Source organism: Schistocerca piceifrons, chromosome 1 (assembly GCF_021461385.2).
Source record: "Schistocerca piceifrons isolate TAMUIC-IGC-003096 chromosome 1, iqSchPice1.1, whole genome shotgun sequence".
Classification (NCBI taxonomy): Eukaryota; Metazoa; Arthropoda; class Insecta; order Orthoptera; family Acrididae; genus Schistocerca; species Schistocerca piceifrons.
The window spans coordinates 296909248-298062680 of NC_060138.1; the positions used below are offsets into that span (position 1 = coordinate 296909248).

Consider the following 1153433-nt stretch of genomic DNA (forward strand, 5'->3'; position numbering starts at 1 on the left):
TATTGAATAGGATTGGGGAGAAGAGACGTTTGTGGCACAACTTGACTAGAAGAAGGGATCGGTTAGTAGGACATGTCCTGAGACATCAAGGGATCAATAATTTAGTATTGGAGGGCAGCGTGGAGGGTAAAAATCGTAGAGGGAGACCAAGAGATGAATACACTAAGCAGATTCAGAAGGATGTAGGTTGCAGTAGGTACTGGGAGAAGAAGAAGCTTGCACAGGATAGAGTAGCATGGAGAGCTGCATCAAACCAGTCTCAGGACTGAAGACCACAACAACAACAACAATATGTCTACCAAAACTTGCTACCACAATAACAGGCAACAATGACTGTAAGGCTGCAATAGTAATTTTAAATAGAACTTATAATTAAGGGCACACAGCTATGCAATCAACACTTAGTTACCATAGAGACAACTAATGGGAACGCCATCAAATACAGCAGTACGCAGACTACATCAGAGACGTAGTAATAATGTATGACAGAGCAAAAAATTAATGGTAAGTGCTGACATTAATTCCAGCTAGAACTCAGAGAGAACAGATGACAGAGGACGCATAATCACTGACCTAATACAAGAAACACAATTACATGTAATGAACACGGAAGGCCCTATATCAAAATATGCAGGGTTCGATGGTACGAGCAGTAATACCGACTTTACGCTAGCAAATAATGCAGCAATGGCAGACATAACAAACTGGACTGAACACAACATAACCAGTAGTGATCACAATGTCATAACACACACACTAACTCACACTCAGAACACAACGACCAAATCACACACCAGAGATTTACTGTTGCACAAAGCAAACTGGGACAAATTAACGGAAATTATCCAATAACATGATCCAGGAAACATCAATGGAGGTATCGATTATAGAGCACACAACTTAACACAGATAATACAACATGCACAAAATACATCAATACAACAAATAACACAAAACGCTCACGAGTACCAAGGACCAACGAACTCACGAAACTCAAACAAGATGCCAGACGCAAACGAAATTTATATCAAAGGGCGGTAGCAGATAGGGACAGACGCATAAGACTTGAAGCACATAGGCATGCACAAGACTTATACAGACAGGCAGACTGTACACAACACGCGTAGACAACAATGTGAGCTATTTATAACAATACAAACAGAGCAAAGTATACTGACAGAGAAAATAAAAACCCCACTAGTTCTGGGAACGCTAAGGCAGGATGACGGCACGATGACAAGGTGATGGAGGAATACAGCGAAGTTTCTTCAGCATAAACTGCTCCCTGACGACGTCATGGATACAAACACACAATATCATAGAACACTAAGAGAAAACCTATACATACCATACAATACGGCAACTGTCACCTATCCTTTTGCGCAAGAAGAGGTTGCACTAGCAATCTCAAAGCTCAAAAGCAAGAAAGCACCTGGACCAGATGGTGTTGTTTGTTGTTGTGGTCTTCAGTCCTGAGACTGGTTTGATGCAGCTCTCCGTGCTACTCTATCCTGTGCAAGCTTCTTCATCTCCCAGTACCTACTGCAACCTACATCCTTCTGAATCTGCTTAGTGTATTCATCTCTTGGTCTCCCTCTACGATTTTTACCCTCCACGCTGCCCACCAATGCTAAATTTGTGATCCCTTGATGCCTCAAAACATGTTCTACCAACCGATCCCCTCTTCTAGTCAAGTTGTGCCACAAACTTCTCTTCTCCCCAATCCTATTCAATACCTCCTCATTAGTTACGTGATCTACCCACCTTATCTTCAGCATTCTTCTGTAGCACCACATTTCGAAAGCTTCTATTCTCTTCTTGTCCCAGATGGTACTCACTCGGAAACACTGAAAATACTAGCACCGCAGATCACCCCGTTCCTAACAACGTTACTGAACGATGCCTTACGACTGGGCAGGTTAACTGCAGTATGGTAAACCTCCAAAGCAGTCACTATTAAGAAATCAGCGGACAGGGATCCTTCAGGTCCAAAGACTTACAGGCCAATATGCACAATAAACACCCCAGCAAAGATTCAGGAGAAGCTACTGTCCAAGCGCCTGCAAACACACACAGCTCTCAGGGGTACGAGCCAACACCAATTCGGCTTCAGAACTGGCAGATCAATAGAGGATTCCATCAACCAGGCCCTACACATGGTTAGCACTACAAAACAAATATACGCCATGGCAATAATGACTGACATTGCCGGGGCATTCGAAATCTCTGGTGGCCCGCACTGTTTCAGAGGCTAAGACATCTGGAGGTACCGCAGTCACCGTACAACAGTTTCGTAGACTACTGTAAAGACCGAGTAGTAGAAAGGCAGATGGACAGCGGGAAAGTAATTAAAAGAATTACCTAAGGCTGTCCTCAAGGGTCAATCAGGGGCCCCATCTTCTGGGACATAACAATCGAACCCCTCCTACAACTTCTGGATGGGTATGACAGGTCAGAAAGAATTGTCGCCTACGCAGATGACCTATTAGTTGTAGTCATTGCAAACAACAGAGCCTAGTTAGAAGAGAAAGCCAGTGGAATACTACAAACAATTACACAATGGTGTCACAACAGTAAACTCAGGATAGCCGAAAACAAAACAAGATACACATTACTGAAAGGATCACTTCAAAGGAATCCTTCGGTTAAAATTGGGGACACAAACACCAAACGAGCACACGTTACGCTCTATCTTGGGGTACACATAGATGAAAAATTGAATTTCCACGAGCACATAAGGCTAACAACAGATAAAGCACAAAAAAAACACAAACTGGTGATGCTAAATTCAAAACACTACAGATTACCTCTACCAGTCATACCGACATACTACTGTGCGCTCTTCGAATCAGTACCCAGCTTCGCAGCTAGCACATGGGCACATAGACTGAACGTGGTCACCAACAAAGCATCGGTCAGACGAGGGCAGAGAAGTGCCCTACGTTGGTTATCTGGAGCCTTCGGAACCACCTAATCATATGCACTGTGTGTGGTGCTCGGAACATGCCCCATAGATATCACGATCAAATACAGAGCTGCAAGGTACTGGTTAAAGATGGGGAGACGAGATAAGGTACACTCGATAACTGGTGTGCCAATAGAGACGATACGTCACCTTAAAAGTTGGCGTTTGGATACATGGCAAGGTGTATGGGATGTAAGTGATAAGGGGCTTAGACTGCACGACTCCCTCCCTGACGTAAGGGAGCGGTTGAGAATGAAACATATCGAGCCCAGCCGCGGTATGTTACATTTCTTAACCGGACATAGGCATCCCACGCACTTAAGCCGCGTGAGTCTGAGGCAGACACCTACATGCACATCCGGGGAAGAAGGTTCCCCAGAATACACTGCCTTTTTCTGCGGGCAACACGAGAACAATAGACATACACTACACTTATACTACACAGATACAGCCATAGACATACACAGCAACAAGAGACGACGAACAATGGACACAGTTAAGCGTATTGACAAACAGTGTTTCAAAAACAACGTATGAAGAGTACATGCGGTCACGACATAACAGACGTGTCTATGTGCAACGTAACAACAATCTCGAGGAAGCCGAGATGTGACAGTAAATTAGCATAAGGTGCTGGCGATCTAGCCAAGAAATCACCAAATGGTGTACACGGATAGGTACCTAAAGTTAATACATAGGATTAGTAATAAACAGGATAAACAATACTATTTCTCTACTAACAACCATTTGTGTGTGTGTGTGTGTGTGTGTGTGCGTGTGTTTCTGTGTGTGTGCGACTGGCGGTCAACGGCTCGAAGAGATCATTCGGAGGTATTATTCACCGTCAGTCACATTCGGTGATGGTACTAACAAATCTCTCCTCTAGCCTATCACCTTTTTATATTCTTCCTAAAAACCATAAAATTTTATTTATATTTCAACCTTAAATTATTGTTATTTTGAAAAGAATTATTCTTTGCAAATGTTGTAGATAAAACAAAAGAATGGAAAACCGCAAAGATGAAAAACGAAAATTGTAAGATGTACGACCCGTTTTAAAAAATCTGGTAACAGGTCTATAATTCGGCAATCAATAAATAATACGTCAAGACAACACAGTTTCATGGAATACCTACTCTTTTATGTATTCTAAATGAACAGGAGCTGCTCAAAACGTATCATCTTTCTGCCTTTCATTCAGTGAAGCTGGATACACCTGGGAGCAGGAATTTGGCGCTGCGCCAATGGGACAGGGCGTTTTGCGTCGGCAGGGATGCAAAACTTAAATGCGTTGCGAGTTTATGTTTTCCCAGAAAATGAAATCGCAATCCCCATAACTATTCAGTCCAAACGTGCTGTCTGGGAAGTATATTTTGTGAAAGCAGTTTTCTTACAGTTTTTATTAATAATCTTTTATTATTTGCAAGAAATTCAATGGAAAATTACACTTTTTACAAGTCTGTAACATACAACAAAAACCTCTGCTACATACAACCACAAAACAATTTTCATAGATTCAGTGGTTTTTATATAGCAAATAAAGTAAGGAATATTATACAAAACAGCAAGTAACTTCCCTGAGAGATGTTGTAAGCGTGTGATTGATGGATCTGGGGAATGGTATTGACGTGTAGTGCGAGGGCGAATGACTTTCAAAATATTATCGGTTGGTGAACTAGACTCACTCTGACGCTGTTGGTTGAACACTTCCATCTCTGTGACGATTCGGAAAAATCCAATCTCGGTCTGGATAATGGTATCTGGCTTAAATTCTTTTACGGCCATAGCCTTGGTTTTGATGAACATGTCTATTTCATCCCCTTGTTGTGGTGGTTTCGATAGCTCTTCCAGGCGATTTTTAAAGTGGAGTCTATCTTTTTTCCTTTAATTTCAATATTTGTGAATGTATCACTTTCCTTCTTCTTTTTGGTTAGCCCATGCTGACATGCGGCTAAAAGAGGGGGTTCCGATGTTTGCTAAGATTTGGGGGAAAGTGGTTCACATTCACTTGTTTCTGAACATTGTCAGCGTTGCTACAGAGGTCTTACTGGCTTCAGCCAACACGTTATGGCAATTTTCCATGTTTTCAGTGTGCGGTGTAACATTTGGAAAAGTGTTCCTTCCATATCCCCGGCATTCTTGAAATCTAATCAGTTCCAGTATCTGGCTCTCTTCTTCTTTCCAGCAAACCCTTTGATATCTATTTCTTCTGTTCGCTGTGCTCTTTAGTGATCACGGATACTCTTCCACGTCTCTGGCACTCATTCACTAGAATGCAGCGTACAACGCATTAGATGCGTCCAGAATCAGTCGGCCTGTCACGTCTTGTGTAAGGCGTTGGCGAACTACGCACTGCACTCTGCCAGGAAACACCTTCACTATTTTTTCACTGTCCAGAGGACGATGCATTAAGCATCGCCTGTTAGGTACTACGCTGCGCCGAATTCGTGCTCCTAGAAAAACCAGGCTTAAGTGGAACTGCACGTGCACACAGATACTGGCTGCAAGCACCAGTACATCCATGTGTTTACAATAATTACACTACTGGCCATTAAAATTCCTACACCACGAAGATGACGTGCTACAAGCTTTACAGAGCATTCACACAAGGTTGGCGCCGTGGTGGCACCTACAACGTGCTGACATAAGGAAAGTTTCCAACCGATTTCTCATACATAAACAGCAGTTGACCGGCGTTGCCTGGTGAAACGTTGTTGTGATAGCTCGTGTAAGGAGGAGAAATGCGTACCATCACGTTTCCGACTTTCATAAAGGTCGGATTGCAGCCTATCGCGACTGCGGTTTATCGTATCGCGACATTGCCGCTCGCGTTGGTCGAGATCCAATGACTGTTAGCAGAATATGGAATCGGTGGGTTCAGGAGGGTAATACGTAACGCCGTGCTGGATCCCAACGGCCTCGTATCACTAGCAGTCGAGATGACAGGCATCTTATCCGCATGGCTGTAACGGATCGTGCAGCCACGTCTCGATCCCTGAGTCAACAGATGGGAAAGTTTGCAAGACCACAACCATCTGCACGAACAGTTCGACTATCAACTCGGAGAACATGGTTGCGGTTACCCTTCACGCTGCATCACAGACAGGAGCGCCTGCAATGGTGTACTCAACGACGAACCTGAGTGCATGAATGGCAAAACGTAATTTTTTCAGATGAATCCAAGTTCTGTTTACAGCATCATGATGATCGCATCCGTGTTTGGCAACATCGCGGTGAACGCACATTGGAAGCATGTATTCGTCATCGCCATACTGGCGTGTCACCCGGCGTGATGGTATGGGGTGGCATTGGTTACACGTCTCGGTCACCTCTTGTTCGCATCGACGGCACTTTGAACAGTGGACGTTACATTTCAGATGTGTTACGACCCGTGGCTCTACCCTTCATTCGATCCCTGCGAAACCCCACATTTCAGTAGGATAATGCACGACCGCATGTTGCAGGTCCTGAACGGGACTTTCTGGATACAGAAAATGTTCGACTGCTGGCTGCCCTGGCCAACACATTCTCCAGATCTCTCACCAACTGAAAACGTCTGGTCAATGGTGGCCGAGCAACTGGCTCGTCACAATACGCCAGTCACTACTCTTGATGAACTGTGGTATCGTGTTGAAGCTGCGTGGGCAGCTGTACTTGTACACGCCATTCAAGCTCTGTTTGACTCAATGCCCAGGCGTATCAAGGCCGTTATTACGGCCAGAGGTGGTTGTTCTGGGTACTGATTTCTCAGGATCTATGGACCCAAATTACGAGAAAATGTAATCACATGTCAGTTCCAGTATAATATATTTGTCCAATGAATACCCGTTTATCATCTGCATTTCTTCTTGGTGTAATAATTTTATTGGCCAGTAGTGTACATCACTGAGCGTCTACATGTTCCCAGTGTAACGAGGTGGCCATTTCTGGCTTCAGAGCTGAGTGTGAGATGGGTTTTCCAGTACCACAGTGTGCGTGAAGTTGCACGAGCAATTTGTACACCACTCATTTATTGACTGATGACTCCTACCGTAACAGAGCAGCTGGATCCGTGGTGCACTTGGTGTCCCACAGGCAGTCCGCACTGCGGAATGCTGAAGCAATACAGCGGCAACTGGCGGCGATGGCGTCCTTGCTGAACTGATGGCGTAGGCTGGCTGGCTGGCAGAAAGTGTACAGGCTCTCAGAGTTGAACTCAGGACCCTCAGAAACCAATTGGTGTGTCAGGCAATGATGACTGCTGGATGGCCTCGCCCAACCAGATCCCACTCGCAGCCTGGAACCGTCAGAGCTGGCTGTCGGCATGCAGATCAGCGGCTCTGACTTCATATGCTGCTCCTCGTTGGGATCCAGTGTGGTCTAGCCATACATTCGACCAATGGTTAGCCATGAGACTATTTCAGTTGAATGTAGGATACAGAATAATTTTGCCAACTGAGCGACGACTGTTTATACCCCTTCAGGTGAGTATGTTGTCTCAGAAGGCAGACTTTCATCACATACACGGCTGTGGAAACACCATGCTGTGTCACACCAAGTAGCAGTACGGTACGGCATTCACGGCGAAATGCAGCATTGCTGAGTTTGCTGTGGCCTGACAATAGCTTTCGCAAATACTATTTTAGCGCCAAACTGTACAACTGTGCCTGTGGATGGTGTATAAATTACTCGGCTGTTTGCAAAGGCGTATTTGCAGCTTGATCTGCTACACTCTTTCCCTGTTTGGAGAATTCCAGGTTGCTGCCAGTACCTTCCCCTGGAAGGCAAGTGTTCATCAGAGATAAAGGTATCGCCAGGAGTTCCCAGGGAAAAGTGTTCCGTATAAACAAAATCAACCCGACAGATAGGGTGAGTAACAGCCGGTCATTGTTTACTAATGAAGCTGTAATGTACAAGGAAGTGTTGTCGTTGAGTGACTGGAGGACGAAACAGGATGACTTTGACAGTATTTCTATTTAGACACCATATCCATATAAGTATACAGGGTGGTCCATTGATCGTGACCGAGCCAAATATCTCACGAAATAAGCGTCAAACGAAAAAACTACAAAGAGCGAAACTCGTCTAGCTTGAAGGCGGAAAGCAGATGCCGCTATGGTTGGCCCGCTAGATGGCGCTGCCATAGGTCAAACGGAGATCAACTGCGTTTTTTTAAAATAGGAACCCCCATTTTTATTGCATATTCGTGTGTAGTACGTAAAGAAATATGAATGTTTTAGTTGGACCACTTTTTTCGCTTTGTGATAGATGGCGCTGTAATAGTCACAAACGTATATGTACGTGGTATCGCGTAACATTCCGCCAGTGCGGACGGTATTTGCTTCGTGATACATTACTCGTGTTAAAATGGACCGTTTACCAGTTGCGGAAAAGGTCGATATCGTGTTGATGTATGGCTATTGTGATCAAAATGTCCAACGGGCTTGTGCTATATATGCTGCTCGGTATCCTGGACGACATCATCCAAGTGTCCGGACTGTTCGCCGGGTAGTTACGTTATTTAAGGAAACAGGAAGAGTTCAGTCACATGTGAAACGTCAACCACGACCTGCAACAAATGATGATGCCCAAGTAGGTGTTTTAACTGCTGTCGCGGCTAATCCGCACATCAGTAGCAGACAAACTGCGCGAGAATCGGGAATCTCAAAAACGTCGGTGTTGAGAAGGCAACATCAACATCGATTGCACCCGTACCGTATTTCTATGCACCAGGAATTGCATGGCGACGACTCTGAACGTCTGCCACTGGGCACAAGAGAAATTACGTGACGATGACAGATTTTTTGCACGCGTTCTGCTTAGCGACGAAGCGTCATTCACCAACAGCGGTAACGTAAACCGGCATAATGTGCACTATTGGACAACGGAAAATCCACGATGGCTGCGACAAGTCGGAACATCAGCGACCTTGGCGGGTGAATGTATGGTGCGGCATTATGGGCGGAAGGATAATTGGCCCCCATTTTATCGACGGCAATCTAAATGGTGCAATGTATGCCGATTTCCTACGTAATGTTCTACCGATGTTACTACAAGATGTTTCACTGCATGACAGAATGGCGATGTACTTCCAACATGATGGATGTCCGGCACACAGCTCGCGTGCGGTTGAAGCTCAAATGGTTCAAATGGCTCTCGGCACTATGGGACTTAACATCTGTGGTCATCAATCCCCTAGAACTTAGAACTACTTAAACCTAACTAACCTAAGGACATCACACACATCCATGCCCGAGGCAGGATTCGAACCTGCGACCGTAGCGGTCACGCGGTTCCAGACTGAGGCGCCTAGAACCGCACGGCCACACCGGCCGGCGCGGTTGAAGCGGTATTGAATTGCATATATCATGACAGGTGGATTGGACGTCGAAGCACCATACCACGGCCCGCACGTTCACCGGATCTGACGTCCCCGGATTTCTTTCTGTGGGGAAAGTTGAAGGGTATTTGCTATCGTGATCTACCGACAACGCCTGACAACATGCGTCAGTGCATTGTCAATGCATGTGCGAACATTACGGAAGGCGAACTACTCGCTGTTGAGAGGAATGTCGTTACACGTATTGCCAAATGCACTGAGGTTAACGGACATCATTTTGAGCATTTATTGCATCAATGTGGTATTTACCAGTAATCATGCTATAACAGCATGCGTTCTCAGAAATGATAAGTTCACAAAGATACATGTATCACACTGGAACAACCGAAATAAAATGTTCAAACGTACCTACGTTTTGTATTTTAATTTAAAAACCTACCTGTTGCCAACTGTTCGTCTAAAATTGTTAGCCATATGTTTGTGACTATTGCAGCGCCATCTATCACAAAGCGAAAAAAGTGGTCCAACTAAAACATTCATATTTCTTTACGTACTACACGAATATGTAATAAAAATGGGGCTCCTATTTTTAAAAAACGCAGTAGATATCCGTTTGACCTATGGCAGCGCCATCTAGCGGGCCAACCATAGCGCCATCTGGTTTCCCCCTTCCATCTCGACAAGTTTCGTTCTTTGCAGTTTTTTCGTTTTGGCGCTTATTTCCTGACATATTTGGCCCGGTCACGATCAATGGGCCACCCTGTATAGTTCTGGCAGTACCGGCCATGACCGTCTTCTTCTGTGCGGATGTACACATATTCCCCGAACTCTTACGGGACTTCGTAAGAATGTCTTCCACGAGTAATGAGTGTGTTGGGGTGGGACACTACGAGTGTAGTGTGTGAACATACAATGTGAGAATGTGAGTCTCACGGGAGGCGTGCGCGAGATAGTCCCTGCAGTTGCGTTATCCTCTGTGCCCTCGGTGGCTCAGATGGATGCCGGCACGGTAGCTCACTGAGTTCACCGATCAACGACGAGCTTAAACGGGTATCTTACGACGTCCGTCCCGAGCAGATGCAACGAACGAAAGCGAAGAAAATGAGATTAATAAATAAAAAAAAGATGGATAGAGCGTTTGCAATGCAAGCAGGACATCCCGGGTTCGAGTCCCGGTCGGGGCACACATTTTCACCTGTCCCCGTTGATATGTAACGCCCGTGAGCAGCTGACGGTATTAATATATTTCTAATTTCGTATTTCCATTTGGTGCTATGAATGGCAGCATGCTCTAAATATGGAAAAATTAAAGTTAATGCAGATGAGAAGAAAAAACAATCTTGTGATATTCGAATACAGAAGAGGTAAGGGTGGTATCGTGGGCCTCTGTAGGTAATTTGGGTCCCCTAAATAGCTGATAAACAACACAGCGCATTCTGTTAGTGGATGTACGGGGAACAGATCATACAATCGTCGTATTAATAACCTGAACACGAATTTATATGAAACCCTGCATTTACTAAAAACACTGTACAAAATATACCATCACATGCCAAGAGCCAGAATAAGACTAAAGAACAAACTGCAGTTGCGGAACACATTTCGAAATGTTAAAAGTTTTTATTAGTTCAAAGATAGCACGTTGTGTCGACACTCGATTCTGGTGGTCGATGGCCACCACAGAGACCCCTCCTCCTCTCTAGTGCGTAGCACAGGGAGAGGTGGTTCTGTAGGTTGGCGTAGCGATCGGTTGGTGGTCGTGTGTAAAGATGTCCCTGCGGGGAAAGAGAGCTCGTGGGTGTAGATTCCCTTGATGATGAAGTCGTGTTGCCACGTCTGTGTGTGAAGCGGGCGGCTGAACCGGGAAACCAGTATCGGACGGCCCGGCGACACAGGGGCGTGGCTCGCCTTGAGTGGCACGCGAACAGAGAGGTGGCCGTCGTTATCAGTTGAGACGGCGTCTCCTCTGCACCTGGAGGGGTCGACGAACGAATCGTCCATTGTTTACGGAGGGGCACGCGGGACGAAAAGTGTGCTATCACGTAGCTCCAGAAAAAGGTCCTCGACGGAAAAGGATGACACATCGACGTGGAAGACGGCAATGTTGGTGTCATCGGACAGCATCGAACGCTCAGTGGAATCACTGGGGTGGGGGAAGATGAGGAGAATTTTTCGCATGCAACATCACATGCAACCTCCGAGCTGGGTGGAGGACATGACGCACTAATGTCACTCGGACTATCATATCCGGAAGGAGAACCCGTCTCATTGCGAGCTTTGGGAGTAAATGGTTGCACAGAAGCGTGATTTGGAGTGGGACTCGTCCTCCAGATTAGCATCTTCTTCGAGCGGCCAAGCTGGTTTGAGACGCAAGACGGACACTGTTTCCCTTTTACCGTGGAGCAAAATGTCAAAGGTCTGCAGCGAGCGGTATAGTTGTTTATGTGAGCCTGAGGACGACGGAGAGGCGGGAGGAGAGGGGGGAGGGGGGGGGGGTGCGGATGCAGTGCGTGTCGCACCTTGTCGCCACACAACATAACATAGTCACGAACGAGTAGGTCTTTGTGGACAAAGGGGTGAGGACCCGTGTGTGCCCTTGGCGGCGCGGGAGGCGTACCTATGTGGCGAAGTGTCGGAAGCGTTCTACTAAAGTCAGAAGGTCGGAAGTTCGGACTGCGCGGGAGGGTTGGAGTCCTCGACTAATTGTGTCGGAAGGATGAGAGCTTCCACGTACAAGTCAGCTATGGAGACTTTTAAATCCTCTTTGCAGGCTGTAGGGATGCCAAGTAGGAACCAGGGGAGAGCCTCTGACCAGGACATGTCATGGCACATCACCGCGGCTTTTAAAGTGTGGTGCCAGCGGTCAACCTACCCACTGCGCTGTGGATGGTAGGCTGTTGTAAGTAATTTGCTTGCACCACACAGGTGACACAGGTCGGAGAAAAGAACAACCTCCAATCGTCGTTCTGGTCCATTGTTACCAAAGATTGGCTGCTGAACTGCACGAACCAGGAGGCAATAAAGGCCCATGCGCAGAGTCGACTGTTATACCTGTGATCGCAATGGCCTCAACCCACTGGCTAACGTGGTCAACGATAGATAGGATGTAAAGAAAATCCTCTGAAGGGAGGGAGCAGATCGACCAGGTCGAGATGCACGTGATGGAACCTGCCCTTAGGAATGTTAAACCAGCCCAGTGGTGGGCATGCATGGTGACCAACCTTGGAGCGTTGGCAGGGCACACATGCACAGGCACAGTTTTTGCAGTCCATAGAAAACGCTCCATTATTAGGTGCGTGGTGGCCCAAATACTAGAATATGTGAGGTCATGGATAGCAGCAAATATCTTGCGGTGAAAAACGGCTGGAACTAGTGGCGGGCTGCGCCTACGGAAACGTCGCAGAGGACCAGTAGGGAAGAACCCAGAATTTGGCGAGGCTCTATTGAGAGCAAGGTATACTCTCTCTCTAGTAACTGCTGTATGTCATCATCTGTTTGTTGCTGGGCAGGTAGTTGGTTGAAGTCTCAAGAGAACGACATCGTACCAACTCGTGGCATGTAGTCAGCGACAACGTTGTCAACACCCTTGGTGCAACAGACATCGATGGTGGAAGATCAGCTGTGGGGCTACGCACTGCATCGGCCAGTGGCATGTGGTCCATATATACAGTCACTAATCTACCCTCGATGTCCTTGTGGAAATGTCGAACTGCTTCGTAAATGGCGAAACGTTTTCTGTCGAAAGTGGACCAATTACTCTGGAAGCGGTGACGGCCGGTGGGCTTTAGATTAAGAGGGGTGGCACATCTGGTCAAACAATCGCATTCAACATTTTGTCCCTTCACAACGTTTCTTGAACGGGAAAAATATAGCATTTAGTGTTTTAGCTAGTGACGTGATTTAAACCTACATCTAATACAACTTCTTACTCTGACACCAAAGCCGGCCGTTGTGGCCCAGCGGTTCTAGGCGCTTTAATCCGGAACCACGCTGCTGCTACGGTCGCAGGTTCGAATCCTGCCTCAGAGGTTAAGTACTGTAGTGCTTAGAGCCATTTGAACCATTCTGATACCAAATACAAAAATTTACTCATAAATATGTAGTTTTTTATATTTTCTGCAGCGAAGGCAGTAGTTTGTGGAATAACATCAAAACGGCGTTCTTATCTTCATTAACAGGTTTGTAAACAAAGTCCAGTCTCCTCTCCTTCCTTTCAGCAAAGTGGTGAATTACAATCTCATTAAAATTATGCATATTCAGAAGTGTTTTTTTTCCATTAAGCACATAGCTTTCGCAAGCAGTCTCTCTTCTTTCATTGTATTTTAGTGAAATTGTTTATTCTTTTCAGTACGGAGAAACATCTCTCGCTTTCCGCTGTTGTCATTGGTATTGTATAAATAATTCGTAATCGTTTCACTGGTTTTGGTACGGAAGTGTTAAAGCACCATTTGCAGTTTGGAAATCGTTTCTGCTGTATATGACTGTCAATTCCTGTCGCTGTTCATTTGCGTTCAGGCCAGTTAATTTACCTGCTGCCTAAAATTCTTTGTCAGGGAATAACAGCTCGTGTTTTGGAAACAAATTGGGCTGGACTGCTGCTGACAAGTGATCTCTAAATGTGAAACACTCATCAACGTTAGCCATAACAAGGTCACAGACTTCCTTCGCAACAGTTCTACGTGAGTCTACAAAACGGAAACGTTTTGGGCCGACGATCTCTTCATTTCCATTCCCGTTATCCCATTGATGATCGAGATAAAGAGAATTTCCCGTCAGTTGTATCGACGACATGAAATCAATAACGTTCTTAAGAGTTATTGGTCTCTCGGTATCTCTACTTTGCAGCTGATTAAACAAAACGTTGCAGCAGTGAGGCAGGACCTTATCGAAAAACTCAAGCCAAAAGAGAAGCTCTATGTCATTGCTGAGAAGTTTCCGAAGTCCAGCTGCTTTCCTAGTTGTTGAGTAATCATTGCTATCATTATTCTCAACGACCCGAAGGCACTCAACTGTTTCTTTCTTGTACTTAAGTACGATGTTCACACATCGCGTTGTAAAATTCTATCTTGTGTCAGCATATCTTGGAATATGTTTCTTCACAACATTATCCAGTATAGCAGTTTTTTTGACAGACTTTTAGAGGAAAGTAGACTATAAACTGCTCAAAACATTCAAAGTTCGTTGTTTTGCACACAATGAGGTCGAGCTGGTGGGACTAACAGCGTACAAAGTTCGCTCTTTCATTCACTGCTTTTACTCTTGCCTACACCCCGCTGTACCTACCACTCATAACTGAAGCTCCATCATAGCTCTGAGTTATCAGTTTTCTGGAGAGTCGGCAATCTTTAAAATGTTAAGTTCGTTAAACACTTCACTGCTTATTCCCACAGCTGTATGACCTTTGGGTGTCACGAAATTTATAAATATTTCACGTACTTCTCCTTTTAATTCATATCGAACAATAAATAGAGTTGAGACAAGGTTGCACAATTTGTCGTTTCATCAACTTCAATCGCAACGTAATCCATTTGCGATATTTGTTCACAAATCAACTCATGGCAAACAGCATAAGTAGAGTCCAGCAACTCGTTCTGAATTGTTGTGGAAAGTCCAAAAAAATACATGATTACTGGTTTATTCAATGTATTCCTTCAACGTGGAATCCAGTACTGCCATCAGATTGACCAGACCTCGAAATACACCGGGATTCTCTGAAGTATCCGATTCATCATGTCCCTTGGTGCGAATTCAAACTTACCGCAGAACTTGATACAGTCGATCAACTTGCTAAGGATGTAACAATCCATAGAAACATCTTCATTAAACTTCTTAATCCTCATTCTGTAAGCTGCATCCAACTGACAAATCGACTTTGTGAAGCAGAGCAAACTCGATAATGTTTGTGTGTAGTTAATCAATTTATGATTTTTAACCTTGTCAACTAAGTGTTTAATGTCCATTACCCCATCTGTGGTCCACGCACCTACTGCAACATTCATTACCAGACACGTGTAACAGAAGAAAGCATTTCTTATTTCACATTCACACAGATAGTCTGCATGTTTATATAAAGCAGGAGTAAATGTTCTGGTTAGGCTACTTTTGCATTTGCACATAATTTGAGTCTGTACAAAGTTTAAATCAGGTCTTGGTGGTCCTAGCCTTTCAGTTCCAACTTTCTCTCAAACGTAAGATTTTGACTACCGATAGTTAAAATACTGTTTACGCTATCTACACTATTCATTTTAAACAGGTAACTAGCACACCAGTTAGTCATGTTCACGTAATCTGATTCAGAACGAAATAACACAACTACTATCACAGGCGCGGCACGATCGTTTACCTCGCCCATTTTCCGCGGACGCCGTCCCAAGCAACCCTGCACAACGCACTGCCATAAGCCAACTCCCACGCGCGTCCATTGCCTGCCTTTAAACAGCCGGGACGGTTGGCCGAGAGTCCGACAGCCAGCCCATTCCAAAAACATTGATCATTCGCCTACAGAGGCTGGTAGTCTACCCATTCTAAAACCATTAATCTTTTGCATACACGGGCTGGTGGTATATGGAAATTAAAAACAGTCTATTTTTGATTCAAGATTCATACATACAGAAACCTTTTACATGATAGATATTTTGGGAGGAGTAACCGCCACTGGCTGGGAGGCGGACAATTTTTGAGAGAGGAAACGAAGTGATTGTGCGGAGTCATCCACCTGCTGAATAAGCACGGTACCGATGGCTGTGTCACTCGCATCCACCATGATCGATATCAGGGCTTTGGAGACCATGTGCGCAAGAGTGATAGTATTCGGGAGAGCAGTTTGTAACGTGTCGAATGGCCGTCGCATGTCGTGGCACCACGGAACCTTGCAAAGTCTGGCAGCGTTCTTTCCCATAAGTGCATCAGCCAACAGCGCTTGCAGGGACGCAGTGTGCGGAATGTGTCATCGAAAAAAGTTTATCATGCCTAGGAAATTGGGTAGATCACAATAAGTCTCAGACAGAGAAAGGTCACGGATAAAGGCCACTTGTTCCAACATGGGGAGGATCTCTTCTGCGGAGAAGTACAGCCTACGAATGTAACACTAGCAGCTCACATTTGCGATTTATCGTCACTGATCGCGACTCTATTCTCCGCGAATATATTAAGGACTCTTGACAGAATAGGAATAACGTCAAGATACGCATAACAGTGCGGGAGCAGAATAGTAAGGAATCGATAAAACATTGCCAGGTCTGTGTGGCGTTTTTTTTCCGGACATTGAGTTATTGGTTGTCACCACACAAATGTAGAGAACCATACTTCTTAGGAACTAAGTGGTTCAGTAAAGACCAATTTCTGTTGGACGGGCAGACAATATCGGAGCCTAGCAGTTGTATCACGGTTTTTGTGTGCTGCATTTTCTGGCGTTAAGGCATTGAGCATTGTGGCGTACTGGGGGGCCTTCTGTAGTGTTCAATAGGTGATAAGTACCATTAGTAATCGCAGGCCGCTGTTGCCGAGGGGTTCTAGGCGCTTCAGTCCGGAACCACGCTGCTGCTACAGTAGCAGGTACGAATCCTGCCTCGGGCATGGATGTGTGTGATGTCCTTAGGTTAGTTAGGTTTAAGTAGTTCTAAGTCTAGGGGACAGATGACCTTAGATGTTAAGTCCCATAATGCTTAGAGACATTTGAACCATTAGTAGTCACGCCTGCGGCCAATGGGATTCCCTGAGTAACAACAGTGGGGGCAGATGTAGGAACACTCTCGAGACTATAGGCTGCAAGGTCACTGACCTGTGGGGGTAGGCGTCGCTGCGAGTGTGTCTGTAGCGTCTGTGCTACAGCAGTATTGGAGAGGTTGTGCCCTGCAGTGCATCCTCTGCTGCCTTGATTGCACGTCCCAGGTCAGCTGACGCGGCGGCAATCAGCTGTTGTAGATGCGTGTTCTCAGCGCAAAGGTCAGTTGTCTCAAGAGGCTGAGTTGTTAGGCAGGCCAGGATTGCAGTGAGTTCTCCAGTGAGGCAGGCACATTCGTTTGTAGTAGCAGACAGGGCATCACAGTACGTGGCGGGAGGCAGTGGGATGGTAGCGAAGACCCTAGTATCGGTCACTGGTAGCGTGATGCAGCGGTGCTGTTGCTTCGAGATCTGGTGAGAACCTAAAATTGGGTAAGAAATCCATGCCGATAATGGGGCACCAGCTGCAGCATGAGACGGACGAGAGATCCAGCTGAAGTTCGGCCAAGCCATGAACATGAATTGCAGAGTTGTTGGCTGCCCGGAGTGGTATAGAAGATGGCAAGAGTGCAGATGGAGTGTTCGATTTTGTAATGGCACTGATGTGTCAGCACAGCATGGAATTTAACTTTTACACAATGACACAAACTCAGCACAATAGACACATCAGGCAGTCACCATCGACAGTTGCACTGAACATTTATTTGGCACATTTAAACAAGACAAATAACAAATAAAACCATCAACACATTTTTAAAATTACCATTTAGGTGAGAACAAGTTGCTTTAAAATCTAAACATTCATACACCACTGCACTTACGGCCTATTACACATTTAGTGAAATGAGATAAAAATTATTTACTCTAAAACTATGATCAACCTGAAGAACAAGTTACTAAAATTTAACGAGGAAATATAGTCTTTCGTTACTGCCATGATTGGTATTACCAAGATAATTCAGAGTGCAGGCAACAACAAATCAGATACCATGGCACACAACCACGTTACTTAAATGGCAGCCACCCTACACTGTAGGATATAAAATATAAAATTTCATGTGACCCAGCAAACTCGCGGGATTCAACAAACTACGCCCAGAAGGGACGCCTGCCCACTCAGCTGTTTCCAATACAGGCTCGGCATGGACCCTCAAACGGGAGCAGCAACGGTCACGAATAGGCACGAAAAGTCCCAGAACTAGTGGGTATCTACAAAAGACTGACATCTGCCTTAAGTAACTAGAAACACAATAATTCATTACAGCATTCATTAATAGAATCAGTTTCAAACTATTTAAACACACAATAACAACTGGCCTCTCAGTAACTTGCAAGAATTTATGAAACTACTCATTTAGAATTAGACACGTGTCTCTCAGACGCACTATCACTTCAGATAGAAACGTAACAGTAATGTTATTGCAATTCGCAGCAAAATATATCCAGGGAAAATTTTATCCCTGTATATCTATAGCAATTGGCCATCTTAACTCTGTCGTGTGATATAAATACAGTAATCAGGTGGCACTTAGACAAGGACCAGCCAAACTGTTTTCAATGCCGGTTAACACTGACAGTAGCAATCTACAAACAGAATGTATCAGGCCCTAGTAAATGTTAATCGTCACATCACATATGGCTCTCACTAGAACCCTACGTACTAAGCAAGTTGAAATTAACACATTTGTGGACAGACTCAGTAGGAGTAGCAACGGCCGGCCAAGAAAATGAAGTCAACAGCACTGAACCCAGTAGTCGATTCCGGCCACAATTTACTGCCCAAGCAAGGCCCTTACCCTCTTGCTTGTTCGTTGAAGCCAGCCGCGGCAGATCCCGGTGCCAGGAGACATATAGCAAGCAAAATACACCAACGGCTTCCCAGTAACGTGACTGCTTCCACGCCGGCGACATTTGCTACGGCGCCGTTACTCAGGTAAACAGTCCCTTTTAGATATGGTCTTCCTGCTGCCTCGCACATCGCCAGTACTGTCCGCCAGACTTCCCAAACGACGTTACTGCTAGGCCTCCCAAAGCAAAAATCCCCACTACTTGCTAGAGGCTACCCCTCGCTCCCCGATCGGCCCGGTAGGTGGCGCCACCGCGCGCTCTGCGCACACCTCTGCAAAGATGACCCATACCGGCGGCAGGAATATCGCTGATCAAGCTACACACAGGCGTCTAAAGCTAGCGAAATGAGGGATGCTCAACTACCGGACCTACCGATAGATGGCTCTACCAGCTGATTACTGTCGTCTGTATTGCCCGCCATATTTGAATTTGCCAAGAAGTTTCTCTCGGTCTGTATGGTGTATAAGGAATTAAGGATTATCGAAATGGTGATTTCTTGTTCCGCTTTCAAGTGTACGAAGCGATGGAGTAAGGAAAGTGACTTACCATTTCACAGGTAATAGGACTACCGATACAATAAGACAACAATACAGAATTGGTGCGTTTGCTAATTCGATGTTTTTGAACAGGTTTCCTCTAAAGCACCCAGAGCTGCTAAAGAAGTGGATTACTTCCGTGAAGCGGAAAGATTTTAAACCTACGTCTTGCAGTTTTCTTTGCGGAAACCTTTTCCGGCAAGATGATTACGTAGTGAGCCCTGGAACGTGGAAGAAACGTCTCAGACATGAAGCAGTGCCATCAATTTTTGACTTTCCGACACATTTGATGCCACCAAATAAACAGCCACGACGACATGTTAGGATTTTGAGTGACAACAATGCTTCTCCATTTGAGGTAGCTAATTAATTTCCTTGCTATGTGTGTGGTTTTGGCTTTTGTGAATTTATTTCGTACGGACACAAATGGGCTACATAGGTCTAAGCAATGTTGTAATACAGTTCCATATTTTTGTTTTTAGCGTTCTGTCCTGGAATCCGTGCTTGATTTGCCCTCTGCAGAAGCTACTGATTGCGTGGAGAATGTTGTCAATGAGAATTCTTCCGTGGAAAGCATGTCCCATTTACCCAATGCAGAAGCTGCGAATTGTGTCGAAATCGTTAGTATAAGGATGTTTTCACACCCTCAAAGTTTTCTTATAATATTTTTTCATCAAGCCTTGAGTTATTTCAATCATATATAACGAAATTATTTCTTTATTTCAGAGTGCAGTTGGTTCTCAAGTAATTGATTGTGGTATACAGTCGAAAGTAGAAATGGAAGACAAGGCGACCAAAACTTGCAATTTTTTCTCAGACATTGTGCACGAATTAAAACGTTAACTGAAGTGTGAAGTGTATCTGTGAAAAACTTCAAAGAAGAGAGAAGAAAGTGTTTTCCATGGATGACATCATAAGTTCATTGAAGGAGAAGGGGCATCTTCCTGAGAAGTTACATAACTTATTCAATCATCAGAAAGGAACACAAGAGGCATCTGAGGCTCTGGTTTTCATGCTTGTCTCTATTAAAGGCAAATTTATATGCCCGATTGCATATTTCTTTATCAACGGTGTACAGGCAAATAATCAGGCCACACTGATGAAATCCGCTTTAGAGAGGCTGCATAGTCCTGGCATTAGGGTTTGGTGTGTTACATGTGATGGCTGCAAGGTAAATATAAGCACTTTATGTACACTTGGCTGTACTTTAAATTTTTCCAAGGGTGATTTTAAGAGCTACAATGTTTATTGTATGTTGGACATGTGATATGATGAAGTTTGCCGGAAATGCTCTAGCAGAAGTATCTGCTATTGAGTCTCCAACTGGCATTATTAGATGGCATTTCATTGAGCAATTGAACAAGGTAAAACAAGAAGAAGGTATGACATTTGCCAACAAACTATCAGGACAACATATAAGTTATGTAAATAGAAGAATGAATGTTTCATTAGCTCCACAGACTTTGAGTTCTAGTGTGGCAGATAGTATAGAGTTTTTGAGGAGGGTTGTTGATCCAAATATTAAAGGAAGTGAAGCAACAGTAGAATTTTTGTATAGTATTGATAGGATTTTTGATATTCTGAACTCCAAAAATCCATTAGGTAAAGGGTATAAGAGCCCCCTGAGACTTGACAACAAATCTTATTGGCTTGGTATTTAAAAAAAATTAAATTAAAAAAAATGGTTCAAATGGCTCTGAGCACTATGGAACTTAGCATCTATGATCATCAGTCCCCTAGAACTTAGAACTACTTAAACCTAACTAACCTAAGGACATCACACAACACCCATTCAACACGTTGGTATTTTCAGACACACTGAAAATTATATCAAAAGCTTAAAAATCATTGGTGTTCCATTGCTGCTCCATGCAAGAAATACTTTTGCTTTTGGGATAATTTTCAATATGCAATCAGTAAGGCACATAGCTCTGACAAGTATGCTTCTTGTTGAATCTCCTTTGAAGCATTTGCTAACATATAAATTGTAACAAGACCACATAGAGCTTTTTTTCCCCTGCATTCGGTCCAGATGTGGTTGGAACAACAATCCAAATGCATACCAGTTCAAATGTGCCATGAGAAAGTTGCTCTTGGGTAACAGTGTCACTGCAATGAATGGGAATTGCTCAAATTTTAATGTGTGTTGTTTGCCACCTGTTTATGATTTTCATGCAAGAAAGCATGTAGTAGAAAGTGATGAAAGTGCTGCAGAAAATGAAGTAGAGGAGTGGTGTGCACTTCTTGACGATAAGATTAAGTTCTCATTTCACAAGTAAAACATACTCTATTATATTGCAGGGTGTGTGTCATTTCGCCTTTCAAGGCAGATCACATGCAAAGACTGTCTTCACATACTGGAGCCACCAGTAGTTAAATCTGCATTAGAATGTGATTCTCTCTATGCTTTTCCCAATATGGCCAATAAAAATGCATTTGTAAATTTTGTTAACTGAGGAAAACTGGTTAAAACAAGTGACTGCGTGTACTCTGTTGTAGAATACTCAGAAACTGTTTTAGATGTTTGTGACTGCTGGGGATATGTGACAGAAATATATACAGGCCAAGATTTTGCATTGTGTTAAAAAGAAATTTGTAGATTACCCATTTCCTGCTCTTGGTCATGATTACCGTTATGAAATTAGGATTGAGGACTTACATCAGACTCAACTTGTTTGTAAGATTGCATCCCTATACTCCTGCATACGCTTAAAAACATGTGGAAAAAAAGCCTGCTGAGAAAATTTTAAACAACAAATCAAGTATATGGCAGAAGTTAAATAAACTCATATTGTTTAATCTGTATAGTGCTCAAATTGGAAAAATTATGTAATGGGACATTCCATGCAGATGGGTGTGACATTTTGACAGATTTTTTTAAACTATTTTGTCCATAGATTTGTTGTTGTGTAATGATGAACTTCAAAAGATGAATCACATTGAAGTAAAATTAAGTCTTTACATCCTGTGTAGATATTGTAACAAAATTATAATTGTTTATTATATAAGCTTATTTTAAGATGTTTGGTGTTACAAAATATGCACTTGCATTAAAAACGGGTGATTTGTGTGAAATTAATGGAAAAAAAATGTTCTGAGACTTATTTGACAGATGGCTTTCAGTGTGAGAAAATATGTCCCTCAATAACTATGTTAACTTGAATTTTTCACTTTAAGAAAACAGTTGTTTTAATACTTCCTATAATGAACACAATGTTCCAGTTGATCATAAGCATTCTTATTACTTTATAACCATTCTAGAATAAGGGGACCTGAGTCAGGCAAAACCTAATTTTCTGAATTTTGTCTTTATTTTGCTAGGATGTCTTTCTATTATATTTTCCTGTGTTGAGGGGGGGGGGGGGAGAAGAGAATGCAAATAATCATATAGAATTATCTTTCTAGCACTACAAAGTGCAGAATACAGTGATTACAGGTACACGTGGAAATCTAGGAAATTTCAGTAATGTTACATGCCTAATTTTCATTAACATTTACCTTAATTATACGGTTACACTTTTTGCTGATTTGAACTGTGTACTACATGTTAAAAAGATTTTGTTTGGTCATAGTAATAAAAGCATTTCATTTTGTTAGTTCATATGTCCAATACGGAACTGAAATTATCGAGTTATGATGACAAAGGAAGGAAATAACATTAAGGAATCTTACTTCACAGAAATTATGTAACAATGGTTATACTTTTTGCTCGTTAACTTTAACATAAACCATTTAGTTTTCCATTAAGAGTAAAAGCAGTTGCACAAGTCACATAAAGAACAAAGTTTCCCATAGGAAACTAAAGTATTTTACGTTTGAGTTATTGCAGACCCAAAGTATTGTGATCTTCATATTTCTATTTAAAAAAGTTTGTAACTCAAATTCACAGACATTCTGGAATCTGTACATACATGCGTGTAGCAAGGTACTTTTCATGTGCCATGTGGAACCTTTAATTTTCTGGTTTAAATATAATTTATTTCATGAATTACCTTTAATACCAGCACTGCCTGAATGCATTATTTACCATTTAGAAGAAGAAACATTAGTGTACAGAATAACATACCTCATGAAAAATGCGAGAGATTGTTCTGTACAGAACTTGGAATGGCTCTTTATCAATAGCAGGTAAAAAAGAAGGCTTCTATTAAATTTTCAAAGAAACCAGTCAGTACCTCTTAATTCGCCATAGAGGTGATACAGTAGTAAAACAATTTACTTTTTTCAGAATTTCTGCTAAGTATTAAAAGTGTGAAGACGTATTCAATTAGTATTTGCTTTACCAATAACCTGTAGTACAAGCACACGTATAAGCAGATAATTATGGGAGTCAAGAGTTATGTTAAAATTAAAGATACTGACTGTTGTTACTTGCTCACAAAGCATTGTAGTTGCTGTACAGCTTATGCTGTATGTGGTGTACCCAATGTGATTCCTGGAGGACATAATATTCTGTTATCCCATGGGAGCGCACTGGTACCACACCTATTGAAAGTACGTTTTGTTGTGGAATAGTTGTATCAGATGTCTGTACCAGAAAACAAATCTCCACTGTGACACCCTTATGTTCTTGGTATGCTATTAGCTATTATTACGGGAATACTCTTCACATGGAGGAGGAAGCATAGTGAAATTTTCTTTTTCATCATTTCCAACATTGTACACAACTTTCTTGCACTTTTATGTTATCACATTTTTTCCCTTGATAATTGAAAAGAGAGAGGGGGGGGGGGAATTTAAGCGAGCTTTCATAACTGAGAACTCTACTTGCGTCATTTGTTATTTTCAAAATGTTACTCTCTTTCCAAATACTGTCCTATTTCTTCAAACCAATTTTGAATTTCTCAGGTTATTACATATTATTTACTGTACATTGTCCACCAATACTTCTGTTATTACCAGATAGTTTGTAATGTGGCACTACCTTTGTGCCACTGGTACTGGCTAGTGTACTTTTGCAGATAAGAAAATCGACTGGACTAGATTGTCCTGTCAGTATATGACAAATTCAGACAATATGGAACTTCTTACACTAAATTTGCAATATAATGTCACCCTTGTCTCACACAGATTGTAGCAGCCATTGGGGTGCCTGTCTGGCCAGCTTCTGCAGCTTTCACTTTCAGGTTTGTTTTTTGCTTGGGCCGTATACTGACAACCAGTCATTCCAGTGATTGACACCATGTCAAAGACTGGAACCAAGATTCACAGAAATAGAATTCTATGGTTGTAATTCAAAGTGTAATTAATTTTGCTCACTGACATGTTTTGAATTCAATTTTAAAATTGTTTGGGTGTCAGACTGGAAAATTACAGTTTTAAGACACCCCAACCTTAAAATTAACAGCTGTGATCGAGGTTATTTTCAACAAGTTCCTTCACTTCCTACATCATCACGGATCAGTCCAATATAATATTATTACTAGACTTAACTTCCAAATGGTACAAGTCAAGCATTTAAGAGGAGCCTTAACGTTGGGCTTTGTGTTTATCTCATTTAAATGTATTTCTTGTCTCGTATCAAAGACTGTAGCACTGTTAAAAACTGGTGCTTCTACCATATCACTCAGTTTAAATACACCGTGTCATGTACAGGCGTTAATAAAATCATGGCATTTAAATTACTGATCAAAGAGAGTGCCAAATTCGTAAGTGCATGTTGCAATTACAGTGTCAGCATAATGCAGATCGGTAATGCATCACTTCAGATAAAGAAAAAATAACGATTTTTTCTGTTTATACGTAAGTAATACTTTAATAGTTCAGTTGTAATTTCTGTTGTCAGTAAAGATACCCCTAAGCACACGATGTCAACTTTTTTTCAAGAGATGTCTTCATTGTTGTACACACTTGATTTTCCGAATTATACCAGTAGTTAAAAGCTTCGGCAAGTAAGGTAATTTGTTGACCTCCATTGAATCTTAAATAGTGTTTTAAAACGGGCAAATAAGTAAAGCACTCATAAAATAGTAAACAATTTATAGGTCAGCTTGTCAAACTTTCAAAACACACTCGAATTTAGGAATTTCATAGCAGAACTGTCACTGTTTTTTCTCGCTAGATTAGAAACACTTCATTATGTTGATGTGTAGATATCTAGAACATCCAATATAAAATACTTATGAGGGCGCAGAACGAAAAACATTTTCATCCGTGTTTTGACACTTCGTTTTTTTGCCAAATTCAGATATGGCGGACACTCAATGATATAATCTCTTGGCGGCACGCGCTAGAGCCATCTATCGGTAGGTCCGGTAGTTGAGTATCCCTCATTTCGCTAGCTTTAGACGCCTGTAAGCTACACGGCTCAGGCACTAGCGTCAGTACCTGTATCTAAGAGAAAATAGAGCGCGCTGATTCTGTTGTAGAAGTATAGTCTGCCGACGTGATGGGTGGTGGGTCTAGTAAGGCGAGGACGTGATCGGCAACCTGAAGTGTCGGTGCAAGCAGTGGCATCTACACTCCTGGAAATTGAATTAAGAACACCGTGAATTCATTGTCCCAGGAAGGGGAAACTTTATTGACACATTGCTGGGGTCAGATACATCACATGATCACACTGACAGAACCACAGGCACATAGACACAGGCAACAGAGCATGCACAATGTCGGCACTAGTACAGTGTATATCCACCTTTCGCAGCAATGCAGGCTGCTATTCTCCCATGCAGACGATCGTAGAGATGCTGGATGTAGTCCTGTGGAACGGCTTGCCATGCCATTTCCACCTGGCGCCTCAGTTGGACCAGCGTTCGTGCTGGACGTGCAGACCACGTGAGACGACACTTTATCCAGTCCCAAACATGCTCAATGGGGGACAGATCCGGAGATCTTGCTGGCCAGGGTAGTTGACTTACACCTTCTAGAGCACGTTGGGTGGCACGGGAGACATGCGGACGTGCATTGTCCTGTTGGAACAGCAATTTCCCTTGCCGGTCTAGGAATGGTAGAACAATGGGTTCGATGACGGTTTGGATGTACCGTGCACTATTCAGTGTCCCCTCGACGATCACCAGTGGTGTACGGCCAGTGTAGGAGATCGCTCCCCACACCATGATGCCGAGTGTTGGCCCTGTGTGCCTCGGTCGTATGCAGTCCTGATTGTGGCGCTCACCTGCACGGCGCCAAACACGCATACGACCATCATTGGCACCAAGGCAGAAGCGACTCTCATCGCTGAAGACGACACGTCTCCATTCGTCCCTCCATTCACGCCTGTCGCGACACCACTGGAGGCGGGCTGCACAATGTTGGGGCGTGAGCGGAAGACGGCCTAACGGTGTGCGGGACCGTAGCCCAGCTTCATGGAGACGGTTGCGAATGGTCCTCGCCGATACCCCAGGAGCAACAGTGTCCCTAATTTGCTGGGAAGTGGCGGTGCGGTCCCCTATGGCACTGCGTAGGATCCTACGGTCTTGGCGTGCATCCGTGCGTCGCTGCGGCCCGGTCCCAGGTCGACGGGCACGTGCACCTTCCGCCGACCACTGGCGACAACATCGATGTACTGTGGAGACCTCACGCCCCACGTGTTGAGCAATTCGGCGGTACGTGCACCCGGCCTCCCGCATGCCCACTATACGCCCTCGCTCAAAGTCCGTCAACTGCACATACGGTTCACGTCCACGCTGTCGCGGCATGCTACCAGTGTTAAAGACTGCGATGGAGCTCCGTATGCCACGGCAAACTGGCTGACACTGACGGCGGCGGTGCACAAATGCTGCGCAGCTAGCGCCATTCGACGGCCAACACCGCGGTTCCTGGTGTGTCCGCTGTGCCGTGCGTGTGATCATTGCTTGTACAGCCCTCTCGCAGTGTCAGGAGCAAGTATGGTGGGTCTGACACACCGGTGTCAATGTGTTCTTTTTTCCATTTCCAGGAGTGTATTTAGACTCGCGTTTCGCATTTGGGTAACTGCAAGGTGCGCAACAAGAATGCTTGGCGTCCTCAAACGTACCATGGAGCCTATGTGGTGGGTACGCTGTGTGCGACGCCTGGCCCAGCGAGCCGGTGGCGTGGGGTGGGTGGGAAAGCTGGGCGAGAAGTGGTAGCAGGTACAGTGGACTAGCTGCCAGGTGGCACCGGTGGCTGCTGTTTCATGCTGCGTGCCTAAACTCTGCCGGCTGGCCATTGAATCACAGAAGTTGGGGACGTTGTAGTGCTACTAACTTCTGGCATACGCGAAAAACCAGAGCACGTGGTCTGGCGGTGTTTAATGATGCTGTATCCCTAGACCATCAGGCGTTTTTGTGAGTCAATAGATGTAGCTGAAGATCTGACGGAAATTTCACAAGCCACAACGGTCCTAGCACCTGAGCTCGTAAATGGCGCCATAGTTGAGAAGGTGTACGGTCGGTCCCCTAAGGGCACTTCATGAGTAATAGAGTGGATGGCTTCTGGAGGAGGGTGCATTAAGTGCTTGATGATGTGGACTCTTGCAGTTACATACACTACTGGCCATTAAAATTGCTACACCAAGAAGAAATGCAGATGATAAATGGGTATTCATTGGACAAATATATTATACTAGAACTGACATGTTATTACATTTTCACGCAATTTGGGTGCATAGATCCTGAGAAATCAATACCCGGAACAACCACCTCTGACCGTAATAACAGCCTTGATACGCCTGGGCATTGAGTGAAACAGAGCTTGGATGGCGTGTACAGGTACAGCTGCCTATGCACCTTAAACACGATACCACAGTTCATCAAGAGTAGTGACTGGCGTATTGTGACGAGCTAGTTGCTCGGCCACCATTGACCAGACGTTTTCAATTGGTGAGAGATCTGGAGAATGTGCTGGTCAGGGCAGCAGTCGAACATTTTCTGTACCCAGAAACACCCGTACAGGACCTGCAACATGCGGTCGTGCATTATCCTGCTGAAATGTAGGGTTTCGCAGGGATCGAATGAAGGGTAGGGCCACGGGACGTAACACATCTGAAATGTAACGTCCACTGTTCAAAGTGCCATCAGTGCGAACAAGAGGTGACCGAGACGTGTAACCAATGGCACCCCATACCATCACGCTGGGTGATACGCCAGTATGGCGATGACGAATCCACGCTTCCAATGTGCGTTCACCGTGATGTCTCCAAACACGGATGCGACCATCATGATGCTGTAAACAGAACCTGGAGTCATCCGAAAAAATGACGTTTTGCCATTCGTGCACCCAGGTTCGTCGTCGAGTACACCATCGCAGACGCTCCTGTCTGTGATGCTGCGTCAAGGGTAGCCGCAGCCATGGTCTCCGAGCTGACAGTCCATGCTGCTGCAAACGTCGTCGAACTGTACGTGCAGATGGTTGTTGTCTTGTAAACGTCCCCATCTGTTGACTCAGGGATCGAGACGTGACTGCACGATCCGCTACAGCCATGCAGATAAGATGCCTGTCATCTCGACTGCTAATGATACGAGACCGTTGGGATCCAGCACGGCGTTACGTATTACCCTCCTGAACCCACCGATTCCATATTCTGCTAACAGTCATTGGATCTCGACCAACGCGAGCAGCAATGTCGCGGTACGATAAACCGCAATCGCGACAAGCTACAATCCGACCTTTATCAAAGTCGGAAATGTGATGGTACGCATTTCTCCTCCTTACATGAGGTATCACGACAACGTTTCACCAGGCAACGCCGGTCAACTGCTGTTTGTGTATGAGAAATCGGTTGGAAACTTTCCTCATTGTAGGTGTCGCCAGCGGCGCCAACCTTGTGTGAATGCTCTGAAAAGGTAATCATTTGCATATCACAGCATCTTCTTCCTGTCGGCTACCGACAAGTAGCTGCTGTAGCATCATTGGAAGACAGTCTTGGGGGGATGGTGGGTACCCAGGAACTGGTATACCCTCTGTCTGTAAGGCAGCACAAGTAAGCATCTGTCCACGCGATACACAAGGCGAGGGAGAAGACGCGGTAGGCGCCGGCGTCGCAGCAGCTGTGACGCGGTCGGAAGTTGTCGATGCTGATACGTAATGACATGCGAGTCAGGAAGGAGTACATGCTAGTGGGTTGGGCTGGCAGCAAATGCGTTCCCTTCAAATGTTGTGGGGCACTGCGGCGAAGGTAGTTCTTGTTTCATCTGTGGTACGAAGTCCGGGAACCGCCGCACATGTAGACACAGTGCAGTCTTTGTGCCACGGCTTGTGGACAGTACTGGTTAGGTTATGTAGTGCCGGCATGGGAACACAAGGGCGTGAAAATGCACTCGGAACCGTCGATGTCCGGACCGGCAGCAGCTCATCAGTGTACGAGACTGTAGGCAAACTCATGGCCACTTCCGGATCGCACACCACATGGCTGTTCATTAGTACTTAAACGGTGCACGAATCATGCGAAACGAGTGCAGCGGAAACAGGTGCGTGGTCGTATCGAAGAAGCCTAGAGTTAACCACTATGGGGGACAGGTCATACAATTGCCGTATTAGCAACCTCAACGCTAGTTTATATGAAACTGTATTTATTAAGAACACTGTACACAATACACCATCATATGCCAAGTGCCAGAATAAGACTGAAGAACAAACAGCAATGGCGGCACACGTTTTGAAACGTCAAATATTTTGGGAGTTCAAAGATAGCACGTTGCGTCGACACTAGATTCTGGTGGTCGATGACTGCCGCAGATGCATTAGTTCGTAGTCTCACCTATAAAGCAGTAGCTTGTTTTACCAGAGAACAGTGAGGTGATGTTCTTTCTACCGCCAACAAAGACTTTGTGAGGTAGGCATTTGTAGCAATGGTGCTATAGTTATACACTCCTGGAAATTGAAATAAGAACACCGTGAATTCATTGTCCCAGGAAGGGGAAACTTTATTGACACATTCCTGGGGTCAGATACATCACATGATCACACTGACAGAACCACAGGCACATAGACACAGGCAACAGAGCATGCACAATGTCGGCACTAGTACAGTGTATATCCACCTTTCGCAGCAATGCAGGCTGCTATTCTCCCATGCAGACGATCGTAGAGATGCTGGATGTAGTCCTGTGGAACGGCTTGCCATGCCATTTCCACCTGGCGCCTCAGTTGGACCAGCGTTAGTGCTGGACGTGCAGACCGCGTGAGACGACGCTTCATCCAGTCCCAAACATGCTCAATGGGGGACAGATCCGGAGATCTTGCTGGCCAGGGTAGTTGACTTACACCTTCTAGAGCACGTTGGGTGGCACGGGATACATGCGGACGTGCATTGTCCTGTTGGAACAGCAAGTTCCCTTGCCGGTCTAGGAATGGTAGAACGATGGGTTCGATGACGGTTTGGATGTACCGTGCACTATTCAGTGTCCCCTCGACGATCGCCAGTGGTGTACGGCCAGTGTAGGAGATCGCTCCCCACACCATGATGCCGGGTGTCGGCCCTGTGTGCCTCGGTCGTATGCAGTCCTGATTGTGGCGCTCACCTGCACGGCGCCAAACACGCATACGACCATCATTGGCACCAAGGCAGAAGCGACTCTCATCGCTGAAGACGACACGTCTCCATTCGTCCCTCCATTCACGCCTGTCGCGACACCACTGGAGGCGGGCAGCACAATGTTGGGGCGTGAGCGGAAGACGGCCTAACGGAGTGCGGGACCGTAGCCCAACTTCATGGAGACGGTTGCGAATGGTCCTCGCCGATACCCCAGGAGCAACAGTGTCCCTAATTTGCTGGGAAGTGGCGGTGCGGTCCCCTACGGCACTGCGTAGAATCCTACGGTCTTGGCGTGCATCCGTGCGTCGCTGCGGTCCGGTCCCAGGTCGACGGGCACGTGCACCTTCCGCCGACCACTGGCGACAACATCGATGTACTGTGGAGACCTCACGCCCCACGTATTGAGCAATTCGGCGGTACGTCCACCCGGCCTCCCGCATGCCCACTATACGCCCTCGCTCAAAGTCCGTCAACTGCACATACGGTTCACGTCCACGCTGTCGCGGCATGTTACCAGTGTTAAAGACTGCGATGGAGCTTCGTATGCCACGGCAAACTGGCTAACACTGACGGCAGCGGTGCACAAATGCTGCGCAGCTAGCGCCATTCGACGGCCAACACCGCGGTTCCTGGTGTGTCCGCTGTGCCGTGCGTGTGATCATTGCTTGTACAGCCCTCTCGCAGTGTCCGGAGCAAGTATGGTGGGTCTGACACACCGGTGTCAATGTGTTCTTTTTTCCATTTCCAGGAGTGTATCTATTAAAGAACTCATTTTCAAATTTTCCTCCTATTGCACATGTATCAAAGATTACATTCTAGTACTAATACTTTAATTTAGGCTTCAGGTTAGACGATGATAAGCGGTGGCGACTGGTGCTCATTATCGTTGGTGGGGCCCACAAAAAAGTCGATAAACATTGTAACGGATGGTTCAAATGGACTTAGCTTCTAAGGTCATCAGTCCCCTAGAACTTCGAACAACTTAAACCTAACTAACCTAACGACATCACACACATCCATGCCCGAGGCAGGATTCGAACCTGCGACCGTAGCGGTTGCGCGGTTCCAGACTGTAGCGCCTAGAACCGCTCGGTCACACGGGGGCCGACCATTGTTACGGAATGGCTCCGAATTGTATGTTATACAACCTTCATTTATGTCTTATTGCTTAAATACATTAGAAAAACATCAAACATGGTAAATATACACTTACAAACGGGCCTAATCCAAGAAATACTTTAGCTGATAATAAAGTACAGAGTGCGGCACATAAGACCGACCCATCGTATGCAACGATAATGTCACGGTGCGTGCGCGCGGCGTCAATAATTATGGAAAACGAGAAACGCCGTTCCAACAGTCGCGCACGAACTAACCATTTACTCTATGTACCGACACTGCGTGGAATGTTATTGCTGTGTGAGGTAGCTGCAGTCGCAGTCAGTGAAACTTGTCGAAACCAGGTGAGAAAAAGGCCTCGTTGTGTTAGGCTCGGTTGCCATTGGTGAAGCATTTATTCGCACTGGATCTTTTGTGAAAATAAGGAATTTGTTTCAGGAGAAAATTCCTGGATGTTCTGTACCAGCAAAAAGCACCTCATAGGAATTGATTGAAAAATGGCGGCGTTCAAGATCGGTTCGGAATGCTCCCAGGAACAGACAACCACCTGTCTGCAGACCTGAATTAAAGAGGCAGGTGCAGCAGATGATGACAAGATGTCCTCGTAAGTCAACCAGGAGATTGGGTGTACAGGTTAATGCAAGGGAGTGAAGTCGCAGACGTTTTTTAAGGGGACTGAAGTTAAAGCCATAGCGGATAAGTGTTGTGCAAGAACTGAAGGAGCCTGACTAGCAGAAGAGAGTAGTACATTTCCTTCATGGCTGTTGCGAAATGTTACCAGTGGTGTCTTGGACCCATTAAGGCTTATCATGAGTGACGACACGTCGTTCCACCTGTCTGGCTACATAAATCCCCAAAACAGCCGGTAATGGTTGACAGAAAATTCACACGCGATCCACCAGGTACTCGGACATGACGAGAACATTGGTGTTTGGAGCGCCATTTCCACCACACGCACTATGGGGCCCATATTCTTTAAGACAACAGTGAACAGTGGCGTGTAATTGGGAATCCTGGAGGAGTTTTATTCAAACTTGACAGAAGATGAGCGTCAGTTATATTAATTCATGTGTTGACTTTTGGACTGGTTTTACGTGCCGCAACCTGTATTTACAGAAGTAAACTCAGCTTTCGTTTTCGTTTCTTTGTGTTGTGCGTGCCATATTGTAGTTTACTGGAGTGCAACAAAATACTTGATATATAGCTTCTCTTTCATATTTAGTAAATTAATGGACTTTTTTTGCAAACAATCTACTTTATTCGTTTTAAAAGCACTGTAAGAATACTCGAGTTTCAGCGACACTGCTCGATAATACAGAACACTACTCAGAGATAGGCTCGTTTGCTGTTTGCAACATTTCCCGTTCATGAATGATAGTAGGACTGGGGGAGGGGCTGAAATGTAAGACCGAGCACGTGTCACTTCAGTTACGTGTCGCGCGTAATTTATACAGCTGCTGCCTACACAGCTAGCTCATTTCAGCAGCAGTACTTCGCTTTAGTATTGTAGGATCTCAAATGTTGACTACTGGATGTTAACGGAAGGATTCCTCTTCCGGCCGATTTGAGCCAACTGAGAAATGGAGTGAAACTGTCTAAGCTAGACTGCTTCAAAATATTTGATATAATCAGTGGCGGCTCGTAGGTATACGAGAGGCGGTCGATGATGATGATTGGTTTGTGGGGCGCTCAACTACACAGTCATCAGCGCCTGTACAAAGTCCCAATTTTTACACAGCCCAATTTTTTACGCAGTCCAATATAGCCACTGTCACGAATGATGATGATGAAATGATGAGGACAACACGAACACCCAGTCCCTGGGCAGAGAAAATCCCCAAAACAGCCGGGAATCGAACCAGGGACCCCGTGATCCAAAGACAGCAACGCTAGCCACTAGACCACGAGCTGCGGACGAGGGGCGGTCGAAAAGCTTCTAGCCGGAGATAGTTACCGCAATGTCTCGCACAAACAACAACACTTGCTTTTATGGTGACCCTTTGTGGGCATGCAAGTCAAATTTCACGGCTCCAGCTTCGTTAGTTTTGCCGCTAGTATGCGTTGTATACCGTAGTGTAAGCAAACTGGCGAATATCAAGAGAATCAAGAACCGTGCTGCGATCTTCATTTGAAGGGAATGCCGCCCAAGGAAATTGCGGAGGACATGCGGAATACACTTAAGGACAGTGCTCCGTCTTATGCAACAGTGAAAAACTGGGTGTCCGACTTAATCGTGGAAGAACGAATGTGTAAGATGCGCCAAGGAGCAGAAGGCCTGTCACCATTGCCACTGACGAAACAGTGACTGCAATTCACCATACGATTTTGCAGGATCGTCGAACAACTTTGCAGCACATTGAAACCACGTCTGAAATCTCCCACGGGCGTACTCATGACAGTTGTTGTGGATATTTTGGGAATACGCAAAGTTTCATCTCGGTGGGTCCCAAAAGACTTGAATGCAGATCAGAGACGGGAGTGTGTGCAGAGTTGTAAAAAAATCGTCCGCCAATTTGAAGCGGGTGAAGATGGACTTCTTGCAAGGCGCGTGACAATGGACGAAACGTGGGTTCACCACTTTGATCCTGAGACAAAACAACAGTCACAACAATGGAAACATCCTTCATCCACTACCGCAAAAAATTCCGGATGCAAAAATCAACCGGTAAGGTGATGGCAGCGGTCTTCTGGGATGCAGAATGGGTAATTATGGTGAATTACTTGCAAAAGGACGTAACTATCAATGATTCATACTATTGCAATCTCCTGCGCCGTTTGAGAGAGGAGATAAAGAAATAAAGACACGGAAAATTGACACGCGGAATTCTTTTGCATCAGGACAACGCACCGGCGCACAAAGCCCTCGCAATACTGGAAACTCTGCGTGACTGCGAGACAGAATTGTTATGTCATCCACCATATTCTCTTGATTTGGCTCCATCAGACTTTTTTCTTTCCCCAATCCTAAAAAATGATGTCAAAAGACGACGATTAGAGAATGAAGATGCAGTGATTGATGCTGTGAACGCTTGGTTGGCCTCGAAATCGAAGACCCGTTATTTGAATGGCTTGCAGAAATTATTTAAGTGTGACCGCATGTGTTAGTGTACACGTGTATTATATTGAAAAATAAATTAGTATAATGAAATTTCTGTCATTTTTTATTTGTTAAGCTAGAAACTTTTCGAGCCCCCTCGTACATTCTGGGTATTCACAATTTTTTAGATTCAGATAGATAAGAGAGAGCGAAATAAATATCATCTGCTGTATAGCAGTTACACTTATCAATATATTTATACAACTTCAGCTGCTGTCAATGATAATAATAATATACTCCTGGAAATTGAAATAAGAACACCGTGAATTCATTGTCCCAGGAAGGGGAAACTTTATTGACACATTCCTGGGGTCAGATACATCACATGATCACACTGATAGAACCACAGGCACATAGACACAGGCAACAGAGCATACACAATGTCGGCACTAGTACAGTGTATATCCACCTTTCGCAGCAATGCAGGCTGCTATTCCCCCATGGAGACGATCGTAGAGATGCTGGATGTAGTCCTGTGGAACGGCTTGCCATGCCATTTCCACCTGGCGCCTCAGTTGGACCAGCGTTCGTGCTGGACGTGCAGACCGCGTGAGACGACGCTTCATCCAGTCCCAAACATGCTCAATGGGGGACAGATCCGGAGATCTTGCTGGCCAGGGTAGTTGACTTACACCTTCTAGAGCACGTTGGGTGGCACGGGATACATGCGGACGTGTATTGTCCTGTTGGAACAGCAAGTTCCCTTGCCGGTCTAGGAATGGTAGAACGATGGGTTCGATGACGGTTTGGATATACCGTGCACTATTCAGTGTCCCCTCGACGATCACCAGTGGTGTACGGCCAGTGTAGGAGATCGCTCCCCACACCATGATGCCGGGTGTTGGCCCTGTGTGCCTCGGTCGTATGCAGTCCTGATTGTGGCGCTCACCTGCACGGCGCCAAACACGCATACGACCATCATTGGCACCAAGGCAGAAGCGACTCTCATCGCTGAAGACGACACGTCTCCATTCGTCCCTCCATTCACGCCTGTCGCGACACCACTGGAGGCGGGCTGCACGATGTTGGGGCGTGAGCGGAAGACGGCCTAACGGAGTGCGGGACCGTAGCCCAGCTTCATGGAGACGGTTGCGAATGGTCCTCGCCGATACCCCAGGAGCAACAGTGTCCCTAATTTGCTGGGAAGTGGCGGTGCGGTCCTCTACGGCACTGCGTAGGATCCTACGGTCTTGACGTGCATCCGTGCGTCGCTGCGGTCTGGTCCCAGGTCGACGGGCACGTGCACCTTCCGCCGACCACTGGCGACAACATCGATGTACTGTGGAGACCTCACGCCCCACGTGTTGAGCAATTCGGCGGTACGTCCACCCGGCCTCCCGCATGCCCACTATACGCCCTCGCTCAAAGTCCGTCAAATGCACATACGGTTCACGTCCACGCTGTCGCGGCATGCTACCAGTGTTAAAGACTGCGACGGAGCTCCGTATGCCACGGCAAACTGGCTGACACTGACGGCGGCGGTGCACAAATGCTGCGCAGCTAGCGCCATTCGACGGCCAACACCGCGGTTCCTGGTGTGTCCGCTGTGCCGTGCGTGTGATCATTGCTTGTACAGCCCTCTCGCAGTGTCCGGAGCAAGTATGGTGGGTCTGACACACCGGTGTCAATGTGTTCTTTTTTCCATTTCCAGGAGTGTAATAATATGTATAACTTGTCTGAAAAAAGGGAGAGTTGTTTTTGTGGAATTTTGTTGTTTTGTACGTAATTAAGTACAATTTATGGCAAGAATAAAACAATGTATAAGCTTTCACTACACTCTGTTTCGCATTTTTGTGTAATTGAGAGTTTTCGTGCTTTTTTATTTTTTCAGACGAATCTACAAGATCACTAATTCATGTATTAGTTAGATAATTAACTTCTGGGCTGAAAAATCAGGCATTCTTAAGCTGCACCAACACAAGAACTTACGCTTATTATACACTTGTTTCTTAAATGTTCGCATGTTGTCACGTTTGTCTGATTTCGTCACTCTCTCAGACAACGGATCTCCTCTGTGAAGCCCTACTTACTTTGGGACTAACTTTTCCTGGCAATTTTCTTTTTTGTTAGCACTTAGTACAGGTTCAACAGCGTACATGTTAACACTCCACAGGAAAGCCGATTCGTGCACAGTAGACAACCAACTCTAAACACAAACTGCCGTTTGCGGTAATGATTAAATTCAAGTAGTACTATCTACCAACAAAGTCACTTGAGTAGAACACAAACGAGGCGCCGAGAGCCATAAGGGCCAAAAGGACACCGTCTTCGACCCCCATATTTAAATGAATATCAAAGAAACCTGTGTGACAGCTTTTCGTGAACACTCAAATATACGTACGATGTGGGCCTACAGTGCAGATAAACCTGACACACCATAAGATCAACAAATGTCAGAAGCATGAATAAGCGCCACAGTCTGACAATCGACGGTAATGTGCTTTATGGTTCTCAGCGGCTCAAATTGATTGCGGTGTGATAAAATCCAAAATTTAATATACTGTGTCTCATTCAGAATCCCACAAAACACGTTTCTCTATGAGTATAACTACAACATATACTCACGTCCGATCTAATGGTACTACAGTGAGTGAATTTGATATATGTGGAGTGTTCTACTGCCTAGCGGGATTTATGCCAAACGACCATGGATAAGTCTGCCACAGTGTGCTTCCTCCTGGTGGTAGTTGAGTTGTAAGGGCTAGCAGTGCACGCCCCGTGAACTGTGGACATTGTTTATCAAATCCATACATATTAAGCACATAAGAAAATTACGTTACGCCAGTTGCACATGCGCAGAATCTCCTTAAAACGTGCGCAAGTGAAGGTAGGCTTGCGACCCTGATGCCAAGTTGGTCTTACACAACAGCCGCCAATGGATAGAATAACAAGTGAAATGGGAAATGGATCTGACATATAAAACATCATTTCATCTCACTTTCATTTCTTGCCCGGAAAGCGTTCAATGACAGCTCTGCATCTTATTTTGAGACATATACAGCAGACTTTGCTGCCAAATATAACAGAAGTGTCGATACAGCAGAACTAATACCCGAAATAGCTGCTTTCAAATTCCAGCAGAAAGAGTTGATGAAGAGCACTAACGCAGATTGCTATTTGGATACTTTCAATTTTTTGTTTTCGATGTATGCTGTTGCAAACTCGAATTAAAATTGAGGATATTTATGTCAATTGCAAAGCACTTTCAGCAAGAATGAGATTTTCACTCTGTAGCGGAGAGTGCACTGATACGAAACTTCTTGGCAGATTAAAACTGCAAAGGTCCCGAGTTCGAGTCTCGGTCCGGCATACAGTTTTAATCTGCCAGGAAGTTTCGCACTTTCTGCAAATTGAATATGATAGAAAACTGCTTGTGGTCGGGTGTAGGTGAAGTAGATCGTCAAATTCAGCTATCTTGTCGATGGAATATGACACCGCTGCTGAATTTGATTTCAGTAACATTATCAATCAGTATGCTGCACTCTCTGCAAAAAAAAAAATGGAAAGTAAAATTGTAATAAGAACGAAATTTCTGGAAAATAACGTCTTTTCAAAGATAATTATAGCCCATTTTCCTTTATTTCCTATTAAAAATTCATACACTGCTAATAATAGGAGCAAATAAAATCTTATCTTTTATATATCATAGTAAAATCAATGTCTAGAAGCTGCCACAAACAGTAAGATATAGATTTTGTTTTACTTTCAATTCTTTTAGAAAGTCTGTGCAATTTGTAATGTGTTTACTGTCCTGGTACGGTTAGTTTGTTGGGTGCGATATGTTTCGTCTATATAGCTCATTTAAATAATTGTCTTCAATAACGCTTAATTTTATCAAACCTACTTTACAAATTGCGAAATATCTTACATATGTTTAGAAAATATTGCAGAAAGATAGCTTTTCTGGGAGGGGGTGGGGGACACTGCTTTGGCAGTTCTGCCAGGGGTACAGGATCACCTCTGAATGGCTTCAGCTTCGAGCCCTAGCCACCTTGCCCCAAACATTGTATAGAACAGCAGTTGCTAACCTGGGGGTAATTATCCCCTGAGAAGTGAAACGAAATTTTCTGAGGGGTAAAAACTAAACGATTCCATTATGTTTCGGTCACAAAATTAAATTATTTTCGAAGGATTATATAAATTAGAATAATTACTTTGTCTCAGTTAGTAGCATTAATGCGGTGGAGGCTACATTTTCCTCCCATTGTCCAGCCACTACACACACATGTTGTGCTTTGTCCCGTACATCAATGACGATAAAAGTGAGACATGTAGCTAACAAATGCTAAATATCTCAAAAAATGTCTTCTCCAAGTTGTAGATAGTACCTGCAGTAGTCCATAAATTGCTTCATTACTCTGAAAGGTCTCTGTTGGATTCCTTTCATGTTAATTTCTTAAATCTGTTGTCATTTACGGCATAAATTCCTCTTCTAAGTTTACTGTGGTGTTCCTGACTATCTGGGAGGAGACTGAGAAGTGAAACGTGTTACTTTTACACATAAACAAGAACGATCTGTCACACTACTACACTTTAAAACACAGTTTATATGTAATTCATGTCACACAGTCTCATACGGAACCTACATCCGCTTTCTTTTATATACTGTATATGATAAGATACTGTCATCCCCCTTCCCTTCTGCGTGAGAGGATGAATGAGCAAATGTATTTCTAGTTGCATGCTGGATGGTAGCAGACAAGCCTGTCTGCTAGAGAACAGTAGGACCAACGTCGGAACAGGTAGCTACGCTTTCTAAAAGCAAAGAGGTTTCTATCCTTAGTATGGTCCTGTCCGTCCCTTGTCATGTTGGTATAGGAAGCTGCCTCTCTGGTCACTTCCGTTTTGTATACGGAAGCACCCTTGGTAGGAGCGCAGATCAGTCTGTCCGCGGCGAGCGTCTGAAGTGGTAAGATCTCCGGCTAAGCGTGTCTCTGCTAAGTCCGTAGGACAATGGATTTCTTAAGTTCAGCCTAACTGAAAATTTAATCACCTTTATTTCAGGTTTAGCTCTAAAATATCTAATGTTATCTTAAATTGCAACGCAGTGTATTTCGAGTGTGAAGTTCATAATATCATGCAGTAGTTGCTTTGTCACTACTTTGTGAGTAAAGTGGAACCACGTGTTGATCAGTAACTCTAACTAAGATCATCAATCTTAAATGCGAATGTGCGTGAGATTATAACGTCTCGTCTTGACAATATTTTTCAATATAGCAACTTTTCTTTATGTTCAACCCACGTGGGGTGTACTTTGTGAGGCCAGTACCACGTGCTTATACAATTGTTTGACCCATCAGGTTAATAGTAAGACGATAGTAACCAGTTCGAGGTTTTTCTTTTGTAAATTGCTTTTCGATCTAATTTATTTTAATTATCAAAATTATTGTGGAGTTACACTCTTTGTGTAAACCAAGTTGACCACGTGAAGCATGTGGCGTAATCATCAAAGTAGCCCTCAGCTATTCTTTTCGGGAAGATTTCACAGAGAATTAGTATGAATTTAGTATACCAGTGTGTGGTAATTACATGATGGACAGGATTGCGTTACGAACGTAACTTCTTTGGGTGAAAATTGAATCGGTTGGTTGTGGTTAATTTCCTCTTGCATATGTTTCAACGTTTTTCGTGTGTTATTTTATGAATGCAGTGTTGTATGCAGTCTCCCAATCATGACTCCATATTTAATGTGTTCTGTAACATTACAAACTCACATTTTCACAGTCCTAAATAAGGCACCAGCTTAGTTATGATTCAAGTTTAATATGCTGAAATTTCAATGATAAATGTTAAAATAAATTTCCAAATGTAAACTGATTTATTTCTTTTTATTTAAATTCTCTTTTATATATTTATATATATATATATATATAAATATATATATATATATATATATATATATATATATATATATATATATATAGACTGGATACTTGCTGAAACAGTTGCTCAGTAATGCAAGGTTAACTTCCCCAGGCAGCTTACAGCTTTTAAACCACTTTTATGGTCTTGTCTATCAGTACCGCTTTCAGAAGAAATTAATGCAACAACATTACACATGGCGGCCCTGTTCTGTGATTCCGCTAGACTCTGGAATCTCTGAAACGTTAGATTGCGAGCGTTGTATAATCTTAATTTTTTTTCCCTGCAGCGCTCAAACAACTTCTGTGTTGTTTCTGAGCAGACTTCCAAATGATTCACGGCGTTGTGTTGTTTGTCTTGTTGTTTTGTTTTCTATATTTGTGTGTTTTATATGTGTGGGTGTTATTTTTTCCTCGCTTGTAAATTGCACTGTTTCGATCAAAGATAAAAATTTGTTCTGCGTGTGAAAAAGTTCGTACTAGGTTAGGTACCTTTCGTGTAACTGTCGTAATTTTTGGGGGATACATTTATTGTGATTAGTGTGTTGTGTACCGGGTATAAATTGAATGAATGCAGACACGTAACCAAGCTAAAAGTAGGCGGTCCAACAACTTAAGCAACATGGACCAAGGGGATAATTTGATTTCGAATATTAACGAGTCGGATGTTTCCGAAAATGCAATGGGGAATACTTCAGACGAAATGCAAAACAGGACGAACGGGCTCACAGCAGAGCCAGAAATTAATTTGCCTCCAATTAACCAAATTGATTTGGCAGAACTCATAAAAGCCTTATTGCATCAAAACAAAGAAAACGCAGAGAAATCAGAAAAATCGTTCCGAGAACAAAAAGAATCATCTGAAAAATTGATCTGAGAGCTAGGCGAATAAATGACAGAGAAATCTGAAAAATCGATCCGTGAGCTAGGCGAACAAATGACGCAGAAATCTGAAAAATCGATCCGCGAGCTAGGCGAACAAATAGACGAAAAACTAATCCAGCAGACAAATAAAGTCGACAAGTCGATGCAGAGAGTGTCCGATGATATCTCACAAAGAATAAACAATCTGGCAAGTGAAATAAAAAGCAATATTATGAAAGAATTAGGGCGTACATTTGAACAAATCGATGATCGTCTGCAAGCCTTAGAACAGGGCAAGGGGGGTCGCGATGCGGAATCGAAAGAGAGCGAAGAACAGCTTCTTAGGAATTTCCAAGCGCTGAGAGAAGAATGCCAAAGGAAACACCAGCAGGTACTCTCGAGGGTCCAGGAGGCGGAAACACATTGTCCCGCGTCCGTTAGCAACACAGTAGCGGACAACAGTCAAGCGATTCACGCACTCGAACAGCAAGTAGAACAATTGAAGCAGACTGGGGCGGAGGACAACAGACAAATACATGATAAGATTGCGGCATTAGCGGACATCGTAGGCACGATGAAGGTTACGGAGAGCGATAACAATACTACACCGGTCGCGGTCGTAGAGACCGAAGATGTGCGTTCGCTTCATAGATTTCAGAAGGGACAGTTCGAAGTGAACAGGCGGCACAAAGCTGTAACAGGCGAATTACAAGAACGCGTGGCGCATCTGGAAAGCCGCATGGGGTGTGATTCTGAACTCGCCAATAGCACCAAAAATACCTGTACAAACAGTGCAGAGAGGGACTCCGGCCACGAGGGAGATTTTGACGACAGGGAAGAATGTATTTTGAGGGGCAGACATGAGAAACATAGAAACATTCAAGGGCCTCGCCGAGAGGAAATGCATGGATTTGATTTCAAACATCTCCTTACGGTGAGAAAGTTTCAGATATTTCGAAATTCGCAAAAAGGAATACATCCACGAGCATGGCTCGAGCAATTTGAGTTCTGTCTTCCCCCCGACTGGGCAAGTTCACATAAGATAGAATATATGTGTGGCTATTTGGAAGGCGAACCGGCGATTCGCATGAGGTCGGCAGCGCGTCACTGCAACTCCACTCGGGAGTTTCGACAAGCCTTTCTGTCCGCCTATTGGTCGGAAGCGGCATAAGATAGGGTCAAGCATGGCATAATTATGCTGCCAAATTTGAACCAGTCTGGTTTCGGCAGCCCAGCACGCCTATTCGACCACATGCTGCATGCAAATCAATTTCTATACGACCCATACGGGCCTGCGGAACTAAATAGGATATGCATCACCAAACTGCCGATGCACTTGCGCCACGTCATTCTTGCGGGACGATGCAAAGAGGACGTGGAAACGTTTAAGACACTTCTCCAAGAGTTGGAATATAATACAGCAGAATGCCCGCCTAATCAGGCACAAGGTTATTACGGGGCACAGCAGCGCGATCGCAGTCGTGGCCGTAGTACAAATCAACGGCGTGACTGGTCGTCGCGACGCGAACGGAACAATAATCGGGACCGGCCGTATAGAAACTGGGGTAACAGTCGCGAACACAGGTGGAACAACGGAATTGATCGCGGACGTGGACAAGATCGTGAACGCTACAGGTACGGCAACCAGAATCGATACTACGATGAATACGGTGGAAATAGGACTGTAGGCGGAGCACCTCATGATGAAATTCGGCCGGCTAACCCTAGACATAATCCAGCAAATGGAAATGAACAAAACCGGCAATGACAAACGATCAGCGCAGAAGGCGCCCAATCGGAACAAATGAACGACATGGCAAATGAGTAGAAAGGACAGTCAGAAGTAGAGAGGACGGTGAGGAGAAAGAATTGATTAGTTTACATTTGTGACGTATGCATTTTGAATAATTGTTGGTAAAAATAATGATAAAGATGTTTCTATGTGATTGATTAAAGTGATGTTTTTAGTTGTTTTTTTTTTCTTTCCTTGTGCAATTAGGATTTAGGTTGGTTCAAATGTGAAGATAAAAGGTTTCTTTGTGAACGAGTGAAATGCTGTTTATGGTTTTTTTTTGCGTAAATTGAAAAGAGTCGCTCCTGAGAGAAGCAAGATCTGTGTTGAATTAATGCAAAACTCAGGGGAATATCCGATCTGTGGGTATTGTGGATCTGGCAAACCCAGGTCCCCAGCTGTTAGTAGCCTTGTTTCCGATTTTCTGCTTTCAGTGCTACTATCTATCTATTACTATTCTATATCTGTCAGTATAAATTAGTATCTCTTACTATAGTATGCGAGCTGTATTAACATTTTAAGATATGAGAACTCTGAGAAAGGAATGAGTAATTTTGGAATCTTGAAAACAGGATGCGATAATACGATTGTTTAACCAATGGCTTCCCAATATACGCTAATATGTTAATATTGATGTTATAGGTCTTTTTTGTTCTTTATAGCTGAGTACGTAAAGTGCTGTCTGTGGATTTCGTAAGTAGATTGATTCCCTTCAAGGTGGAAGAAGAATTGTGGTTTGTGTAATTTGCGTGGCCCTGAAATAGTATTATGGCAGTCAAATGACGAGCAGTTTTCCAGCAAATGGAGAATGGAACGGAAATATGGATCCTTTTTGTAGTCTTGACTGATGTTGAGCCAGAGCCTAAAAATTTATTCTGCTTTAATATTTGTCCTAGAAAAGTGACGTTTATGTTTTGCTGATGCTGTGAGCATTACAGCTTACTGTTTTCGCTGGTGCGGGATGCACTGCAGCCCTATATGATTTGTACTGAGGAAATTTCCTTCTTGAAGGTAGAGGACGATTAAATAATTTTGATTATGGGACCGAAGGAAAGCTTGGTTTAATGTAATAAGGATGTAGCAAAACATTTGTCATTTAAACTACAGGAGGATTCGGATCTTTTGAGTCAGTTGTAAGTTCAATAGGATGTTAAGATGAAACTGTTTTACAGAATAGAGGAGACCATAATTTTGCCATTCATGAGAAATGAATCCAGAATAACCACCACAGGCAAGAAATAACTGATTTGGAAGCGAAAGGTAACTTAAAGAAGGAACGAAATGGGCAAGAAAATGTAGTATAAACTGTATAATGAAAATATTTTTACCCTTCTCAGAGTCATCTGTGTGATTAATTCTTGTGATAACGTATTTTTAGATGAAATTTTCTTACTGTTTTATGTGTGAATATATGAGTATGATAAATGTATAATTGCGAGTCTCTTATCAGGTGTGTCAACTGGTATAAATGTTTTGGCGTGCAAATAACCATTGTTCTTTTTACTATCTATGTTTAAGGAAAGTTTCTCCATATTTATCATGTGACAAGACATATGCCGCGAGCGTCAAGAAGAGGACGAATTAGAACAATGTTGTAGTGGTATAAACACTGTGTTGAAGTAGCATTGAAGTAGCTTGTTAGATTAACTAGTAGTGGATTGAAGTAAAATTTTGAGTAATTCATGTTTATGGGTAGTTGGTTTGTAGTATAGACAACAGGTGTGCATGTGTGTGTGTGTAAATAACATGTGAACCCTATGCTGTCCTGACCTATACTTGCACAAGGCATAATCCTATTCATTTTAGTGAATTAATAAGTAGCATTTGATTTATTAAAACGCAAGTGAACCACATTAGTGATGTGGATTTAGGTATTATATTGTCAGTTCATTTAATTTTTATTTTTATACTGTCAAATGGTTCAAATGGCTCTGAGCACTAAGGGACTTAACATCTGTGGTCATCAGTCCCCTAGAACTTAGAACTACTTAATCCTAACTAACCTAAGGACATCACACACATCCATGCCCGAGGCAGGATTCGAACCTGCGACCGGAGCGGTCACGTGATTCCAGACTGAAGCGCCTTTAACCGCACGGCCACACCGGCCGGCTATACTGTCAAGTCATTTCACTTATATTTTTTATATTGTCAAGTCATTTAACTTTTATTTTTATATTGTCGATTCATCTAACTTTTTTTTTTTAATTAAGTCTCACTTTTGTTCTTAAAAATTGTGATAGACAATACTAAGTGGTATTATGTATGAAATTTTGTGATCACATAACTATGATGAACAATTTCTGTGAATGTAGTTGAGAACGTGAAAGCGAACCGGCTAAATTCTTACGAGACAGCGGGAGCAGCGAGGAGGAGGGCTAGTTGTAAACTTTCGGGTTTCCCAGCAAGACACAATGTCAGCCGGGCCACTTCTGCAGCACGCTCGCCAACAAAAGAAGGGGATGGGACAAACACTTTCCCTTGTACCCGGAGCTAATGGCCTGCCGCACCAGTGCGACCCTTCGTGGAGGCGATGACCTGAGATGGCTGAGCGGTCCACCGCGCGGAAATCCAACTGCTGGCAACGCACCACATGCACGCGACCGTGACGAGACGGCCGCGGTGAAACGACAGAAGACAGGGGATAAAGGTGCATGGACCCTTTTGACAGGTACTGTCCAGAGAAAATTGCAGACGTCAACGACGCCTATCGACATTTCCTGATGGATGCCTACTGTCAAGCGACAGTAAATCATGGTTCGATATTCTCTGGCCGCTAAGGGTGGCACAAAGAAGAGCCATTAAGTGTCATCCTTGCCCAGGAATATCAACCTGGCGTGTCAAACGAGGATACCGCACGAATTTGACAACACAAACATGGAACCAAATCGAGATGTACGTGACACGGGCCACCAAGAGAAACTTCATGAGAGGGCAGAGACGGCGGGATTGCACGCAACGGATGGACAAAAAAACCCTACTGACAGCTGCGGCGACGAACCCCCCCCCCCCCCCCCTTCCCTTATATTGTGCCTCGGAACAGTGGAACTACTGAGTGTGTCAGTGAACAGTGATTATACGGTTCTTAGTACAATGCATATACGTGTGTTTCTGTCAGAGAAACTCTGACTCGTGTGTTTTGCAGGAGTTCGATTTATTGGTGTTTATTAGACTGACTCCTGTATTTTGCAGGTGTTCTATTTACTGTTTTTTTTAGACTTTGACTCTTGTATACTGTACTTTCAGAGCTGTTTTATTTATCAACGTTTGTTTTTGTGTGATGTATTAGATTTGTGATAATTTGTTTCGTAAATTCATTGCTGTGGCATTGCTTAGTTTATCAGTCAGATAGCTATTCATTCTCATTGGACTGTGATCGATTAGCCTTTGCATGGGGCATATTTATAGTGAGGAACCCCATAAGGGTAACAATCACATAATTAATTGTAGCTTCAGTATAACGACACAGTGATCATTGTTTGCTAACTAACTGAAATATAGTAGAGTCATTGAATTAGTGCCATAAAGTTATTTTAATTCTACAAATTATTAGTTTTACAAGATATAGAATTTTTTTGCGATAATCACTTTGTAAAACATGTTTTTTTTTTTCTCCTGTCACTTATTTTGCTTTTGCGGATTGTGCATTGTAATGTTCTGCTTTATAATACTAATGTTATTTAAATGCGAATGTGTGTGAGATTATAACGTCTCGTCTTGACAATATTTTTCAATACAGCAACTTTTCTTTATGTTCAACCCACGTGGGGTGTACTTTGTGAGACCAGTACCACATGCTTATACAATTGTTTGACCCATCAGGTTAATAGTAAGACGATAGTACCCAGTTCGAGGTTTTTCTTTTGTAAATTGCTTTTCGATCTAATTTATTTTAATTATCAAAATTATTGTGGAGTTACACTCTTTGTGTAAACCAAGTTGACCACGTGAAGCATGTGGCGTAATCATCAAAGTAGCCTTCAGCTATTCTTTTCGGGAAGATTTCACAGAAAGTTAGTATGAATTTAGTATACCAGTGTGTGGTAATTACATGACGGACAGGATTGCGCTATGAACGTAACTTCTTTGGGTGAAAATTGAATTGGTTGGTTGTGGTTAATATCCTCTTGCGTATGTTTCAACGTTCTTTGTGTGTTATTTTATGAATGCAGTGTTGTATGCAGTCTCCCAATCTTGACTCCATATTTAATGTGTTCCGTAACATTACAAACTCACATTTTCACAGTCCTAAATAAGGTACCAGCTTAGTTATGATTAAAGTTTAATATGCTGAAATTTCAATGATAAATGTTAAAATAAATTTCCAAATGTAAACTGATTTATTTCTTTTTATTTAAATTCTCTTATATATATATATATATATATATATATATATATATATATATATATATATATCCCTCTAGTACACATATGAATTAAATATCATTCATCTTTCATCATTTTCAACATAATAAATGTCTTTAACTCTAGAGTAATGATCTAAGAAAGGTTGCGAACCACTGGTGTAGAAGAACGGACGGGAGGGCAAGGAGGGGAGAGCAGCAGCAAGGTTCCCGAGGGGCGCGGGAAAGTTGGGTATGTGTGAGTTGGTCCGTCCACGGGGCCCGCTCGAGCTGGCCTTATGCTATGCTACGGTTACGGGCGATACCGAGAAAGGGAACCTGCTTGGTCACGTCACTGTGACTGCAGTTTTGAGGCAGTGTGGGCCACCTGGCGCTGGCCCCCAGCGCTGGTCGAATGACCCAGTTACCAGCAACTCAGAGTTAACATCGTATCCCTGCAACGTAGCAATGTTGGGCATGATTACCTCTAGTCTGTGTCACTCGCACCACATCGAAGTCGTGTCATACTCAAACTGTTTGATATAATACCGAAAAAATACGCCAAATAAAATTATCGCAAAATTTCTGGTGGGGCTCGACCACTCTGGACCTTAACCAGAGTCAATGCGCAAGAAAAACTAAAAAGAAAATCTTTGGATAAACAAGACGTGGTAAGAGATTTACAGGCACTATTAGAGAAAAGAAAGGGCTCAAATAAGCAGCAAAGTCGTCCTCTGTGCCTAGAGCAGCACTACGGCAGCATTCGTCTTGACTTGCCTTTCAAAGAAGTGATTAGTCGAAAAATCGGAAGAAAGCCAATTTTGTTTGCTTAGGCCTATATGGAAGACGAACGTGTGAAATATTTAGTTATAAAGGAATCTAAATTTTATGTCCTCGCAATAGATGATGTGCGGCATTCAGGTTTCCATTGATGTGAGGAAAGTAGAATCTGACCGCTATTCAGTGATGAAGTTGCAGGTTCATCCATTTCATGAACTGCCACAAAGCTGTTCGGTCTATCCTAAAACCTTCAGCAACTTCATCTTCACGTGCTAATGGTTACACTAAGGTAGTTGTAAACCAATTTTTTAACATTCTGGACGCTGAACTTGATAAACATATGTAACCACACAGCCGTATTTAGTATGGTTGAAATAGACATATCCATTTTGCAAGGCAAGGTTCCTTGAGTGACAGATCTTAGAGGCAAGCGGCATTTGGTGCTTTAATTGCTGCTGAGAGAGGGAGTCTCGTTACTGTTGTGTTTTGTATAATGACAGACCACTTTGACCATATGATATTTCAGAAATATTTGGCAAGGCTTACCTAGTGCATCAGTGCATCAAACCGGAATAATTGCTGCCCATGGTTTCAGAGCGACAGAAATTTAATCCTGAAACCGACTGGTTTTTGGTGAAGCCGATTTTACTTCCTCTGGGTGCAACATGACGCAGTTAGATCTACAAAGTCTCCAACACAAGAGTGAAATACTTCTTCCATGTGACACAATTGTTACTGATTATTCAAAAGAGGAGAAGTCCATGAATTCTATTGCCAGCATCTCAGATAAGTCCAAACAAACTGTTTTGTTGTGTTCTAGGGATACAGAAGAAGCTCGTCCCTTTGGGGTTTCTACATCAATGATAGCTGAAGTAGCCGTTTCATTAAGAGATATTTTGCCCATTCCAAAGTCCAAACAAGAAATGAGAAACTAAGGCCGTAAGTCTTCAAAAGCTGCCTTAATAATAGCATCTCAATATAAACTGGCGTTAGTTGAAGCAGAACAGAACAGAGTGGAGAAAGAATGAAAGAAGAAATTCAAAGAAGAAAGACAGAAGAGGAAACGATGTGACATGAAAGAATCTAGGAAGGAGTGTGGAAGAGAAGGTTCTTACCCATAACAAGTGCAGGGGAAAAAAAAAGAAACGAGAAGATACCCACGAAGTCCTGCAAGAGAAAATTATATCTGTCCTTCAATGATTCTGGTGATGAGTCATGTCATTCAGACACAGATTTGTGTAAGTCCAATCATGAAGCTACATTTGGTGTTAGCAAGTCTGTCAATGTCGACACTGCTTGCCTCTTTTGTGATGCGTTCTATACAGAGAACCGCAGTAGCGAATTGTAAGTGCAGTGTATGCTCTGCGAAATGCGGATCCACAATGAGTATGCTGGTTGACTGAAGCTATGTGAACCTTGATAAACATGATTTTTTTAAAAATAAATTTAAGAACTGGGACGATCTCCAAGTAGAATCCCGCATTGTACACTGCCATAATTACATCTGATTTAATAAAACTGTCTTCCTAGTAAGTTGTGGTTTAATATTTTGAATTCATCCCATGGGGCTCAAATTATTAGCACAACTATTTTTTTTCGCAGAATGTGCAAAGTTCCATAACACAAATTATATTTTTTGCCCCACGCATCACTCCTGAAAAATTGTGTGATAAATAAGTGCCGGCCGATGTGGCCGAGCGGTTCTGGCCGCTTCAGTCCGGAACCGCGCTGCTGCTACAGTTGCAGGTTCGAATCCTGCGTCGCTCATGGATGTGTGTGATGTCCTTAGGTTAGTTAGGTTTAAGTAGTTCTAACTCTAGAGGACTGATGACCTCAGATGTTCAGTCCCGTAGTGCTCAGAGCCATTTGAACCATTTTTGATAAATAAGTCAAAGGCATGTCACAGTATATGCACAGCAACTCTTAAGTAGATAATAAAGAAATTGTGGCAGTAAGTATGAACAATCAATGTGGGAGTCCATTATACCATCTCTTCCTATTGGTGGTGTGCTGCCTAACCCATTCATGTCAATTAAATACCGAGGTGCATCGTCACAAAGCAACGTGAAATTGTGTGAACATGTAAGGTTGGTTGTAGGGAAGGCGAACGACTTCAGCTTGTTGGCATAATTCTGGGAAAGTGTACCTCATCTATAAAGCGGACGAAGTACAGAACATTGTGTGAGCCATTGTAGAGTACTGCTCGAGTGTTTGGCATTTTCAGCAAGTAGGAATAAAGAAAGACATCGAACCAATTCAGAAAAGTGCTGCTAATTTGTTATTGCTACGTAAAGCAATAGAGTATTCCATTCATTAAGACAACTGTTGACACAATGGGCCAACACCTCTAAGGGAACAGGGTATCCCAGTCATCTGATGGCTCTTGACATAGTGACTCAACATTTTTCGCTATTGCAATATTGCAGTGCCTGTGTTATTACGAATTACGATACAGCTACTACGGCGACTGTAGGTGAGAACTACCATCAGGAGCATAATGGAATGACGACAACGAAAAGCAGTGCTGGACCAGAACTCGAAACCTGATTTCCCGCTTATCACGAGCGGTCGCCTTGTCGTTTGGCTATCACGGTCAGGCTCAAACTTCCACAACGTGTATAAAGTTCCCTCGCCATACGTGGACTTTGCATCGTCACTTGGCACTGCAACATCGTATTAATCCGCCAACACCCGGCAAGCAACTTTCAAGTAAAACGTCTCCCCTTGTATGGAAATATACATAACGTATGTACGAGTACAGGTTATGGACACATGGCTGACGACATATGGAAATTTGAGTTAGGCCATGAGTTGTGCTCGGATAGCTAAATGTAAGGCGACTGCTCGCGACAAGCGGGAAATCCAGGTTCGAGTACCGATCCGCCACAAATTTTCACTGTCGTCATCCTATTATACAGCTTATGGTAGTCCATATTCTCAACTGCGAATTCATTTCATGTCTTTTCCCTGTTGTTCTGTGAACCTGTTGCGTTCTGCTACTTTCTTGTGGGTGTTCAAAGTGGTTCAAATGACTCTAAGCACTATGGGACTTAACATCTGAGGTCATCAGTCCCCTAGACTTAGAACTACTTAAACCTAACTAACCCAATGACTCTAAGCACTATGGGACTTAACATCTGAGGTCATCAGTCCCCTAGACTTAGAACTACTTAAGCCTAACTAACCTAAGGACATCAAACACATCCATGCCCGAGGCAGGATTCGAACCTGTGACCGCAGCAGCAGTGCGGTTCCGGACTGAAGCGCCTAGAACCGCTCGGCCATAGCGGCTGGCTCTTGTGGGTGTAATATTCTTGTCCTTAACTTGCGAATTCGCAACAAATGATGAAGTTGTGTTTTTTAAGTATGATAAAAGGGCACTCCCAACCACGAAAAACGTCCCCATACCATAACACCACATCCCCCGTTTTCACTGTTGCTACTACACGTGATAGCAGGTAATGTCCTCCAGGCATTAGCCAAACGCAAAGCTGTCCGTCGGATTGCCGTGGGGTATACTGGAACTCTCTCGTTTCCAGTCATCCAAATGTTTAAATGACTCTGAGCACTATGGGACTTAACATCTGAGGTCATCAGTCCCCTAGACTTAGAACTACTTAAACCTAACTAACCCAATGAAATCACACACATCTATGCCCGAGGTAAGATTCGAACCTGCGAACATAGCAGCAGCGTGGTTCCGGACTGAAGCGCCTAGAACTGCTCGGCCACAGCGGCCTGCCCAGTGATCCACTGTCCAGTGACACCGCTCTTCACATCACCTCAAGTGCCACTTAGCGTTGACCACAGAAAAGTGTAGCTTCTGAGGAACTAATCGACATTGTACCGCATTTATTAAGCTACAGTTGTTCCTTCATATTTCCATCTCACACAATCACATCACCAACAGTTGACTTGGGCATCTTTAGAAAGGGTGTAATGTCCCTGATGGATTTGTTACTCAGTTGACATCCAGTGACTAATTCACGTTCTAAATCACTGGCCAACCCGTTCTGCTGACAATGTAACACTCCCCACTTCCTTTTACGGTGGCAGGTCTGCCTTTTGTGATGTCTTATGGTCAATTCCGTATCACATAGGAGTGTCAAGATACTTTTGACCAGGTAGCGTATGTTCTGGCTGTGGTTATATACACTGGGAGCACTGTGCAGTGCTCGGGAGGTCGCACTTTCATCCGCCTTTCACGCCCCTTGGTCGACTTCTGTCTGCACTGCCATTCTATATGCCTTGCCTGCCCGCATTTTCTATACTGCATTTCACACCATTCCTGCTGTATGTGGCCCATTCGTCCACATCTGTAACATTTAACTTCCGCAGCGAAAATTTTCTTCCTATCTCTAATTCAAGTCATTATGTCTATCTCCTCTAACGTTTCTGCTAAGTTCACAGAGAACTCTCTCTGTACCTTCTTTGATACAATGGGCAGCAACACCTGCGTAAATGCATCTAATGCCCTCTGTTCTTCTTCTTGCGGGAGAATCATATTGGTGTTATCATTGTACATAAAGTTGTATGTGTTGATGTTCGACCTCCTAATCCTGATAACAATGTTTCCGATAGACATTATATACCTGCTTTCTCTGATACCTAAACATATTTTTTGTTGTATAGCGTTGCATCAAGTCCAACCCCAATATTTTAATTGTCCATCCACATGTGATTTAGCATCTCTGATGTAGCTTGTAGTAAAAGTTGTTTTTCTCACCAATACTCTAGCTTCGCAGCTGTTAGCAGATTGTCTATGAACACCAATATGTTCTCTCCTACCTTACCCAAAACATAAGAGACCGGAATAGCGTTACGATCATTATGGATGGGTACCGACACATTAGATGACGACTGTTCATTCTATCCTCCCTTAATGCGCCTAACGGTTTTTGCATCTCTTTCATTATCCTCTGCAGTGCTAACTATCTCTACCTCCAATTCGTCCAATGAAACGCACTGTTCACACGAAAAAAGAAAATTCAACAAGCAAGGAACCGATTTCCATCACAACAGTCATATTTCCTGCCACTGAACACACCTAAACCCAAGTGTTAACCGTAAGGACTGTCTACAGTTCCTGACGTAATATCCAGACATCCTACACTTGAAACGTATTACAGTGGATGAACTGGCACGAAGAGCACTATGCCCCAAACAGTTGCATGAATACACCCTGTCAGGCATACAAGTCTGTCTGTTTCTTTGTTATGTCCTTTATAGGTACTCAAACGAGTTACTGAAGTCCCTTTTAAAAATGAACTGTCGACATGACCATCCATTCCCGGGGATTGCTGCTGATGCTGCAGACCATTTCTCCCCAATGTCCCATGCAAGTGCAGGCTCATCTAAAGCTAGTGTTGCAGAGTGGCCGCTTCTGACTTTAGTTCTGCATCGGGGATAGATTTCACAGTGCTGCATCAGGTGCAAAGCTAGAAAGTCATGAGCAATATGTGCTTCACTTATTGTATAATGACTGCATACAGTAATATTGCGTATGGTGCTCACTGCTCTGATGCGGCTGATGTCCCACAGGCAGAGTGTGACGTTCATACGACAGAATGTTCAAGCAGCCTAACAGCAGCTAGCAGCGACAGCATCCTTGATGACCTAGAAGTGTGTCAGCTCTGGTGCCACAAGGCCAGAAGACTGGCGGCACGCATTGCCAATACCCGGTGTCGGCTGTCAGAAGAAGCGCAGGCTCTCCAATCTGAACTCAAGACCCTCAGACGCCTGCTGGCGCATCAGCACAGATAATAGTGGCCACACAGCAGCCTCACCCAGGCGATCCTGTTCGAAGACCACTTGCTGTCAGTGTCCGAATCAGCAGCTTCGCCTAGTAGACACTGCTGCTCACTGGTGACCAGGGTAGTCTAACAGTACATGTGACCGATGAATGTTCATGAAACAGTCCCGTTTGGATGTAAGAAGCAGAATAATTTTGCCGCCTGAGCCAGGTTTATTTACACTCCCTCACACAGGGTGTATTGTCGTAGGAGGCAGGCTCCCTACTCGGCTGTGTAAACAATGAGCTGTGCTACACCGTGTAGCAATATGGCACACTGAGAAGCCAGCTGACAGCGTCGCTGATTTTCTGGTGGCGTGATGACTGGCAGTGCCAATGCTATTTCAGTGACCAACTGTAGGATTGCGGCCATGAACGACCTGCACATTTTTCGACTAGTAGCGAAGGCCTATTTGGTGCTTAGATCAGCTTCAGTAGGGATATAGTACTCATATTTTTCAACAATGAAATGTCCGTAAGACTAATCTACCACGTGACACAATGCTGCATTGCAATGTGAAACTACAACATTCAAAACTGATTTGATGCTAGCTTCGATCTTCAAAACAGGAAAAAAAAACTACTTCAACTTTCTGCTCATATGGGAATATCTATAATACAGGTGTGGTAACGTTGGCAGCGTCATAAATGTTTCACTGTGCAAAGCACATCATGACTATCAAACGAGGGGTATTAAGGGGAACGGAAGGAAACGGCGGGAAACGACATGGAAGTGTGTTCCAGTGAAGCAACAAAAAAGTCAGGGGACACATTTTCGGCAACGCAAGTTATTTATTAAGATAGACAAACTACTACATATTACTTAATAAACATAATAAGGCAAATATTTGGTCTGTACACTGTTTAGGTGCGACTTGCGTAGCAAAAGTTCTCAGTTTATCAGGCCCGTTACAGGAACACACACATGTTTAAAGTTAGTAGGCGGGTGCACAAGTTCGAAAGTTCAACGTAAACACTAAAAGCTCGTCCCAATCAGAGGCCGCGGGAAATGATGAATAAAAGTAAAGCGGACACCATTGTTATGCACTGTCGTACACCAAGGAAGATACAAAACTGTATGATAGGTGAATGGGATGGTCCATGTAGGAGTTCGGTTCTGGAACAAAGTAGCACAACGTACATGCGGTTTGCGCGTTTTGCTGCACATGTAATTAACGGCCTTTGGAAATCGGAAGCCGGCTCTCCAGTGACTCAAGGAAACTAAAGGAAAAGGAGCGCGAGCCATAAATCGATGGACTGCGACTGGTTCTGCTCGGAAAGCTGTGGCACTCGCAAGCTGTCTGCCCAAAACAATGCTCAACGCTGACTCATCAGATTTGTCCTCGAACAATCATCATGTAGTTGTCCTCGGGTCCTCGTTGAATGCTATTGTCCAAAACGAAGACCTGGTTCACAAACGGAAGCACTTGTTCAAGACATAGCTCTCGTTCACAAACGAAAGGAGAAGTTTCATGTGGATGCGATATGACCGTTTACTACTAGTGCACGCCAAAGAATGCCTGCCTCGCTTGTGGATGGAAATTCCAGGTGGAAGCACTTTCTAAGTTGACTGCGGTAGTGAGGGGCAAAGACATTCCTGTCAGTAGGTGTCCACTACAGTGTGGGAGCATTGGAGGGTGTTTAGGTGCGACCATGACGAGAGAGTCGTCTGATAGGATAGACTGTGGGACTCGCTAAATTTTAGAAATTAGGGAGGCACCGTGCAGTTGCCACCCCCTGAGCGAGAGGACAACATTGGCAACGAATGCTAGTGTTGATGCCATGACGGTGAGCGTCGACGGTGGCAGTGTTTGAGGTGAGGGACGAGTTCCATGGTACCTGACTGCCACCATGTTGACAGCTGCTATGTTGACAGCAGGGCATGATGGTAAAGCATGCAGTAGGGGAAAACAGCTGGCAGCAGTCAGCAACAAGGGTGGTGCAGCCTGCATGTGTGACACAGCACATACCGGAGTGTACAGACGCTGGCTAGTGCTGCAGCTGCTATTGCTGTCATTTTCCAGTCGCTCTAGTGAGATTCTGGCACAGCAGCAGAGTATGGCATCGACTCTGGTGGGCTGCAGGAGCGTCACCTGCGACTGCATCAGGTGGTGGCAACAAGGCGTTGGGCTCAGGCTCAAGTGCTGCATGCTCGGAGTTGGGCTCCACATGCTGAGAAGTGGGAGAAGGAGGGAAGCGAAAGGGAGGGAGGTGACTGTGTTTGGGTCCCAGGCACCAAGTGATGATTCAGTGGCGCTGGTGGGGGTGGCTTCACGGGTGGCGTCAGTGGCATCGTGGGTGGTGCTGGTGGCAGCATTGGCAGAGGCATCAGCAGCATCAGTGCTGGGCAGGGAGGCCTCACTGTCGTTGGCATGTGAGTGTCATGGAAGGTGATTATGTGAGCTGTCTTTAATCTGTCAATGGACACAACTGGAGGATTGCTGTTGAGATGCATGGTACATGTTTTCTTCTTTCATTGTAAAACAAGGCAAGGACATGAGTATTGTGAGTAGACTGGGGGTTGGCAGGTGTAGATGCATAATATTACTTGCGTGCAAGACGCAAGGTCGCGGTGCATAAAATTTTTGCACTCACCATGACGCCATTAAGGCTTGATCGTCGCCAGACCACACAGTCCTGAAGCTATTGGAAATGCGCTGGAACACAGGTAGTAAAGGGGAGCGACTGCAGCCCAGTAAAGTATTCTGGTAGGACTAGGAGCGGCCCTTAACCAGGTAGCCAGTGAACTCTTCCAAGTCGGCCTCGTGGGCCACCTGAAAACCTAACAGGACCAGTGGCTGGGTTGCAGACTATTTTGTTTCATGGAAGGTAAGGGTGGATTTTAAAGTATGATCGAAATGTTCCACCATGCCACCGGCTGCAGGATGATAGCTGGTGGTAGAATGAATGAAGGTACCACAAGTCTCACATAGGGCTCTGAATAATGAAGTGAATAGGCACCACAGTCCAATGTATGTGCAGGGGTCAACACTAATGCAAAACCCAGGCAATGATAAACGCTGTGGCAACTGGTTTGGCCAAAAGTCTGGGATTCAGGTGGCTTCCAACCAGTATGCAAACTGGTGAGAAAATAGCAGCAGCCATCTGAGGATGACAGGGGGCTGACTATGTTAAAGTGAACATGGCAGAATTGGTGCTGTATAGGGAGAAATGGAGCAATGGCCACATGAAAGTGACGGCCCACTTTAGTATCTTGGCAATGGATGCAGGTGCAGGCCCAAGTGTGAGAGTCCCTTTTGATGCCGGACCAAAAGAAATGTTTCTGGATGAGGGCAATGGATGTATGAACGCCAGGGTGTGTCAGGCCATGCAAACAGTCGAAAGCTGGTTTGTGGTAGACAACGGGCAGGTAGGGGCAGACGTGATCTTTGGAGCAATGGGTGTTCATAGGTTCAGAAATGGTAGTGCAACAAATATGCAGGTCTTTCCAGGGACCTGGTGGAGCTGGAGTATGAGATTGGTATTCGGATTCTGACATAACTGAGCTAGAGTGAGGTCGATAGACTGGACTTCTTCAAGGGCCTCATAATCCAACAGAGGGCTGAGGGCGCAAAAGCGGCTGATGTTATCAATGCCGGCTATGAGAGGGCAAAATTTGGGTGGCATATTTCGGACAAAAACCAGTTATAAGAGGGCAGTGGTCAGTAAAGATAGTGAACGAGCGCCCCTCAACCAAGAGGCAGAAGTACTTCTCTAGTATACAGTGAGCAATTCCCTGCTGACAATTTGCACTGGGGCTCTGATGGATTAACTGAAAAGAAGGACAGTGGCTGCCAAGTGTCCTCAATGCGCTAGTCATTGACTAACTCATGTCAGCAACGATGGCGAAAGGTGGAGGTGTGGGGGTGTGCTATAAGGGCTGCATTGACAATATCACGCTTAGTGCTCTCAAAACTGACCATCATTGGCAGGGTCCATGTTACAGGCTTGTCACTCTTGGTTTGGTAACACCACAAGGCAGTGAGAAGTTCCTGAACAGAGGCCACATTTCAAGAGAATGACAAAAAACATTTGCCACGCCTACAAATCTGTGAAGCTCTTTAGACGAAGACGGATGTGAAAATTCGGGAATAGTGAGCACTTTCTTGGACATGGGTTGTGAACCGTAAGTGGAAATGGTGTTCCCTAAGATTTCAATCCCACCTACCCCAAAAATGCAGTTTTCTAGGTTGAGAATGACCATTGCTCTCTACAGGTGTGCGAAAATCTCTCTCAGGTGCTTGTGGTGTTTGGCCTCACCCAAAGAGTAGATAATAATATAGTCCAGGTACTAAAAACAGCCTGGTACACCACGGAGGACAGTGTCTAAGAAACGGTGTCATTTTTTCTGTGCATCACAGAGGCCAAAGGTCATGAAGGAACTTTCGAAGAAGTTAAAAGATGTAGTGATGGCCATCTTATGAATGTCTTCTAGTGTGACTGGGATGTGTGTGAAAACTTTAGTGCAGTCTATCTTACTAAAGATGGTGGAGTCAGAAATGTCATCACTGTAGCTGCATAAGAGTGACACAGGATAACAGTCAGTAAAGGTTCTCACACTGAGCCTCTAGTAATCATCACAAGGGTGCCAGATCCAGTCTTTCTTAGGAGCTAAATGAAGTGTAGAGGATCGAGGACTTCTGAATAGGCAGAGAATTCTGGTGGCAATGGACATCTCGATGTCTGCCATGCAAATCAGTACTTGTCTCGTGGGAGAGCAAGGGCACAAGAGTGAACTGATGGAGCCAGAGTGGTCATGATATAGTGCACTGTGTCACACTGAACCTCATGGGGAGTGCCAGAGAGGCAGGTGAGAAGTGGGAATTGGGAAAGGAGGCTGGAGAAAGGGCCAGGGTAGGAAGGTTGATTAATGGCAAAATGGTCAGTCCAGCAGGAAGTTCAGGGGGTTCAGTGACCTGACACACCATTGACTAGGCGATGCTACATGAGGCTGGGAAGAACACTGAAATAGAAGATAAAATATGCACCAAGGGCCAGGTCAGTAACGTTGGCCAAAGTGAAGGCCCAAAGAAACCTTCACCGAGGCTGAGATCAGCGCAAGGGATGTGAAGACTGTAGGTAGTAATGATGGAGCCATTTGTGGCATTGAGGAAGAAAAGTGAGGGGTGGCTGGACCATGGCAGGAGTTTGTGTAGGAAGATGGACAGGTCTGAGCTGGTGTCAATGAGGTAGACAATTGGCAATGGGCAATGGTTGCTGGCAGTCAGGCACAAATAGGTGCTAGGAAATTGCTAAGCAATCAGGAGCACCCATTGTCAGTCGTTCACTGTGTTTGGGTTGCCAAGAGGACAGCAACAGCAGTTGGTGACATCACTCACCAAGCACTCACAATACGATGGTCACCAAGAGGAGATAGGTGCAATCATGGGAGCTGTGTGGGTAATTACTTTGTGCCATGTGGGCTGGGGCAGGGTGGGGTTGCAGAACAGTCATGTGCAGACAAGTGATGACAGCAGTTAAGTTTGCCATCTTAGTGCACGATTTGCACTAGATCTTTGAGTCCTGAGGTGCAGGCTGTGAGGGCACTATGGACGTTTGCACTTCAGGGCATCTGGGAGCTTGTTGCTGTGTTGGCAGAAGGGAGGCCAGAGTGGGGAGCAGAGGTGGGGGAGGGTTAAGGGGGCTAAGGTGACCAAGCAGCACCTGCACCTGGCAAGGGGCAAGAGACTTGAGCACCATGTCTGCTGTAATGGTGGTGGTGTCGATATCTGTATGGTACTGTGTGGCGATCACTGTGTGTATCCTGGCAGGCAAAAATTCCAGGAATAAAAGCTTGTCTGGTAAGACACAGGGTTCAGCTAAGGCTTGGAGATATTGCAGATCTTGGTGGCCCTCTTGTCCAGAAGCACTGCATTTCAGACAATGCCAATCACATGATTAGGCATTCTTTTAATTTGCAGCAGCTGTCAGACTGCAGAGGGCTGGCAATGATGTCATGGACTGCTCCTGGGACATCAGGCTCAAGCTCAGTAATGATAAGGGCAAACTTTGTTATGTTGATCATAATTCCGGATCCATCAAAGAACGCCTTGGCAGAGGAAAACCGTAGATGCGAGTCACAGGTATCAAATGTGGGAAGGTTGGCGGAAGTTCTGTTCAGGTGATGGGATGGAGACAGTGCCTGTGCATGAGGAACAACAGCTTTTGTCAGCAGTTCAGATCAGCAAGGTGCAGGGGTGTAGCACCATGGAGGCATACTGAAGGTAGCCTAACAGGGAAGGTGTGTTATGTGGAGCATGCGAGGAAAGGGAGGCAGTAGAAGGGCGGTGCTTGAAGTTCGGTACACCAGTGTGGCAATGCTGGCAGCATCATAATTATTACTCTGTACAATACACATCACTGCTATCAGGCAAGCAAAATTAAGGGGAATAGAAGAAGAAAGCAGAAATGACATGGAATGCATATTCCAGTGAGCAACAAAAAAATGAGGTGACAAATTTTTGGCAACACAAGCTATTTATTAAGACAGACAAACTACTACATACTATTCAACAAAGCTGATAAGGGAAATTTATGATCTGTACACAATTTAGATGTGACCTGCACATTAAAATTTCTTAGTTTATCAGTCCTGGTACAGGAACAAGTGCATGTTTAAAGTTTGTATGTGGGAGCTTTCAATAAGATTTACACAAGTTTGAAGGTTCAGTTCATCTCTAGCAGAGGCTGCAGGTAGCAATGATGAATAAAAGTAAAGAAGACACCATGAAGAGGCATCATCATACATGAAGGAAGATACAAAGCTGTGTGATAGCTGAACAGGTTGGTCCAGATAGGCGCTCGGCTCTGTAACAAAAAAGTATAATGTATAGGGCATTTACATATGTCACTGTGTGTGGAATTAATGGCCTCCAGAAATCAGAAGGTGGCTCTCCACAGTGATTCGGGAAAACTAAAGAGAAAATGGAGTGCAAGACATAAACTGCTGGCTGGTTATGTTACCATGTGAGCAACAACTCAATTTCAGCATATTTCAAACTCTGTTATGTGGAATCCTAGGGTTACATTAAGATCACTTCAGGCCTTTTTATCACAATACAAGAAAGTAACTTTAAAAAACAATAAAAAGTAATGCCTCTTTAATTTTTTTAAAAAAAGGAAAGAAATAAGATAACAATTAACCTTTGCCTCCATTTACTAATTTGGATAAATGGTATGAATATGACACCAACAGTGAATAAGACAGAGACAAGATGATAACCGAGCAGACAGCAAAGTCAACAATGCTGGAAACCGTACCCGATGTGGTTGTAGGAGGCCATTCAAACCATCACCGTCATCCATCTCACAGTGCAATCTCATTCATAGCAGTCTGTATCCTTCTGCCATCTGATATCAGAAAGGTGATCCACATTGTTATCCATGTTTATCTACGTGATTCTTCTAAAAAATCAATTAATTTAACTTTTCAAGGCAATGTATTTACTGTTCTCCAAAAAATTCTTTCTTTCAAGCAAAAGACTGTTTTGGACAGATTGTATGCACTCCAATGAGTGTGATTGCTTCCCACCAATAAAAGTCTTTTTGGATGGGGTTTGAAACAGAAGAGATATTTACTGAACTAGTTACTGAACACATGAAAGGTTTGAATGCAGCTTTTAATCAATATTTCCCAAATGAACAACATATTAAATATCAATATGAATTGTAAATTAAAAACACATTTGTTGTCAATGCACAGACATCTGGTAAGTGATCTAAAGAATGCAAAATTCTTATTTAACTGATATTTGATTATTTATTGGAATAAAAATTTGAATCAATGCCCTTAGTAGAATCTGGAGCATTTTAATCATCACAAAATGACATGTTGATAGTTTTACCATTCGCAAACTACATCTGTTGTCAAAAGGGCTCTCAGCTTATGTCTAGAGCAAAAAATAAATAAATATCACAACAGGCTTGATACTGAATCTATCATGAAAGTTTAACTTTCATCCATTAAACCTAATGTTAAATATATTATGAAAACAAGAACCAGTGTCACTCATCTAATTAAAATTTAAAGATCTTGTTTGACTGTGATATTTTTAATTTTAATTTACCTTAAGACCTGTTTCATTAATTTTGAAACTACATTTGAAATGTAGCAAGCTGAAACTTTTCAAACTGCCTTTATTCTACACCTGTTGACTAATTAACTCTTTTCTCTTTATTTCAACTGTGTCTAACTAAACATAGTGTGTACTTGTCCTCAATACATGTGTTGTTGTTGTGGTCTTCAGTCCTGAGACTGGTTTGATGCAGCTCTCCATGCTACTCTATCCTGTGCAAGCTTCTTCATCTCCCAGTACCTACTGCAACCAACATCCTTCTCAATCTGCTTAGTGTATTCATCTCTTGGTCTCCCCCTACGATTTTTACCCTCCACGCTGCCCTCCAATACTAAATTGGTGATCCCTTGATGCCTCAGAACATGTCCTACCAACCGATCCCTTCTTCTGGTCAAGTTGTGCCACAAACTCCGCTTCTCCCCAATCCTATTCAATACCTCCTCATTAGTTATGTGACCTACCCATCTAATCTTCAGCATGCTTCTGTAGCACCACATTTCGAAAGCTTCTATTCTCTTCTTGTCCAAACTATTTACCGTCCATGTTTCACTTCCATACATGGCTACACTCCATACAAATACTTTCAGAAATGACTTCCTGACACTGAAATCTATACTCGATGTTAACAAATTTCTCTTCTTCAGAAACGCTTTCCTTGGCATTGCCAGTCTACATTTTATATCCTCTCTACTTCGACCATCATCAGTTATTTTGCTCCCCAAATAGCAAAACTCCTTTACTACTTTAAGTGTCTCATTTCCTAATCTAATACCCTCAACATCACCCGACTTAATTCGACTACATTCCATTATCCTCATTTTGCTTTTGTTGATGTTCATCTTATATCCTCCCTTCAAGACACCATCCATTCCGTTCAACTGCTCTTCCAAGTCCTTTGCTGTCTCTGACAGAATTACAATGTCATCGGCGAACCTCAATGTTTTTATTTCTTCTCCATGGATTTTAATACCTACTCCAAATTTTTCTTTTGTTTCCTTTACTGCTTGCTCAATGTACAGATTGAATAACATCAGGGAGAGGCTACAACCCTGTCTTACTCCCTTCCCAACCACTGCTTCCCTTTCATGTCCCTCGACTCTTATAACTGCCATCTGGTTTCTGTACAAATTGTAAATAGCCTTTCGCTCCCTGTATTTTACTCCTGCCACCTTTAGAATTTGAAAGAGAGTATTCCAGTCAACATTGTCAAAAGCTATCTCTAAGTCTACAAATGCTAGAAACGTAGGTTTGCCTTTCCTTAATCTTTCTTCTAAGATAAGTCGTAAGGTCAGTATTGCCTCACGTGTTCCAGCATTTCTACGGAATCCTAACTGATCTTCCCCGAGGTCGGCTTCTACTAGTTTTTCCATTCGTCTGTAAAGAATTCGTGTTAGTATTTTGCAGCTGTGGCTTATTAAACTGATTGTTCGGTAATTCTCACATCTGTCAACACCTGCTTTCTTTGGGATTGGAATTATTGTATTCTTCTTGAAGTCTGAGGGTATTTCGCCTGTTTCATACATCTTGCTCACCAGATGGTAGAGTTTTGTCAGGACTGGCTCTCCCAAGGCCGTCAGTAGTTCCAATGGAATGTTGTCTACTCCGGGGGCCTTGTTTGGACTCAGGTCTTTCAGTGCTCTGTCAAACTCTTCACGCAGTATCGTATCTCCCATTTCATCTTCATCTACATCCTCTTCCATTTCCATAATATTGTCCTCAAGAACATCGCCCTTGTATAGACCCTCTATATACTGCTTCCACCTTTCTGCTTTCCCTTCTTTGCTTAGAACTGGGTTTCCATCTGAGCTCTTGATGTTCATACAAGTGGTTCTCTTATCTCCAAAGGTCTCTTTAATTTTCCTGTAGGCAGTATCTATCTTACCCCTAGTGAGATAAGCCTCTACATCCTTACATTTGTCCTCTAGCCATCCCTGCTTAGCCATTTTGCACTTCCTGTCGATCTCATTTTTGAGACATTTGTATTCCTTTTTGCCTGCTTCATTTACTGCATTTTTATATTTTCTCCTTTCATCAATTAAATTCAATATTTCTTCTGTTACCCAAGGATTTCTACTAGCCCTCGTCTTTTTACCTACTTGATCCTCTGCTGCCTTCACTACTTCTTCCCTCAAAGCTACCCATTCTTCTTCTACTGTATTTCTTTCCCCCATTCCTGTCAATTGTTCCCTTATGCTCTCCCTGAAACTCTGTACAAGCTCTGGTTCTTTCAGTTTATCCAGGTCCCATCTCCTTAAGTTCCCACCTTTTTGCAGTTTCTTCAGTTTTAATCTACAGGTCATAACCAATAGATTGTGGTCAGAGTCCGCATCTGCCACTGGAAATGTCTTACAATTTAAAACCTGGTTCCTAAATCTCTGTCTTACCATTATATAATCTATCTGATACCTTTTAGTATCTCCAGGGTTCTTCCATGTATACGACCTTGTATCGTGATTCTTAAACCAAGTGTTAGCTATGATTAAGTTGTGCTCTGTGCAAAATTCTACCAGGGGGCTTCCTCTTTCATTTCTTAGCCCCAATCCATATTCACCCACTACGTTTCCTTCTCTCCCTTTTCCAACACTCGAATTCCAGTCACCCATGACTATTAAATTTTCGTCTCCCTTCACTATCCGAATAATTCTTTTATTTCATCATACATTTCTTCAATTTCTTCATCATCTGCAGAGCTAGTTGGCATATAAACTTCTACTACAGTAGTAGGTGTAGGCTTCGTATCTATCTTGGCCACAATCATGTGTTCACTAAGCTGTTTGTAGTAGCTTACCTGCGTTCCTATTTTCCTATTCATTATTAAACCTACTCCTGCATTACCCCTATTTGACTTTGTGTTTATAACCCTGTAGTCACCTGACCAGAAGTCTTGTTCCTCCTGCCACCGAACTTCACTAATTCCCACTATATCTAATTTTAACCTATCTATTTCCCTTTTTAAATTTTCTAACCTACCTGCCCTATTAAGGGACCTGACATTCCACGCTCCGATCCGTAGAATGCCAGTTTTCTTTCTCCTGATAATGACATCCTCTTGAGTAGTCCCCGCCCGGAGATCCGAATGGGGGACTATTTTACCTCCGGAATATTTTACCCAAGAGGATGCCATCATCATTTAATCATACAGTAAAGCTGCATGCCCTCGGGATAAATTACGGCTGTAGTTTCCCCTTGCTTTCAGCCGTTCGCAGTACCAGCACAGCAAGGCCGTTTTGGTTATTGTTACAAGGCCAGATCAGTCAATCATCCAGACTGTTGCCCTTGCAACTACTGAAAAGGCTGCTGCCCCTCTTCAGGAACCACACGTTTGTCTGGCCTCTCAACAGATACCCCTCCGTTGTGGTTGTACCTACGGTACGGCTATCTGTATCGCTGAGGCACACAAGCCTCCCCACCAATGGCAAGGTCCATGGTTCATGGGGGGGGGGGGGGAGGGGGGGGGGGGAATACATGAAATTGCCAAAAAATGGTACTTGCAATATTTCTCATTAATTTATTATTCACGGGCTATTCTTCAATTCCTGATTTCAATGCCATAGTTAGTTTGGCTGGAAACCATGTTACCGAAGAGTAACTAATAACTGAAATTATTACTGCAGCATGAAATGGTATTACAAGTGTGATGTAATTAGCAGATTAGAGAACGAACATTGATATCCCTCATTAAATAACCAGCATTTCATTCAATCCAGTAACCTATTTCAGTTTTCCGAAAGTTAATTAACTTAAAAACCAGTAATCTATTTCCGTTTTCCCAAAAACTAAACTGTAATTAAAGCTCGCAACCATACAAAATTAGTTTTGCCATTTTAGACAGTATGCCTGTTAGATTCCACATTTTGACTTTATAATTTTGCTTCCCTAATTTTTATGAACTAGAAACCACTCTTCAGAATTCAGTTAAGCCCTTAATTAAATAACTGAATAAATTAAGATAAATTCAAATATGACAACTCAGTTTTATTCACAAATAGGTAATCCATTGTGAATGCTTACTGTATACCGCCCAAATGTATACTGTGGTGACAAAAGTCATGGGACACCTCCAAATACCATGTCAGGCCCTCTCATCCCAATGTAGTTCAGCAACTCAATTTAGCATGGATACAACAAGTTCTCGAAAGTATCCTGCAAAAATATCAAGCCATGTTGCCTCTATAGCCATCCATAATCGCGAAAGTGTTGCTGGTGCAGGATTTTGTGCATGAACTGACCTCTTAGTTATGTCTCATAAATGTTCAACGGGTTTCATGTCGGGCAATGTGGGTTGCCAAATCATTCACTTGAATTGACCAGAATGTTCTTCAAACCAGTCACATGTAAATGTGCTTGGTATTATGGTGCATTGTCATCCATAAAAATTCCATTATTGCTTTGGAGAATGAAATCCATTAATGGCTGAAAATGATCTCCACATAGCCGAACATAACCATTTCAAGTCAATGATCATTTCAGTTGGACCAGAGGAGCCAGTCCATTCCACATAAATACCACCCACACCATTACGGAGCCAGCACCAGCTTGCACAGTGTGTTCTTGTCAACTCGGGTCCATGGCTTCAGGGGGTCTGCACCATACTCAAACCGTATCATCAGTTTTTACCAACTATAAATTGGGACTTGTCTGACCAGGTCATGATTTTCCAGTGATCTAGGGTCCAACCAATATGGACACAAGCCCAACAGAGGCATTGCAGGTGATGACATGCTGTTAGCAAAAGCACTGGCATCAGTCGTCTGCTGCCATAGAACGTTAACGTGAAATCTTGCCACACTGTCCTAACAGATATGTTTGTCGTACATACAACATTGATTTTTGTGGTTATTTCCAGCAGTGTTGCTTATCTGTTAGCATTGACAACTTATCCAAAAGCTGCTGCTCTCAGTCATTCAGCGAAGGCCAACTGCCACAGCAATGTTTGTGGTGAACGGTAATGCCTGAAATTTTGTATTCTCAGCACACTCTTGAAGTGTCAACAGTGTGCTGAGAATACAAAATTTCAGGCATTACCGCTCACCATACGCATCTCAGGATATTGAATTCCCTAACGATTTCCAAAATGGAATCTCCTATGTGTTTAGCTCCAACTATCATTCCATCTTCAAAGTCTGTTAATTCCTGTCATGTGGCCATAATCACATCAGACACCATTTCACGAGTCACCTGAGTACAGATAACAGCTCTGCCAATGTACGGCACTTTTATACCTTGTGTATGCAATACTACCTTCATTTGTATTTGCGTATACTGCTTTTCCAAAATTTTTGTCACCTCATTGTAACTGAGAACTTTTATAATTTTCTAACTAACTATATTTTAGTTAAGCCAAATCATTACTGGAATGAAGAGGTCATGTAAACTATTGAATTTTCACCCTGCAGTTTTAGAGACTACAACATAATGATCAAGATCTCAAAATACCCCTTTCAACCAAAAAAACTTCAGTCTGTGCTCGGCAATCAAGTAAGTACCACCCATGCATAACGAGTACTCTATGAGCTAGTACATGCTTAATATCTCTGTGCAAAAATCATGTTAATCTCATTGGTAGCAATTTTTCTCTGTTGGATGTAAATTCACTTCACATTTACTGAGAGTTTGCTTACCATTATTATTGATTTACATCTCAGTGAATCATGGTCACAGTATCCGTTTTGTGGTGTCCATAACAATGACAATCAGTGACTAACTTTGTACAGTAATGTTTATTATAGCCCGCATGTGGCTACTGTTTTATTAACTCTTCCGTTGTGAATAACAGGATATGTTTGTACAATGAGTTGTATCGGTTTGATGGTCTGCAACTTGAAAGACAATTAGGCTCACTGTCACTAATTACTGAATATATGTTAGTGGTCTATTATGATTAGTGTGTTGGGAGTAACTTCAATGGATTATTAAGTATTGTTAGGAACAAGGGAACTTTCTAATGGCAGCATGAATGGACTGTGTAACCAAGCTACCACTAAGTACTCATACAATGTAAGCTTTCATGGCTGGTACTGATATCGCTTAAAAGTTACGAGATATTAGGCTGTGGTCAATGTATAAAACTTCCTCCTAAAGATTCCTCTCCAACTGCGGGAGACATCTTCAGAGGTAAATGCCTAACTTCAACCAGAACTCTAGGGAGTGCCAATTATATAGGCAGTGTAGAGGGCTCTGCCATCTATCAAGTGATATCAGATATGAGAATATTACTGGTATTCCCAACATTCTCAACTGAAAGTAATTGATCATCATTCTTACATTGTAATGTTGACATCCAAATTTTGTCTAATATAACACCTTCCTCTTTTCTGTTAAAATTATTATGGTCTTTATAGATCTTAATAGTCTCTTTACACTTACGAGCATGAAAATGTGATGTTTTCAAGATGACACTATCTCAGTGGCTTTTATTTCATGATCAGCTCATAGTAAAGATGTTCCACTATGGCAGATTTATCTGTATGGCCTCGGTGGCAATTCCTCTTGTGTTCAACAAGAGTGTGTTAACACTTCCTTTTGTGGTACCAACATAAACCAGTCCACAATTACAAGGAATTTTATAAACACCCAGTGTAGCCAAAGGATGCTGTATATCTTTTGCCAATCATAAACATTCTCTTATCTTCCTGATAGGTCTGAAGGTAGTTTCCATACTACTTGCTCAACACTTTCCCAATGTGATCTGCGATCATACTAATGAACGGAAGGAAAACTTTCCCTCTGGGCTGCCGCCGTTCCTCATCTGTCCTCATTCTCTCCCTAGGGCAAAGTGCTCCATCATCTCCTAGTTGTCAACCATAGATGTTCAAGCTCATCTTTTAAGTAAGTCAGTTCATAAATTTTGTGTGCCCTATCTACTAACGTTTTAATCACCCTTCTTTTCTGTGTGGGGTGCTGATTAGAATCTTTATGTAGGTAATGGTCAGTATTCATGGTATTTTTCTATACTCTGTGGCCTAATACCCTGTCCCCTCACTTTATAACAGACATATCCAAGAAATTCAGCTGGCCATTTTAAGTGATGTTGGTACCAGCTGTGAAAGCTTACATTGTATGATCAAACACCTCTACAGGGAGGATATGTTAGCATCTGTTCACTGATTTGAGGGAACATGCAAGAGGAAAGCACAACAACTAAGTAAGCTCATCTTCCTAGAGAGGGTTCACCAGATACAGGGACCCTGGAGGAAATTGGCAGTAAGCTTTACAACTCCACATATTTATTAGTAATACTATGTAGTGTTGTGACTGGAATAAAGTTGACAGTCTAACATGCAGGGCTATGGAAATTAGAGCAGAGATATCAGTTAATAGACAGAAGAAGAAGTTCACTAGTCTACAGAAGAACATGCCAGTAGCTTCAGCTGAGGGTGATTCTCAATATGTTATCAACCTGTCTGATAAAGTTTTAACTGAAGTTGAAATTTATGTTCTAGCCAAAGAAGGCAATTTTGCTGTGACACCTTTAAAAGTACCCGCAGAAGACATTATAGCAAATATTGAGTCAGGGATCCATCAGCTTACACAGCATTTGGCTGATATAATTAGGATGGAAACAGCTAGAATTTTACGTAGATGTAACCCACCTAACAGTAATTCGTCGCAGCCACAAAGGAGGGCACTGAGAGGTATCAGTGCAGATAAAAATATCGTTCTTACCACAGACAAGCGTAATGCCATGGCCCTGATGAGGAGTGAGGGCTATCATGAAAAGATCAACAGTATTTTGAATGCCATCAATTATTAAAAAAACTTCAGAATAATCTGGCTACAAAGATTTTAAAAATCACTAATTGACTGGTGAAAGTGTCTTCATTCTTCTCTGATGTTAAGAAGCTACTCTGCAAAATGGAAGTGTATCCACCCAGGCTCTATGGATTACCCAAGGTGTAGAAGCCACACATTCATTTGAGGCCGATTTTGAGTGCTATAGGGTCTCCCACCCATGAATTAACTAGACAACTTGCCTCATTGCTGCAACCTTACATTGGCAGGACTGAAAAAAATTCATATTATTTCATTGACAAATTAAAATAAATGCACGTGGGCCAAGGTTAGTTTTGACATCATGTCACTATTTACCATGATTACAGTGAACAAAGCTATATTTCCAGCAGATATTGTGGAGTTATTCAGACACTGTCTCACCACGACTATCTTCAATACAATAATGATTTTTATGAACAGATTGACAGGGTGGCTATGGGTTGTTCGCTTAGTCCATCTGTTTCCAATTTGTTTTGGGAGAACTTTGAACTACAGGCATTGCACACTGCCAGAAAAAAAAAAAAAACACCCAGGTGGTACCAATATGTCAATGATACTTTCATAGTATGGACACATGGTGCAGAGGAATTGGATGTCTTCCTAGTACATCTCAATAGTATCAATCCGAAAATACAATTTACTGTGGAGATGGAGAATAACGGCCAGCTGAATTTCTTGGATGTGTCTGTTATCAAGCAAGGGGCTGGGACATTGGGCCATAGAGTAGACAGAAAAGCCACACATACTGACCGTTCGCTGCATAAAGATTCTGACCACCACTCCAGTCAGAAAAGAGGGATGATTAAAATGTTGGTAGATAGAGCACACAAAATTTATGAACTCACTTACTTAAAAGATGAGCTTGAACATCTACGGTTGATGTTCACGAAGAATGTTTATTCCAACAAGGGGATAGATACAGCACTTCACCCTGGGGAGAGAATCAGGAGCGATGAAGAACAACGACCACCCAAAGGGAAAGTTTTCCTTCCATTCATTAGAATGATTACAGATCATAATGGGAAGGGGTTGGGCAAGCATGGTGTGGAAACTAGCTTCAGACCCACCAGAAAGATCAAAGAATCAGCAAAATACACATAGCATCCTTTGGCTACACTGGATGTGTATAAAATTCCTTGTAGTTATGGACTGTTTTATGTTGATTCCATAAACAGAAGTGTTAACACCCATCTCATTGAACACAAGAGAAATTGCTGCCTATGACATATGGCTAAATCTTCCATAGCAGAACATCTTTACCAAAAGGGTGATCATGAAACAAAATTCACTGAGATGAGTCTCATGAAAACATTGCATTACCATGCATGTTATGTTTAGACAGGCTATTGAGATCTACAAACACCATAATAATTTTAACAGAAAAGAGGAAGGAGTTAAATTAGACATAATTTGGATGTCAGCATTACAATATAAGAATAATGATCGATTACTTTAGATCGAGAATGTTGGCAATACCAGAGATAATCTCGTAGCCGACATCATGGGACAGACTGTGGCGCCCTCTACACTGCCTATATAATCAGCACTCCCTCAAGTTCTGGTTGCAGTTAGTCATTTACCTTTGAAGATGTCTCCCACAGTTGGAAGGGAAATGTTAGGAGAAAGTTTTATACATCAACCATAGCCTAATACCCTGGAAGTTGTAAGTGATACCAGTAAGCGTCATTGTTGTGTATAACATTGAAAAGTAAGGATGTTTTGCTTGGTTGGTTAGTGATATCATTTTGGATGAAAATTAGAAGGGCTGTTTTTCTTATATTTACCAGTGGAATAGTATATAGACAACTTTCAATTAATAGAGACCAGTCATCACTCAAATAAATAGGTCTAATTTGAACAAATGTGGAATAGTGAAAAATTTAACTCAAATGTGTTGTGTTTGTCATTGAATTGTGTGACAACCTACAAATGTTATTTCAGATGTTGATACTTTAATTCTGCAAACACCACCAAGGACCTTCAACCTGCAACCAAGTAATTAAACATTACACATTCTGAAGTAAAGAAATCTTGTATGAGGTAATTGGTCCTTCCTTTTTTTCTTTTTGTCTTTTTTTGGCAAATAATCGATTTACAGAATATGTTATCAATGGTATTATTTCTCAAATCAAAATTCCCTTTTCTCAACACATACTAATCGTAAAGGGATTAATGAGGTATGGATAGAAAAGTTTTTTTAAATTTATCATTATTCATCTTTATTTGATGTTAACCATTAACATAACAGAACAGACTTTATATCTTATACACAATACTGATATGTTTATTATATACACGATTACAGATGTTAATTGTATTCTTTAAGTTTTAACATATGTTTGGTATATTTTATTACATTCTCAATCACAGATATTTATATTTAATTATATACATGGTTACAAGCATTTATACTGAATTACCTACACAACTACAAATATTTAGCCATATCTTTTAAATTTTAACATAAGTTCACATTTTTTCATCAAAAAATTTCGTTATATTATAAAACAGATTTTCAGCCAGCCACCTGTACAGTTTTCTTTTAAATAATTTAGAAGGCATGAAACAAGCTGAGGGTGTTAGTTTGTAAAAGATTATTAGGGAGCTGACTGTGTTAGTAGACTGTTTTTACTAGTCTCTGTCTCGGAACATCCATTTTAATTTTTCCTCTTGTATGAAATTCTTTGACATTTGCCAATGTATAGTGATGAGATACATTGTATACAGATTTATAATTGTAAGTATATTGAGTTTTCTAAACAGAGATCAACGGCGATCTGTTTTCTTGTATCTTCGATGTGTTGTCTCTATATGTGTAGAGTGGCTCTGTGCTAGCAGTTTGTAAGAAATGGGAGACTGGAGCAGTACAAAATACGTCAATCTTAAATAGTTAGGACTAACTAAATCTCTCTGTGGCCACATCAGGTGTGTTACCTTTCATATTGTTTTGCAAATGTGACTGATGTGTTCTTGCAGAGCAGAATTTGGAGTCAATATGGAATCATAAAAGTTTAACTTTTCTAGTTTCAATAGCATTTGATAGTCCTCACAGAAGATTCTGGGTCTAGTAAGGATTACACAGTAGTTTGTAAGAGGAGAACCATTTTACTGCAGCATTTAGTGTTTCCAGTGACATATGTTGTAATGCAGATGCGTCCTGGTGAGCTGGAATTATCATTGTGTCATCTGTGCAGCAGATAATGGACTGAAGAACATGATATGACAAATCATTGAGGGCAATTATGAAAAAGAATGGTCCAAGTACTGATCCCCGTTGTGTGCCTATCTCTACCATTTTCATTAGATAATATCTGTTTATCACAGAAACAGATTGTTTTCTGCGTCTTAAGTATGATGCAATTATTTTTAAAAGATTATTTTTCTTCAAAATAATTACATTTATTATCATTACAAACAAGTCACAGGGACAAATCCTTCGAAGGACAGGATTGTATTTACCAAATCTTATCTTTACTCACAGACATTTTTGTATCCCTGAAAGAATATGAAAAACAAAAAATACATGAAGATGACATTCTTACCTTGAGGGGGATGTTTGTGTCAGTTACACCAAACAACACTCTCATTTTGCAGTAGTTCATTTATTCACCTAAACACATCAAAGGCTTACAAAGAACTGCTCATGGCGGAAGAGAGCAAAGATAATCTTAGCTTAGCGTCCAAAGACGATAATCGGGGTCTAGAGACAAACGTATATCGATGCTGGTGTCGACATCATCGATGCCACATAGCCCCCCCCCTCGCAGTATAGAGTACTCTGGAGAGGCCGGAGGGGGGGGGGGGGGTGACCAAGACGTCGGCAGGGGTTGTCCGCGGGAGCCGGATGACGGTTAGCTCGACAGAGTCGATGGGGAGCTGTGTGGGTATATGACGTGAAGGAAGGTTCGGCCACCAAACCTGGAAGTCGTTGAAGCGCGCCGGGCGTCGTACTGGGCCTGCTGGTCGTGCGGCGACAGGTGCGCCGTCGGTTTGTGAGTGCAACGGAGCGACAATGATGATGTCTCCGAAGGGCATGGCGAACAGACGAAGCATGTCCAGGTCGACATCAGGCAAGAGGGGAACACATTTCACCAGGTGGCAGGGAATGGCAGAGGTTGTGTCATGAGCACCGGATGAAGGGAAACACATGACGAACAGTGTATCATCGCATAATATTATAGAGATGTTGTGGATAATGTCCAGGGGAACACGCACAAACACCTCGAGCGAGGGCACGTTCAAGACGGGGGGCGTGAGAAACCTCGACAGGGCGAGGCAGGCAACGGGGGAGAGGTCGAAGGGACCAGCGAAGGGCCCAGCGGCGAGGGCATGATAGTAGGTAAGCTCGACGTGGGGAGCATGGGGTCACTCAACGGAGTGCGTGAGACCGGAGTAAGGGGCAAGGTCAGAGGAGAGCTCGACGATTGGAGCTGGAAGTCACTCGATTGAGTGTGTCAGTCCGACCTGGAGGCAGTGGTCGGAGCGTCGTGAGCCACGACAGTGAGTGGCGTGGTCAGGGCCTGAATGGGGGTAGAAGAAGGCTCGACATGAGCAGGCTTAAGTCTGTTGAGAGAGACTGTGACAGCTGAATCTTTCATCTGGATGTCATAGGTGTTGGCCGAGCGCCGGAGAACTCGGTACGGGCCGGTATAAGGAGGATGGAGGGGAGCACGGACAGTGTCATCTCAGAGCATGACATACTCGCAATTGTCCAGAGATTTCAGGACATGAGCCTTAGGGTGGGAATGGCTAGCGGGCAGAGTGATGTGGAGGTTGATCAAGTGGCGTCTGACGCGGTCCATGAATGAAGGTAAGTCAGACTGCGGGAGAGAAGCAGAAGGGCTCACGAGTTCGCCAGGGAGAGCAATGTTCTGGCCGTATACAAACTGGGCTAGTGTGCATTTGAGGTCTTCCTTATAGATTGCACGAATGCCGAGTAGCACAAGGGGAAGGGCCTCCATCCAAAGAGAGTTGTGGCATGGAAGAGCCACCTTGAAAGTGCGGTGCCAGCGTTCAACTAGCCCATTACTTTGCAGGTGATATGCTGTGGTATGGATGCGCCGGATGCCGCAAATGTTACAAATCTCATTGAACAGGGCTGACTCAAATTGTCTGCCCTGGTCAGTCGTGATGATAGCTGGACATCCGAAATGCAATACCCATGACACGATGAAAGCTCAAGCAATAGTTTCTGGCGTAATATTGGGGAAGGGGACAGCCTCAACCCAGCGAGTTGTTCGGTCGATAGACGATAGAACATAACGAGAGCCGTTAGAGGGGGTAGAGGGCCGACAATGACAATATGAATGTTCTGGAAACGCCCAGGAGGGATCGAAAAGGCGCCGTGGGAGAGAGAGGGGGTGAAGTGTGTTTGTGTACTTTGCATCATTGGCACGCGATGCAGGAGCATGCCCATTACTGGCAGTCCTTAGTCCTTGTTGACATTTCTCCACACAAAACGCTCCGGTAAGAGGCGGGCAGATGCACGAACACCAGGGTGGGCTAAATTATGCAGTGCGTTGAAGACAGCTCGACGGAGCATGGTTGTGATGAGGGGGCGTAACGTGCCCGTTCTGTCGTCGCACCAGATCTCACCAGAAATGGCAGGGAACATGGTGCGGATGAAGTGTAGTGAAGAGGTAGAGTCTGAAATCAGGTATTGTGTGTCCTCGTTGGCAGGTTGGAGATTAGGCAGTTCAAAGAGGTCTAACAGCGAATGGACGGCGTCGACTCATGAAAGGAAATCAACAACTATATTGTCAGCACCCTTTACGTATCTGACATCAGTGGTGAACTGAGATATGAAGTCCATGTATCTGAAGTGGCGAGGAGGCGGGTCAGCGGGCGGATTTGTAATGGCCGCAGCCAGGGGTTTGTGGTCTGTTAAAACATAGAAAGGGCATACCTCAACGTCAGTCTTAAAATGCTTGATCGCTTCATAGACCATGAGCAACTACCTGTCAAACGTGGAATATTTCCATTGTGCATTGGTGAGCTTGCGCGAGAAGAACTGCAGAGGCAAACTTTGGCCGTCGACTGTCTGGCTAAGGACAGAGCCGATGGCAGTATCGTTTGTGTCTGTGGTGATGAAAAGCTACACATTGGCATGAGGATGCGCGATGGTGCAGGCCTTGGCAAGAAGATTTTTGAGGGCAGTGAAAGAGGCAGTCATAGCAGGGGTCCATGGAATGGGTCGAGATCCAGAAGTGTTGGTGCCTGCCAAGGCATCCGTCAGTGGAGCCTGAATCTCCACAGCCCAAGGTAGATGTTGGCGATAATAATTAACCGTCCCCAGAAAGTGCCAGAGCTCTTTGAATGAGGAAGGTCTGGGTAGGTTTAGTATTGTTTGTTCTTTCTCAGGGGGCGGTGAAATACCATCGGCAGAGACCCGAAAACCAAGAAAAGTGACAGCGGGTTGATGTAGCTGCAATTTGTCTTGGTTGCTCTTGATGCTCGCTGCTGCAAGAGTGTTCATAACAGTTTGCACATGTCGAATGTTGTCCTCGATGGAGGAGTTGAAAACAAGAAATTTTTTTTTTATTATTTATTTATTTATTGTTCCGTGGGACCAAATTAAGGAGAAGTCTCCATGGTCATGGAACGAGTCAATACATGGAATTACAACACGATAGTAGAAACAGATAAAATGAAATATAAAAAACATATTCAGGCAATAAGTCTTAAGTTTAAATAAAGAAAATCAACAATGTAACACTGGAATTTGCTTAATTTTTTAGTTCTTCCAGGAGCTCCTCGACAGAATAGAAGGAGTGAGCCATGAGGAAACTCTTCAGTTTAGACTTAAAAGAGTTTGGGCTACTGCTAAGATTTTTGAGTTCTTGTGGTAGCTTATTGAAAATGGATGCAGCAGAATACTGCTACAAAATTTCATCAAGATATGCAAAGCAGAATTTTAGTTCAAATAGCACTTCGTTTCGGAAGCATTGCCAGGTCTGGGTTGCGTTTTTCAGACCAAAGGGCACGAATCAAAACTGAAATAACCTGATCGGGGTGGTGATTGCTGTCTTCTTGATGTCTTCAGGTGCCATGGGGATCTGGTGGTAGGTTCGTTTGCAATCAATGACAGAGAACGTGGTCGCACTTGCGAGGGGACTGGTAAAGTCCGCAATGTTGGGTACGGGGTAGGTGTCCATAACTGTTCGTGCGTTTAGTCGATGGTAGTCTCTACACATGCACCACGACCCGTCTTTCTTGGGTGTCATATTTATGGGCGTAGACCAGCTACTATTCAATGACGCTGGAGCCTAGTAGTTCAGAAATCTGTTTTTTAAGGTCGGAGAGGCGCTCGGGACAAAGTCGACGTGGTTTACTGGAGATTGGGGGGCCTGGCATGAGGCGAAGCTTGTGAACCGTGCCGTTGGTGACGACAGAAATGTTGCCGGCGGCACGGGAGGCGGTTTGTTTGCAATGTGTGGTGGGCCACTCGGCAGATCCGATGGGAGCCGAGGCAGCGAAGTGTCCCAGGAGTCAACGTAACAAGATGGCCGCCGGCCCAAAGCAGTGGCACTGCGGTCGGGTGAGCTCGGTAGAGTTCGTGAAGCGTTAGTGAGTCCATGGCAGTCTAGGGTGCGGCCTGTGGCAGCACAGTCGCGGGCAAAACGCTTGGCGTGAGTGCACTGTTCGTGTTGTCAGTGGCGGTCGCACAGCAGCACGCAGGAGCTGAAGTTGCATTGTTTGAGGTGCTGTCCGTGAGGGGAGGGGTAGCAGCTGTCAGTTCAGGAACATGTGACAATCATCGCGCATGCACACTTGTGTCCGGCCAAGTGTCAAATACTGCCGTGTTAGGAGAGTGTGGCCCTGCGGAACTGTCAGTACACGTTATGGCAGTCCAGATAGCACAGTTCAAGGGGTAGTGGGAGGTAAACACACGGAAGCTCGATTGCTGGGATTGTAAGCAGATTCGGTGCACTTACTGACCTTGCTTTGTCCTTGCTGTAGTGTCTGTAATTCTTTTGCTGCATTGGAGAGCTGGAGCTGTGCTTCATGGAGCCGGAGGGAGAGCTCGAAGTTTTCCATGCATAGGCAAGTGACGTGTTCAATCTCGACAAGGGACTTATGCGAAATGAGCCCGGACCGATGAGTCACGAGGGGACGAGGGGAGGGGGGGGGGGGGGGTTGCTTGACAGAGCACAGGGGAAGTGAGTCTTGGATGGATGGTGAAAAACAGAGTTTGGCACTAGGTCTGGTGAAAGTTTGTGGTGTCGCAAGAAGTCAGTGCCTAGTATAGGATCGTCAATTTCGCACACTAAAAAAGTCCACTCGAGTTTGCAGTTTGTGGAGAGTGAGATGATGTGTGAGGTTGAACCTGAGCATTGTAGTTTAGTTGAATTCACGGCTTGCAGTATAGTATGATGAGGGCGGATGTTCTACGACGCTAAGGATGTGGGCAGCAGTGAAACATCGGCACCTGTGTCCACTAGGAAAAGGTATCCCGACGAAATGTCTTTAATGTAAAGTCATCCACAATTATCCGGTCATTCCCGGACAGAATGGAGCATGGGGGTGGGGGGTGCCTGTCATGTTGTTGTGCGCAGGAGGCGGCACCCGAACCTACCTGCGATTGGCGTTTGGGAAGTAGCAGGGTAGCCTGCAGTTCCGTGCCGCCTCACCAAACCGTGTGTGGAAGTAACAGTATGGGCAGTGCAGTTGCATTTCCTGCGGAAAGTTCGTTGCCAGTGGCAGTGGCTGAGGTTTGGTGGCCACAGCTGGTTCGGTTGCAGGAGGGGGCGTGACCGCGGGAAGAGCTGGTCATGTCACAGTTGCTTGTTTACTGCTTCCCGGGTTGAGTGGAACAGTCAGCACAGTACGGACCCGGCCGCGTCTGGCCACAGGGCGATGAGCCTGAACCTGAGACTTGTCAGGTAAGCAGTGGCTGGCAAAATGGAGCAGTGATGCATCGTGTAGCTTGTCAGAAATCGTCATTGTTTGCTTGACAGGTTCAGGAGGCCTTTGAGCCAGAGCAAAGCAGATGTGAGGAGATAGTTTATCTGACCAGATGGCCAGGAGAGCTGTGTCAGAGAATAGATCGGCGCTGACCAGGGCACGTAGCCATCTCCAGAATTGGGAAAGTTTATCGTTGCCTAGTTGCTTGACGTGGAGCCCTTGCCATATTGCTGCCTCAGTTGAGCGTGCAAGCTGACGTAGAACGTCTCTTTGGCTAGAGTGTACCGGGTAGATGACTGCTGGGCATCGACCAGGTCAGCAATCAAGTCCTCCTGGTCGTGCAGGTAGGTGATGAGCCACAGAAACCAGGTTGACTCATCGAGTTTGTAATGGTCGAACACTTCATCCACAATTTTGAACCCAGTTGTTGCTCTGTCAGGATTAAATGGCGGCAGCATCGGTAAGCATTGTAGAATGTTTGGAAGAACAGGTTGAGTTGAGTTCGTCGGGGCACTGCCTGAATCAAGCTGTTGTTGCTGTAGTATTCCAGGAGAGTGTGCCTCCATGGGATTTGGCAAAGACAGCTGTTCAGGTGGCAGTGTGAAGGTGACACGTTGTGGTTGAGTGTGATGTGTCGCGACGCGGAAGGCCAACGCGGGTGAGACACCATAATGTGTCGATTGCAGTTTCGGAACTCAACACGTTGCAGGTATGTCCGGATTGACGCATCGCGGAAGACCAACGCGGATGAGGCACCAAGATGTGCCGAGAATGGTAGCGGAAGTTCGACTGGAGCCAGCGCGGGGGCGACAGGTGAGAAAAAGTTCAAAGTTTGAGAACGCATGTTAGTCTGCAGTAAGCTCAACGTATGACCAGAGCTGGAGCCACCTGTGTTGCAGGGAGGCTGGAAGGTGCGGGCTGTCCGGAAGCATAGTGTGGGAAATGATGTTGAACATGGGATGGAATGTGTGAATGTTCACTGTTCATAGTCACTCCACTCAAAACATTGTGCGGATAAGGTGAATGTTGTGGCACAAAACACTGAGGCATAGCAGTGGGACGGAGGTGGAGGTCAGGCACAGATAACAAGTTATTGTCCCTGTTGCAGGCCGAGGTATCAAAGTAGCAAGGCATGTGCTGATTCTGAACCGAAGCAGGCGCAGTCGTGGTCGGATGCTGAGGAGGTTGGGATGCTGAGGAGGTTGGGATGCTGAGGAGGTTGACCTGTGAACGAAGTAGTTCCGGCCACGTGGCAGGTATCCGCGTGGTACTGCATGGATTGCAGCATGGCAAATCATTGTCCTGGCAGTGGCAGGTTGTCCAACAAAGCATTTGCATAAATCGGCATTGGTCCCGCACTGCACAGAGATCCATAGGAGGTAACTGCACAGTCAATGAGGGAGGGCACATTTGGTGGGAACAAAGGCGTTTGATAGCCAGAGTCATGCACACTCCTAACCTCACTTACTGTTGCAGGCTTGAAAACGTCCGGCAAAATTGGCATAATCATCGAGTGAGAGACATTGTGTTGCAGTCCTGGCAGGTGTACATCGCCCGCAACATGATGCATTTCGATCACAAAATCCGGCATTAGGCACAGGGCCGAAGTCCTTATTCAAATGCAGTGTCGATGTAATACATGCAAAAATAACCAACGCGGAGGTCGCAGACACAGTGAAACGGCAAAAACAAAAGACGTTACAACTCGAGGTCACCATTGAGGAGGATGTTCGGGTTGGTTACACCAAACAACACTCCCATTTTGCAGTAGTTTGTTTATTCACCTAAACACATCAAAGGCTTACAAAGAACTGCTCATGGCGGAAGAGAGCAAAGATAATCTTAGCTTAGCATCCAAAGACGATGCTCGGAGTCTAGAGACAAATGTATATTGATGCTGGTGTCGACCTCATCGGCGCCACAACCTGAAGTATCATTTACATTGAGAAGTGTAATGCTCTGTGAAGAATTTTGTCCAAAGTTACATGAATGGAAATGTGTATACAGGGATATATCATAAATTCATGATTACTGTTTCACGTCATTCAGTTCATTTTTAAAGACTTTTCTCTTCATTCCCATAACTACCCTTATCTCAACAACTACACTTACTCAAAATACTGTCATTATTTAAAACTACATATACAAGGACTGGTTTAAAGCAATGACTCCTATTTTCTTTCTTCTTAAGTTTGTAATGTAATAATCATTAACTTGGCCCATTTTCACAAGCCTTCTACAGCCCAAGCCAGTAACTGTTGTAAATCAACAGAAGAGAGTATTGTGCAAGTTTTTGACACAGTTATAAGACAGTATTCTGCAACTGAATTCCTTACAGTGGAAGTTGAAATGCAAAGTCACATTCCTGAAAGGCTGGAGAAGATGAACAGAGATGCCATGGTGGTCACCAGCACTGTTAGATGACGGGTTCATCTCTGTAGAGAAGCTGATGGGCAAACACAGTTGGCGACTGCAACATGAAACTGCCAGCCAACGACTGCAGTGACTTCACACAACCACCAAACGAATCAACCAAATCCTCCAAGGTGACCCCGGGTATCTGCAGATGAACTGTGTAACCAGTTATCTATTGGTAAAAGCAGTGTGATAGCCCTTATTGAAAAACTGGGCTACTACAAGACTTGTGCATGCTGGTTACCGAAAGTACTGACTGACCAGAATAAAGAAGCAAGGAAAACAGCTGCATTCAAGCTGTAACACTATTAGACTTCCATCTGTTTGGCTCACTCAAAGAAGCTTGGAAATGACATCACTTCCATTATGTGAAGATCTTTGAAAATTTTTGTGTGACATTGGCTGAGGAAGCAAGATTATGATTTTTACTGTACAGGTCTTGTGTCAAGGTGGAAAAAACTGCGGACAAAGATGGTGATTATATTGAAAAGTGAAAAATTAATTATTAATGTTACAGCTGTTATCCTATGAAATGAAATGAAATGAAATAAAATGAAAATAAGAGGCATTACTTTCTGATTAGCACTCATACAGCCACGTATTTACTTATGAACTTCTTCCGCACTACTACAAGTTACAGTTATGACATGCAGTATCTGTGGCAGTTGGTGTGCTACTCTTTGAGATAAAAATGGCACAGGCAGTTAAATTTATGAGTTAATTGTGCTGATTGGAAATGCGAGTACACGAATCATATAAAATTAAAGACTTACTTAAGAGACAGGTGTCATGAATACATTCAAAACTCTGTTCTGACCCAACATGAACTTAATCTTGCCCTATAACATATTCAGTCATTTGTGGCTAATGTGTTCAGATTGTTTACAAGTAACATGAGAAAAAGATGTGCAACTTGTACAAGGAATATAGCAGGACAGAAGTAAAAGAAGTTCAGAAAGCACGTACATTCTACAATGGAGCAGCAACCCAACCATTTTTTTTTTTTACTAACAAAGAACAGGCCCTATTAAATAAAAGGATACAGTGCAATGTATGTCCTCAGCTTGTTCCCAAAGTTAAAAAATTATTAACATAACAGGAGAATATGAATGTTGGATAATCATGACATTCAGATCCTGAATGAATTATTCAAATTATGAAAAATATAAACAGTGAAAGTATACGACAACAACTATTTTGCAGAAATAGAGGCTTTGTCCAGGGCTAATGGCATAATCACGATAAAGAAGGACCCCTCTAAGGCTTTTCATAACGACAGAAAAAGAAAAATGAAAGCACTATGTTCCTATTCTCAGAATCTGACAAAGAGTTAGTTAAAATGCTGAATCCCAGTGGCACACAACTAAGATTCTATTCAAATAATACAGAAAAATTACTATCATGTACAAAAATTCAGCAAAATCATTGAGCTGATTCAGCTGATAGAGCTGATGTCACATAATTCTTTTCCTTTTATCTGAAAAATTTATCAGCAAAAATATGGGAAAGTTTTTCCAGCAGAATAGCTAAGAATTTCATTAACAATGTACAAAACAAGCATTTTCTAAAACAAATACAGTACGCTACAACAAAGTAACTTTACTACAAATGATATGTAATTGATGTCAGAATCCTCTTTGGGGGCAATGAGTCTGACATAAGAGAATTTACAAATGTATTAAGCATTACGCACCACAAAATCAAATATTTTCTTGAGCTTGAGCATAATTGCTCTATCAATAATCTAGACTTCATCAGCACCAGAAAACATGGCTAGCGAACCAACATGTACAGTTCAGACCCAGGCCACTTCCCCCACCACCTCCAGTAGCCGCCACACCGGCCGCACCGAAGACACCAGGAGAGGAATGGTGGAGGGGGTAACGGCTAGTAGGTATAGGGCGCTGAGAGGAACAGCACAGCATTTGTCAGGAACCACCTGAAGATGGCAGCGTGTACGTCTGCCGAAATATTGTGCAGAAATTACGGCGCTACCCAGTCAGATACTCGAAAACTGTTCAGATTGGAAATATGCCGGGAAAACGTCAGATCATACTCATCTTTCTGTCTGTAGCCCCAGCTATCTCCTTTCAATTTACTGGAAGGTGAATGATGATTTATGTGGTAGCAACCACTTTTTTCTTTCTTTGACACACCAATACCCATTAGCATACTCTACATGCTGGAACTTTAAGAATATCAATTGGCATATCTCACCATTTCCTTAAGCCATGAACTCCCTTCCAAGGGAGGAAGCAAAGTAACCATCCAACAAACAATTAGTGTAGTATTTCATGTGGCAGATGCAGCAACCTCCTTCTCATCAGAGGCCTCACTGCTGGAAATCTGTACCAGAATGGAGCCCTGAAATAGCTGTAACCATTAAAAATCACAGAAAGGTACTCCACGTGATGCCAGGAGAACATACATATAAAGGTATGGAAATTTGCAAGTTTTTGAAACCAGTGGCTCCTTTTTCTGGTAGAAGGGTTGAAGGAGAAGGAAGAGGGGCCCCTTCAATCCTTTCGGCAGAAGAAGAAGCCACTGGCTCTGAAAGTTTGCAGATTTCGGTATCTTTATATGTGTGTTTTCCTGCTACTGCTTGGTAAGTAGAACTTCTGTCTATCCAATCACATTATAGAAAGAGATTCCAGAAAAATAAATAACATTCATTAAGGGACATACTTATTGCCTCCAATAGCCCTGAGACCAGGCCTGCTATCTAATTAAAAACACAATATGGAGTGTTGGGAAACATTTATAAATACTATTAGGCCACATACAGTACTTCCTACTAAGTATGCTGCATTTACAGGCACTAGTGATCCTCTGGTATCTGGGCATCAATCAGAATGTTGTCTTTAAATATAATATCACCACCATTGCTGAATAATACCCAAAACTGTACTTGAATGATACACAAACTGGGATTGGTAGCTATCCTAAATACAGAAGATGATCACCCAAAAATAGTGGCTACACAGCAAAAATATGAACACGAGGCAGCAACAAACTGAAAATGAATGGTCAATGGGTAGTACCATATAACAGACTACTTGCCAAAATGTTCCAAGCACACATGAATGTAGAATACCACAATTCAGTGAAATCCATCAAATATGTCTGTAAGTATGTGAACAAAGCCAGTGACATGGCAGTATTTCAAATAGCCAAAAAAAGTGAACAACAAAACAAAAATGACAAGATTCTCATATGCCAAATGGAAAGCTACATCAACAGTAACAAAGCAGCATGGCGGATTTTTTTGTTTTTTTTTTTTCCAATACACGAACACAAACCAACTGTGTAACATCTAGCAGTACATTTGGAGAATGGACAGAGGATGTACTTCAAAAAAAGGAACTGCTAGGAAAACTGCAGGTGTACAATCTCAGAATATAACATTAACAATTTTTAACAACTGCACCAAATGGATCCATTCACAAAAACATTACTATATGTTGACGTCTCTACCTATTATACATAGAACAAAACAAGGAAAAAAACCTTTCAATGATGAAAACAAGGAATTTCAGTACAAGATAATCTAGGAATCAGGAAAACTGGTGCACTAGTCTGAGTATACTCATACATCAAAATAATGCCAAATGTTTCTATTTCCAGATGTTGCTACACAAAATACCAGGGACCAACAAGTCTCACAGATCTCAAGCCTGTAGATGATTACCTATGCCATATGTATAGAGACTACTAGAAAATTACAACTACTGGGAATTAACACTTACAAAAGTCTCACTCACAGGCTCAGCTGAACAAATGAGAGACTTATTCACCAAAACAACTATGGAACTCCATCAAAGGGAGTGTGAGTGACATACTGTTCCAAATCTGACAAGCTCATCCTGAGCTGACCAATGAATTCAACAACAACATCTTGAATGAAACGCTCATTCACCTAGAAGATAAATGTTTAGTAATATACAACAGACTTTAGTAGAGTCTGCATAGAATACCACAGCCAGTAGATGTGGGGAGAGTGGAAGTGGTGGGGTTTATGGGCAGGCCTTGTAGGACAAATGCAGAGTGCTTGAGAGGAAGTGCCATTCTAAACTGAAGTCTACTCTCACATTTTTTGTAACTATCAAGTGGGGCCCCTCCAAGTAAGCACTTACATGGTGAACATTCAAAAATATCCATCACCTCTATTTGGTTAGTACCAAAAAAGAATTCCACCAAAAAGGCAGTGATTTATTTTTGCTGGCAGGTTAACCATTTTTAACTTTCAGAGAACCATCAAGAGTGGTGAATTTTGAGTAAGACTTACACATTTCTCTGATCACCATGTTAAAATTTGCTTGTTTTGCCAAATCAGAGTGGATTTTACAGTCTCAGATCACTAACATTTTGTGCAGACACAACTGCCAGAGAATTTTGAAAGAATGATTTGTTAAGTGAGGAACTGATGAAAAGCCCTGTTGTTCCAAACCCATAGCATTTCTCATTTCATCAGCTATCGATGATCCTTAAAAATTACATTCTTTCATTGAAGAAGTCTGTAGTTAGTGGAATAACATGGCAGATAGTGAAGTTATGCATAATAACCATATGAAAAAATACTCTCCTCTTTGTGTACTATCATTTGCCAAAATCTCATTTTGATATCTCAAACCATTTACAAAATATAATGTTGAGGATATTCCAAGGCTTCAAACACCTGTTGGCCTCCCCTTCCAAACAAACAAATGAACTCACCCGGCACTTTAGACAAAAATTGATCACTGTGCATCGCTGGTGGAGTGCGATTGCAAATGAGTGTGCTGCACCAGATTAGTTTCCTCTAAAGAAAAAGTCAAAATGTTAGTTAAACTACATATGCAGCAACATATTATGTAATATGCACCAAAAGCAATAGCATAGTAACCTCTATTTTTCATTGCAAACTTTTCAGAATTTTACGTAGTGTCTTATTTCCACAAAAATATCACAGTAACTATGACCATTAACGAAATGATGGGCACAGCATCATGATACTGACATATAAAGCTCTAAACAAATCAAAAATGAATTTTTTTTCCATGTAGTTTGAGAAAGATTGCAGGGCATGCACCTCAATTCTGTCACTGCTAATCAGCCAAAAGATGGCAAACACCTGTCAGCCTCCCCTTCCAAACAAACAAATGAACTCACCTTGTGTTTTGGACAAAAACTGATCACTGTGCATTGGCCACAGTATCCTGCACAGAGTCTACAACTTGGTATGCAAGGACTGCAAAAAGATACTATCAGTGTGTTAAACTTTGAAATTACAAAAGAAAAAAGCTGCAATATTCATGAACTATTTCAATACATTGCTCACAATAAACCACTGCTCAATGGCAATCAAAAGGAAATTGACAACATTATCATGGACTGGATCGAAAACAACATTCGTGAAATTATTTCATTGGACACACCAGATGGCATCGGAAAAATGTTCCTAATAAATCTATTGCTGGTGGAAATGCATGCTAAACAACACATCACACTTGCACTGGCATCATTCAGCACTGCAGCCACACATATGGAAGGAGGATGAACCACCCATTCTGTCCTACAACTACCACTGAATATAACCGAAAAACAATTCCCGGTACATAAAATCTCAAGAGCATCTGGACATTGTAAACTTCTAAAGCAAGCTAAAATTATATTCTGGGACAAATGCACAATGGAAAATAAAAAAATCACTCAAAGCCAAGGACAGAACATTACAAGACTTGCGAGGAAACTCTGAAGTGATAGGACGAGCTCTAGTCATACTCTCAGGAGCTTTTCGATGAACACTTCCAGTTATCCCCACATCAACACCAGCACACAAGGTCAAGGCATGCTTAAAAAAAATCGCATCTCTGGTCAGACATATAAATACTGCAATTAACAAAAAATATGAGAGCTGAACTATTGAAAGATGAAACAACAGCACACTTTGCTCAACAACTTTTACAAATAGGCAAAGGCACATATCCTACTGACCAGACAACCGTCCTCATTAAACTCAACAAAGATTTCTGCAAAATAGCCATTGCTGAAAACAAATTCATCAACAAAATTTTTCCAAACATTGTTCAATAGCAATCCAGACTTGCAATTTGAAAGAACAATTTAGGTAACTAAAAATAGCATTGTTGATGATATCAACTTTAACATTTAAAAAAATTCTGGTGAGGAGAGGATATACAAATTGATCTACATGAAGGTAAACATTGAAGGAAGTGTGAACTTCTCTACAGAATTTCTGAACTCTTTGCAAGCACTAGGAACGCCATTACTGCCTTTGACTTAAAATTGGATATCCAATCATACTACTGAGAAATCTCAACTCACCAAAACCAAGTTATGGAACAAGGATGATCATCAAACAGTTATTGAATAACATCATTGAAGCCAAACTTATGACTGGAAAGTACAAAAGACACACACTATTTATACACAGAATACTACTGATCTCTACTAAACAGCCATTCCAATTCAAAAGACTGCAATTTCCAATCAAATTAGCCTACAGTTTTACAACAAACCACACACAAGGACAATCTTTAAAATAAGTTTCCTTTAATTTATGTTTTTTCCCATTTTTGCTGCAGATCTGATGATGGCCATTAAAGACTGAAACCGGTAATCTGTTAACAAAATGTTTGTGACCATAGACGTAAATTAAAGGAGTCTTATTACATATATGGGTCGTTGTTTTCTCGCAACGATGTTGCAGCTTGTGAATCTTTAAAATGTTGCAGCATCAAACAAAGACTCCAGCTTCTCTCATAGTCAACTATATGTAGCTTGTTCTCGAGTAGAAAATTTGAAACATTTGTTGATATATACCGTGAATAAAAAAATGAAAAATTTTGTTTATAAACAGGTATTGTAAATAGTTCAAATATGTTTTCAATAACTTTTTTTACATCTTATACCTTAACAAGTATTGTAAATAGTTAGAATGGTTTCAATACTTTTTAACCTCTTATACTTTAAAATTTATCCTTTTATTCCAACCACCACACAGTGTTATATCAACTCCCTGAATGAAGCCAGGTGCCCCAGCTATTAATGAATAATAAAATTTCAGGTAAACTACTATAAAAGGCTACTGAATGGATTATCATGACCGAGATGGACACAAACCAAGACCCGCAAAGTAGTGCCAGTATATATGCCTCATACAATAAAAATATTGATTAAAAATGGTTAACAAATTATTAAGTTATATCTCTTAAATAAGCTTGTTCTCCTGCACACCAAACTCATAACTGCCAAAAGTCTGGAAAGCAAATCACTATCAATATTGCAAACTCAAATGTCTTGGTACAAGATGGAAGCACACTATGGTCAGCTCTTAGTATAGCTGTGTAAGAATATTTTGTTCATAAAGGACAGAATTATAAGTTCTGTGACTGTCGATGATACAAATAAAACAGTTTCTGCATTGGCCACTTTTTTATTTTGTCACTACATGTTTCAATGGTTCACACCGTTATCTTTAGGTGGAGAATTGTTTATTTACAGGCCTTGTGTTGGTGAAGAGTACAGATGCCTTTTCACAGCAGCAGACTGATGGCAATGTAGGTTATGTTGCATCTCTTGAGGGGTAGTATAGTCGTAAAAAGTCTGCATACAGCTGCCTGTTGTATGTCCTCTGCTCTGTACATTACGTTTACACTATTGCTTCAAAGATGTCATACAATGTCTTTGAAGTGACAGTATAAACATAATATACAGTGGAGACAACATACAACAGGCAGCAGTATGCAGACTTTTTATGAACTCTACTACCCCTCAAAAGATGCAACATAACCTACATTACCCTTCATCTGCTGCTGTACTCTTCACCAACATAAGCTATATAAATAAAATTCTCTGCCTGAAGATGATGATGTGAACCATCCAAACACATAGTGGCAAAATAAATAAGTGACTGACACAGAAAACTGCTTTATTTGTATCGCTATATATGAAATAATAGAACGTACAGTATTATATGTCTTGAGCAGTTGCCCCATTCTGAGTGTAGCTACCACATATCAGGTGTGCGTGAGGATGGTGATCTTTCAAGGAATAGCAAGGGATTTTTGAAGAATGGCAAGGGAAATCCTGGACATATCATAATTACAGAAAATCTTTACTTCAGCATTGGCAGATGCTATCTACTACTGATGCAAAGAGAACTGAAAAACGCAGTTGGGAAATACCTAACAGTCTTTTTAGTCTTACTAACCAATTTTTTCAGTTTTTTTTTTGGCCTCAGTTATAATTGCTTTTTAAAAAGAAGAGCTTATAAATGGCAAAAGAAAGCCAGCAAATATCAACTTGCTGTAACAGTGGTGCTAAAAGTTGAAGTTTCTAAATAAAATGTTTTTACTGGTAAAATTTTTATTCATTTTTAATACTGATTTATTAAAAACGAAGGAAAGCAAGCTCTGTTTGTTTAATAACAATCCCAAGCAACACTCACTAGATGCTAGAACTTGTACAGTGTTATTCAGCCAATAAAGTAGTTTCTGCCATGTGGCATCCATGTACTTAGACCAGCCTACTAGACAGCACTTGGTGCACACATTCTTTTATTCATTCATAGATCAGCCAACGTAAAAGTGAACTGCCATGTGTAACCTTACGTTGGTGGAAGTCTACCTATAATATTGCTGACTTAACAATTATGAACTGATGACTCATGAATGTTGCCCCTCTTTGAATATGATTTAAAACCACCCAATATGATTCAAAATTTATTTTTCAATAGCAGTCCAGTATTTGCCAACTGAGTACCTTGGAGGATACGAAACCTTGGAAAAGCTAGGGCCTCCCATGAGTCTTGGTCCCCAGGATTTCCCCCCAACCTCCCTTGTCAGTTGAACATGATTGTAACTTCTAGAGGTTAGATATATGTTTTGTTAATCATATTCCAGCTTTAGTCATAGCATTTTTATTTTCTAATTGCCATTCAACACGTTTTGGTGCAATAACCTCCATTTCAATGACTGTATAGAGATAACGGGCATTACGTCTGCTTCAGTTTTAAGAGTGCCCATACCTGGGGGCAAGGGGGGATCACAGCCAGCCCACAGCTCTTAGTGAAACAGAAAAAATTTAATGAAGACAGGTGTTTTTCTACCAAGAAAAAGATATAAAAGTTGGTATTATGCAGGTTTTTAACAGGATCGGAACTGAAACTTCCACGCATCTAGTTATAAGTTGTCATTTGTCTTCCAGAATATTAAAAATATTCTGTACCCCAACGTCTATGCTGCCTCCCTACAAACCCTTGGTTTCACCACGTTCATTTTATGCACCAGTGAAAAACTACCACAGCTGTACAAACATTTTGAACAATGTAGTACACAAAATCTGAAGTTGTCAAATGGGGGTGAAAAACTCAAGCAAATGTAATACTCATGATGTTTGCGCAGTCCTTGAAAATGAAGTTTTAGCTCCAAAATATTGTGAGTAAAGATCGAATATTGTTAATCAACTATATCTGTAACCAAGAATCCTTTCACTGATGAATGCCACCATGTGCTGCTAGCCATTTCTCCTTCTTACGTAAGACATGACACAATCTTCTCAGAAACAATAAAAATTCAAATGTATTTTCTGAATAAGAAATCCACAGCATAATTTTTCCTTACATACCAAATGTAGATGGCATTACAGCTATCTGCTTTGTGTGATTACCCTGAAATTGTAATCGTTTGCATATCCAGGCATGTAGTAAATTTAATACCAGTCTGTTGCAGGCCACTTTCATGTTGTTGCAATTTTAATATCTTGCAGTGTACACAAATAAATACTCATGGGTCTGTCATGATAGTAGATCTATGATATACTTCACTGCAGCAAATATGAAACTAACTAAAGTAATGCATGACACAAAGGCATAAAGAGGGTAAGATAGCAACAAAGATAACAAAATCATCAATCCCTTCAGAGTGGTAGATAGTTAAAAAAAAAAAAAGAAACAGCAAAGTTTGTTGTCTATTGGAATTTATGAGTGAATATACTTATCAGTGAAGATGGGACTGTCTAAAGAAAAACATACCTGAAAATGACACTGTAAGTTATGAAATGTAGGATATCAATGGTAACATTGTAATAGTCAAAACTCTATGAAGCAGAAGAAAATAAAGTACTGGAAAAACTACTAGAGAACATAAAGATGCTTATCCATGACAATAAGAAAGCCAAAGAGATGAAAATATAAGTGACAAGAAATATAAAATATTAAAAGACATAGTTGGGATAAATACATTAATGATGTAGAATGAGTGGAATGATTGATGGGTTTGAACAATCAAACTCCTAGATCATCAGTCACTCCATCCTGGCATTGCCGCATCAATAAAATTCTTCTACAAGGAGCCATTAGTATGTTCATCTCAGGTGGGAAACATAAATGAGATGGATGGAACCAGCTACAAAGTAAATGTAAAGTATCATAGTATGCTGATCACAGACAGCTGAAAGGTCCTCTGGACCTTGTGAAGTGGTGGGAGGCACATCTTCTGTGTCTGACTGGCAGATCCCTTATAATTATAAAAGTTTGGTGGGACTGTCAGATCACTGCAACGTTAGGATTAAATGAGGTAATACCCTTAGGTTAGAACAATGAAGAATGTAGAAGGATAAATGAATTAAAAGATAGGGCACGGTCAAACAACAGCCAGGGGCTGTAAACCCCCTGCCCCTTCCCCCACCAGAAAAACAAATATTGTCTGACCTTAAAATAAGATTAAAGCTGCACCATTGGATAATGTGTAAAATTAGGTTTGTACATCATCAGCTAAAGTGGAGGGTAGTGAGTCACTTAGCTTCAGCATTTGCCTTATTATGATAATGTACACTCTATAACTGTTAATAAAAAAATTGTAACAATCATGATAACTTCCGACATATTCACACTGGCCAGGGGAGGGAAGTGGATATGGGAAGGAAGGGTTGGGGGGGGGGGGGAGGGAGGGGTTGCTTCATGAGTCATACCATCACTGCTAATCCTGTGGTGTCAGCACCGATGGAATGATACTACACAGGTGACCAATCAGGTCAATCAAATCATATGAGGCTTACCTATAGCCAACCTGGGAGGCTGCTCACTCTCTCTCTTTCTCTTCCTGGCCCTGGCCCATGTCAGACCAATCCTAAAATCTGACATCAAAGAGATAACATCCATTAGACCTCTTCTTATGTACATACCCCTAAATTCTCATCCTATCCTAGCGCCCACTAGTTTGGCCATTCTGTGATGTGGGGCACTCTTATTAAAATGTGCACTGATAAAGGGGCACCACAAATGCAGTAAGATGGAGTAGCTTGTTTAAGAATGTATTATGGGCTGATCTAGTGTGAGTAACAGAGGACTGACAGAGAATTGGAGATGCTTAATGGGAATTTCTGCATGAAGATATCCATTCGCTTGTAGAATCTTTTATTGTGTATATCCTGCTAGTGGTAGCTACAGAATACCACACCATATTCCATGGTGCTATAAATTATTGGGATAGGGCCCTTTAAAGTCAGGGCCAGTGTCTTTAATTCTAGAACATGCTTTTGGTTGCCTCCTTGGCCAAATGATGTGTGAATTAGCCTTCTGATGTTTTGGAACTGAGAGAGAAGCCTTTGAATGGACAATATCAGTGGGTGTCAAGTGTAGCATGGAGATATGGCTTTATAAGCTTCTTATAGTGTCACTACAAATTAGTAAAGACTCATGTGAACATGCACAGATGTATCTTAAGAGTCTGCATAATGGCTTTTAGTTCTATGGTAATGCCAGTAAATTCCTGTGGGGGGAAATGTTGTTCACTGCCACACATAGGTGTGAAAGCATAACATATTTGGCCATCAGTGCATGATCCACCACTGTAAATGATTTTCTCACATTGGAATTTGTCCAGCATTGAACAAAAATTTGCTGTAGAATAGATAGCTCTGTCATGTTCTTTGGCTTGAAGGATATACCAAGCTGAAATCATGGGCAGGACACCCTCCAAGGGGAGATTCATGAAAATGAATGTGAAAGAGAGTTCAGGAAGCTCATGTGTAATTTGTAGAGGATGGATACGAGATGGATGATATTGATCCATCAGACCAAGGACATTTTAATGGAACTTGTGTCCTTTTATCTGGAAAGGGAATATCATGATTTGGATGGTCTTTGAAGGGTACATGGGCAGCATAGTTTAGTAATATAGTCATTAAATATGTAAGTGGGTATTTCCATGTCTGTCAAGAAACTATATGTTGGACTCATCTGAAAGGCACCATTTGTGAGTCTGATCCCACACTGATGAACTGGATCTAAATGGAGTATCACACATGGAGCTGCCAATCCTTAGGACAAGCTGCCACATGACCTTTACAACTAGTGCTAGGAAGTTTCTACTACCTAAAGTAATTCTTCAGGCGAATTAAGGTCCTTGTGTGGGTGGACAGTTAGGTGATAACAGAATGCATTACACACATTTTGGGACTCATGAAATGGAATCATTTAAGGACCCAAAACTGGATTTTTCCTTACGGTACTTAGCAGTTGGTTTACTGTGATACTTATATTAAAAGAACTGTAATAGATGCAGACGTCATAATCATACAGGAAAGAAGAGACTGTAGGGCCCACGGCCACTATAAGTCTGTTTATTGAAAAATTAGGAAATGGGTTATAGTCAGAATGGAGTATTGTGTGACTTTGTTTTCCTGTGTGAGGAGTACCTACTTGAGCACAGAAGAATCGATGAGTTAAAAAAAAAATTAGATTAAAATTAGGAGGACACATCTAAAGCCTTACCCAGAGTGGTAATAATGTGGTTTTGGGGACTTTCTTTGTACATTTTTCATCATTCATACATGGCAAATTGGGGTTTTTTTGGCCTGCATGGTCCATGAATCATATCTTTTACTAATATGTTCTACAGTTCCCAATCTTCTTGTGGATTGGGAAATTGAGCTGGGATGATTTTGTCGATAGCTGTAGGATGAAATCTGTTATGTAGCCGTATGAGATTGTGCATCATTGATTAATTTCTGTTTCTTCATTTCTGATGAAATATACTTGCAGAAATTTATGGTCTTCATTCAGTAGTGGTAGTAATGAGTCCAGGTTGTGATGTATTTTTCCTTGGATGGAAAAAAATGTAATCAATTTCATCTCTGTTTTTGTTGATCAAAGTGACACTGAAAGAAGCCATTTGGAAGCAGGCGTTGTACCCTTTTATTTTTTTAAGAAAGTGTTTTGACTCTGGATTTCTCCTGGTCATGTGATTTAAATATCCTGCAGAGGTACTTCCAGTGGTAATAATCGAATTTTTCCATTCACACAACAGAATCCTAGTGTTTCCCTACTAATTTTTTTCACTTTGCAAATTGGCAGATGGTATCCATTTTTCTGATTATGATGTGTATTCTTTCATCAGGTCATAGTGGAATACTTCATTTGTTAGGCTGTACTGTTTACTTGTCCTCATCCTAGCTTCTCGTATGGTGATATTTTCATGGCTGACTTGAGTTCACAGTCTTTTAGTATAAGATTGTGTCTCAATTCTTGATTCTTCAGTCCGTTCATTTCATTGTTTGTCAGTTTCTCTGCTTCTCATGGTACTCATTGTCATTCGATGGGAACTTAAATGCACTTTATGCTCTTCATCTGTTTCTTTTTTTCACTGTTCTTTTTGTTTTCACCATTCTGTGAGGTGCATGCCATAGAGACTGGGTTATTCTATTACTTAACCTAATATACAGTGATCAATATACTTGAGGAGAATGTTCAGGTTAGTTACACCAAACAACCCCCATTTAGCAGTAGTTCATTTATTCACCCAAACACAAGCAAGGCACACAAAGAACTAGACATGGCAGAACAGGCCAAAGATAATCTTAGCTTAGTTCAAAGATGGATGCATCAATGATGGTGTCGATTTCATCGGCGCCACATAGCCCCCCACTGCAGTACGGAGTACTCTTGATGATAGGCCGGGGGGGGGGCGGTGACTATGGCGTCAGCAGGAGTGGTCCATGATGGGAGCCAGACCACGGTCAGCTTGACAGCGTCGTCAGGGAGCTGTGTGGGTATATGTCATGAAGGTCGGTTCGGCCACCGAACCTGGAAGTCATTGAAGCGAGCTGTGCGTCATACTGGGTGCGCTGATCATGCGGCAACAGGTAGGCCAGTGGTTTGCGGGTGGAACAGAGCGACGATGACAATGTCTCTGGTGGGCGTGGCGAACACACGAAGCATGTCCATGTCGATGTCGGGCGGGAGGGAAACACATTTCACCAGGTGGCAGGGAATGGCTGAGGTTTTGTCATGAGCACTGGATGAAGAGTAACACATGACGAATAGTGTATAATCGTGCAGTATTATTGAGATGTCATGGATTATGTCCGGGGGGACAGGTACAAACACCTAGAGCAAGGGCACATTCAAGATTGGGGGTGCGTGAGAAACCTCGACAGGGCGAGGCGGCAACGTTAGAGAGGTCGAAGGGACCAGCGAAGGGCTCGGTGGCGAGGGCGTGATCATAGGGAAACTCGACGGGGGGAGCATGTGGTCACTCGACGGAGTGCGTGAGACAGGAGTAGAGGGCGAGGTCGGAGGAGAGCTCGATGATTGGAGCTGTAAGTCACTCGACTGAGTGTGTAAGTCCGACGTGGAGGGAGTGGTCGGAGCGTCATGAGCCACGACAGTGAGTGGCGTGGTCATGGCCTGAAGGTGGGTAGAAGAAGGCTTGACATGAGCAGGCTTAAGTCTGTTGAGAGAGACTGTAACAGCTGAATCTTTCATCTGGATGTCATAGGTGTTGGTTGAGCGCCGGAGAACTCGGTACGGGCCAGTATATGGAGGTTGGAGGGGAGCACGGACAGTGTCATCTCAGAGCATGACGTACTCGCAATTGTCCAGAGATTTCAGGACGTGAACCTTAGGGTGGGAGCGGCTGGCGGGCGGAGGGATATGGAGGTTGATGAAGTGGCGTCTGATGTGGTCCACGAAGGAAGGTAAGTCAGACTGAGGGAGCGAAGGGGAAGGGCTCACAAGTTCGCCAGGGATAACAATGTTCTGGCCATATACGAACTCGGCTATTGTGCCTTTGAAGTCTTCCTTATAGATCGCACGAATGCCGAGTAGCACAAGGGGAAGGGCCTCCATCCATAGAGAGTCGTGGCATCGAAGAGCCGCCTTGAAAGTGCGGTGCCAGCACTCAACTAGCCCGTTACTTTGCGGGTGATATGCTGTGGTATGGATGTGCCGCATGCTGCAAATGTTACTCATTGAACAGGGCCGACTCAAATTGTCTGCCCTGGTCAGTCATGATGATAGCTGGACATCCAAAATGCGATACCCATTACTAAACGAAAGTTCGAGCAACAGTTTCTGCCATAATATTGGGGAGGGGGACAGCCTCAACCCAGCGAATTGATCAGTCAATAGACGAGAGAACATAACGAAAGCCGTGAGAGGGGAGGAGAGGGCCGAAAAAAGCAACATGAATATGCTGGAAACGCCCAGGAGGGATCATAAAGGCGCCGAGGGGGGATGAAGTGTGCTTGTGTACTTTGCAGCATTGGCATGCAACGCAGGAGCGTGCCCATTGCTGGTAGTCCTTGTTGACAGTCCGCTACGAGGCGGGTGGATGCACGAACATCGGGGTAGGCTAAATTATGCAAGGTGTTGAAGACAGCTCAATGGAGCATGGTTGGGATCAGGGGGCGTAATGTGCCCGTACTGTCGTCACACCAGATCTCACCAGAAATGCCAGGGAAGGTGGTGCAGGCAAAGTGTAGTGAAAAAGTAGAGTCTGAAATCAGGTTTTGTGTTTACTTGTCGGCAGGTTGGAGGTTAGGCAGTTCAGAGAGGTTTAACAGTGAATGGACAACGTCGACTCTTGAAAGGAAATCAGCAACCATATTGTCAGCACCCTTTATGTGTCTGACATCAGTGGTGAATTGAGATATGAAGTCCATGTATCTGATGCGGCGAGGAGGCGGGTCAGCTGTCAGGTTTGTAATGGCCGCAGCCAGGGGTTTGTGGTCCATCAAAACATAGAAAGGGCATCCCTCAACATCAGTCTTAAAATGCTTGATCGCGTCATAGACCGCGAGCAACTCCCTGTCAAACGCAGAATATTTCCATTGTGCATTGGTGAGCTTGCGCGAGAAGAACTGCAGAGGCAAACTTTGGCCGTCGATTGTCTGGCTAAGGACAGCGCCGATGGCAGTATTGCTCATGTCTGTGGTGATGAAAAGCTGCGCATTGGGATGAGGATGCGCAATGGTGCAGGTCTTTGCAAGAAGATTTTTTGAGGGCAGTGAAAGAGTTAGTCATAGCAGGGGTCCATGGAATGGGCCGAGATCCAGAAGTGTTGGTGCCTGCCAAGGCATCCATCAGTGGAGCCTGAATCTCCGCAGCCTGAGGTAGATGTCGGCGATAATAATTAACCATCCCCAGAAAGTGCCGGAGCTCTTTGAATGTCGAAGGTCTGGGTAGGTTTAGTATTGTTTGAACTTTCTCAGGGGGCAGTGAAATGCCATCGGCAGAGACCCGAAAACCAAGAAAAGTGACAGCGGGTTGATGTAGCTGCAATTTGTCCTGGTTGGTCTCGATGCCTGCTGCCGCGAGAGTGTTCATAACAGTTTGCACATATTGAATGTTGTCCTCGATGGAGGAGCTGAACACAAGAATGTCATCAAGATATGCAAAGCAGAATTTTAGGTCGAATAGCACTTTGTTGATGAAGCGTTGCCAGGTCCGGGTTGCGTTTTTCAGACCGAAGGGCATGAATCGAAACTGAAATAACCCGATCGGGGTGGTGATTGCTGTGTTCTCAATGTCTTCAGGTGCCATGGGGATCTGGTGGTAGGCCCGTTTGCGATCAATGACAGAGAACGTGGTCGCACCAGCGAGAGAACTGGTAAAGTCGGCAATGTTGGGTATGGGGTAGGTGCCCATAAGTGTTCATGTGTTTAGTCAACGGTAGTCTCTGCACATGCGCCAGGACCCGTCTTTCTTGGGTGTCATATGTATGGGCATAGACCAGCTACTGGCAGAAGGTTCAATGAAGCCAGAGCTTAGTAGTCCAGAAATCTGATTTTTAAGGTCGGAGAGGCACTCGAGACAAAGTCGACGTGGTTTACTGGAGATCGGGGGACCAGGTGTGAGGCGAAGCTTGTTAACCATGCCATTGGTGATGACGGAAATGTAGCCGGCGGCACGCAAGGCAGTTTGTTTACAATGTGTGGGGGGCGTGGCAGGCGAGGCATAGTCGTGGTGTTCAGAGCCACTCGGCGGATCCGACGGGAGCCGAGGCAGCAAAGTGTCCCAGGAGTCAACATGACAAGATGGCCGCCAGCCCAAAGCAGTGGCACTGTGGTCGGGTGAGCTTGGTAGAGCTCGTGAGCCGTTAGTGAGTCCATTGTCCAAGGGCGTGGCTTGTGGCAGCACGGTCGCGGGCGAACGCTTGGTGCGAGTGCACCGTTTGTGTTGTCAGTGGCAGTCAACGGCAGCGCACAGGAGCCAAAGTTTCATAGTTTGAGATGCTGTCTGCGAGGGGCGCGGTAGGAGCTGTCAGTTTGAGAACACATGATGCTCGTCGCGCATGTGCACTTGCGTCCAGCCGAGTGTCAAACACCACCATGATAGGAGGGTGTGGCCCTGCGGAAGGTTAGGAGTCTTGATAGCACAGTTGCGAGGGGTAGCGGGAGGTAAACACCCGGAGGTTCGATTGCTGGGAGTGCAAGCAGATTCGTCGCACTTACTGACCTTGCTTTGTCCTTGCTGTAGTGTCTGTAATTCCTTTGCTGTTTTGGATGTGTCAAAGGGGGGGGGGGGGGCGGGGGGGGTTGCTCGACGGAGCACAGAGGAAGTAAGTCTTGGACTGATGATGAAACACAGTGTTTCACACTAGGTCCAGTGAAAGTTTGTGGTGTCACAAAAAGTCAATTTCACACACTAAAAAAGTCCACTCGAGTTTGCAGTTTGCGGAGAGTGAGACAACGTGGGAAGTTGAACCTGAGCATTGAAGTTGAGATGAATTCACGGCTTGCAGTGAAGTAGGTTGAGGGCGGATGTTCGACGACGCTAAGGACATAGGCAGTAGCGAAACATTGGTGCCTGTGTCCGCTAGGAAAAGGTATCCCGACGAAATGTCTTTAATGTAAAGTCGTCCACAATTATCTGGTCGTTCCCGGACAGAATGTAGCACTGGGGGGTGCCTGTCATGTTGTGCGCAGGAGGCGGCACCCGGACCTACCTGCGATTGGCGTTTGGGAAGTAGCAGGGTGGTCTGCAGTTCCATGCCGCCTCCCCAAACCATGTGTGGAACTAACAGTACAGGTAGTGCGGTTGCATTTTCTGTGGAAAGTTCGTAGCCAGTGGCGGTGGCCGAGGTTCAGAGGCCGCAGCAGGTTCGGTTGCAGGAGGGGGCGTGACCGCAGGAAGAGCCGGTGACTTCCCAGGTGCTTGTTTACTGATTCCCAGAGCGAGCGGAACGGTCGGCACATTACAGCTCCGGCTGCATCCGGTCGTAGGGTGATGAGCCTGAATCTGAGACTTGTCAGGTAGGCAGTGGCTGGCGAAATAGAGCAGAGATGCATAGTGTAGATTGCTAGCAATTGAGATTCTTTGCTCGACAGGTTCAGGAGACCTTTGAGCCAGAGCAAAGCGGATGTGAGGAGATAGTTTATCTGACCAGACGGTGAGTTTGATGTTTTTGTAGTCACTAAATGTGCATTGTCAGTTACCTCAATTATATACATTGCTGGATTTGGATTTCCCCATTGCGGCTCCCCATTCAGATTCAAGTCCAGATTTGATTGCTGGTAAGTGTTTCTCACCCTGATCAAATTGTGGCTGGTTTCCCTAATAGTTTTACTACTGTGGATTCTGAAAATTCCTATTCATACAGTACTGTCAGTGACTATTTGGTGGTGTTCTCCACTGACTTCTACTGTTCTGATCACACCAGTAACCATTACCATGGTTCAAATAACCAGGGTGATAAAACTGTCATTATTCTTATGTCTCCTTTTATGATTTGGAGAACTGCCACTTGCCGGGGCAGGCACTGACATTGGTGCTGCCCACTGTGTGTCAACAAAAGTGGGATGTGCATCAGGTGCTTGCCAGTGATTGTTGCCATTATACTGCAGCTGGGTGGGCATAGCCTATCCTCCACCCCACCATTATGATACCCATTTTGATTATTATTGTTATTACTAGCTTTCATATCTTCATTTATAATGTCAATTGAATTGAGGACCAATAAAAAGTATTCTAGATTAGATTCTGGGACCTGCACCAGCTTTTCTCTGATGTGAAATGGAAGTTTCATTTCAAAATGTGTAGAACATCACTAAGAGCCTTAAGTTCAGCCCAGAAATGAGTCTCATTTATGTACTGTTGAAATATTTTCGTAAAGATCCCTGCCTGATGTCATATGGCTCTGGATTAAATACTTGTTTTCTTTATCTTTCCTGCGCACAGCATGACCAATACTTAACAAGAAATGCATTTTCAAATTGTGCAGATGTGTGACAGCTGTCTGCTGTCTCAGATGTTCAAAGTGCAGCCTCACCTTGTGTAAAACATAATATGTACCAGATCTTTTGTTGTTCAGATCAAGCTGTAGGCCGAATGCTTCTAAAAGCTTTTACTGAAAATAACTAGATGAACATATTTCTTTTCTGGGATAAACACCTGAAATTGTCGAGTTTTATAGGACACTTTTTTCTGTTATAACTGATGAAAGCATGATGTCTGCCACCATACTTTGTGTAACTATATTTATGCTAGCTACTGTTCCTTAGGCACATATATTTGCATGAGAAACAAGACTACGACATTCAACATTACTCTCACCTGTATAGCTACAATAATTCCTTGCTTGCTCCTTAATGTTATCCCATTCTTACAATTTCTCTAATTGCGTTCCAATTTGTGTTTGCACAAGATCCTTCCACTTAGGTAGATCCTGGGTAAGTGTTCTTTGTATATGACCTAACTCACTTTGTATCTTTAATACTGACATATTCTGCTCCGAGTACACATCAGTAATTGTTTGCTCAACAGCCTTCTGTAGCTCTGTTTCTAATCCATAAATTAGAGTCCCTTTCTCACATAAAAAAATCATCAACTTGACTTTCATATTTTGTACCTATGTCATCTACTTGTTTGACTACCTCTTGAACTGAGGTGTTGTCTGTTCTAATTGCATTGTACAAAAATCATTTGTCAGGATTTTAATCTGTTCTGGAATATCTTATATTGTAGTTTTCAGTGTTGAAATGTCATTAGTTATTCCTTCTAAGTTGTCACTTATCACCTCAATGACATGATCCGCAACATCTGTTTTCAAAGCGTTTTGCATCTGAGTAAGTTTACTAACATTGTTAGTCAAAGCCTCTAATCTATAATTATACAAAAGGTTCGGGTGTAGGATTTGCAACTTCAGTACTAGTATTGCTCACTAGCTGCGACACTGAGTCACTTTGGTGGCATGACAACATCGCTGCCGCTACCCTGAACATTTTCAACATTACTCTCAGATATAATGTCTAAAGTGTTCTCTTCCTCTGAACTTTCCATGGTTGTTGTTTGAAACTTATTTTTAACCATAACAACATGTATGAATTTATTAAATCAAATAACCTTCTCTTTCTTATTCATTTTTGTGTGACTTGCATTTACTGATATGGATAGAAAAATTGTTGACTTCTTAGTGAGTAAAATAATTTAATCATTTTGAAGATCAGATATGCCATCAGTTTGAGGGTGATTCTAGATGGAATCGTTAGTTGCAGCACACAAAAGGGATTTACATTAGGGTTATTTCCTGGTGCCATGTTTCATGATTGTGGTTAGCTTTACGATCTAGAAAAAATTATCTGTCTCTCTTTGGATTATTACGCAGGAGGCAGAGGGCTTCTCTGATGAGCTGACCTGGAGAAAACTATTATTCCTTTTATGTTTTAACTGTTGAGATCAGAAAGTTAAAGACTGCAAGCCCTTGAAAAGGGTGAGAATTACTCTGTTAATTTTTATGTATCGCTAATCGGTATTCACATCTCTTGGACTATGAAAACAAACACTACAAACTGACATTTCACATGAGTCACATCCTATGCAAATCTGTAATGCAACCATCTGTGTGGCATGCTTATAATTATGTATTATTTATATTTTAGGACAATTAATCTGTAAAAATACGTACCACATGTAATGAAAGCATGAAAACTGTCTGAAGATGAATCATAATGCTTCAAAACCAGTAATGGTACCTTTTGAATAAAGGAACTGAAAATAGATTTGTGGCTGGTTGCTGTCTCAACACCATCAACATTTATTGTAATGTTTCAAACTACAGAGAGACTGCTGCTGCTCTTCAAGCACCAAATGTTAGTCTGGCCTCTTCATGTCTCAGGTGTGGTTGCACCATCAGTATGGCTATATAGATCTTTGAGAAATACAAACCTTTCCACTACAGCAAGGTCTGTGGTTCATTGGGGGCGAGGTGGTGTCAGTGAAAATACAAAAGTTGAGGTTAATGATATTCCTATTGAATTCAACATAGTTACCACTGGGTTGCATAATATGTCATAAATATATGCTTGCTATTGTGGCTTTCACTTCTCTAGCTATGAGAATGCATTCATTTTTGTCAGCTTTATTAAGAAACTAATGTACTTAATCATAAAAGTTTTGTGTACCCTCCATGAATTCTTCTTCTGAGCAGTACACTCCTAAGATTGTCAGATAATTCCCCTTATACTTTTATTATTAACTTTTCAATCAGATCATTTACCTATTCATACGTAATGATCTGGCCTTTCATTGCTATTTGGTCAGTATAGCTCCACCTGATATCAGACATTGTTCTTACATTACTCTACTATACGTCACATTGATGTAATCTAGTAACGTACAGGGTGATTATAATTAAAGTTAAACTTTCAAATCACTGTAGATATAGCACCACTGGACAGAATGATATCAAATTGCAACAGAATAAATATTGGAGAAGGGGGAAAATGTATGGCAGAAGAAAAATAAATAGTTGCAAAATCTAGCAATAGATGGCACTGTAAGCATCATAATTAATAGTGGAAGACTACAAATGACAAATGAATCATACAACAATGCCTAAAGTGTATGTTTGATGTAAAACAAACTGTACTACTCAGTGTCCATGGGTGTACAGGTGTGATACTGTTAGTTACCTAAGCCCATTCACCACGGCAATGTCATATCACATCGGATGCAAAAAATTGGTTTTTAATTGACCTGAGGCCAAATACCCCATAAAAAGCATCACTCACATCAGTCTTTAATTGTCCTGAGGCCAACAACTGCATAAAAAGCATCAGTCAAAATCAGATTGGATTATTAATTTCCATTTGACTGGCGCAAAATATGTTCAGTATGCTGTCCCCGTTTTCTGTAACAAGTTGAAATTGAGAAACAGCACGTTCCACAACTGATAAAAGTGTTCCAGGGTCACCTTCAGAATGTGTTGCACAGTGAGCCCTTCAATGCAGCTAATTTTGCAGTCGGAACACTGAACACAACATCTTTCAGATACCCCCACAGCCAGAAGTCACACCGATTAAGATCAGGTGATTGGGACGGCCAGGCTGTAGGAAAAAGGAGGTTGATAATTCTAGCATTTCCAAATGGCACTTTATCAGCTGCTTAACTGGATTTGCAATGTGCTGAGGTGCGCCATATTGCATAAAAATGATCCTATCCACACATCCGCGCTGTTGGAGAGCTGGAATGACGTGGTTGCGCAAAAGAATCTCATAGCGCTTATCAGTGACAGTACACGTAACAGGACTGGAAGCACCTGTCTCTTTGAAATAATATGGCCCTATGATAAATGATGCCATAAACCTGCACCACACAGTGACCTTTTCAGGATGAAGTGGTACTGGCTGATTTGCATCTGGATTTTCCATAGCCCATATTCAACAATTCTGTGTATCAAGATATCCTGTCAGCTGGAAGTGGGTTTTGTCTGTCAACAAAATCTTCCATGGCCAATCATTATCCACTTCCATGTGAGCAAGAAATTTTAAAGCAAAGGTCTCTCTTGCTGGCAGGTCAACAGGAAGCAACTCATGCACATGTGTAATTTTGAATGGATAGCAAATAAGGATCTTTCATAGGATTTTATGCACTGTGCTCATGGGTGTGTCCACTGTTTGGGCAATTCTCCATGTACTACACGTTTACACACCACCACTCATCTCCTCCTGGATTGCTGTGGCCACTGCTTCCACTAATGTTGAATCAATTCGTTTCCTCCCTCTAGTAGGTTGCAAACCAAAAGAACATGTTTTTTTGAATCATTTTCTTCACACCCACGGCAGTCATTGGACCAAAATCTTTTTTCAAACTCTTCAGTGTCCGGAACTTCTGCAGAGCAACATGTGCACAGTCATCATTCTTGTAATACAGCTTTACAAGCAGAGCGCGATCCTGCATTGAGATAATCATGGCAAATGTCACAGATGTGAAAGGAGGATAAGTCGTGTACCTGGCATCTTTATACCAACTTCAATGGGTCGTACACATAGCAAGTGTTTTCATTTATGTATTCTGACACATACAGTGCCATCTATTGATCAATTTTCACACTATTTTTCTTCTTCTGCCATACGTTTTCCCCCTTCTCCGATAATATTCCATTGCAACTTGACGTCATTCTGACCAGTGGTGTGATTTCTACAGTGCTTTGAAAGTTTAACTTTAATTATAATCACCCTTTAAATCTAGCGTATGCATGTTGTTTATTTGCTGTGGTCACAGGAAGTTTTTGCTATAAGAGATAAGCAGAGGAACAACCATGGCTTCATATTACTGTCAATCTTATATCACCTCATTTGGTCATGAGAGTAATGGCGTTGGTGACAGTCAAGATAGGCTGGTGGCTGCTGAGCAGCAGCTGTATCATCTGGTGGGCACTCAGTTCCTAAGAGGCATGTGGAACACCCAATATGATGGTGTATATTATTTAGTCCAACACATCTTTTAAACAGATTTAGAAACTTTGTTATCACAAATAATCCTAAACTTGATGTCAACAACCCTAGGTAATCATTATTATTTTACAGCAAATCAGCATTTAAGTACACAAAAAAGAACCAACAGTCAATCTGGTACATTATTACTGATGCCTTCTATAACAGCTTGATATAACTGCAAACATTACACACTGGTTGTCAGTATACTGCCAATAATATTGATTGTGTGTGTTAGGTCCACTAATGTAACAATTAAACACAATGTTCACTAATTGTTCCATCTGAGAGTTAACTGTCATTTTTGTGTAGACACCCACTTCCCTTTTCCTTTTATTAATTCTACAGTGGTTCACTTTTAACTTTATCCCTCTAAGTGTATCTGTTTTATATATGCCAAAATAAATTCTTAACTGTTGTTTAATATACAATGATCAGCCAGAACATTATGACCACCGACCTACTACCAATATAAATCCATCCAGGCAATAGCAGCATCATCTGGAAAGGAATGACTGCTAGTCAGACAAATGCATGTAGTATCAGTGAGCGTGCTGTCCATGTGCACAATGGGGAATCTGAGTTTGACCAAGGCCCGATTGTGACGGCCCAGAGGTTTGCCATGAGCATTTCGGAAACTGTACAACTTGTCGAGTGTTCAAGATGAGCTGTAGTGAGTGTCTTCAAAACGTGGAAAAACCCAGGTGAAACCATGGGATTGGGCAGCCACCCTCATTACATATGTCAGACAACGTAGGCTGGGAAGAATGGTAAAACTAGGACAGGCAGCAAACTGTGGTGGATCTAACATCAGACTTTAATGGTGGGCAAAGTATAAGTGTGTCTCAACTCACAGTGCACCGAACACTCCCAACAATGGGCCTCCGCAGCTGATGACCCATGCATGTGCCAATGTTAACATCACAACATCGCAAATTATACTTAAACGGGCACATGACCATCAGAACTGGGCATTAGCACAGTGACTGAGTATTGCATGGTCTGATGAATCCTGATACTTTCTTCATCATGCCAATGGGAGGGCATGAATCCATCATCTTACAGGGGACCAGCTCCTTGACACCTGTACTGTGGGATGAGGACAAGCTGGTGGCAGCTCCATTATGCTATGGGGAACATTCATGTGGACATCCATGTGTCCAGTGGAGCTGTTGAAAGGCATCATGACAGCCAAGGAATATCGTACACAGGTCGCAGACCATGTACACTCCTGCGTGACGATTGTGTTACCCAATGGCAGAGGCATTTTTCAACAAGATAATGCACCTTGTCACAAGGCCAGGAGTGTGATGGAGTGGTTTGAGGAATACAGTGGCACATTCCAGTTGATGCGCTGGCCCCCCAACTCACCACATCAGAACTTCAAATTTAATTAAATTGATTTGATTAAATGAACCTCACAAGTTCTATGAAAAGTATTAATTAAATACATAATTAAGAGAAAATAATTACAAAATAATTATTTAAAACTATTAATGACAAAAACAAAACAGGCCAAGAATGCATGTAGCGTATAGAACATGTATAGCAGTTAATGAAGAGCTTTTAAATTAAGTATAAAATTTGTCAGAGTTTCTGAGAGATGATGATTGATCAACTGTGAACAGTATTTTGAAATCATGGACTTTACTGAGGAGTACAATGGTTCACAATAATACGTTTTGCTGATAAAAGAAATAATATTAGAGCATTTTTCTTTCAGTGTACATATTTTAATTCTGACATGATTTTCCAAAAGTCAGCTACAGTATTGAGCTGCATTGGAAAAGAGTGATCCTCTTCTATTTCTAACAACTCCAGTGGCACCACAGTGCCAGAGACAACAGTGGTTATGAGTGTGTGGGTTGTACATGTGAGAATGTGTTTGTGTGTGTCTCTCACCTGATGAAAGACTTTTCCAATAGTTTGCTTTTAATTATGCCTGTCAGCCATTCAACATCTCTTCCATGTTTTGAGTAGCAATCCAGCTCATATTCTTATTTGATTCTAAATATTCCATCATTTGAATTCAACAAGTGGAGAAAGTCTTGGGAATTCGTCGAGAGGGGATATGTTACCAATGAGAAAAAGTGACAGTACAGAGCCAGTGTATTCCAATAAACACATAGGATTATTGAAAAGGAAAACTGGTACAAAACACAATAAGGTCAAAAATGGATTAGAAACAGGACTCACTTAAGATAAATACAGGACAAACTTGTGTTGGCAATATGGATAGCAAAATATTATTTCATGCTGGACATGGCATGAGAAACAGTGACCCATGGAGAAGAGATAAGGAGTTTTTATAGTTCTCCGTTTCTGGGAGAAAGGAGGGAGATTCAGTCATATCCATCAGAAACAAGTAGGCACCTTTAGCCACCTGTTTTGGAGCATGGCAGTTAGACTGTGGGTTTTAAACCACACACTGGGGGAGGAACCAGATGGGCATGTAGCAGCAAATGTGTCAGGGAATTTCCAGTTATGTATCAGGGAAATCATTAAAATACTTAAAAATAGCAAGACTGGGAAGGCATGAGAGCCAAATAGTGTGTCTGCTGACCTCAAAAAGGCTGATCCCGCAGTTGTGCCCTATCTGGTGCAATTTCTCAGGTTATGCTACAATAAGAGAAAGAGGACATGCCAGATGACTGGCAAGTTGTCACTGTGAACCCTGTCCACAAAAGAAATGATCCACATGATGCTGGAAAATACAAGCCAGTCTAACACTGCACTTAGAAAAATGATGGAAAGGCATGTAGCTAAGAATACCTATACAATATCCAACACAACAATGTGGCTGAGTACTTTCACCGTGTATTTCTGAAACAAGACTCTAATGAATCACAACCTGTAAGATTACTTTGGATGTAACAGACACATTAGATGGGAGGGGAGAGCAACTAGACTGCATCATTCTAAACCAAGACATTCAGCAGAGTCCATCACAAGTCTTGTTACATAAATTATGAACTCCTAGAGTAGAAGACCCAGTAGTGTCTTGGGTAAAGGTACTTCTTTGGGGGACAACTGAGAGGGTAAATGTACAAGCAAGGTCTCCAATAATGTGGTGGTATTGTTATTGTCAGGGGTGCTGCAAGAAAGTTTTCTGGGGCTCCTGCTGTGTATAATACATATAAATGACACAGATACTTGAATCCAGTGAAATATTAATATGTTTGTAGGTGACTTGAGAGTATACCACAGAATTAGGCAATAGCAGGGCAGTGAAATTCTCCAGGATGACGTTGAAATAAACACAAATGGAATGAGCATCAATGTAAGCAAGAGTCAGAGTGGGGAAAAAAACTGCAATACAACATTTGAGTCTGGGTTGGAAGAGAGATACTTGCCATGGCAGCTAACTTTAAATATCTAGGAGTGACATTTGATAGGAAATAGCATTGGGGTTTTCAAGTGAAGGAGGTTGTTTACAAGACAAAGAGTTCCCCTTCTAGGTGATGAGAATTTTGAAGGGCTGTTCAAAGAAAGTGAAGTAAGAAGCATACTGTTCTTTGCATGGCCTCATCTTAAATATTGCAATTCTGTATGGGACCCATACCAATTGTATCTGATCTCAGATCTGGAATGTGCACAAAGAAGGGCACCACAAATTGTCCATGGGATTTTTGAGCAGTGCAGAAGTGACACAGCCAAGATGCAAGAGCTGAAACTCATTGGCAAGTTGGAGAAAAATCCACAAATAAGGTAACACATACAGGGCTGTTGTGGTTTACAGTGCTTGGGCTTGTATTAAAAATAGGATGAATGTTGAGGAATAGAAGAGAAGTCAGAGGTCATACTAACCCCATAAAATAAAGTCCTACACTTTAACAGAGCAGCGTGCAGAGGGATTAAATGAAATTCAGTGACTGTAAATGAAAGTATAATGTGTATAACTAAAAACATAAATTACCATAGAAGCATGAAAGTTTCATTCCAGTTTAATGTATTAATAGCAATAATAAAAAGTTAATAAACTGACAAAGTGATTGGCATTTGTTCTGATTAAACTCATTTTGGTAAATCTATCTTCTCCATATTTTCATTTTGGAAGTACACTTTACAAATTTCTAGAAGTTAATTTTGTACCAAAAATGTAAGAAATACAGAATTTCAGGATCAGGATGTAAAAGATCAATGAGGTTTTAGTTTTTTCCTGCCATTGCAGGTGCTCTTTCACACACAACACTTCAACGTTTATCATGAGGTAATTCAAACTGGTTCAAGATGCAAAGGAATTAATGCTGTTTAGCTGCTTGTGAATACTAATTTACATCAGTGGGGAAAGTTGAAAATTTGTACCAGGCTGGGATTTGATCATAGCTCTCCTGCTCACATTGCAACTCAACTGCATGGACTACCCTCATGCACTTCCCCCAGACCAAAATTCTGGGAAGAGAGAGAGAGAGAGAGAGAGAGAGAGAGAGAGAGAGTTTGTTTTCAAGTTTCTTTCAATAAATTATGCTTCTTCATAAGGACATTTGGGATGGTAAAAAAACTGTCCTTGTCTGCTTCATTATCTTACTGGCCAACAGACAATACACCTTGTTATTTATGACAGGATTCCAATAATTGAAATTTCTCTATTCAAAATTTTGAAGTCAGTGGATATTACTTAATAATGTTGATGTAAATCTCTTATTTTACCATTTGCAATTGCATCTTGTAAAACACAACTACTTTTCATTATTATGAATACAAGTGATTTTTTTTTATGTGTTCTGCTCAAAAGATTCTATTTTCTTCTCAATATTTTCACGTCTTGGTATCTCCCAACATCACAGTACAGATAAATTTAATACATTACCTGCAATAAAATTGCATAAATACCCTGTGTACAACAGTGTAGTGCTGCACAAGTCTACTAATGGTGGTAGCATAGAAAATGCATACGGATTTACTAATAATAAAAATAAATAAAAATCTCACAATATATCGACATAAAAAGCTAAACAAGGTAGAGGAGACAGCATGCACAGGTGAGGAAAGTACCTGAAGTACCTCTTGTGCCAGTATCACAGGCACATGATCCTCAGAAGCTCTTCCAACACATTGATTTGAAACAGCTGCCAATTGTTTGACAGCAGTCATGGCGATTTCCAGCTGCTTATGAGTGTCAACCAACTTGAGAGCAGCATTCACAGTGGGGCTGCTTGAGCTACTATGATGTATTTCAGCACAGTGAACAAATGACTAAATTAAGCCCATTGATTATCTTTTAATCTGCTGAACTAAAAAAGTTGCTAATTCCCTATAAGAATTGCAAAAATACACAAAATGAGATTTCTATTAAGGCAACAAAAAACCCGTGGTAAAAATTAGTAGTTAATGAGGTTCTAGCTTATAAACACTGTAACATGGACACAATTATAGCTGTGAATAAACATTCATTCAGTAATGCCAACAGAGTCAGATGTAGCTCTCAGGGCTTGTATAGTAATGTACGGATTACAATGGAAATTTGAATAAATTATTTTCTTGATTTTGTAAATCTTTGAATTAAATATTGTTAATTTCACTTAGTAGCTAATATTTTGTCCTACAAACTTACATTTAACATAAATGTAACAATATTATGAGAAGGAAAGTTGCTACTCACCATATAGTGGAGATGCTGAGTCGCAGATAGGCATAACAAAAAGGCTGTCACAAATAAAGCTTTCGGCCAGTAAGGCCTTCATCACTCTCACTCTCTCTCTCTCTCTCTCTCTCTCTCTCTCTCTCTCTCTCTCTCTCTCACACACACACACACACACACACACACACACACACACACACACAAACACACACACACACACACACACACACACAAATGCAACTCATACGCACATGACACAAGTCTCAGACAACTTTGTCACCCCTCCCTTACTATTTCTCCCCCTCCCCACCCCAGCCTCCTCCTTACCCCCACCCTGTCACCACTCCCATCATGCACTGGTGCTGCTGTTTGCAGTGTGGCAACTGAGGCCACACTGCGAGCAGCAAAGCCGGTGCATGATGGGAGTGGTGACTGGGCAGGGGGGGGGGGGTAAGGATGAGGCTGGGGCAGGGAGGGGGAGAGATAGTAGGGGTAGGGGTGACAGATGTTGAAGTGCTGCAAGTTAGATGGAGGACAGGAAAGAGGTGGGGGGAAGGGGGGGGGGGCTGGGGTGTGTGAGGACAATGACTAATGAAGGTTGAGACCATTAGGGTTACAGGAACATAGGAAAGTTCCCACCTGCGTAATTCAGAAAAGCTGGTGGTGGTGCGAAGGATCCATATGGGTGTGTGAGGACAATGACTAATGAAGGTTGAGACCATTAGGGTTATGGGAACATGGGAAAGTTCTCACCTGCGTAATTCAGAAAAGCTGGTGGTGGTGCGAAGGATCCGTATGGCACAGTCTGTGAAGCAATCATTGAAATGAAGGATGTCATGTTTGGCAGCGTACTCAGCAACAGGGTGGTCCACTTGTTTCTTGGCCCCAGTTTGTCAATGGTCATTCATGCGGACAGACAACTTGTTGGTTGTCATGCCCACACACAATGCAGCACAGGGGATGCACCTTAGCTTGTACATCACATGAATGGTTTCACAGATAGCTCTGCCTTTGATGGGATAGGTGATGTTTGTGACTGCACTGTAGTAGGTGGTGATAGAATGATGCATGGGATAGGTCTTGCATCAAGGTCTATTGCAGGGATAGGAGCCATCAGGTAATGGGTTGGAAGCAGGGGTTGTCTAGGGATGGAAGAATATAGTGTGTAGGTTTGGTTGATGGCAGAATAGTGCTGTGAGAGGGGTGGTAAGGATAGTAAGCAGGATAGTTCTCATTTCGGGGCACAATGAGAGGTAGTTGAAACCCTGGCGGAGAATGTAATTCAGTTGCTCCTGGGTGGTACTGAGTTATGAGGGGAATGCTCCTCTGTGGCCGGACAGTGGGACTTTGAGAGGTGGAGCAAGACTGGAAAGATAAGGCATGGGAGATTTGTTTTTGTGTGGTCTGTGAAGACTTGAATGGGACCCTCGGTACATTTTGAGAGGGATTGCTCCTCAGTGCAGATGCAATAGCCGTGGATGGCTAGGCTGTCTGGAAGGGACTTCTTGGTATGGAATGGGTGGAGCTGTCAAACTGAGGTATTGCTGGTGGTCAGTGGCCAAGATGCGGTTGTGACAAAAATGATTACCTAAGTACAAAGGACAATTAAAACAAGCTGATATATATATAAAAATAGAGGGAAACATTCCATGTGGGAAAAATATATCTAAAAACGCAGATGATGTGACTTACCGAACGAAAGTGCTGGCAGGTCGACAGACACACAAACAAACACAAACATACACACAAAATTCAAGCTTTCGCAACAAACTGTTGCCTCATCAGGAAAGAGGGAAGGAGAGGGAAAGACGAAAGGATGTGGGTTTTAAGGGAGAGGGTAAGGAGTCATTCCAATCCCGGGAGCGGAAAGACTTACCTTAGGGGGAAAAAAGGACAGGTATACACTCGCACGCACACACATATCCATCCGCACATACACAGACACAAGCAGACATTTGTAAAGGCAAAGAGTTTGGGCAGAGATGTCAGTCGAGGCGGAAGTACAGAGGCAAAGATGTTGTTGAAAGACAGGTTGAGGTATGAGGTATGAGCAGCGGCAAATTGAAATTAGCAGAGATTGAGGCCTGGCGGATGACGAGAAGAGAGGATGTACTGAAGGGCAAATTCCCATCTCCGAAGTTCTGACAGGTTGGTGTTAATGGGAAGTATCCAGATAACCCGGACGGTGTAACACTGTGCCAAGATGTGCTGGCCGTGCGCCAAGGCATGTTTAGCCACAGGGTGATCCTCATTACCAACAAACACTGTCTGCCTGTGTCCAAGGGAGGATTTCATGAAGAATGGATCTCATTTGTGTGTGTGCGACTTCCCCACTCCACCAAGAGTGTCTTTCCGCTGTCCACCTAACCTTCGTAACCTCTTAGTTCATCCCTATGAAATCCCCAAACCACCTTCCCTACCCTCTGGCTCCTACCCTTGTAACCGCCCCCGGTGTAAAACCTGTCCCATGCACCCTCCCACCACCACCTACTCCAGTCCTGTAACCCGGAAGGTGTACACGATCAAAGGCAGAGCCACGTGTGAAAGCACCCACGTGATTTACCAACTGACCTGCCTACACTGTGAAGCTTTCTACGTGAAAATGACCAACAACAAACTGCTGGCAGGTCGACAGACACACAAACGAACACAAACACACACACACATATATATATATATATATATATATATATATATATATATATATATATATATATATATATATATATATATATATATATAAAAACAAAGATGAGGTGACTTACCGAACAAAAGCGCTGGCAGGTCGATAGACACACAAACAAACACAAACATACACACAAAATTCAAGCTTTCGCAACAAACTGTTGCCTCATCAGGAAAGAGGGAAGGAGAGGGGAAGACGAAAGGAAGTGGGTTTTAAGGGAGAGGGTAAGGAGTCATTCCAATCCCGGGAGCGGAAAGACTTACCTTAGGGGGAAAAAAGGACAGATATATATATATATATATATATATGTTCAGTAAATTAGATAAAAAAGTCAATAGTGTTATACATCAATGAGGAACCTGAAACATTTAGCAAAGGTCAGGAACATATAGAGGAACCCTAGCTCAAGTTTAAAAGAATAGTTGACCATGCACTGGATAAATATGTACCCAGTAGAACAGCTCATGGGAACTACCATGGTATACACTCACTGTAAAGAAACTTCTAAAGAAACAAAGATTACTGCATAAAAGGTGTAAAACAAAGCATAGGGCTATGGATAGAGAGATGTGCTGAATGAAACACATTCGGCCATCAAGAGAGCAATGTGTGATGCCGTCTGTGACTACCATAGCAGAATATTGTCAAATGATCTTTCACAGAACCCAAAGAAATTCTATTTGTATGTAAAGGCTGTTAGTGGCACCAAAGTTAGTGTCCAGGCCCTAGCAAATGATACAGGAAATGAAACTGAGGGTAGCAAAGCAAAAGCTGAAATGCTTAACTAAATTTTCAAATGTTCCCTTACAAAGGAAAACATAGGAGAATTGTCCCAGTGTAATCCACGTATGAACAAAGCTCCAGGGTCCAATGTAATCCCTGTCCAAGCCTTCAGCCCCTGGTTTAATTCAGGTACATTGATGACATATTTTCTGTATGGGCTCATGGTGAGGCTGACCTGTTAAAATTCCTGGAATCTCTAAATACCTTCTCCCAATTAAATTTCACATGGTCCTATTCCGAATCCCATTCCACTTCCCTTGATGTTGATCTTATTCTCACCAAGGGCCAGCTACACACTTCTGTCCACATCAAACATACCAACAAACAACAGTACTTACATTTTGACAGTTGCCATCCTTTCCATGAGAAACATTCCCTCCCATACAGCTTTGGCATTTAAGGCAAATGTATTTGTTCGGATGCAGACTCTTTACAGCAATACACCACCACTCTCACTTCAGCCTTCATTGGACGTAATTATACCAACAGCCTGGTTCAAAAGCAGATTTCCTGGGCCATCACAACCAATCCTGGTACTGCTGAGCTCTTCAAAAAACAACTTCAGAGCACTCCACTTGTCACCCAGTATTACTCTGGTCTTGAATGTATCAATCACCTACTTCGACAAGGCCATGGCTTCCTAAAATCATGTCCTGAAATGAGATCCATTCTGTCTGAGATTTTGCCGACCACACTTAGAATTGCTTTCCATCACCCTCCCAATCTCTGCAATATCCTTGTCAGGCTCTACGCTCCTTCTGCACCCATCTCCCTACCCTATAGCTCTGACCCCTGTGAGTGTCCCCACTGCAAGACTTGCCCTATGCACCCTCCTACCACCACCTATTCCAGCCTTAATATACTTTAATTCCTTCTGTCTTAGCATTTATTCACAGTAACTACTCCTTTCTTCACTCCATTTTAATTTTCGATATCTTTCATTTTCTAACTTGTCTATTTTTGGCCGGCCCCCCTCCCACAGCTGTTACATATAATGCACTTAGCTTTTCACTCTTATTGACACGTGCATGATGTTTTAGTAGTAATCTGTCTTGCATATTACCCTGTTTCCCACCTTTAAGCTCTCAGGTTTTCAAATCTTGTCCGGTGCAGTCTCCAATAGTCAGTCTTTCCTTCTCATTCTGCCCAGTAAGTCTCCCCTGACCCGGGGTTCAGCGTGACTTTTCTGAACTATATCCCTTTCCCTAAACCTCTCCAGTCTTTTCCCTTCACCCCTCTTCCTTCCCTTGCAAAAACAGACATAATGTCTTATGGGATAACAGCAATCAGTGATTTTATAATGTTACTTTAAATCCGTCTTGATTGCAGATTTTTTTTTATTATTCATATGACCGGGCACACGTAGCATGTGAAAGTTGCTGAATTGGACGGGTTACTCCTGTAACTGAAATATCAGATCTGAAGATGGTTCTGAATGAACCGAAACCGGTCATATGAATAATTAAAAAAAATCTGCAATCAAGACGGATTTAAAGTAACATTATAACCTCTTCCTTCCTCTTCAACTCTTCTGCCAAAAGAAGGAGCCACTGGTTCTGAAAGCTTGTAAACGTTAAATCGTTTTATGTGTGTGTTCTCCTGCTACCGCTTGGTTAGTAGATCATTTATCTATCCATTTACATTATTAATAACTGATTATTTTTGTTGGGTAAAGAGTAAGTCAGAGCTTGATAAGATTTGAATGTGATGTGAAGATTGGAAACTTGCACCATGGAACATGCAACGCTGGCTTTTCGGTATCCACATTGTCCCCCACACCCAATAGAACATCAGCAAAAGATGTTCAGTATAGCTTCAAGTGCTATTGGGTCTCTAGATTGAGCAATCCATCCTCCCCCCGGCTTAACCAAACACCTGTAAGTAACAAGAAGTAGTGTTGTAAAAACATACATAAAAAAGAAAATTAGTAAAATTAATGTGCCTGTAAATAAACTCTGAAAGAATGCTAATGTACAGCTCCTGTGTTTGGCAGCAGTAGGTGAGGTTTGGATTTGGTTTTTAAGAAAGCAGCATACCAGAGTTTATTCAGATCTTGCTGATATTCAGCTGTTTGGTAAATTTCCAAGAACATTTTCTCACCAGCCTGTGCAACATTGTCTACTGATGTCAAGGAGCTAGTGAAGATGTCAGATGTTTGTCTTCATATTTCTAGGAAATTTACTGAACAGGTTAACCATTTCTCCTCTGTTTTTGTTGTAAATGGCTGAGGTCATGTCGCACTCATTAAATGCATGGAAGAGGAGGAGGATGGATCCAGCAAAAAGTTATTAGCTTGTTGAAAATAATTTGGATTCAACTTTGCCCCTATCAGGCTTGATGAAGTGTGCCTGGTTGTGAAAAAACACTGAGCAAAACAATCAATTTGCCATCCTCCACCTTATCATGACAGTTGTGTATAGGGCAGCTTTCTGTTATACATACCTCACCATAGTACCATCAGTGTAATTTGTAGTAACTACTATTTGTATTCCCCTTGCTATCATTTTATAACTGAGGAGTTGTACAAGCCTTGTTTTGTTCTATTCATTTGGAAGAAAATGCCCCTGTTGAGCAGTGACAACCTTGCTCTCATTAAAATTGATATCAACTGAAGGTTTTGTATATTGATTGCAAAGTAGGGAAAACTTGGTACCCACATTCCATTTCACAAGGTGATCTACTACACTGGCGCGCATTCTTAGGTCAAGAGTTGCATAACTGTCTTTTGAAAAAGAATTGTGAAGAGAAAATTTCCTTTTCTTATTCCCCCCTCATTAAGAAGAGCCTTCGGGAATGGAGATAATTTGTATTCCATATTGTTCACATCTTCATCATTCTTTTTTTAATGGCAGTTCTTTGGAAAATTGTCGGAGGGTGCACCATTACTGTTTCACTGTGCACTCTTACAACACATATTCTTCTGAGACTGTTTTATGTCACCAAAATTACAACCAATATTACTTTGGATGGTTCTAGTTCCAATTTATAGGGCTTGTTGACTATTTATTCTTGAGTTTCAGAATATTTGTGTTGACAGAGACATAAATGAATTCATTCTCAAAAAGGAGAATGGTCATTGAACCAGTCCTAAATTTTGGCCCAGTCTTGTCCATCACTATTTTGCCCTGATACCTATAGATAAAAATGCTAATCCCCACTTGTAAAGTCAATACAGTGAATTCCTCTAATGATGAGCAGACGACAGTTGCTCTAGGCTATCCTCCAATCACTAGAACAGAATCAGTTATGTCTCTTCCTTACGTGTCAAGCGAACTGAGCTTTTAATGGAGTACATCAGAGTCTGCTCCATGGTCATGTCAGTCTGAATCCCAGCCCAAGGGAATCAGTTCAATATATGGTGAAATAAGCCTTATCTGGAAAATTTTTGAACATGTGTGGGTGGTTAGTTTTTAATGCTATCAAGTGTTGCATGTAAAGACACATTTTTCATACTGAAAATGACCACTTGCATGGAAAAATTGTATCATTTTCTGAAAACAGGCCAAATGGCTATTCCAACCACCATGATGCTCAGAATCTATTAACTTCTTCTTTAAACACTTCTCAGCTATTGTTTATAGAAACATATTTTATACAGATTCACTTAATTACAGCAAATAAGTAAACAAAAAACAGACAGTCACTCCAACATTTAAACATGAGCACAGAGAAGTTACTTTGTCTATTCACGTAAGAAAACTGACTGGAAATGCTGGGGAGGGTATAGTCGATTATTCTGTGTGGAAACTGAAGATGAACAGCTCTGGTGACTGGGGAACTGATTTTCTCAGAAGGAAGCCACAATAATAGTATAGGATGACTAACAATCAATTTCCCTACTAGCAGTGCAAGGCAGTATGCAGAGATTTACATAGATTCTCTTCATATGCGTAGTTTTATAAATAACTAATATCTGTAGTCCATTTAGTCTTTAATGCATCTTTTGGAAAACAAACACTTCTCAGACGGGTCTGCGCATTTTGCACAAAATGAACACTCTCCACATATGTCTGTACACTGTTACCAGTGATTTCCAAGGCACGCTGCAGAATGGTCAGTGTGATTGTGAAACAGCTTATAATTGTTTCCTGCGATGTGGTGTAGAGAGAGTGGGACCTTACTTGCTCTCTCGTTCATTTTGCAGATGTGCAAATGAGGAAAGTAAATGACTCATTCTGGGCAACTGACTTCCCTCACACTTCTACTTTCCATCCCCATTCCCTTCCATTGCCACCAATCACATCCCACAACACAATTTATTCCTCAATAAAGCTCTACTGTATTTTGATACGGTACAGTCATTTAGTATTTGGTCTAAATCTGCTTCATTTAACAATAAAAGTTAATTTTCTACCATTAAAACGCTATTTTTAATAATTTGTGATTCCCCCCCCCCCCCCCCCCCCTGCAACTTGGAAACTACTAGTTCTAGAGAAAAAATGAACAGGACCTCTTTTTGTAGTAAATTTAACGTGGTTTAATTTTTTACTGGGAAACATTTTCAGCAGAAGACGAGTTATTCAAGAAGTAGAGTTGATCAAGAAAAATGTAAAAAGTGACCTTTAAACACCTCCCAAACCCCAACACTCATGACACTCCCCTCTACGACTGCACAAAAATGTGTGGCTACATAAATTTTTTCCCCTAGTCATCCTTTTTTGGCCTTAGTTCACTAGGCTATATCACAGTGGGTTGACAAAGGATCAGTACAACAAAAAAGACAGTCTTGACCTAATGTTAAAGTGACATGGTCAATGGAATGTGCATTTAAAATTTTTACCTAAACGGCTAATAGGCAATCATAAGTGCTACGTAAGCATTTTGAAAAGGTTGTGAAAGAGTATTCGCTGAAAGAGACCACAGTAGCAATAGACTACTACTGGTCCCTTCTCTGTGATAATGCATTTGTCCATTTTTTGTCAGCTTACAAAAGCGAAATGACTGTTCTCCCTCACCATTATGCCTCATTCGATATGACTTTTTTGTTTCCAAACTAAAAGTCATTGTTGAAGTGGTGCCAGTTGATACTACTGATAGTACTATGAAAAATTTGTCAAGGGGAGTCATTTTAAATCAGCTATCCAGGACTGTATGAGGTGGAAACACCACTGGGATGCATGTAACAGCAGAGGAGGGGAATGCTTTGAAAGACACAAGGGTTAACAATTTGTATGTTGTATAAAAATATTATATAAAAAGTTGGGTTGTTTTTTAATACCTTACCTTTCCCATTTAAACAGAGCCAAATGTACATCATTATCTTGTACTGGTAACATCCTTTTGGATTATTATGAACAACAGTTAAAACATTGATGCGATTTGAAGAGGTCTGTGATACTTCCCTGTGCTGAAGCTGTGGGAATGTGAAGTTCTACAGAAACAAGCCACAGTTTTTGTGTAGTGTCATCTCAGCCACAGACAAGCCAGGAATTGAAATCAAAAGCAGCAAAACAAAAGCATAAAAGCTTAACTCTGCTTTCAAATGTTCCTTTACAATGGAAAATCCAGGGGTATTGACTCAATTTAGTTCTCACACCACAGAAAGGTGAGTGAAATAGACATTACTGCCAGTGGCACTGAGAAACAGCTACAATCTTTTAAACTAAAAAAAGCCTCATGGCCCCTATTCAAATTTATACCTACGTGAGTTAGCCCCTCTGTTAATTATGATCTACTGTAGATCCCTTGAACAAAAAACCATGCCCAAATATTGGAAGAAAGCAAAGGTCACATCTGCCAACAAGAAGGGTAGCAAAAAAGATCAACAAAATTACCGTTCAATAGCCTTAACATTCATCTGTTGTAGAATCTTAGGACATGTTCTGAAAGAAGGAAGGAAGGAAGATTAGGGTTTAACATCCGGTCGACAGTGGGGTCATTAGAGACAGAAAATATTCTGAGCTCAAACTCAATCCTCTCCTTAATGCCAAACAGCATGGATTCCAAATGCACTGATCATGCAAAACCCAAATTGCACTTTTCTCATGTGACATACAAAAAGCCATGGATCAATGCAGTCAGGTAGATGCAGTATTTCTAGATTTCTGAAAAGCAATTAACTCACTACTGCACCTACACATGTTATCAGAAGTATGATCATACAAGCTACTAAGCAAAATTTGTGACTGGATTAGGATTTTTTTGGAAGGGAGAAAGCAGCAAGTTTTCTTGGATGGAAAGTCAATGAGAGATGTAGAAGTAACTTCAGATGTACCCCAGGGAAGTATCTTCAGTCCCTTCATCTACATGATTACACTGAAATTCACAATTAAGTGTCTAGCAGAGGGTTCACTGAACTGCCTTCAAGCTATTTCTCTGTCATTCTACTCTTGAACAGAGCACAGAGAAAACAAACATTGAAATCTTTGCATGCAAGGTCTGATTTCTTTTACTTTATTGTGAACATTCCTCCCTATATAGGTGGATGCCAACAAAATATTTTCATACTCTGAGGAGAAAGCTGGAGACAGAAATTTCATAAGAGCCTGCTGCAAGGAAAAACACCTTTGTTTTAATGATAGCCACTCTAATTTACATACCATATCCATGGCACTATCTCCCCTATTTCACTATAATACAAAATGAGCAGCCCTTCTTAATCTTTTGATTTTATTTTGCCATTATTGTACATGTTTTATATTAATAATCTTGCAGATAATATTAATAGTAATTTCAGGCTTGTCACACATGATGTAGTTATCTTTAACGAAGTACAGCCTGAAAGAAGCTGAAAAAATTCAGTCAGGTCATGATAAGATTTAAAAGTGGTGTAAAGACTGGAACTTGCTTTAAATGTTCACTACAACTGTGCATTTCACAAAACAAAACACTGTATCCTGTGGCTGTAATATTAACGAGTCTCAAATGGAGTCGATCAACTTATACAATACCTGTGTGTACCCCTTGTAGGGGCATGTTGCTTACAAATCAGCCACGTGAATCATCCTAGAATATTGCTCATGTACGTGGGGACCATATCAAACAGGACTAATAGGAGATATCACATGTATATGGTGAAGGGCAGCACTAATGGTCACAGGTTTGTTTGAACCACAGGAGAGAGTCACAGAGACGATGAAAGAACTGAAGTGGCAGACTCATGAAGATAAGACGTAAACTATCCTGAGAAAGCCTACTTACAAAGTTTCAAGAATCAGCTATAAAGGACAACTCTAGATATATATTACAAACCCCTGCAAATCACTCCCACAAAGATAGTGAGGACAAGATTGGATTAGTTACAGCACATACAAGAGCATTCAAATAGTCATTCTTCCCACACTCCATATGTGAATGGAATGGGAAAAAGCTCTAATAACTGATACAGTTCAACAATATTATGAAAAGGATAGTTGCTACTCACCATATAGCAGAGATGTTGAGTCGCAGATAGGAACAACAAAAAGACTGTCAGAAAGTGAGCTTTCAGACAGTCACCTTTCTCTGTGTACTGTTCTACAAGTAGGAATGTCAATGCTGTGGCCAAACATTTGGTTTGGTGTTCATCTGTCAGTTGCGTTGACACCCATAGAGCACACACTTTAGGAAAACCAAGCCACTAGGAAACAGTTTCATCCAACACTGAGGGAGACATCTGGAGTAACTGATAAGAGAATTCTGAAATTGTGAAGTGCCAGTTCCGCAGAACTGCTTGCTGCACACTTTCCATCAGATCTGATGACACCATGGATGGTCAGCCACTACTGTCTTCGTTCAGAATCTTGTCTTGTCCTTCGACAAATTTCCTGCACCATAGTTTGACAATACTGTCGCACATAATGTTGTGCCATAAACGTGGCACAACTGGCAATGGATCTCTCCTCGAGATCATTTTTGAGCACTCACAAATCAGTTTACTGCACAAACCTCGCAGCTGGCAGGGAACAATATCATAGCAGCCATTGTATCATAGCACTGTGCGGTAATCAAGATGGTCACAAGACTGGAACTGTACCAAGTTTTTGAAGAAACGTTGTGCCATTCAATTTGTATAGCAATGAATAAGTATCTGCCAAAAGACATGCACGAGGGGAGAGGCAGAAGGGGTTGGCACACCATTCTATTGAGTGGTTATGAGGGATGAAGAGGTCTGCTGCATTTAAAATAAATGTTACTGCCTTATACTTTACTGGTATTCTTTGTACAGGCACTTTTAGTAACATAATGTAAAATAAAGGAAAGGCAACTGGATTATATTGTGTGTCTATGCACTGCATGTCAGTATGTTGTGGATGAATAGCTCCCTTTCTCTTACTTTATGTATTGTTCCAGCCAAGAATTTTAATTATTGTTTTAGTAACATAAGGTCAGCAAGGGTGGAATGATTCTCTCGAATGAGCAATGAAAGTTGTTCGGGATCTTTCGTGACTCTAAAAGTGATACCAAGTGAATGTTAACTGCAACTGTTATTGTTACACCTGGAAATAGCATGCATTGTGATCAAAGGGGAATGTAAGGCATTCCCTCCACATTTCTTGCTTACTTCTCCAAGTGACATTCTCATTAAATACCAATCCTAAAGGACAAGGTGAGCAGGGGTGATGTGCTTCACGAGTATCGATGCATTAAAGGAACACACAGAGATCCTGTTTCCACATTAGAGTTGAAGAAGGTGACTTGGAAGTTTGACTTAATTAGTAATTGAGAATTTCTCCTGGAGAAGACTGGCACTGTTGCACCACAAATTGTTGAATAAGTTATTGTTGCCATGGCTGATGATACCAGATGCAATGTGCAATCTTCAAGCTGTGTGTGAACTGTGTCACGACAGCTGAACATTCCATGGTCCATTCCACCAGAAATGTTTCAGGCAACGGCAAAGCGATCCTTAGTGTGATTCCAGGCTGTCATGCAGATGGTCATCACATTGAATATGAACATGGCATGCACTTAACAAATATTACCCTCTCAAATAGAAACTAAAATGTTTCTTCCAAAGGCTTATACATTATCTCTCTTCCATATGTCCTTACAAATGTGTTTACAATGTTCCATTGTCCTACACTTACTCTTTTCCATGGGAGGCCCTCCCAAATAGGGAAAGTTTAATTTTAACCACACTTTACTTCACAGTGCTTGGCAATGTATAGTGATGCGTTCTTTTAGAAATCTGGGGCAAGATACCTAACTAACCTCCTCACACACAGTATGAGGTGATTTGCAGGTACAGATGTAAGTAACATGTAAGTGCTTAAGCTTCTGAGGTAGGAGTCAGCTGGCATTAAAGTTTTTTTCAGCGTAGATCTGTGTTATTTATAAAACAACTCTCACTCAATGGTCAAAATGTCAGTTTTATCCATTTAGTGAAATTATTTTACAACATGACATTACTCTACATCATGTAACATTTATGTAGATAATTGTTTTATATACTAATTTTAATTATTCTCTGAAGAAATGACTACTGTATGTAGAAAGTAATTATCAGTTTCAAAACAGTTATTTAAACCAATAATGATTCCAGTACTAATCTTTCATTCCACAGCAAAGTGTGCACTATTTTGAAAATTCTAGTGTATTAAAACTGTGCTCCACACCAGGACTCAATCTCAGAAACTTGGTAATCTCACTCAGCTATCCAGGCACAACTCACAGCCTGCTCTTGCAGCTTCACTTCTACCAATAACTCCCTCCTACTATCCAATTACTTAATAAAATATTATTTGTAAATAATAAGTAACATTCTGTAACAAGCAACTAAGTGTAACCAAGTGTTAACAACACTATTTTTATCTTTCCTTAAGCACAGCTACAGGTACTTTAGGTAATAAGTAATGTTTAATAAATATCTTCCCCTTAATTTAAATAGCTCTACACACAATGTGTTTGCACTTGTTAAGACTTAACTATTTTATTCATTCATTTATTTATTTACTTATATGGTTATAATAGAGGGAAACATTCCACGTAGGAAATATATATCTAAAAACAAAGATGATGTGACTTACCAAATGAAAGTGCTAGCAGGTCGACAGACACACAAACAAACACAAACATACACACAAAATTCAAGCTTTCGCAACAAACTGTTGCCTCATCAGGAAAGAGGGAAGGAGAGGGAAAAGACGAAAGGATGTGGGTTTTAAGGGAGAGGGTAAGGAGTCATTCCAATCCCGGGAGCGGAAAGACTTGTGTCTGTATATGTGTGGATGGATATGTGTGTGTGTGCGAGTGTATACCCGTCCTTTTTTCCCCCTAAGGTAAGTCTTTCCGCTCCCGGGATTGGAATGACTCCTTACCCTCTCCCTTAAAACCCACATCCTTTCGTCTTTTCCCTCTTTCCTGATGAGGCAACAGTTTGTTGCGAAAGCTTGAATTTTGTGTGTATGTTTGTGTTTGTTTGTGTGTCTGTCGACCTGCCAGCACTTTCATTTGGTAAGTCACATCATCTTTGTTTTTAGATATACATTTATTTACTTATTTATTTGAAACAGTTTGTTGAGCTTCCCTCTTACTGAAATATTACGCAGTCAACAGACACATAGACCATAAATGTATTTCAGAGTAAAATCTCACATCACAAATTCAGGTTCTTGTCCACCTCTTGGGAGCAGTATTATTATGTATGAGGTGGGCTTTTTTTTAGGCCTATTCCACATCATCCTCTCTTAGCATTAACTATAAGAATGATAAAACAGGATGAAAGCAACACAACATAAAAATTTACAGGGAACTTATTTGCACAATCAGCATTAGTGTTCACATCCTAAACATCTCATCATTTTGCTAGATTTTAAGAAAAAAACTGATCTTACACAGTTCCTTGCACACTATGAGAAAATCCAGAAGGTACAAGTGTAGACACTTCAAAGATGGTTTATTTTTTCGTACAAGTGTAAACACTTCAAAGAAGGTTTATTTTTTCATTCCGTGTAGCACTGTAGATTATTTATTTGCTGATTTTGCTCTCACACAGCTTTTTTTCGTTAATTTACTAGAACTTTGACAGTGTAAATAGATGTACAATTTACCTGTAGAAAAAGTCTAATATAATTCCTGGTGTTAATTGTGATGCATAACCAAATCTGGAGGACAGAGAAAACATATGCATTACTTTAACACAGTGACTACCACAAGCTTAGTGATAGATGTTTCACCACCAGGTTGGGCCACGCACACAGTGTTAGGTGAGAGACTCTGCTGTGGTCGCCAGTGGCCACACTACAGCCATGTTAAAGCAAGATAGCTAGTAAAGGTACTTGAAAATTACGTCAAGTCTCACAAGGTATTTTTGTTCACAACAAAAGCACAGGCGAATACAAAGACTTTTAATGCAGAAGGAAGTCTAAAGCAATTAGCAGTCCTCATCTGGATTCTCTGCTTTCTGACTGCACCCCTTGATGTCCACAATTGGAGATTTGTGGACAACAGCAAAGATCCACTTCCAAGAATTTATTAGCTGACATCCAGAGCAGAAACTGATTCTGAAAATAGTGAAGTAACAACAGACAAAGCAATACCACATCAGGAACGTGGCATAAGTTACACCGGGACTTCCCGCCAACAAAAGAACACTAGTAATTTCAAAGAGGTGAAGCAAGAACATTTCTCTGTTGATTCAGATCTGTCTTATGAATTACATTGATCATGTAGTGAAACTCCTTTACATTACTTCAAAAAATTTTTTGTCTCTCAAGTTATAAAACTTTACTGCTACTCAAACCAACACGGGATACACAAAATAATGTAAACACCTGTACTTCCTTGGGAATGCTTTATTAATAAGGTGTTGGACGCCCATTTGCCCACAATACAGATGCAATTCTTCTTGGAATAATGGCATATAATGATTACACAGGGCTATTACAAATGATTGGAGTGATTTCATAAATTCACTGTAGCTCCATTCATTGACATATGGTCACGACACACTACAGATACGTAGAAAAACTCATAAAGATTTGTTCGGCTGAAGCCGCACTTCAGGTTTCTGCCGCCAGAGCGCTCGAGAGTGCAGTGAGACAAAATGGCGACAGGAGCCGAGAAAGCGTATGTTGTGCTTGAAATGCACTCACATCAGTCAGTCCTAACAGTGCAACGACACTTCAGGACGAAGTTCAACAAAGATCCACCAACTGCTAACTCCATTCGGCGATGGTATGCGCAGTTTAAAGCTTCTGGATGCCTCTGTAAGGGGAAATCAACGGGTGGGCCTGCAGTGAGCGAAGAAACGGTTGAACGCGTGCGGGCTAGTTTCATGCGTAGCCCGCAGAAGTCGACGAATAGAGCAAACAGGGAGCTAAACGTACCACAGCCGACAGTTTGGAAAATTTTACGGAAAAGGCTAAAGCAGAAGCCTTACCGTTTACAATTGCTACAAGCCCTGACACCCGATGACAAAGTCAAACGCTTTGAATTTTCGGCGCGGTTGCAACAGCTCATGGAAGAGGATGCGTTCAGTGCGAAACTTGTTTTCAGTGATGAAGCAACATTTTTTCTTAATGGTGAAGTGAACAGACACAATGTGCGAATCTGGGCGGTAGAGAATCCTCACGCATTCGTGCAGCAAATTCGCAATTCACCAAAACTTAACGTGTTTTGTGCAATCTCACGGTTTAAAGTTTACGGCCCCTTTTTCTTCTGCGAAGAAAACGTTACAGGACACGTGTATCTGGACATGCTGGAAAATTGGCTCATGCCACAACTAGAGACCGACAGCGCCGACTTCATCTTTCAACAGGATGGTGCTCCACCGCACTTCAATCATGATGTTTGGCATTTCTTAAACAGGAGATTGGAAAACCGATGGATCGGTCGTGGTGGAGATCATGATCAGCAATTCATGTCATGGCCTCCACGCTCTCCCGACTTAACCCCATGCGATTTCTTTCTGTGGGGTTATGTGAAACATTCAGTGTTTAAACCTCCTCTACCAAGAAACTTGCCAGAACTGTGAGCTCGCATCAACGATGCTTTCGAACTCAATGATGGGGACATGCTGCGCCGAGTGTGAGAGGAACTTGATTATCGGCTTGATGTATGCCGAATCACTAAAGGGGCACATATCGAACATTTGTGAATGCCTAAAAAAACTTTTTGAGTTTTTGTATGTGTGTGCAAAGCATTGTGAAAATATCTCAAATAATGAAGTTATTGTAGAGCTGTGAAATCGCTTCAATCATTTGTAATAACCCTGTATAGTCTCCAGTGGAATGTTATGCTGCTCTTCGATCAGAACCTCTTCTAAATCCTATAGCGATGAGGGAGGTGGAAATCTGCTCTGGAGTCTGTGCTCCAATACCACCCACTAGAATTCGAAGATGTTCAAGTCTGGGAACTGTGCTGGCCAGGGAAGATGCTGCAGTTCAGTTGCGTTCTTCTCATACTATGAGTGTACTGTCCTGTTGTTGGGGAACATTTGAATCATGCAGTGCACCTAGTCATCTAAACAACCTTGGCTGTAACATGGCCTTTGAGAGTAATGATCGGGCAAGCAGAATACCATAATATGGTTCCCCCCTCACCACCACACTTCCACCTCCATGCTTGACCATTGGAGTCAAGCAATCAGAATAGGATTCTTTTGGCGTTCCCCAGACATAAACCCAACCTGATATTGAAATAACGAAAACAGACTCGTCGGACCACATAACATGTTTCCAATGATCAGTTGACCAAGATTTATGCTCCTGACACCATATTTTACACTTCCTTGTGTCGGTTGTTGTCACTAATGGTTTTGGTATAGCAGCTTGTCCATGAATATGGTGTCTCAAAGATGGCTATTGAGCTCTGCAATCACTTTAGCCGCCATAGTTTTGACACAATTCATATTAGCGTATGACGATCTCTGTTATTTAATTTTGATTAGTGCCACTATTAAATTTACACGATGATGTCTTTCCATGTTTTGTGTAGGCTGTCATGACTGTTGAAACAGTTGCTCTTGAAACATTCAATAAGTTGGCTGTCTTGATTACTGATACACCAGCCCCCACAATTTGCCCTCTTTGGAACTTTGTTAGGTCTTTCATGTCACATCGACCTCAGCCTCTGATTCCTAATACAAAGTGTGCAGTACTCATAAATAATCTGCACTTATGCCTAGTCCGTGCTGAACACTCACAGTCCAGCGCGACATGTGCCTTACCTGAGTTGTTGACCGTCGAACACAACCATCCCATTACTACCGCTTTCACATTATTTTGTGACACTGCCCCTTCACTGAACAAAAATGTAAATGAAATGCGAGCTAATTTAAATGGATTTTTCTTCATTTACTAATTACTGGGCTCAATCCATTAACATTTTTAGATGGAGACACTGCCCATCTTCTTGGTAATATGAATTCCACCAGTTCTAGTGGTGAAAAGCACACGTTCTGAATACTGTATTAGAAATGATCTAATTTTTTCGTTATCATCTCAAAAAAATATGGTTTGTAATTAATTTTTTGTGCATTTGCAGGTATGCGTCTGCAGTCCTAATACACACTGAAATCCCAGTAACATATCACCATCACATGCCACTAGAGGAGCCAAAACAAAATGGTGCAACTCAATGATAAAATGTATTATTTTGCAGTAATTTGTTTTCTACATTTGCAGGGGAACACCAGTGCAATATATGCTAAGTTAGTGGAAGTGCACAGCAACAATGAACCATCATATGAAACTAGTAATGTGACACAGACCTTGTGTGGTCAGACAAGTAAGAATGACAAAGAATGAAGAGGCAGACCATTTCTGTGTTAAGAACAGATAATATCAAGAGACATGGGGCCCCAGTGCTTTAAGATCATCCTATTAAAACTGAGGCAACAGTGTAAAGTGAATAATTAGTTGTGGATCAATTTTTAGGACACTGTATGCCATTTTCAACATGTTAACATAACCAAATTGACACTTTTCTGTTGCCTCAAAGTGTCCTATCAACACATCCTTCCTTTCGCTGAAGTTGTCATAAATTTTTCCCCAGTTTGATTCCGTACCTTTTAATTAGTTAACCAATTTAATGACCTAATATTCACCATTCTCCTGTAGCACTATATTTCAAAAAACCTTCATTTTCTTGTCTAAGCTGTTTATTCCCCTCATTTCACTTCCATACAAGGCTAAATCAGACAATACCTTCATCAAACTCTTTAGCATTTAATGTACACACTCAGGTCCACAAATTTCTCTTCTCCGGAAACATTTTCCTTGCTCACCAGTCTGTTCAATTCAATTCAATTTTTATTATCACATAACATGCCTTATACAATCAAAGATTGTCTCTCTCCTTCAGCAACCAGTTATTTTGCTACCCAAACAAAAACTCATTGCCACTTATAAATTCTGATTTCCAAATGTAATTCCCTCAGCATCAGACTACAAATAGTCAGCAGTTTTCCTTTTGTTCATGTTCATCTTATAACCACCTTTGAAGACACTTTCCTTACAATTTGACTGCTCTTCAAATTTCTTTGACATGTGACAAAATTACCCTGTCACCCGTAAACATCTAAGCTTTTATTTTTTCTCCCTGAACTTTTAATTCCCTTCCCAAATTTCTGTTCCATTTCCTTGACTGCTTTTACAATGCAGAAACATCAGGGACAGATTAAAACCCTGTATCACTCTCTTCTTAGCTACTGCTCTCTTTTTTACTCAAAACTGCTGCAATTCCTGTACCCCAGCTCCTAACCCCTTGCCTCATACCCTCACAATAGACCTAGATGCATGATCTGTTGCATATATCCAGTACCACCTACCTCAGTCCCGTCACAAGCACCACCCACCCCATCAATGAGGAGGCCACCAGTGAAAGCAGCTGTAAGATCTACAAACTAAGCTGCAACCACTGTGTCACTTTCTACATGGGCATGAAAACTGACAAGACTGTCCACAAGAAAATCCACAGCCAAAGGGTCGCTAAGACACAGTTGGACCACCCAGTTGCAGAACATGCTGCCCAGCACTGTGTGTTTCCCTTTAATGACTGCTTCACAGTCCATGTCATCCGCATCCTTCCCAACTTTTCTGAACTGCACAGGTGGGAACTTGCCCTATCACAGTTCCTTTGTTCCCGTCACCTTCTGACGTCAACCACCACTAGCTGCCCTCTCCTGCTCCCACTCCAGTAATACTCACACCTATCCAGCCAGTGCACCAAAATTGTGCTTTTTCCACCTCTCCTTGCCATCGTAGCCTCCTACTGCTGTATCCAGCAGCCCTATTCTGGCCCCACCACATCCCTGCACACCCGCAATGAGAACACTAGCATCTCCCCCCACCCCTCTCCTGCTATCCTTCCCTTTCCCTGCCCTATGTCTTTTCCCTATCCCACTAAGCACACCAACTTGACTGCCGCTCACATCCTACACGAGCCACAACTGGGCCTTGGTACATGGAGCTGACACTGGACACGCGTGTGCAAGCTGTTTTTGTATGAAACTTTTCTACTTCTGAAGGACTTTGCCTAAAGCTGAAATATTTCTAACACTCCTTTTCATTGAGCCTTCCTGCAACTCAGAACCGTCTATGTGGCGCGTAGCAATCAATCCTTCCCATATTACAGTTATTATGCAACTATGACTTATTAGACATTCATTAGTTTTGTACCTATCTTCTTTGGAACTGGAATAATCATGGTCTTCTTGAATGTTTTTTATCTTGCAATTCTGAGGGAATTTTATCAACCCTACTTTTTTAAATTTTTGACAGAAGTGTGCACTAAAAAATAAGTTTACATCACTGATAGCATTTCTCACCTTCTTTCTCCACTGTGACCTGTTGGAAAAGGTATTCATAATGCCACATTTCTCTTGTAAATTTGGGAAAATGCAGCATATAATACAGAAAAATGTTTTATGCATGTCAAAGGAATATCCCACACTTCATTTTTAAGACCAGACCACCATAACAGCACGTATTTCGTACCTCATTTGTATGATATCCTGCTCTACAGTTCTACAAGATGGCAAGGTTAAGTTAGTTGTCGAGGATATTACAGAATTTCATGCTTCGATGCAATGACTGTAAATGCAGCCAAACTGTTTTCCTTTCTTTTATGCCACATTTTCAACTAAAATGTTAGGGAAAATGTTCCTTTTGGTGATTCTTGATTAAGGGGAACAATCAATTACATCAAAACTAAACCTGCCAATACAAAAGTTTAAGCTAAATGCTGAACATAGCTTCTTACAACTTGAATGTCATTTATATCTGCAAATTTAAAATCAATTTTCACAAAAATATACACTAACATACTGCTGCGCAACTGACCAAATTTATTAGTCACACTTGTCCCTACACATAGCAGTTATCTTTGATCACTCCTCAGCAGCCTGGAAACAACACTGTCAAACAACTACTGAAGAAAGGTACTGGCAGCACTCTTCTACTTTTTTCTATTCTTTCCAAACTGAGCAGCTTATGAAAATTAACTACAAACAACACACAATTTAGTATAAGGTTGTTATCAGTGTGAGCTGCCTATTTTATTCATTAAGGTTTAGCTTAATTTCCTGTTTTGTTTAACTACAGGCAGCTTGAAGAGGTTCAGTGAACGAAAACAATCTTAACACAATAAGTGCATAATAATACGTATGAGGTGGTTTTTATTAGTCATTAACATTTTCAGCAGTGGTGCTCAACATGAACATGATCTAAGTTATTCATAACTTACAACAGATGTCTCTGCAATCATCATATCTTTTATACTACAGGAGCACTATACTCTGAGTTAGCCCCTGACACACACAAGTGGACCTTCTTGTATCAGCAGTTCAATAAATACTACTAATTGTCACTTGCTGTGGTATAAATATCGGCAAGATTAATGCAGTTTCAGTTTACGTTGCATCTCACCAATAATACAACGAAGATAATTGCACCAAAAGTGTTGAGTTCAACATTACATCCCATTCTCTTTTCAGTCTATGTTACTAACGCATCAGTTCTATTCTGTTGCAAACACCACTCGTTTGCTGAGGACTAGCTGAGGACTACAGGCTGCACTAAATTCAATTTAACTGAAAATAAGTGGGAATTTCAGTGCTGACCTGTGCGCATTATCACAATGGATTCAGAATACAACTAAAACCACTCAAAAACCTAACTGATCCTTGGTTATACAATCAATACTGTGCAATGTTTTGGGAATCTTTACTACTCAGACCTATACGAAAATCATTTCTTCCTTAGTAAAGCCTCTAATCTGAGATGATGAATGCTACAGCCTGCAAAATGTGACGAAAGCCCCATACGAAAAAAGTAAAAATTGGATTGCCAACTGAAATGCCAAATTCAGTCTATATCACAAAAGCAAGACCAGTGCTGCCAATACCCACACCTGAAAAATTCTCAGCTTTCAGAAGAGTTCCTTCTCAGGAAGAAAACAGGGAAGGTTTGTGAAAGCTCAGAAAGGAGGGTAGGTCACTCGGACTTCTGGGCAGGATTTGTAGACAAGAAGAAACTGTGCCTCAGATATGCCTAACACTCACTCAAATCAGTATTTTTGCTATTATTATTCCCCAATATAGCTAATTAACTGAAAAGTAACAAGAAAGGTTTGGTTCAATTTAGAGAAAAAGGTCAAACATATGGTTACAGAAGGCACACAGAAAAAAAAGTGTCATAATTACTCAACTAATTTGATACTTCTGTTATTATGAACACACAGTTTTAAATACCTTCTAACAAAGGTACATCTTGTATGCGAGTACCACCAGGATACAGGCATGTAATCATAGCCCTGCTCACTACTGTCTATATCTAGGGAAACAATACCAAAGTAACGCAGGCTTTAGGTTTTAATTTGCAGAAATAAATACTTAGTCTTCAAAGAGACCACAATTCTTTAATTACAAAATTACAGTACGTCTTTCACATTTCATTCAATACAAGTGAAGGAAAGGAAAATGGAGGATTTTCTATTTCATATTGTTTTTAGATGAAGGGAAGTGCTAAAAATTCTTTGAACACATTGAACTCCATGCCTATAGGCAAATAGTTACAAAACATTCTTGCAGAATACCAATTTTCATAAATAACAAAATGTAACTTCTTAGTCACTGTTTTGATGCACATTCTGAATTATATACATACTTAATACGGTACCACTGCAGTACAGTATTGCATTAACTACACACACTAGTATCTAAGCTAGGTATGTTTCACACGATACTAATATCACTTAAAAGCTAAAACTTATATCTACTTACAAAAATTGACTATTTTCAATGATATGATTCATCATCATACTTTTATCAAGTCTCTGCTTACAGGATGGTGACTGACAATTGACAAGGGTCTGGACTAACTGTGTTGCAGTGTGAAAAGCATAGCTGCACAGTACATCTCACGACAATTAATACAACTTCACAGAATCCACCTGCTAAACTGACATACCAAAGTCGAATGTCAAGTCTTTCATAAATAAAACTATGAAAATTTTACAAATGGCAATGAAGTTATTGCTCTTGGTGACAAAACGAAAAAAATATTTTCAAGCTACTGGAGTGCTTCAGATCAACTGCATATACTTAAGGCACAGAAGATGACAAATAAATGTACTCTTACTGTCATAACTTACACAAATCCATCCAGCAACTTTCAAATCAGGTCATAAAAATAATGCCTGCATACCAGGATTAAGTACAACTACATTAGCGCCTATCTCTTGAAGTTGAACGAGAACGACGGGGGCTGTCGCTACGAGACCTGGAGCGAGAACGACTGTATGAACGCCTGCGTGGTGTTGGTGAGCGTCGTCCACTGCGCCCCCAACCTCCACGACGACTCCTACCAGTTGACATCTCCACACGAACCCTGGTGCCACACATTCGTGTACCATCTAGAGCTCTTACTGCGTCTTCAGCATCTCTAGGGTCTTGAAATTCAATGAATGCAAACCCTGGAGGATTCCTCGCAACCCAGACATCCCTCAATGGGCCAAACTTGCTGAATGCCGATTCCAACTCATACTTCGAGGTACTGCTGCCTAAATTCCCAACATACACTTTGCAGGAAAGATCCCATTCACGATACCTGGACATCTCTGAGATCTACTGCTGATGCAAAGCAGCAACTGAATTCCTGAAATATCAAACAATTGCTATAAAATCTCTAAAAATTAAGGTGTAAGCACACACACTACATATTCAATACTCGTAAAAACAGAAAAAATGAGCAACACTCAAAAAATGAATTACAACAAGCATAACTCTTCTCCTTAAGTGCATGAGCTTTCAACTTTACATTGCTATTTTAAATAATTTTGGCAAGAAAGACTTTGGATCTTTTGAAAGTATTTAACAAGGGAAACCTGTTTAATAAATTTAACAAATAAAGAGTCCATTACCTCAAATTATTTCACTTTAAAAAAATCTAGCAGTATATTAAATGTTTCTAACTTTCACTTTTTAATTCCATGCAGAAACTCTAGTAAGTAAAATTCCCAAAAACCACACAAAAATATTTTATCCTGAGACACATAATTACATGTACTTACCACTACTATCTATTTAGACAATATAGCTGAAACAGTAAAACTGCAACCAAAAATTTTGACTGCAAATTTGTTCAATGGCAATTCATTGAAGGACACTAATGAGAAGTCACATAAATAAAGTTAAGCTGACAGCAGCTTACAAACAATAGAAGATTCTCAAGAACTCCCTATGAAGAGCCTTTAGGTTAATTTTTCCAAGAGTACAAATTAATTTTCTATGTTAAATAGCAGCATAACTAAGCTCACAGTTATGAACAGTGCTACAGAGTATCTGTTTTCTCAGAAAAAGTCCTCAGACCATTCTCGCACTTCTATTTTCCATCACTAATGAACTGAACTGAAGTGTTCCAACGTAGTCAAGGTAGTATTTAAAACTTTAATCAGGTGACTGTTTCAAATACAGGTCACATTTAACTGAAAGGATACAATACAAAAGATATCCAACTGACAAATATCTGTAAATGTTGAGAACCTCTCAGGTATTTTAAGAAAAAAGCATTTCATTTTCAAAGCATCCTGATTACAGTTAATCAAGAGAGTTCAGTATCTGTCGATAAATATTTGTTGAAAAAATTTGAAAATATAGCTGAAGAGGAAGTTGATACCATCCCAGTTTGTCTGTTTCCAGAAGACTTTGATAAATTAAAAGAAAATACTGATTATGCTGTTCGGAGAGTAAGTGACGTCCCTTTTTTAATGTTATGACATAGTAACAGAAATGCTAATACAAATCACGATGCTGCAATATGAGTGCAATCAACATGAAGATTCCATTGTCACTACACAGTAAAACCAAGCACTTCAACTTTCCTCGAAGAAAAAATTAAATACACATCATACCTAATTAGAAACCTGTTCGTTTGTTCCAGAGAGCTACAGTTGGTCACAAAGAAGCTTCCCAACCCTATTAGTTGCTGATACACATTACTGGTGAATATCTAACACCAAGGTGATGTAAGACCCTACTTACCTCGAAATCAATGACCAAAAGAGCAAGGTAAGTGCAGTCATGAAACAAAGACATGGATGTGGAAGTTTAATTCTTTTCCCAAACTTAATTTTTTGACCATTTGAACTTTTTCCAAACAATTCTACAAATGAGGTACAGTACTAATTATAACATTCTTTATGATGGGTCAATATATTAGACTGCTAAACCATTGACGTTCTCCATTTCTTATGGAGAAGAAATTCCATCACTAAAAGTAATGCCACTGCCACATAAACATAAAAAAAATAAAAAATTCTAAGTGCGTGAATAAAAGAATACAGCCTCTATTAAATATCAAGAAAAATTACTTTAGATATTCCGATCTATATTTAACTTTCTGCCTGAATCCATGGGTAAAGAATGTTGGCTATTAAATTTGCATTTATAAACTGTAACCTTCAGTTTTTCATAAAGTAGGAATAAAGTAGGAATAAATCAGGCATAAATAATCTGATATATTAAAATTAAAAAAAGAGTTTGTTAACACTAAAATTCAGTATTTATATTCAAGCCACAATGTTTCCACTTTACATCTCAGACACAGCAACATTCCTTTATATTGCACATTTATGTTACATGGGTAGCCTCTACAGTACTTAAAACACCAAGTGGATTCTTCTGCAAACTTTTCTCTTTTTATAGGAGGAAAGTAAACTTCCAGACCCCTCCATAAGGCCACAGTGAGCCAAAAAATTATTTCTTAACTATACAGAATTGTACCCTAACCTTCCATCTATCGATGTAGTGGAGACTCAGATAGATAATAAAGATGCGTTGAACTAGGAATGATTTGGAAGCCGAGGCACTACTGCTGGAATTGCAGCTGTCGGTGCCGCAATGAGGTGAGAGTCGGATGAGGTGTCGTCGGGCGGGTGAGAGGCAGAGACGGTGCGGTGTTCCGCAGCAAAGGGCGAGCGAGGCAACTGAGCCATGGCTGCTGCACACGTGCGGCAGCCGATGATTTCTGCAGTGGTTGCTGTATGTTGACCTGCTTGCATATTACTGATGCCCATTGGTCTGTAGCGGTTGATCTGTTACAACCCAGTTCTGTTGAAATATCAAATGAGTTGGGTCTTGTGATGCTATTGTTTTAAATTATATTTAAATAACTGTATATATATGTGTTTTTAATTAATTCTTGGCACCATAAATAAACAATTACATGCCAGGAATTAATTTTGTACCACAACTCGCAACAGGAGTGCGCGCTACTGCAGCTAAGTTATTTAACTAGTACAGGAATAATCAATACACTAAGTCAGTTGCTGAGGTCAACATATATGTGTGAAGCAAAGAATTTCACAACACAGTTAAATTTAGTACCTGTTCACTCAAACAGAAAATACAATTTCTCTCCTTTCAAAAACAAACCCATTAATTTTTATTTATACATTATGCATACCAATCCCAAAACTGTAATACTTGCAGAAATTTTACCTGTTAATAAATATGAAATAACTAGATTTGTAACATTTCACACCTTACACACACACACACACACACACACACACACACACACACACACACACACACACACACTAATTTCACTAATTTAATGAACTGCAGATAGACGATATACTTAGCTTACATGTACTCCTTTGGTCTAAACAAACTGTAACTGAAACAAAATATGGACATGGAAAATAAAACAAAGTGACCCCAGCACACTGACTATTTGACAGTAATGTTAGAAATCTCTACTAAAACTAAAGATAGACAAACTATATTGCACTTACCTGCACAGTTAAGAATTTGTGTGTTAACTATGAATTTCCAAACAGCAACTTTCTGTGCCACTAACACCGTAAAGGAATATTTGCAACAACCTGAAAACATTTGGATGAAATTCGATTTTAGTAGCCGACATTTCAATTACCCAACAAATTTGTTAGGGACAAGACAACAACGTATTTCAAGTAATGCACATTTATTAACTTGGATGGAAGCTTGAATTTGTAGTAGCAGCCACTGATAAAATATCAAAATAGATGGAATCGCTCCCTTCATTTCCTCACAGACACAGAATAAATATCCCTTCCCATATTAATTCATTTCAAATAGTTGCACAATTTTTGCATTAATGGAGCTACAGAATGAATGAATGGATGGAAAAAAATTGCCACAATAGCAACAGTAAAGTCATCAAGCAAATTTATAGTGTTATTGGTCTGCAGCTCATGTTCTAGTGGCTAGCGTTGATGCCTCTGGGCCACAGGGTCCAAGATTCGATTTTCGGCCGGGTTAGGGACTTTCTCTGCCTGGGGACTGGGTGTTTGTGTTGTCCTTATTTCATCAACATCATTTGTGGCAGTGGCTAGAGTGGACTGTGGAAAAAAAAAAGGACTGTGTAATAACAGACTGTATGGGCGCTGATGACTGAGCAGTTGAGTGCCCCACAAACCAATCACCACCACCACCACCACCACCACCACCATAGTGTTATTGTAAAGGGAAATATAATTTAATTGATGACTATTAAATACCATCTGAATCATTCAGAATATGACTGTTATATAATAGCACTGCTTGTCATTCTGTTAAACACTGGATGGCGTCCTATCAAGTCGCACAATAAAGAGTATAGTTATCAGCTTGTGAGATGTTTGGACAGTTTTTTTCATTAGAATACTTCACTTTTAAATGTGTAATATCCAAGTCAAGGCCACTAACAAGGGAAGGCCACAACAATGGGATCACTGATTTATTTCAAACTCTGTACACTTTTCCTAGGATATTTAACAACATAATGGGGCAATTCCAGGAAAATAGCAAGAGTAGTTTTACATGTCTATTACGTAACTGATGTATCTGTGTGAAGGTGCAGGTTGTAAGAGGTCATTGTGGTCAAGTGGTTAGCATTTGGGATTTGCAAAGGAGTTGTGGATGAGGCGGCAGTTCAAATCGTATCAAAACTTATTTTTTAATCTACACTTTTTTACCACTGGTCACATTATTCAATTTGTGTGACATTTGAGAGGTAATATAACAAAAAATCAGATGCATTTTCATGAAGTTGTAGTGAATTTCATATGCTACTTGACAATTTAGTGTTTTTAATTAAATTTCCAAGTACGAGGGGCAGGCTAGGAAAGCCCAAATCAAATCTCTCTGAATAATGCTGCAAATGACATTCAAAATCAGTAATACAGTGAAGATACAATATGCCACACCACACGAGTAATGTACATTTACTAGCTGAATGTGCTCTCGACATCACACGTTGCAGGACGTTATTTGTCATACAGATATGGAAAACATAAATTGAAATGGGATCTGCTATATTGAATGACTGCAGTTTCTCCGCATTTACAGGGAATGTTAAGAGTTTCTAAGGGAAAACACACCTCACTGACATTTTGAAAATTAAATAATATGACCAGTGATGGAAAAAAAAAGATTAATAATTAAGTTTGAGCAAGAGTCGAACAGTCACTACATACACGTTTGTCTTAAGGAGTGCAAACAGTAATCACCTGGCCACCAAGAACTCCAGTAACATCTGGCACTGACACACAGGTACATAAGCTACATAATAGACACGTGAAACTTTCACATTATATTGCTTTAATGGCCTACTAAACATGTACAAAGTTTGAAGTGAATCTCTAATCCCAATACCATGACCTCTCCTTGTAAGTGTTATAGCCTATTTAATTACTATTTATGTTAACTTACATGTACAACCTCTCATTACATCAAATTCAGAAACCTCTGTCCACAATGTGTTATTATAAAGATATCTGTATGTTATTAGAAACAGCATTTCTGTACGGTGAGATGATATTCGTCCAGTGCTAGTAATTACTTTCTTGTAGGTATGTAAATATTGAAATCAGTAACAACTTTAAGAGTCTGTCAACTGCTTGAAAACTATTTCCAAACAGTACAGAGGTTCAATTTTTCAGATGACGTACGCAGTGAAGGCAGCTCAAGTGCAAAGGCTGTGATCATTGAATAGATGACTTAAAATTCAGCCATATACTAGAAATGCATAAAAAATTTCTACATAAATAGCAATTTCGGAACCTGAATGACAAATTTATGGAGAACTTGAGTTATCCAATTACTTACTGTTCCAGCAGGAAGTCACACTATGTAATTTAATTACGTGCTTTGTACTCGTCAAGTGGAGGTAACCATAGTGTTGCTTGGCAAGTAGCCCTATTATTGAACATATTGTTTCAAAATGCTACAAAATGGGGATACATTCCATTAGTAAAAATAATACAACAACCTACATGTTTACTCACAAATGAAGAACATTGCTTAGTAATGTACTGTCACACCAAAGTAGTCTCAAACTACACGGGAAGAATAAGCACAATAACCTAAGCCCAACCATTCAGTTTCCTTCTTGCAAAACAGAATAGTACTCCCCTTCCACCCCCACCCCCCCTCCCCCAACAATAGATTTTAATGATTCCCAATACTATCAATTATATATGTACAAGCTGCAGTGTCAACTATAAAATTTAACGAGATAATTTATGATTACATATTACACCCAGGCTCCTTCCTAATACCTAACAGGAAACAAATCAATTAGAAACTACAGTGCACCCTCAGCAACTTACTGCTCAGTCAAATCAATTAAAAGCTTCATACTATAATCTCCTGCCACCCTGAAAACATCTGCAGCCACATCCCCTTTACTCACAATACCCAAAATAAGGTTTGCTATTTCTACCACCAATCCACATCACCTTCCCCTACTGGATTCCTACATTAATGCCTGCAAAAGGAAAACCAGTAAGTCCATTCACTTATCACTGTACTATGTGAGCCAATACAAGCAAGTTTCAACAAAAAATTAGTCAATGTAGCAGTGACATAAACAAAGCCAAACCAAGTTCCTTGGCAAACGGATTGTCACGAATTATCCCTGTAACATGGCCACATGTACCCATATGATTAACTTTAAGCTGCAAATATAAGTGACATTTCAGCTACAAATGTGGAACAACAATCCCCAAGAACACAAACTGCATGCGAACAGCCAACTATGGAATCATATCAGACATCTGCCACAACATGCAACTAGACTAATATACTTCACAGCAGAGTCCATTCCAAAAAAATAAATTTATCAGACAGTCAACTTATCCTAGTATTACCACGGGAACATAAAAAAGAAAAACATATCTAAACAGAAAAACATATCTAAACAGTGAACTACATGGGACACCAGCAAGTGGTAGTATAAGGTACTTAGTACACTACAAGAAGTGAGAAGTATTTTCTATCCCCATTGTTTATGTTTTTGACCTTTGTTAACGAGAGGATCCATCTTTAGTCAACTCCATTACTGCATCACCCATGTATTCTGACCTTCTGAGATTTTACTTTTCAACAATAGAGCTTTGGCATTTTGAAAATGCTATTCCATGAATGCCATTCTCTCACTGGGAACGAAGTGACACAATAAAACAAATTTTGAAATTTAATCAACAACCATCATGTCACAGCTGGTACTAAGAACAGAAATACAGAGCTACTCTCAATTGGTGAGCAGGGTAAAAGAGTATCTACTGACCAATAAAATGACATTTTTACAACATTTCATGAAAAAGTTTTAAAAAGGTCTTAATTTAGTTCAAGGACACAGCTTAAGAATTTTACTATGCAATCACAGAAACCAATATCATCATATATTGACAACATATCTTTGCTCAGAAATCATGCAAATAGAGAACAGCTTACTTTCACACATAAAACATTTTACAAAAATTATAGTTACGCAGTAAGTTAGAATATGCCCTACCAATTCTTTGTTATGGAGTCACAAAAATGTAGCGTTTTGAACATTTGGAAACAGCTCTGAAAAACTAACCGACAATAACTGAGGAAGATTTGTATTTTCCACAACAGCATTCACCAAAATTTGACATCATGATAAAACTCCACCGATCAAAGTTGCACGCTATGCGTCGACTGACAATCACTAATGGCTCAAACAATAATTTTTGTCAATAAATGAAAAATTTACCTGGAGGCAGTAAGATTCATTTCCATCTCACAGTTTACACACGGAAGTAGAACTATAATTACTGGACAAAGTAGCATGAATCGTTTGACACTAAGTACACAACTGCAAGGTGGCATTAAATTTCACATTTCAAACACAAGGAGCAGGTCATCTAACTATGGAAGAATCAGAAGAGTTGCATCATCATCATCATCATCATCATCATCATCATCATTATTATTATTATTATTATTATTATTATTATTATTATTATTATTATTATTATTATTATTTTGCAACTTCTTTGCAATTTAACAGAATGATGCTAGACTACAAAGTGGTAACTAACTGCTTGAAAAAATGTTATGCCAAATTTTAGCACGTTCTCTGAACATGATCACCAGGATTTTTCGTCTTTGGGCTTTTAAATGGAAAGATTTCTTGAGAGGAAAAACCAGACCTAAGAATGTATGAAAAATTAAATTCATGGTATTCCAACAACACACAACGGCAGGCAATTAGAAATCACGTCAAGAAATTGAACACGTAGAGCTTATCTACAGGGTGGGCAAAATACAGCTGGGCAAGAAAACATTAAGACTGAAGTGGAACAGATTCTTGTGAACAGGAGAATTGTCCATCACAGAAAATCCTGGAAACTGTGATTTCAATGCACCAATCAGTTTTAACACATCTGTGCATGTATCTTCCATGTGCTCTGTTCTGAATACTTGACTGCTTCGCTATGTTCGAGTGAGAGGAGCAGATGTATTTAGCGACCAGCTGAACCTAACACAACACAGTGGTTATGATAAAACAGCACCTTTTTGCTGTTTAATGTTATGTGAAACACACAGTTCATGGTTCTCGCAGGGAACTGTTTACATAAGAGTTTATGACTGGAAGTGTTTTGGCAAAATTTCGAGCAAAGTTTGCAATATAAACTTAACAGTAAAATAGCACGAAACAGGCTCGGTAGCAAATAACACGATTTTCACTAGGAACTGGGTCACTCTCACATCAATCTTGTAAATATTTTAAGGGCAAGTTTCGTTTTGCTCACTCTATATGAGATTTCAAACAATAAACATGGAACACTAGATTACTGAAGCAAGACCTGAACAAAAATGAATTTTTTTTTCACAACTCTACGAACCAGATTAAATAGATGTTGAAAGTTATACTCCATTGCTCTTGGATCAATCTTCCTGCAGAAACAATATTTTAGTATGTTGTTGTTGTGGTCTTCAGTCCTGAGACTGGTTTGATGCAGCTCTCCATGCTACTCTATCCTGTGCAAGTTGCTTCATCTCCCAGTACGTGCTGCAACCTACATCCTTCTGAATCTGCTTAGTGTATACATCCCTTGGTCTCCCTCTACGATTTTTACCCTCCACTCTGCCCTCCAATACTAAATTGGTGATCCCTTGATGCCTCAGAACATGTCCTACCAACCGATCCCTTCTAGTCAAGTTGTGCCACAAACTCCTCCCCAATCCTATTCAGTACCTCCTCATTAGTTATGTGATCTACCCACCTGATCGTCGTCATTCTTCTGTAGCACCACATTTCAAAAGCTTCTATTCTCCTCTTGTCCATACAATTTATCGTCCATGTTTCACTTCCATACATGGCTACCATTTTAGTACAAATTCTTTAAATGTGTAACTATAGAGAGAGAAAAAACCACTGGAATCTTTTGGCTGTTAGGAAATTTACTGACTTGTTTTTAGGAAGAAAAAGATACAACAATAATTAACCTCAATCTCTTGTGCTGTTATTTTGAGCCGCGCTGGATTAGCCGAGCGGTCTCAGGCACTGTAGTCATGGACTGTGTGGCTGGTCCCGGTGGAGGTTCGAGTCCTCCCTTGGGCATGGGTGTTTGTGTTTGTCCTTAGGATAATTTAGGTTACGTAGTGTGTAAGCTTAGGGACTGATGACCTTAGCAGTTAAGTCCCATAAGATTTCATACACATTGTTATTTTGAACATTTTTTTAAATATCTATAAAAACGAGGATCAGAAAGTAACACACAATTTAATTTTTTGTCTCCCCAGGCACTGCACCCAATACAGCTCGAAGTTTGCGCTACAGAGGGTATTTTGTTTTCATGTGCACCTTTAGCAAGAGAATCCTGAACTGCAAAACAATCATGGTGCACATGTTACTGTTGTCAACTTTTGAAGGGCAGCAAAGTGTAGTTTGATATCTGTGGGGCAAAGGGAATTAACCAAGTGAAATTCATGGGACCTTGCATGGCATGTATGGGGACAAGTATAAAGACCGTAGCAACATCTGCATGTTGTATGCATTCTTCCATGAGGTCCATGTGAACCTCAGAATTTCGTCACACTCCTGGCAGCAAGTAACAGCTGCAACCCTGCAGAATGTCGGAGCCACTGAGGCAGCAATCTGAATGGCTGACATGTGGAGCTGTGAACATTATTTCAGCAGTTCAACATTTCCTATAGTGCAGTGTACAGTACTGTTCATGACACACTGAAATTTCATAAGAATAGTGCTTGCTGAGTGCTTAAGAACCTCAGGCAACCACAAGGGACAGTGAATGATGACAAGCTTGCATCACTTAACGTGTTATGCTGCAGAAGGGCATGACTTTCTGAAAGAAGTCTTCACTGGTGATGAGATGAGGGGGTTCAGCTACATGTCTGAAACCAAGCACAGGGTTGCCACGAGTTCCCCCCCACCCCCTCCCCCCACGTGAAATTCCCAGATATTTCCCCAATTTCTAGAAAAGTTTTAGTATTTTTCCTAACAAATTTTGAGGTCTCGAGGTTAAGATGTAAAGTTGGAAAGTTGGCAATCCGTCTTCGCAGCTACGGTACAAGACACAATAGTGCTAACAAGGAAATATCTAAAAAAACTTGCGAGCAGACGGCGTTTTCTAATGTGAGCAAAAATCTTAAGTACTAACATCACCATCTTTTATACTGAACTGTTGTTAGGTGGATGACGCAAACCAATTGGTGTGTGTGTTTCAATAAGACCGCTAATGTTAATTTATTTCAATAAAACTAAACACATTTGGTGACAAAAATACATGTTTCCTTTTGGAGGTGAATGACAGATTTAAAGTACCCTCACTAATTTCAGAAATAACATCAGAAAAAAGTAGGCCTCTTGAAAGAAGTATATAACGCGGGGAAGAATTGTGTAAACCAACACTGCGAGACCGCCAATAAAAGTTTATTTCTACTATTTTTGCTATTGTCTGTTATTACCCACTGTGTTATCCCAATATTTTACAGGTACTGTGTGATGTTTCCTTCAAGAAATGTATGAGTTCACAGCATATAAACTGTCAGCGACTGACAATTTTCTTCTTCTTATCATCATACTTTCTAATACATGAACTAATTTTGAAGTGTCTAAATGTACTAGAACAAATAAAATGTCTATAAAACACCACACTGTACAACGTAGTTGTGGTGAGACAGTCATGATACCTGAAATCCATCGCTCGTGGCCTCTGGACTGCTGAGGAGCACCACAGTCCTGCATCCATGGATAAACCATGAGAATGTGCTGCATTATGCCACACACCAACAGGCCCGGCCATTGGCCGATTAGTGAGACTAGATCCGAAGGGCAAGTTTGAAACCAAAGGGCTTGAGATCAGCAGGCCCGATCCATTAGAGATACCTGCGGAGATGGCCTGGCATTTTGGCCAGTCACAGAAATCTACTATTGTTGCCAGCTATTCACACGTCACTGACAGCATGTTGATCAAATGGGACCACAGTGATCAATCCATGAAACAGATAACTTGTTAGAATACGCTGAGAGTCAATAATAATGATGATAGGTAGAAAGTCACCATAATGGCGATTGCTGAACCCAGACAGGCACATAGGAAAGACAATCTTACATTCACAACTAACTTGTCAGCAACAGCTTTCATCAGAAAACAAGAACACACACATTCGCACAATCACTTTCACACAACTCATGCACACATGGCCGCCATCTCTGGCCACTGTGTCTAAGTCTCTGAAAATCAGACCCAAACAAACCACTCCTCACGCCATCCTGCCTCTAGTTGGCAGTTGCTGGGCTAGTGGCAAGAAATGACAGTCTAAGAGTTTGTATAGTACACATTTTGTAAGTTTTATGTAATTTGACTCACTATGTTTGCCCAAGTGGCACAAAGTTGTCAATAAGAGCGGTTGCGGCAAAATTTCACCCATTTGAGTGAAGCTGCCTAAAAACAAATCTGCTGCCAAAGGAAGTGAACTTTGAACACTTATCACAGAAGGGACACCCATCCATGCTTGTGTTTACTTCCATTTGAGAGAGCATATTTTTTCCCCTAGTAACATCAAATTTCCAGCAATAAAGGACTATGACTAGCATGGAATGTAAGAACACTATTCGCTACAGGACAGAAAACGATACTTGATGAATTAATAGAGTACAAGATGAATATTACAGCCCTGCAGGAAATAAGATGGCCTCGGCAACACACGCACAATGAGAAAAACTATACAACCATATACAGTTGAGACAAACAGTCACCATATATTTGGGGGCGGGATTTGTGGTGTGTGATAAAAAAATGTTCACTATGATGACACTAGAAATTATCAAAACTGATACCACAGCGTATAAAAAAACTTAGCTTATTTTCAACACATCAATATTGTATTCCTCAAGATACCAGAAAAAGGCTGTACCTTTATGGCAAAAAATATTAACAACACTGCTCGACTTCTGGGAATTCAGAAAATCAATTTAAATTGTGATGTCCCAAACAATGATTTCTTACACTTGCAAAATACTTTCATTCAGAGCTGTTATCACACCAACTTTCTGACACTTAAGTATGACATGATTACAAGCAAAAAACACAAGTTCTGACAGACATCAGATTTTTATTTATGTACTGAACTGTATCATATCATTGTACAAAAAGGTAATTTAATACATTACGTAGACTGATAAGCTTTAGCATGTGTCAGATGATGTGTTAAAATAATAAAAGATGGAGCCTAAAGTTATAGTTTTAATTGAAATACTTTTGTTTAGAACTATCAAATGAGCATTTTAACTAATTATTCCAAGTAGACAAATGTTTAAATTTAAAACGTACACATTCAGGAGTGGAACTTCTTGGAGTTCTCTAAGCTTTAATAGCACCTCTGCAGTCAACTGTGAAAAATTAGATTGTGTTAAATTAAAATTGTTTTCATTAAAGTAAAACATTCTTCCCAGTGCGCTCAAATCAGGCACATCAGCAGCATCTAAAATGTTTTCCAGTGGTGAAGCCTTTCCTGCTCTGGGCAAAAGAACGACATTGCTGGTACAGGTGGGTGAAAAACAATTCAGCGTCCTCTTTATTCAGCGTCCTCTTTATCACACACGTTCCTTATGAAGGCAAGTACCTCTCATCAGATACAGCTGCTACAATATAGTTTGGTAGAGGATGGGCCCCTGGATGAGAAAAATCAAGTGAGACTTTTCAGAACATGTTACTCTTCTAATCTCTAATGAGCCACAGGAATGTGGTTTGTAATTGTGATAAGTATCTGGTACCATGTGTTGTGCAGGTTGTAAAATTCATCAAGATGCTTGCATAGAGAAATGAGTGTTGATTTTCTCCAAGTAGGAAAAACCCTTTTGTCACTGTTAGCAGTGCAGAAATTGATATTTTACAGTTCCCCCAATCTATCAAGCACATTTATAGTGGCTAGAAGCAAAAACGAAGCTTTCAGTGCCTATAGAAAAACCATTTTTGTTCACATCAGTTTTTAAAGCTTTTTCTATTTTTATATAGAGCAGTGCACCCATTAGTGAAATGACACAGTTTACTGACTCATGGTAAGTGTTCAGCCAGTGACTTAACCATTTCTTTCTCAGCAGCATTTACAGATGCTACATTGTGCTCTACATTACTTCTACAGCAGTGATTTACTACCAATTTGTTTTCCTCATTTACTGCTTAAATAACTTCAGTGCAACACATTCAATATAATCAAAAAGTCTATGAGGTACCCATTGATAGGAAAAAAAAGAGAATTTTTTATCCTAAAACAAGTAATAACCCGCCTGACATTTTCTAATTTGGAAAAAAATTGCACTTTGCCAACCAAATATCAGAAGTTCCCATTCAGTAGCAAGAACGTAATGTTTTCTTAGCAAAATCTGAGAGTTAACATCCATATCATATTTTTAATATAAGTAATGAAGCACACTTATTCAGCAGATGATGTTTCACTAATCACAAATTAGTTTTTTTTTCAATTTATGTTAAAATGAACAATATTTTAGTAGGCCTACTCAGATTTTTTTCCTTTTCATATATTACATTTACTTCAATTTCTTCATTTGGATCATAAATTTCTTAAACTTTGCTTGTGTCAGTTCTTTTACATCTTCTCTTCTACATCATACCACTTTTTTTTGGGATGCATTCTACTTTCTTGATGTTTTGTTACCCATGCTTCAATTACATAAGCAAAAGTTCGTACTGTGCTTGGTTTAACGTCAGCTGGATTTGTTTCACGGTTTAATGCTGTAAAAAGAAGTTGCAGAATAAAGCCAAGAAAGGACGCAGCTGAAGTTTTATAAAACCATAGCAGTACAATGCTTGCTCACTAGAGTTAAGCATGGGTGACAATAGAACACCAGGAAAGTAGAATGTGGGCTGAGGTTTCGATGAAAGTTACATATTGGACCCTCTTCACATTCCATCCTGGATTTTCCATTGTTTGATTTTTGCCCGATGGCTTTTCTTCGATCCTAACCCAGTGCAGTTTTCCTTTGTTACTATTATACTCAACATCCGTCCCTCTTTCTCATCTTTCCTGTGTTTCTATTGTTGCCTTACAAACTGCACTGCACGCTCTACTTAGGAGCCACACTGTACTACTGCCAGGCACAACAGAGGCTACAAGACCACGCTGATTGTTGGTGCAGCATCTTAAATCCCATTTTACTCCCGCCGATATAATTAATCCTATACTTTCAAACTGATCACTCTCCCTGACTCATTTCCCTTTTTTGCGTGTTAACTCCCACACCTTTCCAGTGCCACACGACATTGTATCTCATCCTACGAACCCCTCCCCACCCCCACACTTCCTCCGTTCTATCCAAGTTCACATCCACTAATTCCACCATCCAGTCGCACCTGCCATCCCCTTCTTCACACTTATCCACCCTCAGACTGGCTAGCCACAGTAATATATATTTTTTATTAGTTTTTCTTCACTTTGATCCTTGTGATTTCTCACCAATATTAGTGAGTTTTCACCTTTCGCTATCGTCGATTCCCTCAGATTTCATCTTGTTTCCACCTTTCCCATCCATTTCATCCTTTTTGAGAATTTTTGCATGTATTTGGCTGTATTTTTGCGAAATTTTTAGGATAATCTTTCACATTTTTCCGCCATCATGGATCCTTGCTCCTTCCATCTGCGTCAAAACGGAAAAGTTTCCTTATCCCTAGCCAGATCCCAGCCCCACTTACTGTTCCCGCATTGTTGCTTGGCGCATGGAATCCTCCCTAATGGCCTCACCATCAAATTACCCATCTCTTGCTGCCACCCCTCCTTCCACAATGACCTCAGATTCCGCCAATCCTTAGCCCTCCTTGCAGTACCTTCTCTCCATCCACAATCTCAAATTCCTGGAACCCATAACACAAATCAAAACTCTTTCTCTGCAGGAACATGAGCAACAGGCACCACCCCACCTCAAAAAGCTCTCCATCCTGCTCACTTCCTACCCCCACCTTGGAGTACCACTGTCCACCGCCTCTACAACAACCTCCAAACCTCCCCCACATCCCCTCATAGCTGAAAAATCGTGTCTCACAGACCTACTACACTTACCCCACCCTCCCAAACTCCCTCCATCCACCACACAGAATCCAGAACCTAAACAGACCCGCAACTCAGTCATGAACCTTTCCGTCCTTTTCAAAGGCCTCACCTTTTGCCCCATTCCCAAATTCAATCATGCAGGCCTTGTTAAAGAACTTCTCTCATTCTCCCAGTCCCTACAGTGGAAACACTTCACCACCAACAACACTACAACCCAGCCTCAACCAAAGACCAATATTGAACCTTGCCTAACGCATTTCACTCCCCCATCCATACCCATTGCCACCAAACCGCCCCGTTAACCTTCCACAATTTATTAAATTCGAACCTTGCCTCAACATCATTCCCCAGATCCCTAAACATGCAAATCAATGTTACATCCGCAGAAAGAACCACAGTCCACCAGCTAAAACCTGAACCCAACCTTATAATCCTACCTGCAGACAAAGGCTCCACCACTGTTGGTTTTAAGCCGCAGGGTTTACCTAGTGGAAGGACTCTGCAAACTATCTGCTACTTCCACCTACAGACCTTGCCACAGTGACTCCATTCCAATAACCCAGCAGTCACTACTCAAATCCTTTGGAAAATCTTAGAACCTCTCCCCAGAGTTCATCTCTCTACTCACTCCTACCTAATACATCCTTCCTAAAGTTCATAAACCTAACTACCCAAGACGCCCCATTGTGGCCAGTTACTTTGCCCCCGCAGAGAGAATATCTGCTCTCATTCACTCTTACTTTCAACCTATGACCTGGAACCTACCCGCCCATAGAAATTACTTCTGAGTTGAAGGCATTACGTACAAACAAATCTGGGTTATGGCTATGGGCACAAACATGGCACCACCCTAAGCCAACGTATTCAAGGGCCATCTAGAGGAATCCTTCCTAAAAACCCAGAATCCTTAACACCTCACCTGGTTCAGATTCAATCTGGATCGAAGGTGAGGACACCATATCCACTTTCCTCCAGAACCTCAACAACTTCTCCCCCATTTGCTTCACCTGACCCTACTCAAGCCAACAAGCAACCTTCCTGGATGTAGACCTCCACCTCAAAGATACTAAACTACATCAGTACCTCTGTCCATATCAAACCTATTAACCACCAGCAATACGCCACTTCGACAGCTGCCACCCATTCCATACTAAGAAGTACCTTCCGTAGAGCCTAGCAATCCGTGGTCGTCAGATCTGCAGTGACAAGCAGTCCCTCTCGAAATATACTGAGGGACTCACTGAAACCTTCACAGACCCTAATTATCCTTCCCACCTTGTACATCTACATCATACTCTACAAGCCACCTACTAGTGTGTGGCAGAGGGTATTTTCAGCAAGACTATCAGATCTCTCCAACCCTGTTCCACTCGCAAATAGTGCGTGGGAAGAATGATTGTTTGTAAGCCTATGTACTGGCTCTAATTTCTCGAATTTTCTCCTCGTGGTCAATATGCGAGATGTATGTGGGGAGGGGGGAGGGCGGAAGTAATATGTTGTCCGACTCCTCCTGAAAAGTGCTGTTCCGAAATTTCGAGAGTAAATCTCTCCATGATACACACTGCCTCTCTTGTAACGTCTGCAAGAGGAGTTTGTTTAGCATCTTCATAAGGTTATCTTGCCAGCTAAATGATCCTATGATGAAACGTGCCGATCTTTATTGGATCTTCTCTATTTCCTCTATCCGTCCTATCTGATAGGGATCGCAGTTAGATGAACAATACTCACAAATTGGGCGAAGAAGCACCTTGAAAGCCACTTCTATCATGGATGAGATTCTTTCAATGAATACGAGTCTGGTGTCTGCTTTTCCCACTGGTCATTTACAAATCTCCCATGCCTTATCTTTCGAATCTCCCACCACCCCCCAAAGTCCCACCGTCCAGCCACAGAGGAGCATTTCAATTCAGTACCACCCAGGACTGGAGCAACTGAATTACATTCTCTGCCAGGGTTTCGATTACTTCTCGTCGAGCCCTGAAATGAGAACTGTCCTGTCCATTATCCTTCCCACACCTCCCACAGTGGTATTCCGGCATCCACCGAACCTACACAATATACTCGTCCATCCCTACACAATCCCTCATGGCTCATACTCCTGTGTGAGACCTAGATGCAGGACCTGCCCCATACATCCTCCCAACACCATCTACTCCAGTCCAGTCACTAACATCACTTATCCCATCAAAGGCAGGGCTACCTGTGAAAACAGTCATGTTATTTACAAGCTAAGCTGCAACCACCGTGCTGCATTCTATGCAGGTATGATAATCAGCAAACAGTCTGTCCACATGAATGGCCACCGACAAACTGGGGCCAAGAAACAAGGAGACCACCCTGTTGCTGAACACACTGACAAACATGACATCCTTCATTTCAAGGACTGCTCCACAGCCTGTGCCATACGGATCCTTCCCAACACCAGTTTTTCTGAATTGCGCAGGTGGGAACTTTCCCTGCAATACATCCTACGTTCCCGTAACACCCTTTGCCTCAACCTTTGTTAGTTCTCACCCATCCAGCCCTTCGTTATTCCCATTCCCACACTACACAGCCATCATTCCACCGTCACAACCAGTTGTTTTATTTCTCTCCTTTTCCACTACTTCCCCCTCCCACCTCTCCCCTGCCCTCCATCTAACCTGCAGTATTTCACTATCCGGCACCCCCACCATACTATCCCTCCCCCTCCTCCCCACCCCGTCACAATCGCCACTCCCATCATGCAATAGTGCTGCTGCTCGCATTGTGGTTTCAGTTGCCTGAGACTGCAGTCGTGTGTGTGTGTGTGTGTGTGTGTGTGTGTGTGTTGCTGACAAAGACCAATGGCCAAAAGATTTAATTGCGCGAGTCTCTTTGTTGTGCCTATATGCAACTTAGCATCTCCACTATATTGTGAGTAGGAACTTTCCTTCTCATAATAATGAGACATTCCTTCCTGGATTTTCCATTGTTGGATGTAAATATTAGGCTTTGCTACCCATCAGTTTGTTACCACAACCAGTTTTGCTGCTTTCTCATTCGCTGGCTTTGCCAACTCACAACCAAATTGTTCCAACATAACCTACATCTGGGGCTGCACAACAGATCAGTCTGCAACCAAGATTTCAAAGTTAAGGGGGTGAGGGTCCAGTATGTAGCTTTAGCCAACATTTCCAACACAAGTGGAAGGATGTATAGGAGATCACACATGAAACGATGTTTAATGAAAATTTTAGTGATGCATTACAACTAGGGCTAAATGAAGAGAAAACATGTTTGGGCTCCCCAAATCGGATTCACTGGTTAGAACAGTTACATAGACATGGACACACTAAACTTATACCTCTGCTATGCGTAAAGGAAAAAATGCAAAACCTGAAGTTATGATTCATACAAATCTTTTACTCCTTCAAATACAGTAACGACATTTTTTTAAATGCGAAATTTTGAGCGTATCTAATCGTTTTGCTTCAGTTTGTTAACATGGGTTACCGCACTCCAATAGGCGAGTGGAACGTTCAGAAAGGTTTTTATACGGAAAAGAAAATCTGTAAAAGCTGCCTACTGGAAGTTCTATTGGAACTCCATTGATATGGCGCCGACATAAATATTATGCTGCACTACTGATTAATTTGTTACCACTACTTTTAATTAGCTTTCAAATTACTGGCTTCACCAACTCTTAACCAAATTCTGAACTTTCAACATTACCCAGTCCTCCGGCTACGCTACAGAATGGTCTGTAACCGCAACGAAGACATAGAAAGGGGGGTGGGGGCATACTACATGCGCAATTCAAAATTGTTCTTAAGTATTTCGCAAAATCCTTCCTAAAAAAAAAACTTTACGCAGGTAGCAACAGAAGGCCCAATAGACTTGACTTTTAATGTGATCTGATTCTTGCACCACTAAGGACTCCCCCCTCAGTCACAATAGTATTTGATATCCATAATGGCTACCGAAATCTACCTAGAATATTTCAACTATTACAGCTTTATTGTTTTACTCAATTCGCGCAGTATATTTGAAGCATATTACTGACATTACATACCTTACACTTAGGACGTCTTTCAATTCGAGGCGTAAATATCCCAGAAATGACACTGTTTCTTTGAGAATATACTTTTCGCTTCACCTTGATCCAAAATGATCGTCAGAGATTCTAACTCAACGCTTCATTTCCTGATGTTTTGTCTATCGATCGTCTGTCAACAGTTGTATGTCCACTAGGATTTCATCAGAAATTTCAATATTATTTCGTTATATTGATTAGCTTTCGCCTATACTTAAAATTTTAATTACCCTTCAGGGTTTATTTCAAGCGTGTGGTAATTTCTCTGTTATTAACTTTTGTTAAAAAATGTATAACATGTCATTTTATGAAAATTTATTTTGATATTCGGTACTAGGGCATATGGAAGCAAGCAATTTCATTTTGAAATAGTTTTGCTCACACCAACTGACTACATAGTTGTGTCCAACGAACATGCTTGTAGTCTTTGTTGACGTACGAAACATGCCGGGAAAAGCCGTACAACAGTAGCAGGATTAACTCTCGAGAACGTAAATTTGTTGTAATTTCTGTGTTCGTGTCCCGTAAGTATAAAAGTTGAGTAGCTGTAAGGGTACCTTTAGTACAAGGATCGTAATATTAACCACCACTTTATTTAGCTAACAATCTGATTTATGAATTACCTGTCTGGATTACGCAACGACTGGAATGGAAGGAAACCCGAATGTATTGGCCTATGTACTTAACCTTTCCCTGTTACCCGTTGCTCGCCACCCCATATATTTTCACCCTTAAGTCTCAGACTGAAAATTCTAGAAATGAATGTAACTGAGGAAAAAGTCTTCGACTTTTATCACTTCGGCCTTCCTTGTTATCGGAAGTTGGTCAGAAACGTGAATTAACTTATACTGATGGTGTGTGAAAATCTTGTGACTTAAAAGTGATGATTTGACGGCTTTTAGTATTTTATCATAAACTCGAATCCATTTTAAGTCCAGTATTTCAGTCTCAGGTGTGTGATTGACATACAGCATTCAACTTATAACGGTAGGCTGTATGATATTGCGGACAAGTAGTGCTTAGTATTTGCGGTCGTTTAGGGAGTCGGAATATAACAATAACTCCCCACAGCCAAGCACTGTTTCGTCTATATAGGGTTTACTAGTTGTTATGGAAAGTTCAAGAACTAGGTTGTATGGTAAAATATTTTTTCGCTACCCTGATGTATAACATATCTCCCACATTCCAGTTAATCACCAACGGTTAATTTCCATATTTACCAACTTTTTCATAATTGTTAAGTTTTGTTGTCACCCAGTCAATGTCAAGTGTTTTATTGTTTCTCCCTGCAGTACAGCATTCTCTGGGCCCCATAGACAGCGTTGCTGCTGTTATTTAATAATTGGTTTTAACATACTATCTTGTAACTTTCCCAGCAACAAAACTGTAGAAGGTCTCTCAGCAAAATGTCAAGACTTTATTTGGAGGATAAAGTGTTAGATGTTTACAAATTGTTGAATTATCAATCTTTACATTCAAAAACAGAAGTATTAATAAATATCAGCAAATTACAGATAAAAGTTTGAGTCAGTTTCAGGTATATGTCAGAGGGTTACTAAGTAAAATAGGCCCTTACATCATAAGTGTTCCTCAAAGTAGAAATAAATGCAAGCTTAATTCTTTGATTGATGGTGTTTAATATTAAATGAAGGTGTCTTCCGTTACAGGCAACCACATACATCATACAAGCACATATCAAAACATAGAGAGGTAGGTGAAATACACAATATATACTGCATTTCTTACCACTTACCCCAGTCACCTTACTATCCCTTCCACTTGTCATGGCCCACCTTAAGTCTGTCTCATACTGAAGCTCTTGAAACTAATTAAAGTGTTATGAAATCACTGTATTTCAGTATTGTTTTACATAAAAAAACAGAATCCTTTCAGCTATTCATTTAGTTAATTTGAGATTAATAAATTTTTCTACTAACTTAAGAAAGATATTTCTGTGATTGTTCCTGTCAGAAAATAGTGTAGTTGCTATATGGTTTCGTATTAATTCACATTGCATCGGTTCTCAGAGACATATGAAATGCTTATTATTATGGTTTTATAATATAATTGTTTATGCATATTTGCTGATTTGGTGCTATATGGACCCGTTCGTTATTTACTGAATGTAAAATTGTGAATGTGCTTTCTATTGATTTTTACCATAGTGCAATTATGGCATTAACATTCTTCCTGCAGCGTAATTCAGGAAAGGCTAAAGTCTAGATCAGGGCCAGCGGCAGTTACAGCATTGTCTACTGCTCATAGGTTAGCAATGCTTCAGTTTCACGTAGCCAGTGGGAAGATTTTGACATAATTGGTGAGAGGCAAGAACAGAGGCAGCGTATTTCTAACACTGGATTGGAAACCATTGCCTTGTTTGCTGTTTTTCGATGCATTAGAGAGTTTTGAGAGAGATATTTTGTGTTCATGACAGCAAGTGCTATTACATGGATTGACTTAAGAGTGATTTAGTTCTGCGCAGTGATGTAGTCCATTGGTTGTCTTGTGAACTAACTGTACACACACAAAAATGTATCAAACATGGTTGTAAAATGATTCTTAAAGAATCGAAGGTTTGTGTGGGTGGAATCATCTGGAAGTGGAGCAAAAGCCGCCACTTTGAGATGTGGATCAATGTTTTTTATTTCAGTCATGGGAGTGGATCAGTGTTTATCAGTAATAAACAGTGAAACACCTCCTGCCCCCCATGATTTTTAATTGCAACACTGATCCACTTATCAGTGTGCTTGTGCAGATCAGTCGCATGGCAATACAGAGCAGAGAAATATTTCAGTGCTTTTTTGAATATATCATAAGTTGTTCCGCTGTCCTTGGTTTGCAGATACTAGCACAGTTTAAATAGCTGCAGCTCAAACAAGGAACAATTAAATTTATAATACTCATTTACAGCAATCTTTCACCCTTTCTTCCAAATGTATTACTTCGAAACACGTCGTCTGCCTGCTGCTCTCTCATTGGCTGTGTCGCACATACAGCTGACACACCTGCTTTTGTTCCCATCATACCTCACGGCAAGTGCTGACAACATTCCTGCACGAAACACGTAAGTATGCCACTGGCCCTATTCTAGACTTTTACCAACAGGAGACGTAGTTTTTGCATTCAGGGAATGTAACTTGATTTTTATGTTTGTGTTGAAAATACTGTTAAAATACCTCACATTTTTTACTTATTTATTTTTTCTTTCCTACATTAGTCTCTCTCTCTGAAAAAAATAATTTGTATTTATATGGCGTTAAAAATTCAATATGGGCAAGTGGGACCACTTTCAGTACTTAAACAATTGTTTCAGGGCTCCCATTTACAACATCTTGCCATCTGCCGGAAAACATGTCTCGATACCGTGAATGGGACCTTTCGTGCAAGGTGTACGTGGGTAACCTGGGGAGCAACACGTCGAAATATGAGTTAGAGACTGCCTTCAGCAAGTTTGGCCCGCTGAAAGATGTTTGGGTAGCAAGGAACCCACCTGGTTTTGCTTTTATTGAGTTTGCAGACCCTAGGGATGCAGAGGATGCAGTGCGAGCTCTGGACGGTACACGTCTGTGTGGCACACGTGTTCGTGTTGAGATGTCAACAGGGAGAAGTCGTGAGGGTGGCAGGAGGTCCTGGCGATCAAGATCTCGCTCTCCCCGTAGGAGGTCATATAGCAGATCGCGTTCTAGAAGCCGCTCTCCCCGTCGGTCTCGTTCACGATCTCTCTCAAGAGATAGGTACTGATATGAACAGATAAAATTACCTGAACTAAGTTTCATATTTTATATAGTAAGAAAAACAATGGTATATTTTATGCAGTTAATACTCTGCACTTTGTTGTCAGTAAGTGTGTAAAACAAAGTCATTTGTAGATTTTACTTTCATTTCTGTTCATTAAATTTTTGAAAAATTGTTGACCAAACATTTTAATAATGTATTGCGATTTTTCCATAATTATTTGATAAATAAACTTTCATATGCACCTACAGAAGTGTTTATTGTAAACCCTTGAAACCTTCGGTTCAGTTTCTCTCAAGTTTTAGTTGCACTTTATCACACTGATATAAATTCATCTTGAACTTGTATATAGTGAAATGGAAGAAAGAAGAAATTATGTGTGTAGCATCTCCTCAGATGTTTATAAATTCTGCTTCTTTCCTGTTTTTTGAAGTTTGCCTCATTTGTATGTATTATACAGATTGGCCTGAATGCTCTAAAGCGACATGAATATTTGTTCAGTGATACTCATATATGACAAGTCGCAATTATAAAATTTGTGTTAACTGACTAGCAATTATCCGGTATAAAGTCTGGCGATGAAAATGATTTCCGTAAACACTGGCTTACAAATAATGGGGATTGGGGGTTTATCATGAATTGCACTAATGTGCATTTAACTCAGAATCTTTACTATTTTCCATGCAAGGAGATGAACTCAGACACTTGAATTTAGTAGATAATTTATCAGCAGTTATCAGAGTTCATCTCATGGCCTCCCTCCAGGTAGTCATTACCTCTTCTCTATACACTTACAAAACTTCACTGACATCTGTCTGCATACTTCATGAAACTAGTGTGTGTGTTGTTATGCACATTTCGGTGGCTCCGTTGGTTAAAGCACTGTCGACAAAAGAAAAATGCCTCGAGTTCTAACTACGGCCCAACACACAATTTCACTCTTGACAGGAGATTTCGTTGAGTATATGTGCACTTTATAGTGTTTGTGTTTGAATAGTAATTCTGTCAGTACAAAGTCCTTCAGGAATGTTTTTGGGCTGTCATAAATTATAACTATAATAAATAGCTTTTGTATAGTACCACAAATTTCATTTGTAATGTGCATCAACTGTCAAATGTATTTAATATTAGTCTTGTTTATCCAGCATCAATAAAAACATCTACTTCCAATTTTTATAAAGTCAGACTGTAAATGAAGATAGCAAATACATGGCAAAACTTTTGCATTCTAAGAGATGCTCAATCCTATTTGCACTTGTGAGCAACTGGTCTTGTCCTGCTAACCAGTATCCAAGTAAGTATATATGTATGGTTATTTGTAGACTCTAAACAACTATAAAGACTCTATTCATTCAATTGTGAGACAAATGGGATGAATAGTCCTTACCTTCAGAAGGTTAAGTCCAATTACAGTGAGTAGAAACACAGATAAATAATTAAATGTGGTAATACATTCATAGCATGGGATCTCACAAGGGGTATTCAGGTGACCATTTTGGAATTTAGTCATATTTGGTAAAGGGATACCTATGTGTCTTCATAGTAAACTGCCAAATAGTGCTGTCCCAACTCTAGCCATTTTCAATAAATTCAGGTTTGAAAACTTGTGTAAGTGTACCTGGTCATTAGTAGGATGCCAATTTCCCTATTTCAGAGACCTACTCAGTAATGAGTTGACTTATAGATCCCAATCTCCCCCCCCCCCCCCCCCCCTCTCTCTCTCTCTCTCTCTCTCTCTCTCTCTCTCTCTCTCTCTCTCTCTCTCTCTCTCTCTCTGTGTGTGTGTGTGTGTGTGTGTGTGTGTGTGTGTGTGTCCGCCACCTACTTTTCTTTTTTTAGACAAAGCTTAATTCTGATAACAGTAGAGACCTCAGTTTGTGCACTGTAACTATTTAGTCTGTATTAAGTATAAATAATAATGAAAAGCATTTGGCAGTGTAATTGAATCACTGATTGGAAAAAGGAAGAAAGTCCGATCACCTCTGTTTAGAGAAAACTAAAAAAACTTGTTAAAACTTACAGTTTTGTTCTTACAGTTTTGTGCTCCATTACAAACTTGTAGAACTAGGTTATCTGTACACAGGGATGAGTTGTTCCAGTGCAGTTGATAAATATTTTTGAAGCTATCCTGTTTGGAAGTTGGTGGACATTCGTCCGTTTTCCAATAAATTATCCTCTCATGGGGAGTTAGTAAAGAATGTAACAGTAATATAGGTTTACTCAGCTATTTATTTTTATTTATGTTCTAACAATTTATTTAGTAAAAATCTTAAGAACAACAATGTACTGTGATAGAATATAAAAAAATTGTAATTAACAATATTCTTTAACACTTTAATCTTCATCAAATGTACTATGTTGTCTCTTTGGAAGTTCTAATCTTCTACATCAGACTGGAAATCATTATTTCCTGTGGGCCACTGAAGAATGTTGTTAAAAATGTCTTGATACTCTAATGGAATGTACTTCATTGTTTTATTAAGCTCTTGCAGCTTCTGCGTATTTATAGGAATCTTACCATTGTATGCCGTAGTTCTGGGATAATCAGGTATTTGTTTTCCTTTAAAAAGCCTATGTGTATTGCAAAGCAGTCCATCTACCCATTCTGAACAAACATTCTCTGGATTCTGATGCTTATAGGTCAAATGCCAAAATTTAGTAAGCGAAAAATCTTTCCTTTGCCTGACAATTTATGGCAATTGAAGATTTTTTAAAGTGGTGTGGCCACCATTTCTTAAAGTCCATAATATCTTTATGTTCAATAATTTTGACTTGAAACGAATTCAATGTTTTTCTTGAATTAACTACCATTTCAACGCACTGTTTGACAGAGGAGATTCTGTCTTGTTGTCATATGACTCTCTTTATTATGGCAAAATCCCTATCACATGGGAGGAAGGAGTGACCTCGAACAGGAAAATAATGCTGAATTATTTGAAATTTTCCTGTCATTGGAAAATACATCAGGTACCACACAACAGTATTGTTTTTGTTTTGCCCGCCACAAGAATCACTCAACACATGTAGTTCTTTCAGTGAGTCAGGTAGTCCACTTACACAGTCACTGAGAAATAGACATCGATTGCCTTATCCTTCATGGTAGCAATAAAACTGTGCTCTATTGTCTTTCAGGTTATGGATTCCAAATACAAAAAGCCACGGTTTTCTTAAGTTGAGCATTTCCTGTACAGGAAGACAAGGAAGGGGAACATTTTGCATATAATCAGAACACCAAATCCTAGTGATCTAGCTCTCTTGCATCTTTCTTTGACATAGTCTTCTATATTTCTTACAGTGCCAGGCCAGATCCTCTATCATTCCTTCTAGCGCACAGTTTTATCATCTCTTGTCGGTTTTTATAAAACTTGGATGCTCATCGCTTGTAACCCATCAGATCTGTGTCAGCCACTCATTTTGCAGCTCCGTTCAAGAATGGAGATTTAATTTTGGCTAGAAGCTCCTCACACGCAGAATGTACATCTACTTGTGGACGACCGAATCTATAATGAAAATTTTCATTGAAGTTTTTGAGATAATATTCAAACTTCACAGTCAATTCTGGATTTTTGTCACAATACAAGTCGTGCAGCTTTCTCATATTTATGTTGGAATCCAAATATACAATACTTTTGCCACTGTAGTGTGACTGGTGGGTTGGGGAAGATCAAATATGAGCATCAATCTTAGCAATGACATCAGCTCCAGCTATATTTCCCCTGTTAACATTCTTTCCTCTATGTTCATCGGGGTAACTGTCCATTAACAAGGATGATGTTAAGTGTACAACAGCCTTATCACTCACAGCATGCAAACTGCAAAATGCTTTGCGACATACCTGTATCCTTTCGGTCTGTTTCATATCAAAGAATCTGTATGTACCTTTCTTCACAAATGTCGGATTTTCTTTTCTGCTCCTTCTCCTTGGTACAGGTGAATCCTCTATCAGTCCCATTAAATACAAATCTTTCCCCCTCTTAGTTTTACCATCATTAAATCTCCTAATTATTTCCATTTGATCCTCATCTTTGAAATGTTCAAAACAGACTTTGGAACAACTGCAACAAAACAAAATGTTTGAGCAAGCTACAATATACTTCACTTAGATATTTAGCAGTAAAATGAAGAGAAACATCACAGGATAATTTTAGATATTTAGCAGTAAAATGAAGAGAAACATCACAGGAAAACATTTATATAAAACTTACTTGCATGGTGGACCAGACCGTTTTGCGGGCACAAGTAATCCATTAGAGGTTATGTATTCCTGACCTAGTGATCTAGCTCTCTTGCATCTTTCTTTGACATAGTCTTCTATATTTCTTACATCTTTTCTTCTCCTGTGTACTTTTTCAATTTCAGAGTCACTTTAACTCATCATGCTACAGGTCTACAAATAGCAACTTACATAAACACACTGACAATAATATGGGACAGTAAAACTGAAACAATGTGTTTAAATGCCACTTTGTAGCATTGTTGTAACATTCTTTGCCTGATATCTGGTGATGCTGCTTACACTGGTGAGTGGAAAGCAGAAGAATGTCTGGACATTCTTCACTATTCCACTAACTGCAAACTTTAAAATGCTGTACTTTTTGTATTAGTACTGATTTTTTCTTCCCATTTCCACTCATCGATGAGTAGACAGCTCAAAAATTAAATGTAAACACATCAAAAAAAGTTTTCAATCACCTTGGTTCCGAGAGTTCCGGAACCTGTACAGAAAATTGGAGTAGAGATCAACATAAACATCATTTCCACCCTTTTTATTGCTCCTGAAAACCACACATTGCATGCTGTACCACCATACAGCGAGACCTTCAGAGATGGTGGTCCAGATTGCTGTACACACTGGTACCTCCAATACCCAGTAGCATGTCCTCTTGCACTGATGCATGCCTGTATTTGTTGTGGCATACTATCCACAAGTTCATCAAGGCACTGTTGGTCCAGATTGTCCCACTCCTCAACGAAGATTCTGTGTAGATCAATCAGAATGGTTAGTGGGTCACGTCGCACATAAACAACCCTTTTCAATCTATCCCAGGCGTGTTCGATAGGGTTCATGTCTGGAGAACATGCTGGCCACTCTAGTTCTGCACTGTCGTTATCCTGTAGGAAGTCATTCACAAGATGTGCACGATGGGGGAACGAATTTTCGTCCACGGAGACGAATGCCTCGCCGATATGCAGCCAGTATGGTTGCCCTATCAGTCGGAGGATGGCTTTCACATATTGTACAGCCATTACTGCACCTTCCATCATCACAAGCGGCATATGTCGACCTCACATAATGCCACCCCAAAATAGCAGGGAACCTCCACCTTGCTGCACTCACTGAACAGTGTGTCTAAGGCGTTCAGCCTGACCAGATTGCCTCCAAAAACGTATCCGACGATTGTCTGGTTGAAGGCATGTGCGACACTCATTGGTGAAGAGAACGTGATACCAATCTTGAGCGGTCCATTCGGCATGTTGTTGGGCCCATCTGTATCGCACTGCATGGTGTCGTGGTTGCAAAGATGTACATCGCCATGGACGTCGGGAGTGAAGTTGTGCATCATGCGGCCTATTAGGCACAGTTTGAGTCGTAACACGACATCCTGTGGCTGCACAAAAAGCATTATTCAACATGGTGGCGTTGCTGTCAGGGTTTCTCCGAGACATAATCCGCAGGCAGTAGTAGCTCTTCGGTGGCCTGAGCGAGGCGTGTCATCGACAGTTCCTGTCTCTCTCTATCTTCTCCACATCCGAACATCATCACTTTGGTTCACTCTGAGATGCCTGGACACTTCCCTTGTTAACAGCCCTTCCTGGCACAGAGTAACAATGCGGACACTATCGAACCGTGGTGTTGACCGTCTAGGCATGATTGAACTACAGACAACACGAGCCGTGTTCCTCCTTTCTGGTAGAATGAGTGGAACTGATCGGCTGTCATACCCTCTCCATCTAATAGGTGCTGCACATACATGGTTGTTTACATCTTTGGGTGGGTTTAGTGACATCTTTGAACAAAGTGACTGTGTCTGTAATACAGTATCCACAGTCAACGTCTGTCTGGGAACCAGGGTGATGCAAAACTCATTTTGATTTGTGTATATCTCAGATTATTTTCGAAAGGAAAAAAAAAAAGACTTGCTTCCTTTTTCCAGTCAGTGATTAAATTATTAGTTCTTGCCTTCAGTTAAAGACAACTCCATCCAAAAAAATGTCAAATTTGACAAACTTCAAAGTCTTGGGTGGCTACATAGACAGTTGAATTTCAACTTGACTTTTTGCTGAAGTGTGTACGTCAGTGGTATTACTCTTAGGTGCAAAGAAGAATATCCTAACTAAATTTATTCAGTGGCAAAGAACAAACTGAAAACATCACTTACACATTCCATTCACATTCAACACTACAGGTAACTAAAATCTGTGTGTCTTGCATGAAAAATTGTTGCTAAAATATTTTTGTTTGACATGTAGATCAGAATGATACAGGCAAGACCTTGACACAGTTATCATTTGTTTCAGCTTGGGTGCACAAATAAGGTGATATATCCTTATTCTGTTACTGTAAATTTGAAAGATAACTTCTGTGAAACAAAAGAAAAGGTGCAAGCAATACGAGAAATCAATAACATTTTTTAAAATGTACATTGGTATATACTGCTTGATTTATGAAAGAAGAGGTTCCGGTAGTGTGACAATCGGGGGGTTGTAATTTAGACTTCTTAAATTACTATTTTAATGCTTTCCTGCACATTTTAACAGTAAAAATACAAAATTTGTTTTGGTAAATAGTTCTGTTATACGACATCTCATAATTTGCAGGTCTTTTTTTTTTTCCCAGACACTGATCTTCCGTAAAGGTCAGTGTCATAAACAAATTCAGTTGTAAAGTAAACAATTGTATTTTTAAAACTCTTCAACCTTGCACATAACTTTGTTTTCCATTACATTTTGATCCAAAAACGAAATGAGTTCATGTAAAGGTGAGAGAGAAAAATTTTTCACAGCACCTTCTGTCAAATGGTTCCTAAATCTCTCTTACCATTATATAATCTATCTGATACCTTCTAGTATCTCCAGGATTCTTCCATGTATACAGCCTTCTTTTATGATTCTTGAACCAAGTGTTAGCTATGATTAAGTTATGCTCTGTGCAAAATTCTACCAGACGGTTTCCTCTTTCATTTCTCTCCCCCAATCCATATTCACCCACTATGTTTCCTTCTCTCCCTTTTCCTACTCTCGAATTCCAGCCACGCATGACATTGTAAGACATTTCCAGGGGCAGATGTGGACTCTGACCACAATCTATTGGTTATGAACTGTAGATTAAAAATGAAGAAACTGCAAAAAGGTGGGAATTTAAGGAGATGGGACCTGGATAAACTGAAAGAACCAGAGGTTGTACAGAGTTGCAGGGAGAGCATAAGGGAACAATTGACAGGAATAGGGGAAAGAAATACAGTAGAAGAAGAATGGGTAGCTTTGAGAGATGAAGTAGTGAAGGCAGTAGAGGATCAAGTAGGTAAAAAGACAAGGGCTAGTAGAAATCCTTGGGTAACAGAAAAAACATTGAATTTAATTGATTAAAGGAGAAAATATAAAAATGCAGTAAATGAAGCAGGCGAAAAGGAATACAAACGTCTCAAAAATGAGATCGATAGGAAGTGCGAAATGGCTAAGCAGGGATGGATAAAGGACAAATGTAAAGATGTAGAGGCTTATCTCACTAGGGGTAGGATAAATACTGCCTACAGGAAAATTAAAGAGACCTTTGGAGAAAAGAGAACCACTTGTATGAATATCAAGAGCTCAGATGGAAACCCAGTTCTAAGCAAAGAAGGAAAAGCAGAAAGGTGGAAGGAGTATATAGAGGGTCTATACAAGGGCGATGTACTTGAGGACAATATTATGGAAATGGAAGAGGATGTAGATGAAGATGAAATGGGAGATCCGATACTGCATGAAGAGTTTGAAAGAGCACTGAAAGACCTGAGTCGAAACAAGGCCCCAGGAGTAGACAACATTCCATTAGAACTACTGACAGCCTTGGGAGAGCCAGTCCTGACAAAACTCTACCATCTGGTGAGCAAGATGTATGAGACAAGCGAAATTCCCTCAGACTTCAAGAAGAATATAATTATTCCAATCCCAAATAAAGCAGGTGCTGACAGATGTGAAAATTATGAAACTATCAGTTTAATAAGTCACAGCTGCAAAATACTATTGCGAATTCTTTAGACGAATGGAAAAACGTAGAAGCTGACCTCGTGGAAGATCAGTTTGGATTCCTCAGAAATGTTGGAACACGTGAGGCAATACTGACCCTACGACTTATCTTAGAAAATAGATTAAGGAAAGGCAAACCTACGTTTCTAGCATTTGTAGACTTACAGAAAGCTTTTGACAATGTTGACTGGAATACTCTCTTTCAAATTTTGAAGGTGGCAGGGGTAAAATACAGGGAGCGAAAGGCTATTTACAATTTGTACAGAAACCAGATGGCAGTTATAAGAGTCAAGGGGCATGAAAGGGAAGCAGTGGTTGGGAAGGGAGTGAGACAGGACTGGGAAGAGCAGTTGAACGGAATGGACAGTGTCTTGAAAGGAGGGTACAAGATGAACATCAACAAAAACAAAACAAGGATAATGGAATGTAGTCGAATGAAGTCGGGTGATGTTGAGGGAATTAGATTAGGAAATGAGACACTTAAAGTAGTAAAGGAGTTTTGCTATTTGGGGAGCAAAATAATTGTTGATGGTCGAAGTAGAGAGGATATAAAATGTAGACTGGCAATGGCAAGGAAAGCGTTTCTGAAGAAGAGAAATTTGTTAACATCGAGTATAGATTTAAGTGTCAGGAAGTCGTTTCTGAAAGTATTTGTATGGAGTGTAGCCATGTATGGAAGTGAAACATGGACGATAAATAGTTTGGACAAGAAGAGATTAGAAGCTTTCGAAATGTGGTGCTACAGAAGAATGCTGAAGATTAGATGGGTAGATCACATAACTAACGATGAGGTATTGAACAGAATAGGGGAGAAGAGGAGTTTGTGGCACAACTTGACAAGAAGAAGGGACCGGTTGGTAGGACATGTTCTGAGGCATCAAGGGATCACAAATTTAGCATTGGAGGGCAGCGTGGAGGGTAAAAATCGTAGAGGGAGACCAAGAGATGAATACACTAAGCAGATTGAAAAGGATGTAGGTTGCAGTAAGTACTGAGAGATGAAGAAGCTTGCACAGGATAGAGTAGCATGGAGAGCTGCATCAAACCAGTCTCAGGACTGAAGACAACAACAACAACAACAGTCAAATGTGCTTTGTAACAATGGGACATCCACCTTGGAGAAGAGTACCTAAACATCATCATTCCTACTGGGACATGAAAGGAATTGTGATTTAGCAGTAGCTTGCAGTTAATCTCAACGTCTTTAAATTAACGTTAATTGTGGGAAATGTGCCCTATGTACCAGTTTTCATAGTATTTGAAAGTGACATACTGCCCGATATGCAGCGGTTCCTACAAGGCATTTTCATGAGTTCCCATAGCAAGAATGCTCCCATCTGCATCTGTTGAATATCTCTTCACTAGAAATGCATTATGTGATTGTGTTCTTGGAAGTATTCGTACTGTACTCTTCCTGTGTTCTAAGAAACCTACAAACTATTTGATCTGCAAAAAAACAAAGAATGGATTGACACCCTGTATTGTGTGGAGTGTCAATGTGAAAGGTGCATCCATTTTTCTGATGTAATGGAGTTCCTCAGTCAGAAATGTGACATTCAATTCACAGTCAACAGATTCAAGTTTTATCATACTTGCTTCATCTTCATGAAGTATTTTCAGAGTAGTATCTGTTGTTAGTGTTACAGAGCACGTGGTGTATGTATCAAGAAAAGTTAACAGGAGTAGTCGTGTAATTTCTGCTCAGAACACAGGAGTGGTCAAAAGATGTTACCTAAAATTTTGAAACAAAATGTATTGATACTTTACAGCAACAATATTTTTTCAAGACTTCATACAGGAAAGGAAAGATTGTTTCCGTCTTGGTAAATAACAAGGTTCACATGCAAAACAAGATTTATTTTAGTTAATCTGAAATAGTTGTGCACAGAGTACTCAGTGAAATATAAAGCATTAATATGTTCTTTGTTTCTTCATAGGAGATCAAATTTACGATGGTTTCGTGGAACACAGGTACAGCATTATATACAGACAGTTCCAGGGACATGATAGTACCATTCATTCCTATTCACTACTGGAACATCTTTCTAATGAAGAGACTTCCAGCAGATGCAGATGGGAGCAATCTTGCTGTCGAAGTTCTTCAAAATGCTTTGTGGGAGCAGCTGGAAGTCGGGCAGTATGTGGCTTTCAAATATGATGAAAACTGGTACATAGGACACATTTCCGAGGCATCACATGAATTTAAAGATGTTAAGATTAACTACGTGTTTGGGTCCCCTTCTCAGGTGTTATATGTGAGGTGGATGGTCCCATCATTACAGAGTCACATTGCAACATTGTATAAACTTGAGCATAAGTGCTGTAAAAAAATCGTATTGCTCACCATTATGTGAAATCATTTGTTTTTGGATCAAGATGTCCTGGAAAACAGTTAAATGCAATATGGAAGAGTTATTAAAAACAATTATAATTATACAACCATCTATGTAAATATAAAAATTCTACAAAGAAGAGTTTGTGAAACTGTTCTTTGCGGAATTTTTATATTTGTATATACTGTTGTAAATTTAAAAAGTTATTAACGACTCTCATTATTGCTTGCACCATTTCTTTGGTTTAACTGAAATTATCTTTCTAATTTACAGTAACAGAACAAGGATATATTACCTCATTTGTGCACCTAATCTGCCTCTTATAATTCTTTAGACTGAAAAGACATTTAACACTGAAATGCAACAACTACCCCAAGATAAATGATTGATTACTGTTGTCAGGCCTTGCCTGTCTACAGTTCTGACCTACATGTCAACCACAAACATTTTAGCAACAGTTTTTCAAGGAATACATGGTTTTTATTTAGCAATTCTCAGTAGCAGTGAATGTGGATGGCAGGTGTAAGTGGCATTTTCCTTCTGTTCTTTGTTAGTAAATAAAGTTAATTAGTATATTATTCTTTGCGCTTAAGGTTGTTACCAGATGTGTAAATATTGCAACAAAAAGTCAAGTGAGATTCAGTTGTCTGCGTACACTCCCAGGACTTTGAGGTTAATAAAATTGTGATGGAGTTGTCTTTGAAGTGAAGGTAAGAACTATTAATTGCAGTGCCAAATGCTTTTCATTATTACACAAAATAAAATTTACTGCTTCCTTGTGCAAATCTACAATTCTTAAAAAAAGTAAATAAATAAATAAATCACACATTTAAAGCACAACATGGAAAACATGTTTCTCAACATTTTTTGTACAAAATCTAAATGATGTATCTTACTTTTTATACATTAGATCATCTTAGTGGCCTACATACTAGGTGCATACAAAATTGGGGTCTGTAGGTTAACGCATTACGGAGTGGTAAGTAGGTGCCTGAATAGGGAAATTGATGCCTGACAAATTACCAGTTACACACCCTTGATTTTTCAAACCTGAATTTATCAAAAATGGTTGGAATTAGCCAGTGTAATTAGGCAGTTTTTCTTTGATATTAAAACATGCAGGTAACCGTGTACCAATTATGACTAAATTCCGAAGTGGTCAGTATAGGATTCTCAAAAATATCTGTGACTTTACACAGAGTGATCCAATGGAACATTTTGGCAGAATGTAAGTAATTTAAGAACAACTCACTCAATTATTGAGTTTTCAATAAACAAAGTTTCTCTCTCTCTTTCTCTCTCTCTGTGCGTGTGCATGTGTGAGTGCGCTCAGGGTTGTGCGCGTGCATGCAGCTCCCCGTAAATTATATACGTAATTCATTATTAAAAGCATATAATTGGATAATATGTCAGAATATTACAGAACTACTTTATTTTATTCATTTATGTATTTTTATTGGCTGTGCAGGAAGTTGCACCTCATAAAAGTATGTAGGCAGCCCCATCTTTGTTTGTAAATTTTACATATTTTATTAGCAATTCATTATTGTAATTACAGATATCTAACATCCTACTTCTGACAGCACTGGCATCAGTACTGATACTAGAGCTGTAGAATCACATTATAAAGACAAATCTTGTGCTTACAGAACCGGTTTAGGCAAAAATAAATAAAATTTGACAAATGGTAACTTCCAGAACAGGGTGTTCCTTTGCTCAACAAAAGGGTAGAGAGAGTTGGAGAAAATAAGGGTGTGCAAAACTAAAATAGAAAACTACCAAGGATCGAAGGTCAAAAAGAGGGATAAGAGGATGGGTTAAGAGATAGGAACAGTGAAAAGCCAGTGTCGTAGGAAATTTGAGACCTGGATAAGTTAGAATTGGCACAAAAGGTGCCAGATGCATCTAATTCAGGAAAGTTCAGAATTAAAAGGGAACATAAGGAAAAGTGGACAGCAATGGAGCAAAGACAGTCAGAATAAACAAGAAAAGAGAGACCTCATTAGAATTCAAGTAATTGGTAGATATCTAGGACAGGTGGGTCAGTCATTAGACAGCTAAGTATTTGCTTAAAAGGGAAGGGCAGAGTTTAACAGTGCATAGAGGTAATTAGACAGACATTTAGAGTTGAATGGGAAAAAAGTCTGTGCTATTTTACAAGAAATTATCTCATTGTTCCCTCGCTCACAAATTGAGTGCTGGAAGGAAAAATTCAAATTTCTTCTTTCATGAAAGCAGACGCTAAGGCCGTGACTGTTGCAGAACAAGCTCTGTTGTGGTACCATAGACACTTGGTGTATTCATCATCGCTGCTAATTTAGTGGCTGCCACGAGAAGATAAAATGCTACTCAGAGTTTCTGAGACTTTGAATATACTAACTAAGCAATTACATTAGTAAGTTTTAAATGCTTTTCCAAAGGGAACTAAGCATTAGTGTGAAATGCTTTCATGCTCTAAAGAAAGTAACTTTAAACCATCAATTTCATGAGAAGATTTTTGCGAATAATTTTAAACTAGGCATGAACCTTAGTGAAACATGATGGACATACAATTTTAACATCACGTAAAATTTCTAAAATTATGGGTAAACTGTGAGAATTGATCTATGAGGATGGCAGACAGGCATTTATTGATGTCTGTAATGTATGGGACACACTAACACAAACTAAATGATTATGGATATGATGTAAAATCTAACAAAGTTCATTTCTTATTGTTTGAGATTCTATTTACAAGACTATTTACTTCATGTGCAGTTTCAGTTTCTGTTCATGTGTATCATTATGATCTGGAAGTAAAACAGCAATGTTCATAATGGAATATATTTTGAGTGGGGTGGTGTAATAATTAGCTCATGACTTTTGTTCAGGGGTATCAGATTCCAAATCAGTCATGTAGGTTTTCTATGATATCCCTAAATTGCTTAAAAGACAAAAGTAAGGGTGGTTCCTTGATAGATAATACACCCAATTTCCTTCTCTTGTTCGATCTGTAATAAGACTATTGTGTAGAGAATGTGAAGTTTCAGTGTTTCTTCCTTCACATACATATTGAGGGTATTGGGGGTAAATGTGCAAACTGCTTTGAGGGGTCATAAATGAAGACCCTGCATCCGGCTGAAATACCCATGCATGCCCAACTCAGTAGGAACTTTTGTGTTAAAAACAAAAGATGACCTGGACTGCTTCCCCACCTGCAAAGTGCTTAATGTATTATCGCTGAAACACAAGATCAGCATTGCAGCTCAGCTACTGAAATATTTTTAGTGAGGTTGCAACTCCCTACATGGAATGGAACACACACTGTATAACACAAGGTATCTGCCCCATGAACCATGAACATTGATGTCGGTGGGGTGGCTTGCATGTCTCAGTGATACAAATAGCCACATTGTAGGTCCCGTAGCGGATGGGTATCTGTTGACAGGCCGGACAGACATGTGGTTTCCAAAGAGAGACAGCAGCCTTTACAGTAGTTTCACGAGCAACACTCTCAATGATTGATCTGGCCCTGAACATCAACCAATATGGCCGTGCTGTGCTCTCACAGTGAATGGCTGAAAGCCTCCACCGCATGGTTAAATGATGATGGCATCATTTTAGGTAAAGTATTCTGGAGGTAAAATAGTCCCCCTTTGGATCTCCGGGTGGGGATTATTTAGATGGATGTTGTCATCAGGAGGATCCTATGGATCATAGCATGGAATGTTAGATCCCTTAATCGCACAGGTAGGTTAGAAGATTTAGGGTGAAGTTAAATATAGAGGGAATCAGTGAAGTTCGGTGGCAGGAGGAACAGGGCTTCTAGACAGGTGAATATGCGGTTATAAGTATAAAATCAAATGGGGGTAATGCAGTAGCAGGCTTAATAATGAATAAGAAAATAGGAATATGGGTAAACTACTATGAACATCATAGTAAACGCATTATTGTAGCCAAGATAGACGCAAAGCCAACACCCACAACAGTAGTACAAGATTATATGCCAACTAGCTCTGCAGGTGATGAAGAGATTGAAGTAATGTATAAGGGGATAAAATAAATTATTGAGATACTTAAAGGAGGTGAAAATTTAATTGTGATGGGGAGCACAAATTAGAGAGTAGAAAAAGGAAAAGAAGGAAAAGTAGTAGGTGAACATCGACTGTGGGAAAGGAATGAAAGAGGAAGGTACCTGGCAGAATTTTGTGCGGTGCACAATTTAATCGTCGCTAAAACATGGTTTAAGAATCATGAAACAGGATTTTGTACATGAAAGAGACCTGGTGACACTGGAAGGCTTCAGATTGATTATATAATGGTAACACAGAGATTTTAAATTGTAGGACATTTCCAGGGACAGATGTGGACTCTGACCACAATGTATTGGCTATGATCTGTAGATTAAAGCTGAAGAAATTAATGAAAAAAGGTAGGAAACTGAGGAAATGGGATCTGGTAAGTTGAAAGAACCAGAGACAGTTGAAAGTTCCAGAGGGAACACTATTCAGCACATGACTAGAACGAGAATGAACATAGTAGGAGACAAACGGGTAGCCTTAAGAGATGAAATAGTGAAGGCAGCAGAGGATTAAATAGGCAAAAAGACCGGACCTAGTAGAAATCATCCTATAACAGAGGAGATTTTGAATTTAACAGATGAAAGGAGAAAAGTTAAAAATGTAGCAGGTGAAAGGGAATACAAACATCTAAAAAATGAGGTTGACCGGAAGTGCAAAATTAATAAGCAGGAATGGTTAGAGCATAAATATAAGGATTTAGAACAATATTTCACTAGGGAAAAGATAGATACCATCTACTAGAAAATTAAAGTCTTTGGAGAAAAGAGAAGCAGCTACATGAATATGAAGGGATCAGATGGAAAACCAGTCTTAACCAAAGAAGGTAAAGGTGAAAGGAATTTATAGAGGGTCTATACTAGGGAGATGAACTTGAAAGCAATATTATAGAAAGGGAAAATGACATAGATAAGGATGAGATAGGAAATACGAAGAATTTGACTGTGTGTTGAAAGACCTAAGCCTAAACAAGGCCCTGGGAGTAGACTATGTTACAACCATACCATTAATAGCCTTGGTAGAGCCAACCATTACAAAATTAGTCCATCTGGTGTGCAAGATGCGAGAGACAGCCGAAACACACTCAGACTTCAAGAAGAATGTAATAATTCCAATTCCAAAGAAAGCAGGCACTGACACGTGTGAAAATTACCAAAATGTCAGTTTAATAAGTCATGGTTGCAAAATAACAACTTGGATTCTTTACAGAAGAATGGAAAAATGTAGAAGCTGACCTCAGGGAAGATCAGTTTTGATTTTGGAGAAATGCATGAACACCCGACGAAGCATTACTGACCCTATGACTTACCTAAGAGGATAGGTTAAGGAAAGACAAACCTACATTTGTAAACTTCGAGAAAGTTTTGACTGGAACATTCTCGTTCAAATTGTGAAGGGGACGGGTAAAATACAGGGATCAAAAGGCTATTTACAATTTGTACTGAAACCAGGTGATGGTTATAAGAGATGGGGGGCATGAAAGGGAAGCAGTGGTTGAGAAGGGAGTGAGGCAGTTCTATAGCCTATCTCCTATGTTGTTCAATCTGTACACTGAGCAAGCAGCAAAGGAAACCAAACAAAAATTTGGAGTAGGAACTGAGATTCAGGGAGAAGAAATAATGTTTGCCGGTGACGTTATAATTTTGTCAGAGAAGAGCAGTTGAACGGAATGGACAGTGTCTTAAAATGAGGATATAAGATGAATGTCAGCAAAGTCAAAACAAGGATAATGGAATGTAGTCACATTAAATCAGAAGATTCTGAAGGAAATAAGATTAGGAAATGAGACTTAAAGTGGTAGATGAGTTTTGCTATTTGGGTAGCAAAATAACTGATGATGGCTAAAGTAGAGAGGATGTAAGATGTAGATTGGAAATAACAAGAAAAGCGTTTATGAAGAAGAGAAATTGGTTAATATCAAAAATAAATTGTGTTAGGAAGTCTTCTCAAATGCATTTTGCCTGGTGTGTAGCCAAGTATCGAAGATAAATGTGGTGGACGATAACCAGTTTAGCTTAGAGAATACAAGCTTTTGGAAAGTGATGCTACAGACAAATGTTTAAGATTAGATAGGCAGTTCATGCAACTAATGTGGAATAGAGTTAATGAGAAAAGAAAAAAATAAATTTGTGACACAACCTTACTAGAAGAAGGGATCATCGATAGGACACATTCTGAGACATCAAGGGATCACGAATTTTTTTTGCTTCAAACCACTCTTTGGAATGAAGACCACAACAATAGCATCTTCTAGAAAGTGCTTCAATTACAATAACAGCTATCAAGTCATTCGTGGAAGCTGTGTATGCAATAATAAATCTTAGTTCTCCCCTCATTTTTTACTCTTGAGTCTGCATTCACCATTAGATTAGAAACAGATCAGGAAGGTGCAAGTCGTGTCAGCAAAATTCATTTAATAGCTCACTCTAAAGTGGATTCTTGTAAACATAAAAGTTGAATTAATATTCCTTGATAGAAAAGAATCTACTCACCATGCAGCAGTAAACACCAACATTATAGGAAAAATTATTTAGAATGTTTGAAGTGCTGCAGCTACTCAACAGTATTTAGAATTTGAAAAATTTTCTAAGTCTCCATGCACACACATGACACTTATTTTCCAAGGTCAGAATAACACAGTGATTGTGTCATTCCGTCATAACACACCTGTGGTTGGTGCGGACAGTGGATGAGACTTTCGCCCTCAACTTTCTAGTGGCTTCTTTCACCCAGAGATCTCCATCTGGAAACCAAATGACTCGTAGCACTCCCATTTGGGTCACTGCTGTGACTTGATAATTTTTTTACATTTAAGTATCTTTTTCTGACGAAAACCCAGTAAAAAGTATCATCTTCGATGAAAAGTATCATCCTAGCCTGTGAAACAAAACCACAGGAATTTTTTAAAGATTGGACGTGGTCAAATGCAGGTGCTGAAAGATCTTACAAAACGTACATTCTGGCTGGAGGAACAACTTTACTCTGCTCCAAAATCGTACGGATTTGTGAGTTTCTGTATTGTATAATGTATTTTAAAAATCTACGCTGAGGCCATAAAATGGAGGATAGTTGTTCTGAACATGTTTTTACAAAATTTAATGAAAAGTAATTAATTTCATGACAATTTCCTCATATCGAAAGATATTTGTAAATGTGAATGGCGAATGCTTGCTGTATATGAAGTACACATTACTGTTGAACTGCAGCTCTCTAACGGCATTACATTTTGTCCATAAGCACATCGAGAAAACACCAGTATCTCCAAAAGTATATGTAACTTCCAGGATGTTTTGCATAATGTGCTTTCTGAGTATGCTCTATGCATTGATAATGTTACATTTTCAACACAAGTTTTCTCTAAAACGATTTCAAAACATGCTGTGACATCACCATTAAGCTCTTGGCATTGAAAATGTATGGTGCAGTTGACTGTGTGTCTGAATACTGGTGGCAGCTGGGAGAAAGCCTTGCTTTCTTTCCTGCCTCCAACTTTAACCATTCACTGGCTGAAGGTGCAAGTACCACACATCAAATTCAAAGCACTGGGGTTCAATCTGCAGTTGGGCCAAGGATGTTTTCCTCTGTCACGTAAAACTTCTTTCACTTCTGAAAAAAAAAAAAAAAAAAAAATTATTAATTTGACAAATGCGAAGCTGCACTATTTTTTCATATTAACCTGTAGGTCCCTCTGTAACTGATCATATGAGGTGTGCTCAAAAAGTAATGTGACTATATATTTTTATGGAAAAATATTTAGCTCTTCATCAATATTCATGTTGTCCCCTTCAAAGTAATCCCCCTCAGATACAATACACTTGTGCCAATGATTCTTTCAAGAAGCACTTCTCATAATCACTTTTTGGTTCAGCCTTGAGTACTTCCAGCGATGCAGTTTTTATTTCCTCAATCGTTGAAAATCTTCATCCTTTCATAGGTTTCTTCAGTTTTGGGAACAGGAAAAAGTCGCAGTGGGCCAAATCCGGTGAATACGGTGACTGAGGCATGATTGTCGTGTTGTTTTTGGCCAAAAAATCTCTCCCAAGCAACGATGAATGATCAGGTGCATTGTGGTGGTGCAAAAGCCATGAATTGTTTTCCACAATTCCAGACTTTTTTGCGTATTGCTTCTTGAAAACAGTGCATAATGTCAAGTTAATACTTCTCCTTAACTGTACAACATTGAGCAAAAATACATGGTGCACTATGTCACAGTAATTGAAAAAAACAGTGAGCAAAACTTTGACATTTGATTGAACTTGGTGTGCTTTTTTCGGTCTTGGGTCTCTGGGATGCTTCCATTGGGACGAGTGGGCTTTGGTTTCAATGTCATAACCATAAACACGTTTCATCACCAGTTATGACCCTTTTGAGCGAATCAGGATCGTCATTGATGTCAATTAAGAGCTCATGAGCGATGCTCACGCAACGGTTCTTCTGATCAAAATTGAGGAGTTTTGGAACAAACTTTGCTGACAAGCATTTCGTGCTCAGAACATCCCAAAATATTGCATTATATTAGCCAACCGATATGCCATCATCCTCAGCAACCTCTTTTACAGTAATTCGATGATTTTTCAAAACAATTTTCTTCACAACTTCGACATTATCATCTTTTTATGATGATCTGGGGCGCCCAGAGCGAGGTTCATCATTGGCATCTTCTCAGCCATCTTGAAAGAGCTTGTACCACTTGTAAACTTTTTTTTTTTACTTACAGCTGAGTCACCATATGCCACTGTCAACATTTCAAGTGTTTTAGAGAACTTGATTCCATTTTTCACACAAACTTTGATGCAAATTCTTTGCTCCATTTTTTATAGTAATCGAAAATTGCCAAGCACACTAATACACCTCTAACTTTTCTACCTGTCAAAAACAAACTAAGTATGCTGTACTTTTGAAACTGTGAACATATGTTTAGGACATGTGTACCAACATAACAGAAAAAAAGATCAATAATCGAATGTACGTTGCCCACGGAATTTGAAAAGTCACCTTACTTTTTGAACAGCCCTCTTGTACATCAACTGAAGGTCAGAGGAGGGCAAGGGAAACCATCTTCAATAGGACCATGCCTAATAAAGTACTGTGGTGAACAACCTACCCTACCTATTTATTTCTAGAATGCATGTTTCACTCTGCAGTGGAGTGTGTGCTTTTTGGAAATTCCTGAGGGATTAAAACCGTATTTTTGACCACAGCTCAAACCTGTAATCTTTATATTTGTGTGCAATTGTCGTACCAACTGAGCCATCCCAGTACAATCCATGACCTAAATCTGCTAGTACTTCTCTCCTTCTCAGTTCCCACCAAAGGAAAGGTTGAAGTCCTAACCTGCACACAGTTTTAAGCTGCCAGGATCTTTCAAAATTTTGTTATTATTTGTTTTCTTCTGAAAGACTATTTTAAAGGCAACCGTGTTGTTCCCCTCTACAAATTCTAATAATGGATGGCGTCTGTCATTTTTAGTAGTGTATCATTCTTTAGTGTTTGTCTTACTGATTCTTCAGCATCTCCCATTATCATTTTGGCGAGGGGCCGAGGGGGGGGGGGGGTTCTTACAGTTATGAGATGTGATCACTTTGATGCATCGGTTTGTATTACTTCAGTGGAAAGTGGAATATCTCTCATTTATCTTTAAAAGAAGTTGTATTATTCTGTTAGATTTCTTCAATAATGTTTACTCCTGAGTTCCTCCCTCCCTCCACCTGCTTTGTTCCTCTGTGTAGAAACATGACGTTATTTTAATATTATTTAGTAACCCCCTCATCACTCCCCCCCCCCCCCCCCCCTCCTCACAAAAAAATCTCTCTTTTTTCCCACACTTACAATAACCTTAGTGAATTTCAATAAAAATGTGTTGAACTCATCTTCCAATTATATTTTATTCTTGGATCCTACATTTCAGCAGTTGATCATCTCAGAATAAAAATTATTTGATAAGAGAGATGGTAATGGAGAGGCACTGTTAGATTATAAATAATGGAAGTAGTAAAGGCAACAATTCAGCATGTCACCATCTACATTTATACTCTGTGAACCACTGTGAAGTGCATGGCAGAGGATATGTCCCACTGTACCATTTATTAGGGCTTTCTCCTGTTCTATTCATGTATGAAGCGGGGGAAAAATGATTGTTTTAATGCTTCTGCAAGTTTTGTAATAATCTAATCTTATTCTCACGATCCCTATGGCAGTGCTATGTAGAGGGTTATGGCATATTCCTGGAGTCATCATTTAAAGCCAGTTTTTGAATCTTTGTCAGTAGACTTTTCTAGGGATAATTCTTTTAACATGTCGGTGACACTCTCCCATGGGTCAGACAAACCTGTGACTATTTGTGCTGCCCTTCTTGGTACATGTTCAATATCCTGTGCTAGTCATATTTGATATGGGTCCCTCCACAGACTTGAGCAGTATTATAGGATGGGTCGCACGAGTGATTTGTAAGGAATCTCCTTTGTAGACTGATTGCATTTCCCTAATATTCTACCAATAAATCAATGTCTGCTGCCTTCATTGCCTGTGATTGAGTCTATGTGATCGTGCCACTTTGTGTAACTGTCAAGTTTTACGGCAAATATTTCTGAGTTGATTAATATTACATTCATAGGATACCATTTTTTTGTGAAGTGCACAGCTATACATTTTTGAACACTTAAATCAAACTGCCAATCACTGCACCACTTTGAAATCTTACTGACGTATGATTCAATATTTGTGTAGTTTCTTGCAGACTGTAATTGTTCTAGATAACTGCTTCGTTCTAGATAACTGAATCACTGCAAAAAGTCTGAGGTTACTAATAATACTGACCGCAAGGTCATTGACATACAACGTGAACTGCAAGGGATCCGACACACATCCAAAGTTATTCCTATATCTGTCAACTTTCCATTCAAGATAACATTCTGTGTTCTCCCTACCATGAAATCCTCAATCCAGTCACACATTGTGCCTGGTACCCCATATGATCTTGCTGTTGATAATAAGTGTAGGTGCACTACTGAGTCAAATGCTCACCCATAGCTTTCAGAATGTTGTGCGAGAAAAGTGCGAGTGTTTTCAAAATCCGTGCTGGTTGACATGGAGAAGGTCACTCTGTTTCAGATGGCTCACTATGTTTGAGCTCAGAATATGTTCTAGGATTCAACAACAAATAGATATCAAGGATATTGGATGGTAGCTTTTTGGATCACTTCTACTACCCTTATTGTATACAGGTGTAACCTTTGCTTTCTTCCAACTACTGGGTCCAGTTTTTTGTTGAAGGTATCTATGTCAGATTATTATAGTTAACAGAGAGACTAACCTAACCGAGAATTGGGTATGGAATCTAATTCAGATTTTGTCAAGTCCTGGGGCTTAGTTCAATTTTAACAATTTCAACTGTTTCTCAATGTGACTGACACTTGTATCTGATTCACTCGTATTTTCACTGGTATGAGAGTTAAGTTGGGGCACTACTCCTGGGTTTTCCTTTGTAAAGGAGAATTTGAAAATAGTGTTAAGCATTTCTGCTTTTGCTTTGCTGTTCTAACTTTCAGTTCCAGTCTTGTCCCTGAATGATTGGACACCAACTTTTGTGTCACTAACAGCCTTTACATGTGATCAGAAATTCTTTGGGTTTTGTGAAAGATTATTTGACAGTATTCTGCTTTTGTAATAACTGAAGGCTTCGCGCATTGCTCTCTTGACTGCCAAACATATTTCGTTCAGCATATCTCTATCTACAGTCCTGTGCTTTGTTTTACCTATTATGCAGTAGTCTTCGTTTCTTTAGAAGTTCCTTTACAGTGACTGTATACCATGGAGGTTCCCTCCCATTATGAATTGTTCTGCTCGGTACATATCTGTCCAGTTCATGGTCAATTGTTCTTTTAAACTATGAGCCATAGTTGTTCGTAGTATATAGTTAAGATATTGATTGGCTTGTTACTTGGGGGGGGGGGGGGGGCAGAGAGCGAGAGAGAGAAAGAGTAGTACTTTGTTATTTTTGAAGAACATGCCCAAAAGTTTGGCAACATTTTCTGTTGTATTTACATGGCTATTGGTTACTCAATGCCACATTTACTTCTAAAAATTAGTTGATGCAGCTGAGTTTTAAGGTCCATTCTGTGATCTGTATAACTGGACTGGCCATGCCCAATAGCCTGAAGCCATTTCCTGACTGTTGTCATTTGACCACACCCAATATTCTTTCATCTGAGATGCAATAGCCATGCCCTAAGAAGTATGTGTCAATAGTGCCTCTCGCAACTCTGTCCATGGTACGCAAACCTACCAGGACCTAAGAGTTTGAGAAGGCATGTGTGAGCAGTGCTAAACCTTGACAAGGATTTTGATTACAGTACAGCAGTTTTAACCTAGACCTAAGGGCAACCACATGCGAGAGCACAGGATCAACATGACCAGTTTAGGTGCCAACCACATACCAGCAGAGTACTCATCTCCAGTCTGCATTCCACTTTGGCAGACATAGTCATTGTGTGGTGTGTAATTTATATAGTCTAGTCACTAGAGGACAGCAGACAGGCCAGCCACATTGTCTGTGGTGCAGGTTTGTGTACAGCCTATTACATACAACTTCTTGTATGTCAGTATTGCACATTAGACAAAAGAATATTGTGAGTCATGGTTTTAGGAAACAGGAAATTGCCTCAGGCTACAGGGCATGCCCAGTTACTACTGAACTGATAGCTTGCTACATCTTGGAAACCCAGTTGCTTCTGTTCCCTATAAAGTGATCCATCAAGCTTGTTACCTTATCCCTTTCCACCATGAGGAAATTTTTTAAAACCTTTATCTGAAATATGTCAATTCTTGTGCATTATGATGTATGGAATCAGGTAAAACTACTGAAAAAATTCTCAGGGTGATTTTTTTTCCCCCCCAAAACATCACTAGCACGATCAAGCTAGTTAGGTTTTATCTCAGTCCGAATAATATTAGTTTGAAGTCATCTACTGCTCTCTGGTGGTCGCATTATGAAATGAAACAGCTACCAAACACGAGCTGGAAGCCCTCACAGTTGTTGCTGTCTGGAGTGATGCAGAAAAGTTATGTATGTGAGGTGGGGCAAATTTAAAATCGAACTTGCAAGATCATGCGGGCCAGGGTTAAGGGTATACACCATGTTATACCGACCTGTTCACAGGCAACCTAGAGGAACTTTTACAACACTTTCAACTCCTGGAACCCTTTTCTTCTTCAGATTCATTAAAAAAATCGAATTCTGGCAAGGATACCAACAGTTCTTTCCTCCACAACATCGTGTACGTACAGATCTGCTTCACTGGTTTTGCTCGACAACCTACTTTCCTAGACATTGTTCTCCGCCTTACTGGTTGCTCTACGTGAAATACTATCTGTAAGGTGTGCAAAATAAAACTGTGGAGAAAATATTTTATGCACATTAAGATAGGCAATACAACTTACATTATCTGCTCCAAGTGTGGATGATGTAAGTTGGATTGCCTATCTTAACCCATTAGTACTTTTTTATAAGTGCGAATTTCTTTAAACATTTTAAGGCAGTGTTTAGGAGGTCTAAAACAACATATAGCTGAAGTTCAAATTGATTCCCTCTGACAGAAATAAAAATTATCACTGTCCTGTAAATACGATGCCAGGCACCTGTGGTGTCCTATAAAGAAAACTATCTTTCTTCAGCTTTCTTTCTTCCTTTACAATTTGTGTTCTACTTTATTTTTAAGGAGATAAATTAGAAACAAAATGATAAATTTCAAAGAAAGAAAGCTTTGTTTAAATGTTCAAATTACAAAATAAATTAAGCACTCTTTAAAGATTATGAGAATTAATTTATGGAAGTCTGTAATTAGCCTCTAAATGGAGTCATAACAGCCATACACTTGGTAACAGGGTTAACTGTGATTATCTATGGAAGTTAGTGATTAGAAACTACAGGTTCATTTAGTTACACTTACTAAGAATGTAGAATCTAATTATTAGTGACCTGAATGTTGGAAAACAATTATTCATAGGAATTAGTAGCTAGTTAGATGGTACAGTTACAATCAAACACTTTGTTGGGGAGTTTGGTTAGTTATGGAAGTTTGAAAAATAAGGAGTACTTCACATTTAGTGCAAAATTTTTGAAGCTTCCCCGAACAGTTTTGGAATTGGTATCTTCTCTGATTTTCTATTTTTCCAATAATGTGACCTCTTCCATACCGACAGACAGTATCCAAAACTTCTGCAATGATTTTGGTCTGCCAAATGCTGCTACTTGCATTCTGTCTGATTTTCAGATATGACGTGGCAGTTATCTTTGAATTCCTGAGATATATTGTTGTAGAGTATGTGTGTATTACCACAGCCATGTCTACAGCTCTAATGAAAATTGGTCAGTACGATTTTTTCCCACGTACTGCGATCATATGTTTCTCAAGAAGCCACTCGTAGTGGTCTACGCCACCCATATATTTGTTGTACTGACACACAATTTGCTGTCTGAAACCAAAACCAGGGGCTCAATTAGATCAAAATTTGTTGCCAATGAAAAGGTATTGTCATTCCACTTTATCATGGTGATTTGGTTGGTAAAGTCAAAATAGGAATCACAACTTTCTCAGTCTTTTTTTGCAAAGATTTTATCTGCTTCTAAAGGACAATGAGCAGTCCTGTTTTGTCTTATTGTAACTGTGGCAGGGAACTCCATCTGTTTTAGTTCTACAAAGGAGGTAATATGAATAAAAAATTCATCAAATTATTCGATATGGCTGTTCAGGTCAGCGGTACACACTAGTATTTTTTTCGTGACTTGATTGTCCAAAGATTTAGTATCTTCAGAGACATCTTACCCATAGTAGAGGTCAAAATTATAACAATAGCCACCACTTCTACATGAAGCTCAAAATTTGTATCCAGACCTAATGGATTTCTCTTTCAGAAATTGCTGACCATAATTTCTTTGATCAGGAGATTTTCATAAATTCCCCACTTCTTGAAATTTTTATTCATAGTGACAGTCAAATTTCTCACTTATGTTAGCATTCACTTCAGTATTATGTACAAAGTGAGGTATTGCTTTAGGTTCAATGTATTTATTACAAGATATGGCACATTTTATGAGGGGCACCATCAAATAATCATCTTCAGACCAATAACCTCTCTAGTTGGGCAATGTGTGGTATCCAGATAAAATTTAGAAACCAATAAAAACTTCCAGTTCATCTACTGTGCTAGAATATTATGACTTGTTTTTCCATTATTTTGCGTACTTTTCAGTTTCTTCCATAATGCTGTTCAGCAACTCAGAAGTAAGCAACTCCTCAAAAATGTCCAGTGGCGTATAGCCCTGAAGAGTATTCACAATATTTTCATGATTAGCTTGTGCCAGATTACCTACATTGCTGAAACTGTAGTTAGGATTTGTCTTGGACCAAATTGCCACTGCTTCTCTCTTTTTCTTTTTAGAACAAAGATTCAGCTATTGTGACTGAACTTCAGTTTCCTTGGCACTAGATGAAGATGTTGTTGAGTAGCTTGGAATGTCGTCATCCTCCAGCATGTTGATTTCTACTGTTTCTAGAATATCCTGCACCATAGCACGCACTGTTTCATCTTCGAAACTCTCCTCATCTGTCGGTTCATAGATATTAGGTGGTAATGCAAATATATCTGCCTTTGCCCCCTCAGAATGCAAATATTGTACATCCTCCTAGGCCAATTTGAATGTTTTCTGCCTATACATATTAGAATACCTGAAAGAAAAGTAAATTGAGTATGGGTATTATTACAGTCTAGCATCCTATGTATAGCACACCATTTTCAGCTCAAATTTTTTAGTGAGAGATTATTAATTTTCATTGGGTATTTTATACAACTGGCGTAAATAGACTTTCAACATTCAAATACTAAGTGGTCTAATATCCTTACTCTTCTCATAAGTCTCCTAGCAAAACTGAAAGCAAAAAAACTCACTAATGTTGACATAAAGACAGACTAAGAAACTTGGCCTCCAAATGGACTGTAGTTGTAGCTGAAAGTATGCAGGCAACAATGAATGCTGACAGAAATTATGTGGCATCCATTGTTGCATGATTCAGTAATGGGAAGGAACTGTCCTATAACTAGGATGCTGGGCACTAATGGATTAAGGTGCATGATGTATTTTGCAGATTACTTTTATTTTGCCCACACTGCATATTAAGTTCATCAACTATCAACACAACCTCAATTTTGAGGATAGCACCCCCACTCCCCCATTCCCCTTTACAGCCTTGGAACCCATGGTGTCACACCTGCAGTGGGAAGCAATGGGACAGTATCTTACCCACCTAATCTGGGAAGACATTTGCCATGCAGTTTCTTCCTGTAACACCAACAAACAAGTCACCACTGTGAACCAGTACTCCTATTACCACCCAGGCCATCAGAAACCAAGACCTGTCCTTAGACAGGTCTCCTGCCCTGAAATAAGAGCCAATAATGTGACTGTTTAAATTGGTTATTGAATTTAGGAGATTATAGTTATGGCCTGTTGTGTGGAAAATCCTGACATTTATATGAAATGGCGTGCCACAGCTTTGCAGGATGAATTCTGGGTTTTTTATCTAGTAACCATTTTCAGTCCTTATTGCAATAATAATATTTCTTAAATTTAAATCATTTTTGTAGCTTTCAATAAAAACATTTCAGTATGTGTAAAGTACATACTTTTGTAGGAAGTAGGATGTCAAGAGAAAAGATTTAATGAATATGTTGTGACAGATGAGAATTTGTGCCAGACTGGCCCTGCTTTTTTAAAAGTAGTCACCTTAACCATCAGGATATCAGACCACAAAAGCTTTCATCTTGAACTTGAACATATGTTTTTGCTTATCGCACCAGCATGTTGAGAATGCGTGCGTCTGAGCACTGCTCGATTTTATAAGTAATTGAGGACAACTTTTTGTCAATCATTCAGATCATTTCTATGTCTTTTATTCACTAGAAGGGCACAGCTCTTTCTTTTTAATCAATGCGTTTTGTCATCATCAAATCAAATTAGAGAGTAGCTCTAGTATCTTGTCAGTGTAAGTATCTCCAGCTTATTAAATAGTGTCCTCTGTGAGATATGTAAATTAATATTATATATGACGTGCTTTTGGACTAAAAATATTCTTTGTTCCTATATTGAATTGTCCCAAAATACTATGCGTATCATAGCAAGGGATAACAGTGTATAGTTAAAGTGTGTCATAAATGCATGGGTAATGTGTTGATTGTTCACGTAACCATGTTCACTTTCTTCAGCAGCTGATGAATATGTGCTTTGTATTAGAGTTTCCTGTCTAGTCTCAATCCAATGCCGTAGTTCCCTTGTGGCTAACTTTTCCTGCTAATTTAATTTTCTGTTCCCAGAATGAGATATGCACTCTGTGGCAGAGTGTGCACTGGTATGAAACTTCCTGTAAGTAGTATATTCCCCATATAAGAATTTTGTATGAGGAATTGAATATGTATAGTTTTTGTAATCGAGGCTCACCCTGTTGGTGTTGAATCGGGAACTGATTATCTCCTACAGATTATTTGCTGTATTATTCAGTTACCAAGTCTGTAGCATTTTTTCTTGTTTCATTTCTAAATTCATCATATTGTGTAATACCAACATGAAGGAGATGCTTCAGCAATGTCAGATGAGTCAAGATATGTATTAACAAAAGAAGCTATGGTTCGGAACTAAATTTGTCCACTATCACTGACACTAAAATCTTTTGTACTTCTTGTGCTAAAACACACTAAATTTACAATAGCAACATTAACAGGAAAATTGCAACAATTTTATTGAATAGCTGCTGTTTTTGTTTATATGATCACCTCAGTGTTCATTGGAGAATCAAGTACATACATGCTATTGCAATAGAGACCTGGTTACTGTCGACAGTCACACTTGATACTTTTCTGACGGGATGACATTGCTTTGGAGCTACATAGTAGACTCAGTGGCAGTGGTGGCTCAAGGGTATACATTCTGGGTGTTCACAAATTTTTGGTTTCATATGAATCTGAGAATGTGAAATTAATAGCATCTGCTGTACAACAGTCATGCTTCATATGAATCAGAGAATGTGAAATTAATAGCATCTGCTGTACAACAGTTATGCTTCATATGAATCTGAGAATGTGAAATTAATAGCATCTGCTGTACAACAATTATGCTTATCAATAATACAACTACAGCCACTGCCAATAATAGCAGGAGTAATTGTAATAATAGTAATAACAACAATAAAAAGATGCATAACTTACCTAATGAAAGAATTGTTTTTATTTAATTTTGTTGTTTTGTACATAATAAAGTATAGTTTAGGGCAATAGCAAAATTATGTGTAAGCTTTCGCAACTCTCCATTTTGCATTTTTGTGTAAGTGGGAGTTTGCATGCTTTTCCATTTTTTCAAACAAATGTACAAGATCCCTAACAGATGTATTAGTTCATGAATTTACTTCAGTTCTGAAAATCAGATATTCTTACACTGCACCCACACAACAACTTGTGCTAACTGTACACTTCTTTGTCAAATGTTTGCTTGTAGTCAGGCTTACTTGATTTCGTCTTGTTCTCAACCAAAGGATCTGTCCTTGGAGGCCATAGTTCCTTTGCGACCAACTTTTCCTGCTAATTTACTTTTCTGTTCCCAGAATGAGATTTGCACTCTGCAGCAGAGTGTGCGCTGGTGTGAAACTTAACTGTCAGATTAAAGGTGTGTGCCCGACCGAGAATCAAACTTGGGACCGTTGCCTTTTGCAGGCAAGTGCTCTGCTGACAGAGCTACCCAAGTACAACTCATGATCTGTCCTCACAGCTTTATTTTTCTGTTAGCATTTGCAATAGATTCAACGTGGTTCATGTTTACACTGCACACAAAAGTCAATCCTCGCATAGTAAACAACCGACTCCAAACACAAAGTGGAATTTGTAGAAATGATTAAACTCAAGTAGTAATGTCAGCCAACATGTTCACTTGGTGAGAATACAAATGAGGCACTGACATCCAAAGGGCCTAAAGCACACCATTGTTGATCCCACATTTAAGTGAATATCAGAGGAACCAGTCATACAGTTTTTCATGAATTTTAATTTTCACATATACAATGTGAGCCTACAGTGCAGATAAACCTGGCTCACCATAAGATCATCAGATTTCAGAAGCATAAATAAATGCTAAAATCTCACAATCAACGGTGATGTGGTTTACGCCCTAATGATTCTCAGTGCCTCAAATGGATTACTGTATTATAAAATTCATAACTTGATATACTATAACTCATTCAGAAACCCACAAAATAGGTTTACTGTCAGTACAACTTTAACATATACTGAAGCCCAGTGTAATTTTACGACAGTATATAGTGAGTGAATCAGCATATCTGAGGATTGTGCTATCATGTAGGAGTATAGTTCTTTTTTTTCCAAAACAATATGGCCAAATTTGATCTTGCCCATTACTAATGATCGGTTCCAGCAGTTTTCCCTGCTTGAGTAGTGTTGTAACTAATTTAAATGCATACCACAGTCTATACCAGTGCCATTCAATGAAGCTCATTGCAAATGCATAGTTGACCAAGACAAATAGCATGGCAAGGGAAGTAAAAGGCAACTTCACCTGCTAGTCTCACTCGCCAGTTCAGTAGTTTATGAAAATCATCACATTAAGTAATTGCAGTTCTTGCAGATATTGGAGAATCTCGTATAGACATGATAAGGAAGTTAAATATGGAATTTGAGGAATTTTGTGCATCACCATACACTGTGAATATCTGTTCTGTAAATTACACACTATAGATGGAAATAATAGAACTACAGTATGAAGTTGAAAGCTGAATCACACCAGAAAGACTCAAGTGACTGCTACAAATATAGTGGAACATACAAGGTGGAATACAAATAATGGAAGTAGTAAAGGAAACAACTCATCACATATCTGAGGCATTGAGCAATGCAAATGGAATGGAAATGAAGTCCCATGCTTCTTTTACAGAGCGTAGGGGAACGAAGCGGGAGACCCGCACCGCCTTACTAGGCAAGGTCCTAATGGAGGTGGTTTGCCGTTGCCTTCCTCCGACCGTAATGGGGATGAATGATGATGATGAAGACGGCACCACAACACCCAGTCATCTCGAGGCAGGAAAAATCCCTGACCCCGCCGGGAATCGAACCCGGGACCCCGTGCTCGGGAAGCGAGAACGCTACCGCGAGACCACATATCTGAGGCATTGAGCAATGCAAATACAAGACTGAAAATGTTACGAAGCTTCTGGAGAATATCCTTCTTCAGAGCTAACTAGTAGTCCAACCCCCCCCCCCCCCCCCACACACACACACACACACACACACGCGTGCCCACACACACACACACACACACACACACACACACGACTATCTTGTGTGTGTGTGTGTGTGTGTGTGTGTGTGTGTGTGTGTGTGTGTGTGTGTGTAGATTCTTCTAAAAACTGGAAGCCGTGAACCATATAGAAACTGAGATAGGATGTATAAAGTGGTGGATAACCTATGGGACATTTTTCTCTACATAGTTATCCTCCTGTTTGTAACTTAGAAGTAAACAATATTTATAGCAAAACTGAAATATTTGTAACATCAAACAATGTCATTGCAGTAAAAATAAAGAAAACAATACAGATTTATCATACAGTGCAAAAAAAATGCAATTTCTTCAACAAAAAGGTAAAATACAAAAATGGAAGCAACACAAAAATATTTTTAGGTTTGTGCATGTAAACTGTATGTGCATCAAAAGTAATTTCCGTGGTAAATGTGAAGAAGTTATATGATCAACTGAGTTTTATTACCTGTAGAAAGCAATCTGTATTCTGTCAGGACATAAAATACACAATGGACTAATACTTTATGATGTGCAGTTGTAATTATATGCAAAACCAACTACCCAACAAACAAAAAGACAAAGAAAAGTCATGAGCCCCCATTTTCTCTCTCACATATTTGTTTATGACGTGGAATCCAAAATTTTCGGGACTGGAGCTGCCATCTGGAAAGTAGGAGTGTACATCTTTGCACTGGTAGGTGGCGAGTGCTGCATATCTGATGAGTCATTGTGCAGAGTGGCATTCAGCTGGGACGACGTGCTGCATTTCCACAGTGATTTCCGTAATACTCTGTGTTTGGTGGGTGGCGATTTTATGGTGGATCCGCAAACAGAACTTTGCCTGTGTATCAAATTCTGTGCAAATCTCAGGAAAAGTGCTACGGAGACCCTTACAATGATTCAACAAGTGTTTGGGGGGCAGAGCATGAGCTGTACGTGTGTGTGGGAGTGGCACGCTCAGTTCAGGGCCGGCCCTACAGATGTCGAAGATGATGCTCACGCTGGAAGGTCCATTAGCCGCTCAACGTCAGACATTGTTGCCGAACTTCAACAATTGGTTTGTGGGGATTGTCGTCGAACCATTCAAGACCTTGCAGAGAGGGGGGGGGCGATTGGTTATGGGACATGTCAATGAATGTTGACGGATGAATTTGGCATGCATCATGTCGCCGCAAGATTTGTGCCAAGGATCTGGACTGCCAATCAGAAGGCACAGTGTGTTGAAGTGTGCACGGACCTTCATCAGACCGATCTTGATGATCCAACCTTCTTGGCACGGGTTATCATCAGTGACGAGAGCTGGATTGGTGGTTGTGACCCAGAGACAAAGCAACAGTTGTCCCAGTGGAAGATCCTGGGCTCTCCAAGACCCAAAAAAGCAAGACAGGTGAAGGGCAAACTGAAGAGCATGATCATCGTTTTCTTTGATACCAAGAGAATTGTGCACAAAGAATTCGTCGCACCCAACCAAACATTGAATTCCTCGTACTACTGTGATGTTTTGCAATGACTCCATGAAAACGTTCAGCTTTGATGGCGCAAAATTTGGCGTCCGGTGAACTGGCTGCTGCATCATGACGACACGCTCTGTCACACGTCCTTGCTCACCAGGACCTTTTTGGCAAAAAACAACATGGTGGTTGTATCCCACCCACCATACTTGCCAGATTTGGCGCCTCACGACTTCGCACTATTCCCAAAACTGAAACTCAAGTTGAAAGGCCGTTGGTTCGACACACTAGAGAGGATTCAACAAGCATCGCTGGCAGTGATAAACACCCTCAAAGAACAGGGCTTCCAGAAAATGTTTGACCAGTGGCAGAAGTGCTGGGACCGGTGCGTACGTGCAGATGGGAACTACTTCGAGGGTGATGGTGACCATTAGCCCGAAGGTAAGATTTTCAAAAGATGGCAGCACCAGTCCTGAAAATTTTTGATAGCACCTCATATGTTTCTTTCCTATAATTCACTATGTGATTTATGTAGTGTATGAAAACTACCAAACTGTAGTTTTGTTACAGCACAACTCTGGCTCAAACACATCCATACTGTACAGCCACGAGAACAATGGAATAGGCTTACAGACTAGTTCACAGCAAACAGATTAACCCCTACTCCAATGACCTTTTATACAACTCCACACAAATAAGAATGACGTAAATGTACCAGAAGTAGAGACCAACAGGCACATACAATGAAACACTGATGCAATGTACCTTGGCATCAAAATGCATAATAAACTGAGGTGGCATCAGTACATGTGTAAATTAACCAAAAGCCACAGTTCTGCTTTCTTTGCCCTTCTAAATCTCTTTCATTGTGTTGACGTGCAGACAGGATAGCTAGCATTATTTACATACTTTTCCTTGGTGCTATCTTATGGCATAATCTTCCAGGGCAATGGAGGTAATGTCAAGAAAGCATTTGTTCTACAGATGCTTGCAGTCAGTGGCGGCTGCTGCGTAAGTGCGCAAGAGCATGTGAATGCCCTAACTTTCAACACCTTGAGGATTTATTGCTTATTTTTCTTTGAATGCTGTTCAAACACAACATAGATGCTGCAGTCAAAATACATATGGATTCGATAAACAACGTGCGTGGGTCACGATGTGCACAGATAGCCGTTGCCATTCGACTAGGAGTTTATGTCAGTGCCAGCAGATGGCAGCACACTGTAGCAGACTTCTATCCCCTTCACTCAACATAAATACTGCTACATAACAGCACACTCTTCAGATGTGCTAATTCACTTGCCATGTACTGCCGTAAAATTAGATTGGACTTCAGTATATGTTTATGTTGTACTGACAGTAAACCTATTTTGTGCATTTCTGAATGAGTTATAGTATGCAATAATATTATGAAAAGGAAAGTTGCTATTTACTATATACCAAAGATCCTGAGTTGCAGATAGGCACTACAAAAAGACCCACAATTACAGCTTTTGGCCATTAAGCCCTTCATCAACAATAGACAACACACATACACAAATAAATGCATCTCGCACACACTACTGCAGTCTCAGACAACTGAAACCACGCTGCGAGCAGCAGCACAGGTGTACAATGGGAGTGGTGACTGGTTGGGGGTAAGGAGGAGGCTGGGATGGGGAGGGGGAGGGATGGTATGGTGGGGGTGGTGGACAGTGAAGTGCTGCAAGTTAGATGGAGGACAGTGGGAAGACTTGGTGTGATGGTGGAATGACGGCTTTGTAGTGCTGTAATGGGAACAGGGAAGGATGCTAGCTTGGTGAGGACAGTAACTAACGAAGTCTGAGCACAGGAGGGTTACGGGAATGTAGGATGTATTGCAGGGAAAGTTCCCATCTGCGCAATTCAGAAAAGCTGGTGTTGATGGGAAGGATCCATGTGGCACAGACTACAAAGCAGGCATTGAAATTAAGGATATCATGTTTGGTAGCGTGTTCAGCAACAGGGTGGTCCACTTGTTTTTGGGCCACAGTTTGTTGGTGGCCATTCATGCAGACAGACAGCTTGTTGGTTCTCATTCCTGCACAGAATGCAGCACAGTGGTTGGAGCTTAGCCTGTAGATCACATGATATATGGGACACGTCTTGCATCTAGGTCTATTACAGGGATATGAGCCGTGAGATAAGGGATTGGGAGCAGGTGTTGTGTAAGGATGGACGAGTATTCTGTGTAGGTTTGATGGATGATGGAATACCACTGTGGGAGGGATGGCAAGGATAGTGGAAAGGTCATTTCTCTTTTCAGGGCATGGCGAGGTAATCAAAACCTTGGCAGAGAATGTAATACAGGTGCTCCAGCCCTGGGTGGTACTGAGTTACGAGATGAATGTCCTTCTGTGGCTGAGTGGTGGGACTTTGGGAGGTGGTGGGAGACTGGACAGATAAAGCACAGGAGATTTGTGTTTGTACAAGGTTGGGAGGATAATTATGGTCAGTGAAGACTTCAGTGAGACGCTCAGTATATTTCGAGAGGGACTGCTTGTCACTGCAGATGCGACGACCACGGACTGCTAGGCTGTATGGAAGGGACTCCTTAGTATGGAACGGGTGGCAGCTGTCGAAGTGGCGTATTGCTGGTGGTTAATAGGTTTGATATGGACAGAGGTAGTAATCTTTGAGGTGGAGGTCAACATGAAGGAAGGTGGCTTGTTGGGTTGGTAGTACCAGGTGAAGCAAATGGGAGAGAAGTTGTTCAGGTTCTGGAGGAATGTGGATACGGTGTCTTCACCTTCAATGTAGATAGCAAAGATGTCATCAATGAATCTGAATCAGCTGAGGGGTTTAGAATTCTGTGTTTTTAGGAAGGATTCCTCTAGATGGCCCACGAATAGGTTGGCTTAGGATAGTGCCATACAGGTGCCCATTGTCGTATCTTAGATTTGTTTGTTGGTAATGCCTTCAAAGAAGAAGTAAATGTGAGTGAGAATATAATTAGTCATGGCGACTAGGAAGGATGTTGTTCGTTTGGAATACGTTGTGTTTAGGGAAAGGTAGTGTTCAAAAGTGGCAAAGCCATGGACATTAGGGATGTTAGTGTACAGGGAGGTGGCATCAATAGTGACCAGCAGGGCACCGTGTGGTAAGGGGACAGGAACTGTGAAGAGTTGGTGGTGGAAGTGGTTGGTATCTTTTATATAGGATGGTAGGTTCTGGGTAATAGGTTGAAGGAGTTGGTCTACAAGAAAAGTTAACGGGGTGATTTGGGGGCAGAGGGGGTGGATTACAGTTAGATGGAGGAGTGAACTGAGTTAGGAAAGATTCAATATTGGATCCGTGCCTTATCTTTCCAGTCTCCCACCACCTCCCAAAGTCCCACTGGCCGGCCACAGATGAGCATTCCCCCTCATAACACAGTACCACCCAGGACTCGAGCAACTGAATTACATTCTCTGCCAGGGTTTTGATTACCTCTCACCGTGCCCTGAAATGAGAAATGTCCTGCCCACTATCCTTCCCACCCCTCCCACAGTGGTATTCTGCCCTCCACTGAACCTATACAATATACTCGTCCGTCCTTACACAACCCCTGCTCCCAATCCCTTACCTCATGGATCATACCCCTGTAATAGACCTAGATGCATCTACAACTACATGGATACTCTGCAAATCACATTTAAGTGCCTGACAGAGGGTTCATCGAACCACCTTCACAATTCTCTATTATTCCAATCTCATATGGTGTACGGAAAGAACGAACACCTATATCTTTCCATACGAGGTCTTAATTCAGTTATTCATGGTGATCGTTTCTCCCTATGTAGCTCGGCGTCAACAAAATATTTTCGCAATTGGAGGAGAAAGTTGGTGATTGGAATTTCGCGAGAAGATTCCATCGCAGTGAAAATCGCCTTTGTTTTAATGATGTCCAGCCCAAATCCTGTATCATTTCAGTGACACTCTCTCCCATATTTCACAATAATACAAAACATGCTGCCCTTCTTTGAACTTTTTCGATGTACTCCATCAATCCTATCTGGTAAAGATCCCACACCGCACAGCAATAATCTATAACAGGATGGACAAGCGTAGTGTAGGCAGTCTCCTTAATAGATCTGTTACATTTTTTAAGTGTCCAATAAAACACAGTCTTTGGTTAGCCTTCCCCACAACATTTTCTATGTGTTCTTTCCATTTTAAGTTGTTCGTAATTGTGGTTCCTAGGTATTTAGATGAATTTACGGCCATTAGATTCGACTGATTCCTTTTAGCACTCGTGGATAAACTCATGCTTTTTGTTGTTCAGGGTCAACTGCCAATTTTCGCACCATTCAGATTTCTTTTCTAAATCGTTTTGCAATTTGTTTTCGATCTTCTCATGACTTTATTAGTCGATAAACGACAGCGTCATCTGCAGGCAACATAAGATGGCTGCTCAGATTGTCTCCCAAAACGTTTGTATAGGTAAGAAATAACAAAGGGCCAATAACACTACCTTGGGGTACGCCAGAAATCACTTATGAATTACTCAATGACTTTCCATCGGTTACTATGAACTGTGACCTCTCCGACAGGAAATCACAAATCCAGTCACATAACTGAGATGATATTCCATAAGCACGCAATTTTACTACAGGCCACTTGTGTGGTACCGGTGCAGTGTCAAAAGCCTTCCGGAAATCCAGAAATATGGAATCGATCTGAAATCCCTTGTCAATAGCACTCAAAACTTCATGCGAATAAAGAGCTAGTCGTGTTTCACAAGAACAATGTTTTCTAAATCCATGTTGACTTTGTGTCAATAGACTGTTTTCTTCGAGGTAATTCATAACGTTCTAACTCAGTATGTGTCCCAAAATCCTGCTGCATATCGATGTTAATGATGTGGGCCTGTAATTTAGTTGATTACTCCTACTATCTTTCTTTAGTATTGGTAGTAGGAGGACAAGGCGATCGTCGCCCCACATTCCATTGTTGCCACATGTACCCAAGAAGGCGGCGATGACTTCATCCAATATGGCGTCGTGTAGACCAGGCAACAACTCATGACATCATTCAAGATAGCGGGAAGTTGAATTTTGGTGGGAAGGTGCCATGGCCCTCCGCCCCCCAAAAAATGGCGTGAAGTTCAAATTCCAACAGGATAATGCATCACACCCCAGTTATCTCCACTAAGCAAAGAAAATGGCGGGAAGATATCTCAACTGGGCTACCTCTACTAACCTCAATCGCCAGACCGCTACCACCTTCTAAGAATTCGTGGGAAAAGGACTTGGACATAAGACTTTATTTAAACAATTCCATGAAGGTGTGTTCACCACAAGGTCACGACTCCAACTGATTTAGTACACATCGCCAACACTAGAGGGCGCTCTCATCTGTGACATAATCCAAGATGGCGACACCCAGTGTATTTACCAAGAGCTCCAGACTCCTACTGACTTAGTACACATCGCCACTGCCAGAGGGCACTGTCATGACATCAGGTGATGATGCAAGTACCATTATTCAAGGTGGCAGCATATAGTGTGTTTACCACGAAGCGTAGTACATATTCTCACCACCATAGTGCGCTACTGTGGACTTGGAATGAATTTTGTCGAATACCATGCCCACCTGGACTTGGAAGGAAATAGTTAAAGTCTACACCACGATCCTCACCCGACCGCCGTGTCCCCTTACCGACCCATGTTGGTGGGCTAACGTGTGAGAGAGAAAAATTACGAAACACTACTGTGCTGCGATCCAGCGCAGATCTTCCGGTTCGCGCTGAACAATTTGTACATGGGAGCAAGTATGCGGCAACAGGAGGAATCCGGGAAAACGTCAACACTGAAACGAATGGAACGAGGGAGGTAGTCAATTTTTTTTCCATCGAGGCGGTATTATACTGTATGCCTATTGAGGTACGAGTGATAAACGCGAGTTGACTACTGTATTTGATGCTTTTCAGGAGGACAGAGAACTATTGGCACCTAAAATTACTTGCATCTGCGTTAAAGGGTAACTGAGAGTGGATGGGGTGATCGACTGAGATAGAGCTGTAACAAGGTACGATTTAATGGTTGACTGATTCTGTCTGGATGCATCAGTCGTGTTACATAACCTCCGTGCTACTCATATACAGCCACGTGTTCTGTATGTGGTTTAAAGCAATCTCTACTTGCGACCGTTAATGGTAAACCTGTCTGTCATCAGAGGACTTCCATCTCATGTGTGATTAAACTTGACACATTCCTCTAAACGAACTTTGATTTATGCGATCCTCCCTGTCGCCTCCTGGGTGTAAAATTGAGACTTCAGCGTCATAACTAAGTTAGCGATATGAGCTTTTGAGGCGCTGCAATTCCCGTGTACTCAACTGTCCGACACATGTGCGGTTTACATAGTCAGTGACGGAATGACTTGTAATTTTCACATGTCGGACACTGCTGCTATGCGTTTATCTGTTTCCTTGTAGGATGTATACCCCAGTACTAAGGATAATTTTATATAGGCCTGATGCAGGCATAGTATAATTTCTGAACCATTATCAGATGTGAGCAGTGGACACTATACATATCACGGAAGCTATATTGTGCTCGTATCATGCAGAGCAAGTGTTTTATGGAAGTAGTTTGTTTTTCGTTTTACAGTTCGATAAGATAATTTATGGTATAGAAATCGGGAAGAGGACATATGTAATGTGCTTGAAATATATTTCTTACATTGGAATATTAACAACGCTACAATTCCATACATCTGATAGGTCGCACACACATGCAATCTAACATTATAGGCCCGTTTTAAGTGCAGAACGTTGTATCCTTAGGAGTGCATGTGTTCATGTTCTCTCTCTTACGAATACCTTCCAGTTGCCGATCCTAGACTTTAGAACAATGCTTTAGAGTTGATAGCTAGGTTGAGTTATGTAAAAATGCGTCGAACACCATCCATCTGGGGGTCCATCACATATAAAAATAAATCGTTTGTTGTTCTTCTTAACTGTCTGCTATTATATGACGGCACTTTGAAATCTGTTACTATACATCGATAAGGAGTGATAAGCTCCTTGACGTGGATGCGTCTCAAGAAATCTCGTGCACTTGGATGGGTTAGGACTGGGAAAGTTCAATTCATTCACGAGACGTGGAGTGCAGCGGTCTTTTCAGTGGATATATCGCTGAACGTCTGATATGGTCGCGAGGCAGAGTGCACTAGAAATACTATAAAATTATTTAGCTTGGGCTGTGTGAGGGAGTCGCAAACACCGCTTACATACCACGTTCCTTAGCCGATTGACTTTCAAATGCGGTAATTTTATCACTACGTTGCGTCGTGGGCTTACACATTCCTACGATCACCGTCACGGTATTTAACCGGAGAAAAGAAAACTACCTAATTCAGAGGTAATGTCGTACCACAATTTGTAAAGCGGGTATAGCTTTTAACATGGATACTTGTGTGCACGTGTAGAACCAGCAGTGCTTGTGGGAGTAACATGCAGTAGTTGTTGGGATTGGGTTTTTTCTTTAACATCTGGTCGATTACATTTCTCTTTCTGTGACATGGTGGTAGGACTAGCAAGAACAACATAAGGGACATGCACACGCATCGTTGATTTTCGGTCAGTATTATTTCATATTGTAGGCAATGATTTATTGACAAAATAATATAATTAGTAGTAGAGGTGGGTGCATGATATGTACATATTTGAGCATCAGGTTTATAAAGTTCGTGTTTGTGGATAGGAGATGACTATGCCCTGTTGTAGGGAAGGTATGGATTTGACTTGGAGTACTGTGATAGCAAAGGGAAGAGTATGTTTAGTCGTAAGGCAGGTACACATTTCCATTTCCAGAGCCACCGCCTTCGGTAGGGTGTATTTTCGATACGTAGCTCATTGTCGAATGACGTTCAAGTGAGATCGTGATCGTAAGATGGGCAGCTTTTGTGATCAAGTGGAAATTTGAGAAGTTTGTGTATGGAGGTGCGTTTGCACTTATTCCCTCCCATGTAAATTGTTCGGTTGACTGCTTCTTCACATTTGGCATCTTTATTTAGTTGAGAGAAGCTCGATTGTGGTGTGTGCATCTGGCATGTGGAAGACATGTTTGCCTGTTCTCTAGACATGGGTAAGACCTTAGTTGGCTTGTAAATTATATGGATGATTTGGAATTTGTTAGATCAGCGAGATCGGTATTCGCAGGTGGAAATATCTTTTTTCATGTGTTTCTTTGTAGTTAGTCAGTGGTCTAGAGCATGCGCGACCTAGCTAAAGTTTTGGGTTTGTAGAGAAATAATTTCTAGTCTATATGTCGGGAATTATGTTGCATTAGCGATCGGCAGGACGCCGCCTATTGCTTGATATGGAGAAGTATGGTATAACATTATGGCAGAAATAGGTGTGTTCTTGTAATCCCAGAGTCTGGAGATGTGCATAGCAAAGCGAGCAGGGAAGGAAGCAAAGATAGTAACGCGTTTGTGTCGAGGGGAAACGATCGCGAATTTTTAGAACAGTTCTGAGAGCGACTTCGGCCCGCTGATGTAAAAGAAGTGACTTTGTATGGCGTAGGATAGGAATTGTATGTTTACTAGATCGACATGGTACTCGGTGACATATTGCTGGGATGGTGATCAGTTTAACGCTCCAATATTCTTGCGAGTCTCGTATGTATTTGATGATCTGTAGACAATTTTGCGATGTTTAGTTGTCAATGCGAAATGGTGATCAGTGTAAAGTAGTTTATTACCACTGAATATCACGTCTGTAGAAGTAAAGAAAAGGCTGACAGTGCTTCCCTAGGACTGGGGAGCATCGCAACATATAGCCGGTGTGAGTGTAGGTATACGATAATTTTTTCGGGTGCTGTACAGATATAAAAGATAACTGCACTGTTTCTGTAAAATGTTATATATTGTATTGTAAAGTTAGTGTGAATTACATTGTTTAAAATGTGTATATATTGCATTGTAAAGTTTCTATGGTTTATGTTATGGTATGACTAGAGAGGATGACTGTGTGTCCTGTCGTGAGGGATGTATAGATTCGCCACATCGATAACGACTAGGATATGAGAGAGAGTTTTAACATGGAAAATTATATGCGCTATAGATACTGAAGCACAGTCGTCAAGAGGAGACATTACGTGTACAATGATTGGTGTCAGACTGTAGCAGCAATGGTAATATTTAATTGTTACATTGGTAAATACGTATATTCTGGGCTTCGAATATTCTTGCGAGTCTGGTATGTATTTGTTAATGTGGAGACAATTTTGCGGGTTTAACTGTCAATGCAATTTAGCGATCTGTGTAAAATAACCTCTGGAAGTCCGAGAAAGAATAGGTGGATGGTGCTTCGATACCGGCGACATACGTAATTTGGCGTGTAAATTCGGTAAGAGCCAATCAGAATGCTCGATTCATTGACATCGTTTGTGCTGCGATATAGGAGTCTCTACATAGCGGACGGAACATCTGCGTATGTTGAAATCTGGAAGGGTAAGACGTTAGGAGCGCTGGGAAGACTGCATTCGCCGTTATTTTCGTAAACAGGTTCTGTTAGTGTAAGAATTTCCGTGGATACAAGCTGAGGCATCAAGAAAGAGAGCGTTAACTATTTCTGGGACAGTATACAATTTCCAAGAGGTCAACTTGGCTCTTACTATTTTACAAAGCAACGTGGCGTAAGAATAAGATTAGTAATGTTGTTAGATGAGTTTGTAATTATGCGCGTGCACTTAGCGGTGTTGCGTCAGTCATGCAAGTTAGTTAAGTATGGTTAAACGCCTGGGTCATGTTGTGCTAGGAGCAATGAGCCCTGTGCTATTCTGTCATCCGCGGAAAAGACAAGTCTTGCATGGAGATGTCTCGCATATGAGGCTGGCGTGAGCGCACCTTGGACTTCTATGACGTCGGTATAACGGAGACCGTATAATCAACTTTCATATGCATTCGGCGGCGGCGGCTGGCGGGTGCGACGGAGTGCGCATCCCTGGCTGGTTGCGCCAGGAGCTGTGTCTAAGTGAACACGTATTTGGATAGGAATTTCTCGGAAATGAAGTATGAAAGGGACGTGGTAGCATCATAGTTGCGGGACCCGAGCGGGGGCCTGTGCGTGGTTTGACATCTGATGGCCGCGTCACTTCGCGGTCCTTTGGACAGGGTATGGTGGAGGGTGCTTGCGCGTGTTGATTGCATTATTTTGCGAGCAGGTCTGTAGGCTGTGATATGCGCTATTTGGACAGTTTACAAATACTTAGTGTGTCTACAAATCACTGTGCTGTATTATTTAGGAGCAGTCTGCAGGTCTGTACTGAAATTATTTCAGAAAATTAGGAGTTCTTTGCATGTCTGCAGACTGTGTATTGTGACGCCAAGCACATTAGGGCGAGTCCATTGCGTGTGTGTGATAAATATACTCAATGGCTAAATAAAATGTTCCAAAATAAATAGAGTGCACTCCCTCCTTACTCTGTCCAGCAATCCCAGCCCAGCCTGAGTCGTTTTCACGCCGTTTTCCCGTCCAGACCACGGTCTTGGATTACGTCACATGAGGGATGACAGCACCATCTGGTGGCAGTAATGTGTACTAGGTCAGTTGGAGTCTAGATCTCGTGTTGGAGACACTGGCTGCAAAATAAAGACTTGTATTCAGATCTTTTTTCGTGCCATTTCGCCCCACCATCTTGGATGACCTCGTGCTGTGCACGTTAAAACACGTTAGTACACGGTAGCCTGCCAACATGAGTCGGTAAAGGGACGTGGCGGTCGGTTGAGGATCGTGATGTAGACTTTAACTATTTCCTTCCAAGTCCAGGTAGGCGTGGTGTTCGCGAAAATTCATTCTAAGTCCACAGTAACGTACTATGGTGGTGTGAATATGTACTAGGACTCGTAGTGAACACATTGTATGCTGTCATCTTGAATAACGCTACATGCGTCATGACCTGACGTCACGACAGCGCCCTCTGGCGGTGGCGAAGTGTACTAAGTCAGTTGGAGTCTAGAGCTCTTGGTGAATACACTGGGTGTCGCCATCTTGGATTATGTCACAGATGAGAGCGCCCTCTGGTGTTGGCGATGTCTACCAAGTCAGTTGGAGTCGTGACCTTGTGGTGAACACACCTTCATGGAATTGTTTAGCTAAAGTCTTATGTCCAAGTCCTTTTCCCACAAATCCTTAGGAGCTGGTGGCGGTCTGGCGACTGAGGTTAGTACAAGTGTCTTTTCTTTCACGCCATTTTCTAAGCTTAGTATTTATATGGGAATTGAATTTTGTTTACCGCCAAAATTAAAAGTTGGTGCCAGTGCGTAGGAAGAGGTGGCAGTCGGGTGACTTAGGTTAGTGGAGGTAGGCCAAGTGAGCTATTTCCCCGTGATTTTCTTTGCTTAGTAGAGATAACAGTGGTGAGCTGCATTATCCTGTTGGAATTTGAACTTCACATCAATTTTTTGGGGGAGGTGGCCATGGCACTTTGGTGGCAAAATTCAAACTTCTCGCTATCTTGAATGACGTCATGGCCGCCCTCTTGGATGACGTCATGCGCGGTTGCCTAGTATACATGACGTCATCTTGGGTGACATAACCGCCGCCATATTGGATACATCTGGCAACAACGGAATAAGGGGTGATGCCTGTATTGTCCCACTACTATTGGTGTACCCTGTTCAACTTTCCAGTCTTTGGGTATGGCTCTTTCATGCTGTTCTTGATTCGAATTCTGGAATATTTACTTTGTCTTATTTTGTGACGGCTTTTTGGAAGGCCGTGTTTAGTAACTCTGCTTTGGCAGCACTGTCTTCGATAATATCTCCATTGCTATCGCACAGAGAAGGCATTGATTGTTTCTTGCCACTAACATACTTCACATACGACCAGAATCTCTTTGGATCTTCTGCCAGGTTTCGAGACAAGGTTTCGTTGTGGAAACTGTTATAAACCTCACGCATTGAAGTCCACGCTAAATTTCGAGCTTCTGTAAAAGATCACCAATCTTGGGGAATTTGTGTCTGTTTAAACTTGGCTTGTTTGTTTTGTTGTTTTTGCAACAGTGTTCTGACCCGATTTGTATACCAAGGAGGATCAGCTCCGTCGTTTGTTAATTTATTTGGTACAAAACTCTCAATTGCTCCAGATACTATTTCTTTGAATTCAAGCTACATCTGGTCTACACTTACATTATTGATTTGGAAAGAGTGGAGATTGTCTCTCAGGAAGGCGTCAAGTGAATTTTATCTGCTTTTTTCAATAGGTATATTTTTCGTTTATTTTTGTAGGATTTTGGGGTTACAATTTTTAATCTCTCTACGACAACCCTGTGTTCACTAATCCCTGTGTCCGTTTTGATGCTCGTTATTATCTCAGGATTATTTGTTGCTAAGGCGTCGTGTTTTCACTACCGTTTAGTGCTTGTGTGGGCTCATGAACTAACTGCTCAAAATAATTTTCAGAGAATGAGTTTAGCGCAATTTCGGATGATGTTTTATGCGTACCTCCAGAATTAAACATGTATTTTCGCCACCATATGGAGGGTAAATTAAAGTCATCACCAACTATAATCGGATGAGTCAGGTATGTGTTTGAAGTCAAATTCAAGTTTTCTTTGAACCTTTCAGCAACTGTATCATCTGAATTGGAGGTCAGTAAAAGGATCCAATTATTATTTTATTCCGGTTGCCAACAATGACCTCAGCCCATACTAAATGACAGGAACTATCTACGTCAATTTCGCGACAGGATAAACTACTTCTAACAGCAACAAACACGCCACCGCCAACCGCGTTTAGCCTATCCTTTCGGAACACCGGTAGGTTCTTCGCAAAAAATTCGGCTGAGCTTATCTCCGGCTTTAGCCAGCTTTCAGTGTCTGTAACGATTTGAGCATCAGTTCTTTCTATTAGCGCTTGGAGCTCTGTTATTTTCCCAACACAGCTACGACAGTTTACAACTGCTATACCGTTTATTCCTGTATCTACGTTCTTCCTGTGTTTGGCCTGCACCCTTTGTGACTGAAGCCCATTTTGTGTTTTCCCGAGACCCTCTAACCTGAAAAACCGCCCAGTCCACGCCGCACGGCCCCTGCTACCCGTGTAGCCGCCTCCTGCGTATAGTGGACTCCGGACCTATCAGCGGAACCCGAAACCCAACCACCCTTTGGCGCTAGTCAAGGAATCTGCAACATACGAGGTCGCAGAACCGTCTGAGCCTCTGATTCAGACCCTCCACTCGATTCTGTACCAGAGGTCCGCAATTGGTCCTGTCGACCATGCTGCAAATGGTCAGCTCTGCTTTCATCTCCAAAGCAAGACAGCCTTTACCAGTTCTGTTAGCCCCTCAAAACCAGAGAGAATCTCTTCTGATCCAAAGTGACACATATCATTGGTACTGACATGAGCCACCACCTACAGTTGGCTGCACCCTGTGCTCTACATGGCATTCTGGATGACCTGTTCCACGTCTGGAATGACTCCACCCGGTATGCACACAGAGTCCACATTAGTTTTCTTTCCCTTCTTGGCAGCCATGTCCCTAAGGGGCCCCATAACGCGCCTAACGTTGGAGCTCTCAGCTATCAATAATCCCACCCTCTGTGATTGTCCGGATCTTGCAGGCCGAGAGGTTTCCTCTGAAACAGGACAGGCGACAGCATCTGGCTCAGCGACAGTGTTAGCCACAGACAGCACCTGGAACCTGTTTATTAGACAAACTGGAGCGGCCTTATGTGCAGCAGCCTGGAAAGTCTTTCGCCACCTGCTACGCCCCAATGCGACATCCCACTCGACCACAGGTGAGGGGTCAACCTCAGTGCGAGCAGTGTTTAATAAATTAGATTAATACACAGAGATTCAAAAACCAAACTACCGAAGCACTCAGGTGAAACTAAATAATTTGCTCCTGATTAGAAACTTGTAATATGTCACATAATCGGTTTGCTTTCTGATGCAAACGAAAACACGAGAAACTGAAGAAACTAAACTTTCAAATCACACAGATGATGATATAAAACCAGCCCCTGTTTAGGAACGTGTAAAAGTCACAAAATAGGTTACTTCCCTGTTGCTGCATGTGTCTTGACCGGCTGCTGCTGCCAGCAAGGCCTGTTCCTTACATCTCCCCTTTACCACCTACTCCAGTCCGTTCACTAACAGCACCTATCCCATCAAAGGCAGGGCTAACTGTGAAACCAGACATGTGATATACAAGATAAGCTTCAACCACTGTGCTGCAATCTTTGCAGGCATGACAACCAACAAACTGTCTGTTCACACGAATGGCCACCAACAAACTGTGACCAAAAAACAAGTGAACTGCCCTGTTGCTGAACATGTTGCCAATCATGATATCCGTCATTTCAGTGACTGCTTCATAGCCTATGCCATTTGGATCCTTCTCACCAACACCAGATTTTGTGAACTGTGCAGGTGGGAACTTCCCCTGCAATACAGCCTACATTCCCATAACCCTCCTGTCCTCAACCTTCATTAGTCACTGTTCTCACCCATCCAGCCCCTTCCCTGTTCCCATTCCATCACTACACAGTCGTCATTATCCACTACTGCCGCCCCCCCCCCCCCCCTCCTCACATCTCCCTTGTCCTCCATCTAACCTGCAGCAATTCACTGTCCGCCACCCCCACCACACTATCCCTCCCCCTCCCTATCCCAGCTTCCTCCTTACTCCCACCCAGTCGCCACTCCCACCATATACTGGCGCTGCTGCTTGCAGTGTGGTTTCAATTGCCTGAGACTGCAGTCGTGCGTGCGTGTGTGTGTGTGTGTGTGTGTGTGTGTGTGTGTGTGTGTGTCTATTGTTGATGAAGGCCTTAATGGCCAAAAGATTTATTTGTGAGAGTCTTTTTTGTGCCTGTCTACGACTTAGCATCTCACTAAATGGTGAGTAGCAACTTTCCTTTTCATAATATTGTTACATTTCATCCTGGATTTTCCATTGTTTGAGTTATGGTATGAATTTTATCGTACAGTAATCCATTTGAGGCACTGAGAATCACCGTCGATTGTGACAGTAAACCTGTTTTGTGGGTTTCTGACTGAGTTATAGTATATTAAGTTATGAATTTTAGCATACAATAATCCATTTGAGACACTGAGAACCAAAAGGCTCAAACCACATCACCATTGATTGGGAGACTGTAGCATTTATTTATGCTTCTGAAATCTATAGATCTTATGATGAGCCAGGTTTATCTGCGTTGTAGGTCCACATTGTATATATGAAAATTCACAAAAAGCTGTATAACTGGTTCCTCTGATATTTACTTAAATGTGGGATCGATGGCAGTGTGCATTAGGCCCTTATGGATCTCAGTGCCTCATTTGTATTCTTGTCAAGTGACCATGTTAGTAGATATTATTACTTGAGTTTAATCATTTCCACAAACGCCTTTCCTGCACCCGGGTTCCCGGGTTCGATTCCCGGCGGGGTTAGGGATTTTCTCTGCCTCGTGATGACTGGGTGTTGTGTGATGTCCTTAGGTTATTTAGGTTTAAGTAGTTCTAAGTTTAGGGGACTGATGACCATAGATGTTAAGTCCCATAGTGCTCAGACCCATTTGAACCACAAACACCACTTTGTGTTTGGAGTCGGTTGTTTACTATGCGTGAATCGGCGTTTGTGTACAGTGTAAACATGACATATGTTGAATCTGTTTTAAATGCTATCAGAAAAAGAAATCTGTGAGGACGCGTCGTGAGTCCTACTTGGGTAGCTCAGTTGGTAGAGCACTTTCTTGCAAAAGGCAAAGGTCCCGAGTTAGAGTCTGGTCGGGCACAAAGCTTTAATCTGACAGGAAGTTTCATACCAGCGCACACTCTGCTGCAGAAGCTTATACATTACTTCGCTATTGCCCTAAACTGTAATCAGTTATATACAAAATAACAAAATTTCACAAAAAGAATTATTTTGTTAGATAAGTTAGGCTTATGCATATTATTATTATTATTATTATTATTATTATTATTACTGTTATTATTTTTGGCTGTAGCTGTAGTTATATTGTTGATAAGCGTGACTGTTGTACAGCAGATGCTATTAATGTCACACCCTCAAATTTATCTGAATCTAAAAATTTGTGAACAGCTTGAATATTACATGAGATTGATAAGTGAACGTCTTGCAGAAGCCTCTTTAATGGCGTAGAGATCCTTACATTCAGCATGCCAATACATTTACTCCTTAATGGTACTCTTGTTTAACAATAAGAATGGACTTAAGATGAACAGTGAAAACTGCAAGCAAAATACTAGAAATAAAAGTAATTCCATTTAGACCAGACATCCCTATCTATGGATCAGAATGGAGTTTTATATTCTGATGCAAAAACCTGTAACCATATGATGTAGGTATCAGGCGCAGTCCCCAGATGTTCAGAACCAAAGTATGAGCACCTTGTTAGTGACTCCTTTCATAATTTTCCAGATTCAGTTACATAAATTACGCGTAACACAGATGATCATATGAAACAGGTTTTCGGCTTTTCCAGTATATAAGGCAGTTCATAAATGAAGGAAAATATTTTATGCGTTGAACTGCAAACAATACACCTCTCTCTCTCTCTCTCTCTCTCTCTCTCTCTCTCTCGTCCCCCCTCCCCCTTCCTTCCCTCCCCAAATAGCTCTATGCATCAAAGTTAGGGGGAGAAGGAATTGAAAAGGAACTGTATTGATGTGAATGCATTTTTTTATTTTGTTGTTTTGGAGAAAAGGCAGTGACTGCCTCTTTATCTTTTTTTTTCTTCAACTGGTTCTTTGCATCACAGAAAAGAAATTGAAAAGTATCTGTATTAATACGAATGCAGTTTTTTTATTTCATTGTTTTCACTTAGTTTTAAAGAACATGTAAAAAAAGGAACAATACAAATCATAGTTATCAAGTTACGCCTCTGACACGCGATCTTAAGCTGCATTGGTGTGTCACAAGTACTGTTGGACATGATTTGACATGGTTAGTACGGCAGCTTCAAATCTTCACAGAAAGGATTACTGAACATGATCTATTATGTCTGTGTCCCTTCACATGGTGCCACATGCATGATATATTTTTCATAGGTTAATGACAAGATATCTGCTTTGTAAATTGTGGATTCTGGATGGCTCCATGAAAACAGATCAATTAGATTAAAGTGTAGCATAATAAAGGGCCTCGATGACCAATCTGTTTTGAAGGAAAGGAATTGTTTACGTGGTTTCATTCTATGCACAGAAGTGAAGTTCTATCATGCTTAAACCACATTTTCGTGTGATTAGTGAGACAAACTTCTCCCAACAATTCAGAAAAGAAGCATTCAGAAAATGGTGGTGGTAGCACATGTGACGCTATGAGATGATCATCAATAATGCCACACAAATTCTGCCCACTTTGCATACCATAAGAATTGACTATATCCTCACCTATGAAATAGGCTGCATCAATGAAATGGGTTGTTTAAATTCTGGTCTCGCAGTAATTCTTAATAATGAAGTGGCAAAAGTCCAGCCTATGCTGGTAGTCTCCCAACAAGAATGCTTGCACCTTCTGCATTTGAAACAGATGAAAATGGTATTTGTGCCGTACTTGCACAATGGATATTCTGAGTACTGAGAGCCCAGGTGCCATCAGTTTGCAGCAAATTCTCATCATCCGTCACAGGTATTCTCTGAATAAAAAGGTTTTGCTGAAGAGAGGACCTACTTTCTTGATACTGTGGTCTTGTAACTTCCGCTTTTCCATTAGCAAGCCCTTGAATGATGTGCATGTCAGTCTCTTCCGTATTTGGGAAAGCTTTCTTCGAACTACTACCTATAATTGTGAAGCATCCTTTAGAAACATTTTGGCCTGCCACGTAACAGCTAGAGCATACAACACGGCTCTTGTGTTCAATCCATGCACGCTACATTCTGGCTGGAGCCATTGGCAACTTTTCTATTTATGGTTTAAACTTCACTTGACAGGAGCGTATACACACTGTCTCTGTCACTGACTGCAATGTGTAGTTTCCCAAGTTACAGCATTGTACACATGCTCATATTATGTGATGAAATGAATTTTCCCTGTTTTTCCAGTACTGTCTGACATACTCATAAATCAGTACTTTGGTGTGTAATATGAAGCATCTGTAAGAAAGTAACATGCACAAATTTTGAGTGCCTCCAGTGTTTTGATAGATAGTTACTTTTTTGTTTGTTTTGTAAGCAATAAACTCAGGATGAACGATTCTTCACTTGTGTATAGGAGCATGCTTTCCTTGGGGTATTTTTTCTCGTAAAAATGTTACTGGTTGCTTCTGCCAATTAATGTATAACTTGACTCAAGCCTAATAGTGTTCCTCCATTATGGGATTGAAGGGTCATGATATATGAATGAGTGAATTGAAAAAAGTCCATTTGAGAAAATCCATCTCAAATTAGCAGCTGAAATTTGCTTTGCCACTAAATTATGATCAATCAAGTTTTTTCAAAAAAATGAGTCTTCTGAAAGAAAAAGCAAAAAACAACAGAAAATTGCATTTCATTTTTTATACACTCACTCGTTTAATTTATAACTGTCATGGTGTCATCATCATCATTTTTTTAACTCGGAGTTGTCTCTAGTATGCCGTAATCCATTTTAAGTGAGTTTCATTCTGTTCACCGTTTTCATTAAATATTGAGCATGTTTGCAGAGCTTTCTTAACATTTGCCTTTATTGGTCACTACAATGTTTAATTGTTTATTACAAAATAAAGTGTATGTAATAAGCAACTGCTATATACTACACTGTGTGAACAATCAAGTATTAACAAAATTTGCCTATTGTTAAATGGTTCTGCCTCCTCTTTCATATGTAGAGACTTACCACTGAGGATTGTCATTAGTATCCATAATGTTTTTTTCCAGGGATCATTTTCATAATTTCTTTAACCAAGGATCATTTTACAATGATACAGAATCTGCCAGTGTAAAACAAGGAAAACGTAAGTCAAATTAGTACACACATATGTTTAATGAGAAGAGGACCGGTCAGGTGCTGGCCATGGCCTTCTTGAGGGAATCACCCCGGCACTTGCCTCAAGTGAATTAAGAAAAGGACAAGAAACATAAATCACGATGGCTGAACAGAAGATGTGTGTTATATCTAGTATACAGTCTCTCATGTTTGTATATTATTCTAAAAAATTAGTTTAATAATATAAACATAATTTGGCACTGTTCCTTCAGCCTCCTCACGGCAGACAACTTAGGACCAGTCTGCCATGTAGTAGTGTTTTACTTGGTTGAATGTTGTACTTTATAAGGCTGCGTCATCTGTTACCTTTTTATATTGTTAAACTGTGGCCTCTTGAAAGGCTATGGCACACTTCTTCACTGAATGCAAGATAATTTCTTTAAGGATTTCAGTATTACCACTTAACTGTTCTTGGATAATGTACAAAGACCAGTCATTGTTATAACTTGTTTATTGTTCATAGACATATACATCATTGGATACACCAAACTACTGTAAAATCATGGATCTCATCTGAAACATCCACATAGAACAAATAAAATTTCATTTGCCTGCATCACTATCATAATTATTGTCAAAATTGTATGTTGTTCTACTGAAAATGTCAGATTTACGCCAAGCTTAGCCACCGAAGAGTTCTCAAATGAAGAAACGTGATAGTACCGTCGACATCATAAGCTGCAATATTAGTATGTGAGACAGTCAAACTAGGAAGAATGATCAATCTCTGAGATGTTGGTTTGACGTATCTAGATATTTCCAAAACACTACAATTGTTGTCATGATAGTGATTTACACTGAAGCATCAAAGAAACTGGTATAGGCATGCATATTCAAATACAGAGATATGTAAACAGGCAGAATACAGCGCTACTGTCAGCAGTGCCTACATAAGACAACAAGTGTCTGATGCAGTTGTTAGATGGGTTACTGCTCCTACAATGGCAGGTTTATCAACATTTAAGTGAGTTTCAACGTGGTGCTATAGTCGATGCACGAGTGTTTGGGTCACATCTCTGAGGTAGCGATGAAGTGGGGATTTTCCTGTATGACTGTTTCTTGAGTGTATCGTGATCAGGAATCCCGTAAAACATCGAAATCTCTGACATCGCAGTGGCCGGAAGAAGATTCTGCAGGAATGGGACCAGTGACGACTGAAGAGAATTGTTCAACGTCACAGAAGTGCAATCCTTCCGCATACTGCTGCAGACTTCAATGCTGGGCCATCAAAAAGTGTTATCGTGCAACCCATTCAATGAAGCCTCGTCAATATGGGCTTTTGGAGCCGAAGGCCCACTCATGTATCCTTGATGACTGCATGACATAAAGCTTTACACCTTGCCTGGGTCCATCAACACCAACATTGGACTGTTGATGACTGGAAACATGTTGCCCGGTCAGGCGAGTTTCATTTCAAATTATATTGAGCAGATGGATGTGTAAGGATATGGAGAGAACCTCATGAATCCATGGACCCTGCATGTTAATAGGGGAATCTTCAAGTTGGTGGAGGTGTGTGCAGTTGGAGTGATAACGGAATCCTCTTGACAGGTGACACGTATGTAAGCATTTTGTCAGATCACCTGCATGCATTCACATCCATTGTGGATTACAATGACTTGGGCAATTCCAGCAGGACAATGCGACACCTCACACATCCTGAGTTGCTACACAGTGGCTCCAGGACCACTTCTGGGTTTAAAGACTTCTGTTCGCCACCAAACTCCCTGACATGAACATTACTGAGCATATCTCTGACGCCTTGCAACATGCTCTTCGTATGCCCTCGTACTCCTACGGATTAATGGAAAGCCCTGCAGGATTCATGATGTCAGTTCCCTCCAGCACTACTTCAGACATTAGTCGAGTCCATGGGATGTCGTGTTGTGACACTTGTGCGTGCTCATGGGGACCCTACACGATATTAGGCAGATTTTCCAGTTACTTTGGCTCTTCAGTGTGTGTGTGTGTGAAACTAATGAGGAGAAAAGGATCGTATGTAGCTACAGACGAATTCTGGTCCAGAGGTAAACTAGTGGCAGGCATACTTTTGTCTCAGATTCCTTTGTCCAGGAACAGTAAATCCCGCAAAATGCAATGGACATGCGAAGACTGTCGCTAGCTAATGAATGGCTAAATTCAGTGCTTTCGGGCGAGTTCCGTTTCAGTCTGTTCTACAGCGACCACTGCATACATGTTCGATGTTACCCCTGGCCTCTTATTGTTCAACAATGGCCATTGCGACCCTTATGTACTGGGGTCAGTTAAACACCGTGGAGAGCTTGGAACACGATGTATTGCAGCCTCTGTCAAGCATGTACAAAGGGCATATCTCAGCGCGATAATTCCTAGTCACATATCTTGAGGAATTTAGTCCTTTGAAGAACAGCAGATGCGACTGCTCCATTGGCCTGTATGTTCCCCCCTCACCCCCTTCACCCCGTTCGAGGGGGAGGACATGTTGCGGGTGGACCCTGTGTTGCTGGTTGCTGTTCTTTGGGTGCGCTACGCTTGCCGTAGCGAAGCAAAAGTTTTCGTGTGTGTTGTGAGTACGCAAAGCAGCAGAATTGTCATGTGCGAAAGTGCATGCTTTGCGTGTGCGCGGCAAATTTGTTGTGGTAAGACCTATGCTTGGTCCCTTTGTGATGCAGCTGCTGCCGGTCTATTGGCAGCACGGTGGCTGAGGGGGTTGGGCTGTTTTCGTTTTGAGCCGTCTGATCTGCCACCAATGTGTCGCAGTCAGAAACTGCTGCTGGGCATCCTCCCTGCTCCTCTAAAAGTAGGGAAATTACTATGCCAGAGCCCCTGGTACTACTGGGACACCCACGCATAGTGTATACTAGAGCTGGTGCTGTTCAGGGAAACCTAACAATGCCAACGAATGAACAACCAGCGCACCTTGGCAGTTTCAATCTGATTTCGGAAACCACTTCGGCAAACACATTGGGTAAGCCCAAAGCCCCAGTCCGTTGCGGCGAGCTGTCTCTGGGCTCCTACAGCCATCCCTCCACAAACATCACCAAAACTAAAACACGCAAACGTGGAACTGGGTGAGAAGGCTGTAGTCGCCAACATCCCCAACTCCAAAAGGTTTGCCCTGATTTCATCCCCAAACATCCCCTTCCCCCCAATCACTGCCACAATCCAACATGGCAACATGAAAATTATCAAAGAAACTGCGCCGGTGTTAAAAGGTGGCCTCAACACCTCATGTAGGGGCACATCGGCAAAATTTCAGGCCTCCACACGTCCCGATTATAGGACGATAAAAGAATACTTTCAGAGGAACAACATGCTCCATCACACCTGTCCAACAACAGAACGTGACTCATTCAAGAGGGTGATTACAGGGCTCCCCCACGACACCGACACAACAGAATTATAGCGGACCTTACCTTCCGCAAGTTTAAAGTCATACAGTTCAAGCAAGAAACAGACTCTTCTGACCCGTCAAAACCAGGTGAAGGTCGCAAAAAGCGCGCGTCCTTCAAACTCATACTACGCCGTGACCAGAAGAACCGCGAACTATACACGATCAAACACATTTTGCATTGGACATAACCATTGAAAATTATCGGCAGCCTGAAGACTCTGTACAGTGCCAGCAGCTCTTTCATAGTGCCGAGAACTGCAATCACCTTCCGAAGTGCGTCAAATGCGCCGGCCCCCACCTCCCTAACACGTGTACCAAGAAACGGGACACGTTGGCAAAATGCGCTCTCTGCGGCAACAGCCATCAGGCTAACTTTACAGCCGCGTGCTCTCCTCCAACGGCCACAGGTTCCAGCTCTGCCGCTGTCAAAAGCCGCCCCACCACCTCTGCCATGCAACCCCAGGGCGCGGAGGCTGCTGCTACACAGCTGCAGTCTTCCTCCCCAGCGCTCAAACGGCGATGTTTCTCGACGGTCTGAGAGAGTGCAGCAACTGTTTTCAGGATTCAGTCTTATTATCCTGTTTAACACATGTAAGGACATCTTGCCAAAACGCCGAGCTGCCGAAGGAGCAATGACATTGATGACGTGCCTTGACGGATCGCCCTAGATCCAGAAGAATAAAAATACCAACATGGAACGCCAATGGCGTTAAAACTAGAAAAACCGTTTTGGAAGACTATCTAGACCGGCATGCCATCGATATTATGTGTCTGACGTAAACACACCTGAAGCCCGACGACGGACTTTCAGTCGGAATTTACGTCATCCACCGGTACGACCTTGTGGATCCCAAGCGACGGGACAGCGGTATTGATTACGGGCAGAAGGTGCTTCCGCTCCTTGGGACTCAAACTATCGAGGCTGCCGATGTAGAAATCAAAATTGGCCAAAATCGTTGGCAAATTATTTCGGCCTACCGCCCCCTCACCCTCCCCCTCTCGATTCACGGATTTCCATGCAAGACCTTCAGGCTCTGCTTAGTGCTGGCAACCATGTAATGGTGAGAGGGGACCTAAATTCGAAATATGGAGCCTGGGGCTGTTGTTCCGAGAACGCAAATGGCAGGACTTTACGGGGGTTTGTCAAGGGGCGCGCCACCCTTAGTGTCATCGCCCCAGACGAGCCCCTGCGGACAGGAATTCTGATATCCTAGATATTTTTGTCACGAAAAACTTGGATCTCGTTGCGGCGGCCACAGTGCACTACGAGCTGGACTCCGACCACAGACCTGTCATGCTGTATCTCGCCAGTGTCGAAGATGATGCCGGGAGGATAGCAGACACACATCTGATCACAAACTGGGACAGGTATACCTACCTGATGGGAGAGCACATGGAGGAAATTCCCTCACTTCAGGCGGAAGGAGACATGGACGTCCTCTGCGCCTGTGCTCGTTCAACTAGCGTCAGGATAACTACTGATCCTGACCGCAGGGTCTGCCCCCAGACATCTGGGACCTCATAGTCTTCAAACGCAGGGGGCGTAGGCTGTGGAAACGCTACCGCGACCCAGCCGCCTGTTGCGGTGTCTAGAGACCAGGTGAGACAAAATTACAAGAGCACGGGAGTCGCTGCTGGGTGAAGAAACTAAGCAGACATATCCAGACGCAAAATCTGGAAAATAACCCGGCAGCGGAAAGCTCCCACCAGAGAAAACAAGCCACTCCACGGCGAGAACTGTCTTGCATGCGGCGAACAAGAAGAGGCGGAATTAACGTCAAAAGCATTGGAGTCACAGTTCCTAACTCACGTCATCCACGATGACGAGAGTTATAGGCAGGAGAGAATAGTTATTGGACGAGTGAGTCGGATAAGAAATGCGCGCCCAGTGACGGAATTCGTGCCCGTTAACGAACCGACAATATGTGCACTCATCAAGCGGCAGCGACCGCGTCCGAACTCCTCTCCTAAAACACATCCCCCTCCCGCCCTAAGCTACCTAGCAGGCGTTCATAATGCCTGCTTGAAACTCATGTACTTCCCTCAGCGTGGAACACTACAAAGGGCATCACTCTACCCAAACCCAATAAAAACCTGATCCTTCCCCTAAAGCTACAGGCCCATTCGTCTCCGAACTGGCCTGAGTAAAACCCTAGAATTAATAATCCTTTCACCCCTCCGTCAGTTCCTGACTGAAAACAATATCCTTATGCCTGCACAGTTTGAATTTCGTGCTGAGCATTCCACTATCCAGCAATCTCTTCGCCTGGTAGAACACATTTGTCTGACCAGAGTAAGGATAGAAGCAGCAGGAGCAGGGTTCCTGGACACGGAAAAAGCATTCATCCGTAAAATCAAGCTACTTGATCGTCAACTCACCGTTGACGCCAGAGAGTTAACTAGGAGAAATTCAGTTATTTACCTGGGCCTTGAAATAGATTGAGGAACATGTAACAGGCACATCACCACCGCAGCAAACAGTCTTTTCGGACTTAAGTGATTCCTTGTTCGCCAAGTCCTAATGGCAAATACACTACTGGCCATTAAAATTGCTACACCACGATGATGACGTGCTACAGACGCGAAATTTAATCGACAGGAAGAAGATGCCGTGATATGCAAATGATTAGCTTTTCAGAGCATTCACAAAAGGTTGGCGCTGGTGGCGACACCTACAACGTGCTGACATGAGGAATGTTTGCAACCGATTTCTCATACACAAACAGCAGTTGACCGGCGTTGCCTGGTGAAACGTTGTTGTGATGTCTCGTGTAAGGAGGAGAAATGCGTAACATCACGCTTCCGACTTTGATAAAGGTCGGATTGTAACCTACCGCAATTGCGGTTTATCGTATCGCGACATTGCTGCTCGCGTTGGTCGAGATCCAATGACTTAGCAGAATATGGAATCGGTGGGTTCAGGAGGGTAATACGGAACGCCGTGCTGGAGCCCAACGGCCTCGTATCACTAGCAGTCGAGATGACAGACATCTTATCCGCATGGCTGTAACGGATCGTTCAGCCACGTCTCGATCCCTGACTCAACAGATGGGGACGTTTGCAAGACAACAACCATCTGCACGAACAGTACGGACGACGTTTGCAGCACCAAGGACTATCAGCTCGGAGACCACGGCTGCGGTTATCCTTGACGCTGCATCACACAAAGAAGCGCCTGCGATGGTGTACTCAACGACGAACCTGGGTGCACGAATAGCAAAACGTCATTTTTTCGGATGAATCCGGGTTCTGTTTACAGCATCATGATGGTCGCATCCGTGTTTGGCGATATCGCTGTGAACGCACATTGGAAGCGTGTATTCGTCATCGCCACACTGATACACCCGCCATGATGGTATGGGGTGCCATTGGTTACACGTCTCGGTCACCTCTTGTTCGCATTGACGGCACATTGAACAGTGGACGTTACATTTAAGATGTGTTACGACCCGTGGCTCTACCCTTCATTCAATCCCTGCGAAACCCTACTTTTCATCAGGATAATACACGACCGCATGTTGCAGGTCCTGTATGGGCATACAGAAAATGTTCGACTGCTGTCCTGGCCAGCACATTCTCCAGATCTCTCACCAACTGAAAATGTCTGGTCAATGGTGGCCGAGCAACTGGCTCGTCACAATACGCTAGTCACTACTCTTGATGAACAGTGGTATCGTGTTGAAGCTGCATGGGCAGCTGTACCTGTACACGCCATCCAAGCTCTGTTTGACTCAATTCCCAGGCGTATCAAGGCCGTTATTACGGCCAGAGGTGGTTGTTCTGGGTACAGATTTCTCAGGATCTATGCACCCAAATTGCGTGAAAATGTAATCACATGTCAGTTCTAGTATAATATCTTTGTCCTATGAACACCCGTTTATCATCTGCATTTCTTCTTGGTGTAGCAATTTTAATGGGCAGTAGTGTATGTGGCAGTGTAAGTTGCGAGCGTCATACAGCCAGTTTTCACAGTCAGGTATTTTCAGAACTATCGCAACGGTACAGTATGACAAGCGCAAAAAATTTTGGCCCCCAAGTCATCACTTGAATCTTGGCCTTCGAATAAGTAGAACGCAGACACTCACCACCGGCGTAAAACATAAATACAGTTAAGAGTGTTCAAATGGCTCTGAGCACTATGGGACTTAACAGCTATGGTCATCAGTCCCCTAGAACTTAGAACTACTTAAACCTAACTAACCTAAGGACATCACACAACACCCAGTCATCACGAGGCAGAGAAAATCCCTGAGCCGGCCGGGAATCGGACCCGGGCGCGGGAAGCGAGAACGCTACCGCACAACCACGAGCTGCGGTCGTTAAGACTGTGGATCATTGCCTATTTGTATGAAAAGAAGCAGAATGGGCTCTCGTTCAACTCCCTTAGGATGAGATGTGCGATTAGGAAACAGCCATGTTAATACTTTTTTCATTAGACACGTTCCGCTTGGTTGTTGCTACAGAAATCTCCTGCCACGTCAGGTAAAGACCCTGTAAGCAAGAGGAAGAAGTAATGTGTTTGCTACACCGCACGTTATAAGTAAAATTAGTGACAGGTATTTATAGTTTCGCTGTAGGGCTGAGTCAGAAACTCATTACCAGACTACTACGTTTCTGCCTTAATTAAGGAACTTCGTCGTTTCTTTTTAAGAGACAGGCACCTGTGGAGACAAAACGGTTCCTCTTTCAAAGACACAGGAAATTTTTTGTGCTGAAATGCATAGTTGTAACTTCTTTAAAGAGGCAGTCGACTTCGTTATATGTTCATTCAGTACCAAGATAAATGTTTAATTATTTGTTGTTTATCGGCAGTAGGACGCGAAAAACTCCATTTGACCGAGTGCGTGTAGCACGTTTTGTATGCAACTACGAATACAATGGTCAACAACATTTTTCTTACAAAGAATGTGAATTGTGTTCTTTTCTAAGTCGTGGATGTTGAATTCGTAAATGAAATAGACTGTGGCTTAACTACATATTCTGCAAATGTAATTGTTGAAAACTAATCGAAATATCTTTAGGACATTACCACACTCAAGTGCAGAAATGACATTGCCGATAAGTTATGCCCGAACACGTAGAATCACGTTCGTGTTTGTCGCCACTTGCATTTCAGCTTTGACGGTTTTGACAATGGTTAGACCTGACTATTGTTGTTTTTAAGTACGGGCTGACCTATGGTTTATGTTAATTCAGAAGAAGAAATGCCTATTACTTTAAATAGCACAAATTATTTTTGTTATATCTGTGGAGTGTTAATTCTGAAAACGGAAACTTGAAGGAACTGCTACGGACTTTATTTCTTGTGTAAGGTTTGCGACCAGGGCAAGAATTGCCACGCCCCACTCGTATATCCTGATATTCCTCACAGTCTGGTTATGAAGATCACGTCAGACGTCCTTTGATGTTCCCATTATTTGGAGTAAACCACGGATCGTTATTTTTGTCCGACAAAAAGGAGGGAATCGCTTGAAAACAAGGAAAACTGTGCAATACACTAATTTACCGTCTGCTATAAGGCCTGTAGGTCAAAGGGAAGAAATGCCGATATCAGCGCCACCTGAGAATGTGATAGTGAGTAGAGAAAATACAATCGATCGGGGTAACTTCGTACCACTATTTACCATTTTTTGAAAATACTGGACACAAAATAAATTACACATCGCAACAGATATTGCAACATTTTACTTCTATAGGTATTGAGTGCTTGGAAAACTAAAAATTTGTTCTAACTATGCTCTTTTAGAATAAAATTTCAATAATGATACAAAGTACACTGTCATTCACGATAACTTAAGATTAGTCTTAAAAAATTCCTATATGTAATACTCTGGGTAAACTTAGATCGTGCCAGAAGGAAATCAGGTGTTAGTAAGAAGTAAAAACAAACAGTGTTAATTCAGTACTACAGCTTAGTTTTAAGTATCAGTATCTTTGGATAGATGTGGCATTGTTCAAATTAAATCACTGTCTTCAGAAGCTCTCTTTACAGCAACTCAAAGGATAATCACAAGCCTGAGAGCTTGTGCGAAGTTGGAAAGACAACTGAAATACTAACTAGAAATTACAAACGTAATAAAACTGCTACTTTTAGTACAAAATAATGCAAATAGGCGAGAGCAGCAGCCATTTGAAACAAAAGTGGCAAGTGGTATAAAGATGCCATGATTGGTAATAAGTTACCCTGACTGACTGAACAACCACGAACATGAAGAAGACAGCAAAGGAGACTGGCATAACGACCTCACATTTCTAAGCCAATGTGAACCAAACGAACCATACTTTTTCTCGGAAGGGGATCTCTGCTTCGCAATTAAAAAAACGGACCCATGTACTTAGCGGTACGAAAGTGAAAGTTTATCGTGACCGCAACGTTTTTTCTGAACATTTCTCCAGGGAAGCTGACACTGTTTTTTGTAATTATATAGAGTTCGTTATGCAGGGTCTTGGTTATGATTTCAAGATAAATGAGTGACTGTTGTTCATAGGTTCCAGCGAAGTTAATTGGAAAGCAGTACTTCTTCATAATAAGAACAAATTTTCTTCTGCGCCGAGTGATCATGGAGTTAATCTGAACAAGACGCATGAGAATTTAAAACTGATACACATATAGAGTATGAACAGCACAAACTGCATGTATGTGGAGAACACACGGCACACGAGAATCCTAAACTGCTACTCACACTTATTTAGTATGGACAATACAAATTGTGTGTATGTGGATATCTCAAGGTAACTGCAATTCTTCTCGGCATGCAGCTCAGATGCGCAAAGTACTGCTGCTTTCTCTGTGAGTGGGAAAGCAGAGACAGCAAAAACACTATCATGGGAAAAGTGGCCTGCTGAGATTGAGCTGCTGCTTGAACAGAAGAACATGGGGAACACTTCGAGGCCCCATATTCAAGTGCCTTCCTCCGTTGCATGTTTGTGAAATCCATGGACAAAACGTTTTGTATATGGGGCTTCCGGCCGACGGTTTATAAGCTTGTTGCCATACTGTCTTCACAAGGGAAAGATCCAGATCTGACATGTCGAAATGTGCCACGAAACTTTTTATATAGGAAGAATACATCGAAAGAAACACAATGCTGAAAGTTTTGCTGCTAAGGCTCACTGCAAGTATTATAAAAAATTCAAAATTGCCAAATTCGTAGCTCACCAGGCGGCTGGTGACATTTCATAAATAGTGCTCAAGTTGGTATTACTGTGGAGTGGTACAATAACAATGAAAATTACGTCAGATGTAGTTGGGAGCTTGAGAAAGAAGCAGGTGTTTTTGTTTTTTCGCTGTGTACTCTAACATAAAATTGGTAAGGGGTATATGTAAGTGGGTCTTGCAGATGTCTCGGGTATGTTACTTCACGCCGGCAAAAAAAACCGACAGAAATCCACAGTGCGTTAAGTGAAGTTTATGGTGAGTTTAAAGTGTGCCATACGATCATTTCATTTTATTCAGTGGGCCGTAACAGTGTTTCACGTTGGGTTAATCATTTTCATGGTGGGTGTATGAACATAGACGATAATCCAAGACCCGAAAGGCCAGAAACGTCAACAGATGAACGAAGTGTAAAACTAGTGGCAAGTGCTCTTGAAAAAGATCGCAGTGCTACTTGGGAGGAAGTGAAGCCACGGGAACTCACCCAACATCAGTATTTCGTATTTTGAAAAATGATTTGAAGAAGAGAAAATTTTCTGCCCGATAGGTTCCACGGGGTTTGACTGCTGAAGAGAAGCAGAAACGCCTGGACAATTCAACCTTGACCAAGCAACAATTCGACCTCGAAAATCAAGAATTCTTGTGTCCAATTGTCGGTACTGATGACACGATGATAAGACATTATGAACAGTAGTTGAAATCACAGTACAATGAGTGAAGAGCTTCAGATCATCCACGTTCAAAAAAATTTGACGCACTCAATCAAGGCCCAAGTAAATGATGATTTTTTGCTTATGATCACGATGGAACATAGAGTCCATTGTGGAACAATTGTTGCAACTGTGTATTATCGTAACTTCATGCAAAACGTGCTCAGAAAAATGCACAAAACCCAACCTCACTTGCTCAACGTTGGGCCACTCATTCACCACGACAATGTTCGCCCTCATATCAGCAATACTGTAGTCCAAAAACTGCGCAAATACGGATGGGAAGTGTTGCCATATGCTCCGTCCAGCCCGGACATGAGTCCATCAGACTTTAATTTGTTCCCTAAGTTGAAAAAACTCTTCCTCTGGAAGAGCTTTCTACCACCGTTACCCGAGCCGTTCGACAGATGAACGGAAGTGGTGTCCTGTATGGAATAATAGTGCTTCCGAGACGTAGGAATTCAGTCGTAGAAAATCAGGGAGAATATATTGAAGGACTGTAAAGAAACACAACATGTAAGTAAAAAAAAATAGTCTACATGATTTATGAAATGTCACTCGTATGTACACCCCTATCCTAGCTGTAACAGATAGCGCATTTACAATATAGAAGGCACATATCCTTGGCCGACGGCACCTAAGTGAAGTAAAAGCACGGCACCCAACGGGGCGCAGTAAACGCTGCGCAGAAGCAAACGCGTTTATGCCAATGTGCGCTTGACGTCAGAGTGGAACATCTGCGCCCATATTTGTATGTTGGGCTCTGCGGTTTCGTGAATGTTACTGTTTTCGCCTAGTTGCTTTTGTGCAGTGGACTATATGCAAGTGAAATTGTGTTGAGTGTGTGCAAGCAATGCCAGGTTGTGCTGTTGTTGGCTGTAGTTCTGACAATCGCAACATTAAAGGACGGAAGTAGTGCTTCCGGCTTTCCTTCGCGACTCATGTCTGTAAAGGATTTAACTGTCGAAATGCTGTGAAACGGACAATGTGGATGTTGTGAATGCTAGAATATGCCCTCATTATTTCAGAGAAACAGGTTCTGTCAGAGACTTGTGTTCGTAACTTCTAAATTTACCGCGGAAACGGGTGCTAAAGGGCGATGCATTTCCGTCGTGTAATTTGCCTTGTAATATTAGCGCCAGTGCTAACACACCACGTGAAACAGAAGAAGGGAAAGAATCTTTCAACAAATGTTAGATCCACAGGGCGGCCGGGGTGGCCGAGCGGTTCTAGGCGCTACAGTCTGGAACCGCGCGACCGCTACGGTCGCATGTTCGAATCCTACCTCGGGCATGGATGTGTGTGATGTCCTTAGGTTAGTTAGGTTTAAGTAGCTATAATTTCTAGGGGACTGATGACCTCAGAAGTTAAGTCCCATAGTGCTCAGAGCCATTTGATTTTTGTTAGATCCACAGAAGAACAATAGGGACTTAGCAAAAGCTTTCACCATGGAAAAATAACACAGAGGACATTGTTCTAATGATTCAGATAAAGCCAGCTCAAAACTTATGTAGCTGCATTACAGAGGAGAAATGCCCGTATGAAAAACATGTGCATGAAACTGCAAGCACATATTAAAGGTCTTCGAAGTCAGTTGTCATCAACGAAACGACGTCTTCACAATGAAGAAAGTAATAAATTCACTTGAGTCTCGTGAAATTAATCGAATATTGCCCAAAATAATTTCTCTCAATCAGAAAAGAAGTTTGTTACATGCGTCGAAATGGGGTCTACGGGTCAAAGAGAACAGTATTTTGCATGTCGATTTCTTTGCACACTGTAGCGCAGAAAAGTTAGAATTTATACAGGAAAAAACTGGGATATCGTGTACCTGCAGTGTCAACCTTACGTTCTTGGACAAACCGCAGTTTCACTTGCCATCACTTTGAAGGATGTTCTAGTTTGATCACCTAATTCAAATGTTTTCTACAAATAAGACATTCTTATAATTTCTTGAGTGGAAACAAGTGTTCATCTGTTAGTTGAATTTCCTAAACTTGTGGTAAATACAAAATGAATTTTATGTACGTCTTGTTAACTCATACAACGCAATAGTAATTTGTAAAGCGAATTTTAGTTTCTGTTAATAGTTTGATAGAATTGTTCACATTTACTACTCACACGAATTTGCAACTCATTTAATATCCAGAATAATTTGCAGTTTTTTGTGGTGTGACTAAGTGTTAACAATGTAGATAAAGCTAATTTTTTGTTTATTTGCTTGCTAATAGCGTCTGTCTTGATGCAGAGTTTCGCAGTAACGTGGAATCCAATTAATGTTGCCAATCAGTGGCGGCTGCTGTGTAAGAGCACATGAACACGCTAACTTTCGACACCTTGCGTATTTATTGGTTATTTATCTTTGAATGTTGTTAAAACGTAACAAAGATGCTGCAATCTGAAAGGTACGTCGCTTAAATCTGCCGCGCTCAGTTCCGAGCACGCATTCAGTTGCGCACATTTTAAGAACTTTTGCGGATGCGCTATTTCCCTTACATAGAGCTCCTACATAACAGGCTGAATCATCCGTCGTGTTTTCCCCACGTCTGAAGATTCATCAGTGTTTACATTGTGTGTGGTTAGCCTGTTCTTGCAACTTCTTATAGTATTTCTTAAAAAATATTTGATAGTGCATGTATGAAGTGAAACAAACAGTGATTAATGTTTATAGAGATGTTTAGATTGCCCTTTTCATAGAACAGAAAATTGCAGTGTAATATTCCACGCCTATAGAAACGTTGGCTCGAATCTTGCATGATAGTTTGTAAATATTAAATGTAATGAATTAAGAATTTTTAAATTCAAAACGAGGTACATAAAGAAATGCCACATTTTTGTTGTAAAGAGGTGGCGGAAAATATAGTTTCATCTTACACTGAAACGAATTTTTATTAATAGTTCCGTCTATAATTTAACCATTATTCATTTTATGTCCTACGTGATAGGTTTGTTGCGTTGTGGTAAAACCTTTATCCTCTGAAAGTTATGTTACCTATGAAGGTTCCCTCACTATGACCAATCCGCTATAAAAATATCTGAACTATCAAAAGTTCTGCCGTGTCTATATAAGAAATAGGGTTAAATATTATTAAGGTTGTGTATGTATGTTTATGATAAGACATATAAATACGTCATAAATATTCCTCTCCACTTGTCCGATTGCAAAAAATCTCAGGAATCGAAAAATTTTGAGACGAACTGCTTCACTATAGTTTTCGACTGGGAAGAAGCGCAATTTCACACAACTGGTTTGATGCTTACAACTACTTTTATTGCCGTATATTTACAATATACAGCTGAGCTCCTGGAGATTCCCAATTGTCTCTCTGGTAGTCTATGGTCCATATTTTTCTTCATTCAGGGTCACTAGGAAATATAAACATGCGAAAACCATTTCTCCTATAGTCACTGCACTTCACAGCTGAGCAGCCACCCATATTTACGACAAATTCTTCAATACATTTATTTAGACATCCCCACTCGCATCGTGACTAGTATGAATATCTTATACTTTGGGGAAATATGGCGGACAGTTCAGCTCAGGTTAACTAGAAGTTTACGTTAGTGCCACCAGATGGTTGCACACTGCGGCAGACTTTTTTGTCCCCTTCGCTCGGCATAAATCCTGCTAGATGATAGCATGCTCCTCAGATATGCCAATTCATTCACTGTATACTGTCATAAAATTAGATCGGACGTCAGTATATGTTAAAGATGTACTGATAGTATACTTATTTTGTGAGTCTCTGAATGAGTTATAGTATATTAAGATACGAATTTTATCATACAGTAATCCGTTTTAGGCACTGAGAATCATAAGGCCTAAACCACATCACCGTCGATTGTGAGAGTGTATCAGTCATTTGAGCTTCTGAAATCTGTTTGTATTATGGTGAGTCACGTGTATCTGCACTGTAGGCCTAAATTGTATATATGAAAATTCACGAAAAGCTGTACGACTGGTTCCTCTGATATTCACTTAAATGTGGGATCGACAGCGATGTGCTTTATGCCCTTATGGTTTTCAGCGCCTCATTTGTATTCACGTCAAGTGACCATGTTGGTGGATTTCACTACCTGAGTTTAATTATTTCCACAAACGCCACTTTAAGTTTGGAGTTGGCTGCTTACTATGCTGGAATCGGCTTTAGTGTGCAGTGAAAACATGAACTATGAGGACTGGTCGTGAGTCGTGCTTGGGTCGTGAGTCATGCTTGGGTAGCTCAGGCGCCCCGCAAAAGGCAAAGGTCCCGAATTCGAGTCTCTGTGTGGCACACAGCTTTACTCTGACAGGAAGTTTCATACTGCGCACACTCCGCTCCAGAGTGCAAATCCCATTCTGGGAACAGAAAGGTAAATTAGCAGAAAAGTGAGCGGCAAAGGAACTAGGGCCTCCGAGAACAGATCCTTTGGTTGAGATAGCGACGAAATCAAATAAGTGTGACTACAAGCAAACATTTAACAAGGAAGTGTACAGTTAGCACAAACTGTTGTGTGGGTGCAGCGTAAGAATATCTGATTTTCAGCACTGAAGTAAATTCATGAACTAATACGTCTGTTACGGATCTTGTACGTTTGTTCTAATAAAATGGAAAAGCACGAGAACTCCCACTTATAAAAAAATGCGAAATGGAGAGTTACGAAGGCTTACAAATTATTTCGCTATTGTCTTAAACTGTACTTAATTATGCACAAAACAACAAAATTCCACCAAAACAATTCTTTCGTTATATAAGTTATGCATCTTACTATTGTTATTATTACTGTTATTATTGGCAGTGGCTGTAGTTGCATTGATGATAAGGATAACTGTTATACAGCAGATGCTATTAATTTCACACTCTCAAATTCATCGGAATCTAAAAATTTGTGAACACCTCGAATGTATAGTCACGAACCGCCACTGCTGCCAACTATGCAGAAATGATATTTGAAGAACGTTGCAGGCATACCTAAATATGCGTTATTCATTAGTTAATTTCTTTCCCACTTATACAAAAATGCGAAATATAGTGTTACGAAAACTTACAAATTATTTCGCTGTTGCCTTAAACTGTACTTAATTATCTACAAAACAACAAAATTCCACCAAAACAATTCCCGCGTTAAATAAGGTACGCATCTTATTATTGTTATTATTATTACTGTCAGTGGCTGTAGCTGTATTGTTGATAAGCATAACTGTTGTACAGCGGATGCTATTAATTCCACACTCTAAAATTCATCGGAATCTAAAAACTTGTTAACACCTAGAATGTATATTCACGAACCGCCACTGCTGCCGATTATGCAAAAATGATATTTGAAGAACGTTGCAGGCATACCTGCATGTGCGTTATTCATTAGTTAATTTCTTCAACGTTCGCCAAAATGTTGTCGACATTTTTTTGAAATTGTGGAATCATTATAAGAAACGGGAAATGAACTCTGACGATGTTGTGAATTTCGGTTCGATGGATGATTGTTGCGCTAGTAAAAGTCCAAAACACAACGCAGTACCTTCATAATCCAAAAGTAATATGTTCAGTAATAGCTTTCAGTGACAAAAAAGGTTATAAATCATTTGGTTAAACGAAGGAGGGACAAAATGCTTCAGGTTAAGCAGCTTGCAAAGCCAGTTTAGTTTCGTAAAATTTGATCTTGTTGTAAATCTTTCTTCCCTTTATATAATACAAGTTTGAAATATGCACCAAAATGAAACTCGCAAAAGTGTGAAAGAAAAACTATTTGAAAGACTTACAACAGCTTAAGAGAGCCAGTGCACCGTTACCGAGGGAGACCTTCGAGGTTGAATTCTCTGAATTGCAAGTGAGTTGAATTTTATAGAGTTCCAGGCTTCTTCGACCCTGTTAAACGAATTCAGGAAATTACGCGGAAAAGGAAGTAGAGTAATTACGAAGTTTATCGAGTAAACATGTAGAAGAGGTTTGATTAATAGGTAATGCTATAGGGGTTGCTGACGTGAAGACGAAGCTTCTTGGTGTGTATAAATCGTAATTTGCCTTGAGGTTCCTAAAGAGAGATAAAAGCTGCGAAATCAGTAATTCGCTGATGTTTAACACTGGCGCTGGCCGATTTGTGCAAAAATCTTGTATTTGACGCAGTAAAATCTGGAAAAATAGGAAAGAATAATTGTCAGTATTACATCCGAAACGTCTTCTTAACAGCTGCAAAGAATAATTCGTTGTTTTTTTTTTTTTTTTTTTTTTTTTTTTGGATTCGTCCACAGTTTTACGAATTTGATGCGGTATGCCTGTTTACAGTACAACATGCAGAACAAGGCCACGACCATTTCTTACTCCATCCCACTTCTCTGTAAATAAAACTAGTATATACTGTGAAGTGCCAGAATGCATTAATTTTCTTTTGCCAGGTGTGTCTGGTGTAACCAAATTGATGATTTTCGTCGTCCAGTAGACAGTTCCCATTTTTGTGACGACTACAGGGAACAAATAAGGAACTGTTTCATTGTTATTAAAATATTCATTGTTCTAAAATTATCATAAGAACTGTGCTATAGGTAGTATTATAAAATATTTAAAGTCAACAAGTTAATGTCCCTATTGATGGAAGCCGCCTGCGTTTATCGCCATACACTACCTCGATTTTCTTTCATCTGCCAGTAACTTGGGTAGCAATTATTCAAAAAATAAATGATTTGAGACATTTTTAACATACTTTTAAATACTTGCAGTGCTGCGCCTTGGCAACTATAATTTTGACATTGCTCTTTTTTCCTCTCTCTTTTATGTTCTTCCTGCTGAAAATTTTCAGGGTAGGATTCGACCTGCCGCATTGGTCCATTCCCACGCGACTACCGTCCTCATGAAGTTATAACCCGTGTTGGCTACAAGTGGTGGCGAGACATGGGGTTTGGGCACTCTCTCTCTCTCTCTCTCTCAACACGCACACACACACACACACACACACACACACACACACACACACACACACACAGCCTTGATGAGAGAGGGGGAGGGCGAATGAAATGACAGGAGTCCAGGTGTGAAGGGGGGGGCAGTCTCTCAAACGTTTGGATCCCCCAGGGTCCTCTGTTGGCAAGCATCAGGCTGGTATTGTAAAGCAAATTTGCTATCAATTGCGTTTTTTAGAACATAACCAAAGAAGACAATATTTATCAATCATCGGTTCATAATACATTTCAGTGTCGCTGAGTCAGCAATATTATAGTAACAAATCCTCCAGCGAAAGTTGCACACGGCAGAAAACTTTTACGTTGGCTGCTCTATGAACGAATGAGGGAATGCATGAATCGAGCACGCTGTTTCAGGGATCTCGTAAATGATTAAACTTCTTTTCTGAATTCGCTCTTATCTGGCCAGGGATTTATCAAAAAGCCCATACAAGCACCAACAAAGTATGTCAGTTTAACCTGATTTTTGAAGCAGATGCTGTTCCTTTAGGCTGTAGCTACACACAAGTGGAGATGGCTACAAATGCAGATAAAGCATTTCCAACATTGACTTTGGCTCTGAGTTTAAAAAAGAAGAAGAAAACAAGACGCTGGACCACAGAATGAAAACATTCTGTGAGAGAGATAGATTCACATGAAAACCCGTAGATTAAATCAGCTTTCTCCGAACTGACAGTAAAACTTTTACCAACTTATTGAGTTATTTCGCCCTCACACCGAAAATAAGAAACAAGTATGCGAAAATTTATTGTCTTCTGCTTGGTCCTCTAATGACAGTTCATGAAAATATCGCAGCGTGCGAACATATAGTCTATATAATGGGAAAAACTATAGGCGAACTTGAAGCAGAAGTGAGAGTCTAGAACTGCAGTGAGACCACATACTGGAATCAGCTAGGCGCCGTTCGAAGACTATCGAATTGAGTGGACGTCTACAACTTCCATGTTCCTGGTGTCCGTGTGACGAAATGAGACCGGTAATGGAAATCAGAGTTTGGCGTCATTGGCCGAAAGCCCCTTGCGGGGAGGGATCGTTAGCGCCAGGATTTCACCCGGAACAAGTCCCGCCCACTCACCCCCGGTTTGCCCGGTCTTTGTTCGGCGCCTGGGCATCGTTTCAGTTGACCCACGTGGCTTAATGCGTTCGGCTGCACTTGGAGTGAATGTTAAATTAATATCTTGCTAGGTCTTAAATTTTGCCAGATAGTTAAAAGACACGTTACAAAAAACGTGTGCCGGCCGCGGTGGTCTAGCGGTTCTAGGCGCTCAGTCCGGAGCCGCGCGACTGCTACGGTCGCAGGTTCGAATCCTGCTTCGGGCATGGATGTGTGTGATGTCCTTAGGTTAGTTAGGTTTAAGTAGTTCTAAGTTCTAGGGGACTGATGACCACAGATGTTGCCCATAGTGCTCAGAGCCATTTGAACCATTTGAAAAAAACGTGCACAATTGGCGTCAGCTGTGCCAGGTACTTCCACAGCAAACATAAGAGAAAACAATTTAGCATTGAATTCTTTAAATACGAGAACTCAGTATTCAGATGAATAGCCTATGAAGAAACATACTTCTATGTGAGAAAAAGCTACAACAGGAAAAACCTACCCTCAAAGCTCGCCGAAGTGGCCGAGCGGTTCTAGGCGCTTCAGTCTGGAACCGCGCGACCGCTACGCTCGCAGGTTCGAATCCTGCCTCGGGCATGGATGTTTGTGATGTCCCTAGGTTAGTTAGGTTTGCGTAGTTCTAAGTTATAGGGGACTGATGACCTCAGAAGTTAAGTCCCATAATGCTCAGAACCATTTGAACCATTTTTTGTGTGGGCACGCCAGAGAACAAGCGGGGGCAGAACACTCTGTATCACTGTGTTATTGATACCAGACGTTTGTCGTACCTAGCATTTCGTTTTAAAGTGAGCTGAAAGTAAATTGAACCAATTAAAAAAATAAAATTAAATGTGAAGTGCGTACATTCTCCACTAATTCATTATTTAGTAGCATCTAAAGTCGAACATGTAAAATCATCTATAGTATCAGTTCTATCTCTTGCCATGCATATCTCCGTTGAGTTATCATACAGTTCCCTGGCTGTGCTGGTCTTGGGTACCTGATAACTGTCATCATCGCTACTTTCCAAAGCAATATCTATTATTATTTTTTCAGTCTTCTCTTTATTGAAAGTGTTATGGCAGTGGTATTCTTTCTCGGTGCATTTAACTATTCCTACTTTTCTGATAAAACAGAGGGCACGAAACTAAACAGTTTTATTAATAAAATAATGTCCATAATTGCGTAGTTTTGAACTTAAACCGTGATGAAAGAAACTGTAGTCCTATATTGTAATAATAATGCTGGAAGGACTTCATTGCAAAATGAGCGTGAAGTACAGAGCACTATCATAGTAACTGCATATCATGCAAGATATGTTTTCTTTCTACGAAACTGTTGTAATTAAATATAATGAAAATTACAATTATATTTATAAATGTTATGAAATTTGTAGCTGCCGCAACTTATTCTAATTCTGAGTGAAAATATGTGTGGAAATTAGAATGCAGAAAATGTACTCGGAAAAAATTACATACTGGACGCAGGACATTTAACTTTTAGCGTCAGTTCTGTAAATAAGAAGCCTATCTTTCCACACTTTCATGGAGAAACAGTGTTATGCATTTTAATTCTCGAAACAAATTATACAAACTATCTTCAGCAGTTCATTGTTTCTATGGTAAGAATACCAGCTGAAACAAAGGCGTCTAAAATCTGAGTGACGAGCGCTGGCTTTAACGTTCCATTTGCAGACACTGTGTTATTGATAAATATTGACATTAGAAAACTAGGAACAGTCATTCTGACATATCTTTATACGCAGTAAACTTTCTGCTCTGCGTCAGTTCACTGCGTGCGATTTCTTTAGGGATGTCTGAGTAATATCCTCGAATATTTACATGCTCTGTAATACGGAATAACATTGCATCCAACATGCAGCTGAAGGTAGTGTTGTTCATAGTGGCTTGACAATATACGTGTGTATACTACCGCGTACGCTGATGCAACCTGCTGCGCCATAAACAATTGTTAATTCGTTCAGATTCCGTCAGCGGTATCTCCTGCAACGTCCATTATTATTATATAAATTGCATTTGTGAACATACGCTTACTGTGTAACAAAAAATTATATTTATTCTTTTTTTTGGGTGTTTCCAATATTCCCCGAATTATGCTATGTTTAAATCATTTCAGACCCTCTTTAAAATAACAGTGAAATAGGACTGCTATATTTGGAGATTGGGCCCAAGAACACATCTTGTTCCGGACCCAGTGCTGGCTCGCAGTGGTCCTGTACACACACACACACACACACACACACACATTTTGCTGTTCCAGTTACATTCCAGTATTTTACCACCATAAAAAACGTATCCCAGAGTCAACCTACTTGTTCTCTATACCCCTCGGCGCTAGAACCCGACTCTGGTTCGATCTTTGCCCCCACTTGTTGCAAGGCACAGTAGAGCCTCAAATTAAATGCCCCATTCTCATTTCTATGTCTACATTTTCTCTTCTATTTACCAAAATAAGTGAAGATTTGTTGTATAGCGGTATGAAACCCATGTGGCTCACAACTAATAACTCACAGGTTAGGTACAACAGGCATCTAAAACCCGACTGTGGTTTGATCTTTGTACTGTCTTGATGCAGGACACAATGGACTCTCAAATTAAATGTCCCAAGTCTAAATTGTATGTATTATTGTTGTATAACAGAACAACACACATGTGCCTTGCTTAACAGTACTGGTGTAACTTACAGGTTAAGGTACACTTTGCACCTACAGCCAACTGTGGTTCAGTCTTTGTACCCACTTGATGCAAGGCGCAATGATACTCAAATTAAATGCACAATGTTATTTCCATGTCACACACACAGACACTCACACACACACACACACACACACACACACACACACACACACACACACACTCCGTCACTTATAACTCCAAGACAATGGGAGAGAACTGCCATCAGCACGTGAAAGCCTGCTGTACTACTATGAGTTTCATTATAAAAAAAAAAGACAAGATTCCACACAGGGGACGTTCGATCTCTGACAACGTGACCAGGGATGAAAATTCAATCTTTGCACTGAAAGTAAAATAGCACTGCAAAGAACTCAAAAATTATCTGTATTTTTTGTCAAAATACGTAAATATTTGTTCTATAACAGTACAAAACACAGAAGGCTCACTTCATTGACGCTACTGATGTAACTGACAGGTTAAGGTACATTTGGCACCCAAAACCTGACTGAGGTTCGATCTGGATACCCACTTGGTGCAAGGCACAGTGGATTCCCAAATTAAGTGCATCACACACAAACTTACACTCATAATTTTGGAGACTGGAGAAATCTTTAATGTGGTATGTCACTTAAAACTGCATGCTCTCGTAATACCCCATGTAACGATGAAAATAATAGTGCTTCACCTCGCCAAGCACAATTTTAGCGGGGAAAAAGATAGTTCGTCTTATTCCACACTATAAAAATGTCACTGGTGTTATTGAATGGCTAATATAGATTGTTATTACTTTCGATCTTTGGACTACTTGAAGTTACCTCGTATATTACTTACTGATGGTACAGAAGTGAAACTTCCGTCACCTAACGTTATTAGGAGTTTTTTAGTAATGCTTCACCTCACCAAGTCGCATTTAAGGGGAAAGAAGATTTGCGTCCTGTTCTACACTAGAAAAATGTAATTTTTGACTGCCTTTATATTTGCTGTACTTTTGTGAAAGTTCTGCCGTAGCTTTACTTTTGGACATGCTCTGTTCTTGATTGCCATACAGAAGAAGGTTGCGACATTTAATGATCTGGTTTAGGGCTCTCTAAAACGTTTCCAGGCTGTATCTCCTTTTCTTATCATAATCAGCTACTAAATAGTACCAAGAGTTAACTTCTGTGTAAGGACTATGATATGTTTTTCTGCCAGTGTCACATTTCCCGACACTTAAACACAACAAAGCATGCTAAAAGTGCTGCATTTTGGAGAGACCTATATTTTCGTAAAAAACAAGTGTAACTATGAAAACCACCTATACGACATGTTGGCTTCATAAGCACTTACATTAACATGGCGGCTGCTTTGTTTGCTTCTGTCAACCAGTGACATCACAAAAACATCATAGTTCGGTCACACAATCTCATAAACCATGTAGATTTTTCCGCATATTCTAGTGGAATTTACATATAGATCTTTAAGTTTACCGTTTTAGCAAGCAAATGGTAAATAAATGTAATTATTCCATCACTCTGAAACTCAGTAAATGGCTTTGTTGTTTAGATAACCTCGTTTACATTCAACATAGCGATGCTTTTTAAGCAGATTCAAACCGCAACGAAGGTTTATAAACAGATTGTAAGAATATCCTATAATGTGATAAATGTTCTTGATCCAACATCTGCTGCGAGTACTGCAGCATATTTTCAGCTACCATGGTATTTACAGTAAATAGTGCTGCTTTTGTTCCCGAATCGCACTCTGATTTTGTGTTATGCTGTGTTTAATGTATTTTTCAAACCTCTCTTGCACGTCTGCAATGGCTTGTCCTTTTTCCAATTCTATTTAGCAGATTATATTCTTAATTCATGGCACACGTTTTCCCCGAATACTTCAGTTTGTATTTCTTAACTTTGACCTGTTCCATTTCCAGTTTTCTTTTATGTGCACATAATATGTTAACTGAACTTAAATCAGTCATTTTTAAAATAGAGAATGGTTTATGTCTGTTCAACACACCGCTCCTTTTATCTTAACAGCTGCGAAATAACATTATTCGTGGGAATCACTTCTTATTCGACAATATGTCATGACGTCACTTCTGGTTATCCTCCTAAATTTATAAGGTTCTTGGGTGCTGCCTCTCGATTGCCCACCAAACACTAGTGTGCATACAGGATAGCTCGATGCAGTATCTGGATTATGAGCACACTGCATCTCGGATTATGAGATGCTGAAGCAAGGGCCGTATTCGAGAGGCAGGTAACTTGTTAATTAGACCCAGGCATAGCAATAGAGAGAATTCAGATGTTGTTGTTGTGGTCTTCAGTCCTGAGACCGGTTTGATGCAGCTCTCCATGCTACTCTATCCTGTGCAAGCTTCTTCATCTCCCAGTACCTACTGCAGCCTACATCCTTCTGAATCTGCTTAGTGTATTCATCTCTTGGTTTTCCTCTACGATTTTTACCCTCCACGCTGCCCTCCAATACTAAATTGGTGATCCCTCGATGTCTCAGAACATGTTCTACCAAACGATCCCTTCTTCTAGTCAAATTGTGCCACAAACTTCTCTTCTCCCCAATTCTACTCAATACCTCCTCATTAGTTATGTGATCTACCCATCTAATCTTCAGCATTCTTCTGTAGCACCACATTTCGAAAGCTTCTATTCTCTTCTTGTCTAAATTATTTATCGTCCACGTTTCACTTCCATACATCGCTACACTCCATACAAATACTTTCAGAAATGACTTCCTGACACTTAAATCTATACTCGATGTTAACAAATTTTTCTTCTTCAGAAACGCTTTCATTGCCATTGCCAGTCTACATTTTATATCCTCTCTACTCCGACCATCATCAGTTATTTTGCTCCCCAAATAGCAAAACTCCTTTACTACTTTAAGTGTCTCATTTCCTAATCTAATTCCCTCAGCATCACCCGACTTAATTCGATTACATTCCATTATCCTCGTTTTGCTTTTGTTGATGTTCATCTTATACCCTCCTTTCAAGACACTGTCCATTCCGTTCAACTGCTCTTCCAAGTCCTTTGCTGTCTCTGACAGAATTACAATGTCATCGGCGAACCTCAAAGTTTTTATTTCTTCTTCATGGACTTTAATACCTACTCCAAACTTTTCTTTTGTTTCCTTTATTGCTTGCTCAATATACAGATTGAATAACATCGGGGATAGGCTACAACCCTGTCTCACTCCCTTCCCAACCACTGCTTCCCTTTCATACCCCTCGACTCTTGTAACTGCCATCTGCTTTCTGTACAAATTGTAAATAGCCTTTCGCTCCCTGTATTTTACCCCTGCCACCTTCAGAATTTGAAAGAGAGTATTCCAGTCCACATTGTCAAAAGCTTTCTCTCAGTCTACAAATGCTAGAAACGTAGGTTTGCCTTTCCTTAATCTTTCTTCTAAGATAAGTCGTAGGGTCAGTATTGCCTCATGTGTTCCAACATTTCTACGGAATCCAAACTGATCTTCCCCGAGGTCGGCTTCTATCAGTTTTTTCATTCGTCTGTAAAGAATTCGCGTTAGTATTTTGCAGCTGTGACTTATTAAACTGATAGTTCGGTAATTTTCACATCTGTCAACACCTGCTTTCTTTGGGATTGGAATTATTATATTCTTCTTGAAGTCTGAGGGTATTTCGCCTGTCTCATACATCTTGCTCATCAGATGGTAGAGTTTTGTCAGGACTGGCTCTCCCAAGGATGTCAGTGGTTCTAATGGAATGTTGTCTAATCCCGGGGCTTTGTTTCCACTTAGGTCTTTCAGTGCTCTGTCAAACTCTTCACGCAGTATCATATCTCCCATTTCATCTTCATCTACATCCTCTTCCATTTCCATAATATTGTCCTCAAGTACATCGCCCTTGTATAGACCCTCTATATACTCCTTCCACCTTTCTGCTTTCCCTTCTTTGCTTAGAACTGGGTTTCCATCAAAGCTCTTGATATTCATACAAGTGGTTCTCCTTTCTCCAAAGGTCTCTTTAATTTTCCTGTACGCAGTATCTATCTTACCCCTAGTGAGATAAGCCTCTACATCCTTACATTTGTCCTCTAGCCATCTCTGCTTAGCCATTTTTCACTTCCTGTCGATATCATTTTTGAGACGTTTGTATTCCTTTTTGCCTGCTTCATTTACTGCAGTTTTATATTTTCTCCTTTCATCAATTAAATTCAATATTTCATCTGTTACCCAAGGGTTTCTACTAGCCCTCGTCTTTTTACCTATTTGATCCTCTGCTGCCTTCACTATTTCATCCCTCAAAGTTACCCATTCTTATTCTACTGTATTTCTTTCCCCCATTCTTCTTCTACTGTATTTCTTTCCCCCATTCCTGTCAATTGTTCCCTTATGCTCTCCGTGAAACTCTGTACAACCTCTGGTTCTTTCAGTTTATCCAGGTCCCATCTCCTTAAATTCCCACCTTTTTGCAGTTTCTTCAGTTTTAATCTACAGTTCATAACCAATAGATTGTGGTCAGAGTCCACATCTACCCCAGGAAATATCTTACAATTTAAAACCTGGTTCCTAAATCTCTGTCTTACCATTATATAATCTATCTGATACCTTTTAGTATCTCCAGGGTTCTTCCATGTATACAACCTTCTTTCATGATTCTTAAACCAAGTGTTAGCTATGATTAAGTTATGCTCTGTGCTAAATTCTACCAGACGGCTTCCTCTTTCATTTCTTACCCCCAATCCATATTCACCTACTATGTTTCCTTCTCTCCCTTTTCCTACGCTTGAATTCCACTCACCCATGACTACTAAATTTTCGTCTCCCTTCACTACCTGAATAATTTCTTTTATCTCATCATACATTTCATCAATTTCTTCGTCATCTGCAGACCTAGTTGGCATATAAACTTGTACTACTGTAGTAGGCGTGGGCTTCGTGTCTATCTTGGCCACAATAATGCGTTCACTATGCTGGTTGTAGCAGCTTACCCGTACTCCTATTTTTTTATTCATTATCAAACCTACTCCTGCATTACCCCTATTTGATTTTGTATTTATAACCCTGTATTCACCTGACCAAAAGTCTTGTTCCTCCTGCCACCGAACCTCACTAATTCCCACTATATCTAACTTTAAACTATCCATTTCCCTTTTTAAATTTTCTAACCTACCTGCTCGATTAAGGGATCTGACATTCCACGCTCCGATCCGTAGAACGCGTTGTCTGTCTCCTGATAACGACGTCCTCCTGAGTAGTCCCCACCCGGAGATCCGAATGGGGGACTATTTTACCTCCGGAATATTTTACCCAAGAGGACGCCGTCATCATTTAACCACACAGTAAAGCTGCATGCTCTCGGGAAAAATTACGGCTGTAGTTTCCCCTTGCTTTCAGCCGTTCGCAGTACCAGAACAGCAAGGCTATTTTATTTAGTGTTACAAGGCAAGATCAGTCAATCATCTAGACTGTTGCCCCTGCAACTACTGAAAAGGCTGCTGCCCCTCTTCAGGAACCACACGTTTGTCTGGCCTCTCAACAGATACCCCTCCGTTGTGGTTGCACCTACGGTACGGCTATCTGTATCGTTGAGGCACGCAAGCCTCCCCACCAACGCCAAGGTCCGTGGTTCATGGGGGGAGGAGAATTCAGATGAGCAAATTATTCTAAGAGGGAAGAGTGTAACATCACGAGTCCTAAGACAAGAAGGCTCGTTGCCATAAGAATTCTACATGTAGTACCCTGGTACAGTATTCCGCCATGGCACCCACCTAGGCACCTCTGCCCATCAGTGGCCTACATGATAAAGAAACCAGGGCCACTTTGTCATGCAGCATACGTGACGTTTTTGGCAGCCACACCACATCAGACCAATATGGCCCGTATAAATACTGGCTGTCTGGCCAGTGTAGTCATCAGGTTGAGTCAGAGAGTCATCAAGTTTGAGTCCTTCACAGTGTCAGCTTCTGTCAGGAGGTTGCTACCACTCCACCGTCATCCACCCACAGCATTGATGCGCCAAGGGTCGAATTGAGGCCCTCCTAGCTACCGAACCACTGAGCATCTCCCAGCCAGACTCTGGATCAGGATTTGCTCCCCGGATTTCCCTGCTCCCAGCACCCGCCACAGATGGGGACAGGCTGCCAGCCCATCCCGCACTCAGCCGGTCTGCCGTACCGGCTTCTGTCGTAGCTCGGTCGCTGGCCAGGATTATTTACCACGCAAGCTTGTGCATCTCCTAGGCTGCACTGGAAGTAGGAGTAGCAGGTATTTTCGCAGGAACACTTTGTTGCCGAACTTGGTCGATGCCCATCGCAACAGGTGTGAGTCTTCTGTTATGGAGTATGGTGAGTCGAGGTGAGTCAAAAGCTGCTCGATGACAGTAGAAGCCCTTTATTACTATCCAAAAGTTTGTGAAGATAGCATAAGTCCTCGTCTGGGGGCGCTGGAAGATAAGCATCGGTGCCTGGTCCTTGACAGCAAAGCGTTGTCGTGAAGACGCCTGCAGCAACTACATCCATGCGTGGTAAACAGCATTCAGCGACTATTGCGCAGAAGTGTGCGTGAGAGAATTGCTGGGTTGACATTTGTCTGGGAGGTTGTACGCGCATGGTAGTAGGCAACACTGGTCTGTCGCTTTTATGACCTTGCGTGGTTTTTATTACTTGTAGAGCTGCCATTATGTTAGTATGTTAGTAATGCCTTTAAAGAAATTAATAAATGCTACAATGGATGTTTCGTGGAAATGAGGTGGATCTGATAAAATAAACGTAGTGTTTTTTTCGTATTTGGTGGCTTTGCATTAATGTGCGACCTACATCTACATCATACTTCCCAAGCCACCTAATGGTGTGCGGCGGAGGGTGCTTTCGGTACCACTATCGATGCCTCCAACCCTGTTCCACTCGCGAATAGTGCATGGGAAGAATGATCGTCGGTAAGCCTCTGTATTTGTTCTAATTTCTCGAATTTTCTCCTCGTGGTCAGTAATATGTTCACCGACTCCTCCTGAAAGGTGCTGTCCCGAAATTACAATAGCAGATCTCTCCGTGACGCACAACGCCTCTCTTGTAACGTCTGCCAGTGGAGTTTGTTTAGCATCTGCGTAACGCTCTCTCGCCAGCTATCCCGTGACGAAAAGCGCCGCTCTTCGTTGGGTCTTCTCTATCTCCTCCATCAGTCCTACGTGATAGGGATCCCAGATACATGAACAGTACTCAACAATCGGGCGAACAAGTGCCTTATATGCCACTTCTTTCGTGGATGAGTTACATTTCCTTAAGATTCTTCCGATAAATCTGAGTCTGGTGTCTGCTTTTCCCACTATCTGTTTTATATGGTCATTCCACTTAAGGTCGCTCTGGATATTTACACCTAGATATTTTACGGCAGACGCTGTCTCCAGCTCTCTGTCGTCAACAATGTAGCTGTACAGTAGTGAATTTCTTTTCCTGTGTATGCGCAATATGTTACACTTATTTACGTGCAGGATCAACTGCCAGAGTCTCCACCATTTATCCTGCAGGTCGTTCTGCAAATTCTTACCATCTTCTTGCGTTGCTACTTTGGTATAGACAACTGCATCATCTGCGAATAGCCTTAAAGAGCATCCGACGCTTTCCACTAGATCAGTTATATATATGGTAAACAGCAACGGTCCTCTCACACTTCCCTGTGGTACTCCGGATACTATCTTTACATTGTCGATTTAGTTCCATTAAGAGCGACGTGTTGAGTTCTGTCTGCCAGAAAGTCTTGAATCCTATTGCAGGTCTGCTCCGATACTGCGGCGTAAGGTCGTTTTTTTTTTTCATTAAACGGCAGTGCGGAACGGTGTCAAATGCCTTACTGAACTCAAGGAACACGGCATCAACCTGAACGCCGTTGTCCACTATGCTGTGGATCTCATGGAGGAACACAGCGAGCTGAGTTTCGCAGGATCTCTGTTTATGGAATCCATGTTGATTGTTATAGAGGAGATGTTCATTTTCCAAAAACGTCACAAGTCTTGAGCATAAAACATGTTCCATAATTCTACAACAGATTGACGTCATCGATATAGGTCTATAATTGTGTGGATCTGTATTACGACCTTTCTTAAAAACGGGAATGACCTGCCCTTTTTTTCCTTTCTTTCGTTACTCAAGTGATCTGCTATAAATTGCTGCTAGAAGGGGAGCAAGTTCTTTCGCATAATCTTTATAGAATCTTAAAGGTATCTCATCTGGTCCTGAAGTCTTTCCACTACTAAGCGATTGTAGCTGCTTTTCAGTTCCGCGGTCGGTTATCTCAATATCTGCCATTTCGATGTTCGTACGTCGATTGGAAGGAGGAACAGTGTTACGATCTTCCGCGGTGAAACAACTTCGGAAGACCGAATTCAGTATTTCGGCCTTCTTCCTGTTATCTTCCGTTACGGTGACGGTGTGGTCGCTGAGAGAATGAATAGATGATTTTGGCCCACTTACTGATTTTAGAAACGACCAAAATCTCTTAGGGTTTTTACTCAGGTCGGCTGACAACGTCTTACTTTCGAAATCATTGAGAGCTTCTCTCATTGCTTTCCTTACGCTCATTTTCGCTTCGTTCAGCTTTTGTTTGTCAGCTAGGTTTTTACTTCTATTGAATCTGAGATGAAGTGCTCTTTGTTTACGTAGCGCTTTGTAACACGGCTATTAAACTAGGGTGGATCTTTCCCATCCCTTAAAACCTTGCTCGGAACATACTTGTCTAGGTCATATTGAACGATGCTTTTGAATCGTTTCCATTTGTTCTCCACATCTCCGTCCTCATCACCGAATATTTGACGCTGACTGCTGAGATATTCTGAAATTTGTATCCTGCCACCCTTGCTGAGAAAATATATCTTCCTACCTTTCTTAACATTCCTTGTAGTACCCGTCGTCATAGATGCTGTCACAGCCTTATGATCACTGATACCTTCCTCTACGTTAACTCATTCGATAAGTTCAGGTCTGTTTGTTGCCAGGAGATCTAAGACGTTACCCTCTCGAGTTGGTTCTCCAACTATCTGCTCAATGAATTTTCGGACAAGACATCCGGAAAAATGCCACACGATTGTCTGTCTATGGCGCCAGGTTTGATGCCATAACACTCCCAACACGCCTGGAAAGTTGAAGTCACCAACGGCATCATCAGAAAAATTACTACTGATATTCTGCAAGTTCTGTCTGAAGCGCTCTGCAACTACAGATCCTGACCCAGGTGGTCTACAAAAGCATCCGATCACCATTTTTGACCGTTCTTTGATACTCAGTTACACTCAGATTAATTCACGTTCGGAATCCGTGACAATCTCGCTATATTTTATCGATTTTTTTACTGCAATAAACACACCGCCACCGCTGAGGACTAACCTAGTCTTACGATAAACATTACAATCTGAACTTACGATTTCGTTGTCATTGACGCCTGGTTTCAACCAGCTTTCTGTTCCCAATACTATATGTGCATTATAACGTTCAGTAAGCGATACTAATTCTGGGACCTTCCCCTTGGATACTCATGCAGTTTATTAAAGTCATATTAATCTTTTTTACTTCTGATCTGCGAGGACAAAGATTCTCTAAGGTCGCTGTAGCTGATTTAACAGGTAAATCGTCTTTGTTTCCAAGGGAGGAGTTCTCTAACTTAAAAAAGCCCCATGTGCACACCACACGTACCCCGCTACCCCAGTAGCCGCTTCCTGCGTGTAGTGCACGCCTGACCTATTAAGGGGAACCCTACAATTCTGCACCCGATAGAACGAGAAATTGGCATCCGATACCGTCGCAGAGCCGTCCGAGCCTCTGGATTAGACCTCCCACTCTGTTCCAAACCAGAGGATCGCGATCAACCCTGGGTACGATGCTACAAATAGACAGCTTAGCCTGCACCCCACGTGCGTTGCTAGTTGCCTTCACCAAATCAGCCAGCCGCCAAAAGGAGCCGAGGGTGGCCTCAGAACCCAAGCGGCAGGCGTCACTCGTGCCGACATGTGTCACTGCGTGCAGCCGGTTGCACCCAGTGCGCTCGATAGCCGCAGGCAGGGCGTCCTCCACATTACGAGTGAGACCTCCCAGCAAACATACCGAATGCACACTGGAATTCTTTCCTGCCTTGCTTGCTATCTCCCTGAGGGGTTCCATCACCCGCCTATCATTGGAGCTCCCAATGACTAGCATACCCACCCTCTGTACTGGTCCGGACTGGGCACGAAAATCGACCGCTGGCCTAATAGGAGAGGCATCCCGTGCTGGCTCAGAGTTATCTTCAACACTGGGCAGCACCTGGTACCTGTTGCTAAGACGCAGGGAGCCAGCCGCACGGCCTGCTCCCTCTTTTGCCTTCCGCCCAGTGACACGCGAACCCACCACTGTCTGCCACCACCATGGAGTGAGGACGAACCGGTCAGATGTTGCGTAACAGAAGCCGCAGCGACATCCGGGTCACCAGGGGATTCCAGTGTCACCAAAGGTGTTGCAGGTCTCGTTACTGGCGCCCCGACGTCACCGCAACTTTGAGCATTAGCTAGAAGCTTGTCGACGGTAACCAACGCAGCTTCCAGCTGATTACGGACAGCAGCCAACTCTCCTTGTATCAGCTCACAAAAAGTACAGTCCTTAGCCATATCGTATTGTGTATAGAATAGATATAAGGTCTCAAATGGCGCTACTGAGTTTGAAAATATACCAAAGGAGAATAAAGTAACACTAAAAGTTGCTGTGCAGATTTCTCACTGTACTCTGAAACCGCGAGCTATTAAACAGAAATAAATTTCTCTACTGAAGTTGATGTATTTACAGATACCTGTTATTAGAAATCCTGTTTGCCGAAAAGCTGCTCCACGAGATAAGTATTCAAACTAGAATGCACTGATCTAAAGTCTGTGCTGCCTACTAGCACAAAATTAAAACTTAGTGGCGTGACGGAGTTTCTAGCGACGGGAAAATTAACACTAGGAAGCCGCCCAACTCAAGGATATTCACAAGACTTATGCAACAACAAAAACTACGATTAATTTTCTAGCCACTAGTCTACACAGTAAAATACAGACGTACAGTTCACTTCTTTGAAAAAGCGCGTGAACGAAAAACAATGACTAAATTAATTTACAGTTTATCGGACAAGTGCTGTTGCTGCTGCTGCTCATCACAAACCCTTCCTGAACCAGGCAGTAAACGATCGAGCCATCGTTTGTGATGTCGCTCACTATGAACCCGCAGCTTAGGAGGAGGATCAGAATTTTTTGCAGCGAGTGGTTGATAGGGGAGGAACTTACACAACCATTAGTTATCTAATTATCTCAAAATAGCCAGTTTAGACTCGTCTACCGTTCATACAGTTTCGACTGTTTATGTCTGGAGCGCAGTGTATGCAAAGATTTTACCTGCTGAGAACTGTGGTATTGTAAATACTAAGAAATATCGTTTTATGCGTGGATTGTATGAATATATTACTTTCTCCGTCAGAGCTACAATAAATAATACTGATGATACTGAATAAGGTGGCGCAGTGACTAAGACACTGGTCACGCATGCGAAGGAAGTGGAGCTCTGAGTGTCGTTTGGTCACCCAAAATCACTGATTGTGAAAGGTAGGTATGTTCTCTTGGAGATAATACGGATGATTGCCTTCCATATCCAAGTCCAGTCTGTGCTCTCTTGTGAAGTCGTCGTCATAGGGACTTGAGCGCCTTCTTTCTTTCCAGTAAACACTGCCATGCTTTGTAAACTTGCATACAAACCTTTTTAAAATAAAATGTGGTATTGATTCAAGAAATTGCGTCTTTCAGCATGTTATAACAATTCTACCTGTGAGACGCTCTTGGTGCTCTGGATAACAGTGGTGTTCAGTTTGTTGTGTGTGTTCGACCTGGACCAGATGCAAGAGATACATGAATGTTGGACAACGATGGGCTATACATTTTACGAGCAACCGGATATAATTTGTGTACTGTCGTGTTGATAACAATGTTCAGAGGGCTCTATAGCTGTATCTGAGAACTTTACTAGACCACCAACAGTCGATTCATCAAACATTCAGTGCTATTTACAGATGATGACTTGCTGGTACAGGACTCTTAACACCGCGAACCGTGGACATAGTCATGTGACCCGAGGGAGTGTATTCAGCAGGTAGTTGCCGATGTAGCAGTGCAACACAACCATCTGCAGAATTATTTTACGAACGGACTTCAAAAGTGAGTTACTCATTATTACGGGAGGCCAAGTAACTATTATTGAATGCTGCACTGCACTTCAAAGTGGCGCAGATAGATGACAATATTTTTCAACATAGGCACCAAGTCTCTGCAAACAACGGTCGGAACGTTCTACCAATCGTTCAGTTCCTCATCGACAGAAGTCTGCTCCTTGGTCACGGAGCCATTCGAGGATCTCAGTGTAAACGTCCTCTGAAAAGCCTGTTTCCTTCAGAAGTTGTTCCTGCTTGCCGAAAAGATGGATATTACATGGTGCTATATCTGGACTTTTCGATCAGCATCACCTACATCTATGCGACCTTGGTCAACTAGTTTGCAGCAATTTGCTAAAGATGCGTTTACTTAGCCCATAAAAATCGCATATTACTGACAACATATCACGACAAAATTGTCCAGTCACTAACTGCAGCAACGTTTACTAAAACATTACCAGCAACTGTTGCACATCTATGTTTGCGGCAATACTTTCCTGGCGCAGAAGTGATTGCAAGTAGTCGCACTGTTGACACAGAATGGACGTGCGCGAGTCAATGGGCGTTTCAGATGGACCAGAGGATCCAATCCATTCCATGTAAACACAGCCCACACCATTATGGAGCCGCCACCAGCTTGCACAGTGCCATATTGACAAACTCTACCATCATCTCTTACCAATTGCAGTCTGGACTCACCTGGCCAGACCCGGTTTCCCAGCCGTGTAGGGTCCGATGAATATGGTCATGAGCCCAGGAGAGGTGCTGCAGGCGAAGTCGTGGTCTTAGCAAAGGCACTCGCGTCGGGTTGTCTGTTGCCACAGCCCATCAACGCCAAATTTTGCGGCACTGTTCTAAAAGATACGTTCGTCGTAAGTCTCTCATTGATTTCTGCGGTTATTTTACGAATTGTTACTTTTCTGTTAGGAATGGCAACACTATGCAAACGGCACTGCTATCGATCGTTAAGAGAAGGCTGTTGGCCACTGCAATGTCCATTGTGAGAGGTAATTCCTGAAATTATGTATTCTTGGCATACTCGTGACACTTTCGTTCTCAGAATATGGAATTCCTGTCTTGCGGTCATAATCACGTCGTAAACTATTTCACGTGTATCATCGGTGTACAAATGATACGCCTTCTAGTGTACTGCCTTTTTATAAAATAAAATGGCTGTGAGCGCTATGGGACTTAACATCTGAGGTCATCAGTCCCCTAGAACTTAGAACTACTTAAACCTAGCTAACCTAAGGACATCACACACATCCATGCCCAAGGCAGGATTCGAACCTGCGATCGTAGCGGTCGCGCGGTTCCAGACTGAAGCGCGTAGAACCGCTCGGCCACAACGGCCGGCTGCCTTTTTATTCCTTGTGTATGCAATACTACCGCCATGTGTGTATGTGCAGATCACTGTCCCATGACTTTTGCCATCTCAATGTAGATCCCATACAGCTGCCAAATTGCAGAGATGTTGAAGTTCAAATTAGCCCTTGGCATATTCTGTGGAACTAATCTTCGGTGATGTAGCAGGCCCGTCGACGTGTGATGGCGTGCCGGAGTGTTCGTCACACCAGGAATGTAAGCGTGTAGTCCCACGAACATGGCTGTTGTCATCTAGAAGACGGTAATGTCCACAGCGTCATGAAGATGTAGCAGTGATGGCAACAGTTTGTTAACAAGAGTGCTCAAATAAACATTCTGGTTCATGTTCAGGATAACTAAATGAATGTGCCCAAGTCATGGTACGAAAACGACCTCTAAAGGATCTCAGAACCACCTCCGGCCTGACCTACACCCTCCAAGGCTATCACTTAGCTTTGGGTGTACTCAACGCTTTGTATCACGTGAAACGAGGCAATATCGGCACTCATCGGACCACCGTGCTAAACGTGCACAGTCAGTTACTGTCCAGTTTTTTTGGCCCATTAAAACATGCATCTTTGTGTGTAGCTGTGAGCAATCGCCATTTGCGAGGTACCAAACTCCATGTATCCATGGCACGCAGCACGCAGTCCCCTTCACAATCTTCGCTGGGACTGATTGAGATGGATCTACATTCACTGACAACAGCAAAGAGAAAAAAAAAAGGCTCTAAGCACTATGGGACTTAACATCTGAAGTCATTAGTCCCCTAAACTTGGAACTATTTAAATCTAACTAACCTATGGACATCACAGACATCCATGCCCGAGGCAGGATTCGAACCTGCGACCGTAGCAGCAGCGTGGTCCCGGACTGAAGCGCGTAGAACCGCTCAGCCACAGCGGCCGGCTGACAATAGCAATTCCTATCGGGTTTGAATTAGACTTCACTGACAAGGTGTATATTCGCCTCCGGTCCCTGCCGAGTTGGATCTTTTTCGAAGCACTGATCTTTCCCCGAGTTACAACGTAGCTAATGGTACACTGTTCCTTGTTGACAGGTTGGACAACGCGCGTTGATACGCTGACACATTGTGCGACTAGGGCTTTGGACGTAGCAATGTCCAAGCACGATACTTCCTATCTGCCACTTTGTCACCTTTTCACGTCGACCCATCTTACTGTATTGATTCCTTACAACTGACTGGCACATAAGACACGCTTCGATGCCACGACTTTCATCAGAGCTGGTGGATCACATGACCTCCTGGTGCCAGTTCTACACCATTTACGGAGGCCCGATCGACCAATTACAGTGGCCCGAAGCGATAGTATGCTCCTTTAAGGGTGAGGGCTTACGTTAATGTACACTACTGGCCATTAAAATTGCTACATTACGAAGATGACGTGCTACAGACGCGAAATTTAACCGACAGGAAGAAGATGCTGTGATATGCCAAATGATTAGCTTTACAGAGCGTTCACCCAAGGTTAGCGCCGGTGGCGATGCCTACAACGTGGTGACATAAGGAAAGTTTCAAACCGATTTCTCAAACACAAACAGCAGTCGACCGGCGTTGCCTGGTGAAACGTTGTTGTGAAGCCTCGTGTAAGGAGGAGAAATGCGTACCATCACGTTTCCGACTTTGATAAAGGTCTGGTTGTAGCCTATCGCGATTGCGGTTTATCGTATTGTGACATTGCTTCTTGCGTTGGTCGAGATCCAATGACTGTTAGCAGAATATGGAATCGGTGGGTTCAGGAGGGTAATACGGAATGCCGTGCTGGATCCTAACGGCCTCGAATCACTAGCAGTCGAGATGACAGGCATCTTATCCGCATGGCTGTAACTGATCGTGCAGCCACGTCTCGATCCCTGAGTCAACAGATGGGGACGTTTCCAAGACAACAACGATCTCCACGAACCGTTCGACGACGTTTGCTGCAGCATGGACTATCAGCTTGGAGACCACGGCTGCGGTTACCCTTGACGCTGCATCACAGACAGGAGCGCCTGCGATGGTGTACTCAACGACGAACGTGGGTGCACGAATGGCAAAACGTCATTTCTTCGGATGAATCCAGGTTCTGTTTACAGCATCATGATGGTCGCATCCGTGTTTGGCGACATCGCGGTGAACGCACATTGCAAGCGTGTATTCGTCATCGCCATACTGGAGTATCACCCGGTGTGGTGGTATGGGGTCCTATTGGTTACACGTCTCCGTCACCTCTTGTTCGCATTGACGGCACTTTGGACGTTACATTTCAGATGTGTTACGACTCGTGGCTCTACCCTTCTTTCAGATCCCTGCGAAACCTACATTTCATCAGGATAATGCACGACCGCATGTTGCAGGTCCTGTACGGGCCTTTCTGGATACAGAAAATGTTCGATTGCTGCCCTGGCCAGCACATTCTCCAGATCTCTCACCAATTGAAAACGTCTGGTCAATGGTAGCCGAGCAACTGGCTCGTCACAATACGCCAGTCACTACTCTTCATGAACTGTGGCATCGTGTTGAAGCTGCATGGGCAGCTGTACCTGTACATGCCATCCGAGCTCTGTTTGACTCAATGCCCAGTCGTATCAAGGCCGTTATTACGGCCAGAGGTGGTTGTTCTGGGTACTGATTTTTCAGGATCTATGCACCCAAATTGCGTGAAAATGTAATCACATGTCAGTGATGTATTTGTCCAATGAATACCCGTTTATCATCTGCATTTCTTCTTGGTGTATCAATTTTAATGGCCAGTAGTGTAGCTTTCGTATCGACGTGAGGAACTGTTCTCAAAGTGTGTACATGATAAACAGCTCTGCCGCCGTGTATATCGCCAAGGACGCGCCGCTTTTGTTCCTCGCCACACAAAATGTCCTGAAAGATCAGCTTATCCTTCCTGTATTAGAAGCGCCGTTGGATCTGATTGCAACAATTGGCGCTTACCAACTGCTCCCCTGGGAAATACCGTCGCGAACTGCCACTACGGATGGAGCACGTGCGGACCGCAGGTGAGAGGCGGCGCGCAGTGGCGATTTTCCACGCCGTCAGCTCCCGCGGCGGCCACCTGCGGCCTGCGTCGCCGCTGCAGCCGTGCGGCGCACTCTGGCCTGACCGCCGCACACCGCCAATATCGATGGCCGCACCGTCCCGTGTCCTACCGCTTGTGCGAGGGCACCGGTGTGTCAGGTAGACTGCTGTAGAAAGCATCGCTCCTGCGAAACGCAACTCGCCCTTTTTTCACATGATATCTTGCGAACCATGGATGAAGGGTATCAGACGGATGCCATATTCCTTGACTTCCGGAAAGCGTTTGACTCGGTGCCCCACTGCAGACTCCTAACTAAGGTACTAGCATATGGGATTGGTTCCCAAGTATGTGAGTGGCTCAAAGACTTCTTAAGTAATAGAACCCAGTACGTTGTCCTCGATGGTGAGGGTTCATCGGGGGTGAGGGTATCATCTGGAGTGCTCCAGGAAAGTGTGGTAGGTCCGCTGTTGTTTTCTATCTACATAAATAGTCTTTTGGATAGGGTGGATAGCAATGTGCGGCTGTTTGCTGATGATGCTGTGGTGTACGGGAAGGTGTCGTCGTTGAGTGACTGTAGGAGGATACAGGATGACTTGGACAGGATTTGTGATTGGTGTAAAGAATGGCAGCTAACTCTAAATATAGATAAATGTAAATTAATGCAGATGAATAGGAAAAAGAATCCTGAAATGTTTGAATATTCCATTAGTAGTGTAGCGCTTGACACAGTCACGTCGATTAAATATTTGGGCGTAACATTGCAGACCGATATGAGGTGGGACAAGCATGTAATGGCAGTTGTGGGGAAGGCGGACAGTCGTCTTCAGTTCATTGGTAGAATTCTGGGAAGATCTGGTTCATCTGTAAAGGAGACCGCTTATAGAACGCTAATACGACCTATTCTTGAGTACTGCTCGAGCGTTTGTGATCCCTATCAGGTCGGATTGAGGGAGGACATAGAAGCAATTCAGAGGCCGGCTGCTAGATTTGTTACTGGTAGGTTTGATCATCACGCGAGTGTTACGGAAATGCTTCAAGAACTCGGGTGGGAGTCGCTAGAAGAAAGGAGGCATTCTTTTCGTGAATCGCTACTGAGGAAATTTAGAGAACCAGCATTTGAGGCTGACTGCAGTACAATTTTACTGCCGCCAACTTAACATTTCGCGGAAAGACCACAAAAATAAGATAAGAGAGATTAGGGGTCGTACAGAGGCATATAGGCAGTCATTTTTCCCTCGTTCTGTTTGGGAGTGGAACAGGGAGAGAAGATGCTAGTTGTGGTACGAGGTACCCTCCGCCACGCACCGTATGGTGGATAGCGGAGTATGTATGTAGATGTTGGTGTAGATGTAGATGTAGCTGGCACGGCAGGAGGCAATAACTAAAATATACCTGGGGTACTAGATGAAAACACTGTACCGGTTCCTCATCTTTCGATTTCCGTCATTTACACATGTGACAGAATGACAGGAAGATCGTACATACGAGGGTCGACTGAAAAGTAATGCCTCCACCTTCGTAACTCTTTAACAGTTGGCAGCATTGGTATGCGGCAGGTACTGGCTTGTTCCGTAGCCTCTTCTGTGTAGCGCCAGTTGGCGAGAAGCCTTAGCACTGAACGGTTTTGTTGTTACAGTGTTAAGTATGGAACCCTGCGCAGGCGGTCGGTCAATGAGATTTAAGCAACGTGCAGTCATTGGATTCTTGACAGCAGAACGTGTCACCCAAAAGGAGATTCATCAGAGAATGAAAGCAGTTTATGGTGATTGTGTTGATGTGAGTACTGTACGTCTTCATTCTCGTAATGCGAGAGGAGTTCGTGGCAAATTTCAATCCTGTGCGCTTTCATTTCAGGAGTCAGCATCCGGGGTACCCATCGTGCACAGATCTTCCGATAGCCAAGCGAAGCAATAATGTGATTCATACGTTCTTGTGAAATGCCGGTTATGCTTCCAGTTTCCATCTGAGTGATACGTCGATCGTCCTGAGTCAATCTGTCAACATTCTGCATGTGAAAGTCAGTGGTTGCTGTCACAGGGCGTCCAACTCTTTGTTTGTCACGCAGGTCAGATGTTCCCGCCTCAACATCTTTAAACTTACTCGCCCAACAACTCACAGTACTCACATCAACACAATCACCATAAACTCCTTTCATTCTCTGATGAATCTCCTGTGGCGTGACACTTTCTGCAGTCAAGAATTCAATGACTGCACGTTGCTTACATCTCATTGACCGACCGTCTGCGCAGGGTTCCATACTTTACATTGTAACAACACAACCGTTCAATGGTAAGCTGTAGAGAAGAGGCTACGGAACAAGCCAGTACCTGTCGCATGCCAATGCTGTCAACTGTTGAAAAGTTACGAAGGTGGAGGCATTACTTTTCAGTCAATCCCCGTATCATCCGGTTATAGCAGTTGGGCAGCTATTTCTTTCACCTTCTAATATTAGCATTCGGGAGAACGACGGTTCAATCCCGCGTCCGGCCATCCTGATTTAGGTTTTCCGTGATTTCCCTAAATCTCTCCAGGCAAATGCCGGGATGGTTCCTTTCAAAGGGCACGGCCGACTTCCTTCCCCGTCCTTCCCTAATCCGTTGAGACCGATGACCTCGCTGTCTGGTCTCCTTCCCAAAAACAACCCAACGTCTTATCTAATATTACCGACTCAAGGGAATGTTTGGAATGTAGTTGTCTGTTGGAAAGAGTGATACTTCTGTGGAGAGAGGAAAGAGTTACTCGACACTATCAGATAGGATGCACAGTGTTGTGTGTCTGGGAGACAGGGTGGTGCATGTACTGGATGAGCGGCGAGTTGGTGAAACCTTTTACGTGATTCAGCGTTAGAGAAAGGTGTTGCTTAAACTGTTAGTCAGATGTCGATATTTGTTATTGCACAATGGCTTCGTGAGTCCGAGCGCTTTGTACATCTGCATCGTAGTCCGCAAGTCACTGAAGGTACTGTGTGTATCACTGTTCCCTCCTTTCTCTGTTCCAGCAGCGAGTGGTTGGGTGAACGATTGTTGCGAACCCTTCATGTGAGATCGAATCTCTGTACTGTTACACCGGCCGGGTTGGCCGAGCGGTTCTAGGCGCTTCAGTCTGGAACCGAGCCACCGCTACGGTCGCATTTTCGAATCCTGCCACGGGCATGGATGTGTGTGATGTCCTTAGGTTAGTTAGGTTTAAGTAGTTCTAAGTTCTAGGGGACTGATGACCTCAGAAGTTAAGTTCCAAAGTGCTCAGAGCCATTTGAAACATTTTTTCTAATGTTACATTTATGGTCTTTCCTTGAGGTAAATGTAGGAAGCAACAATACATACAGGATGAATCCGTGACGATGTTACAAACTTTCTAAGATGATGGAGAAGGGTAAATATGTCAATTTTTAGGGAAGGCCCCTTATCCGGAAAGGACCCAGTCGAAAGTTATAAGCAAATGACGTTCTATCCTTCTAGCAGTGGAATACATGTACTGGTACTGTTATTGCGACGAGAGTAGGTTCCTGGAAGATACCCCACTTGTTATTCATCAACCGATGTGGTTCCAACATGGTGGAGCCCAACCTCACTTTGGACTGGGTTCCATAATCCCGTGGGTCAGACTTTCCCTGAAAACTGGATAGGCATGGAAGTTCCTGTTTCGTGACCAGCGTGTTCACCTGATCTCACCCCACTTCATCTCTTCTTGTGGGGCCATATGAAAAGTCTCGCGTACGAGATGCCTGTCGAAACACAAGAGAATATCCTGGTAAGAATTCCCTCCTCTTGCGACACTATTAAAAACGGCAAGGGTGCGGGAGAACTTTGTGCGACGTTGCCATGCCTCACTGACTCTGGGGAACGGCATTTTCAACAGCTGTTGTAAATTGAGCAGCTTGTGAAACTTGTGCTGGTAAATGGGATCCATTATTACTGTACCATATATTAAGGATTTTCGGCCTCTCTGACATGAAGTTACGTGCGCCGTTGCAAGTCCATCAACAGGGGGAATTATCTAAGGTTATTGGTGAGTATTCAGCTGGAATTCTGTTCGAGACGAACACGGTCGAAAGTTGCGGCCTTTAGTTTGAGCGCTACGCTAGAATAAGACAGGACTTGAGGAGATTTTCGCTTACGCCTCTCGATTCGGTCGTATTCGAACCAGTGTCCGTTACCTCAAATGGATACATTTATCCTTCTTTAACATCCCTGAAAGTTTGTAACAACATCCTGTTGGTTGACTTTTCTACGAACGTACGGACTGGTAATTTAAATAGTAAACCAAACTGTTATGCACAAAGGCACTCTTGCAACGTCCGCCATTGAACGAGACGCTTTCGCGCTTGCTAAATGAACCTGTAACGAAACGCGCTGCTCTTCCATGGATCTTCTGTATTACATCTATCAATCCCATCTGGTACGGGTTTCAGACTGAGAAGCAGTATCGCTCGAACGAGAGTTCTGGAAGCTTCCTCCTTCGTGCTTGGACTAAGCTTCCTGAGGACTTTTGCAATGAATTTCATTGTGGTGAAAGGGTATAGTACCGCCCGACATTGAAAATAGGTACAACATACTTCATTATTTTTGTCAGAACAACATATTTTTTCTAATAATAACTCAATTTCAATTAATACAGCGAAGCCGGATACCAGTGTGGGAAAGAATGGCAATTTATTTATTTAATTGATCATATGTGCACTCCCACAAAATAAATCCCTACATCCAGTTTGGTGAGACCTGTGAAATGAATGAATGTATGGTCGTCTGCTAACTGCAGATAGTGAATGTGAATATATGATCATCTTTGAGACGATCCTTTGGCCACCTTTGGTGGAACCAAAGAGATGAAACTTACCGGAGCTTTGAGCGCCTGAAATGTGGCTGACCAATACGGTAGCATGGTCTTCCCCCACCTTGACAGAGGTGCGAGATGACCTGAAGAACGGCCATGTTTCAGCACTCTGCCGCTCGATCTTGTGCTGTTAAGACCTGTCTTAGTTGTGCTCCGTAAAGACAAAAGAGTGGAGACATGGTATGCATGTGGAATATTTAAGAGTAGTTTGAAATAATAATTTCTCTATTTCACGAACTTTTGTGGGGAGAATTAAATGTCAGGCAGGTAATATTAATGGGATTGTAGTAATCTTCGGAAGTGACCAACGGTCACAATGAAAACACGTGTAGCAATAAGTTGAAATACTTCCGTGTGCTTAAGTTAAGCTGAATTACTAGCGTGTGTACAATAAGTTGAAATATTTAAGAAATAGCGTGTGTACCATAAGTTGAAATATTTAAGAAATGGCGTGTGCAGGACTTGATATTAGAGGCGAGTACTTCCACGTGGTGAGTACTGTGTGAGTCTCAAACTGTGTATGAGACAAAAGATAAAGAGAAGTACTCGTCCATGGTACCAGTTGAGGACTCGCGTGTGTGATGAATACGTTCTTAATATTACTTTGCGTGATATGATTCCGTGTGACGCTAGATTCAAACTCTGAGAGAGAAGCAAGGTGAGTCGGCCGTCTTTCCAGCAACGCCACTTGGCTTGCATTGCACAGGAAGACGTGCATATATCTCCAGAGTTCATAGTAGGAAAGTAGAATTACGAAGTGGGGCAGTGTCGTGTGAAACTGGGATAAATATTAATTGAAGTGGGAAAGCTGAAAGTGATAATGTTGTGACTATTCCCTGTGTAGTATTTCATATTGTAGTGTGGTGTATGTCATGTAATTTGGGTATGTGTGGTTTGCATGGGAGATTAGCGAGATAGTTTCAAAAGATTAGTGGGTTATGCGTGTTCCTTTTGTACTGCTCGGTCTGGAGGAAAGTTTCGTGATGATGATTGTGAGAGTCGAAGTGTGAGAAATAATAAAAGATCCACCATCCTATCCAGGAAGTGCACTGTAGCGGTAAATAATTACGAGACCATAAGGTAGAGAATCACCAATGTTAAGCCATGCCCACTGGGCGGAATTTCTCATGTGTTATTGTTGTAGGTTATAGAATTTGTGTGTTTAGGTTATAGAATTTATCGGAATAAATAAGATAGTGAAAAGAAAAAGATTGGTGGCCTTTTCCTTCGAATTGTATGTTGTCATGATATCCAGAATTTATAATGTGTGCGCCACTCATATTCAGTGCGATGGCCACGTGTTGATAAAAGCCGTTAAATAAAAGACAAAAAGAAAATGTGGTATTGCCAGTGCGTAGTGAACAGTCGGAGTTCTGTAAATCACTGATAGTCAGATGTGCGTTTCCGTTGCGTATTATTCATACAGGAGGATAATTTATAACTTAATTGTGAGTACGAGAGTTCATGTTACTCGATAAATAAGAATGAATCCACTCGCTTGGCAGACCACTCATCTTGCAGGCCTGACTGCTTGATGCCATAGTATGAGCATGGCATGTGGGTGCCTCTCAGTGGCATCTGCCTTTTCTGAGATTAGTTCTGTGTAGTTATGGTCGATCCACCATAAATTGCTGCGTACGCATACTCCCAGATATTTAATCGAGGCAGCTGCCTCTAGTGATTGTTCGGCGTTTGTGTAATAATACAATAATGGGCATTTATATCTATTGACGCACAGTGCGTTTCATTCGTTTATGTTGAGGGTCAACTGCCAATACCTGCAGCAGAATTCGTTCCTCTGCAGGTTTTTCTGTACTTCGCTACAATTATATAGCATTGTGAAGTCTCTGTAAGCAATAGCATCATCTGCGAGTAGACGCATGGAGCTTTCGTCGTTATTCGTAGGTGATTTACACTGATCAGCCAAAACATTATCACCGCCGACCTACTATCGATATAGACCCGTCCAGCGTCAGCTGGCGAGAAATGACTGCTAATCAGACACCCGCATGGTGCGTGAAGTATCAGTGAGCGTGCTGTCCGAGTGTAGAATGGGGAAGGCGCGCTATCTATCTGAGTTAGACCGAGGAGTGCTGTGGTGAGTGCCCTGAACACGTAGCGAAACCAACATGAAACCACATCCAGAAGTCGAGTTGAGCGGCCACCCTCATTACAAATGTGGGACGTCGTAGGCTGGGCAGACGGGTGAAACAGGACAGGCGGCAAACTGTTGCGGAACTAACATCAGACTTTAATGCTGCGCAAAGTATAACTGTGTCTGAGCACACAGTGCACCGAAAACTGCTAACAATGGGCCTCTGCAGCCGACGACCCACCCATGTGCCAATGCTAGCACCACGACATCGGCAACTACGACTGAAATAGGCACGTGATTATTGACACTGGACGTTGGCGCAGTGGCCGAGTGTTGCATAGTGTGATGAATCCCGATACCTTCTTCATCGTGCCGATGGGAGGGCGCGAATCTGCCATCTTCCAGGGGAATGATCCTTGACATCCATACTGCGGGACGGAGACAAGTTGGTAGCTGCTCGATTATGCTCTGGGGAACATTCGCTTGAGCATCCGTGATCGAGCGGAGCTCGTTCAAGGCACCATGACGGCTGAGGAGTATCGTACACTAGTTGCATACCACTCCTTCATGAGGATAATGTTTCCTGAGGGCAGGGGCATTTTTCAGCAAGACAGTAGCGCCATGTATCAAGCCCAGGAGTGTGATGGAGTGGTTCTAGGAACACTATGGTGAGTTCCAGTTGATGTCCTGGCCCATCAACTCGCCAGAAGTGAACCTGATCGAACAAAAAAAAAAAAAAAAAAAAAAATGGTTCAAATGGCTCTAAGCACAATGGGACTTAAAATCTGAGGTCATCAGTCCCCAAGAACTTAGAACTCCTTAAACCTAACTAACCTAAGGACATCACACACATCCATGCCCGAGGCAGGATTCGAACCTGCGACAGTAGCAGCCGCGTGTTTCCGGAATGAAGCGCCTAGAACCACTCGGCCACCGCGGCCGGCCTGGTAGAACACATATGGGGTGTGAATGAACGTGGTATCAGGGCTCATCGGTTCCCTTACCAGAAGTTACGGGAATTAGGTGACTTCTGCATGCAGAAGTGGTGCTATCTACGTCCAGCGACCTACCAAGGCCTCGTTGCCTCCAGTGCCACGATACACTCATATTTTATTAATTAACCGAAAATGCGGAACTATATTGAACGTCTTCCGGGAGTCAAGGCAAACAGCGGCAACCTCGACGCCAGTATATATTGCCCTCTTGGCACCGTGGACGAACAGAGTGAGTTGCGTTCCACACGACTGTTGCTTGCGTGAGAGATACGGTCTTCAGAAGGGTCATAATAAGAGAACATAAAAAGTGTTCTAAAAGTCTGTAACAGAATGACGTCAGCGATATGAGCGTCTACAAGTTCATTCGCACAGTCTGTGTAGAATTGTATCGGTATCACTTGAAATTCAGTCGCCTTTCCTCTGCTGACTGATTTTAGTTGATTTTCTACCTCGCAGTAACTTATTTCGATGTCTACCATTTTGAATTCGTGCGATGATTTGAAGGAAACACCACAGTACGTTCTTCCTCGGTAAAACACTTTTGGAGAAAGAAATTTGGCATTTCGGCCATCTCTCTGTCATCCACCATTTCGATGTAATTATGATCATAGAGTGACTCAAGAGACGGATTTGACCTGTTTACCGATTTAACGTAAGGCCAAGACTGCTTAGGGAATTGGGAGGTAGACATGTGCATTCGAATTCTTTGAACTTTTCAGGATAATCGAATTTTCAACAGTTTACAGTAGATAATAGTGTGAAATAAACGGTTGTTTTAATCTAGAGACACGTACTCGTTAGTGTCATTTGGTAGGCTGATACGCATGTAATTTTTTCACCTATCTTGTATTACAGACTGTGGTAGGTAGTCGATGAGGCGGGATTCTCGCAGTCTGTCGATCCTGCCGATTTCTACCATTGTGTCTTTTGAGACTTCACGGGAGATGTGGCATGTAGAACAAGCCAGAAGTAAAAATAAACTGACTGCTGATAACTGGCATTTAGCAGCCTCCAGCATCACAAACATTAATTTTGTTGGTGCTCAGTTTCTCAATGATTTTTCCGTTTGACGTGAACCATTTGCTTTAAGCTCTACAGAGGAAACGGAAGCAGCCACAACAGTGATGTTATAATAAACAAACACCATCTGAATCACTTCCATTACTATCCACCATCGGTTTCTGCGCTGCAGATCATCTTCGGATCTAGCTGGAACGGAGAAAAGAGGCTACAACTACAGAAATTACAGAAGTACGGCATTACTAACACTAGCATCCGATGTTGCACAACGAAAAATAAAATATTATGAGAACCCACACATTCCTTGCGCCACACTGTGCAGTTTGTCTACTAACGTAAAATACAAATGTTGCGGGTGGGATAAAAATTTTTTATAGTGCGCAGATGTCATGGACTAGTACATTAAAAAGCGTCAAAGAGATTCATCCATCATAAAATAAAATAAGTAATGAAATCAAGAATTAAAAAAACATGATTATGTAATATAGTTCAGCATACACGCGTTATACAATAAAATATAAAATCATATTCTAAAGAACAACCTCACAATATAGTGTGCATCATACATTTTCCTTCTTGTTTGTATATTTTAAAACACAGTGCAAAATTGACGAACATATCCAATTAGCATAGTTTGAGTCTTTCATTTGTTAAAATGCAACTTCATGAAATTATCTTCTTTTTAATGAAGAAGAATAAAGTTGTACTTAGGACCCTTACTGCGACATGCCGTCAGTTATGAACTGTGATGTTGTCGGGCAACGACCTGTTTTGGTCATAGATCGTCTTGTGTAATCGTGTATCGAGGCAATTTTCTGGTATTTTTGATGTTATATAATTTATGGAAAGACTTATGACCGTTAAGAGCAACAAATGCCAAGAACTGAAATTCTGCAATGATAATGCTCGATCCAAATGCATTAAATGAGTCGAAGTACGAGTATCAAAGGAAGAAAGACCTTAAGCAAATACAGATATCTGAAGTGAAGTTCGTCAGATCGAGAAAAGTTTACAACGTAGAAGATAAAATAAAAAAGTAACAGGACAGACCAAAACTAAATGGAAAGAACATGAATATGCAAGAAACAATAGATTGGGATAACGAGAATGAATGACCCAACGTAAACTTCTGAAATCAAATGAAGTAGAAGTAGAATAAGAAGAAGACCTTAACACTATTTGTTTACTCACCAAGACGGCTAAATTTGTCTTTCCAAAATTCAGTGATTTCCATAAATATGGCAAACGTAACAAAATCACCAATACCAGCCACTGCTGACGACTGTAGGAGTTGCTTAGCTGGCTTGGCTTCCTCCTATCTCTGAACTGACCTTCCCAGACACTAACAGGAGGACTTACAGTTTAACGTGGACTCAGTGCCACGATGAAGCCTGTTTTCCGTCAACAAACTGTTGTCAGACTTGAAATAAGCGATAATTGACAGATAAAAGTCCTCGGACCGATGGGAGATGGAATCTTGGAATTTGTAGTATGCCATTTACCCACTTACCCACTGAGCCACACTGACGCCACTCAGGACGTTCACACATTATCACTTTACAACAGGAAGTTTTGTGATCATGGGAAGTTGCCCACCTTATTGTCGTATACCACAGCTACGTCATTTGTCCACTCGGCCGCTGGTTGTCAGACAGAGAACATTAAAGATCTGTTCATATTTACCATGTTTTTGGCCGAGGACATCAGTAATCAGGTTAGTGTAAACTGTAAAGTTTGTCTGAGTGAGTTGCTTAGTGGCAGTAAGATAGAGAGGTAAAGTTCCGCGTTCTGGTTGTAGTCGGGTCCGAACGACCACCTAGTGATACTGAGCCAGTGGCGTCATCGAACGCATTATGGATAGGTGGAGAGGAATGTGGTCAGTACACAGCGCTCCCGGTTGCTGTCGGAAAACGCTGTTATTCGGTAGAACAGCTCATCACTTGGCGGCAAGAGGCCGTGTGCACCCCGTACCAGTCCTCCCCCTCCTCCCCATCCCCAAGGAAAAAGCCCTGGCAGTACTGGGAATCGAACCCAAGCCTTCTGCATAGCAGTTAGCCGCGCTGACCGCTCAGCTGTGGAAGCTGACATTATCAGTAACGTATAACATTACCTGGCCGACGGCTGCGTCAGAATATGCTGGGAGTCAACATTTTGTGCGTAAGTTGCAGTAAGTTTTCGCAGGAATTCTCCTCGCAAGCCAGGTAACCTCAGGAAAGCTGCTGTCAAGAGGGACCGGTTTAAGCAGTCACGTTCGACCACCTTGCTGACAGCATGCCAAGGGAATTTAATAACGCTACAATGTACAGGGCGGGGAAGCGCGCTGTTGGTGGTTATCCAGTAGTACATTTTGACTTTGCAAGTGTACAAAGATGTACACTTTCGAACAGATTCCTGTTACTTGGTTGTTGTTTTGCTTTAATTTCACAGTAAAGCTTTTTCTTCATAAATCTTCTTCTTACATTCTCTGCTCTCCTTGAGTCTAAGTCCACATGCATTCACAGACGTGAAGGTGGCACAAACCCTTCCGCTGCCGGTTCATGCCGACACCGATTGTCCACAATAAATAAAGGCAGCGCCGGCCGGTGTGGCCGTGCGGTTCTAGGCGCTTCAGTCTGGAACCGCGTGACCGCGACGGTCGCAGGTTCGAATCCTGCCTCGGGCATGGATGTGTGTGATGTCCTTAGGCTAGTTACGTTTAATTAGTTCTAAGTTCTAGGGGACTGATGACCGCAGAATTTAAGTTCCATAGTGCTCAGAGTCAGTTTTTTGAATAAAGGCAGCTTCCCTCCTGCAAAACCAGTCTTGCCCTGATGAAGACGGTTGTAATCGGGGAAACGTCGGTGTTGTAATTTACGTATTTTAGACATTGACGCTGTACAACACCCAGAAGACTTTCATGGGTAATTTATGTTCCAATTGTGTACGACGGCAAATTGTTGCATTCTGACTGTATGGTTAAGGAAATTTTATTTTATTTAATTCTGATGAAGAAAATCGCCGTTATGCGTATTACAAATGAATTCTTTTCAAGGCAGTGTTCATATTCTAATGATACGGGAGCGTCATCGGGGAGAAGTGAGGTACCGCTATAAAATAAAATTCTAACTTTTTTGTGTTTATCCGACGTAAGGTGTAAATGCTATTATTGACTGGGATGATGATCAAATCTAACTGAGACAAGAAGTACTGAGAGAGCTGCTAGATTACTTCATGGCACCAAAAAATACTGATATGATGGCGCCGATACCAGCAACAAAATCGGAAGTTAATAAAAATGGCTGCGGCCTCTTATGTAGATAACGTGATTTAATGAAATTTTTCGCAAAGTAATGTTCAAAATGCGTGGTTATTTAGAGAGGCTCGCATCAACACTGTGATAATGTTACTGACTTTCACGGATGATTGAGAAGGGTAAATATGTCAACTTGACGTTAGGGCACCCGTCCGGAAACGAGCGAATCGAAATTTATCAGCAAAAATCGTTCCTCTATTCCTGATAGTGGAATACGTGTACCGATGCTGTTGTTGCTAATATTGTAACGTATGTAGCTTTCAGAGGTGGTTGTATGGACCAAAACAAATAAAAATATCCAGTAAACACGGACTCTAAAATGCACACCTCAAGAGCTTTGACAATTCTTCACCTTGAGTACTCATCTACTGCAAGCTCTTTGGTTTCTACATTTTTGGAGGAGGCAGTATGGACCAAAACAAGAAAGAAATATCCATTAATTATGGGATCTAAAATGCATACCTTAAGAACTATGGGCACTTCTTCAGTAGAAGATATGTGTTTCACACTATCGAAGATGTGCTCTTAAGGCATGCAATTTAGTGTCCTTGTCTAGTAGGCTCTTTTTTTGGTTTGCAACAACAGCTCTGGTACAAGTATTTCACTATCAGAGATACCAGAACGGCTTTCATTAATAACTTTCGACTCACTCGGTTCCTTACCAGGGTCCCTTGCCTGAAACTGTTACATTTCCCCTTCTCCATTACCTCTGAAAGTTCGTAACATCATAACGGAATCCCCTTGTACTTGAATGATGTTCATTGCGTTTGTGGATTCAAGTCCAAAGAAGTAGTTCCTGCTACGATTCGCGTTTTTCTCTTTAATTGATTTAAACTTGTTCTGAAACTGCAGGAGAGGCTACATTTACGTTGTTTAAAATAAAGAAGACGATTATAGCCATTAACACCCGTTAAAGAAGGTTTACATCATTCACTAACGCGTTATTTTTTAGCACAAAATGGTTCAAATGGCTCTGAACACTATGGGACTTAACTTCTGAGGTGATGACATAAAATTTTTACCAAAATTAACTTTACAAATAATTACACCGCACTCATTAGTGAATCTCACTCGCGGATTCATCTTTCGCTGAGTCACCCCTAACCAAAAATTGACCACTTCCAATCGCTAAGGGCGCAACAACACATTGTTTATTGTTTACCTCACTATGACCACCCTAAATTTCGGGTGACTAGAGCACATTCCAGCCCAGTCCCTGGTCCCGCAAAGCGTGTCCAGAAAAGTCAGCGTTTCAGTATCAATGATCATGGCAGGTAAATTAGATATTGTTGGCAAGAAAGACGTAAAACCATATAAAATGTGGAATAAATGTAAAAGATCTATATCAAAGAGTAGGTTCAGTTTGTGTTAACGGAATACAGCGTGACACAAAAGTCAGTTAACATTTGAAAATGCGCTAATTCACCGAGTAATGTAGGTAGAGTGGTAAAACTTGACACACGTGCCTGAAATGACATGGGGTTCTATTGAAACCAAAAACGAGTGCAAAAACCAGCCAGCAGATGGCACTGGGCAGCAACACGACAGTGGCACCGTATGAGGGCGCGAGGTACGCCGATATGTTACAGAACCGCCTCAACCCTGGCCTGGCTGATAAACATCTGCCGGATGGTGCGACTTTTATGCAGGGTGGTGGCGCTCCGTCCAATCTTACTACACGTGTGAAAGATCTCTTGCCAACATCGTTTAGTGAGGATCCCGTGCTGCTACCTCCGCCATGCTTGGCCTCCTAGGTCCCCAGACTTAAGTCCGGGTGATCATTGGTTTTGGGGTACCCGAAGTAGCAAGTCTGCCGTGATCATGCGGCCTCATTAGGGATGCCAAAAGACAGCACTGGACTGTAATTTCTCACCACACCTACCTGTTCACAGCATTGTCTCTGGACTAGGTATTACTGATGAATGACAGCCGACGTGCTTAGCATTTATTATGAAGAACATCGTCTTTGCTAAAATTGGTTTTTATGCTAATTGTTGCATTTGTGTCATGTAAAACGCCATCTGTTGTTAATTTTGTGCATTTTTTTGGTTTCGATAAAACCCCATGTCATTTCAAGCGTGTGTGTCAATTTTTACCTCTCTACGTACATTACTCCGTGAAGTGTTGAATTTCCAATTGCTGACGAACTTTAGGGTCATTCTGTGTGTAGATACAGAAAACGATTCTCCTACTTGAAATTTATCATCGTACGAACAGAAATGTAGATCTGGAGAAGCGCTGTTGTATGTAGTTCACTATTCAAGACATACAGTAATATTACGGTGGAAGCAATCAGCAGTTTGTAATACGCTTGACAGCACAAGGCTGAAAGTTGTAAAAACGTAATTCCTGAACTGTTCATTGAAAATACAGTGCGACTAATTCCTCCCTGCCCCTTTTTATGACTCAGGGTGTTGAAGCTTCAGTTGGTGCAAGGAAAGTCTCCGGCTAAAAATCGCACGATACTTGTCCTTGATCTCGACTTCACTAAGTGGCATCGCTTGTATTAAAGAAATTTATTCCTGAATAGCATATCCTAGACTTAACTGCAACTCTTGTTTATATGCAGACGGAGAAGTTACTTCATCATCGCCATCATCATCATCACCATCATCATCATTACCATCATACTTGCATATTCCTCTTTTAGTAGAATTCGGTTCATCGTATGTTAAAACATCACTTTTTATGGTTCCTTAAATCTTCTATGTAGAGACTAATGATCTAGGTGTTCTTCTTAACGTATCCTTTATTGAAGTCATCCACGTGGTCACCTGCCGTTCGTTTGCGGGTTGTTCTAAGTTGGAATCACAGTAGAAACCGATACTCTGGCGATTTTTCCGTATTAGAGAAAATTATTTATTACAAAGAGAAATCATCGAAATCTTTGATCCTTCCTATTGTTGGTAACATGATAAAAAAACAGAATCCTGTTATCAACGGAACGTATGCTTTTTCACACGTTGGACAAATCTCTTAATTCGCTTTGTTATCGTCCGGCCCTCAATGTCATACATCGCTACGGCTGCTTCGGTATATCTTCGTCTTAAGGGAGCTTATCATTTTTTGTCACACAACATGCCGTTGCCCAGACTGATTTTATCGTACCTCATTAAGCGCTGCTGCTGTTTCTATTGTTGTAAAGGTGGTACCGTGGATACCAGATCATGCGCAACAGAAGTAAATTTAGTTCTTGATTTCTGAGAATTCCAGACATTAAAAAATTTCCAATCATTTATTTTCTCTTATGCTCATTTAGAGCCAAAACATACAGTGGTGGGCGTACTGTATCTGGACTAGTGACTGCAGTTAGCCTACAACGGAAAAATGAATCATAACGTAATCAGTATAGAGTCTGATCTTGTGTTACAATATCTACGAGATGGTATCGTAAAGTTCTCATTGTCAACTGGAAATTATTATGTTGTTGTTGTTGTTGTTGTGGTCTTCAGTCCAGAGACGGGTTTGATGCAGCTCTCCATGCTACTCTATCCTGTGCAAGGTTCTTCATCTCCCAGTACCTACTGCAACACACATCCCTCTGAATCTGCTTTGTGTATTCATCTCTTGGTCTCCCTCAACGATTTTTACCCTCCACGGTGCCCTCCAGTGCTAAATTGGTGATCGCTTGATGCCTCAGAATATGCCCTACCAACCGATCTCTTCTTCTAGTCAAGATGTGTCACAAATTTCTCTTCTTTCCAATTCTGTTCAATACCTCATCATTAGTTGTGTGATCTACCCATCTAATCTTCAGTATTCTTCTGTAGCATCACATTTCGAAAGCTTCTATTCTCTTCTTGTTAGCTGTTTATCGTCCACCTTTCACTTTCATACATGGCTACACTCCATTTTAATACTTTCAGAAACTACTTCCTGATGCTTAAATATATACTCGATGTTAACAAATATTTCTTCTTCAGAAACGCTTTCCTTGCCATTGCCAGTCAACATTTTATATCCTCTCTACTTCGACCATCATCAGTTATTTTGCTCCCCAAATAGCAAAAGTCTTCTACTATTTTCAGTGTCTCATTTCCTGATCTAATTCCCTCAGCAACACCAGAATTAATTCGGCTATATTCCATTATCCTCGTTTTGCTTTTGTTGATGATCATCTTATATGCTTCTTTCAAGACACTGTCCATTCCGTTCAACTACCCTTCCTGGTCCTTTGCTGTCTCTGACAGAATTACAATGTCATCGGCGAACCTCAAAGTTTTTATTTCTTCTCCATGGATTTTAATTCCTACTCCCAATTTTTCTTTTGTTTCCTTTACTGCTTGCTCAATATACAGATTGAATAACATCGGGGATAGGCTACAACCCTGTCTCACTCCCTTCCCAACCACTGCTTCCCTTTCATGTCCCTCAACTCTTATAACTGCCATCTACTTTCTGTACAAATTGTAAATAGCCTTTCGCACCCTGTATTTCACCCCAGCCACCTTCTTAATTTGAAAGAGAGTATTCCAGTCAACATTGTCAAAAGCTTTCTCTAAGTCTACAAATGCTAGAAACGTAGGTTTGCCTTTCCTAAATCTATCTTCTAAGATAAGTCGTAGGGTCAGTATTGCCTCACGTCTTCCAACATTTCTACAGAATCCAAACTGATCTTCCCCGAGGTCGACTTCTACCAGTTTTTCCATTTGTCTGTAGAGAATTCGCGTAAGTATTTTGCAGCTGTGACTTATTAAACTGATAGTTCGGTAATTTTCACATCTGTCAACACCTGCTTTCTTTCGGATTGGATTTATTATATCCATCTTGAAGTCTGAGGGCATTTCGCCTGTCTCATACATCTTACTCACCAGATGGTAGATTTTTGTCAGGGCTGGCTCTTCCTAGGCTGTCAGTAGCTCGAATGGAATGTTCCCGGGGCCTTGTTTCGACTTAGGTCTTTCAGTTCTCTGTCAAACTCTTCACGTAGTGTCATATCTCCCATTTCATCTTTATCTACATCCTCTTCCATTTCCATAATATTGTCCTCAAGTACATTGCCCTTGTGTAAACCCTCTATATACTCCTTCCACCTTTCTGCTTTCTATTCTTTGCTCAGAACTGGGTTTCCACCGGAGCTCTTGATATTCATACAAGTGGTTCTCTTTTCTCCAAAGGTCTCTTTAATTTTCCTGTAGGCAGTATGTATCTTACCCCTAGTGATATACGTCTCTACATCCTTACTTTTGTCCTCTAGCCATCCCTGCTTAGCCATTTTGCACTTCCTGTCGATCTCATTCTTGAGACGTTTGTATTCCTTTTTGCCTGCTTCATTTACTGCAGTTTTATATTTTCTCCTTCCATCAATTAAATTCAGTATATCTTCTGTTACCCAAGGATTTCTAATAGCCCTCGTCTTTTTACCTACTTGATCCTCTGCTGCCGTCACTATTTCATTCCTCAAAGCTACCCATTCTTCTTCTATTGTATTTCTTTCCCCCATTCCTGTCAATTGTTCCCTTATGCTCTTCCTGAAACTCTGTACAACCTCTGGTTCTTTCAATTTATCCAGGTCCCGTCTGCTTAAGTTCCCACCTTTTTGCAGTTTCTTTAGTTTTAATCTACAGTTCATAACCAATAGATTGTGGTCAAAGTCCACATCTGCCCCTGGAAATGTCTTACAATTTAAAACCTGGTTCCTAAATCTCTGTCTTACCATTATGTAATCCATCTGAAACCTTCCAGAATCTCCAGGCCTCTTCCATGTGTACAACTTTCTTTCATGATTCTTGAACCAAGTGTTAGCTATGATTAAGTTATGCTCTGTGCAAAATTATACTAGACGGCTTCCTCTTTTTTACCCCCAATCCATATTCACCTACTACGTTTCCTTCTCTTCCTTTTCTTACTGTTGAATTCCAGTCACCCATGACTATTAAATTTTCATCTTTATTCACTACCTGAATAATTTCTTTTATCTCATCATACATTCATCAATCTCTTCGTCACCTGCGGAGCTAGTTGGCATATAAACTTGTACTACTGTGGTAGGCGTGGGCTCCGTGTCTATCTTGGCCACAATAATGCGTTCACTATGCTGTTTGTAGTAGCTTACCCGCATTCCTATTTTCCTATTCATTATTAATCGTACTCATACATTACCCCTATTTGATTTTGTATTTATAACCCTGTATTCACCTGACCAAAAGTCTTGTTCCTCCTGCCACCGAACTTCACTAATTTCCACTATATCTAACTTTAACCTATCCATTTCCCTTTTTCCATTTTTTCCCTGCTCGATTAAGGGATCTGACACTCCACGCTCCGATCCGTAGAACGCCAGTTTTCTTTCTCCTGATAACGACTCCCACCTAAGTAGTCCCCGCCCGCAGATCCTAATGGGGGACTATTTTACCTCTGGAATATTTTACCCAAGAGGACGCCATCATCATTTAACCACACAGTAAAGCTGCATGCTCTCGGGAAAAATTACGGCTGTAGTTTCCCCTTGCTTTCAGCCGTTCGCAGTACCAGCACAGCAAGGCCGTTTTGGTCTGTGTTACAATGCCAGATCAGTCAATCATCGAAACTGTTGCCCTGCAACTACTGAAAAGGCTGCTGCCCCTCTTCAGGAACCACTCGTTTGTCTGGCCTCTCAGCAGATACCCCTGCACTGTGGTTGCACCTAGGGTACGGCTATGTGTATCGCTGAGGCACTCATGTCTCCCCACCAGCGGCAAGGTCCATGGTTCATGGGGGGAGTTATGTTATATACATGAAATTTTATCAGTGTTGACTAGTATAAAAGCGGTCTGGGAATCCATGATGAGATGTCGGTTGTTTATTGAAATGGTTGCCCATCTTATGACACTATTTTGAGGTGCAACAGGGATGTCCCTTACAGGTGAGCCAAGTGCAAAAGCCAGCTGGGATGTACGTGCTTTCAGTTTTTTGGGGCAGTTGTGGAGGCATCCTCACAGACTACTTTACTAAGGGTCAAATCATTATTGGCATATGCTATAGCAATCTTATAGACAAGTTACGTGAAGCTGTAATTAAGAAACGTCACGGTATGCTCTCCAGAAGCGTTCGTCTTCAGGCTGACACTTCACAGACTCAGTCATCTCAAGTGGTAGTTGACAAAAGGAGGGCACGTGACTTTAAGATCCTGCAGCATCCACTTTAATCTCCCGACCTCGCATCAAGTGACTTTTCTTGTTTCCAAGAATGAAGAATCCGTTGCGTGGTCGCGGATTGGACAACACAGATACATCATTAATGAACTGTAATAGTGGTTTAAGGGAAAATCTGCGGACTTCTGCAATCAAGTCATCGGGAACGTGAAGAAACGGTGAGAAAAATGTATAAATCTGGATGGTGGCTCTATAGAGAAGAGTTAACAACAAATCAACCCCAGTATCTATGACGTTTTTAAGGGTTATAATTAGAACTTTACTATACACTGATCATCCAAAATATAATGACCACCTAGTAAATAGTCGGCATGTCCATCTCTGGCACGGATAACAGCGGCGACACGTCGTGGCATGGAAGCAATGAGCCTTGGTAGCTCGCTGGAGGTAACTGGCACCACTTCTACATGCAAAAGTCACCTAATTCCCATAAATTCCGGGAAGGGGGCCGGTGAGCCCTGACGCCACGTTCAATCACATCCCAGATGTATTCGATCAGGTTCAAATCTGGAAAGTAGGGTGGCCAGCACACCAATTGGAACTCGCCAGTGTGTTCGTCGAACCACTCCACCACACTCCTGGCCTTTTGACATGGCGCATTATCTTTTTGAAACATGCCGCCGCCGTCGGGGATCATGATCGTCATGAAGGGGTGCACGTGGTCTGCAACCAGTGTACGATACTCCTTGGCGGTCATGGTGGCTTGCACGTGTTCCGCTGGACCTATGGTTGCCCATGTGAATGTTCCCCAGAGCATAATGGAGCCACCGCCAGCTTGTCTCAGTCCCACAGTACAGGTATCAAGGAGCTGTTCCACCGTAGGACGACGGATTCGTGCCCTCCCATCGGCATGATGAAGAAGGTGTCGGTATTCGTCAGACCATGAAACGCTCTTCCACTACGCCAACGTTCAGTGCTGATAGTCACGTGCGCATTTCAGTTGTAGTTGCCGATGTCGTGGCGTTAGCATTGGCACATGTATGGGCTGTCGGCAGCAGATGCTCATCGTTAGGAGTGTTCGGAGCAATGTGTTTTCGGGCACAGTTGTACTCTGCCCAGCATTAAAGTCTGATGTTAGTTCCGTCACAGTTCGCCCCCGTCCAGTTTCACCAGCCTGCCGAGTCTACGACGTCCGAGATTTGTAATGAGGTGTGGCCGCCCAACCGCACGATGTCTGGTCGTCGTTTTACCTTGGTTTCGCCTCGTGTTGAAGGCATTCACTACAGTACTCCTCGAACAACCGACAAGTGCAGTTTCCCAAATGCTTGTGCCGAGCCTCCGGACCATCACAATCTGCGCTCGGTCAGACTCAGATCACGCGCTTTCCCCATTCTACATACGGACAGTACGCTCACTGATACTACATGCACCGTGCGTGTGTCTTACTAGCAGTCATTCGTTGCCAGGTGACGATACTATCGCCTATACGGGTTTATATCGATAGTAGGTCGGTGGTCATAATGTTCTAGCTACTCAGTGTGTATACACTCGTATACCAAGACGAATAACAATCGTGACACTATCGGCCCTCGATACAGTGCATCTGATACTGGAAAGTTGTTAGATAGAATGGCTGGGCAACGTACATAGCTGGTATTCCTGTCCAGCATTCAACAACCATGGCACACTGCGGTCACGGGGAATGTTCCAAAGTAGTTAATGTAGGCCACACATCAATGGTAGCACTAAATCAAGGGAAGCGATGGGCAATGTTGTAGCTTGATCAGTTCCAGTCATTCCACCAGGAAGAAGGTACACGGCTCGTGTTGTCTGTAGTTCAACCATGCCTAGACGAGCAATACCGCGGTTCGATCGCGTCCGCATTGTTACTTAGTGGCAGGAAGACCTCTCAACAAGGGAAGTGTCCAGGCGTCTCGGAGTGAGCCAAAGCGATGTTGTTCGGACATGGAGGAGATACAAAGAGACAGGAACTGTCGATGACATCCCTCGCTCACGCTGCCCAAGGGCGGATGCAGTGGATGACCGCTACCTACAGGTTATGGCTTGGAGGAACCTTATAGCAACACCACCATGTTGAATAATGCTTTTCGTGCAGCCACAGGACGTCGTGTTACGACTCAAACTGTGCGCTATAGGCTGCAAGATGCGCAACTTCAATCCCGACGTCCTTGGCGAGGTCCAACTTTGCAACCGCGACACCATGCAGCACGGTACAGATGGGCCCAACAACTTGCCGAATGGACCGCTCAGGATTGGCATCACGTTCTCTTCTCCGATGAGTGTCGCATATGCCTTTAACCAAACAATCTCGGAGACGTGTTTGGAGGCAACCCGGTCAGGCTGAACGCCTTAGACACACTGTCCAGCGAGTGCAGCAAGGTGGCGGTTCCCTGCTATATTAGGGTGGCATTATGTGGGGCCGACGTACGCCGCTGGTGGTCATGGAAGGCGCCGTAACGGCTGTACTACACATGAATGCCATCATCCGACCGATAGAGCAACCAAATAGGCAGCATATTAGCGAGGCATTCGTCTTCATGGACTACAGTTCGCGCTCCCATCGTGCACATCTTGTGAATTACTTCCTCCAGGATAATGACATCGCTCGACTAGATTGGCCAGCATGTTCTCCAGACATGAACCCTATCGAACGTGCCTAGGATAGACTGACAAGGGCTGTTCATGGACGACGTCACTCACCAAGCACTCTGAGGGATCTAAGCCGATCGCCTTTGAGGAGTGGGACAATGTGTACCAACAGTGCCTGGATGAACATGTGGATGGTATGCCATGACGAATACAGGCATGCATCAATACAAGAGGACGTGCTACTGGGTATTAGAGGTACCGGTGTGTACATCAATCTGGATCACCACCTCTGAAGGTCTCGCCGTGTGGTGATTCAACATGCAATGTGTGGTTTTCATGAGCAATAAAAAGGACGGATATGATGTTTGTGTTGATCTCTGTTCCAATTTTCTGTACAGGTTCCTGAACTCTCGGAACCGAGGAGACGCAAAACTTTTTTTTGATGTGTATAATAATAATAACTCATTAGGTTTTTCGATGACTGGAGATTAACTGGTGAAATGACACCGCTACCAGAAGAATATGCCTCTTTAGTTTATTATGCAACGAACGCCGCAAAAGTGCTTAAGAAAGTTAGCACTGAAGTAGCTTTTATAATCGTGTCACTGAGCGGACCACGTCATAACTGATCGATGATTTTAACTGTAAACGATTAATTGTTAACTGAGTGATTGCTTTGGGACTATAAACTCCTGTTTCTAATGGTTGTTTTGAAAATTATTTTGTGTCTGAAAAACAGATGTAATCTCTGGTAGTTAAGATTCGTGTCTGATGACCTCCCAGTGATGGCTCTTCGCGCCACACGAAATTGCTTCGGACTGACCACCACTGATCTAGACCATTCCTCCATGATCTAAACTAAAACTTTACATGTTCTATGCGCGTTTGCAGGCATTCATGGCCATTTACATTGAAGGTACAATCTACTGGATGATTAGGACACATCACGTTCCGCTTTTAACTTCTTCAGTACTAGACGTTTTGACCCCTCTGCTGGGATCTTCTTCAGGATTCCTCCGCTGTTCACAGTTGATTGAACACTGTCGAAAACCAGTGTATGTTCTCTTACAAAAGAATGTCGTCTCGCGATTGGTACGAGGAAGCTTAATTATTGTGGTGTTTGGCTTCCCGTTCCTATATAGTTGTGTGGCTCTATAGAAGAAATAATATGTATTTAATCCCCAGGCGTGGATGTATTTGATCCTTTGACTAATGTGCCTTCCAGATCTCGCCATACATTTTAAAGTAAATATTGACAGGATACCTTCTTTTGGTAACTATCAGACTTGTAGGTAAGGGGTATATTATAGCGGAATAATCACATTCATAGTGAGCCGTGGTAAAAATTGCTGTTTTGAAGAACGCGCCGCAGCGCGTAGTGTGAAACAGTCGCCCTCCGTTTCTAGCGGTGGCGCCGCTGTGGCAGTCGCAGATTTGGTGTCTCCCTCTGGTGGGAAAGGAGAAAAGTTGTCTGTTCACGTGCATTTAAGGGGCGCTATGAGCTCGCCAGTAGGTCAGTTGGGAGTCGGTGCAGTGTGTCGACAGAGTCTGTCGGAAGGCAGACACTCGCATGTTAGTCAGTCGGCTCTAAGTCTCAGTCGCTGTTGGGTTGTGGACTGAGTCGGGTTCGTCGTTACTCCGCTGTTGGACGAGTTGTCAGTCAGCAGCAGGCAGGTCCGCACGGTGCAAGTACGCGCCGGGAGCGTGGTCGACGCAGACGGGAGGCCTTTGGTCGATCGGTCGGCTGATCGTCGGATGGCGACATGTGGTCTGCTGAGGACTGACACGAGTATCAGTCGGGAAGAGGTGGCAGCCAGCAACAGTCGGGTCCGAATGGTGTTAGTATTCGCCGGGACCGCTGTCGGCGAAAGCGGGCTGCCGTTGGTCGTTTGCTCGGCCGGTCGTCTTAGTCGACGACGTCTTGGATCCTCAGGATGAACACCATTTTCAGAGTCGGGATGTGGTTGGACCTTGTTGGTTCGCTGCAACTGAGCAGCGACGTAGTCTCCACAGCGCGAAGCCAGGCCGGGGCTTTTGGCGGCGGACACGCGCTGTTGCATTTGGAGGCGTTAGCTGCGAGAGCGACTTTTCGCTGTTCTCTGAAGCAGGATCCTCAAGTTGAGTAATTAGTGACTTCTTTTAAATCTCGACTGTTACAATTTGTTCGTTATTTGTGGATTGTTGTTTCCTCAGCCGTTCGCGCGTGTGATAACAAGTGGTGTGTGTTGTTGTCTAGAACCCGCAGCCTTCTTCCGTAGTGATTTGACGGTTCTGACTTGTGTTTTCTGTATCATTTTAAACTTGTCTTGAGTGGTATTTGATGCTTGATCTTGGTGTACTGTAGAGCATGTTAACTCGTTTGGTCAACCTTGTATAATTTTATATAAGATTGCATTTCATGGCCTTTCATTTAAATGGTCATTTTAGTATATAAAGTTGCCATCCTTCCATCGTAAGACTTTTCTTAGAAGTTAAAATCATGTTGCACCTTCGGCGGTAAGTTAATCTTTTAATTTTAGTGTTTTGCACCATTTCCATCCCTCTTACGGGGTGCATAGTTTGTGTGCTTGTGTGAATTGTTAAAACTTTTACTTTAAGGTAATCTGGTGTGTTGCAGATTTGCACCAGTGTAGTCTTTCTTAGGTTGTTGTGAGCCGTCTTGACTACGGCCGTGTCAAAAGGGAGCGGCAAGGTTCTCAGCCATAAAGCTCATACACTCAAAAATTTGTTTCTTTTTGCCTCTGAATAAATTGTAACCTGATATTTAGAGGGTGCTTTCTGCTTATAATTTTAAATCTGTTTCTTTAAAAAAAGGCTTTTAGGAATAAAATTCCCATTTGTTAAAAGCAATTTGTTTTTGATTTCATCAGCTATTCCCTGGCAACTACTTCCATGCTCACATAGTGTGATTAAATGTGTTAATGTTCTTGATGAATCGCTAGTAAATAGAATAAATTCTTGAGAATATTCTTTGAAAATAAATCCACGGTTCATATAGAATAAGGGCTTCTTCGTGAGAATAATTTCAATTTTTAAGTAATTATGTAACTTGTGAGTATGGTATAAGAGTGTAGTGATTGTTCTTCTACGGCTATATTTGACCACAATAGAGAATTAGCCTATGCTTGTGATTACTGAATACTCTTCAGTCGACAATTTGTTTAATGACTTTTTAGTTCATAAGTAAAAAAAGTAAAAGTTTTTTAATTATTATTGTCGGTGTAGAACGGTTGTGTTATTCCAAAGAGTAGGAATATCTATGGAGTGAGCCACGAGTGAACATAGTGTACTGCACATGACGTCAACGCGAACTGGTATTGTTACGTGGCTTTCGTGTTTTGTGCTGACACTATTATAACGATGTTTGTTTTCAACTTGCGGAGAGGTTTTAACTTAAATATTACGCAGTTTGAGTTGTTGCTACTCTTTTATTTATTAGAAACAACAATGGTGAATCAATAATTGTTGTTTCACGGATGCAGATCGAAATACGCAGTAGAGAAAAAGTTACTTTTCGTATGTGAGTGCCGCAAAGGTGCACTTAACTCAATCATAATAGTAAGACGTTATGTACTTGTTGAAGATAATCGGTAGCGTGATAAAGAGTAAGTACACTAGAACAAATTCATGTGGCTGTATGGCCATATATTTACGAGAAAAATGCTAGATAATTTCGGTTATGTGGGAATGTGCTGCTAACCAGTCCGTTGAATGTATGAATTTGGAGGAATCTGTAGCGGCACAGAAAATGACAGTTCGGGTCATTTCCTCATTGTACAGATTACCAGCAGTTATGCTTATTTTAAAGTAGTCACAATAGTAAATTGTAGTTCTTGTTCCTTTAACGTGGAGAATGATTATGTGCATTTAATATTTTAGTTGTTACATGAAGAATTGTCTGCGTGTTATAGCCCCCAATTGAAGTTTTCGGAGCACTTTCCCAGTGGTTCGCTAGAGAAACTTTGTGCAATGACACGACGGCATAATTTATTAAAACAAAGACTCGGAAATGCAGTACAAAACCTAAAAAAATGACGGCAGCTATTCGCGCTTATTCTACAGAAAAAATAGAGCATTCTTGTTAAAAACATGATAAATGCCCCACCATTTGGAAAATCCGCGACATTTTTGTTCAGCATTTGTTTATACTAGCGATGTAATGAAATCCAAAACCTGCAGGGCGGTTACAGATAGACCGTAATTACGTACCGCAGTCATGTGACTGGAGGAAATAAACGTTCGCTATAACAATTCTGTTCTGCACACCTGAATGCCCCGGCACAGATATTCCCACTTTATTATTGATACATATTTGAAGTTTTTGATATCGTTGGAGATTAGCAAACTTCAGACCCAGACAGATACCCGTTTGTTCAGTATTAGTCCGAAGAGAAAGAAAAAAAAACTGAAAAAAGACCAGTCAAATATTTTGTGAAATGATTTGTCTAAAAAGTAGAAATAAAACAGATTAGAGAAACATTTGATGCGCCTTTGACTGATGCTTGAAGTCATTTACAGCAAAAGAAGCACAAAAATGTATTTATGTTATTTCTTAATTTCAGACAAATTATTTGACAAAAAATGGTTCAAATGGCTCTGAGCGCTATAGGACTTAACATATGTGGTCATCAGTCCCCTAGAACTTAGAACCACTTAAACCTAACTAACCTAAGAACATCACACACATACACGAAATCTAATATTTTAACGTATCAGTCGGTATCCTTATATTATGAAGAGTCTATAGCTCAAGAGAAGTCGGAAAAGATTCAGTAATAGCAGTCATTTGATGTTTATTATATTTTTTCAACATGAAAGAAAGAATTCAACAATTTCTGCACCAGTGTAGCTTTTTATGCACAAAATAGCTAGACCTTGAAGAGATGCCCTTTATGATACTTCAGTAGCTAATTAAGTTTTTCTTAATTACCGTCATTACTTCAAACAATTAAATCTTTTTTTTTTTTTTTTCAAAATTGGATCACACGCTGTCCAGTTTGATACTACATTTGTCCATTTTGACTCTTCGTTTGACTATGAACAATCGGATAAAAACCCTCAAATTACTAGTTAAGTTTTTCTTAATCATCCTGATTACTTTCAAGCAGTTACATCTGTCTCTGCAAAACTAGATCCCACGATTATCACTTTGGTATCCCATTTGTCCATTTCCCATTCTTCATTTGGCTGTGAAAATTCGGACAAAGGCCCATTGTGCAATTTTTAGAGCGTCATTCATCAAAAATTGGCAAAGACAGACCCTCACTGGAAAAGCAAAGGCCGTTGTAGCATCTCTAACTGCTTCTACAGTTATCATCAATTTTAAATGTGGCTTACGCAGCACTGTTGTTTTTTGGAGAGCCATTTTACTATATAAACGGGATCTACAACAGCGTCCATGAATGGTTGGTGGAAATATTGGATGAGGTGAGGAGTAACAAATGACGTACATTACGCGTTCTTATAGCATGACATGCCCCTACCACTGATCTTAAATAAACATGTTCGCATCAAGTAAAGATACCACAACGAAGCGGAACGATAGAAATTCTCACTATCACATGCCACCAAACACCAGTTTTGAGTGTAAGGGCTGTTCGCGTTTATCAGGGAAGTTTAGCTTCGTAACGCGTTTCACTTATAGCAACAGGCCTATATTTTTAAAAAAAAGAAAAAAAGTGTCTAGTGGTGGTGAAATGTACTTCAGTAAAACAAACTTCTAATGAAGACAATCTGAGTCTCTCAAAAATTTGTTGTGGAACATTTTTTTTAAACAAGAAAGGAAAAAGAAAACATGTTCAACTTTGGCCTTCGCCTGCAGTACACAGCCGCACGTCGCTGTGCTGTGCTGTTTTCCCCGTCTTTCTCGTTTCGGGTCACATTTTACTTATACTTTTCTGTTAAGTGAACTGGCTTTTTCTCTGGAGAGAGAGTGTTACTTCATCTTTCCTTGCGTTCGAAATATGACCTGGTTGCTTATAACGTGATGTGTCGGTACTGAACTCGAATTTTGCTTACAACAAACGTTTTTCTGTTCAGCTGTTTTTGACAACCACTTTATGTATTGGTATATTCTTTCGCGGTATTGTTCAGAGCTAGAAAAGTGCGTGAGGAGGTGGACTAGAAAAACAGGATGAAGACCGGCGCCTGGTAAGTGCTTTTTAGTTGTATTTCGGCACTCTCCAAAAGTAGAATGGACTTTGTCGTAAAACTCTTTCGTGTTATGGATGAACTGTGTTACATCATGACACTTTCCAAATGCGATGGCACAGAGTGCGCTATTGGCACACGGCAGTTACACATCCATTAATGCAGAAACAACATTGTCATCGCGTAATACGTCCGAATCACTAACGTTTGCTCTTGGCGAGTGTTGTTGCATATGCACTGTCATAAACAGTATGTGACGAGTGATAGCCGAAACTGACGCGTTCAGCGACTGCGTTATGCGACAGTAACGATTCAGACCAACGAGTAGACAGTACACGCTTTTCCGCCGTATTTTACACCCGTCTTTGCTATCTTCTATCGCGTGTAATATGTAATGCATAAACGGTTAACAAGGCGGCGATACTTCCGGAAAACCTGAAATTTTCAAGAATTATATTTTACCTGGAAAAATCAGGGAAATCTCAGGGAATTTCATAAACTCTCAGGAAATTCTATGTTTGTAACCCATCACTGAAATTTAATGTTATTGATTACTATAAATCACGAATTTTAAAATACTTAATATTTGAAAGTATGTTAATCATGTGAATATTATTCCACATAAATTATCTATGTTTAAAAATTGTGGTTAAACTCGTTTATGGCTAGTATATCTCAGCTGAGAAGAAAGAAAGAAAGAAAGGTCATTATTGTAGTATACCCCCCTCCCCACCTTTCACTCACCATTAATTTACGAGGAGCTTCTTGGCACCATCTTCCTCCTCACTTCTGGAATTCTCGGGGAACTTTTTTTCAAGTTTGAGTTGTCACCCTGCGTTAAGTAGGTGTTGAAGCTAAGTTCTGCGTCTTTTCTCTCAGCTAGAAATAAGTCTCATTTTCTGTCTTCGAAGAAAAAGTAATCCTTATTGCTGCTTTATTTCTTGCTGTTTGTAGGGGAGCTTACAAAAATTTCAAAAAAAAATGTTTAGGGTATTTGAAACATTATAATTTAAAATGAAACGACCAACGTTTTGACTATTGTGAGAGATAGTTTTATTTTATATTTTCATGCGGTCCGAAAGACACAAGAATTTTATATAAGCAGGCTACGGTCACGAAACCTTATAGTCATGCATAGTTACTCTGAATCCATTGATGTATGCAATTTCGTGCCTAAGAAAATGATTGTGGCTGTGTAAACAAATATATGCTGAAATAATGTTTTCGCATGTGTTACCGTCTTATAACAATAATTCATAGAGAGAATTTCAGGAGCCAAATTTTTTTTATGTATGACGTTAGATACTACATCAGACATCACAATATACACTGTCCGTGTATTATGCAGACTGAAGCCTAGTAATACTTTGTGGTGCGGAGCATAAGAAAAATTTCTCTTATCAGAGTTTTAAGATTATAGGAACCTAGAATACCATTATGGGTGCAAGGTACAAAACACTGAATTTGAGCATAATTCAGAAATGACGAAACAGCGCAGATACTGCAGAAGAGCAACTGGATACAACTTTTAGCGAGAATAATAATTTCTTCTCCGAGAAATTGAGGTATCAGTGGTTCGAATTCCGATGAGGAATCATCCGATAAATCTACGCTGCTCGTTGCATTATAATGAATTCTGTAGAAGGGCGTGACGTTTGTTGTGATGCAAGTTCATCAACTGTTATCGCTTGAAGCTTAGCGTCACAAATTTAATTTAATTTTAATTAGATTTTCATAAGATTTTGTTTACATTTCAGTTTCGACGTGTTCGCGTTTAATATATAATTTATAGTACAAAGTGACTTCAGTTTGCAAGTCAACATTTATGTGTACTGTGTATCTAGTTAATTTTCAATAAGAATATTGCGTACAGTGGCTCGTGAATCATAGCTGATACCTGACACGTGAAGAAACTGGCATAGATAGTGTAACCATGCTGTATTTTTTCTGTAAACTGTAGAGTATTAACCATTATTGGTGGTAAAGCCAATAAATTCAAATAATTGGAGAAAGGGAATTGTGTCTTTTACAAGGAATTCAGTTTGGAAACTGCATGCTGTATATTCCAACGACACAAAATGTTGACTGTTTAGGTCAGTGGTAGGAAGAATGCAATGAACGGAAAGGATGACATTTTACGTCTTTATTGGCTGATTTTTTTCACATATTACTACATTACTGCAATGTATTACATGCAAATATTACTACATTTCTCCGACGGCCACAAACAATGGGATATCGGTTTTCTGTTCCACACAAGGGTACAAAGCAATCGGTACGCTACACATTCCGTGTGCGTTATGGAAACGAAAAGCAGAGGGGGGTGCAGAAGAAGCGTCCGGGCGGAACGCGATTAGCCACCCCAGGGAAAGAAGGGCGGGCCGTTGCCGTTCCGGAGCTGCACGGGCCTGTAGTTGTAGAGGTCGAGGCGGCGGTTGGCCAGCGACTCCCCCCAGGTGGAGAAGGCGCGCTTCTCCGCGGCCGGCGCTCCGTCGCCGAATCTCTTCCCTCCCCAGCTGGAGAAAGCTCTCTTGCTATCGGCGAGGTTCTCCACGCCACCGTCGTCGTCTTGGAAATGGTCCCTCTTGCCACCCCAGCTGGAGAACCTGACCCCTCCCCTCTTCTTTTCGACCGCGTCTTCTGGAGCTTGGCCGTCGGCTTCTGCCTCCCCGTCGAGGCCGCGCTTGCCGCCCCAGCTGTAGAAGGACTGCTTGGAGCGCTTGTCCTCCTCCAGCGGGCTGCCCGGCGCCGCCTGCCAGCCGGGGACCGCCCTCTTGCCGCCCCAGCTGGAGAAGGCCCTCTTCTGGTCGTCGCCGTCGCCGTAGCCGTCGTCGACGTCAGCGCCGGCGACGCCGTCGGGCCCGGCGCGCTTGCCGCCCCAGGCGCTGAAGCTACGCTTGGCGCGCGCCTGCCCCTGCCACGGCTCGGCATCGCCACAGCAACGCTCCGCGGCCCACGCGAGGCCCGTCGTAGCGGCCGCCAGCGCCACCGCGAGCACCATCAATGCTCGCATCCTCGGTCGATGCACGACTTCGCCCCTGCAACGACGACGTAGTGCCGTTAGTGGAGACACGGGTTTCTTTTTATAAACATGCAACAAATCAAAATGATCGTGGGTAGCCACTTGGGTACAATGGTTCGAAAAAATAACAAATGCACGTCTGAACGTAAATGCGGATGCTAGCCAAGCCTACATGTTGTGCTCTTCTATCTGACCACAAGTAGTATCTCTATAATGTCCTCAATATGTTTCAAGACTCAGTCACGGATAAAACAGTATTCTGTGTACACTACTGGCCATTAAAATTGCTACACCACGACGATGACTTGCTACAGACGCGACATTTAACCGACAGGAAGAAGATGCTGTGATATGCAAATTATTAGATTTTCAGAGCATTCACACAAGGTTAGCGCCGGTGGAGACACCTGCAATGAGCTGACATGAGGAAAGTTTCCAACCGATTTCTCATACACAGTGCCTAGTGAAACGTTGTTGTGATGCCAAGTGTAAGGAGGATAAATGCGTACCATCACGTTTCCGACTTTGATAAAGGTCGGATTGTAGCCTATCGCGATTGCGGTTTATCGTATCGCGACATTACTGCTCGCGTTGGTCGAGATCCAATGACCGTTACCAGAATATGGAATCGGTGGGTTCAGGAGGGTAATACGGAACGCCGTGCTGGATCCCAACGGCCTGGTATCACTAGCAGTCGACATGACAGGCATCTTATGGCATGGCTGTAATGGATCGTGCATCCACGTCTCGATCCCTGAGTCAACAGATGGGGACGTCTGCAAGACAACAACCATCTGCACGAACAGTTCGACGACGTTTGCAGCAGCGTGGACTATCAGTTCGGAGACCATGGCTGCGTTTACCCTTAACGCTGCATCACAGACAGGAGCGCCGGAGATGGTGTACTCAACGACGAACCTGGGTGCACGGATGGCAAAACGTCATTTTTTCGGATGAATCCCGGTTATGTTTACAGCATCATGATGGTCGCATCCGTGTTTGGCGACATCGCGGTGAACGCACATTGGAAGTGTGTATTCGTCATTGCCATACTGATGTATCATCCGGCGTGATGGTATGGGCTGCTAGTGGATACACGTCTCGGTCACCTCTTGTTCGCATTGACGACACTTTGAACAGTGGACGTTACATATCAGATGTGTTACGACCCGTGGCTCTACCCTTCATTCGATCCCTGCGAAATCCTACATTTCAACAGCATAATGCACGACCTCATGTTGCAGGTCCTGTACGGGCCTCTCTGGATACAGAAAATGTTCGGCTGCTGCCCTGGCCAGCACATTCTCCAGATCTCTCTCCAATTGGAAACGTCTGGTCAATGGTAGCCGAGCAACTGGCTCGTCACAATACGCCAGTCGCTACTCTTGATGAACTGTGGTATCGTGTTGAAGCTGCATGGGCAGCTGTACTTGTACACGCCATCCAAGCTCTGTTTGACTCAATGTCCGGGCATATCAAGGCCGTTATTACGGCCAGAGATGGTTGTTCTGGGTACTGATTTCTCAGGATCTATACACGCAAATTGCGTGAAAATGTAATCACATGTCAGTTCTTGTATAATATATTTGTCCAATGAATATCCGTTTATCATCTGCATTTCTTCTTGGTGTAGCAATTTTAATGGCCAGTAGTGTAGTTGTGAATGCATTATGTCGGAGATAACTGAATTTGAACATAGACAAATGGTTGGTGCCCGTATGTTGGGTGCTTCTGTAACCGAGCTAGCTGCATTGTTTGCGGTTTTATGAGGCACCGTATCGAAGATTTATGCCCCACACGAGGACAGCAAGAAACATCATTCGCTAAGTCACAATGCAGACGAAAGTGTGTGTTGACTGATCGTAACAGACGGTTGTTGGAGAGGATAGTGGCGATAAGTATGGGGAAGGCAGCTCCAAAAGTCACTGCAGAACAGAATGTCGCACTCGCGACCCCTGCCAGCACCAAAACAACAAGAAGAGAATCATAAGCAAGGAACTGCAAGGCGAGCTGGAATCTAGAAACTGGTATTAGTAATGCAAATGCCTGTAACAATGCGGGCCGAAGCCATATAACCTAGATTAAGGAGCAGTGGAAGGAAGCCACTTGGTCATATGAGTCTTCTTTCACACCGTTTCCAAGCCGCGCGGAGTGGCCGCGCGGTTAGAGGCGCCACATCACTGACAGCGCGGCCCCTCCCGTTCGAGTTTCGAGTGCTCTCTCGGGTATGGGTGTGCGTGTTGTTCTTGGAATAAGTTAGTGTAAGTAGTGTGTAAGTCTAAGGACTGATGACCTAAGCAGTTTGGTTCCTTAGAAATTCACACACATTTGAAAGCTCACACTGTTTCCAGTTTTTGGCTGAATTTATGTCTCAAGAGTGAAACATGTTGTGGTATTCCGTAGCCCTGTGCTTCCTCTGCAATATCGCATTAGTGCCAAGCATTATGTGGCTAATTTGGCTTATCAGGTCCATCGATGAACGTTTACTCCCCAATTCTAATGCTTTGTTCCAAGTCGATGGGGTCCCTGTTCACACAGTTGACACGGTATTCTCCGCCTCGATATGTTGCCCTTCATGCAAAGCCATTCTGGGAATACATTTCAGCAAGATAACACCCGTCCTTTCACGGCGAGAGTTTTTACTGCTTGTCTTCATGCTTGCCAAATCCTACTTTGGCCAGCAAGGTCGCCGGATCTCTCCCCATGTGATAACGTTTGGAGCATTATGGCCAGGGAACTCCAACAGCTTCGCGATTTTGACGATCTAATGCGTCGCCTCGACAGAATTTCGCACGATATCCCTCAGGAGGACATCGAACAACTCTATCAATGTCAGTCCCAATAACTGCTTGCATAAGGATCAATGGTGGACCAACGCATGACGCTCTTTCTCTTGAATAAGTGATACAATTTTTCTGAACTTGCAATCATTTATTTCTCTGTACATGTACATCACATCTACCGATTTACGTCCCATTCGGGTAATCCCTTCGTGGTGCGCCGGTTTATTTATTTATTTTTGTGTACTCATCTTTGATATCAATCAACCGCTTCAGCTGTACTTAGTCCTTTATTTTTAGGTCGCTACCTGTTTCATATCACTAGGGACCACATCATCATATGAACATCTGCACAACAATAAATCCGGAAGGAATAATAAGCCTAAGACATCCTTTGATACGATAATTTTACAAAAAAAAATTAAGATTTTAAGAAATTTTTGTAAAAAATCTTTTAAGTGCTTTTACGTAAGAATACTAAAAATTTTTGTACTTACGTAACTAAAAATTAGAGCTCAAAAGCTCGGAATTTGGTAGCTAACACTCGTTGTACGTCAAAATAAAACACCACTAAAAGGTGATACGTCATTCTATAAAAAAAATCCAATACAATAAACTAAAAGAACTAAACTCCTCCCACACAGGCCATCAAAGCCCAACGGTACTGACCGGCCGCCGTATCATCCTCAGCCCACAGGCGTCACTGGATGCGGATATGGAGGGGCATGTGGTCAGCACACCGTTCTCCCGGCCGTATGTCAGTTTCCGAGACCGGAGCCGATACTACTCAATCAAGTAGCTCCTTAGTTTGTCTCACAAGGGCTGAGTGCACCCCGCTTGCCAACAGCACCCGGCAGACCGGATGGTCACCCATCCAAGTACAAGCCCAGCCTGACAGTGCTTAACTGCAGTGATCTGACGGGAACCGGTGTTACCACTGCGGCAACGCCGTTGGCAATTCAATACAATAGATGGGATTTAAACGGTTTACATGCAGCTGTTGAGCAGCTGATCGTCCCCACGAACCAAGAGGCTACCAACAGTATCTCCTCAACGACCGTTCAACGAACGTTGCTGCGTATGGACTTCTGCAACAGGTGCTTGATTTATGCGCCCATACTGACTGCTGTTCAGCGGCGACGAAGGCTCGAACTGCCGCGCAAGTACCGCATCTGGACATCCACTGAGAGGTGACAGGTGATCTTTTCAGATGGATCACGTTTTATGCTCCGTCGGACAGAAAGTAAACACCCTGCAACAATTGTCAGAAGGGTTTGAGCCGGAGGGGCGTTATGGTCCAGGGAATGTTTTCGCGGAATTCTCTGGATGATGATGTCAATCTGTAATGCACATTGGATCACCACAAGTATGCTATCCTTGGGGAGTAAGTCCACAACTTCATTCAGTTAGTGTTTCTTCGGCACAACAGCATCCACCAGGAGGATAATGCAACGTGCCACACAGCTCACAGTCTCGCAGTGTGCGTGCTTGGTTCGAAGAGCATCAGGATTAGTCTACTGCACTCCCCTGGCCACCAAACACCGCGCAGATTTCAACCCAGTCTAGATCTGCGGAACCACCTCGATCAGCCTCTTCGGACCATCGACCCTAAACCGAGAAACCTAGCGCAGTTGTCCATCGCATTGGAGGCGGCGTGACTGCAAATCCCTGTCAGTACCTTCCAGTACCTCAATGACCCTCTTCCTGAGCGTCTCGAAGAGGTCCGCTCTGCAAAAGGAAGTTATTCAGGCTTTTTACAGGTGGTCAGACTAATGTGACTGGACAGTGTAGTACTTTCCGGTTACATCTCGTGCTTGTTTTTCCGACGTTGTTGTACGTAAACAGAGATACACAGCAGTGGGGCTCAGAGCTACCAATGCAGAACTGTACCTCGTGTATGGCTTCACTGAGTGCAATGGTAGGGTGGCACAACAATGCGAAGTTGAGCTATTTCCTCAGTGCCGGCAACCAATTAATGTACGTCTGCAGTTTCAATTTTTATAACTCTTCATCAGTAAATCTGTCCATACTGCTGCGTATACCTGTTAACGTACAACTAACACTGCCGGGGAAACAAACCAGGGACAGACCTGAGCAGTACTGGACGCAGGCTTGAGTCCTAAGTGTAGAGTGGGCCTTTGTCAAGGACCCATCTCGGAATTTGCCTGAGTAAATTTAAGGAAATCTAAATCTGAACGGCCGGGTGAGAATATGGACGCCTTCCTCTCGTGTGCGAAACCGTTGGTTTACCACAGCGCCACTTCGCTAGGTTTTTTGGGTTGTGGAAGTAGACACATGTCTCAGCCATAAAAAAAGGAAAGTCGCCGTACAAAAGAGTAGGAATTCTTCATAAATGGTTTTATTTATTTTATTTCTTTATTTGCACGTCAAGTTTCGTAGGACCAAATTGAGGAGCAAATCTCCAAGGCCATGGAACGTGTCAGTACATGAAATAACAAACTAAAAGTAATAACAGATAAAAATAAAATGTTTATGAACCCGAAAAAAGCCAAGCAATAAGTTTAAGTAAACGCAATCAACAACACAACAAGCATCAGTTTAATTTTTCAAGGAACTCCTCGACAGAGTAGGAGGAGTGACCCATGAGGAAACTCTTCAGTTTCGATTTGAAAGCGCGTGGATTACTGCGAAGATTTTTGAATCCTTGTGGTAGCTTTTTGAAAAAGTATGCAGCAGTATACTGCACACCTTTCTACACAAGAGTTAAGGAAGACTGATCCAAATACAGGTTTGATTTCTGCCGAGTATTAACTGAGTGGAAGCTGCTTATTCTTGGGAATAAGCTAATATTGTTAACAAGAAATGACAATAAGGAATATAAGTATTGAAAAGCCAATGTCAAAATACCCAGACTCTTGAACAGAGGTCGACAAGAGTTTCGTGAACTTAAACCACTTATTGTCGGAACCGTCAGTTTCTGAGACAAAAATATCCTTTTAGAATGGGAAGAGTTACCCCAAAATATAATACCATACGATATAAGAGAATGAAAATAAGCAAAGTAGACTAATTTTCGTGCCGAACGATCACTCACTTCAGATAATGCTCGAATAGTAAAAATGGCAGCATTAAATCTTTGAACAAGATCCTGAACGTGGGCTTTCCACGACAGTTTACTAACTATTTGATCACCTAGAAATTTGAACTGTTCAGTTTCAGTAATCATATGCCCATTCTGTGTTATTAAAACGTCAGGTTTAGTTAAATTGTGTATTAGAAACTGTAAAAACTGAGTCTTACTGTGATTTAATGTTAGTGTATTTTCTACAAGCCATGAACTTATGTTATGAACTGCACTGTTTGAAACCGAGCCAGTGTTGAAGACAACATCCTTTACTACTAAGATAGTGTCATCAGCAACTGAAATATTTTAGAGTTACCTATAATACTAGAAGGCATATCATTTATATAAATAACGAACAGGAGTGGCCCCAACACTGATCCCTGGGGTACGCCTCATTTGACCTTACTCCACTCAGACCTCACATCACAGCCATTCTCAACACTGTGAATTTTGACCTTTTTCTGTCTGTTGCTAAAGTAAGATGTGAAACAATTGTGAGATACTCCCCCAACTTCTGGAGCAATATTTTGTGATCAACACAATCAAACGCCTTAGTTAAATGGAAAAATATGCCTAGCGTTCGAAACCTTTTGTTTAACCCATCCGGTACTTCACAGAGAAAAGATAATATAGCATTTCCAGTTGTTAAACGACTTCTAAAGCCATACTGTACATTTGATAGCAAATCGTGTGGTATAAAATGGTCAACTATCCTTACATACATAGCCTTTTCAATAACTTTAGCAAACACTGCTAGCATTGAAATATGTCTCAAATTGTCTACATTATCTCTTTCTCCCTTTTTATAAAGCGCCTTTACTGCTGAGCACTGTAATCATTCAGGAAAGTGACAATTCCGAAAGGAAAAATTACAGGGCTAACAAGTGCGGCACAGTACGTTAATATTCTGCTAGGCACCCCATCATATCCATGAGAGTCCTTAGTCTTCAGTGACTCAATCTCCCCCTTGTCTGTATCAGAGGAGTATTTCAGACATCAATCTCGGAAAGGCATTTCCCAAGACAGTTATATGATTCCCTGTAGAAACTAAATTTTTACGTAAGTCAACAGCAATGCTCAGAAAAATAATTGTTAAAAACTGTACTTATATCTGATTTATCAGTAACAAAAGTATGTTTAGTACGGACTGACTTTATATCGTTGACCTTGTGTTGCTGGCCAGACACTTCCTTCACAACTGACCATATAGTTTTAATTTTATTCTGCGAATCAGCCATTCTATTTGCGCATCACATACTATTTACCTTTCTAATAACATTTTTAAGCACCATACAGTACTGTCTGTAATGGGCTACTGTATCAAAATGTTAGACGCAGTCACAATTCCCGCTTTGTTCAACATGATTTCCTTATCCCACCAGTCAACCACTCAGGCTGCTTTTTACTGCTGGTACCCGTTTAGAACGTTCTAATGGAAAACAACTCTCCAAGAGCATGAGAATGTGTTAAGGAAAGCTCTATATTTGCCATCTATGTTATCGGCGCTATAAACATCCTGCCACTCTTGTTCCTTCACGAGGTTTAAAAAAATCTCTATTGCCGTTGGATTAACTTTCCTACATAGTTTGTAATTATATGTGACACTTGTTTGAATACAAAAGTCTTTTAGTGTTAAAATTTGTGCATCATGGTCTGAAAGGCCATTCACCCTTTTATTGACAGAATGCCCATCTAGTAATGAAGAATGAATAAAAATATTGTCTATGGTTGTGCTGCTGTTCCCCTGCACTCTAGATGGAGAAAGAGCAGTCTGCCTAAGATCATATCAATTTAAGACATCTACCAACATTCTTTTTCTTGCACCATCACATACAAAATCAATATTGAAGCCACCACGTACTACTAATTTCTGGTGCTTATGTAAAGTCAATCAAGAACCCTCTCTAGCTTGAGCAGAAATGCTCTGAAGTCAGAGTCAGGGGATCTATAAACAACAAACGTTAGAAATTTTGTTTCACTTTATTCAACTGTCCCTGCACAACATTCAAATATCTGTTCAGTGCACTGGTGTGTTACGTCTATGGACTCAAATGGAATACTGTTATTTACATAGATGGCCACTCCCCCACCCCGCATCTGGCTTTAGTAAACATACAATAAATGCCACACATAATTTGCACAAGTTTTTCGTAGTTAACTTTTATGTAAAATTTAGTGTAACTCTGCAGTAGTCTATTTCATAAATGTTAAGCGCCGATCGTTCATAATTTTGTGATTTTTTTTCGGTTTCTTCATGTTGATTGCATCTTTGAGACGTCCATTACGCGTATCGTCTTCAGGACAAATGCAGTCATTTTCTAATTCGGCACCACATTTCTTAACTTTGTATGTACATTTCATAGATGATTGCGGGAGTCACCTGTTCAGTATATAATTGGTTCAAATGGCTCTGAGCACTATGGGACTTAACATCTGAGGTCATCAGTCCCTTAGAACGTAGAACTACTTAAACCTAACTAACCTAAGGACATCACACACATCCATGCCCGAGGCAGGATTCGAACCTGCGACCGTAGTGGTCGCGCGGTTTCAGACTGAAGCGCCTAGAACTGCTCGGCCTTAGCGGCCGGCTGTTCAGTATAGAAAACACCTTTCAGACGTCTAATTTCCAAAGTGTCATTGTATCGGGCTATCAGTTTCGGTGATTTATTACGCAGAAATCAAAAGAATATCGTTGACGTTCACACTTTTTGGCAGATATTTTTTGTGCAGTACAGATATAAAGGTAAATGGAGGTAAGAAGTCAATCGAAATGCATCGACATTGCAACTAAACTTCGAAGTCCATGGGTCCCTAATACTAGAGTACACAGAAAATATCACCGAACAATCTCTGAATTTTTCTCGTTGTACTTCAGGTTCACAGTATGTATCGAGTCTCGAACGCTACGTGCCAATAGATTCAATCTTCACGCGTCGTGTCCTATGGATGGGTAATTACTCAAGTATTGTAATTGCAGTTGTTCTAGACGCTTATAATTTGGTATTGCTGTTGTCACAATCTAATCAAAACGCTAATTCGTAGCAAAATGGGAGCGATGGGACACGCCTGTCAGTTTTTTAGCGCTGGCGTGAATTCGGATTTTGCTGGTTTTCTCTCGGTTGTATTAATTTAATGGTAAACTGTGCGTTAAATGGTGCGGTTAGACTAAATATATTTTTCATCTCTCAGCACGTCGTAAATCCTACTTCGGCTGACGTACTGTACGTACGAACATAACAGACACCATTAAACATATGCACCCGCTTAAACTGTGAATGAAGATAAATGTCTGTGCAGTGTTTGTGTTCAGTGTAGTGCTGTTTTTACAGTATCACTCCGTTCCCTTACCCTAGAGCTGGACAAGCTCGTGCAGTTTTCAGGTAGCGGTAGGTACTTGGTCTCGGCTTAGGAAGAGACATTTTGTCCTATACCTAATATGAAGTAAGGCGTGGCACAGAATTGACATTGAATTTTATCTTGGCATAATTTTGTTTACGCCGGGTTTTAAACTCTGTGTGTTTCATTCAAGTGGAGGAACTGGAATACCGTGTAGTCATAACATTCTTTGCCATGGAGTGTTAATCACTAACGAGATTCGTCCATAGTTGAAAGTTCATAACGAGTCTGTTTCTTGAGCTGCAGCAGTTAAGATATGTGGTGCCGAATAAAAAAAATGACTGAATTTCTCTTGAAAATGGTACACCTGATGGACGTCCCAAAGATGGAACCAATATGAAGAAACCGAAAAAAAATCGACAAAATGATGAACGGTGGGCGATTAACAGTTGTAAAATAGACTACTGCAGGGATACGTTACATTTCACATGGAAAGTTAACTATGAAAAAGCTTGCGCAAATTAGGTGCTGCATTTACTGTATGTTTACCAAAGCCAGATGCGAGATCAAAATTCTCTACAGTATATTCATCAATTAAAAAAAAATCGAACTGATTTTGTACGATGACTTTTCTTTTTTGTGACTGAGATGTCTGTCGACTTCTACACTCCATAAAACTTGGTGAGGTGGCGCGCTATGGTAAGTCACCAGATTCGCACATGAGAGAAAGGCGTCAAAATTCTCATCCGGCCGTTCAGATTTAGGCTTCAGTAAATTCATTCAGGCAGATGCCGAGACGGTTCCTCGGAAAAAGAGTCAGCGGATTTTCACCCCCATCCATCTTAATTCGTTGATGGGGGCGATAAATCCCAATCATCCTTATTCCTTCTTGCGACAAGAATGGAAGCAGTGGACAACAATGGGTGGAATTCCGTGACCTTGCGCCAGTAAAGGCGGAGTCGATTTCATCTGCAAGAGTCCTATTTTTTTGTCAATTTTTCTTTCTACGATGCAAAAGGGATTCCTCTTATGGACTACTTTACAAAAGGCAAAACTAACGGGTTATACTACGGAACTCTTCTTGATGATTGGAACTGATAATACTCGAGAAGATTTCTGGAAAAGTGAAAGAAATTCTTTTGACGAGGCGATGATTTGCATTTTTTAGAAAGTGTTGAAAACTCGTGGTTGAACTCAGCTGTATGACTCTAAAATATGTTCTCCTTATTCACTAAAATTCGCACATTCTTCAGTTTTAGGTATTGAAACTTCGAAAGAACGTTATGAGTCCAATGATGAGGTCAGCCGTAGCTGAGAATTCTAACTACCATACGAAATGCAGTTGACGAATGGAATCCGTTCGGGGTAAATACGCTGAGTTAATGAAAACGACGTCGGAATATAAGTTTATTTTTGACTTTAAAATATTGCCGTTCCAAGAAAGTGTTTGGTCGACTCGGCCACACAGAAGATGGTCTTTGAGATGATACAGCGGGGCGTTGGGTACTGGTAGGGTGAACGCTAGAACGGAATCGTAACTTGGTTCTCTCGTTCAACCTCAAGTCCAACTGAACCCGTGCGCTCGACGCCATACAAAGCGCACGCAGAGCGGGTTGCAAACTGCCGTGCAAGGGGAAACTGCTGACGTCGGGACAATGGAGCCAGACGCGGTGACCCGCCGTGACCGGTGTTTGTGTTCGGTCCCTCGAGAACTGCTTCCCTCTGACCTAATGGGCTAACTACACTGAGGTGACAGCAGTGACGTCATACCTTCTAACATCGTGTCAGACCACCTCTTGCCCGGCGAAATGCAGCCAGTCGAGGCCCTGGTGGAGTGCATCAGCTGCAAGTGCCATCGACTCAACAAGTCGTTAGAATTCCCCTGCAGAAATATTGAGCCATGGCTCTGAGCACTGTGGGACTTAACATCTGAGGTCATCAGTCCCCTAGAACGTAGAACTACTTAAACCTAACTAACCTAAGGACATCACACACATCCATGCCCGAGGCAGGATTCGAACCTGCGACAGTAGCGGTCACGCGGTTCCAGACTAAAGCGTCTAGATCCGCTCGGCCACAACGGCCGGCTCGTAAATGCTCGAAGGGATTCATGTCGTGCTATCTTGGGTGGCCAAATCATTCGCTCGAACAATCCGGAAAGTTCTTCAAATCAATTGCTAACAATTGTGGCCCGGTTACATGTCGCTTGTCATCCATAAAATTTCCATAGTTTTTTGGGATATGAAGCCCATGAATGGCTGCAAATGGTCCCCAAATAGCTGAACATAATCATTTACAGTCAACGATCGGTTCAGTTGGACTCACACCATTATGGAGCCAGCAGCAGCTTCCACAGTGCCTTGTTGATAACTGGGGTCCATGGCTTGGTGGGGTCTGTGCCACTCTCGAAACCTAACGTCACCTCTTACCAACTGAAATCAGGATTCATGTGACCAGGCCATGGTTTTCTAGTCGTCTAGCGTCCAACCGTTATGGCCGTGAGCCCGGGAGAGGTGCTGCAGGCGATGTTTTGTTAGCAAAGGCACACGTGTCGGTCGTCTGCTGCCAAGTGCCATTAACGCCAAATATCGCCGCACTGTACTTACGGATACATTCGACGTACATCCCACACTGGTTTCTGCTATTATTTCACTCAGTGTTGCTTGTCCGTTAGCACTGAGAATTCTGCGTAAATGCCGCTGCCGTTGGTCGTTAAGTGAAGGCCGTTGGCCACTGCGTTGCGTGGTGGGAGGTAACGCCTGAAATGTGGTATTCTCGCGCACACTGTTGACACTGTGGATCTCGGAATATTGATTTCCTTAACGATTTACGTAGTGGAATGTCCCATGCATTTATCTCCAACCATCATTCCGCGTTAAATGTCTGTTAATTCCCGTCGTGCGGCCATAATTACGCCGTAAACTTTTTCACAGGAATCACCTGAGTACAAATGACAGCTCCGCCAATGCACTGTTGTTTTGTACCTTGTGTACGCTATTCTACCGCCATCTGTATATGCACATATCGCCATCCTATCATTTCTGTCACCTCCGTGTATACATCTGAAAGTCTGCTAAACAGCAGGATAGTAGCTACGTGAATACAAAAAACTGTCCTTCGATGGCCCTTACAATTAGGGCAGCAGGTAGAATAGCAAATAACAGAATTTCACTTATTGTGCGTCTATACATTTAGTAGGAAGAATAGATGATTAAGTTTTTAGGTAGTTTGGGGATATTTTCAGGGTGCGAAATTTAATACACAGAGCTGACATGTTTGCGAGTAACAGTGGCTCTACCCTGGCTGGATATCGATCGAACTGAGGTAGAATGATAGGTACGACCGGCCGATGTGTCCGAGCGGTTCTAGGCGCTTCAGTCTGGAACCGCGCGACTGCTACAGTCGCAGGTTCGAATCCTACCTCGGGCATGGATGTGTGTGATGTCCTTAGGTTAGTTAGGTTTAAGTGGTTCTAAGTTCTAGGGGACTGATGACCTCAGATGTTAAGTCCCAGATCAGAGCCATTTGAACCATTTTTTGATAGGTACGGCTACGTCATTCCGTGTTGCTTCAGCTCTGTTCAAGACTTCATCAGCTACAGTAACTGGCGAGTGGTGGTTCGCCAGTCTCTCGACAACTCATCACCAAATGTTTTCATTGTGTGAGAGATCTGTTGAGGGCGACAGTCGGACACACTCTGTATCGAGGTGTGTCGGAACCACAAGGGGAACACGCGATCTTGCGTTATTCTGTTGAGCTCTAACGCACGGAAACCTTGAAGATATGGCACAGCCATCGATCCTAACACGTTATAAACGTAATGGCTGCTGTTCAAACAACTGGCTTTGGGTACCCAATGGCACCGCATATCATCTCGCCAGGTGCTACCCCCCCCCCCCCCCCCCTTCCCGCCCTTATGAAAATGACGGAAGTAATCTGCCAACTTTCACTGTTATCGAAGCGTCGAGACATGATGCTGTCTGGAGAACTGGAACTGCTCTGAAAGGACGGCGTAGGCTGTATGGCCATTGGTGTGTCGGTGCTGTCGCTGGATGCACCTATGCCGCGCGCCTCTGCTGCGGCTCCCGTGTAGATACTCGGTTTGTTGCAAACAACCCATTTCCTGACTTAAAGTACGTGACGTGGCTGCACGATGCTGCGCCACTGGAAGAAAATACAGCAGTGGAAGTCAGTGTAAAGACGAGGTTCCTACGAAAGTAATAGTGCAATTTCTGAAACACATGTGTATCGAATTTATTATGTAAGTAGTAGATAAGTGTGGATTCCGGGGAAATGGCGGAACAAACGAGGCAATACTGACTCTTCAACTTATCTTCGAGTATGGGTTAAGGAAAGGCAAACCTACGTCTATAGCATTTTTAAGCTTGGAGAAAGCTTTTGACAATGTTGACTGGAATACTCTCTTTGAAATTCCGAAGGTAGCAGGGGTAAAATAAAGGGAGCGAAAGCCCATTTACAACTTTTACAGAAACCAGACGGCAGTTGTAAGAGTCGAAGGGCATGAAAGGGACGCAGTGGTTGGGAAGGGAGTGAGACAGGGTTGTAGCCTGTCTCCGATGCTATTCAATGTGTACATTGAAGAACCAGTAAAGGAAACCAAAGAAAGATTTTTAGTAGGAATTAAAGTTCAGGGGATAGAAATAAAAACTTTGAGGTCTGCCGATGACATTGTAATTCTGTCAGAGACAGCAAAGGACTTGGAGGAGCAATTGAACGAAATAGACCTTGTCTTGAAAGGAGGATATAGGATGAACATCAACAAAATCAAAACAAGGGTACAGGACTGAACACCAAATTATACTGTCAAAAAATATAGAAGAACAAGTGGCAGAATTATGCAGTCATGACAGGACGGCTATTATGGTGTTAGTGAAGAGGCACGGCGGTATGAAAGTTAATGAACCGGTCACCGCTCTTGAAGAGAGCGGTTCGCAAGGGAACAAAGGAATATAATTAGATTCAGATGGATGCGTCTGAAAATTAGAGCGAAATAAATCAAGTCGCATCTTTTGTAACAACATGAGAAACTATGTTCTCTGGAAATATTGCCGAACGTAGGTTGACGACATGTGAGTGCATGAGACTTCCAGTAATTATAATAAGGCGCTGTAGGCAATGGGATTCAAGGCGGTTTCTTACAATTACACTGGCAACTATGATTTATAGTGTGACACAGAAACCGCGAATTTTAATGAACTATTATGAGAAGATACGAATCATATATGCCTAAGAGATGATCATACCAAGGGCAGAAGGCTAGACTTAACATTCCCTCGACTTCGAAGTAATTCGGGATGCTGCTCGAAGTGAGCAAAGTTTGGAAAAGGAATCAACCGTAGCGTTGCTTAGGAAACCAGCCTGGTAGCTGCCTTGGGAAAACACAGAATACCTAAATCAAGAATACCTTATTGCAGTTCCTGTGTTTTTACGATGTACTTTGCAGTGTCCTTTAGGCATGCGTGCATGTCTGAAGGAACAGGCACTGCTGCGATCGACAGCTGTAATCGTAGAAACTAAGGCAGTGGGACGTAGTATTTCATGACAAGACAAGGTCCAGCTGGAATCTGATTGTATTCGCAATTGCGAATACATTTCTTCTATTGTCTAAATCAGGAAGGCCAGGGGGAGATTTCGGTCCCCACTCTCGCTAATATGAACGCTAATGCGAATCCAGATGTTTGGTCGAATTAAATCAGGCAATGCTAAGACAAGTGGGTTAGGAAACGAGACACTTAAGGCGGTAGATGAGATTTGCTATTTGGGCAGCGAAATAACTGATGATGGCCGAAGTTAAGAGGATATAAAATGTAGACTGGCAACGGCAAGAAAAAGATTTTTGAAAAAGAGAAATGTGTTAACATCGAATATAGATTTAAGTTTCTTATCTGAGGGTAGCCATGTATGGAACTGAAACGTGAACGATAAATAGTTTAGACAAACGATAATAGAAAGTTTCGAAGTTTAGTACTACAGAAGAATGTTGGAGATTTGGTGGGTAGATCAATTAACTAATGAGAAGTTACTGAACAGAATTGTGAAACAAGAAATCTGTGGCACAAATTGACCAAAAGAAGGGATCGGTTGATAGGACACATTCAGAGACATCAAGGGCTCACCAATTTAGTAATGGAGGGAAGCGTGAGGGGCGCTAGGGGGGGGGGGGGGGGGGGCTAAAAATCGTACAGGGAGACAAAGAGATGAATACAGTAAGCAGATTCAGAAGGATGTAGGTTACAGTAGTTATTCGGAGATGAAAAGGCACAGTATAGAGAGCTACATAATACATATAAGGTGTAAACAATCATGACGGAATTACAAAACGAGCAATAAAATAAGGCGTTTGCATTTCCTGTATGGAGATTGGTATGAAGGCACTCACTGTCCTGTTGTGTTATTGCATTGTTAGCACTTTGTCCAGCCTCCTTTTTTCCTAATAATCTCAAAAATTCTCTTTGGCGTTGTTTTGTTAGGGCCTGTAGTTTTTGCAGTGAAATTGTCACCCACTTTTTCCAGTATCCCTTTTTTCAGCTCACTTTACAGCCTCAAAGTGCCTTCCATTGCTATAGAAACTCGTTGCAAATATTTCCCAAAAGTTTTCCACGGGGTTCAGATCTGGTCTAAATGCAGGCCAGTGCAAGATATCGATATCTTTATCTTGAAACCAGTTTTTAGTTGCAGGAGAAACATGCATATATGCATTATCTCGTTGAAACTTAGACTTTCGGCCCATAGGTCCTCATTTATTCCAATCAGTCCTGTTTCTAGCATCTCAGTATAATTTGAGAGGATTATGGTTGTGCCCTCATTTATGTTGCCAGCGTAATTAAGTAGTTCTTCGTGTTGTATTCTGAAAACTGTCTTTTTTTATTATTTTATATAAAAACAGAAAGCGATAGGTATGAAGCAAAAAGTCGAAACTGCCCTTTCAGCAAATTTCTTTGGGTGAAGCATTAAAACACTCGACGCTTCAGTGTCTGAACAAGTGACTGACGAATAAGCTGTGAAATACGTGAGGAAGTTCATAAAGTAGTTTGCTAACCGGGCAGGCGGATTGCAAAACAAATTTTGGCTCCCATTCTTTATAACTTCGCTCGCTGAGCGCATAGAAAACCTACTAGCTCTGTGAAATGTCACAAACAGTTTATTTTTTCTGTATGGGTGTTTAGTTGGACCTGCGAACTATACGTCTAGCAAGCGGGCACCACAATCTGGTGCTTTCCGCCGTCAACCCCATCAACTACTTTAGCCGACCTAGCGCGTAATCAGTTTTTCCAGGTACAAAATGTCCAAATGTGTGTGAAATCTTATGGGACTTAACTGCTAAGGTCATCAGTCCCTAAGCTTACACACAACTTAACCTAAATTATCCTAAGGACAAACACACATACCCATGCCCGAGGGAGGACTCGAACCTCCGCCGGGACGAGCCGCACAGTCCATGACTGCAGCGCCCAAGACCGCTCGGCTAATCCCGCGCGGCTTTCCAGGTACAGATAAATTTCAACCCTTTATATTGAAGATTAGGATATAGCACTTTGTATTATTATTGTCTCTCTTGCTGGCTGTAGTGAGGTAATAAACTTATGCAATCTGTTGCGCTACATAACCAAAAACAAACTACATTGACGTTTTTTAACACTTACTATAGCTCCGCAATACAAATAACACTTTTCTAGTGAACACGAAGAGACGCTTTACTATTAAGAGATGTGTGATAGACGAGGAGCCACGGAGCATTGTTGGGCAGCATATTTTGGTTTTCTTTCTCCGTGTAAAATGGCCCCTCTCGCGCGGTGTTTGAGAGTCGCGGCTTAAGAATAGCTAACTGTAATGCGTGTGTGTACAGTGTTCCGTCGTGTTTGTGTTGTACGTTGATGAGGGAAGAGAGAAGATGAATTCCGGTGCCGACCCTTAGCCTATTCTTGTCGAATAGCACCAAGGATTACGATTCACATTTTCATAGGTTGGTGGTTATGCGCTCTAAAATCAATATCATCGTCCCATCTGTACCATGGTGCGACTCTGGAGTGTATCACGGGAACTTACTCCTGATAATATGTCACTTCCCTTTTAATCATGAAAAGAGCTTTCATTGATTGCAAGGTTTGGACTCACCTCTGCGGGCATGCGTCCCAGAGAATTCACAGCATAACATCTTCAGTCGCCCTCTGCGATCCGAAGTAATAAATAGCTTACTACAGTTTTAGTGAAGTTACCTACTAGCGTGAAGACTTCAACAACAAAGGATGTAGAAACACTTTGTTAATTTTCAACCGTTGGCAGATGGTAATGGTACTCTTTGCAGTAACTATTATAAAATTATTATTTTCTTTGAGGAAGGAAAAAGCAACCAACCACACTATTTTTTAACGATAATTTATTTTGCCATAACTAGTTTTGGCCTTAGCTCTATTACCAGGCAGTGCTGAGGATTTCTTTTACGCATTTGTACATTTTCATCCTTCAACAGGGCTGTAAATTACAGGAAAACAGGCAGAAATCGCCACACGAAATCCTCGCTGCAGTCTGATGATGGGCCTTGGCCCGAAACTAGTAACGGAAAATAAATTCTTGTTCCAAAACCTATGTTGCTGATATAGTTTTGTTCCTCGCGGATATTTAAAAAATCAGCTGCAGCATTCTCAAGCAGTCATGGATAAAATTAATAATATTTTGGATGTTTCGTATGAGACCTACTGCAAAATAAAATTTTCGTAATTTCAGTTACGCCTAGGGCCTAAGGAGCAAAATAATACTTCTAATAATGGAAAGTTTTGAAATGGAATGGTTAAAGAGTAGAAATTTTTGAAGTGTTTGTGGTGGTGGTGGTGTGCAGCCGAGAGTACATCTGGCACTGCTATCAGTATGGCACTGCTATCAGCCGCTTGCTTCCCCCACTCACCATTTACCTTTTTTGCTTTTGCGAGTAGCGCATGGGAAGAGTGATTGTCGGTTAACCTCCTTATGAGTACGTTGTGGCTATTTCGCGAGAGGTATGTGAGAGGGACGGCCGGAGTGGCCGCGCGGTTCTAGGCGCTACAGTCTGGAGCCGAGCGACCGCTGCGGTCGCAGGTTCGAATCCTGCCTCGGGCATGGATGTGTCTGATGTCCTTAGGTTAGTTAGGTTTAATTAGTTCTAAGTTCTAGGCGATTCTAAGTTCTAGGCGACTGATGATCTCAGAAGTTAAGTCGCATAGTGCTCAGAGCCGTTATGTGAGAGGAAGTAGGTCTAATATATTACCCGACTATGTCCAGAATGTGCTGTGTCGGTATTTCAATTACAGGAAACCCGATCGTGGTGCACAACGCCTCTCTTGTAGCGTCTGCCACTGGTGTTTGTTGAACATCTTCACCTCGCTCTCGCACCGGCTAAACGATCCCGTGACGAAACACTCCGCTCATTGTTGAATCTCTTCTATTAATCCACTTAGTAATGGTCCCCGAATGACGAGCAATACTCAAGGATCAGTTTAAAGTGTTTCGTAAGCTACTACGTCTTCCGTGGATGAATTACATTTTCATAAGTTACTTAAAATGCATTAATCCTAACATCAGCTTTCCCTACAATTTCAACTAAATACTCGGAGGTACCTTATTGATTTGTCGCCGGTAATGTATCAAACAATGGTGCATCCTCTCGCCTATTTTTTCGAAATACTTTTCATTTTTTTATGCTCAGGGTCAACAACGAGTTCTTGCATCAGTCGTGGAACCTCTCCAGGCCTTCCTGCATTTCGCTAGTGTCTTTTGGCATTGCATCCTTCGTACAGATAACAACATCGTTCGTAAACGCCATGATGGAACATTGATCTGGACTGTAAGCAGTTACGATCCTGTAACACTACCCAGGGGTGCTCCCGAAATATGATTTTGTTCCGTTATGAGCGACGTATTGGGTTCTATCTACAAGGAAGTCCTGAAGATAATTACAAATCTCATATTTGGTTCACGAAACAACAATGCGGAACTGTATCAAATGACTTCTTGACGTCAAAGAACATAACATCAACCTCAGTGTTGATAATGTTTGCTGGCATGTGTGAGTAAAGTAAATGTATGGCACCACAATCTGATTTGTACCATTCGATGTTTTAGAACTTCATGCAGTAGTGTTTCGCTGTGTAGGTAACGTTTGAGGGATAACACAAGAATGAAAATAAATAATAAGACGTCATCAGTAAATGAGCAACAAGACCATGAATAGTATTTGATATCAGTATCAACCTGGTATCGTAGGTGAGACTCGTGAACGCCAGTTCGCTACCTTTAAAAGTAGAGGTGAAGAATGTTTTCTGTTCTTATGCTTCTGTTTTGGTTTCAGGTCATTCTGCTGCTGGCACCAGTACCAGGGTGGATGCATCGTGGAAGCAGACATATGCCTGGTATTTGGTAAGTAGAGGAAGAGGCTACGTATACAGTATGTGTTCTCAGTCAGTGAGCGAGAGAAATATTACGCCACTTCCTTGCCCTGTGTCAGAAACTGTAATCGGTACAATCCTGGCTAGAATCTGAATACAGTAGGCCAATGAATCAAGCGTAGCCGTAGCGACAAGGGTTTGACATAGCAGTGGTGTTTTGCGCTGCTCGATGTTAGCCCGATGATAAATGGCGGTGTACTGTTTATAATCAAAACAGATGCCTCTCGGAAGGCAAACTGCCTGCTGCGAGAGCTGTCATATCTGCTTATTCGGTTTCAACGTAAGTGATCTTCACTCTGGAAAACGTGATCTAGTGTAGTCCGTCATACAATGCAGAAACTTAATTTAGTATCATACGTCACGAAAAGCCAGGTAAGAAGCGTAATTAGAAGATGACTCTGAACGTGATTGTGTACTGTAATAATCTTCCCTTTTGCAAATTGCAAGAGTGCTAGGTGGAATGTTCTTGGCCTAATAGTGAAAGACAGTTTTGTAGGTAGAAAAGCACTTCTTTTTCAATTTTGAACCCTGCAGCTGAACCTTTTTTTCCAATAAATGGGTTACATTCCTGATGAATGATTCTCAGCGTGCAAAATACTTATCAACTCCCATAATCTCGTGACTCAAAAAGTTTACCAACCACTACTTTCCTTACACGTGTTAGTAGATGATAAGCAGAGAGATGTTTGAGAAATTCGGAATTCTGATCCTAAGAGTCTCCATTCTAAAAGCTCTTTTGTGTGTATGTGCTTTGTCGTGATTGAAGATCATTTGCTCCAGAAGATTTTCCTAATACTCACTAGTTATCTTTTTAACCTTTTTCTAGGAATCAATAAGATGAATATCTTTTGCATTTTAGAATACAGTTACCACAACCATCCCAGCAGATCAATCCGACTTCGCCTTCTTTAATGCAGATCGCTGGCATCCACCCACTTCCTTGACTGGTTATTAATTTCTGGAGGAGGAGGAGGTTAGTGTTTAACGTCCCGTCGACAACGTGGTCATTAGAGACGGAGCGCAAGCTCGGGTTAGGGAAGGATGGGGAAGGAAATAGGCCGTGCCCTTTCAAAGGAACCATCCCGGCATTTGCCTGAAGCGATTTAGGTAAATCACGGAAAACCTAAATCAGGATGGCTGGAGACAGGATTGAACCGTCGTCCTCCCGAATGCGAGTCCAGTGTGCTAACCACTGCGCCACCTCGCTCGGTACTATTAATTTCTGGTATAAGCTGGTGGACACTTGTTTCCTGCACGGTAACAGCACAAACTTAGTTGGATTCATTTTAAAACAGTTAAAACATTGTCAAGAAACTTGTTTCTGCGTTTGCCTGTAGTAACCATTCAAGAAACTCTGCGCCCAATATGCGCAAGACGTGTTAACTCTTCATGTGCAGGATTAATCCCAACTGCACCGATAAAATTGCGGAGGTTGTTCAGTCATACTTTCTGAGTTCTTTGATACAAACGATCCGTGGTCTACAGCGGCTCCTTACAGAGTAATAATGTAATTCCGATTAATTCGGTTCGTTACTCCAGGTATCTTCTGTGGAAACGCCTTCTCAACAGTGAAAAAGCCTTTAATACGCAATCACCAAAATGTGCAACACACGAACAAAGAGTAATGCAACAGCCCTCAGATACAAAAGTAGTGTGACGTGGTTTTCGGTGTAGCGGGAACTGCTCAACGCGGCGTCGACGTACCAGTCTTCCACCATATTCTTTGAACTTATACCAGAGGTGCATATCTGCGAGCCCTTCAACAGTAAACCTATGCCGTACTGCTGTGTATTACTGTTAACGTGCAACTAACAACTGCCGGGAAAACAATCGCGACACACAACCGAGAAAAACTGAATACAAGATCCAGGGTGAAGAGTAAAGTGAGCATTGCTGTTGTCAGCAGCAAGGACCGTGAAAGAATGGAACGAGATTCAGACCGAAGAGGAAATACAGCGCATACTGTCGACGTCTGCACTGTTTTGTCGAGCCGGCCGGAGCGGCCGAGCGGTTCTAGGCGCTACAGTCTGGAACCGCGCGACCGCTACTGTCGCAGGTTCGAATCCTGCCTCGGGCAGGGATGCGTGTGATGTTCTTAGGTTAGTTAGGTTTAAGTAGTTCTAAGTTCTAGGGGACTGATGACCTCAGAAGTTAAGTCCCATAGTGCTCAGAGCCATTTGAACCATTGTTGTGTAGGTATTTCCAGTGCATTATAGATAAGAGATAAATGAGATTAAGAAATCAAACGAACTGCAATTACTCTCTAATGAATCACCAGAGCCTACTGGTCTCTTACATCATTAACACTCAGAAAATATCCCTGTACAGCCTTTGAAATGTAGTCAATCGAGTTCAGATTCACCGTTGATAATGTATCACGATTTTTCTTGTGATATACCTTTTCGTATGCCTTTAATCGCCGGTGATCTAACCCTGTACTGTGTATTCTTAATATTTTCTTCTAAAAAATGGTTCAAATGGCTCTGAGCACTATGGCACTCAACATCTGAGGTCATCAGTCCCCTAGAACTTACAATTACTTAAACCTAACTAACCTAAGGACATCACACACCTTCATGCACGAGGCAGGATTCGAACCTGCGACCGTAGCGGTCGCGCGGTTCCAGACTGGAGCGCCTAGAACCGCTCGGCCACCACGGCCGGTGATATTTTCTTCTGTGATGCTGTTTTCACCTGGATCCTCTTCCAAAGTATGGGTACATTTGAATTCATTCGCCCATACCTTATCCGTTGAAAATGGTTGCAGCAGACTTCATACAAACTTCCATCAGTTTTAAATGAGCCTACGTCGGCGATAAACAGCCAGAAAACAGACAACTTTTTGACGATATAGAATTTCAGCTTACAGTTTTGGACAACGTCTAACAGCTTAACAACGATGTCATTGTTAGCGCTGCCGAAAACAAAATTTTTCCCTTTCTCCCTTTTCTATTTTCCGCTTTTTTTTCAATTTTTACAAATGTTGTATCTACAGTTCAGATTCAACGCACGGAGAATTGGTGTAGAACATGGCTTAAATGGCAAAAACGATGATATTCCATTTTTTCCATATCAACGTGAAATTACTTGTAAATTGACGAGCAAGATGGAAGATGTCATTAAATTAAAAGTGATAATGAGAGAAATTCTAAAGAGCGTCAGACTGTCACAGTTTTTCGCCGTTGGGAACCACGAAGAGGCCACGAAAAAACATCTGGTATAAGGTGTAATAATTAAGATTCTGTATTTTATTCGCAGGTGTCAATTTTACTATCGCACGTTGAGCTGTTTGATTCAGTTAAATTGATTTTCCACTGGGGTCCAAAATTAAAGCAACAAACGGAAATTTTGCAAGGTTGTGCCACAAAATACTGTAAACAGGTCATAGCAAAGTAGAAACAATGTAAAGAATACAGAATGTAAACAACTGCAACGTGCGTAACAATAGACGGAAACGTTCTTCGTTTTTCCAACATAACAGATTGCGACAACTGGTTTATATGCTCACTATGGTGTTTGACCACTTCTGGTAGCAATATTGGCCTGACAACGACGGAGCATGCTAGAAATAACGTCATCAATGTCATGCTGAGGCAATAACGCCCATTCTTCCTGCGGAGCTGCTCGTAAGTCTTGGAGAGCGGTTGGTGGATGCTGACGTGATGCGACCCTTTTCCCTAGTGAATCCCAGACACGCTCTATGGGATTCAAATCGAGAGAGCGAGCAGGTCACGCCATGCGTGCAGTATCTTCCGTCTCCAAGAAAACATCAATTACTCGTGCTCTATGACGTCGAGCATTATCTTCCACCAGTACAAAGTCTGGGCGCACAGCACCTCGCGACATCTCGTAACGATACCTAACAGCAGTTAAGTCTTGCCGATTCACCCGTACAATTTCATGAAAAGGTGGTAGTGTGGTTAAGATGTTCCCTGCCCACATCATTAGGGATCCTCCTCGATATCGGCTCTTTCCACAGTGTTTGGTTCCCGAAATCGTGGTCCACTTGTTCTCCACATGCAAATCCGTCGAGAATCACTCTCCATATCAAATCGGGACTCATCTGTGAAAGAAAATTGGCCCACTGTTCTACCGTCCAGTGGCATGTTGACGGTTCCACTCTAGACGTTCCCTTCTATGAAGACACGTCAGAGGTTAATATACAGCAGGTCTTCAACGTAAAAGACCACACTGTTGAAGCTTTCAGTACTCCGTTTGCCTCAATACAACACGTCCAAGGGATGCTGCGAGGTCAGATGCCGGTTTCCGTGTGCCACTAAGGCGGTACCGTTGTGCTGTTACAGCCAAATAACGGTCCTCGCTTTCTGAAGTCACACGTGGTGCGCTCCGGTCTTCGTGACACAGTTTCGGTCTCTATAAACTGTCGCCACATGCGAGAAACAATAGGACGATTCACGTTAAGCCTTCGGGCCACATGTATTTGCGACTATCCTGCTTCCATTCTTCCTATGGCCCTCCACCGCAGAGAATCTGATAGGCGTCTTCTGTCTGCCATATTGCACTGTCTGCTACTGCGTACATAACAGTTGTGGATTAGGGGCTGCCCGGCAAACACTACTCCCTTTGATAGGTGCCCTCACGTCATCGTTGACGTGATTTTCCGTTGACCATGTGCCATCTTCCGTTCAGAACACGATCGTACGGACATCCCTTGACAGTTTGTATGATTATATCGTTAATTAGGCACATGACTGAGGAACAGCGGTTTGTTGCTTTAATTTTGGACGCCAGTGTATATGTGTATTTATTATAAATAAAAATTTCATGCTGTGGTGACATACAAAATATCAGCTTCGACAAAAAGCGATCGTATGTCGGTTATACACTCTTATGAGCAGAACCATGGCGATCCATTCTCTGGCCTTCCGTCTTCGAGCAGCATGATAGTTGATTCTCGGAAGCAGTTTCGTAAATTCACACTGCCACCGTGGAGAACGCTATATAGCGTACAGCTTCTGTTGAATAGCTTCAAGAACAGCTGATCATCAACTGACTTCAGGTTTGCGAGTGCCACATGAAATTATATTAAAAAGTAATGAACTCGTTAAACTAAAGATTTTTTCCAGCACAGGGCTTTCCTAACTTGCTTTCCACGACGGGAAATTCGACTAGTCCTTTGTTCAGTATGAAATACCAACCACGGAAAAACTTGGCGTTGTTCCTGCAGTGATACAAGAGATTATAGACCAATTAAGCTCAGAGGCAATCTTAGGGCCAACCGGAGAACGGAACCATATACAAAAGCTTAATTGAAAATTCCATGTAAAAAAAGAGCAAACATTTGCAGAAAATGGTGTATATATGTATGTGTGTATGTATAAATGTATGTAGTGCCGCTAAATAGGTAGACAATGTGATTTGCTGGTGATGTGTTGCTCTCCCTCCCCCCTCCCCCCACTGTTCCATTTTAACTGCCCTAACACACGGCGTGCGCGGCATTGCTGCCGACAGGTGCGTGCAGAGGGGTGTAGGCAGGAGCACGCATCAATTAATTGTGTTATTAAAGTGGCTATACATTATACAATGTGTACACTACTCAGCAAATTTAATGATTTTTAACATGGTTTATGTTCACTGATGTAAAATAGAAACACCCTTCTTCGCCATCTTAAAGGTCGCTATTTTTAACTTTTTTCAGTACATACCAACAATCTACAAAGTATTTATAAACGACCCATTGTAAAACATTAAAGACTTGAGGTGTAATTATTCACAAAACAATGTATAGTAGCATAGAACGAATATACTCTATAGCGACCCTGCTGAATTTCTCTTTTAAGTTTCAAAAAATGGTTCAAATGGCTCTGAGCACTATGCGACTTAACTTCTGAGGTCATCAGTCGCCTAGAACTCAGAACTAATTAAACCTAACTAACCTAAGGACATCACACACATCAATGCCCGAGGCAGGATTCGAACCTGCGACCGTAGCGGTCGCTCGGTTCCAGACTGTAGCGCCTAGAACCGCACGGCCACTCCGGTCGGCCTTTAAGTTTCACCAGGGTCACTAAATAACATATTCTTTCTATGCTATTATACATTGCTTTGTGGGTAATTATACCTCAAGGCTTTAATACTCTATAATGGTTGGTTTATACATACTTTTTAATTTTATTTCACTTTTCTCCTTTCTAAAGTAGCCTATATTCTTCCTCAACGTTCAAGCTATCTCCATACCAAATTTCATCAAAATCGGTTCAGTGGTTTAGTCGTGAAAACGTAAGAGACAGCTACTTCCACGTGTCTACTATCGACTACCCTTACTTATTTCGACTTGTTTTACCGTACGAGTGTAGAATTTGTACTTCTTATTTTCCACTCGAAACTGTTTTAGGGGTATTCTCATAGCATTCAAACGCCTGAATGATAAAGGGGTCAGTCATAAATTTATCTCTAATGTTAGTACAGATGAAGTTCTTTTTCTGTAGCTTCTCATATTCCTGTGTAAACTTACGTTTGATAAATTATTCGCTAGTTTAAAGAGAAATACGACAGGTTGTATTATGACACTATGAGTGCTAGACCGTTAGTGAGTACATTTGTGATGCTCTGTACGGGCGGGATTCACGAAATGTTTACCGTACCGGAGGCTGAAAGCTTTGTCATTACGTCGCTCATCCAGGAATTACAATTCCTAATGAGGAAGATAATTACCAACCCGTTTACTCGACGTGTGTTATGTGATTGGTGTTTATTTGTATCAGTAATTTTGTTGCGTAAGCAGGTGCGTCAGTCTGCCTGTAACCGATTTGCCACCTCTGTGAGTCACTATGCTTGTTCAGGTTACGAGTCTGTTGAGGGGAGAGCGCTGTGCAAGCTGATGAGACCTATGAAGGATCTTTTAAAGCGTTTAGTTTTATTTCCATGGATGACTCGACTCTGCAGTTGGATACCGTGCTTGATCCTTCCTATAAAACTTAACGTAAGTGATGACTTGAAGAACCGGCTACACAGAAACTTGACTGTTTGATAAGAAGAAACTATATTGGCCATAGAATCTAAAATAAATCATTCTGAATAATAACATGAAATCTCGTCTGTGTGAACTGTGTTGTAATAGCCTCACTGGTAGTAAATAATCTCTCAGAATTTCTAAGAAATCAAAATGTCACGTTGTTCCATCGGATAAACGTAATAGTGCGAATGAAAAATTTTAGCCAAAACAAGACTGAACCTTTTATGATAACTTTATTTAGCAACTTTGTGTGGCTGCATCATGAAACTTTTTTTCACCTTCACCTTTATTTAAAAAATTACTTGATTGTACGAAAGCATATTGATGCGGCGATTCGAGTGATACACGTATACAGAAGGGAGTGGCTACTAACCTCATGACACTAAACCACATCACAGTGACATAAAGGAAATGTATTTGACATTATTTGGCCCTGCTGTAAGTACGAGAAAATATTAGTGATTTAATTTCACGTTTTCGAATAAATTAATGGAGCATACTACTTCAGACCTGCTTTAAACAAAGCATCGAGGACGTGTTTCTGTCACCTGCAGTTGTCTCTAAGAGTTACGATACGAACCTATATACCACAGTCAGTGCCTCTCCGAAACGTGTGATTTTGGCTTTAGCATGGAAATCACTTATCAGCAAACTAATATAGAAGCAAACTAAAACTGACCACATTTTCCTTAATTGTCACTGAACCATTGTGTTGTAAGTTTCGTATATATCAATCACCACGTTATGTTCAGCGTTCCTGCCAAGTGAGGTGGCTCAAAAACACAGGATTTGTAATCGAGACAAGTGATTTAAAATCCCTGAACGACTATTCTTATGTGATTTTTTCGATATTTCCCTGTATATCCTGATGGAATGTTAGGGTGACCCCTGAAACAACTGTACAGTCTATTTTCTTCCAAGATTTTGTTCCATCCGACCTGGAGCTCCGTCTGTTATGACATTGATGCTGAAATTCAACACCAGTCTTTTTCACGTTGCGTATACTGCGCCAGTAAACAGGAACACGTGTAGATCATCTGCAGGGCAATTGGCGTGGTACAGGTGCTAGGAATACGGGAAATTCTTTCGGTCGATTACGTGCGCAGAAATATGGAAAACTGGTAATGAATTAGTATCACGTAAAGTGCGAGTCTCGCTGGATATTCACAAACTCCTGACGTTAGAATCTGTTGAGAGTAGCAGTGTTGCCCGCTGTTTAAGTCAGAATAGAGCAGCCGAATAATGACTCGGGGCACGGATGTGTTCAGTATTGGGAAAGGCACAAGTTTTTGAAAGCACCCTGATCATCCTCCATAGAAGACGATGCGCGCGTGTCCATTAGTTTAACCAACGACCTCGTCAGTTATTATTACAGCTGATACGGGAACTTCGTGATAAGGCCGCGGAAGAATGGAAACTAGTTGATTGGACAGACGAATCAAGTTTTCTGTTGCACTAAATCATGAGCGGGTCAGGATGACCGTTTTCTGCGACAATGCTGGCTCCACAGAGACCGCGCAGGGGCCGCGCGGGATTAGCCGAGCGGTTTTAGGCGCTGCAGTCATGGGCTGTGCGGCTGGTCCCGGCGGAGGTTCGAGTCCTGCCTCGGGCATGGGTCTGTGTGTTTGTCCTTAGGATAATTTAAGTTAAGTAGTGTGTAAGCTTAGGGGCTGATGACCTTAGCAGTTAAGTCCCATAAGATTTCACACACATTTTTTTTTACATGGAATATTATAACAAAATAACTGTCTACCTGATCGCACCCCAAAGAAGACACGTATCATGTGATCTGTTCACCAATTCAGTGCTGCAAATCACCATACTTTGCAACTTGTGTGGACAAGCTAAGGATTGTTGGAACCCATGCCACCTCGAATAAAAAATATCGTGGCTACAACATATGTAGCTACATGAATACGGTGAATTATGCAGTAGTATGGTGAACCTAAGGACAATAGCTTTAGTTGATCTGTGCAGAAAATGAATGTCGGCTGTGAAACGTCCTTGCGAACTCTCATTTAAACATGCTACATGTCCTTTGTACGTAGACATATCATTCATAATTATGGCTTCACCTTAAATATCTAACGCCGTTCTTATACGGAAGGATTTCTTATTTCGCTACAAAGTCGCGACTTTTTCTAACGAAGAATGACGCATAGCCTTAGACGGCGTACCCGCGGTGTGTCCAGAAACGGCGATAACTTACCACAGTCGGCGACAAAATTCACCAGTACGAGTATGTAGCGTCATTAGGTATGGCCCTTCAGTCGTCAAAGACAGCACAGCGCCAGAAATGCCACTGTGCCTCCAGAAGGCGTTTAGTCCTTGTGTGGAGGGCTGAGAGGCAATCTTGTTGTGGTTTGCCCTTTGAGTTTTTTACCGTTTGCCACGGATGTATGTGGTGTTTACTTTTCCCTTTATGATGTATTCGGTTGCTAATGATGCTATATTATTTTTGCGCTGTCGGCTTTGCTAGGCTATCTTAGCAAAACCATGACATTATTTCTTTTTTAAGTTGTGACCTGTAATGGTAATGGTACTCACATACAGGGTGTTACAAAAAGGTACGGCCAAACTTTGAGGAAACATTCCTCACACACAAATAAAGAAAATATGTTATGTGGACATGTGTCCGGAAACGCTTAATTTCCATGTTAGAGCTCATTTTAGTTTCGTCCACCTACGCTCAATGGAGCACGTTATCATGATTTCATACGGCATACTCTACCTGTGCTGCTAGAACATGTGCCTTTACAAGTACGACACAACATGTGGTTCATGCACGATGGGGCTCCTGCACATTTCAGTCGAAGTGTTCGTACGCTTCTTAACAACAGATTCGGTGACCGATGGATTGGTAGAGGCGGACCAATTCCATGGCCTCCACGCTCTCCTGACCTCAACCCTCTTGACTTTCATTTATGGGGGCATTTGAAAGCTCTTGTCTACGCAATCCCGGTACCAAATGTAGAGACTCTTCGTGCTCGTATTGTGGACGGCTGTGATACAATACGCCATTCTCCAGGGCTACATCAGCGCATCAGGGATTCCATGCGACGGAGGGTGGATGCTAACGGAGGACATTTTGAACATTTCCTGTAACAAAGTGTTTGAAGTCACGCTGGTACGTTCTGTTGCTGTGTGTTTCCATTCCATGATCAATGTGATTTGAAGAGAAGTAATAAAATGAGCTCTAACATGGAAAGTAAGCGTTTCCGGACACGTGTCCACATAACATATTTTCTTTCTTTGTGTGCGAGGAATGTTTCCTGAAAGTTTGGTCGTACCTTTTTGTAACACCCTGTGTACTTGCAGTCTTAAACTTACATCCGTTATGCATTCCGTATGAAACTGAAAGCTTTGTTTCCTGATACTTTACGATCTTTAGTGTTGTCTGCTACTTTATTTCAGTCAATTCACGATGAGCAGCTTCGTTTAAAATTCTGTTTGCGTGACAAATCTCACTAGATATATAGACAAGCACGTTTTGCGTTACTGATTTCACACCGTGCAGAGAGGTCGCAAACCACCTGTTATTCCATTTAAATTATGTAAAAATTTTCTGAAAAGAAACTGTAATCTTTATTTGATTACGCTTTCAGCAGCTTCTGTGAAGTAAAATATGAACATACAATTGTTTGGCATGGCTTGCTCCGGGAAGAGTCCATAATAATAGGTGAAATAAAAGAGGGAATGAAACTGAGGCCTGCGGTAGTAAAATTCAGTATTATTCAACTTTAATAACCACACAGTACAAAAAATTAATCACTATCGTGAGACATGATGTTAGTACCGCGTAACAACGCCTCTGGCCTTGATAATGGCCTCAACTGGGCAAGGGAGAGAGTCCACAAGTTTCTTCAGATTTGCCACATCTGACAAAAGCGACCCATCGACGACTGGATCCGTAAATGTATCAAATTAGGGGCATGTTGATTACTATGTTTCATCTACAGTTCGTAATAGTCCCAGACATTTTCTGTGGGATTGAGACCGGGCGAATGCGAGTGCGATAGGGTGCCTACGTGTTCGTCAAATCAGAAACATATGCGTGCTACCATATATATTCAGCTGTTGTCATCTTGGAAGATGGAAATAGCCAAAAAATTATAATCACCGTGAAGGTACAGAAGAAAGAGCAGCACTTAGACGCCAAGAATGTTGAAATAAATATCCTGATTCATGTTCACGTTAACCTGAATAGTCCGCCCAACTCATGGTACGAAAAACACCACCAAACATCATGGAACCACATCCGACCTGAATTATACGCGTAACGCGCATCGGGCTGTACGCATCATTGCGCTGTCAGTGCACTCGACGCCTTTCATCGTTTCAGAAGAGACAAAATATACAGTTACATCTACTTCCGTACTCTGCAAGCCATAGTGATGTACATAAAAATTAGTACTTTCTATTGGACCAGCTATTAGGCCTTCTTTCCTTATCATTCACATATGGAGCGCGGGAAGAATGATTGATTAAATGCGTTTGTGCGCACAAATAAGTTGTCTAATCTAGTCCTCGCGATGAATATGGAAGCGACACGTAATGGATTGTAGTATATTCCTATATTCATCACTTAAAGCTGGGTCCTGGAATGGTGTAAGCATAGCTTTTCGGAATAGTCTGCGTAAGTGTCTAAGCATCTGCCGGTTCAGTTCTTGCAGTATCTCCGTGACACTTCCCCATACGTCAGACAAACCTGACCATTCGTGCTGTCCTTCTTTGTATACGTTCAGTATCCCAGGTTCACACGATACGATGCACATAATTGATTTAAATGTTTCTGTACACTCGATAACCAACACAACAGCCACGCCGTCACCTCAACAATACGTCTACTTCGACACTGCCATATCACTCGATTCTTCACTTTCATAGTCGACAACAGGTTCTCTCACAGCAGATACAAGGGGCGATCAAAAATTTCCGTTTGAAGGCGTTGCTGCGGCGTAGTATACATCCATATCAGAATGTATATGGGGCAGCATGTCTGTCAAAAAGTACCGTTGTGAAATGGTACGCGATGTTCCGTGCTGCTTCATGATAACGCACGTCCCCATATTGTACATGTCATAACAGAAGTTACGCCAACTCAAATGGGAGACACTCGAGCACCCACCCTATAGGCCTGATATGTACCCATACGACTATCACGCCTTCGGTCCCCTAAAAAAGGTCTTGAAGGGTTGACAGTTCCTGTCGCACGAGCATGTGCAACCGTCAGTTACGGACTTGTGCAGCATCGTGTTACCAATCGAGTATTTCAGCGTGGTGCGTTGGTGGGATGATGGGCTCAATGTTCACGGCGATATTGGCTTTCCGATTCTGGACTGTACTTCAATCGAAGGAAACTTTTTGATCACCTTTTTCCTCCATTTCCAGTTTGTCGGTTCTATTAATGTTCATTCGGTGTATATACCGTGAAACATTTCTGTTCATACAGATATATTATTTAAGTCCATTGAAATGTAGTGCTAAATACGACGAATAAAACAAAATAATAAAAGAAAAAATATTTGTATAGACTCCCTACAGCCATACATTTACATTCTGAAGAACGTTCATCGTCGACGATTACTTACCGGATTATAGGCTAAAGTGAGATATTTTAGTGGCATAATTATAATTTTTTGCTTGCAAGGAGAAGGTTGGCCCGTGTTGTGGTAGTCCTGTGCTTCCCGCCAGATGGCACCAAATGCCTGTTTCTGTTCCACCACGCTTAAAGTCAACAATACAAAACTTTTTCTCATTCTTCGTGCCGTTTCGTGAAATACTTCGGTGGTTATTGCATTGTCTGCGTATTTTTGACACTGCGTGGAAACTATTGAAGGTACGCTATTTATTTTGCGATATGTTATAGTCAGTGGTAAAGTGAACGTATTTACGTATTTTCACCTGCATGACCGCTTGTATTGTTAGTTTCTAAAAAAAAAAAAAAAAAAAAGTAATCCAATAAATTTGTTGTGAAATTACCGTAATTACGATTTATCACAAAATTAGACTAGTATTATCACAAAATTACCTGCCTATGTTACAAAATTACATACTTTTTATTGTTTGCAAGATGCCGCCATATTTATTCAGTAACACTCTTTATTTATTTATTTATGCATTTATTTTACCTGGCAAGATTAGGGCCTTCAGGCCCTCTCTTACACCTAACCAGGCATACTCAGATTCAACAAATTTCAGTGTCTACAGAAAATTAGGACATATAACATGTTATACAGTATTAATGTTAAAGAAAAAAAATAGAGATTATAAAAGTAGTACAATGATAACTATAACAATCAAAAAATAATTATAACAATCAAGAATAATAATAATAATAATAATGATAATAATAATAATAATAATGATAATAATAATAATAATAATAATAATAATGACTATGTATATGAAAGTAAACATATTTTTCTTTTATGAGTGTTAGTCCTATTGCTAGTTGGGAATTTTCTCGTTATATTCTTGCAGCTTGTGAGTTATTCTCATCAAGCAGAGACATAAGACGATGGAATGGGGTGAAAGAGATATAGAAGAGGTAGATAGGTTAGAGGAAGAGAAATAGAATGGTAAAATTCGAAGCTATGATGGAGAGGAGAAAGAAAAATATGAGGGGGGGCACAACAATGGTGGCTATACCGTCCCTAATATGTTAGTCTTAAGTTCCCTCTTGAATGTTGAGTGGTTTTGGATAAGACGCAGATCACAGGGGAGCGCGTTCCATAGTCGTATGGCTGAGATGGAGAATGACACGGAGAAAGATTTTGTGTTATGTAAAGGTACAGCCAAGATGCTAGACGTATCCGATCTGGTATTGCGGTTGTGGAATGATGATAGGTGTTTAATGTGAGAAGATAAGTATTGGGGGCACCAGTGGCTAAGAAATCGATGAAGTAAGCACATCGTGTGGAGATCGCGTGCCTTATGTGGGCGTATCCAACCTAGCTGGGAGTATGAAGGACTGATATGATCATACAACCGTATGCTGCATACGTATCTAACACAAGCATTCATCACTAGCTCGAGGCATCTCGAATTTTCATTATTTGTGCCATGTTGAACTACATCACAGTAGTAAAGATTAGGCAAGACTAGTGTTTGGACTAATTTTTGTTTAACATGGGTTGGAAATATTTTTCTAAATTTTTGAATTGCATGTAGGGAGGAGAGCGATTTCCGGCAAGCTGTGACTGTTTGTTCTTCCCAGTTTAGGTGTTCATCCAAGATTATTCCAAGGTCTTTTACTGTTTTTTGGTATGGTAGTTGGGTACCATTGAGGAGTATTTGAGGGACTGTTTCGCGAAAGTACCGACTGATTAACTTTGGATGATATATAAGTATGAGCTGGGATTTCTTGGGGTTTAGTTTCAGACCTAGGTTCTGTGCCCATCGAGAAACAGAGCAAAGATCTGCGTTCATACTCGCTACTGCGTCAGCAATGTTCTTGGGGCTTGCACTTATGTACAGTTGGATGTCGTCGGCATATAGATGGTAGTTGCAGGAGTGAATCGCTGAAGAAATATCATTAATGTACAGTGTGAAGAGTAATGGACCAAGGACGGAGCCTTGGGGAACTCCAGAGCGCACGTTTTTCCATGATGACTTTTCCGACCCACAAATGACTTGTTGACTTCTGTTTTTGAGGTAGCTGTCGAACCAGTGTATTGCGCTGTTTGAGAAAAATAAGAAATACAGTCTAAAACCGTTGTATTACGTCCGATCCCTAACAGGAAAGTATTCATACAAGATTAATATCATAAACATGAGAAGTAGTTTAGCAAAATAACAAATTTATCACGAATATACCTCCCTTTACCCTACTAGTTAATTATTCTTAAAATCAATCGCGTACTTGGTAGATAACGAAATGCATTCCGAAAATATGGGACAAAGGCATCTACCTATTAAATCTCTTTCACTGTTTGCAAAATATCGAGCCGCGGCCTTTGTTTCTGCTGACTGGTGTATGCTACATCAGTGCTTGGTTTAGGAGAGATGTGTTGTTCTCCAGAAGAAGTGATTATTCTCGGGGTCAGAGAACACTATAGGATCTGAAACTTCCTGGCAGATTAAAACTCTGTGCCGGACCGAGACTCGAACTCGGGGTCTTTGCCTTTGCGGGAAAGTGCTCTACCAACTGAGCTACCCAAGCACGACTCACGCTCCGTCCTCGCAGCCTTAATTCCGGCAGTACCTCGTCTCCTTCTGATTTTAGGCTCTCTTTACGGCACGCGCTATGGATACTGATTTGTGCACAGTACTATAAGAATTTAAAATACTGTTACCTTCTCGTGTCTGTAATTAGACGGTTGGTAATAGCTGCAACAAATTTTCTTATGGGCAAGGAAGCTGACGAGCTTCAGAGGCTGAAACCACCCACGGGAAGTGACGTGACTGTGGGTCACGCACATGTCGCCGTAACGTCCACGGAGCGAGTGATCGAACATGCTGAACTGCTAACGAGACCGTTATCGTTATACTAAAACTGCTTCCCTCCGCAATAAAACTGAATTTCATCCGGGGGTGTGAGTAAACAGCGAGCAAGCGGTGCGACAATAATTACCAGCAGATACGAAACAAATTCCACCAGTCAGCCATCCGATTGGTATTGCCTATCGACCGACTGCCGAACCGATCTTGTCATTGCCACCTGGGAAACAAATGGGCGAGTGCGCAGTAGTGTAAACTCTCATTACAGAATGGTCCGTGCACCTGATGAGCGGAGGCGCTGATCGCGTGACGTCACTCGCCTCCGTGGGTGGCGCGGGATTCTGTTGCTGACACATCCTGGCACCGATACCAATGGGTTAATGAGTACTTACTGCAACAAGTGTTTCCATCGGCTGCTGGCTGTAGCTACAGTGCTAGTCAAAGGGAGATGGGCACGTTGCCAGTCGTAACAAAGACAAAAACAAAGTTGCAGAATCGGATAAATTAACAAAAGAAAAGATCTGTCTTATATGTGCAAAAATTGGACCTATATGAAGTTCACGTAAAGTTGATAAAATGTTGCACTGATTTCATTTGATTTAATCTTTTTGACGTTATGGAATGGTTCAAATGGCTCTGAGCACTATGTGACTTAACTTCTGAGGTCATCAGTCGCCTAGAACTTAGAACTAATTAAACCTAACTAACCTAAGGACATCACACACATCCATGCCCGAGGCAGGATTCGAACCTGCGACCGTAGCGGTCACTCGGTTCGAGACTGAAGCGCCTAGAACCGCACTGCCACTCTGGCCGGCTGACGTTATGGAATCTTATGCTCTAATGTTCCCCTGATGACGGCAGTACTGAGAGAAAATAAACTGTCAACATCATACCTTTCACGTGAAAATCAAAGTTCGCGTGCAAGAAAAATGGGTGTTCCTGTGATACGCCAGTAAGGATTACATTCTCAGAGTGAGTCTTGTTGGTGTGTGAATACGAACTATGGAGCTTGAAAATAACGGGACTGATGTTGTCACAGAGTAAGCACACATTCGCCAAAGGTGTCGAATACGGCATTCTGGTGTCTGTAGACAAATCATTGTGGCCGTGGTCTTCGTTTGTGTAAGAGCTGTTTTTTTGTTTTGCCGGAGAAATGTTAAGTGTAATAATGGAGCAACGAGCTGTCTTGTTGTTTCACGTGAAACCTTGCAAAAACTGCGACTGAAACATATACTTTACTAAAAAAAAGTGTATGGCGAAGACTGTTTACCATGTACACGAGTTTTTGAGAGGTTGAAGTGTTCCCAAGATGGCCAAGAAGACGTTGAAGGTGATTCACGGCCGGGGCGCCGTCCAACGTCTAAAACGAATGAAAATATCGGGAAAGTAGATAAACTGATTGGATCTGATCACTAACCAGTTTAGCATGAAACTGGTGCCGAAAATCCTCGCGATCGAACAAAAAGGTCATAACACTGAAAATGATCCTAATTTCTGAAAATATTGTAACGTATGTCGAATCTTGGATTTTCACTTATGATCCAGAAACTCAGCCCCAGTCCGTGCACTGGAAAGGCCCATCTTCACCGACAGCAAGAAAATCTCGAACGAGCAAATCAAGATTCAAAGAGATGTTCATGGAATTGCATAAGTTAGGTTCCTGAAGGTCAAAGTATTAATCAACATTAATACCTCGAAATTCTTGCTCAACTCTGTGAGCAAATAAGAACAAAACGACCCGGCTTGTGGAAGAACAAGTCATGGAGACAACGCACCGACTCATACCGCATTGTCTCTTGAGAGTTTTCTAACGAGGTACAGCATGCCAGCTTTAGACAACCCACCTTACTCGCCTGACCTAGCACCATATGACTTTTGTTTATTCCCAACGTCAAATCTGCATTAAAAGAAACAAGATTTCAGTTCTTTGAAGCAGTGAAAGAAAAAGCGGCACGTCTCATCAAGGAGTTCACACAGGAATATCTGCTGCACTGTTTCTATCAGTGAAAATTCCCGTGGAGCGTTGTAGGGATAGAGGAGGAGGGTGTATTTAGGGTTACAGTAACTACATATGTATGTTTTTGAAATAAAATGTTTTTTAGCAGTAGTCCTGTTATTTTATAGCCCAACCTCATAATATCTTCCAGACGTCTGAATCGTTGAATACGCCGCGGAGGAGGTGCAATTAACACTCGATATGTGAGCTTTGTGACGTCGGAAATTGCCTCGCTGGGACATTCGACTGATGAGTGAAGCCAAAACAGCAGGTCAACTGGCTGCTTTATCGCCTAGAAATACCGTCGTGTTATTAGGGTGCTTGGAATTAATACATCGGCATTGAAGGCAGTCTCTTCGCAGTACATTTCGGTAATAAACGGAATGTCTTGGTGTTCAGCGGCACACTCGTATGTGCTGTGCACAGTTGCCTAGAAACAAATAGCGGTTGGATTCATCACTAAAAATGATACGCTCTTAATAGTGTACCCACTACTCAGTGGTATTTAATAGTGAACCCACTACTCAGTGATATGACAATTTTTGCTGGTGTTGTTGAGCTGTTAAAGCAGTCTGCCGTAAATGACGTCATAGTAGTAATCCTTCGGCCTGGAGACACCTGGCAATGCCCGCCTGGACACAAGACTTTCATTGCGTGACCCACTGGTCACAGAGTGTCTGAAAGCGAAGACGATGGCGTCTTCGTGGCCTGTTAGAATATGCCAAACTCCAGCATGGTCCTCTAGGCTCTTTCCGTTCACTTCGACCAGTTGCGATGTCTACGTGATTCATGTGTTGCGTAGTGGATTAAAATAACTTACAAGCTGGGCGCATTGTGTACCTTCTTTCCGCCATGTGCAGCGCTTCGCATTGAACAATATCTGACTCCTTGCTGGACACGTGGGCTACAGATCTGGACACAGAACGGTATTGTGTTCCAATTCAACGTGGACTAGAGTGCATCCTGTACTGGCTTGAGCTGGCCGCTGTGGCCGAGCGGTTCTAGGCGCTTCACTCCGGAACCGCGCTGCTGCTACGGTCGCAGGTTCGAATCCTATCCCGCGCATGGATGTGTGTGATGTCCTTATGTTAGGTTTAAGTAGTTCTAAGTCTAGGGGACTGATGACGTCAGATGTTAAGTCCCATAGTGCACAGAGCCATTTGAACCATTTCTGTGCTGGCATGCATTATGCCGTAAGTCACTGTGCAGGAAGTCGTTGAAATTCTTTCTGATGTGGGACACAGCTGCCAGCATGGAAAATATTTCTTCGATCATTCGAGTGAAACGATTTCTTATCGCAACACAGTATTAGTTCTTCGTTCCTTATACTAATTAATATTGTACACAGTGTGGAAGCTATGCAGCTAAAGAAGGTCGTAAGAGACGAACATGTGGTGATCATTTAATTACAATCAGTACTTTTAGATAAGACAGTAACAGGTACTGTTTTTTTGTCTTTCATCCACAAGACCTTGTGGCAGTCTTTAAACCATATCTAAGGTTTCGGTTGGAGTGAGAAATTTTTTCCACGTACATTAAAGAGAACTGAAGAAAAAAAATAGTAAAAATTGGAAAAATATATTGAAAGGTCTCACATGTAGAGGGGGAGTGGCCGGATGGAAATTGAAACAGGCAAGCGGTCCTAGGCGCTTCAGTTCGGAACCGCGCGACTGCTACGGTCGCAGGTTCGAATCCTGCCTCGGGCATGGATGTGTGTGATGTCCTTAGGTTAGTCAGGTTTAAGTAGTTCTAAGTTCTAGGGGACTGATGACCTCCGATGTTAAGTCCCATAGTGCTCAGAGCCATTTGAACCATTTTTTGACATTGAAACAAGTTGGAGCCTGACGCCACTACTTTTAGCCACTGAGGTATGTTAGTGGTTTAGATTTTTGAACGTTGTACGTTATCTGTAACTATGAAACTGGGTATAAAGGTCACGCTTCATTATAATTTAAAAAAACCATTTGATTAAAAAAATAGTACTCCTCTTTGTCGCATGCAATTCTAGCAGACGGCACACAGTTGAGTCGACTGTGAAAGAATACTGTAGTTTCTAGGTATCGACGAAGTCCAGAGCCTGTGATGAATGGCGTAGTTATTGATCATTGTCTTCAAGAGGCTAGAACGGAAAATATGGGAAACACTACTCTAATTACTTTTTCTAATTTTTTCTCCTTTGTTATAGGACGTACATGTAGACCCTATTTAAAATCTCTGTGTCCACTTTGCCGACGACAGATTTTTCATCACACGACCATGTGTCTGAATCGGCTGAGAACCTGTATAGCATTAAAAGATCAGTGCCTTGTGTGAAACCTCAGTCTCAGCAAAAGACACGCGAGAAAAGAAGAAGCGTAGAAAAACTAAATAGGGCGTTATCTAGTTCACTCATTATGATGCGGTTATCAGTTCCAATTAATCTACGCCGTAGGGCTTCTTGCGTCTAATTTCAGGTGCAAAAATATAGAGAACTAGATAAAGCATCGAGGAACTAACCAAAACTTTGGTGATATTTAGTTTTCTCTGGCGAAGAGTTCGCTGACCATTTGCAACAGCCTTTGAGAAAATGGATCTCCATTGGTCACAGTTTGAGCCATTATGTCCGCCGTATTTGATTGAAAGATATAGGCACCGAATCGGTTCGTGAGGCTTACGGGCGTGAGTCAGTTGGAAAGAACATTATTCACGAATCCCAGGTATTTTCGTTCCTAGCCCAGACATAGAGGGTTAAAAAGAGGCCTTCACTAAGTGTTTTAAGGTTAGTACCCACTGGCCTAAATTAATATTGTAGCCTGTAGTAACTCTTGTCTGTCAAAAACGTCCTTGCAAGTTGCTTATGTTTCGTAACAACTGCTTCCTCCCGCAACTACGAGGGTCAATCGGAAAATAAAGAACGTTTTATCTACATAAATTTTCATTTGGTATAATTGAACGAAACCGTATTTTACATACAATTTGATACCCAATCTAGTTTTCTGCGAAGTCACTGTTCAAATATAGGCTATTGTCGTATCACTTTACCAGCTTTTCTATGCCGTATACACACTCAGTTGCCACCAAGTTGTTGAACCACTGATTAACGGCTTCTTTAAGTTCTTCGTCACTTCGGTAGCGTTTTCCACTCAACGTATCTTTCAGTTTGGGGAATAATAATAATCACTTGGGGCTAAGTCCGGATGTATGGCGGATGACCACTGAAGCAAGTCCTGTGTCACTCCCGCTGCATGCAGAAGTGCAGTACCGTGACTACACTGGTTAGCATTCCGAGCCGCCTGGTTTTAATGGCGCGGCGAAGTCGTTGAAGCGCCTGACAATACGCCACTGCATTTATCGTCTCACCTCTAGGCATTTAGTAGATGAGCAGGACACACTTACGATCCTAAAACACAGTAGCCATGATCTTCCTGGTACTCAAAATTTGTTTTGATTTTTTTCGGTTTCGTTGGGGATTGCGAATGATGCCATTCCATTGACTGGCGCTTTCTTCTGGTTTCTGGTGTGAAGTGTGATATCCAAGTCTCATCATCAGTGACAATGCGATTCAAAAATTCTTCACCATCCATTTCATAGCGATTGAGAAATCTTAATGCAGCTGCCATTCGTATGGTTTTGTGCTCTTCTGACAGAATTCGAGGAACCCGTGTGGTACAAACTTCTTTATAGCCCTGATGTGCACCAACAGCCCCGTACAACATAGTTCTTAAAATGTCTGGAAAGGCTGAGTGCAGTCTATTGATTGTAAAACACCAGTGTTCTTGGATTTTTGTTTCAGGCCTTGCTTTGAGTCCGTCAATCACTACTTAGAGTCGGTCCGCGAAATCTTTGTCGTGAACGTTTTTCCGTCCGTCATTAAACATGATACACCACTTACGAACTGACGCTTCGTTCATGACGTTACCTTAAGCCACAGTTATCTGTTAATTTTGATGGTTCGGACTTTTTCCGCTTTTAAAAAGGGGATAACGCTGCGCATCTCACACTTGGCGAGATCCTCAATGTTGTCACACGTTTTAAAGTCGCACGGCTAAGCAGTAAACAATCGTAATGGGTCGCAGCTGCCACCAAACTGAAGCCGGTAAGTACCAAGGTCAGTGATCGCTCGGCGGTGGCGGTGTAGTGGCGCGGTCAAGTATGATGCTCGTATGTTGGCGGCACTACTGTGGAGAAACAATAGCCAATCGCCTGTGATCTCTCCATGGCGGAATTCACCACCCTTTACCGTTCGTCCAAGAAGCAGTAATACTCTTTGCGGTAACTTGAAGACCTACATATAATTTATCAGCAAACGAGTCAGCAGGATGTAGCACTCGTAAACCTGAATGAATTTACAAAGAAACATTTTGCAACAGGCGTCAACTTAATTGCAGCTTCAAAGCCTGAGAGAGCTGACCATGATTATCGTCAAAGACTTGTTCGCACATTTCAGTTTGAAGAGCTGGTGTTGGACGGTATGAGAAAAATTCATCGGTAAATGCCCATCGATTAGACTGTGAAATTCACACTTCGAAAAATACGGTGTGGAATGTACAGGTTACACCACTAGCATAAGCGACGTGTGTAAGCAATGGAGACAAATGAGTTTGAACCTAGTGCTCAACTGTGTCAATATAATTTGCTGTAAAGCATGCTTAATGATTGCCGCTTGTCACACTTAGCGACTGCAAATGGCGTCAGTTGTTTCTGTTAAGTATAAATTGCTGCTTCACTAATACACAAAATAGTCGTTTCCTGCTATTAGTTCCGTATCTCAGTGCACTCGCTTTAAGATCCTTTACCATTTGCATAATTTTATTCTGAAAGTTTTGGAACATCGAGAATGCTTACGATCCCGTCAAACTATGTCGAAGTACACTGGACGTTGTCTTCTCCCCATTTAGAACAACCTAATGAGCTCTGAAGAACTCTTCACTCTAATCATAAACGTGTGTCGGAAAGGCAAAATATTATTTACGCCCTTGAAACATCACAGTGATCGCTTTGGAATACTGTAGATGGTGCAGAAGTAGTACCACACTCTGCCGGTGAAGCGTCGTAGCAGTGAAGTGATGTGTATGTACTAGTCAGCTGTATCGAATCAGAGCAGTATAATCTGTCGCTGTTAAGATGTGACAGCTATCCTATTTGGACGTTCTGATGACCAAGCCAATAAGTATCTGCGCGGGCTGTCCAACACGTCTGCAAGGAATTGCGCATCACTTGCCGACATGTAACGTGGCGTGAGAACAGCGCTTTAGTCAACAGGAACCGGAGACGAGTGCCACACCTTGATGATTACTGTCGGTTGAAAATCCAGCAGGAACAGCAGCACATAAATCTACGTGGATTCAATGAGCCAAACAACGCTGTAACTGGTTTAGCTGACTGGAGACGTGCGGTTCGACGTGTCACGATTTTGCGTCTCTCTACATCATGTAATTCGTCAAGTGCATTGACAGCAGGTGAGGCGCTTAACTCTCAGTGTGGAAAAAAAGCGCAGGTGAAGCCTGTATCTAAGAAGGGTAGAAGGACGGATCCTCAAAATTACAGACCAATATCCTTAACATCGGTTTGCTGCAGGATTCTCGAACATATTCTCAGTTAGAATATAATGAATTTCCTTGAGACAGAGAAGTTGCTGTCCATGCATCAGCACGGCTTTAGAAAGAATCGCTCCTGCGAAACGCAACTCGCCCTTTTTTCACATATCTTGCGAACCATTGATGAAGGGTATCAGACGGATGCCGTATTCCTTGACTTCCGGAAAGCGTTTGACTCAGTGCCCCACTGCTGACCCCTAACTAAGGTACGAGCGTATGGCAATGGTTCCCAAGTATGTGAGTGGCTCGAAGACTTCTTAGGTAATAGAACCCCGTACGTTGTCCTCGATGGTGAGTGTTCATCTGAGGTGAGGGTATCATCTGGAGCCGGCCGGTGTGGCCGAGTGGTTCTAGGCGCTTCAGTCTGGAACCGCGCGATCGCTACGGTCGCGGGTTCTAATCCTGCCTCGGGCATGGATGTGTGTGATGTCCTTAGGTTAGTTAGGTTTAAGTAGTTCTAAATTCTAGGGGACTGATGACCTCAGATGTTAATTCCCATAGTGCTCAGAGCCATTTGAACCATTTTTATTATTATCTAGAGTGCCCCAGGGAAGTGTGGTAGGTCCGCTGTTGTTTTCTATCTTTTGGATAGGGTGGATAGCAATGTGCGGCTGTTTGCTGATGATGCTGTGGTGTACGGAAAGGTATCGTCGTTGAGTGACTGTAGGATGATACAAGATGACTTGGACAGGATTTGTGATTGGTGTAAAGAATGGCAGCTAACTCTAATTATAGATAAATGTAAATTAATGCAGATGAATAGGAATAAGAATCTTTTAATGTTTGAATACTCCATTAGTAGTGTAGCGCTTGACACAGCCACGTCGGTTAAATATTTGGGCGTAACATTACAGAGCGATATGAAGTGGGACAAGCATGTAATGGCAGTTGTGGGGAAGGCGGATAGTTGTCTTCGGTTCGTTGGTAGAATTTTGGGAAGATGTGGTTCATCTGTGAAGGAGACCGCTTATAAAACACTAATACGACCTATTCTTGAGTACTGCTCGAGCGTTTGGGATCCCTAACAGGTCTGATTGAGGGAAGACATAGAAGCAATTCAGAGGCGGGCTGCTAGATTGTTATTGGTAGGTTTGATCATCACGCGAGTGTTACGGAAATGCTTCAGGAACTCGGGTGGGAGTGTCTAGAGGAAAGGAGGCGTTCTAAAATGGTTCAAATGGCTCTGAGCACTATGCGACTCGACTGCTGAGGTCATCAGTCGCCTAGAACTTAGAACTAATTATCCTAACTAACCTAAGGACATCATACACATCCATGCCCGAGGCAGGATTCGAACCTGCGACCATAGCGGTCGCCCGGTTACAGACTGTAGCGTCTAGAACCGCACAGCCACTTCGGCCGGCAGGAGGCGTTCTTTTCGTGAATCGCTACTGAGGAAATTGAGAGAACCAGCATTTGAGGCTGACTGCAGTACAATTTTACTGCCGCCAACTTACATTTCGCGAAAAGACCACAAAGATGAGATAAGGGAGATTAGGGCTCGTACAGAGGCATATAGGCAGTCATTTTTCCCTCGTTCTGTTTGGGAGTGGAACAGGGAGAGAAGATGCTAGTTGTGGTACGAGGTATCCTCCGCCACGCAACGTATGGTGGATTGCGAAGTATGTATGTTGATGTAGATGTAGATGTAGATGTAGAAATTGTAGTTCAGACCGGAGGTGGTTCTGTGACGTTTTGGGAGTGTTTTTCGTACCATGACTGGAGTCCACTGATCCAGGTCACGCATTATTTTAACATTCTAGATGACCAACTGTTGCCCTTTCGTGCATATCTTTATGAATAGTATGCTGTGGGTACTCCCGTCTTTCAAGATAACAATAGCGATGTTCACAGAGCTGCACGCTATATTCTGAGTGTGTCGAACATAGACTGTCTAGCTAAATCACTATATCTTAAGCCAATAGAACTTGCGTGCAACTATTTGGAACAGCACGTGATACCTAGCAATCAACTCCCGCATAATTTGGTAGCTCTACGGGATCAAGTACCATTGGGTGTCGTCAGCTACATATGGTATATCTAAAGCAAATCGCGGAGTCTTTTCCTCAAAACTGAGGCCATCATCAAGGGCAGAGGCGGTGTTTCACGGTATTAACGTGTACGAGGATGGTTTGATGAGCCTGGTAAATTTCCATGAAAGAATGGAACATTCTTGTCGGGCCTTCTTGGTTGGTAAGCTTAATTATTCCAAGGATCGTATAAAGAATGTCAAGTTTACGGCATAAGTTCATTGTTGACAGCCGTCTGAATTGGTCAGTGTGTTTACTGCGACTGAAAATGGAGAAAAACAGAGTTTCGCTGTTATTAAACGTTTTCATTTTAAAGATTGAACTGCCGCACAAATCAAAACAGAATTGAATGATGTTCACAGGGACTCCGCACCGTCATTGAAGACAATTTACTTTTAGATTAATGAATTTAAATGTAGCCGGACAAGCACTGAAGACGAAGCAGCTCACCACAAAGGAAACCATTGATAAAATCCATGATATGGTAATACAATACCGCCGATTGAAAATTTATGAGATTTCTGAGAGTGCAGGGATTATCACCTGAGCGAGTGCATAATATCCTGCACGGAGGATTGGCTATGAAGAAACTGTGTGCGAGGTGGATCCTGCGGTTGCTAACAGTCAAGCAAAAGCGCATTTTGCACAACTTTTCAACACAATGTCTGGCGATGTGCAATCGCAATCCTTGAGACTTTTTGTGCCGATTTATGACTGTAGATGAAATCTCGATCCATCCTTACACACCAGAGTCAAAACGGCAGTCAAAACAATCGTCAAATGCTGGTGAATGTGCGCTGAGCAAGACCATTTCTGTCACCTGGTAAGGTGACGGCCACTGTTCTTTGGGATTCCCAAAGAATAATCCTCATAGATTACATAGAACCATAATTGGCACCTATTATGCTTCATTGTCGAATTATTTGAAAATTACATTGGCTGGAGAAAGACCAAGACTGCCAAGCAAAAAAGTGCTCTTTCACCAGTGTAGTGCATCGCCCCACACATCAGCGACAACAGTGTCGAAAATACTTGAAGTGGTCTTTGAATTGGTTCCTCATCCACCCTGCTCAGCAGACTTAGCACAAAGTGACTACAAGTAGGATGAGTTGCTTACGAAACAAATATTTTTTTTGCTTTTTTGCCAGACTTATCAAACCACTCACCTATTTATTTATTGGACATGAGCATGGAATTAGATATCACGTTATATTTTATTGTATTTAAGAGAAAAAATCGGTTAATAATAGTTTCGCCACTTAGTATACTCAAGTAAGTAACATGCAGCATCTCCATCAGATATTCCGATGACGTCCGAACAATTGCAGTCGGTAGAGTCAGGGTGTTCGCCGTCTGGCGCTCCACGGACGCCGCGGCAAACTTGCCTGATGAGACGGTAGCGGCTTAGATTGCCGGAACGCATTTGCCGATGCGGCCTAGCCTGCTGGCAGTTGGTTAATATTCAGCAGCGGCGGCGGCGGCGGCGGTCGAAAGTGGCAAGTCGCGGACCGAACGGAGCTAGCGACGCGGCAAATGCTGCCTGTCGCCGCGACGGTAACTGCTGGGGTAACCGAACTCATCGCAATCCATGGACCTCGGTCGCTGCTGCACGCGTAGAGAGCTCAAGAGAGCAGTCTCCGTTCCGATCCTGACCTTCCAGGACATTTCAAAGCCATAAGTTGGCCGGCGATGCGAAGGTAAACTGTGGAAGGGAGGACATACGTTGTTTTTAAATGTGGTCTGCTTTCACCAAGGTATTAACTACATCGCAATAGCTGGTGAAGTTCCAGTGGAAAGATACTGGATCCGTTTTTCGCAACGAACTTAATTTGAACGTCGTTTTCGCCTGATCCAAATGTCCGGTTGTTTTTTTAAGTTAGTTGTGTCAGGCTTATTTCTGAGCTGCCAGTGTCGATCCGATCGCCATTCTGATCCAAATGACCTATTGCTCCATCTTGTAACGTTTATAATTTCGACAGATGGCATCGTTGCACAACAGACACAGCACGTCCAACTATGTGGGAATTCTCCGAAAGGACCATCCCGCCACACGGTAGGTCAGAATTTGACCCCTTTCAAACTCACTCATTTGGCTGTACGAAACAGGAGTGCGTCTCCGTGTTTTGGTTGCCTGCTTGCTTTACACGTTTGCACCACAGTGAGCCTTCTGGCAGTGAGCATTCCGTATTAAAAGGTAGACACAGATGGCGCTCTGGTAACTGTACCACTACGCTGTCTGTTGGCGGACGACGTTGAAACTATTATCATTACGTGTGCTATCCCCCACGTGGCATATGTCGTCATCGGATCAAAATCGGCGCCGTCTTTCCGGGTGTACTATTTTTTTTCGACAGTACTGCGTGACATGAAATGTTTCAAACCAAATTTACAGCAGTCGGTACGCGTCTTCTACTTTTGTTGCAGTTGGTGTACCACGGCTGAAATAGCTTCATGAATGACGTTTCAGCGACTGGAGAGGTAGGGTCAGCAGCCAGCCCATCACCGTTGTTTCTGGAGCCCAGGCGTGTGATTTGTTGCTTGTTTCGTAGATATGTGCGACACCTTGTCAGACGTAACTGGCAGCACTTTGGCAACACGACATTTTATTTTACTCGAACTGTAATGAAACAAAAACCTTTCAAGAATAATATAGAACCGCCGGAGGAGCTCCAATATGAGTTTATTCTTTCAAGGACTACTTTCAATACTATTATCTTCTTGTGATCTACGTAATGAAATCATAATACTTTTCTAGGTCGAGTCATTGCCAGCAAATACCATGAGATATTAAGACTTGTGCAATGCTTTTGTATCGTAGTCAGGCCTTGGTGACGTCGATCAGAGGATAATACACTACTGGCCATTAAAATTGCTACGCCACGAAGATGGCGTGCTACAGACGCGAAATTTAACCGACAGGAAGAAGATGCTGTGATATGCAACTGATTAGCTTTTCAGAGCATTCAAACAAGGTTGGCGCCGGTGGCGACACCTACAACGTGCTGACATGAGGAAAGTCTCCAACCGATTTCTCATACACAAACAGCAGTAGACCAGCGTTGCCTGGTGAAACGTTTTTGTGATGCCTCGTATAAGGAGGAGAAATGCGTACCATCACGTTTCCGACTATGATAAAGGTCGGATTGTAGCCTATCGCGATTGCGGTTTATCGTATCGCGACATTGCTGCTCGCGTTGGTCGAGATCTAATGACTGTTAGCAGAATATGGAACCTGTGGGTTCAGGAGGGTAATACGGAACGCCGTGCTGGATCCCAACGGCCTCGTATCACTAACAGTCGAGATGATAGGCGTCTTATCCGCATGGCTGTAACGTATCGTGCAGCCACGTCTCGATCCCTGAGTCAACAGATGGGGACGTTTGCAAGACTACAATCATCTGCACCAACAGCTCGATGACGTTTGCAGCAGCATGGACTATCAGCTCGGAGAGCATGGCTGCGGTTACCCTTGACGCTGAATCACAGACAGGAGCGCCTGCGATGGTGTACTCAACGACGAACGTGGGTGCACGAATGCCAAAACGTCATTTTTTCGGATGAATCCAGGTTCTGTTTACAGTATCACGTCGGTCGCATCCGTGTTTGGTTACGTCGCGGTGAACGCACATTGGAAGCGTGTATTCGTCATCGCCATACTGGTGTATCACCCGGCGTGATGTTATGGCTTGTCATTGACGGCACTTTGAACAGTGGACGTTACAATTCAGATGTGTTACGACCCGTGGCTCTACCCTTCATTCGATCCCTGCGAAACCGTATATTTCAGCAGGATAATGCACGGCCGCCTGTTGCAGGTCCTGTACGGGCCTTTCTGGATACAGAAAATGTTCGACTGCTGCCCTGGCCAGCACATTCTCCAGATCTCTCACCAATTGAAAACTTCTGGTCAATGGTGGCCGAGCAACTGGCTCGTCACAATACGCCAGTCGCTACTCTTGATGAGCTGTGATATCGTGTTGAAGCTGCATGGGCAGCTGTACCTGTACACGCCATCCAAGCTCTGTTAGACTCAATGCCCAGGTGTATCAAGGCCGTTATTACGGCCAGAGGTGGTTGTTCTGGGTAGTGATTTCTCAGGATCTATGCACGCAAATTGCGTGAAAATGTAATCACATGCCAATTCTAGTATAATATATTTGTGCAATGAATACCCGTTTATCATTTGCATTTCTTCTTGGTGTAGCTATTTTAATGTCCAGTAGTGTACCAATATCGAAACTAGACGTTGAACAATGTGATAATGCAGGTGATCGACAAAAATTATTTATTATTTTTTTTAGTACTTCGAAGCACGAAGTATATCAGGCCATAATGTTTTGTGATTGTTATGTTGCATAACCATTATCATTACTTCAGAATCCTTACTGTATTTGCTGGCGGGAGCTCCCTTACGGAAGCGAGCATATATGTACGTAAATGGTCGTTGTAAATCGTGCATATATATTTCGTTGTGATGCAATCGTTCCATTAAGTGAAGAAATTCAGCTAAAACTTACGAGACTGAGTTCCCCTTTTCGTAACAAGTGGTTCTTAAGACTTTTTGTTCCAGATGGTCACACCATATATCGTTGCCGAAACAATCTACTCTCTTCCGTATGATTTGAGACTTGCTCATACAAGAAGCAGCAGGGGAAGTTTCGCGGAACACTAGTAGGGACAGCCACGAGGGGAGACGTGGCTTGCTTGCCACGACCGTATATTCACGCGGCGGCAGCGACTCTTCGCTGGAGCGCAACGAACAGCTGACACTTGGGATGGCGGCGAACGTCCATCATGATCGCTCTTCACAGAGAAGGACGGCGGGGCTGCCGGCGAGGCGCTGCACTTGCCATATGAACAATTTTTCACGAGTAACGAACGACCCAGTGGAGCATAACAGATGCAAGTAATGTATATTACATACCATCTTTTGCGACTGTAATAAAAGTCGTACTTAGACCATAAGCGTTTCGCTGTATTCCTTGAGCATCTTCAGTGATCAAATTTTTTGGTTTCATACTTCATTCTAATGAAGTATTGGTTAAAAACAGTCTCGGTTGCAATTTTAGTTTTTTATTTTTCAACGACGCGTTTCGCCTTATTTAGGCATGTTCAGGTCATCTTTTCTAGATGGAGGCGAGAGGCACCAAAATCTGCATAACGGTACCTCTCGCGTCCATCTAGAAAAGATAACCTGAAGATGCCTAAATAAGGCGAAACGCGTCGTTGATAAATAAAAAACTAAAATTGCAACCAAGACTGTTTTTAACCAATACTGTTAAGCACTGGTTTGCTGTATGCCACATATGGACTGGAAGAATTTCTAATGAACACACACACACACACACACACACACACACACACACACACACACAAAAGCAGTCGAAAAATATAAAAACACTCAGAGGAGATAGCAGACACCTTCACAATCGCAAAAAGACAAAAAGAACATGATCGTAGCGCACAATATTAAAACAAGCTACACGGGGTTGAAGGGGATCCACCGGACATGACAACGAAAACACATTGAGTGTTCCTGTACTAAAATCGAACATCTCTGTGTAGAAGAACATTATGAATGAAGTAGGAAACAACAAATCGTGAGTAGTAACTGTAACTTGAGACAGCAAATAGCACCAGTTTAAAACATAAGAAGTGTTTACGGTCTTAGCAAACAGATTTTGTAAGAAAAACTACACTATTACGGTATACACTGAATATACCCAAAAAATAAAGCGAAACGCATATGGTCGAAATAATGCTTTTATTGCAGTCGCAAGAGACGACGTTTGGCCTATATTACAATTGCAATTCTGGAAATGAGGCCTAACAACACAAAGAGCGACATGCATAATAAATACGTTTCTGTGATTCAGAACTATCAATGGCGTAGAGTGCTTATTCAAATACAAGTCTGCACAAAACATATTAACAAATGTGCAGCATACATGTGTCCTACACATCATATCTTTCCTAATATATGACCACTGGTTCGAAGTATAAGGCGCTTTCAAAAAGTTTATGTTCGAAGATCACCCTAAACTCTTATCTACACACACTGGACTCGCATTCGGGAGGACGACGGTTCAATCCCGCGTCCGGGCATCCTGATTTAGGTTTTCCGTGATTTCCCTAAATCGCTCCAGGCAAATGCCGGGATGGTTCCTTTGAAAGGGCACGGACGACTTCCTTTCCCTTCCTTGCCTAATCCGATGAGACCGATGACCTCGCTGTTTGGTCTCTTCCCCCCAAACAACCAAAAAAACTTTGCCTACATGTCGGTGCTTATACACCTGCGCCGGGGTCGCTCTGGGTTTCATATACGATGCAGCAATGCCCTTAAACGGAAACCTTTTGTTCGCGCTTTATAGATGTGCGACTTAGTGCCTTTTAATTCCAATGAATCGTGTGCTGTAAGGAATCATACAGTAGTTGCAACACGTCTAGTTGTTATCTTTTAAGAACGGGTTAAAATTTTGATTTTAGAAATTTATAAAATAACATTTTTGCGGCTTCAGTGACGTTTACGCCGGCCGGGGTGGCCGAGCGGTTCTAGGCGCTACAGTCTGGAACCGCGCGACCGCTACGGTCGCAGGTTCGAATCCTGCCTCGGGCATGGATATGTGTGATGTTCTTAGGTTAGTTAGGTTTAAGTAGTTCTAAGTTCTAGGGGACTGACGACCTCAGAAGTTAAGCCCCATGGTGCTCAGAGCCATTTGAACCATTTTTGACGTTTATCTTCCAGCAGTTATTGGCGCTATGAGTTTTGCCAGCATGCTGTCATCATCGAGTACCTGACTATTACTTGTACATCAACTAATAATCATATTCCTGTAGAGTGCGAAGAGGTTTTCTCTTTGGCTGTATCAGCGAGGTTATGTTTCGAATTATTGTACGAGAAAGTGCTGTGTCTGTTCTTGTGCTCCGTTACCAGATAAGGATACCAGAGCAACAATATCTCGGAACAGTATTTCGCTGGCGCACTCAGCAGATATACTCACTGGTGTCCAAAATTAAAGCAACAAACCGAAATTTTGCAATGTTGCGTTTATTTTGCCACAAAACAGTATAAACAGGTGATAGTAAAGTAGAAACAATATAAATAATACAGAACGTAAGTAACTTTAACGTGCATAACGGTAGACAAAAATGGTCTTCGTTTTTCTCGACTTAACCGGATTTACACACGCATTCCGACAACTGGTTAATGCGCTCAGCCGCGCGGAGTGGCCGCGGGGTAGAGGCGCCACGTCACTAATCGTGCGGCCCCTCCCGCCGGAGGTTCGAGTCCTCCCTCGGGCGTGGGTGTGAGTGTTGTCCTTAGCGTTAAGTTAGTTTAAGTAGTGTGTAAGTCTAGGGACCGATGACCTCAGTAGTTTGGTCCCTTAGGAACTCACACACTTTTTTTTTTTTTTTAATGCGCTCAGTATGGGGTGTCACCAACTCTGGCAGCAATACAGGCCTAATAAAAGACGTGGCTTGCTGTGAATGATGTCATCAATCTCATGTTAAGGCAATACCGCCCATTCGTCCTGCAACGCTTCTGGTAAGTTTTGGAGAGTGGTTGACGTGAAGCAACCCATGTCCCGAGTGCATCCAAGAGGTGTTCTATGGAATTCAAATCGAGGGAGCGAGCAGGTCACGTTATGCGTGCAGTATATTCCGTTTCCAGGAAAACACCAACCACCCCTGCTCTATGAGGTCGAGCATCATCGTGCATCAGTACGAAGTCTGAGTCCACAGCACCTCGCAGCAACCGCACATGAGGTTCCAATATGTCGTCACAATACCTGGCATTAGTTAAACCTTGCTAATTTAACCATACAATTTCATGAAGAGGTGTTCGAGTGGTCAACACATCCTTGGCCACACCGTTAGGAATCCTCCTCGATATCAGTCTCTTTCCACAATGTTTGGGTCCCGAAATCGTGTTTTATTTTCCCTCCAGATGCGAATCCGTCGAAAATCACTGTCCAGACCAAATCGGGACTGATCTATGAAAAGAACATTGGCCCTCTGTTCGACGGTCCAGTTGGCATGTTGACGGCTCCACTCTAGACGTTCCCTTCTATGAAGGTGCGTCGTAGGTACATATGCAGCAGGTCTCTGGCAATAAAGGCCACTCTGCCGAAGCCTTCTGTACACCGTCTGCCACTATACAACACGTCCAGTGGATCCTGCGAGGCCGGATGCCAGTTGCCGTGCAGTACTAAGGCGGTACCGTTGTGTTCTTACAGCCAAATAACGGTCCTCTCTTTCAGACGTTACACGCGGTTGGCCCCGGCCTGGTCTTCGGAATACAGTTTCGATCTCTACACACTGTCGCCACATCCGAAAAACAACAGAACGATTCACATTAAGGCATCGGGTACACATCAGTTTGCGACTGCCCTGCTTCCATTCTTCCCATGGCCCTCCACCGCAGAGAGCCTGGTAAGCGTCTTCTCTGTGACATACTGCACCGTCTGTGACTGTGTACAAAGCGACTGGGGATGTGGGCCTACCCGACAAACACTATTCCCATCGATAGGTGCCCTGACGTCATCGTCGGCGAGGTTGTCCGTTGACCGGAATGCCATCTTCCGTGCAGGACACAATCGTACGGACATCTGTTGACAGTTTGTATCGTGAATTAGGCACAGGACGGTGAAATGGCAGGTTGTAGCTTTAATTTTGACACCAGTGTATTTCAGGATCTTATAATTAAGTGTTGATGTATAAGTAATGGCTAGGCACCTCATGAGGATGATGCAAAGTAAGATGCCACTTGCCATGCAGTACTAAGGCGGTAGCGTCGTGCCCTTACAGCTAAATAACGCACGCTGCCAATAAATGGAAAATAAACGTGACGTAAACTGAGAAAGTGTTATTTTATTAACTTCGTAGAGCAGTCGCAGATTTCTCAGATTGCAAGCAACAGGACACATTTATGGCTACGAAGTCTTTCGCGACGTATTTCGTGAGTAAAAATTTCTCGGTGTACATGCCGCGTCAAATCAGGATAAATCTCCAAGCTTTCGACCACTACCTCCATGGTCGTCGTCAGGGCTAAAACTGACTGTCGTGAACTAGCGAGGTTCCCACTTTTATATGCAAAGGACGGCTTCTTATTGGCTGGAATACGTCAGCGATATGGCGCGTAGCGAAGTGGTGCCCTCTACTTCCATAGATGTAGTTGCTATCCCGCGTTGCTTGCAGCGCCATCCCTTAAATCAGGAGTTAAGTGCGAGAAGTTTTTCTCTGCGATTTTTCTTTATCCAGTGCACTCTTCCAAGTGTTGCTAAGTGCATAGCCGTTGTCTCTATTAAAGTTATTATCGCTAAGTCTAATTTCGACTGCTTCCGTCCTTTGCATATAAAAGTGGGAACCTCGCTAGTTCACGACAGTCAGTTTTAGCCCTGACGACGACCATGGAGGTAGTGGTCGAAAGCTTGGAGATTTATCCTGATTTGACGCGGCATGTACACCGAGAAATTTTTACTCAACAGGACACATTTAAATTAATTTTACAGATGGTTCCATTCATAGCTTGTGTGGCGTGTCAGTCATACGGTGAACCTATTTTGTTAATAGATGAGTTTTGGGGTACCATCGTTCTATGGTAAGATATGTTTTATAATGTTTGTACATATCCAACGGTACTAAAACACAATATCAAACAAAAAAGGGACCAAAATTTCGAGAACATATCCTCATTATTCAGTGCTGCAACCGAGCGAGGTGGCGCAGTGGTTAGACACTGGACTCGCATTCGGGAGGACGACGGTTCAATCCCGCGTCCGGCCATCCTGATTTAGGTTTTCCGTGATTTCCCTAAATCGCTCCAGGCAAATGTCGGGATGGTTCCTTTGAAAGGGCACGGCCTACTTCCTTCCCCGTCCTTTCCTAAACCGATGAGACCGATGACCTCGCTGTCTGGTCTCCTTCCCCAAAAACAACCCAACAACCCCACTGCTGCATGTAAGTATATACCTCATGGTCATTTTGATTCTCTTGGGCTGTTGAATATATCGTGCCTCCAACACGCTGTACGTAATGCTGCAGAGACGCTACACTTGAAGGGCCATCAAAGTAATGTCTGTACACACAGCTTACACCAACAGGTTTCGTTCTAACGCTACATTATTCGTGGAAATAATTGTAAATTGTATTAGACATGATTGCCTGCTACAGCCTTCGGTACTGTGTAGCAAAAAGAAACACTAAAATGAATATAACATCACACGAACAGGTTTAACAAACAAGTATCCATATATCAGAAAGCCTGAGTTGAGTTGTACAGCGCATTAACACTCCAAGTTTGCCTTTTGGCTAGTACATCCTAGTACCGCAGAAAGTATAACATGCCCTTATCTGAACAAAAGCAATCCGTCTTCAGGCCACAAGTGGCCCATCGGGACCATCCGACCGCCGTGTCATCCTCAGTGAGGATGCGGATAGGAGGGGCGTGTGGCCAGCACATCGCTCTCTCGGTTGTTATGACGGTTTTCTTTGACCGGAGCCGCTACTATTCGGTCGATTAGCTCCTCAATTGGCATCACGAGGCTGAGTGCACCCCGAAAAATGGCAAGAGCGCATGGTGGTTGGATGGTCCCCATCCAAGTGCCGGCCACGCCCGACAGCGCTTAACTTCGGTGATCTCACGGGAACCGGTGTTTCCACTTCGGCAAGGCCGTTGCCTTATCCGAACAAGTTACCACTTAAAATTTGTTAACTGCTTTTTTCCCCTTCAGTAGCGCGTTGTTGTCACCGGGACCTTCTGTAACGAGTAAACACGACCACGAAAGAGATTGATTCCTCCTATACGAGAGTTCAAATAACTTCCTCTTCGTTGGTATTGCTCATGGTTTCTGCATGGAGTACTTCATTACCGAAACCCAGGAGTTGGAGAGGGCGTCTATAGACTTTTTGTGACCTACCACCAGGGCATCTGCAGTCGTATCGGTTTCATTCTGAATGCCACAAACAGAAGCGAATCTCATCTCTGAACACCACGGAATGTCATTCTACGTCCCGGCTGTTGATTGGGTGGTTGATTTGGGGGTGGGGACCAAACGGCGAGGTCATCAGTCCCATCGGATCAGGGAGGGATGGGGAAGGAAGTCAGCCGTGCCCTTTCAAAGGCACCATCCCAGCATTTGCCTGAAGCAATTTAGAGAAATCACGGAAAACCTGAATGAGGATGGCCGGATGCGGGTTTGAACAGTAGTCCTCCCGAATGTGAGTCCAGTGTACTAACCATGCGCCACCTCGCTCCTCATCAACCCTACATCCCGGATCTCGCACCTTAAGACTTCCATCTGTTTGGCCCAATGTAAGATGCATTCCGGCTAAACAGTAAGTGAGCTCCTTTTGGGTGCACAGACTTGTGTGAGGCATTGCTTTGCCACAGAGAAGGAGAACTTCATTTGCATTTTTGTGGCGACGAAAATGCTGAAGCCCAAAACTTCAAGAGACACAGCTCTGTGCGTCCGGCTCTCAGGCGGGAGATCGGACAGATTTGTGCGACCTTTTTGTGATGATGAGAGACTCTTCGCCCAACGACTCACAGTGCTTTTGTTCACTGCCAGGTCTCAGTAGACATTCTGCAAGCGCCTAAGAATGCCCGTGATGCTCTGGTTTTCTGCCAAAAGAAACTCAATGACAGCTCTCTGTCTGGAATGTATCTCTGTTATAGACCAATTATCCAAAAACAGCCTTAATCGCATTTTTTATTATTATTATACCGGGTATAGTTTCTTGCCGTTATGTAGACAGGAGTGACACCATCAGCAGTCGACCAATGGTGTAACCGCCCAGATGACCCCTACATCGGGTTGAAACCGGTTGGCGGTATAATAATAATAAATGCGATTAAGACTATTTTTGAATAATTGATTAATCATGATAATCGCTGCTTCATCTTCACAACCATGTTGTCCAAAAATCCGTTACAGACGCCATTTTGAAGGCTACGCATAGCGCCGCCACGTATCGAAACTTCACGAAAGGGGCTGAAGCAGAATATTGCAATATATTTCGCAACAAATTCCGCATTTTTTTCAACGGAAACTAGTCGAGAAAAAAAAGAACGTGTTGCGTTACTTATTGAACGCCCCTCGTAGACCACATCTTGATTTAGATACAAAATGTTCGCTGATGTTTCCCCTCCGACGCCAGACGTCCTTTAGTATTCGCCGCCCCTGCGCCGAAGAGATTTCACTAAACTATCAGCGTCTACTAACCAGGTGTGCTGCATACTACCTACCGCAGCAATTTAATGAGTGATTTTCAACACGAACACCTTAAGAATCAGTGCCTCTAAGCTGAGAATGATATTTTAGACGCAAATAAGTAACCATAGCAGTTGCTGCAAAGAGGAAACTAGGCGGCCAGTTTCTGTGACTAAGAAACGTTGACAGCCAAAGTCAGTACTTAGTTAAATATGAAGATCGATGTACGTATCAGCACATAACGGAATGTTTGAGCGAATGGTCCTCTAAACCCTCTTCGCCGCTGCGGCCGTTAACGAAGTTTTCCAGGTGTGCAAGGCAAGGTGCGGTAGCCCACACAAAGCCGGGCTTTGGCCGTGGGGGCCGCAGAGCACCTCGGATTCTCGCCACGTAGCAGCTTCACAAGCCGCAGGCATAAAGGAATATCTAATCGCCGTCAGCCGCAACGTTTACATGCTGCTGCTAAGGCGCACGGCCGGCAACCTACTACCCATACCCGCTGTACGGGTGGACCGTGCAGAGAAACCCATTATCATTTCTTAGTGTCTGAAGAGATCAGTAACTTTATAGTCCTATGAATCAGTTCGTTTGTGTCGATGTTGACTATGAACGAATATCTGTGGCTTTAACCAATGCTGTGGTCAACAGCTGAGGCTTCCATAATACTGACCATTCTAGCCATGTGAGAGCTTATGTGAACTCGATTTCTCTAAAATATTAATCACATGTTGTAGGTACCCTATTCTACATATCGTCTGAGTTTTGTTCCATACTAGCAGTTATTCCTGTCTTAACTTTCAGAAACGTTCGTGCATGTTTCTGACTTATCTTTGAAAGTACACTCTCAGAATTTTAAGAGTGATCATATCCGTGATGCACAACGTATTTTCTATAGCATCTCGTACTGGAATTTATCAATTCTGCGACGCTCTCCCTGTGCCTGAATTAACCCCTGAATCATACAGCTCTTGTCTATTTCTTTGAATCCCAGTTAACATATGCCTTCCTCACAGCTCTCTATGTGCCGCAAAGCTGTGGATGGCTGTCCATATTTATTTGATGCTTACGGATGACCCCAGTGATTCAGAAAACGGTTCAAATGGCTCTGAGTACTATGGGACTTAACTTCTGAGGTCATCAGTCCCCTAGAACTTAGAACTACTTAAACCTAACTAACCTAAGGACATCACACACATCCATGCCCGAGGCAGGATTCGAACCTGCGACCGTAGCGGTCGCACGGTTCCAGACTGTAGCGTCTAGAACCGCTCGGCCACTCCGGCCGGCCCCAGTGATTCACCAGCGACTTCTTAGCTAATAAACACAGTGTATTTCTGTATATTCAGAATTTCCCAATGTAACTGGTGGGACGTCGAGGTTGTGAAACATTAGTAAAATATTAAAATTTCTCTCAGACACAAATAATTGGTGCTAAAATCGCAAGTCTCAGTATATTTTTCGAGAATAGGCTCTTATCCCCAGATAAAATGTACAAGACGCTTTTAAAATAGTTAGTTCTTTAACAACATAAAAAGGTAGGGAGTCTCCAGCATTTCTCAATCAGTCCTCTTCACATTTAGTTCGCATCGTTGAACCCTCACACTTGTTTCCTTCCTCACGCTGTCTTCTTCAATCGGCTGGTACAACCACCTCATATCATATGTTCTACTGTGTCTTAACAGGGAGACGTCGATCGCCGTCCTGATGTGAGTCAACACTACACTGGGCTGTTTCCTGTATCGTGGCACTGATGCGAAAAATATCGATTCTGTCTACAGGTGGCGACTGAACTACCAGTTTCAATAAGTTTATGTTTTCTTTGAGCGCGCTTATGCTTATTATATAGTTCAAAAGCGTGGGGGAGTTTGAGACATGGCAGCGATAGGTACACTCTCTATCCTCACTCAGTGCTGATGTATGTGGTTCTGGAATCATGAGAATTCAGTACAGGAGAAAGAGGTTGGAACGGAAGGAGTACGGGTCCAGCTGTTTATTTAACAGAGTTTGGTGAAAACCGCAAAGTGATCAGAGTTATGAAGATATTTCAATTTTAATTACGTTCTGAAATTAGAATTTGTGGCAGTGTGCGGAGGCCGGAGGCAGCCTTTGTCACGAGGTGGGGCGACAGAGTGCCCAAGGACGCCAAGACATCATGGCAGGGTTTACAGAGCAGCGTCGCAAAGTTTTCAGGAAGCCAGTGCAAGAACACAAAGCGCAGGAACCAAAAGTTAGACCCAATTTGCAGGAGCAGACATCCCTCAGCAACAAGCGGATGAACGAGTCCGAGGCATGAACGACCGGGAAAAGAAAAATAGTCCACCTGAAGAGCACATTTTGTGAGTGTAAGGATGAAGACTGATTTATTTCACGTAGTGTTCCAGAAGAGTTTCCAATTTTCAGGAGCAGACATCCCTCAGCAACAAGCGGATGGACGAGTCCGAGGCATAAATGACCGGGAAAAGAAAAATAGTCCACCTGAAGAGCACATTTTATGAGTTTAAGGATGAAGACTGAATTATTTCACATAGTGTTCCAAAAGAGAGAATTATTTCACATAGTGTTCCAAAAGAGATTCCACCGGAGGAACCAACGCAGAACACTAAAATTTTGAGAGGAAAATTATTAGTAAACTAGCTTGTCTTACATCGCAGAAGTCAAAAACTTTTATGTAGGGGTGTACACCGTCGAGTAGAAGAGAGCATGTCGGGGCTTGACTGAGACGGAACGTGTGTCAGCTAGCAATCCACCTTAATTACATCATAAGCTGTATATTTGTTTATTTGATGTTGACTAAGTCTAAACATGTACTGTTGTGTAGGCAGTGCTTGTAATTGGTGCTTGAGAGTATATCTTGAGGGTCAAAATGTCTACAGATTTAGACAGATATACGTTAGCTGAAGAAAGCTTACGGCGTGTCTTTCGTTATCATAGAACCAAATGTCGGTAAGTTGGACAATGCTGAAAGTCTAGTTGTGTACTGACCGAGTTTTGCTGTGGATTGTCGCTGATGATAATCTGGTCACAACTGTGTATCTTGCGCCTTGGAGAAACCGTGTGACTTATTGTCGGCAGATCCAGAACTATTCTGGCGGGTTCTGTTGGCTTGTCAGTATTAATTAGTTTTGGTCGTTTAAGCTCCTTTGATTCTGATGTGTGCTACTGCCAGCTTTGCATAAAGGAGGTAACATGCGTGCCCTAGTCTAATTGTAGGACAATGGGCCTCAATAATATAATTGATTTTACCATGTTCGTTCGTCCTTTCTTTAATGATGTACCGACCACTTCCGGAGTGTTGTTGTTCTCAGGCGAAGTCCAATCAGATTTCGTGTATGGCAGCGCAATGTAAGAAACGACGGTATCATACGCAAGGCCAGGTACAGGAGGTCAGTGGTAGAGTATGTGTGGCTGGACTCAAGTATGCACCATCAGAAAGTAGCTCTGTTGCTGTAACTGAGTCACGCACCCCTGTTAGCTCTCAGCTTACAGTGCCAGGCGGGTTGTTCTGTATTACGTTGCAGAAGTGGGTTTTCTGCGGTCGCTTTCTCTTGGTGCAAACTGATGTACATACAATGTTGGAATAATTTATCTATGAAGTTTTGCATGTGGTGGGTTCTATTCTGGATGGCATAAAATTGCCAAACCATATCAAATTCGTAATCAAGGGGAGTCCGCAGCTCGTGGTCTCGCGGTTGCGTTCTCGCTCCCCGAGCACGGGGTCCCGGGTTCGATTCCCGGCGGGGTCAGGGATTTCTCCTGCCTCGAGATGACTGGGCGTTGTGTCGTCTTCATCATCATCATCATTCATCATCATTACGGTCGGAGGAAGGCAATGGCAAACCACCTCCACTTGGACCTTGCCTAGTACGGCGGTGGGGGTCTTCCGTATCGCTCCCCTACGCTCTGTCCAAGAGTATGGAACTTCATCATCAAGCAAGGGGAGGTAAGTCATGTTCCAAGTTTATTGTACTATTAGCGCATTTAACTAATACAAGCATCGCACTACCACTCTTCATGATACTCTTGAAATAAAACACTGGCATTACTTACTCATTGTTGGTAAGGCGTGTCCTATAACATTCATGTGGCGTCATTTCGCTACCAACAAGCTCTTGAAGAACACATGTGTATAATATTTGTAATTTTCTTCGAAATGTTTGGTAACCTTGTAGTACTGTGCGTTATTGGTTGCAGTTCATTGCCGATGCGTGTTAGTCGTATTCCGTATCAATGTTTTCAACAGACACGAAGGAGAAATGTATGATGTCACTGCTCCTGTTCAGACTCTATCTCCTGCGAAGAATCTAAAGACAGAATGAAAGAAATAAATGGTCAAAAAGTCGGTAATAAGTATGGGTTGCACAAATGAACCGCCAGCGAGTGGTAGGTAGTGTGGGAAACAGCAAATGCGGGAAAAAAGGCTCATCTACTTCCATCAGACGTCGTGGACCTACGCAGAATGAAACAATGCAGCCATCTAGTAATGTAGCCATTGTCACACCGAGCGAAGATGTGTAAAATGAACTGGTTTTCTACGATAAGTGTTGAAACGGTGGTGTTGGAACTTCAGAAGACATGATGTTATCGTTCAGCGATCATATTTGAAGAGCTGATACGAATAAGATCACAGGAACAACAACTTATATAAACTGAACAGTAAATCGAGCTATGTGAAGAACTGAGTTCCTTGCAAAGTAGATATTCAGCCGACGAGTTTCAACTAGACATGCACAGTGGTCTACGTAGAGGTGGTAATGAACGGCTACCGCAGCTGCCAGGGTCGGTCATCACTTCAGAACCGATAGATAGAATCACGTTTCGTCCAAAATTGCGCAAGTAGACGCTAACGGGTCTGAAGAACGACCTCTTACATCAAGTGGAGGCCCAGAATCACCATAAGACAATATCTAGCATGTTGCTTTAAATTAACACGTAATGTGATCTAAAGATATAATTTTGATAGTTTTTATCTCGGCAAGAGCTTGAAAGTGAACAGCAGAAAAATTGTATCCTACACACTCACGTGAATGAATGAGGTGTAACCCCTGTAGTTTTAAATCTTGAAAGCAATGCGTAGTTTAGTCTTAGTTGTGAGGTGTCAATTAGACAAATATCAGTGTTGTCGGAATATTAGAACTTAACAGGCCGCCGACAACGTGATCGCCACAAACGGGGCAATAGCTCATGTTTTGTAGAATAAAGGAGCCATTTTGTAGAAACCATCCTGTGTCCGCTTGAAGAGGTGAGAATGCTGGGAAATTGAATCCGTAATTGTACGTGCTTTGCAGCTGTTTCACTCTAATCGCCATGAGTCTACACTGACCTTTTAATTACGACAACAGTCATGTTTCGATAAGTAATACTGACCTCCTAAAATCTTCATTAATCAAAAAATTAAAGCAGTCTGTTCATTAATGGCTCAAAAATGGTTCAAATGGCTCTGAGCACAATGGGAATTAACATCTGTGGTCATCAGTCTCCTAGAACTTAGAACTACTTAAACCTAACTAACCTAAGGACAGCACACACATCCATGCCCGAGGCAGGATTCGAACCTGCGACCGTAGCGGCCACACCGGCCGGCTAATGGCAACACAACAAATCGGACCACCAGACTGACGTACATATCTGCAGTCAGGGTGCATGAGATAACCACGAGAATGTTGTAACTCCAGGTGTAGGTCCAGTGTGTCTAACACGCAGACAGGTTGGTTGCAGGCCCTCAGCTGTCTACTAACCAACACACGTGCGTTACTGCCAAAGTGGCAGAACCAGCTATCATCGAAAAACGCAACGCACCTCCACCGAGCCCTCCAGTAAGCTTGCGCTTGACACCACGGAAGTCGACAATGGCAGTGGTTTGGAGTCAGTGGAATGCACGCTACAGGGCTTCTGGCTCGGAGTTGTCCTTGAGGTACCCGGTCTTTAACAATTCGTTGTGTCACTGTGGCGCCAACTGCCGCTCGTTTGCTGCTGAAGATGCAGTACGATGCTCTAGAGCCATGCATTGAACACTATGATCATCCCTCACGATAGCGTCACGTGTCCGTTCTGATCCCGGTCTTCTTGCGACCGTACGTTCTCGTGTCGACCGCTGCCAACTATCATTTACAGTAGCTATATTCTTGGCAAGTCTTTCTGCTATATCGCAGAAGAAATATCCAGCTTCTCGTAGCCCTATTACATGGCCTCGTTCAAACTCAGTGAGATTCTTGACTAACGTCAACTCGCCACTTCCCATCTCAAAGGAAACTGATGCTCACGACCGCTACAGCGTGTATTTAAATCAAATCTGATTTGGACCCTCATAGTGACACTATTATTTAACTGGTGCGAAATTTGAATAAACATCATGTTTCAGATGTGGAAACACACCTCAGAAATTTCGTTTATGATGTACAACTCCTTCTTGTTGATACGATTTCTTTCTTTTTTTCTTTTTTCTTTCTTTTTTTTTTTTTTTTTTTTTGTTTTGCGGTCAGTGTATTTCAATCGCAGTATTAAACGTCAACTTGATACGTGATACTTAGAGTAAGCTATCATAATCACTGTAAACTGTAAATTTAATGAAAAAAGGGACATTCAGTACAAATTCATGCCATTAGCTTCTGTGATTGGTCTAAAGGACATAATCTGAACACCGAGTTATTTGCAAAACTGTCATCAGAAGCTAATGAGTTTACATTTCAAGTGCATATCGGTTTACAGTACTGCTCATGTTAAAACACGACTCTTCCTCCATTAAGGGCTGTTTTTCTACGAAGATGAATTGTGACTCTCTAAGGAAGCCTTTGCCTCTTCGAAGAAGAAACCTCAGAGCTTCGGGGAGTTTTTCGATTTTATAGTTCGCCACTAAATAATTAACTTCTTCTCTTGAGTTTCGACAGCATCCATTAAAGTGTGAGGCAGTATTCACCTATTATCGCTGGAAGAAAAAGTTCTTCTACCCGTATACTGAACTTGTACGTAGAGTAGCTAGTTTATAATACTTACGGACACCATCAAAATTTTACATTGAAATTACATTAAAGAAAGCATTTAAAGAAAAACACATCATAATGTCTCAAATTATACAATTGCAAGTCGGTGATCGAATCGTGCACATTGATTTTCTTTTGAGTTTTCCTTCGAAGATGTTCTTTTTGAAGTCCTTATCTCAACAAAAAAAAAAATCTTTAGTCAGTGTAGTTTTTCTATTTTCTGTGTCGTGTTATTCAATGCACTGTTTACATTCGTTTCTATTAGAACTTGTTCGTAGGCTTATATTTCGTCGAGGATATTTTGATGACTCACCTCCATATCCACATTTCTGTTGGCTCTAATTCATGCCCCTACTATTTCCTCACGGATAACCCTTCACAACAATGTATTAAAAAGCCACTTTTTCGTATCTTCCTTATTCATAAATTAATTTGTTTGGTAAAAAATTCCTGAACGTTTGTTCAAATTCCTCATTCGTCGGAGTGCTGTTATCAACAGTTAATGTTCTGCCCAAATGGGAGAGTTCATTGATTTGATTCAGAGTAGTATTTCCTATATTAATATTGGATCTTATGTGATATTCAGCTTTCCCAGCGAAACGTTTGTTCTTATTTGCCTGTCCACATCAGGCAACGATAAAGCTTTTGTTTGTTTTTATCCTGAGCTTTTGACCGAAGGCCCAGTGAAATTTCCACATAAAAAATCTCATGCTCTTAACTGAATATGCGAAAACTAAAATTCAGTGCACTGTATTTCTTTAATTAATAGCCCATAATTTTTATTACAGATGTGAGGAACTGCACTTGGGAATAACAAAAATTTGACACTTAACATAATCCCAAATTTCATCCATAGGAACACTGTCAACTTCGGCATGTGTGCGGCGTTGAACTTGTAGGGAAAGTAAATACGGTATAGAGAGTGGGGAAACTAGTTTCTGAATGTCACCTATTGGTATGCAGATGATGAAGAAATTGATGAAATGTATGATGAGATAAAAGAAATTATTCAGGTAGTGAAGGGAGACGAAAATTTAATAGTCATGGGTGACTGGAATTCGAGAGTAGGAAAAGGGAGAGAAGGAAACATAGTGGGTGAATATGGATTGGGGGAGAGAAATGAAAGAGGAAGCCGTCTGGTAGAATTTTGCACAGAGCATAACTTAATCATAGCTAACACTTGGTTCAAGAATCATAAAAGAAGGTTGTATACATGGAAGAATCCTGGAGATACTAGAAGGTATCAGATAGATTATATAATGGTAAGACAGAGATTCAGGAACCAGGTTTTAAATTGTTAGACATTTCCAGGGGCAGATGTGGACTCTGACCACAATCTACTGATTATGAACTGTAGATTAAAACTGAAGAAACTGCAAAAAGGTGGGAATTTAAGGAGATGGGACCTGGATAAACTGACTAAACCAGAGGTTGTACAGAGTTTCAGGGAGAGCATAAGGGAACAATTGGCAGGAATGGGGGAAAGAAATACAGTAGAAGAAGAATGGGTAGCTCTGACGGATGGAGTAGTGAAGGCAGCAGAGGATCAAGTAGGTAAAAAGACGAGGGCTAGTAGAAATCCTTGGGTAACAGAAGAAATATTGAATTTAATTGATGAAAAGAGAAAATATAAAAACGCAGTAACTGAAGCAGGCAAAAGGGAATGCAAACGTCTCAAAAATGAGATCCACAGGAAGTGCAAAATGGCTAAGCAGGAATGGCTAGAGGACAAATGTAAGGATGTAGAGGCTTATCTAACTAGGGGTAAGATAGATACTGCGTACAGGAAAATTAAAGAGACCTTTGGAGAAAAGAGATCCACTTGTATGAATATCAAGAGCTCAGATGGAAACTCAGTTCTAAGCAAAGAAGGTGGACGGAGTATATAGAGGGTCTATACAAGGGCGATGTACTTGAGGACAACGGAAGAGGATGTAGATGAAGATGAAATGGCAGATACGATACTGCGTGAAGAGTTTGACAGAGCACTGAAAGACCTGAGTCGAAACAAGGCCCCGGGAGTAGACAACATTCCATTAGAACTACTGACAGCCTTGGGAGAGCCAGTCCTGACAAAATTCTACCATCTGGTGAGCAAGATGTATGAGACAGGCAAAATACCCTCAGACTTCAAGAAGAATATAATAATTCCAATCCCAAAGAAAGCAGGTGTTGACAGATGTGAAAATTACCGAACTATCAGTTTAATGAGTCACAGCTGCAAAATACTAACGCGAATTCTTTACAGACGAATGGAAAAACTGATAGAAGCCGACCTCGGCGAAGATCAGTTTGGATTCCGCAGAAATGTTGGAACACGTGAGGCAATACTGACCCTACAACTTATCTTAGAAGCTAGATTAAGGAAAAGCAAACGTACGTTTCTAGCATTTGTAGACTTAGAGAAAGCTTTTGACAATGTGGACTGGAATACCCTCTTTCAAATTCTGAAGGTGGCAGGGGTAAAATACAGGGAGCGAAAGGCTATTTACAATTTGCGCAGAAACCAGATGGCAGTTGTAAGAGTCGAGGGGCATCAAAGGGAAGCAGCGGTTGGGGAGGGAGTGCGACAGTGTTGTAGCCTCTCCCCGATGTTATTCAATCTGTATATTGAGCAAGCAGTAAAGGAAAAAAGGAAAAATTCGGAGTAGGTATTAAATATCATGGAGAAGAAATAAAAACGTTGAGGTTCGCCGATGACATTGTAATTCTGTCAGAGACAGCAAACGACTTGGAAGAGCAGTTGAACGGAATGGACAGTGTCTTGAAAGGAGGATATAAGATGAACATCAACAAAAGCAAAACGAGGATAATGGAATGTAGTCGAATTAAGTCGGGTGATGGTGAGGGAATTAGATTAGGAAATGAGACACTTAAAGTAGTAAAGGAGTTTTGCTATTTGGGGAGCAAAATAACTAATGATGGTCGAAGTAGAGAGGATATAAAATGTAGACTGTCAATGGCAAGGTAAACGTTTCTGAAGGAGAGAAATTTGTTAACATCGAGTATAGATTTAAGTGTCAGGAAGTCGTTTCTGAAAGTATTTGTATGGAGTGTAGCCATGTATGGAAGTGAAACATGGACGATAAATAGTTAGGACAAGAAGAGAATAGAAGCTTTCGAAATGTGGTGCTACAGAAGAATGCTGAAGATTAGATGGGTAGATCACATAACTAATGAGGAGGTATTGAATAGAATTATGGAGAAGAGGAGTTTGTGGCACAACTTGACAAGAAGAAGGGACAGGTTGGTAGGACATGTTTTGAGGCATCAAGGGATCTCAAATTTAGCATTGGAGGGCAGCGTGGAGGGTAAAAATCGTAGAGGGAGACCGAGAGATGAATACACTAAGCAGATTCAGATGGATGTAGGTTGCAGTAAGTACTGGGAGATGAAGAAGCTTGCACAGGACAGAGTAGCATGGAGAGCTGCATCAAACCAGTCTCAGGACTGAAGACAACAACAACAACAACAACAACAACATGGAGTGAACCAAAGTTTCGGAGGTGGTAGCACGGACCAAAACAACCAAAAAGTCCGGAAAACGTAGGCTGTAGAATGCATTCCTTAAGAGCTACACTATGTGATCAATAGTATCCGGAAACCTGGCTGAAAATGACTTACAAGTTCGTGGCGCCAATCATCAGTAATGCTAGGATTCAGTATGGTGTTGGCCCACCCTTAGTCTTGATGACAGCTTCCACTCTTGCAGGTATACGTTCAATCAGGTGCTGGAAGATTTCTTGGGGAATGGCAGTCAGTTCTTCGTGGAGTGCTGCACTGAGGAGAGGTATCGATGTTGGCCGGTGAGGTCTGGCACGAATTCGGCGTTCCAAAACATCCCAAAGATGCTCTGTAGGATTCAGGTCAGGACTGTGTGGAGGCCAGTCCATTACGGGTATATTAATGTCATGTAACCAGTCCGCCACAGGCCGTGCGTTATGAACAGGTGATTGTTAGTGTTGAAAGATTCAATCGCCATCCCCAATTGCTCTTCAACAGTGCGAAACAAGAAGGTGCTTAAAACATCAATGTAGGCCTACGCTGTAATAGTGCCACGCGAAACAGCAAGAGGTGCAAGCTCCCTCCATCAAAAACACGACCACACCATAACACCACCGCCTCCGAATTTTACTGTTGGTGCTACACACGCTGGCAGATGACATTCACCGGACATTCGGAATGCCATCGGATCGCCACATTGTGTACCATGGTTCGTTACTCCTCACAACGTTTTTCCAGTGTTCAACAGTTCAATGTTTGCTCTCCTAACACCAAGCGAGGCGTCGATTGGCATTTACCGGCGTGATGTGTGGCTTATAAGCAGCAGGTCAACCATGAAATCCAAGTTTTCCCACCTCCCGCCTAACTGTCATAGTACTTGTAGTGGACCCTGACGCAGTTTGGAATTCCTGTGTGATGGTCTGTATAGATGTATGCCTATTACACATTACTGCCCTCTTCGACTGTCGGGGGTCTCTGTCAGTCAACAGACGAGGTCGGCCTTTACGCTTTTGTGCTGTACGTATTCCTTCACATTTCCACTTCACTATCACATCGGAAACAGTGGTCCTCGGGATGTTTGGGAGCGCGGAAACCTCGCGTACGGACGTATGACACAAGTGACACCCAATCGCCTGACCACTTTCGAAGTCCGTGACTTCCGCGGAGCACCCTAATTCTGCTCTCTCACAATATCTAATGACAACTGAGATCGCTGATACGGAGTACCTGGCAGTAGGCGGCAGCACAGTGTATCAAATATGAAAAACATTTGTTTTTGGGGTGTCCGGATGCTTTTGATCACATAGTGTATGAGCACATGTTCATGTTTGCTACGGTGAGACAGTGCGGGTAGAAGCAATTTTTAAATAACCAGATGTCTGTCTGTCTATGCTCTGCTACACCATTTGCTATTGTTGACTCGCGTTGCTATTCTTTCAGTGTTCAACAGTCTTTCTTGTGATAGCAATTGTTTATTTTGGTGCATTATTTCATAACGATTGTCTGTTCTACAAACTGAAAATGTTACGGAGAAGAGGACTACAGGTTCAGAAGATAAGGGAATTGTTGGAGCAGTCCTCTGATCCTGAAAATCTACAATATCAGTTTGAATTTTCCAATGATGATGATGAGATAGACATCGCTGAAAACTCAGAACAACACGAAGATGATGATAATTATTGAAGAATTCCTTTACTAAGAAAAAGAAGAAAATTTAGGGCATATTCCATTGAGTGTGATTTTTTGTTTTCTCGTAATGGTAATGAAAGATGGGCTACAGATCCTCAGGCTGGAACTTCTGTTAGGCGGAGCAAAAAGGATGTGCTGAAAGAAGACCAGAGACCTACTACATATTCGATTATGAACTGTGATTATGAAGACTCTTGTTTTATGTTGTTCTTTCGTGTACACTTCACTGAGAAAGCGTGTATATGGACCGACAAGGAAGGTAGAATTGTTTACAAGGACTGGGTGGATATAGATTTGCATAAATGAAGAAGTTTCTTGATGTTCTGATACTGGTTGATGTTGTTGTTGTTGTGGTCTTCAGTCCTGAGACTGGTTTGATGCAGCTCTCCATGCTACTCTATCCTGTGCAAGCTTCTTCATCTCCCAGTACTTACTGCAGCCTACATCCTTCTGAATCTGCTTAGTGTATTCATCTCTTGGTCTCCCTCTACGATTTTTACCCTCCACGCTGCCCTCCAGTACCAAATTGGTGATCCCTTGATGCCTCAGAATATGTCCTACCAACCGATCCCTTCTTCTAGTCAAGTTGTGCCACAAACTCCTCTTCTCCCGAATTCTATTCAATACCTCTTCATAAGTTATGTGATCTACCCATCTACTCTTCAGCATTCTTCTGTAGCACCACATTTCGAAAGCTTCTAGTCTCTTCTTGTCTGAACTATTTATCGTCCATGTTTCACTCCCATACATGGCTACACTCCATACAAATACTTTCAGAAACGACTACCTGACAATTAAATCTATACTCGATGTTAACAAATTTCTCTTCTTCAGAAACGTTTTCCTTGCCATTGACAGTCTGCATTTTATATCCTCTCTACTTCGACCATCATCAGTTATTTTGCTCCCCAAATAGCAAAACTCCTTTACTACTTTAAGCGTCTCATTTCCTAATTTAATTCCCTCAGCATCACCCGACTTAAATCGACTACATTCCATTATCCTCGTTTTGCTTTTGTTGATGTTCATCTTATGCCCTCCTTTCAAGACACTGTCCGTTCCGTTCAACTGCTCTTCCAAGTCCTTTGCTGTCTCTGACAGAATTACAATGTCATCGGCGAACCTCAAAGTTTTTATTTCTTCTCCATGGATTTTAATATTTGCTCCGAACTTTTCTTTCGTTTCCTTTACTGCTTGCTCAATATACAGATTGAATAACATCGGGGAAATGCTACAACCCTGTCTCCTTGCCTTCCCAACCACTGCTTCCCTTTCATGTCCCTCGACTGGTTAATGTACACAAGTCAAAAAATGAAGATATCTTTGAGTTTAGGAATGTTGAGAATGGCTATCCACTCTTCAGGAAGTTATGTTTCGCAACCGCTTCCATCCTATTCTGAGGGCGTTGCGCTCTGAAAACACAGCAGCCCGGTACTAACATAGGTCAAGAGACAAACTGGGACCAACCAGAGAAGTTTTTGAGATATGGGATGCCTACATTCCAGGATGGTACATGAACGTGGGTGAACAGTTCGTTACATTTGAAAGTCGCTGTTCATTTATACAAAACATCCTATACTACCTGGTAGATTCGGAATAAAGTTCACGGCAATTTGTAACAGTGCAAGAAGCTACTGCTGGAAGATGAAAGTGTATTTGGAGAAGGATGAAGCAATCAGAGCCTTGCGACTAGGAGAGACCGTTTGCAGATTGAACTTGCAAAGTATGGACGTAATGTCACCTGTGTTAATTCTTTTGCATCTCGCAATTTAGCTCGTTATTTGTTGTCAAAAGATCTGACACCAATCGATAGTATCCGTAAAAATAGAAGTGAACTGCCTGACGATTTTATTACTCTTAAAGGACATGAAATACACCCTACATTATTTGGTTTTCAACCCTTTATCTTCCGAAAAAGAACAAAGTTGTTACCGTCCTTAGCTCTCTTCATGACCAACCAACGGTATCACCATCAGAAGTAAAGAAGAATGACTTTATTATGACGTAATGTGCCACAAATGGTGGCGTTGACACCATGGACCAGAAGACGCGATGCAACAGTGCGAAGAGAAAAACAAGACGCTGCCCATTGGTGGTTTTCTTCAACGTGATCAATCTAAGCGCAATGAATGCCTACAATAAAAATGAGATGTCGAACTTTCATCGTCAACTTGGAAAAAGGGTAAAGAAGTCAATGAATTCATTAGTAGCACCGGATCCAGGAAGGACAGCGAAGCCACCAGCTAAATAAAGGAGAAGACGTGCATATTGTGTAGAGAAGAAAGAAAAAGTCGAGTTACATGTTATAAGTGCACCAAACCAGTACACTCGGAACAGTCTGCTATTTTGCGTGTACCCTGCACAAATGTGTAATAAGATTTATTAAAACACTTGGTGAAGAATGAGGATAACTATGTATCCTTAAAAAAATATCAACAAATGTATAAAAAGTGCGTCTTTTAAAATGTAAACTTTAAACAAGTATAATTATTTTAAAATTATTTGTACCTCAAAGGTGGACGTCATAAGCAGAAAATTTACGTAACTTTGGACAATACGGTCCTGAGAGGCCGCTACAGGTAGGTAACATGATGCAGATTTTTTGGTAATCAGAGGTTTAAGAGCTATGAATCTGGTTCATCTTTGCTACTGTGAAACACATCTCTTCTACAGAACAAGTGCTTATAAGCCTTGAGGCATGCATTTTGGAACCAACGGGTGTGGACATTTCTGTTTTGTTTTGGCCCATACTACCTCCTACCAAAACTTGGAAAGCAAGGAGCTTGGAGTCGAAGAGATGTGTTTCATAGTATAAAAGATGAACAAGTGCTCATAGCGGTAAGGTATACACTTTAGAGTCCATGCATACTGAACTTTCTTCCTTGGTTTGATCCATACTGAATGTTTGTCGGTGGAGTTCTGGTTCACCCTGTAAACTGAATGGTGTCCTATAGGTAAGAAAGACGCATCGTCTCACGTGGTTTTCGACGTACTCGCACCTTGTCATCTGTGTGTACCAGCGAGTGCTGCGACTCATCAGTGAAGGCAACCTCTTCGAGCATCCAGTCACTGTGTTCTTCATCTATGCTAAGCCGTATCCTCTGCGACGCGGGGTAAGAGACGTTCACCCGTGGAAATAATTAGTGTTAAGTTCTTATGGGACTAAACTGCTGAGGTCATCGGTCCCAGGCTTAGACACTACTTGAACTAACTTACGCTAAGGACAACACACACACCCATGCGCAAGAGAGAACTCGAACCTCCGACGGGGGAACCGTGCGAACCGTGGCAAGGCGCCGTAGACCGCGCGGCTATCTCGCGCGGCTGACACGTGGGGAACATGCTCTGAACTGTATGGTTGTTCACATGTTGTTGCTTCCGATACTGGACTGCGGGTCATTTTTTGCACTTGTCGTCCTGCTCACTGTTAAAATCTATGATAGCTGCCACTGACGTCAGTCAACAGCCCAATGTTCCCCAGATTAGCTGACTCTTGTGGCATCGGTTTTAGACGAGTAGAGGTATTCCGGCCCATCCATGGCACGGTGGCATCTGAAAATCCCAGCGTCTGTGCGACCTTGTAGGTGGAGTATCCCAGGTATTTGGGCATCCATCGTCTATTTGCGCTGTTATCGTGCATTTCTCCTGTCCTACGTTCAACTGTCTACAGTCGCGACTCTTTCTCTGTCGCACTACCAGCTCGCTTGGTATTTGGCTGGAAAGCCTATGATGCTACAGTGGGCCACTATCCAACAGCCCGTTCTGCCTAGAGAATGGAAAGAATACAAAAATAACGTATGTGGCGCAAGGTAGAGGGAGAGCAAGAGAGACAGAGAGAGAGAGAGAGAGAAGGAGAGAAAGAGCGCGCGCGTGCGAGAGAGAGAGAGAGAGAGAGAGAGAATTAGGACAATATTTGTATTTCATTTTAAGAAAATTCTATGTGTTCTGTAGCTATGTAATATGTCTGCACACAGGGTTCATCAGTTTTCGTAACTAGGTGAGCTATAATAGGCAGTAAACCATTACAACATCTAAGATAATTGCGTAATCTCCACCGGTTATCCCAGAAAACATTATATAATGTATCTTACATCTGCATGATAAATGTCATGAACACCTGGAAAAATGGTGCAGTTGTTGCAGACTATGGAAAACTAATGTGTCGGACCTTCAGGAATAATTTACTACTGCCCACACCAAACACTTTGTGTATAAAGCGGATATCCTACGAACACCGGTATATAGTTGGTTAGGTTCAGTCCTCGGTAGCTGAGATTGAAAAAATATTGAACGCTTCCACCTGCAAAACACATTATGAAAGTCAAATGATAGGACTTGTCACAAACATCCAATGTCCAGTGTAAAAGCAAGTGTTGTTGTACATCAGCTGAAATGATTGCGTCATGTTCGCCACATGAGCGATTCCTCTCTCCCTCGGCTGCTGCTTCACCGTGTATGAACTCGGGTTCATAACCCCGTGTAGTCCCCATGAGACACCAAAAGAATCAGCTTAAACATAAAATGAAATTTCCTAAGATCATACCCGATACCTGGCAGGAACTTGCAAAATTTCGTCAATGCTCGAACTGTATTCACTGATTTCCATAAGTCACTTGCAGCGAATTCGCGGATTAATCTGCAATAAAGATCACATCCATTTCCTTCCCATGGTCTGACGTCTCGAGTGACTTCGATGCCAAAGGACGTTAAAACCCAGACTAACTTCGTTTATTTCTAACAAAACTTGTTCAATAAACTGACAAACGGCACAAACCTTTCATGTTCGAGGATTTTTTTGTGTATCACGTCTTTTTCAAAAACTCTATATTTGCATGCTTTTATTCAGCCCCTGTTTCAGAAGAACGTTGTGAAGGAATTAAACCCGTATTGGGTTTAGTTCGCCTACTACGACTGTAATTTCTTTGGCGTTTTCTAAAAAATACATCGTCATTGTCCCCCGTCTTTGCACTTGCTGATAATTACCTGCTTAACTCATCCGCAGTTAACATAGTTGTTGCGAAGTGAACAATTCATTCACGAACCAAAAGGCTTGAACTGAGCGTTTCACCTTATTTATAATGACGATGTACATGTAACGCGCGCACTGTATTATGCAAATAGTAGCAATCGCCATATGTTGTTGGTGTCGTGGTCTTCAGCCCAAAGGCTATTTATATGCAGCTAGTCTACACTGTGCTAGTCTATCCTTTGCTAGCATCGTCATATCTGCACAACTATCGCAGTCTGCATCCATTTGAACCTGCTTCCAGTATTCAAACTTTAGCATTCTTCTGCAATTGTTACCCCCTGCCCCCCCCCCCCCCCCCCCACCCCTCCACCCACGCTCACCCATAATTTCTTCCATTCCTTGATCCTTCCGAATATGTCCAGTAGTCCGATCCCCACTTGTAATCAAATTGTGCCACAAATTTCTTTTTTCGCCAATTTTATTCAGTACATCCTCATTTCTTACTCGATCGGCCAATCTCTAATCCTCAGCATTTTTCTGTGACACCATATTTCAAAAGCTTCTAGCCTCTTCTTGTCTGAATAGCCTACCGTCCACGTTTCATTTCCGTGAAACGCTACAGTGAAGAGAAATATCTTCAGAAAAGACTTCATAACGCTTAAATTTGTGTTCGGTGTTAGCAAATTACTCATTTTCAGAAATAATTTACTTACTATTGTCAATCAGCATTTAATACGAGGTTTGGAACTTTAATAGTGACAACTATTTATTTACAGCTCGTACAAAATAGATAAGTGTTGCAGAGTTTTACTGACCTTCAAAGTAGTCACCAGCATTATGTATAACCCGTTGCCAGCGACGTGGAAGTCGTAGGATACTCTTAGCAGTGCCAGTTGTGTTGACAGTTCGAGAGGGGGGGGGGGGGGGGTCTATTGCCCGACGAATTTGTAGCAGTTCTGAAGCGAATGCCGTGAAGTGTTCCCTTCAGTTTAGAAATCGAGTTGAACTCACGAGGGCTTAAGTCAGGGGAGTGCAGTAGGTGGTATAGCCACTTAGCAGCCCCCTCAGTCAAACAAATCAGTAACAGCTTGCACTGTACGTGCTTGAGCATTGTCCTGTAAAATGATTGTCAGGTTCTGCAGAAATTGTCATCACTTCTGTCTCTATGCTGTTCATTTTTGGAACACAAGCTACGACTAGCTTAGAGACAGAAGTGTTATGTGTAATTCCCTTGATGCAGATTCTCTTTCTGTGACTTTGGGAGTAGCTGATTATAATGTTCGAATGTATTGTTCCTCTTCCAACAATCGTATACATCTCATGGCAAAGTACTTGTATTATAAATTTGAAGTGGGAAGCGCACGCCACTGATGGTGATATGCGCTCAGCTAAAACCCTACTATAGGATCTCGTATCTCGTTAAATATTAGCTATATGCTTTAATAAATGTACATTATATTAGAGTTAATGTCCCTTTGATGTTATTATTATGACCGTGACTGATGTAATTTGCTTTCTCCAAAATCTCGTCACTGGCCGGCGGCTTACTGTCCCTACGTGGAAAGCTGACGGGATTAGTAAAGACTGAAAATAATAAAGAGGAAGCTTTTCATTCTTCTTTAGAGCACTGTAAGTTGTCGATTGCCAACATGCACTCATATACGCTACTTTTATGTACTGAATACGTTAGAAGCCGCAGTAATAATTAATCATATTATGCTTCCATAAAACAACAACATAACTCATTACAAGAACCGTTAATTTGCTACAAATAATTATCCAGAACTAATCTCTGATAGTGTCTACGCCTTAGGGGAGAGGAAGACAATTGCGGGATCAAAGAGTAAAAAACATGTACATCGCGGCCTTGCTAAGAATTACAGAGGACAGCGCATTAAAATATATGGCAGTAAAATAACTTTTCCTGCGTTATAGTCCTTAAAATAAAGATGAGATGTTATAAGGAGTAGTTGAGTGGTACCTAGTAATGTACATTCTGCATGGGACATAATTTAACACAGCAGAACAGCTAACGGCGCGCAGCACGTGGCACCATGAATTCATAAAATCTCATTTGCTTGTAAATTGAAGTAAGTGTAAGCATAATTCTCAAATTAAAAATAATTTCATACTATTGGGGACATTTCATATGCAGTTGTTTAGCAATTAATCTGTGCCAAAAGCACATGCCAAATTATCTTTGGAAGATCGTTACGCCGGCCGGAGTGGCCGTGCGGTTCTAGGCGCTACAGTCTGGAGCCGAGCGACCGCTACGGTCGCAGGTTCGAATCCTGCCTCGGGCATGGATGTGTGTGATGTCCTTAGGTTAGTTAGGTTTAATTAGTTCTAAGTTCTAGGCGACTGATGACCTCAGAAGTTAAGTCGCATTGTGCTCAGAGCCATTTTGAAGATCGTTACAGTCTACAACGCGGTAAAGCATCGAAAATAAAAGCGTTTTCCAAGAAAGAGATTATTACCGGATATACAATGAGTATAATCATCATACCCCAGTTTTAGGTACAATTGTCTGAAATTAATCGCGATAGAAAGTAAGACACGTGAAATCAAAAAGTTGTAATTTTTTGAGAGAAAATATTAATCATTGGTTACAGAAAACGCCGCTAGAAACAACTATAAATTAAAGAGAGCAAAGAAAAAAATTTTGGAAGTAAAGATCGTTTTGTTTCAAGCAAAAGATAATCTTCTTTTCGGAGTAGTCCCGTTTTATATCAATGTACTTGGTCAAATATTTTTTGCTGTGAATACATAGCGGAATTGAGATTCTGGATCTGTAAGATACCCATATATAGTTGTCCTAATCACTTCATTGGCATCAAAACGATCTCCAACCACCAATTTCTTTCAGAAAAGAGATTAAGAAAAGTTAGTGATTGCCAAATCTGGTGAATGAAGTGATTCTTCCAATAATTAATAAAACAAATCTTTCAGATTTTTCGTTATTAAAATACTCTTCCGATGAAAGTTTTTTGTTTTGGTATTAAACCCTCTTACACGCATTTTTTCTTCTGGGTGTTCGAGAAGACTTGTGAACTGTCTGGCAGTTAGTATTTTACAAAACATTTGCCGTCTCTGACAGAATTACAGTGTCATCGGCAAAACGATATGTTTTAATTTCTTCTTCCTAAACTTTAATGACCATTATATATATGAGAGATTTATTATTGCGTCGTCATGGTCATGATCTATCAACCAATCTTGAATATTTATAGATGTGTCAGTGAAACCATTTCCATCTTGGAGGACGTAACTCCCAACTGAAAAAACTGTTCCTCTTGTTGAATGAACAGGCTTACTGAAAATATTTCGCGGGCATTATAACTCAGTTTTCCTACTGCCGAAAACACAGGACCACAGAAAGCAACGACATGACCCCCAATATCATTATGCAAACTCGATTATACTTCACAGTCTGGATTGTATACTCCTTACTGTTCTCCACACTTAAATTTGCCTTGTTGCACGGAACAGTAGAAATACACACTGCGGCTTCCATTACGTGTTTCCCTTAATCCAGATTTGTGCTGCTCGCACCAGCAGACCTGTCCTTATATATCGCGTTTACTTTACGTTTGGCAATAGCAATGTTGCCGTGCAGAGCCGTATCGTGTTCTGTTTAAGTAATTTCACATTAATTGAAACCGCCTACTGCAAACGCATATTGAGCCTAGCAGTGTGTCACGAATGGTCTTCTTATTACAATCCCCTGTGAGTTACTTTGTGTTGTACTCCACATTTATACACTGAAGAGCCAAAGAACACCTGCCTAATATCGTGTAGGGCCCCCGTGATCACGCAGAAGTGCCGCAACACGACGTGGCATGGACTCCAATAATGTGTGAAGTAGTGCTGCCTGGCACTGACACACTGAATCCTGCTGGGCTGTCCGTAAATCAGTAAGAGTACGAGGGCGTGGAAATCTCTCCTGAACAGCACTTTGCAAGGCATCCCAGATATGCTCAATAATGTTCATGTCTGGGGAGTTCGGTGCGCAGCGGAAGTGTTTAATCTCAGAAGAGTGTTCCTGAAGCCACTCTGCAGCAATTCTGGACGTATGGGGTGTCGAACTGTCCTGCTGGAATTGCCCACGTCCGTCGGAATGCACAATGGGCATGAATGGATACAGGTGATCTGACCGGATGCTTACGTGCGTGTCACCTGTCAGAGTCGTATCTAGACGTATCAGGAGTCCCATATTACTAGAACTACACATGTCCCATACCATTGTAGAGCCTCCACCAGCTTGAACAGTCACCTGCTGACATGCAGGGTCCATGGATTCATGAGATTGTCTCCTGACCTGTGCACATCCATCCGCACGGCACAATTTGAAACGAGGCTCGTCCGACCGGAGAACATGTTTGCAGTCATCAGCAGTCCAATGTCGGTGTTGACGGGCCCAGGCGAGGCCCAAAGCTTTGTGTCGTGCAGTCATCAAGGGTACACGAGTGGACCTTCGGCTCCGAAAGCCCATATCAAAAATGGCTCTGAGCACTATGGGACTTAACATCTGTGGTCATCAGTGCCCTAGAACTTAGAACTAATTAAACCTAACTAACCTAAAGACATCACACACATCCATGCCCAAGGCAGGATTCGAACCTGCGACCGTAGCAGTCGCGCGGTTCCGGACTGAGCGCCTAGAACCGCTAGACCACCGCTGCCGGCGAAAGCCCATATCGATGATGTTTCGTTGAATGGTTCCCACGCTGACCTTGTTGATGGCCCAGCATTGAAATCTGCAGCAAAAATGCGGAAGGTTGCACTTCTGTCATGTTGAACGATTCTCTTCAATCGTCGTTGGTCCCGTTCTTGCAAGATCTTTTTCCGACGGCAGCGATGTCGGAAATTTGATGTTTTATCAGATTCTTGATATTCACGATACACTCGTGAAATGGTCGTGCGGGAAAATCCCCACTCCATCGCTACCTCGAATAGTGCTACACTGAACAGTGTCCCATTGCTCGTGCGCGTACTATAACACCACGTTCAAACTCACTTAAATCTTGATAATCTGCCATTTTAGCAACAGTAACCGACCTAAGCAGCAGTAACCGACCTAACAACTGCACCAGACACTTGTTGCCTTATGTACGCATTGCCGACCGCAGCGTTGTATTCTGCCTGTTTACATATCACTATACTTGAATATATTTAAAAATGTGTGTGAAATCTTATGGGACTTAACTGCTAAGGTCATCAGTCCCTAAGCTTACACACTACTTAACTTAAATTATCCTAAGGACAAACACACACATCCATGCCCGAGGGAGGACTCGAACCTTCGCCGGGACCAGCCGCACAGTCCATGACTGCAGCGCCTAAGACCGCACGGCTAATCCCGCGCGGCACTTGAATATGCGTGCCTATACAAATTCTCGCCCAAAAAGTTAATCCATGAACTTTATATGACATCATAGCACTGTGTATAATAGTTCGAGGTAACAGTTGTAGATTTTGTCTTTTCTCACGGGCGTTTCACCAGAACAGGCACCTGTTCAAAATGGTTCAAATGGCTCTGAGCACTATGGGACTTAACTTCTGAGGTCATCAGTCCCCTAGAACTTAGAACTACTTAAACCTAACTAACCTAAGGACATCACACACACCCATGCCCGAGGCAGGATTCGAACCTGCGACCGTAGCGGTTGTGCGGTTCCAGACTGTAGCGCCTAGAACCGCTCGGCCAACCTGGCCGGCCAGGCACCTGTTATTTGCCTTCATTTGACGTCTGTTAGATACAACATGAAGTTAACACAGTAGCATAACGGTCACATACATGTTGTATATTTCTAGACATTTTGCAATAGGATGAGGAAAGACAACACCAAGCCAGTGTGCAACACATTAATCAGTAAAAAGGGCTGTACACTAGGTGTTTCAGCCAAGGTGCTTTCATTATTTTGCGCAGGTCTTGTTACAGGTGGAGGTAGAGCAGTTTTCTGAGGACATTGGGCTCTAAATGTAACAGGTACGCAAACATGACGAGATTAATACAGGACGTATGATAGAATGAACTGGTATGGAGCCTCAAAGTAATCGAAATGGAGATGACTGTAAAGAAAAGAAAATTGTCTCTGAATAATTTATGTGTAAGCTCTTAAAGCCTATTAAATAAAACAAACGTTATTAGCGTTCTACATCTTTATTCTTCATGTCTACGTACTGGCATCCCTCTGCCGCTACAGGGTCCGAATTGTAGGGTCTAACGAGGCGGTGTGCACTGTACATGGAGCTCCCTTTCCTTCAGCATGGCAATGCGAGATAACACAAGAGCGTTTTGACATTTGCAACAATCCGACGACTTGGGTTTACTTTCAACGATCATCCTCCATAGAGTCCCAACTTGACCCCATCCGATTTTCATCTGTTTCCAAAACTTTGATAGTGATGAAGCGTTGCAGCGGAGGTAAGGTTTTTGTTTCGTCAACAAAGTCAAACATTCTACAGCGACAGTATCAACAAACTGGCCTTCCGTTAGGAGAAATGTGTTCGTCACGAAGGTGACTATGTTGAGAAATAAATATGTAGTCACGAGGAATATAGGTGTAGAATATTAATAACGTTTGCTTTATTTAAAATGCTGTAAGGGTTTTCACGTAAGAAATTCGGAGGCCTTATTTTTACGCACGTCCTCTTACAAATAATTCGTGACGTGTACTGAATTTAGTTTTTCCTGTATAACGAAATACGAAAATAGGGGTATTGGTGGCATTGTAATTTTCTAAGTTATTACAGAACTCTATGGTCTCACCTTCCCCTTGACATACAATGAGCATTCTACTGTCACTGACTCATCGAAATGAGGCAGTGTACTACCCTATGAGGCTAATCAAGGAAGCTATTTTGCAAATTCATAGGTTTTCACTGTATTACCTTCATCTGAGAGCCACATCATGATCGGAAGAAATTTAATTATAGGCTGCCCTCCTGTTGCAACGCGTGAAAAAAAGTAGTGCTGACATTATTAACAAAAAAATGGTCTACAGTAATTCAAACACCGGATTGGCACCCTTTGGTATAAGCAACAGCTATTTGCTACGAGATAGCCAAACGTGCCTGAGAGGAACAAACATTGCTCGTTTCTCGCCCGCATCACTGTTACAAAATAGGCATCCGATTAATGTCCTCAAACCGCCCCGATGATTGTCAGGAATAGCCTGTGTGTGACAGTCGCTAGTTCCTGTTCAAATAACTGACGTCTCCCTATTGGCATTGACGCTTGGGACAAGCCGCAAAGCTATCAGTGTATGTGCAGCATGTGATCTGAAGCGAAGTCGCATTGTATTGCGCATTCGTTCACTGCTATATCGTCCGATGGAGCTTGCCACTTATTAAGTAATTTTCTTATGTGAACATTAGTGAATCACATGAATTTTATCTCGATACTGTATACGAGTAGTGTAAGAGCTTTAGGGAATATTTCAAATGTTTTATCTGTCCTTGTTAGCTAGTTGTGTGCGAAAGTACTTGCTTTAGCAGTTCCGATCTTTTAGGGAGTTACTGATCAAACCTCGATCTCTAGTCTTTGTAATGTCAATTAATCTATCAATTAAAATTCAAGGAAATTAAAATAATTTTAAATTTTAGTTTATTTTAAACTGAATCAATAACATTCTATTGTGGCATTATTTTCCATATAGGTGTTGGTTAAATTTAATTAAACATGTTGTTAACGTTTTGTAGGAAATGGAGTTCTGAGCGATAGCTTTCCTGTCTCGAAACTGAGCGTGACTACGCTTGAAATGGAGATTTTTCATCGCGAATTTGAGTATAAAGCCCAAGTGAAAGATGTATTTGTTCTTCAAGTAAATGAGCGACACGTTCTCGCTCCGTTCAGCTTATAAATAATGTAACAGCTTTTATCTAATTAACGTGTAACTAATTAATAGCAGAGTGTTAAGTACTACCGAAAGAAATAAAAACTGAAAGTTTTAAATTGTTCCCTTTTAATTTGATAAGGACTGCTCAAGCGCGTGTAGAACAAATGGGTATCAAAATTATTGCTGAAGTCTTGATACAGACCTGCGACGTAACGTGGTATGGAATGGAAATTTATTTTCGTAGTTTACACGTCAGGTATACAACTTTCTGTCGTATGTGTCTTTTCCCCCTGCATTTCTCTTTTTACTACCTTCGTGTCTTTCCTTAATTCGTCCTCACCAGTTTCGCTGGAGGCAGCGAATCGTAGGCGCGCTACCATTTGGATTACGACCCTGGTGTCGTAAACCGCGTGAGGGCTTATTGAGGAATCCACAGATACGGTAGGAGGTTCCTTCTTGTCAGAATTTCTCTCGAGATATTAACATTTTCCCCAACTGTCGTTTGCGGATGTCGCCTGCTGCCTACCTCCTTGCAACGTGGTCCCAAGAACCATCTTGTCTCATTTCATCAACCTCCATTAAATTTGTCTAGCTGCCGCAAATATGAAATACCGTCTCAGCTTAACCCCAGTTCAGATTTGCTTCCAATCAGTATTTACTGCCATTGTCTACATCAATAATTTGTACAAGGACAGACTGTGGCTTCATCTTTAAAATGCTTAATAGCTTAAACAGTAGCAACGAGATATGATTGTTTTTAGCGCTCTCGAATACTGTTTTAGTTGGTAGCAGAAAACTATACATCGTATTAATATAAATTCCGCTACTGTTGAGTATTTCAATATTGTACAAACGTAAAAGGAAACGTCATGCGTCGGTTATAAGTGCGACGTAAAAATGGTTGAAAGCTCTGCGGGGATTACTACTGAGCATTTCCACATCACTATCTCATCGCCAACACTCGACATGGATAGCGGTAGAAGGGTTAGAATGTCACTGATTGATTTGTTACTCAGGTGGCATTACATGACTAGTACACGTTCGAAGTCGCTGAGCTTTTTGGGGTGACCTGGTCTGCTGTTACTGCTTCTATAATGACAACACAGTACGCCCCTCTTCCTTTTACACCGTCTGGTACGCGTCTCGTGAAATATACTGGTCAATTCCGCATTACACAGGGTTGTCTGAATATATGTACCACCGGGGAAAACTGTATCAGAAGCATACTGTATTCCATAATAGAAAGTTCCAAAACAGCACACACATCACTGAAGATTGATAAATTACTCTGGAAATAATCCCTACGCTGTGACTACGCCAATTTTCCGCAAAATTATTTGTCCCAGAAGTGCTAGTTCAGCAACGTACGAGTGTTGGAACTTAGATAGTGGCAACTATTTATTCACAACCGATACAAAAGATTTACATGTTTGCACCTGTTACTGTCCTTCAAAGTAGTCACCAGCGTAGTGTAGAACCCGTTGCCAGCAGAATATGGAATCGGTGGGTTTAGGAGGGTAATACGAAACGCCGTGGTGGATCCCAACGGCCTCGTATCACTAGCAGTCGAGATGACAGGCATCTTATCCGCATGGCTGTAACGGATCGTGCAGCCACGTCCCGATCCCTGAGTCAACAGATGGGGGCGTTTGCAAGACAACAACCATCTGCACGAACAGTTCGACGACGTTTGCAGCAGCATGGACTATCAGCTCGGAGACCATGGCTGCGGTTACCCTTGACGCTGCAACACAGACAGGAGCGCCTGCGATGGTGTACTCAACGACGAACCTGGGTGCACGATGGCAAAACGTCATTTTTTCGGATGAATCCAGGTTCTGTTTGCAGTATCATGAAGGTCGCATCCCTGTTTGGCGACATCACGGTGAACGCACATTGGAAGCGTGTATTCGTCATCGCCATACTGGTGTATCACCCGGCGTGATGGTTTGCGGTGCCAGTGGTTACACGTCTCGGTCACCTCTTGTTCGCATTGACGGCACTGTGAACAGTGGACGTTACATTTCAGATGTGTTACGACCCGTGGCTCTACCCTTCATTCGATCCCTGCGAGACCGTACATTTCAGCAGGATAATGCACGACCGCATGTTGCAGGTCCTGTACGGGCCTTTCTGGATACAGAAAATGTTCGACTGTTGCACTGGCCAGCACAGTCTCCAGATCCCTGACCAACTGAGAACGTCTGGTCAATGGTGGCCGAGCAACTGGCTCGTCACAATACGTCAGTCACTACTCTTGATGAACTGTGGTATCGTGTTGAAGCTGCGTGGGCAGCTGTACCTGTACACGTCATCCAAGCTCTGTTTGGCTCAATGCCCAGGCGTATCAGGGCCGTTATTACGGCCAGAGGTGGGTGTTCTGGGTACTGATTCATAAGTATCTATGCACCCAAATTGCGTGAAAGTGTAATCACATGTCAGTTCTAGTATAATATATTTATCCAATGAATACCCCTTTATCATCTGAATTTCTTCGTGGTGTAGCAATTTTAATGGCCAATAGTGTATTAAAAATGAAACTCCTCCAGCTGCACTTGAGATTTTATATTTATTTGGCTACTAGTTTCGACGTTGCATCAACGCCATCTTTAGGCCCGTACACTTTGATGAAATCAGTTGTGTTATTCACTGCCCGCCATCCATGTGGAGCACGTGTTCGTCTCACCGCGTACTTCTATTACTGAGCCACACACACAATCGATTTCATCAAAGTGTACGGGCCCGAAGATGGCGTTGACACAGCGTCGAAACTAGTAGCCGAATAAATATGAAATCTCAAGTACAGCTAGAGGAGTTTCATTTAAAAAAAAAAAAATAAAGGCAAAAGGTGTCCACATCCCATATTAATATCAACTAATAGCTGTCAAGATAATTTGACCAGATAGTGTAAAATGTCTCAGTCTGTTAAACATCACATAGGATTTTATATGGCTAGTGCAAGTCCATTTTTTTTCCTACGTTGAATCGTTTCTCCAGAGAAAATGGTTTATCCATGTTCCCTCGATAAACTTAAGAAAATCAGTCTTAAGATTCTAATGTTCTGTCGACAACGAGGTCTTAAGTGATGAAGCACAAGCTCGGATAGGCACAGAAGTCGGCAGTGTCCTTTGCAAGAGAACCATCGCGGTATTCGCCGTAGCGTAATCATAGAGAACATAATGTAGGAAAGAAGTTTAATTCACGGGTGTACGACCGGATCTCAGAATATAGTTGGGACCGTAATCCGGCCGTACACCCGCGAATTAATTTTCCATCTACTTCGGGAAAAACTGAAGTCTCTCAAAATCATGATATCCAGGCGGGAATTTGAACTTTACTCCTCCGAAGTCTTATTCCATGCGCCACATCAAGATCTGCTTCAATTAATGATTGAAGAGCAGAAAAAATATCGTCACCGGAGCATCGGTATGATAGTGACTTGGAAACTTCCACATACGAACGACTGATACCAGCGTTTGATAAATTTCCAATCGACGGAACTCGTAACACAAAATTTTATGTGATTGTTTCTTTAACATTTTTGGAGTGTTTAAATTTTAAGTCTCGTTGGCACTTACCTTACACGTAACTAAAATTTTAAAGCTTTGTAATGTTCTTTGGCGTAAATTTTGTTACTTCGTTAATCGATTTCGATCCTGTAATATGGTGACTTCGCGCACGAATGAACGAACTGGACTCTGAAGTCGGAACTCAGTTGTGCCATTAGTTTGTTTTTCATTAGACTGCAGGGCCATACAGCTGGAGTATAAAGGTTCAAATCTTACCCATTTTTGTATATACATGTTAAAAATTGTATTTACTTATTGTCAGTGATTTCCTTATTTGCCAGTGGCATTGTATGCCCGAGACAGGAGTCAGACCACTACCTCTACATTATGGGGCTGCAACGATAGCTCGCAACTACGCGGACTGCCTGATTGTCGTTTCCCTAGTTTCTCTAACAAAAGTCACATTAAGCGACTGCCAGACCAGATCCAGCAGAAAGTCATGAACAGAGCAGTTTCCGTGTTTGTGCTCAACTGAGATACGGGAGGAGGCACTCAACATACTGCCGACTCTGTACTATCTAGAATGCCTCCTCTGGTAACGTTGTAAGCTGACTTGAAATAACGTAATGTGTAACGTCAGTATGTCAGTTCTTGAGAAACAGCGTGCTGTAATTGAGTTTCAAATTCGAAGAGTTCGTCTACATATGGAACAACCTCTCCTTCGGCAGGGCAGTGCAGGACCAGAGATGAGATGTGCGATATCTGCAGCAATCAGACGCCTTGGGTTCACTCTCGACTATGATACTCCATACAGTCCCGACATGGCACTGTGCGATTCTCATCTGTTTCCAGAACTTAAGGAACACGTACTAGGTCTTCACTTTGGTAGCGATAAAACGGTGCAAGCAGAGGTGAGGTAGTGGCTCCGTCAACACAGTCAAACATTCTAGAATGACTGTATCAACAAACTGGTCTCTTGTGGGAGAAAAGTGTTTGTCACCAGGGTACTATGTCAAGAAATAAATATGTAAACATGGAGAATAAGATGTACAATGTTGCAGCGTTTGCTTTACTTAAAATGCTTTAAGTGTTTTCCATTACTTCTCAGCATGCCCAGGAACATTTTTAATACTGATGATCTATTTCATATTACTGTTTTACAAAAGCTACGAATAAAGGATTTTATATCATTTCACGTCATTGATTTTATATCGTCATGTACAGTGTTGTAAATATTTTGTGCTACCTGATGTTGGCATATGGATCGCAACTGACTTATAATAAAGAAACTTTTACCAGCAACTCTTGATCGTGAATCATGACTTTTTCAAACAGCTGTCGATGTTTACGCTGGCGACTAACATTCATCATTATTTTGAGTATATTATAAAAAAGCTTCAATCTCCAAAAAATTATTTATTCTTTGTAACTACAATTTAGACAGTATCGTAGCAGAAACGGCGAGTGTATGGAGTCTCCGCGATGAGGTCCGTAATTGCAGGAAATAACGCTTCACGTGGTCTTTTGAGGCATCTCGGACTGTGCTCTACTCCTTGAGCCAAATCAGGCACTTAACTCGATTGATAACATAGGATTGCAATCAACGCAGCGCGGAAGGGGATTGCTCTGTCAGCAATCAAACGCAAGGCAGCTAATTTGCTTATTGGGAAATTGCAGTCCGTCTCCCGCTCACGGTAGTCACGTATGTTAAACGCGGTGAGTAATTAACCACCCTCTCTATCTTTTATTCCACTTTTCCTTACGTCTGGTGCAGTACTTGAAGGTTTCACTTGGTGCTATAGTACATATGGGGAGAACACACGCGGTCTGTTAACACCTGTGCCGGGAACGCCCACGCGCTTTCAGGGGGTTAGCCCAGTCTGTGTTAAAACAGTAACTGACTTTTGTATTGGGCCTATTCGGCACTGATTGTGAAGGGAGCTACAGTTATGTGACGTGTTCCTGATCCGAATTTAGACGTACGTAAATATGAATATTAGACACCTGAAAATCAGTTGCAAACAGTATTCTAATATTTATCGAGGATTACGACGGGTAATGAATAAACGTCGCCTGTGATACGGGGAAAATGCTTCCAGAATTTGAGCCCCAGACAATTACTGAACAAGTCTTTTCTTCTATAATTTTCAACCCAAGAGGGTCTGCAGCTGCAATAATTTTTTTGAATGATTTCGTGATGCCTTCAGCTGCCATTCTCTTAATTTCAAAAACGATTGTACAATAGCGGCCGTAAGCCATTTTCTGGTATTTTATGGATGATTTTTTGCAACAACTGCTCGACTGTAGCGTGCTTCCTAAAATAGCAGAAAACCTCTCTAATTTATTTTGTGAGCATAACATAAAGTCATAGAAGCAAGGACGTATATGCCATAATTTGCTACTGAAAAATAATCCCTAAAATACTTGATAATGGGCTAAGGCCGAAATTGTACAATCGTACACGAAATAAAGAGAATGGCAGCTAAAGGCATCACAAAATATTTAAAAAAAAGTCTTACATTGTTTATTCGGCTTTTGCAAATGTGTGATTGAGCACAGTATACAGGATTTATCACAATTAATAGCAGAAAATGACACGGGTAAAGGTAACGAGAATAGAAATAGATAATTTCCGCAAACATAGATCCGAAAATGAGCCATTTGCGAGACAACTGTGAATGCTTGTTTGCAAACCAACGGTGACTTTAGTACGAAATACTGTCCTCGTTAATAGAAGTGTATTCGCAGTGAAAACTTTTCGATTAATTCCCCTTCTAATTGGACTGACATTTCACTCACGACCTAAATTCACAAGAAATTCGACACTACGGGAGTGCTGTACACTTTACTTTTGACGTGACCCCAGACAGAAAATCCAGAGGATTGGGGTCACATAATCTGCGAGGCCAATGTGCAGGTCCTGCTCGACCTATCCATCTTCGACGTAGCGGCACGTTATGTCTTACATCCCCAGTAAAATGTGATGCGTGTACTACAGTCCCCAACCGCGGGTCGTGCGTGTAATTTGAGAAGTCTTTAGTGGGCACTGAATCGAATTGTTTACATTTAAAATACATTTGTACAAACTGAGACAACATTTCATATTAGGGTATGTTGGGGCTTGTAACCACACTTCTTCTACCATGTCGTAAATGGTTCGTTTCCGAATCAATATTTACAGGCACTTTTTTTGCTTTTATCGTTTATGCTTTCACCCGCGTCAATTTTTGCTACTAATTATGATATGTCTTGTACAGATCGACTTCTTATGAAGTAGTTTCAAATTCTAGCGTAGGCAAATTTTAAAGTTTCACTCGGTTTTCATATTGCACCAAGCGAGGTGACGCTGTGATTAGTACACTGGACTCCCATTCGGGAGGAGGAGGCGACGATTCAAACTCGCGTCCGGCCGCCCTGCTTTAGATTTTCCGTCATTTTCCTAAATCGCTTGAGGAAAATGCCGTGATGGTTCCTTTTAAAGGGCACGACCGATTTCCTTACCCATCCTCTCCTAATCTGAGCTTTTGCTCCGTCTCTAATGATCTCTTTGTCGATGGCACGTTGAACACTAATCCCCTCTTCCTCCGTTTTCATACGTAACTCAGTAGGTGTTTCTCCTCAGCTTATTATCAACACTGAGTTACTAAACTGTCTGTAATGGTACCAGTTACCATGGAACTTGAAATGATAACTAAAATTAACTTTACTTTTGAAATGTGACAGTGTAGTATTTGCCATTGCATCTAACAAACTGGAGAGATACATTATTTGACTCGCTTTCGGGAGGAGAGGGAATCATAAATGTGTCCGTCCACCCGGATCAAGCTTTTCCGAAAACTACTTGAGGTGATGCTTCCGTACCGTCGCCTTTATTTGGACCTTGTATCCGACTCCAAAGCCGGACTCAACAGCGGTACATCAGTATGCATTTTTCTTTGTTGCGGGGAGTTGTCTGATCAAGGTACTCTCGTACAAAGCCGCCTTCCGAGTTGTTTTAGGAATAACTTTTTTTGCTACTTCTTTCAGTTTACGTTTAGTGACACAATTCTGCGCCTTCAAACATGCGCAACATGATAGAAATGCGCCACCTGCGTCGCTTCTTAGTCGTAAGAAACAAACACACAATGCTCCGCGTCGAAGTGGTAGTATGCTCGTAGCTGAGTAATGACCTTGCCCTTACAGCAAGTGTACTTCCAAGTAGCTGATGGTGCCCAGCCCAACGCAAGTGGAACAGTGAACTCGACGCACCGGCTGATGGTGGCATTTGAACAGGAATATTTCTCATTTACCTCCCGAAACTTTCACGCCAGGGACAAGAAACATTGGACTTTTCTGTATGCAAACATCATTGAACATGAGACCACTGAAGAAGTGAACTATTTTTCTGTCGGATCACATGGGAGTTGCAAATACACAGGAACACAGCGCTCAAGGTTGGCGATATAAGATGATCCAGTTGTTTGAAGTCGTACATGTTCCTGTATAGAGCCCAACAATGTTACACGCAAGTGAGTCTACGAATGAATTCAGTGGCATATCAGAGAGAGGAAATCGTAAAGTTCCTCTGATACGCGCCTCAGTGAAGACCTCATATTGACGGTATTTAAAGGCACCAAGAGATTCAGTCTTTGTCGGAGCATGTTAGAAATTCCGATTGATGTGATGTCGAGTAAAGAGTGGTCGGCAGAGCGCCATTCTTTACGCTGAATCTGATAACAAAAGTAATCATAATAATTATTAAGATTCCTTATATTATATATTGAAATAAAGAAAGGAGGGGGGAACAAGGTCGGACGGAGATGGATGACGAACGAAATTGGTAGTGTCCTTTACAAATGAACGATCAATCCATTTGTCTTATGTGTCTTTGGGTAACCATAGCAAACCAAAAACTGGATGGGAGCACGGGGATTTTCCTTGTGTGAAATGAAATGTCTCAAACAATTTTCGTTTTTCTGTATGCAGTAGATTCATTGCAGGTATCATCTTTATTGTTACTCCATCTGCAAAGAACAATTGTTGCTAACTGACAAGTTAGTTAAACGGTAAATCACCGTACTTACCCTACGAGACTTTCTTCTAATTTAATAATAAAGGCCACAAACAAAAGCTGTTGCATGAGGGAGTAAGGAGACGCTGCGTTCCTATTCAAATGTGTATTAATATCTAATGGACCAAACTGCTGAGGTCCTCGGTATCTAGACTTACACACTACTTAAACTAACTTATACTAGAACAACTCACGCCCATGCCCGAAGGACGACTCGAACCTCCGGCGGGAGGGGCCGCACAATCCGCGACATGGCGCCGTAGACCGCGCGGCCATTCCGCGCGGTGTGCTGTTTTCCTATCGTAAGCCGTTAGAGACGGAGCACTGGGTCAAAATGTTCAACATTTAGGGATGAAATAGCCCATACTCTATTCTAATAAACCGTACTGGTATTCTCCTTTGGAGAAAACCACAGACAACCAAAAAGTAGATTACTAGACGGGGATCTCAATTTTGTCGCTCCCACTTGGCAGACCGATAAGACACCTAGTTGCTGTTGCGAAGACTTGGCGGTAGGTGCTCACCAAGTATGCAAAGGTCTTTTCCTGTAAACAGAAACTGTTGGCAGGCGCTCAGAGTTTCTCGACTACTTTCACAATTTCGTTTGCCTTCTTGTATTTCACCGAGCGAGGTGGCGCGATGGTTAACACGCTCGACCCGCGTTCAGGAGGACGACGGTTCAAATCACCGTCTGGCCATCTAGTTTTTAGTCTTTCGTGATTTCCCTAAACCGCTCCAGGCAACGGTCGAGAATGTTCTTTTGAAAAGGGCGCGGCGGATTTTCTTCCCCATCATTTTGTAATTCGAGCTTGTGCTCCGACTCTAATGACCTCGTTGTCGCCAGGACGTTCAACTCTCCTATTTCCTTCCTCTCCTTTCATTGTATTTCGGTGGTACGGAATAAACAAATTATGTTTGATAGTGTAATTTTACCAGCCTCTGTCGACGATATGATGTTACCAAACTATTGTAACCTATGTTACAAATCGATTACTTTCACTTCTTTCATAAATATTGATGTAAACGACGGTAACGAAACAAGAGAAATAATCACGACGTCAACATTTATTTAAGAATAAATTCCGCGAGTTTCGGATTCTCTTGATGTTTCATTTCATGATTTATTTTTAATAGGCTGGGCGGATTTATGTGAAGGTAATAGAGATTTGGTTTAAACATAATATTCTATTTTGCTCTTTTTCCTTATGTTTATCATGTATAGTACGGATTTCGGTTTATCGGGATTTGGCAAATTTTATGTACTATTTAACTTTTTGGCCGGATGCCCTACTTGATGCCACAGTCCTCAAGGTAACCTAAGGGAAGAAAGAAGCGTCCGCCAGCTGAATCATGTGAACTTTGTTCTGTGTATGGTGGAATTTCTCTAAGGCGCAATATGGGGAACCGCCCAGCATTTGCGTAACTCAATGTGGGAAACTTTCTAAAAATGGCAGTCAGGCTCGCCGGTGTACCAACCCACGGACGTTAATCCGCCGCACGAATTCTGTCTGGGTCTGTCTTACCTCCCAGACTCACACGTTAGCGTACTACGCGACACGGACAGGCTTTATTTGAGCGTACTGTGACATTCGCATCAACACGAGTCAGTGCAGTTTGTAGAACCGTACATCTTTGAGTGTATAGACCTGTAGGTGGCTATGTTTTTCGTTACATAGACGTGTTACTAAATAGTGTAATGCGTAAACAGATCACTATCTAAACCGAAACTGGAAATTAAAATTTGTGGAGACCATGTCGAAATACTTGTGCTTACTATTTCGGGAGAACTTGCCGCTAGAACATTCTTTTACAGCCTGCGTATTGCTGCAGCAGACGTCAGGCACAAAATGACGACGCTGTAACATCGGTAGAAATAAAAATACGAAGTGGAGGATGGCAACTACAACAAATACAAACGGAAAAATTTCTGTTTTATTTATCAGTTCCCGGCCGGGGTGGCCGAGCGGTTCTAGGCGCTACAGTCTGGAACCGCGCTACCGCTACGGTCGCAGGTTCGAGTCCTGCCTCGGACATAGACGTGTGTGATGTCCTTAGGTTAGTTAGGTTTAAGTAGTTCTAAGTTCTAGGGGACTGATGGCCTTAGAAGTTAAGTCCCATAGTGCTCAGAGCCATTTGAACCATTTTGTTAGTTGTTGGCCTATACTTTAAAATTTTCTAAGATATAGTGCTGTCTTTCTGTCAGTTTCGTTCTTAGCATCCGATGCCGCCATCTGCCTGCTCACATGGAAATAGTGTATACTCATTTCTCCCAGTCTGTCTTGCCCTTCCGTACCAACTTCTTTATTCTCGGTCTCATTGTAAATGAAAATGTAAGGATTGCGGAGCACTGATCAACATGACCGGTTTGTATGCTACTGGCGTAGGATTAGACTACTGTAAACGTATAGAAAAACAAGCGTTAGGAAAGAGTGAGCGAGCAGACTCATAGTGTGACGCTTTACCAAGTGTACGGCGTCTGCGTGCCCCCGCGCGGTAGGCGGACCCGCAGTGCGCTCGTCCAGTCAGTAAGACGAGCCCGAGGCGGGGGAGAAGTCGCTTCACAGGTATGGCACCATTCATCGCTTTGCGCATTGCTGTACTCTCTACGCGTAGAGATTCAGAAACTTAGAACAGAGGATTGTGCTAACGAGCAATTTGAGCATTGGGATGCAAACTAGATGTGAAAGATCACGTTCTTTTTTTTGAAAGAAGGAAAATAGTATCAGAAGTTGTCGCACCACGATGGTACTGTCATAAAATATTTAATATCGTGTGTCTCTCAGCGTACATACCGGTAAACATCAGGCGGGTAATCGAAAAATCCCCAGATATTCAAAAACAAAGCAAAAGAATACTTCTATTGGTTCAAATGGTTCAAATGGCTCTGAGCACTATGGGACTTAACATCTGAGGTCATCTGTCCCCTAGAATTTAAAACTACTTAAACCTAACCAACGTAAACACATCACACACATGAATGCCCGAGGCAGGATTCGAACCTGCGACTGTAGCGGTTCCAGACTGAAGCGCCTAGAACCGCTCGGCCACTGCGACCGTCAGAATATTTCTATTAACGAATGTAAATTTCGCTTAACTCTGAAGTTCTTATTAAAAAGATCTTGAGCGTGCCACTACGTGAACAGTTGGCAGTGTTCTGCAAAGTTAAATGAATACTTAGTTTAAAGAATGAGATAAAGACACCAGCTGAATGTTCTTAGAGAAGGAGCAGTGACCATTTCTTTCATAATAGTTGTTACTCCCCTAATATCCATATACACGTACCAGTGATCTAGAAGTAATTCTCGCAATTATCAGTGTGAGTAAATTACCAGTACTCATAATTTTTTGTTATTGTACTTTACAGAAGTAGCCTACAGTAGCTTTTCCTGTCTGTTATTGTATAACTTGACTTGTTTCTCATCACTAATAGCTCTCCTTCATAATGAGATTTACGGAACGCAATGTGTGAATGAATGAGTTCTGCAAATCATTATGGTATGACGTCAATTCACACCTGTTACTTTTTTCATGTAACCTCGTAATGCTGAGCGGACCTCACTGATCGGAAATGGTCACCACTAATCGAACCCGCGGCTTCCACGATGTGATCAGAGATACTAACCACTAGGCCGCAGAGGCAGTCTTTAAGTTAGCTTGTAAATCTAGTAATGAAGTATTTGGCAAATATGAAAGGTGGTGTAGCATAGTTTGCTTCGTTTAAGACTTAATCGTACCTGCCTCCGTGTTCTTGATTAACGTTCTTTACAGTGGAGATCGTGGTTTTTAATTTCGCCTCGACCGTTAGTCTGCGTTTTAAATATGCCATTATTTTATGTAACATTCATAGATACAGAGTGTAATATAAAAGATAAGGAAGCAATTACTAAGTGCGTGACTAATGTTGCGAACGATGATGAGAGCGTATCAGTGATGTTGTGACTGTAGAGAATTAAGGATCTTTCAAATAATGTAACCGCAGATGAGATCGTTAATATCTTCTTTCGCATAGTGGAACGTGCCTTTAGTAGGGATGAAAGGTACCAGACGTAATTAAGACTATTCTGACAAAAAATTTAATTAGTTTTCTACATAGCAAAGAAAGTAAAAATTATTGTTTTGCGCAAGCAGCTGCATTACTTTTGGCATAAAAGAGTTACATAATAGCACAAAGACTGTATGTTACTAAAAGTGTCCACACCAGCTTGTAACAGATAAAAATTAAGGAACTAATATTTACTGAAGTACATTTCCATCGGATTTTCACAGTGGTTTTGCAGTTCTGCTTAAAGGGAATCAGTAAATCAAATATAAAAGGTGTCAAGGATTAGGGCGCTCTGTCTGCTATATGAGATACACTCTCATTCGATAAAAAAAATAAATATTTCGTGCTTTCCCCATAAAAGCTAATGAAGTACTTCTGTTGATTCATATTTGTTTGGACTTATGGTTGCTCGTAGTAGAAAAAAATTATTTCGGATAATATGAACACCTTTTCGGTACATATGGTAAAATACAAGGGACAAATCTATAATGATTGTATATAAGTATTATATACGTCTTCTATTACTGTAATAAGACTGTCTATAAGGGTGACATAGGGTGACATATTTCTTCGATTAGAGTAATAAGACTTTATTTCGAAAGAACAAGTTAGGCTGATATTTCGAAAGGCGAAGTTAGGCTGAAAAAGCGGTAACAAAATAATTAGTGAAGGGTTTAACGACTTTTCTCTTCTGTACAGCCCTGTATATTGCCTATGAATACAAAAAAAATTTTGTAGTTAGATCTTTTTAAAAGCTGGAAGTTCAAAACTATAGTATAGAATAAAAGAAGTACACTTCTCAGCATCTGTTTAACGTACCTTCACTACTGGATATTAGCTTTAACAGATCTCTTTATATATTATTGACATTTGGCTAGTAGGCCGTATAGCCAGCACATCTGTAGTGAATGCTCTGCCATCATTAAGATACAATCGTCACACATAGGATATTTTTTATCACAAGCGAGTCCTTTACTTTCTATTTGTATTCTATATCTAACTTGAAACTTATACAATGCAGATCATGAATTATATTCTAATCGTATACACAGAGGATGAACAGGACACAATCGATAGCATATAAACTGACCGGTGGAAGATGTGTAGGAAGTACACATATAGCATATAAACAGGCACATAAAAGAGGTGTAGGAAGCGTAAGGGAGATTGGCGTGAGATTTTCTGAAATAAGCGACAGAAATAAACGAGAGATAAGTTCCAAAAATTAGAAACAAGTTATAAAATTTGGAAAATGACAAATTGTGCTTGGAGAGTAAACGATTGATTGTTTACGTTCTTTTATTTTTATATGTACTTTTTACTACACAGGTACGTGAGCGAGCGTTCCACAATGCCCTAACCAATTTCGACCAGCCAGTGGTCATCTTCATACCGTGAACACACGGAAGAGAGTGTTTTACACCGCTTGCAAAACCTCGACGTTTAACTACTGTTGCTTTTAGTATCGTTGACAACTGAAGGGAAACAGTTTGCAACATGTGTCTTTAGGTATAATTTAATACCTTTTTATCATTACATAGTTATACAGCAGATTTTTTTGAGTTTGTAATGTTTCTTCGTCTCCTCTTTTTATTTGTTGAGAGACTGAAAATGACGTCTGGCTGGAAAAAACTGGTTACGTCATTGTGATATACTCATGTGGTCGCGTCGCGAAAATATTATAAAAAGCAGAAGAAATTAATTTGTAATGTGGCTTGTAGAACAGGTGTAGGAAGACCAGACAGGTAGACAACTTCTGAAGAACGCAGCCTGTTTTAAGTATAATCCATGAAGTACAGAGGAACACAGTTTGGAGAGGATACACACAGTAATGAGACGTTTGGTAGCTACACCTATGTACGAGTCCAATCGAGATAGCAACGCTACCCGCGGAGCAAAGCGGTAGGTTGCCTTTTGTACCCCTGGCGGTATCTTTGCCATCCGGACAGCCTGCAGCGGACCAGGGGACTACTACTGTAGCTAGCGGCTACCGGCTGCAGTTGCCGTACCTGTTGGAGTGTCAGTCGCAGTGGCAGCCGCCGTGTGCTGAGCCGTACCGCGCTGCGCCCGCCTGCTGCCGCCGCCGACTGTGGTGGCCGCCGCGGCGCGCCCCGCGCTGTTATAACACGCGTGCCGACTCCTACGTCCCGCGTTCCTATTGGCTGAGATCCCGTCCTGCCGGAGGGGGCGGGGCCGCAGCCGCCCCCGCCACTCACGACGTGCATCAACGCCGCCGTTGGTAATTTTTGCACTTGCTTCACAATTTCTCTCCACCCACCACCCACGTCAACGCTTACGGATCGCGCTATCCTCCGACTACAGACATCGACGTCAGCATACTAAACAACTTATTGCTAAACTTTTCGTGTTCTTTGTCCCCTTAATTGTAACGACATTCCAGGCGATAAAACACTGACAAAAAATCACATCAAAAAATTATTGATTGGCGACTCCATGGAGTGTTCTGTGCACCACGACCAGATAATGGATATAATTGGAAGAAGAAACAGCATTGGTCGTATTTTTTTGTTTTATTATCCGCAAAATCGATTTTCGGTCACTTAGTGACCATACTCAGTGCTGTAATATACAATTAAAATTGGTAGGCACTGGTATTAACAAGCTTAGAGCGAACACATGTGATCGCTGTAAGCTTGTTAATACCAGTGCCTACCAATTTAAATTGTATATTACAGCACTGAGGATGGTCACTAAGTGACCGAAAATCGATTTTGCGGATAATAAAACAAAAAAATACGACCAATGCTGTTTCTTCTTCCAATTATATCAAAAAATAAGTACTGTAAAGTAAGAAATTTTGGGAATACGTTTATCGAGATAAGATATTTAAGTGATTAACATTGAAAAATCACAGGTTAATGTAAGCGCGAGATAAGCCATTGCAAATGTAAAATTCTGTTGCATTAATAATCGGAGTACCCGCCAGATTGTCGAATCCAAACGTGCATGCATTGTGTTGTACAGGTGGCGCATGGCAGTTAATGTGATAGAGTTCTATGCCTGTTGCACTTGGTCAGTCGATACAGGGACGATTAATGCTGTTTGTGGATGACGCTGAAGTTGTCGTCCGATGATGTTTCATGTATGCTCGATTTGAGAGAGGTCTGGTGATGGAGCAGGTCAATGCAACATGTCGACACTGTGCAGAGCATACTGGGTCGCAACAGCGGTACATGGGCATGCAGTTCATTAATGGTAGCACGATCAGCCGAATCACCAACTGATGTACAATTCTGCAGTTAGGGTGCGTGGGATAATCACGAGAGTATTCATGCTATCATACGAAGTCGCACCTCAGACCATAATTCCAGGTGTAGGTCCAGTGTTTCTGTCGCGCAGACAGGTTGGGTGCAAGTTCTTAACTGACCTCCTTCTGATTAACACGCGGCCAACGAGGTGGAACCAACTTTCATCGCCGCGCGGGATTAGCCGAGCGGTCTGGGGCGCTGCAGTCATGGACTGTGCGGCTGGTCCCGGCGGAGGTTCGAGTCCTCCCTCGGGCACGGGTGTGTATGTTGTCCTTAGGGTAATTTAATGTGCAAGCTTAGGGACTGATGACCTTAGCAGTTAAGTCTCATAAGATTTCACACATATTTGAACATTTTTTTTCAACCAACTTTCATCAGGAAACAGAACAGACGTCCACCCTGCCCTCAATGAGCTCTCGCTTGACACCAGTGAAGTTGCACGCGGTGGTGGTTTGGAGTCAGTGGAATGCAGGCTATAGGGCGTCTGTCTCGGAACTAACCAAGTTGTGACAGTTCGTTGCGTCACTGTGTTGTCAACAACTGCCCAAACTGCTGCTGCGGATGCGCTAGACCAATACGCCGAACACGATGGTCTTCCCTCTCGGTAGTGCCTCGTGGCTTCTGCAGCCCGGTCTTCTTGAGTCCGTGCATTCTCGTGTCTACTGCTGATAGGAGTCACATACAGTGGCTATATTCCTACCAAGTCTTTCTGCAGTACCGGAGAAGGAACACACAGCTTCTCGTAGCCCTATTATACGACCTCGCCCAAACTCAGTGAGATGTTGATAAAGGCGTCTTTGTCGCCTTAAAGACGTTCTTGACTAACATCTGCTCACCAAGTCCAGTCTCAAAGGTAACTAGCACTCACGACCGTTACAGGGTGTAGTTAAAACGAACCTGATTTGCATACTCAGAGTGGCGCTACGAGTGCCACTCTTATGTGACTGGCAACAAATTTAAAAAGACATCATCTTTCAGATGTAGGATTTCGCCTGCCAACTTTAATTTACGTCACACAACTCATTCTTGATTATGCAGTTGTTTTCGTTGGTGTAGTATACTTCTGCAAATATGGGGATGAGGGAAAGAAAAACCTTTTATAATTGTGTAAAAGCAGGTTAGGCGTGTACAACAGTACAAAAGACGGTGGCATATTTATTACTCACGAGTTACAACGTGTACTTTATTGTTCACAGAGCGGACATGTTTTCAAGCGTTTCCAGTATTGACAGTATCGTGGCCAAAACAAAAATACAAGTGAATAGTTTACAGATAGACTCGATTTACGAATAGAAACTGTCGAAAAAATGAGGAAGCGAAGAAAAAGGGAACGAGGGAGAGAGAGCAAACGGGGGAAAGAAATACGAGAGACGTTCAATAAGTAATGCAACAAATTTTTTTCTCGGTCAGTTTCGGTTGGAAAAATGAGAAATTTGTCGTGGGACATCTTAGAATACTCCTGTTTCAGGCCCTGTAGTTCCATGAAGTTCCGATGGGTGGCGACACTATACGTAGCCTTCAAAATTGCGTCTCTAATGGAATTGCGTCCCAAGCTGAGGCCTGTCAGTTTCTTGTGCAGAAAACCGGACCATCTCTGAAATTCATAGGCGCTTGCAGAATATCTACGGAGACCTGACAGAGAACAAAAGCACGGTGAATCATTGGGCGAGACGTCTGTCATCATCGCAACAAGGTCGCGCAAACCTGTTCGATCTTCCGCGTACCGGCTGGCAACACGCAAATGTGACTGCTGCAATGCTGGGACACGCGGACAATCCCATTCGAGGTGAATGACGGACCACAAATACCTCGCTGCTCAACTGGACATCTCTGCTGGTAGCACTGACACTCTCGTCCACCAGGTAGAGTACTAACAGGTGTGCACCCGCTAGGTCGCTCGCCGCCTAACAGAAGACCATAAAGAGCAACGAAGGACCCATCTCTGCATGGTTGCTTTCGCGTTACAAGGCTGATCGTGCCGGGTTTTTGCCGAACATCGTCACAGACGATGAAACTAGGGTTCATCAGCTCAAACCGGAAAGAAATGGCAATCCACGAAGTGGTGCCACACCACCTCTCGCCCAAAGAAGTAAACTCATGCTCCTAAATTAAGGATAATTGCGGAATGTGGTGCCACACAACGTGGTACTACATAAAACTGGCGCTAATTGCATAGGCACATAGGGAACACACACGACACAGATCTATAAGTCCATGGTATTGGTGATAAGTTGAGAAAACCGTCCCGAAACACATGTTCTACAGAACGTCAGTTTCCTGCGCATGTACCCCAACATCAATATGGGATATTATCATCATGCACACGTAAACAGGCCGCACAACGGGTTGGCATACTCTGGATCAAGTGGTCGAGCAGCTACTGGGGTATAGCCCCCCATTCTTGCACCAGTGCCTGTCGGAGCTCCTGAAGTGTCTTAGAGGTTTGAAGACGTGCAGCGATACGTCGACCGAGAGTATTCCAGACGTGCTCGATGGGGTTTAGGTCTGAAGAACAGGCAGGCCACTCCATTCGCCTGATTCCTTCTGTTTCAAGGTACTCCTCCACGATGGCAGCTAGATGGGGCCGTTCGTTATCATCCATCAGGAGGAAGGTGGGACCCACTGCACCCCTGAAAAGGCGGACTGGTGCAAATTGACGTCCCGATACATCTGACCTGTTACAGTTCCTATGTCAAAGACATGCAGGGGTGTACGTGTACCAATCATAATCCCACCCCACACTATCAAACCATGACGTCCATAAAGGTCCATTTCAAGGACATTAAGGGGTTGGTATCTGGTTCCTGGTTCACGCCAAATGAAAACCCGGCGAGAATCACTGTTCAGACTGTACCTGGACTCGTCCGTGAACGTAACCTGGGACCACTGTTCCAATGACCATGTACTGTGTTCGTGACACCGGATTTTACGGGCTCTCCTGTGACCAAGGGTCAGTGGAATGCACCTTGCAGGTCTCCTGGCGAATAAACCATGTCTGTTCATTTCTCTGTAGGCTGTGTGTCTGGAGACAACTGTTCCAGTGGCTGCAGTAAGGTCCCGAGCAAGGCTGCCAGCATTACTCCGTGGCCGTCTGCGGGCAGTGATGGTGAGATATCGGTCTTCTTGTGGTATTGTATACTGTGGACGTCCCGTACTGTAGCGCCTGGACACGTTTCCTGTCTGCAGGAAACCTTGCCATAATCCTGAGACCACACTTTGTGGCACACGAAGGGCCCGTGCTACGACATGCTGTGTTTGACCAGCCTACAGTCGCCCTAGTATTCTATCCCTCATAACGTCATCAATATGTGTTCTTTGAGCCATTTTCAACACACTATCGCCATTAGCAAGTCTGAAAACGTCTGAACACTTACTCGCTGCGCCATACTCTGACACGCACCAAGACACCTCTGCGTATGTGGATTACTGGCAGCGCCACCGTGCGACGACCGCAGGTCAAATGCACCGCATGGTCATACTCCGATGTGATTATACAAGCAAACCGCCCACCAGAGCGTTGTTTCACCATGTATCAGCATTATCCTTAATTTATGAGCATGAGTGTAGTGTAGTTCAAAGCCACACCTTCAGGCGGTAAAGTCATGGCGACTGTCTCCTGGGGCTCTAAAGCGTTATTCTGTTTGCTGTCTTCTCTCATGGTGCAGCCATCGACTGAAGTATATTGTGCTACCCTCAGGAAATTGAAGAAATGGCTTCAGCTTGCTCGTCGCCACAAAAATATAAACGAACTTCTCCTTCTCCACAACGACTCAAGGCCTCATACAAGTCTGCGGAGCCGAGAGGAGCTCACAAAACTTCATTGCACTGTTCTTCCTCATCCACACTATAGCCCGGATGTCGCACCTTCCGACTTCCATCTGTTTGGAAGGATGCACTCCGCGCAAAGCTTTATGTGAATCATGGGACGGTTATTGGTGCAGCAAGACGTTGGCTCCGACGTCGACCATTGGAGTGGTGTCATATGGGCATACAGGTCCTCCTAACAAAGTTATGGAAGTTTCAAAACAAGAGCAAACGTATGTAGTGCGTTTCCTGAGAGTGGAAGGAGTGCGAGAAATGGAAATTCGTCGTAGGATGGCACAAGACGTAACACAAGCCATTCAAAGAAGGACGGATGTCATTGGCCGATGACGCACGATCTGAAATGCCACACCACATAACCAATACCATTGTCCAGCGGATGGATGCCCTCGCTATTGAAACCCGGCGAGCTATGGAGGCAACTATTGCCCCAGGGGTCCGATTAAGCGTCGGAATCGCAACGGACATTCAGTGCTCTGCGTACACTTGCGCATTCTTCGATGAATTTCCGTTCCCCGCACTCCTTTCGCTGTCAGAAAACGCTCTGCGTTCCTTTGCTCTTCTTTTGAGGCTTCCATTTCCGGGTTTTCATCACAAGTGATTGGGGTGTTGGGTCGGCGTGTCTCGAGCTCGCTCTGTCGTTTCTTGGGTCAGTTTTAATTTTAAAGCCACTGGCTCATCTCTTTTCATGAGCCTAATGGATAGACATCTGGATTGAATCGTTAACAGAAAAAATTGTTAGATGGCTATGTTGTCTGTAATTCTTGTCTGCTAATGTACTGTCGTTGAAAGGTGGTGCTCGGAGAATAAGAAAGTTTCTTTGGCTTATCATACTCATCTGATCATCACTGATAACTTTTGCAGCCGGCCGCATGTGGCTGAGCGGTTCTAGGCGCTTCAGTCCGGAACCGCGCTGCTGCTACGATCGCAGGATCGCAGGTACGAATCCTGCCTCGGGCATGAATGTGTGTGATGTCCTTAGGTTAGTTAGGTTTAAGTAGTTCTAAGTCTAGGGGACTGATGACCTCTGACGTTAAGTCCCATAGTGCTTAGAACCATCTGAACCATTTTTTAACTTTTGCAGGGACCTCTCGGACCTATTCGGTGCAAAGATCATCTTTTTCAGTTTGTGCCTCATGACACTAACTCTGCTGCTCTAATCGCTCTGCACGCATGCGCGTTGCGGTAGTGCAGGCATCCGAGGAAAATCTTACTAACGTTGTTGGATGAAATTAAACTCAACATGTGGCTGCATTTTATTCGGAAGTCTGGTTCATCGTACTGAATGGAGGCTGGAACTTCCCTCCTCCTTCTCTCACTAACTGTTCATGTTGTACAATATTAGTTAACTAGCAATGACTCTTAGCGTCATTAAAAGAACAGTCGCACTTATTAGCCATAGCAGCAATTACACTCTAAGACAAAAGAATGACGCCTTACGAAGGAATTATCCGAATGGGATGGAAATCGGTAGATGTACATGCACAGACAAACAAATGATCACAATTTCAGAAAAATAGACGATTTATTCAAGATAAAGAGCTTCACAGAATGGGCACGTCATTAACGCGCTGATCGATCTCTGGCCCTTATGCAAGCAGTTATTCGGCTTGGCATTGATTGGTCGAACTGTTGGATGTCATCCTACGGGATATTGTGCCAAATTCTGCCCAACTGGCTCATTAGATAGTCAAAAGTCCGAGCTGGTTGGAGGGCCCTGCCCGCAAAGCCCCAATCGTTCTCAATTGGGGGAGAGATGGGGCGATCTTGCTAGCCAAGGTAGGGTTTGGCAAGCGCGGAGACAAGCAGTAGATTCTCTCGCCGTGTGCGGGCGGGCTGAAATGTAATGCCAGGATGGACTGCCATGAAGGACTACAAAACGGGGAGTAGAATGTCGTCGACGTACCGAAGTAGTGTAAGGATCGCAGGTGACATCTAAGCAAGGCCTGCTATGAAAAGAAATGACACCCGCAGACCATCACTCCAATTGGTCGCGCTGTGGGGCGGGCGACTGTCGGGTTGGTATCTCACCGCTGTCCAGGGTGTTCCCAGAGCTTCGCTTATATCAAAGCGGGACTTATGAATGAAGGCAGTTCTGCTCCATTCAATGATATTCCACGTCTAATATGTGTCTGGAAACGTCCCGGCCTGCAGTGGGATACCAATCCGACTGTCGCCCACCACTGTTGTTAAGTGGCTGCTCATTAATTGATACAGCTATCTCGTATCACTTCTTTCCTCTCTAGCAATTATTTTTTAATGTGAAAATGTCGAGTTTTTCCGTGGTTTGGAATATACCTCTATAATTGGCTACGTAAGACAGTTCAAAGAACGGAGGGAGACAGGACACACCATTTCAAATAGGAGACAGCAAACCGGTAGGGTGTTCAAACTGACCTCCGGGTGGACGATAGCTTTATCGTTTACTGGTGTTCAACACGTTCAAATGTGTGAATTCCTAAGAAACCAAACTGGTGACGTCTTCGGTGCCTAGACTTACACACTACTTAAACTAAATTATGCTAAGAGCAACACACACACCCATGCCCGAGGGAGGACTCGAACCTCCAGTAGGAGGAGCCGCGCACTCCGTGACATGACGCCTCCAACCGCACGGCCACACCGCGCGGCTGGTGTATAACCAAGAATGAATGGATATACTAGAGCAAGGAGAAAAGTTCTCGGATTCGCTACCTTACAAATTAGCCCTGTTTCACCTCCACAAACTTTCTCCGACGTTTCGGTTGTAAGCAGATTCGATCCCTGAAGTGCAATTCTGCAAGGCCAACGATACACAAATCTACAGCTGCTAAAACCTGTTCGTGTAGTGTCTAAGAAGAAGGTATGGTCTAACTTTCAGGAAGCATTGCTGACACGTAGAGGAAAAAAATATGTTGTATGGACATGGGTCCGGAAACGCTTATATTCCTTTCAGAGATTATTTTCTACTTCTCTTCATTAATCACATTAATCGTGGGAAACACACAGAAACAGGACGTACCAGCATTACGTAAAATATTTTTAAACATGAAATTTTCAACATACCTTCTTGTTTATAGAATGAAACACAGTCCTAAATGAAACGTTCAAACTTCCCTCCGTTGGCATGGATACATGCATCACCCCGCCGTTGCACTGAATCCTTGATGCCGTGGTGTATCTCTGCAGAGTTGCGTATTGTTTCACAGCTTTCTACAATACGGGCACGAAGAATGTACATCCTGTTCCGGAGTTTCGTACACAGGAGCTTTCAAATGCTCCCACAAATAATAGTCTAGTGGGTTTAGGTCGAAGAGCATGGAGACTAAGGAACTGGTTCACCTCTATCTATCCATCCCTCACGAAATCTGTTGTGCAGGCCCGGATCTCGGGAGTGGTTGGGGAAGGGAACAAATCAGGGTATCTGCTCCGGGTGGCAATTTCACAGGGCGCCAAATACATTTCCTTGAAGAAAAGAACTTTGTTTCATAAAGCGCCTAGTATCCAGCGCACGTTGGTCTACCGATTATTCATATGATTTTGAAACGCATCCAAGTTGGTTTTTGAACATTTTTGAACGCATTCTAAGATGATTTCTGTACGAATAATGAGTTGATTTTTGAATGCGTATACAGTGTCCGTGATATCTCTGCCGGGGGAATCCCCGCTGCATCTAGAGATAAAAAGCTTTCCCGCTGACAAAAGGGGACAGGTCTATGCAATCTGAGCTCAATAAACCCGAACGGGCGAATGTCAATCGCTGTTTAAAATACGACTGACTGGGTGTGCGAATGATCAGCGCTGTTATAATTATTCGCGAAATCCATAGATTCAAGCTACCAGAGTGGAAACAAACAACTAACAGTAATAATAGGTAAGAAAGATAACAGATAATCTCCTCGGTGCATCCAAGGAAATGAAATTTTGACAGAAAGTTTTTGCCAGGACGCTACTCCACTAAGGGCCAGTTGTACAGTCCCCGGTTAGAAACCGCTTAAGTTCTGTTCTCGGAATAGCGCGGAAAACGCATTGTACGAAGATGTAATAACGCCTAACCCGAGAGTAAACAGGGGATAACTGAACCAGTCATTCTAGCAGAGTTAGTGAAGTTAACCGGAGAATAAGTCTCGACAATGGAAGGAATAGCTACAGAATTGTTGACAAGATTGCTTGTTAGAACGAGGAAGGTGTAGAAACGGCACATTACAAAAATTATATGGAAGAACATGACGATTTCAAATCCATATAAGAATTTCGTACTACTATTCTATCTCTTGCTTGAGAAACTGGAGCGTATGAATGAAATGTGAAATTATTTCCTAACGTAAACCTTTCTGCTTATTGTAGCCCTAACAGGCGTTTAATAATGTTACTTCGTGTATTATATTCTGTCGTGTTATTTATGTAGATAAGGTACATAAAAGTGACCATTTGTGCCAAAACAGTCTCGCTTATTTGGCGTGTGTTGCAATTGCTGCAATACTACAAAGACCTATTTCGTTATTTAGCAGACATTGACAAAACAGACGTAATCAAATTGAGAAACCACGCCAGTCTTGGGTACAATTCGTATTAACAGCTTTTTTGGTTTTAGACAACGAAATTTTGATTTTTCATGTAGCAAAACTTTTAACAGAGCACTAATGTCCCGACTTCACGCAGGCACATTACGTCAACTGTAAAAAAATATTGTTCCACGCTATCTTCCATTGGGAATGATCCATTTGTAAACATTACAGCAGTGCCAGAACAACTTACTGTCTTTTAGTGAAAATATTAGAGCCACAGTCGTTGACTTAGTAAGCTATTTTGTCTTTTATGTGTCAGAAAATGCCCCTTCTACTCCCCAACTTAATTTTCCCAAAGGACGATTAATGCTTCAGAACATCAGAATCATCTCCCATTAACCATTGTTCCCATAAACATGTAAAGTATTTGTATTTCCTTAAGCTAAGTTTCTCTTTCCTTTTATTCGAAAAAAAGAAAAAAAATATGGAAGGTGAGAGTTCTTCAGAAATGGAATACAGATGTGTTTCTTAATTATTAGTACTATCCAAATAAGAACATCCGCATATATCATAAAATAAAAGTTTTTTTGCTATAAGAGCATTGATACTTGGCATTGAGCTAACAGGAATCTTTAGTTATTGAATACACATAATCGTAACATGTAGAGGGAGTGACTGGCAACAAGTGTTTTTAAATTTCTTTTGAACTATCACCCAAATTCTGAACGTCAGAACTAAACTAATGACGTTTTGAGGTTTTTATCGTGTGTGGCTTGTTCAAGTTGTACCTTGTTAGTCGTAAACTATCGTCTGTATATATTCAGCAACATGATTGTATCGTTGTGCAAGCAGAACCCAGCAGTAATCAATGGCAAGTGGTTATAATAAAGACAAAGTGTACATAGAGACTAGTGGGAAAGGATATAAAAGACACGGCTGTTAATAATTGTGTATTAGACCTACTTTTCAGCTAGCAGAGTCCGAGCCGCAGCAGCTTCTTTGGCTCTCCTGTAAAATTAGTGAAATGTCACTTAACGATAGTTTACATCTAATGCCCAGAATCGTCACGTGTAATTCTTTCCTTTCTGTCAGAAGTAACAATTAATCAGCTGTTTTTGACGCTAAAATACTTTGCCTCTGGTGATTTCTTTCTTTCCATTGGAGACTTCACTGATAGTGATAACTAGACAGCCAGCGGGATTAGTAAAAGGATATGTGTGACAATGTACAAATGCACAAGATACAGTCTTTTATAAATCCTATGAACACAATGCCATTTTTAACTGATACAGTTCTTCCTCCATTCTCTGGTTCTCATCGTTATTTTTGAATCAGCTCCATCTGCAGTTGTACTAGTTCTTTCACATCTGAGAATAGGTATTTTTACTCTGAAAATAAAAATAAAATTGATTGTTTTAAGGAGAGGATTGTTCAAAAAAAAAAAAACACAGTGAAAGTGTTATGTCTCCTGTTACTTTCCCTTCCCTCCCACAGTACATAGAGCAACTCGAGATGATTGCACAAACCAAGATTATGTATGTAATTGTTACTGTTCTTCAAACTGTAACGATAGCATCAAGTTTGGATATGTGCGTATGTGCACTTCTACCTCAGCAACATAAAAAGAATTATGATTGTTCACTGAAGCTGTTGGTAATCTTTGAGCCGTGTTGGCTCGTTCTATGTTCTTACATCTTTGCCTGCTGGCGCGATCCGTCTCTGTCTAGTCGCTGGATGGCGCTTCGGTCGCCTTTTAGAGGACTCTTTGGTTGTAGTTTTTTGGATCGGGTTGTTGACCACATGGGAGAAGAGACAAGAGGCACACGTGACGTACGGTGGGCTGTTCGCGGAGCTTACGGACGCTCGATTGTCTAAGAGGTCGGTGGGGCGGCAGAGTTGTGCTGGTCGACAGTATTTTTGCCAAATGTCTACGCGGCCGGTTTTCCCCTTATTAAGGAGGCATAGTAGCTGATGTGTGTGTTGGAGTGCTGTTCATTTTCGGGTGCCGTCTGTTGTGCCCTTTGGGGACAAGGTACTCGTTGCTTGATTGATATATGTGCTCCCCTGACCCCGCTCTCCTGGATTGCCTCTAGTTCTCCGTCACTCTGACTCAAGTACTTCTTGTGGCTTTATTTGAAATTATCTGAATGCAATATTTGATGTGTTACAACTTATTCAGTGTGTGCTTATCTTGTCATTCGGGCCTGAATTTGTGTCATGTGTTCGAGGCCGCCATGTGTATTAGTGACTACTGAGGTCGAAATTGAGTCTTATTTGTGTTGGAAGTCGTTGCTTCCCTGGTTGACGTAACGGCTATAAAATTACCTAAGGCCGTGGTAAGCAAACGCTGGCGGCCCAGTGAATCTTGGCTCATTTGGGTAATTAAATTCTCTAACTCCGTTAAGATTTTGCCCCTTTCAAAAAAATTTTATTTACTGTTGTAGTTGTTTGAGTGTTAGCTCTCAAGATTTGCCTGTTACCGTTTAAGTCACTTAAGTTAGTGTGTTTGTGTAGTCCTGTGATTTCTTAGTTATTACGTTAACTCGTTGTTACTTTTTATTCTAAGATTAACCGGTTAATCCACTAGCAATTCTTATTTTAATATTCTCGTTGTAATACGTAAGGCTTGCTTGGGGCGTGGGTTCACGCTCACATTGGGTTTCTTGTCTTAGTCTGAGCATTTTCATATGTTCTATGATTATTATGCGTGAACCGTTCGTTTGTTTGTTTGCTCCCGGCTTTCTGAGCTGTGCGTAGCATTTGGAGGCGCTGCCCTGGGTGTTATTTGTCACCCACCGTTTCATGGGGCGTAGCCTGTACGCGTCGGTTTTGTATAGGCACGCGGGCGGAGCGCCGCTTCCCGTCTCGCCGTAGCCTCTGAGACGTCACAGCCTCCTGCATTGCTACGACATCTCTCAGAAGTTGAGTTCCTACCTCGTAGCAATCGGGCGTTAATTTTACCTGTAGCTCCCTTTATTCTAAATCATCTAACTCAGACATGGCCGGCCGTACCTGCCCCTTCCATTTTTTCCCTGGTTGAAGTTTGGTTTTAACGTAATAGTTTTAATATTGGTGTAATGCCCTATTTTATAAACGGTATTTTATTATTTTTCCACGTCAGTATCTGGATTATGCCCATGGGGCTTCCCTGATTGATCAGATATTGGATATTTGCGTTGAGAATTGTTCCTGTGCTCGTTGCATAAAATATTAGTACTTAACGGGCCTCAGCCCGTCAGATACCAGACATGTGAAATTTCATGTTAGTACATGTCTTGTAATTTATATTCATTAATGTCAAGCACCCCCTTTGACGAGCCAATTGTTGGAAATCTAATCTTTAGCTTCATTGCTGTCATTGTTTGTCCATTGCTAAGTGCACGTTTGAGTTATTTTTGATTTTACTACTTGCTTGTTAGTCCTTCCTAAATTGTTACATTTTATTGGTTTAAACTAAATAATTTGTCATTAGTTGGTGTAACTGGAGAAATTTTGGAGTAACTGCCTGAATGCCTTTCCTTAACTATTTTATCTAACTTTCTGCTGGAATTTGAGCTGCTGTTGACATTTTGAATCAGTTGCTGACGCAAAACATTGTCACAGATTAGTTGCCCCTTCTTAATTACGTTCATTGCAAGCAGCTATTATCGTTTGTATTTTGTTGTTTTTTTTGTATCTGTGCAATGAAAGATTGTGGGACTCTTGTGAAGTAACAAATGACTCGTGATAAGTGGCCTGCATCCTTCCCTTGCCCATTTAGTTGTTTCTTTATGCTGGGACATTCATTGACATTTCAAACTTATTCTCTATATAAGTCACAAATATAATAGTTAATAACCATCACATGATAGAAATTGGTTTTGTATATGCTCAGGAAATGTAAAAGTAGATGCACAAATAGTAATCAATAATTCAGCAAATATACTTTCTGTGGGTCACCAATTGCTGTTGCAATGAGTTACGAATGACATACTCGAAACTACGGAGCGTGCGCTACTGTTGTAGTCAATATAATTTGATGGATATGCTATTCCAGGGATAATTAACTGGAGAATAAAATGACGTCGTGCAATGCGCGCCCCAAGTCATACCGTGGTTAGCCTATTCCACCGATTGCTACCCCTGAATTTATCACAAGATTGTGCAACTGGCCCTAAATAGTCTAAAACAAAAAGCGCCTGTTCATATCAATATAAAAGACATATATACACAAACTCACAAATATAATAATGATTTTGTATGTAAGAACGATACGTCAATGTTAAAATACACTTATTTCTATTTTTAGGCAGTAAAGAGCAAATGATGAGCGTACCATGAAAGAAGTTTTCTGGGGCTCAGAACAGAAAGAGAACTAAAGATAAAGCTGAAGAAATAAATAAATCGGCTACTAAGATGACGAGATGGCTTCACGAAGCAAGCGCATTATTAAGCTCCAATGATAATTCTGATACTATGTTTTCAAGTATTTTGAACAATTCTTCTAATTTGGACATTAAAGATAATTCGACCGAACAGGCGAAGGTTCAAGTCTCTGAAGAAGGTAAACAATCTTCATCGTTGGTATTATCTTAGCAGGAATATGACATTGAGCTAGCATCTGCTGCCTTGTTGCAGACGGGTAGCATAGACGAAGTTATAGGTCCGATGGACGCATGGCCGGACCACGAAACAATTACAGATCAACGAAGGTCATTGCTCAGCAAACAAGCTGTATTACTAGAAGATAAACATCTAGATAACATAGGGTTCAGGTCCACTGAATGCAACGGTAGGCATTTGACATATCATATGTGGTTCGAAATAATGGCAAATCAGGAAAATATTAAAAGATCTTGGCTTGTTTATTCGAAAGCAAAAAAGGCAATTTACTATACAGCCTGCATGATATACGGCAGCTCTTCTACATCAGCCTTGTGTTGGTAGGCCTCATTAACCGCAAAAAAGCTTCAGAAAGATTATCTGAGCATGAAACATCGCAAACACGTAAAGAATGTTTTATAAAATGGAAAATCCGTCTGTAGCAAATAAAATCGTGTCAGGGCATCGATCGCGAGATTGAGAGATTAATTCACTCTGAGAAAGAAAAGGGTGCCATATTTTGCTATCATGTATCGTCCCACAAATTGTCTTGCTTTTAGAGGTTCTAAAGAAACACCGAGTGATCTCACTGAAAGTTATCCGCAACCTAGTCAACGAAATTTTCTTAATTTGATATTTCTGCTCACCAAATATAATCCTACTCTCAAGTATCACGTAGATCACGTAAAAAAAAGGACAGGAATCCTATTTATCGAAGACAATGCAAAATGAAATCATCGATATAATGGCAAGCAAACTTGGAAATACTGTTATCAGTTATATCAAGGAGACCGTCGTGTTTGACTGCGCTCCAGATGTATCTCACACAGAACAAATGAGTCAAACGACTCGCTGTATAAAAATAACAGAAACTGGATGTGAAATAAAGGAAAGCTTTAGTGGTTTTATAGACGTAGACGGAAAGACTGGATAATATATCTCACTGAAAATACTAGAAAAACTAGAAGCTCATGGTCTGGATGTGCAAAAATGTCATACTCAATCTTACGATGATGGATCTAACATGGCCGGCATACGTAAGAGTCCAGTCCATAATTATGGAAATGAATGAGTTCGCAGAGTTTATACCACGTCTAGCACACTCTTTATTCTTGTGGGCGTGCATTCTGCGTCATCATGTCCGGAAGCAGTTAGTTTATTTGGGGTTGTAGAGAAACTTTATTGCTTTTACGTTGGATCCACCTCGCGGTGGAAAATAATGCAGAGGTGTACAAAAAACCAGCTTAAAAGGAAGTAACCAAAGAAGGTGGTCGGCTAAATACCTAGCTGTTACAGCTCTACGAAATAATTAACCGAACTTGTCAAAGCTCTGGAAGAAATTAAAGAATCCTCTCTTGGCGCAGAATCTAAGTATTGATCACCTACTACATGCAGTGATGGATTTTAAATTTATCCTGAATTTAAAATTTGGGCTGGTATCTTTCGAGAGATTGATAGAGTGAACGTCGAAATACAGAAAGAGGACATTATCATTTCGCGCTCTGTGGTGCTAATACAAGGCCTTGTTAAGACCGTGCAAGGGGCGAGAGAGGAACCAATAGAGCAGTGGATCGAAAAAGCTACACCTGTTTCAGAAAATTTTGAAATCGAGCCTGCCCTCAAAAGCAAACGAACTTCCAGAAAGACAAGGCAACATGGCGAAATCTGCGAGGTCGAATCAAGAACACTAGACCTGACTAAGATGTTTTTCAAATGTATTAAAGTAGTATTTGACAAAATTTTAACACAAATTGAAAAAAGGGTAGAGAATGCAGATAGTCCACATAAAATTTCGCCTTCCTCAGCGGCCCGTATTTTTAAGTATGTCGACTGAGGATCTGCAGAAAAATGGAGCCGATCTAGCACGAAAATATTCGAAATACTTGGCTGCAGTTGATTTTTGCCTGGCACTCGCCATATTCAAAAAGTTTGTGATCGAAATTAATGAAAAATCAACTGCTTTTGACCTGTTACAAAATCTGTGCAAGCATGACTTGCAAGGGCCTTTTCCTGATATTAGTACAGCTTTAAGGATATACTGCACATTACCGACGACAGCTGCAAGCTGTGAGCGAAGCTTCAGCAAAATACAAATAATTAAAAGCTATCTGCGTTCAATCATGAGTCAGGAACGCCTATCTGGCCTCGCAGTCCTAGCTATTGAGACCAACTTTGATGAGGTAATAGGTTCTTTCACAGAAAGGAAAGCACGCTGTGTAAAGCTGGAACAATATAAGAGAGGAAGAGATGCTGCGAGCTAAGGATTGAAGAAATGTGTACTGTCTTGCTTGTCTCTTGTCTTTACTTGTTTTATGTTTCCTATATTTAATTTTATGTAAAAGAGAAATTTATTAGCTAATAGGCAATAAAGAATCAAATTTTCTGAAGCGTTCTTATTCTCCCTGTCCCCCCTTCTAACGGCCGTGTACCGCAAGTCTCTAGAGGAACGGAAGGTTCCAAATGATTGGAAAAGAGCACAGGTAGTCCCAGTCTTCAAGAAGGGTCGTCGAGCAGATGCGCAAAACTATAGACCTATATCTCTGACGTCGATCTGTTGTAGAATTTTAGAACATGTTTTTTGCTCGAGCATCATGTCGTTTTTGGAAACCCAGAATCTACTCTGTAGGAATCAACATGGATTCCGGAAACAGCGATCGTGTGAGACCTAACTCGCTTTATTTGTTCATGAGACTCATAAAATATTAGATACAGGCTCCCAGGTAGATTCTATTTTCCTTGACTTCCGGAAGGCGTTCGATACAGTTTCGCACTGTCGCCTGATACACAAAGTAAGAGCCAACGGAATATCAGACCAGCTGTGTGGCGGGATTGAAGAGTTTTTAGCAAACAGAACACAGCATGTTGTTATCAATGGAGAGACGTCTACAGACGTTAAAGTAACCTCTGGCGTGACACAGGGGAGTGTTATGGCACCATTGCTTTTCACAATATATGTACAGGTTGTTTCAAAAATGACCGGTATATTTGAAACGGCAATAAAAACTAAACGAGCAGCGATAGAAATACACCGTTTGTTGCAATATGCTTGGGACAACAGTACATTTTCAGGCGGACAAACTTTCGAAATTACAGTAGTTACAATTTTCAACAACAGATGGCGCTGCAAGTGATGTGAAAGATGTAGAAGACAACGCAGTCTGTGGGTGCGCCATTCTGTACGTCGTCTTTCTGCTGTAAGCGTGTGCTGTTCACAACGTGCAAGTGTGCTGTAGACAACATGGTTTATTCCTTAGAACAGAGGATTTTTCTGGTGTTGGAATTCCACCGCCTAGAACACAGTGTTGTTGCAACAAGACGAAGTTTTCAACGGAGGTTTAATGTAACCAAAGGACCGAAAAGCGATACAATAAAGGATCTGTTTGAAAAATTTCAACGGACTGGGAACGTGACGGATGAACGTGCTGGAAAGGTAGGACGACCACATACGGCAACCACAGAGGGCAACGTGCAGCTAGTGCAGCAGGTGATCCAACAGCGGCCTCGGGTTTCCGTTCGCCGTGTTGCAGCTGCGGTCCAAATGACGCCAACGTCCACGTATCGTCTCATGCGCCAGAGTTCACACCTCTATCCATACAAAATTCAAACGCGGCAACCCCTCAGCGCCGCTACCATTGCTGCACGAGAGACATTCGCTAACGATATAGTGCACAGGATTGATGACGGCGATATGCATGTGGGCAGCATTTGGTTTACTGACGAAGCTTATTTTTACCTGGACGGCTTCGTCAATAAACAGAACTGGCGCATATGGGGAACCGAAAAGCCCCATGTTGCAGTCCCATCGTCCCTGCATCCTCAAAAAGTACTGGTCAGGGCCGCCATTTCTTCCAAAGGAATCATTGGCCCATTTTTCAGATCTGAAACGATTATTGCATCACGCTATCTGGACATTCTTCGTGAATTTGTGGCGGTACAAACTGCCTTAGACGACACTGCGAACACCTCGTGGTTTATGCAAGATGGTGCCCGGCCACATCGCACGGCCAACGTCTTTAATTTCCTGAATGAATATTTCGATGATCGTGTGATTGCTTTGGGCTATCCGAAACATATAGGAGGCGGCGTGGATTGGCCTCCCTATTCGCCAGACATGAACCCCTGTGACTTCTTTCTGTGGGGACACTTGAAAGACCAGGTGTACCGCCAGAATCCAGAAACAATTGAACAGCTGAAGCAGTACATCTCATCTGCATGTGAAGCCATTCCGCCAGACACGTTGTCAAAAGTTTCGGGTAATTTCATTCAGAGACTACGCCATATTATTGCTACGCATTGTGGATATGTGGAAAATATCGTACTATAGAGTTTCCCAGACCGCAGCGCCATCTGTTGTTGAAAATTGTAACTACTGTAATTTCGAAAGTTTGTCTGCCTGAAAATGTACTGTTGTCCCAAGCATATTGCAACAAACGGTGTATTTCTATCGCTGCTCGTTTAGTTTTTATTGCCGTTTCAAATATACCGGTCATTTTTGAAACACCCTGTAAATGACCTAGTAGATAGTGTCGGAAGTTCCATGCGGCTTTTCGCGGATGATGCTGCAGTATACAGAGAAGTTGCATCATTAGAAAACTGTAGCGAAATGCAGGAAGATCTGCAGCGGATAGGCACTTGGTGCAGGAAGTGGCAACTGACCCTTAACATAGACAAATGTAATGTATTGCGAATACATAGAAAGAAGGATCCTTTATTGTATGATTATATGATAGCGGAACAAACACTGGTAGCAGTTACTTCTGTAAAATATCTGGGAGTATGCGTGCGGAACGATTTGAAGTGGAATGATCATATAAAATTAATTGTTGGTAAGGCGGGTACCAGGTTGAGATTCATGGGAGAGTCCTTAGAAAATGTAGTCCATCAGCAAAAGAGGTGGCTTACAAAACACTCGTTCGACCTATACTTGAGTATTGCTCATCAGTGTGGGATCCGTACCAGGTCGGGTTGACGGAGGAGGTAGAGAAGATCCAAAGAAGAGCGGCGCGTTTCGTCACAGGGTTATTTGGTAACCTTGATAGCGTTACGGAGATGTTTAGCAAATTCAAGTGGCAGACTCTTGCAAGAGAGGCGCTGTGCATCGCGGTGTAGCTTGCTCGCCAGGTTTCGAGAGGGTGCGCTTCTGGATGAGGTATCGAATATATTGCTTCCCCCTACTTATACCTCCCGAGGAGATCACGAATGTAAAATTAGAGAGATTCGAGCGCGCACGGAGGCTTTCAGACAGTCGTTCTTCCTGCGAACCATACGCGACTGGAACAGAAAAGGCAGGTAATGACAGTGGTACGTAAAGTGCCCTCCGCCACACACCTCTGGGTGGCTTGCGGAGTATAAATGTAGATGTAGATGTAGAATCCCAGCCAGTATTAATTGTATTTTTTAACGGGGGTAGGAAGTCAAACCGGCCGAGTGGAAGCAGGAGAGGCACCACATGACATTTTAATTTCCACGTATCTGAATATAGGCTTGATGGCTTCCATTACAAAATTTACACGTTTGAATTCCACAGAACGAAATACAGCGACGTGCAATGGAGGAATGCTGTGTGAAGGGGCGTGGCACTGCGTTTTGGCACGCTTAAGACCAAATAACATGTCTTACATTTCCTCGAACATGTACGTTTTATGTATCAAACTCTTCAGAAAAATGTGCGCTACAAAATGATAGTTTTTTTGAAAAATCTATTTTTTTAAATTTTTGACGTCCTAGTTAAAACTCACGAGGGGGGAGTTTTTGCTCAGATTTGGAGGTATCGTAGATCCGGTGCTGCAGCGCTGTGTAGAACCCTACGAACGTTAACACTGAAATGAAGAGGCCCTCCATCGTGCACGAAGTAAATATTTTGTAGCACTCGTAAAGGCACATGTTCTAGCAGGACAAGTTGAGTGTTATCTAGAAAGTATTGTACGTTTCTCCGTTGAGCCTGGGTAGCAGAACATGAGGTCCTAACAAACAGTAAACAATATTGCCTGCCCCAACATTGACAAAAAATCTTTGTTGGTGACTTGAATCTCCAGGGAGATATCAGGGTTTCAATGCGACGGCGAGTTAATGCATGTATGCATGTGTTCTTGCTAACGGAGGGAATTTTGAACATTTCATTTAGAAAAGAGTTCATATACACTCCTGGAAATGGAAAAAAGAACACATTGACACCGGTGTGTCAGACCCACCATACTTGCTCCGGACACTGCGAGAGGGCTGTACAAGCAATGATCACACGCACGGCACAGCGGACACACCAGGAACCGCGGTGTTGGCCGTCGAACGGCGCTAGCTGCGCAGCATTTGTGCACCGCCGCCGTCAGTGTCAGCCAGTTTGCCGTGGCATACGGAGCTCCATCGCAGTCTTTAACACTGGTAGCATTCCGCGACAGCGTGGACGTGAACCGTATGTGCAGTTGACGGACTTTGAGCGAGGGCGTATAGTGGGCAGGCGGGAGGCCGGGTGGACGTACCGCCGAATTGCTCAACACGTGGGGCGTGAGGTCTCCACAGTACATCGATGTTGTCGCCAGTGGTCGGCGGAAGGTGCACGTGCCCGTCGACCTGGGACCGGACCGCAGCGACGCACGGATGCACGCCAAGACCGTAGGATCCTACGCAGTGCCGTAGGGGACCGCACCGCCACTTCCCAGCAAATTAGGGACACTGTTGCTCCTGGGGTATCGGCGAGGACCATTCGCAACCGTCTCCATGAAGCTGGGCTACGGTCCCACACACCGTTAGGCCGTCTTCCGCTCACGCCCCAACATCGTGCAGCCCGCCTCCAGTGGTGTCGCGACAGGCGTGAATGGAGGGACGAATGGAGACGTGTCGTCTTCAGCGATGAGAGTCGCTTCTGCCTTGGTGCCAATGATGGTCGTATGCGTGTTTGGCGCCGTGCAGGCGAGCGCCACAATCAGGACTGCATACGACCGAGGCACACAGGGCCAACAACCGGCATCATGGTGTGGGGAGCGATCTCCTACACTGGCCGTACACCACTGGTGATCGTCGAGGGGACACTGAATAGTGCACGGTACATCCAAACCGTCATCGTACCCATCGTTCTACCATTCCTAGACCGGCAAGGGAACTTGCTGTTCCAACAGGACAATGCACGTCCGCATGTATCCCGTGCCACCCAACGTGCTCTAGAAGGTGTAAGTCAACTACCCTGGCCAGCAAGATCTCCGGATCTGTCCCCCATTGAGCATGTTTGGGACTGGATGAAGCGTCGTCTCACGCGGTCTGCACGTCCAGCACGAACGCTGGTCCAACTGAGGCGCCAGGTGGAAATGGCATGGCAAGCCGTTCCACAGGACTACATCCAGCATCTCTACGATCGTCTCCATGGGAGAATAGCAGCCTGCATTGCTGCGAAAGGTGGATATACACTGTACTAGTGCCGACATTGTGCATGCTCTGTTGCCTGTGTCTATGTGCCTGTGGTTCTGTCAGTGTGATCATGTGATGTATCTGACCCCAGGAATGTGTCAATAAAGTTTCCCCTTCCTGGGACAATGAATTCACGGTGTTCTTATTTCAATTTCCAGGAGTGTAGTAACAAAGAAGGTATGTCTAACACTTCTTGTAAGAAAACGTTTCATGTAACGTTGGTACGTTCATGTTTCTCATGATCAATGTGATTAAAAGTAGAAAATGAACTCTTAACATGGAAATAAAGCGTTTCTGGATCAATGTCCACATAATACATTTTCTTCCTCTGCGTGCGAGGAATTTTTCCCGGAATTTCTTTTTAAAAAAAAAAATCCTGTACCTGCAAATAAGCGACAGATGATACAAAATGTGGACCATAGAGCGAATGTTCCAACAAATATAACTTCATACACCTCAGTTTTGCTAAAGCCAAAGCGCTTTTGTATGCTGATGCACTGTCATGAACAGTGATGACCTCTTCTCTTTTGCATTTAGGTTTTTTATCTCATCTTTTCTTTGCATCCTTGCAGACTACTTCTTCTGTCACGGATTAGGCCTTACCCGGCCTGTTGCAGCCACATTTGGTCCTCCCCTCTTGTTGTTGGGCTTCCATTGCATTTTTTAGCTTACGCAACATATTGACCAAAATGTAGTGGCAGGTTGACTTCTCCATTCGCAACAGACGGAATAGGCATATCCTTTTTTGCTTACTTTCATTAATATCAAATATGTTAATTTCCTTCCTAATATTTATGAAACAGTCCATCGGTTCTTGGAGCAACATATTAAAAACTTGACTTCACTGTATTAATGTACCAAAATAACATTTATTTAATAGTTTTATATGAACCGGCTCTCGGCTTCTTATGCTATCGTCATATAATTAAACAGTTATTCCACACAACTTCACCGAGAGTTCGTTGCTGTACAAAGATTTTTGTACAAAGATGCGTGAGATTTTATGATTATATCGATACAAAGCGCGAGCATAAAGAAATATCCAAAGAAACTCTGAAAAAATAAATCTTATATTAGAGTATATTAAAATATTAAAACTATATGAAAGTATAAACCAAAGTGAGGAATGGCACAGGTTACCATGCTATTTGGATAAACTGTTGAATGTGCTGAACAGGCCGGAAAAAAGGAGGGGATGGGGAGAAAGATGTTTTACTTCACAGGTTATTGTCAGAAAACCAAAATCCAGGAAATATACTCCAGTTTTTTTCACCTTGAATGCTATCATCCTCCTTTTATTCAACGGTAAAGATAAGATTTCACTTTTACCAAAGTGGTGGAAATTATAGGATTACCTGCAATCTTTGTGGCAAATTATATGTACCTCAGTCAGGTGAACTATAACAACCAGGCAGACTGAGCGTGAAAGAAAGATTCTGAAAAACGAAGATTCCACCTTTGCTGAACATGTACAGAGTGACCGTCATTCATAAGATATAAAATGTGATGTTCTCCATACAGGAACTAAAGGCAGAAAAATAACACTACACGAAATTCTGGTCATTAGTAAACACCAATAAAATAATGTTGACTTGTTCCTTAATCACCAAAAACAGTTGCAGTACTCCCCCTTACTAAAGTAGCAGCAGCCAGTTACTATTCCTCTCACCATTTGATAATAAGCTTGTTATAACCGTTCAAATGGCTCTGAGCACTATGGGACTTAACTTCTGAGGTCATCAGTCCCCTAGAACTTAGAACTACTTAAACCTAAATAAGCTAAGGACATCACACACATCCGTGCCCGAGGCAGGATTCGAACCTGCGACCTTCGCGTTCACGCAGTTCCCGACTGTAGCGCCTAGAACCGCTCGACCACATCGGCCGGCTTGTTATAACTGTTCCACGCCCACATTCCTTAGACTCCTTTCTCGCCCCGCCCCCCTCTTTTTTTCGGCATGTTCATCACATTCACCAGTTTGTCCAAATACATTTCACTGAACATGCAATTTTATTTTGTCTTATCTTTTTTTCAGTACCAAAGATTCACTCTTATACAGCGAATATTCATTCCTATCAAGCAATGTTGGTGGCGATATAACTTCATGTAATATTGAAGACAAGCTTCTGTTCTTACTTTACTTGCGGACGATACTGTCGACAGCGGATTTTTTTCTGCGGGATCATCGGATTCCTTCCATTGCGTAGATTCCTGTTTCGTTTCTGGCGTAACGCGGTGCACCCAAGTGTCCTTCAAAAAAAAGTCTGCAGAAAAATCAGTCCGATTCTTTAAAATCTGTCCAAAAATTCCTGATAAATTACTTTTCACCTTTGCTTTTAGACAGAATTTAACCAATAGAGCAGTATCTTGTAGACAGCTGTCACACAATTAATTCTTCATGGAAAACGTATTTAATTTTTTATTCTTATGTATATATATGGTTTCAGCTATTTCCGATGTCTATAACATAATATTGTGCACCTTTTAGACGTTCTCGTCTGTCGTTGCCCTTAAATGCTGACATTGGAAGGGCAGACTGCTTATAAAACTTTAACTACTTTGATCGAAGTGGCTTGGTGGTAAAACAAACAAAATAAAAGGATTTTATTACGTGACGGTATTCCAGTTTAACCATTAGAACGAAACACAAATTGCATAGATGCTTTAAAAATCCTTTGTGGTAAAGCTAGCTCACTTATTAAGCTCATTTAGTCTATCCATGGAAATGTGATTCTGTTGTTGAGCGGAGGCTACGTCGCATTTGAAAATTTCTTACTTGCTCTTACCCTGTCTTATTCTGTGTTATATTCTGTAATTTAGTTTCTGCGGCCTTTAACGAAATATTGTTTTAGTAATTTAAATAGTTAACTGACGTTCCCTCTTCTCACATCGCGCTGACTGACATTAAGAATGTGTCGTATCATCTAAAGGACTACAATAGTCTTGCGTTGGAAGTGTCAGATCTCGTAGTGAAACACAAAACAATGCTTATTACTTTGTGAGCAGACTCTTTAACAACCAGAATAGACACTTTTCTAGAAGCACGACGCTGTAAGTGAAGGAAACCGATTTTTAACAGCTGCTTCAATAGTGACACTTTCCTCACTAAATGATCCATGAGCGGGGAAGCTGGTCATCGTTCTCGGGAGATCTTCCGCATACGATTAATGTCGAACAATTTCATAGAAGTTTATTCGGCATTCTTCAGAGACAAGAAAACTTTCGATGAGACACAAAACTTATATTCTGTTCGTTTATCTAAACTCCTGAACTTACATTTTTTATGCAGTTCATCTACGAGTATTAGCAGTGTGCAGTACTTTGCATAACTGATCATTGTGTTTATAATTTTGTCTGAAAACAAATGGAATACTTGAATGACTTAAGATAAACCGTTATTTCTGTATCTATGCATTTTGCAATGTCGTCAACTGTTATATAAGTTATTGAATAGAAGTTGCAGCTTCACCACGAGTTATTTCGTGCAGAAACGGAATTGTCTTGTTCTGGAAATTAGACACAAACTCACTTCCAGTCAAGGCGTCATATGCTCTTCAGTGAGTCTGTCGGAAGTGGTAGCCAGCTTGGAAACTACAGCTTAATTTGACTGAGGTTAGGCGATGATCTAACTTCGTCTTTGTCGATCGCCGGTTTGGCAGACCCAAATGATCGTCTGACTTTTTGTACAATATTTACATCGGGTTGTTGCGTAATACAGTGACAGCAAATCATTCGGGAACTCATTCACTTACTATTCTTCTGGTACTTATGTCTCTCACTAGCGATGGAACGTCGTGAAGATAAACACAACTAGCAAAATACCATGGTACTTTTGGTACAGCAGATGTGTCGATTGTATTCAGCTTACAACAAAAGTAATTAATCATCCGAAAAATATAAATACTTTCTTTTCCTTTGTTTGTTGGAGTATCACTAAAGTGGAGTCTATATAAAATCAGTAAAGACAAAATAATTGTTTTTATCGTGCAAGAACGAGAAGATAATCGATATTGGCCTCTCGTGGCTAGAACATTTAATCATGGAAGTATGACGAACACGAGCTAGAATATTTAATCATAAGTATGACGAATACTTATGATAACCAGACTGGAGTTGAAACTGTTGCACTTTAGAGTTCGAGAAAAGAACGTTTTGCCCATTCCAAGCCACCTTGCTGCCTTCCCTCAAAGTAGATTTGTCACACTGTCCAGTGTCCAGGCTGAAAACGAGTTGCTCTTTGTTTTGTTCCCTTCTTCTTTTTCTGTTGTCCCACTGATTGCGACGAGATAAGTTACGTGACTACAATACGCTATGTCCGTTTCGTCGGCTACTCAATGTATCAGCACCGCAGTATCTCTCATAACTCAAGTTCCTACTTGCACAGTATCCCAACCGTGCCTACACGTAAAACAAAAACATTAACCAGCTCCTGTCTTCCTGCCTTTCGCCTTTAGTACAAGCTGCCCAGCATCCTGCATACAGTTCCAATCTCTGCTGTCTTTAAAAAGAAGATGAAGCACTTTCTTCCGTCTGCCTGATAACGTTTCCCAAAAAATAATATATATGGGCAATGTTCCCTCTGCCATATAGTGAAGCCAGTGCTCTCATCTGATTCCAGTTAGGCTTGGTTCCAGTTAGGCTTCTTTTTCTTTCCCTTTCTCTATGAGTTACTCCACTTTCTTTTCCTGTATTCTCATTAACTGTATGTTATACGTTCCTCTTTCACTTTCGCCCCTTTTTCTCATGGCCATTTCATTAGCGCTCATAGGTAAAACCTGCCTTCCCATAATTTGTGTTTATTATTGCACTAATTGTAGAAGAATTAAACTGTATGTTTTAACCAACATTATTGTAATTTCTAAATGCAGTTTTCTGTATTAAATGTAACTTAGAACATGTTTATCGTAATATATGCAATGTTGAATATGTAGAATTTCCGATAAGATGTAAGAAAATTGACAGTGCATGTATTCACATCGAATACTGCACAATTTTTGTGGTACACGGTTATATGCCAAAGCGCTGTCACTCTGTCCTATGTGTATTCTCTATGGAATGCGATCCATCAACTGCCACAGAGACTTGTCTTGATATTATCTTTCATCTTTCCAGTTAACTATTGCGTACCTTTAGTCCGAATTTATCTAGGTCTTTAGTGTTCCTCGATATCATATTTTAATTAATAACCCAGCTAAAACTTATTTTAATCGATTATTCTGATGTATTGTCTTCATTCAAATTCTATTCGCTAATACCCTTGGTTGTTTGGAATTTATATAATTTGTACAAGAAGCTCTTATCGATTACAATTCTGTGTCTCTAGTTTTGTGAGCTTATAACAGATTCTCAACTACCCGCGGCGTAACGAAACAAATTAATCTAACGTTTAATCCAGTGGGACGCTAAACCCAAATTTTACATCAGTTGTTGTGCTGTCAACATATTGAAATGGTTGTTGTTAGGAGATCTTCCCTTACCGATCGACTTTAGTCTGGCCTTATCTGTGTGTTTATAAGGAAATTAGGCTGGGCGAATTGTAGGAAGTTCAAAAATTTCTCGTGACTAATAACGGGCTGAGAGTCATGCGCGCCGTGAGCTATCCCATACGCGCACCGCGCGCAGTTGTCCTCACGCATTTTCAGTACGCCTGTAACACTGCAAAGGAAACTACGCACTTGTGCTTCAATAAATTTTATTGCCATGATTCTCCTATAGTTAGTGTAGCAGCGAGGATAGCCATTAGAAAGCAACTCTTCGAATGGTAACCATGAAATAATAATTTGTATTCTTTTGGGACCGTTGAGTAGAGTATGTCTCTAAAGTACACTGTATCATTATAATTCAATTTACAATGCTAAGTTTGATTGTTTTTATTTCACAATAACTTGCTTCGCTGAACTTTCAGCATCAGGTTATCTGTAAGTAAATGGTGTATAATTATGGTAATTATTTCTAATTGTGTAGATTAATATTAAATGGATTTCATTATTATAAATTTTTAACATACGTCTGATGATATTGACATCTACCCAATATCAGTCGTTCTGTCACTGTCTGTTTGCTTATTAGTTATGTTAGGTAGGCTTTTATGTAGCAATAATAATTGGTTATCACCTTATTTGACATTCTTATTATATGTAGTTGTCAGATTACATTCTATATATCAGTATTTTCGTGAACCTGTTTTCTGATGTTTGGCTTTCTTTTCGTAAGTGTCGACCCCTTGTGTTTGAAGCGTTTTCGAGCTCTGGATTTCGGAAAAGTGATTCTTTAATTGTGTTGCACAGCGTATTTAAGGTTGGTTGCATTTGAGTCACACAAATCAGCGCGTACACACGAAACTTTTAAAACCTTCCCTTATTATAATAGTTTACAGGAAGATATTTATTGCTATAATAGATTACAGGAAGATATTTACAATCATTACTTTTAATAATTTCCACAATGAAATTCTGTCTCGAACTCTGGCAGAAAACGGAAAGATATTCTGTTCATACATAAAGGACACAAGTGGCAAGGCGTAATCAATACCTTCACTCCGCGATAACAACAGCGAAGTCACTGATGACAGTGCCACTAAAGCAGAGTTATTAAACACGGTTTTCAGAAACTGCTTCACCAAAGAAGAGGAAGTAAATATTCCTGAATTCTAATCAAGAACAACTCCCATGATGAGAAACATAGAAATAGATATCCTCGGCGTAACAAAACAGCTTAAGGGGGGTAGGACGTCAAACGGGCCGTCTTGGAGCAGAAGAGACACCACATGACATTTTAATGTCCACTGTCTATAGTTTTACGAATAAATTCATAAAACTTTGTCAGCATGACCAGGAAGGATTCAGGATTCACAATCATAGCACTGGAAGTTCAAAAAAATAACAAAATAACTTTTTTTACATGTGAAAGTTCATCATTATTTCACTTCTATTGGCTGCGTTTATTGCTATAGGTACACATTTCTTCATAAGTAAGAGAGTTTCTTCGATGAATTTTGCACAGCATACAAACCATACTTACAGGTGTATGAAACTCTAGAAATTATTTAATTTATGAAAAAATGAATGTGCTGTTACATTTTAAATTTCATGTTTAGAAAAAACTCAAATTGTATAGTTAATTATCTCAATTTTTACCACAGTTTTTAATAGATTTCGAAAATTCTAGAGTTTCATACACCTGTAAGTATGGTATGTATGCTGTGCAAAATTCATTGAAGAATTCCCTTACTTATGAAGAAAAGTGTACCTATAGCAACAAATGCAGCTAATGGTAAGTGAAAAAAAGGTGAAATTCAAATGTAAAAAAATAAATTATTTTCTTATAGTTTTGAACTTCCACCACGATAAGTGTAAATCTTGAATCCTTTCTGGTCATTCTGACAAAGTTTTATGAATTTATTTTTAAAAGTATAAACAGTGGAAATTAAAAATTCCTGTGGTGTCTCTCCTGCTCCAAGTCGTCCCGTTTGGCGTCCTACCCCCTTAAATCAGTTAATAAAGCCAAGGCCTCCGGTCCAGATTGTATACCAGTCTGGCTCCTCTCAGAGAATACTGATACAATAGCTCCATATTTAGCAATTATACACAATCCCTCGCTCACAGAAAGATCCGTACCTAAAGACTGGAAAATTGCTCAAGTCACACCAATACCCAAATAGGGAAATACGAGTAATCCGCTGAATTACAGGCCCATATCACTAACGTCGGTTTGCAGTAGGGTTTTGGAACATATACTGTATTCGAACATTATGAAGTACTTCGAAGAAAACGATTTATTGGCAGATAGTCAGCACGGATTCAGAAAATATCGTTCTTGTGAAACACAACTAGCTTTTTATACTCACGAAGTAATGAGTGTTATCGACAGGGAATGTCAAATTGACTCCATATTTTTAGATTTCCAGAAGGCTTTCGACACCGTTCCTTACAAGTATCTTCTAAACAAACTGCGTGCCTGTGGAATATCGCCTTAGTTGTGCGACTGGATTCGTGATTTCCTGTCAGAAATCTCACAGTTCGTAGTAATAGACGGAAAGTCACCGAGTAAAACAGAAGTAATATCCGCCGTTCCCCAAGGAAGTGTTACAGGCCCTCTGTTATACCTCATCAATATTAACGACATAGGAGACAATTTGAGCAGCCGTCTCAGATTAATTGCAGATGATGCTGTCATCTACCGTCTTGTAAAGTCATCAGATGGCCGAAATGAATTTCAAAATGATTTAGGTAAGATATCTGTATGGTGCTAAAAGTGGCAGTTGACCCTGAATGAAGAAAAGTATGAAGTTATTCACATGAGCACTAAAAGAAATCCGTTAAATTTCAGTTACGCGATAAGTCACACAAATCTGAAGGCTGTAAATTGAGCTAAATACTTAGGGATTACAATTACAAAGAACCTAAATTGGAACGATCACATAGATAATGTTGTGGATAGAGCAAACCATTGGCAGAGCACTTAGAAGGTGCAACAGGTCTACTAAACCGACTGCTTACACGTTTGTCCGCCCTATTCTGGAATATTGCTGTGCGGTGTGTGATCCGAATCAAGTGGGACTGCCGGATAACATCGAAAAAGTACGAAGATGGACAGCTCGTTTTGTATTAGCGTGAAATATAGGAGATAGTGCCACAGCCATGATACGTGAACTGGAGTGGCAATCATTAAAACAAAGGCGTTTTTCTTTGCGACAGGATCTTCTCATGAAATTTCAATTACCAGTTTTCTCCTCTGATTCCGCAAAATTCTGTTGGCACCGACCTACATAGGGAGAAATGATCATCATGATAAAATAAGAGAAATCAGGGCTGGCACGGAAAAAGAAGTGCGGGAGAGACAGCTTGAAGGTGATTCATTGAACCCTCTGCCAGGCACTTTATTGTGAGTAATCACGTACATTTAGATAGATGTAGAAAGGAACTGTTATTTTTTCAAGACCCATAGGGCAAACGAAAGTATTCGACCCAAGCTTTCTAAGGCATTTTTGTTTTAGCTGCAGCATTTTTTTCTGTCCCCTCATGAACGTATCATTATATTCAGACAATATTGTGGGATAACGAATGCAGAGGTAACAATTATACGTTTTCAAGTTATAAGATGACTGTGATGTATGGAAAAGAAAGTTAGCTTGCGCTTTTTGGCAGACGAGCGAAAATGTTTCATTACAAATTTCACTAGCAGCACAGTGGACCGAGAGCAATCCAGAGATAGATGAAGGTAATGAGCACTATTGTAAATGAGATGGGCGAAATATTTGACATCAAAATTAGGGAATAGGTAGTAGACGAAGGAATTCAGCAATCTTGGAAGCAAAATAACACACGACGAACGAAGCATAGATATTAGAAGTAGACTAACATCAGCAAAGAGGGCGTTCCTCGTTTACAGATGTCTACTAGCATCAAACATAGTCATTAATATGAGTACGAAATCCAACGATACAGATAAGTGTGTGTGTGTGTGTGTGTGTGTGTGTGTGTGTGTGTTCCACGTATCCTCCTGAACCACTGGACGGATTTCAACCAAACTTGGTACACATATCCCTTCCTGTCAGGCAACAATCACTTCGGGAGTAAGAACCACATGCCCATCACAGTTCAGGAGACATGAGGTCATAAACAACGAGATGCGTGAAAAACTGCCGCATCATGCATGACTTCTAAATTTATTACTTCTGTGGCACTAACTCTATTGGCAATAAATTTTCGCGATAGTATCCGCATATGCCGCTAATTGCACTTACAAAAATGGCTCTGTGCACTATGGGAGTTAACATCTGAGGTCTTCAGTGCCCTAGAACTTAGAACTACTTAAACCTAACTTACCTAAGGACATCACACACATTCATGCCCGAGGCAGGATTCGAACCTGCGACCGTAGCGGTGGCGCAGTTCCAGACTGATGCGCCTAGAACCGCTCGGCCACACCGGCCAGTAAATGCACTTACAAAATTATATCATGGTACTACACATGCTTCAGAAGATATCACATCATAGACACTGAGATGCGTCAAAAATTTCCGCATTTTCATGACGATTAAATTTGTTACTTCTTTGCTACTAAGTCTGATCGCAACATGTTCGCAGACAGTATCGATATATACCGCTGAATGTATCTACGTGTTTTCACAAATACATGGAAACGAATATTTTCGATATTACAGGACCAACACAGTTCATTTTTTGGTTTCGTTTCTAATAGAAAATTAGAAAAATGAATACCTGGGCAGGGCCAGGTTTGCCAACTAGTATTAATAATTTACATGTGGATCACAGAATTTTATGGAAATGAATCGTGGACTGTGCTCAGAGTGTGAGAATCGAAACGCTTAACATGTGGTGTTACAGATGGATGCTGAAAATCATGTGAACAATATAAGAAATGAGGTGCTCTGCAGAGGCCATGAATAAAATGTGAGGAAAACATTGTGTAAAACAAAGGACAGGATGATGGGACATGTGTTAGGACATCAGGGAATAATTTTCACGGTACTAGAGGGACCCAAAGATGGCAGAATCTATAGGGGAAGAGAGAGATTAGAATATGTCCTTCAAATAAGTAAGTGCTGCTCTGAGAGAAAATAGTTGGCACACGATGAGAAGTCGTTGGTGGACTGCTTCAAACCAGTCAGAAGACTGATGAGCCAAAAATAGCTTCTTTTCTTCGGAGACCTTATTCTACTATGCCTCCCGTTACAGTCAGTAGCAAACGACCTAGCAGAAACTGAGATTGTGGCATCATATTTCGTGTAAGATGGTTGAATAACTAGACAATATAAGCTCTTAGAAGCAAGTACTATGCGAACCTTTCCTGCAGTGGACGTGTATACACATCCTGCTCCACCGTTCTCCAGGTACTGTGGGCGCTTATACGTGCATCGCTTGAATTTTCCTACACTGCTATTGACGTCTGTATACGTCCTGAGCCGCCGATTGGTTGTTTGGGGAAGGAGACCAGACAGCGTGGTCATCGGTCTCATCGGATTAGGGAAGGATGTCGGCCGTGCCCTTTCAGAGGAACCATCCCGGCATTTGCCTGGAGTGATTTAGGGAAATCACGGAAAACCTAAATCAGGATGGCCGGACGCGGGATTGAACCGTCGTCCTCCCGAATGCGAGTCCAGTGTCTAACCACTGCGCCACCTCGCTCGGCGAGCCGCCGACCTCTCACTACTGCGGACGAGCTACTTTCATTTCTCGGTAACAAAAAAATTTCAAGCACTCTTTGCTTGTTATCATTTGCATAAAACCTGGCTACGATATCTCTACCCGTTTATAAATTACGAGGATTGTTACGACCACATAATTTCCGATGTACAGGGACGCAAAAGTGCTTGTCGTGCGCGACCGTCCGTCAGATGTAAAAACCAATAACTCGAAAACGAATTGAGATTTCGTTCTGCTCTCGGTTTGAAATAATATTTCGATCTCACATATATTTCGTATATTGCAATGTACTAGCTAAAATCAACCATAGGCGAAGTTTATACATTGCGTTCTTACTGTGTAAACTCCTTAATATTTCGGGCAGTGTTTTACTTAATTTGATGCAGCGCACTGACGATGACGAATAACGAAAAAAATTCAATCCTTTATCGAGAAAATCTAGGAGACTGTAAAATGTGCAAAAAATCAATTATTTTCAGATAGTAGTTTTCTTAAAATCGGATAACAGGTACTTCATAGCGGCCAGAACGCCATCTCTCTGCACAGGCAAAGCAGTACAGCCCCAACAAAGCTGTACTCAGCTCGGTTTCCTGAATGCACGTCTGTAGCAGCGAGAGGGTTAAAACTGTGAGCTGGACCGGAAGTCTAACTGGCACCTTTGCCTTTCGCCCGCAAATCTGTTATTTCGTCATTTTTCGATAGCAGTTCTGTGCAGATTACGCGTGACATCTCTTTTATTCTATCGATGAAAACTTCTTCCTTTTTTTTATCACATGGAATGACCAGTACCTTCGAAACGTCCCAGAACTTCACTTGCTCACCTTGTGGGACTAGCACTCCGGGAAGAAAGGAGGCAGTGACTAAGCCATACCTCCGTAATGTCCTTTCTTCTAGGGAAGCTAATGCCACAAGTTATGCAGAGAACGAACTTCTGTGAAGTTTGGAAGGTAGGATGTGAAGTACTGGCGGAAGTAAGGCTGTGAGGGCTGGTCGAGAGTCGTGCATGGATAGCTCAGTTGGTAGAGTACATGCCCACGAAAGGCAAAGATATCAGATTCGAGACCCAGTCCAGTACACCGAGTTTTAATCTTCCAGGAAGTTTCAAATTACCACACATTCCGATGCAGAGCGGAAATTCGTTCTGGAAAATACTATGCGGCTGCACTGTTTTGGACATAAAATAAAGGGAGTTTAGTTCGGAGTTGAACGCCCTGTTGATATCGATTGAATCAGCTACGAAGAATTTGTTCAATTTACGTGTACCTCGCAGCGTATGGGACAGCGGACTAGCTTGAGGAATCATATCGACATCCGCCTCAAGTAATTGCCGAGAAGTACAAAAACGCGAAGGCCACTGGCCGGACAGGAATCCGAGCCACCGTTCCCGCGGAACACTGAACTCATAATAGGTGCAATTTCTCTCCCTTTGCTATTCGCAAACTCCCTCGCCTAACATCCTGCATCGCTTTTCTTCCATTTTTGAACGAAGCGTGCAGCTATTACACGGTCATATCCAAGCGAGTGCATTTTTGAAACAGCTGTTATTACAGTCTATTTCGTATGTTTTACAGTTACTCGGTCGAGCGCATGCAGTTTTCTTTCTAGTGACGAGTAGTGCACAGGAGACATTCAGTTTCGAAAAGCGACTTAATATAGCATGTCAACGCAGAGAAAGTTTGGGGCTGCTTAGGGATCTGTAGAGATCCTCTGCAATTCCGTTATGAAGACGCTTTCAGTAGCGAGGTGGCAATACACTCTGGTTTTTTACCGGAAGGTAAAAGACCTTTATCTCTTACACTTACTGAGATCACAAGAAAATGCACCACAGATAACTATAACAAAGCCACATTGTCATTTATATTCTGAGGTTTGAAGTCATTATGAAGGCGCATCAATTCTGTCGCCCCAGAGGTATTCTGAGGCGTCGGCAGAGAGGTATTCTTGGGAGGTCTAAAAGGGACTTTCAGAACCAGATGAGCCTTTTGTAATCATTTTCGTAAACACTCCAGCGGCAATTGTCGTTGGTTACCGGGCTACGTTGTTCTCTGTAACGTGTAGCTGGCGGGAATCAACACTACTCAGCCAAAATATCGTCTCTTAGATGTGTACTAGAAGGTTTAGGATTACAGTGGCGCCAGCTGCAGGGAACATACTGCTGTCTTTAGTACGGTAAAGAGACTTTCTTTACGTACTACACGAATATGTAATAAAAATGGGGGGTTCCTATTTTAAAAAACGCAGTTGATTTCCTTTTTACCTATGTCAGCGCCATCTACATCTACATCTACATACATACTCCGCAAGCCACCTGACGGTGTGTGGCGGAGGGTACCTTGAGTACCTCTATCGGTTCTCCTTTCTATTCCAGTCTCGTATTGTTCGTGGAAAGAAGGATTGTCGGTATGCCTCTGTGTGGGCTCTAATCTCTCTGATTTTATCCTCATGGTCTTTTCGCGAGATATACGTAGGAGGGAGCAATATACTGCTTGACTCCTCGGTGAAGGTATGTTCTCGAAACTTTAACAAAAGCCCGTACCGAGCTACTGAGCGTCTCTCCTGCAGAGTCTTCCACTGGAGTTTATCTATCATCTCTGTAACGCTTTCGCGATTATTAAATGATCCTGTAACGAAGCGTGCTGCTCTCCGTTGGATCTTCTCTCTCTCTCTTCTATCAACCCTATCTGGTACGGATCCCACACTGCTGAGCAGTATTCAAACAGTGGGCGAACAAGTGTACTGTAACCTACTTCCTTTGTTTTCGGATTGCATTTCCGTAGAATTCTTCCAATGAATCTCAGTCTGGCGTCTGCTTTACCGACATTCAACTTTATATGATCATTCCATTTTAAATCACTCCTAATGCGTACTCCCAGATAATTTATGGAATTAACTGCTTCCAGTCGCTGACCTGTTATATTGTAGCTAAATGATAAGGGATCTCTCTTTCTACGTATTCGCAGCACATTGCACTTGTCTACATTGAGATTCAGTTGCCATTCCCTGCACCATGCGTCAATTCGCTGCAGATCCTCCTGCATTTCAGTACAATTTTCAATTGTTACAACCTCTCGATATACCACAGCATCATCCGCAAAGAGCCTCAGTGAACTTCCGATGTTATCCACTAGGTCATTTATGTATATTGTGAATAGCAACGGTCCTACGACACTCCCCTGCGGCACACCTGAAATCACTCTTACTTCGGAAGGCTTCTCTCCATTGAGAATGACATGCTGCGTTCTGTTATCTAGGAACTCTTCGATCCAATCACACAATTGGTCTGATAGTCCATATGCTCTTACTTTGTTCATTATACGACTATGGGGAACTGTATCGAACGCCTTGCGGAAGTCAAGAAACACGGAATCTACCTGGGAACCCGTGTCTATGGCCCTCTGAGTCTCGTGGACGAATAGCACGAGCTGGGTTTCACACGATCGTCTTTTTCGAAACCCATGCTTTTTGTTCAAGTGAAGTATTACACTGCAATGACCCACGAGAGTTCGAGACTTATTGAATTGCACGCATGAGACAATATGTTAGGATTCACGAGAAGTGTGACGGTAGCCCAAAATGTGGGAGCTGATGATGTAGCGGAGGAAACCGAAGAAACTGCCATTGGCTATGAAATTGGAAGTTACAGTGCTAACATATAATGCAGCGTTTGCGATACCGTCGACAAAGTCCTTCGGAGCACCACGAGAGCATCCCTACGACCAGGGTAACACACCTTGTCGGGTCGACTTCATATATAACAAACGACAGACAAAGAGATCATTGTTGTCTTACCACGTCAGACACGGGAGTAGGACCGTCAGAATAAAAGCGTCTGATACGCAGCAGACATGGAGTGTGATGAAAATTTCAATCTTTACGGCTAGAGCTCTGTCACAATTAGCACATAATGCGGAAACAAAGCTAGTGGAGTGTACAGGGAATTCAGAGCGTTTGAACGAATCTGAAAAATGAACATTTGTAGCAGTTTCAGATTTTGTGGTCGAACCCAGTTTCCTACCTTGCGCTGGCAGTGCACGTCTCAGGCTCCTACTCAAATTTTTCAACTTTACATTTATTTCTTGTGTACTTCACAAACTCAAGCAGTTGGTAGGACACTGCATGCTCATAGCAGGATTCCTTATTTGAATCACGGTCATGCTCACGATTTTAACATTTCTCAAATTTTCACCGCAGATAAGCTCCGTTAAAGAGTAGCGAAACGTGCTCTCTATCTCAAGATGAACTGCAGGAAGACAGGTAAAAAAGTAAACTCTTGTAGCCTGATACACATCAACTTTTATGTCCTCTGGTTGTGATGCGTTTGTTTTAAATAATTAGCAGTAAGGCGCCATTATGATGTCAGTAAAAAAATGGTCTTGTTTATAATTTTATGAGCAAAGTGCAGTCTAGATCAGATCTAAAATACGGAGAAGAAAATAGCTGCTACCGGCATCAGCTGATGCGCGTCGCGAGAACTAGATGGCTTGATTTAGACATAACTAGGCATTACAGGGTGATTCAAAAAGAAAGATTAGATCCCAGTTTTTTATTACAGACAAACTATGAAAGATAGAAAGACATTGTGCATGTCACTGCACAGAGGGAGGTTCGAGAAACATCAAAACGGCAGTCCATTCATTCGAGACGAGGCGGAATTAAAGCTGTGAGGAAAGTCGTTAGTAATAATTGGGTAGTTCTGTCGGTAGAGCACTAGGCCGCGTAAAGGCAAAGGTCCCGAATTCGTGTCTCCGTCCGGCACACAGTTTCAATCTGCCAGAAAGTTTCATATCAGCGCACACTCCGCTGCAGAGTGAATATTTCATTCCACTTTTTTTTAATCTCCATGTACAATGAAAAAATATGTATTTAGACTTTGGTGCGCTCTTAAGTAGAATCAGGCTGAAATTACGTATAACAGATAGTAGTGGATCATGTTACCCTCTTTAGGACCATGAAGAATCACATTATCAGAACTTTGGAGGTAGTTGTGTGTTAGCTTTGCCGGCCGGAGTGGTCGAGCCGTTCTAGGCGCTACAGTCTGGAACCGTGCGTCCGCTGCGGTCGCAGGTTCGAATCCTGCCTCGGGCATGGATATGTGTGATGTCCTTAGGTTAGTTAGGTTTAAGTAGTTCTAAGTTCTAGGGGACTGATGAGCTCAGAAGTTAAGTCGCTTAGTGCTCAGAGCCATTTGAACCATTTTTTGTGTTACCTTTTCAACTTTATCCTATTTTTTTTATCTCCTCTTTCTTCGTCTAAGTATCTATTTATCTATCTGTTAACCCTTTCTGTATATATGTTTTTTTCTGTTGTGAAATTGTTTTACTGTATGAATAAAATTAAATTTAAAAATAAAATGAATTAAGAACTTTTATGGTGGATGCATTAAATACTTGTGACCCTCCATAGTTTGCTAGATAGCAAATCTAATATCAGCGAAAAAGATAACTACCTTAGAGTAACGCTGCGGTAATAGAGAACTCTCATCAAAATGTTAGAGGAATCGGTTTGCACGAGAGTTTTCCTTGGCGAGCACTGCAGCTCTTTAGGTTGCGCCACGATTGCGACCCCGCCTGGGGGAGACGCTGCTTGTCAGCATTGCGAGTCGCGGCGCTGACGCGCGGACGGCTGAGCCGCGCCGGCCAGTTGGCGCGTCATCTCTGCCCGCGACGCCACGCGTCCTCCTTGTTCTCCATTACAGTAATGGGAACTGCCGGCAGCGTGGGCGGACTCCCGCTACTTCCAGAAGGAACCCCGCTTCCCCGCCTGCCCCCGACCTTTGATGTTCTTGCCTTCCCGAACAAAGATTTGCCCGCGTTGTTTACACTAATGGTCGTTCCGGAGTTCAACTCCCTCATCCGGCTGCTCTTAAGCACGGGTGTCTCGGGGTGGCCTCTTCTGGCCACCCGAGGTCAGCCTATCGTGCTGCACCGGACAGCTAACACAGTGGAACCGTGCCATTAGCTAGGTACCATAAGAAGAAACGATGGTGATTGAGGGTCGGTTTATCTGGACCCCATGTCACGTCGAACATACCATAATGTATTTAACATTATGGTGTTCACACCAATCGTTGACAGAAGGGTCCGCCGCGAAATGTCAACGTTATGTGACGCCAAGGATTCTGTACAGTAATCTTTTCATGCGATGCTGGCGTTATATGAGCCTCTAAATCAAATTAATTTTTATATTGGTGTATTTTGTGCTCTTGTAGCTCGCTTTTCTCGCGAAAGGTTCTGATGGTTACATAAGCTGTTCATATTCTTTTTTGGAGAGGTATTCAGTATCGTGAACCAACTTCCATTAGAGGGTACGTTGCCATTCCATGACTTGACATGGCGTAACGTGATGCTCGGTTAGCATCTAGATGCAAATCGACCTTATGTTTGAGCATATCGTGATCGTGTGACTAAAAATGGTTCAAATGGCTCTGAGCACTATGGGACTTAACAGCTGAGGTCATCAGTCCCCTAGAACTAAGAACTACTTAAACCTAACTGACCTAAGGACATCACACACATCCATGGCTCTGAGCACTATGGGACTTAACTTCTAAGGTCATCAGTCCCCTAGAACTTAGAACTACTTAAACCTAACTAACCTGGCAGATTTTAACAAATAGTGTGTTTTAATAGATGAACGTCTGTATATTCTTGTGTAGATTCTGTTAGCAAAACGCTTCTTTTCAACTACGCACAAGCATAAACGCGAACATTTTAGGTTAGGCTTTACCGTGACTGTTAATGATATCCAGTGAACAACAAGTTTACCCTAACCCGTCACTGTCTATTTATATCCACAACACGCTTCGAAGGTTTAAATCTCCTCCATTTGATGGATTTACATGTGCTAGTACTACATGTGTGTGTTGTGTTAGGACTTTTTGGGGTAGCCTGTTTCACTGCTACATGCAATAGTGGTCAAAGGCTCCATTCCCTGTCGAAATACATCACATGTAAACTATTATTCGTTGTAAACAAAGGACCATCTTTGTTTACAAAGTATAACATGTTTTTCCTTACAAAGTATGGCAGTTTACATGTGATGTATTACGACAGAGAAAGGAGCTTCTGACTACTGGAATCATTGCAACAAGTTACCCCAAAAAGTCGTAATGCAGCAAACGCAATAGTACTAACCCACGTAAATCCACCAGATGAAGGAGGTTTAAATCTTCGAAACTCGTTGCGTATATATATAAACAATGACTGGTAACGGTAAACTTGTTGTTTCATTCGATATTCACAGTATTTTGTAGTAGAATGAATTATTTCTAGGATTTTTTAAAGACCTCATCATCTTGCTCTAAAACAAACACCACGCAGCGCTAGCATCTGCATATCAGGCATCAAAATATTATTTCCATTTTCTATTCGTTTATTAATATTGCTACAGCGTTTGCGTTATTGTGACGTCATCGTAGACAGTGTTCAAAACAGTAACATTCCTTCATGTGTAAGCCTATACTCACTGTAGGCCAGAAATGCAAAATTTTTACGGTTTATTTCGCAGCACCGGCCACACTGAGACCCATAATGAGGCCTCTTTCACAATTCATCTACTTCTGGTAACGTTGTCACACACGAACGGATGGATCTTCACAGTGTTCACTAAACGTTTAATTTTATTTTTTTTATAGTTCCCTTTTATCCTCCCAAAAGCTGCTAGCTGACAACATGCTGCACCCATTCAGATTTTTATTATGCAAGATGATGAAAAACAAATTTTACAAGATCAAAATCATGCATGCGATATTATTAAAACAGAGAATGTGATTAATCCCAAAGTGAAGATTGTGGCGTGTTTGATATGCTGGGTAATTCGTTTGGCAACTCTGTAGGTCGTATGGACGACGACATTTGCAGACGTGGGATCCAGCTCAGGGTAACCATATGGATGAAATAGGATTATAACATAATTAGGAGTAGATTGAAAGTGACTGGGGAGCCCAAATCAACCCATCAACCTATAGCTGAGCAGCTCATGCTGAACGGTGTAGGTCTAGGAGAAGGGAATTTGTGAGGTGAGCATTTCGAGGATTGTTATAATACATGATATCAGTGTGGTTCTGGAAGTTATTGGATGCAGTGGGATTTGACATGCTGCACGTAGCTGGATGGATGTGGAGTTAAATTAGGATATACAACCGAATAAAAGTGTAAAGGGAGTGATACTGTGTGTATACGAGAGTGGTATTCATCGGAGATATGGAATGAACAGCATATTTGATACATTGAAGGATGGAGCATTGCTCAAAGGGAAGGATATTTGGGGTACAGTCATAAAAAAAGGAAAACAGATAACAACTTTAGTGTTAGAGATGGGATGTGGATAGTTATTTGCATAGAGTGGTATATCGCTGGTGTCGATGAGAAAAGTCCATACAAGTGTTGTTGGGGTGGTCTTACTTAACACTTGGAGGAGAGCGTCAAGGGGGAAAGATTGCAAGTATTACTTTGGAGTTGCACTTTGAGAAATTGATACATGTGATGTTTAGATTTTAAGTGGGGGCATGCGAATCGTCCTTTGGTTAGGCGGTCCTTTTGTATAAGACACTTTTGGCAATGGTATACTTGGACTTTGGAATGGGTGAGTTCTTTGTGATGAATAAGGGGTACATAAAGGCCCCATTTTTTGTGGAATTTCAGTATTTCACGGGTATTCTGAAAATACACAAATAAAGAAATGTGGGATCAGCGGATGTAGAGCACTTTTAAGATCTAGAATTAAGAATTATAGTTGAATAGCCGCTCAACTTCCTGAATTGTGATCGAAGAGTCTATTCTCTCCACCACATCATTTAAGTGTGGCGGTGAGTTTAAAGGCTGGAGTTGTTTGGAACGTGGTGGATCACGGGTGATCAAGACTGATGGATGTAAAGGGCTATATAGAGAAGTTTGGGTAGTGGAATGGGATAGAAGTCAAGAACTGAAGAATTTATGGTTACAGTAACAGTTTATGGTTTGAGTGTGGTCATGCTGAGGTAAGAGAGACGCTTTTTTATTTTTGACGCTAAGTTTTTATAGTGAAGAGATACTGCGTCAAGAATCGATTGTGTAGAAGTTTGGGGAGGGGAAGGAGGGAGGGAGGGTTGTGGAGTTGTTTCCAGGCTAATGCAAAATATTTTTGAATTTTGGGAATGATGTGGTGTCGGCTCGGCACTATGTCTCTCGGGGGAATTTTTTCAGATTTTCGAATGGGGTGATTGGTCTGTAGATTGCAAGGTGTCTTACATCTTACCCAGTTTGTGGCCTAGTTGTTGAGATAAAGTGTCTGCTGTTGGCGTAACTGCAGAGGAACATACTGACTATGTCAGGTACAGACGACTGTAACTTTTTGCTGGTTGATGAAGTTGTGTATAGCATGCTAGTATAAGAGACAGGTAAAGTAGATGGGATAAGGTACTGGGGGAAGGGGAAGAGGGGGCTAGAGGCAAATGTGGTGTCAGGAGTAAAACTGAGGAGGGCATAAATGCCTGTGGACGTTGTGCTGGTGGGACGATCCATGATTGATTATCTCTGTCACTGGTGATGATTCTTAGATGGTACTTAGATAGCAGAGGGTGACACAAAAGGAAGTCTTGATGGTAGGTATGACAAACAGCGATAGAGTAGAAGGCTCAGATGATGGCGGTAACCGGAAGTCCGTTCCAGAAATGGCAGGCGGCGAGGCGAAGGACGATCCAGGCAGTAACGACGGACCGGCGTTTGACGAAGGCAATGACGAGGACAAATGGTTCAAATGGCTCTGAGCACTATGGGACTTAACATCTGAGGTCATCAGTACCCTAGAACTTAGAACTACTTGAACCTAACTAACCTAAGGACATCACACACATCCATGCCCGAGGCAGGATTCAAACTTGCGACCGTAGCGGTCGCGCTGTTCCAGACTGAAGCGCCTAGAACCGCTGGACCACACCGGCCGGCAACGAGGACAGATGGGGAGACAGAGGATACGTGGATCTTACGAGAACGAGAATACTTCATCTCACCGTGTACACTAAACCAGAGGGGTGCCCTGGTGAGTTACTATATGAGTGGATGGTGAGGGCTTTAACACACGGATGCCATCTCACGTTATTTTTACGTTGGAACATTACTTCCTTGTGCTTCACATTTTTTGTTAATCAGTGTGTATTGTACTTGAAATCGTACCAAAATACACCATTCAGCTTCCTGGTACATATTTCACTGCGTGTATCTATATACGTACGTCAACAGCCATACATAAAGAAGTGTGCGTTGGTTGACTGTAACTGTACTGCCCTTCTTTCATCCACAAATATACATCAATATTTAACACCCGTTCTACCGGGGCTCACCAATTCTGTTTGTAATTACTTATTGCGTTTGCCTTCCACTAATATGAAAATAACGGGTGGGGGCGGAGGCTCAAATGGCTCTGAGCACTATGCGACTTAACTTCTGAGGTCATCAGTCGTCTAGAACTTAGAACTAATTAAACCTAACTAACCTAAGGACATCACACACATCCATGCCCGAGGCAGGATTCGAACCCGCGACCGTAGCGGTCTCTCGGTTGCAGACTGTAGCGCCTAGAACCGCACGGCCACTGCGGCCGGCGGGAGCGGAGGGAGGCTTTCTCTTTGAATCAGTTACAATTATTTCCAGTTATGTCACATCGTCTCAAATACAGTTACGTCACATTGTTATTGTTTTAAACACTTAGGAACAATTCCGTTCCACCTCCGTCCTGAATATGGAGAGGAAGAAAGTGTACTAGTCCGAGCATATAATGTTTGACATTTGAGTAATGTGGGAAAATTATGAAACTCTGGGATTAAAAATGAATATGATGAAATGAGCTGCAGAAGATATCAAGGAATTCCACTGGAGAGAGGAAATAGAGTTTTAGTTGCACGGCTATAAGGTGATACTGCGCTATATGATACCAAACCGTGTTTAACAAGTGAACAGCAAAATATCTCTCATTGCTTTGTAATTGCAATCTAACGTGAAAAAGTAACAGCGGAATATTATGAGATTTGGTGAAAACTGTATTTAATGATGCATAAGATAGAATACAATAAGGGAGCACTAATTTCAGCATATCCCATATCGTTAATAGTATTACAATCTTACAGGACCTTAGGCAGACTTACAGAAAATGGCACATAGGTGGCAAAAAAATCTGTGTGACGAAGAAAAAATCGTTTAAGTTTTGCTGAAGGCTGTGCTACAAAAGATATATACTTCTAAAAAACGGGTATGGGTGACAACAAGAGCTCCAAAAACCAGCAATATGATTAGTATTAATCGTGTTGTTTTGGACTGACATGCAGAAAGATTACAAGTCATCACAGAATTATTAAGTGAGAAAGTAATGCTGAGATTATTAGACGAAATAACTACATTCGAGATAGTTGAGTAGAAGGAAGTGGTGAACAGCATAAAGAAGGAACGAAATTAGCCTGAGGACCCACTATGCGTGTATAAAAGACTAATGTAAATCTAAAAAACAATAGAAATATTCGTAAGAAAACTATCGCTACAGAAACGTTAGAACTAAGACCACAGACCGTTAGAGAGAAAATCTGTATGGCTGAAATTGTAAAACAGATTACTTTAGGAAGATAAAAAAAAATGGTTTAAATGGCTCTGAGCACTATGGGAGTTAACTGCTGAGGTTATCAATCCCCTAGAACTTACAACTACTTAAACCTAACTAACCTAAGCACATCACACACATCCATGCCCGAGGCAGGATTCGAACCTGCGACCGTAGCGGTCGCGCTGTTTCAGACTGTAGCGCCTAGAACCGCTTGGCCACCCCGGCCGGCGATATGTGGTAGTCTACGTGCCGTTTACAGGAAAGAACGACTGGACAAAAGAGAAATCTCTTGCAGTTACATTTAGACTAATCATGCTTCTATAACATTGAATATTCAAAATACAGGGGAGAAAAACGGAAAAATTGAAGATGTACTGTATGATGATCAGTTCAGTCTTGTCCTAGAAAAGAGAAGGTATTCGAGTTGAACTTGTTCAAAAAAAATGTGTGTGAAATCTTATGGGACTTAACTGCTAAGGTCATTAGTCCCTAAGCTTACACACTACTTAACCTAAATTATCCTAAGGACAAACACACACACCCATGCCCTAGGGAGGACTCGAACCTCCGCCGGGACCAGCCGCACAGTCCATGACTGCAGCGCCTAAGACCGCTAGGCAGTTGACCTGGTTCCTTCACATTTATTAATAGAAGGAAGAAACGTGAAATGCTTCGCAACATTTTTGAATGTACACATAGTCTCTGACAGTGAAATCGGAAGATGATGTTCAAAGCGATATTTTCAATATTGGTGTGTCTGTCTACGTGAGTAGTGTGAATATCCTCCAGAAATGGATAACACTGTTATCTCCCTACGAAGGTAATTGACTAAATTGCCTTTTGTGTACAATTCGTGGCTCTGTCGATATCATCTAATTATATCCATCTTCTGCTCAGCTTGTTAGGGTACAAGGGAATTCTGTTGTGTTTGACGGTCCCGTATGAGCCGACTGGTTCGCAGTGGGAGGCCGGTATTGAATTGTCTCGGACTTTGTGCTAACGGGAGGTCTGCCCTTCTCCGCCTCGTCCATTGCGTTATTTCTCCGCGCAGTCCGCAGCCCCCTTCAGCGCTCTCCGTGGCTTCGGCACACACCGCAAAGTAAATAGAAGACAGCGTCACATGAAGTAATAAACCGCATTGATCGCTTAAGCAGCGTATCTCACGAGCCAGTAGAAGTCAGAGACGGAATCCAGCTGCTCCTGACTTTTTAAGTTTGTGTGTTTGCTGCGGAAGATAGAGCTAATAATTTGAGCGACCACTGTCACTTATATTTTATTAATTCTGGTACTGTCTGTGCGACAACTAAAATACTTTATTTTGTTATGTAGGTGTCTCGTTTTACTCGGTCGGAACATCATCAGTGGTCTAAAATCTACATATATTTAACAATTTTCTTTTGTTGACGATTCAAAGTCACTTCGTTTATAGAACTTAAACGAAAGATAGAAGTAAAATACCTGTGAGTTTCAGATTACTGCCGGAGTTTCGCTGAATGAAACTCAACTATCGTAATGTCGAAACATTTTATTAATTACATTAGCTTAATCGGAATTTATAAATTATTAATACAGCACCTATAGATACCGCAATCGTTAAAAAGAATGAACTAATTTATTAGTAACTTATGAGTCCGAAAGTCATGGCGACCCATTTGCGCTCAAAGCTTGTTAAGCAGAAATTTGTTTCATTCTGACAGTAGCATACGGATTCGGATCAATACGTTCATTCCCAATTAAAACGGTAATAGTCGATCGTGATATAATAATCAACCATTAATCACCAGAATCCGAAAAGCTCCACGTCATCAAATTCAAATATTTAGGTAAGACTATTGAACAGGAATGACTGAACCGCCGCGCTAACAGAGAAATAATTACAGAAGTACATGGAGCGAACAACTACCTACGAACAGGTATAATAAAATGTTAATAAGAAATACAATTGTACGATATTATATTACAATAATTTAAAAAGATGGTGCTTTACGAACGACATGTGAATCTATAATAATTATCAGCAGAACTCTAATAAAATAACATCCAAAAACAAAAAAGGAAAAATTATGAGGAAAATCCTGCTAGCAAGATATGAAAACGAAATGAGGATAAAGATAAAAGGAAATGCATATAATACAAAAAAATTCACGTATTCTGTTACGAAACAGCGATTACAATTTTATGGCCACTAGTGTAGAATGAATCACAAGTATACAAAGAACATTTTGAACTTCGTTTCATCTATGAAGAACCTAAACAGTTGGCTAACAGAGATGCATAAAGACGTACAGGAAATTATCACCCATCAAGAAATGTTTAAGGAAAGAACAAAATTTTCAGTCGTGATTCAAAAGCACAAATTTTCCTGGAAGCCTTTTCGAACAAGCAACATGACAGACAGAAGAATAAAAAAAAACGCAGCCAAGGTTGAAGATACTAGTAATAGGGACAAAAAAGGAAAGAAATGCTACATTAGTCCACATGCAATCCTTACTTGGACATAACCAATAAAAAAAATGAAACAGGAGCTGTTGCAAAAGTCGGGCAAAATAACACTTTGGTGTAAGCATTTCTTTATTCTTCGTCACGTACCTGTAACGCACCGACAAAGTCTTTTGTCGCAAAGTGTTGTGTACCGCCAGCACGTCTGTATTATGTTAATCTACGGTCACGTCGCACCTGACAGACAACCAACGAGGGCTAATCGTCGGTTTCTATTTAGGTGGTGCATCCATGGCAGCTGTCCCAAATGCAGTACGACTATGTAGAACAATTAATCTAGTGCTGTACAGAGCAGTGGGTAATATACAATAAACTCGCGCATTGGAAAGAAGCGAAGTTTAAACCCTCGTCCGCCGGCCAAGGTGGCCGAGCGGTTCTAGGCACTTCAGTCCGGAACTGCGCGACTGCTACGGTCGCAGGTTCGAATCCTGCCTCGGGCATGGATGTGTGTGATGTCCTTAGGTTAATTAGGTTTAAGTAGTTCTAAGTTCTAGGGGACTGATGACCTCAGATGTTAAGTCCCATAGTGCTCAGAGCCATTTTCAGACCCTCGTCCTCCCATTAATATTTTGGTTTCCTGTAGTTTCCCTAAACCATCCAGGGTGATTCCTGGGATGACTCCTTCGACAACACCACGACCAATATTCCTTTACCTGTGTTTATCCAGTCACGGATGCAAAATACTAACGCGAATTCTTTACAGACGAATGGAAAAACTGGTAGAAGCCGACCTCGTGAAAGATCAGTTTGGATTCCACAGAAATGTTGGAACACGTGAGGCAATACTGACCCTACGACTTATCTTAGAAGCTAGATTAAGGAAAAGCAAACCTACGTTTCTAGCATTTGTAGACTTAGAGAAAGCTTTTGACAATGTTGACTGGAATACTCTCTTTCAAATTCTGAAGGTGGCACTGGTAAAATATAGGGAGCGAACGGCTATTTACAATTTGTACAAAAACCAGATGGCAGTTATAAGAGTCGAGGGACATGAAAGGGATGCAGTGGTTGGGAAGGGAGCGAGACACGGTTGTAGCCTCTCCCCGATGTTATTCAATCTGTATACTGAGCAAGCAGTGAAGGAACAAAAGAAAAATTCGGAGTAGGTATTAAAATCCATGGAGAAGAAATAAAAACTTTGAGGTTTGCCAATGACATTGTAATTCTGTCAGAGACAGCAAAGGAATTGGAAGAGCAGCTGAACGGAATGTACAGTGTCTTGAAGGAGGGTATAAGATGAACATCAACAAAAGCAAAACGAGGATAATGGAATGTAGTCGAATTAAGTCGGGTGATGCTGAGGGAATTAGATTAGGAAATGAGACACTTAAAGTAGTAAAGGAGTTTTGCTATTTGGGTCGAAGTAGAGAGGATATAAAATGTAGACTGGCAATGGGAAGGAAAGCGTTTCTGAAGAAGAAAAATTTGTTAACATCGAGTATAGATTTAGGTGTCAGGAAGTCGTTTCTGAAAGTATTTGTATGGAGTGTAGCCATGTATGGAAGTGAAACATGGACGATAACTAGTTTGGGCAAGAAGAGAATAGAAGCTTTCGAAATGTGGTGCTACAGAAGAATGCTGAAGATTAGATGGGTAGATCACATAACTAATGAGGAGGTACTGAATAGAATTGGGGAGGAGTTTGTGGCACAACTTGACTAGAGGAAGGGATCGGTTGGTAGGACATGTTCTGGGGCATTAAGGGATCACCAATTTAGTATTGGAGGGCAGAGTGGAGGGTAAAAATCGTAGAGGGAGACCAAGAGATGAATACACTAAGCAGATACAGGAGGATGTAGGTTGCAGTAGGTACTGGGAGATGAAGAAGCTTGCACAGGACAGAGTAGCATGGAGAGCTGCATCAAACCAGTCTCAGGACTGAAGACCACAACAACAACATCCATTCAGAGCTAATTACTTAGTTGTCGGTGGAAGAGTTAATTGTAATGTTTCTTCCATATGTGTCATGGTACCATGGAGAGTTCTCGGGAAAACTGAAACTGGATATGCTAAATTCAGTATTAGAAGCTTCCAGAATGAATTTTCATTCTGCAGCGGACTGTTCGCTGGTTTGAAATTTCCTGGAAGATTAAAACAGTGTATCGGACCCCGAAGCTTTGGCTTTCGCGGGCAAGTAGTGTACCGGCGGGCAAGTAGTGTACCGACTTTTGCGATCCAAGCACGACGCACGCTCACAATTACACTTCCGCATGTACCTCTCGCCTGCATTACAAACTCCACCGGAATTCTCGTGCATAACTTGCGGGACGGGGATTCTGATCGATGTAAGGCTCTAAGGAGTTCCAGAGATTCGGGGTTCGAGAGCCGGTCCGGCACACTGTTTCGGTCTCGCAGTAAATTTCAGATATTGGGGACATCTATGTCAGTACAATCGAATCGATGTTTAGGCGTGCTGTTTTAAGATTCGCGTAATCATTTCCAGTCAGTCTTAATATTTAGCTGCGTTGACTTACCCGCGTCGACTTTACAAATGCTAAACTCAGAGATACCATTTGCCGACCACAGTCTTTGGCGAATGCCGGGTGTTGTAAATTCAGAAACCCGTGTTTACAGGGTCACCACTGCCCTGGGTTAAGTCGCATTGATATTTTCATGTAGCACTTTTTTTTTTTTTTTTTCGAAGTGGAGGCCACGGGCGTGTGAACTAAAAGGCGTAACTAATTTAGAACGTGCGTTCTGCGGGCGGAAGGTATACACGCCGCTATCGATTGCCGGTGATGGAATTCCGACTGCGGCCGGGCGTGAGAGTCCCGCAATCTGTCTGTGGTGACAGTCGGCGCAGTCACAGCCTGAAATAACAGGCAGCCGGTGCGAAGACGCGTCGCTGCGCCTGGCAAACGCCGCCCACGTGGCGCAGTTTCACATAGTTCCTGTTTGTAGCGGGGTTATAGTCTTTTCTCATTGCTGTCCTCTTTCTGGAGGAAACAGGGCACTGCCTAAGAGGCTAGACGCGTATTTGGGCGGGGAGGAGATGTTAAATTCCCATCCACCATTCTGATTTATTTGTCCTCTGATTTCCCTCAAACCTTAGCAGTCCTGTACCCAGGATGTTACTCATCCTTGTCCAACTAAGTGTATTCTTTTTAGTGATCTCGATGTCACAAGGACTGTAACCTAACTATATTCAGAGGTTTCAGTGATTTTTAGTGAGAACGAAAAGATACAAAATAAGGGATTTTCCCAATCTCTGGTTTTTGTTCAAATGGTTCAAATGGCTCTGAGCACTATGGGACTTAACATCTGAGGTCATCAGTCCCCTAGAACTTAGAACTACTTAAACATAACTAACCTAAGGACATCACACACATCCACGCCCGAGGCAGGATTCGAACCTGCGACCGTAGCGGTCGCGCGGTTCCAAACTGAAGCGCCTAGAACCGCTCGGCCACTCCGGCCGGCCTCTCTGGTTTTTGTGAAAGGTTCTCAGCGGATAAACAAATGTTGTTATCCGTCTCTTGAAATACTGGAGAAGACATGGTCGAAGGACGAAAAATTATTTAGTATTCCCTTCACTGGCAGCTCTTCACAAACCGAGCGCCATCTCAGCTACGGGAGAAAAATGAAGAAATTGACTGGGGTCATATTTAAGGAAACATCGTCTCGTTTGCCCCTCGAAACAAAAGGAAATCTAATTGGGATGCAGAAGGAAGGATTTGTTAAGCCAGCTTCTCTTCAACACGAGTCAATTAAATCACTACATTCTATTGTTTCTGGAAATGCATATCGGAAGTTCAGAAAGGCTATCTCTTCGCAATATTCAGAAATGTTGCCGTATGCGGTAAGAATAGCCTGACTGAATGCAAACTCAGTGGATATGTGGCACAGTGTACCAGAAGTCGGTTGCGGAAAGATGGCTTCGACAGGCTGGTGTGGCCAAAATCGTTAATGTTAGCCAAGCTGCGTCAGTAAAGAGCCGAAGAAGTGGAGACGTAGTAATAGCTACCATTGCGCCTTCTTCGGCGGCAAATGGCGCATTTTCATTACGTGAATGGTTCGACTGGGACAGATTATTTGTTTTCTGAGGCATTTATTTGGTACATTTTGACATTAGATGCCGTACGGAGAATAGCGTTACAAAAGCACTGCATATATGGAACCAATGGATGGAAGCGAGTTCGTCCGCAGCGAAGTGTGTTATGCTGAACAACACAGTGGGAGCACAGTGTTCGATGGTGCCTACCCTGCCCTTAAAGGAGCGCTGAAGAAGGCGTGGATCTGCCGGCGTCGACGGTACGGCTCTGTTTACTGCTGGTAGATTTTTGGTAGGTATTCCATTCTGTCGGCTTCCAAAGTGTAGAACCTACATACGTCTAAGACTTCCATGGGCACACGAACACGCTGACTGGCAAAATATTATGAGACGAGTTCCAGTTCAACCATTTCTACAGCGTTGAACGTATGCGGCTTTTGCACGATAATCTGACGACAGCAGTCCAGCGGTGTGTGGCGTTTTTTGGTGGTATCCGCTACAGTATGCATTTAAATACTGGGAACAAGCTGGACACGTCGGCTGCTTTAAGGAAGTCTCAACCTCCGCGACACTGCCCGTCCTTCATAATCTCCGCACACTACATTTCAGCAGGACAATGGCCAGCTCCATTTGACGAAGATCCTGCAAGCTAACTTCAGTCACATGAACCCTTCTTTGAATTGCAAATTTCACAGAAGTTGGTGAAATTTTTTTCGGGAAATCTACATATACACCTACATCATACTCCGCAAGCCACCTAATGGTGTGTGACGGAGGGTACTTTCGGTACCGCTATCTGATCCCTCCAGCCCTGTTCCATTCGCGACTAGTGCGTGGGAAGAATGATTGTCGGTAAGCCTCTGTATTGGCTCTAGTTTCTCGAATTTTCTCCTAGTGGTCAATACGCGAGATGTATGTGGGGGGAAGTAATATGCTGTCCGACTCCTCCTGAAAAGTGCTGTCCCGAAATTTCAATAGTAACTCTCTCTGTGATGCATAACGTCTCTCTTGTAACGTCTGCCAGTGGAGTTTGTTTAGCATCTCCGTAACACTCTTTCGCCAGCTAAACGATCCCGTGACGAAACGCGCCGCTCTTCGCTCGACCTTCTCTATCTCCTCTATCAGTCCTAACTGATAGGGATCGAAGATAGATGAACAGTACTCAAGAATCGGGCAAACAAGCGTCTTATAAGCCACTTCATTCGTGGATGAGTTACATTTCCTTAAAATCTTTCCGTTGAATCTGAGTCTGGTGTCTGCTTTTCCCACTATCTGTGCAAGCAGGCTGTTAAGGTTTTTATGTTGGATTTCCTTAAAATCTTTCCGTTGAATCTGAGTCTGGTGTCTGCTTTTCCCACTATCTGTGTAAGTAGGCTGTTAAGGTTTTTATGTTGGTAACGCCACGTAGCGCTCTGTATGAAAATCACTGTGCTGTGTGCAGTCTGTGGCTGGTTGGCATTGTTGCAATATTCGCTATTGTAGTGTTGGGCAGTTGGATGTGAACAGCGCGTAGCGTTGCACAGTTGGAGGTGAGCCGCCAACAATGGTAGATGTGGGAAGAGAGATGGCAGAGTTTTGAGAGCAGACGATCTGGACGTGCGTCCGTCAGAAAAACGAAATTTGTAAGACTGGATGTCAGGAACTGACATATATGGCTTTTGAACACTATTAAGGTAAATACATTGTTTGTTCTCTATCAAAATCTTTCATTTGCTAAGTTTGTCTATCAGTAGTTAGTGACTTCAGTAGTTAGAATCATTTATTTAGCTGGCAGCATTGGCGCTCGCTGTATTGTAGTAGTTTGAGTAACGAAGATTTTTGTGAGGTAAGTGTTTCATGAAAGGTATAGGTTATTGTTAGTCAGTGCTATTCTTTTGTGGGGATTGTTGAAAGTCAGATTGCGTTGCGCTACAAAAAAATATTGTGTGTCAGTTTAGTGATGATCAGAATAAGTAAAGAGAGAAAGGTCTGAATACGTTCAGTTTTGCTCACCTGTTTGAAAATCAAATAACGTAGAGGTTTACCAGCACAGTAATACATAATTTTCTAAGGGGAAATTTCATCTGTTCTGTATGGTCATTCCACTTAACGTCGCTCTGGATAGTTACGCCTAGATATTTTACGGCAGACGCTGTGTCCAGCTGTTTGTCAACAATAGTGTAGCTGTACAGCAGTGGATTTCTTTTCCTATGTGCAGTTATCTGATTACACTATACTACCACATCTGTATCCATGATTGAAACAGATCATTTAGACGTGTTTTTGGAAGCTATGCATGAAATATATTAACTTTTTTGAGAATGATCCATTTAATTTAACCACTGTCTTCTTCATCCTACAGTGATGTGCCAAAACATTATGGAGACCTGTGTAATTGCGTGTTGGTGTCTCTTTGGAACATGGAGCAGTAGCGATTCTGCATGGCACTTATTCGACAAGTATCTGGCACCTGCTGCCTAATCACAGATCATGCTATTTCCGGAAATTACTGGCTGGTGATTTGTGGACGCGGACATGGCGCCCAATTTTGTTTCTATGTGTTTCGTCGGTTTGGTGACGCAGACATCAACGTGAATTCACTATCATGACTCTCAAACCACAGTAGCCCGATTCTGATCTTGTGACACGCACAGTTATCCTGCTGGAAGATGTAATCTTCGCCGGGGAAGACATCACGAGTGAAGGGACGCAGGTGATCCGCAATAATGTTCACCTAGTCCTTAGATTACGACCATAGGTTCCATAGAAATGCAAGTGAATGCCATAGCATAATACTGGCCCCAAAATCCTGCGTCCGTGTCACAATATATGTTTCGAATAGCTTCTACCCTGAAGTCGCCACATGCCGACACGACCACCGACCTGCCGTGACAAGAAATCTCATTCGTCCGGCCAGACGATACATTTCCATTGATCCGCGGTCCAACCTCCATGATCCCCTGCCCACTACAACCGTAACTGACAATGTCGTTGAGAAAAGAAAGAAGGAAGATTACATTAATGCTCCGTCGCAACTCGATCTTTATTGACGAAGCACAAGTTCGGATTACGAAACGGTGGTGAAGGTAATCACCTTCACAGCGATTTAGGGAATCACAAAAAACCTAAATCTGGATAGCCGGTTGGGGCTTTGAACTGTCGTCCTCCGGAACGCGAGTTCAGCTCGCTCGGTGATGTTAGTGAAGCAGTATGGGAACACACAGGGGTCTCTGTTGCGGAGTCCCATATTCAACAAAGTGCGCTCGGTGGTGTTCTCCTAAACTTTTCTCTCTCCGAGAGCATTGTACTCTGTATTCACATTTGCCTATTATTCTACAAAGCAGGCGAATCTCCGACCTCGACCTTTTGCGGCTTCGTTGTCTACTCGTGGTCTCTGTGTCCTTCAATTACTGTCCATGTATTCTTAACGAGAGCAGCATCACAAAGCGAAAAAAGTGGTCCAACTAAAACATTCATATTTCTTCACGTACTACACGAAGATGTAATATAAAATGAGGGTTCCTATTTAAGAAAAAAACGCAGTTGATATCCGTTTGACCTATGGCAGGGCCATCTAGTGGGCCAACCATAGCGCCATCTGGTTTCCCCCTTCACGCTAGACGAGTTTCGTTCTTTGTAGTTTTTTTGTTTTGTGCTTATTTCGTGAGATATTTGGCCCTGTCACTATCAATGGTCCACCCTGTGTACACTTGTCAGGATATTGTTAGTTGACATGTTAGTGTAGAGAATTCGTGCCAGAAATACGCGCGGACAGCACTTTGACAGTCCACTAACTGACTGCATTAGATTTTTCATTAAGCCCTTCCGTTGTACAGCGCAAGAGTGACGTGATCCTGGACGAGGAGCACAGAACACGCGATGTGCTATTCCGAGGGCAAAGGCTAAAACGTCACCTTTCTCTGCTGTCAAATTTTTGAGTCGGCTAAAGGGAAGTCCTCGAACACGGGCAAAGCATGTCCTCGCCTACAAGTCACAGTTTGAAACACGCAGCGGAAGGGGGCTAGAACAGAAACTCCCCATCCCACAGCACTAATTTCATGGTATTAATCCAAGCAGCCTTACTTCTAGCTAGAATATACTGTCTCATTTATTTTTAGGTTTCCGTACCTCAATTAGTAAAAACGGAACCCTTATAAGAGGGACCCCTATAGGATCCAGACTGTATACCAGTCAGGTTCCTCTCAGAGTATGCTGATAAAAAGCTCCATATTTAGCAGTTATATACAACCACTCGCTCATAGAAAGATCCGTACCTGAAGACTGGAAAATTGCTCAAGTCACACCAATACCCAAAAAGGGAAGTAGGAGTAATCCGCTGAATTACAGGTCTATATCATTAACGTCGATTTGCAGTAGGGTTTTGGAACATATACTGTATTCTAACATTATGAAGTACCTCGAAGAAAACTATTTATTGACACATAGTCAGCAGGGTTTCAGAAATTATCGTTCTTGTGAAACACAACCAGCTCTTATACTATGAAGTAAAAAGTGCTATCGACAGGGCATGTCAAATTGATTTCATATTTTTAGATTTTCAGAAGGCTTTTGACACCGTTCCTCAAAAGCGTCTTCTAACCAAACTTCGTGCCTACGGAGTATCGCCTCAGCTGTGCTACTGGATTCGTGATTTCCTGTCAGAAAGGTCACATTTCGTAGTAATAGACGTAAAGTCATCGAGTAAAACAGAAGTAATATCCGGCGTTCCTCAAGGAAGTGTTATAGGCCCTCTATTGTTCCTGATCTATATTAACGACATAGGAGACAATCTGAGTAGCCGTCTTAAATTGTTTGCAGATGATGCTGTCATTTACTACCTTGTAAAGTCATTACATGATCAAAACGACTTGCAAAATGATTGAGATAAGATATCTGTATGGTGCGAAAAGTGGCAGTTGACCCTGAATAAGGAAAAGTGTGAAGTTATTCACATGAGTTCTAAAAGAAATCCTACGGTCGCAGGTTCGAATCCTGCCTCGGGAATGGATGTGTGTAATGTGCTTAGGTTAATTAGGTTTAAGTAGTTCTAAGTTCTAGGGGTCTGATGGCCTCAGCTGTTAAGCCCCATAGTGCTCAGAGCCATTTGAACCATTTGAACTAAAAGAAATCAGCTAAATTTCGATTACGCGATAAGTCACACAAATCTGAAGGCTGTAACTAAATACTCAGGGATTACAATTACAAATAACCTAAATTGGAACGACCACATAGATAATATTGTGCGTAGAGCAAACAAAAGACTGCGATTCATTAGCAGAACACTTAGAAGGTGCAACAGGTCTACTAAAGAGACTGCTTACACCACGCTTGTCCGCCCTGTTCTGGAGTACTGATGTGCGGTGTGGAATCTGCATCAGGTGGGACTCACGGATGACATCGAAAAAGTACAAAGAAGGGCAGCTCGTTTTGTATTATCGCGAAATAGGGGAGATAGTGTCACAGACATGATACATGAATTGGAGTGGCAATCATTAAAACAAAGGCGTTTTTTGTTGCGACGGGATCTTCTCATGAAATCTCAATCACCAGTTTTCTCCTCCGATTGCTAAAACATTCTGTTAGCACCCACCTACATAGGGAGAAACGATCATGACGATAAAATAAGAGAAATCGCACCGAAAAATTTAAGTGCTCGTTTTTCCTGCGTGCCGTTCGAGAGTGGAACGGTAGAGAGACAGCTTGAAAGTAGTTCATTGAACCCTCTGCCAGGCACTTTATTGTGAATAGCAGAGTAATCACGTAGATGTAGCTGTAGGATCACTTTGTTGTCCGTCTGTCTGTCTCTCTGTCTTTCTGTCTGTCTGGCTGTTCAAAACCCTTTTTCTCAGGAACTGATAGGCAAATCAATTTCAAATCCGTATTACATATTAAGGTCTACGGTCCCTTGGTGATGTAAAAAGAAAATGAAGCTTTCAAGTCAGTGTAGTCAAAAGATACGGGCATTTATGTCATATTTTGATATTCGCTAACTTGTTCATCAAAATCTACAGGGTGCTTCCCGTTTAGAAAGAAGCATGAAGTTTTGCAAGAAGAAAGGTTTGACTGTATAAGTAAAGGGAAAAAAATCCGAAAATCGTTAACTGGTAGTCATATCACACGAAAAAAATTTTGCCGTTTGTTATCAGACTACCCGCCTGAGCGTCTGTCTGTTAAGAAACCTTCTTATAACGAACTGGTAGACGTATCAAGTTCAAATTTAGGTCACATATTAAGGTCTATGGACCACTGGCGATGTAAAAGTGTGAAGCTTGTAATTCAGTGCATTTACTTAATTATGTGTTGACACTCAAGTGGTTCAAATGGCTCTGAGCACAATGAGACTTAACATCTGAGGTCATCAGTCCCCTAGAACTCAGAACTACATAAACCTAACTAACCTAACGACATCACACACATCCGAACCTGCGACCGTAGCGGTCGCGCGGTTCCAGACTGAAGCGCCTAGAACCGCTCGGCCACACCGGCTGGCTGTTTTGATACTCATAAACTCCCTCATTAAAACCTGTAGGGTACTTCCTGTTGACCAAGAAGCATGAAATTTGGCAAGAAGAAGGGGAAAAAATCCGAAAGTCGTTAATTTGTAATTATAACATACGGAAAATATTCTTTTGTCATTTGATATTCGTCTTCAAACTGTAAATTAAAACATTCTTCAAAGTCTCAAATCCCAGGGACCGATATCTTGCCAGTATCAGTGCCGATAACAGGCAAAATCGTCGAGATCCTCGATTCCCAGGGTGGATGAACTGTCCATACAAATGATTTAAGTTTGTACGGAATTCTCAGTGTGAGAGTCCTACCCCAGCGTGGCCAGTTTTTCCCTGTCTTTCTATGTAAATCATTTCTTTCCGTGCACTATATGCAGTGCTAAATTTCCAGATACAAGATTTTATTTCCTTCTGCGAAAACTAGTTTGGTGTGCACATTAGACTGATTTGTGATGCCTTAAGAACTAGACCGTTGTCTGCCACAAGAGCTTCCGCCATATGCACACAGTGCCGGTGGACTCTCTCCTGTTGGGGCGTTCCGTAATTAGAAGGCAGATATTCAGTGGCAGAAATTATCAGCTGTGTTAGAAGCGTCCTAAATAAGACCACGGAGTAAGGCAAAGACGAAAATATACGCGAGATTATAGGGCAAAAGATCTCAAAAGAGAAGGATGAGGGCTTGCAGCTAGGGAATGCGGTCTCAGCATTTTTGAGTTGCAACTCTAGTTGAACGTTGACCCTGAATGTGGTACAGGGTGTTTGCATTTTTATTATCTTACAGAAAGTAAAGTGTAGAGGTTACTTCGCTGGATTGTTTACGAGATGTACTAATTGTGGAAAATATTGTGTTTCTAAGGCTAAAGTTTGGTGATCACTGCGTTACTATTACTGTATGGAGTCAGGCGGTAGATATTAGCAATAGAGGAGGAACATATTGCCCCTGAGTTACTCTGACGACAAGGCGTGATAAGGAAGTCGAATCAAGATGACATACGTATTATCTTTCTGGTTATATACGTCCAGTCTTGTGTTATTGTTTTTCGGTAGTAAAAGATTTCAAAACACATTTAATTTGCGTTCATGGCCGCGGTTTTAACGCTTGTGGACTAACCACCTGGCTATTAGGCCTTGCCAGCAACGAAAAGTTATAGACAAATTATCAGTTTCCTGATGATTAACGTTCTATTCGATGTGACATGCCGGCCGTGGTGGCCGAGCAGCTCTAGGCGCTTTAGTCTGGAGCCGTGTGACCGCTACGGTCGCAGGTTCGAATCCTGCCTCGGCCATGGATGTGTGTGATGTCCTTAGCTTAGTTAGGTTTACGTAGTTCTAAGTTCTAGGGGACTGATGACCACAACTGTTAAGTCCCATTGTGCTCAGAGCCATTTGATTTGAGTCGATGTGACATACTGTTTTTAAAAAAGAGAAATAGATCTAACGGTGGCGAGAGACCGGCGAAGGATAAACTTTATTTTCATTTTGTAATGGAGATCATTAGATTTCAGCACGGTGTCTGCAGTGATGACAGCTGTGGTGGCACTAACTGAACCAAGTGACGCGATAGCTAAAACACTAGTCTCGTATTCTTCATGGCACCCTGATGATCTCTGCAACGACTGTAAGTGAACCCGTGGATGGTTTAAACTGACCACGGTGCTTCCTTTCACCACTGTCCTACGTGTTGATAAAGCGTGAAATCTAACTTTTTTCCTTCAAACGAGCATCTTTAAGAAAAACAATGTATTTGTTCCTGAGCGCTCCTAAATGCGATATCACTACAGATTGTGTTTAAACTCGTATAAGCCGCCAAGTTCATTAGATATGGATCACTGTCGTCGTGACACACAGAAAGTTAAAGCTGTCGTAGGGCAAAGATAAAAAGCCCGACATGAAGAAAAGCATGATACGTAGCAACTTGTAAATAGCGGGGTAACATGTAGCAAAGGCAAAAGATTTTTTCAGTTCTCAAATTAATTCCATTCTGATTTCCAAAAGCGTGTGGTTTTTCCTGCTTGTGAGATATTGTCCTAAACCCCTTCTCTCCTACGATGGCACAAACATTTTATTTTTTTTTTGTGCTCGTGCGTATGTGCACACATGTGCGACACGTTGAAACTGTTGTGCCGGATCCTCGTCTTTTCCGGTCAGAGTTTTTCGAGTGGAGCATCCTCTCACACCTTGCAGACTTACTCACCGCTTCCCTCTGCCACCACCTCTATCTATCTTTTCCGCTCTTTCACGGCGACTCAATCACGATACGGCGTGACCAGCACTCCTGAGAGGAAGCTGGCGACGAAGATAATGGTCTGACCTCAGCCACAGCGATGTTGTAAGACTGAATTTTCTGTTGCTCTAGCGTTCTACTTAGATTTCCTAGGGGGATTGAGGCTTTGAGTTGGAGTCAGTATTCTGTCACTTGGATCATGTGAAAAATGCGGTCTGAGAAATGTGGGCGTCGGTGTTGTAGTGCCTGTCCGGCACGGACTAACAGTTGAATCAGAATTGAGTCATTTATGGTTGGTGAAATGAGCGCGAGCTAAACGCGTTCACACAGCCGATTTCTGAATACCGGCATTTAAATTTTTACCAAAAAAAGTTGAAAGACAAACACTTTTAATCTATTCATTTTTTGGTTTCTCAAAATATTCTTCTCTAAAACTTATATGTTATTGCTTGGAATTAAGGAAATTTTTGCTTGCAATTCTGAAAACATTTTTTTCGACTCTAATGTTGGTACCTCAAAAACTCAAAAGCTGACAAAAATATTTTTCCACCTATTTTTTGTTTGAATGAGGAAACAAAAAGAAATCATTTGGGATATGGCAGGTAAAAACGAGGAATGACACATTAATTCGGCGTTTTTGTGAGTCAAATAGTCAATTGTTTGACTGCTACGTGACTGGTGCCATTGTCATGATGAAGAATAGTGACATGTACTCGGCTATTTTTCCTGATTTTATCGATGCATTATGGCAAGTTTACAGTTGTGATGTTGTATATGAATTTTTCATTTCGTTGGTCGAATGTTCTGAGGATTTCCTTGTAACAATTTACACAAGGCTTCTTTTTGCGCTGCTGTCAAACTGTACGGATTACATCGAGAACAGATAAATGTTGATGCAAAATCAAATGTATTGCAGTTTTCAGCATACGTAGGGATACTTCAGTTTCACGCCAAGTCGCCTACTGACCCTCTTCAATCATGTTGCCCCCAGCATCGCTGTGTTTTGTTCGACCTTCACGAAATTCATCGTATATGGAAACATGACCACAACAAAATTTTGCAGATCAATGGTCAACAGTCTTCTCTCATGGTGATTGCTCACCAACAGTTGAACGAAGCTACCCATGCATCATTCTTTATTTAGGCCTTTAGGAAAATCGCAAAAAGTTATCAAATGAAAACACTCACGTAAAATTTTAATTATTTGTGTGTTCTATGTAAACAAACTACTTTGACAGTTCCATTGTCTTGACATTAACTAGTGGCTAATTGTAAAACAATACTATTGTCAGTAGCAACATCTAGTGTTTGCTTGTATAACGATGGTTAAACGGTATTGGCGTAACATTTACTGATCCGTGTGAGATATCTCAGACGCTGAGCAAGACGTGTTTCAGAATTATTATGGTGTAGGGTCTACAGCCATGCAATTGAAGATATTCATGTTTTGTACGAATCGCTAATGTGAGGCCAGTAAACATCTGCTATTACTCTAATCCCTTTAGACTGACGCACTGCATGACTTATCCTGTTAGGCCAAAGACTGGTCGTACAGACTACTGTGTGTAAACAATTTCCTTCTCAAATTATTGTCATTGTACCTTGCTTATATTTCTTTCCCAGTTCTGATCAATGCTTGCATTCAAGGATGTGCTTTCTACAATAGGCGCATAACTAGCAAATATTTTGTTAGCGTCAAAATGGAGATCTCTTACTTTTTAAGAGGTCGGCAAAGTGCTTGTCGTGGGCAAATTGCCTGGTAAACTTTCAGATAAGGCGCTTAATGTGGTTTCGCAAGAAAATGTATTCTTGCTACCCCGGGCATCTTAAAAGTACTTGGTGCTTTTACCAGCAATTTCCTTATTGTCGTATTTATTGCCCTACGCTATCTTCTGCCTGTAGATTAAATTTAAGGAAAAGGTAACTAACAGACAGCGCTGAAAAACATCAAGTCGACCCGGAGTTAGAGCTGACGGTATTAATAGAGAATAGGCTATTTTTCGTCCATGTCCTGTCTACGTTATAACTTAATTCCCATCACTGTTAGAGGTGAAAATTACTGTGCCGGTCTCGAATGATATTAATTGTTGGTTGACATAGCGCATTGTTGTTCTGCAAATGTAGTTTATGGTAGGGTACCTAAAGTTCATGTTGAGGTACGTATAGTCATATAGCGGCAAATACAACTGGACGTAAACGAATTTTGGGTCAGTTTCACCGAAGAACCGTCTCATCACGCCGTACAAGTGGGAGTTTATAGACTGTTTTGGTGACAGGAGTGGTCCATATTTTCATAGTATCGACACGGCCTCTGCCAGAAGCCAGGTCATGGTTGAGTCATGATCCAGTTAATGCGTGGCTGTTCACATAAGTTACTTTTTTCCAGTGACATGCTATTATGAAAAACATATTCGGTACCCCAAGTGTTTCTACATTGATTTCACGAACACATTCACTGTGAGGCTCTCATTTAATTAGGATGTAATGCGTATTTCCTTCAACACGTTTGTTGGTAAGTATCATCACTAAATTAACATCACTTGCAACAGTATGCCTACAAAGAGATACTCTTCGGTATAAATTTGAGACTGTGAAGTCACAAAAGGAGAAATAACGAATTTTTTATGACGATATAAGTTCCATGCTGCTTTGACGGTGTAACACGTACTAAATGCATAGAATCTAAAGGCTTCTACATATTTTTACTGGAGCGCAGAACTTGTCCGACTGAATCCGTCTACACATTGCAAAAAAGAAATTTCACCTGCTGAAACACCAAAGAAAATGGGTGTGACGGCTCTTAGGAGAGAGAACTGATGTACTTTCCATGCAATGCTAGCTTCACTTGCGTCGTAAATGAAAGGACTTTAAGTTAAGCGGAGTCCTACCATGACTCCTCGTCAATGAGAGAATGCATCTGAAGGCAAGCCACCTAGATAACGATCGGACGCTAAAGTACCTGGCGTCGATCAATGGGTGGCCAGGTCAGAGTTTCAGTTCTTTTACTAAATTCTCAGAAAAGTTCATCCTCGAGGCCGAGCATTTGTGGCATTTATAAGGGACTGTCTGAAGCCAGCAAGTGAGTGCATTCAATCCTGTTGAGATGTATTTCAGTTTTAGAAATGTATTGGCTTTTACGAACTTGGGTATTAGAATAAAAATGTGCACCGCACATGAATTCGAACTCTGAATGTCTACTTTGGCGAACAAAAACCTAGTACGTGGTTTCCTCGCTCTCGCATTCCAACCTGACTCAAAATTTTAAAATTATACCAGTACAGTTTCATACTATTCTGTACATATACTTTTCTGAATATTATACAAGCTATACAGAAAAGACTCGGGCAAACTGTGAAGCTGGGCTCTCACCAAAACATGTTTAAAAAATGGTTCAAATGGCTCTCAGCACTATGGGACTTAACATCTGAGGTCATCAGTCCCCTAGAACTTAGAACTACGTAAAACTGACTAACCGATGGACATCACACACATCCATGCCTGAGGCAGGATTCGAACCTGCGACCGTAGCGATCTCGCGGGTGCAGACTGAAGCGCCTAGAACCGCTCGGCCACAATGACTGGCAAAACATGTTAAAATCGTCCATGTAATCCAATGATATGTTTGGGAATGCTTCGTTTTCAAGTTATTGCAGAAAGAACATTTTCTTTGGCGTTGTCTCAACAATCGTTCCGAGTCGGATACACCGGTTCCCATCAGTTCACTGAAGTGAAGCACCGTCGAGCGTGGCCAGTACTTGGATGTGTGATCGGTCAAGTACGCCGCGTGCGTCGGCCGCGGTGGCCGTGCTGTTCTAGGCGCTCCAGTCCGGAGCCGCGCTGCTGCTACGGTCGCAGGTTCGAATCCTGCCTCTGGCATGGGTGTGTTTGATGTCCTTAGGTTAGTTAGGTTTAAGTAGTTCTAAGTTCTAGGGGACTGATGACCACAGCAGTTGAGTCCCATAGTGCTCAGAGCCATTTGAACCAGCCAACGCCGCGTGCTGTTGACGCTTTCTCCTTTGCCTTTACGGAAGAGGGCACATAAGGGGTGCTGGCGTGGAGTCCCTGATCTCTAGTCTTTGCGCAACATGTGCTGGCACCAGGTTTGACCCCCTCCTTTCTTTCATCATCTCCAATACGAACGTGGCACTACACACACACACACACACACACACACACACACACACACACTAAAGGAATCTACATTTAACAAATACACCTATGCACACAGCCCTCATACTTCGCGAAGGAAAGGTGCCTGCGGGCGATTAGCATAGGCAAAACCTTTCCAAATTTGGCGGCTGAACCTGCCTTTCGTGCTCTCCCAGCTATTCGCACCATACAACTTTACTTTTATGTGATGTTGTCCGTTCATGTAAACATACTATTGAACACTATGAATGGTAGATGGGGATGTGTTGTCGTGATGGAACAAATAACATTCTTATAGAAAAAATGAGTTTTTTATATGATAATTAAAGCTGCGGAAGTGTAAATGTCTCTTCTGGGATGTAGAACGTCAAAAAAGGATTGAAAGTTGGTGCTATATTTTTTGGAACCATCTTTGCCTTAACATATCTTTGAAACTAAGTTATTATAATGCCTTGGACATAGTGACTTTGGTAATTATACTTTACGTTCTTACAAATGGAGGCCTTCCTAAAGTCTGGTTCAGGAAAAATGAATAGCCAAACTTTTGAAAATATTTGACCTGACGACTTTTTTTCTTACCTTTAGACTGGGCGTGGTAAACATATTACTCACCTGGCAACCAGCAAATTTTAAATTGCTTACTACACTTACCAGTACGTTGATCCAGCAAGTGTTACACTGAGACCACAAGTAACTACTATGTAATCTTTTGTCAAAAAGTACAAAAAAATTGTAATGTTGCGCACGGCGTTTGTACCACGCTCAATTGAATAAGTGCGACAGCTCAAGTAATGAATATCAGGTGCTAATACTTTGTAGAATTACATTTTGAATTGCTGGAATCTGTATACTAGATTTCAACATATTTTGAGGTGTGCATGTGGAAGGCTAGACCAGCTGGCACGGAATGACCATACAGATACGTTTGAATCCTTCCCCTGTTTAATAGTGATTGGGATAACTGAACAACATCGTGTAATCAGTTGATGAGTAAATGTATTTCTAGACATGTTCTCTCTCTCTCTCTCTCTCTGTGTGTGTGTGTGTGTGTGTGTGTGTGTGTGTGTGTGTGTGTGTCAGAGCAATCGGCTCCCAAAGTTGTTCCAAATAACTTTGATACACGCCTTATTCGTTTGTGGTTCTACACGACGAAAAGCTACACACTATTTGTTCGCGGTATACCTAGAAGGTTCGTCGACAAGGGCAGGGACGCAAACTGCCCTTTTGAGGGATCATGCATCCTGATGAACAAGTGACAGTATTCCATTAAAACAAAGTTCGACACGTGTGGACAGCGAAGAGCAGCGCGCTATTAACAGCCAAGCACCCTGTTAGACCAGTGGCTCAGAAAAGCATTACATTTTGTAATGGGCGCCGTCGACTCTTCTGCAAACGAACGGCTCAGGAACACTGAACGACGAATTACCGTCCGTTAAAAATATCACCCGTTGCTTTACACGCAGACTTTTAATGTGAGCACGGGTCATATGTGAGAATGCAAATCGTGTGACGAGCGCATTTGCAAGTGTTATTCCGGACGAATAGCTGTGGGCCCTTTTTCCCCGGCTGCTCCAACGACCTGCCCCGGTGGTCGATGTACCGTACATGGGACAATGCGTATTTTTACGGCCTACAACCACTTATAAATAATTTATGGCTTGATTTTTGTAGACCTCCCAACTGTCGCGTCATGCGCTCTTCAGGCGTGTACGAATTACGTTATTGTGTCACAGTGTTGAAAGTGACGTCGCAGAATTTACTTTGCGGCACGGAACAGTTTTTGATATTAAAACATAGTATAAAAGATCACAGTGTAACTGGTGCCTCTGACGTATGATGCTGCTGTTTCCAACCACATTATAATTTATTACCTTCGGAACACCGATTCCAGAACACAGGTAAGATACGTGCAATGAGTTCCTTCTTATTAATTTTGTAAATAGACATGAAGGAATTACAAACATTGGCTGCGAGTGGGCATTGATTTAAATCAACGGGGAAAGTTGAAAATTTGTGCCGGACCGTCTCCTGCTTACTAAGCAGATGCTCTGACCACTATGCTATCCAGACACAGTGGTCGTCGCAGTTGTATGCACTGTCCTAGTACGCCTCCCATCGGACCCAAATTCTCTTCTTATTCGCACACTACTAACGTAATGTGCCTTGCCCATTATCCACATTACTCGCTCGCGGCATTTCGCCGATTTCCCTAAGAGTTCGAGCCTGGTTTGCATCCGCACTGAAGAGGTCGCTGGCCGTCCACGCCATATATACAGGGTGGTCCATTGATCGTGGCCGGGCCAAATATCTCAGGAAGTAAGCGTCAAACGAAAAAACTACAAAGAACGAAACTTGTCTAACTTGAAGGGGGACACTAGATGGCGCTATGGTTGGCCCGCTAGATGACGCTGCCATAGGTCAAACGGTATTCATCTGCGTTTTTTAAATAGGAATCCCCATTTTTTAATTACATATTCATATAGTACGTAAAGAAATATGAATGTTTTAGTTGGACCACTTTTTTCGCTTTGTGACAGATGGCGCTGTAATAGTCACAAACATATGGCTCACAATTTTAGACGAACAGTTGGTAACAGGTAGGTTTTTTAAATTAAAGTACAGAACGTAGGTACGTTTGAACATTTTATTTCGGTTGTTCCAATGTGATACATGTACCTTTGTGATCTTATCATTTCTGAGAAGGCATGCTGATACGGCGTGATTACCTGTAAATACCACATTAATGCAATAAATGCTCAAAATGATGTCCGTCAACCTCAATGCATTTGACAATACGTGTAACGACATTCCTCTCAACAGCGAGTAGTTCGCCTTCCGTAATGTTCGCACATGCATTGACGAAGCGCCGACGCATGTTGTCAGGCGTTGTCGGTGGATCACGATAGCAAATATCCTTCAACTTTCCCCACAGAAATAAATACGGGGACGTCAGATCCGGTGAACGTGCGGGCCATGGTATGGTGCTTCGACGACCAATCCATCTCTCATGAAATATGCTATTCAATACCGCTTCAACCGCACGCGAGCTATGTGCCGGACATCCATCATGTTGGAAGTACATCGCCATTCTGTCATGCAGTGAAATATCTTGTAGTAACATCGGTAGAACATTACGTAGGAAATCAGCATACACTGCACCATTTGGATTGCCATTGATAAATTGGGGACAAATTATCCTTCCTCCCATAATGCCGCACCATACATTAACCCGCCAAGGTCGCCGATGTTCCACTTGTCCCAGCCATCGCGGATTTTCCGTTGCCCAATAGTGCATATTATGCCGGTTTATGTTACCGCTGTTGGTGAATGACGCTTCGTCGGTAAATAGAATGTGTGCAAAAAATGGTTCAAATGGCTCTGAGCACTATGGGACTCAACTGCTGAGGTCATTAGTCCCCTAGAACTTAGAACTAGTTAAACCTAACTAACCTAAGGACATCACACACATCCATGCCCGAGGCAGGATTCGAACCTGCGACCGTAGCGGTCTCGCGCTTCCAGACGGCAGCGCCAGAACCGCGCGGCCACTTCGGCCGGCAACGTGTGCAAAAAATCTGTCATCGTCTCGTAATTTCTCTTGTGCCCAGTGGCAGAACTGTACACGACGTTCAGAGTCGTCGCCATGCAATTCCTGGTGCATAGAAATATGGTACGGGTGCAGTCGATGTTGAAGTAGCATTCTCAACACCGACGTTTTAGAGATTCCCGATTCTCGCGCAGTTTTTCTGCTACTGATGTGCGGATTAGCCGCGACAGCAGCTAAAGCACCTACTTGGGAACCATTATTTGTTGCAGGTCGTGGTTGACGTTTCTCGTGTGGCTGGGCACTTCCTGTTTCCTTGAATAACGTAATTATCCGGCGAACGGTCCGGACACTTGGATGATGCCGTCCAGGATACCAAGCAGCATACATAGCACACACCCGTTGGGCATTTTGATCACAATAGCAATACATCAACATGATATCGACCTTTTCCGCAATTGGTAAACGGTCCACTTTAACACGGGTAATGTATCATGAAGCACTGGCGGAATGTTCCGTGATACCACGTACTTATACGTTTGTGACTATTACAGCGCCATCTGTCACTAAGCGAAAAAAGTGGTCCAACTAAAACATTCATATTTCTTTACATACTACACGAATATGTAATAAAAATGGGGGTTCCTATTTTTAAAAAAAGACGCAGTTAATATCCGTTTGACCAATGGCAGCGCTATGTAGCGAGCCAACCATAGCGCCATCTGGTTTCCCCCTTCAAGCTAGACAAGTTTCGTTCTTTGTAGTTTTTTCGTTTGTTGCTTATTTCGTGAGATATTTGGCCCAGTCACTATGAATGGACCATCCCGTATATATATGCTGGGTGGAGAAAAATTGTGTCGCGAAATTTTTCCCTAGGTATCTGATGCCAATAGGAACCAAAATTACTAATGTTGTGTAGGTCGACAACGCACCATTTTTAAACTACGGAAACTTGTAGCCATGCGCTGCGATTGGCCGTGGGATTGCCCTGTTTCCGTTCGTCGGTTGACCGGCAGCGCTATGGTTGCCGGTCCACACATGCAAACTACCCTCGCCCCGTCACTGCCACAATGTGATACGCCTATTCGCTCACGTGTCGATGGGCAAAGGGCATTACAGTAGTAGCGTGTGGATAAGCTGATAATTCGAGTCTGACGGGAGGCGCGCTAGGGTAGTCCGTGCTGTTGCGGCGACCACTGTGGCTGGATGGCTTAGTGGTCAGAGCGTCTGCCTAGTAAGCAGGAGACCCGAGTTCGCATCCCGGTCCGACACAAATTCACAACTTCCTCCCTTGATTTAAATCAATGCCCACTCGCAGTCAATGCCTATAATTCGTTTGTGCCTTAATTCGTAGTGGCTGCTGGATCAAAATGGTGTTTGTTCTTTCGGCAATGTGCAGACACCACACACAATATATATATATATATATATATATATATATATATATATATATATATATATATATATATATATAGAGAGAGAGAGAGAGAGAGAGAGAGAGAGAGAGAGAGAGAGAGAGAGTGTTTACACCAATAAAATAACATCGTCTTATGAGTGAGGCATTTGTCATTCGTGTATTCTGTATTGAAACTAAACTACTACATAGTCTGTCCTAGATTTTTTTTTTTTTTGGCATCACTAGATTCCCAACTCACCCCCAATGTTGTGGTTGCTAAAGACACTACTCAACTCCTGGTGATGAAAGAGATTTTATGATAAATAGATAAACTGATTTAAAAGTAAAGCCTTCAGAAGGGGTGGAGGAAACTAAATGAAATTTCACGGACTGAGAGGATATGTGATGTTATTTCAGTGAGTTCAAAATCGCGCCAAACTTACAAAGAACTTTGCAGTAGAGCCATATTTCATTATGACGTTTCACCCCCCACTGACCTGGACGCACGCACTGATTCGGCTGGGAAGGGTGTCATAAGGCCGTTGTATCCTCCTCTGAAGCAAGCTGGCTCATAACTACTGTAGCTGGTCCTCGATATGCTACAGTTGACATTTGCGCTGGCCCCACACATGTTCTATCGGAGACAGATCTTGCAGGTCACAGGACTTCTCAGCATCACAGAGACAGTCGTAGACACGGCTGCCATGTGAAGACGAATGTTGTCGTGTTGAAAGGTAGCAATTGAGATGTAGCAATTGATGATGCATGATGTCCATGACATACCGTTATGGCGTCAGAGTGCCCCAATCACTGCGAGCCGTCACCTCAAGACATGCTCAATGACTCCACAATCATGACGTCAGGACTAACATCGCTGTGCTTCGGAAGAACGTGATCTCTTCCTTGGTCGCCACCTTAATGTGAAGCCATTCATCTCCACTCCATACTTAACCGCCACGACTGCACTCCAAATATCGTATCCGACCGTACCAAGCTGTCAATAGTGCGAGTTCCAACGTCCGAAGCGCTTAACAATTGAAGCCGAACACAAAGCAGAACGTCAACAGTACACATAAGAGGGCAAACTGAGAAAGAGAATACCCCTAAACGTCTAAGTATGGCAGAATATCCGCAGGTCAAGCTTCTAGGCTAGCAAAAACACAACTGACACGTGTCGGCAGCGGTCTTAACCCCTCGCCTCGGAAACCGGAGGCACTCTCCAGTAGACTATAGAGAGCCTGTATAGGGAGAGAGTGGCCAACCGGACGATACGGCGGCAATTTTCCTGCCAAACTGCGGGCGGGACTTTTGAATGGCCAGTAGTGGAGTACACACTCACCGAATCAAAAGCACAAGACAATATGGCGAAATCATTCGTTAAATGCCTTTCTTTACAGGTATAATATACTCATAGTAGTCTACTACCTACAGCACAGGAAAATTTGATACAGTGGCTGTAAAAATTATTCGTTACTTGCATTTATCTCCTTTAAAGTTCGTTTACTAGATGTATTGCAATGAAAGTAACGTAGATAAAAAAATATATAGTGTATAGCATCTGTTTTGTATCGGAAATGCATGACGCTAAAGATTTAACGTACCTATATTACGTCAGATGAATGAAAGTCGTAAGCAGTTGTTTACTTGTGACACGCAAAAAGTGAATACCTCTCGTAGATAACAAACGAAAAAAATTACAAAAATCAGGTAATGTTTAATGTAGGCTACTGTAATAACTTCGCATAGATAAGAGTACTTGGTTTCCACAAGGCTCCTGTTTGGTTTATGTCAGCCCTGTTGACTGCGACTGCCCACTGCTTTCGTCTTTCTTCATTGCGTGGAAACGCTAACATGCGAAATCCACCTTCGCCTCTATTGGAACAACCAAATGCAGCACAACCTGACATCGTTTACGAACGTCTGCAGAACGAATTACAGATGTCAAAAGCAATACTGTACAATTACTAACGTGTTTACTTCAAACATGTAGGCCTACCGACTTCATCACAAAACTCTTCATTATTTCAACTCGTATTTGAGATTGCAAACGCTAATTACGTACTAGAAACGATATACAACTAAATCGAACATGCATTCACAACGTATAACAAGTCTCTCAATAATTCAAATACCTTTTAATCGTTTCCAAAAGTCCTCTGAACTTCAATTCAACCAGCACGCGAACATAGAAAGCGCGAGAGACGTTTGGCAGAAAAATGGCGCCAAAGCTAATCAACCAATCACGGGCAACTTCACCTATGGCCACTCTCTCTGTATACAGGCTCTCTACAGTAGACATGGTGCAGGCGCGCCCTTTCGGCGGCTGCCGTAACCAATTCACTGTCTGCCAGCACGTTTGATTCCGCGTTACGGTGTCATGGCATTGTCGGCAGGCGCGGACGCCGCCAAACCAGTTAGTGTTACAGTGTTAACGGCAGCTTACGCATGGGTCAGTAATTCTCTAGTCCGGCAGCTGCTACTCTCCATCCATCGGTGCAGGATGCTACAAGACATTGCAGCGTGTCGGTTACTTGTTGTGGGATGGCAGGCGCACATGCGAAGAGGTTACGATGTGTTCGGTGCAGCGTACGGCGATCCCCATTTGTGACTGTGAGATGTGATCGACTGGAACCTTCACTACGAGTATGCACGTTGTCACGTTCCTATGTAGTCCAATATCGGGCCACTGTCACGTCCGAATGCCCCACGATTGAACCAGTCGGCCAAATGGAGACTCACAATGATAAAAAAAGCAAAGCTCCGCGTTCTGGCCGTGTCTGGCCAATCGGGACCGACCGACCGCCCTGTCATCCTCTGTCATCGCCGGAAAATCTACGATTGCTACGAATCGGTTCCTCGATTGCGTGTACATTGTCGTCTGTGGTCGATCTCGATGTTCTTCTTTTCTGATCAGCATCACCCACGCTTGTGCGGCTAGGCGAAATTGTTGGCACCATTTCACTAAGGCTGGACTCGACACTGAATTTTATTCTTATACCGCTATAATTTCACCATCAGTCTGCGTTCCATCTAGACCAGTTCCCACAAGAATCGTACTATCGTGATACTTCAGCTTTGGAGTACGTTTTCAGTTCCCGGGCTATTTCACATCCACACCGTGATACACACATCATCCATACCGCAGCAGAACTCTGCCCGCAGAAAATCCGGGACATGTTCTCTCTTCTAAGAATGCATCCACTGTTGTTACACAATGGTCTTAGCGTGGGACAAGTGCGTCTTACTTTTTGTATTCCCCTCCTAGTAAATGCGTTATATGATGTTTCCGCATATGTGACTATATTACAGTGTTTTAGTTAGTATCTTATTGTTGAGTAAGAAATAACTTTTTGGAGTGCAAGTGAGGTTAAATTATACGGGAAATCGAGAAAATTGTCTGATATTGAACAAAGTCAACAATCGGATCAAAGGTATCTGCAGAATCGTTTGGTGATCATACTGGCACCAAGACTGATACAAAGACGAAAATACTGAACTTTGTCATCTGAGGTTCTTTCATTGCGGATGACTATAGTACTGTTTCTCCTTTCAATAGTCGAACGAATGCCGAGCTAATGAGAGAAGTGGCAGCGGAATATAAAATCAACTAAAATCGCCCAACCCAGGAAATGCAACAAAACGTACTCGGATAACCACACGATTTTGTGCAGATTACGCGAGAGAATTTGTTGTCCTTCAAGCAGCAGTTCATTGTAGGTGGCTGGAGCAACTCGGCGATTGGAAAAAAATGGAAGCTATTTTTATTCGAAAGAAGGACATTGACTGATGCGCTTAACGCTAGGCCTCTATCGCTGAGGTTCATCTGCTAAAGACCCATAGAACGCGTTTTATCATCGCGTTTTATGAGCATTTTGGAGACCGAATGTCTACTTCGGAAGAATCAACATGGATTCCACATACAGTAATGTTTTAAAACTTAGCTCGTTCGGTCTGTTCATGAGATACTTTTAGCAAAACATAACGACGCGCAGGTAGGTGTCCTATTTCTTGATTTACGGTTGGTATGCGATACGGTTCCCTGCAGCCTAGTGAACGTATACGAACGTACGGAATCTGAGACCAACTTCGTGTCGGCCTGAGGAATTCATAGCAGATAAAACTCCGCACACAACCGGCTTAAATGGGGAGAAATCGTTACATGGCGACGTAACTTCGTGCGCACCCGAAGGGAGTAATACAAGACAGTTACTTTTCTCGATTTACAGTGTGTAACAACAATATACCGACAAACTTCGAGGTGTTTGGGAGGATGTCTCGAGAGACAAATGCAGGGTAGGAACCCGTGGTCAGAAAGGTCAAAAATGGTTCAAATGGCTCTGAGCACTGTGGGACTTAACATCTGTGGTCATCAGTCCCCTAGAGCTTAGAACTACTTAAACCTAACTAACCTAAGGACATCACACACATCCATGCCCGATGCAGGATTCGAACCTGCGACCGTAGCAGTCGCGCGGCTCCGGACTGAGCGCCTAGAACCTCAGAAAGTTCATCCAACGGCGCTAAATAGAGACGAAGTTAACAGCGAACAACGCCTGCCTCTAGGTACCCCTTCCTGCAGCAACCGTGAGCCTACACGGCGAAGGCCCACAAGCTGACCGCCGAACAATGGACAGTCAGCAATCAGGACGTTAAATGGGAACGAACGCCTCCGCACCTGTCACCACCGTGCACACGTTACGCACATTAGCGTCGGAGGTGTCAGCGTACGTGTTCACGTTTGCTGTCGAAGGGGTGATATAGCATAACGCGTTGGCCTCCATAACTTCAACGCTCAGTAGCGTCGCTGGATGAAGTTTTGAGACATGAATTCCTTGCCTCCACTTGCTCCTCAACACACATTTGTGTCTGCCATCATAGTTCTGTTGTAGCCTTTCCTGTAATGATTTGCTGGATAATTCTGGAAACTAGAGATATACTTCTTCTCCAAAACGATTCTCGCGCCGCCCATGCGGCATTGATATAGCCCCCATACATCTTCATGCGCTTTGGCCGCAACTAACTGTTTTATAGCTGAACGACAACCAATTGTCATCACTGGGTCAACTGAACCATTCATTTTTTTAAAAGCATTTTTAAAAAATAAGGTTTGTAATTCCTCTCACTCATGCTTCCTCGTCACTTCTGAATTGTGGTCTCGGGTTTATGGTACGTAGGCCTATAGCGGAGTTGATGTTTAATAAATTCGTAAATGTTAGCTTGAGCATGATTTCTTGTTTTATTGTTACTTGCTAGTCGGACTGTTTCATTTTAAAGATAAATCAATATATTACACAGAAAACATTGCTTCGATTATTCTTCAAAAATTTTTGTCGGACAAGGGCTTTAAAACCAGACCACTGCATTTCATTAACAGTGCACTTATCAATGCCTACAGGAAAGTTAAACATACCTTTCGAGAAAAGATAACCACTTGTATGAATATCAAGAGCTCAGATGGAAACCCAGTTCTAAGCAAAGAAGGGAAAGCAGAAAGGTGGAAGGAGTATATAGAGGGTCTATACAAGGGCGATGTACTTGAGGACAATATTATGGAAATGGAAGAGGATGTAGATGAAGATGAAATGGGAGATACGATACTGCAAAATGTTCAAATGTGTGTGAAATCTTATGGGACTTAACTGCTATGGTCATCAGTCCCTAAGCTTACACACTACTTAACCTAAATTATCCTAAGGACAAACACGCACACCCATGCCCGAGGGAGGACTCGAACCTCCGCCAGGACCAGCCGCACAGTCCATGACTGCAGCGCCTTAGACCGCTCGGCTAATCCTGCGCGGCTACGATACTGCGTGACGAGTTTGACAGAGCACTGAAAGACCCCGGCAGTAGACAACATTCCATTAGAACTACTGACGGCCTTGGGAGAGCCAGTCCTGACGAAATTCCACCATCTGGTGAGCAAGATGTATGAGACAGGCGAAATACCCTCAGATTTCAAGAAGAGTATAATAATTCCAATCCCGAAGAAAACAGGTGTTGACAGATGTGAAAATTACCGAACTATCAGTGTAGTAAGTCACAGCTGCAAAGTACTAACATCGAATTCTTTACAGACGAATGGAAAAACTAGTAGAAGCCGACCTCGGGGAAGATCAGTTTGGATTCCGTAGAAATATTGGAACACGTGAGGCAATACTGACCCTACGACTTATCTTAGAAGAAAGATTAAGGAAAGGCAAACCTACGTTTCTAGCATTTGTAGACTTAGAGAAAGCTTTTGACAATGTTGATTGGAATACTCTCTTTCAAATTCTGAAGGTGGTAGGGGTATAATACAGAGAGCGAAAGGCTATTTACAATTTGTACAGAAACCAGATGGCAATTATAAGAATCGAGGGACATGGAGGCAGTGGTTGGGAAGGGAGTGAGACAGGGTTGTAGCCTCTCCCCGATGTTATTAAGTCTGTATATTGAGCAAACAGTAAAGGAAAAAGTTCGGAGTAGGTATTAAAATCCACGGAGAAGAAGTAAAAACTATGAGGTTCGCCGATGACATTTTAATTCTATCAGAGACAGCAAAGGACTTGGAAGAGCAGTTGAACGGAATGGACAGTGTCTTGAAAGGAGGATATAAGATGAACATCAACAAAAGCAAAACGAGGATAGTGGAATGTAGTCGAATTAAGTCGGGCGATGCTGAGGGAATTAGATTAGGAAATGAGACACTTAAAGTAGTAAAGGAGTTTTGCTATTTGGGGAGCAAAATAACTGATGATGGTCGAAGTAGAGAGGATATAAAATGTAGACTGGCAATGGCAAGGAAATCGTTTCTGAAGAAGAAGAATTTGTTAACATCAAGTATTGATTTAAGTGTCAGGAAGTCGTTTCTGAAAGTATTTGTATGGTGTGTAGCCATGTATGGAAGTGAAACATGGACAATAAATAGTTTGGACAAGAAGAGAATAGAAGCTTTCGAAATGTGGTGCTACAGAAGAATGCTGAAGGTTAGATGGGCAGATCACATAACTAATGATGAAGTGTTGAATAGAATTGGGGAGAAGAGGACTAGAAGAAGGGACTGGTTAGTAGGACATGTTCTGAGGCATCAAGCGATCACAAATTAAGCATTGCAGGGCCGCGTGGAGGGTAAAAATCGTAGAGGAAGACCAAGAGGTGAGCAAGATTTTTTCTTTGGTCCCTTTCTTTGAGAAGCTGTCCTGTGTTTTCGTAATTGTTAAAAAAAAATCCAGCAAATAACAGATCGTTTGAGGAGATTGGTCTGGAAACGGTTGACATCAGATTCGACACTTTTCAGAAAAGAAGGCAATATGAGACACGTGTCATGCATTAATCTGACGAGAAATAGTTTTGTGATTCCAATTTTTAATTATTTTGACGGATAATAACTGTAGCAACCTCCAGTCGCCGTTTGCTGTTTTAACTAGGTGTTAATTAGCAAACATCCGTCGATGCAGAAAAAAGCGTAAACAAAAGAGAACGAATTACGCCGGTATCTGTCATCCTTCCATTCTCATTGTATTCCCAATTGACTATTCTCAGTTGACCGGATCTGTTGTACTGATGCGTAGCCCACCTCCTTTTTTATAAACAAAATGTCGTACGAAAATAATCTCATGCCACTGAAATGACCTAATGGCAACAGTTTGCCGGCCGGGTTGGCCGAGCGGTTCTAGGCACTACAGTCTGGAACCGCGCGACCACTACGGTCGCAGGTTCGAATCCTGCCTCGGGCATGAATGTGTGTGATGTCCTTAGGTTAGTTAGGTTTAAGTAGTTCTAAGTTCTAGGGGACATCACCCGTGCCCGAGGCAGGATTCGAACCTGCGACCGCAGGGTCGTACGGTTCCAGACTGTAGCGCCTAGAACCGCTCGGCCACTCCGGCCGGCTCAGCGGTTTCATTGCATGCTTCTGCGTTACCTCTTCTGTTATGACACTGGCTTTTTCAACCAGGGCGACTTATTTAAAACCCGCGGTAAAAATGCTCTATCTTATCATAAATATCCGGACAGCCTTTGTAATGCGGAACTGACCGCAAGATGTCTCGAGAGGCGAAACCGCCCGTATAAAAGAAGGTGGGGAATAGTGTGTTGTCAGCAAAGAAGCAGTGCCAGCAGGATGGGCCAGTCAGAACAGCTCAGGGAATTCGAACGTGGACTGGTCATTGGACGTGACCTGAGTAAAAATCCATCAGGGACATTTCAGCCCTTCTAAAGCTGTTCGTCGGCAGTTGGTGATGTGATTGTGAAGTGGAAACACTAAGGAACAACCACAGCTAAACCGAGACCTGGCAGACCTCACGTACTGATGGACGTGGATCATCGAGCATTGGGGAGGGTAGTTATAAAAAATGGCATGAAATCAGCAGAAGGGTCTACTCGTAGGCTCAACTGTGCTACCAGCAGTCCAGCTAATGACTGTGCGTAGGGAGTTCACTCCAGACCCCAGCATCCAACGTCTCCTGAAGTTTCCTTTAATTTACGTCTCTGGCACAATCTTTTTGTTAACAGATTACCTGTTTCGGTCTATAATGATCATCATCAGATCTGCAGCAAAAAAATGGGAAAAAAGCATAAATACACTCGAAAATTGGTTCAAATGGCTCTGAACACTATGGGACTTAACTGCTGAGGTCATCAGTCCCCTAGAACTTAGAACTACTTAAACCTAACTAACCTAAGGACATCACACACATCCATGCCGGAGGCAGGATTCGAACCTGCGACCGTAGCGGTCGCGCGGTTCCAGACTGTAGCGCCTAGAACCCTCGGCCACCCCGGCCGGCTACTCGAAGATTCTCTACAGCTTAAAAACAATTAATAGACCGTAATGAAAAGTTCCACTGACGTATTGTTTATAAGCTGTAGCCAGTCTGTGAGTGTATTTATGATTTTTTCCCATTTTTTGCTGCAGGTCTGATGATGTCCATTATAGACCGAAATCGGTAATCTGTTAACAAAACGATTGTTGGGGGTTGTTTGGGGGAAGAGACCAAACAGCGAGGTCATCAGTCTCATCGGATTAGGGAAGGATGGGGAAGGAAATCGGCGTTGCCCTTTCAAAGGAACCATCCAGGATTTTGCGTGGAGCGATTTAGGGAAATCATGGAAACCATAAATCAGGATGGCCGGACGCGGACAAAACGATTGTGGCCATAGACGTAAATTAAAGGAAACTTATTGTACATACAGGTCACTGTTTAATTCGCGACAATGTCGCAGCTTGTGCAACGTCTCCTTTTCTGATTTCGGCTGTTGGGGGAGAATGGGGTTCCATTCCTCCAGACATTCAGACGCCTTATTGAAAGTGTCCCCAGAAGAGTAAAAGCCGCATAAAAGCAAAGGGTGGACGCACTAGTAAGTGTCTGGATACTTTTGATCACGAATGCTTTCCATGACGGATGATTTTGATCTGATGGTGTAAGCTGATATAAATGAAATTGCACGTGTCTGTCGATCCGGCATTTTAATAATTATACTTGTGCACCAAATATGATGGCTATTCGGAAAGTAAAAAAAATGGTTCAAATGGCTCTGAGCACTATGGGACTTAACAGCTGTGGTCACCAGTCCCCTAGAACTTAGAACTACTTAAACCTAACTAACCTAAGGACATCACACACATCCATGCCTGAGGCAGGATTCGAACCTGCGACCGTAGCAGCCGCGCGGTTCCGGACTGCGCGCCTAGAACCGCGAGACCACTGCGGCCGGCTATTCGGAAAGTAAGTCCCAATCGGTCACGAAATGGAAGTCACTGTGAAAATACGATGAAGCTTTGCACAGATGTGTAAGGTAGTGTCGCTAGTATGCCCGTCGATCGCGACACGTCGCAGTTTACAACTCTGAGCGCACAGTGATGTCTAGAAGATAGTGTCTCCTGTCAAGTATGAGGGCCTGGTTAGAGATTCGCCTGATGTTATGCAGCCCACATTACATAACTGTCATGCGTTTTGTTCTTCACTACAATCGTCGCCAGCACTCTGCAGACGCAACGAAGATGCTTCTGCAGCGTTTTTGGTGGGAAGTGTTTGATGACCCACAACACAGTCTTAATTGATTCGCCTCGAGTTTCATCTTTGCCCACATGAACCGCTGGCTATAAAGACAGCATTTTGGCTCAGACAACGAGCTGTAGACGAGCGTAGAGAATTGGCAGAAAGCACAGGCAGCTGTCTTTTATGACAAGGGTATTGGAGATTTATTACAACGCTATGACAAACGCTTAAGTCGAAGCGGCGACTATGTAGAGGAGTAGCTGTAAGGTGTAGCTAACTACTACAAATAAAATATTTTTGATTTTCATAGTGGTTTCCATTTCGTTACCGATCGAAAGTTACTTTACAAATTGCCCGTGTATTTGGCAATTTTAATGTATGAATAAGCAACCGGAGTGGACAGCAAAACTGACTCATTGTATCTGACTAAGTATCCACGTGGAAGATATCCAGTGGACATCATTTTACAAGACTAATGTTTAATGAAAACAGTGTAAGTAATACCAGAGTGTAATGACTGTGTTGGAGGAGAAACTGTACGGATACTCTACTTGGAAGAAGTAGTACTTTTCTCGCTTGGATGAGGAGCCTTCAGTCAGCACTCGACCGGTTGTACGCAAAGTGGGTGTCGCGCATTGTGCTGTGGTTAACATGGCAACTGCAGTTTCACCCCTAACGTTCGAAGGAAGTGCAAGCCTTAAATTCTTCGGACTTGTTCTGACGTCGAACCTTTCGTCAAGAGGCAGTGGATGTTGTAACGCTGTATATTCGACCCACACTTTCCTCCATATCAAGACTGTTATTGGTGAACCCTTTTTCACCAGAGACGCAATGCTCAGCAGTTGCAGTAATCAATGGACCTGCCGTTAGAATTCCCATGTTACAGTTCTGAAAAACGCTGAACGCAAATTTGCAGTGATTGTAAGGGATGGAATTGGTTACTAGACCGCATTCCTTTTCTGTCTACTTAATTGCACAAGTGTAAACCTTGTTTTTGAGACATGTAATTCGCTTCTCTTGGAAGATACTCCAACTTGATCTTCGTGCATCTTGATGAACACTTTGCACAAGTGGCTTGTGTACACCTACATCAGAGGTTTACTGAAAGGTCTCTAAGAAGGAGACGTCCAGATTGGTGACCGTCTCGTTCAACTAATGTGACAATCAGGCTGAAGATGATATCCTAGAAAGAATTAGCGTTGCGTTGTTCTCAGATCTTCGTGGCGTCTCAAATTAGAACTGACGATTGTTGTTTCCATTATCTTCGTGACGTGATTGTTGCTATAGTGACCATTTATAAGCAACAAGTGGCCAGTGGTTGGTCATCATAAGTCACCATGACACTACCTGCCAAAAATCGTGTCAATGTATGCTATACAAACTGTAGGCGTTGGTTGGTGTGTGAGCAATATTATACTCTCAGGAAGAGAGTTGTGTGCCAACCACTTCAACGTATATTTCACAGAGAATTTTGTAAATAATATCGTTTGAATCATCTCATATAATTACCTATGGAGTAACCGAGGAAAATGTCGTGGGTTCTACATTACCTCCAACAGTGGCAAAGTTATTTAAGGAGCATTTGCTGAGGAACTAGCCCTAAATTTGATTCTGCCGTTTTACCGATAGCTCGTTAATGACATAGCCTCAGGACTTCGAAGTTCTTCAGCAGCCTCTCCACCATATGAATAGTATGAACACAAACTTCCAGTTCGCTGTCGAGATAGAGAGATATTTAAATTGAACGTAGATTAGATGGATTTCCCGGCCACTCAGTACACTGAAAGCTAACACACAATGACAATATCGGTGCGTAGACGTTTCATCACCAAACACAGAAGAAGGCGGTTTTAGAATCATTAATACACGGTGCTACAACAGTTTCTTGAATTTCGAAACGAAACATCTGTACCATGTGTTCTGAAGAAACGGCTGCAGGGATTGAGACACCAGCTTTCTGCTTTCCAAGAAAAAGTAACGCTAAATCGACTGAAATAATCAGGATGATAAGCTGACAAGGCATAAAACCCATTTTCTTATCACTCAAGAAGTTAGGTGCCACGCCTGCGTAAGGACAGTCTTAGAGCTCCTAACATTCGTAACTGAGTGTGGAAGCAAGTATATTAGTATCTCAATCTGTGCCATTTCCGAACATCAACGCCAAATTAAAAATCAATAAGTGCATAAGTGAATGGTGTCAAAGAATGTCTCACTAATAAACATAAAATTATGTTTTATGAAACAAAAATCTTGACCCATACATCTAACTACTGTCCTTAGACATCAGAATATGCAATAATAGCTTTAACTGAGACAGTGGCCATGTTATTAGCGATGGATGGAAATGAGCTCATAACATCAAGAGGCTATATGGAAATTCGATTGTTTACATTTCAATACGGTCAATGGCATTGCAAGCATTCTTCAACACAATCTTTGGGAGAGTGATGTCATGATAACATAGGACGACCAGTCACTTGCCATTTATTGATTGTAATAGGTCACCACAGCAACTGTCACAGCAGTCAGTTCCTCATGACAAATACCATATCAAAAGTTTGAAATTTAACCAATATTTGACATGGCAAGGAAACTCATAAAGTTTGTACAAGGACGTCATCAAGGAAATCTTCATCCCCATAACTCTAAAGTTTTTTGAATGTGTGCAGTAGAAATTTATGGGACATTTTAATTCAGGTCACTATATCTGCTGTTTTATCTGATTTGGTACTATTTTGAAAGAAAACTGAGAGAGAAATAATAAGTTTATTTCATGCCCTTCAGAGTTTTACCTCCTGTAATAATTAAAAATATTACAACAAAATCCTAAATATTTTTATCAAGTCGGAAAATTTTGAAAGAAAGACTGATCTTCTTATGTTTCCATATTTTAACAAAATACAGTAACAAAATTGTAAAATAATTGTAATTAATTTAAGCATCTACAGTTGTTATTTGACATCAGTATGACAATATATGTGCCTAGCAAAGAAAAAATAATCAATATTATGATTTATAAATCAAATCTGCCCTGTTTCACTCAAAGTGAGTCAGTTTCTTTTCTTGGTGTGTATGTGTCCTGCTTTTGAAAAGGTATGCTCACAGGACATTTACATAACTGAGGTGCATAATATTTTCAGGGCGAAATATAGCGTTGGGTATAGCAATTTTCTGGTTTCCCACCAACTTAGTGGATCACTATTTCTAAACAAATATGCTTCAGATAAAAATTTGTCCAGTTCAGCAGTCACCGCACATCCCAGGTTGTGAGTTCCTTGGAGCTGACAACACACTCCAAACAGCTGTTCATATTTTTTCCACAAAAGCTAAGATATATAATATGTTTGTGTCTTAAAAAAACAGATTATCAGAGGCCAGGGGCCAAATCCCAGAAAAAAATAGGACATGATCAGAAATGGGAATGTAAAAGAAAGAAAGATAATTATATAGACAGAACAAACTATAGAGCCCGCAGAATTAAAGAAAAAAAGTAAGCCCTACCTAAGTTCTCGAAAATGATATAATACCAGCTTTGACGTCTAGAACTGGGTCATGGATGTTAACAAAAAGAAGTGAACAAAGATTACAAGCACTGGAGATGGGATTCCTAAGAAGAGTAGGTGGATCCAACAGGAAGATGCATACTGATATCAGAGAAGAACTGGGAGTGAAATATTTAAATGGGCAGTTAAGGAATACAGGAACAACTGAAAGGACTCTACCACAAGAATGAAAGACAACAGGATACCATAATTAATGATGAATTATTACTCAGTGTGCAGAATATCTGTAGGAAGACCGATGAAGATGTGGAAAGATCAATAATTTCAAATGAGAGGGCATAACAGGCAAGTGCCTAATACTGGCAGTAAGAAGATGAATACATCTCATATTAAAAATATTATAATTTTGAAGTAACTGTGATGTAATTAAATAACTGTGATGTATTAAGTTCTGAAATTACTATTACATATAAAACACTGGCTCAATGTAAGAGAAATCCTGACAACATTAATCTGATCACGTAAAGTAAATAAATAATTATATGCTCCATCATACATACAAAAGTAAGTATGTAAATATGTAGTATTATTATTATAGGGAACAGAATCCAGTGTAGCCAGGCTCAGATGGAGTGATGCTGAGCCAAGAAAGTGAGCTGTGAGCTGAGTCAGTAAGTGAGCCAAGAGCAGACACCTGAGTCACTTCATGATCTGCTCTGTTTGAGCCAGTGAGCTGTTGGGTACGGAGTAATCCTGACTCACTTCGTGATCCACACCATGCGAGCGGTGGAAGAAGACTGCTGCTCATGCGATTCACTTGATGACCGACAACATATCCCAATTTCAACACTGTGTGAAAAGATAAGGAATAACACTCACTTAAAAGGCATTAAACATTTATTGGTATTCTGAAATTTGAGACTTTCTTTTCAAATAAAAAGTAGTGCAGAGGAAGTTGAGACAAACAATTTAATGGCTCGAATGGCTCTGAGCACTATGGGACTTCACATCTGAGGTCATCAGTCCCCTAGAACTTAGAACTACTTAAACCTAACTAACCTAAGGACATCACACACATCCATGCCCGAGGCATGATTCGAACCTTCGACCGTAGCGGTCGTGCGGTTCCTGGCCACAGCGACCGGCAAACAATTTAATATAGGCCACTTGTGGTCTATCACATTGGGGAAACTACCTCAAACTGGCCTACAAAAATTAATTAAGCTACAGCACTTGTGTGTCGCGTGAGGTCTACAGTGTTCCCTCTCTCACTTTGTGCAAAGTATTAGTTCTGGAGAACAAAAGAATAGAACCTTTTTTGTAGTGTATTTAATGTAGTTTAATTTCGCACTGGGATAAGCTTTCGTTAGAGGCCGCATTTTTCGATTTATTAAAGAAAAACATAAAAAATTGATACTCAAATCACCGACACCTCCACACTTATCCCCAATCAGTCACGAATTCTAATATGTTGTTCATGGCACTCCCTCCTCTCACCAAACACTCCCTACTCCGTATTCAACGTTTTTTTGTCTTCATTGACCGGCCTAAAACGCAATGGGCTTAGTCGACTGTTCTGTTAACATTATTAATTTAAATTTTCCTGTGAGGGTAATGAAAGAAAACATGCCTGTTAACATTATGCATAAACTAAGAAAGTTTACAGTTCAATCTGAACTTAAGTTTCAGAAGCGCAGTAGTTTTGTAGTAAGGGGCTAGACGAACAAAGCGATTTAAATGTTAGTTTCATGTTGTTAAAATTCACGAAACTGTGAGGTAAAATTTACACAAACGTCAATTTTACAATCTGAAAGCGCACGACTAACCAGTGGCGTAATAGTCCAGTCAATAAATTCTGAAAATGGTCGAATATGGGAAATAATTCGTATAAGCGCATATTTTTGTACAGTGGTTGGAGAAGGTGCCGTGAACTTTCTCCTCCGAATGCGAAAATATTTTGTTGACGTCGACCTACGTAGGGAGAAAGGATCACCAAGAAAAAATACGGGAAATCAGAGCCCGTAGGGAAAGATATATGTGTTCGTTCTTTCCGCGCACTATACGAGACTGGAATAATAGAGGATTGTTAAGGTGGTTCGATGAACCCTCTGCCAGGCACTTAAATGTGGTTTTCAGAGTATCCATGTAGATGTAAATGCAGAACAACGTAACAGATATCTCACTGGTGAGGAATGAGTGTGGGCGCGAGGGTGCATTTGAAGGTCGCTTTTGTACGTATTTCTTGAATAACCTGAAAATGCGACCTCTAGCAAAAACGTAGCCTAGAACAGAACTAAACTACAATAAATTTCCTACAAAAAAGGTCTATTCATTGCTCTACGTTAACAGTTCCTGCGAGGAGACTGGGAGAATACCGAAAATCTGGCGCGACGCGCATGCGCTGTACTTTTTGTGGGCTAATTTGAGATACACTCCTGGAAATTGAAATAAGAACACCGTGAATTCATTGTCCCAGGAAGGGGAAACTTTATTGACACATTCCTGCGGTCAGATACATCACATGATCACACTGACAGAACCACAGGCACATAGACACAGGCAACAGAGCATGCACAATGTCGGCACTAGTACAGTGTATATCCACCTTTCGCAGCAATGCAGGCTGCTATTCTCCCATGGAGACGATCGTAGAGATGCTGGATGTAGTCCTGTGGAACAGCTTGCCATGCCATTTCCACCTGGCGCCTCAGTTGGACCAGCGTTCGTGCTGGACGTGCAGACCGCGTGAGACGACGCTTCATCCAGTCCCAAACATGCTCAATGGGGGACAGATCCGGAGATCTTGCTGGCCAGGGTAGTTGACTTATACCTTCTAGAGCACGTTGGGTGGCACGGGATACATGCGGACGTGCATAGTCCTGTTGGAACAGCAAGTTCCCTTGCCAGTCTAGGAATGGTAGAACGATGGGTTCGATGACGGTTTGGATGTACCGTGCACTATTCAGTGTCCCCTCGACGATCACCAGTGGTGTACGGCCAGTGTAGGAGATCGCTCCCCACACCATGATGCCGGGTGTTGGCCCTGTGTGCCTCGGTCGTATGCAGTCCTGATTGTGGCGCTCACCTGCACGGCGCCAAACACGCATACGACCATCATTGGCACCAAGGCAAAAGCGACTCTCATCGCTGAAGACGACACGTCTCCATTCGTCCCTCCATTCACGCCTGTCGCGACACCACTGGAGGCGGGCTGCACGATGTTGGGGCGTGAGCGGAAGACGGCCTAACGGTGTGCGGGACCGTAGCCCAGCTTCATGGAGACGGTTGCGAATGGTCCTCGCCGATACCCCAGGAGCAACAGTGTCCCAAATTTGCTGGGAAGTGGCGGTGCGGTCCCCTACGGCACTGCGTAGGATCCTACGGTCTTGGCGTGCATCCGTGCGTCGCTGCGGTCCGGTCCCAGGTCGACGGGCACGTGCACCTTCCGCCGACCACTGGCGACAACATCGATGTACTGTGGAGACCTCACGCCCCACGTGTTGAGCAATTCGGCGGCACGTCCACCCGGCCTCCCGCATGCCCACTATACGCCCTCGCTCAAAGTCCGTCAACTGCACATACGGTTCACGTCCACGCTGTCGCGGCATGCTACCAGTGTTAAAGACTGCGATGGAGCTCCGTATGCCACGGCAAACTGGCTGACACTGACGGCGGCGGTGCACAAATGGTGCGCAGCTAGCGCCATTCGACGGCCAACACCGCGGTTCCTGGTGTGTCCGCTGTGCCGTGCGTGTGATCATTGCTTGTACAGCCCTCTCGCAGTGTCCGGAGCAAGTATGGTGGGTCTGACACACCGGTGTCAATGTGTTCTTTTTTCTATTTCCAGGAGTGTAGTTTCCCGTCTTGATAGACCATAAATGTCTTACGGCAAGTTGTTCGACTCGACTTCTTCTACATCACTGTGGCACGTTGTGAAGAGTTATCGTTTACATCATGTACAAGGCGGCGAAGTGTTTTCTGCGTTAATGCAGTGTTCTGAGGAACTGTTCTCTCTTCATTTTGTATTCTTTTCATGGGCGAGAAAAGCTGCAGACATCTATACACATCTACACATCTTTACACGCCCATAATCTGTATCACATTTTTTTAGAGCTTAGGAAAAGTTTCCTTTGGCAAGAGACATGGGGCGCAGTTGCGGTTGCGTGCCGCAGAATCTTCGTGCCACTCACGAATGTCACCAGAGAGACTGCCCACACTTAATCAACAGAGAACCGAAATGACAGCCATACCAAATTGTCCCAAGAAACCAAGCCGAAGACTGCAGGAACAATCAGACAGTATAGCCTCTGCCGAAACTCCGGGCAAATGAATCCGTGCACGATCTCTCAACAGCAGCCGCGCATCCTCAGTCGCAGCTGGTAGTGGCAACGCTTTCGCAGTAGAATCGATGGGTTTGTGTTCCGCTGTAGGCAGCGCCTGAGATACATTCTGAGCGGTGTGTCTGCCACGCTAAATATGAAGACTTTTAAATTATTCCCGATTTATGGAACTCTGTTTCATTTCGTCATTCACAGGCGATAGCCGTTCGCAGACCGCGAGAACTTTCGATGGACGTAGATTCTGAAGCTAGCTGAAATGTTACTATTTCAGAGTGCCACGTGGAGCAGCAGTGAATTAAATACTGTTTAAGTTATTTCCTTACAATCTCTTGGCGGTACTGAGAAACAAAGTGTATGTTATCAAACAGTTTTATTGGTGTTTTCAGGGCTTTAATATCATATAAAGAACTTTAATTTTCAATTTTCTTGAAGTTAAGGAACGTGCCCACATGGTGATGTGAATTTGGTATGGGAGTTCAACGTGGTCAGAGCTAATATACTGTTAGCTTTACTGGAGGCATTTATGACGTTTGCTTCCGAGTTGTTGATGTCAAAAACGCTTTTATTTTATTTTTCTGTTGAAAGATCGTCATTCGCAAGTGGTTTTAATTTTATTTTATCAAATTAAATTTGTTATTAAGTCTACAACCTCGCTTCCGCCGATTTTTTCGACGTTCGAGACTTTATTGCGAAAAAAATTAACAAAACGTTTTTGATTCAGTGTGTTGGTCATCGCTGGCCACTATTTTCTTCCATCTTTGGGACAGCATACGAATCCCGCGGCGGAAGAACTAGGCGCCTGTTGAGGAGATCCATGAATCGATCCTATCGTTCATATGTCAGGAAGTGGTTATTAGCCAATCCCCGTACCACTGATAGAAGAACGTGGTAGTCAGCGGGAACAATGTTGGAGAATACGGGGTGTGGGGTGGGATGTTCCATTTCAACGTTTCTAACTATGTTTTGACGGGTTTTGCGACATGAGGTCGAGCACTGTCATGCAAAATCACCTGTTCGCATCCACCGCTGTATTGTGGTCGTTTGTTTCCATTGCCCGGCACGAACACATCAGTTGCTTACGATACGATCTCCCGTGATTGTTTCCGTTGGTTTCAGTAGCTTCGAAAACTTCTCTTCCACCACCGTGCTGGTCTTCGACGTCAAAAATACCATTCTTGAATTGTTGAAATGATTCTCTGTGCTTTCTTTCACTAATAGGTACCTCACCATAGGTCTTACTCTGCATTTTATGACCCTGAGTCGCATATTTCTTCATGTTACAGCAAATGACGAGTACTGGACTCATAAGTTGACACATCCAATCCAGTATAACTTTATGATGCTATCACAAATCGACTTGTATTTTAATAGCATTTAGTTTTCAAATGCCTAAACTTATTGTATACTATGACACCACCAATTGCCGCTCCTGCCATCTGTTGCAAAACGGCGACAGCCAATTTGTGTATCTAAAAAATTTTCGATCATAAATAGTCGTTTCCGTCATTTTTTGAGTTAACCACTCTATTTTTTAATTTATTTAGAAAACTAGGTCACGCTCTTTGGGTTTACTATCGGTGCAGTCTACCATATCTAACACCAATAGATAGGAGCGTAAGTGGATAAGAAACATTCCGTAGGAGTAATAATCTGCGTCAGAGGAATTACGTGTACATTATCTGTACGAATAAGGAGAAAGCTAAAGGTCAGGAAATAAAATAATTAATACACAGATAACAGCATCTTTTTCATGCTTACAGTTTTGACACACTGTACTAACACCAGTGCCCATACCTTCTACAATCACAACAATATATCTAAGTACGTGGTCTAGGGGTAGCGTCTTTGATTCATAATCAAAACGTCTTCGGTCCCGGGTTCGATCCCCGCAACTGCCTAAATTTTGATAAATAATCAGACTTCCGGCATAAGAAGTCAGCCTCATTCTGCCAACGGCCTTGTCAAAGAGGGCGGAGGAGCGGATAGAGGTTCAGGGCACTCTCTTGTCCTAGGGGTTGGAAATTGCCCCTAAAGGCGGAAGAATCAGCAATGATCATCCTGCAGAAGGCAATGGAAACCACTGCATTAAAGACACGTAACGTGTATCCACAGGACATGCGGCCTGTAATTGAAGAAGTGTCATGATGATCTCTCCATTGGCAAAATATTCCGGAATAGTCCACCATTCGGATCTCCGGGAGGGGACTGCCAAGGGGGAGGTTACCATGAGAAAAAGATTGAATAATCAACGAAAGGATAACGCTCTACGAGTCGGGGCGTGGAATGTCAGAAGCTTGAACGTGGTAGGGAAACTAGAAAATCTGAAAAGGGAAATGCAAAGGCTCAATCTAGATATAGTAGGGGTCAGTGAAGTGAAGTGGAAGGAAGACAAGGATTTCTGGTCAGATGAGTATCGGGTAATATCAACGGCAGTAGAAAATGGTATAACAGGTGGCGGATTCGTTATGAGTAGGAAGGTAGGGCAGAGGGTGTGTTACTGTGAACAGTTCAGTGACCGGGTTGTTCTAATCAGAATCGACAGCAGACCAACACCGACAACGATAGTTCAGATATACATGCCGACGTCGCAAGCTGAAGATGAACAGATAGAGAAAGTGTATGAGGATATTGAAAGGGTAATGCAGTATGTAAAGGGGGACGAAAATCTAATAGTCATGGGCGACTGGAATGCAGTTGTAGGGGAAGGAGTAGAAGAAAAGGTTACAGGAGAATATGGGCTTGGGACAAGGAATGAAAGAGGACAAAGACTAATTGAGTTCTGTAACAAGTTTCAGCTGGTAATAACGAATACCCTGTTCAAGAATCACAAGAGGAGGAGGTATACGTGGAAAAGGCCGGGAGATACGGGAAGATTTCAAATAGATTACATCATGGTCAGACATAGATTCCGAAATCAGATACTGGATTGTAAGGCATACCCAGGAGCTGATATAGACTCAGATCACAATATAGTAGTGATGAAGAGTAGGCTGAAGTTCAAGACATTAGTCAGGAAGAATCAATACGCAAAGAAGTGGGACACGGAAGAACTAAGTAATGACGAGATACGTTTGAAGTTCTCTAACGCTATAGATACAGCAATAAGGAATAGCGCAGTAGGCAGTACAGTTGAAGAGGAATGGACATCTCTAAAAAGGGCCATCACAGAAATTGGGAAGGAAAACATAGGTACAAAGAAAGTAGCTGCGAAGAAACCATGGGTAACAGAAGAAATACTTCAGTTGATTAATGAAAGGAGGAAGTACAAACACGTTCCGGGAAAGTCAGGAATACAGAAATACAAGTCGCTGAGGAATGAAATAAATAGGAAGTGCAGGGAAGCTAAGACGAAATGGCTGCAGGAAAAATATGAAGACATCGAAAAAGATATGATTGTCGGAAGGACAGACTCAGCATGCAGGAAAGTCAAAACAACCTTTGGTGACATTAAGAGTGCAACGGGAATTCCATTGTTAAATGCAGAGGAGAAAGCAGATAGGTGGAAAGAATACATTGAAAGCCTCTATGAGGGTGAAGATTTGTCTGATGTGATGGAAGAAGAAACAGGAGTCGATTTAGAAGAGATAGGGGATCCAGTATTAGAATCGGAATTTAAAAGAGCTTTGGAGGACTTACGGTCAAATAAGGCAGAAGGGATAGATAATATTCCATCAGAATTTCTAAAATCATTGGGGGAAGTGGCCACAAAGCGACTATTCACGTTGGTGTGTAGATTATATGAGTCTGGCGACATACCATCTGACTTTCGGAAAAGCGTCATCCACACAATACCGAAGACGGCAAGAGCTGACAAGTGCGAGAATTATCGCACAATCAGCTTAACAGCTTATGCATCGAAGCTGCTTACAAGAATAATATACAGAAGAATGGAAAAGAAAATTGAGAACGCGCTAGGTGACGATCAGTTTGGCCTTAGGGAAAATAAAGGGACGAGAGAGGCAATTCTGACGTTACGGCTAGTAATGGAAGCAAGGCTGAAGAAGGATTTGTCGACCTGGAAAAAGCGTTCGACAATATAAAATGGTGCAAGCTGTTCGAGATTCTGAAAAAAGTAGGGGTAAGCTATAGGGAGAGACGGGTCATATACAATATGTACAACAACCAAGAGGGAATAATAAGAGTGGACGATCAAGAACGAAGTGCTCGTATTAAGAAGGGTGTAAGACAAGGCTGTAGCCTTTCGCCCCTACTCTTCAATCTGTACATCGAGGAAGTAATGATGGAAATAAAAGAAAGGTTCAGGAGTGGAATTAAAATACAAGGTGAAAGGATATCAATGATACGATTCGCTGATGACATTGCTATCCTGAGTGAAAGTGAAGAAGAATTAAATGATCTGCTGAACGGAATGAACAGTCTAATGAGTACACAGTATGGTTTGAGAGTAAATCGGAGAAAGACGAAGGTAATGAGAAGTAGTAGAAATGGGAACAGCGAGAAACTTAACATCAGGATTGATGGTCACGAAGTCAGTGAAGTTAAGGAATTCTGCTACCTAGGCAGTAAAATAACCAATTACGGACGGAGCAAGGAGGACATCAAAAGCAGACTCGCTATGGCAAAAAAGGCATTTCTGGCCAAGAGAAGTCTACTAATATCAAATACCGGCCTTAATTTGAGGAAGAAATTTCTGAGGATTTACGTCTGGAGTACAGCATTATATGGTAGTGAAACATGGACTGTGGGAAAACCGGAACAGAAGAGAATCGAAGCATTTGAGATGTGGTGCTATAGACGAATGTTGAAAATTAGGTGGACTGATAAGGTAAGGAATGAGGAGGTTCAACGCAGAATCGGAGAGGAAAGGAATATGTGGAAAACACTGATAAGGAGAAGGGACAGGATGATAGGACATCTGCTAAGACATGAGGGAATGACTTCCATGGTACTAGAGGGAGCTGTAGAGGGCAAAAACTGTAGAGGAAGACAGAGACTGGAATACGTCAACCAAATAATTGAGAACGTAGGTTGCAAGTGCTACTCTGAGATGAAGAGGTTAGCACAGGAAAGGAATTCGTGGCGGGCCGCATCAAACCAGTAGTAGACTGATGAAAAAAAAAAAAAAAAGAAAGTAGACTGACTTGCAACGTAGCTGTACCGTTCACAACCGATATATCTGTGACAGGAGTCATCCACAATCCGGAAATTTTCTGAAATTTCGTTGATGCCCCGGTTCGGGTGGAGAAAGAATTTAACTATGTACAACTAATGCTTTTCGCTTTTCAGCTAGTCTATAAAAAGAAAGCTATTAGAGAACTGTAACATGATCGGGAAGTATTCGGTCATTCTGCAAAAGGACTTCTAATGTAGTTCTCATGCTCTGGACAAAAAGATCATCTATGGAAATTTGATAGTCGTTGACGAGAGGACTAGCCATGTGATGAATGAATTCTAAAAATAGATGAACAGACAGGGTTAGGACCGCTCTCCTTGTGAGTGATAGTGAAGTGTCAGAGGATGATATGGGATTGAATATTTACGAAAGTCGCGACTCATTCTTCAATTTGGAATAACAGTTTCTGCACTAGAGAGTAAGCGCCATACCTGAATCTCCTCGCATTTTACGTCTTTAACTACTAGTGTTTTAAACTTTCCTGTAATTTCCTGACACGTAGGTTAACTGTGTCTTTGTTTCGTAAAAAAGGAATCTCTACACACGACTGCTATTTCGGGTGACACTAAACTCAAGCACTACGTGAAGACTGACGTGTTGATCAGACGATATATCAAGTTGCAAACGAAATAAAACGAGGACCGAGGGTGCTGAAACATTCATCACTTTGATCGATATGTTACCGGCGTGCCGACGTGTAATTGCTCTGGAGAATATATGAGTGACAGCTGTCTTTATGTAGAAGTGATAAAATTGGTGCAGGAACATGAATGGTAATAGAACAGATGTCGTGCGGCAGCCGGTAGAGAGAATCTGTTTGACTTCATAAACCGAGGGACAAACATAAAAGAAGATAACACTGATACCCAATTTGTTTGAGACATTTAGCGTTCTCCTCTGATCTGACGAAATACTAGAACTTTTCCGTCGCCCTGTCCAAACTACGTATATACCACTGAACATATGTTTGTTTAGCGCGAAGTAAATTGCTTGACATACAAATTACTGCCTCGTGAACAATAATAGTGGCGTTTGTACCATGCGTGGCTAATAGAGTGATACTACTAAACGATTTATAATTCATACCAATATGATCAAAACACAACTGCAGAATGAATATTTTTTAAAGTTAACGTGTGCCGAATCTCGAGCTTAATTGCGACACTGAGGAACTAACATTTTCGATTCTTGTGGCATATAGATTACTTTACGACACGATATTACCAAATATACTTTCAATCTTCACAATGGAATGTTGTTGTTGTTGTGGTCTTCAGTCCTGAGACTGGTTTGATGCAGCTCTCCATGCTACCCTATCCTGTGCAAGCTTCTTCATCTCCCAGTACGTACTGCAACCCACATCCTTCTGAATCTGCTTAGTGTATTCATCTATTGGTCTCCCTCTACGATTTTTACCCTCCACTCTGCCCTCCAATGCTAAATTTGTGATCCCTTGATGCCTCAGGACATGTCCTACTAACCGGTCCCTTCTATGTGTCAAGTTGTGCCACCTACTACTCTTCTCCCCAATTCTATTCAATACTTCATCATTAGTTATGTGATCTACCCATCTAATCTTCAGCATTCTTCTGTAGCACCACATTTCGAAAGCTTCTATTCTCTTCTTGTCCAAACTATTTATCGTCCATGTTTCACTTCCATACATGGCTACACACCATACAAATACTTTCAGAAACGACTTCCTGACGCTTAAATGTTAACAAATTTCTCTTCTTCAGAAACGCTTTCCTTACCATTGCCAGTCTACATTTTATATCCTCTCTACTTCGACCATCATCAGTTATTTTGCCCCCCCAAATAGCAAAACTCCTTTACTACTGTAAGTGCCTCATTTCCTAATCTAATTCCCTCAGCATCACCCGACTTAATCCTCGTTTTGCTTTCGTTGATGTTCATTTTATATCCTCCTTTCAAGACACTGTCCATTCCGTTCAACTGCTCTTCCAAGTCCTTTGCTGTCTCTGATAGAATTACAATGTCATCGGCGAACCTCAAAGTTTTTATTTCTTCTCCATGGATTTTAATACCTACTCCGAATTTTTCTTTTGTTTCCTTTACTGCTTGCTCAATATGCAGATTGAATAACATCGGGGAGAGGCTGCAACCCTGTCTCACTCCCTTCCCAACCACTGCTTCCCTTTCATGCCCCTCGACTCTTATAACTGCCATCTGCTATCTGTACAAATTGTAAATAGCCTTTCGCTCCCTGTATTTTACCCCTGCCACCTTCAGAATTTGAAAGAGAGTATTCCTGTCAACATTGTCAAAAGCTTTCTCTAAGTCTACAAATGCTAGAAACGTAGGTTTGCCTTTCCTTAATCTTTCTTCTAAGATAAGTCGTAACGTCAGTATTGCTCAAGTGTTCCAATATTTCTACGGAATCCAAACTGATCTTCCCCCAGGTCGGCTTCTACTAGTTTTTCCATTCGTCTGTAAAGAATTCGCGTTAATATTTTGCAGCTGTGACTTATTAAACTGATAGTTCGGTAATTTTCACATCTGTCAACACCTGCTTTCTTTGGGATTGGAATTATTATATTCTTCTTGAAGTCTGAGGGTATTTCGCCTGTCTCATGCATCTTGCTCACCAGATGGTAGAGTTTTGTCAGGACTGGCTCTCCCAAGGCCGTCAGTAGTTCTAATGGAATGTTGTCTACTCCCGGGGCCTTGTTTCGACTGAGGTCTTTCAGTGCTCTGTCAAACTCTTCACACAGTATCGTATCTCCCATTTCATCTTCATCTACATCCTCTTCCATTTCCATAACATTGTCCTCAAGTACATCGCCCTTGTATAGACCCTCTATATACTCCTTCCACCTTTCTGCTTTCCCTTCTTTGCTTAGAACTGGGTTCCCATCTGAGCTCTTGATATTCATACAAGTGGCTCTCTTTTCTCCAAAGGTCTCTTTAATTTTCCTGTAGGCAGTATCCGTCTTACCCCTAGTGAGATAAGCCTCTACATCCTTACATTTGTCCTCTAGCCATCCCTGCTTAGCCATTTTGCATTTCCTGTCGATCTCATTTTTGAGACGTCTTTATTCCTTTTTGCCTGCTTCATTTACTGCATTTTTATATTTTCTCCTTTCGCCAATGGAATAGCAACCGGGTTACTGACTGATCTGTCTTCAACTGTAGAAGTTTCCATTTTTAGCTGGATGTGACGCGTATGCGAATGTGGGATGTGCTTTAAGAATCTGTGTCAGTCTGACATAGATCAAAAGTAGTTGGGTACGACATTTTCATTTTTCCACATAGCTGGCTGCTGCTTGTAATCAGGTCTCATCAGTTTTTTTTTTTTTTTTTTTTTTTTAGAAAAGGGGAGTCAACGGAAGATTCAGTACACGAAAGAATAACGGTAACAAGAAACGCTCCATACAAATACGTGGCGGCCATGACGACAGACAGTACTGTGGCGTTTGACGACCACTGGTGGACAGTGGATTGCCGTCAAACACTATACAACTGCTGGAAAGCTATTATCAGAAGAGAGAACGAGGAGTCGCATGTACTGCACAACACTTTACCAGAGCCTGCTTCAAAGGCGGTTCACAAGAAACTATCAGTGATCATGGAATTTTATATTGTCTATCCTAGGAAATTTGCGAGACACTCTATCTATCACAAGCCTGTGACGCACGATGTGTGTTCAAAAAATAATGGGAATTTTGTATTTTCCAAAGAATTTTATTTCTTCCTCTTATGTCAATGTTACCCCTTTCAAAATTAGATATTAATCACTTACGCCAGCCCTTAATCCAATTCCCGCTATACTTCTGAAGCTGACTTTGGGATTTTCAGCTCCATTAGTGACGCGTTTTTAATCTCGTGTATTCTTGTAAAATGACGATCTGTTAAGATTTTCTTTGTTTTCGGAAACAGAAAAATCACATGGGACCATGTCTGGCGAATATGCAGCTTGGACACAAATTCACAAACAGGCAAGGAAGTGTAAGCACGTGTGTCATCGTGGTGCAGAAGCCATCAATTGTTTTGCTACAAAATATGGCCATTTTTTAGATTGCTCAACTGAAACGGCGTTGTATGTGTAAGTAACACTTAATTTTATTGGATGTAAGATCCACCTTTTATCCAAAACAATGTTTCTTCGTGTAATCCAGACATGTTTTAACACCACTGTGCCACCATCTGTTGGTTTATTGCACGTTACTCGTTTGACCTTCTGGCAAATTCTCATGGTGCACTATGCCATTAAAATTGAACACAGTGAGCATTTGACCGCACCCGTCGAAATTTTTCGGTGTTGTCGATTCAGAATGCTTCCGCTGGTACGTCTAAACCTTAGTTTCGACAAGTTCCTGCGTACTCAAGGCCCAACATTCCAACAAAACATCACGTTGTCACAGGGCGGCTGAAATGTCGACGCTTCTTTGTTCCTGAATGTTTGCATGACCTACATCCAACATCAAATGTTCGGTGTAACCGGTTGCAGCACGTGGGCCGTCAGTAGGCAGCCAAAATCTGTTAAGTGCAAATTTGAGTAGAAACAGCATAGAAGCCGAAATTGTCACAAATGAGTTAAAAAGCTCTCTGGTTTGACTGCAAAGTGTAAAGAGTTATCTATTGCGACTCACGATGATATAATGCTATATATTTATTGGTGCTGTGGGATTAGTTTACATTTTTGTTAATTTTTTGTATCGCTGTTATTATATAGGCAACGGCCTTGCCGCAGTGGATACACCGGTTCCCGTGAGATCACCGAAGTTAATCACTGTCGGGCGTGGCCGGCGATTGGATGGGTGACCATCCAGCCGCCATGCGCTGTTGCCATTTTTCGGGGTGCACTCAGCCTCGTGATGCCAATTGAGGAGCTATTCGACCGAATAGTAGCGTCTCCGGTCACAGAAAACCATCATAACGACCGGGAGAGCGGTGTGCTGACCACACGCCCCTCCTATCCGCATCCTCACCTGAGGATGACACGGCGGTCGGATGGTCCCGATGGGCCACTTGTGGCCTGAAGAGGGAGTGCTGTTATTATATATGTTACATATTTATTTTTATTTTTAATGCTTTTACAGTTGTGTTGTATACTTTGACATTTCCTATCAACAAGCATTTCGCCTGGAAAATCTTCGTTATTGAGTCTCAATCATTGAAGATGTTGTCATTAGAGAGAAACACTTTTTCCTCGCGGGATTTTATTATTTTCTATTTGTAATCGACTATTCCAATTCTGGTTCTCGAAGACCGTACTGGTACCAACTAGTTAAAATATCAGAAATGGGAAACAACTTATTGAAAAGGATACTACTCAGAGAATATGAAACAAAGCGATACTGTTCGCCGGCCATGGTGGCCGAGCGGTTATAGGCGCTACAGTCTGGAATCGCGCGACTGCTACAGTCGCAGGTTCGAATCCTGCCTAAGGCATGGGTGTGTGTGATGTCCTTAGGTTTAAGTAAGTTCTAAGTTCTAGGGGACTGATGACCTCAGAAGTTAAGTCCCATAGTGCTCAGAGCCATTTGAACCATTTGAAATCGATACTGTTCAGAAATTATGGAACTAGGTATCCTCCAGGACTGTTTTGGGGAGGAAAGCTACATCAAAGACCAATATTTTAATCAGCATACACAATACATCGCAGCGGGCTATTGCGCGTGTCGATGGCCGATTTTTGCTGTTGTACCCTGATACACCCATTAAAGAACATGATATGGGATGTTGATGTGTCCCTAATAATAGATGGCAATGAAGACAATCAGAGATCTACAAAATGATAATACATTAACAAGTTGATTTATATTACGTATACTTAATAACAGAGATAGACATAACTTCGAAGTGTTGTAGATTCTTCTGAGCCGCAGAGTGATATACAATGAGAGTAAAGTTATTGATTACAACAAATGGTCTTGAATGCTAATACACTTATATAGTCGCTAAATATTAGTAATTTTATAATAAATGAAAAGCACCAGTTTGCTTTTGTTCTACAATATTACTTTTATTGTTAACCGGTTTTCATCTTACTAGGCCATCTTCAGATATTTACTATTATCACCAAAGAAGTTAAAATATTTGCAAACTACATTGGTAGAGAAGTAACACGTCTAGACTGAAGTAGAAACATACCGTAAGTAACATCTTTGACAGTGTGGTGGTAATGCAATGAAAAAGTAAAAATTGATCAGTACGTAAATAACAATGGAGTACACAGGAAAACCTTTAACACAAAATAGGAATAGCATGCCTACATAACAGTTTCTATTAATAAACAAAACAGAAAAAATAAAATAAAATTAGTATTAGACAAGGCTACATCAGGAGGTATGAAACATGGAGAGTGATACACAAACCAATTAAAAGAACAGACAATTATCAACGTAACTACAGAATACATAAGGAACGTAAGCAATATCTCAAAGATTGCATTTACTGTAGGTTCCCTCAAACGCCTCAATTTTTCTGCATTTATTTATTTCTGTTTATGTTATTGATATTGCTTAAGCTCCTTATGTATTCTGTAGTTACATTGATAATTGTCTCTTCTTTTAATTGGTTTGTGTATCACTCTCCATGTTTCATGCCTCCTGATGTAGCCTTGTCTATTTCTAATTTTATTTTATTTTATTAGTTTTGTTTATTAATAGAAACTGTTATGTAGGCATGCTATTCCTATTTTGTGTTAAAGGTTTTCCTGTCTACTCCATTGTTATTTATGTACTGTTTAGTTTTTTTTTTCATTGCATTACCATCACACTGTCAAAGATGTTACTTACTGTATGTTTCTACTTTAGTCTAGACGTGTTACTTCTCTTCCAATGTTGTTTCCAAACATTGTAACTTCTTTGGTGATAATACTCAGTAAATGTCTGAAGAAGGCCTTGTAAGCCGAAAACCGGTTAACAATAAAAGTAATATTGTAGAACAAAAGGAAACTGGTGCTTTTCATTTATTATAATGTTTACCAAGAACGGACGGAAGATTATGTTAACATTAGTAATTTTCAGTAGCATCGTGCTGCGTTGATGTAATGTCCTCAAACAGTCTTCAGTACTGTGTTAAGTCTATAAAGCACTGAACCTGGGCGCGAAGCTCGGAGTATGGCTGCTTAAAAAGGCTCGCCAACCAATCAGATTCGCGCACTGTGTGGCCATGTCCTCTGGTGGCGACCTCGATTGGAGACTGCGAGCGATGGAGGAACGAGATCGCCCAGTGACACGCTGGTGGCAGTTTAACAGTGCCGTCTCTCGCATAGCTGTGAATGGCGCCCCGTGTGCGGTCGGCAACGATGCCGTCGGTACCACAGGCCCACCAATCGACTTTATGACTGCTTGAACTCTACTGATGTGCTGAATGTCTGTGAAGGAATGGCAGCATGTTCTTCCTAAGAGCCGAAAACGAAATCGGAGAAGGTCGTGAACTTGGACGCTGGGGTCTGGAATGAAGCTGGCGATGTAGCTCATGTCAAACGTGTTCCACTGGGTTTAGGTCGGGGCTCTGAGCGGATCAGTCCATTTCAGGAATGCTATTGTCCACAGACCATTGCCTCACGGACGCTGCTTCATGGCGGGATTCATTGTTATACTGATACAAACAATTAGCATCTCCGAACTGTTTCTCTGTTGTATCCAGTGCACAATGCTGTAAAACGTGTTCATATCCTTCCGCATTTAGCATATTCTTAACCGTAACTGGGGGACCACAGCTTAACTAGCACCGCGGAGTGGCCGCGCGGTTAGAAGCGTCATGTCACGGACTGCGCAGTCCCTCCCGCCGGGGAGGGAGTCCTCCTTCGGGCATGGGTGTGTGTGTTGTTCTTATCATAAGTTGGTTTAAGTAGTGTGTAAGTGTAGGAACCAATGACCTGAGCAGTTTGGTCCCATAGGAATTCACACATATTTGAAAGCTCACACTGTTTCCAATTTTTGGCTGAATTTATGTCCCAAGAGTGAAACATGTTGTGGTATTCCTTGGCCCCGTGCTTCCTCTCCAATATCGCATTAGTGCCAAGCATTAAGTGGCCTATTTGGCTGATCAGGTCCATCCCATGAACATTTGTTCCCCAATTCTGATGCTTTGTTCCAAGGCGACTAAGGTCCCTGTTCACACAGTTGACACAATATTCTACGCCTCGATATGTTGCCCCTCATGGAAAGCCATTCTGGACGTACATTTAAGCAAGATAACACCCGTTCTCACACGGCGAGAGTTTCTACTGTTTGTCTTCATGCTTGCCAGCAAGGTCGCCAGATCTCTCCCCAGATGATAACGTTTGGAGCATTATGGCCAGGGAACTCCAACATTTAGACACCTTAACCACGAAAAAAAAAACCTATACCGTAACAATACCTTTCCTGTGTTTCACTAGCCGGCCGGAGTGGCCGTGCGGTTCTAGGCGCTACAGTCTGGAACCGAGCGACCGCTACGGTCGCAGGTTCGAATCCTGCCTCGGGCATGGATGTGTGTGATGTCCTTAGGTTAGTTAGGTTTAATTAGTTCTTAGTTCTAGGCGACTGATAACCTGAGACGTTAAGTCGCATAGTGCTCAGAGCTATTTTTTTGTGTTTCACTTTTGGCACCACACATAATGGCAGGTAACATATGCCAGGCGTTTGCCAAACCGAAACCTTTCCAACGGATTGTCACAGGTTACTCATCACTCCAAATCACTCGTTACCAATCAGCCGCTGTACACTCTACTCCAAGGATCGCTTAGCATGAACAATATGTCGCTTATGAGGAGTTGGTTGACCATTGTTTTTTAACTCTCTATGCACAATCATTGAAATAGATGGACCCCTATTAACACTTTGGAGCTCATGAGTGATTCCTTCCGGCAATGCCACGCGTTTTTTTTTAACCGTTACACTCCGCAACACTCGGCAGTTCCTGTCCACCAGTACTTGAGGTCTGCCTGGTCTTCGTTTAGCTGTGGCTGTTCCTTTGCATTTCCACTTCACAATCACATCACCATCGATCGACTTGGACGGATTTAGAAAGGTTGAAATGTTCCTGATGGGTTTGTTACTCTCGATGGTATCCAAAGACTAGTCCACATTCGAAGTCACTGAGCTGCCCTGACTGACCAGTTCTGCTGTTACTGCTTCCCTACTGAGAACACAGTGTAGCTCGCCTCGTTTTGTATTGTCGGGTCCGCCTCGCGTGACGTGTAGTGGTCGACTTCGCATTATATAGGACTATCCGGATACCTTAGATCAGATAGTGTACACTTTAGGGATTAGTATCGTGACCCTGCCCTACTTACAGCGTGCCATAACTGTTTCTGTTGAACGTATGAATTTACTGAACTCTATGCGAAAATGCTTTAGTGAAGGTGGTAACTATGTGTACCTGCCAGCCACATCGGTACCCCTCCCGTTAAAGGAGGAAGAGTTTGCGTCAGAAGCATCAACTTGTACGGTGCATAACGAGTCGGTGCAAGTGACAACAGACACATTTTGACAAGGACAGAGGTCATGACCGTTGTTGATAAAGTTGTTATGGTCTTCAGTCAGAAGACAGCTTTGTGTGATAAAGCAAGCTGGGATATTTTTACTTCCCCTCTTGTTTTGCCATCTGCCTCCTTAAATTCGTTTTTTTCACTTTTAACAAATTACCGTTAACAGACGTGAATATAATTTGCGTTTTCATAAAAGAGAAAAGTTGACCCTCAGTTTTAAAGAATATAGCACCAGATCTAATTTTGTGCTTAGTTTTATGTGTGTAATTGATTTTCTAATTTATTTTGACTATTCCTAGTTAGTATCTTTTGTTATAAGGTGAAATCAGTAATTGTTTCGTAACTTAAATTCTGTTGTTCACGTATAAACAAATATAAATTCTGTACTCATTTTAAACATTAGGGGAACAACTAATAGTAATCTTTAAGTATTTGTTTAGCTCTATTCGAAAACATGTTAGCAAATCCAGCTCCTAATTAATTCCAAAGTAATTAACAGTTTTGTCAAAAGTATTGTTTGCGTAATTATATATGTTAATTTCATGATTTAAACAAATAGCTCGGCTTAACCTAGTAGTAGAGGGAACTGTTAAAAAGAACCAATTTTTCGATGTATTCAGTTAATTTAATGAGTTAAATTTTAATTGTAATTTCTGTAAATTTAACTTCGAACAATGTGTAGTTTCAGTACCTATTATTGTGAGAATATATAAGGGCCCGATTTTTGGTCCCGAGACAGTCAGTCCACAGCCGAGTTTCAGACGAGAAACCTGTGTTGGTTAGAACAACAACAATGCTTCACCTTAACTGTGGAATAAGTGCTACACAATTAGACCGTATTCCAGGCGGGGTCAGGGATTTTCTCTGCCTCGTGATGGCTGGGTGTTGTGTGATGTCCTTAGGTTAGTTAGGTTTAAGTAGTTCTAAGTTCTAGGGGACTGATGACCATAGATGTTAAGTCCCATAGTGCTCAGAGGCATTTGAACCAATTAGACCGTATGTTAAAACAATGACAGTGTCTGCTCCATACGTACCTTTCTATCCATTAAGAATTGTGAACTTTGTGGTTAGGTTTTCACTGCTCGTAGATGTTCAATAGTAAACTATTGCAGCAGTATGTGGATGTTTACCTGCAACCTATTAATGAGGCTTATCAGAAGGTAAACAATAGTGCACTGGCCATGTAACTGTGTATTATTCAGGGGTTGTGAACAGTGAAAGTAAAGTACTGTGAAACACAAATGTGCACCTGCCGGCTACATCATTTAAACTAGTCAGTGTTGTATTTACACACCCCATTTTTCAGCCAGTGTAGCAACGCCGTACGTGGACACTAAGGACAATCAACGAAGAAATAATGTATGCGAACTGCCACACACGCTAATTTGTTTTTTATAAGCCTCCTCATTTCTGCTTAACTATTGCAACCGTCTTCTGTTTGAAACTGATTATAAGTTATGATCTCCCTTTAAAATTTTATCCCCCACATTTCTTTCCATTGTCAAATTAACTATCCCTTAAAGTCTCGGGATGTGTCCTATCAATCTGCCAAGTTGTGCTATAAATTTATTTTCCCCAAATCGATTCAGTACCTCCTCACTGTTATTCTGTTTACCCATCTAATCCTCAGCGTTATTGGGTAGCACTACAATTCAAAAGTATCTATTATCTTTTTTTTTCTGAGCTGTTTCTCGTTTACGTTCCACTTATACACAAGGCCACAGTTCGGAGAAATGCCTTAACAGACGACTTACTACAACTTAAATTTCCATCCAGTGTTAAAAGTGTTCTTTTCTTCAGAAATGCTATATAGCAGAAAGCAGTGCGTCATTTCTCTGACGTTTTCTAGGCCAGAGACGTTTAAAAGGAGGTAACGTTCTCTATCTACATCCACACTCCGCAAGCCATCTTACGGTGTGTCGCGGAGGGTACTGTGTGTACCACTGTCTGTTCCCCTTTTCCTGATCCAGTAGCGGATGGTCCACGGGAGATACGATTTTTAGTAGCAAGCCTCTATGTGTACTCGAATCTCTCTAATTTTATCTTTTGGTCTTTCCGCGAGATATACTTAGAAGAGAGCATTAAATTTGTTGACTATTGCAAGAACGTACGCTCTCGGAACTTCAATAGTAAACCGCACCCTGATGCAGAACACATCTCTTGCAGCGTCTGCCACTGGAGTTGGCTGAGCATTTCCGTGGCGCGTTCGTGATTACTAAACGAAACGTGCTGCTATTCTTTGTATCTCATTTATTTCCTCTATCAATCTGCCAACGCATGCAGCCAAGTCAAACGGGAGTTTTTCCGTAACTAAATTACGGAATTTTTTTTCTCAGCAGTTCTACGGGCTTTTTTTAGGTTGCTTATTCAGAATTTAATGTTTGCTGCGTTGTAGAAGGTCAACTTCACAACGAAAAACGCAAAAAACTCAAAATTTTCACATTTTTTCAACATGTAACACGTCAGCCTCAGTTGCAAATAGAAACAAATCTTTACCCAGGTTTCAGCCAAAATAATTTGGCCTTCTTCAGAAGCCAGTGGCACTAAACTATTGCATGCCAAAGTTTGGCCATGTCAAGTATAAAACTGTAGCACCGTGGTAACCAGTCATGAATCTACGTTACTTGGGCTGGAGAGAAACAACAGGCCCCACTGCGGGGCCCCACTCGTCCGCCAAATTATGTTGGCTGAATCCTGGGTAAAGATTGGTTTCTATTTGCAACTGAGGCTGGCCTGTTAAATGTTCAGTTATCACAGTTGCTGACAGGGCTGCACAATGTTAAAAATTCTTACACTTCTTTTTAGTTTTGTCGCGTATGTGGCCAACATATGCATTTTGCGAAAACACCCATTTAATACAAAATTAAGGTAGACCAAAGTTCGTACAAAATTCACAAGTCGCGTTAGATTTTCTGAAGAGCGGCATTTGCGCTAGAGCGCGTTGAAGAGCAGCGATTTTGTACATGTATCAATAAAAAACCCCACAACGCGTAAAATTGCATTAATTTTCTTACGAGAGACACCTGTAGCATTCGGTTTTCTCCTGAGAGAGGAGGAAGAAAACTGAAAATTACGAAAAGTAGCGTCTGCCACCTATCGTTTGCTAAATATCAACGTAGCCTGCACCTGCCATCCGATGTGACAATCGGTCCCTTAACTGCTACCTCCCAGCCAAATTTACGGTAATGCCACAAATTCAAGCCTATACTTATTCGTCGTGTAGCATACCTACTGTACTCTCTTCCGTAAAGATTCCTCCCGAATCTTTAACATAGTGCTCCCACTCTACTACCTTAACTTTAATAATTTACATATCGAGGGAAATATCCGAGTTCACCATACAGAACTTCTTCTCACACTTCACTACTACCTTGTATCTCTTATTGTACCCCTATACACTAACTGAGACCTTAAAACTAATTGCTTCCTTGGACAATGCTGGCCAATCATTCAGTTGGTAAGTGGTGTGTTTGTACGTCCACAGCCTGTGCCCTTTTGCGTCTTACCAAGAAATACAGTACGCAAAAGCCTGCTAGAAACGCGCCACAACTGGTGGCTGATCCGCTCACCACCAGTACTTCGTGCTCCTGTTCTTCCCGGAAATGGTGTACCTGATGCCACATTTCTTCCATCGAAATTCCCCTTGCTGCAACTCTATTGATCACTCCAAGGACTCCAAAATCTCTGGATTGAATTTTTCATTTAAATACGTTAAATTTTGGACGGGCAATACCATCAGAGATCCTTCTGGCCAATACAACGTATTCTACGACAACGTCGTAACAGTTGAGCCTGCAAGCGTAGCCTGAAGATGAAACTCTGTCCCGTCTACCTCACAAGTCGTGCCATTAACGATGACTCTGCTTTCCTTAAGCTCACGCTCTTTCAGCCCTAACGCTCTGTCTCCTTCGTAGCAGTTCAGGCATACAGTTTCCGGCGTGAATACGGAATATGTGCACACATCCTCTGGAAGTACGTTCAGGCTGGCAGAAGATCCTTGCCACAACTCGTCCCATTTATTTCCCCCAGAAACAAATTCGCTTCACATGTCCGCATATCAGTCCGTGCTTGGCCACACAGACGGATCACAACCTTCCCTTGTACGCACCTTTCCATGTTTACCTGTGACATTACCAAGTGAGCCTGCCTGCCTGTCCTTTGAGACTAGCAATACTTCCCGTATTCTCACCTGCCCCCACTTCCCCAATATCCCCCGTTTCACTGAATACGGGTGAATACTGTAGCAGCGAAACTCAAAAGTTTGTCCCCACAACAGGTACATGGATCGCTATATTCACTCTGGGTCAATCTGTTTCCACCTCCGCTCTAGCGATATGGAAGAACAGTGCCAGATTCTCCTGTGACACTTTGGCTGTGTGTTGTAACTCCAAGGGAAACTGCCTTTCTGTCGGCCATAATCCCATCATGAATTATCTCATTACCACTAATGCGGGACGAAGTTGCCCATTCACCGCATGAAACATCGCCTCCTGTAATATCACCACTTCACTCGTAGAATCCTCTAGTTGATCCACTTGTCCACGTTGCAGCCTCACTACATTCAATTCGTTGTCCAATGCACTCGGTTTCTACCGTATTTTCTCCAAATCTGTGTTCAGCACCTCCCTTATTTTACAGCACACCTGGTTAGCTCTGCTGCTAATTCCCGTACTAGTCTTGTGTTATTCAACACCCCTTGTTCTAGGTTCGTTAACTGCGCTGTGTGCCGCTCCAGGGCACCCTTCATAGAACTTAGCATCTGCTGAACCTGAACAACTGCCCTTCCTCTTCGTCTACTGTTCCCAATATTGTCTTTAACAATTTTCCTAGAGCATCTACCCAGCTGCTCTTCCACTAACTCCTAGCTTGAGGAACCACATCCACCAACTGTGACAACTGTGCCCTTAATTTATGTAAGTGAACTGCAAGTCCTGGTACTCTCCCTTTATCTCCCTAAATAAATTATTTCCCTATGCCTCCTTGTATACAGTAACTCTGAAAAGTCATCCTCCAACCCGTAAACCTCATTCCATTTCTTCCAGATCTCCACTGTTGTTTTAGAGTCTATTTATAAGTAGTAAGCCATACATCTGGTTGTGTCGAGAACATCACACCTGATTCTAGAGGCTGAATAACCGTTACCTGCCCTGCCTCGCCCTTGCAGACGCACAGCAACGGCAGGATCATCTTTGTTCCCAAGTATGTCCTTACGTATTCGCCACCTGTAGAATAAAATTACTCTGTCATCCTCTCCCTCCTTCCGAAAATGTACAATTCACAAAAAATATCACTAATAACGATATGAAAAACTAACAACTCCGAAAAAAGACAGCAAATATCCCTATGTCAATAAAAGTACATACTCCCTGATATACTAAACAAAAAAACAACAAATTGCAAGTGTCCCACTTACTTACGTGCCCTTAATTGATACTGCACATCATGCGCCTTACATTGCTCACCAATTTCAGGTTCCTTCTTTCTACGGCTTGTAACTTTCACCTCCTGGTTGGTTGCACATAACTGTGATATCCCCTCTACCATTCCTTTGAACGGTTTTATGCGACTGACGTGTATAACAGACGTTTTTGTGGGAAACTGTATCTTAACGTGCTAAAAATTTCTTTATTTTCTCCTTTGATGTATGGGGACTACTAACCATTACCCATTGCCCGCGCGGTGTTGCGGCAATTTGCACATGCATTTATTCAGTTATTCCTGACGTTCCAGCGCCTTCATGTTTGCCTTTTGTGCCTGCCTCCAACTTCCCTAATTCTTCTGGCAGCTTTCCTCACTGATTCACAATCCGGTTCTAGTTTGATAATCAAAACGTTAAAGGGAGATGGCATTTTCCTGCTGTACATCACCTCAAATGGCGACAAGTCCGTTGCAGTATGAACCTTAGAATTATAGGCACACTGTACGTAAAATAAATAGGCGTCTCAGTCGTTGTGCCTGGAACCAATCTGATAGCTCAGTATCTTTGCAATTGTCTTGTGAATGTTTTCGGTTCTCTCATTGGTCTGCAAATGAACTGGACTAGTTAGTAACTTCTGCATACACAACACATGGCTTAGTTGTTTCATCACATCCGAGACAAAATTCGTACCCTGATCCGTAATTTGATGCCAGGCACCCCAGACTTTAATATTCAGTTGTTTACTAATGCCTGTGCTACAGTACTAGCCCACTGATCTGGCATCGGTACCATTGCCAGAAATCGAGAAAAATTATCGATGATCGTGAGAACGTACCTATTTCCTGTTGGTGTTTTATTAAATGGCCTAAGAACATCTAACTTTAACATATAAAATGGACTGGACGTCTCTGGTATCCTTCTCAACGGCATTCTTTGATGCGAAATTTCGACCCTCTGTGCACATGGCATACAGTCCTTAACATACTGCTGCATGTCACACTTCCTGTTCCTCCACCAAAATTTCTCTGCTACACTATGTCCATCGCACGTCGCCCACCGTGACATGACAGCATCTGTATTTTTGTCAAACGGAAAATTAGTAATTATTTCTTACCGTTTACAAAAAATGGTTCAAATGGCTCTAGGCACTAAGGGACTTAACATCAGAGGTCATCAGTCCCCTAGACTTAGAACTACTTAAACCTAACTAATCTAAGGACATCACACACATCCATGCCCGAAGCAGGATTCGAACCTGCGACCATAGGAGCAGCGCGGTTCCGGACTGAAGCGCCTAGAACCGCACGAGCACTACGGCCGGCTTGCCGTTTACAAACCCCGTCAAGAGAATCAGAAGGTTTTTCATTTTATTTATGTGTGCAATTATTTTACATAGAAGTTCAGACGTCCTCCTATATCTAACCAAACGCGCTGAGAAATTCTATTTATAGTTAACATTACGATGTGCAATGCTTCATTTTCAAAAGTAAACTTTTGGAATTAACGGTATCAAATACCTTGTTCAGATCAAGCATCCCTAAAATGGTCACTCTGAGTCTGCCCGTTGTTTCTCTGAGATTTTTAATCAGTTTAGTTTATGCTGTTACCATGACTCTCATTTGTATTTGTTGCATTGTTAAAAGTGATACGATAAGCCTTCTGCTGTTCATAGACAACGTAGTCCGAGACCCATACTGCTTTGTTTAATACGCTGAAGGACAGGTAATATTGTGGTTTTGGATCATCTTTATGGTCGAATGCTTAATACTTTGTTTTCTCTCAGTACGGTATGTGACGCTAATGAGAGAGAACTCAAGGGCGTTTTTAAAGACCGGAGCAACACTTTCTACGAAAAAAAACAATATCCGAATGCCACGGAAATCGGTAGATTTGATGCACACGTACGGACAAACAAATAATTACGAATTCAGAAAAAAATTTGATGATTTATTCAAGAGAAAGAGCTTCACCAACGGAGCAAGTCAATGACTCGTTGGTCCACCTCTAGCCCTTATGCAAGCAGTTTTTCGGCTTGGCAGTGATCGACTGAGTTGCTGGATGTGCTCATAAAGGATATCGTGCCAAATTCTGTCCCACTGGCACGTTATTTCGTCAAAATCCCGTGCTGATTGGAGGACCTGCCCAAATGGCTCTGAGCTGAAAGAACTAATGGATCTGTAGTGTTATGTGTCTTCTGCGTTACCTCAGTCTTCGTTTAGATGTCTTCCTCTTTTAGCAGATCGTCACCTTTAATAGTCCAAATCCCTTCACGAGTCCACCTACATTCTGGTTGACGTCTCTCTCTCTCACTCTCTCTCTCTCTCTCTCTCTCTCTCTCTCTCTCTTTCTATGTTTGTGCCGTCAATGGGATGAGCCGTTTTTCACGATTTAGAAAATTTATTTTGTTTTATCTTCGTGACCGGGTGCCTTTCTTGTCGCCACAGCCATCAGGGAGCGAATGCGTCATCTGTATGTCAATAGTGTGAACGTTGTTCGGTGACTTGTAATTTTTTGACTGCCTGTGTATCATATTTTCTGAAGTGGAGATTGATGACCGACTCACTATTTGCCGAAAGTAGCGTCGAAAACCACCTAAAAATCACATTCGCAGTTGAACCAGACCAGTGGTCGGTAATCCGTCGCACGAATTCGCCGCGAGTCCGGTTCATTTCCTCGTCTGGCAGGCTAGCGCGCTGAACATTAAACTATATGTTTTTATTATTATCAAAGATCCTACCCCTAGGCCATTTTTTCATTTTTCTAGAATCCAAATGAACTGGAGTGTCCAGGTCATCTTACTGACAAGTAAATAAGGAAGATGCCACGCAGAGATGTTTTCATTAATGAATAAACGAATGCAGTCGAGCGTTGACGCAAATAGGTCGTAGTTTGAAGGCGATTACAACTAACTCACCACATTTATGTACAGTTTTCCTCAATGTTTACAACTTAAGAATAGTTCATTTCATAACTGGAAAGTAGAAAGTAAAAGCATGGTTCAGATGGCTCTGAGCACTATGGGACTCAACATCTGAGGTCATCAGTCCCCTAGAACTTAAAACTATTTGAACCTAACTGACCTAAGGACATCACACACATCCATGCCAGAGGCAGGATTCGAACCTGCGACCGTAGCGGTCGCGTGGCTCCAGACTGAACCGCTCGGCCACTACGGCCGGCTAAGTAAAAGCTTGTCCTCGCTCCTCTGTCAACGAACAAGGAAGAAACATGAGAGTAACCGGGATAATGTAAAGTGGAGGGGGCGATGGGAGGTGCAACAAGTATCTGTTTTCGGTCCGTCACTTTTCTTTATGTATGTCAATGATCTTCCACCAGCCGGCCGCTGTGGGCGAGCGGTTCTAGGCGCTTCAGTCCGGAACCGCGCTGCTGCTACGATCGCAGGTTCGAATCCTGCCTCGAGCATGGCTGTGTGTGATGTCCTTAGGTTAGTTAGGCTTAAGTAGTTCTAAGTCTAGGGGACTGATGACATCAGATGTTAAGTCCCATAGTGCGTAGAGCCATTTGAACCATTTTTGATCTTCCACGAAAAACAACAGACGACTCAAGAAGTTCCTCTTTGCAGATTACACAGCTGTAATTATGAGTAACTTGAAATGTAACGTAAATGATGTAGTTTACAAAATAGTCGATAACATCACTAACATAGAACAGATTAACGCTTTGACTGAAAAAAAGAACGCAATACATACAATTTTTGACATTGAACTCTTGTAAAAGCAAAACGTTACTGGGCCATCTTGTGGAGAAACTGAATACTGCTATCTTCAGTATGAGAATATTCTCCATTATTTCTTACTGTGAAAAACGGAGGCTTATTTACTTTGCTTACTTTCACTCTTTTATTTCGAATGGTGTTCTTTATTGCGATAATCGGACTTCTAACGGTGTCATTCTTGTACATCGTGGAATTTGTTGTTGGAAATATTGTTTGATTTGGAAGGAAATTCAACATTTATTCAGTGAACACTAGACTTAAAAGCGATATGTCCTTGGATAACACTTCCTTAAGCGTTTAAAGAAAGTTGTGCACTATTCAGCATGTTTCATGTCCGGTAGGACACAGCTGAATAAAATATATGGTAAACTCGAAGTATTCAATTCCAAACTGAAAGATCTCATTAAGGCACATTCCTATTTTATACAGGATTTCCTCGCAGCAATTCAGAACTTTTCTTTGTAATATGTTATTTATTCGTACACTCTCTCACAATCTTTCCGTGTTTTGTTAGTTATTCAATTCTTTTGTTTACAAGTTTATAAACTTTCTAATCGATATTTTTGTACACTATGTACTGACTAGTTCTGTGACAAGGATGCTTTGGCTGACATAGTCTCACAGATTGTGATAAATAAATTAGAATGGTAGACACTGTTATTGCATATAGATTTTCGCCTATCAGTTTGACGATCGTGATAATGTAGCGTGTTAGTTCCAGGTAGATGGGGCAGTTTACCGCAAATTCAAAATGTTCCAATGCGTGTGAATTCGTAAGGGACCAAACTGCTGAGGTCATCGGTCCCTAGACTTACACACTACTTAAACTAACTTATGTTAAGAATAACACACACACGCTCATGCCTGATGGAGGACTCGAACCTCCGGCAGGAGGAGCTGTGCAATCCGCGACATGGCGCCTCAAACCACGCGGTCACTCCAAGTCAGCCTGTCGCAATGCAAGGTGGGGCGGGCGGCGTTTTTTTAATCCTTTTTTTCCCTTGCAACAACACGGCATAATATCCGTGAAACTATGACCACCTCGCTCCAGCTCCTTCCCTTACAGAAGTTTACTATGAGATGTGTCCGAGAAAATTGTCCCTCGAAGCAGCTATCACTTTGGAACGCCCCGTCGCACTGTCTCTTGCAGAAGTAGGACCTGCCTTGATTAGTCAGCTACGTCCTAATACTTAGTGGAAAAAAGGGTTGCCCTCGAATGGCAGGTTACTGGGGTCAAGTCCACAGTTTTAATCTGCCCAGAAATTTGAAACAAGCTCACATTCCACTGCAGGCTTAAAGATTCATTCTGAAACTAAACTAAGCTGTCACTAGGGCTCCTCTCAGATTGGTGATCAATGCTCACTCCGATATTAGTGAAAATCCAGCATCCATGACCACAGTCTGGGCTACGTGCTTTGGAAAAAATTTCACTTTCCTGCTCTTGAATGCCTGCTTACCTGCAGAAGAAGAGAAAAGACATGATTCCGCGCAGTCTGGTGAAACCAAATTGCTCAAATCCTGTGGTGATGGTCGTAACCACGGCTCTCCTCAAGGGTAACACAACATTTAATGGGGAAGGCTTGGTCATCCTTTCCTTTGAACTGATAATAAATTACTTTTTCGCAATTATCTCTGCGGTGGCAGTGGTGACGGCCCCGCGAAAGTAGGTAACGTCTGCGTCCATCGTTGAACAAGGCAGTGGTTTCTCAAAGAAAAGGGTCAGTCATGCTTCGCTCGAGGTAATAGCTGGAGTTTGTGTACTGGACAGTATCATGATATTAACTTAGCCCTGGAAAATGTTAACGCAACAATCCTCTGTTGATAAATTTTAGTAGAAAGAAGAAGTGTTTTTGGCGACAGTGATATATAGGGCGAATTTCCATGTGTATGAATCCTTCTTTAGGAGTCTGTAGGTGTGGTGAGTTACACTTTTAGGCAAAGAACTAATAGAGAGAGAACACACCGTGGGGAGCAGAGAAACCCTCAAGCAGATCAGGCGCCATGCCCCAGAAGTACTGCAGGTCGACCTCCAAAATCGAGAAGCAATTGACCTTCTGAGATTTTCAGTTGCGCAGTTTAGTTCTGTCAACCCAATTATATGCGCCCGTACTTATTGGAAGGACTTCTTAATCTACTATTGATTTTATAAAGTATCTAGTATTATAATCTTCCAGTGGCTGCCAACAACTACTTCGGTTTAGATGTTTCTCCAGTGATACTCTTGCCTATGTCGTATACTTCTGTTTGAACTTCTCCATCACTTCTGCAGATACACTGCCTGAAGATAAAGTGAAGCACCCAGAGGGGGAGGAGGAAACGAAATGAGAATTAACGGTTTGAGAGGGTGTGTGATGTTCTTCCTGTGATTACAAAATAGAGTCAACTTTAGAAAGGACTTGGCGCTATGAGCCCCTACATCAATATGATTGGCCGAGCGGTTCTAGGCACTGCAGTCTGGAACCGCGCTGCTGCTACGGTCGCAGGTTCGAATCTTGCCTCGGGCATGGATGTGTGTGATGTCCTTAGGTTAGTTAGGTTTAAGTAGTTCTAAGATCTAGGGGACTGATGACCGGATATGTTAAGTCCCATAGTGCTCAGAGCCATTTGAACCATCAATGTGACGTTGCATCTCCTCTGGCCAGAGTGAATGCGTTGATTGGGATGGGCGTCAGAAGACTATTTGGACACAACTATTGTTACTGGTCCTCAGCATACTGAATTCTGGACCTGAGACGGAGTTGACGTCCAAGATGGTCCCACACATATTCTATCGGAGAGAGATCTGTGTATGTCGCTGGCCACGAGAGCGCCCGAACATCACGCAGAGATTTCATAGAGAGACGTGTCGTATGAGGACAAACACTGTCCTCTTGGAAAACGGCACCACAATACGACCGCGTAGCAAGTAACACATGAGAGCGCAGGGTGTCCGCGATGTAACGGTGTGTGTCGTTGGAGTTCCCTTCATCACTACCAGGGGCGACTTGTTGTCTTACCTGGTAGGTTTCCATACCATGACCTCAGAAGTAACACCGCTGTGCTTCAACAGAACATTGGAAGAATGGGACTGCTCCCCAGGTGGCCGCCACGCACGCCGCCGATTGTCATTCGGGGAAGTGCAGAACCGCATTTCATCGCTAAACACCATGTGACTCCATTTAATGTTGATCTGTGTGAAATCTTATGGGACTTACCTGCTAAGGTCATCAGTCCCTAAGCTTACACACTACTTAACCTAAATTATCCTAAGGACAAACACACACATCCATGCCCGAGGGAGGACTCGAACCTCCGCCGGGACCAGCCGCACCGTCCACGACTGTAGCGCCTTAGGTCGCTCGGTGTGACGCCATTCACCAGCAGTCCATGCGTTCTGGTGACGGCACTACTCAACATGCAGCCGTTTATGTAGTGGTGTTAACAGCAGCCTATGCATTGGACGGTAACTGCCTGGTTCAGCTGTTGCTAAGATGACATAGGATGTAGCAGAGTGTCTGTTACTTGTTCCCGGATGGCAGCGCAGATGTAAAGAGATTACAGTATAGTGGATGCATAATACGCGCTTTTGATTCAGTTCAGTCCAACATTGGGTCACTGTCACACCCGAACTCCAAACATATGCGGATATTGCACGATTCGACCAGCCTGCCAAATAAGAGAGCCACAATGAGGCCTCTCTCAAGTCCTGTGAGGTGCTGGTAATGGATTACGGGGCATCTCTTTGTCCTTCAAAGGATTACTGAACGCCTGACGCTGATTCGCTCCTCATATACTCTACCAAGCATGGTAACAACACTGATGCACTCTTTTGGCCGTCCTTCCTGTCACAGAGGATTGCAACTGTAATCTTTCACGTTTCCACAGAGGGTGTGTACGTCTACGAACTTACACTGACACCCGACCCTGTCTTCTGGGTGCTTCACTTTTTTTTGTCAGTCAGTGTATTTTTTGGATCGTCGAGAAAACATCCTGAATGTGAATGTCGTGGAATGAGGCAGCAGAGTGTTACCGATGAACATTTCATTTTGTTCTACATATGGCGAATACGGAAGCTTCTACGTTGACGTAACAGCTTACTATAGAAGATAAACAGCTATATGAAGTGTATCTGGAAAACTGGTTTAATTTTAGCAACAAAGATCTGCTGTCTCCAGAATTTCTCTCTTTCCTAACGTTTGTCCTGTCGTACACGGTATACTGTTTTCATAATTTGGCAAATCTGTTTATTTGAAATTGGGGCAGGATGCCCTTCCAGTCACTATAGTCGTCCTGCCATCACGGGGGGGGGGGGGAGGGGGGTTGTGTTCATCATCGGTCGTGAGTCGTCTAAACTTTGTTCTGTTTCTATACAGTATTTTCTGAGGTGGAGGTACGGGGTCAGCCCACTGTTATGTCTAAGCGAGGATCTGAAACCGCGTAAAAACCACGCTCATACTTTCTAGTGAACCAGAGCAAAGCTCGTTAATCCAACGCTCGGATTCTATCCGGGTTTGGCTCACCTCCCTATCCCGTAAGCTTATTCGCTGCACATTAAGTTGTGCAGCAACTCTTGCTGCCTGCGGAATAACATAATAATTTACTACCACGCTGCAGCATAATATTCTAGTGGCTTAAGACATATTAGAAATATTAATAAGTTTTTGTTAGTGCGACCGGTGCAGTGTTGCACACAGATAGTAAAAGCTTTCGTGCACATGTACATTGTGTTCGTTGTGTCCACTTACAAATCCCTAGTCTTACAACATTTCGTTAAACCCTAATTGAGATAAAATGCGATACATATAACTGATACATCTGAAGTATTCAGCACATGAGGACGAAAAGGTTTCTCTTTCAAAAATGTTCAAATGAGTGTGAAATCTTATGGGACTTAACTGCTAAGGTCACCAGTCCCTAAGCGTACACACTACTTAACCTAAATTATCCTAAGGACAAACACACACACACCCATGCCCGAGGGAGGACTCGAACCTCCGCCGGGACCAGCCGCACAGTCCATGACTGCAGCGCCTTAGACCTTCGGCTAATCCCACCCGGCGTATTTCTTTCCACTAAGAAACTGATGCATAAGGATGCTGGTGGAAAGAGAATAATAAATTAACATTTCAATTATTGTGTTTTGTTATGAAGCGGCGTAAAGGTGAAAAATGATGTACAAAGAAAGCATCGTTGTTTGCATGATTATGCTTGTAGATTAATATTTGAATGCATGTAATGATTAATACTTAGAGTTACGTAGGTGTTATAAATTCTCTATATTTCATGTGAGTGACTTAATGCTTTTTGTCGTTGTACAAAGTACGTATCAAATAGTGCTTGTGTTGTGAGGATGGTAGCATAATTTCTTCAGAAAAATAATCAGAAAATTTTTATTAAAACTCTGTGTCATGCTGCAGATTTAATTCTTTATTTGTCCATAAAACGCCTAAGGCCTTTGCTGATAATGATATGGGTTGTTCCTGCCGACGACTGCCTATTGGTGGGTTCTCGCCTGGTCCTTCTCGTGCAGCTTCTCCCAGAAGCTCCTGTCTTCCGCGTTGTCTGAGTCTTCTCCTTCTGCCTCCGTATCTCCACGATCCTGTTAGAAAATAGAGAACAATGATCGTCATGTGGAACTTCGCATCTCTGGCAGCATATTAGTATACACAAAACTCATACTAGACAGTAAATGCTTATAATCGGGGTAGTGTACTCTTATTTGTCTCCCATCCTTCTTATAATCCTATCTAGATGCGTCACTGCCGGCATAGCCTGCTCCGATCTAGCGCATTATTTTTGCTTAGGTGGCGGGACAAGACTCTGGCAATTTCTGTTTCCACTCTTTGTCTTTATTGAAATGAACATCTAATTTTTATTGCGTTATAATATCAGCATGAAAGCAGGATTTTCCTTTTCTTTATTTCCGTATTTTTGTTTTCTGCCAGACTGTATGGAATTGTTACTGGTTAATTATATCACAGAGAATAAAAGTACGGTACTTGCATTATCACTGAGGAAAACCTATCGTTAAGGGGATCTAAAATCGTGTTAATTACTGCGAAAGGTTGCCTTGGAAAGAGGCTGTAAGAACATTCTATGTGTATGTGTTCATTAATATGAAACAGAGCGTGATATACTGGCTTCGGCGACGTGTTTTATTATGTGCGTACTGGTTCTGTGTCGAACGACTTGCTGGTGTTTATCGACTCTTAAGACGAGGTGTGAGTATTCGATTGGTGAGGTGCAATGGTCGTGGCGTTTAGTAGGTTAAACGCGATTCTGGCATGATGTCTTGTTGTTACTGGAACGATTATTACAGGTAAACAGTGCCGTCTCATCGCTCACCATTAGCTGTAACTGTCACAGGTAAATATTGTGAGTTGGCGAAGCTAACGATTTCCTCACAAAAGAAAGCTATTTTTGGAAGTGAAGATAGACCATATGACTCGATAATCGCCTTACAGACTGATAATTTCACTGATCAAAGCTGACGTACTGCAAGTATGCTTCACTACTTCCTGTTACTGATATCAGCTTTAGTCATCCTCAGAAGCTATGTCTTCTTTTTAAAACAAGTCACTCTTTCTTCTTTGTGTTAATTTACATAATTTTTCACTGGTAAATGTATGGTGTATCTAAGACGACAACGTGGCATTTACTCAAAAATTATCATGAATGTATTTTAAACTTAACACTTCGTTTTATGTATGTGTCTAACGTGGACATTTAAAATATCCTGCTTAGCCCGAATTCGCGCTGTTGTATTATTCTGCTCATTTACATGTAGTACCCTAATTCAAATGAGGATTTTTTTCAAACTGCTTTCGTCATGTTGCATTTTTTACAAATAGTTATGTAAATTGTAGTATCTGTAGGTCGTCGGGGTATATATAATGCTTTTATTTCACTTGGGTTCCACGGGATGTTAGCTGAATGACGTCAGTTAAATTATATAAAATCTCTTCCCGCGCACTAAAATGCGCCCTGTTATTCATACTGAGAGGCCTTTTGCGGCTCTGTTTTCTAACACTTAATATTCATTTGTGACGCTTGCTTGTAACATCTGCTGGAAAGTAAAATATCGCATCTGCCTTCATTTGTATTCCAAACATTGAAAGTTTCTGTTGGGTAAACTTTGAGTAAAAAGGACGCTCGCATTTGAGAACAAACAGAGGAGGCAAACCGCGCAATGAAATTCATCGATCGCGTGAAACATTTCCACCTTAAAACTAGAAATTCCATTTTGCTCGTTAGCTCAGCAGGCTGCAGCTGTTCGATCCTGCAACTTCTGTCGGTGCCGGATTATTCAGACTGTTGCCTTCGGGTTCGCAACTACCGCCAAGTTCGACGTAAGTGCTCTCATTCATCGCCATATCTGATGTGTGAGGATGGCTCGCCGTGTCCACAAGAAGCAGCAGTTAATACTAGCCGTGGAACTGCGGTGGTCCTCTGAGCAAATGCAGCTGTTATAGTGGCTAGGAAATCAGACACAGTTCTGTCGTTTTCCAGGCTGCATAGTGAAATGTGCTTAGGAGAGGACAAAATTTGTTCCTCCACTACGCGAGAAAAAGCTGCTTTAGTCGTACCAGATGGCGCGTGTTGCCCGTGACTAAAGGGTCGCTGTTTCGAACACCTCCGTCAGCATAGGTGTGGCTTCTAATATGTACGTCCTTCGTCCGTGTGATGTTCAGCGTTGTCTCCTGGCAGTAGCTCTGTAATCATACGAGGGCAAGATTAAATTTTCTGGGATACGGCGTTAATATCCCCGAAATTTCACTTTTATTATATCTGCACACGTTGCGCAATAGCACAAGTGAATCTGCGGAATGGTTTTATTTATAAGACTTTTCAGAGTACAGCAAGCTTCCGATTTCAAAGTTAATGCGGACGTTCGATTCCACCAGTATCCGAAAAACACGGATAATCTATACAAATAAAAACGTAAATTTTCGTTTGTTCAGAATCACTGATTGCTTCGAATATCAGCTTGCTACTATTTTTTAAATATAAATAATAAATATGTAAAGCATAAAGGGCAAACATTATTACTAAAAATTTCAAAAAGTTCTTGACCGATTTACTTTAAACTTTTAGACACACCTGTAATGATATGCATCCTATCTTGTCCGAGTAAGTCCTGACTGACTCGTCGATGCCGAGCCCAAAGCACTAAGGATAGAAACTTTAAATTTGGAGAGGCTGTTGATCTTGTACTGTAGGTATTGTCTAAGAAGGGGTTTTCGGAAATTCCAATCCGAAGAGAGCGAAATAGGGGATGAAAGGTTTTTTGAAAATGTCTCCGTTAAGGCAGTTTTTGAAGTTACAAGTACGAATATTGGTATTTGGTTTACACTGTTGGCACCGTTTGTTGATTTGCCCAGAGTACGGGCTGTAAAAATATAAAAATTCGATTAAATGAAAACAGAAAAATTGCGCTGACCATACGGTCCCCAAGTGTGTGTGTGTGTGTGTGTGTGTGTGTGTGTGTGTGTGTGTGTGTGTGTGTGCGTGTGCGTTTGCGTGTATGTGTGTGTTAAACTGCACGTGTGGAATTACATGTTGTCATAAAGTTCTCGGTTCCGGAAAGTTTATAAACAGCAGAACACATCCAACATTGATGAAACTTTCAAGGAGTCTACTCTTTTTCCAAAGTCGGTTACAGGAGAAACTGCGTAAAAATGAACAATGGCATTTAACGATTGGTGATTAAATGTGAATGAAATATCCGACGCCGTTGTCGTATAAGAAGAAATATTGCGATACATTCTGCGTGGGGTATTAACGACGAAAACGATTCCTAGCAAGAGGATTGCCGCCTTTTTTTAAATGTTGACCAAAGTCAGTGGTGCAGGCGAAATTCTCAGCAACATCTGTACAGTTTCAGGCAGAACACATCGGATTTCGTTCGCCGATTTGTTAATGTGGATGAGATGTATGTCTAGCACTTTACACCAGAATCGAAGCAGGTACCGAAATGGATGTGTGTGATGTCCTTAGGTTAGGTAGGTTTAAGTAGCTCTAAGTCTAGGGGACTGATGACGTCAGATGTTAAGTCACATAGTGGTTAGAGCCATTTGAACAATTTGATATGAGCCTTTAATTATGTGCAGCTGTTAGACATTCTTCTTGAAAACCGGAAAGAGCACTTTTTTTTCAATCGCTTGGTATCCTTCTGTGCTTTGGCGACGTTTGATAAACTGCTGCTGGAAGAGGAGCAAATTCTCTGGCATAATCTTTGTAGAATCTCACAGGAATCTAATCCGGTCCACATACCTTTCCACTGTTCAGCGACTGTAGCAGATTTTCTTTTCTTTGGTCTCTTATCTCAGGAATGCCATTTCGGCCTTCTTCCGATGACTGAAAGGATGATTTGTATCACGGTATTGTGCAATAAAATGATTTCGGAAGATCGAATTAAGTATTTCGGTCTTCTCTCTGTCATCTCCCGTTTACTGCCAGTATGGTCTCTGAGCGACTGAGCAACTGATTTAGCTTCGTTTACGGACTTCACGAAAGACCATAACTCCTTAGGATATTTGGTCAGGTCGATTGACAAAATCATTCGAATATTGAAGATTCTAGCACTACTCCTCTTACGGCCATTTTAGCTTCTGGCTGTCACAAGGCTTCGACTGCGCTTAAACCTATGAAGCAGCTCTCTTTGCTTCCGTGGAGACTTTCTACATGGTTTTTTAACCATGGTGGATGAGTATGAGAACTTTCCAATTTCTTATTTGTGTCTAATGGAACGAATTTGATGCTTTGCAACTCATTATTGTTAATCACGAATTTAATCGTTTTATTTGACAGTGTACATTTTAACTCACTAGCAACGTACAGAATCTGAAATTACCACTTTTATCTGCAGTTGTTTACTAGTTCTATTAATCGCTGCCATATTACCTTATAAATACACACATCAAAAAAAGTTTTGCATCACCTCGGTTCCGAGAGTTCCTGAACCTGCAGAGAAAATTGGAATAGAGATCAACATGACATCATTTCCGCCCTTTTTATTGCTCATGAAAATCACACATTGCATGTTGCACCACCATACAGCGAGACTTCAGAGGTGGTGGCCCAGATTGTTGTACACGCCGGTAGCTCTAATATCCAGCATGCCTGTATTCATCGTGGCATACTATCCACAAGTTTATCAAGGCACTGTTGGTCCCCTCAACGGCGATTCGGATACATAATGCCACCCGAAACCATCTGGGAACCTCCACCATGCTGCACTTCCTGGACAGTGTGTCTAAGGCGTTCAGCCTGACCGGGTTGCCTCCAAGCACGTCTCCGACGATTGTATGGTTGAAGGCATATGCGACACTCATCGATGAAGAGAACATGACAGTCCTGAGCGGTCCATCTGTACCGCACTGCATGGTGTTGTGGTTGTAAAGATGATCGTCGGGAGTGAAGTTGCGCATCATGGCGCCTATTGCGCACAGTTTAAGTCGTAACACGATGTCCTGTGGTTACGCGAACAGCATTATTCAACATGGTGGCGTTGCTGTCAGGGTTCCTCCGCGCCATAATGCTTAGGTAGCGGTCATCCACTGCAGTAGCAGCCCTTGGGCTGTCTGAGCGAGGCACGTCATCGACAGTTCCTGTCTCTCTGTATCTCCTCCACGTCCGAACAGCATCGCTTTGATTCTCTTAGAGATGCCTGAACACTTCCCACAAAGTAACCATGCGGACGCGATCGAACCGCGATATTGACCTTCTAGGCATGGTTGTACTACAGACAACACGGGCAGTGTACCTCCTTCCTGGTGGAATCACTATAACTGATCGGCTGTCTGACCCCTTCCGTCTAATTTGTAGGCGCTGCTCATGCATGGTTGTTTACATCTTTGGGCGGGGTTTGTGACATCTCTGAACTGTCACAGGACCGTGTTTGTGACACAATATCCACAGTCAACGTCTGTCTTCAGAAGTTCTGGGAACCGGGGTGATGCAAAACATTTTTTGTTGTGTGTATGTGGATATATTTTTGTTCATGTTGATTCCCAAGGCACTTCAAATAGCCAAAATGAATAAACAAATGACACCCACGTCCGAAATTGTTTCTCTGTCTTAATACATTTCGAAAACTGTAAGAGTGTTGTTAAAATTTTGTCTCCTATTACGCACTGTAGGTTGTGTGTCTCTCATAGAGACCGCGAAGACAAGTTTAGAATAATTACAGCGCAAACATAGGCGTTTAAGCAGTTACTTTTCTCGCACTCCGTACGTGACTGGAACTCGTGAACATGTGATACGACGCTAAGTGTCCTCCGATTTATGATTCACAGTGGTCTGCAGTGTTTGTAGGTGTAGAGAGGTGCTTCGTACTTCTCATATGGAGGAAAAATTGCATTGCTTACAGTCATAAATTTGTTGCGCACAGTATAAAGATTTCTGTGGATAAGTCACCGAGGTATAATACCGGAACTGTCTATATTTTATATACATCTTCTTTCAGTTTCTTCTCAAGTTTCTATTTGTCATATCTATGTTGCATTGGTTGCCGCTTGTCTCTGAATGTGTGATGTGCTAGTCTTCTGTACGTAGATGGCGAAAAGACGCAGGTGAACTATAAGCCATTTGTTCTGTATCCTTGCTTTCCACGTTATGAGTTTAGCACAGCACTGTGTAATCGTTACATGTCGAAACAATCTTTCTGAAGTCTAGTTCTGTTTATCGGAATCAGTTTTCTGCGTTATATTCTTCTATTGTGGCTTCCCTGAATCACCACATATGGTGATTATTTTAGTAAGGTGCTGGTTTTCTTCTTGCTAGTTCTCCATGCCTAATAGGCTACCACTGACCAGAGATTCATTTTAACGGCAAACAAACTGATTCACATTTTTAATCAAACTGCGATGTCAGCGTAAATTCAATAAAAGTTTTATTTGTATTAGCATCCGGTGACAAGTAAAGAAGTGCACTACAGAATCTGATACCGTTGCTGTTTCCATAGCAGCAGCCGCTTCTATCATAGCGCGAAAGAAGTCTGAAGTGGCTCTGAGCACCATGGGACTTAACATCTGAGGTCATCAGTCCCCTAGAACTTAGAACTACTTAAACCTAACTAACCTAAGGACAACACACACATCGATGCCCGAGGCAGGATTCGAACCTGCGACCGTAGCGGTCGCACGGTTCCAGTCTGAAGCGCCTAGAACCACTTGGCCACAACGGAAGTCTGAAGTGCTCAGGATTTGTTTTATCGAAGTGCCCTATTGTAAAGTATCAGTTCGAGCTTGTGATTCCATCTTGACCTCGCTGTCTACGGGGCATTAAATCCTAATCTTCCTTCCTTCCTCAACCTCTTCATTTGCCTCAATAATTTGTCCACGTGTTCCTCGGTCTGCTAGGTTATTTGTCCAGAATGTAGCACATATAAATTGGCAAAGAAAAAAAAGGGAAGATTATAGTTTCCCATCGACATCGAGAAATTGAGCACAAACTCAGATTTGGGAAGGAAATCGGTCGTATCCTTTTCAGAGGACCCATCTCGACATTATCCATAGGCGATTTAGAGAAACCACGGGAAACCTGAATCGGAACGGTCTAACGACGATTTGAACCTCTGTCCTCCCGAAGTATGGTAGAACTAATCCTAAGCACTATTCCAGCAAGACAAGGACTGGTGTCCGATTCGAGGCAGTGTCACGGTTCGTTTGTGTGAGAGAACCGAACTGGATGGAAGCGTTTTGAGGACAGCTGAGGAGCTCAGTTCCAAAAATTTTACATTAGCGGTCAACGATTGTTAGAGGTGTATGTTAACCATATGGCCTTCCGTACTGACTTTCAGCGTCGCCACAGAAAAGTTCGACACGGTGGTTGGTCGGCAGTGTTTGATCCCCCTGACCTGTTCGTTGATTTATTATTATTCGTGCAGTGGTAAGATGATTAATTATGGGTGTTACTGATTTCTATACATAAATTCGCTCGTGCGGCCCCTTCTGCCGGAGGTTCGAGTTCTCCCTCTGGCATGGGTGTGAGTGTTTCCTTAGCGTTAAGTTAGTTTAAGTAGTGTGTAAGTCTAGGGACGGATGACCTCAGCAGTTTGGTCCCTTAGGAATTCACACAACCCCATTACTTCGCTGAACATTATTGTCGTTTGTTTCTGTCCAGGTTACCTTAAACGAAATACTGTGGTCATAATACTGTAAGGCACAGGTCAATTAGCATTCTTTGGTTGCGGAATAGCGATCAGAACCCACGGTCATAATTATTTTGTCTTATATGTTAGATTCAGGGAAACAGATAATAGCATTTTTTTCAGCTTCTACAGTATTATTCCGTTAACTAGAGTGACAACACTATCCATTCTGATAATCCTATTTGTGTTACAGGATACAGTAAACCACTGGCCTTCGTCTTCGCGGAAGGAATCCTGGTATCCAGATATTAGAAGAGCGAGCGCCTCTTTCTTCCAAACGTAACACGTCAAATACAGGTAGGTTTCTTGGTGTTCGTAAGGATATGCACCTGTTGGCATACATAGAGAATGTGCTCTCTTCACCCTCATGTTACCTAACTTGTCACGCTTTACATCGCCATTTGTGACGGTATTAGACTTTTGACTTGGCGGCTCATTAAAGAAGCCTTCGTAAAATAACAGGGACCCTATTTGGTCATTAAACAAACATATGTTAGTAAGCAGAACGAATGCTTCACACTATTTCAATATTTTTCACACTATTTCAATATTTGATGTATAGTGTATAGCTAAAAATAATCCAGTTACGATTTGAATTACTAAACACAGCCTGCAACTGAGTTTGTGCTCTTCAGAACTATCGTGACAGGTGAAATCAGCGTGCTGGACGGGAAGTCGAACCCACAACCTTTTCTGTCCAGGTGAGTGGTCCTACCAACTGAGTATACAGGCACCACTGACGACCCATCCTCGCAGCTTTACTGCGCGATTCATTACACCAACGCGCGACTGCTTGTCGGTCTCCCGTTTTCACGAACATAGATTCCGCCACATTCATATAGAAGTTCGTAAATGACTGTTGAGGAAAGTTTCTGGAGATGCTGTCCACAGTACAGTCATTTGCGAATTTCCGTGTGAATATGTCAACATCCTTGTCGCCGAAATTACGAAACGGATTAGTATTACGTTTTGTGCGACTTGGGTTACACATCCCATCTGCAGTTGCCAAGAACCACGAAAGCCGTGGCAGATATTCCAGTTGTCAAGAAACTCAGAAGCGGCAGGTAAAAGCTGCCCTAGATACAAGCTAGACGTCAGAGCACTGCGTCCGCGTAGCGAAACCGAGTGAGCGTCGGTTGTTCGCCGAGTATCGAGCACGCGCACGCTGCAACTTCGAGGTCTATACGCATCTGCGTGATTTCCGTATTGCTATTCAAGACGCGCTAGCGGCTTTATCTTCGGGATGGCGGTTATCGCTGATACAGCTGGTTTTCGGTTACATCGGTTTTCAATGCAAGTTTAAGCTGACTGTGAAAACCTCTCAAAATAACCGATGTCTGAAATAACCGATTTTCGGATTTTTATTCCTTTTATTTCCTGCAATAAACGTAGAAACCGACCAAAGATTGAAAAATTATAACTCTCTCAGTTTCAAGATACGTAGAATCAAAATATTAAACTATAAAGACAAATAAAAGAAAAGTTAGTCCGTACCACCATTCGCAACTTTTCTTGTAAACTGACACGTGGTTGAATACTACAAAAAAATCAGCAGTATTTTCCTATTGGTGCTAATTTTTTGATTCTCTACTCAAAAATATTGTTGTAAACGGGGATCATGCCATTATATGGGCATTATGTAATAGTAAATCTAAAAAGTGTTAATCTGTCCGTTTGCAAGGGCTACTAGCAGATAAAGGCATATTATGTAGACACAGGCAACAGATCAGGTGCTCCGTATTTTTAGTGTAAACTTTGAATGAATTGTTATGTTTTCTCCTTATATGATGTAAGTTTGTTGTGGTTTCTTCCGTTCTTATTCTTATAAAGCAAATGGAGGGTTATAATTCAATGATGCGGCACTTCGTAAAATACTTACAGACTAGGGATGGTGGAATTCTGTGACACAACTTATGTTCAGCGACAACAGTGGGAAATTAACATGTAGACCAGATAGGGTAAGTCTCCCACTCCGCCGGCCGAAGTGGCCGTGCGGTTCTAGGCGCTGCAGTCTGGAACCGCGAGACCGCTACGGTCGCAGGTTCGAATCCTGCCTCGGGCATGGATGTCTAAGTTTTAGGGGACTAATGACCTCAGAAGTTGAGTCCCATAGTGCTCAGAGCCATTTGAACCATCTCCCACTCCGCATATATGTGCGTACCATCCAGAAGATCACGCCACTTGGTAACAAGTATATTAACGTCTGAGAAATGCTATACCAATTCTTATTTCGTGTGTTTATTGCTTGTTTAAGTCAAGATTGATATTAAAATAGCACTGATAGCTTTTCCCATTTCATGTAATAAAGCCATAATTCAAGTCAAAGGAAATTTTACGAATAAAATTACTCGTTTTTAAAAAAGATTTATTTAAAAACCAAAACTTGTTGCTCAAATTACCCGCCATTACGAATGTGGACGCACTCAACGACTGTGATATGACTTTCAAAGTGATGGAGCACAGCAATCAGTCGTCCTTTTCTTTAAGGTGCTCCGGAAAGGCTCAAAATCATGAAAAGTTCAATTTTTACTTTTTTGCGTCTTCTGAATCTGCAGACTATTACCTTTTAATAGATATATAATTTATTCAATTCCGAAGACTACAACTATTTTTAAATTTTTTTTTAAATGTGTTCTACATGGGCGTGACCCACTGTGGCGCTGTTAAACTGCTGTCAAATGGTGTTATTATTAACGACCGTGTTCATCAGGTACATTTTAGTGATGTGAGATAAAGTATGTGTTGTGGCTAACCTGTGATGGTTCAATATATATCGCTGGTGTGATTGTCGATTGTTTCATGTTTATTTACTCTGTCGTTATGTCGAAAATATTCGTAATTAATTCTGTTTCTTGAGTCTCTGTTTTGTTGAAGTATAATAATGAGTAAAAGTAAAGTTATTAGAAATCCTCTGAAGGCTTTTAAGTAAAGGAGAAATGTTGGAAAGCCAAAGGTATGTGTTATTACTGTAAACAATAAAGACGATAACCAAGTGAGTGAACCTAACCTCTCAAGTACACCTGCCCATAGCTGTCAAAGTGGGAAAGAAAATACTTCACAGAAGAAGCTTGGTTCAATGAGTGAAAACTATGAATGTTTTATGGGCGAATCGGATGTGAATGAAATATTTGATATGTCGGTTCTCAAAGGAATTTTTTCAAACTGGGTAAGATGTATTCATTGTAGTGAAGTTGGTCTGGAACTCTCCATAATAAAGCACGTAGGACTTGCTAGTGAAATACAACTGAAATTTGATAAGTGTTCATACATGACCACCTTTTGGAACAGTGTTGCAGTAACTGCAACTGAAGAAAATGGTAGCAAAATCTACGAACACAACAACGAGCGATGCTTGCTTTAGACAAGGAACGCCTTCGGGCTGCAGACAGGGCTGTAAAGAGTCTAGAAATACAAGCAAGAGTAAACAGGAGGAGGAACAAGAGGAAGCTGGAGGAGGAGTTTGCAGAGGATGAAGATAATCCATCCTATGGACCTGGAATGCACTATAAAGTTAATCCAATCTTTGTCGCTCGATTCCCAAAACTTTTATTTTCTCATACTAATTATATGTTTTCTAAGGATCTTCCAAACATATGTTTCAAACTTTCAGTAAATGTTACACAGTACCTTCTGCATAATTTAACACAGCCTTTTTCCAAAAAACTGTATATTTTTGAATATATAAATAAAAAATTGCAAAAAATGTTGTGAATTTTCATTACAATTGAAAAAAAAATCATCTTTAATAACTGAACTAAAATTTTGTAAAATCCCTGTGTTAAGTTGTACCCCATATTCCAATAAATAATCTGTAAAAAGTTCAACTTCCTACCTCAAATACTTTGTGAGGAAAGATGTAATTTATAAGCGTTGTTTTAACATTGCAAGTATAGGGCGTTCCGGAGCCCCTTAAGGTTTTGTTAAGCAAATCTAGATTTCGACTAGCGCCTAGCCATTATCAGTGCACTATATCATAGTGTCAATACGTGTCCTAATACGTCAGTCCCCTGTTTGAAGCCTTGAACGAACTGGGACAGAAGCCCGAACAATAGGGGACTGACGTACTAGGACATACAGTGATACTATGAAACGGTGCATTGATGATGGCTAGGCACTAGCCGAAATCTAGATTTGCTTAATAAAACCTGAAAGAAAAGGACGACTGATTGTTGTGCTCTATCATTTTGAAAAATTGTTGCACTACTGCTATGGCTAATTGAAATGCCAGCTTTAACCCGGTTATTAGTAAAAACACCAATTATAACAGTGATCAAACAAATAACGAAAAATACCGATTATTCAGAACTAAAATACAGGTATCAATTTTAACCGGTCTGTTTTTCCCATCGCTATTTTGTCATTAGGCGTGGTAGCGTCGATCATCTTCAGCAACTTCCGCCAAGCTGTGCGAGGTTTATTCATCCTCTCTGTCGCACACCACCGCAGCCGAGAGAAGACCACGCGTATTAGTCACGCGCTATCAGTGCTCTAGTACAGCGCTCCATAATCTATGTTCCACGGAAGAACGATGTGCCGTGGAGATCACTCATGGGTTCCACGAAACTTACGTGCCATTCTTCATAACACTCAACAAAGCATCGTAAAATTAACGCCTCGAAGAAAAATTTAAAAAGTTTTAATGACTCTTTTAAGCTGTATTTCCCCAACTGAACAGGAATTTAAATGTCAGAATGAATTCTGGATTCGAAGCACATTTATTGTCACTTGTCACTGCACGACTTCGACTTTCTAATGAGAAGAAACTTTTATCGAACCGAGGCCTCATTCACCATTGTAAGAAAAATTTATATTAGTAGTATTACTGGGTTTCTGATGCAGTTGAAAATATGAATATGCGCAGTTGTTGCTTCGTTGGTACTTTTATCATTTGCATTTACATACATGTGTGAAAGAAGTTCTCAGATTAGCCTACGTGTTAATAAAAAGTAAAAAGAAAAAGGAAAGAAAACAGTATCAGACTTGATGCTGAACCTGTCATGAGAATTCAGCTTCATCCATAAAAACGAATACTAGGAATATCTATGAAAGTAAAGTCCGGCACAACTCCCATCATTAAAATTTCGTTATTTAAGTTACTTTAATAACTTTTGGGTTCATTTTGAAATTACTTTTTCAAACAAATAAGTCAGATTACCTCCCATTAGGAAAGTGGGTGCACTCAGCGACTGTTATGTAATTTATAAATGATAGAGCGCAGCAATCAGTGGTCCTTATTTTTGCAGGTTTTATTATGCAAATCCAGATTTCGGCTAGTGCCTAGCCATTATCAATGCACTATTTTTTAATCTCGATGCATATTAGTTCCCTGTTGTTCGGGCGTCAGTCACAGTTCTTTGAATACTAACATGCATCGAGATTAAAAAATAGTGCACTGATAATGGCTTGGCACTTGCCGAAATCTGGATTTACGTAATAAAACCTGCAAAAATAAGGACGACTAATTGCTGTGCTCTATCATTTATAAATAAATACATATTATTAGAAATAATTTTCATTTTTCTTGCAAATAATCTAATTACAGAAAGTCACATTAAGAACATATTGTAGAAACAAACCAGGGGTTCATGATAAAAGTGGACTTCTCTAAAAGTTAATTACAGTTACTACTAATAATCCCTTCAAGCCCGTTTTGTATGGTACCCCTCCCACTCCCGTGTCCCAGTTTTTTCTTTATTTCAGTTACTGTAGTTGAAATTTTACTTTGTATCATTACAGGTGTTTCATTTACCTGTTTAGTCACACTTGTTACGTAGTGCCTGTTTCTATTATTGGACCTTTTGAGGACGAGATTGTTACTCGGCCACCCCCTTGCAACATAACACCAAATTTTACTATAAGTATTACAGTAATTTGTGATGTAGTTAATTATTTAATGTGCCACATCGCGTTTTAGGAGTTTCGGTCCTAAATCAAACATTAACAATTTTCGCCTTTGGAAACAAATTGAGATACTCTATATTATTTTAAAATCTTTCATCCCACAAAAATTTCACAGCCGCACATTTTTATCTTTGTACCTGACGATGACGTAACAAATAAAAACCGGTTTGTAAAGTAATGAATGTTGTGGAATATTACACCAGTGTCAGATTAGAAAACGCTACTCTGTTAGGAGCTGCTGATTCGCTGTTGCCTGCGAGTCACCTGCTAAAATGGCTCAGACAATAGTCTACTATGCAGCCACTCTACCATAGGCACTTTGGCTTCAAACTATTCAATGAAGTATCAGAATGTGACCTCGATTGTCACCTGACGACCGAAATAAGAAGGTGTATGTAGAGAAGACCATGTCTATAAACCAGGAGTTTAGTCAACTGTGCCGGCCAGAGTGGCCGAGCGGTTCTAGGCGCTACAGTCTGGAACCGCGCGGCCGCTACGGTCGCAGGTTTGAATCCTGCCTCGGGCATGGATGTGTGTGATGTCCTTAGGTTAGTTAGGTTTAAGTAGTTCTAAGTTCTAGGGGACTAATGACCACAGCAGTTAAGTCCCATAGTGCTCTGAGCCACCATTTAGTCACCTGTAAGACGACAACTGCGAAGACTGTCGAAACGTCGGTTGATTTAGAACTTCATAATATCGCGGTCTTTAGGTGACAGAAGCCATGGGATAACGATATGCGCATATACAGATGGCAGAAGTATCGCGTACACGATGTAAAAGGGCAGTGCAATGGCGGAGATGTCATTTGTACTTAGGTCATTCACGTGAAAAAGTTTTCGTAATGATTCTCGCTGTACGACGTGAATTAAGACAACGACCGCGTAATGTAGACACATGAAACATTCCATTTCTAAACTAGGCAGTTGTTAGGGAAATCAATATTCCGAGATCCACAGTGTCAAGAGCGCCTTTGCTGACAGCATGAAAACGCCTGCAGCGCCTCTCCTGGGCTCGTGACAATGTTGTCTTATCCTAGACGACTGGAAAACCTGGCCTGGTCAGATGAGTCCCGATTTCAGTTGGTAAGATTTGAGGGTATGATTAGAGTGCGGTACAGATACCACGAAGCCATGAACCGAAGTTGTCAACAAGGCACTGTGCAAGATGGTGGTGGTTCCATAAAGAGTGTGGGCTGCGTTTACAGGGAAGGCACTGGATCCTCTGGTTCAACTGAACCGATCATTGACCGGAAATGGTTATGTTCGGCTACTTGGAGACCATTTGCAGCCATTCATGGACTTCGTGCTCCCAAACAACGAGGCGCCATGTCACCGAGCCACAGTTGTTTACGATTGGTTTGAAGAACATTCTGGACAATTCTAGCGAATGGTGTGGCCACCCAGTTCGGCCGACATCAATCCCGTCGAACGTTTGTGGGACATAATCGAGAGGTCACTTGGTGCACGGTGTCGTGGGGTTTCCTACCATGTGGTTTCCTACGAGCAGTGGCACACTAATCCTGTCAGAGGCCTGGGCCGGCAAAACAAATCGAGGCTTCCCTTGCTGCCCCCTCCCACCCTCCTCACCACACAGGATTTCTCCGAGAGTTTCAAACGCAAACGGAAGGAAGTCCCACATTGCTTATCATCTTCATTTTGTGTCGTGATAATTTACAAGGTATAACGTTATTTTACGTAACACTGAAAGTGACTGCTCTCGTAATCTCGTTACTATTATTCAATAGCTATGTTGCCTCTTATACGAAAGAAATCATTACATGATTTCTGTTGTTCGAATCTATTATTTATGTTTCACAACTAAGTCGGCATAGAGCGAGCGGGGTGTATAAAAATGAATTCCTATTTCCCCAGCCAAGAGGAAGGTCACTGTCTACATAAAACTTCGTTCATTGCATGGTGGAGGGTACTTTACTTACGGATTTCAACAAAAGCCACAGTGTCGCTCCGATCTTGATGAAATTTCGTACATTTGATCTTCAAAACAAGGGGAACCCCGCCGTCTACGTGAAATTTCATACGGTGTATGGCGGAGGGTGCCTTACAACAGAATTACACACCATTTAACTGATCAGCTTGGGAGTTGGCTCATGTACGTATGTTTTCGTGGTGAAGGCGTTTACACAAGCCAACGTATGCTGGATGGCAGATGGTTGGCCTACCTTTAAATAAATTCAACATCGTCTCGTCAATCAGCATCGAAGTTGGCAGATATACGTATTTTTTCATATACGGGGAAAGATGCGATGGCATGACGGAGGCGGAGGAGGAGATATACGGAGAGAGGAGAAAGTGATGGGGGCGGGGAGGGGGGAGGAGGTGCATCCAGAGATGTGAAAGAAGCAGATTAAAAGCGAGAGGGAGCAGCAGGTAAACAGAGAAAGGGGGAACACTGTAATAAATACATAAATTAGGGGTGTTATTGTGAATTTGATGTACTATTAGAAAAAGCGGAGGAGGAGGTGGACAGAGACGGGAAGATTGATGGAGAAGGAGAGGAGAATGGAGAGGAGGAGGAAGTGTTGTGAGAGAGGGGGGGCAGATGGAGGAGATGGAAAGAGAGGCGGATGCGCGGAAGGAGGAGGTGGATAGAGAGACGAGATAGGACTAAATGGACAAGAGAGATGAGGGAAGAAGGGATGAACTGACATAAAACTGGGATGAATAAATATCCGGGCAACGCTGGGTTTACAGTTAGTAATTAGATAAAGATTTACGCGACAACGGGTGTGTTCATTTGTAAGAAATTAGAGAATATTTCCCTATGGTTAGATGCGGTGTATAAAAGTTCGATAACTAGAGTGTTGTTCTTGATGTCTACAGATTATAAAATTCGTTGCTTAATATAGATGACTCCACCAAATTTCATCTAGTTGGAATTTCATCTTTCTAAAATGAACTACATAATAATCAGCTGAAAAATGCTCCTGTTGGAGCACAATAAAGGCAAATATGATCGTGTTTAAAAGTCTCTGACAGAAAAGTGGGCAACCAGCTGTCTGAGTCCTCATTCCGCCTTCCTCACATAAATTCTGGAAGCTTCACAGGACGAGTGAAGATGTTATGTAAGAAATTTACCAAGTAAAATTTCAGTTTTGTTGAGATAAAAATTTAATAAATAGCAGATTGTGTGTTAGAACTTTAGAAATACCGTTAATAGCGTACTTTAGTGAATGAGATCCGCCAAATACAAATAATTAGTTTTGTATGACATATATGACGAAACTCCCAAATCGGCAAGTTAACTGTGCGAAATTATTGATGCTGATCGACGTCGACACTCTCAGAAACGGTGACAACATCTGCACTGAGGAGAGCAACTGGGGTAGGCAAGCAGTGGGGGAGGCTCAGTTCGCAAAAACCCCGTTAGGGAACCGGTTGCTCTGGACAGCTTCGCTACCTGCTGCACCCTTGTAGGAAACCGCACGATAGGAAACCCCACGTAGCCTGGTGCACAAAATCCTGCTCTGGTAACTCTTTCGCAATTATGGAAGGCTACGGAGGCAGGGTGGCTCAGTATTTCTGGAGGGGACTTCCAGCGACTTGTCGAGTCTAATACTACGTCGAGTTACTGCACTGCGCCAAGCGACACGATATTGGGAAGTATCACATGACTTGTCATTGCCACCTGTTTGTTATTGGATGAGTCTTGATTGGAACTCACGTTTGTGGGGTCGCCCCTGCGGCCCCTGGCGGGCCAGAAGGAGTGCTGCGCAGCGAGGCTGCGGCCGCGCGTCGCCCAGAAGGGCCCCTCTGCGGAGGCGGAGGCGGAGGAGGGTCCGGCGCGCCGCCCCCGGGCCGGCCAGAAGGCCGAGCCGGCGGCCGTAGAGGCCAGCCGCAGCCGCAGCAGCCGCGCCGCCTGCCCGCGCCGGCCCCTCGGCGCCCAGAATGGCCCCTCCACAGACTCGGAGCCCAGCAACGCTCCGCGGCTCACGAGCTCCAGCTCACCAGGTTCACGCTTAATCACTCCTGCAACTAAGTCCACCATTGTGAAACTCTCACCGTAACGTAAACCAATACAGTAACAACGATAGTCATAAACTTTTAACTGTAACCGTGTGGCGTTAATGCCACTTCACTACCCATGTTTATTACACTTTTGTTTCCTAATTTTACAGTACAGGAAGATTTTGTTACGGGAGGCTAGCGAGTAGGTAAGATCGCAAGGCAGACTCATTGAACGGTACACCAGATGGTCACATGGCGTGAGAACGGCCTGGGGAGCGAGAAGTCTGACGCTCGAGTTTTCTGTTTGTTACTGTGCATGCACTGCACGTACACAAATGTACACTACTGGCCATTAAAATTGCTACACCAAGAAGAGACGCAGATGATAAACGGGTATTGAATGGACAAATATATTATACTAGAACTGATATGTGATTACATTTTCACGCAATTTGGGTGCATAGATCCTGAGAAATCAGTACCCAGAACAACCACCTCTGGCCGTAATAACGGCCTTGATACGCCTGGGCATTGAGCCAAATAGAGCTTGGATAGCGTGTACAGGTACAGCTGCCCATGCAGCTTCAAGTCGATCAAGAGTAGTGACTGGGGTATTGTGACGAGCCAGTTGCTCGGCCACCATTGACCAGATGTTTTCAATTGGTGAGAGATCTGGTGAATGTGGTATCCAGGGCAGTAGTCGAACATTTTCTGCATCCAGAAAGGCCCGTACAGGACCTGCAACATGCGGTCGTGCATTATCCTGCTGAAATGTAGACTTCCGCACGGATCGAATGAAGGGTAGAGCCACGGGTCGTAACACGTCTGAAATGCAACGTCCACTGTTCAAAGTGCCGTCAATGAGAACAAGAGGTGACCGTGACGTGTAACCAATGGGACCCCATACCATCACGTCGGGTGATACGCCATTATGGCGATGACGAATACACGCTTCCAATGTGCGTTCACTGCCATGAGGCCAAACACGGATGCGACCATCATGATGCTGAAACAGAACGTGGATTCATCCGAAAAAATGTTTTGCCATTCGTGCACCCAGGTTCGTCGTTGAGTACACCATCGCAGGCACTCCTGTCTGTGATGCAGCGTCAAGGGTAACTTCAGCCATGGTTTCCGAGCTGATAGTCCATGCTGCTGCAAACGTCAAAAATGGTTCAAATGCCTCTCAGCACTATGGGACTTAACTGCTGTGGTCATTAGTCCCCTAGAACTTAGAACTACGTAAACCTAACTAACCTAAGGACATCACACACATCCATGCCCGAGGCAGGATTCGAACCTGCGACGGTAGCGGTCGCGCTGTTCCAGACCGTAGCGCCTAGAACCGCTCGGCCCCTCTGTCCGGCTGCTGCAAACGTCGTCGAACTGTTCGTGCAGATGGTTGTTGTCTTGCAAACGTCCCCATCTGTTGACTCAGGGATCGAGACGTGGCTGCACGATCTGTTACAGCCATGCGGATAAGATGCCTGTCATCTCGACTGCTAGTGATACGAAGCCGTTGGGATCCAGCACGGCGTTCCGTATTACCCTCGTGAATCCACCGATTCCATATTCTGTTAACAGTCATTGGATCTCGACCAACGCGAGCAGCAATGTCGCGATACGATAAACCGCAATCGCGATAGGTTACAATCCGATCTTTATCAAAGTCGGAAACGTGATGGTACGCATTTCTCCTCCTTATACGAGGCATCACAACAACGTTTCACCAGGCAATGCCGGTCAACTGCTGTGTATGAGAAATGGGTTGAAAACTTCCCTCATGTCAGCACGTTGTAGGTGCCGCCACCGACGCCAACCTTGTGTGAATGCTCTGAAAAGCTAATCATTTGCATATCACAGCATCTTCCTCCTGTCGGTTAAATTTCGCATCTGTAGCACGTCATCTTCGTGGTGTAGCAATTTTAATGGCCAGTAGTGTAAGATCAACATTGAGTGAGATCCAATACGGAACGGACGCTCGAAATTGTGAGGCACTGTTGTGTAATTAATTTGACAGAGATATTTTTTGAAGGGTCACTGTTACCCCGAAGTACATATCGTGTAACTGTTTTGTCGTTGAGTGTCAAGTTCATTTATGTGAAAATGGCACGTAAGAATGACATTTTACTATCTGAGGGTGCTATACGGAGACACTGTTGGAACAACTCGACTGTGAATATGACGTAAATGATTTTCTTGATGAAACTGATCAGTCTACCATATCTTCAGACAGCAATGAAGAAAATACAGTTGTTCATGGCAAGAATGCTCACTGTTGGAGCACAGCTGTCCCTAAAAGTTCAGTTCTGTCAAATGCCGATTACTCGTAGTCCACGTTCCAAGAATGTGGAAATAATGAAAGAACAGATTTGTGAATAATGAAGAACAACTCAAAATATTCGTGTAATATGTGCATTTCATTAAATGAATAGCATCTTCATCTAATCGAACTGCAAATAGTCTTTTAGAGCCGGATCACTTTCAGATTTGTTCACTGAAAAATTTCCATGAAAATTTTTACTTAGTCTCGAATTTTGGATGTATTAATTCTAGTGTTGATTGAAAAAGTACGAGAGAGGTGAAATAAAATGAGTCTGCTACACGAGAGTCCAATTGCATTACGATATATTCTATTTTCAGTCAATATGTCTAGCAAATAATTGAGTCACTGTGACCTTTGTGTACACTTTGCGTGAAAATTTCCGAGGGATGTGGTACTATATTTAATAGCACTGAATTCTTTCCCCTGTGCCACTTCGTTACACACTGTTTATTGCATGGTCGTCAGAGCCTGCGGCCTGCAGAGAAGAAACGAATTGGGACGACAGCTACATCTTTACAAGACGGGAGGAAAGCAAGTTACCTCTAGTGATTCTAGGGATAGTGAGCGCCGACGTTACTTACTGAAATCCACCATGTTTGTTAATCCGAAAAAGTTTTTTTTGTGGGAAGTGTTACCTTCAGGTACACACTGTGTAGTATTTGAGCGTAACAATTTGTATCTTTTGGGACTTACAATTCACGTACCCTAATGCATACTTTGCTGCGTCCAAAAACATAAAGTTACATACTTACTTTTTATTCGTTAGTAGGTACATGTCTGCAAACCCTGTACACACTGAAATTCACATGCCACGGTACCGTAGCAGGCCGACAGAGAAGCCAAAGCACAACCCATTCACAAAGCCGACTGTCGTGCAGTGATTGGTTGTCAACAGCAGCAGAAATGCTGTAGCTGTGTCAAGACAATGTAGTTGCAGGCCCGGATCTAGGGGAGGGGGGAGGGGCAAACCGGGGTTCTTGCTCCAATAACGGTGAGCTACGCTACCGTGGCATGGGGACTGCAATGTGTACCAGCACGGCAGACAACATAGAACTCCAGTCTCGCCACAATCTATACATCATTGCCGTCACAAACACACTCGTTTAGTGCTTGGTTGCTGATTTACGTGCAGGCACAAAAGGTGCATGCACATTGAGTAGTAGATTTTGACCAGATCGCTCGTGTAAAACGGACTTAGTCTTCTTAACCCAAGTGCGTTTCTCTCTCATTTGAAGTGCGTCTTCCATGGATGTGCTGCATTTTATAGCATTTTTAAAATATAGCGTACCATCATCCCCAAAATTTTTACTTTCTCCACTACCCGTTTTGATGGTTAAACCATTATCGTAGGATGGTAAGCATCTTTTAAATAGGTATTGCAAACATCGGCGATTTCTTGCTGCTGCGCTTGATGGGGCCATGAAGGTAGATTGGGTCTTGCAAGTGCAAGACGAGCAGTTACTTCTCATTGTACGTCAGCGACACAATGTTGCCTTTGTTTTGCGAATAAGTTTTTTGATTAAAATTTTTCACTACTGTCCCTCCTTCTGAGAGAGTACGTGACCGTGAAATCGTGCTAGTGTAATGTGATCGTCCTTAGTAAATGTAACTCAGGAAGCTCTTCTTCTGTCCCCTTGTTTTGCGTTTTGACACTAAATTGACCAGCGAGTGGTTAGATAGCTGCTTGCGACCCGTTTATTGAAATTATGCACGATCAAAGTTTTTTTGCGTTTTATGAAAAACCTTTCCTTAAGAAATTAGCCTGAAAGTTGCAGGAGTCAAGCAAAGCCACTTTTGTTGCTCTTTTTTAGTAACCGTATCGAAATTTGGTCTAGATAAAAATTCTACCACTCTTACTCAGCAAGCAGTAAAAAAAGGATAAGTTTGGAAAAAGAAATAAAAATTCAAGAAAAACACACAAAAACAGATTTTTAGAATGGCATTGTAATTCTGTTAGCACGCAAAAGGCTTGGAAGGTCATAGTAGCGTAATATGTCTACGAAACAGGACAGTAAAATTAAGCGAAAATAATAATTCGAAATTAGCGGTATTTAGCGGGACAACACGAAATCGGTGATTTTTAGAGATATAATGGAATTTTTAAATGTGAGAACAGCAGTTTACTAATATCCGTAATTGATATTTATTAACTGTTAAAACTGCATTTTGACTTCTAATCTCTCGTTTGTAATCATAAACTAACAGTTATTTTCTCACGTAACGAGCTTAGATGTGTCGAAGAAAATAGCACCGAACTTAACACATAAACCACGGAATTTGGCAAAAAAACAATACCAAATTTGTCAAAAAGCACCAAATTTATCAAAATAAACAGCACCGAATTTGGCAAAAAAAATAACATGGAAATCGGAAAACCTAGTAACATTGAATTTGCAAAGTAGTAGAGCAAAATAGTACCGAATTTGGTAAAAAAAGGAAAAAAATAACTCCGAATTCGGCAGGAAGTAAGGGCAAATTTGGCAAAAATACACCGAATTTGGCAAATAAATAACGAATTTTGCAGAAGTATTAATTAATCTGAAAAAATAGCAATGAAGCCAACAAAAAGTGACTCCAGTTTTGGACGAAATTACACCAAATGTGACACAAAATAACACTTAATGTGGCCGTAAAATAAAACGATTTTTTGCTGTGTTTGGTTGTAAGAAGATGATGAGGGAACGGTAAAGATGTTGTGTAGGTCAGCTTTCGTATTGTTGTGCAATAGAAGAATGTTGAAAATTGCGTGGGTAAGGAGACTAACCAATAAAGACATAGTGAACCGAACTCGGAAGAAATGAGATTCGTGGCACAACCTGGCGAGGGACAGGTTGATCGTTCTCACCCTGAAGCTTCAAAGAATAGTTAATTTAGTGATGGAGGGAAGCGTGTGGTGTAAACATTTTAGAGGGTGACAAAGGCTTGACTACAGTAAGCGGGTACAAGTGATAATGGGTGCACTTATTGTAGACAATTGCACAGAACAGCAGCAGCAAGACGAGCAGGACTCACCGGCGTGCGGGCTGCCGCGCTTGCCCCTGGCGGGCACGAAGGACTGCCCGCCGGACATCGAGGCCAGGTAGCTGCGCAGACCCGCGCGCCGATCGCGACTCGCCGCCCACTCGCCCGCCAGGCCGGCGTCCTCCTCCTCGCCCGACCCTCCAACCATTACCTCTGTGGGCACAAGTGTGGCGACTTCAGAGGAAGCCACTATTCGTACTTCCGGTAACTGCACTATCTGATCATCTGTTAGTGGATGTTAATATGGGGATTGTCCACCCTTCGCCCTTATGACGGCTCGAATTGTGCTGGCGTCTGTTTCAATAAGATTTCTGAGTGTCTGTGGAGGAATAGTAGCCCGTTCGTCCTCAAGAGCTGAAACCAGAGGTGTTCATTGGTTTCGAGTGCTAATAACGCCGACGTTGAGCGGCTATAAGCTCCATTAGGTTAGAGTCGAACTGTGGGCTGGCTACTTGCTATCAGAAATGTTATTGTCCACAAACCATTGCTTCACAGATGACAGAATGCATTATCATGTTAATAGAATCAATTAGCGTCTCCAAAATGTTCCTCTACTGTACACAGTAGATAATGCTGTAAATTGGGTTCATATCCATCTCCCCCCATGAAAAACTGCCCGTACCAAACAACCAACAAAATCTCCACACTTCACTGTTGACGCTACACCTGATAGCAGGTAACGTCTTCTAGGCATTCGCCAACCCCCAGACCCTTCCACTGGGTTGTCAGATTGTGTTTTACTGGCAAGATGCGAATACTTGCTACATGCAGTTAAGTCGCCATATTGTGTGCAGAGCCCAAGACCAAATAGTTTTGTAATCTGGTGATCTTCAAAAAAAGTACTGACGTTGTGCTTTACGTTGCTACTAATATACTGTATATTCATGTTGCAATATAGTATCTTTTGGTTGGGTTCAGTGAAGACACAGAGCAAATACACAAAGAAAGAATCTCATACTAATTTGCTATTTCTTTCTAAAAATGGTAATAATTACTAACAGACTTTATATCTTTATGTGTTAGTTTTATTTTCCTTTTTATTTTGTCAAAGATAAAATCTAGAAATTACAGTTCACTATGTATTCAGGCAACAGTAATATTAGGAACTACATTGCGCAAAACTTTCTCATAATTAATTTTTGTATATTAGACCATTCTCCCTAATATGCTAATAACGTAAACCGCTTCATTCGCATTTAATCGCGATTTGTTCAACAGCACACTGGAAACTATTACTTCGATTTCACCTTGGGGCACAGTTTTTGTCGCCCTTCAGTGGATCATCTTTAAGAGGAGCACGGTAACGTTTCAGTTTAGCCATTATTTCTTAACTGCGGAATATGAAGGAGCTGAATCTATTTATACAGTCACCATCTTCGTAGGAATTTTTGTTAAGCGTGAACCGTCCTGAACTGGGAATCTTATGGCAGTATGGTACAGACGAGAAGAGAATAGAAGCTCTTGAAATGTGATGTTGCAGAAGAATGCTCAATATTAGATGAGTAGATTAGATAACCACGAGGAAGTGTGGAATCAAGAAGGCAAGAAAAAAGCTTTAGGGTACATCTTGACTAGAGGAATAGAAAGGTAAAACTCATGTTGCGGCACCAAAGAATGGACAGTATGGGTTTAGGTCACAGTAATTACGCAGAGATGTAAACACTTGCACAGTATACAATAGGGTGGAGAGATCCGTCAAACCAAACTTCGGACTGATGACAACGGCAATCACGGTGTCCCAGCGTATCCATTTGAACGTCACACATACTTCATAGAAATCATGGTCACCTGTGTGCTAGGTCAACAGTTTCCCAACGTTCTCTCATATATTGTGGAGCTGAATTTAGTTCAGCTGACAATTTCAACATAGGGTGTTTCACAATAGCGATTAAAGAAAGAAACTTGTATCTCAGGTAAGAGAAGTGTGTTCTTGGCAATGAACGCATATGCTTGTTGTGTTCTACTTAGAGAGAGATCGCTGTTCGGATAATCAATGCAAATTCGGCAGTACAAAATAGTCATTCATAGTTGATATTATTAGAGTTCAGTGGTTTCCAACTAGGGGGTTATTACCCCCATAAACTAAACAGTTTTTGAAAAGTCGTTACTATTAATATTTTGTAATTATCAATATTTTGTAATTCCATACGTTACCAAAAATTATTTTCTTCCATACACCACTACTAACGTGTGACACAATGTGGTGATAGTTACAGTTTGTGAAACGGATGTATGAACATCTTCCTCACATAGTCCACCCCAAACACACAAACTTTGTACTTTGTAGCAAGCATCAATGAAAATAAAATTGAGCTACATATATCACATATTCTTAAATATCTCATGGAAACTACATTCGCCAAGTTGTAGGTAGTTCCCTCAATAGATGAGAATTGCTTCATTATTAATTTCGCAACAATAAACGAACAGACTGACAGCACAACACAACAGTAACTATGTAATGACTGCTACACTGCTGTATGGCCCACACATTATTGTTATAGAACAGAAATAAATAATAGAACACAGTATGTTGCCCTCGACGGCGAGTGCGCCCTAAAACAAAACACACGGCGAGTGTTCATCAGAGACAAGGATAACGTCAGGCGTGCTCCAGGGAAGCATGATAGGACCACTGTTGTTCTCTATACACACAAATGATTTGGCGGACAAGGTGGGCAGCAATCTGCGGTTGTCTGCTGATGAGGCCGTGGTTTATGGTAACTTGTCGAGGTTGAGTGACTGTAGGAAGATACGAAATGACATAGACAAAATTTCCAGTTGCTGTGGTGGATGACAGCTAGCCCTAAATGTAGAAAACTGTAAGTTAATGTGGATGATTAGGAAGATCATACCTGTAATGTTCGGATACAGTATTACTAGTGACCTGCTTTTCACATCACGTCGTTTAAGTGTCTGGGCGCAAGGTTGCAAAGCGATATTAGATGGAACGAGCATGTGAGAACTGTGGTAGGGAAGGCAAATGGTCGACTTCGGTTTATTGCGAGAATTTTAGAAGGGTGGTTCACCTTTAAAGGATACCGCATGTAGGACGCTGGTGCGACCTGTTCTTGAGTACTGCTTGATTGTTTGGGATCCGTACCAGGTGGATTGAAGGAAGAGATCGAAGCATTCAGAGGCGGGCTTCTAAATTTGTTACCGGTAGATTCCAACAACACGTAAGTGTTACGAAGATGCTTCGGGAACTCAAATGGGAATCCCTGGAGGGAAGGCGACGTTCTTTTCGAGAAATGCTATTGAGAAAATTTAGGGAACCGGCATTTGAAGCTGACTGCCGAACGATTCTACTGCCTCCAACACACAATGCGCGTAAGGACCACGAAGATAATATACGAGAAATTAGGGGTCATACGGAGTCTTACAGACAGTAGTGTTTCCCTCGCTCTGTTTGCGAATGGAACAAGAAAGAAAATGACTAGAAGTAGTACAGGGTACCCTCCACCACGCACCGTACGGTGACTTGCGGAGTATCGATGTAGATGTAGATTACCATTGTTATTATTACTATTAGTGGTAGTCTTATGACGCAAAGCATTATAAGCATTAAGTCTTCCAATTTATGGCGTTGCAGAAGTAAGGATTCCAACAATCAAGTGATTTACAAACAGTAAGCGCACACACTTTAGCTAGGTTGACTGGTGAAACAAGTGTCGCTAGGGAGAGGACTGGTGCAGAGGAAGCATGATTTGTAACAAGTGTTTCATTTCTTTTCTGAGGAGGAGTTTTAAGTAGCACTCGCGATGCACTGAGAATTCCTTAATCATCCCAAAAAATAAATGTTTTTATAAATAGGCAGCACCAATGGCCTCATTAGTTCGCCGTTCAATAAAACATCTACACGAATTAAATATCACCATAGGTACTAATGTTGCTGTTGGTAATGGTGGGCACTATCTAACATCTGACTGCACGCAGGGGTAATGGTCTCGGAAAGATTGAGGACGATTGTTTTAGTTCGTAGATAAATAAATGATGTGTGTAAAGATTAAGTATACCATGACTGTTGAAGATGAAATTATTAGTTTTCATTAATCTCAAAATATAAAACGTAGTACTAAAAATGCTGTCACATCGATCATGAAATTCGCCAGATGTTTCAGTAAAATTAGCCATCTCTCTCAACTTCAGAGACGGAAATCATTCCTGCGGTAGGCAATTGACTTGCAATATCATCGGAGCTTCCTACATTAGATTTATACACCATCCTTGTAACTAACTATCTTTTACGATTAACAGTGCAATTGTTCATGTAATATGGCTAGTTTAACTTCAGTTTGCCATCTTTTTCGTCGCAAACCAATTTGCTTTTCGTTCACTGTTTATCCCGTGGCGTCTGGAAGTCATCTCCTAACTCGCGTGCAGACATCATTTGTAATTGTTCTTCACAACTATAACTTGCCGCGCGCCTCATTGTTATGGCAGGTAGATCGAAAAATCATTCGTTTCGCATAAGCCACACACCTCGCTTGGTCGATCTGTTGAATGTACCCGATGTCTTACATAGTACACAGTCTCACTTGGAAAGTAAAATGTGAGACCGCCATTACGTTTCCCACGTCAGCTGTTGTTTCGAGGCACCAACTGTTTCACATACTAAATATTTTACTTCTAACGAGCTCCACAGCCACCACAAATCGTCTGAATGATAATATTCTGCCAAACTGGCTACCATTCGACGGCTTAAAACCTCTTTTTATTTTGTTTTCATTGCTTTGAAGTCATTTTCAAGTGGTCGCTGTAGTCTAACCCATCAAAATGGACATATTTGAGTTAGCGTCCAAATGCTCATCGAATGACGCAATGAGAAAATCTTAGGAAGCTGGCTGGGGTTCACACTAAAATTACTACGTGGCGCTAAGTGAAACTAACATACCACTCAGAAAGCGGAAGAACGTATTCAAACAAAGCCTCACATACAAGGTGATGGAGTTAAGCGTAGTCGTTTAGCTCGGAAATTTCCAGAATCGTTAAAGATATCGTAATTCTGTTTTCACCCAGATAAATTGTGTGAAAATCTTTAATAAATGACATATATAGGTTCTCTTTATAGCCATATCAGTTATATAGATGTAGTTATGAGCTTCACCTATTCAAATATAACTATAGTAATTTCTGCTTCTATTTTCCTAATTCTAGGGGTAGAGCATCCCAAAATCATGACTCCTGATCGTTCAGGTTGGAGGCTGTGCAGAGGGCCACCACCTACTCAAGTAAATGCTGACAGGTCAGGGTACCCCCCCTGCGGGTCCGGGGTTTAGAATGAGCCCGAGGTCTTCCTGCCTATCGTAAGAGGCGACTAAAAGGAGTCCATCCCCCCTCAAGGGGGTAGTTAGCGCCTGCGTCCGGAGACGGACGGTCCCACGACCTATATTTGTGGTCTTTTTGGTTTTTCACTTCTCGTTTCTTCCTTCTTTGGTTGGTTCCTTTCTTTGTTCTTCTCCATCTCACTGTCTTCCTTACTCTTTCCCTTGCCTTCTTCTCCTTGCCTTCTTCTCCTTGCCTTCTCTGGTCTCCGCCTCGGTGTTTCAGAGTCTGTCCTCTCTCTCCCTTCTTTTTCTTCTTCTTCCTTCCTCCCTGTGCGCGCCTGAAGGCCGGCCCACGCGTTCGCACGCGTAGCCGGTGACGGGGTAACGCGTAATTCCCCGCCCTGGGTAGACAAGTAAGGCACGCACGTACCCCCTGGTAAAGGCCAGGCCCAGGAAGGGGTGATTGCCTGAGCTGATACCTTCTGACCATGCCGATTGGTCCCTCCGTCTGTTTCTCGGGAGGTGTGACCTGAGGTGTAAACATTCACCTAAGGCGGGAGTGCTCTCTGAGAGGGTCCCCATAAGGAAGGAGCGCGCCATCGGAGACGCTGGCAATCATGGGGGATTCCTCCGCAATGGATTTCTCTTCTTCTCTCTCGACTTCTGCCCACAAACGGAAACATGACCAGCCCCCAATGACAAAAGTACTACCGCCTACCCCACAGTTCCTCGTCATTTCTCGATCTGAGGACGGAAAGGATTTCTCCTCTGTCAACCCTTTCGTTATCCAGAAGGGCGTAGATGCCATAGCCGGTACTGTTAAGTCTTGTACGAGGTTGCGTAATGGTACCTTGTCACTAGAAACTGAGAGCGCCTTTCAGGCACAGAAACTGCTTCGAGCCACACTCCTGTACCGTTCCCTGTCCAGGTGGAGGCTCACCGAACTTTGAATTCGTCTCGTGGTGTGGTCTATACTAGATCCCTCGACGGATTGACTGACGAGGAGATTCAATCTTTCCTCGCTGAGCAGGGCGTGTCGGCTGTCCATAGGGTCATGAAAAAGGTCAACAATGACCTTGTACCGACCCGGACACTTTTCTTGACCTTTGATAGTGTTAAGCTGCCATCGCGCATCAAGGCGGGCTACGAGGTTATTTCTGTTCGCCCCTATGTCCCGACACCTACGCGCTGCTACCAGTGTCAGCGTTTCAATCACACTCGACAGTCTTGTTCCAATGCGGCTAAATGTGTCACTTGTGGCAGGGATGCCCATGAGGGTGACTGTCCACCTCCGTCTCCTCGTTGTGTGAACTGTCAGGGTGACCATGCAGCATCCTCCCGCGACTGTCCCGTCTATAAGGAAGAACGCTGTATCCAAGAAATTCGGGTCAAAGAGAAAGTGTCCACCTCGGCTGCTCGCAAGCTATTGGCTAGTAGGAAGCCCACGCTGCTCCCAGCGGGGAAATACGGTACTGTGTTCGCCTCTCCTCGGACTACCAGGGAGGTGACAACCCAGACATGCGATCTGACCTCCAGCACCACGGTCGTCCGTTCGGCCAGTGCTAAGATCGCGCGGTCGACGCCTCCTCTTCCTCCCATCGCCCCACAGACACCAGCCCTTTCATCAGCTTCTGCTAAGACGAAGACCCAGAAGTCAGATGCACGGGCCTTCAAGAAGGAACCGTCCCGTGCAGACTTCCTACGTACCTCGACCTCCCAGCCATCGACCGGTACTTCCACCAAACGACCTTCCAAGAAGGCTCATAGGAAGCACAGTTCTCCTTCTCCGCCACGGCGCATTTCTTCTCCTGCGCCACCCAGCGGTTGCCGCCCCAGGCCGTCATCCGTTTCGCCTGGCCGCACCGCTGGTAGCCGAACATCTGGCCGTTCACCGGCGGAGGAAGCTCCCCCTCCCGGCCATCTTACCAAGATGGCCGATGAACCTATAGAACCAATGGACGATGACTGTCCGCCTACTGATAGCGGCGGCAGTGCTCGCTCGAAGCCAGGCCCTCAGCGGCCTTCGAGGTGACCCCTTCTTTCATCTTCCTTTTCTTCTTACGATGGCACTTATTCACTGGAATATTCGCAGCATTCGCTCCAACCGAGAGGACTTGAAGTTGCTGCTCCGCTTGCACCGTCCGCTCGTCGTAGCCCTCCAGGAAACGAAGCTACGCCCATGCGATCAAATTGCCTTGGCACACTACACCTCTGTGCGTTTTGACCTACCCCCTGTGGTAGGTATCCCAGCTCATGGAGGTGTTATGTTGCTGGTCCAGGATGATATTTACTACGATCCCATCACGTTGCACACCGGCCTGCAGGCAGTTGCCATCCGAATTACTCTCCCCACTTTTACATTTTCCATTTGTACCGTTTACACTCCATCGTCGTCTGCCGTTACCAGGGCAGACATGATGCAACTTATTGCTCAGCTACCTGCACCATTTTTGTTAACTGGAGACTTCAATGCCCACCATCCCCTTTGGGGCTCTCCAGCATCCTGCCCGAGGGGCTCCCTGTTAGCAGACCTTTTCAACCAGCTCAATCTTGTCTGCCTCAATACTGGCGACGCTACTTTTCTTTCGGACACATCTCACACCTATTCCCATTTAGACCTCTCTATATGTACTCCCCAACTTGCACGCCGGTTTGAGTGGTATGCGCTTTCTGATACATATTCGAGCGACCACTTCCCGTGTGTTATCCATCTCATGCAGCATACCCCCTCTCCATGCTCATCTAGTTGGACCATCTCCAAAGCAGACTGGGGGCTCTTCTCTTCCAGGGCGACCTTTCAGGATCAAACCTTCACAAGCTGCGATCGTCAGGTCGCACACCTCACGGAAGTCATTCTCACTGCTGCTGAATATTCCATCCCTCACCCTACTTCTTCTCCACGTCGCGTACCGGTCCCCTGGTGGACCGCAGCATGTAGAGACGCTTTACGTGCTCGTCGACGTGCTTTACGCACCTTTAAACGCCACCCTACAGTGGCGAATTGTATCAAATTATAAACGATTACGTGCACAGTGTCGTCGTATTATTAAAGAAAGCAAGAAAGCCAGCTGGGCTGCTTTCACAAGCACCTTCAACAGTTTTACTCCTTCTTCTGTTGTCTGGGGTAGCCTGCGCCGGCTATCTGGCACTAAGGTCCACTCACCAGTTTCTGGCTTGACGGTCGCGAATGACGTCCTTGTGGCCCCTGAGGCTGTCTCCAATGCCTTCGGCCGCTTTTTCGCAGAGGTTTCGAGCTCCGCTCATTACCACCCTGCCTTCCTCCCCCGCAAACAGGCAGAGGAGGCTAGGCCACCTAACTTCCGCTCCTCGAATCGTGAAAGTTATAATGCCCCATTCACCATGAGGGAACTCGAAAACGCACTTGGCCGATCACGGTCCTCCGCTCCAGGGCCTGATTCTATTCATATTCAGATGCTGAAGAACCTTTCTCCTGCGGGTAAAGGTTTTCTTCTTCGTACTTACAATCGCATCTGGATTGAGGGACATGTTCCCGCATGCTGGCGCGAGTCTATTGTTGTCCCGATCCCTAAGCCGGGGAAGGACAAGCACTTGCCTTCCAGTTATCGACCCATCTCGCTTACCAGCTGTGTCTGTAAAGTGATGGAGCGAATGGTTAACTCCCGTTTGGTTTGGCTGCTCGAGTCTCGACGCCTACTTACCAATGTACAATGTGGATTTCGTAGGCGCCGCTCTGCTGTTGACCATCTGGTTACTTTGTCGACCTTCATTATGAATAACTTCTTGCGGAAGCGCCCGACCGCGGCTGTGTTCTTTGATTTGGAGAAGGCTTACGACACCTGTTGGAGGGCGGGCATTCTCCGCACCATGCATACATGGGGCCTTCGCGGTCGCCTCCCTCTTTTCATTCGTTCCTTTTTAATGGATCGACAGTTCAGGGTACGTGTGGGTTCTGTCCTGTCAGACACCTTTCGCCAGGAGAATGGGGTGCCACAGGGCTCAGTTTTGAGCGTCGCTCTCTTCGCCATAGCGATCAATCCAATAATGGATTGCATCCCAGCTGATGTATCAGGCTCCCTTTTCCTGGACGATTTTACCATCTATTGCAGCGCGCAGCGTACGTGTTTCCTGGAGCGCTGTTTTCAGCGTTCTCTTGACTGTCTTTACTCCTGGAGTGTCGCCAATGGCTTCCGTTTTTCTGCCGAGAAGACGGTCTGTATTAACTTCTGGCGCTACAAAGAGTTTCTCCCACCGTCCTTACGACTCGGTCCCGTTGCTCTCCCATCCGTGGAGACAACAAAATTTTTAGATCTTACATTTGACAGGAAACTTAGCTGGTCTCCACCTGTGTCATATTTAGCTGCCCGTTGTACCCGTTCTCTAAATGTCCTCCGTGTTCTCAGTGGTATGTCGTGGGGAGCGGATCGAACCGTCCTGCTTCGCCTGTATCGGTCGATCGTCCGCTCCAAGCTGGATTATGGGAGCTTCGTAAACTCCTCTGCACGGCCATCCATCTTACGCCGCCTCAACTCCATACAACATCGGGGTTTACGACTTGCGATCGGAGCGTTTTATACTAGTCCCGTCGAGAGTCTTCATGCTGACGCTGGGGAATTGCCACTCGCCTACCGGCGCGATATACTGCTTTGTCGGTATGCCTGTCGGCTACTGTCAATTCCCGACCACCCGTCTTATCGTTCCTTTTTTGACGACGGGTTGTATGTCTCTGCCCTGCTACCCCCTGGAGTTCGCTTTCGTCGCCTCCTTCAATTTTTCACTCCCTGCAACCTTTCGAGTGGGCGAGAGCCACACGCCACCTTGGCTCCAGGCTCAGGTTCGCGTTCACCTTGACCTCAGCTCGCTCCCAAAGGAGGTTACCCCCGGTTCAGTCTACCACTCCCGTTTTGTCGAACTTCGTTCGAAGTTAATTAATATGACCTTCATTTATACAGATGGCTCTAAGACCAATGACGGGGTCGGGTGTTCTTTTATTGTCGGGGCACAAAGTTTCAAATACCGGCTCCGTGGCCATTGTTCGGTCTTCACAGCTGAGCTCTTTGTCCTCTACCAGGCTGTTCTTTACATCTGCCGCCACCGACATTCTGCATATGTCATCTGCTCCGATTCCCTGAGCGCCATCCAGAGCCTCAGTGATCCGTACCCGGTTCACCCTTTCGTGCACCGGATCCAACGCTCTCTTCAGCAGCTGGTGGACGTCGGTTCTCCGGTTAGCTTTATGTGGGTTCCTGGCCATGTCAGTATCCCTGGGAACGAAGCTGGAGATGCCGCGGCCAAGGCTGTGGTCCTCCAGCCTCGGACAGCTTCTTGTTGTGTCCCTTCGTCAGATTGTACCAGGGTCATTTGTCGGCGCATTTTATCGCTGTGGCATGCCGATTGGGCTGCACTTACAGACAACAAGCTTCGGGCCTTGAAACCTCTTCCCGCGGTTTGGACGTCCTCCTCACGCCATTCTCGGCGGGAGGAGGTAGTTTTGGCCCGGTTACGAATTGGACACTGCCGGTTCAGCCATCGCCATCTGCTGACGGCTGCGCCGGCGCCGTTCTGCCCATGTGGGCAATTGCTGACGGTCCGCCACATTTTAACGTCCTGTCCGGATTTTAACATACTGCGTCTTGATCTTGGCCTGCCATGTACTCTAGATGCCATTTTAGCGGATGACCCAACTGCTCGCGTTCTTCATTTTATCAACTTGACAACCCTCTCTAAGGACATTTGATTATGCTGTATTTTTTTTAATCCTATGCCTGTCAGTCTGTCTTTTATCGTGTTTTCCGTTTCGTTGCTGTTTTAAACTTATGACTCGCGGTGCATTCCTAACGTAGTCTGGGCGCTAATGACCGTTGAAGTTGTGCCCCCTAAAACCACAAAAAAAAAAGGTCAGGGTACTCAAAGCATGACTCGGAAACAGGAAAGAACTTACTGGAAACAAAGCTGGCAAAAGTGTAGGGATAATTTTTTGTTTCTTCGAATATCAGAAACATATACTGCCCTGGAAATACCCATACACTAGTAAACGAATTAGACAAATACAGGGTACAGCTGGTAGCTCTCATGGAGTAAGATGGCAAGGAAGGGTCACTGAAAATAGGAGACAGGAGAATAATTTACGGAGACTGCGGCTTACACTATGAATTTGGAACCGGATTCTAGGTTCACGAATCATTAATCTCTAAATGCACATACACCCAAGAATTCAACAATCACCTGGAAAACATGTACGACTCAATAAGTAAGCATAATGCAAAAGTAGTCTAAGGATAGTTTTAATGCCAAAATAGGGAAGGAAAAAGTTTGCAAACCAATCATGACTATTTCAGCTTACACGATGAAATCTCAGATAATGGGGTTCAGGTTCTTAAAATTTACAGTGACTAATGATATCGGGCTCAACAGCACAAAATTTCAATACAGGTGCATTAATTTAGTCATGGATATCACCAGATGGAAAGGTAGTGAATAGAGTTGACATGCAGCTATCGAAAAATGATTCCAAAACAGTATTAAAGATGTTAGAACCTTTAAGGCTGCATATGGTAACAGAGCCCATTTCTCAATCATCAAGTTACCTTCCATTCGGAACGCGGTTGCACTCAGTGACTGTTATATTGACTGGTAAATTATAGATTCCAGCAGTCAGTCGTCCTTTATAAATTTTATTATGCAGATCCAGATTTCAGTTAGAAGCTAGCCATTCTCAATGAACTGTGGGTGAAGCCCGATCAACAGGGACTTACATGCATTGAGTGAAAATAATAGTGCATTGAGATCTGGATCTTGTTCAAATGGCTCTGAGCACTATGGGACTTAACATCTGAGGTCGTCAGTCCCCTATAACTTAGAACTACTTAAACCTATCTAACCTAAGGACATCGCACACATCCATGCCCGAGGGAGGATTAGAACCTGCGACCGCAGCAGACGCGCGGCTCCGGACTGAAGCGCCTAGAACCGCTAGGCCACCGCGGCCGGCGAAATCTGGATCTGCATAATAAAATTTAAAAAGGACGACTGATTGCTGCAATCTATAATTTACGTTTCTGAATCATATCAGAAATGAAAATAAAAGTGAAAAGGAAACTAAATAGAGTTTTAGTGGAAATTACAAGATGCAACATAAGAAATCTGGTGAAAGAAGATATAAAAGAAAACTTATAAAAGAAATGGAAAGTAACCTAACAAAAACTAGACTGGCCAAGAGGGAATACCAAAATGTCGAAAGCAGATAGAACCGCTTAGGACTATTCAAAAAGTAAGTTCCAAATTTATAGGCAAAAGAAAACGACGTAGCAAAATTTTGTTTAATGTAAATTTTGTTTAATGTAAAATACCAAGAAAGCGCTGGAGAGAAAAAATGGGAGGAAAGCGTGGATTCAAGAAAGAAACAATGACACTCAAGGAAATATGCTATAATATAGGACAGGAAACACAAAGAACTGTAAAACAAGAGAAAAGGGAATATTACAGAATATGGTAAGAGAAACGGAGGATGGTTTCAGGCATAACAGGGCAAGGTAAATAGAGAAATATTTTCCTAAATTAACTAGAAGTGAACAGTTTATAAAGGATCAGCATGGGAAAATACTGACCAACAAAAGTGACAAACAAAAGAGATGGAAAGACGTACTTCTCACAGCTGCTCAAGTAGAATCTGATGCAGTTCCTGTTAGTCATCGCCCCACCAGTAAACATAATGCAGCAAACAATAAAGAAATTAAAGAATAACAGTGCTTGTGATGAAGGCTAGAACCGGCCGTTGTGGCCGAGCGGTTCTAGGCGCTTCAGTGCGGAACCGCGCTGCTGCTACGGTCGCAGGTTCGAATCCCGCCTCGGGCATGGATGTGTGTGATGTCATTAGGTTAGTTAGGTTTAAGTAGTTCTAAGTCTATGGGACTGATGACCTCAGATGTTAAGTCTCATAGTGCTGAGAGCCATTTGAACCATTTGATGAATGCGAGATATACGCTAAGTTATCAAAGAATGGAGGACGACAACTAAAATTAGAGCTACAGTCTTCAAGAGAAACAACTTGGAAGAGAGAAATTATACCTTCAGACTGAAAAACCGCAATTATGTGCCCTATATTTAAGAAGAATGATCTCCTTTTGTGCAATAACCACAGAGGAACTGGTTGCTAGGTGCCAGTTATAAAATCATATCGATTTACTTATTAAATCATATCGATTTACTTATTAAATAGGCAGGTCCCAATAACGGAAGAATTAGTTGAAGACTATTAATACGTTTTCCTCAGAAATGGATTCAAATTATACCATTTATTCACTCTAAGACAGGTAACTGGGAAGGCGTGTGAATTCATTGTAGATGTCCATGTATTATTTCTAGATTTCAGAAAGGCCTGTGATAGCGTACACCGACAGACACTCCTAAATATGACGGAATTTAAAATACTTTCGGAGTTAATCAGATAAGTTAAAATGTATATAGATGAAACTTTGTCGTATAAAGACGAGGTAGGGGAAACGGAAAATTTTAAGGTGTACAATGGCCTGAGACACGGTGACGCCATTTCACCTATTTTATTTAACCTAGTCTTAGAGAAGATTGATGGATAATTTACTAAAACTAATCCACAGGGAATACAGATGCGGGAGGTGAACATTACTAGACTTGCCTACGCCGATTAGGTAGCATTAAGTATTTCCGAAACAGAACTGGTTAGAAAGACGCAAAAATATTACAAAATCACTGCATTTCCTATACGCCCCTTTTATATCGGCTTCGCAGCGGTAAGTCACTCTGTTTCTACCATATCCGACGAGAAGTATTTCTTTGTTTGTGAACGAAATCACAAACTTCCACAGAAGACAGCAATCGGTTTCGCATTCAAAACAAACTAACCCTGAGATAAATATTGTAATTACTCTGAAACCAGTAATCTGATTTCGAAGAAAGAAACAAAGTTAAATTCGTCTCTTTAAAAACCACGATACTTGTAGTAGAAATTCGTATAGATCGATTTCAAAAAGCGAAGTTGACATCGATACCTGTGTAATTAATACAGCCATGAAAAGAGACTATACGTCTTTTAGTGAAGACTTTCTTACAATTCATCTATGTGAAAACAAAAAAAATGGTTCAAATGGCTCTGAGCACTATGGGACTTAACTTCTGAGGTCATCAGTCCCCTAGAACTTAGAACTACTTAAACCTAACTAACCTAAGGGCATCAACTCATCCATGCCCGAGGCAGGATTCGAACCTGCGACCGTAGCGGTCGCGCAGTTCCAGACTGTAGCGCCTAGAACCGCTCGGCCACCCTGGCCGGCTCTGTGAAAACAGAATTACGATATTTTATACGGTTCCGAAAATATTTGTGGTGAACAAATTGCCGAGCGGTCTAAGGCGCTGCAGTCATGGACTGTGCGACTAGTCCCGGCGGAAGTTCGAGTCCTCCCTCGGGCATGGGTGTGTGTGTTTGTCGTTAGGATAATTTAGGTTAAGTGGTGTGTAAGCTTAGGGATTGATGACCTTAGCAGTTAAGTCCGATAAGATTTCACACACATTTGAACATTTGGATTTGTGAACAGACTATCTGAATCTCCACAGTGTCACCCGTTGTAGCATTACAGGAAAGGTGATTTGTGACTAGCGTGACTACATGGAGACCGCTAAAGAAATAGCACATCGTAAGTATAGTGCTGCGGACACAGCTGTACCCAGATGCAAATAAATTAGCAGTGCGCAATGTTAGAAGGTAGTGCAGAGTAAGGTGTACCTTCCTGGTCGCGCTTTCCCCTGGTGGGCCAGAAGAACTCCATCTCGCGGCGGCCCCTCGCCGCCCAGAAGGGCCCCTCGGCGGAGGCGGAGGAGGCGGACATCTCCCGGCGGCGGCCGCGCGCCACCCAGAAGGCGTCGCCCACACCCGCGGGCACGGCCTGCCGCGCCGGCCCCAGCGTCTCGCGCCGGTCCAGCAGCACCTGCAACCGCCACTGCCATCATACTGCACGTAACGCGAGGCCAACAACAAAGTATGCACGAAGGGGAATCTCCTTGGCACATTAAAAATGTGTGCCGGACCGCAACTCCAACGCGGAGCTATGCCCTTCGCTGGCAGTGATATCCAGGCACGGCACATGACCCGTCCTTACAGCCAGTGACTAATGGCGACCTCATTCCTCTGCGATATACAGGGTATTCGGAAATTCCCGTCACAGTCTTCTAAGATTTGTAGAGGGGATTCAGTACATAATATATTGAGTAGGAACCCATGTCCGGAAACGCGTAGTATCCGTTCTACCACGGTTTCGATTCAGATGTGTAACGCGTCCACGTCTGCTGAGGGAAAGAGAAGACTACCAGAATTGTTTGTCCTGGTATGCAACGGGGTAGACAGGATGTGTACTACGTCAGACTGTCACCTTATGTGACTTAATGTCTGCTATGCTGCGAGACCTATTCAAGGCCCGTGCGCCTCCGTTACAGTAAACGTGGGTCGGTACACGTTTACGGAATACACAGCTGTGCTCCTTGTGTTTGGCGACGCTCGACGTGACGGAAGAGCTCCTAGTCGACTGTATCACGTACGTAGCACGCCATCGCACAAACTTTTTGCCCAATTTACGCAGCGTCGTAGGTACCTTCACCGTGAGGAGACAGGACTGTGGTGCTCCACGGAAACGCCGCACGCCCGAATTTCAAGATGATGTATTGCATCGCGTTGAAGAGAGTTCATCAACAAATACTAGAACAGTTGCGGGTGCAACGGGTATTAGTTCTGCGTGAACAACGATTATATCCGTACCAAAAGGATGAATACTTGTGTGCAGTCGGTTCTCCATAACGCGTTGGTTCCTGCATCGTTGCACCCCTGTTTTTACGTCGAATTCTGTGCACAGATGAATGTAAGTTTATTAAGGACCGTATTCTGAATTCGCGAAACAGCCTAAAACGCTCTTGCCACGCATGATGAGGAATTTTAGAACCGATTTGTTACTAATGTTTGGGCAGACATGCTATACGGTAATGTGATTGGGCCATTCCTCGTTCCACTGAAGCTACCTGGTCCTGCACACGCGATCTTCCTACAAAACCTTTTGGGCCCGTTCTTGAAAGCTGTGCCACCTAAAGTGCACGTCATTTATGTCTGCGGCCGAGTTTAGGTTCGTTCTGCGCATCTGACGTCACAAAACAGTCAGCCAATGAACAGAGAACGACGTTGCCACATCTCGACTGCAGTGCAGAGCATAGACGAGTGTCTTCAGTTTTAGAAACGTTCAGTCATAAATAAAGTAATAGAACAAAAGCAATGTCTTGATAGCAGACATTCTTTTGTAGAAAGTTTGGAAAAAGCATTCTTTATACCAATTGCTTCATATTATATTAATTAATTAAACCAAACAAGCAATAAGACTCCTAATTCAGGCGATAGCAAGGAAAGGTGTTTGTATCACTCTCACGAACCGCTTTTTCGCAATAAAGAACAGCGGTAATTGTTTATTTCCTATTGTACTTCGACGAAGCGTGAGTATCTCTTCATTAACCCTTTCGCTGCTGCAGACACGTGCTCCCCGCATTCCACGCTGTGCGCGATTTTGTCATCACTGCACTGCTCGCCTGTGCAGACACATGGTGTTCCCACTGCTTTGACACACTTATCATTCGATTTCACAAAAACTATTTGGCCAAAAAATTGGATTTTTACATGTCTTCTTGACTGATACCTTCCCCCCATAAATGACTTAATTTTGTGTCGATGTTCGACGCAGTTATTATGCAGCATTAAATGTAGTAAACCATTGCACGAAATTTTGAAGAGTTTGCAGAGGTAGAAGTCCATAGCGTATACTTTCCGTATGGTCGATTTTAGTTGCCACAATGTTGAGAATGAAATGTGGACAAATACCTAAATTTCATATAAAATTTGCTGTGTGACAATATCTCATTTAAGTACGACATAGGTGTCGTATGTAATATTGAGAAATATTCCGTCTTTCGCGACTGTAATAAAAGTATTATTTACACCGGACGCGTTTGGCTTTATTTTAAAGCACTTCAATCAAGGAAAGGTATGGCACATACACAATGGTACTCATGTTCTCTTTCTCATTTTTGTTCCACAGTCGCTGTTTTACCAATGGTACTGAAATATATTCCTCTTCTGCAACTGTAATAAGGGACTTATTTAGACCAGACGCGTTTCTCTCTTTTGAAGCATCTTCAGTGGACAGTATTTTGTCTCCTCCATTGCCAAGTCACCTTTCGTAGTTTTGTGCTGCGGTAACACAATATTCAACGTCTGTGTTGGCAGATCAGTGTTTTAGCAAATAAATGATGTTTGTGTGTGCCACACACAAAAATTATATTTGACATAGCTCAGAGCACTTCACTGATAGACGGTATATTTAAGTCCTAATGTTTTTGTAAGTCCACAGTTTTGTTTAATGTATTTTGTCTACTTCCTTTTGATTGATTGAACTGCTTTAAAATAAAGCCAAACGTGCTCAGTGTAAATAAAACTTTTGTTACAGTCGCGAAAGACGGAATATTTCTTAATATTACATACGACACCTATGTGGTACTTAAATGAGCTATTGTTATACAGTAAATTTTATATGAAATTTAGGTATCTTGTCCACATTTCATTCTCAACATTGTGGCAACTAAAATCGACCATGCGGAAAGTATACTCTATGGACTTTTACCTCTGCAAACTCTTCAAAATTTCGTGCAATGGTTTACAATATTTAATGCTGCATAATAACTGCGTTGAACATCGAAACAAAATTCTTTTATTGGGGGAAGGTATCAGTCAAGAAGATGTGTAAAAATCTAATTTTTTGGCCAAATAGTTTTTGTGGACTCGATTGATAAGTGTCAAAGCAGTCAGAACACGATGTGTCTGCACAGGCGAGCAGTGCAGTGACAAAATCGCGCACAGCGCGGAATGCAGGGAGCACGTCTTTCTAGCAGCGAAAGGATTAATGCGCTCGTGGTGGCTTTACTTTATGAACTGCGCGCTCCCCCTTACATGTAAGCTTGCGAACTATGCTATAGTATGGCGCTGCTTCTATTGGCGCGTGCGTCGTGTGCAACTGGCAACGCAGCAATCTCCCGCGTCTGGGCGGGCATGCGCGAGCCGCCAAGATAAAAGAATTGAACTATAGTGTTTGTCACGAAATGTGGTTTCAGCATGATGGTGCACCACCTCACTTCTCACTTTCGATGCCGAGACATCTCAACAGACAATGTGGTAAAAGATGGATAGGCCTAGGTGTTCAACCGCGTTGCCCTCGCGGTCGCCACATTTAACTCCTGCGGAGTACTACTTGTGTGGCCGTATGCAAAATATAATCTACGACAGAGGAAGACCTAATGGCACGAGTACTGCCCGCTGCATTCGAAATTGAAGGGAGACTAGATCGGATGGAGAGTGTGTATCAGAACATGCTTCGTAGGCACAATGTCTGTAACGAAGTTGGTGGTCGCCACGTCGAGCTGCTGTTGTAAAGCATCAGTACTGTTCTGTACGTATGATATGCTGGGTTATTTTTTGTTATGGAATAATGTGAACACGTAATGTTAAAGTGTTAATACTAATAAATGTGCTTCAATGATAATGGATGTTCTCGAATTGTTGCCGAACTATTGTACTGCATCAAGCCTAACTCAGTTCCTCAAGCAGAAGTGGATGACTTAAACATCTGAACTGAAACCGCCGCAGAGCGGAAATGGCAAGTTTCCGGACATGGGTCCTTATCCAGGATACTATGTACTCACTCCCTCCTACAAGTCATAGAAGTTTGTAACGGCAATTTTCGAAGACCTTGTTTATTGTTCTAGGAATGCTAATTTCGCAAGTTATGAAGGAGAGCTTCTGTGTCGTAGAAGAGCGGTGTCGTAGAAGAGAGGTGCCGGCAAAATTGCAGCTGTAAGGACAGCTCTTGAGTCGTGCCGCGACACGTCAGTCGGTAAGAGCACTGCGTCCAGCGCAGAGTTTTAATCCCCTATGAATTTTTCAAACAGCACCAATTCCACTGCAGAGTGAAAGATACATTCTGGAAAATATCTGATATTTGCATAAGGCACTTCGTAGTGCCAAGCGTTATTGATGTGCACGGTGCCTCGTATCTCATTACGGAGCGAGGTGCTGCAGTGCTAAGAAGTCAGATCAGATTCGAGAGAACGACGGGTCAATCCCTGTCGAGCGATCCAGACATACATTGCAAAAAAATTAATAAACTTGAAAAGACTACGTCGATTTGGTTTCAACTTCGTCCGCCAACAGATAGCGTTGTGGAATAGCTACCAGAGCGTCATCTGTGTGTACCCTTTAATAGAGAATGCTTACAGCCAGAAGGCTCGGTGTGGTGCAAATGTTGAAGCAAGCAGGCAACCAAGCCGTGGGGACGCACTCGTGCTTCCTACAGCCAATTAAGCTAAGTTGAAAGGGGCCTTCCGAGTGGTGGGATGGTCCTTTCGGTCAATAGCCACACAAGATGGACGTGCTACGTCAATTGCGCAACGATGCGGTTTCAGTGACCACGCGAAAATTCTCACACCCATAGATGTGGTTCTTGACGTCCACGTAGCGCAAACTCTCGCCAGGATCGTCGTACTGTAAGGGAAAGAGTGGTAGATCGTACTGCTATGACAGCACGGGTAAGACGTATCAACACGAACTGTTGCGAACCAGTTATTAGCAGTGGGACTTCTGGGGCGCGCACCTCTAGCCGCTCTTCCACTCACGCCACAGCATGGATGTGCAAGGCTTGACGAGTATTGTCAGAGTATCACTTGGAAGATGGGATGGCGCGCCGTGGTCTTCAGCGATGAAAGCAGATTCTGCCTGCACGCAAGTGATGGTCGTTTGGGATTACGACGTAGACCTGGTGAGCACTGTCTCGTCGGGTCGTCCACGACGAACTGTCCCCTACCCCCATCCCTATGTCTTATAGTCTGGTGTGCGATAAGCTACAACTCTTGTTAACCTTTTGCGTTTCTGGAGGGGACACTAACCAGAGCTCCGTATGTGCAGAATGCTGTAAGACCCATTCTTTTGCCGTTCTTAGAACAGGATAATCCACGGTCACTCACTAACAGTGAAACTCAGCGTGTTCTGCAAGACGTGCAGCAACTTTCCCGGCCATCACAATCTCCAGACTTGTCTCCGATCGAGGAACGAGAAGTGCCCCGTGTGACTCGTCAGCCATCAACTCTTACAGAACTACGTGAACATGTTGGTCATTTTTGGCATAACGTTTCCCAGGACAGTATTCGCCATCTGTACCATCGACTTGATTCCAGAGTTAGCGCCTGCATTGCCGCCTATATAGGCTACGCCACGTACTAATATGGGTATTTCAGCATGTGTCGACACCTGATACGTCAGAAGCGCTTGTGCTAGTGATTTATAAATGTAACCATTTCATGTACTCCATGTGCACTGCTGCAACAATTAATCATCAGTTAACTGGAAATCTCTAAAAGGCAGTACTAATTTTTTCCGGCAGTGTACATTCCACATGATTTTCCTAAATCGCTTTTAAGGCAAATGCCGAGGTGGTTGTTTTTGAAAAGGACACGCCCAATTGCCTTCCCTCACCCTTCCCAATCCAACAAAACAACTTGCAAAATGATTTAGATAAGATATCTGTATGGTGCGAAAAGTGGCAATTGACCTTGAATAAAGAAAAGTGTGAAGTTAATCACAAGAGTACTAAAAAAAAATCAGCTAAATTTCGATTACGCGGTAAGTCGCACAAATCGGAAGGCTGTAAATTCAGATAAATACTTAGGGATTAGAATTACAAATAACATATATTGTAACGATCACACAGATCATATTGTGGGTAGAGCAAACCAAAGACTGCGATTCATTGGCAGAAGACTTAGAAGGTGCAACAGGTCTACTAAAGAGACTGCTTACATTTTTGTCCGCGTTTTTCTGGAGTATTGCTGTGCGGTGTGGGATCCGCATCAGGTGGGACTGACGGATGACATCGAAAAAGTACAAAGAAGGGCAGCTCGTTTTGTATTATCGCGAAATAGGGGAGATAGTGTCACAGAAATGATACGTGAATTGGAGTGGCAATCATTAAAACAAAGGCGTTTTCCGTTGCGACGGGATCTTCTCATGAAATTTCAATCACCAATTTTCTGCTCCGATTGCGAAAACATTCTGTTGGCACCCACCTACATAGGGAGAAATGATCATCACGATAAAATAAGAGAAATCAAGGCTCGCACAGAAAAATTTAAGTGCTCGTTTTTCCCGCGTACCTTTCGAGAGTGGAACGGTAGAGAGACTGCCTGAGGGTGGTTCATTGAACCCTCTGACAAGCTCTTTATTGTGAACAGCAGAGTAATCACTTAGATGTAGATGAGATTCGGTTTACTGATTGACTCGTCTAGGAACGTGCTACCTTGGAATGTTAAGAGGAAAGCAGAGTGAGTACCAGATGACGTGGTGAGTGCAGTTGGGCGCGGACAGGGGTGCGGTGGCAGGTGGGGCAGAGCTGCGGCTCACCCAGGCGGGCTCCTCCACGTAGAGCGGCTCCTCGCGCCGGCTGTGGCCGTCGTCTGCTAGCCCCGCCTCGGGCACCCCCGCCCGCTTCACCCGCCCGCGGGCGCTGTCCTCGGCCAGCGTCGCGTTCTCGCTGTCCGGTCCCTGCGCAGGACACGCCGCCCGTCACCTGCGTCTTCCGTCCATCACTTATGTCAAACGAGACAGTTTTACAATGTTACAACAGGTTCGCTCAGCGAAAAATACGCCCACGTGTAGACAGATTCACATTTTTATCTTAAGCTCTGCTATTTCTTTCGCACTTACAGTGAATTCAGGTGTTCAAACAGAAGGGCGTTGTCGATCATATAGACTTCAGTTTATGTTTGAATTTATTTGTACATTAAATTAAATCATTTACATCAATGTACCAATGATTAAAAGATTTGTTATGGATGAATACCTCCCTCCTTTCGTGCGACACTAAGGCCAAGTGATGGAGAGTGTAAATATTTCTCCTTATGGTATTATGTTTGCGAATCTTACTGTTGTTGTCAGACTATATCATTATTGTCTACAAACTTAATAAGGGAATGACTTAATTTCTCAAAAACGTGGATTTTTGTTGTGCCATCAGAAAGAGGGATGCAAATTATAATTTGTGGATATTTCAATGTAGTTTTACTGATAGTCTTGAGAGTAAGAATGGCCTTGAATTATTACTCCAGTAATACACATAACCAGGACACTTCTAGATAATATTTTCATAGGCCAAGATACATTTCGTAAAATAAACAATTACCCTGTTAAGAATGGTCTTCTTGGTCATGATGCACAGCTACTTACAGTATATAAAATAGCTCCATGGAGTAACCCCAAACAGTCCTCCGGAATGATGTGTTCATTTAACAATTTAGCAACTGCAAATTTTAGGGAAAACTGGCAGAAATTAGATTAGAATAAGGTGTACTGGGAAGCTGATGTTAATTTAAAATATAATTTATTTCATGATACATAATTGAAAACATTTCCCTAATAAAACATTCAGCTATAGTTGTAAGGAACCGTGTAAGGAATCATGCTTTACTAAAGGGATAAAATATCTTGTAAACCGAAAAGGGAAATGCAACTAAGAAAGAATAATGACCCAGAAAGAGTCAAATATTATGTAAACTACTGTGCCATAGTAAGAAAAGTTGTTAAAAAGTTAGGAAATGCGTTTATTATGTCTGAAATTAGCACCTCTGATAATAAAATTAAAATAATACGGAATACTGGTTTAAGGGAAACAAGGAACAGAAAGACTGTACTGCAGTCAATGTGACTAAATAGTTTATTTTTTATAAAAAAAGGCAGAAGTTGAAAAAATTTCTAATAATCATCTTTAAAAGTTGTGGAGAAAATAGGACCCAAATATTCACTAGAAAAGGCAAGTATATATATATATATAATCATCAGCCAATTCAATCATTAGATGATGTGGCCTCTTCAAGTCGTGGATTCAGGTAGGCTTTCAGAAGTCTTCTCCAAGTGGGACGGTCTTGGGCAGTTCTCTACCAGGTGTTACCAGCGATCTTCTTGATGTCTTTGGCCCATCTGTCTGGTGGTCTTCCTCTAGGCCTCCGGTGCTTCTAGCGGTTCTAGGCGCGCAGTCCGGAACCGCGCGACTGCTACGGTCGCAGGTTCGAATCCTGCCTCGGGCATGGATGTGTGTGATGTCCATAGATTAGTTAGGTTAAAGTAGTTCTAAGTTCTAGGGGACTGATGACCACAGATGTTAAGTCTCATAGTGCTCAGAGCCATTAGCCATTTTTCTAACCTCCAGTGCTCTCTCGGACTCCACTCCAGTACTAGCTTCGTCCATCTGTTGTCTTTTCTTCTCGCGACGTGGCCAGCCCACTGCCATTTCAAGGAACCTACTCTCTCTAAGATGTCATTAACCTTCGTCACAGACCCGATGTCATCTGCCCTTTTCCTGTCCTTTCTTGTATGGCCCAGCATTGATCTCTCCATGGCTGTCTGTGCTGTCCTAAGTTTCCCTTTTGTAAATGAGTTCAGTGTCCATGTCTCGCCACCATATGTCATCACAGGAAGAATGCATTGATCAAATACTGCTTTCTTCAGATTGACTGGCATTTTTGATCTGAATATTTTTGAATTCTTCCCAAATGCTTGCCAGCCAAGCTTGATGCGTCGATAGATTTCTGGCCTTATGTCTCCCTTCATATTTATAATTTGGCCAAGGTAGACACATTCACTGACCTCTTGTAGTAGACTGTCCTTGACTTTCACATCTCCAGCTGGGACCCATTTGTTGGATATTACTTTTGTTTTGGAAAGGTTCACGTTCAAGGCAACCAGCTGACATTCCGATGCAAGATCTGTGACTAAATTTTGGAGCTCTGCGAAGTCTTTGGCCAGTAAGGCAATATCATCAGCAAATCTCAAGTTGGTAAGCCTTCTTCCATTAATTCTAATTCCCTTACCTTCCCAGCTCAGCTTTGACATAGCCATTTCCAATACAGCCGAGAACAGTTTTGGGGAGATGGGATCGCCTTGCTTGACACCCCTCATGATGCGGAATTCTTGAGTTGATTCGCCGATGTTAACATAAGCTGAAGAATTCTCGTAGATTTTCCTGAGCACTTCAATGTATGCTGCTCCCACTCCTTGCTCACTCAAAGCTTGGAGGACAGCTACATGGCTAACGGAGTCAAATGCCTTTTCAGAGTCAACAAAGGCAGTGCAGAGAGGCAGTTGGTATTCATTCGCTCTGCTTGTTCTATAGGTTGGGCTGAGTCCAGAATGGAACTAATTCGGTTTAACAAGATATTTGTGAAAATTCTGTACAAAATTGAGAGCAAGCTGATAGGACGGTAGGTTTTAATATTGTGAATACTTCCTTTCTTGTGTATCAAAATAATCTTAGCCTTGTTCCACGATAATGGGATTGAAGCATAGTGCAGGCAGGAAGTAAATATTTTTGCCAAGTGCTTTACTGTTACCTCTCCTGCCAGTTTGAGGATGTCAACGCTGAGCTCATCACCACCCGGCACTGTTCCCTTCTTCGTGCTATCTAGAGCACACTTGACTTCCGATGGGAGTATATCTGGAGCACTAGGTACATCATTTAATTTAGGTACACTCAAATTTTCCCCTGGATTGCTATACAAATTGCTATAAAAGTCTCTGATGAACTTCAAAACCGCCTCCTTTTCAGTGATTCGACTGTCATTTCCATCGAGTGCGATAATCTGCTTTTTACCGAGTGTGAGTTTGCGTTTGGCTGACTTTAAACTTGTCTTGTTCTCCAAGCTTGCTCGTAAGATGTCTTCAGTGAATTTATATATATATATATATATATATATATATAACAAACAATACCTATGCAGTTTAATAAAATTAAAACTCTACCCACCTCTGCTTCTGAAATTAGGAAAATATGATTGTGTAAAAATAGGATAACTCTGTTGCCAACGACTATCGCCCTGTCTCACTTCTGCCAGATTTATCCTAAATTCTTCAAAAACTAATGCATTCAAGAGCAGTTTCACGTGTTTTTAAACATTAAAGTACTAACCAAATGTAATTTTGGCTTTCACAAAGGTTTTTTAATAAAAAAAAGCTGTATATGCTTTCACTTGTCAAAATTAAATGCTCTAATAACCGGACATCACCCAGTGGATTTTTTGTGTTCTCCCAACGGCTTTTGACTGTGTAAATTCTCCTATATAAGCTTAAGTATTAGTCATCTACTGAAACGTTTTTCAGCTTCTTACACTATTAGAGTTACTGTAAATTTGGTCGATAAAAGTATACATTAATTAGCTTTCTGACGCCACAATACATTACTGAATAATATGACAAGCTAATTTTTTGGACATCGTCATTCCTAGAATTTGTTGTTATTCGTGACGCCACAGTTTTAGCGCGTAGACGTGTAAGATGATATGCAACACGTGACTCCCAGTTAAAGTTCACATAAATATAAACACCTAAGAATTTAGAATATTCTGTTTCATATATTGGTTTTCCTAATCCCTTACTTCTAACGGTGTGGTAAGACATTGTGCAATGCTGAATTGCGCGCAGTGTGTTTAATCTAATTTCAGTGATAGGCCATTTACAGAGAACCCATAATTAATTTTCAAGAAAGTATTGTTTACATTGTCAAGTGTTCAGCGTTCCCCTTTAGGCTTGATCTTAATACTTGCATCGAATGCAGAAAGAACTAATATTGGTTCTTGTATATGTGATAGCAAATAACAAAAACAAGAGCGCACCCAACGGAACAAATGGTTCAAATGGCTCTGAGCACTATAGGACTTAACATCTCAGGTCATCAGTCCCCTAAAACGTAGAACTACTTAAACCTAACCAACCTAAGGACATCACACACAACCATGCCCGAGGCGGGATTCGAACCTGCGACCGTAGCGGTCGCGCAGTTCCAGACTGAAGCGCCTAGAACCGCTCGGCCACCAGCCGCCGGCATCCAACGAAACAGACCCTCAGTCTGTAGACACTGTTTCGTTATATACATTCGCTCTGTTTCTGAATCAGACGCTCTGCACGCAACAGAGTATGGAATGAGCAATTTCTGAGTGTCACAACACACACAACCACATGACTGCAAATGACGCACGTTCTGCTCCCTTCTAAACTCTATATCTACGGCGCTGGAAGCGTCTAACAAACCTAAAGACGCTGAAACTTTCTAACTGATTTATCCTGTGTATCGGACTGGAGCTCGAACCCGAAACCTACATACTCGTGGGCACTGTTATTACCTGCTAAGCTATCCAGGTCCAAAACACGAGTTGCTAGGGCTCCTGGGGAACGGGAGTGCGTAATACTTTTGTCGGGGGAGTCTGCAGTTGCAAGTATCCATAATAATACGAGGACTATTCGGAAAATATCCTCTGTTTCGCTGTATTTAAATACTGCAATGGCTACAGCAAGTTCTTCAGAAAAATCTTAAAACTACCTTTTCATTACTTCTCTATGAAATTAATTTTCAGGTTTAAGCATTTATAAAACCTCTTCACTAGTGCAGAATACCCTCTCGTAAAATGCTGTCGTCTAGAACCCAACGAGTGTATAGCTTTTGGTACATTAATTTCTTGGTTCTGATCTCATGAAAAATGCTCCAAAGTCTGCGGAAAGGAGTTCTGCGGTATAGATATACTGAATGCCGATTATCACAATTTTTTCAATGTTATGTAGCGATTCATTGCTGACTACGAACAAACGATTACTTTTGTTACCATCGTGAAATTTCATCCTTCGCGTATTTCATATTTGGCGGAACAAGGGAACCAGCCCGGTATTCACCCAGTGTGATGCGGGAACCCACCTAGAAACCAAATCAGGCTGTCTGATCTACCGACCTCTCGCTGTTAATAGACCAGGCGGATTTAATCCGGTGCCGGAATACATCCCCCTTCCGGAAGTGGTCGCGTTAACGGAATTATGTTCCGGATAGCCGTCGTATATCGCTCTTAAACTGGGTTTAAACTCAAAAGCTTGCGTGAATGTATTCAAATATTAGATTCCTGGTCACGCCGGATAAAATATGTATAACTGGTAATAACTGATGGAGGAAACGCTTCTCGAATGCCTTTGTAATTCATACAAATGATTTGTTTGTATCGCCAGATCTGTTAACAGGGCTCACGAAGTAAAGGTCGTGATGTGAAACGGTTGGCGTGTCGAGGGCGAAGAGCGGCGGTTTAATAAGTACCTGTAGCTAGGTTGGAGCTTGGAACAGTAAATTACAATATTTGTAGTGCAAGACGAAACTGATGACAGGTGATAGGTTTAAAGCTATGGGAACCTTCACAATCGGCAACTCTTACTCATCTTCCAGTCTCTGGTAACGGTTCCATCTTAACGGTATTTGCACGATTGACAACGTTTCCGTCAATTCTTTCCAGCCCTGACTCATATAAGATTTATTTGAGCACCTTTTTTTGTCGGCGTGAGTGAAGTGTGAGAGTCGACTTTTTGATAGTTAGTTACAGACGAAGCTGTAAAATAAATCACAGGTTACAAAACAGTAACAATCTTTATGATTCTTTACTTTATCATTATCGTACATGAGGTGAGGGAGCGTTAAAAATTGTGATACCACTTGTCGCTTCCTACTTATACGAAAAACTGTGTACTAACCACAACTGCGCAAAAACTAAATACAGGAATAGACTCGAATAATAATGAGCAACACCGCGTTGGACGAGTTGAAGAAACCAAATAATTCTCTTAGAAAGTGTGTCGAAGTTATGTTCTTAAAGCTGTAGCTCTGTTCTTTATGTAATACTGTTTATAAAATATCATTTACTGAGTCCTCATTTTTTATTTTTTCTTAAAATCCAGACTAGTCTGAAGATGGCCTTTTGTCCCGTCTCATCCTCACGTACAAAAAAATGGTTCAAATGGCTCTGAGCACTATGGGACTTAACTACTGAGGTCATCAGTCCCCTAGAACTTAGAACTACTTAAACCTAAGTAACCTAAGGACATCACACACATCCATGCCCGAGGCAGGATTCGAACCTGCGACCGTAGCGGTCACGCGGTTCCAAACTGACGCGCTTAAAACCGCACGGCCACACCGGCCGGCATCCTCACGTACACCTGCCTATCTGAAATACATGAAAATATCATGAAAAATTTGCTGTTGTATTTGAACTTAGATGAGGTACTTAACAGTTTTAAAAGGTGTACTTTTAGGGTGTCAACGACTGCAAAATTTTGTTATTAGGTCCGCCATTAAAAGAAAAAAAAACGATAAACAGCGCTCGTGCAGTGCACTCTAAAATTCAAGCTGTTTCACGACAATCAGAGAAGAATTAATTTATGGAACATGTCTGGAAACGGCGGAAGAGTACTGAAGAATTAGAGGCACAATGTGAGAAGAAAATGTAGTCTCGCATAAGGAGAACGTTCGACACTGTAGACTGATTTAAATTCGTTGGCAACGATAGCGAGCGGGCTGGTTTTCCGAAGCTTACATATAGCAAACAAATTGTAATGTGAAACTTGGGAAGGGTCCGTTACCGAGCGAGTTATTTGATAATAAACGAAAAATGTCGGATTTCAGTGAGTTGAATTGTTTTTGTGATATGTGTCCAAGCCTGAAAAATTACAGCCATAAAAAAAAATTGCAACTTTTACATCCGACCCCGATTCAAATTAGGGCTTTTGACTTGCTTCGAGGTACTACAGAGATTTAAGCCGCATGTGAATTTCAGAGCTTTTGAGCGTTGTTTTTAGAAGATACTTTAAAGCGGCCGTGGAGAATGGAGCGCCGTGGCGGCTTTCGTGTCGCGATAACGCTGCAAGTTAGGACCTTAGGCTCGACGCACACGAGCGATTTATTATCGCGAGCTCGCTGCGTCATTTCGTCGCGCGTTTTAGCAGTACGCGTTGAACAATGGAGCCGCCCACACTACGGCGGTGAAGCTGCGAACTCGCAGCGAGAGAATTGCGCTCGCCAACCACTGCTGCTTCGCAGAGATCTCGCAGTGTTCGCTGCCCCAGCAGCAGTTGTCGTCAGACTGCCGTTAATGAAGCCGTATCGGATGTTGAACTGTTCACTGATGAGGTGAAGAAATATCCTGAAATAGGGTACGTCTTGCAAGGAGCACCATGGTCATATTAAGAAGAACCGCATGGTTTCAAGTATTGATAAGTTTTGTCTCGGTTTTATCGTGAAATCAGATCAGGAGAGAGACGATGCAAGGAAGAGTCATTGTCAAGCTAGTTCGTGTTTATGACCTAGTGGTGTTTTTGCATGAATGTGACCATTCAAAACTTGACATGGAGTATAGCAGAGACGACAGGACTTTTGGCTAAGCAGCCTTATGGTACAGTTGATCCTAGTATGCCATTTACTTTGAGTAGCCGAAGGAAGAAGAAATTGAATGCCGATGAATATATTTTTCTATGGTGCAAGATTGGTAATGGAAATTGTAAAATAAAGATCAATGGTGATTGTATGTTGTATTACAGACAATAAAGAATGCCCTACCTGAGAACCATCCTTATCTCTGGAGTTTCTTTATTTCGGGAGTTAATTGATCAAGAACATCTCAAGATTTTTGGTGACAATGTTTCTCTTTTATACATTACATTTGCTCCCTGTGGACGGGCCTTTCATCTGAACGTATAAATCTTGTGTCCGTAATAAAAGATTAAAATCTGTTAGTACTAGCGAACCGGACAATGCTTCGCAATTGTTAAATATGTGTGCTAATTGAATATACATCCTAATCTCCTTCTCGATCCTCTTTCTGCCCATCACCTCCTCCATCCCCCTTTTCTGTCCGTTTCCTCCCTCCCTCTCTGTCCATCCTCCCTATCTTTCTCTATGATCTTGAATCTTGTTTAATGCTACTGCCAATTCACATTCCATAGCAGTATAAGCTGATGACCCATAATCAGAGATATCCTATTAGCTGTGTAAGCGGACTGCGAGGAAGAAAAGAAAAACAAGATATTGTTGTGTATAGATTTTTATTTAAAAGTACGTGTAATGAGAGGGAACATATACGGGAGAACACAATTTGATTAATGGTTTGAATGTCATGCTATCGTAGTTAAAAGTGACCGCGAGAAAGATCAAACCGCACATTTTAACAGCAGAGCACAGAACAGTATTTTCTTTCTCTCAGTCGGCTTTAACAGAAAATGCGTACACTCTTGTTTGAAAAAATATATAGCCTATGTCCGTCCGAATATTGATTAAAGTGTCACATAAAATTTGAAGTAAATCAGTCAAGAATTGTATGAGATTTTACCCATTATAGCATTATACATGTGCGCCAGGCGGTTCATTAGAGACTATCGTGTGAAAATCTGGAGTTAATTGATCAAGAACATCTCAAGATTTTTGGTGACAATGTTTCTCTTTTATACATTACATACATGTTTATATATTACACTAGCTTAGCGCCCACTGTTTCGCTCGCGTTGACTGTATGATCCGCACAGAATTTTTTTGTTCTCCTTTAATCCAGTTTTTATGTTGTTTTTGCAAACTACATTTTCTAAACTTTGCACGCTAATTGAGGATGTAGAAGCATGATCTTTCCGTAATTATTTCTGTCCAGAAAGAGTTTTGGCAGCTAGAGTCGGAGGTCGTTGTTAATCGTGCCTTTTGAATACTTGTGGTGCTATTTCCATAGAAAACTTCGTCCTCTAACACATATTTATTTAGAAGACAAATACCAATTTTCGTAGATGTAGCTTAAAAAATGCTTTAGTAGTTCTTTAATAATGTTTTTTTTTCAACAAAAATGTCACCAATTGGTTCACCCGCATATGCGTTAAATTTCCAATAATCCTGAACCATGTGTTTCTTTATTTCTGACCGAGAAACGAGAAACAAAATACCGACATCCGAAACTCTAGCTTCAGAATTGCATTAATAGCGATATATTTTCAAAAAGCCTTTCAGTCCCTATTTCACCCTGTCAAGGAAGAAATATCGAAAAATACCTTCTTAAACGACGCCTATGGTATAAGATCAAGACCCTCTGCAAATTTAAAGTTTCTGCCCTTAGCGGTTTGAGCTGGCCGACGAGGAGTCAGTGAGCAGTCAGTCAGTCGGACATTGCCTCTTATACAGGGTGGACCGTTGATTGTGATCTGGCCAAATATCTCACGAAATAATCGTCAAACGAAAAAACTACAAATAGCAAAACTCGTCTAGCTTGAAGGGGGAAACAAGATGGCGCTATGGTTGGCCCGCTAGATGGCGCTGTCACAGGTCAAATGGATATCAAGTACGTTTTTTTAAATAGGAACCACCATTTTTATTACATATTCGTGTAGTACGTAAAGATATACGAATGTTTTAGTTGGACCACTCTTTTCGCTTTGTGATGGATGGCGCTGTAATAGTCACAAACGTATAAGTACGTGGTATCACGTAACATTCCGCCAGTGCGGACGGCATTTGCTTCGTGATACATTACCCGTGTTAAAATGCATCGTTTACCAATTGCGGAAAAGGTCGATATAGTGTTGTGTATGGCTATTGTGATCAAAATCCCCAACGGCCGTGTGCTATATATGCTGCTCGGTATCCTGAACGACATCATCCAAGTGTCCGGACCGTTTCCGGATAGTTACGTTATTTAACGAAACAAGAAGTGTTTAGTCACATGTGAAACGTCAACCACGACCTGCAACAAACGATGATGCCCAAGTAGGTGTTTTAGCCCCTGTCGAGGCTAATCCGTACATCATTAGCAGACAAATTGTGCGAGGATCGGGAATCTCAAAAACGTCGGTGTTGAGAATGCTACATCAACATCGATTGCACCCATACCATATTTCTATACACCAGGAATTGTATGGCGACGACTTTGAACATCGTGTACAGTTCTGCCACAGGGCACAAGAGAAATTACGAGATGTTGACAGATTTTTTTTTGCACGCGTTCTACACTCCTGGAAATTGAAATAAGAACACCGTGAATTCATTGTCCCAGGAAGGGGAAACTTTATTGACACATTCCTGGGGTCAGATACATCACATGATCACACTGACAGAACCACAGGCACATAGACACAGGCAACAGAGCATGCACAATGTCGGCACTAGTACAGTGTATATCCACCTTTCGCAGCAATGCAGGCTGCTATTCTCCCATGGAGACGATCGTAGAGATGCTGGATGTAGTCCTGTGGAACGGCTTGCCATGCCATTTCCACCTGGCGCCTCAGTTGGACCAGCGTTCGTGCTGGACGTGCAGACCGCGTGAGACGACGCTTCATCCAGTCCCAAACATGCTCAATGGGGGACAGATCCGGAGATCTTGCTGGCCAGGGTAGTTGACTTATACCTTCTAGAGCACGTTGGGTGGCACGGGATACATGCGGACGTGCATTGTCCTGTTGGAACAGCAAGTTCCCTTGCCAGTCTAGGAATGGTAGAACGATGGGTTCGATGACGGTTTGGATGTACCGTGCACTATGCAGTGTCCCCTCGACGATCACCAGTGGTGTACGGCCAGTGTAGGAGATCGCTCCCCACACCATGATGCCGGGTGTTGGCCCTGTGTGCCTCGGTCGTATGCAGTCCTGATTGTGGCGCTCACCTGCACGGCGCCAAACACGCATACGACCATCATTGGCACCAAGGCAGAAGCGACTCTCATCGCTGAAGACGACACGTCTCCATTCGTCCCTCCATTCACGCCTGTCGCGACACCACTGGAGGCGGGCTGCACGATGTTGGGGCGTGAGCGGAAGACGGCCTAACGGTGTGCGGGACCGTAGCCCAGCTTCATGGAGACGGTTGCGAATGGTCCTCGCCGATACCCCAGGAGCAACAGTGTCCCTAATTTGCTGGGAAGTGGCGGTGCGGTCCCCTACGGCACTGCGTAGGATCCTACGGTCTTGGCGTGCATCCGCGCGTCGCTGCGGTCCGGTCCCAGGTCGACGGGCACGTGCACCTTCCGCCGACCACTGGCGACAACATCGATGTACTGTGGAGACCTCACGCCCCACGTGTTGAGCAATTCGGCGGTACGTCCACCCGGCCTCCCGCATGCCCACTATACGCCCTCGCTCAAAGTCCGTCAACTGCACATACGGTTCACGTCCACGCTGTCGCGGCATGCTACCAGTGTTAAAGACTGCGATGGAGCTCCGTATGCCACGGCAAACTGGCTGACACTGACGGCGGCGGTGCACAAATGCTGCGCAGCTAGCGCCATTCGACGGCCAACACCGCGGTTCCTGGTGTGTCCGCTGTGCCGTGCGTGTGATCATTGCTTGTACAGCCCTCTCGCAGTGTCCGGAGCAAGTATGGTGGGTCTGACACACCGGTGTCAATGTGTTCTTTTTTCCATTTCCAGGAGTGTATTTAGCGACGAAGCGTCATTCACCAACAGCGGTAACGTAAACCGGTATAATATGCACTATTGGGCAACGGAAAATCCACGATGGCTGCGACAAGTGGAACATCAGTGACCTTGGTGGGTTAATGTATGGTGCGGCATTATGGGAGGAAGGATAATTGGCCCCCATTTTATCAATGGCACTCTAAATGGTGCAACGTATGCTGATTTCCTACGTAATGTTCTACCGATGTTACTACAAGATGTTTCATTGCATGGCAGAATGGAGATGTACTTCCAACATGATGTGCGGCACATAGCTCGCGTGCGGTTGAAGCGGTATTGCATAGCATATTTCATGACAGGTGGACTGGTCGTCGAAGCACCATACCATGACCCGCACGTTCACCGGTACTGACGTCACCGGATTCCTTTCTGTGGGGAAAGTTGAAGGATATTTGCTATCGTGATCCACCGACAACGCCTGACAACATGCGTCGGCGCTTCGTCAATGCATGTGCGAACATTACGGAAGGCGAACTACTCGCTGTTGAGAGGAATGTCGTTAGACGTATTGTCAAATGCATTGAGGTTGACGGATATCATTTTGAGCATTTATTGCATTAATGTAATCACGCTGTAACAGCATGCGTTCTCAGAAATGATAAGTTCACAAAGGTACGTGTATTACATTGGAACAACCGAAATGAAATGTTCAAACGTACCTACGTTCTGTATTTTCATTTAAGAAACCTACCTGTTACCAGCTGTTCGTCTAAAATTGTGAGCCATATGTTTGTGACTATTACAGCGCCATCTATCACAAAGCGAAAAAAGTGGTCCAACTAAAACATTCATATTTCTTTACGTACTATATGAATATGTAATTAAAAAATGGGGATTCCTATTTAAAAAAAAAAACGCAGTTGATATCCGTTTGACCTATGGCAGCGCCATCTACCGGGCTAACCATAGCGCAGTCTGGTTTCCCCCTTCAAACTAGACAAATTTCGTTCTTTGTAGTTTTTTCGTTTGACTTTTATTTCGTGAGATATTTGGCCCGGTCACGATCAACGGACTACCCTGTAAATATAGATATATTAAAAATATATAGCCTGTGTCAGTCCAAACGTTAAAGTGTCGTGTAAAAAGTTGAAGTAAAATGGTAAAGTACTGTTCAGGATTCTGGGTAAAGACGTTAAACGACTACATACCTTCATATAGTAGTACAGGCGTGAACGATTTAGCGTAATCACAGCTTCCTTCCGCTTACGTCCAGACTTTGTCTTCCGACTCATCACTAACGCGCGCTTATCGCCGGCATGTCGCCGTGCGTGTATTGAAAAGATCTCTGCGAACACCCGTGGCTGATACTAGTTCGTGTACGCCGAGCGTTGAACGTCAGTCCGGCGGCGATCGCACTCGCAGAGGAGAGACAGCTGCTGTTGCTTACCTGTCGTGCCAGGGCGAGCGTAGCGGCGGCTGCCATCCAGGCCCAGGCGACGGCGCGCGGCATCTGCAACACGGAGACAGAGGGCTCAGGCGCCTGCCTGGTGTCGCGGCGAGTTGCAGCGCGGGGTTACATAACTAGCAGGCGTTTGCTCAAGTACATCACCAACCAGCGCTCTTTTACCATATTACAGCAGTAGTATTCTGGACTACCACTATCCGTTTTCCTGTTGTCTCATTTGAATTCAGTAGCGTTAAGAATGTCGTCTTAAAACTTTGTTTCGTCATATTTTATTTCTTCTTGTATGATACTGTACGCTTTCCCATATCGAGAGAAGAAAGCAAATACAAAGCGCTTAGGGTGCAAGGTAATATAAACAACATTAGGAAGTACAGTCATGTCCATCAACTGAGCCTCTTCTTGATTGCGAAATACTATACGACACTGCGCCAAGGAGAAGCTAGTTTCCTTCACATGTAAACACGTGCAATCCGTAAAAAGCTGCACAGCGAGAATCCTTATTGGTGAGAGGTGCCCGTTCTTCTAGCGCTACAGCCTTGTCAACGCGCGAGCGGTCGTAGGCGCTTCAGTCTGGAACCGCGCGACCGCTACGGTCGCAGGTTCGAAACCTGCTTCGGGCATGGATGTGTGTGCTGTCCTTTGGTTAGGTTTAAGTAGTTCTAAGTTCTAGGGGACTGATGACCTCAGATGTTAAGTCCCATAGTGCTCAGAGCCATTTGTCAACGCGGTAACTTGAACAGACAATAAGTGTGATACAGGAAATTCCGCTTGGCACTATTTATTTAGATACAATTTTAATTAATAGCATATAAATCACAAAACTCAAGTGCACATGCAAATTTTACCTCTTTTTGGTCAATGTGAAAAATTTCTGCCTTGTTGTTTCTTGTTTCAAATTTCTAATATTTTACGGCAAAATATGCGGTAAACAGTTTCGTTAAACGAAATGTAATATATACCCGCAGATGAACAGATTGTGTTGCTGTGTGATAAAAAAGAGGTAGGGGAGAGACTGAGACTGGGAGGTTACATCAAGCCATGTCAGTGTGACATACTATGAAATTCTCAACATAACTTATAACTTTTTTGTGCTTTACATACTTGTGTTTACACAGGAAGTCGTTTGCACAAGCACACAACTGCTTTCAGTAGTTCGATAGCCGACTATCCATAAGTTCAAATGGTTCAAATGGCTCTGAGCACTATGGGACTTAACATCTGAGGTCATCAGTCCCCCAGAAATTAGAACTACTTAAACCTAACTAACCTAAGGACATCACACACATCCACGCCCGAGGCAGGCTTCGAACCTGCGACCGTAGCGGTCGCGTGGTTTCAGACTGAAGCACCTAGAACCGCTCGGCCACTGAGGTTTGGAGTTTGTAATATCTCTTTATATTCGATGAATTATTCAGATACAATTATACCCTTGAATGACGTTTACTAATTTTCTATCTTCATACTCGCAGAATCCATGCGAAAAGTAGTTCATACAATAGCTATGCCATGAGTGCATAAGTATTCTTTGTAGTACTCTCTCTGATGGTTGTTAGGAAAAAAAAAAGAAGAAAAAAGCTTCCGAGATTGTCTTCGTGCCGATTAGCCTGAGCTTGGTTTGTAAGAACTGTAATCTGATTATTGAGATTTATCACAGAAGATAACTGATACGAACTGTACGATTAAAAGGAAATATATGTAGATTGCGCCTTCAAATAAAAGGTGTGTATTTTAAATTTGAGAATTAATGATATTTATCGATATATTGCGTAGTTGTTAATCAGAAGGGAACTTCCGAAAGACTGGATACGAACCTGCATTTAATAATCCAAGAGCTCCATTACTTCTTCGGAAGGTTAAACTTCATCAAAGCCAAATATCCACTTGATATGAGGTTTCCCGACTGATTATACAACGCTCCCAAAATTACGAGGCATTTTATTTGTACAGATTAGCAGACTGCCGCAAAGCACGAGCCTGCAGAGAAGAAGAATCATCGCCTGATTTCATTCTAACAAGTAAAATTTCAGAATCATTTTGGGTGACTGAGCTATGACTGTGTTTCCTATCATGAATGATTGATTGCTCGAACGAATTGAGAGCTACAGAATTACGTAGATAGGAGAAAAAATTACATGTTCTACGGCTGATTTAAGCTAGATATTTTTTAGCGAGCTGGACGTAGGTGCTGTTGGATGCTGCGCTGATCGTATTCTCGATCTAAGCAAAGAAAGAGTTCATTTCGTTCATACCTCCAACCACCGTATTCTTACCCTTTGTAACGGTTTGGTAAAAAGATAAATTTCATGACGAGAAGCAGTCTTTCACCTCTTCTGATCGTACTGTTAGTTTAATCAGCTTATATCATATGGAAGAAGTGATGAAGTAGATCAGTACGTACGTTTCTTCATCTGCCTTATCGTGTGACATTTTTGGCGTATCCGTTATTCGAAAACTGTGCTTAGGAAATTTATCATTTAATATGTCTATTTAACTTTACATATTGTCGACGTTCCTTGCGGGTACCTAGGCGTAGTTCTTCCTGTGACCAGTAAAAATATACATGTGTTGTACGCAGAACTGTAATTGACATTTTTAGTTTCGGAAAAGATATTCCTTTAAATGACAGCATACACAATACAGTCGCCAACCGCTCGTATTTACTGTGATGCACTTACTAACAGTTGGTATATTTTACATGCTGTTTATTAAATATAAGCTCTTTGCTATAAAATCACCATTCCTTTTCAGATGGTCACAACTATTTCATGTCATGTGACAGGACTCGATCGGCATTCAGAAGAACCTATCCGTCCTGATTAGATTTACATAAGTGAACTCTGGTGAATATATGCAAGACCGTATAATTAACACCGCGACTGATTTGTTAGAGTTGACTTTCTTTCATCTCTCTGTATGGCCTGTTTACAATTACGATGATATTGGAGAGGTATAAAACATTCACATGAGACTGTTTCTGGCTCCTTATTGCGCGCTTGGCAGGAACTGTGTGTTACACCGGGAAGTACGTGACATTTTATTTATGGGTCCATTACTGCAACCTAGAATATTGCTCAAGTAGGGGACCTACAAAATATGACTAACGGTGCATATTGAACGTGTACAAAAACAGGGCAGCACGAATGATCGCAGGTGTTTGTTTGATTCTTGAGAGCGGCAAGGAAACGCTGACAAATCTGAACTGGTGGACGTCTGAAGAAAATACACCCGTTATCCCACGGAAGTGTACTCACGAAGATCAGTAAACAGAATTAAGTAAAGAATTTAGGAATACTCTGCAGCCCCATAAAATTCACATACGGCCCACTGAGACAAGATTAGACTACACACAATCCGCACAAAGGCATTTTAGCATTTTTCCCGCGCTTCATACGCGGATGGAATGTGAAGAAACCCTAAGGTGTGGTACACTAGGAAGCAATCTCTGCGTGCGTTTCAGTTGCTTGTAGCGTGCGAATTTAAATGTAGACTGTAGTAACGCAAGAAGGGGAACCAATATGTCGTAAGTTTGTCTGCTCGTCGCCGTACGCAATCAGTATTTAGGCTGTAACTTGTCATTTTAATTCTTTCGTTATTCGTACGGGAATGTATTGTGCTTTCCGCGGATTAACTACAGAGCGAAATTTTGTGTGTTTGTGGGCCTCATTCTTTGCCCTTTCCTGTCCAAAAAAAGCGCCTAAGTTTGTAATACTCAAAGAATTTGAGCAACTTGATCTATTACTTTAACAACTCCATGTAATTCGTGGACATGTTTTCGAATACTTCAGACCATTCTCTAACTATCGCAAAACATTGCAGACTTACTAAATTTTGGGTTCGACAACATTGTCCTAATGACCGCTCCCGAATGCGTTTCCTGTGATCAAGGCGAACGAGGGAACTGGAGAACGAGACAGACGTAGTGAAGTGATTAAGAGAATGGACCCGCATTGGAGAAGCGGGGAATTAAACTGCCTTCCGGAAGGACTTGGACTTAGATTTTCCGCCGTCATCGATTCGATCAAAGCTAGATATGGGATGATTCCTTTGAAAAGGATATGGTCGAATTCCAACCCCATCTTTATACATTACAGGCTAAATAAGGTTTAAACAGGAAGTATGCCCGAGCCTTCCAGAACATATGGGACTCACTGACCTGCTCCTCTTTACTGTGAACACGTGTGTTACGTAATTTTGTAGGAAATTTTAGTACCGTAGGATACTTTGACCTTCCTTTTCTTGTCCCACGACTTGCTGCAATAAGGGAATTGTCCTTTTGTTTCTAAAAGAAAAGATACTTGTTTCCTGTCAGTCAGCCAAATACTTATGACAGAAGTAGTCATGAGTGGGAGATCGCAAGCATTCATAGAACAGCGATGTTTGCTTGAAATAATCGTTTGCTAGTAATATACGAAAAATTACTTGTAGTGCAATTGATAGTTTAAAAAAAAAACGTATACAATGAATATATAAAATGGAAACTACAATATTTTTCTTTCTCTATTTCTAAGTGACGTTAAACTCTTTCTTCCTTTGTTCCGTGCACGTTTTCACCGTCGTCGGCGAGGGCGAATGCTCTGCGATTGTCCCTCATTTGACACCAGCTACCTCCTGCTAAAGCTTTGTCAATTGTGCACATTTTCATAGCCCGTCCAGCACCTCATTTTACTAATTACACAACTGTTGGTGAAGCGTCAGTTCACTTGTAAACCGGACCCGCATCGCTTTTATTTGTTAAGCGCGCCGCGAAAATGCTTTGCAAGTGTTTAAAACAGAGAGAGCAACAAGAAACGTGACTTTTAGCGGAAATTATGTAGAGGCCCAGTTGTCGTCCGTCTCCAGCCCACTTTGAGGGTTCCGTTGTGCTGTTTTACGGCCCGGATGACAGTCACAGAGCGTCCAGGGTGCATCCTGTTGTTAAAATTTTCGCTGGCGTCTGCGCTGTGAGGCAAGACGCGTCTTTGGCTGCTGTTGCTCACCCCTGTACGGCCTTGCTACTGAAAACCGGAGAATTTAAAGTCTCGACACTGTCTAGTGCTGAACTGTACACTCTCCATACTTTGCAGCTTTATTAATATTAGATACTGAAGTATTTTCTTAAGATAAGAATCTTTGCAGTTGGTTTTGGCGGAGCTTCTCACGACGCACCCGTGCCAGCGAAGGGTTTCAGAAGCTATATTCAGGGTAAGGCTTTGGTGCGGCAGACTAAAAATAATTGTTTAATTAATGCGTGGTGCCTTCGAATGTGATGGTGAAATCTTTTGCAGTAATTGAAACTGTATAATCATGTATGTTTTCAATTATATTTGGATCAATATTCGGTTATTGAGAATCACATACTACCACCCTCTCCTACTAAAATCGTTATTATTACTGCAACTTAAGATTGTCCCAAATCTGCGTCAATTACAGTATCTCTGTTAATATATACATTCCCATTCTACATAACGCAAAGGCAGAGCGTCAGAACCTGATGCACAAGGCTCCTGAACAGTTCAAAAAATTATATACTTTCTACTTTTCTGTCTCAGTTGCACACTTTTTTTCAATCTGAGTTATAAAATAAACAATATATACCTTTTTTAAATAGGAATAAGATTGCTGAATTCCCTCGCGACTAATGTGTTGGTTCTAGTTGGTGAACAATGTTTAAGGTTTATGTATCCGTCTGAAATTCATTATATGTAGACACAACCGACATTTACTAGGTGAATTGCTTTTATTTTATAATAAATTTCGATCTTTTACAGCATGTGCAGGAGTCTGAAAGTTAACACGTGGGAATCGAACTTAAACCTGTTTCGTGTGGGTTCAGGTATCTGAAGATGATCTGTAAGACTGATATTGGTTGTAAACTGCAGTTCACCTAGCAGCTCTCGCTGTTTCTGTCATACATTACGTATCACTGTGGAGCACAAGCTAGCAAAATATTTTATACATCGGTATCTGGTCCTGATGTTCAGTATGCATTTTGACGTGTGCAGAGCGGGACTAATGGCCATACGTTTATTCAGATCTGTGATTGAAAGATTTCCTGTTTCTGATGATGATTAGATACAGTGAAAACTAGTATCAATAATAAAGGTACCGACAGCAACTTGTAGTAGTAAAGTAGGGATTTTTCCATTAGGTTTCTACAAGTTGTGAACCGCACCCTACTGAAAATATAAATATTTATGCTTGCTAAGATGCCGGCGGAGGTCACGTAGGTTTTTACACGGTGCTACTCTGTCAAAAATCTTGACCGGGCCTACGAAAAAATGGATAAAGTGGCTGCTTGGGCGAAGTATGGAGTGTGAGTTAGATAGCATCAGTGCTATATACATATGTGAATCCAATTGCTTCCAACTGCTTCCAATAAATTGTGTTGGACTTGTCACATACGTTTCATGTGGTAGACTGGTCTGAACCCGTTATAACGTCAGAAAATATTCTCTAATCATTAACAGGAAATATAGCTAAGGTTTTCGATAGTTCCAGTGGCCACATTACCAATGTGGGACGGCAGACTGGTGGGATGGGGGTTTAAACATCTTAGTGGAGACCATCACTCCGTTAAAGTAAATCACTAAATGCAGTAGTTACACCACACCAAAAGCGGTGCAGAGGTAGCATTCGAGCGCTCCCGGCTTATTTCTCAAACTCAAAGATAACGCATTCGATAATTGCATTTCTTATGCGACCGTCATTCGCACTGCTCTTTGCTGATGAGTTATGTTCATCTTATTAATTCAGACGGACCTAAAGATGATCAGCTTTGATCGAAATGTTAACAGATTAAAGAATTCTTGCAGTAACAGACTGATAAAACTTTGCTGATTCATGTGGTTTTGTTTCATTGTTTCGGTGGAGGAATCGGCAGTTAAAAACGAACATTTATGTTTGATTGTACTATGGTACTGCTATGCCAAGGCTCGTTTTCGGAAAGTATCGTATCCGTTTTAATCTATTTTAACATTAGCTCGTTATTTCGGATGTAGCATCAACCTTTTTAAGCAAGAGGACTGAAGCACACGAAGTCCTATTCAAGTACTAGACTACATACACAAAATAATTTATAATTGTGTCCTGATCCATCACACGATGAAACTTGGCTTGCTTTCCCATTCATGAATACAGAAATGGGCGTTTGTGGGTGCCTATATCGACGGTACCTCTGTAGCAATCCCTGAATATTTAATATGCTTCGAATTAGATACTGGGGTGTTATACGGGCGTCGTGACGAAGCTGTGCTGCGGAGAAAGAGGCGCAGTGCTGCTTTACCTTGGGCTTCGAGGGCGGCGTCCGGCGGACTTGTGGGACGGCGGCGGGCCTGGTGCCGTTTAAATACTGGCCCACCAGGCCGGGGCAGGGCGGAGTCACCTCCGATCTGTCAGTGGGCAGTCACCTCCCCCTCCCCCTTACCCGCCCCGCCCTCACACAAACACAGCGAGACACTCCCGCGGTGGCGGCAGCGGGCCGGCACAGATTAAAGTGGGGACTTGGGGGCGGCACAGATTGCCGCGCCACGACCCACGCCTCAGGCGTCTTGAGACGCCGCCCTGGTAGCCACCAGCTCTGCACCTGGTAAGTTAACATGTACACTTGTGTAGCACCGTCGTTTAACACCCCACTGACAGCACAAAGTAGATGAAACGCTTCCAAACATAATTTACATAGAATGAACTATGTGGAAATTAACACACAAGAAAGTGAACTTTGATATCTGTACAGATGATATACAGCCCTGCTAGTGCTGGTTTTGAGACTCAGGTGGCAGCACGTGTCAAACCTTAGCAGAGATTACTGAGTTAGTGTGGAGATGAGGCAGTAAGTGAGTAGTGTGAGGATTCCAATGTTGTAGGTTGTATAGTGCAGGATCACAGGAGATTATTAGATGGAGAAGCCGCTTCAGGAATAAGAGAACGCCTCTGATACTACAACATGCAGTTGCTGACATTGTAGAGTTCGCTGGCTCAGTATGAAATGGACACTGCCACAAAAGGATTTCTGGAAACGGATTGCCTAAAGAGATCTGCTGGGTAGGTGGTTGCTGGAGAGGACTGTTGTCGAGAAGTCCTTCCTTGCTGCATATGGTTGGGTGTTTGCCAGTAGGATAGGGTTGGGGGTTTTCCAGTAGTGTTTGGTTGGGGGTTTACCGGGTAGGGTCAGGTGTTTGCCAGGTAGGGTAAGAGGTTTTCCAGATAGGGCACAGAGATGTGTATGCCTATGTTGGTCGCAAGAGAGCGGGGAAACACACCTGTGTGGGTCAGTGGTGTGTGCACTGGGCTGTGTTGGTGGGAGGTAAGTGAGCCTCTTTGGGTCAGTGGTTGTAACTGTGACAGGTTGGGTTGGGTTGCTGTGAGTTGGTGGGTTGGGTGTGCCAGCAGTCATTGGCAGGAAGGGACAGTGTGCAGCAGGATTGGGTTAGTGGGTGGGAGGGTGGCAGGGTGGTTCAGCAAATGATGTGTCTGTGCCATGGTGAATAGGCAGTGGAGAGAAGGAGAAGGAGAGGGAGATGGGGGAAGGGATATTAGTGTTTAGGGGGGGGGGGGCAAGCGTTTGCTTGGGGTGGGATTGACAGGGTAGGTCAGATGCCTTGTTTTGTAATGGAGGATTTTTGGGTAGAGGGTTGCTGTGTTGAATAGGTAAGATGCAAGGTAGGGGGCGGTACCCATATGTGGGTTATGGTATTGTTTGAGGAGGCTGTGGTGGAGAAGGCTTCCTGAATGGACCAGTGGAAAAGTAGATTTATGTTTGTTCCAGACTAGTGGGAAAGTGGCTACATAGTCAAGACGCATTATAGGGCAGGAGGTACGCAAGCATTACTCAAGATGGCTGTATGGCTTCTCTTATAGTGGAGGCTAGTACTTTATATATACTGTGCTTTTTTCTGGTCTTGGGTCAGTGGTTTGTTGTATTTGGAAAATAAATGAGAGGAGATCAGTCGGTTCTTAACTAGAATGTAGAAGAATCCATTGTTAGAGACAAGGTTGTAACCGAGTTTTACAGGATGCACTGCTGGGATTAGTGAATTCTTGAGATTGCATGTCGGTAGTATGGAGACACAAACAATCTTATACACGATACATAGTGAACAACATGTATGCAGAACGAAAACAAACTATTGGCAAACACGTTGCGGTCTATATGGTTTTGTGATAAATGGAAAAGCATTTGATTCAACTCTTTTTTTGCATGAGATGTGAAAGACTGAAATGGTGTGCAAAATTTTTATTAACGTGTGTTGATTAGGAAACATATTTTATGGACAGGCATGCTCAGTCTTTGGAACATGAGATAATTGTGCTGTGCTTTATTGTGATGAATTTTGGAGAGTGAATACCTGCTTAACGCTATCGAAGATAATAATTGATTAGTGTTTGATTTTCTGTGTATATCTACTTGTGAAAGGATGAAATCCACAGAAGACAAAACTCATCGATGTTATCATAACATATTCCACGAAATAATGTAACTAGAATAATTAAATTTATTGTACATGTTATTAGTTTTACAAAGTTGCCGGCAGTATTGCAAAACAGCATTTTCTTGGGTAAATTAATAGTGGTAAAATAAAGTTTCCACCTGTCGTGACACGTTAGAAAAAAACCCAATTCTCTCCTGATGTGTTGTAAACATTCCAGCACAAATTCACAGGTAAATTTCCTATAGTAGCTGATGTACCAGACATTGGCCTATAATATTTCATACATATTTTGCCTTGATGGGGCATGAGACGAATGTGGAGATAAGAAAGCAGCCAAATGGGCCGTTCTATTTGTATCATATGTATTGTGGAGCTTGTCTTAAAGAATGACAATATAACATCCTGTGTCGTAGTGCTGGGGGCGATCATAGCATACTTGTCAGAGAAGGCCATCTTGGTTATGTGAACTGAATCACTATCTAGAAATCAATTTATCAAAGCTTTAAACTTTAACCTCGACCCTTTTTATGGAGATTCAGTGTTCGACACGTAGCTGCGTTTAATTGCAGCGCTATTGCAGCGAATGGCGCATGTATACGAGACAGTACAGACCACCACGGGTCTCGGCTCCCTTTTTGGCCTGTTGGTGCTTGGCTGCCACAGGGCCCCAGTCGTCGCAACACCTATTCCCTTCCATGCTGCATGTCTATCCTCTTGCTATTCTTTCTCCCCTCCCTTGGGGAACATGTCTCTCCACTGTTTTCCGTTCCTTTTTTCTTTCTTCGTTCCCTTTCTCCTAACCTTCCTCCACTTCGGCGTTTGAGGCTCCTCTTTTTCTTCTTTCTCCCCGTGCGCTCGTATACGTGACTGGGTAACACGTAATTCCCAGCCCTGGGGTGACAGGAAGGCTTGGCTCTGAGCACTATGGGACTTAACATCTGTGGTCATCAGTCCCCCAGAACTTAGCACTACTTAAACCTAGCTAACCTAAGGACATCACACACATCCATGCCCGAGGCCGGATTCGAACCTGCGACCGTAGCAGTCGCGCGCTTCCTGACTGAGCGCTTAGAACCGCTAGACCACCGCGGCCGGCTGACAGGAAGGGTTCACACGGGCCCCCAGTACAGGCCAGGCCCAGGGAGGGGTGATTGCCTGAGCTATTACTTTCACAAATTGCCAATTGATCCCTCTGTCAGGTGTTGGGCAGGTGTGACCTGAGGCGTGAATAATCACCTGCTGTGCGTATGCCTCCTTTCGAAGGGGTCCCCAGTTGGTAGGGGCTTGCCATCAGACGGTTGCAGTCATGGGAGATTTTCTCGCAATGAGCCAATCATTTAGTTCATAGTCAATGTCTACAAACGTAAACGGAATGAGGCTAACGATTCAAAGACCCTCCCATCTGCACCACAGTTCCTCATAGTTTCGCATACGGAAGACAGTCAGTCCTTTGCTGCAGTAAATCCGTTTGTTATTCAGAAAGGTGTTGACGCAGTTGTTGACCCTGTCAAATCTTGCTCTCGTTTATACAACGGCTCTTTGCTTTTGGAGACTACTTTTGATTCTCAAGCACAAAAACTGCTTGCAGCTTCGCTCCTCCAGAGCTATCCTGTTTGGCCTATCGAAAGCTGAATTCTTCCTGTGGTGTTATTTACACTAGGCTGCTCGATGGTCTGACTGCGGCAAAAATTGAAAAGTACCTCACTGATCAGAGCGTCGTTGCAGTTCTTCGGGTGATGAAAAAGATAAATGCATCGTCAGTGCCTACATGCACTCTGTTTCTCTGTTTTGACAGAGTGGTGCTTCCATCACAGATCAAAGCGGGCTATGAAGTTATCACAGTCCAACCATACATTCCAAACCCAAGGCGCTGCTACCAGTGTCAACGTTAAAACCACATAGCAGAGTCCTGTAGACACCCGGCCAAATGTGTAACCTGTGGTAGGGATGCTCACGAGCGCGAGTGTCTGCCTCCTCCTCCTCCTCCTCCTCCTCATCATCACAGTATCAACTGCATTGGCGACCATACCGCTTCCTCCCGAGATCGTCCCATCTATCTCGATGAGCGGGCTGTCGAGGAAATCCGGGTGAAGGAAAAAGTGCCTTACGTGGTCGCTTGGGTGTTGATTGTTGGCTACTCCGAAACCCTGATTTCCAAAATGCGGCATTTACAGTACTATTCTTGCTACATCTCGCTCCACGAAGGACGTGGCCACCCAAACGTGCTACCTCAAATTCAGCGCTGCAGTTGTGAAATCGCCCAGTGTCATGCTAGCATCCCCATCTCCTCCTCTAGGTGTGCAACAAGCCTCTGTACTTTCGCCTCTCGAGGCGAAATCACTTGCTACACAACCGGTGGGCCAGAAAGGACGAAGGAATACTCCCACGAAGAGTATGGCCCTCCAGCCAAGAAATATGAGTCTTCCTGTGCAGCCAGAAAGGCTCCAAGAAATCAAAGAAAGACAAACGGCCTTCTCCTTCGGCAATGTCGCCACGTGATACCCTCGTACGACCGACCTCCATGTCGTCGGTGCGAACCACCAACCGTTTTTCTGCTCTGGACTCCACAGACCAACATGAAACAAAATTGCGTCCTCTTGACCACTTGGGAGCATTCGCAGTTTTTTCCAGTTCGCATTGATCTTCCTCCCAAGGACGGCATTCCATCTCATCCAGGATGATGTTCATAGTCAACCTATCTCCCTGACTACCCGGTTTCAAGCTGTTGCAGTTCACATTTTCCTCCCTCACTTCATACCCTTTACATCCCTCTGTCATTCGCTGTCACCAGGGCAAACTTCCTTCAGCTTATTGGGCAACTCTCTCCCTTTGGGACTTGCCCGGAACCTGCCAGAGAGATGCCCTCTTGGCTGACTTGCTCAATCACTTTCTCATCTGCCTTAACACAGGAGCACCCAGGTTCCTTTCAGACTCCACTCACACCTATTCCCATTTGGACTGCTCCTTCTCCACTCCCCAGACTGTCTCACTATCTCGAGTTGTCTGTCATCTCTCCTTTTACCCCACCTATGTGCACACCCAAATTGCAGCTTTCTAAGGCCGACTGGGGGCTTTGCTTCTCCCGTGCAATCTTCGATGAACAACATTTTCCCGGTTGCGATGACCAGGTAGAATTTCTTACAAACGCTATCCTTACCGCCAAAGAATGTTCCATTCCTCACACCTCCTCTTTGTCGTGCGGTGTCCCAGTCCCTTGGTGACAGGCATGCCGCAACTCAATTCGCGCGCAGAGACGTGTTCTCTGTGTTCTTAACTGTCATCCTAAGAATGCAAACTTCATTCGTTTAAAACCGTTGCGTGCACAGTATACCAAATAATATGCAAAATTATATGTAGGAAAAAATATCTTACTTCATTTGGCCTACACAATTGGATTAATACGACAGCTACTTGGCAAATATAGCATGAAATTAGCTTCAATAACATTTTCATTTTGTTGTTTATTGTAAGCGTGAGTCAGATGAGTGGGATCATATCAGGTGAAAAAAAAATTAGCCACGGTTCTGTAACTACTCTACTAATAAGCCTTCAGTATGCCGAGCAGCCCTTATAAGCAGGTACCATTTTCCACCGACATTTACATGACAACACCAGGGGAAAATGCATGCAGTACTCTACTCCAGATTCGAGGGTATTGTTAACAGCAATATAAAAACTCCTCCCGCACAGGCCATGAAGGCCCAAAGGTACAGACTGGCCGCCGTGTCATCCTCAGACCACAGGCGTCACTGGATGCGGATATGGAGGTGCATGTGGTCAGCACACCGCTCCCCTCCCCCCCTCCCAATTTCAGTTTCCGAGATCGGAGCCACTACTTCTCAATCAAGTAGCTCCTCAGTTTACCTCATAACAGCGCTCGGCAGACCGGATGGTCACCCACCCAAGTTCTAGCCCAGCCCGACAGCGCTTAACTTCGGTGACCTGACGGGAACCGGTGTTACCACTGCGGCAAGGCCGTTGGCTAACAGCAATATGGATCTACTTTATATTATATAGTTAGTTATATATGCGAATAATTATTTTTTTTGGAACAACTGAAATGAATTAATTATTCACATACCTTACTGCATAAAACAAATACGAAATAAATAATTAATAAATGAATGCATATTATTATTATTTATCTGTGGTCACCATTTTGTAATGTGAAAAAAAATCGCAGCGAGGACTCGAACACTGAATGTCCGTCGTTGTTTGTTTATACACGGTTTTGCCTGTATGGTAGGCCATGCTATTAACAAGCGTCCACTTCGTGACGAGCTTGTAGCAGGAAGTCCCCAAAATCTGAGACGTTCATATTACATTGTTTTAAGCAGTCCAAAAGTCTACGAACATTTTGCAACAATGTAAATCGTTTTAAATCACGTCCTTCTGAATTTATATCGACACACACTAGTATTTTCCTATTGTGATATCTAATGTAAACTCCATAACTGAATATGTTTTAGTACATTGTTTTCCTATTCTTTTCATTTTTCCATATGCACTCATAACCTCTTTTTTTGTTCTCACGATCCCATATGTCCCCTTACTTACTAGTAGGATACTGGGGGCTCCACCACAATTTTGATATCAAATGATTTCAAATTGATACGCAAATTAATTAAATTGATCAATTAATTACCCCAGCCACGCCCACACCCACCCCGAAATGACAATAAGTGTTTTTCTCAACCTGAATGTGGCTCCAGTCCCCTCTCCGTCCCTTTCCCTCCCCCACCTACCCTCCTGTTGGTGACTCTTTCGAATTTTGGCGGGAATTTCGAATTTTGGTGATAATTTCTTTATCTCAGGACTTTTCCGAGGTGAACGGAAATGTATCAGTATGTGATCGGAAATCTTTGTACTATAGACACGGACTGAAAGGCTACTTTGAGATGTTGCATTCAAGCTGCTATAATTCTTCGTAGTTATTACATTCAAGGCTTTCCAACGAGTTGTTTTATAATTTGTAACAATTATCAAAGATATAAGAAGTATTATGTTTACTACATGTATTAGCATTCTTACAAACAGTGAGTTAACTGCAAGTTGGTCAATCAGTTCCCTAGTGATGGAATTGTAAAAGTCAGAAGGTTTCCAACGGTAGTCATTTGTTTCTAGCTGCAGCCACGTTACCTTGCTGGCGGTACTAGTCCTTGTTGTCCGCTGTGTTACTCTGTTGTACTGCACTCTGTTTCGTACTAATTTCTATTTTTGTGATAAGTGTACGCATTTAACAGTCGAATCAGTGATGTTTTTGCACAATATGTTGTTCTATATATGACAATCGCCATTAAACATCTCAATATTTAAGACGAATTTAGTTTATATTACGAAGCCATTTTGCTACCGGTTTCGCGGAAGGAAGAAATGCCAGATTAAGGTGTCTGTACTGCAGCAGGAAGGCGTGGCCTGTTGAGTCCGCCCGTCCCACCCTCCACCCCCCGCCCCCTCCCCGGTTCCACTTCCTGTGGCTGTCTGTGTGGCGCCCACAACTCCCTCTGACAATCACCCAATATACAGTTAACACAATGACTCCATCTCATAGCATTTGACTTAAAAGGCACTTTCCAGCTGTATCGCGTTTAAGGACCGTTTGTGTTATCTGTTTCATCTCCTTCAGAAATTCTATCGAATAATACATCCCTTTACTGAATACTGTGAGTCCCGGAATGTTCACTAGATATAAAATTGTCAGATCTCTGTAGCTAACATCGAAAAAGAGACAATATTTGACGCACGCAAATACACATTCATAAAGTTTAAGCATATGTAATTTCATTTAACTTAGTGTGAGCCACGATGGTGGTACAAAATACTCAAACGCTACTCTGTCTCACGCCGCACATTTCGTGGCGTTTTGGGGATAACACTTTTAACACCTTCAATGATGCATTCACACAGGGTGCACATATCCTGCACAGCTTTGGCGTACACCTTGGGATTAACATATCTTCAAAGGGAAAAACTCTGTCTAGCGATCTTGGTAGCTATCGGACTGAGCGATCCATTCGAATCCACCGATATATTAATTCTTCGTGTAAATGCTCGAGACACTTGCTGCCTAATGAGGTGACACTCCATCTAGTTGAAACGCTATATCGGGCTGAATCCCTTGGAGTTGGGTCATAGCATAATTCTAAAAATGGTTCAGATGGCTCTGAGCACTATGCGACTTAACTTCTGAGGTCATCAGTCGCCTAGAATTTAAAACTAATTAAACCTAACTAACCTAAGGACATCACACCCATCCATGCCCGAGGCAAGATTCGAACCTGCGACCGTAGCGGTCGCTCGGTTCCAGACTGTTGCGCCTAAAACCGCACGGCCACTCCGGCCGGCAGCATAATTCTACAGAATATCGAAGTAGACCAGACCGTTGATAGAAATATACTCCCTTACAAACGCTGGCGTTTCATTACCCGAAATACGCACGTTGTATCTGTTTACATCACCTCTTGATGAACCGTGAGGAATATGTTACTGGCGAATCCGCGTTGTGCATGATCATGTTGTTTCAGATCTTGCAAAATCAGCATTTTCTTTCAATGAATGAAAATTAAACTAAACGCAGAGTTAATACAGCGAAAAATATAATATTCTGTGTATTGCATACCTCTTGAGTTCTGACAGTGAAAGTGGCGGGATGGTAGATGTATGCCTCCTGCGAGTGGACATTGACAGCATCGCGATGACAGCACGCTGAAGTGGCATCGCAGAAAAACCAGGTCTCGTAATAACAGTCCACATCTCCACATAAGCTGCCCACTTTCCTATTGTCTTGTGAATGTTGTACCGAACTGCTGTTTACCTGGTTGTTGAAGGGGTGCTGTTTCGGAAGAATGACTTATTTGGGTTTCCTCTAATGCAATCTATGGACCAGCTTACGACAACTAGGCGCGAGTTAGACATTGTGTGAAATTCGACATTTGTACTTACATGCGAAAAGCTGTTGGGCACTGGAAGCAAGGGAAAAGAACTGAAAATGATGACGAAACGCTACAGTGTGGAGCCAATAGAGCAGCTAGTGAGGATTCAAAGAAGATCGGCGTGTTTCGTTACGCGTTAGTTTAATGAGCTCCAGAGTGTGGTGGGGGTGCACATCAAGCTCCAGTGGATGACGCTGCAACGGATGTTTTGTACATCACAGAGAAGTTTGCTATTAAAAACAGAGAGTGAACGTTTCAAGAATAGCAAAGCAACGTATTACAGTCTCCCACATACGTGTCGCACAACGAGTATCATCGGTAAATTAGAAACATTCGACCTGATAAGGAAGCTTATCGACAGTCGTTGTTCTCGCACGCTGTTCGCGAATGGAAGCGGAAAGATTACAAATGATGGTGGTCCCCGGAATACCTTGCACCACGAAACCGTATGGTGGCCTGCGATCTATAAGTTAGATGTGAATGTTGTCTTTTTATTAAAAGTTTTACAGAAAAAAGGAAAACACTGTAATTTTAACACTTAGACGGGACGCAGTCGCCGCGGTTGGAGCAGTTTTTAACACATTACCGACGATCACAGCATTGTAACGAAAAGTGCAATAAATTCGTATGATGCGCCACTTGAAATGATTAAATCTGCTTTAAGTATACGTAGAAGGTGATTATGAGATAATAAAATTAGCAGACATACAAACAGTTTTACTAAATCATGTTTTTATTGCGAGAAAAATATCTTATACATATTTGGTCTGAGTGAGTGTGGTATATTTTGGAACACTCAAGCCTACAGAGACCTACATTACAGTTTGGACACCACCAGGACTTTTCTTTCCAGCGAGTTTTCCGCTTCTGGCTCTCATTGATAGACGAAAGTAGTCTGGACGCAACACAGAGCAACGTCATACCAGGCCTTGTATTCAAACACAGATAGGTCAGGATTCGAACTCTACGTGGAAGGACAATGCAGAGACCTTGTGCTGTCTACCAGGCTACCATTAGAGGGAAGGAAGCTCCATGGCAGCTACAAAGTTTTAAGCAGTGAACGGGTAACACTCGGGCGACATACGCCTGACTAACAACTGTTGCATGAATACTAACTGTGTTCCTTTTGAAAATAATACGCAGGAGGTGCTAGTACTTTCAGTACTAAATCAAATCCACTCAGAAATGAGGGCTACGAGAATTTGTAATAGCTTCACTTTCTACAACTTTTTACGACAATGTGTTCAGAACGTTTCCAACATTACCACTCCATTACAGGGAATATTCTCATGGTATTCTCACGTTCACGCTGCTGGTTCAAATGGCTCTGAGCACTGTGGGACTTAACATCTGAGGTCACCAGTCCCCTAGAACTAATCTAAGGACATCACCCACATCCACGCCCGAGACAGGATTCGAACCAGCGACCGAAGCGGTCGCGTGGTTCCAGACTGAAGCGCCTAGAACCGCTCGGTCACAAAGGAAGGCTCACGCTGCTGAATGACGTTTTTGCAACTGTGGTAAATTTCGATCATCAAATATGTCTCTTGCTGCATTTTCCCCATCAATTAATGTCCCTTAACATCTAGATCATAGGCGTTCACAGAAACTTATTCGAGGGCGGGGGAGGGGGGGGGGGGCAAGTCTCTAAAAACACCGTTTTTTTATAAGCATGGGGAACCAGAACTCCACTGTCAAATTTTCTGAGGTTGTAGTAAGCAGCAAAACAAGAAAAATCTGTAGTAAACATCGGCTCTAAAATTCTTCAGTAGAAGAGATGTGTTTCGCATTAACGGAAATGGAAAAAAGTGCTCGTGGCTGTTAAGGAATGCGTTTTAGATCCCATGTTTACTAGAGAGTTTTTTTTGTTTTGCTCAATACTAGAACGTCTCAAAGTTTATCGGTGGTGTTTTGGTGCAGTCGGTATTTGAACTGATCAGTTGAGTCTTACTGCGATCGTTTACGTAATGCTACAATTAGCTAAACGAGAGATTTAGCGGATCCAGGGGAAATCACTTCTAAAAGTGTCTGAGGATTTTGTAGTGCATAAAATCTGTCTACTACACATGCTGGGGGGGGGGGGGGGGGGAGGGGGGCGGCGACAAGCGGCCCCTCTTACGGACGGACGGCCGCGTTGGCCGAGAGGTTCTAGGCGCTACAGTCTGGAACCGCGCGACCGCTACGGTCGTAGAGGTTCGAATCCGGCCTCGGGCATGGATGTGTGTGATGTCCTTAGGTTAGTTAGGTTTAAGTAGTTCTAAGTTCTAGGGGACTCATGACCTCAGCAGTTAAGTCCCATAGTGCTCAGAGCCAACCATTCCTACGGACGCTTATAATCTAGATGTGTACATAACAAGCCACAATACAGTGTACATCTCCTGCATCTTGATCAATTAACGTCTCTCTTTTGAGACATTAACTTTATTCATTGTACCTCATTTTTTACAAATTACACAGGACAACGATAGAAAATCTTTTTTACGGCTTGTTCTGACAGTTTTCAGTGCGCAGAATGTGAGTATAACAAAAAGGCCACTCGTTTTTAACAACTAACACGGAGTATTTAAAAAATATATTTTACCGATTTTAATGGTATCTATTACATATACTCCTTCAATTTTTCACTCTTTTGTAAAGTAGGTACTAGGTCCAAGAATCATTCTTGGAGAGAACAACATATTGTGCAGAAACATCACTGATTCGAAAAACATTCTATTTACCATGTCTGCACATTAAGTTGGTTCTGAAATAACAGTTTGTGATAGCCTCAGCAAAAAATGAAGTATGTTCCAAATAGTTCTGCAAGAATTGTCCTTATCTGCCACTAGGGAAACTGAAAGAAACCGTATTTGCTAAACCTGACCTTTGAGAAATGATATTCGATTCAAACTTAGAATAAAAAATGACTATGAAGGGGAAGCTAGGTTACCGTTCAAGTAGATTGTTACAAAGTTCTTAGTCAACAGAAAGAGCTTGTATTATATTTATATTGTGGGCAACAGTTGGAATGGTTCAGAAAAATCAAACTGTTAGATAGGTCTCAAGACTTCCTTTTCTAAGCAATCACCACGAATTCATCTGAAAATTACGGTGATTTCAGTGTGGAAAAAGATGAAGACTTTCATCAACAAGGCATCGAAGTCATACGAAGACTATATCAGGGCCGCTGGAACATTAGTGTAACGGGAGACTACTGTTGGTCACTGCACCGAGATGTACAGCAGGTAATTTACACAGAGAAAACCTGTATGAAATGCCACAACAAGAAGAGAGGAATGTAATTTAAGCCAATAGATTCATAATTCATGCATAATTCAAATACGGCAGAGAAATGGTTTTACGTTTATACTTCGATAAAGTCTTCTTTTTATACTGAAAAATTAATTTTCATCAGAAGGGTTTTCCTAACTTCCTAGTTTATAGCTAGGTACGGTTGTGACAAATCCTACTTGACAGAAAAAAGGGAGATCACTTATGGATTCAGTGTAAAAAAGACGATGTGTCTAAAAACGATGTGATTAAACATCACCTAACAAAAAACAATAAAAAATATATTGGTCTGTGTTATTGAACGTCTAGGGTCAATAGCGTCAAATTACTTTATTACGGACAAAATGTTCGCTTGGGTTTAGCATTCCGTATTGTGTGAGTGCAAGAAAGAAAGGAGGAAAGCATGGAGACTAGGACTCTGATAAGACAGGGAGTGGCTGCAGGCTAAAGCAATCGCGCGAATTACGGCCGGCCTGCGTGGACTAGGGTGGCCGGTCCAACTAGCAGCTCTGGGCCACAACGCCGCGAGACAGCGTCGCGCCCACGTGCCGCCTTCCAGGGCCGCCAACTGTCTCCTCACTGCTTCTTTGTTCTGTGTCTCAAGTCAACATAACTTATTCTCACAGCGGTGTTACGTTGTCATTCAGATCACTTCAGGGAAGCACGGCATATTGTCTGTTTTTCTGCTATTTAATGTCACTCAAAGGATTCTTAGATTTTGAGAAAGTTTTTGGCCTACTTTCAATAAAATCTGTACTATCAGCTCTTTAATAACAAGAGTTTGATAGAACTTACGTCAGTCTATTGAAGCATGTAAGGTTGTTTGAGTGTCCTATATGCTTGCAGGAGATGGTGGAAGACAAAAGTGCTTACAAGTCGTATAAACGTATGCGTGGAAACAAAAACTTGTCGAGATGTAAGAGATTCTGTCCTGTGACAGCCATCTGTGTGTTGACATTACAGAGTGGTTATCGTTCGTTCTCACCCATCCTTTTCCCCCCTCTGAAAAAGAAAGTCGAACTCAAACTACTCCGATGCGCCAAAGAAACTGCTACAGGCAAAATGCGGCGATGCGGTTGACAACGCCTATATAAGACAACAAACGTCTGGCGCAGTTGTTCGATTGGTTACTGCTACTAATATGGCAGGTTATCAAGATTTAAGTGAGTTTGAACGTGATGTTATAGTAGGTGCACGAGCTTTGGGACATAGCATCTCCGAGGTAGCGATGAAGTGGGGATTTTTCTGTACGACCACTTCACGAGTGTACCGTGAATATCAGGAATCCGGTAAAACATCAAATCTCCTACATTGCTGCGGCCGGAAACGCAAGAACGGGACAAACGACGAATGATGAGAATAGTTTAACGTAACAGAAGTGCAATCATATAATTGCGTAGGCTTCCACGGCCAGAGTCAGTCGACATAAAAGTTTTCTGGGTATGGTTTTTTTTTGTCATCAGTCTACTGACTGGTTTGATGCGTCCCGCCACGAATTCCTTTCCTGTGCTAACCTCTTCATCTCGGAGTAGCACTTGCAACCTACGTCCTCAATTATTTGCTTGACGTATTCCAATCTCTGTGTTCCTCTACAGTTTTTGCCCTCTACAGCTCCCTCTAGTACCATGGAAGTCATTCCCTCATGTCTTAGCAGATGTCCTATCATCCTGTCCCTTCTCCTTATCAGTGTTTTCCACATATTCCTTTCCTGTCCGATTCTGCGTAGAACCTCCTCATTCCTTACCTTATCAGTCCACCTAATTTTCAACATTCGTCTATAGCACCACATCTCAAATACTTCGATTCTCCTCTGTTCCGGTTTTCCCACAGTCCATGTTTCACTACCATACAATGCTGTACTCCAGACGTACATCCTCAGAAATTTCTTCCTCAAATTAAGGCCGGTATTTGATATTAGTAGACTTCTCTTGGCCAGAAATGCCTTTTTTGCCATAGCGAGTCTGCTTTTGATGTCCTCCTTGCTCGGTCCGTAATTGGTTATTTTACTGCCTAGGTAGCAGAATTCCTTAACTTCACTGACTTCGTGACCATCAATCCTGATGTTCAAAACGGTTCAAATGGCTCTGAGCACTATGGGACTTAAATGCTGTGGTCATCAGTCCCCTAGAACTTAGAACTACTTAAACCTAACTAACCTAAGGACATCACACACATCCATGCCCGAGGCAGGATTCGAACCTGTGACCGTAGCGGTCGTGCGGTTCCAGGCAGTAGCGCCTTTAACCGCTGATGTTAAGTTTCTCGCTGTTCTCATATCTACTACTTCTCATTACCTTCGTCTTTCTCCGATTTACTCTCAAACCATACTGTGTACTCATTAGACTGTTCATTCCGTTCAGCAGATCATTTAACTCTTCTTCACTTTCACTCAGGATAGCAATGTCATCAGCGAATCGTATCATTGATATCCTTTCACCTTGTATTTTAATTCCACTCCTGAACCTTTCTTTTATTTCCATCATTGCTTCCTCGATGTGCAGATTGAAGAGTAGGGGCGAAAGGCTACAGCCTTGTCTTACACCCTTCTTAATACGAGCACTTCGTTCTTGATCGTCCACTCTTATTATTCCCTGTTGGTTGTTGTACATATTGTATATGACCCGTCTCTCCCTATAGCTTACCCCTACTTTTTTCAGAATCTCGAACAGCTTGCACCATTTTATATTGTCGAACGCTTTTTCCAGGTCGACAAATCCTATGAAAGTGTCTTGATTTTTCTTCAGCATTGCTTCCATTATTAGCCGTAACGTCAGAATTGCCTCTCTCGTCCCTTTACTTTTCCTAAAGCCAAACTGATCGTCACCTAGCGCATTCTCAATTTTCTTTTCCATTCTTCTGTATATTATTCTTGTCAGCAGCTTCGATGCATGAGCTGTTAAGCTGATTGTGCGATAATTCTCGCACTTGTCAGCTCTTGCCGTCTTCGGAATTGTGTGGATGATGCTTTTCCGAAAGTCAGATGGTATATCGCCAACCTCATATATTCTACACACCAACGTGAATAGTCGTTTTGTTGCCACTTCCCCCAATGATTTTAGAAATTCTGATGGAATGTTATCTATCCCTTCTGCCTTATTTGACCGTAAGTCCTCCAAAGCTCTTTTAAATTCCGATTCTAATACGGGATCCCCTATCTCTTCTAAATCGACTCCTGTTTCTTCTTCTATCACATCAGACAAATCTTCACCATCATAGAGACTTTCAATGTATTCTTTTCACCTGTCTGCTCTCTCCTCTGCATTTAACAGTGGAATTCCCGTTGCACTCTTAATGTTACCACCGTTGCTTTTAATGTCACCAAAGGTTTTTTTGACTTTCCTGTATGCTGAGTCTGTCCTTCCGACAATCATATCTTTTTCGATGTCTTCACATTTTTCCTGCAGCCATTTCGTCTTAGCTTCCCTGCACTTCCTATTTATTTCATTCCTCAGCGACTTGTGTTTCTGTATTCATGATTTTCCCGGAACATGTTTGTACTTCCTCCTTTCATCGGTCAACTGAAGTATTTCTTCTGTTACCCACGGTTTCTTCGCAGCTACCTTCTTTGTACCAATGTTTTCCTTCCCAACTTCTGTGATGGCCCTTTTTAGAGATGTCCATTCCTCTTCAACTGTACTGCCTACTGCGCTATTCCTTATTGCTGTATCTATAGCGTTAGAGAACTTCAAACGTATCTCGTCATTTCTTAGTACTTCCGTATCCCATTTCTTTGCGTATTGATTCTTCCTGACTAATGTCTTGAACTTCAGCCTACTCTTCATGACTACTATATTGTGATCTGAGTCTATATCAGCTCCTGGGTATGCCTTACAATCCAGTATCTGATTTCGGAATCTTTGTCTGACCATGATGTAATCTATTTGAAATCTTCCCGTATCTCCCGGCCTTTTCCACGTATACCTCCTCCTCTTGTGATTCTTGAACAGGGTATTCGTTATTACCAGCTGAAACTTGTTACAGAACTCAATTAGTCTTTGTCCTCTTTCATTCCTTGTCCCAAGCCCATATTCTCCTGTAACCTTTTCTTCTACTCCTTCCCCTACAACTGCATTCCAGTCGCCCATGACTATTAGATTTTCGTCCACCTTTACATACTGCATTACCCTTTCAATATCCTCATACACTTTCTCTATCTGTTCATCTTCAGCTTGCGACGTCGGCATGTATACCTGAACTATCGTTGTCGGTGTTGGTCTGCTGTCGATTCTGCTTAGAACAACCCGGTCACTGAACTGTTCACAGTAACACACCCTCTGCCCTACCTTCCTATTCATAACAAATCCTACACCTGTTATACCATTTTCTGCTGCTGTTGATATTACCCGATACTCATCTGACCAGAAATCCTTGTCTTCCTTCCACTTCACTTCACTGACCCCTACTATATCTAGATTGCATTTCCCTTTTCAGATTTTCTAGTTTCCCTACCTTCTGACATTCCACGCCCCGACTCGTAGAACGTTATCCTTTCGTTGATTATTCAATCTTTTTCTCATGGTAACCTCCCCCTTGGCAGTCCCCTTCCGGACATCCGAATGGGGGACTATTCCGGAATCTTTTGCCAATGAAGAGATCATCATGACACTTCTTCAAATACAGGCCACATGTCCTGTGGATACACGTTACGTGTCTTTAATGCAGTGGTTTCCATTGCCATCTGCATCCTCATGTCGTTGATCATTGCTGATTTTTCCGCCTTTAGGGGCAATTTCCCACCCCTAGGACAAGAGAGTGCCCTGAACCTCTATCCGCTCCTCCGCCCCCTTTGACAAGGCCGTTGGCAGAATGAGGCTGACTTCTTATGCCGGAAGTCTTCGGCCGCCAATGCTGATTATTTATCAAAATTTAGGCAGTGGCGGGGATCGAACCCGGGACCGAAGACGTTTTGATTACGAATCAAAGACGCTACCCCTAGACCACGGGCCCAGAAGAAGGCCGCTGCAATCGTGGCCGATACGTTAGTTTTTCTCCAGCAGCAGTAGTCTTTTACATTATGACGCGTTACCATACCCAGAAGTGCAATCCTTCAGCAAATCGCTACAGACTTCAGTTCTGAGCCATCAAAAAGTGTCAGCGTGCACGCCATTCAATGGAACTTCTTCGAAATGGGCTTTCGGAGCCCAAGGCCCACTCGTGTACCCTTGATGACTGCACGACATTGGACTGTTGATGACAGGCAGTATGTTGCCTGATCGGACGAGTCTCGTTTCAAATTGTATCGAGCGGGTGGACGCGTACGGGTATGGAGACAATCTCATGAATCCATGGACCCTGCATGGCAGCAGGGGACTGTTCTAGCTGGCGGAGGCTCTGTAATAGTGTGTGGCGTGTGCAGTTAGAGTGATATGAGACGCCTGATACGTCTGGATACGACTGTGACAGGTGACACGTACATACGCATCCTGTCTGATCACCTACATCCATTCATGTCCATTGTGCATTCCGACGCACTTGGGCAGTTCCAGCAGGACAAAGCGACACCCCAAACGTCCAGAATTGCAACAGAGTGACTCCAGGAACACCCTTCTGAGTTTAAACAGTTCCGTTGTTCTCCAGACCGTGCAGACATGAACTTTATTGAGCATATCTGGGATGCCTTGCAACGTGCTGTTAAGAAAAGATCTCCACACCCCTCGTAATCTTACGGATTTATTGGTAGCTCTGCAGCATTAACGGTGTTAATTCCCTCCAGCACTAGTTCAGACATTAGTCGACTCCATGCCATACGATGTCATGTTGCGGCAGTTCTGCGTGCTCGCCGGGGCACTACACGATATTAGGCAAGTGTACCAGTTTCCTTGGTTCTTCAGTGTAACACATTTCGTTGTCCTCATATTTGGTCACATACATGAGACACGCGCTCTCGTAACTTGAGCGTGATGTCGAAGGGTGTGAAATCCACCAACGCCTTTAAGTGTCCCCATAGCCATAAATCTAAGGAACTAAGGTAAGTGAACGGTAGGCATTGATAATCTCTTAGTGAGTGTGGTGACATAAATTTTTCTAGATACAGATTTTTCTATGAAAACTTCAGATGACAGATGAGAGTAAAATGGAGAAAGTGGGAAAAGAGGTGTGCATAATTATAGCCCACAAAACGAGCCAACGGAGGGAGCGGGAGGGACAATGCACAATACGACGAAAACAGGAAGTACGTTCATGCCAAACACAGCAAAAAGTCTACAGAGACTTAGTTTTTGAGCAAAGAAACATTTTTCCGATTACTTTACTGATGCCATGCTGTCGTGTCATAAAACTTGTAAAAGTGTTTGCAATTAATGCAGTTTCAGATGAGCAATAACAGAAAAGTGCGCTTTATAGTTTTTAAGCTAAAAATAGCGAAAGTACCAAAACTTGGTATTCTGTTTTACAGAAATAAAACGAGACCGAGTTAAGATAACACACAGATGTCAAAACGTGCTTGAGTAAACAGAAATGAAAAGAAAAATAGCTTTATCGATGCGAATAGTCATTTTTGTCGTATGGTGTAGTAACTATACACATTGTCATTATCTCAAACTGTCGTGGATTATTTATGAAGAGCTACAGAGCGAGTATATCACGAGAAGTGGTGATGAGAATGCCACTCCCTGAAAAGCAGCCTACCAGATACCAGTAACAACACATGTGGTTCCCACAGTTTACGTCTGTGCTATCAATATTTTCTTCCTAAGTGATCAGTTGCTCCAAAAACTTAAAGCATGAGACACTAGTAAGTGAATACAAGCAAAAGTGTTGATTTGTCTGTTTATTAAACCAGCAGTCATGTGAAGAACGGAAGTTACGTAATTAGTCTCTTACAGAGCCTCAGTAACACTCTTTCACGTTAAATTTTCGTCAATGAATACACTCAAACGTTTGGGCATTCCACCCTAATCACTAATGTTTTTCTCCAGATACGTTAACTCTTGAGATTATTCTAGCTGTTGGACAGAACTGAATGCTTTGTAGTGTTAGTTTTGTTTTTCGACGTAAAATACGAGCCTATTTCCAGAGCCCTCAGGGGACCACGACTTTTTTGTGAGTACGTGCATGCTGAGCAATGAGCCCCAAGCTATTGCAACATCCACTTCCTTTCTCGTGCAGCAATCTCCCACCTCCGACTATTCTTACTTCTCTTTCTTTCTCAAATTGGCAGCCTTTGATGTTGACCTCGCTATTTCCCTAGGTTCTGCTTTCTATCGTCGACATCTTCACTCATTTCCCTCACATTACCTTTCGACTGAGGTAATTTAATCTCCTTCTTATTTGACCTCCATTTTCAAAACTTTTCTGTAATGTGGACCGACTGGGGAAGAACGCCTTAAACAGTGCCTACTGCCTAATGTTTTGACCACTGTTTGTGCACAATTACGGCGTATGCTCATATATGTTCTTAAGAGCCAAGGTAATAACCAATCCGACAGGGTGGGGTCATTATGCATGCTGTCTGTAGAGCACCCTGACAACAAATGGATCACAATTGTGGTGGCTGAATTGCTAGCTCCCCACATATGCCAAGACCTCGAGCCAAATAATCTTTGCTGTGGATGGACGGCGCCCGTGGGGAGAAAACTAGATCAGAATACGAGGCGTCAGGGCGGAAGTTCCATATATGAAACGTATCAAACCGAACCAGCGCAATGGCGGTTCTGATTCGGCCTTCTCAACAGACAGATATAGATATTTCAACGCACATAGTTACAATTCTACAGCTTAGTCTGACTAACCCATGGGAAGACGGACAAGGCAGACTACTGCGGGTGAAACAATTCACTCAGTACCTGGTGTTTACTTTTAGGGCAACAAAACCATAATTTTTTGTGGACCATGCAAATGACAAATTTGGAAAATTTGACTCGTTGTTAAGGCCTCCTGTACAGCACAATCTCAAACTCTTCTGGCATGTGAACGACTGGGTGACATATCAGTGACTACTATGCCGCATGAAACTCTGAACAGGTGTGAGGAATTAAGTTTTACAGAGGCCTTACACGCCAGACAGATGACGAGCTCCGAGCTGGTATGAAATGGCGAGATGTTGGGAAACGGCAGCTAACACGGGCATCTAAAGCCAAAATTGGTAAAAACATTTGTTGCTGTTTTGAAATGAGGTATAACTGCATAAAACTTTTATTCAAACATTTTTTGGTACAGATGGTAAAAAAATTCTATGAAAAACGATCACAGCAAGAAAAGATTTTCTAAGGCTTCAAATTCCAGATTGTGAGGGAAATGTCGAGTAGAATGGCCATACAAAAAAAAATACGTTCCTTTTTAAAAAATGTTTCGTGGTTCACAAACAAATATAATCAGTTTATATATCAAACGCACAAAATTATAAAAAATTAAAGTAAAAACTTGCAACAGAAACATAAGTCTTACTATGGAAATTATTTTGGTTTTTCACATGATCCAAATTAACTGAACTATATTTCTCTAATGTTCAAAGTTGAAAGTAAAAAAACTTTTAATTGTTAATCTGCTTCATTATATTCTCATTTTACAGTAGTTACAATAGTAATTCGATGAATTCCCAGGTCTGCACAGAGTTCATGTTCCCAGCCATCACACCGTTCACAATGGATCTATTTTCCTTCAAAAAATTCCTCACAAACAATATTGGCTTAAAAAAGCCCTGTCTCAGATATTATATAGATTTCGCTGATTCCCTACAACTGATTTCAGTCTTCTTTGTAGTATACTTCTAGGGACATTAAAATTATTGGTAGCAGACCATTCCGTCATTCCGCCTTCCAAAACGCTTGAAACCGCATCTCTCGTCCCTCACTGGTGGAATGCTACTGACACTGCACATTAAAATATGGCGGAAACAGAAACTCGCTTGAGTGAGTAGTATTAGGTTAGAAGAATAAGATAATATGATATTGGTAATATTACTTCTTGCCTGTAAAAGCACTAACCAGTATTGAAAATTCACTGGCGTCGACACTCAGAAACAAATAAAATTTACGTGTGACACAGATACAACAGCCACATCGCTCGCGTTGTGGCAAATGGCGGAGTGATGTCTGCGATTTGTTTCAAGCACTCCATGCGTCCGCTGTCTTGCAGTAGATCCGAGAAACATCAAGTGGTCCGCACCGCCGTACTCCTACTTTCGTCCGACACGTACAAAGGTTCCAAGATTAACTGAACACATACAAGAGTTTTCATGTTTGCCTTTAAAGGACGAATCCTCGCAGAAGAAGTTAGCCATGGTGTAAAAGTATAACGTGCAACCTTATGTCCCAGTGCCTCTTAAGTGTTCCCAATGTTTATGCTTTTGTCGTTTATCTCTCTGCACGGCACACCCAAAAAGCGTAAATTGTGGACGATTACTCCACGAAGGTCATCCTTGCAAACAAGTTTTGGATGTCAGTTGTATTGAAAACCATCCTTCACATTCACTCGTTTGCCCATTATTTAAAAAAGAAAGTAAAATACCAAACAAACAAAAATTCGATAATCTGTCATATAATGAATGAAGAATGAAGAAGAGGCCTGACACCAGTCAGTAGCCGAAGGAGTTGAACCCTGTATGTCGCCATGCCTAGTATGGATAAACAAGAAAATCGGTCACCAATATTTGCGAAAGAGGAAGAAGAGGAGGAGGGTACTTCTGTGACCCTGGAGGCACCAGATTCCTCGACCTCCCCTCCGGCACCGCTTTCACATCTCCCACGGGTCAGAAACAATATTCGTTGCCGGGAACATGACTCAATGAACCGTTTTCAGGCCATTGACCACCGTTTCTCATGTCACTCTGTGATATCTGCTGTTGATGACCCCTCTGAATCTTATTCTTACTGCCTGCTCAGTTGTCTTTTCTGTATCCTAGGTCATGTGGGCGTCATAGGGAATGAATTGGCCGATTATTTGGACAGAGAAACATTTACTGACCCAACATTCATTTCAGCGATCCCAGGTGCGGATTTCCTATTTCAAATAGGGCCTCTATTCACTCAGAGATGGAAAAACGTATGGTGGGCTGCTGCCCCCGCCAACAAACTCCACACTGTCGGGGAAACCACTGCTATATGGTTCTTCTCCTTTCCTTCCTCCTGGAAGGAATCCGTTGTCTTATGTCTCTTCTACATTGGTCATACCATACTAACCCATAGTTTTATATAACAAGCCACCCCCAGATTGTGGTTGCAGAGCCTTGCCGACAGTAGCTCGTATCCTGGTGGGATGCTCCCTCCTTCTGACCCTCTATACCAAGCATAACTCTCCGATTTCTTTGCCTCTAATAATGGCAGACAATTCACGGACAGTTGAACTGGTTCTCTGTTTTTCCCATGACAGTGGTTTTTATTCTCAGGTCTTAAACTACCTCCGGCGAGGTCGGGGGTGGTTGGGATTGGAACGTCTCCCATTGTCTGCTGGGTCTGGCTCTGGGAGACTCTCGACCACACCTCCTTTGCGTCTTTCGTCCTTCTTTGTTTTAATTGCTTTTAGATGTAATTTTCCTCCTTTCCTGCCGAACTCTATTTTCAATTTTAGGTGTTAGCACTATGTCAAGTAGTGGGTGCTCCATACATCTTGACTATAATGGGTGAGGAGAGGGATCGCTGTGAGTGGGACAGAGTTGAAGAGGCAACCACCTGGTGCCTTAAGTGCCTCTCTTTCTTGTTTCAATTATTGATGGTCCAGTTGATGTCCATTCCGTTTTTAGCCTTCTCACTTATACAATGCTGAATCACACACCTAGAAGACATTCTTCGCTCTTAATGGATTTGGTGGGAATCAGATGCAGCTGGGGTTTTTTCTCGCCATGGATGAGGCCTGAGCGTCCCCTCATCTGCTCTGACCTCCACACTGACCTAATCTGTATATGTCTCTCCAAATTCTTCCTCAGCTTTGTCATCAGCATTTCCTTCAATGTTCAGTTTTACCACTCCTTCGTTCTTTTATCGTCAGAACTCGTTCCTGGCAGTCGTCACCAACTCCATATGAACTATCCGTGAATCAAGGACAAATAACCTCTGTTTAGTCTTTTAGTCCCTACCCAACCATATCCAGACAAGCATAATTATTTCTTAGTTAGTTACGTGTTCCATTGATCAATAGCATGGAAAACCGTTATGATGTGGTACGTGACAAATGCACAAGAAATTTGCACAGGAAACAAGTTATGTTTATTTTTTTTTTGTTTACACTATAGTGTAAACACAGTAAATGAAGCAGGCAAAAAGGAATACAAACGTCTCAAAAATGAGATCGACAGGAAGTGCAAAACATCTAAGCAGGGATGGCTAGAGGACAAATGTAAGGATGTAGAGGCTTATCTCACGAGGGGTAAGATAGATACTGCCTACAGAAAAATTAAAGAGACCTTTGGAGATAAGAGAACCACTTGTATGAACATCAAGAGCTCAGATGGAAACCCAGTTCTAAGCAAAGAAGGGAAAGCAGAAAGGTAGGAGTATATAGAGGGTCTATACAAGGGCGATGTACTCGAGGACAATATTATGGAAATGGAAGAATATGTAGATGAAGATGAAATGGGAGATATGATGCTGCGTGAAGAGTTTGATAGAGCATTGAAAGACCTGAGTCGAAACAAGGCCCCAGGAGTAGACAACATTCCATTATAACTACTGACGGCCTTGGGAGAGCCAGTCCTGACAAAACTTTACCATCTGGTGAGCAAGATGTATGAGACAGGCGAAATACCCTCAGACGTCAAGAAGAATATAATAATTCCATTCCCAAAGAAAGCAGGTGTTGACAGATGTAAAAATTACCGAACTATTAGTTTAATAAGTCACAGCTGCAAAATACTAACGCGAATTCTTTACAGACGAACGGAAAAGCAGGTAGAAGCCGACCTCGGGGAAGATCAGTTTGGATTCCGTAGAAATGTTGGAACATGTGAGGCAATACTGACCCTACGACTTATCTTAGAAGAAAGATTAAGGAAAGGCAAACCTACGTTTCTAGCATTTGTAGACTTAGAGAAACCTTTTGACAATGTTGACTGGAATACTCTCTTTCAAATTCTGAAGGTGGCAGGGGTAAAATACAGGGAGCGAAAGGCTATTTACAATTTGTACGGAAAGCAAATGGCAGCTATGAGTCGATGGGCATGAAAGGGAAGCAGTGGTTGGGAAGGGAGTGAGACAGGTTTGTAGCCTCTCCCCGATGTTATTCAATCTGTATATTGACCAAACAGTAAAGGAAACGAGAGAAAAATTCGGAGTAGATATTAAAATCCGTGGAGAAGAAATAAAACCTTTGAGGTTCGCCGATGACATTGTAATTCTGTCAGAGACAGCAAAGGACTTGGAAGAGCAGTTGAACGGAATGGACAGTGTCTTGAAAGGAGGATATAAGATGAACATCAACAAAAGCAAAACGAGGATCATGGAATGTAGTCGAATTAAGTTGGGTGATGCTGAGGGAATTAGATTAGGAAGTGAGACACTTAAAGTAGTAATGGAGTTTTGCTATTTGGGGAGCAAAATAACTGATGATGGTCGAAGTAGAGAGGATATAAAATGTAGACTGGCAATGGCAAGGAAAGCGTTTCTGAAGAAGAGACATTTGTTAACATCGAGTATAGATTTAAGTGTCGGTAAGTCGTTTCTGAAAGTATTTGTATGGAGTGTAGCCATGTATGGAAGTGAAACATGGACGATAAATAGTTTGGACAAGAAGAGAATAGAAGCTTTCGAAATGTGGTGCTACAGAAGAATGCTCAAGATTAGATGAGTGGATCACGTAACTAATGAGGAGGTATTGAATAGAATAGGGGAGAAGAGGAATTTGTGGCACAACTTGACAAGAAGAAGGGACCGGTTGGTAGGGCATGTTCTGAGGCATCAAAGGATCACTAATTTAGCGTTGGAGGGCAGCGTGGAGGGTAAAAATCGTAGAGGGAGACCAAGAGATGAATACACTAAGCAGATTCAGAATGATGTAGGATGGAGTAAGTATTGGGAAATGAAGAAGCTCGCACAGCATAGAGTAGCATGGAGAGCTGCATCAAACCAGTCTCAGGACTGAAGACCACAACAACAACATAGTGTTATACCTAAATATTTTTATTATCTATCCCATTCCCTTAAATGGCACCAAATGCCTATAATATATGCAGATTTATTTACTCATATTCAAGAATTCATCTATTGTGTAGAAGGAGTTGTCATGGAGGTATGATTTCAATTTTTTTGTGAAACTTATACTGCTGTCTGTCAGACATTTTATTTCATGTGGTAATTTATCAAAAAGTTTCATAGCAGCATATTTTACCCCTTTCTGTGCCAAAGATAGGTTAAGTAAAGAATAGTGTAGGTCTTTCTTTTTACTGGTATTGTAATCATGAATGTCGCTGTTGATTTTAAACTGGTCCATGTTGTTGAGAAAAATTTCATTGCTGAGTAAATGTACTGTGAAGCAGTTGTAGGTATTCCTAACCTTTTAAACAGATGAGTATAAGATGTGCGACTATGAACCCCACACATTATTCTACTTTCTTTTGAGCAGTGAATACCTTTTGCCTAAGTGTTGAGTTACCCCAGAATATTATTCCATATGACATCAGATAGTGGAAGTAAGCAAGTATGTTACCTTACTAATTTCTACATCCTCAGAATTGGCAATTATTCTGATTGCAAAAGTTGCTGAACCTAGACGCTTTAGGAGATTCAAAATATGACTTTTCCAGTTAAGATTCTCATCTATATGTACACCCAAAAACTTAGTATGCTCTACCCTGGCTACTGACACATTTTGATGTGTTATGTTTATTGAAGGGATTATACTTTTTGCAGCAGAAAGTTGTATGTACTGTGTTTCTTCGAAGTTCAGAGCAAGCCCATTCGCAGAAAACCAATTAATAACTTTTCCAAAGACCTTATTTGTATCATTTTCTATCGGAGTTTCTTTTACTGGATTAATAATTACGCTTGTATCATCAGCAAACAGTGTCAGTTCAGCATCTTGCTTCACATAAGAAGGGAGATCATTCACATATATCAAGAACAGGAGGGGACCTATGATCGAACTTTCACTCCAGTTAGATGAAGTGGCAAACTCATTTGATTCACATGAAGCATATAAAGAGACTTTTTGCTTCCTGTTCTGTAGATATGACTTAAACCACTCATATGCTGTTCCATTTATACCATAGAATTGTAACTTCTCTAACATAATGTCATGGTTCACACAATCAAATGCTTTGGATAAGTCATAGAATATTCCTACTTGTCACATTTTACTATTTAAAGACTCTATTATGTCGACACTGAAATTGTATATTGCTGTCTCAGTGGAAAAGCATTTCTGAAATCGGAACTGTGATTTACTAAGTATCCCAATACTGTTGCGATGACTAAGTACTCGTGAGTGCATTACTTTCTCAAAGATTTTTGAAAATGCTGTAAACTAGGATACTGACTGGTAATTATTCACATATGTGGTTTCCCCCTTTACGTAGAGAGGCCTGTCAATGGCATATCTTAACCTGTCTCGAAAAATATCCTGAGTCAGTGAAGCATTACATATATGTGACTCAAAACATCAGCTGTAATTGCTCCACATTGTTTTAATAACCTGTTAGAGTTGTCATCTACTCCAACAGAACATTTATTTTTCAAAGACTAAATAACTTTCCTTATTTCACGAGAGGTTGTTAGATGAAATTTAATCTGACTAAAATTTTTCAAAACTCACTCTTCCATGTACTGCCTGGCTTTTTCTTTTGAACTATTCTCACCAATTTTTTCTCCTACACTTAAGAAGTGATTGTTAAATACATTGGCTACCTGTGTACTGTTGGTTAATATGGTCTCATTCTCTTTAACGGTAATGCTACCTACCCCAGTGGTTACTTTTCCTGTCTTCCTTCTAACAACATTCCGTATTGATATGATTTTATTGCTGGAGTTGTTAATTTCTTCGCTACACACATATTTTTTGATTTCCTTTCAACTTTTCTCAGTTGTTGTTGTTGTGGTCTTCAGTCCTGAGACTGGTTTGATGCAGCTCTCCATGTTATTCTATCCTGTGCAAGCTTCTTCATCTCCCAGTACCTACTGCAGTCTACATCCTTCTGAATCTGCTTAGTGTATTCATCTCTTGGTCTCCCTCTACGATTTTTACCCTCCACGCTGCCCTACAGTACTAAATTGGTGGTCCCTTAATGCCTCAGAACATGTCCTACAAACTGGTCCCTTCTTCTGGTCAAATTGTGCCACAAACTCCTCTTCTCCCCAATTCTATTCAATACCTCTTCATAGTTCTGTGATCTACCCGCCTAATCTTCAGCATTCTTCTGTAGCACTACATCTCGAAAGCTTCTATTCTCTTCTTGTCTAAACTAGTTATCGTCCATGTTTCACTTCCATACATGGCTACACTCCATACAAATACTTTCAGAAACAACTTCCCGACATTTAAATCTATACTCGATGTCAACAAATGTCTCTTCTTCAGAAACGCTTCCCTTGCCACTGCCAGTCTACATTTTATATCCTCTCTACTTCGACCATCATCAGTTATTTTGCTCCCCAAATAGCAAAACTCCTTTACTACTTTAAGTGTCTCATTTCCTAGTCTAAATCCCTCAGCATCGCCCGACTTAATTCGACTACATTCCACTATCCTCGTTTTGCTTTTGTTGATGTTCATCTTATATCCTCCTTTCAAGACACTGTCCATTCCGTTCAACTGCTCTTCCAAGTCCTTTGCTGTCTCTGACAGAATTACAATGTCATCGGCGAACCTCAAAGGTTTTATTTTTTCTCCATGGATTTTAATACCTACTCCGAAGTTTGCTTTTGTTTCCTTTACTGCTTGCTCAATATACAAATTGAATAGCATCAGGGAGAGGCTACAACCCTGTCTCACTCCTTTCCCAACCACTGCTTCCCTTTCATGCCCCTCGACTCTTATAACTGCCATCTGCTTTCCGTACAAATTGTAAATAGCCTTTTGCTCCCTGTATTTTACTCCTGCCACCTTCTGAATTTGAAAGAGAGTATTCCAGTCAACATTGTCAAAAGCCTTCTCTAAGTCTACAAATGCTAGAAACGTAGGTTTGCCTTTCCTTAATCTCTCCTCTAAGATAATTCGTAACGTCAGTATTGCCTCACGTGTTCGAATATTTCTACGGAATCCAAACTGATCTTCCCCGAGGTCGGCTTCTACCAGTTTTTCCATTCGTCTGTAAAGAATTGGCGTTAGTATTTTGCAGCCGTGACTTATTAAACTGATAGGTCGGTAATTTTTACACCTGCTTTCTTTGGGATTGAAATTATTATATTCTTATTGAAGTCTGAGGGAATTTCGCCTGTCTCATACATCTTGCTCAACAGATGGTAGAGTTTTTTTAGGCCTGGCTCTCCCAAGGCTGTCAGTAGTTATAATGGAATGTTGTCTACTCCTGGGGCCTTGTTTCGACTTAGGTCTTTCAGTGCTCTGTCAAACTCTTCACGCAGTATCATATCTCCCATTTCATCTTCATCTACGTCCTCTTCCATTTCCATAATATTATCTTCAAGAACATCACCCCTGTATAGACCTTCTATATACTCCTTCCACCTTTCTGCTTTCCTTTCTTTGCTTAGAACTGGGTATCCATCTGAGCTCTTGATATTCATACAAGTGGTTCTCTTTTCTCCAAAGGTTTCTTTAATTTTCCTGTAGGCAGTATCTATCTTACCCCTCGTGAGATAAGCCTCTACATCCTTACATTTGTCCTCTAGCCATCCCTGCTTAGCCATTTTGCACTTCCTGTCGATCTCATTTTTGAGACGTTTGTATTCCTTTTTGACTGCATCACTTACTGCATTTTTGTATTTTCTCCTTTCATCAATTAAATTCAGTATCTCTTCTGTTACCCAAGGATTTCTTCTAGCCCTCGTCTTTTTACCTACTTGATCCTCTCCCTCCTTCACTATTTCATTCCTCAAAGCTACCCATTCTTATTCTACTGTATTTCTTTCCCCCATTCCTGTCAATTGTTCCCTTATGCTCTCCCTGAAACTCTGTACAACCTCTGGTTCTTTCAGTTTATCCAGGTCCCATCTCCTTAAATTCCCACCTTTTTGCAGTTTCTTCAGTTTTAATCTAGAGTTCACACCAATAGATTGTGGTCAGAATCCACATCTGCCCCTGGAAATGTCTTACAATTTAAAACCTTGTTCCTAAATCTCTGTCTTACCATTATATAATCTATCAGATATCTTCTAGTATCTCCAGGGTTCTTCCATGTATACAACCTTCTTTTATGATTCTTGAACCAAGTGTTAGCTAAGATTAAGTTGTGCTCTGCGCTAAATTCTTCCAGGCGGCTTCCTCTTTCATTTCTTAGCCCCAATCCATATTCACCTACTACGTGTCCTTCTCTTCCTTTTCCTACTGTCGAATTCCAGTCACCCATGACTATTAAATTTTCATCTCCCTTCACTACCTGAATAATTTCTTTTGTCTCATCATACATTTCATCAATTTCTTCATCATCTGCAGAGCTAGTTGGCATATAAACTTGTACTACTGTGGTAGGCGTGGGCTACGTGTCTATCTTGGCCACAATAATGCGTTCACTATGCTGTTTGTAGTAGCTTACCCGCACTCCTATTTTTTTTATTCATTATTAAACCTACTCCTGCATTACCCCTATTTGATTTTGTGTTGATAACCCTGTATTCACCTGACCAAAAGTCTTGTTCCTCCCGCCACCGAACTTAATTAATTCCCACCATATCTAACTTTAACCTATCCATTTCCCTTTTTAAATTTTCTAACCTACTTGCCCGATTAAGGGATCTGACATTCCACGCTCTGATCCGTAGAACGCCAGTTTCTTCTTCCTGATAACAATGTCCTCTTGAGTAGTTCCCACCCAGAGATCCGAATGGGGGACTATTTTACCTCCGTAATATTTTACCCAAGAGGATACCATCATCAATTTCTCAGTATGTTACAATAATTTTTATAGTGTAAAACTACTTCTGGATATTTACTAGTTCTTGCTGTCTCATATAGTTTTCTTCTTCTTTCTGAAGACACTTTAATACCCTTTAGTAATCCAAGGTCTCTTTGAAAAATTTGTAGTGTTACGTTTAGTAATTTTCTTTGAAAACAGTGTTCAAAAAAGGGTATGAATTTATCAAGAAATATGTTGCATTCATCATTAGCATTTGGCTCATTATATACATCTTCCCAGTTTACACTTCCTAAATTTTCTCTGAAGTGATCTATAGATACCGGGTTGAGCACCCTCACACTTTTACTTAGGCCTAATGGTTTCTGAAGTGTACATCCTGTTAGGTTTTGTAAGTTAATCAGTTGTGCATCATGGTCAGATAATTCATTTACCACAGGGAAGGCATGTGTTTGTTCTACATCCTCTTGCTGTTCAAATACATTATCTATTAGAGTACTACTGCCGTGAGCTATACGTATAGGGAAATTGATCACTGATTCTAAGTTATATGTTGTTAACAACACTTCTAGTTCACTTTTCCTATCAGAATTGCTTAGAAAGTTAACACTGAAATCACCACAGATTAATAACTGCTTCTTTTTGTCAGACAGACAGCATAATAGTGAGTCAAACTTTTTTGTGAATAGCTCCCAATCTCCTAGTGGAGACTTGTACACTGTTGCTAATATCAACACAACATTATCTACCTGAAGTTCAGATGCACAAACCTCAAAGTGCTAATCAACACAAAATTTGCTTATTTCAACAGTTCTGTTTTATACCCTTGTTTTATGAAAATGGCAACTCCTCCTTCATCCATACTTCATCTACAAGTGTAAGATGTTAAGTTACACCCATTTATACTGACATTTTCCATCCCCACAGTTACATGGTGCTCAGACAGACAAAGTATATCAGTCCCATTCTTATTTTTGAGATCATCTAAACATATTATCAACTAATCTACTTTATTTTTTATTCCCCTGATATTTTGGTGAAGTAAGTTGATACCACCCTTAGCTTTATCCCTATTTTCTGTGCATGAAGTTTATTTTCTTCTATTTTACTTGGTTGTTGTATGTCTGGAATTTGGCTTTAACCTAAAAAACCTATCTGCCTGGTCCCAATAACCACAGGGATCACCCCTTGTGTGACTGTGCCCCCCCCCCCCTGTACAGTATCTTGTATTAGAGAAGCTAACTTACCTTTCCCCTTCCTATTAAGGTGCAGGCCATGTGTAGTGTAACCCCACCTACCAGTAGCATCAACTGGAACAACACTCACGTGAGACTTTGCCAGTGTCTGGAGCATCCCATTCAGCTCAGTGTTAACATGCCTTACAGCAGTGCTTACCCATAGCTGATCATGGCGCTGGAAGACCGCCACAATCCCCACATTTGTGTGCCTAGTTTCTGCTCCTATTTTATCCAGGTCACTCCTAATACTATATCTAGGATTCATAGCCAAGCTGTTTCCTGCTCCCCCGACCTGTCTTTTTTCTTTAAGCTAGTATTCTGCTTCAACCTACGTTCAAGTACATCTGAATGAAACCATTAACAATCTCTCTATTACTATCTTTGACAGAACTACTTATAATACTTCTCATCTGCTGAAAGGATGAAGTTTGTTATAGATAATTCACTTTGATTTGTTATCAGTTTTTGTCTTGCTTGATGTGGCCTGTCACAACTTCAACCTCTTCATTTCAGAGTACTGCTTACATCCAACACTATACATTATTTGTTGAGTATGTTCCAGTCTATGTCTTCCCTTAGAGTTTTTATGCTGTGCAGCTCTGTCTATCGCCATGTACGTTGTTCTCCGATGTCTTAAAACAAGTCCTACCATCCTGTCCCTTCCCTTATTCTGTTTGCCGTATTCATTTCCTCACTTCATATACAAAGAATGAGTAGATCCAAAATTGAACCCTTCATTCATTATTTCTCTTCAGGTAATGAAACTTACTAAATTTTCAGGATTCTTTGCAATATTCATTGCCATTTTTTTATTTTGTTGACTATATCCCAAATAAACTGTTATTATACATTTTCCCATAAAATTTAGAATATCCTGAAAAGTACAATGTTCATATGGTTCAGCCTCTCGACATGCTCATTTTTTAAAGCTTGTATTATCTGATGAGTAACTGTATGAATAGCATTCTCATTTCAGCAAATCTTCTGGTATTCTGCAGTCTAGTAGGGAAATTATTTCTACTTCAATCTTACAGAACTCTTTTTAGAAAAAATATAATAGTTATTTAGGTTTGCCTATCATCTTTCTTACAAGGATGCTCTGCAATGGTACATTGTAATTAGACTTGAAAATTTCCCTGTGCTACCAAGGAATTTCATACATCACTAATGATTTCTTAAGTCATAACGTCTCAAGATAATTCTGCTGGAAAATCCATGACTATAATATGAACTTGTAGCTTCGAAAATGCTTGTAATTCTATTAACTTCATTAAAGATTGCTTGCTAAATGTTTATGAACTGCTACTTTCAGTATATTCCTTGCTGTTTCATCTGATCTAGTTTCTTCTGCTGACTTTGGTATGTAATCAACAAAGTCCAAGTATTCTTAATAATCACATTATATTCACACAGTGGTACTAATTAGTGCACTGTCTAGTTGGCCTGTATCTTTTTTCACGATGCAATATATAATTTTATGATCGGTATCATTAACTCTTCTTATTATGTGCGTATTTCTGGATCTTTTAAGAACTTTCCCTAATGTACTGCAGTAACTTTTCTAGAATGCAATTCCTACAGGAACTTTACTTGTTCTTGCATGTATATAAATGTCATTTTTGTGTTACAGAATATTTTAAACTCTTTAGTTATTCATGCTTTTTACTTGTTTCGGTGGAATTTCGGAGCAATTTGTAGAGAAGTTACTTTATTGGCACAATTTAACTACGATCGCTATCCTTACATAGTTCATCTGTCACATCTTATTCTCAAAAAATTGTACCCTTGTGTCATTAATAAATCTCATCATTCTGCGTAAATGTCTCAGAGGTATATGGCGCTAATTGCGCAACTTGGTCACAATATGCATTGATCACGTGTAAATAATGAATTGTTCGGCTTGCAATCTGTCTATAAAATATTATTAAGAAGAATTCTATTATTTTGATGTACTCCATGTGGAAAATTTAATATGTAATCTGATTGTAACAGGTGAATAATATTTTCAGCTCATTTTTCTCTGTTAGAATATCTTAAGAAATTCACATTCTCATTTTCACAAACTTTTAACCATTTCTCCTGGTCTGACAGGTAACCCAACAGTAACTCTCATAAATATCACGAAGTTTTCCAACGATGAACAGTGCACCATTGCCACAAAAAGATATGCATTCTTCAATAACAAGCGTATAGAGTTAGGTTAAGATCTATGAAAACTGCGTATTTCAGTGTTTTTTGCTTTGATGCAAGCTACAGTGTAACTCCATCTTTCTTCAGTATTGTCTGTGTTACTTCCGATAAGATAAGAATGATGATGATTGTCAGTTTCATTTGAGGACCTAAAATAAAGGTATGAGAAACTCACAAGAAAGGAAGGATATGTTTGAGTAAATTCATAGGATAATGATTGAGATAATACGATTGTGTTTGCATGTAAGTGTAGATGTTGTGAAGGATCTGGTGAATAAGGACAGGCTTATGATTCCTTAAGTACAGACACTTAGGCTAGTTCCTGGAATGAGAAGGGAGCCTTGATATTGAGAAGAGAAGGAAGAGTTCGTTGTATTTTATAGGAAGAGTGTATTGAAGATGAATTTTCTGGTCCGGTTCTATCCTAATTTAGACAGTTTGGCTTTATTTTAACGTGGAATAGTATTTTTTATACTTGACAAGGGTAAAACAAGATTGTGAGTTGTTCATCCTGTTTTATTATATATAATCATTGTAGATATAGTCTGAGGTAGAGAGTCTGTGTGCAAAGTACTAAGTTTACCTAGGATTTTAGAATTATTGGCTCTAAAACGACGAAAAAGGTTATCAGTTCTCAAATGCCATTGTAGGAAATGCAGTGGTTAGGTTTAGTGCATGTTTGTCGCTATTCTCAGTGCTTCCTTTTTGCATCGTGTAATTTTCTAATCAAGTATGTAATTGTATTTGACAGTGCTGCGTGAAGTTCTAGTCTGATGTCTGCTAGGAGTTACATAATACTCGTAGTTAGTCTCATGTAGGAGGAGAAGAGGAGGAGTAAGTAGAAGATTCTAGATTGAATAGGATACATAGGCCGAGTTGGGATACAAATTTATATGGCACCTAACTCTGTTGAAACTAGTGGTATGAAGAACGCATCTGGCGTATGGCAAAAAAGTGAGTGGATTCTGATTTGGGTCTAAGAGAAATTCCAGTTGGCATGCATTTAATACTTTGTGTGGTTGTGGATTCAAGTGTAATCAACAGTAAGAAAGACATGTATATGGTGGTGGTCACTTCGAACTGTTAAAGATTTTCACATAGATGTACACTAATAGTTTAGGGAAAGTAAGAGTTAGTATCACACCTGAAAATACTTTCTGGATAGTTATTCGCTACGTCATCAACCAGAGAGTTCATAAATGGTCACCAATGCTGGAGTCTGTTGTGGAAGGAGCTGTAGATGTCAATATTGGAATGACATATCACAGTTGATGTTTAGGGAGGGGATTTTTGAGTTGAAAGTGAAAAGTTGACTGCGCATGTTGAAATAACTTGAAGGAAAGATGACCAGGTGGAGTGAGCAGGTAGTTTGAACTTACGTGAGATACTGAATAGTTTCTGAGGAACACTTCTTGAAGGTAGTAGGTTGTTGGAATTGATTATTTTGTTTTTGCAAGGTGGAACTTAAGAATCTTAAGGTATCTTGGGTACCAAGATCCATTGGATCGAAGGGTGGTACTAGTAGACTGGAGAGCAACACTTAATTCACATTCAATGGGTTGTGTTTTACCTTGTAAATAGATCAATAGGTGGAGTGAACTGACAAGCGTTTCATGTCGTTGGAGACAGTTGATAGTGGCACTGTAGAAGTAACAGCTTAACAATAGGGACATACCGGAAGGTTTTTACACTATGAAAATAACCATAATTTAAATACCTTTGGCATTGTTAGGTCTGTAGGTGGGATGTGAGAAGCTGTCCTTTGTCTTTGGTTGTGGGCTGGGGAAATCTGTATGTTGTTGGGGTTTGCGAATGTGAGTACTAGTGTAAAGACTCTGTTGACGACACGGATGAAGTTAAGAGAAGGCGAAGGGGTTGTTCAAAATGGTTCAAATGGCTCTGAGCACTATGGGACTTAACAGCCGTGGTCATCAATCCCCTAGAACTTAGAACTACTTAAACCTAACTAACGTAAGGACATCACACGCATCCATGCCCAAGGCAGGATTCGAACCTGCGACCGTAGCAGTCGCGCGGTTCCGGACTGCGCGCCTAGAACCGCGAGACCACCGCGGCCGGCTGAAGGGGTTGTGGTCGGCTGCTTGTGAAGCGGTGTGGAAGAAGCCGAGTGTCATGTTTGGGTTAAATATGACACAGTGGGTCTTTTTCAAAATAACGGTAAGTGCAATTTGGCGGGGACAGAGTCTTTTCATGATCTCTAGTGGCTGATTGGAAGGGTAGTGAAAAGCTGTACTTAAATTACAGAGTCTGGTTTCTGAAGTGAGATTCTTGGGATCTGAAGAGGACAGGATGAAGGTAGATATGTTGCCTGAGCGTAATATCGTGCAATAATTCAGGGGCGGTAGTCGGCAATGCAACTGGAATTTCCGTCGGAATATATGCCATACGAAATTAGTCAAAGTTTTATCGGCTCTAAAAATAAACTTAAGTAATTAATATATAAAACAATTGTAATCCCTGTGCCACGATGGCGTACCATGCCGCTAGAGGAACCGAAACAAAATGGGGCAACCCATCCCCAATTTATCAGTGGGTTGCGCTGTTTGGGCACATACCTGTACCTGTAAATAAACTGAAAATTAAGCATGTAACTTTATTTTCGGGGTCATAATAAAAACTTTGACTGCCCCTCTGGGGTATCGATGATGAAAGGACAGTTGCACTGTGATGTATGAGTGAGGAACATAAGGCAAGTAGGATAGACTGTCAGTAAGAAGGTTCAGGTGGAAACAGCGTGAGCAGTCGATGGATATGGATGAGTTGCAAAAACGGAGTTCGGGGAGGGGGGGGGAGGAGGAATGAAGAGTGGAAATGGAAAACTTTCTAAGTGCCATATATTCACAAGACGCTTTTTCAGTACTATTGTGTTCTCGGTACTTTGTTGTATGACTCTGGAAGGTCATCCAAAAATGGTTTAGAAGGTGGCGCACGGTGTTTGTGCCAAGCTGTTGCCCTTTGAAGTTCCAAAATTTGAAAGGTATATAAAAGTTGTTTTTGTTGACTGCAGTTCTACTACCGGTAGTTATGTCGTATTTCTGTGCTTGTTTCATCACAAATACAGCGTTGTGGCTGGCTCTGAGCACTATGGGACTTAAACATCTGAGGTCATCAGCCCCCTAGAACTTAGAACTACTTAAACCTAACTAACCTAAGGACATCACACACATCCATGCCCGAGGCAGGATTCGAACCTGAGACTGTAGCGGTCGTGCGGTTCCAGACTGAAGCGCATAGAACCGCTTGGCCACAAGGTAGTGTACCAGTATTAATGTCACATGGAACAAAGACTTTCTTCCTACTATTCTAACGAAAACTGTCCTTCTTGAAACTGTGGCTGTGTATGAAATACAAGTTGATTCTTGCAGACAAGAAAACAGCAACCAGTGAGCGCTAATAAGGCTGCTTATTTACGTTGGTTGTCGGAAAAGAAAGATGTCGGAAAAGAAACACCTAACAACTAACGTAAACAGCAAATATAACATAAACATGAATAACCGTCTGAAGAACAACCTGTTGATTCGAAACCGTTAACGGCGCTGTTTGCGTAAAAAAAATAGCTTCATTAGCCGTGGCTAATTGCTGTTTTCTTCTTTACAGGAATCAGCTTGTAAAAACATTTTTATTGGCACTTATAACCAGTCAGTTTCCTGATGTGGCACTTACAATGTTCTTATTTCTCATTAATTTTTTTGCACTGCTGCGGTGGGAAGCATAATTATGTGGTATCAGAATACTTTCTCAAGTTTTTTGATACAAATCAGATATGTAAAATTATTTTTGGTAGTGACGACTCTTACATCAAAATGAGGACGGCGATGAGAAGAGACGTCGATGATTAATGTTGACGCGAGGACAGTTGTGACTGCGACTTCGTCCGATGTCGAACACCGACGAAATCTAATATATTTGAGGATAGTGACAGCAGTCACTGACACGCTGGATGAACGGGAGCGTTCCGCTAATATTTCGAATACTTTGTAAGATTTCAATTAATACTGATATTTACAAATATGTATAATTTGTGTGTGTGTGTGTGTGGGGGGGGGGGGGGGGGGGGGGGGGGGGTTCACGTTGAATTCCTTACAGGATTTAATACAGCTAGGTATCCGTAAGTTAATTTTAGCGCCAAATGGTACCAAGGTTTATAGCAAACAATTTTCGAGATTCTTGACGTTTGTACGTCTTAAGCACGTTTTGTATGTTTTTTTCCACACTAAGTGTTACAACTACGCCATCGAAGAAATGTCATAATAATGTTCAGAGATGTGCTTTCTTTTTATTAAATTTCAGTTTGCTCCCAGTCTCTGAAAATCGTGACCTCATTACCAAATTGTAGCGCTAATGAACTGCTGCACTCTGCGGTGACGCCCTGTGCCTCGTTTGCGGCCTACTAGGCAGGACAGGGCAGGCCGTGGGCGCGCCCATTGCGCTCGCCTTTAAGTCACATTTCATTTCACGGCTGCGAGTTTTACCGTGTAGACACATCGCAGCGCGGCCCGTTGTCAGTCATTCAGACCGAAGAAATTACCCTCTTCTCTTTGGGGAAATACAGCCGCGCGGAGAGAACATTATTGCGGGGTATTGTGTGCTCTCTAGAAAGCAATCTCTCGTTGAACCATTAATTGCATTTCTGTTGGCGACCGGTTTCTGGCGAAACTTGGAGTTTCCGGAAGGCCATTTTATCTGGCCAAGGGCCTTCTCTCTCTATATTACCACGATTACAGTTTCTCGTGTAATGATTGATGTTTGGCACTGAGATTTTGGCCTGTTTTTGCGTTAGACGAGCATATTATTTACGCCTGCTACATTCGTACAACCGGATTGATTTTGAGTACATTCGACGTTAATATCACATCTCGTACGAGGCATCCTCTTCACGAAATAAGTTCTGTACGCTAGAACTTTTGTTTGTAAAAATTTATGACAGTGTAAAATAGCTTGCATCTCACCTTCATTAGCCAAAAAATTCACCGTGGAATATTGTTTTAATGTATGGTTTTCGACCCGTACTTCGGTGTTAGTTCAACTAAAAATGTTCTCTGCAGGTATGCCATCTTCCTTAAATGTAGGAGTTAATTTTTGCAATGCAACACCACTGTCGTATTTATGTTTTTTTCAAAATTATCTCCTACGCACATTACTTGTATTCAGACTTCAAAACCATACAGCATACGTCTCGTTAGTCCAAGAATCTTAGAGCTGCGGAACATACCTATGACTGCATACTCTCACAAGCTCTTCAACCAACCATAAAAACCACCCTTTTCCCGAGCATCATTTGCGAGAACTAGTCAGTCAAATGGGGCAATTTCAGAAGTGTGAAGCGTACTGGAGCTAAATGTGCACTATACATTATTAACTGGTCAACTGGGTCAGTGTCATGATGAAAGGATCACATGCAAGATATCTATCTCGGCCGGAGTGTCTGTACACACCCGTGCGACTATACATTTCATGATTACTCCAGAATTTAAGCTCTTACTGTGGATACACCGCAAGAATGGTGGAAGTGTCTACTTTTATTTTGTGTGTGAATAATTCATTTTAGTTGAAAAGGTGGCGACATACGCGGTAATGTTTAAGAGGAAGCGTGCTTTTTTGAGAAATTTTTGGCCAGTTGCTATCGGAGGGGTCATAGAAGACAGACGGTAATTCGGAGAAAAATTTCCTTTTCACAGGTGAGGGATAAAAACATTTTTCTATTTGCAGGCGTATTTCGTTTTTTCTGATTTCATCGCAATAAAGTCAAACGCAGTACGTTGCGACTGAGCTTCCAGTATACTCCATAAGCACCTATTCACGCCGGCCGAGGTGGCCGAGCGGTTCTAGGCGCTACAGTCTGGAACCGCGCGACCGCTATGGTCGCAGGTTCGAATCCTGCCTCGGGCATGGATGTGTGTGATGTCCTTAGGTTAGTTAAGTAGTTCTAAGTTCTAGGGGACTGATGACCTCAGAAGTTAAGTCCCATAGTGCTCAGAGCCACCTATTCACCAGCCAAGAATGGCAACTTCCTATTCGCATTCCCTTAAAGAATTGCCTCGTTTAGTTGTTGCTGCAAGTACAGGGCAATAGAATGGGAAATTGCAAGTGAACTCTTGGCATACAAGCAGCTCTCAGTCGATGACAAATGAAATGTATTATACAGATTAAAAGTAAAAATAAATTTTATAGAAATAATAGTGAATGAAGTGCAACCAACTTTCGCTTTCGCTGCAAGCTGAGATTTCGTTGCTGCTGTTGAGGTCGTCTGCTTGGACTAACCACGATCGTATTTCTGTGTCAGGCCTGGTTTATTTAGGTATATCTGTTTTCAACTTTATGCACATGACTGAAAGCCTCCACTTTCCAGTGTGAAGCAACGCAACTATAAAGTATCATTTATCTTTAAAAAGAAATCTTGTTCTCCTCTGCTACCTTGTTCTTGACAAAGGATCGTATAAGTTCAGTGGCTCTGAATTTGCAGTGCGCCACAGGCAACCGCAGAAGTTGAACTTCTTTGTCCATTGAGTGCACTAAGTTTTCCAAAAGGTATCATTGAGACCCGAAATGCGGTCGCACGTTTTCCAATAGTCCTGCTTTAGTAAATTCCTCGTACGACGTGGCATTAAATAGCTCTAATTTACTGCTTTACATCCATGCAATGATAGAATGTTTCATCCATTTCGTAGATGGATCTCGTGATAATGGATTGATCATTGTGTTTTGTAGAGCCTGATCTATGCCAATGAAAGATCTGTTCGGTAATTTTTCGAGAACGCTCCTAAACTACACTTCGTGGTGTCTGGCCTTTATCTCATAATAACTGCACCTCCACTTTGCCTGAACCCATCTCCGTTCCAAAGTGGCATATTATAATACTTTCTCCAGACCCGTACGGTATTTGAATTCCTCCTTTCCAGCCATTCCATTCTTGGACACTACTTCTGTGAGATTTGTATACATTTTCTGATGCATAAGGCATTTTTTGTTCCTGCCATCCAAACTTTCTGGAAGATTTGCACCACACCAACTCTCACCAGTGTAATAAATAGTCCGTCCTGGCACTTTATTATTTTCCATCTGCAGCCGAATTTCTGAACGGTGCACCAAAGGGCTGTCTCACTCATATCAGGAAAGTCTTCCACTGGAGTCTTCAAATTTTCCATTAGGACTGCTGCTGTTAATAAACTGATTTCCCACGCAGAAATTGTGAAGTTCATGGTGTAAACTTGTCCAATGCAACGTTCTGCCGCCTGCCAGAACTCGTTTTTGGCGATATAAAACTTGAATTTTCTCTAGGCCATATCAAAATTCGCTTCACTGTATCGTCACTAACATCGAGACATTCAAAGGCAACAACAGAGTTTGCATTTTCACTTACCGTCTAAGTGTAACCATTAGGCGAATTGCGGCAGTAGAAATCGTTCAAATGGCTCTGGGCACTATGGGGCTTAACATCTGAGGTCATCAGTCCCCTATAACTTAGAACTACTAAAACCTAACTAACCTAAGAACATTACACACATCCATGCCCGAGGTAGGATTCGAACCTGCGAGTAGCAGTCACGCGGTTCCGGACTGTAGCGCCTAGAACAGCTCGTCCACCGCGGCCGGCTGCGGCAATAGACGTCCGCCATTATTACGACAAAAAGATTAATCGGAAAGCAACAAAAATCCGACAGTAAGTAGAGGATGGTTGTATCTTTAAACTGTGCAAAGGAAATTGTTAAATTAATTACGGTCTTGCTTCAGTGACTCGAAGAAGTTGACACTAGCAAAAGAGGCTTGAAAAAGCACTCTTTGTATACAATATTGCCACGTATTTCGCCATATTTCAACTAAAATCAAATATTCATACGTCAAATAAAAGTAAACTTTTCCATAGTTCCAACAAGGTACAACACATCAGCCTTCTTCATGTGATGTAGCCAGGTCAGAAGCTCGAAATGAAGGTGTCGGTCATAATGAAATGGCTTGTATAGACAGGCACCATTACACACAAAGCTTCCCAGCATATACGTTTTGAGAGGCGACTACCACGTTTTCCAAGAGCCCTTCTACGAATAAGAGTTTAGGCACATTCTGTCCTTAATAGGCCCGGATTTTCAGACTGGAGCCAGGTGCACGTTTCCCCCAACCATGATTTAAATCATGTGATTTAGGTGAAACTATACAAACACAAAGAAACTAAAAAAGAAACGATGATCATAGATTGGTCTAAACGTACAGCTAAAAACCAAAGAAATGATAAAAATTATAGCACAGGTGAAACGTAATCCTATTAACAGAGATAATGCAGACTCAACAGCACTAAAAAGAACTCAAGGAAAAAATGACTGATAAAAGCTTCATTACAAAAGCAGATAAAGGTACCACTGTAATACTCTTATTCTTTCCAAAGAATAAAGTGCATTAAAAAATCAACCGCAGAAACAAAGGAATGCACAACACAAAATTGAGTGACTGACAGAAAATTCTTAAGTTATGAGTAATATCAAGTTTTCACATAAAGCAATGGGTGCAACCAAGCCACAAGCAATTGACTGCAAAATGAGATGCTTACGGTGCTGGGGACTGAACCAAGGAGGGCATGCTGTGAAAGTTAAACTGCACCCTCTGCTAACGGCGACAGAAAAAGCAGTTGAGTACCACAACATGTAAAAAACGACGAAACAACACTGTAAGTAACTTGTAAAAATTGCGCCGTCCAAAACGAATTTGCACAGAAAACGGTTAAAATGTGTAAGATATATTCTTAAGATCGTGGGCTCGAATAGCCTTGAAAATGTTCTTGATATCTTTATCCGTTTCAGAGATGCAGAGGTTCAACCTACCTTACATGTACACATATAATGGGCACGTAAAATCCGCTGTCAACCGAAATTTAAATAAAAAATAACAGCATAAAAATTTTAACGGTATATTCTGTAGGCATTTATCTAGAAATACTATCTTCCCGTTCTCAAAAATCTTTATCGATATTCAGAAACGTCCCAGTAACACGGTGTCTGGTTACCAAAACCGAGCCGTAGGTTTCAAGACGGCTATGCATAGCAAATAGGTGTAATTTTTATGCTGTGTACCTAAGATCCCGATCTCGAACAACCTTGGAAATGTTGCTGTTATTTTCATCCGTTTCCGAGATACAGAGTTTCAAATGTACCATACTTACAGATGTGAAATACGCACGTAAAATCCGGTGAGAGGCGAAAACGTACTTTCCAAAGTGACCTAACACGGAGAAAAATGCTGGAAAGTGTCTCCGTTATCATCAGAAAGGTTCTGGGAATCCTGTTTTATAGTACTGAAGCACAAGCAAAACTTTTTATGCATGTTAAATATCCGGTCTGAAGTGTAAAATTAGTTTAGAGTTATTTAAATTTCACATAAACTATCAAAAATTTACTGACCCATATAGTTCTTTTCATATGACTGACATTCCCCGCTGTTGCAGGGAAAAGAAGGAAAGCAGCGGAAAAAATGTCCCTTTTGGAGCACAAAAAAGACAAATACTTCCCTATATACGAAGCTCTGACTGAGAAGTTGGGTTGGGTTGTTTCTGGGAAGAGACCAAACAGCAAGGTCATCAGTCTCATCGGATTAAGTAAGGGCGGGAAAGGAAATCGGTCGTGCCCTTTCAGAGGAACCATCCCGGCATTTGCCTGTAACGATTTAAGGAAATCGCGGAAAACCTAAATCAGGACGGCCGGACGCGGGATTGGACCATCGTCGTCCCGAATGCGAGTCCAGTGTGCTAACCACTGCGCCACCTCGTTCGGTTGGCTGAGAAGTGGGATACCAGTTGCCTCATTCTACCTTCCTTAGCACATTTAAAAAAAAAATTCCCACAAATTTTGGGGTGCGAACATATTTGCACTTTTAATTCTGAGAGAGAAGGAGATAGTGGCTAAGGGAAAGAAACTGAAAAAGTATTTGATACCGGAAAACATAGACAGTGGTTGTTCTATAGAAAGAGCGACGGAGATAATGGCAGTGTAAGAAAAAGAGTGGCAATGGAAAATTGTTGACGGTGACAAATAGTCCTAGGAAAAGAATAAAGGAGACAATGTCAGTGGGAGATGAATAAGGATAATGGGAAAGTAGAAATGGATGAGAGTCGGTGATAATGATACAACCTGGGCAATAACAACGAGGAAGAGGGAAGTACTGACAGTGTAAAAAGACAGAATGAGATAGTAGAAGTAAGAGAGAGCAGTGACAGTGAGAGAAGATTGTTGTAATAGGACAGAACGAAAGAGATTGTGGCTGTGAAACAGGTGACAGTGACAGAGAAAGAGAGATAAAGAGATAATGACAATGAGTTGGACCGAATGAATGAGTCAGAATGAGTAAGTGGGAGTGGATGGGCAAACATTATTTTCGACTTTTTTGTGCTCAGATAGGAGCGTTTTATCGCTGTTTGTTTACAGAATAAACATTGGCAATCACTTGACACACCGCTCCCATTTAACTCATCTGTGATGCGATTGTCGGTCACATTGTCGTAACGATCTTCCAAAAATCACTCTTAATGCTTTGCGGATTCTCATAAAAACCCGCATAGAAAATTTCTCCAGAAACACGTCCGGGACGTGGCAAAGCATTTAGAAACATTGATTGTAGCATGTAGGGACTTAATACCATATTCTGTTCTTCGAGTCCGAGACCGTGTCCAGTTTTGTATTATTAACCTTTCGTGTATCGTCATGACTTAAGCTGTGATAGAAATATCAGAAGGGAAAGATAATAATCTTTTCGAAATTTCCAGAAGCAAGCAAAAATTACTATAGTTAGTGCGTAGGTCTATGGAAATGGAGATATATCAGACTTTCGGAGGATTTGTATATGCAGAGAGAAGCGACGAATGAAAATTTGAACCAAGGCTGGGATTCCAACCCAGTACACATTTTCATTCGTGGTTTGTCTGCATATGTGTCAGTTAGTTGGTGAATGACGCAACCAGCCATAATTGTTTTGTAAATCTTTTGTTTTAGTGCCAAAACCGATTTCGAACTACCATGTTTAAACCCAAAACATGTCGTCTGTTCCCACTCTGTAAAAAAATATTTGAGTATTTAATTCCACTTTAACGTTGTTTATTTACAGATAATGCAAAATAGTTGTGTTCAGTTACGGAAGTTATAGTATATGACGATATGTTTTGCTGTGGTCCACATGGTTTTCCAGGTCGATGTATATGTTGCTGACTTCCACATAACACACACACATTGTAAATAAATTACTGTGGCACACTCCATAATATTATTAATATTAGTGTTCAGCATCACATATGTGCTATACACGTAATGTTTTTGTTTACAATGCAAAGATTATCATTAATTTCATCAAATACTGAGTAAGGGTGTAAACAGAGCAAAGATGATCCGTGGGATGTGCAAAACGTAATATTTTAATAGCAGAAAAATGTTAGCACTCTAAGAGTATTGTTGAAAAACTCTAGGACAAATTGTTTTTAGTAGTTCTTTTACTGTCAGTTGAAATTACTAAATACTTGGAGCCAACTGATTGCATATAATAAAGCACACATATATGTACACACCCTCGAATCAGGAAACACACAATTAAGTAGTTGGGTGGTGCGATAAGAGCAGCACGTTATGATGGAATAAGAGCAGCACATTTGTTCAAAATGGTTCAAATGGCTCTGAGCACTATGCGACTTAACTTCTGAGGCCATCAGTCGCCTAGAACTTAGAACTACTTAAACCTAACTAACCTAAGGACATCACACACATCCATGCCCGAGGCAGGATTCGAACCTGCGACCGTAACGGTCCATCGGTTCCAGACTGTAGCGCCTAGAACCGCACGGCCACTCCGGCCGGCCAGCACATTCGTTCATCATGGTAGTTTATACATACAAAACTACGTACTGGTCGAATTGACTGTTAGTGGTGCAGTTGATGTTTCATTTCTGTAAACAAACCAAGGAAATTATTTAGAAAATTCTTATTCTCTAGCTCATTTAAAATGTGTTTGGGTGGTGTGAGGGTGTGAATATATACACTCCTGGAAATGGAAAAAAGAACACATTGACACCGGTGTGTCAGACCCACCATACTTGCTCCGGACACTGCGAGAGGGCTGTACAAGCAATGATCACACGCACGGCACAGCGGACACACCAGGAACCGCGGTGTTGGCCGTCGAATGGCGCTAGCTGCGCAGCATTTGTGCACCGCCGCCGTCAGTGTCAGCCAGTTTGCCGTCGCATACGGAGCTCCATCGCAGTCTTTAACACTGGTAGCATGCCGCGACAGCGTGGACGTGAACCGTATGTGCAGTTGACGGACTTTGAGCGAGGGCGTATAGTGGGCATGCGGGAGGCTGGGTGGACGTACCGCCGAATTGCTCAACACGTGGGGCGTGAGGTCTCCACAGTACATCGATGTTGTCGCCAGTGGTCGGCGGAAGGTGCACGTGCCCGTCGACCTGGGACCGGACCGCAGCGACGCACGGATGCACGCCAAGACCGTAGGATCCTACGCAGTGCCGTAGGGGACCGCACCGCCACTTCCCAGCAAATTAGGGACACTGTTGCTCCTGGGGTGTCGGCGAGGACCATTCGCAACCGTCTCCATGAAGCTGGGCTACGGTCCCGCACACCGTTAGGCCGTCTTCCGCTCACGCCCCAACATCGTGCAGCCCGCCTCCAGTGGTGTCGCGACAGGCGTGAATGGAGGGACGAATGGAGACGTGTCGTCTTCAGCGATGAGAGTCGCTTCTGCCTTGGTGCCAATGATGGTCGTATGCGTGTTTGGCGCCGTGCAGGTGAGCGCCACAATCAGGACTGCATACGACCGAGGCACACAGGGCCTACACCCGGCATCATGGTGTGGGGAGCGATCTCCTACACTGGCCGTACACCACTGGTGATCGTCGAGGGGACACTGAATAGTGCACGGTACATCCAAACCGTCATCGAACCCATCGTTCTACCATTCCTAGACCGGCAAGGGAACTTGCTGTTCCAACAGGACAATGCACGTCCGCATGTATCCCGTGCCATCCAACGTGCTCTAGAAGGTGTAAGTCAACTACCCTGGCCAGCAAGATCTCCGGATCTGTGCCCCATTGAGCATGTTTGGGACTGGATGAAGCGTCGTCTCACGCGGTCTGCACGTCCAGCACGAACGCTGGTCCAACTGAGGCGCCAGGTGGAAATGGCATGGCAAGCCGTTCCACAGGACTACATCCAGCATCTCTACGATCGTCTCCATGGGAGAATAGCAGCCTGCATTGCTGCGAAAGGTGGATATACACTGTACTAGTGCCGACATTGTGCACGCTCTGTTGCCTGTGTCTATGTGCCTGTGGTTCTGTCAGTGTGATCATGTGATGTATCTGACCCCAGGAATGTGTCAATAAAGTTTCCCCTTCCTGGGACAATGAATTCACGGTGTTCTTGTTTCAATTTCCAGGAGTGTATTTCTAGTTCCTCTGAAAGGTCTATTTTCTTGCCTTTGTGAGTGGTATTTAATATGTGTTAGAAACAGTGTGTCCATACTGATTCATGTGAGTAGCTACTACAAATTTATTTGAATTTTTTAGTTCAAAGTCATCCTTGTGTTCTCGATATTTTATATTGAAGCTTTTACTGGTCTGTCTAAGATAAAATCTGGGGTAGTTTTCACAAGTAATCTTATACATTCCTGATTTGTCTAGGCCTATGCTGATGGTTTTGGTGCTGTGGATAAGGTTATGTTGCATAAATGTAAATGTCGTGCGACTAGGGCCTCCCGTCGGGTAGACCGTTCGCCGGGTGTAAGTCTTTCGATTTGGCGCCATTTCGGCGACCTGCGCGTCGATGGGGATGAAATGATGATGATGATGATGATGATGATCAGGACAACAGAATACCCAGTCCCTGAGCGGAGAAAATCTCCGACCCAGCCGGGAATCGAACCCGGGTCCTTTTTCTTATTGTTACGTATATAGACTTTTATTTACAGGTTTTAACAATTACAGATTTTCACATGAAATTGATCTACTATACTATTAAGCGTTCATGGACATTTTCTCGTTTCTCTTTTGTTAGTGTTCTTGAACTGTCTTTTGGTAAGGAATAACCCTTATATTTGTGAATTTCCTTCAGTTAATTTTTTGCATATTGTGTTCACGCTGCTGTGGCCAACATACCTTACTTCGGTTTGTTGTATTTTGAGTTTAAATATTTTTTTAATTTTAGATTTATGCTGTATGGCAATAGAAATTGAGCATATGGTATCATGTTCGCGATATTTATGACAAAGGGGAAACAAACAGAAACAAAACAAACAAACAAATATATGAATAAATAAATGAAGGATCGTAATGTGCTGCATTTAGGTGGACACTACACTTTGCATATGTATTATGAGGCAAAGGATATATAAGGTAAAAATTATAATAAATCACAAGGAAACATGCTACATTTAGGCACATGGTGAGCAGAAGTTTGTATATATATGCCATAGGAACAAAAAACAACGTAACTTGAGTAGAGAGAGAGAGAGAGAGAGAGAGCACACTATACCTTGATTCACTTGTTTGGTATCCTTTGCACTTGATTTCTGGCTGATCATTTTCTGTTTGCCTGCTCTGTTTTCCTATGAGGAAAGGACACTGTATCGATAGAATTTGTACACGGGACACACACACACACACACACACACACACACACACACACACACACACACACACACTCTTACGCACTTTCACCTTGTACTTTGCATACCCATTTTAACACACGCTTTTCTCACTACACCGCTCGTGATGTTGGGGTTTTGGTGGGATGGGTGCGCGGCATCCTCAGCTACTGTGGTGTGGGTGTTGTGGGAGGTCGTCGTTCACGGCGTGTCGAAGGCGTCTCGGAAGGCGGCGTCCAGCGGGACCTGCAGGAAGTTCTGGAAGGTCTCGCGGTACTTCTTGCGTTGTTTGGCCCTCTTGTGTTCCTCCCAAAGGTCCGTGAGGACCTGCGCCTTGTCGGTCTGGGTTTGCTGACGATGGCGTGTGTTGTTGTGGCGAGAATCCACATCGTGGCCAGGCGTTTTGGGTTGGGGAAAGGCTTCGCTTCCGGGACAGTGACAGCTGTGACGTCTATCGCCCTTTCGTCAGTTATGTTGAAGTGGGCGATCATTCTTCTCACTGTCGCCCATATTTCCTTGCTCTCTCTGCAACTAAAGCGATGCTCGATGGTGTCGGTATGGTTGCAGAGATCGCAGTTTGGCGATTCGCGCACGTTAATGCGCGCCAGTTTTTCGTTCGTTGGCACTGTCCGGTGAACGATTTTGTACAAAGTGTCCCTGGCGTGCTCGGGCAGTGTCCCTTCAGATATGTTCTTCCAGACCTGTGGCCAGTTGTGGTCTGGAAGTCTCATCTATATTTTCGTTTTGCTTTCCGTCGCCCTCAGAGCACCGTAGATCTTCCTCGCTGTTCTTTGTTGTGGGTTAGCAACGATCGCGGTGATATAGCTCTTGTCAACCGTCATCTGTTTAATGTGCCGCAACTTGAACGGGATGCGGGCGGTGACTACCGGTGCCTCCTCAGATCGCGGTCTATAGGCCTTGAGCAGGTTGGACGTAATGCTGTTACTGTTCTGGTTCTCGACTTTCAGGGCTTTGCAGGAGTAGCGCCGCGCATTTCGTTTTGACGTCTGTCAGACCGAGTCCCCCTTCTTCCCTCGTCAGGAAACACGTCTCCTGGGAGACTTTGAAGATTTCCCGCCTCCACAACACGTAATACGCCGCACCTGCTATTGCTCGCGCTATTTTTGACGGTGCACATGGTATTTGGGCCATGTACCACGCTTTCGGCAGGATCGTTTAATTTATCAACTGCACTCTTTGGCTCAGCGTCAGATTTTTGTTCGCGTGTGTCCTCGCGAGCTCTCTTGTTGTGTTCAAGATGCTGCGCCAATTTTGTGCTGCTATTTTCAGTGGGCACTGTTGTAGCTCTACTCCGACTGTCCTATGGTTGTCTGTCGCTCGGTACCACTGTCTCGCTGTTAGCAATCTGCCGTTGCCTATCGGCAGTAGCGCTGTTTTCCTCGGATTCATTTTGGCACCTGAAGCTCTTTCGAAGGATTCCATGACAGGATGAATTTTTTCTAATTCTTCTTCGTTTTGTATGAAAATGCCCATGTCATCGGCATAAGCCATACATGCGATGTTTGTTATACCTAATGTGTAACCTCTGATGTCGGCTGTTAGGTTACGTAAAAGAGGATCCAGGGTAATTGTGAATAGTGCCATTGATAAAGGGCACCCTTGCCTGACGGATCTTCCTAGTCGTATAGACTTGAAAATCCATCCGTTTACTGTTATTTTAGAGGTGGTATTTGTGATGACGTTCTTGATGGGTCTTGTGAATTTTGGTCCGAATCCGAGGCGTGCGATAGTTTTCAGTAAGTGCCGGTGACTGATCCTGTCGAAAGCCTTGTGGAAATCGACAGAGATTACTGCTGCGCGTCTCCTAGTTGATGCAGCGTGGGCTATAGTGTCCCCATATGTGCGGACGGCGTCGAATATGTTTCTGCCAAGCACTGCACAGGTCTGCCATGGGCTAATGGCTTTCTTGAGTGCGACTTTGATGTTCACAGCCAGGCACTTTGCTACTATTTTGTAGTCAGAATTTAGTAACGTTATGGGCCGAAAGTCTTCGATTATGTTGGCTGCCTGCTTTTTGGGGAGCAGAATCACCTTCCCTTGCAGAAATTTTGATGGCAATTCTGCCGCGTTTAAGACTTCATTTACTATTTCAGTAAGAATACCGCCGACTGCCCCAGAGAGCAGTGTAGAATTCCGTTGGGAAACCGTCAGCGCCTGGTGCTCTTCCGGGTCTGGTGTCTTTAATGGTGGCTCTCACGTCGTCATCTGTCGCATTTTCATTTAATAGTGCCCGGTCTGCGTTGGTAAGGATCCGGTGGGTTTCTTGCAGGATCCTCGCCATTTCTGCGTCGTCGTTGTCTTCTCCTCGGAACAAGTTGTTGAAATGGTCTTCGACGTGGCTCATGATTGCTTTCTTCGTCTATAGTTTGTTACCGTCCTATTCAACGAGTTCCCTTATTTGTTTAGTGTTAGCACTCTGTCTCTCCCTGTGCAGGTGGTGCAGCGTGGCAGGTTCATCTTCGATTTCGCCGTTTGTCTGGTTGCGGGCGATGACATCTCTCATTTTGTCCCTTTTCATGCTCAGTATACGTGGTCTTCTGATCCGCTGCAGAAACAATTCGTCGTCCGCAGGGGCGTCTATCGCGTCTCGTAGGCATCTTGTGAAGAAGTCAGCCGTGTTTCGTTTCCAGAAAGTCTTCTCAGCGCTGTATCTTATCAGTTCCCTTCTTATTTGCGGTTTGGCGTGTTCTACCCACCACTCAGTAGTAGAACTTTACTCGCCTCGCCTCTGTCTGCATGCATGAATCGTGTTAGCAATTCCTACCTTAACTTTTCGTCCGTGAGGTGGCTTGTAATCAGCTTCCACGTCCCTCTTCCTGCTGGCAGCTTTCTTCTTAGTAGACGGAGTTTGCACTGATAGGCACAGTGGTCTGAGAAGATCACAGGGCCGACTTCTACTTGTGTAACAGAGGCGGCCATCTCTCTTTTTATATATACTCTATCGATTCTGCTTCTGCCGCGGTTATACAGGTACGTGAACTCGGTGTGGTCTTGGTGTAGTAGACGCCAGGTGTCTGCTAATTTTAGACGCCTAACTAATTCGATTGACATTCTGTCACGCTGACCACTCAGCTACCGGGGGCGGACTACGTTGCATAGTGTCGCTGGTATGGAAACTTATTTGAACTATTACCCTGTGGTAAATATTGCCAATTTGGTATGAGATTGGGTCTAGGAAGGGAATATGTGCAAATAGTTCCTTTTCTGTTGCTGATTGTGAATTTACTGCAAGTGATTTACTATCTTTATTGTACAAGAGGTCAATTATTTGTGCCTTACAGCCATTATTTTCAGCTCAAACTTTGATAATATTAATTTCTTTCTTCTTGGCAAATCATCTGAGCGGAATTTTATGCATACAGTGTAACATGTATTAGAGATAAGCCATTTGGTGCTGTGTAGGGTGGCATGAAGAATTATTTATAATTACTTCTGTGCTGGTTGATTCTATATTAATTTCAAAAGCATGTTTTTGATTGAACTGATACTCTCTCTTTTCTGATGCTCAAGAGTGAATTAGATATTTGGGGTGCACGTTACTCATGGCATTTGTAAATGTTTCTATTTCATCTACTGTACCACTGAACAAGATGACCATGTCATCAACATACCTTTTGTGATAAAGCAGTTTGTGTTTTAAATGAGTATTGACCCTGAAAAATTTATTTTCCAAACGATTAATGTAAATATCGGATAAAAGCCCGGCAAGACTGCTTTCCATTGCTAGGTCATCTGTCTGCATATAGATTTTCTTGTTGAATCGGAAGTACTTATGTGCTAGAATTAACTCTAACATCTCTGTGTTCGTATATATCAGCGTTGCAAAGCTATTTCTTAAAAAAATTGCATTATTTCAATAGTTCACAGGACAGTATTATTTGTGGACAGCTTTCCAAATCCAGGAAAGCAAATCTGCCATTTATTGGTATGTACACATCGCTTGCATCATTAATAAATCTTTGGGGATTTCTGACAGAAGTTGTCTTCAAATGTGTAAAAACTGATAAGGAAATCTTTAAGCTCCTTAAAGATGTAGTATTCAAGACTGTTCCTTGAGTTAACAACCGGACATATTGGGCACTGAGGTTTATGAATCTTTGGCCAAAATCTTAGTTTATGAGGTACGGAATTCTTGACTGGGCTATGTTGAACATGAGCATCTGATAGAGGGTAGTTGGAATATTTAATTAATTTCCTGAGCTAAATTTGATATTTAGGTGTGGGGTCAGCCTTCAGAAAGAATTGTAAGGTTTTGTTGATTTAATCTTCTTCATACATAACAACTGCAGTGTTTCTAGAATGAAATTTTCGCTGTACAGCGGAATGAACGCTGATATGAAACCTCCTGGCAGATTCAAACTGTGTGCCGGACCGAGACTCGAACCCGGGACCCTTGCCGTTCGCGGGCAAGTGCTCTACCAACTGAGCTACCCAAGCACGACTCTCGCCCCGTCCTCACAGCCTTAATTCCGCTGGTATCTCGTCTCCTACCTTCCAAACTTCACAGAAGCTCCTGCGAATCTTGCAGAACTAGCACTCCTGGAAGAAAGGATATGGCGGAGACATGGCTTAGCCACAGCCTGGGGGATGTTTCTAGAATGAAATTTTCACTCTACAGCGGAATGTGCGCTCATATGAAACTTCCTGGCAGATTAAAACTGGCAGGCTGTGGCTAAGCCATGTTTCCGCAATATCCTTTCTTCCAGGGGTGCTAGTTCTGCAAGGTTCGCAGGAGAGCTTCTGTGAAGTTTTGAAGGTAGGAGGCGAGGTACTGGCAGAAGTAAAACTGTGAGGACGGGGCATGAGTCGTGCTTGGGTAGTTCAGTTGGTAGAGCACTTGCCCGCGAAAGGCAAAGTTCCCGAGTTCGGGCCTCGGTCCGGCACACAGTTTTAATCTTCCAGGAAGTTTCATATCAGCGCACACTCCGCTCCAGAGTGAAAATCTCATTCTGAAAATATCCGAACTTTGTCAGACTGTTTTCAATTATGTGCAAGACTACATTAATGCTGATTAGTGTGTTAAACACAACACGTAAATATAAGATATAAATGAAAGAAGAAACCCTAATTACTATGAACTGTACTAATAAAAATGAATTTCAGCTTATGGAGATAACACAGCAGTTCTAGTAAGACAAAGTACCCCAGATCGTTACGAATTAGCGAAATATGCGCATTCGGCCGCGAAACGGTTTGTGTCAACTTTCAGACCAGTCATAGTGCTGACCTACCAAGAAAGTGTGCAAATTTAGCAATGCATGAAAATTCATAAGGAAATTCAGTTAAAAATCATTCAGTGCCACACGTAAGTCAATTCAATTATTGACAGAATCGGAAAAAGGAAGGCAGTAACAAGTATGATATTCTACAAGTGTTTCATATTAACATCCACAGGACGCCAGTCAGAACAAATGTAGCAATAAAACGTATTGGGGGCGCGAGAATTTCTTAAAACTGCTTTACTGATAGTCTATTTGCCTCCATCGAGATTAGAGCCGAAAAAAAACAACTTCCCTTGCAGTAGCAAACACCTTTCACTACGCTAGTAGACAACCCAGGCCAACAACCCTCTATTATTACCCCAGACATGAATAAGCCGCCAATTTCGCAATTAAAATGGCAAAATGATCTTCAGTTCTGTTGCCTAGAGCTTTCTGGACTCTAAAACATGAATTTTCTACCTTTATGTCACCGCTTATGTGACAATCATTCGGAATGTTTATCGAAATAACAAAACACTGTTACTAGCGAGTAACGGCAACAAGTTCTACACAACGCTGGTGATTACTTTGAATGACAGTAATAGGTGCAAATATGTAACTCTTTTGTAACGGTTGTGAATAAATAGTTGCCACTATCTAAGTTTCAACCCTCTTATAGTCTTACAAATTATTGAAAACAGTCTGAAAAAGATTGGATAGTTCGCCAATTTCACGCCTGTACATAGTATGTTGGTAGCACTTCGTCCCCTTGCCTGTTATACTGTGTAGCAGACTTCAAAGCTGTGCGGATCAGCATAACGAAAAGGCAAGGGGTCTCGCTCGTTTTGTCCACGACTGTACATGCAATTTTGGTGCTGACTACTAATTCTTTGATGTTTTTGTCATAACGTTTTGGTATGATGTTATGTCTGAGACCTTTATTTAGTAAACCATTTTTAGCTTCACCAAGTCATAGATGTTTTAGGCTTGGAAAGATCTCCGGAACCATATAGCGTCTTTCGGAAGATTATCATACACACTCGCCCAAAGATGGCAAGAACATATAAATACGAGAAATATTGTAAAGACACGTGTACTAGTTGCTAACCAAAATAACATACAGAACATTGAGAAAGAGGATCTGTTACATGGCAGTCAGTTAAGCTTTAGGAAAGACAAAGGCACCAGGGCGGCATTCTAACCTTAAAAGTTGATTTTTTATTTATTTATTTATTTATTTATTGTTCCGTGGGACCAAATTAAGGAGAAGTCTCCATGGTCATGGAACGAGTCAATACATGACATTATAACACGATATTAGAAACAGATAAAATGAAATATAAAAAAACATATTCAGGTGACAAGTCGTAAGTTTAAATGAAGAAAATCGACAATGTAACACTGGAATTTGCTTAATTTTTTAGCTCTTCCAGGAGCTCCTCGACAGAATAGAAGGAGTGAGCCATGAGGAAACTCTTCAGTTTAGACTTAAAAGTGTTTGGGCTACTGCTAAGATTTTTGAGTTCTTCTGGTAGCTTATTGAAAATGGATGCAGCAGAATACTGCACTCCTTTCTGCACAAGAGTCAAGGAAGTGCATTCTACATGCAGATTTGATTTCTGCCTAGTATTAACTGAGTGAAAGCTGCTAACTCATGGGAGTAAACTAATATTGCTAATAACAAACGACATTAAAGAAAATATATACTGTGAGGGCAGTGTCAGAATTCCCAGATTTTTGAATAGGGGTCGACAAGAGGTTCTCGAACTTACACCACATATAGCTCGAACAGCCCGTTTTTGAGCCAAAAATACCCTTTTTGAATCAGAAGAATTATCCCAAAAAATAATACCATACGACATAAGCGTATGAAAATATGCGAAGTAGACTACTTTTCGTGTTGAAGTGTCACTTATTTCAGATACTGTTCTAATGGTAAATAAAGCAGCGTTTAGCTTCTGAACAAGATCCTGGACATGGGCTTTCCACAACAGCTTACTATCTATCCAAACGCCTAGGAACTTGAACTGTTCCGTCTCGCTTATAATATGCCTATTCTGTCTGATCAAAATATCGGTTCTTGTTGAATTGTGAGTTAGAAACTGTAAAAACTGAGTCTTACTGTGGTTTAGCATCAAATTATTTCCCACAAGCCACGAACTTATTTCATGAACTACATAATTTGTTACTGTTTCAGTATTACACACAAGATCCTTCACTATCAAGCTGGTGTCATCAGCAAACAGAAATATTTTTGAATCACCTGTAATACTAGAAGGCATATCATTTATATAAGTAAGAAACAGCAGTGGCCCCAGCACCGACCCTTGGGGAACGCCCCACTTAACAGTGCCCCATTGGGACTGAACATCACTACCACTCTCAATATTGCGGAGAATTACCCTCTGCTTTCTGTTCTTAAAGTAAGAGGCGAACCAATTGTAAGCTACTCCCCTTACTCCATAGTGGTCCAACTTCTGCAGTAATATTTTGTGGTCAACACAGTCAAAAGCCTTCGTTAAATCAAAGAAAACACCTAGCGTTCGCAACCTTTTATTTAATCCGTCCAAAACCTCACAGAGAAAAGAGAATATAGCATTTTCAGTTTTTAAACCATTTCTAAAACGAAACTGAACATTTGACAGCAAATTATGTGAATTTAAATGCTCCAGTAACCTTGTATGTACAATCTTCTCGATAACTTTAGCAAACACCGATGGCATAGAAATAGGTCTAAAATGTTCAACATTATCAATGTCTCCCTTTTTATAAAGTGGCTTCACTACCGAGTACTTTAATCGGTCAGGAAACCGACCACTCCTAAAGGAAAAGTTACAGATATGGATGAGAACTGGGCTAACATACATAGAACAATACTTCAGTATTCTGCTAGATACCCCGTCATATCCATGAGAGTTCTTGGTCTTTAGTGATTTAATTATTAACTCAATCTCCCTCTTGTCACTATCATGGAGGAGCATTTCAGGTAATAGTCGTGGAACACTTTTTTCTAAGAGCGCTATATGATTCCCTGTTGGGACTAGGTTTCTATTTAGTTCACCTGCTATTCAGAAAGTGATTATTAAATACTGTACATATATGCGACTTATCAGTAACACGGACATTCCCACTACGCACTGATTCTATATCCTCGACCTGTCTCTGTAGACCAGCAACTTCCTTTGCGACTGACCATATGGTTTTAATTTTATCCTGAGACTTTGCTATTCTATCTTCATACCACATACTTTTTGCCTTCCTAATAACATTTTTAAGCACTTTACAATACTGTTTGTAATGGGCTGATGCATTTAGATTTTGACTGTTTCTAACGTTTTGATATAATTGCCACTTTGTTCTACAAGATATTCTTATCCCTCTAGTCAGCCACCCAGGCCGCCTGTTTGTGCTAGTACCCTGTTTTAAACGTTCTAACGGAAAGTAACTTTCAAAGAGCATGAGAAAAGTCTTGAGAAAAGCATTATATTTATCGTCTACTGTATCAGCGCTGTAAACATCTTGCCACTCTTGTTCCTTTATAAGGTTTACAAAGGTCTCTACAGCAACTGGATCAGCTTTCCTGAAGAGCTGATGACTATATTTAACACGTGTTGCAGCACAAAAATCTTTTAAAGTTAAAATTTGTGCATCATGATCTGAAAGGCCATTCACCTTTTTGCTAACAGAATGCCCTTCTAGTAATGAGGAATGAACAAAAATGTCGTCTATGGTTGTTCTACTGTTCCCTTGCACTCTCCTTGGAAAGAACACGGTTTGCATAAGATTATATGAATTAAAGAGGTCTACCAGCATCCTCTTCCTTGCACAGTCACTTATACAATTAATATTGAAGTCACCACATATAACTAACTTTTTGTATTTCCTATAAAGTGAACCAAGAACCTTCTCTAGCTTTAGAAAAAATGTTGTGAAATCGGAGTCTGGGGATCTATAAACAACAACAGTTAGAAGTTTAGCTCCGTTAAATTTAACCACACCTGCACAACATTCAAACACCTTTTCAGTGCAGTACTTCGAAACATCAATGGACTCAAATGGGATACCGTTTTTCACATACGTGGCTACTCCCCCACACCGCAAAGAGCTCCTAGAAAAGCTGCCAGCCAACCTGTATCCTGGTAAAGGAAGCCTCTGAATTATCTCCTTATTTAAGAAGTGTTCAGGTATACCAATAATTTCAGAGTCAACATCTATAAGCAGTTCACTATCTTTATCTCTAATACCTTGTATATTTTGATGAAATATACTAATTCCCTCATTACTCAGATACCTAAGCTTTGTCAAAAGTGATTCCCTTGTTAGAGAGACTTCCCTTAAGCAGGAATACCTATCAGCTGACTTCAATCTAAAAAAGGTGCAGCTCTAACACCCACTACTGCAGGAATTTTCCCATGAGTGATCCCACTAACCCCACCTATGCTGTCACCTATAAGCTTTGCCAACCTCCCCTTCCCATACCTGTTGAGGTGCAGGCCATGTCTAGTGAAACTCGTCCTGCTGATAGACTCCACCGACACCACTGAAATGTGACCCATGCTTTCTGTCATCAGCGCACCCCAAAGTCTCATGTTATTACGCCTGACAGCTGTATTAAGATGAGGCCGATCGTGACGCTGAAACAGTTCCACGAAATGCACATTCGTGTTGCCAGTCTGAGTGGCTATCTTTTCCAGGTCACCATCTATATCATACTCCCCATCCCTATCAATACTATTACCAGCCCCACCCACAATCACTACCTGATCCTCTTTTGTAAAATCCCTGCATAACCACCCCCCTATGTTAACAGTCACCTGAGCCAACCGTGCATTAGGCTTCACAATGCTGGTGACCTGGTACTCACTCCCCAGCACTTCCTGCAACTGCTGGCCTACACCTCTGCCATGAGAACTACCTGACAGCAGAACCCTCTTCTTCCTCTTCGATTTTGCAACTGTTCTAGGCACAGTAACTACTGAGGTCTGCTGCATACTTCCTACATCTACAGCTACTAGAGATTCCTCTCCACTAGACTCTGACAGTTGGTCATATCTATTGTAAACACCAATAGTAAAACTATCCGAAAATCTTCTTCTCCTAGCAGATCTCTTGCCAACAGCCAGCTCCCATTCCCCAACCCCCTTCTCCCTCCTCATCCTATCTAGCTCCTCCTGTGGGTTTTTCAACTGCACCTGAAGGGCACAGATCTTACGCTCCTGCTCCTCTATCAACTTACTCTTGCTATATAACCTGCAGTTCCAGGAGAGGATCTCACCAGAATGCCCACTGGCTTCCCCACTGCATTCCCCCCCAGTGAAAATACTTCAATCAAGTCTCATACCGCAATCCACTACTCACGATCCTACGGCAAAGCCCACACTTCTCACTCATGGTAAAATTTTACTCTTTCTAAGTTCCGCTACTACAGTAAGAAGATGTTAAAAACCTGACTACAATAATCACAAACTTACTCTAGAAGGGAAGTAACTACTATTATTAACAGTATTAATAAACAACAAATGTGAATATAACAAAAGACTAATACAAAAAGAGAATCAAACGTCTAATGACACAGTAACGAAGCTGAAAACAGTTCCCAAAAGGTTCTTCTGAAACTATTTCACCAGAAAACACCAAGAACACCGGTTGAAGACTACTAAAGTTCCTAAATAAACCACTGTACACAAACAATTAATTAGTACTTAGCTTTCGATGCGCCGCTACAGCTGCAACCGGTCAGCGCGGAATGTAAACACAGGCAAGAGGTTAAGTTGCTCGATACGAAACACTCACAAATATCAGGTCACTACACAAGAAAGGCAGAGGTGAAAGAAGAAACCACTAATACGTCACTTATATAGTAAATATTATCACAAAAACCGTTAAAATATGTATCTGAAACCTAAAAATATATGAAAACTTAGAGAGCGATCTCACACGCAGTCACTCACTTAGGACGTCACACCAAAATAATGAACAAAAGCTAGAAGAAAAATCAAGACATTTTCATAGAAGATCTGGACCTAGTAAAAGCGTTTGGCAATCTAAAGTGGTGCAAGATGTTTGAATTTATTATAAAAATAAGTAGCATATACTCAATAGATACAGACGGGTGATACACTATATGTACAAGAACCAAGAAGGAACAGTAATAATTGGAGACCAAGGAATATGTGTACAGAGTAAAAAGCGTGTGAGGCAAGGTTGCAGTCTTCAATCTGTACATCGAAGATGCAATGTAAGAAAGAAAAGGAATCGTCAGAAAAGAGAAAAAAATCAGGCTGAAGGTATATCAATGATAATGTTTGCTGATGACCTTACAAGTGAAGAAGAATTAGAGGACCTGTTCAGTGTTTGCTGAGCAAAGGGCACGAATACTAAGTGAAAAACTGAAGTGGAGGAGAAGATTAGCGTTTAATATGTCGACAACGATGTCATTAGAGACAGAGCGCTAGCTAGGATGGAGAAGAAAATTGACCGTGCCCTTTCAAAGGAACCATCCCAACCAGGACCAGGTGAAGTGGGATTAGTGACAAACTTAGCATTGAAAAGAAGACCACGTATAGATGAAATAAGCGATTGTTGCTACCTTGGAAGTAAAATATCACAAGCTACTGATGTAGTGGCCCAGCTCATTAGTCTCATTACTCACAGAATGTCACCGATTCGCGAAAGAGTTCAAGCTTCGTGTGCATCTGTACTGGAGAGGTTATTGGCCGTCATCGCCTTAATCATATATGTGGTGTTTGTTCTTTTGTACTGGTACAGACAAAGCATTTATCGCTAAAAGATCAACAGGATCAGATATATGCCTTAGAGAGTATTTTTGAGTAACTGTCTTCTTCATATATCTTTTGAGAATGAACAGCATTATGTGGAAGTGAAACGTGAACAGCGGAAAATCAGGCAAGAGGAGAAACGAAGCGTTTGAAATGGTGTCAGAGAGGAATGCTGAAAACGAATTGAAGAGGGTCACCGCAGAATCGGCAAAGAAAGGAATATATGGAATTCTCTTAGTAAAAGAATGGACGGGGTCATAGGACGAACGTTCAATCATTGGGGAGTAACTTCTGCAGTAGCCTCCTAAAGGGAGTTGCACAGGATGGTGGTGGTGGTGGTGGTGGTGGTGGTGGTGGTGGTGGTGGTGGTGTTTGGTTTGTATGTTGCTCATCTGCGCGTTTATCAGTGCCCGTACAAAGGCTTAGTTTTTCACAGTCCATTTTTTTTTACACAGTCCAATCTATCCACTGTCACAAAGAATGAGGATGATGAGGACAACACAAACACCCAGTCCCCGGGCAGAGAAAATCCCCAACCCGGCCAGGGATCGAACCCGGGACCCCGTGATCCAAAGGCAGCAGCGCTAGCCACTAGAACACGAGTTGCGGTCGAGTTGAAGAGAACAAAAATTTTTGGGGAAGGCAGAAACACAACTTCGGACTTCAGCAGGATAGAACATCATGGATGGTCACATCAAATTAGTGAAAAACAATAAAATCATATCACTTACTTGTATTCTTACTAGTGTTACGAATTTATCATTTTTTCATGTATGTATTTAAAATGAACGGAATCCTGGATGGCGCCAGGCAGGAAGGAACCGTTAGATACAAATAGCATATATGTGGCGTCTGTTCTTTCGAAATGTCCGAAAGAACAGACAGTTTGATCCTGCAGCTATTATGAATCAAGACACAAAGAAATTAATGACACTAACTGCTAGTGGACACTGATTTAAATCAACGGTGAAAGTTGAAGCTTTATGCCGGACCAGGATTCGAACCGATGTCTCCTGCTTGCTAGGCAGATGCACTGGTCACTGCGCCACCTGGACACAGTGGTCATCGCAACTGCACGGACTACCCTACCACGTATGCCATGAGACCTAAATTCTCAGCTTATCTACACGCTACTGATGTAGTGCCCCTAGCCCGTTATTCTCATTAGTCACGCCATTTCGCCGGTACCTGCAAGATTTCGAGCTTGGTGTGCATCTGCACTGCACTAAAGTTATCAATTGGTGGTCCTCAATTATATATGAGTGGTGTCTGTTCTTTCGGACATTTTCATTGGTGAGTTTCGAAACGTGTTGTGCCACAGAAACTAAATTTTATGGGTGACGCAAAAGATTTACTGTATTTGTTCGTGGTGAATGAGCATCCTGTAATGAACAAAAATTCTGTACTCCATAATCCAGGGGGGGATGGGGTGGGGCGTCTCATGGCGAGCATCTGTGGCTCTGTATGTAACCAACTCCACTGAAAAACAATTTAAAAAATACTTTTTTTTAAATGTACTTTCCAACAATATACACGGTGTCCCAAAAAGAATGACCCAATTTTAACTTGTAATAATATTGAGACAAATGTCAGTAGGTAACTGAAATAGCGCTAGATGTAATCGGCACGGTCTAAAGTTTCAGAAAAAAATTCGCTAGATATCGCTACGAGCGCTGACCTGGAGCGTGCAGCCAGACTCGCGCAATATGGCGTCCACGCAGCAGAAGGCGTATTGTGTTATTGAATTTAGTGGTACTCAATCAGTGATCGCAGTTCAGCAGGCGTTCCATATTCGATTTCGTACTAAGCGCTCCTCCCTTACCTCGTGACACTGATGAACTAAAAACTAGAATATCGGCTGCTGTAGCTTCAGTGACAGAAGACACCTTACGCTCAGTTCGGTATGAATTCGGCTATCGGCTAGATGTCGTCCGTGCAGCCAATGGAGGACATATTTAACATTTATGTTGGATTTTTATAAACTTTTGTCTGTTCTGAGTAATTTAGTATGCAATTTGTTGGTGTTACGACCTTCTTCCTAATAAATAATTCTATTTAAAACCGGGTCATTCTTTTTGGGTCACCCTGTATTTCTACACTGCTGAGACAGAATATTGTGATCGTCTGTGCTCCATCTATGAAAGAACAAAAGCAATGATTCTGCGTGGCATGGATTCAACATATCCTTGGTAGTCGTCGGGTTCAGAGTACTATTATAGCTCCATTTTGGCTTCGTTCTGTGGCCAATTATCCTACTGGAAGATGCTGTTGGTTTCGGGCAACACATCAAGCATGAAGGGTGGAGGTATTCACGTAGCCCACAGCTACCATTGTAGCATAGATTATGGCGACAGGTCCCATGGAAGTACAAATAAATGCTCCCCGTAGCATAATACTGTTCCCACCGGCCTGTGTCGGTGGCACGTTTCATGTTTCGAGCAGCCGATCATCTGAATGACTACATAGCTGGTGCAAGAAGAAACGCGATTCATCCGACCAGGCGACATGTTTGTATTTGATCCACAGTGCAGTGCCAATGACCCAGTGCCCACTGAAATCACAACTGATAATTTCTTTGGATCATCATAATAACTCGAAGGGCTCGTGTGCTGCAGAACCTCGTGTTTAACAATGTTCGCTGAACTGCGCGTTCCGAAGCACTAGTGCTTGTACCATCACAGTACTCTGTCGTCATATTTGCCACCGTTAGTCGTCTGTCTTGCTTTAGAGAGTATGGAAGCCTCCAACGTCTCGTTCTGTGGTAAGGCTTGGAAGCCCAACACATTGTTCACTACACGTCGTTTCGCTGACCTTCAACCGCTTTCCATAGATGCTCATGACAGCAGCGCCAGGACAGAAAAGCAGCTTCGCAGTTTCTGAGATGCTCGTTCACAGGCACCGGTCTACAACATTATCCCCTTCTTCAGTGTCACTTATGTCAGTGGATTTTCTCATTTGCACCCTGTATCGTCCCTAGAATGATTCGACGACGTTCGTCCCTGTTCCGTTTGTATACTTATCGTGGCGCAAACCCGCAACCCCACCAGGCGGCATTTAGTATCGTTTTGGTTCATTAGTATATGTCCGCCGGCCGCGGTGGTCTCGCGGTTCTAGGCGCGCAGTCCGGAACCGCGCGACTGCTACGGTCGCAGGTTCGAATCCTGCCTCGGGCATGGATGTGTGTGATGTCCTTAGGTTAGTTAGGTTTAAGTAGTTCTAAGTTCTAGGGGACTGATGACCACAGCTGTTAAGTCCCATAGTGCTCAGAGCCATTTGAACCATCCACCACGAATGCTGAGAATAATTTTAGTGATATGGATCTCCTTTTCTGACACTTCATAAGATTCTGACTGTCCTTCATTGACAGTTACGAAGTAGAAAAAGTTTTAAAGTGAGCGAAGCAACCCTTGGGTAAAAATCACATACACACGACACAATCGCAATGAAGATATCGTCAGTTTCATTAACGTCTCTTTGTACTTTATTTCCTTCGTAATTGTTCGCTGCTACGCCAAGCTATCTAAATTAAGAGAAAGTTATGCTCAATCATAAATGAACATAGACTAAATCACTGAGGTGCACACAGAATCAGCCTACTTTTTCAGGTTACTTGCGTTCATACAAAATAAGCAACCTTCAAATATTTTCAGTAGTAACACCTCGGTTTCGCATGCATGGCACTATCTCTACCACCTATCATCATATCACGTTACAGTTGAGTAACGTCGGTTAGATGTGTCTACCATTTTCTGTTCTGAGAACGATAATTGTAACTTTGCCATTGTTATGTTTCCCATTCTTTTTTACATTTCATGCGTCTTTTCTCTTTTCCAGATTCATCCCAGCCTGAGAATACTTGATTCGTCTGCTTCATTATGGTGAGTGTACTTTGTTACTATTGTTTTTAAATCCAAAACATGTACTTGACAACAGTAACACTGTTTTCAATCTTATTAAAAATACTACATTATTATAGGCTAATAATTTACAGGTACTATCAAAGAGGAAAACTACGATTAGAATGTAACGTTCAGTCGAAGACGGGGCATTGAAGGTGAAGCACAAGCTCGTATTATAGGAGAACGCGAAAGTAAAGCAGTGGTATTCTTTTCAGCGAAACATATCGTTTGCCTTATTCAGCTAACGGAAACCAAGGAAAACACAAATCTGGATGTCACACGGGTGTCAGAAGTCCGTTCCAGTCAGTCGCTAGTCCAGTTCCTTGTGAGCTGCTCCTCCTCACTCAGCTAGTGCTGTCGTATGCTGAACGTTATTTTTTTTACAAAATACTACGGTAGGAGATAAAAAAGTCAAGATTATCTTATATGAATGGCCGATTGCAACAAATCGGTTGAGATACATACACGAATAGGTTGAGTGAAAGAGCAACAAGAGATTGAATACTAAAAGAAGCAGGACACATGATTTAATTGGCGATTTCTCGAAGAAAAAAAGTCTAAAAATGTCACGACGGAATCCTACGAAAGCGAATGGGAGACAGTTTCCCACAGTCACTAAATTAACATCGATTAAAAAACGACGCCACTACGCCGATGATTTGCCTGGGTAGGCAGAAGGTGGGATTACAGAAGGATAGGAAAGTAAACCGGAGGCGTTTGTGATGCACCGTGGCCGTGCCCTGTCGTTACTAATTTATGTCTTGTGAAGAGCACACACTATCAGTGATAGCGAAAGCAGACGATACTAGAGATAATATAGTATGTACCTTCTACCTCACAACGAATTTCACATATACCCATCTTTCGTGAAAGCAGATCTGAGATCTGTGGAGGATATGACAAACAATACGCACTGTGTAACAACGCTGCATTGAACACTAACGTTACACTCGGCTTCTACAGCCCAAAAAATCGGCATTAGCTGAACATTATAGTTCCAATGGCCATTCCATGGACAGGAAAGTCAAGATACTGGCCACAGCCTTACCTTTCTGGGATTCAGTGGTCAAGCAAATTATGTAAACATCATTAGCAGACAACCTGCTCAGTCGGTACGAGGGTTCCAGTTTGACAAATCAAGGAAAACCTTCCGTGGATAGAAAAGTCAAGGTACTGGCCATAGTTTTATCCTACCGGGATTCAGTGGTCAAGCAAGCTGTGTAAATAACATTAGCAGACAACTTGCTCAATCAGTATGAGGGTTTCCAGCCTGATAAATCAAGGAAACCCCCATTCCATGTCCGCGCTCTCAAAGGAAATATTAGTCTAAGTATTCGCTGCCTAGCATTCCAAACATATGTCATCCATAATAATAATAATAATAAACACACACTTCGTAAGCACTGTGGACTGCCTGACTCTGCGCTTGCTTTGAGTGACGGTCTTTCTTGTTACCGACAGTACTACCTCTGACGCCTGCACATTTACTCCACAATATTGTGAAAGTGATACAAAAATCCTGCAGAGCGACTCACCTTGCGAATGGCCGAAAGACTGTCAGCCAAAATATCGAAACAAAAATTAATAATATTCCGAAAAAAATTATTGAATACTCGAGTCGCCAGGGAAACTTCAAGAAACAAATATCGGTCCTTCCAGACAATTAATAAATTCAAAAATGGCCCAATCCTATGGTTTTATCGATCGGAAGTTGCCGTATGTATGTAATTATATCTTTCATACGTTTCATGGAACCAAAAAAAATTTTTTTTACTCCACTCGCCATCAACAGACATCCTCTGATTAGTATTGTCAAATTAATTGATATTTCGTTCGTCATAAGTTACAGAGAAAGTTCCTTTTCTACGTGTTATCCTTCTTCTGTCGGCCATAATGAAGAAACAAACAAGCCACTTTATTTCATTGAGAGATATCTCGCATTGCATCAGGTGTCTGATCGATAATGTTCGTTACTAATATGTAAGGTAATTTCTTTCTCTTACAAAAAAATATTTTCTTTTACATAATGATTTACAACATGCTTTCTATTGCGCAATTACTTTTACCGTCTTACCAGAATTCAGTTATTTCTGATATAAGTATCGAATTACTTTATCCAATATATATTCTTCACTCTGCTAAATAAATATTGTGGTGGGTTATTGGCTTTAAAGAATAACGCAGAATATAATTTCAGTTTATTTCTTTTGGAAATCGAATTGGAAATCTACTTTGGGCTAAACAGAGGAATAATGTGTTATGCTGGAACGTAATATTCCGTTTATTTTTTTCCCTTTGTATACACTCGCTTGTTAGCTTGTCACATATTTCTCTGGATTGAACTATTCTTGGTTTTTCAGAAAAACAAACCTGACTGGTTGCCACCGTCGCTCTTTTTCTATTTCTTAAACATTGAACTAATAATTACCCGCTTCAGGTGTCGGCGTCTCACTACTCTTAGTTAACCCCGGTAAACTTGTTACAAAAAAGAGGTAGATACTCGAAGTAGCCTGTTGTTTAAGCAGTAAATAAAACTGTTCCTTGCTTCCTATAATTCCATAACCTCGACTCGCAAATCGATCAACAAAAAGGTTTTTTTGTGTGTTTGAGTAATGTAAAACATTAACAGTAGCATCTATTTTACCACCAAAATACCCTAGTACTCCAATAAGCTGTCACCGTTCTCACCAATAACGATCGATACAATTGCCGATCTAATAACTTTCCCTGAAATATGTCTCCAAGGCTTTTCGAGACGTAGTTTACTTAGTAATCCCGGACAGAGCATTCCATCACTGTACTGTGAAAGTAAAGGTTCCACCTTTTGTATCGAAATACTGATAAAAGAAAAACACCGAAGGCAACAGTAAATGGAATTCAACCACTGCTTATAGCAAAATGTACCCAATGTATCGCAATGAAAATGTTTTCCTGTTAACAGTGAAGTGAACATACTTCACCGACCAACTAACCCAATTGATTGGAAACCAAAAACTCAAGTCCTTAAAAAAAATTGTGATCCTAAATACAAATTGTAAAAAAAAACAAAGGAACGGTATTAATTTTCACTTTTTAACATGTACTAATAGCATGTAATGGCTGTCAGTTGTCTTTCCATCTGCCAGCATTGGTGCTGTGAGCGTTCATTGCCATCGCTGTATAGCGTCTTATGCATTAAACGAGTAAAAAGTATATAGTAGTAAACAATATTCATCCTATCTGGTGTAATAATTCTTTAATTACGTTAACGTTAATCTATGAATCGGCCTCGTTACAGAAGTGCAGGTTCTAATGTCGGTAAATGAAATAATAGCCTAATTATTAATCAATGAATCCTATCTACCACCAGATATGATACCAATGCTTGACACACTATAAACCCCAAATAGTGAGTGCTCAGTATCTGATCTTGCAGAAAACTGGTTATAGTTCATAAATCGGAATTGAGGTAATAGTCAAGATAACACACAGATACTTCTTTCAACATTTTATTTAACATAGAATATTATGCAGTCATACCTTCTTGTCAGATGTGATCGCAAAAGAGATCAACCAGAAATGCGCGACCTGGAGTGTACTCCAACAATATTCACCCTTTTCAGTTCAGATAAGCTGAGAGTTTCTGCTTTCTTCATAAAGGTCAACATCATAAAAAAAATTTGAATATTAAAAAAAATGGTTCAAATGGCTCTGAGCACTATGGGACTCAACTGCTGTGGTCATAAGTCCCCTAGAACTTAGAACTACTTAAACCTAACTAACCTAAGGACATCACACACATCCATGCCCGAGGCAGGATTCGAACCTGCGACCGTAGCGGTCGTGCGGTTCCAGACTGTAGCGCCTTTAACCGCTCGGCCTCTCCGGCCGGCATTTGAATATTAATCTACAGTTTATTCAACAAATCACAATTCACATAAATTAAACAACGTTATCATTAGTGTTCAGTCTAACATTTATCTGTACGTAAGGTTGCGAGCCAGCTTGCTTACGTGACGAATTATTCATATTTTGGCCCGTCTCACGCTCTTTTTAACAAAGCCGCTGCACCTCGTGTAGTGAGATAATAGCATACCCGTGAATGCTAGAAGTACTACAGCACGTGGCGCCCGTGAACGTACACGGAGTACAGTCCAACCGGCTAGCTTGGTGTCCACAAGCATGGCCAGGAACAAACACGGAACTAACGGGATGTGACAGCGTGAATAATTTAACAACAAAAAAATACAAAGGAGCATAGGCCCAGCAAAAAAGAATTCGGCTAGTACTAGCATGTGACAGACAGTGGAGTATGCACGGCCGGAAGAGGAAAGTTAACGACTTCTGAGACGCTATCCAACGTCTGCAACACTCGCGACACTTAAGATAGATTCGCGCATCACTCCGACTCTCAAACGCGAACACCTCGTCCGATATGCTTGAATCTGGCAAAGATACCAAATCCTTCCCCCCTCCCTTTAACCCTCTGAATCCGAATAACATTTAAAAAAGAACTAATTTTAAAATTTTTCATAAAATTGACCTTTATCATATAAGCAACGAATTCGAGAAGAAACAGGCAAAAAGTAAGCAGAAGCTATTTTCATTTCGGAATATAATTTGTCACAAAATTACACTCCGTCATAATAAACAACAAATACAAGAATAATTTGGCAAAAGTAAACAATCAATATCTTTAAGGAGGTATTTCACTTTTGAACCACTGGAACATACAGCTTTCAACCACCCATCATTTCATTAGGTACATCCAAAAGCAGTTTCCACAAGCACCTGGTCTTATGGCTCCTCTGGTAGGGACCATAGAGAGAATTTTTGGGACAGGACTGCCTGGTTGTGAGCACATGCTGAAGACGCAGTCACCGCGTGCTCGATGGCGGAATAAACCACTGGCCAATACATGTGTCGCTGGGTCAGTGCTTTCATTCCCGACATTCTCCAGTGTGCTGCATGTAACATAGGCCTCTGCCGAAGGCATTGTCACTACGATGGTGGCGTAACAGTGCGGCAATTCTGAACTTCCTTAGTTGGCTGTAGGCTACTGTTGCCAACTTGAGCCTATCGTGAAGGTCGAAGTACACGGAGTGCTGAGTGTGACCCCATGGGAAGAACGTTCGGCCATCCCCGCTGCGCCGCTTAATTATTTTGCGCAGAAGTGGATCCTCACTTGTAGCTGCCGCAGTTTCCCACTGTCAACGGAAATTCGTTTAGAGTATCCTGAAGGTGCTTGTGTTAAGCCGGCCGGAGTGGCCGAGCGGTTCTAGGGGCTTCAGTCTGGAACCGCGCGACCGCTATGGTCGCAGGTTCGAATCCTGCCTCGGGCATGGATGTGTGTGATGTCCTTAGGTTAGTTAGGTTTAAGTTGTTCTAAGTTCTAGGGGACTGATGACCTCAGATGTTAAGTCCCATAGTGCTCAGAGCCATTTGAAGGTGCTTGTCCACTGCAGAACAGGTTACCTTCTGCTTGTGGGAGGTGATAGTGGGACCCACTAGTAACCACGTTTCGCGTCCGTTTTACTTTTCGTAAAAACTCTTTTTCTCTGTTATTTGCTTTATTATTGCTCGCGTAATAACGCATATACGAAAAGGGCCGCGAAATACCTTTTAGTAATGCTGTGCCATGAATTTCTTTATAATCATTAATTTTCAACAAAACAGAATATATTGGATTCTTATTGTTCTGTATCTGGCTTTCTATTAAAGGAACATTTTCCGTTACTGTAACTCACTATAAAAGTCAACGTATCTTCCCTACTTTATAGTTATTGAAAATGGAAATTACTTTGTTATGAATACTGATGTTACAGTTCGCAAAGATTGTTCAACATCAAAATTTTGCAGTGGATTTTTGTCAAGAGTAAAACACCAATAACTACCACGACTAGCACAAGAACATGAGACTATTGTCGGAGAAAAATACGTTTTTACTATAAGGTTTGCCAGACAAGAACTAAGCACAGCAAAATTCCTATTATGTTACGAAGGTAAATTATTCTTTTTGTACTGTTAGCAATATATTATCAGCAGCCCGCGTCAACCTGCAAAACACATCACAAAATCTGCTGCACTGCTCTGCAAGTCCGGAAGCTGAAATAGATTATTTTATTTCACTATTACCTTCCCGCTTCTTTGCGGTATGATAGATTTCTTTTAATGCAGTTTGAATGCGCCGCGGCAGCGGCTCGTTCGTTCGTAGCGCAGCTCTGCACCACGGATAATATTTAAATAACTGAAAATGTCTTAAAAGGATGGGATAATATTCCAAGCAAGCTACTACAAATAATAATGCAAGGTTTCATTAAATAACTCCATTCAAAACATTCAAATATGTTAACTAATACACACCTTTTACAATGAGTACGTAATGGCGTACATCTATCGACTATGACAAAAGAAGACTACGTTAGCATTTACTGCAACGTCACAGGCTATCTTACTCGTACAACTCCAAGAAGAAGACAGAGAAATTAATGTTCGTTCTGTATTATTTATACTAGTGGTACATTCTTATCTTTGTATGATATTTATCGTCTGTGCGGTTTCAGTACTCGCCGACACAGATATTATCTAAAATAAATAATAATAAAAAAATACATAATTCCATACAATAACAGAATATGATGCACAATGTTCTCTCTTTACTACAAAATATGTCTTTTGCTAAGGGACGTTACAATGCCCCCTGGCAGCAATTGACTAACGTTCAGAATGTTCGGCAATATGCTGCCACTAACGTCCGTTTTGTCATTGTCTATCACCTTGTTTGGAATATTCACTGTTCACTTCTTTGCTCTTTTACATTATAATTTTAATTACACTCTTTATAGTTTTTTCACACTTTCCGAGGTGACCGTAAACCTAGTCCCAGGGTCATTACAGTTTTCCGGCTCCCCCATTTGGGCTACGTGCGGTCAGAAAACCTGGGAAAACTGCGCCGGAGCCATGGTCATCTCGCATGGTTTGTCTTAAAACACAGCTTGATTGTTCATCAAAAAAGGTTGGACTTTATCCAATGTTCACAGATAACGAAGGTTATTTATGACAAAATGTTAAACTTTTAGTCTCCTTATTAAAAATGTACCTTCTACACTCTTTCACATTTGTGTTCTGTGTCACAATGAAAGTCAATCATTCAACAGTTTTACAGTAATGTAATGAATTGTCTCTACACTTACTCACGGCAAATATTCCGCCATGGTATGGCATTTGTGTCAGTTTGCTTCACTAATATGACGAACACATATCACATATATCATTGAACAAGTGAATGTTTTGAGTTTATACACAGTAAACTAAAGAAGAGAAAAAAATGTTTGTCACGTAATTTCGTGTCCAATAAATCATTTTCATATTAGTACATTAACAACGTAGTTGGTAATGTTCGGTTGAACGTCAACAATGTCGTACGGAGCGGGCGGCGCGAAACAATTGTTGCGTAGCGTCGTCTGGAACGCGGCGTGCCAAAGTCCGCTGAGGTCGACAACCTGCTCGCAGTAACAGCGACGGCGTGCTGAGGTGGCACCCGAGCAGTCGCGAACCGCGCCGAATCATTCCCCAATGTCGGCGTGTTGCAGTGGTTTCCGCGACAGGCTGGCTGGCGGCACGGCACCCGTCTCTGCTTCTTCGCATGGCTCCCCGTCGTAACGCATGAAACAAATATTCCACAACGGTGTACTGTCTTTAAGGATACAAATTATTAGCTGTGGAAGAAAATGCACTTTGGTTAAAAGCGTTTATTGTTCATTACGCCGTCGCTTCGCTGGTATGCACAGGCTGTTTTGGCGTGATAACGTGTTTCTTGTGACACTGGTATTTAGGGTTCGTCACACACATATTGTACTACACACCTCCATTTGTTCTCACGGTCGATTCGCTGCCAGAGCGTCTCTCAACACGGGAAAATGTTTCGGTTCACACACACACTAAATGTTTCCGTCGAGCGATGTTTGTTTGTATCGACTCCGAACGGATCACTAATTACCGTTTTTTACTCACAGTGTCTTGTTCGTTGAGCACTGCATTATGACAGTTAGTCACTCAACACTTAACTTATACCGACGTATATATTGGTGCAGATACAACAGTCATTTTCTGTCCCTACTACAAGACAATATTCCGTCCTTTTCTAGATTGTTTATGCACACAGTTTATTTTTAATGCATAACAACTGTTCTTAGCATAATCACTCTCATTTACATTGAGTTCATTGTGTTACCCTGTCATTACACACTTTTAATACTATTACTAGACATATATGGCTTTTTTGTAATTATTTAAAGGTGTGTGATTTTTGGTACATAGCTTTCTTTTCCTTTTTTAGTGTAGCTTGCCAGGTTATCACCCATCTAGCAAACAGATTTTACCATGTGCATGACAGCTTGACTTGGGCATATTGCTCAATAAATACTTCATTGAGTACTACAATTATTTTTAACGGTCTGTCCTACAGGACTACAGTGTAGTTTCCGCGTAACTTGATTCGCGTACCGCGTAATTAATATTCAAGGACGTGTACCAAGTACACAGGCTTCAATTGAAGCATCGATACATACAAAGCGTAGGTTACACGGAACGAGTTTGTTTTTGATTGGATTCTGCTCCAGTGTCGTTCTCAGATCACTATTGGCAGTAAACATTACATCACATAATTATTTCGTACAACAAAGTCAATTTTTGGCTAGTAGGGACTCTCTCTCAGGGTTCCTTAATTCTAACACAATTATATCTGTTACATAATTCTATGAGATTTCATCATTAATTGTACTTACTTACTACAAAATGATTCAAGAAATTAATCATTATTTTATCAACAAAAAGATTATTCATTGCTTGAAGAGCATATAGTATTTTAGTGACACTAACTGTTTGTAAACAAAGTCTTCCATTTGCATGCTATTGCTCAGGCTACTGATTCTACTTCCTCAAAATTTTAACTATAAACAAATTCTTTCTTAAAACTAACATTCTTATACTCTAAAACACAATTGAAATCTCATAACTACTACTATTTACATCAGACATGCCATTGAATAAATAATTTTACTATCCCACTCTAACATATTTCAAATCTCTTTAGCCACTACTTCCCTCCTCGACCAAGGGATGGAGTAAGATGCGCGACAGTATGTTTTGTGGGGCATCACCTCTATGTGATAGTGGTACCCTTTGATTATTCCTGGTCGGTCGGTAAATACCATGTTATATTCTGATAACAGCTGCGTCAACTGTTGCTTTTGTATGTTGCTTAAACTTTCAGATTCCTGTACTTTGGTTTGAAATTAATCAACATTTGGTTCAAAATTTCTATCTTCTATATTCGGATAATAGAGATCCGTCACAGGTGAATAATCATTAAAGTGTAGTACCCAAGGGTTCCTACATTTGATGTTAATTCGATTACAACATGGCACAAGTACCTCCTTCGATTTCATCATAGACAACTCAATCCTTCTACCTTTATTAACTATGCTTAGTTTTCCCGAGGAGAGGTCGATCACTGCCTCCCTCTCACGGAGAAAATCTACTCCCAGAATGCAGGCCACCTTTAACCCTTTAACAATGAGGAACGAGCTCACTATGGCTTCGCCCTCCTTACAAATTTCCACCTGCACCTGGTACTTAACTAATTGGCTCTGTGCACTTATAGCTCCAGACACCTTGCAATTATTAACCGGGAAAGTCGGTATGCTACGTCCCTTCCCTAGCGCTTTAAACAACTCTGTACTCATTACACTCACTGAGGCACCTGTGTCAATGATTATATTCACTGCAACATCATTGATTTTCGCTTCTATTATGGCTTGCACATTTTCGTTGCTATCTTTCGTACATTCATGCGGTTCGGTCAGTAGATCTTTATCCATACCGATACCGTCGTTGTATCGCAGCATATGTACTCCAGGGATATTATTGTCATTCGTGTTGCTCTCACTCCACCCCTCGGCCAGCGATGAAGAGCATATCGAGGCCGATTCTAGTTTGTTGGATGGCTTGCTTGCGAGGTACTTGGACGGTTATTGTCCGCGACCTCTACTATGTTTACGTTTTGGTTTGTGGGCCGCCACGACTGCGCAATAGGCGCGTTTTGCAGTGGTGGTCTGTTGTTATCGTACCGGTCATTACCCTGCCGTTCTGAGCTTGGTCGCTGATTCTGATTCCAATTACGATTACCGTCGTTGTAATTGCTATGCCACTGACCTCGCGCATTTTTCCAGCGGTTGGTCCCTGGCAGTCCGGAATCGTACCGGTCGTCAAATCGACGCTTTTTATTATGGGACGGCTGCCCATACCCGTTCTGACTCCTACCATTATTACCATTTTGCGAATGCTCTTGCCGCTTGTTACCACCCCTACCATTTCCCTGGTTGTGGTTTTGTGCACTATTATTTCTGTCATGTTTACACCCTGATCCATTATTCCGCGAGTGATCACACGCTGCTTTTGCGTCTTCCTGGATTAAGTCTATTGAATCTAGAACAGACAGGAAATGTTCCATGTCGCTTTCTGGTACGTGTATTAATTTCTCTTTGATATGAAGGGGTAAATGTGATTTTAGGAGTCCTATTATGTCTCTTTGAGATAGGCTCGTCCCAGTAACGCGGTTTGTTTATGTACTTCTCGAAATACCGTCTCAGATTCCCAAGACGGGGTGAGTACGGTTCGGGATTGTATACTTCTTTTCTTAGCCGCTCTTGTATACAAGGCGACCAGTATTTCGACAAAAACGCCCTCTCGAATTGTTCGTACGTCATGCAGCTGTCTGCTACTTCCGTAGCCCACAATGCTGCATCACCCTGAGTGTATGACATCACGTATTGAATTTTCTGTGCTTCGTTGCACACACTAGGCAAGATATTTTTGAAGCTTTTTATGAATACTACTGGGTGTACTGACTTCCGTTCAGTAGTAAACGTTTGAAACTGCCTATTTTTTATTAAACTTTCTTCAACTAATATTTTTGGACTATACTGGTTTGTTCCTGGGACATAGGCTGTGTGCTCCGAACCGAAGCTACAACTCTTCGCATTATCGCCTAAAGATTCACCATTGTTGCGTCGCGTATAAGTTTGTGCGTTGCCAAAAACATTGGCTGTTGGCGACATAGTTTCATGTTCAAGATGTTTGCTGCTTTGTGCTAAACCCTTTTCCAAGTCGGATATCCGTTTGTTAATATTCACTTGCCACTGCGGAATATCCTCACTGAGTATTTGTTTGATGGTTTGCACGTCGTTCTGTATCTGACTATTTATTGCGGTACTGAACGGTTCGGAATCTCTATCTGCTATGGCTGCTTGTACCTTATAATTAATATTTTTGTCGATCTCACTCTCCTTCACTTCTAGCCATGAGTTGAATTCGGTTTCAATTTTAGTTGCTTGTTCGTTCCACTTCTGCTCTACAAGCTGTGTGGAATCTATTTCTAACTTTTCTAATCGGTTGGCTGAGACACCTATTTCGTCTAACCTGTTAGTGTTTGCTACTTGCAGGTTGCTGACCTGTACAGTCAACTCCTGCACGGCCTTAGGTATGGACTCATAATTCTGTTTCACACAGGCAATCTCTTTTTTCATATTTTCTAACGATTGCACAAGTTGCTGGCGATCCCGTTCAGCTTGCTGGCGATCCCTCTCAGCCTGCTGGGCAAGTAAATTTTCTGTTAACTGGCGATCTCGCTCAGCTTGCTGGCGATCTCGCTCAGCTTGCTGGGCAAGTAAATTTTCTGTTAACTGACGATCTCGCTCAGCTTGCTGGCGATCCCGTTCAGCTTGCTGTTGCGCAAATTTTGCCTGGTAATCCAGCACGCGCTCTAATATCGCCTGAAGTGAATATCGAACAGGCAGATTACCACTCTCTGGTTCCTGCTTTTCTGGAGGTGGTGCAATTTCTTTATCTACCTCTCCTTGAGCACTGGTGGGCGGTGGCATCACTTCCTGTGCCCCTGCCCCCACATTTTCGCATGGTATATCCTCAAAGAGAGTACTTATACTGCTTAATGCACCCGTTTCTACATTTCCTGCACTAACTAATGGCTGTTCCTCAGTATCCATATTGCTCGGACGTTGACTACGCAATTTAACCATATTCATAAATTACCTACTCGAACAAAAGATCTGACAGTTTTTTCACTTGCACACAAAATATGTTAATTTATCTACAATACACTGCACACTAAAAATTACTATCTACAATCAACTTTGTCCTGTCATAAACACTAACATCAAACTACACACCACTAGCGATATGAGATCACTTCACTGGAGTTAAGCTTCTACAAACAGGACAACTACACTGTAGTCTTACCTTTAGTTCATCTGATCTCGGCGTTGGGCTGCCCCCGGATTATGTAGTCGTTACAGTTTCTCAGTACTATCAGGATCGTTTCCTCTGACTCACTTGCAGTGATGCGGTTTTTCATGAAAGAATTTTTGTACATTCATTAATACATGGCATTAATCATGATACACATACATACATTTATCACTAAATACATACATATATATATAACAATAGACACTGAAAGAAATTACATAAACATTTATTTTCGTGGCCACTGCAAATTCGGGCCCCGCGTTTTTGGGCGACAGTTTTGCGTCCGTTTCACTTTTCGTAAAAACTCTTTTCTCTGTTATTTGCTTTATTATTGCTCGCGTAATAACGCATATACGAAAAGGGCCGCGAAATACCTTTTAGTAATGCTGTGCCATGAATTTCTTTATAATCATTAATTTTCAACAAAACAGAATATATTGGATTCTTATTGTTCTGTATCTGGCTTTCTATTAAAGGAACATTTTCCGTTACTGTAACTCACTATAAAAGTCAACGTATCTTCCCTACTTTATAGTTATTGAAAATGGAAATTACTTTGTTATGAATACTGATGTTACAGTTCGCAAAGATTGTTAAACATCAAAATTTTGCAGTGGATTTTTGTCAAGAGTAAAACACCAATAACTACCACGACTAGCACAAGAACATGAGACTATTGTCGGAGAAAAATACGTTTTTACTATAAGGTTTGCCAGACAAGAACTAAGCACAGCAAAATTCCTATTATGTTACGAAGGTAAATTATTCTTTTTGTACTGTTAGCAATATATTATCAGCAGCCCGCGTCAACCTGCAAAACACATCACAAAATCTGCTGCACTGCTCTGCAAGTCCGGAAGCTGAAATAGATTATTTTATTTCACTATTACCTTCCCGCTTCTTTGCGGTATGATAGATTTCTTTTAATGCAGTTTGAATGCGCCGCGGCAGCGGCTCGTTCGTTCGTAGCGCAGCTCTGCACCACGGATAATATTTAAATAATTGAAAATGTCTTAAAAGGATGGGATAATATTCCAAGCAAGCTACTACAAATAATAATGCAAGGTTTCATTAAATAACTCCATTCAAAACATTCAAATATGTTAACTAATACACACCTTTTACAATGAGTACGTAATGGCGTACATCTATCGACTATGACAAAAGAAGACTACGTTAGCATTTACTGCAACGTCACAGGCTATCTTACTCGTACAACTCCAAGAAGAAGACAGAGAAATTAATGTTCGTTCTGTATTATTCAACGAGTTAAAATTTCATAGAGTGGCTATAGGTCCGCCATGTTTGAAGCAAATTGAAGTTCTGGCCGCCATGTTTTCTTTAGTCAAGGCATTCGTCTGCTGTGTCCCGCCCCCTTGTAACTGCGTTTGACTTACTTGAAATAGCCCATACTAGCTTTATTTTTTCTAAAACAAGCAATAGACAGCAGTGATTTCAGTGTACACTGACAGCAAAAAGGGATGTTTTTGTCGAAATATGCCTAAACTTTTCGATGTAGATAACACTACAAGACAACTCAAATAAGTCCGTCCAACGTTACTTGTTGCCCATAAATTAATGCAATTAGAGCAGGTACCACCAGAATATTACGGTGAAACTCCTAAACACGCTGTGGTTAACTATTAGAAACAGTAACGGGCGCAGAAATGCGATATTTTTGTCTCTATTTCAAAGTAAACAGTCAAAGCCTCAAAAACCAGTACACTGTGAACGAGAATATTGTTTGAAATATGTGTTACAAGTAGTTAACACAAGCATAGTAATTCAATAATAATAATATACAAGAAAAGTAAAATAATTTATTTACATTTAATTTTTACAATGTTTTAACTGACATTCGTATTTTTTCGGTCTTTTCACTGACCTTTAAATAAAATAAGCTTCGTGTATAGTTGTCTCACAACTTTACCTCTCTGCTCAGATGATTTTGATTTGCATAAGTGATTTATTCGACATACAAAAAAATGTTTGAGCAGCAGTTTTATCAGTTTAACATAATGGGTTTCTTCACCAAATTCAGTTTCTGTAAAAAGATGTTCATTGTTTATAAATAAGGAGCCTCTCACCAATTGCAACACTTCTGTCTGGAACCTCAACAAAACGTTTTTCTGACATTTCAGGATTATGTCATTATTTCTGAAAACCTTCTCAGCAACATTACAAAGTTTAACAACATCATTAGCTGGATTGATTAAACTGATTTTCACATCTTTCACTGCAATCAATCCAGTTCTTTTACCCTCAATACAAGCAAAAATACCTTCTAAGCAGTCAGTACAGTTAATTTTGTTTGTCACCTGTCTCACTATAAACAGCCTCTTATTTTTTCCCCATCCCAAACAAGGTCCTTCTTAATAGCCATCTCATCAAACATCAATGTTGCAAAAATTTGGGTTGTGCTATTCTCAACTTCAGAGGCAATTTTAGTGAAACCCTCCTCAGTAAAACCTGGATGGCCACCCACAGACATTGCCCAACGGCGAAGCGTTCTTGGGTGGGGTAATTTCACGAATTTTCGTAAGTAGCTGTATGCCTTGGCAGAATAAATGTGTAGGGTCAGGGCAAATTTCCTTATTTGCTGAGAATAATGGCATACTTTAGCAATGCACTGAAGTTCCAATAGCTCCTTCAACAAACCAACTACATGTTCACTGTTTAACATATCAGAAACTGAACTACATAGCCTTCTTCTCAAACCAGCAACTAAAGTCTGTAACTGCACTATTCTTCTTTTGTGTCGTTCACTGAGTTGCTTCATTTGCTTTATCCGCTTCTTTAGTCACACATTCTCTACTTGTACTCTGTTATATTGTGTTTTCAACTTCTTAGGGCTTGGTAGACAGTAATTGTGGTCAGCAGAAACAGATGTGGGTCCGACAGGCACTGAAAGAATGCAGTTACATCATAAGTTTAAAATAGAGTTACACCATAAGATTATAATAGAAAGAATGTAATTCAAAGTAATAAGAACACCGAGTAAAACTAAATTATTGACTTACTTTGTGCTAATGATGTCACTGTAACAGCACTATCTTGCAAACTGTCGAAAGATCGCTTTCTGGATTGTGGTCGTAATACTTTATCTTGCTTTTGTAAATGTGATGGAAAGTTAAAGATAGTAGGTACTGCTTTTGACAAAAGGCGCCTCTGGACATTTGTGTGGTACATATATTTCTCTTCAAAATGAGCTGAACAGAGGTAACTGGCTGTAGTAGGAAACCAGTTTTCTCGCTTCATATTTATAACCCATCTTTTTGTAATTTCCTTATCTTTTAAAGGAAATCTGTAATCAACGATAAATAAATTACTTTCCTGCATTTGTCTTAAGCATAATTACAGTTCCAATGCAAATGACTCTTTAATAAACATTAAAAAACGTGTGTCGTATTTCGGTACTAATATACTTACTTATAATATGAAATATTTGTTGTTTTATCGCTGCGATTTGTGCAGTTGAACGCTGAACACACTGCAAGCATGTTGACTTTATATTTTGTAACAAAAAAGTCAACTAGAAAAGTTAAATATTGCGGTAATATCACAACAGCTGACACACTTCCAACACAAACAACAGTAACGCTTTCCTAATGTTTTGACTAAGGAGAACATGGCGGCCGAGTTAGTGTTGGTTGCCGCTAGGAGCGCTGTAACTAGTATCTCAGCCACTCTATGAAATTTTAACTCGTTGGTATTATTTATACTAGTGGTATATTCTTATCTTTGTATGATATTTACCGTCTGTGCGGTTTCAGTACTCGCCGACACAGATATTATCTAAAATAAATAATAATAAAAAAATACATAATTCCATACAATAACAGAATATGATGCATAATGTTCTCTCTTTACTACAAAATATGTCTTTTGCTAAGGGACGTTTCAGACGACAATGTTTCTGCATTTGCGTGCTGTGAGGTGGGCCGGTAGTGAATGTCAAGAATAAATACTCACAAGGAACCCGTTCAGTGCGAAGTTGCGAAAGGCTAATGACGCTCCACATATTGTCTATTATGCACTCACAATATTGGCTGCTAATTGAAATAGGGGGGCGGGAATGGAGGTATCCAGTGGTGAGCACAGCATGAGGCTACGGGAGCGTAGCTGGACTGCTTAGTCGACGAGTAACTTAAAACTGTACTACAGTGCTAGTGGTGTTGATTCAAAGCAGAACAATGGCAACGATAAACAAAGCAAACATTGCACTATATCTACAACAATAGTAGCCGAAATTGACATTTCGTCAGAGAGGAATTCAAGAAATTTTGCAGAATGAGGAAGTGCCAGATGAAATATTAGCGTTTCTGCAAGATGAGTCAGTGGAATGCGTAGTGTCGTATACGCTCGACTGTGCCGGCAATTTACATGAGGAGCACAATGACGACGATACGTGATTGGCAAGTGAAAGTGATATTGAAACAGGTGTCGAACCATGTAGTTTATCATTCTTGTCGGACAGGATGCCACAAATCCCGTCCCTAGTGACACGTACTAAAGAACAATCGTTCCCAAGGAGCGGGCTCTAAACATAATTACGCACGTGGAAGATTATCTGTAGCATAGTAAAAAAAAAAAAAACAATTATGAACAGGTTTCGAATAATTCCGCAGCAATATGAGCGTGTAGTGCATAAGAGAAGTTACGGATATTCAAGGGAGGACAAGGTGCTCTTGTTACAAAAACTGGTCATTGCGCTTTTCAAGGATGCTCATAAAGTTTACAGGACGTGCGTGATAATAGTGACCTCAAATTCCGGGAGGCGTAGATTTCAAGGGAAGCAGTTTATTGCTGCATAACTTCAAACAGTGTTCCATATAGAGTATTTGACTGAGTTCTGGACATTGTCTTAAATGATTAATTATGTCATTTTATGCTCTTGACATGCCTTTTTCCTCTTGAATTTCAGTATTCTTTTATAAAAACGGAAATGAAATTCAAATTATTTGAAAGCCCCTAAAACTCTCCATTCGAGTACAGTGATGCCTGTGACGTCACAGGCTAGCTCGCTGCCCCTACTGTCATAATACTAAAAAAATAATTCACAGTGATGTCTTGATTTGGAATTTAATTTTCAGCAAATGGATTACAAATGGTGTGTAGTGCCATACTGTACTAATACACCTATAAAAACTCCTGAAAGGTTTTTTTTGGGTGTTCCATATAATCAGAAGGTGAGCAAAATGTGGTTACGGTGTACCGGCAAATTGCCACCACGTGGATGCAGAGGTTCACTAACTCAATTAAAAATGTGTTGCCCATTAAGTTACCTCCGAGATATGCTCTCTCACCATCATAACGAGGGGCAGTATCACTCAGCGAAATTAAACTCCTAGTCAGAGGAGGAGGAGGAGGAGGAAATGGCTCAAATGGCTCTGAGCACTATGGGACTTAACATCTGTGGTCATCATCCCCTAGAACTTAGAACTACTTAAACCTAACTAACCTAAGGACATCACACACATCCATGCCCAAGGCAGGATTCGAACCTGCGACCGGAGCGGTCACGCGGTTCCAGACTGAAGCGCCTAGACCGCACGGCCACACCGGCCGGCGAGGAGGAGTACATGAACATTAGTTTTTAACGTCCTGTCGACAATGAGGTCATTAGAGACGGAGCAGAAACTTGTATTAGGGAAGGATGGGGAAGGAAATCGACCATGCCCTTTCATAGGAACCATCCTAAAGCGATGTAGGGAAATCACGGAAAACTTAGATCAGGATGGCCAGACGCGAGTTTGAACCCTAGTCCTCCCGAAAGCGAGTCCAGTGTGCTAACCACTGCGCCACCTCGCTCGGTTTTCTAGTGGGCGTGATCTTGCAAAAGTGGTAGGGAATATTTACGTCACAGCAAGTACGAGTGGAAAAATGGGCGTAGGAGAACTAAAACTGTGGTTTGGCTATTAGCTGATCTTAATAACTTGCTTTTGCTTGATTCCTGGTTTGTGTATAAAAATAATACTCCTTTAGAGCAAAATATCACTCCTGATAAGTGTGTGACATTGCAATTCATACCGCCTGGAACCACTAGACAAATTCAGCCTCTGGATGTCTTTTTTTTTCCGTGTCTATAAAACATTATCTGACCACCTACTTAATAGCCGGTTCGATAGAGCTCAGGTCTGGAGCGTGTTGGGAGGCCATGACATCAACTGGAACTTGCCACTGTATTCCTCGAACCATTCCATCACACTCCTAGCCTTGACATAGCGCATTACCTTCTTGAAAAATGCCACTGCCGTCGTAAAACATGATCATCATGAAGGGATGTGCGTCGTCTGCAATCAATGTACGATACTCCTTGGCCGTCATGGTGCCTTGCACGAGCTCTACTGGACGCATGGATGCCCACATGAACGTTGCTCAGAACATAATGGAGCTGAACTCGCGCGCTCCCATCAGTATGCTGTGTTCAGGGTGTCAGCCAGTCAAGGAATATTTTAGGGAATTGGTTTTAAAAAAATTATTTCAACGGCCCCAGTCAGATCTTTACAAGTTTTCTCTCAGATAAACTTCAGCTGTGCCTACGGGACATAGGGTGCCTGCTTTTCAGAACCGAGGCAGTTCTGCCCAGTTTAAGCTGGTGATAAGAGACGCCTTGAAGCCTCTGCTGAAACTGCTATAGAATTCACACCTTTGGCTCTACTCAATAGCGAGCGTGGGATGCAGGTCACGTGTGTGGACTCTGGAGGATTATGCTGTGCAGAACACAGTTGCTTCGCTCTCTTGTGACCCAGACCTCGAGCAGAACAGGCGTCTTTCTTGGGAGGCAGAGCCTCTGCGTTCCATGACTGGGCACTGACATAAGTTAACATGAGCCGCCTCCCCATCCGTTGCCCACATATTGAGTTGTTCGTCCTCCTTGACTGGCCTACACCTGGTAACTTCCGACCCTAGGCACGCCCCTTGTATACCGTACATTGAAATATATTCTCTTCATTTTATCTAATTTCCTTTTCTGTTATTTAACCGCAGCCCTAGATGCCCAATTAAAAGTCCTAACCGCCCAACCTCCTGTGCGTTGTCGTAGTAAGCAGAATCCAACAACCTTCTTCCCCCTCTTCCTGCCCACGTACAGCTGAAGAAGGTATCGGGATTCATCAGACTATGCAACACTCTGCCATTGCGCCAATGTCAGTGGACACGTGCCCATTTCAGCCATAGTTGCCCTTGACGTGGAGTTAACATTGGCACGTGCATGGGTCGTCGGCTGCGGTGGCCTATTTTTAGGAGTGTTAGGTGCACTGTGCATTCAGACACATCTGTACTCTGCCCAGCATGTTAGTTCCGCCACAGTTCGCCACCTGTCCTGCTTTACCAACCTGCCTAGCCTACGACGTCCGACAGTTGTAATGAGGGGTAGCCACCAAAACGCAAGACGTCTGGAAGTAGTTTCATCCTGGTTTCGCCACGTGTTGAAGGCTCTCGCCGCAGCACTCCTCGAACACCCGACGAGTCGTGCAGTTCCCGAATCGCTCGTGCCGAGTCTCCGGGTCATCACAACCTGCCCTCAGTCAAACTCAGATAGATCGCTTGCCTTCCCGTTTCTACACATAGACAGCGTGCTCACCGATGCGACTTGAAAAGTTCGTGTATCTGAATAGCGATCACTCAAAGCCAGGTGATGCTGCTTTCGCCTGGACGGATTTATATCGATAGTAGATCGGTGGTCATGATGTTCTGGCTAATCGGTCTATTATCGAACTGTCTGTAGCTATGCGTTAAAGGATAGCGAGGTTCACGATAAGCTCCCCGACAGACTGTTCCATATTCTTTTGCATGCCATCACATTCCATCAGTCCTCGTCACCCCGTTACACCAGTATGCTTCTATATGCATTCTTTGAGAGTGGATATCTAGCTGAACGTCCTGCACGGTTCGTAACTCCCAAGAAGTTAGTCACCGATCTTTATGCGAACCTTAGTGATCACTGTGGCGCAATTTTTCATTCGGTGTTCATGGTTCAACTTAACGGCTTGCTTTGAAAATTTCTTGAATGTCGACAATGTCCATTTTATGAAGTGTTCAAGAATGTTCAAATGTGTGTGAATTCTTATGGGACCAAACTGCCGAGGTCATCGGCCCCTAGACTTACACACTACTTAAACTAACTTATGCTATGAACAACACACACACCCATGCCCGAGGGAGGACTCGAACCTCCGGCGGCACGGAACGCACAATCCGTGACATAGCGCCTCTAACTGCGCGGCCACTCCGCGCTGTTTGTGAAGTGTAGCACATACAACCCATAGAAGGTTAATTTCTGCACTCCTGGATACTCACTTTCTATCTACCTTCTGTTGCACATGGTGAGTTATTAGCAGCTAATATTTTTCTTGTCATAATTTTTCATCAACACTTTCAAACGAGCCTTAGCAACGATTGAAATTGCGATATCCCTTTCAAGGGGTTCTTTGCCAGAAACATGACCAAATGCCGTAAACACTGTGTCATTCTATACAGAGGCTTCCACTGGGCAGAAAACAGGGAGTTGAGCGGCTTATGGTCTGTAATGAGATGGAAAGTAGTGCCTCATATGACTGTGAGTTCGCAGCTCGTGGTCTTGCGGTAGCGTTCTCGTTTCCCGCGCAGGGGGTTCCGGGTTCGATTCCCGGCGGGATCAGGCATTTTCCGTGCCTCGAGCTGATTGGGTGTTGTTGTGTTGTCTTCAACATTATCATTCATCCCCATTACGGTCGGAGGAAGGCAATGGGAAACCGCCTGCGCTAGGACCTTGCCTAATCGGCGGTGCACGTGTCCCGCATCGTCTCCTAAGCTCCACGGAGTATGGGACCTCATCATCATATGATTGTGAGTGTCTCCTTTTCAATCTGTGAATAATTTATTTGTCCTTCCGACAGCGTATTTGAGGCGGACGCAGTGGCCTGCTCCGACCTGCACTCCCGTGAGTGAGAACGCACCGATGCTGTATTGGCATGAATCTGTGGCCAGAATTACGGGCTTACTGGGGCTGAACGTGGTCAAACACGGAATGGAGTGTAGGCGTTGCTTCAATTTCTGGAATACGTGTTGACTCAAACTTCGCTTCTTTCTTATGAAACTGATTTAACAGGCGACCAAAGTGGGCAGCCTGTCGCATGAATTTCATGTAGTAATTTATCTTCCTTAAATACTATAGTGGAGTCGCAGATGGGTCCGATTCTTGACTGTGAACAACTTCTCGTCTGATGTTGCGGTATAACCATCTCCTGGTCATAATTATTGTCTAAAAAATCAAATAAATCAAGCTAAAACTCATTACGTATATTAATCTTGAAGATCGTAGCTAAAATAAAAGTTCTTGAAGTCTGATGGGTGTAATTCAGATAGTTATATAAATAAATAAATGTTGATGTGAGCTTACTTATTTTCGATGCTCTGCTGCAGTTGATTCTTCCCGTAAGTTTCTTAAGTAATGATGGGCATGAAAACACCATTATTCTCTAATAATGTGAAATGTCCAAAAGTGTACGCAGATACAGAACTCTGAATGTTATTTATTTCTTGGCTCGATGTTACTTCACACAGTGCAGCTCAAAATGTCACATTGTACGGGACTACTCCTCGCGATTTCTTGAGGACTTGCGTACATTCGCTGACATTGTTAATATATAGTAGTATCGTTCATTACGATCAGAGAAATTGTTCAAAAATACAGAAACTGGAATCATTCGGTGGTTACAATTAAAATACATATGTCGTTTCCATGTAAAAATAAGTGAAATGATTGAAATAAACAACGGTGATTACATTTCTGTTAACTGCACTGAAACTACATTATCCCAAATAATCCTACCTTGTTTCCTGCTTCAAATATGACATTTTGTTAGTGTAGACGGAATTGCAATATACGATCCAGTAGCCTAAATAAACACTTCGTTTACATTCGGAATTTAGTTTCGTATTGTGAATTTCAGTAATCACGAAGTAATTAGATGTTTTTATATTAAACAATAGTGTAAAAATTGCAAGCGCCCCTACAAATGAGTGTAAATACTTTTAGATACTACTTTGACATGAAGGTGTTGAAAATCACACTTATATAATATATGGGTCGTACCTAAGGACACAACTGTTAATCAGGCGATCCAAATTAGCTTCGAAATCATATGAAAAATGGGCTGTTGAGTTTCAACGTGTATGATATCAGAGAAACCGTCTAGGTGTTTGCCTCATTCAACCAGAAGAGAAGGCAAACCATAAATCTGGGTGTCCACTTGGGGATTTGAAAACTGTTTCACCCATGTGCCTTACGAACTGTTCCACCTCACTCGGCTAGCACTATCATGTTTTGAGCGTTATTTCTGACAAAAGGGTACGGTGGGAAATGAAAGAGTGAAGATTTCTGTGTATTAAAGACCATTTGATACAAATTGGTTGTGGTTCACACAAGGATAGGTGGAGTAAAAGAGCACCAATGATGGCATACTAAAAAAAAAAACTATAATACGTAATTTAGCTAGCAATTCTCCTCGAAGGATGTCTTAAAGCGCCATGAGGAATCCGACAAAAGCAAACTGCAGACTGTTTACCGCAGAACTGATAACACCAATTGAGAAATGACGCCCCAGTGCCGATGATGCATCTGGATAAGTGAGCGCTTTGCCGCCGATTGAGGATGAATATCAAGCGCCCAGAAATAAAATCATGAACAATATAGATAAAAGAAATTAAGCTGATTAAATCAAAATAATTATTCACAATACGAGAGGTAATTATAAAGTTCTAATTATCACTTCAAAAAAATAGTTAAGTGATTAATTTTTTGTTATCGGGTTCATGCCTACAGCCATGGTACACACTGAAATACTCGCGCCACAGTATCGTAACACAACATTGTAGAAACGAAGCAAAGTGGTTCAGGCCATTGACAGAGCGAAGTTTCGTGCGGTAATTCGTTTTCTGCATGCAAAGAGGAACTACCCAGGCTGAGTTGGCGGAAGTGTACGGCCTAATGCATAAAAATAAAAAGGGTGGTTACGTGGAACAGGCGTTTCTAGTAGAGTCAAAAGAGTCTGAATGACGAAGAATCGAAGTGTCGGGGCATCTCTCTCTGAAGGACTGGGAATCGCAAGAGAAGTGGAGGCATTGGAACTTGAAGAGGCGATAGTGGGAAAAGTAGAAAATCAGTCACGAATCGCAATTCAGCATCTCGCATTACATTTTGTACATGTAAATATGCCTTCTGGATTCCGCAACTACTCACACGCATGCAAACAGCCCGCCGAATGACAGCAGAGTCAGTGGCTTGGAGTGTAACGCTTCATAACACTCGCATTGATCGCGTTACCGCCGTGAGAGCGGACCCAGAAAGCGCAGATCTATGAGCCTGAGCAATCATGTGCGTCTGCGTTATCCAGTCAATGAACGTATGTACTCGCTAAGATCTATATCATGAACTACACTGAGCGGAAAAAGTCATGGGACACTTCCTGGCCGGCCGCTGTGGCCGAGCGGTTCTAGGCTCTTCAGTCCGAAACCGCGCTGCTGCTGCGGTCGCAGGTTCGAATCCTGCCTCGAGCATGGATGTCTGTAGTGTCCTTAGGTTGGTTAGGTTTAAGTAGCTCTAAGTCTAGGGGACTGATGACCTCAGATGTTAAGTCCCATAGTGCTTAGAGCCATTTGAACCATTTGCACTTACTGAGAGCATTCCGGGCCTCCTTTTGCTTGCCGTCGTGTAGCAACTCGACGTAGCATGGTCTCAAGAAGTCGTAAGTTCCCTGTAGGAAATATTCAGCCATGCTGCCTCTATAGCCGTCCATAATTGGGAAAGTGTTGACAGTGCAGGATCTTGTGCACGAACTGGATTGCGTCCCAGAAATGTTCGGTGGGATTCATGTCGGGCAGTCTGGTCAGCCGTATCATTCGCTGGAATTGTCGAGAATGTTTAATACAGTTGTGAACAATTGTGGCCCAGTGACATGGCGCATTGTTGTCCGTAACAGTTCCATCGTTGTTGGAACATGAAGTTCATGAATGGCTGCAAATGGTCTTCAAGTAGCTGAAAATAACCATTTCCAGTAAATGGTGAGTTCAGTTCGACCAGAGGACTCAGTCCATTCGATCTAAACACAGCCCGCACCATTATGGAGCAACCACCGGGTTGCACACTGCCTTGTTCACAACTTGGATCCATAACTTCATGGGGGTCTGCGCCACTCTCGAACCCTACCATCAGCTCTTACCAGCCGAAGTCGGGACTTATCTAACCGGCCACAATTTTCCAGTCGTCTAAGGCCCAACCGATATGGTCACGAGCCCAGGAGCAAAAGCAATCGCGTCGGTCGTCTCCTGCCATGGCTCATTAAAGCCAGATTTCGCTGCACGTCTTAACGGACATGGTCGTCGTACGTCCAACATTGATTTCTGGGTTATTTCACACAGCGTTGTTTGTTGTTGGCACTAACTATTCTACTCAAACGCCACTGCTCTCGTTAAGTGGAGGCCATCGGCCACTGTGTTGTGTGTGGTGAAAGATAGTGCCTGTATCTCGAATTCTCGGCAAGCTCTTGACACTATGGATCTCGGACTATTGAATTGTCTAGCGGTTTCCAAAGTGGAACATCCCATGCGTCAAGCTGCAACTGTCATTCCGTGTTGAGAATCTGTTAATTCTTGTGGTGCGGCCGTAATCACGTCGAAAACTTTTTCGCGTGAATCACCTGAATACAAAAGACAGCTCCGTTAATGCACTGCCCTTCTATACATTGTGTACGCTATTACTGTCATCTTTATATGTGGATATCGCTATCTCATGACTTTCGGCGCTTCGCGTGTACTCCTCATGCCACCTTACGATGTGTGACGGAGGGTATCTATGACAACGTAACCCGGGCGGCGAAGCTACGTTGCATCGCGCTTGGCATGTACGCTCTAGGCAGGAAACTTTCACATGATGCACGTTGCCTATATTGAAGCGTCTGCTGTTCTTCTTTAATCCTAACTGTTAACTGACCTATACTAAGGAGAATTGGTCAAGAACCTAAATGAGTCCTTTGGAATGCACTTCTTTTGTGGATGAATTAATTTCCTTAGAATTCATCTGATAAATCTGAGCCTGGCATCGGCTTTTCTATAACTATTTTTATGCAGTCATTCCGCTTAAGGTACTTTCACTGAGGTTTTTTAGTTATATTACCTCTCGAAATGATATAAATTAAATAACAAGACCAGTGATGAAAAAATATAGATTATATTGTGTTGGCAGAAGAGCCAACACCATGTTACCTGAGGAGGCCGAAATGCACGCGTTTTAGCTCACGCAGGCTGGCGTGAGGAGGGAACAACTATACTGACGTGAGGTCTGAAACATGACAAGGAATTAGAATTCAGAAAGCGGACGTAATTAGTTTGATACTTAACTTTAATCCATTAATGATGAACGTCGCTCTCGACGGTACATGAGTCACAATATTATCTGTTCAGAAGACATAGTAACTGAATATGGCGCCTTGCTAGGTCGTAGCAAATGACGTAGCTGAAGGCTATGCTAAACTGTCGTCTCTGCAAATGAGAGCGTATGTAGACAGTGAACCATCGCTAGCAAAGTCGGCTGTACAACTGGGGCGAGTGCTTGAGAATCTCTCTAGACTAGACGTGCCGTGTGGCGGCGCTCGGTCTGCAATCACTGATAGTGGCGATAGCGGGTCCGACGTATACTAACGGACCGCGACCGATTTAAAGGCTACCACGTAGCAAGTGTGGTGTCTGGCGGTGACTCCACAGATAAAAAATTAATTGTGAGCGGGAGTCAAACCGTCGCCTCATGCGCATGTGTTTCAAAGCTCGAACACTATCACTTGACCACCATGCACTCTTACGCACAGGTACATCAGTTACGTAATAGACGCGTAAAACTTCTCTTGCAATTTTCTTAATATTACAAGTGTGGTGCACCTTACTACTTACACATGATGTTGTTTTAATGGCCTGCTAAAGATGTACAAAGTTTGAAGTAAATTTGTGATCCCAGCGTCGTAGCCTCCCCTTTTCAGTTATCCGCGAATAAAGCAGAGTGCACAATTCACAGTTTACTCAGTATTAATCACGGTCTTTCTCCAGTTCACACGATAAGGTATACATATTAATTAGATGTTTTAATGGTGTCTTTACACACAAAAACCAAAACAACAGCCACATCAAATGTCAGCAATCAGCTCCTCCTCGTCATACTTTACCACTCGCTTATTGATGGTCGAAAACAGGCTCTTATGCCAAAGATACAAACAGTCTCATAGAAACTTTCCGACAGAGGTATTATTTGAATGTATTAACATTTATTGCTAAACATAATGAATAAAACAAAAACCATCAGGAAAACATTATACTAAATGAAAAGCTTTAGTTTGCTTTTGTTCTACAGAACCAAGAGCCGACGGAAGATTCAGTCAACATGAAAACATTATTTATGAAGACTCCTCAGATCTACTATTACAATCTGCAGGTCTTCCTGAATTTCGCTACAACACATTGGTGTAAGCCTTCCTACGCTTTATTCTTTGCCATCTTACATAATAATTTTCTGTTCTCCATAATATCTGTAGTTACGTTGTTTCGAAAACCATTGTGACCTGATTGCACTTCACTTTATCCAACACTTTAACAAAATACATCATCAAACATTAACCAAGTTACAGATATTGTCATAATTGGGAAAAGTCTTCTTTCGAGGCAGCCTATGGGTAGTCGCGATCCAAAAAAAAACAAAGGCATTGATTAATTGTCTACTGACAATATTCTGAGATGGTACATCAACCGCATTCTGAGCCATTCGATATTTAGCATTGTAGGAGTGCTCCTTCCGTTTCGCTATGCAGGGTGATTCACGAAGTTATGCAAATATTTTAATATGTTATTCTATAAGTAAAACTAAAGAAAAAAGTTCATATAAATATAGGTCCGCAAATGTTCAGTTACGGAGTTATGGCTAATAAAAGATTTTGCCTGAAATTTAGCAATTTTGCTAGTATGAAGCGATCGCAAAACTGTACGAGGTTAAAGTAAAGCACGGTTTCCATTTATTTTGTTGTTATTGATCTGGTGAATCTAACTAAACATGTTTCAGACGTGTATCTGCAGTAGTTTTCCAGAACATCCAGAGAAGCAAAGATTATTATACAAGTAAATTTATTTATTTTCCATTAAAAATGTAGAAACGTTTGTCATTGTTTGCAACCTTGACTGAGATATTTCAGTCGTTTGCTAACCTTGAAACGCGTTATGTTTCTGTATTTTTCAGTGAAAGAACATAATAACAACAATGTATTTAAGTGAAACCACATAGTAACTGTTGTAGTTTGTAGATTATTTATGAAATAGGGATATCTTTCAAATTTACGTCAGAAGAAGACGCCGATATGGTGTTTGTTTATGGCACATGTGATGGTAATTCTGCGGCTGCAGTTAACGAATATCGCATACGTTATCCAACTCGGAGGATTCCGAACGCACGAACCGTTACCGGAGTATTGCGAATGTTCCGGGAGACTTCTGCAGATACACGTCTTTTATTAGCCGTAACTCCGTAACTAAACATTTGCGGAGCTATGTTTATATGAACTTTTTTCTTTAGTTTTACTTGTAGAATCATATAAATATATTTCCATATCTTCGTGAATCACGCTGTATGTCATCCATATTTGTCCTACGTGCACACCTTGTAGTTAGCTAAAATATTCTAGTCAACGCTCGTAGATTCATATACGTTCTACCACTACAATCTTACTTTATAAGACGCGAGCCTTGTTACTGTTTTCCATTTCTGAGTGACGGCTAATCATCTTTTAGTCTGGTGATCAGCTAGTCTCTGTCTTGTATCTGCTAAAGTGTTTTAGTTGCCTTTCTTTACCTTTTGGTTATAAATTTTTGGTTCACAATAATTTAACGTTACGCATTGTCCGCACACGTGTGTGTGTGTGTGTGTGTGTGTGTGTGTGTGTGTGTGTGTGTGTGTAAGTAAGTAAGTAAGTAAGTAAGTAAGTAAGTAATGCACCCACGAACATTGTCGAACATGAACGTTTTGGTGGTCCTGGTGTTATGGTGTGGGGAAGCATAATGTTGCACGGGCGTACTGAGCTCCAAATCTTTTAATACGCTATAGTCACCGATCAACGTTATCGTGACGCGGTGCATTCGGCCCTGACTTCATTTTTATGAATAACAATGCGCAATCGCAGCGAACAGAGGAGGTGGAAAGAGAGGATATTCGGCGGATGGACTCGCCCGCTCGTTCGTCAGACATAAAATCCCATCAAGCATGTGTGGGAAGCGGTTGCGAGACGTATCATCCAGCAGTTTTCAACAGCGCTGACTAAAGGATAGAGCGCCCTACCACAAGAACTTCACTCTGTTAAGAACCATCTCCCCCCATTTGTTATACCCAGGACACCAACATAAATCATGAAACTTCAGTGTAATTATTGTTTTTGAATAAAAGTGTCATTTCTGTTCGTCTTACTGCGCTTTTCTTTCAGTTACCTTCTGTACTATACTGCAGCAGTTCCTGTTATGTGTGGACGAAGTTTCATCCAGCTATAGTACTTGACAGCGACATCACGCGACTGTTAAACATAAAAAAATGTACATTAATAATGAATAATTTAGCTGAGACGTCATTTTTTTGCTTTTTTCATCCAGAGGCGAATTCGAACCGGGGGAAGGGGGAGCGTTCTATGGGGCTTCAACCTGTTATTCCGTAATCTCAAAAGAAAAAATCATTTGCAACATAGCTGTCAGATTTAATAATCTCAAAAATTTTCCCTCCATTGTAGATGGTATTATAATGCATGAAGAAAACACCTTCGTTTACTTTAGAGACGGCACGGTGATAAAAAAAATTATCCATTTCATTATATAAATACGTGCATAATTTGCGTGTTAAAATTATATAAAAATTCTGGCTCTAGTCATTAGCCAACACCCAGAGAAACCCCACGTAGTTCCCTGCGCTGACGATTCTTACCTTTCCTTTTGAAACGCAATGAGCACCAGATACGTCTCCCCATTCTCTGCTGTCGTAGAATGTCGACGGTCAGAATGTTTCTGTAGGAAGACAGTTACTTCTCAACCTCATAGGACGTTGACGGTACAAATTTTAGGAGGTGAATAATTCTGGAGAGATGTCCACTGGAGGGTCTTCTCCCCACTGAGGATATCGCAGATGTATCAGAAGTCGAATAACAAAGATTTCTTTCCAAAGCAGCCTCATATATATTCACTACCCACTGCCCAATATCACTTCTAATCTGTCAGCTTGTACTTGATATGGTTCAAATGGCTCTGAAGCACTATGGGACTTAACTTCTGAGGTCATCAGTCCCCTAGAACTTAGAACTACTTAAACCTAACTAACCTAAGGACATCACACACATCCATGCCCGAGGCAGGATTCGAACCTGATTGTAGCGCCTAGAACCGCTCGGCCACTCCGGCCGGCCCGTACTTGATATACTTGACGATTTCTGCTGAATTTTATGTAGCATGAAGTTGAAATACCTCTAAATACGTAATGTACTGAAATATGTTAAAATACCTAACAATAAAATGAAGTATCTCAGCGCTGACAATCCGTGAACATAGACGCTACCCACGTGCGTGGAAGCGGATGTAATTCCACAAAAATCCTTGCTCTACTAATGGCAGACATTAATAATGGAAAGCACGTGGAATTACTGTAACATTTGACAATCCAACTCAACAAATTTGAACTGTTATTCTTTTTTTTCTTGCTCATGTCACTCATGCTGATATGCAAATGCAGTAGCCACGTGTTTATTCGTAACTACAGCTGCCTTAATATCATTGTTGTATTTGTTGAAGAAAGTAAAGAGGCACCTCTTTTTTCAGAGGTTCCGGTTCTGCGGAGATCTGGACTGCCCAGATTGGATTCTTGCAGAAATAAATATTTTGGCGCGTATGGTACGTATACTGTAGTTCACAAGTCATTTATGTGCAATTGCACTTGACACGTATCATTTTAGAACGTTCTTAGCTGATCACGTTGTGTGGTCCTCGTCAATTGATAGTCTCTTACATTGACTGGAAATATTTTAAAAAATGGTATCCATTCGAAATATAACCTACGCAGTTCTGCGCCACAGGCACGTTAGTTATTGTGCATTTTCCTTGTTCCAGACGTCAATTAAAATGAAGCTGCTTTGCCAGCAGGTAGCGCGGTCGCTTATAGGAGAGGACATCGACGTAAGTATCTCCTAGTCTGGATTTTACTTTTTCCCTCTAACCGCTCGTTTTTACACTTTTCATGTAGTAGAAACTGTAGAAAATAACGCTACAGGTAGCTTATATTAATGTTTGTATTGTAAAAACAGTCAGTGGATGATTCCTCCGTTGTGCAATTGAAAATGAAGTATTAAAATGAAAATAAAACCGGTAAATTTTACTAATTTTTTGTAGATGAACTTGAATATGAACAAAATACAGCCAGCGTTTCATGAAGCAAACTGTGTTCATTTGCCGCTAAAACTTAAAATGGTGTTGTTACAGACATAACTCAGCAAATTGAAGTTGATGCACATGTATTTGAAATTCTCGTAATATCTAAGAGATTCGTCAGTACAGAGAGAACCTTGTAGTATTTATATAAAGCACAAGAACAGTATTCATGAAATTATATCGGACATTAAATAAATTTAGTGAAACTAATAAAATATAAGACAAGTAAATGTTACGGATGTAACGTTTTGCTGTTACAGGTGTAACACATTCATTTAACTTATAATGACGGACTGAAATTATATATGAAGGACTGAAATTATGTCTGTGACAGTTGTGTAAACTAAAGTTGAAGGGGGGCGGGGGCGGAGAAAGGAAAGGGGAGAAGCTAATTATATCAGCTGCATCAGAACTTTTTGCGAAATCAGCGGTGATGAGTGAAAATGTGTGCTTGACTAGTAGTCGAACCCAGGATCTCCTGCTCACTAGGCATTTGCGTTAACCACTGTGGCACCTGGACACGGTGTTTATCGCAATTGCGTGACTATCTCGGCATGCTCCCTTGCTGACCCACACTCTCACCTGGCGTTGCCTATCCATAGTCCCTCATCCATGTCCTTCATGCTCATTAATCCTATATTCCCGCTGCATCTGCACTGAAGTTCGTAGATTCACGGCCCACCAAGGCAAACCTGTTACATGAATGTGTGGTGTCTGTTCTTTCGGACATGACTGAAAGAACACTCGTTCATATAATATCTAACAGTGTTGAACTCGTTGTGTAATGGTATATTTATGAATACGGAAGAGTATTCAGATAACAAAGAACAAATTTAGTTAAAAATTTTAATTTCATTTTAGCGGAAGTTAATCTTTCCCGTGAATCTGTGATCGGCTTTTTATTGGGAAATGTCAGCTTCACTAAGATCATCCTTTTCTGGCCATGCAAATTTATTCTGTGCTCTTTTAAGGAATTTAACAAAAATTTTTTCACACTCTTCGCTGCCAGCTTGTCCAATAAATTAATGGAGATGTCCTTATTCAGTTTTTAACGATAACCTACTGACCAAAAGACAGTGGAAAGTTACCATTCAACTACTTATGAAAGAAGTAATGAGGTTATCTTCTCGAACATTCTGTTTTTCGATGGGTCTGAAATGGAAGTGTGTACCATTTTCCTCAGATAACAAACCTATTTTAACTGTGTTATTTCCCAATGGTCTGGACACTGCGGATTTAAAGAGTGTTAGGAAGAGATCTGATAGCGCTCCAATGCTGTTGTAACTAATCAGCATGCTTTATAGCTTCTTTGCTGGAACTTCTAATTATTAATTTTATCAGTTATGTATTTCGCGCATCGTACATAAGATGTGCCATCAGTAATGAGAGCTTTTCTATCTTTCACACACTGCCGCAGATGTTGCTTCAGCATTCCATTAACATCATCACGAGATCCTTTACATTGGATGTACAAAAGAAAAGCCAGTTAAAGGCAATACCACAATATTCTTTGTTGTAAGTCATATTAACTGACGTGTTGATCACCTCCATGAGAAAATAATTCCTTCACTTTAAGATTAGGAAATTTATTTTTTATGTTCGGAAGTATTTTCTGATTGCAAATATGAACAACTAGCATATGCTGCAGATAATCAGGTACAATAGCATATGAAACTGGACTGGTAACTGTGTAAGCTGATCCAGTGCAATTAGTGATTTGTTAATTACTGCAGCGTGCGCTCTGCACCCCATCCTGATAATCGATAGCGAACTTTCCTCTGGAATAAATCTAGAGAACACAGATACTACAAGAAACATTTTGAACTTTTGTCTCTTCAAAAAAGGATTGCTGGTTAACATTGATAAAACAGTCGAGAAGAAACTTTGGTAATTTGTTCTCTAAAATTGTAATATCATCTATAGAACCTTCCTGCACACTTTCTCTTCTCATTGTTCCACTGACACCTGTTGATGTTGTAACCTCCCCACAAAAATTTGAAAGAAAGAAACATGACAATATTTAATTATGAATGCTAATGGACATTGCTCTAAGCGTAATCTGCCCACAATGAAATGTACTGACAATGGCAACAAAAATGTGAAATTCGCAATCTGACTCAAATATAAATTCTTCACAAAAAATTAAGGTCAATTCAGTGATAAGAAAATTCAATTAAACCGAAATATCGGTCTTTGGCCCTGTGTAAAACAATCAGAATTAAAGTCTTACCTCAGAATAACTGGATGTCAAATTTCTGCTCTTTTTCGTGCGCACGGCTTGGAGGAACTGCATTGCAAATAATAATATTCCCTTTTTTTTGTGATTTTACTGAAATTTTTCTTTAAAAAGAGTGGAGTGAAATGGGAAGTGCAACGAAACCTTTAGTTCAATAAAAAATAAAATTTTTGAAAAATGCTTTTGAAATAAAAATTATTATTGGGGCATTTGTTGGAAATTAATTACAATAAATAAATTTTTACATTATCTAATGATTATATTAATTAACAGTATACCTCATTCAGCATCTTGACCAGTGTTGCCGACCGCCTACATCACACAACCGCACTGGGCTGCTACTACTGACCGACCGCTCTGCATGACGACTATTAGCGTACTGCACTACATGACGACTAGTAGCAAACTGCACTGCACGACTACTACTGACCGACTGCTCGTAACTAAATCGAGCTACAGACTGCCACGACTACAGACAGAGTACTGCTCTGCATAGCGACAACTAGCGAACAGCTCGCAACACTCGCGCGGTCAAGCGCAGGCTCTCTGGTCAGAGATGCTGCAATGCCTCGCCATCGCTGCTGCGTTACATACGTGTTTCATAACCCTCCACTGGGGGGGCAAAAATTTGGCAGCGATGGTGAGTCATTTGGACTTGCCAATCGCGGCAAAATTTTTAATTAACTAATAAACTTCTACAATTTACAGAATAATTAGATGTAGTACATAAAGTAAATGTTGTGCACACGCACTAAGTACAAAATATATCAGACAAAGACAAAATGTGAGTACAAAACATAGTAACAAATCAGAAAAATGTATATACAAATTATTTGATAGATAACAAAGTGCACAGGCACTGAAAAAATTCTTTAGCATATTCAGAACAAATAAACAGACTGGCAAAATATTATGTTGACAAGTGACATGAGTGCACTCGCACTGGAGTTGAGAACATATCAGTAAATGATGAAATGTATATACAATTAGTAACAAATGATATAAGTGCATACGCATTGAAGTATTGAATATACAGTATAGTACAAATCATATTGAAAAATGAGAAAAGTGCACAGGCACTGAAGTTCAATAGAAAACATATTAACACCTAACATAAGTGCACATGTACTGTAGTTCAGAACATATCATAAAAATAAAAATGTATATACAATATAAAAGACAAGAGTGTACATATACTGTACTTCAGAACAAATCAAAAAAATGTCTTTAGTATTTTCGCAATAAATAAACATAATGGCAAAAAAAATCATGTCCAAAGTGCACACGCACTGAAGAAATGTCTTTAGCATTTTCACAACAAATAAACATAATAGCAAAAAAAAAAAATCATGTCCAAAGTGCACACGCACTGAAGAAATGTCTTTAGCATTTTCACAACAAATAAACATAATGGCAAACATCATGTCGACCAGTGACATAAGTGTACTCGCACTGGAGTTCAGCGAATCGAAAAATGTATAACCTATGAACATAAATGATGTTACCAAAAAAATTTTTTCTTTATGTGACAAGAATCAGGATAGGAAAGGGAAGGATTGCATCATGGTTGTAGCACTTTAGATTGCACACAGCTGTTCTGAAAGTCCATATCTTTCCACAGAAGTACAACACCAAGTGACACAACTTGAAGTTCTTTTCCCATCAGAATTTATCAGCGTACCCAAGACACTGAATTGTCGTAGTAATATTCCATGTTTTCATTTTGGCAGTACATTAGGTACACCAAACGGTGGGACCATAATAACGTCTTCATCGCTCACGGTGGTGGACAGCATGTCGTGTCAACACCACGCTCTTGCAAGGCACACCAACGTAGAATTAGTGCAAAACCAAAGATAGTGCTCCATGATCACTGGGATAAACAGGACAAAATGGACATTGCAGTAATTCAGGGTAGTTAGCTCATGAGGTGAAGGACATTAAGTCACATAATATTGACAATTACAGTTTTCATTAGTAGTTTGTGGCATTCATAGCCCAGTTATTGAACATTTCTGTACCAAGTATGTAGTATTACAGAAAAATGTTCATTAATTGTTTTACATAGAATCAGTAACCTTCTTTTCCTAGCTACAAAGCATTATGAAATAATCGCATTCTTTTCCAGTTACAAAATATAGCATAATTAATTAATCATTTGTCTTCCAATAGTAATAATCGTTAGCTTTTTCCTAACCACAAAGCATTATGAAACAATAGCATAGTTAATTAATTATGTGTCATTCCAATCTAGTAAGAATCATTAGCCTTCTTCTAATTACAAAGCATTATTAAACAGTCACATTCATTTCCAATAACAAAGTATGGAATCGTTAATTAATCATTTGTCATTTCAATAGTAATAATCATTAGCTTTTTCCTAATTACAAAGCATTATTAAACAGTAACATTCCTTTCCAGTTACAAAGTATAATTAAGAATCATTAACCTTCTCCTAATTACAGTTAATTAATCATCTGTCATTCCAATATAGTAAGAATCATTAGCCTTCTCCTAATTACAGTTAATTAATCATTTGTCATTCCTATATAGTAAGAATCATTAGCTGGCATCATGGGTAATCGTATTACAATAAACAGTGGCAGTCCTTGGCCAGTTACAAAGTATATTTAGTATGACAGAATAATGTTCATCAGAAGCCTTAATTGAAAAGGAGAGTCAATTATTGGCCTAGCATTAACATAATACATTGAGTGATACAAATTATTGGCACTCATTGGCCATTAACCAAAACATGAAAACTCAACATGGAAAACAAGAGCTAATTAATGGCATAATTAATAACAATTCTTCAAGTGACATTAATTATTGGCACTCAGTGGCCAGCAAGTATTGAATAGAATAAAACATAGTTCATCATTCAGTATTATTCAGATCATTACGAAGTCATTATTAAAAATCAGTTAATTACAGTCATAACATTAATAATCATGGGCATTATAAGTAGTCTCATTACAATAAACAGTGTTCCTCATTCAGTAGTATTCAGATCATTACAAAGTCATTATTAAAATCAGTTAATTACAGTCATAGCATTAAGAATCATGGTCATTATAAGTAGTCTCATTACAATAAACAATGGCAGTTATTAGCTAGTGACAAAGCATTATTTTATATATATATATATATATATATATATATATATATATATATACCTCCTTTTTTTTTGGTCTCATTAAGAAGTCATTACTGAAGTGACATACTATTCAGAGCTAATCAGTATTATTCAGAATTTTCTCAAACTGGTATCACTACTTGGGACTGGTAATACATTTTTTTTTGTTGTTGTTAGCAATGCATTGCGTTGGGGTCGATAATTAATTGCTGAGGCATAACACTATTTGCTTTTGACCTATTGCTGCAAATGAGGATAGGTAACGTCATTCGTCATGAGTCAGCTGTAGCAAGGTTATGTAACAAGGCAGTATATGTGATCACATTTATAAATGATAGACACAAATGGGTAAAAAATAAAAATGCAAGTACTAGAACAGGTATAATAAGTAACAGGTTTAGTAAGTATCATGAAAAGCTTCTCCTGGAAAAAATACAAAATGGATTATTGACCTGAAAGAAGAAACGCACACTATGCTGAAAAGTAGTGAACTTCGAATTAACAGGCAGTGAAGTGTGTATAAAAATGTGTTCCATAGCTGTCTTTTCCAAAACTTTCTGTCATCCTACTATGCAATGTAACATCTGCTGTCAAAGCAAACTGCAACAAATACTTAAATAACTACGTAGCATAAATACATAACTTCAACATTATCCTCATCTGTAAAGAAAAAAAAACTTCATTATCCATCACTTCATTATCCACATTACCATAACTTCACTATTATCATCACCTGTAAAGAAAAGCTTCATTATTCATAATACCATTTCCCTCATCATTATTCATCAGTATTCATTATCATCTGCAAAAAATCACTTCATTACTCATATATAACTATTCCTTATCACTAGCATATTTCATCACTAAAACTAAGATGTGTAGTTCTGTCTGACAGCCTGCATCAATCACCTTGTATTCTGAAAGAAAAAATTAGTTAAGACTGCTATTCTATGATGAGTATAGTATATTCTTGTTAATGCTTGTTAATCCTGATCCATTTACTCTTCCTCATAAAGTTATTGCATCTCCTTTCGTTTATTCCGTAGGTGAAATTCCCGTTTCTGTTGAATTTATTTCTTACACGCGTCATTTCTTTCTGAAATTAATGAACAAAGATTAGTGTCCTGCATTTAAATCATACACCCACTAAATAGTGACTGGTTTATGGTGACATAATTAACCATACAGCATAACATGACAGGAAACGTAATATGTCAAAGACATTGACAGTGTTCAAAGCCAAAATGTACAGAGAATATCACAATGCAGCAGCAAAAAATGTAAAACAGTCACGATGTTGAGATGTCATAAGGCAAAAAAAATGTCAAAGTCGACTGGTGTGTGTTATATCTTAACTATTTCACAGTGCATATAAACAAAACTGGAATACAATCGTACATAAAAAAACAAAATGTGACGTTCGTTGTGTTCAACTTGTATGTAGTGTAGTTAATCGAGGCGAGACTTAAAGACTTTAATGAAAAAAATGTAATGAAATTAACATGTCATTAGCTAACATTGCATAATTAGTCATAAAATACGTAAGTTCGTCTGGAAAAGTATGCACGGTCTGATGTGTAACGACAAGAAAAGCGACCTGCTAACCTTACCTTGTCGGGCACTTGCCAAGAAAAAATACGATAATCATCAGTAATTAGTCAGGTGAAACAATTGCATTAGTAAATGGCATCATAGTATGTTGAATCATACAGTGGTTTCACTCAATAAACGGTTTAATGTTTGAGATATGGTGATTGCCTTTCGATTTTCTGGTTCTCAAAGTTTCGACGTGTACAACATTGGGGTGAGGAATGCTGCGAATCCGATATGGACCTGCATATAGAAGTTCAAATTTACTGCCCTTACCTTTTAATTTGCTGGATAAATAGTGTGTACGTATTAATATCTTCTGTCCAACGTGAAAGTCGCGGCGTGTACAAACCTGTTTTTGCTGTCTTCTCCGGCGCTCTGCGGCACGTTTGATGTTCTTCAGCGCAATGTTAATTATTTCGTGGTGTCGTAGGCGACGACTTTTGGGGAATTCTATTAATTCTTTAATTTTGTTTGGCGGTTCAACGTTTTTCAGTATAACAAACGGAGATAGCATAGTGGATTCATTTGGTATGGAATTAATTACATCTTGGAATGAGAGTATGTATGTATCCCAATCAATATGTCTTTTGTGGCAGTATATTCGGCACAGCTTACCAATTTCTTTCATTAATCTTTCACAGGGGTTCGAAGAAGCGTGGTACTTGGATATATAGATCGGAGAAATGTTTCTGGCTCGTAACATGCGTGTCCATACGGTACTACGAAATTGAGATCCATTGTCAGAAATTACTCTCATCACATGCCCTACATGAAATAGAAAATGTTTTACAAATGCTTTCGAAACAGTTTTAGCAGTAGCTTTGCGTAATGGAGTGAAAGTAACAAATTTTGAAGTGAGCTCAACAGCGACAAAAATGTAGCAAAAACCTCTGTTAGTTCTGGGAATCGGACCAAAAATATCTACTGCGGCCATATGTCTTAATTTAACAGGTATAATTGGATATAATGGAGGAATATGTGAAGTGGTGTCTGATTTAGCTTTCTGGCAAATTTTACAAGACGCTAAAACTCGTCGTATACGTTTCTCCATGTTGGCAAAATAACAGTTCTGTCTCAGTATAAGAAAACATTTTCGTGCTCCGTAATGTGCGTAGCTTAAATGAGTGTACCAAATTAATTTGTTAACCATTTCGTCAGGTACGCATAATAACCAATTGTTGCTGTCAGGATGAGAGCGGCGAAACAGAATGTCATTGCGTACAGTGTAGTGGTTCCTAATCGTAACATTATTCTTATCTTGCCAAAGGTGTTTAATTTCTTTCCACACGTTGTCTTTATTTTGTTCTTGTGCTATGTCCTGTAATGACGATGAAATAAAGTTTTCAAATGCAACTTGCTGAATGTACATGACACTGAAATTTGTTTTGCAGAAGTTGGTTGCTACGTCTTGCTGATTGTTGCTGAGAGAACGCGATAGTGTGTCTGCTATAACATTTTGTGTGCCGGGAATGTGGACTATTGTAAAATTAAATTCTTGTAAATAAAGTTTCCATCTGCTTAATCTGTCGTGAGTGAATTTAGCCGAAAGTAAAAATTGTATTGCTCTGTGGTCTGTGTAAACGGTGGTATGTCTGCCATAAAGAAAATTCCTAAATCTCGTAAAAGCCCATACAACACATAATGTTTCAAGTTCTGTAACGGAATAATTTCGCTCAGCAGGTGACAAAATGCGGCTTGCAAATGCGATGTTTTTAATTACTATTGAACCATCTTCTTCTATTTCCTGGAAAATGTGTACGCCTAAAGCGGGGTTAGAACCGTCGGTGGCAATGGAAAAATTTCTAGTAAGATCTGGGTGCGATAACAGTGGAGCATTCAACAAAGCATGTTTCAGGTTCACAAATTCAGAATGTGCTTGCTTATCCCAAGACCAAATAGTATTTTTACCTGTTAATTTGCATAATCTGGGTGTATCTAAAGCAGAGTGATGAATAAATTTGCGAAAAAAGTTAATTAAGCCCAAAAAACTGCGTAATTGCTTCTTCGTCGTAGGAACGGTAATGTCACGTAGAGCTTGAAGTTTTTCCGGATCAGGTGCAATGCCTTCTGCTGAAATTACGTGTCCAAGAAATTTTATGGAAGTTTTGCCAAAGTGCGATTTACTAAGATTAACTGTAAGTCCTTGTGCATGAAAAGTTTGCAACAGTTGTTCAAGAATCATATTGTGTTCGGACCAGTTAGCTTCTGCGATAAGAATGTCGTCTACATACGTCGTAATTCTGTCTTTAAGTTCTGTCGGAAGGCGTCAAAATTAATAACATTTTCGTGAAGAAGATTCTGCGTGTCAAAATTATTGCTTACGTTACTGGAATATGAAACCTGTACTGTATATGGTCAAATTCTATCGTACGTGCTGTTATTTACGGGAGAGTATTGTGGCATATCCACTATATGAACTGTTCTGTTATTTCTTACTGACGTGTTACGCTATGGATGACACCTATTGTCTGTTTCATTCATCATAATATGTTGTTGCTGCTCATAAGATCGACTGTTATTAAATGTACGCTGAAAATTGTGCTCGTTATTTTTTTTACGTCTGTCATGATAGTAATTTCTATACGGCGCATTGCGATACGAGTTGGAATAGTGTGTTATCTGTACGTAGTTATTTCTTTGCTGCCATGCGTTACTATTTGTTGGAGCTGGGACTATACGTGCACGCGGCGAAACATTAAAGTTTGGTTGACCTTGTAGACTGCATTGTTGGTTAGGTATGCTAAGCGGCTGACTTTCATGCTATTGTAGTGAAAAACATCTATTATTACAAAACTGTGGTTGCGACTGCCGAAAATTTTGTACATACTGATGATTACGATTTTATCTGTTATTAAATTTACGGCGGTAGTTGTCATTACGGGAGTGCCTACTGAAAATTGTCACATTCGGTAAAATATTTGTCATATCCGGTTTTCATTACATGTTTCTTAATACTAGGTAGAGCAATAGTTAAAGAGCAGTTTTGATAGATATAAAGGATAGTAGAAGAGAAGGCAGCAGTGCAGAAAACTAAAGATGAAACAGCACTACTACAGCTCGGGGCCCTATGCTCGCTACGGCACATATTCATTAAAGCGTAATGAATCCCCTGAGGTCGATTACGCACTGCAACTAAATTTTAGCTTTTGCGTTGCACGCAATTGCGGTATAAATTCAAAAGCAAATAGTTGTATCCATGTTAATTCTAGTTTCTTCATTATAGGCAATGCTGTTGTAAATACAAAAATAAATTGTCGCATCTTGTTCAAAGCTAGTTTCTGCATTACAGGTAGTAGCGGTGAATGTACAAAAATAAATTGTCGTATACAGTGCAAATCGTGTATCTGTGCTCTGTCATTATTAAATTCTTTACATTTTCTTACAAATGCAAACTGCTTATTATCAACGTTCTCGTCACTGAATTTGAGAACACGTTCGGGTTTGTGTGTGAATCTGTTTGTCTGTGTCATTTCGTACTTCAAGTTGCGTAGCTTTTCAGATTTTAAGTCGCGTAGCTTTTCGGATTTTAAGTCGCGTAGTTGCTGTAAATTGCTCACATTATACACGCTGTGTGACTCTGACAAATGCTCGCAACGTGGCGGATTCTGTGACGTATTGGTGACTGAAATAGTTTTCAACTCTGTTACTGTAACACTTTCGTCAATTTGGTTGATCTGTCGTGCAAATTTCTCGTCAGCTTCCGTATTCGGAGTGTGTGAAACTTCCAATGACTTCAAATTAAACTCGTCGCGAATCTGTACTGCGTTTTTAAGGCATTGTTCAGTGACTGCATTAATTTCGTGTATCTGTGTTTCGTTTGCTGAACATTGTTCGGTGACTGCAATAATCCCGTCTTTATGTGATTCTGTTGTGTCTACACGTGTGCTACTTAATTCTTGTGCAACAGTGCCAACTTCTTTATTACTGTTTTTAGCACAAGCCTCAGTATCCTCACGTAAATGTACTTTATTGTCCCGACATTGCACGATAATAGCTGTATTCTGTTCACTAACTTGTCTGCTCCGTTCGTTAAGGTTGTCTTGTTTTTCGTTCGTCAGTTTGAAACTTTCATTAATTGTTTCGCTAAGTTGTTTGTAATGGTTGTCAAAACTTTCATTAAGTTGTTCGAAATAATTATTCATCATTTCTTTCCGCTGTTTGTACTGTTCACTAAGTTGTTTGAGATCTTCGGCATAATAGTCAAGTTTTTCGTTCTGTTGTTTGACCTATTCACTGAGTTGTCTAAAATTTTCGTTCTGTTCACTAAATTGTTGTTGTAGCAATCTTGCCATAATTTGTTCAAAGCCAAAGTTAGCGTTTATACTCTCTGTGCTGTTTAGTGGTGGATCTGGAACTCTCTCGCTTACTGTAACCATTTGGTTATCCTGAGATTTACAAAAAGGTTTGTCAGTCGGATGTACACTGTCAGACATTATTTCGGAATTAAATAAATCTGTCCTACTTTCAGTACACTGTTCATTTTCACTAGTCAAATTTGTCTGTACGTTACTTGAATTTTCCAAATCGGGTGTGTTAAGCTCGGCAGCGCTCATTACAATAGAGCGTCCCGCGTCATCAATTGTCGTCAAATTAACAGACGAGACAATTGAGTTCGTTTGTTCATCATTAATATAAAAGTCATCACTAGTGGTTGTAATGCACTGATTGTTAGTGAACACAGGATTGTCATCACTACACTGCGTGTCACAATTACTATCGGTCACGCTGTTTAAGTCGGTAATTTCATTCAAAATACCTCGCGATACACTATTCACAGTCTTTCGCGGCATTTTTACAATAGTCACAATTTTTCACAAAATAAATAAGCACAATGCAAAAGCAACACATAAATACAACAGAGCAACGAATTGCCGTTGACCTGTAGAAAGAAAGTCACAAGTTAATAAAAGCGTTGCGCCAAATCCTAATTATATCTAAACAAATAAGAGCAGATATCTGACTGTTGTTCAAAAGACTCTCAACGAAATACGATCCTGGACTGGGTGTCGCCAAGTGTAACCTCCCCACCGTAATTTATAAGGAAAAAATAAAATGACAATACTTAATAGAAATGGGAGCCGAGTGTAACCTCCCCACAAAAATTTGAAAGAAAGAAACATGACAATATTTAATTATGAATGCTAATGGACATTGCTCTAAGCGTAATCTGCCCACAATGAAATGTACTGACAATGGCAACAAAAATGTGAAATTCGCAATCTGACTCAAATATAAATTCTTCACAAAAAATTAAGGTCAATTCAGTGATAAGAAAATTCAATTAAACCGAAATATCGGTCTTTGGCCCTGTGTAAAACAATCAGAATTAAAGTCTTACCTCAGAATAACTGGATGTCAAATTTCTGCTCTTTTTCGTGCGCACGGCTTGGAGGAACTGCATTGCAAATAATAATATTCCCTTTTTTTTGTGATTTTACTGAAATTTTTCTTTAAAAAGAGTGGAGTGAAATGGGAAGTGCAACGAAACCTTTAGTTCACTAAAAAATTAAATTTTTGAAAAATGCTTTTTGAAATAAAAATTATTATTGGGGCATTTGTTGGAAATTAATTACAATAAATAAATTTTTACATTATCTAATGATTATATTAATTAACAGTATACCTCATTCAGCATCTTGACCAGTGTTGCCGACCGCCTACATCACACAACCGCACTGGGCTGCTACTACTGACCGACCGCTCTGCATGACGACTATTAGCGTACTGCACTACATGACGACTAGTAGCGAACTGCACTGCACGACTACTACTGACCGACTGCTCGTAACTAAATCGAGCTACAGACTGCCACGACTACAGACAGAGTACTGCTCTGCATAGCGACAACTAGCGAACAGCTCGCAACACTCGCGCGGTCAAGCGCAGGCTCTCTGGTCAGAGATGCTGCAATGCCTCGCCATCGCTGCTGCGTTACATACGTGTTTCAATGTTTATCTGAGCAAGGAGGCAATGAGTTAGGAATTTCTTCGTGCTCCTTCAAATTTCCACAGTTCAGAAGTATGCCAAAACATCCTTTTGAATCATGTTTTAGAACGCATTAGAAAGTAATGTCTATAACAGCACTTCAGACAATACATAATGCTGAAAAGTAATTTTTTCCACCAGAAATTGGTCTGTTGTTGCTAATTAGAATAGCATAATATCTTTTTGAGTTCAATGTAGAAACAGCCAACGTTGCAAGAGTCACTTTTTATTTAACTGATTACTAGTTTTGGGTTATCAGAACCAGTTTTCAAATAATCTTGTGAGACGGAAAGTTAAAATTACAGTTTATCCCAACTGTCACAAAAATTATTGAGTGCTTATAACAAGATACCCCCCTCCCCCCACATGAAACATGGACCTTGCCGTTGGTGTGGAGGCTTGCGTGCCTCAACGATACAGATAGCCGTACTGTAGGTTCAACGACAACGGAGGGGTATCTGTTAAGAGGCCAGACAAACGTGTGGGTCCTGAAGAGGGGCAGCAGCCTTTTCAGTAGTTGCAGGGGCAACAGTCTGGATGATTCACTGATCTGCCCCTGTAACACTAACTAAAACGACCTTGCTGTTTTGGTACTGCGAACGGCTGAAAGCAAGGGGAAACTACAGCCGTAATTTTTCCCGAGAGCTTTACTGTATGATTAAATGATGATGTCATCCTCTTGGGTAAAATATTCCGGAGGTAAAATAGTGCCCCATTAGGATCTCCGGGCGGGGACTACTCAAGAGGACATCGTTATCAGGAGAAAGAAAACTGGCGTTCTACGGACCGGAGCGTGGAATGTTAGATCCCTTAATCGGGCAGGCAGATTAGAAAATTTAAAAAGGGAAATGGATAGGCTAAAGTTAGATATAGTGGGAATTAGTGAAGTTCGGTGGCAGGAGGAACAAGACTTCTGGTCAGGTGAATACAGGGTTATAAATACAAAATCAAATAGGGGTAATGCAGGAGTAGGTTTAATAATGAATAAAAAAGATAGGAGTGCGGGTAAGCTACTACAAACAGTATAGTGAACGCATTATTGTGGACAAGATAGACACGAAGCCCACGCCTACTACAGTAGTACAAGTTTATATGCCAACTAGCTCTGCAAACGATGAAGAAATTGAAGAAATGTATGATGAGATAAAACAAATTATTCAGGTAGTGAAGGGAGATGAAAATTTAATAGTCATGGGTGACTGGAATTCGACAGTAGGAAAAGGAAGAGAAAGAAACGTAGTAGGTGAATATGCATTGGGGCTAAGAAATGAAACAGGAAGCCGCCTGGTAGAATTTTGCACAGAGCACAACTTAATCATAGCTAACACTTGGTTCAAGAATCATAAAAGTAGGTTGTATACATGGAAGAAGCCTGGAGATACGGACAGGTTTCAGATAGACTATATAATGGTAAGACAGAGATTTAGGAACCAGATTTTAAATTGTAAGACATTTCCAGGGGCAGATGTGGACTCTGACCACAATCTATTGGTTATGAACTGTAGATTAAAACTGAAGAAACTGCAAAAAGGTGGGAACTTAAGGAGATGGGACCTGGATAAACTGAAAGAACCAGAGGTTGTACAGAGTTTCAGGGAGAGCATAAGGGAACAATTGACAGGAATGGCGGAAAGAAATACAATAGAAGAAGAATGGGTAGCTTTGAGGGATGAAGTAGTGAAGGCAGCAGAGGATCAAGTAGGTAAAAAGAAGAGGGCTATTAGAAATCCTTGGGTAACAGAAGAGATACTGAATTTAATTGATAAAAGGAGAAAATACAAAAATGCAGCAAGTGAAGCAGGCAAAAAGGAATACAAACGTCTCAAAAATGAGCTCGACAGGAAGTACAAAATGGCTAAGCAGGGATGGCTAGAGGACAAATGTAAATGTAGAGGCTTATCTAATGAGGGGTAAGATAGATACTGCCTACAGGAAAATTAAAGAGACATTTGGAGAAAAGAAAACCACTTGTATGAATATCAAGAGCTCAGATGGAAACCCAGTTCTAAGCAAAGAAGCAAAAGCAGAAAGGTGGAAGGAGTATATAGAGGGTCTATATAGGGGCGATGTTCTTGAGGACAATATTATGGAAATGGGAGGAAGATGAAGATGAAATGGAGATATGATACTGCGTGAAGAGTTTGACAGAGCACTGAAAGACCTGAGACGAACAAGAACTACTGACAGCCTTGGGAGAGCCAGTCCTGACAGAACTCTACCATCTGGTGAGCAAGATGTATGAGACAGGCAAAATACCCTCAGACTTCAAGAAGAATATAATAATTCCAATCCCAAAGAAAGCAGGTGTTGACAGATGCGAAAATTACCGAACTATCAGTTTAATAAGTCACAGCTGCAAAATACTAACGCGAATTCTTTACAGACGAATGGAAAAACTTGTAGAAGTCGACCTCGGGGAAGATCAGTTTGAATTTCGTAGAAATGTTGGAACACGTGAGGCAATACTGACCCTACGACTTATCTTAGAAGAAAGCTTAAGGAAAGACAAACCTACATTTCTAGCATTTGTAGACTTAGACAAAGCTTTTGGCAATGTTGACTGGAATACTCTCTTTCAAATTCTGAAGGTGGCAGGGGTAAAATACAGGGAGAGAGAGGCTATTTACAATTTGTACAGAAACCAGATGGCAGTTATAAGAGTCGAGGGGTATGAAAGGGAAGCAGTGGTTGGGAAGGGAGTGAGACAGCGTTGTAGCCTCTCCCCGATGCTATTCAGTCTGTATATTGAGCAAGCAGTAAAGGAAACGAGAGAAAAATTCGGAGTAGATATTAAAATCCGTGGAGAAGAAATAAAACCTTTGAGGTTCGCCGATGACATCGTAATTCTGTCAGAGACAGCAAAGGACTTGGAAGAGCAGTTGAACGGAATGGACAGTGTCTTGAAAGGAGGATATAAGATGAACATCAACAAAAGCAAAACGAGGATAATGGAATGTAGTCGAATTAAGTCGGGTGATGCTGAGGGAATTAGATTAGGAAATGAGGCACTTAAAGTACAGGGCTATTACAAATGATTGAAGCGATTTCATAAATTCACTGTAGCTCCATTCATTGACATATGGTCACGACACACAACAGATACGTAGAAAAACTCATAAAGTTTTGTTTGGCTGAAGCCGCACTTCAGGTTTCTGCCGCCAGAGCGCTCGAGAGGGCAGTGAGACAAAATGGCGACAGGAGCCGAGAAAGCGTATGTCGTGCTTGAGATGCACTCACATCAGTCACTCATAACAGTGCAACGACACTTCAGGACGAAGTTCAACACAGATCCACCAACTGCTAACTCCATTCGGCGATGGTATGCGCAGTTTAAAGCTTCTGGATGCCTCTGTAAAGGGAAATCAACGGGTCGGCCTGCAGTGAGCGAAGAAACGGTTGAACGCGTGCGGGCAAGTTTCACGCGTAGCCCGCGGAAGTCGACGAATAAAGCAAGCAGGGAACTAAACGTACCACAGGATGGTGCTCCACCGCACTTCCATCATGATGTTCGGCATTTCTTAAACAGGAGATTGGAAAACCGATGGATCGGTCGTGGAGGAGATCATGATCAGCAATTCATGTCATGGCCTCCACGCTCTCCCAACTTAACCCCATGCAATTTCTTTCTGTGGGGTTATGTGAAAGATTCACTGTTTAAACCTCCTCTACCAAGAAACGTGCCAGAACTGCGAGCTCACATCAACGATGCTTTCGAACTCATTGATGGGGACATGCTGCGCCGAGTGTGGGAGGAACTTGATTATCGGCTTGATGTATGCCGAATCACTAAAGGGGCACATATCGAACATTTGTGATTGCCTAAATAAACTTTTTGAGTTTTTGTATGTGTGTGCAAAGCATTGTGAAAATATCTCAAATAATAAAGTTATTGTAGAGCTGTGAAATGGCTTCAATCATTTGTAATAACCCTGTAGTAAAGGAGTTTTGTTATCTGGGGAGCAAAATAACTGATGATGGTCGAAGTAGAGAGGATATAAAAAAATGTAGTCTGGCAATGACAAGGAAAGCGTTTCTGAAGAAGAGACATTTGTTAACATCGAGTATTGATTTAAGTGTCAGGAAGTCGTTTCTGAAAGTATTTGTATGGAGTGTAGCCATGTATGGAAGTGAAACATGGACGATAAATAGTTAGGACAAGAAGAGAATAGAAGCTTTCGAAATGTGGTGCTACAGAAGAATTCTGAAGATTAGATAGGTAGATCACATAACTAATGAGGAGGTATTGAATAGAATTGGGGAGAAGCTGAGTTTGTGGCACAATTTGACTAGAAAAAGGGATCGGTTGGTAGGACATGTTCTGAGGCATCAAGGGATCACCAATTTAGTACTGGAGGGCAGCATGGAGGGTAAAAATCGTAGAGGGAGACCAAGAGATGAATACACTAAGCAGATTCAGAAGGATGTAGGCTGCAGCAAGTACTGGGCGATGAAGAGGCTTGCACAGGATAGAGTAGCATGGAGAGCTGCATCAAACCAGTCTCAGGACTGAAGACCGCAACAACAACATAACAAGATACAGAGCATATCGTACCAGGATATGTGTACCAGACAGACAAACCAGTATTTTCCAAAATAGCGTATAAATCATGTAAAGATGATACATGTATGTATAACAAAATCACGTTTACCAATGAACAGTGACAGAACATACAGAAAATGATAGTCTACTTTCGTGACTCCCCCAAGGAAACCTCATGTAGGGCGTGCCATATCAGAATATATGCAACGTCTTTATTAAAACTTCCAATCATCGAGGATAAAACAGTTAATACAATAAAGGTACAAGTAAACTACCACAGTTAAACTATTTAAATTTTTTCCAAAAACAGAAGGGTTTAAAACCAGTGAGCAGTAAACAGCAGCAGCGCCACATCCAGCATATACAGACGAATGTCGTATGCTGTAGCAACATGTAACTTCACCCATTTTGGTCCATATAATAGTGTACAAAGAAATCAAAACAGCTAAACCAGAACTTACTGTCCTAAACAGTCCCATTGATACCCTCATCTATCCCAACAATTCCCCCTGCCAAGACCCCACTGCTGAAGACAAAATCTAATTCATGACAGTCATCCTCCAAAATATTCATCCATGCCAAATCCACACATCCTTCAACAGATTTTGCTCGCTGCCAGCTCCATCTTCCATCCCAACACCTAAGACACCTACTCTCACAGCCAGGTTCACTTCCTCTTTACCTGCTTCGACACCCTAGTCTAAGCTCCATCTAGTCCTCACCAACACACACCTCTGCAAAATACTGTAGGAGAACATCTGCTCCCTACCCTCCAATAAACGTCTTTTGATGCATACTCTGTCCCAACATAACATCCTTAGTTTTATTCTTAATTAAATCTTCTAGCAAACCTTTCATACTATCTGAACCTCATCCTGTATCTTCCATCACACAGATAGCACCCTTCCCCTGGACAGTGATGGAGTTGCGATTGGCCACCACAAGAACACCCTTGTTTAGCCACAATCCTTATACAATACTCCCACCAAACACCTTATTCTTACCCTCTTTTTCCAAACCGTAACCATTACCTGTGCAACCATCTACATTTGACGCCATTACCATATCCCATACGACTTTCTCACGGGCACGAACCATACCTTTTCAATCTATATTATTGCCACTGATCTCAGCTTCCACAGTAGGTCCCCCACAGAACTCCAGTGGTGGCGTCAGTTTACCGACTCCCTGCAAGGTGACATATTTCCCATCCCACACCACACCCATCTTGAAAGTAACACCACACATGATTTTGTCCAAGCATTTCGCAATCTCCTTGGACGCCTTATTGCAGTATTCCTTGATCCAACTGAAAGTGACCACCTACTTACACTCTTCGCCATCTCCTAGACACGTCATCCCCATTCAGTCCAGTCCCTTCCAATCTCCATCCAAGATTACTCATGCGCCAACTGGAATGCCTGCTGGGAATCCATAGAAACCCAGATTGGAAGCTGCCTCCTGGCCTTCCAATAATCAGACGGTATCCCTCTTACTGCATCCTTCCTGCAGCAGACCTTGTCAGGCGCTATATCCAACCACATTCCTACCAAGACCTTATATTCTCACTGTGACACCCTCCCTGCACAAGACTCACTCCTCCTTCCAGAATCCCATCTCATATGTTGCACCTTCCTGCGACTTCATGAGCAGGATAACTCACATTCCACTGGCAAAAATAGAGACACGTCAGGAATGTATTAAATACAAAAAAGGCCGGACTGGCGCCAGATGTGCACCAGACACGGGTCTACACTCCCCATAAACTTTTTAAAGTGCTGGAAAGCATTCCATGGACTCACTAACCTCACTACCTGTTCCTGACGACTCTCATTTTGATTACTCTCTGTTCACTACCACCCACAAACATACTGTCTCACCCCTGGCTCCCAGCTTCAACTACTTGCTCAACATACCACAAACAGAATTGAGTACTTGATTATTCGAGATATGCTGTCACGGGATAGTAGGTCCGCAACTATATAGCACTGAGGAAATCAGATAGTTTATTTTATCCGTCTCAGTTGCAAATTCAGCTGTAGTGGTTACCGGTTTCAGGCTGCCACGCCCCTTCGCAAACCACACACCTAAAAATTACACAGTGCATGTATTGCAATAATGTGTACAAATAGGATGTATGTCCATATTACAGGTACTCATATGCTTACTGACATACCTTGCAGTAAACAGTATTTCATACAGTATGGTGCCAAAAGGCATGAGCAGTTTGTGTACAGCAATGTACACAGTGAGCGACAAGCACCCTCAAACTGTAAACAATAAAAAAGGAGGCTTTTTATATCACGCAACTACTTAATTTAGCATACAAACAGTTGTCACCGAAGCGAAATATGGATTGAAGATCCAATTTCAGAGGTGAGGTTTCTTGCTGCAAATACACTCCTGGAAATGGAAAAAAGAACACATTGACACCGGTGTGTCAGACCCACCATACTTGCTCCGGACACTGCGAGAGGGCTGTACAAGCAATGATCACACGCACGGCACAGCGGACACACCAGGAACCGCGGTGTTGGCCGTCGAATGGCGCTAGCTGCGCAGCATTTGTGCACCGCCGCCGTCAGTGTCAGCCAGTTTGCCGTGGCATACGGAGCTCCATCGCAGTCTTTAACACTGGTAGCATGCCGCGACAGCGTGGACGTGAACCGTATGTGCAGTTGACGGACTTTGAGCGAGGGCGTATAGTGGGCATGCGGGAGGCCGGGTGGACGTACCGCCGAATTGCTCAACACGTGGGGCGTGAGGTCTCCACAGTACATCGATGTTGTCGCCAGTGGTCGGCGGAAGGTGCACGTGCCCGTCGACCTGGGACCGGACCGCAGCGACGCACGGATGCACGCCAAGACCGTAGGATCCTACGCAGTGCCGTAGGGGACCGCACCGCCACTTCCCAGCAAATTAGGGACACTGTTGCTCCTGGGGTATCGGCGAGGACCATTCGCAACCGTCTCCATGAAGCTGGGCTATGGTCCCGCACACCGTTAGGCCGTCTTCCGCTCACGCCCCAACATCGTGCAGCCCGCCTCCAGTGGTGTCGCGACAGGCGTGAATGGAGGGACGAATGGAGACGTGTCGTCTTCAGCGATGAGAGTCGCTTCTGCCTTGGTGCCAATGATGGTCGTATGCGTGTTTGGCGCCGTGCAGGTGAGCGCCACAATCAGGACTGCATACGACCGAGGCACACAGGGCCAACACCCGGCATCATGGTGTGGGGAGCGATCTCCTACACTGGCCGTACACCACTAGTGATCGTCGAGGGCACACTGAATAGTGCACGGTACATCCAAACCGTCATCGAACCCATCGTTCTACCATTCCTAGACCGGCAAGGGAACTTGCTGTTCCAACAGGACAATGCACGTCCGCATGTATCCCGTGCCACCCAACGTGCTCTAGAAGGTGTAAGTCAACTACCCTGGCCAGCAAGATCTCCGGATCTGTCCCCCATTGAGCATGTTTGGGACTGGATGAAGTGTCGTCTCACGCGGTCTGCACGTCCAGCACGAACGCTGGTCCAACTGAGGCGCCAGGTGGAAATGGCATGGCAAGCCGTTCCACAGGACTACATCCAGCATCTCTACGATCATCTCCATGGGAGAATAGCAGCCTGCATTGCTGCGAAAGGTGGATATACACTGTACTAGTGCCGACATTGTGCATGCTCTGTTGCCTGTGTCTATGTGCCTGTGGTTCTGTCAGTGTGATCATGTGATGTATCTGACCCCAGGAATGTGTCAATAAAGTTTCCCCTTCCTGGGACAATGAATTCACGGTGTTCTTATTTCAATTTCCAGGAGTGTAGATGTTTCTGTCAGCATACTCTATCTCTCCAAGAGGAAACGATTATCCATTAAATCTGTTGCATTTCAATAGCTTTGGTCAACTATTGCACTCGTGTACAGACTAAAATCTCTAACCTCTCGTTTTCTTATTGCGCATTTATACATGTGAGCATGTGATGGAGAGAGCACTTATCGGCGCGACGAATGGAATACTTTGGAGATCTCCATCTTGGGGCATACAGAGACCCATAATTATTTTCCGTTGACTAATTTCGCCCAGAAAATAATCCCGTATGATATTATGGAATGAAATTAAGTATAGGATGTTATCTTTTTTTTATTTTTATACCATCTATGCGTGACATCATTCACATAGCAAATAGAGATTTGTTTAGACGATTCAGCAGTTTTGTGGTACACTCCTCGAAGTTAAATTTATTATCAAGCTGTAACCCCAATAACTTAACACGGTCAACGTCTTCTCTCTGTTTGTCGTCATATTTTAGGCATATACTCCCAGGAAACCTTTTACAAGTGCTGAACTACATATAGTATGTTTTTTCAAAGTTTAATGGCAGAATTAACTGAGAACCATTTTTTGATGCCGATGAAAATTTCATTAGTCGACCGTTCTAAGGCTATACTTGATTTACTATTTATTGCAATGTTTGTATCATCTGAAAAAAAAACATACTAGGAATCTGGTAATGTTATCGATGAAACGTCATTGATATATGCAAGAAAAAGTAAGGGCCTTAAGATGGAATCTTGGGGGCACCACATGTCATTGGTTCCCAATCGGATGATGCCTGATTGCTTAATACGTGTCTCTTTACTATTGACACATTCCTGTTACACCGTAATTTACTTAAAGGGAAATTGTGATTTACGCAACCAAATGTTGCTTTGGTAGTCTCCTTGATGACACTGTCGATAACTCCGTCCACTGGCCGACCTCCGTGTCATCCTCCGCCAGCTGCGTCACTGGATGCGATATGGAGGGGTGTCGAGTCAGCATGCTCTCCCGACGTTGTCACTTTTCGTAACCTGGAGCGGCTATTACTCGGCTCCTCAGGTGGTATCACGAGGCTGAGTGCACACTGCTCCAGTCTTCCCACCAAGGAAAACTACCTGGCAGTACCGGCATCGAACCCACGTCCTCCACATGGAAGTCTGTCGCGCTGATCGCTCAGCTACAGAGGCGGACACACTGCCGTAAGAACAGAGCTTCATGTAACCATGACGTTTACTTTTCTCTCGAGTGTCGTCAGTATTACTACTTGTTAGGGTCAGTTAACAATTAACCTTAGGTTGTTTGCAGATGACGCTGTCGTTTATCGACTAGTAAAGTCATCAGAAGATCAAAACAAATTGCAAAACGATTTAGAAAAAAATATCTGAATGGTGCGAAAATTGGCAGTTGACCCTAAAAAACGAAAAGTGTGAGGTCATCCACACGAGTGCTAAAAGTTATCCGTTAAACTTCGGTTACCTTATAAATGAATCGAATCTAAAGGACGTAAATTCAACTAAATACCTAGAAATTACAATTACGAATAACCTAAATTCGAAGGAACACACAGAAAATGTTATGGGGAAGGCTAACCAAAGACTGCGTTTTATTGGCAGGACACTTAGAAAATGTAACAGAGCTACTAAGGAGACTGCTACCCTATGGTTGTCCGTCCTCTTTTAGAATATTGGTGCGCGGTGTGGGATCCTTACCAGATAGAACTGACTGAGTTGGCTCTGAGCACTATGGGACTTAACATTTGAGGTCATCAATCCCCTAGAACTTAGAACTACTTAAATCTAACTAACCTAAGGACATCACACACATCCATGCCCGAAGTAGGATTCGAACCTGCGTCCGTAGCAGTCGCGCGGTTCCGGACTGAAGCGCCTAGAACCGCTCGACCACCACGGCCGACACTGACAGAGTACATCGAAAAAGTTCAAAGAAGGGCTACACGTTTTGTATTATCGCGAAATATTGAAGAGAGTGTCACTGAAATGATACAGGATTTGGGCTGGACATCATTAAAACAAAGGCGGTTTTCGTTGCGACGGAATCTTCTGACGGAATTCCAATCACCAACTTTCTCCTCTGAATGCGAAAATATTTTGTTGATACAGGGAGAAACGATCACCACGATAAAATATGGGAAATCAGAGCTCGTACGAAAAGCTATAGGCTTTCGTTCTTTCCGCGCGCTATAAATTGTAAAGGTGGTTCGATGAACCCCCTGCCAAGCACTTAAATGTAATTTGCAGAGTATCAATGTAGATGTAGTAGAACGCGTTCGGCATTGCTACAAAAGACTTTCTTTTACGTCGTTAATGTATCCTAATTCCTCATTTGATAGTACACAGTTTTGTCGCCCCCTATTATTCCAGTATGCTACGTGTACGAGGGGTGATCGGAAAATTTCCAGCCCGACATATTACCGTAATGTCTCGGACAAACACCACCTTTTATGGTGACCCTTCGTGGGTATGCAAGTCAAATTTCGCGGCCCAAGCTTAGTTTTGCCCTTGGATGCATTGGATATCGTAGCGTAAGCAAAATTACGAATATCGAGAAAATTAAGAACTGTGATGTGATTGAATATCTTCATTTGAAGGGAATGATGTCCAAGGAAATAGTGGAGGACATGCGGAATACACTTAAGGACTGTGCTCCTTCTTATGCAACAGTGAAAAATTGGGTGTCCGGCTTCAAACGTGGAAGAAACTGCAGTTCACGATACGATTTTGCAGGATCGTCGAACAAAGTTGCAGCACATTGAAACCACGTTTGGAATCTCCCATGGGCGTGCTCATGACATTGTTGTGGATGTTTTGGGAATTGGAAAGTTTCATCTCGGTGGGTCCCGAAAGACTTGAAGGCAACTCAGAGACGGGAGCGTGTGCAGTGCTGTGAGGAAATCGTCCGCCAATTTGAAGCGGACGAAGTAGGCTTTCTTGCAAGGTATGTGACAATGGACGAAACGTGGGTTCACCACTTTGATCCTGAGACAAAACAACAATCTCAGCAATGGAAACATCCTTCATCCCCTATCCCCAAAAAAAAAAAAAATCCCAGGTGCAAAAATCAGCCGGAAAGGTGATGGTATCGGTCTTCCGTGATGCGGAAGGACAATAATGATGGATTACATGCAAAAGGGCATAACTATCAATGTTTCATACTATTGCACCCTCCTGCGCCGTTTGAGAGAAGAGAGAAAGAAAGAAAGAAAGGCCCAGATATGCAGTCAATGGAACTATAGCTGTGACTGTGACGCACATTGTGGTAGACAAATGCTCCTTCTGCCGCAGCCAATTTTAATTCTTCGTTATTTGAGACAGAAGAAATTTGTAAAAGTTGTTAACAAAATAAAAAATTGCAGTAGTTAATAACAAAAGCATAAGATTTCAATATCACAATTTTCTGTTTGCACACCTAATGTTGTACTGAGAAAAGACGGAACAAAGGAATTTTTTCATGAGCGGCGACTCTCCGTGAAACCCGGTACAGATGCCAATGCTTCTCGGGAGAGATGCCGCAGCAAAATAATTAATAAAAAAAATGAAGTTTAAGCCGATTTCTTCAACATTTATAAAACTGAGCGTTGTAACATACAACAAGGAAATTATGTGCATACAACAGAGTAGTAACACGAATTGAATCATAATTTACAATATTAATTTACGTAATATTTTAATTTCCTCTTACAGCGTACAAGGTATTAATTTACATAGATTGTTTTTTGAGGCTTTGTTCTCTAGCATGTTTTGTGAAGCCACTGGTTGCAATTTACAGACTGGATCCAGTCATCTTTTTATGTGGTTAGGAAATAATTTTCCCAACATTCACAGCAGCGGTTGGTTTCTGAATTTATTGTATACTTTCCAGTTCCTGCGATAGTTCTCTTACCTGGTCGTGTCCTGCCTCGTGCAGTGACGGATGATACTGTTTTCACCTTTTCCTTTTGTTTTCTTTCCTTAATTTCGTTTTGCCTTTGTTTTTCACGCTTCTCTGCTTGTAGGATCCGTCAGAAAGTGGTTCGGATTGAGCTTTCGTCTTACGTTCATTTGGGCAGTTTTGGTATCGGGTATATTTTCCGGAGAAGTTTCGTTGATGTCATTTTATCAGGTGACGTACTAGAAGTGGAAGGTTGTGAAGAGTTCTGGGAAGAACCAGCAGGAAAGTGAGGGATCCATAGAACTGGAAGTTGTTGTATTGACGCTGATGGTGGTGATTCATTTGTGTGTGACATTGAGAAGTGTTCAGGTACTCGGTTTGGGTTACAGAGATAAATGTCCATGGCTTCAAAGACACTAAGCGCTGTTCCTACAGACGCGGCTTTACTCCAAGCTGCACCAACTAGTCGACCCATTTAAAACTGAGTGATTTTCCTTTGTTTTGTGCAACCCATGCTGAAGCTTCTTTCAGAAATATGCTTTTAGGGGCCCGAAAAATGACGCGTCCAGAGGCAGCAAGGGATGAGTGCAGTGGTTAAGTAGGCAGATCATTACCACACCGTTGCCAACAGCTGTCTGAAGCAACTACGTTAAGAATTGCTGTGAAAGGCGTGTCCCGATGGCTTGTGTTTCAGGAAATGATCAGTGAACCACATGTAAAACAAGTCTGTACTAATGTACGATGACTTTCGGTTCATGTAAACGTCGGAACTTGGAGGCAAGCCATTAGCATACTTCGCTTTCTTATTTACCCCCTTAAATATCAGACAGGAGGCATAAACTGGCCTGCAGCATTACAACCCAGAACAGTCACATTTTCGCATTTCTCTTCTGATGTTAGTACAGGAACAGATTTGGTACCTTTCTCCATTATCACAGAATCAAGTTGGTTGTTTGCCGACATTCCGGAGTCATCCATGTTAAAAATAAATCACTTTCCTTTCGTACTTCTGCCAATACTTCAAAATAATTAGCAACAATTTCCTTACTTATTCCCGCCGGTCTTTCTAGGAAAGACCCTCAGACTTGCGTATACTCAGCTCTGGATTTTTACGTGGGAAAGAATTTAACCAGTCATAACCCGCAGTTTTAGATTCGTTGATGAATTTGTTTGGTAGTCTCATTTTCTTTGCCATTCTGTATGCAACCCGTCTTGCCGTCAACCTGTGAGTCGCAAACCCAGCTGCTGCAACAGCCTTAATATGGCCAGCCAATTTCTTCTCATTTCATGGTCCAAATGAACCTAAGTTTGTGAAAGGAAATGGAAATAAATTGGTCATAGCAGATAATATTTTTTAAAAATATTATTAATATTTATTTTGATTAAATTTAATTTAAAAGTATTACGGTTATTAATTAGACTTAGGTAATTATTGAAATAGTTGTAGCTGTTGGACCCAGTGCGCCGTTTTCCAAATTGCCGGACTCCATTCCTCGTTTTAAGGTTCGTGCCGGAATACTATAATGCCTTTCTGCTTCCCCGAATAGTATTTTCTTTGCTTTCAACCTTCCTAAAGCTTCTCTTGAATTTTCCTCTGTCCTCTGACCTCTCTTGGCAGTGCACTTCCATTTGTATTGAGTAGGCATGTCATAAATATTTGTACATTTCTGTAAATAATAGAATGGTATACTGCCACAATGACGTAAATGTAAGAAATAAAATAACTAGTGTATTTATAAAATCATGAGATGACAGCGGTTTCTTTTGAATAGCATGGAATGTTTTCAGATCACTTGTAAAATCTGATGGCAATAAGGCATCTCCACCGGATTGCTGGGCTGCAGCTCCCCCAAGCGTCAGACACGCGATACCTACCGCAAGGCTACTACGGCCGAAAGAAAGTCTTACTCTCTGCTACAGTAACGCTTATAACTTTTTTGTACAAAGAATGGCTGATTTAAGCATTTGAAATCAATTTAATATACGATACATGAACACAAGGAAATACTGTGGCAGAAGGAAACCTGCACTCACGTCGACTACAATTTGCGTAATATCCGACCAACTTGCACCAGACCCGCACGCAGCTGTGATTATAAAGAAACTAATACAACATGCACACTGCCTTTAGTGGTTTGTACCGGATTTACCCCACCTTAAAAAGGACGGAAGTACGCACCTTAAACTTGTCATTGGTGGTACTATTAACTGAGAGAAATAATACGATAAGAAACGCAGTCCCTCCTCGAGTACGACTTATAGCAGTAATAAGGTTCGTATCTATGAGGAAGAGATTTGGATAACATGAAGTTTAACACTATTGTATTACCTCAGGCCCTTGGGAAAATTATACCTGAAACATGTGAAGCCATTTACAAGGTTCTATATGGGGATGAAAAATGTGCATTTAATCACATAGCATTATTTTTTATTTTAACACAATTACAAAAATGCAAATTACGAAAAATCTTCATATGCAGACATAAAAGTGACCGGTGAATTGCTGTTTCTTTGCTGTTGTTCGTTATGACAGTAGCCTTGGTTTATATATAGTGAGTTGTGGTGGTGTGGTTTCTGTGGGGTGAATCCTCAACTCGGAAAGCATAATATTTCTTGCTGGAAAATTGAGGGAAACTGAGAAATTTGCGATAATGAGTGATAGCGAGAAGGTAATTGGGCGAACAAGTGCATAACTTCCACCTAAACTTCCATCTTCAGCTTCAAGCAACACAAAAGTAAGAATTTCTCCGTAAACAGCCGTTGGTTACCATCTAAATCGCGGAGTTTCAGACCGCAGAAGGTCGCCTCACCTCACACGCTCAACCGCATCTGCGCGCTCCCCAGTTCGACCACTTGAACAAACGAGCTTTAGTTCGTTCTCCGACCGTCGAACTATACAGGCCAGCTGGATCCCGCCGATGTTGTGGCGGATTATTCACGACTAACAGTTTTGCCGGAGTCTTTAGGAATGCCCGCGTCACTGTTTGCACTGTGTTCACAAGAAATCTTATGTTTGTAAAGGCTTCTGAGTAGCTGGATACTTTCTGTGAAGCCCTTAACCACGTATCTGGTGCAAGAGAAGAAGCAATAGCCGAGAGAAGGAACAAGTACAGAGGATGGTTTATCCAATGATGAGATTCCCTTTTCATATCGTATGTCGAAGACATTTATCCTAATGAAACAGATTCCATGTGACGACCACGGCGTGAGCGTGGCGTCCACGTCCACGTCTGGTGTGAAACATCTTACAAGAAACGAGAGTTAACTCATGAAAGTTGTAGAAGAAGCAAAATTCGCCAGCCAGTGATTTCCTAACGCGTGAACTACTTCAGAAGCTTGCAATGACAGATTTTAAGTATGCAGATGATGGTCAAGCTAGCCATGAGTTAAACTCCGAAACTCGCCACGGAACTCGTATAAGAGGCTATCAGGACAGGTTTTAAGCAAACTTGATCCTCTTCACATTCCATGGAGAAATTTTTCTTTTATTTCTCGCGCAGCGTTGCCATAAATTAGATAAAACTAAGTTGTCGTTTAGTAAAGCATTATGACAACTGTACACTTTCGTGTTCGTATTAGAGTATACCAAAATGATAATTTATATCGTTGTCTGATTTACGGCGATTGGTCAGTGTTTTGATCACAATAATGACCCGATTTTAGGCCTGTGAATTTCTTTATGTGTTTGGATATGAATGCAGAAGAGCTGGTTGCTTGCTTTTTGAAATTGTAGAAATTTCTCGCAAAACGCCAAGCCATTTTGAGAGCGTTAGGGAGTCATTAAAAGTTAGCTGCCAGTGGTGCGCTCGTGTGCGTGGAGGCAGTTTAAACATAAAACGGTGTGCAGTAGACCACATGCATTTACCTCAGCACATCATTTACAAGTCCGTATGTCTGCAATTGCGTATCTACGAGACTTTCGTCTCATAAAAAGTTTCTTTTTTTTCCTTCTCAACCAACCCAGAAATATAGTAAGTGATAATTTGACACCTAGAGAAAAATTAAATTGCTTGTAGACATATGCAGCCACCTCTTATGAATCTTCCGCGACAAATGTCTGGAGGTGTGACTGCCACTAGCGACATTGCAGCGAGACATTTCGTATCCATTGCGAGGTGTGTCAACCGCTGTCTAAAGAAGGGGGAATAAAAACGGGGAATGAAATCTCTCCGGGCCGTGTATTATATTCGTGAGACAACTGGTAGCAGCATTGTCTGTATACAGGATGTTTGGAAATTTCATTTGTAGACTCCTAGACTTGCAGAGGGAGGTGAAAACATAATATTTTGAATAGAAACCCATGTCATGTTCTAAGACTGTTCCAGTGCAGATGTTGAACTCATCCACTGCTACTTGAGGAATTGAACTAGGCATGACGCAGCTCAGTTATCAGGTAACAATTCGAAAAGAAACGTAACGACATCTATTTATCACTTAATCATATTTATTTTTATTAACACTGGAACATTGCGTGTTTACGTTATTCCAGAGAAGAAAACCGACATACTGTACATTCAGAACAGTACTGATGCATTACATCGGTTCGCAGTGGCGACCACCAATGTTGTTACAACATCGTACCTACGAAGCATGTTCTGCTACACACCCTCCATCTCACCTTGTGTTTTTTCAGTTTATAGTGCAGCGGCCACAATTCCTGCCAGCAGATCTTCCTCTGTCTCTACACGAGCCTCGTAAATTACACTTTCCATACGACCCCACAAGAAGCAGTACACGTCGTCCTGTCTACCCTGTTGCATACCAGGACAGGCATTCTTAGACTTTTCTCTTTCCCTCAGCAGACGTGGAGACGTTGCACATTTGAATTAAAATCGACGTAGAAAGGAAATTGTTTGTTTCCGGACCTGGGTTACTATTCAAAATATTATGTACGCACTCTCCTCTACAAATCCTAGCAGTTTGTAACGGGAATTTCCGAATACCCTGTGTATGTGATCGTGGCCACCAGACTGCTCATATGGCAGAAGCAACGGGCTCTGAGAAACTGTGGGTAGTCGCATATCAAAAGAAAGGCGAAGGAGGTCTTCGTACTCGCCAAAATGATGGAAGACTTAAAGCAATTATTACCGGCAAAATTCAAACAATTTTAAATGTCAGTATCGATAATCCAATCATGTCAGCTACAAAAGCTGTACGAACCCTCAATTTGTGCGCATACTCTCCGCCGACGTCTTCATTCTGCTGGCTTCCATCACTGCAAAATTGCAAGAGTAACATGAAAGAAAACGGACCAGTACACCGCACTCTATTCCCAGTACCCCTCAACTGCCAAAAAACGCCAAGGACTGTTATGGTCCAGAAGGATTTATGTTCGGATGTGAATGGTAGACTGTCTTGGAAACCCAATAGACACTCTCTTCTGTTCAAGTCTGATTGTTGCCTTAACACCGAGTGAAAGGATAAGCTTATGACTGGAGTTTGACTGCAGCCGCAGTAACAGAATTGACTGGGGTTTCACCCAGGATGCACACGGAAGAACGCACTGTCGTTTGAGAATAATGTCCGCTGTCAACTGTTCGATTCCTTTATCTAGCCGAAGAGATGCGTATCATCTATTTCGTGTTCTATAACAGCAGCGAGCACACTTCGAAAATAGCCAAGAATTGGCCGGACAGTGACACCCAGAAGTATCGACATTGGAAAATTCCGAAAAATTCTCAAATTTATATCCTACCGAACATGTTTGCACATTAACGATTCGAGAGCAGCAACCACTTCAGGAAAATACGCGAGAAGTTCTTTAGAATTAAGTTTCTTTAATGTGGCAGAGCACGAAATAACGAAATGTTGGACAGTTGCGGATAGTTCATATCAAATTAAAAAGAAAATGAGCACTTTTTAATAGTTCGTAGATTTTGTTATATTTTGTGTACAAAATAATGCAGTAATACTCGTATCCTTCGACCCGTAAGAATTTGGCCCTGTGAGGATAAGTGGTGTTCATATAAATAGAAATACGATGTTATCTATTTTCAGTCCCTCATTTTTTAAAATTATTTTGTTATTGCTCCACAATGACGAGCCATTAAACCCCATCGAAAAAGGTTTTCTCCCTTCCGTTGTGCACGTTTTACCATATATCTTTCAATAAGAAAGAAAACATTGCTTATTTTTAATTTATTATCACGTATTTCATCTTGATACAGCCAACATAACCACTGGGACGTATTCTGATCAGGCACACCTTGGGCATGTAAAACATGTAATATAGGTGAAAGAAACCACCAACTCATCTCTTTTAAAAATTATATATTGTAAATTCAGTGATCAGGTTTGGAATCTCATAATCATAAATAAATTCAATTGGCATTAAAAATTTAAGAAACCATTCTCATATTACAAATAAGAGTTTTCATCTATAAACACGTTATTATGACATATTTTGCGATAAAAATCAACGAATGTAAAAAGAAAAATTGTCTCTTAAACGCTATGCGTGTTGTTACTTACATTTTATGTGAGGGGACAGTTTTCAAAATAATGAAGTCTTATTTTTAAACTACTGCTTTGCTTCTCCCAGCTCAGCGCAGCTCAGTGTAGGCTCTGACAAAAGCTTAGCGCCCGTTGCTTCACTCGCGTAGACTGTATGGCGTGCAGCGATTCTTTTTATGTTGTCCACAAATAGCAACACCTTCCAAATTTTTTACGCTAATTAATGCCGTAGAAGTGTGGTTTTTCCGAGTGTAGTTCTGACCAGTAAGCGATTCTAGTAGCTAGAGTCTTAAGGTTTTTGTTAATCATCCCTTTTGCGTTCTTGTTGTGATATTTCCAGAGAAACTTTCATCCTCCAACTGAAATACCAGTTTTATAGATTTAGCTTTAAATTTTTTAATGTAATGAAGTACTTTCTTTAAAAATTTCGTCCAATGTATCACCCCCTTGAGGATTAAATTTCAATTCGTACTTTTTTTTTAATTTCTAATTGATAATTCAGATACCAGTTTTCATAGATGCAGCGTTAAAAATGGTTTAGTAATTCTTCAATAATGATTAATTTCTTTCAAAAAAATTTTCACCCGCTATTTTACCCATTAGTGGTTGAATTTCTTTATTTCTGAGCAACCAAAATCGGTTTTCGTAGTTCTAGCTTCAAAACTGTCTTAATAGAGACATACTTTCAAAACGCCTTTCATCTCCTATTTCACCCCCCATAGGAGTGGAATTTCGAGCAATTCCTTCGTAAACGATGCCTACAATATACGATCCACACCCTCTCCAAGTTTAAAGTCTCTGTCTTTACCGGTTTGGGTTGGGCGATGATGAATGAATGAATGAGTGAGTCAGTCAGTCAGGACGTTGCCATTTATACACACATCAAAAAAAGTTTTGCATCACCCGGGTTCCCAGAACTCCTGAAGATAGACGTTGACTGTGGGTATTGTATCACAGACACAGTCCCTTTGACTGTTCAGATGTCACTAAACCCGCCCACAGATGTAAACAACCATTCATGAGCAGCGCCTGTTAGACGGAGGGGGTCCGACAGCCGATCAGTTTCAGTCATTCCACCAGGAAGGAGGTACACAGCTCTTGTTGTCTGTAGTTCAACCATGCCTAGACGGTCAATACCTCGGTTCGATCGCGTCCGCATTGTTACGTTGTGCCAGGAAGGGCTCTCAACAAGGGAAGGGTCCAGGCGTCTCGGAGTGAACGAAAGCGATGTTGTTCGGACATGGAGGAGATACAGAGAGATAGGAACTGTCAATGACATGCCTTGCTCAGGTCGCCCAAGTGCTACTACTGCAGTGGATGACCGCCACCTACGGATTATGGCTCGGAGAAATCCTGACAGCAACGCCACCATGTTGAATAATGCTTTTCGTGCAGCCGCAGGACGTCGTGTTAAGACTCAAAGAAGTCATGGTGCGTAACTTCACTCCCGAAGTCTATGACGAGGTCCATCTTTGCAACCACGACACCGTACAGCGAGGTACAGATGGGCCCAACAACATGCCGAATGGACCGCTCCGGAATGGCATCACCTTCTGTTCTCCGATGAGTATTGCAAATGCCTTCAACCAGACAATCGTCAGAGACGTGTTTGGAGGCAACCCGGTCAGGCTGAACGCTTTAGACACACTGTCCAGCGAGTGCAGTTTTGCATCACCCGGGTTCCCAGAACTCCTGAAGATAGACGTTGACTGTGGGTATTGTACCAGAGACACAGTCCCTTCGACTGTTCACAGACGTCACTAAACCCGCCCAAAGATGATATTTTGGGGTGGCATTATGTGGGGCCGACGTACGCCGCTGGTGGTCATAAAAGGCACTGTAACGGCTGTACGATACGTGAATGCCATCCTCCGATCGGTAGTGCAACCATATCGGCAGCATATTGGCGAGGCATTCGTCTTCATGGACGACAATTCGCGCCCCCATCGTGCACATCTTGTGAATGACTTCCATCAGGAGAACGACATCACTCTACTAGAGTGGCCAGCATGTTCTCCAGACGTGAACCCTATCGGACATGCCTAGGTTAGATTGAATAGGGCTGTTTATGGACGACGTGACCCACCAACCACTCTGAGGGATCTACGCCGAATCGCCGTTGAGAAGTGGGACAATCTGGACCAACAGTGCCTTGATGAACCTGTGGATAGTATGCCACAACGAATACAAGCACGCATCAGTGCAAGAGGACGTGCTACTGGGTATTAGAGGTACCGGTGTGCACAGAAATCTCGACCACCACCTCTGAAGGTCTCGCTGTATAGTGGTACAACGCGCAACGTGTGGTTTTCATGAGCATTAAAAAGGGCGGAAGTGATGTTTATGTTGATCTCTGTTCCAATTGTCTGTACAGGTCCCGGAACTCTCGGAACCGAGGTGATGCAAAACGTTTTTTGATGTGTGTATATAGAGATTAATTGTGGGGCTTTTGTTAACGAACTACTCTTCGGTCCTTGCGGTAGATGCACTTTGAAATTCGTCACCGGACATACAAAATCACTAAAGCAATAAAATATTACGAGGCGCTTGTTTCTTTCCCCTTTCGAAATTGCCGTTCATTAAATTCTGTTGTCGGTAGATATGTTTTTAGATGGCAGAGGACCATGAAAACGACAAAGGTTAGATCGTAGGCATCTAAAATCTTTCAGAAGATTCGCCAGATTATTTAGGAAAGTCGGCTCTCTCATACATTGTATACAAAGAAGTCCCAGAAAAAATGTTTACTTTGAATTTTGTCAAATAAAAATGTCATTTCTTACCGACAGACAGTAAAGCTTCGCCGCATGTGATGAGACATCCATGCACAGGAAAACTCGATAAGTGCAAGGTCGCGTCTGCCACTGAATGGCTGTCTCCTCCCGGCGTAACACTCTCCTCCCGGGCGCAGCCTTTGGCGACGCGGGTTTACCGACTGTGATACAGTAAGCCAATAGATTAACCGTAATCAAATCGGGTGCCGTAAGAGGTGTTGAAAGGATAGTCGTAATGCAATAACGCGCCATTTCTATAACGGCGCCGGCACCGGCAAAATAAGTCTGCCCCGCGAAAAGGGAGCCATTAGCCGGCCAGCACCTCAAAGCGGCGCGGTGCTCCCAGCGGCTACGGCATTGCCCTCTGACGCACTGCGCGAGAACCACCGCGGGAAAAAGGCCGCCTCACTACGTACTCAGGGACACGACTGCAAACTTTACTTCTACAAAAATAGCTATAGCCATTTCCGCATCTAAATCATTGCTGGCAGCAAATTATTTAACTGACCTGAACGTGAGCTCCTATCAATATTACATAGCTTGATTGAAAACAGCACCGGCATTCAGGAAAGACAGATCAAGCGCAACATATCTCGCCCTCGTTGTATCTTGGTCCCTCATAAGTACATCTGACAAAAAATTAATCACCCCCAGGAAACAACCTGTTACCATGAACAGTGTCTCTAACCTTGACAATAGTCTCAATTCGGCAAGGAAGATAGTCCGCAAGTTCCTTCAAGAGTGCCATATCCAGCCGAAGCCATCCATTGACAATTAGATGTCGTAAAGCTACTAAATTGCTATGAAGTTGCTTGTTTCGTTTCAGCTGCTGTTTCAGAAAGTCCCAGATATTTTCTGTGTGATTGAATTGGGATGATTCGACCGTCCAGTGGAAGTGTCTGAATGTTCGTCGGACTAGGAATCTACAAAATGCTCATTATGAAGCTATAAGAAAAAGGTAACACTTGATTACCTCGAACGTAGAACTAAACAACTTAGTTTATGCTGACGGTAAACTGAATGAATGAGCTCAAGTTGTGGTACGAAAAACACCCCCAAAACTTTACAAAACCATCTCCGATTTGAACTACACACCCTGCGGGTTAAATGTCTCATTGGGCCGTCGATGCGCTCGTGCCTTTTATTACTTGAAAAGGCGAAAAATCGCGATCGTCGGACCACACTACACACCTCCAGTCAGCTGCTGTACAGTTTGTGTTGTTTATCCCACTGAAGGCGTGTAGTTTCGTAAGCGAATGCAAGCAGTAGCCTTTTGCGGGATAGCGGAAATGCCCATTGCATGCAGAGCCCTTCGCGACGTCTGTCGGAAATTTTTTTATAGTGAACATTAGTTGGGACTATATACATATGCACCCACTTTATTTACTGCTATATTGGGCGGAAATTTTACTCGGCAAACATTGGTTGCTTTGAAAATGGGCATAGCCCGAAACCAGTCACCGACTAAATAAACATCCATTTTAGTTGCCACTCTGACTGTCTCCTTTCGCATAACACATTTTTTTTACGGTGCTGTATAGTAGGTACGCAGAGATGTAAAGATTATAGAACACACAGGAAGAGATGCGTGACGGTATCAAATCAGTTCTAGATTGATTAAGTGTATATAATGCTTAACTCTAGCCTCCCTCATAGCCACTGACCGTTGTTCAGTCTTCGTTGGTTGTTTGTTTGGGTGAGTTGGGGAAGGGGGCCAAACAGCGAGGTCATCAGTCCCATCGGATGGGGGAAGGACGGGAAAGGAAGTTGGCCGTGCCCTTTCAAAAGAACCTTCCCGGTATTTGCCTGAAGCGATTTAGGGAAATCAGGGAAAACTTAAACTACGATGGCCGGACGCGATTTGAACCGTCGTCCTCCCGAATGCGAGTCCATTGTGCTAACCACAGCACGACCTCGCTAGGTCTTCCTTGCTTACTAGCAATGTATTCCAGGCAGTGTCTTATAAGCCGCTGTCAGTTGTCTTATACGGGAGAACCATTATGGCGTCAGTTGCAGGAAACGATGCGTTCATTTTGTAACTCCCTTCTTATTTGCTCAGTCCCTCTAGAAAAATGAAGAAAAGGCGGACGGTAAAATAAAGATAAAGAATTTCGGTAATGATTTTAAAGGGGTAAACAAGACTAAGTTTTTTGCGTGGTACATCTCGTGTTACTATCGTAATTAATAATTAAATTTTCTTGTTGTCCATTAACTCTTCTGCGAAAATGACGTACAGGTTGGAGGTAACTGGGGATGAAACTCACAATGTTTCATATTTATGGTCACCAGTCTTTAACCTGGCATCGGACACTATCTGGGTATTTTAAGTTTCCCAGGCTTGTCCATACTTCCGCACCCCATCATGTACATTCTCCCAATCTCCCAGGCAAGCACACATCCAGTTAACTCATGGCTACATATAATAAGCGAGAAAAATGATATAAACCGGATTTATTTTTCCGAGCTGGAAGGCAATGTGCAGCTGATGGCTAGGTGCTACGTCTTATCTAATTTGCTGAAATTATTTGTGTATGTAGTGCACTTTCCTTCCTTAATGTTGAACACACGAGCCGCTTCTGAAAACAACTAAACATTGTCGAAGGAATTCACAATTTTGGCACTGATTACAGTATTTGATTTACTGAATTAAAGTCACACAGTGCAGAGAGATCCATCACAGACAAAATAACAATGGAAATGTCACAATTTTTTGTGCTGCCGTAATTTCGGTATCCAAGAGATGGTATCAATACTGCAATACTAAAACCATTTCGTTTCTACTTGTGTTTCAGTACGACAAAGTTAAGAAGCTTACGGCGGATGCAAAATATGGTAAGTCGTCAGACAATTCCACGCATCGCTTGCAATGCGGGGGCGTGTGGCACACGCGGCGACGCAGAGGAAATGAGCAGAGCAGCGTCTGTCAAAGCCAGCCGGACGCCACACCCTGCTCGCCACCGCTCCAGCAGCCGTGCTCTTCATTCCGGGAATTCACTTTCTCCTCGTATAAGATAACAACTAGCACGTCCCGTTGTTAAACGCTCGAAGACGGAGTCAACTCTACAGATATTTTAAAACCTAGTTTTCAGTTATGAGTTACAGAATTAAAATTATGGGGAAGCCTTTCGAATATTTCCTATACCCATTGAAATATTGAATGTCTGCGTTTTTTAGAACTGCTAACTTAGTGATTTTTTCTCTCTTAAAACAGTAACTAGTCGTAAGGCTACGCTTTGAAATGTCGGTTAGCTCCATGTAGCAGGGGTTTGGGGCATGACTTCTACGGAGCTCGCATGTGCTTTCAGAAGGCTCAATGAGATGAGCCAAAGGGTGTCGTTCCAAGATTATCGTGATTTTAACTCTCCGATGCTTACAATTAACGGAAAGCAACAAAGTGACTGAGTCTTCACTGTCAAATCGCTGTTTCTGCATTTTTGTATTATGCTTTAATACGTCAACAACCGAGTCTACATTTAATACCGTTATTTTCACAGGTGTAAAGACACTTTTTTGTTTTTGGCATTAGCAGGTTAACTTCGTAAATGTTTCGGCAGAGTGCACAAGACTATGGTAACGTGTCACCATCTAATGGTAGTTTTCACGAACGATTAGGATGAAATAAGGTCTTGAAACATGGGGTGACTTTCAGTTGCTAAAAAGCGCTTACTTCCTAACGGCGTTTGCTTGACAAAGTCTGTTATTTGCACATTTCTTGCTGTTCCTTTGGTGCATTTTGGCTGCTTTCGCAACGTGCGCATTAGACAAAATTGGCAAGAACAAGTATTTTTAGGGCATAATTACAGGGGGAAAAATCTGTAGCACTCTCAGGCATTCGACAATTTGGCCACATTGGTAACAAGTTTTCGGCATTACCTACCACTGAAACCACAAATTTCCTCTGAAAACGACTAAATGTTCTTGAAAGGATTCTCAGTTTTCTCATTGATTTTAATTGTTAACTGAATAAAAGTCACGCAGTCCAAAGAGATCTATCGTGGAACAAATATCTAGGGGAATAAAACTATTTCAGGAGAAAAGTTCACTGCAACCAGTACACACAGGTCGTAGAAGATGATGAATAGAATTTATCGTCCCATCAGCATCACGTTCACTAAACGAAGTACTAGCTCTCTTGACTCAAGATGCGTCAGGAAATCGGCTTTGATCTTATGGAAAGAAGCATCGCAAATTCTCTCAACAAGTGTTATTCATACCAAAGAAATCCTGTAGCACAGTCGGAATTCAAAACACGCGCTTCTGGAATACTGAGTCCCGGAGAATCGTGCAGACATACCGTCGTGTGACCATCGCACAGAGTTCCGTATGGACGATGTAGTAATAAATATTCCTTGCCGTCGAGAAGCAATTGAAAGAGTTGACAAATAAGTCGCCAAGTCCGGATGGAATCCCGATTAGGTTTTACAAAGAGTATTCTATGGCACTGGCACGCCACGGCACTTATTTAGGTTGAATTTATCTGAAATCTTTCGCCCAACACAAAGGCCCAAGCAAATTGGAAAAAATCGCAGGTAACTACTGTATATAAGATCGGACCCTTAAAATTACAGACCGCTATCCTTAACATCAGTTTGCTGCAGAATTCTAGAACATATTCCAAGTTCCAATATAATATATTTCCTAGACACCGAAACGCTTATTTCCGAGAATCAGCACTGTTTTAGAAAGCATCGCTTATGCGAAACTCAGCTTGCCCTTTTCTCACATGATATACTGCGATCTATGGATGAAGGGTAACAGGCAGATTTCATATTTCTAGATTTGCGATAAGCTTTGATATTGCGCCTCCCTGCAGGCTGTTAACGAAGGTACAAGCATACTGAGTACACTCCCAGATACGCAAATAGCTTGAGGACTTCAGAACACTACTGGCCATTAAAATTGCTACACCACGAAGATGACGTGCTGCAGGCGCGAAATTTAACCGACAGGAAGAAGACGCTGTAATATGCAAATGATTAGCTTTTCAGAGCATTCACACAAGTTGGCACCGGTAGCAACACCTACAACGTGCTGACATGAGGAACGTTTCCAACCGATTTCGCGTACACAAATAGCAGTTGACCGGCGTTGCCTGGTGAAACGTTGTTGTGATGCCTCGTGTAAGGACGAGAAATGCGTACCAACACGTTTTCGACTTTGATAGAGGTCGGATTGTAGCCTATCGCGATTGCGGTTTATCGCATCGCGACATTGCTGCTCGCGTTGGTCGAGATCCAATGACTGTTAGCAGAATGTGGAATCGGTGGGTTCAGGAGGGTAATACGGAACGACGTGCTGGATCCCAACGGCCTCGTATCACTAGCAGTCGAGATGACAGGCATCTTATCCGCATGACTGTAACGGATCGTACAGCCACGTCTCAATCCCTGAGTCAACAGACGGGGACGTTTGCAAGACAACAACCATCTGCACGAACAGTTCGACGACATTTGCAGCAGCATGGACTATCAGCTCGGAGACCATGGCTGCGGTTACCCTTGACGCTGCATCACAGACAGGAGCGCCTGCGATGGTGTACTCAACGACGAACCTGGGTACACGAATTGCAAAACGTCATGTTTTCGGATGAATCCAGGTTCTGTTTACAGCATCATGATGGTCGCATCCGTGTTTGGTGACATCGCGGTGAATGCACGTTGGAAGCGTGTATTCGTCATCGACATACTGGCGTGATGGTATTGCCATTGGTTATACGTCTCGGACACCTCGTGGTCGCATTGACGGCACTCTGAACAATGGACGTTACATTTCAGATGTGTTACGACCCGTGGCTCTACCCTTCATTCGGTCCTTGCGAAACCCTACATTTCAGCAGGATTATGCATGACCGCATGTTGCAGGTCCTGTACGGGCCTTTCTGGATACAGAAAATGTTCGACTGTTGCCCTGGTGAGCACATTCTCCAGATCTCTCACCAATCGCAAACGTCTGGTCAATGGTGGCCGAGCAACTGGCTCGTCACAATACACCTGTCACTACTCTTGATGAACTGTGGTATCGTGTTGAAGCTGCATGGGCAGCTGTACCTGTACACGCCATCCAAGCTCTGTTTGACTGAATGCCCAGGCGTATCAAGGCCGTTATTACGGCCAGAGGTGGTTGTTCTGGGCACTGATTTCTCAGGATCTATACACCCAAAATGAGTGAAAATGTAATCACATGTCAGTCCTAGTATAATATATTTGTCCAATGAATACCCGTTTATCATCTGCATTTCTTCTTGGTGTAGCAATTTTAATGGCCAGTTGTGTAATGCCGGCCAGAGTGGCCGAGCGGTTCTAGGCGCTACAGTCTGGAACCGCGAGACCGCTACGGTCGCAGGTTCGGATCCTACCTCGAGCATGGATGTGTTTGATGTCCTTAGGTTAGTTAGGTTAAAGTAGTTCTAGTTATGGGGGACTGATGACCTCAGAAGTTAAGTCCCATAGTGCTCAGAGCCATTTGAACCATTTTGAGTAGTGTAATAGGAACCAATATGTTGTTCTCGATGACGAGTGTTCATCAGAGACAAGTGTACCGTCGGAAATGCCCCAGGGAAGTGTGATAGCACCGCTATCATTTTCTATATGCATAAACGATCCGGCAGGCAGGGTGTTTGCTTATCATGCTATGGTGTACGGGAAGGTGTCTAAGTTGAGTGACTATAGGAAGATGCAAGATGACTTATTTGGTGTGATGAATGGCAGCTGACTCTAAATGTAGAAAATCATAAGTTAATGGTAGTGTCCTGCTTGACACAGTCACGTCGTTCAAATGTCTAGCGTAACGTTACAAAGTAATATGAAATGGAATTAGCACGTAAGGACTGTGGTGGGGAAGGCAAATGGTTGACTGCGGCATATTGGGAGAATTTTAGGGAAGTGTGGTTCCTCTGTAAAGGAGGCCGCAAATAGGACGCTAATGCGAGCCATTCTTGAGTAGTGCTCGAATGTTCGGGATCTGCTCCAGGTCGAATTAAAGGACGAAATAGAAGCAATTCAGAGGCGGGCTGCTATATTTGTTGCAGGTAGGTTCGAACAACACGCAAATAGTACGGAAATGCTTCGGGAACTCAAATGGGAACCCATGGAGGGAAGGCGACGTTCATTTCGAGAAACACTTCTGAGACAATTTAGAGCGCTAGCATTTGAAGATGAGTGCAGAACGATTCTACTGCCGCCAACTTACATTTTGCAGAACGACCGTGAAGATAAGATACGAGAAATTAGGACTCATACAGAGGTATGATTTAGAAAAGGTAGGGGATGCAGTATCAGAATCAGAATTTAAGAGAGCTTTGGAGGACTTAAGATCGAATAAGGCAGAAGGGATAGATAGCATTCCATCAGAATTTCTAAAACCGTTGGAGGAAGTTGTAACAAAACGACTATTCACGTTGACATGTAGAATGTATGAGTCTGAGGACATACCATCTGACTTTCGTAAAAATATCATCCACATAATTCGGAAGACTGCAAGAGCTCACAAGTGCAAGAATTATCGCACAATCAGCTTAACAGCTCATGAATCCAAGTTGCTTACAAGAATAATATACAGAAGAATGGAAAAGAAAATTGAGGACGTGTTAGGTGATTATTAGTTTGGCCTTAGGAGAGCTGAGGGCACCCGAGAGACAGTTCTGACGTTGCCGTTGATAATGGAAGCAAGACTAAAGGAAAATCAAAACATTTTGACTGGGTTTGTAGACGTTGAAAAAGCGTTAGACAGTGTAATATGATGTAAGATGTTCGAAATTCTGGCAAAAAATAGGGGTAAGTTATATGGAGAGACGCGTAACGTACAATATGTACAAGAGCCAAGAAGGAATAATAAGAGTGGACGACCAAGAACGAAGTGCTCGGATCAAAAAGGGTGTAAGACAGGGATGTATTCTTTCGCCCCTACTGTTCAATCTGTACATCGAAGAAGCAATGATGGAAATAAGTAATAAGGTTCAGGTCCGCAGCTCGTGGTCGTGCGGTCGTGCGGTAGCGTTCTCGCTTCCCGTGCCGGGTTCCCGGGTTCGATTCCCGGCGGGGTCAGGGATTTTCTCTGCCTCGTGATGACTGGGTGTTGTGTGATGTCCTTAGGTTAGTTAGGTTTAAGTAGTTCTAAGTTCTAGGAGACTGATGACCATAGCTGTTAAGTCCCATAGTGCTCAGAGCCAATAAGGTTCAGGAGAGCAATTAAATTCAAGTTGAAAATATATCAATGATACGATTCTCTGATGACATTGCTATCCTGACTGAACGTGAAGAAGAATTACATGATCTGCTGGATGGGATGAACAATCTAATGAGTACAGAATATGGATTGAGAGTAAATCGAGGAAAGACGAAAGTAAAGAGAAGTAGCAGAAATGAGAGCAGCGAGAAACTTAACATCGGGATTGGTGGTCACGAAGTCGATGAAGTTAAGGAATTCTGCTACCTAGATAACAAAATAACCAAAGACGGAGAGAAGAATGAGGACATCAAAAGGAGACTAGCACTGGCAAGAAGGGCATTCCTCGCCAGGAGAAGTCTACTCATATGAAACATAGGTCTTAATTTGAGGAATAAATTTCTGAGAATGTACGTTTAGAGTACAGCATTGTATAGTAGTGAAACATGGACTGTGGGGAACAGAACAGACTCGAAGCGTTTGAGATGTGGTGCTACAGACGAATGTTGAAAATTAGGTGGACTGATTAGCTAAGGAATGAGAAATTTCTGCACAGAATCAGAGAGGAGAGTAATATATGAAAAACACTGACAAGGAGAAGGGACAGGATGATTGGACATCTGGTAAGACATTAAGGAATGATTTCCATGGTACTAGAGAAAGCTAGAGAGGGCAAAAACTGTAGAGGAAGGCAAAGATTAAAATGCATCCAGAAAATAATTTAGGACTGAGGTTGCAAGTGCTACTCTTGAGATGGAGAGGTTGGCACAGGAGAGGAATTCGGAGAGGGCCGCATCACACCAGTCGGAAGACTGATGACTCAAAAAGATGTATGTAGGTAGTGGTTTTATCCTCGTTCTATTTGCGAGTGGAACAGAAAAGGAAATGACCAATAGTACAGGGTAGCTTCCGCCGCGCACCGTATGGTGGCTTCTGGAGTATGCATGTAGATATAAATGTAAATACGTAGTACTGGCTTGCATCACGCCATGGTCTTGGTAACACACACAAAAATATTACCTGTATTCGCAATGTTTCAACGCGCTGGCACTTAACGCAAATGAATTAGATCAAATCTGCTTAAAGTACAAAGTGCAAGAGGCTAAGTCAATGACTTAATTGATAATGGAAGATAGATAGTCGTTACCGTGGTCGGCGACCATGATGAATAACTTATACATCACTATAAATGTGTGGATCGTTCTACATTTATCGACATAGGTTAGGTATTTCGGCACAATCGGATCAAAGCACAAAGGAAACATCGGTATTGTGTATTACGTCAAATAGTACTTAAACATAAGATCTGTAAGTGCATACTTAGTTAATTGTGTTTGATCGCTGTATGAGAGGCTGCTAAAGGTATCATTGAAGATAGAATTTCGTTTCTGTTCCGAAATATTTGTTGCCATTGGCAGATATCAGCAGTATGACATACAGATATAACAGCACCTGACGGAAGTGCAGCGAACGTGAGGTGCATGACTAAAAAGAAGTTGTTAGTTAGCGAGTTGTTTACAGTACTTGTATGTTCTATAAATCACTTTGATAACATATTGTGACAATGTAGAACGAGTTACTCCTTACTAATTTCGACCCAGTAAGCATCAGTTACTGCAACAGTTTCCTTGAAATCGAGCTTTATCGTAGCGTCCCTGTATTTTTCTTCGATCACCATCATTGAAGGGACCATGTTACAAGTTACCGTGAAAGACCCCGACCTCTTACACGTTCTTTTCCACCTACAAGGAGATCTGATCATTTTAGTTTCTTATTCGAAACGTAGATTAAGACCGTGTTGGATGACTCTAGAAATAAATCTTCGTTTTCCGAACATAGTTTGTTGTTTCCTTCACATATGAATATAGCCTATGGTTGTGTGTTCCTGTGTACTTGCACTTTTCGCCGAACGATCCAAGGTCTTTCTTACAGTGTTCCTGACGTTCGTTTTTATCTTTCGTCAGAAACCGTTAATTTTTGACTCACAGTCTCTCTTAGAGACGTTGGGCTCTATCGTTTCGCCTTGGTATTCAAATTTCTTTTACTATTTTATTTTCCTCTCATTTGCCTAAAGCTTTCTGAACGCTAATTCGAGGCGTTATGAGCTGCTCTGTATCAAATGCAAAGCGAAATAAGCCCTTGTTGCTTCTATCTGAAGTAATTAGATCTCTTTAGCGGCTACAGAAAGACAGTCCAAGAAAATCACACAGTCATCCGCCAAAAGCTAATCAGTTATTACTTTGAAAGTGTTGTGTGTTAATTATATGAGCCCCACATACCAAATATAATTTTTAAGTTTTTTAAGCTTTTGTCGACAGTTTCAGCGGTTTCTGGAGGATCGACAATAGGTTCCACATGAAAATATGAAGGTTACAATGTGACACCTCTTCATTACATGGCCGGCCGCGGTGGTCTCGCGGCTCTAGGCGCGCAGTCCGGAACCGCGCGACTGCTACGGTCGCAGGTTCGAATCCTGCCTCGGGCATGGATGTGTGTGATGTCCTTAGGTTAGTAAGGTTTAAGTAGTTCTAAGTTCTAGGGGACTGATGACCACAGCTGTTAAGTCCCATAGTGCTCAGAGCCATTTGAACCTTCATTACATGTCTACTGTACAGCGCTTTTTCTGGCGTATCTCTTAACAAATTTCAGCCGCTTTTTTATTAATACACTATCTGATCAAAAGTATCCAGATACTTGATAGTGTCCACTCGTTATGACATATTTATTCTGCTGGGGTGTCCGAATGTCTGTGGAAGAATGGCAACCCAGTTTTCTGCAGGAGCCAAAGCCAGAGAAGGTAGTGATGTTGGATGCTGGGGTCTGGGGCAAAGTCGACGTTCTAACACGTCCACTGCGTACAGGTCAGTACTCTGGGCTGGTCAGTCTAGCTGAAACCACTTACAACTTCGTGGCGACTTCCATCGGTAATGGTGGAATTCAATGTGGTGTTGGCCTACCCTTAGCCTTCATTACAGCTTCCACTCTCGCAGGCTTATGTTCAGTCAGGTGCTGGAAGGTTTCTTGGGGAATGGCAGCCCATTCTTCACGGAATGCTGCACTGAGGAGAGGGATCGATGTCGGTCGGTGAGGCCTGGCACGAAGTCGGCGTTCGAAAACATCCCAAAGGTTTTCTATAGGATTCAGGTCAGGACTCTGTGCAGGCCAGTCCAATACAGGGATGTTATTGTCGTCTAACCACTGTGCCACAGGCCGTGTATTATGAACAGGTGCTCGATCGTGTTGAAAGATGCAGTCGCCATCCCGTAATTGCTCTTCAACAGTGGGAAGCAAGAAGGTGCTTAAAACATCAGTGTAGGCCTGTGCTGTGATAGTGCCACGTAAATCAACAAGGGGTGCAAGCCCCCCCCCCCCCCCCCATGAAAAATACGGCCACACAATAACACCACCGGCCCGAATTTAACTGTTGGCACTACACACGATGGCAGATAACGTAGACCGGGCTTTCGCCGTACCCACACCCTACCATCGAGTCGCCACATTGTGTGCTGTGATACGTCACTCCTCACATCGTTTTTCCACTGTTCAATCGTCCAATGTTTACGCTTCTTACACCAAGCAAGGCATCATTCGGCATTTACCTTCGTGATGTGTGGCTTATGAGCAGCAGCTCGACCATGAAATCCAAGTTTTCTCACCTGCCACCTAACTGTCAAAGTACTTGCCGTGGATCCTGATTTATTTTGGAATTCCTGTGTGATGGTGTGGATAGATATCCGCCTATTACACATTATGATCCTCTTCAACTGTCGGCAGTCTGTCAATCCACAGACAAGATCGGCCTGTACGCGTTTGTGCTGTACATGTCCCTTCACGTTTCCACTTCACTATCACATGAGAAACAGTGGACCTAGGGATGTTTAGGAGTATGGAAATCTCTCGTACAGACATGTGACATCCAATCACCTGACCACGTTCGAAGTCCGTCACTTCCACGGAGCATCTCATTTTGCTCTCTCACTATGTCTAATGACTACTGATGTCGCTGATATGGAGTACCTGGCAGCAGTTTGCAGCAGAATGCACCTAATATGAAAAACGTGTTTTTGGGCGTGTGTGTACGTCCACAAAACATTGCCTCCAGATGCTGCTTTATGACAGGGTCCTCCGTCATGCTTGTACTACGAATAATTGTCTCCTGACTGTTCCTCTGCTGTACACAGTACGCAATGCCGTAAAATATGTTTATATCCTACCACATCTGGCGTTTTCTGAAGTTCAGTAAGGGAGGCAAATCCTTACCACGAAAAACACTCTATACTGTAAAACTACTTCCTCTGTACTTCGCTGTTGGCACTACACATAATGGCAGGTAATATTTTCCAGGCATTCACCAGACTAAAAACCTTCCATCAGATTGCTGTAAGGCCTAACGTGATTCATCACTACAACTCGTTTCAAGTTATCCACTGCCCAGTGCTGTTGCTCTTTACACCAACTACAACTTCGCTTAGCATTAACTGCAGAAATGTGTGGCTTACGAGGAGTTGCTCGACCATTATACCCCATTCTTTTGAACTCCCTATGCATAGTCATTTTGTTACTGGACTGCTAGTAGGACTTTTGAACTTGTGAGTAAATTCCTTCCACTCATTTCATGTAATTTTTTTTATAACCACTCTCCACAATGCTGAACGGTACCTCTCTGTCAGTGCATGAGGTTTACCTGGTTTTGGTTTAGCTGTGGTTATTCCTTTGCATTTTCATTTCAATCACATTGCTGTTATTCAATTTGGACACCTTTAGAAGAGTTGAAATGCATCTGATGGATTTGCTACTCAGGCAATGTCCAATTATTGGTACATGTGAAGTTACTGAGCTCTGATGACATATTCTGCTGTTAACGCTTCTCTGCTAATAGCTCAACAGTTCTCACCTCTTTTTATACTGCCACATCTGCCTCTGCCACATATGTCTGGTGTTTGGTCAAACCTAATTAAAATAAACACAGCTGATTTATTTAAAATGTGGCTGATATCTTTCTCACATCTTGTCAATACCATGTTCATTAGTGGAAGCACTGAATTAGTGTGTCTGATAATAGAAGGCAGTAATGAGTTCAACCTCAAGTATCATGCTTGGAATAGAGTAAGAATCATGCTTTGAATATGAAAATAATGAGACCTTAACAACTGTATTTACTTGGGAAAGAATGACTTATCTTTCCAGACTTCACACTGGCTTAGTAAACATTGTGACTGGCCAGGATCATGTCAACAAACAATGCAAATTGCCCTTCCAAAGAATTTCCCAGTCTGCTGGACATGAGGTGTCATTTGTGTATCACTGATCCAAGGAAGGTGTCTGGTTTTTTGGTAGGAGTGGGGTAGGGGTTCAAGTCAGAACAGTCGCATACTGAGCAAGGTGGCACAGTGGTTAACACACTGGACTCACACTTGGGAGGACGATGTTAAAATATGTGTCTGGCCATCCTGATTTAGGTTTTCCATGATTTCCCTAAATTGCTTCAGTGCTAGAATGGTTCCTTTGAAAGGGCAAGGCCGACTTCCTTCCCCATTCTTCTCTAATCTGATGGGAACGATGACCTCACTGTTTGGTCCCCTCCCCTGAATCAAACAACCAACAGTTGCATCAGATAAGCAGCGATCAATGATTGCTAGATGAGTGCAACACAAATTAAGACAACCCTTGTACTTAGAATTACCTAAGACTATGAGTAATTGTATGATGAGCTACAAGTAAGGGTAGCACTCACCAGGCTACCTGTCACATCTTATCATCAAGCAGTTTGCCTGGAAATTGCAGAGAAAGACACAGCTGGATGATGAACAGCACAAAAATGTGTGTAGTTATGAGAGCAGATTCTGCATTAATAATAGTGTTGACTAGGATTGACTTCTAATATTGACATAAATAATCCACCCTGAGCCTTGTGCTGTTGGGATCCAGAGTGTAAAATGATCATACACTGCTAACAGTTATTGAAGGGACAATGAATACTGCATTATACATGAAAAAACAGCATAAAATCCACTCTGTGTGGCACCAATTGTGACCTCTTTTGTCCAAATCTTTACTGGTTGACTACTGTGGAATAAGTAGCATATGATGTCATGAATGACAACATTGTTTGTTTTAATTTTTAAGCACCCATTCAAAGCAAGAAATATTAGCTAACCAATATCTGAAGGTGGTCCCTTGGGTGGTGTAGGATTTTAATTTTTATTCTTAAAATGATTTTTTCTGTGTTCTTTGGCATGCCATCTGTGAGCAGATATGAGTAGTTCAAAAAAGATATAGGTGAATGGTTTTATAATTAGTTTTTCAAGATGTTTGTATCCTCAGTGGAACATTTTGATTTTACTCATTATTCTGCTTGTTAACATCACCTACTATAAATTCACTTCTATGTTCCATGAAGCTTGCTTTGTCTCTAAATGAATTTGTGACTACTGTATCTAATTCTAATGGCCAGCAGAAACTTTCTTTAAACTGAACAACAGTTACATCTTCCTCTTGACTACCCCCTCCCCTCCCCCCCCCCCCCCCCCAAAAAAAAAATCCCTAAAGAAATTGATTTATTTTTGGCTTGCAAGATGCAAAATTTTTGTTACAATATCACACTACCAGGTCCTGGATTATCTAAGCTATATTTTATGAAAGATAATTTCACTAATTATTTGATTTGTTATGTTTCTATGCACAGTTTTATGTCCATAAAAGCAGTGAATTGTGGGGCTCTATTACAAACACTTCTGCATTTATTTCCAGTGACATTACATTCTATTTCACTATATTCACTCTTTAGGTCAGTATTATAATTTGCTTATTGTTAGTGAGTAGTCATCTTGTAACATAAGAAGTTTGGTTCTAAGTGCCAGCTTGTAGCCATATCTGCTCTCGTTACTCAGCTAGCCACTAAAACTTTCTAATGAGTAACTTATGTATCCAGGACAACCCTAACTGTAGGAACTATGTGGAGGGCTGTGCAGTGAAGAACATTACAGACCTGGAAGAGCTACCATTCACTGAACTCAGCATCAAAAACACAATTCTGTGCTGCAAATTATGTCACCAGTATAAAAAAATGGGTCACCATTCTTCACTGCTTCTGCCAGTTCCCTAAAGTAATGATTAGGTGACAAATGACAAACTTTATTGACACTGAAGTGAACAGTTATCCACAGCTGCTTGTGTCCTGCATTCTTAAATGTTCACAGAACAGCTCATGATAATCTGATGAACAGAACTGTCAGATGTGCTACAGCTAACTATATTGTCACAAGACATTAAATAAAGGGAGTAAAGTAGTCTGTTAGAGGAATATATTTGTACTCTTTACTATGCATGGAAATAAAAATGTTTCACTTCAGTGAGGGGCAGCACTAAAATGACTGAGTGGGATGACATAGAAGACAATGGAGTTATGTACCTGGAAAGACAGGGCTTGAGATTTCCATTAACAAATCCTGACTTAAATTTTCCACCTTTATAACACATATGATAGTTCCTACAATGAATGTACATGGAATTTCCTGTAGTAACCTCAAAAGTCACTCTAATCTATAACACTAATAAACTTGAATATCATTTGTATACTTCCTGGTTGAATAGCAAAAGAGGGACATGCATTTTATTTACTACTACTGATACTGTTGTATTAGAGGACACCTCTTGCGTCATTAGGACAAAGCACAGTGAAAAATGTTGTATATGTTCATAGTCACATCAATAATTGTGGTAAGGACATGATGTGTATTAGTAAGAAATAGGATTCATACATCAGTTCATGTGGTGTTGCCAGTTCTTGCAGTTAAGTTTGTCAGTCGGTAATGATCCTCTTTATAGAGACTATTTCTCTTCTTTATGATAAATGTTATGTTTTTATGAAGCATTTTTATACGAAACTTCCTAGCAGATTAAAAATGCATTCTAGACCAGGGCTGTAACTCAAAACATTTGCCTTTTGTGGGCAATTGCTCTACTGACTGAGCAAAACTCAGTAAGCCTCATGACCTGTCCTCAGAGATTTACTTCCACCAGTACCTCTGTCCTGTCTTCCAAGTAAATCTGTAAGGCAGGTTGTGAATTATGCCTGGATATCTCATTGAGTAGAGCAACTTCCCATGAAAGCCAAAGGTTTTTGGTTCAGTTCCTGACCTGGTAAGCATCTTTAATCTGCTAGGAAGTTTCATATGTTCTTGGAATACAAGGGTCCCAGGTTTGAGTCCTTGTCTAGCACACAATTCTAATCTGCCAGGAAGTTTAATATCAGTGCAATTTCTACTGCAGGGTAAAAATTATATCATTTTTGTATGATTGTGCACCCTTTGAGTTGTAAACTCTATCTCTCTTCTTTGATCAAGAATCTTGTGACATTTTTAATAGAATTCTTTGTTGTGTACAGATTTCCTCAGCTTTACACACCAACTACATCCACAGTCCTCAATAATCTGTACTATGTATTTCATTTTTGTCTCTTGTGTGAATTGTATGCCTCCAAATGTAATAGACTTTCCACTTTATTTAAGATTTGAATTTGTTCAAATATTTGCATTTTTCTCCTCTCTTACATCTGTACAGTGTATTGTTCCAGGTAGGGATTTCTTTCTTGATCTTACAGCAGTGTTTTTAAGGACATACTGTCTAGTGTAATTTTGTCTCCAAGGTAGTAGTATTACATCTTCTCCCACTTATCATTATACTTGCTCCTTCCACATATTCTTTAAATGAATATGGAGTGAATTAAAATATCCATTCCAGACATAGCTTTCATATATCCTCTACTCTCATACAGGGGCATTCTATCCTTGTATTCCCCTACGTATTAAAGTAGTGACACAGGCAGTATTAGATACACACTTGTATGTGCATCCTGCATGTAATGTATATACTGGTTGCAGACACTGGTGATGTGAAGGGATGCGTGGCAGCAGTGTCTTTCGTGCTAACATCAGGTGCACGCCATGGGGTGACAGAGGAAGCACTCTCTAGCGAACTGCAGCAGTTGGGGCTGCCACGTGAGCTGAGTGCTGCACTCTGTCGTGTCTACAGTGACAACCTACCTGCTATTACTGCTGCTCTGCATGACAACTCACTCCGCTGTAAGTCATTTTTCATGTATTTTTCAGGCAACATCTTGATCTGGTAAATATGTGTTGAAATGTTCTTACAGCATTCAAAATAGCTGCAGTTGTTGTTCGGTTTTCATTGTGTGTGTGTGTGTGTGTGTGTGTGTGTGTGTGTGTGTGTGTGTGTGTGTGTGTGTGTGTGTGTTTTATTTCTTCAGAATTGCCACATAATCATTATAACAATTCTTTTAATGCTGTTCTCTTATAAATATACTCTCTTACCACAATTTCTTCTGGTGATGGCAGTGTTTGAGATTATGATTCCAATGGTGCTTCCTCTTGCACATCCTTCCTAGAATAAAATCATGATTATGTTGCCTGCATTTTGTGGCAAACTTAAGCATTCAACCACAGCAGGGGAAGAGCAGATTGCTTCACACTGTCACCACAGAAGTTTACATTGAACCCGATGGTTTTCAGCCAGTTCGTGAAATTCCAGCTGGATACAGGCACTGAAGTGTTGTTAATCAATAAGTATTTGTATCGGCAGCTTGGCTCTCCTTTGCTGTGAAGGGCCCAGTACCGAGTCACGTCTTACTGCTGTATGGCCATTCATCTTCTCAGTGAACTGCCATGGTAGCCAACTAGAAAAACATCATACATGTACTACGTCTATTTTATGTACAAAACAGAGCCTTTTCCTGACCTTGACACATTGTGCAATTTGTACAATGAATTTTTCAACCAATAATGGACTGTGTGTTTAATTTTACTACTCACATCTCTTCAAAGCATTCAGTGGTGCCAAAATTTTGTAGTGCTCCTTATGCAAATGTGGGTACATTTAAAATGTCACTATAAATGCCCAGTCTAACTTGGATCTCCATCAAATGGCTCAGCCAAAAGTTTCATTAACTAAACTGGCTGGAGGGCCAATGTTTTTCAAAGATAGATCTACACATGTTGCTTGATGAAGCATTGAGGCAGCTCCTAACCTTAAATACACCATTCATTTTATACAAATGCAACTGCTGACTGTTAGAAGTTGCTAGTGCACTCACCATTTACCAAAACTATTTAGAATAATTGATTAAATGTATTCTGCAATGTGTTAATTATTTGGATGATATCATTATTACGGTGTTGGCACAAGTGAAACTCTACGGAAACCTCAAATCCCTTTTCAAACAGCTCCAGTTGGAAAAGAGCAGTTTCTTCACCCGCAATATCAAATACTTGAGTGACAAAGATATCACACCCACACAAGGCTAATTCAGTTTCATCAGTGGTACACAAGCTCCTACTGCCCTTAAACAGTTATAGTCACTCGTGGGTAAAATGATGTACAATGCCAACTTTATTCTCCAAATGGTGCAATCATGCACTCCTTGTATCAGTTGTGCAAGAAGAGCATCAAATATGTGGTTGGCCATCTGTTAACAGGATTTTTACCATGTTAAGGGTAGTCTCAAGGTGATACCATGTCTGATGCCATGTACATAAAGCCTTTCATTGACAGTCAAAATGTATGCATTCCAGTACAGAGTTGCGGCAGCTTTGACCCAAAAGTTGTTGGATGGTTCTGACAGCCAATCGCTTTCACCTCAAAAATATTGACTCCTGTGCAGCTTATCTACTCACAGATCAAGAAGGGGCCTTTAGCAATCATTTACGGGGTCAATACATTTCATTTGTACTTGTATGGTGGCAAATTCCACATGCAGACTGACCACAAACCCTAAATTTCATTGTTTGGGAATCATTCTAAGCTCTCAGAGAAAACATCACAGCACTGTGCATGGTTTTCAAACACACCAATACAGAGGATCTATCGTATCTCCCTCTTGGCCCTGATGCAGATTTCAATCACCAGGAAACATATTTTTTGCCCTGGAACATCATTTACAACAAACTGTGGATGAATTCTCATTGACCATGTGTGAGGCAACCATGGCGTTGTCCTGTGACCCAGTCCTAAGAAAAGTTTATTCTGCAGTACAGAAGGGGTGGCCAGAGTATGTTTCCAGCCTGGCCTAACATGTCTTTCACAGTTATTTGCACTGCACTATAGGCTCAATGCTACGTATGGCATCTTAACACTGCCCATGGAGAACTCTGAACACTGGGTCATCATTCCACACTTGCTTCATGCCCTCATCTTCCATCTTCTTCATGTTTTGCATTGGGGATGACATACATGAAGGCACTGGCCCAGTGCCACAGCTACTGGCCCAGCATCTGTGCTGATGTAGAAGACATTTCATTTCTGTCATGCCTACACCCTCAATCAGGCAGTCCCTGTGCAACATTTCACTTCATGGTCCTGTACTGACCACCCATGGGAAAAGGCCCACATTGATTTTGCTGGAGCTATATGGCTGTTGGTGGTGGACCCCCTCTTGAACTTCTCTTATGTGCCATGGACTCTGCCCACCATCACCCCTATTACCATTTGTGCCCTGTTCGAATTCATGAAGCATGCTCAGCTAGCATACAGGCCTACCTATGCCTGTGGTGCCTAGGTATGGCAGGCACATTTGGTTGGCTTCCAGGGTGGTTCCAACATTTTGTCGGCAGCCATGGACACTTCAGACATTTGATGTTGCATCCGGGTGCATCCGTCTGACCCACCACAACAACCAGCTCCAATTGTGACTGCAGTCACAGTTGGCACTCCTGGCTCCACTGCTGCCTCCAACCCTTTGGCTGGACACCGGAGTTGCCACTATATGTGTTCTCTCACCCTTGACATACACCCTGGTACATGCTCCACCCCCTCCTCTGATGCCACTGCTCACCAGAGGGTTGGTCATGGATTATGGTGTAGGAGCATATGGAGGTGGAACCACTGCCTCCATACAGACCTTCCCTCACTCTTGTTCCCTTGCTGTCCTGTCACAGCCAGCTTCCCCTGGCACACTGATCTCCCTCCCACAGTGCTCGGCCAGGCCATCAGGGTTGGCTGGCCCCAATTCCATGGTTCTGTATCTGTTGGTGGGGTGTTCAACTGCTCCACCCCTCGCCTTTGCCATTGCCCCAGTCCTCTGCCCCATTGGCACTGGTATATGCTGGGACATTTACGATGGCCGTATGTGCTGATTCAGGGGGCAAGGGGGGGGGGGGTCATTTAATGTACCCACAATGGCAAGTATCAATTGTGGCTCAGAGGCGTTACAGCTTGCGGTTGATTACAGCCACCAGTTGAGAGCATGGTATGCCACATGGGTTGTGCCACTCGCAGCAATGGGTCCCGGCAGGCAACAATGATTCACTCAAGTACAGCTGCTAGAGCTACTATCAGTCATGCCATTCTGCTTATTGGTTTCTGATGCTGCACTGCCCAGACTTTTTTTGTTCTTGTTAATGGCTTTAATTCAGTGTTTTGCCTTCAACCAACTTGGCTTTGTTTATGGACTATGCATTCATATTGGTGGACAGAAAATTAATGATTAAAGTGACAAAATTTGCATTTGCTGTCTTAATTGATGTGCTCTTTGTTAAACGAGTACTACTTACAACATACACATAATTGTGTATTACTTCCATTTGTAATATTTAATATGTCACAGTAACATTTCAAGTTTCAACTCATTGCTAAGCAATAATATTGACATGGGGCTATATTGTTCTTATCTAAGTTCTGAGAAAGTCAGTGACATGATACATTCTCTAACCTGCTGTTAGGAGTGTTTTCCTTATACAAGTGAAAAATTTGTTTCGTGATGCTTGAAGCTCAAACTATTGCTGGCATGCTGTGCAATTCACTTAGATGTATTTATGAACATGTTACTTTTCTGTTCTGATGTATGTTTCATCTCACTTGACCATTGTTATTGTTGCATAGTGATGTGTAGAATCTTCAATTTGTTTGTGACTTCACTTTCAAAAAGCTTTTGATTCTGTACCACACTGACATGTGAAACTTAAATTATGTCCACACTGGCATGGTTAGGCAGGTTTGTGGCTGAATTAATAACTTTTTAGTAGGTAGCAGACAGCATATTGTCATAGAGTAAGAAAGAAATAATTTTGGTTGAACCACAAGATAGTTTCAGGGCCATTATATTATAATGCTGACATTGATGTGATTATCTATGGTGAACTATTATCCAATAAGATTTCAGTAATAGCCTGTAAATCTTGACAAAACATTAATTAAATATCAAGCTGTCAACTAGCTGTTAATGTAGAGAATGTAAAGTTGTACATTTCACCAGAAAAAAGATAAAAACGAGATAAGTAACAGCTGACAAAAGGATTTATATACAATCATTTATTCAGAAATGGAATTAAAGTAACATTAATATCAGATTTAATTAGTAGGCCTTTAGTGAAACATATTTTAAAATAATTCTATGGATCTATATGTAGATATGGTCATATATTTATGCATTCTGAGCAACTGTTAGTATCTGAGACAAAATTTCAATGATTCTGAATGCTGTTATAAGTATACAATGCATACAGTTATGAACATATCATCACTGCTACAAACATAATGCAAAAATTTAGTTACATATGACTGATACAGTGTCACCTAAACTGGCAATAGATTTTTATTTCATGTGTTATGAGTATCCCTGCTGGTTTAGATATAACAGTAAATGATGCATAATTTGTTGGCTGTATGGAATACTGTTTGTTTTCAACCTACGAGCTGTTGTATAATACAGAAGCCACATCTCTTGATATCCTCATGTACACTTTTTTTTAAATTTCAGTGATGCATGTAATTCTGTCCTGTCCTGTCCTTTCTCTCTCTCTGACAAATGTATGTCCTTTTGATATGTATTTACAGCTAGTCAATCTGCCTTTCTGTGCTTGGCATCTAACATCCCTAGATGCCAGATGCTCATGATTCTACAGAGGGTGTGTTTCCAGTATACTGCGTAGGAAAATGTTAAATTTGAAACATGTTTTCTTCTCGATGTAGGTGTTCATCAGCCAAGTAAATATTACTTAACCTGTTTATTACTGATAGTCCATGCTTTGAAAATGACTGCTACACTACCTTAATTAAGAAATTACTATAATAGCCTGTAATGTCCGTACAGTCAAATAAACTTAAGTAGTATCCACTTATGAGGCAATAGCAGTCTGGAGCAGTGGATACTAGGCATCGAACTCGGAGACAAGTTGACGAACAAGTTCATCTGAGGAAAAACATAGGTAACAGACATCTTCAAAAGTGTTACCAGACTGAAATGGCAATGGGCTGAGCAAATTGTGAGACAGATGGAGCAGTAATATGATTTCTCTGGGACATGAAAGCAGCACTGTCAGACCCAGTAGAGAAAGTTTGAATACATCTAGATGAATGTTGGAACACAGTAGTACCTGGTTCCACTAAATTGACTGACTTGGAAAACATGAAAGACTTCCATTCGGATGTGGGTGGATAATGGCAAAAGCAGGTGACAAGCATACCAAAGCTAGCAAATTCACTTGCTTTTTGGAAGTCTTATAAAAGAGGGAAAAGGGTGTGAGAAAATTTGACTACATAATAAATAAGAAGAATACCTTACATGACTTTGTCTCAATGGGCACTCAATACAATAAAAGAAGAATATGAGATACTGAAAAGTTTTAAGTGGTCATGGAGCCAGTCAAAAATCCAGGCATAGTGGAAGAGCAAATGTGAAGATAAATCTTAGAGAAGGCAAAGCTAGATGCAGTTAGTAAGATGAATGTAGTAAAATAGAAGCAGCCAGCAGTAATAAAGGTTAGTGTAAGTTGAGGTTAAATGAGCCATAACAGAATACATATGAATTAAATTTTCACTCTAATGCTCAAGAACTGGTACTGGGAAGAATGGGCAAAAATGTGAGCAGTCTCTCTGGTCCTTGACACTGTGAGACTGGGTGCCTCTTGCAGTAGGACTTGGTGTAACACTTCAGCAGACTCTCCATCAGTATCCGTTCATCATAGCCACACAGAAATCTGCACAGTGATTGCTAGTAACTTGAAGAACAATCTTCCTTTAATGTTGTAGTCTTTTTAGTGATTGGCCCACAGTAAAAGGGATTAGATGGAGCATAAAATAAGCTTTACATTTTAAAGTATCTCAGATATGTAATCAAACAAGCTGGCACAGTTTGTAAGCCACTGAACTTGTACTGAATTGAATTGATATTAAATATGACAATGCCAGACTTAAAGTTATATGGTTTTAAGTGAACTGCTGACTTAGTCATCTCATTAGAGTCAATATGCAATAGCTCACTTGAATGAAATATTACATGCATAAAATTTTTCTATTAGAGCCTGCAAGACTTGACTTTTTAACATTGTAACATCATTGTAGGTATTTCATGGTCCAGAGTATTTTTAATATTAATTCATACACATAGAGCAACATACAGTATGTAAAAAAAGTACAGTGAGAAAAACTTAGCTTTGTATCTTATTGAGATTCTGAATATAGTTTTTGGGGCTGATAAAGAAATAATTTTATCAAATAAAAGTTCAAACAATAACAGGTGGTTACTAAGCAGCCTCCTTGGTAATTGAAATGAAATGCTATTGCTGAAATTATTGCAAAATAGGGTGACCTATCACCACCAACACCACCACCAACTCCACCACCAACTCCACCACCAATACCACCACCAATAACAACAACAACAACAACAACAACAACAACAGCAATTCCAGTCACTTTGAGGCTGCATGAACTAAAACTAATTACAATGTTGGTGCTCCCATTCTCCTTATTAAGATCCTCCAGCTTGTTTCTGTTCATGTCTCTCAAGATCCAATCTCAAAAGCTTGAGGACATTATTGCAGTTGTTAGTAACTTTATATTATGCAGTGATTCCTTATCAAGAGAGCACTGAAATGAATGTGTGGTGCTAAAGAGGGAACATATGAAAAATTTCTTTGTTTGTATCATACTTACTGCACAATGTTTTTATAATCAGGCTAGCATTAAAGGCAGTATAGTTGCTAAGCTATTGTTAGTTTTCAGGTTGCACTAAATCAGCTTTTTTCTGTTCTTTTGATAGTGAGCCATCTGAAAGATGTAAGCTGGCGTGTTGACTTGGTTGGTGGGTCAAATGTTTTGTCTGTTGATGGTGAAATCAGACCAGAAGTGTGCTTGAAACTTCAGGTGCTTGATTGTCTAACAGGAGAAGAAAAATATCACCAGTTTAATGTGACAGAGGATCATTTAAACATAATGATTGATGGTAAGCTGTTTGTTTATTGCTGTAATCAATTTCATGTTGGACTCTAAACAGTAATAAATTATAGTGTGTTTTGTGCTGTAAATACTTCAATATTTACATGTTTCAGATATGAAAAAGGTGACAGGCATTATTGATGGCCTGTAGAACTTCCAGCTGTGAAATACATCAATATAAAACAGTGAAAATCAAAATTGCTTTGTTATGATGGAATTCCATTAAATTGTTTTCTTTCCAGTAATAAATGAGAAATGTATTACTTGATGAAATGTTAAGAAATTTGCAACTTCATATAAGTTACACCATGCATTTCTTATGAGCAACTGTATCAATGGTAATAAACACTTTTTTATATCAGAATGTTATGTACATTCTATTTAATCAACCTATATTTACCTACTATATAGTTTTCATATATATGCTAATATAAAAGTGCAATCATATTGGATAGCAAATTTGCAGCTGGAATGAGGCTTTCTCAGTAGACAGGCTGTAGCATATTATCTTCGGTGGAGTATTTGGACCTTGCTGTTCATGCTATGTATTAATGATCCATCACAGTATTAAAAGTAACCCCAGACTTTTGCAGTTATCTATGACAAAGTACTGCCTCACAATGGTTGTAGTAATATTCAATCAGATATTCTTAACCCTTTCAGCTCCACTGTTAGAATACATCTGACATAATGATTTTTCACTATGGTTCCAATGTTGAACAATGTCCAACATGTTTCCATTGCTGTTCTATAAATAAGAGTTGGGAAGAATGCAGCTAGTAGAAAAATTGGATTGGAAAGGGTTAAGATTTGAAAGTGATGAAAATACTGGAAATTTGCTTCAAATGTCCAGAAATGCAAAACTGTGCAGTTCACAAAATGGAAAAAAAGTAGTATCCTATGAATACAATATCAATGAGTCACAATCTGAATCATTCAACTTATACCTGAGTTAACCAACTGTAGAAATATTAAATAGGATGCTCTCACAGACTCATTCATGGGTGAAGTAGGTAGCACACTTTGATTCACTAGTAGGATATTGGGGAAATGGACTTAGTCTACAAAAGAGATTTCTTACAGAATGCTTGTGCAATATTTCTTAGAATATTGCTTGTTGTACACTGAAGCACCAAAAAAACTGGTATAAGCAAGCGTATTCAAATACTGAGATACGTAAACAGGCAGAATAAGGCACTGCGGTCAGCATTGCCTAAATAAGACAATAAGTGTCCGGCACAGTTGCTAGATCATTTACAGCTGCTAAATGGCAAGACTTAAGTGAGTTTAAACATGGTGTTATTGTCGGTGCATGAGCAATGGGACACAGCATCTCAAGGGAGTGATGAATGAGGATTTTCCCATACAACCATTTCATGAATGTACAGTGAATATCAGGAATCTGGTAAAACATCAAATCTCCAACTTTGCTGCAGTCAGGAAAAGTGCAACCCTTCTGCAAATTGCTGCAGATTTCAATACTGAGCCATCAACAAATGTCAGTGTGCGAACCATTCAATGAAACGTCATTGATTTGAACTTTCAGAGCCGATGGCCCACTCTTGTACCCTTGATGACTGCATGACTCAAAGCTTTACACATTGCCTCAACCAATCCACACCGATATTGGAATGTTGATGACTGGAAACATGTTGCATGGTCGGACAAGTCTCGTTTCAAATTGTATAGAGTGGATGGAGACAACCTCATGAATCGATGGACCCTGAATGTCGGCAATGGACTGCTCAAGCTGATGGAGACTCTGTAATGGTGTGTGGTGTGTGCAGTTGGAGTTGTATGGGACCCCTGATATGTCCAGGTATGACTGTGACAGGTGACATGTACATAAGCATCCTGTCTGATCACCTGTATCCATTCATGTCCATTGTGCATTCTGATGGACTTGGGCGATTGCAGCAGGACAATGCAACACCCCACATGTTCAGAATTGCTACAGAGATTTTCCAAGAACACTCTTCTGAGTTTAAACACTTCTGCTGGCCACCAAATTCCCCAGACATTAACGTTATAGAGCATATCTGGGATGCCTTGCAACATGCTGTTCAGGAGAGATCTCCACCCCTCATACTCTTATGGATTTATGGACAGCCCTACATGATTCATGGTGTCAGTTCCCTCCAGCACTACTTCAGACATCACTCGAGTCCATGCCATGTCGTGTTGTGGCACTCCTGTGTGCTCGTGGGGCCCTACGTGATGATAGGCAGGTGTACCAGTTTCTTTGGCTCTTCAGTGTATTTGGGACCTATTCCAAACAGGTCTAGCAGGTTATTGAACATATACAAAGAAGGGCACATGTTTGTTTGACCCATCCAAGAGTGTCTTGGAGAGGCAGAAAAACCTGAATTGGCAGACCATGAAGAGAGACACCAACTATCCACCGAAAACCAACTTTCAGAGTTTCAATAACCAACTGTAAGTGCAGAATCTAAGGGTACATTAAAACTTCCTATGTATTGCACTTACAATGGCTATGAAGACCAGAGTAGACTTATTACAGCATGCAAGAAATTTTAAGCAGTCATTCTAGACACATTCTGAGCAAGAATGGAATGGGAAGAATCTCTGATACGTAGTACAGTGGGCGATAATATCTGGCGTGCTTTTCACTGTGGGTTTCAGAGTATAGATTCAGATTTACCGTACATATGTACATTTTCTGATTTCAGTAACTTATGGATTGTGGGAAAAATGATAGTTTAAATTCCTCTGTCTGTGTGCTGCAATTAATCTAATCTTGTCCTCATGGTTTTTGTGGGAGTGATATGTAAGGGATTGTAGTATATTCCTAGAGTCATCATTTAAAGCCGGTTCGTGAAATTTCTTCCTAGCCTTTTTTTTGGGATGGATTCCATCTATCTTCAAGATCCTGCCACTTCAGTTCCATCAACATCGCAGTGATATTCTCCCATGGGTTAAACAAGCCTGTGACCATTCATGTGCCCTTTTCTGTATATGTTCAATATCACCTAGTAGTTCTACATACATGCTGGATAGGAATGAAATGTAAAAGAATGTGAGAGTTTTAAAAATGTGTGTAGTATGTAAAGAAGACAGTCAGACTAACTTTTAAGACTGTCCAAAATAGAAATCCACTGTACCAACTATATCACTGAACAATAATAATGCTGAATTTGGCAATGAAACTGAATTTTTGGGGATTCCATAAGTGACACCCTTATTTGTAAAAAGCGCATTGATTTAACTATGACAAAGCTCAGTAAAGCATGTTTTATGATCAGATCAATAAGGAATGTTATAAACACAAGTACACTGATAACATTAGGTTGGTGCTCAAGTTCATAGTGTTTTTGTCTTGCATGATGTTGTTATGGTTGTATGGGTTTATTTATCAACTGTCATTTTTTTATTATTACTTGTAGTTCACTGTTGCTATTTGAGTGTATATATTTTCATTTTTTCATCCGGAGATAGTGAGTGGAGCTGCGGACACTAGAAAATGGAGTACCAAGTGGAGAAATTGGAATATTTTTGACATATTCTTATGCTTGAGTTCAAAAGAGGGGTGACAGCAGCAGAGGCAGCCAGAAACATTTGCACTGTGTATGGGGATAATGCCATTTGACAGAATGGTAAGAAAGGGGTTTTCTCATTTTAAGGAGGTTTGTTTTGACATTAGTGACTCTCCATATTTAGGAAGACCTTTAGTGTTTGATGAAGATCGTTTAAATGCATTAATCCGTAATGACCTACATCACTATACTCAAGAACTGGCAGATGTGATGAACTGTGATCATTCCATCATTGTACAACATTTGCATGCAATGGGGAAGTTTCAAAAATTGGATGTATGGTTACTGCATGCTCTAAGCCAAAATCGCAAAAATCAGCTGGTGACTGTATGTGCATCTCAGCTTGCTTGTCGTCAGTTGGCAAACGAACAGCACCAACTATTACTATCCAGTATCATTACTGGTGATGATAAATGGTGTACTTATGCCAACAAAAGGAAAAGAAATGAATTGTTGAGCCCAAACAAAGCAACAATTCCCCATAGTAAGACCTGCATGCATCCACAAAAGATAATGTTATGCATCTAGTGGCACAGTGATGGTATGGTGTACTAGAAATTACTTTCCTAAGTTGTAACCATCATTGTTGACATTTATTTTCAACAACTGAGATGTCTTGCAGACGCAATCCAAGGACGCCGAACAGGAAGACTGTGTGAAGTGATGCTACTCCATGATAATGCCTACCACATTCTGATAGACTGACAAGAAATGCTGTACAGAAGTTGGGTTGGGAAGTCATTCTGCACCCACCTTATACACCTTAGCTTGCACCTTTACAGTTTCACCTTTCCCACTCTCTATCAAACAACCCTCAAGGAACTCCATTTCTTGATGAAAATACACTCAGAATATGGCTCAATGAGTTTTTCAGCTCAACACCACATGATTTTACAGTCATGGCATTAACAGTTGCATTGGCACACTATTGTAAACAGTGAAGGAAAAAATATTATTAATGACTAAAGACTTTGTTATTTGTATCTGTTGCATTTATTAAACTTGTGGAAAAAGGCTACAAACTTTGCATCAAACTACAAGGTGTACAATTTTGCTTCTGCCGTTTGCTGATAGGTGGCGACAACGGTAAGTAGCAATCGAAAGAAACAGATCACAGATGTCGGGCAGTTAGCTTGGACCTTGGTCAACATAACCTCATTCAAACATTAGTCGATTTCTGTCTGCATCATAAAGTTGTTCTTGATTGAAAATGTCAGTTTACGAGCCTAATTCTCATCATTTGCGGGAGGTGTTACTGTCTTGCTTCAATATGAAGAAAACAGCGGCTGAGTCTCATTGAATGCTCTCTGGTACATATGGTAAGGATGCTATTAGTGAAAGCACATGTTGTGATTGGTTTCAACGCTTCAGGAACAGTGATTTTAACATCATAGCATGGTGGTGGAAGAGAGAATGTTTTTGAAGATGCATAATTCAAGAAATTACTGAGTGAAGACACACATTAAACTCAAGAGGAATTGGCACGATTAGTGAGAATGACACAGCAAGCCATTTCAAAATGTCTTAAGGCTATGGGCCTGATTCAGAAAGAAGGAACTTGGGTCTCGTGTGAGCTGAAACCAAGAGACACTGAACTGCGTTTGTGTGTTTGTGAACAGTTGCTTCAGAGGCAAAAACGGAAGGGATTTCTGCATTGCATTGTGACTGGGGATGAAACATGGGTTCATTATGATAACCTCAAATGCAAAAAATCATGGGGCCACACTTCCATGTCTACAGCCAAACCAAATATTCACTGTTCCAAGATCATGCTCTGCATTTGGTGTGACCAGCTCAGCGTCATGTACTATGAGGTGTTAAAAACCAAGTGAAACAGTCACAGGTGCTCATTATTGAACACAATTCATGCGTTTGAGCAGAGCATCAAAAGACAAACAGCTGCAATACAGCAAGGGACATGATAAAGTGATTTTGCAGATTGACAACACTCGACCCTACGTTGCAAAAGAGGTCAAAACGTACTTGGAAACATTATAACGGGAAGTCCTATCCCACTCACCGTATTCTCCAGCCATTGCTCCCCCTGAGTATCACCTGTTTAGATCAATGGCGCATGGACTGGCTGACCAACACTTCTGACCTCGCGAAGAAATCATGAACTGCATCGATTCATGGATCGCTTCAAAAGATGAACAATTTTTTTTGATGCGGGATTCATACACTGCCCAAAAGATGGGAGAAAGTAGTGGCCAGCGATGGAAAATACTTTGAATGATACATGTGTAACAAATTTGTTTCAGCAAAGCCTCAAATGTTGGGGAGAAAACAGTGGAAGTAAATTTTTACATCTTGTAATATTATGCTCTTTTCCACTCGATATTTATTTATTGGCTTATTTTTTTGGGGGGCGGGAAGGTGGGTCAAAGTTCTGAGTCAGTTAAGTTATTTAAACTTCAAAAGAAAGTAGTCAGAACAATTTTACTCAAACAGTAGATGGAAACATGTAAAACATTATTTAAGAAGCAGAATATATTGCCCCTTCCTTGCCAATGCACACTAGAAATATTACATTTCACTAAGAAAAGCATTAACAAACTTGACAGAAATATGGATTGCCATCATCTTGACCCAAGATAAAAATCCTCTGTAAGACTAAATCGCCGCTCAACAAACTTGCACAGTTATTGTGTTAAATGAATGTGAATAAAATTACGAGGGCAGTTCAATAAGTAATGCAACACATTTTTTTTTCTGAAACAGGGGTTGTTTTATTCAGCATTGAAATACACCAGGTTATTCTCCAATCTTTTAGCTACACAACACTATTTTTCAACGTAATCTCCATTCAATGCTACGGCCTTACGCCACCTTGAAATGAGGGCCTGTATGCCTGCACGGTACCATTCCACTGGTCAATGTCGGAGCCAACGTCGTACTGCATCAATAACTTCTTCATCATCCGCGTAGTGCCTCCCACGGATTGCGTCCTTCATTGGGCCAAACATATGGAAATCCGACGGTGCGAGATTGGGGCTGTAGGGTGCATGAGGAAGAACAGTCCACTGAAGTTTTGTGAGCTCCTCTCGGGTGCGAAGACTTGTGTGAGGTCTTGCGTTGTCATGAAGAAGGAGAAGTTCGTTCAGATTTTTGTGCCTACGAACACGCTGAAGTCGTTTCTTCAATTTCTGAAGAGTAGCACAATACACTTCAGAGTTGATCGTTTGACCATGGGGAAGGACATCAAACAGAAAACCCCTTCAGCGTCCCAGGAGACTGTAACCATCACTTTACCGGCTGAGGGTATGGCTTTAAACTTTTTCTTGGTATGGGAGTGGGTGTGGCGCCACTTCATTGATTGCCATTTTGTTTCAGGTTCGAAGTGATGAACCCATGTTTCATCGCCTGTAACAATCTTTGACAAGAAATTGTCACCCTCAGCCACATGACGAGCAAGCAATTCCACACAGATGGTTCTCCTTTGCTCTTTATGGTGTTCGGTTAGACAATGAGGGACCCAGCGGGAAGAAACCTTTGAATATCCCAACTGGTGAACACTTGTGACAGCACTACCAACAGAGATGTCAAGTTGAGCACTGAGTTGTTTGATGGTGATCCGTCGATCATCTCCAACCAGTGTGTTTGCACGCTCCGCCATTGCAGGAGTCACAGCTGTGCGCGGCCGGCCCACACGCGGGAGATCAGTCAGTCTTGCTTGACCTTGCGGCGATGATGACACACGCTTTGCCCAACGACTCACCGTGCTTTTGTCCACTGCCAGATCACTGTAGACATTCTGCAAGCGCCTATGAATATCTGAGATGCCCTGGTTTTCCGCCAAAAGAAACTCGATCACTGCCCGTTGTTTGCAACGCACATCCGTTACAGACGCCATTTTAACAGCTTCGTACAGCGGTGCCACCTGTCGGAAGTCAATGAAACTATACGAGACGAAGCGGGAATGTTTGAAAATATTCCACAAGAAATTTCCGGTTTTTCAACCAAAATTGGCCGAGAAAAAAAATGTGTTGCATTACTTATTGAACTGCCCTCGTATATAACCACCTTCCTGTACAAACAAAAGAAATTCAGGAAGTAAATACACTAAGATGATAAGTCATGGGATACCATGTCAGACCTCCTTTTGCCCAACATAGTGCAGCAACTTGATGTGGCCTGGACACAAGAAGTCATTGGAAGTCCCCTGCAAAACTTTTAAGCCCTATTGCCTCCATAGCTGTCTACAGCTGTGAAAGTGTTGCTAGTGCAGGATTTTGCATACAGAATGACTTCTCAGTTATGTCTCATAAATGTTCTCTGGGTGGCTAAATCATTTGCTTGAATTGTCCAGAAGGTTCTTCAGACCAGTCATGAACAACTGTGACCTGGTGATGTGGTGCATTGTCATCCATAAAAATTCCATCATTCTTTGGGAACTTGAAGTCCATGAATGGTTGCAAATTATCTCCAAGTAGCTGAACATAACCATTTCCAGTCAATGAGCAATACACTTGGACCAGAGGATGCAGTCCATTCCATGTAAACACAACTCTACACCATTTTGGAGCCACCACCAGGTTGCACAGTGCCCTTTTGACAACTTGGGTCCATGGTTTTGTGGGGTCTGTGACACACTTGAACCCTACCATCAGCTCTTACCAACTGACTTGAGGACTCATATGAACAGACCTTGGTTTTCCTGTCTAGGGTCCAACCAATATGGTCATGAGCCCAGGAGAGGCAGTGAAGGTAAAGTTGTGGTGTTAGCAAAAGCACTCGCATTGGTCAGCTGCTGCCACAGCACATTGATGCCAAAGTTTGCCACACTGTCCTAATGGATACGTTAGTCGCACTTCCCACATTGATTTCCATGGTTATTTCATGCATTGCTGCTTGTCTGTTAGCGATGACAACTCAACACAAATGCCACTGCTCTCATTAAGTGAAGGCCGTTGGCCACTGTGTTGTCCATAGTGAGAGGTAATGTCTTAAATTTTGGTATTCTTGGCACGCTCTTGACTTTGTGAATTACAGAATATTGAATTCCGTAATGATTTTCAAAATGGAATGTCTGGTGCCTCTAGCTCCAACTACCATTTCCTGTTCAAAATCTGTTAATTCCCATCACGTGACCAAAATCACATCACAAACTGTCCCACATGAATCACTTGAATACAAATAATAACTCCGCCATGCATTGCCCTATTATACCTGGTGTACATGATGCTGCAACCATCCGTACATGTGCATATTGCTATCCCATGACTTGTCAACTCAGTGGAAATTTAAAATGAATGTAAAATCTCTCATAATAAGTCACTGTTTTTACACCATGCAGGAATTTTTGGAAGTCTGACCTTTCCACATAAAGAAAGTATATCAAAACAGTAGTCACTTAATTCATTTTCATGCACACCTTATGCTGCCTGTAGGAATTAAAGGAAATAAAAAAAAAATGTTACTGTTTGAGCATAGATGTCATCTTTCCCACTCATGCAGCTCATAAGAACATAAGATAATTAAACTGTATGAAATTTTAGGTATTAAAACCTGTGCTATATAGGTAAAAATAAGGCTATCAGTATTATAATGTTGCTGCCTGCTGTTTTTAAAAAGCTTTTAGTAAAATTTTGTGGAAATGCTGTATGACATTCATGTTGTATATGTTGTAATATGTATTTTTGTATTTACTTATCCCGTATCAACCGTACAAGCTTCTGTACTGATTTGATCCATGGTACAAACAATAATAAATAAATAAATAATCAGCTGAGGTGGAAAATCAGTAGTAAGCAAAGAAGGGAAAGCTGACAGGTGGAAGGAATATACAGATGTCTGTCAAAGGCAAATGAACTTGAAGGCTATAGGGCTCTACTATAGAAGGGGAAGAAGAAGTGTATGAAGATGAGATAGGAGATATGAAACAGTGAGAATAATTTGGCAGAGCACTGAAAGACCTAAGTTGAAAAAAGGCCCTGGAGTAGACAACATTCCATCAGACTTATTGAGATCTCTGGGAGAGCCAACCATGACAAAACTGTTTAACTTGGTGTGTAAGATATAAGAGACAGGGAAAATATCCTAGAATTCAAGAATAATGCAAGAATTCTAATTCCAAAGAAAGAAATTGCTGACAAGTCTGAATATTACCAAACTATCAGTGTAATAAGTCATGGTTGCAGAACACTGACTCAAATTATCTTACAGAAGAATAGTAAGTGTAGTAGAAGCTGATATCGGGGAAGAGCAGTTTGGGTTCTGGAGAAATGTTGGAACATACAAGGCGATACTGACCCCGTAACTTATCTTAGAAGGTAAGTTAAAGAAAGGAAAACCTACAGTTACAGCTTTTGTAGAATTAGAGAAAGCTTTCAACAGTGTTGGCTGGAATACACTCTCTGAAATTTGGAAGATAGCAGGGGTAAAATACAGGATGTGAATCATTATAAACAACTGCAGTTATAAGACTCAAAAGGCATGAAATGGAAGCAATGGTTTAGAAGGGAGTGAGACAGAGTTGTACCCTATTTCAAGTATTATTCAATCTCTCTCTACATTGATCAAGCAGTAAAAGTAGGCAAAGAAAAATTTGGACAAGGAATTAAAATACAGGGAGATGAAATAATAGCTTTGAGATTTTCTGATGACATTGTAATTCTGTAAGAGAGAGAAACTAATTTTGAAATGCAGTTGAACAGAATGAACAGTGCCTTGAAATGAGGTTAAAAGATGAACATTAACAAAAGTAAAACAAGGTGAATAAAATGTAGTCATATTACATCAAGAGAGGCTGAGGGACTTAGATTAGGAAATGAGACGCAGAGTAGTTGAGGAGTTTTGTTATTTGGGCAGTGAAATGACTGATGATGGACAAAACAGATGGGCTATAGAATGTAGACAAACAGTGGCAAGAAAAATGTGTCTTAAGAAGGGAAATTTGTTATCAAATATAAATTTATAAGAATTTCTGAGGCTTTTTAATGGCACTTGTCTGGAGTGTAGCCTTATACAGAAGTGAAATGTGGATGATAAGCATTTCAGATAGGAAGAGCTGCTTTTGAAATTTAGTGCTACAGAGGAATACTGAAGATTAGATGGTTATATCATATAAGTAATGAAGAGGTACTGGTAATGAATAGAATTTGAGTGAAAAGAAATTAGTGGCATAATTTAACTAAAAGAAAGGATAGGTTGATAGAACACATTCCCAGACATCTAGCAATCATCATTTTATTACTAGAGGGAAATGTGGGCATAAAAGTTGCAGAGGGAGACAAAGAGACAAGTATAGTAATTAGATTCAAATGAATGTGAGGTGCAATAATTATTCAGAGATGAAGAAGCTAGTACAGGACAGAGTAGCTTGGAGAGCTGTATTGAACCACCCTTCTGACAGAGGACCAGAACAGGATCAGAGCTCCTTCCTAAAGTGTTATGAAGGGCTTTATTCTGAAGGTTGGTTAACAAAGTAATGATTTTTTTTAAAATTAGTATTTTTTGTTAGGAGTTTCATGATACTTTGAATTTAGTTTAGCTTTCCCCACAACAACTGAGTGCTGCACTTTCTCCATTTATTATTTGCCTGACAAACACTACTGATCTGACAAATTACTGTCTTCAACCCCCACAAACGAACCAACCAACAAATCACTGTTTTTATAAACATGATGCTCAAGATGCTGGTATGGAGGTTTCTGTTTGCACATCTTATTTCTGCTGGCAGCTATTAAGAGGAGTCCTGGCAGGAGATGGAAACTGCTCAATAAAAAGTTCTTAAATTAGGCATCATATTTTCGTGTGCCATAGTTCAACCAGAATTGCTGTTTACTGTTAGGCACAAAAATCAATAAAGGGTAAATATTCAGAACTCAAAACATAAAAAATTAAAATACTTGAAGATGTTTTCGTCTAATAATATCCTTGTTTTTAAGTTAAGATTTTTTGAATGAGAAATTTTTTTTACTCAAATATAAAAGTAGCTCAGAAATATTAACACATTATTACACAAGTATTCAACATTTACCCTTCAAGATGTTTGGTCATGTGTTTTGACCTTTTTCTTTGCTAGATTTTCTCATTATCAACTGTACATTTTGGTAGCTATGGGTCATCAGCTTCTTCTGCCTTCTGTTTCTCATCCTAGTATAAGTTTTTGTATTCTGGTTTACTCCCCTCTGATTAAATACCCACATATTCCATTTTTTAGTTCAGTTATCCTTAACATTTATTTGTTTTCCTATTCTTGAAATTTTTGCGGATCTTGTCCAGAAATCCCTCCCTAACACATCCTGCTTATTAAAATGTTTCTGATTAGTTGTCCAAGTCACAGCTCAAAATAAGACTATACTCTCTACTACTTACCTTTAGTTTGTTCATAACATTCTTTCTCCATAAGAGTGAGTTGAGAATCTAGTGACCATCCAGCCTCTACTCATTCTTTTATTAATTTCAACATCTGAAATTTCCCTACATCCCTAAAACAGATTCCATGCAGCAAACATTATTTATCTTTTTCATTTAGTTTCCATCTATGTACAGTTCATTCAGAACATTGGTAAGATATTCTGTTTCTTGATGATTAATCTTCAGACTGCAGTTTCTGTATTCTAATGCTAACTGATTACGTACATAATTGGCATTCTCATGCTATGTCGACTCAGTCATTGTCAAATAATAACTTAAGTAGATGTGTGATTTCTAGTCCCACTCTCTTACGTTTGTGAGACCATGTCCTAAGACTAATATCTATATAAATTTGTCAACCCCAATAGCTGAACAGTCAGCACGCTGGAATGCCACGCACAGGTTTGATTCCTGGCTGGGGTGGGAGATTTTCTCCCCTCAGGGACTGGGTGTTGTGCTGTCCTCATCATTATTTCATCCCCATTGTCGACACACAAGTCACCCAATTTGGCGTCACACTCAATGAGACTTGCACTTGGTGGCCGAACTTCCCACCTGGGAACTCCTGGTCTCTGACCCCATACGATCATTTTCCATTTATATAAATTTTAAATAGTGTTGGTGACAAGGGTCAGCCTTGTAACAGGACCTTGCTTGCAAATTTTTGTGAAAGTGTGTTACTGATTTTAACATGTCATGTGTTATCTTTATATATTTTTTGTAATATATTAAATTATTTATTTAATCATGTGGCTAGGGCACCCCATCGAGCAGACCGTTGGCCAGGTGCCGGTCTTTCAATTTGACGCCACTTTGGTGACCTGCAGTCGATGAGGATGAAGGATGATGATGAGGATAGCACAACACCCAGTCCCTATGGAGAAAATTCCGTGACCCAGCCAGGAATCAAACCCTGGCCCAGACAATTGACAATCCGTCACATTGACTATTCAGCTACCGGTGGCAGACATATATTAACTAAGGAGTCCTCTATATTTGCCAAGTATAATGCTTTGAAAGTAGATTCCTTGGAATTTTTCTAAATCAATGAAAACTAATCAATATATTTTTTTAAATTTTTCCTTCTATTTTTCCAAAATTTGTCATAGTGTATAAATGTGATCTATATGCAATCTTCTGACTATGAAATCACAATACTCTTCCTGGGTTTTAAAATTATTCCTGTGTACTTAAATATTATGTTCATGACATGAGATCTTTTTTAAAGAAGACAAGAAAAAAAACTCATATGACAGTTAGAATCAGAACAGTGGATAAATAAAATGTTTTGTAAATTCAAACTAACTTAATTACATGAAGTCATTCCAAAGTTTCAACTCTTTTTTTCCCTATTAAAATATATAGTCTTAGATGTTTGTTAGTGGTGTTGTAAAAACTGAATCTTTCCTGTAACATGATGTTAAAGTGTGTTGCAACAGATGCAACTGCAGCAAGGCAGTCAACCAAAGCAACTTCTGTTACAGTGACAAATATGTATATTATTGAATTTTTCTCTTTAGAATAATTTATCTTATTTGCATCCATCCGCTCTTGTTGGAGGTGTGAAGACATGGTGCAGTGGGTGTGAGCATCACGGAGTTGTGCATTTTGCATTTAAGTAATTGAGAAATTAATTTGATAGTCAAATTTCTGTACAAGTACACTTCCTCAGTGATAATGAACAATACCACTATGAGATTGTTTGTATTAATTTCTGAGACAGTACCAGCAGCATGTCTAAAGAGGCTTAACACCTATAATATATTAGAAAAATGGTGGTGACACTGGATCATTGCCAAGTTTGACCAGGTTGGTCCCACATTTTCTTACACAATTACTCAAGCAGAAGTGACCAGTAGGTTGAATTTCCATGGCACCATTGTCACTAAGAATAAGAAATTTTACTATGAAGCTTTCAGACTGTTAACTTGACTTATTCATGATAGCTATCTACACTGTTATAAAGAAGACAATCTACTCTGTAGGAATCAGCATGGGTTTCGAAAAAGACAATTGTGTGAAACGCAGCTCGCGCTGTTTGTCCACGAGACTCAGAGGGCCATAGACACGGGTTCCCAGGTAGATGCCGTGTTTCTTGACTCCCGCAAGGTGTTTGATACAGTTCCCCACAGTCGTTTAGTAAACAAAGTAAGAGCATGGACTACCAGACCAATTGTGTGATTGGATTGAAGGGTTCCGAGATAACAGAACACAGCATGTCATTCTCAATGGAGAGAAGTCTTCCGAAGTAAGAGTGATTTCAGGTGTGCCACAGGGGAGTGTCATAGGACCGTTGCTATTCACAATATATAAAAATGACCTTGTGGATAACATCGGAAGTTCGCTGCGGCTTTTTGCTGATGATGCTGTAGTGTATCAAGAGGTTGTAACAATGGAAAATTGTACTGAAATGCAGGGGGATCTGCAATGAATTGATGCATGGTGCAGGGAATGGAAATTGAATCTCAATGTAGACAAGTGTAATGTGCTGCGAATACACAGAAAGAAAGATTCTTTATCATTTAGCTGCAATATAGCACGTCAGCAACTGGAAGGTCAGCAACTGGAAGCAGTTAATTCCACAAATTATACGAGAGTAGGCATTAGGAGTGATTTAAAATGGAATGACCATGTAAAATTAATTGTTGGTAAAGCAGACGCCAGACTGAGATTCATTGGAAGAATCCTAAGGAAAAGCAGTCCAAAAATAATGGAAGTGGGTTATAGTACACTTGTTTGCCCACTGCTTGAATACTGCTCACCAGTGTGGGATCCATACCAGATAGGGTTGAAAGAAGAGATAGAGAAGATCCAACAGAGAGCAGCGCACTTCGTTACAGGAAGGGCTTCAGTTCAATACCAATTAATAAGTTGCAACAGAGTGACCACGCCCTAGCAGCAGGGTGGTGTTATGTGTTCTGTTCCTTGTTTGTATGCAAAACATCCAGGGCAATTTGGTTTAATTTGATTCCTTTGTACTTATAAATCTTCCCAGTCATTTCCCATGCACATAATAGATGCAACTATAATACAAAGAACAACAATAATTTAGACTATTGAGTCATGCAGTCTGAAATGTATTGCCATTCCAGGACACAGCCTTTTTTTCGTGAAAAAGATCTGTAACCTTTTGCTTTGTTTACAAAACACTGTTCAGATGAAAAGTGAGAGTATATAGACTTCCTGGAATTTCAGTAACAACAGCTACTGAAGCCTGTCACACCCAAATTCACAGTGCAGGAAGTAAACTATGATGTTTGGACTTCATGGAACAACTATTACGGTACGACAGTTGTTGGAGTGGCAACATATGACTTACCATTACCAGATAGTTCAGGGTGCATCCACCTGTGGGGAAAGTGAATACTAACTTTATACATCTTGTAATTTATGAAAACTCTTAATCCTGAATGTTAAAATAGATTATGACTAAGCTGAAGGCCCATGTTACAGAGCCAAGCTAGAGATTCTATAGCTGAAACATAATGTCAGATTTTTTTTGCAGAATGTTCCCCTACATTTACAGGCATTAGACTGGAGCAATAATATGAATATTACAATAGATTTCCAACTCAACACATAAGAGGCATTCAACAGCAGACAGGTATATTTAATAGTAGACAGTTTGACTTTCAGCTATCAGATAAAATCTAAGAATATGCTATTAAATGCAAGTGTCTGCTGTTCAATGTCTCCTTGCTTCGGTGCGTAACAATCCATCCAAATATTCATATTGTTATTCCAGCCCACATTTTCCATTGTTTGTTATATGATTCAATAAACACATATGTCTGCAATGAGCATAAAATAGTTAACTTCAACTACTTAATACAGTCTCCAAAAAATAACTAAAGACATTGCACTACTGATTACGTTGGGAACGATGCCTTAGCATGTTGGCTGCATAGCAGGCATGGCATTTTTTCTGATGGCCTAAGATTAATAGCTTCGAGTTTTGCATTTGGTGGGTACCGTGTCATTTATACCAAGTTGCTCTTCCTTAGAAAGCGAAGGCAACTTCATGCAGGTTTTGCGTTACTTGTCTCCACTCCTGATTCGGCTTTCTTATCTCTGTTCCATAGTGCCTGTTCTCGTAGCTCTGCATAGAGTTTCTTAGTCGTCCCTGTGCAAATGTCGTCAACTGTGTCCAGGACGCACCCTCTCTGTATGAAATATTCCCTTACATATTTTGGCTTATAAGGATATTTACTATATTGATAGGAGGTTTTTGGAACTATACAAAGTTAAACAGGGAACTGCCATATTGTTGGGAATTTTTTTCCGCCGTGACACTCAGTCGGTGGGTCTGCAGGTCGATCAAGTGCACTCCTCCTTCGTGTACGCTGCACCCTGAAAACTTCGCAACGCCAGAAAAGGTAGCGAACCGCCCCATCTACGGCTCTCGCTGTCTCTTTCGCGGGCTGTGACCCGCACAAGGAACTACACTTTCGGGAAGAGCTGCTCGTTAATGAGCCTCGGCTTTTGGAAGAAGTGCAGCTCTGTTGGCGTTTAAACTTGCGACTCCTTTTACTGTGTACAACAGCGCCGGTATCCAGTTTTACAGCCGCCATTTTCAGAACACACGCATACAACTGCAGCCCTAAGCATTTCTGCGCCTCTGTTACTTTGTACCACGTGCTATCGTCGTCTAATATTTTGTTGCCAATCGGTAGTAATACTGTCTTTTGTGAATTAATTATTTCTTCCTGTTGGAAAGTTTGTATTGCATCATGTATCCTCTTGTCTACCTTGTTGCTTACGAAGAACCCAACGTCATCTGAATACGCTTTGCACTTTATAGCTGTTCCATTCCGCGTGATTCCGTTGACAGTGTTATGACTTTGTCGCAGCACCGGATCGAGCGTCACTGATAAAGAGAGCCTCTGCGTTTGTATCAACTTCGTGTTGCGACCGTTTGTAGACGCCACGGACGTAACACGGGTCAGGGTGTTCTTTATTGTTCGCAGGAACGATTCTCCAAGGCAGTATTTCTCTAGAGATTTGTTCAAGAAGTTGTGTCCCACGCGGTTGAAGGCCTTGTGGAAGTCTATCAACACGATCGCAGCTTCGGTTTTGTTTAGTGTCGTGAGGCTAAGGCTTACCTGTAGTCGACTATAGCTTCGAACGTTTCTCCTGAGTATCGCGCACGTCCGGTGAGAGCTTCACGATACTATTTTGCAGTCTGCCTTTAGCAGCGTGGTTGGTCGGAAATCTTCCGCGTTGCGCGGCGCGCCTTTCTTATGAATCAGCATCACTTGCTCTAAATGTATAAAAATGTAGGATAACGCAGATGAGTAGGAAAAACAATCCCGTTATGTTCTAATGCAGCATTACTAGTGTATTGCTTGACACAGTCACGTCGATTAAATATTTAAGTGTAAAGTTACAAACGGACATGAAATTGAACGAGCTGTTAAGGACGGTAGCAGAGAAGGCGAATGGTCGACCTCGGTTTATTGAGAGAATTTCAGCGAAGTGTGATTCATGTTTAAAGGAGACCGCGTATAGAACACAGTACGGTACATTATTGAGAACTACTCGAGTGTTTGGAATCCGTGCCAGGTCTGATTGAAGGAAGACATCGAAGCAATTCACGGGCAGGCTGCTAGATTTCTTGCTGCCGAGCTCGGTCAGCACGCGAGTATTACGGGGATGATTCGTGAATTCAAGTAGGAATCGCTGCAGGTAAGACGACGTTGTTTTCGAGGATCTTCCATGTTTAAATGTGCCTATCACCAAGCAATGAATTAAATTCTATTATTTGTTGGTATATCAATGCGGACTGTCCACCATTTGTATAAGGAATAATGTACTAGTTGCAGTCATGTAACGCAACGTAAGAGAAGTGATCATAAAAAGATCCTAACCTACATGGATAAGAGACGTGTTGCTCTAAAATCAGGTACGAAATGCTGCTGTCAGTGAATACAGGGACAATCTCAATCTCTTTTCCAGCGAAAATTGCGTAGGGAACTGCATAGGTGCCTTGCAAAAGGCCATTGCTGACTGTGGCACAAAAAGCTTTTCGTGTTCACTGGACCAAACAATATTATATACAACTGCTGATTGGGAGCGTATAGTACGGTCTGACGAGTAGCGATATTTCGTCTTTTCATACGTTACGAGGCGAGTGCAGTGTGTGGGGATGGTTCTGTGGTATTTAAGGGGAGTTTTTCGTACCACGGCTTGGGACATTCAATCAGATATCGCGAAAGTGAACCAGAATGCTTATGTGAACATTCTCAGTGCCCTTGCTTTACATCTTCATCATGAGTCTTCACAGATTATGGCAGCCGTGTCAACAAGGCTTCACGCATACGTTCACGGTTTGATGAACGGTGAGGTACGCTATCGCACATCGAGTGGCGCGAAAAACCACCCGATTTTCACACGAAATGTCTGGTTCCGTTTAAGATAGTGAATGCAGTGTATAAGTGAACATTCCAACAATTTGTTAGCTTTGTAGGTTCTACTCGTAAACGAATGATTTCCGTGGATATTGTATACCTGTAGAAACTTAAGAACTCGAACTGAGACCGTTTTTAGTAAGGTAGAGACCGTATTATATAGCATTAAAGCGAACTGTCCGTGAATGATTTTTTTGTTCTGTTTCCTTATATAAACTACAAACCCCTGTAAAGTGCATGGTCGATGGTACGTCGTACCAGTGTTATCGATATTCCGTCCAGTTCCTTTCACGTGATGATCAAGGAAGAAACGACAGTCTCTGTGCCTCTGTATGATGCCTAATCTCTCTTATCTTACTCTCACCACTCCTACACAAGATATACGGTGCTGATAGTATTACGAATACAGATTCTCTTTTCAACAACGATTCCCACTCAAGTCCCCCCCCCCCCCCCCCCCCCCGCCACAACCTCCTCCCCCCACCCCCGAGCGTTCTTCTTACGCTTTGGTGTGGCCTGTACAGACCCGCTACGATTCTGTCCGAACGTGTCTGTTCGTTCGATGGATGTCACGTCATGCCTGCCTGATATGGACATCAAATAATGGGACAGTTATCTGAATTGGTCACAAGAGCGACTTACGTGTTTTCCTTGCACTGCACTTTCTCAGAACCCTTCCAACATATCCGAGTCTTCCACTCGCATTTCTCAAATATCGATTTTACTTGACTTTCCCATTTCATATCGCTTCTTGCTATCACTCCGATGTAAGTACTTACCTGACGTGAAGTGCTCAAGATGTCCACTACTAATCTTGTAATCAGATACAGTCGAATTCTTTCTCTATGTTACAGACACTGTTTTACTTTTATCCACGTTTAAAGGCAGCAGCAATTGATTACACCAATTCGAAATATTGTCCTAGTCTTTCCGTACTTTCTTACGATCGTCAGCATTGTCAGCGAACAGTAGTATAGTGCTGCTCATCCTATCTTATAAATCGATTTTATATATTGAGAATATTCGAGATCTTATAACGCTTCCTTGGGGCACACCCGATGTTACGTTTTTGTGGAACATTTTGTGTGCAATACGACTTAATGTATTCAATTACCGAAATATTCACCAAACCAGTCACATATAGGCCCACGCGGAGGTATCTTGGTTAACTGTCGATGATGTGGTGAAGCGTCAAGTTTCTCTCTGGAAACTAGTTGTCATCTACTGGTTCACCAACTTGTAAATATTACTTACAACGTATCGTCTATGAATAAAGAAAACTGTTTCCCACACAAGGACTTTTTCTGAATCCGCTCTGTATCTCCGAGAGAAGTTTGATTTCCTTCGGGAAGCTCGTTGTGTCTGTGCTTAGAATATGTTCTAGAGTCCGACAGCAGACGGACTGCAGGGATATTGGCCTGTAATTCTGTGCTTCCGACCCTTTACCTTTTTTGTAAACAGGGAAAAAATAAAGAAGCAACAAACATGGATTGTGAAACTTATAAGACTCTCCATTACAGTTACATATCACGGTATAACATTCTTAGTGACTTGCGGTCCCTAACAGTCTCACAGAGCTCTGTTTTCTGACAGCCAGTAATATACAAACGTAATAAAAGTCAGGGGACAGCAATATGCACATATACATATGGTGGTAATATCGCGTAGACAAGGCAAAAAAGGGCGGGGCATTGGCGGAGCTGTTACTTGTACTCGCATGATGCATGTTTCCGACGTGATTATGGCCGCACCACCGGAATTAGACTTTGAAGGCGAAATGGTAATTGGAGATAGACACATGGGACATTCCATTTCGGAAATCGTTAGGGAATTCAATATGCTGAGATCCACAGTGTCAAGAGAGTTCCGAGAAAACCAAATTTCAGGCATTACCTCCCAGCACGGACAGATCAATGGCCGACGGTCTACACATAACGATCGAGAGTAGCGGCGTTTGCTTAGAGTTGTCAGCGCCAACATGCAAGCAACACTGCGTGAAATAACCGCAGAAATCAATGTGGGTCGTACGACGAACGTATCCGTTTAGACAGTGCGGCGAATCTGACGTTAATGGGCTATGGCGGCAGATGACCGACGAGAGTGCCTTTGCTAACAGCACCACATCGCCTGCAGTGCTCCTCCTTGGTTGGTGGCCGTATCGATTGGTCGCTAGACGACAGGAAAACCGTGACCTGGTCAGGTGAGTCCCGATCTGAGTTGGTAAGGTTTGAGGGTATGCTTCGAGTGCGGCGCAGACGCCACAAAGCCATGGACCTAGATTGTCAAATGGTTTTTATAGCTCTAAGCACTATGGGACTTAACATCTGAGGTCATCAGTCCCCTAGACTTAGAACTACTTAAACCTGACTAACCTAAGGACATCACACGTATCCATGCCCGAAGCAGGATTCGAACCTTCGACCGTAACAGCAGCGCGGTTCCGGACTGAAGCGCCTAGAACCGCTCGGTCACAGCGGCCGGTGCCTAGGTTGTCAACATGGCACTGTGCAAACTGATAGTGACTCCATAATGGCGCGGGCTGTGTTTACATGGAATGGACTGGGTCCTGAGGTCCGGCTAAACCGATCATTGGTTGGAATTGATTACGTTCGGCTACTTAGAATTTTTGTGAATGACAACACGTCACCGGGTCGTAATTGTTTGCGATTGGTTTGAAGAACACTCTGGACAATTCGAGTGAAAGATTTGGCCACCCATCGAACAATTATGGGACATTATCGAGAGGTCAGTTCGTACACAAAATCCTGCACCGGCAACACTTTTGCAATTATGGACGACTATAGAGGTAGCATGGCTCAATATTTCTGTAGGGGACTTGCAACGACTTGAGTCGATGCCCAGTCGGGTATCTGGACTACGCTTGACAAAAGGAGATCCGACACGATATTAGGAGGTACTGCATGACTTGTCGCCTCAGTGTATTGGATCAAATGGCTCTGAGCACTATGGGACCGCAGCAGTTGCGCGGTTCCGGACTGAAGCGCCTGGAACCGCTCGGCCACCGCGGCCGGCTTTCGGCGTATTACACCGTGACATGTATAATGTAGAGTCTAGCATGTTTTACAATGCATGGTGCCGGCCGCGGTGGTCTAGCGGTTCTGGCGCTGCAGTCCGGAACCGCGGGACTGCTACGGTCGCAGGTTCGAATCCTGCCTCGGGCATGGGTGTGTGTGGTGTCCTTAGGTTCGTTAGGTTTAAGTAGTTCTAAGTTCTAGGGGACTTATGACCTAAGATGTTGAGTCCCATAGTGCTCAGAGCCATTTGAACCATTTTTGAACAATGCATGGTAGCTGCTTGTTTATTTTTCATTGTATCTAAGAGCATAATAGTTTTAAGAACTTGATAAAGATATCATGTCTTCCAGAAATAAGTTGTGTTCTTCATTTAATCACATCTGTATAACTCGTTTGTCATAATCTACATACTGATGAATGGTTAATTCTGAATGGTACACAGCAACTCAGTTACCACAAGTCATCGATGAAATCGGATGAAACAAGCGAAACCGCTGCACTGTTCATGACAATAGTAAATGTCATACAGCACGCAAAAAATTAACTGTGCGGCGGGAAAAATGTCGACTCAATTCCACACTGGCTGTTTTCGCTATATTTATCGCCTAATGATTTCTTTGTGTTGCCTTATGTCAAACAAGAGACGCATGGACAACGACTTTATCAGCTCAGGAAGCTGTTTAACCGTCCCAAAATCATTTTTCAAGGTACCAACATCAGAGTGGAAAAATATACTTCCAGAATTGTTTCTAACGCTTGCAGGAGAGTACATATTGTAAGGGCGTATACACTCCTGGAAATGGAAAAAGAACACATTGACACCGGTGTGTCAGACCCACCATACTTGCTCCGGACACTGCGAGAGGGCTGTACAAGCAATGATCACACGCACGGCACAGCGGACACACCAGGAACCGCGGTGTTGGCCGTCGAATGGCGCTAGCTGCGCAGCATTTGTGCACCGCCGCCGTCAGTGTCAGCCAGTTTGCCGTGGCATACGGAGCTCCATCGCAGTCTTTAACACTGGTAGCATGCCGCGACAGCGTGGACGTGAACCGTATGTGCAGTTGACGGACTTTGAGCGAGGGCGTATAGTGGGCATGCGGGAGGCTGGGTGGACGTACCGCCGAATTGCTCAACACGTGGGGCGTGAGGTCTCCACAGTACATCGATGTTGTCGCCAGTGGTCGGCGGAAGGTGCACGTGCCCGTCGACCTGGGACCGGACCGCAGCGACGCACGGATGCACGCCAAGACCGTAGGATCCTACGCAGTGCCGTAGGGGACCGCACCGCCACTTCCCAGCAAATTAGGGACACTGTTGCTCCTGGGGTATCGGCGAGGACCATTCGCAACCGTCTCCATGAAGCTGGCCTACGGTCCCGCACACCGTTAGGCCGTCTTCCGCTCACGCCCCAACATCGTGCAGCCCGCCTCCAGTGGTGTCGCGACAGGCGTGAATGGAGGGACGAATGGAGACGTGTCGTCTTCAGCGATGAGAGTCGCTTCTGCCTTGGTGCCAATGATGGTCGTATGCGTGTTTGGCGCCGTGCAGGTGAGCGCCACACTCAGGACTGCATACGACCGAGGCACACAGGGCCAACACCCGGCATCATGGTGTGGGAGCGATCTCCTACACTGGCCGTACGCCACTGGTGATCGTCGAGGGGACACTGAATAGTGCACGGTACATCCAAACCGTCATCGAACCCATCGTTCTACCATTCCTAGACCGGCAAGGGAACTTGCTGTTCCAACAGGACAATGCACGTCCGCATGTATCCCGTGCCACCCAACGTGCTCTAGAAGGTGTAAGTCAACTATCCTGGCCAGCAAGATCTCCGGATCTGTCCCCCATTGAGCATGTTTGGGACTGGATGAAGTGTCGTCTCACGCGGTCTGCACGTCCAGCACGAACGCTGGTCCAACTGAGGCGCCAGGTGGAAATGGCATGGCAAGCCGTTCCACAGGACTACATCCAGCATATCTACGATCGTCTCCATGGGAGAATAGCAGCCTGCATTGCTGCGAAAGGTGGATATACACTGTACTAGTGCCGACATTGTGCATGCTCTGTTGCCTGTGTCTATGTGCCTGTGGTTCTGTCAGTGTAATCATGTGATGTATCTGACCCCAGGAATGTGTCAATAAAGTTTCCCCTTCCTGGGACAATGAATTCACGGTGTTCTTATTTCAATTTCCAGAAGTGTATTTAGAGAAACAATAAACCCATTTGTATAAAAAAAATAGTTTTTATTATTTCAGAAATCCCCCCCCCCCCCAAAAAAAACCATGGACCTTGTCGTTGGTGGGGAGGCTTGCGTGCCTCAGCGATACAGATAGCCGTACCGTAGTAGGTGCAACCACAACGGTGGGATATCTGTTGAGAGGCCAGACAAACGTGTGGTTCCTGAAGAGGGGCAGCAGCCTTTTCAGTAGTTGCAGGGGCAACAGTCTGGATGAGTGACTGATCTGGCCTTGTAACACTAACCAAAACGGCCTTGCTGTGCTGTTACTGCGAACAGCTGAAAGCAAAGGGAAACTACAGCCGTAATTTTCCCCGAGGTCATACAGCTTTACTGTATGGTTAAATGATGATGGCGTCCTCTTGGGTAAAATATTCCGGAGGTAAAATAGTCCCCCATTCGGATCTCCGAGCGGGGACTACTCAAGAGGACGTCATTATCAGGAGAAAGAAAACTGGTGTTCTATGGATCGGAGCGTGGAATGTCAGAGCCCTTAACCCTTTCGCGGTTGATGGGTCATATATGTCCCACTAACTTTGAGCACAAATTAGAGTGTCGCGATATATATTATCCTACTCTCCAAGTTACTGCCATCTAGGGAGGACTGTAATGAACCTAAGAAAAAATCTGGACTGCACTGCACAGGCACCAAAGGAGGCTATGACTACTTTCGTTGATTGGCGCATGCATATGGCCACTGCAACTTCACTGATTTGTGTCATACCACAGTTTTCATCATTTCTCCCTTTAGAGAGATGTCTGAAGTAAGTAATTCGTCTTACTGCTAACGTAATATTCATTTTCAGTACAAATACACTGTCGAATGTACTTATCAGCGACTGTATTATTTTACATTCGAAATAAAATTAGTGGGACACATGTGTCCCAGCAGACCTTATTTGTAAGATTATTTATCTGTTTGAAATGTAACGTGACGCTGTTTAATTCCTTTTCATTAATGTGCACTGAAAATAATACAGTTACAGCTTGCTATTAATGAATTATCATTCCCATTTCGCAGATACAACGGCAGGTGATAGTTCAGACGTCTCACAAATAGCAAATAACAGTAACAGTAGAATTGCGAATGTCTTTCTTGATATTTTCGCTGCTCAGGACTCTGATGAAAAGGCTGAACATAATGCATCTGTTATAAACATTGAAGAGGTAGGAGATCAATACGGAAGTGATTCTGACAGTGACCCCAGTCACTATGTAAGTGATCTCCTGCCTCTGATTGCATGCGTGTATAATTTGCAGTTATTTTATTCCCTGCAAAATCCTGTTTATGCCTAAAGAAGAAAATTACAAAATCACTCAGTCATCAGATAAGGTATCTCGTATTGGTTCGTGGGACATACTTGCCCCACTCTGTATTGTGAAGAAAATCGAGAACTAAAAAATATTTTGGTGGTGAAAGTGTAATAATGAAATTGAAAAGAAACCATTGCCACCTTAATATATTAAAACACTGTAAGAAATGAATTTTATACTTGAAGGGTTAATGGAGCAGGTAGGTTAGAAAATTTAAAAAGGGAAATGGATAGGTTAAAGTTAGATATAGCAGGAATTAGTGAAGTTCGGTGGCGGGAGGAACAAGACTTTTGGTCAGGCGAATACAGGGTTATAAATACGAAATCAAGTAGGGGTAATGCAGGAGTCTTTTTAATAATGAATAAAAAAATAGGAGTGCGGATAAGCTACTGTAACAACATAGTGAACGCCTTATTGTGGCCAAGATAGACATGAAGCCCACAAGTAGTTTATATGCCAACTAGCTCTGCAGATGACGATGAAATTGAAGAAATGCATGATGAAATAAAAGAAATTATTCAAATAGTGAAGGGAGACGAAAATTTAATAGTCATGGGTGACTGGAATTCGGTAGTAGGAAAAGGAAGAGAAGGAAACGTAGTAGGTGAATATGGATTGGGGCTAAAAAATGAAAGAGGAAGCCGTCTGGTAGAATTCTGCACAGAGCACAACTTAATCATAGCTAACACTTGGTTCAAGAATCATAAAAGAAGGTTGTATACATGGAAGAAGCCTGGAGATACTAAAAATGGTTCAAATGGCTCTGAGCACTATGGGACTTAACATCTGTGGTCATCAGTCCCCTAGAACTTAGAACTACTTAAACCTAACTAACCTAAGGACATCACACACATCCATGCCCGAGGCAGGATTCGAACCTGCGACCGTAGCAGTCGCGCGGTTCCGGACTGAGCGCCTAGAACCGCTAGACCACCGCGGCCGGCTGGAGATACTGACAGGTTTCAGATAGATTATATAATGGTAAGACAGAAATTTAGGAACCAGGTTTTAAATTGTAAGACATTTCCAAGGGCAGATGTGGACTCTGACCACAATCTATTGGTTATGAACTGTGCATTAAAACTGAAGAAACTGCAAAAAGGTGGGAATTTAAGGAGATGGGACCTGGATAAACTGACTAAACCAGAGGTTGTACAGAGTTTCAGGGAGAGCATAAGGGTACAACTGACAGGAATGGGGGAAAGAAATACAGTAGAATAAGGATGGGTAGCTTTGAGAGATGAAGTAGTGAAGGCAGCAGACGATCAAGTAGGTAAAAAGACGAGGGCTAGTAGAAATCCTTGGGTAACAGAAGAAATATTGAATTTAACTGATGAAAGGAGAAAATATATAAATGCAGTAAATGAAGCAGGAAAAAAGGAATACAAACGTCTCAAAAATGAGATCGACAGGAAGTGCAAAATGGCTAAGCAGGGATGGCTAGATGACAAATGTAAGGATGTAGAGGCTTATCTCCTTAGGGGTAAGATAGATACTGCCTACAGAAAAATTAAAGAGACCTTTGGAGAAAAGAGAACCACTTGTATGAATATCAAGAGCTCAGATGGAAACCCAGCTCTATGCAAAGAAGGGAAAGCAGAAAGATGGAAAGAGTATATAGAGGATTGTGGAGAAGAGAAGTTTGTGGCACAACTTGACTAGAAGAAGGGATCGGTTGGTAGGACATGTTCTGAGGCATCAAGGGATCACCAATTTAGTATTGGAAGGCAGCGTGGAAGGTAAAAATCGTAGAGGGAGACCAGGAGATGAATACACTAAACAGATACAGAAGGATGTAGGTTGCAGTAGGTACTGGGAGATGAAGAAGCTTGTACAGGATAGGACAGCATGGAGAGCTGCATCAAACCAGTCTCAGGACTGAAGACCACAACAACAACAACATTTCAGAAATAACTTGAAAAGGCAACCCTCGTAAAATGCTGTTAGAAACACCCGCATTCGTTTTACCATCGGCTAAAATTAGTGGTCCGAGCGCAAACTACAATAACAACCCATGATCATCACACAATATCCAGCGTGTTTCACTGCCACAGAAGACATTCAGGCATATACCATTAGCTAGGTACCCAGGAAGACCGCAACATCATCTGCCGTGACTCATCGCGCCATACAGCTCACTTCCTCTGTTCCACACGTCATAACGGCACTGTATGCGCAACTCTAAAAGCGACGTCACGGATTCCCTCTTGGTAATCAGTGGGTGCTGGGCAGCATGAGACCACGAAAATGGAGTGTGTCGCCGCTCGACGAATTACCTGCCAGTGCTCTCCTTACATAAGTGGCAACTAGAGTCCTATTCAATATTTCACACATACGTCCTGTGACTGTTTTTTTACAAAAGGAGGGAAGATGAGAAGCCGAGCAGTTCTAGGCGCTTCAGTCTGGAACCGCGCGACCGCTACGTTCGCAGGTTCGAATCCTGCCTCGGGCATGGATATGTGTGATTTCCTTAGGTTAGTTATGTTTAAGTAGTTCTAAGTTCTATGGGACTGATGACCTCAGGTGTTAAGTCCCATAGTGCTCTGAGCCATTTGAACCATTTGAAGATGAGGATTTAATGGCCCGTCGTAAGACACAGAGCCCCGGCGAAGATAAGAATGCTGAAGGAAATCGATCGCGTCCCATTCAAAGGAGCCATTCCAGCATTTTCCTTACGTTATTCAGGGAAACACAGAAAATCTAAACACGAATGGAAGTTTCAATGCTGCTAGACCAGAGCGCGACTCCTGTCTATTAACGACCGTACGGCCTCCAATAATAATTATTTCGCAGCGCACGCTTTAGAGTTGGGTGGTCTGGCTTAATTACATAGGCCTATGTGAGGGGCAACAGTGTTTAATGTTTCTCTGAAGGTTGCACTTCGGACTAACATCACTTACAGTAGATTGCAGCACATTTAGCCCCTAAAAAATTCTTTACGCTTCGTCCAAAACTGTTGGTTTTTACGAACACAACTCGTTCGAAGCCACTCAGTTGTCTCTATCGACTTCTTGTACTTAAAATCATATCTTTTTTAATTGCATCTTTCATTCTCTATCTATGAGGATTGGACAGACCGTTGTTGAACTCATTATTATTCAGACAAGTCCAGGATGGCGAAAAGTGGGCCAAAAAGGTCTCTATTGAGAATAAGAAAACGAAACAAAAAATTAGGTACCCCGAGGATAAATGGCTCAATCCTTCATAATGGTGCCAAACCGGCGAGGAACATAGTACATACGTTTCTTCAGACACACCATATGCAACTGGAAGCGGTCATTGATTATTAGATCGCGTGCGACTACCAGACTGCGGGGGTCTTGACTGCTAAATTCACCCGCTGTTCCAAATCGTCCCAGACAATTTTCTGTGGGGTTGAGATCGAGTGTTTTTACGGGCCAGTTGTGAGTCGAGAAACGACAGAGTCCTAAAGTGTCCGTCAACTGCGAATGTAGCTGTGCTGCCGTGTTATCAGTTTGGGAGTCAGGAGTATCTACAGATCTACTACATCTACATCTGCACGCCGCAAACTACGGTATCGTACGGTGTGTGGTGGAGGATACGTCTAGTACCCACTATGTTTCCCGCCCTTTCCATTTCTATTCACGAACGGCGTGTGTGAAGAACGGTTGTCGCCGGCCGGAGTGGCCGAGCGGTTCTAGGCGCTACAGTCTGGAACCGCGCGACCGCTACGGACGCAGGTTCGAATCCTGCCTCGGACATGGATGTGTATGATGTCCTTAGGTTAGTTAGGTTTAAGTAGTTCTAAGTTCTAGGGGACTGATGACATCAGAAGTCAAGAAATGGTTCAAATGGCTCTGAGCGCTATGGGACTTAACATCTATGGTCATCAGTCCCCTAGAACTTAGAACTACTTAAACCTAACTAACCTAAGGACATCACACACATCCATGCCCGAGGCAGGATTCGAACCTGCGACCGTAGCAGTCGCACGGCTCCGGACTGAGCGCCTAGAACCGCTAGACCACCGCGGCCGGCGCAGAAGTTAAGTCCCATAGTGCTCAGAGTCATTTGAACCATTTGAAGAACGGTTGTCGCCGAAGCTCCGCGATTTCTCTGATTTTCTCGTTGTGACCATGTAGCGAGACTTTTATGGGAGTTGTAGGAGAATGAGTAAAGCTTGGTCACGAGATTACTGAAGTAAACAGCATTGTTGATGTTGATGGTAATCTGAGTAAGTAGTCCAAAAGCATAATAAGGAAAACACCCCCAAATAATCACAGAACCACCTCCGGCCTGAATTACATCCTCAATACATTGCGGTTAAAGGTCCCACTGAAACGGCGGTGCTATCGACGCCTTGCATCGCTTTAACACACTCAAAATCAGGACTCATCACACTACTGTACATGCCTCTAGTCAGCTATTGTACAATTTCTGATTTGTTTGGCCCACTGATGATGTGCACTTTTATGTGCCGTTTGGAGCAATGGCATGTTGCGAAGTGCCTGATTCCAAATGTCCATTGCTTCCAGTTTCCTTCGCAGTGTTAGCCTGGTAACTGCTTGATATCCACTTCCATTCGCTGACACCGGCCGTTCCTGTCTGACTGACATTGACAAGCAGTTAGCATCGTTGCCCCGTGCTACACGAATGCGATTGTTAACACCATTCCTTATAGACATTTTAGACAGCCTGCATTGATACTCCAACTAATGGGGCAACTCTATTCATCGCGTTTCCTGTTCATCTGTCGCGTCTGTAAGTCGACTTATATTACAGCGCTGATTCCATACAACGCACTAGCACATACACACCATTTAGCTGCCATGTCTTACGTCAGCGGCAGAGGGTCAGAAGACTGCATGGTACCAGTTCTGTACCAGCAACAGCGCTCCAAAGCTATTCGTGTGCTCTTTTAATTGGATAATTAATACGTTGTCCGGTGAGATTATTTGCGGGGTCATTACTACTTCCATCATTTGACTGATAGCCAAGGTAGCCCCTAAAACCCTACTTAGTGTCGGGGGGGGGGGGGGGGGGGATTAGAGTAATCGCGCATTACAAAATAACATTGTATTCTTCCGGCAGGACACCGACGGAAAACCGTGGTGTAGACGAAAAGCCAGAGTCTCAAATTTTGGTGCCCTTTTCTGTTTTACACACAGTCACGGCAGATACACTGCAGCAAGCGCAGATAGACGAGGGAGCGGCACCTACCAAGTGATATTTAGAACATGCTGTCTGAATATCTTTGAGAAAATCGGATAAAGAGGAACAGAGTCTACCCTCCTGCTGCCTTTCTCGCCACGCGAGGCCCACATGTCACACACACGTACTAGTATCATCGGCTACAAGGACTCCTCTATTCACACATCTGCGTCAAAGGACTGATAAATGGTGGAGGCCGAGTGTTGTTATTTTGCAGCATTACTGATATATTTCCTTTGCTTGCTCCTCTTCTTCAAATACCTGTCGGCGAGACGCTGCTTCCACTATCAAATGAAATATCAAAACATTCCGAAAACTAAGCTGATCGTCACCTAATAGATCCTCAATTCTATTTTCTATTCTTCTATATAATATTCTGCTTAGGTACATGGATGCAAGAGCTGTCGTGCGGGTTGTGTGGTATTTCTTGCTTTTATCTGAGAAAGCTATCTTTCGGATTGAATAGATAAGCTACATGGATGCATGAGCTATCAAGCTGATTGTGCATTAGTTCTCACATTTATCTGTGCAAGATACTCGTACTTTGGGACTGAGTGGATTATACCCGATCGCATGTCTCCTTTCTATTACTGTAGTTTCTGCGCACTAATTTAAATAATTGCACCCTCTCCCCCCCCCCCTCTCCTTCCCAATGATTTTCCAGATTCCGCTGGTAAATTATCTATCACTTCTGCTTTGTTTAATTTCAGCCCTTCCAGCCCTCTGTTCAACTGTGGATCTACGAATGGTTCCCTACTTACCCCAAATTGACACTCATTTCATCTTCTACGTCAACGCGCAGTTCCTCCTCTCTGTAGAAATCTTCAGTATACTCTTCATTCCGATCTGTGTCACCTCTGCATTTAGCAGTGAAATTCCGGTTGCACTCTTAATGTTGAAACTTTTGCTTTTAAATTCTCCGAGAATTGTATTGACTTTTCTGTATCTGTCCTTCAGACAACCATTTTCTTTTCGATTTATTCGTATTTTTCCGACAGATATTTAGGCTAAGCTTTTTTTCGTAGTTCCATTAATTTCAGTTCCAAATGGAGTACTTTACCGTATTATTTTCTATTCCAGCCCTTTTTTTTTTAGACTTCCTGTTTTAATCGATGAGTTGGCGTATTTATTCTGTTGCCCTCAATTTCTTCGCAGCTACGTTTCTGATATGTCACTAGTACAGCAAGTAGGTTAAAATGGACGTAGGATGCAGTAGTTATGCAAGTATGAGGAGACTACACTCAGCTGGCGGCTACACGGGTAGCGGAGGCTGTGTGGCGTGGACTGGGCGGTTTTTTAGGTTAGAAGGCCTCGGGAAAGTACGGGGTGGGCTGCAATCTCAAAGGGTGCATGGCAAATACAGGACGTGCTTGGATCAAGGAGCAGTCGGAATTGTAGTTGTAAATTGTTGTAGTTGTGCTGGGAAAGTCCCTGAGCTTCAAGCGCTAATAGAAAGCACAGAAGCTGAAATCGTTATAGGTACAGAAAGCTGGCTAAAGCCTGAAATAAGTTCTGCAGAAATTTTTACGAAGTCTCAGACGGTGTTCAGGAAAGATAGATTAGGCAGAATTGGTGGTGGAATGTTTGTGTCTGTCAGTAGTGGTTTATCTTGTAGTGAAGTCGAAGTAGATACTCCCTGCGAATTGGTATGGGTGGAGGTTATACTTAACAGCCGAACTAAGTTAATAATTGGCTCCTTCTACCGACACCCAGACTCCGATGATATAGTTGCTGAACAGTTCAGAGAAAATTTGAGTCTCTTAACAAATAAATACCCCACTCATACGGTTGTAGTTGCTGGGGACTTCAACCTTCCCTCGATATGTTGGCAAAAATACTTGTTCAAAACCGGTGGTAGGCAGAAAACATCTTCCGAGATTGTCCTAAATGCTTTCTCCGAAAATTATTTCGAGCAGTTAGTCCACGAACCCATGCGAATTGTAAATGGTTGCGAAAACACACTTGACCTCTTAGCCACAAACAATCCAGAGCTAATAGAGAGCATCATGACTGATACAGGGATTAGTGATCACAAGGTCGTTGTAGCTAGGCTCAATGCCGTTTGTTCCAAATCCACCAGAAACAAATGCAAAATAATTTTATTTAAAAAAGCGGATAAAGTGTCACTAGAAGCCTTCCTAAGAGACAATCTCCATCCCTTCCGAACTGACTATGCAAATGTAGACGAGATGTGGCTCGAATTCAAAGATGTAGTAGCAACAGCAATTGAGAGATTCATACCTCATAAATTGGTAAGAGATGGAACTGATCCCCTATGGTACACAAAACAGGTCCGAACGCTGTTGCAGAGGCAACGGAAAAAGCATGCGAAGTTCAGAAGAACGCGAAATCCCGAAGATTGGCTAAAATTTATAGACGCGCGAAATTTGGCACAGACTTCAATGTGAGACGCCTTTAATAGGTTCCACAACGAAACATTGCCTCGAAATTTGGTAGAAAATCCGTCAATACCTTCGCTGCGCAGTGCCGATGGTACTGTTACCGACGTCTGTGCCGCTAAAGCGGAGTTATTGAACGCAGTTTTCCGAAATTCCTTCACCAGGGAAGACGAATGGAATATTCCAGAATTTGAAACACGAACAGCTGCTAGCATGAGTTTCTTAGAAGTAGATACCTTAGGGGTTGCGAAGCAACTCAAATCGCTTGATACGGGCAAGTCTTCTGGTCCAGATTGTATACCGATTAGGTTCCTTTCAGATTACGCTGATACAATAGCTCCCTACTTAGCAATCATATACAACCGCTCGCTCACCGATAGATGTGTACCTACAGATTGGAAAATTGCGCAGGTCGCACCAGTGTTTAAGAAGGGTAGTAGGAGTAATCCATCGAACTACACACCTATATCATTGATGTCGGTTTGCAGTAGGGTTTTGGAGCATATACTGTATTCAAACATTATGAATCACCTCGAAGGGAACGATCTATTGATACGTAATCAGCATGGTTGCAGAAAACATCGTTCTTGTGCAACGCAGGTAGCTCTTTATTCGCACGAAGTAATGGCCGCTATCGACAGGGGATCTCAGGTTGATTCTGTATTTCTGGATTTCCGGAAAGCTTTTGACACCGTTCCTCACAAGCGACTTCTAATCAAGCTGCGGGCCTATGGGGTATCGTCTTAGTTGTGCGACTGGATTCGTGATTTCCTGTCAGGAAGGTCGCAGTTCGTAGTAATAGACGGCAAATCATCGAGTAAAACTGAAGTGACATCAGGTGTTCCCCAGGGAAGTGTCCTGGGACCTCTGCTGTTCCTGATCTATATAAATGACCTGGGTGACAATCTGAGCAGTTCTCTTAGGTAGTTCGCAGATGATGCTGTAATTTACCGTCTAGTAAGGTCATCCGAAGACCAGTATCAGTTGCAAAGCGATTTAGAAAAGATTGCTGTATGGTGTGGCAGGGCCGGCCGTTGTGGCCGTGCGGTTCTAGGCGCTTCAGTCTGGAACCGCGTGACCGCTACGGTCGCAGGTTCGAATATTGCCTCAGGCATGGATGTGTGTGATGTCCTTAGGTTAGTTAGATTTAAGTAGTTCTGGGTTCTAGGGGACTGATGACCACAGCAGTTAAGTCCCATAGTGCTCAGAGCCATTTGAACCATTTTTTTTTTTTTTTTTTTTTTTTTTTTTGGTGTGGCAGGTGGCAGTTGACGCTAAATAACGAAAAGTGTGAGATGATCCACATGAGTTTCAAAAGAAATCCGTTGGAATTCGATTACTCGATAAATAGTACAATTCGACTAAGTACCTGGGTGTTAAAATTACGAAAAAACTTCAGTTGGAAAGACCACATAGATGATATTGTGGGGAAGGCGAGCCAAAGGTTGCGTTTCATTGGTAGGACACTTAGAAGATGCAACAAGTCCACTAAAGAGACAGCTTACACCACACTCGTTCGTCCTCTGTTAGAATATTGCTGCGCGGTGTGGGATCCTTACCAGGTGGGATTGACGGAGGACATCGAAAGGGTGCAAAAAAGGGCAGCTCGTTTTGTATTATGACGTAATAGGGGAGAGATTGTGGCAGATATGATACGCGAGTTGGGATGGAAGTCATTAAAGCAAAGACGTTTTTCGTCGCGGCGAGATCTATTTACGAAATTTCAGTCACCAACTTTCTCTTCCGAATGCGAAAATATTTTGTTGAGCCCACCCTACATAGGTAGGAATGATCATCAAAATAAAATAAGAGAAATCAGAGCTTGAACAGAAAGGTTTAGGTGTTCGTTTTTCACGCGCGCTGTTCGGGAGTGGAATGGTAGAGAGATAGTATGATTGTGGTTCGATGAACCCTCTGCCAAGCACTTAAATGTGAATTGCAGAGTAGTCATGTAGATGTAGATGTAGATGCACAGGTTAGGCTGACGTGGAGCGCTGCATTGCATCAAGCCATTATTTCGGACTATAGAGACGACGACGACGACGACGACGACAACTGCTGCTACTACTGCTACAACTATTACTACTACCAACAGCGCCACCATCATCACCTTGGAGAGGATTTTCATCAATAATAAAGGGAACATGTGGTCTTGAAGCGGCCTCATGCACTAATTTACGCCTTTTACCTTCTTTTGCTCATAAATGTCCAGCAGCGATTTAGTATAGCTGAGAAAGCAGCGACCCTCTCGTGTTTTTGCAAAGAATCAGTTTCCCCTATCGATTTTGTGTTTATTAACAGCCAGTGAAAAGGGAAGAAGAGTATAGTAGTTTGATGGCAGTTATTTGTTAATGCAGCGTACAGAACAATTTTTTGGCTTGTACTGCTGTCTGTAAAACACACCTTGGCACGTTCTGCATCCAAGAAGGTTCTTCCTGTAGACCACAAAGTATGAACCAACTGAGGCACTGAGGACCGTAAGGGCCCAAAGCATGGAAACTAAGTTTTCACAGAAATACATGCTTGTGAAAACCAAATTTATAGACAGACTACCGGTCTCATAACTTTGAATTGTTTTTTAACCAAGTCTCAGCCTCCTAAACTTCCGATGAGAAAAGTATGAACCCACGTTATGTTATGAAATATTAATATTCAAATTTATGTTCATTATTAATGTTAATTCATAAAATTTTCATACATAGGTAAGTTACAATACCGTCTTTTGGCAGTTGTTAAATGTATAATTAATGTGAAACTAGAATCATAACATAAAGAATAGTTACTAAATGAAGACACACACAATTTTGACCTAAGGCAACGTTTTGTAATCCCCGCTAATCGTCATTCTCATGAAGTCTATTCTGTGAGTTGGGGTTCAGATAAAACTGCCCATAAAGACTTAACTCCGTCCGAACAGGCCTTGGAAGGCCCCAAAGGTACCGACCGGCAGCCGTGTCATCCTCAGCCCACAGGCGTCACTGGATGCGGATATGGAGGGGAATGGGGTCAGCACACCGCTCTCCCGTCCGTATGTCAGTTTACGAGACCGGAACCGCTGCTTCTCAATCAAGTAGCTCCTCAGTTTTCCTCACAACGGTTGAGTGCACCCCGCTTGATAACAGCGCTCGGCAGACAGGATGGTCACCCATCCAAGTGCTATCCCAGCCCGATAGCTCTTATCTTCGGTGATCTGACGGGAACCGGTGTAAAACTGCAAATAGACCTCCGAATATGAAGTATTAGCACTGTGTAATGATATGACACTAAATTAGATAGATAACAATTGAGCGACGCAGGACAACAAAATTGTGCTTTGTGCTTTGGGCCCATATGGAAATGAATATCTGAGAAATCGGTGAGACAACTTTTCATGAATGTTCATACATACAGTATGGGCCTACAGATATAAACTGACGTAAAAAATCGGAACACCAAGAAGGAGTTGTGCGACATAGGCGAAAGTTGATAGGCGTGTTTCTGCACTTGAAAGATCATGTCTATCCAGTAGCTAAGACTAGAGCTAGTAGCGTCACTATGAGGGAGCCAACAAGATTTGCTTTAAGTACACGCAGTAACGATCGTGAGCGTTAGCTGCCTTTGAGGCTAGACGTGGTGAGTTGAGTTTAGCCAAGAATGCCTTTAAGGCGACAAAGACACCATTATCAATAGCTCATTGAGTTTGAACGAGATCGTTTAATGGGACTATGAGAAGGTGCATGTTCTTTCCGCTGGCAGCGGTGGTCACGAGAATGTAGTTACAAGAAGATCGGGCTCCAGAGGCCATGTGGCACTACCGAGATGGAAGACCATCGTGTTCGGCGTATGGCTCTAGTGCATCGTACTGCATCTGCAGCAGCAATCTCAGCAGCAGCTGGCACCATAGTGACACAACGAACTGAAGCCAACCGGCTACTTCATGGACGGCTCCGAATCAGACGCCCTCTATCTTGCGTTCCACAGGCCCCAAATCACCGTCGTATGCGACTTCAATGGTGTCAAGCGATAGCTCATTGGGATGCAGGGTGGGGGTCTGTTGTTTTTTCTGACATCTGGTTCTGCCTTATTGCTACTGATGACCGTGGTTGGTGTCTGCATTATAGACACACTGGACCTACACCTGGATTTATGGTCTGGGGTGCGATTTCGAATGACAGCAGTAGCACTCTAGTTGTTACCCCACGCACCCTGACTGCAAATTTGTACATCAGACTGGTGATACGAAATGTTGTGCTGCCAGTCATGTACAACATTCCAGGGGGTGTTATCCAACAGGATAACACTGCCCACATACCGCTGTTGTAACGAGCACCAGACGTGTCTCCAGTCGAGCACATTCTGGACGTCATCGGACAACAACCCCAGTGATATCCAAAAACAGCATAAACCGTCCCCATATTATCCAACCAAGTGCAACAGGCATGGAAATCTATCCCATGAACTGTCATCCGGCATACGTATAATACAATAGATGCCCATTTGCGTGCCTGCGTTCAACATTCTGGCGGTTACACCGGTTATTAATGCACCAGCATTTCACATTTGTAGTGGTCTATCTCACGCTTACCTGTGATCTTGCTATATTAATCACTTACGTATGTTACCTGGACAAATGTATTTCCGAAATGCCATTACTCTACATTAATCACTTTGTGGTGTTGCGATTTCTTTTCCGTCGGAGTATATAAAGCTGGATCACTATAAGATCAAAGAGTGTCACGAGCATGCTACTTGCTGCAACCTAAAAATCGATGACGATTTTTTTTTTTTTTTTTTTTGGCTTCTCGGCGCCGTAACTCAATTCTAGGACTGTTGCTCTACCGAACTTTATCTACAAATGTTTACAAAATCTGCAAAAACCGTAAACCGTTCCAATAACTTGCCGTTCGACTTATCATAGCTCTTGATATTCTGATGTTTTTCATTGGGATTTAGGGGGCAGAACAGATGAGGTCATAAGGCGCAAATAGTGGCTTAAAACGGGGCGTTTACTAGGCAGAGCATTCTCTGGTTCAAATGAGTGGACACATAGAGTCTAAATGGCATTAGTAGGTGGGTAAAAACACAATGAAAAGTCATGGTGAGCCTGTGACGCTAGTTAGGAGGCATACAAACACAGTAGAAAGGTAAAGTGAGAAATCACAACTCTGTTCGGTAAGTTTCTAGAACAGCTGATGTCCATGGCCAAAATTTAAATCTTTTTCGGCATGTCCCTACGGGAGAACGCACATAATTCAGCATTTATAAGGACAGTCCTGTGTTCACATTTGCATTGTTCAAGCCGAGGAAGTTCGCTTTAAACAAAGTGTTTTTGTCCATCACACTAGTTTTACTCGTAATAATGTGTTTCTGTTACTGGTGTGGGTAAAAACCGGATATAATATACACTACTGGCCATTAAAATTGCTACACCACGAAGATGACGTGCTATAGACGCGAAATTTAACCGACAGGAAGAAGATGCTGTGATATGCAAATGTTTAGCTTTTCAGAGCATTCGCACAAGGCTGGCGCCGGTGGCGACACCTGCAACGTGCTGACATAAGTTTCCAACCGATTTCTCATACACAAACAGCAGTTGACCGACGATGCCTAGTAAACGTTGTTGTGATGCCTCGTGTAAGGAGGAGAAATGCGTACCATCACGTTTCCGACTTTGATAAAGGTCGGATTGTAGCCTATGGCGATTGCGGTTTATGGTATCGCGACATTGCTGCTCGCTTTGGTCGAGATCCAATGACTGTTAGCAGAATATGGAATCGGTGGGTTCAGGAGGGTAATACGGAACGCCGTGCTGGATCCCAACGGCCTCGTATCACTAGCAGTCGAGATGACACGCATCTCATCCGCATGGCTGTAGCGGATCGTGCAACCACGTCTCGATCCCTGAGTCAACAGATGGGCACGTTTGCAAAACAACAACCATCTGCACGAACAGTTCGACGACATTTGCAGCAGCATGGACTATCAGCTCGGAGACCATGGCTACGGTTACCCTTGACGCTGCATCACAGACAGGAGCGCCTGCGATGGTGTACTCAACGACGAACCTGGGTGCACGAATGGCAAAACGTCATTTTTTCGCATGAATCCAGGTTCTGTTTACAGCATCATTCTGGTCGCATCCGTGTTTGGCGACATCGCTGTGAACGGACATTGGAAGCGTGTATTCGTCATCGCCGTACTGGCGTATCACCCGGCGTGATGGTATGGGGTGCCATTGGTTACATGTCTCGGTCACCTCTTGTTCGCATTGACGGCACTTTGAACAGTGGACGCTACATTTCAGGTGTATTACGACACGTGGCTGTACCCTTCATTCGATCCCTGAAAAACCCTACATTTCAGCAGGATAATGCACGACCGCATGTTGCAGGTCCTGTACGGGCCTTTCTGGATACAGAAAATGTTCGACTGCTGCCCTGGCCAGCACATTCTCCAGATCTCTCACCAATTGAAAACGTCTGGTCAATGGTGGCCGAGCAACTGGCTCGTCACAATACGCCAGTCACTACTTTTGATGAGCTGTGGTATCGTGTTGAAGCTGCATGGGCAGCTATACCTGTACACGCCATCCAAGCTCTGTTTGACTCAATGTCCAGGCGTATCAAGGCCGTTATTACGGCCAGAGGTGGTTGTTCTGGATACTGATTTCTCAGGATCTATGCACCCAAATTGCGTGAAAATGTAATCACATGTCAGTTCTAGTACAATATATTTGTCCAATAAATACCCGTTTATCATCTGCATTTTTCCTTGGTGTAGCAATTTTAATGGCCAGTAGTATAGAAGGAAAAATGAGTCTGAAAAAATTTTATCTGATGTCAGGTGAATCGGGGAATACAGTCCATTAATTTTTGGCTGAAATTTCTCGGTTCCTCTCAAGAATCGACGTATCTCCTGAAGCTTCGAATAGTTGATGTTACATACATGTATTGAAGAGTATAGAGTCAGAAAAATGATACTGGTTTAGAAAGTGACGCATCGTCAGTGGTTTGTTGCGGTGCGAGAAAATTGGTGTCGAATCGCCTCTTAACAGATGGCGATGGGTGAAAAGACAGTGTCTTGTACCTAGTCTACCAAAAATTAACCGCTCGCCACGAGATGGACGAGAAGACGTCTCCCAAGCCGTGAGACAGGAGGGTAAGATTAATAAGCTGCGACATTGTCGCGAATAAATATAATATTTTAATATTATCCTGTGCACTATCACAGGTGTTTATTACTTATGTCATTATCTAGAATGGTGGCACTAGAGCATATGTCAACTACTGTCTCTTAACTCTTCCTCTTTTTAACAATCTTACTTTTGTCGTGTTCTATTTCATTGCTTTCTACTACTGTAGTGCCTTTTTTATACGTTATAAGCTCATTACAAACTTCAACTATTGTAACCCCCTTGATTTTCGCTGTTCAATTAATTATTGAAAACCAGTGTATGCCGAAATTAGCGATATCTGGTGAGCTTACAACACAAACATCTTGTGGCTACTGTACGGCAGCTTGTTTTGAACAGTAGTGCTACTGACAACATGACTCGTGCGTATGATGTTATTTATATATACTTGACGATGCTGGTGCTGATGCTGCATTTAACATTTGACGATGCCACTATGGCTGCTGTATATTAGGACTTTGTTTTTATAAAACAGGTATATACTTTAAAACCGGTATATACTTTTTAAGTGCGCAAATGCATGTATGTCAGCAGTACTTTTCATTATGGTCTATTTTTTGTTTTTAAGCTGTAGACAATCTGCGAGTGTATTTATGTTTTTCCCATTTTTTGCTGCAGATCTGATGATGGGCATTACAGACGGAAACCGGTAATCTGTTAACAAAAAAATTTGTAACCATAGACGTAAATTAAAGGAAACTTAGGGTAAGATTAAGCTCCCTGAGCTTGTTCCCATGGTGAGATGATTAGTGTTCTTGCCAGTGTGGTATGGATAGCAACGCCGAAATCGTGTAAGGAGATAGAGGTGCTAAACGGCCTGAATAGTAGAATTGCTACGGATTGTCTATACCTGAGAAGGGGAGGCCGCCAATTGTGAAATTCAGATTCGATTAGTACTGCGCATGATAAAAGCTCATGGCCAGAGGTGTAATGTGGCAAAGCACCAAGATGCACTTCTCAGCCGTTGTCGAGTAAATCGACAGTTAAAAGAAACCGTTGCCGTGAAATACTCTCTACGATTAATCATTTTCTACAGCATCGTGGCGCAGCGGTAAGCGCTCGGGTTCGTAATCCGAAGGTCGCCGGATCGAATCTCGCGCGATGCAACCCTCTTTTTTTTTTAGTATTTGTTTTTTGTAATTCAAATGTGTGTGTGTATACACACACACACACACACACACACACACATATATATATATATATATATATATATATATATATATATATATATATATATATATATATATATATATATATATATATATATATTCCCGGCAATCAGTTGCAACAATTATGCATATAATAAGTTGTTGAAAGTCGTTAGTCGTGGAAAAACTGGCGACTTAGAACATCATTATGTTTTCCGCAAACAAAGTTGTATTTCACAAATGTTATTAATTGTCTTCATAATGTTAACCACGTATAGTTAACGGAAGACGTGGAAACGATATTCCAAAACGAATACGTATAGCGTAAGTCAAACGTTTTAATTAGAATAGAAATCCCACGAACACAAATTTGCTGTGGCAGGCATGAAATATTAACTCCGATACTCGCTCGTTACACTTGAAGGACAGATGTTGAATGGGCCGAAACGAGCCGCCGCATAACAGCGTAGTTGCCTGCTAACTTCGAAAGAAGGTAGATGCGGTCCCTAGCGCAACTTATAACATCGTCGAAAACCAGTGCGGACGTGAGAGCTTTGGTACACCCTGTTAAACAAACGGAAAAATGGAGGCGGTACAATTGGAGAGCGATCCGCCTTCACCAACATGCATAAGCAATTCATTAATATATATATATATATATATATATATATATATATATATATATATATATATGTTTGAATTACAAAAAACTAATAATAAAAAAAGTGGCATGGCGCGAGATTCGATCCGGCGACCTTCGGATTACGAACTCGGGCGCTTACCGCTGCGCCACGACGCTGTAGAACATGGTTATTCGTAGAGAGTATTTCACCGCAACGGTTTCTTTTAACTGTCGATTTTCTCGACAACGACTGACAAGTGCATCTTGGTGCTTTGCCACATTACACCTGTGGCCATGAGCTTTTATCATGCGCAGTATGATTCGAATCTGAATTTCACAATTGGCGGCCTCCCCTTGTGAGTATTCGCTGCCACAACCGTGCACGAATCTAATTTCCCCGGTCGCAACTGACGCTGTTGAAAGGAACTTTCGCTCTACATCTAGTAAATCACTCTTTGCTGATAGGCCAACACTAGGAAACGTCTTCGCAAAAAATGTCCCGTTACTACTATACTTCATTCAAGAGAACATATCTCGCGACGCAGTTAATGAAGTCTTTATTATAGAAAAATAATAAGCGATAATGGGAAGGTTTACACTGTCACAGAATGATGTCCTATTTTGCATCATTGGCTCGTGAAATGTCGTGAGAAACAAATAAAGCATGTATTTCCGCAGTTCGAGCAAAAGTGGCGGTTCACGATGCACGTATGACGTTCACATTCTTCAAGTACCTACATTCTGTGACGAATCACAGAACCTTGTAGCTGGGGACAGGAGGGCTCGTAAGCAACTCCGTAATGAGTTGCGAGCGTATCAGCTAACTGTACTCATGTTTACACCCGTATGTCCGAACCGTTAGACGCGAGAGTAACCTTGGCACAGATGTTACATGTCGGACATGGAAAATCACGACTTGCGAAACGTCTTACACGCCACGTAAAGGTCGGGAAAGCGCACATCGTTCAGTATTTATGACGACAGTCTTATGTTCGCATTTGCACTTGCGCAACCCAAGGAAGTTCGCTCGTTGTAATGTGTTTCTGTTATTTCTCTGAGGTAGACCTGACTTAATCTGGAAGAAAAAATGACTCTGATAAACTTTTATCTCTTGCCAGGCGAATTGGGGAAAAAGTCCATTAATTTTTGGCTGATACTTCTAGGTAGCTCTCAAGAATCGGCGTATCAACGTGCAAGATGATCACTGCTGACTAACAGAGCAATAAGATAGTGTTGCAACCATTGTGTCTCGATGAAGGATAAGATAAGTCTGCACGGCGCTTCAAATCCCCGTTCGACCAGCGAGATTGACGTTTTCCCCGTTTTCTCTAACTCGCTTGAAGTGAAGCGTGGTTCGTTCGAATGGGCGCAGCCAATTTCCTTCCCCATCCATCGTCAATCCGACTTCGTGTTCCGTCCGCCGTGACCTCTTCATCGATTGAACATTAAACCCTATTTTCTTCTTTTTTTTTCCATTGTGAATTTGATTACTCACAAGGCATCTCATGACTAGCATACGATTCAGAATTCCCGATGTATACCAGGAAACGAGCTAATGGGGACGTTATTACATGGAGCGGAGTATGCACTTTACAGAATTATGCCGGAAGGAACATGCAAGGAGATAGTGTAGTAACTATCCTGATGAGTCGGTGGTGGCAGTCCTCAGAGAGCGCCCTAGAAATTATGCTTGAAGACGGCTCTGTCGGCACGAGGAAAACTACATCTGAGACAGAGATATAAAAATCAAACCAATACCATAGTAATCAATAAGCGCTGCTCGTCAATTTCTCTAATTCTCGTTGGATGGCACCGTTTGTCCCTATTGCTTCCTGCCCGATGATATACAAAGTAAAACTATTGTGTAAAATGAGCAATATATATATATATATATATATATATATATATATATATATATATATATATATATGAAGCGGGAAACTACAGACTGATAACAATATCTGTATATTACAGACAGCCTTAAAACATCTAATAACAAATTACCTTCAAAAATTCTCTCTCTTCTCTGTAAATCAACACGGGTTTCGCGGAGGTATGAGTAGAGAAACAGCTACTACTCAATTCATTGAAAATATTGTAATGGGACCATACAACTATACGATACAATACAGCAATACAATAGTCTTATCCATAGCATTCCTTCCTATCCAACATGATATGTTGCTAGCTAAATTAGAACATTCAAAACCATAATATTGTTTCAGACTGTACCTACAGGGGCACCATAGAACAGTGTCCAAGGACTCTGTCATTTCTTTTTTATGTAAAAGACATCAACTAAATGTAGCCATTACAGGAAAGCGAAGTCACATCACGGCCTGCACCTCAGTATTTAAAATAAACAGACTAAGAGGGAAGCTACAACCAAATGCACATAGGTGTGCATGTTGACGAAAATTTAGACTGGAAAGCTCACATCCGCTAGCTCACTAATAACCTGAGCTCTGCTCCTTTTGTGTTATGTATAATTCGTGTCGTGTGGGTAGTAGACAGTGTAGCAGAACTTTCTACTTCGACCTTCTGTTGTCATAATAAGACAAACTTGAAAACCATCTTCACTATACAAAAAAAATGAGGTGTCAAACTAATTACCAACAGTTCAAGACTAACATTCACAACAAGAGCCAAATATTCTACCCTTGCCACGCCTCTACAGCGTGTTCGGAAATTCCCGTTACAAACTTCTAGGACTTGTAGAGAGGAATGAGTACATAACATTTAGAATAGAAATCCATGCCCGGAAATGTTTAAATCATCCACTTCCGCTCGAAGAATTGAATTAGGCGCAAGGCAGAACAATTATCAGGTAACAATTAGAAAGGAAGCATAACGAAACATCCATTTATCACTTAAGCACATTTATTTGTATTCACACTTGAACATTGGGTGTTAACATTATTCCAAAACAAAAAAAGAACCCAACATACTGCAAATACAGAATAGTATTGATGCATTACAACAGCGGCTCTATGTGGCGACCCACCAACGTTGTTACACACATTGTACCTGCGAAGCATGTTCTGGTACACACCCTCCATCTCACCTTGTGTCTCATCAGTTTATAGTGCAGCGGCCACAATTCGTGCCAGCAGATCTTCCTCTGTCTCTACACGAGCCTCGTAAATTAAACGTTGCATATGGCCCCACAAGAAGCAGTACACGTCGTCCTGTCTACCCTATTACATACCAGTACAGTTAACTCTGACGCGTTACACGCCTGAATTGAAACCATCGGAGAACGGGAACGGTACGTTTGCGGACATGGTTTCCTATTCGAAATATTACACATGGTCTAGAAGTGTGTTACCTGATTTCCGAGCACCCTGTATATACAAACGAGAGTAATTAATATAAAAAGGTACATTTACAGTATCAAAACTCATTCAGATCTTCATTATTACATTACAAGAAAGTGCAATGACATCGGCATAAAAAGAATAAATAAAGCTTTAGCACAAATACAAACAAACATTCAGAGAACAGGATTGTACAACAAATTTCGGGAGCAGAATAAAAGAAATTTTGAAAAAAATCTTCATTTAAGAAAGTAATATTAAAACGTTTGATAAGCGGCAGCTGTCATAGCGTAAATGAATACCTGAAATAAATTCATTGTAAAATAACCATATTCATTTACTATATATCAGTAGTGTCTTTAATAAAGTGCTTACCTTAAAGTAAATGATTATTTTGAACAAATATGTTAGAATTCAGAGTTTATTTGTGCTTAAATACCAAATGCATTCATTCCATGTAAAATACCCTGCTCATACATTTTTGTAAATCATGGTCATATAGCCTACGCAGTCTTGATAGCCGTATTGCGCACTGTAATGTGTAGCGTGCTATACATCCTTGTATTTTCTGTGCTATGTATTTTCTGACGAAATCCGCTGCCATTACTACTACTAGTAATAATCTGCTGTTTTGTCCTGCGTAAAAAGATGGTAAATGGCGTACATATCTACTGTAGAACTGTCCGAATTCATGGACATATTTTTATGAAACTAGCATTTCCATTTCTACGAAACTAAATGTCACAAACAAAAGGACAAGTGGAAATCGAAAAGTATTTTCATTATCCGTTCTCGAGACATTTCGTGGCAGCCATGTGGTAATTAGGCGGGAAACGAAATACGAGCATCTGCGGGTGACACGTTCAGACAGTATACAGATCTCTGCATCTTTACCATCACCTAACCACGCTATAAATCGTACATTGCTCGATTAAGAGAAATGCTGTGAGATGGTTTGTGCCACACTACTTACTGGCTACCACATTTTAAGTAGCTCTATCTTATATCTGACAGTAGAGCATCTGTCAGATTTCTATTTGATCTACCTTCTGTTTTATCTGATAATGTCATGAATGTGATAAGAATTCTAGCGTCTAAATGATCAGTGAGAAGGTTCTAGTACATACTCAGTGACGCTGGCTTCTACAGATTTTTTAAAATAATCTCCCAGATATACTGTTCTGATTTTTTTAATTTCTGTGCTAATCAGTTAATTTTATTCAAATTTTGTGAAGTTCCAATACAGAAAGGTTTCAATTTTGGGTGGTGGAATGTGATTGATCAGGGCATGTGGGGTTTGTCAACGGAGGTGATGTGTTCTGACCGTACAGTTTTAAACGTCCTAAGCGACATTAAGTTCATATTATTGTTTTACTACTAGCAGTGTCAAATTTATGCCTATAATATAGATGACAATATCTAGCCCGAATCAGCTCCCCTCACTATATCTCATCTCCATTCACTGAGGATCGTCACCTGCGATCAAACTCGAACCTCTCGCCGTCACATATTTGCTCTGGTGATTCGTGTGTCTCTGTTTTGTTACTTAAAAACGGCTGCTATCAACAATGAACTTCACGGAATGAGATGATGTTCATTCACTCAAACCAAAACATGGTTATGACAATCTGTAGAGATATGAAATGAAATGATCACATAAGACCAGTCCTAGCTAAAGCAAGTGGCAGATTTTGGTTCGTTAAAAGGGCACTGAGAAAATACAGTAATTCTATGAAGAAGATTGCCTAAAAGATACTACTGTGATCCATTTCATAAAGTTGCTCAAGTGTGCGGGATCCATATCAGATAGGATATTGAAGGTAAGCATACCAAGTTTCAAGAACCAGTGGTACCTGAGGGATCTAGGAATATACTACAATCCCCTGCGTTTCGCTCCCGTAGGCCCCGCGAAAACAAAATTAGACTAATTACAACATGTACAGGGGCGTTCAAGCAGTCATTCTTCCCACGCTCCACGCGTGAATAGAAAGGGGAGTATACTCCAACAAGCACCTCACAAAAGTTTTCATAATACACATGTAGACGTAAAGAAGCTGCTGACATAACATGCAACTTGCGTTGGAAATGCGATTTAAACGAAACGACGTGAGAGTGAAAACAATGTCTGAATTGGCAGTTGTGTTGCTGTAGAATGGGGTACTCACCTACCGTTACAATTTGTCGTTAAGTTCAGTTTTTTTGTCCTTTAAATATAATTGCATATCTCGACTGCCTGGCAATCTTACTGCGTTCCATGTCGATGAAATGCCGCCGTCGTTACATTCAGGTTAAGCATATCCCGAAGATGAGGACGGTACGACTACATGTACGTCAACAATAATTTATTTGAAAAGGCCACATTCTTTATTCCAAGACAGTGCAAAATTTATTACAATGTTAAATCATTATTTTACTTATTTTACCACCCAAAATGAAACATGAGGCTATATCTATAAATACCTACCATACGCAAATTGTTAATAGTCAAATATCACGCATCCTCTCTGATCTACGTTTATCATACAGATGGTTCAGTTTAAATGAAATTCTGTGCCACGTAAAATATACTTATGGCAAAAAGTACACCTGACGGCATTCCCATTTACATTTAAAGCGTTCTTTTTGTATATTAATCATATTTGCATCTGTCTGAAGCTAATGTTATTTTCCACGGAGGTAAAAAAAAAGAATGGATGTAGTGGCTCTATAAGCTTACGCTGCACGTTGTTTAGAAGCCAGAGTGGGTGGGACCCGCTGCCATCTTGCGTAGCCCAGAACATCAGCAGACAACTGTTTACGACTGTTTCTTGTTCATTATTTCTTTCGTGTGCATGCAACACCTATTTTAAATACTAATAATTACAGTGCTCACATGAATAACATAGTGTAAGGAAGGCAATTTCGAACGTTTCTGTCCTTAAATGCGTGTTTGCTCAAGTAATACATTTGGCCTCGTTAATGTAACTTGTTTATGTTGATGTATTTCGAATAACCAAGAAGAGAAGGATGTGGTGTGAAAAGCATGCTTTTGTAATTCATTTAATTCCACTTTTACTGTATTTGCATTTATAGCAAATGAAGCTAAACTGTAAAACCAATGCTTGTTTGCTTACTGGTACTGCTTCTTGTTCGTTACATTTTTTGCTTTCAACTCGAATGTAAAACATTTTTAATGTTCACGTTTGCAAAAAAAAACTTACCTATGTGTTCTTTGCTAGCCCGTAAACGTGTGCAATGAGGAAAGAAGCAAGGCAAGCTATCGTATCTTGTGCATGTCAACAAGAGTGAACGATTATTGAAATGTCATAGAGCTACGTAGAGTTAGACCTCCATGCAGGATAGAGTTCTTGCGGATTGTCAGTGCATTAGTTTCATTGTAGTTTAAACTTTGAAATCTAACCTATGATGCGTCAATAATGTCTGGCCAATAATAGCAATTTACGAGGTAAAAAAATGTAACAAAATATTTAAACACCTTCCAGCATTGTGATTAAGCGAATGCTTCTCAAGCTCAAGACATCGCAAAATGGATATTTAGCTTTAATATGTACGTAAGTAATCTTTTTTGTAATGAGAGCATAACCAATATAAGATGTAGGCGTACTCTTCCTACAGTAGCCTATTTGCTTCTTTTCCTGGAATGTTTCTCGCTGGTAACTATGTCAGTTTTCCAGTAATAATCAAACATAGCGCAAATGGAATGTACGTCTACGTTGAGCATCTGCTCGATTTTACTTTTGAATTTCATTTTGAAGTTTTCAAATATATAAGCCTTACACCATACTTTGTGATATACCAGTAGTTAGTTACTGAGTTAGTTAGTTTCATGTTACTTGTATTATTTGCACGATAGATCGTAGCGATGTGAAACGAGTCATTATATATTGACATCAATTTTTTTTGTTGTTGTAAAAATGCCTCCATGCTGAGCATTTATTAGCTTTTTTTCGTTTTTTTTAAATTGAAGGCAGACATGTTAGTTAGTAACTTCTACACATCAGTAATAGATAATCTTCTGCGGAACAGGAGGAGTTGTCAAAGAGAACCGTTTTCAGTTACAGATTTTACTTTGCTGTCTGTCTGGCATTTTATATCAATGGGTACGTGAGCGATACTGTTGGTTACAGCGTTGTGAACCCCTGTTTGTGCTACAGACAATCTTAATGTAGCGTAATGAATGTCATTTTTTCCTTGTGGTATTCTTATTATGTACACCGTTGTTTTTGTTGAAGTGCAGTGGATTATTTACAACAAACTTCGTGAGAGAATAACTATACTGTGAAACGGATAGACTGCTACTCACACAATCGAGCAGCGGGCGGGCACGACGAAAAGAGTTTTCATGTAAGTTTTTAGCCAAAGCCATCTTCAGAAAGGAAGAAAAGCACACACACACACACACACACACACACACACACACACACACAGTCGTGTTTTGAGTGGGGACGAGACCGTTAATAGTGGCTCGGATGTCGGAGCGTTTGTAATTTGGAAGGCAATAAAAAACACAGGAAAGTAGAGAAAAACGGACACTGGGTAACGTAAGGAAAATCTAAAGTCGAATGACAGAAATAAGACCAATACAATAAAAATAAACAGTGAAATCATAATTCATGTGTACAAAAGAAAATATTGCTTGAACAGCTCCACTTACGAACGAAATGTGATTCCTTTAAACCTTAGATTACGATCGGATCGATTAGTACACCCGAAAATAACGCAAGCTGGCATTTCTGATGAAACAACTGTGTCTCCACACAATCGAAGCATCCAACACGGGTCAAAACTGGGCAGGGGCACGTCAGAATGACATCACGGAGAAGTATCACCGCAGTAAACTATGTAAATATGAATGCAGTGAATCTAATGTTTTGGGCTTTTTAAGATGACGGACGTCTGTTTCAAGTTTGTGACGTAATGACAAGTCCCTTATTTTTTTTCACCTCCATGGTATTTTCAGACCACAGGGTTTGCCTACTCTCCCCAGAGTGTACATAGTATGTTGAGCGTTGCAATTTCGTGACCATAGTTCACACATCCCCTTTTTTTATTAATTTGTTGTTATTGGCTTTTAGCTTGGTTGCTTTTCAGTCATCAGAAATTAAAGGGATTGACAAATGATAGCAAGATAACATTTGACCTTCTTGATATACATATATATGTCAAAGCATAAGTGTATCTTCAGACAGAAAATGTTTATACACTCCTGGAAATGGAAAAAAGAACACATTGACACCGGTGTGTCAGACCCACCATACTTGCTCCGGACACTGCGAGAGGGCTGTACTAGCAATGATCACACGCACGGCACAGCGGACACACCAGGAACCGCGGTGTTGGCCGTCGAATGGCGCTAGCTGCGCAGCATTTGTGCACCGCCGCCGTCAGTGTCAGCCAGTTTGCCGTGGCATACGGAGCTCCATCGCATTCTTTAACACTGGTAGCATGCCGCGACAGCGTGGACGTGAACCGTATGTGCAGTTGACGGACTTCGAGCGAGGGCGTATAGTGGGCATGCGGGAGGCCGGGTGGACGTACCGCCGAATTGCTCAACACGTGGGGCGTGAGGTCTCCACAGTACATCGATGTTGTCGCCAGTGGTCGGCGGAAGGTGCACGTGCCCGTCGACCTGGGACCGAACCGCAGCGACGCACGGATGCACGCCAAGACCGTAGGATCCTACGCAGTGCCGTAGGAGACCGCACCGCCACTTCCCACCAAATTAGGGACACTGTTGCTCCTGGGGTATCGGCGAGGACCATTCGCAACCGTCTCCATGAAGCTGGGCTACGGTCCCGCACACCGTTAGGCCGTCTTCCGCTCACGCCCCAACATCGTGCAGCCCGCCTCCAGTGGTGTCGCGACAGGCGTGAATGGAGGGACGAATGGAGACGTGTCGTCTTCACCGATGAGAGTCGCTTCTGCCTTGGTGCCAATGATGGTCGTATGCGTGTTTGGCGCCGTGCAGGTGAGCGCCACAATCAGGACTGCATAGGACCGAGGCACACAGGGCCAACACCCGGCATCATGGTGTGGGGAGCGATCTCCTACACTGGCCGTACACCACTGGTGAGCGTCGAAGGGACACTGAATAGTGCACGGTACATCCAAACCGTCATCGAACCCATCGTTCTACCATTCCTAGACCGGCAAGGGAACTTGCTGTTCCAACAGGACAATGCACATCCGCATGTATCCCGTGCCACCCAACGTGCTCTAGAAGGTGTAAGTCAACTACCCTGGCCAGCAAGATCTCCGGATCTGTCCCCCATTGAGCATGTTTGGGACTGGATGAAGCGTCGTCTCACGCGGTCTGCACGTCCAGCACGAACGCTGGTCCAACTGAGGCGCCAGGTGGAAATGGCATGGCAAGCCGTTCCACAGGACTACATCCAGCATCTCTACGATCGTCTCCATGGGAGAATAGCAGCCTGCATTGCTGCGAAAGGTGGATATACACTGTACTAGTGCCGACATTGTGCGTGCTCTGTTGCCTGTGTCTATGTGCCTGTACTTCTGTCAGTGTGATCATGTGATGTATCTGACCACAGGAATGTGTCAATAAAGTTTCCCCTTCCTGGGACAATGAATTCACGGTGTTCTTATTTCAATTTCCAGGAGTGTATATTCACTTGAGCTACTACATACTGTTGACAACCAACCATTCATCTGTATAAAAGCAGTTAATTCACCTTGTGAATCAAGTTCATGGCCACCATTCCTTTTAGATGATGCTTTCTTGTGCTATCAACGTTTGTATATGGCATCATACGCACTCCTGGTTTTAGGTAAGGTGAACAAATCATTTTCGTAAAGTACCGGGACACAACCAGCTGGGTTCCAATGGTCTCTTTCTCTCCTGCCACCCAAAAAATTGCACCCAGATTTTTAAATTTTTAATATTAATGTTTTGTTAATACATGTTTCATATCAGCGCACACTCCGCTGCAGAGTGAAAATCTCATTCTGGAAACATCCCCCAGGCTGTGACTAAGCCATGTCTCCGCAATATCCTTTCTTTCAGGAGTGCTAGTTCTGCAAGGTTCGCAGGAGAGCTCCTGTAAAGTTTGGAAGGTAGGAGACGAGGTACTGGCAGAAGTGAAGCTGTGAGTACCGGACGTGAGTCGTGCTTCGGTAGCTCAGTTGGTAGAGCACTTGCCCGCGACAGGCAAAGGTCCCGAGTTCGAGTCTCGGTCGGGCACACAGTTTTAATCTGCCAGGAAGTTTCATATCAGCGCACACTCCGCTGCAGAGTGAAAATCTCATTCTGAAAATCAACTTGTTTCTCATGACACTGCAATGGAGCTTCGTTTTCGTCATTCCACTTGTGAAGATATACTTTCGGCGAAATTTGTCAATATCCTGAGCTGATCAAAGTGAATGGACTCATCGATTTCAAATCTTTTTCTCCTTCAACTAAGAAACTGTCTATTCAACACATCTCCATTTTGACATTCTCTTCAATAACAGCCCAAGAAACACCGACAATAGTGGTGAATATGAGGTGTTCCAGATAATCTGTGCAAGTGTCATAAAATTTTTCAACTTCCTGTTTAAGGTCCCTTTCTGGTGATTGTGTTATTTCTGCTCTTTTAAGAATAGATTTAACATTAAAAGAAATGAACTGCTGATCTTTTCTCTTAGTAGAAGTTTCAACAGATTTTTTGAGGACATCCTTTTCCTCTATTGCACTTTTCGTGCTCCGTTCAGTTTCCTTTATTCCATACTGACAAGTGCTAAGCTGTCTGTGAATGAACCATATGCAAGATCCACTTTTTGCTGAAAAATTTAACAAGTATTTCGGGGGCTTTGTCGTCATTCAAGGAAAAAATCTTTGAAGAACGCAATGTTGTCTTCACTTTTGTAAATACATTACATTTTCCTTGCTGACGTCGTATTATCTCTAAAAAATGCCAAACATTTATTTCTTTCGAGATCAAACATTTCAATAGTATTCATACAAAACATTGAAATTTCGTCGGGCGTTCCATTAACCAGTGCACTCGCCTGCAATAGGTTGGACTTAATTTTTCCATTAATATCGAAGAAATGAACAACAAACGCAAATATTTTAACAGCTTTATGACTGATGGCATCAGTGGATACTTCATAGAAAGAACACGTTTTGATGTTCTCAGGGCTTTCCCTTAAAATCTTGGGAGCAGTAACTGCTGTTACAAAGACTGATATTTTAGTTCTTGCCGAACTACACTTTTTTACAATAGAAGAATCATCACCTTATTAGTACAATCACTAGACCTAAAGGTCTGATGATGTTTCATCGTGTGGTAGGCTAGAGTAAGTTCGGCTGCTCGAACGTCTTTGTCTTCAGTTGACTGAGATTTTACCAAATAATATTGCAGAGCTTGTAAGTAGGCTGTTTAGGTTTTTTTATTGGTAACGCCACCTCTGTATGAAAATCACTGGCTGTGCTGTGTGCAGTCTGTGGCTAGTTTGCATTGTTGTCTGCCATTGTAGTGTTGGGCAGCGGCAGCTGGATGTGAACAGCGCGTAGCGTTGCGCAGTTGGAGGTGAGCCGCCAGCAGTGGTGGATGTGGGGAGAGAGATGGCGGAGTTTTGAAATTTGTCATGAACTGCTATATTTATATATGATGATATCAAGGTAAATACATTGTTTGTTCTCTATTAATATCTTTCATTTGCTAACTATCCCTATCAGTAGTTAGTGCCTTCCATAGTTTGAATCTTTTATTTAGCTGGCAGTAGTGGCGCTCACTGTATTGCAGTAGCTTGAGCAGAGAAGATTTTTGTGAGGTAAGTGATTTGTGAAAGGTATAGTTTAATGTTAGTCAGGGCCATTCTTTTGTAGGGAATTTTGAAAGTCAGATTGCGTTGCGCTAACAAAATATTGTGCGTCAGTTTAAGCACAGTCTTGTATAATTGTTAAAAAGGGGACGTTTCATATGTCGACCCTTAGCCTAGGATACCTCACTGGAATCTTCTGATTTTTTTCTTGTAGTTTGTGTAATTGGTGTAGCTATTGTTTATTGATAGCGCGTAATGATAGAGAGAATTTCCTTTGTAGTTGTAGTTTTTCATTGTTGTACAGTAAAACAGTTGTGGCATGCATGTAGATTTGCACCAAGTATTTCGCAGCTGCGCTGGCAATTAAGTAGACATTATTTCCATTGCTATGTTATTTTATTTTGCTCTTCAAATTGTGCTTTTCTGTGTTATCGTGTGAAATATTGTGACAATTATGCTCCAAAGTAAACTGAGAAATGACAGTGAAGACGAAGGCAGTGTGTTAGCGCCGCAGAGTAATGAATTAACTAATGTTCAAAGTAGTAATTTGGTAATTGCGCATAGGGAAATGGAGCGGGCGGCAAACAATGGTGTAGACAGTGAAACAGGTAGTGAACAGGGAAACGTTATCGATCGATTGGTCGGCAACAGCTCGCCTCAGGAATCGGGAATGACAGAACACAATATTGCAAATACTGCAGACTCAGGTTTTGGGTTCTCACCGTTTTCTCAAATGAGTCAAGACACATTTTCCGCTTGTCAAAATGTGAATGTTGCCGGTGCAACTTCACTGCCGAAAAGCACTGAGGAACATGTTTCAGACACCAGTGCGTTGTTATTACAATTAATGCAACAAATGGGACAAAAGCTTGAAAAGTTAGACGCAATGGAACAACACCAGAGACAAACACAGCAACAGTTAGACACAGTGGAACAAAATCTCAAAAAGTTAGACACAATGGAACAACACCAGAGACAAACACAGCAACAGTTAGACACAGTGGAACAAAATCTCAAAAAGTTAGACACAATGGAACAAAATCAGAGACAAACACAGCAACAGCTTCAAAAGTTAGACTCATTGGAACAAACTCTTGAACAAACGTGTGAAGATTTAACTACTGAGTTACATCACATTGAATCGAAATGTCAAAAGGTCTGTAATGACGTAAAAACTCAAATTTGTGAGCATTTTCAACCTATTTTTTCGCGGCATGAAAATGCATTACAGAATCACGAAGCAGCCATAAAAGAACTGCAAATTATTGTTCATGAAAATCATGAGACCTTGCAAGCTACATTTGACTCAGTTGCATCTACCGATTCGGTTACGCAACTTGCAAAAACTCAGGAAAACTTTAAGGACACAGTAGATACTCTGAAACTTGGTTCAGAAAAACACACTGAGGAAATAAGTACACTATCGAAGAAAGTAGCCGAACTTTTGGATCAGTTCACTAATTTATCTACGAAGGTAGATGATAATCTGATTGACGCAAGACCGGTAGTCTTTAATGACACAGAAGAGTACGAACAAATTAGGAAATTCAAACAAAATCAGAATCAAATTAATACACAACACCAAAGAGAAATCCGGGAAGTACAAGATCAGCTGACACAGGTAATACAAGAATTATGTATTTCAGAGGATACTCACGCTCCAACATGGGAAGAGGGACTTAGAAATACGGAAAAGCCGCAAAATAATAACACAGGGCATTTCGGAAGTTATGAAAGAAATTGGCAATGTGCACCGAATTTTGAGATGGAACGGCCGACACGACCTAACAATGACCGATATGCGACTCGACGACATGATGATTTTGACTATAAGCTGTTCATTACTACACGTAAATTCAAAACATTTAAGAATTCTGGCAACGACATTCATCCACAAGCATGGCTCCATCAATTCTCTCATTGTTTTCCTCCCAACTGGTCATTGGAGCACAGATTAGAATTTATGTGTGGCTACTTAGAGAATGAACCAGCTGTAAGAATGCGATCGGTCATTCACAATTGCCACAGTGAAGGAGAATTTTACCATGCCTTCCTCTCAGCATATTGGTCTCAAGCCACACAAGACCGAGTAAAACATGGTATCATAATGATGAAACATTTCGAACAATCTGAATTCTCCAGTCTTGTGAAATATTTTGAAGACATGTTGCACAAGAATCAGTACCTGTCAAACCCATACAGCCCCTCAGAACTCATCCGCATTTGCTTAATCAAATTACCTGAATATTTACGACATATTATTTTGGCAGGACGTTGCAAAGACGACATTGAAGCTTTTCAGGGACTGTTACAAGAACTGGAAAGTGACACTGACAGTCGCAGAACGCAGGAGCACAACAATTACAGGTCACATCAGTCGCAATTCCGCGATGAAAGAAATAATAACTGGACACGACAAGGCTATTCTCACAACACAAATCGTGACCGAAACAGACACCACCCGTATTACAACCGTTGGCAGAGTAGTAATAATTACAGGGAAAGATCACCTCTCCGCGGTAGTGACTATCACAGAGACAATCAGAGAAACAGACAATTTGGGAACCAAAATAATTATTATCAAGGGAGACAGAATAACTTCAGACGCAACAGTTCAGCGCGCAGTTACGATTCAGGGAGAAATTCTCCACCACATGACCGACAAGAAAGAAACTGTGTAAACTACCGACATAACGACAGACCTGAATTTTATCAGAACTGGTGGGATTCAAACAGAGCAGGGCACTTTCGACAAGGTGAATTTGTAGAAGCTAGGTCTCCTAATTCCAATAACGACGCGCGCCAACAAAGGAACAGACAATGACTCGCACCGCAGGCAGCCACCTGCGCCGGCTGGCTCAGAGAAAAATAACACAGACGCTAACCTTGAGAAAAGATTTAGTATTCCTTACCGACGTAAAAAAACATGACAATTGCTTTTCAGTTGAAACTCTGTGCACTAGGAAGAGTAAAGGTTTACACCCCATTTCACATGTAAAACCGTTTATTGAAAGATAATCTGCTTTTTAACTTAGTCTTTGTCATAAAATTTTTCGCTTCACATTACTAATATGCTTTGTCAGACTTAGAATCTGTTAACATACAACAATGTTTGAAGTTAAATATCCAATCAAGAACCAAGAGAACTTATTTAAACAGAAATGACGAATGCATTGTTATAGTGAACAGACGTCACAGTGTTATTGTGTGTGTACATTCTTGCTTGTTTGTTGCACGATTACGTAACGACTATAAGGCTCACATACTTAGAACATTTACCAGTACTGCTAATGAGATTTTGATGCAACATTTTGGTTTACTTGAAAATACATTCTGGGTTTAAAGTACTTTCTGTGAGATACCAAAGGACACAGTGGTTAGTTTATGTGACAGCTACACGATGTTATCACGACGCTACTAATGAGTGACAATTTACAATGTTGCTTTTGCAGTGTATCTGTTTTATATCTGCACAGTTTTCTAAATTCTTCTAGGAAGAAAAACATGTTTTAGTAGTAACTTATGTGGTACAGCAACAATGAGACAGCCTTTTTCGTGGCATAACAATACGTTACTGTACAGTACTTTCTTCATCACGCCAATAAGCATAATAACTACGATATCTATACGCAAAGCATTTCACTTTTGTTTGTCATGAGGTAAGTACATTGACTTCTGCAGAACTTAGCTTTCGGAGGACGATAACTACGACACTTCCACAGAGATTATGTTACAAGACGCACAGTTTAGCGCTACAGTACACGTATTTGAGTGATCAATTTTATACTTAAAACATTTATTTTTAAAGATTTTTGAATTACAAAGAAAGTTTTCCGTGATATATTTCATTCCATTGGTGTAATCTGTAACACCTGAGGGTATAATTACATTAATCCTCAGGGGGGTATACGCCTACTTTGTGTACCATGTGTTTGGCAAGCACAAGGAACCCTAGCTAATATGGTATTTGCTTATACAACTTTACACATCGGTACCATATTTCTCTAAAACATAGATTACACAGCGATCTGATCATTTAACTGAGAGATAAACATGTTTTTTACTACGTCAGTGACACATGTTTACGTAATTACACCGTTGGATAACTTCACACTTACGAAATTGTATTTTGTCTGTACTGTGTGAACTCTTCATATTTTTTTCGGAATCATTGTGATACTATGAGAGCTTTGAATGATGTATTTTGTATGGATTCATGATTTTTAAAGTAAGTTTGTGGCAGATGACACCTTTGACATGAGCAGAGAATTTTTTTTAATTATTGGAGGAAGCTACGACGATTTTGAGATTTGACTGAGGTGTTATGATGTTATTTTTACGACGACGATGTGTATTATGCTGCTGAGGTATGTTTATGATTAATAGGCTGATGCTATATGAGTTATTTGATTATGATACTTATCTGTTATGATGCAATATTGAAGAAGTGTCGACGAATAAGGTAAGGAGTAATGAATAGTGGTTAGGGACGCTGACTTGTGAAAAAGGATGTTGGAAACCGAGAATCGTACTTTAAGAGTTATGAAATGTGTGTGTAAATGCGTGACTGTATCACAATGCCGGCGAAAATTTTTTTGGACACTTATATTTATAGGATTTTCTTTCTACAGATTTGCAACGCTAATTCTTGACCTGTGAAATATTTTTATGTGAGACTGTCACTGTAGCGGAAACTGCTGTCGTAAATATTTCCATAAGAAAGTTAAGTGACCACCTGCACGTAATGCGTCGCGGGCACCCACTTGGGCGACAGCCGCCCGAAAAAAAAAAAAAAAAAAAAAAAAAAAAAAAAAAAAAAAAAAAAAAAAAAAAGCCATTAGCCTTTCAGCGGCACAGGTACAAAAAAAAAAGGGGGACGCCATTAACCTCGCTTCTGACATTCCTTTGTAGAAAGCATCGCAAAAACGACACGGTCGAACTTGAAAACATATGATTACACTAGCTCTTAATTTACGATATTTACTGAAATGCCTAATGAAATGACGAGAAATATTTTTACATCTGCACACCTGATTATGACAAGCATCTTTCTACGAGAGTTGAGAGAGTTTCTACTAACTTATGAAATGTCACATGACTATTGAATGATATTTTTATGTTTTGGTTTGCATAATTGCTTATTTCATTTAATATCTGGTTTCCAGCTGTGTTGCAGCATTGGTTTTATAAAATAAACTTAAATGCATCTGCTAATGTGAACACTTTCTGTCACCAGATCTATTAAATAATAATTTTGTGATCCACATTCTTCAAAAAAGGAGCACTTGGAAAGGAAAGAACAATAAGAAGGAACTAGTAACAGTAACACGTAATTTTCTTTTCAAGTACATGGTAATATTTCTTTTTACAATCAGTTGTTGTGGTGCACCACTTTAATTACTTAGACATTAAGATGTGATTATACATTTCCCTTATCTGCATTGTTATCTTTAGTGTACTATTTTTTCTGCTTGAGCTATGTCATGTTTAGATATAAGCTGCTGTTTGCCAGGCATAGTGCTACTGAACTTTAATTTGTGTTACTCTGCTAAGCCAGATTTATTTTTTTGTTGCTGCACATTGGCTCATATTAGTTGTAATGTTGCATTGCTTGGTAATTTAGATTTACTGTAGCTTGCTTTGCAATTTTCCAATTTTTTGGTCATTGCTGTTTGTGTTACTTATTTTGTGCTGCTGCATTGCCTCGTCCCTTAGTTTAGCATCTGAGCTCAGTAGATTTAAGTTAGCTTAAGAGGGGGTAGCCTCTAAGAGAATGAGTTGCGATGAATTGGAAGAAATGCATTGAGAAAACAGGTTTAGGTAGGATTTTCTTGGAAATAAATGTTGAGGTAAGAAATGTGTGAACATATAAATACAGAAAGCATGCTTAGATAGAATTTTTTTTGGTGGAAACAAAGGATGAAATAAGAGGAAAGATATATGAAGTTTTGGGTTGGACTGCAGTACCACATGTTACACTGAAAACGAACCCTGTCCTTTCCTATTGGTGTTATCCCACTATGTGTTTGTGTACCCTTGTGTACTTGTTTTCTTCCTGTCTCTGTGTAATTTCATAGAATTTTTTTCTTCTTTTAATATTAAGCTACATTCACTATGATGAGGAATACTGTTATCCTCGAATATAATTGGCATTAATAATATGTTATTTACTTTGTAAAGATGTTAGATATTATTAATTCTGTTCTGTTTAATGCTCATGTGTGAAGTTGATGTTTCGAAAGTTACTCTGATCTTTTATGTATGTACTTATCTCATAATTCCTGTAACATTGATGTATATGTTAGTTCGATTCTTTTGTAAAGCCTGTACTTCAAATGTTATCTGTATTGTTATGTTCTTTAATGATGTATTCTGTACCTTTGTTATTGTATTCTCATGTTATAAAATTGTAATTGACATCAGTTCATCAAATTAAGTAACTTGTAAGCATTCATTTCACTGCACACATTTCTGTTGGTCATAGTAATGCTCAATATGTAAGAAGTTGGGATTGATAGTGTTTGCACGTGTGTTAATAATTCAGCAAGGGACTGGATAACAGCATTGCTGGTTCTAAGGACAATTCCAAACACTTTGTGAGTGCACAAGTGGTGGTTTATGGACTTGCTATATTCTCTGCAAGACTCTTCGATGGTGATTGTGCACCTGCACAGTCGCAACAGATGGCTGCTGGCCATTTCTACAAGGACTACAGTGGGTCTACACCTTTGCTGACTCACCAGTACCATTATTTCTACAAGGCCTGCAGTGGGTCTGCACCTCTGGTGGCCCACCAATACCCTAATCTCTACCAGGACTACAGTGGGTCTGTTCTGTGATGACCTACCTACCAATATTCTTCAAAACGTCGAATGACTCTGCTGTGGGTTTGCTATGTTGTGGCCCATTACCTGTCTGCATGTCAAGAGTCAGCACTGTCTTTCCGTTGGAAGGACAACACTACTTCTTCAAGACTGCATGGAAATCCACTACTTCTATGTGCATTTTCTTTTACTGCTCAGACTTTGAGAAAAACTCTGCATTTTTACTGTGATGAACAATGTGGACTGTCTTTATGGACTGTGAGAAATTTTTAGCTTTTGACCAACATTGTATCAATAAGTTTGTGCATTTGATTTCTTTGTTATTGTAATTATGAAAATTTTTTTTCAAATCTGTATTGGCCACTGCCCAATCCAATTTGTAAAAATTTTTGTGGGGAGCATGGGGGCTATGTAAGTAGGCTGTTTAGGTTTTTTTATTGGTAACGCCACCTCTGTATGAAAATCACTGGCTGTGCTGTGTGCAGTCTGTGGCTAGTTTGCATTGTTGTCTGCCATTGTAGTGTTGGGCAGCGGCAGCTGGATGTGAACAGCGCATAGCGTTGCGCAGTTGGAGGTGAGCCGCCAGCAGTGGTGGATGTGGGGAGAGAGATGGCGGAGTTTTGAAATTTGTCATGAACTGCTATATTTATATATGATGATATCAAGGTAAATACATTGTTTGTTCTCTATTAATATCTTTCATTTGCTAACTATCCCTATCAGTAGTTAGTGCCTTCCATAGTTTGAATCTTTTATTTAGCTGGCAGTAGTGGCGCTCACTGTATTGCAGTAGCTTGAGCAGAGAAGATTTTTGTGAGGTAAGTGATTTGTGAAAGGTATAGTTTAATGTTAGTCAGGGCCATTCTTTTGTAGGGAATTTTGAAAGTCAGATTGCGTTGCGCTAACAAAATATTGTGTGTCAGTTTAAGCACAGTCTTGTATAATTGTTAAAAAGGGGACGTTTCAAGCTTTACTACAAGTCAGTGCAATAAATGTATTAATGTGTTTCTTTGATTTTATGTCATCCACTTCGCTAGAACGCCCTCCATGACTGATACTAATAAAATACTCTGACAGGGACTTTCTCTGCCTCGTGATGACTGGGTGTTGTGTGCTGTCCTTAGGTTAGTTAGGTTTAAGTAGTTCTAAGTTCTAGGGGACTGATGACCATAGATGTTAAGTCACATAGAGCCAAAATACACTGACAGAAAAAAACCGCAAGACCAAGGAGTTGTGCGACATAAATAAAATTGGTAGCCATGTTTCTACATCTGAAGGATGATGTATATTCAGATTTCGCGACAGTCGCATAAGGTTTGCTTTAAATAGGCGCTGTAATGGGTTTCGAGCGTTAGTTACCTTTGATAGTGGACGTGGTGAGTTGATGTTAGTCAAGAGTGCCTTTAAGGCAACAAAGACGCCATTATTAACACCTCTCTGTGTTTGAACGAGGTCGTGTAGTAGATCCTGAACGTTCCTTCCGCGATGTTAAGAAAGACTTGGTAGGAATGTAGCCACTGTACATGACTGCTGGCAGCAGAGATCATGAAAATGTATTCAAGGACAGCTCCGAGCCAGACGTCATGTATCTTGTATTTCAGTGACTCCACATTACCGCCATTTTCGACTTCAGTTGTGTCAAGAGAGAGCTCATTGGAGGGATGGAAGCTGGTTCTGCCTCAATGCCAGTGGTGGTTGTGTGTTGCTTAGAAACAGGTCAGTTGAGGGCCTGCAGCCAACCTGTCTGCGTGCTAGTCCGGGGTTCGATTTCGTATGGCATCGGAGCATTCTCGGGATTGTCCCACGCATCCCGACTGCAAATTTGTATGTCAGTCTGGTGATGCGACCTTTTGTGGTGCCATTTATGAACAGCTTTCCGGGGGATGTTTTCCAACACAATAACATCCGCGCACATACCGCTGTTATAACTCAACATGCTCTACAGAGTGTTGACATGTTGCCTTGACCTGCTCGATTATCAGTTATGTCTTCAGTCGAGCACGTATGGGACATCATCGAACAATAACTCCAGCGTCATCCACAAACTCCATTTACCGACCCTGTATTGACCGACCGAGTGCAACGGGCATAGAACTCCATCTCACAAGCTGACATCCGGCACTTGTACAACACAACGCATGCCCGTTTGCATGCTTGCATTCAACATTCTGGCGGGTACACCAGTTATTAATGTACCAGCATTTCACATTCGCAATGGCTTAACTCGCGCTGGTCTGTGATCTTACATTGTTAATTTCTTACATATGTTACCTAGACAAATGTATTCGAAAATTTCATTACTCTGCGTTAATTAGTTTTTGGTGTTGCGATTTTTTCTCCGTTAGTTACTTACTGAACACACTTTTTCGTAATCAAATCGACTTTTCTTGATAAAATTCCACTCCTTACAGTAATTGTCACCGAATTTTCAGACACTTTTCGGCACTGCGTATTATAGCCAAATGGCTACAATACGACTAATGCGAGAAGCCATTTGGTACAGCTTGTCTGACATAACTATTCTGTCAATGACGGCGGTAAGTGGTGCGGCAATCGGAACAGTTTTCATTGCTCTGTGCAAGTTGCAACGCCTGGAACTGTTACGACGATACAGTTCCTCTCTAGCCACAGAACCACTAAAAACAAATTACGAGTATTGTCTTAATGTATCAATATTGATACTGTCATTAATGTGGGACTATGGTGGTTAGATAAATAAGCTAAAATTTATTCTTCCTTAACTCAAGAGGTAACTGTTCTGTAACGTATACTATGAGGTGGGATCTCTGAAGCCCCAACGTTGAAACCGAAATTTTAGGTGCAAATCATTTGAACTGTATAATTTAAGTTGTATAACATTTATTTTTACGGTTATTTAAGTGTTGTTTAAATTTTCCTTGTTTATTTTATTGCACTAAATAAAGCCTGCAGTATTTTACTTTTTATTACAGAAAACCACACACTTTTCTGCAGTTTTTTAAATATTAAGTGCGAACGAGCTGTTAGAGAACTGTATTTTACGTTCTGAAATCATTATAGTATCTCTGCAGCAAGTAAATTGTCACATAAAAATAAAATCCAGGATTTAAATTTGCACATAAAAATTGCACTCGATTGGTACTTAATGAAAGTCTGCAAAAGTGACATACAGTGGTGGGATCTACATTTTTCTTTATCACCAGTGATATGAAATCTGATTTGAACTTGTTTTATTTGACAAACGGAAAGGTCCTCATCACGGAGGCCTAGAACTTCTCCTGAATGATCCTCTTGTTCGTTAGCAGAACTGTGATCACTGCCATTATAGAATCTCCACCTGTTTCCTCTATTTCTTCATTATATCACTAACCTAGCAATATCATCAAACTTAGGATCGTTAATTTATCGTTTCGTATTCCGCTTAATTGAGCAAAATCTCTAAAACTAATAGAAGTTCATGAAGTGTATCTAAAAACTGAATTCCGTGACTTTTGAAGGTCCTGAAACCAGTCTTCGGGCACCGAATGTTATGATGAAAAACTGGACAATTCCAGTTTTCTGAGTCGTTTCGTCACCCTGTTGTAGGCTGTCTCCAAGAACTGGGACAGTGTCAAGTAGTTGACAGTGACCAAGTCTCGAGAGCTGCTGTAAAAATTTTAATCTGCAGTTCTAATAGCGCTTACATTGAAATAGGATGTGATTTCAATCAGCAGTTGTTGCTTCATCACATTGACATAGGCTGTCTCCGATATACCGACTCTGGGAAGATCCATGACTGAGACGCATTCTCAATGGACGTTATTATTTTCCTTGCATATATGGAATTTATAAACCATGGGTCTCTTGGTATGAATGGCTGTATACCTGCATGTGTTTTGAATTCCTTTCTATTCTTCCTGCAAAGAAAGAATCGCGATTCAAAGAGTGCGGTAACCCACAAGAAGTCGTAATCAGAAACACAGTGTATTGACAGTTGCAGAGATGCAACTGTTTACTAATAAACAAAAATAAATATGGAAGACTTTAAACGACCCAATAAAAAAACAAGATGATTAAGGACTGCGCTCCAAGTGACCTGGCACCGAACCAAAGGCGTGTTACCGGAAGTCCCCCTATATGCACTGTCCAGCCACATAGAAGAGCTGCCTGCAGAGAGTCGGTAGGTTGTGGAAGGTGCCGTCAGGGACGTGGAGCCATCCCGGCTACAGTTCCGTGACTAGTCGCGCTGGGTTTCTCGGTTGAGGGTACACGGCACAAACAGCTCGATTGAAGTGGTCCCACAGATTCTCGATTGGGCTTAAATCCGGGGAGTTTGCTGACCAGGGAGTACAGAAAACGCATCCTCGTGCTCTTCGAACCACGCACGTACACTGCGAGCTTTGTTACACGTCGCATTGCCGTGCTGGAAGATGGCATCCTGGCGAGGAAAGACAAACTGCATGTAGAGGTGGACATGGTCTACAAGGATAAATGCATACTTCTGTCGATCCAATGTAGCTTCTAGAATGACGAGATCGCCCAGAGAATGATACGAACACATTCCCTATACCATAACGCTTCCTCCTAGTTTTTTTTCCAGACGTTTTACGCCATACACTCCTACAGCCATCTGCCCGGTGGAGCATAAATCGTGATTCACCTGAAAAGGCTAACTGCCCCCACTCAGTGGACGTGCTGGCGTGCAAATTATAGCCTTTGTCGCCGATGAACAGTAGTCAGCATGGGTTCATGAACTAGACTCTGTTCATAGTCCCTTGATTTATTTCGGCGGTCACTTGCTCAGTAGTTGCACGTCTATTCGCTTGTACACGTATCTGCAACTGTCGTTTACCGCTGTCATCTATAGGCGGCTGTGCACAGAGGTGGCCTCGACGCCGGGTTTGGATAGCGCCATTTTCCATCCACAGTATGCTTCAACCACTGCGGCACACGAACAGTTTAAAAACTTAGCTGTTTCGGGAAAGCTTTCACACTTGGTCCGAAAGCCAATTATCATGCTGTTCTGGACGACTGGTAAATCGCTCTGTTTCCGCATTACGACGACTGCACTGTTTTCTGCACACGTCTAGTGCTGCCACCTGATGCCTGTGACTGATTACTGCACGTTGACATCGAACAAGGGCGTTGGTCACATTAACTTGTCTGAACTGTGTATAACGCTAAGCATAGCAATTCTATAACCACAGTTAAAACACTCCTAGAAACACTAATAATAGCAGCAGAGTTTCTCGTTAGTAACAAATAATAGGAGGAGAGTTGCAAGTCAGAAATAAACTTTTGCGTCAAATTTGCATTAATCAACAAAAATATTAGCTTTAGACAATAACGTAGGTCTACCGATGCCTTTACACGTTGCCATGCCTTGTGCCATGTACGAGGTACGTTTCAAAACTTTGTGCAAAGTCCGAGAGATGGCACCACTGGCGTGTATCGATGTCATGTTTAGTTAGTAGCATCTTTGGAAAGAACACACACCAAGTTTCAGCCATATTGGTCTATTTCTTTGTGTTTGGCATTTGTGTGAATCACGAAAGTCCAGTGATAATGAAAAAATGGACGAAAAAAAATTTCGTGTAGTGATTAAACATTACTTTATGAAAGGCAAAATGCCTCAGAAGACTAAAGACAATCTTGATAAACATTATGGTGACTCTTCACCTTCGGTTAGAACCAACGAGTTAAAATTTCATAGAGTGGCTGAGGTACTAGTTACAGCGCTCCTTGCGGCAACCAACGCTAACTCGGCCGCCATGTTCTCCTTAGTCAAAACATTAGGAAAGCGTTACTGTTGTTTGTGTTGGAAGTGTGTCAGCTGTTGTGATATTACTGCAATATTTAACTTTTCTAGTTGACACTTTTGTTACAAAATATAAAGTCAACATGCCTGCAGTTGTTCAGCGTTCAACTGCACAAATCGCAGCGATAAAACAACAAATATTTCATATTATAAGTAAGTATGTTAGTACCGAAATACGACACACGTTTTTTAATGTTTATTAAAGAGTCATTTGCATTGGAACTGTAATTATGCTTAAAACAAATGCAGGAAGTAATTTATTTATCGTTGATTACAGATTTCCTTTAAAAGATAAGGAAATTACAAAAAGATGGGTTATAAATATGAAGCGAGAAAACTGGTTTCCTACTACAGCCAGTTACCTCTGTTCAGCTCATTTTGAAGAGAAATATATGTACCACACAAATGTCCAGAGGCGCCTTTTGTCAAAACCAGTACCTACTATCTTTAACTTTCCACCACATTTACAAAAGCAAGATAAAGTATTACGACCACAACCCAGAAAGCGATCTTTCGACAATTTGCAAGATAGTGCTATTACAGTGACATCATTAGCACAAAGTAAGTCAATAATTTAATTTTACTCCGTGTTCTTATTACTTTGAATTACATACTTTCTATTATAATCTTATGCTATAACTCTGTTATAAACTTATGATGTAACTACATTCTTTCAGTGCCTGTCGGACCCACATCTGTTTCTGCTGACCACAATTACTGTCTACCAAGCCCTAAGAAGTTGAAAACACAATATAACAGAGTACAAGCAGAGAATGCGCGACTAAAGAAGCGGATAAAGCAAATGAAGCAACTTAGTGTACGGCACAAAAGAAGAATAGTGCAGTTACAGACTTTAGTTGCTGGTTTGAGAAGAAGGCTATGTAGTTCAGTTTCTGATATGTTAAACAGTGAACATGTAGTTGGTTTGTTGAAGGAGCTATTGGAACTTCAGTGCAGTGCTAAAAGTATGCCATTATTCTCAGCAAATAAGGAAATTTCCCCTGACCCTACAGTTTTATTCTGCCAAGGCATACAGCTACTTACGAAAATTTGTGAAATTACCCCACCCAAGAACGCTTCGACTTTGTTATTGAATTACTATGCTTGTGTTAACTACTTGTAACACATATTTCAAATAAATTCTCGTTCACAGTGTACTGGTTTTTGAGGCTTTGTTTACTTTGAAATAGCGACAAAAATATCGCATTTCTGCGCCCGTTACTGTTTCTAATAGTTAACCACAGCATGTTTAGAAGTTTCACCGTAATATTCTGGTGGTACCTGCTCTAATTGCATTAATTTATGGGCAACAAGTAACGTTATAGTGGATGGACAGAATTATTTGAGTTGTCTTGTAGTGTTATCTACATCGAAAAGTTTAGCCATATTTCGACAAAAACATCCCTTTTTGCTGTCAGTGTACACTGAAATCACTGCTGTCTATTGCTTGTTTTAGAAAAAATAAAGCTAGTATGGGCTATTTCAAGTAAGTCAAACGCAGTTACAAGGGGGCGGGACACAGCAGACGAATGCCTTGACTAAAGAAAACATGGCGGCCAGAACTTCAATTTGCTTCAAACATGGCGGACCTATAGCCACTCTATGAAATTTTAACTCGTTGGTTAGAACAGCTTATAAGTGGTTTCAAAATTTTCAGAGTGGCCATATGCGCACAAGTGATGCTGAACGTTCTGGACGCCCTGTGGATGTTACGACTCCAGGAACCATTGATAAAATCCATCATATGGTAATGGATGACAGAAGAGTTAAGGTGTGTGAGATTGATAGTCCTGTGGGCATCTCGAATGAATGGGTACATAATATTTTGCATAAACATTTGGACATGAGAAAGCTGTCCACAAGATGGGTTCCGCGATTGCTCACGCTTGACCAAAAACGGAATCGTGTGAAGTGTTGCAATGATAGTTTGCAGCTGTTCAGGAAGAATCTGTAGGACGTTAAGCGTTGTTTCGTCACTGTGGATGAAACATGGACACATTACTATACTTCTGAGACCAAACAACAATCAAAACAATGGGCTACCAAGGGAGAATCTGCACCAAAAAAGGCGAAGACCATACCTTCGGCCAGAAAGGTTATGGCGACTGTCTTTTGGGATTCGCAAGGGATAATCTTCATCGACTACCTGGAAATGAGCAAAACTATTACAGGTGCATATTATTCATCGCTATTGGACCGTCTGAAAACCGAGCTGCACCAGCACACACCTCAGCAGATGTGGTCGCAAAATTATTGGAAGTAGGATTCCATCTCGTTTCACGTCCCCCCTGAGACTTGGCTCCCTCGGACTACTATTTAATCCCCAATTTGAAGAAATGGCTGGTGGGACAAAGATTTTATTCAGACAAGGAGGTGATTGCAGCAACTAATAGTTGTTTTGCAGACTTGGACAATTCCTATTATTCGGAAGGGATCACCAAATTACAGCAGCGCTGGAAAAAATGTATGTCTAAAAGGAGACCAATCGTATTTTAATGTTTTGCGTTGTTATGACTGAAAGGTCAATGGTAGTTTACTTCCCTCAAAATGCTCCAAGTGTAGTGTGCCAGTCTGGCAGACGAAGCACAATGCACTTCACGAGTGGTGCAGGGAGAGTTCTGAACTGTACCCTAACATTACACGCTGTTCATGGTAAGTTTAACACGGAAGTAAACATTGCTTTATGTATTCCTATGCGTTTCTTATTACCTCATTGGCGTCTCCTTCCCTCAGAACAAGTCCCGCTCTGTCGAGTAGAAACGCTTTCCTTGCCATTGCCAGTCTACATTTTATATCCTCTCTACTTCGACCATCATCAGTTATTTTGCTCCCCAAATAGCAAAACTCCTTTACTATTTTAAGTGTCTCATTTCCTAATCTAATTCCCTCAGCATCACCCGACTTAATTCGACAACATTCCATTATCCTCCTTTTGCTTTTGTTGATGTTCATCGTATATCCTCCTCTCAAGACACTGTCCATTCCGTTCAACTGCTCTTCCAAGTCCTTTGCTGTCTCTGACAGAATTACAATGTCATCGGCGAACCTCAAAGTTTTTATTTCTTCTCCACGGGTTTTAATACCGACTCCAAATTTTTCTTTTGTTTCCTTTACTGCTTGCTCAATATACAGATTGAATAACATTGGGGAGAGGCTACAACCCTGTCGCACTCCCTTCCCAACCGCTGCTTCCCTTTCATACCCCTCGACTCTTATAACTGCCATCTGGTTTCTGTACAAATTTTAAATAGCCTTTCACTCCTTGTATTTTACTCCTGCCACCTTCAGAATTTGAAAGAGAGTATTCCAGTCAACATTGCAAAAGCTTTCTCTAAGTCTACAAATGATAGAAATGTAGGTTTGCTTTATGAATGCAAAAAATGGCCGAACCTTGCAGAGGATTAGCGCCTCTCAGTCTGGCATTAAGGTCAATACTACATTGCGATCCAACCACTAATTAGAAGCACCCCTTGGTTTCGAAAATTTCATGGTAACTACGTTGGTACCAGTGCGTACCAACCATGGTTCAGCTCAATGCCGCCCATACGAGTGTACTGGAGGGGGAGGGGAAGACCTAGGGTTATGGGGTATTTCTGATATTTTGGAAGACGAATGGAGACTTTGAAGTAGTCATAAAAATACGTACATGTACGAGGCATCTTTTTTAAGGAAGGTCCGTTTCGTTGTAGACACTAGTAGTTCGCGCGCATACCACAACGAGCGCTTGCGTCGTGTACAGGCATGCCTCGGGAACAACTGTGGTCAGTTTCAGCTCTGTAGCTAACCTGTACAGTTCTGTTCGGTGCTTTCAAAATGTTTAAGACTATCAACTCGCCCGCCGCGTGTGAGGTTCGCTCAGTGATACGGTTTTTGTCAGCAAGGAACCTATCGGCTGCAGAAATTCATCCACAGATTTGCGAAGTGTACAGTGATAAGGAGGGCATAAGGGAACAATTGATAAGAATGGGGCAAAGAAATACAGTAGAAGAAGAATGGGTAGCTTTGAGGGATGAAGTAGTGAAGGCAGCAGAGGATCATGTGAGTATAGACACGAGGGCTAGTAGAAATCCTTGGGTAACAGAAGAAATATTGAATCTAATTGATGAAAGGAGAAAATATAAAAATGCAGTGAATGAAGCAGGCAAAAAGGAATACAAACGTCTCAAAAATGATATCGACAGGAAGTGCAAAATGGCTAAGCAGGGATGGCTAGAGGACAAATGTGTGGATATAGAGGCTTATCTCACTAGGGGAAAGATACATACTGCCTACAGGAAAATTAAAGAAACCTTTGGAGAAAAGAGAGCCACTTGTGTGAATATCAAGAGCTCAGATGGAAACCCAGTTCTAAGCAAAGAAGGGAAAACAAAAAGGTGGAAGGAGTATATAGAGGGTCTATACAAGGACGATGTACTTGAGGACAATATTATGGAAATGGAAGAGGATGTAGATGAAGATGAAATGGGAGATCCGATACTGCGTGAAGAGTTTTACAGAGCACTGAAAGACCTGAGTCGAAACAGGGCCCCGGGAGTAGACAACATTCCATTAGAACTACTGGCAGCCTTGGGAGAGCCAGTCCTGACAAAACTCTACCATCTGGTGAGCAAGATGTATGAGACAAGCGAAATTCCCTCAGACTTCAAGAAGAATATAATAATTCCAATCCCAAAGAAATCAGGTGTTGACAGATGTGAAAATTACCGAACTATCAGTTTAATAAGTCACGGCTGCAAAATACTAACGCGAGTTCTTTACAGACGAATGGAAAAACTAGTAGAAGCCAACCTCAGGAAAGATCTTTTTGGATTCCGTAGAAATATCAGAACACGTGAGGCAATACTGACCCTACGACTTATCTTAGAAGCTAGATTAAGGAAAGGCAAACCTACGTTTCTAGCATTTGTAGACTTAGAGAAGGCTTTTGACAATGTTGACTCGAATACTCTCTTTCAAATTCAGAAGGTGGCAGGAGTAAAATACAGGGAGCGAAAAGCTATTTACAATTTGTACACAATCCCCAATGTTATTCAATCTCTATATTGAGCAAGCAGTGAAGGAAACAAAAGAAACATTCGGAGTAGGTATTAAATTCCATGGAGAAGAATTAAAAACTTGGAGGTTCGCCGATGACATTGTAATTCTGTCAGAGACAGCAAAGGACTTGGAAGAGCAGTTGAACGGAATGGATAGTGTCTTGAAAGGAGGATATAAGATGAGCATCAACAAAAGCAAAACGAGGATAATGGAATGTAATCGAATTAAACCAGGTGATGCTGAGGGAATTAGATTAGGAAATGAGACACTTAAAGTAGTAAAGGAGTTTTGTTATTCGGGGGGCAAAATAACAGATGATGGTCAAAGTAGAGAGGGTATAAAATGTAGACTGGCAATGGGAAGGAAAGCGTTTCTGAAGAAGAGAAATTTGTTAACATCGAGTTTAGATTTAAGTGTCAGGAAGTCGTTTCTGAAAGTTTTGTATGGAGTGTAGCCATGTATGGAAGTGAAACATGGACGATAAATAGTTTGGACAAAAAGAGAATAGAAGCTTTCGAAATGTGTTGCTACAGAAGAATGCTCAAGATTAGCTGGGTAGATCACATAACTAATGAGGAAGTATTGAATAGGATTGGGGAGAAGAGAAGTTTGTGGCACAACTTGACTATAAGAAGGGCTCGGTTGGTAGGACATGTTCTGAGGCATCAAGGGATCACCAATTTAGTACTGGAGGGCAGCGTGGAGGGTAAAAATCGTAGAGGGAGACCAAGAGATGAATACACCAAGCAGATTCAGAAGGATGTAGGTTGCAGTAGGTACTGGGAAATGAAGAAGCTTGCACAGGATTGAGTAGCATGGAGAGCTGCATCAAACCAGTCTCAGGACTGAAGACCACAACAACAACAACAGTGATACTATTATGAGTGAAAGCAAAGTGCGTAAGTGGGTACGAGAACTCAAAGATGGCCATGACAACGTCCATGATGAGGACCGCTCCGGTCGCCCTTCTGTGATTACAGACGATTTAGTGGCTTCAGCTGAAGCGAGGATTCGTGAGAACAGGCGCTTAACAATAACAGGTCTCTCAAACGAATTCCTGACATGTCGAGATCAGTGCTTGACAAAATTTTTGTTTCTGAGCACCTAAAGTTTAGCAAATTGAGCTCCCATTGGCTCCCGAAACTCCTAACATAGGACCACAAAAACCAAAGATTTGAGTGTGCAATGAAGTTCTTGACTCGTTATCACGAAGGAGGTGACGGCTTCTTGAGTTAGATCGTAACTGGAGATGAAACATAGGTTTCACATATCACGCCCGAATCGAAGCAACAGAGCAAGGAATGGAGACACACACACTCGCCTGTAAAGGTCAAGGCCAAACAGACTGTCCCAGCGCAAAATCATGGTGTCAGTGTTTTGGGATAGGCATGGTGTTTTGTTGGTCGACTTCATGCAACAAGGAACCATTATCAATGCAGAAGCATACTGCCAAACCCTGAGAAAGCTACGCAGAGCGATTCAAAATAAAAGATGTGGCATGCTGACAAAGCGAATTGTCCTTTCCATGACAATGCAAGACCTCACACAGCGGGTCAGCCCCGCAATTTATTGGACAATTTTGGCTGGGAAGTTTTAGAACACCCACCTTACAGTCCTGATCTCGCGCCGAACGATTACCATCTGTTCCTTCACCTCAAACAAGACCTCAGTGGCAACCATCAGAATGATGACGACGACGTGAAAACGGCAGTGAACTCTTAGTTATCGGAGCAGGCGGCAAGTTTTTATGAAGATGGTATTTTAAAATTGGTTGAGAGTTGTAATACGTGTTTCAACAAACTTGGCAACTGTGTCGAAAAATAGAGTGAAGTACGTATTTTCTGAAAATAAATTTACTTTTTTAAAATAACCTTTCGTTGTGTACTTATGTTCAAACGGACCTTACTTAAACAATACACATCATACATAATACTCTCCAATCCATCGTATGGCCCGTGACAGGGGATACCCCGTATCACTAATAGTCTTTTCCTTACCTGTTGCACTAGCAAATATAGCGAGGCGAAAAAGTCTATCTATATGTCTCTGTGTGAGCCCTAATTTCACACATCTTTGTGGCCGTTGCGCACAGTGTATGTTGGAAGCAGTAAGATCGTTCTGCAGCCATCTTCAAATGCCATTTCTCTAAATTTTCTCAGTAGCGTTCTTCGAAATGAATGCTTTCTTTCCTCCAGCGATTCACACTTGAGTTCCTGAAGCATATCCATAACATTTGAATGCTGATGGAACCTACCAGTAACAAATCTAGCAGCCCGCCTCTGAATTGCTTGGATGTTTTCCTTTAATCCGACCTGATACAGATCCCAAACACTTGAATGGTACTCAAGAATAAGTCGTACTAGCATTCTTTATGAGGTCTCCTTTACAGATGAACCACACTTAACCTAAAATACTCCCAATATATCGAGGTCGACCGTTCGTCTTCCCTACCACAGTCGCCACATTCACATTCCATCTCATATCGTTTTCCAGTGTTACACCCACATATTTAAACGACGTGACTGTGTCAAGCAGAACACTACTAATGCTGTATCTGAACATTACGGGTTTGTTTTTCCTATTTTTCCGCATTAACTTACATTTTTCTACATTTAGAAATAGTTGCCATCCATCACACCAACTAGAAATATGGTGTAAGTCATCTTGTATCCTCCTGCAGCCACTCAACTTTGACACCTTACCGTACACCACAATATTATCAGCAAACAGCTGCAAATATCTGTTCAACCTGTCCGCCAACTCATTTATGTATACAGAGAATAATACCGGTCCTATCACACTTCCCTGGGGCACTTGTGACGGTACCTTCTATACACGCCATCTAGAACGACATACTGGTCCTACTACTTAAGAAGTCTCAGTTCCTACCTTGCTAAAAACCTATGTTATTCCGACTTTCAAATTATTTTGTTGAAGAAATACACCTGATCTTACTACATTTCTTTTTCGTTTTCCTGAGAGCTAGGGGGGGGGGGGGGGGGGAGGCACGGCGCCTTCCTTTTGAGCTGCAGTAATGGAAATATCTTGTTCGACATTCTATGTATCAAGGAGAAGAATTTGTAGGAATCCATGAAATTCACTCAGATATCCTGATAAGTGGCCAAGGGTATAAAGTGAGAAATATTTAACATTTTGAGGCCAGGGCAACAAATCGTAAAACAGGATTTAAAGATGAAATCACCACAGAATTTCCTTCAGTGAAGAAAGATGTCGAAGTGAACATGAAGCAGACTGTAAACTCTGCAAGCAAGTTCCTTTGTACTTTTTTAAAAAAATAACGAATACAACAAATGATTGATGAAATAACAAGTAGGATTTCCTTTCGCGAAGTCACAGTTTCTTAGTAATTTGAAAAGTACTTTTCGTTACAGTCGGTATTTTTCTGCTGCACATGGGAGAGGGAGTAACATCAAACATCATGTCGGTACAGTGAAGCACAATTAAGCATCCTCCTCCAGTAAGCAACTGACAAATAATTCAGAAGAAAGGAAAGTGGCTGCCGCAGAGGCAACGTTCAGTAAGGCATAATCACTCTTAGAACTCACGGGGTCCCAGGTTCGGTTCCTGGTGGGGTTGGGGATTTCCTATGCCTGGGGACTGGGTGTGTTTTCCGCAGCATTTCATCATCATCATCTTCATCATCACCATCATCATTCAGTGGCGAGATTGGACTGTGCGAAAATTGGGACCTTGTATGGACGTTGATGACTGCGCCCCACAAACCAAACATCATCATCATCAACTCTTACAACTCTACCATGTTTACAAATAAATTATTCACAACAATGTTCAGTCATTCGAGAATTGCAAAAAATTGGTACTGTTTGTTAAAAGCTGTATCCTGTAACAGCATTGTTCCAAACAGCTGTAAATCATTGGGTTTTACTTCTCTCTTCATGGTCACATTATTAATCTACAGTGAGAGTTTTCACTAATGTATGCCCACTGGACTAAAGACTGATATACCAGGTGATCAAAACGTCAGTATAAATTTGAAAACTGAATAAATCACGGAATAATGTAGATAGAGAGGTACAAATTGACACACATGCTTGGAATGGCTTGGGGTTTTATTAGAACCAAAAATATACAAAAGTTCAAAAAATGTCCGCCAGATGGTGCTTCATTTGATCAGAATAGCAATAATTAGCATAACAAAATAAGACAAAGCAAAGATGATGTTCTTTACAGGAAATGCTCAATATGTCCACCATCGTTCCTCAACAATAGCTGTAGTCGAGGAATAATGTTGTGAACAGCACTGTAAAGCATGTCCGGAATTATGGTGAGGCACTGGCGTCGGATGTTGTCTTTCAGCATCCCTAGAGATGTTGGTCGATCACGATACACTTGCGACTTCAAGTAACCCCAGAGCCAATAATCGCACGGACCGAGGTCTGGGGACCTGGGAGGCCAAGCATGACGAAAGTGGCGGCTGAGCACACGATCATCACCAAACGACGCGCGCAAGAGATCTTTCACGCGTCTAGCAATATGGGGTGGAGCGCCTGGTTCTAATAAAACCCCATGTCATTCCAAGCATGTTGTAATGTTGATGCATTAAGTTGTTCTGAAAGCAATGCTGATATTCAAGACAATAAAAGCGGGTTAAAAGCTGCGAGCTATCTGGGGAAGTTAACCTTGCATTGCTGAGCAACTGTTTCACCAGGTATCCAGACTAACATTAATTATAATCTTTTAATAGTCATCTTACGACAACCAGTGATATATGTATAAAAAAAGAAATTAAATAAAAAGAAATAAATCAGTTTATATTTGGACATTTATTTTAACATTGATCATTGTTCCGTTAAACTTTCGGCATATTAAACTTGATTCATAACTAAACTGGTGCCTTATTTAGGATTGTGAAAATGTGAGTTTGTAATCTTATGGAACACATCAAATATGGAGCCAAGATTGGGAGACTGCATACAACATTGCAGTCATAAAATAACACATGAAGAACGTTGAAACATATGCAAGAGGAAATTAACCGCAATCAAACCGATTCAATTTTCACCCAAAGAAGTTACGTTCTTAGCACAACCCAGTCCGTCATGAAATTACCACACACTCATATACTAAATTCATACTAACTCTCTGTGAAATCTTCCCGAAAAGAATAGCTGAGGGCTACTTTGATGATTACACCACATGCTTCACGTGGTCAACTCGGTTTACACAAAGAGTGTAACTCCACAATAATTTTGATAATTAAAATAAATTACATCGAAACGCAATTTACAAAAGAAATACCTCGAACTGGTTACTATCGTCTTACTATTGACCTGATGGGTCAAACAATTGTATAAGCACGTGGTACTTGTCTCACAAAGTACACCCCACGTGGGTTGAATATAAAGAAAAGTTGCTATATTGAAAAATATTGTCAAGACGAGACGTTATAATCTCATGCACATCCGTATTTAAGATTGATGATCTTAGTTAGAGTTACAGATCCTCAACATGTGGTTCCACTTTACTCACAAAGTAGTGACAAAGCAACTACTGGAAGATATTCTGAACTTCGCACTCGAATTATACTGCGTTGCAATTTAAGATAACATTAGATATTTTAGATCTACACCCGAAATAAAGGTGATCAAATATTCAGTTAGGCTGAACTTACGAAATCCGTTGTCTTACAGACTTAGCAGAGACACGCTTAGCCAAAGATCTTACCACTTCAGATGCTCGCCGCGGGCAGACTGCCCTGGGCCCCTACTTAGGGTGTTTCACAGATACAAACGGAAGTGACCAGAGAGTCAGCTTCCTATACCAACATGACAAGGGACAGACAAGACCATACCAAGAATAAAAACCTCTTTGCTTTTAGAAAGCGTAGCTACCTGTTCCGACGTCGGTCCTACAGTTCTCTAGCAGACAGGCTTGTCAGCTACCATGCAACTAGAAATACATTGCTCATTCATCCTTTCACACAGAAGGGAAGGGGGATGACGGTATCTTATCATATACAGTATATAAAAGAAAGCGGATGTAGGTTCTGTATGAGACTGTGTGACATGAATTACATATAAACTGTGTTTTAAAGTGTAGCAGTGTGACAGATCGTTCTTGTTTATGTGTAAAAGTAACACATTCCACTGCTCAGTCTCCTCCCAGATAGAGTCAGAAACACCACAGTAAATTTAGAAGAGGAATTTATGCCGTAAATGACAACAGATTTAAGAAATTAACATGAAAGGAATCCAACAGAGACCTTTCAATGTGTGTCAATTTTTAGCTTTTGTAGAAGTTTCGAGAACATACCTTCACCGAAGAGTCAAGCAGTATATTGCTCCCTCCTACGTATATCTCACGAAGAGACCATGAGGATAAAATCAGAGAGATTAGAGCCCACACAGAGGCATACCGACAATCCTTCTTTCCGCGAACAATATGAGACTGGAATAGAAGGGAGAACCGATAGAGGTACTCAAGGTACCCTCCGCCACACACCGTCAGGTGGCTTGCGAAGTATGGATGTAGATGTAGATCTACATTATTCCTTGGTTTATTAAGTTATCAAATTTATACTGATTTTTTGATCTCTCGGTATGTTAAATTTGGCATCAGTTAGGGCTATTCTTGACATCCGTTATACACTCCTGGAAATGGAAAAAAGAACACATTGACACCGGTGTGTCAGACCCACCATACTTGCTCCGGACACTGCGAGAGGGCTGTACAAGCAATGATCACACGAACGGCACAGCGGACACACCAGGAACCGCGGTGTTGGCCGTCGAATGGCGCTAGCTGCGCAGCATTTGTGCACCGCCGCCGTCAGTGTCAGCCAGTTTGCCGTGGCATACGGAGCTCCATCGCAGTCTTTAACACTGGTAGCATGCCGCGACAGCGTGGACGTGAACCGTATGTGCAGTTGAAGGACTTTGAGCGAGGGCGTATAGTGGGCATGCGGGAGGCCGGGTGGACGTACCGCCGAATTGCTCAACACGTGGGGCGTGAGGTCTCCACAGTACATCGATGTTGTCGCCAGTGGTCGGCGGAAGGTGCATGTGCCCGTCGACCTGGGACCGGACCGCAGCGACGCATGGATGCACGCCAAGACCGTAGGATCCTACGCAGTACCGTAGGGGACCGCACCGCCACTTTCCAGCAAATTAGGGACACTGTTGCTCCTGGGGTATCGGCGAGGACCATTCGCAACCGTCTCCATGAAGCTGGGCTACGGTCCCGCACACCGTTAGGCCGTCTTCCGCTCACGCCCCAACATCGTGCAGCCCGCCTCCAGTGGTGTCGCGACAGGCGTGAATGGAGGGACGAATGGAGACGTGTCGTCTTCACCGATGAGAGTCGCTTCTGCCTTGGTGCCAATGATGGTCGTATGCGTGTTTGGCGCCGTGCAGGTGAGCGCCACAATCAGGACTGCATACGACCGAGGCACACGGGGCCAACACCCGGCATCATGGTGTGGGGAGCGATCTCCTACACTGGCCGTACACCACTGGTGATCGTCGAGGGGACACTGAATAGTGCACGGTACATCCAAACCGTCATCGAACCCATCGTTCTACCATTCCTAGACCGGCAAGGGAACTTGCTGTTCCAACAGGACAATGCACGTCCGCATGTATCCCGTGCCACCCAACGTGCTCTAGAAGGTGTAAGTCAACTACCCCGGCCAGCAAGATCTCCGGATCTGTCCCCCATTGAGCATGTTTGGAACTGGATGAAGCGTCGTCTCACGCGGTCTGCACGTCCAGCACGAACGCTGGTCCAACTGAGGCGCCAGGTGGAAATGGCATGGCAAGCCGTTCCACAGGACTACATCCAGCATCTCTATGATCGTCTCCATGGGAGAATAGCAGCCTGCATTGCTGCGAAAGGTGGATATACACTGTACTAGTGCCGACATTGTGCATGCTCTGTTGCCTGTGTCTATGTGCCTGTGGTTCTGTCAGTGTGATCATGTGATGTATCTGACCCCAGGAATGTGTCAATAAAGTTTCCCCTTCCTGGGACAATGAATTCACGGTGTTCTTATTTCAATTTCCAGGAGTGTAATATGGTAAATATCATTTGTTCTGAATTCTAGATCAAAACAAAATGCCCAGACACTCTGTGACCAAAATGGTACTGAAACAGAGGAACAGACTAAAGGCCGAAATACTAAATCTCTTTTTCCAAAGCTGTTTCACAGAGGAAGACTGCATTGTAGTTCCTTCTCTAGATTGTCGCACAGATGACAAAATGGTAGATATCGAAATAGACGACAGACGGATAGAGAAACAATTAAAAGCGCTCAAAAAAGGAAAGGCCGTTGGACCTGATGGGATACCAGTTCGATTTTACACAGAGTACGCGAAGGAACTTGCCCCCCTTTTTGCAGCGGTGTACCATAGGTCTCTAGAAGAGCGTAGCGTTCCAAAGGATTGGAAAAGGGTACAGGTCATCCCAGTTTTCAAGAAGGGACGTCGAACAGATGTGCAGAAGAATAGACCTATATCTCTAACGTCGATCAGTTGTAGAATTTTGGAACAAGTATTATGTTCGAGTATAATGACTTTTCTGGAGACTAGAAATCTACTCTGTAGGAATCAGCATGGGTTTCGAAAAAGACGGTCGTGTGTAACCCAGCTCGCGCTATTCGTCCACGAGACTCAGAGGGCCATAGACACGGATTCACAGGTAGATGCCGTGTTTCTTGACTTCTGCAGGGCGTTCGATACAGTTCCCCACAGTCGTTTAATGAACAAAGTAAGAGCATATGGACTATCAGACCAATTGTGTGATTGGATTGAAGAGTTACTAGATAACAGAACGCAGCATGTTATTCTCAATGGAGAGAAGTCTTCCGAAGTAAGAGTGATTTCAGGTGTGCCGCAGGGGAGTGTCGTAGGACCGTTGCTATTCACAATGTACATAAATGACCTTGTGGATGACATCGGAAGTTCACTGAGGCTCCTTGTGGATGATGCTGTGGTATATTGAGAGGTTGTAACAATGGAAAATTGTACTGAAATGCAGGAGGATCTGCAGCGAATTGACGCATGGTGCAGGGAATGGCAATTGAATCTCAATGTAGACAAGTGTAATGTGCTGCGAATACATAGAAAGAAAGATCCCTTATCATTTAGCTGCAATATAGCAGGTCAGCAACTGGAAGCAGTTAATGCCATAAATTATCTGGGAGTACGCATTAGGAGTGATTTAAAATAGAATGATCATATAAAGTTGATCGTCGGTAAAGCAGATGCCAGACTGAGATTCATTGGAAGAATCCTAAGGAAATGCAATCCGAAAACAAAGGAAGTAGGTTACAGTATGCTTGTTCGCCCGCTGCTTGAATACTGCTCAGCAGTGTGGGATCCGTACCATATAGGGTTGATAGAAGAGATAGAGAAGATCCAACGGAGAGCAGCGCGCTTCGTTACAGGATCATTTAGTAATCGCGAAAGCGTGACGGAGTTGATAGATAAACTCCAGTGGAAGACTCTGCAGGAGAGACGCTCAGTAGCTCGGTGCGGGCTTTTGTTGAAGTTTCGAGAACATACCTTCACTGAAGAGTCATGCAGTATATTGCTCCCTCCTACGTATATCTCGCGAAGAGACCATGAGGATAAAACCAGAGAGATTAGAGCCCACACAGAGGCATACCGACAATCCTTCTTTCCACGAACAATACGAGACTGGAATAGAAGGGAGAACCGATAGAGGTACTCGAGGTACCCTCCGCCACACACCGTCAGGTGGCTTGCGGAGTATGGATGTAGATGTAGACTAATCTCCAGTGACAAAATATTGAAATACCTTGACTCTGTACAGTCATCACAGAAGTACAGTAGCCACAATAAACCTAAATTGTAATGTACTGCAAAAATTTTACATTAAAACTATGCCAAATATATCTGTATTACTTACATCATCGGCAGTGCACTATATTTCATTCCTAATGTGCATCTGTCACGTATTTAGGGAAGAGAATTACGGCAGCCCTACATTAGGCAATAACTTCAAATTTCGTATAATACAATTTGTAAGGACAGAGAAATAATGTACGGTAGACCTCCGTAATACGGTACACAAGAGATAGAGCGGAAGCCATAGAAACGAGAGAGAAGGAGCAACATAAACGTGGCGCAAACATAGTATATTCGTCTGTGTGAAGTATGTATAATGTAAAAGCGTGCTGTCAACCGTTCAAGACTGGATAGTTTACCTGTATTCTAATACACTCAATGCAGATGTTCCATAAATTCAGATGTTATTGCTGAATCTGCTGTATCGGTAGTGAGCAGGAAAAGATCGTGTTTGACAGTGTTGGACGTAGCCTCGTGTGTCTACAACTGGAAACACATAACGCACCCAGGAACATCGTTCAACATGTTGCATGGGTGTACTGACCTCCAGATCCTTTAATATGGTACACTCACCGGTCAACGTAATTGTGACACCGTACTCCTTCATGTGCGTCATTCCAGGACTGCCATCCATTTTTATGGATGACAATCCGCTACTGCATCGAGCTCTGCAGGTGGAGAGGCTCTTGGAACTAAAGGATATTGGGCGAATGGACTCGCCTGTCCGATGGCTTTTTAGTCCATATGGGTCCCGGAGACTCCAGAAAAGTCACCTCGCGCATTAAGGGATATTCTTTGTTTTCAAATGGTGTATTGAAATGTCCACTGAAACTAAACTCGCCTTATGTGGGTTTTGTCGTTTGTTAACACGTTGGTAAAGAGCTAGGCAGATTTCTTGTCGTGTTCTCTTGAGTCTGTTGAAAGTCGCCGTGTTTATTTGCAGAATCGTTCATCAATCACCCCAGTGTCTCTCCAATTCCACGTAAACGTAGTGTAGCCGAAACTTCACTAACAGCTTGCACTGTACGTGCTTGAGCATTGTCCAGCAAAATGATGGTCAGGTCCTGCAGAAATTGTCATCACTTCTGTCTCTAAGCTGGTCGTAGGGTGTGTTTCAAAAATGAACAGCATGCAGAAAGAAGTGGTGACACTTTCTGCAGGAACCGACCACCATTTTGCAGGACAAGCATTTACAGTGCAAGCTGTTACTGAATTGTTTGACTGATGGGGCTGCTAAGTGCTACACCACCTACTGCACTCACCTGGCTTAAGCCCTCATGAGTTCAACTCGATTTCTAAACTGAAGGAAACACTTCACGGCATTCGCTTCAGAACTGCTACAAATTCGTCGGGCAATAGACTGCACCGCTCGAACTGTCAACACAACTGGCACTACTAAGAGTATGCTACGACTCCCACGTCGCTGTTAAGGAGTTATAGACAATGCTGGTGACTAGTTTGAAGATTAAAACTTTGAAACACGTATCTGTTTTGCACGAACTGTAAATAAATAGTTGCCACCTATAAAGTTCCAACCCTCGTATATGACTCCGACTTGTTGGAGTACCTCGTCATTACCGGTTGAGTCTGGTAATGGGAAAAGAAATCTACAGTGGCTTTTGCTTCTTCGTCTATGTGAAAACAGAACGCTTTTTCGAACTGTGGATCGGGTCCCCATGGAAGGCGGGAGAGGACAACAGCTTCTGCATACCCAGTCGTGTTGCGGAAGTGAATCTCATACTGGTAGCACGCCAAAAATAAAGCCCAGCGCTGGAGGCAGTGAGCAGTCCTGTCTGGAATCTTTGCTGCTGGACTGAATAAGGAGATCAGCGGTTTATGGTCTGTGATGAGGTGAAACTTCGTCCCATAAACAAAAACATGGAATTTCTTTAATGTCAAGATGATCAGCGCTTCTTTTTCTATTTGGGAGTACCTGCGTTGGCTGTTACTCAATTGTTTTCGATGCATAGGCCACAGGGTGCTCAGAACCATCCCCCTTCCTGTGTGCTAGGGCCACTCCGACGCCTGTGTCGGATGCATCTGTTGGAATAACTATCGGCTTTGTAGGATCAAAATATGCGAGGCACGTGGCCGTCAACAACTGGGATTTCAGCCTGTGGAAGATGCGCACGCAAGATGGTGTCCACTAGAAAGGCACCCCTTTTTTGCATAATTGGGGCAAGGTGGCGATTTCTGTTGCTGCTGGCAGTAAGAACTTTTGATAATACGATATCTTCCCCAGAAAGTAACGAAGTTCCTTAAGCATTGTTGGTCTTGGAAGTATGATTATGGCTTTGCCATGTTTGTCCAGAGCATGAATGCCTCAGCTGGAAATGATGTGGCCGAGGTACTCAGTCGCCGGCTGGAAAAAACATTTTTCTTTTCTGCATTTTAGGCCAGACACCCTTAAGACGTTGAATGAAGATTTCAGACTGCGAAGGTTATCCTCCGTGGCTCTCTCTGTTACAATTATGTCGTCTGTTACAATTATGTCGTGTAAATAGTTAACGCATCCATCCACTTTGAACGTTAATTGTTCGAGAAACCGTTGAAAAATGGCGGAGGCACTTGCTATACCAATCATTAGGCGTTTCAAACGATAAAGTCCGTGCGGCGTGATAAGTGTAAGAAACTATTGAGATTCTGCATCAAGTGGAAGTTGGAGGTATGCATATGCTAGATCTGTTTTAGAGAAGAAATTTCCACCTTTTAATTTTGTCAGTAATTCTCTGGTTTTGGTATAGGATATGTCCCAGTCTCTGTTTGGACGTCGATGGTTACTTTAAAATCGACGCACAGGCGGATCTTCCCCCATGGCTTTCACACTGTGACTAATGGGATAGCCCATTGACTAGAAGAAATAGATTCTAGAACTTTAATTGCAGTTTTGCTTTTCAATTCTTCCTTTACGTGGCCTCTGAGAGCTAACGGAACAGCGCAGGCTTAAAAGTACTGAGCCATGCATTATGTTTCAGTACGGTGTGCGCCTCAAAATCCTTTGTGGTGCCGAGTTCTGGGATGAACAGGTCCTTATAATCCTGGCAAAATGTCTCTAGGTCCGACTGTGGAACATCTTCGTGTACCAAATTCGCAGAATCGTCTATGAAAATCCAATTTTCTGAGAAGAGTCAAGTCTAAACAAGTTCTCAGCAGAATCACTGTTAACAACTAGTGGCGGGTGACATTATAATATGTCGTTGGCAGTTTGACTTGTCCTAGTACTGGGATAGTATGTTTACTATACGCCATTAGATGCCTGTTAGTTTCTTGCAAGGGAGTAACTCCAAGTTTCAAATAGGTACCGTATCGCAGAATGCCGAAGGTAGCGCTGGTGAATATTTGTAGTTGAACTGGTTTGTCTACAATCTGCACTTCTACGAAAACTTATTGGAGGTCTCTTGATGCTCTATAGCAACTACCAGATGAACATTCATCTGTGGGGCAGGAGGATGTTTTGCCTGACAGGACTTACAATATACAGAAGCTAAATCGCAACTGGCAGAACAGTTTTGACAATAGGCCCATCTGTCAGGACAGTCTTCACGTTGATGTTTTTTAAAACAATCCGGACATGATGGCAATTGTTTCGATTTGATGCACTCGAGTAGGTTTGATCGGCTTGAGTAGGAGGGAGGACGTTGCTGGTTAATGGTATGTTGCTTTGTCCAAATACGCATTAGTGTGGCCATTGGCCGCTGGCTCAGATGTGTTTGCATTAACGACTGCTATGTCGATCCATGACTCCTGTTTCCCTGTCTGGAGTACCCCAGATGATGATGTCCTCATCATTTCATCTGCATATAACTCCTTACTTCTGGGATAACAAAATAATATTTTCACCCTAAACCTTGCAACTCTGCGGCCTATCCTCTATTAGTCTGGTTTTCTGTTTCTTACTTTGGTAAAATGCTACCCAGGAGAAAATGACATGGATATCCCACTGTTAATATTCAGTCAGCAATGAACGAATATTTGAAAAGATGAGCTCTGAAGGGCTAGATTAGGGAACCAGTATGCACAGTAGCCAGTGAATCTCAGGTTTTCACCAAAACAAAAACAAAGATTTCTCAAGGATGGCGTCAGCTGCTTGAATACATTGAAATGCTCCAGTAATCTTGATTTGTAGGCTTTCCAATCCTCTAAAGCCTCATCAAAGGAAGGAAAAGCCAGCACTTGCTTTGTTGCTTGTGTCTGCAGCAAGATTTGACGAAGCGGTTGGAGGGTCTTCATTAGCATCTTTTGGTTCTCGTCCTGCTGAAGAATAAGTTGCATGAGTAGAGTTTGCAATGTAGATGGTTGCTGGCTCATCGCCATTTTATTGTGTTATAACCAGGAATAAAACAGCAAATATATCACCATTCTATTGTTTATTGACACACTGATACAAATAATTCTGTTACCAAGCGCTAAGTTGCTGATGAACATTTTATGGAAATTATATAAATTGATGGTCATTATACAAGTGTCCAGGAAGTACAGGTGAAATGCAGAATTCTGGCAGAATCATAAGTCCATTGACAGACAAAGCCTACTGAATGTTAAAGATTGCAGTTCCAGTCTCAAATTCAAATTCTAAGTCCAGAGTGCTGCCAAATCAACGTCGAACAGCAGGTCCACCACAGTGTAGCACACCTGAGTTGTGGAGTAGGTTTATTTTACTTATTTATTTCATTAACAGCACAGAGTAAACCGCTGCCTTGAAATGTAAGGTGGGTCAGATGCTTTTAAATCTAACAGCAAAAGCTACTTATTATTACAATCTTACTGGGATACAGTTGTTAATGATTTTCTTACATAATACAAAGAACATAATAATAACAATTTATCTAAGGTTACAGAGAAGTGAATGCTTAACTATTGTTAAAGTGATTCTATGTAATTTGTTTCTACCTAGTCAATGAGAATATAATTTATATAATACAAATATCAGAGAAAAAGGTAATACATTAAGTGTGGTGAAAATAAGTTGCAATATGTAGAGGGAAGTGATGTACTGTATTTAGATGTGTAATATAGTCTAAGCAACTTGTTGGTTGATAATAGCCTATTTCCTCCTATTTCAGGTGAGAATGTCTCAGTAGAACCTCGAACTATTCTCATCTGAAATAATTTGTGTTTATGTATGTTTATTTTGTTTCTGTGTAATGATATATTACTTGCAGTGTTGCATTTCAGGACACTACATGATATTCACTAGTTGTTTGTTTGTTTTATTGTTGGTAGTTGTCATGTCTATATGATACATTAGATACATATTATTTTATATGATATGTTAGATACAGACACCTGGTATTATAGAGATTAAATACTGATTGCACATTTGATAGGTGGAATACATGACTTTTAGCTTTACGTGAGGAATACACTTACGGCTGTTAATCTGTTAGTAGAAATAGAATGATGTTTATTGCTACTTGAATTTGGTATTCCTTAAATAACTTAATACATTACCTTTTTAGTTTTATACAAACTTCATACAAAAAATACGTTAGATATGTAAAATTAATTGATTGTACCTTTACATAAAATAGAGAATATACTTTGTCTGTTCATAATAACACAAATAATACATTGCTGTTTGGTGTGCAGTATACTTTGAGCAATATGAAATATATCATCAGGAAAGAGGAGCCTCAGAAGTAAAGTTCTTCAAGCCTTCTCCTCCCAATCGACGGTACCTTATTACTAGAGTCTTAATATGTGGTGTCAGTATTTGTTTGTTTGTTTGTTTCGTGATTGTTACTGCTTGTTGTGTTGTATGTGACTGTGTTATGGAACGCAGTGTCATGTATTGTTGGTTTGGGTCCCTTTTGTGATTATCTCTTCTGAGGCATTTGCACTTAGTGTGTTGGTTCCTTATTTCGTTTCGGAATCTGTGGTCTTGCTTGTCCTGCCATGTGGTTTGTTGTGTTGTTTGTGCTTGTCTATGCCTCCTTCCATATGGCGTTCGGCTCTTGATTTCTTCATGCAATGTGTTCAGTACAATATCGGCTATACTATTTATTGTGTTCCAATCACTGGAAGTACATATTATTCTGGTGATTTCGCTGTCATTCTGTATAGGTCTTGCATGTGCTACCGTGTTGCATAGCAGTGTGTTTCTCTGCAAATGCAAATTTCATTGTTAGTTAGGCCCATGTGGTTTAAGTGTACTGTGTACGGCATATGGCCTGTCAAGAAATGGCCCATCCCCCAGTTTGGGTCAACATGTGGCGAAGAGTTCTCGGGCTTGCAGCCGGGTGGCGGTGTCTTCAAACTGCGACGTTTCGACGAGTGACATACTCATCATCTTCTGGCGAAGTGCCGAGATTTTGCGAATGCCGGTCCCTTTATACCTGCGGTGTGCCCCCCCCCCCCCCCCCCACCACCTGGCCACGGGAGGCTGGGTCCAGCGGAGCCGGCGGGCGGGGTGGAGGGGGAAGCGGGTGCGCCGTTCGTGTCTCCGTCAGAGCATTCTGATCGCGTCTCATGGGCTGGACGGTTCTTGTTGCGTTCCTGGCGTATTGCGGCTAATGCTGGATTCCAGGCCACGCTCAGTTGATAGCCTTCGTCCCTGTTCACAAGATTCTCGTGGACCCGTATTTCTATTGATTCTGTAATGACGCTATCCCAATAGCTCCCGGCTCGGCACAGCACCCTGGTGTTTTCGAAATCAAAGGTGTGGTTTTCTTTGATGCTATGTTCAGCTATAGCAGATTTCTCTATCTGTCCAAGTCAAACATGCCTGACGTGTTCCTCGCACCTTTTAGAGATGCAGCGCTGCGTTTGACCAATGTACTGCACACCACATTCGCAGGCAATGTTGTATATACCAGGTGTGTTTAGTTTGAGTGGGTCTTTAGCTGAGCCTAGCAGCTCTTTCGTCTTCGGCGGTGGTCGGAAGACGGTATTTATGTTTGATTTTCTTAATAGTCTCCCGATTTTGGCTGATGTGGGCCCCAAATATGGAAGAAAGGCGAGTCTCTTGTTAACTTCCTCTTCCTCTTCCTGAAATTTGTCAGCCTGTCTCTTCTTGAAGGCCCTGCCAATCTGTGTTTCACTGTACCCGTTTTTCTGAAATACCTCTCTTAGGTGGTGTAATTCATCTGAGAGGCTTTCTTTGTCACAAATGACGTGCGCCCTATGTACCAAGGTGGTCAGTACTGACTGGCGTTGCGCCGGATGGTGGCAGCTGGTTGCATGGAGGTACAGGTCTGTGTGCGTCTTTTTTCTATATACTGAATGGCCCAGCGTGCCATCCGCTTTCTTCCTGATCAGTATGTCCAGGAATGGAATACAGCCATTCTCTTCTACTTGCATCATGAAGATGATATTCTCATGTATGCCGTTTAGGTGGTCCATAAACTCCTCCAGTGCCTTCCTGCCATGCTGCCAAATCACGAAAGTGTCGTCCACATAGCGGAAGAAGTGCCTGGGTTTACGGTGAGCAGTTTGTAGTGCCACCTCCTCAAAGTGTTCCATATAAAGATTCACAATCCCCGGAGCAAGGGGAGATCCCATGGCCACTCCATCCACTTGTTCATAATGCTCTCCATTGCACTTGAAGTAGGTGGTCGTAAGTGCATATTCAAAGAGCTTCACTGTTTCAGGCTCGAAGTGCTGATTAAGGAGCACCAAGGCGTCTTGTAGCGGTACTTTCGTGAACAAGGAGGTGACGTCGAAGCTCACGAGTAGGTCATCACTCTGCATTCGGATGTCCTTCAGTATTCTAACGAAATCCGCGGAGTTTTTCACGTGATGACTGCAGTGGCCCACCAGTGGTTTCAATAGTGTCGCCAGGTATTTGGCCAGTCCATAACTGTGCGAGTTGATAGCGTCCAGAATCAGCCGTAGAGGTACCCCATCTTTGTGAATCTTGGGCAATCCATACCGGCATCCGCAAAGTCTCGGCACTTCGCCAGAAGATGATTAATATGTCACTCGTCGAAACGTCGCAGTTTGAAGACACCGCCACCCGGCTGGAAGCCCGAGAACTCTTCGCCAGCTGTATACGCCGGGAAAGCATACATTCACATTTTGGGTCAACATGTTTCAGTTGTAACCTTTCATGTATGTTAGAAAAGAGAGAGTGCACTCGGTGACTCTTGTCAGATGCATCCCACTCTCTTTGCCAGGTTTGAATCGGCCAGTGTTTTATTTTTGTTCTGGTTCCTGTAATTTTGATGACCTTGTCGAGCCTGTCCCTCCTAAACCAGTAAAATGCAGATCTATAACGTATAGTTATGTCTATAGTGCAGGTCCACATCACAACACAAAGTGCCCTTAGTGATGTGGTGTTGAAGGATCTGCTCATTCTCAGGAGTAATCTATGTTGGCTTCGTCTTGCAATTGTCTTGTTAGTCTATATGTTCAATCTGTGAGCCCAAGCACTTAAGGTAAAGCATACGATGGATTCAAATATCACGATGTGGCAGGCCCTTTCGTCTTAATAGGTAATTTGTACTGAGTTGTGGTGAGCTTTGCTAGTTTGTGCATAATTTTGGAGGTTTTGTCAGTTGTCAGTTTGATGCAACAGTTGAAAGTCTGTTTTTCGCCAAGATGCAGTCCTAGATAATGTGTGGCTTGCTTCCTCTGTAGGCTAGTATTGAATAATTTTAGAACTGGCTTCCTCTGTAATGTTCCCGTGAGCAGTAAATATACACTTTTGTTGGGTGCTATTTTTAGTTTATTTTCTTTGCACCAACCGTTGAGTTTTCTGAAGCAGCTGCATGCCTTTTGTCTCTGGTGCTGCTCTCGAGTTGGGTGACACCACTGTGAGCAGGTCATATGTGTATGCCACTACACCTCTTACTCTGTTGACACTGTCTAGGGTGTTCATCAAGGGCTCAGTTGCAATATCCCAAAATATTGGTTCACAGATAGAGCCCTGTGGACATTCCTTTGTTATTCTCTTGGCAGCCTTGTGTGTACTAGCCCTCCACTCCATCTCTGCGATAGTCGAGGAGGCGGTTGTTGAGGGTAGCTGATAGCATCATTTCCCTTAACCTGGTGAAGTGGGACGGCCACCACAGACCAGAGTAGAACATAGCATAGTGAGAATTGTCTTGCAGGCATCAGTAGGGGACTTAAATAAGGCTCCATAGTTAATGGAGAATTACAAGATATGTTCTACTTTTGTAGCAAATTCGGGAAGTAATACTTTCATCAGTGGTAACTCACCAGGGATCGGACTGCAACATTCCAGTCTTGTGTTACTCATCACTAGCAGTCTTGACAATGCTTTGTAATTGTAAATAAGTATGGGAATTGGATGTAGTCTTAATTTTCTTCTTCCTTCTTTCTCTTTCCACCTCCTCCTCCTCTTCCCTCCCTCTGTCCCCTCTATCTCTACCCACCCCTTCCTTCCCCCTGTCTCTGTTCATCTCTCTTTCACCCTATCTATGTTCATTTCCTTCTCCTCTGTGCTATCGATCTCCTCTTCCCCCTCCCTCCGACCTTGTTAATTATTATCGCAGACGCAATCTTGATTCAGAACTGCAGTTGCTCAAAATGAATGAGTAAATCGGTTGGGATCAGTGATATACAGGGTATGACAGACTTCTCCTGCTGCTGGACCTTTAGAATAGCAGCTTCCATCATAGTATTTTACATAGCTTGTGATCTGAAAATCAGTAGGATTACGAAGTTTCAGATGATTCAGTTTCCTTTGTAGTATTCTAATAATAAGTTGATAGGTCATAAATACAACTTTCCTTTTTTCTGTTAAAGCTGACTGCAAAGAAGAAAACAAAACAACATATAGCTGTGTAAACAATTTTTGTTTAAAATTGTATATAAGAAGAAAGCATATATATGCTCTTCTATTGTAGTTAAAATTGACTGCAAGAAATAAAACGAAACTGCATGTTTTCACAGCACAGCATTTTCCATCTCACAGTCGGTTTTAACAGAAAACCTGCATATTGTTTGAAAAAAAAAAAAAAAAAAATATTTAGCCTATGTCTATCTGAACATTTGTTAGACTATCGTGTAACATTTGAAGTAATGGTGTAGGGCTCTTACTATCTAAAAGCAGCAAGAAGAGCTTACTGGAATGGAAACCAGTCTCAGAACGGATAATAACTGCATGGTTTAAAACAAATGTGCGATATATCACTGTAATTCAATGCTATGCACCTACTGAAATAGCTAAAGGAGAATTAAAAGATGCATTTTATACAGAGCTTAACGGAGTCCTTAGACAAACAAATTCTAGGGACATAAAAATTTTAATGGGTGACTTGAACGCAAAAGTTTGTTCTGAAAATGAAGGGCTTGAGCATATGGGCATGCATGGAATGGGGATCAGGAATGTAAATGGTGAAAGATACATGCGCTGAACATGACCTAGTCATTGGAGGCACATTGTTTCCACATCATAACTGCCATAAGATAACGTGGGTTTCTCCAGACCACGTTACCGAAAATCAAATATACCACATAGTCGTAAGCTGCAAGTCTCTTTGTTAGATGTCAGAAATAGAAGAGGGGCAGACGTTGGAAGTGACCACCACCTAGTTTTGGCAGAATTCAGACTGAAGATAGTGCCAAATAGAACCAAGCTCAATCACAAGTGGAAGGAAATAGATGTGGCAAGATTAAAAGACCAACAGATCAAAGAAACATTTGCCCTTGAACTACAAATCAGATTCCAGGTCCTCTCTAAAGAAAACTTTATGGAAGGGGGAATTGAAACATGCTGGCAAAAAATTAAAGACAGTTATTTAGATGTGGGAGAAAAAAATCTTAGGATTTAAGGCACATCAAAGGAAGGAATGAATCTCCGATGCTACGTGGAATGAAATCAGCCACAGGAAAGAACTAAAACTTAAGTTAAATTTTTGTAAGACAAGAGCGCAGAAGAGCGAAGCGCATAAGGAATACATACATGGAGGCGAACAAAAAAGTGAAAACATTGCAACGTCGAGATAAAAGGAAATGGATAGATGAGCAAGCAAAATTAGCAGAAGAGGCAGCAAGACAAGGAAATATGAAAGAGCTCTACAATATTAGCAAACGGTTGTCAATGAAGAACTACAGACATGAAGGACCAGTTAAGAACAAGGATAGGGTGATGCTTACAACTCAACAGGCACAGCTACAGAGATGGGAGGAACACTTTAAGGAACTGTTAAATTGTGAAGACAACCAAGAGGAACAAGTAAGAGATGTTTCACAGGAAGTAGAAGAAGATCAAGATATAAATTTGCAGTGCCCCACAATGGACGAAATTAGGATTGCCTTGAAAACACTAAAAAATACAAAGACTCCAGGCCTAGACAACATAGCACCGGAGCTCTTAAAAGCTGATATTGAAGATACTGTTAAAATGCTCCATCCTTTGCTGAAGCATATTTGGCTTGAAGAGAAATCTCCAAATGAGTGGAAAAATGGTTTGGTGGCAAAGCTCCCAAAAAAGGGAAATTTGTCAGACTGTAACAACTGGCGTGGTATTACATTGTTGTCAGTGCCCAGTAAGGTCCTCACCAGAATTATTTTAAACAGAATTAAAGAATCCCTTGAAAAGCGACTGCGTAAAGAACAGGTCGGTTTTAGGGCACAACGCAGTTGTGTTGATCTTATTAACACTCTTAGGATCATTTTAGAGCAAAGCAAAGAATTCCAAGCAACCATGTACCTGGCATTCATTGATTTTCAAAAGGCCTTCGATTCTGTGAAACATAAAGTGCTCTGACAGGTGTTGCGGAAGTATGGCATACCACAGAAGATCTTAAACATCATAAAAGATCTATATGATGGCTATAAATGCTGCGTACTCCACAAGGGAAATATGACAGAGGCCATAAAAGTAACAACTGGAGTCTGTCAGGGTTGCATTTTGTCACCAACACTTTTTCTACTCGTTCTAGACTCTGTTATGAGAAGAGTCACAGCAGGCAGGAGACGAGGAATCCAGTGGGGGATCCATGAACGTCTGGAGGATTTGGATTTTGCAGACGACATAGTTTTATTAGCTCCAAGGCTGATTGATATGCAAGCTAAATTAAACTTGCTGAAAGAAGAAGCAGAGACTGCTGGCCTCAAGATAAATATAGGCAAAACAAAGGAAATGAGAGTAAATTCAGGGAACATGGAGGTGCCATTGTTAATAGGTGAGCAGTGGGTGGAGACTGTCAACTCATTCCTGTATCTGGGTAGTATAGTGGCGGAAGATGGTGGAGCTGGAGATGACGTGAAAAACCGCATTAAAAGGCAAATGCTGCCTTCATACAATTGTATCCAATATGGAAAAATAGAAATATCACGTACAAAACAAAAATCCGTATTTTTAATACTAATGACAAGGCTGTCCTTCTGTACGCCAGTGAAAGCAGGAAAATGGATAAAAAGATAACATCCCAGTTACAAAGCTTCACAAATAGATGTCTTCGCATCATGAATATCTGGTGGCCAGAAAAAATATGTAATGAGGAGCTCTGGCGAATAACAAACCAGATACCTATAGAAGACCAGATACGAGAGAGAAAGTGGGGCTGGTTGGGGCACACCTTGAGAAAACCAGATGGAGCCATCGAGAAAAAAGCATTGGAATGGAATCCCCAGGGAACAAGGAAGAGAGGAAGACCAAGGGGCACATGGACAGTGGAAGGGGAAGCAAAAAGAGCTGGCAAGACCTGGGCAGAATTGAGGCAAATGGCCAAAGACAGAGACAGATAGCGAGTTCTCCTGGATACCCTATGCCCCCATAGGGGCCAAGGGAATTAAGTAAGTAAGTAAATCACCCAAGAACTTTCTGAGATTTTTGTTAACAACGTTATTTCTTTATATATACATTTATATACCATACACAGGGTGCAATGGGTATAAGTGGACTATGTCTATCATTGTAGACTATACTGTGCTCACAATCCACACTTCAACACCTTATCTGCTAACCAGGAGACAAATCAACATTAATGGCTTACTCTTATCATGTGTACAACCTGAAAACATACAATTTGTAATACCCATAATTATTAGTATACAAATTATGTAACTACTGATGCAATGTTGTTCAGTACACCAACAGATATTTCTCCACTTATATCCAATAAACTCTGTATGTTAAAAATATGTAGCTCATGTATGTCCAGTTGTCTATTAGAGTATCATGTAAAAATCTGAGGTAAATCAGTCAAGAATATATATATATATATATATATATGGAAATTGAAATAAGAACACCGTGAATTCATTGTCCCAGGAAGGGGAAACTTTATTGACACATTCCTGGGGTCAGATACATCACATGATCACACTGACAGAACCACAGGCACATAGACACAGGCAACAGAGCATGCACAATGTCGGCACTAGTACAGTGTATATCCACCTTTCGCAGCAATGCAGGCTGCTATTCTCCCATGGAGACGATCGTAGAGATGCTGGATGTAGTCCTGTGGAACGGCTTGCCATGCCATTTCCACCTGGCGCCTCAGTTGGACCAGCGTTCGTGCTGGATGTGCAGACCGCGTGTGACGACGCTTCATCCAGTGCCAAACATGCTCAATGGGGGACAGATCCGGAGATCTTGCTGGCCAGGGTAGTTGACTTACACCTTCTAGAGCACGTTGGGTGGCACGGGATACATGCGGACGTGCATTGTCCTCTTGGAACAGCAAGTTCCCTTGCCGGTCTAGGAATGGTAGAACGATGGGTTCGATGACGGTTTGGATGTACCGTGCACTATTCAGTGTCCCCTTGACGATCACCAGTGGTGTACGGCCAGTGTAGGAGATCGCTCCCCACACCATGATGCCGGGTGTTGGCCCTGTGTGCCTCGGTCGTATGCAGTCCTGATTGTGGCGCTCACCTGCATGGCGCCAAACACGCATACGACCATCATTGGCACCAAGGCACAAGCGACTCTCATCACTGAAGACGACACGTCTCCATTCGTCCCTCCATTCACGCCTGTCGCGACACCACTGGAGGCGGGCTGCACGATGTTGGGGCGTGAGCGGAAGACGCCCTAACGGTGTGCGGGACCGTAGCCCAGCTTCATGGAGACGGTTGCGAATGGTCCTCGCCGATACCCCAGGAGCAACAGTGTCCCTAATTTACTGGGAAGTGGCGGTGCAGTCCCCTACGGCACTGCGTAGGATCCTACGGTCTTGGCGTGCATCCGTGCGGTCCGGTCCCAGGTCGACGGGCACGTGCACCTTCCGCCGACCACTGGCGACAACATCGATGTACTGTGGAGACCTCACGCCCCACGTGTTGAGCAATTCGGCGGTACGTCCACCCGGCCTCCCGCATGCCCACTATACGCCCTCGCTCGAAGTCCGTCAACTGCACATACGGTTCACGTCCACACTGTCGCGGCATGCTACCAGTGTTAAAGACTGCGATGGAGCTCCGTATGCCACGGCAAAGTGGCTGACACTGACGGCGGCGGTGCACAAATGCTGCGCAGCTAGCGCCATTCGACGGCCAACACCGCGGTTCCTGGTGTGTCTGCTGTGCCGTGCGTGTGATCATTGCTTGTACAGCCCTCTCGCAGTGTCCGGAGCAAGTATGGTGGGTCTGACACACCGGTGTCAATGTGTTCTTTTTTCCATTTCCAGGAGTATATATATATATATATATATATATATATATATATATATATATATATATATATATACCAATATTGGCACTTGTATCCCTAACACCCTATATATATATATGCAGAGAAAACACAACTAACATACAGACTTGCATACATATTAAGGTACCAATATTGGCACTTGTATCCCTAACACCCTATATATATATATATATATATATATATATATATATATATATATATATATATATATATATATATATATATATATATATATATGCAAGTCTGTATGTTAGTTGTGTTTTCTCTGCATCTTAGTCTTCCATGGAAACATGTAATATCATTTACTACCTGATGTTTTCTGCATGGTCGTAACTGCACCATTAAGTGGACTACACCTGTCAGTGTAGACTAACCGTTTCGTGTCCACACCTCAAGACCTGACAGGCAACCCAGGGAAAATAAGCATTAATGGCTGCTCTTGACATATGTAATTGGAAGTACTAACAAACCTAAAAACATACTGCTTCTAACAGCTATAATTATTAGTCTCAAACTGAAGCAAATATTAATGTAATGTTGTTCAGTATACTGTCCTTAGCCGCTAATAAAAATATCTGCACTTATACACCCAACACCGTGTATTAGAATATCGTGTAAATATCTGGAGTAAATTGGTCCAGAACTTTTAGAAATTTTTGCTAACGCCATTATTTCTTTATATGTTATGCTTACACATACATTGGTGAAGTTTTGCTGTATCCGCATATTTAATGGGCTGAAATTGTTCAGCAGAACATACAATTTGTTCATAAATACAGATAAAGTTCCACTTAATAAATATCTGTCTGTGTTTGTATGTGTGTGTGTTTGAGTAATATTACAAAATTAAGTTCTGGCAGACTGTTTGCAGATATGTCAAAATCCTTTTATATTGCGATGATTTAACTTCAATGAAATTCATTTGTTTTTTCGCAAAAAAACTATTTCTGTCATGTATGGAGGATTCCTTAATAAGATAGCTTTTTAGTGTAATTCCTGATATTTTGTTTAATTTTATCTCGTCTTTCAACTATTGTTCAATAATACAGACTACATCAATATCTGGTTTAGTAATATAGCACAGAACATAATATTTGACGTCTTCTGAAGACATTTCCAATAAAGCACTTACCCTAAAAATGTCTTGTGTTGTTTCAACTTACAAAGGCCAATCAGTGCTGTGTTTAGTTGCACTTCATCTCTATTAATATCATGCAAAATCCGTTTTTAATTTGCGATTACCTGAAATATACATTCATATTTGTAGGTTTTAATTGCTCTCATCCTTTCGTCTCAATTCTCTTCGTTTTAACCAGTTCGTAATTTACTTTTATCTTATTGATAAGATACGTTTTGAAGGTTTCACCTGCTCTGCTTCCATTGACGTTATTGTTTTTGTCTTAAATAACTTAGTAATCTCAGCTAGCCTGGCTACTTTATTGTTTGCAACTCATTTTCTCGCAACAAATACAAACATTTTTCAGTCAAGAGCTCCTTTGCAGTGCAGTGAATATCTGAATGTTTGTTCATCAGAAGTCTCCTAGACCCTGTAGACAGGAATGAATTGTCATTTACTAACCAATTCGTTGAATATAATTTATTGTTTTGTCGAGAAACAAAGAAGAAACTAAATCAATTCGCATGCAGTAAAGCATACAATACACATTGAATTTATTTTGTTTAGAAAATAAGACACTTAAGCTCCTCACTTCTCTTTGTATTGAACAAAGAGGGACTTTGATGCTGGGAACAGGAATTGATTCCATTGTGAAACAATCTGTGGAGAGCAAACTTTTTATGTTTACGAACATTCACTAGTACTTATTCATTGACAACAAAAAACACAATAAAGATCGATTATTTTGTATAGGCGTATTATTAATGGTAAATATAGTGATACAATTAAAAACTTGCAAATAGTACTCTTTTTTGTGTACATATTGAGAGACAGTAGTCATTCCACAGGCAGATGAATTACCAATCATTTTTAAGTGATATCATATTTTCATTATTGCAGCGATAGTCACAAAAATTGTACACGGCGCAATGATAACAAGGTTTCGTCTAGTTCTCGAGCGGCAATTCGAACCGCTGTTAACAAGGAAGCCACAGAACACCAATATAGTAGAAGTGCGAAGACCACATTATTACACGGAAACACAGAACGACACCAGCGCTACTTGTGGCCTGGCTGTGAACTTCAATACAGGGGTGGTGAAACTCATACAGGATTTCCGGTAACACGATGTTGGTTTGGTCCCAGGCCACTTGGAGCGCTGCAAGTTTAGCAATTTATAGCCTCGTGTTCCTATTGGATGACGTAGTCTTCCATAATTGTTTTGGTATCGCAGCAATGTGATGGTCATTTTTCGTTTAAATTGCAGTGTAAGTATGTTGCTATTATTCTGCTTAATTTTTGGATGCATTCGTAATATTTGATGGTGTGATGATTCAGTATTTACTTTTTTACTTTTGTTTCATATAGAACACGAGGTTGTATCATCACATTACGTTCTGTGGACTCTTGTATATTTGTTCCTGCAAAGAAATACAATTTCTGTTGCTCAGTTTACTTAAAGGGTAAGTATATTTCTTATTTCTGTTCATATTTCCTTGTATTTCATAGAGAATCCCATGCTAGCAGCTTTTGACATAGTTGGTATTCAACTTTCCGAATCCTGTAATGGAATATAATTCTGGCTTTGATTCATCTTCCTTTTTGCCACGAAGTACTCTTAGTGACATAATAAGTACCATTAATTGTGCCGTTTACTACATACCAAATATTGGACGTGTTACAATTGATTCGTAATGCCTCGTGTGTGTTCTATTTCCCGTTTTCGACAGTAAATATTCTGTACAGTACATAACACTCTATCCAGGTAAAAAGTGTTTGTTGCTGTTGTATCGACAAAGATTGTGTTCTCACACAATAAGACATTTGTTTCGAAGTCACACAAAGGAGGTCCTTCAAGCAGTTGGACATTTACACGTGTTATTGTGGCAATATCCAATGCAGTAGAAATCTTCTCACACTTTAATGCTCAACACAATGTAATACAGAATTACAGCTGTAACTGTTACTGATAATGTACAGTTGAATTTGGTATCTAGATGCTGAAATGGTACAATAAGCAGTGTTTCTACTGCATGATAGCACTGTTTAACGAAGTAGTGTTGAATATAGAATATAGTGCAACTACGCTCACGCAGTTATATATAGAGTGATGTGCATATCCGTAGTAGAAATGAGAATTTGTTTTGTTTTTTCACTATTTTGTAGCAATACCACATCAGATTACAGGCCATGATAACAGTTATCAATACTTCAGTACAGGATAGCTGCATTTAGACATAAGCTAATATGATTTTTGATAGTGAAATTAATTTCACATTGAGTTTTCTTTAACATTAATCAATGTAAACCATACCTGATCTTTTTTCTCGTTCCTAATTTTTGGTTTGAATAACATTTCAGACACATGAGGATAGATCATACAGGAAGAGAAGAATCCAGTTTGAGATTGAAATTGAAATACTCGTGCAAGTTTCCCAGATGCAGGAGTAGTTATTACGTAAAAACAAATTCCAAACACAAGAATAAACATTTCTATAAATTTCCAGCTGCATCAAAAAGTGAGACTGTAAAGAAGTGGAAATTTATCTGTAATATAGATGAAGGTGTCAACTGTAGTTATTATTGTGTGTGTGAGGATCATTTTTATGAAGCAGATTTTGTGAACTTTACTAGATACAGGCTCAATCCTGGTGTTATACCAAAGCACATGGAATTGGTGTTGTATCACCCTCCCCCCACCCATCTGTGTTACACTGGTGGTGGTGGCGGTTTCACAACATCGGGTGCAAATATAAGTGTGCAAGAGACAGGTCACAATGCAAAATCTACAGTAATACAACGAAGCAGTCCCCCTTTACAGAGCACAGATGATGGTGAGTACAGCTTTTTATCCTCACCTGTTTATGATGTTGAAAGTAGTCCAGGTGTAATGGGATCTGGCGTTTCTAAACGTGATTTAACTCCAAGAAAACACAAAATGTATAAACTGCATAGAATTACAGTTTCCAGAGTGTGTAAATTTAAAAAACAGCTACAGAATGAGAGGAATAAATTGAAAATTCTAAAAGAGTTGTATGATGACAGGAAATTTCAGTTAATTGAAGAAGAGTTGAATGATGTGACTAAAACTTTTATTAATAGTCAGTTACGAAATGCCAATATGCAGCCCACAGCAGTACGGTGGTCTATACAAGATAAGGCATTTGCTTTATCTATTTATAAGTGTAGTCCCCGGTTGTACAGATATTTGGCCACATACTTCTCCCTTCCATCTGTCAGGCTGCTCAAGGGAGTGCTTTCCCACATACCATTTGATACAGGACTTAATCCAGCTTTATTAAACTTTTTAGCAAGGGAAGTAAGTAATATGCACGAAAATGACAAGTATTGTGCTCTACTTTTTGATGAAATTTCTCTGGATGATGGTATGTACTATGATCTACATCTACATCTACATTTATACTCCGCAAGCCACCCAACGGTGTGTGGCGGAGCGCACTTTACATGCCACTGTCATTACCTCCCTTTCCTGTTCCAGTCGCGTATGCTTCGCGGGAAGAACGACTGTCTGAAAGCCTCCGTGCGCGCTCTAATCTCTCTAATTTTACATTCGTGATCTCCTCGGGAGGTATAAGTAGGGGGAAGCAATATATTCGATACCTCATCCAGAAACGCACCCTCTCGAAACCTGGCGAGCAAGCTACACCGCGATGCAGAGCGCCTCTCTTGCAGAGTCTGCCACTTGAGTTCGTTAAACATCTCCGTAACGCTATCACGGTTACCAAATAACCCTGTGACGAAACGCGCCGCTCTTCTTTGGATCTTCTCTATCGCCTCCATCAACCCGATCTGGTACGGATCCCACACTGATGAGCAATACTCAAGTATAGGTCGAACGAGTGTTTTGTAAGCCACCTCCTTTGTTGATGGACTACATTTTCTAAGGACTCTCCCAATGAATCTCAACCTGGTACCCGCCTTACCAACAATTAATTTTATGTGATCATTCCACTTCAAATCGTTCCGCACGCATACTCTCCCAGATATATTACAGAAGTAACTGCTGCCAGTGTTTGTTCCGCTATCATATAATCATACAATAAAGGATCCTTCTTTCTATGTATTCGCAATACATTACATTTGTCTATGTTAAGGGTCAGTTGCCACTCCCTGCACCAAGTGCCTATCCGCTGCAGATCTTCCTGCATTTCGCTACAATTTTCTAATGCTGCAACTTCTCTGTATACTACAGCATCATCCGCGAAAAGCCGCATGGGACTTCCGACACTATCTACTAGGTCATTTATATATATTGTGAAAAGCAATGGTCCCATAACACTCCCCTTTGGCACGCCAGAGGTTACTTTAACGTCTGTAGATGTCTCTCCATTGATAACAACACGCTGTGTTCTGTTTGCTAAAAACTCTTCAATCCAGCCACACAGCTGGTCTGATATTCCGTAGGCTCTTACTTTGTTTATCAGGCAACAGTGCGGAACTGTATCGAACGCCTTCCGGAAGTCAAGGAAAATAGCATCTACCTGGGAGCCTGTATCTAATATTTTCTGGGTCTCATGAACAAATAAAGCGAGTTGGGTCTCACACGATCGCTGTTTCCGGAATCCATGTTGATTCCTACATAGTAGATTCTGGGTTTCCAAAAATGACATGATACTCGAGCAAAAAACATGTTCTAAAATTCTACAACAGATCGACGTCAGAGATATAGGTCTGTAGTTTTGCGCATCTGCTAGACGACCCTTCTTGAAGACTGGGACTACCTGTGCTCTTTTCCAATCATTTGGAACCTTCCGTTCCTCTAGAGACTTGCGGTACACGGCTGTTAGAAGGGGGGCAAGTTCTTTCGCGTACTCTGTGTAGAATCGAATTGGTATCCCGTCAGGTCCAGTGGGCTTTCCTCTATTGAGTGATTCCAGTTGCTTTTCTATTCCTTGGACACTTATTTCGATGTCAGCCATTTTTTAGTTTGTGCGAGGATTTAGAGAAGGAACTGCAGTGCGGTCTTCCTCTGTGAAACAGCTTTGGAAAAAGGTGTTTAGTATTTCAGCTTTACGCGTGTCATCCTCTGTTTCAATGCCAGCATCATCCCGGAGTGTCTGGATATGCTGTTTCAAGCCACTTACTGATTTAACGTAAGACCAGAACTTCCTAGGATTTTCTGTCAAGTCGGTACATAGGATTTTACTTTCGAATTCACTGAACACTTCACGCATAGCCCTCCTTACGCTAACTTTGACATCGTTTAGCTTCTGTTTGTCTGAGAGGTTTTGGCTGCGTTTAAAGCTTCCTCCCTTTTTTTATATTCCTACTAACTTCCATATTCAGGGATGCTGCAACGGCCTTATGATCACAGATTCCCTGTTCTGTACATACAGAGTCGAAAAGTTCGGGTCTGTTTGCTATCAGTAGGTCCAAGATGTTATCTCCACGAGTCGGTTCTCTGTTTAATTGCTCGAGGTAATTTTCGGATAGTGCACTCAGTATAATGTCACACGATGCTCTGTCCCTACCACCAGTCGTAAACATCTGAGTGTCCCAGTCTATATCTGGTAAATTGAAATCTCTGCCTAAGATTATAACATGCTGAGAAAATTTATGTGAAATGTATTCCAAATTTTCTCTCAGTTGTTCTGCCACTAATGCTGCTGAGTCGGGAGGTCAGTAAAAGGAGCCAATTATTAACCTAGCTCGGTTGTTGAGTGTAACCTCCACCCATAATAATTCACAGGAACTATCCACTTCTATTTCACTACAGAATAAACTACTGCTAACAGCGACGAACACTCCACCACCGGTTGCATGGCTATCCTTTCTAACCACCATCTGTACCTTTGTAAAAATTTCGGCAGAATTTATCTCTGGCTTCAACCAGCTTTCTGTACCTATAACGATTCCGGCTTCGGTGCTTTCTATCAACGCTTGAAGTTCCGGTACTTAACGCAGCTTGGACAGTTTACAATTACAATACCGATTGCTGCTTGGTCCCCGCATGTCCTGACTTTGCCCTGCACCCGTTGAGGCTGTTGCCCTTTCTGTACTTGCCCAAGGCCATCTAACCTAAAAAACCGTCCAGCCCACGCCACACAACCCCTGCTACCTGTGTAGCCGCTTATTGCGTGTAGTGGACTCCTGACCTATCCAGCGGAACCCGAAAACCAAACCACCCTATGGCGCAAGTCGAGGAATCTGCAGCCCACATGGTCGCAGAACTGTCTCAGCCTCTGATTCAGACCCTCCACTCGGCTCTGTACCAAAGGTCCGCAGTCAGTCCTGTCGACGATGCTGCAGATGGTGAGCTCTGCTTTCATCCCGCTAGTGAGACTGGCAGTCTTCACCAAATCAGATAGCCGCCGGAAGCCAGAGAGGATTTCCTCGGATCCATAGCGACACACATCATTGGTGCCAACATGTGCGACCACCTGCAGATGGGTGCACCCTGTACCCTTCATGGCATCCGGAAGGACCCTTTCCACATCTGGAATGACACCCCCTGGTATGCACACGGAGTGCACATTGGTTTTCTTCCCCTCTCTTGCTGCCATATCCCTAAGGGGCCCCATTACACGCCTGACGTTGGAGCTCCCAACTACCAGTAAGCCCACCCTCTGTGACCGCCCGGATCTTGCAGACTGAGGGGCAACCTCTGGAACAGGACAAGCAGCCATGTCAGGCCGAAGATCAGTATCAGCCTGAGACAGAGCCTGAAACAGGTTCGTCAGACAAACTGGAGAGGCCTTCCGTTCAGCCCTCCGGAGTGTCTTTCGCCCCTTGCCACACCTTGAGACGACCTCCCACTCTACCACAGGTGAGGGATCAGCCTCAATGCGGGCAGTATCCCGGGCAACCACAGTCGTAGTCCGATCGGCGGATGCATGGGAAGAGCTGGCCGTCCCCGACAAACCCCCATCCGGAACCCCACAGTGGTGCCCATTGGCAACAGCCTCAAGCTGTAAGACCGAAGCCAACACTGCCTGAAGCTGGGAGCGAAGGGATGCCAACTCAGCCTGCATCCGAACACAGCAGTTGCAGTCCCTATCCATGCTAAAAACTGTTGTGCAAAGAACGTCTGAACTAATCTACAGAGAGCGCAAACAAATCGACACAAAATTTAAACGGTTATTAAAATACAAGATAGCCTAGTAAATGCAGTAATGCTGCTACTTGCGCACTGCTCACACACTGCTCGGCGGCGGAAGGAGACTACGCGATTTTACACTATTCAGGTACTAAAACGCGATGCTACAACTCTCAAATACTATAATACGCCCGCAATTTATGAATTAGACAATGCAAGTACCAAAAACACGCAAAGAAATTAAGAATTAAACTATGTAGCAAATGAGTGAGCTAGGAGTATACGACTTGCTGCTGCAGCTGCTTATCCAACGACGGCAGGGAGCACACGAACAGCTAATCTATGGGTATCAGGACTTGGGTCATTTAGGACGTTCACCTGTAGATGCTAGTCAAGCATTGATTTTTATGCTGAAAGGCATTCACAGAACTTGGAAACAAGTTCTAGCATATTACTTTACCGCAACCACTTTCCACTACACGCATTTGAAATCACACATTGTTCACATCATAAGTGAACTACAGAATATTGGGTTCAAAGTGGTTTGTACTGTATGTGACCAGAATGCAACAAACCAAAAGGCCCTTCTGCAACTGTGTGAAGCAAATTTGTTGAAGCCCAGTATATTTCATTTTGTCGTCAATAATCAACCAATTGTTACCATTTATGATGTACCACATCTGCACAAAAACACTTGAAATGCTTTGATAGATAATAAAATTCAATTTGAACCTCACAAAGCAGCAAAGTTTGAGTACATCAGTACAGTGTCCTTTTGGATAAAAAAAACAGTTCAAAACTCTATCCAAATTAAAAGCACAACACTTTAACTTTTCTGATTCCCATGTCAAAATGAAAGTAAAAGTTGCTGCTGCACAAATGAGCCATACTGTTGCAGCTGCAATTGAAACATATGTTTCTACTCACACATTACCATCTGAAGCTATACACACAGCTGAGTTTGTGGAAAAGGTAGATAATCTCTTTGATTCACTCAACAGTAATGAGCAATATCTCAGAGATGGGAAACAATTTAGGTGTGCTTTATCAGAAAATTCGCCACATTGAGAAATGTGGTATAGCATGTTGAGGGAAATAAGCAGCTGGCAAATAATAGATTTAAAAATGGGAAGAAACAAGACTAATATGTTTAGCTTCATAAAAGGTTGGCACATTACATTACAGTCTATTATTTTCTTGTGGAAGACCTTGAAAGTGGTTGGCTTTAAGTACTTAAAATTAATGGTGTTCAATCAAGATGCTTTAGAAAATTTCTTTTGTTGTATAAGACAACATGGTATTGCTAATACAAACCCAACTTGTTTTCAGTTTGTACAAGCTCTGAAGACTTGTGTTGTCAATCATATGACTTTGCCTTTCAAAGCCATGAGTGTAAGTAACTGTGAAAATGATGATTACACTCACTTGAGCAGTTTGTGTCACTTTTTGGCAGCTAGTGGTAGGAGTGAACATTTAAGTGAATGTGAGATAAAAGACACTGATACACCTGAGCAAATTTATTCTTACTCAGATGGTATCATCGAGTCTGTAGAAGATCAACAATCCTTAGCCTATGTAGCACGCTATGTACTAAAAGCCGTAGATGTACCAGATGATTGTGAAACATGTAATACCAGTCTCTACTCCTCTGTTGTGACTGAAAATCATTTGTTTACCTCATTTAAAGAGAATAGTGAGGAGCATTCTCATTTGAAATGTGCAAGTGAAAGAGTCATGATTTTCCTAAGGGCACTACATGATCAGCTATATGAGTATCTAAATAGTCATGGTCACACAACAAAACTACATGATAATTAAAAAAAAAACATTTGTTCTGTCTCATACAACAATTTGTAATAAACATGAGATTGAAGAGAGACTTCTGAAGACAAGTATTCAATTTATAATATACAAGTATGTGAAAGAAAAGAAATTTACAAACAAGAGGAAATTGTGTACGCAACAACTTAAAAAGAAGTTCAAATCATGTTAAAAGACTTTGTATTTTGTTTATTATGTGTACAATGAGGGTAAGCTCCCTATACATACACAAATGTTCTTGTATCAAAAGCATGCCTTTGACTTGTTATGACAAAATCTGGTAATTCAGCAGGCACATAACTTAACACTTTCTAGATGTGATGATTGGATTCTAAAAGTATAATGAATAAAGTTCTGTCAAGGGGAATTTGTGTTAATTTTCAGTAGTGTACCAAACAAAGTTGTCAAAGAGGAAGTAAATAAATAAAAATGTTAAAAATAAATGTTGTATCAGCGTCTTCTTTCATTATTTAAACATGATGGGTGTTGCCAAAATAACAGCCAAGTTGGGGAAAAAAGAAAAAAAAAATGTTGTGTTGCAGTTCATTTTCTTTGTATGTTTCATTGGCAAAAACATTTTGGCTACATTCATGGAGTGTCTACCTGCTCTGCTCCCAATTTGTTTTTCAGTTGATGTAAAGTAGTATTTTGTGTGTTTCATAAATTTATTTGAACTGTGCAGAAGTTCAATTTCAGATGAGTGAATATCCATAAATAACAATCAACAGAAAAAATAATAAATCGGATTTTGTAGACTTTACAGTACATCCTTGGTTTGTAGCACAGATTTTTTTTGTAAATGACCTCTTGGTTATCCATTAGCTTTGTAGTTATTTATTTGTGTAACCTACTATTCCACTTTCGATCATGCGAGTGGACATAATGTGCTTTAGGATTTGTGGAAACGTAAAAATCATTTATATATGCATGCAATGTCATATGATTTTTTAGTCTGACATGTGCTAAAGCTCGTTTATTTCCACATGATAATGGCCACACGGCCAAAATCGCAATATTGAGTTTTACAAAAAAAATTCACAGTCAAAAGGTGACGTCGTAATTTACGAAAATTTTCACAATGTAAACTGCAGCTACAAGTAGTTAATGTTTGTTTTTGATTGAGATTTCTTTTATATATTACTTTGCAAGATCTCAAAAACCTTTATTACTGCACTATGCGGCCCACATTCAAAGATTAAATGAAAAATATTGTCATCTAATTCGCGTATTTAGAAATAAACATAAGAGATTTTCGCGCCATATTTTTTCGTATTGAAGTTCACAGCCAGGCCACAAGTAGCGCTGGTGTCGTTCTGTGTTTCCATGGAGGTAAGAATAGAGGGAGACGCCGTGACGTCACAGCTGCGAAGCTATGTGAAGCCGAGGGTAGCCATCTCAGTCCGACCAAAACATTGCTGCTGTAAGCTTGTGTGCATAGGCTTGTCACTCGCTTTTGGAAGTATTTTGCGCTATTATGGTGACTTGTGTGGTGTTCGGATGTACGAATCGTTCTGATTGTGATACGAAATCGAAGGGAATAACATTTCATGTGTAAGTTGTCCGGTTAAGTGTGATTTTACAACTTCATTGTGAATGAACGTGTGCTACATCGGTACTTGTACTATAGCGTGTTTTTCTCCTGTATGATTTTAGATTTCCTAAAAATGAAAGTCGGAAAGCTCTATGGGAGAATGCCGTGAGGAGGAAGAATTGGCGTGCGTCTAAATGGAGCACTATATGTTCTCAGCATTTCCGAGAAGAGGACATAGACCGAACTTCCCTTTCAACAATAAGGCTCCGAGAAAATGCTGTACCATCAGTTTTCCCTACGCACCCAAAACATTTGCAAAAGGTATGTTATCTCAAAGAATTAAATTCTTAGTTTTCAGGTTCACGTTTCTGTATAATACGTACGTATCGTCGGTAATCGAAGTGTTGAGTAACTCACTTTGTCTTCATCATGTACCAAATTAAAAGCTAACACTACATTAACAGGCGTAAAGTATAGGCCTAAACAGGACACTGTGTAGATTTGCCATTCTATGTACCGTATTTCAGTAAATATTGGTGGTGATGAACAGTGTTTCCCAGTAGTGTAACTTAACTGAAATGTCCCAGTACGTATTACAAACAAGATGTATTTATGGGGCTTTGGAGGGAGGGTATAGCTAACTTAGTTTTCAGTTTCTATTATTTAGCTCTAACTCCGAAAGTAATGGAATACACGTGTGAAGTAAATTATATCAGTTATGTGAATATTTAAGGCAGTAGTTTGTGAACATCTCACTTTGTCTGGTCTACTGTGTTGTACAACATTTTTATTGCACTGTCTTTGCTAGTTAATGGCAGTTATGTTTTAGGAGTAATTGATACAGCTCTAGTTTTACTTATATATGTTGATTTTGGGAGGATTCCTTCAGGTCATTTGAATACATTAATTTCACTTTCCACCTGATTAGGTCCTTACACATAGCTTTTGCCTAGGAATAATTCCATGCTGTATATAGAATTTAAGAGGGGAGGTGCTGGAACACTCAAGTGTTTCTGCAGCTACACAGTATGTTATAAAGAGATAATCTGGTTCTCCACATTGTCATGTAGAAACAAATTTATGAAACTCCTTTTTGATGAGCATCAGCCTCTGCACACAAGAGAATATTTGAGAAGAAAATTCAGGTTCGCTGTTTAGATTATGAGACTACTGAAGCTAGCAAGTTTGTCTGGTATAATTATTTAGTGAAGTCACAGAAATTAACACTTGGGCTGTGTTAAATATAACTCTGTATTTGGGTTAAGCACAGCAAGTGAACATTTCTTTTGTTTGATGCACTATTCATTGACATTCTCCATTGAAAGATATCATTGATTAAAAAGCTTTGGCAGTATCTTCTTGTTAACATTATCCACTACTGTGGAACATTGAATATGCACCAACCACTAATGCAAAATTAGATATAACACACAATTTTATATCATTAACTGTTGGACCAGTTGTATTGAGAACTTGTTAACTAACAGCACCCATAGCGATACAGTGTGATAGTTAAACAAGACACCCCAGCAGAAATATTTTACATGTTCAAAGTTTATATTTTTAGTTGTCTGCTGAACACAACAACGGTTTTTGTTAGAGTAATGAGTATTTTATGAACAAGATAAATAGTTGCTGGAAAAATAGAATTTATATTTCTGGAAAGGACTGAGAATAGGAGCAATTAGTGGGCTGTAACATGCTGTTCATGATAAAGACTAACACCTTCAACCATGTGTTAAAAACAGTTCTTAATGTTTTCCATCCGTTTATTTCATTTAGGGAGACAAGAAGAGAGAGCCACCATTGCGGAAGGAGAGCTCTTCCTTTCCATCTTCAGTTTTGGCTGCCGTCAGCAGAGTGCAGGATGAAGAAGTTCCTGCTCTTGCTCCTGAGTACACTGCAGGACCACCAGAACGTAGTCAGACATCCTCTGAAAGTGAAGAACTGAAGACGAAGTGTGAGCACCTCGTAAGAAAAACTGATCAGTACAAAAAACAAATTAAAACTCTTCAGCAGTCTAAGCGACGACTTAAGAAGGAAGTGGCTTCTTTGAGTGCTATCATCTTGTGGATGAAAGTTCAATAAATATACTAGAAAGCATACCTGGAATGCAGAGATGCTTGCTGCAGCGGAAGGACAAGCATCTTGTGGATGAAAGTTCAATAAATATACTAGAAAGCATACCTGGAATGCAGAGAGGCTTGCTGCAGTGACAAACTGCGAAAGCTGGGGCACAGGCTGTACCTAGGTCATACAGCCCAGAACTGCGCTCCTTTGCCTTAACACTGCATTTTTATTCCCACAGGGCGTATAATTATGTTAGGCGCTGTTTTAATACATGTTTGCCACACCCCAGAACATTAACAAAGTGGTACCAGTGTGTGGGTGGAGCACCTCGCTTCACATCCGAGGCGTTTAAGGTAATTACGGCAGAAGCTTGTCACCGTGAAACAAAGTTTCCAACTATATGTAGCTTGGTAGTTGATGAAATTGCCATCAGGCAACATGTAGAATTTGATGGTACATGCTATTACGGTTATGTTGACATGGGGGTCATCTGTAGACACAGATAATTTGCCCATTGCCAAAGAAGCATTTGTGCTCATGCTTGTGGCTATTAATGCTTCTTGGAAGCTCCCAGTTGGGTATTTCCTGACTGCTGGTATAACTGGTGAGCAAAAAGCAGAGATAGTGAAACAGTGCATTGATCTTGCCAATTCAAGTGGTGTGAAAGTTGTTTCGCTCACATGTGATGGTTCAGCTAGCAATTTGTCAATGGCTAGATGTTTAGGCTGCAATCTCAATTGTGAAACTTTGAAAAGTACTTTTTCAGTTGAAGGGAATGATCATGAAATGTCATTTTTTCTAGACCCTCCACATATGTTGAAACTTGTGCACAACACTTTAGGAGATAAAAAATTTCTTTGGGATGAGCAAAGTGGTGTCATTTCTTGGCACTTTTTGGAACGGTTACATGAATTACAGGTCAAGGAAGGGCTCCACACAGGCAACAAGATCATTGCCAGTCGCCTAAATTTTTTTAAAAACTTAAATGAAGGTGAAACTGGCTACTCAGCTGCTTAGCAATTCTGTGGCAGATGCCATACAGTACTGTTGTGATATGAAACTCCCAGGTTTTGAACAGGCATCTGCAACAGTAAAGTTTATACACATTTTCAACTGTCTCTTTGATGTCTGCAATTCCAGAACACTTTTACAAAGTGGTTTCAAGCAGGCATTAAATACAGCAAATTTTAGTGCTGTAGAGGGATTTCTTTTAAAGGCACAGAGGTACATCAAGGAACTCACTGTTGGTTCAAATCCTCAAGCAATGAGAGTTGGTGACTCAAATAGAAACACAGGGTTTCTTGAATTCCTGGTGTGTATATCCAGTGTTTTACACATGTATAGCAAAGTAGTGGGGACACAAACTCATGCTCCTCTATTGAAGTTTCTGCCTCTTTACAAATGTTCTCACAAGGGAACCTCCCCATCGCACCCCCCTCAGATTTAGTTATAAGTTGGCACAGTGGATAGGCCTTGAAAAACTGAACACACATCAATCGAGAAAACAGGAAGAAGTTGTATGGAACTATGAAAAAATAAACAAAATATACAAACTGAGTAGTCCATGTGCAAGATAGGCAACATTAAGGGAGTTGAGGGGTCAGGAGCACCTTGGCCCGGTGGTTAGCACGAGAAACTACGGAATGAGAGGTCCTTGGTTCGAGACTTGTGAAAACTGTAATTTTTTATTTTCAGTCTGTGACAAACTCTTACGTTTTCATCGCTTTTTGGGAGTGATTACCACATCCACAAGAAAACCTAAATCGGGCAAGGTAGAAGAATCTTTTTACCCATTGGCTAAGTGTACAAGTTAGATGGGTCGACAACATATTCCTGTCATGTGACGCACATGCTGTCACCAGTGTCGTATAGAATATATCAGACGTGTTTTCCTGTGGAGGAATCGGTTGACTTATGACCTAGCGATCAAATGTTTCCGGTTCCCATTGGAGAGGCACGTCCTTTCGTCTACTAATCACACGGTTTTGCGGTGCGGTCGCAAAACACAGACACTAACCTTATTGCAATGAACAGAGACGTCAATCAAAGAACGGGCAGATCATAACTTTGCGAAAATAAAGAAATTAAAATTTTCACACCAGGGAGGACTTGAACCAAAGACCTCTTGTTTCACAGCTGCTCACGCTAACCACGGGACCACCGCGCTGCCGATCTTACACTATCCTTGGTATGTTCCACATGGACTACTCAGTGTGTATATTTTGCTTATTTTTTCATACTTCCACAAAACTTCTTCCTGTTTTCTCGACTGATCTGTGTTCAGTTTTTCAAGGCCTATCCACTGTGCCAACTTATAACTAAGTCTGAGGGGGGTGCGATGGGGAGGTTCCCTTGTCAGGACCACTTGGAAATGTTTTTTAGTGCCATCCGAAGTCGTGGTGGTTGGAATAACAACCCCACTGCTCGCCAGTTTGTTGCAGCATACAAGAGGCTACTAATTCATAGTGAGATCCGTTGGATCAGAAAGAGGGAATTGTATAACTTTGGAAGATATTCCCATTCTTACTTTCAGCAGTTCCAATGTTGAAGATCACATAAATAACACTTCGGAACGGTGGCAGTTACTAAGCACGGAAAATAGTGCAGCGACAACTGACAACGACCTCGATTACTTTGCTACTGGAATTTATCTCTCTGAAGTGGCAGTCCATATCGTAGTATATATAGCTGGATTTGTGGCGCGTCACTTAGAGAAAACCTTAAAATGTGAACCATGTTTATCCGTGTTGAGAGGGGATGGTAGCCATGTTGCTTATTCTCTCATTCATAGAAAGAGTAGGGGATGGTTGGTTTTACCATCGAATGGTGTGTGTGTGTGTGTGTGTGTGTGTGTGTGTGTGTGTGTGTGTGTGTGTGTGTGTGTGTGTGTGTGTGTGTGTGTGTATGTGTGTGTGTGTGCGCGCGCGCGCGCGCAGAAAAAGTGTTCAGGTGCTATACTACAGGTAATTCTAAAGTTCCTTTGAAAAATCAGCTTTCCAAATGTGTGTCTTAGGTTCTTAGTGAATTCATATTCAAGCCAGTGTTTAAGGAGTTAGCAGACCACATGAAAAATCAGCATACCTTGGACAATCATATGATACTGCTGATTAAAGCAATTGCCACACGATACCTCCTGACACGGCAAAAACATGCAGCCAAGAGAATAAGTGATGCATTGCATGAAAATAAAATCAGGACAACCTATACAAAACTGGTACTCTTTAAAGGTCAGTAACTGATATTTGTACAGAGAGGTCTAGTGTGTGAGGCATCTTGTATAAAACACTCATATTGAGGCCAACTGGGAATGTAACCTTATTGTAATTAATAAATGATGAACATTCTTCCTTTTCCGTTATGTCTATGTTGTTATAACCAGCTACAAAATGTTTGTGATATCTGTATCTTAAAACTATTAGTACTAGCATATTCACTGTATCTATGAAAATTTGTTCCTGATGTGTGATGGAGTCAGACAATTATAATTTTATGCGTGTGTGTAATACCTTTGAAATATATCTTCCTCAAACCAACATTTGGAACTACATTACATGCAGAGTGTTTCCAAGTGATTGATACTCCACCATACCAGTATGCAGTACTGGTTCTGCAATAGCTTGTGATCTGTGTGCTTCCAAATGGGACATACATTTCTTTTTGAAATATTTAGCCATTGTTTGGCAGAGTATGCTGTAGTATGTTCAAGCCAGTGTTGTTAATTAAGTTTCCACAAGTGACAACATATTAATAAGAAATAGAATTGCCTCATTTTTAGCACATTGAAATACATTCCCATCACTGTGTGGTATGTTCTGGGTTTTGCTTATGTGTCATTACAAATTATATTTTTTTGTGATCTAGTCCAACAGTGATTTACTCTCAAAAAATGAGAGATAGTAGTGTTCGCAGGTGGGTGTCATTGGTTTTTCACTACTTCATTGGGCACTAAATTTTCTAGCAGTCTCTCCCCTAATCCATTGAAATGTAACCCATGTGTTTTACAGAAACTACAGCCCCCAACGTTTATATCTGTAGTAAGACATATTTTATAAATGATTGCATATTTTCTTATGTTTGTTTGCTTGACTACTTTCCTGGTTTATGCAAGACCACTGCGATAAATCATATGTATGTGGAATGGTAAATAGTATTACATTTGTATCAGTCAGGAGACTGAGACATTTCTTTCATTCTCAACAAGCAATGATGTGGACTTTGTTACAATTTCATATAATTTTATTTTTTTTACATAGAACTGTGTTATTTTTAAATTCCACAATCTTGTGAAAAAGGCAGTTAACTGAAGAGTCACATTGTAATAATTTTTCTGTATACCTGTAACAAGCAGATCAACAAAGTGGATAACAACAGATCAAGAAAAGCTTTTTTGCTGGAATAAAATTCTGAATATAGTACCTAATATTTATGCTTTATTTCATTCCCAGTTCCCACACTTTTTATGAATGAATAAGGAATATATAGCCTATATTTTTATTAGAACAATGATTTCAGAAGCAAATCCTAGTTTCAATGTTAGTAAAACTTTCTCATTGGCAAGCAATGAAGCTTCTGCTTATTGATTGAGACATTCCACACTTCTCAAACTATGATGTAAAGTTTTGCTCCATGATCTGCCTCAATCCCTTCATCATTTCATTTTGTACCACAAAATACCTGTCATCTTGACAAGAAAGGCTTGCATTTAAAAGAATGAAAGTTATAAAATGGGGAATGACATAAACAAAGCTCAATGAAGAATGGTTTATGCCTAAGCTACCTAAAAACACCGGGACATTGTTGCCCTGTTAATAAATCTCTTCCATACCAAAATAAGAAATTGGAACCTAAGGTAAGTAAGCAATAAGTAGAACTCCTTACTAATATTAAAATGAGTCCCATAGCAGATGAAAATTGGAACACTGTTATACTGCCTTGGCTAACAGACATGTCATTTAAGTGCTGCTGCTGCATTTGATTTATTAGTTACTAAAAAAAAGTGCCCTAGTCTCATATTAGAGCTGCTGCATATCACTTAAGAGAAGAAATGTGGGTATGTATTGAAATGTGTATGAACTGTATGGCAAAGAGTTTTGTTTTCTTCCTCAGGGTCAATGTTATGCAAACTGAAAGTACCTGTTTTGTGTATAACAAACACCTAATTTATATTTCTTGGGATTTTCTGCAGTTATATTTCACTTGACAACAGAATGAAGTTGTGCACAATGTGACAGGTTGTTGGCTAAACATTAACTCACATTGAGTTATTTTATCAGACTTATTTATCTGCTGCTTCATTGTTTAAATAATTAACAACAAAGACAGATCATTTTGTTACCTCTTCAGATATAGGTGGTGGTCAGAACCTAAGTCAGTCTGTTACACATAAGTAAATAGCTGCTCAATACATCATTCTCAACTCAAACAACTGAAAAGTTTTGGTTTGTATGTCACGAAAATCGTAAAAGACGTCACTTTTCGTAAATCTGGCATTGCTTCGTCCAATCAGATGATCGTAAGAATAAGTAAGGAAAGAACCCTAGTTTGCGATACACATTGATTACTGAATTAACAAAATTATATCCTTTACATTGAAGACTAGCTATTCGTAATATTACATTACAAACTATTTTTAATCAGAAGAAACCCGGAATTTCGACTTTACGAGATTTTATTTTAAACAAAAACTTTGAAACAACCAATCTGATGACGTTACATGCGTATATGGTGCAATTAGCGACTTTAATACACGCAGCGCTATAGCACACTGGCAATGTTTTGGTCAGAGTGTCATGGCAGCGAGCCACGCCCCCATGGCTTCAAAACGTAGCGCCATCTCCCCTTATTCTTACCTCCATGTGTGTTTCCGTATAATAACGTGGTCTTTGCACTTCTACTATATTGGTGTTCTGTGCTTCAATACGAAAAAATATGGCGCGAAAATCTCTTGTGTTTATTTTTATATACGCGAATCTTTGAATGTGGGCCGCATAGTGCAATAAAAAAGGTTTTTGAGATCTTGCAGAGTAATATATAAAAGAAATCTCAATCAAAAACAAACATTAACTACTCGTAGCTGCAGTTTACATTGTGAAAATTTTCGTAAATTACGACGTCAACATCTGACATTGCATGCATATATAATTGATTTTTACGTTTCCACATATCCTAAAGCACATTATGTCCACTCGCATGATCGAAAGTGGAATAGTAGGTTACACAAATAAATAACTACACAGCTAATGGATAACCAAGAGGTCATTTACAAAAAAAAATCTGTGCTACAAACCAAGGATGTACTGTAAAGTCTACAAAATCCGATTTATTTTTTTTCTGTTTATTGTTATTTATGGATATTCAGTCATCTGAAATTGAACTTCTGCACAGTTCAAATAAATTTATGAAACACACAAAATACTACTTTACATCAACTGAAAAACAAATTGGGAGCAGAGCAGGTAGACACTCCATGAATGTAGCCAAAATGTTTTTGCCAATGAGACATACAAAGAAAATGAACTGCAACACATTTTTTTTTCTTTTTTCCCCAACTTGGCTGTTATTTTGGCAACACCCATCATGTTTAAATAATGAAAGAAGACGCTGGTACAACATTTATTTTTAACATTTTTATTTATTTACTTCCTCTTTGAAAACTTTGTTTGGTACACTACTGAAAATTAACACAAATTCCCCTTGACAGCACTTTATTCATTATACTTTTAGAATCCAATCATCACATCTAGAAAGTGTTAAGTTATGTGCCTGCTGAATTACCAGATTTTGTCATAAGTCAAAGGCATGCTTTTGATACAAGAACATTTGTTTATGTATAGGGAGCTTACCCTCATTGTACACATAATAAACAAAATACAAAGTCTTTTAACATGATTTGAACTTCTTTTTAAGTTGTTGCGTACACAATTTCCTCTTGTTTGTAAATTTCTTTTCTTTCACATACTTGTATATTATAAATTGAATACTTGTCTTCAGAAGTCTCTCTTCAATGACATGTTTATTACAAATTGTTGTATGAGATAGAACAAATGTTTTTTTTTTTAATTATCATGTAGTTTTGTTGTGTGACCATGACTATTTAGATACTCATACAGCTGATCATGGAGTGCCCTTAGGAAAATCATGACTCTTTCACTTGCACATTTCAAATGAGAATGCTCCTCACTATTCTCTTTAAATGAGGTAAACAAATGATTTTCAGTCACAACAGAGGAGTAGAGACTGGTATTACATGTTTCACAATCATCTGGTACATCTATGGCTTTTAGTACATAGCGTGCTACATAGGCTAAGGATTGTTGATCTTCTACAGACTCGATGATACCATCTGAGTAAGAATAAATTTGCTCAGGTGTATCAGTGTCTTTTATCTCACATTCACTTAAATGTTCACTCCTACCACTAGCTGCCAAAAAGTGACACAAACTGCTCAAGTGAGTGTAATCATCATTTTCACAGTTACTTACACTCATGGCTTTGAAAGGCAAAGTCATATGATTGACAACACAAGTCTTCAGAGCTTGTACAAACTGAAAACAAGTTGGGTTTGTATTAGCAATACCATGTTGTCTTATACAACAAAAGAAATTTTCTAAAGCATCTTGATTGAACACCATTAATTTTAAGTACTTAAAGCCAACCACTTTCAAGGTCTTCCACAAGAAAATAATAGACTGTAATGTAATCTGCCAACCTTTTATGAAGCTAAACATATTAGTCTTGTTTCTTCCCGTTTTTAAATCTATTATTTGCCAGCTGCCTATTTCCCTCAACATGCTATACCACATTTCTCAATGCGGCGAATTTTCTGATAAAGCACACCTACATTGTTTCCCATCTCTGAGATATTGCTCATTACTGTTGAGTGAATCAAAGAGATTATCTACCTTTTCCACAAACTCAGCTGTGTGTATAGCTTCAGATGGTAATGTGTGAGTAGAAACATATGTTTCAATTGCAGCTGCAACAGTATGGCTCATTTGTGCAGCAGCAACTTTTACTTTCATTTTGACATGGGAATCAGAAAAGTTAAAGTGTTGTGCTTTTAATTTGGATAGAGTTTTGAACTGTTTTTTTTATCCAAAAGGACACTGTACTGATGTACTCAAACTTTGCTGCTTTGTGAGGTTCAAATTGAATTTTATTATCTATCAAAGCATTTCAAGTGTTTTTGTGCAGATGTGGTACATCATAAATGGTAACAATTGGTTGATTATTGACGACAAAATGAAATATACTGGGCTTCAACAAATTTGCTTCACACAGTTGCTGAAGGGCCTTTTGGTTTGTTGCATTCTGGTCACATACAGTACAAACCACTTTGAACCCAATATTCTGTAGTTCACTTATGATGTGAACAATGTGTGATTTCAAATGCGTGTAGTGGAAAGTGGTTGCGGTAAAGTAATATGCTAGAACTTGTTTCCAAGTTCTGTGAATGCCTTTCAGCATAAAAATCAATGCTTGACTAGCATCTACAGGTGAACGTCCTAAATGACCCAAGTCCTGATACCCATAGATTAGCTGTTTGTGTGCATCATAGTACATACCATCATCCAGAGAAATTTCATCAAAAAGTAGAGCACAATACTTGTCATTTTCGTGCATATTACTTACTTCCCTTGCTAAAAAGTTTAATAAAGCTGGGTTAAGTCCTGTATCAAATGGTAAGTGGGAAAGCACTCCCTTGAGCAGCCTGACAGATGGAAGGGAGAAGTATGTGGCCAAATATCTGTACAACCGGGGACTACACTTATAAATAGATAAAGCAAATGCCTTATCTTGTATAGACCACCGTACTGCTGTGGGCTGCATATTGGCATTTCGTAACTGACTATTAATAAAAGTTTTAGTCACATCATTCAACTCTTCTTCAATTAACTGAAATTTCCTGTCATCATACAACTCTTTTAGAATTTTCAATTTATTCCTCTCATTCTGTAGCTGTTTTTTAAATTTACACACTCTGGAAACTGTAATGCTATGCAGTTTATACATTTTGTGTTTTCTTGGAGTTAAATCACGTTTAGAAACGCCAGATCCCATTACACCTGGACTACTTGCAACATCGTAAACAGGTGAGGATAAAAAGCTGTACTCACCATCATCTGTGCTCTGTAAAGGGGGACTGCTTCGTTGTATTACTATAGATTTTGCATTGTGACCTGTCTCTTGCACACTTATATTTGCACCCGATGTGGTGAAACCGCCGCCAGCACCACCACCACCACCACCACCACCACCACCACCACCACCACCAGTGTAACACAGATGGGTGGGGGGAGGATGATACAACACCAATTCCATGTGCTTTGGTATAACACCAGGATTTAGCCTGTGTCTGGTAAAGTTCACAAAATCTGCTTCATAAAAATGATCCTCACACACAAAATAATAACTACAGTTGACACCTTCATCTATATTACAGATCAATTTCCACTTCTTTACAGTCTCACGTTTTGATGCAGCTGGAAATTTATAGAAATGTTTATTCTTGTGTTTGGAATTTGTTTTTACGTAATAACTACTCCTGCATCTGGGAAACTTGCACGAGTATTTCAATTTCAATCTCAAACTGGATTCTTCTCTTCCTGTATGATCTATCCTCATGTGTCTGAAATGTTATTCAAACCAAAAATTTGGAACGAGAAAAAAAGATCAGGTATGGTTTACGTCGATTAATGTTAAAGAAAACTCAATGTGAAATTAATTTCACTATCAAAAATCATATCAGCTTATGTCTAAATGGAGCTAACTGAAGTATTGACAACTGCTATCATGGCTTGCAATCTGATGTGTTATTACCACAAAATAGCGAAAAAACGAAACAGATCCTCATTTCTACTTCGGATATGCACATCACTCTATATATAACTGCGTGAGCGTAGTTGCACTAAATTCTATATTCAACACTACTTCGTTAAACAGTGCTATCATGCAGTAGAAACACTGCTTATTGGGGACTAGTGCAGCAGGGGATACAACCCGTCGGCTTTGGACATTGACGTCACAAGTCGCCAATCGCGAAGCGATTCTTCTTAGTGTTGTAGCTCCCTTCAGTGGCTGATAAGTGTTTTTTGGCTTTTTAAAAAAAAAAATCTCACGAGATAGAATAAACAGATCCACTTTATTAAGCAATCAGTAAAAAAAAACGAAACTCAAACATAACAGCAAAAGCGAAAATGGTAAACTGCTATCTGGCGACTTGTGACGTCATTGTCCAAAGCCGACGGGTTGTATCCCCTGCTGCACTAGACCCGCTTATTGTACCATTTCAGCATCTAGATACCAAATTCAACTGTACATTATCAGTAACAGTTACAGCTGTAATTCTGTATCACATTGTGTTGAGCATTAAAGTGTGAGAAGATTTCTACTGCATTGGATATTGCCACAATAATACGTGTAAATGTCCAACTGCTTGAAGGACCTCCTTTGTGTGACTTCGAAACAAGTGTCTTACTGTGTGAGAACACAATCTTTGTCGATACAACAGCAACAAACACTTTTTACCTGGATAGAGTGTTATGTACTGTACAGAATATTTACTGTCGAAAACGGGAAATAGAACACACTCAAGGCATTACGAATCAGTTGTAACATGTCCAATATTTGGTATGTAGTAAACGGCACAATAAATAATACTTATTATGTCACTAAGAGTACTTCGTGGCAAAAAGGAAGATGAATCAAAGCCAGAATTATATTCCATTACAGCATTCGGAAAGTTGAATACAAACTATGTCAAAAGCTGCTAGCATGGGATTCTCTATGAAATAAAAGGAAATATTAACAGAAATAAGAAATATACTTACCCTTTAAGTAAACTGAGCAACGGAAATTGTATTTCTTTGCAGGAACAATTATACAAGAGCCAAAGAACGTAATGTGATGATACAACCTCGTGTTTTATATGAAACAAAAGTAAAAACTGAATCATCACACCATCAAATATTACGAATGCATTCGAAAATTAAGCAGAATAATAGCAACATACTTACACTGCAATTTAAACGAAAAATCACGATCAAGTTGCTACGATACCAAAACAATTATGGAAGACTACGTCATCCAATAGGAACACAAGAGTATATAAATTGCTAAACTTGCAGCGCTCCAAGTGGCATGGGACCAAACCAACGGCGTGTTACCGGAAATCCCTATATGAGTTTCACCCCCCTGAAGGAAGCACTCTGATGTTATAGAGACTGGTAAATGGCATGGGAGCTGCACCACCATAAACATTAAAACTGATACCAACTTTTATAGGTATATCTATTCAAATTGTGTATTAATTTATGTGATTCTGAATGCAAAGTTGATTGGCGCCGTTAAGTAGCACCATTAATCAATGCATATTATATAAAATTTAGGGTGTTTACACTCCGCAGTTGGCAGCGCTTGTTGTCCAGTGGAAAGGGTAAAAGCAACGTGAGGGATTGGAGTGTTTGTGGGAGGTGGACGGAAGTGTTGTTACTTACGTCAATGGTAAATAATGCTTAAGGTGTTGTGAAGTGTTGCGTTTTGTCAGTGTTTTTGTTCCGAAAAATGAGATCAAACTACGGGTGTGGCGCACCAAAGTTGAAACGTGTCGTATGTACCTTACGTTCCGATTGTGCATGCCATCATATGACACTTTCATGGCTTGTTTTGGGAGCTTTCTCTTTCACTTGAGACTCTTCCATGGAACTATGCTTGATCAAGGCGATATCATAGCTTTTGCTACATCTATATGACCATAATTTTTAGAATAAGCTGTTAATTTATGTATTTTCTTAAATTATTTCTAATATTTAGCTTTATGCTTGTGATTTATTGACATTAAACATTAGATAGTAGGCCTATCAAGATCACAGGTTTGTTCGTAAGGACGGAAACACTTTTAGTGAAGTTTCTTTGATATTGAATTACGAAGAAGAAAGCACTGTACACAAAATATTGTTTGGTGTAATCCCCTTAGTTCAGCACTCTTGAACGTACATAAATTGAACGAAGTAGTTCAGAATTCATAAAAAAATGGAAACTAAATTAATTCAAAAGCAAACGCTAGTCACTTTGTTAAAATTTACCCTGACCAGACGATCTTGAGTGGTATTTTGAAGCAGTTCGATGAATCGTGTACGATGCGTATTATCTACTTTTAACAGTGAGAATTGGTTTTTCATGCAAATTCTCGAAGTAAAGCAGAGCATTACAGCGTAACGCGTATGTCATAAAAATACGTGCATTCGTTTGTGTGTGGTGAGTCTTTATAACCACAATAAAGGATGTACGAACATCGTATGTAATCATAAGATCCACAGATTAGACGTGGAAAAAACTGATGCAAGAAATTTTTTGATCGCTTAGTTTGTTCGTTTTTTTACGACGTTTTTAAAGTTAAAAAGAAGCTGAACAACATTACGTTATCACCCGATGTTTGTTTTCTGTATACTAAACTTTCCGTTAAGTCATTGGTTTATCCTCTGCTGTTTCATGGGTAGGAGAATCTGTCGTCAGTAAATATTTTAGATACGGTACTGTACGTACAGTATGATTTGGCACACTTGTATAGATGGGCTATAAACATATAATGTTTAGAAGTACTTTGACATGTTTAGAGCAATATTTAGAACTGTTTTTAACCTTTGCAGTAATGATTACTTAACTAGCATGCTATGAGATTTCAGTAATACCTTTACTGTAGTATGTGTTGCTTTCAGTTGACATGCACATTGTCATAGATCATAAACCTTTCAACAGTTATTCGTACACTTGATTGGTAGTTATGTAGATCCCTTTTGTGTAAAAGTTTCCCTTGTTTGTTTTTAGTATTCATTGTAGATGGGTGGTGACTTGGGCAAGGAAAATATTAATTTTATGTACAGGTAATCAATTGGTGATTCTGCACTATCAGACTTCTATTTAACCTTGACTTGCTTATTATAAAAGAATATGAAATTAGAAAATGATGTGGAAACTCAGAGAAAACATTTAATATAACAAGACAAGGAAAGAAAACACCACTAAGAAGTTTCTCACTTCTGACTAAGAAAGGCTCTCTTTATTTTTTCTAAATTCAGAATGCTTCAAATATTTTGGAGTCGCCAAGTGGTATATTCCCATGAGCATCCCTTATCAGTGTGATTAATCTCCATGTATAAACTTAATTTTTAGCACTTGAGTGAGCTCCACTAAAAATTTCTGGCAAGTAGTTACGTTTTTCTAGATTTGCTCTTAAATATAAAAAAAATAATGTTGCAGGCGGAGAAGCGGGCGCACCACAATGCACTTGAGAGGAAACGCCGTGATCACATAAAAGACAGTTTTACAAGCCTGCGTGAGTCAGTTCCCGCATTGCAAGGAGAGAAAGTGGTCAGTGTTTTGTGATTTTTCTCTATTATATATGCCTTTGCTACTAATCAGTGAGCAGCTTGCATTCTAATACTGTAGCTAATTTATGTCAAAAATCTGTTACAAAACAGTCTGTCAGATTTAATTACCCAAGGCCAATATAGAAAGACTAGTTAAGTGCGCAATTGAATTCGATGGTTGTGGAAATTTGGTGAAAATTTCACTATATTGACTGTAGAAAATTGACTAAGTAGTAGATTTCTCAGTTGAATTTGATAGGTGTTGTGCATCTATAAAAGTAAATCAGATGTCTGTCTGTAATTTTCATGTCTAGGTGCCATAGATTTTCGTGTAATGAGGTGGAAAAAATGTCTTCCAGAAACCATGTTTATTTGTCTGAGTGATGTTTTTTGTGCGTTGTCTGTTTCATTAATTTTTCTAAGAAGCATTAAATGTTAAAAATAATCTTTCTTGGTATAAGCATGTCAGTTTTATGATACGCTGTTGGATTGAGGCCGAACGTATGGTTCAAGATGGACTACATGTTTAGTATAGGATAAAAGTTTACAAATTACTTCAAAACCTCATCCATTGTTTCAAGAATGTACATTACAACTATGTAGGAACAAATGGTCTAGCTTTTAGAGCAAAAGCAAAAAAAATATTGAACACGAAATGGTGTACTTCTCCAGTTTTTCTTTCCCCCACATTGACTGTTGCTATGGCCAGTGATTACACTGTTTTTGGTCACTGCATACTGTAGTGAAACTGGGGCTTTAACACTAGATTAGTCATCTTAGATCTATCCTCTAGAATGCCCAATGGAAGTCAACTGACTGCTAAGTTTTCCTCACTTTATTTTAGAAAATATGATTATATTTTGTATTTCTTGCCATTAATAATTATTTTACTATTTTTTTGGTATATAAAATAGTGTGGGCACATTCTTATTTGCACCTGATAAATTTTATTTCTATGTAATGCTGTACAAAAATAAGTGACACCATATTACAGGTACATAAAATTGCTTGCATTTTCAACATTTGTGTTTCACATGATATAATAATACATGACAAATGTCGTTGTCATAGGATTGCTGGATATTTACTAATTATACTTTTATCCTGTAACAAGTAAGTACTGTTTTACTAGACTACTGAAGTGCACTTTTTGCATATCTGCTTACTTAGTCACGACTTGTGCACAATTTTTTTTATGTATAAAACAACTGTCTTTAGTCTTGTTTTTGTTGCATGACCCAACTTGACAAGTTTTCCGTTTAGTTTGGTTAGATGTTTTTTTCTTCTGTCAGCAGTCAAAATAGGTGGAGTCTGGAATTGTTGAGGGCAAGAATTTGTTACTGCTACTGCTAATTCTACAATTTTCATTGCAAACGGCTGTAGAGAGGTGATAGAACCACTTATCAGCTCGTATAGGGTGTGAGCATGGGGTGTATGTTTCCTTCTTTTCGTGCTGTTGTTTATTTTGTAAGATTTATGGTGGATCTTATATCAGCACTACCGAGAAGTTGCATCCCTGGGCGATATAACAGGGCAATATTTTGCCAACCCCAATGCACCGCCAGATGAAAATAGAATTACCTTTATCCTCCTGGTGGTCCGGATGCTTTTGTGCCACCTCCCTGTCGATTCAACTGCGGTGAAGGTCCTTGGAATGCTTCCGCAAGTTCTCTCTATTGCGCTACTAAATAAATAGCCACACTTCTCACAAACAGGGGTATACTTTGTCCAACATTTTCATTGTTACTTTTCACAACACAACCACCAATTGCTATGGTAATACCACTAACTAGGGTACATTCAAATGTCTGTACATGCCTACTGTAAGACCTGAGAGAGAAACCAGAAAATCAACTACCACTCTTTCAGTGTCATTACGCCCTCATTGGTGTGTCATTTACTGCATAGCTCTTGGATTCAGGCACTTGTTGCACCATGGCACAAATTACTCCCGGATGACCAGTCGTTGTAATACCATTTTTACTGGTCCCTTCTCGCTGGCTCCACCACAGCTCCACATTCGCTGCATACAAGAAAAGAAAACACGCAGTTTCCCTTTCCCACTACATTTATCCTTATTCAATTCACTCACAAGCATCTCTTGTCGAATGCTTTCCAATGGTGTTTTGGGATGTTTACATATATCCCGAAAGACTACATATCCCTCCACTCAGACAAGAGATCTTGTATTCAAGTCTCTAGTTTTATTAACAATTCTATTATTATCCTACTCTTGCACCCTTAAGCTGCCCTTTACATAATCTCACAAACATTTTCACTCTGCAGCGGAGTGTGCGCTGATATGAAACTTCCTGGCAGGTTAAAACTGTGTGCCCGACAGAGACTCGAACTCGGTAGAGCACTTGCCCGCAAAAGGCAAAGGTCCCGAGTTCAAGACTCGGTCGGGCACACAGTTTTAATCTGCTAGGAAGTTCCATAACTTTTTATAGTTGTTAATGATCAGTCCTGACTACGTTCACTTAATTACTTCACTACTTTGATCCTGTTTGGCAGGATAAATTCATTTTCTTCATGCTTGTAATATTATTTCTCATATCTTGTTACTTTCTTTAACAGTATGGCTATCTTTTCTAGATCAGCCAAAGTATCTGAAGAACGTGCATAGTAATACAAACATATTGTCATTAATGTCATTCTTAAGTTCCTTTTATTTGTGATCCTCTTGATCTCATTACCAATTTTACTATCTGTATACTTGAGACATTTATTCTGATGTCCTTAGCCATCACAATATTATTCCTCTTTAAATAGGTAACACAATATTGACCTTCATTACATAGGTAGCTCATCTTTCGTTATTATACTGATTATAAACGTTCTGAATTTCCATGGTATTGACATCTTGTTCTTCGCTTTTTAGAGAACTTAACATCCTTACTATCCCACCTTCCAAGGGTACAGACTTGTATTCAATAGCCTTTGCGCGCAACTATGTTGAGGTGTAAATTGTCTCCACCACTGCACTCAGATCCTTTCACCTCTTTACTATAAACCATTGGGTAAAACCTCTTGTTATAAGTAACCAATTTTAAGAATCCATGGATTATCAGTTTAACAAAACTTATCCTCACTTCCACCAGGGACCACTTCTGTGCCTCAGTGCTGTAAAATATTTCTATTGCATTCAGTGTGGTAGTGCCCCATATTAATTCCTACTCTACTATGGTACAGGTCAATCCCTTTCTTTGTGCCCCTGCCTGCACAGTATAGGTCAGCCTTTCTTAGGTCTGCCTATCTGCCTTTTATTTATCATTCCTAATTAGAGAGTACATTCCACATTTCAGATATATTTATATCTTCCATCACTTTTCCTTCTACTTTCCGATTCTCCAATATTACTTTGAGGTTCCCTTTTGACTTCCATGTCTGTACTCTATTTCTGCTTACTACCTTCTTCATATTTCAACTCGTCTATTGACAGCACTACGTGTCTAAGCATTCTGAATTGCACTCTATTCTTTCTTTTGTTCTCTCTTTTCTTAAAACCCAAGCTCCAGCGAGGTTACCAGTTCAAAACATTACAGTTTCTGCTGCGTTCTTCTATTAATCCATTTACTGTACCTGTACCCTACATTTGTATTTGTCATCCTATTATTATAGTTATGTCAAATACTGTTTAGTACTTGGTTGCTTGCCCTCTCTCCCCTCCTAATTTATGGTGTGACTATGTACATAGTTTTTAAGTTTATTTATTGCACAGTTTGATTATATTTCTTTAGTTTGTCGGTATTATAGAAATCTTTCTCGTGACCAGTATGTGGGTCAGTTAAATAGTATGCCTTAGTGTGGACAATCCATGATCATGAAATGGTCATCCACATTTCAGGAAGAATTCTGTTCCTTTTTAAGATTAGAACTATGATGTACTTCTTTTACCAACACAAGATCGTTTATTTCAAATGTTGGGTTTATTGATGCTGTATTATAATTTCGTAGTCTTTCATCTGCTGATATATGCAATTGATTTTCTACTATTTTGTCTAAGTTAGCACTTTCTTCCTGCTATACCTGTAGTAATTTGAAGAATTTTAATAGTGGTTCCCCTATAAATTTTCTCCGTGATATTTCTATGGGAGACAATCCCATAGACAAATGGGGTAGTTCATTCAAAACCATTTTAAATTCTGTCACTAATTTTGCCCAAGTTGTATGTCTTGGTGAACAGTAAGTTGTGCATAAACATCCTATCTCCTTCATAACCCTTTCACACGGATTCAATTTTGGTTTATATTTTGATATCGTGACATGCCTTACATTCTCCCAAGCTGGAAACTCTTTAAACGATTGACTCACAAACTGTGAACCATTATCCATTAATAATCTCTTAGGTTTTCCTACTTCTAAAAAATATTTCTGCATACAGTTTATAACTGTCTCTCTGCGTTAGCTTGTTTAATTGGATATAATGTAACATATTTAGACCAACACTGTAATAGCATGTAAATATATCTGGCGCCTCCTTGACGTATTGGTAATGGTCCATATAATCCAAAGCTATTAAACCATGTAAAGCTCTAGGTATTATAGGATACATTGTGCAGTGTGTTCCTTTATAATGTTCCTTCACCTTTTGACAGACTTGACAGGTTCATAATAATCTTACAACTTTCTTACTTAGATGTTTAAAATGGTAAAACTTCATCATATGTTTTATACACTTCCTTACTCCAAAATGCCCATAACCTTTATGTATAAACCAAATAAAATCATTTTGTGCACAATCAGGAACACACAATTTACAATATGATGTATTTGTATTCTCTCTCCAAAACAATACTTGGTTGATCACTGTCCAAAATTTGTCTTCTGTAGGTGGTAACTCACTTTTCTAGTACTTTAACATTTTAGGATTTAACTCTTCTTCATCTTTCATTCCTTGCCTGATTTTATTAGCTAATACACGTACTTCGTCTTTCGTATAGCCCACCTCATGAGCCTCCAATGGAATAAATGGCTTTCCGTTAAGAATATCAATGCTTGGTGATTTGTATAAATAACAATTTCTGATCCCCAAATCAGTGTTTCAAATTTCTTTAAGCTCCATACTGCAGCAGGTAATTCTTTCTCCATTGCTGTACAATTCAGTTCATGTTTGTCTAGGCTGCGACTAGTGAAAACAGTGATTTTATGTTCTCCCTCTTCTGAGTCCCATTTCCCTTGAAATACTTCTGCTGCTATGCATAACTCTGATGCATCTGTTGTGATGCCAAATGGTTCATGAAGACTCGGATGGTTTAAAATAGGGACCTTGACTAGGGTATCCTTTACTGCTTGGAATGCATTTTCTGCATTTTCATCGCATACCCAATTCGCCTTTTCCTGTAATAGCAATAGTAGATGTGCTTTATTCATGACTTGTCCTTTTATATACCATCTATTAAATCCCAGGCCGGCTGCGGTGGTCTAGCGGTTCAGGCGCTCAGTCTGGAACCGCGGGACTGCTACGGTCGCAGGTTCGAATCCTGCCTCGGGCATGGATGTGTGTGATGTCCTTAGGTTAGTTAGGTTTAAGTAGTTCTAAGTTCTAGGGGACTGACGACCACAGATGTTAAGTCCCATAGTGCTCAGAGCCATTTTATTAAATCCCACTAATCCTAAAAATGAATGTAACTGTTTCACATTCTGTGGATGTGGACAGTCTTTAATCACCCTACTGTATTCTGGATCTGGTTGAATTCATCTTATTCCTAAGAGATGTCTCAAGAATTTTAGTTCCTCTCGCCCAAAATATGGTTTAACGAGCTTAATACTTATTCCCTTGGTGGTATAAAATTTCTTTTTGTGTTCTTTGGAAGTAAATCACAATGTTTGACCCAGGTTTCTGAACCAGTAAGTACATCATCTACATAAATCAATAGCTCTTGTAACAACTTTCTCCCTAATGCTTAATCTAATGCTCTTACAAACACTGATAATGATATGTTTAAACCAAATGGCTTTAAACTGGTATGACTTTGTCATGTAGAAATCCGGTATAAGATCCAGATTCTTTAGCTAATTTTACCTGCCAGTGCCCAACTGTAGGATCCATGGAACTAACATAATTTGCTTTTGCTAAATGAGCAAGTAGTTCATCTGTGCATATGAGACGTTCTCTCTCTGGTTCAATGTGACGATTCAAGGTTCTTGCGTCTAGTACATTCTTTGATTATACCTTCTAGTATTGATCTTAACCCCTCGTTTTGAATTGCTATCTTTCTTGTGATCGGCATGCACTATTTATTACCAATTGACAATATTAACATTAAATCCTATACTCAAAGAACTGTTCCTAATTTTTAAATGCTCATGGCTCACCCTCCTGTGGAACTGTGAACTATGTGCTGGTTGTAGAACAGCCTAAGCTGGTGCCGAAGCTCAAGCCTACATCTGCTCTCGTGCTGTGTGCTATCGCTGGCTGGACAATGCAGCACCCTGTACTCACATAACTGCTTGCTGCTCTGCGTTGGTACCTCTCGCCGGATCGACGTCTCAGTATGCGTTATCAAGTCGAAACAGTTTTGTTAAGTTTTGAACTAATTCTGTGCGCTCTTTGCTTGTAATATGGGTGCACTTTCTGCTGCCACTGTCTTATTTCTTTCTGTTTCAGATTTGTGACAGTAAATTATATTTTCCATTCATTATGTGTTTACTGTTCTTTCTTAGACAATTCATTCAAAAGAAGCTCTTAATGAATTTTGATTTCCTGTTACATGTTTTATAAGGCACTGTTTTTGATTGCTAGTTGCCAGGGGCTACTCCTCTGTGTTGTGTTCTTTGGAGTCTTAATTCTGACTCAAATCAATTTTCTGCACTTACTTGCTGTTGCATTCTCCATTCGTGTTTACTGGGGTCGCCACATGTGGTGTACTTTTCCTTTTATTTTGTAAGATTTGTGGTGAGTCGTATACCAGCACTTGTGAGAAGTGGCGTCCCTGGTGGATATAACAGGGCAATATTTCGCTGATCCCAATACACCCCCAGATGAAAGTAGTATTATCTGGATCCTTCTGCGCCACCTCCCTGTCGGTTCAACTGCGATGAAGATCCCTGGAATGCTTCTGCAAGTTCTCTCTTTTGCACTACTAAATAAAAGGCCACACTTCTCACGAACAAGGGTATCTTTTGATTATTATTTTTCACAACACAACCACCAATTGCTACGGTAATGCCACTCTCTTGAGTACATTCAAATGTCTGTACTGTAGGATCTGAGAGAAAACCAGAAAAATAACTACCACTCTTGAGTTATTCACTACACTGTTGGTGCGTCATTTACTCCATGGCTCTCGGATTCAGGCACTTGTTGCACCATGGTACAATTGACTACCGGATGACCAGTGGTTGTAATACCATTTTTACTCCTCCCCTTCTCGCCAGCTCCACCACTGCTCCACATTTACTGCATACAAGAAAGGAAAACATACAGTTTCCCTTTCCCACTACATTTATCCTTATTCAATTTAGTCCCGAGCATCCCTTGTCGAATACTTTCCAATGGTGTATTGGGATGTTTACAAATATCCCGAAACACTGGTGATCAAAATCGGATCCAAAATGTTATAGAAGACATGTACTGGCCAGCAGCTCATCATGGCCCTTATGATATTTGCAGGACATTTCATCTTTCACATCTATGCCAAATTTGAAGTTACTGTAAAAAGCAACTGTTTCTAGAGTGTTCGTTGATGCAACCTCATTGATTGTTATGCCAGAGTGTATAAACTAAGAATAAGCTTATTTTTCTTACTCTTTCCTTTGTAAGACATTAGAGTGATGTCATCAGCTTTATAAACAACGCTTGAATGAAGTACGTCTTGGCCTTCCCTCACAGATGGTGGCATTTCCCTTCTACTCCTGTTCAAAGTGGCAACAATGCTTGTCACTCTTTTTCGACACTTTTGCCAGCTAGAGTGAAGTGAAGAAGCTGTTCATTGTAACATATCTCCCCTTTTGTAAGTAAGATTCATTGAGACATAGCATTATTTTCCCAGGCTATAATGGGCAGATCTCTTTTGGTCTTTGCCCAAGTAAGGAAAACGATTTAGAACATATCTAACTTTAGCATCTGTGAGCAACCAATACTTTATGCTGTACTTATCAGGTTTGCAGTCATGTATTGAATGAATGGGCATCAGCATTTCATCAAATACAACTGCTCATACACAGTTCAGAATTTAATTGGTTTCACGGTTAGGAATTTAATTGGTTTGTAACATACAGTACAGTTGTCTATAAACATGTACCAGATTTCAGATGCCAAGTCTGCTTCTTTACAGTGTTGATGCGTAGCTTTGATATCAAAATGAATAAATCACATGATTGCTAAAAGTCTTTTTCTTTCCATTCTTTAAGTAAAAAATGCAGGACCCCACTCAAGACTCCACAAATTTCTCCTACAAAGACTGCAAGTGCCAAATGCCCCTCGAGCATACAGTATGGCTATAAATGCTTCCAGCTCTTCCAAATTCAAGTTCCACAAATTATCATGGAGTACAATGTGTGTTCCTGTTTCAGTGCGCTTTTTTACCAGGCACAACATATTTTATCTAATGAGTGGACAGAGTGCACTATTTTGGGATACTTCCCTAACAGTGCACTCTGCATACGCTTTAGGTACAGCTGTCTCTTGAATCACATTTTGCTGACTCTTTCTTCCTGTAGAGTTTGTAGGAGAAATGTCTGTTCCATTAGAACTCGGCTCTCATTCCTATATTTTATTTTTTATTATTTATTTATTTATTTATTTTGTGACATCTGCAAAAAATTTGGAAGTCATGATGTAAAATCAATGTAAATATTATAAAAATAAATTGTATATATTTAGGTAAGACAAAAAAATAAACAAATAATATTTTACTAACTTCTTTTCTCCATCTGCGACAGTTCTCAATACTTGCATTTCACAAAGCAGTGCCAGACATATTTACACAAGTTAAAGCAGCATCATCATTGGATGAAACTCTTGGTTAGTTATCATCATTGTTAATTTCTGATGAATCGCTAGTTGAATGCACAGGTGGTGTTCATTGTGTAGTGCTCCACTTTCATTGTACTCACTCTCAGCCTCATCTGCTTCAGACTGAGGTGGAGGTGTTTGAAGAGCTTCTATAATTTCAACTTCAGAAAGGCCACAACCGTGATAGCAGTCCAGTACAGCTGCCAGTCGAACTGCTACTGACATAAACAGATATGTCCACAGCTCGTGGTATAGTGGCTAGCGTGGCTACCTCTTGATCACGGGGTCCTGGGTTCAATTCCCAGCCAGGTTGGGGATTTTCTCCGCCCAGGCCCTGGGTGTGTGTTTTGTCCTCGTCACTTCATCATCGTTTGGGAAAACGGCGAGACTGGACGGTGAAAAGATTGGGAATTTGTATGGGCTCTGGTAACCATGTAGTCGAGTGCCCCACAAACAAGATATCATCATCAAAAAAATGTATATAACTCATTATTTGCAACAATGTATGAAACTGATCATTGTTTGCTAACAAAAGCATTAATTAAACCAGGTAAACTTTACAGCTGTGAGAAGCGGTCAGTTGAGCGCCCTTGGGAACCAGCGGTAGGTATGTAATTATCCAAAAAGTTTGTAGTTACAGAGCAAAACTATTAAGGAAACTTAAAACATAGTCTAAAACTATGAAGTCAGAAAAATCACAGGAACAAAGTATTTTAAACACTAAAGACATTCGTATTTTAAAATAAAATAAAAAGTCAATTGACCCCTGCCGGGTGTTCTAGTGTTAAATCACTGTAGAATCCATTTGCTAGAAACTACCGTATGTACTCGAATCTAAGCCGCACCTGAAATTTGAGACTCGAAAATTCAAGGGGAGAAAAAAGTTTTAGGCCGCACCTCCAAATCGAAACAAAGTTGGTCCGTTGTAATATGAGACACAATTTAGTTCGAGTGAATGACGATACCACTACAGTAGTTTGGTTTGAGTCATAAGCTTAGCAGTTAAGCTTTACCAGGTACCCATTGCTATAAGTCAGGCGCTCCGTCTGTATTTATATAGATACCCTTCCTTTTTCACGTGCTTCGTCTGGTTTGAATCGATTGCTTATTGTTCTTTGATCTGATAAGTGCCGTTTTCTTTGTTAAAGGTGTTTACATCACTTTAAGCTGAAAATGCATTACTGTACTGTGTCATGCATTGTTTGACGCATTCTGATAGTGCGTGTTTACGGCCTGTCACCGCTCGCGGCATGGCTTGCTTTTGTCCACGCTACCGCCACTTACAATTAAAAGGAAAAAAATAGAGAGAAGAATCGTCTTATTAGCGAAACAATGGCAAGAGACTGCTATTTGTTGTTAGTTACACTGCTGCTTTCTTTGATATTGATCAGCAAGAACCAAATAATAGACTGCGTACGATAGAACATGTTCTGAACGAGAGTTAGGCGAAAATTTTTCTCCGTTTGAAAATCTTTGGACGCCTCTTTAGTACATTACATTCTGCACAGAAATTAGTCATCTTAGATTTAAAAATCTAGTCAATTGGCGTGCTTCATTTCTGACTGTATCACTATTAGGCATAAGAATAATACGAATATAAACATGACATGATATGTACATTCTTCCGCGTTTGCTGTTGTCTCACTCTAGTTTCGTACTTTATTAGGCAGACAGGATTTAAATGAGATAGCAGCAAACACGAAAGTATACGTGGCAAAATGTTTATATTTGTATTATTCTTATGGTGAAGAGAATACTAAATGTGATTCACAATTCATAAAAGTTCCTATTAGCAACAATCTCGTCTCATAGGTAGGAAAAAAATTCAGAACGTAGAGTTGGCCATATTGACAAACATCCCAAACAGTCTTGCCAGTTGGATTTTCGTAGTACATTGAAGTGCTGCTACGTTCGAAGATGAACAATACGGAATTTGTATTTACTTCGTTGGATAATGTATAAAAATGCTGTGGTCGAAACTCGGGGCAGAGAAAAAAAGCTCGTCTTCCACCTTTTCTTAAATTTATTTACTGACTCAGAGGTTTTGGCGCCACTATTTATCTGTGTGCCTGCAAAGAATGCCAGTGTAGCGCTACATATATTCGACGGCAGAAGTTAGTTGTGGCAGCACCTACCGACATTTTTCAGAACTTCCGCTTACTTTGCACTCGATTCTAAGCCGCAGGCGGTTTTTTTGGATTACAAAAAGCGGAAAAAAAGTGCGGCTTAGATTCGAGTAAATACGGTATGTAATTACACTTGGTTTACCATATGATTTTTGTTGATATTCTGGAGAGAATAAAAAATTCTAGAGGCCTGCTAAATGTACAGTATGAAATATGACAAATACTTGTCTGACTAATGAGCTAAAAGCTCTTTCCTTATTACGTAAACTACTAATTTTGGATAAGAAGTATAGTGCCATAATTAACTGTACGCCAACATAGCAGTAAATCCAGTACGGCCAGTGGAGTCAATGCAGAGCTTTCACAAGCTGTCAATTCATTACTCAGCTTGGATGTATCACCTAACAGTAAAATTATACTATTATATTTCATACTAGCAGAGCAGTATTGTTGCTTACTTTTTTTTTTTGGCAAGGTATACTTTGTCCTTTTTGTCTTCTTATTGAAAAGCATTTGTTTAGAGACAAAGTTTACAGTTAAATATGCTCTGAAGCATTACCAGACATCTTTACTTAGAAATGTGTTGGCGCTCTAAAACTGGTACTGGGACTCAAATCTTGGACAAGTGTTCCACAGACTTAGCTAGCCAATCTGTTAGAGTAATTGCTAGCAAGTATCTGTTTGGAATGATAAGATTTATGATACACACATTACCAAGTTAAAAACTGTTACACAAAATCTTGTACAATCCAGTACATGGAATAAAGACATTGTGTGTCCATAGCAACACAAACAATATTTACACTAATAGAATCTAATTTCTCACACTCCCACCAGACTTATGTCTGCAAAGAGTTAAAACATACAAAAAACTAAATTTTAAGCTGGAGATGATGGCAAGGCTTTCCCAGATGTCTACCAGCATTTTGTCTGAAAGTGTGTGCTCCAAAGTTACTTGGAATGACACTATTTTTTTTTCTCTCTCTCTCTTATAAAGCGGTGTCTGGGGCCTTTATGTAGCCACTAATCTTAGACAAGTCAGTTGCTGCGTTGTTGTCCCACAATAGTTTGACAGGATTTTTCTTGGAATTTGGAGATATCTCGCCGCCTAAACGTTGAAGCCATAGAGTAGAGCCTCATGTCATGCTGAGTTCAGGGATATACATTCTGCCACAGTTGTGGATTAGGGTACTGTTAGCTGTTTCTTATTCTGTCAGGATATCATTTCTCCTTGTAATATAAACAGATGTCCAGTTGTTGACTACCTGTCTTCAGAATCTCCGTTCCTGTCTGCATCGCACTAACCTACCATATGGCAGTCGTCTGCTTTAGAAAACAATAGCTTCAGATGCTTGGTGTCTTTGAGGTATCTCAAAATACTTTCGACAGCTTGCCAGTGTGGTATGCCCAGTTCTTTAGAAAGCAGTGGGATATTGCCACGTGGTGTAGATATCTGTTAACACCCTTTCGTATTAAACGTGTTGAGAAATTTGCTCCACATAGTGTGCCTGGAGTAATATTTTGGCACTATCTGATTAGAATGATAAGATTTATTATGCACACATTAATAGTTGAAAACCTGTTACATGAAATCTTATACAGCTTAGTACACAGAATAAAGACATTGTGCATCCATAGCAACGTGGAAGGTATATACCCAAGTGAGGCATAAGATTCAAAATTCTCACACGAACACAACTCGTGACCCACGTCACTGCTTTGTTTTGGCAGTAGCTCATCTCCAAACTTCACTGAACTTCTGTGAAGTTTCAAAGGTGGAGATAAAGCAGTGAGGCAGATCGCGAATTGTGCTTGGCTGGCTCTGTTGCTAGCGTCCTGGTCCAGCATACAGTTTTAATCTTCCAGCCTGTTTCAAATTGGTACACTTTCCGCAGTTGAGTGAAAATTTATTCTGAGTCATAACTCTCATTTTGAAGCTATTTTAATCACAGTGCTAAGAATATCTGTCCTGATACATTGTCCCCACTATTCATTCTGCATATTTCCACCCAAAAAAAAAGTTAATTTGTTTCGCTGGTGGTTTTCTGAATACTACTTTGTTTATGCGCCGTAAAGATGATCTGTTGCGTTGGAGACAGCTGCAACGAATGGACTGTTACATATTATAGCCTTCTTCAGCAAAGAAAACACATTCACACAAGCACACTCACCTCGTGCACATGTGATGACCACCACCAGCAACTCCGATTGGAATACGACTGTCACATGAATAGCAGTCTGGAGTGAGGTGAGGAAGGGGGGTGGGGGGAGGGATAGCATGGTAGCTGCCAGTGCTCACCCCTCACTCCCACTTTGCATGGGTGTGTGTGGAGTAGCTATCTGTACTTTTCCTAATGTTGTTGATATTATAATCTGGAGTTTCCATGTTTGTTTTTGCTTGAACTTTCTTTTGACAAATATCAAGTGATATATGAATGTTGAACAATGTTTTCCATTTAATTTATTTTTTTCAGTTGCATCCATAAATGTGTTTATCTATACTCCTGATGATGTAACTTGGTTCAGTTAGGCACTGAAACAATGTACTCTCTTCCTTATTTACAAATTGTACTTTCCAAACAGGCTCTTGCTTTCATAAATTGCTTCATAGTCTTTTCTGCTGTTGGCTTTTACCATATCCGCACTGGAAGAGAATTTTCCAAAACGAAAAGACTCTTTTGCCTTCCTCTCAGCTAATTGATTATTTTGTCTGTCAGCTATATCTACATCTATACTCTGCAAACCACCTCAAGTTGCGTGGCAGAGAATTCATCCCAATGTACCAGTTGCTAGGGTTTCTTCCCGTTTCATTCACTTATGGAATGTGGGTAAGAATGATTGTTTCAATGCCTTTGTGTATGCAGTGATTAGAATAATCATATTCTGCCAGGAATTTGTATGAGCCAGCTGATTCCAACAGTATTATAGTCATAGGACACTACAATTTCTCATTTTGTGAAGTGAAAAATTTTACATTTCTGGACATTTAAAGCACGTTGCCAATCTTTGCACCACTTTGAAATCTTGTCAAGAGCTGATTGAATATTTATGCAGCTTCTTTCAGGCAGTACTTCATTGCAGATAAGTGCATCATCTGCAAAAAGTCTAAGGTTACTAATAACATTGTCTGTTAGGTCGTAAATATATAACATGAACAATAAGGACCCAACACACTTCCCTGGGGCACACCTGAAGTTATTTCTACATCTGACAAGGATTGTCCATCCAGATAACATAGTGCATCCTCCCTACCAAAAAGTCCTCATTCCAGTCACAAATTTCACTTTATAAGTCATATGACTGTACTTCTTACAATAAGTGTAGGTGTGGTACTGACGGGAGACCTTCCGGCCTCAGAAAGTCATTTTGGGATGAGACTTCCCAGATTAGTAGTATATGTCAAGGGTGTCGACTCGTAGATCTCTTAAAGGACACTATCCAGAAAAGGGCTCTTTAGATTTAGACGTAACTCATTCAGTAGTGTGTTCTATGCCATGTGGCCAACCTGGTTTCAGTCCTACCTACCTGTTGGTACTGTTTCACAATGTTTTTTAATCATTTTAAAAATTATAACAACTGTTAGTTAATGGACTGAAGTATATCAATTAAATCACAAATAATATTATGTGTTTATGAAATGGTTGTCACAGCTACTTAAAATGTGAGTTACACTCATCAGTATTTTCTTTTTAAAAAGTTGAATAATTTTTAATGGAGGTAAATTAATTACCACTTTTAAAAAGAACGTATTGATGAGTGTAATTCACATTTTAAGTAGCCTGTGACAGCCATTTCACAAAGAAACTAAATTATTTGTGATTGAATTGATAATACTACAGGTCATTAACTGTATTTAAAAGTTGTTACAATTTTTAAAACAATTAAAAAAAACAAAAATTGAGCCTGCAAGTAGGATCAAATCCAGATCAGCCATATGATTACTCTGTTTGAGACTCCTCATTATGTTTGAGCTCAAAATATGTTCTGAGATTCTAAAACAAATTAATGTCAAGGATATTGAATGGTAGTTTTGTGGATCACTTCTACCACTCTTCTTGAAGACGTGTGTGACCTGTGTCTTTTTCCAAGAACTGCGCAACTTTTTGTTGGAGGGATCTACAATAGATTACAATTTGGGGGGCTAATTAAGCCACAAATTCAGGATAGAATCTGACAGGTATTCCATCGGGCCCTGGAACTTCGTTCAATTTTAATGATTTCAGCTGTTTCTCAACACCACTGATTGTAATACATATTTGATTCATCTTTTCATCGGTATGAGGATTAAACTGGGACAATTCTCCTGGGTTTTCCTTTGTAAAGGAACATTTGAAAATGGAGGTAAGTATTACAGCATTTTCTTTGTTACCCTCAATTTCTGTTCCTGTCTCATTTGCTAGGGACTGGACACTAACTTTGTTGGTAGTAAAAGCCTTTACATATGACCAGAATTTCCTTGGGTTCTGTGAAAGATCACTGGACAGTATTCTGCTACGGTAGTCATTGAAGGCATCGCGCATTGCTCTCTTGACAGCCAAACACATTTCATTCAGCATCTCTCTATCTATAGTCCTGCATTTTGGTTTACACCTATTGTGCAATAATCTGTTTCTTTAGAAGTTTCTTTAGAGTGACTATATACCATGGAGGTTCCCTCCAATTGTGAACTGTTCTACAGGGTACATATCTATCCAGTGCATGGTGAACTATTCTTTTAAACTAGAGGCAGAGTTACTCTATGTGCTCCTGCCCTGAGCCAAAAGTTTCAAGCCCCTTGCTAGGATATGACACTATTGATGTTCTATCTAGCTTACTGAACATATATATTTTTCTGCTTGATTTAGTTGTCCTTTGTACTTTTACAATCGTGTCATGGTCACTGATACCAGTTTTGATTTGGACATCCTCAAAGAGGTCAGGTTTATTTGTTACAATTAGATCCAGTATATTTCCTTCATGTGTGGGGTTCCTAACTATCTGTTCTAGATGGTTTTCAGAGAAGGCATTTACTAATGTTTCACAGGATGTCTTCTCACCAACCACTAACAAAACTGTAATTTTCCCAATTAAGTGTTGGATGATTAAAGTCTCCACCGAAGATTACAGTATGATAGGGGAAATCATGTACAAGTGAACTGAGGTTTTCTCTAAAGTTTTCGGTTACACCAGGAGATGAGTCTGGATGGCTATAGAAGTATCCAATAATCATTTTTTTATTTTTTTATTTATTTATTTGTTTTTTAAATTTTTTTTCTATTCCCAACCCTGAAACTGAGTCTTGCCCAAACAATCTCACATGCATCTTCAGTTTATACCACAGTGGATTTGAGTTTCTTGTCTACTGTGACAAATACACCATCTCCATTTCCCATATGCCTGTCCATTTGATATACACTTAAATTTTCCCCAAAAGTGTCGCTGCTATCAATTTCGGGTTTCAACCAGCTTTCTGTACCTAGTATTACGTGAGCTTCACCGCTTTTCATGAGCTCTTCAAGCTCTGGCACTCTAGTTCAGTTTACTGTTAGGATTTTAATACTTTCACCTGTGGGAGACATTTCTTACTATCTTACACTGGTACTTCAGGGTTTCCTACAGCTATTGTTATCTGGATTGGGTGGCAAGTCACCTAATCTGAAAAACCCTTGTGTGCGCCCGACGCAGTCAGCTACCTGAGAAGCAGCCTCTCTTTAGTGCACACCTGACCCATTTAGGGGCACTCCACTGTTTTCAACCCTATGGCACAAGTCCAGGAAGTCTTAGCCTAGCTTGTCACAGAACGTTTTGAAGTCTCTAGTTCAGTTCTTCCACTGTACTAAAAACCAAAGGTCCACCATCTGTTCTGGCAACAATGCTGCAAATCGTGAGTTTCGTTGAAACTCCATGCACAAGGCTGGTCTTCTCAAATTTCTCTGCCAGTTACCAGAATGACCCAAGAATAACATCAGAGCTCAGACAACAGGCATCATTTGTTCCAACCTGTGCCACAATTGGCAGTTGGTTGCACCCTGTTCCCTCAGTGGCTGCTGGAACAGCCTCTGCAGCATGTTGAATGAGGCCTCCAGGAATACATACGGAGTTCACATGGTGTCCTTTTCTGTCCCTTGCTGCATATCCCTAGAGGGCTAGAGGATACAATTGTTCGCTCTACATTTGAACTGCTAACGATTAATAGACTCCTTCCCTTTTGCATTTGCCATTTCCTGACAATGTACAAAGTTTCCCCAAAACAGGTGAAATGAGTCCCACTGGCTCAGTTTGAGTGAAAGACAGCACCTCAGACTTGTTGATTTGGGGGATCATTACAGCTCCAGAGTCCTCCCTGGTCCCTGTCCCCCCTGTACAGAATGCCTTGGTCTACCATTGACATGTCAGTCACAGTCAAGTGGACAAGTAATGGCAGATTTGTACTTTCTGCAGAGAAGACAAGATCCATGGGGGAGAATAATACTTGAGTTGCCACTGGTACAGGTAGCACAGGTACACACAGCTCTCTGGAGTTCTTCCAACACTTGTGATTTTCAGCAGCTGCCAATCATTTGACAGTAGTCAGGATGATTTCCAGGTACTTACGAATATTAGCCAACTCATTGCATGCTCGAGAACAGCATACACAGTGGTGCTACGTTTTGACTGGTGCAATATATTGCAAGACAATGAACAAATAACTTTAAGCTCACTGGTTATCTTGTAATTTGTTAAGCTAAGAAGTTGCTAATTCCCTGTACAAGAATTGAAGCAAATACACAAAATGAGATTTCTATTAAGGCAACACGAAGACATGTGGTAAAAACTATTACTTTCCTAAAATGATTTGATGTTAATTATAATTATTAGGAAACTGGAAAACAGAGTTAATTTATGATAAATGCTTGTAATATATAGGGCTACTCCTCTGCAAAGGAAAACTAGATGTAACATACAATGTTAGTCAAAAATCTGCTACATTAACTAAATCACAAACACCTGTTGGCTAGAAATTGCTCATATATTATAGATTATATTCTCAAAAGTACATGTTTATTTGCATTAATGTACACTGAAGCAGGGGTGATCTATTTTTTGGCGAAACTGTGAGCCACAAATGCTGATTTGCTACAAAATAAATTATGTACCGGTAACTTACGAAAGTTTAGCCTTTGCAGCATATGAAAATTTTCAAGATAACCTATTTCTCACATAATTGTAAAATTAAATTAGAGAAAGGTTGTTTAGGGAGGATGCGCCTACTGTTCTCAAAATTTTAAAAAGAGCGCTATTGAGTTTATGCCTACAATTAACGATAACAGTACAGCTTTATCATGGCACTCACAAATATTCAAAATTTCACGATGTGTGACAGAACAAAAGGGAATTGATACAATCAGTGAAAGATTACGCAGAAACGACGCATTGTGCGAATCTAGAACTTTACATTGGCGCACAATCTTGTACATGTGGTCTCACAGTGGGAAATTTCTAAATAGGCTTTTATATATAAATAAATGTGCATATTGCTTGGAACTTTCACTTAGTTGATTGTGTGCACACTTCTACACTGGTGTGCGGAAGAACAATACTGCAGTGTGAGTTTATCTCGATCAAAATCGCTGAAATGTTCCGCTTTCAGCTACGCAGTCATATGGGGAGTTGTGGGTCAGGAAGTGTGTCACACAAATTAATCTATAAATTTCACTCTCACTTTTTTGTACTTTTTTTCCACTTGCTTTTGGTAGCAGTGGGAGATGTTTTTGGTTTTGACGTAAGTTTCTCATAGAAATTTATAATCCTGTAATGCATTATTTTTGTTTGAAGGAAACCAAAATAACATGGAATATGTATTTTGCTTCCCAGGCAAGTCGTGCGCTTATCTTAAAGAAAGCTGCAGACTATATTCAGTTCATGAGAAGAAAAAATTCCGCCCATCAACAAGATATTGATGATCTGAAGAGACAGAATACACTCTTGGAGTCTCAGAGTAAGTTGTACACTGTGGTCTGTTACCTTTTGCGCATTTTTGTTGTTAGACTATTTATGGGCAAGTGAACAAATTGTTTGTTGTTAGAAGGTAGATTGCATTAATTTTTATTTTTGTTTATTTGTGAGACTATATTGGAGCAGAAGCAGGTGAGTCTATCTCAACATACCATCTTGGCTGATCTGATCCCTTCCTCAATTAATCCCTCTAGATTGCAAAGTCATTGTCTTGATCACATGCTACTTCATTGAAATTGATTACTGCTTTGAGCTTTGCAACCTTCAGATGACAGTGCAAAGCTGAAACCAATAATCAATATTAATAAAACAGCATGTGACCAAAACACTGTTCCTATAATCTATTACATAGGTCACAGATCTCCTCCACAAGTCCAAATGTCCTCATTTTGTGGATCCTCTTTTCTTTCCCAAGGAAGTAAAATGAAAGTTCAGAAAGTTATCATTATTGTCTTTTACTTGTAACTGTTCCTATTGAGAACAAGAGGTATTTCATCTCCTAGTGCCAAGTACATCTCTCCTTGTTTTTTGTTGTTATTTATAGTTATCAGATTACTGCATCCACTTACATTTTCTGCGTCCAGACTGGAGTTTTCATTTAGAACTATTTAAACGGGAAATTTTTGTCCTGTTGAAAGGCTTATCGTTGATTACCTCTTAGTAGCAAAAGTTTCATTCTGTTGTTACTCCATTAGAGAGTAATTTTAATGACTTGTAATTAGCAAATAAAATTAGATTGTTAATCCCTTTTCCCCTGGGTTACACAAATGTTCAAAATGCCTTTACTGCAAAAGACACCTAATTCTATATCAGCAAGCCACCTTATAGTATGTGGATAACATATTGAGTTCCATCTCCTAGGATGTCCTGAATCCAGCCATAAATTTGGTCCACCACAGGTAAGCTTGCACTTTGTTCACTGTATGGTATTCCTGAACGGTATCAAATGCCTTCCAAAAGGAACACAGCATCAGCCTGTGCACTAGCCTACAGCATTTTAGATGTCGTAGACGAAGAGAGCGAGCTGAGTTTTAAAAGAGCTCTGCTTTGTGAAATACATGTCTGTTTACGTATGAAAGCTATTCAAAAATCAGCCTCTGATTGGCTCTTAAAAAAATACAATTTTTTATTTACAATATGTACCTGCATATTGACATTACTGCTCCATATAGTCACTACCGAAGTTCAAACATTTGTCGTACGTTGACACCAGCTTCTTTATCACTTCATCAAAGAATGGTGGTGCTTCAGACAATAGTTGATGGCAACCTTCAGCTTGTTGTTGGTTGTGAAGTACTGAGTACCCAGCCAGCCCTACATGTTGAGGAAGAGTTGAAAGTCACTTGCTGCCATTTTAGGTTTATGATGGCATTGGAAAAATCTCCCAGACAGAAAGTCTTGAAGTTTTTTTTTTTTTCTTCCTTTGTTTCAGTCACAATATGTGGTTGTGCTGCTTTGTGAAGAAGAATGATCCCTTCAGTAATCAACCTGTGCTGATTGTTTTGAATTGACTTTCTATTACTTGTTGTCCTAAGTGACTAATATTTCATCATCTTGAACATATTTACATTGTGTGATGACTGTTTGTCACATCTTCACTGCAGCTTCTTTTAATATTTGGTACTCTTCTGATTGCATATCATTAATTCTGTAACGGTTTCTTGGTTCACCTCATTTGATGTAGAATACGGTGAGAAATACTTTTTGTTATGTTATTTAAAAGAAGCCTTCGTAATGCAGTTGTTGATTTTTGTTCATGGATCAGCCAGCCAATGAAAATATTTAATAGAGCACTCGACTATAGTTTGTGTATTGCCAGTGTTGTGCTATCGGTCAAATTAAAATTAAATGATTTCAGCATTAATACGCTTTGTTTACTTTCAACTAGTAAAACATCTGTCATCTTCATTTCATTAATAGCTCACTATTTCCTTAGCTGCTCTAGTTACTTTTTTGGGACTATATCTTGGTGAACTGTTTCAGAACTAGAGATACCCCTGCTCACAAGTTAGATCCTTATTCCATTATAAAAGATGCTATTATTTTGATGAAAGGCATGAAGTTAATCATATGACTTACCATGTAGGCGATGAAGTTCTTGGTGATACTGCACAAATTATATATCACTACGCTTCGGAGATTTATAAGACTCCCACGTAAAATGTCATGTCAGAGTATTCTCATGCATTATTTTCATGAAACCTGTTATCAGTTTCAGTAGCCACATCTACCACTTTCATCAACCACATGTGTGTGACCAGCCTAGAATTTTCTGCACCACTCTCTTGCATTATCATCACTTGTAACCCAATACCCATACACAGGCCACAGGCCGTGATGAACCTTGGTAGAATTGGCTTATTGCGCATGCTGGAAGTGAATGACAGAATGCACTTTGCGCAATGTGACCTTCAAAGTCTCTCTTTCCAACTACACAAATGTCATGAAGCTGTAATCATTTGCTTATTTTTAATACCCATTGGAAGCATTTTTATGATTCAACCTTGTAGAAGAGTTGTCATTCCACAAGAAGTCATATTTAAGCAGAATTCATTCTCCATATTTCTCCAAGAGATTTATTCCATAAGTATAAAAGATAAATTTTTGCAAATTTCTTGCTCCATATTGTACTGAATGTCATCAGTGTAAAGTGTGAAATGTATCTGTAAAAGACAAATGCATATTCAGATTTATCCAGAATAATCATGCCTATCATATAATGAGTCTACAATTTGTGAATGACTACATTCTCTTCAAATGTTTGATTAAATAGCCTACAACATACATTGTGTGCAAAAATATGTTGATTAGAGACTTACTAAATGACAGATTGATTTTGGAAGGACATATTGCTGCTAATTGTTGATTCTTTCATAAGTGCCAAAGTCTTTTTTTAACAGCAAGGGATTCCAGGCAAGCTTGCTTGCAAACAACTAGTCAGTGGTGGTTACTACCATTTAGGGAACATGTCATTTATCATGAAAGAGAAAACTTTTCTATGCATTAGTCTCTCCTTGTGATACAAATGCATATATTATTGCAAAACACCTGAAAAGTGTGCAGTGATTGAGAAATAAAGTGATTATGACTTGAAAGTTGGGTGAAGTGTTTCGCCACATGAGGGGATGATCATAAAGTTTCTGTCATTACATACAAAAACAGAGATGCAACCATGAAACTCAGTGATGTTTATTCTTCTGTGCATATTCATTCTGCACTGCGATATGTTTTTCTCACTGATGGATACCTTGGTTGTAGTAATCTACATTTTGGTTGTTTAGGAAACATTAGACCTTGAAAACCATTTGTCACTCTGGAAATGTCTCCCACACAATGCATGATGGTTTGCCTTTTATGAGCATAATCTAGTAGCATCGTACCATGACAGTCTGGAAAAACAATCAGCATCCCCTTGCCCTAAAGTAGTTGAGTGTCTTCTTCAGTGGGGATGTTTCCATGTTTCTACTGCTCATTTATCTCAGTGTCATAGTGATACAGCCAGCACTTCTCCGTGGTGATGAGGTGCTGAAGGAAATCGTCTGGTTTGGCTTGACACTGCTGCAACAGTTCTTATGTTGCCTCATTTCTGCAAACTTTTTCAATAATGTCAGCAGTTATGGAACCCATGGGATGGAAATTCAGTGAAACCTCTATATAACGTTTTTCAAGGGACTACAAACTCTGAACGCTGTATAGAGGAAAACACTATAAAGAGGAAGGCTTCCAAATAATAATTATAGGGCATTACTGAAGATTGGGATACCACTAATCAGCTTTGACAAATGGTGCCATAGGTGACATTTTAAATTTTCACAACACTGTAATATGATATTCATTGCAAATGATCTATGTATCAAATGATTAGCTTTTGTAATTAAAACATGGGGCCCGGTAGGTGGATGGGTGAAAGTAAATGCCGCCAAAAAGATCGCAAGCAGAATGTGCGTCACATGTCACGTGACCAGGTTCTGCCACCGACATATGAAATATGCTGAGCGTGCGCTTTCCGAGCCGGTGCAAACTGTGAATCCACAGAATGGAAAATGATGCGTCTACATCCAGTCATTTAAACGTTATAAAGATGTAAATAATTGACCAGGGTTCCAAAAATATGAGTGTTACATAGAGGAAATTGTAATGTAGAGGAAACGCAGTAAAGAGGAAAATTTAACATTGTTTATATTGGCTTTTAGTCGGGACCGAAAGAAACAGATGTAACAAAGAGGAAAACATTATATGGAGGAATGTTATAAAGAGGTTTCACTGTATTTGTCACATTCCAAATTGTCGTGCAGCATTTTGAGAACTGATCCATGATTGATTTTCAACTTTTTCCGCTGTCACCTAGATTGTAATGAGCTGATCTTGAAGCACTATGGTCTCCACTTCTCTTGAGATTCCAGTTTCTCCACAGGTGCTCTGTCACATTGTTCTGTTTCATTTCAGAAAATTTAACTATACTAGAATATTTCCTGCCACCTAACCATTGTATCATGTCTACCACATAATGGTGTATGGCTGCTTTTTACTTCCGCCAGCTTCGCATGGATCATTGCAGCACTGTTCCCCTCCAAATGCAGAAACTGATTATTGCACAATACTCCATGTTGTCAATGGTCTTTGCCGTTATGTTTAGGCTTCTCTAGTTTTATACTGTATGTGTAATGACACTGGATGGCAGACATGTAACTGCAAGTACAATGTTACATAATTAACACATTTGATGTGGTAGTTAATACTTTGATTACCCTTCATACAAGCTGCCTATTCTTGAAGATTTTCAAGCATGTCCTTCTTTCTTCTGGGTGGGCACTTCTAAACTTCATTCCTTTTGTGTATATCTTTCTTTCACTGTTTTGTGTCCATTTCACTCATAAAATCTTTATCGGGCAATTCCAATATCTTGGTGTTGACTTTTCTTGGATTCCATTTTTTTTTTTTTTTATTGTCGTGCTCCAGGTGAACAGTTTTTAAAAAAAATGCCTTAAATCACTTGAGTTTTGATACTAATAAATTCTGTTGTTGAAAAATGCACTGTCTGTGTGCACCATCTTTCATCTGATGGTGTATTTGCTTGAGCCATCTTGTGTAATTTTACTTCTTAAATAGCTGAAGTCTGCACCACCACCAAACAGTTTTTTGAAGTTAACAAAAATGTCAAATTTGGAGAAGGTAGTTTGAGAATTGTTTTGTTGTACATTTTTTCACTGCAGTATTCAGTCTTTGTGTACATGCGTACTATCCTGAGGCAACATTATCTTCATCATATCTACTTCACTCACCGGTAAAACCAGGAAAAACACGGGAAATTTTTCATCTGGGAAAAACCCAAGAATTTTTCATGTTTTGGTTTCCATTTAAATTTTTGTAATCAATTGGTAAGAACTGATACTCTTAACAAAAAATTTTACCTTGGCCCACTACTGCAGAATAATACTGCTTCAAGAAAATGTAAACAGGAGAATAACACAAAAAAATTTTATTGCAAAAAAAAAATGTGCTATTTGCAACAAAACATTATCCGCACACAAGCCTCTGCCAACAGCAACATGTGTCAAGGGCGGTAGGACAAAGACTGTGCAATACTTAGTAACAACAAACTGTTTTCGATGAGTGTGATGTTACAACTGTTTACATTTCTAGCAGGTCGTCTGAAAATATTGCGATTGATGGTTTGAGAAGTGTTACTTTCAAAATAAGTTTTCTTTTACGCAAGATGGAATTACATTGCATGTGAGAATGGGTGATTTATTTCGTAAATCACACATCATTTGGTTCTTATTCCAAACATTTTAAGGACCAGCTGCTTGGAAAAATGACTCTGAAGACCAGCCATTTGTGCCATTTCTTAAAACTCTTTGCCATGTTTGTGTTTGATAAAAAAGATCAAGCTTCAAGGTTTGTTTTTCGTATTCATTGTAATTCTTTCATAGATTACAAATTCTGCAATAATGATCGCAAAAAGTATAATTATGCTTCAAAATAAAGTGTCAGGTGAATTCTTGAGCAATTTCACATATATTTGACTTAAGTGCTCATCGGAACATTTATTCAGCCAAGGACCACACAAAATGTTCAGTGCCCAGCAGTGAAACTTACAATTGTTATTGTCCAAAATATTCACCTGCTGCAATTGAAACTATGCTCTGGGTCCTGCCTAAGCACAAATGTGGAATAATATATATATTTTTATGACTAATATTATAGGTGAAAGCTAGCTTTTTGTGTAGCTGTACTGGATGTGTACTAATTTAAACAATTAACTTTCCTATCTGTGTGTAAGTGCTAATTAGCAGCGATCTTGCTATTGGCATAAATCCTATGCTCTGAATATCTGTTGTCATTGGCTTCTTGCGAGTCACGTAAAATGAGCTATGATTGGCCGACAAAAGCAGATCACGATCTCAATTTCAGGGCGTCAAAAGCTACTGTGCTGTACTTGCAGAATTCACATTTGTACTTTCATAATATAAATATGTATTTTATCAATATTCTGTTGTATGTATTTTTATCTGTATGTTGTAAATGATTGTATTTATGAAAATTTAATGTTGCAGTTCGAACATTGGAGAAAGCCAAAGCAACTGGTAACTTTGCTGCAGAAACAAGTGAAGTTTCACTTGTTGGCAAACCAGATGCCATAGCAAACTTCCAGCAGGAGTCTGAGTCTGACACCTCTGATTCTGAGACATCCCACACAACACGTCGTCCTAAAAAACTCAAGGTTACTGGTTTGTAAAGGGTCTTACGAGATACCAACATGAAGCATTTACTGATGCTCCAATTTGACATGTATAAGCAGACCGTCAGTTAGCTGGCTTCTGTTTCTTCAGGGTAGAGATTTTATTACAGGTGAAACTCTGACTGGTACAGAATACATGTGCAAGAACTGTGAGGTTGCTTACTGTGTTATGCAAATGAAATTGTGGAATGTAAAAGCTGAAACATTTCCTGTCTCTGTACCTGAAACTTGTGCTTAGTTATGTAAGATATATCCTATGAAATGAATCTGAATACTGTAAAAGTGTAATCACTTGAAACCAATGATAAACTGCCTTTGTCCATCCAGTTCCTTCCTTCATTATGTTGTGACTTAATGTCATCAGAATATATTTAAATATTTTAGTATTTAATATAGTTTCTACTGTTGAATCATGGTGAGATGATTGAACCACAATTACTAGACATGGATTGATATTCCTGTCACATAGGAACAGTGCAGCTAAAATGTTAAATTTTTGGGAATACATAGTTAAAATTGGTGCTTAGCAGTAATATTATGGAATGCATTTGGGAGTTTTAACGGCATATTTTCTGCATTTTCAGTTTGTAGTAGATTTTAGTGTTTTCATGAAACACCACCCATGTTTTCTTACAAATTTTCTCTTCAGAGGTTTTCTGTTAATAACACAAATAAAGTATTATGAAAGTCTAGGGGTGTGTTAAACAGATACATTTCACTTTCATGATAAGTTTACTTTAAAAATAATTAAAATTATCAAGGTCAGTAATTTGCTGCAATTTTCTTTACAGGTTAATGTTGACATCCAAAATCATTCATGTCTTTCGCATTTTAAATAAGTTTGCATCGAAGTTCATTGATATTGAAATGGTGCTTATGGAGTTGGCGTAAATTTGTTTACCTGAAATGTCACAGTGTTGTATGAACTAAACACTGCAGTAATTTTGCAGGTAGCATGTGGTTATTTACTTTGTTCAGTAATTGTTATTTAATGAGCTATAATAATTTCCTCCTCATTTGCATGATGAATACCTTATTTGTGGTATGTGATTGTTTTTTAAAATCTGATTTGTGGTGCAACAATTTCAGTTGACCAGTTCCTCCCTTTTCCTGGAAAGTAGTGTGTGGTTATCCAATTGGAAAAGTGGACTATAACACCAAACATTAAGGACAGATGTTAGACTCATTTATTACTCATTCAAGCCACTTCCCCAGAACCGATGAACGATTTGGAAATATTTCCATAATAGTTCGTGCCCATTTCGCTTTCTATATGCCATAAGCATTATTTAACTATGTGTTCACTGGATAATATATCAGGAAAATGAAAGAATTTTTTGAGGAGTGAAATCTTTGGTAAAGGTTTCACATTTAGCTTCTGAATAAACCACCAATTTGCACCTTTGTAACTAAACATGTGCATCTACACTTTCTTGCCATATATGGTTTAAAGCAGTAGGCACTGGTACTGCATTGAGAGACAGGGCAGCATGAGAAGTGGTTTGTTTGGATGTGTTTCTCAGAGCTTGTTGACGCAACGGCCGGAGACAGTTGTGATTGAGTGATTGTGTGAATGTGTGTGCGCTCTCTTTTTCCGACAAAGGCTATGGCCAAAAATTTAGTTGTGGGAGTGTGATTGTCTTTCCTACGTCGTCCTCTGTGGCTCAGTGATCATCTTTACTGTGAGTTGCTACCAATCCTCACCAGTATTGATTCTCAGAGTATTTGCACAAGTTAGTGTGGGTGATCACGACGGTCTCATTTCATCAACATGGTGTCTGTGACACGTGAATAGCTGGCCACACGAGTGGACTTCCATGTTGGGCAAAAACCGCAGGCCATTTCTGTGGATTTCTTTAATGGATCGGGCCTGCTGATCTGAAGCCCATAGTTTCCCACTAATGTGCAGGCCCTTCCTGTTGGATCTAGTATCACTGGTCTGCCTGCAGGCTGGGTCTGCCTGTGTGTGGTGTAATGCGGCAGATTTTCATGGTTTATCCATGGAGCGAGGACTGTGGTGCTCCTCAGCAGGCCAGAGGCCACAGGCGATGGATTTCAGGAATTGCAACTGTGTCACATTTTGAGGACATTTTGTTTATTGTAATACATTTTGGAATTCCAAAATTAGGTTATATATTAGAAAGTATGGCCGATAAGAAGAAGAAAATTGTGGCAGTTGCTGGAAGTTTGTACACTGTGTACTTTTGTACTTCTTGAAAGAAAAATCGCACAATACCTTTAGAATAATAGATGTAACACAATGTGTAATAACTGACAATAACGATCATAGTAGAACCAACATTTTATTTGTGGTCACCTACAGTGTGGGTTTACACAATTCTTCCCCACCTTATACAGTTCTTTCAAGAAGCCTGCTTTTTTTCTGATGTTATTTCTGAAAGCAGTGAAGGTATTTTAAATCTGTCTTGCAACTCCAACAAAATGTGTATTTTTGTCACCAATTGTTTCGCTTTATTGAAATAAAATAACAGCAGTGGTCTTAATGAAACAAACATACCTTTTGGCTTGCTTTCTCCATCTAAAAGCAGTTCATTACACAAAATGTTGATGGTAGTACTTATATGTTTGCTCACACGTTTAGAAATACAGAAGTCCTTAATATTTTTTGTTAACTTATGTTTTAACTTGCCCTTTAAACCTCAGAATTTGTCAGGGAAAGATGCTAAAACTTACCTGGAAATTAGGGAAATATTAAGGAATTTCACTTGGGGAATCTTGTGGGAACCCTGGAATGGTAATTCTCTCATTTACAACTGTTTTTAGTTTTATTTCACTTTCTGTTGGATTGAGTCTGTCATTTTTATTTCCCTTTTTCTGTTATTTTGTTGCTAATGGATGTTTTACGAGGGGTGTTCGAAAAGTCCATGCAGAGTCCGAGAGGTGGCACCACAGGCGTGTATTGAGATCATGTTTAGTTAGTAGCATCTTTGGAAAGAACGCACACCAAGTTTCGGCCATATTGGTCTATTTCTTTGTGTTTGGCATTCCTGTGAATCAAGGAAGTTGAGTGATTGTCAAAAAGTGGACGAAAAAGAATTCCGTGTGGTGATTAAACATTACTTTATGAAAGACAAAACACCTCAGGAGACTAAAGAGAAGCTTGATAAACATTACAGTGACTCTGCACCTTCGATTAGAACAATTTATAAGTGGTTTCAAAATTTTCGGAGTGGCCATATGAGCACAAGTGATGCTGAACGTTCTGGATGCCCTGTGGCGGTTAAGACTCCAGAAATCATTGATAAAAGCCATGATATGATGATGGTTGACAGAAAGGTTAAGGTGTGTGGTATTGCTAGTGCTGTTGGCATCTCAAATGAATGGGTACACAATATTTTGCACAAACATTTGGACATGAGAAAGCTATCCACAAGATGGGTTCTGCAATTGCTCACACTTGACCAAAAACAGAATCGTGTGAAGTGTTGCAGGGATGGTTTGCACCTGTTCAGGAAGAATCCACAGGACTTTAAGTGTTGTTTCGTCACTGTGGATAAAACATGGATACATTACTATACTCCTGAGACCAGAGAACAATCTAAACAATGGGTTAACAAGGGAGAATCTGCACCAAAAAAAAGGCGAAGACCATTCCTTTGGCCGGAAAGGTTATGGCAACTGTTTTTTGAGATGCGCAAGGGATAATCCTCATAGACTATCAGGAAAAGGGTAAAACTGGTGCATATTATTCATCGTTATTGGACAGTTTGAAAACAGAGCTGCAAGAAATATGCTGGCAATTTGACTGTAAAAAAGTCCTTTCCCATCACGACAATGCACCAGCACACACCTCAGCAGTTGTGCTTGCAAAATTAATGGAAATAGGATTCCAACTTGTTTCGCATCCTCCCCTTCTGTTCTCCAGACTTGGCTCCCTCGGACTACTATTTGTTCCCCAATTTGAAGAAATGGCTGGTGGGACAAAGATATTCAAACGAGGAGATGATTGCAGCAAGTAATAGCTGTTTTGCAGACTTTGACAATTCCTATTATTCGCAAGGGATCAACAAATTAGAACTGTGTTGGACGAAGTATATAAGTCTAAAAGGAGACTGTCGAAAAATAAAAAATGTTTACCCCAAACACGTAAGTAGTTTTTATTTTTGCATGGAGTTTACAAACGCCACTCGTATTATTTTGATGTTATTCAATCTTGTATTGAAGGGAATTCTGCCCACTAATCCACTAGGCATAATGGATACTCCTTTCTCAGTTGAATGATAACATATTTCATCTCAGTCAGTCTACCTTCCATAATTTACAGTGTTAGTTGGTTCCTCCCTCCCCTTCATCGTTACGACAGAACTAATTTCATTGTAATTTCTGTCTTAAGTGAAAGCTGTTGCTGTGTAATTTATTAGTGTTAGTTATTGAAAGTGATCAGCTTCAGTCTTAAGAGTAAGAGGACAAATCATGGTTTATTGTTCAGCAGAAACTAATATGCTAGATGCGATTTCTGTTCTGAGAGGGAGAGCAAGCAAGTGCTGTTCTGCTCTGTAATTGTTAACATTTGAAGTCCTGTTTTCTTACACTTAAACTTCGTGAAAATTTGAAATGCTCTGAACTGTGAAGCTGCTGCTCCTTTTCCTGCTTTATGAAATGTTTCTTGTAATATGCGTGGCCTTGTCGAGTTTGTCATTTCCTTATTTCTTGGCACCCTACATATTTACTGCAGTTAAAAGTTTCCAGTTCACATTTTATCTGTAGCATGGTTTTGCACATTTCAGTTGTTACTTTAGGATTTTCCAATCACCAGTGCACTTTGTGTGCCAACTTTTTTTCCTCTTGCTGTTATTGACTAACCTCTTAACAATTCAGTATGTATTGCTGATGAATTCTCAATATACTTACATTTTTATTTGTGAGAACTGAAGTGCCTTAAATACCCTTACTTACTTCTGTGGTTGTTTATTTTCCCTCTGCATCCTTATTCACTTATTCAAATTGAATTTCACTAATTTACAACCTCTTAAAATAATGCCTTTCCACGCAAATGTGGTATTGTTGTCTTAAAACAGGACTTCCAAAAAGAGACTTTCATACATCATATCCAGTATGAAACTTGTCCTTGTTTCACTATAACTGGTTAGTGTAATAAATACTGCAGTATCATGTTTTCTTCCATGTCTAGTTCTGAAGAATTTTTGATGGCATTGGATTCGTTATTATGAAGACAAAATGTTTAGTTCCCAGAAGCAACTAGTTGGTGGATTGGATTTAGGCACATTTAAATGATGACCCATTTCTCTCCCTGAAATGTATAGTGGGAAAATATAGCAGCATTTCATTTTGCTGAGTGTAAGACATATTCATTTGTAACATCCCACCTACTTTTATATCGAGTGAAACTTTGTGGTATGACTTTGTTGCAATCTGGTAACATTTATTGTTGCCTGGAATATATGAGGGTTGGAACTTTAATAGTGGCAACTATTTGTTTACAGCTCGTACAAAATAGATACATATTTCAAAGTTTTACCGACCTTCAAAGTAGTCACCAGCATTGTGTATAACCCGTTGCCAACGATGTGGAATTTGTAGGATACTCTTAGCAGTGCTAGTTGTGTTGGCAGTTTGAGTGGGGCAGTCTATTGCCCGACGAATTTGTAGCAGTACTGAAGTGAATGTTGTGAAGTGTTTCCTTCAGTTTAGAAATAGTTTAACTTAAGAGGGCTTAAGTCTGGTGTGTGCAGTAGGTTGTATAGCACTTAGCAGCCCCATCAGTCAAACAAATCGGTAACAGCTTGCACTGTATGTGCTTGAGCATTGTCCTGCAAAATGATTGTGAGGTCATGCGAAAATGTCATCACTTCTGTCTCTAAGCTGGTCGTAGGTTGTGTTCCAAAAATGAACAGCATAAAGACAGAAGTGATGACCCTTTTTGCAGGACCTGACCATCATTTTGCATGACAATGCTCAAGCACGTACAATGCGAGCTATTACTGATTTGTTTGACTGACGGGGCTGCTAAGTGCTACACCACCTACTGCACTCCCATGACTTAAGCCCTCATGAGTTCAACTAAATTTCTAAACTAAAGGAAACACTTCATGACATTCTCTTCAGAAATGCTACAAATTCGTGAGGCAGTAGACCGTACCGCTCGAACTGTCAGCAGAACTGGCACTGCTAAGAGTATCCTACGACTTCCACATCACTGGCAATGGGTCATACACAATGCTGGTGACTACTTTGAAGGTCAGTAAAACTTTGAAACATGTATCTATTTTGTACAAGCTGTAAATAAATAGTTGCCACTATTAAATTTCTAGCCCTCGTACATTATGTCTTACTGTTCTTGGGTAATGGTCATTCAAATTTGACATATAACTGTTGAGTTATTTAGTCACAGAAAACACGTTGAGAATGTTCCACACGCCTCTGTATGTGCTGTCTGGCTAATGTGAATGGTCCAGTTCCAACACTCCAAACACTGTAAAACAGTTCAGTGTTGATTGGGTTAATCACAGGAGAGAGAAGAAAAAATCTGTATGTATTGGAAAACTATGTTAAACAATGGTTTCTGGCAAGACCAAATGATCTTCATGACCATGTAAACATTGTTTTAAGGTTGGATGTGGACAAACCAATCGTGTACATGTGCTGTGCAAATAATTGTTGAAAACTAAATGGTATGTGGCATTGCAAAGTGAGGGTATATCAGTATTCACTATATGGAGATGATCTTTAATAAGTGTTTAATCTCATTTTTTTCTATTTTTAATTTTTTTGTGAGCTTTTTGTGCGCCTTTAATAGCTCATTGTGTACTCAGTGTGTACCATTTGAAGCAATGACCAACACATTGTTGAGCTTGAATGTGGTAATGATAAATACCTTGCAGATATGTAGTTACAGGTTGGTTTCTGAGGAGTTTGGAAAGCAGGAGAATGTTAGTGCCAAATGGAATCTTCTGAGCAGGTCATGAGCTGTGCCCAATTAAAAACTGCTTCTGCTGGGAATTGTAAGGGTCAGTGTTCTAGTTCCATCCCAGCAAAAGGGGTCTAATCTTTTGACAGGTTCTGTGGTTTAGAACACCTAAAAATCTTGTATACACATGAATAATCCATGCACTCTTAGTGTTTTATTTACAATAAATAATACAACATAATGATTCTATTCATCATCACTTTCATCACTAGCGGAAGAATCGTTGTTGTCATTATCATCTTTCCATAGAGTGCCGTTCTCGGTTTTGTCCAATGAACTTGCGATACCACATACATTGAAAAATGTTTCCACCAGTGTAGCAAAGTGGAGTCCTATGCTCATTTCACCTACTCTCAAATAGGATAAAGCTGGCTGCTTGATTTTGCACTTGTTGTGGATTTCATTGGCCATTCGTTGCATTAGCGCCATTTAAGTGGAGCTTTGAATGGCTTATTTACACACACAGCTAGCGGTTGGAGCACAGATGTTAGGCCCTCAGGGATAATAAGTAAGTCAATTTTGCCTTTTTGTAACCTGTGTGGCACTTCCTCAGTTGCATGTTTGCAAAGCTGTTGAGCATCAACATGTTATGTAAGTTAAGCAACGCACAAGGGTGATATTGCCAAACATGCATCACCAATATTCCTGTCACTCATATTTTTGGAATTAGTTTTCCTCTTAAATATCACATAAGGTCCATTTTCCATTGCCAGTTACACACACAACTTCTATAAATAATTTGTACCATTGTTTTACAACAATTGTGTATCAAACTGATGGGTCAGTAGTATTCACACCTGTCTGCATCTGCCATCTTTAGAACTGGAATGGTTACATCCTTTTTGAAGTCTAAGGATATTTCGCCTGTCTCACATTTCTTGCACACCAGGAGGAATAATTTTGTCATGCCTGACTCTCCCAAGATCATTAGTTCTGAGGGTATGTAGTCTGCTCCAGGGGCCTTGTTTCACACTGGGTCATATAGTGCTCTTTCAAATTCTTCTCACAGCATCATCTCTCTCTTTCATCATAATATACTTCCTCATCCCTTTCTGTAATATTGCCTTAAGTTTGTTCCCTTGTATACTCTTTCTCTATATTTCTTCCACCTTTCAGTTTTCACTTCTTTGTTTACATGAACTCTTGATTGTCATAAAGCTACTTCTGTTTTCTTCAAAGGTCTCTGTAATTTTCCTGTGTTGCGTCTATCTTTCCAATAGTCAAGCATATTGTAATCCTTGCATTTCTTGTGTAGCCATTCCTGCTTCAGAACTTGTTCTTCATGTCGATCTCATTTTTTAGAGGGCTGTATTCCATTTCGCCTGTTTCATTCACTGCATTCTCATATTTTCTCCTTTCGGCAATTAGATTCAGTATCTCGTGTTAGCCAAGGATTTTCTCCGGAGCTTCATCTTTTGCCTATTTGATCATCTGCTGCATTCAGTATTTCATCTTCCAAGGCTACCCATTTGTTGTCTCCTGTATTCCTTCTCCTGTTTCAGTAAATCCTTTGCTCCATTTGAAACTGTCTTCAATCTCCTCTTCTTTCAGCTTACTCAGTTCCTGTTAACTCCTTAATTTTGTACTTTATTTTCCCACTCCAGTTTTAATCTGCAGTTCATAACCAATAAGCTATGCTCTGGAAATGTTTCTCTGTTCAAAACCTGATTTCAAAGTCTCTTACCATTGTGTAATGTGTTTGAAAAATTCTTGTCGCCCATATCTCTTCCAAATAAATAGTGTTCTTTCTTGATTTTTGAACTAAGTAATAAATAGTGCAATCTGCAAAATTCTATCAAGTTCCTCCCCTTTTGTTCTTTCTCCTAGTCCAGCTTCTCTTACTAGTTTTCCTTCTCGCCCTTTTCATGCCATCAAATTCCATTCCCCCATCACAATTAAATTTTTGTGTCCCTTAATTATGTGAATAATCTCCTTTTATCTCTTGAAATTTTATTTCTGTCTCTTCATTTGTTTAGCATATAAACTTGTACCACAGTGTTGGATGCAGACTTAATGTGTATGCTGTTAAAAGTAGCTTACCTGCACTCCTGTTGTATTATTCATTATTAGATGCATTCCATCAGTACCCTTACTTGATTTCGTGTTGTTGAACATGTACTTACCTATCCAAAAGTCCTGTTCTTTATGCCATTATACTTCACTACTCTCACTGTAACTTCAATCTATACATTACCATTTTAAATTTTGTACCCTACCTGATAGTATGCTTCGTAAACAGTAAATTTGGGAGTCGGAGTCAACATCATAGTGGCTCAGTCAGTTAAATGCAGTTATGTGGTGACAGTGATCCCATGTGCAAAACCTCTGAGAGACAAAATTAAAAAAAAAAATTTTTTTTTATGCGCAAAAATTGCCGCCATGTAGCAGCGTGGTATGGAGTCCACGTTAAACTCATCACAAATAGGGAATTACCTTTGGAAATGATTCAATTGTTAAAGTTAAAGACTGAAATGACTAATGCCCAAGCATATCCTCCATATTGTCAACAAATTACAAATATGATTGAAGAACTGCATCACTGTGTCTAAAGTTGTTCCAGTACCATTAGTTTATTAGTAAGGATTATTGAATCTGACCTCCAAGCACACTTCTGAGATTTTTAATCTTACCAGGGAGAAAAACTGGTACTAGTCTGACTTATTTGCTGTGAGACATCAGTGAAGTCATTAGTCACATCTGATGCTAAATTTATCTTCCTATCTTGTTTCTGTGTACATGATAGGTATATTATGATAGTACAGCATTTTTACTGAAAATGGCTGACCAAAGAACTTTTGTTAAATACCAGTTTCAAGTGGCTATAGGGAACTGACAAAAAATGCAAAGTTAATATCACTCATTTGTCTCTTACTTTCAACACATTTTAAAATTTCCAGCAGTGCTTTCATTGCAGTTTCCAAATAATGATGATGAATACTGGATTGGACAATCATATTTTCAAATAAAATAGGATGAAGATACTAAACTACCTGGAAAAAGAATCTGAGATGTTATGCTCTTCTACATCTATATTTTGTGTCGGAGCACTACAGTACTTTTCTTACATTGTCATTACTCATGCCTTAAACTTGTAGGAAGGCAATCGTGCTGACTGATGCCTCCCTGACGGCTAAAGAACATTTACTTGTAACATTTTGTAATTTGCATCTGGACAGTTATTTAGGGTGGTAAAGATAAATGGGACACCCTGTGTGTGTGTGTGTGTGTGTGTGTGTGTGTGTGTGTGTGTCATCCTAAACATCCTAAATTATTTACTCACTTACTGAGACAGGATTCACATTATTATTGATCAGGAAACACATTACTCAATAATTCAATGCAGTTCAGTCAGTAAGCTGCACCGTGTTAATATTTTCTTGTAAGGCATGGAATATGTTGAACAGTGTCAAATAGTATACGCTAGGATCCTTCATTGTCTTTGTAGTCAGTGACTGGTTAAATGCCAAGAGGTAGTATTCGAGGATGGGAAGAAATCCAATGTGTAGTGGGATAATGCATACAAACCACTTGCGACTAAATGGCAAGCACACGTTTGTGAAATACACTCAGGTCCACAGTTTCTTCTTTGTTGCCAACAACATGCATCAAAAGTATTTAGAACAGCCCTCTTAGACTTACACCAAAAAATGATACAGCTCAGGTTAAATGATTGAATTTTATTCGCTGTGAAAAGGCCACATGTTTGATTATGACAGGGCATATTGGATCACTGCCCAAGAGTCTGGGCGTGTTGTTGGAAGCATGTTTTACAATAGCCAAAAGTCTTATGGAGAAAAATTTGTCGAATGTATCAAGAAGTTCCATATTTTTAGTGGAGAGAGTGCCCACGGGAGGGGGGTTATTGCTGTTCTTTGCAAAGTTCGTGCTTGGCTACCACAGGACCCATTCCATGCTGCATGTCTATCCTCTTGCTATTCTTTTTCTCCTACCTTAGAGCATGTGTGGAATGTTTTTGGAAATGTGTCCTGCAGTTTCATTACCCGATACCAGAACAGTCTCTCCATTGTTTTTCTTTCCTTTTTTCTTTCTCCATTCCCTTCTCCTTTCCTTCCTCTGCTTTGATGTTGTGAGGTTTCTCTTCTTCCTCCCTTTGTGCTCCTGAAGGCCGGCCCATACATCTGGCACTTAACAGGTAACTGGGTAACACACAATTCCCAGCCCCAGTTCAACAGGTAGGGTTCATACGTACCCCTTGGTACAGGCTAGGCCCAAGGAGGGGTGACAGCCTGAGCTCCTACATTCCCAAATTGCTGATTGGTCCCTCTGTCAGGTATTCGGGAGGTGTAACATGAGGTGTGAACAATCATGTAAGGAGGGTGCACCCCCATGTTGGCCCCCATGTTGGAAGGAGCGCACCATTGGAGACACTGGCAATCACGGAGGATTTTCTTGCAATGAGCCAGTCACCATCTTCACAGTCAATGTCTACCGTATGTAAATGGAATGAGGCTAATGATTCATAGACCCTCCCAGTTGCACCATGGTTCCTTGTGATTTCACACACTGAAGGTGGTCAGTCCTTTGCTTCGGTAAATCTGTTTATTATTTGGAAAGGTGTTGATGCAGTTGCTGGCCCTATGAAGTCCTGCTCTCATTTACGCAATGGCACTTTACTTTTGGAGACTACTACTGATTCTCAAGTAGAACAACTGCTTGCAGCTTCACTCCTCCACAGCTATCCTGTTTGTGCCAAGGCCCATCAAATTCTGAGTTCTTCCACTGCACCGTGTGGATTTAGAGCGTGTCTTTCTGCAGTAGACCATCTTTTCACTTTGTCAAGCCATGTCATGAATGGCTTTCTGTGTGGAAATATGAGACTGTGGCTGTGTTTTTCAATTTGGAGAAAGCCTATGACACCTACTGGATAACTGATATCCTCATACACTCTACACGTGAGACTTCAATGGCCGCATGCCCTGTTCCCTTCAGAAATTTTTAAAAGACTGAGTTTTTAAGGAACATGTGGGTTCTGCCTTGTTGGAGAGCTTTATCCAGGAAAACGGTATGCCCCAGGGTTCTGTTCTGAGGATCATCCTTTTTGCTGTTGCCATGAACCCTATAATGGCCTTTATCTTGCCGGGCATCTCTGGTTCCCTTTTCTTTGATAATTTTGTGTTATATTGCAGTTCTCCAAGGACTTGTCTGTCTGATTGGTGTCTTAAGCAGTGTCTTGACCGTCTTTACTCCTGGAGCATCGACTATGGCTTTCATTTTTTCACTGACAAAACCATTGTATGAATTTCTGGCAGCGCAGTTGGTTTCTTCCACTGTCTTTACATCTTGGGCCTGTTGTTCTTCCATTCATTGAAACTACAAAATTCCTGGGGCTCATCCTTGATAGGAAACTTTCTTGGTCCTCCCATATATCTTACCTGGCTGTCCTCTGTACACGGTCCTTCAATGTCTTGTGTGTCCGTAGCGGTACTTCCTGGGGAGCAAATCGGACCATCTTCCTCCATTTGTACCGGGTGTTTCGTTTATCCAGCTGCGTATCCATCCCTCTTACACCCTTTCAATTCTATCCACAATTCTGGCATCCGTTTGGCCACTGGCGCCTTTTACCCTAGGCCAGTTGAGAGTCTGTAAGCAAAAGCTGCCAAACTACCTCTGTCATACCACTGTGACTTTCTCCCCAGCAGATATGCATGGTGTTTGTCTGCCGTGCATGACCACCCATCCTGCGCTGCCTCCTTCGATGACTTCTTTGATCTCCAATATGAGGCACGTCCCTCTTCTGTTACCTCCTGGAGTTCACCATCGGCTCTTGCGCGGACAGCTTAACTTCGCACTACTCGTCACTTTCCTGATGGGTGTGGACTTAGGACTTCATTTGCTTCTTAAGGACACTATTCTAGCCTTGATCTATTGCCATAAGTTTCCCAACCTTCACACGGATTTTTTTTGATAGTAGCTTTGTGTTCACTGATGCCTCTCTGACTGACCGTGGTGTCAGGCGTGCCTTCGTGATTGGCATGGACGTTTTTCAGTGTCAGCTTCCGGAACACTGCTCAGTATTTAAAGCAGAACTCTCTGCTCTGTATCAGGCCATGCTGTACATCTGGCGACACGGGCTTTTCAATTGTCATCTGCTCTGTCTCTTTCAGTACCGTTCAGGGCCTTTGTGTGCTGTACACTGTCCATCCCTTAGTGCAATGGCTCCAGGACAGTTGTCACTTGTTCAGTCTTGATGAAGCCACTGTCTTGATGTGTGGATTCCTGGTCACATCAGTCTTACGGGAAACAAGGCTGCTGATGCTGCTGCTAAGGCCGCAGTCCTCATACCTCGGCCAGCTAGTTCTTCCGTTTCCTCCAATGATCTTTGTGTTGCCATCTGTCACTTTGGTATCACCACCGGTCCTCCATTCAAGGGAACAAGCTCCAGGGAATTAAACCTCTCAGTCCTCTCATCACAAAATCATTTTAGCTAGGTTATGTATTGTGCATTGTATTTCTAGCCATTACCATTTATTAAGTAATGATCCCCCACCACTTTGTGCTCATTGTCAGCAACCTTTGACAGTTTGTCATTTCCTGTCAGACTGCAATTTTTTTAACCATTTACATTCTCATTTATGTTTGCCATCTGAGTTAACGGCTTTTTTAGCGAACGGTGCATGGGCTGTTGTCCACATGTTACTTTTAATCCGAAATAGCAATGTGGCAAAGGACGTTTTATCCTTAGTTCAGGACCTCGGCTTCTCTATGGCATATTTTGTTGACCTTTAACTCATTTTTCATCCTAGTGTTATACAGTTCAAACATGGATACCTGTGACACTAGTTGTTTTTGCACCCTACAACAAATTGAAGAAGGAAAAGCCTCGTATCGACTTACATCCAGAAAAAAAAAAAAAATACATTTTGAGGTAGGAGAGATTTTAATTGTGTTATAAATGGTCACTAGCAAGTGGTGTAGGCTGTCTTCATTTTGATAAGCTTAATTATTTCATATTGGTGATGTGTGTTCCTATGTTTTGACTGTGATGTTGCACACAGTACTCACATGTCCCCTTCATCGGCCATTCTATGCATGTGTTTTGTGAGTGTGCTGGCATCAGAACAAGATTAGTAATTCCATCAAATGAGAACCACGGAGAGAGTGAAATTGTATCCTTTTATTCAATGAAAGATGGCAGACACACTATTCTGCTGTGATTTAGCCAATAGTATTAATATGCTGGCTCATGCCATGAACTCCAAATGATATACTTAACACTGCAGCCCAGCTGAAAAATGGCCAGCAGGTGGTTCCAGCAACTTGTAAATACAATATCATTGACAACAAAGAAAAGTGATCACAGTAGACAGCACAGTATGCTCACTTGATGGATAGGAAATGTTTCAGCGAGATGATTTGATGATTCTGCAACAAGTATAGGAAGAAGTGGAACTGCTGAAGGCATAAACTTTGCTCTTTTGTGGTTAATTCTGCCTCAGCTGTTCCTCTGTCCTTGTACACTATTAATGCATGGAAACTATCAGATCATAAGACAACATGTCAGATTATAGCTCTGCAAATGGACCATAAAATGGAGTGCTGAAGATCCACAGTTAACAACCTCTATTTTCTTTATAGATGATGTGGGATTCACCTAGTGAGACAGTAAATTACCACAACCACTTTGTGGGGACAGATGCAAATCAAATGGTCATGGAAGCAATGCATAAGGTTCATTGTATCAATTGTTGTGTGTGCAGGAATTGAGGATGGCACTCACATGCTTGTACTGTTTTAAATATTATTGCATTTTCCAGAAAACAATACTTCTTACAGTGGTAGGGCAAAAAACAGGAACACTGGTGTTAACACAGCTTCAAAGGAGTTTTTCTCAGATATCAGTAACACACTGATGTTTCTGACAAGCCAGTTAGGGGTATCTAGAGGTGCTACATCTTGTTTCGTAACAGCATGCAGACTTACTATGAAAATCGCATCAAATCTCTTACACGTGTGTGCAAAAAATATAGAATACAAATCACTATGGCCCTGAGCACTATGGGACTCAACTGCTGAGGTCATTAGTCCCCTAGAACTTAGAACTAGTTAAACCTAACTAACCTAAGGACATCACAAACATCCATGCCCAAGGCAGGATTCGAACCTGCGGCCGTAGTGGTCTTGCGGTTCCAGACTGCAGCGCCTTTAACCACACGGCCACTTCGGCCGGCTACAAATCACTATGTTTGCAAAAAATATGGAATACAAATCACTGACCAACGAAAATAAGAACAGTTTCAGGGAGGCTATATATGGGTTGTCTCAGTGGGTTCTGCAGTCATTTTAGAAGGAAATACACTGCTGGCCATTTAAATTGCAACACCAGGAAGAGTAGCAAATCATGAAATTTTGCATATAATCAGTATGGTAGGAAGTAAGAATAATACATGATTAAATATTTAAGTAATTTGAGATTGCACAGAACTGACACTTCTGGCAGGAATGACAGCTCTAATCGGGCTGGGCATTGAGCTTAACTGAGCATAATGAAAGACATGGGTATGCCATCCCATGCTACTTCAGCTCTGTGCCACAGTTCAGAATTCCTAATGGCTTGTGAATGCAGGCATGCCATTCTCTCCGCAACGTATGACCTCATGATTACACTGTTTTGGAGATCTGTAGAATGTGCTGGGCCTATGCCAACCATTAATGACAGAGCAGTGATCATTGAAATATCTATTGTGTATGACAGTGAGGGGGTCAACAAGAGTTAGATAAGAGCCCTTGTCTCAGTTACAGCTATCCATTGAGAAGAGAGGCTATGGGAGTCCACCCTTGCCACACCTAGCCATCTTCGATCGTCTATAGAAACCATATGTCCCACTGGAAGTACTCGATCACTGCCAGGTGCAGTGGCAAATTCTGAGACAATGCTGATGGGTTGTGGAGGACACCATCATGCTGCAGGGTCTTTATATCTTGGAGTTGTTACTCTTCCATTCATTAAAACTACGCTATGCTTGGGGCTCATGTTCTAAAGGGAACTTTCTTGTTCCTCCATCTGCCTTAGAGAGGGAGGGCCACTTGCTGCTGCTCGTCGCAGTTTCTGTGGCAGACATTGATGCTGCTGGCTCCTGTCTCCTAAACATGGGTTGAGGGCTGACCCCTGCTTGAAAATAAGTGCTCCAGGTGCACCTGAATGCAGACATGTCTGCCGAGTACATCTTCACCATCGACGAGAGCACTTTGGAGATCGAAACATGGAGCTGGAGGCCACTAGTGACCACATTGACATAATAGCTGCCACTTGACACTTCACTGTACTGGCAGAATTGCAAGTTGAGTGCATACCAGCCTCCCCCTGCTGACGAGGCTACCGCTCAACAGGCCTGATGGTGGTGTGGTGTCTTGGGAGACAATCCTGTATTATTGTACATCCTGCCTGGCTCTCTCCTGATGAGTGTAGGGGTCTGGGGCCAGATCTAACCATGAGAGAGTGCTGTGTTGGTAATGTAATGGTGCAGAATGAAATTCTGTTCAATACTTTTCGTAGGGAATGCTGGATACTGTCCTTAAAACTCTATCAATGTTTGCAGAATAGCTTGTTAAAAAATGCTGTCTTCACAGATTGAGAGATGTGGTGTCTTCCGAAGAAGGAGGTCATGTGGCAGAGTTGGTACCTAGCAATGAAACCACAAGTAAGAATAACCGCTGGCAGATGCTGCAATGAATGAGCGAATCTGGTGTAGACACGCCCTTAAAAATTCCATACATTACCACTGCAGTGTGTCTGCTTATGTCAGAGTGGAGTGACTCTCAGTCCACTCTGCAATCATTGCCGAAGATTGCAACATCATCTCACTACAGAGCCAGCATTGCAGGAGTTGTGTAGGACAGAACTATGCATTAGAGTTTATATTCAGTCATGCTTTGAGAGAACAGACAATCCTGTACTGTATTGGGTGATAAGATGGTGTTCATTGATAGTCACAAATGCACGATGTTCTTGTGGCCATGGATTATTACAATGTTAAGTATTGTGTCTCACCTTTTCAAGTTATAATGAAGTGATCTAATATTTTATGTTGTTTGTAGTGTCAACTCAGCTTCCCCCAGAAGTAAATCTAAGAGCCCACGACTGTGCCGACTGTTAGTTCGTCTGGCGCATTACCAGAATGCAAATAAAATTCCTGTCCTGCTGTGGTGTGTCGTCTTGTGACCAAAAAGACACTGAAATTTCTAGACCATTTTGGAGTAGGATGTAGAAGTCGATTATGTCGATTTGGTAAGCATAGATATGGTTTTAAGTTTAAAGTGGACAACTGTCTACCTATGTGTTTTGTGTGACAGGTTGTCTGTTTATAAATTTTCTCTCTAAGTAATGTAATCATTGGCCCTTACACTTATCAAACTAACCTTTGAAATAGTTCTCATTTTGACACACGAGACAATAGATGTCAGTTTCCAGTCGTAACACCGTACATAGAAACAGCATATTTCACTGTCTCTGTTCTGCGCTAAATAACATGGAAAATAGATCAGTATAGTGCCAGACGAAATCTCAGTGCATGTGTGTTCTCTTCATGCGATTGCTTCTTGTTCAAGGCAGCTTGGTGTAATACTAGCTTCTGACTTCCAATTTCTTCAGTGATAAACCTTTTTAAAAAAATCATCCATCTTGTAATTCTTGTCTCTTGTTTTTTTTCTTCTTCTTTCCTTCAAAATTCTTCAACACTTGCAAAATCATCTTCTGTGTCAAATTTTGGAATTAGTCCTCTTTTCAAAATCTCAATCAGTTATTTCAGCAATAATGAAGGAGTTATGTTCTAGAAAGTTCTGAGTTGTACTCATCTCTTTATGTAATTACTGTGTTCCCCATCTCCATGCGCTGTCTCCATGATGATCTTAAACTCCTCCACTTCATCACACTACTAAAACTGTTTTGCTGTCCTTAAAATAATCAGTTTACTGTTAACTCTGTACTCATGTCCGTCCACTCACGCGTATCCGAATCCCAACCAAGACTGAATGAACATCAACACTTTGAATACTGTCTTCCTGATTTTTGCCTTTCACTCATTATTACAGAGAGAACAACTTATTCATACAAAATGTAACTGATTCTCTGTCAATAATCACACATGCTTAATCAGTGTGTTATTAACACTTCACAGTCCCACATTAGGCTCACTCTACTTCATTTGTTCCCGCCGTGCTGACAAATTTTTACATAGATAAAAAATTCTGGGCTATACCAAAGCTTCAGAATATACAGAGGTTTAACATAATATAACAGCATCAACAAATGAATATTACATACTCATACAATATTCTTATTTACATTCACATAAAGACTTGGTAAAAAGACTAAATAGACACAATTTTATAATGCATTCTTTCTAGACATTAAACTGGTAAGAGGCTTTGTATAGTGTTAAAAGGGGCTGAAAATATGCCCATTACATATGCCCCCCAATTTAAGAATAATTTATTATTATTACAGTTGCCCATCGTTACATGGATACATACATAGTGTAATTACAGAGAGGAATTGAATCTCTCATACCTGCATACTCATTTGTTCATTCACTCCTATCATAATGGAAGCTGTTGTGCCATGCCCATCACTTCTTAGCAGTCAGCTATTTTGTGTATAAACATTGTGTGCTGAAACTACTTTCAGTTGTTCCTACTTCCCACATCAACAAGTGCCTTACAGGCCACATCCCCTCCTTTCTCAAAATTTTCCCCATTGCATATTCTGGTGGTTCAAATGGCTCTGAGCACTATGGGACTTAACATCTTAGGTCATCAGTCCCCTAGAACTTAGAACTACTTAAACCTAACTAACCTAAGGACATCACACACAGCCATGCCCGAGGCAGCATTTGAACCTGCAACCGTAGCAGTCCCGCAGTTCCGGACTGCAGTGCCTAGAACCGCACGGCTACCGCGGCCAGCATATTCTGGTGCTTCAGTGCACCTGTAAACCAGCCTCTCCTCTTCAACAATCAAGTCTGGTGCTTCTAAAAAATAACAAGTATTCGTTGTTGGGCCAACTGTTTGAACTGCAGTGGTGGCTCCAATCTCGCAGGGCTTCACTCATTATCTTGCATAAATGTTACAGCACTGATTCCCTGCAGCACACGTGGAACAAACTAACGAAACGAACTGGTGAAGTAGCATTGTAAAACTCTTCTTTGCTAACAAATTCTCCTGATACATTGTCTGCATCATTAATGGGCGGCCCTCGTGGTAGGTTGTTAATGGTTGGGTTAGATAAGTCCACAGGTTCCTTATCTAATAAGGACCAACTCCGTAATCCACTCTTCCTTCTTCTTCATTCATCCTTTCTGTCAGGTCTGATCCAGTTACGAGTAACATCAAATTTTCATCTTCTTTTGGCTCAGTCTGTGGTATGTTGAAAGGTTCTTCCTTCTCCCAGCTGGACCAATTGTCAAATTCTTCTTGCTCTGTATCTTCTAAACTGTTGTGCCTCCCTTGTCCCCCCCCCCCCCCTCCTCCTCCTCCTCGTCTGAAATTTCCATCTTTTGACTTTTTTCGTATTCCTTCTCACAATTATCTCTTCTGCCCCTTCTTCTGTTCCTCTTCTCTTCCCTCTTCGACTATTTCCTCTTCTCCCTCTTCATCTAACTTTTCTTTTTCATTTTTGGGACTGCTTCTCTTCACCACCATTCATCCTCTTGTTAGCACCCACAAGGGCTGCTTCTCTTCACCACCATTCATCCTCTTGTTAGCACCCAGAAGGGCTGCTTCTGTATTTGCCCTTGCCTTTGCCTTTTCCTCGTCTTCCTCTTTGTGAAACTCATTGTCTTCATCCCCTGGTTCGTCAACTTCATTCCTTTTGGTGGTGTGATATGTTGCACGTTTGTGTAATTATTATGTAACAGTGATAGCTGGCTAGGTAACTATATGTTTGATAGTGTGATGTTGTATGTGATCCCATAATTGTTTGGACCAGTGTAACAATAGATAGTTATAAGTTTGGTGGTGTTTCAGAATTGTACAGGTGCAACAAGTATTATATGAACAAGAGTAGTAGTGAAACAACTGTGTTAGTACCAATTTGAAACCCTAGTAGTTGTCATTATGCTAGCTCAATTTTCATTTCATAGCAGACAGATGGAATGGAAATATTGGTTAGTGGAAAATTATCCTTGGCAAGTTAATTTCCAAAGTTTGATTTTTCTCTTAGCTTGTTTGAGAAACTTAATCAAATTGCCAGCAAGAAGGCATTGAGAGCGCTTTGAGAGAATAAAGTTTCTATTATAAGAGAGAAATGTTGTTGAGGGGAAATTGTCTTTAGTCTGCAAAGAATATTGGAATCGCTGGAAAACTTCAGTGGCTAGTATCCAACTAGCTGAACAGTGATCCCTCAGTCTTTCTTTGTAGCGGTGATACAGGTCCCCAAGATCAGAAAAAAATAAAGAATTGTATGGCCTGGCTCTTTGTTGAGATAATACTGTTAGAAAATATGGATAGGAAACTGAAACAAACTGAAGAATATGAAGAATCATAATAACGTTCTGATTGTGAGTATGGTGTCATTAGCACTAAAGTAACGTAGCAAAGAAGAGCCAAGTATAATGTAGTTGTGAGACTTTTTTTTCTTCTAGCAACTAAAAAATAATGGGGTAAAATTAAAGATGAAGAGGAAATCGGTACAAATAATTAATTGGAGTAGCTGTCTCGTAGACCAAGGTTTCAGTTTGTTTCGTTCATGCTGAAATTCATTCCTGTCTTTCAGCCAGAGAATAAAATATTTGTAGGGCATCAGATATCAATACTATATGACCAAATTGGACGAAAGTATGTGCAAGAGAATGGAAGTGATCAGATTTTTCTGGGTTTCATTTAAAATGGTTTTTAGTCATCTTTATTTGTGGGGGAAGATACCAAGTATTTGATACTATATGTAACTCAACTGTTGTAGATTTATTCTGTTCCAGGTTTATTATACTTTTCCAGAAGCGGGAAACCAATTATATGGCACTGTAAAAATGTTTCATAATTGTTAAGATGTAAATCTAATAAAGCATGTCTTATTTATATTTTTATGCATTTATTTCAACTAACAAGACTGGGACCTTGGGGCCGCCTCTTACATTTAACCAGACATCTCGAGTGAGTTAACATTACAAAATGCATATAATAGGAGCAGTAGATGATGATTCATGATGATGATGATGATGATGATGATGCTCATGATGCTCATGATGCTCATAAGAATGAATATACCGAATTTCAGAAATATCCATCGTACAACATTGTGTTAAGCAAATTTCTCATTATGAATTTGTTGAATGCAATGCCATCCAACAGAAATGAAATGTCAGTCATCTTAACATTCTGTTAAGCAAATTTCTCATTGTTTTACTGTCAAATGTGAGTAACAGCATCAACTGAGTTGTATGGTAGCAGTAAGGATGGAATGAAATGTCGCGAGGAAGTTGACTTGTTGGAGAAGAGCAAGAAATAATAGGGGAAAGATACAAATTTTAAAAAAATCTGACTACGCCACAGTTTTCATGCCATCTAGGGTCCAAACAATATGGTCATGAACCCATGAGAGGCTGTGCAGGCGATGCCATGCTGTTGGCAAAGGCTCTTGCACTGGTCGTCTGCTGCCATAACCCGTTGATGCCAAGTATCACTGCAATGTCCTAACAGATACATTTGTCGTACGTCCCACATTGATTTCTGCAGTTATTTCACTTAGTGTTGCTTGTCTGTTAGCACTGACAACTCTATGCAAACACTGCTGCTCATGGTCGTTAAGTGAATACCGTTGGCCACTGCATTGCCTGTGGTAAGAGGTATATTCAAGATAGTATGGAAATTTTCCACACTGCAAATAAAGGGCCTGTGATAAGTGTTTTGGAAGAACTGGAAATTTTCGTAGGTAGAAAAGAAGAAAAACTTGCAAAATGTATTAAATGAGCAAAACTAATTCAATTTATGTGGGTTCTTCTAGCTTTTTGATGAAGTGCTGTAGGTAAGCACCTGAAATATAACATCTGCCATATTATCCCAACAGAAATGTTTTTAAGAAACAGTAATTTTGAATGCATTTTGGTAACGGAATTTTAATTTGTACAGATGCACTCGTAATTTTTTTTTTTATCTACATCTACATCTACATGACTACTCTGCAATTCACATTTAAGTGCTTGGCAGAGGGTTCATCGAACCACAATCATACTATCTCTGTACCATTCCACTCCCGAACTGCGCGTGGGAAAAACGAACACCTAAACCTTTCTGTTCGAGCTCTGATTTCTCTTATTTTATTTTGATGAACATTCCTACCTATGTAGGTTGGGCTCAACAAAATATTTTCGCATTCAGAAGAGAAAGTTGGTGACTAAAATTTCGTAAATAGATCTCGCCGCAACGAAAAACGTCTTTGCTTTAATGACTTCCATCCCAACTCGCGTATCATTTCTGCCACTGTGTCTCCCCTATTGCGTGATAATACAAAACGAGCTGCCGTTTTTTGCCCCCTTTCGATGTCCTCCGTCAATCCCACCTGGTAAGGATCCCACACCGCGCAGCAATATTCTAACAGAGGACGAACGAGTGTAGTGTAAGCTGTTTCTTTAGTGGACTTGTTGCATCTTCTAAGTGTCCTGCCAATGAAACGCAACCTTTAAGAGATGAGGAGTCAGCAGATATCTAAAGATGTGAGATGTCAACACACGCCCATAAAAGAGCCAACAAGGTTGCAGTCATAGTGGCTCCAATATCGGTGTATTCCGCCCACGATCGACATTGGCTGGAGACACCCAACCTACAGACTTCGGACATCAACCGGTAAAATTCATATCGGTTTGTTTTCTTCAGTCAAATCACGCGACGTTCTCCTGCATCAAATATCGAGCATGAGAATCTGAGAAGTTTAGTTCAAGAAAGAATGCGTTGGTGTCATCCTGAGGATGAAAATATAATTGGGATGTAGTTCGGAATCTATGGGCTGACATTGCAGTTTTATTCGAAACCTCAAATAGGCAAAATCTTTATTGGAAATTTTAGGATTACAACCTCAGAAAATAATTTGTTCAAGTGAAAAGGATGGCATTTCATTACCCCTATTCAGCACAGAAGCGTCGCGTCATTCACTCCACTCTACAAAGTTAAAATCTAACTTAGTTCGTACTTAGAACACTATTCTAACCTAACCTTGACACTGCCAAAACCTGATGAAGGAGATGGGCCACGCTATGCCCACGCTGTCGACCGATGTTACTGGGCTACCTTTGGCAACGGTGTCTAATGACGGTTGTCGGTGCCGCTTTGAATGCAGCCTAAAATGTAAATTTCGTTTTCTGTAGTTGTAAATTATCTTTAGATACAATATGTCATGGGTGTCACAAGGACTGTTGTACAGCCAATTTAATCTTTGGCAATGTCAACGTCATCATTTATGACTGCACTTTAAACGGAACTTAAAGTGCAATAGTACAGTCAGATTAATCTATAGGTCTGTCAACCGAGTTTAAACGTAGATCACCAAATTGAAAATAGAATATTACTTTACGTAACGTCAGTGTAAGTTTTCAGTATTATCTCAATTTATAAAATAGAAAGAGTGGCTTGTGGCTGTTTTCAAAAACTTAGTAGGAGCAATGCCTGAAAATTGGTATTCTCAGCACACTGCTGATAGTGTGGATCTCGGGATACTGAATCGTCTAACGATTTGCGAAATGGAATGTCCCATGTGTGTAGCCCCAAATATCATTCCACGTTCACAGTCTGTTAATTCCCATCGTGCAGCAGTAATTACGTCGGAAACCTTTTCATATGAGTCACCTGAGTACGAATCACAGCTCCACCACTGCCCTGGGCTTATATACTTTGTGTATGTGATACTTCCGCCATCTGTATAAGTGCCTATCGCATGACCGTCACCTCAGCGTATAATATCACTTAGTTTCATAACCTTTGTGTTAGATACTAGTTAATGTTGGTATTAGTATAATACATGTTGTCATTTCTGTACTGAAATTCTCAGTGATGCCATTGACATCTATTTCATTTGAACCTTTCCTTCAGTTGATAAAATGAAGAAGCTACTCATTCTTGATTCATCATACAGTGGAGGTAATACTTTATTAGTTTGTTTAGAGAAACTTCTCTTGCATGGTGCGACTGAGGCACAAATGTTCAACAAGAATTGGATTTATAAATGATGTTCAGCATAATGATTGATTGAAGTCCCATTTAATTATAAACTGAAGGATTTCTTGGGCTGCCCACCCAACAGCATCGTTCATATGTCGATTGCATGTAGATGCCTATGACACCTACTTGTTTCTTGCAGCACCTGCTCCTTTTCAAACTTACCGCAAATTTCTACCAGAATCTCCAGTGCAACAGCCAAAGCCTTAATGGAAATTTCAAGCATAAATTTTCTGTCAGTAATTTGAAAAATTTTGGCAATGCTGTTACGGTGTGAAGTCGGCACCGGCACGCCAGTCAGGAACGACGAGGCCATCCAATCGCTCGCTGACAGACCTCCCTCCAGAACAACAAAGCGACAGCAGTGGCCTCTTAAGTGAAGACGACATAAGCGCTGCGTCCGACTGGTGGTAGCCCACTTCGATAGCAGCTTCAACGTTTGCCACTTTGTTAGTCGACACATCGTAGCCTCTTCATTAGCAAGCTCTACGTAGCACAGAGATCAGCTGTCACTGCAGTTCATTTGACAGACTTCTGTTAGCAGCAGTTGCTAGGACCAGAAGTGTTACTTGTGTTTGTCTGTTCTGAAGAAGACGATAATTTTGTATGTAGCCCATTGCTTGCGACACATCCATGTGATTGCACTTGTGGCTGTTCATGTATAAAGGACTACAAGAGTTCTCAAATCAAAGGTAAGTATTTGTACTTGTCTTGTTGTAATAAAACTCATTAATACGAGTTCCTTGATTGATTATCTATACCCTCTTCCTCCTTGTCAGCCAATTTATTTTCCATACCATTGCATTTTTAGTGCCTAAAGCAACAGCATAGTCTATAGTCGTAGTGTGTTCCGTCCCTAAAAACTCATTTTGACGACTCCTTAATCTAGTCATTTTTGGAAACTGTAGATAATTGTTGGACTAAATTTGCTTCCAGTATCGTGTGCCAAAAGTTGGTGAAGGTTTGAAAGATAAGGCTTAGCTGGAGTGCTGCAAGAAGCAAGCTTGCAGCAGATTTAGTGTAAAGGTTTATCGTAGATATTGTTGCGTACCTTCCTAATGCTTGCAATTTATTACCACGCTTCCTTTTATGACTAACTGAATTGTGATGTGCACTCCAGCGAGTGTCAAACAATCATTTCAAACTTTTCCTGTTTTTTCTACAAGTAATTTCCATCTAAAGGGTGTTTCACAATTCATGTTACCCACTTCTAGAGGTTGTAGAGGGGACGTAGTAGATAAAGTTTTACATAGTAACCCATTTCCGGAAACATCAGAACATCAGTCATGGGTGCCAGCCACCCGTAAATGTATGCATGTACAGGACGGTGTTACATACTTTTAAAGTTGATGGAGAGGAATAAACGTATCAATTTGAAATAAGGGTCCCTGTACTGGTAACGAAAGAGTCGAAAGTAAAAAAGCGAAAATCACTCTGATACCTCTGACAGTGGAGTATGCATCAGAGGTGGTTGTATGGACCAAGACAAGAAAAAGTATCGAGTAAACATAGGCTCTAAAATGCATACCAGAGAAGCTATGAGCACTTGTTCATCTTCGCTAGTGTGAAACGCATCTCCTCTAGTGAACAAGTGCTCATAGCTCTTAAGGTACGCATTTTAGAGCCCATGTTTTGTGGACATTTTTTTCTTTTTATGGCCCATACTGCCACCTCTGAAAGTTGCCTACCCTACAATTTTAGCAACAACAGTACAGCTAAGTGTATTCCTTCGCCAGAGGTATCAGAACAGTATTCGCTTATAACTTTCGACTCGTTCGTTCCCGGTACAGGGACCCTTACCACGAATCGAAAAATTTATCCTTCTCCATCATCCCTGAAAGTTTGTAAGATCACGGAATCAACCTGTATACACATACATTTACAGGCGCTGGCGCCTATAACTTCGACGGTCTGTAGCGTCGCAGGATGATGTTTCCACGCATGAGTTTCTATGTTACACTTAATCTTCTAAGTCCCCTCTACAACCTCCTGAAATGTGTAACATGAGTTGTGGAATAGCCTGTGTATGTAGAAGACGAGAAGAATGAATACAACTTCTCTACAGTTCCAAAACAGGTGACGTCGTAGGAAACACATGAGCATGTATGAACAATGCAAAGATATGAGGAAGAATTGGCTCAGGGATTATACAGAGGTTTTGGATTGATTTTTCGTTGTAGTCCCCAATGTACAACCGACACTGATGCGGCATTGTCACAACATCGAGCCCTACACCTCCGCCATATCCTTTCTTCCAGGAATGCTATTTCTGCAAGGTATGCGGGAGAGCTGCGAAGTTTGGAAGGTAGGAGACGAGGTACTGGCAGAACTAAAGCTATGAGGAAGGGGCGTGAGTCGTGCTTGGGTAGCTCAGTTGGTAGAGCACTTACCTGCGAAAGGCAGAGGTTTGAGTCTCGGCCCGGCACACAGTTTTAATCTATCAGGAAGTTTCATATTAGCGCACACTCCGCTGCAGAGTGAAAATTTCATTCTGGCAAATGGTTATTTACAGGTACTTACATACTTCGCAAACCACTGTATGGTGCAAGGCGGAGGGTATCTTTTATCACTACGAGCTATTTCACTGCGTGTTCCACTCGTAAATAGAGAGCGGAAAACGAATGTGTATACGGCTCCATTCGACCCCTAATTTCTCTTACCTTATATTCTTGATTCTTACGCGAAATATACGTTGGCGGCAGTAGAATCGGTCTGCTGCCAGCTTCAAACGCTTATAATTCTACAGTTTTTAAATGAAATGTTGTGTGGCTAGACTTTTTGGGTAGACCAGTCTCCTGGTGCAAATCTTTTTAGCTGACGCCACTTCGGCGACTTGCGTGTCGATGCGGATGAAGTGATGATATATGAAGACAATGCGACACCCAGTTCCTGAGCCGAGAAAATCTCCGACCCAGCCGGGAATCGAACCCAGGCCCCTTTGCATGGCATTCCGTCAGGCTGACCTCTCAGCTCTCGAGGCGGATTACAGAATTTAAGTTGTGCAGTTTGTAAGTTTCATGGAACGTTTTGCAATAATTAAAAAAAATTCTGTTCACACACATTGACAATTGCCGTCACCAGATAATGTGGCCTCTTAACTTGAAACTGACTCGTATTTACTAAACATATTTTGGCCTTGTTTGGGATTTGATTAAAAATGGTCTTATCCTGGGTGGACCAGATGTCTGGAACAGGTCACCTCCTTCACCTCCTCCATCCCCTTACAATTAGTCCGTCACTGGTCTGTACATGCGTTACCCTGACAATTGGAGGGTCCGACAGAGAAACCGCGGTGTAATAAGGGAATGAGAAAGATAGTATTGGTGCCACGTGTGAGAATGTTAGAGATAAAATTTTAGTTTCACATCGAAGCGGTCAAATTTTTGAAGCAACATTGAGCTGAAATAAGATATGTACGCTGTGGACTTGCTGCTGCGGAACAACGTGTAAGCGTGTTTCAGAGCCCACAGTTCGTCGATATTAATTGCTTGGAGATGTCAGTGGGTAAGTTGTCGAGTAACCATATTCCAAAGATTTTACTATTATCCGTAGACCACATCCTTCAGTACTACTCGATCTTAAAATACAGGAGCATTATACAGGGTGAGTCACTAAGTATTGCCACGAAGAATAACTTCGAAAGTATGGTAGAAGCTGAAAAGTTTGTGGGGCAAAAGTTGCGTGGGCCATGATATGACGTTTTTTGTTGCTAGGTGGGGACACTTCAGAGATATGAAGGTCAACTTTTTTTTTTAATGGAATGCTATAGTTTGGTGCGGCTATCGAGACAAATCCAATGATGTGGAACACTAAGGTCTTTGAAGGTCAAAAAGGTGGCATGAACGTCCATTTACAGAAGGTGTTCGAAGTGATGACCATTGGTATCAATGCAGTGCTGCAATCTTCTTATCATGGATTGAGTGGTATTCCATATCACATGGAGACTTATCGAAGCACATGCGCCGGCCGGGGTGGCCGAGCCATTCTAGGCGCTACAGTCTGGAACCGCGCGACCGCTACGGTTGCAGGTTCGAATCCTGGCTCGGGCATGGATGTGTGTGATGTCCTTAGGTTTCAGTAGTTCTAAGTTCTAGGGGACTGATGACCTCAGATGTTAAGTCCCACAGTGCTCAGAGCCATTTGAACCATTTTTGAAGCACATGCTCTGACAATTCTCTCTCGTATGTCTTGCAAATAGTAAATATTCGCCGAATATGTGCCATTGACATGTAAACACCATTCAACGGTTTTGCAATACAACACTAATAGGAACTATAAGATTAGTATCGTCGAATCAAGCGAATGGGAATGATGTATTCCTTCGGAGAACAACTCCATACGCTTCTCATATACGGAGGATGCCAACGAAATTCAGTGAGAGCTAGAGACTTACACGCTGAAAGATATCCTCAACGAAGTCTCCCTAGACGTCGTATATTTAAATATGCGTATGATAAATTGAGAACAACTGGATCTTTAACGCATCGGAAACATGTCCAACAAAGGAAAATTACTTACGAGGAAACGGAAATTGGTACTCTTGCCACTGTGGTTCGAGATCCTTGTGTTAGTTCGCGTCAAATCGCCAGGGAATCTGGCATGAGCCAGAGTATTGTTGTTCGTGTTCTGCATCGCCATAAATATCATCCTTACCGTATCAGTCTCCACCAAGAATTAACTGGTACGGATTGTATGCGTTGCGTTGAATTCTGCCAATGGGCTCAACTTCAGATTCAGAGGGGTGACACATTTATTAATTTGATTTTATTTACTGATGAGACTACATTCACGAACAATGTAATGTTACTTTGCATGACATGCATTATTAGCCAACTGAAAATCCATGTTGGCTGCGGGCAAGTTGCACACCAAAAACCATGGTCGGTGAATGCATGGTGTGGGATTCTGGAGGACAGAATTGTATAACCCTGTTTCACCGAAGGAAATTTTACTGGTAGGAAGTACACCACATTTACCAAGCGAAGTGGCGCAGTGGCTAGCACACTGGACTTGCATTGGGGAGGACGAGGATTCAATCCTGCGTCCGGCTATCCCGGTTTAAGTTTTCCGTGATTTCCCTAAATCGCTCCAAGCAAATGCTGGGATGGTCCCTTTGAAAGGGCACGACCGACTTCCTTCCCCGTCCTTCCCTAACCTGATGAGACCGATAACCTCGCTGTCTGGTCTCCTTCCCTAAACAACCCAACCCAACACCACATTCCTGCAAGAAACATTACGTCTGTTCCTAAATGTACACTCCTGGAAATGGAAAAAAGAACACATTGACACCGGTGCGTCAGACCCACCATACTTTCTCCGGACACTGCGAGAGGGCTGTACAAACAATGATCACACGCACGGCACAGCGGACACACCAGGAACCGCGGTGTTGGCCGTCGAATGGCGCTAGCTGCGCAGCATTTGTGCACCGCCGCCGTCAGTGTCAGCCAGTTTGCCGTGGCATACGGAGCTCCATCGCAGTCCTTAACACTGGTAGCAAGCCGCGACAGCGTGGACGTGAACCGTATGTGCAGTTGACGGACTTTGAGCGAGGGCATATAGTGGGCATGCGGGAGGCCGGGTGGACGTACCGCCGAATTGCTCAACACGTGGGGCGTGAGGTCTCCACAGTACATCGATGTTGTCGCCAGTGGTCGGTGGAAGGTGCACGTGCCCGTCGACCTGGGACCGGACCGCAGCGACGCACGGATGCACACCAAGACCGTAGGATCCTACGCAGTGCCGTAGGGGACCGCACCGCCACTTCCCAGCAAATTAGGGACACTGTTGCTCCTGGGGTATCGGCGAGGACCATTCGCAACCGTCTCCATGAAGCTGGGCTACGGTCCCGCACACCGTTAGGCCGTCTTCCGCTCACGCCCCAACATCGTGCAGCCCGCCTCCAGTGGTGTCGCGACAGGCGTGAATGGAGGGACGAATGGAGACGTGTCGTCTTCAGCGATGAGAGTCGCTTCTACCTTGGTGCCAATGATGGTCGTATGCGTGTTTGGCGCCGTGCAGGTGAGCGCCACAATCAGGACTGCATACGACTGAGGCACACAGGGCCAACACCCGGCATCATGGTGTGGGGAGCGATCTCCTACACTGGCCGTACACCACTGGTGATCGTCGAGGGGACACTGAATAGTGCACGGTACATCCAAAGCGTCATCGAACCCATCGTTCTACCATTCCTAGACCGGCAAGGGAACTTGCTGTTCCAACAGGACAATGCACGTCCGCATGTATCCCGTGCCACCCAATGTGCTCTAGAAGGTGTAAGTCAACTACCCTGGCCAGCAAGATCTCCGGATCTGTCCCCCATTGAGCATGTTTGGGACTGGATGAAGCGTCGTCTCACGCGGTCTGCACGTCCAGCACGAACGCTGGTCCAACTGAGGCGCCAGGTGGAAATGGCATGGCAAGCCGTTCCACAGGAATACATCCAGCATCTCTACGATCGTCTCCATGGGAGAATAGCAGCCTGCATTGCTGCGAAAGGTGGATATACACTGTACTAGTGCCGACATTGTGCATGCTCTGTTGCCTGTGTCTATGTGCCTGTGGTTCTGTCAATGTGATCATGTGATGTATCTGACCCCAGGAATGTGTCAATAAAGTTTCCCCTTCCTGGGACAATGAATTCACGGTGTTCTTATTTCAATTTCCAGGAGTGTATTTCTTCCAACAACAAGGAACAGAATGTGGTATCAACACGATGGGTGCCCAGCACATTTTTCGCTGATGGCTAGAAATGAGTTGCAGAGACAATCCCCAAATTGTTGGATTGGGCGTGGAGGAGATGTGTCGTGGCCGGCTCGTTCGCCAGACTTGACGCCTCTGGATTTTTTCTTGTGGGGCTCGTAGAAGACATTGTTTATAAAGACGTTCCAACTACACCTGAAGATATGGAGAGACAATTGTCAGAGAATGCGCTTCGATAAGTGCCGATGTGATAAGGAATACCACTCAATCCATAATAAAAAGATTATAGCACTGCATTGATACCAATGGTCATCACTTAGAATTCCTCCTGTAAATGGACGTTCATGCCACCTTTGTGACCTTCGTTGACCTTCAAAGACCTTACTGTTACACATCATTGGATTCGTCTCGATAGCCGTTACCAGAAAATAAGTACCAAACTATAGCATCCCATTAAAAAAAAATGTTTACCTTCATATTTCTGAAGCGATCCCACCTAGAAACAAAAAAAACGTCATATCATGGCCCCTGTTGTTCCATGTAAGTTTTGCCCCACAAAGTTTTCAGCTCCTATCATACTTTCGGAGTTATTATTGGTCGCAATAGTTAGTGACTCACCCTGCATATTACCTGAGAATATTGAGCGAATACTAAAATATATGTACAGTTCATAACCGTTCAAACGATTCTGTTCAAGGGAGCGTGTCAGGAGGATGTCTATAGTTTCATCCTGATAATCATCGGATGGAACACACCTTTCCGTAACTGAAAGCTATTGAATTTATACAAAACATAACGGTACTACTATTTTAGGACGCGGTAGAAAAGATATTGATGACAGATATGTACCTACCACGTAAAAATGATGGAGTCGCACTTCAGGCGCATTCTCGCTATTTAATACGATGTTAATGATATGAAAACAAAGTTTTTGTCTAGTGATAGTATAAAAAAGAGCAATTGAGTATATTTTTGTGCATGGATGATAATTTTAATTTTTTTGTCTACTGAAACAGTGAAAAATGATCGATTTTTAAATGGAATTGTTTATTTACTTATAGTTTCACTGTCGCTTTCGAAATTTCATCACAGAATGCAATGGCGCAGAGATTAAAATATTCGCTACTTCTCCCGATATTAGCCGATCAAGGAACTTAAAGTAATGCCGAAAATTACTGGCCAAGCGAAGTTCCAGTTCCTTTAAGTTTATGTGACGATAGAAATGAAATATTGGTACTCACGACATTATGAGAGTTTCTCAGCTTCGTTTGCGAGTAAGCAAATGGTTTTGTTGTTACGCTAGACGTGTTCAATTTTGCTAGTCAGAGGTGTTTGCAGTGTGTAGATGTGCGTGCGTTCGTCCACTTGGTCCAGTTGTTACAGCATATCGGGGCTTTGGTGGCAGCCTCTTAGCTTACAGGCACTCTAGCCAGCTCGGAACCGATAATGCCTTGGAGAAAGGCACTTAATACCACAAGACGGAAAATTGTAACTGAAGTATCATCTTAGGAAACTGTGCGTTTCTGTTTATATTATTTCATGTTGTGTAAATATTGAAATTTCATATTCGTTATCAATGTATTCGTTGGACTGAGCGTTTGCTTAAAAACTCCGTGTCGAAACAACTTTCGAACACACAACACAGCTTTCTTCAGATAGTCCTGCCATTGTTATTGCCTCCGCAGATTATTCATATCAAAGAGCACGTCCTATCAAAGGCGGAATTTCTGCTTAATCTCTCACGAAGCTTATTTCAATGGACTATCCTCTCTCTCTCTCTCTCTCTCTCTCTCTCTCTCTCTCTCTCTCTAGAAATACCTGACCGTGACGCATAAATACGAATTTTTCATCACTATTTTAGAATGTCAGGGCGAACTGTAGTTAGTCGTATGAGGCCAGATTCCAGGGAATGACACTAAACTATCGAAACTTTAATCTAGAATACCGCGGTAAAACAGCGAATGCTATGTGATTTGCACGGAGTTATGAAAGTTAGGTGGTCAGTGCATTTGTGGTTGAGCATGGCATCTCATCAGTAACATACAGGGCGATCAGATAAGCCACCTTACTCTCGCAGTGATGCGATTAATATAAAATTCAGTCAGCGTACGACCGGAGAACTGGTCGAAAAGTTGACCCAGTTTATTCCTTAGCCATGACTGGTTGATCTACCGTGTAACATGTGCAAGGTTGTCCACAGGCAGTGTTTTATGAAACTGTGAAGTCATGAATCTAGTTTTATATTTTTTAGGGGTAATAAATCGAACCTACTTGTATTCCTTTTTACACGCCTAAATCGAAGTAGCAAAAAATGCTTGTGAAATATCCTGCTTCTTCATTGTGGAACAAGTCGAGCCATTGTGAGATTAATTCTAGCATCCTTGTCTGGCTGAGTTAGGAGCTCGTCTCCGATGATCTAAATTTATACGGAATCTTAGACTACAACTTTTCTATCTTTTTGTTATGTGATCCGCTCAGTGAGTTGTTATAAAGCATAAAATTTCTCAACAACGAAGAAATGAAAACACGTGTTTGAGGTTGCGACAAACTGAAAGCCAAGATTTTTTTCTGCCCCGTTGAGGGGCAGAGAGATACGAAAAATTTTTAACGGCATGGACGATAGATAAATTGAATGCCTGTATTTATGATGTGCTTTAAAAATGAAAAAAATATATTTGGCTCATCATTTACTGAATAGCAACCGCAATAACGATTCATTATTCCTGTCATAGCTTCCCTCTGCATTCCAGTGTAACTGCTGTCTCACAGGCTACTGACGACCTCCCTTCTCTGTAAGTATGCATATGATCAAATAGTTACTGCATTTCCAATATTTCCATTTTTAGGAATTAATGTTGCTCAGCGGGTGAAATATGTTGTTTTTGTTAGGTAGGTATTTGGGCTGCTGTGGACCATCCTTTCCGTTGTCAAGTGTTTCCTTAAGTTAGGAACTAATAGGAAACCAGTCAGGTGTGAATCTGATAAGTGAGAAAGAACAACCAGTAACGAAGTATATTTTTAATGAACGGAAGTGTAAAGCTATTTACTAAGTTTTCCATGCGATGTGGAAGCAAGTCAAGGTATCGAAACAAGGTTTTCGGAAAAAATATCCTATTTTGCTGTAGGTCTTACACTCTAATCTTTTTATCTGATATCGTATAGAAACATCCGTGGCTTTCAATTTTTGAAAGCATTTTATACATTGTTTAAAACGTACAGTGAAATAACATATTTCAGTGTTAGTAGGGAAAGTTTTCGCAAATATAGCCTAGAAACGTGCTAAATGCGATGCTGTAATGTATCGGCAAACAACAGTTACAGGCTATGTTTATAACGGAATTGAGCCGTAACTGCTCCTTGCCGAGAGATTTGCGGAAAGTTTAACGGCAAATATTGGCACGTCACTTCTCTGTTCATAAATTGTCGGGTGTTTCCGTACCTCTTCACATAAAAAGTTTTGTGTCCTACCATTACAGTTGAAAAACTCACCCTTTGCGTTCAAACGCCACAGACATTATTTCAGTATCTCGAGCCGTTTATGGAATAATCGGGATGTGCAAATTAGGTGGGATGTGTTTCCCGAAGGCGACAACGATGACGACAACGATGACGACAACGATGACGACAAAGTGGCGTGCAGTTGGCAGGAGATTTATTACAACGGTTTCTTTTGTGAAAGAAAGACAGATTTTGTGGTGTCTCTTGGACTCTGGGATTAGTCTTCATCCGCCGCTCATGCGAAAATGAGAGACACCTCCGGAGAAAAAGAGAAGGATCTGTGTAAATATTAACAACCCATAAGACAATTCAGTGCTGAAATAAGAAGGGAAGGCTGAAAGGCAGAAGAAATATATGTAAGCGCTATACGCAGGAAACGGTCTTAAAGACAGTATCATTGCAAGAAAAAAATGGTTCAAATGGCTCTGAGCACTATGGGACTTAACATCTGAGGTCATCAGTCCCCTAGAACTTAGAACTACTTAAACCTAATCACACACATCCACGCCCGAGGCAGGATTCGAACCTGCAACCGTAGCTGTCCCGTGGTTCTAAACTGAAGCGCCTAGAACCGCTCGGCCACCTCGGCCAGCTGCAAGAAAAAAGAAGTGAATGTACACTATGTGGTCAAAAGTATCCGGACAACTGGCTCAAAATGACTTACAAGTTGGTGGCGCCTTCCATCGGTAATGCTGGAATTCAGTATGGTGATGGCCCACCCCTAGCCTTTATGACAGCTTCCACTCTCGCAGGCATACGTTCAATCACGTGCTAGAAGTTTTCTTGGGAAATGGCAGCCCATTCTTCACGGAGTGCTGCACTGAGGATAGGTATCGATGTCGGTCTGTGAGGCCTGGCACGAAGTCGGCGTTCCCAGACATCCCAAAGGAGTTCTATAGCATTCAGGTCAGGACTCACTGCAGGCCAGTCCATTACAGGGATGTTATTGTCGTGTAACCACTCCGCCACAGGCCGTTCTTTATGAACAGGTGCTCGATTGTGTTGAAAGATGCAGTCGCCATCGCCGAATTGCTCTTCAACAGTGGGAAGCAAGGAGGCGCTTAAAACATCAATGTAGGCCTGTGTTGTGATAGTGCCACGCAAAATAACTAGGCGTGCAAGCCCCCTCCACGAAAAACACTACCACGCCATAACACCACCGTCTTCAAATTTTACTGTTTGCACTACACACGCTGGCAGATGACGTTCACCGGGCATTCGCCATACCCACACACTGCCATCAGATCGGCACAGTGTGTACCGTGATTCGTCACTCCACACGACGTTTTTCCATTGTTCAATAGTCGAATGTTTACGCTCCTTACACCAAGCGAGGCGTCGTTTGTCATTAACCGGCGTTGATGTGTGGCTTATGAGCAGCTGCTCGACCATGAAATCCAAGTTTTCTCACCTCCTTACTAACTGTCATAGCACTTGCAGTGGATCCTGATGCTGAGACCGAGCGGTTCTAGGCGCTACAGTCTGGAACCGCGCGACCGCTACGGTCGCAGGTTCGATTCGGCCTCGGGCATGGATGTGTGTGATGTCCTTAGGTTAGTTAGGTTTAAGTAGTTCTAAGTTCTAGGGGACTGATGACCTCAGACGTTAAGCCCCATAGTGCTCAGAGCCATTTGACCCATTTTGGATCCTGATGCAGTTTGGAATTCCTGTGTGACGGTCTGGCTAGTTGTCTGCCTATTACCCATTACAACCCTCTTCAACTGTCGGCGGTCTCTATCAGGCAGCAGACAAGGTCGGCCTGTACACGTTTGTGCTGTACGTGTCCCTTCACGTTTCCACTTCACCGTCACATCGGAAGCAGTGGACCTAGGTATGTTTAAGGAGTATGGAAATCTCACGTACCGACATATGACACAGTCAGAGCACTGAAAGATGTAAGTGGAAACAAGGCGCCAGGAGTAGATAATTTTCCCTCAGAATTATTGAAATCGCGAGAACACAACCTGACAAAACTGTTCCGCCGTGTATGCAACATGAGAGTGCAAAATACCGTCAGACATTCAAGAAGAATGTAATAATTCCAATAACAAACTAGATAGTGGTTGACAGTTATGAATATTATCGAAAAGAGAGTTTAATAAGTCATGGCTGCAAAACACTATCACAAATTTGGAGAAGAATACAAGAACTGTGAGAGGGGGGGGGGGGGGGGGGGGGCGCAGCCGCCTTTGGGAAGATCATGTTGGGCCCCACAGAAATGTAGGGGCACGCGAGACAATACTGATCCTACAACTTCTTAGTATATAGACAGAAGAAAGGCAAACCTACGTTTACAGTGCTTGTTGATTTAGAGCACTCTTTTGCCAATGGTTAACGGACTATTCCGATGACTTGTAATGCTCACGAAGTCTACGTGCTGCTCCCTAAACCGAATTTCGTAAACCAATTTCCCAACTCCTCTTCTGGTTGGTCTTGTAAACGCTCCAAATTGATTCCGGTCACTACGTTAACATGCGGCACATCTTCCGGAAGACGAAAACGCATTTCGGAAACCGCCGTGTTTACATGTCAAGTCCTGAAGCGCATTTGATAGCCCAGTTAAATATGGCTTCTGGAAAATAGGTGTTCTGATTTAGCCAACACAATCGCTATTTCTCTTCAAGTTCTTTTTTTCAAAAACGGTTGTGCGTTTACATGGGAACGAAAATCAGTTGTGGAAGTGGAAATCTGGCTGGTAGAACCGGATTTCCAGAATCGATTTTGAGGTGTCCACGTAAGCAACGAGAAGCATTATTGGGAAATCGGTTTACGAAATGCTGTTTTGGGAGCTCCATGTAAATGTAGTGGGTTTTCCACATCCACAGTCGATTTCCGCTCCTATTTAAACGCACAATCGCTTTTGAAACGTGCTTGGATTGTCAGGTTACATCTTGTTTCTAAAATTTTTCGGCGGATATGAACGGATTCACGTTCTGTACAATGAAGGAGAAAGAGAACCATTAGGGCGAGCATGAAGCTAACTACCTGTAATATTTAACTAGTGAGAAATAGCGATTGTGCTGACAAAGTGGAAAACTGAAACAGCTGTTTTCCAAACGCCATATTTGACTGACCTAGCAAATCTGCCTCAGACCTAAACAAGTAAACACGATAGCGAAAAACGGCTTACGAAACTCGGTTTTCGTGTTTCAGAACTTCTTTCGCGTGTAAACGCAGTGACTGTCAGAAATCGCAAAGGACCTGGAACATCAATTGAAGGGAATGGTTAGTGAATTCAAAAGAGTACCATTATGGAACAATAGTCAAATCAGATAATAATGAGGTACTAGACTGGGAAATGAGACACTACAAGTTTTCCTGTTTGAGCAATTCTACGCTATATCTGAGGAACATTTCCCTTCAAATACTGACATATCTCATTCGACTATAGACTTTAAATAAGGTAGACAATTCTGTCGAAAATTCAAAGTCACGGGTGCTTCTATATGGTATCAGATAACAAGATTCATGAGTGTAAGAAATACAGTAAAATACACACATAAAAAAAAGTTTTACATTACCCCGGTTCCCAGAACTCCTGAAGATTGACTGTGGATATTGTATCACAGACACAGTCCCTTTGACTGTTCAAAGAAGTCACTAAATCCGCACAAAGATGTAAAGAACCATGCATGAACAGCACCTGTTAGACGGTGGGGGTTCGACAGCCGATCAGTTCCAGTCATTTCACCAGGTAGGAGGCACAAGGCTCTTGTTGTCTGTGGTTCAACCATACCTAGACGGTCAATACCGCGGTTCGATCGCGTCCGCATTGTTACGTTGTACCAGGAAGGGCTCTTAACAAGGGAAGTGTCCGGGCGTTTCGGAGTGAACCAAAGCGATGTTGTTCGGACATGGAGGAGATACAGAGAGATAGGAACTGTCGATGACATGCCTCGCGCAGGCCGCCCAAGAGCTACTACTACAGTGCATGACCGCTACCTACGGATTATGGCTCGGAGGAATCCTGGCAGCAATGCCACCATCGCTCGACTAGTGGCCAGCACGTTCTCCGGACATGAACCCTATCGAACACGCCTGGGATTGACTGAAAAGGGCTGTTTCTGGACGACGTGACCCACCAACCACTGAGGGATTTCTCCCGAATCGCCTTTGAGGAGTGGGACAATCTGTACCAACAATGCCTTGATGAACTTGTGGATGGTATGCCAAGACGAATACAGGCATGCATCAATGCAAGAGGACGTGCTACTGGCTATTAGAGGTATTGGTGTGTACAGCAGTCTGGACCATCACCTCTAAGGTCTCGCTGTATGGTGGTACGAAATGCAATGTGTGGTTTACATGAGCAATAAACAGGATGGAAATGATGTTTATGTTGATCTGTATTCCAATTTGTTGTACAGGTTCCGGAACTCTCGGAACCGAGGTGATGTAGAACTTCTTTTGAAGTGTGTAGTATCATTTTATTCGGAACCCTTTATTCGATACCTCGAACTGTTTGTCAAATATTGAGAACTCTACATCATGTGAGACAATAAATAGTTGTATGTACATCCATATATACATTTCGCTGATGATCCTTGCTTTATGTATTATCGAATTCACAGCGAACTGTTCCCCTGTGAATTTCTAATTTCAGCAAATGTAGCCAGGCAAAAGGAATAACAACTTCTAAGATAGGGAAATTTGCTAACATCAAAGATAAAGTTAAGTATTAGGGAATATTTTCTGAAGGTATATGCCTGGCTTTTAGCCTTGTGCGGAAGTGAGACGTGGACGATAAAAATTCAGACAAGAAGAGTGAAAAAGCTTTTGAAATGTAATGTTACAAAAGAATGCTGAGGATTAGGATAGAAATTTACAGAACCCAAAAACTAAACGAAGGGACCGGTTTATAGGACACTTTCCGAGGCATCAGTGGATCGTATATGTGGAAGTGAAAGGAATGCCTGACTACCGTAAGCAAGTTCAAGTGGGTGCAGGTTGCAGTAGTTACGCAGATATGAAGAGATTTGCGCAAGATGAGTTAGTGAGGAGAGCTGCACGAAGCGAGTCTTGCAGACTGAAGACGGCAGCAGTAGCAGCAACAAAAGCAAGAGGAAACAACAGCGCTGCACGCTTTGCCGTTAAGACACAGATGGCCGTGAGGCGGCTGCACGCTCGCCGAGCAGCTGGCAGGCGCGACTGCGGCTGCGGCCGTAATCGCATTCGACTGCCGGCTCCACGTAACCGCAAATAGCCGCTATCGACCAATCCTGCTAACACCTATCGGGGCAACTCGACGCGGTGTAGCGTGGCGTGGCCCAGCGTAGTTTGTAAACAGCATGCGCACGCAAAACGCGCGTGCGGTGCCAGCAAAACGCACTGCCTGCACGCTCTCTGTATCACAGAAATAATTCGCCATTATCGTCACGCGACACCTCACCAGCACTCGCTTTACACTAGTAATGAAGCCTACTGCCACTTCTATGTAATTACTTATCTGAACTTTCACACACACGTTGCTCTAGTATCGAACTATTCATAACAGGACGTTTTTTTTCATACATTCCACCAACACCAAGTTAAGGTAAAGGGGTGATTGAATGTAGTAAAGTTGCATCAGATACTGCTGAGGGAATTAGATTCGTAAATGAAATATTAAAAATAGTAGATGCGTTTTGATATTTGTTCAGCAAAATACTACGAACTTCCAGCATGCTGAAGTAATTTCAGGGCAACAACGGAAAAAACAGCCAAAGTTGCAAATTTCACTATTATTTACTCAATGACTGGTTTCGGGTCGGGACGCATTTTCAAAAATCTTCAAATGTGTGTGAAATCTTATGGGACTTAACTACTAAGGTCATCGGTCTCCAAGCTTACACACTACTTAACCTAAAGACAAACACACACAACCATGCCCGAGGGAGGACTCGAACCTCCGCTGGGACCAGCCGCACAGTCCATGACTGCAGCGCCCTAGACCGCTCGGCTAATCGAGCGCGGCACGCATTTTCAAATCAACCAGAAGTCAAAATAGTGTTTCCCAAACGTAAGAACCGCGTCAAGATAACAGACATATATGTATGTGCACTTTGTTATAGGTTTACGTATACGTTTGTTATCTTGACATTTTTCCTATATTTTGGGAAGTACCATTCTGATTATTTAAATGATTTGAAAATGTGTTCCGATCCGAAACCAGTCATCGAGTAAATAAAAGTTATATTAGCAACTTCGGCTGTTTTTCCGTTGTACCGAGCAACATAGCTGACTATAGCCGAAGTGAGAGGTTACAAAATGTAGACTGGCAACACAAAGAAAAGAGTTCCTAAAAAAGTGACATTTTGTTAACATTGAATATAAATTTAAGTGTTAGGAGGTCCTTTCTGAAGGTATCTGTATGGAGTATAGCCTTGTATGCAAGTGAAGGGTGGACGATCAACAGTTCAGGTAAGAAACGCGGTGTTACAGAAGACTGCTCATGGTTAGAGCAGTAAATCGGGTAATTATCGAAGAGGCACTGAATCATATTTCGGAGAAAATATATTGGTGCCACAACGTGACTAAAAGAAGGAACCAGTTGATTATACACATCCTGAGGCATCGAGGAACCGGCTATATGGTAGGGGAGGGAAGTGGTGGGGGTAAGAATTGCTGTGGCATGACTACAATAAGCAGGTGCAAGTCGATGTAAGCTACAATAGCAAGGCTGAGGTGAAGAGAGGAGCGTGGGGAGCTGCATCAAACAGTTATTCGAAATGGAGACCGTAAAAACAAAAACCATCAAAAGACGCTATAAAACTATTTTTTTTCCAACTAGGTCCGCCTTCTCGTCAACATCTGGCGGAAGTGTCTATGATTCCATGTACGTTAAACATATAGTCAAATCTGTGGAAGCAAGCTGGTCTTTGCATTGATTCCAGCAAAATACTTTTATTACTTTCTGTTCAAAATGGTTCAAATGGCTCTGAGCACTATGGGACTTAACATCTATGGTCATCAGTCCCCTAGAACTTAGAACTACTTAAACCTAACTAACCTAAGGACAACATACAACACCCAGTCATCACGAGGCAGAGAAAATCCCTGACCCCGCCGAGAATCGAACCCGGGAACCCGGGCGTGGGAAGCGAGAACGCTACCGCACGACCACGAGCTGCGGACTTACTTTCTGTTCCAGGCATTTCTTGTTCGAGTGTATTGCCGAAAGCACACCATTAATCAGTCACGCTGAGAAAACCTGAGGATCAATAAGGTTGCTCTCTCTCCGCATTTTCGTATCTTCGCTATTCGATAAGCAGTCGCATGTTTGTTACTTTTGTCTAATAGTCGTATTAATTTATGAGAAAAAAATATATGTTAGTTGTGTGAAAGTAGCCGTACACACTTCTGTGAGGTAATATTGGCACCAAGACGAGATGAACCATCCGAACTCATAAATAGGCCAAGTACTTCCTGTGGTAAGGATCTGACAAATAAGCATTAAGTTTTTCAATACAACACTAGAACTCATTTGGGCCATTCTCTGTGAGTATCGCCGATCTACAGGAAGGATTGGTGCATGATGCAGGTAGTATCTTAGCCGTACTGCAGTGGTAATAGTTACCGGGATACTACACGAATAACAACTCTGTTTGTACCATGAGTGCAGGACCTTGCGCCGAAAGATTATCCTGGACGTGTTGAAATCTGTGGTTGGCTTCATACGCATTCCATACCCATAACGGTTTTATGGAGGCTACAGATGTGACTGGCTACAGCGATGAGTGCATAACTAACGTCTAAAAATAACCATGTGTGTTTGCATGAAAACTCTTATAGTTCCTTTAACGCAGTTCTTCAGCATCCGATTCCCGTCAAGTTGTGGACAGGGTGTCACACAGAAGGGCCATACGGAGAGAACACCATTTCGCATATTACACACCTTTAAGCTGTCAAGGACTGCGTAATTCCTGTGGTTGAAGCAATTTCATATGACACGTTAGAAATCACTTTGCAAAATGAAATAAAAGTCATCACATTTATAATATCTGTAATTCGTCCCACTTAATCAGAACTCGAACATTGCAGTTGTTGAGTGTTACGAGGGAGCTGAATTTTTTTCTCATTAGTTGAGGTGTCACACATAGAAATAACTACTATGGTAAGTTTATTTACCGTTAAAGTATTCAGCTCAACTTCGTTAACGGAAATCGTTCTTTGTTAGCTGTTCAGAACAGCATCTGGGAGACGAAAAGCGGTAAAATTATCACACTGTATCTTCCATGAAAGAACAAAAGTATGTGAAGCAACATCTTGGAGTTTTACTGGTACTGAAATGCATCTTACGTCAACTTATGAAGTTGTGTCTTATTTATTCCCGATATTGGAAGCTCAAAGAACGTTTCATTCGCACATTAGTTCCAGGAATTTACATTCTGCACGGAATGGCTTGTAGAGACTTGAAACATTTAAAGTTCTACGTTCTGTGTTGCGAACTTCATGTCGTACACAAACGTTAAGCTTCATTGATGTCTCGTATTCAGTTGAATTTTCCCTAGCAATTCGTAAACGTCGTAACTCATTGCAGTGTGAAACAGCGAGTGTAGTTTTTGTCGTACATTCCTCAAAGCCAGTTGTCAGATAAGCAGTTTTTTGGCATTCCAAAACCGTAGCTTCTTTCCTAATATCATCAGGGTAACTATCCTTCGCCTGAGTTCGCCAGAGTGTCAAGATAATTATGCTGTCGTGTTTTGGCTTTGGAAAAAATGTCTCCAAGAAATGTTCATTTAATATGAAAGTGATAGATCGATAAAACATTTATCACTTCATTCTGTCAGAAGTGAAAGACATAGGTCTTTCCATGTGAGACACTCTTCTGTAATATAGTAGTTAAGCTTTTCCGCTCGGTAAGCCTTACCTGTTACGTCGAACGCCACCGTCTGTGAGGCTCTTTGAACGCTTTCTTTTGTCATGTGTGGATATGGAATTCAAATTCTAATAGTTGTTACAAATGACATGTTACGAATATATATCATTTAAACCTCTGTAATACTACTGTATAACGTGAAGTTTCGTCACAATAATTAATTTGTATTTTGTCGGAAGAAATATACCACTAAGTTATAATGTATAAAATCTGATTAATATTTTATCTCACGAGTCTAATTGTCCAATATGGTGCAGAAATCAACTGCGTTGAAGTATTCTGGCTGTTAAATCAAACTCAGATGTGACACATCCAAAGACGATGCAGAACTGCATCAACTAAGACAACATCAGAATTAACTTGCAAAGAAAGCGAGCAATAGACTTCCACTCGCAAGGGCAATACCCTAGCTCGAGCGGCCAAAACCTAAATAAAAATGATTTTAAAATGCGGAGATGTGTTGGCTGCACCAGGTGAGGGATATCCATAAAGTTTTAGTTATCACCTCGAAAAAAAGTTAAGTTGATAACTCTGTCTGTAGATTCATGTCAACACTCCTGGTAGACTGTAAGGGAAAAAAAAGAAAGGAAAACGACGCATCACTAAGGTATTATCCGGCTGTGCCCTCTTACGCACGACTTTCCGGAGTGGGACGGAGCGCCTGGTCCCCTGCACGACTTGTGTCGAGGTCCGGTGAGCCGACCAGTCTGTGGGCGGTTTTTAGGCGGTTTTCCATCTGCCTCGGCGAATGCGGGCTCGTTCCCATTATTCCGTCTCAGCTAAACCATGTCGGCGATTGCTGCGCAAACAAATTCTCCACATTCTCGTATGCCACCATTACCCTACCACGCAAACATAGAGGTCACACTCGTCTGGTGTGAGACGTTCCCTGGGGAGGTCCACCGGGGGCCGAGCCGCACAATAACCCTGAAAGAGTGGTTCGGTGTGGGATGGCGGAGGGGTGAAGTGGACTGCGGTAGTCGTCGTGGGGTTGTGGACCACTGCAGCTGCGGCGGGGACGGAGCCTCTCTGTCGTTTCTAGGCCTCCGGTTAACATACAATACAATAGAATACAAGGTATTATCCGAATGAGATGGAAATAGGTAGGTGTGATGTACATATACATACAAACAAATGAGTACAGTTTCTGAAAAATTTGATAGTTCATTCAACAGAAAGAGCTTCACAAACTGAGCAAGTCAATAACTCATTGGTACGCCTCTGGCCCTTATGAAAGCAGTTATTCAACTTGGCGTTAATTGATGCAGTTGTTGGATGTCCTCCCGAGGGATATCGCGTCAATTTTGTCCAACTGGCGCGTCAGATCGTCAAAATTCCGAGATGGTTAGAGGGCCCTGTCCATAATGCTCCAAATGTTCTCAATTGAGGAGACATCTGGCGACCTTGCTGGTAAACATAAGGTTTGGCAAGCACAAAGATAGGCAGTAGAAACCCTTACCATGTGCGTGCGGGCATTATATTGCTAGAATGGCTTGCCATGAAGGGCAACAAAACGGAGCGTACAATGTAGTCGACCTAACGCTGTGCTGTAAGAGTGACGCGGATGACAACCATAGGGGTCCTGTTATGAAAAGAAATGGTACCCCAGACCATCACTCCCGGCTGTCGGGCCACATGGCTGGCGACAGATTGGCATCACACCGGTGTCTGGGACGTGTCCAGAATCGTCTTTGCAGGTCATCGGGGCACAATTCGAAGCAGGACTCATCACTGGAGACAATTCTACTCCAGCTCCAGATATGGAGATTCCAGGTCGAAGACGTGAGTGGAGAGGCGAACCTGACTGTCACCCACCATACTGCCCAACAAGAAAGAGTAATGGACTGGGCTGCAATTTCTTTTCATAGCATTGCTATCATTAATAGCACACTTATAGCACAGCGATACGTCGACAATATTCTGTGCCGTTTTCTTGCCCGTCATGGAAGCCATCCTGGACTTACATTTCGTCAAGATAATGCCCACCCGCATACGGCGACAGTTTCTACTGCGTGCCTTCGTACTTGCCAAACCATAGCACGGCCAGCAACGCTCCCGATCTCTCCACAACGGAGAACGTTTGGAGTATTATGCGCTGGGCCCTCCAACCACCTCGCAATTTTGACGATCTGACGTGCCAGTTGGACAAAATTTGGCACGACATCCCTCAGGAGGACATCAAACAACTCTTTCAAGCAGTGCCAAACCGAATAACTGCCTGCATAGGGACCAGTGGTTGACCAATGCGCTATTAACTTGCTCGGTTTGTGAAGATCTTCCTCCAGAATAAATCATCCAACTTTTCTGATGTAGTAATCATTTGTTTTTCTGTAGTTATACATCACATCTACAGGTTTTCGTCTCATACAGATAGTTCCTCAGTGGTGCGTTGTTTCTTTTATTTTTGTCTTAGAGTGTACAGATTGAAATCCACAAGTCACAGTACATTAGTACGCCGCTAGAGGAGCCAAAACAAAATGGCGCAGCCCACTGATAAAATGTAGTATCGTGTGGTAACTCATTTTCTGAATTTGAAGGGGAACATTGCTCAACAGTCCGTGCTGAGCTCGTGGAAGTCGGGAAGAGTACGCCGTCATATGAAACAGTGGTTAGGTGGTGCAAGCGCTTGCAGCGTACGATGAAAAAACAGCTACAAACAAATTTAAAGACTACACATTTTATTGATCCATCCGTTGACGAGTTCGAACATTTGTTCAACATCAGAGAGCTGCATTACAGGATTAACTGCTAATCAAACGTTGGTAGTTTTGTTTGCCATGACGTCAGTGAAAGTGTCTTTAATAGCTTTAAAACCACATTTCCTGGCACCGTGGCAAGCAAAACAACCAAAGCCTCATTAACGATTCAGTCTGTAATGCAGCCATCTAATGAGAAACAAAAGTTCGAGGGCAGTAATGGCATGGATCAATAAAATGTATTAAATAAAAACACCTCTAGATTAGTGGTTGGTTGCCGTTTTTATACCATATCTTTTAATACAACCGCGGAGCCTTCACAATGTCAACTACTGACAAAATACACTGAGGTGACAGAAGTCACAGGATGCTTCCTGATATCTTGTCGAACCTCCTTTGCCGGCCGTTGTGGCTGAGCGGTTCTAGGCGCTTCAGTCCGGAACCGCGCTGCTGCTGCGGTTGCAGGTTGCAGGTTCGAATCCCGCCTCGGGCATGGATGTGTGTGATGTCCTTAGGTTAGTTAGGTTTAAGTAGTTCTAAGTCGAAGAGACTGGTGACCTCAGAGACGTGCGGGATTAGCCGAGCGATCTAAGGCGTGGCAATCATGGACTGTGCGGCTGGTCCCGGCGGAGGTTCGAATCCTCCCTCGGGCATGGGTGTGGATAATTTAGGTTAAGTAGTGTGTAACCTTAGGGACTGATGACCTTAGCAGTTAAGTCCCATAAGATTTCACACACATCTGTGACCTCAGATGTTAAGTCCCATAGTGCTCAGAGCCATTTGAACCATTTTGGACCTCCTTTTTCCCGGTATATTGCAGCAAATCGATGTGGCATTGACTCGATAAGTTGCTGGAAGTCCACTGCAGAAATATTGAGTCATTCTGGTTGGTTGGTAGATTCGGGGAAGGGGATCTGACAGCGAGGTCATCGATCCCATCGCCGGCCGGTGTGGCCGTGCGGTTAAAGGCGCTTCAGTCTGGAACCGCGTGACCGCTGCGGTCGCAGGTTCGAATCCTGCCTCAGGCATGGATGTGTGTGATGTCCTTAGGTTAGTTAGGTTTACTTAGTTCTAAGTTCTAGGCGACTGATGACCTCAGAAGTTAAGTCGCATAGTGCTCAGAACCGTCATCGATCCCGTCGGATAAGGGAAGAATGGGGAAGGAAGTCGGACGCGCCCTTTCAAAGGAACCATCCCAGCATTTGCCTGAAGCGATTTAGGGAAATCATGGAAAACCTAAATTAGGATGGCCTGACGCGGGTTTGAACCGTCGTGCTCCCGAATGCAAGTCCTGTGTGCTAACCACTGCGCCACCTCGCTCGGTGAGACATTCTGCCTCTACAGCCAACCATAATTGCGAAAGTGTTGGCGGTACAGCATTTTGTGCAGGAATTGACCTCTCGATTAAGTCCCATAAACGTTCGACTGGATTCATGTCGGACGTTCTAATCACTTGATCGAATTGTCCAGTATGTTCCTCAAACCAGTCTTGAATAATTGCGCCATGGTGACATAGAGCACTGTCATTCATGAAAATTTCGTCGTTGTTTGGGAATCTTAAGTCCATGATGGGCTGCATATGGTCTTCAGTTAGCGGAACGTAACCATTTCCAGGCATCATCGGTTCAGTTGGACCAGAGGACCCTGCTCATTCACTGTAAACATAGCTTGCATTAATACGGAGTCACCACCAGGTTGCACTGTGCCTGTTGACAACTTGGATCCGTGGCTTCGACGGGTCTGCGCCACACTCGGGCTCTGCCATCAGTGCTTACCAAATGAAATCGGAACTCATCTGACCAGGCCAATCGATACGGTCACGAGCGCAGGAGAGGCGCTGCAGGCGATGTGCTGTTAGCCATGGCATTCGCGTCGCCCTCTGCTGCCACAGCCCGTTAGCAAATTTCGACGCACTGTCCTAACAGATACGTTCGTCGTACGTCCCACATTGATTTCTGCGGTTATTTCACGCAGTGTTGCTTGCATGTTGGCGCTGACAACTCTACCCAAACGCCGCTGCTCTCGGTCGTTATGTAAAAGTTGTCGGCCACTGCGATGTCCATGCTGAGAGGTAATGCCTGAAATCTGGTATTCTTGGCGCTCTCTTGACACTGTAGATCTCAGAATATTGAATTCGTTAACGATTCCCGAAATGAAATGTCCCATGCGTGTAGGTCCAACTACCATTCCGCGTTCAAAATTTTAATTCCCGTTGTGAGCCCATAATCATGTCGGAAACCTTTTCACGTGAATCGCCTAAGTACAAATGACAGGTCCACCAATGTACCGCCCTTTTAAGCCTTGTCTACGCGATACTACATACATACTGTATGTGTGACTATCGCTATCCCATCACTTTTGCCACTTTAGTATAGCTTCCAGTGTTGTCAAACTAGTCTGAATTATGAAAGAAGAATTGTCAGACCCATGCGAGGAACCTGGAATCGCAACAGAAGTGGAATTACTGGTGCTCGAAGACTGGCACGTCACAATCGAGGTAATAATGGAAAATATACAAATCAGTCGTGAATCAGTTTTCAGTATACCGCACGACACTTTGTGCGTTACGTAGATGGCCTGTCATTGTATTCCGCGATTGACAACACCGACTATAAAATCCCGCCGAATCGGGGCAGCAGCGGAAATGTTGCAGCTGTGCCAGGCAAATCCAGATGACTGCATTGGCCGCCTGATCACCATGGACGAGTACTGCGTAGCGTCATAACTTCCTTGAACGTTGTGTGGTTCTTTAGTGCATGCAGGAATGAGCATGCTGTTAATGAATAGAGGACTGAGATATTAATTTATTCTAGACCTACACTACTGGCCATTAAAAATTGCTACACCATGAAGAAATGCAGATGATGAACGGGTATTCATTGGACAAATATATTATACTAAAACTGACATGTGATTACATTTTCACGCAATTTGGGTGCATAGATTCTGAGAAATCAGTACCTAGAACAACCACCTCTGGCCGTAATAACGGCCTTGATACGCCTAGGCATTGAGTCAAACAGAGCTTGGATGGCGTGTACAGGCACAGCTGCCCATGCAGCTTCAACACGACACCACAGTTCATCAAGAGTAGTGACTGGCGTATTGTGACGAACCAGTTGCTCGGCCACCATTGACCAGACGTTTTCAATTGGTGAGAGATCTGGAGAATGTGCTGGCCAGGGCAGCAGTCGAACATTTTCTGTATCCAGAAAGGCCCGTCCAGGACCTGCAACATGAGGTCGTGCATTATCCTGCTGAAATGTGGGGTTTCGCAGTGATCGAATGAAGGGTAGAGCCACGGGTCGTAACACGTCTGAAATGTAACGTCCACTGTTCAAAGTGCCATCAATGCGAACAAGAGGTAACCAAGACATGTAACCAATGGCACCCCATACCATCACGCCGGGTGATACGCCAGTATGGCGATGACGAATACACGCTTCCAATGTGCGTTCACCGAGATGTCGCCAAACACGGATGCGACCATCATGATGCTGTAAACAGAACCTGGATTCTTCCGAAAAAATGACGTTTTGCCATTCGTGCACACAGGTTCGTCGTTGAGTACGCCATCAAAGGTGCTCCTGTCTGTGATGCAGCGTCAAGGGTAACTGCAGCCATGGTCTCCGAGCTGATAGTCCATGCTGCTGCAAACGTCGTCTAACTGTTCGTGCAGATGGTTGTCGTCTTGCAAACGTCCCCATCTGTTGACTCAGGGATCGAGACGTGACTGCACGATGCGTTACAGCCATGCGGATAAGATGCCTGTCATCTCGATTGCTAGTGATACGAGGCCGTTGGGATCTAGCACGGCGTTCTGTATTACCCTCCTGAACCCACCATTCCGTATTCTGCTAACAGTCATTGGAGCTCGACCAACGCGAGCCGCAATGTTGCGATACGATAAACCGCAATCGCGATAGGCTACAATCCGACCTTTATCAAAGTCGGAAACGTGATGGTACGCATTTCTCCTCCTTACACGAGGCATCACAACAACGTTTCACCAGACAACGCCGGTCAACTGCTGTTTGTGTATGAGAAATCGGTTGGAAACTTTCCTCATGTCAGCACGTAGTAGGTGTCGCCACCGGCGCCAACCTTGTGTGAATGCTCTGAAAAGCTAATCATTTGTATATCACAGCATCTTCTTCCTGTCGGTTAAATTTCTCGTCTGTAGCACGTCATCTTCGTGGTGTAGCAATTTTAATGGCCAGTAGTGTAGTAACAAAGAGTAAAAGTAATATATAACTTTATTGCTGTAGTTGCAGCACCAATTGCTAACAGTAGATCTGAACGTATAAACGTATACATATACAAAGGATTTATAAATCTGTTACTTTTCAATATAATGTTTCTTCAGAAGTTGTTGAGCCCTGGCCACTATGAAAGTCTGTAAATGTTATTCAACTGGCAAACACACAGAGTGGGGTCAGTGCATGAATATTCGAACTTGAGTGCACCTGCCGCAAGAGCTCCGAGGACGCGGTGCTTGCATCTTACTGGCATCGGCGTACTCGTTCGTGGCAGCGCCCTTCTGCCGCGGTGGCGGCTGTAGAAAACGCGCCGGCGTAACTGGCGGCGCGCATATTTGTAAGTGCGACTGACCGGATAGCGGCCGATGCCACATGTGGATCACTATGATCCCGACGCAAAGGAGAAAACGGAGCACTGGAAACAAGCGGATTCATCTCCGCCAATAAAGGCGAAGACCCAACCTCTATCGGGCAAGATGATGCTGAGTGTCGTTTGGGACTGATGTGGCATGGTACCAGCAGGTTATGCTCGTAAGGAGCAAACATCCATAGAACCGTACTAGCGAATTCTGTAAAGGTTACGAGACGCTGTGATGACGAAGCATCCCGGGAAGCTGTTGGAGGGGTCTCTGTGCTCCACGAGAACGCACCGCTCATTCTGCGCAGCTTTGGACTATCAAACTTCCCCCTTCACCTCCACCTCCCCGCCTTCCTCTCCTCTCCTCTTGATATGGCACACCATGATTTCCTCGAGTGCAGATGTCATTACATGGCAGGCCTTTACAGAAAGACAATGGCAAGATTTTCGAGATGGAACGTTTACTGAACGGTTAAATTGTGATATCTAAAACCAAGATGTCGGCCAAGTCATCCACCGTTGAGAAAAATGTGTCATATTGAAGGGTAAACGTGCAGAGCAGGGCTAACACCAAGTCTCCTCGCACAGATTGATTTTTTTATTTTTTTTATTTTGTCCAAATTTATTTTTACTAGAAGCGTTAACCTGCCACTTCGTGGGACTGCAGAGGGTTAGATAAGAGAATAAGAATATATTTTGTTCGTGTCCTTTTTACAAGCGCCGGAAAACTATTTTTTCGGTCAGTCAGAAAGCGGTGGAGAGCATACTAACCATAATTTCCAGTCTGAATGTTCACATTCTTCTTGTACTGTAAGGTATGTTTCTACTCTATTTACGCAACAGACTACGTCTCGTTAAGGTGATTTATCTGAAAGACTCGGCATTTGTTTAAATTCGTTTTCTGAATCTAAATAGGAGACATGCGCAAGTGATTGAAGAAACAATAGCGTGTGAAGAATAATTACGACTAGTGGATTCGCAAGAGACAAATGTGTTATTTGCAAGAATGATAAGCATCTGCTTGAATTAATACACACATTCCATTCACATTAATGTGATCTCCCTCTACGTTCGACGTCAACATGTAATGAACGGCTGCATATGGCAGGCGGCAGTACTTAGCAATAGAGGTTACATACACTGGTGTGACAAAAGCCATGGGATAGCGATGTGGAAATATACAGGTGATGATTGTATCACGTACACAAGGCATAAAATGGCAGCGCATTGGCGAAGCCCTCATTTGTATCCAGGTGATTCACGTGACAATATTTCCGACGTGATTATGACCTCACGACGGGAATTAGCAGAGTTTGAACGCGGTACAGTAGTTGGAGCTGGACGCATGGGACATTCCATTCCGGAAATCGTTACGGAATTCAATATGCTAAGATCCACAGAGTCAAGAGTGTGCAGAGAAAACCAAATTTCAGACATTACTTCTCGGCACGGACAACGCAGTAGCTGACGGAATTCACTTAACGACGGAGAGCAGTGGGGTTTGCGTAGAGGTGTCAGTGCTGACAGACAAGCAACACTGAGTGAAATAACAGAAAAAATCAATGTGGGAAGTACGACTAACATATAAGTTACGACAGTGCGGCGAAAGTTGGCGTTAAACGGCTACGTCAGCAGACGACCTATGCGATAGCGTTTTGCTAACAACACAACATCGCCTGCGGCGCCTCTCCTGGAGTTGTGACCATATCGGTTGGAGACTAGACGACTCGAATAGCGTTGCTTGGTCAATTGAGTCCTGATTTCAGTTGCTAAGAGCTGACGGTATGGTTCGAGTGTGGCGCATACTCAACGAAGCCACGGACCCAAGTTATCAACAAGGCACTGTGCAAGCTGGTGGTAGGTCCATAGTGGTATGGGGTGTGTTTGCATGGCATGGACTGGGTCCTATGGGCTAACTGAAATACTTGGGAGGCCATTTTCAGCCATTTATGGACTTCAAGTTCCCAAACAACGATAGAATTTTTATGGATGACGATTCGCCATGTCACTGGGCCACAATTATTAGCTCTTGGTTTGAAGAACATTCTGGACAATTCGAGTGAATGTTTTGGCCACGCCGGCTGCTGTGGAGCTTCAGTCTGGAACCGCGCGACCGCTACGGTCGCAGGTTCGAATCCTGCTTCGGGCATGGATGTGCGTGATATCCTTACGTTAGTTAAGTTTAAGTAGTTCTAAGTTCTAGGCGACTGATGACCTCAGATGTTAAGTCCCATAGTGCTCAGGGCCATTTGAACCATTTTTTATTTGGCCACCAGATCACCCGATTGAATCATATCGAACAGTTATGTGACATAATGGAGAGGTCAGCTAGTCCACAAACTCCTGCACCGGCAATTGTAGACGGCTATAGAGGCATAGAGGCAGAATGGGTAATTAGTTTTGCAGGGGACTTGGAATGACTTGTGAATCCATGCTACCTCCAGTTGCTGCACTACGCAGGACAGAAGGAGGTTCAACACGGTATTAGGAGCTATCCGATGACATTTGTCACACCAGTGTAAACCATCTCTGGGGGGGGGGGGGGGGGATGCGGAAAAAAGAGCAGTCGTCGACGCAATCTTGAAACAGATTGATTTATCTGTCGTCCATAAGACAATGATCATTGGCTTCCTGGCCAAGAATGGAAGCATTTCCGAAACATCCAAGTCTGGAGACAGTTCGTGTGCAGCCATGGCTAAAGTATGTTTTGCAATTGGCGCTGTCCGTAATCGGCGCCGAGACAACTACGTTGCAGCATGGGCCATAGAGGACGTATGCAAGCGACGCTTGCGGAGATGTGTACCACCGAATAGACGTGCAACTACTGAGCCACTGACTGGCCAGATGGACCAAGGGGCTGCCAACTGTGTCTCCTCAACGACCGTACAGTCCATGTTGCTGTGTTTGGGCCTCCACAGCGTGTGGCTGGTTCATGTACCCATGGTGACTGCTGTTCATCGGCGACGAATGCTCGAATTAGCACGCCAGTAACGCAACTGGACGTCTGTTGAATGGCTTTTTCAGATGAATCACGTTTTTTGCTTCATCTGACAGATGACCGATGGTTTGTGTGGCTTGAAACACTTGAAAGCAAACACGCTACAACAATCATCGAAGGGTCTAGACTAGAGGGCATTTCTTAGGTGATCTCGTCGTTCTGGAATGCACACTGGATCAACACAAGTATGCATCTATCGTTGAGGACCGTTTCCACCCCAGTAACTGTTTTCGTTTTTCCTCGGCACGATGGCATCTACCAGCAGGACAGTGCAACGTGTCACATATCTCGCAGTGTACTTCCGTAGTTATAACAGCACCAGAATGAGTTTCCCAAGCTCTCCTGGCAATCAAACTCCCCAGATCTAAACTCAGTCGATAATCTGTGGGACCACCTGTATCGGGCTGTCCGCGCCTTGGATCCTCAACCAGAATCCTAGCGCAGCTGACCACGACACTGGAGTCGACATGGCTCCACATCTCTGTCAGTGCCTTCCAGAACCTTGTTGACTCTTCCTGGACGCCTCGCAGCTGTCTGCGCAGCGAAAGGTGGTTATTCAGGCTTCTGACAGGTGGCCACATTAATGTGAGTGGTCAGTGTATGATAAAATGTGCAGTTCTTGCAGAGTAATATTTCCCAGAATAGAGGTTGCTGTATTGTTGTGAGTTCTTCCCTTATTCGCCAACGAAGGGCAAATGTGACATTTCAGTGACATGTTATCCTTGTTCCATTCAGCTGTGTTTTAATCACTTTATTTACACTTCTGAGCCACCTATTACTGCGAAATACTGCCCGTCACCAGGGCGAGGATTTACAGATCGTCCTGGCGGCAAGTTGCTCTTTGCAGTAACAGTGCACTGAAGGTGACCTGTGGTATAGATCGAAACAAGTAATCCAATAAAACGTTGCAAATGACCAAATGGTGTGTTTCTCATTGTGCTTGTGTCTCAGAATTTTGGTATTATTTTAGTTAAAATAGACTATAGAAGATAAGTATATTACTGACCTACAAAAGCTTATCATTAGCGCATGATAACGTCAGTATCTACATGTACATCATACACCGCAAGCCGCCTAACGGTGTGTGACAGAGGGTACTTCTGTTACCACGGACTGATGCTCCCCTCCCTGATCCACTAGGAATGGCACATTGGGAAGAGTGGTCATAGGTAAGTCTCTACATCAGATCTAATTTTTCGAATTTTCTGATTGTGGTCATTTATCGAGATATATGTAGGAGGCAATAATATGTTGTCCGTTTCTTCCTGGAAAGCGCATTCTCTAAATTTAAATAGTATACCTCTCCGTGGTACACAACGCCTCTCTTATAAACATCCGCTACTGCAGACTGCTGAGTCTCTGTAACGGTGTTGCGCCGGCTAAACGATCCCGCGACGAAACGCGCCGTTCTTCGTTGTATCTCCTTTATCTCTTCTGTCAGTCCAACCTGATAAGGATTCCAGATTAATGAACAATACTCACGAACAAGCGCCTTGTAAACCATTTTCTTTGTGTACGAGTTACTTTTCCTTTAGAATCTTCCTATGAATCTCAGTCTGACATCTGCTTTTCCTACTATTTGTTTTATGTGCTCATTGGAAGGTCTGGGTGGATAGTTTCTCCTGGATATTTTACGGTAAATGCTGTTTCCAGCAATTTTTCATCAATAGTGTAGTTACACAGTAATGGATTTCTTTTCCTATCTGTGCGCAATATATTATATTTATTTACGTTCAGGATCAACTGCCAGAGCCTGCAATATTCATCAGTCCTCTAAAGATTATTCTGCAAATCGATACTGTCTTCTGACGTTGCTGCTTTCTTACAGACAGCCACATCATCACATCATCTACGAACACTCTTACAGTGCTTCCGATACTATTTGCCAAATCATTTTCCCGTAGATTTTAGAAAGTAATCACGTACGTTGTGAAATTTATATAATACGCTATTATGGGGGGCAGTAGTTTAACTTTCTTCTGTTTTATTACTCATAATATTCTTAACAATATATGTGACAGCTCCGTGGTAAGCTATCTAGCTCAAAAAATTAAGGTATTTGTTCGATGTAACTGACACGGATGTAGAAACTTCGGATGTACCGTGCCGCGAATAAAATGCATAACTGAGCACACAAGTGGATTTTTTTTTCACAGGTTACCTCGCATTATCTAAGGTGACCGTCTCTAAACTGTTGGCCTCATGCCAGCGCTAGTGTTCCGTGACGATCAGGACAGAGAATGCACGTGAGAGATGGAGGGTCTGTTAAAGTTCTCCCCTGAACCGTGTGTGGTGCTGACCTAGCGCAGAGGATCGATCTACATGCAGCTAATCTGGCAAGCCATTCGGCAAATTACTGCCAAAGGAAATCGAGACACGCATGCCTCTGGCAGAAGTTTATCGCCGCGTCGCCGCTGATTTGTCACGCAATATTCAAGTTCGCGGGTTCGCTGACTGAAAGACCACAGGAATACTCTAGACGGACCACTTACGAGCAATTGTGCAACTGATAGCTCTCACAGCGTATTGCAAGTAAAATTTAATAAGGCCTGAGGATAATTTAACACCTATTTTGACAATATACGTTTTTAGACATTCTATCGTACGGGAAATGATTCAGTTTGTAGCTGCACAAGCAAATAGAAGTAGGACAACGAAGTCTACGTCCGAAATGACGAAACTATTTCAGGGAATTCAATAATATTTCTACAAAAAAAAAAAAAAAAACACACACAGAAAATTCACATGTTCTGTATTACCTCTGACAGAAACACATATTTCGAGAGTATGAATGTTTAGTTAGCAGTTCTAGGTCAGTGATTTCTTCGCGCAGTTGCAATTGCTTTAGCTTGCGTGCTCCAGCATATAATCTCGATAATGTGCACGTATCACGGGTTATCTGCACAACAGTGGAAGTTGGTAGGAAAGCGAAAGTAAAAATCGAAGCTGTAAACCGTCATATTTCAAGAATCGAGCTAACTTATTGAACGGAGCCATTCCTTGGACAGAGAACCCTAATGAAAGATGGACTAAAACATTCTAACATTTCGAATGTTGAATCAAGACAAGCGATTTGTTGAACAGTTCAGCAGTTTCTCTAGAACGATTTATTCTGATGTCAGCAAAAAGCATTTGAGAGAAAGGTCGTTGGAGCATGTCCTTTGTAAGAGCTTGCTTTCCGATGTACATCCGTGTAAGTCCGTGGACCATATATGGGAAGATTACAGGGAAAAAATATTAGAGTTTAATGTCCCATTGAAGGAGGCATCATCAAAACCGAACACAAGTTTCTATAGGGCAAAGATGGCGAAGGACGTCGACCATGTTCTTTTGAAGTGAAGCATCTAGGCATTTGTTTTAATCTAATTGGGGACACCATGGAAGAAGAGGGAAAGGGATATGAATGTTAAATGCATGAGAACAAATGGTTAGAATACTAAAAAATATTAAGGAGAAGTCCGACAGTGGTGAACCCGGCGACAATAGGCTCTAATACTTATTGTTAGAGCCGCTGATGCCACTAGAACTAGTGTCTAGGAAAATTAAGAAATCATCTGGTTGCATTAATTTTAACATAGGGCTCATTAAACATGCCACATATTTTTCAACTGTATCTACGGGATTACACTGCATTTCACACTTAAGTGCCTGGCAAAGGATTCGTCGAGTCCGCCATCAGACTCTTTCCCTACCGTTCCATTATCGAACAGCGCGCGGGCGAAACGAACACTTAATTCTTTCCGTGTGATCTTTGATTTCTCTTATTTTATTACGATGATCAATTCTCCCATTGTAGGTGGGCTTCAATGAAACATTTCGCATTCGGAGAGGGTTGGTGACTGAAATTTCATGAAAAGATCTCGGGACACCAAAAAAAAAGTCTGTTTTAATGATTGCCAAGCCAACTCCCGTATATTATCCACGACTCTGTCTCTCCTATTTGGGGATAATGCAAAACGAGCTGGTGTTCTTTCAACTTTTTCCACCTCCTCCGTGTATCATATCTGATAAAGATTCCCTACTGCGCAGCAATACTGTAGCAGGGGACGGACACGCGTAATGTAAGCAGTCTCCTTAGTAGATTTGCTGCGCCTTCAAGTGTGTTGCTAATAAATCAGTCTTTGGTTTGCTTTCCCCACAACATTATCTGTGTGATCGTTCCAATTTAAGTTATTCGTAACTGTAACCTCTAAGCATTCAGTTGAATTTACAGTCTTTAGATTTGTGTTATTTATCGTGAAACAAAAAGTTAGCGGATTCCTTTTAGTTCTCATGTGGATGACTTTACACTTTTCAATGTTTGAAGTCAACTGACACTTTTTGTATCATACAGATACGTATTTTGTCTAAATAATTTTTCCAAATGGTTTTAATCATCTGATGACTTTCTAAGATGATAAATGACAGCATGATCTGTAAACATCTAAGAAGGCTGCTCAAATTGTCTCCTAAATAGTTTATATAGATTCGTAACATGAGCTTATTACACTTTCTCAGGAAACGGTAAGATATCACTTCAGTTTTATTCGACGACTTTCTGTCAGTTACTACGAACTGTGACCCTTCTGACAGTAAATAACGAATCCACTTGCACAACTGAGACGATACTCCATAAGCAAGAAATTTGATTCAAAGTTGCTTGTTAGGAACGGGTATCAAAAGCCTTTTGAGAACGTAAAAATATGCAATCAATTTGAGCCCCCCCTGTCGATAACGCTCATTACTCCGCGAGAACAGTTGCTTGTGTTTCACAAGAACGATATTTTGTGAACCGGTGCTGACTATGTGTCGAAAGATCGCTTTCTTCGAGGTACTTCATTATGTTTTAATACACTATCTGTTCCAAATTTCTACTGCAAAGCGGTCAGTGGTGTGGATTTGCAATTTGGCAGATTCCTCCTATTTCCGTGAATATCCTTAATACAATATTATTAAAAAAAGGACATATTTAAATTTTTTCATAAATCGCAAAGTGCAGAAGTATAATCCAACGTTCGTAGACAGTGAAAGGTTCAGATTTGATGGTTCAAACAGCTACGCACTCAGTGCGAGCGCCTTGTGAGACGACAAACATCTAAAAGGTAGTTCATTTTTTGTTATCAGCTGTTATCTAGGTGCCGAATCCAATGTCTGAAATCCCGAAGGGCAGCAGACATAGGTGGGACAAAAACTCCGTCTTTTATGTACCCCCACAAAAAATAATAAATTATTGATGGTGAAACTGACCTTCTGCCCGTCCTTCAATTCCGACGTCCTGGAAAGGTGTTAGTCACATAAACGTCCAACGTGACTGGAGAAGTGAGACGCGGGCCATCTCGCACGATGAGGTTGCGTGTGTCACTTTGAAGTTCTGTAAACAGTCAGTTTTTTTATCGCGTCTAGATTCCCGTGAGAAGTGTCTCAATAAAAAACTCTGATCTATAAACTTCATTTACAGAAATGGCACAGACTGCATCTCTTTCGTGCTGTATAGCTACAGTAGGATTTTTCACTCTGCCAACATCATGTTGTTTAATTGTACCAGAAGGAAGACAACAGCATTCATCCGATTACATTAATTGTTCATAAGAATATAATGGAAAAGAAAATTTAGGATCTGTTAGATGACGACCAGTTTGGCTTTAGGAAAAGTAAAGACACCAGAGAGGCAATTCTGACGTTGCGGTTAATAATAGAAGCAAGACTAAAGAAAAATCAAGACACGTTCATAGGATTTACCGACCTGTAAAAAGGGTTTGACAATGTAAAATGGTGCACGATGTTCGAAATTCTGAGAAAATAGGGGTAAGCTGTAGGGAAAGATGTACAAGAACCAAGAGGAAACAATAAGAGTGGAAGACCAAGAAAGAATTGTTCGGATTAAATAGGCTGTAAGACGGAGATGTAGTATTTCGCCCTGACTGTTCAGTCATACATCAAAAAAGCAATGACGAAAATAAAAGGAAGGTTACAGAACGGGATAAAAATTCAAGGTGAAAGGATATCAAGGATAAGGTTCGTTGATGATATTGCTATCCTCAGTGAAAGTGAAGAAGTATTACAGCATCTGCTGAATTGAATAAATAGTTGATGGCTACAGAATATTGATTGAGAGTTAATCGAAGAAAGACGAAAGTCATTAGAAGTAGAACAGTCCGAAACTTCTTAAGATCAGGACAGGTGATCACGAAATAGATGAAGTTAATGCATTCTTGTACCTAGGCAGCAAAATAACCCTAGGCGGACGGAACAAGGAGCACATCAAAAGCAGACTAGCACTAACAAATAGAGCGTTCTGTTCAAGAGAAGTCTACTAGTATCAAAAACACAGGCTTTAATTTGCGGGGGAAATTTCTGAGAATCTACGTTTGGAACACAGCGTTGTATGACAGTGAAATATGGATTGTGGGATAACCGGAGCAGGAGAGAATCGTAGCATTTGAGATGTGTTGCAACAGAACAATGTTCAGACTTAGGTGGACAGATAAGGTAAGAAATGAGGAGGTTCCCCGCAAAATCGGGGAGGAAAGGAACATCTGGAAAGCACTGACAAAAAGAAGGGACAGGTTGATAGGACACGTGTTAAAGAGACATCAGGAAATAACTTCTATGGTACTAGAGGGAGCTATACAGGGTACAAACTGTAGAGGAAGACAGAGATTGGAATACATCCAGGAAATAATTGAGAAGATAGGTTGCAAATAATGAAAACATTGGCACAGGAGAGGAATTCGTGGTGGGCCGCATCAAACCAGTCAGAAAAAATGATGACTTATGTCGTCTACAAATGGGTTGCAAAATTCGCACCGATGGAGCCGGGAGTCGTATTCAACAGTTATGGAGGAAACGGCAGTAAGCATCCACAGCTTCTTTCGCCTGAACTTGGGTTGAGAGAGAGATGGTGCTGAGTTGAGTCGAGCGTTGGTACGACATCCCTGAATGAATCAAACTTTTTTTCATGTTAGCTGCAGCGATGTGTTCGCCACCAGAGTGGAGGCCGTTGGCCCCGGGATGGAGTAGCGAGCCGCAGGATGTCTGCAAACTGCCGTCACCAGGAGCGCTTAGGCAGCGGCGTACACCGCCAGCGTCATGTCAGTAGGACAGCAGTAGCTGGCAGGGACCGAAAGCCACGGCCGGTGGAAGGCAGCCACGTCCGGGCTGCTTGCCCGCCCCGGGCCGCCGAATACAGCACGGCGAAGGTCGGTACTCAACCTGTAGGTGCAGCATGATGAACGTCGAAGGCGTGCGCCCGCCCTGGACGGTGGCAGCCTAAACGTCGTCCACAAGCGACCGGAGTGCAGCGACAGGATAGCCAGGCAGCCACACGTGTGGACTCGGATACAAATTCACCCAGGATTTCTATTCGCCGGCGACGAGGAGACTGCGCTTTCTTCCGTCAGCTCAACCACAGGAAAAAAAGAAAGTCATGCACAGAAGCCACGACATATTCGCCATCGACACTGCACTCTAATATGATATCGATTATCAATTTTCTATTTTTAATTAAGGGTCACTAATGTATTAATAGTGTTATGATTTCGTTCAGTGGTAACTGATCTTAGGATGGAACATTTTGTGATTTTTTTACTTTGTTTTATTTTTTATTTTATACTTTTTTACTGGCATTCATAAAAGTTGTATGTTACCTAACCAGGCTAAGGGCTGCATTGTATATTATTTGTACTTTTTAAGGATTCTCCGGCCGCTGTGACCGAGCGGTTCTAGGCGCTTCAGTCCACAACCGCACTGCTGCTACGGTCGCAGGTTCGGATCCTGCCTCGGGTATGGGTGTATGTGTTGTCCTCAGGTTAGTTAGGTTTAAGTAGTTCTAAGTTCTAGGGGACTGATGACCTTAGAAGTTAAGTCCCATAGTGCTCAGAGCCATTTGAACCATTTGAACTAAAGTGCCCTCTGCTGGTATTAGGTTTTTGTATAAATACTGACGCAATCTGAGTATTAGCACTCACATGTTTAACTTAACTGCCATACATGGCTGTAAATATTTTATATTTTATATTTCATGCATCACTAAGACTTGTATAGATTTAAGCTTAATTAATTGAACCTGGTGGCTTAAACAATATTGTATTTATAACAGATATGAAGATGGCGATAAGCCAAAACCGGTCATAAAGTGTAAAGAAATCTATGTGATAAAGACGGACTTGTGAAAATAAAAGTGCTAAAAATAAAATGATCACGGACTCATATACAGACTTTATGTCTTCAATTGATATTTATTTGTGTTTATATTCATTGACTATTACTTATTCTGGATTAATATTTTTTAAAGAACTTCTTGACGGAAAAATTGAACGGCACACAACTAGACCTCTGTAGTATCAGACGACCCGCTAAATTTGTTAAGTGGTTGTGTGTTTGGCCACCAGTTGTTAGGAAGCTCAGCAAATTGATTCATCATTTCACTTCATTTTTTATTGCTATAAACCAGCTGGTGTGTTGTGATTGGTTAGCTTTTGTCGGAAAATAAAGCACCAATAGCACACATGAACCTGCAAGTAAACAGCAGTATGGTCTCTTGTGTTATCCTGTTGGAATACTCCATATGCTATCCTGGTCAGGGAAGCTATGACAACAGCGTTTACCATTCTTGCCACGTTCAGTAAGCTGGGTGCACATGAGAAGGGGGCAGCGCTATGAGTTCTGCGCAGAAAGAGAAAACCTTGTGGCGTTGCCAGTGTGCTCCTTGTCTGTCTCCTACTTCACACTCCAGCCGTCTTCTGGCTGGTAACTGGGGCAAGAAAACTATAGCTGTCGCTTCTAAACATAATACGTGTCATCTTTGCTTTATGTTGCTCATAATGAACGCTGTAGTTACCAAGTAAAGTCGCCTTACCTGAACTAGTATGAACGTCAACGCTAAATGTTCTGCATGCACCCCGATGCGCGTGCCACGGACAGATGGGGCAGAATGACTGTATTGGCTGGAGCGTCACGAGGTACGCTGCTCCTTACGACTGCTCATCGCCCCACCAACCGTCTTCTTACGTGCACACCACTATAATGAACATTCCGGCCTTCTCAACAATTACCGTAACAATCCTGTAATCCCCAATAGCTCCTCACACCATAAGTCTAGGAACTACAGAAGTTTTGCTCTCGAGAATAGCGTGCGTCTTGAGAATCACACAAGGTCCTCTATGGAAACTTTGGATTCGATTTCACCGCCACAAACGGAAGCGGGACTCATCGCTGAACACCGCAGAATGTTACTCAATGTCCCAGTTGACTGACTCCACGGTATGCATGGCTGTATTCCCTGTGGGTTTCGGCGGTAAACGACGCGTGGTAACTCGAGATCTCAAACCAGCTTCCAGTCCCCGACGGTTCTTGGTGACTCTGCTAAATTTCATTCATCTATAGCCCAGAAGCAGTAGAGCAGTCCTTGACATTTTCGTGGTGCAGTTCTTGTGGAAGGACCTGTGCCTACTGTTCCAATCAGACCGTTGTCCTGAGCCAGTCTCGTTCTGAATTCAATGCACTGCAACGAACTGCCAGTGAAAGCTGTCCATATGGTGCCTCATGTCCCTCGTGGCAACGATTCGACCTCTCTAAAAGTACTGAAGAAGGTGTTAAGCTGCACGCACAAATCCTCTGGGCCTGCTTGTTGCAATCCTACCTGAAAAGATCAAGTGACGTTCGGCACATCCAGTAGCCAAAACCTATTCACACCATTCTTAGTCTGTACGAACGGTTTTTTTTAAAGCGAAAATGAGCTCTAATATGGATGAAATTTTAATCAACATACCCCAAGGCTTGGAAATATTGGAATATTAGTTTTGTAGCGTTCTGCCGATGTGTTAATGATTTAACATTTTCTACTTTCGGCAGTCTATATTAACCGCAGTGGTCACTTTAAAAAAATGGAGTTTACTGCAACCAGAAGTACCACGAAGCGGTGGTGATAGTTTTAATGTAGTAACTACAGCAGTCGAAGGTGATCAGTATTGCTCACTCAACCTGTCGTTTACCTCTTGCAGCCTACAACGACAGTTACTGCCTCTCTCACCAACTGTTCCCTCCCTTGCAGTGGGTCTCCTGTTCCATCTCCCGTACCATTCTTGGCCGTCCACGTCTTTCTTGCATTCTGGCCTTATAAGCTTCATTAACCATTTTTGCAAGCAACGTTTCGACTTTTGTTGTACAGTCCAAACCACTTTACGTATTGCTCTTGGATAATCTTCTTGGGAAGGTTCTAATCAGTTTGCGTGTCAATGTACTGTCGTCTCAGCTAGATTCGTGATTTATTGTTGGGAACGTCACAGTTCGTAGTAACTGACGGCAAGTCTTCCAATGAAGTCACGAATGAGGATGACCAAGGAAACGAAGTAGGCCTTCTGCTGTTGTTAATCTACATAAATGGTTTAGAAGACGATCTGTGCAGCCCTCGGGTTATCTGCCATTGTTTACCATCTAGAAAAGCAGCCATAAGATCGAAAGCAATTATGAAATGTTTTACGGGTAGATATTTGCATGGTGAGTCAGGTGATCCTGAAAGGATACAGAAGGAAACATAAGATAGTTTACTAATTGTAAAAGGGGAGGAATCTGTACGAAAGGCTAGAGTGCTAGCTTTTGTACTGGGTCCGCCTGCAGATCTGGTAAGCTGCTTAAAGCGTTATTTAGAGTACGTTCTGGTTTCACCCGATTGGTATCATGACCTAGGATACTTGCACCTTCATGGCGATGAACTATTGCCGAGCAAACTCATCGATTCAATATACAGGATGGTCCATTGATCGTGACGGGGCCAAATATCTCACGAAATAAGCTTCAAACGAAAAACCTACAAAGAACGAAACTTGTCTAGCTTGAAGGGGGAAACCAGATGGCGCTATGGTTGGCACGCTAGATGGTGTTATACCTGACAATCGGACTAAACTATTAATTGGATCGTTTTACCGACCCCCGACTCAGAAGATATAGTTGCTGAACAGTTCAAAGAAAACTTGAGTCTCATTTCAAATAAGTACCCCGCTCATACAATTATAGTCGGTGGTGACCTCAATCTACCCTCGATATACTGGAAAAATTATACGCTTAAAGCCGGCGGCAGGCATAAAACGTCATCCGAAATTGTACTGAAAGCTTTCTCAGAAAATTATTTTGAACAATTAGTTCATGAGCCCACTCGAAGCATAAATGGTTGCGAAAACATACTTGACCTTTTAGCAACTAATATCCTGGACAGATAGTGAGTATTGTGACGAATACAGGGGTTAGCGACTACAAGGCAGTTGCTGCTAGGCTGAATACCGTAACACCTACAACTATCAAAAAGAAACGCAAAGTATATCTATTTAAGAAAGCTAATAAAAATGCTCTTAACGCCTTTTTAAGAGACAGTCTTCACTCCATCCGATCTGATCATGTAAGTGTAGAAAAGCTGTGGAATGTTTTCAAAGAGATAGTATCGACAGCAATTGAGAGATATATATACCACATAAATTAATAAGTGATGGTACTGAGCCCCCAATGGTACACAAAACGGATCAGATCGTCGTTGCAGAAGCAACGAAAAAAGAATGCCAAATTTAAAAGAACGCAAAATCCCCAATATTGACAAAGTTTCACCGAAGTTCGAAATGTGGCGCGTACTTCAATGCGAGATGCTTTTAATAATTTCCACACCGAAATTCTGTCTCGAAATCTGACAGAAAACCCAAAGAGATTCTGGTCATACATAAACCACACCAGTGGCAAGACGCAATCAATACCTTCACTGCGTGATAACAGCGGTGAAGTCACTGATGTGCTCCCTGCCGCCGTTGGATAAGCAGCTGCCAGCAGAAAGTCGTATACTCCTAGCTCACCCATTTGTTACATAGTTTAATTCTTAATTTCTTTGCGTGTTTTTGGTACTTGCATTGTTTAAATTCATAAATTTCGGGCGTATTATAGTATTTGAGAGTTGTAGCATCGCGTTTTAGTACCTGAATAGTGTAAATTCGCATAGTCGTCTGTCTTCTGTTTTTGTTTTGAACGGCCAGTGTCGGTTGGTCACAGCCAGTGTGCTCCCTGCCGCCGTTGGATAAGCAGCTGCCAGCAGGAAGTCGTATAATCCTAGCTCACTCATTTGTTACATAGTTTAATTCTTAATTTCTTTGCGTGTTTTTGGTACTTGCATTGTTTAAATTCATAAATTTCGGGCGTATTATAGTATTTGAGAGTTGTAGCATCGCGTTTTAGTACCTGAATAGTGTAAAATCGCGTAGTCTCCTTCCGCCGCCAAGCAGTGTGTCAGCAGTGCGCAAGTAGCAGCATTACTGCATTTACTAGGCAATCTTGTATTTTAATAACCGTTTGAATTTTGTGTTGATTTGTTTGTACTCTCTGTAGATTAGTTCAGACGTTCTTTGCACAACAGTTTTTAGCATGGATAGGGACTGCAGCTGCTGAGTTCGGATGCAGGCTGAGTTGGCATCCCTTCGCTCCCAGCTTCAGGCAGTGTTGGCTTCGGTCACACAGCTTGAGGCTGTTGTCAGTGGGGGTCCGGATGGGGGCCAGCTCGTCCCACGCATCCCCCGATCGGACTACGACTGTGGCTGCCCGGGATACTGCCCACATTGAGGCTGATCCCTCACCTGTGGTAGAGTGGGAGGTCATCTCGAGGTGTGGCAGGGGGCGAAAGACATTCCGGAGGGCTGAACGGAAGGCCTCTCCAGTTTGTCTGACGAACCGGTTTCAGGCTCTGTCTCCGGCTGGAGATGGCTGCTTGTCCTGTTCCAGAGGTTGCCCCTCAGTCTGCAAGATCCGGGCAGTCGCAGAGAATGGGCTTACTGGTAGTTGGGAGCTCCAACGTCAGGCGCGTAATGGGGCCCCTTAGGGATATGGCAGCAGAAGAGGGGAAGAAAACCAATGTGCACTCCGTGTGCATACAGGGGGGAGTCATTCCAGATGTGGAAAGTGTTATATCCTAGCCAGTAATGCCACCCGAGCCCGCTGCCAAAAGGTTGGCAGCATCAAAGTCCGGACGCCGTCCGCATAAGCAGCGCCAGCGAGACAGGAAATCGCCGCTAGTCTGCGCGCGCCACCGCTGGCTTCTGGTTTCTTAAGCGCTGGAGTCGCGAGCGCTAGGACAGTTCTGTATTCGCCGCTCAGTTGTATACTCGCCACCGAATTGTGTACTTGCTAGTCAGTTGTGTGTTCATCGCAGCAGAGTTGTTGTTTGTCGTCAGCCGACGTTGACCTAGCCGCTCCGACTCGAACTAGACTTCACTACTGTGTTTCTGTATCTTCGTTAATAAAGATAAGTACCGACTTTTATTTAATCAGAGTGTTTGGGTTTTCATCTTTCTGTTCACTGTTCCAGCGGACCGGTCGGCCCGCTATTAAAAGTGTGGCGGTGACTTCGTAAGCCGTTTCTACAGCGAATTGCTTGTCGCTACGAACACCGCCACAAAAGAAAGGGTCCTTCCGGATGCCATGAAGGGTACAGGGTGCACCCATCTGCAGGTGGTCGCTCATGTCGGCACCAATGATGTGTGTCGCTATGGATCGGAGGAAATCCTCTCTGGCTTCCGGCGGATATCTGATTTGGTGAAGACTGCCAGTCTCGCTAGCGGGATGAAAGCAGAGCTCACCATCTGCAGCATCGTCGACAGGACTGACTGCGGACCTTTGGTACAGAGCCGAGTGGAGGGTCTGAATCAGAGGCCGAGACGGTTCTGCGACCGTGTGGGCTGCAGATTCCTCGACTTGCGCCATAGGGTGGTCGGGTTTCGGGTTCCGCTGGATAGGTCAGGAGACCACTACACGCAGCAAGCGGCTACACGGGTAGCAAGGGTTGTGTGGCGTGGACTGGGCGGTTTTTTAGGTTAGATGGCCTCGGGCAAGTACAGAAAGGGCAACAGCCTCAAAGGGTGCGGGGCAAAGTCAGGACATGCGGGGACCAAGCAGCAATCGGTATTGTAATTGTAAACTGTCGATGCTGCATTGGTAAAGTACCGGAACTTCAAGCGCTGATAGAAAGCACCGAAGCTGAAATCGTTATAGGTACAGAAAGCTGGCTGAAGCCAGAGATAAATTCAGCCGAAATATTTACAAAGGCACAGACGGTGTTTAGAAAGGATAGATTGCATGCATCCGGTGGTGGCGTGTTTGTCGTTGTTAGTAGTAGTTTATCCTGCAGTATAGTAGAAGTGGATAGTTCCTGTGAAATATTATGGGTGGAGGTTACACTCAACAACCGAGCTAGGTTAATAATTGGCTCCTTTTACCGACCTCCCGACTCCGCAGCATTAGTTGCAGAACAACTGAGAGAAAATTTGGAATACATTGCACATAAGTTTTCTCAGCATATTATAGTCTTAGGTGGAGATTTCAATTTACCAGATATAGACTGGGCCACTCAGTTGTTTACGACGGGTGGTAGGGACAGAGCATCGAGTGACATTATACTGAGTGCACTATCCGAAAATTACCTCGAGCAATTAAACAGAGAGCCGACTCGTGGAGATAACATCTTGGACCTGCTGATAACAAACAGACCCGAACTTTTCGACTCTGTAAGTGCAGAACAGGGAATCAGTGATCATAAGGCCGTTGCAGCATCCCTGAATGTGGAAGTTAATAGGAATATAAAAAAGGGAGGAAGGTTTATCTGTTTAGCAAGAGTAATAGAAGGCAGATTTCAGACTACCTAACAGATCAAAATGAAAATTTCTGTTCCGACACTGACAATGTTGAGTGTTTATGGAAAAAGTTTAAGGCAATTGTAAAATGCGTTTTAGACAGGTACGTGCCGAGTAAAACTGTGAGGGACGGGAAAAACCCACCGTGGTACAACAGCAAAGTTGGGAAGCTACTGCGAAAGCAAAGAGAGCTTCACTCCAAGTTTAAACGCAGCCAAAACCTCTCAGACAAACAGAAGCTAAACGATGTCAAAGTTAGCGTAAGGAGGGCTATGCGTGAAGCGTTCAGTGAATTCGAAAGTAAAATTCTATGTACCGACTTAACAGAAAATCCTTGGAAGTTCTGGTCTTGCGTTAAATCAGTAAGTGGCTCGAAACAGCATATCCAGACACTCCGGGATGATGATGGCATTGAAACAGAGGATGACACGCGTAAAGCTGAAATACTAAACACCTTTTTCCAAAGCTGTTTCACAGAGGAAGACCGCACTGCAGTTCCTTCTCTAAATCCTCGGACAAAAGAAAAAATGGCTGACATCGAAATAAGTGTCCAAGGAATAGAAAAGCAACTGGAGTCACTCAACAGAGGAAAGTCCACTGGACCTGACGGGATACCAATTCGTTTCTACACAGAGTACGCGAAAGAACTTGCCCTCCTTCTGACAGCCGTGTACCGCAAGTCTCTGGAGGAACGGAAGGTTCCAAATGATTGGAAAAGAGCACAGGTAGTCCCAGTCTTCAAGAAGGGTCGTCGAGCAGATGCGCAAAACTATAGACCTATATCTCTGACGTCGATCTGTTGTAGAATTTTAGAACATGTTTTTTGCTCGAGTATCATGTCGTTTTTGGAAATCCAGAATCTACTCTGTAGGAATCAACATGAATTCCGGAAACAACGATCGTGTGAGACCCAACTCGCTTTATTTGTTCATGATACCCGGAAAATATTAGATACAGGCTCCCAGGTAGATGCTATTTTCCTTGACTTCCGGAAGGCGTTCGATACAGTTCCGCACTGTCGCCTGATAAACAAAGTAAGAGCCTACGGAATATCAGACCAGCTGTGTGGCTGGATTGAAGAGTTTTTAGCAAACAGGACACAGCATGTTGTTATCAATGGAGAGACGTCTACAGACGTTAAAGTAACCTCTGGCGTGACACAGGGGAGTGTTATGGGACCACTGCTTTTCACAATGTATATAAATGACCTAGTAGATAGTGTCGGAAGTTCCATGCGGCTTTTCGCGGATGATGCTGTAGTATACAGAGAAGTTGCAGCATTAGAAAATTGTAGCGAAATGCAGGAAGATCTGCAGCGGATAGGCACTTGGTGCAGGGAGTGGCAACTGACCCTTAACATAGACAAATGTAATGTATTGCGAATACATAGAAAGAAGGATCCTTTATTGTATGATTATATGATAGCGGAACAAACACTGGTAGCAGTTACTTCTGTAAAATACCTGGGAGTATGCGTGCGGAACGATTCGAAGTGGAATGATCATATAAAATTAATTGTTGGTAAGGCGGGTACCAGGTTGAGATTCATTGGGAGAGTCCTTAGAAAATGTAGTCCATCAACAAAGGAGGTGGCTTACAAAACACTCGTTCGACCTATACTTGAGTATTGCTCAACAGTGTGGGATCCGTACCAGATCGGGTTGACGGAGGAGATAGAGAAGACCCAAAGAAGAGCGGCGCGTTTCGTCACAGGGTTATTTGGTAAGCGTGATAGCGTTACGGAGATGTTTAGCAAACTCAAGTGGCAGACTCTGCAAGAGAGGCGCTCTGCATCGCGGTGTAGCTTGCTGTCCAGGTTTCGAGAGGGTGCGTTTCTGGATGAGGTATCGAATATATTGCTTCCCCCTACTTATACCTCCCGAGGAGATCACGAATGTAAAATTAGAGAGATTCGAGCGCGCACGGAGGCTTTCAGACAGTCGTTCTTCCCGCGAACCATACGCGACTGGAACAGAAAAGGGAGGTAATGACAGTGGCACTAAAGTCCCCTCCGCCACACACCGTTGGGTGGCTTGCGGAGTATAAATGTAGATGTAGATGTAGATGACAGTGCCACTAAAGCAGAGTTATTAAACACGCTTTCCCGAAACTCCTTCACCAAAGAAGACAAAGTAAATATTCCTGAATTCCAATCAAGAACAACTGCCAAGATGAGAAACATAGAAGTAGATATCCTCGTTGTAACGAAGCGGCTTAAATCACTTAATAAAGTCAAGGTCTCCGGTCCATATTGTATACCAGTCAGGTTCCTCTCAGAGTATGCTGATAAAATAGCTCCATACTTAGCAATTATATACAACCACTCGATCACAGAAGGATCCGTATCTAAAGACTGGAAAATTGCTCAAGTCACACCAATACCCAAAAAGGAAAGTAGGAGTAATCCGCTGAATTACAGGTCCATATCACTAACGTCGATTTGCAGTAGGGTTTTGGAACATATAGTGTATTCGAACATTATGAAGTACCTCGAAGAAAACGAATTATTGACACATAGTCAACACGGTTTCAGAAAATATCGTCCTTGTGAAACACAACTAGCTCTTTATACTCATGAAGTAATAAGTATTATCGACAGGGGATGTAAAATTGATTCCATATTTTCAGATTTCCAGAAGGCTTTCGACACCGTTCCTCACAAGTGTCTTCTAACCAAACTGCGTACCTACGGAGTATCGCCTCAGTTGTGCGACTGGATTCGTGATTTCCTGTCAGAAAGGTCACAGTTCGTAGTAATAGACGGAAAGTCATCGAGTAAAACAGAACTAACATCCGGCGCTCCCCAAGGAAGTGTTATAGACCCTCTATTGTTCCTGATCTATATTAACGACATAGGAGACAAACTGAGTAGCCGTCTTAAATTGTTTGCAGATGATGCTGTCATTTACCGTCTTGTAGTCATCAGATGAGCAAAACGACTTGCAAAATGATTTAGGTAAGATATCTGTATGGTGCGAAAAGTGGCAATTGACTCTGAATAAGGAAAAGTGTGAAATTATTCACATGAATGCTAAAAGAAATCCGCTGAATTTCGATTACGCGATAAGTCACACAAATCTGAAGGCTGTAAATTCAACTAAATGCTTAGGGATTAGAATCACAAATAACCTAAATTGGAAAAATCACATAGATAATATTGTGAGTAGAGCAAACTAAAGACTGAGATTCATTGGTAGAACACTTAGAAGGTTCAAATGGTTCAAATGGCTCTGAGCACTATGGGACTCAACTGCTGAGGTCATTAGTCCCCTAGAACTTAGAACTAGTTAAACCTAACTAACCTAAGGACATCACAAACATCCATGCCCGAGGCAGGATTCGAACCTGCGACCGTAGTGGTCTTGCGGTTCCAGACTGCAGCGCCTTTAACCGCACGGCCACTTCGGCCGGCACTTAGAAGGTGCAACAGGTCTACTAAAGAGACTGCTTCACCACGCTTTTCCGCCCTATTCTGGAGTATTGCTGTGCGGTGTGGGATCCACGTCAGGTGGGACTGACGGATGACATCGAAAAAGTACAAAGAAGGGCAGCTCGTTTTGTATTATCGCTAAATATGGGAGATAGTGTCACAGATATGATACGTGAATTGGAGTGGTAATCATTAAATCAAAGGCGTTCTTCGTTGCGACGGGATCTTCTCATGAAATTTCAATCACCAGTTTTCCCCTCCGATTGCGAAAACATTCTGTTGGCACCCACCTACATAGGGAGAAATTATCATCACGATAAAATAAGAGAAATCAGGGCTCGCACAGAAAAATATAAGTGCTCGTTTTTCCCGCGTGCCGTTCGAGAGTGGAACGGTAGAGAGACAGCTTGAAGGTGGTTCATTGAACCCCTCTGCCAGGCACTTTATTATGAATAGCAGAGTAATCACGTAGATGTAGATGTAGAAGCAGTAGCAAGTTCGGGTAAATACGGTGGAGGTGGATAGCGATGCCGCACCCTTCTCTCCAACGTAGACCACAGAGGCTCAGTAATATTGAGATCTGGTGCTGCAGTGGCCAGGGGAGATGCGACAGTTCATCTATGTGCTCACAAAATCAGCTCTGGACAATGCCAGATGTGTGGTCAGGTACCCTGTCGTCTTGGAACACAGCATCACCGTTTCGGAGTAAAAAATGTACCGTGGGATGGTCTTTATTACCTAAAATTGTCACACAAGCTTTGGCAGTAATGCGATCTTGCACAGTAGCCATGAGAGCATGAAATACCATGATATTACTGCACCATCACGAAACCCCGGCCATAACATACTCTTCGGAAGTAAACTCGGGCAGAAGTTGGGAACAATGTGAAACAACACTCAAGTGCTGATCCGACCAAATGACTTTCATCCATTACTTCATAGTGCAGGTTTTATGATTACGGCATCAGTGATGAGTGGTTTGGAATACCAACTCGCTACGCAGTAACCTGCTAATGGGAACCCGTATTATTCTGGTGCTCACAGGTTTCCCGAGTGCGACATTCAATTCTTCAGTAAGTTTTGCAGGTGTCGTCCTCTTATTTCTCCTCACAATGTTTCTTCAATGACCGCCCGTCATGATCAATCATCTCATTTTCATCCCCGTTATGACTTAGCGGATGATGTTTTCCCGCTTTTCCTGTATTCGGTGTAAATCTTCGATAAATTGCCTCTTGAATCACCAAACCCTTTGGCTCCATTGGTTACAGAAGCCCTCGCCGTTAGACCACCAACAATTTGCCCACGTTCGGATTCACATAGCTCCGACACGACGCATACACAACCACGCAGAACACAGCTCTGACCACGACTGACACTTGCAATGTACTGAGGGCACTGCGCAGGTGCAGTTCGTGGTCAAATATAACAGCGCAACCTGCAGACTTGTCTAGCATCTGCATTTTTGTTCAAACGTGCATACGGTGATTCCGTATTTTTGTCCACCTCCTGTACATACTGGTAGATAGAACAAGTGCTCTACCAAGCAAAATATTGTGAAGCAATGTCAGCGGACAAAGAGAAAATTTACGTCAAACACGCATGAATAGTTGTGAGAACTGATCAGTCCCAATGAAATAATACCGCTTACAATTAAATTAAGACATGCGAGCACTTAACACCTCAAAGCAGGCATGATAGCTTTTTACTTGTAGTGTTTTAGTAAATATCTTGAATAGTGTGTGATTTAATAAAGTTTGGCAGCAGCATGTAATTCGTCATGGAGAAGAGGTCGGAATTAATTCATACATTGTATTAGAAAATATTGATTCTGGAAGAAAGCAACCTGCGAAAACTTCAAACTTTGAACTCAAATTTATGTGAATGAGGACTTACATTTTATGATAAAGTTAGATCGGTAATAAACGTTTAGAAGCGTTTATCTCGGTAACCACACTGAATAGAGAAAATTTCTAAATGAACGTTTCTGTCACCCCCTTCTTCCTCCCTCCCCTCCCCCCTTCCCTGGAATAATTGGCCTTCCGTTTTGGGATAATTTGTGTACAAACAAAATGACATAAAAATTCAAAAATTTTTCTTCTGCTAATGAGTGCCAGTTTCAGAAGTCAGTATCACATCAAGACTGAAATATAATAATGATAATGTCTCAAATTCTTACCTTATACTGAAAACTTTATATGTTGGTAAATAAAATAACAATCCAAGACACACTAATTAATGTGACATTAACAGAATATTTCCATAAACGTTGAACATGCTTTTATAACTTGTTGGTTTTCGATATTCAGTTTTACTGGATCATCCTAATGGATAAGGCAGCCCAATGTGAAATATCTCACAGTTTCAATTTCAGTGGCGTCTCACATCGATTGGTTTTGTTCCAGCTTCAAATTTAATTTACCTTAAGAAACCTATTTTCGTTCAGTAAACACCATGACTGGAATTCACTTTGTCGTGCTTACTTGCAAGTCCTAATAATTGCAGTTTAAATGTCTGTTGCTCCCGATAGATAAAAGAGTGTTACGCGTTCGATCGTTCGCATACGAGCTCTGCATTACATTTGTCTCAAAGGTTAAGCTCAGCCCCATATTACAGTTTAGATTCAAATGCATTTTGCGATAGTTCGCGTTACATAATATCTTGTTAGCACTGTATTTGGTCCGTGGTTTATCGATCCGTTCCTTACTGTGACTGTGTAGCGCAGGACTAAACACGTTTTGGGTGTTACGTCATCAAGGCAGAGCACACATTTCTGTTTCCTGCTCGCCTCAAAACACACTGCAGGGAAGCACTTCTACCAGAGTAATCGTATAGAATTAGTCAAGGCTAAGACAAAAAAATCAACTTCTTCATTTATTTCAGTTGCGTTTTACTTAGTCTGACTGCTATTTCGCTTTGCAAACAAAACCTGTACGACTGCTTTACACGAACACTAGCTTTTCCCTTTCTCATAAATCTATGGAGAACGAGGCTGCTCAGAACACTTTTAGTAGACCTGTTTCTTACCTTAGGAAGGAGGTTTTCGAAATAATTCGCTCTAATGTTGTCATAACACACACATCAAAAAAAGTTTTGCATCACCCTGGTCCCCAGAACTCCTGAAGATAGACGTTGACTGTCGATATTGTATTACAAACTGTTCAGAGAAGTCACTAAACTCGCCCAAAGATGTAAACAACCATGCATGAGCAACGCCTATTAGACGAAGAGAGTCCGATCAGTTCTAGTCATTCCACCAGGAAGGAGGTACACGGCTCGTGTTGTCTGTAGTTCAGCCATGCCTAGATGGTCAATACCGCGTCCGCATTGTTACTTTATGCCAGGAACGGCTCTCAACAAGGGAAGTGTCCAGGCGTCTCGGAGTGAACCAAAGCCATGTTGTTCGGACATGGAGGAGATACAGAGAGACAGGAACTGTCGATGACATGTCTCGCTCAGGCCGCCCAAGGGCTAATACAGCGGTGGATGACCGCTACCTAAGGATTATGGCTCGGAGAAAGCCTGACAGCGACGGCACCATGTTTAATACTTTTCGTGCAGCCACAGGACGTCGTGTTACAACTCAAACTGTGGGCAATAGGCTGCATGATGCGCAACTTCACTCCTGACGTCCATGGCATGGTCCATCTTTGCAACCACGAGACCATGCAGCGCGGTACACATGGGCCCAACAACATGCCGGATGGACCGCTCAGGGTTCGCATCTTCACTGATGTGTGTGACATGTGCCTTCAACCAGACAATAGTGGGAGACGTGTTTGGAGGCAACCCAGTCAGACTGAACGCCTTAGACACAGTGCTCAGCGAAAGCAGCAAGTTGGAGGTTCCCTGCTGTTTTGATGTCGCATTATGTGGGGCCGACGTACGCCGCTGGTGGTCATGGAAGGCGTGGTAACGGCTGTACGATACGTGAATGCCATCTTCCTACCGATAGAGCAACCATGTCGGCAGCGTATTGGCGAGGCATTCGTCTTCATGGACGACAATGCGCGCCCACATCTTGCACGGCTTGTGAATGACTTCCTTCAGGATAACATCGTTCGACTAGAGTGGCCGGCATGTTCTCCAGACATGAACCGTATCGAACATGACTGGGACAGATTAGAAAGGTCTGTTTATGGACGACGTGACCCACCAACCACTTTGAGGGATCTACGCCGAATCGCCGTTGAGGAGTGGGACAATCTGGACCAACAGTGTCTTAATGGACTTTTGGATAGTATGCCACGACGAATATAGGCATGCATCAATGCAAGAGGACGTGCTACTGGGTATTAGAGGTACCGGTGTGTACAGCAATTTGGATCAGCACCTCTGAGGGTCTCGCTGTATATTGGTACAACATACAATGTATGGTTTTCATGCGCAATAAAAAGGGCGGAAATGATGTATATGTTGATCTCTATTCCCATATTCTGTACAGGTTCCGGAACTCTCGGAACCGAGGTGATGCAAAACTTTTTTTGATGTGTGTATGAATAAATGTTGTGTCTGACATATTACGCCTAATTTATTCTTCAGCTGATCCGTAACTTGTTCAACAATCGTTTCGAACCACAGGGCTTTTAATTTTCGTCCTGTGTTGAATCTAATTTTTTTTGTAAAGTGTTTCCGTTACACGTGGCACACTACAATGGGGAGCAAGAAAATTTGTATGATGAGAGATCAAAGTGATTTCAGATTTATGGATGAAACGCTACAAAGCGAAAGAGGATAAGTATGTGTGTATTTTTTAAACTCTTTTTCGTAGTCGATCTTGCCAACCTCCCTGTCATTCGTATCTCAAGACTGGGTTAAGGCGGAGCTGGCAGCCATCCCTTTCCCTTGCATCACGTGCGTAAAGTGTCTCCTCAGAAATTTTAAAGTGCTACATACGCTATGAGGCAAATAAAGCGTGACACTGGAAACATAAATTCCATCTGATCGTCTTTTCTTTGAGAAATTATGTAAGTACAGTATATTTGCTTATGATATTCTCTCCCTATCGTTGAGGTAAATAGGAAATAATATTTATTTATTGAACCTGATAAGATTGCGACTTTCAGATCCTCTCTTAAATCCAACCAGGACTGTGGATGTAAATAGAATGCTGGAATATCGTCTGGCTTCATAAAGTATTTGGGTAGAATCGTATTTGGGAGAGAATAAAGAACTCTCTCTCGAATTAGTGTGTTAGTTGTTCGTTTTCAATTTCTCGTGGCGTAATGAATAGTCCATTAAATTTCGGACATGCAGCAGCGAAAAAAAACTTTCTTCAATGATATTTCGGCCGCGTATCGTCCGGCCATCCTCACAGTGAATCACAAAACTGACGACAAGATGCCAAGCGCGGCCTTATATGCTCCACCGCGGCGGTACTACGAATGCGGGTCACAGACGCTGGTCAGCAACAAAGATCGGCGGCGGTGACAACACGACGACTTCTTTGCAGTTTAATTACCCCAAGAGCCGGATTCCATGCTTTGTCCTAATTAAATTATTAGCTAATCTCATCTCTATAGCTTCCTTGTAGACAGAATCCCAAAAGGAAGAGGTGGATGTTAAAATCTTTTACATCACTGTAATTCATGGAATGCCCTGTATCAATACAACGTTCGGCCACTTCGACGTTCCACACATCCCTCTTGAACGGTGCGTGTTATTTGACCTTTGTATGACTTCTCACAATTTCTGCAAGGAATCTGATACACTGTAAGGTGTCAGTCAAATCCAACACCTTCCATGAAAACCCTGACATGATAAGCAAATCCAGTAGTATGTCACATAGCTCCGTATAATTGTGACATTAAATTAACCAAAGTAATACGAGTAATGAGTGAGCAAATGGAATACCACAGACTAACACAAGAATGCCTAAATGCATGTCATACCTTCCCACCGTGACACAGACGCAGTTCCGAGGGGAGAAACGAGAGTAGAAGCCGAGAGCAGAACCGTGTTAAGCGAGAAGGCCCTACGATAAGGGACGGACACCCATGTCGCCAGCTAACCGCTAGGGCCACACCACCCACAAGTTTTTAGCGTGAGACTTTTTCGCGTCTCTGTTACGTTAGGACTACCCCCCAGCCCATGTTAAAAGATAGAGCCCTCCAGAAGAACAGTATAGATCTTACGATAACGCTAAAAGGATCACACCAGCTGCAAGTTTTAGCGTGAGACTTTTTCACGTCTCTGTTACATTGCAAACTTTAAAAACATTGCCGCACCATGAAAAGTATAACGTTTCTCATTGGATAGACAGAATTTTTGTAGGCGGAGCTTCAGGTTAACATTGAGATCCTGATTGGTCAGATGAAAACACAGCCAGATAGTTTTTTTAAACCAACTTTGGTAAATTGTAGTAAGGAGAAGTTAGGACGAGAGTTGCTTCCGAGAGGGCGAGCTGGACGGAGCTCCGCCGGCCACCGCCCCCTGACGAACACCGACAAGGTAATGAACGCACGCGATGCCGCATTTTTGAGCGCATAAGGCTTCACTCAGAACTGCAGAAGTCTCATCTGTTACACCCCCTTTACGTAATACTAGTGTCGATCGTCAATTAAAGCTCACAGTGTTCACATTTGCCACTTGAAGCAAAAATCTGAAACTCGATGATTTTTCTGTTATATAGTTATTGAGAAGCCACATCAGCCACTGTAATTTACGACAAGTTAGATAAGTAATTAAAGATAATTGAGGGTCACTATAGACCATTTTGATAGTTTTCTCTTTTGTGAAACTTAATTTAAACCTAGATTATATATGTGATATGGCATAGGTCATCCTTCGATCCATTGTAGAACTTGGAAACCCATTCAGGGAATATTCGTTCATATTTTTGTTGAACGCAGTTAGTTTTTACCATCCTGTATTAAAACATTTCCTTTTTTCAATAGTGCAATTTATAAACAATGTTTTGTGAGTAGAATAAAATTTCCAATGGTAAACTTAACAGCTTTTTCGACGTTATTTTACCAGCTAACTAAAAATAGGAAAGCCTTGACCCCTTCCACTAAATTTAGTTAGTATTAAGATTCTTTTACAGGGAGTGCAGTGGAGTTGACGCTGAAATCATTAAGTATTTGGTTATATCATCGCTAGTCTCACTGAACTCTTCTGAATTCTACATGTCATGTGTGGTCTGACGTCTCCTTACCAGCAACAGGTCCCAGGTTCAAACTAGTCAATTCCCTAAAAAACACGACACGCTCAGAGCGTCGTTGCACAAAAGTGGTAGGGAGACACGATATAGAACAAACAGACACCACGCAGAATGTTTAGAACACACCCACTTTTCGAAGCAGTAAATCGTTCTTTACAGGGCCGGAAGATCACCTTAACACAATGTTTCTCAAGAATACGGCCTATTTTCGAGGAAAGAGCTCCCACGTAGGGCAAAAACGCACTTGATCTGAAGGAATTACTGTCTTCTTCTCCACCATATGTCAGAATTATAGGTTTTATATTGAATGCTCTACGAATATGTTGCAGAGAAAATCCATTCGCTTTGAAAATGCTCTTGAGGTATGTGAGCTCTTCTTGCCAATTATCCTTATCCGATATACAGTGCGCCCTATGCACTAAGGTCTTAAGGACACCTATGGTCTGAAGGGTGATGGCAGCTACTGGCATGTAGATATAGATTTGTGTGTGTTGGTTTTCGATATACGGCATGTCCTAATGTGCTGTCATCTTTATCTCCTGACTCAAGGGACTGGATTGATGGCACGACATGGGCTAAGTCTGACTGGGTTCGTAAAGTGGCCACAAAAAGAGAGATTTCCAAGTACAGCCGATTGGACCAGCCTTCTCAGGTGGAATCTGTTATTTGACGTCCTGGCATAAATTTGAGAGGTAAATATCTGGACGAAGCTACGTTATCTGTCTTACGTTTAGGCTAAATTTTGCCGCTATGCCAAAGACTTTGCCGATATCATCTTTCATCAGTGCTATTGAAGAAGCCGTCCTACCGCTATCAGAGGATTCCGCTGAAGAAATCAGACGTGAAACCTGCCGAGCAATTATGAGACATCGTCCACGAAGAAGTAATGTTTCCAAGGAAGAAAGATGTGCCAAGCTAAATCTGCGTCAGGTTACTGACACGATCGTCCTGAGTGCTGATAAAGGTAATGCTACCGTTCTTTTGCCTCAGGAAGCCTACAAGGAAAAGATATGTGGTCTACTTAGTTCTGGTGCATACCGGAAGATTAACAAAGATCCTACCAGGAAGGTGACAATAAGGACTTCTGCCTTGCTGAACGCTTCATCACTACCAAAGGAAGTCATAAGGAGCTTAAAAGTGCGAGGTGCAGTACCACCGAGATTTTATGGGCTTCCTAAAGTTGACAAGATGGATAAGGATGAGCGTCTAAAGGACTTGTCTATGAGGCCTATAACGAGCACTATTGATTTACCAACGTATTTTTCTGCCCCCCCCCCCCCCCCCCCCCCCCGTCACCCCTCTGGTAGCTATTTATTCATGTAAGACTTCGAGAACAAGGCACTGGAGTCAGCTAGTATTAAACCAACGGTCTTCTGGAGGTACGTGGACAACACATTTGTGGTATGGCCGCTTGGGATGGATGAATTACGTCGATTTCTTGAGCATTTGAATTCTATCCACGCTAGTAGAAAATTTACTACCTGCACTTTCTGGATGTTGTCGTTCGCCGTAATGATGATTGCACATTAGGACATGCCGTATATCAGAAACTCACACACACAAATCTGTATCTACATGCCAGTAGCTGCCATCACCCTTCAGACCATAGGTGTCCTTAAGACCTTAGTGCATAGGGCGCACTGTATATCGGATAAAGATAATTTGCAAGAAGAACTCACATACCTCAAGAGCATTTTTAAAGCGAATAAATTTTCTCAGCAACAAGTTGGTTGAGCATTCATTGTAAAACCTAAAATGCAGGCATGTGATGGAGAAGAAGACAGTAATTCCTTCAGATCAAGTGCGTTTTTGCCCTTCGTGGGTGCTCTTTCCTCGCAAATAGGCCGTATTCTTGAGAAACACTGTGTTAAAGTTATCTCCCGGCCACCCCCGAAGATTGCAGCTTTACTCGGCTCTGTAAAGGACGATTTACTGCATTGTAAAGCGGGTGTATATCAGATTCCTTGCGAAAATTGTGAGAAGTCATACATAGGTCAAACAACTCGCACCGTTCATGAGAGATGTGTGGAGCATCGAAGATACACACTCTTATCACAGCCAGACAAGTCAGCTGTGGCCGAACATTGTATTGGCACAGGGCATTCCATGAAATACAGTGATGTGAAGATTTTAACATGCACCTCTTCCTTTTGGGATTCTGCCTACAAGGAAGCTATAGAGATTAGATTAGCTAATAATTTAATAAATAGAGAGAATGGTTTTAATTTGGACAAAGCATGGAATCCGGCTCTTGGGGTAATTAAACTGCAGAGAAGTCGTCGTGGTGTCACCGCCGCCGAACATACATCGATAAGCAAATCGAATGTCAGTACACCTTCGCCACAGGTGGCACATGTGTAGGCGTATTTATTTGCCGCTGCCCAGCGTCTGTGATCTGCATGCGCAGCACCGCCGCGGTGGAGCATATAGGGCCCCGCTTGTCATTATATCTTCAGTCTTGTGACTCACTCTGAAGATGGCCGGACGATACGCGGCCGAAATATCAGTGGAGGAAGTTTTTTTGCTTGGCTGCATGCCCGAAATTTTATGAACTAGTGTGTTAGTTATTTCTAATCGCAAGTGGGTATCGTTATTTTCATAGATGACAATATTTAATTAAGAAAGGATAACTAATGATTCAGAGCGAGTGATTCGTTTTAAAAAATAATCAAGAAATAGAAATAAATCACAATAGTGGCGAGGATAGTGGTGAAATTTTTTCCCATATGTTACACAGAAATACATTCATCTGATAAACCATTGCAATGCTTTTGAGTGTTGATAACCAGCTATTATATACGATAGCGCACAAAAGCTAAGCGTACACAAGAAATGGTAAAACATTTTCTGGACAGAACATCGAGAGGATTTCACAGAAAGATAAAATTAAATCATAGCATATTTGGCACGTAATAGTGTCTGAACACGTAATTGGATAATGTGGACATGTGTCAGCTCCATGTTTAACTGTACACCATTAGTCTACGATGGTAACTCACCTTCATGTCAGCAAACACAGCCTGCCAAGCATTACCAACGTTTTCACACAGTGTCCTACATAATCCTCTAGGTCAAAACATATACTTGAGACACTAGAAATTAATGGAAGCAGATTTTCAGACCTACTGAAATAATGATCAGACGAAGTTACTGAGAAATGAGACGTAAAGCAAAAACTGTTTGCAGAAGGAAAAAGAGACAATTTGAGAAAAATAGACTGAAAGACGTCGAGGAATATACAAGTGAAAAGGATGTTAGAAGAATGTTTAAGGGAATAAAAGAAAAAAAATGGTTCATATGTTTCTAAGCACTATGGGACTTAACATCTGAGGTCATCAGTCCCCTAGACATAGAACTACACTGCTGGCCACCGTAAATGCAACACCAAGAAAGACAAGAGGTAGCACAACAAAATTTATTTTGTAGATAACATGCTGACCAAGTATCAAATGATTACGTTTACAGACGTCTGTGACATGTGGTTCCTGCCAGAATCAGTAGCCAGAGTAGGCGCCATTGTTGGAGATTACCGCTGCCACACGTCTCGGCATTGAGTCAAAGAGACGTTGGATGTGTTCCTGGGGTACAGCAGCCCAAGCAGCTTCCACACGTTGCCAAAGATCATCTGGTGTGGCAGCTGGGGATGTAATCTGGGTCACTCGTTGAGCAACCATGGACCACATGTTTTCTATCGGCGAAAGATCCGGAGAGCGAGCCGGCCAGGGAAGCAATTCAATCTGGTTATTGACGAAGAACCTTTGGACAATGCGTGCCACGTGTGGTCGCGCATTATCCTGTTGAAATATGGCTGTGGCCGAGCCCTGAAGGTAAGGAAGGACAACTGGCTCCAGCACCTCGGATATGTAGCGCCGGCTATTTAAAGTACCGGTAATGCGTACTAGAAGCGTGCGAGAGTAATATCCAATACCGCCCCATACCATAATACCCGGTGCAAGACCAGTGTGGCGGTGCATAATGCAGCTGTCCAGCATCCTCTCTCCACGGTGTCTCCACACTCGAATCCGACCATCGTGGTGCTGCAGACAGAAGCGTGCCTCGTCAGTAAAGACAACGTCATTCCATTCTGCCGTCCACATCCGTCTGTCATCACACCATTGGCGATGGAGACGTCTGTGGTTCTGCGTCAATGGTAGACGAAGCAATGGACGTCTTGCGGACAGACCACTCTGCTGTAAACGGCGTCGAATGGTACGCGCAGACACTGGATGATGCGTTACAGACGCAATGTGCTGTGCTATGGTTCGGGATGTCACTGAGCGATCCGTCACTGCCATGCGCACAATTTGCCTATCAGCACGTGCAGTGGTGCACCGAGGTGAATGCGATCGACCACGTCGGTCCGTCGTACCCTCCTGCATCCAACGGTCACATATCCGCATTACAGTTGTTTGGTTTCGTCCATCACAACTAGCGATTTCTCTATATGATAATCCACAATCTCGGTAAGCCACTATCCTTCCTCTGTCGAACTCGGATACTTGATCAAAAGATGTTCGCTGTTGTCTACGAGGCATAACTGATCGTCTTGTGAAACAACCACAAGGTAAACACACGTGCCGAACGTACACTCGTCGAAATCGCCAAGCCTTAAATGGCGCTATGAGGTGGCGCCACAGGCGCGCGTGATGTGCGTCTGCGCTGAAATTCTAATCAGTTGCATATCTCATCGCTGCAAACTCATGGTGTAAATTTCACTTGATTCGGATGCTTCCTTCAGGGTGTTGCATTTACGGTGCCAGCAGTGTACTTAAACCTAACTAACCTAAGGACATCACACACATCCATGCCCGAGGCAGGATTCGAACCCGCGACCGTAGCAGCAGTGCGGTTCCGGACTGCAACACCTAGAACCGCTCGGCCACAGCAGCCAGTAATAAAAGAAATAAAGGAAATAAAACAACGGTGGCAGCTGCAGACAACATATGAAAGGATGAAGAAGGAAAGTTGATCGGAGATGAATCTAAAACCATAGAAAGTATAGAATAATATTTTAAAGAACTATTGAAATCTGGGGAAATATAGGAAGAACAGGTAGGACAAACTGGTAGCAATAATGATGAAGAGGAACCATCGTTGGAAAAAATCATTGTTCGAGGCACAATGCTTACGAAATTTTATTTTGTTCTCAATATCGGTTGAGGTATTACAAATCATGCACATTACTCTGTCGCCTTTGTCGCTTCACTGACGCGAACTGTGACACACTGCAGCTACAGGGCTCCCAATTGCAGCGTGTAACATGGCGTGTATTGCGTAACTATGTCGCTGGATGAGGAAAAGCGTGCAGTAATAGAGTTTCTAACCGCAGAAAACGTGCCTGTAATTGAAGTCCACAGCAGAATGAAAGCCATGCACGGCGATGATTGTATGGACATCAATAATGTGCGGCATTTGTTTGTTCGTGCACGTAATGGAGGAAACGGCGCTGCTAACCTCAATGTGTATGACAGAGCTCAGAATGGACGTTGGCGTAGGGCAATCGAATAGACTCATCGGAATCGGTTTGACGGACTCACCAGAGAAAATCGTCGGATAACATAGACATAGCTCTCGGGCAAGTGTGGCAGAACACGAGAGCGTGTTCAGGCCATTACTGCAGAATTGCGGTACAGGAAACTTCGTGCACGGTGCGTGACACGAATGCTCCCTCCTGACTTGAAAGAGAGGAGAGTGGACATATCTTAACAATTTATTTTGTGCTTTGAGCGCGCGGATAATGGGTTTCTTAACAACAAGGTGACAGATGATGGAAGATAGGTTCAACATTTGAGTCCGAAAACGTAAGATCATCAAAGCAGTTCTATCACAAAAGATCACAGACGCCAAAAAAGTTCAAGGCCATGCCACAGGCATGCAAAGTCATGCTCACAGTGTTCTCGGATGTTCAGAGTGTGCTGAATTTGGAATTCGTGCCTAAAGGTACCGCCATTAACTCTACAATGTACCATGAGACCCTCAGAAACTGAAATCACAAATTCGAAGAGTTCGTTCACACATGGAGTACTCTCTCCTTCAGCATGACAATACCAGACCAACAACGAGCGCTGCGACACCTGACGCCTTGGGTTGACCGTCATCGACCATCCTCCATACAGTCCCGACTTGGCTCCGTCCGCTTGTCATTGGCGTCCAAAACTCAAAGAACACCTTCAAGGACTTCAGTTTGTTAGTGATGAAGTGATGCAAGCAGAGATGAGATTGAGGCTCAACCCACAAAGGCAAATATTCTCCAGTGATGAAATCAGCAAACTGGTCTGTTGCTGGGAGAAACGTACTCGTCGCTATGGTGGCTATGTTGAGAAAGAAATGTGTAGATATGAAGAGTAAAGATGTAGAATGTTAATAAAGTCCTTATTACTTAAAAAGAGTTAAGAGTTTTCACGTAAAAAAATTCGGAAGCATTACCTTTCAGAACGGCCGCCTAGCTGTTGAGGAGATGAACTACAGAGCTGTGGAGGAAGATAAGACAACATGTGAAATTTGCAAGTCTTGTCGTATAGTGGTATTTAAGAAACCGCATGAAGTGGTTCGGAAAATACGAAGAAGTGAAAAAATCCCAACAAACTGGAACACATCCATCATTATACCAACTCATAAGAAGGGCAACGTTATTTACCTAGCCTCTGGAGGCTCTCACGCCAAAACTGCCAAGCAAAACAGATGGTACTATTTTGAGCAGGACGACTCTTAATACGGCATTTGAGGACGACATAGTCATACTCGGGAGAATTAGTGAACATTTGCTGGAAAACTATGTAGCTTGGAACGCGATGCGGCTGTGCATGGGTTGGTCATAAGTAATGAAAAAACTAAATGTGTGATCAGCACCAGAAACAAAAACATAACGAAGTGGAGATGTTGAAGGGTTTGAAACAGTACTGAAATGGTGATAATTATGGCCTCTTAATTCAGCCAGGAAGGAAAAGCGGGAAGGGCTGTGTTCTAGTGTAACATCAAGCGCCAACACGTCGGCCTGGAACGTAACGGCTGAGAAGGCTGTGAGACGACGTCAGCCATTAGCACGCTAACTAGGACCGCACCACGACAGGAGCGGCCCACGGACGAAGAGAATACAAGCGCCGTTCCGCATAGCCTCGCCTTCCATGATTTCTACCTCACCATTTACGGCCGTCCTATCCACCTCACTCCTACCCTCAAATACCTTGGCCTCACCCTCGACCGCCACCTCACCTGGACCCTATCTCCTTACCATCCCACACAAGCAGACTCTGCCTCCTGAAAAAATGGCTCTGAGCACTACGGGACTTAACAGCTGAGGTCATGAGTCCCCTAGAACTTAGAACTACTTAAACCTAACTAACCTAAGGACAACACACACATCCATGCCCGAGTCTGCCTCCTGAAACTCCTGTCCAGCCGGACATGGGGTCTGCATCCTTCCACCATCATTCACACACACAAATCCTTGATCCGCCCCATCCTCTGTTATGCCAGCGTTGCTTGGATTTCCGCCACTCCTAGGTTCTATAAATCCCTCCAAATCCTCGAACGCCATGCACTCTGCCTCGCCTTCTGCATCCGCCTTCCGTCCCCCACGCGCGTCCTCTACGACCACATCCCCTTCCCCCACCTTCTGCTTTTCCTTGAAGACATCCGCACACTATATATTGTCTGCCGACTTGATCCCTCTCACACCCTGGTGTCTCCCTTCCTCTCCACCCCCAGCCTGTTGCCGCGCATTTACCATTGCGTCCCACCCTCTCTCCATCTCCACACCCTCCGCCTCCTTTCCCAACGCACCTTCCACCATCTTCCCCTCCCGGATGATGAACTTCTAACCCCATCTTCCTGCCTCCTCCTCAGGGCTCCCTCTCCTCCCCCTCCCATCTCCTGAGCGGCTTTCCCCTCCTACTCCCCCTCCCTCTCTTGTGCTCCCCTTCAGTGTCTCTGCACTCCCTCCTGCCTTGTCTTCCCCCTTCATCTCGTACCCTACCAGTCTCCTGCCTCTTGGTGCATCCGCTGACACCCCTACCCTTTTCATCCCACCCAATCCCCTGCTGCACCTTGCTCTCCTTTTCAATCCTCTCAGGCCTCTCTCTTGGCAGGTCTCACCTGGCAGTTTTATTCCTCATTGTGTGTGCTCCAAGTGGGTCTAAAGTGCATTGTTCTGGAGTGTTTTTAATGCTGTGGGCAACTTTTAATCTGTACATGTGACTTCAGTGTCTTTTTTGTGTTCTACGAATCGCCAACTGTGTTTTTTAACTTTATGTCGACTTTCTTCATTGTCCCTACATGAACGTCTCCATTTCAGTGTATTTTTTACCTCCATTATCTCCCCCTTTTTTATCGTCTTATATGTAACATTTTATTCTTGTATTAGTTGTCATGTCAATCGGCTGAAGAGTGGCGGATTGCACCGCTGACAGCCTCCCCTGCCCATATGGGGCAGGGGAATGAAAGCACAATAAAGGAAAAAAAATAGCCTCGCCAGCAGTAGAAGAGACACACTAGATCGAAGTACGTTGATTATTTGCTTGTCGCCATTTGCTTGTGACCCAAGTCAAGTATTGTCAATTTAACTTATTGTAATAAACTCCATTAATAATATTTGCTTGAATTGTTGTTTAGCTCTCACAGAAAGCAGCTTCCTAGGCACTGTATGTTACATGAGTGGGCAGCATCCCACAGTCTGGACAAGTGGGGATTTTACAGACTTCATTTACTGGTAGAACACAGATTTATTTTACAGAGTTTCAGTCACATAGTAGCCAATTAAGCTTTTATTTTTTTAAATTTATTAAAAGGAGACTCATTTAAAATTCAGTGTGAATTTATATAATTTACAGAAAATTTAAAGTTAATCGAAGATGACACACTCTACATAAGACACAGAATATAATAATACAATATAATAATATAATGACGATGAAGCCCCATACTCCTTGACAGACCATATATAATATAATAATAATTAATATAATAAAAATTAATTTAACCCAAGATGACTTAATATTCTTTAAGGCAAGATGCGCTCTACATAAGACACAGAATACAATAACATAATATAATAATATAATGATGATGAAGTCCCATACTCCTTGACAGAGCGTATATAATATAATAATAATAACACTAATAATAATATATAATAAAAATAACTTTAACCAAAGATGATTTAATATTCTTTAAGGCAAGACGCGCTCTACATAAGACACAGAATATAATAGAGATACAGCCACAACAAAAGCGGACGTAAATCTAAACAGTACCAGGAGAGATTTGAACGGCCTTAATTACCAAATGGTGAGAATAAAACATGATTTAAACTTGACTGATAAAAAAACCTAAAACCATACTTAAAACAATGAGAAACAATTTATCAGTATGCGGGTAAGATTATTTTGAACCCAAAACACATCAATTGAAGATTTTACACTTTTTCCAATAACACAAGAATAATTAAGTTACAATAGACTGAGGTATATCTTGGGTTCACAACGCACATAAAAATTTGCTTAAGGTGAAGACCACAAACTAACGGATACAAATTCAGGTACCATGTTAGACCTATATCTCTAACGTCGATCTTTTGTAGAATTTTGGAACACGTATTATGTTAGAGTATAATGACTTTTCTTGAGACTAAAAATCTACTCTGTAGGAATCAGCATGGGTTTCGAAAAAGACGATCGTGTGAAACCCAGCTCGCGCTATTCGTCCACGAGACTCAGAGGGTCATAGATACGGGTTCCCAGGTAGATGCCGTGTTTCTTGACTTCTGCAAGGAGTTCGATACAGTTCCCCACAGTCGTTTAATAAACAAAGTAAGAGCATATGGACTATCAGACCAATTGTGTGATTGGATTGAAGAGTTCCTAGGTAACATAACGCAGCATGTCATTCTCAATGGAGAGAAGTCTTATCAAGTAAGAGTGATTTCAGGTGTGCCGCAGGGGAGTGTCGTAGGACCGTTGCTATTCACAAGATACATAAATAACCTTGTGGATAACATCGGAAGTTCATTGAGGCTTTTTTCGGATGATGCTGTGTATATCGAGAGGTTGTAACAATGGAAAGTTGTACTGAAATGCAGGAGGATCTGCAACGAATTCACGCATGGTGCAGGGAATGGCAATTGAATCTCAATGTAGACAAGTGTAATGTGCTGCGAATACATATAAAGAAAGATCCTTTATCATTTAGCTACAATATAGTAGGTCAGCAACTGGAAGTAGTTAATTCCATAAATTATCTGGGAGTAGGCATTAGGAGTGATTTAAAATGGAATGATCATATAAAGATGATCGTCGGTAAAGCAGATGCCTGACTGAGATTCACTGGAAGAATCCTAAGGAAATGCAATTCGAAAACAAAGGAAGTAGGTTACAGTACACTTGTTCGCCAACTGCTTGAATATTGCTCACCAGTGTGGGATCCGTACCAGATAGTGTTGATAGAAGAGATGCAGATGATCCAACGGAGAGCAGCGCGCTTCGTTACAGGATCATTTAGTAATCGCGAAAGCGCTACGGAGATGATAGATAAACTCAAGTGGAAGACTCTGCAGGAGAGACGCTCAGTAGTTCAGTACGGGCTTTTGTTGAAGTTTCGAGAACATACCTTCACCGAGGAGTCAAGCAGTATAATGCTCCCTCCTACGTATATCTCGCGAGGAGACCATGAGGATAAAATCATAGAAATTAGAGCCCACACAGAGGCATACCGACAATCTTTCTTTCCACGAACAATACGAGACTGGTTTAGAAGGGAGAACCGATAGAGGTACTCAAGGTGCCCTCCGCCACACACCGTCAGGTGGCTTGCGGAGTATGGATGTAGATGTAGATGTAGAACTTGAACCGAAACATTAAGTAGTGGGGCTGCGCTTCGAAAAACAGCGCGAAAGACAGATAGCTGCGAGAGCTGCTGAGTATATGTACTCCAAATGAGCGAGCTGACGGGGTCTGAGTAAATGGGGCCCTATCCTGGGTAACACGCACCTGCAACGGAGTACAAGAGACTGACGACAGTTTACTGCAGCACAAATAATTTTAATTAGATAGAGTTCCAATACCTAGCCATTCATCGAATAGACACCTCAGAGTATTAATATGAACTCTTATCAAAGACCACGACAACTTAACGGCTTTTTAATAAGTCAACCGAAAGATTTAAGAAAGCAGCAGCAAGTATTTTTTTTAAATTAATTGTAACAATTGGAGAATGATATGAGGCAAATTTTCCTTTCTGGCAAACCACTAGAATAGCCACATAGACACTTTCATGACATTCAAAGCTCATCAGTACACACATCACTACACACTTTAGTCTATAGCGGTTCGGAGAGAACAAATGCGCCCTGGAACAGACTAAAATTTATCTGAGCCACTTAAGTGGAACAGACGCACTGTATAATTTCTTAGACAGTATAAACCTTTAGCATTAGCTTCAAACAAACCAGAACAACAACGACAACAACACTAAACTATAAACAGCTAAATAAAATAGCAAAACAGATCCACATTCTGACATGAACAATCAATAGTCCGTGGTAACTGTTAATACTAAACATTTCACTGCGCCTCCAATTGAAAATGACCAGTCATCTACTTTAAAAATCAGAAGAATTAAGTGGAGGCGGACAAGAACCGGTAACATATACTAATGCACACCGCGAACCTTCAAAATAAGTTTTCTTCTAGAACACGGCTCTTTACACTGCTAAAGGTTCGCAAGCACCACTGATACGTAAGATTAACATATAAAACAAATTGTAATGAGATATCAGCCAATGACTCAATCTAAAATGTCTACCAGATCATGCATTCACGTTGCCCTTGGAATACCATGGAGACACGGGCGTCCGACAGAAGGAAGACACACAAAAACGATACTGAGTTGTGCCCTGACAGCTCGGAGCCCTTCTGATAAATCACAGCACAAGACCCGACGGTAGCCGATAGCTTACACGGGGTAACACGACCCCAGTATTGGCCGCCAGCAAACAGCTAACACCACGGCAAAGAGGCCCCACGGAGAGCTAGTTACACCTTCGATCCTCAGCTCACTGGCCACCAAACCCGCCACCACGGCCGGAGGCGCCATACCAGAGGGCGCTGCGGTTCAGAGGCAATGTGTTAGTCAAAGATCATAAGAATAGCGATATCGATACATTACGAGAAAGCCACAACGTCTCAAGTACGTCAGCTGAAGTATTTGGAAGGTATGGCTAAGGAAGATAATATGGTACCAACAGAGATAAAGACTAGAATAGCTCCAGATAACAGATGCTATTACAGCTTCCTTAACATGTTGCCATTCTCCAGCATATCAAGACAGCTAAAGATGACAGTTTACAAAATGATTATAGAACCAGTTGTGCCCGAAACGTGGACAATAATACAGCAGGTCAGAAATGCCCTGGATTCATGGGAACGCAAAGTACTATGCAAGACTCATGGGAAAGGATGTGAAAATGGTGTCTGGAGAATTAGGACCAATGCAGAACTGTATGAACTATATAAAATCCACCAGCCACCGTAGAAGTTCCAGTGGTTGGAACATGAGCATAGAATGGAGGAACAGCGAGTGACAAAGGAGGTGCTAACTGCAGGGCCAAACGATAGCCACTCAGTGCGAAGACCGAGATTCCGACGATGGATGAAGTAGAGACGGATCTGAAAAGGTTAGGAGTGCGAACTAGAGAAGGCTGGCGAAGTTGAGAGAGTATTGTAAAATACGGGTGGTCGACAACGCTTGGGCCCTACATGGGCTGTGTTGCCGAGAAAGAGCGACGAATCTCTCTTCAGTTTCCGTAATGAGTGTTGTCACGCGTTCGTCTAGAGAGAAAACGGTAGCCGGTGTAAGCAGAGGAGATCAGCTGTACTAGGGTGAGCTCTAGTGTTGTAAAGCATCACGTTAGAAGGGGACACGGAGTTTCGCAGAGGGTGTCGGAAAAGAAGACAATATTCCGATTCACAAAAGACGCACTTTTCTGACACGAGATACTGAAAGCCTTGGATCGAGGCAGTGAGCTAGATGTAGCACTTCTCGATTTCCGAAAAGCATTTGACTCAGTGCCATACCTGCGTTTGCATCAAAAGTACGATCGTGTGAGATATCAAGCGAAATTTGTGACTGGACTGAGGATTGTTTGGTAGGGCGGACGCAGAAAGTTATCTTTGATGGAGATTCATTGACAGACGTAGAAGTAACATAGGGTGTGCTCCAAGGAAGTGAGTTGGGACTCTTGGTCTCATTGTTGTATATTAACGGCCTCGTGGACAATATTAATACGAGCCCCAGACTTTTCGCAGACGATGCAGTTATCTATAATGGAGTGCTGTTTTAAAGAAAATGCATAAACATTTCGTCAGATCCTGATAAGATTTCAGTGGTGAAAAGATGGCAGCTTGCTTTAATTGTTCAGAGATGTAAAATTGTGCGCTTCACAAAACGAAAAAAACGTAATTTCCTATGGCTACAATACATGTGAGTCACAGGTGGAATCAATTAACTGAGGCCAATAACTGGATGTAACAAGTCGTGGAGACACGATATGGAATGATCACACAGGTTCAGTTGTGAGTAGAGCAGGTTTAGTGGAAGAATACCTACTCGAGAAGTGAAATCAGTCTACAAAGAAGATTGCTTATAAATCGCTCATGCGACCCATCCTAGAGTACTGCTTAAGTGTCTGGTTCCCATAGCAAACAGGACTGACAGGGGATATTGAAGGTGTACAGAGAAGTACGAATGATCACAGGACTGTTTGAACCGTGGGAGAGTATTAAAGAGATGCTTAAGAAACTCAACTGGCAACTGTCTCGAGAAAGTGCTCAAATGGTTCAAATGGCTCTGAGCACTATGGGACTTAATATCTGAGGTCATCAATCCCGTAGAACTTAGAACTACTTAAACCTAACTAGCCTAAGGACATCACACACATCCATGCCCGAGGCAGGACTCGAACCTGCGGCAGTAGCGGTCGCGCGGTTCCGGACTGAAGCGCCTAGAACCGCTCGGCCAGCGCTGCCGGCTCGAGGAAGTGCAGTCACAAACTTTCAAGAAGTGTCTTTAAATGACAACTACTGGAATATAATATAACCCACTACGTATCGCTTCTGTAGGCATCGTGAGGACAAGATTAGATTAATTACAGGACGCACTGAGGCGTTTAAACAATCATTTTTGCTGTGCTCCATACGTGAATGGTGTGGTGTAACGGCACGTACCCTCTGCAACGCATTTCACAGTGGTTTGTAGCGTATAGGTGCTGATTTATAAGTAGAAGGCGAAACCATATGAATTCGCAGTATGCTTATGTAACTGCTTGTGTTTCACAATATTATTTGTCCCGTAGAGCTAGTCCCTGAGGGAATTGTCTTTCCATCTATTACTTTGCAAGTGGTGAGTAATATCGAGACATGCGTGAAGCCTTCCAGAGCTTGTGGTTCCAGAACTCTAACTGACGTGCTTTTACAAGCAGCGATAAAAAAGCTACCACATCGGTAGTTCTCCACCTTATAGGGCCAGGCTATATGATGGGGCACCCAAAAAGAAACCAAAGTAATTTTTTGGTGGAAAGAGATTTTGTTGTACCGCGTTTCGCCACTAGGAGCGCTTAAAGCGGACATTCCAGAATCAGCAAGCCGAATGCCGTCACTGAAGGTCAGGAGTTTATGATGACAACCGTTTTGTGTGATTGTCGTCTCTGCAATGGCTGTTTTTCGTGTAAAGCATGCGGCGGTGAAATTCGCATTTTTGCTCCGAAAAAGTGGAACAGAAACTCTTGAAAAAGTGGAACAGAAACTCTTGAAATGTTAAAAACGGCATACAAGGATGATAACGAGTATAAAATCAATTTCGATCAGTCGTCATGAGAGAAATATTGATTCACGTCTTGACGACGTTGCTTCTACTGCTCCACAGATTTACTCTGCGTGATGTCGGGAGGCGAGAACAGCCGACACAGCTTTGTCAAGACCTGAAGTACAATTTTTCTCAAAACAACAACTGTCTAACGACAAATTAATTGGAACTGCTTGCAATAATTACCATTTATTGCGATTTGAACTGCATTATAAGTAAAAATTTAAATAAACAACAAAATTAACTTCAAGCACAAACCGAAATCATTATATCTGCTTGACAACTGCTTCTGTTCAATAGAAGCTTTAAAAATGTGTAAGGTTTATGTGCTGTAAGGTGTGTGTGTGTGTGTGTGTGTGTGTGTGTGTGTGTGTGTGTGTGTGCGTGTGTGTGTGTTTGACTACAGGTAGGTGTAATCACTGCATGTAAAAAAGAATTAGTGGTAGAAAAGATTAATGTAAAAGGCTATCTTAAAAATGGTCAGTAAGTTGTCATATTTTTCGTTGTTAACGGGCATTATGAATGTGAACTAACACGTTTGATATTACAGTGAAAGATCGCATTTACAATCCATTGAAAAAGCAGACAAGTAACCATCATCTGCGAATAACTTCAGGGAATCTGACCGATAACATCGAAAACCACCGATATCTCGACAAGTAACAGTTACTGCCATTTCAAGCCCTTATACAGTTCGTGCCTTGGAAATGACAGAAGTTTACAACATGGTGGGAGAAGCTTAAATTCTCCTTGGGCAATATGTTCAACATTATAGTCTGCATAATTAAAAGGATACAAAGTCCTAATCAAAAAAGCTAGGAAGTTCTCATTATTATGTATGCGAGTGATATGTTGACAAACACATTTTTTAAACCATAAGCCTTTAAAACTAAGAAATACTTGTTCCAAAGTCTACATCGTAATACCATCGTCCCTTCCATTTGAGTCTGTTTCTCAACAATTTGATTGTAAATTTACGATAATACGTTCAAGGCTTATATCCATCATCAATTCCCTGGCAAATTCTTCTTTCTGAAGCTTTTAAGCATGCCACGCAGATTGTGCGATGCTACAAATGGGATGTTGTCTGTTACCACATTGTGTATTGCCTCATGCACAAGTGATTCACTGTATGTTATCTTGAATATTTTTTTCTCCCACATAGCCTTAAAACACTTTACCCAAATTAATTTCATGGGGCTACAATGACAGTGACACGTGGGTAAACGCAAAACTGTATGACTCCATTCAAGTGCAAGGAAGTGAAGTTTGTACGTTCTGTCACGTGACTTTTATAAATTAACGAACTGCAGGAGATTGGCACGAGTCTGATTTATACGGTGCTTAATATTTTAATTTTTAAGACGGGGAAAAATATCCACTTTTCTGGAGTTTACACTTGATGTTTTCTCTATAAAAGTTGAATTATAACTGTCAATGACCGACTTCGAAGCAAGGTATGACAAGAATTGTTGATCACGTCACGAAACTGACAGCGTTCGTTGCCGAATGGTAATCACTGCTGTTTTTCTTACACGTACATACAAGTTTACTCTCAGAAATAAAACCAGAAGAAGAATGAGCATGCAGAATAATTATCCGAGAACCTGTCCCTATGAGAACTCTAAAACCGCCAATGCCATCACTCATTTTCCAGCAGATATTCTTGGAATAATTCTAATTGACCCATGTTTCATCAAGGTAATACACTGTTGAACTACCTCCTTCTCTTGTATCGTGAATATTTATATGGGATACAGTTCGTGCTGCACCTATATCACTTCTGTGAACTAAAAACTCTCTTCTTAACATATCTGAAACCAACGTCTTTTAAAATTCTTTACCTTGACGAAGCGCTTACCACTGAAGATTGCATAACTGTAACAAGTTTTTGTTATGCCAGGCATTCGTCATTCAGTGGAGCACGTTAAAAAATCGTTGTTAAAACCATCCATTCGTGTTACAGGTTCCTTGAGATTTCGATGCTCTCTATGCGACACGAAACCGACTGTTTCAATGGTTCCCACAGCTCTGACACTTTCGTTTACAATTCTCTTTACAGTCCTCTTGCCAACACCACATGGTTCTAGAGTCCGTTCTTGTGTTTTCCAATGTCAACAGTAGGAGACCTGCTTTTAAATTTACGTTTGAAAAAAGTTATTAATGCGGTAAATAATCCACCTCTCCTGCTTCTTAAACGCTTCACATTTATTGCCGTCACCTGACTTTTCTTTTAATCACACTTAAACATTTACAAGATACAGATTCACAGCTACACTGCTGCAAGAAAAAAAAAAGGAAACAAAAAAAATTGATAGTTGAATGAGTAATTCGGCTGCCACGAAGTATGGCAACAGTGCAACATGTAGGGGCGAAATTCTCGCTGTCTAGCTCTAACTCTGTACTACCCGCTCGGACAGAGAATGAATATTATTGGCCACCAGTGGTTAGTGGAGGGGGATGCGCAGAGCGGCTGGAAATTGGGCCGTCTTCTTACATGAAGCGAACTTTAGTATAAAGTCGCGAGTAACCTTACGATTTAAATGTGTCATACGGATTGCTCTCTTTTAAATAAAAATTTGTGTCCGTAAATAAGCTGCCAGGCTATCTAATAACCAAGCAGAGTAACTCCAGGACTTGAAATGAGCTACTTAAAGCAGCAGTTACGGTTCCAGTTTCGAAAGCCGATGCTAACAGCTGGCAGGTCGTGATGACTACAGACCCTCCAGTACTTTCGACCATACGTTGCTGGTACCACATATGAGCAAACGTGTTGTGCTCTACTGAAACACAATGCCGTTTCCCCTTCCGGAATTCACAGGTAAGAAATGTAAATGTCGTATGGCACAGACTGATATCACCTAGGAGCTCAGTAGCCGAAACTGGGCAGGTTTTCTTTATTCGAACCCATTGGACACATAATTTATGAAGCATGTCCTGTGCCCCGAGGGTGAGGGTTGTTAGATTACATTGGATTCATTCTATAGATTGACCGAGCGAGGTGGCGCAGTGGTTAGCACACTGGACTCGCATTCGGGAGGACGACGGTTCAATCCTGTCTCCAGCCATCCTGATTTAGGTTTTCCGTGATTTCCCTAAATCGTTTCAGGCAAATGCCGGGATGGTTCCTTTGAAAGGGCACGGCCGATTTCCTTCCCAATCCTTCCCTAACCCGAGCTTGCGCTCCGTCTCTAATGACCTCGTTGTCGACGGGACGTTAAACACTAACCACCACCACCATTCTATAGATTGAACATATTGAAGAGATCTTCAAAAATGTAGACCAGAGCACAAAACATGAATGCATTCTTACAAAAAAAAGAGATATGCTTACATCCACTCCACAGATCCCAAGTGGAATGGTTGTCATGGATATGGAATGACAAAAAAATTTTAGATATATTTTCAGTTAAGAAGTAATGACAAACTTATCACAAAGCATGTAAATGTGCAATACACTGACGCTTGTATAATATTTTGTTAGGCTATTGTAGCCATGTATCGCCAACGAATAATCAGTTTACGATAGTTATTTATATTGATAACATTACTGCGCTGAAAATCTGCAGAAGTCAAATTTTACATAATAATCACGTTCTTTGACATTATTGATACACTGAGGGAAAAAGCGCAACACCAAAAAATTATTAATGTGAAGTAATGAAATTTCGGGAATACATTTGTCTAGGTAACATATTTAAGTGATTAACATTGCAAGGTCATAGGTTAATGTAAGTGCGAGATAGGTCATTGCAAATGTGAAATGCTAGTTTATTAACAACAATGTAACCACCAGAATGTTGCATGCAGACGTGCATGTATTGTGTTGCACACATGCTGGATGTCAGCATATGTGGTCGGTTGGAGAGAGATATGTTGATTGAGCAGCCGAGGCAACAGTCGATATTCTGTAGATCACGTAGGGTTACAACAGCTGAATGTGGGTGAGCGTTATCACGTTGGGAAACACTCTGTTGAAAGCTGTTCATAACTGACAGTACGACAGGTCGAATAACCAGACTGACGTACAATTTTGCAGTCACGTGAGTGGGATAAACAAGAGAGTGCTCCTGCTGTCATACGAAATCACACCACAGACAATAACTCCAGGTATACATCCAGTGTGTCTAGCACACAGACAGGTTGTTTGCAGGCCGTCAACTGGGCTCCTTTTAACCAACATATGACCATCACTGGCACCTAGGCAGAACCAGCTTTCATCAGATAACACAACAGACCCCCACCTCTGCCCTCCAAATGGCGGTGGTTTGGGGTCAGTGGAATGCACGCTACAGGGCGTCTGGCTCGTAGCTGCCCTTAAACTAACCGACGGTAACAGTTCTTTGTAGTACCAACTGCAGCTCAGATTGCAGCTACAGATGCCCTATCATGCGCCAGAGCCATATGCCGAACACGACGATCTTTCCTCTCGGTAGTGCCACGTGGCCGTCCGAAGCCGGGTGTTCTTGCGATAGTACGTTTTCATGTTCACCGCTACCAGCAATCATCTACAGTGGCTACATTATAGCACAAGGAAGATCCAGGTTCTCGTAGTGCTATTATGAGACCTCGTTAAAACTCAATCACCTTGAAGGCAATCTTGACTAACATCAACTCACCACGTCAGATTTCAGAGGTAACTAACGCTCACGACCTTCAGAGGGTGTATTCCAAGTAAAGCTGATTTCCATTTACATGGTGGCGCTACTAGCATCACTCTTATGCAGCTGGTGCGAAATTCGAACAGACATCATCTTTAAGATGTAGAAACACGACCATGAACTTTCGTTTACGTCACACAACTCCTTCTTCGTGTTGTGATTTTTTTCCGTGAGTGTATGTTCACGTCAACCTGTTACGCTAAGAATTTCGTCAGCGCAGAGTAAAAGTGGTTGACCATCGGAAAGTCCCTTAGGCTCCCCTTAAACTGATTTTTATTGTCAGAATGAAATAGTCACTCTGCAGCTAATGTGAACTGATATGAAACTTCCTGGCAGATTAAAACTGCGTGCCGGACCGAGACTCGAACTCTGGTTCTTTGCCTTTCACCAGCAAGTGCTCTACCTTCTGAGCTGCCCAAGCACGACTCACACCCCGTCCTGACAGCTTCAATTCTGCCAGTATCTTATCTTCTATCTTCCAAACTTTGATTGAAGCTGTGAGGAGGGGCGTACGTCGTGCTTGGGTACCTCTGACGATAGGGTACTTGCCTGCGAAAAGCGAAAGTTACAAGTTCGATTCTCGTTCCGGCACACAGTTTTAATCTCCCAGGAAGTTTCATTCCAGCGCACCCTCCGCTGTAGAGTGAAAATTTCATTCTGGAAACATCCCCCAGACTGCGGCTAAACCATGTCTCCCCAAATATCCTTTCTTTCTGGGGTGCTGATGGGTAGATCACATAACTAATGAGGAGATACTGAATACAATTGGGGAGAAGAGAAATTTGTGGCACAACTTGACTAGAAGAAGGGATCGGTTGGTAGGACACGTTCTGAGGCATCAAGGGATCAGCAGTTTAGTACTGGAGGGCAACGTGGAGGGTAAAAATCGTAGAGGGAGACCAAGAGACGAACACACCAAGCAGATTCAAAAGGATGTAGGTTGCAGTAGGTACTGGGAGATGAAGAAGCCTGCACATGATACAGTAGCATGGAGAGCTGCATCAAACCAATCTCTCACAACAACAACAACAACAGGGGTGCTACTTCTGCAAGGTTCGCAGGACAGCTTCAGTGAAGTTCGGAAGGTAGGAGACGAGATTCTGGCAGAATTGATGCTGTGACGAAGGGGTCTGAGTGGTGCTTGGTTAGCTGTTAGTAGAGCACTTGCCTGGGAAAAGCAAAGGTCCCGAGTTAGAGTCTTAGTCCGGCACACAGTTTTAATCTGCCAGGAAGTTTCACGATCTTTATTACGGTTGCTGGCTGATTGTTGTACAAGTTTTCCAGAATAATGGCTGTCTTTTTTAATCATAGTAAGAAATTTTAAATGTTTGTAAAAATTACTTTTATACACATATCAATAAAAGATTTGAATCACCTCGGTTCCGAGAGATCGGGAACCTGTACAGAAAATTGGAGATCAACATAAACATTATTTCCGCCCTTTTTATTGCTCATGAAAATCACACATTGCATGTTGTACCACCATACAGTGACACCTTCAGAGGTCGTGTCCAGATTGCTGTACACACTGGTACCTCTAATACCCAGTAGCACAACCTCTTGCATTGATGCAAGCCTGTATTCGTCGTAACATACTATCCACAAGTTCAACAAGGCACCGTAGGCACAGATTGGCCCACTCCTCAAAGGCGATTCGGCGTAAATCCCTCAGAGTGGTTGGTGTGTCACGTCGTCCATAAACAGCCCTTTTAAATCTATCCCAGGCATGTTCGATAGGGTTCACGTCTGGAGAAAATGCCGGCCACTCTAGTCGAGCGATGTCGTTATCCTGAAAGAAATCATTCACAAGATGTGGACAATGTGGGCGCGTATTGTCGTCCATGAAGACGAATGCCTTGCCCATATGCTGCCAATATGGTTACACTATCAGTCGGAGGATGGCATTCACGTATCGTACAGCCGTTACGGCGCCTTTCATGACCACCGGCGGCGTACGCCGACCCCACATAATGCCACCCCAAAACAGCAGGGAATCTCCACCTTGCTGGACTCACTGGACAGTGTGTCTAAGGCGTTCAGCCTGACTGTGTTGCCTCCAAACACGCCCCCTACAATTGTCTGGTTGAAGGTATACGCGATACTCATCGATGCACAGAATGTGATGCCACTCCTGAGTGGTCCATTCGGCATGTTGTTGGGCCCATCTCTACCGCGCTGCATGGTGTCGTGGTTGCAAATATGGATCTCGTCATGGACGTTGGAAATGAAGTTGCGCATCATGCGGCCTATTGCGCACAGTTTGAGACGTAACACGACGTTCTGTGACTGCACGAAAAGCATTATTCAACATGGTGGCGTTGATGCCAGGGTTCCTCCGAGCCATAATCCATACGTTGCGATCATCCACTGCAAGAGTAGCACTTGGACGGCCTGAGCGAGGCCTGTCATCGACAGTTCCTGTCTCTCTGTATTTCCTCGATGTCCGAACAACATCACTTTGGCTCACTCCGAGACTCGTGGACACTTCCCTTGTTGAGAGCCCTTCCTGACACAAAGTAACAATGCGGACGCGATCGAACCGCGCTACTGACCGTCTAGGCATGCTTGAACAACAGACAACAGGAGCTGTGTACCTCCTTCCTGGAGGAATGACTGGAACTGATCGGCTGTCGGACCCCTTTCGTCTAATAATCGCTGCTCATGCACGGTTGTTTACATCTTTGTGCGGGTTTAGTGACATCTCTGAACAGTCAGAGGAACTGTGTCTCTGAAACAGTACCCACAGTCAAAGTCTATCTTCAGGAGTTCTGGGAACCGGGGTGATGCAAACATTTTTTTCATGTATGTACCTGGTACTGGTTCCATGAATAGAGTTGTTGGTTTGAAAAAGAGATATGAAGGAACAAACAGGCTGGGACGCTGTATTTAGTATCCTCAGTGTGTCGAACAGTCCCCTGAGAATATTGTTGAGCTCACATCACAAATAACTGGAATTAGTCGCTTTTGGAGTCGGAAAACTGCTCCCTGTGATTTCTTGTATCTCGGCCAGATAACGGCACTGATACCGCCACAGAAGATATCGACGTTATCGAGTCATACTGGTTGTGGCTCCCAGCAACTCAAGATTGACGGTCCTCCCGGCGACTCACGTGGTCCCGCCCGCCACCTAGAAGCCAGATCGTCTTTGTAGCACCTGCATGCAGGCCCACTATCAGATCATCCACCGCGTGGAGACTATTGACATCATCCTTGCGACCCGCTACTGGAATCTGGCTACCCTACACTGGACTGGAATACGGGTTGCTGTACGAACTATTAATTGATGTACTGATAACGACTTTGCGAGGACTTACAAACTTGCTGCAATTGTTCTTCTACCATCAGTGTTGTTCAGTCGACACAATTTAAGGGCACAGGACTCGAATCCAGCACTCATTCAGTGAAGGCAAATACAGGGCCAAAGCTTTTTAAAATTTTTCAGCAGCAGTTAACGCTGCAAGAGCAACAACATCAACAACAATAACAACAATATCAACATCAACAGCAACAACTTAAACAATAGGCCCGCCTGCAACAGTGGGCGGACTCGCATGCCACGCTGATACACAACTCCTGCTTCGATCAGCGGAGCTGGTACACCAGCCGCTGCCGTTTCCGTCTTTCCTCTTTTCTGACGAATGGGACAGCTATAAATGGCCCCTCCACCTGCACTTCCGGTCATGTGACATTTCTGATATGGCGTTATGTTTTCTAATTGTCGAATCTGCTTCGCAAATTTACGTACTCCATAAACCTAGAAACTTTGTACTTAGTAGAATATTGTACGACATTTTCTTCGCATTATGAACAGTAGCAGCCAGATTAGAATCTTTGTGTCGCAAAAGTTGTAATCAGTAATAGGTACCTACACAGTATGGACAGTTTAACTTCCAGGTCCTTTCCACAAACGTCATTTTACATGTACTAACTCGATATGCACATTACCTTGCGAGAAATGCACTACTGGCCTTTAAAATTGCTACACCAAGAAGAAATGCAGATGATAAACGGGTATTCAATGGACAAATATATTATACTAGAACTGACGTGTGGTTACATTTTCACACAATTTGGGTGCATAGATCCTGAGAAATCAGTACCCAGAACAACCACCTCTGGCCGTAATAACGGCCTTGACACGCCTGGGCATTGAGTCAAACAGAGCTTGGATGACGTGTACAGGTACAGCTGCCCATGCAGCTTCAACACAATACCACAGTTCATCAAGAGTAGTGACTGGCGTATTGTGATGAGCCAGTTGCTCGGCCACCATTGACCAGGCGTTTTCAGTTGGTGAGAGATCTGGAGAATGTGCTGGCCAGGTCAGCAGTCGAACATTTTCTGTATCCAGAAAGGCCCGTACAGGACCTGCAACATGCGGTCGTGCATTATCCTGCTGAAATGTAGGGTTCCGCAGGGATCGCATGAAGGGTAGAGCCACGGGTCGTAACACATCTGAAATGTAACGTCCACTGTTCAAAGTGCCGTCGATGCGAACAAGAGGTGACCGAGACGTGTAACCAATGGCACCCCATACCATCATGCCGGGTGATACGCCAGTATGGCGATGACAAATACACGTTTCCAATGTGTGTTCACCGCGATGTCGCCAAACACGGATGCGACCATCATGATTCTGTAAACGGAACCTGGATTCATCCGAAATAATGATGTTTTACCATTCGTGCGCCCAGGTCGAACTGTCCGTGCAGATGATTGTTGTCTTGCAAACGTCCCCATCTGTTGACTCAGGGATCGAGACGTGGCTGCACGATTCGTTACAGCCATGCGGATAAGAGGCTTGTCATCTCGACTGCTAGTGATACGAGGCCGTTGGGATTCAGCACGGTGTTCCGTATTATCCTCCTGAACCCACCGATTCCATATTCTGCTAACAGTCATTGGATCTCGACCAACACGAGCAGCAATGTCGCGATACTATAAACCGCCATCGCGACAGGCTACAATGCGACATTTATCCAAGTCGGTAACGTGATGGTATGCATTTCTCTTCCTTACACGAGGTATCACAACAACGTTTCACCAGGCAACGCCGGTCAGCTGCTGTTTGTGTATGAGAAATCGGTTGGAAACGTTCCTCATGTCAGCACGTTGTAGGTGTCGCCACCGTCGCCAACCTTGTGTGACTGCTGTGAAAAGCTAATCATTTGCATATCACAGTATCTTCTTCCTGTGGGTTAAATTTAGCGTCTGTATCACGTCATCTTTGTGGTGTAGCAATTTTAATGGTCAGTAGTGTATTTTCATTCGGTTCGCTCCAGACAAGGTCGCATGTTTACAAGCATTACAGGTGGACGCTCCAACCCTGGAAGAGGGTCTCAAACTTAGTAAATTTCAAACTCTCGTTCGGAAACAATATGTGTCGACAACACAGCCTGCTGCCACAGAAAGTTGCGGAACCGGGATGCAGACTGCTCAACTTTTAGTCTTCCGTCCAAAAAGTTCGTTCCGTTTCAGACTAAATCGCGGAAACGGGATTCGAAGCGTTCAAGACTAAGTAGAGGGTGCACTAAGCAAGTCTGCTGCTCTGCGCCTCGTAGAGCACTTGCGGATAACCAGTCTTCAGCATACAATTCATACTGGCGGTTGCCCCTCGCAGGGGGCCCACAGTGTTGTTGCACACACCTCGGACAGCAGTGCCCTCGTAAACACGCAGGCTGCTGGCAGTTTTATAAACAAGCTCGGCCAGTCGCCGCCGTCTACGGCACACTTTCTCCTGAGCCACGGCACCGGCATGAAAAAGTTCACGTTATCTTGTCTCAGGCAGATCCTTTTATGGCGCAACTGTAGAAAATGTGGACAGCACTTGCGTTTTCGACTGCCACTTACATTTCAAGTGGATACAGAAGTTTCAGTGTCGACGTCATTTCCTTCCAAGGATATGGTGTTGTACTCACCTGTTTCTTTCACCCATACTTCATACTTCATACGAAGTCTACCTAGTTACCTCTTTCCAGTCCGCCGATAATTCATTACCTTTTTTGGCAGTCTGTTTTCACTCATGCTATAAACATGATCCCTCCATCTCACTCCATCCTCTTCTATCTTATCATTAAATGAAAAGATTTTTAAATCTGATCTTATTGTTTCACTCCTTATTTTTTATCCATTGTATAATTTTTCCCGAGGGCATGCAGCTTTACTGTATGGTTAAATGATGATGGCGTCCTCTTGGGTGAAATATTCCGGAGGTAAAATAGTCCCCCATTCGGATCTCCGGGCGGGGACTACTCAAGAGGACGTCGTTATCAGGAGAAAGAAAACTGGCGTTCTACGGATCGGAGCGTGGAATGTCAGATCCCTTAATCGGGCAGGTAGGTTAGAAAATTTAAAAAGGGAAATGGATAGATTGAAGTTAGATATAGTGGGACTTAGTGAAGTTCGGTGGCAGGAGGAACAAGACTTTTGGTCAGGCGAATACAGGGTTATAAATACAAAATCAAATAGGGGTAATGCAGGAGTAGGTTTAATAATGAATAGGAAAATAGGAGTGCGGGTAAGCTACTACCAACAGCATAGTGAACGCACTATTGTGGCCAAGATAAACACTAAGCCCACGCCTACTACAGTGGTACAAGTTTATATGCCAACTAGCTCTGCAGATGACGAAGAAATTGAAGAAATGTATGATGAGGTAAAAGAAATTATTCAGGTAGTGAAGGGAGATGAAAATTTAATAGTCATGGGTGACTGGAATTCGAGAGTAGGAAAAGGGAGAGAAGGAAACATAGTGGGTGAATATGGATTGGGGGAGAGAAATGAAAGAGGAAGCCGTCTGGTAGAATTTTGCACAAAGCATAACTTAATCATAGCTAACACTTGGTTCAAGAATCATAAAAGAAGGTTGTATACATGGAAGAATCCTGGAGATACTAGAAGGTATCAGATAGATTATATAATGGTAAGACAGAGATTTAGGAACCAGGTTTTAAATTGTAAGACATTTCCAGGGGCAGATGTGGACTCTGACCAGAATCTATTGGTTATGAACTGTAGATTAAAACTGAAGAAACTGCAAGAAGGTGGGAATTTAAGGAGATGGGACCTGGATAAACTGACTAAACCAGAGATTGTACAGAGTTTCAGGGAGAGCATAAGGGAACAATTGATAGGAATGGGGAAAAAAATACAGTAGAAGAAGAATGGGTAGCTCTAAGAGATGAAGTAGTGAAGGCAGCAGAGGACCTAGTAGGTAAAAAGACGAGGGCTAGTAGAAATCCTTGGGTAACAGAAAAAATACTGAATTTAATTGATGAAAGGAGAATATATAAAAATGCAGTAAATGAAGCAGGCAAAAAGGAATACAAACGTCTCAAAAATGAGATCGACAGGAAGTGCAAAATAGCTAAGCAGGGATGGCTAGAGGACAAATGTAAGGATGTAGAGGCCTATCTCACTAGGGGTAATATAGATACTGCCTACAGGAAAAATAAAGAGACCTTTAGAGAAAAGAGAGCCACTTGTATGAATATCAAGAGCTCAAATGGAAACCCAGTTCTAAGCAAAGAAGGGAAAGCAGAAAGGTGGAAGGAGTATATAGAGGGTCTATACAAGGGAGATGTACTTGAGGACAATATTATGGAAATGGATGAGGATGTAGATGAAGATGAAATGGGAGATACGATACTGCGTGAAGAGTTTGACAGAGCGCTGAAAGACCTGAGTCGAAAGAAGGCCACGGGAGTAGACAACATTCCATTGGAACTACTGACGGCCTTGGGAGAGCCAGTCCTGACAAAACACTACCACCTGGTGAGCAAGATGTATGAGACAGGCGAAATACCCTCAGACTTCAAGAAGAATATAATAATCCCAATCAGCCGGCCGGTGTGGCCGTGCGGTTCTAAGCGCGTCAGTTTGGAACCGCGTGACCGCTACGGCCGCAGGTTAGAATCCTGCCTCGGGCATGGATGTGTGTCATGTCCTTAGGTTAGTTAGGTTTAAGTAGTTCTAGGTTCTAGGGGACTGATGACCTCAGTAGTTAAGTCCCATAGTGCTCAGAGCCATTTGAAGCATTTGAATAATCCCAATCCCAAAGAAAGCAGGTGTTGACAGATGTGAAAATTACCGAACTATCAGTTTAATAAGACACAGTTGTAAAATACTAACGCGAATTCTTTACAGGCGAATGGAAAAACTGGTAGAAGCTGACCTCGGTGAAGATCAGTTTGGATTCCGCAGAAATGTTGGAACACGTGAGGCAATACTGACCCTACGACTTATCTTAGAAAATAGATTAAGGAAAGGCAAACCTACATTTCTAGCATTTGTAGACATAGGGAAAGCTTTTGACAATGTAGACTGGAATACTCTCTTTCAAATTCTAAAGGTGGCAGGGGTAAAATACAGGGAGCAAAATGCTATTTACAATTTGTACAGAAACCATATGGCAGTTATAAGAGTCGAGGGACATGAAAGGGAAGCAGCGGTTGGGAAGGCAGTGAGACAGGGTTGTAGCCTGTCCCCGATGTTATTCAATCTGTATATTGAGCAAGCAGTAAAGGGAACAAAAGAAAAATTTGGAGTAGGTTAAAGTCCATGGAGAAGAAAAAAAAACGTTGAGGTTCGCCGATGACATTGTAATTCTGTCAGAGGCAGCAAAGGACTTGGAAGAGCAGTTGAACGGAATGGACAGTGTCTTGAAAGCAGGATATAAGATGAACATCAACAAAAGCCAAACGAGGATAGTGGAATGTAGTCGAATTAAGTCGGGTGATGCTGAGGGAATTAGATTAGGAAATGAGACACTTAAAGTAGTAAAGGATTTTTGCTATTTGGGGAGCTATTTGGTCGAAGTAGAGAGGATATAAAATGTAGACTGGCAATGGCAAGGAAAGCGTTTCTGAAGAAGAGAAATTTGTTAACATCGAGTATAGATTTAAGTGTCAGGAAGTCCTTTCTGAAAGTATTTGTATGGAGTGTAGCCATGTATGGAAGTGAAACACGGACGATAAATAGTTTGGACAAGAAGAGAATAGAAGCTTTCGAAATGTGGTGCTACAGAAGAATGCTGAAGATTAGATGGGTAGATCACATAACTAATGATGAGGCATTGAATAGAATTGGGGAGAAGAGGAGTTTGTGGCACAACTTGACAAGAAGAAGGGACCGATTGGTAGGACATGTTCTGAGGCATCAAGGGATCACAAATTTAGCATTGGAGGGCAGCGTGGAGTGTAAAAATCGTAGAGGGAGACCGAGAGATGAATACACTAAGCAGATTCAGAATTATGTGGGTTGCAGTAAGTACTGGGAGATGAAAAAGCTTGCACAGGACAGAGTAGCATGGAGAGCTGCATCAAACCAGTCTCAGGACTGAAGACAACAACAACAACAACAACATTACACCCTCTTGCGTATCTCGTGAATTTCATCTCTACTGCCTGCTTTACGTGATTCTTTTTTTTTTTGTAACAGTACATGTTTTGGGAGCATATACAACCATAACTTTATAGAATTCATTTGTGTTTCTTTTTTTATTTTCCTTCACAGAGTTTGTCCAATTGTTCCGCTGATAGCTTGATATTTATTAACTTTTTTCTCAATGTCTTTATCATAGCTGGAACTATTATCACATCCTAGATAACTGAAGTGGGATACTTGCTCGAAAATTTTTTCATTTATTGTTATTTTTAATGTGACTGGATTCTTGCCTTTGAAAGCCATTACTTTTGTCTTATTTTCAGACTGCTGTAATATATCGTGTTCTGCCTCTATCTATACACTTTTCCTTGTAAATTATGTTTTGTCTCCTGTACTATTATTTATTCATGAGCATGTAATAGAGTATTTAATGGTACACTACATTCTATTTTGATTCCTAACTTATTTCATCTTTCCACTTCACAACTAGGTCGTCAACACATAAATTAAATAAAGTGGGTGATCGACTGCACCCATGTCGACCACCTTCATTTATTAAAATTTCATCTGTCTTTTCGAACCTAAACTTGTAACTAGTTTTGTATTAAGATATTGACTCTTTATGGTATTATTAAGGTGCTCAGGAAAACATTTTATTTCCAGTGTTTTCCACAAGCTGCCTCTTCTTAGGTTATCAAAGGCTTTCTTATAATCAATAAACGCTAAATGCGTTTCTAAACAAAATTCACGAGATTTTTCAGTGGTCTGTCATATTATCACCACCATTATCATTACGTAAATGTCCGTTTTGAAGTCTGACTGTTCTTCTGCGATTATTGCAACAGCTGTGGTTTGTAATCTTCGATTAAAAATTTTTCCACAAATTTTACATCCTGCATTTAGTAAACATATTCCTCTATAATTTCCTGTGTCTTTCCTATTGCTTTTTTACATATAGAAAAAAAACTTTAGCTTTGTTTCTTCTTCAGGTATGGAATAATCGCCGGCCGAAGTGGCCGTGCGGTTAAAGGCGCTGCAGTCTGGAACCGCAAGACCGCTACGGTCGCAGGTTCGAATCCTGCCTCGGGCATGGATGTTTGTAATGTCCTTAGGTTAGTTAGGTTTAACTAGTTCTAAGTTCTAGGGGACTAATGACCTCAGCAGTTGAGTCCCATAGTGCTCAGAGCCATTTGGAATAATCTTTCTAGCACATATTTAAAATGTGAAGGAAGCCAAATTCTAAAATTGTTCCTCCGTACTTGATTACTTCTGCATTAATGCCATCAAGCCAGTAGATTTTCTACTTTTTATAACATTTAGGGCTGATTTTAATTCTTTTATGTATATTCGACCTACAAAGTTTTTTTAACTTTTATAGAATAACTTTCTTCGCTTCTTTTATCATACCATAACTTTCTATAATGATGTATCCAGTGTTTTTATATTAATGTTTACAGTATTTTACTCCGTTTTATTCATGTGCTTCATAAGTTTAAACTTTATATTCTGCCTTCTACGAACTTCATGCTCAACATTAGCAATCAATCTTTCCCGGGATTCACTATTTTATTTGTTTATTAAGCTCTTCATTTAATGTCTTTTCTGTTTATACGAGGGCAGTTCAATAAGTAATGCAACACATTTTTTTTCTGAAACAGGGGTTGTTTTATTCAGCATTGAAATACACCAGGTTATTCCCCAATCTTTTAGCTACACAACACTATTTTTCAACGTAATCTCCATTCAATGCTACGGCCTTACGCCACCTTGAAATGAGGGCCTGTACGCCTGCACGGTACCATTCCACTGGTCGATGTCGGAGCCAACGTCGTACTGCATCAATAACTTCTTCATCATCCACGTAGTGCCTCCCACGGATTGCTTCCTTCATTGGGCCAAACATATGGAAATCCGACGGTGCGAGATCGGGGCTGTAGGGTGCATGAGGAAGAACAGTCCACTGAAGTTTTGTGAGCTCCTCTCGGGTGCGAAGACTTGTGTGAGGTCTTGCGTTGTCATGAAGAAGGAGAAGTTCGTTCAGATTTTTGTGCCTACGAACACGCTGAAGTCGTTTCTTCAATTTCTGAAGAGTAGCACAATACACTTCACAGTTGATCGTTTGACCATGGGGAAGGACATCGAACAGAATAACCCCTTCAGCGTCCCAGAAGACTGTAACCATGACTTTACCGGCTGAGGGTATGGCTTTAAACTTTTTCTTGGTAGGAGAGTGGGTGTGGCGCCACTCCATTGATTGCCGTTTTGTTTCAGGTTCGAAGTGATGAACCCATGTTTCATCGCCTGTAACAATCTTTGACAAGAAATTGTCACCCTCAGCCACATGACGAGCAAGCAATTCCGCACAGATGGTTCTCCTTTGCTCTTTATGGTGTTCGATTAGACAACGAGGGACCCAGCGGGAACAAACCTTTGAATATCCCAACTGGTTAACAATTGTGACAGCACTACCAACAGAGATGTCAAGTTGAGCACTGAGTTGTTTGATGGTGATCCGTCGATCATCTCGAACGAGTGTGCGCACGCTCCGCTATTGCAGGAGTCACAGCTGTGCACGGCCAGCCCGCACGCGGGAGATCAGACAGTCTTGCTTGACCTTGCGGCGATGATGACACACGCTTTGCCCAACGACTCACCGTGCTTTTGTCCACTGCCAGATCACCGTCGACATTCTGCAAGCGCCTATGAATATCTGAGATGCCCTGGTTTTCCGCCAAAAGAAACTCGATCACTGCCCGTTGTTTGCAACGCACATCCGTTACAGACGCCATTTTAACAGCTCCGTACAGCGCTGCCACCTGTCGGAAGTCAATGAAACTATACGAGACGAAGCGGGAATGTTTGAAAATATTCCACAAGAAATTTCCGGTTTTTTCAACCAAAATTGGCCGAGAAAAAAAGCGTGTTGCATTACTTATTGAACTGCCCTCGTATATTTCCCAGACTTTGTTCGTGATGTAAATAGGCGTTATAAGCATTTTATTTTTATTTTTACAAGTCCATCATGATCACACAGATTTCTTTTACACTTTATTACCGGTTTCGGCTTACCGCCAACTTCAGATCGTTAAAATATTCTGATAAAAAAATCACCGTCAAGTTAAAAATGTGAGTACATGGGACGGACTTGTGAAAATAAAAGTGCCAAAAATAAAATGATTGCGGACTCATTTACAGACTTCATGTCTTCAATTGATACATTTTGTTTTTCTTCAATATTTGAGCTTCAGAACCTTATAAAAAGACCATAACTCACAAGTCTCTAAGAAAGAGCCAGATGGTTCTCAAGGAAGACGACAAAGCCATGACAAAGGAAAACGAATTGGTGTTAAATGTGTATTATGTGTGGGTACCTGGTATATAGGAGGAGGTTTTAATACAAAGCGATTGGAGTTTATAGAAAACTTGAAAGAAAGACATGTAAGCATTGCTGTAAGAAACAAAGAAGAAACTGAGGAGAACGAAAGTTTTAAATAATTACACATTAATTTACTGTGAAGTCGAACAAACGAAATGAGCAGTGATGGCAGTAGACAAAAAATGACTGCATAAATGAAAGATTTTAACTGCCAGATTCAGAATTGATAGAGGATATCTATATGTCATAGAAATAATGAACCTGGAGAAGGAAAACATGAAGATTCTGAAATATTTTATGAAGAGCTGCAAAAACAAGTTAACAAATATAATAAAATTGATCATTTTTTAATATCAGGAGACTTAAATGCTAAATTGGAAGGATGCCAGTAGTAGATACAACAGACACATTTGATGAAATAACTTTAAATGAAAATGGCAAGACATTAAGAGATTTTGCTACATTTAAGTACCTAAAATTTACAAATACCTTCTTTAGAAAGAAAGAGACAAATAAAAACACTTGGAATGCAAGAGGTCCACAATCAATAATTGACTATGTAATAGCTAATAAAAAAATAAGCTCTCAAATTCGAGATACCCATTATTTAGAGGTTATGTTATAGCCACTGATCACTTCCTTGTCACTTCTAAGATTGAAATACGGGCAAGACTGAGGAAACAAACAACTGTAAAGAAAACCCTTAGCCAAAACTTCAAATGTGAAGTTCACCTTTTACAGGAAGAAAGCACAAGGAACTTATGTAACAATCTAAGTAATTTTCGCCTTCTTTTCCAAACTTTACAGTAAAACGGTACAACGGTACGGTTTCCATTTCAGCTTCGAGGAATGCGATTTCTTCGAGCCAGAAGTTGACTACCAAGAACAGGTCCATAGTTAAAATGGTTCAAATGGCTCTGAGCGCTATGGGACTTAACATCTGAGGTCATCAGTACCCTAGAACTTAGAGCTACTTAAACCTAACTAAGCTAAGGACATCACACACATACATGCCCGAGGCAGGATTCTAACCTGCGACCATAGCAGTCACGCGGTTCCGGACTGAAGCGCCTAGAAGCGCTCGGCCACCGCGGCCGGCACAGGTCATTATTATTGACTGCTTCTTTTCAATGCGTAAAAATGTCGAAGCCTGCTCCCTGCACTGACTAACCGTACTGAATTACAATCCATCCCGAGCAAAATCAGTTGCTTTACGAAATTTACCCACCAGTCATCAAAATAATTTGAAAAATAATGCCGCCAAATTTCAGTGGATCTCTACTTGCCAACTGCCTCTTGACCTATGTTGCTGATATTTGATTCAAGACTGTGGTCCAAGGCATTAATTTCTGCCTAACGTTTCGTCTTCCACTGTTGCAGTCTACAACAGAGTTTTTAACCATTCAGAAAGCTGTTACAGACAAGCTAACCAAGACGAATTGTTTACATGTATCCAAGCAAAGGTCGTTTCGTAACGCCATCAGTCGCTGCCTAAGACAGTAGAATCACGCCGACAATCCTTCTTCTTTCCTGCTGTAATTTTTTGGTGCTTCCGAATTTCTATGCCTCCTGTACATCCTAGCGTAGTAACTATTATATCTTATTAAAACCACAGTGTCAGAAGAACGAATTTGGTGCTTTCCCTGTCCTAGCCTGCGTCGTTTTCCATGCCTAGCCATGTTCAACCCCAGCAAACCATTGCACCTCGCTGTTAAAGCCTCCCAGTATGGCACTAGTACGCAAAACTCCTAAGGGCACAGAGTGATTAACTGCATATACCTCTCAAATAGACCTGAATAGAAAAAGTAGTACTACCAATCGTTGTTGGCGTACAGAAATTTCATAATTTTCTGTATGGAGCGAAACTGCGATTACTATCACAAACGTTCGGTTGCCCTCTTCAGTCCTGACAGCCGTAACCCAGAGAAAAAATCCCCGCGATTACAAAGGTGGGCCCTGTTCCTAAGCAGGTATCCATACCATATCCACTACATATCCGATTCTCAGCACGACAGTGCGGGTACGTTCTCTCGGTTCCCAGTGGGTCCCGATCTACACTTCGGCCAACAGGAGCGATGTGTTTTGTCACTGACGATGAGCTACAGGATGTCCTCGACGGATTCTCCATAACTGAAAAAGAGATTGCTCAAGCCACAGCAGAGGACCGAATCGGCAAATCGGCAACCCTACCCATCAACCTGCCGCCGAGCTTCGAAATTGCGGTCGCTACATCAGTTGTAAGCCGTCAGGGCTGGCCTTCTCCTTTCAAAGGCGGTCGTCGTATTCTAATTTATTTAAAGTGATTATGTGATTTACAACGTCAGATGTCTTTGACAGATTTCAGAATGAACAAGTAGGCTGTAATTTATTGTCTAATGAATTAAGTACAATCCCGCAGTGCTGTTGTGTTGAATCCGAAGACTGATTTGATGCAGTTCTCCATGCTACAAGAATTCCGGAGAACACCTGTTCGAACCCGCAACCGGCCATCCTGATTTAGGTTTTCCACGATTTCCCTAAACCACCTCAGGCAAATGCAAGGATGGTTTCTTTAAAACGGCATGACTGATTTCCTTCCCCATCCTTCCGTAATCCGAGCTTGTCCTACGCCTCTAATGACCTCGTTGTTGACGGGACGCTGAACACATATCTCCTCCTCCTCCATCTACTCTGTACTGTGCAAACCTCTTCATTTTTGCATAACTACTGCAACCTGCATCTCTTTGAACCTGCTTACTGTATTCATCTATTCTTCCTCTACAGATTTTACTCCCCTCACCCCCACAAACACACACACTTTCCTCCAATATTAAATTGATAATTTCTTGATGTATGTGCAATTAACTTTCTAAATATAGAAACCGTTTATAAATCTAAACTGCGACTGTAGCAATATGCTATATGTAGTCAGATGGTTAAAAAGCCGCCTGTACGTTACCTTTTCTAAATTTTCCGAGAATGCTGGCTGAAGTGAAACGATAGAAGTTTGACGGCATTTCTTTATCTCCTTTCTTATACGTGAAGCATGTGGGCTCGGCCTTCTATTGATTTCGCCCCTCGCTGACGATCTTTGGATGTCTTTGGAGGTACGCCGGTGGCGCCGTCGGTGGGGACAAAAGCCGCGAAGCAGGAAGGTTTTGGGCAGTGAGTGTGCGGCGTGCGGAGCGAATCGACCGGGGGCGAGGGTGGTTTGGAGCGCTGGATGGTACACGAGCAATCGAATCGGCTCCTGTGAAGGCGAAGAGTCTGGTTTCGACAGTCGGTTATCGCCTGCCCTGCGAAGCGGTTTTTTGTGAATGGACATGATATTTTTGAAAACACACCAGCGACTTGGCGGATATTTGGCCGGTTCGACGCTAGTGATGGCGGTCCAGTCTCTTGCAGGCTTAACGAGCGGAATGTCGGCAACCCTACTGTCCAATTTAAGTAGCTTCCGTGTAAATCCTAACCTCTCGCTCTCCCCGTCCCCATCAGTGGGGTTTATGAAACCACCATTCATAATTAATAGCAGCTGTTTGAAACTCATTTGGTTAAAAACTGATCAGTGAATTTTGGCTAACTGTATATGCCTATTGAGTGACTACCAATTTTTTTAAAATCTTGTTCTGTGTGTGTTTGCTGAATGGCGGTGGGTTCATAATTAATGGGAGCTGTTTAAAAGTCTTGCTTAAAATCTGATCAGTGAATCTTTGGGTAACTGTAGCTGACTATTTAGAGACTGTTAATTGTTTGTAAAATTCGATATTTTGCTGCCTACTGAATAACAGTAGGTTCTTAATTAATAGCCTTTGTTTAAATGTCATTTGGTTAAAAACTGATCAGTGAATTTTGGCTAACTATAGCTACTGATTCAGTGACAGTTAATTGTTTTTGAAATTCTGTATTTTCCTGTCTGCTGAATGACAGCAGGTTCATAATTAATAGTAGCTGTTTCATAATCAATTGTTTAAAACCTGATCAATGAATTTTGGTTAACTGTAGCTGTCTATTCAGTGACTGTTAATTGTTGTGAAATTCTGTGCCGGCTGTTGTGGCCGAGCGGTTCTAAGCGCTACAGTCCGGAACCGCGCTGCTGCTACAGTCGCAGGTTCGAATCCTGCCTCGGGCATGGATGTGTGTGATGTCCTTAGGTTAGTTAGGTTTAAGTAGTTCCAAGTCAAGGGGACTGATGACCTTAGATGTTAAGCCCCATAGTGCTTAGAGCCATTTGAACCATTTTTTTGAAATTCTGTACCTCGTGTGTGCAGTGAATGACAGTGGGCTCATAATTAATGGCACGTGTTTATAAAGCATTTGCTTAAAATGTGATCCATGAATTTTCGATAGCTGTAGCTGCTTACTCAGTGAACATTAATTGTTTTTAAAATTCTGTACGTTTGCTGCGTACTGAGTTACAATGGCTTGATAATCAATGGCATCTTTTCAAAGGTAATTTAGTTTTAAAAAATGCTCAGTGAATTTTGCTAACTGTAGTTAATTGTTTTAAAAATTCTTTACTTTTCATGTTAAGTTAATAGCTGGTGGCTCATAATTGGTGACAGCTGTTTAAAAGTCATTTTTCTAAAGTCTCCTGAAGCAATTTTACTGTTGATTAGTTTTAAAACGCGTTTAATTTTAGTAAAAACAATTTATGTATTAATGATGAACGCTGTAGCAGATATGTGGGGATCCTTGTCCTTCCATAAGAGTGACCCCATCCCAAATCTTCCCACCCAAATTCTTAGTTATCAGTATGATGCTTGCGTTCAGCATATTGCAGCCAATCGGGAAATGTTCCAGTGACAAATAACTTGGATGAACAAATAATATCTTAATAAAGTCAGAATAATATAATGTAATTAGATTTGATGATATTTTATCATAACCATAGGGTTTTATTTTATTTTAAAGACTTCATGCTTTACAAGTTTTCTACTGGTGTAGTAATTCATATTCAGAAGTTTCTTGTAATGGCTGAACTGAGATTCCATGACAGCATCTACTGAACCTGACAGCCCATCTTTTCAGTAACAGCTATGAAGTGGTTGTTAAAAAGTTTTCAACACTGCACACATTTTTTACAAATGTGTGATTTACTCTTAATGTGATCTGCTCTCCTTCATGTCAGCTTCTAGCAGTTTCCAACTTCCCTATACATCATACTTGGCTGCCGCATGTGATTATTTTGTTCTCGAAATGTGTTTGCTTTGATGTCTGTACTATAATTTTCAGTATTTTGTAGCAGGTTTTGTTATCAGCTACGGAATCAACATCTGATTTGAAATAGGATCTTTTCTGCTTCCTCATTATAATGCTCCTCTTGTCCACGAATTATCACATGCTTATTTTATTCAAAATAAAAATCAGCCCACCTGTTCTTCTCGTAACTAATAACAACGTGTCAAAAGTGAATTGCCATCTCGAAGATTCTCTCTGTATGAGTAGTTAATAAGTTTCAGATACCATTGCGTAACATGTATTTACAAAATTAATTAGATGTGAGTTTTCAGTTGCATACCAATAGCTGTGATACGCACCGAAATCCCTTTGCCAAACTACCATAGCACCCCGCTAGAGAAACCAATCAAAATGGCGCAATACGTCGATAAATCGGAGTATCGTTCAGAGATTTGCTTTCGGCAGTTTCCATTTTGCTGAGGCTCCTCTAGCGGCGTACGGCGGTCCTGTGGCACGGGGACTTCGTTGTGTACTTGGACGTCAGAGATGCACCTGAAAACCGATAAAAAAAAAAAACTAATCTCGTGACTTCATCTTTTCGAGGTGACAGTTAAATTTTATGACTAACACTCGTAGTTGCAAAATGAGATGCTGCATACAAATTATGACATTGCTGGCTTATTTAGGAAGAACGACGATGGGAGTCTGTCCACATAACGTCTCGCCTGTGATGCGCAAGTAGTATGTGTCAACAGGAATGGACACACTTCCTGGGACCAATATGTTATTAAGAACAGTTTATAACTAAAACGTTCTTATTTGCCTTTCCGGAGATCATGGCGTCCAGGTTAATACCGTATTATATGGCTTCAGATAGACAAATTATACGAGGTGTGGCTAGAAAAAAAACCGGACTATTACTGGTGAAACAATAAAACGAATGCAATAAGGCTGAAAGTCGCGTGGCCTGTCACGTGACTCTCGCTCCGCCTACTGCTCGAGTTTCATCTGCCTCCTGCACTCAGTCTGCCCGTGGCGTCTGTTTTAAGTAGTTGACGTTTTGTCTGTGCGTCGGAAAATGTTGAGTGTACAGAAAGAACAGCGTGTTAACATCAAATTTTGTTTCAAACTAGGAAAATCTGCAAGTGAAACGTTTGTAATGTTACAACAAGTGTACGGCGATGATTGTTTACCGCGAACACAAGTGATTGAGTGGTTTAAACGATTTAAAGATGGCCGCGAAGACACCAGTGATGACACTCGCACTGGCAGACCATTGTCAGCAAAAACTGATGCAAACATTGAAAAAGTCGGTAAACTTGTTCGACAAGATCGCCGTTTAACAATCAGAGCAGTGTCTGAGTTAACAGGAGTTGACAAGGAAAGTGTTAAGGCAGATTCTTCATGAAAGTTTCAACATGAACAAAGTGTGTTCAAAAATGGTTCCAAAGTGTCTCACAGTTGAACAGAAGGAACGCCGAAGAATGATTTGTTCTGACATCCTGGAAAACATTGAAAGTGATCCCACCTTCTTACAAAATGTTATTACTTGCGATGAATCGTGGTTTTTTACTTACGATCCCGAAACTAAACGCCAATCGATGCATTGGAAAACTCCTGGTTCTCCACGACAAAAAAAAGCACGAATGTCAAAATCGAAATTCAAGGCAATGATGATTGTTTTTTTTTGACATCAAAGGGATTGTGCACATTGATTGGTTACCAGAGGGGCAAACAGTGAATCAGCATTACTACATTAGAGTCCTGGCTACCCTACGTGAGCGAGTACGGAGAAAACGGAACGATTTGTGGAGAAAAAAGTCATGGATCCTTCACCAAGACAATGCCCCAGCTCACAGTGCGTTGTCAGTGAAGACGTTTTTGGCAAAACACAACATTCCCATCTTAGATCGTCCACCCTACTCACCTGATTTGGCCCCCTGTGACTTTTTTCTTTTCCCTAAAGTCAAGTCAGCTTTGAAAGGAACTAGATTTGAGACTGTTGAAGCAGTAAAAGAAAAAGCGACGGAAGTAATGTATGGACTTACCGAAAATGATCTGCAGCATTGCTATGAACAGTGGAAAATTCGTATGGAGCGGTGTAGAGACCGAGGAGGAGAGTACATTGAAGGAGATAACATGAAATTGTAAATAATTGTAAATAAATGTTTTTTCCAGCATCAGTCCGGTTTTTTTCTAGCCGCACCTCGTACAGTTCCGCACTATCGTTTACTGAAAAAAATACGAGATTAGCAAGTATCGGTCGAGATTTGTGATAGGATTCAGAACTTTCTTAGAGATAGTTCTGAACGGAACAAAATCGACAGATATAAAGTTAATACCCAAAGGGAGTGTTTAGTAACCCCCCCCCTCCCCCCCCCCCAAAAGAAAAAAATGTTCAAATGTGTGTGAAATCTTATGGGACTTAACTGCTAAGGTCATCAATCCCTAAGCTTACACACTACTTAACCTAAATTATCCTAAGGACAAACACACACACCCATGCCCGAGGGCCTCCGCCAGGACCAGCGGTACAGTCCATGACTGCTGCGCCTGAGACCGCTCGGCTAATCCCGTGCGACTTAGGGCCCCCTCTGTCTACCATTTACGCTGCCTGATAAAAATGTTGAAGCACACAGACCGAAGGAGGAAGTGAAATCAGACTTCATGGTTGTAATGTTATTTCAGTGATTACAAAATCGACTCATATTTACAAAGAAATTGGCAATATGAGCCCCTTATCAGTATGAAGTTGCGCCCCCTCTGACCTGGCTGCACGCAATGATTCAGTCGGGATGGCTATCATATTATCTCCCGAGGCGAGCTGGCTAACGGTTGTTCAACTGGTCCTTGGTATTCTGCATATTGGCTCTGTGACAGGGATGACGTCCGAAGTGGTCCCGTTTGGGGACAAATCTGAGGATCTTGCTGGCCACGGGCGTAGAGTCCGCGCAGAATACGGCGCCTGATGCGGAACGACTTCTTTGCGTCCAAAGCGCTGTGCATTCTTTCTTTCGGAAGGGGCCGAAAAATGTTTCCCACCTTTCGGTCGGTTAGCAATGACAGAGTCAAGGTGAATAGTACTCAAACCATTTTACACAACTATTCGGTAAAATAATTCATTTTTGCTCTATTTATAGCTTTATATTCCAGGTTCATCATGATGTATCCATCATTTGGTTAATGGTTATAGTTACTGTGCTATTTACATGGAAGTGAGACGTTGCGTGAAATTCGGAAAAAGTTTGCAATGGAAAACAGACGTCGCTATGATTTTGCTTTTGGTGCATATTACATAATACGTTGATGTGTATGAAGTTTAGCTAACATATTGAATTTTTCTTTAAACTTGGGTGGAAGTGGAGAATGATAGAACATAATAATATAACCACATAATACATAATAACTATATATATATACATATATACTACTGGCCATTAAAATTGCTACACCACGAAGATGACGTGCTACAGACGCGAAATTTAACCGATAGGAAGAAGATGCTGTGATATGCAAATGATTAGCTTCTCAGAGCATGCACACAAGGTTGGCGCCGGTGGCGACACCTACAACGTGCTGACATGAGGAAAGTTTCCAACCGATTTCTCATACACAAACAGCAGTTGACCGGCGTTGGCTGGTGAAACGTTGTTGTGATTCCTCGTGTAAGGAGGAGAAATTCGTACGATCACGTTCCCGACTTTGATATAGGTCGGATTGTAGCCTATCGCTATTGCGGTTTATCGTATCGCGACATTGCTGCTCGCGTTGGTCGAGCTCCAATGACTGTTAGCAGAATATGGAATCAGTGGGTTCAGGCGGGTAATACGGAACGGCGTGCTGGATCCCAACGGCCTCGTATCACTAGCAGTCGAGATGACAGGCATCTTATCCGCATGGCTGTAACGGATCGTGCAGCCACGTCTCGATCCCTGAGTCAACAGATGGGGACGTTTTCAAGACAACAACCATCTGCACGAACAGTTCGACGACGTTTGCATGGACTACTAGATCGGAGACCACAGCTGCGGTTACCTTCGACGCTGCATCACAGACAGGAGCGCCTGCAATGGTGTACTCAACGACGAACCCGTGTGCACGAATGGCAAAACGTCATTTTTTCGGATGAATCCAGGTTCTGTTTAGAGCATCATGATGGTCGCATCCGTGTTTGGCGACATCGCGGTGAACGCACATTGGAAGCGTGTATTCGTCATCGCCATACTGGCGTATCACCCGGCTTGATAGTATGGGGTGCCATTGGTTACAAGTCTCGGTCACCTCTTGTTCGCATTGACGGCACTTTGAACATTGGACGTTACATTTCAGATGTGTTACGACCCGTGGCTCTACCCTTCATGCGATCCCTGCGGAACCCTACATTTCAGCAGGATAATGCACGACCGCGTGTTGCAGGTCCTGTACGGGCCTTTCTGGATACAGAAAATGTTCGACTGCTGCCCTGGCCAGCACATTCTCCAGATCTCTCACCAACTGAAAACGCCTGGTCAATGGTGGCCGAGCAACTGGCTCGTCACAATACGCCAGTCACTAATCTTGATGAACTGTGGTATCGTGTTGAAGCTGCATGGGCAGCTGTACCTGTACACGCCATCCACGCTCTGTTTGACTCAACGCCCAGGGGTATCAAGGCCGTTATTACTGCCGAGGTGGTTGTTCTGGGTACTGTTTTCTCAGGGTCTATGCACCCAAATAGCGTGAAAATGTAATCACATGTCAGTTCTAGTATAATATATTTGTCCAATGAATACCCGTTTATCATCTGCATTTCTTCTTGGTGCAGCAATTTTAATGGTCATAGTCATTATGTATAACCTGATTATCTGCCGCGTTATTCCTCTAACTACAGACCTTTTCTATGAAGGAATGTAATTTTTAAGAGCGGTCGTAGATGGTTAAACGAGAAATGCTATGGGTTTGACATTAGTGAACACATTACAGTTTTTTTGTACTGATAATGTGCTTCTTCATTTGCTACTGGCCTTACTTTTCCTCAGTTCCTCACTTAATAAACTTAATAAACGACTGCTTCAGGATACTCTCGCAATTGTATCTGCACAACATGTTAGCGAGGTGAGATTGTGTAAACTCCACTGTGTTTTGGCAAAGGAAGTAAATTTTAACATGCCAACCAGAGAAATGTGTAGTTTTTATTAAAAATTGCGACTCATGATGCTTCTCTGAAAGTTACAAATGGTTAACAAGCTGGAAGAAAATAAATTGCTGCATTTTCTGGGGAATTCTTTCCAGATAATAACCAAAGCAGAGGTGACAGTAGATCTTTTTGAGTGGTCACCATGCAAGCACCGGGCCCTACTTGATATGCACAAAAAATGTGAACGTATGCATCAGCTTAGAATGGCATTTCCCCTCCAGCACTCGACATTTCCCCTACAACACCTGCCCCTAACCCCCACCACTATCGCTCTCCCCACTCGTGCTCTGTCGTTTGCGCATCCACCGGTATGGAATTCTGCACAGACTGTACCACAACATAATGGAGAGCGTTCATAGAGACCCGTAGCAGCTTCTGACGAGCTTCGGCCCATTCAAAATGGCACCACACTATGAGAGGTGACGCATGAGGACGAAAAACGTCTGTGACATACAGCTGTGCTGTCAAGCACTACCAGCCATGATCGGAAATTATACCGATGGCTCCACAAACATCATGGTCACGAGTATCACCTCTGTACCTCCACAATGCATTGGAAGACCTCTCTCCAGATCGCTGCTATACTTACCGACGATGGTAATCCGGGGTAGTAGCAGTGACACCATTCATCAGCTGTCCACACTTCCTTGGCACACATGCAGCTGTTCGTGTTGTGATGTTAGCGGCAGCCTTCGTATTGGACGTCAATTCCCCAGCCCAGCTGCCTTTAGTCTCTGGTCAGTGGTGTGAGATAATACAGAATGTTACAGGGAGTCCGTTAGCTGTTCTTAAACAGCATGTGAAGTAGTAACCCGCTGTGATTGGTGCACGGTAATGCGATCCTCAATTACGGTGCTTACTCGTTATCGACTGGTATCTTGAAGATGAGTATACTTGCCCTCTCATACCCATACAGTCCAAAATCCGACCACTGTGACATCTGAATGCCCAGTAAACCTGGATTCAACGGGCCTTCCCAGGAGAGACCCTCGACGAGGCCTCTTTCAAGCTCTATCGGTTGCTGATAACGATGTCTTGCACGAGTGTGCGATATCTCCGTGTTCTTCGTAGAGATCAGTCAACATCTGACGCTGTACACGCCCCTTATATGCCGTACCAGGCCTTACAACAGCAATAAACATGAACAACACTCTGGCGGCTGTTTTAGCTCTCACAGAAAATTACACCCCCACTCATTTACATACCCACCGATGGTGTGAACTACTAAGAATTTACATTGACAACCGACATTGTTTTCTGTGTACTTCACTTTTTTTTGTCTGAAGCTCCAAGGGGCTTTTTGCAGATAATGCTGTTGTCCATAGGAAGTTTCCAACGCAGAAGATCAAGGCGAAATGCAATGGTGCCTGTACAGAATCGACGAATGGTGCAGTGACTGGAGTTGACCGCGAACGTAAATAAATGCGCATAAACAGCGGGTGATATCAGTTACTGTGCGACTTGAAAACACTGGAAGCAGCAGCTACCCATAGGTAACTACCCGGAGCGTCCAGAAGTGGAATGAGTACATAAAATAAACCGTAGGAAAAGCAGTTGCCACCCCGAGATTGATTTGGAGAATCCTAGTGAAATATAATACATTCATGAAAGAAGTGACCTGCAAGAACTTGTTCTACAGATTATTGACTATTGGTCCTTGTACCCGTATCACGTACGCTTAATAGAAGATACAGACAAGATCGAACAAAGAGCGGCGCGTTTTCTCACTGAATCGTTTAGTCGACGATACAGCGTTACAGAGATGCTCAATAGTCTTCAGTGACACACTAGAAGAGAAACGTTGTCCATCACGGAGATGTCTACTGATGAAACTCCAAAAGCGTACCTTCCGGAAAGAGTCGGGCAACATACATCTCGCAAAATGACCCTGTCGAGAAAATCTGCGCTATTGGAGATCATACAGAGATTTATTCACAATCAATCTTTCCACTTTTGAATTAAATACGAGAAGCACCCACCGCCACATACCGTGAGGTGGCTTGCGGAGTACAGATGTAGTGATAGATGCAGGCATTAGATGTTGGTATAGTCGCACCGAGAGGTTTGCGCGAATAGCTTAGTCCGAAAAAGGATACTTCCTGCGACAGGTGACTGGGAACGTGCTGAGTGACACTGAGTTTTCATTTGTTACAAATGATAGACGCCTGGAACACTCTGAGAACTTGATACAATGTCGGAAAAGAATTGCAACACTCTGAAAGGCACTGCCATCTTCTTGACAAGCGATGCAACAGGTAGGTCGTCATTGTAGGAGTGTATGAAATCAAATTCAGGCCAAATGAAATACATATGCCACACTAAAGGATGCCCAAAGAGTTGCATCAGTACACTGTGTAGACTCCTCTGGCGGCAAAGGAGGTATGCAAACGATCGTAAAGGTGCCAAATGGGATCCAACAACAGACTGTTCCAAGCATCTTGCACCTTTTGTTGCAATTCGGCAATGATTCTTGCAGGCTCTGGAGAGCGAGTAAGTTACCTCTTCACCATGTCCTATACGTGATGAATTGGCGAAAGATTTGTACGCATGCGGATCAGGACAGTTGTACACAATGTAGAGCACGCTGTATTGCAGCAGCCGTATGCGGACGTGCATTGCTCGAAAAGCATATTACCTTCCTCTGGAACAAATAGCAGTAGCACGGGGATAACAAACTGTGCAGTGTAACATGCACCGGTCAGCAGGAACACTAAATGTGACTGCGAGATGTAACGGATTCCCGTCCCCCGTCGAGCCTCACTATGAAGCCTGGAGTCGGACATGTGTATCATGGGTAAATATACTCAAGGATAGGCAGTAGCAAAGCCTAGACTGTACGCGTGGGCGTCCATTACTCGCATACGGTCAGAACCCACTCTCATCACTGAAAACAAAAGAATGACATTCCAGTCTCCAGTCCACTCTTTCATGACACCCGAGTAGCTTGCCGGTGTCATGTGCCTCACCAGGGGCACATGTGATCCTAGTCCTGCTGCAAGCTGATTGCTCCCATTGGGCGTTGTGACACGTCAGGTGCAACATGTTTCCAGATTTCTTCCCTGGATGACGTTCGCTCGACCACTGATGTTCGCACAATGCGTCGACCTGACGTGCGTGTGTGTGAAGTTCAGCAACTGGAAGCAATTAATTCCATAAATTATCTGAGAGTAGGCATTAGGAGTGATTTAAATTGGAATGACCACATAAAATTATTCGTCGGTAAAGCAGATGCCAGACTGAGATTCAGTGGAAGAATCCTGAGGAAATGCAATCCGAAAACAAAGGAAGTAGGTTACAGTACACTTGTTCACCTACTGCTTGAATACTGCTCACTGGTGTGGGATCCGTACCAGATAGTGTTGATAGAAGAGATAGAGAAGATCCAACGGAGAGCAGCGATCTTCGTTACAGGATCATTTAGCGGTCGCGAAATCGTTACGGAGATGATAGATAAACTCCAGTGGAAGACTCGGCAAGAGAGACGCTCACTAGCTCGGTACGGGCTTTTATTTAAGTTTCGAGAACATACCTTCACCGAAGAGTCAAGCAGTATATTGCTCCCTGCTACGTATATCTCGTGAAGAGACAATGAGGATAAAATCAGAGAGATTAGAGCCTACACAGAGGCATACCGACAGTCTTTCTTTCCACTAACAATACGAGACTGGAACAGAAGGGAGAACCGATAGAGGTACTCAAGGTACCCTCCGCCACACACCGTCAGGTGGCTTGCGGAGTATGGATGTACATGTAGATGTACTAAGGGGACGCGCAGAACCTGGTCTACTAGTGAGGGAATGTTCCACAAACCACTGATACATTCTGCATATCATTTGCAATAGTCTGTCGGTATGTCCATTCGCCTTCCCGCAGACCCACAATATGGCCCCGTTCAAATGGCTCAAGCAGTTCAACTGGACTACATACTCGTCGGTGGGGTATGGTTACACACTAGAAGGAATTTTGCATACACTTTTCACCCCTAAACTCAGCACAGTTACTGTTTGCAGAGTCAAGCAGAAGGTGCACAGATAGGCCTTGCACAGATAGGCCTCCAGAGTACCATCTTATCGCATATGACCGTGGCAAATGAATCACTAACACTAAAACCCCTCAGCGTGCACCTGGTGCCGCTGAAAACAGTCCGTGAGGGTGCTGCATTTTTTTCCGGCGCTATAGAAGTCAATTCTTGCTGAGCCACAGTGTTTCTCGAGAGGCCTCTCATCCACTTGTTGAGCCGACGCTACATCAAACCGTCGAATGTGGTCGGGCACGACATTAGATGGATACCGGATTGAATAGAGATAGTTCGAGAAAGTTTGGTGTTTGGAGTGATAAGAGCTGCAGTTTGACTGTAGCAGATGGCAGCGAGCGGAAGTGCCGAGTGAGAGGCGAGAGGTAAGTGGGAGGGGGAGAGGAAGCGAACAGGTAGGCACGCCGAGCGCGGGGGCGGCCGCCGGCGCTGGCCGGAGGGCGGGGGGCGGAAGGGAAGCGACCGGCAGTCGCCGCCCGGCCGCCGCTCACGCCGCCTCCGCCTCCGCCGCCTCCGCAGCTGCAGCGCCCTCTGGCCGCCTCTCTGGTCCTCACAGGTGAGGGCGGTCGGCGTTCCTTCTGTTTTTGTGTCGCGAACACATTTTGTCGGAGGAGGAAGATCAAGGTTTTTTGTTCCGTCGACAACGAGCTCGTTAGACAGAACATGAGCTCGAATTGCCTTTCAGGGGAACCATGCCGGTATTCACCTTAAGCGGTTTCGAGGAAATTATGGAAGATCTAAATCTGGATGGCCGGACGTGGGTTTGAACAGCTGCCCTCTAGAACGTGAGTACAGTTACTTTATGCATGACGGTTTCAGCACGCCGCTGCTATTTTCGTAAACAACATCGAGGAAAAATTGCCTCCAGCCACATTTTTTGAATGAATGACTATTTCACAGGAACTACTTTTGGGCCTGGGTCCATCGTCAGACGACAGTGAGAATTTCTCGTACATATTTCACATGTTTGTCTTGAAAGTTTTGAAGTGTACATTACAACATACAGGCCTGTTTCACTGATTTGTGACACGCTGAACCATGAGGCCACATCATTCAAAAAGTGTGACTGGTTGTGGTTTATCTTCGGTCTTACCGCTGCGCCACATTCCTAGGTCCATTTTCGGGAGCTGTGGTAAGTCATAAAAATCTTTAGTTGTGCCCCAGAGCTGTTAGAAATGGAATTTTTATGTATACCACCATAAAGCTGCTAAAATCTTTATTATGCACAACTATTCCCACCGTTTACGTCATAATCTGGCAGACTTTAGAATTAAAAATGGTATATATCCCATGTACTTTATTTTAGAAATAGTTGTCAAAATTAATTTCAGCACAATAAAGATTTTAGAAGTTTTACTGCAGTATACATAAAATGTCATAATCAAATATTGAAGAAATCACCTACCGTCATTTTATTTTTCTCGAGACTGCTGAAGGGGAGAGGTGAAAGAGGCTCTCAAAGGCACATGTCGGATTCCCACAAAGGCGTTATATATATCCATCGGCATGCGAACGCTACTAATATTCCGTAAACGGCTCAGTACATGAGTCTTAGGTCTGACGCATTGAACGGCGAGAAAAGACCAGTTTTAATTTTTTTCTGCATGAATAACAAATTCAGTCGTTTCAATCCTAAAACATTAAAGGGCAAATCTTACATTGCTATTAAACCATCTTAAAGGCTACTATTCCACATCTTATTCAAAAGAAGTCATAATTTATAGGTTATACAATAGTTAATTACAAATATAAGATCTCCAGTGATAGGTCTCTCTTTTTTGTGTGGGTCATCAGTCTTCTGTCTGATTTGATGCTGCCCGCCAGGAATTGCTCTCATGTGCCGACCTCTTCATCTTAGAGTAGCACTTGCAACCTACGTCCTCTATTATTTGCTCGATGTATTCCAATCTCTGTCTTCCTCTACAGTTTTTGCCCTCTACAGCTCCCCTCTGGTACCATGGAAGCCATTCCCTGATGTATTAACAGATGTCCTATCATCCTGTCCCTTCTTCTTGTCAGTGTTTTCCACATATTCCATTCATTCATCTACGATTCTGTGCAGAACCTTCTCATTCGTTACCTTATCAGTCCACCTAATTTTCAACCTTTGTCTATAGCACCACGTCTGAAATGCTTCGATTCTCTTCTGTTCCGGTTTTCCCACAGTCCATGTTTCACTACCATACAATGCTGTGCTCCAAACATACATTCTCAGAAATTTCTTCCTCAAATTATGGCCTACGTTTGATACTAGTAGACTTCTATTGTACAGGATTGCCATTTTCGCCAGTGCTGGTTTGCTTTTGATGTCCTCCGTCCTCCGTCCGTCATTGGTTATTGCGCTGTCTAGATAGCAGAATTCTTTAACTTCATCTACTTCGTGACCATCAATCCTGATGTTAATTTTCTCGCTGTTCTCATTTATACTAGTTCTCATTACTTTCGTCTTTCTTCGATTTATTCTCAGACCATATTCTGTATTCATTAGACTGTTCATTCCATTCAGCAGATCCTGTAATATTCTTCACTTTCACTCAGGATCGCAATGTCGTCATTGGATCGTATCATTGATCATTGATATCCTTTCACCTTAAATTTTAGTCCCAGTCCATCAATGCTTCTTCGATACACGGGGTGGGGGGGGGGGGGAGAAAGACTACATCCCTATCTTACACCCTTTTTAATTCGAGCAGTTCGTACATACTGCATATTATCCGTCTCTCCCTATTACTTGGCCCTATTATTCTCTGAATTTCGAACATGTTGCACCATGTTGTATTATCGAACGCTTTTTCCAGGTCGACAAATCCTTTGAACGTGTCTTGATTTTTCTTTTGTCTTGCTTCCCTTACCAACCATAAGTCAGAATTGCTTTACCTTTCCTAAAGCAAACTGATCGTCACGTAACACATCCTCAATTGTCTTTTGCTTTCTTCTGTACATTATTCTCGACAGCAACTCGGATGCATGAGTTGTTAAGCTATTGTGTGATAATTCTCGCACTTGTCTGCTCTTGCAGTCTTCGGAATTGTGTGGATGATATTTTTCCGAAAGTCAGATGGTATGTCGCCAGACTCATACATTCTACACACCAACGTGAATAGTCATTTTGTTGCCACTTCCCCCAATGATTATAGAAATTCTGATGGAATATTATCTACTCCTTCCGCCTGATTTGATCTTAAGTTCTCCAAAGCTCTCTTACATTCTGATTCTAATACTTGTTCCCTTATCTCTTCTCAATCGACTCCTGCTTCTTCTTCTGTCACATCATACGAATCTTCCCCCTGATAGAGGCCTTCAATGTACTCTTTCCACCTATCCTCTCTCTCCTCTGAATTTAACAGTGGAATTCTCGTTGAATTTTTAATGTTGCCACTCTTGCTTTTAATTTTACCGAAGGTTATTTTGACTTTTCTATATGCTGAGTCAGTCCTTCAGACAATCATTTCTTTTTCGATTTCTTCACATTTTTCATGCAGTCATTTGATCTTGGCTTCCCTGCACTTTCTATTTATTTTATTCCTCAGTGACTTGTATTTATGCATTCTTGTCTTCCTCTGAATGTACTTCCTTCTTTCATTGATCAACAGAAGTATTTCTTCTGTTACGCATAGTTTCATCGCAGTTATCTTCTTTGTACATATGTTTTTATTTCCAGCTTCTGTGATTGTCGTTTTTAGAGATGTCCATTCCTCTCTGTACTGCCTACTGATGTATTCCTTATTGCTGTATCTATAGTCTTAGAGAACTTCAAGCGTATCTCTTCAGTCCTTACTACTTCTGTATCCCACTTCTTTGCGTATTGATTCTTCCTGATCAATCTCTTGAACTTCAGCCCACTCTTAATGACGACTACATTGTGATCTGAGTCTATATCTGCTCCTGGGTACGTTTTACAATCCTGTATCTGATTTCGGAATCTCTGTCTGATCACGATGTAATCTAACTGTATTCCTCCTCCTCTTGTGGTTCTCGAACTGAGTGGTCGCTATTACTAGCTGAAATTTATTACAGAACTCAATTTGTCTTTCTCCCCTCTCATCCCTGTCCCAAGCCCATATTCTGTTCTAACCATTTCTTCTGTTCTTTCCCCCACAACTGCATTCCAGTGCCCCTTGATTATTAAATGTTCATCTTCACGTACTGTATTACCCTTTCAATATCTTCGTATACTTTCTCTATCTCATCATCACCAGCTTGCGAAGTTGGCATATATACTTGAACTATCGTTGTCGGTGTTGCTTTTCTGTCGATTCTGTAAGAACAACCCTGTCATTAAACTGTTCACAGTAACTCACTCTCTGCCCTACCTTCCTGGCATAACGAATCATTCACCCGTTATACCTTTTTCTGATGCTGTTGATATTACCCTATGCTCATCTGATCAGAAATTCTTTTCTTTCCATTTCACTTCACTGACGCCTGCTATACCTAGATTGAGCATTGCATTTTCCTTTTCAGGTTTTCTAGCTGCCCTACCATGTTCAGGCTTCTTACATTGTAGGTCCCGACTCGTAGAACGTTATTCTTTCGTTGGCTATTCAGTCTTTTTCTCATGGTAACCTCCCGCTTGGCAGTCCCCTCCCGGAGATCCGAATGTAGGGCTATTCCGGAATCTTTCGCCAATGGAGAGATTATCATGACACTTTTTGAATTACAGACCACATGTCCTGCGAATACACGTTATGTATTTCTAATGCAGTGGTTTCCATTGTCTTCTGCATACTCATGCCGTTGATCATTGCTGATTCTTCCGTCTTTAGTGGCAGTTTTCTACCCCAAGGACAAGAGAATGCCCTGAAGGGTCCGTTCCTCCGTCCTCTTTGACAAGGCTGTTGGCAGAAAGGTAGATTACATACCAAATTAAGTACGAAATGTCGTGTTTTATATCCTACTGCATTCATAAATTTTACGAGGGTTAGGAACGTAATTTCAGAAAAAGTGTTCGAGAGCTCTTAAAAATGGTCCACCTATATTTACAGTGAAGCTGTAATATAAAGTATAAGAGCAATCTCATGACTGGGAAGGCCAAGGTGGATGGAAAGGAACAAGTTTACCATACGGGCAAAGTAAACATAGCGTAAAAGGGGCTGAAATAATACTCTATTATCAACCTTGATCTTCCCTTTGAGAATATTTTAAGGTTATATTTGTGTTTCTGAATTATCCTGTGGGTCAGACCTACATCCAACTAAACAGGTGTTGAAAACTGCATAAAAACCTTAGACAGTGCAGGATGTCAATGATAATTAATGGATTGTGGGGATTCGATTCACAGTAAATCGACTGTGTATATAGTTCCTGAATGCTGTTATTCTACTCGATAACTGCGTTGTGTACTTTGAGCCCGCAATCAATAGCGAGTTGACAGTCGCACTTTCCTTGAGGATGCCACCTCAGACAAGCAGACAGCAATACAGCCTGCTGAAAACAGGAATTATCTCCTTACCACTGTCACCGCAGACGGCGAATGACTTGTCATTGCCACTATTAGCATGTGGTAGTTCTCTTTTGTTTACAATGCGTCATTTACTGTCCTAATACAGAAATGACATCGTTCTAGTGGCTTACTTCCAAACTCTATCTTGATTGCAATTATTTTAACAAAGCATAATTTTAACTAGGAAGGAATCTGACACAGTGTTCTGTTTCTAACCACGTCTCGGATGTCATTCCTGGGATGCAATAAGGTCGTGGCAATAATTCTCCAGCGTTCCTTAGAATTTAGTGTCGAAGTTAAACAGAATATACACTAGAATATTTTCAATTGTTTTATGATTTTGAACACTTGAACCTTGTATTACACTTACTATCTATGTTTTACGTTATAAATACGGGAGAGATTATTCCCGAATGCAGTGTGACACAGCTGTCAGCAAGAAAGGAAGGAAGAAAGCTTAGAAAAGAGAGTAATGTTGAGATTCGGCGTACCGTCAACGACATTTAGATTTTGACATCTCGCCGACAGTGACGTCATTGGACTCGGAGCACTTGATAGAATGAATAGACATGAGAGAAAGAATTATTCGCAGCCTTATAGAAGCAGCTAACATGGTATTTGCCTGAAGTGATTAAGGGAAACAACGAAATATCCGAATTAGTAAGAAAGCACAGGATTTGAAACTTGCTCGGTAGGTTATAAGCGTGTACCTGAAGGGAAAAAAATGCAGCCGTGCCTCAGTTACTCAGCATGTTCCAAGCAAACATTAGGAAATTGACCTTAATATTCAGAATTCAGATTCGGGCACTTGCAGTGTGCACAGGAAAGGGCATGAACCCACAAGAGACGGTGAGATGTAATGCGCATTTGCAGCCTTGACTGTACACGTGAATCGTGTTTGAGAACACCAACAAAATGTTGGAGTTAGTTTAGAGATATTTTCTAAACATTTTTTTTTTTTAAATAAGGGACCTAAGTTATCCGGTGACTCGTTTCAGAATAATTAGGCCTACATTTCGTTTGATTTCTCGCCCACATTTATCTTTGTATCTGTGCCCCACTGAAAATATCATCACGACGCTGAAAATGTAGGTGGTATGTGTGTCTTGTTCCATTCACTCACGGTACGTGTTGTCGACAACTATGATGCCCACAATACTCTTAACCCTCAACCTTGCATTCAGTGCTCCTCGTTTCTGTCTCGGGTTTGTTTCTCCAACAGTGTTAGTTGTGCATCAACAGTAATACAAGTTTACAGATAAAAATTGCATTGCAGTACGGCAAACTGAGAGGATAGATTGAATACACTGGGATAAAAGTGTATATGTTTCGTATGAGGGCTCTTTTTTTGTTCTGTGTTCTGTGTTGTACGTTGTGGTGACTGCATATTACAGGCTATTTCATTGTTGTAAATGTATTTTGACAGAAGCAAAGGTAATTGGAGTAACAAACTGAAAAACATCATAATTAGATTACTACTCTATAACGAGCCACCGGAGACCAAGAGTCTCTTTTACCAAAATACCCTGAAAGACCTCCGAAATTTTGTCGGTGGTTTATCCTGTATAGCTCTAGCGAGGTAAAATCAATATCGACACACCCAGTTTTACAATCGAATCTGAGGTCCACGTGCGTTTATTTCTCGTAATTACAATGACAACTTATTTCTGCAAGTTTGATTGGAACGAACGCCAGAGAACGAGGTTTCTCTACGTGATATCGCCAGGTTCGCTTTCCACAAGTCGGTGTGGAGAAGTGACACTGTTTGCTGCCACTGAAACAGCGCCGGACACAAAGCGGACGTGCGGCTCCGCTGTCTCGGCTGTATCGCCGATAGCCTTTATGCGGGTGCCTCGCGCCGCGCAACAGTTGTCTCCGGAGCAAAGGCGGTTCCCTGCCGGCATCGCAGATGGGCACTCGCCCTTCCTTTTAGGCTCTGCCTTAGTCTATCGTTAGCTTCCAGCCATGCAGACTATTTATCGTTTTGCTTAAGTCCTTTTCTATATGGCGCAGTGTCCACAGTTTGTAGACACAGAGCCGGCCAGGGTGGCCGAGCGGTTCTAGGCGCTACAGTCTGGAACCGCGCGACCGATACGGTCGCAGGTTCAAATCGGGCATGGATGTGTGTGATGTCCTAAGGTTAGTTAGGTTTAAATAGTTCTATGGGACTGATGAATTCCGATGTTAAGTCCCGTAGTGCTCAGAGCCATTTGAACCATTTTTGTAGACACAGAATGTGTGTGTGAAGAAAAGAGTGTTGGCCGTCCTCGTATTTCCGACGAAAATGTCTCACCAATTCAAACCGCCTCCCGACGTAGTCATACAAAATCAACTCGTCGTGCCAGTCGGGAGTTACGATTGTCTGCAACAACAATTAGGCGTGTTTTGAGAAGTAAGTTGGTTACGAAACTTATTAAGCTGTACAAGTTAAAACTGTTACACGCTCTGCGTCATGACGACAAATTCAAACGTGTGGCGTTTTATGACGACCTTCAGAGTGCTATTGGCAATGATAACTCTTTCGCACTACGCATCGTGTTCAGTGATGAAGCGACTTTCCACCTTAGTGGGAAAGGAAACAAACACAACGTTCGAATATGGGGCCTATAGAACCCTTGTACATATTCTGAACATGCACGAGACTCACAAAAAGTTAATGCGTTTTGTGCGATATCCAACTCATCTGTTCATGGCCCATTCATCTTTCATCGAAACACGGTTAACGGTCAACAGTGTCTTGCTATCGAAATTTGGAAATTTGTGGTAAGTACTATGGGACCAAACTGCTGAGATCATCGGTTACACACTACTTAATCTAACTTACGCTACGGACAACACACACACCCATGTCCGAGGGAGGACTCGAACCTCCGACGGGGGGGGAGCCGCGCTAAACCTGGCAAGGCGCCCAGACGGCACGGCTACCCCGTGCGGCCTTTCTATGATTCAAAACTGGTTGTTTTGGAGGCTGAACGAGGACAACTACATTTTCAAAAAGAAGGGACAACCCCTCACTGGAGTCACCAAGTGTTCGAATAACTGCATGAAACTCTACCGAGACGTTGAATTAGACGTCAAACAGCCGGCGACTTAGCACTTCTCAGCTGGCGTCCACTGTCACCGGATTTGACGGTCTGCGGTTTCTTCCTGTGGGGTTTCATCTCTGAGTAGTGGCGCGGGTGACACATGTCAGTCAGCGATTTTATTTTAATTATGTTGTCCCTCGTACGGATTATGCACAGACCACAATTTACATAGCTTCTACTTTAAAGGTCAGTATTTCGCCATTGTTATTTTAACGTGGCTACTGTTACGGAGTGTAAAAATAACTTTATTCATATTGTGTGCTCTGTCACGCAACTGCTGCAGTGTCAAGGACAACGTTTATGCGACAACACTGCGCCAGGACCTAGAAGAGTTGAAGAGCCGGATCCGTATTGCCATAACATCAGTGATGATGAACATACTTACACGATTGTGGGAGGAATTCGAGTATCGATGTGATCTTGTTCGTATCGCTGATGGACGACATATTGAACATTTGAAATCTAAACTTGAGAAAGTCATAAATATGTGTCACAAGTTTCATCGTTGTGTGTCTTGCAGTTTAATAAATATATGCGTTAGAAACGCGCATATTCTTTTTGAAACATTCTGTAATTTGGTAATTCCAAAGACGTAACTGAATATGTATAATGCAGCCTAGTTAGAAAATTGTGATGTCACTAACCCAAGCAACATCTACCTCGGACAAACGACAAAGCAAATCAGCTTGAATCCAGTGAAAAAAAAAAAAGAAAAAAGAAAAAAAAAGAAACGACGAGTTGGAAGAAATTGAAACTGAATAATTACCACGTAAGATTATCTCATTAAAAATTTGTTGTTTGGTCGCCAAATGCACTAAAAGTTTCAGCAATGAACCAAGGCAAAGAGCGCCGTGAGTGGCGTTGGAAACACTGAGCTTCCACAGCGATACTCTTCCTGGTATGTGCCCGCCGCGTGTTATCAGCGTAAACCAGGAAGTCTGCCGTACGTCTAAGGGGCTCAGTCATCCGAATGCGTCTGTCTGTTCAGTCAACAGCCAGTAAGTTTCCGAAGGCTGTTCCTGCAGAAGAAAAACTTTACCGTTAAGTACTGACTAAATCGCTGACCACACAAAATGAGGAAGTGGAGTTTTCGTCTGCAAACTATATGTACTTCCTTTCGAAGACGGTTCATCATGTATCGAAAAAGTTCTGTTTGAGGAACTAGGTCAATAGGATGCAATCATCGATAAACATTTATGTTTTATGTGATGTTCCTTTTCTCAAAGCATTGTTGAAATATAGACACGCATACTTGATAACACCTTCATCCGTTGTTTCTTACAACAACAAGTACTTAATGAATCCGCACATGTCAGCTGAACGCTCATTAGGCGTTCCTAATTTCTTCTCCAGCAGTACAATCCATTGGAGCTTGGTTGAGATAAATACTGCTCTAACTTCAAGTGCTGCGTCAAAATGACCTCTTGATCTTTGAAATGGCACAACTCCGAAGCTATGCATGCAAAACTGGAATAATTATGTAAATCATTATTTAAGCTGTCACAATGGAGTTATTTTGTAATTTCGATAAATTACAATACACTGAACACCCAAAACATAGCCATTGCCCAATACGAAACTGAATGCCACTTGGTTGCTTTGTGGGCATGTAACGCGGTAAGGAGTATGTAAGCGGAGCAGTGGCGAGTGAAGAATCATGCTAGCGACTGTACAGGCTCAAATGGGGAGATCCCCTGACGTAAGCGACTTCGACAAAGAGCAGGTCGCAACGGCTCAACGCCATCTACATCTACATACATCCTCTACAAGTCTTTTCTTTTCCCGTTCCACTCGCAAATAGGGCGAGGGAAATGACTACCTATAATTCCTCCGTTCGTACCCAAATTTCTCTTATCCTCGAGGGCATTACGCGAAATGTACGTTGGGGACAGTATAATAGCTCAGTTTCAAATGCCGATTCTCTAAATTTTATCAGTTTCTCGAAAAGAACGTCGTCTCCCCTCCAGGGACTCTCATTGTTGTGCCGGCTTTTGTGGGAGTCAGCACGGACACAAACAAGGAAGGAGAGAAGTTGCGATGACTGGTGGCAGGAATCCAGATTACTTCAATAAAAAAAACGCTTTAAAATTAATAGAAAACTTTATTTCTGTTAAGGGAAAAACTACATGCAAGTTCACCAACAATCTATTAATAATTGCGAAGTAACGCTTTCGTATTACTCAGTAATGTTGCTCTCGAAGTCTGCGACCGAACTGGGCCCGACCAGCTTTTCTTTTCTTTTCTTTCCTTTTTTTCTTTATTGAGTTTCGATTCCCCCTGAAGGCAGGCGGGCTGGTAGCAGCTTAGTATGCCGCTCTTCAGCCTACAGACTTTGTTTTAAAAGGATGAAGATAATAAAGAATAAAAACAGGCGACAAAATCGGAGACTTAAATGGTTACATGGCGAAAAAATCGTGGAACTTAAAACATAGAACAAAGGAATGATGATGCTAATAAAATACATATGAAGCAGACAGGTAAAATAATAGACAGACACTTAAAAAACACGGCGACAGTCTGCTTTCTACTCGCAAAAGTCATAAAATTCAGACCCAGCGACAGCATGGTTTCTGTTCGCAACACTTTGGAAAGACGAACAACACTGAACATTCACTTGAACACTGCACTAAAAAGCTGGCAAATGTGACATACCACAAACGAGAGCAGGTGGGGGGAAACTGGACGGATGATGGGAAAATAAAAAGGGGTGAAGGAGAGGAAAAAAACGAAGGGTGGGAGGGGGGAAAGGAGCTGATGGAGGATGAGGACCCATAAGAGGGGTGGGGGGGTGCTGGGCAGATGTGACAGGGAGTGGGGAAGGCAGAGGAGGGGAATACAAAAGGACTCGAGGGGGGGGGGGGCGGGAGAAGTGAGGTAGGGAGAGGCTAGGTGGGGCGAAAACAGGATGGAAGGGGGGGGGGGGGAGAGGAAGCCCAGGGAAAGGACGGAGGAAAGGAGGGGGGACCCGACCAGTGATGGGCGGCTGGTTAGATCAGCATTGACAGGGGGCATTGAACTCTGTTATTCTGGAGGTGTGGCGCTGCCCACTCTTACCACCGCCGCGCCGGTCTGCGCCTTCTAAATGTCGTTTCGAGGGGCTGCGCTGGTCAGTGTGCTGTCGATGCTTTAGGACTGCACACTCATTTGAGTTCCCGAAGCATCTCCGTAGTACTTGCATGTTGTTGAAACCTACTGGTAACAAATGTAGCAGCCTGTCTCTGAATTGCTTCGATGTCTTCATTTAATCCAACCTGATGCGGAATGAGCCTTGGAACGAGCTTCTCGGATACACCGAAGCAAGTTGACTGTTCGCATCTGCTGTCATGAGCACCTGTGAAAAGTGGTTCCAAGTCGGTGAAACACAACACCGAGTAGGTGATAAGGTATTGCACGTCCACTCCATGACACAAAATGTACAGCTGGACAGGTCGTGCCCCGTGGCAGATCTGATGGCAGAGTGCAATGCTGGTACTGCGCATTGCTGATCATGGGACTCCACAACAGCCCACCTACATGTGTTCCTACATTGCCTCAACAACAATGTCAATTGCGATTGCAGTGTGCAGGGGGCCACTGTGATTTAACCATGGATTAATGGATATGTGTTGTCTCGTTGGATGAATAGCGTTTTCTGCTACACAAGGTCGGTGGTCACATCTGGAAAAACCTCCATCCAGGTGAACAGTTGCTCCAAAGATGCACCATGTCGCGAATACAAACCAGTGGAGGCAGTGTTGTATTCTGGGGTACAATCACTTTGGCATCCATGGGGCCTGAGGTAGTAATAGAAGGCAACGACAGCTGTAGACTTTATTTTCTTTCACTTGTGCCTTTTCCCGCAATGATGCAGGATAGCACGGTTAATCGGATTTGGCAAGGTTAAGTTAAGGGGTGGCCAGATGCCCTTCCTGCCGCCAACCGGTACCCCCCTGGGACGGAATTAGTGTACCCCAACTGTCTGTGCCTTGTGTAATCCATGGAATCGTGCGAATGTGTTCAGATGTCTGCGAGCCGTGGAACTGAGGCGGGACGTGGGGACCAGCCCGGTATTCACCTAGTGGGATGTGGAAAACCGCCAAAAAACCACATTCAGGCTGGCCGGCACACCGGCCTCCGTCGTTAAGCCGCCGGGCGGATTCGATCCAGGGCTGGTGCGCCTACCCAAGTCCAGGAAGCAGCGCATTAGCGCTTTCGGCTAACCTGGAGGATTGCAACATGACAGCTGTAGACTACGTGAACATTATTGCTTGATGTCTTCACTGCGGCGATGGTATCTTCAATAGGAAAACTGACCATGCCACCGGGGTAGAATCATGCCATAGTGGTTTGAAGAGCACGATGATGAACTCATATTGACAACTTGACCACTAAATTTGCTTAATATGAACCGGGTTAAACACGTCAGGGACGCTATCGCGGCGCCAGCTCTACGTCCACAAACAATCGGCCTGTACTTTACAGGAATTGAATGACCTGTGAGTAGGCATCTAAAAATGGGCCAGTACGCTATTAAGCTGATCACAATATTTCGCCTCATCATTGTTAGTCATAGATCGTAACTCTATGACTGTAAATACTTTGGAAAGAAGTAATGAATTATAATTTGTGCCAAACTTACTGTTTATGAAGCTAGGTAAAAAATATTTGTCGTTGTGTAGGTTGGTGTCGTACCTTGTTCCATTCATTCGACTGAATAATAATTAGTCTCAAAACACCACTGCAATTCTCTGGGACTGGTTTTGCGTTACCAGTTAATAACGTCTACTCCAGTATAAACAATGAACATTTAATACTTTCTGGTGGGCTGGCCGGCAACTGTACTCAGGTGTCAGTGCAGTAGGAGGTCCAGTAGAAGGTGACAGCAAACTGACTCACTCTGCGTTTGTTATCCAAAACTATGGATGACTCGGATTATGAAGCCGCCACGGTACATTTAGCATTTATCGTAGGTACAGTTGAGACTCAGGTTGTATCCAGGAAAATGTAATTCCGTCAGATCAGTGTAAATAGTTACATAACATAAATGTGCTGCCAGGAAACACTAAGTGCCTAGTCATAAAATATGTATAGTTCAATGATTATCATCTAATTTATAGATAGGCGAATCCTTTCCGGTTAAAATCAAAACATTAATTACAATAAAAAAACATAATTCAGTTCCAAAATACTGATAATATTTGTGCTTATTTACATGAGAAACAGAACTGAAATAGCAACTGATTAATAATGGCTGCAAATATTAACACGTTATTGAAACGTTTTGCGATATGACAGTTGAACTTCCTGTATATGTATAAGTAGTTACACATTGGTTAGAAGAGCAGTTGCTTCTAGTTCCCAGTTCAAAATTCAACATATCGCCATTCACCAAAGATCCCTTAATACCCACTAATGAATCCGGTCCACAGAGGGAGGGATGTTGGGTTATGTACTGGAACGGTTAGCAGTCCCATAACAGAGACCGAGCAAAAGCAGTTACAATCAAAGCAGTCTACTTAAGGCCAAAAAGAAAAAAATTGACACAAGTAGATCTAGAAAATACGTGAAAATAGTATGCTTCATTTCTGGGGGGATCATCAACCCGGGAAGGAGATGCAAAAATGCACAAAACGCAGTAACTATGAGTACACCAAGCAGTGTGATCAATGCACAGGGAAGAATTAGAGAAAAGAGCCCGGATATAGAAGGTCAGGAGAAGTCTCAGCACAGTATACAGGCTAATGAAACAACAACCACACAAAACATAGAATACAATCGAAGGTTTATTAGCGTAAACGCCCAAATTGATAAGGACACTGGTATGAAACTTCCTGGCAGATTCAAACTGTGTGTCGGACCGAGGCTCGAACTCGGGACCTATGCCTTTCGCGGGTAAGTGCTCTTTCAGGAGCGCTTTCAGGGGTGTTCTTTCAGGAGAGCTAGTTCTGCAAGGTTCGCAGGAGAGCTTCTGTAAAGTTTGGAAGGTAGGAGACGAGATACTGGCAGAAGTAAAGCTGTGAGGAGGGGGCGTGAGTCGTGCCTGGGTAGCTTAGTTGGTAGAGCACTTGCCCGCGAAAGGCGTAGGTACCGAGTTCGAGTCTCGGTCTGGCTCACAGTTTTAATATGCCAGGAAGTTTCATATCAGCGCACACTCCGCTGCAGAGTGAAAATTTCATTCAAGGACATGGTAGCTTGTCAGACAGTGAAACAGACAAAATGTGTGGCACATGTAGGACCCTATGTATGTCCCAGGTCTCGTGGAGCAGGTCTCTGTAAAATAAGTTCCTGGCGAGCTGAATATGTGCCTTACTAAGAGTAATGCAAAAATATATTTCTTTCTGTTCATGTCATGTATCATGCGTTACATGACATCACCATCTGTCATATCATGTATTACGTGTAATGCGTTGTTAACGAGGATCATAGTGTAATTCTTCTCAGAAAATCAGGTTTACCTGTAACTGGGTCGTATGTTATTTCTTCAAGAGCTATCTATATTTACATCTACATTTATACTCCGCAAGCCACCCAACGGTGTGTGGCGGGGGGCACTCCACGTACCACTGTCATTACGTCCCTTTCCTGTTCCCTTTCCTGTTCCATTCGCGTATGGTTCGCGGGAAGAACGACTGCCGGAAAGCCTCCGTGCGCGCTCGAATCTCTCTAATTTTACATTCGTGTTCTTCTCGGGAGGTATAAGTAGGGGGAAGCAATATATTCGATACCTCATCCAGAAACGCATCCTCTCGAAATCTGGGCAGCAAGCTACAATGCGATGCAGAGCGCCTCTCTAGCAGAGTCTGCCACATGAGTTTGCTAAACATCTCTTTACCAAATAACCCTGTGACGAAACGCGCCGCTCTTCTTTGGATCTTCTCTACCTCCTCTGTCAACCCGACCTGGTACGGATCCCACAATGATGAGCAATACTCAAGTATAGGTCGAAAGAGTGTTTTGTAAGCCACCTCCTTTGTTGATGGACTACATTTTCTAAGGGCTCTACCAATGAACCTCAACCTGGCACCCGCCTCACCAACAATTAATTTTATATGATGATTCCACTTCAAATCGTTCGGTACGCATACTCCCAGATATTTTACAGAAGTAACTGCTACCATTGTTTGTTCCGCTATCATATAATCATACAATAAAGGATCCTTCTTTCTATGTATTCGCAGGACATTACATTTGTCTATGTTGAGGGTCAGTTGTCACTCCATGCAGCAAGTGCCTATCCGCTGCAGATCTCCCTGCAATTCGCTGCAATTTTCTAATGCTGCAACTTCTCTGTATACTACAGCATCCTCCGTGAAAAGCCGCATGGAACTTCCGACACAATCTACTATGTCATTTATATATATTGTGAAAAGCAATGGTCCCATAACACTCCCCAGTGGCACGCCAGAGGTTACTTTAACGTCTATAGACGTCTCTCCATTGAGAACAACATGCTGTGTTCTGTTTGCTATGTAGCAAGCAGTGCAATATTCTTCATAAAATGAGTGGTGCTGTAATTTCGGGAGTATGAAATTTTGTAGTTACTGCGTAGCAGCGCGTGCTATGTTCAAATTGTTCTGTCACCAATGGAGACCGAAAATATCTTCTTTCTTGTAGAGAATAATTGCATCCAGCTAGAAGTCTATCATTAAATTCATAGTATTAGTTAGTACGTTGCATGTACATGTAACTGTCTGTCACTACTCGACACAATGTCCCCTCCCGCCCCCCCCCCCAACCTTTCTCCAAAAAAATTTTCCCTTCTGGCCTGATATTTATATTTTCGCTGAATTAAATGTCTATAGTAATTCCACTAGGGCAGCATTTCCCAAAAAGTGTTCCTTATGGCTTGTACTTCAACAAGGCTATCTTTACACGGAACATATGATGGTCAATTTCTAAATAATTCATAAAACTTAAATAAACATATTTTTTATATTTAACCGTGAAGCGAATTCTAAGACTGATTGACTTGTATTTACGCGGAGTCGGATTCCTGTTCATGTCCACTAATGCAGATTACTTTTTACCATTACTCCTGCAGCTCGCATCGAGGAGCTGAGATAATTCTTTGAGAAAGCCCACACCCAGACTATACGTGGAAACTAAACTGGAATGACTTCTTTCAATATTTCAACATCGACAGAAATTTAAGTAGCACCAAAAGAAGGAAAAAAGGAAAGTCGAGTTAATAAGTCATTTCTACAGAAGGACAGTTATGAGAACTTTTTCGGCAACCGTCTATAGATGTGAGTTGTAGATCTCATGGGTTAGCATCTTCCCTTAACAACTTCAGAGTAAAAGTGGTACTTCACGTTGGCATTGCCTTACTATGTTAGCGACGCACTCTTCATGAGGAAATGAGAATTTTTCAGACTTTCTGTAAGAACAGTTCTGAGAATATTTGTGTTCACTTAACCGAACCGTAAGCTTACTTCCTCTCTTCCTTTCGTGCTCTACACGATGCATTCTACACTACTGCAGGAAGATTCGGTTCCTTCTACGCACTGTCTGAAAATATATTCTACGGTATCGGCCTGACGGGGTAAACCTTTCCATGTCGGGCTCAGATTTACAAACGTATAATGTACCAAACTACTTATAATATCAGATCTTAATGTAATTGTTTTGTATACAGTAACCTCTTAAATACGCTGGACTTGATATTTGTCAGCTCTTCCGCCCTGTGCTTGACAAGCTGGGGATATGGTCGTCAGTATTAAGTATTTATGGAGACGACTCAAGGAAGTGACTTCGGTAAAATTCATTTGTAGTAAGGTTGTTTACTTCGTAGTTGCCTATAGCGCTGTGAGTGCGTTGTAGTCGATTTGGAAGATGTGGTTGTTAGGGGCGATTGAAAGTCCTAAATTCAAAAAAAAGTGTCTGCTTGTATTGCAGTTTAGTCTTTACAAAGAGACCATTCAACATGCATGCCAGTCACATGGACAACAAGGGCAAAAATTAAAAGATATTGAAAAAGGAAGAGTGAAATTTCAGAGAGCAAATGCTGAATAGTAGGGAGGGTGGTGGACTCACAATAGAGGCAGAGGAAGACGCAAGAGCTGAAGTGCGACTAAGACAGGGGCTGATGGACTAACCCATCTGCCCTGGAGTAAATATAAAATGCAAGGGAGCCAGAGGCACACGGCTTAAAGCTGGCTAGAACAAGTTGGTGCTGAACGTAAGGTCTTAAGGTGAAAGGAAAAAATAATAAAAAAAATTAATCTGTGTGCGTCTGTGTTGCGACTGACAACTGGGGCTGTAGTGTGATGTGCAGAATGATGCTCTTCCTGCAGGTAGTCTAAATGGAAACATGATTAAGACTAACTGAATAAAATATATATGAAGATGGTATCTGTTGTTTCGGATATGTCCGAAAGAACAGATGCCATCTTCATACATATACAGGGTGTTACAAAAAGGTACGGCCAAACTTTCAGGAAACATTCCTCACACACAAATAAAGAAAAGATGTTATGTGGACATGTGTCCAGAAACTCTTAATTTCCATGTTAGAGCTCATTTTAGTTTCGTCAGCATGTACTGTACTTCCTCGATTCACCGCCAATTGGCCCAATTGAAGGAAGGTATTGTTGACTTCGGTGCTTGTGTTGACATGCGACTCATTGCTCTACAGTACTAGCATCAAGCACATCAGTTTGGGCAGGCATTGTTGGTGATGTCTCGATTGGGCCCCATGTTCTTCCACCTACGCTCAATGGAGCACGTTATCATGATTTCACACGGGATACTCTACCTGTGCTTTTAGAACATGTGCCTTTACAAGTACGACACAACATGTGGTTCATGCACGATGGAGCTCCTGCACATTTCAGTCGAAGCGTTCGTACGCTTCTCAATAACAGATTCGGTGACCAATGGATTGGTAGAGGCGGACCAATTCCATGGCCTCCACGCTCTCCTGACCTCAACCCTCTTGACTTTCATTTATGGGGGCATTTGAAAGCTCTTGTCTACGCAACCCCGGTACCAAATGTAGAGACTCTTCGTGCTCGTATTGTGGACGGCTGTGATACAATACGCCATTCTCCAGGGCTGCATCTGCGCATCAGGGATTCCATGCGACGGAGGGTGGATGCATGTATCCTCGCTAACGGAAGACATTTTGAACATTTCCTGTAACAAAGTGTTTGAAGTCACGCTGGTACGTTCTGTTGCTGTGTTTTTCCATTCCATGATTAATGTGATTTGAAGAGAAGTAATAAAATGAGCTCTAACATGGAAAGTAAGCGTTACCGGACACATGTGCACGTAACATATTTTCTTTCTTTGTGTGTGAGGAATGTTTCCTGAAAGTTTGTCCGTACCTTTTTGTAACACGCTGTATATAGCTAAGGCCCACCGGCCATTTGACGATCTTCTGTGCGGATGCACAGTGCCCGAACTCTTACGGGAATCGGCAAAAAGCCGCAAGTAATGAGTATAATGGACAGGGGCACTATGAATATAGTGCGGGACAATAAGTTGGGAATATGGGTCTCACGGGAGCCGTGCCAGAGATAATTCCCTGCAGTCGCACTATCCTCTGTGTCCTCGGTAGCTCGGATGGATTCCGGCACGGTAGCTCAACGTTCGGTCAGAGGGCTTAGCTACCCTCTATAATAAAAAAAAAACTGAGGAGCGGATAAACGAAAAACCTGAACGGGTGTCATCGGACATCCGCCACAAACAAATTCAATGAACAATAAAGAACAAAATGGGATTTAAAAAAATGGATAGAGCGTCTGCCATGTAAGCAGGAGATCCCGGGTTCTAGTCCCGGTCGGGGCACACATTTTCAACTGTCCTCGTTGACTTATATCAATGCCTGTATGTATTTCATTGTAATAAATAACTGAGTAAAATATTTTTGGGTGCAGCGTCACTGTCCCACTGTAAAGTGAAATGTGGAATACCTGCCGATGTTTCAACCGCGTAGGATCGTTCTTCTTCCGAGCTTTTGGTCCGTTGGTTCCTGAGGTGAGTCACTGTTCCAAGACGTTAACGCACCATCTGTTATTAAGAAATGGTGTAGGGATGTCTTGTTAGTTATTTTCATTATGGAAATGTAGCTTATAAGGTTCAACGTAAATTAAGATCTCTCTCTTCACACAGCAAACGCGATAGTATAGAACTTTTTTATGCATTCGCTTCTACGCTACGGAAATTGTTTCCCGTCATTCACTACTGGACATCCTCTGTCTGCCCTAGGAAGTTATATAGAACATTTGGAAACACATTATATTTCGTAAAAGATGAAGCCATTTTCTTGCTTAGGTCACTAACTTCTCTACCGAATGCCATTAGTGAAAGAAGTAATTATTTTCTGTATGTTTTAGTGCTTAGTTTAACTGTTAGGGCGAATGTGCAGTCAAGGGAAGGGGACTACTAAATCTTCCCTAGGTTCTGAGTATTTTTGGTACAAGGAACCCATGGTCTCCGACGGCTTGTTACAGAGTAATAACATAATCATTATTTTTTCGGTTTGTTAGACCACTTACCTTCGTTTCTGAGAAATTACCTTCACGAAAGGAGAAAGTCTGTAATATACAAACACGAAAGTACTTTGGCGTGGTTGCTGCCGCTGCAGGAGCAGCCCAGCTTAGCGGCCGACCAACTCTTCATCATTGAACTTATTCGCACTGCTGTGTACCTCTTTTAAACAAACAAAAATATGAGATCCAAAGTAGAAGAAAGAGAAATACATTCGCAGGCATCTCTCAAAATCTTGGAGAATTTTAGCGAAAATTAGGGTAACAAACTAAATAAATCATAATTATATTACTACTCGTCAACGTGCCACTGGTCTCTTACACCTTAATACTCGGAAAATGTCCCTTAAGAAACTCTGTAGTTTTGTCGGTAGAGGTCGGGCTTATCCTTCATAGTTACTAACCAAGATCTGATTCTTGAAGTTACACTGGTACTTTGAAAACTGCTTCGCCCTGAAAGTATGGTCCGAATGAATCCACAAATGGCGACTGTGTAGCAGAGTTAACCAGCAACAAGTGATTGAGCTCACACAGAGAAGGCGTCTACGTGGAGAAAAACGTCTGTGAGGAACAACAGCTACCCCTGCTTTCCTATCCCGCACTTACGTCACATTATCGCACAGCACTTGTCTGAACATTAGGGGTCTATAGGTCAGCATCTTGCTGGACGTGGTATCCCTACAGCCAGTGCTTCGAGGAGTAACAATCTTGGAATGTAGCGTTAAAACTGTAGATGGCCTGATTCGTGCGGCACCGGGCATAACAGTTACAGTCTATGCTTGTTAATTCTAACCTCGATAAATCGAATTTCTCGATGAATCGAAATTATCGATAAATCTAATTTTCTGTCAAGTCCCTTGGAAAAAACCTCAATAAATCAAAGAAATTACGTGTTTCATTATTAATCTCTCGAGGCAATTCTTGGGTCTCCCATCAGTGCATAACTTACCACAATATATTAATCCAGTGGTAAAAATGAGTTTAAAGAAATACAAGTGTTCGACTTTCGCAGAAAAGAAGCGGGTTATTGAACCCATCGAAAGTGAAGTGAAAAAAAAAAAGAAAAACAAAATAGACTATAACGGAGCGCTTCGGGATTTCGCCACCCATCCTCTCGACAGTCTTGAAGCTGAGAGATAAGTCTGCTGAAAACGTTTCACAAAGAAGCGAAAGCTTTGAAGTTCCCGTGTCTTGAAAAATGATTATTGAATTGACTTTTGAAAACAGATAATTGAACTGACTTAGTTTATGTAAAGGATAAAACACATCTGTCGGAGGTTATATGCTTGAGTGTTTGTGTGCCGACATCATAAGTCAAAGATGTCAAACTGCTACGCTTTACGGAATATGACGAGCACTTACAAAAAGCCTATGTCATTCGCTGTTAATCTGGGCAATAAACTTTTCGCCGCGGGTGAGAATTGGGCAACTAACTTAGAAAAAGGGTACAAGTTCGTTTTAAAGATCTGATCGTTGATAAATCCGATCGTGATGACAAAATTTACCCAGCATGCAAAAATGAATGAAACCGACATTTTCGTATGTATTCGTGGAAATTTGAGTGTGCCTTTCGTTTCAGACATGAAAATAAAAATTAATGAAACTGGCAAAAAAGATAAACTTAATTTTAGCTCTAGTTGTTACTTTCTGCATACCTTTATAAAGAAATGCGTGTGTTATCCAAATTAGTGTACTATTTTTACATTTGCACTCTTACGACGAATTTTTCCTGATTCCATCTTGGTCTGTCGAACTTACGTTAAATCGCATTACCAGTTATTCGAACTTTCTACTAGATCACTTTAACTTCGAATTCTCTGTTGTCAACTATACATAAAACGCTATTTTGACTTGTTTTGTTCGTTAAACAAGATGACTGTATTGTTTTGCATTTTTTGCGAGATGCGCATATCCCTCCTGTGTGTAGAGTGATTTTCCTCCTTAGTCTTGAGGGCGGTGGAGTCGCCATGTTGTGCTGTTGAGTGACAGGGCCAGGGCCCCTTGCAGACAGAGACGAGCAGACATGTGAGAGCGGCCTTAACGACTGGCACCCGCTGCGCGCTGGCCTTGTTGCCTGGGAACGTAGGCCACCCGCGCGGCTCGGCTGCGGCGCCGTGGTGTATAGCTGGCAGCTAGCCGGGGCTAATCACCGCGCCCGCCACGCCCGCTGCACTACTACGCGTTCGACCACGCTATACACTACGCAGCCGCCAAGCTCCCTAAACGCTTGCTTTCTCACCTAAATGGTTTCTTTAGTGAGTTGTACTGCATCGGCTTACAGGCTTCGTGGTGAATACTAAGTTTAAATGTTAATAAAAATGTACATTTATTACTCCACAACCAGTTTCGTTACAAATGAGCATCTTCAGCTGACAGGCGGTTGGCAAAGTGTTTCAGTGTCCTCGTCGTGATCCAGAACATGTGTTTTAGCACTGTGTACAGAAATTTGACTTTTTAGAATCATGGGACTGTCATATTTCCGCCACTTTGTGAAAGTTACAAAGAATGTTAGTGAATTTTCGGTGTCACCTGAAGATGTTCATTTAGTGCGAAACCGTTCGAGGCTTAATAAAGATGTCTGAAATGCAACTGTAGTGGCTTTTATTAAAATTTACGTTAGTCAGCTGTGGAAAGAAGATGATCAAGATTATTTAATATCGAGGTCTTATTCCTCAGTGATAACGTAACTTTGCGAACGCGACCTTCCACTGTTTCTGGCTCTGAAACTATAAAGTGGTATCTGAAAGTTTTCGAAGTATCTTAATTAAAATTATTATGTCATACCTAGACTGTAGACTAGTGGTCTAGGGGAATCGGCACAGTAGCTCAGGGTTTTCGAACAGAGGTTTGACTGCCCACTGTTGCAATAATAATAATAATAATAATAATAATGATAATAATAATAAAAACTTAACCTATAGCAAAAGGTCTATGAGAATAGGGGCCAAGTTCCGACATTATAATACAGTTGTAAAACCTGAGGGCTTGTATGCGACCGAAACTTTGAACCTGAATAGACAAGGTCAAGTTGAGCGGCTAGAAAAGCGAAAGCGTAAGATATTAATGAAAATCCTAGGTAATAGATGTGTTGATGGACAATGGCATGAGAGCAAATGAGGATTTGTACAGCAAGACAGAACCTATCATAGCATCCATTAAGAAGAAACGATTGTTATTTTACGGTCATCTCATGAGGATGGACGATGACCGATCTACAAAAAGAAAATGGAAAGAAAGAAAGAAAGAATAAGAAAACAAGGCCAAGATGGTTCGAAGAATGTGAAAAAGATCTTAGGCAGATTGGTATCGCAGAGAGAGAAATTCCTGACAGGAACAAATTTAGAAGATTGGTGAACAACTAACTACCAAGGTTTTAAAATGGAATCAACGTCCAAAAGACGGAGAGCACCATTATCCGAAGAGCATAAACAGGCACTTCTTGGTGGGCTCAGAAGATACTGGAAGGAAGTCAAAGCTGGAACAAGAACAAGACCTAGACACTAAAATTAAATTGGTTGTTACCACGCAGTCCATAGAGTCTCAACTCGATAATGAAGGGGGAAAAAAAACTTAGGTAAGGGAGCAATGATGAACTGTAACAGATGTCATATGACGCCCGCCCCGCCCAAACTCAACGAACAATAACAGACAAAATGGAATAAAAGAAAAAAAATTAAGAGAAAGGGGATTAGAGTCTTTGATTAGTAATCATAACATCCTCGGTTCCGGGTTATAACCCCGCCACCGCTTATACTTCGAACACAAATAATCATCAATGGTGGCCGAAGACTTCCGGCATAAGAAGTCACCCTCATTCAGCCAATGGCTTTCTTATAGAGCGCGGAGGAGCGGGCAGAGACTCAGGGCACGCACTTGCTCTTGGGATGGGAAACTGCCCCTAAAGTAGGAAGAATCAGCAATGACCTACGGCATGAGGATGCAGAAGGCAATGGAAACCACTGCATGAGAGACACATAATGTGTATCCACAGGATATATGGTCTGTAACTGAAAAAAAGTCGTCATGATATCTCCATTGGCAAAAGATTCCGGACTGGTTCTCCAGTTGGCCATTTGTATCTCCAGGAGGAGACTACCAAGGGGGAGATGACCATGAGAAAAAGATGGAATAACCAATAAAAGGATAACGTTCTACGAGACGGGACGTAGAATGTCAGAAGTTTGAATGTCTTAGGGAAGATAGAAAATCTGAAAAGGGAAATTCAGATTCATAATCTAGATATAGTGGGGATTAGTGAAGTGAAATGGAAAGAAGACAAGTATTTCTGGTCAGATGAGTACATGGTAATATCAAAAGCAGCAGAAAATGGCATAACGGGTTCAGGATTCGTTATGCCAGGAAGTTAGGACAGAGAGTGAGTTACTGTGAACTGTTTAGTGATAAGGTTGTTCTTATCAGAATCGACGACAAATCAACACCGACAATATTAGTTCAGGTATGCATGCCGACGTCGCAAGTTGAAGACGTAGAGACAGAGAATGTATATGAGGTTATTGAACGGATAATTCAGTACATAAAGCAGAATGAAAATCTAATAGTCATGAGGAGTTGGAATGCGGTTCTAGGTGAAGGAGTAGAGGAAAGAGTTGCAGGAGAATACAGGCTTCGTGACAGGAATGATAGAGGAGAAAGACTAATTGACTTCTGCAATAAATTTCAGATAGTAATAGCGAATTTTCTGTTCAAGAATCACAAGAGGAGGAAGTATTTTAAGGGAAATTCAGGAATACAGAAATACAAGTCGCTGAGGAATGAATTAAAAAGGAAGTGCAAGGAGCTGAGACGAAATGGCTGCATGAAAAATTTGAAGAAATCGAAAAAGAAATGATTGTCGGAAGAACTGATTTCTGATTTAGCACATAGATAAGTCAAATAACCTTCGGTGAAATTAAAAGCAAGTGTGGTAACATTAAGAGTTCAATCGGAATTCCACTGTTAAATGCAGAGGAGAGACCAGATAGGTAGAAAGAGTACATTGAAGGCTTCTATGCGGGAGAAGACTTATCTAATGTCGCGACAGAAGAAGAAACAGGAGTTGATGTGGAAGAGATAGGAGATTCAGTATTACAATCAGAATTTAAAAGAGCTTTCGAAGATTTAAGGTCAAGTAAGGCAGAAGGGATAAATGACATTCCATAGGAATTTCTAAAATTTTTAAGGTAAATGGCAACAAATCGAATGTTCACTTTGATGTGTAGAATCTATGAGACTGGCGACATACTGTTAGACCTTCGGGGAAATCTCATGCTTACAATTCCGAATATAGCAAGAGCTGACAAATGCGAGAATTATCGCACAATCATTTTAACAGCTCAGGCTTTCACGTTGCTGGCAAGAATAATATACAGAAGAATGGAAAAGAAAATTGAGAATATTTTAGATGAAGTTCACTCTGACCTTAGGAAAGGTAAAGGCACCAGAGAGGCAATTCTGGCGTTGTGGTTGATAACGGAAGCAAGACTAAAGAAAAATCAAGACACGTTCACTGGATTTGTCGACCTATAAAAAGCGTTAGGCAACATAATATGGTATAAGATGTTCGAAATTCTGAAGAAATTGAAGTAAGCTATAGGAAAAAACGGGTGATATACAATATGTGCAAGAGCCAAGAAGGAATAATAAGAGTGGAAGACGAAGAATTGAGTGCTAAGATTAAAAAACGTGTATGGCGGGGATGTAGATTTTCGTCCCTACTCTTCAGTCTATTCATCGAAGAAGCAGTGATGGAAATAAAAGAAAGTTTCCAGAGGGGAATTAAAATTCAAACTGAAAGGATATCAATGATAAGATTTGCTGACGACATTGTTATGCTCAGGGAAAGTGAAGAAGAATTATAAGACATGCTGAATGGAATGAACAGTCTAATGAGTACAGAATATGGATTGAGAGTAAATCGAAGAAAGACACAGAAGTAGCAGAAACGAGAACAGCGATAAACTTATCAGGATTGGTGATCACAAAATAGATGAAGTTAAGGAATTCTGCTACCTAGGCAGCAAAATACCCAGTGACGGACGGAGCAAGGAGGACATAAAAAGCAGACTAGCTTTGGTAAAAACGACATTGCTGGCCAAGAGAGCTTTGCTAATGTCAAATATAGGCCTTCATGTAAGGAAGAAATTTCTGAGAACGTACATTTTTAGCACTGCTTTGTATGGTAGTGAAACATAGACTGTGGGAAAACCGGAAAAGAAGAGAATCCCAACATTTGAGTTGTGGTGCTACAGATGAATGTTGAAAATTAGGTGGACTGATAAGGTAAGGAATGAGGAGTTTCTACACAGAATCGGCGGGAAAGGAATATATGGAAAATACCGACAAGAAGAAGGGACAAGATGACAGGACATCTGTTGAGACATCGGGGAATAATTTCCATGGTAATAGAGCGAGCTGTAAAAACGGTAGAGGAAGACAGAGATTTATGTACATCCAGCCAATAACTGAGAACGTAGGTTGCAAGCTCTACTCTAAGATGAAGAGGTCAGAACAGGAGAGTAATTCGTGGGTGGCAACATCCACAGTCAGAAGACTGATCAATAAAAAATAAAAAAGACCTTAATCTGCACCATTATCTTTCTGCCACTTTTGAAATGTGTCTTGCAAATCTGTCTTTGTTATGTGATTTAGCATCTTCTGTGATCGGGCATCAGTGTTATCCACCGTGTCAGATTTTTCCCCCTTCAGCTTCAGTGCATCTGAGTGAAGATGAAGAAGTCACGAGAAGCTAAGTCTCGCAAGTACGAGGTGTGAGGAACAACTGTCCTCTGAATGAAATGTTCTCCGACTTCCATCCGCGTCAAGTGATTAAAATTCCAAGAGCATACGACCAAGAACACCTTTTTTTAAAATCTTTATTTTGAACAACAATGATGATAGACTGATAACCTACCACCTAAGTGATTAGTGGGTCCAATGTTGTACAATTATCACTAACATGCAGTTGTTTCAAGTAGTGATATTACACTTAACTCTAATGGGCAAGCTATTTCTAACTTTGATATTGACTCTACTGAAACTACTTTCGTTTTGCTAGTTAGATCTACTGTACTACAATACCTGCAGCGTTACAGGTATGCCAGAAAACTATAAACCTACTATTCTGACCATGCCCACCGAGCTAATCCCAGAGGTAGTGTTCCTGTAACTGGGCTGCCCCATTAACATCAGTAAGGTCCGCCCGAACTCGTCCTATATGTCCCTATAGAACGTAATAGCACTATTCTCCCGGTCACGGCAGGCACGACCCTCGTGAGCTCCTGATCCGCAACCCATGATGGAAGTGAGAATACTAGTATGATATAATTTTATTAAATTTGCTGGCAGGGGCAATCTGTTTTATCCTGTTCCGATAAGGTTATTCAGCACCTCCAGCGATAAGCGTGGGGAAGTTCCTCTCGTCTATGACAACTGTCAGGTATAGGGCCTCACTACGCTGAAGAACTGGTGAGCCATCGATCCTAACAGTCAGATCCTGATTGATTGTCCTTTTAATAGCAGGTAGGTCGATCTGCGGCTGCCAAACAGCAGGAGGAGATCGTCTGCGTAGCCTTTCACCTTTAGCACATCGTCGCTGCACTGTAAACTATTCAACAGTGGCTCCATATCGATGTCCCAAAAGAGTGGCCGGCCCCAAGACAGAGCCCTGGACTATGCCGACTATGTACATGTGTGGAGCTGGGCCACAGAGCTTGACCGCTAGGGCAACACCGTCAGACACCGATCGCCCTGTTGGGTCTTTGTTGAGACCTTTCTTCATTATAACAACATTAGACTTTTTTCAGATGGCGGAAATGTTTGCAGCTTCGTGAGTGGCGCAGCTGTCTGGGGGCGATGAAGTGCGCCACCTCAGCTACAATGCCCTGGGGCTCTCTTCAAGGATTTTATATGGGTCACCACTTCCTCCTCTGGAAACGGGTATGCAGTATTCAACTCAATCCTCTGCCCTTATACAGCGCAGCTCATCTGTATCCATCTTTCATCATTGTCAGGCAGCAATGACTGGAGAAGGAACTTGGCAGTTTCCCACCAAGACCCCATCATCCGATCCCTGTCCCTGACTGTGGATAACACCATAGGTGCTCTTATTTTTTCTCTTACGAACTCATATGGAACGCCCAAGGGGTCAGTTGCCAGCTGGTACAGCACATACAGCTCCCAGATGCGGAGTCTGACGGCTCTTATCTCCTTCTGAAAGGGGCCCTTGGCTTCCTGATATTGTTGGAGCCAATATTGTTTATCCTTTCATACGACACTTGGCTGGTAGTACCTCATCGCCCTTTTGAGAGACTGACGTATTTGTCCAAGTTCGACAGACCACGGCAATTGAAGATGCCACTACAGGTCGCCTCCTGGTTGGAACAGCTGTCTTCACTGCCGTGGTAAGAGCCCTTACCAGGTCTTCCGCATACTTCTCCACTTGTCATCACCTTCTGACAATGTTGGAATGTCACACTCCCTTACCAAACATTCCCAATCAGCTCTGTTGTAGTTGAGCTGGACTTCCTATCCCAACTCCCAATGCCACTCTCTATCATTCACCATAAATGTGATCAGATTATGGTCGCTTATGGTGACCCTGTCATGTACCACCCAGTTCTTTATGTTGTCTGCGGCACCTGGCGTCGCCAGATTGACATCTATTTTTGTAACCTCATCCCCTGTCCGTGTACGTGGGGTTTACCCAGCCTATTGGCCACCTCAAGTTGCAAGGCCATAGTCGCCTCTTCTGTTATGCCACCATTCGCATCACAAGTGGCACCGAACCAGAGGGTGGATTTCGCGTTGATGTCTTCCATCATGATGACTTTTCGCCCTCACAACGCCGTGATCACACCAATAGGGTGATTCAAGTGTTCTTTAGTGTTTCCACCGCTCTGAAAGTGTTAATTATGTGAGTATTCCGAGGGGTGTCTGAAGCTCTATAATGTTGCAGTGGCTGTTTGATAATTGTGATACAATCGTGACTCTCAGCGCTGTGTTGATCACAATTAGTGCTACCTTTGGCTGTTCGCCAATACTAATGATCTGCTATGTGGCGGCCATGAAAGCCATTCATCTGGCTAGGGAGTATGGCTCCTGCAGATAGAGCACGTCCAGTCTCCTCCTCTTCTCAAATTTATGTAGCTCCTGCATTCCTAACCTGCTATTGAGTGTATTTAACTGTCCGACACTTACGTCCTTTGTTATGGAAAGTAAGTGTGGACGTTACATTCAGACTACGTCTCTTACCAATCCAGCGCAATGTGCCCGCTGGCTAAGACGACTGGGCATAAATTTCACCTAAATCTAAGTGTTCGTTCCACCTTTCAAAAACTTTTTTTACGACATACCTCAGGCCTCCAAAGTCGGTGGGGAGATTCATTGACTTCAGCTGTATTCTATCTACAGCCTCCACTGCCGAGAAGGTTACTTTCCTACCGTATTTATGTCCTAACCAAACCACATGCCACAAAGCAGTGGTTAGCACAGCAGTCTGCTCCAGCCGTGCAAGCTGCATAGCGAATTCTAAATTAGGGTATAGCCTTACAGTACGTGTTCCCTGCCCTCTACTACGGCGGGGATCTTGTACAGGAGTTGTTACATTAGTACAGGTCACGGTTCTGTCCCGCAGTTGACCACTTTGCACATTTCCTTCCATCACCCCAGGTCAGACCACCACCACAGGACGTCCTAATTGCTGATCAAAGTCGTCTGTCGGCCCGCAGCGCCAATTGGAATTTGGGGCTCTGTTTGAATACCAACGTCCACCATAACTAGTCTATGATCTCTGGTGTCTCAGGTTATCGTCAGCGGCTCTCCCCCTTTTGCTTGGGGACTTTCTTTTGCGCATCCCAGGCCCAGATATATTTTCAGCCATAATCTATTCAGTGTGGGCCAGGTCCTGCCTGTGGTGCCACAGGATTTTTCGCCTCTTCTTATGCAAAGTATGCATATTCCTGTTGTTCTTGCTCGTGTGGTCTTCTGCTATGCTCTTTGAGCAACCCAGCTTCTTGCCACATTGCTTGTGGATGTGGTCTATGTCCCAGCAATTCAGCAGCGAAGTACCGCATGGTAATCTCTCACGTCGAGTGCGTGGCAACCAACATATAGGTTGCCCATAGACGTTAATTTCCTCCACATTTTTCCTGAAACCTCAGCAACGTGGTGTACAAGGTCATACTCCCAAGACATAGTCTTAAATCGAAGTCTGAATTAATTCTTTTTGAACGTCTCCAAGTCTGTATCATCAAAATTTTGTTGAAGTATCATGTTATAAATATCCTCCTCCTTCATTCCGACTGGAATGTTGTACAATATGATCAATAGAATCCTCTTTTTCGGCCGTTCGCACTTTACCGCCTTAAACAGTTCCTGACTACCTAAGAGTTTATTTTTATCGTCTTCCGTAGTTACTGAAACGTCCCCTTTGAACAATTATACACGACTGTCCTTAAACTGATACACAATATTTTTTTTTAGCGCAACGCAATCTGACTTTCAAAAATCCCTACAAAAGAATGGCCCTGACTAACATTAAACTATACCTTTCACAAATCACTTACCTCACAAAAATCTTCGCTGCTCAAGCTACTGCAATACAGCGAGCGCCACTACTACCAGCTAAATAAAAGATTCAAACTATGGAAGGCACTAACTACTGATAGGGATAGTTAGCAAATGAAAGATATTAGTAGAGAACAAACAATGTATTTACCTTGATATCATCATATATAAATATAGCAGTTCATGACAAATTACAAATCTCCGCCATCTCTCTCCCCACATCCACCACTGCTGGCGGCTCACCTCCAACTGCGCAACGCTACGCGCTGTTCACAGCCAGCTGCCTAACACTACAATGGCGAGTATTACAACAATGCAAAGCAGCCACACACTGCACACAGCACAGCCAGTGATTTTCATACAGAGGTGGCGTTACCATAAAAAAACATAAACAGCCTACTTACATAGAGAAAACATAAACAGCCTACTTACATAGAGAAAACATAAACAGCCTACTTACATTACATCTACAATAACTACATTTTTGGTGGTCTCTGCTTTATTTATCTTAAACTTTTTCTTCGTGGGGTTCACCACTGTGGTGACAAATTTCCTGCACTTTTTTGGCATGTTGACTGGGCAAATGTCTTAGAAAGACTGCTGCTCTGGTCGCTGTGAGACTTTAACAATACTTCCTCTCGTCGTTTTTGTCTTCAGTGCTGTTTGTGCAGCCACGCCAGCCCATGTCTTTACAGACTGCTTTTGCAGTCTTTCATTTTCTTTCTCTTATTCCTCAACTCTGCCTTCCAGCTTAGCGTTTGCTATGGCTCACGCAGCCAACTCGTTTTTGACAGATTGCACCACTGCCAGGCTTATCTTACCGTTCTTGGCACTCTGATCCATGATATGAGCGATCATGACGTGTCTCTCCATCACTCTGTTCGACAGCTTGTCCACAGTCCTCTTGTGAGAAGGGATCAGATAGCATCGAATAAGCCCTTGCAGGTGGTGCACTCGAATCACTTGTCTCAGTGTCAGCCATTATGAAATTACACAAGCGAAGAAGGTTTGCAGCACGCCCACTGACCTCTCTCCTAGACCAAGGGCATCACCAAGCTGCAGGGTTCAGCACGCAGTTGCCAGTACAGTGGTCCCCTTCAATGACCCGGTCACTGACGATTTCTTCCAGCAAGTACACCTCGCACTCTGGAGAGATGGATGCATCCTTCGCCCTTCGTCCTCGCTCTCCTAGCCTGAGCTTCCACCTTTCGGCCATTTACTCAGGTGACAGCCGGTCACCCAGTCGTCCAGCGATGTGGACGCAACTAACCTGCCCAGGCGATGTCTCCACCCTCTGGATTTGGCAAATCACGCCCCAGATATCCAGAGGCTCGGCAAAGCGTCCTTGCTGACTTGAGCCAGGATGACATGCTGGCAAATAGGGTCTCCGACAAGTGGAGCACTGGTGTTATGTTGTTGCTGTGGTCTTTAGGCCAGAGACTGGTATGATGCAGCTCTCCATGCTACTCTATCCTGTGCAAGCTTCTTCATCTCCCAGTACCTACTGCAACCTACATACTTCTTAATCTGTTTAGTGTATTCATCTCTTGGTCTCCCTCTACGATTTTTACCCTCCACGCTGCCCTCCAACACTAAATTGGTGATCCCTTGATGCCTCAGAATATGTCCTACCAACCGATCCCTTTTTCTAGTCAAGTTGTGCCACAAATTTCTCTTCTCCTCAGTTCTGTTCAATACCTCCTCATTAGTTATGTGATCTACCCATCTAATCTATAGCATTCATCTATAGCACCACATTTCGAAAGCTTCTATTCTCTTCTTGTCTAAACTGTTTATCGTCCACGTTTCTCTTCCATATATGGCTACACTCCATACAAATACTTTCAGAAAAGACTTCCTGACACTTAAATCTATACTCGATGTTAACAAATTTCTCTTCAAAAACGGCTTCCTTGCCATTGCCAGTCTACATTGTATATCCTCTCTACTTCGACTATTGTGAGTTATTTTTCTCCCCAAATAGCAAAACTCATTTACTACTTTAAGCGTCTCATTTCCTAATCTAATTCCCGCAGCATCACGCGTTTTAATACGAGTACATTCCATTATCCCCGTTTTGCTTTTGTTGATGTTCATCTTTTATCCTCCTTTCAAGACACAGTCCATTCCGTTCAACTGCTCTTCTAGGTCCGTTGGTGTCCCCGACAGAATTACAATGTCATCGGCGAACCTCAAAGTTTTTATTTCTTCTCCGTGGATTTTAATTCCTACGTTGAAGTTTTCTTTTGTTTCCTTTAATGCTTGCTCAATATACAGATTGAATAACATTGGGGATAGGCTACAATCGTGTCTCACTCCCTTCCCAACCACTGCTTCCCTTTCATGCCCCTCGACTCTTACAACTGCCATCTGGTTTCTGTACAAATTGTAAATATCCTTTCGCTCCCTGTATTTTACCCCTGCCACCTTCAGAATATGAAAGAGAGTATTCCGATCAACATTGACAAAAGCTTTCCCCAAGTCTACAAATGCTAGAAACGTAGGCTTGGCCTTCCTTAATCTATCTTCTGAGATAAGTCGTAGTGTCAGTATTGCCTCACGCGTTCCAACATTTCTATGGAATCCAAACTGATCTTCCCCGAGGTCGGCTTCTACGAGTTCTTTCATTCGTCTGCAAGGAAAATGGCTCTGAGCACTATGGGACTTAACATCTGAGGTCATCAGTCCCATTGAACTTAGAACTACTTAAACCTAACTAACCTAAAGACATCACACACATCCATGCCCAAGGCAGGATTCGAACCTGCGACCGTAGCAGTCGCACGGTTCCAGACTGAAGCGCCTAGAACCGCTCGACCACACAGGCCGGCCGTCTGTAAGGAATTCGTGTTAGTATTTTGCAGCAGTGGCTTATTAAACTGATAGTTCGGTAATTTTCACATCTATCTGCACCTGCTTTCTTTGGGATTGGAACACTGGTTTTATATGCCCTGCAAAAGAGAAGGGGAACAGCGGCCACTCAGCTAAGGGAGCGTCACACACCGAAGTGAGGCGACCTTCCCTGGCCTGGTAGCCGCTGTTCGACCCCTCCCAGGAGGCACAGATGGTCGTGACCCTCATGACGCAACTCCGCCTACGTCACGCACCCTTTGCTTTCTCCTTAGGGTGGAGGACATTATCGTCGTGCGAGACGCAGGAGCAATCGACCTCGGGCGGCGCTGCGCAACACAGGCGGTGTTTGATGACGCACTGCACCTTCCCTAAGCCAGGCTCGACCTTGGGGGCAGTTTTTTGGTGCCCCGACACAGTTCCCCCGGTGCCACCCACCCTTCGCTTTCTTCTCGGATGAGGTTGCAGGTCTCGCTCCTGTCCGGGCGGGCCTGGGAAATGAAAAGCTTAACGTCCGGCAATGCTACATGGTGGAAAGAGCCACTTGAGAAGGTGAGGTTATGTGTGATGTATCACTTCCTCACTGAGGTCCGCCGCGTGGCACGTGCCAGTTCCCAAAGCGGTCAGCCGTCGGCACACGGACTGTGCATCCGAACGTTGAGCGTTGAGCGTGCCGAGTTTCTGACGTCATAGCGTGGAATAGCACGTTCGGGAGTCTTTCCGAACGTGCAGAGCAATATCTCGCATGTAAGATATTCTGAGCGTGCGTCTGAGCGTTGACCAATGAGATGGCACAACGCCACCCACGTCACACGCACGCCGTCTCCCTTCAGTACAGAGTTGTGAGCCGCCATATTGGCATTCATTTCAAGCCTCTATGTATATATGCCATTTTGAGCATCAGCAAATTCATAATCATTGGAAAACCCGTTGTTAGCTGTGTGATTCGTTCCAATAAAATAACGAGAAACATCATATTCGTGGCAAAAGAATTATTGTAACTTGCGTCTTATGAGAGTAGGCTATTTGAAGGCAGTGCACACGGAAGATCCACCCAAAACGCATTGTTCTTGGAACAGTTTGTTATAATTAAATTTCAATTAGTAACGCATCTACAATAAGGTTTTCTGCAACGGGTAACATATTTGGATTACTTCCGCAGTATAGCTGTGTGTTGTTGGATTAGTGCAATGAGTAGCGTAACTGCCTCGTATTGATGTGATAGTTCAGGTGGTGGTTCGCGTCTTGACCCTATTGTATTTTATTTCCTAACATTAGCGTTTTTATTAGGTTCTGATACTTTATTATTACTTTAATATAAATATATGCTATCATATTTGATGTTATGTAAATATAAGTTCACCTTTTTTGAGAGGTGGGTTTGTCCGATTGGCTTAATCCACAGGACAGCTTGCGCTACTTGCATAAAAATATTTTGCTCCTTTTCTTTTATGCTTCGTAATTCACATGTTGCAAAGATTCTGCTATTGGGTAGGAACAGTGATTAAGTAAGACTGACCTTGGGGTTTTAATAAAATGTGGGAATGATGAAATAATATTTATCTTATGCGGAGAAGTATTCAGAATTTGTACCGCACTGTTTGTAATGGAACTTTTATATGTCTCTGTCCTTATTGATTGGACATGGTACTTTCCTTTTCGTGGATGATGGAGGAAATGTGCGTTTTAATAGAGCTAACGTGGGAATTTTACGCCCGCCCGTTGAGTAAACAGTATGATTTACGAACTATAAACATCGCTCAACTGCCGCTGGAGTGCGTTGCGATCGCGTATGCCACGTTGGGGCCCACGTACCGTATGCAGAATTCGCATCATTCCTGAGCGTTCAGCAGCACGTTGAACTTGGCACGCTCAACGTTAACGGTCGACAGCACGGTCCGTGTGCCGACGGCTTTATGCCCCAGGGTCAGGCTTATGCCTCTTCGACCAGGGAACAGCAGACTGCTGCTAACTATTCTGATCTCACGCCAGATACCAAGAACACCTCGGCCATCTTCGAGTGGAATGACTGCTGACAGGCTGCGGTACACCTTTATATACTCTGACGACTGTGACATCTCTGGTGCTCGCAGTGTCACCATATTTGGACACGTGTTGACTCCGTATTCGATGCGCCCGCTTAAACCTTGTGTGCGTTGTATCCCTACGCAGCTATAGGTTGTACGTCGCCGGCTCTGTTATGTCCGTGACCAATGATTTCTATTTCGACGTCTTCTTGAATGGCACTCTTCCAGAAGCCATTAGTGGGAGCTGTGACTCAGGTTCTGTCAGATCTGATCCGGTGACAGTTTTCTGGGGGATGCTCAGCTAAAACTGATTTTTCGGGGAAGCATAGGCGACAAAAATCTCGTTTTCGTTGTTGAATAATTCTATGGTGCACAGTGTTTGTCCGACACAGAAATAGTCTCAGTCATAGAAAGGGTTAAAGTGAATTGAGACATACAAGAAAGGTCAGCTTGTAACTAGAAGTGGCAGTAGTGGAAGTAAATTATAAGGTCAGATGAAGATCAGAATTCACAATGAATTAAGAGATTTTTTTTCTTTATTGTTGATTTCACACCTGATACAGGTAGGCCGCTCTTCAGCCACAGATAAAACTAATGATACAAAAGAAGACAATCGCAGAACAGACATGGTGGATATACAAACATAGATAGACAAAATAAAACAGACGGAGCCGTTCACGGGCGCAGAGTCCAAAATAAAAATGTTCAGACACATGGACACGCACAGAGATGACAGATAACACACACAAACGTTGGAGCACAAACGATTAAACACTGGATCACTTGAGCACAAACACGACGGCACACACAAACACTAGGCGATGATCTCCGGTGCGCGAAAGTTCACTATACGTGTATGAGTCCAGGGACCTGCCAAAAGGGGAAAAAGGGGGGAGGAGGGAGAGGGGAGTGTGTAGATGCCATTGGCAGAGGAGATGGGAGGAGGAGGAAACAAGGTAGGGGGATAGGGGAAGCCCTGGAGGAGGGAGGGAGGAAGGGAGGAGGGAGAGAAGGGAGGGAGGGTGCCCTTGGGGAAAAAAAACACAGGGTGCGGTAGAGGAGGATCAAAGTTGGTAGGAGGGGTAGATGGAGAGGGTGAGGGCATCATCAGGGAGGGAAAGTCGGTGGAAGCCACCTTGAGCGAGGGTGTGGAGAGATGGAGAGCATGTGGGATGTGGGAATGCAGGTGAGGCAGCAGATGGGGGTGGGAGAGGATGGGAGAGGCAAGCGGGTGAGGGGGCTCAAGTTCGTGGGAGGTGTAGAGGATCCGTATGCGTTCGAGGAAAAGAAGGAGGTGCGGGAACGGAATAAGGTCATAGAGGATGCGCGTGGGGAAGGGGAGACGGATGCGATAGGCGAGGCAGAGAGCATGGCGTTCTAGGATTTGAAGGGATTTGTAAAAGGTAGGAGGGGCGGAGATCCAGGCGGGATGAGCGTAGCAGAGGATAGGATGGATAAGGGAAATTAAGAGAGACGACGTCTGTAGTAAATACGACTGACAGGAAACACTAGCATATGAGAACACGAGATTGGAAAGCCACAAACTGCCGCTCCTAGTAGTGAATTTTGCAGTGATGCTCCAACAGCACACAAGCTGCAGTTTTTCGTATGTAAGTACAATCTGAGGAACGACTCTTCTGTTTTTCTCCTGATGTCAATTAAGATACTCAAAACGTTAAAACTCATAATATTTTCAGATGGAGAGGACGCTTCAGATACGAAATGTTCCTTCATTATCATACACCATGAATTCTTCAATTCAAAAAAACATTAAATATTATAAGGGCATAATTTGTTTCTATAAAATTTAATTTATATATGCATACGAAACAAGTAACGGCAGCTCGCAACTGTCTGTACTTATCTAGGAACCGAGCGAGGTGGCGCAGTGGTTAGACACTGGACCCGCATTCGGAAGGACGACGGTTCAATCCCGCGTCCGGCCATCCTGATTTAGGTTTTCCGTGATTTACCTGAATCAGTCCAGGCAAATGCCGGGATGGTTCCTCTGAAAGGGCACGGCCGACTTCCTTCCCCATCCTTCCCTCATCCGATGAGACCGATGACCACGCTGTCTGGTCTCCTTCCCCAAACCAACCAACCAACCAACCTATCTAGGAGACCTAAACTTTATTCCAGTTTCAACTAAACTATACAGAAATGAAATTTTTAGCTAGGAAAATATTCTAAAAACTAAAATATAAGATATACTAATATTTTATGGTTAATATATAAGGGGCGTTCAAAAAGAAAGGAGCCGGAGTCTGGAATGCGCAAACCGGTGACAGGAGGGTAATATAGTGGCGTGGTTAACGAGGTGTGGTTTCGGCCAGAGCCTGGAAGTTCGCAGCCCGTCGCTAGAGGGCATGCGTGCATGTCACGTGACTATATAGAGCTAGCAGCAGCATGCATCAATCGTCCAACACTGCCAGTAGCATTGCAAGCAGTGACATGGAGGCGTCAACACAAGGCCAAAGAGGTGTTGTTCGTTTTCTGACAGCGGAAGGAGTAGGAGTAACAGACATTGTTCAAATGTGTGTGAAATCTTATGGGACTTAACTGCTAAGGTCATCAGTCCCTAAGCTTACACACTACTTAACCTAAATTATCAATAGGACAAACACACACACTCATGCCCGAAGGAGGACTCGAACCTCCGCCGGGACCAGCCGCACAGTCCATGACTGCAGCGCCTAAGACCACTCAGCTAATCCCGCGCGGCTAACAGACATTCATCGACGAATGTCAAAAGTGTACAGCGAACACTGCACGTCCCTTGCAAGGGTCAAGGCGTGGTACAAGCGCTTTGAGGAAGGATGATTGTCGTTAGCCGATGGTGCACGGTGTGGAGCACCACTCTGCATTACCGATGACATCTTCCAGCTGGTGGATGCACTCATTACCCAGGAGCGCCGAGTGACAGTGAAAGCCATAGCCACTGTGGTCGGTTTGAGCGTCGGAAGTGTTCATAGCATCACGAAGGAACGACTGCACATGCGCAAAATGTGTGTCCAATGGGTGCACAACAGTCTTCAACCACACCTGGAAGAATGTCGAGTGGTCCACTGTCCTGCTCGTCTCCAGCGCTTTGCTCGGGAAGGGAATGCGTTCCTGGCACAAGTTTTTTATTATTTCGTTTGGCATCAAGGATACATTACTTGAATTGAACAGCAATGATGTTACTGGTAACACAATATACATATACTACAAATAAAATAGATTACATTCATTTATGGTAATAAAAGTCTTATATTAGATCGATAAATCAATAATATACATATGGATAAAAACACTAGGATGAGTTACATGTAAAAGAGAAAATGTGGTTTTTATAAACAGCAATATTGACAAACAGAGCTTCAAGTTGTAATAAAAACTATAGGTTAATATCTAAAGTATCCAGCCGGGAGATTGCTTCCTCAGAGACCTCATGTATGCTGGTCAGAGTACCAACATATTTCCTCTGTGACTATGTGGTGTATTGTTTGTCGTTGGTGTCCGCAGTCACACTTGGCACATTCAGCGATTCCCCACTTATGCTTCAAGTCCTGGCATCTTCCGTGCTTGGTGCGTATGCGATTTAGGGTGGCTCACGACCTCCTAGGTAAATGGAATCCAGGAGGGACTCGTGTAGGATCAGCAATGAGACCTGCAGAATCGGGATTGGCTGCGAACCATTCTTCCCGCCATGCTGTTTCTGGTTGGAATCCTTCAGAAGTAAACCTCTTTCCAAGTCTCCAGGAGGGTTTCCTGGACTTAAGAAGTTGCCTTTGAGTGGCATCACAGTCCTGGTGTAGCGGTAACCCGGGATTCTTGGAGCATTTCTCCCATTCCCTTTTCAACGCTGCTTGACGTCGTAACTTCGGTGGTGCAATATTAGATAGAACAGGTAGCCAGTCTGTGGGTGTGGATTTTACTGTCCCGGATACGTTTCTCATGGCTACATTCAGCTGCGTGTCTACCATGGCTGTATGAGCGCTGTTCAGCCATACTGGGCTGCAGTATTCAAATGGTTCAAATGGCTCTGAGCACTATGGACTTAACATCTGTGGTCATCAGTCACCTAGGACTTAGAACTACTTAACCTAACTAACCTAAGGACATCACACACATCCATGCCCGACGCAGGATTCGAACCTGCGACCGTAGCATCGCGCGGTTCCGGACTGAGCGCCTTAACCGCGAGACCACCGCGGCCGGCCTGCAATATTCCCCAACAGAGTATACAAGTGAGAGGGCAGTTGTTTTGAGTACTGATGCCTTAGCTCCCCAGCTTGTTCCGGAGAGTTTGTGTAATATATTGTTTCTGGTTCTCATTTTTAAAGCTGTTTCAGCCAGGTGTTTTCTATATGTTAGCGAACGATCCAAGGTCACGCCGAAATATTTTGGGAATGGGTTATATAACAGCAACTGATTTCTAAAGGAAATTTGCGGTTTATAGCGAGCGTGCCTATTACTCAGAAGGAAGGTAGATGATTCAGTTTTATTTCTGTTTACTTTGAGTCGCCATCCATTAAAAAATTCATCTAGAATTCGCAGATCCTGAGTGAGAGTCATTTCTGAAGATGTAAAATCGTTAGCCTGCGTCACCAAGGCTATGTCATCAGCATAGATAAATGTTCTTGCTTTCGTTTCTGGCAAGTCAGCGACATATAAATTGAAAAGTAGGGGGTCCAATACTGATCCTTGTGGTAGTCCGTCATTTAAATTGTATACCTTGCTTACTTGACCTTTTAGGTGAACTTGGAATTTCCTGTTGGACAGCATGTTATTGAGTAGTTGTGCAATTCTTTTACATGGAATTATTCTTAAGAACTTAAGAAGCATGCCTTTCCGCCACACTGTATCATATGCTGATGTTAGGTCAATAAACACGGCTATTGTTTTCTTCAGATCTTCGAAGCCCTTCTCTATGTATGTTGCCAACGCAAGCACTTGATCGCTACAACTGCGGTCTCGTTTGAAGCCAGCCTGTTCTACAGGAATGTGTTTCAGGATAGTTGGTGCAATTCTATTATAGAGTACTCTCTCCAGCAGTTTATAGCAGACACTTAGAAGTGCAATGGGTCTATAGTCTTCAGGATTGTTACCAGATTTTGACGGTTTCAGGATGGCAATTATTTTAGTTTTCTTAAAAAGATTTGGCAGTCTTCCTGTTGCGAGAATTTCATTAAACAGTGCAGTTAGCCACTGCACTGCACCTTGGCCAGCATGTTTAAGGAACTCCGGGTATATACCATCACAACCAGCCGCTTTACCAGATTTCAGAGTATCTAGGGCTGAAACAACTTCGGCTGCAGAGATTTTCTGTGCAAATTCGGAAGGCTGTGTTTGAGACATTTTAGACTTTAGCTCATGTTTTATTTCTTTGGCTTTCTGTTTGTTGTTGTTGGTTGGTGTTCTTGTTATATTAGCAATCCTGGCTGCTATTTTGTTAGGATTTATTTTGTCTGATAAGATATTAACTTTTGTGGCACTGCCAAGCTTTCTTAATAAATTCCAAGCTTTCTTACTTGAGTGTTGGAAAGACATGTTTTCAGTTAGTTCCATCCATTTCTTTTGCCTAGCTGAATCTAGGGCCGAAATCAATTCATCTGCTACCTTGGTGTCTCAAGTCGTTTTAAATTCGTCATACAATTCTTGACATCTAGGGCTCCATCCAGGAATGTAGTTCTCTCTGTAGCCTCTTGGAATATGTTTTCTGGCAATGGAATGAATTAGTCTAACAAAGCGGTCGTAGTGCCTAACTTTAGGTGGAAAAAACTGAATAATATGATCAACCTCTTCAGAGAATTTTTCCCATTTGGCTTTTTGGAAGTTCCGTCGTGGCTTCTGGCACAAGTGATGGCTGGAGATGAGGCATGGTGTCATCACTTAGAACCAAAATGAAAACGACAAAGTCTCTAGTCGAAGCATCCAGGGTCGCCACCACTAAAAAAAGCAATGGCCATCCATACGACTGCAGGAAAAGCTATACTGGCGTTCTTCTTTGACCAAGATGGCCCCCTTCTGATTCACTTCCTGCAGCATGGGACAACAGTGAATGCCCAGCTTTACTCGCAAACCTTGACCACCCTTCGCCAAGCGATCAAATCAAAACGACCAGGCAATCTCACCCGTGGGGTCATTCTGCTCCACGACAATGCAAAGCCTCATACGGCCAACACAGTCGCGGCACTCCTGCAGAAATATCAAATGGGAGGTTCACGGCCACCCTCCATACAGTCCAGACCTCTCTCCCTGTGATTACGCCATTTCTCACCTTAATAACGCTTTGAGGGGAAAACAATTCACCTCGGACGACGACGTCCAGCTGTACGTGCGGAACTGGTTAACATCGCAGCCCCAGGAATTTTATGAGACAGACATTCACCACCTTGTGTAACAGTGGGACAAGTGTCTCAACAGCCAGGGTCAATACTTCTAACATACAGGTACTGGTTTCTGTAATTATGCCCCCGGTTCGTTTCTTTTTGAACGCCCCTTATACATAACGTGCGGGGCTAAGCAGGTCAGGAAACTCATTCATCGTTGACATACAAATCCGATAAAAATTTCCTCTCCTTCTCATGTGATTAAAGGGTACCTGAATTTGAGGAAACTCTTTAGAAAATCTTGAGCAGCAGTTTTTTGTTATTACTTTTTATAAACATCAATACGTCCTAAATTGTTCAAAATATTTGCAAATTGTTTAGAAAGTATTCTTCATGAAACTCGATTAGCTAAGAAACTATAAAATACATATAGAAGAAGTAGAGCATGAAAGAAATAGGTGTTAATTTTTACTTAATACGGAGCCCCAGAACTACCCTTTGTCCATATACTGCTTAGCGAAGCCATGGAAAAACTAAATCTTTATGGCAGGAGAGAGATTTGAACCGCTGACTTCCCGAATACGAGTCCAGTACTCTGTCCCTGCACCACCTTGCTCGGTGCGAACTACAGTAAGATGTCAATGCGCACAGAGTCCGCTGGTGGCAAAAATGTGGCCTGCAGTAATCTGACCACCGATCACATACGCCGTGAGACTCTCCTGCTTTGCGTGCTTAAAGAAGAGGTGGAAAGGCAACGCCGACGAACGTTCTATCACTGGAGAAGAACGTAAAAAATTATTTCCTGATGGCGGCATTCCGTGCCAGTGAATTCTTGACTCCCGATTACGCCGGCCGTCGGTGTGAAGGAAGCTTACCTCCCACGGTACGTTACACGGAGAACCAGGTATTTCACTTTCAAGGACGGGACGCAAAAAAATCTCCAGGAAATTAGTTGCGTGTCCGAGACTTTCAACATAAAAAACAGAGGTCGTCTGTTAAACACGCAGTTTATGTAGGAACAGCAAATATTTTACTCTGAATTTATTTCGCTAGGTCAATAACAGCAGGTAATGATATACGGGCGCTTTAGAAATAAGCCCTCCTCCAATTCAATTTCAGTATTCCAGCGCTGGTACAGGAAACTGCTTGGCATTAACAACACAATGAAAGTCACTTTAGTTCTCAACGACTTCTGTCACGGCAGGGGCGTGCTTCGAGCCCATTTTATACGCCGCTTAACGTTCCACAAGGCGAGACAACCATTTTACTTACCTTAAACTGCCCGCAAGAGAAAAACTGACGCGCTGTGAAAAAAGCAGGATTTTCCGTCTTATTAATTACATCAGCAGTACGATGCTCTGTAAGCAATAAAAACACAATTTATTTTATCCAGAATAACGATGTGCAATCAGCGTAGTACTACAGTTGTCAGTTACGTGACGCAAATGATAGCAAATTTGGCATCTACATCTACATAGAAACTCTGCAAATCACATTTAAGTGCCTGGCAGAGGGTTCATCGAACCACCTTCACAATTCTCTATTACTCCAGTCTCGTACAGCGCGCGGAATGAATGAACACCTATATCTTTCCGTACGAGCTCTGATTTCCCTTATTTTATCGTGGTGATTGTTAATCCCTGTGTAGGTCGGTGTCAACAAAATATTTTCGCATTCGGAGGAGAAAGTTGGTGATTGGAATTTCGTGCGAAGATTCCGTCGCAACGAAAAATGCCTTTCTTTTAATGATTTGCAGCCCAAATCCTGTATTATTTCTGTCTCTCCCATATTTCGCGATAATAAAAAACGTGCTGCCTTTCTTTGAAGTTTTTCGATGTACTCAGTCAGTCCACCAAAAAGGTGGGAATTTAAGGAGATGGGACCTGGATAAACTGACTAAACCAGAGGTTGTACATAGTTTCAGAGAGAGCATAAGGGAACAATTGACAGGAATGGGGGAAAGAAATACAGTAGATGAAGAATGGGTAGCTTTGAGAGATGAAGTAGTGAAGGCAGCAGAGGACCTAGTAGGTAAAAAGACGAGGGCTAGTAGAAATCCTTGGGTAACAGAAGAAATGCTGAATTTAATTGATGAAAGGATAAAATATAAAAATACAGTAAATGAAGCAGGCAAAAAGGAATACAAACGTCTCAAAAACGAGATCGACAGGAAGTGCAAAATGGCTAAGCAGGGATGGGTAGAGGACAAATGTAAGGATGTAGAGGCTTATCTCACTAGGGGTAAAATAGATACTGCCTACAGGAAAATTAAAGAGACCTTTGGAGAAAGGAGAAACACTTGCATGAATATCAAGATCTCAGATGGAAACCCAGTTCTAAGCAAAGAAGGGAAAGCAGGGAGGTGGAAGGAGAATATGGAGGGTCAATACAAGGGCGATGTACTTGAGGACAATATTATGGAAGTGGAAGAGGATGTAGATGAAGATGAAATGGGAGATATGATACTGCGTGAAGAGTTTCACAGAGCACTGAAAGACCTGAGTCGAAACAAGGCCCCAGGAGTAGACAACATTCCATTAGAACTACTGACGGCCTTGGGAGAGCCAGTCCTGACAAAACTCTATCATCTGGCGAGCAAGATGTATGAGACAGGCGAAATACCCTCAGACTTCAAGAAGAATATAATAATTCCAATCCCAAAGAAAGCAGGTGTTGACAGATGTGAAAATTACCGAACTATCAGTTTAATAAGCCACAGCTGCAAAATACTAACGCGAATTCTTTACAGACGAATGGAAAAACTGATAGAAGCTGACCTCGGGGAAGATCAGTTTGGATTCCGTAGAAATGTTGGAACACGTGAGGCAATACTGACCGTACGATTTATCTTAGAAGAAAGATTAAGGAAAGGCAAACCTATGTTTCTAGCATTTGTAGACTTAGAGAAGGCTTTTGACAATGTTGATTGGAATACTCTCTTTCAAATTCTGAAGGTGGCAGGGGTAAAATACAGGGATCGAAAGGCTATTTACAATTTGTACAGAAACCAGATGGCAGTCAAACGAGTCGAGGGGTATGAAAGGGAAGCAGTGGTTGGGAAGGGAGTGAGACAGGGTTGTAGCCTCTCCCCGATGTTATTCAATCTATATATTGAGCAAGCAATAAAGGAAACAAAAGAAAAGTTCGGAGTAGGTAAGAAATCCATGGAGACGAAATAAAAACTTTGAGGTTCGCCGATGACATTGTAATTCTGTCAGAGACAGCAAAGGACTTGGAAGAGCAGTTGAACGGAATGGACTGTGTCCTGAAAGGATGATATAAGATGAACATCAACAAAAGCAAAACGTGGATAATGGAATGTAGTCGAATTAAGTCGGGTGATGCTCAGGGAATTGGATTAGGAAATGAGGCACTTAAAGTAGTAAATGAGTTTTGCTATTTGGGGAGCAAAGAAACTGATGATGGCCGAAGTAGAGAGGATATAAAGTGTAGACTGGCAATGGCAAGGAAAGCGTTTCTGAAGAAGAGAAATTTGTTACCATCGACTATAGATTTAAATGTCAGGAAGTCGTTTCAGAAAGTATTTGTATGGAGTGTAGCCATGTATGGAAGAGAAACGTGGACGATAAATAGTTTAGACAAGAAGAGAATAGAAGCTTTCGAAATGTGGTGCTACACAATAATGCTGAAGATTAGATGGGTAGATCACGTAACTAATGAGGAGGTATTGAATAGAATTGGGGAGAAGAGGAGCTTGTGGCACAACTTGACTAGAAGAAGGGATCGGTTGGTAGGATATGTTCTGAGACATCGAGGGATCACCAATTTAGTATTGGAGGGCAGCGTGGAGGGTAAACATCGTAGAGGGAGACCAAGAGATGCATACACTAAACAGATTCAGAAGTATGTAGGCTGCAGTAGGTACTGGGAGATGAAGAAGCTTGCACAGGATAGAGTAGCACGGAGAGCTGCATCAAACCAGTCTCAGGACTGAAGATCACAACAACAACAACACTGTCAGTCCTATCTGGTAAGGATTCCACACCGTGAAGCAGTATTCTAAAAGAGGACGGGCAAGCCTAGTGTAGGCAGTCTCCTTAGTAGGTATGTTACATTGTCTAAGTGTCCTGCCAATAAAACGCAGTCTTTGGTTAGCCTTACCGACAACGGTTTCTATGTGTTCCTTCCAATTTAAGTTGTTCGTAATTGCACATCCAGTTGTTTGTTCCTCTGTATTAGATGCCACTGATGATGAGTTATAAAACCGAAAATTGACGTGTGTTGTCATTTTAGAAATCTCAACGTTTTGATACTCAAATATGAGATTTATGATTGTTTCTGTGTTAATTAAACAGGATCTCATTGAGCTGAAAATAAATTACATTTCTTTCTTGTTCAAAAAATGTTCAAATGTGTATGAATTCCTAAGGAACCAAACTGCTGAGGTCATCGGCCTCTAGACTTACACACTACTTAACCTAACTTACGCTAAGAACAACACACGCCCATGCCCGAGGGAGGCTTCGAAATTCCGACGGGAGGGGCCTCGCAGTCAGTGACATGGCGCCTCTAACCGCTCGGCCACTCCGCGCGGCTTTCTTTCTTGCCTGGAGTTTTCTTTTTCATATCTCCTACAATCAGGACTACATGAACGCTGAAAACGAACGTATAAACTATATTACCAACAGGATATGAAATGAAAGGCGGCGTTCTATGTATGAATCTCGAAGCTTGGTGGTCCGCAGCTTTCAGAAACTTATGAAGAGGCTTCTTCTACACACTATGAGTTGCACTAGAAATGTTTTGTTTGCCAAATTTGATTTTCGGTTTTATAACTCATCATCAATGGCATCTAATACAGAAGAACAAACAACTGGATGTGCATAGATTTCCACAAAATGATAACCGTACGTATGCAGCAATAATATAAGTCTACTTACATAATACACTTCTACAGCAATGACATGCTTGTCAGTTAATACGACAGGATCTGAAATACGTACTGTGACATATTATTACACAGTTTCTCATGTATTTTACTGCTGTCAAATTTGATAATGTTGGACATAACTGTCATACAGCGCAAGCAGAGAATTAACAGGTCAAGGAGTCTACGTAAACTGTCTTTTCTAAGATCATATTTATATATTACAACTTTTTATAATTGGCATGTGAAGACAGAATATACAAGAGGTATAAGATTGCAGAAAAATCCAACATACTACATCAGATTAGACAATTTTACATGCAGGATATAGGCTCCAGACCAAATTTATACGGTTAAAACACAGTTGAAATTTTATGTATACATCTTATTCCGTAACTCTATTTTTTCGTTAAGTATGTCTGGTTATTTCGTCATATTGGTTTATATTTCAGTTTCCTTTAGAATATTTAATAATCCGACTTTTTCTGATTTGTAGGGAATGGTGACGTTTTCGTTAATGTCATAGCAGAATGCTTGTAGTCTCTTAAATGATGTTGAAAGATTGGCTTCGCTAATATTTTATGTCCTCTAAATCCCTTTTTGAAGGTTCTCCCTGTTTGCCCAACGTAAAAGTTATCACATTCACTAAATGTTATGTGATACACCACTGACATGTGATATATTTGGCTCTTATCGATATTGTGTATAAGAAGTGATCTTACGTTGTTCTCTGTCCTGAAGCCGATTTGCAGTCTACTATTTCGATGAAAAATTACATATTTTGTCGGAAATCTTACCCCAGTACTCTAAGGTTATAAACTTTTTTTTCTGCTTGCTTACTCTTTTCTAATGTAATCTGATTTCTACTCCTACAACGTTCTTTCTGTTTTTTGTGTATAATTTCATAATTAGTTTTGGGTCATAGCCATTGTGAGACGATATTATCTCCAGTGTATATAATTCGGCATTAATACTCGCCTCATTTGAAGGGTATTTTATTAATCAGTCAATCGCTGAGCGGAAATATGCCTCTTCATGGGATCTGAGCGGAAATGTGCCTCTTTGTGGAATCGTGGATGGCGAGAATTGCTGTGAATTGTGCAGTTAGATGTTGTGGGTTTCCGGAATATGTTCAAAAGAGAGTTATCTCCTATTTTAACCGTCTGGTCCAAGCAGTTAATACACCCATTTTTTTTCACGAGCTATGGTGAACGTGATGTTTTTATGTATCCGATTAAATCGTTGGTAACACGTATTAGCTGCATCAAGAGCGCCATGGAGCGAAATTGTTGTGTCACCTTTATGATGGCGACCTGTATAACTTTCTTAGTTAGGTCATCAAAGTTTTCAAAAAATTTCTTTTCTCTCTGATCTAAAAATATATTTGCAACTGTTCCTTACAGCTGATTCTCCGTAGCTAAGCCTTCTTTTTGTTCATATTCTTGGTCACAGAAGGTGCAACAGTTGTGTGGTAGAACTAATTCAATAAGGTCACATAATTCATCGATCTCTATTTGACTAATTTTACTGGATTTGAATAAGTTCGTTTGATAATGGATATAGTGTCAGCTATGGGGAAGTTCGTGTACATGTTAGTGACATTTAAGGAGGAAAATCTGCCAGTAGTTGTGATGTGAATGTATTTCATCTGGTTTACCAGGTCTACCGAGTTTTTGACTGTGAACATGTTCTCAAACGTATAATTTTGATAAATGATAGAATTTAGCTTTTTGCTTAATAAATATGTTTGAATGCTTATACAATTTAAATCGGCTTGACAGAGACATGTTCTTTGAGAATCTTGGGTTGGGATCACAGTTTGGGAGACTGATGGTTATAATCAGACACTGGTCTTTTTCTATATTAGTAGGCATAAATCTACACTTGGTTAGCGGTTTCTTTATTCGAGCTTGACATTTATTAGTGGTAGCCCTGTCAATGTGTATAATATTATCTGTATTGAAGAAGTATATGTTTTTAGGACATATTCCTCTTTTTTCCATCAGAAGAACGGTATTCTCCTTATTTAATGCCAGAGAATACGGATAACTAATTTTCTGTTAATATTATGTAAACACATTGGTTCATAACATTTCCTTCGTGTTTTGCCTATATTGTTTTTGCTGTATCTATCGTTAATCTTGGCTGCTTTTCTTGTAATACTTTTCTGTTCGATATTGGGAATTTTTGGAACGTCTAATACCACTTTAATATGGCCAATTTATGTTCGTATATTCAAGACCATTCGGCATATCAGAAGTGAGACCTTATAGGATAATGTGGTAGGTTATTGGTTTCCTTGATTTTGATATCTGTCTTACCTTTTCCCTAGAGGTATAAAACCGTGAAGAGTCACCAAAACAGAAAGAAACTTGAAAGGACTTCATTTTAGAGTTTAAGTAAATTTGTTTGGATGATTGCAAAGCAATAAGTCACATTTTCTTTATTCTACGCCAGTTTTAACTGTATCATGCGTAATACTTTGACCGAGATAAAGTTTCTAATACGTTACGGTGTAAATGCTTTGAGTAGACTTATAAGCGAATGGTCTCTTTAGGAAATGTATTTAATTAAAATCTGGAAGGATATAAAGCAAAAATTTGAAAATGACATACAATTTTAAACGGTGTATGTATAATTTGTTTTATATTGTCTACAAGAATTAAAGAAATGTTAGAGGATAAAAGCAGTGCTGAAGAAGCATAAATGACAACACCAGAAAAGATGCCATTGATAGGAGAATTAAAGAAACCTTTGGAGAGAAGAGGAGCAAGAGCAAGAACATTAAGACCTCAGATGTAAGCCACTTTCAAGCGAAGAAGGAAAGAACAAAGACAGAAGTAATAACAGCTTTAGGAGGGAACTTGAAGACATTGTTATGCTAGGGAGGTACATGAAGATGGAATAAGGGATGCAATGCTGTAAGAGGAATTAGACAGAGCAATGAAAGACTAAAGCGGAGTAAGGTTCCTCGAGTAGACGACATGATCTAAGAATCATTAAGAACGTTTAGAGAACCAAATGCGACAGAACGGTTCCACCTGGTATGCGGGATGTATGGGATAGGCGTAATTCCCTCAGACTAAAAGAAGAATGTTTGACTCGAAATATAAAAGAAGACTGGTCTTGAAATTTATTTTGCCCAACCTCCAATTTAATAAATTATGGTTGCAGAATACTATCACGAATTAACTAAATGAAGATAGAAAGATTGGTATGATCTGATAGGAAGAAACTAAATTTGGATCCCAGAGAAATGTAGGGACACGCGAAGTATTACTGACGCTACGACTTATCTTAGAAGATACGTTCAAGAAATGCAAGCCCACATTTATAGCATTCGTAAATTTAGGAAAAAATATTGAAAATTTTGACAGGAGTATCCTTTTCGGAATTCTGAAGGTATCACTGATAGAATACAGAGTGCAGTTCCAAGTATCGAGGCAAATGAAAGGGAGGCGGTGAGTGTGAAAGGAGTAAGGTAAGGTTAAAGCCTAACCCCCAAGTCATCCAATCTGTATGTAAGGCAAGAAATATGGGAAGAGGAGGGGAGAAGAATTAAAAACTATAAGGTTTTCCGTTTAATTTCTAACTCTGTCGGAGGAGGGAAAAGATTTGGAGGATCTGTTGAATGGAATCAATAGCGTCTTAGGAAGAGGCTACAAGATGACCATAAACCAAATGCAACTGAATTAAATGAGGAAACCAAATTACGAAATGAAACACTGAAAGCGATACACTAGGTTTGCAATTTGAGGAGAAAAATAACTGATGATGACAGAAGCGAAGAGGATATATAAGCAGCAGTCATTTGAAAATGAGACGGGTGGGAAAAAGTAAGTAAGCTGTTTATTATTTCAAAAGTAATCGCTATAACTGTTATACTCTGTTCATCGTAAGGATAAATCTGATATATACAAACAGAAACGCAACGACTGAACAGCGGATGTAACACACGCACAATGGTGGTGTCGTTACACGCTTAGAAGAAGGTCCTACTTACGTATTAGATACCTTATTACTAAGTTACGGTAAATGAAACTTTAAGATATTCTAACGTATTAACAGCCATCAAAGTTTTTCTTAATCATTCTTTACATATGCAGCTTTTATTTCAAAAATTGTGTACAGTCGCTGTCTGTGTACTTTTGTGCTCTGATTGTCGCGCTCTTAATACACGGTCTGAAAACGACTGACGCTGCTTCCTACTATGTAGTGAAACACGCGCGGCAACACCATAAAAATGGCGAAAACAGGTTGTTTTTAGTTTTTCACAAATTTACAGAAAAAATCGGCTTTGAAATTTACTCAACTTGAAGTGTTTTGGAAACGGGATACACTGCTGCACCATTAGCGTCGTAGAATGGTAATGTGGTATAGTCCATGGATCGATGACTCAGTTTGGAAAACCTACACCTTTTAAATGTAAAATTCATTAAATACCTGTCAATGAACACATCTAACCATCTTTTCTATGAAAAATGCACGTCTTCTTGTGTCCACTAACGTACTGCAGGCAAAATTCCAGTTTTCATTGCAAATATAAATCCTTAATTTCCGGTAATTTATAAAAGGTTGTTAAAAAAGGCTGTCTAAATTAATAAAGCATAACAAATTAAATTTTTGGAACAAATTTAAAGTCAAATACACTTTATTTGGAATATGTCCATTTTTTATACTACAGTTGTGGTGTTACACGAGCCAGAGTGATAAGCGTCGTAGAAACATGGAAAACAACAATTTTCTCACCTTCGACCACACCATACAAATGCCACTTTTTTACAGTGACCACCGCATCACTACAGTATGAACCCAACAGAACTCATCTGGAGCCCAGTTAAGGGATTTGTAAACCGAAATAACATTTAATCTGCCAGATGTACTGGAAGTGATCAGTTAATGGTAATATTCTGAGGTATCAAGGAACAGTTAATTTTTTGATCGAAGAAAGGGTGGGGGCAAAAATTATACAGGGAGAATAAGGTTTAAATACAGAAAGCAGGTTCAAATGGATGTAGGCTGCAATATTTATTCAGAGATGAAGTGGCTTGGACATGATAAACTAGCTTGGGAGCTACATCAAATCAGCTTTTAGACCGAAGACTACAATAACAACACGGAATATAAATTAATTTTTTCTACAAAGCTTCTGTGAATAATATTGGCAGAAATATTCACATGTGAACGACTGCGAGGAATATTCATACCGGCAAAAATCTTTGTTACGGCGCGACGCACATACGCGATGAGCAGACGCCTGATACATGTAACGGAGAGTGTTGGTCTACAAGTGGGCTCTGTACCTTGTGAATCGGGCACGCGTTTCAGATAGGGCAGAAGGTACAGAATGTCCATAGGGAACACAGCCAGCCGGCCGCTGCGGACGAGCGGTTCTAGGCGCTTTAGTCCGGAACCGCGCTGCTGCTACGGTCGCAGATTCGCATCCTGCCTGGGGCATAGATGTGTGTGATGTCCTTAGGTTAGTTAGGTTTAAGTAGGTCTAAGTCTAGGGGACTGATGACCTCAGATGTTAAGTCCTATAGTGCTTAGAGCCATTTGAAGTCAGCCGTGCCCATTCGACTTAAAAAGCTCAGTCGTTCCTGCAAAAACCAGGTGAGCTTGTTGCTTTCCCTTCCGCCCCCGCTAGCAACACCATCGAGTTCCACTAGATGCCAGGCGATGAAGCTGCATTGCAGTTCCACCAATAATCACAACTGTTTACAATTGTAAATTGTAGCCCTTATCCCAGATATTTTCCTTTCCAATTGGAAGCAATAGAGAGCTGCTAACGTGTTCTGTAGGCTATGTCCCTAGTTCATATCCACTTCCTGTGTTGATTATTCTTCTTTTCGTCCTTTCCGTAGTCTTCATTGCGTTAATACGTGGGGAGTTGGAAAATAAGTTTCCCCTGTCGACTGTGGTCAGAGCTGTGTGTGAAAGGAAAAAAAAGAGAATGAGACGTTAAAGATACGACATATCTTTATTTTTCTACATAATTTCCAAGTACACTGAGACATTTGTCATACCGCTTTATAAGCTTCAAAAAGCCTTCCAGGAAAAAATGAGGGCGTTGCATACGGAAGGAACGTTGAACGGCTTGTTTGACGTCAGTACTGCTGCCAAAGCGCCTTCCGCCGAGAGTCCTCTTCAAAGCAGGAAACTGGAAATCACTTGGTGCGAGATCCGGACTGTAAGGCGGATGGTGTAGGCGCTCCCAATCAAGAGTTGCAATCTGGTTTTGCGCTGCCGTCGCCGTGTGTGGTCCCGCATCCTCCAGAAAGTCCAGCAGCAAAACTCCTTTGACGTCCCAGGAAACGGTGAGTAGCACTTTACCTGCAGACGGAGTGCTTTCGAACTTCTTTCGGACAGGTGATGACGGATGTTTCCATTCCATGGATGCAGCCTTCGAATCGGGCGTGTAATGGTGGACCCACGCTTCATCCCCCGTCATAATCCGAAATAGGTCATTGCCACAGTTCATGGTAATGCACGAGCTGTTCCAGGCTGAACGCCATGCGTTGTTCCATGTGTGTCGGGCTCAGTTGGCGGGGCACCCATCGTGCTGACGCCTTCTTGTATCGAAGAATGTCGTGGATGATCTTGTAAGCTCGCTCATGTCCGATTCCAAGTTCTGCCGCTACTCGCTTTAATCATGTCATCCACCTTCCTGACATTTGCATCTGTAGTGGCCGTGCGCGTCCGTTCAGGTCTCGGTATGTCTTCCACTTGCTGACATCCATCACTGAATTACTGGCACTATCTTCGCACTATTTGCCTCGACATCACACCCGACCCATACACCTCAACAAGGCGGTTATGAATTTCTGTGCCTGATACTCCACGTGCCCATTCATAGCGGATAACATCTCTCACTTCCGCCTTTGACTACGACTCCAAAACGCACCTTCTCTCCATAGCTCCGGGAAAAGACTGAGCGGCTGGACTCCGCTTTGCGCAGGCACTGCGACAGCGCCATCTGCTTGATCGCGGTTGACCTCTACCCAATGGTGTATCGGTGTCTTCCAGTTGCGCGTTCGCCTGCCGTGTCGTCTTCCGCCCATATCACACAACTCTGCCCACAGTCGACAGGGGAAACTTATTTTCCAACTCCCCACGTATTAACAATCACTGAGTGGTCCTAACGTTAGTTAATTCTAAATATTTGGCATCTCTTGCTATGATTGGAACTGCGTGTCAGTGTTGTATCCCTCCGTCCACAAGCCTCAGGAGGCCGCGAAAGAGGTTGGATGAAAAAGAATAAACACGCTCTTCTGCTTCGGATCACGTTCACATATCGTCGAATGGTTTTGAAGGGTTGCTAGTGGTTCCACCCTGAATAACAAAGCAAAACTTTCGGTCATGCTACACTCCAAAGGGGTGAGACCACGTACTACGGGGACTCACCCTCATGAAGTCAGGAAAGGGTTGAATCGTCCGGGTGATGTCAGCAGTGGCAAAATTTGTCAAGAACGTTGTCCTGTTGTACATTGCACTACGAACAGTCGTTTCAGAGTGCGAAATGTTTGAAAATAAATCTCATAGGGACTGGATGGTTTCGTTGTCGCACTTTACGCCAGCTACTGAGTCCTTTTCGAGACGAATCTGAGCGGCGGTATGTCTGAAATGTTTTCCTCGACCATCCATAAGAAACCCTCATGGGCGTCATGGTTCCGACCTCCATCGTAGAGGCGTCAAAGGAAGGGGTGAAATGTGAGCAAGGCTATGTGTTACGACATCTCACCGTGTGAAACACCCACAGTGGCGTTGGGCAGTAATGTGATGAAATTTGGTGTCAATGTGACATCATTAACCCACGTTACACCTCACATGAACTTCTGAGTCGACACCTCGCTATTTGTTGTGAGCAGAGAAAACCAAAGATTACGATTCATTGACAGGAGACATATAAGGTGCAACAGGTCTACAAAAGAGACTGCTTACACCACATTTCAAACTTATGCGTCGTAATGTGAGACAATTACTGGGTTTCAAAAAAGTGTCCCTTTAATTGTGACAGTAAGTGTCTGATTCCAAGTAAATTCACTAATTAAACTGAAATCAAAGCGGTATTGAATATTATGTATTTGTACAAATGACTTAAATTAAAAAAAGTGACTCTTAGTGTGGGTAAAGCACAGTTCCCCACAGTCGTTTAATGAACAAAGTAAGAGCATATAGACTATCAGACCAATTGTGTGATTGGATTGAAGAGTTCCTAAATAACAGAACGCAGCATGTCATTTTCAATGGAGAGAAGTTTTCCGAAGTAAGAGTGATTTCAGGTGTGCCGCAGGGAAGTGTGGTAGGACCGTTGCTATTCACAATATACATAAATGACCTTGTGGATAACACCGGAAGTTCACTAAGGCTTTTTGCGGATGATGATGTGGTATATCGAGAGGTTGTAACAATGGAAAATTGTACTGAAATGCAGGAGGATCTGCAGTGAATTGACGCATGGTGTGGGGAATGGCAATTGAATCTCAATGTAGATAAGTGCAATGTGCTGTGAATACATAGAAAGAAAGATCTCTTATCATTTAGCTACAGAATAGCAGGTCAGCAACTGGAAGCAGTTAATTCCATAAATTATCTGGGAGTACGCATTAGGAGTGATTTAAAATGGAATGATCATATAAAGTTGATCGTCGGTAAAGCAGATGCCAGACAGGTTCATTGGAAGAGTCCTAAGGAAATGCAATCCGAAAACAAAGGAAGCAGGTTACAGTAAACTTGTTCGCCCACTGCTTGAATACTGCTCACCAGTGTGGGATCCGTACCAGATAGGGTTGATAGAAGAGATAGAGAAGATCCAACGCAGAGCAGCGCGCTTCCTTACAGGATCATTTAGTAATCGCGAAAGCGTTACGGAGATGATAGATAAACTCCAGTGGAAGACTCTGCAGGAGAGACGCTCAGTAACTCGGTACGGGCTTTTGTTGAAGTTTCGAGAACATACCTTCACCGAGGAGTCAAGCAGTATATTGCTCCCTACTACGTATATCTCGCGAAGAGACCATGAGGATGAAATCAGAGAGATTAGAGCCCACACAGAGGCATACCGACAATCCTTCTTTCCACGAACAATACGAGACTGGAATAGAAGGGAGAACCGATAGAGGTACTCAAGGTACCCTCCGCCATACACCGTCAGGTGGCTTGCGGAGTATGGATGTAGATGTAGAAGTAAAGCGGTTCGCTGTAGCCATGTGGATGATGGGGAAGAATCAAATATAAGATGAAACTTTAAATCGTCCGTGAGGCGTATTCGGCTAGTTCAAACAGTTCAAAAAAGTTTTGCACTAGCCTTATGCGTGTTTAGATGAAAGCTCTTTTCCGATACTCTTTTGACCACGGAATATACATACGTATAGTCAGCTGTGTAACGCATGTAAATGTGAACCTCAACAGTCAATGTTGTTCCGCAGAGGGGAGGTTTTCAAACTGTGTCGCAGCTTCCAGGGGCGTCGCGCTCGTTTCATAAAATGTTCAAATGTGTGTGAATTCTTAAGGGACAAAACTGCTGAGGTGACCGGTCGCTAGACTTACACACTACTTAAACTAACTTATACTAAGAACAACACACACACCCACGCCCGAGGGAGGACTCGAACCTCCGGCGGGAGAGGCCGTGCAGTCCGTGACATGGCGCCTCTAACCGCGGTTTTACTCCGCACGGCGCTCGTTTCAGAAAAACTGTTTCTGCGGCAGCGTGGTAGATGGCAGTCGAATCACACTACATGACTCATTTGTTTTTATTCAGTTCGAGGGTGAGCTTAGTTGAATTCAAATCGTTTTTAGTTGTTGTTCGTCTTTTGCGATTTTGTATTTCTGTCAGCTAGAACAAATTTATGAACGCAAGTGTAAAACGTGGTATTTCGCATGTATCATGCAGACATAAAGACTTGAATAAAGGAGAATGCAGGAAATATGACGACAGTTACTTGGATTTCCGATTTACGTGTATTACTCATAGTATGACGAACGTCGTTTGTTTCAAAGTCCTACCTACTAAAAACATACTTTGTAATAAAATGAAACGAGTATTGGATTCGAGACCCGGTAGTCTCGGAAACAAACGCGTGAATAATTTTCCCACACTTTAAAAGAAATGACAATACAAATAAACGTCCACTAAACAAGATACGATTCCTACTAACGCTCTTCTTTCATCTTACAAAGTTGCTTACCATGTAGCAATACCAATATATCTCACATTATAGCGGAAGACGATAGTTCAGCAGCTGCTGTGGACATGGTATATGTTATGGAGAGTCAGCTGCCAAGCAACTAGCAAGTGCGCCTTTGCCAGACAACAGTATCAATAGTCCAATACTGGATATGGCTGACGACAATTATGATTACTTGATGAAGCGTTCAAAGGTAATGGTGATTTGGCTATTCCGTTAGATGAAACCACAGACAAACACGATTATGCGCGTCTCATTTACTATGTGTGGTTTATGCATTAGAACAAAATTTCACGAAGACATTCTTTTCTGCTGGAAAATAATTCTTGAAAAAAAAGCAACAACGCTCTTTAAAATACTTACGGAAGAAAATAACATTAACTGGGAAAACTGTAGGCATGTGTACAGATGAAGGTCATAGTACGGCTAGTTGTTACGCCGGGTTGAAAGCTCTGATCCGTAAAGAGGCTCCTCATGCTATTGGGACACACTGTTTTACTCACCAAGAAGCACTGGCATCAAAAATTATGAGTCCAGTCGTTTATATTCTTCAATCAATGATCGAAGTGGTAAACATTATTAGAAGATGTTTTCAACAAATGTGCGTTGATATGGGGATTGGGCAAATTTTCCTAATTTGTTGCAAGTACCTAATTTGTTGCAGGTACTCTCGTTAACATTTTGGAATGTTAACATTGTGGGAATGTCTTGAAAACGGCTTATGAACTCGCGAATGAATTTTACTCTTACCTTGTTCGCGAGAAACATTTGAGGTCAAGAAGTTCGTAGACAGTGACTTTGTTTTAAAGCTGGCGTGTGTTTATAACATCTTTAAGAAATTTTTTAATGCAACGTGTTATTTTCTTAAAAATTTTCATCCCCTATTGCACTCCCTTAGGGGTTTAATTTCCAGAAACACTGAAGCACGTATTTTTTTTATCTATAACCGAGAAGTCATACCAGTTGTAATAGATGTAGCCCTCAAAACCCTATAGTAGTCCTTTAGTAATTATTTATTTTCAAAAAAACTTTCATCCACTATTTTACCAAAAACACTGAAACAAGTATTTTATATTTTTTGACTGAGAAAACAAATAACAGTTTTCGTAGTTCCAGCTTTAATATTCCTTTAATAGCGGCATACTTTCAAAAGGACTTTCACCCCCTTAGGAGTGGAATTTCGGGCAATCCCTTCGTAAACTCTACCTACAGAGTAAGATCCACACCCCCTCCAAACGTCACGTTTCTATACTTAGCAGTTTGGGCTAGACGATGATGAGTCAGTGAATCAGTCTGACCCCCATTTCACTCCCTTAGAGTTTGAATTTCCAAAAATAGCGGAACATGTAGTTTTTCATCTATCCGAGAAACCAAACACCAGTTTTCAAATATTTATCTTTACAAGAGCTTTCGGAATGAAATATTTTCTTAAAACGTTTCACCCCCTATTTCTCCCTCCTAGGGGTTGAATTTTCAAAAACACTGACGTGCATGTGTTTTATTTCTAACAGAGAAGCCAAGTACAAGTTTTCATAATTTAGCTTCAAAAATACTTCCACAATGAAATATTTCCATGAAAACATTCATACCACGTTTCATCCCCAAAGGGGCTGAATTTCTAAAAACAGTGAAACACGTATTTTTTTATTTCTAAGAAGCCTGATTTACATTTTCATAGATTTAGCTTTAAAAATGTTTTCATAAAAAAATATTTCACACCGTTTGGATCGGAATTTTGAAAACGACGCCTGCAGTATAAGCTACACATCTTCTCCAAATTTAGCCATTCTGTTCTGAGCTGTTTGGGCTGGACGATGATGAGTCAGTCAGTCAGGACATTGTCTTTTAGATATATAGATTATCATGCTTAGTACGGTGTAGAAAACCCGTTAGCATGCAAAACAGCTTCGAGTCTTCTTACGATGTGCAAATATAGATCCTGTATGGTTTTCAAGGGAATCATATACCATTTTCCTGCAAAATAGTGGTAAGTGGTAAACAATGATACAATAGAACACAAAGTGTTATGACTTGACGAAACTACAGTCATCTGTCAGAGCCGTGGGTTTCTTTGATTGCTCTAGGAAATGGTGGAGTGGAACTGCAACGAATTAGTTCACTTCATTACAAGAACGATTAAAAAAATTACTTAATTTATACAATCCGTTGCCACAAGAATGTCCCTAATAGTTACAACTGTCTTCGAATATTAAAGCATCACCTGATGAATCATCATCATCATCATATTGGACAGTTTTCAGCCTCTGGCCGGGTCTGTATGGAACATAGGCCTCTCCACCGTCTTCTGTCTTGCCACCATATCTCCGTCTTCACCTTGGTCCAGTCTTCTCCTTTCTTTTGGACGCATTCCTCCACTCCTTTCAGCTATCTGTCTCTCAGTCTTCCTCTTGGTCTCTTTCCTTCCAGTTTCATCTCGTGTATCCTCCTGGGTATCCTCCTCTCCTCCATTCTCATAACGTGTCCATACCATCTCAGCCTTGAATTCTCTGTCTCCTCCTGTAATGGTTCCACCTTCATTATCTCTCTGATCCTCTCATTTCTTACCCTGTCTATCTTTGTCACTCCAATACTGTTTCCCAAGAATTTCATCTCACTAGCTTGTACTTTGCTTTTCTCTCTTCCTTTCATAACCCATGTTTCTGATGCATATATCAGGTTCGGGACATAGTATGACGTATATTCCTCCTCGGCTTGTTCCTCCTCATCCAGGTGTCAATTCGGGTTCAGGAGTTCTTCAAAATACTCCTTCCACATATTCTTTAGTTCCTCCTCATTCTCTACATCTTGTGAACTTGTTGTTCACCATTCGAGCATACACTGCAGTCATGGACTGTGCGGCTGGTCCCGGAGGAGGTTCGAGTCCTCCCTCGGGCATGGGTGTGTGTGTTTGTCCTTAGGATAATTTAGGTTAAATAGTGTATAAGCTTAGGGACTGATGACCTTAGCAGTTAAGTCCCATAAGATTTCACACACATTTGAACATTTGAACATTCGAGCATAATCTGTCGTACTGTTCTTCCTCTTACTTTTAATCATCCCATATTACACCTTTTTTGAACCTTCACTATCTTCCTCCATCATTCTGGTGCACTGTTCCATCCACTTTCTTCTTTCCTCCGCCACCACTCTTTTTGCTTCTTTCTTGCTTGCCTGATACTCTTCTCTTGTCTGTATTATTCTCTTCTGGAACCATACCCTAAAGGCTCTATTCTTCTTCTGTACTATAACCTTTGTTTTATCATTTCACCAGGGTGTTTATTTCCCTCTCTTTTTGTTGCTTGTCCTCCCACATATTGCTTCCGCCGCACTTACTAATGTTCCCTTGAATCTACCCCATTCCTCTTCTACCGTTTTTGGTTCATCCTTTGGAATGCTTCCCTTTACTACTTGTAGGTACTGTAGCCTGCTTTCTTCCTCCTTAAACTTCCATACCCTTAAACGTCTTTCCTCGTTTTCTGTCCCTTTATTATCCTTAGTCCCTCTCAGGTTCATTACCAGCAAACGGTGGTCGCTCTCCAAAGCCCTTAATGGTATTACCTTAATGTCAGTGATGTTCCCATTCATCTCACTGTCGTACGGAAGTAGTCAACTATCGATTTTCTCTTTAAGTCTTGACTGTACCAGGTAATATTGTGGCTCTCTATTTTCCTGAACCAAGAGTTCCCAGCCAGCAAGCCATTCCTTTGACAGAACTCCAATAGTCTTTCACTTTCCTCATTTCGGCAGCCCCAACCCTCTGGTCCCAGCACACTTTCGCAGCCTTGTTTCTCTCTTCCAACGTGTGCGTTTAAATCTCCAATTACTGTCATATTCTTCCTTCCCATCTGCTTCTGCATTTGCTCTTTAAACTCTTGCTTCTCCTCAGAAGTGCAACCCACCTGCGGCGCATACACTTGTATCACCTCTATGGTCGTCCTCTTAAGCGATATCTTGGCCTTATCATCCTATCACTTATTCTTTCACTTCCTCTTTTAATCACTCTCCTACTACCATTCAGACTCCATTTCTCCTTCCCTCCTCATTTCCACTCCAATACAGTCAGTAGCCTTTCCTCAGTTCTCTCCTTCCTTCTCCTTTCCCTCTCGTTTCAGCTAACCCCAATAGGTCTAACCTGATGAATACATTCACTAAACCCTTCTCATGAAGTACAAATATTCACAAAGTTCAGAATGACAGTTAAATCCGAGAAGTTGATTGAAAGTCACAACTGGCTGAGCCTTTCTTTGCGCGGCTGTACATCGGCCTCCGTACGGTGGCATTGGTGAGGTGGGAGACAGGGCGTGGTTTCGCCAGTGCCTCCCATTCGTCGTTGCATTGCGCAGAAAGACATCGCTGTCCTCTGTGGTATCGATGTGAGTTGCCGATTTTGTTATGACACAGCGATCTTTGGACGATACCACACAAAGGCTCAATAATATTGAGCTCTGGTATCCGTGGTAGATGCGACAATTCATTCTCGTGCTCACAAAACCAGTCCCGGACGATGAGAGCTTTGTGAACAGGGACCCTGCCGTCTCGGAACGCTGCATCAGGATTGGGGAACAAACTGTGTACCCTGGGATGGACCTGGTCAGCCAAAATGGTCATACAATCCTTGGCAGAATCGTGATCTTGCAGCGTAGTCAGGGGCCCATGGAACACCACGATGTGGCTGCCCAAATCATCAACAGGCCCCTGCCGTGTTTCATTCTTGAGACGTAAACGTAGCCAGGAGTTGGAAACAGTACAATACTCATCTGACCAAGTGACTTTCTTACACACTTCTATAGTCCAGGTTTTATGGCTTCGACCATGGCTCGTTTTATGGCCGCTCACCCTGCAATTCCCAACTTATGGAGCTACCTTTGTGTTGTTGACAGCGGTCGCGAGTGCGACAGTCATTTCAGCAGACAATACTTTCGTCGATGTTCTGACTTAGTGGGGGACGCATTTCTGATTTCCCTGCATGCGCCATAAATCTTTGATACAGTGTCTCTTGAAACACCAAACATTCGACTACCTTGACTACGGAAGGCGCACCATACGAGCATCAGGAATTTTTCGACGTGGGACTTAACTTAGATCCGACCGCCCGGTTAGCCGTGCGGTCTAACGCACGCCTTTCCGGATTAGGAAGGAGCGCCTGGTCCCCGGCACGAATCCACCCGGCTGACTTGTGTCGAGGTCCGGTGAGCCGGCCAGTCTGTGGATGGTTTTTAAGCGGTTTTCTATCTGCCTCGGCGAATGCGGGCTGGTTCAAAATGGTTCAAATGGCTCTGAGCACAATGGGACTTAACATCTGAGGTCATCAGTCCCCTAGAACTTAGAACTACTTATACCTAACTAACCTAAGGACATCACACACATCCATGCCCGAGGCAGGATTCGAACCTGCGACCGTAGCAGTTGCGCGGTTCCGGACTGAAGTGCCTGGAACCGCTAGGCCACAGCGGCCGACTGACTGCGGCCTGGTTCCCCTTATTCCGCCTCAGTTACACTATGTCGGCGATTGCAAGACGTAATGTTACACCATCACCCTGCGCGGGTGTATACATATGTGCGTCTGTCATTTTAATATGGAACCGTTGCCGTAGTAGACACGGGCGAGAATTGTTTTACATTACGTGTATTGTGTATTGAACCTGCAACCTAGAAACGACGGAGACGCTTCGTCCCGCCGTAGCCCTCAGTGGTTCACAACCCCACAACAGGCCACAGCAGTCCACCCGCCCCACCGTCGGGCCCCACATGGAACCCAGGGTTGCAGTGCGGTTCGGCCCCAAGAATACCCCCCCCCCCCTCCACCTCTCCCGGAATGTCTCATACCAGACGAGTGTAACCCCAAATATTTGTGTGCTAGAGTAATGGTGATAGTGTTGCGCAGCAAACGCCGACGTAATGTGACTGAGGCGTAATAAGGGGAACCAGCCCGCAATTGCCGAGGCAGGTGGAAAACTGCCTTAAAAACCATCCACAGGCTGGCCGGCACACCGGACCTCAATACTATTCCACCGGGCTGATTCGTGCCGGGGACCGGTACGGCTTCCCACTCGGGAAGCAGCGCGTTAGCGCACGCGGCTAGCCGGGCGGGCTATACTTTTACATACTCGCCGAGGACTTAAAATGACGACAGTTTTGCTATTTTAAATCGTTGAGGAGTACGGAGCATTGCCCTCGTTCGTGTCTACTAAGACAGCGGTTACATATTAAAATGACAGACGCACATTTGTATACACCCATACAGGGCTATAACATTACGTCGATAGGAGTTGGTAGCACTCGAAAATTACACAGCGCCGAAATCAGTTTGATGCAAATGACATTTTATGGAACAGTTTTTTAATATATTTGGAGCTGTGGCACTCGATATGAAAAAAACTTGCAACTTGTCGTAGCAAGATTCATCCTCGCGCACTGGACGAAGTCGGGAGGGTCGTCGTCGACGAGTGGACCAGATGCGAGTACACAGCCTCGACCTACACACAGAACTAAAGTATGTTAAACGCAGAATACGGAAAATCACAGTACTGAATGTTATGCAGCAACAGATTTTGGTTTCACATATGTGCAAATTTACAAATACCTTTGATTGTGGACGTCATTTATTCTGATTATGTACTTCCCTTCACTTTGCAGCAGATTTATTTTGTTGATTCCGTGCTTATTCTTACATTACCTACTGCCATTCAATTAACCCGCAGGCTTTTCCAGTCATGTAGAAGGTGTACAACTTTGCTTCCGCGGTTTTTTGAGGCTTTAATGAAACAAATTGGTTACACATGTATCATTCAAAGTATTTTCCATCGCTGGCCAATACTTTCTCCCATCTCTTCGGCAGTGTACGAATCCCGCGTCGAAAGAATTGTTCATCTTTTTGAAGCGATCCACGAATCGATAGACTTTGTGACTTCTTCATGAGATCGGAAGTGTTGGTCAGCCAGGCCATGCGCCATTGATTTAAACAAGTGATAGTCAGAGGGAGCAATGCCTAGAGAATACGGCGGGTGGGCTAGGACTGCCCATTTTAACGTTTCCAAGTACGTTTTGACCAGCGTTGTCATGCTGCAAAATCACTTTATCGTGCCTCTCGCTGTATTGTGGCCGCTGGTCTCTCAATGCTCTGCTCAAACGCAATAATTGCGTTCGATAACGAGCACTTGTGATTGTTTCGCTTGGTTTTAACACCTCATAGTACACGACGCCGAGCTTGCCCCACCAAATGCAGAGCATGATCTTGGAGCCGTGAGTATTCGATCTGGCCGTCGACGTCGAAGCATGGTCGGGATATCACCATATTTCTTTGCGTTTAGGGTTATCGTAATGAACGCATTTTTCGTCCACGGTCACAATGCGATGCAGAAATCCCATCCGTTTTTGCCTCTGAAGCAACTGTTCACAAACACACAAATGCCGTTCAACATCTCTTGGTTTCAGCTCACACGCATCCGCCCACGGTAGCTGAGTGGTCAGCTCCCGGCTAGGTTGTTGTGTTGTCCTAAACATCATCATTTCATCACCATCGACGCGCAAGAGGCCGAAGTTGCGTCAAATCGAAAGACTTGCACCCGGCGAACGGTCTACCCGACGGGAGGCCCTAGTCCCAGGACCTTTATTTAGCTCACACACGATACAAGTTCCTTCTTTCTGAATCATGCCTATAGCCTTGAAATTTTTTGAAATGGCTTGCTATGTCAGTGCCACTAATCGTGGCAATTCTAATAGAGTTTGACGCGAGTCTTCACTCAGCAATGTCTCCAATTCAAAATGGTTCAAATGACTCTGAGCACAATGGGACTTAACTTCTGAGATCATCAGCCACCTAGAACTTAGAACTACGTAAACCTAACTAACCTAACTAACCTAAGGACATCACACACATCCATGCCCGAGGCAGGATTCGAACCTGCGACCGTAGCGGTCACGCGGTTCCAGACTGTAGCGCCTAGAACTGCACGGTCACACAGGCTGGCTGTCTCCAATTCGGCATCTTCGAATACATTCTCTCTTCCATCACTATGCCGGTCTACGACATTAAAATCATCGTTCCTGAAGCGCTGAAACCACTCACGACACGTTCTTTCACTAATAGCGTCCTTACCAAACGTACTTGAGAGCATTCGATGAGACTTAGCCGCTGTTTTATTCATATTGAAACAAAACAGTAACACCTCCCGCAAATGACGAGAATTAGGCTCGTAAACTGACATTTTCAATCAAGAATAACTTTATGATGCAGACACAAATCGACTAGTGTTTGAATGAGATTATGTTGACGTCTGCGATCTGTTTCTTTTGGCCGCTACTTACCGTTGTCACCACCTATCGGCAAACGGTTGAAGCAAAGTTGTACACCTTGTACATGGCGCAAAACCTTTTGCCCAGATTAATTCATACAGTGTACACCCTGCGTACTTAAAGAAAAGAAACGGAACAGATGCAGGACACAGCAGTACAACGGGATGAAATTCCGCCCTGTGGAGGAGGACCGGTGTCTGTGGCCGCAGTGCTCGCGGGCGAAGTGGTTGCGGAGAGCCGGCTGCCCTGAGGGCGTGGGCGGGGCGCCGCGGCGCGGCTCTGCTCGTATCCGCTCGCGGATCGCTTGGCGCGGCCCGCACGCAACGCCCGACTGCCCGCCAAACGTTTACCCGCCGAAGGTCGATATTCGCCAATCATGACCCACTTCGACAGCTGACCCTGGGTGGAGATCGCTTCGCGGTTACCTCTGTACGTCCGCCGTGACAGCCGGCCGCACGCCTTCAACCAACACCGACTCAAAGGAAGGCCTCGGCGCTTGTTGGTGACGTCACGTCAGCTAGGCACGGCGAACGCCAGGTCTGTTGCAGGCAGAAACGCCTGGGGGTGCTTATCATTATAAATCTCTTATTTTTGGACAAAATGTTTGGTATTGTTTTGGATTCTGCAGTTTTATTTAGATGAAAGATTTTCTTACTATCGTAAAGCTACAAATAAAGATCATAGTTCTGTAATACTGAAGCCTGTCGAAACAAACGTAGATCAATATGAGAAGTTGCTTTGCCCCATTGCAAGCTTCGGAAATTTTGCATTCAAGTATCTATATTTACTTGATCCATTTTGTTATCGAAACTTACCCCAACCCCCTTACAATGAACTCGATTCTTTTATTTATTTATTGATTTTCGTTTGACATCGTCACTGGAAATGTGAACTAATTTACATCTGTAAATGTCCAACTGTTGCCAGTCATTAGATTACAGTCGTTTTCAACGAAAGAAAGCTATTTTAGCTTCATACATCGAAAATACTGCTGAGCTTAAACTTTTTTTAAACCTGCACATTAGAAAAGATAAATATTCCCTTCTTGCTACTGAAAGGAGAAACTTTATAAGATAAACAATGTTATTTGATAAAACAAGTATCTCTCTTTTGCCTCTTCTTCTGTCCCCACCCCCACCCCCTCCCCCAACGTGTACAATCGCAAGACATTTCATTAACATTCAGTGCTCCTCACCCCATAGTCAACCAAGATACCTAAAGAAGAGCACCAATACGTTCACAGTTTCTTGTAAAGGCAACCCAGTACAAACGTAACTTCCTCAGATTTACAAATAAGGTAAAGAAGCACGAATTCTGTTGCTGCTGGACCATGAAGTTGTTTTTGTATGTCAATCCTGAAAACAGGCGGAAATTTAAGTTCAGGAGTACACTATTTGTTAAGAAGTGTAATGAATTGCACAATTAATTGATTGCAGAAATCTCTCAGAACAATGTGTGTTCGTCAACTACCGCCAATAGTTTCACATTTTCCTGTGTCAGAGAGGGAGACACCACCATTATGAATATGCCCGCAACAGACCTGGCGTTCGCCATGCCTAGCTGACGTGACGTCACGAACAAGCGCCGAGGCCTTCCTTTGAGTCGGCGTTGCTTCAACACGGTGCTGCGTTTGTTCATCACGATTTAGGATGGGGAGTCACAAAGTTTTAATCATTACTCCGAAAAAAATGTAGTTACGGAACTAATTTTTTGTTTGTTTACACTTACGTGCCTGCAGTGATGTTACATACTGAAATCATCTCACCACACCAGCCAATGCAAAACGAGTCAGCTCACTGATGAAGGTGGAGAATGGTTCAAATGGCTCTGAGCACTATGCGACTCAACTGCTGAAGTCATCAGTCGCCTAGAACTTAGAACTAATTAAACCTAACTAACCTAAGGACAGAACACAACACCCAGCCATCACGAGGCAGAGAAAATCCCTGACCCCGCCGGGAATCGAACCCGGGAACCCGGGCGTGGGAAGCAAGAACGCTACCGCACGACCACGAGATGCGGGCATGCAAATAACAATAAAAACCCTTAATAACAGTTTAAATTATCAAAAAAATTATAAAACTAATATGTCAAGAACGATGAGGGGTTTCCAAAATCCGCATACACTTAAGAGCCAAACAAACTGGTATGGCATGCGTATTCAAGTACAGAGATATGTTAACAGGCAGAATACGGCGCTGCCGGCCCGTGTGGCCGAGCGGTTCTAGGCGCTGCAGTCTGGAACAGCGCGACCGCTACGATAGCAGGTTCGAATCCTGCCTCGGGAATGGATGTGTGTGATGTCCTTAGGTTAGTTAGGTTTAAGTAGTTCTAAGTTCTAGGGACTGATGACCTCAGAAGTTAAGTCCCCTAGTGCTCAGTGCCATTTGAACCATTTTGAATAAATGCGATTAAGACTGTTTTTAATAATTGGCTCTGTAATGGTGTGGGGCGTGTGCTGTTGGAGTGATCTCGGACCCCTGATATGTATAGATACGACTCTGACAGGTGACACGTACGTAAGAATCTTGTCTGATCACCTGCATCGATTTATGTCCATTGTCCATTCCGACGGACTTGGACAATTCCAGCAGAACAATGCGACACACCACACGCCCAGAATCGCTACAGAGTGGCTCTAGGAATACTAGTGGCCACCAAACTCCCCAGACATGAACATTATTGAGCATACCTGGGATGCCTTGCAACGTGTGTTCAGAAGAGATCTCCATCCCTCTACTTTTACGGATTTATGGACAGGCCTGCAGGATTCATGGTGTCATTTTCCACCAACACTACTTCAGACATTAGTCGAGTCCATGCCACGTCGTGTTGCGGCATTTCTGCGTGCTCCCGAGGGGCACTACACGATGTTAGGCAGGTGTACCAGTTTCTTTGGCTCTTCATTCGGACTGTAAGAAGAGTCTTAACTCTCTATATGGATAACTTCCCGAAACCTGGGATTCCTTAATTGTGCACCTACGTTATAAAAATATAGCCATTGTAGACCTGAAGGAGCGTCTATACTGACGTGAAACCATCAGTATCGAATAAAATATAGCACGTGGCTTTCGGAAACACATCATCATTCTTGACCTTTTAGTTGTTATAATTTTTATGATAATTTAAAGTGTTACTGCGTGTTGAGTGTTTTTTACTGTTTAGACCGTCCGTGAGCTACGGTTGCCCTCCCCAGAAAGCTGTTTAAGGTCTGACTTTTCTAGCTGCGTGTTACGATACTGTGGCGCGGGGATTATGTTGTATACGAACGTAAGGATACACATCTGTAAACAAACGAAGTATTAATTAGTAACATCATTTTTAAGGTGATGATTAGAGCTTAATAACTATATCATAAGTTCCTTCTTGCACCTTACAAGATTACACGAAAGAAAAAGATAACCCAGGTCAACATCCTTTTAATGGATCTCGGTTTCTAACTTTTCTGTAGTGAACTGAGGTCGCCTTTTGTTATTCTTGTTGTGTCATAAAATTTGTATACGCTTGTTCAACTCTCTGTGCACCTGACTGTTTTTTTTCTGTCGTAATTTAAAGTCTTTCAACGACGTGTATATCGAATTCTAAAAAAAAAAAAAAAATCGTTCAAATGGCTCTGAGCGCTATGGGACTTAACATCTGTGGTCATCAGTCCCCTAGAACTTAGAACTACTTAAACCTAACTAACCTAAGGACATGACACACATCCATGCCCGAGGAAGGATTCGAACCTGCGACCGTAGCGGTCGCGCGGCTCCGGACTGAGCGCCTAGAACCACTAGACCACCGCGGTCGGCTATCGATTTCTACTTTATTGGTATACACAAGACGAAGTAGGAAGTTCGGTAGCTGTATCTAGAGCTCCCTCGCCTAAAGTCATAAATGCCATCATATTTCACGGCAAAACACCATCAGTTAATCACTAGAGTGGAAAAAATCTCAACTTGTTGATGAAGACAGGAAGGCGTTAAAATGTGTTGTTGGCTCTAAGAAAACCAGAATCACGAAAAGTGTTAATATGCATCTTACAGAAAAAGGTGTCAACAAAATCAGCGTGGCCAAACAACATACGTCTACGTATTGATCGCATGGAGATGGCCAGAGGGGGAATTTGACTAAATCTGTGAGACTCATACACATTTATGTAGAACTTAAAACAAAATAATAGAAAAGCGACGTCACTTAATAAATCACGAATGCTAGCTGCGAAATCGTACGTGAAACTGTTGGTTTACAAAACTTGCCCACCGACTAATGAAAAACATCCATCTATCCAACGAGTCTACATCTACGCTTCCCGTGGAACGTATTCCCTTGCGGAAACCCTGAAGGGAAGTATAAGATCCAAACAGTCTACTTTCTGCTGTGAAGCCAGGTGTGTATTCTGTAACGGTTTGGGTTATCACATCGTGGTTTTCAGTGGGTGCAATTTCCAAAATGAGAGTAAATATTGCTGGTATGCTACATGAATTCGTTTTAAGTGACTACGTCCATCAGGTAACGCAGGCATTGTTCCCGGCAATGTAATTTTCTTCGAAGATGAAACGTGCTCACTTACTAAGTTTCATACGTCTGGCAGCTGTCCGACGCGTACGAGGATGAACCAACCCGACATTTCAATCAGCTACGGGGAACTGTGGTCCTTATTAGTGGAACAATTAAAAGTCCTTTACCGTTATTCAGCATATCCCAATGAATAGAAAGATTTTCTTTATGGGAAACGGTATAGAATTCCACTGCTACCGTGCAGGATTGCTACACATCGAGCCACCGAAGAGCACTTCCTTATAGGGCTAAAAGGCAGGCAAGTTGAGCGGGTAGTAATGTATGAGATTAGAAGAGAGTGAATGCGATTTTATTTCAGTCCGTCTTTTATTTCTATTATCGCATTTTCTATGTTTTAACCACATTTGTTTCTACTGACCGCCGTACGGGCGCTGATAATGTTGGCGTTGAGTATCGCTAACCCACAAACTTGTACACACAAAAGAGGCAAGTATTGATATTATTGCATTATTTCATTATAAGAGGCCTGGGTCATAGAAAAACTCATTCTCATTAACTGAATATGGATGTCATATCATACAGCCCTTTTTTAGTTTCCGTACTTCAATCGGTAAAATGAAACCTCGGCAACTGCCAGAACGCTGTCCAGGTCCTGACCGCGGAAGATGATTCGCCAAAAATTTTTGGAAAGTATAAATTACACAAGTAAATTATTTAAAAATATTTTTCTGTAGCTAACAATACGATTGAACGCCACCTTTATCATTTCTATAGTATTTTATAAGTAACTGCATGACTGAGTTCGAGTTCGTAATGGTTAGCAAGTAGATTAAATACGTAGTTGCCGTGCCTTGTAGCACAGGAGAGTGCGCTGGGTGGAAGGGAACAGGCTTGCCTGCCAGGACAGCGTGTTCTGTCGATCCACATAAAAGCTCTCTAGCCTACGCCCAAAGACAACACAAGAATTATGAAATAGGAGATTTTATAAATCGATCTATGACTCTCGCACCTTATGAAGCCTTTTTTAATCGAGCAGGCAACGAAAGCTGTTGCCATTTCAGGAAAATTTGATGTGAAAAGACAATTTCAAATTTCGGGTGACTGTACACGGCAGCCGCAACTTGGGACATTGAAGCGACTTTTTTTGCGATCCTTCGGCATGCACCTTGACGCGGAGGCAACTCCTTTGCGGTGCGTCAGTACGCGTTTTGTGCCGGGTGGCGGTATTTTTGTAAAGAACGAATCTAAATAAAATGGACTATTTTTATCGTAACTACACCAGTAGTTGTAGCGACTTCGTACGGAGCTGTTCCTAATTTGTTTTGTTACTGTCGAATCTTTTACGTGATTTTTTCCCCTTATGTGGATCCTTAAAAGCGTGAAGTTGATAGCGAAAATAGGAAATTTTTGAGTGAGTGGACTAAACAGTATTGCTTTAGGCTGCCTGGTATGCTTATAGCTTTTCCATTTTGCCTCATATGTAACAAAACTGTCACTCTTAGTAAATGTGCCAATTTAAAGCGACATTACGAAACAACTGATCAGGAGTAGCTTAAAAATTTTCCTCTGGGTGGTAAAGCTCGTCAAGAAAATCTCTAGACATATCTAGCTGCCTACACAAATACACACACACACTCAAAAAAGAGCACGGCGTTACTAAATCGCTCTACGAGCGCGCAATAAAAACCAAGCAGCGTTGCGTGTTTGTTGGACGTTTAATAAACAACTGAAACCATTTTCAGATTCTGAGGTAGTTGGAAGTGGCAGCGGCTCTTTTTGAAGCGTTGCTGCAGTTCCAAGCATTCCGTTGTCAGCAAGGAGCAGTAGAAGAAGAGCAGAAATTTACGCTGCTGACAATAAAAATAAAGTAGTTTGCTCGAACGTCTACAGGAGACGCCTTGCTACGCCATAGCACTTGATGGATCATGTGATATTGTTGATGAAAAGGAAATGTCTTAGTTATGATAAAAAAGTGTCTGTTGCAATCGACGGGACCCCTGAAAAGAAAAGGGACTAGTAAAGAGAACCGAAAATAAGAAAGCTGAACTACTGACTTATCAGCGCATAATGCAGCAGAAAGTCCTTTATGGGAAATTTAGTGCCGCTCTGAAATAAGTAATGGACAGCTTGAGCACGTTGATTAATTTGATGAGGTCTTGTTCTGCTCTTCAGCACAGACAGTGCAACGAGTTTGTTAGTGTGACTGGGCGCAGCACAGAAATGTTCGTTGACCACGTAAACGTCAAGTGACTGAACGTTTTTGGCAAATAAAATAATATGTAACCCCCTTCTTAGAAAACTTGGACAGACAAGAAGTAAGGAAGCATGTGGAGTTCCTAGAAAACGAACGCAGTATGCTAGCTGCGGCGTTCCTCAAAGACATTCTGAAACATTTAAATGCGCTCAGTACCAAGCAAGCTACAAGGAAACGGGTAAACACTATCTGATGTGATATAAAGTGTGTCTCTCTACCGACGCAAGCTGGACAACTTTGAAAAAGACATTGCAAGTCAAGTATTTATTCGCTTTCCAGCAATTTTTGAATATTAAAAATAGTTCTGAAATAACATTTACTCCAAATGGAGATAACAGACTTGCAGGAAGACATTTCCTTGTAAACGTATAAAATAACATCCGCCGAAGAATTTTGGAGTAAACATGTTCCAGCAAAATATTAAAATTGTGAAAAATTAGCCATTTACCTGGATGCTTTGTTTGACTCCACATAGGTTTGTGAAATTTCATTTTCAAAAATGAAGTTTTTGAAGAATCAGTATCAGTTAAGATTAACAACCGCCCACCATGAAGACACTATTCGCATTGGCTGCATTCCCCGTGAACCTAACCCTAAAAAATCGGCTCTAGATCACAAGCGTAATTTCTCCCATTGATTTTTCAATACAGTTATGCCTATGTATTGCATTTCATATTATTTTGTGAGTTAAAATAATAAAAATTACTAAGGAACATGACTTTTTTTTTCTTTTTGACGTGGATATAAACTTTCTTAAGTCTTCCGAACCCCACTAAAAATCACTTGCTGACTGTTGCCACATTGGTGTCTATCTGTCTGCCACTCAGTGTATCTGTTTGCCCCTCTGTTAAGACTTTTCTTCTCAGGAACATGTAAATGTAATTTTTGAGAACATTACTCGTGGAGAAGAGCGATCTGGCTAAACGTACTTTAAAAATAGACACAAACAATCTCGACCGTAAAAACTTCTACATTGGTGGTAATCGCTTTCGTTCAGGTTTTGACCATCCTCAGATCGTGATGGTAAGTGGTGGCGGTGAATGAAGCGACTACTCATTTTCGGGGAGTTAAAACACTCGATCCTTTCACCGCCACGACCTACAACACGGTGTGAGGGTTTGAGCATGGTTAAAAACACTCCGATAACGGTGACATCAAAAGAAATGTTTTTGCAGTCTAAAATGTTTGTGTCCATTTTTAAAGTACACGCAAATGTATCGACTTGAAATTTACGTCAAATATTAAGGTCTATGATCTCTCGGCAGTGTAAAAAATTTAAGCTTGAAAATCAATGAAATCGAAAGATCCGGCCAGTTATGTCATATTTTGATACAGACACATACAACAAAACCCATTGACTCACAATCAAGAAATTTGGCAATAAGCAAGGTTTCACAATACAATTAAAGGAAGACAATACTAAAATTGTTAATTTGTAATTATATTAGAAAAAAATATTTATGTCGTACGTTGTCCGTCTGTCTGCTGTTAAGACTCCTTTTTCTCAGGAGCAGGTTGAAGTATCAAGTTTAAATTTATGTCAAATACTAAGGTCTACGATTCTATGGCGGTGTAAATAATTTAAGCTTCTAAGTCAATGCCATCAAAGATAGGGCCATACAAGTCACATACTTTGATACTAGCAAACTCATTCCAAAACCTATGGACGAACGGTGTGTCTACATGTCGAGCCTCGTGGTGTGGTGGTAAAGCGCGTATCTGCATATAGAGAAGTCGCGGGATCGAATATCGGTTGAAGCACAATTTTTTTCAGTATTCGTTTTAATCAAGCCTTCACCTTTAAACGATGTGAGGAGTGCACTTTAAAGTATAGGTCCCCTTTCCCGAGTTGGGTAACTGGGATAGGTTAGGACGTGCAAGTCGCCGAAGTGGCGTCCAATAGAAAGACTTGTATCACGCCACTAAGCCGCATATAATGATTGTTATTATCTAGATACATAATTAAGTGTGTGAAGAACCTGAGAGAGCGAGTACCACACTCAACTGTCTGGTCATTTAGGAGACATATTAGTGTAAATAGTTTAGATTGCCTCACTCTGAACTCGTGTGATGTGACAGATTCGTTGGTGAGGTGGCGGCGCTCCGCGTCGTCACTTACAATGGTCAGGGATAAGATGGTTGTGAGAGTAGGGGGCTACCGAAGTCAGTAGAATTCCTTTACTGAAAGTGAGGTGATGGTAGTGCGGGCTCTTTTTATGCGCCCTATGACTCGTACACACCGTTTGTATTAGTTGACCAAGTGTTATCTAAGGGAAACATCAGTTACTTCAGAGTTGTTATTCTCCTTGGCACTACTTCAAGTGTTGTAGAGTTTGCTGATTTTACGGAGCATAACATCAACTTTCTACCATCAAGTGTTTGCGATTTCCTGGCAGATTAAAACCGTTTGTCAGACCGAGACTCAGGCCTAAGACCTTTGCCTTTCACAGAAAAGTGCCCATGTTAGAGTACCCGTCCGGCACACAGTTTTAATCTGGCAGCAAATTCCATGTCAGCGCCCACTGGGGTGTAGAGTGAAAATTCATTTGGAATCAAATGTTTGTGAAAAATTATTACGGTCGATTAAACGAAGCGTAATGGCTTTCACTTTTAAACCATGCAAAAGCTGACTCAGTAGGAAATTGCTTGATCATGACGGAGAAAGAAACAAAACAGGCGAATAAACTGTTCTCTGGTTTCCTGCCGTGTCAAGTGGTTAACATACCACGAGCTTTCGACTAAGCACTCCTTGGACATTGTCAAGTGGAATAAGTGCTGATGGCTACATGTAAGCCGCTCACGTCGTCGTCGTATACGATGGCTTCTTTAGTTACACTGTGCCAGAAGCTGTTAGTACGAGCCTTGACAGGCTCGTGCCCCCGGTAACGGCTTCTAGGACTAACGAAATAAAAATCACCGATAGCGCCTTTAACAGAGACGGTGGCCTGCAGCTCAGCGCGGATGGGATCCAGCGATCGCGAAATTGAAGCGGGCGCAGCAGACACGAGTGTACGGCCACAAACAGATTGTCCCCGGAGGAATGGTTAGTATTCAGCTATGACAGAAACTATCATACGAAGAAAAAAGTACAGTACAGATGGGCTCTAAAAAGCATACCTTAAGAGCTATGAGCACCTCTTCATCTTCTATACTGTGAAACAGATCTCTGTTACCGTAAACTCTTAGTTATACAGCCGGCCGCTGAGGCCGAGCGGTTCTAGCCGCCTCAGTCCGGAACCGCGCTGCTCCTACGGTCGCAGGTTCGAATCCTGCCTCGGGCATGGATGTGTGTAATGTACTTAGGTTAGTTAGGTTTAAGTATTTCTAAGTCTATGGGACTGATGACCTCAGATGTTACGTCCCACAGTGCTTGGAACCATTTGAACCATTTGTTTTACATATTTTGGGAGGAAGTAGTGTGGACCAAACCAAGAAAAAATCAAGTAAACATGGGCTCTAAAACGCATATCTTAAAAATTGGAAGCATTCGTTCAGCAGAAGAGATCTGTTTCATAGTATCGAAGATGAAGTGCTCATACGTCCAAACGTACGCATTTTAAGCCCATGTGCACCAGATCATTCCTGTCGTGCCCTGAATATTGACCGTTTCTCCTGGGACACCCTCTGTGGGTGCCATGAGCAAAAGTTAGGTTGTAAAGTGGCTATAATTCCGCACCTTACAAGCACTCATCCACATACTTTGCCGTGAACTACAACCGCAATTAGATATCATTTGATAGGTTGTACATCGTATATATGAATATTTAAAGGAGACTGCCATTGTCACGTACGCCTTGTAAATAATTGTTAACACTTGTTGCATGAGAGGTGACGGAGTGTCTTTACTATAAAAAGGGCATAATGAATGATTGCCTATACTAGTAGAGGTTGGAACGCAAGTGGAGATGAAACGGCAGGCAGAACTCAAGCTCTGGGTGGAAGGCCCGCACAGACGTTGGTCCTGCTTAAACACAGGAAGTAGCTAGATGAACGTCATGGCACCTGAGCTCTGGAGCACAGTAGGGTGACGGCCGGCCGCTGTTGTAGTAGGGGTCGGAAGGATAACCGGATAATACTTCCGAATGCTGAAAATCTTGGACGCAGGTGAGAGGAACGAAGAAGCGGCACCTCGGAAACCACGCAGGCTGGGTTATTTCCAAGGATTTTTACTCAGAAGCGTACCATTGTACGAGATTAGGTTCTTCCTCGCAAACTTTCCGCGCTGGACGACAAAAGACTAAAATATGGTTGGTTGGCGTTCGGAATAATCTGCAGAGAGGGAGAATATTCCGTGGTTTCGGGAATATGATTCGTTTTCGGAATTATGAGGTTGGAGAGCCGAGCCATGCTGGAAAGTCAGCGGTGGAGAGACGAGGTCTTCCGTTGTGAGCGCCCGTGTGTGACGGTAGGCTTGATATCAGCTTTGTTGATACGGACGGACTTGCTGTCTTTGCTCTCAGGAGAGTTTATATTTAGAACAGTTAGGCACTGTACTGCAGCTTTCAGTAATTGAGAGCTCTTCCTCTGTCTATACTTAAGTTTAGACGATATCTGAACTCCGTCCTTGTGGCTGGGAGTTCGCGTTTCTCGTCTGTAGAAGATAGAGAGTAGAAGACAGTATCAGAGTATATTAGTCAGAGGACCTCCTTCTGCCGTCCTAGTGTTTCAAAGAGTTTATTTGTGGCTGGAGTTCTTCCATCGTCGCAGACGAGTACGAGAACCATCACTTCGACCCACCGGACGCAGTACATACGGTGATATCGGAAATTGCTTCGGCTTATTAGGGCTATCAAAGCTAAGCAGCTGTGATCACGTTAGTTTATTTCCACTGAGGTTCCACACCACCGTAGATCACCTTTGAAAGTAGTGTCTTCTAGTGTTTGGTATGTAGATGATGTCAGTCATTTCGTGTTATTGAAATTCGATCGCGCAGTCGTAATAAGGGGCAGAGTTGAGCAATTTATTAGTAATTTTACTTAGGAACTGTAAACTTTTTTTTTAATCCACAATAAATATATAAGCAGGAATAACGTTTATCATTTAGTAGTATTAGTTGCCTTAATCATTCATTTATGCTTAGGTTGTAATTTATATGTTAAAGTCCATTAGCAGATCCTAAGATCTGCTTTAGGGGGTAGTCAGACAAGGCCAAATCTTCATTTTAGCGTTTATTATTTTCCGTTGCGCACATTCATTTTACACATGCCTCGAGTAGCATCATGGAACGTCAGAGCCGGCAACTAAGGTATACAGGCTGAATCACCTAAAACTTACACTGTATAAATTGCGGAAACGAAAAATGCTATTGACGTGCGGTTTCCACAGAGTAAATTGGTAGACAGGGGCTCGTATTGTTAGCCAGTCAACAGACTGTAATAACACTTAGAAAGTGTACATTTTGTGCAAACATCACTTTTTAAGTGAAACAATGTCTACTGACATTAGCAGATTAAAAGCAGAGTAAATTAGAATGTCAATAGTGTTTGTTGCAGGATTCTAGTGCGAGTCGTTTACGAGATATCGCATTTTGAAAAATTTCCACACCGACATAATAGACTACTTGTGGTAGCACACACTAAAGAACAAAACAACGGCATACATAGTTACGTAGATTCTGACCATCACAGGTTGTGTTCAAAATGATCACCGGCAGCAGCAGTACTCGTTTCCAGTCTACATCTACATTTACATCTACGTGATTACTCTGCAATTCATAATAAAGTGCCTGGCAGAGGGTTCAATGAACCACCTTCAAGCTCTCTACCCTGATTTCTCTTATTTTATTGCGATAATCATTTCTCTCTATTTAGATGGATACCAACAGAATGTTTTCGCAGTCAGAGGAGAAAAGTGGTGATTGAAATTCCATGACAAGATCCCGTCGCAACGAAAAGAGCCTTTATTTTTATGATTGGCACTCCAATTCACGTATCATGTCTGTCGATGTCATCAGTCAGTCCCACCTGATGCGGATCCTACACCGCTTAGCAGTACCCCAGAACAGTGCAGATAAGCGTGGTGTAAGCAGTCTCTTTAGTAGACCTGTTGCACATTCTAAGTGTTCTGCCAATGAATCTCAGTCTTTGGTTTGCTCTACCCACAACATTATCTATGTGATCGTTCCAATTTAAGTTATTTGTAATCGTAATCCCCAAGTATTTAGTTGAATTTACAGCCTTCAGATTTGTGTGACTTATCCCGTAATGGAAATTAAACGGATTTATTTTGGTATTCATGTGAATAACTTCACACTTTTCTTTATTCAGGGTCAGTGGTTCAGATGGCTCTAAGCACTATGGGACTTAACATCTGAAATCATCAGTCCCCTAGACTTAGAACTACTTAAACCTAACTATCCTAAGAGCATCACACACATTCATGCCCGAGGCAGGATTCGAACCTGCGAGCGTATCAGCAGCGCGGTTCCGGACAGAAGCGCATAGAACCGCTCGGCCACAGCGGCCGCCTATTCAGGGTCAATTGCCACTTTTCGCACCATACAGATATCTTATCTATATCATTTTGCAATTCGTTTTAGTCATCTGATGACTTTACAAGACGGTAAATGACAGCAATCTAAGACGGCTACTCAGATTGTATCCTATGACGTTAATATAGATCAGGAATAATAGAGAGCCTATACCACCTCCTTGGGGAACGCCGGACATTACTTCTATTACGTCTATTACCACGAACTGGACCTTCCTGACAGGAAATCACGAATCCAGTCGCACAACTGAGGCGATATTCGATAGGCACGCAGTTTGGTTAGTTTCTGGAAAACTAAAAATATGGATCAATTTGACTTCCCCTGTCGATAGCACTCATTACTTCATGAGTATAAAGAGCTAGTTGCGTTTCGCAAGAACGACATTTTCTGAATTCGTGCTGACTGTGTGCCAATAAATCGTTTTCTTCGAGGTACTTCATAATGTTCGAATACAGTATATGTTCCAAAACCCTACTGCAAATCGTCGTTAGTGATATGGGCCTGTAATTCCCTTTTTGGGTATTGGTGTGATTTGAGCAATTTTCCAGTCTTTAGGTACGGATCTTTCTGTGAGCGAGCGGTTGTATATAATTGCTAAATATGGAGCTATTGTGTCAGCATACTCTGAGAGGAACCTGACCGGTATACATCTGGACTGGAGGCCTTCCATTTATTAAGTGATTTAATCTGCTTTGTTACACCGAGGATATCTACCGTTTCTCATCTTGGCAGTTGTTCTTCATTGGAATTCAGTTATATTCGCTTCGTCTTCTTTGGTGAAGGAGTTTCGTAAAACCGTGTTTAATAACTCTGCTTTAGTGGCACTGTCATCAGTGACTTCACCGTTGTTATCGGTAGTGAAGGTATTGATTGCGTCTTGCCACTGGTGTGCGTTATGTATGACAAGAATCTTGTTGGGTTTCTGACAGATTTCGAGACAGAATACGCGCTATATTTCGAACTTCTGCAAAAGTTTGTCCGTCTGGGTGATTTTGCGTTCTTTCAAATTTGCCATGTTTTTTTCGCTGCATCTGCAACAGAGATCTGACCCGTTCTGTGTACCATGGGGGATCAGCACCATCACTTATTAATTTACGTGGTATGTACGAGTATCTCTCAATTGCTGTTGATACTATCTCTTTGATCATTCCACAATTTTTCTACGCTTACGTGATCCGATCGGAAGAAGTGAAGACTGTCTCTTAAAACGGCTTCTTTAATGAGATGTACTTTGCGTTTCTTTTTGTAGGTTTTTGATGTTACGGTATTCAGCCTAGTAGCAACTGCATTGTAGTCGCTAATCCCTGCATTCTTCACGATGCTGACTATTCGTCCAGGATTATTTGTTGCTAAGAGGTCAAGTATGCTTTCACAACCATTTACGCTTCGAGTGGGCTCATGAACTAATCGTTCAAAATAATTTTCTGAGAAAGCATTCAGTAAAATTTCTGATGACGTTTTATGCCTGCCGCCGGCTTTAAACGTATAATTTTTCCAGCATATCGAGGGTAGACTGAAGTCACCACCGCCTATAATTGTATGAGTGAGGTGTGTATTTGAAATGTGACTCAAGTTTTCTGCGAACTGTTCAGCAAATACATCTTCTGAGTCGGGGGGTCTGTGAGACGATCCAATTAATAGTTTGATTGTCAGGTATAACCTCTACCCATACTATTTCGCAGGAACTATCTACTTCAATTTCACTACAAAGCAAATTACTTCTGACAACAATAAATACTCCACCACCAATTGTATTTAATCTATCCTTTCTGAACACTGTTTGAAAAAATTTCGGCTGAACTTATTTCCGGCTTTACCAGCTTTCTGTACCTATAACTATTTGAGCTTCATTGATCCTCTAACCTAAAAAATCGCCCAGTCCCTTCCACACAGCCCCCGCTTCCCGTGTAGCCGCCTCATGTGTGTAGTGGACTCCTGACCTATTAAGCGGAACCCGGAAACCCATCACCCGATGGGGCAAATCAAGGAATTTGCGGGCTACACGGTCACAGAATCGCCTAAGCCTCTGATTCAGACCCTCCACTCGGCTCTGCACCAAAGGACCACAGCCGGTTCTATCGACGATGCTGCAGATGGTGAGCTCCGCCTTAATCTCGGAAGCAAGACTGGCAGTCTTTACCATTTCCGCTAGCCGCCCGAAACTAGAGAGGATCTCCTCCGATCCAAAGCGACACACGTCATTGGTACCGACATGAGTCACCACTTGCAGTTGGCTGCACCCTGTACTCTTCATGGCATGTGGAAGCACCCTTCTGGAAGCACCATTTCGACATCTGGAATGACTCCCCCCGGTATGCACACGGAGTACACACTGGCTTCCTTCCCCTCCTTGGGAGCCATATTCCTGAGGGACCCCATTACATGCCTAACTTAGGAGCTCCCAACTACCAGGAAACCCACTCTCTGTGAATGCCCAGACCTTGCGGGCCGAGAAGCTTCCTCTGAAACAGGGTGGATGACTGCATCCGGCTTACAGACTACGTCAGCCACAGATAACGCCCGAAACCTGTTCGTCAAACAAACAAGGAAGGCCCTACGATCGGCCCCTCGGAAAGTTTTCCGCTGCCTACCGCACTTTGGAATGATCTTCCACTCGACCACGGCTGAGGGGGTCAACCTCAGTGCAGGCAGTACCTGGGGTGATCACAGCAGCGGACCGATCGGGGGACACGTGGGACATGCTCGACGTCCCTCGCATCACCCCGTCCGAACCCCAACAGTGACGCCCCTTGGTAGCGGCTTCAAGCTGTGTGACGGATGCCAACACAGGCTGCAGCTGTGAGCAAAGGGTCGCCAACTCAGCCAACTCAGCTCGCGTCTGTACACGGCAATCACAATTCTTCCCATTACTGCAGTCGCTCTTGTTTGCAGCTTGTTAAAATATGTAACAAACGAACGGTGTACTCGGCTTATTAGCAGCAGGAATTCGAAGTGCTCTCTCAGACACTAAGCTACACTAACCAAAACAAACAAAAGTCTGTACGATACGAGAGTCAATAACAACGGCGGTACTGCACGCTATTCTGTTATTAAAATAAAAATAAAAGGTTGTGCCTAGTAAGCGCTCGAACACGTAAGAAATTACAAAAATAATCTAGTAAATACACAGGTATCTGTAAATAAGTCGCTCCTGTTGGAAGCTCGTAAAAATATATAACAAACGAACGGTGAACTCACCTAATTCGCAGCAGGAACACGAGGTGCTCTGTCTCTGACGGTCTATCCAAACTGAGCTACACTAACCAAAAATGATATGCAAATAGTATTTCAGTCGAGATGTCCGAGCAGGAATACGTTGTTGCATATTATCGGGTGTTATTGGTATGTCGTTGTAGACAGCATCTTTCAGCTTTCGCCACAGAGAAAAGTCTACAGGCGTCAAAGCCGGTGAATTGGCCAGCCAAGGTACAGGTTCTCAGTGTCAGATAGAACGATTTGGAAAAAATTCTTGAAGACATGCTTTAGTACTTATTGCACTAAGGGCTGGACAGCCATCATGTTAGAACCACAGCTTTCTCCTAGTCTACAGAGGAACATTCTCTAGCATCCTTGGAAGATGGCCTGTTAGGAGGCTGCGGTACTTGTGGGCGTTCTGTGTTCCGTCTATGAAACACTGGCCTATGAACTGGCGAACCACACATTTATATCCATGAACGCTGACATTCCAGCTGACGAAGCCAATGGGGACTGTCAACAAACCAACGGTGCATGGCGTGTTTCGCCGGTTTACCTGGCCGTGATTGCTAAATGGGGCTTTACCACTAAACAAGATACATGATACATCTGGAATTTCTTTTCAAAATGCCCATGTATGGAAGTTAACTCGATTCTCATAATCGTTTCCATGCAGCTCTTGATGAAGAGAGTTGTGGTGGGAATGAAGCCTATGTCGATGGAGAATGCGTAGGTCACTTGCCTGACTCAAGCCAATTCCGCGTGCGATAGCGCAGGATCTAACGTGCTGACTGATTGCAATAGGAGCAAGAACATTAATTTCCCCCTATTCTGTCGCCACTTGTTTCTGTTTTCTGTTACGTAACTAGTTGAAGAGGTTGATAAATAATTGCCGAGATGGTTGACGTCTATTGGGATGTCTTACCGCAAACTCTGTACGAGAACGAACTGCATTCTCCGTACACCATCAGCATGTCAGCCTCCTCTGCATTGGTAAATCCCACCGTTCGTTTACGACCTACTGCTTGGACTGCCACACACTAATTGAGCAGCAAACGCAGTGGACTTAAGGGTCACACAAGTAAATTGTATGCAACGAACCGGCCACTGTGGCTGAGCGGTTCTAGGCGCTTCAGTACGGAACCGCGCTGCTGCCACGGTCGCAGATTCGAATTCTGCCTCGGGCATGGATGTGTGTGATGTCCTTAGGTTAGTTAGGTATAAGTAGCTCTAAGTCTAGGGGACTGATGACTTCAATGTTGTCCCATAGTGTTTAGAGCCATTTGAACCATTTTGAGTTTTGTAAGCAATGATAACAACTCCGTACCTAGCGCTAAGCAGACTGAAAGGCAAAAACAAGTGTCGGTGTGGAAAGTTTTCTATGTACGACATCTCGTAAACGACCCACACGAGAACCGTGCAACAAACACCACTGACATTATCATTTACCCTACTTTTAGTTTGTTAATGTCAGTAGGCATTGTTCCATTAAAAAAAGTGTATGTTTGCACAAAAAATACACTTTCGAAGTATTATTACAATCTTTTCATATGCTAACAATAAGAGCCTCTGACTACCAATCGATTCTGTGAAAACTGCACATCAACAGAACTTTCAAATAGTTCGAATGGCTCTGAGCACTACGGGACTTAACTTCTGAGGTCATCAGTCCCCTAGAACTTAGAACTACTTAAACCTAACTAGCCTAAAGACATCACTTACATCCATGCCCGAGGCAGGATTCGAATCTGCGACCGGAGCGGTCGCGCGGTTCCAGACTGAAGTGCATAGAACCGTTCGGCCATAATTGCCGGCCCCAAAAAAAATCTTCATTGTAATGAAACGCATGTATCATTTCAAATTTGTAAGTTACAGGTTTCTTTTTTGCTGAGGCCTCTTCATTTTCTCATTTCCATATGTTGTCTTCCTACGTTTTAATTGTCCTCACGCAAACGACTCTTGCTTGCCGCTTCAAGGAACACCTGATTAAATAAAAGTCCGAGGGAGCCGATAGTTGGACTACGCCATCAAAAAATGTTCAAATATGTGTGAAATCTTATGGGACTTAACTGCTAAGGTCATCAGTCCCTAAGCTTACACACTACTTAACCTAAATTATTCTAAGGACCAACACACACCCATGCCCGAGCGAGGACTCGAACCTCCGCCGGGACTTGCCGCACAGTCCATGACTGCAGCACCTGAGACCGCTCGGCTAATCCCGACGCCATCAATATTTGGTATATTTGGAAGTTTGGTATGTGACAAAATTAATTACGAGAAGAGAGGATATGTGCTTCAAAGATGCTTATTTGTAGTCCGGCGGAACTGGATTGGACACGAGAGTTCTGTGGACTGGAACTTGACAGAGGTTCTTGTCGAAGCAGTGCAGTGTAATATAAGAGCGACGCATGCGCAGTAGCGAGCTTGCACTTCGGCCAACTCGTCCAGGCGGCTGAGAGAAGTCTATGCTGACTCTATGTGACAGAATGTTACTCTCGCTGTTGTTACACTGAAATGTAAGTTCTCACATCCTAACGATCTGGGGTCAAGGTACATCCTGGAACTGCTCTTCGGCTTTATTATTAATACACATAAAAGTAGTAGTTATGAACTTAAAAAGGATATTACAATAGATAAAAAAAACAAGCGACTGTGTACGTGATTTTGAAAGAGCGAATCTACATTCGTTTGAGTGTGCTTCTGTAGTCAAGCCTTGGTCATCCTCTAAAATGAAATGAAATGGTCTCATGGCATTGATGGCCAGGAGTCCCCACAAGGGGAATTCCAGACGCCGAGTTGCAAGTCTTTCCAGTTGACATGCCATTGGACGACTCGCGTTTCCATGCCAGTATGCTGATCACGAAGATAACACAACACCCGCACTCTGAGCGGAGAAAATTTCCGATCCGGCCGGGAATCGAACCCCCTGCATGGCAGTCGGACGCGCTGACCACTCGAGACGGACACCTGCTAAATTTTTAACCGTCCATACCTCTCTCCATTACTAAACTGATGATCCTTGGTGCGTCATGATGTGTTCTGTGATCCGATCCGTTATTATATTCATCTTTTTAAACAAGTTTCTTTTCTCCTCAATTCGATTCAGTACTTTCTCATTAATTTCTCTATATTGTCTTCGATATTCTTCTGTAAGACCTACAGACCGTAATAAATGAGGACGGATTCCTTTGTTATTGTAGATGGATGCAGCATGCATCTGTTAGTGTTGTTACTGTAAACCATATCCACTATTTTGGTTAAGTGCAGTGCATACATTAGTTCGTCTGTAATGGAACTAGTTGGCATGTTTATAATTCTGTGAAACGATTTTACATTGAAACTTGCTGGCAGATTAAAACTGTGTGCCGGACCGAGACTCGAACTCGGGACCTTTGCCTTTCGCGGGTAAGTGCTCTACCATCTGAGCTACCCAAGCACAGCTTCAATTCTGCCAGTATCTCGTCTCCTACCTTCCAAATTTCATAGAAGCTCTCCCGCGAACCTTGCAGACGAGGTACTGGCAGAAGTGAAGCTGTGAGGACGGGGTGTGAGTCGTTCTTGGGTAGCTCAGATGGTAGAGCACTTGCCCGCGAAAGTCAAAGTTCCCGAGTTCGAGTCTCGGTCCGGCACACAGTTTTAAACTGTCAGGAAGTTCCATAGCAGCACACACTCCGCTGTCATTTGTTTACAGCACTCTATAGGTCGTTCACGTTAAGAAAGAGCTTGCAGTAGAAGAGATGCATCACACAGCAACGAACATGAACAAGTACTCACAGCTCTTAACTCTGCGTTCTAGATATTTTTTGGTATAGTATCTTTCAGCATACATGACGAGGGCTTGACAGTTGCCTCCATCTGTTATTCCATAACGGAAGATAATGTTTGCTAGTTTCCGTGTCAAGTAATAGGCTTCCATTATGCTGGTAAGTGCAGAGATAAAACTACAATGTGAAAGCGTTTCATAAACTTTTCAGGACGCATTCTTGTTCCATTAGAACTAATGTATGCGCTGCAGTGAATACGTTTTGGAGTAACAAAATTAACAGATGTAGACTCCATGCTGTATCCATCGACAATAACGGACGAATGTCATTTGTTTACAGCACTCTATAGGTCGTTCACGTTAAGAAAGAGCTTGCAGTAGAAGAGATGAATCACACAGCAACGAACATGAACAAGTACTCACAGCTCTTAACTTATACATTTTAGAGCCTATGTTTGCATGATATTCTTATCTTGTTTTGTTCCATACAACCACCTCTCAAAACATGATTGTTTTTTTACTCTTTGTATATATTCCTCACACCTTTCAACCCTCCTTCCTTGTTCGATACTAGACTGCCATCTAAACTCGTAATGTTCATACAGCTGTTTCCCTTTCTCCAATGGAATAATTATCCCATAGCCGCCATCTATCTTTCCCACAATCATGCATGTGTCTATAGCCTTTCAGTCGTCCTCTAGCCGTTTCTGCATTGCCACATTCCACTTTCGGACAGTCTCAGGCTAGATGTCACTTCATCAATTAAATATGTTATGAGTTATTCAAGAATTTCTACCGGACATTGTCTTTTTGCCTATTTGATCACCTGCTGCATTCATTATTTCACCTCTCAACGCTATTCATACGTTTTCCATTGTATTCCTTTTACCCGTTTCAGCCACTTGTTGCTTAATGCTCGCTTTGAAAGTTTCAGCATGCCCTGGGTCTTTCACTTTATACAGGTCCCATCTCCTTAATTTCTTACAAATTCTTCAGTTTTAATTTCCAGTTTTAAACGAATAAATTGCCAACGACCTTGCCGCATCGGTAACACCGCTTCCCGTCAGATCATCGAAGTTAAGCGCTGTCGGGTTGGGCTAGCACTTGGATGGGTGATCATCCAGTTTACCGAGCGCTGTTAGCTAGCGGGGTGCACTCAGTCCTTGTGAGGCAAACTGAGGAGCTACTTGACTGAAAAGTAGCGGCTCTGGTCTCGGAAACACGTACGGCCGGGAGAGCGGTGTGCTGACCACATGCCCCTCCATAACCGCATACAGTGATGCCTGTGGGCTGAGGGTGACACGGCGGCCGTACCGTTGGGCCTTCGTGGCATGTTCGGGGAGAGTTTAGTTTTTAACCAATAGATCGTCATAGTTGACATCCACCCCCGGAAAAGTTTCATAGTTTAAAATTTGGTTTCTAAATCTCTGTACAGCCTTCTTTCATAATTTGTAAGCAACGTGTTAGTTATGCTTTCATCCATCTGCCTCTACATGGATAGTCTGAAAATCACATTTAGGGGCCTGGCGGAGGGTTCATCGAACCACTTTTACAATTCTCTATTATTCCAATCTCGTACAGCGCGCGGAAGGAACGAACATCTATATCTTTCAGTACGAGCTCTGATTTCCCTTATTTTATCATGTCGATCGTTTCTCCCTATGGGTAAATAGTGCTCCATGCAAAATTCCACAAGCAGGCTTCTTCTTTCATTCCTTTCCCCAATTTTTAAAGATTTAGCTGGCGTGCGGCATGCCTCTCTGTTATTGATGAGGTCTCATGCTAGCTATCGCTCTAAACCACTGGGCTAGGAAAAGCGAGAATACTGATGGTTCGGTTTTACGAGTGAAATAAAAGGTCTATCAGCAGACTGACAACCACTGGGCTTCAAGGAAAGGCTGGCAACGTGCTTAGCCGGAGACACAACTTTGGAATTTTGCAAGCAGTCTCGTCGTGGTGATCATAAATTATGTTAAGTAACTGATGTAGTACTAAAATATTTCGTTTAGTGTGGTTCTTAAATGTTTAATTTTTATTTATTTATTTATTTATTTATTGTTCCGTGGGACCACATTAAGGAGAAGTCTCCATGGTCATGGATCGAGTCAATACATGAAATTATAACACGATTGTAGAAACAGATAAAATGAAATATAAGAAACATATTCAGTTGTAGATTGTAGAAACAGATAATATGAAATATAAGAAACATATTCAGGCGACACGTCGTTAGTTCAAACAAAGAAAATCAAGAATGTAACACTGGAATTTGCTTAATTTTTTAGCTCTTCCAGGAGCTCCTCGACAGAATAGAAGGAGTGAGCCATGAGGAAACTCTTCAGTTTAGACTTAAAAGCGTTTGGGCTACTGCTAAGATTTTTGAGTTCTTGTGGTAGCTTATTGAAAATGGATGCAGCAGAATACTGCACTCCTTTCTGCACAAGGGTCAAGGAAGTGCATTCCACATGCAGATTTGATTTCTGCCTAGTATTAACTGAGTGAAAGCTGCTAACTCTTGGGAATAGGCTAATATTGCTAACAACAAACGACATTAAAGAAAATATATACTGTGCGGAGAATGTCAAAATTCCCAGACTATTGAACAGGGGTCGACAAGAGGTTTTCGAACGTACAGCACACATAGCTCGAACAGCCCGTTTTTGAGCCAAAAATACCCTTTTTGAATCAGAAGAATTACCCCAAAAAATAATACCATATGACATAAGCGTATGAAAATATGCGAAGTAGACTACTTTCCGTGTTGAAATGTCACTTATTTCAGATACTGTTCTAATGGTAAATAAAGCGGCATTTAGTTTCTGAACACGATCCTGAACATGGGCTTTCCACAACAGCTTACTATCTATCCATACGCCTAGGAACTTGAACTGTTCCATCTCGCTTATAACATGCCCATTCTGTCTGATTAAAATATCAGTTCTTGTTGAATTGTGAGTTAGAAACTGTAAAAACTGAGTCTTACTGTGATTTAGCATAAAATTATTTTCCACAAGCCACGAACTTATTTCATGAACTACATTATTTGATAATGTTTCAATATTACACACAATATCCTTCACTACCAAGCTGGTGTCATCAGCAAACAGAAATATTTTTGAATCACCTGTAATACTACAAGGCATATCATTTATATAAATAAGAAACAGCAGTGGCCCCAGCACCGATCCTTGGGGAACGCCCCACTTAACAGTGCCCCATTGGGACTGAACGTCATTACCACTCTCAATATTGCGGAGAATTACCTTCTGCTTTCTGTTCTTAAAGTAAGAGGCGAACCAATTGTAAGCTACTCCCCTTACTCCATAATGTTCCAACTTCTGCAGTAATATTTTGTCGTCAATACAGTCAAAAGCCTTCATTAAATCAAAGAAAACACCTAACGTTCGCAACCTTTTATTTAATCCGTCCAAAACCTCACAGAGAAAAGAGACTATAGCATTTTCAGTTGTTAAGCCATTTATAAAACCAAACTGTACAATTGACAGCAAATTATGTGAATTTAAATGCTGTAATAACCTTGTATAGACAACCCTCTCGATAACTTTAGCAAACACCGATGGCATAGAAATAAGTCTATAATTATCAACATTATCCCTGTCTCCCTTTTTATAAAGTGGCTTCACTACCGAGTACTTTAATCGGTCAGGAAACTGACCACTCCTAAAGGAAAAGTTACAGATATGGCTAAGTACTGGGCTAACATACATGGAACGATACTTCAGTATTCTGCTAGATACCCCGTCATATCCATGAGAGTTCTTGGTCTTTAGTGATTTAATTATTAACTCAATCTCCCTCTTGTCAGTATCATGGAGGAGCATTTCAGGTAACAGTCTCGGAACACTTTTTTCTATGAGCGCTATATGATTCCCTGTTGGGACTAGGTTTCTATTTAGTTCACCTGCTATATTCAGAAAGTGATTATTAAATACTGTACACATATGCGACTTATCAATAACACGGACATTCCCACTACTCACTGATTCTATATCCTCGACCTGTCTCTGCAGACCAGCCACTTCCATTACGACTGACCATATGGTTTTAATTTTATCCTGAGACTTAGCTATTCTATCTGCATACCACATACTTTTTGCCTTCCTAATAACTTTTTTAAGCACCTTACAATACTATTTGTAATGGGCTACTGCGTTTAGATTGTGACTGTTTCTAACGTTTTGATATAATTGCCACTTTGTTCTACAAGATATTCTTACACCTTTAGTCAGCCACCCAGGCTGCCTGTTTGTGCTAGTACCTTGTTTTGAACGTTCTAACGGAAAGCAACTTTCAAAGAGCACGAGAAAAGTCTTGAGGAAAGCATTATATTTATCGTCTACTGTATCAGCACTATAAACATCTCGCCACTCTTGTTCCTTGATAAGGTTTACAAAAGCCTCTACAGCAACTGGATCAGCTTTCCTAAAAAGTTGGTAACTATATTTAACATGTGTTGCAGCACAAAAATCTTTTAGACTTAAAATTTGTGCATCATGATCTGAAAGGCCACTCACCATTTTGCTAACAGAATGCACTTCTAGTAATGACGAATGAACAAAAATATTGTCTATGGTTGTTCTACTGTTCCCTTGCACTCTCGTTGGAAAGAATACGGTTTGCATAAGATTATATGAATTAAGGAGGTCTACCAGCATCCTTTTCCTTGCACAATCACTTATAAAATTTATATTGAAGTCACCACATATAACTAACTTTTTGTATTTCCTATAAAGTGAACCAAGAACTTCCTCTAGCTTTAGCAAAAATGTTGTGAAATCGGAGTCTGGGGATCTATAAATAACAACAGTAAGAAGTTTAGCTCCACTAAATTTAACCACACCTGCACAACATTCAAACACCTTTTCAGTGCAGTACTTCGAAACATCAATGGACTCAAATGGGATACCGTTTTTCACATACATGGCTACTCCCCCACACCGCAAAGAGCTCCTAGAAAAGCTGCCAGCCAACCTGTATCCTGGTAAAGGAAGCCTCTGAATTATCTCCTTATTTAAGAAGTGTTCAGATATACCAATAATTTCAGAGTCAACATCTATAAGCAGTTCACTAACTTTATCTCTAATGTCTTGTATGTTTTGATGAAATATACTAATTCCCTCATTATTCGGATACCTAAGCTTTGTCGAAAGTGGTTTCTTCGTGAGAGAGACTTCCCTTAAGCAGGAATACCTGTCAGCTGACTTCAGTCTAAAAAAGGTACAGCTCTAACACCCACAACTACCGGAATTTTCCCATGAGTGATCCCACCACCCCCACCTATGCTGTCACCTATAAGCTTTGCCAACCTCCCCTTTCCATACCTGTTGAGGTGCGGGCCATGTCTAGTGAAACCCGTCCTGCTGATAGACTCCACCGACACCACTGAAATGTGACTCATGCCTTCTGTCATTAGCGCACCCCCAAGTCTCATGTTATTACGCCTGACGGCTGTATTAAGATGAGGCCGATCGTGACGCTGAAACAGTTCCACGAAATGCACATTCGCGTTGCCAGTCTGAATGGCTATCTTTTCCAGGTCACCATCTATGTCATACTCCCCATCCCTATCAATAATATTACCAGCCCCACCCACAATCACTACCTGATCCTCTTTTGTAAAATCTCTACATAACCCCCCTATGTTAAAAGTCATCTGCGCCAATCCTGCATTAGGCTTCACAATGCTGGTGACCTGGTACTCACTCCCCAGCACTTCCTGCAACTGCTGGCCTACACCTCTGCCATGAGAACTACCTAACAGCAGAACCTTCTTCTTTCTCTTAGACTTTGCAACTGTCCTAGCCACCGTAACTGCTGAGGTCTGCTGCATACTTCCTACATCTACAGCTACTAGAGATTCCTCTCCACTAGACTCTGACAGTTGGTCATATCTATTACAAACACCAATAGTAAAACTATCTGAAAATCTCCTTCTCCTAGCAGATCTCTTGCCAACAGTCAGCTCCCATTCCCCAACCCCCTTCTCCCTCCTCATCCTATCTAGCTCCTCCTGTGCGTTTTTCAACTGCACCTGAAGGACACAGATCTTAAGCTCCTGCTCCTCTATCAACTTACTCTTGCTACATAACCTGCAGTTCCAGGAGAGGATCTCACCAGAATGCCCACGGGCATGAGTGTGTGTCTTCTGTATTATGGAATTCTGTTTTATCAAAGTGTGATATCTGGTAAGGAAGCAGTGATAATTAAGGTAGGTGGCCCTCTGAAGTATTATCCGTTATGTATATTTACATAAGCGACCACCTGGCAGCATGTGAACTGACCATGTCAAACATTTGCATTGTGAAACCGAGGGGATTAAGTCTGCTCCCTGTTCTGTTTATGGAATTACTGATGTAATATGGTGTACAGCATTTTATACTTATATTTTTGGTTAAGTATATGTTCAGAGGACTGCATGTTAACCAGCGCCTTTGAACTTTGTAAAGCGGTTGTTACGATGGAATAACAACCTGTCCTTACGGCTCAATCTCTATACATAACAAGCAATCTCCTGACTGACTGACTCACTCATCGTCGCCCAGCCCAAATCGCTAAGGATACAAAATTGAAATTTGAAGAAGGTGTGGCTAATATACTGTAGGCGCCGTTGGAAGGGATTTTTCGGAATCCCAACCCTAAGGGGTGAAATAGGCGAGGAAAGGCTTTTTGGAAAACTGTCGCTATTAAGGCAATATCTAAGCTAGACATACGAAAATTGTTATTTGGTTTCTCGGTCAAAAATAAAGAAATACGTGTTACAACATTTTGGAAATGTACCCTATGGGGGTGAAATAGTGGGTGAAAGCTTTTTTGATATTATATCATTATTAAAGAACTACTAATTTTTTCGAAGCTTCCACTTTGAACATTGGTATTTGACTTCTCGCTTACAAATAAAGAAATACACGTTAACCGGGTGATATAGGTGACGACAATTTTTATGACAAAATTTTATTACGGAAGCATTTTTAAAGCTAAGTCTATGAAAATTTAAATTTGGCTTCCCAGTTATAAATGAAAAAGTACGTGTTCCACTGTTTTTGGAAATTCAACCCCTTTGGTAGTGAAACGGGGAATGAAAGTTTTTATGAAAATATTTCATTGTGCATATACTTTTAATGCTAAATCTATGAAAATTTGTATTTGGCTTCTCTGTTAGAAATAAAACATACGCATGTCACTGCTTTTGGAAATTCAACCCCTCAGCCCCAGCACCACACAGAGGAACCAGTGTTCCAACTGACGATAACGTTTCTTTCAACAGTCCCATCAACCGAATTTGTGCAAACACTCTATCCATAAACCAGTTGCCAATATGACGGTTCTGGAGAAACGTATATCCACTACGGCAATCTTCTATTATAACTTTAGCCTCGCGGGGTAGCCGCGCGGTCTGGGGCGCCTTGTCACGGTCCGCGCGGCTCCCCCCGTCGGAGGTTCGAGTCCTCCCTCGGGCAAGGGTGTGTGTGTCGTCCTTAGCGTAAGTTAGTTTATGTTAGATTATATAGTGTGTAATCTTAGGGACCGATGGCCTCAGCAGTTTGGTCCCATAAGACCTTACCACCTACCTGCCTGTTATAACTTTGATTTGAAGCAAGCACACATCTGCTCCCCTGTCCTGCTTAACGGAGCTTAAGAGGACCGTGAGGCACACACGTATATATACCACACGAGCGTAGCTACCCGAAGCATAGTGACAAGAAGCAGATGATCACACAACCTTGCCCTCACACATGAATACTTCAGAGCCTTTCACGTCACAGTTTTCATTATTAAAGATCCACATAGCATTAAAATCCATGCCTTATTCCCTTAGTTTCCTCGTAGGAACCAGCAGATGAAGAATTCCTCAAGTAGTTCCAAACACTGCAGGCCTTTCGCGTGACAAACTGGCCTCCCGTTCACCGTCACTGTGTGATTCCCCATGCAACTATCCGGGCCGTCTGTCGCCTCAGTCTCTCTTGCAATCGACGCTCATAGGTAATCGATCCATACTCGCTATCGATTAGCAATTCATGCCAACTGGCACAACCCCCAGTCTATATTTTCCTGCTATTTTTCCTCCTTTTTCCTATTATCAAATTTGAATCCCTCCGTCACAAAAATATCGAAGTCGTAAAGATTATAGGCTCTAACAAGAAAATTGCTGGAAAAGCGTGAAGTACTACTGTGCCAAAAATGTGATAATTAGTAATAAAGAGTTATGTGATTTTGTGAACTCTTACGTTTTTAGCATCCTGAAGTACCGTTATATATGTAGTGGTATTCCACGTTATGGGGCGGAGGTAATAACATCGACTAGCCAACAGTGAGTGAGTTAGGGTATGCTGTGGGCCGATCGTCTATGGAGTTTTGAGTCTTCGCAAGTCGGCTTATTGTGCAATATATCTGCTTATATTGTTTTGCTTAATATCTTCCTAGATTTTGAACGCTTAACAATTTTTCACTTTTTGTAGATACGACCCAGATGTATGATGCGCTGTATACAATTGTGATAGCCTCATCAGCAAAGCAGTGGCACTGTAATGTGCCCGGGGAGGACAACGTAGTGAGTGAGTGAGTGAATGAAGAGGCTCCTACCTATGCACCGAGTACGGCCGTCCTCGACACAGGATGAGGTGCCGCGATAGGTAAAACAGACTCACGTCAAGGACACAAAAAGGGCGTGCTTCGTATGTATGGAATGCAAAAATAGAAGAGGGAATGGAGTTTTACAAATTTATAAGTAAGTGCGGAAGAATTGCAGGTCCTCCGGAATGGAATATATGAACTGTGCACAGTATAAACCAAAGAAAGACAAATAACAGGAAAGAGATTTGCAACAAAGCTGACATCAAAATTAAGTACCACGCAGTAAACGATATGAGCTAATCCTCCTGCGTTGGAAGCAATATAATACATGACGGATGAGGCAAGAAGGAGGTAAACAACAGATCTGCATTGGCGAAGACAATATTCCTGATCAAAAGAAGTCTCCTATTATCAAGCATAAGCATTTATTTGACGAAGAAATTTCTGAGAGGGTGCGTTTTAAGTGCACTATTGCGTGGGAGTGAATAACTGACTGTGGGAAAAACAGAGAAGATGGAAATCGAGGCGTTTTAGATAAGATTGTGTAGAAGGATGTTGAAATTAGGTGGACCGTTAATATAAGAAACGAAGATTATCTTCACGGAACAGGCGAGAAAAGGAATACGGGAAGAAACTAACAAGAAGAAGGTACACAATAAGACATTTCTTAAGACATCCGCGAATAAGCAGAAGGCGGTCGTAGCGGTGTAAATGCAGTCTGAGATGAAGAGAGCGTCTTGAGAGAGAAATGGTGTTGACCAACATCAACCAGTTAGAAAAACGATAGGATACATAAAAAAACTTAGCGAAAGTATTCTCATGACACTAAGTGTTGCTTGGTGAGGTGATGAGCCCAGAACTCGCGCCCATTAAGTTAGTACTTTGTTAAACAAGCAAACTGTCGCAAATTTTTGGAATTATCGGTTTCACCAATAGGGCTCCTGCTGGGTATAAACAGATGCAGTGGAAACTTACAGATAAGGCGAATGAAAAACAAAACAGAAAGAGAACGGTTCTGCTGCTAGGTAGTGGTCATGGGAGGGGTGTATGACAACAGCTACGTGAAAAATTATGTTCAGGGTGCCAGAGCACAAGTTTTTGGAACCAAGTGTTAGTCTTAACCAGGTAAACTAGGACAAATTTGTAAGGATTTCAGCAAAGAAGTTCTGGTGTTGTTAGTTGTGGGACTGGAAACAGACTGGTTAAAAACGAAAAATACAGAGACCTGGACAAAATACATTGCTACGTTATGATGTGCGTGAATAAAACGGCAAAGGGCCCCTCTAAGGCCTTTCCCCACAAGCCCCCCCCCCCCCCACTCACCACCCCTCACCCCTACCCCCACTTCGGCAATACCTTCGGTGCCAGCCACGCACCTTTGTTTAGCACTTTAAAAATGTACCTGTCGAAAAGTTCAACACCAATTTATCTCGCGGCTGCTCTGTCATGTGAAGGGAGGCAAACCCCACCCAAATGGGTGGAGGTGGGAGAGGGGGGCAAAGGTATTGCCTAAGCATCAGGCGTTAGAGCAGCCGCGAGACTAACTTGGTGTCGAACTTTCCGACAGATACATTTCTAAAGTGCTCACCAAAGGTGCGTGGGTGGCACTGAGGGTGTCGCCGACGAGTGGGTGGGTGGGTTGGGGTCTTAAGATGGAGCCTTTGCCGTTTTATTCACGTACATGATAATGTAGTAACATAGCGTCTCACCCTCTCTCCCTGTGCTCATGCCCCAGGAGGGCGCGAGACAAAGGTGCTAAAAAGCTATAAAACCTCTTTGCTGCTCGCATAACGTTTAGATTCCGTCGTATGGTTTTCGAAGATTCCTAGTGGTTCCACACTGTACATCAGGCCAAAAGTTGCAGTCACACTACGCTCCATAGGGGATGCTGCCCACGATGCCCTTCGAGTAGGGTTGAACAACTCAGGGGGTGGCAAGAAAATTGTCCTGTCAATCGTCGCACTGCAAACTGTCGCTTTCCAAGGCGAGGTATGTGGGAATCAACGCCTCAATGGCGACAATAAAATAACCAGCCTCACAATTTTGTACAACTGAAATGAATAAGACAAGAGTGTGCAGTGTAAGTTCGCAGCACACAGTTCTCGTCCAACCAGGCGCGGCAGAGCTGCTCTGGCGGCAGCAGTATGGCCAGAGGGCGCGGATGACGGGATTTGAGCTGCGCTGTTATAGCGCCTCTCCAAGATGAGCTGGTGCGGCACGGTTCGGAGAAAGAGAGTGACCTGCTCCACTAGGGAGCTGGAGACCAGCACCGTGGCAACTGGGGTGCGTCTGCGAAGCATGAGGGGCGAGGCTGAGCCTGAGGTAAGGGCCGAGGTCGATGGTGGGAGCGGGCTGGGACTGGAGGTATTGACCATTGGAGCGAGAGATGCGACAGCGACTTTCTGATCTTACGCCGGAAGCCGTGGTGCAAGCGCCCGACGAGCCTGGGGGCTGTGCCCGACGTAGTACACGGCGCTTTCCAGCTCGTGGCAGGCCTAAGGCATCGCAGTGAACCACAGTTAGAACTGCAAGGATGCAGCGATCTTGGGGGAGAGTTAATTCGTGGCCAGCAACCAAGACGGAGTCAGCTGGGACCTGGTGTGCCGTGGAGCTGGACAGTTTGAAGAACCAATGATTGACCCGAGTTGTGACAGCGCAGTTGTGGACATCATCGACCACGAGGGCTGTCGGTGTCTTTTCTCAGAGGTGAGGAGACAGCAACCCCAACGAGATAAACAGAACAGTAGTTTTGTTAACAGTGTAGAGACGAAGAGTAAGGAGTGTGCTTTATTGGTCAGTAGTGATTCTTTGTCATTTTACAAGTGGTCAGATTTAGGGTCGTGTTCGGCGAGTATTGTGTACAGTGAAGGAGAGTGTACATATGTTTCGAGTGCGACGGTCCTTTACAGTTTGTATATTCTACGGCCTGACGATGGGGTCAGAATATTACCCCGTGTGTGGTGGTTCTTTATACGTCACTTGAGTGCGTTAACATTTCTCAGAACGAGAGTTCTGCACGCTGTTTGCCATGGTGAGGGCGCAATCCAACAGGTAGTGCATTAATAAAAATTGGTTCACGATACAGCTGTTGCGCAGTTCTTGCTACAAAATGTACTACCACATATGCGGATTCCCGGCTACAAAGTCGTGTGTAATCCATATTGTATATACTCATAATTTATTCAATTTCGACTGATTATTGTTGCTCATAGCGTAGGCGGATTCGTAATATCAAGCTGTAGTACATTAATCTCTACGGGATGAAAGCGTTAATATTTTATTGTGTATTTGTTGTTCTTGTTTGGTGCCCGCTTACTGTGTTGCTAATACTTTTTAAGGAGTCTTTAAATCATTCTGTGATTATTTGACGCCCAGACTGTACAAGTACTAGCCCCGGCAATATGCATTTCAGTTGGTTTATTCTTTAAAATTATGCTCTTGTAGTTTGTTTGTGGAAGATGTTTATATTTTTAATAAATGTTTTTATAAGTCCATACATGCAAAACCCTCAAACCAAACCCCACTCCATCCAAACCCATAGCTGCATGATTAAAATACAATAAAAGAGTATTAATTTTGATGGTATTAGCATAAGAAACGCAGATGGCGAGTTTGGTGCTACGATATGGATGACGATGCTGCTCCTGCAAGTCCTTGAAGGTCAGCCCCCAGCAAGTTGTATAGGTGTCGGAAAGGAGGATAAGAGATGACGGGCAGTACAGGTGGATTTCTTTAGCTGAGAGTGTGACGTGGGGAGGAAGTGATTGATCTGTCAGGCTGAGAAGTGTCTAATGAGAAGCGGTGGGTGGTGCATGGAGTAGAGAGGCTAGTTTTTTTTATGCAATCTGCTACAACCAGGGAGGTTTTTGGCAACAGACGTATGGTTACTTCTTCAAGCAATTCAGTAGTCTATATTTCAGCATGACAATGCCCAGTCACATGTGGTAACGAATGTTCAAGATACTTTCGGAAAGCGCCGGATATCACAGCTATCCAGCCATACATGTTGCCTAACAAGTCAATCAAACATATTCTGATATTTCTTCGCTCTGTAGCTTGTTCACCAGTGTCCTACAGCATCCAGTTTTGATGCTTTGTGAATTATGCATATATAGTGTCTGGATGACAAAGGTGAACTATAGGAAGCGATCTTAATTATGGCTGGTGTCAGTTTTCATAGTTTTCAATCACACTGAGAATAAAGTCACACGTAATATCTTGTTGTGATGGAGATGCGGTTTGCTCTACAGGCAGACTCGTGTCTATTTATGTAACTGTGATTGGTGTTCGTAGCTGTTCGTACTTAGAGGACAGTCTATTCTTTGTTCAGAGCGCTCCCCAGTTTTCTTCACAACTTTCCATTATATGCTACAACTTCCCAAATTTAACCAGCTTTTCTACAACCCTCAAGTCTTTTACCAAGTTGCGGCAATTTCTGCTTTGTTCATCGCCACGAACCTAACCTTCGTCACCAGTGACAACCTTTGAATGAACGTTTGGGTCGTCCTGGAGCAGTTGTCTAAATCCCCTGATGGCTACTAAGCGATGATATTTCTGAATGTCGTAAAGCAGTCGTTGCACAAACCTCACCGCAATCTTTCTCGTGCTCAATTCGTGGGCCAGAGCACGATGTTTACGTATACCATAATTTATTCCGTAGTTGTTTCAATGATGTTGGATGACAGATTCAGATCCGTCATTTTCTGAACATCTTTTGGTGTGATGCCAGCTGATAGCCGACAGCAAAGTTCATCATTCATCGATGTTTCCTCGTTTTTGAAGCGCTCTTAACAGTGTCAAGGCTGAGTCTGACCTAAAGTGTTGTCTTCAAAACGTGCTTCAACGTTAGGTGAGTTTCTGTATCGGGTTTCGCTGCTTTAGAACAATTCTGTGTTCAGACTTGCTCCTCTTTCTGGTCAGCCACCGAAAAACCTCAAACTCACGGAAACACGACAGTGGAAGCATGCTGACCAACATATATGATCTCTTCACGGGTTGTCAGCCGAGTAGGCTTCAGGCGAAGAAGATGGAGACGCATTCCATCGAAACGTTGCTACGAGACGACGACGCTACTCGGCTGACAACCCGTGAAGACTTCATATATGAAATTAGCCGAGAAGGCCTGCACTCACATGCTCACCAACAACTGCGCAAACCACAGCTGGCAGTCACTTTCGAAACTGATTAAAGACCATATGGGGAGACTACTTGCGATATTTCAGTGTGCTCGTAGCCATTGGGGACAAAATTCAAATTTCTGGAACTTACCGGTACCACGTACATCGGCGTATATACCTCCACCCATTTGTTCGAGTCTTACTGGTCTACGATGCCACGGCAACCTGAAATTCTGAAGCCTCATTTACGCGACGACAGCGAATTTTTACCTGCACACAGTACGGACCTTCCATTCCGAAGACACGAGTTTTCCCTGGCCGTGATTGCAGGGTTCCTGTTCTAAATTGCCGGCTGCCGGCTGCGGGCAGCAGGTATGGCTATTAGTCACGAACATGCAGAGCCCGCCTCGGCCTGACGGGAGTTTTCTGGTGTGCCCACAGAGCCAGAGGACATCCCGGCCCGCGTCAACACCAGCGGCTGCCCACATCGATCTCGCACCTTCTACGGGGAGCGCATCTAATCTTAGCGCCGCGCCGCGCCGCGCCTCACCTCACCAGCCAGCGGTGCCTACGACGCCGCCATCCATGAGACTGCTCAACGTCGCAGGGATCACTGGATGCCGTGACAGGTGCGAAACTTATTCTCCTCCTGCCCCAACAACTTTAAACTTTCCTCCTTGTCTGTGGCTTCGGAGTTTCCGTAGCGTCGGGCGAAGTCCCTGCCTTTGCCACGGCCACAGTCGACGGACTCTTACGCTGTCCTCACACTGAACGAAGCAGCTGACGTTGACCTGGACACGGACGGGAAGTCCATCCTCACGGGACAAAGCTTCCGCATCAGATGGGACATGCTAGTTAGCGTCGTTTGCTACCGTAACGCTATCCAGCGGCAGCTTTCGGCGGTATCCGGCTCGCAAACTACACAGTTTGTTTCCTACGTTAGCTCAATTGAGACTCACGTTTCCTCCCTCGTTCGTATGCTAGCCATGTTATTCTGACTTTAGTGTGAGTAAATAAAAACTTCATGTTGTAAAACAAAAAGGGAAGTTCCATATTCCGTCTGTAACGACATCAGCTTATAAGACTTCACAAAATCGGACAAACTCACTCCTGAGCGAGAGCGCGATTTTGTTTACATAACATCGAATATTACAGAAATTATTTCGATTAATTTAACAGTCGAGCGGTCGCGCCTGTGTACAAAGTGCGGCAACCAAACATATGATTTTGTGCGGTTCCATTTTTGGTTCACAATTGCAAATCTGTACCTATTCCTTCAGTGCTGCTTCAGGTAACACAACGATAAATTGTGTTGTCGTACGTCCAAGTGATCATCAGTAATATAAAATACAAGGCGAGCTAGGCGAGAAAAAAATTATGATCAGTTGATAAACATTACCCCAGTTACGAACTAGCAACATAATCCCACATTGAGGCAGTTGTCTACGAGATAATTAGTGATCGAAAAAGCAGCTGACTGAGATCTGATGCAACTGCTCTGCTTAATGCTTCGAATGCGTCATTACTGTCTCTCTAACTCCTGTCCTTGGCAAAAGAGAAAGTTATAGTGAAAATTTATTTCATTATTGTCCAATAAAACAGTAGTCTAGCTCATATTATGTAAGTTTATCTTCTCCTTGTTTAAATAAACTAAGATTAAACTGTGATTTGGTCATACTTAACTTACCTTGGGAACATAAGGAAACCTATTCTTTTCATGTGTACAAAGTGAGCCGCGCGTCCGCTCGTGTTATGAAAAACGGCGCACCAGCTCGAGGATTAATAAAAAAATCTCTCAGTCCTTTTGACGACACGAAGGTGAAAGAAAATGTGGATACGGAAAGACACTAACAACCAAAGTTCTAAATAAATTGGAAGCAGTCTTGATCGCTTAACTTTTTTAATGGTGACTGGTTTCGATCTTTTTATCAGATCATCACCAGCCACAAAGAAGAGGATTGCCATTCGCCACCGCCTCCGGTAGATATTCATGGTCTGAAGATGATCTGATAAAAAAATCGAAACCGGTCACCATTAAAAAAGTTAAGCGATCAAGACTGCTTCCAATTTATTTATAATAATTACAGATCGCTGTTTTCCTATATAAGAACTATGTTCTTTAAAATGTTAGCCGAAGTTCTACCTAATCTCCTACAGGCAAGTTGGCCAATTAAATGTCTCCCCATTTCTGTCTACTAGAGACGGACAAAATAAAATGAATGCCACCCACTTTATAACATCCAAACTGTTAAACCAATATCCTTGAGAGATACTTGATAAGGGTAATAGGGTTTCAGGTTTTGCTCCAATGCAGAACACAATCGATCGATAATGTTGAAATAACTGTAAATTCCAAGAAAGACGTTTTATTTCATGGCATAAAACCAATTTCCAGCTATGTAAGTGGCGGCATAATCAACTAAAATGAAAACTGCTACTGAATATACCATCGACTGAACACGAAATATAATGCAAAAACCATACCAGCTGTCTTTCCTTTCAGCAGAGTGATAGAAACCACTGCACGCCAAAAATGATCGTAGAAACACTTATACAAGCTTCACAGTTGTAAGAGGGCAAAATGGGTTGTGCAATTCTTTTAATAATTCCCACAAGTAAACTCGTTTTCAATCCTAACGTAAACATTCACTTTCGAACGTCACTGGATTTCAGGACTGGTCGGTAGTCTAAGTTTTACCGTCCTTGAAGCACTGACACCTCCACTCTCCAGCCATCTGTTTTGCAATAGGACGGACAGGGTGAGCAGTAATTTACGGTTGCTTGCTTATGACGCTATGGTGTAAGGGAAGGTGTCGTCGGGCTACTGTAGGAGGATACAAAATAACTTCGACAGAATTTCTTGTCGGCATGGTGAATGACAACTTACTATAAGTGTAGAAAAATGTAAATGAATACGGATGAGTAGGAAAAACAAACAATGTTCGGATGCAGCGTTAGCAGTGTGCTGTTTGACAGTCACATCGATGAAATATCTAGGTGTAACACTGCAAAGCAAATGTAATGGAATGAGCACGTCACGTTGGCTGTACGGAAGGTGAATGGTCGACTTAGCTTTATTGGGAGAACGAGTAGTTCAACTATAAAGAAGACGGGGTATGGAACGCTGGTGCAATCCATTCTTGAGTACCGCTCGAGTGTTCGGAATCCTGACCAGGCCAGTTTAAAGGAAGACATCAAAGCAGTTCAGAGGCAGGCTGCTAGATTTGTTACTGGAAGGTTCGATCAACACGCAAGTATTACGGGAATGCGTTGTGAACTCAAATGGGAATCCTTGGAGGCAAGACGACGTTGTTTTTGCGAGGCCCTATAGAGAAAATTTAGGGAACCGACATTTGAGGCCGACTGCAGAACGATTCTACTTCTGCCGCTTCGCGTAAAGGCAACGAAGATGAGAGAAATTAGGGCCTGCAGACAGTCATTGTTCGCTAGCTCTATTCGCGAGTACAAGGTGCGCTCCGTTATGCACCGTAAGGTGGCTTGCGGAGTGTGTATGCAAATGTAGATAATAATCTTCGCACTTTTATACTATTAAATAATGGCAGTATTTGGAATAACTGCAGTCGTTGAGATAAGGGTAGTTGTGCAAATGAAGAAGAAACGCCTAGAAAAATGAACTTAACGACGTGAAATAATGATTATGAATTTATGATGCATCCTTGCATATGCATTTTCATGGATACAATTTTGAACAAAATTCCTTACAGACCATTACAGTACTTCGGTGTAATCCATATTTGACGTAAGAACGTAACTGTCGTGTAGTTTTTGTTTTCCGTTTTCTTTAAGGGATACAAAAATTTTAGTTGATTTATGATCCTTGAGAAGCTAAATACTGTTGTGTCCGAGAGTAAAGACATTTCTGCTCTCTGAAGCCTTTCCCTTTGTGTATAGTGATCGCAAGCGCAACTTTAACAGTCAGTTGTCTTTTTGTCAATATGAAAAGGCACCCTTGGATCAGATTTTGTCAGATCTATCGGTGATATTACAACAGCCTTCCTGGTGTCAATCAGCAGGGCATTAATAGTAAATTCAAAGACTTTTCTTACAACCATGCGTGCTACATTGTCTAAGCACTGTTTAGCGTTCAGGTTTCTTGTCAACATGACAATAGTGTTTCCCTTTAGTATATGTTTATGTGGTGGTAGCCTTGACTGATCTAATAAATATATGAATGCTACATGATGTCTGTCGCCTCGGAAAGTTTATTCGTTTAGAAAAGTCAACTTGTACGACAGGTAGAAATAATGGAACACCGCAGTGGTCACGGTTATTACCTATGACATTGCTGTATACAAATTATTCAGTTAATAAGTAGTTTACAACAAATAAAATGGTATTTACAATAAAATAATGTGAAAAGACAGCCTCTTATTCGTCATTAATAACTTAGCTTCGTAAAATATTGATATTAAGCTGGGAATCCATTATGCCCTATTTCCTGTCACAATTAAGTCTCTTTTCACGTTAAAATTTTACACAGATAGAAAGTTTCAGCGCAATGCAATGTCAGAAGCCGGTTAAAAACCTTTCTACCATACCTCATTAATGCCTGTGCGATTAGTATACGTTAAGAAAAAGAGATGTTGACTTGAGAAATAATACAGGATGTTCAAAAGAAAGTGTCGGTTGCTTTGAGAGGTGGAAGAACTCATCGATACAAGAAAAATAAATCGAATAACTTGGATGCAGAAATGCATATTTTCTGCGATAAACACATGTTTACAGGAGGTGTTCAACGTGGCGTCCGTTCATGACAATGCACCTCTCTGCCCTCCGGGGTAAGGAATGACGCACCCTTTGAAGTATACCCTGTTGTACGTGCTGGCACGCATTGAATACGCGACACTGTAGTGTCCGTACATCGTTGATTGGCGTGGCGTAGACCAATTCCTTCGTGTGCCCATAACCAAAAGTGTAATAGATTGAGGTCTGGGGAACCAGCATGAACCACCCCCCCCCCCCCCCCCTCCAGACCAATCCAGCAGTTGTGAAATGTCTGGGTAGATGTTCGCGCACATTGCGACGAAAGTGTACTGGTGCGACATCATGCAAGAATTACATTTGTGCATTTGTATTCGTTGCTGCAATGGCACAGCCTCGAGCAAGGTAGGTAATACATTAATGAGAAAGTCCAGGTAATGGGCCTCAGTTAACCTTTGTGATGCACGTATGGCCCTATTAATTTACCGCCGTCCGCAGCTCGTGGTCTCGCAGCAGCGTTCTCGCTTCCCGAGCACGGGGTCCCGGATTCGATTCCCGGCGGGGTCAGGGATTTTCACCTGGCTCGAGATGACTGAGTGTCGTCTTCATCATCATCATTCATCCCCATTACGGTCGGAGGAAGGCAACGGCAAACCACCTCCATTAGGACCTTGCCTAGTACAGCGGTGTGGGTCTCCATCATCGTTCCCCTACGCTCTGTCAAGGGGTATAGGATATCATCATCATCATTTTACCGCCAAGTACGCCTGCCCATACGTTGATTGAGAATCGGTGTGGATACCCTCTTTCCTGCTTGGGGATTTACATCTGTTCATACATGCTGGTTATAGCAGCACGCAACACCACCTCGTATGAGCCCTGTCTCATCGGTAAATAAAGTCTTGCATGTGAACTATGGATTTGCGGCACTCTTCTGGAACAGGCATTGACAGAACCGCCGTCTGCCATGATCATCCTGTGGCCTTAGAGCCTGAACGGGCTTTAGACGATTGAGATACTCCATCCGTTCATGAACTACCCTCCAGATAAGAGAGTGAGACACGCCTTCTGCTGCTGCTAAACATCGTCGCACTCTATAGTCCGATCCATGAACGATGGCAATTTGCTCGTCTCGAGTCACAAATGGAGATTGCATTGTTGACGATTCCAAACGACAGTTGCGGTACGCGTGCTCGTACTTTCCGCTTGAAGAAAGCGTATATCTCGCAAATTACGTCTCTCGCTTGCTGCTACAGAGTTTATCATTAATACCACCACCAGTGATGACAGTTCGCAACAAATGGAATAGAAATTCATTAAACAATTCGCTACGATCACGTTTAATGCTCGAATTAGCTACGGCATTAACAGCAAAGCGCTCAGAATACTATTGAACGTTCACTGGCTTTCGGAGAATGCGTGACGTGGGTGCGCAGAACAAGCCTAAACTCGACTGCCGTAGTACGTGACTCCAACTACAGTCCCAGGGGTTTCTTCCCCCGAAAGCGCGCCGTTTACTCTGTCAGGCGTGCGGGTCGTGCGGACTGTGCGGGGTCGTCCACAGTCAGTCTCCCGAGGTGCACGGGTACCTGTGTCCCTCAGACGCTGGTAAAGTTTGACTAACAGCTTATCAGAGGGAACTCTGCCTTATGAATAGTTTTCAACGTAGGGGACACGGGCTCGCAGGCTACGTCATTTGATAAACCACAACAGAATATCATAACCGCCATTTCACTTGTCTAGTAGTAGGCTTCCGTTGCTAACAAGTGGTGGAACAGAGAAAATGTAAATGTACCACACTTTTTGTACTCGTCACACATAAGTGAAGCAGCGTTTGCAAGAAAGTAAAACACCAAACGTACCCAGGGTTGAGAGTACTGTCCAATAACGCACACCAACAGAACGAAAACTAACGTAGTCTACAATACGACTCGAACCACTCAACAGACTGCGGACCACCTAATGGTATGTAGAGTACTGTGAATAAGACTACATAATAGCCTGCTGACTCATTTGATGGGGCGTAAATGCAACGACTGTGCTAATATCCGCAACTAAGCGTCGCGCAGCCCTTTCTGCAAGCACTGGTTTATCTTGAAAAGTATGCGTTTCCGGACCCATGTTTACTGTTATTCTTTTTTGTTTTGTTTCGATGAGTACTACCACCTCTCGAAGCATTCGACACTTTTTTTAAACACCCTGTATAAATGATAGGTTTCATTTCTTCGACTTCCATGGCATTTATTTTGTTGACAGTGTGTTCTCTTGACGTATTTTAAACTCAGTAGTCACTTTCGATGCACCGCTCTTCTTAGTAGATAAAATTACCGTCCTCAACATGTTTATATCGCAATGTTTACTTTTCTTCCACTATTGCGTTTAGCAGATTATGAGTGACTGTAAGAAGGTACAAGATGATTCAGATAAAATTTCTATTCGGTGTGATGAATGGCAGTTATTTCTTAATGTAGAGAAATGTGAGTTAATGCCGATGACTAGGAAAAAGAAACCGGTAATCTTCGGATACAGCGTTAGCAGAGTCCTGTTTGACAGTCACGTCGTTTAAATATCTGGACGTAACACCGCAGAGCGATATGAAATGGAACGAGCATGTCAGGACTGTGGTAGGCAAGGCGAATAGTCGACTTCGGTTTATTGCGAGAATTTCAGGAAAGCGTGTGGTTCCCCTGTAAAGGAGACAGCACATAGGACACTAGTGCGAACTATTCTCGCGTAATGCTCGAGTGTTTGGAATGCGCACTATATCGAATTAAAGGAATTCAGAGGCGAGCTGCTACATTTGTCGCTGGTAGGGTCTAATAACACGCAAATATTGCGTGGATACAGAAGACTAAGGAATTTCGTTAACAGAGCAGCTAGGAAAGCAAAAGAAAATTTTCTTTAAGAAATGTGCAGGGAAGTGGAAGAAAACATGCAAAACGGAAGAACTGATTTAGCCTACAGAACAGCAAATCAATGTTTTAACAAACGTAAAACAACACACTCAGGCACAATAGAAAATAAAGAGGGGAAAATACTGTTTGGTGAAGACATGGTGAAGAGATGGAAAGAATACATAGAGGAGTTGTATGCCGGAGAAAGTAATAGGAAGAGAAGAGCAAGTAGACGAAGATGACAAGGGAGATGATATTCTGCAAGAAGAATTTGACAGAGCTGTAAAAGAACTACGGGACGACAAAAAAACGGGTACTGATGACATCCCCGCACAACTAATAAAGAACGCTGGTGACAGCATGAAATTAGGTCCATCTGTAACACAGGAGAGATACCGACAGACTTCCAGAAATGTATCATTGTTCCTATACCAAAGAAGGCAGCAGTTACAAAATGTGAACAGTACCGAACTCTGAGCCTAATATCACATGCATCAAAAATTCTCATAAAAATAGTTTTGAAGAGAAGGTGAAGGATACGCTGAGTGAAGATCAGTTTGGTTTCAGAAGGGCATTGGGAACTAGAAAGGCGATTCTGGCACTGAGACTCGTTATCGAAAAGCAATTGCAGAAAAATAAACCAACTTATATTGCCTTTGTAGACATGGAAAAGGCATTTAGTAACGTTATCTGGCAAGAGATGTTCAGAGTGCTGAGGAAGTGTGATACTCAGTTTCTATAAGAATGAAGTGGCAGTGATTAGGAACTGTCACCAAGAACAAGAAGCAAATATTAGAAAAGTGGTAAGACAAGTATGTGCTCTCTCTCCTCTTATATTCAATCCAGAAAGCTATAGACCAAGTTCGAGAAACTACTTAGGCGGGGATCAAAATTAATGGGCAGAAGATAGACATGCTACGTTATGCAGATGATATTGCTATAGTCACGGAGACAAAAGAAGATCAAGAGGAAGTTCTCAGAACAATGGAGAAATTCTATGCAATCAGTATGGAATGAGAATGAACAAAAAAAAAAAAAACGACTACAGTAATGGTATGCAGCACAGGAGCAGAATATGAACCTCTGAGAATGAGAATTGGAAGAGAGGAGCTGGAAGTGATAGAGGAGTTTTCTTAGCTGGGAAGCAAAATCACAAGGGATGCTAGAAGCCGGAAAGAAATTGCGAGCAGAATACAAAAGGCCAAAATTGCATTTAATCGGAGAAGGAACTTACTCACCAGCGCCAACATCAGTCTGAAAATAAGGAAACGTATCATGAAAGGTTTCGTTAGGAGTGTGGCCCTATACGGATGTGAAACTTGGACAATTGGAAGAGAAGAGAGAAAACGGCTAGAGGCCCTGGATATATGGTGCTATAGAAGGATGATGAAGATCAGCTGGAGAGACAGAGTAACAAATGAAGAGGTGTTTAGAGGCGTACAGGAAACTAGATCTCTGTGGAGGCACATCCAAACAAGAAGAGGCAAACTTGTAAGGCACACCCTACGACACGACAACATCATTGGCACAATAGCAGAAGGAGCTAGTGAGGGAAGGAATCGGCAGGGGCGACCAAGGATATCATGAATGCAACAGATCATGAATGACGTTGGATGTAACACATACGTGGAAATGAAGAGGAAGGCAGACAGAAGAGAGAAATGGCGCTCTGCTGCAAACCAACCTCAGGATTGAACCGTAAAACATAGAAAGAAAATTGCGGAGATGCTTCGGGAACTCAAATGGGAATACGTGGACGTAAGGCGAAGGTTTTTTCGAGAAACACTATTGAGAAAATTTAGATAACATCATTTGCTGACTGCAGAACGATTCTAATGGCGTCAACATACATTTCGTGCAAGGACCACGAAGATAAGATACGAGAAATTAGAGCTCATACGGAGACATGTATAGGTGTTTCCGTAAGAACGTGCAAAAATTTAGCAGGACATAAAGAATGTTCCACTGAACAGTTTGAGATAGGGAACCTGTGGTCGGAGAAGCCAGCTTTAGGAGGTAACAGGAATAAAATCAAATTACTGTGTACTTTTTTACATTAGTTACAGTTAACTGCAAATACCATCACTGACGCAATGAATGTACAATTTTTAATGTACACTCCCGGAAATGGAAAAAAGAACACATTGACACCGGTGTGTCAGAACCACCATACTTGCTCCGGACACTGCGAGAGGGCTGTACAAGCAATGATCACACGCACGGCACAGCGGACACACCAGGAACCGCGGTGTTGGCCGTCGAATGGCGCTAGCTGCGCAGCATTTGTGCACCGCCGCCGTCAGTGTCAGCCAGTTTGCTGTGGCATACGGAGCTTCATCGCAGTCTTTAACACTGGTAGCATGCCGCGACAGCGTGGACGTGAACCGTATGTGCAGTTGACGGACTTTGAGCGAGGGCGTATAGTGGGCATGCGGGAGGCCGGGTGGACGTACCGCCGAATTGCTCAACACGTGGGGCGTGAGATCTCCACAGTACATCGATGTTGTCACCAGTGGTCGGCGGAAGGTGCACGTGCCCGTCGACCTGGGACCGGACCGCAGCGACGCACGGATGCACGCCAAGACCGTAGGATCCTACGCAGTGCCGTAGGGGACCGCACCGCCACTTCCCAGCAAATTAGGGACACTGTTGCTCCTGGGGTATCGGCGAGGACCATTCGCAACCGTCTCCATGACGCTGGGCTACGGTCCCGCACACCGTTAGGCCGTCTTCCGCTCACGCCCCAACATCGTGCAGCCCGCCTCCAGTGGTGTCGCGACAGGCGTGAATGGAGGGACGAATGGAGACGTGTCGTCTTCAGCGATGAGAGTCGCTTCTGCCTTGGTGCCAATGATGGTCGTATGCGTGTTTGGCGCCGTGCAGGTGAGCGCCACAATCAGGACTGCATACGACCGAGGCACACAGGGCCAACACCCGGCATCATGGTGTGGGGAGCGATCTCCTACACTGGCCGTACACCACTGGTGATCGTCGAGGGGACACTGAATAGTGCACGGTACATCCAAACCGTCATCGAACCCATCGTTCTACCATTCCTAGATCGGCAAGGGAACTTGCTGTTCCAACAGGACAATGCACGTCCGCATGTATCCCGTGCCACCCAACGTGCTCTAGAAGGTGTAAGTCAACTACCCTGGCCAGCAAGATCTCCGGATCTGTCCCCCATTGAGCATGTTTGGGACTGGATGAAGCGTCGTCTCACGCGGTCTGCACGTCCAGCACGAACGCTGGTCCAACTGAGGCGCCAGGTGAAAATGGCATGGCAAGCCGTTCCACAGGACTACATCCAGCATCTCTACGATCGTCTCCATGGGAGAATAGCAGCCTGCATTGCTGCGAAAGGTGGATATACACTGTACTAGTGCCGACATTGTGCATGCTCTGTTGCCTGTGTCTATGTGCCTGTGGTTCTGTCAGTGTGATCATGTGATGTATCTGACCCCAGGAATGTGTCAATAAAGTTTCCCCTTCCTGGGACAATGAATTCACGGTGTTCTTATTTCAATTTCCAGGAGTGTATATTACAATATGCTGAAACTGACGGCCATCAGCCTCAATGCAAGCATGACATCGGTAAAAAAGATTCTGAAGCACCCTGGCAAATATCCCTGGTGTGTTTCGAATCACACCACAGGCAGCTTCAATTCTGGCGACTGATTCCACCTCCGTATCCATAGTGGTCTCATACAGATATCGATCCCCATAGGAAATAATCAAGGGGATTCCGGTCACGTGACGCCGCAGGCCATGGAACAGGGCCTTCCCTTCCAATCCAGCGACCACGCAGTATTAAGATGGCTGCGGACATCCAAACTAAAGTGAGGCGGTGCCCCGTGATGTTGTACCAACATCCTCTCTCGGATACCAGAGGGTACGTTCTCCAACAACTCAGATAGAACTCTTTGCACGAACCTCAAGTGCAGATGGCCATTCAGACGGTCAAGTAGAAGATATGACCCAATGAGATTGTCGCCTACAATGCCGACCCAGATATTCGCAGCAAAACTCACTTGATGGTGTGACTCTCCTACGGCGTGATGGTTTTCCTCAACCCACACACAGCTATTCTTGATGTTCGAAATACCGTCACGATCAAATGAGGTCTCCTCAGTAAACAGTACGATTTGGAGAAAATCTGGTGGACCAATCCATTGTTAGAGCAATCCTGACACAATTCAACTCTTGGTGCAAAGCCAGTCATAAGTACTTCATGGACTCGTTGTGGGTGATACGGGTGTAAGTGTTGTGCACGGAGTACTCGCCACATTCTAGTATGTGCGGCGCCCATTTTACGCGCAAGACTTGTATTCCAGTGGGGTCCGCTGCAACACGTTCCACCGCCTCCTCTTCAAAATCGGGTGTGCGAGGAGTCCTCATGTTGCCAGGTCACTCGTTTCTTCTTTCGAATGAGCCAGTCTCCCACATTCGTCGCTCGAGAGATGTAAATGTTGAGACGGATGCTGCGTGTTAGAAAATCGTTCCTGTATTGTCTTTCACCACTGAGAGCATTGCAACGTGCTTCCCCATACACAAGGAGTATGTCAATGAGTTCTGCGAAACTGTACCGGTTCTGCTCCATCGTACTGTACTGCACGTCTCTGAATATCACTGAGTAATGAGTGGGTCTGTCGTTGATTCATAGCACGTTCTGTTATGGGACAATGTAAATACGATACAACAGAGCCTCCTTATGGACAAGTGGAGTAAACAAATCTGCATTATGACTTCCTAGTAATCAGGCTCGTCTCCTTTTATCCTAGCAGGAAATAAAGAATGTACAGTACATGTAAATAAACAGCACAATGCGTATAAACCAGTACGCATGTTAGTTGTAAATAAGAAGGAAAACAGTAATGCTAGCCAAAGTAGGAGACAAGTTTACTTCCGTGTCTCTTTAAGCCCCAGGTTCCCTACCTCAGATTGTTTGGTGGAGCTTTCTTCATGTTCTGTTACATTTTTGCACGATCTTGCGGAAACACCACGCACCGTTCTGTGGCTTGCGGAGTATGTGTGCTGATACAGACGTTTTCCCTTGAACTCTAATTTCTGTTATCACATGTTCGTCAGCTAAGTGGATGCTATCAAACTGCTCACGTAGCAACTCACTGAGGTTATGAGATAATGGTCGAACAACAAAAAGCTACAAGATCATAGGCGTGCCGGAGGTGGGAGCAGTTAAGTGGCATTATTTTACAACATAAAAACAAAAGTCAGTGTATTGCGTCAGTAAGTCAGACAAGATGTCTATGTCCGACTGCCAATTAGCTATCCTCATTTAACTTTCTTTTAAATAATAGTAATAAGGGTCTTCATGTTCTTACCATTCCACAACAGGGTATTATCCTTTGTAGGCGCATTACTAAGCACGGAACCATCCCTGTAGATGTCAATAGAGAATTCGACTGTTTTCTGGAAATTGTCTTAAATGATTAAGTTTGTCATTCTATGCTTCTTGATTTTCAGTATTATATTATAACTGTTGTTGTTGTTGTTGTTGTGGTCTTCAGTCCTGAGACTGGTTTGATGCACCTCATCATGCTAACCCATCCTGTGCAAGCTTCATCTCCCAGTACCTACTGCAACCTACATCCTTCTGAATCTCTTTAGCGTATTCATCTCTTGGTCTCCCTCTACGATTTTTACCCTCCACGCTGCCCTCCAATACTAAATTGGTGATCCCTTGATGCCTCATAACGTGTCCTACCAACCGATCCCTTCTTCTAGTTAAGTTGTGCCACAAACTTCTCTTCTCCCCAATCCTATTCAATACCTCATCATTAGATATATGATCTACCCGTCTAATCTCTAGCATTCTTCTGTAGCAACACATTTCGAAAGCTTCTACTCTCTTCTTGTCTAAACCAGTTATCGTCCATGTTTCACTTCCATACATGGCTACACTCCATACAAATACTTTTAGAAACGACTTCCTGACACTTAAATCAATACTCGATGTTAACAAATTTCTCTTCTTCAGAAACGCTCTCCTTGCCATTGCCAGTCTACATTTTATATCCTCTCTACTTCGACCATCATCAGTTATTTTGCTCCCCAAATAGCAAAACTCCTTTACTACTTTAAGTGTCTCATTTCCTAATCTAATTTCCTCAGCATCACACGACTTAATTCGACTACTCCATTATCCTCGTTTTGCTTTTGTTGATGTTCATCTTATACCCTCCTTTCATGACACTGTCCATTCCGGTCAACTGCTCTTCCTTAAGTCCTTTGCCGCCTGTGACAGAATTACAATGTCATCGGCAAACCTCAAAGTTTTTATTTCTTCTCCGTGGATTTTAATACCTACTCCGAATTTTTCTTTTGTTTCCTTCACTGCTTGCTCAATATACAGAATGAATAACATCGGGGGATAGGCTACAAGCCTGTCTCACTCCCTTCCCAACCACTGCTTCCCTTTCATGCCCCTCAACTCTTATAACTGCCATCTTGTTTCTGTACAAATTGTAAATATCCTTTCGCTCCCTGTATTTTACCCCTGCCACCTTCAGAATTTGGAAGAGAGTATTCCAGTCAACATTGTCAAAAGCATTCTCTAAGTCTACAAATGCTAGAAACGTAGGTTTGCCTTTCCTTAGTCTAGCTTCTAAGATAAGTCGTAGGGTCAGTATTGCCTCACGTGTTCCAACATTTCTACGGAATCCAAACTGACCTTCCCCGAGGTCGGCATCTATCAGTTTTTCCATTCGCCTGTAAAGAATCGCGTTAGTATTTTGCAGCTGTGACTTATTAAACTGATTGTTCGGTAATATTCACACCTGCTTTCTTTGCGATTGGAATTACTATATTCTTCTTGAAGTCTGAGGGTATTTCGCCTGTCTCATACATCTTGCTCACCAGATGGTAGAGTTTTGTCAGGACTGGCTCTCCCAAGGCCGTTAGTAGTTCTAATGGAATGTTGTCTACTCCCGGAGACTTGTTTCGACTCAGGTCTTTCAGTGCTCTGTCAAACTCTTCACGCAGTATTGTATCTCCCATTTCATCTTCATCTACATCCTCTTCCATTTCCATAATATTGTCCTCAAGTACATTGCCCTTGTATAGGCCCTCTATATACTCCCTCCACCTATCTGCTTTCCCTTCTTTGCTTAAAACTGGGTTTCCATCTGAGATCTTGATATTCATACAAGTGGTTCTCTTTTCTCCAAAGGTCTCTAATTTTCCTGTAGGCAGTATCTATCTCACCCCTAGTGAGATAAGCCTCTACATCCTTATATTTGTCCCTGCTTAGCCATTTTGCACTTCCTGTCGATCTCGTTTTTGAGACGTTTGTATTCCTTTTTGCCTGCTTCATTTGCTGTATTTTTATATTTTATCCTTTCATCAATTAAATTCAGTATTTCTTCTGTTACCCAAGGATTTCTACTAGCTCTCGTCTTTTTACCTACTAGGTCCTCTGCTGCCTTCACTACTTCTTCTCTCAGAGCTACCCATTCTTCTTCTACTGTATTTCTTTCCCCCATTCCTGTCAATTGTTCCCTTATGCTCTCCCTGAAACTCTGTACAATCTCTGGTTTAGTCAGTTTATCCAGGTCCCATCTCCTTTAATTCCCACCTTTTTACAATTTCTTCAGTTTTAATCTACGGTTCATAACCAATAGATTGTGATCAGAGTCCACATCTGCCCCTGGAAATGTCTTACAATTTAAAACCTGGTTCCTAAATCTCTGTCTTACCATTATGTAATCCATCTGAAACCTGTCAGTATCTCCAGGCTTCTTCCATGTATACAACCTTCTTTTATGATTCTTGAACCAAGTGTTAGCTATGATTAAGTTGTGCTCTGTGCAAAATTCTAACAGGCGGCTTCCTCTTTCATTTCTTACCCCCAATTCATATTCACCTACTACGTTTCCTTCTCTCCCTTTTCCTACTACCGAATTCCAGTCACCCATGACTATTAAATTTTCGTCTCCCTTCACTATCTGAATAATTTCATTTATTTCATCATACATTTCTTCAATTTCTTCGTCATCTGCAGAGCTAATTGGCATATAAACTTGTACTACTGTAGTAGACATGGGCTTCGAGTCTATCTTGGCCACAATAATGCGTTCGCTATGCTGTTTGTAGTAGCTTACCCGCACTTCTATTTTTTTATTCATTATTAAACCGACTCCTGCATTACCCCTATTTGATTTTGTAATTATAACCCTGTATTCACCTGACCAAAAGTCTTGTTCCTCCTGCCACCGAACTTCACTAATTCCCACTATATCTAACTTTAACCTATCCATTTCCCTTTTTAAATTTTCTAACCTACCTGCCCGATTAAGGGATCTGACATTCCACGATCCATTCCGTAGAACGCCAGTTTTCTTTCTCCTGATAACAACATCCTCCTGAGTAGTCCCCGCCCGGCGATCCGAATGGGGGACTATTTTACCTCCGGAATATTTTACGCAAGAGGACGCCATCATCATTCAATTATAAAGTAAAGCTGGATGACCCGAGGTCTAGGGGTAGCGTCTTTGATTCATAATCAAAACGTCTTCGGTCCCGGGTTCGATCCCCGCCACTGCCTAAATTTTGATAAATAATCAGCATTGGCGGCCGAAGACTTCCGGTATAAGAAGTCAGCCTCATTCTGCCAACGGCCTTGTCAAAGAGAGCGGATAGAGGTTCAGGGCACTCTCTTGTCCTAGGGGTGGGAAATTGCCCCTAAAGGCGGAAGAATCACCAATGATCAACGACATGAGGATGCAGAAGGCAATGGAAACCACTGCATTAAAGACACGTAACGTGTATCCACAGGACATGTGACCTGTAATTGAAGAAGTGTCATGATGATCTCTCCATTGGCAAAAGATTCCGGAATAGTCCCCCATTCGGATCTCCGTGACTGCCAAGGGGGGAGGTTACCATGAGAAAAAAATTGAATAATCAACGAAAGGATAACGTTCTACGAGTCGGGGCGTGGAATGTCAGAAGCTTGAACGTGGTAGGGAAACTAGAAAATCTGAAAAGGGAAATGCAAAGGCTCAATCTAGATATAGTAGGGTTCAGTGAAGTGAAGTGGAAGGAAGACAAGGATTTCTGGTCAGATGAGTATCGGGTATAAAATGGTATGGTATAACAGGTGTAGGATTTGTTATGAATAGGAAGGTAGGGCAGAGGGTGTGTTACTGTGAACAGTTCAGTGACCGGGTTGTTCTAATCAGAATCGACAGCAGACCAACACCGACAACGATAGTTCAGGTATACATGCCGACGTCGCAAGCTGAAGATGAACAGATAGAGAAAGTGTATGAGGATATTGAAAGGGTAATGCAGTATGTAAAGGGGGATGAAAATCTAATAGTCATGGACGACTGGAATGCAATTGTAGGGGAAGGAGTAGAAGAAAATGTTACAGGAGAATATGGGCTTGGGACAAGGAATGAAAGAGGAGAAAGACTAATTGAGTTCTGTAACAAGTTTCAGCTAGTAATAGCGAATACCCTGTTCAAGAATCACAAGAGGAGGAAGTATACTTGGAAAAGGCCGGGAGATACGGGAAGATTTCAATTAGATTACATCATGGTCAGACAGAGATTCCGAAATCAGATACTGGACTGTAAGGCGTACCCAGGAGCAGATATAGACTCAGATCACAATGTAGTAGTGATGAAGAGTAGGCTGAAGTTCAAGACATTAGTCAGGAAGAATCAATACGCAAAGAAGTGGGATACGGAAGCACTAAGGAATGACGAGATACGTTTGAAGTTCTCTAACGCTATAGATACAGCAATAAGGAACAGCGCAGTAGGCAGTACAGTTGAAGAGGAATGGACATCTCTAAAAAGGACCGTCACAGAAGTTGGTAAGGAAAACATAGGTAGCTGCGAAGAAACCATGGGTAACAGAAGAAATACTTCAGTTGATTAATGAAAGAAGGAAATACAAACATGTTCCGGGAAAATCAGGAATACAGAAATACAAGTCGCTGAGGAATGAAATAAATAGAAAGTGCAGGGAAGCAAAGACGAAATGGCTGCAGGAAAAATGTGAAGACATCGAAAAAGATATGATTGTCGGAAGGACAGACTCAGCATACAGGAACGTCAAAACAACCTTTGGTGACATTAAAAGCAACGGTGGTAACATTAAGAGTGCAACGGGAATTCCACTGTTAAATGCAGAGGAGAGAGCAGATAAGTGGAAAGAATAGATTGAAAGCCTCTATGAGGATGAAGATTTGTCTGATGTGATAGAAGAAGAAACAGGAGTTGATTTAGAAGAGATAGGGGATCCAGTATTAGAATCGGAATTTAAAAGAGCTTTGGAGGACTTACGGTCAAATAAGGCAGAAGGGATAGATAACGTTCCATCAGAATTTCTAAAATCATTGGGGGAAGTGGCAACAAAACGACTATTCACGTTGGTGTGTAGAATATATGAGTCTGGCGATATACCATCTGACTTTCGGAAAAGCATCATCCACACAATTCCGAAGACGGCAAGAGCTGACAAATGCGAGAATTATCGCACAATCAGCTTAACAGCTCATGCATCGAAGCTGCTTACAAGAATAATATACAGAAGAATGGAAAAGAAAATTGAGAATGCGCTAGGTGACGATCAGTTTGGCTTTAGGAAAATTAAAGGGACGAGAGAGGCAATTCTGACGTTACGGCTAATAATGGATTTGTCGACCTGGAAAAAGCGTTCGACAATATAAAATGGTGCAAGCTGTTCGAGATTCTGAAGATAGTAGGGGTAAGCTATGGGGAGAGACGGGTCATATACAATATGTACAACAAGCAAGAGGGAATAATAAGATGGCTCTGAGCACTATGGGACTTAACGTCTATGGTCATCAGTCCCCTAGAGTTTATAACTACTTAAACCTAACTAACCTAAGGATATCACACAACACCCAGTCATCAGGAGGCATAGAAAATCCCTGGCCCCGCCGGGAATCGAACCCGGGAACCCGGGCGTGGGAAGCGAGAACGCTACGGCACGACCACGAGCTGCGGACGGAATAATAAGAGTGGACGATCAAGAACGAAGTGCTCGTATTAAGAAGGGTGTAAGATAAGGCTGTAGCCTTTCGCCCCTACTCTTCAATCTGTACATCGAGGAAGCAAAGATGGAAATAAAAGAAAGGTTCAGGAGTGGAATTAAAATACAAGGTGAAAGGATATCAATGATACGATTCGCTGATGACATTGCTATCCTGAATGAAAGTGAAGAAGAATTAAATGACCTGCTGAACGGAATGAACGGTCTAATGAGTACACAGTATGGTTTGAGAGTAAATCGGAGAAAGACGAAGGTAATGAGAAGTAGTAGAAATGAGAACAGCGAGAAACTTAACATCAGGATTGATGGTCACGAAGTCAATGAAGTTAAGGAATTCTGCTACCTGGGCAGTAAAATAACCAATGACGGACGGAGCAAAGAGGACATCAAAAGCAGACTCGCTATGGCAAAAAAGGCATTTCTGGCCAAGAGAAGTCTACTAATATCAAATACCGGCCTTAATTTTCGGAAGAAATTTCTGAGGATGTACGTCTGGAGTACATCATTGTATGGTAGTGAAACATGGACTGTGAGAAAACCGGAACAGAAGAGAATCGAAGCATTTGAGATGTGGTGCTATAGAAGAATGTTGAAAATTAGGTGGACTGATAAGGTAAGGAATGAGGAGGTTCTACGCAGAATCGGAGAGGAAAGGAATATGTGGAAAACACTGATAAGGAGAAGGGACAGGATGATAGGACATCTGCTAAGACATGAGGGAGTGACTTCCATGGTACTAGAGGGAGCTGTAGAGGCCAGAAACTGTAGAGGAAGACAGAGATTGGAATATGTCAAGCAAATAATTGAGGACGTAGGTTCCAAGTGCTGCTCTGAGATGAAGAGGTTAGCACAGGAAAGGAATTCGTGGCGGGCCGCATCAAACCAGTCAGAAGACTGTCAGAAGACAGCAAGGCTGCTTTGGTTAGTGTTACAAGGCCAGATCAGTCAATCATCCAGACTGTTGCCCCTGCAACTACTGAAAAGGCTGCTGCCCCTCTTCAGGAACCACACGTTTGTCTGGCCTCTCAACAGATACCCCTCCATTGTGGTTGCACCTACGGTACGGCTATCTGTATCGCTGAGGCACGCAAGCCTCCCCACCAACGGCAAGTTCCATGGTTCTTGGGGGGATTTTATAAATACGAAAATGAAATTCAAATAATGTGAAAGCTCGCTAAAACGCTCCATTCGAATCATGTGATGCCTGTGACGTCATTGGCTAACTCGCTGCTCCTATTTTCATAACGCTAATTCACAGTGATGTCTTATTTTGGAATTAACGTTTCGGAATATGCGTTACACATGGTGTGTAGTACCATACTGTTCAATACATCTATAAACACTCCTGAAAAGTTGTTTTTGAGTGTTCCATAGAATGAGAAGATGCGTAAAAGGTGGTTGAACTGTAGCGCCAAATTGCTACCATGTCGACGCACAAGTTCGCTAACTTAATTGAAAAATGTATTGCACTGTGACGTTAACTTACGTCCGAGATATGGTTTCCCACAGTTACAACGAAGGACAGCATCATTCAATGAAATTAAACTCCAAGACTCAATCGTCGTTTTATCCACCTACACGTGAATTATTCGGTAGCACAGCTGTTATAACGGTAGACCGTCGAATTTTATAGGACGATGTCCATAGATCGCTGGTTCTAATCTAACCCAAAAGAACATTTTAACTTATTTTTAAACCGATTCGAGACTGCTCTAATATAAAAACCAAACGACAGTTATAAAACTTCACCACATCAATCAGAAAACAGAATATTATGTGTTTTCCTTGCTGTTTACAAGCGCTTACATATGCGATCGCTACTGACACACGTCACGTTTTAAACGATATATTCTAGTTTATGTGACCACACACTTTTTACTTTATTAGAAACAATTTTTATATGTTCGAACTGTCCAGCTAGGATTCTTACTGTTTAAACTTTTGCAGTTTCATCATCTTACAAAAAGATGAAGTAAGTCTGCTTCAGACGGTAACGTTAAATTTCACTCAGAAATATCACAGCCCTTTTGTTTGTGTCACCTGCATGTTGTACACGTTTTATATCTCTTTGCATAACCTCATCGTCCTACACCTCGTCGTACTGGGGCGTATGGCGATATTTTCACTGCTAGCAATGCTTTCCAAAAGAGTGAATTGTTTGTTCGCAAAGTAAATCCATTTATCTCTGTTACCCATTCTCAGACTAAGACTAATGTGAAGCTATACATAATACATTCCACAATCAAAGCAACTACTACAATCAGTTCTTGCTAACGCTATGTTCGCATTTCGTGTAAAACTTTTTTAAAAAATTGACCATTCCATGATTTGAACCTGTAACCCTTACTCTGCAATCGGTTGCGCCCTTTTTTTTTAAAAAAAATCTCATTTTGTTCGTTACATTTGTGCGGGGCGGATGTCCCCTTATACCCGTTAAAGTTCATTGTTGATCCATTCACTAAGTTTTTTTTTTTTTTTTTTTTTTCTTACGGAGGACAGCTAACCCTCTGACCGAAGACGCTGAGCTACCATGCCGGCGTCAACGACCGCATGCTGAATAAAGAGTCTCTGCTTAGTGTCTTCTAGGAAGGAAATCAACACTAAGTTTGGATAAGAATAATTTTGGTTCAAATGGCTCTGAGCACTATGGGACTTAACTTCTGAGGTCTTCAGTCCCCTAGAACTTAGAACTACTTAAACCTAACTAACCTAAGGACATCACACACATCCATGGCCGAGGCAGGATTCGAACCTGCGACCGTAGCGGTCTCGCGGTTCCAGGCTGTAGCGCCTAGAACCACTCGGCTAAGAATAATTTTATTTTGCTTTGGGTCGCATCTCATGACTGATAGTCGACTAAATCTAGTTATAATATACGGACCCATTTGTAAGAAGTTCTCTAATTCTTTAGTTTTGAGAGAGTTTAATGGTGTTGCAGGGAACAGGAATAAGAGTGTCGCCGCTCTAAATGGGTGGAGTACAAAGACATCGACTTTCGCAAGGCTTAAATTATCACCATTCACAAAATTCCTTCCTATTGTTACTTAGAGGTTGTAGTTCCGTTTTCCATCGCTAAATAGCGAAACTGTTTGGAGAAGAAGTACGTAACAACCTCATAACTTCGGCTAACGTTCCTATAACACGCGTATCACTTCGTCTTACTCCCGGCCTGTGACGTCACCGGAGCATCAGCCAATAACAGAGCTTTATTGATCACGCGACCAGATCTTGATATTAAGTGACTTTTTAAGATTTAATTAAATAAGAATAACAGAGATATTTTGAGAATATTGATCGTAAATGCTGTTTAAAAGTTATAATGAATCAGAATAACAGTAATCCGAAACATATTTTTAACACAGGAATATAGCCTATTGTGTTACACTCACAAACACGCGCGCGCAAAACCCAGTATCCAGTGACCTACAGAGACAAAAGGTAATACGTTATGTTTTATTTCTAATGCCGCTAACTCGCTGTGCCGAGACACCTGTTAGTATGTAGGACCCAAGGTTTGTACGAACCGCGAAGTTAGACGACGTGAAACTGACTTAGTCATCTGATGACAGATCTGCATGTGTATCTGAACCCACGCTGAGTTCAGCGCTTCCGGATGAGGTGAGTGTTTCGGAGACAACTTTAAGGTCTTGACAGTATTCACTCAGATATCTCGTAACACTTAAGTTGTGTAATAAGCTGCGGATCTTTTCTCTAATCGATCCTCTTCTTACCAGTCAGACAATCACAATTTGTGTGTTACAACAATATAAATATGATTTCATACACCAAAATATTCGAATGTGTCATGGACATGAGTGATTCTCAAGCAGTGGTCGTCAAACTGCGGGCCGTGAGCCGTATTAGCAAGGGCTGTCGAAAAAATATCGATTTATCTATAGCTTTCCACTTAATATCGATATGTGCAGGCTATATATTTCCATCGAAATATCGACGTGTCAGTTCTGAAATGGCAATATCGAGAGCCGATTTTTATATATATATATTTTACTCTTTTCCCCAATATTTGGTAAATATGTCAAGTTGTTCTTTTGAAATACTAATAGAATATGATTTTGCTTTCACTGGGTGAAGGCGTTTTACTACATTTTGAGCTTTCATCACGTCCAGTCTTTCTCTTCGACTTTGTGAAGCAAGTATAGATGGCACAAACTGTGAGGAGGGGGGAAGGGGGGGGGGTTATGTGACTGGAACAACAAACCCAATGTGAAGAAATAGAGCACCAGTTGCGTTAAAAAACGATTGCTGTTTCTTCACATCGGCATTCTTCAAAAATAGTTGCTGAAACTGATGAACAAAAATCTAAAAGACAAGATTGGTCTTTGCGTTGAGCGGAGACGTGTAAGAGGCAATGCTGACGTAATCACCGCTCGGTGCTACCAATAGAAACTGCAACGTTTAACTTTACCACGCAATTTTGACAATAAACTACTAGGTCGCTGGCGTTTGCAGAAATAAAAAAAACTGGGAAGTCGATGTCAAGTGTTCGAGACAAATACTACATATAACGAAACCGAACGACGGACCCGTCGGACGCCGTTTATTGTGCCACTTACCTGCAGTTACCATTGTTAGCTAAGTGGTTATTGCCAAGCGTGGGCCGGCCGGTGTGGCCGTGCGGTTCTAGGCGCTTCAGTCTGGAACCGCGTGACCGCAACGGTCGCAGGTTCGAATCCTGCCTCGGGTATGGATGTGTGTGATGTCTTTAGGTTAGTTAGGTTTCAGTAGTTCTAAGTTCTAGGGGACTGATGTCCACAGATGTTAAGTCCCATAGTGCTCAGAGCCATTTGAACCATTTTTGAGCCAAGCGTGAACGTGCATCGTTTCCCTTTTAATTCTTGCTCTAAGGGGGATAAGCAGATGTACAGAATATCTAATAAGCCAATACTTAAATATACAGCTTTAAATCTGGTAGTATATTTACAATGTGCAGCCGATATGTTTTTAGCCGATAAGTCAATATATATTCCGTCGATATATCGATAATCTTTTCCGACGTATAGAGAGCAACTGACGATAGTGTATTAAATATTGTTATATCGGATTCCCGACATTCTTAAAAATATCAACAGTCCTACTAGCAACTCATCCCGGCTTCAGACGGGTAGTTCTAAGTATCTATTACCAGACGAGTTTCCGCAGTAGCGGTAATTATGCTTACAGGGCACTGCACAGAGTTATGATTAAAAATCGGGGAACAACGTTAGGTAACTGAATATTGTCATTTTCGTATAAATGAAACGATTTAAGCAGCACACGCCCTTGTTCGTGTACTGCAGGGCCAAAGAGCGTGAGTGGACTGACCGATTGCAACCCGCTAATATTGAGAGCCGTGCATCACAGTCGCCGCCCGCCCCTTCGCCGGCTCTCATGGACAGAGCGGTCGCGCCAGTCAGCCTCGAGTATCAACATCCCTACTGTGGCTCCTGAAGCCAGCATATATCTTCTAACAAAAGCGAGCAGGGACCTTCAGTTAATATTTGTAGAGTAGGGAAGAGATGCATATAGCAACTAGCAGCCGAATCCAAACATGTACAAACAGAAACACAAAGCAGAGATCTTTAGTATGTAATGTGTGTAAAAGGAGAATGCGTGAATGCGTTATAGTGGAAGCAGAAGATTAGAGTTTAAATGGTTCAAATGGCTCTAGCACTATGGGACTTAACATCTGAGGTCATCAGTCCCCTAGACTTAGAACTATTTAAACCTAAATAACCTAAGGACATGACACACATTCATGCCCGAGACAGGATTCGAACCTCCGACCGTAGCAGCAGCGCGGCTCCACAATGAAGCGCCTAGAACCGCTCGGCCACAGAGGCCGGCGAATATTAGGGACGGTAAACTTTTCCCAGTTGATGTGCACCATCACTAAAATGATCAGAGAGAGCTTACCATAAACTGAAAAAAAAAACCCACATCCACTAGCGAAAGTGAACCATCACTGTACTCGGCTAGAGAAAATGTACAATAGCGTGTTATCCACTAGTGAAGGTATACCATCGCTGCTCCCGGGTTATTAACAGTGCGTCCAACAATGCTACTACGCATCAGCATGAATGTAATTGTCGTCAGCTCGTTATTGTTATGTTATACAGCAGTGCAGTTGTGGTTGACAGTAGTGCAGTTACGGTTTACAGTAGTGCAGCTGTGTTTGACAGTAGTGCAGTTACGGTTGATTCAGTGCAGCTATGGTCGAATCAGTGAAGTTCTGCGAACTTCTTAGAGTGGAACAGGGAAGTCTCAGTTATAATTCTGTCCTCATGGACATAGAAAAGTACGAGTCACTTATGAGGAAGGCTACATCACTAAAATCTGGATGAAAGAGGAACGACTACAAGTTTTTGAAGAGATATGAAGTGCTGGAACTCAATCATCATCATCATCATCATCATTGGATCGTCTGCCTTGCGGCAGGTTTTGACTGCATAGCCCTCCATTCGTCTCTGTCTTCTGCATTCCTCTTCATTCTTTGGTACCCTCCTTGTGGCCTGCTGACATCATCCAACATCTGGAACCTTCTTCTGCCCTTCCCTTTCTTTCCCGGAATGAAACCTTCAATTCCCTCCACTAGAAGGCAATTTCTTCTTAGATTGTGGCCTATCCAGTTTAGCTTCCTGTTCTTCACCGTCAGCAGCATCCTCTGTTCTTCTCCAACTCTCCTCAGTACTTCTTCATTCCTGACTTTATCAGTCCAGCTAGTCTTCTCCATGCTACGACGTATCCACATTTCACAAGCTTCAATTCTCTTCTCATCTTGCTTTCTCAAAGTCCACTTTTCTGCTCCACACAAGGCTACGCTCCATATTAAGCACTTAACCAGTCGTTTCCTTAATTCCTTGTTTAAACAACTAGTTAGGAATCTTCTCCGCTTTTGAAATGCCTCTTTTGCCAGAGACATTCTCACTTTCATATCTTGTTGGCAATCCATGTCTTCGACGGCCGGAGTGGCCGTGCGGTTAAAGGCGCTACAGTTTGGAACCGCGTGACCGCTACGGTCGCAGGTTCGAATCCTGCCTCGGGCATGGATGTGTGTGATGTCCTTAGGTTGGTTAGGTTTAAGTAGTTCTAAGTTCTAGGGGACATGACCACAGTAGTTAAGTCCCATAGTACCCAGAGCCATTTTTATATAAAAAAAAAATCCATGTCTTCTTTAATCCAACTTCCCAAATACTTGAATCCTCTTACCTGTGAATGGAGTAAGCAAATTAATACACTCTGTAACTGAAGAAAATAAGATTAAATACTATGTTTATGATGAAGAACTGTATGTTATTCTGCATGATGCTCATGTAATGACTGGCCGCGGTGGACGAGACCGAATGATGAAACGCCTGAAGTCAGAGTTCTATAATATAACATACAAAGATGTCCAAATTTGTCTTAGTTTGTGAGCCTTATTTACAAAAGCAACAAGGTCAGAAAAAAGTAATAATAATGAAGCCAATGCTGTTCAAGGATCTAAATTCCAAATGTCAAGTTTATCTTATCGACTTCCAATCGCAACCAGTTGGAGACTACAAATTCCTGATAGGAGCACCTCACTAAATGCGTTGTTCTCAGACCACTGAAGTCCAAAACAACTGAAGAGGTATGCGATAGCATTATTGACACTTTTACGTCATTAGGCGTTCTCTCAGTATTGCAGTCTGACAATGGTAGAGAGTTCGTCAGCAAAATTATGAGCAGCTTAACTGAACACTGGCCCAATTTGTCCACGCTAAACCTAGAAACAGTCAGAGACACTAATATGTTAAGGGCTTTAAAGGCTGATGTCGGTCAATTCGGCCGTGAGCTAAGTGAAGTTGGCCACTTACCTCAGGATCAGAGAGGTAAGTAGAGCGGCCATTGCTTCACCCTCTTTGACAAGGCCGTTGGCAGAATGAGGGGTGAAATTCTGTACACTACAGACGTTGGCATTGCTCTCCTTCAGGAGGTGCATGTTGCAACCTTTCCTGCTCCTCGTAGCTTTACAACACACGTCTCCCATCATTCACCTACTGGTAGTGGGGTGGCGATCCTCTTACATGACGGAATTCTCGCTGATGCAGTAGCCTATCTCCCAGTTACCAGTAATATGGCTCTAACGCGTTCGGTGGCGTCAGGATCATCAGCGTTTATGTGCCTTGGGTTCGGGTCGCCACTGTGAACGTTCCACTTTCTTCTCTGAAGAGGTCATACCTCTCTTCCCGGGTTCAGCAGGAAGCCTTAATCACTGGGGCACCGTCAATTCCACCCAGGCGCCCAAATACCAACTGCCGCGTCACTCTCTGCACTCGGCGCTAGCGGCAGGTGTCCAGCACCTCAACCTGTTCATGATGATCGTCCGGTGTTTCCATATTTCACTAGCCATTCTTCCAGTCGCCTCGATCGTGTTTATATCCCCCGTGGTATTGTCAGTAGAGTGCAGATTACTGAAGTCTGTTACGTTTTCTGACAATGTTGCATACATCTGTGCCATTGATAAATGGTGTGGCGCAGCCTGGGACCATGGAAATTGAACATGATCCATCTTACTTCACCCAACTGCCAGCAGCTCATCGAGGCCACATGGACAGCTTGTCATCGATACCGCGGTTCACATCAGTCTGCCCTGTCATGGTGAATCCCCTGAACATAGCCTGCCCTCTACAAGGCCTTCATTGGTTATGGAAGGGAGATCGTGGCGTGGCGGCGACGAACCTAGGATTTCTACTTCACCATTCCCTGGGAATGAACTGTAATGCCATATTCGCCAAAGCATCTCGCGATGGTGAATCATGCCAAGGCACAGATCACTGTCCTCTCTCGACATCACCTTGAAGGAGGTACGGTCAGGGCATACGTACATGACGGGTCAGCCCAGGAGTGCCTGTATGTACCAAGTGAGAGTGTATCTGTGCTACTGTCGAGGGACTTCGATTAATTTTCTTACAACTGATGATGGGCGGTGCTTAGATACTCAACATGATATATGGCATGCCCTCCACGCTCACTGTGCTGTACTCTGCACAACGTCATCACCCTGCCAACATTGTTGGGTCTCCTGACTCTCCTTCGGCTCAGTTCCTGGAGATACAACGATGGGTCTGCTTGCTGACGTTATGGAGGACGAAATCCATGATGATATTCAGGCAAGGTCTACGAATAAGTCACCCAACGATGAGGCCTCCCACTAGAGTTTTATTCGACATTTCGTCCCCTACTGGCGCTGGTGTGGAAATTTGTCGGGATGTTATGTCACCTGTCGCGTAAATTCCATACGGTTTCCTTGACAGTCACCTTATTCCCATCCACAACAGCAAGGTACCTCACGGATATACAGCAGTCACCACTTGATGTTGCACAACAGCGACGTGAAGATCTTTACCCAGCTGCTGGGTGCAAGGCTTATATGGACTGCCCGGTTCGTATGTGGTTTACCCCGATCAAACCTCTTTGTAGATGACAATGACATCCACACTGCCCCCTGTCTGTGTCGAGACGTAATCGCTCTTGCTCACGCTCGTCACGTACTTGCACCTTCGGCCACTCTTGATTTCAGCCACGCGTTCGATCTGGTCGATCATGACAACCTGGACAGGGTAATATGGGATATCCTGATACTATCATCGACGTCGTAATGCGACCCTTCACTGCGATACGTCCTGTATACTCTACAATGGCCGTCACCCACCTCTCACCTTGATCCGTTGTTCAGTGCGTCGAGGCTGCCCGCTCTCTGCACTGTTGTTTGCTTTCGGCATGAAACCGTTGCTCTGCGGCTTCCGTCAACGCCCGTCTGGTATGTTTCTCAGTGGTCATTTATTCAGCTGCACTGCTTATGCGAAAGATTTCGTCCTCCTTCTTCATAGAGATGCTGAGTTCAAGAAGTCATTAGCGAAGCTTCTTGTAGCTGCCTTAATGTTCGCAAACACAGCGCTTTGGCTGTAGGTGCGGGGCTTCCTGCAGACAGCGCAGCTCCATTGCTTGTTGCTGCTACCATCCGATGCTTAGGACTCGAATTCGCAAGTGATCTGCGGCCCACGATTCCCTCAACTGGAGCCGCCTAATGCCCCAATTCCGAGCTAAGCTTCTCATCGTTTACGAGCCCTAGATCTTCTACAACGGACAAAATATGTTATTTCATATTTGGCGTCACGTATCCCCCGTGTGACACAGACACTCCCCATCCATGGCCCTCCTTCTGCTAGCGGTATCTTTGCCACGGTTTGCTGTTCAAAATACGGTATGAGACACACATGGTGCAGGGGCGGTTAGGCCTACATCATGCTCCTGACAGAGCAACAGCTCTTTTCGTTGGCTATCAAATGGAGCTGTGGCGCCATTGTTCCACGTGCATTACCAGCCAGTTCCTGGAGGCGCTTGCACCATGCTCCCCTATCCAGCTTCCGGACGTCCCGCTGCCCTTCCTTTACTTCCACCACTTTTTCCTCGAAATGAGTTACGTCCGTACTGCTATACTGCCAGTGCGCTTGATGTCCACAGAGGGGATCTATGGCCTGCTTCAGCAAAACAAGTCACCGAGTGTAGTTGAGAGAAAGGATCCCCACGTCAACTGTCATGCCATCTGGCGCTCAGTGGGATAAGGAATCCCATCACTGATGTCCAGTCGTATGGTTCCTTACGGTGAATGGGAAGCAAGTATGCCGGTCACGCCTTCACGGGATTCACCTTGCAGACACTCTGTTGTATGTCACTTGTGATGTTCTAGACACGAATGAGCATCGCCTGGTGTGTGGATCAGCTGTAGGTGTCTGGTTCTTGGTGCGACAGATGCTGACCTCGATTACCCGTACGACGCCTCATCAGATACCTCCTCACCTGCTCCTCTTTCCAAACTTTGTATACTTCCCACAAACAAAGACGAAGCCCGTGAAGTGGATTTGCGGACATGCAACCACTTGTTTGCTGATGGCGAGGAAAATGTCCTTGGTTTTTGGCACTTCCTTAATGAACGGCACTGTGCAGTTATCCGTAATCCTAAAAACAGACAATTTTTCTCTAATTTTATTTGTAAAATCCTTGTTAACCCAACACAGAGTTGGGGTGTTACTGCAATGAAGAGTTGATCCACACCTTTCCCACTCTTAGTACTGTTCATTCTCTTTCATTCTCTGGTCACAGTAAAATTCTTCTGTGAAAAACCATGCGTTGATAGTCCCACCAAGTGTGAAGAACTGCAGCTTCCTCCTCCTCGATTTCCTGCTACACTCGATGGTACATATAAAAATTCTAAATAAATAAAAAAATCATGAAATGAAATAAAACTCGTTGCGTTGATGTGCTGTGTATCTACTCCACGTTCCCTACGCTTTCCTTGGTTCCTGAGAGAGGGAACGGGACACGGTGGTCAAGTTCTGGTTGCGATCCCTGCCCACTTTGCCACCACCCCTCTCTTTGGGCACCAGGAAGGTTCTTTCCACAATGAAGTAAACTGGAGATCTTAGATTCGAATCCCGATCCCCCCAAAAGAGTCGGTTAAGTTTCAAACGACGGGAACTAAAGGCTTATGGTTCGATCCCTAGTTGGTCCGACAATTTTCTCTGTTACTTGTCGCTTCTTTCACCTATAACAATGACAATAATGCCAATTAAAGTTCCACCGTATTTCAAGATACATGTTGAAATGTAGATCCTCCTTTAAGTGACTGTACAAGCCTGTTAGAGAGAGGGAGTCAAGGGCACACCACTACACCTAGTAAAGCACTGCAATGCTGAAACTAAGTTCGAGTTCAGCACATCTTTACTTGATTTACAGCATCACAAATGAAACATTAAAATACTTAAGAGACGGAGGGCCCCATCAGTTTGGACTATAACGCACTAGGCACCTGCAGTATTGAACAGCCAGCTGACGGTCAGTCGTGACCGATCAGCCGAGCTTACTTTACTATAATTTTATAAAACCTGTTGTTCCGCCATTTTACTTGCTTTATGCGCTGTGGATTATAAGTTCACATACATAGATGTTAGAACATAAGAAAAGCATAGTGACTAACTATTTTTAAACAGTTAATTTTGCATGAAAAACTTGTTAATAAAAACTTATGAGTAACTGAGAAAAGCACCATATCAAACAATGGAGTACCGTGCGTCATAGTTGGAGCATAGGCGCTTGGTACATTTGAAAACTTAAGTGCGACCTTATGGAGGAAGGAGTTTAACAAACAATAAAAGAACTACCGACTGTCTCGGTCTATGCGGTTTATAGAACGCACTTTTGGCACTTTGGCAAATAAATGGAGAATGGAGAATTTTTCATTGATCAGTCGATGTTCGAGAAGGATTTGCAATTGCCATAATAAACACGTGCTGTATTTTATAAAATAATGTGGCAGAAAGAGACGGCTATGAATTTGTAAAAATACTGTACATCCCTTCAGAACTGTAAACTTCTCCTGATCCTACAAGTTGCTGAAAGTCATTGTGTGAACTGTTTCAGGATACAAGCCTACGGAGACTGAAGGCAGCTACATACATACGTTCTCTACGAGACAGCCTGCTCACAACTAGCAACGCCGAGCCAGCCGGCTGTCGTAACGGCGCAATGTGCGGGCTACAATGCACGTCATTGTCTTACCGGCTGCGGCATACGGGCTGCCTAGTGCTTTTCGACCTTTACACTACCGACTCGTACCCAGTCAACTATATCTGCGTTTTACCATATGTCTCTCCCTGCCACTACTAACATGCGCAAGAACTCGACGTAAGCAGCCAGCGATGAGAATGCAGCCGACAAAAAGTTGTCAACACTCTTCTTAAACAGCTAACACTATCGAATACGCTTGTCTCCTTCATATAATTACGCAATTCGTTCGTGTCTGTAGTGCAACAAAATGCATAAACTCATGGTTTCTAATGATTAACATCACCAGACTTTTAACCCAAAGTCCCGCTCAGCATGTGTAGAATGCTACTGGACGTCCAAAGTCATTCAAAGCGTTTTAGGACTAACTCAAAATAAGCTTGCCGTTAGAATATGGAATAGTTTATCGATCCGACATACATCTACGTAATTACATACAGTTTTCAGATACTTAATCACGTAGAGGTTTAAGATTCCAAAATATCTGAAGGGACACTAGGTTTGAGTATATAAAATATTTCGTCATGTTACAACACATTTGCAACTTTTGTATCGTGAAAGTGTCAACAGACGATTGGAAAACGTCTTTCGTCTTTTTCTACCAACTGCAATTATTGCAGCAAAGTCTTACGATTTAAATAGAACTAGTTCACCTCCATTACTGTCCATGAACAAGGGAGACTCACAACAAACTTCAGATATATAATAGCCAAAGAAATGTGAAAGAAATCGGGTCAGAAATTTCGAATGATATTATGAAGTAAAAAGAATATTTTATTGGGAATGTCATTTGAAAATAAAGTTAAAGTGGACTCACAACGAATTATTTGCGAAAAATTACGGCAGAATTGATGATTTCTGAATTTTTGCCGAAGAGGGTTATAACCTGAAAGTCATATATCGAATCATGACTGTAGAGGAATTCAGGAGCGCGTTGCATGTAGAATGTATTTTCTTTAGTGTCAGAAGGGTAAATCACCGTAAATGAAGTACAGTTTCTGATGAGACTTTTTTTTAAAAAAATAGTTGTTCAAAAACCTAATTTAAAACAAACAACAATTACACTCATTTAATAAATGACAAAGAATTGGAGAAATAAATGGCACTGGATTTCAAATTTATCTACACTCCTGGAAATTGAAATAAGAACACCGTGAATTCATTGTCCCAGGAAGGGGAAACTTTATTGACACATTCCTGGGGTCAGATACATCACATGATCACACTGACAGAACCACAGGCACATAGACACAGGCAACAGAGCATGCACAATGTCGGCACTAGTACAGTGTATATCCACCTTTCGCAGCAATGCAGGCTGCTATTCTCCCATGGAGACGATCGTAGAGATGCTGGATGTAGTCCTGTGGAACGGCTTGCCATGCCATTTCCACCTGGCGCCTCAGTTGGACCAGCGTTCGTGCTGGACGTGCAGACCGCGTGAGACGACGCTTCATCCAGTCCCAAACATGCTCAATGGGGGACAGATCCGGAGATCTTGCTGGCCAGGGTAGTTGACTTACACCTTCTAGAGCACGTTGGGTGGCACGGGATACATGCGGACGTGCATTGTCCTATTGGAACAGCAAGTTCCCTTGCCGGTCTAGGAATGGTAGAACGATGGGTTCGATGACGGTTTGGATGTACCGTGCACTATTCAGTGTCCCCTCGACGATCACCAGTGGTGTACGGCCAGTGTAGGAGATCGCTCCCCACACCATGATGCCGGGTGTTGGCCCTGTGTGCCTCGGTCGTATGCAGTCCTGATTGTGGCGCTCACCTGCACGGCGCCAAACACGCATACGACCATCATTGGCACCAAGGCAGAAGCGACTCTCATCGCTGAAGACGACACGTCTCCATTCGTCCCTCCATTCACGCCTGTCGCGACACCACTGGAGGCGGGCTGCACGATGTTGGGGCGTGAGCGGAAGACGGCCTAACGGTGTGCGGGACCGTAGCCCAGCTTCATGGAGACGGTTGCGAATGGTCCTCGCCGATACCCCAGGAGCAACAGTGTCCCTAATTTGCTGGGAAGTGGCGGTGCGGTCCCCTACGGCACTGCGTAGGATCCTACGGTCTTGGCGTGCATCCGTGCGTCGCTGCGGTCCGGTCCCAGGTCGACGGGCACGTGCACCTTCCGCCGACCACTGGCGACAACATCGATGTACTGTGGAGACCTCACGCCCCACGTGTTGAGCAATTCGGCGGTACGTCCACCCGGCCCCCGCATGCCCACTATACGCCCTCGCTCAAAGTCCGTCAACTGCACATACGGTTCACGTCCACGCTGTCGAGGCATGCTACCAGTGTTAAAGACTGCGATGGAGCTCCGTATGCCACGGCAAACTGGCTGACACTGACGGCGGCGGTGCACAAATTCTGCGCAGCTAGCGCCATTCGACGGCCAACACCGCGGTTCCTGGTGTGTCCGCTGTGCCGTGCGTGTGATCATTGCTTGTACAGCCCTCTCACAGTGTCCGGAGCAAGTATGGTGGGTCTGACACACCGGTGTCAATGTGTTCTTTTTTCCATTTCCAGGAGTGTATTATTCTTGTTTGTTGTGGTCTTCAATCCTGAGACTGGTTTGATGCAGCTCCCCATGCTACTCTATCCTGTGCAAGATTTTTCATCTCCCAGTACCTACTGCAACCTACATCCTTCTGTATCTGTTTACTGTATTCATCTCTTGGTCTCCCTCTACGATTTTTACCCTCCACGCTGCCCTCCAATACTAAACTGGTGATCCCTCGATGCCTCAGAACATGTCCTACCAACCGATCCCTTCTTCTAGTCGAGTTGTGCCACAAACTTCTCTTCACCCCAATCCTATTCAATACTTCCTCATTAGCTATATGATCTACCCATCTAATCTTCAGCATTCTTCTGTAGCACCGAGCGAGGTGGCGCAGTGGTTAGCACACTGGACTCGCATTCTGGAGGACGACGGTTCAATCCCGTCTCCGGCCATCCTGATTTAGGTTTTCCGTGATTTCCCTAAATCGTTTCAGGCAAATGCCGGGATGGTTCCTTTGAAACGGCACGGCCGATTTCCTTCCCAATCCTTCCGTAACACGAGCTTGCGCTCCGTCTCTAATGACCTCGTTGTCGACGGGACGTTAAACACTAACTACCACCACCTCTTCTGTAGCACCACATTTCGAAAGCTTCTATTCTCTTCTTGTCCAAACTAGTTATCGTCCATGTTTCACTTCCATACATGGTTACACTCCATACAAATACTTTCAGAAACGACTCCCTGACAAAAAAAACTCCTTTACTACTTTAAGTGTCTCATTTCCTAACCTAATTCCCTCAGCATCACCCGACTTAATTCGACTATATTCCATTATCCTCGTTTTGCTTTTGTTGATGTTCATCTTATATCCTCCTTTTAAGTTAACACTTTTTATTCATTGATGATGAATAAGTATTTTCATTCATGTAAGTGAGCATTGTTCGATTAACATTTATTATTCACGAATAACGAATAATAGTTTATGCCTGATTTGTTATTCGTCATTCACATAAATTTAGCCCAAGTCTTGTGCTAAGCGAAGCGCATAGTGCATGTACACACCGTAGATTCGCAGCCTCTGTGGAAGTGAGTGCAAGTGCGTGATCTTCGGTAGCTTCCGCCAACATTCGCGAAGCGTATTCGCGCTGCCACTCGCACACTGCTGGTGTATGTGGGCCACGCTCATATGCCACGCGCTTGCAGGGCCATATAATGCTCGACCCGTAGGGGTCAGCTGCTGAGGTTTAAATTTTGATGGTTCAAGTGGCTCTGAGCACTATGTGGCTTAACATCTGAGGTCATCAGTCCCCTAGAACTTAGAACTACTTAAACCTAACTAACCTAAGGACATCACACACATCCATACGCGAGGCAGGATTCGAACCTGCGACCGTAGCGGTCGCGCGGTTCCAGACTGAAGCGCCTAAAACCGCTCGGCCACAGCGGCTGGCTTTAAATTTTGAAACTGATGTAACATGGATTTGTGAATGCGCATTATAGAGACTGTCAGCTTCAAGTGTGGTCATAGCAACGAATATAAAATAAAATTAAGACTGTTGTAGTAGAATACAATGCGTAGAACAAAACTGAGATTCAAACATTTAGTAAATATTTGTGATCGTATCTCACGTTGCATAATGCACTTAAATGTTAGTAAAGGTACTGTTGTTAATCAGTTAATCATCCGATCACAAAGTCAACATAACAACACTACGTCAGTCGTTTACAGTGGCACAATTTTGGGGTTGGAAAGGGAGGCAGTAATCTAAGACAGAGAACGGTTAACAAGATATGTTTCGAATGATATCGATATTTACGAGTTAGCACTTGGTCAACGGCAAACCTATTGCTCCCTTACGATAGCTAGTCTATTGGGAGCCCATAGCATACTAATTTATGTAGGGTACCTATTAATAATCGACGCATATGCAGCCCGACCTGCCGCCCCATAATGTCAGTGTTATTAGTTCTTGAGCAAATTCGGCCGCTGTGGCTTAGCGGTTATAGGCTCTTCCGTCTAGAACCGCACTGCTGCTACGGTCGCAGGTTCGAATCCTGCATGGGGCATGGATGTGTGCGATGTCCTTCGGCTAGTTAGGTTTAAGTAGTTCTACGTCTAGGGGACTGATTACCTCAGACTTTAAGTCCCATAGTGCTTAGAGCCATTTGAACCATTTTCTTGAGCAAAAATATTTGACAACCACTGTTCTAAAGAATGGCACTAAAATGTTCATCACAACCGTCGCTCCATCACCTTCCAATTTTCTATATGGATGCCGTTTGTCCTCTGACGTTTCTCGTAGGATTCAGCTGTTTCAAAAGAAGAGGCTTGGGTAACCGGAGACAACCGCTTGTTGCCAGTGAGCAAAGGTCTAGTTTCAGTAGTATCGAACATATTCAGTACTTCCCGTCACCATTTTATTTACCACCTGTTTCAGACTCTTAATGTAGACACGAATCTAGTTGAACTTCCTTTCATTTTACGCTCTGTTCCTGTGCAGTACGTCAGTTGGTCATCACAGACGTAGAGGTAGATGATTATACTTATGAGCCACGAAACACGAATCACCGCAGTTCCCACAGTGGTTATACACAATGCTACCATTATTTTATTGCTTTACTTTTGTTGCTTATAAAACACTAATCCGAAGTGTTCTTAAGTAATGTTCATCTGTCGAAGATCATTATCCAGTACTGCTAGTAGAGGTAATAGGGGAGATCCAAATATGAATACTGCGTTTCGTCACGGGACTTTTTCGTAATCGCGGGAGCGTTAGAAAGACGCTCATCAGGCTCCAGTCACGGAGAGGTGTATCGTTAAAATTCCTGGAGTGTGCGTTCTAAGATGGAAGAGGCAACATATTACTTATTCCTGCATACATCTTGCAAGATGGCCGCGACGAGTAAATCAGAGCTACCACGTCTGTTTTATCTGACGTCCTTATACTATTCGCGAATTGAACAGGGAAAATATATTGGTGCCAGAATTAGTACCCTCCGCCACACATTGCAAGGTGGCTCAAGGAGAATAATTGTAGAACTAGAGGCACGAGATCAGTTCACAAACTTTGCCCTCTCAGAAGCATTTTCCCCCTTGGAGGGAAAATCTATTGGCTCATACCTTTTCCCATCTCGAACATATGGCTTCCTTTAGTAAAGCGCATTGAGCAAAATGCTTACCGACAGGTTACTAGTCCATTTATCTACCTAATTTCTTTTCACTTTCTTCTATGTCACAACCTTATGACTTAAGTGTCGTTTGACCTAAGAAGTGGTCTTAATGATGCCTTATTTCGCATTTTGCAACAAGCGTTTCTATTTCAGGGCTTAAATTTTTTGTTTCGAGTATAATCCCTCTCATATGATTTGGGCTTACAAATGGTACTTTGACATCCACATTTACATTGAAGCTAGCATCCCATCTTTCCTTTAGGAGCTCAATTAATTCAATAAAATTACATACATTTTTCCAGTCACAAACGACCTTCATAGGTGGGAATCTTCTCGTAATGGTTAGCCATTTCTGAGCACTGAACGTGGTGTCTATCGGCTCTGCCTGCAAGCAACATCATTCCCACTGAGACGTGGGACACACGCTCAAGGATACTTCAACTAAGTAACGACAAGGCAATAATTACCAATCAAACACAAACTCTGACCTGTAATTTCCAATAGATTTTATTTAACAATTGAATGACAACAGCAAACTGCTGTTATCCTAGAATAACATACATAATTGCCCTAGAATTTGAAACATTACTGAACAGACGAAATGTCTACGGGAGTCAAAGCGCACCCCAAACAATAAATAATTTTAAAAACCTCTTTACATGAATCTTAAAAACCATCAAACAATAAATGGTTTACTGAGAAAAACTTCCACAGCAGCAGGAGACCTTTTAAGGTATGACAGTAGAAATCACTCACAATTTCTCTTTCTGAATAAGATATTAAAAACCCAGTACAATGAAAGGCATCTTACAGGTATTACCAAACTTCAGTGACAAGTAATGGAACATCAGAGGAGCGCAGAAACTACAACTCAGATCGAGCCTGAATGAAAGCTGTAAGGAACGAAAAAGAAGGAAAGACGGACACCTCGGCGTCATCGGGAACAAATAATGAAATTATCAATTTAAATTCGCCGAAGAACTGGAGTCTACTGATAAACACAGCGACCGCGCTATCGGTTACAATTCAAACTGGTCGCCGCGTAGGGCGTCGTTCCCCAGTTAAACGAGCAGCTGCAACGGACAATGCGCACCGCTGATCACAGGGTGTTACAAAAAGGTACGGCCAAACTTTCAGGAAACATTCCTCACACACAAAGAAAGAAAATATGTTATGTGGACATGTGTCCGGAAACGCTTACCTTCCATGTTAGAGCTCATTTTATTACTTCTCTTCAAATCACATTAATCATGGAATGGAAACACACAGCAACAGAAAGTACCAGCGTGACTTCAAACACTTTGTTACAGGAAATGTTCAAAATGTAGTCCGTTAGCGAGGATACATGCACTCACCCTCCATCGCGTAGAATCCCTGATGCGCTGATGCAGCCCTGGAGAATGGTGTATTGTATCACAGCCGTCCACAATACGAGCACGAAGAGTCTCTACATTTGGTACCGGGGTTGCGTAGACAAGAGCTTTCAAATGTCCCCATAAATGAAAGTCAAGAGAGGGTTGAGGTCAGGAGAGCGTGGAGGCCATGGAATTGGTCCGCCTCTACCAATCCATCGGTCACCGAATCTGTTGTTGAGAAGCGTACGAACACTTCGACTGAAATTTGCAGGAGCTCCATCGTGCATGAACCACATGTTGTGTCGTACTTTTAAAGGCACATGTTCTGGCAGCACAGGTACAGTATCCCGTATGAAATCATGATAACGTGCTCCATTGAGCGTAGGTGGAAGAACATGGGGCCCAATCAAGACATCACCAACAATGCCTGCCCAAACGTTCACAGAAAATCTGTGTTGATGACGTGATTGCACAATTGCGTGCGGATTCTCGTCAGCCCACACATGTTGAATGTGAAAATTTACAATTTGATCACGTTGGAATGAAGCCTCATCCGTAAAGAGAACATTTGCACTGAAATGAGGATTGACACATTGTTGGATGAACCATTCGCAGAAGTGTACCCGTGGAGGCCAATCAGCTGCTGATAGTGCCTGCACATGCTGTACATGGTACGGAAACAACTGGCTCTCCCGTAGCACTCTCCATACAGTGACGTGGTCAACGTTACCTTGTACAGCAGCAACTTCTCTGACGCTGACATTAGGGTTATCGTCAACTGCACGAAGAATTGCCTCGTCCATTGCAGGTGTCCTCGTCGTTTTAGGTCTTCCCCAGTCGCGAGTCATAGGCTGGAATGTTCCGTGCTCCCTAAGACGCCGATCAATTGCTTCGAACGTCTTCCTGTCGGGACACCTTCGTTCTGGAAATCTGTCTCGATACAAACGTACCGCGCCACGGCTATTGCCCCGTGCTCATCCATACATCAAATGGGCATCTGCCAACTCCGCATTTGTAAACATTGCACTGACTGCAAAATCACGTTCGTGATGAACACTAACCTGCTGATGCTACGTACCGATGTTCTTGATGCTAGTACTGTTGAGCAATGAGTCGCATGTCAACACAAGCACCGAAGTCAACATTACCTTCCTTCAATTGGGCCAACTGGCGGTGAATCGAGGAAGTAGAGTACATACTGACGAAACTAAAATGAGCTCTAACATGAAAATTAAGCGTTTCCGGACACATGTCCATATAACATCTTTTCTTTATTCGTGTGTGAAGAATGTTTCCTGAAAGTTTGGCCGTACCTTTTTGTAACACTCTGTATATTGCTGAAACAACAACATAAATCCACACAGCAACTGGGCAGTATCCAAAGTAACACAGTCCTTAAAATATTAGAAAAATTTAAAAACAGGATTACGGCCACAAGGGACCCATAATCCATTTAGAATTAACCATTTTAAATATCTGCACTACTTTGTCATTAATAATATCTGCACACAGGCTTATTATTGCCAGAGTAGGAAGTGATAGTATGTTCAAATATATAAGAAGATGGTCATAGTGCTCAATCACGCACTCGTAATTTAACTCATAAAACAACCCCGGAGCCGATTAATTATATATATATATTATATATATATATATATATATATATATATATATATATATATATATATATATATAGCACTCTCCATACAGTGACGTGGTCAACGTTACCTTGTACGGCAGCAACTTCTCTGACGCTGACATTAGGGTTATCGTCAACTGCACGAAGAATTGCCTCGTCCATTGCAGGTGTCCCCGTCGTTCTAGGTCTTCCCCAGTCGCGAGTCATAGGCTGGAATGTTCCGTGCTCCCTAAGACGCCGATATATATATATATATTGAGTGTGTGTTAATATATATATATATATATATATATATATATATATATATATATATATATATATATATATATATATATATTAACACACACTCAATAATTACAATACGACGGGACTCCAGCACACAATAAATTTTTCGTCATTAAGCCCCTGCTTGTTTATTTCTGAACACATTACGTAAACACCAGCAGTCAGCCAGAAAATCCAACCTGTGGTTATTTCGGAGTGCACAGACACGCAGTTAGATATACACTGTTTGCCCGTATCTGAAGTGTGTCCGAAACAGGCAAAGCTCGTTCACATGGGTAACCACTGTTCAATAAGTTGTGCACCAGTGGTCAATACAAAACAGATAACATGGATGTCCGAACAGTAGGAGAGCCGTTAACTGTAAACAGCACTAAATTCCATATGCGTATATACAGCAGGACTTTAAGAACCAGTATAATTCCCACCATTTGATTCCGTAGCTTATCCGGTTGCAGGCTAATATATTCCAAAGCCACTTTCACACGTTCACATCGTTTAGCAGCACAGACGAGACCATCACCCTCTCACTAGACGCAGTACACACTCGCCGACCCACGCACGTTTCCGTCCGCAGCCCCACGTGACAGAAAGGGGCAGAACATGCGCAAAGAGCGACCGCCAACAACCAGACTGCACTGCACACCTGGGCGCCAACCAACCGACCAAAATCAGCCCTCTCCCCACTGCGTCGTGCCCTTAAATGGGCGAAAAGCGACCAAAGAGGAAAACCTCGGCGACGCGATGCATAGTCGATCGCAGGGATCTTAAATAAATACAAAGAAGCGACTAGTGCCAACGGTGCCACGTATCACCCACTTCTATAGCCGATAGTCACTACATAACTCTGTGGTACGGACTTCCCCGCATGTCTGCTTACGTCTATGCCTATCACTACCGTTTACTGACTTATGGCGTCAGCAGATTTCACAATCAGCACATCCTACCAATCCACAACACTCACTTTATAAAACATAAATGCAGCATCTTTTATACTTGAATTAGACATACAATACCTACCACTGTTCAGATCTTTCACAAAGTCCCAATGTGTGTGACATGCTCCTAAGTGACAGATCCTACCCACGACTCACTATTTTCCACCGTTGTGTTAGCCATTATAGCCATTGAGAACTATCTTCATAAACATTCTAGGAATGCGACCTGCCCCATATCCCTAGTCTGTATTATCTCATGAATGCCACTTGCGTGACATACACCATATGAGCACGAATATAACGTACAAGTCATGTCATTCATATAACGGTGATCTAGGTTGTGAGTAAGTGTTGTGGACTGGCAAGACAGCCAATCCACAGTGACGGGTAACCGAAAGGCACGCGCTTAAACTCACGCAGGCTGGCGTGAGGTCTGAAACAGGATACGTAATGAATGCTATAAAGAAAAGGATGTAGCTGCTGGAATACTTAACTTTAATCCACAATTGGTGAACATTGGTCTTGTTACTGTACATGCTTCATTAGATACATAGCAAAGGATAAATGGCGCCTTGCTAGGTCGTAGCAATTGACTTAGCTGAAGGCTATGCTAACTATCGTCTCGGCAAATGAGAGCGTAATTCTCAGTGAACCTTTCCTTGCAAAGTCGGCTGTACAACTGGGGCGAGTGCTAGTAAGTCTCTCTAGACCTGCCGTGTGGCGGCGCTCGGTCTGCTATCACTGATAGTGGCGACACGCGGGTCCGACGTATACTAGCGGACCGCGGCCGATTTAAAAGGCTACCACCTAGCAAGTGTGGTGTCTGGCGGTGACACCACAGTAAGAATCAATGGCGACTGCTGGTGCCTGGAGGAACAATGATTTTACGTGCGTATATTAAAGTTACCAGTGGCTATCGTATGGATACCACCTCCTGATTGCAAATCCTGAGAACGAGGCCGACGGCAAATGGGTTTCCAATACATCTTACGGTCCCAGTAACCCTTAAGTCTCAATCTTTGATAATAAATGCGCCATTCATTTCCTTAGTACAACATCATCAACTTCACTGTCTACCATCTACAGATTGCGCTCATCGATTTACGTCCTTGTGCTACACTACGCGTGTTCGCCCTTATTTCTTGTATTATATATGGCATGGCAACGGCCTTGCCGCAATGGATACACCGGTTCCCGTCAGATCACCGAAGTGGCTGGCACTTGGATGGGTGACCCTCCAGGTCGCGATGCGCTGTTGCCATTTTCGGGATGCACTCAGCCTCGTGATGCCAACTGAGGAGCTACTCGACCGAATAGTAGCGGCTCCGGTTATGGAAAACCATCATAACAACCGGAAGAGCGGTGTGCTGACCACCCTCCCCTCCTATCCGCATCCTCAGCTGAGGATGACACGGCAGTCGGATGGTCCCGATGGGCCACTTGTGGCCTGAAGACGGAGTGCTGCGTATTATATATGACACAATTTGTGATTTACGCTCACTTATGTTTCGACTTTTGCCTCAAAGATCACTATGACTCCTTTTTACCAATGCCTTGTCACCCATTTGAGTGGACCCGAAGAGTCCTCTCGTTCTCCTTCTGCACATGCTGCTAATAGCCCCGGAAATTTGAATACTGTGTGAGTTTCTTTCCTGTTCCTGCTTTGCATGAGGTTGTTCCTTATTTCAAGTGACTTTTCCACCTCTGAAGCAGAATTATGTAGTTAGTTTTTCTATTTACTGAGCTCGGTGGTGCAGAGATTAAGACATCTCATCAACGCGACGTTTCTATTCTCTAGGATTCGAGACGAATTCCAAAAATGGAATAGTAAAATAAACAACTTGTTTATTCTGCCAAAGTATAAATTATTACTCTTAATAGAAATATGCTGCAATAGTTTGGGTACTTGATGTATTTGGGTGTTAGTTAGAGTCACTAGCATAACTAGTAAACACAAAGGATTCACTAACACAATGTAGCCAGTGTGCAGCACGGTTCCTGAGTTAGGACGTGTCAGCTTTCACTTAATAAAAGAAAGAGAGCGGCTGTTGTGTATTTAAAGCGAAACGTTGAACAGCCCGTTTTCAGGTCGTCTTCGCAGGGCTAGAGAACTCATGGCAGAATTCCGCACATTGTCAAGGTTAATAGCAATCACTCGGCGTTATGCAGGAAACGTTGTCATAGCGAAAGTGCCTCCTGCTTTCTGCTCGCCAGTTTCATAGTCCATGGCCAAGTTATCGTATGATGTTACTTACCAGAAGGCCCTCTCTCGAGCGCCGCTTACGTCGTGGACGGGAAACTCTCTCCTTACCTTCCTTTGGCCGCGCGGTATCGTTGATCAGCGCATTCTCGCTGCATACGCTGTAGTCACGCGTCTTCTGTCTGCATGGTGCTACGATCGGAGCGAACAAAGCACTCCCGCTTCCGAAAAAACAGCTCATATAGCTGGGACCACGTTCTATGCCGTCGGCATCTGATGTGGCCAGCAGGGCCTCGGGGAGAGATGTCTTCAGCGGCTCGCACCCCGAGTTCTTCAGTCTCGCCCATTCGGGATACAGGTTTGTCGAGGAAAACCACCGGGGAAAGACCCGGCGCCGAGACCTTGGGGGAAGAGAGATCCATTTCTTCGTCGTTCGATGTTTGCAACATCTGGACATCTTCATCGAGCAAGGTGGCTTGAGTCTGGACTGATTCCTATGCTGCTGGTGGCGGTGTCGCGATAGACACTAGAGCTGAAGCTGGGGCCATCTCACGCTCTCTTGGAGCTTGATATGATACTAAGGTTGGGGCCATCTCCATCTCAGGCTGGATTGGAGGTTGTTGTTGCGGTACTGGGAGGTTGGTACCTGCACTGGACCAAGCGCCTCTTTCATAGGCTTCGGTGCAGAGCTGTGGGGTGAAAAGGGTGGCAGCCCTGTAAGCATCGCTGTAGGCAGCCATAGTGTAGCGGCTGCGGAATTTGCCTCTCGACTTCAGCGTGCATCGGCTGGTCCTTTTGGGCCAACTCGTGGTGGCAGGTTATCTAAAACATGCTGCCGCAGGGCAGTATAGTTATCGTTAGGTGGGGTGCTAGGCAACTGATTGTTATGGAGATGCGCAATGTTTATATTAATGTGCGCAAGAAACATGGGTCTTCCACATTGTCTCAACTCCCCACCTCCCCCCCCCCTTCCCCAAATCCCACCTGTCTTAGCCCTTGTAGAGTTGAACTGGACATACTGACCATACTTAAAACGGTCCACAGAGGGGGCCAGATGAAGCTGGAGGGGCAGGAGCAAATTGAGCAAAGTGCAATGAGCCTACAATAGAGTAATATCGCCGGAGACTTACCGTGGATGCCTGGCATTGACCAGTACTACGAGAGAAACGGCAGAGAAGCCTGAGATTCTGGCATGGTTTCAACTGGTTTAGACATATGTGTCTTGAAAGTATGAACCATTCAAAACAGAATGGAAAGGAGTAGACATAATGTCTACATCTACATAGATACTCCGCAATCCACCTTACCCCATGCAAGTATTAGTCATTTCCTTTCCTGTTCCACTCGCAAATAGAACGGGGGAAAACGGCTGTCTATATGCCTCTGTATGAGCCCTAATTTCTTGTACCTTATCTCGTAGTCCTTACGTGCAATGTTTGTTGGAGGCATTAGAATCGTTCTGCAGTCAGGTTGATGGATGCTGTGCGTACAAGAAAATCGTCAAATTTGTTGAATAACAAATGGAAAGTTAGAGAGAGCATCGATAATAATCAGTCATTGAGCTCAAAGGAAGGGTCCAGCAAAATCAACGTGAACCCCCTGCCAAGAGGCTGCAGGTGTCCAGGAGAAGAATTTTTGCTTGGGTGCAGCCTTTATTTCTACACAAGTTTTACAGTTTTTCAGAAATTTCTCGACGTCACCCTCCATCCCTGGCCAGAAACAATGTGTCTGAGCGAGCTGTTTCGTTCGAACGGTTCGATAATGGGTGCGATGATGGAGCTTGAGGATTGTGAGGCACAGAAAGGATGGGATGACTACTGTAGTCCGTTGGTGCAAGTTACATACAATATCACTCCATCGTACTCTGTGAAGGCAAGATGTACAGAAAAAAAACTTGAACTGATAGGGGAATGGCATCCTGTTTCTTCTTAGGCCAGCCGTGGTGCAAATAGTGGGCGATCAACGTCAATTCCGGAGCTTTGGCGGGTTTTATGGCAATGCATGGTGCATCGAAGGGAAATCGGGTTACTAGTTCCTCGGTAGTGTCGTCGACGAATTGGCACGTGTCTTCTGAGGTTTCAAAGACTGGATCTGGTGGTGGTGGTGGTTTTAGGGGGAAGGAGACCAGACAGCGAGGTCATCGGTCTCATCGGATTAGGGAAGGACGGGGAAGGAAGTCGGCCGTGCCCTTTGAAAGGAACCATCCCGGCATTTGCCTGGAGCGATTTAGGGAAATCACGGAAAACCTAAATCAGGATGGCCGGACGCGGGATTGAACCCTCGTCCTCCCGAATGCGAGTCCAGTGTCTAACCACTGCGCCACCTCGCTCGGTAGACTGGATCTGGACCTGCTGATAGTTGACAGACGACATCCGAGTTCTCATGTTATATTGATATCAGGCAAGGTTCAGTGCCCATCATTGAATGTTTAATCCTGTTCAGTCAGGGACGGGCACATTTTGCTCCGTGTAAGGAGCACAATAGTTTGTGGTCCGTAAAAACTGTGAAGCGACGGCCTCAAAGTTATTTCTGGAACCATCTCCCCGAAACAGGACATAAAGAGCCTCTTTTTCTGTTTGTGAGTATTTAACTTACATCGTGTTCAATTTTTTGGAGGCGTAACCGTTCGTTCTATACCATAGACGTGCTGAGGGATCGTGGCTCCAAGACCATACGATGAAACGTCTGTGGCTAAAAAAAGACCTATGGAGTTTATAACACTAGCATATATGTCACTCTTCCCTAACAACAGAACCTTTAGTCCTGTCACGGGAAAAGCCACAAATAACACTCACGTATATCACTCTAACGTGAAACACCCTAATGTTACCCTCTGAGAGGATTTCGAAAATTAACCGCGGGTGTGTATAATGGACAAAAGTATCGGACTATAATTTTGAATTTTGTGAAATTAACAGAAAAACCAAAGGGACTTTAACCTTGAGAGTTAATGAAGATGGCAAAATCATAAGTGAATAAAAAATGAACGATCGCCAGCCCAGTTAGGTACATTAATTTGGAAATATATGTTTGAGAAAATTGAGTATTGGTTATTGAAGTTACTTTCGTTGATACTTCCCTTTGAATTGCAAACAGGACACAAACTGACACACTGCACTCTGAACTGTGTGTAGCAGCAGTTACCAATAAAGCACACACCAACAAATTATAGGAAGTAATGTTGCATGAAGCTCATACTAATGACAGCTACACTCAAGAGCATTACTTAATCAAATACTGAAACGTTACTGCATGAAGTGCAGAACTAAATTTGGACTTAAAGAGCTTTTATTTTTGCATGACGTGAAAAAAAACACAAATAAAGATGAATAATATCATAAATACACTGTTTAAGCTCTTCTACATATATCATTTTTCCTTAGCAACAGTAATAGTTCATTTTTTTCCTAATTGGTGGAGAATATGATGGGGACCCATAAACTAGTATAGCTTCACTAGTCAACGCTCTTTGATAGTACAATAGAAAAGACTAATTCAAAAAGCTAATCATTCACTTTACTTGGACTAGTTTGTAATTTACTTTTCAAGACAATGAAATACAACACTGGGCTTAATTAACTTAAAAAAGGAGCCATTCATGATAGAAATCAAAACCATGCTATTTTCGAAAATGAGTATAACTTATTTGTCTTTTTATCACCTGTGAAGCGGGTATTCTGGATGATAACATTTACACAATCTTGCACTGTAATCTACAAAAGGATACTTTAGCAAAAGACTATCCATCTTCACTTTTGTGGTTTTAGCGTTTAACTTTTACTACTCCTTTTACATTAGACAAAAAATCACTTTTAAACACTTGAATGCAATAATTGTTCATTTAAATCAGGATACTCGGTTTTAGTATAATCTAGGTGAGGACCCTGCATAGGTTCGTGATCAGGATAGAAAATATGGTTCTGGACATGAATTTAGTTTTTTGTGATTATTATTGAAACAGCACACAAATTAACTGGTCAATGCCCATATAGATTACAGAATGTATGAAGTTTGTGAAGCAGTGGCGAAGATTGGTGACAAGCGACATGGCGGCTAACTGTACACACGGCTCTTGATGTTCGAATGCTCTATAAAACCTCTTCTTGGCATCGGATTTTCAACATATTAGATCCATCCCCTTATGCCAAGGATACCAAATAATAACCAGATCCACATCCGAGGCAAATCCTTTATAAAGCAGCTTCCAATGCCTCTCTTAGCACCGTGGAGGTGTACCGTGCTAAGGCTAGCCGCATACTGCGTACCGTTCACACAAAGGAGCCGCTCAGATTGACCGATAAAACCCACCATTTACATCGCGCCATGTCACTTCCGTTGCGGAGGGACTTCCCTACAGCTTTTACATGTTACAAATACAAGTGCCCTAAGCACGAACCCGCTTTCAATAAACATTTTCTTCTAATGAACATGCTCATATTAAAATAATTTATCATTTTAACATATCCTTTTGCTTTTTTTCTTATATACATTACAAAATTCTAATATTCTTGCCATAGATCAAGGAGTTCTACTAACACAGAATACACACTTCATAATAGCTGATACACAGTTACATAATATAAACCTACTTCTAATGGATGTAAGTGTTACAAGTTGTCTTAGTGGATGAAACAACGACGTCTCAACAGTCCTTGCTAAAGAGAGTGTAAAGTATGTCGGTATTCGTCAGACCATTTGAACTTTTGCCCTTAGCGCCGTTGACGGCTGAGGGGTGCCGCAGAGGTCATGAATCTGTGGCAGAACTGGTTTTCACTAAACCCGCCGAAAGTTCGGAATATTCTGAACTCTGGCAATTTTTGAATCGCTTAGAGGTGGTTTTTTTTATTTTTTATTTTATTTTTTTTTTTTTTTGGAAGGACGGACGCTAAGATACCCAAGATACGTCTTCAAAAAGTGACATTCGTCGCTGCTACAAAGCAGACCTCTTTTCCCGAAAATACAGAAGATTTTCTGGAGAATGTGCAAAATAATCGTTTTCTCAGTGACCCAGAGACCACAGCATCATGGCAGTAGTTCGCATAGCACCGTACCCGGTCTTTAATCTCCTCCCAAAATCTTTGGAAAACCATCCGCACACTTGATACAACATTCGGCAAGCTTTGGTATTGGAATTGCCCAAAACAGATGCGAATATCTTCGAGTCTTCATCCAGCGGGAGCTGCGAATAGGCATCGGCGAAATCAGTCTTGGAGTAACAAGTTTCCACCGCAAACACTGAAGTCAAATCCTGGGGACGACAAGAATTTGCGGGTTGACAGCTTTCTTAAAATCAGCGCAAATACGAATACTTCCGTCAGATCTCTGGACCGGTGCTATGTGCCAAGCCCAAGCGCTATTAGAAATGGGCCTCAAGACGTCTAGTTGTACTGAGGTATCCAGTTCAGATAACGTGGCGTCACGCAATGCGTGTGGAATCTGACTTGCCCGCACAAACTTAAGACGAGCGTAAGACTTCAGCGTAATGTGGCTTCAAAATTAGTAGCAATACCAAGTGTATCAAAAAATATAACCTTGAATTCCCAACAAAGTGAGTTGACTTTTTTCGATGTTGACATGGTGCAATGTAGTTGACTAATTATTAGTAGAGAATCCAAAAGTGCGAAAGGAATCAAACACCAATTCTGTCTGCCCGCATCTCGTGGTCGTGCGGTAGCGTTCTCGCTTCCCACGCCCGGGTTCCCGGGTTCGATTCCCGGCGGGTCAGGGATTTTCTCTGCCTCGTGATGGCTGGGTGTTGTGTGCTGTCCTTAGGTTAGTTAGGTTTAAGTAGTTCTAAGTTCTAGGGGACTAATGACCATAGATGTTAAGTCCCATAGTGCTCAGAGCCATTTGAACCATTTGAACCAATTCTGTCTGGTTCATGGCGGAAATATTAATGGTTCGTTCAAACCTGTTGTAAATAGCAGTGATGGCGAAGCACCCCTTCATGGGTATCTCACCCTGATTGTAGACAGCTAGTATCTGTCTCGATTGTGTTAGGCAGTTACCTGTAGATGAATAGGTTAATTAGAGTGGCAGCTGAACCTGTGTCCACGTAAAGGTTATGGGTTTATCGAAGAGGTTTAAGGAAAGCGATATTCCACGCCGTTCGTCCGTAATATGTCATACAGCATGTCGTTGGGCAGTTCGCTCTGCAGAGTCAAGGTCCATATTGTCCTCTGACAAAAAACCCTTGAGTGCGAGGTCGCAGATGGCCAATATTGTTTACGGCATTCGAGGCCCCACATATTGTCTACCATGCAAACACAATGTTGTCTGCTAATAGCAAAAGGAGCAGGACAAGAGATATCCAGTGGTGAGCACAGCATGATCCTGCGGAGCATAGTTGAACTGCTTAGTCGACGAGTAAATCACAACAGTGCTACAGTAATAGTAGCGTCGATACAAAGCAGAGCAATGACAACCATAAATAAAGCAAACAGGTACGCACTAATGACGTAAGGTTGCCTGGGAGTGAAAGGACCGGGCCAAATAATAATTGAACATCATTCGTATCGACATTTTTATTAACACTTCTCAGCAAAAATAACTTTACCGATTAGGCCAATAGGACGTTAACACATTGAGACTAAATTGTTCAATTAGATAAAATTACGTAAGAAAAATTACTGGTAATCGATCAACAATGTTATCAAATATTTCAGTGAGATCAAATAACAAAAGGCTATAGTGTTAATTCAAATATTTGCTCTCAACTCTCCAAAAGTTATTCATGGGAACATGTAGTATGAATGTTTGAATTTTCTAAAAACTTTATTCTCTTTCCAAAAATATACAAATCTTTTGTGCCACTGGTTACTATTTGCAAAATTTACAGAAAATTTCAATAAGAGAAGGAAGATAATATTTCACCAATTGAAGTTACATAACAATCTCTTCAAAGGTTCAAAGAAAACAGTCTTCAAATAGATAGGCCAAAAACCTCTTTAGACTGTGTTTGACTAAAATACAACAAATAATTCAAGTTTACCTAAAACGGAGTTCATTAAAAGGAAACAAGAAATAAAGCTCCTTGATATCACCACACTTTGGGCAATGTGATCCTGATGAACGGACCCGAAACTACTTAGGGCAGGTTCGATACGTTGCTCGGCATACTCCGTTTCTAAGAAACCAGTGGGAACATTCCCAAAGGCACAAACATACAATGATAGCCTGATAAACAGAGAAGTAATTTTTATGTAAAACTAGTAAAACTTAAGTCTCAGATTACACGCTCGCAGCCTAGGCAAAACGTTTTTGAAAATTCTTTAAAAGGTAATAAGGTAACTGGCCAAGGCAACCGCCCCCACTTACACCTAATAGTAAAGATGTTCAGCGACCAACCGAGATTCAGCTTCAAATCACGCCACGAGGCGGAAACGATAAATTAACCATCGCACGGAGCAAAAAGCCTATGAGGATGTAAGATACCAACCGATGGCTGCTGAACATCACCTACGTAAACATAAATACAGGATGTTACAAAAAGGTACGGCCAAACTTTCAGGAAACATTCCTCACAAACGAATAAAGAAAAGATGTTATGTGGACATGTGTCCGGAAACGCTTAGTTTCCATGTTAGAGCTCATTTTAGTTTCATCAGTATGTACTGTACTTCCTCGATACACCGCCAGTTGGCCCAATGGAAGGAAGGTAATGTTGACTTCGGTGCTTGTTTTGACATGCGACTCATTGCACTACAGTACTAGCATCAACAGGTTAGTGTTCATCACGAACGTGGTTTTGCAGTCAGTGCAATGTTTACAAATGCGTAGTTGGCAGATGCCCATCTGATGTATGGATTAGCACGGGGCAATGACCGTGGCGCGGTACGTTTGTATCGAGACAGATTTCCAGAACGAAGGTGTCCCGACAGGAAGACGTTCGAAGCAATTGATCGGCGTCTTAGGGAGCACGGAACATTCCAGCCTATGACTCGCGACTGGGGAAGACCTAGAACGACGAGGACACCTGCAATGGACGAGGCAATTCTTCGTGCAGTTGACGATAACCCTAATGTCAGCGTCAGAGAAGTTGCTGCTGTACAAGGTAACGTTGACCACGTCACTGTATGGAGAGTGCTACGGGAGAACCAGTTGTTTCCGTACCATGTACAGCGTGTGCAGGCACTATCAGCAGCTGATTGGCCTCCACGGGTACACTTCTGCGAATGGTTCATCCAACAATGTGTCAGTCCTCATTTCAGTGCAAATGTTCTCTTTACGGATGAGGCTTCATTCCAATGTGATCAAATTGTACATTTTCACAATCAACTTGTGTGGGCTGACGAGAATCCGCACGAAATTGTGTGATTACGTCATCAACATAGGTTTTCTGTGAACGTTTGGGCAGGCATTGTTGGTGATGTCTTGATTGGGCCCCATGTTCTTCCACCTACGCTCAATGAAGCACGTTATCATGATTTCATACGCGATACTGTACCTGTGCTGCTAGAACACGTGCCTTTACAAGTACGACACAACATGTGGATCATGCACGATGGAGCTCCTGCACATTTCAGTCGAAGTGTTCGTACGCTTCTCAACAACAGATTCGGTGACCGATGGATTGATAGAGGTGGACCAATTCCATGGCCTCCACGCTCTCCTGGCCTCAACCCTCTTGACTTTCATTTATGGTGGCATTTGAAAGCTCTTGTCTACGTAACCCCGGTACCAAATGTAGAGACTCTTCGTGCTCGTATTGTGGACGGCTGTGATACAATACGCCGTACTCCAGGGCTGCATCAGCGCATCAGGGATTCCATGCGACGGAGGGTGGATGCAGGTATCCTCGCTAACGGAGGACATTTTGAACATTTCCTGTAACAAAGTGTTTGAAGTCACGCTGGTACGTTCTGTTGCTGTGTGTTTCCATTCCATGATTAATGTGATTTGAAGAGAATTAATAAAATGAGCTCTAACGTGGAAAGTAAGCGTTTCCGGACACATGTCCACATAACATATTTTCTTTCTTTGTGTGTAAGGAATGTTTCCTGAAAGTTTGGCCGTACCTTTTTGTAACACCCTGTATAACCCGCAAAATATAGGCCATAAGATTTGCCACGATGAGGCGCATAAACTTGAGGGCTCTAAATTACTAAAGGAAGCAACTTGGCGGTTTCGTACACAAGGGACTAGGCAAGAAAAATGTTTTGGACGTCATGATCAATAACACTGAACATAAAAGAAACTTACAAAACCCTAATAATTTAAAACGTAGTCAAATCATAGCTCTATGGCATTAACAAATGGAAACGATTATGTTTTGATACGAACGATACGATCTTCAAATCTACTGGCCAGACACAGAAACAGGAAACAACAACAGGAGGCTGAACCGAGTCCGATATAGAAGCAACAGGGCACAAACACGTGCAGGAAGCGAACCAATCACAATTATCACTCTCACAGCGAGGAAAAAGATCAGTGTTTACGAATGCCGCGTGGTCTCGGCACCGAAGCACCGAACTAAAAGTAGGCCACCGTGCATGAAAGCCGCTGTGCGATGACAGTGGAAAACTTGGAGCCACCGGGAGACGTGTGAATGGAGACGACCCACTGGTCGCCTCCAGACCTGGACAGCCAGAGGAATGATGTGTCCACTCCCATTTCTGCTGCACGTCCCTCTTGCCCAGAAGATGCTCAACCAGACCGACTGGGAAGTGACATGTGTGGTAGAACAAACTGCCGGCCCGTTGGCCCGCAGACCTCCGCTGTCCGTGCTGATTCACTGACCGTCTCTGTCCGGAAAACGGCCTCAGCAACACTCGCGGCAAAAGTGCCATTCTCCCAGCACGCCAAAAATTGTGTTGCACGAGACGTGTCGCGAGCTATCGATCGCGCAACGGTTCATAAACATTGCATATATCTACAACAGCTGCCGAATTGAACATTTCGTCATAAAGGAACCCAAGGAAATTCGCAGAATGGGGATGCAATGCACGCTTTCACACGTCGCACCATGGATTGCCGCTCTCCTTCGCACGCCCAGGCCTCTCTCCGAATACCACCACAGGCGTCGTGAACATGCTGTTGAAGGATCTGCGCATCATGAACTGTTTCAGCATACACAAGGCTTTTCAGGTGCCCCCAGAGGTAAAAATCCAAGCGGTTTAAGTCCCTTGATCTAGCAGGCCATGCTACAGGGCCTCCGCATCCTATGCAGCTTCCATAGAAGACGTTGTTGAAGTGTCGACGAATTGTAATGCGGAAGGGGGGGGGGGTGCTCCGTCATGCAGAAACCACATAACCTGTCATATTGCCAAATGAACGTTCTCAAGCAGCCCAGGCACAGCATTCCGCAGGTAGTCGAAGTACGTTCCTTCGACGAGGCGTCGTGGGATAATAACTGTTCCAAATATATTGTCGCAAAAAATCCCTACCCCGCACGATGGTGCTGAACCGATGCCGATGAGACGCCTCAACCATTCCCCGAGAATCGTGTATAACCCACAGATGACGACAATGCAGATTGATGATGTCAGTTCTGGTATAGGTTGCTTCGTCGGTAAGGAAGATTGATAACAGAAATACCATAAATGTGATGGTCTAGTACAAAAACCATAGGCAAAATCTGCTGCTGATAATACTTGCACTGGTTGCGGTGATAGTGATAGTATGGGCTGTCATACAGGATGTATGCAATAGTAGCTTAGCTTACATTATGTTGGTGGACTACTTGTCTTGGAGTCCGTCTCAATATCCTGTAGAACCCGGTACTCCAGATCTGGTGTACGCACATCCACCGCTTACCTGCACGTTCGCCTGTCTAAAAGAACCCATGATCACACAAAAGTCCAAAAAAGGCTTGAAATGTTATGTGATGTAGTTGGTGTCTAGGGTTTTGATATAGTCGAGCTGCCTCTCGACCGTTTCCATCTGCTTGTTCCCGACATGAGTAGCGGACCGTTCTGTTGCTTACAGTACGCTGCGTCGATCACACAGACTGCAACACACAGGGAACATACGGCACATGGTCAGAGAAAGTGTCATTCTCAGCTCCGTCTACCGTGGCAAAGACGCATTTTTCGGACACATGTCCATAGGATCTTTCCTCCTTCCATTTCGAGTCAGGGATCCGCCCCTGTGATTTGACAGTTTTATTAATGTTCACCCTGTATGTCTTAGTCCCGCACCATGTAATGGAGAAGGCTCATTCTATAGGCTCACCGGTGACGTGGTAGATTTGAAGAATTGTCGCAGTTACTCGGCGTAACTGCGGGAAAGCTCGACATATTTCCGGTAAGCTTCGAAAGGCAGCGGGCTTGTCTCAGTGTTGGAAGCCGTAGGAGCTTTCATTTGTTTTGAGATAATCTGCAGAAACTGCCGTTGCCTGTCTGTAGAGCCTTGCATGACTTGTTCAATCTTCTCTACTGAAACAGACTGGCTTACATCAGTGTTACATGTGGAACCAGAACAGAACACGAAAACTGACAAGTAATGCACATGATAGTAATCAACAGTAAACACATGACACATAGGCTGTTCTGATAGTCTATGGTCTAGACAAGGTCACTAGTCTCACGACATTCTCCTCGCCGACACTGTAGGGCTCCCGGCGATTCCAAGAAATGAAGAGTAAAATAACTTCTTTATTTTAATACAACTGATTACTCTTGAGAGAAATAGGATTTTTTTAACCTGAGCTGCAGTAGCTCAGATGCTATTAGTAGTGCCAACGGCCTTGCCGCAGTGGTAACGCCAGTTCCCGTCAGATCACCGAAGTTAAGCGCTGTCGGGGTGGGCTAGCATTTAGATGGGTGACAATCCGGTATCCCGAGCGCTGTTCGCAAGCGGGATGCATTCACTCAGCCCTTGTGAGGCAAACTGAGGAGTTACTTTGAGAAGTAACGGCTCCGGTCTCGTAAACTGACGAACGGCCGGGAGAGCAGTGTGCTGACCACAAGCCCCTCTGCATCCGCATCCAGAGACGCCTGTGGGCTGAGAATGACACGGCCGCCGGTCAGTGCCGTTGGGCCTTCACAGCCTGTTCGGGCAGAGTTTAGTTTTTAGCTTAAGTAGTAAACACGAAGGATTCATTCTGTAATGTACACACACAGTGGCTGGTTGGTTGATTTTGGGGGTGGGGGGACCAAACAGCAAGGTCATCGGTCCCATCGGAACAGGGAAGGTGAGGAAGGAAGACAGCTGTACCCTTTCAAAGGAACCATCCCGGCATTTGCCTGAAGCGATTTAGGTAAACCTAAAGGAGGATAGCCGGACGAGGGTCTGAACCGTCATCCTCCCGAATGCGAGTCCAGTGTGCTAACCACTGCGCCACACGCTGTGCTGTGCGGTGATCGTTATGGCTGAAAATGAGCACAATTCGTACGCCGCAGTCGCAGTCTAGACACTTTTATTGCTCCAAGATGGCCGGTTTCGACAGCCTTATGCTGCCATCATCTGATCTTATGGAACATAGCGTGAAATTGCCATATTACATTACACGAAGTCAAAGCATAAAAGACAAACTCCACGTATGTACACGTATGTATCGATAAAAAAACCACACTGTGTGCATTTTATCTCCTGAATTTTTTATATATGAGGAGTGCCTTTTATGCTTTGACTTCATGTAACGTAACATGGCTGTTTTATATCATGTCCCATGAGATTAGACGACGGCAGCATAAGACTGTCGAAACCGGTCATCTTATAACAATGAAAGTGTCTACACTGCGATCGCGGCGTACGAAGTGTGTTCATTTTTATTAAAGGGTTCACTAATGCGTCTAAAACACTGCACGCACGGCTCCTGAATCAGGATGTGAGGAAGCTATCACTCAGTAAACACAACAGCGTGGCTGTTGTATACTTAAAGTGAAGCGGTGAACACTCCATTTCCCTATCGTCTTCGGCAGGGCTACAGAATCTACATCTACATGGTTACTCTGCAGTTCACACTTAAGTGCCTGGCAGAGGGTTCATCGAACCATTTTCATACTACTACTCTACCATTCCACTCTCGAATGCCTCGTGGGAAAAAGGAACACCTAAATCTATCCGTTCGAGCTCTGATATCTCTTCTTTTATTATGATGATCATTTCTCCCTACGTAGGTGGGAGTCAACAAAATATTTACGCATTCGGAAGAGAAAGTTGGTGATTGAAATTTCATAAATAGATCTCGCCGGAAAGAAAACCACCTTCGTTTCAGTGACTGCCACCCCAACTCGCGTATCATATCAGTGACACTCTCACCCCTATTTCGCGATAAAACGAAACTAGCTGCCCTTCTTTGCACTTTTTCGATATCCTCCGTCAATCCTACTTGGTAAGGATCCTATACCGCGCAGAAATATTCCAGCAGAGGACGGACAAGTATAAAGTACGCTGTCTCTTTAGTAGGTTTGCCTCATCTTCTAAGTGTTCTGCCAACAAAGCGCAGTCTTTGTTTCGCCTTCCCCACAATATTATCTGTGTGGCCTTTCCAATTTAAGTTGCTCGTAATTGTAATGCCTAGGTATTTAGTCGAATTGACAGCCCTTAGATTTGTGCGATTTATCGTATACCCAAAGTTTATCGGATTTCTTTTAATACCCATGTGGATGACCTCGCACTTTTCTTTGTTTAGTGCCAATTGCCACTTTTCGCACCATACAGAAATTCTCTCTAGATCATTTTGAAATAGGAATTGATCGTCTGATGATTTTAGTAGACGGTAAATTACAGCGTCATCTGCAAACATTTATAAAATCAGGAACAGCAGAGGGCCTATCCGCAACATAGTTCCAGGTGTAATACAGGTGAATAGCAATTGGCCGGGTTTCAGAGTGATGAGTCGGCGTTACCCAGGAAGCGCAGTCAACAGTGAACGTGTCTCCTTTTGTTGCTGGTCTGCTTCATTGGACTACTCCTGTTCCCGAGTGTCGGCGGAATTCAAGAGCTGTGCCTCCAAGCTGAGTTGTGCGGGTTGCCCTGACCATCTGGTTGTCTTGCGTCATGACTGCAGTTGTCTTCTGGTTCTGGCGAGGCAGTCGCGCAGCAGAAGAGGCCAGCGAGTGTTGTGCAACGTCTACAGCCGCGTGCCAATTTCACGGATGTGCTGTCTTCCTGTAGAAGAGACGCGCACTCTGAAGGTACGCCTCTCGAAGTGTCGGTACCTCGCTGGTTCTGAGCAGGTCTTAGGTTGGATACCGTTGTGACAGTGGAGGACCAAGCGAAAAACACGGTTGTAAAGCCTCTGCATACGGTCGATGTGCGTGCTCGCCGCTTTGCCCCGGATAACTGCCGCATCTCAAAGATGTGTCGTAGAAACGCCATATAGATGGCGATTACCGGCTGAAAATGAAGTTTTGTTTGTGGATTCAAGAACGGGTAGAGGATGATCATCTTTGCAGAGGCCGCTGTCTCCATGCTAATATTCTGTCTATGGTGACGCCCAGGTACTTTACTGTGCTGCTTCCTGGCGCCGCTGTCCCCCGTCAGTGTTACTGGCTTTAGTCGTCTGGTAATCACTATGGCTTGTGTCTTCTCACCGTTGAATTTTAGACGCCATTTGGTGGCTCACGGCGCCAGGTAGGTGCCTGTTGCTTGCTTCACGTCGATTTTTATAGCCCGTAGGGACGCAGCCAAGTTATCATATAACAGACCCTCTCTTGAGCGGCGCTTACGTTATGAATGGGAAATTTTCTCCTTACCTACCTTTGAACGTGCGGTGTCGCTGGTCGGCATGTTGTCCTCCTCAACACACCGAAAAACAAGGATCAGATAGACATACTGATATACCAGTATAAGAAAGACAAAAAGATACAACACATGTAAAGAGTTCTCTAGATCAACCCATCATTAAAATTACATTCAGAATATGACTCTAGCAAATGCACCATACATAAAGCCTATACGGCTTATATATGGTGGCAGAACATACAGCATATTCATACGAGGAAATAGCCATAAATAAAAAACTCAGCTGCCAAATAACCCCGAGGCAGGCAAACAGTATTCCAATAACATAGACAGCGAAAGCTTAATGCAACATACAAATAAACTACGTAGTAATACAGATACAAATACTTCAGCCACAGGCAGTTCCCAGTGTACGCCAACAATAGAGGAAGACAATTGTCGGAAAGCGTCACAGGACACAGACAAAAACCCAAAACAACACATGAACGACAAAATTGACTGTGATGATCTTGATACTCAGTTATGCATAAGTATGTTAGAAAATATGCAAATTTCTCAGACTGCTCTGACTCTGGTGATAGACCTCCGTCACCCGGAAGGAAAAACAATACGTTTCGTGACAACGGAGCAGACATACTAAATGACACTTAGGACAGACAATCTGGCAATCGACCACCGTGAGCTCAGCAGTAAGATATGAATCGAATTTAGAAATAAGTTAGTAATAAGAAATAAAACAACGGATATTCCTGTTTATACAAAGCAAAACAAGTAATTCTTTAGTTTCTCGGGTCATTATTTTCTAACATCTAATTGTTTAATACGTAAACTTCATAAGATGCAAACTGTAAATAAATTTTATAATATTGTACATGAACATAGATATACAGCTTCATAAGACTTAACTACGCAAACATGAGCGCACAACATACATAACAACTACCTTTCGGGGAGGCTGCTCTCTCGTATATTGGATATGGCGCGTGCAATTGGAGAAAGTAATTGTAGTAACTAATGTACTGTTAAACCTCATATACAAACCACGTAATCTCGTGACGTACATCCATTGAATAGTACCCTTCGTAGGATAGAATATGCTAATTCATGGGAGACAAGCTCGAAGTGTTTACCGGAGCCCTCTCATTTGAAATACCCAGATAAAAGGACTTCTCTTATCATCTAAATCTTATTTCTTCTTAAAAATATAGTAAAAATTGTTCCCGTCTCAAAATGTATTTTATATATTACGCGTTTTTTAATTAACAATGTAATTAAGTAAAAGACAAGAAAAATAACAGCACTGAGAGAAGCGTTAGAAAAAAGACAAAGAGTATGTCTCTGTAACTTGTTACTAATTTCTAGTAACAAATGACCCACGTTACTAAGGTGGTGAGTCACCCTGTAACGTTAAAAATAAATAAATCTCCTTGTATACGCCTTAGCCAAGGAGTGTCGCGTCGTCCTTGACTTCTGTCTGCACGGTGCTCTGCTCGGAAAGAACGTAACATATTATTCTTTCTTACTTCCTGCATCGTTCTACAATATCGCTTGTTACCTGTGGATCACATTTCTATGTTCACAATTTTGACATTTATATTGGACGGCTCACTACTCTGCTTTTATCTTTTCATCAGTTTCCTTTGGGAACTATCAATATTTATCTGTGTCTGTTGTAGTGGCATCAAGCAAAACCTAGAAGCGACGTGAGTTTTGCTGAACCTTTTTTAGAGAACACAACAGCGTATGGATTTGAGACGCCTATGATATGAAACATAACTTACGCCAGCTCGTTCCCAACATCTTAGTGGTCGCAACGAACCGTGCGTTCTCCAAGTTGCTATTTTAAACTCTAATAGTAAGAGTATTGCTGCCACTGCATCTTATGATGAATGCGGATATCAAGCTTCACTTGACCTCTGTTTGAAAGTCCAGTTATGGAAGATCCAGATCAAGCTAATTCAAGTAGACTATCTTGGGAATTCTCAATGGGCTCGCAGAAACAGTATCAAGGAGAGACTTCCTGGTGAGCACATAAAGGCGTCACGATATTTAAGCGCCATAGGATATCGGGAGTTTGCTCTAGGAGTTCCAAAAAGGATTATGTAACTGGTAAAAAAAACTATGTAATTGGAATGAAGAGTTGTTATTAAACAAAACTCATCGATAGTTTGCAATCGGCAACGTCTTCGGTATCAAAAGTAGTGCAGGGTGCAGGGTGCTTCGCACAGAAGTGAGGTAGAACCCTTTACAGTCAGTATAATCTCTATATGTAGAGTAGTGAAATTTTGGGAAAACATTTGTCTAGGTATTAATTGATTAACGTTTCAAGATCACAGGTCAATGTAATTAATGTAATAACCCATTGAAAATGTGTAATGCTGGTACATCAATAACCGGTGTAACTGCAAGAATGTTAAATGCAAACATGCAAACTGGCATGCAAATGTAGGGACGGTTAATGTCGGTTGTGGATGACGCCGGAGTCGTCGTGCGATGATGTCCCATATACGCTCGACTGGAGACTGTTCTGGTGTTCGACCAGGCCAAGGCATCATGTCGACACTCTGTAGAGCGTTATCATCATCATCATCATCTTGGACAGTTTCCAGCCACTGGCTGGGTCTGTCGGGAACACAAGCCTCTCCACCGTGTTCTGTCTTTCCACCATTCCCCCTCTTCCACCTTCGTCCAGTTCTCTCCTCTTCTCATCACACATTCCTTCACTCCCTTCACCCATCTATCTCTTGGTCTTCCTCTGGGCCTCTTCCCCTCCAGTTGCAGATCAAACATCCTCTTTGGAATTCTTCCCTCATCCATTCTCTTCATGTGTCCATACCACTGCAGTCTTGATTTTTCTATCCTGTCCTGTACTGGTTCCTCCTTTAGTCTTTCCCTCACATACAAATTTCGCAATCTGTCTCGTCTTGTTACACCCAACCTGCTCCTCTGGAACTGCATTTCACTAGCCTGTATTCTACTTTTGTCGCTTTTGTGCATTACCCATGTCTCACTTCCGTATGTCAATATGGGGACAAAGTAGGTTCGGTATATAATTCCCTTGGATTTCTGTGGCACCTCCTTGCTCCAAATAAGCCCCCTAATGCATTTGTAGAACTGCCCTGCTTTTCTGCATCTTTCATTTATTTCCATTGCGTTTCCCCCCTTACTTTCAATCACGCTTCCCAGGTACTTGAAGTTCTCTACCACTTGTAGTTTTTCCCCTCCACAAGTTATATCCACATTTGGCCTATTCTTCTTCCTTGTTGTGACGATTATTTCACTTTTCTTTGCAGAGAAATGCATTCCATATTGTGCTGCCGTTGCCTCCCATGCATCTAACTACTCTTGCACCTCCTTCACGCAATTTCCCCATAACATCAGGTCATCGGCAAAAAGCACTGCTTTCATTTTATGATCTCCAATTGCATCTGATACTTGCTGTAGGATTTCATCCATAACAATAATAAACAATAAAGGCGAAAGTGCACTTCCCTGTCGCAGCCCATTTTCCAGCTTGAACCATGCAGTACGTTCCCTCCCCACTTTCACACAACTCTCACTTCCCTCATACATTTTTCTGACTTTTCGTGTAATCTCTTCATCTATCCCTTTTGCGTTCAGCACATCCCAGAGCTTGTCCCTACAGATACTGTCATACGCCTTCTCAATATCCAAAAAGGCCATGATTAAGTCCTTCCCGTACTCATAGTGCCTTTCCTGCAGTTGCCTTACCGCAAATATGAGGTCCGTTGTTGATCTTCCCGGTCTGAAACCGTACTGCTCCTCTTGCAGTCTACTTTCAATACTGCTTCTTATTCTCTTCTCCAGCATCTTTTCATAGATTTTTCCACAGTGGCATAGCAGGGTGATTCCTCTGTAGTTCTCACATCTCCTTTTATCCCCTTTCTTGAAGATCGGGACTATAATTCCTTTCTTCCAATCCTCAGGAATTCTGTTCTCCTTCCACACCACCCTCAGCACTCTGTATAGCCACTGGGTTCCTACTTCTCCTGCTGCTCGTATCATATCCACTGTTACTTCGTCCCAACCTGGTGCCTTGCCCCCTTTCATCCTCTTTATGGCTTCTTCCACTTCATTCCAAGTTAGATCATCAATTTCCCCATTATTATAATCGTCTGCTGCCTTAGGCTCTCCATCGCTGTTAGTTACCTGCTTGGCAGCATTCAACAGATCTTCAAAGTACTCCTTCCAAATCTTTTTGAGCTCATGCATTTCCTCCACAACTCTTCCATTATTATCCATGATCCTCAGGCACTCGCTTCTGTCATTCCTCTTATTTCTTACCATGGTGTAAAGTACTTTTTTGTTCCCTTCACTGTCCTCTTCTAACGTTCTTGTCCATTTTTCCATCCACTTCTTCTTCTCCGCCCTTACTATGGTCTGTGCCGCTTTCTTGCTTTCCTTATATTTTACCCTAGCTTCCTCTGTTCGGGTCTGGAACCATTCTCTGAAGGCTTTGTTCTTTCGAAGTACTGCCTCTTTACATATGTTGTTCCACCATGGGGTTTCCCTACTTCTCATCTTTGTGCTAGTTCTTCCGCACACAGTCTCAGCTGCCTCAACTAGAGCCCTCTTAAAATCGCCCCATTCTTCTTCCAATGTTCTCTGATCTTCTTTTGGCAGCTTCTTCCTGATCAGTGTCTGGTACTGGGTCCTCCGTTCATCCTCTTTCAGCATCCATGTCTTCAACCTTTTCTCCTGTATATCTGTTGCCCTCCTATCTTTTTTCTCTCTTAGGGTGGCTACCAACAGCCGATGGTCGCTGTCTAAGGCCTCAGATGGTATGACCTTAACATCTGTGAGGCTGCTCATCATCTGCCTATCCACTAGTACATAGTCTACTACTGAAGTTTGGGACCAGTCCCCACTGTACCAAGTTATTTTGTGACTACTCCTCTTCTTGTACCACGAATTTGCGATCGCCAGCCCATTCCTCTTGCAGAATTCCAGCAACAATTTTCCTTCTCTATTTCGGTTACCCCAGCCCTCTGGTCCCATTATCTCCTCGAATCCTTTCCTGTCTGTGCCAACATGTGCATTGAGGTCCCCTATTATAATCTGATTTCCTCCATTTAGCTGCTTTTGCATGTCATCTTCAAATTCCTCCTTCTCCTTTTTTGTACACCCCACCTGTGGGGCATATGCTTGGATGATTTCAATGCTTTTTCCTTTCACCCGTATGTAGAGCGTTATCCTCTTAGAAAATTCTCCCTGAAACGCTTTTCATGAATGGCAGCATAACAGGTCGAATAATCAGATTGACGTACAAATTTGCTCGAGGGACCTATGACAGATCATAGTTAGAAGAGTGACTAACTCAACCACAAATTTAGTATAAAATCTGATAGGGATTACATGGGGCCCTGGAGTTTTGTTCAGTTTTAATGATTTCAGCTACTCCTCAACACCATTGACACTGACACTAACTTCACTCACTTTTCAGTGGTGCGAGGATTGAATTGGGGCGGTTTTACTGTGTTTTCCTTTGTAAAGGAGCACTTGAAAACGACGTTGAGCATTTCATATTTTACTTTGCTATCCTCTATTTCAGCTTCTGTCTCATTCGCTAGGGACTGGACACTAACTCTGGTGCCACTAACAGCCTTTACATTCTACCAGAATCTCTTCAGATTCTGTGGAGGATCATTTGATAATATTCTGCTACAGTAGTCATTGAGCGCATCACATATTGCTCCCTTGACAGCCAAACCCTTTTGATTCAGCATCCCTCTATCTACATCCCTACGCTTTGTTTTAAATCTATTATGCAGTAATCTGTGTTTCTTTAGAAGTTTCTTTGTAAGGAAGGTTCCCTCCCATTATGAATTGTTCTACTGGGTACACATCTCTACATACTCCTGACCTGTGCTGAAAATTTCAAGTTCCTCATTTAGATATGACACTACTGATTTTTTATCTAGTTTACAGAGCAAGTATATCTTTCTGCTTGTTTCAGTTGTCCTTTGTACATTGGTAATCATTATTGCAACAACCGTGATCACTGATTGGAGTTTCGATGTGGACATGCTCAAAGAGGTCAGGTCTATCTGTTGCCATTAGATCCCATATATTTCCATCAAGCTTTTGATTCCTAACTACCTGTTGTATGTAGTTTTCAGAGAAAGCATTTAATAATGTTTCACAAGATGTCTTATTACGTCCGCCGTTAACAAACCGGTAATTTTCACAGTTAATTGTTGGGTGACTGAAGTCTCCACCAATGATTACAGTGTGACTGGGGAACTTACGCACAAGTGAACTGAGATTTTCTCAAACGTTTTCGTTTATTTACCTCAGGAGGTGAGTCGTGTGGGCGATAAAGGATCCAGTTATCATTTTATGTCCACCTATGATACCGAGTCTTGCCCAAACAATCTCACAAACAGCTTTAATTTCTACACTCCTGGAAATGGAAAAAAGAACACATTGACACCGGTGTGTCAGACCCAACATACTTGCTCCGGACACTGCGAGAGGGTTGTACAAGCAATGATCACACACACGGCACAGCGGACACACCAGGAACCGCGGTGTTGGCCGTCGAATGGCGCTAGCTGCGCAGCATTTGTGCACTGCCGCCGTCAGTGTCAGCCAGTTTGCCGTGGCATACGGAGCTCCATCGCAGTCTTTAACACTGGTAGCATGCCTCGACAGCGTGGACGTGAACCGTATGTGCAGTTGACGGACTTTGAGCGAGGGCGTATAGTGGGCATGCGGGAGGCCGGGTGGACGTACCGCCAAATTGCTCAACACGTGGGGCGTGAGGTCTCCACAGTACATCGATGTTGTCGCCAGTGGTCGGCGGAAGGTGCACGTGCCCGTCGACCTGGGACCGGACCGCAGCGACGCACGGATGCACGCCAAGACCGTAGGATCCTACGCAGTGCCGTAGGGGACCGCACCGCCACTTCCCAGCAAATTAGGGACACTGTTGCTCCTGGGGTATCGGCGAGGACCATTCGCAACCGTCTCCATGAAGCTGGGCTACGGTCCCGCACACCGTTAGGCCGTCTTCCGCTCACGCCCCAACATCGTGCAGCCCGCCTCCAGTGGTGTCGCGACAGGCGTGAATGGAGGGACGAATGGAGACGTGTCGTCTTCAGCGATGAGAGTCGCTTCTGCCTTGGTGCCAATGATGGTCGTATGCGTGTTTGGCGCCGTGCAGGTGAGCACCACAATCAGGACTGCATACGACCGAGGCACACAGGGCCAACACCCGGCATCATGGTGTGGGGAGCGATCTCCTACACTGGCCGTACACCACTGGTGATCGTCGAGGGGACACTGAATAGTGCACGGTACATCCAAACCGTCATCGAACCCATCGTTCTACCATTCCTAGACCGGCAAGGGAACTTGCTGTTCCAACAGGACAATGCACGTCCGCATGTATCCCGTGCCACCCAACGTGCTCTAGAAGGTGTAAGTCAACTACCCTGGCCAGCAAGATCTCCGGATCTGTCCCCCATTGAGCATGTTTGGGACTGCATGAAGCGTCGTCTCACGCGGTCTGCACGTCCAGCACGAACGCTGGTCCAACTGAGGCGCCAGGTGGAAATGGCATGGCAAGCCGTTCCACAGGACTACATCCAGCATCTCTACGATCGTCTCCATGGGAGAATAGCAGCCTGCATTGCTGCGAAAGGTGGATATACACTGTACTAGTGCCGACATTGTGCATGCCCTGTTGCCTGTGTCTATGTGCCTGTGGTTCTGTCAGTGTGATCATGTGATGTATCTGACCCCAGGAATGTGTCAATAAAGTTTCCCCTTCCTGGGACAATGAATTCACGGTGTTCTTATTTCAATTTCCAGGAGTGTATATCTGTGGCTTTGAGTTTCTTGCCTACTACATTTCCCATTTGCCTATCCTTTCGATAGACACTTAAATTTTCCCCAAAAATCTTACTGCTACCTATTTTTGGATTCAACCACATTTCTGTAACTAGTACCATGCGAGCTTCACTGCCTTCCACGAGTGTTTCAAACTCTGGCGTTGCTTCGGCAGTTTACTATTAGGATTTTAACACTCACCAAAACAAAACGAAGGGAACTCCATAAGCTGGGAATTGCAGGGTGAGCTAGAATTTTAAAACCAGTCATCAGTGATGCAATTTCCGAATCCAAGAAACATGCATTGTGGAGCAATGGGGAGAAAGTCATCTGGTCGGATGAGTCTTGGTTCACACTGTTTCCAGCTTTCCAGCTTCTGGATGAGTTTACGGCCGAAGAGTGGAACATGACGACGGTTCGATGACGATTTGGGCCGTCATATCGTGGTATTCCAAGGGCCTCTGCAAGGTCACATCACTGCCAAGGATTAGGTGACCATTTCGGCTCATCAGGTTCACAAGATGGTACAAAGTTTCTTCTCCAATGGTGATGCTGTGTTCAGAGACAACAAGGCACCTGTTCATAAAGCTCGCTTCGTCCAGGACTGGTTTTGTGAGCGCGAGAATTAATTGTCGCGTCTCCCCTGGCCACCACTATCTCAGTATTAGAGAGCCTTTATTGTCTACTTTGGAAAGAATGCAGTGTGATCGCTATTCACCTCCATCTTCGTTAGCTGAACATATCATTATTTTGTTTGAGGAATGGTGTACGATCCCCTTGCAAACCATACATGACTTGTATTTATCCATTCCAAGTCGACTGGAAGCTGTTTTGAAAGCCAACGGATTTCTTACGTCGTATTGGGAATGATAATGGTTCAAAATGGTTCAAATTACTCTGAGCACTATGGGACTTAACATCTATGGTCATCAGTCCCCTAGAACTTAGAACTACTTAAACCTAACTAACCTAAGGACATCACACAACACCCAGTCATCACGAGGCAGAGAAAATCCCTGACCCCGCCGGGAATGAATGATAATGCGTTGTGATTTTGGTGTTTCCATATTTTATCCACCCCCTGGGTATATCCGTGCACAGTCGTACCTCCAGGGCTAAAGATGTACATGTGCGACAGGAGTGTGCCAGGAGTGCTAACGTCGGATATAAATGTCTCATTGGTTCCTCAGTAAATGAACTCTTCAAAACATGCGCTATATCTGGACAATTGGCACACACGTCCATCTCTCTTCCACTACTTGCATTAAAAAAGAAACAAATAGAGTACATACAGTTGGCATGAACAGGAATGATACGCCAAAACTTGAGGACAAATCGCAAAGAGATGCCATGAAATTTAGGTCAACAGATCTTATGATTGCATTGAAGCGGCATGACAGAAGATACATATATGTGTTGACGACATGCCTCTACAGCTGCAATGAAATCAGCTGTGAAAATAGCCTTAAGTAATGTGGAAATCGTAAACCAAAATCTGTGTTTGATTACAATGAGTCTATGGGTGCAATAGACAAGTAAGACATGGTACTTAACTCAATGGAATGTGTTCGCAATACACTGAAATAGTAGAAAAAACTCTTTTTCACTCCTTATACATGTGCGTGCTAAATTCCCACTTTGCTTACAAGTTTCATACTGGAGAGGACACATCACGCAAAGAATTTCGTCTCAGCCCCGTTCGTGAGATTTTAAGACATAATACTAAGACAGGAAAGCATCAGGACGTCGTCGATCAGAGGAGAAAAATCCATTGCTGATTCGAAAAAGGCACTTTCAAAGTACTGTTGAATAGTCGGTAAAAGAACACGGACCTGTAAAGACGGGCATCATATCCACCAATAACAAAAAAGAGAGGAATCGCGTTACTGCTGTAAACGGTGTGATGTGGGACCGTGCATTGCGCTTTGTTTCGAAATATACCACACAAAACCATAACGAGTCAACGGAACAAGCGCTGCAGTCCTCGGCGCCGTAGCGCGGTGGCCAGCATGATGGGCGTCCGCCCCTGGTGGTTGAGTGGTCAGCGCGACGGGATGTCTGACCTAACGGCCCGGGCTCGATTCCCGGCTGGGTCGGAGATTTTCTCCGTTCAGGGACTGGGTGTTGTGTTGTCCTTATCATCATCATTTCATCCCCATCGACAGGCAAGTCGCGTCAACTCTAAAGACTTGCACCAGGTGAACCGTCTACCCCACGGGAGGCACTAGCCACACGGCATATCCATTTTAGCATAGAATACACTGCCGCATGCAGCGTCTCGACCGCACATGGATGTGGGCGCTCGTATGGCGCACTCAGCAGTGAAACTGTTAAGAGAGTGTCTTACGTACAACACATTAAAACTGTGGAACAGAATTTAAAGAAGATATTATAGATCATTCATTAATACTAAACAGGAAACACTTTCCTGGGGTACTGCTAAATACCCGGAACATCAGGAATGCCTTGCCTGTTTAATGCTATTTGCCGTGTTCTGTCAAACACCGACAGGTTATTAGGTTAATGTTAGATCCCCTATTGCTTGAACGCACTATCATCGGTACATTACTAGAATCAGTCTTAATAATAAAGGTGTAATTTATTCACGACGTAGGTGGCCTACATAAAATTCTTTTGGCCGGTTTTTTAGTATTTTTCGTCAGTGTGGAATCCTTGCTCAATTATATAAGGGTAAAGATAAAGACATATGAGAGAAGAGTTGCTCGATTAACTTTGCTGGTTGTCACGTCACTGCTAGAACGTCACAGAAATGCTTAAATTCTGTATACTTCCTCTCGGTTACGCCACAGGTCGACGCACAATCGCTCAAAAAACTTTTCCTTAGAGAAAATTAAACACCTATGGAAGGCTGAAATTAAGCATACAAACAACGCCATATCTGCGAACCCCTGTATTACAGCAAACCTGGCTGTCATCGCCAGCTGTACTCATAAAGCCAACTAGACGGCTTAAACAGGAGAGCCAAACACACAAGACACAAACAAAAACCACGCAACTCCACTCAACGAGCAGCCAATTTTATAATCAAACTGACCAGTCAGATGACGACTTGGTATGTGACAGGTAAGTTGACGCTGCAGCTGGCTCAGGAGATTTCGTCGGAGATCAGTGACAACGGTAACACCTCTCCACTAACCTTTCCTAAGACCTAGCGCGAACTGTCGCTGTTGACACTATTACGCCAGTAGCCCTGCTACCCGCCGAGACTGTCGCAGGATCGTCTTTGTCCCACGCCACTTGCCATGCAACTACTCCTCTCTGTCCTTAAAACCGCTACTCTTCAATCGCTTTCTGTCAACTATCTCCTAGACGGTGCCGCATTAGTGGGTGATCATCGCCAGACGTATGGACAACACAAACGCACATCCTGTGACGCCCACTTTTGAATACTAACCATGTTGCAGAGGTGACAGTAGAATTTTTTGAGATGGTCACCATGCTAGTGCAGGGGTGGAGGGGCTCTGCTATGTTTCTCAGTAGCGTATCACGTGGCGATCAAGTCAGTAAAATTGGAGACATTTGAGTAGGAAGCGTACCGACAGCCGTTATTCTCGCACGGTACAGTGGCGAAGATTAAACCTGCAAGCGGTGTTGCATTTGTGTTGTGTACATAGTTCCGCGTAGTCAGCGCGTACACAACTTTCCCACTAGAGCGCGCCCCGCTAAGCACAACAGCGCAGGCGCAGCGCTCGTCCGTTTCCGCACTACGAGATGGCGCTGCCATAAAGACGGACCAAATTCTGCTTCCGCCGATCCGCGTATTAATATGTAACGCAGCCAATGAGATTGCTGCTAACGTAGAACCTGGATCACACTCGCGCATTGATACCTGAACGCTCGAGGTATTATAACGAGTGTACAGAGCTCCGATTAGTTCCGCCGTCTCCTCCTACCGTCCCATCAGCCTTACCTCGGTCTTCAGCAAGGTCCTGGAATCTATCCTCACCCGCCGCATCCACCAGCATCTCCGCCAGCACCGTCTCCTTCCCGTTACCCGGTGTGGCTTTCGGCCGTCCTTCTCTTCCGACGATCTTCTCCTTCATCTCACTCATCTCCTTTCCGAACAGCTCAATTCCCGTCGCTCCGCAATCTTCCTCTCTCTTGACCTCGAACGCGCTTATGACCGCGTATGGCATTCCGGTCTCCTCTTCAAGCTCCAAACCTTCGCCCTTCCCATTAACTACGTCCGTCTGATCGGTTCCTTTCTCTCCCGCCGTCCTTCCTATGTCACCATCCATAACACCGATTCCTACACCTTTTTCCCCTCCGCCGGTGTGCCCCAAGGCTCCGTCCTCTCCCCCCTTCTGTACCTGTTGTACACGGCGGACATGCCACCGCCGTCATCCCCCATCCACCTTCTCCAGTTTGCCGATGACACCGCCTTCCTTGCCCTTGCCCCCACCCTGCAACGCTCTCAACGCCTTCTCCAATCCCATCTTGACCGGTTCACCGCTTGGTACAACCAGTGGTTGCTCAAGGTCAATCCTTCCAAAACCCAGGCGATCATTGTAGGCAAAACCACCCCTTCCTTCGACCTCCTTGATTTCTATCTCACCGTCTATGGCCGTCCCATCGCCCTCACTCCCACCCTTAAGTACCTTGGCGTCACCCTCGACCGTCGCCTCTCCTGGACTCCCCATCTCCAGACAATCCAAGCCAAGGCACGTTCCCACCTCCGTCTCCTCAAGCTCCTTTCTGGCCGCACGTGGGGTCTGGACCCCTCCACCATCCTCCATACCTATGAATCCCTCATCCGCCCTATCCTTTGTTATGCCCATCCAGCATGGATCTCCGCTCCCCCTACCTTTTATAAATCCCTCCAAATCCTGGAACGCCATGCTCTCCGCCTCGCCTACCGCATCCGTCTCCCCTCCCCCACACGGATCCTGTATGATCTCATCCCCTTCCCCCACCTCCTCCTTTTCCTTGAAAGGATACGGATCCTGTACACCTCCCGTAAACTTGATCCTCCTCACCCACTCGTCTCCCCGCTCCTCTCCCACCCCCGCCCGCTGCTGCGCCTGTATTCCCACGTCCCGCCCGGTCTCCATCTCTCCACCCTCCTTACCCTCTCCCAAGGTGGCTTCCGCCAGCTCCCTCTCCCTAATGATGCCCTCC

The 1153433-nt window shown here is 42.2% G+C and overlaps 2 protein-coding genes, 1 long non-coding RNA gene and 3 pseudogenes across 7 annotated transcripts; 3 read left to right on the forward strand and 3 right to left on the reverse strand.

Moving 5' to 3' along the window:
• Window positions 1–136835: 136835 nt before the first annotated feature.
• On the reverse strand, window positions 136836–154085 carry LOC124776616. 2 transcript variants are annotated; one of them, XR_007015637.1, is made up of 4 exons: window positions 153952–154085; window positions 147185–147243; window positions 137846–137935; window positions 136836–137156 (listed from the first exon to the last, which is right to left on the reverse strand). It is a non-coding gene; the product is annotated as an uncharacterized LOC124776616 (long non-coding RNA). The 2 variants fall into 2 exon arrangements; XR_007015639.1 differs by lacking the exon at window positions 147185–147243 and having other exon boundaries at window positions 153952–154069.
• A 124-nt stretch (window positions 154086–154209) lies between these two features.
• On the forward strand, window positions 154210–710105 carry LOC124776623 (COMM domain-containing protein 4). Of its 3 annotated transcripts, none has more exons than XM_047251722.1 (11): window positions 154210–154228; window positions 155640–155682; window positions 298221–298288; window positions 498604–498707; window positions 620089–620132; window positions 650322–650393; window positions 650610–650675; window positions 688141–688180; window positions 702394–702594; window positions 709566–709748; window positions 709855–710105. In XM_047251722.1, exons 5-11 carry the CDS (start codon window positions 620130–620132, stop codon window positions 709890–709892), a joined length of 603 nt encoding a protein of 200 aa, XP_047107678.1. In that variant the 5' UTR covers window positions 154210–154228; window positions 155640–155682; window positions 298221–298288; window positions 498604–498707; window positions 620089–620129; the 3' UTR covers window positions 709893–710105. The 3 variants fall into 3 exon arrangements, with proteins under 3 accessions (XP_047107678.1, XP_047107672.1, XP_047107684.1); XM_047251716.1 differs by lacking the exon at window positions 154210–154228 and adding an exon at window positions 154316–154496; XM_047251728.1 differs by lacking the exon at window positions 154210–154228 and adding an exon at window positions 154600–154924.
• LOC124717514 lies at window positions 282293–282410 on the reverse strand (annotated as a pseudogene).
• Window positions 561948–562065, reverse strand: LOC124718889 (annotated as a pseudogene).
• A 103985-nt stretch (window positions 710106–814090) lies between the features above and the next one.
• On the forward strand, window positions 814091–815301 carry LOC124713393 (annotated as a pseudogene).
• Window positions 815302–830109: 14808 nt separating this feature from the next.
• On the forward strand, window positions 830110–858361 carry LOC124795753 (protein max). 2 transcript variants are annotated; one of them, XM_047259847.1, is made up of 5 exons: window positions 830110–830188; window positions 830293–830407; window positions 832163–832273; window positions 851191–851314; window positions 857889–858361. In XM_047259847.1, exons 2-5 carry the CDS (start codon window positions 830405–830407, stop codon window positions 858068–858070), a joined length of 420 nt encoding a protein of 139 aa, XP_047115803.1. In that variant the 5' UTR covers window positions 830110–830188; window positions 830293–830404; the 3' UTR covers window positions 858071–858361. The 2 variants fall into 2 exon arrangements, with proteins under 2 accessions (XP_047115803.1, XP_047115795.1); XM_047259839.1 differs by lacking the exon at window positions 830110–830188 and having other exon boundaries at window positions 830360–830512.
• Window positions 858362–1153433: the final 295072 nt, after the last annotated feature.

Bases quoted from the DNA above. Each gene is read 5' to 3' on its own strand.
- LOC124776623 (XM_047251722.1), top strand. The intron at 650,394-650,609 runs GTACGTATACTG...TCCTTGTTCCAG, and splicing joins TAAATATTTTGGCGCGTATG to ACGTCAATTAAAATGAAGCT. The intron at 650,676-688,140 runs GTAAGTATCTCC...CTTGTGTTTCAG, and splicing joins TTATAGGAGAGGACATCGAC to TACGACAAAGTTAAGAAGCT.
- LOC124795753 (XM_047259839.1), top strand. From the start codon at position 830,468: ATGAGATCAAACTACGGGTGTGGCGCACCAAAGTTGAAACGTGTC. The intron at 830,513-832,162 runs GTATGTACCTTA...ATAATGTTGCAG, and splicing joins CACCAAAGTTGAAACGTGTC to GCGGAGAAGCGGGCGCACCA. The intron at 851,315-857,888 runs GTAAGTTGTACA...TTAATGTTGCAG, and splicing joins TACACTCTTGGAGTCTCAGA to TTCGAACATTGGAGAAAGCC.